At 41.4% G+C, this 1014009-nt stretch overlaps 4 protein-coding genes across 9 annotated transcripts; 1 reads left to right on the top strand and 3 right to left on the bottom strand.

The window, feature by feature from the left end:
- Positions 1–3883: 3883 nt before the first annotated feature.
- Positions 3884–36964, top strand: LOC134343104 (protein LEG1 homolog). The gene is made up of 6 exons (XM_063041991.1): positions 3884–4211; positions 6612–6698; positions 21349–21533; positions 32951–33075; positions 33588–33835; positions 36792–36964. Exons 1-6 carry the CDS (start codon positions 3884–3886, stop codon positions 36962–36964), a joined length of 1146 nt encoding a protein of 381 aa, XP_062898061.1.
- Positions 36965–60591: 23627 nt separating this feature from the next.
- Positions 60592–116658, bottom strand: themis (thymocyte selection associated). The gene is made up of 7 exons (XM_063070654.1): positions 116484–116658; positions 82215–82373; positions 77275–77730; positions 71679–72727; positions 68881–69019; positions 66277–66405; positions 60592–61188 (listed from the first exon to the last, which is right to left on the bottom strand). Exons 1-7 carry the CDS (start codon positions 116572–116574, stop codon positions 61178–61180), a joined length of 2034 nt encoding a protein of 677 aa, XP_062926724.1. The 5' UTR covers positions 116575–116658; the 3' UTR covers positions 60592–61177.
- A 61834-nt stretch (positions 116659–178492) lies between these two features.
- Positions 178493–869536, bottom strand: ptprk (protein tyrosine phosphatase receptor type K). Of its 6 annotated transcripts, XM_063034510.1 has the most exons (34): positions 869302–869536; positions 753138–753260; positions 656048–656319; positions 582976–583057; positions 570437–570552; positions 564835–565009; positions 483663–483956; positions 380606–380908; positions 345738–345847; positions 338150–338351; positions 334507–334606; positions 311572–311845; positions 309442–309478; positions 275413–275551; positions 269139–269168; positions 266322–266482; positions 260072–260107; positions 243873–243884; positions 243156–243340; positions 233733–233820; positions 232648–232724; positions 232481–232498; positions 228515–228551; positions 222740–222837; positions 217553–217669; positions 214870–215024; positions 213098–213233; positions 209202–209351; positions 207673–207846; positions 206880–207011; positions 205166–205291; positions 193356–193519; positions 190780–190915; positions 178493–183123 (listed from the first exon to the last, which is right to left on the bottom strand). In XM_063034510.1, the coding sequence occupies exons 1-34, from the start codon at positions 869375–869377 to the stop codon at positions 183070–183072; spliced, it is 4389 nt and encodes a 1462-aa protein (XP_062890580.1). In that variant the 5' UTR covers positions 869378–869536; the 3' UTR covers positions 178493–183069. The 6 variants fall into 6 exon arrangements, with proteins under 6 accessions (XP_062890580.1, XP_062890538.1, XP_062890572.1 ...); XM_063034468.1 differs by lacking the exons at positions 243873–243884; positions 260072–260107; XM_063034502.1 differs by lacking the exons at positions 243873–243884; positions 260072–260107; positions 869302–869536 and adding an exon at positions 853271–853326.
- A 69319-nt stretch (positions 869537–938855) lies between these two features.
- Positions 938856–984588, bottom strand: si:dkey-126h10.1 (vesicular inhibitory amino acid transporter). The gene is made up of 2 exons (XM_063041992.1): positions 984328–984588; positions 938856–940007 (listed from the first exon to the last, which is right to left on the bottom strand). The coding sequence occupies exons 1-2, from the start codon at positions 984586–984588 to the stop codon at positions 938856–938858; spliced, it is 1413 nt and encodes a 470-aa protein (XP_062898062.1).
- Positions 984589–1014009: the final 29421 nt, after the last annotated feature.

A 1014009-nucleotide genomic window follows, 5' to 3' on the forward strand; every position in this document is an offset into this window, starting at 1 on the left:
CAGATCAAGTACAGCCTCTCCTGTTGTAGGCTTATCTACATATTGTGTCAAGAAACCTTCCTGAACACACCTAACAAACTCCACCCTATGTGAACCCCTCACTCCAGGGAGATGCCAATCAATATTTGGGAAATTAAAATCTCCCACCACAACAACCCCGTTATTATTACTCCTTTGCAGAATCTGTCTCCCTATCTGCTCCTCAATGTCCCTGTTACTATTGGGTGGTCTATAAAAAACACCCAGTAGAGTTATTGACCCCTTCCAATTCCTACTTTCCACCCGCAGAGACTCCGTAGTCAACCCCTCCATGACTTCCTCCTTTTCTGCAGCTGTGACACTATCTCTGACCAACAGTGCCACGTCCCCACCTCTTCTGCCTCCATCCCTGTCCTTTCTGAAACATCTAAAGCCTGGCACTTGAAGTAGCCATTCCTGCCCCTGCACCATCCAAGTGTTATTAAGCAGAACAAATAAAGTGAGTTGCCCAAAACAATGTTGTGATGTACTTCATGAGGTGCTGTTAGAGTAGCCTGGATAAGAAGTTTTTGAATCAACACACACAAAATGCTGGAGGAACTTAGCAGACCAGGCAACATCTTTGGAGATGAATAAACAGTTGACATTTTAGGCTGACACTATTCCTCAGGACTGGAAAGGAAGAGGGGAAGATGCCAGAATAAAAAGGTGGGGGGGAGGGGAAGGAAGATATCTTGAAGGTGACAGGTGAATCCAGGTGGATGGGAAAGATAAAGGGCTGGAGAGGAAGGAATTTGATAGAAGAGAGTTGACCATTGGAGAAAGGAAGGAGGAAGGGACCCAAAGGACCCAGGAGGAGGTGGTAGGCAGGTGAAAAGAAGCAAGAGGCCAGAGTAGGGAGTAGAAGACAAGGGGAGGGGGAAGGGTTTTTTTACAGGAAGGGAAATTGATATTAACTTCTGTGTAGCTGGGAGATGACACACAATTCAGCTACTCTTGTTGGTCAGAATGGAGGTTTTGGATGACAGGTAGTGTTACTCAATATTTAAGTAATACATGAGTAATCTTGTATATGCAGTATATTGGTTGATAAAGCATTAATGTTCATTTAAATAATTCATTACAAGTTATATGTATAAATACGTGAATTCAAAGTCCAAAATTTATTATCGGTGTACATACATGTCACCACATACAACCCTGAGATTATTTTTTCTGCAGGCATACTTAGCAAATCTATAGAATAGCAACTGTAAACAGGATCAATGGACAACAAACTGTGTGAATGCAGATATAAATAAATAGCAATAAATAATGAGTATGAAATTACAAGGTAACTAGTCCTTAAAGTGAGACCATCGGCTGTGGGAACACCAGATTTGCATGATACAGAATATATTTGTTGTAAGGTTCTAATGAAAGATCAACCTGAGATGTTGAGGTGAGGCTGACTGTCTCATCACTAACTGTATGTTGCCTGAACATTTCCATAATTTTCTGTTTTTAATTTCAGATTTCCATTTTCCTCTGGATTCACAGAAGGAATGATGGAAGCAGAGAAATGGATAACTAATGGAAATGAAAATGCGTTTGAAGCTCTTGAGTAGAGTGTAGAATTAAGACTGATTGGAGACATTTCTCAATAAGTTAGAATGGGCATGATGATAACTTTTTGTGCTATATTAATCTAAGACTATCTAAGCAAAACTAATTTATAGATGCATGCCAAGCAAAACTAATTCATAATTTAAACTAATTTATGGGATTTCATTTATGAGTTAATTAAAACAAACATGTTAAAGGTTATGAATTTGTATTTGTTGGGAATTGAAGTGCTAAGTTCAGTTAACATTCATTGATCCATAAATTTAAAATGTAGAGGTAGATTTTTAATTTGCAGAACGTATCTGTCAAAGACTATAAACTCAATATTGAGTATAGGTTGGGAACATAGCAGCTGCTTAATTTCACTGACCTTAATCTGTACCTGCCTGTTACAGAAAAGGAAGATAAAGTTAACCAACAGTTGGATCAGAGCAGGAGAGATGAAGGTCATTTATAGGGAAATAAAAAGAACATCATGAAGTAGAAAAGGCTACAATGTGGAAAGAAAAAAAGGATATTTGCAAGGTCAGGAATGCATTATTTTTGTTATTTTTTATATTGTTTTATACTCCTCCACTTTATGGGGAATTTGGTAGCATCTTTTTCAAAAATAAGTTCATATTTTTTGAACTGGACACAGTTTACGAACCTGTACATCTGGGAGATCGGGGCCGAGGGGTGAGATGCGGACACCCAAGAAATCAATGACATATAATCAGGGATATGGAGATCATTCAGCTGTCCATTTGGCCGGGACCCAGCGGAGGCTAGCAGCCAGTGTGACAGCCAACCAATCAGAACAACAAGTCAGACCAATAGAAATGTGAGCACTCGGCACATGCACTAATGATGTCATCTCGACTTGTGATGTAACATTTACAGCCTAACCTCCAGGCTCAGAGAGCAACCCTACAAACAAGCAGCCAACCCAGCTGCCAATCTCTTTCATTTCAAATAAGTTTCTAAAATAATTTCAGAAGTCACTAGATGTACCCTTTAGAAGACAGACAATTTTAGAGGTATCTGGAGGCACACTATAAATAACGAGCATGAAATAACAAGGTAAAGAGTTCCTAAAGTGAGAGCATCGGTTATAGGAACACCAGATGGTTGAGGGGGGCACCCCTTCTGTTCAAGAGCCTGTTGGTTGAGCGGGTAGCAACTGTTCTTGAACCGACTGGTGCGAGTCCTGAGGCTCTTGTACCTTCTACCTGATGGCAGCAGCGAGAAATGTGCACAGCCTGGGTGGTGGGAATCTCCGATGATAGATGCTGCTTTTCTACGGCAACATTTCATGTAGATGTGCTCAATGGTTTGGAGGGCTTTACCCGTAATGTACCAGGCCGAATCCACTACCTTTTGTAGGATTTTCTGTCCAAAGGCGTTGGTGTTTCCATACCTGGCCGTAATGCAGCCAATCAATATAAGCTGCATTCACAGGAAAAGCAGAAATGAAACACAATTTTTACAAGAAAGAACACAATTAGAAAAAAAATAAGTCAATTTTAGTGCAAAGCGGTCATAGTGTTGCTAAACTCTAGTGGTTAGAATTGTGCTGTTTGGTTCAAGAAATGAACAGATGAAGGGAAACAGCTTTTCTTGAACCTGGTGGTTTGGGATCTCAGTCTTCTGCACTTCCTGCCTGATTATAGCTACAAGAAGATAGCTTGGCTCAGATGGTAGGGATCTTTGATGATGCATATTGTCTGCTTGAGACCACCTCTAGATACTACTGATGGTGGGGGGGGGGGAGGATGTGCCTTTGATGTATTGAACTGATTTCGTTGCTTTCAGCAGCTTCTTACGTTCTTGTTTATTTAAATTACAGCATCAAACCATGAGGCAACCAATCAGAATAGTTTCAACACTGCATCTGCAAAAGTTTGTTGAAGAGTTCAGTGATTAGTCAAACCTCCTTAGCATCCTAAGAAAGTAAAGATACTGGTGCACATTCCTTATGGCCCAGGAAGGTCATTCAATATGTTGAAGCTTAGGAATTTAAAGCTACTGACTCTTTCTACAGCCAATCCCCCAATGTAAACTGGTGCATGTTTACTCTCCTTCAGATGGATTTCCTAGTTTTGCACTGACCTTACAAAGTCTGTTTAGGACGATGTCATAGGTTGATTTGTTGATTATTAAGCTCTCAGATGAGTTAGGCTGAAACCTTTTCCCATTGCTGGGAAATGAAACACTTGTGAACTAGCTTGGTTTTCTGATAACTCGATGTCCACGTCAGCAGAGGAGACCTTGGAGCATACATAAACGGATTTCAGACCACTGTGCGAAGACACCTAAAATGGCTCGATTTACTTTAGCTTGTGAAACCTTTGCCTTTGTGCTTCTTACTTCACTACTGACAAATAATCTTGCTGCGCATAGACAGGAGAGAGACCGAGGAAATAGTAATTACCCACCACTTTGGGACGATGTCCCTGATTCACTGGCTGGTTTCGTCAGCATCCGTAACAAAACTGTGGTCAATCCTTGGAATTACCTCGAACGAATGGGGATGTATAAAATACTACTGAGTGTCACCGCTAAGTACATGAGTAATTTTGGACCCAGCAACACTGGAAATGTGTTATGGGGGCTGCCTCTGCAACATGGCTGGCAGTTCATTACAGGTATGAGATTAATTACATGTGCACTTGTGCCAAATTCATGTTTTATTGTAATTTCTCTAATTGTGTAAAACAACAGATTGCTAAATATTTTCAATCAACTCCATGAAAATTTATTTCATTTCCTGTAATATGCAGCACTTTTGTTAAACTAAGCCAATTAATCCTAGCACAGCTACAGGGACAGAGCAGTAACATTAAAGTGCCAGTAAAGTAAGAATTTCTATTGTAAAGCATGACAAATTGAAATGTCACTGTACATAGATGTTGGATGAAAATATGCTTAGAGTTCTTCACATAGTCAAAAGGGATCATCACAGGGAGGAGGAAAATACACAGGGAGTTCCTGTACACTTTGTAACGAAAGATTACAAGGTAGAATTTAAAATGCTGGAGGAACTTGGCAGGTCAGGTAGCATCCATGGAGAGGAATGAACAGTCCTTCATCAGGACTGGACAGGAAGAGGGAACAAGCCAGAATAAGAAAGGGGGGGGTGGGGGGGAGAGGAGAACAAGCTGGCAGGTGATAGGTGAAACCAGGTGAGGAGGGAAGGAGAAATCTCTTTTTTTTGTGTGATTGGATGGTTGGATAGAGAAAAAGGGCTTGATGAAGTGGTCCCCTAATCAATGTTGGGTCTCATCGATGTAGATGGAGGCTGCACCGAGAGCTCCGGAGGTGTTAGTGGACCCTGACAGACTTGCAGTTGCATTGCCTCAACTGGAAGGACTGCTTGAAGCCCCGAATGACGGTGAGGGACGAGGTGTAGGGGCAAGTAGGGCACTTGTCTCACTTGCAGGGATAAGTGCCAGGAGGAAGATCAGTGGGGAGTCTTGATGCATGAACAAAGTCACCAAGGAGAATACTGATGGATGTGAAGCATTCTCTTATTCAACAAAATGAGATACAGCAGGAATCATATGAAGACTTTTCCAGAAGAAGGAGGTTTGCTTGACCCAACATTGCATGATATTTTATATGCTAAATATCGAAGGACAATTCAGGCTAAAGATCAAAGAGCAATTCCATATTTACAATACTCCCTTAGAAATACAATGTTGGAAAGTGTATGGTCATGCACTTTGGTGGAAGAAATAAATGTCAGACTATTATTTAGATGTGGGGAGAATTCAAAATGCAGAGGTGCAAAAGGACTTGGGAGTCCTTGTGCAAGATACCTTAAAGGTTAACCTCCAGGTTGAATTGGTTGTGAAGAAGACGAATGCAATGTTTGCTTTCATTTCTTAAGGTATAGAATATAAGAGCAGGGATGTGATGTTGAGGCTCTATAAGGTACTAGTGAGACCAAACTTGGAGTATTGAGTGCAGTTGTGGGCTCCTTATTTTAGAAAGGATATACTAATATTGGAGAGGGTTCAGAGAAGATTCACGAGAATGATTTCGGGAAAGAAAGGGTTACCTTATGAGGAATGTCTGTCAGCTCTTGGGCTGTATTCCCTGGAGTTCAGGAGAATGAGGGGGAGATCTCATAGCAACATTCCGAATGTTGAAAGGCCCGAACAGATTACATATGGCAAAGTTATTTCCCATGGTAGGGGATTCTAGGACAAGAGGGCACGACTTCAGGATTGAAGGACGTCCTTTTAGAACTGAGATGCGGAGAAATTACTGTAGTCAGAGGGAGGTGAATCTGTGGAATTTGTTGCCACTTGCAGCTGTGGAGGCCAAGTTATTGGGTGTATTTAAGGCAGAGATAGATAGGTTCTTGATTAGCCAGGGCATCAAAGGGCATTGGGTGAAGGTAGGGGAGTGGGGATGACTGGAAGAATTGGATCAGCCCATGATTGAATGGTGGAGCAGACTTGATGGGCCGAATGGCCTACTTCTGCTCCTATGTCTTACGGTCTTACGGTCTAAGTACATACCACCCTCACACCCCTCTCTTTGCATCCACATGAGAGACACCCAAATAATGAATTTAATCAGCATTGTCTGGTCTTCCAATTAACTGCGCTGTCTTTCAATTAACTGTGGTTCATGGTTCTTAGGAACCTATTATTTAGGACTGCATTTTAGATTTAATTTACAGTTCATATTCGCATCTGAAGACTGGTGGCTGAAGTCAGTTGCTGAAGTTATTTGCTACATGTGCTAACCCCTCTAACAGGGAGGACCATAGCCAGTGGCCTACATGAGTTTATCCATGCTCTGATTTAGCACCTCCTTGGGTACTACTAATCAGAATTACGAGGTAGAGTTTATCTGGCCACCTTTCCGAACCTTTTGCACAGGGCTCTGGGCAAGGAAGCAGTTTAGTTATTTAAATCCAAGTCTCAAAAATGCATTTGCTTTATTGTGATAATCTTCAATGAACAAATCATTTGTATGACTGTTCAGTTATTTTAAAGCTTATTTACTGTTGGATATCTGTCATATTATACTAGGTAGGTTAGCAGACCCATCCAACGTCTCATCCTGCGGCCAAAAGTTTGGTGACTCACTGTGCATCTCTACAAGAAGTTGGTGGTCTTGTAAGTAACATATTTTTGTCGACTGCTTTGGCAAATGTGCATGGAAGGATCAAATATCCTATGATGCTTATACAGTCATTGGATGATCTCATATGAAAACATGATGATTCTGGGTCGCTGCATTGCAAGGATTAATTCAAAATGTGCGACATGATTCTGTGACTCTTAGACAATATGTCACTTTTAAACTGTGCAGAGTTGTTGATTCAGGATAATTCTGATTGGTCCAATATTTGTTGGATAGACTCCCAAACAGTTTGGATCCACTGAAACCCAAAGACGTGCTGAGGCAAAGCGTGGAATTGTCAGTGTACAGGTGAAAATTAATACTGCGTTATTGTGCTCCCGAAGGGCAGCACATACTCTATAATGATTAAAACCAAGTCAATGTCATGGCATTAACCTCAGCCCCAGATGTTGAATTCAGGCACGATGATAACACATAAACATGAGAAAGTCAGCAAGGGCTGGAACTCCACAGCAACACACACAAAATGCTGGAGTCAGGCAGCATCTACGGAAATGAATAAGCATTCAATGTTTTCAGGCCGAGACCTTCTTCAGGACTGGAGATGAATGAAAAGGTAAGGGGAGGGGAAGGGGGATAGCTAGAAGGTGATAGGTGAAGCCAGGTGGGTGAGAAAGATAATGGGCTGGAGAGGAAGGAGTCTGATAGAGGAGAGTGGACCGTATGAGAACGATAACACAACCTGCTGTCTCAGTATTCAAATGTGGTGAGGGCCTCCGTCGGTCAAAGTTGACCATGGATATTGTATCCCAGCTGTCTAGATACACAAGCCTGGGCAGCACGATATGGAGAGCAAACTGTCGCCCATGTAGCAAGCTCCCCCTCTCCAATCATCCGATGAACCCAAAGGAACGGCAGAGACCGATACAGTTTGGTACCAGAAGCATCGCAGGAGTTGCCGGTCAACATTGAACTCAATGTAGGGCTGCCTTAGGGACTCCAGCTCCAGATTTTTCCGTCGGGGTTTCCTCCCGAAGCCTTCCCCATGAGAAAGTATAGCCACAATGCAGTGGAGCTTTGAGAGCAGAGTTTTCCTTCTCCTAGATTAGCTGTCAACCATGGCTAACGAGCCCCAGCTGCCCGAAGCGACTGGTTTTAAGGTGACAGTAACCGGCCTTTGCCCCTTCTCCTGTCAGTAGAAATGGTTCCTCCAGGCTTAGTAGAGGCTATTTGAGGTGCATGCCATTCGGAGCATTTAATAGGTAGAGGGAGCTTGTCCCCATTACCACTCTCTGGTTATAACAACCTTAAGGAACTATATTCTCAGTAATCTTTGGATATCTATGCTGAATGAGAGAGTCATCCCAGACATCTCACCTCTCCCAGAAGTTCCAGGAGTCTCCCACATATTAATAGTGGCTCCCTGATGCCCGCAAACTATATACAATATCACGGAAATCAATTTTTTGTGAGCGAGGGAGCGAGAGAGATAGAACGCGCACGGGCGAGAGAGGGAGAGCTTGCAAGAGAGAAAGCAAGCGAGACAGCACGCGAGAGAGAGGGCGCCATGGCAGAGTGTTCCAAAAAAAAGAAAATATAAAACATACATCACCCCAGACTACCGTAAAGTGTACCCCTGCCTAATAGTGGTCAAAAATAATGACAGTGTTGCTCACTGCACTGTTTGCAACAGTGACTTTTCTATTGCCCTTGGTGGGTTAAGACTGTAAAAGACATGTTGAGGTGAGTTTAACAGGTGTCATTTGTTCATTAGCATAGCTAACTTTATTTAAATTAGCTGGCTAGCTGCTAAGGAGCTACTCTATTGCAGACATCCCACCTCTCCCAGAAGTTCCAGGAGTCTCCCGCAAATGGATGGTGCTCCCTCCCTGAAATGAGTTTTTGCAGGGTGGGATGTCTGTCATCCCACAGCTCAAGGTTATACTTTCAGCCTATGCTTGAATCTTGCATCACTATCATCCACTGATAGAAACAAACTGTTGGGCAGAGTGGAAAGGATTTACTCTGGGCATTCTCAATAAGGTTATTGGAATGCCAGGAAGTTTCATGGCATAAGTTCAAAGGTAAGGAGACCTCCTGGTGAACAGGTACCTCCTACTACCTTTGTTCGGTTGACGGATCAGCCATGTTGAGCATCACTCGGAAGAAGCATTAATGTCAGCAAAGCCACAGAATGTGCCCAGTGTGGTTTCAGTAGCATCATTAGTGGGCAGACTGCCCAAGTCCTAAAGGATGCAGCTCACAGTTTGGGTCTGTGGCTGGTCAGTGAGGAAACCACTGATCCTGCGAGTCCTTTTCTTGACCAACACACCAGATCTAATTGCTGTCCACAACTCCATTGTTAGGAATGGTTCCTATACAGACTATATTCATACAAAGGGGAATTGTCAATTGTGTTGGATGACGTAACTACTTTGGTGAGTGAGATGGATTGTGGGTTGTCAGGAGCAGGGGATTTGTATTTTAACACAATCTGTAATCTTGTGGCATTTCCCTCACTAGTCAAGTCAAAGACCAACACTGGCTAAATTATGAATGTAATAAAAATGGCCAGGACCAATGGCAACGCAGTTAAGTTTGTGGTGGGGACCTTTTTGAAGCTCCGATTGGAGGACAATGGGTGTGTTAAATGTCAGAAGCAGCATCCTATAGACCGGGCACAAGAGATCTTGCACACAAAATGCTGGAGGAACTCAGCAGGTCAGGCAGCAGCTATGGTGAGGAATAAACAGTCGATGTTTTGGGCAAAGACCTTTCATCAGGTCTATAGACTGGAAGTGTGCAAGCAAATGACCGGATCAAAACTCTGCATATCTTCCACATCCACTTGTAAATGAGAGTGGATAATTAAACTAATTACCTACTAATCAAGCACGGTTACATTAACACCCTCAGTGGAGCCCAGCCCATTATAACTGCATGCAACCATTTTCAGACAGAAGTGCTAAATACAGTTGGCCCTCCTTATCCGTGAGGGATTGATTCCGAGACCCCCCGCAGATACCAAAAAATGCGGATGCTCAAGTCCCTTATTTAACCAGTCTCATTGCGGGTGGACTTTAGGACCCAGGGCAGCACAGGCCCCATTGCCTGCAGTGTTTCTGTTCCGTTGACTTATAATACCTAATACAATGTAAATGCTGTGTAAGTAGTTGTTATACTGTATTGTTTAGGGAATAATGACAAAAAAAAAGTCTGTACATGTTCATTACAGACACAACCATCGTAGCTCTTCTGGGAACGCTGACGCTGCCTCGGCATTAGCCGATGCCGATTCTCCCATGATCTTTAAATTCTTGAGGCTGTAGCGCTTTACATAGCCAGCCAGCCATCCCTAGCACTAACACTTCCACGAATCAGTTTGTTTCTGCTTTATTGTATGAGAGCACTTTAAGCTTCCTCTTAGCCTTTGAGGAATTGCTTTGACCACTTAATTGCTTTTTAGGAGCCATTTTTCCACAGAAGCAAAGTAGTGAATGAACAAGACATGAGATGAACAATGCCCAAACAACGAGTGCTGGAGAGAGAACTTCCGGGTTTTTCCGATTCGCGGATGGTTGAATTCGTGCATGCGGAACTCGCGGATAAGGAGGGCCGACTCTACATGCAAAAAGGTTCAAGTTAATTACTTGTAATTAGAGTGTACACAACGTGTGAAATTATATAACCGACTCCACTTGAAATTTAACACCTTTCTGCCTGCCACCTTCCTCGCCATTAGCACCCTGCAGGTTACCGTTGATCGGAAACTGAACCGGTTACTCACACAGATACATAGGCTTCAGAGGTGGTTGAAATGCACCTTGCTCCACATACAATCCAGTTACCACCCACTGCACTGCAGTGAATACCCACTTAGTGGCCACAGTTGTAAATACTTCCCACTGTGCGATTTCACATTAAGAGGGGACAGCTGGAGACTGAAAACTGGAATGTATGATCTTATAGCAGATATGGAGTTGGCACCTACATGATATAGACTATAAAAGGATTGAAGCAACATTAGGCACTGGCTCAATGTGAGCAGCCTCTCCACCAGGAACACCAACTCCGATGTCATCTCGATGTCTAACTCACATCTCCAAAAAACAGATCCTTTACTCCCACTTGAAGGAGGGCCAGCGAGCCCGTGCTGGGGAAAGGAAACACTTCAAAGATAACAACAAAAGGAGAGACTGAGCAAACAAAAGACCCAGCCACTTACCACAGCCACCTCTTACTCTTGCCCACGCTGCACCAGGATAGGTGAATCCTGGATCAGCCTCTACAGACACCTGAGGACCCATCAATTGACAATCTCTTAGGAGAACATCATACTTGACGCGAGAGACTGCACTATGGTACTACTTTATTAATTACATGCTTGGCTGCTGGAGCAGGCGTAGAGGTGATTCGAAGTGGCAGAACTGAAGCGAGGCAGAGTCAAAGTGGCAGAACTCAGGCCCATGAGTGAGGAACAAGCAGAGTTTTGGCCGAATTGAACACGGGGCCAAATTGAGAAAGTCGGGTATGGGCCGAATAGAGTCAGCGAGCTCCAGGCCCGAAAGCATAGCTAAGTGGAAGGGCCCAGGTCCGAGAGTGAGGATCGACCCACTGTTAGGCCGATTTAGCACCGGGGCAGATTGAAAAGGTCAGGCTGTCAGGGCTGGAGGCGAGTGGCAGGCCGGAGTTCAGCCCACTGCTCCACAAGATTTACTCATCTCCACGCCAAACTGAGGCTGCAGCCTGCAAGTAAATGGCTCCTGGATTGGCTACAACGATGACTAGTTTTGTGGCAGTGGACTCACTTTTGAAAATTTCAATTCTGAATGCTATTTGCTTCCTTCTATTGTCTGTATGATGTTTTCTGCACATTGGGTGTACGATGGTCTTTTTTAAATGAGTTTTATCGGATCTCTTTGTTTTCTGGCTGCCTGTAAGGAGATGAATCCGTCCAATCTCAAAGCTCCTTGCTGCTTCACTTGGCAACAGGCTGAACTGTTTATTCTACACTTCCCTCCGTAGATCTGGTTTCAGGAGGTCTATGGGATATCTCAGATTCCTGCTCATGATTTGTCATCGCATGAACAAAGTTCCAATATACGAACAAAAAGGAAGTCAACCAGCTTGTGCTGTAAATGTAACCCTCAGGCTCGGCCGGCTCGTGTTCATCTAGGGGAAAACCACCTCTGGCCCCACTAAACTGAGAAATCACGTTTGTGTGGATGCTGTGTAATGTACCGCCCAGTTACAAACCCACAATGCAAAATATCAGACGGTACACCATATGCAATTAAATGATTGAACTTTATGAATCTTAATCTGAATATAGGGTTAGTAATGAAAATAAAAAAGGGCTAATTTCAAGGAAAAGTCAAAAGTGCATGTTGGAGCTCACTCAGTCGCCATTCTTCCACCATCGATCAAATCCAAGCGTCGCCAACCTTCAGATCCTCAGATCCCAGTCCACTCCGTCCGGTGGTCTACAGCTGTCTCCACACGTGTCTTCCCTCTTCAACTCTCCTCAAGCAAAGACCGCAAAAAGTCTCCTTCCAGATTCACAAGACAGAGCAACAGTCTCTGGCTAACATGCAGACCACAGTCCTGTTATCTCCAGCCATAACCCAAACATTGCTGCTACCCTATCGTAATTGACCCTACTGTTACCTCAGCAGTGAAACATTACCGAGAAGCCGTTTCATTAGTGGTGAATCCTTACAGCGCGTTACATAAAAAAATGTCCTACTTATCCATCTTTTTAATGGACTTCTTGAATGTTTGCATAAATCTTTCAGCTAAATTGAGTGAACTTGGCCTTTTCGCCTTAGAGTGACGGAGGATGAGAGGTGACCTGATAGAGGTGTATAAGATGATGAGAGGCATTGATCGTGTGGATAGTCAGAGGCTTTTTCCTAGGGCTGACATGGTTGCCACAAGAGGGCACAGGTTTAAGGTGCTGGGGAGTAGATACAGAGGAGATGTCAGGGCTAAGTTTTTTACTCAAAGAGTGGTGAGTGCGTGGAATGGGCTGCCGGCAACGGTGGTGGAGGCGGATACGATAGGGTCTTTTGAGAGACTTTTGGATAGGTACATGGAGCTTAGAAAAATATAGAGCTTTGGGTAACACACACAGAAAATGCTGGTGAATGCAGCAGGCCAGGCAGCATCTATAGGAAGAGGTACAGTCGACGTTTTGGGCCGGAACCCTTCGTCAAGACTAACTGAAAGAAGAGATAGTAAGAGATTTGAAAGTAGGAGGGGGAGATCTGAAATAATAGGAGAAGACAGGAGGGGGTGGATCCAAGAGCTGGAAAGTTGATTGGCAAAAGGGACCAGACTGGAGAAGGGAGAGGATCATGGGACGGGAAGCCTGGGGAAAGAGAGAAGCGGGGAGGGGAGCCCGGAGGGTGGACAGCAGGCAAGGAGTTATAGTGAGAGGGACAGAGGGAGAAAAAAGAGAGAGAGAAAAAAAGGCCAAAAAAATATATTAAATAAATAAATAAGGGATGGGGTATGAAGGGGAGGAGGGGCGCAGACTGGGAGATCGTTTCGCTGAACACCTAAGCTCTGTCCGCCAGAGAAAGCAAGATCTCCCAGTGGCCACACATTTTAATTCCACATCCCATTCCCATTCTGATATGTCTATCCACGGCCTCCTCTACTGTCAAGATGAAGCCACACTCAGGTTGGAGGAACAACACCTTATATTCCGTCTGGGTAGCCTCCAACCTGATGGCATGAATATTGACTTCTCTAACTTCAGTTATTGCTCCTCCTCTCCTTCACACCCCATCCCTTATTTATTTATTTAATATTTTTTTTAATTCCCCCCCCTTTTTTTCTCTCTCTCTTTTTTCTCCCTCTGTCCCTGTCACTATAACTCCTTGTCTGCTGTCCACCCTCTGGGCTCCCCTCCCCCCTTCTCTTTCTCCCCAGGCTTCCCATCCCATGATCCTCTCCCTTCTCCAGCCTTGTATCCCTTTTGCCAATCAACTTTCCAGCTCTTAGATCCATCCCTTCCCCCTCCTGTCTTCTCCTATCATTTCGGATCTCCCCCTCCCCCTCCTACTTTCAAATCTCTTACCATCTCTTCTTTCAGTTAGTCCTGACGAAGGGTTCTGGCCCAAAACGTCGACTGAACTTCTTCCTATAGGTGCTGCCTGGCCTGCTGCGTTTCACCAGCATTTTTTGTGTGTACTTTTGCTTGAATGTCCAGCATCTGCAGATTTCCTCGTGTTTGCGGGCTCTGGGTAAGCCTAGTAATTTCTAAGGTAGGGACATGTTCGGCACAACTTTGTGGGCCGAAGGGCCTGTATTGTACTGTAGGTTTTCTGTGTTTCTGTTTCTAACCCATTCGTTGCTGGGTGGTGAGGAGCTGACTTGAAATGCCTGGTGCCATTTTTCTTCATGAACAGTCGGAATTCTTCTGATGTGTATTGTGGCCCATTTACACTCACAATTTGTTCTGGTAAGCAGTTTCTGGCGAAGATGGTCCTCAGAGCAGAGATAGTCTTTGCTGAAGTAGTTGACTTCATTGATATAACCTCCGGCTACTTTGAATGAGCATCCACAGGACTCAGAAACATTCATGAATGGCCCAGCAAAGCAAGCAAGCAAATTCATTTGTATAGCACTTTCCAAACACAAGGCAGTTCCAAGTGCTTTACATACAACAAGATATAAAAAATCAAATATCAAATTTCTGAATATATAAGAGAATAAAATCACACAAAAATAGATATGACAACGAGAACTTACAGAGCAAGGAGATTCAAATTAAAAGCTACAGCAAAAAGAAAAGATTCAAGCCTCGATTTAAAAGAGCTTAAAGTTGGGGCAGACTTCAGATCCTCTGGAAGGTTATTCCAGATATGTGGAGCATAGTAACTAAATGCTGCTTCACCATGTTTAGTTTTGACCCTGGGGACGGTAAGCAGACCCACCCCAGACGACCTGAGAACTCAGGAAGGTTCATAATGCAGCAGGAGATCGGAAATGTATTTAGGCCTTAGACTATTCAGTGCTTTATAAACCAGTAGTAATATTTTAAAGTCAATCCTCTGATGGACAGGAAGCCAGTGTAGTGACCTGAGAACTGGAGTGATGTGTTCTACTTTCTTGATCTTAGTCAGGACTCTAGCAGCAGTATTCTGAATGAGCTGCAGCTGTCTGAAGGATTTATTTTACAGAGACCTCCGAAAACACCATTACAGTAGGCTAGCCTACTAAAACTAAATGCATGGACAGGTGTTTCTAGATCTTGCTGAGACGTAAGCCCTTTAACTCTCACTGTATATTTAAGATGGTTGTAGGCTGACTTTGTAATTGTCTTAATGTGGCAGTTAAAATTTAAGAAGACAATCACAACACCAAGATTTCTGGCTTGGTTTGTGGTTTGTAAAGACAGGGATTCTAAGTGAGCACTGGGCTTTTAATCATTCTCTTCTGGCACTAAAAACAATTATTTCAGTTTTCTCTGTGTTTAACCGGAGGAAATTTTGGCTCATCCAATCAGAGGTTTCTTCAATACAGTTTTTTAGTGATTGTGTGGTACCATAGTTACTTGACGACACTGTTATATAAATCTGAGTTAAGATAAGATATTTTGTTGCTTACCATGATTTGAGCTAGAGGGAGCATGTATGTGTTAAACAAAGAGGTACTACTATGGACCCCCGAGGCACTCCGCATCTCATTTTTGTTCGGACAGATATGCAGCTACCAATAATACAAAATAGCCTCCGTCCTGTAAATATGATTTAAACCATTTTAGGACAAAACCAGAAAGTCCCACCCGGTTTTCCAGTCTGTCCGGTAATATGCCATGGTCAACTGTGTCAAAAACAGCTCTGAGAACCAGCAGAAACAAAAGTGAAATTTTACCATCATCATGGTTTAAGTGGATGTCATCTAAAACCTCGACCAGAACAGTCTCAGTGTTATGGTGCTGTCAAAGTCCCGACTGGAAAACGACCATTTGCTTGGTGCCAAAAATTTGATAAGTTGCTTGTAAACAACATTTTCAATGATTTTACTTAAACATGGTAAGTTTGATATAGGCCTGTAGTTAATAATTACTGAGGCATCCAGGTTGTTTTTTTTTAAAAGAGGCTCAATAACTGCAGTTTTCAGGGCTTTTGGGGAACAGCCTGATAGACGAGAAGAGTTGATTATTTGCAGAATGTCTGGTGCCATGCAATTAAAAACAAATTTAAAAACTGGAGGATTTCAGGAGTAGCTCAATTTCTTCTCGCTTTTATAGGCAATAGGTTTGAACTGTGTCATCTTAACTAAATGAGTTCTCAGTGAGTGAAACACTGGTTTCTGACCTGATGCAGAGACACTGACAGCATGTCTAATCTTCTGAATATTGGCAATAAAAAAGAACGCACGGTCACTATGTGACTTTGTGGATAGAAGTTCAGGTGCTACTGATATAGGAGGATGTGTGAGCCTGTCAACTGTAGCAAATAAGACACATGTATTATTGCTGTTTTTGTTTATAATATCAGGGAAGAAGGACTGTGTTGTGCATGTGGCTTGGTTACACGACAATGCTATTAATAAAAACGCTGGAGACGGGAGCTAAGTTTCATGGTTCTTTACCGGCATAATCCGAACTCGGCACACACGTACCGATCAATACGCGCCTAAAAGTGCATGCTCAATACGCGCCTAATAGCGCATGCAACGGCGTGTTACTAAAACATAAAGTAGTCCCTTATTATACTGTAAGCTGTATGGTACAGACTGCCTTGCATGCCTCAACTCTAAGTTATAGATGCGAAGAGTTTCTTTATAAATGTCGTAATGGACCTGGAATTTTGTTTTCATAGTCACAGTCATAGTCATAGTCATAGTCATACTTTATTGATCCCGGGGGAAATTGGTTTTCGTTACAGTTGCACCATAAATAATAAATAGTCATAGAACCATAAATAGTTAAATAGTAATATGTAAATTATGCCAGTAAATTATGAAATAAGTCGAGGACCAGCCTATTGGCTCAGGGTGTCTGACCCTCCAAGGGAGGCGTTGTAAAGTTTGATGGCCACAGGCAGGAATGACTTCCTATGACGCTCTGTGTTGCATCTTGGTGGAACGAGTCTCTGGCTGAATGTACTCCTGTGCCCAACCAGTACATTATGTAGTGGATGGGAGACATTGACCAAGATGGCATGCAACTTAGACAGCATCCTCTTTTCAGACACCACTGTGAGAGAGTCCAGTTCCATCCCCACAACATCACTGGCCTTACGAATAAGTTTGTTGATTCTGTTGGTGTCTGCTACCCTCAGCCTGCTGCCCCAGCACACAACAGCAAACATGATAGCACTGGCCACCACAGACTCGTAGAACATCCTCAGCATCGTCCGGCAGATGTTAAAGGACCTCAGTCTCCTCAGGAAATAGAGACGGCTCTGACCCTTCTTGTAGACAGCCTCAGTGTTCTTTGACCAGTCCAGTTTATTGTCAATTCGTATCCCCAGGTATTTGTAATCCTCCACCATGTCCACACTGACCCCCTGGATGGAAACAGGGGTCTCCGGTACCTTAGCTCTCCTCAGGTCTACCACCAGCTCCTTAGTCTTTTTCACATTGAGCTGCAGATAATTCTGCTCAAACCATGTGACAAAGTTTCCTACCGTAGCCCTGTACTCAGCCTCATCTCCCTTGCTGATGCATCCAACTATGGCAGAGTCATCCGAAAACTTCTGAAGATGACAAGACTCTGTGCAGTAGTCCAGCACCTGCGTCCAGCTCTTCAACACTCTTTTTTTTGGAGTTTAACCAGCGAGGTGTTTTTCCCTCCCCAGAAACTACTTTTACTCTTGTGGGGGATGATTGCATCAATGACGTATGTAACTTTAGAGTTGAGATGGTCTTCAAGATCATTGACAGAGGCCAGAGAGAAGGCAGGTGTGGGAGAAAAGGCCTGTGTGAAAAATACCTTGGTGTTTTTAGTGATAAACCATTCTGTGATAACATCAGTTTGAGCGCTTGTGAATAGCGACATGGTAATTTTAAAGAAAGCACAGAAAAGATCAGAAAGAGCAACATGAGTTACCACGACCTCAGAAGTGTAAAGACTTTTGGAAATGACTAAGTCAAGGGTGTGGCCCTTGCTGTGTCAGCATCCTGTCACATCCTGTGTCAGTCTATGATTATCTGGGATACAGAACAGTTCATTAGCACTACTGTCCTTGGGGTTATCCACATGAATATTAAAATCACCAACAGTGACTACCCAGTCAAAGTCAATGCAAACAATAGACCATAGTTCAGCAAAGTCACCAAAAAAGGTTGTACAATATTTTGGTGCCTTTATGTGGTTACAAAATAAAGCACAATGGCACAACGGGAGGATTTCAACTGAAGAGCAAGATGTTCAAAAGATACAAATGCTCCGTATGATATCTGCTTACACTGATAAAAGAATTATTGAACAGAACAGTTATTCCTTCCCCTCGTTTCTTTATCCTGATCTCACTGATAAAACTGAAATTAGGAGGAGCTGATTTAATAAGAGCTGCTGCACTCTTGCCAAAATGTATTCTTTGCCACAGTGAAGACAGCCACCCTTACAGGTGTAACAGTGCTTGTGGGGGTGCATTTTGAACTTTTTGGCATCCCGAACAGCTTTTGGCCAAGTCTTCGAACTTTTTATCTATTCCCTTCTCAAACACCTTTTCATTAGCATTAAGCAGCTGTGCCAGTATCTGGTTAGTGCTACCATTTGGGCTGCAATTGTCTGTTGATGTGACACTCACAGCTTTGATTGCGTTCCAGTCTATTTGGGTTTTTCTCAACCATTTACGTCTGAAAAGTGCTGGCCCTCCACTTTTCAATACATAAAGCTCTAGCTGTTGTGTTTAGCCTCCATATATCACATTTACTTTCAATCTGCCTTTGGGAGACACTTTTTGCCTTAATAAAAAAACACTCTGTTGTAGTCAGCCTCTGGAAATATGGACAAAGCTGACACCGTATCCAATTCCATTTTCAATTTTACACCGGACACATATATTGTGATCCAGATGATTTTGCGATCTTTTTCAGACATACTACGCAGTTCTAGGTATAACAGTTCACCTTTGTCAGACTCTATGTTGTCTGATTCTGTTTTACATTTGGTAATTTTATGCATTTGCTTAGTTTTGTGTTTGAGACTTTTCATGCAGTTGGGCTTTTTGTCAGCCTTGCATATTCTCTCTATGTGACCTTGTCTGTGACCCTTTCTGCAAACTTTTTCTTTGAGCAACAGTCATTTGAATCATGGGAGAATTTGCCACATTGATAACATCTTTGGCTTTTTGCACCATTCAGGGACATTTTGTGCATTTTACATTCTAACCTCCTCTTGTGTAGTTCTGCTGCAGTTTCTAATGATATTGTGATGATCAATGCTTGTTTTATGGTTAGGTATCTTTCTGCCAGTGGCCTCATTTGAGTGCATTGACTATGCATGCCATATACACGCTTGTCCCCTAATGCATCAGAAAGTCCATCTTTAAAGTCACAGTACTGGGGAAGTTTGCGCAGTTCTGAAATATATTCAGAAAGGCTTTCATCTTTTGACTGGTTCCTTTTGTAAAATCTAAATCTCTCAGCTATTACCAGTGGTTTAGGGCTCAAGTGATTTTGTAAAGATTGTAACAATTTTGTCAAATGTCTTGTTTGCAGGCCTTTAAGGGGTTACAAAGTTGCATAAGAGACTGTATATTCTCAGGCCCATTAAGATAAGAAGTGTAGGGGCTTTCTTTTGCTCCTCCACATCATTTTAGTTACAATACAGTTCAACCCTGTCAATATATGACTCCCAGCCTTCAATAGCACAATCAAGTCTGTCAGCTTTCCCGACTGAAGTCATTGCCGCATTATTTTCATTTTAAACTTAGTGTGCTAAATAATTTTGCAGAGTTACATATTTACAATGAGAGCACTATTACTCGGGATCCTTCAGCTTTCTCATGCTGGTTGGTTCTCACTGTATAGTCCAGTAACTGTCAGTGCAGTTCGTAATATTTTCTGACATTCAGGTACGTAATCGTTGCCAATTTGTTGTGTCTATGTACAACTGTACTAGAAACATAGAAAACCTACAGCACAACACAGGCCCTTCGGCCCACAAAGCTGCACTGAACATGTCCTTACATTAGAAATTACCTAGCAATACCCATAGCCCTCTATTTTTCTAAGCTCCATGTACAATTTAATATATATATTAAATTAAAGTACACTCATGGGAGATGGCTTTAACTGGTGTATTCACATTGCAGTGTGAGAGAGAGAGAACAGTGCACATGTAGAGATAACACATCATGTGCTGACAGCAGATCAATACGCAGTGCGAAGGGCGGGGGGTGTTATTGCTCTAAAAGAAACAGATCCATACATTACACATACTTTGATCTTTGAACAAAGAGTATCTATGTCAAATAACTGGGAGGATGTCTCCAAGATACTGGATGTGAAATACCTTAGTAAAGTGACGGAAGGGGGAAATCATCTCACAACTGTGAAGGGAAATTGAAAGGAAAGAGAAGAGACTCGGTGCAAGTAGCTTCTGAAAAGAGGTCATTGATTGTTTGCCAGTCGTTGTTTATGTACAGTATGGAGACAGACCTGAAAGCACAGAGGAACATCTGGAGAAATTTCTGAAATGCTGGTTCGCTGCTGTATTTACTGCGCGATCGAGAAATCTTCCGGACCTCAAAATCCCCGGCTTTGCCTGCTGTTGGCGACTGAGGTTGAGGTTGAATCGTTCTGATAGAGATGGTGCTCGGTACTCGGTGTCGGAGAGCTGATCGGAGGCTCGAAGTTTTCAGACGACTCAGAGTCGGACTGTGGTCGGGCATGGCAGGGAGAGTTTTTCTTCCTTCTCCTGTCTGCGTGAGATGTGGGACATTTGAGAGACTTTGAACTTTTTACTGTGCTCATGGACTGTCCTTCATCAAGTTATGGTATTGTTGCACTGTTGTAACTATATGTTATAGTTATGTGGTTTTTGTTAGTTTTTTCAGTCTTGGTCTGTCTTGTGTTTTGTGATATCACACCAGAGGAAATATTGTATCATTTCTTAATGCATGCATTACTAAATGACAATAAAAGAGGACTGCGTGTCTTTATAATCTAATTTTTTTTTGTTGGTTCTCTAGAATTTTTTTTTATTGAAGTAAAAAGGCTTTCTGGCCCTTTGAGCTGCGCCACCCTGCAATCTCCCAGTTTAATCCTAGCCTAGTCACGGGACAATTTACAATGACCAATTAACCGACCAACCGTATGTCTTTGGACTGTGGGAGGAAACAGGAGCACCTGGAGGAAACCCATACATTCAGGGAGAGAACGTACAAACTCCTTACAAGCAGCAGCAGGAATTGAACCTGGGTTGCCTAAACTGTAAAGTGTTGTGCTAACCACTACACTACCGTGCCGCCCATTCTTTTTTCCCCTGTAAATGCTTTTAAGAAAATAATCACAAGGCGGTATACAGTAGCATATACACACTTTCGTAATAAACTTACTTTGAAATTCAAAATGTAAATTTGACTTTGAAATTTGGGATCTGATTGAACCTGGGTTTTGAGGTACTAACCACTAACATGAATGTTTTTTTCCCATGCTTAATGAACAACAATGATATGAGGAGATTTATAAATTTGCTGCCTACTTTTGTATTAGGTATGAATTACTATCTGGCTACAATACCCTTTCTGGGAGCAGTTGAAGCAGGCTTCTTTGAGGACTGGCCATTTGAAATAAAAATATTGCCACCTGAAGAATATATGGATAAGTTTTGCTACACCGCAGCTGGCTGCCACGCACAGAACCCTGAAATGATGTCTAAATGGACAACGTTATTTCAGGTATGCTAACTTTCAATGTATTGAAATTTTGCACATACTGATATACTTACTGTGGTATCTATAAGATACAGGACAGACAGAAACTTGATAACCTTTCATGCAGGGCAGAAAGAACACACCCTGGCAATTGTATCTGATTATGTGTCTCGGACATGCACTGCCTTGGATCAGGAACCAAACTGAGCCACACAGAAGCTGAAACTGGGAGATATAATTTTATTTCTTTAACACAGCAGATCCTTTGGCGATAGTCTCATTAACGCTCCTCACACGATGTTTTATACATTTTGAACACAAAGACAATAATAAACAATTAATTACCGTTTCAATAGCTATAATGACATTTAATGTCGACAGGCAATTTTGCAGAATTACATATTTACAACGGGACCACATCTCAACTCACAGAGCCTCTTTGAATATTCAATATTGATGGCTGTCTCCACAATCAGGCACCCAAAATAGAGTATATACCTTTTGGTACAGTGTTGAGGGATGTCTCCCTGAATATACAACTAGCCAGAATATTAAATGACAAAACAGACCTGTTCTGAGCTGTTCTAAAGGCAAGATGACACAACTGTGGCTAACAAGTTAAGTCAAAGCCAACATAAAAGCCAGAAAGAGGGCATATAATAGAGCAAAAAATAGTGGGAAGTTAGAAGATTGGGAGGCATTTAAAAACCAACAGAAGGGAAATAAAGAAGTCATTTAAGAATGTAAAATTGGAATACAAAAGTAAACTAGTCAATACTATTAAAGAAGATACCAAAAGTTTCTTCAGGTACCACTAGAAAACAATGCTGGCGAAGTAGTAATGGGAGACATGAAGTGGCGGACGAACTGAACAAGTATTTTGCATCAGTCTCCACTGTGGAAGTCATTAGCAGTACGGTGAAAGTTCCAGGTGTCAGTGGTCATGAGGTGTGTGAAGTTACTACTACTAGAGAGAAGGATCTTGGGAAACTGAAAGATCTGAAGGTAAATAAGTCACCTGGACCACATGGTGTAAACCCGAAGATTCTGAAAGAGGTGGCTGAAGAGATTGTGGATGCATTAGTAATAATCTTTCAAGAATCACCAGATTCTGGAACAGTTCCAGAAGACAGGAAAATTGCAAATGTCACTCCACTCTTCAAGAAGGGGGAGAGGCAGGAGAAAGGAAATTATAGGCCAGTTAGTATGACCTCAGTGGTTTGGAAGATATTGGAGTCGATTGTTAAAAATGAGGTTTTGAAGTAGTTGGAGGCGCATGATAAAATAGGCCGTAGTCAGCATGGTTTCCTCAAGGGAAAATCTTGCCTGACAAATCTGTTAGAAATATTTAAAGAAATAACAAACAGGATAGACAAAGGAGAATCAGTTGGTGTTGTGCACTTGGATTTTCAGAAGGCCTTTGAGAAGGTGCCATACATGAGGCTACTTGACATGGTAATGTGTGAAAGATTCTAGCGTGGATAAAGCAGTGGCTGATTGGCGGGATGCAAAGACTAGGAATAAAAGGAGACTTTTCTGTTTGGTTGCCGGTGACGTGTTGTTCCACAGGAGACTGTACTGGTGTTGATTCTTTTTACGTTATCTATCAAGGATTTCGATGGTGGGATTGATGGCTTTGTTGCAAAGTTTGCAGATGATATAAAGGTAGGTGGAGGGGCTGGTAGTTTTGAGGAAGTAGAGAGGCTATAGAAGGACTTGGACAGATTATGAAAATGGGCAAAGAAGTGGCAGATGGAATACAATATCAGGAATGTATGGTCATGCACTTTGGGAGAAGAAATAAAAGGGTTGACTATTTTCTAAATGGAGAGAACATACGAAACACTGAGGCACAAAGGGACTTGGGATTTCTTGTGCAGAATTCCCTAGAGGTTAATTTACAGTTTGAACCTGTGGTGAGGAAGGTATATGTGATGCTAACATTCATTTCAAGAGGACTAGAATATTAAAGCAAGGATGTAATGTTGAAACTTTATAAAGCACTGGTAAGGCCTCTGTTGGAGTATTCTGAGTAATTTTGGGCCCCTTAGCTTAGAACGGATTTGTTGAAACTGGAGAGTGTTCAAAGGAGGTTCACAAGAATGACTCTGGGATTGAATAGCTTGTCATATGAAGAGCGTTTGATGGCTCTGGACTTGCATTCACTGAAATTCAGAAGAATGAGGGGTGACCTCATTGAAACCTATCGAATGGTGAAAGGCCTTGATAGAGTGGGTTTCCTATGCTGGGAGAGTCTAAGACCAGAGGACACAGCCTCAGAATAGAGGGACGTCCTTTTAGAACAGAGACGAAGAGGAACTTCTTTAGCCAGAGAGCGGTGAATCTGTGGAATTCCTTGCCACAGGCAGCTATGGAGGCCAAGTCTTTGTGCATATTTAAGGCAGAGGTTGATAGATACTTGATTGGTGAAGGCATGAAGAGATACGAGGAGAAGGCAGGAGATTGGGGCTGAGAGGAAAATTGGATCAGCCATAATGAAATGATAGAGTAGACCCGATAGGCCAAATGGCCTAATTCTGTTCCTATGTCTTATGGTCTTACAAACTGCACATTAAGTGGCAGAGATACGCCTTTAACAATGTGTTAATATAGAAGGTCACTTAATAATTAATAATCAGCACTGATTAACATGAACATTCATCTATTGTCTTCCCTGGCATAATTTCAATTGTGTTGAAATTATATTTGTATTAAATTAGATTGTCCCACGCCCCAATGATTGATTTCAATGTTCTTTTAGCATCGGTAGAAGTTAAATTGGAAACAGGTTTTCTTTCCTAAAGACACATTCTCATTTTAATTTATGCTATCAATAATTTCAGAACTCCAGAATAATTACTAACAGTAGAGAGCTTTCTATTACCTGTCCTTAGTTCCATATTAGATTGGTTATTCATATGCACACAAGGAACATACCAGAGGTAGTCAAATCCCTCATTATAATATTAAAAAATGAGTTGGTGCTAGTTTTAAGGTCATTGAGTGAAATTGATTTGCCTAGCTGTTAAATTCACATGATAAACTCACCCAGCAAGTTGTAACCCAAATGATCAGCCAGCATTCCATGGGCTTATCTTCTCCACATGAAAATCTTCTTGTTCCTTGCACACCAGTTAGGAAACAAAGGCTTTCCATTCCAGATGAGCACCGTTTTTGGGTTCACCACAGGCAGTTGAAAGCAGCAGGTATTTGTCTTACTACATATGAACTGTGAGATATAAATGAAAAGGGGAAAAAAAGATCAGTTTTAGGACTTCTACTCCATAAGACCATAATACATAGGAGCAGAATTAGGCCAATCATCCCTATCGAGTCTGCTCCGTAATTCCATCGTGGCTGATTACTATTCCTCTCAACCCCATTCTCCTGCCTTCTCCACACAACCTGTGATGTCCTGACTAACACAGAACCTATCAAACTCTGCCTTAAGTATAGTCAATGACTTTGCCTCCACAGTCATCCATGGCAATGAATTCCACAGATTCATCGTGCTCTAGCTAAAGAAATTTCTCCTCTTCTCTGTTCTAAATGAACATGTCAGATGCCTGCGCCCTTTGGTTTTGGACTTGTCAACTATAGGAACTACCCTTTCTACATCCACTATATCTAGGCCTTTCAATATTCAAAACGTTTCAATGAGATCCCACCTCATTTTTCTGAACTCCAGTGAAGACAGCCCAGTGTCACAAAATGATCCTCATATGTTGACACCTTTCATCTCCGGAATTGTTCTCATGAACCTCCTCTGGACCATCTCCAATGCTAGCACATTCTTTCTTAGATAAGGGGCCCAAAACTGATCACAATACTCCAAGTGCTGACTGACCAATGCCTTGTAAAGCCTCAGTATCACATATTCGCTCTGATATTCTAGTCTTCTTGAAATGAATGCTAACATTGCATTTGCCTTCCTTACCACTAACTCAACCTACAAGTTAGCCTTTAGGGAATCCTGCACAAGGACTCCCAGGTCCCTTTGCACTCTGATTTTTGAGTTTTCTGACCATTTAGAAAATAGTCTATGACTTTATTCCATTTCTTTGCCCATTGTTCCAATCTGTCCAAGTCCTTCTGCTGATCTCCTGCTTTCTTAACACTACCTGCCCCCTACCTACCTTTGTACCGCCGCAAACTTGACCGCAGAGACATAAATTCTGTCATTCTAATCACTGATATGTAATGTGAAAAGTTGCGGTCCCTATACCGACCCCTTCAGAACACCACTTGTCACTGGGAGCCAACCAGAATAGGCCCCCCTTTATTCTGACTTTTTGCCTCCTTCTATCTATGCTAATATTTTTCCTGTAACGCCATGGACTCTTGTTAGGTTGCCTCATGTGCAGCACCTTTTCAAAGGGCAATAGATTTGTCAGGCAAGTTTTCCCTTTAGGGAAACTAAGTTACCTTTGGCCTCCAAGTACACCGAAACCTCAGCCACAATAATGGATTCCAACATCTTCCCAACCACTAAAGTCAGGCTAACTGCCCTATACTTTCCTTTCTTCTCCCTCCCACCCTTCTTAAAGTGTGATTGACATTTGTAAATTCCCAGTCCTCCAGAATCAGAGCACTAGAACAGATAGCGGAGTGGTTGTGGCGAAAGATGCTAAGTCTACATACAAAGTCAGAACTTGAAAGATTGAACATGGTGGAACTAATATTCTGAGCTGCGTATATTTCAATGCAAGGACTATTATAGGAAAGGTGGATGAGCTTAGAGCATGGATCAGTACATAGAATTATGACATTCATTATAGCCAATAGTGAGACTTTAGTTGCAGGACCGCCTGGCAGCTCATTGTTCTGCAGTTCTGTTATTTTGGAGATGATAGAGGGAGGATTTAAAGGGGAGAGGGTGTGTTACAGGTCAGGGAAAATGTCACAGCAGTGCACAGTCAGGACAGACTGGAGAATTCGTCTAATGAGGATTTATGGATTGAACTAAGGAATAAGGAAGCTATGATCATGTTAATGGGATTATATTATAGAGCACCCAACAGCCTGCCGGATTTAGAGGAGCAGATTTTACAGAGACATTGGAGATTGTTGTGAGAAATCTAAGGTTGTGATAGTAGGTGATTTTAATTTTCCACATATTGTCTGGGGTTTCAATTGTGTAAACAGACTGGATGGGAAAGAGTTTATCAAATATCTTCAGGGAAGTTTCCTTAATCAGTCCATAGAAGTCTCAACTACAGAGAGTGTGATCCTATATCTCCTGTTATGGATTGAGACAGGGCAGGTGACAGAAGTTTGTGCAGGGGAACACTTTGCATTGAATGCAAAGAACTACACAAGATTGAAGTAAGTTGCAGAAACTTGGAAGATTAATTAGCTCCAGCATAGGTGCTCGTCTCCATAGTATCCAAGACATTTTCAAGGAGCGGTGCCTTAGGTAGGCGGAGTCCATCTTTAAGGACCCCCATCACCCAGGAGATGCCCTCTTCTCATTGTTAATGTCAGGAAGGAGGTACAGAAGCCTGAAAGCACACACTCAGCGATTCAGGAACAGCTTCTTCCCCTCTGCCATCCGATTTCTGAATGGACACTGAACCCATGAGCACTACCTCACCACTTTGTTTCCACAACTTATTTTAACTGAACTATTTTATATATATACTGTAATTTTGTTTTTTTTCTCTATATTTGTTTATCATGTATTTCATTGTACTGCTGCTGTAAAGTTAACAAATTTGACGACATAAGCCGGCGATATTAAATCTGATTCTGATTCTAGTGGTCATAATGTCATTAGTTTCAAGGTAATTATGGAAAAGGACAGGTCTGGTCTTTGGGTTGAGATTCTAAATTGGAGAAAGACCAATTTTGAAGGTAACAGAAAGCATCTGGCAAGTGTGGACTGGGACAGGTTGTTTTCTGGCAAAGGTGTACTTGGTAAGTGGGAAGCCTTCAAAAGTGAAGTTTTGAGCGTACAGAGTTTGTATGTTCCTGTCTGAATAAAAGGCAAGGTTAACAGGTTCAGGGTACCTTTGTTTTCAAGAGATATTGAGGCTCTGATTAAGGAAAAGGAGGAATATGGCAGACAAGGTGAAGGAGAATTATAAGGGCTTCTACAGATATATTAAGAGCAAAAGGACATCAAGGGACAAAATTGGTTGTCAGGAAGATCAGAGTGGTAATCAATGCATGGAGCCAAAAGAGATGGGGAAAGTCTTAAATGGATTTCTTACATCGGTCTTACATTTCTTACATCATTATTTGGGACACGGACGCAGAGTCTGCAATGCCACAGAGAGATCATGAACCCTATACAGATTACAGAGGAGGAGGTGCTCGCTGTCCTGAGGAAAATTAAGGTAGATAAATTCCTAGGGCCTGACAATGTTTTCCCTTGGACCCTGGGAGGCTAGGGCAAGAATTGCAGGGGCCTTAGCAGAGATATTTAAAACATCTTTTGCCATGGGTGAGGTGCCAGAGGACTGGTGAATAAATAAACTCTTCTCAGGCTTCCAGCTGGGTACAGGTATCAATTTTAACCAACATTTTGATGATAATCTCTCCCATTTTCATCAGGGATAATGCATGCACACGTCTATTCTGGTGGTATGTATAACCCTTCAGACTGTCCCTCCTGATTGGTTAGTCCTCATCCAATCAGATTTCCGCTCTCCCAGCTTGTTTACAATCGAATTCCAGTTCTTACCTAGAGCGAGATCTTCATCTTTGTTATAATTCTTTTCCTCTAGTTTTATTCAATGGCTTCCTTCACCAGGCAGTCCCAAAAGCCGTTGGCATGGCACAGTGGTTTTGTGCCATCGGTCAATCCTATGGCCATTGTGAATGCAATGTTCTGCTACTGATTTCTGTGGGTCACTCAAACAGATGCATCTCCTGTGCTCCTTGATGCAGGTTTCCACCATCCATCCCGTCTGGCCGATATACGCCGCTCTGCATTCACAGGGAATCCTGTAAATGCCAGGTCATCTTTGACCCACATAAGCTGTGACTTGAGCTTCCTGATGGCTTTGTGGATAGTATTAATCCGATATTTCTTCAGGATCCTGGTGATCCTTCCAGAAACAGTGGAAGTATAGGGAAGACGAGCAGCAGTGACAGGTTCCTCCTTGTCGTGAGGTTTACTGGTTTTTCCATTTAAGGGCCCGAATAATTTCCTTCACCTTGTACCATTCTGTAGGAATGTTGTGCGTAATCCTCCTGAATCCTTGTGGAGACTCTCCGGATCCAAAATAGTTTTTGCATAGTTAATGAAAGTAGAAAGAACTGTATGAACCACCTCACACTTATCTGGGTTGAACTCCATCTGCCACTTCTCAGTCTAGTTTTGCATCCTACTGTTGTCCGGCTTCAGCCTCTGACAGCAACTCCACACTATTCACAACACCCCCAACCTTTGTGTCATCAGCAATTTTACTAACCCATCCCTCCACTTCCTCATCCAAGTCATTTATAAAAATCATGAAGAGTAGGGGTCCAACAATAGCATCCAACAATTTACAAGACAATAGTGGAAACTGCCATGGGCAATCAACAATTAGTGCAAACATCAATAATCAAATTTAAGTAAGTGTGAACATATGAACAAACTAAATAATTATTGACAGAACAAGGAGAGCGGGAAAGACCATTTAACAGATGTTGTACAAGGACAGTGAGGGTATTACAGCGGAGTGAGTTTTGTTGAGAAGCCAGATAGCTACAGGAAAGAAGCTTCAGAGACAATGTGTAGTCCTGGTGATGATGGACTTGTAGCATCTCCCTGATGACAATTTGGTGAATAGGTGACTGCTACGATTGGTGGAGTCAGCAGTAATTTTCCCAGCTCTTCTCTTCATGCTGACAATGTTGGTAGCTGACAAATAATGGTCTTTTCTTCTGAGGGAGCCATTTGCTGCAACCTGAACTTGGACTTGGGAGGAGGTGGCAGGAAGCCAAACAGTGACAGAGGTGGTCACAACACTGAATAAAAACTCATCAGGATATTTCCCAAGATAAGTTTCCTACGCTGGAGTAGGAAGAACAATCTCTACTGGGCTTCCTTAGTGATGAGTATAACTCGCTTGTCCCACTTCAATGCATTGGTAATGGTCGTCCCCAGGAATCTGAATGACTCAACCACAGACTCAGCCTGACTGTTAATTTCCAAAGGGGACCAGGTAGGGGGTTGTTGGTGGAAGTCACTCCTCATTTCCACTGTCTTGATAGCATTAAGCTCCAAGTTGTTATGAGTACTCCATGCTGAAAGACAGACTACCTCTCTTTGATAGCTGGTCACATCATATTAAAAATGAGACCAGCTCCAGTCATGTCATCAGCGAACTTTAGGATTTTAATGGATTTGTCTGTGATAGTATGGACATTTGTATAAAGTGAGAATAGGAGGGGTGAAAGGATACAGCCCTGTGGAGAGTCTTTGCTTATAGAGATTGGACTGGACAAGTAGTAGCCAGCCTTACATACTGCTTCCTTCTTGTCAGGAAGTTCATAATCCACTGATAGATACCATAGGATACTGTTAGCTGGGTTAGCTTGCTGTGGAGCAACTCCAGAATATAGCGTTGATGGCAGAGCTAAAATCCACAAGCAAGATCCTCACATGGGTGTTGGGGGAGTCCAAATGCTGAAGAATGTAATGAAGGCACAATTAACTGCATCCTCAGCTGAGTGATTTGCTCTAGTGGGTCAAGAAGAGGATCAGTAATTGACTTAAGCTAGGGCAACATCAGATGTTCAAAGGTTTTCATGACTACTGAAGTCAGAGCGACTGGCCTATAATCCAGTGATCTAGTCTTCTGGGAACTGGAACGATTATAGCAGCTATAAAGCTGTCCAGACCTCTGCATAATAACAGGGAGGTGTGAAGGATCTCAGTGAAGACAGGTGATAGCTGATGATTGCAGTGCCCTAGGGTGCTAGTGAGACACCATCAAGGTCTGCAGCTTTCCTAGTGTTCTGTTTTCCAATAATCAACAATCTGGATGATAATGTGGCAAACTGGATCACCAATTTTGTGGATGACACCAAGATTAGGGTGTAGCGGACAGCGAAGAAGACTATCAAAGCTTGCAGTGGGATCTGGACCAGCTGGTGAAATGGACTGAAAAATGGCAGATGGAATTTAATGCAGATAAGCGTGAGGTGTTGAACTTCGGTAGAACTTTCAATGTTTAAGAGAAATTTGGATAGGTGCATGGATGGGAGAGTAATGGAGGGCTATGGTTTGGGTGCAGGCTGATGGCACGAGGCAGATCAATGGTTTGGCGTGGACTTGATGGGCCAAAGGGCCTGTTTCTGTGCTGTAGTGTTTTATGACTCTATAACCCTAACCATTCTAGAATCTAGTGATTCTTGAAAGATTATTACGAATGCCTCCACATTCTTGAAAAAGTGCCTCGGCCCAAAATGCAGGTTATTTGTTCATTTCAATGCATGCTGCCTTACCCACTCAGCTCCTCCAGCATTTTGTGCATATTGCTTTGGATTTCCAGCATCTGCAGAATTTCTTGTGTCTCCACAATCTCTTTCAGAACTACTGCGTGTAGCCCATCTGGTCCAGGTGACTTAACTACCTTCAGACTTTTCGTAACAGCAACTACACTCAATTCTGCCTTCTGACACTCTCAAATATCTGGCATACTGCCAGTGTCTTCCCTGTCTCCCCCTACTCCCTTTGGCAATAACTAACCCTCTGGTTCTCCTCCTTCCCTTTCTTCCATGGTCAGCTGTCTACTCCTAGTGGAGTCCCCTTTCAGCCCTTTATTTCTTCCACCTATTACATCCTCGCTTCTAACCTCATTCCCCCTCACCTGGTCTCACCTATTATCTGCTGGCGTGTACTCCTCATCCTCCCTCCAGTTTCCTGTCCTGGCTTCTGCCTCCTTCCTTCCCAGTCCTGAAGTGTCTCATCCCGAAATGTTAGATGCTACCCGACCTGCGGAGTTCCTTCAGCATTTTGTGTCTGTTGCTCAAGATTTCCAGCAATGGCAGAATCTCTTGAATAACCCTCTCCCCTTGTCAGAGGATGCACTTGGCCCTTATAGCTGTTCCCTTAACATAGTTTCCAAACTTTTCCTCTTAGAATAAATGGAATGTGCAGTTGCTAGTATTGTTAATGGCCAGAGGACAACTGACCGACTTGAATCACTTTTGGGTGGCTTTCAGCGACCATGGTCTGAGCCAGTTCATATAGGACGTGAGAACCATTAAGGATTCATTAGTGCTGAGGGTGAAGTATGTGACTTTGTAGGGAAGGAGTGGGATTGAAGTCTAATGCAATGACTGCAGGAGAGTGAGGGGAAGTGGATCAAGAGTTCTATGTGTCATGGTCTGCAGCTGGTGCAGGTATAAAAGAAATGAAGGGCCGGATTCTTATGCCAAAATACTCCATCGAGACACATCATTAGATCGTTCTCCTCACGTTCTTTGTGTACTTGGGAGCACTACAGCCTCCCAGGATTCCTCACAACACACAACAGAGACTGCCTAATCTAATTGTGTCGGGCGATCTGGGAGCTGATGCTCCCAGACTTCTCCATATCACTTGGAAGTTACGCCCGTTGCTTTCCCTTTTAAGACTAACAGGCATCCCTAAAAAAGACTACAGTAACTTAATTGTGCCTTTCAACAAGTAGATTGTAATTTAACCCTATTGTGAGCTGTTTTGGGCCCCTTGTACAAGAAAGGATGTGCTGGCATTGGAGAGGATGTAGAGGAGGTTCACAAGAATTATTCTGAGAGTAAACGTATGAGGAGCGTCTGATGGCTCTGGGCCTGTACTTGAAGGAGATTTGAAGAATGAAGGGTGATCTCATTGAAACCTATTGTATATTGAAAGGCCTAGATAGATAGGATGTGGAGAAGGTGTCGAAGGGGAGTCGAGGACCAGAGGGGACAGACTCAGAATAGAATGATGTACCTTTACGACAGAGAGGAGGAGGACTTTCTTTATGCACGGGGTGGCGAATCTGTGGAATTCATTGCCGCAGATGGCTGCGGAGGCCAAATCATAGGGTGATGTAAAGCGGAGGTTGATAGGTTATTGATTAGTAAAAGTGTCAAAAGTTACTTGGAGAAGGCAGGAGAAAGAGGGCAAGAGAGATTATGAATCAGCCCTGATGGAATGGTGGAGCAGTCTCGATGGGCTGAATGGCCTAATTCTGCTCCTATATCTTATGGTCTTATGGCCTCAATACAATGAGATCCCATTGAAACTCTTGATAATCATTTTAAAAAGTCATTCAAAGAAAGAAACGTCATTTTTACCAACTATGGGCTGCATGTAACCCCCTAACTAACCCTTAACTATCCTGTGCGTTGGCCTAAAAAGTGCCAATTCATTCCAAATCTCATCAGCAAATGGATTAACTCTGTGAATTAATTTTGCAAAAATAAAACTATAAAAACCTGGCATTTATTTATTTCTTTGTTTATTTAATGAACAGCTACTGAAAAAATCAAAGGAGTTTTCCCAGATCAAGCTGTTACCAGAAGAAGATGATATTTGGCAACACCTGTGGATAGCTCATGTAGCATCGATCGAAGCTGCACTTCCAAAATTTTCTGACAGGTAGATTGAACTATCCCCTATTTTATTGTCATAATTCAACTTCCTTTTTCCTATTAGCACAATGGAGTTTCTCCACTCTTACACGGTGTACTCGGTCTTGCATAAAGTTGATACATTTTCATTGCGCTTGCTGATCTGCTCTTGCTCCCAGTGATAAAACCAACCGTATTTTCCACGCCTTCCTGGCACGAGGGACTCCCATCCTGAACCGTCAACTGTTTATTCACTTCCATAGATTCCACCCGGCCTGCTGAGTTCCTCCAGCATCTTGTACGTATTGCTTTAGAATTTGCTACACACACGATCGACGTATTGTGTCTCCTCCTCCATTGGATCATCCCCAGACATTTTCTGACGATCAATATTTCTATCCACTGTGCTCCCTGTTCTTTACCTTTTCTTAGAGAAAAAAAATCAATTACTTCGAGTAGAAAGCAATAGCAGAAAGCAGTGGAAATTCAATAAAACTCATTTGGTTTGCATGTTTTATTGCTTTTCATTTGCTTTGACAGATTGGCGGACATTTCAGCTCCCGAAGCAGAGTTTGGTGTCAGCTGGGCCAATGCGGTAGAGTTTATTGCTGCGACTCATTTTCCCACAAACTTCAATCAAACCAACACCTTCCAGGCATTTCTGCCTCCACGGATGCTGTCAGCTGGAGATAAGGCACCGTCTATTCCTGACCTGAGTAAAGAGCAGAACAGAGCCTTGGTTGCTCTTGACATTCTAAACAAAGGAAACAAACTGACAGGTGGGTGGTGTTGGACCCTGCTCATTTTGTGATCCAAAGGTTCTTTGGAAGTCAAGAATGGGGCATAAAACTTGATGGTTACAGCTGCTTATTGAGTGTCACAAGAACAAAGGACAAACAAGGGGAAAAAACAAAGGACAAAGAAATTGCGACTGTCTTATGCTAAAAATTAGCTCAGACTCGACGTACAATAATACATTGTAGAGATAACAATAACCTATGAAATTGTCAGATTCAGTGGCGTGACACCTGCTGTATAGAAACTTCTAGAAAATACAGAATCAGCTATACCTCGATTATTGAAAAATTCACTGATATACATACACGCATATCATCATCATCATCAGTATGTGCAGTGTCATATGACGTGGGCGATCATGGTGACCATGATTGTTCACGGCAAAATTTCCCACAGAAGTAGTTTGCCATTGTTTTCTTCTGGGCAGTGTCTTTACAAGATGGGTGACCCCAGCCATTATCAATGCTCTTCAGAGATTGTCGGCCTGACGTCAGTGGGTGCGTAACCAGGACTTGTGATCTGCACCAGCTGCTCATACGACCGTCCGTCACGTGCTCCCACAGCTTCATATGACCCTGATTTGGTTGGGGGGGAGCTAAGCAGGTGCTACACCTTGCCCAATGGTGACCTGCAGGCTAGTGGAGGGAGGGAGCACCTCCGATAGAGACATATCTCCACCCCACCACCCAAACACATAAATTGATGATTATATAAAAATACAAGCATGCATCAGAAAAGTTAAAGTACCAGGAAAATTAAAAGTTTTACACTCTAACAGTGTCTAAAGACTGGCCAGCTACTCGCTGGAACTAAAAAAAAATGCTGGACATAAGAGATTCTGCTGATGCTGGAAACCCCTCACAGATCAAGCAGCATCTGTGGAAAGAAAAAGAAAGTTATTATTTCCGGTCAACGACCTAATCAGAAATGAGAGAAGACAAGTAAATCTTTAAGTAGTACAGGGGGAGGGTGCTGCGGGTAGGGTGTGAGGGATGACTAGGGAAATCTCTAACCATGAGGAGAAGCTCATCATGAATCCATTGGTTGACAGGTTAATGAAGGTGTTCCTTGGCTTTCTCTTCTTGATCCAATAGAACATATTATGCTTTGATCATTCAGAATTTAAAATTTAATTGCTTTGTTTAAGATGAAGGTATGGCAGTTTTGATACACTGTTATTTAGAAAGATTTTTTATAAGAAAAACACAATTAGATCATGCATTGTCATAAACATGAGGAGTTCTTCAGATGCTGGAAATCCAAGGCAACACGCACAAAATACTGCAGGAACTCAATGGTCAGGCAGCATCTATGAAAATGAATAAACAGTCAATATTTCAGGCCAAGACCCTTCTTCGGGACATGCATTAAAAACTACAGCAAAAAGTAATACACAGTTATTTTGAGGCTTAGATATCTGATATACTTGTGCATTACTAGATTATTGCAACAATTCTGATGTATGTATTAAACAATTCACAATCTGAAAGCATTTCATTAAAAAGCATCTTGTTTGGGCAATTCATAGTACGAACAATTAACATGCTGCATAAATTTGATAAGTGCTTTGCTTTGTGAAATGCCAAGCATTTTCCAAAAATTAATAAATGGAAGGTCTGTGTGAGTAATTTCTTTTCTTGACGAACAAGAATAGAAATTTGGATGTTCCCAATTAGTTTGATATACTTCTAGCTGAAATAATCAAATAACAAATACTGTAACATTAAATCACTTATTCTGATGTTGCAACGCCCCTTAGTGGTTATTGGAAGAAGTGCAGAGAACAATGCTCTGTATTGGAACTCCCAGGTCAGGCAGAATCTATGGAAAAGAATAAACTCTGAACATTTTGGGCCAAGTTCCTCCAGCATTTTGTGTGTCTTTCCAGCATCTACAGATTTTCTCTTGTTTCGAATACTCTTTGTATTGATTGTCATTTCATTACTTTTTGTCATTTCTCTTTTATAAACCTAGGAAATCCAGAGAACTCGAGTCAAAAGTTGCTTTGTTTAGAAGTTTATTTATTGTTAGTGTTGAAGGATATCAGCTAATTCTTTAAGTGTCTTCTTGCTAAATCCTTTGAGTACATTCAAAATATCCAGATATGAGGAATTCATGTTATCTCCAGTATAAGTTATCTAATGAGGGATATGTTTTAACTTTAACTGAGTAGTAGTCATATTTATGCATACTCATTAAATCTGTTCTATAGATTTTATTGAGTACGCCCATAGAAAATGAATCTCATGGTTGTGTATGGTGACAGATACGTACTTTGATAATAACTTCTTCGAACTTTGAGAGGAGTAGCATCTCCCTATATGAATTGGCGTACAGCCCCATACCCACACCTATGTAGCCATTATTGTTGTCACATTAATTTAAATTGTGAGTGCTTTTGTGTTTCTGCCTCACTTAACCAGAAGCTGAGGTGATAGTTAGTTCGGTGTTCTAAACCAGAAAGGCAAACTGTCAGTGTAGCACTTTACAGCGCCAGCTGTAAGATTGAGGGTTCAATTCCACCTGCTGTCTGGAAGAAGTTTGTACGTTTTTTCCCAGTTTCTTCCGGATGCTCCGGGTTACTCCCACAATCTAAAAGTATACAAGTTAAGGCTAGCACATTGTGGGAAAGCTAAGCTGGCGGAAATGTGGCAACACTTGTGGACTGTAAATCTACGTGAAAACGACACATTTCACCGTATGCTTCGATGCAAATGTGACAAATAAAGCTAATCTTTTATAACAATCATGAAATGAAGGGTAGCATCGAAACACAACGTAACATCAAATAGAGTTTTGATAGCAGTTAAATTACTCATATCTTAGAGGAAATTGTTCTACTCTGTAAACAAACTTAATTTATGTAAATAGTGTTTTATCGCATTTAATTACTTCATTTAAATAAAACTGAGTTTCGTACTAGGAGTATATTCTTTTTACACCTAGGTGACTGGTTATTGAGAGTATGGAGGAGGGCCATGTGCTCAGAAGATGGGAGAGCACAGGGTCAGAACCTGTTGGAAAATATTGTTGTAGATCCTGACCGCATTTCCACTGGGATACGCAGTCTTCTTCTGGAATACATTAAGAATCGTAACTGTATTATAATTAATAGCTAATTCTTCTGCTGCCTGATTCTTTGCAAACCTGCAGCTTGTAATAAAGATTTAAATGTTTCTAAAATAGTGCAGTCAGCATTTTGCAACATTCTTCTGTTGAAAATATCACAGACAATAAAACTGACTTTCATTCTAATATGTGAAATTATTTTTGTTAAAGTTATATCACAAGAAACCTGCGAGGTCGAGCATGAAATCCAGACTTGCTTCTTAATTTAATTAAAATAGAATTCCCAAATGGTATCATAAGACCCTAAGACATAGGAGCAGAATTAGGCCATCTGGCCCATCGAGTTTGCTTCGCCATTCAATCATGGCTGACTCTTTTCTCTATCTCCTCCTCAACCCCACTTCCCGGCCTTCTCCCCGTAACCTTTGATGCCATGTCCAAACAAGAACCTATCAATCTCTGCCTTAAATACACCCACCAACCTGGCCTCCACAGCTGCATGTGGTAACAAATTCCACAAATTCACCACCCTTTGGCTAAAGAAATTTCTCCACATCTCTGTTTGGAATGGACGCCCCTCTATCCTGAGGCTGTGCCCTCTTGTCCTAGACTCTCCCACCATGGGAAACTTCCTTTCCACATCTACTCTGTCTTGGCCTTTCAACATTTGAAAGGTTTCAGTGAGATCCCCCTCATCCTTCTGAATTCCAGCGAGTACAGACCCAGAGCCATCAAGCGTTCCTCATATGATAACCCTTTCATTCCTGGAATCATCACTGTGAACCTCTTCTGGACCCTCCCCAGTGCCAGCACATCTTTTCTAAGATGAGGGGTTCAAAATTGTTCACAATACTCAAGGTGAGGCCTCACCAGTGCCTTATAAAGCCTCAGCATCACATCCCTGCTCTTGTATTCTAGACCTCTTGAAATCAATGCCAACATGGCATTTGCCTTCCTCACCACTGACTCAACCTGCAAGTTAACCTTCAGGGTATTCTGCACAAGGACTCCCAAGTCCCTCTGCATCTCAGATTCCTGGATTTTCTCCCCATTTAGAAAATAGTCCACACATTTATTTCTACTATCAAAGTGCATGACCATGCATTTCCCAACATTGTATTTCCTTTGCCATTTTCTTGCCCATTCTCCAAATCTGTCTAACTCCTTCTGCATCCTACCGGTTTCCTGAACACTACCCACCCCTCCACCAATCTTTGTATCATCTGCAAACTTGGCAACAAAGACATCTATTTCATCATCTAAATCATTTGAATACAGCATAAAAAGAAGTGGTCCCAACACTGATCCCTGCGGAACACCACTAGTCACTGGCAGCCAATCAGAAAAGGATCCTTTTATTCCCACTCGCCGCCTCCTACCAATCAGCCAATGCTCTAACCATGTTAGTAACTTTCCTGTAATACCATGGGCTCTTAAGTTGGTAAGCAGCCTCATGTGTGGCACCTGGTCAAAGGCCTTCTGAAAGTCCAAATATACAACATCCACTGCATCCCCTTATCCATCCTACTTGTAATCTCCTCAAAGAATTCTAACAGGTTCGTCAGGCAGGATTTTCCCTGAAGGAAACCATGCTGACTTTGTATTATCTTGACATGTGTCACCAAATACTCCATCACCTCATCCTTAACAATTGACTCCAATATCTTCCCAACCGCTGAGGTCAGGCTAACTGGTCTATAATTTTCTTTCTGCTGCCTTCCTCCTTCCTTAAAGAGCGGAGTGACATTTACAATTTTCCAGTCCTCTGGCACCATGCCAGAGTCCGATGAGTTCTGAAAGATCATTTCTAAGGCCACCACAATCTCTAACGCTACTTCTTTCAGAATCCTAGGGTGCAGTTCATCTGGTCTGGGTGACGTATGTACCTTTAGGTCTTTCAGCTTTTTGAGCACCTTCTCTCTTGTAACAGTAACTGCACCCATTTCTCTTCCCTCACACACTACAACATCAGGCACACTGCTGGTGTCCTCCACAGTGATGACTGATGCAAAGTACTCATTTAGTCTCAAGCCATCTCCTTGTCCCCCGTTATTATTTCTCCTGCCTCATTTTTTAGCGGTCCTATATCCACTCTCATTTCTCTTTTATTTTTAACATACTTGAAAAAACTTTTACTATCCACTTTGATATTATTTGCTAGCTTGCTTTCATATTTCATCTTTTCCCTTCTAATGATTTTTTTAAAATTGCTCTCTTTTTTTTTAAATTTCCCAATCTTCTATCTTCAGATTTTTGCTTTGTTGTAAGTGCTTTCTTTTGCTTTTACAATGGCTTTGACTTCCCTTGTCAGCCATAGTCGTACTATTTTACCATTTGAGAATTTCTTCATTTCTGGAATACACATGTCCTGCGCCTTCCTCATTTTCCCCAGAAACGTGCACCATTGTTGCTCTGCTGTCATCCCTGCCAGCAACTCCTTCCAATTTACTTTGGCCAACTCCTCTCTCATACCACTGTAATTTCCCTTACTCCACTGAAATACTGCTACTTCAGACTATACTTTTTCCCTGTCAGATCTCAAGTTGAACTCAATCATATTGTGATCACTGGTTCCTAAGGGTTCTTTTACCTTAAGCTCCCTAATCGCCTCCGGTTCATTACATAACACCCAATCCAGTATAGCTAACCCCCTAGTAGGCTCAATGAGAAACTGCTCTAAAAAGCCATCTCTCAGGCATTCAACAAACTCACTCTCTTGAGATCCATTACCAACCTGATTTTCCCAATCAACCTGCATGTTAAAATCTCCCATGACTACCATAACATTGCCCTTTGACTCACCTTTTCTATTTCCTGTTGTAACCTGTGGTCCTCCTCTCCAGCCATTGTTTGGAAGCCTGTATATAACTGCCATCAACGTCCTTTTACCCATGCATTTTCTTAACTGAATCCACAAGGATTCAACATCTTCTGATCCTACGTCACATCTTTCTACTGATTTGATGCCATTCTTTACCAGTAGAGTCTCATCACCCCCTCTGCCTACCTTCCTATCCCTCTGATACAACGTGTAGCCTTGGACATTCAGCTCCCAACTACAATCATCCTTCAGCCACGATTCAGTGATTGCCACAACATCATTCCTGGCAATTCTTAATACTGCAACAGGATCATCCACCTTATTTCTTATCCTACATGCATTTAGATACAACACCTTGAGTACCGTATTTACTATCCTTTCTGATTCTGGCATCCCTAATGATTTGACACTCAGCCTGTTGGCTGCAACTAAGTCCCATCACCTGCCTGTTCCTCCTGACAGTCTGATTACATGCTACCTTTACTCTTTTACCATCTGTCCTATCCTGAGCTCTTCACTCCGGTTCCCAACTCCCTGACAAATTAGTTTAAACCGTCCCCAACAGCTCAAGCAAACCTGCCCACGAGAATATTGGGCCCCCTTTGGGTTCAGGTGCAACTTGTCACTTTTGAACAGGTCATACCTCTCCCAGAAGAGATCCCCATGATCCAAGAACCTGAAGCCCTGCCCCCTGCACCAGTCTCTCAGCCATACATCTGTCTGCCAGATCATCCTGTTTCTACCCTCACATGTCATGAGGAAACAATGAAGCAAAATAAAAGCTCAGCACAAGCCAGTGCAATTAAATCCTGAAAGGTAGATAGCATTGAAATAGTAATCTGGGAAGCTGCTGTAACAACACTTGGAGTAAATTGTCCCCAACTTTCAGTTGCTGCATTTAAACTGTAAGACGTAGGAGCAGATTGGGCCATTCGGTCCATCAAGCTCACTCTGTCATTCCATCATGCCTGATTTAAGTTCGCTCTCAACACCATTCTCCTCCCTTTACCCCGTATTCTTTGACGCCTTTACTAATCATGATCTTATCAACCTCCACTTTAAATATACCCAATGATATGGCCTCCACAGCTGTTTCTTCCACAGATTCACAACCCCCTGGTGTGACGGGGTCCTGAATTACCCCTATGAACTGTGCTTCTGGAAAGAGAGAGAAAGAGAGAGAGGTGTCCAACACTGTCACCTTGGTAAAAGAGAGAGAAAGAAAGAGAGAGAAAGAGAGAGAGAGAGAGAGAGGCAAAGGCTGCTTTGAGATGGTGTTATGGTCTTTTGGCAGTGTGTTTTCACTTTTGCAAGGACGCTAACAGCTTCCAAGTTCTTACAGAGAGAGAAGGGAGGAGCTGCTTGATGGACGGCTGGTGTTCAGCACAGTGAGATAAATAGAAGGTCAGCTGTTAGACCTACATTCACATGGTTTTGGACACTGAATGAGCTTTGCTGTGCCCACAGATAAAGTGGGTTTTGGAGGATCGATCAGGTGGATCGATCAGTGGCTCCCGCAGTGTGAAAAGGGTGTGACCGGTGGGGATTATTTGTGTGTCCAACCCACGCCTGGGTTGATAATTTCACCACAGAAGAACGGTCCCCTTTGTTGTTGTCACAGTCGGTGACTTCTAAAGGATTTCGGAGGACAACGGGAAGATCGACGGCGTCAGCTCACCTGAAGACTCAAATCTCTCCCTCTCTCTCTCTCTCCATCACTACTCAACTCAATACCACGAACTGAAATGAACTTTACTCATCTTCATAAGATTATTTGTTTACCCCTAGACTTGAAGAGGCTTGGTTTTCATATATTTCCACACATATAAAATCATTGCTAACCTGTTTGATATATCTGCACTTATATTACTCTATTGTGTAGTTACTAATAAATATTATTAGTTAATAGCAATACTGGACTCCAAAGTGTTTTCCATTTCTGCTGGTTCTTTAACCCGCCACAGGGTACGTGAGACTTAGAAACCATAGAAAAACCACAACACAGAAACAGGCCTTTTGGCCCTTCTTGGCTGTGCTGAACCATTTTCTGCCTAGTCCCACTGACCGGCACACGGACCATATCCCTCCATACACCTCTCATCCATGTATCTGTCCAATTTATTCTTAAATGTTAAAAAAGAACCCGCATTTACTACCTCGTCTGGCAGCTCATTCCATACTCCCACCACTCTCTGCGTGAAGAAGCCCCCCCTAATGTTCCCTTTAAACTTTTCCCCCCTCACCCCTAACCCATGTCCTCTGGGTTTTTTCCTCCCCTTGCCTCAGTGGAAAAAGCCTGCTTGCATTCACTCTATCTATACCCATCATAATTTTATATACCTCTATCAAATCTCCCCTCATTCTTCTACGCTGCAGGGAATAAAGTTCTAATCTATTCAACCTTTCTCTGTAACTCAGTTTCTCAAGTCCCGGCAAAATCCTTGTAAACCTTCTCTGCACTCTTTCAACCTTATTAACATCCTTCCTGTAATTTGGTGACCAAAACTGAACACAATACTCCAGATTCGGCCTCACCAATGCCTTATACAACCTCATCATAACATTCCAGCTCTTATACTCAATACTTCGATTAATAAAGGCCAATGTACCAAAAGCTCTCTTTATGACCCTATCTACCTGTGACGACACTTTTAGGGAATTTTGTATCTGTATTCCCAGATCCCTCTGTTCTACTGCACTCCTCAGTGCCTTACCATTTACCCTGTATGTTCTACCTTGGAATGTCCTTCCAAAGTGCAATACCTCACACTTGTCTGTATTAAACTCCATCTGCCATTTTTCAGCCCATTTTTCCAGCTGGTCCAAATCCCTCTGCAAGCTTTGAAAACCTTCCTCACTGTCCACTATACCTTCAATCTTTGTATCATCAGCAAATTTGCTGATCCAATTTACCACGTTATCATCCAGATCATTGATATAGATGACAAATAACAGTGGACCCAGCACTGATCCCTGTGGCACACCACTAGTCACAGGCCTCCACTCAGAGAAGCAATCCTCAACTACCATTCTTTGGCTTTTTCCATTGAGCCAATGTCTAACCCAATTTACTACCTCTCCATGTATACCTAGCGACTGAATTTTCCTAACTAACCTCCCATGCAGGACCTTGTCAAAGGCCTCACTGAAGTCCATGTAGACAACATCCGCTGCCTTCCCTTCATCCACTTTCCTGGTAATCTCCTCAAAAAACTCCAATAGATTGGTCAAACATGACCTACCATGCACAAAGCCATGTTGACTCTCCCTAATAAGTCTCTATCTATCCAAAGGCTTGTAGATTCTGTCGCTTGGTACTCCCTCCAATAGCTTACCCACTACCGACGTCAAATTTACTGGCCTATAATTTTCCAGATTACTTTTCAATCCTTTTTTAAACAATGGAACAACATGAGCCATTCTCCAATCCTCCGGCACCTCACCCATAGACACTGACATTTTAAATATATCTGCCAGGGCCCCTGCAATTTCAACACTAGTATCCTCCAAGGTCCGAGGGAATACCCTGTCAGGTCCTGGGGATTTATCCACTTTAATTTGCTTCAAGATAGCAAGCACCTCCTCCTTTTCAATCTGTGCTGTTTCCATGATCTCACTACTTATTTCCCTTAATTCCATAGACTTCATGCCAGTTTCCTTAGTAAATACAGACGAAAAAAACCCATTTAAGATCTCCCCCATTTCTTTTGGTTCCGCACATAGCCGACCACTCTGTTCTTCAAGAGGACCAATTTTATCCCTTACAATCCTTTTACTCTTAACATACCTGTAAAAGCTCTTTGGATTATCCTTCACTTTGACTGCCAAGGCAACCTCATGTCTTCTTTTAGCCCTCCTGATTTCCTTCTTAAGTATTTTCTTGCATCTTTTATACTCCTCAAGCACCTTATTTACTCCCTGTTTCCTATACATGTCATACAACTCTCTCTTCTTCTTTATCAGAATTGCAATATCCCTTGAGAACCAAGGTTCCTTATTCCTATTCATTTTGCCTTTAATCCTGACAGGAAGCTACAAGCTCTGCACTCTCAAAATTTCTCCTTTGAAGAAATTCTTTAGCACTCCTTGCTAAAGAAATTCCTCCTCTTCGCTGTTCTAAGACGACATCCTCTGGTCTTAGACTCCCCCACTATAAGGAACATCCTCTCCACATCCCCGCTATCTAAGCCTTTCAATATTTGATAGGTTTCAATGAGATTCCCCCCTTGTTATTCTAATCTCCAGTGAAGACAGGCCCAGAGGCACCAAACACTCCTCATACGTAAACCTGTACACTCCCAGAATCATTCTTTTAAACCTTCCCTGCACCCTCTCCAATGTCAGCACATCTTTTCGTAGATAAGGGATCCAACCTTTTTCACAATACTCCAAGTGCAGTCTGACCAATGCTTTATAAAAGCCCAGCATTACATCCTTGCTTTTATGTTCTACTCCTCTTGAAATGAATGGTAACATTGCCTTACCACTGACTGAACCTGCAAGTTAACCTTTAGGGAAATCCTGCATGAGGACTCCCAAGTCCTTTTGCACCCCTATTTTTTTGAATTTTCTCCCCATCTAGAAAATACTCTACACTTTTATTCCTTCCACCAAAGTGCATGACAATAGACTTTCCTATATTCCATCTGCTACTTCATTTGCCCTTTTCTCCTAGCCTGTCCAAGTCCTTCTGCCGACTCCCTGCTTCAACATTTACTGCCCCGGTAGGTGAAAGAAAAACAGATTCGGCCACAGTTACAAAGCTCCATGATCTCCTGTAGAGGGCGCAAGAACAAAATCGTGTGCTACTCACATAAGGATTGCAGTGAACAGCTCCAGTCTGCAGACAAATGCACGCACTATTACATCAATACACACAACACAGAGACAGATTATTCAGTTGATACATGTCCACATCATGCTCCAATCATGCATTTTCCTGTTTATCCTATCCCCATTATCCTCTATTCCCTTTTCCTCATACACTTACCAACCTGGTCCTTAAATAAATATTTACTTTGACTGTTAACCTTTGCTTGGTAAAATAAATTTTCTTTGCCCCAGATGGCTGTGGAAGCTGGGTAAATTTAAAGCGGAAGTTGAAACATTCTTGATTAGTAAGTTTGTCAAGGTTTACAGGGAGAAGGCAGGAAAATGGCATTGAGAGGGAACATAAATCTGGCCACAGTCTGTAAGGAGTTTGTATGTTCTTCTCCGCGTGACTGCAAGAGTTTCTTCTGGGAGCTCCTACAGTCCAAAAATGTACCAGTTGGTAGTTTAATTGGTCATTGTAACTTGATGAGGCTAGGATTAAATCGTGTGTTGCTAGGCGGAGTGGCTCAAAGGGCCAGAATATTTACCAGAGATACAGATATTTACTGTAGCTATGACTGAATGGCAGAGCAGGCTCCATAGGCCGAACGGCCGAATTCTGCTCCCATGTCTCACGGTCTATTTCAGCAGCCATATTAAAGGCCATGGCTGGATTATCATTAACACTTAAAATTATTTTTCAGCACTCTCAGAGATGGTATGCTTTAACTGCAATTTGATCATGTTAGAATATTGGTACAAATCTATTTCTGCAACACCACTACTCTGTTCTCTAGAATGATTAGGTGCTAAATTGTGCTTGATTTTGTACTGGGCCGAGATTGACAAAGCTCATTTCACATGGAATGCACACGTCCTTGTAGACATGCTTGGAATTTGATTCATTGCTGCCAATGGAACACAGGGGCGTATCTACGGAAAATAGCGCCTATGGCAAGCACTGAAATTGCACCCCTGTCCAAACATCTGATACCCATCTTTTCGACAACTTTACCATAATATCAGCTCAAAAATACAATTCAAGCTCGTTAATCTTTTAATTAACAAATTATGGCACTACATGAAAATTATAACTGCACTTTCCTTGCTTTCACTGATGCAAATTGGTCTATGATGTGATCAAAGTCAGTTTTTTCAGTTTCTTCTCTTTCTACACTCAGCAGAGCAAGATCACAGAGTCTGCCTTGACCCATGGAGGCTCTCAAATACGAAAGTATTGGTTTTAACTTGCTGAATGATCTCTCACAGTTGGCGATGGAAACTGCGATGGTTAACATTATCTGAAAAGCAGTGTGAAGATTGGGGAAGACTCTCATCTCTACACTGAACAATAAATTCAAGGAGCTCTTCAGGTCTTGATATTTTCATGTTGACCCGCCTCGATAGCAACATTCTGCAATCCAAGATTTCTTCATATATCTGCTGTCCATCAACATCAGGGCTGTAAAATTTGCCCAAATTTTTGTATTTCTTCTTTAGGTCGTTACTGTCGGCGCAATAACACTGGCCCTCGACATCGAGAAGGAGCCCAAACTTGGCATCAGTGTCGTGCAAACGAGCTAACCTTTCGTCCATTTCTCTGTGAAGACGGTCGAGTGCTCCCTTCATGACTCTTTCCATTTCCTCCTTAGCTGTTAACCCAGCGTCTCTCGAGTTCTCATCAGCCATTCGTTTCTTTCGTCTCTGACATCTTTCAACTTCAATATTCCATTCTTGGCAGAGACCGACTCCTTCTTAGAGTGAGTCACTGACCAACACTTCTCTTTCATCATAAAAATGATCTCAGAGGGCATTCTAATTCAGGGCAGCATCGTGGAAGTTCATGTTAGGATCCTGCAGCCTCTTTTGAATACAGTCAATGCGAATGAGTGCTTTGTTCCAAAATCCTAGCAAAATCAGAAAATCGTAACTCAAAATGCGGTTGTACAGCTGCCTTGCATCATTTCTTGTTTCACTGGTCTCATTTTCATGTCCTGGAGAACTTGAAGTATCTCCTCAAGGTACTTGTTGATGGGCTTCACTGCTTCTGTCCTTGCACTCCACCTGGTTTTGGACTCCGACTTAACAACCACAGGCACGGCGTTTTTGAGTTTTTCCCAGCACTGTGTTGAATGAGAGAAAAACACGTAAAGAGCTTTGATGGTTCCAAAAAACGTGACCATCACTGTATCCTGCTTGGCTGCATGTACACCCACCAAGTTGAGTGAGTGATTGTCGCAATTCACAAACACCGCCAGGTTGTTTTTCTCACTTGTTCTTTGATGAACACCACTTCTGTGTCCAGCCATCACAGCAGCATTGTCATAGCACTGTGACCGACAATCTTGTAGCTCCATTTCGTCCTTCCCTAGCTGTTTCAAGATGTCTTCAACCAAGCTCTCAGCATCCTTCTGGCTTATCTGGATAAAACCAAGGAAGGACTCTCTAACACGGACTGCTTTCCTCTCAAAATCAACTTCCACATACCCCACTACTTCTGACATCTGCTCATGGTGTGCCTGATCAGGAGTCGAGTCGAACATGAGACCATAGTACTTGGCTTTATGAATGCTTCTCAGTAAACTCTGGCGAACAGTGGATGCCATCATGTGGATGAATTCATTCTAGACACCTGGTGAAAGGTAAGATGTGGATCCAGGATGACTTTCCAAATGAGTGAGGTGTTCTTTTATGACAGGGTCAAAGATGGTCAGTAGTTTCAGTAAGCCAAGGAAATTTCCCGCATTGGAAGCATCGTCTAGCTGAAGTGACTCCGTGTCCTCACAAAGCCAGGTTCTGAGTCGCAAGGAATTTTATGCAGTGAAGGATTCTCGTCAAGATATCACACCACTTCTGCTTTTCCTTCTCAATCTGGACTGAAATACCGCGTCAATAACGCCTCTGTTTCCAGCTAAATCTTCCATTTCTTTCCACTGTGTGAAGCATTCCCAATGATTCTTGGCATTTTCATGAACACTGGTCCTTTCAGGTGCTTTCCACGGGTTGAATCCACTTTCCTGCTCTAATGAGGATTGATGGTCTGACCAGGAATAGAGAAGACAACAGATACAAAATGCAGACTTTTTAGAAGGGGAATAGACCAGGCATGAGCGAGTCACTTCCTCACCACGACCATTTCCCAATTTCCTCTTGAACCAAGTTTTGTTCATTGAGCGGTTATTTGTTGGTAGGAAAGGCCCCTCACTGTTCTGGAAATACTTCGAACCCAGCTTTATTATTTCTGTTCTCAACACGTCAGGCAGAATTGCTTTTCCAGTATCCTTGTCGAACTTCAGAAGCCCAATGTCATGCTGTTCAATCACTTCTAGTATGACAGCTCGAGGCTCTTTGACACCATCCACTTCACTAGGTTCACTGTCGTCAGGTTCAATCTCGTCAGGTAAAATCTCATCAATAAACTCAACATCACCACCACCACCATTGTCTTCCCCTCCTGTCATGTCCACGTTCTCTGTGGCAGCCCCACTCTCTTTCAATATTTTTTATTAATATTAATACAAATTGCATGAGTACAAATACAAAATTCATAAGGATACAAGTCATAAAAATTACATTGCATTTAAATCACAGTAATATGATCACAGTATCCCATATTCCAAATCAATCATGTAGAAAAAAATTGAATTATGAAATGAAATAAATAAAATAATTTTATTTTATTTAAAAAAAAATCTACCCCACTACCAAAATGAGCTGGTTGGTAAAAAAAAGAAAAAGAAGGAAAAAAACCTTACCATATAATGTTATAGTAATAATGGCTCCGATCCATACTTTAATAACAGTTCAAAGATTATGAAAATAACTCAGAAAGGGTCCCCATAACATTAGAAAATCATGTTTAGAATCAGAAATCGAATAACGAATCTTCTCTAGATCAAGGCGCAACATAACATCAGATAGCCATTGAACATGAGTGGGGGGGGCGGCCCCCTTTCACTTGAGCAAGATCACCCTCCTGGCCATAAGAGACATAAAGGCCAATACCCAAAAATTAGATGGCTTCAGTATTGTAGCACCATCCTCAACAATACCGAACATGGCAGTCAAGGGATTTAAATCCTTTATTGTGAAATTCCGACATAACTTCTTTATATTTCATACGATCAGCCATAACTTCAGGCAAATAGTCCTCCACAGATCTCATCTTGTAACCATGGAAATCAATCATTCCTTGTCGACGGGTATGGCGAATTAAAAGCTCCTTAATACAAAATCCATGAAAACTTAGAATGACCGACCTAGGTCTCACTGCCGACAGCAGTGGCTTCAAATTCAGCGAGCGATATGCTCGATCAAACTCCGGCTCAGAAGTGAATAAAACAGGGAATAGCTGCTTCAGAAAGTTTGCAAAGAACTTCATAGGGTCAGTGCCTTCAATTGATTCTTCAAGACCCAGAATTCACAAATTGTTTCACCTGTTACTATTTTCTAGATTGATAATCCTTTTCATCAATTTCTCATTGGATAAAGATAACTCTTTGCAGAGTTTAATTGTATCTTCAACATCCTCTTCAAGTGTCAACAGCTTTGCAGTATTTTCCTGAATTCGGTTCTCATGCTCAGTTAAAGTTTGTTGGATTATATCCAATTTGCCATTAAGTCGTTGAAACTGCTCAGAAAATTCTGATTTTTGCCGTTTAAGGAAGTCACTGACTGAATCCAAAGTGACTGGGAATTCATCTTCTGTTTCCCTTTCTTTTGCAGAAGCTTTTGTTTTTTCTCCCAGCCATAGTAGAGCAGTATTAAAGTATTATAATAAGGTTTAAAAAAACTGGTAGGAGACAATAAAGTAAATAGGGCATGAGCAATCTAAAATGATGCAACTTCTCAGCCTCACTCTTAATCTCGTCGTACTCTGATTTACCTGACTTGACTTCCTCCTCGGCTTGTGACGCATTTGTACTTGATCCACCTTTACATTATAACAAACTTGTAGCAGGTGCAGGCGGCTCCATGGAACGTGTCAAACTACTGGTTCCAGGATTTTCAAAGAAGGGCATGAAGAACTTGCTCGACTTCTTGGCTTCCTCTGCCTCCAACTATCGTCTCTTCCATCCTTCAGTTCCACTTTCTTTCTTTGTGAAGAAATGTTTTATGGTCTTCTTACACAATGCTCTGAAATAAGGCCATCCTAGTGCTTCTCACTCATGATAATCAAATACAGATCATACATCTGAAGAAAATTCTTTTCTCACTATCTGAGGATGGCTTGTCTGACTTTGATAGAAACTGCCCAGTGGCGCCCCCCCCTTCAAGTGGCGCCCAGGGCACGTGCCATACCTGCCATACCTTAGATACGCCACTGATGGAATAGCAAACAAACCCCGGTGGAATTTGTCTGACACTGATGACTAAATCACTATTGTACAATCAGATAAAGTCATAGTTAAAATGTGATCAAATTACAAGTAATTATTTTGCAGCTTTCATGAGATGTGGCATAACAACAAGGGCAAATGAGGGTGTTACATCTGAAGTAGCCTGGCATGGATTTTAACAAGGCACTTGACAAAAATCCACAAAGCATATTAATCAAGAAATTACAATTTAAAATTGGATTGCAGCTGATCCCATTTTAATTAACTAGAAATTGGATTAAAATTTATAAGCCATAAAACATAGGAGCAGAATTAGGCCATTCAGCTCATCAAGTCTGTGCCACCATTTCATCATGGCTGATCCATTTTCCCTCTCAACCCTTCTCCCCATAACATAGAAACATAGAAACATAGAAAATAGGTGCAGGAGTAGGCCATTCGGCCCTTCGAGCCTGCACCGCCATTTATTATGATCATGGCTGATCATCCAACTCAGAACCCAGCCTTCCCTCCATACCCCCTGACCCCTGTAGCCACAAGGGCCATATCTAACTTCCTTTTAAACATAGCTAATGAACTGGCCTCAACAGTTTGCTGTGGCAGAGAATTCCACAGATTCACCACTCTCTGTGTGAAGAAGTTTTTCCTAACCTCGGTCCTAAAAGGCTTCCCCTCTATCCTCAAACTGTGACCCCTCGTTCTAGACCTCCCCAACATCGGGAACAATCTTCCTGCATCTAGCCTGTCCAATCCCTTTAGGATCTTATACGTTTCAATCAGATCCCCCCTCAATCTTCTAAATTCCAACGAGTACAAGCCCAGTTCATCCAGTCTTTCTTCATATGAAAGACCTGCCATCCCAGGAATCAATCTGGTGAACCTTCTTTGTACTCCCTCTATGGCAAAGATGTCTTTCCTCAGATTAGGGGACCAAAACTGCACACAATACTCCAGGTGTGGTCTCACCAAGGCCTTGTACAACTGCAGTAGTACCTCCCTGCTCCTGTACTCGAATCCTCTCGCTATAAATGCCAGCATACCGTTCGCCTTTTTCACCGCCTGCTGTACCTGCATGCCCACTTTCAATGACTGGTGTATAATGACACCCAGGTCTCGTTGCACCTCCCCTTTTCCTAATCGGCCACCATTCAGATAATAATCTGTTTTCCTATTTTTGCCACCAAAGTGGATAACTTCACATTTATCCACATTAAATTGCATCTGCCATGAGTTTGCCCACTCACCCAACCTATCCAAGTCACCCTGCATCCTCTTAGCATCCTCCTCACTGCTAACACTGCCACCCAGCTTCGTGTCATCCGCAAACTTGGAGATGCTGCATTTAATTCCCTCATCCAAGTCATTAATATATATTGTAAACAACTGGGGTCCCAGCACTGAGCCTTGCGGTACCCCACTAGTCACCGCCTGCCATTCTGAAAAGGTCCCGTTTATTCCCACTCTTTGCTTCCTGTCTGCTAACCAATTCTCCACCCACACCAATACCTTACCCCCAATACCGTGTGCTTTCATGCTATGACTTATCAAGAATCTATCAACCTTTGCCTTAAATACACCTAATAACCTGGCTTCCACAGCTGCCTGTGGCAATGAATTCCACAGATTCACCTCCCTCTGACCAAAGAAATTCCTCCTCATTGGGTTCTAAATGGACATCGCTCTATTCTGAGGCTGTGCCCTCTAGTCCTAGACTGCCTCACTATAGGGAACATCCTCACTACATTCATTCTATCTAGGCCTTTCAATAGATTTCAATGAGATCCTCCCTCATTCTTCTAAATTCCAGTGAGTACAGGCCCAGAGCCATCAAACGCACTTCATATAATAAACCTTTAATTCCTGGAATCATTTTTCTGAATCTCCTCCTCCGAATCTTCTCCAATGTCAGCACATCTCTTTTTAGATAAGAGGCCCAAAACTGCTCACAATACTCTGAGTATGGACTCACCAATGCATTATAAAACCTCAACATTACATCTTAGAAGGTGGAAAATATATGGACTAGTGAATTTGTGATTGGGAAGGTGTGTGGAGCAGGGCTTAAAAACGGCTCTGTGCTATTTCCCTGACTTTTCATGGCATGTATTTACAATTTGGACTCAAATGTAAGTTTCATTTTTAGCAAACTTTCTAGTAACACCAAATGGCTAACGGACTGGGGCAGAGCTAACAACCTGTCTCTGAATGTGAACTAAACAAAAGAGATGGTTGTTGACTTCGGGAGGACATGGAGCGACCACTCTCCGCTGAACATCGACGACTCCTCCGTAGAGATCGTTAAGAGCACTAAATTTCTTGGTGTTCACCTAGCGGAGAATCTCACCTGGCCCCTCAACACCAGCTCCATAGCAAAGAAAGCCCAGTAGCATCTCTACTTTCAGCAAAGGCTGAGAAAAGTCCATCTCCCACCCCCATCTTCACCACATTCTGCAGAGGTTGTATTGAGAGCATCCTGAGCAGCTGCATCACTACCTGGTTCGGAAATTCCACCATCTCGGATCGCAAGACCCTGTAGCGGATAGTGAGGTCAGCTGAGAAGATCTTCAGGGTCTCTCTTCCCGCCATTACAGACATTTACACCACATGCTGCATCCGTAAAGCAAACAGCATTATGAAGGACCCCACGCACCCCTCATACAAACTCTTCTCCCTCCTGCCATCTGGCAAAAGGCACCGAAGCATTCGGGCTCTCACGACCAGACTATGTAACAGTTTCTTCCCCCAAGCCATCAGACTCCTCAATACCCAGAGCCTGGCTTGACACCAACCTACTGCCCTCTACTGTGCCTATTGTCTTGTTTATTATTTATTGTAATGCCTGCACTGTTTTGTACACTTTATGCAGTCCTGGGTAGGTCTGTAGTCTAGTGTAGTTTTTGCGTAGTTTTATGTAGTTCAGTGTAGATTTTGTATTGTTTCATGTAGCACCACGGTCCTGAAAAACATTGTCTCGTTTTTACTGTGTACTGTACCAGCAGTTATGGTCGAAATGACAATGAAAAGTGACTTGACTTGAATTCGTGATTTAGTTGACAGTGAAGTGTAAAATTCCAAGTTGCTGGCATGGAGTATTGTGAGCAGTTCTGGGCCCTTTGTCTAAGAAACTATGTGCTGGCATTGGAGAGGATCCAGAAGAGGCTCATAAGAATGATTCCAGGAATGAAAGCGTTAACATAAGAGGAGAGTTTGAAGGCTCTGGGCCTGTACACACTGGAGTTCAGAAGAATGAGAGGGGATCTTATTGAAACCTATCGAATGTTTAAAGGCCTTGATAGACTGGATACGGAGAGGATGTTTCCTGTCGTGGGTGAGTCAAGAATGAGAAGGCACAGCCTCAGAATGGAGAGATGTCCATTTAGACTCCTCAAGTAATAGAGCAGTTCATATCCAAATGCAGCAGGACCTGGACAATATCCAGGCTTGGGATGACAAGTGCCAAGTAATATTTGAGCAGCTCAAAGGCCAGGCAATCTCCATCTTCAACAAGAGAAGAACTAACCATTGTCTCTTGACATTCAGTGGCATCACCATCACTGAATCCCCTACTGTCAACATCCTAGGGGTTACCATTGACAGGAAACGGGTCTAGCCATATAGACACCATGGCTAACAGAGCAGGTCAAAGGCGAGGAATACTGCAGGTGTAATTCACCTCATGACTTCCCAAACTCTGCCCACCATCTACAAGGCTCAGGTTAGGAGTGTAATGGAATACTCACCACTCACCTGGATGAGTGCAGCTCCATCAACACTCAGGAAGCTTGACACCATCCAGTACAAGGCAGCCCACTTGACTGGTACCCCTTCCACAAGCATCCAATCCCTCCACCATCAACGAACCATTGCAGCAGTGTGTACTATCTACAAGATGCACTGCAACATCACACCATAGTCCCTAAGGCAGCACCTTCCAGACACACGACCACTACCATCTAGAAGGACAAGAACAGCAGATACCTGGGAACACCACTTGGAAATCCCCTTCCAAGTCAGTCACCATCCTGACTTGGAAACATATCACCGTTCCTTCATTGCCGCTGGGTCAAAATCATGGCGTTCCCTCCCTAACATCACTGTGGGTGTATCTACACCTCAGGGACTGCAGCGGTACAAGAAGGCAGCTCATCACCACCTTCTCAAGGGCAACAAGGGATGGGCAATAAATGCTGGCTTAGCTGCCGACGCTCACATCCCGTAAATGAATAAATAAAAACAAACAATGGTGAGGAGGAATTTCTTTAGCCAGAGGATGATGAATCTGTGGAATTAACTGCCACAGGTGGCAATGGAGGCCAAGTCATTGGGTGTATTTAAAGTGGAGGTTGATAGGTTCTTGATTAGTCAGAGCATCAAATGTCCTGGAAGCAAGAGGATGGGGTTGAGAGGGATAATAAATCAGCCATGATGGAATGGCATAATTCTGCTCCATTGTCTTATAGTCTAAAATATCAGTAGGCCGGTTAAGTGGGCACAAAGGTGGTAGAAGAAAATCATTTGGGAGAAGTACAAAGTCATGCATTTGGGCAGGACAAACAGCAGAGAAATAGCCAATAAATATCAGATCACTACAGTGCGGAAGAATGAAGGGATCTTGGGGTGCACATCCCAAATCCCTAAAGATGGCACGCCAAGCTGAAAAGGTGGTTAAGACTGTCAAGGATACTTGTCATCGTTGGCCAATTTCTGGAATTAGAACCAGGCTGGCTGCAGCTGGTACAATGAGAAATGTCAGTGAGCAAAGTAGTTTTATTTTCAGTCCGCGCAGGCTGAATGGTGCTGTAAATTTCATTAACTCTACAAAATGTGCAAGTTTGTTAAGAGAGTTTATTTATCCTGCAAGGACACTGTTCAGGTAGAACTTTATGTGCCTCATTAAACAACTTCTGGAGCACCACCTGGTGTTACTAGCAAGTAAGTGCTAATTCACTCCTGATAGTTGTAACTCCGTAAACATTTGGTGTTGTGGGCACTGGAATTAACCAACAAGCTGGCTTGTCAACCAATCAACCAATAATACAACCAGCCAAGCCTCTTTCAGTCATTTCCCAGTGCACATTATTGGCAATCAGTCATTTCTATAGTTTAGACAATATTTTTCAGCAATTAAGATGTTCTACTCTGATAACATCTGCATACTTTGTTGACAAGCTTCCACATAAGACTTCAAGATTGGGTACAAAGTACATAGATCATAACAGCACAGTACAACTCTTTGGCCCATAATATGGTGCAGCCTCTGAGACAATAAGACATAGGAGTAGAATTAAGCCATTTGGCCCATCAATTCTGCTCTGCTATTCCAACATGGCTGATTTTTTATTCCTCTCAACCCCATTCACCTGCCTACTCCCCATGACCTTTGACACCCTTAGTAATTAAAGACCTTTCAACCTCCATTTTAAATATACCACAGATTCCACAGATTTACAACTGCCTGGCTTTAACCTGTTCTAAGGTCAATCTAATCTCTTCCTCCCTCTATTTCTCAACCATCCATGTGCCTACCCAGGAGTCTCTTAAATGTTATTAATGTATCTGCCTCTACCACTAACCTTAGTGGTGCATTCCACATTCCTACCACCCTCTGTGTGAGAGGTTACCAAATAAATTGCTATTAAATATATAATCACACAAATGGTAACAGTTTTTTTTTTGAAATAACAGAGTTACTTTTCCACAGAATGTTTGATGCCATGTTCTGTCCTGAGAATAGGGACACAGCATTACAACCTGTGAAGGTGGAGGCATCTTCTCTTATTCGTGCAGAGCGCAGCACTAACTCAGGAAATGGGGCAAGAATGCAGATTTACCTCTGGGTCAAATTCAACCATTCCGCAACCCCAGCCAAACACACAGATGCTCATACAGTGATCTGCAATGTGAGTATCACAAGAAAATGGTGTAAAAAGGGCATCAACTGAGATGAGCAACAGGATGTATGTGGAGATATACTGTATAGTAGGTCTTTTAATCAGCTAGAGATATACACATTCCCTTTTTTATGACTTCACTTGTCAGTTTGTAAAGGCCAGGAGAAGACACACATGATTATAGACATTGGATAGGTAGGCATTACTTCATGGCATAATGGATGACCACTGAACCTTTCCAGTCTTCATTAACGTGTAGTTAATAGAGTCAGAGTCTTGTGGCCACAGCCCTCCATATCCCTACCATCCGTGTACCTATCCAAACTTCTGTAAAACGTTGAAATCGAGCTTGTGTGCACCACTTATGCTGGCAGCTCGCTCCACACTCTCACAACCTTCTGAGTGAAGAAGTTTCCCCTCATGTTCCCCTTAAACTTTTCACTTGCCACCCTTACCCCAACACCTCTAGTTATAGTACAACCCAACATCAGTGGAAAAAGCCAGCTTGCATTTACCATATCTATACCCCTCATAATCTTGTACACCTCTAACAAATCTCCCCTCAATCTTCCACCAGTTCTGTCGAGTCAAACGATCTGAAAACTCAGATTTCCCATATTCCTGATTTGGAGAAACATTCTAGTTAACCTGTCTCATGTTTTTGAGGAAGGGAACAGTTGTTCTGGTCATGAATGTGCTGCTAAAGAATGCATGTTTCCATTGCTACGGACAAATCCTGCAGTTTAGCTGCCATTTGAGCTTCAAATAGCCACTTTATGATGTGGAAATTTTTTACCCACTTAATGCCATTTCCCACCCCCCCCCCAACCGCCAGAAGCACCAAGTAGACAACTTATGCAGGACCACAAACAACAACCTATCACTTGTTTGAGAATGTAGTATATATTGCATTCAATTCCAAATTATGTGTTTAAAGGATTAAATATCTGCTAAACTGGACAAACATTTTTTTTCTTTAAACCTGCGCACCAATATTTCATTTCTTATTTTCTGTTATATAACAGGACTGAAGTACATGACACTTGCAAATCATAAAAGAGAACAAAAGGCACTTATGAACAATAGATTCATCGAGAGGATTCACTGCACTCCTGTGACATTTTCAGCAACTGACCTCAATCCTTTTGAACTTCAAGACAATACTGTGCTCCGTATACACTTTGCTCAAGAACAGGAAGAAAAATGACATTTACTGTAGGTGTCTAAGCATATAGAAGTACAATCCACATCAGAGGTGCCTTTGATTATTGCATAATGCATCAGAAAACTTTATAATTAAAAGCACGAGAAATATGCTACCTAAATGCAGTATGAATTTTCCTAAACTGGAGCCACAAGAGAAAACTAACAAAAATACAAAAAAAACCCATAGAACATACAGTGCAGAAGGGTTGCATTTTTCACATTTCTAAAATTAAAATTTTCGTGAGGGTCTTGGCTGATACACTTGAACCTGGGAACGAGTGAAACTGAGGACTTGCCTCTTCCAACGCTCCACACTGCTGCAAAACATACCTTGTTATTCATTTGTTGAGGTACAGCGCAGAATAGGCACTTCCAGTCCTTTGAGCCACACTGCCTGCCAGTCAACACCCCTCCCACCCCCGATTTAAACCTAGCCTAATTATGGGACAATTTACAATGACCAATTAACCTATCAGCCAGTACGTCGTTGGACTGTAGGAGGAATGCAGAGCACCCAGAGGAAACCCACATGGTCAAGGGGAGAATGTGCAAACAACTTACAGTTAGTGGCGGGAATTGAACCAGTGTCACCCGTACTGCAAAGCACTGTGCTAACCACTACACTACCATGCTGCCCCATTTGTTAGAACAGTAAGCTCAGTACAACTATTAAGCCATTGAGTTAAATATTAAATGCTTCTCTTTCTACAGATGCCATCAGATCTGCTAACTATTACAGATTTGTCCCTTTTATTTCTCTAAGTTGTACTTCAGTCGGAGAAATGGTAAGTACAAGTCCCATTCTGAACGTGAGTAGTTTCCACTTCAGACTGGCACAACAGCGTCGTGGTTGCTGTACTTGCTTTTCGGCGTCAGAAATCACTAATCAGGGTTTGATTCTCACCGCTGTCTGTAAGATTTTGTATGTTCTCCCTGTGACTATGTGGGTTTCCACCGGGTGCTCTGCTTTCATTCACATTTCCAAAACATACGTGAGGGTTAGTGAGTTGTGGGCATGCTGTGCTGGAGCCAGAAACATGTCCAGACTTGTGGGCTGCTCAGCACATTCTTCGCTAAATCGATTTGAGGCAAATGATGCATTTTACTGTATATTTCAACGTACATGTGACAAATAAAGCTAATCTTTAAATTTGAGTCCTTTGCAATACAGCTGTTTTTTTTTAACCTTGATTATTTTCCTTGAGTAGAAGCACTGAGCAAACCTCCTGCACCCTTAGACCAAACACGAGTTCCCCACCACTCTGGGAAATCCTTGTTGATATACAACGATCTCATCTTTTTCCTTCATCCCTTCAGTTGGTAGAAGACCACGTGACCAGAGTCTGCGGACATGTGCTGCCTCTTACTCAATGATTGCCATAAGTATAATCCCACATACGCAAACATCCAGAGTCCCATTCTGGTCTTCAGCATGTGCCTGCCTATCCCATGTGACTAAATTAAAAGGAAATCCCTATGAAAAATCCTTAAATGTGTTTAGTTGCCATCTCCTCTTCCTGGAAAACTCTTTGTCCTGAGATCCCTGAGTGCAGGCAGCAGCTTTTGGAAATCTCTCCATTCCCTTTGGCAGTGTTTCCCACCATCCCACCGTCAGTATCAGGTTGGACAAAGCTGCTCCCAGACCATTCCTTCCCTCCAAGAGAAACCACCTCACAATAGGACTGATGGAGAGTCTTGGCCTAAAACACCATCTGTCTATTCACTTACACAGATGGATATACAGCAGGGTTTAAACTAGAGTTGCAGGGGCATGGAAACCAGAGTGCCAGAGTAGATAGTGGAGAGGCTGTGGAGGCAGATTAAAGCAAGGATGTAATGTTGAGATAAAAAGTGTTTGATGGCTCTGGGCCTCGATTCACTAGAATTCAGAAGAATGCGGGCGGGGGTGACCTCATTGAAACCTATCAAATGGTGATATGCCTTGATAGAGTGGATGTGGAGACGATGTTTCCAATGGCGGGAGAGTCAAAAACCAGAGGACACAGCCTCAGAACTGAGAGGCATCCTTTTAGAATGGAGATGAAGAAGAAGCCCTTTACTATGGTGAATCTGTGGAATTTGTTGCCATAGGCAGCTGTGGAGGCCAAGTCTTTATATATATTTAATGCAGAGGTTGGTAGACTCTTGATTGGTCAGGGCATGAAGGGATACGGGGGGGGGGGGGAGAGCAGGAGACTGGGGCTGAGAGGAAAATTGCATCAGCCATAATGTAATGGTGAAGCTTACTTGATGGGCCAAATGGCTTAATTCTACTCCTATATCTTGTGGTCGTTGAGTTCCTCCTGTATTTTCTGTGCATTGCTCAAGATTTCCAACACCTGTAGTCTCTCAGTAAATACAGCATAGTCTCATCAACAGATATGAATGATCGGTAAATCATTTTAAGTGGTTTTGGCCAAATAGTGTTGTAATACAAATTTCACAACGGAACGTCTGATAGTATGAAACATAATCTAGTGTTAGTTACTCATTGAATTATAAACTAGACAACGCATTTATCTCTAAAGAATGAAGCTTATACCATCAGTTTCAGAAACAAAAGTTTTATCGATGAATCAAAAATCATTGATGGATAATGAAAACTTGAGGTAGCGCATTCAATACTTTTCAATGATCTTCCATGAATACGTATTACTCAATACAAATAGAAGATTACTGGATAATCTCATTCTTCTACTCAGATGTGAAAGCAAGGTCCACTCTGCAAATGACATCACCCTACCAATTATCCGGTGCTCATTACGCCAACCTCTATCTTTGTACAGAGGTTGGATGAGACTAGAACTAGAGGTCATGGGTTAGGGGTGAAGGGTGGAATATCTAAGGGGAACGTGGTGGGGAGCTTCCTCACTCAGGGGGTAGTGACAGTGGGGAATGAGTTGCCACCAGGTGTGGTGGATGCAGGTTCATTTTCAGCATTTAAGAGAAATTGAGATAGGTACATGGATGGGTGGGGGAGAGGTATGGAGGACTATGATCCGGCTGCAGGTCAATGGGACTACACACGTTAATGGTTCAGCATATACTTGATGGGCTGAAGGGCCTGTTTCTGTGCTGTAGTGTTCTATGTCTCTATAACACTAACGCTCATTCTACGTGGGGGTGGTGGGCACCACTTAACAAGCAGGTGTCTATTCACAGTGAAGTTGTTGATACAGGTAACAGGGCTGTCCCTGTTGTCAGGTATTCCCCAGTTTGCCTCTTCCATTTGCATTGACAGAAACTTGGAGAATAGCATTACTTTATTTCCAGATTTTCGACCCCAAATCCACTGAAATTAACTAAGATCTGTACTGATCTGTACCTAATTGGCCTACTGGAGCAAAATTTGCAATCTTAGCCAGCAGCGATCTCCGTGTGATCCAGGAGTGCTTGTGCTAAAAAGCTCAGTTCTCCAGCTCAGAAGAAGATGATCAGCGGCAATTTCTGCCACCCGGCTCCAGATATGCCAACATTGCAAGTACAGATTGGAGTCCAGGGGGCTTTACGCAGCCACCTAACATCATATCCGTGGCACCGTCTACTCAGCAAGCAAGGAGAAAAATCTCCAATCATTAATACGGAAATATACCGAGACCTTCTGTTGACAAAATGTTTTAATTTTAGTTGCATTTACAAAAATTGCAGTACAATTCATGTATTTACAAACATTGATAATATATAGATTTATTCAGAAATAGAAATTCAATATCTCAGGAGGTTCTTGAAGGTCACATATATGTTTATGAAAATAGAAAATAAATAGTTCAATATTGCAAAAGAGAAACAAATAAATTAATGCTTAGGTATAACATCTAAAACAACCATTCTTTCTTAGTAAAATCCTCCACACATTTAGATGAATTTCAATTATTTGCAATTTATCAAGGTCATAAAAACATAACAAAACAAAATTTAAAAAGTCACACAACCAAAATTAATCTATCTATTCCTATCTATTGAAGAATGATTTGACACCTTCAGATTTTCAGGCTGAACAGGAACAATAATCTTCTTTTCAGATGTTAAAAAAGTTGTTCCACAACACTTCAATGGTCCTAACATGGAATTTTAATCACATTGAGAAATAAAGTCGAAAGAAAGAAAATGTTGTGAAGATTCACTTAGAAGAAGTCTTATTTCCAAACAGACGCCTGCTTGTGTTCCCTCAAATGCGTTGCACATTCGTTCTTCTTACTGGGTTTCTAAAAGTAAGGCAAACAGTGTTAAGTCAGTGAGGCAGAAGTTTACCGTGGCACATTCCTGACCTTAAATGTCAATCTCCAGAAGGAAGTGGAGCAAGTTGCAAAAGTAATGGGGAAACTGTGCGGACTGCAGAGAAGCCAGGTGTAGTCAAGGAGTACTGGTGTGGCTGAGATTAGGGACCTCACCTGCTTGTCTGTAGTTTTTTTTTGCAAATGTTAAGAAAATGTACACTTGAGGTTTGCTGCTAGTTAATCCACGTTCCCCTTAATCCTTAGCAGGAGTCGAGATGAAAATATTTAAGGCGAACCTGATTCTTTAGTCAAATGAAAGTAAGAAAAGATGTAAATAAAATTGAAAAAGTCCAGGAAAAATTTACAAGGATATTGCTGGGACTAGAGGACCTGAGTTAAAAGAAAGATCGGACAGGTTAGAACTTTATTCCTTAGAATGTAGAACAAGCAGGCTTTTTCCATTGAGGTTGGGTGAGACTAGAACTAGAAGTCATGGGTTAAATGTTTACAGGGAACATAAGGGGAAATTTCTTCATCAGAGGGTTGTGAGAGTGTGGAAAGAGCTGCCAGCGCAAGTGATGGATACAATTTTGATTTCAATATTTAAAAGTTTGGGTAGGTACATGGATGGGAGAGGTATGAAGGGCTATGGTCAGGGTGCAGTTTGATGGGACAAGATAGTTTAAATGGTTTGACACAGACAAGAAGGACTGAAGGACCTGTTTCTGTGATGTAGTTTGCTATGAAGCTGTGTCTGCAGCAAGAAAGTGTAACTCATGGTGAACCAAAAATTAACAAAAATGTTGACTGACATTCCTATCCCGAGGGGTTGTGGGGCCCCCAGTGTCACAGCTATACTGGAAAGACAATCCTGACATATTAGTTTTTTTCAATTAATGTATTTATTTAATGAGTTTATTTTCATCTTGACTCCTGCTGTGTGAAAATGATACCAAGGTAACAAACCACCAAATAAATAACAAAATGACTCAAGAGACTGTGAACTTAATGAATATTTGCAGGTGCTGAAAACCTATGTTAACAAGTTTTAGACTCCGGTCATCATGGTGTGTTCTATCTAACATCATCTACAGGCTGAAAATATATAATGTTAAAAGGCTGGCTTGCAAGGTGGGGGAGGGAGAGGGAGGGGATAGAGGGAAGAGGGAAGGGGGAAGGAAGGCCAGTAGCTGCAGTTAAGGATTAAAGCATGCAAGGTACAGCATTCCAAGGTCCTATTATAGCGTAATAATCTTGCAACATCTATCATAAATTCAAGAGATTCTGCAGATGCTGGAAATCCAGAGCAACACACACAAAGGGCTGAAGGAACTCAAGTCAGGCAGTGTCTATGGAATGGAATAAAGAGTTAGTGGCATTTTTTATGTGTTACATACATACAGTAAATCATAGCTCTGTGAGCCTTTGCTGATCTTCCCTATTGGATGGATTCAGACCAAACTCAGGAAAAAAAACACAGCCTTAGGAAAAGCCACATGTACTTGCCTTACTCACCGGAGTCAGAATGCCATGAGGGGACCTAAAACAGGAGTTAGGTCTTTTATTTCAACACACTGCAGCAAACTTGATTGGGCTGGGGGTCATGCGCTTGGTGACGGGGTAGTGCGATGAAGAGACAAATTGCTGGAGTTTCAGGCAGGAAACACATTTTTTTGCAGCTTTATCACAATTTCAAGGATGCTTTACAGTACTTCCCTTTATTTCCTCATTTGGAAACAGATTTACAGTAACAGACACACTTGGTTCAGGCAGGGAATGTTGCACAGCAGAAAACAGGTCTGGCACAAAGTTTTTTTTAAAGCTGGGTTGGTGGGAGATTACATTTGACAGCTGACATCCCGTCTCCCAGTACATAACATCCAATGCAATCAAGTTTGGTGTCCATGTGTTGAAATGGAAGGCCTAACTCCTGTCTTAGGTCCCCTCATGAAATTCAGACAGTTTGCCAAAACTTGTAAATTCTGACCTCCTCAGCACAACAGAGGAGGAAGTCGTGGCCATAATCAGTTCGACAGTACAAGTGCCTTTCACAATCCTGTCTGGGCCAAGAGAAACTGGGCGGGCTCCTCTTTCCCTTCCATGAAGCCTCAGGCCAGTTTCTGCTAGTCGCAAGGGAACCACTTCCTTGCAGAGCCTCGTCCGAGAGCCCGAGCTGCTATCGTTGCATCTTGTGATCATAAGACGCTCATCCCCCTCACCACTCATACCCAAATTTCCTGCCTCATTCCCTCCAGGAGACGAGAACAGACTAACTCAACTGCGGTCTTCTGCCACTTTTTCCAACTCTCATTCCAGTATTTTTTCTCCCCACCCCATGACATTAACCGCTAGATCAGGGGTTCCCAACCCGGGGTCCACAGACACCTTGCTTAATGGTCCATGGCATAAAACAAGTTGGGAACCCCCATGTCAAATGGATTTCTAGACAGTGGACAGAACACTAGCTAAAGGCCCTGCTATTAGATACAAGAGAAACTCCATCCCTTCTCCTGCCGCAGCTCCCACCATCCTCAGCCCTCAATTCCACCTCTGCCAACCTCACCCCTCATTCTTTCCCCAAGCTACTGGTGGCACGCCAGCACAGCAGCTACCATGAAGTTTTACGGGTCAGGGTCCGATTCTCGTCACTGTCCGCAAGGAGCGCGTACGTTCTCTCAGCGGCCACTGGGTTTCCTCTCACGTTCCAAGGCCGCATAGACTGTGGACACGCAATGGTGCCGCAAGCGTGGCGACACTCACAGGCTGTCCTCAGCACACACGGAGATTGTGTTGGCCGCTGATTCAAAAACAACACATTTCCTGTTTCAGTGTACATATGACAGATAAGGTTAATTTTAATCTGACTGCACCCTCCCTGTTCCGTCTCTGACACGAGTTCAGAGTGAAGTATGAGGCCACACCTCCGCATCTTCTGTTTATGAATCAATTAGAAGCCTTTATCATTGATCACAATGTTTGAACATCGCTTATCACAGAAGCTAGTCCATTTTCTTTTTACCCATAACGTATTACACAACCTCTATCCTCATGACCACGAACAGTGGGACGGTTATAACCGCTGACCACAACAACACCTGCCCACGCAGCCCCAGGATTGTCCAAATGAAACGACGTCACACACAGATCAATCTCTCCGAAGTGAGAAGTAATAACACTTGACTGACCAATCATCCTGGCACCTAAAACCACAAGCATTGAGCTGATCAATTGAAACTTAACTTTCTGCAGGAAAGTATTTAAAGCAACTGCACTTGCACATGCACGTTTCTAGGTTACCACGCTGCAGACAGCTTACAGAGCTCTCTGATGACACTGCAGTGAGGTGAGAGAGGCTCTCTTTTGGTCTTTACACTAACCTAGGTAATTCTCTGTCCTCTCCACACCACAACCTTCTCTGCAACTTAAATCATGATTGGTTCAATGAGATTCCCCAATGAGAACCAATCAAATGGTGAAAGGCCCCGACAGAGTGGACGTGGAGAGGATGTTTCCTACGGTGGGAGAGCCTCAGAATAGAGGGACATCCATTTAAAATGGAGATGAGGAGGAACTTCTTTAGTCAGGCAGTGGTGAATCTGTGGTATTCATTGCCACAGTCGACTGTGGAGGCCAAGTTATTGAATATATTTATGGCAGAGGTTGTTAGATTCTTGATTAGTCAGGGCATGAAGGGATATGGGGGGGGGGAATGGCAGGAGCTTGGGGCTGAGAGGGAAATGGATCAGCCATGATGAAAAGGCGGAGCAGATTCAATGGGCCAAATGGCCTTATTCTGCTCCTATATCTTACAGTTTCGAACGTTTCCTAGTTCTGACAAAGGATCTTTGCGCTAAGCATGAACTGTTTCCTGGCTAAAAATGAGGCCTGATCTGCTGAACGTTTTCAACATTTTCTGCTTTAATTTCACATTGCTAGTATTTAAAGTTTTATTTTTTTCTTTTCTAGGTCCTGCATAAACAAGGTCGTTCACGGTATATATTTTAAGATTTGAAACATAAATTAAAGACAACACTCACAAAATGCTGGAGGAAAGATGTAAACAAGGTTGAAAGAGTACAGAGAAAATTTACAAGGATGTTGCTGTGTATGGAAGGCCTGAGTTATAAGGAAAGATTGAATAGGTTAGGACCTTATTCTTTGGAACATAGAAGATTGACAGGAGATTTAATAGAGGTATACAAAATTATGAGGGGCATAGACAGGGTTAATGCAAGCAAGCATTTTGCATTGAGGTTGGGTGGGGCTACAACCAGAAATGTAAGGGTGAAAGGTGAAAAGTTTAAGGGGAACTTGAGGGGAAACCTCTGAATTCAGAAGGTGGTGAGAGGGTAGAGTGAACTGCCAGTGTAAATGGTTCATGCAGATTTCGATTTCAACATTTAAAATAAGTTTGGATAGGTACATGGATGGCAGGGGTATAGAGGGCTATAATCCGGGTGCAGGTCAATGGACGTAGGCCATTTAAATGGTTTGGCATGGGCTAGATGGGCCGAAGAGCCTGTTTCTTTGCTGAACTTTTCTATGTCTCCAACTCAGCAGGTCAGACAGCATCTACTGACATGAATAACCAGTCGATGTTTGGGGCCGAGACACTTCTTCAGGACTGGACAGTGAAGGAAGTAAATTAAAGCATATCAGAGTGAAAGCAATAATTCAATTACAAAGGCTGAGAGGCTGATTGGCAGTTATAAATAGCGAACACATTGTTAAGTGGATAATTCAAATGACAAGGTTTTAGATGCGAATTTAATACACATCTACTCTTGAAAATAACAAATTCATGCCAATCAATGTCTTGAGTTGTGATATAAGTATCAAGATTATTAATGGGATAATGAAACTCAGACAGCAACATCTAAATAGCCATGCTCATCTGTCCTTCACATGAAATGAACGTACATGAAAGAATCACAGGGACCACTATTAGCCTCAACTGTTATTTTGACAGCAAGCTCATCTAGTTTGCCTTGTTACTGACCACTTCAATTTTGGCAGCTGACATTTCCAGTTCAAATAGGAACTATGCATTCAGAACAGTGAGAAATTTAACTATACCTTTTTCACTCTTGCAGTTTTTCTTGCTTAGGTGTTCGTTTTCATTTAACTGTTTCCGTACATCTTCAATTTCATTTTCATTAATATATTCATAGTCATGTTCGTCAGACAAATTCAAATTTTCAAGATCTATGGTAAGGAATAAAAGATTTACAGGCATGGTTTACAAAGGTGACATTAATGGACAACCACACCGTGAATCAGAAGCTAATAACTTTCAAATCACACCAACAGTTTATAGTTCACTAATTATAGAGCTGCTTCCTCGCAATATCCCTTGCACAATTTGGCTATTGAATATAAGCAACAGTTCTCAAAACTTTTCAAGCTGGTCTGCACCAACAGACTTTAAGGTCATCTCAGTGCTAGGCACCAAGTAACCCAAAAGAGTGCAGATGTTGGAATCTGCAGCAATATACAAGAAAGCTGGAGGAACTCGGTGAGTCAGGCAAGTGAGGGAAATGGACAGTTTTTGTTTCAGGTTGAAATCCTTCATCTGGACAAGACCCAATTAAGGGTTTTATAAGACCACAAGATACAGGAGTAGAATTAGGCCATTTGGCCCATTGAGTCTGCTCTGTCATTTCATCATGACTGATCCAATATTCCTCTCAGCCCCAATCTCCTGCCTCCTCCTCATACTCCTTCATGCCCTGACCAATCAAAAATCTATCAGCCTCTGCCTTAAATATGAAGACTTGGCCTCCATAGCTGCCTGTGGCAAAGAATTCCACAGATTCACCACTCTCTGGCTAAAGGAATTCCTCCTCATCTCCATTCTAAAAGGATGCTCCTCTATTCTGAGGCTGTGTCCTCTGGCCTGAGGCTCTCTCACCATAGGAAACATCCGCTCTATCAAAGCCTTTCACCATTCCATACCTCTCAATGAGATCACCCTTCATTCTTCAGAATTCCACTGAATACAGGCCCGGAGCTATCAAACGCTCTTCATATGACAAGGCATTCAATCCTGGAATCATTATCATGAACCTCCTTTGAAACTCCTCCAGTTTCAGCACATCCTTTTTAGGGTAAGGGACCCAAAACTGCTCACAATACTCCAAGTGAGGTTGTTATAAAGTCTTTTATTTTCTATTTTTGCAATACTTATTTAGTTTTTTTAAAATTTATGTATTTTATTTATATACCGTGTGTGTGTGTGTGTGTGTGTGTGTGTGTGTGTGTGTGTGTGTATGTATATATATATATATATATATATATACACACATATACATACACACCCACACATATATATACACACATACTTACACACATACACCCTTCTGACTGTAATTTACAGTTTTTATTAGTATCATGTACAGTACTGCATTGTACTGCTGTCCCATAACAACAATTTTCATGACATATGCCAGTGATATTAAACCTGATTCTGATACTATTAAGGGCACTTGTAATGTATCCCAAAGGTGTTTTGCAAGTCCTGCCCACAGTGATAGGATCAGTAATCACAATATATTGCTCTTCAAACATCTCATTTCAATTTTATAGCATTTTAATGATCAAAGATGCAGTGCACTCCAGCAAGGGTGGTATGGCGCAGTATCCAGACTGGAGTCAGTGCTACCCCACCCCACAGCATTCACAGAAAACAAGCTTCATTGTGGTGGACTGAAGATTTCAATGGATTGAATGGTCTGCACTATATGTGGTTGTATTTTACTGATAATCTACATGTGCTTGTTATTCATATATGCGAGGATTAGGCCTCAAGCCTGAGAGAGGCACTGGAGTTGGTGCGCTCCATCAGGGGCATTGTGACATGATGTCGTCCAGGCTGGAATCAATGCTGCTCCCCCCTCCCCATCGTTTACTTGGAGAAAGACAAGCTCTATTGTTGACTGTAGATTGATGGCAAAAGTTTTAGACTCTTTCATTGCATGAATGTGTTACCATTTGTGCTTGGTATCTTTGCGCATGCTTTGTGCTGTGTATGACTGTTGGTATTGTCTTTGACACCTTGACCCCAGAGTCACATGCTTCATTTGGCTGTATTCATGAGTATTCATGAATGGTTAAATGATAATTAAATAAATTAAATTGAAAAGACACTTAAAACACGAAAGACAGTTTTAAGATTGTTTTAAAATTGTATCAGGAAACCATATATAAAATGAAGGCATTCAAAATCAGAAGACAAGACAGAGGAGCAGAAGCAGGCCATTCAGCCCATCGAGTCAATATGTCATTATAGCATTCTAAGGCTACTTGTCTTAGCATTAGCAATAAGATTTTCATTTTATGGCAGAGGAATAAATAGTGATTTTGATATGTGCCAAATCAATACCACAAAGAAATATTTGTGTAAATTCTGTTAATGAGGCAGCTACTCATCAATTTTCAAATTCAGTTATCCTGGACTGGGTTGCAGTTTCTTTCAATAAATACAGCACCAATCATGAAAAGTGGCCCTACTCCAAAAGAAAATCAACCAAGAGAGGCAAGCCTAAAACCAAACCCAAACCCTAGATTCGAGTTTATCCAGTACTGTGCGTACCTAAAAATCAATCCTATGAGTTCCAGTTTTTGAAGACTCCAGAAAGCACAGAGTATTTCAACATTACTAAGAAATCACAAGGTACTCACCTTTCAGCAGCGTTGTATCTGTTGCTGGTGCACCAGGTTCTGTAATTAAGATAGGAACAATATTCTCTGGTTTTGCAGTGACATCAGGGACAAATTTCTGAGACTTAGCTTTGTTTCTTGGTTTTCCCGTTGGTGAGCTCTAATTTTAAAATAAAACACAATAGGTATCAATACAAAGAAACACTTCCAATATTTAATACTAACAAATTGAACCATAAATACACAAAGTAGTTTAGTTATCTTGGCTTTTTCATTGCTGTCCTTAGCAGACTGCTGGGTTTTCCCCAAACACAAAATACACCATCTTTCACACCTATTGAATTTTGAAAGGCCTAGACAGAGTGAACACGGAGAAGATATTTTCTATAGTAAGGGAATACAGCACCATACAGTATAGCCTCAGAATAGAAGGACGTCTCCTTTAGAACAGAGAAAAATTTCTTTAGCTAGTGGATGGTTAATCTGTGGAATTCATTGCCACAGACAACTGTGGAGGCCAAGTCATTTAAAGTGGAGGTTGATAGAAACATAGAAACATAGAAAATAGATGCAGGAGTAGGCCATTCAGCCCTTCGAGCCTGCACCGCCATTCTGCATGATCATGGCTGATCATCCAACTCAGAACCCTGTACCTGCCTTCTCTCCATACCCCCTGATCCTTTTAGCCACAAGGGCCATATCTAACTCCCTCTTAAATATAGCCAATGAACTGGCCTCAACTGTTTCCTGTGGCAGAGAATTCCACAGATTATAAACCACTCTCTGTGTGAAGAAGTTTTTCCTCATCTCGGTCCTAAAAGGCTTCCCCTTTATCCTCAAACTGTGACCCCTCGTTCTGGACTTGCCCAACATTGGGAACAATCTTCCTGCATCTAGCCTGTCCAATCTCTTTAGAATTTTATATGTTTCAATAAGATCCCCCCTCAATCTTCTAAATTCCAGCGAGTATAAGCCTAGTCGATCCAGTCTTTCTTCATATGAAAGTCCTGCCATCCCAGGAATCAATCTGGTGAATCTTCTTTGTACTCCCTCTATGGCAAGGATGTCTTTCCTCAGATTAGGGGACCAAAACTGCACACAATACTCCAGGTGTGGTCTCTCCAAGGCCTTGTACAACTGCAGTAGAACCTCCCTGCTCCTGTACTCGAATCCTCTTGCTATGAATGCCAGCATACCATTCGCCTTTTTCACCGCCTGCTGTACCTGCATGCCCACTTTCAATGACTGGTGTACAATGACACCCAGGTCTCGTTGCACCTCCCCTTTTCCTAATTGGCCACCATTCAGATAATAATCTGTTTTCCTGTTCTTGCCACCAAAGTGGATAACCTCACATTTATCCACATTAAATTGCATCTGCCATGAGTTTGCTCACTCACCTAACCTATCCAAGTCACCCTGCATCCTCTTAGCATCCTCCTCACAGCTAACACTGCCGCCCAGCTTCGTGCCATTTGCAAACTTGGAGATGCTGCATTTAATTCCCTCGTCTAAGTCATTAATATATATTGTAAACAACTGGGGTCCCAGCACTGAGCCTTGCGGTACCCCACTAGTCACTGCCTGCCATTCTGAAAAGGTCCCGTTTATTCCCACTCTTTGCTTCCTGTCTGCCAACCAATTCTCTATCCACATCAATACCATACCCCCAATACCGTGTGCTTTAAGTTTGCACACTAATCTCCTGTGTGGGACCTTGTCAAAAGCCCTTTGAAAATCCAAATATACCACATCCACTGGTTCTCCCCTATCCACTCTACTAGTTACATCCTCAAAAAATTCTATAAGATTCATCAGACATGATTTTGCTGTCACAAATCCATGCTGACTTTGTCCGACGATTTCACTGCTTTCCAAATCAAGATTCAAGATTCAAAAAACTTTATTGTCATTCTAACCGTACATCAGCTCTGCAGGGCAGAATGAGAGCGTTTCCCAGGAGCAGTGCAATCATAACATAATGAACGCAACACTAAATAATTAACATAACAATAAATAGTAAAACACAACAGCCACATGTCAGTTAAAATCAAGTTATAAATGTCCAGTGCGAGTTACAAGTGTTCAAAAGCACAGTCAGGTAGAGCAGCTACTTAGCAGTCTGACTGCCTGTGGGAGGAAGCTGTTTAGTAGCCTTGTGGTTTTAGTTTTGATGCTCCTGTAACGTTTGCCTGATGGCAGAAGAACAAACAGTTCATGGAGAAGGTGTGAGGGGCTGTTATCACATCTTTGATAACTGACTCTAGCATTTTCCCCACCACCGATGTCAGGCTAATTCCCCGGTTTCTCTCTCCCTCCTTTTTCAAAAAGCGGGGTTACATTAGCCACCCTCCAATTCCTGATAGGTTCTTAATAAGGGTGCCAAAGCTTACAGGAAGAAAGCAGAAAAATGTGGTTGAGAGGAATAATAAATCAGCCATGATGGAACAGCAGAACAGGTGCAATCTGTCAATTGGCTCAATTATTTGCACCTACGTCTTATGGTCTTAGCTATTCTTGGTATCTCCTTCAGATATTCTGCCTCTGAAATTAACAACAAATAAATATACAGTCCACATGAGGTTGGACCTTGCCTCACTTACCACACCTTCACAAATATACTTCTAGAAATGGTTTCCCCATGCTGACCAAGATCAGTTCAACTAGCCCTGTCATTCTTTATTCACAGGGATCTCAGGCAAGCAGTACTGTTTCCACCGATGTTCTTGCTGACAGGCATCACCCTGCACTAGGGAAATTCCTGACTTAGGTAGACAATGGGCTGTGGTATGTCTCGTTGATAAGAAAAGTCACCTTACCTTTGGAGATTTGGGAGGGTCTGGTTTCTTCGACTGAGGTGGAAACAGCCTCATTGTTTTCGTCGATGTGAGAGGTGACTGAGGTTTTCTTGGAGGGCGGGGTGGAGGAAGCAAAGTGGAGTTTTCATATCTCCGCAGCATGTAGTACATCTCCTCACTGATCTCCTCTACGGTGACTGTTGGCGTCGCACATGGAATGTCTGCCCCTTGTTCTTGCATGACCTGAATGGTCATGTTCACTCTTTGAACTGGAACCCTGAAGCATTCTGATGGACTATCCGACAAACTAATCAGAAGACAAGGATCGGCAATTTCTTCTTCGATTCGTAATGAGGCCAAGGCAGCTAAATTGTCATTGATTGACAAATCTCTAATGGATACTTTAACATTAAATGGAAGGTTAAATTGTTTACAAATATCCGAAATATCATACTGCTTTTTATCGTGGACAACTTCGACAAAGCCCCCTTCCATATATGTTGGAAGAAGAACTTGTTCATAGTCCTTTTCCAATATTTTTTCACAAGCCACAGCTTCAATTAGATACTTCTCTCCTTCATGGTTGACTTCAACATTCTGGCGACAATGGACAAGAAACTGATCTCCTACAACAACAGAGGCAAATTCTGCATACTCAGAGACAAACTCTTTTGTTGCAATGACATGCAAGGGTTCATTGTTTTTAATGGCAAGCATCAAGTCATAGACAGTTGGGAATTCCCTTGGCCTTCTTTTAAATCGACCCTTGTAGCTTTTGGGGATTAAAAAATGCTTTTTATTTAAATCGCTTTTGTTCTCAGAGGCAATTATTGTGTTGGATAAGTGTTTACTGTGGATGATAATTTGCTTTCCAGTCATCAGTGATTTGTAAATACACTGTTGGTCCGGCCACTCAACAACTACAGCCAACAGTGGGAAGTCTCCATGTGGTCTTTTATAAACATCAGTTAAGGACAATAGTTGTACAAATGAGTTAAGGTCATAACTTTCTGTTATATCTTTAACCTCTACATCCAAGTTAGATGGTATGCGTAAAATATCCATTCCAACTGTAGGAAAAAAGAGGAAGCAAGTCAGTCATTTTTTTTTCTCAGATGCATACATAGAAAATACAACAAAACAGTACAACATGCCCTTTGGCCTACAATGCCTGTACTGCCCACAACAATAATTTAAACTAATCCTGGCAACCTGCAGATGATCCATATCTCTCCACTCCCTAAGTGTTCATAGGCCTGTCTAAATGCCTCGAATGGTGATATCGTATCTGCTTCTATCACCAGTCCTAGCAGCACTTTCCAGGCACCTACCTGGAATTATTTCTCTTTGGAAAATATTTAATTTATTTGCCTGTTTATTTAGTTATTGATTGAGATACAGCACAGCCGTTTTTGCCCTTGTAAGCCACACTGCCCAGCAAACTCTGATTTAACCCTAGCCAAAGGACAATTTACAATGGCCAACTAACCTTCCAATAGGTACGTCTTTGGACTCTGTATTTCAATGCACCCGAGGGTCTTGCCATTTACAACATACTTTTCTCTTACATTTGATCTCCCAAAGTGCAGTACATCACACTTGTCAACACTAAGCTACATCAATCATTTCCTCACATGTGGCTTCAACTGATCAACAGCATCCAAGACATCTTCATGGATCAATGCCTCAAAATGGTGACATCCATCATTAATAAGCCCCTATTACCTAAAACATGCCATTTTCTTATATTGTATCACTTCTTAATGCATGCATTATTAAATGACAATAAAAGAGGACTGCATGTCCTCATAATCTAATTTTCTCATTGCTACCATCAAGGAGGTACAGGAGCCTGAAGGCACACACTCAGTGAACCACCTGATTGGCTTATCAGAGTTCTCTTTGGGGACTAGTTGACTTGATCAACATTTCTGATCTGGCTATTGTTCACGATTGCACTTAATTAAAAAAAAAACTCAGTGATTCAGGAACGGCTTCTTCCTCTCTGCCATCAGATTTCTGAATGGACACTGAACCCATGAACACTTCTGTGGCCAAGACAATTTTGAATCCAATCTACCAAGTCTCCATGGAACAGTCTACCAAGCGGGACCCTGCTGAATATTTTACTGATGTCTACCCATTGCAGTTATAACCTGAAATCAAATTATGATTTATCAAACATTATACCTTAATCCCTCGTAGCACCTGTTTTTTTTGTCTCTCCAAGGCATGAATCAGGTGTTAAACACATGAAAACTGCTCCTATTCATTGTATAAGGTAGCAATACATTCCACAAGAGCATCACCCTCCTAAAGCAATGGCTTCTCCAGATTTACTGAGAATTCAACAGGACTGAACATGTGTACAACTTTTCTGGACTGTTACCCCAATATGTTACATCATTACCACAGGTTAAACTATTGTTCCTTACACATTCCCCGGTTCTCTATTCTTATGTATGATTCCGAGGGTAGATCGAAGAGTGCAAATTGTACAGGAGAGATTTTAAGTTTGCAGATTGGACAGAATTGCAAAGGTTTAACTCTAGCACCAGGGAGGAGAGGAGTTAATTATCCTTTCTCAAGGTGAAATGTCTAATGTCACCTTCCCAAAATCTCACTGTTGGGCAGTTGCAGTATTTATAGAACATAGAAATCTACAGCACTTTACAGGCTATTCAGTCCACAATGTTGTGCAACCATGTAACCTACTCTCGAAACTGCCTGGAATTTCCCTACCGCATAGCCCTCTATTTTGTTCGAAATGGGTTGGAGTCCCTTCTGTTATGCAAAATTGTAGCCTTCTGATATCAAAGTGAACACATCCTATTTTAGAAGCACAGTCTGTAGACTACAATTAATTTCCACAATTATTCTTAGGAGAGAAAGGCACAGAATTAATTGCTATGATGTTACAAAAAGCATGTGTTCACTCTCTATGCTCCACAATACAACCCGAGCTGCTGGAACAGTCGCATTGGGACTTTCGACACGATATTATCATTTCAGATTCCCAAACCATTAACCCAGCTGCAAATGGGTTCACAAGCTCCTGTTCATTATGATCCAGCAAAATCACCGTTCCTGTCTACACACTGGTGTCACACTATACGGAGAATAGAGGTGCGCGACAGATAGATTCATTTCAAGGTTTCTTTTCAAATCAGAACAATGAGACTCACAGCTAGCAGGGCAAAGGAATGTCAAAAGCACTGCAAACGTCTTCTTGCTGCTCTTCTCAGCTCTTGGTTTCGGATAAATTTTGCGAAGGGAAAAATTATCATGGCTGCGATAAATGCACATTCAAAATGGATAGAAACAGTTAATATTGATGCCTGTATACCCCATAGAAGGATTTCAAAGTTGAGAAGTTTCTTTGTTCTGTGTAACAGGAAATGAAATGCTAAATTTGACAATTTTTTCCTCAGGAAAGTAGTGAATCATGTGTGCACTGATCTGAACCATGCATTAGCAGAAATAGCAGTACATTGTGAAAGGCGACCAAACAAGATAAAAGGAGATAAAATGAGTACGTCTTTTGTTTCTCTATGTTAGAGAACAACCTGATGGATTGAATTAGGTTCCTTTGTTGAATTGAATTGACTTTATTACTTACATCCTTCGTATACATGAGGAGTAAAAATCTTTAAGTTACGCCTCCGTCTAAATATGCAATGAGCAATTTATAGTAATTTATAATAAATAGTATGTATAACAATATAACATAGAAATACAGTTGTGTCAGCATGAATTAATCAGCCTGATGTCCTGGTGGGAGAAGCTGTCTCAAAGACTGCTGGCCCTGGCTTTTATTCCCACAGTTTGTGGTTGGGGTGACTTGGGTCCCCAATGATCCTTTTGGCCCTTTTTACACACCTTTGTAAATGGCCTGAATAGTGGGAAGTCCACATCTACAGATGCACTGGGCTGTCCGTACCACTCTCTGCAGAGTCCTGTGATTGAGGGAAGTACAGTTCCTATACCAGGCAATGATGAAGCCAGTCAGGATGTTCTCAATTGTGTCCCTGTAGAAAGTTCTTAGGATTTGGGGGCCCATACCAAACTTCTTCAACCGTCTGAGGTGAAAGAGGCACTGTTGTGCCTTTTTCACCACACAGCTGGTATGTAGAGACCATGTTAGATCCTCAATGATGTTTATGCTAAGGAACTTAAAAGCTGTTCATCCTCTCAACCCCAGATCCACTGATGTCAATAGGGGTTATCCTGTCTCCATTCCTCCTGTAGTCCACAACCAGCTCCTCTTATTTTGTGGCATTGAGAGGTTGCTTTCTTGACACAACTATGACAGGGTTGTTATAGCTGGGGGTGGTAGTGGGATAAATTCCCACTACCTATTCTATTAAATGTTCCCAAATGGTGTGCACTTCAGATAGGTGCTGACAACCAAGCTTAGCTCCCGCCCTTCACATGTAGCTTGGCTACTAAGCCCGGCAGAATCATTTTGACTGACAGGAGAAGGAGCAGAGGCGAGTTACTGGTGCCTTAAAACCAGTCAACTTGGGCAGATGGGGCTCGTCAGCCACGGTTGGCAGCCCATCTAGAAGGAAAACTCTGATCTCAAACCTTCACTGCCTTGCAGCTATACCCAATCAAAGGGAAGGCTTTGGGAGTGAACCCAGCGGGAAAAATCTGGAGCTGGAGTCCCCAAGTCCTATGCTGACAACTCCTGCAATGCTGCCGGTTCCAAACTCTATTGGTCTCTGCCATTCCTTTGGTTTCATCAGATGCCTGGAGAGGGGGAGCTTGCTACGTGGGCAACAGCTTGCTCTCCATGTTGTACTGCCCTGGCCTACATATCTGGACAGCTAGGACTCAAAATCCGTGGTTGACCCTGACCTACAGAGGCCCCTCTCAAATTGAATTAGTAAATAAAGATCTTTATTTTTTTATTTTGATTTAACATTGGATTGCATTTCATGTATGTATTCTTTTATGCATGCTTTCATCCAAACTTCGAGGAAGAGTGGTGATAACTAAGGTGGGCTTTGATGGTCATCATGGACACATGGGCTGAAGGGCCTGTTCTCAGTCGTGTGACTATGATTCTATAACTCTGTGAAGGAAAGTCAGACTCAAGAGCTTCTGCTGATGCTGGAAATCTCGAGCAACACACACACGAAAAATGCAGGAGGAAGCCAGCAGGTCAGGCAGCATCTATCGAGGAAAATAAACAACTGATGCTTCACCAGAACTTATTAAAACATCAGTCATTTATTTCCCCACCATAGATGCTGCTTGACCTGCTGAGCTCCTCCAGCATTTAGTGTGTATTGCTCAAGGGAGGAAGTTTATGCCGCACTCCTGTTGTCAGTGATGCCCCCTAGTGGGCGAGGGGCATAGAACAAGTAGCTTCTCCACTTTGGCCTGTACGGAGTTACTCAATGTTTGCATCTTGTACTTCGAGTGCTTTTGAGACAGACATTTCTGCTTTACCTTATTCAAATAGTGGTGAACTTCCAGAATCCTGTAGCAAAATAATTATAATTAAAGTACCAGGAAAATTCCTGTTAGCCCACAAATTTTCTCTCAAACATTTCACTGGGCTAAAGCAGTGAATCTCCAGAACTGTGATGAAGCATAGACAAGTACTCACATTTCATCACTGCTTGTATCTCATAGACAGGCAGTAGGCACACATCACCCTGTAAATACTCTTTGTAAGGATTCTCTTTGCAGGTGGCCATTGTTTTCATGAGCTTCACAACTCGCCTTCTGTGCTTGGAGATCTTCCATTCTACAATCTCCTTCAGAGTATAAAACTGGTCATCTTCACATTCATGAAATGTTCCTTCGAATGACAATGGAATTCTTAACGTTTTGGTTTTGGCACCTTTGATAACTGTGCAGTTGACGTACTCCTTGCCGCCCACTTCTGCCAGAGAGTTTAGCACTATATGTTCACCTTTTTTAATGAAGATGTCATTCAGCTGAATGTCCACAGTGCTCCAGAAATGAGGATGACCCAAGCGGCTGTCCCCAATTTTTACCGATCTTACGATATCCTTCAAACTAGTATACGGGCATGGATCAACAAGAAGCTTGAAGAAACCTGATGAAAATAAAATCACAAATTAGCTGCTATTCATCCTAGAGTCAGGGAGCAGTACAGAATAGGATTGGGCCCTTTAGCCCATCTACTCCATGCTGAACGAATATTCTGCCAAGTCCCATCAACCTACACCTGGACCAAAGCCCTCCATGTCCCTCCCATCATGTTGAAATCAAACCCACACCACCAGCCTGCTGGCAGCTCATTCTGCACTTGCAACACCCTCTGAGTGAAGAAATTCCCCCTCAGATTTCCCTTAAGTATTTCACCTTTAAGCTCTAGTTACAGTCTCACCCAGCCTCAGTGGGAAAAAACCTGCCTACGTTAACCCTCATAATTCTGTACATCTCTATCAAATCTCCACTCAATCTTCGACATTCCAGGGAATGAAGTCATAACCTATTTAATCTTCCTTATAACTCAGGTCCTCAAGTTCCGGCAGTATCCTCGTGTATTTTCTCTTACTCTTTCAACCTTACTAATATCTTTTTTGTATTCAGGTAGTCAGAACTGCACACAATACTACACAAAATGCTGGAGAAATACAGCTGGCCAGGTAGCATCTATGGAAAAAAGTAAACATTTGATGTTTCAGGCTAAGATCTTTCATCAGGACTTTCATCCGCCCAAAATGTCGACTGTTTACTCTTTTCCATAGATGCTGCCTGGCCTGCTGAGTTCCTCCAGCATTTTGTGTGTGTTGTTTGATTTCCAGCATCTGCAGATTTTCTCATGTTTGCACAAAATACTTACCGTCTTATACAACTTCAATATAACACCCTAATTTCTGTACTTAGTAGTCTGATTTATGAAAGCTAATGTGCCAAAAGGTCTGTTTACGATCCTCTCTACCTGTAACACCACTTTCAAGGAATTATGGATCTGTTTCCCCATATCCCTGCTTCACACTTCAGCACCTTACCACTCACTGTGTAAGTAAATTTCTATCTAAAAATAAATAGTATATAAGTTATGTCTTAAGTTCTTGTTTTATAATAGTAACTTAGCTATAGATCACATGTCATAAATACTTCAGGAAATACAAAATGAATGGTTTCTCACATCATGTAACTTTATTAAAATTTTTACTTAAACCCAGCTCAGATCAACTAAACGGGCATGGAAATCTGAAAGAAAAGCTAACAGCTGGTGTACTATGGATGAAAAATGTATCTATTCATTAGGGTTAGTACCAAATGCATTTTCAAATTACTGACTCTGGTGAGCCTTTGATTAACGTCTTCTAGAGCACAGATACATACAGTTAAATGCTGTGTTCACAAGTTTTTACCATTTATTTCCTGCTCCTCCACTAGGGAATGCTGTTTAGCAACTTTCTCGGCTTAACCTAGAGAACTCAATAAACTTCTCAGGGTAGAATGCCTTTCTCATCAGTCTACAGCTCAAAGTAGCTCCCATTTTGCTTGTTACTTTTACTTATTTAGAACTGGACTGGACTTTTTTGGCCCAACAAGCCACACTGCCCAGCAACCCATCTCTTTAGCACTAGCCTATCACAGGACAATTTACAATGACCAATTAACTTACTAATAACCAGTACATCTTTGGACTGTGGGACGAAACCTGAGCAACTGGATGGGGAGAAAAAACTCCTTACAGATGGCCCCAGAATTGAACTCTTAACTACAGAACTCCCCGAGCTGTAATATGTCCTGCTAACCACTACGCTACAGTGATGTCCCAGCAGCTGAGGACCAATTAACACCCTCAACTATTTACAGATTATTTGCAACACAAAACAAGACTCTAAAAATACTGTTTTTTTTATGTAACACATTGCAGTATCTTTAATACTGTACTAAATCACAAATATTATTAAACATACTTGGATCCTAAAAAATTGAATATATTGTCATTCCTATATACAAGATTGTTTAAGATAATTAACGTAAACACAAGGAATTCTGCAGATGCTGGAAATTCAAGCAACACACAAAGTTGCTGGTGAATGCAGCAACTTCGATGTGTGTTGCTTAAAATAACTAAGTTTATTTTAATTTACAACAGTCTCATTATTCATGAACAATGGGGACATGGACATCTTATGGATAACAAGATACAACAAAGATAATCGTAAGACTATGAACAATGATACTAAACCTGCAATGACATTCGGGGTTCAACCCACGCACAGATAAAGCTCCCATGCAAGTTTCAGTTGCGGTTTGTACGTAAACCCACCCATATTCCTGACCCCTAAAATCCAACTCCAACCCTGGTTCCAGTCACACTCAGAACGCACACACCATCTGCAAGCCTGCCCACATTGCTGACCATCTTTGCCCCTGATCCTGACCCCAACTTTGCAATACACAGATCCAAGGTGATAAGTCAGAGCATAACAAGGATTTAGAGTATTTCAGTTGTCTTTAATAGAAATGCAATAATCTAAGAATTGTGCTTTTTCTATTTCTACTTCCTTGGTCGATGTACAAGAGTTCTTCATGTGGCTAGCTACTCAGTCCGTTTGATAACATTATAGCTAATGAACATTCAAAATTCTTCGGGGTTGATGACTGATGTAAACTGATGTCAGAAAAAGTCAGATTCACGCCCCTGACATTCCTAGACCCACAGTGTTTGTTAAAAATTCATGGAAGTCAATGAAATGGAAGTTAACTTCAAACTCAATTTCAAATCCTGTACAAACATACAGCTTGCATTTCACTGAAAAAAACAGTTGTACATCCAAAACTTTCATGACAGCCCAATCATCAGTTGTACAGGTCCTGTGGCCCATTGCCTCTATGCAAACCACCATCCCTAACAATACTAATCCCACTTGCCTGCATTAATCCCACATTCTTCTGTGCCCCACTCATTCAATTACCTGCTAAAATGCCTTGTTAAATACTGATACTGTTCCTGGGTCCACCACCTGCTCTAGCAGCTCATTCCAGATACCTAGAAATCAACTACACTTTGTGTGAACAATTTACCCCTCAAGATTAAATCTCCTCACTCTCACCTTTAATCTATGTGCTCTAGTTTTAGACACTGGCTATCTACCCTACATCTCATAATTTGCACCAGTGTGAAGTAAAACTGGGGCAGACCATACATAGTGAATGGCAGGGTTCTGGGTGGTGTTGCTGAATAGACAGACCTTTGGCTAGAAGTACACAAATCCCTGAAAACTGGAGCACAAGTAGATGGGGTGGTGAGGAAGGCGAACCTCCTAATTTTTTATACCTCTTTCATCATCCCCAGCTTTGGAAATAAAAGGTCTAGCCGATCCAATTTCTCCCAGGACTCAAGTCTTCCAATCCAGATAGCATCCATGTTAATAGTGACCTGAACTGAACACCGTATCATCAGCAAACTTACCAATCGTGCTACCTGCATTCTCATCGAAATCATTAACACTTTCCATCATTTACATTATTCTATATTCCAGGCCCTAGATGAAAAAAAACACTGCACTGTTCTTGTTGCTCACAGTTTGCTGAAGAAAGTAGAAAGGCGGCTGCCCAACATTTACACTTCCTGTCAAGAAACAAACTGCTGGACGAACTCAGCAGGTCACACCGCATCTGCGCAGGCTAAGAGATGGTCGAAGTTTCTAGTTGGGAGCTGCATCAAGATCGTTATTGTGTTCCTAAAGCACTTCATAACCAATACACTCTAATGTATAGTTGACATTGTGACAAAGGAAACACAATATCTAACCCATACATTGTAATCTCCCACAAGAAGCTGTGTGATAATCATCAGATAACTTGCTTCTTTAGTGGTGGTATATGCAAGAATAAATAGTGGGCAAAACACTAGGTGTAGTTCCCTATTCTTCCAAAATTATGTTATGTGATATTTTACATTCACCTTAGAGGGTAGAAGAACTTCTGTCTATTACATGTGACCACATCTATATTGCAGTTAGAAAGGAAATGGTTTGATAAGCGGTTGCATTTATAATTTGCAGAAACAAATGGGACAACAAAGGCTTATATAAGACTTGTTAGCTTACAGGTATATGTAGCTATAGACACACACAACTACATATAACTTAGAATAATGCAAATAGGTCCTAGCTCCTGAAGTAAACTGAAACAAACCAAAGGTCGACAGGAGTACTTAATGGGGCAGATGACAAAACGAATGGTAAAAGGAAAAGGAAATGGAGGGCTTTAGAGAGGGAATTGCATAATATAAAGTCTCAGCACATCTGCCAACAGTGGTGAGATTAAAGTCAGCAAATGCAACAGGTTGTCTGGATGAGTGGTAATATTTCAAGGGGTTACAGACAGGAAGAGGTTACAGAGACGGGAAGGATCAAGACCGTAGAGGACCTGAGAACAAGGGTGACAGTTTTAAGAGCGGAGGATTTGTTAACCGGAAACCAATGTAGGTCAATGAGCCAAGGGATAACGGGGGACAAAACTTAATGCTAGTTAGGATACAACGCAAGACGATTACAATTTTTAGACAAACTTAAATAGAACGTGACTATTATAAAAAGGTACCTGGATAATCCAATGGCAACTCCACCGTGAATGGGGAAATGATCCCTTCAAGGAATTTACAACTCTTCACTTTAACTTTTACTACTTTGAATCCAACGACCTTAATGATTTCTCCTGTAGACAAGCAACACACTTGTCCTTGCATTTCATATACCGAACCTGGGGAAACAGTTCCAAATAATTTATTTTGCTAATTTGAATATTTTAGGGATGATGATAGATATTACAGATAATATGTAATTCATACAATAACACATCAAAAAAATTCAAATTACATCATGGAAGGCAACAATCCAGAGTAACAATCATATGAAGTTGAAATAACAAGATATGACCCTATATATTCCAATTAACACCATAAGAAATAAATCTGACAAATATAATAGCAACCTGCATCTGCAAGGTGCCTATAACATAGTAACTGACTTAAGAACACAAATTTTACAGGGAATAGTTAGTGTAAAATACTGGAGCAAAGGGTTCAGCAAGGGCTTGAGATGACCGAGTACAAAGACAAAGTTTGTGGATGGAATTTGAGAGCTGGGAGCTGGGTCACAAGATAGATTACATTCAAGAATAATGAAAAAGCCACAGTCGCGGGTACCTCATACAGAGGTAGGACCAAATAGTTGCACAGAAATTGGTGTGGAAAGTGAAAATAAAATAAGTTTCAAACCATAAGTGAGGGTTTTAAAATTGAGACACTTCTTAATGAGGGTTTACTTAGGTGATCGGGATCAGAGGTGATGGGTAAACAGAACCTTTTGTAAGTTCAGGGAAAGGAAGCAGAGTTTTGTTGGACCTCACATTTACAGAGGATAAACTGAGTACCACAGAACAGTTCACCTTTTTATTACCACCATTTGCGTTAGATATCGACCCAAAAATTTGAAATAAGAAATAAAATTCACTCACAGAATTTGTGTGCGATAAAAAGTAAGTAAATCAGCAGGAAATTTAATTTTTAATTTTCCATCTTTTGACGCATAGACAGATGATGCGGCTTCATATTACAGAAAATCCTGACATTGTCTACATTCTAGGAACGCAACTCCCCAGTAAAGCAAGGGGCGGGGGGGGAGGTTGACGGGGTGGGGGAGCGGGTTGCTTGCATCTGGTTCAATGCTATCTCGCAGAACACTGATCCATTATGGAGCTGTGTTAGTCCTGGAGTTAATCCATTCAGGTCCCGATTTTAAAAAAGGCAAACTGTTTAGACGACATGAGGTTCTGCTGGAAACTTGGCATGAACGCACGTCCTCCTCAGGTACTGCATTCATGTGGAGTGGATTACAAAGCCATCTGCAGAGGCCACTGGTGAAGGCAGTTTGGGTCAGATCCGAGCCAGTGGTGCAGCTGTTCAGCACTGAGATATGGTGCTCAAGTCTACATCCTGGCCGGTACCGGAAGTGTGGGCCCATGCTGAGGAACAGAAGCATCTGTTCCATCTGTTCGAAAGACTGTCCGGTTCTGATTCCTGTTGGATGAGATGGAAGCTACAGTCCCTCTGCAAGGCCCTCCCTAGCCCAGAGGCTAGTCAACTCTAACGGGCTCAACAGATGTAACAACGTTATGAGTGACCGCAACAGCAGTAGTTGGCTCGAGGCACAGTGAAGTTAGTTAGCCTTGTTAGGTAGCTGAAAATTGGCAGCCTTAAGTTTGGCATAAATATCCGGTCTAAAGCACAACGCGGGAAATGAAGGCTCCTTATAGATTTAGAACAATTTCTGACAGTCTCCAAGCACTGAAATTAATTTGCACACCCATCAAACCTTAAGCTGAAATACATTCATCACTTCAATATTATAATTAATTTATATGCAATTTGATTTGCTGTTTATTTAAAATGATAAATAGCTACCCATTCACTTGTTTGATGTAAGAAGCAAGTGCATTTACAGGATACAATGTGTTGTTATGAGTTTTGACTTTCCAGCAGATATGTGTTTCTTCATTCATTGGTTAATTTTGTTTTTTTATTTTTTTTTCATTTCCATTTTAGAAAATTTATTTTATCTAACTTAAAAGACTAATTAAACTTATTGTATCTCACCACGTGGTCTGACTCTAAAGTCTAGAGTTGAAAGAGTTCAGGGAAAATTTACAAGGATGTTGCCAGGATCTGGGTTAGTCATAGTCATACTTCATTGATCCCGGGGGAAATTGGTTTTCGTTACAGTTGCTCCATAAATAATAAATAGTAATAGAACCATAAATAGTTAAATAGTAATATGTAAATTATGTCAGTAAATTATGAAATAAGTCCAGGACCAGTCTATTGGCTCAGGGTGTCTGACCCTCCAAGGGAGGAGTTGTAAAGTTTGATGGCCACAGGCAGGAATGACTTCCTATGACGCTCTGTGTTGCATCTCGGTGGAATGAGTCTCTGGCTGTATGTACTCCTGTGCCCACCCAGTACATTATGTAGTGGATGGGAGACATTGACCAAGAGGCATGTAACTTGGACAGCATCCTCTTTTCAGACACCACCATGAGTGGGTCCAGTTCCATCCCCACAACATCCCTGGCCTTACGAATGAGTTTGTTGATTCTGTTGGTGTCTGCTACCCTCAGCCTGCTGCCCCAGCACACAACAGCAAACATGATCGCACTGGCCACCACAGACTCATAGAACATCCTCAGCATCGTCGGGCAGATGTTAAAGGACCGCAGTCTCCTCAGGAAATAGGGACGGCTCTGTCCCTTATAAGGAACAGAGTTATAAGGAAAGATTAAATACGTTAAGACTTTATTACTTAGAATGTAGAAAACTGAGAGGAGATTTGATGGAGGTATACAAAATTATGAGGGGTATAGATAGGGTAAATGCAAGCAGGCTTTTTCCACTGAGATTAGGTGGGACTACAACCAGAGGTCATGGGTTAAGGGTGAAAGGTGAAAAGTTTAAGGAAACATGAGAGGAAACTTCTTCACTTAGAGGATCATGAGAGTGTGGAATGAGCTGCTAGTGCAAGTAGTGCATGTGAACTCGATTTCAATGTTTAAGAGAAGTTTGGTTAGGTACATGGATGGCTGGGGTATGGAGGGCTATGGTCAATGGGAGCAGCCAGTTTGAATGCTTTGGCAAGGATTAGATGGGCTGAAGGGCCTATTTCTGTGCTGTACTTCTCTATGACTGAGTCTATGGTCTTCACTTCTTGATAAATAACTGCAGGATATTCATTACTACCATTCAATCCAGAATACCTAATTCATACTAGTTATCATTTAATCAAATTGTCTGGCCTAATAATTACTGCTTATTTCTCACCAACTATCATAACAAAAAAATTACTGCTTTTTTTTGCACACAAACACATGCAACTGATGATATTTAAAAACTGTTTGCTCTAAGCACAGTGTAGTGTTTAATGACCACACAAGTGATTTTTATCCTGGTAATTGGTGAGAAATAAGCAGTAAGACAATTCAGATCTGTTCTGCACACTGCGGTTTCAAGCATTCAGGCTGTGTTTACCAGAAATAGCTGGGAGTGTAAATGTAACAATTTCACTACTTCAACAAGTTAGAAACTGCAAAAAACTTGAAGGTATCAACAATCATCCTGAATGTTACAATGAACATGAGGATTTGGAGAATGCAATTGTCGAAGGCATTGTATGAAGGTTCATTATCTGCACTAGGTGTCTGTGCTGATTTGTTCATTTACAGTCAATCAAAAGAAGTTGGCAGTGTACACTAAATTAATTTCTCCGTCGATAACAGTTTTATAGTACCATAGTGGTATTGGTCATGTTCTAATTTATGGTATTTCATTTAAATACATAAACGGATACTTAGTTAAAAAGTAGTTTATCTTTTTTTTACACCTTTTTAACTATTTCCTTTAAACTTTGGCTAATTGGGGGTCGCTTAATTGTGCCAAAATGTACTGATACCTCTGTGTTCCAATTAACCTGAATCCACTGTAATTACAAAGCATGTTGCACAAACTCAAAACTTGTGTGAATTTTATACTTAGCTGTCGATATTACATCTTCAATTACAGAGTGTTATGGAGAGAATTTTAATCATGCGTCCAAATTTTTCAGAGGAGCTGAGGTCAACATGTTACATTAGTGAAGACACTAGCCCAAGAAAGATTAATTAGATGGCTACATAGATTTGACTGATATTTTCTTTCCTTGCTGAGTTTTCTACGGATTGCAAATGATTTTTGTCCCTTCTCAGCTTCGAGTTTAATTGTCATTCAGCCATATGTGAATACCCCTGAATACAGCAAACGAAGCAGCATTACTCTGAGGCCAAGGTGCAAAACATAATACTATCAGTCACACACATCACAAAGCACATAAGCACATACAAGACAACAGTGACATACAGGATATCAGTAAAATACAGTCCGACATAAAATGCAAGAAAAAATAGATGTGGATCTGCACAAGTTTGAGATTTGAACTACATTACACTGGTTGAATATTGAATATAGACAGTCAATGTTTTGGGTTGAGATCCTTCATCAGGATGAGGGAGGAAGCCAATTTCCAGCATCTGCAGAATTTCTTGTGTTTAGGAAAAGAGACGTGTGTATTTGGGATAGATCTGAGGAGTTTTTTGAATGTAATCAAAGAGATCAGAAAGTCATAACAAAAGAAAAGACACTCAAATGCAATTTCACACTTAACAAATATTTTATGGGTCAATCTTTGACCAACTCATAAAATGTGTACAGGCCACCCCTGGGTCCTGGATGGCCAACTTACAACCACCCCCACTCCCCCATGACATGAAGACAGGCTGAATATTTCTAACTAGGGATAGTCAAAAAAATGCTGGACATCATCAATTTCCTGAACAGTATAAAAAACACAACTATACACCTTGCTTTAAATACTTACAGATTAATCTGAGAGAGGGGTGCACAGTTGCAGAATAACATCATTATAATATGTAGCCAAATTGCTTCTTGACAAAGGGATTCAATGTTGGAACAAGTCGGATAAGCTAAATGACATTTTTTCATTACTATATTCTTATTGATAAGTGCCTTTTTCTAATTTATTCATTAGCTTTTTCTTTTAACTGCTACAGCCCATCTATCATTATAAAGATTTCAATTACACTGCTTATCTATGTTAATAATGCTGTTGGTTTGATTTCAAGTGCTCCTTTGATCTTCTGATGTAGACTATGCTATCCAAAAATAAAGGAACTAATTTATATTCTGTGTACACTTTTCCATTTTCATGCTTGGCTTTTAACCATTTCAGCCTTCAACTCCTCAGTTACGCACAGTATTTTTCACTATACACCGGCTCGTATTTGGCTCTGGAACTGTACTCACTGGAGTATAGTAGAGTGGGGTGGGGGTGGGGACATCTCATTGAAATCTATTGAATATTGAAAGGCCTAGATGGAGTGCACACGGAGAGGACGTGTCCTATAGTGGGGGAGTAAGTCTAGGACCAGAGGACCCAGCCTCAGAATACAAGGGGTCCCTTTCAAACAGAGCTGGGGAAGAATTTAAAAACACAAACACGAGGAAATCTGCAGATGCTGGAACTTCAAGCAACACACATAAAAGTTGCTGGTGAATGCAGCAGGCCAGGCAGCATCTCTAGGAAGAAGTACAATCGACGTTTCGGGCTAAGACCCTTCGTCAGGATTAACTGAAAGAAGAGCTAGTAAGAGATTTGAAAGTTGGAGGGGGAGGGGGAGATCCGAAATGATAGGAGAAGACAGGAGGGGGAGGGATGGAGCCAAGAGCTGGACAGTTGATTGGCAAAAGGGATATGAGAGGATCATGGGACGGGAGGCCTAGGGAGAAAGGGGGAAGGGGGATGCCCTGAGGATGGGCAATAACGGATGGGGTACGAGCGGGAGGTGGAGCATTAGCAGAAGTTAGAGAAGTCAATGTTCATACCATCAGGTTGGAGGCTACCCAGACGGAATATAAGGTGTTGTTCCTCCACCCTGAGTGTGGCTTCATCAATCTCTCACTAGCTCTTCTTTCAGTTAGTCCTGACGAAGGTTCTCGGCCCGAAATGTCAATTGTACCTCTTCCTAGGGATGCTCCCTGGCTTGCTGCGTTCACCAGCAACTTTTATGTGTGTTGTGGGGAAGAATTTCTTTAGCCAGCCGCTGGTGAATCTGAGGAATTTGTTACTGTAGATGCATGTGAAGACCAAGTTATTGGTATACTTAAGGCCCAGATTAATAGGTTTTTGATTAGTATGGGTGTCAAAGGTTACTGAGAAAAGGTAGGAAAAGACAAGAAATCAGTCATGATGGAATGGCGTAATTCGACTCCCATGACTTATGGTACTCATTAATGCTAATTATTGCCAAAATAATTAAAATATGGTGAATTAGTTTTTATTGTGTAAAACAAAAACTCATATTCCAATTTTTTTGTGACCATGATTCCAGAATATTTAGACTTCAAATTTACAGAATCTTTGGGTAACATATCAGCTCAAAATTCAAAGAATGAAAAAAGAAGATATGACCATGCATTACAGACTATTTCCCTCCCCACTTACATGCTACACTCCTTATTTAAGTTTGCTGACGACACCACAGTCAAAGGTGGTGATGATGTAGGAGGGAGATTGAAAATTTGGCTGGGTGAAGCCACAACAACAACAACAGCTCAATGTCAGCAAGACCAAGGAGCTGATTATTTACTTTAGGAAAAGGAAACCAGAGGTCAATGAGCCAGTCTTCATCGGGGGATCAGAGGTGGAGAGGGTCAACAACTTCAAATTCTTTGGTGTTATTATTTCAGAGGACCTACAATTATGAAGAAAGCATGGCAGCACCTCTACTTCCTTAGGAGTTTGCAAAGATTCAGCATGACATCTAAAACTTTGATGTGTGGTGGAGAGCATAGTAATTGGCTGCCACACAGTCTACTATAGAAACACCAATGCCCTCGAATAAAAAAAGTAGTAGGTACAGCCCAGTCCATCAAAGGTAAAGTTGTCCCCACCACTGAGCACATCAACACGAAACAATGTCCATCCATCTTTAGGAACCTCCACCACCCAGGACATATTCTGTTTTCATAGCTCCCTTCAGGAGGAAGGTACAGGGGCCCCAAGACTCCACCACCAGATACAGAAACAGCTATTGCCCCTCAATCATCAGGTTCTTGAACCTAAGTAGGTAACTTCACTCAACTTCACTGAAGTGCTCTCACAACCTATGGACTCACTTTCAAGGACTCTTCATCTCATGTTCTTGATATTTATTGCTTGTTTATTTTTATTATTTCTTTCTTCTTGTACTTGCACAGATTACTGTCTCTTGCACATTGGTTAAATGCCCAAGTTGATGCAGTCTTTCATTGATTCTGTTATTGTTCTATTATGATTTATTGAGTATGCCCACAAGACAATGAATCTCAAGGTAGTATACAGTGATATATGTGGACTTGGATAATAAATTTACTTTGAACTTTGAAATCTGTGCTTTTTAAATTGTGCAACCTGCCCCCAAGTTCTGTTATTACAAACATCCAAAAGTCAATTTTGTCCGTTAATGAGAAAAACACACTCAATATGATAATCATATTCCCACAGTTTTGTAATGAATGGTATCAAAAGCAGATAAGACTGATAAGATTGAACTATTACTGAACGTGGGCATGGGTGAAACTACTTCTGCAATTCATAAGAATGAACAGTACGCATGTTGGACTTTTGAGTTTAGTAACGTTATAAGATCTCACTTGTATGTAGAGGGTGTTTAAAAGTTGGCCATTCACAACCCAGAGATGGCTTGAACACCTTTTATGAGATGGTCAAAGATTGAGTGTGAAATTTCATTTAAGAAGCTCATCTTTGGTTATGACTTTCTGACCTCTTTTTTGAAAACATTCAAGAAACTGTTCAGATCCATTCCATCTATTGTTTTTATTCTAAATACCTACATGTCCCTTTTCCCAAACACAAGCAATTCTCCAGATGCAGGAATCTGGCTTCTTCCCCCTTTCCTTCCAGTCCTGATGAAGGGTCGCAGCTCGAAGATGCTGCCTGACCTGCTGGGTTCCTGCAGCATTTTGTATGTGTGCTTCTGAAGTTTCTTTTCGATGAGAAAATAACTGCAAATTTCCAAGAGTATTTTACAATTTTGTTACTCCAAAGAAATGATGCCCCATTCACACTATTGTCCTATTTACACAGGAGTCCCATGGGTTGGTTACCTTAGAAAGGGGCTTGAACAATCATAAAACACAAATAAAAACTGTTGAATGAAGTGCAGCTTTAAAACACGCAGCTCCACCTTCACTCTTGCAAACAGCATAAGTACATAAGACACAGGAGCACAATTTTACCATAAGCCCATCTAGCCTGCTCCCGTGTTTCATCATGATTGATTTATTATCCTTTTTAACTCCGTTCTCCTCCCTTCTCCCCAAAACCCCTGACACCATGAATAATCAAGAACCTATCAGCTTGTATTTTAAATATTCTCAATGACTTGGCTTCCACAGCCTCTCCAGGTCCACTCTAACTAGGCCTTTCAATATTCAATCGGGCCTAAGCCGGTCACTCAAACATGGCAGTCAATTTATACATTGGAAGATGGAACAAATATTCATGCGTGTACTGACCACCTGATGTTTAACAATGCTGGTTGAGGGTTGGGGTTAGTCAAGGCACTGGAAAATCTCCCGACCCGCTTTGAATGATGTGATTGGATCTGATTGTTCATCTGACTGGGTAGAATGGCTCCAGTCCAACATTCCCTTTTTTGCCCCAGAAATAAGAGGAAAAAATTGTCATGTAGCATCTAAAGAAAGAGAAACAGAGCTAATATTATAGGTCAGAAACGTTTCAGTGGATACGGAAAAGTTAATTTAAAGCCGTGGAGAGGATGGGGGGGGGGGGAAGCATAGGGGAAAGGAAATATTTCTGCTAGGGTGGGGTCAGGATTTCAGAGGGAATTCCAATATTTATGGAAATATCAGTTGAAGAGCTTAAAAAGAGCAGTCGGAAAAGGATAAGACAGACAAAGGGACGTAGAAGGTTGCAGAAGACATGTCAGAGCTGTTACCAACTGAACAATGACAATGATGTTGGAAATAATCTGTACATCAGGGAGCAGAGGGAGAAGAACTGGACTTAGAGTCAGACATCATGCAAACAGACCCTTCAGCCCAGGCATTCTATGATAACAAAGATCCGATCTAGAGAAACACACACAAAATGCAGGAGGAACTCAGCAGGTCAGGCAGATTCTATGGAAATGAATAAACAGTCCACATTCCAGGCCGAGACCCTTCGTCAGGATTAACTGAAGGAAGAGTTAGTAAGAGATTTGAAAGTGGGAGGGGGAGATCCAAAATGATAGGAGAAGACAGGAGGGGGAGGGATGGAGCCAAGAGCTGGACAGGTGATTGGCAAAGGGGATATGAGAGGATCATGGGACAGGAGGCCCGGGGAGAAAGACGGGGGTGGGGGGGGGAACCCAGAGGATGGACAAGGGGTATAGAGAGAGGGACAGAGGGAGAAAAAGGAGAGTGAGAGAAAGAATGTGTGTATAAAAATAAATAACAGATGGGGTACGAGTGGGAGGTGGGGCCTTAGTGGATGTTAGAGAAGTCAATGTTCATGCCATCAGGTTGGAGGCTGTCCAGACGGAATATAAGGTGTTGTTCCTCCAACCTGAGTGTGGCTTCATCTTTACAGCAGAGAAGGCCGTGGATAGACATGTGAGAATGGGAATGGGATGTGGAATTAAAATGTGCGGCCACTGGAAGATCCTGCTTTCTCTGGCGGACAGAGCGTAGGTGTTCAGCAGAACGATCTCCCAGTCTGCGTCGGGTCTCGCCAATATATAGAAGGCCACATCAGGAGCACCATGTGCTGAACATCTACGCTCTGTCCGCCAGAGAAAACAGGATCTCCCAGTGGCCACACATTTTAATTCCACATCCCATTCCCATTCTCACGTCTATCCACGGCCTCCTCTGCTATAAAGATGAAGCCATCCTCAGGTTGGAGGAACAACACCTTATATTCCGTCTGGGTAGCCTCCAACCTGATGGCATGAACATTGACTTCTCTAACTTCCGCTAATGCCCCACCTCCCCCTTGTACCCCATCTGTTATTTATTTTTATACACACATTCTTTCTCTCACTCTCCTTTTTCTCCCTCTGTCCCTCTCTCTATACCCCTTGTCCATCCTCTGGGTTCCCCCCCCCCCCCGTCTTTCTCCCCGGGCCTCCTGTCCCATGATCCTCTCATATTCCCTTTGCCAATCACCTGTCCAGCTCTTGGCTCCATCCCTCCCCCTCCTGTCTTCTCCTATCATTTTGGATCTCCCCCTCCCCCTTTCAAATCTCTTACAAGCTCTTCCTTCAGTTAGTCCTGACGAAGGGTCTCGGCCTGAAACGTCAACTGTACCTCTTCCTAGAGATGCTGCCTGGCCTGCTGCGTTCACCAGCAACTTTGATGTGTGTTGCTTGAATTTCCAGCACCTGCAGAATTCCTGTTGTAAACAGTCGACATTTCAGGCCGAGACTCTTCTTCAGGACTGGAAAGGAAGAGGGAAGACGTCAAAATAAAAAGGTGGGGAGAGGTGAAGGAGGACAGCTGGAAGGTGATAGATGAAGTGCGTGGGAAAGGTAAAGGACTGGAGAGGAAGGAATCTGATAGAAGAAGGGAGTAGACCATGGGAGAAAGGGAGGAAGGAGGGGCCCCAGGGCAGAGGTGATAGGCAAGTGAGGAGGAGATAAGAGGCCGGAGTGGGGAAATTGAAGAAGAGGGAAGGTTGAAGGAAAAATATTACCCGAAGGAGAAATCGATGTTCATGCCATCAAGTTGGAGGCTACCTAGAACATGAGGTGGCAAAAGAGGAGACAATGGACTCACATATCAGAATGTTGAAATGCGAATGAGGATAGGAATTAAAATTGTTGGCCACTGGGAAATTCCACTTTTGGCGGATGGAGCAGAGGTGCTCGACAAAGTGGTCCCCCAATTTACATTGGGTCTCACCAAGCAGAGGAGGCCGCACCGGGAGCGCCGGACACCACACAGACAACACTAAAAGATTCAAAGATGAAGGGCTGCCTCACCTGGAAGAACTGAATGAAGGTAAGGGAGGAGGTGTAGCATTTCTGTCGCTTGCAGGGGTATGACCCAGGAGGGAGGTTAGTGGGAAGGGACAAATTGGCAAGGAAATCATGGAGGGAGCCTTCCCTATGGAAAGTGGAGAGTGGGGGGAGGGGAGGTAAAGATGTATTTGGCGGTCGGATCCCGTTGAAGATGGGGGAAGTGGCGAAGAATGATGTGGTGGATGCAAAGGCTTGTGGAGTGGTAGGTGTGGATAAGCATGGTCCACCTAAGCTAGTCCTATTTTCCCCAACTGTGGCTCATGTCCCTCTAAATTAGGGGTTCCCAAACTGGGGTTCACAGACCCCACAGTTAATGGCTGGGGTCAATTGCATAAAACAGTTTGGAAACCCCCGCTCTCAATGCATCTGTCCAAGTGCCTTTTAAATGCTGTTAATGTACCTGCCTCAACCACTGCTTCTGGCAGCTCGTTGCATAATTTGATCACTCCAATGGTGAAAAATTGCCCCTCAGGATCCTTTGAAATTTCTCCCCTCTCACCTTAAACTCCATAGTTCTCGATTCCCCAAATCCGGGAAAAAAATCTGTGAACATTCACTCTAACTATGCTTCTCTTTATATTCCTCTATAAGATCACTCCTCATTCTCCTATACTCCAATGGGAAAAGTTCCAACCTGCTCAGCCTCTTTCCATAAACTTGAGTCCTGGCAACATCCTCATAAATCTCCTCTGCACTCTCTCCAGTTTAATGGCATCTTTCTTATAGCATGGTGACAAAAACTGAACACAATATTCCAAATAATCCTGCACCACTGTCTTGTACAACAACAAAATAACATCCCACTCAATGATCTGAAAAATGAAAGCCTGCGTGCTTAAAGCCTTCTTCACCATCCTCAACACTGCTTTCAGGGAACCATGTACATGTACTCCCAGGTCCTTCTGTTCTAGAACATTCTTCAGGGCCCAACTGTTCACCGTGAAAGTTCTATTCTCATTTGTCTTTCCCAAATGCAATACCTCACACATATCTAAATCAAATTCCATTTGCCATTGCTTGGCCCACTTACCCAGCTAATCAGGATCTCTTTGTAAGTCCTGATGACCATCTTCACTGTCAACAACATGACCTATTTTAGTGTCATCTGCAAACTTACTAATTATGCTGTAGCAGTCATGCATCTGTTTTCAATCTGCATTGTATTCAGTGCTGCACATTTATTATGGTATGTGGGTGGGGCATGGTAAAAGTGAAGAGTTTAGTTATGCATTCATGCTTTTTTCTGGGTCATTTAGACTGGGGACTGAAGGGTGCCATATCTTTTATTGACTGCCTAACTACATTTGAAGTCACTTAACTCTACTTAACTTCAATTAGGTTTGCTTAAGTATGTTTAATGTCACGAGTTTTAGATTCATAACTTTCATCACTTCAAGACTATGTTTTGGTAGTAAAGGATCAAATACATTTCTTTGACTTTTTTGAACATTATTATTGGATTGATTGGAGGGTGTACCATACAAGGACTACTCCCTGTGGGTTGCCAGCAGCTGTATTGGTTTGTTCGAGATGCCACAACACACACTTTGTGCATTCCCAACTAAATCTTTGATATAAAAGATAAACAACATTGGGTCTAGCACCAAGCCTTCAGTCCTAAAAAATAAACTTCAACCAATACCATATGCTTCCTATCATCAAGTCATTTGTGTTAGCTAGCTCTCCCTGAATCACATGTAATCTATCTTTCCACAGCAGTTTACCATGCGGAACTACATCAAAGGCATTACCGAAATCCATATAGACCATGTCTACAGCTCTGCCCTCATCAACTTCTTGATTACTTCTTCAGACATCTCAATCAAATTCATGAGGCAGGATCTCCCACCTGCAAGGCTGTGAATTAACCCCTATATTTCTGAATGCCTCAAAACCTTAATCCTCAGAATCACCTGTAGTAACTTAATTTGCACAGGCATTAGGCTTACTGGTCTCTAGTTCTCAGGGTTTTCTTTTCAGCCCTTTTTAAATGAAGGCAATAAATAAAGACGTTTAATATTAGAGATGGACAACATTGCAGCACAACTGGCTGGTGCTGATAACAAACAGAAGAAAAAAAGTTACCAGAAATTATTGAATATGTTAAAGAGTCACTCTGACCTACATTTCACACTTTTAGAATGTCTGTGTTTGTTTTCACTATCTAGAATCACCTTGGCAACCCTGCCTCCACCCTATCAGAGATATTCCCTTTGTCCCCTCTGTCTCTCACCCACTCTCCCTGCAACCTCTTTCAGCGAAGGTTCCTTGACCTGAAACGTTAGCTATATTTTTCCAGCATTTTCTGGTTTTGGTTCAGGCTTCCAGTATCTGCAGGTTTTTCACTTTCATTTCCTTTCCCAAAGGCTGTGCAATAGCACTAGTGTAGATCGACACTGCAGCCTGGGCCACATGCTCAGGTTTCTGTTCGGAGGCTTAAAGCCACAAAGTTCCGACTCTGAACTAAAGCTGCTTATACTGTGACAAGACAAACCCTAAACTACTTGAGGTTAAGAACACGAAGAGAGGAGCTATGCAAACAGATCCACATACTAAAAGACATTAATACATCACAATAGAACAATACATTATTAATAGGAAAGGTTTATTAGCAGCGTCATCAGGACAGTCTCTTACACCAATGGATAAAACCTTTTTCAAAGTGACTGCGTTGGCTGACACATTCAAAAACGCAAAGGTTCAAAGCTCCATTTTATTGTCAAAGTACAATACAACTGATATTTGTCTTCTGGAATCATCTTACAGCATCAGGTTCACCAATGTAGGTTTTCACAAATAAAACAACATGAGTCCTGATGAAAGGTCTCGGCCTGAAACGTTGACTGTTTATTCCTTTCCACAAATGCTGCCTGACCTGGTGAGTTCCTCCAGCGTTTTGTGTGTGCTGGCTTGGATTTTCAGCATCTGCAGATTTTCTTGTGTGTGTGAGGCGTTTTATGTTTAAGAAAATCCGTAACAACTCATTTATTGTACTCCAAAACCTGAACACAAAAGCGCAGTAACTGAACTTCATGTTATAACATCTGCACGTCAGACCAGCTTCTTAAAGAGAACCCCAACTCAATGTTGGAGGTTGTGAATTATGTATGTCTCCATCAATTACATTACCCTGCCCTTCCCAACCCTCTATATTTATCTGAAACATTCTCTCTCAATCCCCTACCACCCCTCTGCACTAGAAGCAATTAACAGTAGCCAATGAACCTACCAACAAGTACAGTATGTATCCACAATCCATTCAACAATGCCATATGAAACAGGCTAATAGACTGTGACAAATACAACACTTGATGCAAACAGAAATCCTGCACCTTTATATAGTTAAAACTTCACAACAGTAGTATGCTTCATCAATGTCAACTGAAGCTGATTTTGTAACAATACTAAGCTTTCTGAAAATTCCTGAAACATTCCATAAATTGAGCTAAAGGAAATGCCAATTGCAGTCCCTTTATTTATACTGAAACTATGCACACACACTTACTGTAATTCACGATTTTTCCTCTAATATTATGTACTGTGGGCACGTGGCCAAGTGGTTAAGGCATTGGACTAGCGACCTGAAGGTCGTGAGTTCGAGCTCCAGCCGAGGCAACGTGGGTTGTGTCCTTGAGCAAGGCCCTTCCCTTGGACAACATTGGTGTCGTGGAGAGGGGAGACCTGCAGCATGGGCAACTGCTGGTCTTCCATACAACCTTGCCCAGGCCTGCGTCCTGGAGAGTGAAGACTTTCCAGGCGCAGATCCATGGTCTCGCAAGACTAACGGATGCCTAAAAAAAATATGTATTGCATTGTACTGCTGCTGCAAAGTTAACAATTTTACGACATATGCCGATGATATTAAACTTGGTTCTGATTCTGATAGGGACAATTAAACACTGGCTCAGCCTTGTGAAGCCCACACCCTTTTAATGAATACGTAAAATGTGGAAAAATAAAAGGTTATTTAAGTTAATGAAATATATTTTGTTAACATTATTTTATCTGGGTTCATAAGATTACTGAAGGTAATTCTTTTAAAGTAGTTTTGTGCTTATCAGTGTGTTGGTGAGCTACAATAATTAATAGTGCCATTTGAGCAGATGAATTTTTTGAGAGAGCCTTTGAACTATACTGAACATTCTTTAGTTTTATCAAAGATTTCCTGTTTCCAGCTCACTCCTGACTCTGAAGTGGTTTGGTCTCACAGCTTGTAACAGGATCCGCTGATAGTGCTAACTGAAGAAGAGGCCCCTGAAGCCACACTACTCTCATAAATGTTGTGGCTGACACTGAAACTCGCACTATAAAAGTAAAAAGGTACAAAGAGAAAAGGCAAGAGGACGGTACTGCACATGGTATTGCATCAGCTGATGGACAGATGACAGCAGCTACTCTGCTGGGGTCAGTAACCTTCTGGGCACCTAGACGGTTGGGATTGTTCATGCTGAGAATCCTCTGCAGAAGTTCCCAGAGGAGAAGGTCCTTGTGCACAAAGCCAAGGCCGCAGCAACAATGAGATCAGTTGCAATTACTTGACCTGCTGGAGCCAGTTGTACAATATGGATAACTTGGCCCTACGGAGCATGTCTCCTGCCATACGGCGCATCACTTAATGTCTGCTTGATAAGGGAAAAGGAGCAAAAAGAGTGGTTCAGACCATCGAAATGATTGATGGGAGAGCAACGACTCTTGGACCATGTTACGCATATTTGAGCTTGTGTTAAACAGAGTGGGGTCCGAAAAAAAAAGGAAGCAGAGCTCAGGATTTAGAGGGGAAATTAACAAAAGCTCAGAAAGTTCGTGTGGGGTATGTGGTGGTCACAAGTGAGTGAGAGCAGAGTTTTCAAGTATGTCAGCAGCAATAGAGAACTACAATACAGAAACAGGCCATTAGGCCCATCTAAGTCCATGCCAAACTATTATTCTACCTTGTCCCATCAACCTGAACCTGGACCGTAGCCCTCCGTACCCCTCCCATCCACATAGCCATCCAAACCTCTCTTAAACGTTGAAATCAAAAACCCACATCCATCACTTTTGCTGCTGTTAGTTCCACACACTCACCAGCCTCTGGAATGAAAAAGTTCATAATTTATGTTCCCTGAAAAAGTTTCACCTTTCACCTTTAACCATGACCTCTAGTTCTAGTCTCGCCCAACCTCAGGGATAATGGAACAATCGCTTGGAATGATTTAGGGCCAATGGTAACAGTCCAGGAACCCAAGAGCACCACCTTGCTCTTCCTGTTTTGCACTTTTTTTTAGTTTTTGGTAATTTTTACGTCTTTCCCTGTACTGTGGGCACAAAACAACAAACATGATGACACATAACAGTAAGATTGATTCTGAGCAATGAAAGCAGGGTGACCACCTGTCAATGGTTCACCCTGGGGACCCAGACTCAGAGGGAGGACTCAAGGGCAAAGTCGCCACAGTAAGAGTTCAAAGTTCAAAGTACATATGCCACCATATACAATCCTGAGATTCATTTTCTTGCAGGCATACTCAGGCAGGCAGGGCAGAATGGCTGGAGCTGCACCTTCAGAACAAGGAAAGAAACGGAGGAACAGAAACTGATACACTTTACCACCTCCGACCATAAGCCACTCACCCCAGCAGAATTTTTTAAATTTTTAAATATTGTTTTAAAATTTATTTTACTATTTTTTATTCCACCGTATCCACATGTCAATGCTTGTTAGGTTTCTCTAAAAATGTGGCGTCAAGCAATCCCGAGTTGTCCCGAAATCGCAAAGAGACATTGACAACCACTGACCAATCATCATTAATTAAAATGGTATCCAGGACCCAGGCATACCGGGGAGCCACCACTGAGTTTCAGTTGCTGTTCAGACCAAACATCAGAAAAGCGAAGAAAATGCAGCTGAATAAAAGGGTCAAGGCTGTCCAACCCGGGCAGTACTGAAAGTGGTACGTGAGGATCTCACTACGAACCATCCAAACACGAGAATGGAAGGGAACACTATTGTATGTTGGACAGGTGAGGTAGAGGGAGGAAGGAATGAAATACACTCAGGTGGGGCTGCTTTAAAGACTCCAAACTCGAAAGACTCCAATGGGAAAAAGTAAGAGAGTAATTACTCCAGTGGGCAAAGTAAGAGGTGATTAATTTGCACAGTTTGTCAGTTTTGTTTTTGCATTGATTCTATTGTATTTCTTTGTTCTACTGCGAATGCCTGCAAGCAAATAAATCTCAGTGTGGTACAATATATGGTGACATACAGTACACGTACTCAGATAATAAATTTACTTTGAGTTTTGAACTGCGGTAAGCCGAGGCATGTGGTCAAGTTTGCCATAATACAAATGATAGAGGAGGGGAGAGCAAAGGAAGGCTACGGTGAAATATATGAACATTGGATGGCTAGGACACATAAGTGGACAGCAATAAAACTATCTGAATATATTCAGCATGTTGGTGATCTCACCTATGTACCTGGAGGGGTATGTCATCAAAACCTGAAAAGTTTAGCAAAGATACACAAACAATATTTAAAATGTAAACTGGCACTGAAACTATTGATGTCATAAAACTACATTCATTTTGGTTAAAAATTAGTTTGAATGTTTAACTTTGCAGTCCTTGTCTGAAATTAGCTTGTTAGGAAGTGTCAATTGCTTGTGGTCAGTATCAGTTACCAATCTGTCCAAAGCTGAAAGCCGTTTATCTGTTTATAATCTTATCTTTATCGTTGAGTGTTCTTTTCTGTATAAGTTTTACTTTTTAACTTTGTAGGGTAGGGCACCAAGGAGTGCTGCAGAACAACAAGATCTGGGAATACAGGTCCATAATTCATTGAAAGTGGCATCACAGGTAGATAGGGTCATAAAGAAATCTTTCGGCACATTGGCCTTCATAAATCAAAGTATTGAGTACAGGGGATGGGATACTATGTTGAAGTTGTAAAAGCATGGCCTAATTTGGAGTAGTGTGTGTAATTCTGGTCACTTACAGTACCTACAGGAAAGATGTAAATAAGGTTGAATGAGTACAGAGAAAATTTAGAAGGATGTTGCTGGGACTGGAGAACCTGAGTTATAAGGATAGATTGAATAGGTTCAGACTTTATTCTTTATGATATGGAAGATTAAGAGGAGATATGATAGAGGTATACAAAATTATGAGGGGTATAGATAGGGTAAATGCAAGCAGGCTTTTTCCACTGAGGTTGGGTGAGAGTAAAACTGGAGGTCATGGGTTAAGGTTGAAAGGTGAAAAGCATAAGGGGAATATGAGGGAACACTTCTTCACTCAGAGGGTCATGAGATTGTTGAATGAGCTGCCAGCACAAGTGGTGCATGCAAGCTCGGTTTCAACATTTAGGAGAAGTTTGGATAGGTACCTGCATGGTTGGGGTAGAGGGCTATGGTCCCTGTGCAGGTCAATAGGAGTTGGCAGCTTAAATTGTTTGGCACAGACTAGAAGGGCCAAAGGGCCTGTTTCTGTGCTGTACCTTTCTATGATTCTGTGACTCTATTCATGCCATGATTTTGATTTTTAATTTATTTAAAAGACATGACTATTCCATGGGTTTTCAACTTCGGATGCTCCTCAAAGGTTAGGAAACATCTGAAATCCTTAGGTATCACACGAATTAAAACCCTGAACTGGATGAAGATGTGCATTTTCTTTATTTGTCTACATGTACAATTTTCGATGGAATGTTGACTAAGGACTAAAAACTAAAATTTTAACTCCAAATACCAGCACGTTTTCTTTTAACCAAATAAGTTACTGACCGCTGTGAGGAATTAGTTCCTAAGAAGAACATAGTAACCTGACTCAATGTCTGTTGTGCAGCACCTACATGCACCGTGATGAAGTGCTTTGAGGGGTTAGTCATGAAGCATATCAATTCCTGACTGAGGAGTGACCTGGATCCACTCCAATTTGCCTATTGTTGCAATAGGTCAACAACACAGCGCCTTGCTACCTCCTCGTGCAACTGCATCCTCAATACCGCCCTGGCGGGCGCATCAAACATAGTGACAAATTAGCCTATAGGAGGCAGACTGAAAATCTGATTGAGTGGTGCCACAACGACAAACCCAAACTGAGATGTTGCCTGCGTGCTTGAGGCTGAAGAGATGCTAACTCTTTCTGTTGACAGCTCTTCAACTTTTTTTTTAAAATATAAAGGGAAATTGTTTTTATTTAGAAATACAGAATGGTAACAGGCCCTTCTGGCCCAACGAGACAACGATTACACCCATGTGACCAATTAAGCTACTAACCTGTACCTCTTTGGAATGTGGGTGGAAACCAGAGCATCTGGAGGAAACCCCCACTGTCACAGGGAGAATTTATAAACGCAACTCGAGACAGCAGCAGGTATTGAACCCGGGTCATCAATGCTGTAAGGCATTGCACTAACCACTATGCTACCGTGCTGCCCCGTTTTTCTACAATGACAAATTAAACCCTTGGGTTTTTGAGAAGAGTGGCAATTGATAGTCTTTTTTTAAAAAAAGCAGATTATGATGGCTTTTGAGCTGCAAAAGTTGCAGCGACAGAATTTAAGAACTAATTAGCGATCATTAAATTTTGCAGAGTGACAATTTGAATTTCAGCCTTTGCCTTTCAGAGGCTGGGACTTAGGATGTTTGGCATTTACAAGAACAAAATATGCAAGGAGAATTTTATATTTTGTCTAAAGAATGATCAAGTCCTGAAAAAAAAAGAAAGCTGCATTCTGGCATAAGGCTGCATACAATGAATAATATTATAGAATGAATAATATTACACAATGAATAATGCTTTAATTGGGGAGACAAAGCTCAACTTTAATAAAAATTTGTCAAATCAAACGATAGTGTTTGTTTCTAGGAATGTGAAAAATGCATAATATATCAAGAGATTACTGAGATTTAAATAACTATGCTTGTAACTTAATAGTCTGTCAGTGTTATGAAAATATTGTGTTGAAGTTTATCCAGAGCTCCTAAATAAGATTAAAAGGTAATTTTATCTGTACGTTTTCAACAGCAAATAACGAAGTTACTCCACTAAATGGGTAGATTTCCAAAACAGCTTTTGAATGAGATTAGATTAATTCAGTATAGTTCATTAAAATTCGAGATTTAAATCAGGGAAAGTATAATTAAGAATCAATAATTAATTACTTTCTCTTGGAGGAGTTTTCTTTGAACATTTTAAGCAAACCGTACTTGCTAATCACATCGCTGGATAAAACATGGTACGGTCTCCAAACACTTTGTATTCTTCTGAAGATCACCCAAAAGTCAAAAGGCAATTTGTATTATTAGATGAGACTTTCGGCATGATTTTGGGATACCATAGTGCACGTGAAAATGTGTTTCTTTGCACTGAGGCAACATGCCTGTGGAACTGCATGGTGAATTTCCACTGAAGATTGGGTCTCAGACTTGTTTGGTTACAGGATAGTGGTGTATTGTTAAATGGTTCGCATGGCTCAGGAGAAAGAGATATACCTGTAAAAGATAGTGAGGACCGTTGAAACTTCATCGGGACCTTTCCCCTACCCATTCAGGACGTATCAGAAGCTCTGTATATGTAGTACCTCCAGCATTGTCAAACCCTCATCCCATCCTTCCCACCTCTTTGATCACATGCCATCAGGAAGAAGGTACTGCAGCATATGGACCAATACTACCAGTCTGACTAGCAGCTTCTTCTTCCAGGCTGTTAGACTTCGTACCACACCACTGCTGCTGTACATGTTGCAACCTGTATGAATGTCCTAACGTCCACCTCCTCCCACCCCCCGACCAACTACCACCAAACTCACATTCGCACTGTTACCCAACACTGGTCACTTTCATCTTTTGTTGCTGCTGTTCCACGTATTTATACTATTGCTCTCACTCTACATCAGCCGGTCAATCTTCCGGCTTGTCACTCAGGGACTTGTGCTAATGTTATTTTGTGACTGTACGTGCTGTGTGGGACTATACAGCACATACACACCGTGTTTTGCATTTTGGCCTCAGAAGAACAATGTTTTGTTTAGCAGTATACATGCATATGATTGAATGACAATAAACTTGAACCTATTTAAATCATCAAGGCTATGTCACACATCATAAAGAAGTTAATTTTGAAACAATTCAGACAGAAGTTAAAACACATAGCTATCTTTGAGTCAAATAATAAAAACAGATAGTTGAAAGCGAGGGAGAGGTAATTCTTTGCAATCATCTCCTTCAGAATGAATATTATTAAAAAGCTGGGCTAAAAGGTCTTTTACATCCATAGTTGCTTTGGGGCATTGTAAATTTCTTTGTCTGGATATATTTTTTTCCAGTTATCTGAGAAATTAAGAAAGCAAGCAGTTAATCCAGAAATTGCTAATCCCTTTATTTGTTCCTACTAGAAATTAGTAACTCTGTATGGTGTGTCATTTTTAATTGTGTACATTCCTAGGAAAAGGGAACCAACGTAACATTTATAGAGCTCGATTTCCTCACTCCTGTTTCTAAGATGGACATCACTGGGATATCCAGAAATCTAGGAGAAGGAAAATAAATCTTGTGGATTTCCATTAATTGAACATCCTGGTCTTAAACTAGTACCTACCTTCATCAGATATAGTCCATCTAGAATCTATCTGGAAGGGTTGACTCAGAAAATTCAAGTGGTTAATGAAGTTATTATAAGTTATGTCAAAGTCATTTAGTCAAAGTTAGTCATGTTGCTGCAGTTCATTCTGAATTATTTTGTCTCCGTCTGAAATTGTCAGTTTGTTTATAGGTTGGGAGAACAGAATATACACAAAACGCTAAGTTTTTGGACAAAATGGAATGAGTGTATAGCCGGTCTCAAATATTTCTAATCAACCACTGTGTGGATATTTCTGCTTTAACAGATGATTTTTTTCATTAGTGTACTCTCTCTTATATATACTTGGAATCAAGATTTCCTGTTTCCACCTCTCCCAAGTGGTTTATCTCTCAACTGTACCATGCATGTGATCAGCAGCTGTCAAGAATTCCCAACTTTGTTGATGCATATTTGGGATGAGTACTTTAGGCACCATACTTCTCTATGCCCAACCAATATTCAGACTGAGAATAAGGTGGGAGACCTGAAATATCTTTTCCAAATAGGTCTGCCATTCCTGAGGAAAAGCAATAACGAGTGAATATCTGCTGAAACAGATCTTATTCTGTCTTCCTAATCTTTACACTGAATAAATGAAAAGTACAGAAAATCAGAGGATTGGTAGTAAGTCAAATACTGCTGAGAGGAAAGGAATTTCATTCTCTGAATTAAAGAACTACAATTAAAGAATGCAAATCTATTATTCTACTTTAATACTAATAGCTCAAATTCCACCACCATGAGGCCTCTTCATTCTCTGCTTGGCTAAATCATTTTCAAATTAATGTGTCAAGTGAAAGTGGTGAAACAAAATTTCAGGCGAGGAGCCAATTCTTAGAAGACTAATAACTTTGTTCAGATGTCTTCTATATGGAAACTAATTAATATGGAAACTAACTAATTCCACTTAAAGCAATTTCCAATTTATATTGAGCAGCTATTGGAGATTAGCTCCATCCCCATAGAAAAGACTACCATTATTTCAAATGGCAACAGTAACTTCTACACAAAAAGGTGTATAATACATTTTGACAACCTTTCTTCCTATTATAATATTTTTTATATAATTAATTGCTTCATGTTTAAAAAGGCCATACTCATTCTATATAAATTGCATGTCAGTCATAACACATCACAAAAACTGCACAGAGAGGAAGATAGGTGTCAATGAGACCAGTGGCCACTTTGAGAGAACAATTTCATTTTATATGAAAAAAATATGATGAATTATGCATGTTTTTGCAGCCAGAAGAGGACAATGCAATAACAATGTGTTTAACCAATGAAGTGTTAGATAGAAGGACTTCAGAAAATGCAATTTTATTGTACATACATCATTACAATCTATTTGCTCTATTCTAACCCTCGCTCCCTCACAGCAGTGCGCTACAGTATTGTTTTACAATGAATTTTAAATTCATAGTTAATGGTCAATAGGAAAGAATTTACTCTATGTTGCACAACTTTATTTACTAATAGATTTGATTTAAATTCCACAAAATAACCTACTGAGAAATTCTGATATAAATTTAGCTTTCATTAATGTTTGTCCTAGCTTTAAAGTTACCATGCAAAAATTCACTGATCGTGGACTTCAGAAAGGTTAAGATGAGGGGACCACACCACTCCTCAGAGGGATCAGAAGTGGAAAGAGTGAGCATTTTCAAGTTCCTGGGAGTCAATATCCCCAAGGATCTAACCTGGGTCCAACTTATCGATGCAGCTACAAAAGAAGGCACGACAATGGCTAACAACAGGAATTCTGCAGATACTGGAAATTCAAGCAACAGACGCAGACTGGGAGACTGCTTTGCTGAACACCTATGCTCTGTCTGCCAGAGAAAGCAGGATCTCCCAGTGGCCACACATTTTAATTCCACATCCCATTCCCACTCTGACATGTCTATCCACGGCCTCCTCTACTGTAAAGATGAAGCCACACTCAGGTTGGAGGAACAACACCTTATATTCCGTCTGGGTAGCCTCCAACCTGATGGCATGAACATCGACTTCTCTAACTTCTGCTAATGCCCCACCTCCCCCTCGTACCCCATCTGTTACTTATTTTTATACACACATTCTTTCTCTCACTCTCCTTTTTCTCCCTCTGTCCCTCTGAATATACCTCTTGCCCATCCTCTGGGTCCCCCCCCCACCGTCTTTCTTCCCGGACCTCCTGTCCCATGATCCTCTCGTATCCCCTTTTGCCTATCACCTGTCCAGCTCTCGGCTCTATCCCTCCCCCTCCTGTCTTCTCCTATCATTTTGGATCTCCCCCTCCCCCTCACACTTTCAAATCTCTTACTCACTCTTCCTTCAGTTAGTCCTGACGAAGGGTCTCGGCCTGAAACGTCAACTGCACCTCTTCCTAGAGATGCTGCCTGGCCTGCTGCGTTCACCAGCAACTTTTATGTGTGTTACGACAATGGCTATACTTCATTAGGAGTTTAAGGAGATTTGGTATGTAACCAAAGACACTTGCAAATTTCTACAGATGTACTGTGGAGAGCATTCTAACTGGCTGGATCACTGTCTGGTAATGGGAGGGGGAGGTGCTACTGGCACAGTATCAAAATAAGCTGCAGAGTTGTAAGCTTAGTCAGTTCCAGCATGGACACTTGCCTCCATAGTATCCAAGACATCTTCAACAAGTGATGCCTTAAAAAAGGCAGTGTCCATCACTGAAGACCCCCATCACCCAGGTCGTGCCTTGTTTTCATTGCCACCATCAGGAAGGAGGTACAGATGCATGAAGGAACACACACAATAATTCTGGAACAGCTTCTTCCCCTCTGCAATCCAATTTCTGAATAGACATTGAACCCATGAACACTTCCTCACTACTTTCTTTAAATTTTCTATTTTTGCACTACTTATTTTAATAGAAGTGTTGGCGCGTGGTCAAGTGGTTAAGGCGTGGGTCTAGTGATCTGAAGGTCGCTAGTTCGAGCCTCAGTTGAGGCTGCATGTTGAGCAAGGCACTTAACCATACATTGCTCTGCGACAACACTGGTGCCAAGCTGTATCGGCCCTAGTGCCCTTCCCTTGGACAACATCGATGGTGTGGAGAGGGGAGACTGCAGCATGGGCAACTGCCGGTCTTCCATACAACCTTGCCTAGGCCTGCGCCCTGGAAACATTCCAAGGCGCAAATCCATGGTCTCACGAGACTAACGGATGCCTATTTATTTTAATAGAAATAATTTAAAGCAAGACACAAAATGAGGTTTAGTATGAACAGCGTATGTCGTGAAATTTGTTAACTTAGCAGCAGCAGCACAATGCAATACATGAAAATATAGAAAAATAAATAAATAAATTACAGTAAGAGTGTATATATATGTCTACTAAATAGTTAAGCTAAAATTAGTGCAAAAACAAACAGAAAAAAAAGTAGTGAGGTAATGTTCATAGGTTCAATGTCCATATGTATTGCACTGTACTGCTGTTGCAAAGATAAGAAATTTCACAACCGTGGTCAGTGATAATAAACTTGAGTCAGATTCTGATTCATCCACAAAACAGGCTACGCCTCCAGATGCCATAAACTACATTGTTCCTCTAGCATTTTGGCTAAGGCATTTTTTTTTCTCTCTCTGTCTCAAAGGGCTCAGAGCTTTTGGAACTCCCTCAGAAGACAACAGAAGCAGAGTCATTTAATGTTAAGGCAAAAGTGGGAGGGCTCTGATCGGAAACACGTAAAAGGTTACTGGGAATAGGTGTGAATGCAGAACTGAGGTTATAATCAGATTAGCCTTGAATGCCACAGCAGTCTCAAAGTTTAAATTACCCACTCCTGCATCTGCTGTGTAAATTCATATACCTGTTACTTACACCAGTGTATACAGCTAAGAGGAGGCTACTGGAAAATCTTTGTGACAACCAATACGAAGGCTCATTAGTAAACTTCACACTATTACCACAGAACCGAATAGAACAGTACAGCACAGTACAGGCCCTTCATCCCACAATGTTGTGCCGATCTCTTAACCCACTTTAAAATCAATCCACACAGCCCTCCATGTTTCTTTCATCCACATGCCCAACTTTAAACCCCTTAATGTAACTGCCTCTACCATCACCCTGGCACACTCACCACTCTCTGTGTAAAAAAAAATGCTTACCTCTGATACCTCCCCTACACTTTCCTCCAATCACCTTGAAATAACCCCTTCCCCTCTCCATATTATCTATTTATAACCTAGAAAAGAAGTCTCTGGCTATCCACGTGATCCATACCTCTTATCACCTTGCGCACCTCAATCAAGCTATCTCTCATCCTCCTCCCTCTAGAGGATGAGATATAGGATCTTTTTCAATACAATCTTAGCGATAGGTTTCTAAAATCCTACAGATTGGATAGTTGACTGAAAACATTATGCTTGCTGATGAGGAAAAGAGTTTCAGCAGAAAATTTAAGCAGAACCGCTCTAGCAGCACCTCTTCACCCCAAATTCCACCAGAAAAACATAAAGCAATACAATTAAGGCCTAAAATGGTACATTAGACCTGTGCATTAAGGTGACAGGGCCAGATTTTATTTTGTTTTAAACCAGCATTTTGTTTTCAACTGTGTCCACTAAGTGACATGCTACAATTTTACAGTCTAATGACTGATCCAGACCCTTGCTACTAAAGCAAGCAGCACCATCGTATCCAAAAACAAAAAAAAAATGAAGTTGCTGGAATCTGAAATTATTGTTGGAAACGCTCAAGCAAGTCGGGCAAAAATCTGTGGAAGATAAAATGAGTTAATGTTCCAGGTTGAAGACCTTGTGTCAGACAAAAGCTCCTTTACAAAAAACACTAGTTCTGTTTCTCCCACTGATGCTTGCTGTCCTGCTGAGCTTTCTGAACACAAGAGATTCTGCAGATGCTGGAAATCCAGAGCAACACAAGCAAAATCCTGGAGGAACTCAGCAGGTCAGGCAGCATCTATGGAAATGAATAAACAGCCAATGCTTCGGGCCAAGACCCTTCATCAGAAACAATGAATATTTATTCCTTTCCATAGGTGCCGTCTGACCTGCTGAGATCCTCCAGCATTTTGTGTGTTATTCCGCCTGGGTAGCCTCCAACCTGATGGCATGAATATTGATTTCTCCTTCCGGTAAAAAATGTTTTCTCTCCCCCTCCTCTCTTATATTCCCCACTCTGGCCCCTTAACCCTTCTCATCTGCCTAACACCTCTCTCTGGGACCCCTCCTCCTTCCCTCTCTCCTATGGTCCACTTTCCTCTCCTATCAGATTCCTCTCTCTCCAGCCCTTTACCTTTCTCACCCATCATCTTCTAGCTAGCCTCCTTCCCCTCCCCCCACCTCTTTATTCTGGCACCTTCCCTCTTCTTTTCCAGTCCTGAAAAAGGGTCTCGACCCAAAACATTGACGGTTTATTCATTTCCGTAGATGCTGCCTGACCTGTTGAGTTCCTTCAGTGTTTTGTGTGTGTTGCTCTGGATTTCCAGTATCTGCAGAATTTCTCATGTTTATTATTTTCTGGTTTTGTTACATTCCTATGAGTTAATTTATTGAAACTGTTGAGAAGTTTAAACTATCCTCCTGCTTGAACTCCACTGACTTGTGATGATTGCAATTGTATGGTGGGTCACTGCACCTCATAAACCACACAGAAATGACCAACTCTGTTCGTTCCTTTACGGAAGGTATCAGCAGGGAATTTGGCTATTCTCCCTCGTGCTGAGCAAAGGTTATTGGAGAAGTGAGGTGCCAGGGTTTGGGAAGGTTAGATAATGTGGTATCTTCTGCTTCCATTGATAATTCTCAGATATGCAGTGTATTAAAGATGGCACAAAATGTAGTCGCAATATTTAAAGCATGATTAAATTTCCCTGCAATGTAAATGCTTGTTTGGTCAGAAATATTGAGAGACCAGGGCTCTTGTGTCCCAAGTTGAACATCCCACACTGTTCCCTGATATCTCGCCCCCAACTTCCCAATCTTTCTGGTATCTATACAACTTTTTTTATTTTACTGAGATACAGCACAGATTACGCCCTTAAAGTCACGGTGCCCACCAATCCCCCGATTTAACCTAAGCCTAATCACGGGACAATTTCCCTTTCCAATTAACCTACCAACCGATATGTCTTGGGACTGTGGGTGGAAACCAGAGCACCCAGAGGAAACCCACGTGGTCACGAGGATGAACATACAAACTCTTTACTGTTAGTGGTGGGAATTGAACCTGGGTCGCTGGTACTGTAAAGTGTTGTGCGTCTACGCCACCCAAGTCTAAACCCAGCCTCATTTAATGATGACAGATTTTATCTACTGTAAAGCTCACAGAAGAGTGGTCATGAACTGGACCATGAAGGATTTTCTTTAAATCACACGTGTTGGGGATGCTGTAGGCAGTTTCACTGAAAACATAGTTTATTTTCGATTCTAATTCAGCTCCAATGTGCATGTTGAAGCACAATTCACAGTGGAACTACATCACCAAGGAACCAGGCTGACAAAAAAAATTGAAAATGGCAGCAAGTATCAGATTTGTGGAGAAGTTAACACATAGATAGATAGATAAGCCTAAGTGAACCAAAAATAAGAAATCTTAACAATTTATGAAATATTGCCCATTATACAATCATTTTCCATTAGAAATCAGTAATTGTCCACATTAACATACTGTAGTTCCCTGGCAGCTTGCAAAATAAACATTAAAACGTTTCATTTTTTCCTCCAATCGGGCACATATCACAGATTTATTTGAAGCTCACACGTAAAACACAGCACTCGACAGAGTCACAGGAAGGGTTCATGACATAAAGCCAGTGCTCAGCTCAGGTTATCAAGGACAGCTGTGGTTCAATGCAGGAAAATATTGTCGGGGTCCACCATCTTGTTTGACGACTCCCGTGGCGAAGCCCGCCACTTAGAAGAGTACAAAATATTAGAGCCGGAAAAAAAGAGGAAACAATTCAATACAGAAAAACATCGGCACGTCAAATTCCAGACACCGTCTCTGCTTAAAGGAAATTTAAGTACAATGCTATACACAATAATAATAATATTCAAACTATAAAACTATTCACTGAATAGCCATCACAGTAGGAAATTTAGAAACAGTAAGCAATGCATAGAAAAGGAATAAAAAAGTAACTAACTCCACAGAATAATACTTGTATATAAATGGATAAATTGTAGACCTTTTTTTTGGTTTTTGACCATCTACCAAAAACAGTCTATTGTAGAGTATCTACCGAAATGTCGCAGGATGTTAAATTGAAATGTCTTTGTTTAAACAGAAGCCTTTGAAAGATTAAAAGATTTCCTGTTAAATGAACGTGCACCCAAAGCAGAAAGTTTTACCACTGAATGCAGGGAACTTGGGTGGCACAAAAACGAAATCTACACCATTGTGGAGCCTCACACTCCAATCGCCAATATATGTCTGTAATTCTGCAATGCAACACCAGTCTATAAAGTCCACTCTAAAATACAGAATGAGAGAGAATTCCAGCAAAGGTTCTTGCAAATTTTATGATTTACAGCAAAATCAGCACAGCTCTTCAGCAAGTTTACCCAAAGTGTAGTTGGACAATTTGTCCAGGAAACTGTTGAGTTCAATCCTCGGTCAGTACTGAGTTAACTGATTTCAAAAGGGATTAAAATTAACCTCAGCACTTTGCATTAAAGAAGAGTTGTCTGTAGTCACCAACAGAACAAGCATGTGATTTACAAGACAGAGCTGTCCACCGCTTTAATTTCTCTTGAAGCCACGACTTTCTGATGCATTCAATGAGAGCATACTCTTGGACAGAGAAGAAAACAGCAACCATTAACAACGGAACCTTTTGCAAAGATGAAAATACTGCTTTTGGAAGTGAAGGGATGGTGAAGAAAGAAAACTGACTAGAAAAGCTGGGCTGCTTTGCATGAAGAAGGGAGCTACCTGGGTTATATTCCCCACTGTCAACTTTTACGTGTATAGATTTTTCTAAGCAAAGAAAAGCTTCTGTGGAATCAAACTGGGTTTTTCTATTGCAGCATTGCACTTTTCTTAGAAGTAGGATTACTATCAAACACCAGCACATTTTGAAAATCTTTATCCATTTTTATTAATATAACGATTTGTAAATTATGCTGTTCTATTTCTCAATATTGTCCTTCCCTCCCTTGTGGAATGGAATCTGTCCTCTGTTACTTCCCCATGCAATAAACCCAATAGGGGGAAACATCTAAGCAGAAATCACTGTTAGTTATTCCTGAGCACACATCTATAATGTCTGCATTTGTTTAGTTTGACAAAATATGGTGCTTCCCTACAGAAGTACACAGTAACACAGAACTTATTGCATATCAGAATCAGATTTAATATCACTGCCATATGTCATGAATTTATTTGTTATGCAGCAGTAGTGCAATGCAATACATATTAAAAAATTGCAAAATTACAGTGTATTATAGATTTAATTTGGCCTTTTTAATTTGGATAGATAGATACAGTGCCTATAAAAAGTATTCACCCACCTGGATGTTTTCATGTTTCATTGTTTTACAACATTGAATTTTTGACACTGCTCAACAGAAAAAGACTCTTTTATATCAAAGTGAAAACAGATCTATACCAAGTGATTTAAATTAATTACAAATATAAAACAAAATAATTAAGTAAATATTCATCCCCTTTAATATGACACACCAAAAGACCAAAGAACACTCCAAGCAACTCCGTGAAAAGGTTATTGAAAAGCACGTCAAGAGACAGATACAAGAACATTTCTAAGTCACTGAATATCCCTTGGAGTGCAGTTAAGTTCAAACATCAAGAAGTGAAAAGAATATGGCACAGCTGTAAATCTGCCTACAGCAGGCCATCCTCAAAAACTGGGTGACTGTGCAAGAAGGGGACTAGAAGGAGAAGCCACCAAGAGACCCATGACAGCTCTGGAGGAGTTACGAGCCTCAGTGGCTGAGATGGGAGAGACTGTACATGCAACTGCTGCCCGGGTGTTTCACCAGTCGCAGCTTTATGGGAGAATGGCAGAGAGAAAGCCACTGTTGAAAAAAACTCACATGAAGTCTTGGCTAGGGTTTGCCAGAAGGCATGTGAGAGACTTTGAAGTCAGCTGGAAGAAGGTCCTATGGTCTGATGAAACCAAAATTGGTCTAAGCCAAACACCTCATATCATCAAAAACACACCATCCCTACCATGAAGCATGGTGGTGGCTGCATCATGCTGTGGGGATGCTTCACTTCAACAGGCCCTGGAATGCTTGTGAAGGTAGAGGGTAAAATGAATGCAGCAAAATATAGGGAAATCACGGAGGAAAACCCGAATCAGTCTGCAAAAGAACTGTGACTTGGCAGAAGATTTATTTCCCAACAAGACAATGACCCCAAGCATAAAGGCAAAGCTACACAGAAATGGCTTAAAAACAACAAAGTTAATATCCTGACCAAGTCAAAGTCCAGACCTCTATCCAGTTGAGAACTTGAGACTGGACTTGAAAAGGGCTGTTTACTTACAATCCCTATGCAATCTGACAGAGCTTGAGCAGTTTTGTAAAGAAGAATGGGCGGAAATTGCAATGTCCAGATGTGCAAAACTGATATAGAGACCTATCCGCACAATCTCAAGGCTCTAATTGCTGCCAAAGTTGCATCTACTAAACACTAACTTGAAGGGGTGAGTAATTATCTAATCAATTATTTCTACCAATTTGTAAAATTTGTTTTTGTTTTGACTCGAGTCTTTTCTGTTGATCAGTGTCAAAAAAGCCAAATTAAATCTGCTGTGATTCAATGTTGTAAAACAATAAAACATGAAAACTTCCAAGGAGGGTGTGAATATTTTTTAGAGGCATTGTATATATTCAAACAGCTAAATTAAATAAGTTAATAATTAAATAAAAAATAGTGAGGTGGTGTTCATGGGTTCAATGTCCATTCAGAAATCCGATGGTGGAGGGGAAGAAGCTGTTCCTGAATCAGCAATGTGGGTCATAATCCTGAATATGTAATTGTTACTTCAATTTATTTGGAAGTACTTGCTTATGTATAAAATGTGGAAAAGGATTTTGGAGTCAAATTTCTTAAGCTATTAAAAATAATTTTACTAATATTTTATATCATTTTTAGTGAGGAATCAGTAATTATGGTGCCTTATCAGTTGGCCATATGGCAAATATACAGGCAGTTTTATTTCCAACTCTATAAATACTTCAGAGAGTTTTAAATGTTGCTGTTTTTGTTAGCTGTTCTCCTATCACTTTAAAACTAGATTTATGTGACATCACACACAGAAAACACAAATACTTTGATCAGCTCAGGACAAAAGAAAGTGACTAACTGTGCACTCACTTCCACATAAACGATCAAAAAGTCCAAGAACAGAGTTTGAAAATTGAGAGTCAGAAAGATAAATAAATTAATTTAATCACATAAAAAGGAAAAGAGTTGCGTGTGTGTGTTTAGAAAAGACATTTTACTTTATAGTGATATTTTCAACCATTAAGTCAGAAGAAACGTGAAATTAAATATAATAGAAAACATTTTTGGAGGCAGTAACCTACCTTGCCAATGTATTTTGCTTTAGACTTTTTTAAATTACTATTTCCCATCTTATTTGTGTTCAGTTTTTGTCCCCAAGCAAATATCAACACTGATGGGAAGAAAAATCCCTTTATTAACATAGAATCTTTCATGACTTCTATGCACCCAAAATTTCAGAAACTAATGAAGGAAGAATTTGTAAAGCAATAGCCAATTTGTGCACAGTACTTCCGGCAATCTGCCAGCACCATATAATGTCCATCTTTAGGGAGCTTGCTTGAGGTACAAGTTCCGGCCAGAACACAAAAGATAATTTGCCCAGTCTTTTTGAAATATTATCTGATGCCCAGATGAGATAGCATTAAAAAAAGTGTCATTTGGCCATTGGGTTACTAAGCAGAGGGAGCTAACAACTGACGTAGAAAGCAGGATAAAGTTAGGTGCTCATCAATATTGGCTCAGAGTCCACAAGATTTTTATTTCTATTCATTCAAGAGTATTCCAAACATTGAGTAAGCAATGAAAAGAACCACAAAATCAACGGTATATATAATTAGTGCAACTATAAACCACAACGGAATTTACAAAACAAGATGCTTCTGAAAATAACTAACAGCAAATCAAACTGCCGAGACGCCCGGGTATCAAATATAAAATTAAGATTGTTTCGTGACAGAATTATATTCAAAGGTCAAAGGACATTTAATATCAAAGACACGAAAAAGTTTGCAGATGCTGGAAATCCAAAGCAACACACAAAAAAGCTTGGAGGAACTCGGAAGGTCAGGCAGCATCTATGGAAAAGAATGAAGAGTCAACATTTCGGGCCGAGATCCATCTTCAGGACTCGGACCTGAAGAAGAGTCTCGGCCTGACCTGCTGAGCTCCTCCATTATTTTGTGTGCGCTGCTTTTAATATCAAATTCTGTATATGTTACCTTACACAACCTTGAGACCCATTTTCTTGCCGACAGTTACAGGAAAAAGACAAATACAATAGAATTTTATGAAAACGAAACATTAGCGAAGACTGACAACCAATGAGCAGAAGACAAACTGTAAATACAAATAAAGCAGAGATCATGAGTTGTAAAAAGTCCTTGAAAAGTGAGCCTGTAGGTCGTAGAATCAATTCAGAGTACTGGTGATTGAAGTTATCCACGTGGGTTCAGGAGCCTGATGATTGTAGGGTATAAACTGTTCCTGATCCTAATGATGTGGCACCTGAGGCTCCTGCAGGATGGTAGTAGTGAGTAGTGTGTATGGCCTGGGTGAGGCATTTCCTTAATGCGAGAATTCCGGTAAATATGAAGCAACCTTTCACCCCCACCCCCAAATCCGACAGTTTTTAAAATTTATTTTTAAAAGGTAACATGGAGACAAGCACTGGAGAATTGACAAGTAAAGTGCAAGTGGAACAGCGGGGAGCAAGCTGAACAACACCGGATATCTGCAGAATCTGGTGCGTTGAAAACTCAAGGCATTAGAAAGTAGATCACAACGAAATGTTAACGAAAGGTTCACATGCTAATTCCACTCTCGCTCAGGCGTTTCCCCGAAATGACTTTCTTTTAAGTTTTTTCACTGGATTGTTTTAAATAAATCCCCTTGGAGATTAACACCCTTCAGGAGGGTGCACTAAAACTCCAGCTGATCACAGATAAACTAAACTACATTTAGCGCCGCGAGAAGAATAACCTCAAACCAGGTGCCAGCCAGGCAAGGTACATTGTGCAGCGAAAGTTTTATTTATCTAAGGGTCCATTCACACCGAATGCATACTAACTTTAATACAAACGCACACTGAGGAATTGAACATTAAAATTAAGCGAAGTAAATCCAGTTTGTGCTTAGTTTTAATTTAATTGAGATGTTTAACTTTTTTAAATTTACTTCACTGTTAGACCCCTGTGCATCGAAAACACTCGTGTCAATCTGTCCAACACGGCGCAGGTAACAAATGATGCAAGAAAATAAAATTAATATAATTTAAAACACCCATGTAAGAGTTTTTCGTTCAGTGGGACCAGTGAACCGGCAGTTCTGAAGTCTAAGCTTTACCTTCGGAGTAAATTCCACACAGAATCTGCAGAACCCTCGGAAGAGTGGTGGGATCGAGAGAGTCGATGTAATTCTCCAGTGTGAGGGCCATCGCCGTGCGCTGCTCCGTGAGCCGCGGGTGCGTCCTAAGAAACTGCGGCCAGCGCGGCGAGCGCCGCTCTCACTCTCTCCCTCCCACCATGTCTCAGCTCCGCCTCCTCCTCGCCTGGCAGGGCAATCCCACCCCCCCACACACACACACATCATGCCAGTCCTCCCCATGCACGCAGGGTATTTTCATAGAAGCCGTCTCCAACCACAACCTGTTCCATGTCTCCCCCGTATCCCCTTCCAGAAGACACACATTGGACCTGGTCGAGTCACCCCCTTCAGCCAGCTCCACTCGGCCGTTGTCCCCAATCTACCTGCCCAAACCATCCTCATTCCAGTCGCTCAGACAATTGAGATCTGCCTGACAATTCTATCTCCACTTCCAGGCTGGGACAGTCAGTCCACAATGCTCCACCCAACTCTATTTTCCCACCTCCGCTCTAATCAGGACCAGCCTCTGTTTGCCTGCCTAATCCCACTGCCAAATCCAACAGCTGAACAATCATTCCCAAAGCCCTGCCTATCCAACGTCACAGCCTTTGTTCTGTCTGCCCAGGCAACTCCAGAGCACTCAGGCACCTATTCGTCCCCTCACCATTTCAACAAGTCTTACCCTCTGGAACTTCTCAAATTTTCCACAGCCAATGGCCCAGCACCAATCCCCCCCCCCACCTCCCCCACCCCAGATATCTCCTGCCCCTGCATAACCAGTCTCCTGCACATTCCCCACAGGGGATGTGGCTGGCTGCCTGCTCTGTGTGCAGCTGCTGATGGTGGGAGCTGAGGCCCCGGAGATGACTGCCTTGCCTTACTGTGGTGGTTCATTCTTATCTGCAGCATTGAAAGTTCATCCTGCAGAGCAGCAGTGGGTGGCAACGCCACTAAACGTCTCACTTTGCAATCTCAAACAATATCAACTTGCCAGAATTTCTCAGAGCATTTGTAAAAAACAAAGTCTACAGATGAGGTAGTGACAAGGCTCCAAGGTAACACTGAGAATTTATCAGAGGCACTTGCAAATTCACAGCTTTTAGATCATCGGTTTTTCTAGCAGATTAGTGTCTACATTTCATAGTGATAATTGTGAGGATCTATTTTTCAGATTGACATGAGCCAGATTCTTCATGCAAAGTACAGACAAGGAAACAGCTGCAGCTTGGCATCTCCCCATCTGGTGTCTCGCAGTTGATATAGTTGGTTCCTGAGTTTTGCTGCAATAAATGTGACCCAAAGAAATACCTGACTGTTTGTTCATAGATGCTGCCTGACCTTCCGAGTTAATCCAGCATTTTGTGTGTTGTGCGTGTTACCAAGGAAGGATTTTGTTTCCTATTCTTTGAAAGGTCAATCAAGTGAAGGGGAATTACCCCTTGCATGCAGAAATCTCAGAGACTGCCTCCCAATCTCAGAGACAAGCTCTCCTCTACAATTACTCTGAGCACCGGTGCCCCACAAGGCTGTGTACTCAGCCCCCTGCTGTGCTCACTGTACACCCATGATTGTGTAGCCAAGTTTCCATCAAACTCAATATATAAGTTTGCTGCTGACCCCACAATTATGGGCCGTATCTCGGGTAATGATGAATGATGAGTTTGAGTACAGAGAGGAAATTAAGAACCTGGTGGCATGGTGCGAAGACAATAACCCATCCCTCAACATCAACAAGACGAAGGAATTGGTTGTTGACGTCAGAAGGAGTAGCGGACCGCACAACCCAATTTACATCGGTGGTGCGCAAGTGGAACAGGTCAAAAGCTTTAAGTTCCTCGGGGTCAATATCACAAATGACCTGACTTGGTCCAACCAAGCAGAGTCCACTGCCAAGAAGGCCCTCCAGTGCCTTTACTTCCTGAGAAAACTAAAGAAATTTGGCCTGTCCCCTAAAACCCTCACTAATTTTTATAGATGCACCGTAGAAAGCATTCTTCTAGGGTGCATCACAACCTGGTATGGAAGTTGTCCTGTCCAAGACCAGAAGAAGCTGCAGAAGATCGTGAACATGGCACAGCACATCACACAAACCAATCTTCCATCCTTGGACTCACTTTACACCGCACACTGTCAGAGCAGAGCTGCCAGGATAATCAAGGACACGACCCACCCAGCCAACACACTTTTCGTCCCTCTTCCCTCTGGGAGAAGGCTCAGGAGCTTGAAGACTTGTACGGCCAGATTTGGAACAGCTTCTTTCCAACTGTGATAAGACTGCTGACTGGATCCTGATCCGGATCTGGGCCGTACCCTCCAAATATCCGGACCTGCATCTCGGTTTTTTTGCAGTACCTTACTTTCCATTTTTCTATTTTCTATTTATGATTTATAATTTAAATTTTTAATATTTACTATCGATTTGTAATCCAGGGAGTGGGAAGCACAGAATCAAATATCGCTATGATGATTGTACGTTCTAGTATCAATCGTTTGGCGACAATAAAGTATAAGTATGAAGTATAAGTATAAAGTATAAATGTAAGCAGTTGCACCTATGAACATCTTCCAATACTGAGCCATCACTGCTATTGTTTGCAGTGATCGTTTATGAGAAAAAGCATGATTAGTAAAGTATTGAGTTGTTTACTTTGTTTTCTGATGGCATATAGTCACTAGGCTTCATCAGCACCATCTTCAACCAATGGTGTCCTGGAATGGTATATTTATCTTTCTCAATGTACAGGTTATCACTGATGTATACTGGATTCTCACCATGGTTTAAAAAACGTGTCTTGTCAGTTGCCTTCAAGGACTGAATGCATACCCTCTACTTTAGATGTCACAATGGAACACTCAAAAAGAAGAGACTTGACATGAATCTCTAAAAGCATAACTTACTTCAAGTTTAAATACATGATAAAATTATTAGCAATGAAATATAACAAATCATTTTTCCATCGACGACTGCATTGGCGCTGCTTCCTGCACGCATGCAGAACTCTTTGACTTTATTAACTTTGCCTCCAACTTTCACCCTGCCCTCAAGTTTACCTGGTCCATTTCCGACACCTCCCTCCCCTTTCTAGATCTTTCTGTCTCTGTCTCTGTCTCTGGAGACAGCTTATCCACTGATGTCTACTATAAGCCTACTGACTCTCACAGCTATCTGGACTATTCCTCTTCTCACCCTGTCTCTTGCAAAAACGCCATCCCATTCTCGCAATTCCTCCGTCTCCGCCGCATCTGCTCTCAGGATGAGGCTTTTCATTCTAGGACGAGGGAGATGTCTTCCTTTTTTAAAGAAAGGGGCTTCCCTTCCTCCACTATCAACTCTGCTCTTAAACGCATCTCTGCTATTTCACGTACATCTGCTCTCACTCCATCCTCCCACCACCCCACTAGGAATAGGGTTCCCCTGGTCCTCACCTACCACCCCACCAGCCTCCGGGTTCAACATATTATTCTCCGTAACTTCCGCCACCTCCAACGGGATCCCACCACTAAGCACATCTTTCCCTCCCCCGCTCTCTCTGCATTCCGCAGGGATCGCTCCCTATGCAACTCCCTTGTCCATTCGTCCCCCCCCATCCCTCCCCATTGATCTCTCTCCTGGCACTTATCCGTGTAAGCGGAACAAGTGCTACACATGCCCTTACACTTCCTCCCTTACCACCATTCAGGGCCCCAAACAGTCCTTCCAGGTGAGGCATCACTTCACCTGTGAGTCGACTGGGGTGATATACTGCGTCAGGTGCTCCCGATGTGGCCTTTTATATATTGGCGAGACCCGACGCAGACTGGGAGACCGCTTTGCTGAATATCTACGCTCTGTCCGCCAGAGAAAGCAGGATCTCCCAGTGGCCATACATTTTAATTCCACATCCCATTCCCATTCTGACATGTCTATCCACGGCCTCCTCTACTGTAAAGATGAAGCCACACTCAGGTTGGAGGAACAACACCTTATATTCCGTCTGGGTAGCCTCCAACCTGATGGCATGAACATCGACTTCTCTAACTTCCGCTAAGGCCCCACCTCCCTCTCGTACCCCATCTGTTACTTATTTTTATGCACACATTCTTTCTCTCACTCTCCTTTTTCTCCCTCTGTCCCTCTGAATATACCTCTTGCCCATCCTCTGGGTACCCCCCACTCCTTGTCTTTCTTCCCGGACCTCCTGTCCCATGATCCTCTCGTATCCCCTTTTGCCTATCACCTGTCCAGCTCTTGGCTCTATCCCTCCCCCTCCTGCCTTCTCCTATCATTTTGGATCTCCATCTCCCCCTCCAACTTTCAAATCCCTTACTCACTCTTCCTTCAGTTAGTCCTGACGAAGGGTCTCGGCCTGAAACGTCGACTGCACCTCTTCCTAGAGATGCTGCCTGGCCTGCTGCATTCACCAGCAACTTTGATGTGTGTTGCTTGAATTTCCAGCATCTGCAGAATTCCTGTTGTTTGCATTTAAAATCATTTTTCCTGCCTGTTTTATCAAAAACATTCCTGTGATCTTTTACATACAAAGCATTCAAAAATCAGCATCTGAATAAGTCTGCTAAACTGGCATTCTTCAAGCATGAATTCAGCTGAGGCTAAATCTCATCAAGTTTTCATGTCCTTCTAAATATTAAAATTTAAACTCTCTCAACAATGGTCATTATTTTATTTAGAGTTACAGATCAGTACAGGCCCTTCCTGCCCAGCAGGTCGCACTGCCCAGCAACCAACCTATTTAACACTGCCCCAATCACAGGAAAATTTTATAACGGCCAATTAACCTGCTAACCAGAACAGACTGGACTGTGGGAAGAAACCAGAGCACCTGGAGGAAACCCATGCACTGAAGTGAAGAATATCCAAACTCCTTACAGACAGCACCGGAATTGAACTCCGAACTCCAGAACTCCCCGAATTGTAATAGCATTGCGCTAACTGCTGCACTCCCATAGTACCCTTGGTACTATTGTTCTCTGCAGATAATATTGTCATTCATTCCTTGGAGTTTCTGCTAATCTTTGCTTTCTCAATGGGATGATCTAAATCTATTTGTCAACTGTGGTGGGTATTTAAATCAACATGTTACTTACCTACAACAGTCATTTAAAGATGAACTGGAAGTATCTGATCATCTGATTAATGTATAGAGAGACAACATGCAACAAGATAATAGGCCTTATTTTCCTCTGGGTTGCTGCCAGCATTTTCTTTTCCCTTCTGTGTGTCTGGAAGGCAAGTCCAATTGGCCAGCAGTTTCTCAAGCTGAGTAACATGCTTCTGGGTCAATGTTGGGTCTTTAGAACGTAACTGGCTGATGTGAGCAGGTTGAACAAGATCCAGGGATGGAAAACATTTGTCAGACCCCCAAGCCCTGATCTACATTGTCAAAAATGTCACATTATTAAATGGTTTTGAATTATCTCTGACATTTATCGAATCAACCTATACACTCAGTATATAGGTCCCATACCTAGTAATGTGGTTACTCTGCGTATGCTCATGGTCTTTTGCTGCTGTGACCCATTCGCTTCAAGGTTTGATGTGTTGTGCATGCAGCGATGCCCTTTTACACACCACCATTGTAATGCATGGTCATTTGAGTTACTGTTACCCTCCTGCAACATACATCAAAGTTGCTGGTGAACGCAGCAGGCCAGGCGGCATCTCTAGGAAGAGGTACAGTCGACGTTTCAGGCTGAGACCCTTCGTCAGGAGTCCTGATGAAGGGTCTCGGCCTGAACCGTCGACTGTACCTCTTCCTAGAGATGCTGCCTGGCCTGCTGCTTTCACCAGCAACTTTGATGTGTGTTGCTTGAATTTCCAACATCCGCAGAATTCCTCGTGTTTGCAACTGTTACTCTCCTGTCAGTTTGAAGCAGTCTGACCATTCTCTGTTGATCTCTCTCACAAGACCCTTTTTCAAGGTTAGATAGGTTTTTGCATAGTAGGGGAATTAAGGGTTATGGGGAAAAGGCAGGCAGGTGGAGATGAGTCCATGGCCAGGTCAGCCATGATCTTGTTGAATGGCGGAGCAGGCTTGATGGGCCAGTTGGCCTACTCCTGCTCCTACTTCTTATGTTCTTATGTTCACCCATAGAACTGCTGCTCATTGGAGATTTTTTGTTTCTCACACCATTCTCTATAAACTCTAAAGACTGTTGTGCATGAAAATCCCAGGAGATCAGCAGTTTCTGAGATGCCCAAACCGCCCTGTCTGGCACCAAGAGTCATTCCACAGTCAAAGACTCTTAGACCACGTTTCTTCCCCATTCTGATGTTTGGTCTGAAGGACAAATGAACCATGTCTGCATGCTTTTATGCATTGATTTGTTGCCACATTAGGGACTTGCATCAACAAACAGGTGTGCACGTGTACCTAATAAAGTGGCCACTAAGTTTATATTTTAAAATTATTGAAATTTAAAAAATAACAAAGGATTTTGACACAAGTTCAGATAAGGGGTTTGATTTTAATAAGTAAGGGCCAGTTGTGAGTGCTAATATAGTTTTGCCCGTGAAGTTCAAAGTCAAAAGTAAATTTATTATCAAAGTAGATAATGACGGCATATACGACCTTGAAATTCATTTTCTTGCAGGCATTCACAGTAGAACACAGAAATACAACAGAATCAATGAAAAACCACATACAAACAAAACTGACAAACAACTTCTGTATGAAAGAAGACAAACAGTGAAAATTATGATAATAATAAGCAAGAAGCAAGCTGGATCAGGGAGGAAAAAGAACGCACACACATAATTGAAGAAATGCAAATACCTGAACTTACAATGGATACCCTGAAAGAGATTATAAAAATTATCGACAACAAGAAAAGCAGAGAAAGTGATAATATTCATAATTATTGGTATAAAAATTTATTTGCCTTCATCCATACCTTTTAATGCATATCAACAATTTTCTTAAAAATCCTGAAAAAGTGCCTGAAATTTTGACAGAACATAAAAAATATTTTATGTAAAGGGGGAATCACAAAAGATCCATCAAAATATTGTCCTATTACTTGCTTATATATATATATATAGAAAATTGTAACATCATGTATCTCGCAACTAATCACCACTCACTTAGATAACCACTATGTACTTACAGATGAGGTGGAAGGATATCAAAAGGGTACAGAAGGATGTAAAAAACAACTGATAACAGATTCCATGATTCTAAATCAAGCTCAGAGGAAAAGCAGAAATCTTTTATGTTGCTGTATTTGCTACCAAAAGGCAATTGACTCTGTCCCACACTCAAGGTTAATAGAAGTTCTTTATATATATAAACTACAACTAAATTTGTGAAATTCCTGCAACATTTGATGATGCATTGGTGTACTGTAATCACCCTATCAATTAACAACTGAGAAAGAACAACCACTGTTATCAAAATAAACAGAGTCATTTTCCAAGGCGACTTTCTAGGCCCACTATTGTTTTGTCTAGCTTTAAACCCGATCTCTAATTTACTGCATTGGACAAAAATTATCACATCAGAAACAACAAAATGAGCTAGACCTTAACATACCTTCTGTACATGATTGATTTGAAATTATATGCTCCTTCATCAGTTAAGCTAAAGCAATTACTTCTCATAGTAGAACTATTTTGGAAAGATATAAACATGAACTTTGAACTGGATAAATGCAGAATATTAAACACAAAGAAAGGTGCAATAGAGTTAATAGTATAGAAAACAGAGCAGCAGGATACAATACAACCGATAGATGAATATGAAACATATAAATATCTGGGATATCAACAAGGAAAGAAAATTGACCATAGTGCAATAAAGGAGAAACTTTTGACAGAATTTACTTCAAGACTTAAGAAAATCTTCCAAACAGAGCTCAATAGTAAAAATATAACTTGAACAATGAACACTTTCACTATACCCACATTAATGTATTGTTTGGCATAATATCTTGGTCTGAAACCGATCTGGAAAATTTACAAAGGAAAATAAGAACTGAAATGACAAAATTCAAGAAAACATTATGTACATACGAATGCACTTAGATTAACACTACCCAGGACAGAAGGGGGAAGAGGAATACAGACATGAAAGATCTACACAACAGTTAGATAAAACTTCTAAGGATATACTTTCATCACTGAAAACAGGAATTAGCACTAGATGCAAGCATATGCAATTCTGATAAGAAGTATACTCCAAATTTAAATGAGAGCACAACCCATAAAAATGAAGACATTATCCCTGTTGAAGAAAAAGTTAAGCAATGGAACAGCTTGACCCTCCATAGAAAACATAGAACATAGAACATAGAACAGTACAGCACAGTACAGGCCCTTCGGCCCACAATGTTGTGCTGACCCTCAAACCCTGCCTCCCATATAAGCCTCCACCTTAGATTCCTTCATATACCTGTCTAGTAGTCTCTTAAACTTCACTAGTGTATCTGCCTCCACCACTGACTCAGGCAGTGCATTCCACGCACCAACCACTCTCTGAGTAAAAAACCTTCCTCTAATATCCCCGTTCAACTTCCCACCCCTTACCTTAAAGCCATGTCCCCTTGTATTGAGCAGTGGTGCCCTGGGGAAGAGGCGCTGGCTATCCACTCTATCTATTCCTCTTATTATCCTGTACACCTCTAACATGTCTCCTCTCATCCTCCTTCTCTCCAAAGAGTAAAGCCCTAGCTTTCCCATGAACATTCCAATGAACTCAGCAGACTAGATGTTGATAAGGAAATGTCGAACGACTAGCTCAGAGTTGGAGACCTCTTCGCAGAAACAGCGGGGTTCCTTGTGGCAATGCAGGACCAGGTGGTTAACACAAAATTTTATCAAAAATATATAATAAAAGACCAACAAACTCCAAATGATAAATGTAGAAAACATAGAGAAAAAATAGAAACAATCCAACACTTTACAGGATCCTGTAGCAGTTTAACACAATCCAAATATTTACATAGGCACAATCAAGTGGCAAACATCATTTATCAAAATATTGCTTTAAAATGCAAACTCATAAATGAATTCACACCTTGCTGTAAATACCACCCTGATCCAGTTTTGGAGTCGGAATACCACAAATTATATTATGACTGCTCGGTTATTACAGATAGGCCAATCCATAATGACCATCTGGATATAATAATATAGGATAAACAAGCAAGAACAAAACAGATATAGCCATTCCAAACACACATACTGTAACTTATAGAAATCAGTAAGTGAAAAAACACCAGGAAATATGCTGAATTAAAAGAGGAAATTGAAGAACTTGGGAACATGAACAAGGTATACATTGTCTTGATAGTAATATCTACAACTCGGATCATCCCAAATCACTGCACAACAGCGTTAAACAATTGGGGCTACACAGTATAATTTTACGTAAATCTTCAGAAAGCTACTAGAACACTACTAGAATAGTCTGAAACTTCCTAGCAATTGACAAATAAGCATGCTTGGCTATACCTGTTAAAGTTAAAGTTAAAGGCATCCATTAGTCTTGCGAGACCATGGATCTGCGCCTGGAAAGTCTTCACCCTCCAGGGCGCGGGCCTGGGCAAGGTTGTATGGAAGACCGGCAGTTGCCCATGCTGCAAGTCTCCCCTCTCCACGAGGCCGATGTTGTCCAAGGGAAGGGCATTAGGACCAATACAGCTTGGCACCAGTGTCGTCGCAGAGCACTGTGTGATTAAGTGCCAACACGCTGCCTCGGCTGGGGCTCGAACTCATGACCTTCAGATCGCTAGTCGAATGACTCAACCACTTGCCCACACATATCTTTACCTCAGGTTTTACCAGTTTGAGCTGAGAAGAAATAAATAATAACAACTACACTCTCACGTGCTTAGATTAACACTACTTAGGACAGAAGGAGGAAGAGGAAGAACAGACATAAAAAATTGACACAACAGTCAGATAGGACTTCTAAGGATATATTTTCATCATTGAAAGCAAGATTCCACACCGCATGAGCATAAGTAATTCTGATAAGAAGTACACACCACTGAAATGAAAGCACAATCCAGAAAAATAAACAAATTATCACTATAGAAGAAGTAGTTAACCAATGGAAGAACATGACCCTCATAGAACATAGAACATACAGCACGTTACAGGCCTTTCATCCCACAATATTGTGCTGTCCATGTAACCTACTCTAGAAACTGCCTAGAATTTCTCTACTGCATAGTCCTCTATTTTTCTAAGCTCCAAGTCTCTTAAAAGACCCTATTGTAGCTGCCTCTACCACCATCGCTGGCAGTGCACATTCTCTCTGTGTGAAAAACTTACCTCTGACATCCCCTCTGTACCTATTTCCAAGCACCTTAAAACTAAGCGCCCTCATGTTAGCCATTTCAGCCCTGGGAAAAAGCCTCTGGCTATCCACACGATCAATGCCTCTCATCATCTTATATACCTCTATCAGGTCACCTCTCATCCTCTGTCCCTCCAAGGAGAAAAGGCCAAGTTTATTCAACCTACTCTCAAAAGGCACGCTCTCCAATCCAGGCAACATCCTTGTAAATCTCCTCTGCATTCTCTCTATAGTATCCACATCCTTCCTGTAGTGAGGTGACCAGAACTGAACACAGTACTCCACGTGGGGTCTAATTAAGGTCTTACATAGCTGTAACATTACATGGGGCTCTTGACCTCAATCCCACAGTTGAAGGCCAACACACCATACGTCTTCTTACCAACGTTGTCAACCTGCACGCAGATTTAAGTGTCCTATGGGCACCAACTGGCAAGATCTCTCTGATCCTCCACACTGCCAAGAGTCTTGCCATTGATTTTATATCCTGTCGTCAAATCTGAGCTACCAAAATGCACCACTTCACACTTATCTGGGTTGAACTCCATCTGCCACTTCTCAGCCCAGTTCTGCATCCTATTGATCTCCCGCTGTAACCTCTGACAACTCTCCAGACTACCCACAACACCCCCAACTTTTGTATCATCAGTAAAGTTACTAACCCAACCCAACCTTCTACTTCCTCACCCAGATCATTTATAAAAATGAAAAGTGGAGGGGTCCCAGAACAGATCCCTGTGGAACACTACCGGTCACCAACCTCCATGGAAGGCAGTCCACAAAGTCAGCAGACTAGATGTCAACAAGGAAGCATCGAACTCCTGGCTCAGAGTTGGAGACCTCTTCCCGGAAACAGAAGGGTCCCTTATGGCAATACAGGAGCAGGTGGTTAAAACAAAAAAAATTATCAAAAATAGGTAAGGCAAAACCCACAAAGTCAAGATTATAAATACAGGAAATGTCAAGAGAAACCAGAAACAACGCAACTTATTACAGGAACCTGCAACAGTTTAACTCAATCTGATTACTTATGCAGGCACAATCAAGTGGAAAACATCATTCACCAAAATCTTGCTTTAAAATATAAACCCATAAAAGAAACCATGTCTTACTAAAAATACAAGCCTGATTCCAGTTTTAGAGTCAGAGTCCCACAAATTATATTACAACTGATGTGTTATTACAGATAGGATAATCCAAATCTGGATATAGTAATACAAGATAAAGAAGCAAGAACAACTTACTTAATCGATATATCCATTTCAAACACACATTACATACAGAAATCACTAAGTGAAAACACCAGAAATATGTTGAATTAAAAGAGGAAATTGAAAGACTTTGGAACATAAACAGGGCGTACATTGTCCTCATTGTAATATCTACAACTGGTATCGTCCCAAAGTCACTGTACAATAGCATTAAACAATTAGACCTACACAGCAACATTTATGTAAATGTTCAGAAAGTAACAATACTAAACACTTTGTCCAAAAGTTCCTAGCAATTGAGAAATGTGTGTGTTTAACTATGCCCATAGTTCAGGTTTTTAGTCATAGTCATAGTCATGCTTTATCAATCCCGGGGGAAATTGGTTTTTGTTACAGTTTTCGAAAACCAATTTCCCCCGGGATTAATAAAGTATGACTATGACTTTTCCAGTCTGAGCTGAGAAAAAAATAAAAATACATACATAAATAAATAAATGGATGGATGGATAAATAAATAAATAAACAAATAGAGACACACACACACACACACACACACACACACACACATATATATATGAGAAGATGAATTGTACAGTCCTTGACAGTTGTCTGGCAACCAACCACAACATTTTGTCGGTTTGGAAAGGACAGGTGGATAAAGTGAGCTGACAGGAATAGGCCCAGAATCAGAATCAGATTTAATATAACACTCACAACACGCTGGAGGAACTCAGCAGGTCGGGCCGCATCCGTGGAAAAAGATCGGTCGACGTTTCCACGGATGCTGCCCGACCTGCTGAGTTCCTCCATCATGTTGTGAGTGTTGCTTTGACCCCAGCATCTGCAGATTATTTTGGGTTCAGATCTAATATAACCAGCATATGTCATGAAATTTGTTAACTTTATGGCAGCAGTACAATGAAATACATGATAATAAATATAGAGAAAAAACTGAGTTATATTAATTATATACTGTATGTCTCATCTGGAATTATTTCCAGTTAGCGGACGATTTCCTTCCACGCCACTCTGAAGTACTGGGAAATCGCATACGAGGCAAGTTACAGCAGTGGTTTGCCATTGCCTTCTGCCGGATGATTTTTTTAAGGAGATCACCAGCTCTTACCAGGAGCCGGCTGAATTTGAACCTGGGACCTCTCGCCCCAAATATATGGGCCAGCCACTACGCCACCAGCCGGCCCATATACTGTATAGGCCCATTAAATAGTTCAGTTAAAATAAGTAATGCAAAATAACAGAAATGAACAAGTAGTGAGGCAGTGTCCATGGGTTCAATGTCCATTTAGGAATTGAATGGCAGAGAGGAAGAAACACCCATCAGGTGTTTGTCCCAGATTGTAAGGATTTCCAATTATTTCATTTTTGATGACTTGACTGATCTCACCATGATGGAGATGGAGAAGTTTCCAACTCCATCATAACCATCATGGAGATGGAAGCTTCAGAAACCAAGCAGTTAAAAACAAATTATACATTGACTGTTTCTGAATTTATTAACAATCATCTATAACTATCAGTATAACTTCATGTAAATGCACAAGCATCCAATATTACTTCAATTGTATATATAGGTAGGCACTAATTACATACAAAAGACAATCTGTTGGTATCAGTCTAAGAATGCATTTCACAGATCACAGGAGACCAGTATCCCATGTCGTTACAATCTCAATACAAACGAGCAACTCTGTTAGATCCTGACCAAAGCCCCTGATGAGGATGTTTTGTTCAGTTGCACTGGTTAATGTTGGAAAGACTCTCCATCCAGCCAAGATTTCCTGATAATGAAAGGGATCCTGAGACTGAGTAACCACACAGCTGTGGAGGAGTTTGTCCTTAAAGCTGTTGAAGGATCCATACTTCTTTGCAGTAATCCATAGGCGATGCAGAGTTGAGGTGGCGGGGCTCGGGCCTGGGGCTAATGGTGAGGAAAGACCTGAAGTTTGATCAATTGAAGCACTGGTGTGAATTGGGAAGATCAGGTGCAGGCCAAATCGAGGTGGCAGGCCCAGGCCTGAGAGCAGATCATAGCAATAGGACTCAGGTCCTAGAGCAAGGAAAGATCCAAGGTCTGGACGATTTAAGTCCTGGGCCAGATTAAAAAGGTCAGGGTGTCGAGACTAGAAATGAGGTTCGGGTGAGTTCAGCTTGCTGCCCTGTGAGGTTTATTCATCTCTTGCGCTGAACTGGGGCTGTGGCCAACAAATAATGTCTTCTGAATCAGCTGCAGTAATGGCAGACTTCGTGGCTATGGACTCACTTTTGTGAACTTCAATTCTGAATGCTATTTACTTACTTTTATTGTTTGCATGATTTGTTTTTTTAAAGCACAATGGGTGTTTGACAGTCCTCTTTTTTAATGGGTTCTTTTGGGTTTCTATGTTTCATAGTTGCCTGTAATCTGAAGGTTGTATATAGTATATATACTTCAATAATAGATGTAGCAGGAACATTTTTCCTTGTAGGTGGCATGATCTTGGGTAAGGCCACAGTGTGCATATTCTTAGAGAGCCAACCAATGCTCTGTACGGCCACCAAGGGATGTAACTCCCAGTGGTCTAAGACAAACTTTCCTGACCTAGATGACCGAGCAAGTGAGTGATGTGGGACGCATGGAGGATCCACAGCTGGCCTTTCGCTAACAGAGCTTGGCTAGATTTCTGAACCTTGTCAATATCTTTGTTGAGAAATGCAGGCGATTTTATGCAAAACTGCTGGTAACACCCAGCAAAACCCCACCCATCAAATTCACACTTAGGGAGATCTTAATGTAGCTGGATGATTCGGTTCTGAACTCTTATCTCTTTTACAAATGAATAAATCTAGACCCACTAATTGAATCTTTTCTATTAAAGGAAAGTAATCCTCTCTGTTTATTCTGTCTGGATCTTTTAAAACTTCATAGGCATTGATTTATTCTTAAAAATAAAATTTTTTATTTGCTTCAGTGTCAAAGTGCTGAACAAGGAATGGGTTGTGATCTCCCGATATTTGTGTAGGTCCACCTAAGGCTCTCTTGAAATCCTGTTATCTGGCCACTTCTGTCCCCCAAGGTGATTAATCCCTTAAACAACTTCTAGCTGGTTGCTATGCTACCAAAATAAATTGCTGAACTTGCTTTAATTTATAAAAAAGGAAATTACTTAAAGTCTAGGAATTAAAAGTACACCCTTGAGCCTTTTCAAAGCATCAATAGCTCATGGATTGACTTTAAAATGGTAAAGACTTTGTCCCTAGGCGTGCAATGCTAGCTAAGATGTGCAAAGTGATTGGGTTTCAATGCTAACACCTCACAAATCGAGTTTATAGTATATTAGTGTTGCTGAGGTGAAACTTCTCTGTCATAGGAAGAAGTTAAAGTTCACTTCATTGGTCTAGCAAAGAGGACGAGAGTAAGATTCTCAGATGGTGCAGAACACTTTACAGAACCAGCGGGTTTATTTCCTGGCTCTGTCTGTAAAGACTTTGTATGTTTCTCCCCATGGCCATGTGGGCATCCTCTGGGTGTGCTGATTTCCTCCCACAGTCCAAAGACCGACTGGTTCATAGTTGAACTGCTTGGTATAAATTGTCCCATGATTAGGCTACGGTTAAATCAGGGGTTGCTGGGCAGCAAGGCTTAACGGGTCAGTTCTGCATTGTATCCCAGTAAATAAATAAATAAATGAAAGGAGGTTGTATCATATCACTTGAAAATACTTAAAACAATGCCAAATGATATAGGTTTGCTTTACATAAATGGATGAAAGAATGAAGTAGGGTCCAGATACCATCAGAAATAGAGATCAATTACTGGAACATGTAGGGATAAAAAACGATGGGACAAATTGTATTAACAGGTAGCTATTGGTTCAGTGACAGAGTGCTGGTGAGCTCTGGTGGGCAGATCAGCCCATGGTTTCACACTTCAGTACAGAAAGCCCTGAAGATAAAATGCAGGGCTGCTGACTCCTTCCTGTTGGTCTGCACTGAGCCAGAAGTGGTTCTGTTGATGATTGAACTGAGGGGTCATGTACTCATCCCTTCATTTGATACCAATGGTGTTGTTGCTGTCATAAACGGAAAAAGCAAGTGTTTTCTACTTTATTTTAATTATTGCTTTTATTGAATGTCTTTAAATTAAATTAGTAATTTTTAAGTGTATTACATATAATTACCACTGATCCTCTGTCAGTAGGCTGTTATGAGGCCCCGAGGCAGGACCATGGTTTGTGTTACCCATAGTGCATTCTGCCTCCCCATTTGGCCAAGGATACTGTAGCGGTGTGCTATTGTGTGTGCTAGAAAGTGGGTCGCCACAATACAATGATAAACACAAGAGATTCTACAGATGCTGGAAATCCAGAGCAAGACATACACAAGATGCTGGTGGAACTCAGCAGGACAGGCAGCATCTATGGAGGGGAATAAGCAGTCGATGTTTTAGACTGAAACCCTTCATCAGGACTCAATGATTTAGGGAGCTGTGTAGCCTCAACAATGGGGCTACATAGATTATGACAATGAAAATAATGTATGAAAATAAACGGGCAAGGAACATAAAAAATGGACTGTGGAAAGTTCTAGAAACATTTAAAAAATGATTAGTGAAGACAAATGGAGGTTTCATTACAGTCAGAAATAGAGAATTTATAATGGGAAATCACAGGGCAATCAAACAACTACTTATGTTCTGTCTTTAGGAAAGAGGGCATAAATCGGACCGCAAAGCACTCCAGCGTGTGGTGAAAACTGCCCAGCGGATTATCGGCACCCAATTTCCCACCATTGAGAACACTATAAACTATAAACACTGCCTGGGCAGGGTGAAAAGCATTATCAGGGATGCATCTCACCCTAACCATGGACTTTTTACTCTCCTCCCATCCGGTAGGTGCTACAGGAGCCTCCGCTCCCGCACCAGCAGGCACAGGAAGAGCTTCTTCCCTGAGACTGTGACACTGCTGAACCTCACATCACAGCGCTAAGCAGTATTGCATCCATATTGTACTGTCTCAGTACTTTTACATTTGTGTGCTGTAGCACTTCTTTTATTCGCAGTTATTTTGTAAATAACACTACTCTTTGCATTTCTGGTCAGATGCTAAATGCATTTCATTAGCTTTGTATCTGTACTCAGCACAATGACAATAAAGTTGAATCTAATCTAATCTAATAAATACATTTCCAGAAATGCTCAGAAACCAGGAGTTAGATGAAAAGGAGAAATTAATGGAAAATTTTTGAAGTATACATGCACAGTATATGGACCCCGGTTAATTGGGCTAACAGTTAATCAGGGCAGCTGTTTATTTGGGACAACTCTTAAAGAACAAAAACTAAATCGTGAAAATAGTCAAGATTCCCTTCATTTATTTGGGGTGCTTTGCTGTTTAATTGGGGCAGGAGACTGTTGCCAAATAGTCTCTAACTTGTGTCAGTTATGTGTATTTGTGTGGGCGTCAGCCACTACACCATCCTTTGAATGATCAGTTTTTAAATAGCATCAGTTGTGTGTGTTTGCGTTCAAAAAGCAGTGATTTTTGTCACTTCCTTCCTACCTTCCGAGCGTGTTGCACCAGACAGTCAGCCATTCTTGTCTGGCGCGTGGTGTCAGGATTGGTCTCCTTTCGGATTAACTAGGTCACGATATGAACATTCCTGACTTGACCCTTGTTTTTTTACGAGGCCAAGTGGCTAGCTTGATGCTCAACCCAGCATGGATGGAAAGCATGCTTGGGGAGTGGCCCGACTTGGAATCGAACTCGGGAGCCTTCGCTCCGAAGTCTGGCGCTGATGCCACTGCGCCACCAGCCGACGATTTTTGTCACTGATCGTTGGTGAGAAATAAGCAGTGAGACATCTCAGAACTGTTTTGCTCACTGCAGTTTCAAGCGTGCCAAAAAACAGCTGGGAGTGAAAATGAACTGGTTTCACTACTTCAACCAGTTAGGAATTACAAAGGTATCGACAAGCATCTTGAATGTTACAATGTTATTTATATATAAAAACTGTTGGGGAAATTAACGAGCCTGAATCATGGAATAATACAATACAGAAACAGGCTCTTTGGCCATCGAGTCCATGCCAACCTCCAAGCATCCATTTATATTGACCCTACATTTATCTAATCAGCTCCTCCAGATTCTATTATTCACATACATATGGAGAGCAATTTACGGTGGCCACATATCAATCTTTGAAATGTAAGAGGCAACTGGAGAACACAGAGGAAACCCATATGATCACAGTACTAGCAAACCCCACACAAACAGCTCCTGAAGTCAGGTTTGAACCTGCATCTTTAGCATTAAGGTAGTAGCTCTACTAAGCTGTGCCTCTTTGGTAGATCTCCAGTGCCTGATAATCTGCACCTCAGAGTGTCAAATGAAGGCATAGAAATAGAGTGTAACTGAAACCCCACTTTTTTTTTTAAAAAAGAGAGAAAAAAATGATGAACAACAGTGTGACGAAGGCCCGACACTAACGACGGAGGGCACATGGTGCACTCGGTAAAACACTCATCCCCAGCAGTAATAGTGACTGGGTCTGAACCGGAGCTGTCTGTCTGTCTGTATCTTGTTTTACGGCGGTTGGCATCCAGCTTAATGGTGCATTACCGCCACCCTCTGCTCCGGAATGTGCACTCGACATACATCCTAAATCCCTTCACCCAATCGCACGCGCACACACACACACACACACAAACCTACACTTCACCCTCCCATCTTTGACCATCCTAATACCCTATTCCTGTTTATTCGTCATATTCTATAAAAAACCCCTGTACTCCTTAAAAACGCTAAAAATACCCGGACTTGTGCTCTCTCACCCATGTCCAGCAACCCTTTTAATGTGAATTCCTGCATTCCCAACTCCCTTAATTTATTTCTCATCATCTCTCTCTGTATCCCATACTTCCTGCAACACAAAACTACATGTTCTACTGACTCATCTTCCTGACATTCCTCACACAATCCTGTCTGGTGTTTCTCTATCATTTTCAATGTTTTGTTTAATGCACAATGCCCCAACCTTAACCTAGTCCACACAATTTCCTCTCTTCTGTTTCCATTACCTACCCTAGTAACTGCAACACTCTTTTGTATTTGATATAAATGCCTCCCTTTCCCCTCCCTGTCCCATCTTTCTTGCCACATTCGGTTGACTTTTTCCCAGATTACACACTTAACCTCTGCTTTACTGATACTAATGTGCACTTCCACATTTTCTTTCTTTAACGCCCTCTTTGCCAACTCATCCACCCTCTCATTCCCCTTCACCCCTACATGTGCTGGAACCCATAGAAATTTTACCTGACCTCCCTGATTTGCAATTCTTGTAACTAACTGAAGGACTTCATAAAGTACATCTTACTGACTGTTTGTGTGAAAAGACCTTAAACTTGCTAGAACTGAGGATGAATCTGAACATATCAATGCTTTGGCTTGTCTGGCTTTCTGCATCCATTGCAACACAACCAACACCACCAGCATCTCCACTGTAAACACCCCTAACTTATTAGATGTTCTTCTGCTGATTCCAATTTCTTTTGCTGGTATCACCACCCCAAACCCTCTGAACCAGAGCTGCTGCTGGAGCTGTCTCATATAGAGGCAGCAGCAACCTGCACAGGTGTGCTGGTGGTGGAGGATACCATCTTTAATTGGATAATTGAGCTAATTAGCTTTTGGTTGGTCTAGGGGGAGGGGCTTAGCAGTTATAAGCCTCAGGTTACCAAGGCTTTGGAGTTAGTTTTATGCAGAAAACAGGAATTCTGTAGATGCTGGAAATTCAAGCAACACACATCAAAGTTGCTGGTGAACGCAGCAGGCCAGGCAGCATCTCTAGGAAGAGGTGCAGTCGACATTTCAGGAAGGGTCTCGGCCTGAAACGTCAACTGTACCTCTTCCTAGAGATGCTGCCTGGCCTGCTGCATTCACCAGCAACTTTGATGTGTGTTGCTGGAGTTTGTTTTATTTTGTGTTTAGTCTGAGGGTGGTTATATATATTTATTTATTCCCCCCCTTCCCCCCCCAGTTTTTGTCTTGTTTTGAGGTAAATAAAAACACCTCAATTTATTTTTGCGACTCAAGCCATCTGGTTATTTTTCTTAAACAAGTGACCCACAGTTTTTTGTGACAAACAGATCACTTAGCTAACATGAATCATCCGGAAAGTTTTAGGGCCTGTTACAAAGCTTGCTTTAAGCTGGATACTTGGAAACGAGCAATGTGAGTTCAGAGACTTCATGTTTGACAAACCTAATGGAGTTTTCAAAGAATTAAGCTTTCAAGGAACTAACCTAACATTATGAATGACAGTGATGCTTCACTCCCAGACAAGATCAGCACCTTTTATGCTCACTTTGAAAGGGAGAATAAAACTGGAGCTGTGCAGGTCCCTGCAGAACTGGTGACCCTGTGACCTCTGCTTGAGAGGCCGATGCCAGGGTGTCTTTCAAGATGGTGAATTCTCACAAGGCAACGGGCCCCGATGGAATACCTATTCTGAGGAACAGATGACCTGTACTAGAGGGACGGGTTGCACCTGAACTGGAGGGGAACCAATATCCTGACTGGGAGGTTTGCTGATGCTACTCAGGAGCTGAATTTAGGGAGCTAGGAGATGAATTAAAGAGTAGAACCTCAAAGGTAATAATCTCAGGATTATTCCCGGTGCCACGTGCTAGCCAGAGTTGGAATAGCAGGATAGCTAGAATGGATATGTGGCTTGAGCAGTGGTACAGGAGGGAGGGTTTCAGATTCTTGGGGCATTGGAACCGCTTCTGGGATACAGTTAGATAGGTTTTTGCATAGTAGGGGAATTAAGAGTTATGGGGAAAAGGCAGGTAGATGGAGCTGAGTTTACGGACAGATCAGCCATGATCTTATTGAATGGTGGGGCAGGCTCAATGGGCCAGATGGCCTACTCCTGCTCCTATTTCTTATATTCTTATGTTCTTATGAGAGTTTAAACTAGCTTTGCACGGGACTGAGAACCAAAGCATCAGGTCATTAGGAGAAGGATCAGACCGAAAGGAAAGTATTGAAAGGCAAAATCAAAATAACAGGTATGATGGGTCGGATAGTTTGAAGTGTGTATATTGTAATGTTAGGAATATTACGGGTAAGGGTGATGAAACACAGAAACAGAGAAACATAGAAAACGTACAGCACAATATAGGCCCTTCGGCCCACAAAGCTGTACCGAACATGTCCCTACCTTAGAACTCCTAGGCTTTATCCAAGCCCTCTATTTTTCTAAGCTCCATGTAGCCATCCAGGAGTCTCTTAAAAGACCCTATCGTTTCCGCCTCCACCACTGCCACCAACAGCCCATTCCACACACTCACCACTCTCTGCGTAAATAAACTTACCCAACATCTCCTCTGTATCTACTTCCAAGCACCTTAAAACTATGCCCTCTTGTACTAGCCATTTCAGCCCTGAGGAAAAGCCTCTGACAATCCACAGGATCATTGCTTCTCATCATCTTACACACCTCTATCAAGTCACCTCTCATCCTCCGTCACTCCAAGGAGAAAAGGCCGAATTCACTCAACCTATTCTCATGCTCCCCAATCCAGGTAACATCCTTTTAAATCTCCTCTGCACCCTTTCTATGGTTTCCACATCCTTCCTGTAGTGAGGCGACCAGAAATGAGCACAGTACTCCAAGTGGGGTCTGAGCAGGGTCCTATATAGCTGCAACATTACCTCTCAGCTCCTAAATTCAATCCCATGATTGATGAAGGCCAATGCACTGTATGCCTTCTTAACCACAGAGTCAACCTGCGTTGCATCTTTGAGTGTCCTATGGACTCGGACCCCAAGATCCCTCTGATCCTCCACACTGCCAAGAGTCTTACCATTAACACTATATTCTGCCATCATATTTGACCTACCAAAATGAACCATCTCACACTTATCTGGGTTGAACTCCATCTGCCACTTCTCAGCCCAGTTTTGCATCCTATCAATGTCCCGCTGTAACCTCTGACAGCCCTCCACAACACCCCCAACCTTTGTGTCATCAGCAAATTTACTAACCCATCCCTCCATTTCCTCAGCCAGGTCATTAATAAAAACCACAAAGAGTAAGGGTCCCAGAACAGATTCCTGAGGCACACCACTGGTCACTGACCTCCATGCAGGATATGACCTGTCTACAACCACTCTTTGCCTTCTGTGGGCAAGCCAATTCTGGATCCACAAAGCAATGCCCCATGGATCCCATGCCTCCTTACTTTCCCAATAAGCATTGCATGTGGTACCTTACCAAATACCTTGCTGAAATCCATATTCACTATATCTACTGCTCTACCTTCATCAATGTCCTTAGTCACATCCTCAAAAAATTCCATCAGGCTCGTAAGGTATGACCTGCCTTTGACAAAGCCATGCTGACTGTTCCTAATCATATTTTGCCTTTCCAAATGTTCATAAATCCTGCCTCTCAGGATCTTCTCCATCCACTTACCAACCATTGAAGTATGACTCACTGGCCTATAATTTCCTGGGCTATCCCTACTCCCTTTCTTGAATAAGGGAACAATATTTGCAACCCTCCAATCCTCCGGAACCTCTCCTGTCCTCATTGATGATGCAAAGATCATTGCCAGAGACTCAGCAACCTCCTCCCTCGCTTCCCACAGTAGCCTGGGGTACATCCCGTACGAACCCAGTGATTTATCCAACTTGATGCTTTCCAAAAGCTCCAGCACATCCTCTTCCTTAATATATGCATTCTCAAGCTTTTCAGTCCACTGCAAGTCATCCCTACAACCGTCAAGATCCTTTTCCATAGTGAATACTGAAGCAAAGTATTTATTAAGTACCTCTGCTATTTCCTCCGGTTCCATACACAATTTTCCATTGTCACACTTGATTGGTCCTATTCTCTCACGTTTTATCCTCTTGCTCTTCACATACTTGTAGAATGCCTTAGGGTTTTCCTTAATCCTGTCCACCAAGGCCTTCTCATGGCCCCTTCTGGCTCTCCTAATTTCATTCTTAAGCTCCTTCCTGCTAGCTTTATAATCTTCTAGATTCAAATCATTACCTAGTTTTTTGAACCTTTCATAAGCTCTTCTTTTCTCCTTGACTAGATTTATGACAGCCTTTGTGCACCACGGATCTTGTACCCTACCAGCCTTTCCATGTCTCATTGGAACGTACCTACTCAGAACCCCAAGCAAATATCCCCTGAACATTTGCCACATTTCTTCGGATTGTGTCCCTGAGAAAATCTGTTTCTAATTTATGCTTCTGTAATGTTTCACTGCTAATGCTAACGGTTTCTCTGTAGCAGCAATGTTTGGGTTATGGCTAGAAGATAACGGGGTTTGGTATGCAGGGGTTAGCCAATGAGGAAATGTTGTTCTTTCCTGTGTGTCTGGGAGCCGGGTTTCCGCGATCTTTTGTTGAGGAAAGATGAAGAGGGAAGACGTGTGTGGAGAAAGCTGGTAGAACACCAGATGGAGTGAACTGGGATCTGAGGGTCCGAAGGTCTGCAACCTTCGGAGAAGATCGATGGTGGAAGGATGACTACTGAGTGAGCTCGAACTGGGATTTGACTTTGGCCCTTTTTTTGGTTTTGTTTATTTTCATTACTAACCCTATATTCAGATTAAGATTCAGAAAGTCTATTATTTAATTGCATATGGTGTACTGTCTGATATTTTGAGTTGTGGGTTTGTAACTGGGGGTACATTACACAGCATCCACACAGACGTGATTACCCAGTTTGGTGGGGACAAAAGCTGATTCCCCTGGACGAACGCGAGCTGGGCGAGACTGGGGGTTACGCTTCCAAGTTCCTGCCTGATAGCATCATAGTTCCCCTTACTCCAATTAAACATTTCCCTAACTTGTCTGTTCCTATCCCTCTCTAATGCTATGGTAAAGGAGATAGAATTGTGATCACTATCTCCAAAATGCTCTCCCTCTGAGAGACCTAACACCTGACCAGGTTCATTTCCCAATACCAGATCAAGTACAGCTTCTCATCTTGTAGGCTTATTTACATATTGTGTCAAGAAACCTTCCTGAACACAACTAACATCTAAACCCCTCACTCTAGGGAGATGCCAATCAATATTTGGGAAATTAAAATCTCCCACTACAACAACACTCTTATTATTACTCCTTTCAAGGATCTGTCTCCCTATCTGCTCCTCGATGTCCCTGTTACTATTGGGTGATCTATAAAAAACACTCAGTAGAGTTATTGACCCCTTCCTATTCCTAACTTCTACCCACAGAGTTTTAAATTGAAGTTGGGGAAATTACAAGAGCATTAGGCAGGAACTAAAAAGCATTGATTGGAACATATTTTCTCTGGCAAGTCCACATCAGACATGTAGAGGGTGTTTAAAGACCAATTGCACAGAGTACGAGAAAGGTATGCTTCTGTTCGAAGGCAAGGGTAAAGGGGGGAACATTTGCTTGGATGCAGAGAATGTGAGTGAGGTATTTAATGTACTTTTCTTCCGTATTTACCAAGGAAAAGGATATGGGGGACCAAAAGATCGGTGCAGAGTGTATAAATACATTAGGGCATTTAGAGGTCAAGGAGGAGGGAATATTGGGCTGCCTATTGAGTTTTAAGGTGGATAAATCCCCAGGGCCTGATGGGATTTACCCCAGGTTATTGAAGGAAGCAAGAGACAAGATTGCTAAGCCCTTGACCAGTATCTTTGTGTTCTTTCTTGTCACTGGCAAGGTCCCGGAGGACTAATGTTGTACCTTGATTTAAGAAGGGAACAAGGGAAAATCCTGGAAACTTTTAACCAGTGTGTCTTACGGGAAATTGCTGGAAAAAAATTCTTAAGGATAGGATATATGAGCAATTGGAAACCGATGGCCTCATTGCGGAGAGTGGGCATGTTATTTCTGCGTGGCAGGTCGTGCCTTACCAATTTAGATGAGATTTTTGACAAGGTGATGAGAGAGATTGATGAGGGGAGGGAAGTGGATGTTATCTACATGGATTTCAGTAAGGTGTTTGACGAAGTCCCTCGCTAATCCTTCACTACTCCAGAAGATTAAGTTGCACGGGATCTGCAGCGAACTGGCTGTTTGGATTCAGAACTGGCCTGTGTATAGATGACAGAGGGTAGTGACTGAAGTGACTGACAGAGCAGAAGGGCTGAAACTAGTGGTATTCTGCAGGGATCTGTGCTGGGACCTCTGCTGTTTGTCATGTATATGAATGACCGGGATGAAAATGTAGATGGGAGGGTTAGTAAATTTGTGGATGATACCAAGATTGGTGGAGTTGCGGATAGTGTAGAAAACTGGCAGAGAATACAGTATGATATAGATCAGATGCAGATATGGGCTAAGAAATGATAGATGGGAATTAACACGGATAAATATGAGGTATTGCACCTCGATAGGTCAAATGCAAGGAGACAGCACGCTGTTAAGGGCAACATCCTCAATAGTGTTCTTGAACAGAGAGAGCGTGGGGTCCAAGTTCATAGCTCCTTGAAAGAGGCAACACAGGTTAATAAGGTATTCAAGAGGGCTTATGGACTGCTTGATTTTATTATTCGAGACATGGAGTTCAAAACTTAGGAGCTTATGGTGCAGTTTTTAAATAGAGATTGACCACTGGCCGATCTGGACATCGGAAGTTTGGAGAGGAGGGACTTCAATCAGGTCCACTGTCCGAGGATAAGAGGCAGGAGCAGGTCGCAGCAGTGTAATAGAGCTTTGTCAGTGACCAATCTAGACATCAGAAGCCTGGAAGGAGTGGATTTAAATCATCCGCTGTCTGAGGATAAAAGGCAGGTAGCATCAGTGTAATCAGTGTAATTAGGGGTTTCCAATTAACCCGTCGGCATTTGGGATTGATGAGCAAGAGCAAATTAAAGGAGGCAGGGGAAAATGCAGCAGCCATTGTCTGAGAGGACAGAATCAGTGTGGTAAGACTTTAGCTCTTCGAGGCTTCAGCGAAGAGAGGTTTCACTCGGAGAAAGCAAAGGAAAGAAACGGAAAGAAAAGCTCTATTTTTTTTCTTTGTTCTCTTCTTTGCATCTGCTCAGCTGGGGCAGTAGAGATACCAGGCAAGATAGTGGAATGCTCCTCTTGCAGGATGTGGGAAGGCAGGGAGACCTCCAGTGTCCCTGACAACTACAACTGCGAGAAGTGCATCCAGCTTCAGCTTCTAACAATCCACATTAAGGAGTTGGAGCTAGATCTGGATGGAGTCCAGATCATTCAGGAGGCTGATGGTATGGTAGATAGGACATATAGAGAGGTAGTTACACCCAAGATGCAGGACACAGGAAACTGGGTGACAATCATGAAGGGGAAAGGTGTTAAGGAGCCAATGCAGAGTACCTATGTGGCCATCCCCATCAAAAACAGGTGTATTACTTTGGATACTCTCAGGGGTGATGACCTAACTGAGGAAAGTTGCAGTGGATATGTCTCTGGCACAGAGTATGCCTCTGACTCTGTGACGCAGAAGGGAAAGGGGGAGAAGAAGCACGCTGTGGTGATAGGGGATTCATTAGTCAGGAGAACGAAGTAGAGGTTCTATGGGTGAGAACAAGGTTCTTGGATGGTATGTTGCCTCCCAGGTGCCAGGGATATCTCAGATCGAGTCCTCAGCATTTTTAAGCGGGAGGGTAAATAGCCAGAAGTCATGGTTCACGTTGGTGCCAATGACATAGGTAGGGTGAGTGACGAGGTTCTACAAATGGAGTTCAGGGAGTTAGGTGCTAAGTAAAAGAGCAGAACCTTCAGGGATGCGATCTCAGGATTGCTTAAGGTATAACTACCCTGATGGAAAAGTGATCATAATATGATTGAATTCACCCTGTCATTTGAGAAGGAAAAGCTCAAATCAGATGGTGTGCTGCATTGTTGAACCACTGTCATGCTGCTAGTAAAAATTGACACAACATTGTGGGCCAAAGAGCACGTAATGTGCCATAGATTTCTATGTTTCTATTCCCTCTGTATCATTGGGGAGATTCAGACACTGGCACGGCAAAATACTTTCAAGACTGAACTATTATTTTTTTTTAATGTAACAGTCTTAGTTCAATCTACCTTGCTGAACAGCCAGAACAATGAGGTCCTGGGGATGTTTGGGAGCCAGACAACCTCAACGGTGTAACCATAGGGAACTGTCCTAACCTACTGATCTCCTCCAGCACTTTGTGTGTTGCTCCCCATTTCAGCATTGTTGCCTCTACTTTCTTTTTGTTTATAGGAGAAGTGTACAAAATCTGCAGAGTAGAAAATCAAGCTCTAGACTTTGTGCAAGCATGCAGACTATCAGTGGGGGAAATCTAAAATTAAACCATTGACGTGAATTGTCTTTTCTTAACATTTAAGTAATCCATAAGAAAATTCCCATTATGAGTTTCTTATTTTCAGATGTGAGCTTGGTGAATTAATTTTCCCAAAAAGACAAAAGTGGGCAATGTGGCCCACAATCTGTCTGCTTAATCAGCCTTCACAATATCAATTTTAAAAAAGGATGCATTTTTTATATTTACTTTTCTGTTATTTCTGTCTGTTCCATTACGTTCGCACATTGTTTTCATCATTTCTTCTGCGTGCTGAAGATGCCACTGATTGTGATGAACATCTTCCGCAAGCCCGCTAAAGCATAAAATGGTTTCACAGTAACTTACTTTTTAGAAAATATTGGACCACAAAAATACTATTTGTGGCAAGAGCAAACAACAAAATCTTTGTAGATGGCATGGAAACTTATAGCAGATGCATTCTTCAGAATCAGGTTTATTATCACTGATATATCTTATGTAGTTTGTTTTTTTTTACGGCAGCAATACAGTGCAAAACATATGTTTTAAAATTGCAATAAAATATATTAAAAATTGCTTGTTCGTTATGTACCATGACGTATGACATGGGTGATCATGGTCTTTTCATGACCATGATTGCTCTTGGCAAATTTTTCTACAGAAGCGGTTTGCCATTACCATCTTCTGGGCAGTGTCTTTACAAGAGATGTGGCCCCAGCCACCACCAATACTCTTCAGAGATTGTCTCGCTGGCATCAGTAGTCATATAACTAGGACTTGTGATATGCACCAGCTGCTTATTCAACCATCTACCACATGTTCCCTTGGCTTCATGTGATCCTGATCGGGGGACTAAGCGGGCACTACGCCTTGCCCAAGGGCAACCTGCAAGCTAACGGAGGGAAGGAAGGTGTGCTTTACACCTCCTTTAGTAGAGATGTATCTCCACCCTGACACACAAATAAAAAATAAACAGTGCAACAGATGAGGAGCATTCATGGACCATCCAGAAATCTGATGATGGAAATGTCTAAGAGATATTGGTTTCATCTGGATCAGGAAGTTCCCAAACTGGGGGCCATGGACTCCTTGGTTAATGGTAAGGGTCTGTGGCATTTAAAAGGTTGGGAACCCTGTCTTAGATTATGGGGAATGGGAGGGCTTTTCTCTGTGTGTACAGGTGTAGGAGTAAAAGATTCCTCACCTTCAAAGTCCTTACTTGCCCGTAATGTACAGGAGAAATGCATCCTTGCAGCTTTGGAGCAACTAAAGAGTGCAAGAGCTGTGCAAGGATGTCGCTCACGACAGGGCTCAAACGAGGAGCCTTTGTTGATGAGAGCAGGAGTATGTTCAGAGATTGTCTGCCTGCTGTCTGTGGTCACGTAACCAGGTCATGAAAACGTTCAGCAGATCTGCCCTACCAGAGGCCTCCCACAGTTACTGCTCCTTCAGCCCGTGTGGATATGGACATTGGATATAGCACACATGAATATTCTGGGGACTAAAGCAGGGACTATTCTTTCTCTGGATTTATACATATATTCAGTGCTTAAAATGACACCATCAGAAAAGTTTGCCGGTTTCCAAATTAGCTTTACATTTTTAAGATTAAAACGGAGGTGCTGTAGTGCAATAGTTAGCTTAATACTTTAAATTGTCAGCTGTGAGATAAGACCATAAGACGTAAGAGCAGAATTAGGCCATTCAGCCCATCATGTCTGTTCCATCATTCCATCTTGGCTGATCTCGGATCCCACTTAACCCCATACACCTGCGTTCTCACCATATCCTTTGATGCCCTGACTGATGAGGAAACTATCAACTTCCGCCTTAAGTGTACCCACGGACTTGGCCTCCACCGCACTCTGTTGCAGAGCATTCCACAGATTCACTACTCTCTGGCTAAAGAAATTCCTCCTTACCTCTGTTCACCCACCAATTCTGAGGCTGTGCCCTCTAGTTCTGGGTATCCCCACCACAGGATCAGGGTTCAATTCTTGCTCTCTGTAAGGACTTTGTATGTTCCCCCTGTAACCATGTGCGTTTCCTCCAGGTTCTCCGGTTTCCTCCCAAACTCTGAAGACAGTTAGGGTTAGTAAATTGAGGCACATATCCTCTGACTGTGTTGGCCATTGATGCAAACAACACATTTCACTGCAAGTTTCAATGTTTCAATGTACGTGGCAAATGAAGTTAATCTTAAAATCTTTAATGGTAATCATCCTCACTCATCTCTGAAAGTATACAAAAAAAATGAGCAGTCTGCTTAAGCTGTCGTCCTTCTGGTAAACATCAGTTATCACCTATGTCAACGTTTTATTTTAAACAACCTACACATGATGACAATCATTGAATCATTATTAGACTCATTCAGAAGGTCACAAGGCATGGGATCCAGGGTATCTTGGCTGTGTGGATTTGGAGCTGGCTTGCCCACAACAGGCGGGGCGGGGGGGTGGGTGGTTGTAGTTGGAGTGTATTCTGCCTGGAGGTTGGTGTCCAGTGGTGCTCCACAGTGATCTGTTCTGGAACCCCTGCTCTTTGTGATCTTTATAAATGTCTTTGGCGAGGAAGTGGTAGGGTATGTTAGTAAGTATGCATATGATACAGAGGTCAGTGGTTTGGATAGTGTAGAATGTTGTCGTAGGTTGACAGAATGACAGATGGAGCTCAATGCAAAAAAAAATCTGTGAAATGATACACTTTCGAAGGTCAAACTTGAAGGTAGAGTACAAAATTAATAGCCGGATTCTTAACATTGTGGAAGAACAGAGGGATCTTGGGGTTAAAGATGATGCAGACATTGTGAACACTGAGGAAGGTTGTTGAATGTAGGATATAGATAATTTGGAAATATGGATGTAGAAATGGCAGGTGGAGTTTAATCTGAACACGTTTAAGGTGTTGCGCTTTAGGAGGTCCAGTGTAACAGGAAGTTATACAGTAAATGGCAGGACCCATAAGGCCAATTTATACTTGTGCGTCAAATGTACGCCGTAGGTACGGCGTAGCCGCATACCTTACGGTGTACTCTACGCCGAACCCTACGCCGTAGCCTAACGTGCACCTCTCCCAAAATGTAACTACGTGTCACGGTGACGCAGACCGCAACAACTGTGATTGGTCTGCTTGGTAGCATCACATTTCCTCCTGCACTGCAATAGCTTCCCATTGGCCGACTGAAGGGCAGGGAAGGAACTCTGGCTGCAATACTTTCCATGAAGCTTTATAGACCTCCGAAATTATGGAGGACCCTGTGCTTGACGCCAGTTTTCAGCTAGCTGCTACAGCCTGTTGACTTCCACCTGAAGCTAAAACTCGAATGGTGATTGCCAGTCTCTGAATATACTGTACGAAATAAATGGTTGGAGACGATGAACCAAATCGTCAAATCCACCTGCCGACATCCGAAAATATTCGAAATGCATTTCCTCGTCCGTGTCTCTCAGTGGCCGGACAAGCACAGAAAATTCACCCTCCTTCAGTTTCAGTCGCCATTGTTTGAAGTTTGAGTTTCTTCATGTTGAGTTTCAACACGAAGAAACTCAACACAGTGGCATAGAAACCCCACCGCCAACTAGCGTTTTGGCGGTGAATTGCAGAGCTACGCAGACACACCAACACACAAGTATAAATGCTCACAACGGTGTAGCCCACTTGCGTAGGCTACAGCGTAAACTAGTACGCACAAGTAAAAATCAGCCTTAAGGAGCGTTCATGTACAAAGAGACCTCCGGGTGCATGTCCAGAGCTCTCTGAAAGTGCCAACACCAAAAAGTAATGTAGTATAACACACACTTGCCTTTATTGGTCAGTGTATTAAGCATAAAAGTTGGAAAGTCATGTTGCAGCTGCATAAAAACTTGGCTAGGCCACATTTGGAGTATCGTGTGCAGTTCTGTTTGCCACGTTTCAGATTGTGGAGGTTCAGGAGAGGATAAAAAAGAGGTTCCCCAGGATGTTGACTGGATTAGAGAGTATTAGCTGGAAGGAGAAGGTAACTTGGATCATTTTCTTTGGAGCTTTAGATGCAACCTGATAGAAGTTTATGAAATTACAAGAAGCACAAATGAGTAGATGGTCAGTCTTATTCTCTGTCTGGGAAGGTCAAATACAAGAGTGTCCAGCTTTAATGTGAGAAGGAGAAAGCTTAAAGGAGACTTGTGAGGCAAACTTGTTTTTACGCAGACAGCAGTACAAGCCTGAAACATCCTGCCGGGGGAAGTGGTGCAAGCAGAAAGGATAATAATATTTAAGTGGCTTTTTGAGAAGCATATGAACAGGCAGTGAATGGAAGGCCCTTTCCTGTGTTGTACTGTTCTATAAAATGACCTAAATTATAGAATGAGGTGATGTTTCCAGAAAGTCCCCTGCCATGGAGTAGCCACTACGTTGTCTCTGTAGCAGGCGCACAGCAGAGAAAACATACCCGATGAAGGGTCTTGGCCTGAAACTTCGACTCTTTATTCCTTTCCATAGATGTTGTCTGACCTGCTGAGTTCCTCCAGTATTTGTGCATGTGCCACTCAGGATTTCCAGCATCTGCAGTGTTATTTTTTTTTGTAACTTCAACACATTAAACTAATTCAACAGAAGACATGGGAGTCTGAAATGCGAGTCTAACTTCGTGTTGGACTCCAGGTGCGCAAAAATCTCATGGTGGCCTGTTGACACATGCAATTCACACATTTATATAGATAACCTGTAATGAGTTATTCAAACAAAGAAAGCTTAATCAACAATATATTTACCAGATCACTCAAATATTACTGAAGTATGAAATACACAACATGTAGAAACTTGTGTTTAGAGAAAATATGCCTATCTCTTTGTAAGTTTTGTTCCATAAAGGTCTTCTTTCTCTATTTTGTGAATAATACTGACACATTATGTCAGAAGTGTTGGTGAATGAATTCAATGAAATTTAGATACTATATAGAAGAGCATCAAGTGTCAATGATTCAATTTAGATAGCAGAGCATGGAACTAAGATGCTTGAGTTGCTAGATTTACGGGCAGATAAACTGCTGAAGGAGTGAGAAAGAGATGATAGAAGATGACTAAATTTTCACTGAGCATATTTACAAGATAAACAGAAACAGGCATAAGATCTTCCAGTAGCCTTTTGCTGATTATTGTTTTGCAGAGTGATTGTCCTGAAAGGCAGCAGTGGCTCAACAACTCTTCGACACAAGTCACCTTTGCAGGGAAGGGCACCCCAGGCTGGAGGAACAGATGTCAGGCTGGATGCAGGAGCATAGTCCAAAGACCAAGATTTCTGTTGGGGTATTTTATCAAATTTCTAAGTGGACCACAACCTTGTCATTGGGATTGGAGGCTGTGTGCCTCGGTGAGCTATGTTGCCTGGAGTCAGGGCCTTGCACTTTGACACATGGTAGGGTCGCCCATGCCAAACAGGTCAAAGGGTAGAGTCCACCAGGTTCGGTGGTTCAGCTCGGGCCTAACAACCCTGACTGGTTGAAAGGGGTGCACTGGATTACTGGATTACTGAAGGAGGGTGAATTTTCTGTGCTTGTCCGGCCACTGAGAGAAATGGACGAGGACATGCATTTCAAATATTTTCGGATGTCGGCAGGTAGATTTGACGATTTGGTTCATCGTCTCCAACCATTTATTTTGCATCAGTGTACGCTGAAGGGGTAGGCCATTTAGAACGGAGTTGAGGAAAAACTTTTTCACCCAGAGAGTGGTGGATATGTGGAATGCTCTGCCCCAGAAGGCAGTGGAGGCCAAGTCTCTGGATGCTTTCAAGAAAGAGGTGGATGGAGCTCTTAAAGATAGCGGAATCAAAGGTTATGGGGATAAGGCAGGAACTGGATACTGATTGTGGATGATCAGCCATGATCACAGTGAATGGCGGTGCTGGCTCAAAGGGCCGAATGGCCTACTCCTGCAGCTATTGTCTATTGTCTATTGAAATAAAAATTGTTACAGAAACAGCAATGAAAAAGCCTTCTACATCTGCGTGCGACCAAAGACGGACAGCGATGGAGGACCTTCATTGCTACCCTAAGCACCAGCGGCGTAACAGGAACAGCATGATATTTCATCAAAGTATGCAGAGACTGGACAGTAATTATGATTGTCTTTCCTTCCTGTATGAAGGACGTGCCACTCGCACCACACTTAGCATGTCATCCTGAAGTTTGTGGCATGTGGTTCCACTGAGTTACCACAATGCTTAAAAGGAAGCATCCAGGAAGTGACCTGTATGACAGGTCTCAACTTGTCTCCATGCAGCAGGTGCATGAGTGAAAAGGAATGCTTATCCCTCAGTTAATTTCCCTTCTGTTTTCCTGTATCGTATTCATACTGATATTGTAAAATATATATGGTGAAGAAGCTATCTGTTCTTTATCTCTGATGCAACTAAATAACAAATTCAATGCTCCATGTTTAAAATTAGTTTCATGGTGTTTAACAAATGTTGTATTAAAAGACTTTCTAATATATTAGAATTGATTTTCTTGAGATCCCCCTCACTTAATTAGGTACCTCCTGTTCATTTCCTTTCAGTTCACAGCTTTGCAGGATTGAGAACAAATATTTAGAATTATTTATTCAACAGGTTCTCAGAAGAAACAGGAGACTTTATGAGCGTAGGCCCATTTATATTGATCAGAATAAATATCATTGGGATGGTATGGCTGCGTAGTGGCTAACACAACGCTTTACAGTGACCTGGGTTCAATTCCCGCAGCTGCCTGGGAGCTTTACGTTCCCTCCGGGACCGCGTGGGTTTCCTCTGGGTGCTCCTGTTTCCTCCCACAGTCCAAAGACATACCGGTTGGTAGGTTAATTGGTCATTGTAAATTGCCCTGTGATTAGGCTAGGGTTAAATCAGGGGACTGCTGGGTCGCACGGCTTGAAGGGCCTATTCCATTCTGTATGTCAATAAATAAATAAATATTAAATGATTTTCACATCTTTATTATGGAATTTGACCTTTGTCAGGGTAGTTAGGAGCGTAAAGAGTGAACAATACCTTTGAAATGCAAAAGATCCTTGCTGCTTCTCTAATTACCCATGGCCGTAGCATTAATGAGAACATTTTGGAGGATGATTCATTTTTCAGAAAACTGCCAACTGTCAAGTTTTCCTGAAGGACAGTCAGTCATATCCTTTGGGGGGAAAACAGTGCAATGGTCCCAGACACCTGAATTATAGCTGCTGTTAATTTCTTCACCTCAGGGTCTGTTCAGAGATGGTTGACATTGCAGTTTGAACTAGAGGTTGTAATGTTGGTGCTTTTGTAGTGGCTAACCTAGTTTATTAATGCTCTGGCCCACAAAAATATTCAGCACAGAGCAGGAAAGTGTATCAAGCAGTTATTGGAGAGATGCTGAAGGGATCAATTATATTCACAAAGCCGCCTGTGTGTCTCCGTCAGGGATACTATAAATGTAAAAAGCAGAATGAACTGCCAAGTGTGTGTTGCTGGAGGCAGATAAACTACTCATCGAACTGTAGCAAACAGTGTTATGAATAGAGACCTTCGTCCTTATGGCATGCCCTGAGGTAACGCCTCATTTTACTAAGCCTCACGGTACCGAATTGAACACAGACTCCCACGACTGACAGCTCGTTAAACTGATCTGGAAATGGTGACTAATGCTTGGGCTGGGTTCCTGAAATTACCTGCCTGCAAGTGCGAACCCAATACCAACAGCATGTTTCCACAAAAGTCATGCACTTCTGACAGTTAGATTATGAGAACACTCAGTCCTCTTCTACTGTCATTTAGAAATGCATACATGTATTAAGAAATGATACAATGTTTCTCCGGAGTGATATCACAGAAAACAGGACAGACCAAAGACTAACACTGACAGAACCACATAATTATAACATATAGTTACAGCAGTGCAAAGCAATACCATAATTTGATAAAGAACAGACCATGGGCACAGTAAAAAAAAGTCTCAAAGTCCCGAGTCCCTGATAGCAGGCGGCAAAAGGGAGAAGCTCCCTGCCATAAACCTCCAGGCACCGTCAACGTGCCGATACCTTGGAAGCAGCCAACCCCAGCCGACACTAAGTCCATCCATCTGAAAACTTCGAGCCTCCGACCAGCCGCTCCAATACAGCCTCCCGAGCGCCATCCTCTGCTGACCACCTTCGATCTCTCCCCGGCTGCTGAAACAAGCAAAGCCGAAGATTTCAGGGCCTTCAGCTCCGGAGATTCCGGTTACCAAACAGTAGCAGCGGCAGCGAAGCAGGCATTTCAGAAGTTTTCCAGATGTTCCGCTGCGCTCTCACGTCTGTCTCCATCAAATCAGGATGATTATTAAAGAACAACTTCGAGCCAGAGTCATGCAACATGAAACAAGGTTCTTCGGCAAACTGAATCCTTGTTGACCATCAAGCACCTAATTAATTTTTATTTATGTACTGACAAACGAAGTGGAACAGGCCTTTCTGGCTCTGAACCAGGTCACCCAGCAACTCCTGATTTAATACTAGCCTAATCACAAGACAATTTACAATGACCAATCAACCTACCAACCCATACATCTTTGGACTGTGGGAGGAAACCGCAGCACCAGGAGGAAACCATAGTGGTTACGGGGAGCACGTACAAGCTCCTTACAGGAATTGTAAAGTGTTGCGCTAACCGCTATGCTACTCCATTAATCCCATTTTTACCCCCGAACTGTCCCATCAACTTCTCTGGATACTACCCCTCCATTTCTACCTACAAATGGGGGATAATTTACATTGGCTAAGGACGCATGCCAATGTGAGGTGGGACAAAACTGGAGCACCAAGGTCACAAGGAGAACACGTCACCTTCATACAGCGCCAGAGGTCAGGACCATATTAAACCACTGGAACTGTGAGGTTGCAGCATCCTAATCCTGGATGCATTTTGTCGAGTAGTGCTGAGCTATTGGCGTATGCCAAGATGTTATGTTCTCTACATGGATGCTTCCTGACTTGCTAAGCTCCTCTACCATCTTGTGCGTGTTGGACAAGTTGCTATGTTTCAACTTAAAATCCAGCCCAGTTTTTATTTTGCAAGTTGAGTCAGTGGTGAGGAAGGCAAATGCAATGTTAGCATTCATTTTGAGAGGACTTGAATAGAAAAAACAAGGATGCAAGGATGCTGACGCTTTATAAGGCACTGCTGAGGCTCACTTGAAGTACTGTGATCGGCTTTGGGAACCTTATCTAAGAAAGAGTGTGTTTTTCATTGGAGGAGGTTCAAAAGAAGTTCACAAAAATGATTCCAGGAATGGAAGTCTTATCATACAACTCTTATAAGTTGTATAAGTTTCATACAACTTATGAAAGTCTTATCATAAGGTGGGGGTTGGCAGATTCTTGATAAGTCAGGGCACGAATGGTTTTGAGTAGCAGGAAGGAGAATGGGGTTGAGGGGGAAACGGATCAGCCATGATGAAATGCTGAAGCAGACTCGATGGGCCAAATGGCCTAATACTTCTCCTACATCTTTTTCAAGTCTAGCAAATGGCTTGAGTCGCTCTAGATATACGTATATAAGGCAACACAAACAGGGACAGGCTGAGAAGGGCAATGGGGAAAGTCCCTCTGTTTATTTTTTTTGGTATACTGTAGTCGCATGTTCTGATCAAACATGATCAGCTAGGAAGTACCCAATAGGGTCAGTACAGTTCCTAAATGACTATTAACAGGGATCATCGCATTGAGGAAGAGAAGATACAATGCATTGGAGGCTCTCCCAAAAATGGTGGCTTTCCTTTTAATCAAAGGTTTGCGCTGAAAAGACACAGGACACCACCGAATTCAAAGCAGCAGCAAGCACCACCACACAGCTGTTAACACTTAGTTTGCAAAGGCACGAAACTAACAGAATATTTCTACCTTCCACGTTTAGGTAGTTAACACACCCGTGACATTTACATCTTCCTACGACATGCGTTTAACATCAGAAGGTGGCAGGCATGTCGACAGATGAGCAGGAGCAATGCTTTGCATGAAACAATGCAAAATTTCACACAGTGTCTTCAGCAGAAATATCACGATCTTCCGCCAGAGTCAAATGAAATTTCTGCTCCTTTAAATTACCTTAGAATGTTAATACAATGAAAGTGTAACAAATAATGATGAGCCAAACGACTCTTTTTTTAATAGTCAGACTGAATGAAGCGTCTTTCTGCTCCTATAAAAAGCTTTCAACAAGAACTTCCAAGCCCACTTTGCACACTTGAGAGAACTCTGAAATACCTTGGGAGCTGCATGTCCTGAGGTGGTAAAATTGTAATGCTTTACAAATTACAAGAGAGCTGGTATGCAATAAACGTGTTTAAAATGGAAGTAGGAGCCAAATTTATAATTAACTCCTGCCGCAGAACTGTAATACTCAGCATGAAGGGGAGATCTTGACTCCAGACATTTGTGGACCAGGAAAAGCTGGATTGTGGGACCTGCACTCCAACATACCTTTCCAGAATCAGAATCAGAATCAGGTTTATTATCACTGGCAAGTGTCATGAAATTTGTTAATTTAGCAGCAGTTCAATGTAATACATAATCTAGAATAAATCAATCAATTACAGAATATGTATATTGAATAGATTAAAAATTGTGCAAAAACAGAAATAATGAATCAGAAATACAATATATTAAAAAAAAAGTGAGGTAGTGTTCCTGAGTTCAATGCCCATTTAGGAATCGAATGGCAGAGGGGAAGAAGCTGAGGGGTCCTTAATAATGGACGCTGCCTTTCTGAGACACTACTCCTTGAAGATGTCCTGGGTACTTTGTAGGCTAGTACCCAAGATGGACCTGACTAAATTTATGTCACACTTCAGCTTTTTTTGGTCCTGTGCAGTAGCCCCCACCGCTGCTACCTCCCCCATACCAGACAGTGATGCAGCCTGTCAGAATGCTCTCCATGGTACATTTATAGAAGTTTTTGAGTGTTTTTGTTGACGTACCAATTCTCTTCAAACCCCTAATGAAATATAGTCACTGTCTTGCCTTCTTTATAAACTGCATTGATATGTTGGGACCAGGTTAGTCTCTCAGAGATCTTGACACCCAGGAACTTGAAACTGCTCACTGTCTCCACTCCTGATCCCTCTATGAGGATTGGTATGTGTTCCTTCATCTTACCCTTCCTGAAGTCCACAATCAGCTCTTTTGTTTTACTGACGTAGAGTGCAAGGTTGTTGCTGTGACACCACTCCTTTAGTTGGTATATCTCGCTCCTGTATAACCTCTCGTCTCCATCTGAGATTCTACCAACACTGGTTATATCATCAGCAAATTCATAGATGGTATTTGAGCCATGTCTAACCACACAGTCACGTGTATAGAGAGAGTAGAGCAGTGGGCTAAGCACACACCCCTGAGATGCGTCAGTGTTGATCATCAGTGAGGGGGAGATATTATCGCCAATCTGCACAGATTGTGGTCTTCCGGATAGAAAGTTGAGGATCCAATTGCAGAGGGAGGTACAGAGGCTCAGGTTCTGCAAATTCTTAATCAGGATTGTAGGAATGATGGTGTTAAATGATGAACTATAGTCGATGAACAACATCCTGACATAGGTGTTTGTATTGTCCAGGTGGTCTAAGTCCGTGTGAAGAGCCATTGAGATTGCATCTATCATTGGCCTATTACTTATATCCCTGCTCCTTCTTCCGTTTGCTGAAGGTTTAACTTTATAAGAATAGTTGTTCCTATGTTGGACGTGCTCTGTGGATTGTTTGGCAAAGGGTGACACAAGACCAACTCAGTCTATCTTGCTGACTTCAATTAAGGAAAATCAAGCAAGTTAGAAAAGGTGAGAAATTTGGGCAACGGAATAGCTACAAACATGACCAAAATACTCCTTGTCTCTTCACATCACTTGAAAATGCCTAACTGGCTGCCTCACTGTTTGGTATGGTGGGGACTACTGCACAGCATCAAAATAAGCTGCAGAGAGTTGTCAACTTAGTCAGCTCCATTATGGCCACTAGCCTCAAGGAACAATGCCTCAAAAAGGTGACATCCATCGTAGAAGACCCCCATCACCTACCTCATGCCTTGTTTTCATTGCTACAATCAGGAAGGAGGTACAGAAGCCTGAAGGCACACACTCAGTGATTCAGAAACAGCTTCTTCCCCTCTGCTATACTTACTACAATCCACATCCTTTCTATGAGGTATTGCATTGTACTGCTACCACAAAGATAACAAATTTCACAATATTTGCTGGTGATAAGAACATAAGAACATAAAGAAATAGGAGCAGGAGTCGGCCATCTGGCCCGTCGAGCCTGCTCTGCCATTCAATAAGATCATGACTGATCTGGCCATGGACTCATCTCCACCTACCTTCCTTTTCCCCATAATCCCCAATTCCCCTACTCTGCAAAAATCTATCCAATCTTGCCTTAAATATATTTACTGAGGTAATTTCCACTGCTTCATTGGGTAGAGAATTCCACCGCTTCACCACTCTCTTGGGAAAGCAGATCTTCCTCATTTCTGTCCTAATTCTACTCCCCTGAATCTTGAAGCTATGTCCCCTAGTTCTAGTCTCACCTACCAGTGGAAACAACTTCCCTGCCTCTATCTTACCTATTCCTTTCACAATTTTATATGTTTCTATAAGGTCTCTCATTCTTCTGAACTCCAGTGAGTACAGTCCCATGCGACTCAATCTCTCCTCAGAGTCTAAACCCCTCAACTTTGGAATCAACCTGGTGAACCTCCTCTGCACCACCTCCAAAGCCAGTATATCGTTCGTCAAGTAAGGAGACCAGAACTGCACACAGTACTCCAGGTGTGGCCTCACCAGTACCCTGTACAGTTGCAGCATAACTTCCTTACTCTTAAATTCAATCCCTCTGGCAATGAAGGCCAAAATCCCATTTGCCTTCCTGATAGCCTGCTGCACCTGCAAACCAACCTTTTGTGATTCATGCACAAGCATTCCCAAGCCCCCCTGTACAGCAGCATGCTGCAATTCTTTACCATTTAAATAATAATCTGCTCTTTCATTTTTCCTTCCAAAGTGGATGACCTCGTACTTACCAACATTGTACTCCATCTGCCAGACCCTTGCCCACTCACTTAACCTATCTGTATCTCTCTGCAGGCTCTCCGTATCTTCTGCACAATTTGCTTTTCCACTCAATTTAGTATCATCAGCAAACTTAGATACACTACACTCGGTCCCCTCTTCCAGATCGTTAATGTATATCGTGAACAGTTGCGGGCCCAGCACTGACCCCTGCAGCACACCTCTCACCACTGATTGCCAACCGGAGTAACACCCATGTATCCCAACTCTCGGCTTTCTATTAGTTAACCAATCCTCTATCCATGCTAATACATCAGCCCAACTCTATGTATCCTTATCTTATGGATAAGCCTTTTATGTGGCACCTTATCGAACACCTTCTGGAAATCAAAGTAAATAACCTCCATCTGTTCCCCTCTGTCTACTGCGCTTATTAAATCCTGATTCTGATCTGGATCTCTCCGGTTATCTATATGGATGACAAGACTAGTAGAGCCACTGCCTCACAGCCTGGATTGCTGTCTGTGTGTGGACTTTTCACATTCTCTGTGACTGTGTCATTTTCCTCCAGGTGCTCTAGATCATCCACTTCTCAAAAGTTGGTTAATTTTCCACTGTGAATTGCACCGATTGTGTCGGCGATTGGTACAATCTTGGGAAGAACAAAACCTGGGAATAATGAGGGATAAGTGTAAATGGGTAGCCGATGGTCCATGGAAGCCTGCTGAGCAAAAGGGCGAGTTTCCGTGCCGTATCTGTTGAGGAGTTTTCCTAAATCTCTTATCTCAATTAAGTAACACTTTCAGAATTTTCCAAAGAAATATTTATCCCCGTCTCTAACAGAGCAACATAAAATTTAGCCAACTTATAACAATTAAGCTACCCACTTGGAAAAAAATGTCCCAAAATGAGGAAGAACAAATGATGCATGGAATCCATAATTCTAAATAGCTGAAAGGTAGGCTGGAGGAATACTTTCCATTGAATATCAATGTAAGGAAACTTTTATTACAAACCTTCCATACAAGATATTTTTCGAGTGAAAACTAAAATTCCATTACCGTCCATCAGAAATCCCAATTCATTTGCTGAATTTGCTGAGGAAATTGGGAACGCAGTGCTCGGAGTCGCCTGATGCCGGTGGCCGGAGGTGGGGACGTCGTAAGCGGTGTGCAAGGAAGTGGAAGCGGGGTGATCGGGCAGGAGTCTGTGCCAGGAAAAAAGCAAGCCCTAGCCAGCCGGCTGTCCCGTCCATTCTGCTCTCCAATGGACATTAAATTGGACTACATCCAACTCCAACGAAATACTCGGCAGGAGTACAGAAACGGACATGATCCCAGACGCCGCTGTTCAGCTGTTTCTTTATGTAACAGTTTTCCCCCAAACCATCGGACTACCAACCTACTGCCCTCCGCTGTCTATTGTCTTGTTTATTTGTTATAACCCCTGCACTGTTCTGTGTACTTTATGAGTCCTGGGTAGGTCTGTAGTCTAGTGTAGATTTTGTGTTGTTTTACATAGTTCAGTGTAGTTTTTGTGTTGTTTTATGTAGTTCAGTGTAGTTTTTGTATTGTTTCATGTAGCACCATGGTCCTGAAAAACGTTGTCTCGTTTTTACTGTGTACTGCACCAGCAGTTATAGTCAAAATGTCAATAAAAAGTGACTTGACTTGACTTAATCTGATCCTCTAATCTGAGGAAAGACATTCTTGCCATAGAGGGAGTACAAAGAAGGTTCACCAAATTGATTCCTGGGATGGCAGGACTTTCATATGATGAAAGACTGGATCGACTAGGCTTATACTCGCTAGAATTTAGAAAATTGAGGGGGGATCTTATTGAAACGTATAAAATTCTAAAGGAATTGGACAGGCTAGATGCAGGAAGATTGCTCCCGATGTTGGGAAAGTCCAGAACGAGGGGTCACAGTTTAAGGATAAAGGGGAAGTCTTTTAGAACCAAGATGAGGAAAAACTTCTTCACACAGAGAGTGGTGAACCTGTGGAATTCTCTGCCACAGGAAACAGTTGAGGCCAGTTCATTGGCTATATTTAAGAGGGAGTTAGATATGACCCTTGTGGCTAAAGGGATCGGGGGTATGGAGAGAAGGCAGGTACAGGGTTCTGAGTTGGATGATCAGCCATGATTATACTGAATGGCGGTGCAGGCTCGAAGGGCCGAGGGGCCTACTCCTGCACCTATTTTCTATGTTTCTATGTTTGACTTGAATACCTTGAAGGAAAACATATAGAAATTCATACCATTCATACTTAGTTATTTATTTATTTGTTTGTTTGTTTATTTATTTTTCTATATAGCATGGAGTAAGCCCTTTTGGCCCATCTACCACAACACCCCAGCAACCCCCAACAAATCTGATTAACCCTAGCCTAATCACGGGACAATTTACAACGACCAATTAACCTACTAACCAGTGTGTCTTTGGACCATGGGAGGAAACCGGAGCACCCGAGGAAAACCGACACACTCCACAGGGAGAAAGTACAAACTCCTTACAGAACAAAACCAAAATTGAACTCCAGAACAGAGTAATAGCTGTAATAGTTTCGCACTAACCGCTATGCTACTGTGCAAAATGTGTACGCATTGTAGAGATTACATCCCATTCTTTGCTTTATAAGCATCAAAAGGCTTGGTTCTATTCCAGTATTTTTGCTTATCCTACACCTTTACCAATGGGGATGATTCTGACTTGATGGGAAAGCAATTTTTTTCTGATAAGAAACATCTCTTGAAAAAAATGGCATTAGATTTTATGGTCAGGGCTCTCAGTTAAATAGTCTACTGAATTATTGCAAACTAGTGCACAGACTGCACATCCTTGCAGATTTTTATGGTCCATAAATCTTGTCATATGACTTGTGTCACACTGCAATGGCATAGCAGGTAACAAATTAAAAGAGTTTTTGTGCGAGGAAATTGCTTCTGCAAGACTAAATCCAGCAAATGCAGTTAACTATCAGTGAACAGATATCATAAAGTTTTTAAAGTGCCGTTCAACCTTGTCAAAATTTGTGTGACACTGACAAACCCTCATGATTTCATCTGTACCTTACCATTTTCTTCTCTTAAGTTAAATTCCAGTGTCTCATTCAGATAAGAGAACACACTTAATGAATGTTGGTATTTCACACAGCACAAACTAACATTTAACCATAAAATTCAATAAACAAATGCCTGGGAATAAAAAATGTACATTTTTACTCATAGAACCATAGAACCATAGAAACTACAGCACAGAAACAGGCCCTTTGGCCCTTCTTGGCTGTGCCGAACCATTTTCTGCCTAGTCCCACTGACCTGCACACGGACCATATTCCTCCATACACCTCCCATCCATGTATCCGTCCAATTTATTCTTAAATGTTAAAAAAGAACCCACATTTACCACCTTGTCTGGCAGCTCATTCCATACTCCCACCACTCTCTGTGTGAAGAAGCCCCCCCCCCCAATGTTCCCTTTAAACTTTTCCCCCCTCACCCTTAACCCATGTCCTCTGGTTTTTTTCTCCCCTTTCCTCAGTGGAAAAAGCCTGCTTGCATTCACTCTATCTGTACCCATCATAATTTTATATACCTCTATCAAATCTCCCCTCATTCTTCTATGCTCCAGGGAATAAAGTCCTAACCTATTCAACCTTTCTCTGTAACTGAGTTTCTCAAGTACCGGCAACATCCTTGTAAACCTTCTCTACACTCTTTCAACCTTATTTATATCGTTCCTGTAATTTGGTGACCAAAACTGAACACAATACTCCAGATTCGGCCTCACCAATGCCTTATACAACCTCATCATAACATTCCAGCTCTTATACTCAATACTTTGATTAATAAAGGCCAATGTACCAAAAGCTCTCTTTACGACCCTATCTACCTGTGACGACACTTTTAGGGAATTTTGTATCTGTATTCCCAGATCCCTCTGTTCCACTGCACTCCTCAATGCCTTACCATTAACCCTGTATGTTCTACGTTGGTTTGTCCTTCCAATGTGCAATACCTCACACTTGTCAGTATTAAACTCCATCTGCCATTTTTCAGCCCATTTTTCCAGCTGGTCCAAGTCCCTCTGCAGGCTCTGAAAACCTTCCTCACTGTCTACTACACCTCCAATCTTTGTATCATCAGCAAACTTACCACATTACCACATTATCATCCAGATCATTGATATAGATGACAAATAACAATGGACCCAGCACTGATCCCTGTGGCACACCACTAGTCACAGGCCTCCACTCAGAGAAGCAATTCTCTACCACCACTCTCTGGCTTCTTCCATCGAGCCAATGTCTAATCCAATTTACCACCTCTCCATGTATACCTAGCGACTGAATTTTCCTGACTAACCTCCCATGCGGGACCTCGTCAAAGGCCTTACTGAAGTCCATGTAGACAATATCCACTGCCTTCCCTTCATCCACTTTCCTGGTAACCTCCTCGAAAAACTCCAACAGATTGGTCAAACATGACCTACCACGCACAAAGCCATGTTGACTCTCCCTAATAAGCCCTTGTCTATCCAAATGCTTGTAGATTCTGTCTCTTAGTACTCCCTCCAATAACTTACCTACCACTGACGTTAAACTCACCAGCCTATAATTTCCCGGATTACTTTTCGATCCTTTTTTAAACAACGGAACAACATGAGCCACTCTCCAATCCTCCGGCACTTCACCCGTAGACAGCGACATTTTAAATATTTCTGCCAGGGCCCCCGCAATTTCAACACTAGTCTCCTTCAAGGTCCGAGGGAACACTCTGTCAGGTCCTGGGGATTTATCCACTTTAATTTTCCTCAAGACAGCAAGCACCTCCTCCTTTTCAATCTGTACAGTTTCCATGGTCTCACTACTTGATTCCCTCAATTCCATAGATTTCATGCCAGCTTCCTTACAGACGCAAAAAACCTATTTAAGATCTCCCCCATTTCCTTTGGTTCCGCACAAAGCCGACCACTCTGATCTTCAAGAGGACCAATTTTATCCCTTACAATCCTTTTGCTCTTAATATACTTGTAAAAGCTCTTTGGATTATCCTTCACTTTGACTGCCAAGGCAACCTCATGTCTTCTTTTAGCCCTCCTGATTTCTTTCTTAAGTATTTTCTTGCACTTCTTATACTCCTCAAGCACCTGATTTACCCTCTGTTTCCTATACATTTCATACAACTTCCTCTTCTTCTTTATCAGAGTTGCAATATCCCTTGAGAACCAAGGCTCCTTATTCCTAGTCAATTTGCCTTTAATCCTGACAGGAACATACAAACTCTGCACTCTCAAAATTTCCCCTTTGAAGGCTTCCCACCTACCAATCACATCTTTGCCAGAGAACAACCTGTCCCAATCCACGCTTTTTAGATCCTTTCTCATTTCTTCAAATTTGGCCTTCTTCCAGTTCAGAACCTCAACCCTAGGACCAGATCTATCCTTGTCCATGATCAAATTGAAACTAATGGTGTTATGATCACTGGAACCAAAGTGCTCCCCTACACAGGCTTCTGTCACTTGCCCTAATTCGTTACCTAACAGGAGATCCAATATTGCATCCCCTCTAGTTGATCCCTCTATATATTGATTTAGAAAACTTTCCTGAACACATTTTACAAAGTTAAAAGACAAAAGTCTTTGAAAAGACATTCAGGCTGAATGTGATAGCCTCAAAGATCAGATACAGGAATTGAATGGGAATTTAATCTGAACCCTTTGATTGATAATGATGGCAACACACCTTGTTTGAGTTCTCTGCCACCTTAACCCTCAGACTGATTGACTAGATGCATTAGCAATGAGCCAATTTCATGGCCAGCTCATGTTAAAGCTGGCTTGCACATTTTAATAGGGAGCTTACTGTGGCTGGAGCAAGTGTTGGCAGTGATTCTACAAGATAATCCGATTGGGGAAACAGTGAAGTATGGATCAATGTAGAAGTATGTGTGCATTCATACACTGAATGAGAAAGTGCAGAGGAGAGAGGTCCTTTATCAGCAAAAGTCCTCCAGCCAAATGTACAGCAACAGTTAAAGTTAATCCCAAAGGTTTAATCCCAGAGATGCAGGACTGTAATAACTTAATGAATGGTAAAGGATATTGAATGCATCCACAGGTTACTGACAATAAAGTGTACCACTTGGTGTTAGGAAATATTTAGATACAGATCGAAGATGACGATACAAATGATTGTCATCGGTGATTAACTGGACTCTGAAAACTCACATTCATTTCTCAATCACACTTTATGTACTGGTGCACAAGGAGAACAATGTGGCTCCTGTCACCACACTGCTCTGAAGTTGAAACAAAGAAATTCAATTTTTACACAGAATTGACTAGTTGTATACAGATACTGACCAACTGGTAACCTGGCAAATGTACAAATTCCTTTTTTGCCTGATTAATTACCAATCACACTATCAGAATCAGAATCAGGTTTAACATCACTGGTGTACGTTGTGAAATTTGTTGTCTTTGCGGCAGCAGTACAATGCAGTACAAATAGAGAGAAAAATCTGAATTACATTAAATGTATGTGTGTGTGTTTGTGTGTGTGTGTATATATATATATAAAATAGTTAAATAATTAGTGCAAAAATAAAAACAAAAATACAGTAGTGGGTTAGTGTTCATGAGTTCAATGTCCATTCAGGAATCGGATGGCAGATGGGTAGAAGCTTTCCTGAATCATTTAGGCTCCTGTACCTCCTTCCTGATGGTAGCAATGAGAACAGGGCAAGTCCTGGGTGATGGAATCCCTTAATGAGGATGCCACCTTTTTGTGGCATCACTCCTTACAGATGTCCTGTGCAGGAGTGCCCCCACCCTCCCATACCAGACAGTGATGCAGCCAGTTGGAATGTTCTCCACTGTACATCTGCAGAAATCTGAGAGTGTCTTTGGTGATATACCAAATCTCCTCAAATTCCAAATGAAATATACCGCTGTCTCACCTTCTTTGTAGTTCATCAATATGTTGGGTCCAGGATAGATCTTCAAGAGATGTTGAAACCAGGAACTTTAAATTGCTCACTCTTTCCTCTTCTGATCCCTCTATGAGAACTGGGGTAAGTTCCCTTGTCTTACTCTTTCTGAAGTCCACAATCAGTTCTTTGGTCTTACTGACAATGAGTGGAAGGTTGTTGTTGCAACACCACTCAACTAGCTGGTATATCTTGCTCCTGTATGCCCTCTCATCACCATGTGAAATTCTGCAAACAATAGCTGTGTTGTCATCAGATTTATCGATGGCTTTTGAGCTGTGATTAGCTGCAGCTATGGGTTTAGAGAGCATAAGAGTGGTGGGTTAACACACATCCCTGAGGTGCACTAGTGTTAATTGGCAGCGAGGTGGAGATGTTATTTCTCATCCACACAGATTGCAGTCTTCCGGTGAGGAAGTCAAGGATTCAGTTGCCGAGGGAGGTACAGAGGCCCAGGTTTTGGAGCTTTTCAATCAGAACTGTGGGAATGATTGTGTTAAACACGGAGCTGTAGTCAATAGGCAGCATCCTGACATCGGTGTTAGCATTTCCCAGGTGATCCAAGACCGCGTGAAGAGTCAATTAGATGGTATCCATTGTAGACCTATTGTGGTGATAGGGAAATTGCTGGGTTGAGAGTTAATTCTAGCCACTGCCAACCCCTGAACGCACTTGTAGACGTGAGTGCTCATTTAAGGCAGCTCACCCTGCTCTTCTTGGGCACTGGTATGATTGCTGCCCTTTTAAAGTAGGTGGGAACTACTGACTGTAGCAAAGAGGGATTGATGATGTCTTTGAACACACCTGCCAGATGGTTGCCACTGGTTACCCCACTGGAGCCCAGCACCTTGCAAGGGTTCACCCTCTTGAAAGACAGTCTGATGTCAGCCTCCAAGACAGAGATCACAAGGACACTGGATCCTCATAGCTGTACTTTTATTCTCCCTTCAAAGTGTGCATAAAAGGCATTGAGCTCACCTGGGAGTGAAGCATCACTGCCATTCATGGTGTTGGGTTGCACTTTGTAGGGAGTAACGGACTGCAAATTCTACCAGAGTTGATGTGCAGCTGATTCCATCTCCAACCTCATTCGGAATTGTTCCTTTGCTCTTGAGGTAGCCCTCCATATGGTGATATAGGTATAAATAGCCAATAGAGTCTACACATTAAAGGCTAATAATACTTCAGAAGTGGTAAAATAACTGACCGATAGTAAGTGTCAGTTCCATCCTTGCCTTGTATTGGTATGCCAAATGGCTTTGGTCCCCTGCTGTGCGAAGGGAAGCTCTTCTGTGTAAATCTGAGTGCTTCTGGCTGATACTCTTCTTAGGGCACCCGTATGATTGCTGACTGCACACTATCTGCAAACTATCAACGCTTGTATGTAATCTTTAGCCTTGCCTAATCTGGAATCTGGAGCAACACACAAAAAGGTGAATGGTCGCGACTCAAAACCTTGACTATCCATTTTCCTCCATCGACGCTGGCCTTTTGTGCGTTGTTCGAGGAAGCCAGTGAAATGTGTGGAACTCTTTTTTCAAGTAGCAATAATACTTCTCATTTTAACTCTGAGATTGACTGATTCTTGATGGTCAAAGATGATAGATTTTACATAAACAAAGTTATTGAGAGTCATGGGGTAAAATCTTGGTAAATGGAGATAGGTAGACCTGAAGGTCGTGAGGTTGAGCCCCAGCCGAGGCAACGTGTTGTGTCCTTGAGCAAGGCACTTAATCGCACATTGCTCTGCGACGACACCGGTGCCAAGCTGTATGGGTCCTAATGCTCTTCCCGCGGACAACATTGGTGTTGTGGAGAGGGGAGACTTGCAGCATGGGCAACTGCTGGTCTTCCATACAACTTTGCCCAGGCCTGCACCCTGGAGAGTGAAGACTTTCCAGGCGCAGATCCATGGTCTCGCAAGACTAATGGATGCCTTTTTTAAAATTATTTTAGATCACAATTGATCTTATGAACAATAAAACATGCTAAGAGGGAAAAAGTAATTATCCTTTAAGAGCATGGAAAACACTTTACTTACAATATGGAACAGATTTGGGATGTAGTATATGTAAAGCAATGTGCATGCAATGGCAATCTGGGCAGGGCATGTCTGAAGGTCTAGCAAAGGCATTTGCTCTCTCGCTTGTTGACCTTTGACAAGAGAAAATACCTGCAATCCGCTTTGAACAGAGGTCTGTCAGTGCCCTCATTTAAAAAACTATGACTTCCAGCTAAGAAAAACCCAGATGGTTTAAAAGTTCAGACCATAAGACATAGGAATAAAATAGGTCATTTGGCCCGTTGAGTCTGCTCTGCCAATCCATCATGGCTGATTTACGTCATCCCCTGGTCACTTAAAATGGATTCTTTGTCCTGCTCTTGGGTTGTAATTGCACTGCATGGGAAATATTACATCTTGCAAATGTGATGACGTGTTTTTTTGAAAAGGTGATGAAAATAATTGATGAGGGGAGGGCGGTGGATGTTGTCTGTATGAACTTTAGTAAAGCATTCAGTAAGGCCCCTTATGGTAGGCTGATCCTGAAGATTAAGATACATGCATTCCATGGAGAAGTAGAACATTGAAATCAAAACTGGCTTGGCCATAGACATTGATCGGTGGCAGATGAGAAAATTAACAACACAGAAGTTAGATAAACTGAGACACCTACTCTTCTCTACTTTTCCATTTTCAGCAGCCTGTCTGGTGGAAAATAGGTTGGAGGGGATTTCTTCCATCTTCTCAATCTGTATTCAACTAAACAAACTTGAGGGAGGGGTTGGTGTTAGAGTACAGAGCTCTAAAATGGCATTAAAGCAGTAAAAATAAGCATTGGAGATTATTGACATCATGGTCTTTATTTAATTCATTGTTTTTCGACTTGTACGCATTGACTGCTTGCACAAAGCCCTCAACAACACAGTGTCATTCAGTTAAAATGTGCAGATGTACTGTGGACAAAAATTTGAAGTTTTAAAGACAACCATGACAGTCACAAAAATGGGCATTACCATGCTAAATTCCTAACCAAGTCATGCTTGGCGCAAATAAAAGCCACAAGAGTGACTGCAGATGCTGGAAATCTTGAACAACAAACAAAAAATGAAGGAGGAATTCAGCAGGTCAGGCTATATCTGTGGCAGAAAATTCACAGATGACATTTTGGGCCAAGACACTTCATCAGGACTGGAAAGGAAGGGGCCAGAAACTAGAATAAGAAAGTATGGGGGGCGGGGAGGGAGGGAATAAAAGCTGAAAAATGATAGGTGAAGCCGGGTCAGGGGAAAATGAGCAGGTGGGAAAGGAGGAATGATGTAAGAAGATGGGAGGAAATAGGTGGAAGAGGTAAAGGGCTGACAAAGAAACAATCTAATCAGAGAGGACAGAGGATCAAGGAATAAGGGAGGATGGGAGGTGATGGGTAGTTCCTGAGGGTGGGGTAGGAGAATAAAATCCGTGAGAGGGTAACCAAACTGGGGAATGTAAAAAGAGAGAAGGGATTAAGGGAAAAAAGTGGGTTAGGGGATTAAGCATTTTAAAGGGTGAGGGTGAACATCCAGAATTCTTGGTAAATATTGGCACCAATGACAGAAGTAGGAAAAAAAGCTGAAAAGGTGGACCTTCAGGGTAGTAATCTCTGGATTGCTACCTGTGCCATGTGTCAGCAGGATAACTTGGCAAATTAAAGTGTGGCTGAGGGACTGGTACAGGAGGCAGAGTTTCAAATTTCTGGATCATTGGGGTCTCTTCTGAGGAAGGTATGAATGGCACAAAAGGGATGGATTACACCTGAACCCGAGGAGGGCCAATATCCTTGCGGGCAGGTTTGCTAGAACTGTTGGGGAGGGTTTAACTGATTTGGCGGGGATGGGAAACTGAGTGATAGGGCTGAAGGTAGGGCAGTTGGTATACAAGCAGTGGCAGTGTATAATAAGACTGTCAGGAAGGACAGTTTCCTGATCTGAGTTTTGTTTTGGTCCCCTAATCTGAGGAAAGACATTCTTGCCATAGAAGGAATACAAAGAAAGTTCACCAGATTGATTCCTGGGATGGCAGGTCTTTCATATGAAGAAAGACTGGATCGACTAGGCTTATACTCTCTGGAATTTAGAAGATTGAGGGGGGATCTTATTGAAACGTATAAAATTCTAAAGGGATTGGACAGGCTAGATGCAGGAAGATTGTTCCCAATGTTGGGAAAGTCCAGAATGAGTGATCACAGTTTGAGGATAAAGAGGAAGCCTTTTTGGACCAAGATGAGGAAAAACTTCTTCACACAGAGAGTGGTGGATCTGTGGAATTCTCTGCCACAGGAAATAGTTGAGGCCAGTTCATTGGCTATATTTAAGAGGGAGTTAGATATGGCCTTTGTGGCTAAAGGGATCAGGGGGTACGGAGAGAAGGCAGGTACAGGGTTCTGAGTTGGATGATCAGCCATGATTATACTGAATGGCGGTGCAGGCTCGAAGGGCCGAATGGCCTACTCCTGCACCTATTTTCTATGTTTCTATGAATGAGCTGCAGTATGATGGGGACAGAATCAAAAGGTGATTAATACAGTACTGAAGGTGTTATGCTGTATTTGAATGCACCAAGTACACGAAACAAGGTAGATGATCTTGGTGCGCAGTTAGAAATTGACAATTATGATGCTGTAGGAATCAGGCTGAAAGAAAATTATAGCTCAGAGCTTAACATCTAAGGATACACATTGTGTCAAAAGGACAGTCAGGTATGTAGAGAGGGGGGTGCGGTTCTGTTGGTAAAAATTGAAAGAGGTGACAAAAGATTAGAAGATGCAGAATCGTTGTGGGTAGAGTTAAAGAACTGCAAGGGTGAAAAAAGTCTCTGATGGGAGTTATATATAGGCCTCTGAACATTAGCCAGGATGTGGGTTGCAAATTGCAATGGGAGATAGAAAATGCGCATCAAAAGGGTAAGGTTATAATAGTCAAGGGAAATTTCAATATGCAGGTAGATTGGGAAAATAAGCTTCCTGCTCGACCCCAAGAAGGAATTGTGGAATACCTACTAAATGGCTTTTTAGAGTAGCTCGTGGTTGAGCACACAAGGGGATCAACTATTCTGGGTTGAGTGTTGTGCAATGTGCATTTGGGTGTGGAGTAGCTGGCCAAAGTAGACTGGAAGAGGACACCAGCAGGGATAACAGCAGTGCAGAAATGGCTGGAGTTACTGGGATCAATGCAGAAGGCTCTGGATAGATACACCCCAAAGAAGAAATAGTTTTCCAAAGGCAAGATGACACAACTGTGTCTGACAAGGGAAATCGAACGCAACATAAAATCAAAAGAGAGGGCATATAATAGAGCAAAAGTTAGTAGGAAGTTAGAGGGTTGGAAAGATTTTAAAACTAAACAGAAGGCAACTAAAAAAGTCATATTAAAGGGGATACTAAACATTTTTTCAGAAATATAAAGAATAAAATAAAAGCGAGAGTAGATACTGGACTATAGAGGCTGAAGAGGTCGTAATGGACAAGGAAAAGGCAGATAAACTGAATAAGTATTTTACATCAGTCTTCACTGTGTAAGATGCTAGCAGAATGCCAGAAGTTTGAAAGTGCTATGGGGCAGAAGTGAGTGCAGTTGCAGTTACTAAGGAGAAGTTGCTTGGGAAACTAAAAGGTCTGAAGGTAGATAAGTCAGCTGGATGAGATGGACTACAACCCAGAGTTCTGAAAGAGGTAGCTGAAGAGATTGTGGAGGTATTAGTAATAACCTTTCAAAAATCACAGATTTTGGCATGGTTCAGGAGGACTGGAAAATTGCAAATGTCACTCCACTCTTCAAGAAGGGAGGGAGGCAGAAGGAAGGAAATTATAGGCCAATTAGCCTGATCTCAGTGGTTGGGAAGATGTTGGAGTCAATTGTTAAGGATGTGGTTTTGAGGTACTTGGAGACACGTGATAAAACGGGCCAAGGTCAGATGGTTTCTTGAAGTGGATATGGAGAGGATGTTTAGGACCAGATGCACAAACCTCAGAATAAAGGGACGACCATTTAGAACTGAGATGAGGAGGACTTCTTTTAGCCAGAAAATGGTGAATCTGTAAAATCTGTGCCACAGGTGGCTGTGGAGGTCAGGTCATTCAGTGTGCTTAAGGCGAGGTTTGATAGATTCTTGATTAGTCAGGGCATGAAAGGCTATGGGGAGAAAGCAGAAGAATGGGGTTGAGAGGGAAAATGGATTAGACATGATGAAACCCAGAACAGACCAGACCAAATGGACCAAATGGCCTAATCCTTCTCCTATGTCTTATAGTCTTATTCGGCCTCTGGTATTTGACAATTCAAACTTGGGAAAAAGGTATATCTATTCTGCTCATAATCTTATAAACTTCTATCAGATCTCCCTCTCAAGCCTCCATGGCCCTAGAGAAAACAACTCAGTTTTGTCAAGCACATGCCCTCTAATCCAGGCAGCATCCTGGTAAACCTCTTCAGCACACTCCAAAACCTTGACTTCCTTCCTATGATGAGACTAGAACTGTATACCATACTGCAGATGTGGCCAAACTAGAGTTTTATAAAGCTACAAAGTAACTTTCTCCGTTTTGAACTCAGTGCTTTGACTGATAAAGAATTCTATATGCCTTCTTAATCACCCTATCAACCTGTGTAGCTACTTTCAGGGATCAATAAACTTGGACCTCAAGATCCTTCTGCTCATCAACAATGTTAAGGATCTTGCCCTTTAACAGTGCACTGTCTCTTTACATTTGATCTACCAAGGAGCAACACCACGTTTGGCCAGGTTAAACTCCATCTGCCATTTCTCCACCAATATCTGCAATCGATCTATATCCTGTTGTATTCTTTTCAGTCTGCTACATTATCGGCAATATTACCAATCTTCCTATTAATAGCAAACTTACTAATCCACCCATCTACATTTCCATCCAAGTAATTTATATCCATCACAAAAAACAGGGGTCCCAGTTAAGATCACTAAAGAACATCATTAATCACAGAGCTCCAGCTGGATTAAGTCCATTCAACCACTATCCTCTATCTTCTATGGACAAGCCAGTTCTGAAGCCAAATGGCAAATTCATCATGAATCCCATACACCTTAATCTTCTAGGTGAGACTCCCATGAGGAACCTTCTCAAATGCCTTACTTAAATCCATGTTGGCGACACCTACAGCTCTGTCTTCATCAATCACTCGTCATCTCGTCAAAAAGCACAATCAAGTTAGTAAGCCACAACTTGCCCCACACAAAGCCATGCTGGCTCTCTCTAACTAGGTCATAGTTTTCCAAATACTCATAAATCATATCCCTAAGAATTCACTCCAGTAACTTCCATAAGATCCAACCCGCCATCCATCAAGATATACGAGCAGAATTAAGCTGTTTGGCCCATCAAGTCTGCTCTGCCATTTCATCATGGCTGATCCTGACTCTTATGCCTCTCCCCGTATTCCTTCATGTCCTGACCAATCAAGAATCTATTGACCTCTGCCTTTGTTGTTCAATCATTGAGTCCGACACTTCGTGATCTCATGAACTCCTGCACATCAAGCTTTTTTTGTTGGAAACTGCCTAAGATCCCCCAAGGTCATACGCGTTATCTATCCATTGTAGCCTCTGTCATCCTCTCCTTCTTCTACCTTCTGTTTTTACCTAACATGAGAGTCTTCTCCAAGGAATCCTGTCTTCTCAAGATGTGGCCAAAACATTTGAGCTTTTGTCTCATAATCAAGCCTCCTAGTGAGCAGTCTGGCTGTATTGCTTCAAGTATTGTCTTGTTGGATCTTCTTGCTGTCCAACAAACTCTTTAACACTTTACTCCAGAATCTAAGTTCAAAGGCATCGATTCTTTTGTATTCAGTCTTACTAACAGTCTAGCACTCACTGCCATACATCACAACTGGAAATACCATAGACTTGACTATACAGATCTTCGTAGACAATATTATGTCCCAGCTCTTCAGTATTTTATCTAAATTTGCCATTGTTGCCCTCCCCAGATGTAAGTGCCATTTAATTTCGTGGTTACAGTTACCATCTATAGAAATCTTTGAACCAAGAAAGACAAAATCCATCACTGCGTCCACTTCCTTTCCATATATTACCACCGAGTTAATAGGGCTGGTCGACATAATCTTGGTTTTCTTAATCAAGCCAGCTTTTACACTTTCTTCTTTCACTTTGATTAGAAACTTTCTCATATCCTCACTTTCAGCTATTATAGTAGTACATATACATAAAGTTTTGGTGTGGAGGATTTTAGCCAACTGGATTGGGCAAGTATCTTTGCAAGACTATAGAATTGTGTGTTTGTATTGCTTAATGCCTGGTTCAGCAGAAAATCCTGGTGTTACCCTTTAGCCTACTACTGTAGACATAAGACTATGTGATGTTGCTCTCTGGCCTATTGTTAGCTTGCTTAGAACAATACCAAATATGGAAGTGTTGTAGTTGAAATATTGAATGTTTTAGTTTCAATATAATTATGGAAATGTTGAAGTTTTAGTTTCAATATAATTATAATTATGGAAATGTTGAAGTTTCAGTTGAAACTTGGTGGAGGATTACAAACACCTGGGGATACGAATTGACAATAAACTGGCCTGGTCTAAGGACACTGAGGCTATCTACAAGAAGGGTCAGAGCCGTCTCTATTTCCTGAGGAGACTGAAGTCCTTTAACATCTGCCGGACGATGCTGAGGATGTTCTACGAGTCTGTAGTGGCCAGTGCGATCATGTTTGCTGTTGTATGCTGGGGCAGCAGGCTGAGGGTACCAACAGAGTCAACAAACTCATTCGTAAGGCCAGTGATGTTGTGGGGATGGAACTGGACTCTCTCACGGTGGTGTCTGAAAAGAGGATGCTGTCAAAGTTGCATGCCATCTTGGTCAATATCTCCCATCCACTACATAATGTACTGGGTGGGCACAGGAGTACATTCAGCCAGAGACTCATTCCACCGAGATGCAGCACAGAGCGTCATAGAAAGTCATTCCTGCCTGTGGCCATCAAACTTTACAACTCCTCCCCTGGAGGGTCAGACACCCTGAGCCGATAGGCTGGTCCTGGACATTTCATTATTTTACTGGCATAATTTACATATTACTATTTAACTATTTATTACTATTCTATTACTATTTATTATTTCTATGACTATTACTATTTACTAATAGTAATATTACTATTACTATTTCTATTACTATTTATTATTTATGGTGCAACTGTAACGAAAACCAATTTCCCCCGGGATCAATAAAGTATGACTATGACTATGACTATGAAATGTTGAATGTTTTAGTTTCAATATAATTACAAATATGGAGAAGGATACCTTTGGACCCAAGGTTGAGATTTTTGATTGGAGGAAGGCTAACTTTGAGGAGATGCGAAAGGATTTAGGAGTGGATTGGGACAAATTGTTTTATGGGAAGGGTGTAACAGAGAAATGGAGGTCATTTAAAGGTGAAATTTTGAGGGTACAGAAGCTTTATGTTCCTGTTAGGTTGAAGGGAAAGGTTAAACGTTTGAGAGAGCCATGGTTTTCAAGGGATATTCGAAACTTGGTTCGGAAAAAGAGAGATATCTACAATAAATATAGGCAGCTTGGAGTAAATGAGGTGCTCGAGGAATATAAAGAATGTAAAAAGAATCTTAAGAAAAAAATTAGAAATCTAAAAGAAGATAGGAGGAAGGTAAAAATAAATCCAAAGGGTTTCTACAGTTATATTAATAGCAAAACGATAGTGAGGGATAAAATTGGTCCCTTAAAGAATCAGAGTGGACAGCTGTGTGTGGAACCAAAAGAGATGGGGAAGATTTTGAACAATTTATTTTCTTCAGTATTCACTAAGGAGAAGGATATTGAATTGTGTAAGGTAAGGGAAACAGGTAGAGAAGTTATGGAAAATATGATGATTAAAGAAGTAGAACTCGTGCTTTTAAGGAATATAAAAGTGGATAAGTCTCTGGGTCCTGACAGGATATTCCCTAGGACCTTGAGGGAAGTTAGTGTAGAAATAGCAGGGGCTCTGACAGAAATATTTCAAATGTTATTAGAAACAGGGATGGTGCTGGAGGGTTGGTGTATTGCTCATGTTGTTCCATTGTTTAACAAGGCTATTAAGAGTAAACCTAGAAATTATTGGCCTGTGAGTTTGACATCAGTGGTGGGTAAATTGATGGAAAGTATTCTTAGAGATGGTATATATAATCATCTGGATAGACAGGGTCTGATTAGGAACAGTCAACATGGATTTATGCATGGAAGGTCATGTTTGACAAATCTTATTGAATTTTTTTTGTATAAGTTACTAGGAAAGTTGATGAGGGTAAAGTGGTGCATGGTGTCTATTTGGACTTCAGTAAGGCCTTTTATGGTTCCACACGGAAGGTTAGTTAGGAAGGTTCAATCTTTAGGTATTAATATTGAAGTAGTAAAATAGATTCAGCAGTGGCTGGATGGGAGACGCCAGAGAGTAGTGGTGGATAAATGTTTGTCAGATTGGAGGCCGGTGACTAGTGGTGTGCCTCAGAGATCTGTACTGGGTTCAATGTTGTTTGTCATATATATTAATGATCTGGATGATGGGGTGGTAAATTGGATGAGTAAGTATGCAGATGATACTAAGATAGGTGGCGTTGTGGATAATGAAGTAGGTTTTCAAAGCTTGCAGAGAGATTTAGGCCAGTTAGAAGAGTGGGCTGAAAAATGGCAGATGGAATTTAATGCTGGTAAATGTGAGGAGCTACATTTTGGTAGGACTAATCAAAATAGGACATACATGGTAAATGGTAGGGCATTGAAGAATGCAGTAGAACAAAGGGATCTACGAATAATGGTGCATAGTTCCCTGAAGGTGGAATCTCATATGGATAGGGTGGTGAAGAAAGCTTTTGGTTTGCTGGCCCTAATAAATCAGAGCATTGAGTATAGGAGTTGGGATGTAATGTTGAAATTGTACAAGGCATTGGTAAGGCCAAATTTGGAGTATTGTGTACAGTTCTGGTCTCCTAATTATAGGAAAGATGTCAACAAAATAGAGAGAGTACAGAGACGATTTACTAGGATTTCAGCACCTAAGTTACAGAGAATGGTTGAACAAGTTGGGTCTTTATTCTTTGGAAGGTAGAAGGTTCAGGGGGGATTTGATAGAGGTATTTAAAATTATGAGTGGGATAGATAGAGTTGATGTGGATAAGCTTTTTCCATTGAGAGTAGGGGAGATTCAAACAAGAGGACATGAGTTGAGAGTTAGGGGGCAAAAGTACATGAGGGTGAACTTCTCTGCTCAGAGAGTGGTAGCTGTGTGGAACGAGCTTCCAGCAGAAGTGGTAGAAGCAGGTTCGATATTGTCATTTAAAGTGAAATTGGATAGCTATATGGACAGGAAAGGAACAGAGGGTTAAGGGCTGAGTGCAGGTCCATGGGACTAGGTGAGAGTAAGAATTCGGCATGGACTAGAAGGGCCGAGATGGCCTGCTTCTGTGCTGTAATTGTTATATGGTTAAATCATACCCATGAGAATCAACCATAAAGAGGGTGCATGTACTGATTGTAAGCGGAGTTGTGTTGTTGCTCTCCGTGTCATGTAAATAAAGAATCTCCTAACGAATACCTGGGTCTGAGTCTTGTGTGGAAGAGGAAATTCCCTAACACTCGGCCTCTACTGCTGCCTGTGGCAAAGAATTCCACAGATTTATCACTCATTGGCCAACGAAATTCCTCCTCATCTCCATTCTAAAAGGACACCCCTCAATGTTGAGGTTGTGTGCTCTGGTCTTAGACTCTCCCACCAGAAGAAACATCCTTTCCACAGCCACCCTATCAAGGTCTTTCACCATTTGATAGGTTTCAATGAGGTCACCTCTCATTCTTTTGAACTTCCCTACTACTGACCCAAGAATTGCCATTCTATAGATTCCAGGATTATCCCAGGTTCTTTTCTTGAATAATCGAACAACATTAACTACTCACCAGTCCTCCGGGACCTAGAATGTGACAAGAGAGGACACATAGATATTGGTCAAGGCCTGAGCAATCTCCTCTCTTGTCCCTCTCAATAAACTGGAGTATAATCCCATCAGCAATATGTGGTGCATGCTAGCTCGATTTCAGCATTTAATAGGAGTTTGGATAGGTACATGGATGGCAGGGGTAAAGAGGGCTACAGTCCATGTGCACATTGATAGGCGTAGGCAGTTTAAATGGTTTGTTATGCACTAGGTGGGCCAAGGGGTCTGTTTCTGTGTTGTACTTTTCTATTACTCTATATATTGAATTTAAATGCCATGTTAATGATTTCGCAGAAAAATACACAAAAACACACTTTTAAAAAACTGGAATAAATTCATGCAAGTTCTTTCCATTTGGGTTGAGCCTGATATATCAAAATCTTTTTCAAAAAGGTGCTTTCAAAATCTGGGCTAAGTACACCCCGTAGGTCATACCTTTGCATGAAGTTAAGAAATAAATGAATGGCTTAAATATCACCTGTTATTACCAACTGCAGTGCATGCCTGATTGATTTAAAGTGGGCAAATCAGAAGGAACTTCATTCAAGATTGTAGATAGCAATGAAATACAATTAGAGGTTGCACAAACTGGTCCACTACCTTTCCAATTTCCAAATTATCCACTATGAATTAATGTAAAAATGATGAAATCAGTGAGATAAGTTGAGCTCATTTTAAGATGCCAGTCATTTTGGAAATAAAAGATAATACTTCTTTTATCAACTACAAACTGTCTTCTTAATCATCCCTTTCATTCTCAGCCAATTCCTTGTTCATGAAAAACTATTGGAAACCCATGGATAATTTGGTCCACTCTATTGTCTCTGTTACAGTTTAGTTGTAACAGAGATTCCCAATCTCACTTGATGTCAAGCTGATCACATTTCTCATCCTTCCTCAATTCCTCTCCAAGCTTATTTGTCTGATTTAAAAATTTGGCCTGAAACTTTAACAAGTTGAATATTTTCATGTGCTAGCAATTTGCAATTTCATGACTTTTTTTCTTGGGATCTTTGATTGTAATCCATAAAGCCCTGCTCAATTTGGCTCCAGTAGCATTTAACTGTCCATTTTTTCACATCCAAGTATTCCAGAAAAAAAAAGATAGGCTTCATTTCATAGCATTAACCTAGTGGGTGTCCATTAACTGCACATTAATTAGAATCCCTTGCATCCATCCCACAATATGAGGGAGTAAAAATCTTCGCATTATGACTCGGTTGCGATTTACAGATATGCAAATTTAAAAGTTTGATGGCTCGTAGAAAGCTGTCCTGTGGCCTGTTGGTCGTGGCTTTAATACTGCAGCAGCGTTTGCCAGGCGAAAGCAGCTGAAGCAGTTTATGGTTAGGGTGACTGGTGTACCCGGTGATCTTCCAGGCTTTCTTTCAATGTCCTCAGTGGAGGGAAGTTCATGATCATATATGTGCTGGGCTGTCCATACCACTCTCATCCTTCCTCAATCTTGTCCAGCGATCAAGGTTGGTGCAGTTCCTGTACCAGGTGATGATACAGCCAGTCAGTGTGCTCTCAATGGTTCCCCGTAGAAGTTCTTGAGGATTTGGGGATCAATGCCGAACTTCTTCAGTTGCCCTCAAGTGGAAGAGACGCTGTTGTGCGTTTGTTTGCCACAAACCCAGAGTGTACAATCCAGGTGGGATCATCAGTGACGTGTATATCCAGGAACCTGAAACTCCTCACCCCCTCAACTGCAAACCATTGATGTTGATCGGGCTGAGCCTGTCTCCATTCCTCCTGTAATCCACAATCAGCTCTTCTGTGTTTTGGACATTGAGGAAGAGGTTGTTATCCTGGCAACACCGTGTCAGGGTGGCAACCTCTCCTCTGAAGGCTGTTGCATTACCACTAGAAATAAGGCTGATCAAAGTCATGTCATCTGCAAATATGATCAGCAGATTGGAGCTCTGTGTGGCAGTACAGCCGTGAGTGTAAAGGGAGTAGAGAAGGGGGCTCAGAACCCAACCCTGGGGGGCACCTGTGTTGAGTGTTAGAGGGGCAGAGGTGAGGGAGTCCATCCTTACCACCAGTTGGTGATCAGATAGAAAGTCTAGGATCCAGCTGCACAAGGTGGGTCCTTGCATAAAGTGCCAAATGAATGACAGAGCAGCATATTCCAGCGAATGCAACAACCCAATCCTATTATGTAATTCAATATAATCAACAATGTTGTTGGATATCCTGCTGACACCAGTCAATTGGACATGGACATTCCAATAACTCAAAGATCCCATCCTTTGTCAAGCCAAAGGATGGACTGTGTGTAATCCAATAATGCTATATTATAATATAGAGCTGGTTAAGTTGGCAATTCCATGCCCTTGAACCAAAAATCCGAGAAAAAGTAGTGGAGATGGCCTAGTCCATTATTTGTAAAGCCCTCCCCGCCATTGAGCACATCTACACAAAGTATTGTTGCAGGAAAGCAGCATCCATGATCAGGGACCCACAGTATCCAGGACATGCTCTTTTCTTCTAACTGCCATCAAGCTGGTGGTACAGGAGACTTTGGACTCACACCAGCATGTTCAGGAACAGTCATTCCCCCTCAACTATCAGGCTTTTGAACCAAAGAGGGATTACTTCACTCAACTTCACTTGCCCCATCATTGAAATGTTCCCACAACCTATGGACTCAATTTCAAGGATTCTTCATCTCATGTTCTCCATACTTATTGCTTACTTATTACTATTATTTCTTTTTGTATGTGCATACAAGTTGAATGCCCAAGTTGGCGTGGTCTTTCATTGATTCTATTATGGTTATTATTCTATTATGGATTTATTGAGTATGCCTGCAAGGAAATGGATCTCGGGGTTGTATATGGAGACATACAAATACTTTAATGATAAAATCACTTTGAACTTTGGTTTACTAAAGAGTAGTGGGCCCATTAAGTCTGTCCAAAACTGTTGCTGGACCATCAAGGCCATTCCACTTCTTCTCACATCCCCTTTTCCTTAACCCCTTCAAGCTCTCCAATGTTAATTGCTATATAATCTTCTGAGCAACCAAGCAATGTCTGGAAATAAAGATAATTATGTACCATTCCACAAATTTTTTTAACAAATGAAATCTGATAACATTATTACCTTTTAAATTTTGAATCAGTGAATTTATTATTTCAGGAAAGATTACACATAGATTACAGACTACAACCCAGGTAAGTATCCAGTTTTTCTGGCATTACAATTTGGAGTATGGGAATGAAACATTTTCAAAAATATCTTGTGGAATTTTGAATAAGGGAATAATAATGAGACTCTCATAAGAATTCAATTGCATTTTGTAAGGCATAACAGCCTGAACATTGTAATATGTAACCACAGGGAATTCTCCATTACAAAATTTCTAATGCTTACTGACATAAAGTATGCTCAATTAAACAGTATCTACTGTGATTTATTAATAAATCATAATACACCTTGTTTTGAACAGACGGAAAAAGATTTGTGTAACCGACAAGAAAACCACTGGTATCCCCAAAGGTTCATGTTTCAAACACACTTAAAACAACTAGAAGTTATTACATTTGTAAATACCATAAATTGTATTACATTCCACAGTTGTAATTCATCATGAATATTCCCAAATGACACTGAATTTTGACTGTGGAACATTAAAACTCTGCATTTGTTAAAAAGATTTTTAAGATACATCTCCACAAAAATGTCCTGCATGAGTGAAAATTTTCTTGAGAAGTACGTACAGGGATGGTACTTTGTAAATACCATCAATCGTCAAAAATTGAGAATATTGTTGAAGGGATTATTTTTGTATATAGATTTCTTAAAAGAATCTCAATATTTTGTTACTTTTGTTATTCTGCAACTGCTCCAACCTGCGAGTATTCACTGCCTTACCTGGTTTCCCCTCTCTTAATTATCAGATTCAAGTATCTCCACCTATCACTTTCTGGCCTCTGTCTCTACCTCCTCTCTCCCCTCCCCCACCCGGCTCCATCTGCCCATCATTCCTGTCCACACACGGTTCTGCCTCAAAAACCCCTCTCACTAATTTATACTGACCATCTTCCTACCACACTCTCAGTCCTGAGGCAGGCGCTTTGCAGATTTTAATCACAATATTTTGCCCCAGATTACAGCATCTGCTGTCTTGTGCCTCAATATTCCATTTGCTTCACAAACATGAGAAAATCTGCAGGTGCTGGAAATCCAAGCAACGCACACAAAATGCTGGAGGAACTCGGCAGGCCAGGCAGCATCTATGGAAACAGTTGACATTTCAGGCTGAGAGCCTCCTGATGAAGGGTCTTGGCCTGAATTGTTGACCATTTCCATAGATGCTTTCTGGCCTCCTGAGTTACTCCAGCGTTTTGTGTGTGTTGCTTTGTTTGCTTCATTAGCTCATATCCTTAAATTTTATAATGCCATGTACAGATGAATTTGGCATTATAAAGTTTAAGGGCATTTTATAATGACATTAACTTTTATAATGCCAAATTCATCTGGATGAAATTGCCAAATACTTAGTCACACTTTTTAGCTGTTCAGAAAACAATGCCATAAAAGCCATCATATCATGCAAATCACATTGTTCTTGTAATCATGCTTACCGTCAAGGTATGACTTTTATGAACACTAAACTTCGATTTTTCAGTGTTTTGCTAACAACCCCAGTTTACATGGTCTCCAACAAAGGACTTGAGGTGTAGTTAGCAGTTCAACACGAAGCTCATAATTTACAAGAGAATGGTGGTAAAACTGCTGTTGTTCAATATCACCACAGTGCGTAACTGTCAACGCCTCACTGAACATGGACGTTTAGTCATTGCTATTAGTGCAAATCAGTGAACTGGACTCCGAAGCCAGATACCTGATGAAGATCAGCATGCAGAGGGAACACAGGATGAATACACACTTTTCATCTTTTCTCTTCCTACCATCCACGGGTCTAAACAGTCCTTCCGGATGAATTTGTGATCCATTTGCATTTCTTTCAGTCTGTGTTCACAGTGTGGTCACATCTACATCGGAGAAACTGCATGCATACTCTTCCGTCTCTTTTTCAGTTCTGAGAAAGGGTCTTGATGACTCTTGTTTCCTTTCCCACAGATGCAGCTACCATGTGGTTTGCTATTGTAAGTATGTGAGTTGAAAAAAAAAGGATAATTTTCTCAAACACAGAAATTCAGCAGATGTTGGAAATCCAGAGCAACACACACAAAATGTTGGAGGAATCCAGCAGGTCGTCAGGCAGCATCGATGGAAAACTGTAAACAGTTGATGTTTTGGGTCGAGACCCTTCTTCAGGACTGAGAGGGAAGGGGGCCAATGCCTGATTTAAATTTCCTTCCCCTTCCTCTATTGCCCAAACTGACCTTCTGCTTCTTCTCACCTGCCTATTAGTTCCCCCTGGGTCCCCTCCTCCCCTTTCTCCCATTATCCACTCTCCTTTCCTACCTTTTCCACCCTCCTGGCTTCACCTATCACCTTCCAGCTAGCCTCTTTCTCCTTCTCCAACCTTTTAATTCAGGCATCTCCCCCTTCCTGAAGAAGGGTCTTGGCCCGAAATGTTGACTGATTACTCTTTCCCATGGATGCTGCCTGGCCTGCTGAGTTCCTCCAGCATTTTGTGCCTGCTGCTATGGATCACTTTCTTTCTTCTTTCTGGCAACTGTAGTTTCCATCATTAAGGACCCTCACCATTCAGAACATGCCCTCTTCTCATTACTACCATCAGGGAGGTGGTACAGGAGTTTGAGGATAGCTTTCACTCCTCTGCCATCAGATTACCGCAAGGTCCACAAACATCATATCGCTATTTTGCTCTCTTTTTGCACTGTGTTTGATCTTTATTTATGCTAATTTTTAATTTTTTGGAAGTGTACTGCTGCTGCAGAACAACAAATTCACAACATATGTCAGTGATAGTAGATTTCAAAGGTGCATTTAATGTCAGAGAAATGTATACAATATACATATCGAAATTCTTTTTCTTTGCAGGTATCCACAAAAATGAATACCAAAAGAATGAATGACAGTTAAACGTTAGAAGCCCAAAGCCCCAGTTCCCCCTTCCCATGCACAAGCATCAGCAAGGCAACAGCTCCCCTTACGCCCACCAGCAAAAAAGCATCAGCATCCCCCCTCGGAGCACTCAAGCGTGCAGCAAAGCATCAATAAAGACACAGACTTGCAGCACACCATAAACTACTCGTTCACCCAGTAATTCAACATACCATAGGCTCGCTCTCTCCCTAATAAGGGAAAAAGAGCTGTGCCTGTTTCACAGTGAGAGGGGGAACATAACAAACAAATCGCTGATTTATGATGTTAAAAGTCTGTTGCGTCGCTTTTTCCAAGCTCTGCTGCAAAACAATAATAAGCCTGATTCTGATTGCACTTCGTACTTACCCACCACTTTTTCTTTTTTTTAAAATATAAAGTCCAGTGCCATTTCCATGGAAATGGTTATCTTCAGCTTACGCACACAACTTAAAAAATGATGTGGTGCAACAGACTCTTTTAGTTACAGGAAGAGCAAGCACATTACCAGAACATCTCTTCACAAGCAATCAACACCTCAAATCTCCCGATGCCTTTATATGATCATTTATTCTGCAATACCCAAAGTCATCTTGATTTTCTTTATACAGCATTAGAATAACTCAGAAAATACATCGCAAGTGTATAATTCATTACATCTTTCATCCTAAACAGTATTATTCTTGCACTGATTGCCCTGCTAGATTACCTTTAGACAGATTTAGAACACATTGTTTCCTTCTGATAATCATTTCTTGTCGTAAGCTATCTATAATACTGCCTCAACTATTAGAAGTCATGATTCATCAACATAGGCTTTTAAGCACGAGGTACAGCTGACAATAAGTCACACATAGCTTTATTTAAACTAGTTTGCTAACACATGTGGAGAAACAAAACTTCAGAATGTCTCATATAGGAGGAAAAATCTGCATTTGGTCCAAGTTTAGAGGCCTCCCAACTATATCAATCTTCTTTATTCAAATAGGTTAGCAATTAACCAGCACACAATGTAAACAATTCTATGAATGAATTAAAATATGACCAGTTACCCACACCAACCACTACATATAAAAGTAAACTATTTAAAAACATCCAAACTTAAAAGCTCTTTCAAAAAAAATTCTGTAAGAAATGATTGTTCAGCTTTCAAATAGGTTTACAAGCAAATAATAAATACAATGTGCTTTCTTCATATAGACATATTTACACTCATCTTTGGCTTATAATAAAAGTTGCATTACAAATTACCCTGTGTGATTCCAAAGATCACACATTAAACTTTAATAAGCCAGCCAGATATTAGCTCATATACAGTCGCAGTCTGTGCACAATTCTGCTTTTAAATGAGCTTGGTTGAAAACAAGATGTAGCATCACAGCGTTCAAACTTGTGCATGCAGAACTACATGTTGTTTTGTTCGGATAAAAAAAAAATCCAAAACTGTTCTTGACCAACACTTGAGTTTTTTTAGCCTATCACTGAGCAATGAAATCTAGAGTCAGATCATATTGTTATGATGGCACCAAATGCTGTCTGGTAATAGCCTGGACACACAAATACACTGTCATCATAGTTACGACTCTTTGTATAACAGAATACTTAAGCTAGTTTTAAAAAAACTCAATTAAATGTGTACTCTTCATGCGCAGCATTAGTGATAATTTCTCATCCAAATTTAGCACAAATCTGTACTGATGTAAATGTAATCACTAAGATGATTCAAGGTATTCCAAAGCAACATCGTAACAGAATCGATATTGATCCTGAAAAACAAAGCAAAAAAAATCATGTCAGTTTTTCATCTCAATATAATAACTTATACCTTTATTATTTTCTATAAATTTTACGTTAATGAATCTGGGGAAAAATCGAATATAGGGATAAAAGAGCTGTGTCTGTTGTTAAAGCTTTGTGTCCTTGTGAACATCCTGAGTTTCCCAATTAAATTTCCAAATCTGCATAACTAAGATTATAGTGCTGGCCAAAACCCATCATTAGAACAATAACAACAGGAATTCTGCAGATGCTGGAAATTCGAGCAACATACATCAAAGTTGCTGGTGAACGCAGCAGGCCAAGCAGCATCTGTAGGAAGAGGTGCAGTCGATGTTTCAGGCCGAGACCCTTCGTCAGGACTAACTGAAGGAAGAGTGAGTAAGGGATTTGAAAGTTGGAGGGGGAGGGGGAGATCCAAAATGATAGGAGAAGACAGGAGGGGGAGGGATAGAGCCGAGAGCTGGACAGGTGATAAGCAAAAGGGGATACGAGAGGATCATGGGACAGGAGGTCCGGGAAGAAAGACAAGGAGGGGGGGGTGACCCAGACGATGGGCAAGAGGTATATTCAGAGGGACAGAGGGAGAAAAAGGAGAGTGAGAGAAAGAATGTGTGCATAAAAATGAGTAACAGATGGGGTACGAGGGGGAGGTGGGGCCTAGCAGAAGTTAGAGAAGTCGATGTTCATGCCATCAGGTTGGAGGCTACCCAGATGGAATATAAGGTGTTGTTCCTCCAACCTGAGTGTGGCTTCATCTTTACAGTAGAGGAGGCCGTGGATAGACATGTCAGAATGGGAATGGGATGTGGAATTAAAATGTGTGGCCACTGGGAGATCCTGCTTTCTCTGGCGGAGAGAGTGTAGATGTTCAGCAAAGCGGTCTCCCAGTCTGCGCCGGGTCTTGCCAATATATAAAAGGCCACATCGGGAGCACCGGACGCAGTATATCACCCCAGCCGACTCACAGGTGAAGTGTCGCCTCACCTGGAAGGACTGTTTGGGGCCCTGAATGGTGGTAAGGGAGGAAGTGTAAGCACATGTGTAGCACTTGTTCTGCTTACAGGGATAAGTGCCAGGAGGGAGATCAGTGGGGAGGGATGGAGGGGACGAATGGACAAGGGAGTTGTGTAGGGAGCGATCCCTGCGGAATGCAGAGAGAGGGGGGGAGGGAAAGATGTGCTTAGTGGTGGGATCCCGTTGGAGATGGCGGAGGTTACGGAGAATAATATGTTGGAACCGGAGGCTGGTGGGGTGGTAGGTGAGGACCAGGGGAACCCTATTCCTAGTGGGGTGGTGGGAGGATGGAGTGAGAGCAGATGTACGTGAAATGGGGGAGATGCGAAGAGCAGAGTTGATAGTGGAGGAAGGGAAGCCCCTTTCTTTAAAAAAGGAAGACATCTCCCTCGTCCTAGAATGAAAAGCCTCATCCTGAGAGCAGATGCGGCGGAGACGGAGGAATTGCGAGAAAGGGATGGCGTTTTTGCAAGAGACAGGGTGAGAAGAGGAATAGTCCAGATAGCTGTGAGAGTCAGCAGGCTTATAGTAGACATCAGTGGATAAGCTGTCTCCAGAGACAGAGACAGAAAGATCTAGAAAGGGGAGGGAGGTGTCGGAAATGGACCACTGCTACCAACCTTATAGTTCCCACACCCTGCACTTCCCGTTTCTACCTCCTACCCAAGATCCACAAACCTGCCTGTCCTGGCCGACCTATTGTCTCAGCTTGCTCCTGCCCCACCGAACTCATTTCTGCATACCTCGACACTGTTTTATCACCCCTTGTTCAATCCCTTCCGACCTATGTTCGTGACACTTCTCACACTCTTAAACTTTTCGATGATTTTAAGTTCCCTGGCCCCCACCGCTTTATTTTCACCATGGATGTCCAGTCCTTATATACTTCCATCCCCCATCAGGAAGGTCTCAAAGCTCTACGCTTCTTTTTAGATTCCAGACCTAATCAGTTCCCCTCTACCACCACTCTGCTCCGTCTAGCGGAATTAGTCCTTACTCTTAATAAATTCTCCTTTGGCTCCTCCCACTTCCTCCAAACTAAAGGTGTAGCTATGGGCACCCGTATGGGTCCTAGCTATGCCTGCCTTTTGTTGGGTTTGTGGAACAATCTATGTTCCGTGCCTATTCTGGTATCTGTCCCCCACTTTTCCTTCGCTACATCGACGACTGCATTGGCGCTGCTTCCTGCACGCATGCAGAACTCGTTGACTTTATTAACTTTGCCTCCAACCTTCACCCTGCCCTCAAGTTTACCTGGTCCATTTCCGACACCTCCCTCCCCTTTCTAGATCTTTCTGTCTCTGTCTCTGGAGACAGCTTATCCACTGATGTCTACTATAAGCCAACTGACTCTCACAGCTATCTGGACTATTCCTCTTCTCACCCTGTCTCTTGCAAAAACGCCATCAACTTCTCGCAATTCCTCCGTCTCCGCCGCATCTGCTCTCAGGATGAGTCTTTTCATTCTAGGACGAGGGAGATGTCTTCCTTTTTTAAAGAAAGGGGCTTCCCTTCCTCCACTATCAACTCTGCTCTTAAACACATCTCCCCCATTTCACGTACATCTGCTCTCACTCCATCCTCCCACCTTCCCAATAGGAATAGGGTTCCCCTGGTCCTCACCTACCACCCCACCAGCCTCCGGGTCCAACATATTATTCTCCGTAACCTCCGCCACCTCCAACGGGATCCCACCACTAAGCACATCTTTCCCTCCCCCCCCCTCTGCATTCCGCAGGGATCGCTCCCTACACAACTCCCTTGTCCATTCGTCCCCCCCATCCCTCCCCACTGATCTCCCTCCTGGCACTTATCCGTGTAAGCGGAACAAGTGCTACACATGCCCTTACACTTCCTCCCTTACTACCATTCAGGGCCCCAAACAGTCCTTCCAGGTGAGGCATCACTTCACCTGTGAGTCGGCTGGGGTGATATACTGCGTCCGGTGCTCCCGATGTGGCCTTTTATATATTGGCGAGACCCGACACAGACTGGGAGACTGCTTTGCTGAACATCTACGCTCTGTCCGCCAGAGAAAGCAGGATCTCCCAGTGGCCACACATTTTAATTCCACATCCCATTCCCATTCTGACATGTCTATCCACGGCTTCCTCTACTGTAAAGATGAAGCCACACTCAGGTTGGAGGAACAACACCTTATATTCTGTCTGGGTAGCCTCCAACCTGATGGCATGAACATCGACTTCTCTAACTTCCGCTAAGGCCCCACCTCCCCCTTCGTACCCCATCTGTTACTCATTTTTATGCACACATTCTTTCTCTCACTCTCCTTTTTCTTCCTCTGTCCCTCTGAATATACCTCTTGCCCATCCTCTGGGTCACCCCCCCCCCCGTCTTTCTTCCCGGACCTCCTGTCCCATGATCCTCTCGTATCCCCTTTTGCCTATCACCTGTCCAGCTCTCGGCTCTATCCCTCCCCCTCCTGTCTTCTACTATCATTTTGCATCTCCCCCTCCCCCTCCAGCTTTCAAATCCCTTACTCACTCTTCCTTCAGTTAGTCCTGACGAAGGATCTCGGCCTGAAACGTCGACTGCACCTCTTCCTACAGATGCTGCTTGGCCTGCTGCGTTCACCAGCAACTTTGATGTATGTTATTAGAACAATAATATAGCTATACAAGCTAATGGTAGATAGATGAGCCACAAATCAACTCTGCCTTGCTTAATTGTTTCACTCACCTGTCTGCTACTGCATATAAACAAACTGATTTCCTTGTAACTGAGTTCCACACATGTGGACCCTCCATGATAGCATGCTAAAAGATTAGCCACTTGAAGTCTGGTACCAAGCTTTATTTTAAAATTTCCCTGACAATGTAATTTCCCGACAGAATCAAAAACATCACAGCTGTCCATTTGAAAATAACTTGATAACTTGCAGACCATAGAGAGGCTGAAAAATATTTAGTTTCCACATCCTTGAAAAGTAGTATTGATTTTGCTTTATCATCACTCAAGTGTTGAGTTATGAGCAATACTTTCAGTTGGTTAACTGGCCAATAGATCTTAAGTTAGTGCATTTTCATTTAGTTGGGGAACACAATTTATTTAAATGTGATGCTACTACAGAAAGACCTGCAAGGAATGAAATGACAGAAAAATGGCTAGTATTTGTTGTTGAAGCTGTACAAGATGTTGCTGAGGACTAATTTGGAGTATCGCGTGTAGTTTTGGTCACCAACCTATAGGAAAGATATAAATAAGATTGAAAGAGTACAGAGAAAGTTTACAATGGTGTTGCCGGATCTGGAGAACCTGAGTAATAAGGGAAGACTGAATAGGTTAGGACTGTATTCATTGAAACCCAGAAGATGGAGAGGAGCTTAGCTAGAGGTATACAAAATTATGAGGGGTACTGTACCTTTTGATGACTCTATTTAATTTTAGAATAAAGCAAGGAAATAAGGGAAATTTAATGCTTGGGATCAATAAAGTATTATTATTATTAAAACAAAAAGGATTACTGAACAAATGAGTAGCATCAATGAGAGGACAAAACAAAAACAAAACAATGGGAAGTGGAACTCAAGTTATATGAACTATTCTGTAAAAAATTTTTTCCAACACCTACAGTATCATGGCTATTTTTAATAAAATCTATGTAGTACTGGGGATTTTCCAGCCATATTATCTGCAGGAATTGAGATACTTTGAACTGTATTCGAAACTTTTAAAATACTCAATCTCTGTTTAACTCCACCTCATAACAGAAAGTTAATACAGGTGTACTGTGCATAAATAGGGCCACATTTTTAAATATTAGTAAACTAAATAAAAGCATGGAATAATATAGAGTTTAAAAACTCTGCAGAAAGTAATGATGATCTTGGTCAACTCTGAAATTAGTCAAAATTCCAAATGATGAATTTGAAGTTATATTATGTCCATTTTGTTTTGTGAAACAGAATGCTTCTGGAAAAGATGTGGATGGGGAACACCTCTTGGCTAATTGTTCATGTTAATGTTTTCTGATTATTGCTAGTGTGATGAGAATACACATAAAATTAAGATGTTTGCTGGCCTGGGTTAGCATCAGTGACATCAGCAAGTGGTCTGCCACCTGCCCTCAGGGGAAGGAGAGATAAGGAACAATGGAGCAGCGCTTGGAGATGTGTAATGCAGGGACGTGGGAGAGAGAGCTGTCTGGAGCGGCTCCCCCCTTTGAACCCTGAACTGTTTGAAGTGAAGGACAGGCGATACCCCAGCAGGGGGATAAAAAGGGACCGGTTTGCTAAGGCGGGACACACACGCCACCCGAGGTAACGAGACCCTGGAAGCGGTGCGCCTCTCACGAGTGGGTGAGAAGTACCAGACAACGACCAGGGTGGAAAGATACGATCAGCGGGAACCCGGTGTGTGTCCGCCCTTGCCTGGGTGCCGGGTTCACTGCAGAGGATCGACCACATCTGGAGGAGGGGTCACAGTCGGTGACCTCAGGTGACATCACCAAGGACCCGCCCAAAAGTTGCTTGTGAGCAATCTCGCCGGTCTGTGAGTGAAGCAGTGTTCTGAATGATCAGTTGTTCCTGTTCTATCTCTCTCTTCCCCCACGTTGTCCATCGCCATGGCAACGATTACTGCGAACTGAACTGGACTGAACTTTGAGTCATTTTGAAATTTGGTCATTTACCCCTAGACAACGATAGAGCTTGATTGATGCTGTTATCTTAATTCTGTGCACATGTGTGTTTATCATCACTGAACTGTTGCATTTATTATCCTTTCGATTACTGTGTTGCTTGTTTCTTTAATAAAACTTTCTTAGTTCTAGTACTCCAGACTCCAAATGAGTGATCCATTTCTGCTGGTTTGGCAACCCAGTTACGGGGTACATAACACTAGGAACAGAACAGCAGCTGAACAACACAGCGGTATTAATCTCATAGCAACCAGAAAATGGACTGGTTTCATTTACCTAAAAACTAAGATGAGATGTACCAAGTGAAATGAAACCAACAGACTGTTTTATGGGTACAATGGAAAATGCTGCTACAGGCCCTGGGGACTTGTAAATATTCACCCATCGTGCAACATTTCCACTTGTTACCATTACAAATAAAAATTCAATTACTTCCCATCAGCACTTCAATGGTAAATATGAAGTTCACTCTGCTAATGCAACATATCATTCAAATCCTTTTGCTCTCACCAAATGTAAAATGTTGTGGTTAAATCTAGTAAATCTGAGCAGTGTTGGCAGCCAAACCTCAAATGTTAGCAAAGCTATTTTCTGTACATTTTGGACTACTGATTTTGCAATAAGGGAAATAAATAAGATCAAATGTACTGATTTTTTCTTTTTTGAACCAGTTGTCGTGTCAAATGTATAATTAGCATGATACATGAAGGAAATGCCTAGGGGTTAAAGTTTAACATTGTTCAAGTTGTTGTAATCAATAAAACTATCATGGGAATCTTCTTAGATGGGAAAGAAAGCTCTCAGATCCGAACTTGATAGAAGATTAATACTTTTTGTAACCACAAGAGATTCTACAGATGTCCCCACACCAACGCACACAACATGCTGGAGGAACAGGCAGCATCTATGGATGTGAATAAACAGACAGTTTATTCATTTTTGTAGATGCTGCCTGACCTGCTGAGTTCCTTCAACATTTTGTGTGTGTTACATTTGGTAACCTTCAATTTGCACAAGTCATATTTATGATTTTTGGCAGAATTCTTGCAAACAATTCCAGTATATTCTTTAATTTTTGGTTCTTTTTTATAGTTTCGGCATCTTTTGTTTTGCCTTTCCTCTGTTCTCATTTATCTCCTATTTAAATCTCCTCCATATAGAATAGCTACATTTATCTATCATCTACTAACCGAGATACAGTGCAGAATAGGCTCTTCTAGCCCTTCAAGCCATGCTGCACAGCAATTCTCCAGTTTAACCCTGGCCTAATCAAGGGACAATTTACAACAATCAATTAACCTACCAACCATTATGTCTTTGGACTGTGGGAGGAAACCAGAGTGCCCGGGGGAAACCCACACAGTCATGGGGAGAATGTACAAACTCCTTACGTGCAGTGTCGGCAATTGAACCCAGGTTGCCTGTACTGTAAAGCATTGTGCTAACCACTATGCTACCGTGCCTCCCCATTAACAAACTTCATATTATTCTTCAAGTGCGGTGCCATTTGGTCTTTCTTGATCTTCCTGCCACAGATATTCCTTTTATTTTCTCTCCTCACCTCTTCCTTATCCAGAACTTCTAACCATTGGTTTTCTAACTTTTCCTAATTCTGATGAAAGGTTTTTGACCTGACACTGCTCACCTCCCTACTGACACTACTTGACCTACACAGTACTCTGTGCATTTTATCCAAATGTTTTCAGTCTATCCTGGTCTGCTGCTCTGCTTATTAAACAGACCGTGAGTACCGGTCATACCACAATCTTAACCTTTAATCCAAAGAGAAGTGGTCAGATGTGTGCTAATGCATTCAAAAGTATTGCAGACATTTAAAGTGACAGCAGTAAAACCTCAATATGATTTTAAAGTAATACCAGTAGGCAGAAGTGTACAATTTGTTTATTACATTGGGTTTCATCTATTTTTGTACGTTATAAGGAGAATAAAAGGGAAAATGAATTCTCACCAGGGTTTCCACCATATTTGGTTTGCTGTTTCGAAGCGTCTTTACTCCATGGAAAATGTCGACTACATTTTGCCTTTTGATCATTTCACAAATAATGTTAATGGCACAAAACATTCCACTCCGGCCTCCTCCGTTTCTGAAATGCACCAAGGAGATTCTCAATGTCCCACTTTATTTTCTCGGTGGAATGAAACTGAAATCATGTTTGACAAATTATGCTACAATTCTTTGAGGATGTAACTAAGTAGGTTAAGGGAAATTAAGATGTAGTATATTTGACCGCTTCGTCGAGCACCTCAGCTCGATCTGCCAAAAGCGGAATTTCCTGGTGGCTGAACATTTCAATTCCAAGTCCGATTCCCGTTCCGACATGTCGATCCACAGTCTCCTATTGTGCCAAGATGAGACCTCTCTTAGGGTGGAGGAGCAACACTTTATATTCCGCCTGTGTAGCCTCCACCCTGATGGCATGAATATCGATTTCTCCTTCCGTTCAAGAAAAAGTTCCCTTTCCCTCCCCTCTTCCGCACTCGCTTTTTATCTTTTCTCACCTGCCTACCACTTCCCCTTGGGCCCCTCTTCCTTCCTTATCTCCTCTGGTCCACTATCCTCTCCTATCAGATACCTTCCCTTTACCTTTTCCACCCACCTGACTTCACCTATTGCCTTCCAGCTAGCCTCCTTCCTCTCCCCACACCCTTCTATTCTGGCAACTTCCCCCTTCCTTCTCAGTCCTGAAGACCCAAAACGTCGACTGTTTATTCATTTCCACAGATGCTGCCTGATCTGCTGAGTTCCTCCAGCATTTTGTGTGTGTTACTTTCTCATGTGTTTGAATTTCCAGAAGGCATTTGATAAGATAATTAAAACAAAAGATTACTGCACAAGTGGATAATACATTAGCATGGGTAGAGGCGTGGCTACAGAGTTGGGATAAATGAGTTATTTTCAGAATGGCAATTAGTAATCAATGAGAAAAAAAGGGATCTGTGCTGATGTCTCAACTATTTATAAACTATTTTGTTAACTTGGGTGAAAGCAGAGTTTGTTGATGATATGGATTAGCAGATTTTGAGGAGGCATGAAAATAGTAAAGCTGAAGGTAGTGTTACTGAACAGAAGGACCATGATGTTGCCTGGATTGGAGCATTGAAGATTGGAGAGATTGGATAAGGCTGGGTTTGATAGTGAAGGAGCTTGAGAGGTTCCCAACCTGTGGTCCATGGACCCTTTCCCCAATAGTGTTGCTCCATGGCATATGAGATAGAGGTTCATAAAATAACATAAAGGGCAGATACAGTGACTAGCAAGAATCTTTCCCTGTTGGTGAGGGTATCCAAAACAATGGGTCATGGGTTGAAAATGAGACGCAGGAAGTTTAGAGGGGACCTGAGGGGGAATTTTATCCACACACAGTGTTTGGAATCTGGAAACCACTGCCTAAGGAGGTGAAGGATACAGATACTCTCATCACATTTCAGAAGCATCTAACCAAGCATTTGATTCACCAAGGCACAGAAGATTATGGGCTAAATGCATGTAAACAGGATTAGTACACCTAAGTGCAAATATCGGCATGGACATGGTAGACCAAAAGGCTGGTTCAATTACTTTAAACAGCCTGTAAGAGAAGACAGATAAATTAAATGAATGAGCAAAAAGCTGACAGATGGAGTATAATGTGGGGAAATGTGAAAACATCAAGTTTGGAAGCAAGAATGAAAAAGCTAATATTACTTAACAGAAAGAGATAATAATATGTTGCAGTACTGAGGGACTGAGTACTTGAGCCACAAAAGGTTAGTACAGCAAGTACTTAGAAAGACAAATGAATTGGTATACAAAATTACGAGGGGTATAGATAGGGGAATTAAAAGCAGGCTTCTTTTCTACTGAGGTTGGTTGAGACTACCATGATAAGGGTTAAGGGTGAACGGTGAAATATTTAAAGAGAATGTGAGGGGTAACTTAACTCCGAGACTGGTGAGAGTGTGGGACAAGCTGCCAGCAGAAGTGGTAGATGCAGATTTGATTTTTTTCAGCATTTATGAGAAATTTGGATAAGGGCATTGACGGGAGGGGTATGGAGGGCTATGGTCAGGGCGCAGGTCAATGTCACAAGGCAGAATAATAGTTTGGCATGGATTAGATGGGCTGAAAGGCCTGCTTCTGTACTGTAGTTCTCTTTGTCGCTATGAATGCTGGCCTTTATTGCAAGGAATATGGAGAACAGATGTAGGGAAGTTTTGAGGCAACTTTGCAAGATTTTGGTGAAGTTGCACTGGGAGAACTGTGTACAGTTTTATTTTCATTATCTGAGGAAGAATATGCTTTCATTGTAAGTTCAGTCCATTGATTCTTGGGAAAATGATTTGATATATGAAAGAAGGTTTTGCCTAATTTTAATAAAGTGCAGAAGTTTGAAAAGCGTTTTTTAGTAGCACATGTTAAGATGAAGAGTCTTCGAACTGAAACATTAATTCTGTACTCTCTCTCCCCACCCCAGGGATGCTGAGAGTGTCCAGTATTTTTTGTAAGAGCTGATGAATAAAAACTACCCCTATGGCGTTACTCACAGACAGTGAACAATAGTTCGTCCTTCTCCTTCTTCACATTCTTCTTGCCATTTATCAACCTGGAGAATTAACTTCAAAAATGATCGCTTCGAGGCGGGTATTTCCCTGTGAGCAGCCCATCCCAAGTACTGGAACTGCTGCACCATGAGATAACCTTCCTGTGGCTGAGGATTAAATAAAAAAAAACAGACATTGATGTACCTGCTTCCATATAAAAAAATAATAACTGACTGTTCTCATCAAGGCTAATTCATCTTCCTAAAGTAGCTGTAACTGCCGCCAGCACACAAAAATATAGACAGTGTTGTATTTATGCACATATATTTCCAACATAGCCTTCCCTTCCTACAGCTTTTATTTGTGAAATAATATTTCACACAAGGTGCTGCATTACCGTATATCCAGAGAGAAGAAAACCTATAGTAGGGTGTAATTCTCACTTGGAGAAATACACAGGGTGAACAGCAAAATGTTTCTCCATCATTGCCACCCCAAACCCCAGAAAATCCATCTATCTTGAGGAACAGTATGGTAATTATTTTCTTCCAATTGCTGTTGTGGGGCATGGCTGTAAATTTTAATGTCATAGTATGAAAACTGCAGCCTTAATTTTAGTCAAAGCAGCACCATGCTGAGGTCAGAATACTACTCTGATGTGCATTTGGATATCATTACAGAGCTTTTAGTTAAAGTTAAAGACAATTCAACTCATTGTGCTACAAAGGTATGTTATATAACAGTGAAGCAAGATTACATAGAAAACAAGAGGTCAAGGAATGGAATTTTACAATTAATGACCAAGTAACCCTGCCCAGTAACTGGATTACCCACCAATGAACACGGTGAGTTGAGAAAGTATGTGTTAATTAAGGATTAAAGACATCACTGGCATCATGGTTTGCACCACACCAGCCCAACATCTCTTTTGCCATTACCTCATCTTAGAACTAGAACCAGAATATAAAAGCAAGGATTTAATGCTAAGACTTTACAAGGCATTGGTCAGATCACATTTGGAGTATTGTGAGCAGTTTTGGGCCCCATTTCTAAGAAAGGATGTAGTTGCAATGGAGAGGATCCAGAAGTAGTCCATAAGAATGATACCACGAAAGAAAGGGTTAACATATGAGGAGTGTTAGATGGTTCTGGGCCGGTATTCACTGGAGTTCAGAAGAATGGAGGTGAGGAGGGGAATCTCATTGACATCTACTTAATACTGAAAAGCCTAGATAGAATGGACATGGAGAGGATGTTTCCATAGTGAGAAAGCCTAGGACCAGGGGTCACAGCCTTAAAGAAGAAGAACGTTATTTTAGAACAGAGATGAAGAGGAATTTCTTCAGCCAGAGGTTGGTGAATCTGTGGAATTCATTGCCACATGTGGCTGTGGTAAGTCATTGGGTGTATTTAAAGTGGAGATTGATAGGTTCTTTATTAGTAAGGGCATAAAAGATTACAATGAAAAAGCAGGAGTATGGGTTGAGCGGGATAATAATTAAGCCATTATGGAATAGCAAAATAGACTTGATGGGTTGAATGGCAAATTCTGCTCCTACAATTTATGGTTTATCTTAATTCCAAAAGCTCCTCACATCTATTTTCTAATCCTCCAGGTACTCCCTGCTCACTGGTGTTTTCTCTGAAACAGAACACCAGTATGTTCACCTGTGCAGTCACACCACCATGAACAAGGGCAAATGGTATATGGTTTTGTCTCACATTAATTAAAGTTTATTTGCAATGTCAGCTGTGGTTCAATTGCTTGCATTCTTATCTTTGAGTCGATGGTTTAGTTCTCACCCAGGGATTTGATCAGAAAGATCTAGACTGACATTACTTTGATGTACTAAGGCAGTCTGACATTGTCTGATATATTGAGCTGAGTTGGAATCCATCAACTCCCTCAGCTGGATGCAAGTGATTCCATGTAGGTATTCCACAGAACAGCAGTGTTGTCATCAATGTCCTCCACAACATGCATGTCACTAATCTAAAATAGATAACCCTTTCACTATCACTTTTCTGGTTTACAAAAGCTTTCAGGACATAAATTAACTAGTTTTCCACCATACAACAGTGCCTGCATTTCTAAAATATTTTAATGGCCATGTTTTGAGAAATAACAGATGAGATACAAAGGGCGGGGGGGGGGTGAAACCCAGAGGATGGGCAAGGGGTATAGTCAGAGGGACAGAGGGGACAGACTATGGCAAGTTTCTTCTTTTTTGATTGTGAGTAATATTTAACCTAGCTGTTATCACACTGATAAGGCTGCCAACATTAAAAAAAGTTCAGCAGGATTATAGTTACTCAAGTGGTACATGTACAGTACAACCTATTCAGGTGATTCCGCAGCTGTATTTCATTGGGAGTTTGAGGAGATTTGGTATGTCACCAAAAACACTCACAAATTTCTACAGATGTACTATTGAGAGCATTCTAACTGGCTGCATCACCATCTGGTAAGAGGGGTGGAATAGCTACAGCACAGGATCAAAATAAGCTGCAGGGAGTTGTAAACTTAGAGAGCTCCATTAGGGGCACTAGCCTCCATGGTATCCAGGACATTTTCAAGGAGCAATGCCTCAAAAAAGCAGCATCCATCATTAAGGACTCCCATCACCCAGGTCATGCCTTGTTCTCATTGCTACCATCAGGAAAGAGATACAGAAGCCTGAAGGCACACACTCAACAATTCAGGAACATACAGGTGTATAAGATGATGACAGGCATTGCTTGTGTGATGGTTTTGTCCCAAGGCTGAAAGGGCTAATACGAGGGGGCATAGTTTTAAGGTGCTTGGAAGTATGTACAAGGGGGATGTCAGAGGTAAGTTTTTCACACAGAGAGTGGTGGGTGTGTGGAATGCACTGCCAGTGAAGGTGGTAGAATCAGATACAATAGGATCTTCTAAGAGACTCTTAGATAGGTACATGGAGCTATGGAGTAGGGTAATTCAAGGTAGCTTCTCTAGTAGGTTAAATGGTTGGCACAACATTGTGGGCAAAGGGGCCTGTAATGTGATGTAGATTCTCTATGTTCTATGTTCTCTAACAGCGTCTTCCCCTCTGCCATCTGGTTTGAATGGACATTGAACCTATGAATACTACCTCACTACATTTTTATTTCTATTTTTACACTATTTATTTAACTATTTTACATATGAATATATATTTACTATAATTCAAGTTTTTTTCTCTATTATCATGTATTGCATTGCACTGCTGCCACAAAATCAACAAATTTCATGATATACGCTCATGATATTAAACCTGCTTCTGATTCTGCAAAGGTTAAAACAGCAAAGTCTGGAAGCCTATCATTATTTTGAACCCACCAGGTGAAGTCATTCTAATGTGATGCAATTTTTTCTTTCCCAGACAAATAGGAATGAAGGAAATTTGCTCATTTTATCAGAACAACAAGATCCCGTCCATCACTGAATGGGAAGAGGGAAATGAACTAGGCAGAAATGAAAGATTTCACTCTGTCATTGAATGCATCTTGTGTGTGTTGCTTAGATATCCAGCATCTGCAGAATGTCTCACCACTGACTGCATTGACAAGGTCAAACTATATTTCTGTCACAGAGCCTCACATATGCCCTCAAGAAATATTAGTTATCCACATTTGATTTACATGATATATTCCCTGTCCAAAGATCATGGTTGGTCTTGATGAAAAAATCCATGTAATTTAAATCTGTCTACTGGTTATACATCAGCCAATGTTCATTCATGGAGAAGGCAAATTAACCTAGGAATGTCACAGCAGAGAAAAACCTTGTAAATCATCTAAATTTGCACACAATTTGGAGGAGACTTCACTGATTACTAAGCGTGTAATCCATTCTAGCTCCGGCAAAGATTTATGCTGTAAATTGTTCAGCTTTCCTGAGATTAGCTGACTTTGCCTCATTGAATGTCAACACTCCCTTATTGGAATTAAATGGTAATGAACGCGGTAACTGCCAAAAATCTTGAAGCCACCCACCACTGCAAGGATCTAATGATATCTTTATTTTTTCTTGACGTATTGTCATTTGGTCCTTCGGAACACCAAGCAAAATAATGGCAACAAACCGAAATGCACCTGTTTGAGAGTTGATGAATTTTCATTCTATTCCCACCCTCAGCTCCATATCACCAGTAATAATTTTCAGCTACGTTACACAAAGAAGTTTTCCATCCTTGTGTAAAATCTCGTGATGACAACTGTAAATCCTTACTGTGGTACTGTGCAAAGGTTTTATATATATCTATAGAAGTTTTTTATATATATATATATATATATGTATGTATATAAATATGAACGTCGAGAGGTGGGAGGACATCACAAGCGATCGCTCTCACTGGAGGCTGGAACTAGGCAGAGGTCTAAAAAGAGGAGAAGAGAAGCTGAGGCTTGCTGCTGTAGAAGTGGCAGGGACAGGGAGGCAGGTAGGCATAGGTGCTGACACACCCAGCCCTGGGACACCAGGCAAGGTATTTGACTCCAAACAACTGGTTTATTGATCGTTACAGAATGTCTCTCTGGTGCCTTCCGCTCCCTCCAATCTCCCTTCCCCTTTTCCCAACTGTGATTCCCCTCCCCTACCCGCTTCCCACTCTCACTCCACAACAGAGACCTATATTATATTTCGGCCCAAAATGTCAACTTTTTGCCATAGACACTGCCTGGGCTGCTGAGTTCCTTCAGCATTTTGTGTGTGTTACCCATATTAGAATCAGAGTTACCATCGCCCACATACGTCATTTTTTTTTGCAGTGGCAGTACAGTGCAATACATAAAATTACTACGGTACTGTGCAAAAGTCTTAGTCATAGACATGTGCCAAGGACTTTTTTGCACAGTAATGTTTTGTGATTTTCATCTCAACAAAGTCTGAAATGTAAATTGTATAAGTATTTAGAGCATTTTCTGCTTCTACTGAAGATTTCCAGCAAACACAGCATTTCGCTTTTGTATAAATTCGGTGATGGAAGGCTTGTGGTCCAGTACTTCCACAATCAATAAAGAGTGATTATATCTGTCAAGAGTCATACACCCTCATAGCTCATGTGTATCATTGGCTCATCTTCTTTCTCTTGACTTGCTGTTCCACTGGGACTGCCACTTTCTACACTGTCATTTCTCATACAAAGATACCTTATTCATCCTTGTTTCCAGGGAGTAAAAGCAATATTTTAAACCTGACCTGTCTGGCTTCTCAGCATTTTACCTTAACATTCTGTTGTGATTTTGAAAGAAATTTATCCTGATAAACTCCTGCTACACTGATTTTTTAGATCACTGATTTTACTTCTTTTTGATTAAAAATAGTGTGCTTTGTTTCCTTCTCCCTCATGTTAACTTCTTCATTCTTCCTGCACAAATTTCTATTCTTTCCAAACAATTTGTAAATTGGATGAGGGATGACATACAAATATAATACAATAAAATCATTAAATTTATTATTTCATAATGTCAGCAAATTAAAAATTCTCCACAATTTTATTTTTCTTTGTAAACCAGCGTAGCACAGTACTGTAGTGGTTAGCACAATGCTTTACAGTACAGGTGACATAGGTTCAATTCCCAGCGCTACTTGTAAGGAGTTTGAACATTCTCCCATGACCACGTGGTTTCCTCCCACAGGTCAAAGATATACCACTCAGAAGGTCAATTGGTCTTTGTAAATTTTCTCATGATTAGACCAGGATTAAATGGGAGATTTAATCCAGTAATGGGTGGTGTGGCTTGAAGGGCCAGAAGGGCCAAAAGGGCCCTTTATCACAATAAAGAAATAAACAAGGCTAGGGCAACTTTTGTCAAAACAACAATTGTAGGCCTAAAGAAGAGACCAACCAGTTGTCCTTTCGAAAATTTTGAGGTGAGCATTCACAGCACTTTCTGCTTCCCCGATAGTTTGCAGAATACACTATATTTTATCATTGATTATTACAAATATTATTAACCATCATTGTTAATTTGGATTAACTAATTTAGTTTTCCCAAGATTCATATGGATTTTGCATTGGACTCTGATAGTCAATTTGTACATACTCAAGAGCACCATGAAGCTACATTCACCAGATGGATTGCAATGGTTCAAGAAGGTGACTATCACCTTCTCAAGAGCAATTAGACAGAAGCAATAATTGCTGACCTTGCTACTGATGCCTTAATCATGATAACAAACAAAAGACTTTCCAAGATTTGCTTAGAATCTGCAGATCTATCAGTATCTGCCTTGAACACACTCAGTGATCAAGTTGTCACTTAGACTAGGGAATTCCAATCATCCCCGATCTTCCAGTGAAGAAATTACCCCTCACCTTGGTCCTGAATGGCTAACCACTTATTTTGAGTGATTCTTGGTTCTAGATAATCTAGGTAGGGGAAAAATCATTCCCCTTTTCAATCCTCTCAATCCCTTAAAGTATTTTGAATGATTCAATGAGTTCACCCCTCATTCTTCTAAACTCCATCAATGTATTAGTATATTCTCTCCACAGAGAATTGAAATGTATAGTAATTTTTCAAAAAATGCCTTGCACTGTTCTGCTGCCCCAGAACAACCTATTTCACAACATTACAGTGATATAAACCTGATTTTCATTCTATATAGCGTAAGTTTCCTCAATTTGATTAATTACCCCCAGAGGTCTACAGAACTGAGTTCCTGGATAATTAAACTAATCTCAGCAATTCTGGGTTAATCCAAGCACAGAGAGAAATTCTGCTGCTACTAATTTCATTGTATTGATGATAATAGAATATGGTTTTCCATCATGACTGTGGCAAAATCCAGACCTGTGAAACTGGTTCACTGGATCTCCCTCATCCAATTACAGATGAGAGAATAAATTAATTGGATTGTATTCACTACTGAATTCCACACTAATAAAGCACATTTGATGGGAAACAAAATTACAAAATTAATTTAATTGATCCAAACTACTGAGTCACACATAATGTTTGATTCCAATGAGTTAAATGAATTCAGTAAATTTGATTCATTGAGATAATAATGAAATAACTACACCACAGTTAGACATGAAGAATTTATTAAAAAAATTAAACAGATATATTGCCTGTCTTCAGTGTAGGTTAATTTCATTAATTCACGGCACAGAATGAGTATCATAAAACCGTAAGAAATAGGAGCAGAATTAGGCGATTTGGCCCATCGAGTTTTCTCTGCCATTTCATCCTGGCTAATTTATTATCCTTCTCAACCCCATTACATTTGTGTAGCTTCAATATCATATAAACTGAGGCTATACAAACATATTGCCCAGTTCAAGGAGTTTATTCACCCCCAATGTCATGCAAAATCAAGCCGGAGTGTGAAGTGTAGGTTTGCCAGTACCATCAGCCTCCAGCAAAGAAATAAGTGGAACCCTCCAACTTTTGAAGGTGCAGAGCATCAGCAACCATTGTGAATAGTGCAGAGAAGGGTCTATTATTGAACGTTGACTGAAGAGCGAAGAAACTGTTTCCTGGGGGATGTAGCAGAGGAAGAGATGCCCCAGATGAGGAATGAAGTGGTACTAAGTACCCTCATGGCATGGTGTGCTGAGGTACTATGCTAATGCCATGAGACTAGCTCAGAAGAGCAAGTATGGAAGGAAGGAAGAGATTGTTACAGCAATTAGGAGCAGTTGAGATGCATATCAATTATAGTCCAACTGTTCAAACGTGTCAAATATATTCCATTTCACTGTTGTGCTCCAGTAACAAATTATACATACACTTCTTGGGATCTCCATTTAAATAGGTATTTCTGTGACTTAAAATGGATGTAACAGCAAAAGTAATTGGTTGAACAGAACAGTTATGTAATAGAAATTAAATGATGTTCAAGGACCTTTTCTGATTATAATTGTGTTTTAAAATTCTGGCCCCATCACATTTCTGCTCTCATCAGCCTACAAAGTAAATTTGAATCTGATGGCAACAATTTGTTCTTTTGACTTTCAGAAATGATTATGAAAAGAAAATGGGTATTTAGTATTTCCCCAGACACAGACTCCTCCAGCTACTAAAACCTCCTCTGCATGAAGACGCATGAACTTGTGTGGCCACTAGTCACTACTCTATGCTTAAAACAAACAGTTTTTAAATAGCATCAGTTGTCTTATGCTTGTGCTCAAAAAATCAGTGCTTTTTGTCACTAGTAGTTGGCAAGAAATAAACAGGAAGACAATTTAGATTTGTTTTGCTCACTGTGTTTTCAAAGCATTCAGGTTTAGAGATGTCAGAAACAGCTGGGGGCAGGGGTTGAAAATGAAATGAGAATTTGAAGATATCGACAATCATCTTGAATGTTACAATGAAAATGAAGATCTGGAGGATGCAATTGTCAAAAGCATTGCATGAAGGCAGTCTATTATCTGCACTAGGTGTCTGTGCTAATTTTGTTCATTTAGAGTCAATCAAAAGAATATGGCAGTGTGATTGTTGTCCACTGTATCCAACAATGACAGTGAAACAACAGGAATTCTGCAGATGCTGGACATTCAAGCAACACACATCAAAGTTGCTGGTGAACGCAGCAGGTCAGGCAGCATCTCTAGGAAGAGGTGCAGTCGACGTTTCAGGCCGAGACCCTTCGTCAGGACTAACTGAAGGAAGAGCTAGTAAGAGATTTGAAAGTTGGAGAGGGAGGGGGAGATCCAAAATGATAGGAGAAGACAGGAGGGGGAGGGATGGAGCCAAGAGCTGGACAGGTGATTGGCAAAAGGGATACGAGAGGATCATGGGACAGGAGGTCCGGGAAGAAAGACGGGGGGGGGGGCGGGGGAGACCCAGAGGATGAGCAAGGGGTATATTCAGAGGGACACAGGGAGAAAAAGGAGAGTGAGAGAAAGAATGTGTGCATAAAAATAAGTAACAGATGGGGTACGAGGGGGAGGTGGGGCATTAGCGGAAGTTAGAGAAGTCGATGTTCATGCCATCAGGTTGGAGTCTACCCAGACAGAATATAAGGTGTTGTTCCTCCAACCTGAGTGTGGCTTCATCTTTACAGTACAGGAGGCCGTGGATAGACATGTCAGAATGGGAATGGGATGTGGAATTAAAATGTGTGGCCACTGGGAGATCCTGCTTTCTCTGGCGGACAGAGCGTAGGTGTTCAGCAAAGCGGTCTCCCAGTCTGCGTCGGGTCTCACCAATATATAAAAGGCCACATCGGGAGCACCGGACGCAGTATATCACCCCAGTCGACTCACAGGTGAAGTGATGCCTCACCTGGAAGGACTGTTTGGGGCCCTGAATGGTGGTAAGGGAGGAAGTGTAAGGGCATGTGTAGCACTTGTTCCGCTTACACGGATAAGTGCCAGGAGGGAGATCAGTGGGGAGGGATACCTGTGCGGGAGAGTTTTTAAAGTGGAAAAGCCATTGCACTGGGACAGTTCCACTCTCTTGACCTCAGAAGTCTAGGTCCAGTGGTACAAGTAGTTATCAAAAACCAGGGTCTTCCTTGGTCGCTGAGGATAAACATGATTTCTCCTGTGCCTATCATGCCTCCTACTCTCCATGAAATGTTGCAGGACCACCTTCTTGGCCGTTGGATCTCACTGCTGATCTCATCCACCCAGTCCACCAGAGCTAACATCACATGCTACAGCAGGCATGTCTCTATCCTACTGGGGTATGAGGCTCACTGGCTATCCTCAGCTAGTTTAATCCACCAAAGTAGAGCACCAGGGTGTGGCCGCTGAATGTCTGGTGGGGACCAAAGGTGAGTCAGCTGCCCCAGAATGGACACAACTAGCCCCTTCACCAATGTTGATGCCCCTCCCTGGACACCCCATACACAGTACTATACACTGGATGAATTCCTCTGTCAATAACTATTAAGAACTAATACAGAGTTTTATAGCACTGTAGTAGCATTGTTCTAATTTGTTCTGCATTTCATTTAAATACCTAAGTTGTAACTCAGTTAAATGCTAAATTGTGTTTTTTTTAGTATCTTTTTAACTATTTCCAAGAAACTTTGGCTAACTGGGGAAGCTATTTAATTGTGCCAAAATGTACTGGTCCTGATTTGTCCCAATTAACTGGAATAAGAACATAAGAAAAGGAGCAGGAGTAGGCCATCTGGCCCATCAAGCCTGCCCCGCCATTTAATAAGATCATGGCTGATCAGTAAACTCAGCTCCATCTACCTGCCTTTTCCCCATAACCCTTAATTCCCTTACTATGTAAAAAACCTATCTAACTGTTTCTTTATATATTTAGAGAAGAAGCCTCAACTGCTTCCCTGGGCAGAGAATTCCACAGATTTACCACTCTCTGGGAAAAACAGCTTCTCCTCATCTCTGTCCTAAATCTTCTCCCTTGAATCTTGAGGCAATGTCCCCTAGAATCCACTATATTATGATTTTGATTTCTTTTTTCTAAACAGTGTATTGGTTAAAATTATCGATTAGGTGACACAAAGGTAGATGTTTACAAAAACTAATTTCACTGCAAAAATTTTAAATGCACAAACTTAATACAATGCTTCTATTGAAAGGTAAGACAAATAGCTTTGCATCAAAAGCATTTGAAATACGTTTTTAAAATACCAATGGCAGAAATTAATCCCATCTTTAACCATATCTTTATCATTTTTGTTGTCTGTGAAGTGTCAGGTGCTTCATGGAACAACAAATCTAAAGAAAAATGTAATTTGTTCTATCCGTAATGCAAAAATGTATCATAAGACCATAAGACATAGGAGCAGATTAAGGCCATTCAACCCATCAAGTCTGCTCTGCCATTCCATCATGGCTGATCCCGGATCCCACTCAACCCCAAACACCTGTCTTCTTGCCATATCTTTTGATACCCTGACTGATCAGGAAATGATCAGCGTCTGCCTTATATATACCCACGGACTTGGCCTCCACCGCAGTCTGTGACAGATTCCACAGATTCATTACCCTCTGGCTAAAAAAAAAAATTCCTCTTTACCTCTGTTCTAAAAGGCCGCCACTCAACTTTGAGGCTGTGTCTCTACTTCTGGAAACTTCCCCTCCACATCCACCCTATCTTACAACATTCAGTAGGTTTCAATAAGACAGAACATAGAACAAAGAAATCTACAGCACATTACGGGCCCTTCAGCCCTCAATTTTGCACCGATCACGTAATCTACTCTAGAAACTGCCTAGAATTTTCTATTTTTCTAAGCTCCATGTACCTATCTAAGAGTCTCTTAAAAGACCCTATTGTATCCGCTTCCACCACCGCTGCCAGCAGAGCATTCCACGCACCCACCATTCTCTGTGTGAAAATCTTACCCCTGACATCCCCTTGATACCTATTTCCAAGCACCTTAAAACTATGCTCCCTCGTGTTAGCTAATTCAGCCCTGGGTCAAAGCCTCTAGCTATCCACACAATCAATGCCTGTCATCATCTTATACAGCTCATAAGATCCCCACGCATTCTTCTAAATTCCAATGAGTGCAGGCGCAAAGCTGCCAAACATCCTCATATGTTAACCCCTTCATTTGCAGAATCATCCTCGTGAACCTCATGTCTACCAAAAACAACCTTTCATATATTATCAGTATTAAATGGACAAATATTTACTTTCAAATAATCCTCATGGATTTATAATTATTATCATTTGATGAGTGCAGAGAATTGGGATAAGAAGCATGTCTGCACAGGAAAAGACTTCATTGTTGTTGAACTTGATTGAAATGAAAGGAGGAGGGTGGCGAACATGAAAAGCTCAAAATAATAAAACTATTTGGCCAATAAAGAGCAATAAAAGTAGCTTAACTTTAGTCAAGTTTCTTAGAAAAACATGGTCTGCAAAACACTTACCCTTGTAAGATTGCATATCCTGAAGAGCCGACTTACTAGATCACAATCCATCGAACAAGAAACGCAGTCAACTTGAATAGGCCCATATCGAAGTGTCCCCTCTTCTGGCCAATACTGTGGGCATCCCTAAGTTACCAAAACATATTTATACTCTATGAGATTTTGTGTGCATGGTGAAGAAGCATATCAATATATAGCTCATGTGGAAGCTAAGGGCCATTCACCACTTGTCCACTCAACTATCTGCTCTCAAGTTTCACAACATACGTCATCTGTGGCAGAATTTCGGCTTGTTTCTGGATTTTTGGTTTATCATTCTGGTAACTTAACCACAGTACCACCAAATGCTCAAAGAAGGTTGACAAATAATACTGTTATTCACAATATGTTCCATTTTGTCCACAAATAATCTCAAAATGAACAGAGCATAGTGCAAATATGAGAGTAGACAACTTTGCTCAGGTTTACCCAAAGTAACACCAACATGGGGACCAGGGTTGAGATGTACACTGTTTGTGTCAAGGCTGAATTATTTATTGGTTATAAAACTCTGTGTAGGGCCAGGTGGTCGAAATTAACAGTAAATCAAAACTACATTATAAACTGAGTTAATAAAAGTAAATGTTCCAAAAGCAACAACAGACCATTGTAGTAACGCAACACAAATAAGCGACTTTCAAACTTGTGGGTAAACAGATTCATGCAAACTTAATAATTTTGCATGGAAGTTTCATTATGAGCATAAATTCTGACAATACACCTCCTCTGGAAACAAATACGTAAATGAAGTGCTTAAGTTGATAAAATCATATTTCCTCATAAATCATAATGTAGAAAATTAGTATAACAAATACATCGGATATTTACTCAATAACTATTCTGGGACTGGAGGACCTGAATTATAAGGAAAGATTGAATAGGCTAGGACTTTATTCCTTAGAATGTAGGAGATTGAGAGGGGATTTGATAGAGGTATACAGAATTCTGAGGGGTATAGACAGGGTAAATGCAAGCACACTTTTTCCACTGAGGTTAGATGGGACTACAACCAAGGGTCATGGCTTAAGGGGTAAAGCTGAAAAGTTTAAGGGGAACACGAGGGGAAACTTCTTCACTCAGAGGGCCATGAGAGTGTGGAACGAACTGCCAGGTGGTGCACGCAAGCTCAATTTCACTGTTTTAATGAAGTTTCCATAGGTACATGGATGGTAGGGGTACAGAGGGTTCCGGGCCTGATGTAGGTTGATGGGAGTAGGCGGGAAGTAAGTAGGCCGAAGAGTCTGTTTCTGTGCTGTACCTCTATGATCCTTAACAGTTCAGAAGGGATTGATTTTGGGTAGCACACTCAAATAATATTTTATTAAAATTGTAGTAAAAACTCTTCTCATTCAGAAGCGCATATGTCAGATCTATATAACTTGTAGAGCCATAAATTCACCTACAAATCACATTTTCGTGATTGACCAGCCACTTTAGGAGGCAAGAAATGCTAACAAGAGCAAAAACAATTGGGCATGTTATTAATGTAAAATACTTAAGCTGAGCTCCCTGCATCACATGTTTTACTCATCAGGAAAATTAATCCAGTCTATACTCATCTGGGTGGCTAAAGCTTCTAAATTATACACCAGTAACACTTCAATGGTGATAAAGCTGAAAAATGCATGGGTGAACATACTAACAATATCATCATCTTCAGAAAGACTGTAGCTACCTGAACAAGGTCCAACTCATTCAGCATGACAACAGAAGTGCAGCCATAATCATAGACCAGTCTCCAGAAATCTTTGACTGTGTTTGGTAAAGGATGCTGTGTCACGATAAAGGCAGCCGGTTGTCTGTAGCTCTGTAAGGATAGAAACACCAAAAACTTAAGTGATAAAATTGTTCAGCTTAGTTTTGTTTGCTACACAGTTGGTAAACTTAAAATATGCTGATTTAAAACTGACTGCAGGTTCAGTCTATTGTTTTGGCCATATTCCTTAAAGTGTTTTCAATGCTCTGACAGCCGGAAGCCATGCAAGTACAGCTTGCTACAATTTGCTCTTCAATCATAGATTAACTCATTTCTCTGCTTTTCATTTTAACAGATGAAACCAAAGTCCCATTGATTGAGCAGTCACTTTAGAACAGAGATGAGGAGGAAGTTCCTTACCCAGCAGGTGGCAAATCTGTGGAATTCATCACTGTGAAGACTATGAGGGTTTCTGGGTAAATTTAAAGCACAGGTTGACAGGTTCTTGATTAGTAAGGACATCAAAGTTTACAAGGAAAAGGCAGGAGAATGGGAATGAGAGGGAAAATGAATCAGTGAAGGACAGAGCAGATTTGATGGGCCAAATGGCCTGATCCTGCCTCTAATGGCCTCTCTTAAGCGGGAGGAGGCTAATTTATTTCTCATCTTTTCAGAAATGTTGCATAATACATATCAAAGCATCTAATAAAACTGAAGATTAAACTGCATGTTTTGTTTTGAAACTGAGAGGTGAAGTATATGAACCACATACATCCATAAGAGCAGCATTAATGTAGTTACTGCTTTCACCATCTATGGTAATTAAAAATGGCAGGCATCTGTCTGGTGGCAATGCGTCCATGTATCGATTCTTCTCATGATTCCTGGGAAGAAGAGCAATGCTACAGTCTTCGGGTTGTAGTTGTGAAGATACAGAATTTAGGGTCTATGTAGGAAAACAAGAAAATACATTAGTTGCCCAAGTGACTCCAATACTCTGTCTGAACAACACTTTTAGATAACCATTTCAATTCCTCTCTATGTGTATATTAAACATATAAATGCTCTGTGGGTTAACTGTTTATTTCAATGTTCAAAGTTCAAAGTAATTTCATTATTAGTGTGCATATATATCACCTATGCTACCCTGAGATTCATTTCCTTGCGGGCATTCACGGTAGAACAAAGAAATACAATAGAAGCAGTGAAAAACTACACACAATGATTGAAAAGCAACCAACGTGCAAAAGAAGACAAACTGCAGAAATACAATAAATAGATAGATAAATAATACTGAGAACATGAGTTGTAGAGTCCTTGAAAATGAGTCCAAATTTTGTGTTCTGTGATCAGGTCAGTATTATGGTGAGTGAAGTTATCCACTCTGGTTCAGAAGCCTGATAGCTGAAGAATTAAAATGGTTCCTGAACCTGGTGGCATGGGACTTAAATTCCTCAAGTTGAAACTATTAACTTACACATGAAATATTAGTATCTTATTTTCTATTTAGGTATTGAAAATCAAAGATATTGACACCAAATATACAATTCTGGCAAATATTCACACCAAACTACTACAGATAAGCTTGCTGGAAGCAAAAGAAGTGACTACATTTTGTTTCATTTAAAGGATATTGAAAAATAAATCCAAATTCCTACAACTATTTTAACCTTGCATTGGGAATAAATTTAATTGTTGAATATAGAAAATCTGAAAACAACTAAATGAACAATATTGCATTTGGTTGCCAAGGTGGTTTACAGTTACTGAATAAGCACTCTCTGGGGTGGGCTACCTCCCCAGAAGACAGCCGCAGAAGGGGGATGCAGCACAGTTAAATAGACTGTAGTCATCAACCCTTTTGATAGTCCTAGTAGCTGGAAGAAAGTCCTGAGCGCCCTTTAAGATGTCTCCTTTCTGTAACATATTGTTTCTTTCAAACAATGCTGTGGTTTTTATAAGTAAATAAATAGCATGAAGGAATATTGCTGAAACTATACATTTTACAATGCAAGAAATAAATCTATGTCGAAAATGTTACATTAAATTTAGAAATGTTCCGCAACAATGACCCTCTGGAAAGACATCATGAATGAAAACATAAATTTAAAAATCCAACTTAACAATCCCCAGTTAAAAGTCTATATTTTGGATCTATGATTGCATGCATTACATATACTTTATATACCAAAATCCAGTTTATTTCATTGAACATCAGCAAAGTGAATGCACAATTGCTATTGAATAATGAAAATAACTAAAAGAATGCATATCCACATCTTATAACTGAGACTTGCTTACCTGAAATTCATCTTTAAGCTGCGAAGAGTTACTCTGTGAATCAACTCGTATCATTTCGTAATAGGCTTGCTTGATTTCGCAGACTGGTATTGATGTGTCCCCACACAGACAAGCCTCCAGAATAGCATCATGAATGAATATATATTGTTCCTTTAAAACAAAAACAAATCCGGTATCAGATTCTCACTTCATGGCTATTAAGTTAGTTAATTGCATTTAAGAAGATAGCATCCGCTGTGGGATACAGCTTACAGGAATGTAAAACTCAAGCAGATAATCCACAGTAAGATGAAGAGGCCTCAGATCTCAAATTGTTAACATCAAGTAGGCTTTGCCCCTTGACGACAGAAAATCAAAAGGTTTAAGCGCACTGTACAAATATTGCTATTCAGCATAAATGAGCTTTCCAAATTTCTGGATTAAGTACAAAGAGAAGCTTTAAAAGTGGGAAAAGCTCTAAGGATCCAGAGACGCAAGAGACTGCAGTTGCTGGCTTTTGAAGAGCACAGTGGGTTAAGCAGCATCTGTGGGCAGAAAGGCACATCAGCACATCACACGACCCGGCCTCCCCTCAATACTTCTTATTGCCTTCGTAAAGCAGACCATAAGAAGTAAGAGCAAAACCTGGCCAGACAGCATAATCAAAGACCCTGTTCTCTCTTCTCCCCTCTCCCATCGGGCAGATGATACAAAAGCCTGAAAGCACGTACCACTAGGCTCAATGACAGCTTCTACCCCACTGTGATCAGACTCCTGAATGAGAAGATGGACACTCGTTAACTTATCTCGTTATGATTTTGTATTTTAATGTTTATCTGCACTGCACTTCTTCCAGCAGCTTTTGCACTTTATTCTGCGTTGTTCTTGTTTTGCTTAAATCGAGCTCAATGCACTTTGTAATGATTTGATCTGTGTAAATAGTATGCAAGATGAACTTCTCACAACATCTTGCTGCATGTGACGATAATAAACCAAAACTAAAAGGAACTGTCAACGTTGTGGGTTGAGGCTCTCTGCCAGGATGGATCCAGATCCAAGTTCAGGTTCTTGACCTGAGCACCAGCCCAGCGAGTTCCTCCAGCAGTATGCATCATGGCCTAAAGCAGAGGTTCTTAACCTGAGCTCCAGAGAACCCTCGGGGATCCGTGAATTTGAATGGGAAAAAATCTTACATCTTTATTTTCACTAACCTTTAAATGAAATTTAGCATTTCCTTTATGCAACAAATCACAGTAGTATTATCAGTACTTGTGACTTTATCACCAATAGAAATCACAGGTATTTTCATATCAGATTACAGTTCAAAGTAAAATTTATTATCAGAGTACATACATGTCATTGCATACAATCCTGAGGTGTTTTTTCTGTTGGAGTACTTAGTACATCTATAGAACAGCAACTCTATACAGGATCTGTAAACTGTAAACAAACTGTGCAAATGTAGATAACAAATAAATAGACAATAGGTGTAGGAGTAGGCCATTCAGCCCTTCGAGCCAGCACCGCCATTCACTGTGATCATGGCTGATCATCCACAATCAGTATTCAGTTCCTGCCTTATCCCCATAACCTTTGATTCCACTACCTTTAAGAGCTCTATCCATCTCTTTCTTGAAAGTATCCAGAGACTTGGCCTCCACTGCCTTTTGAGGCAGAGCATTCCAAATATCCACCACTCTCTGGGTGAAAAAGTTTTTCCTCAACTCCGTTCTAAATGGCCTACCCCTTATTCTTAAACTGTGGCCTCTGGTTCTGGACTCACCCATCGGCGGGAACATGCTTCCTGCCTCCAGCGTGTCCAATCCCTTAATAATCTTATATGTTTCAATCAGATCCCCACTCGTCCTTCTAAATTCCAGTGTATACAAGCCCAGTCGCTCCAATCTTTCAACATCCCGGGAATTAACCTTGTGAACCTACGCTGCACTCCTTCCATAGCAAGAATGTCCTTCCTCAAATTTGGAGACCAAAACTGCACACAATACTCCAGGTATGGTCTCACCAGGGCCCTGTACAGCTGCAGAAGGACCTCTTTGCTCCTATACTCAATTCTCCTTGTTATGAAGGCCAGCATGCCATTAGCTTTCTTCACTGCCTGCTGTACCTGCATGCTGGCTTTCAGCGATTGATGTACAAGAACACCTAGATCTCGTTGTGCTTCCCCTTTTCCTAACTTGACTCCATTTAGATAATAACCTGCCTTCCTGTTCTTACCACCAAAGTGGATAACCTCACATTTATCCACATTAACTGCACCTGCCATGCATCCGCCCACTCACCCAGCCTGTCCAAGTCACCCTGCATTCTCATAACATCCTCCTCGCATTTCACACTGCCACCCAGCTTTGTGTCATCTGCAAATTTGCTAATGTTACTTTTAATCCCTTCATCTAAATCATTGATGTATATTGTAAACAGCTGCGGTCCCAGCACTGAACCCTGCGGTACCCCACTGGTCACCGCCTGCCATTCCGAAAGGGACCCGTTAATCGCTACTCTTTGTTCTCTGTCAGCCAGCCAATTTTCAATCCATGTCAGTACTCTGCCCCCAATACCATGTACCCTAATTTTTCTCACTAATCTATGTGGGACCTTATCAAAGGCTTTCTAAAAGTCCAGGTACACTACATCCACTGGCTCTCCCTTGTCTATTTTCATAGTTACACCCTCAAAAAATTCCAGAAGATTAGTCAAGCACGATTTCCCCTTCGTAAATCCATACTAACTCGGACCTATCCTGTTACTGCCATCCAAATGTGTCGTAATTTCTTCTTTTATAATTGATTCCAGCATCTTTCCCACCACTGACATCAGGCTAAATGACAAACACGACCTAAGATAAGAGTCCATAAGCGAGTGTAGTTATCCCTTTTTGTTCTACAGCCCAGTGGTAGTGGGGTAGTAACTGTTATTGAACCTGGTGGTGCGAGTCCTGTACCTTCATGTACCTTCTACCTGATGGCAGCAGCGAGAAAAGAGCATGGCCAGGGTGCTGAGGGTCTTTGCTGATGGATGCTTCTTTTCTATGCAACTTTTCACGTAGATGTGCTCAATGGTTGGGGGGGGGGGTTTTACCCATGATGTACTGGGCCGAATCAACTACCTTTTGTAGGATTTTCCACTCAAAGGCATTGGTGTTCCCGTACCAGGCCGTAATGCAGCCAGTCAGCACACTTTCCACCACACATCTATGGAAGTTCGCTAAGGTTTTTGACGACATGCCGAACCTCTGTAGACTCCTGAGGAAGTAGAGGAGCTGTTGTGTTTTCATCTCAATTATATTTATATGATGGGTCCAAGACAGGTCCTCTGAGATAGTGACACCCAGGAATTAAAGTTGTTACAAATATCTCAAAATACCATTTACAGCTCGCTCATCACTACTCCAAAGTTATAGTTATTAGTCCTGCCACTAGACCGAATGCGACCGCAGTCTTCCTGTCTGTAGATGCTTGTGCAACGTAGTTGGCCAACTATCAGGCCACCCTGCGATTGCATGTCCAACGTGACATGTGTGTTGCTTTGTCAAAGACCACCCTACAGTTTAAGGTTCTTATTCAAGCAACAACATCGTTCACACTGATAGGTATTTAAAAAATAAAGTTTAATCTTATCTTGCCTATATTTTAAGTGTACAGTCTTGTTATTTAATATGTTAATAAAGTAGTACATATATTACTAGGTCAATTTGGTTTTTTTAACTATTTTGATAACTGTATTTCAATATAATTGGTTTCCTTTTATGCATTTCATTTTATATAGTTAAATACATTATTCTGAGAAGGAGTGCATAGGCTAAAGAGGTTAAAAAAGTTAAGAATCCTTGGTCTAAACTTCGGCACACTATTAATGTCATATTATGCCAGGTTCTTTCAATGAACCAATTTGCGTCTTACCTCTGTCTGAACCATATTAATGCGCCTCGATCGTAATGCTTTAACACAGTTATAGATATCAACAACTCCTTCTCGCTCTGCCATGTCTAACATGATATCTATAACAATATAACAGCCGGTCCTTCCTGCCCCAGCACTGAAAACAGAAATAAAATGGAGAGTTTCACGTGTAGTAAAATATCGTCATCATTAGATATTAAAATTTACTTTACAACTCAATACTATTTGCACTGATAAATGTTCATTGAGATAACTGATTGACATTAGTAACTTAATTTCAATGCATTATAAGTGTGTCCTATGCAGTGAGGTCTTGAGAGCAATTTATAAAGCAATTCTAACTTATAAAAGTACTGCTCAGAATACTACTGACAACCATGACAGATTCACACAAGAAACTGGTTGGATTTGCTCAGAGAATGATTTATAAGAATGAAAGGGAAGTAGAGAGAGACAGTGAGGTTATGGAATGGCTTGCAGCCTTAACTGCTGAAGAAGCCAGCTGCAGGGTGATCAAGCTCAAGAATGATACAGATGCTAGTATTAAAGGTGCACAAAGGACTGCCGGAAAGACTTGTGGAACATAAGGACCATAAGACATAGGAGCAGAATTGGGCCATTCAGCCCATCATGTCTGCTCCCCCATTCCATCATGGCTGATCTCGGATCCCACTTAACCCCATACACCTGCCTTCTCGTCATATCCTTTGATGCCCTGACCGATCAGGAAACTATCAACTTTTGCCTTAAGTATACCCATGGAGTTGGCCTCTACCACAGTCTGTGGCAGAGCATTCCACAGATTGACTGCTCTCTGTCTAAAAGATGTTGAGGATTTGAAAATTTGGGTTGCACTGTGACACAGGTTCAGTGCTATCCTCCAGTGCCGTGTGGAGTTTGCATGTTTATCTTTTGATAATGCCTGTGTTTGTGTGTGTTCCCTTTTCCTCCCATATCACAAAGACATCTTAGCCGTTAGGTTGATTGGCCATTGTAGATTAACCCCGGGTTTAGGTGGCTGCTGAGAGAATCAGTGGAAGTTAATGGGAATGCGGGAGAAATAAGGTTATAGGGAGATGCATGTTCTGCTCGGGATTATGTGCAACTTGGTTCATGGCTGAATTTCTGACTTGCAAAGCATCCAGTTTGTGAACCATTCCTAGGAACAGAACCCTGTTGTAACCTGCAGCTGACAGAAAGGTGACAGTAACTCCAATTATATCACATTACAACAGTGGTGTGCAGAGGAGCATCTCTGCACGCATGCCACGTCGAACCTTGAAGTGGATGGGCTAGAGCAGCAAAAGACCATAAACTCAGTGGCCACTTCACTACGTATGTGAGATACCTAATCAGGTGGCTACTGAGTGTAGGTCTGTGAAATAGGACAGGTTAATGAATGCATATAACATTGTGCAAGTTTGGAGAAATGATCAGAAAAATGCTTCTCTCTGTTGAAGGATGGGAGAAAAGAGATGAAGCTCTATGCCTTGTCTTAATAGAGATTGTAACAAATTGTTGAAATGAGGTCAATGAAGCAACAATGGTCCAGAAACAATCAGCAGAGTTTTGGAGAGAAGGACTGAGTGATTCGGTAAGAAGATGGGCTGAGATGAATCATAATAATTATTTCTGTGTGAACTAACTGCCATTGGTAAGTTGACTTCTTGCTATGTAGATGTATTTGTAAATGCAGCTATACTGACGTTAGGCACAGAGATATACAAAATCAATTTTGCATTATTGAAATATTTATACAAAATGAAGCCAACCTGCAATGTACAACTACTGGCCCCGCTCCTGGGGGATTTGAGATTTTCACACGGCGGATAAATGCTAGTAGACCAGTTGCATGATAAGGAACACCATGATCAGGCCAGCCAGTGAAATGGAACTGCTTCACTTCACGAATTTCATCAAAGCCTCTCTGAGAAGGAATGGATTCACATTTAAAAACTACTCTGTAACTGAATCATTATGCAAAATGCATAAAAGGTATTCACAGCTACATTTCAGTAAACGAGGCTAAATCTTGGCCTCTAACCAGGAATGCAGTCATGATCATCTCAGGGATGCACATAAGAATTTAAACATAGCAACTTTTAAAGGGGAACATGTGCTGATCGTTAATGTTACTGGGTGTCCATAATCTCACCAGATGCCACTGTTCTTGTTTACCTTGACTTGTGCACGACTCTGGTTCTTAGACTGCTTTCAAAATAATTTATCCCTTTTGTGACTGTTCTGTCAACTCAAGTTTAAGTTTAATTATCATTCAACCACACGAGTATAGCATTCCTCCAGAACCAAGGTGTAACACACATTACCAACAGCACACAGCACACTGCAAGAGTACATATGGTTCATTGAATCATATGTTTATTATGGCACAAGAGACATTCATTCAGCCCACTGATCAACTCTGCAATCCCATTCTCACAGTTCCTTCCACATTTTTAGAATATGGTTGATGGTGGGGGCTGTTCCATTCACCTGATTTATGTACAGTACATTAATGTTTCCAATGAGTATTCTGCCCTATAATCTGCTGCTTCCTTCACATCATATACCTTGAATGCTTATCCTTATCCATGAACATCAACTGGCTGTGGAGCTCCATGACCAACTCCCCCTAGTCTCTACTCCTGAAGATCAAGAGTGGCATAAATTTGACTGGGCATCAGTGAAAGTCATGGTGCAGGCAAACACTGAGCATGCAAGAGGTCTCCTGGAAGCTTGGCTTTCCGGGAACAATTCTGTAAACAGATATGTAGACCTCCATCCTATCTATAAGCCTACATGGGTAAAATTCCGGACCACAAAGCACAGAGTTCGCCCTGCAACCAATCAGCGACGAGACCTCCTCCCTACAGCGCAACTGAGTTTCTCCAATGACGACAAATCAGCTGACTGGTAAGTATATAAAGCCAAGCATTTGGAGGACACACCACAAATTAACAACACACCGATGATGTCTCCTTGCATGGTGATGAAACATTTGCAAATGAATTGGCGGGACTGGAGAAGAACTCAACCCAACCGTTAAAGTGGCAAATTAACCTATCAAACTGCACAACTTTGGGACACAAGTGGAAACTAGAACATCTAGAATAAAACTCATGCAATCAGAAGGAGAACGTGCAAACTTCATACAGGGAGAATCCTATGTCAGTATTGAATCTTAGTTTCTTGAGCTATAAGGCAGCAGCTCTACTAGCTAAGTCACTTCCTTTCTGGTTCAAGATTCCTAAACTTAGTGAAGTTAAGGAGAATCCCAATAGTTCTGTTGCATCAGCTATGCTTAGTTTTTGTGGGAAACATACCACTGCTCCTCTCGAAAGATCAATCCCTCAAACTAAGGTTCAAAAAGTTCAAGGTAAATGTTATTATTAATCTACATACAGTATACATCACCATATACAGCCCCGAGATTCATTTTCTTGTGGGCATTACCAACAGATCTACAAAATAGTAACTATAACAGAGTCAACTAGGGTGCTCAACATGAAGATTTCATGTCTGGAGAACCACTTTAGCTACTTCTCTTGATCTTTCAGACAAGTAGCAGGAAATGGCTAACATCCCAGGGGTTATACCACTGACATTCCTAGATTTTAGACTCAGTTTTTTAAAAAAGCCTGACCTGTGCATCTTACCAATAATATTATAAGTAAACATTCACTGAACTTTCCTCCCATGCTAGAAGGTTTCAAATCTGCGGTCCTACAACGATTTCTCCTTGCTGCATGCCCATTTTGTGAAACCAAGACATTTTTTTTGAAGATGCAAAAAACATTAGGTTCTCTTAACTTTCCATTCTATCTGTTTCATGCATTCTTCAGGCCTTGAAGAGTTAATCCTAGCAATTCCATTCGAATTTAGCTAATTTATTCCAAACTCCTAAAACTTGATATGTAACATGTTGGCTTTTCAGCATGGCTTCTCGGTAATTAAGATATGATTAAAATGTTCACAAGTAATGTCATAACCATCTTTATTTTTGCTTTAAATATCTTAAAGGAATATTAGTTCATTCCTTTTTTGGAGGTTAAATAACCAGTGATTAATGCATATTTAGCAGTTTCCAATTAAGTTGTCACAGAAATATAAACCCAATTGGTGCCTAATGCACTCTGCTGACTTGCAAGCACACTTGCTGCTGGCTACTCAGCATCCACAGATTAGAGCTTAATATATTGCATAGCTACGTGCATTAGCATGAAATTGAATTTCCTATGATCACCTATTTCGTCCATTAATTTATTTTCCAGTCCAACAAGTAAATGCCTGATATTTTAACTGCAGATTTTTCCGGTTTGTGTGGTTTAATTAATGAGGGCAAAACAGAATTTGAACGATCAATCTGACTGAATACCACTTCCCTTAAAAATCATTACATCAGGTAAGTACTGAAAGAAACAAAGTGAGGAAATTAAGGTTGATAAATGAACTTACCCTTTCCAATGTAAATGTTCGAACAACATATTCTGCAAGAGGCTCCTCTTCCACAAATGTAACTTTGAAATCTGCATAAACTTCACTATCATCTGGCCAATACTTGTAACATTTCACCTAGGATTTAAATTTTAAAAAATCAGAAGATTAGGAATGGAAAATGTTAGCATGAGAGTTAGAATACCTTCTGCAGTACACTGATAGAAATTTGGGAGTGCCTTGGGTAACATACTAAGTCTCCTCAAGCTCCTAATGAAATATAGGAGGGAGGAGAAGATGGCGGCGTGACGTAGTGTGCGCGGCCGTTCCGAGTGAATACTGTATGTGTAACTAGGTGCCATGCACGATCCAGATTTGATGGCGACAGCCATGAGAAGCGCAGAGGAACATCTGGAGAAGTTTCTGAAATGCCTGCTTCACTGCCGCTGCTACTGTGCGATTGAGAATCTCCGGAGACGAAGGCCCCAAATCCTCGGCTTTGCGTATCGCCTGTTGCCGGGGCCGGGGTCGAAGCACTCGGCAGAGATAGTGCTCGGTGTCGAAGAGGTGGGTTCGAGGCTCGGAGTTTTTCGGACGGACCCGGAGTCGGACTGTGGTTGGATGCTTCTGGGATGTTGCATCGGCAAGTTGGTGGCGCTGGGGGTTCACCGTCTACGTGAGATGATGGGACTTTCTAGAGACTCTGAGACTTTTACTGTGCCATGGTCTGTTTTTATCAAATTACGGTATTGCTTTGCACTGTTGTAACTATATGTTATAATTATGTGGTTTTTGTTAGTTTTTAAGTTGGTTTGTCATGTGTTTTTCTGATATCATCCTGGAAAAACATTTTATCATTTCTTAATGCATGCATTACTAAATGACAATAAAAGGGGACTGCGTATGCTCATAATCATAGCTGCAGTTGTGCGTTTGTTGTAATTGCATCAATACGTCGGACCAGGATAGATGTTGATGCCCAGGAACTCACTCTTTCCACTGCTGATCCCTTGATGAGAACTGGTCTGTCTTCCGTCAACTTCCTCTTCCTGAAGTCCACAATCAATTCCTTGGTTTTAGTGATGTTGAGTGCAAGGTTATTGTTACACCACCATTCAACCTGCTGATTTATCTCACCCCTGTACACTTCCTTGTCACCATCTAAAATTCTGCAAACAATAGTTGTATTATCAGCAAATTTATAGATTGCGTTTGATCTGTGATTAGGCACATTCGTTGGTGTGAAAGTAGAGCAGTCAGCTAACCACGCATATTTGAGGAGCATCAGTATTGATTGTCAGCAAGAAAAATGTAGAAACATAGAAAATCAACAGCACAACACAGGCCCTTTGGTCCACAAAGCTGTGCCAAACATGTCCTTACCTTAGAAACTACCTAGGCCTCTATTTTTCTAAGCTCCATGTACCTATCCAGGAGTCTCTTAAAAGACCCTTTCACATCCACCTCCACCACCATCGCCAACAGACCATTCCACACACTCACCACTCTCTGCGTAAAAACTTACCCCTGACATCTCCTCTGTACCTACTTCCAAGCACCTGAAAACTGTGCCCTCTCATGCTAGCCATTTCAGTCCTGGGGAAAAAGCCTCTGACTCTCCACACGATCAATGCCTCTCATCATCTTATACACCTCTGTTAGGTCACCTCTCATCCTCTGTCGCTCCAAAGCCAGTTCACTCAACCTATTCTCATAAGGCATGCTCCCCAATCCAGGCAACATCCTTGTAAATTTCCTCTGCACTCTTTCTATGGTTTTCACATCCTTCCTGTAGTGAGGCGACCAGAACTGAGCACAGTACTCCAAGTGGGGTCTGACCAGGGTCCTATATAGCTGCAACATTACCTCTTGGCCCCTAAACTCAATCCCACAATTGATGAAGGCCAATGCACCGTATGCCTTCTTAACCACAGCGTCTACCTGCGCAGCAATTTTGAGTGTCCTATGGACTCGGACTCCAAGATCCCTCTGATCCTCCGCACTGCCAAGAGTCTTACAATTAATACTATATTTTGCCATCATATTTGACTTACAAAATGAACCACTTCACACTTATCTGGGTTGAACTCCATCTGCCACTTCTCAGTCCAGTTTTGCATCCTATCAATGTCCCGCTGTAACCTATGACAGCCCTCCACACTATCCACAACACCCCCAACCCTTGTGTCCTCAGTAAATTTACTAATCCATCCCTCCACTTCCGCATCCAGGTCATTTATAAAAATCACGAAGAGAAAGGGTCCCAGAACAAATCCCTGAGGCACACCACTGGTCACCGGCCTCCATGCAGAATATGACCTGTCAACAACCGCTCTTTGCCTTCTATGGGCAAGCCAGTTCTGGATCCACAAAGCAAGGTCCCCTTGGAACCCATGCCTCCTTACTTTCTCAATAAGCCTTGGATGAGGTACCTTATCAAATGCCTTGCTGAAATCCATATACACTACATTTACTGCTCTTCCTTCATCAATGTGTTTAGCCACATCCTCAAAAAATTCAATCAGGCTGTTATTTCTGATCTGTACTGACTGGTCTCCTGGTGTGGAAGTCAGGGATCCGGTTGCAAAGTGAGGTACAAAGGCCCAGGTTTTGGAGCTTGTTGATTAGAACTGAAGGTATGATTGTGTTGAACGTTGAGCTGTAATCAATAAACAGCAGCCTGACATAGGTATAGCTATTGTCCAGGTGATCGAAGGCTGACTGGAGAGCCAGTAAGATTGCATCTACTGTAGATATATTGTGACAGTAGGCAGATTGCATTGGATCAACGTCTTTGCTTAGTCAGCAATTGATTCGAGCTATAACCAACCTCTGAAAGCACTTCATCACTGTAGCTGCAAGTGCAACGGGGCGATAAGCGTTGAGACAGCTCACCCTGCTCTTCTTGGGCACTGGTATGATTGTCGCTCTTTTGATGCAGGTGGAAACCTCTGAATGCAGCAGTGAGAGATTAAAGACGTCCTTGAACGCTCCCACCACTTGGTTAGCACAGGTTTTCAAAGCCCTACCAGGTTCACCATCTCTTCATAGATGTTCTCATGTCGGCCTCTAGGACGGAGATCAGAGGGTCACCAGATGCTGCGGGTATTCACACAGGTGCAGTTTCATCCTCCCTTTCAAAGTGTGTGTAAAAGGCGTTGAGCTTGTCTGGGAGTGAAGCATCACGGCCATTCATGATGTTAGGTTTTGCCTTGTAAGAAGTAATGGTCTGCCAGAGCTGACGTGCATCCGATTCCATCCCTAACTTCAATCAAAATTATCTTTTCGTCCTTAAAATAACCTTCTGTACGAAATGCAGAACAAATTAGCATACTACCAATATTACTACAGTACTATGAAACTGTGTATTAGTTTCTAATAGTTACCAGTGGAGGAGTTCATCCAGTGAAGGCTGTCATCTTCTTTTGATTGACTATATAAATTAACAAAGTCAGCTCAGACACCCGGTACAGATAATGGACAGCTTTCTGTGATTGTATCCTCCAAACCTTCATTTTCATCGCAACATTCAAGATGATTGTTGATGCCTTCATGGTTCCTAACTTCCTGTAGCAGTGAAATTCTTTCATTTTTACTTCTGCCCATTTCTGTGTGTCTCTATGACTGAATGCTTGAAACTACAGTGTGTGAAACAGCTCTAAGTTGTCCTCCTCCTTATTTCTCGCCAACTAGCAGTGAAAAAAATCACACTGCTTTTTAAAAACAAACACATGCAACTAACTCTATTTCATCAGTCCTGATGAAGGGTCTCGGCCTGAATTACTCTTTTGCATGGATGCTGCCTAGCCTGTTGAGTTCCTCCAGCATTTTGTGTGTGTTGCTTTAGATATCCAGCATCTGCAGATTTTCTCATGTTTGTGACGCTACTTAAAACTGTTCACTCTAAGCATGGTGTGGCGTCTAACGGCCACACAAGTGCACACGACTGACACTAGCTGGAAGCTGTTTGGCAACAGCCTTCTGTCCCACTTAAGCAGTATAGTGTCTCAGATATACAAAGGGAATCCCAGCCATTTTCTTGTCAGTTTTTGTTCTTAAGAGTTGTCCCAAATAAGTTGCTGCCCCAATTAACCAATAGCCCAATTAACAGGAATCTATTGTATTTAGGACTTGAATAAACAACTCACAGAATTCTTTCCCATATCTGAAATTTAAATTTTAAATTGTAAGGAAGGTGCAAAATTTTATAAATATTAAAAAAAAATTAAAACATTTCAAAAATTCCATGGTGCCCACAAGACTTTTATCCATTGTTACAACTAGCACTGCAATAAACATTCTCTGAAATATATGATTTGATGTTAGGTGGCTCGGCCTGAAACATCGACTGTTTATTCTCTTCGGCAGATGCTGCCTGACTTGCTGAGTTCCTCCAGCACTCTGTGTGTGTTGTCCTGGATCTCCAGCATCATCAGTTCACAAATACGCTACACAGTGCCGCGTGGACCCAATCAAATAAAATGGGCTCTTTTCTTGAGCCATCTCCTTTAAAGCGAATTCTCTTTGAAAACTTTATAAAATTCTCAAGGAGAGGAAGCCTGTGAAAGGGATGGCAGTCTTGGAAGAATTTGAAGGTAGCAACAATTATCTTGAATGTTACAATGGAAATGACAACTTGGAGGATGCAATTAAAGAAGGCATTGTATAAAGGCTGTCTATTATCTGTACTAGGTGTCTGCACTAACTTTGTTAATTTACAGTCAATCAAAAGAAGATGACAGCATGCACTGGATGAATTTCTCCTATAACTATTAGAAACTAATACACAGTTTTATAGTACTGTAGTAATATTGGTAGTGTTCTAATTTTTCTGTATTTCATATGGAAGGCTATGTTAAGGGTGAAAAACAATTTTGAATGAAGTTAGAGATGGAATCGGGTGCACATCATCCTAGTCTAATAAGTCTAACTACTAATGGCCTGAGAATCTTACTTATATTTTAAGGAGCAATAAAATCCAAGTGCAGCAAGTAGTGGAAGTTTTGCCTTGTGCAAAACACACTCTGGACTTTAAGACTAGTGAATGCAGGAAGTACTCATCACATCAAACAACATCCATAGGAAGAGAAGTAGAGTTAATATTCGTCAGGTTTCTAGCCTCTGCCATTTTTAAACATTTTCTTTTCTTAGATTTTACGTGCTCCAAAATATTGGCATTTACAATCTCACCACCAAAACTAGACTTACTCTTCCAACTTCCACCAGATTTGTGACCATAACGATACAAACTGATTGTTCTTGCCAGACCATTCTCCAGAAGTCATAAACAGTTTCATGTACTGGGCCTAGAGAACAGAACAAGAAAAAGTGAGCTAAACGATTAGCTTTATTTGTCACGTGTACAATGAAACATGCAGTGAAATGTGTCATTTGAAATCAAATCGGTGAGGGTTGTGTTGGGACCAGTGTCGCCATGTTTCTGACACCAACATAGCAGGCCCATAATTTACCAATCCTAACCAAGCCATACATCTTTGGAATGCAGGAGGAAACTGGAGCACCCGGAGGAAATCCACACGGTCACAGGGAGACTGTACAAACTCCTTACAGACAGCGGCAGGAATTGACACCTGATTGGTGAATACCAGTGCTACAAAGTGATGGTGCTAACCACTACACTACCCCGCTGCCCTTTTATTTATGTAATGTGAGAAATAATTTACTGCCTCAAAATTTTCTGCTATCACAAGTTTTTCACATATGTTATTCAGCTTAGTGTTTCTTAAAGCACACTTACACTGGATAGTAATAATAATAATAAATGCAATTACACAAAAATTATCAAAGCATTTTGAACATTGAAGCTTATTTCAATAAACTTCTGCCAAAGTATTCAACTGTATTAACATGCCCTGTAACATTCATTAAAAGTTAATTGAAAGTGAAACTCTCTAGTCCGGCTCCCTTAGGAGCTCATTTCCTGACCACAGAAAATGTCCTGATCACCTTTCTCGGAGCAGGAGAACCGTTTGTAAGTATAGACACTCCACATGCCAATGAAGGGTTCTGAGAACTTTCTGTAACAAAGAGCCACTAAGTTTTATATTAAGCCGTGACACCATGGTAGCAATGCTGTTCAAGTCCGGAGTCATCTACAAGAGGTCTGTACATCCTCCCTGGGCCCTCTGGTTTCCTCCCGCAGTCCAAAGATGTACTGGTTAGTAGGTTAATTGGTCATTGCAAATTGATTAGGTTGAGGTTAAATTGGGGTTGTCGGGGGTTGCTAAGGCGGTGTGGCTCAAAGGGTCGCAAGGGCCTATTCTGCACTCTATTGCCCAATAAACAAACAAATAAATAAACAGACAGATAAAATCAGAAGCACTGTTAGATGCACTGGTAGGTTAATTAGCTATAGATTGGCACACCTCAGTTAATTTTAGATCTTAGTTGGAATTAGTTAATCAGTGTAGATTTCTACTGCAGATTCAGAACATGCTGAACCAAGGGAGTAGACCAACCCCAGAATGACGGACATGTACATGGACCAAAGCTCAATAGATTCAAAGTAATTTTATAATTGTACATAAAGTAAGTTGCCCATGACTACTTGCACTAATAATTTTTATTTAGGAATTGATTTGACTTGATATAGCTGTCTTTTATACTCAGCGCACAGTACAGGATGTGCAATTAACAGCAAGCCACCTCTGTGTACTCTTGTGGTGAGTCTGAAGATGGATTTGCACTACAGCTTTGCATGACACAGTGCTATTATAGGGGTGGACTAATATAAAACCTGACTACAAAGTAACAGGAAAACCAAGATATGCCTCCAGGTTTACCCCACGGACAATATATCAATAACTTTGAGGGTTTCTAGATGCCCCCAACATTTAAAAGCATTTGAAATCTCTAAAGAAAAATATCAATTACCCATTTAAAAATTTAAAACGATTACTTTGAATATAAAACAGAAATAAAGCATTTCACATACTTCCTACAACAGGGTGAAAATACAACTCATCGAGTATTTGCCAGTTTACAGCAGAGCAATGCCATCTGTGCACTCCACCCCTCAGTTCCCATTTTCTCATTAAATCTATAACTCCCACCTCAATTTTCCTGTCAACCTATGACTCGGGGCAATTTACTTGTCAGAATACCTTTGTAATGTGGGAAGAACCAGAGCATGTGAAGAAAATTTCATGTGGTTACAGTGAGAATGTGTAAACTCTACACAGAAAGTAACCAAGGTCAATTCTGAATTGCTGAAGCTGCGATATAGCAGCACTAGCTGTGGTGTCACTGTGCTGCCCAGTACAGGCTTCTGATGGTACAAGAGCAGGCCATTCAGGTCATCAGGACAATGCCAGCTCTATTAGTCCTGTGGTCTGACGTGGAACTTTATCATCCATCATAGAATCGGAGTTATTACAGGAAACAAGCCCTTCATCTACCACAGCCTTGCCAACCATTTTGCCTAGCCACACAAATCGCAATTTCCAATATCACAAATGTGATTGTATCTGATTCCAACACCTCCCAACCACACCACCCCCCAGCAGTATCTTCCAAATATCAACCACTGTAAAAAAAAATTCTCCTCAGATCCTCTTTAAAACCTCTTCTTCTCCGCTTAAACCTATGCTTTCTTATCCTTGCTTTTCGTAATTTTATACAGCTCCATCAAGTCACCTCTCATCCTCCTCCCCTCCAGGGAAAACAAACCCAGCCAATGAAATCTCTTCTAGTAATTAAAGTCCACCAAGCAGGCAAAATGCAGATGCATCTCCTGTGCACCACCTCAAGCACAATCACATCCTTCTTACAGTGTGGCAAACAGAACTGCACACACTGTTTCCGTGTTTTGAACATTCAAGCTTGTTTATTCTTCACCCCAATCTTTGAAAGCAAGCATGTCACGTACCTTCTTCACACTACATCTACCGTGCGTTGCCGCTTTCAGGGAACTATGCCTTGAACCCCAGGGTACCTCTGATCATTAACACTGCACATGTCCCACTCTAAACAAGGAGTCACAAGCCCTTGAGTATATGGGATGTAGGGATACACTTATGAGGGAAATCATCATCACTGTGTGCCATGTTGTATGATGTAGGCAATCATGGTCTTTCCGTGACCATGGTTGTTCTTAACAAATTTTTCTGCATTAGTGGCTTGGCGCTACCTTCTTTTGGACAGTGTCTTCACAAGACGGGAGACCCCAGCCATTGTGAGTACCCTTCAAAGATCGTCTGCTTGGCGTCAGTGGTCACGTAACCAAGAACTGTGATACACACAGCTGCTCATAGGACCATCCACCACCTGCTCCCATGACTTCACGTGACCATGATCGGGGTGGGGGGGGAGGGGGGAAATAAGCAGGTGCTACACCTTGCCCAAGGGTGATCTGCAGGCTCGCAGGGGGAAGGAGCACCTTACACCTCTTTTGCTAGATATGTCTGCACTCCAATACCCCAATGAGGGAAATAGGAGGGCAAAATGAGGACGAGATAATTTTGTCAGACAAGGTAAAGGGGAATGTCAAGAGACTGCACGTATATTAAGAGTAAAAGGATATCTAGAGGGAAAATGAGACCCCTTAAAGATAAATGTGATCATCTATGTGTTAAGCCACAGAAGATGTAAGGAAGTGATGTACTGCAAATATTCCACGTTACAAAAGAGGGGGTACTTGTGCTCTTAAAGTGGATAAAACCCTGAGATTCACCAAGTGTATCCTTAGACATTGTAGGAAAGGAGAAAAAAAATCGTTGGGGCCGTGGGGTAGATATTAATATTGCCTAGAGCCCTAGATAAGGTATGAGGAGAGTGGAGGTTCACTAATGTTGTGACATTTTTTAAGAAGGCTGCAAGTTCGGGCCAGGGAACTGCAGGATGGTGAGCCTGACGTTAGTGGTAGGAAAGTTATTGGAGAGGTTTCTGAGAGATGGGGGCTACCTATTTTGGAAAGACAAGGACTTGATTAAAGGGTACGCAGCATAGTTCTTTGCATTGCAAATCACGTCTCCCAAATCTGACTGAGATTTTTTTGAATAGGTCACAAACAGAATTGACTAGGGTAGGGCATGGGCTTCTGCAAAGCGTTTGACAAGGTTCTACATGGCAGACCGTTCCAGCAGGCAGATTAAATGGCTAGTTAGTCGATTACATACAAACTTGGCTTGCTGAAAGGGGTCAGCAGATGGTAGTGGAAGGTTGATTTTCAGAATGGAGTTCTGAGACCAGCGGTGTGTCACAGGGAGTACGGAGTCCATTATTGTTCACCAGTACAATTTCTTAATCATCATATCAACTACGTTAACAATTTATATGAGAATGTAGTTGGCATGACGAATAAGTTTGCATAAGATACAAAAATTGCTGGTACAGTGGATAGTGAAGAAGATTATTTATGTTTACAAAAGAATCTAGATTAAGTGGGAAACTGGGCTAAGAAATGGCAGTTGCAGTTTAATTTGGAAACGTGTTAAGTGTTGCATTCGGCGAGTTAAACCAGGGAAGGATTTGCACAATAAAAGGAGGGGGCCCAAAGGGTGTTCTAGAACAGAGAGACCTTGGCATGCAAGTACATAGTCCTTTGACAGTGGTGTCAAGGGTAGATGGAATGAAGAAGGGGCTAGTCTTGTTTGTCTTCATTGGCCAGAATATTGAGTAGAAGAGTTGGGACTTCATGTTACAACTGTACATTAGTGAAACCACATTATCTATTATGTGCAGTTCTGGTCACCAAGCTATAGAAAGGATATCACTGATCCAGGAATGGTGCAGGAAAGATTCACAAGGATGTTACTAGGATTGGTGGGCTTGAATTATAAGGGGAGACTGGATAGACTGGAGCTTTTTTCCCCTTGAGCAGAGGAGGCTGACTGATGACCTACCAAAGATGTATATAAAACCTTAAAAGACAAGGTGAATAATCACAGTCTTCACTAGGGTAGGGGAGTCTAAAACTAAAGTAAAGGCATCCGTTAGCCTTGCGAGACCATGGATCTGCGCCTGGAACGTCTTCACTCTCCAGGGCGCAGGCCTGGGCAAGGTTGTATGGAAGACAGGCAGTTGCCCGTGCTGCAAGTCTCTCCTCTCCACGACACCGATGTTGCCAAGGGAAGGGCATTAGGACCCATACAGCTTGGCACCAGTGACATCGCAGAGCACTGTGTGATTAAGTGCCTTGCTCAAGGACACAACACGCTGCCTTGGCTGGGGCTCAAACTCACGACCTTCAGGTCGCTAGTCGAACGCCTTAACCACTTGGCCACGTGCCCACTGTCTAAAACTAGACAGCATACAGTTCAGGCGAAAGGGGAAGAATTTAACAGAGACCTGGGTGGGGGGGGCAGCATTTTTCACCCAGAGATGGTGGTATGTGAAATGTGTTGGTGGGAGAGTACAATTACAACATCCAAAAGGCATCTGAAAAAGAGCTAAAGATTGGGAGTAACCGTAATGCCTCTGCATCACCACGGGGACTCAACATGTTGAATGATGACTGCTGTACCATAATTACTTAATACTTTCCTTCTTTTATATAATAAAAGGAGAAGAAGAATAGCCCTTAACTCGGCAGTGGAGTCATGACTGTGTTTCCGTAGCAAGCTATTCTTGTTTTTACGAGGCCGAGTTGCTAGCTCGATGCTCAACCCGACTTGGATTCGAACTCGGGAACCTTTGCTCCGGAGTCCGGCGCTGATATTATTGCGCCACCAAGTGGGACATATAATAAAAGTTGTAAATTTTACATAATTTTAAGATGTCTGAACAGTAGCGTGCAATAAATAAAAGCACGGTTGTTAACTTAATCTCTGGTCTCATGTCAATATTTTTAGCATATCATGAATCACTACCTTACCAAGCTTTAAGCCTTTGAACAGAAAAATACTTCCAATCATTTCTATAGCACAACTGAAGACATTAGGTCACAGAAACTGTATACAATGCAATTATTTTCGGAATCTCAATGGCATGTAAGTTATGCATTACCCAATGTAAGATTCTTACCTTGTGTAGCTATATAATGACTTGGCCTGTGGTATCCCTAAAAATGATAAAAATTTCACACAATCAGATCATCTGAAGAAAGGATTGGTCTACAGAAATGTACAAGTGAAAAGTCCATTGATACCATTAACATATACCAATGGCAACTTGCTCACCCAGCACCATTAAGATAAAGGCCGACAGCTTAATTAAATTTAAACAATTTTCACTGAGCTACATATAAGTTAAATCCAATTAAGAACCATTACTTGAAACATATGCTACGACTGAAGAGGAATAGAGAATAATTTTTACCAAGTTAGCTGAAAAAAAGGAATAGACTATTGTCAATTGCAAGATGAGGAGCGAGTATGCTTCATTTTAGACTTTTAATAAATATCACCAAATGGCAGTTCTGCCGACCTTATGCAGAATGGCACTTAAGAACAATGTTAGCATAATCATAAATTAAAGGCTTTTCACAGACAGTGGAGATGACATTAAACCACAATGGCATGTCTTACAATGAAACAATCACGTGATTCTGCATGAATAAAATGATTTAGTTGAAAATGTTAACATAAAAATGGAAGTTACTAAAATATAAAAATAAGTCCGGTGAAGAATATGACAACTGAAATAAAATGCAGCTAATGTGAATAAATAGGAGCACCAGATGCTCACAAATAATAGAACTATGGTGAAATTTATTGGTGCTTTTTTTACAGCAACTTTAGCATTGCCGTGAAGCAGCTGTAGCTTTATAACAGATTTAAATCTGTAATGTTAATTCACTGCCGCTCCTACAAATGTCTTCCCCTTTTCTCCCTCTCTCACTCTTATCTCTCTCCTCTGTCCTACCTCATCATAAATTATTAAGATGAAGGCCAATGAAAAAGGGGTGGGAGACTTCTGAAAGGGCACATCTTCAACTAATTTTAAAATGTTCTCATGGGTATCAGCATTTTATAGCTGTAACTGGTCTCAGTTTAAATGTTTGCAGAAAGTTATTCACATTTGGACAAATAGTGCCACACATTTATTGATTTGAAATATTTAGCTGGGTTAGACACCCCTAAATTTCAACAATATTTCAAAACAGTTTTAAAACAAAGGCTCAGTTAATATTCCATGTTTGCTGATATGTCTCTGACCTGAAACATTAGCTATTTCTCTTTCCATAAGTGGTACTTGATCTGCTGAATGTCTGTTAATATTTTCTGTTTTTATTTCAGATTTATGGAAGCTGATGAAAAAATCTCTGGTTTTTGTTCAATAATGTACCTGCCCCTGTCAAAGAGGGCCAGGGCTTTCCATGAATGGGACAGGGCATTTCAAGGAGGGGTAAAAGGAAAGAGTGAGATACTGGGGGAGGGAGGAAAGAGTGAGCTGCTGGGGGAGGGAAGAAAGGGAAGAGTAAAGGGAGCGAGAGAGGTAGAGAGATAAGAGATGAAGGAAAGACAGAGAGAAAAGAAAGGGAACTATGAAGGGGAGACAGAGAAAGTGAATAGATGTAAGAGAGCTCAATTGGGACAGAGAACGAAGAGAGGGATAAAGAAGGCTAAGAGAGGGTAAAAGAGATAGGGAAGAATGAACGAGAAGATGAAAGAGAAAGGGAACAATGAGATAAGGAGATAAAAGAGAGAAAAGGAAAATGGTAGGAAAGGATAAACATTTGAGGAAATACAGAGAGGTGGGAAAGAATAGTTAAGATGCTAAACAAGAGAGGGTCTGGAAAAATTGGAAAGTGAGGCAGAGGAGAGGGGAAAAAGAGTGAGAGATGCAGAAAAGGGGAAAACGATTCTGGGAGTGGCAGAGGCCCAAGGAAAGAAGGAAAATTGGAAAGGGTAGAGGGGTAGAGGTAGCCCGAAAGAAGCAGGAAAGAGGGGAGAAAGGGGAGACAAAGAGAAAGAGAAAGAGAGAGGGCGACAGGGAAGTAATGATTTCAAATATTTGTCTCTTTACCAGACTTTTTTTCTTTTCATTTATAATTTTTAAATAGCTCTGGAAAAAAATTGAAAGCTTTGACAAATAGTAAAGCCGGGCCAAGGCTTTACTACCTATCAGAATATTTTCTGAGAAAATAAGGGTACTAAGTCCACTCTGGCCCATTCACAATACTCAGCTACAGCACATGAGCCCCTGATGACCTGCCAACCAAATCTACACAGTTTTTGTCTGGTGCTTTCTTCCTTACAGGTATGTATTATGTGCAGTTCCATTGTTCAAGTTAGCAGATGCATCTCAGCAAGATTCAAGGCTCTAGCACTGGTACCAATGAACAGTTTACCTCTTGCTCTCCCTTCAAAAATGTTTTAATTACACATTTCCAAAATTGCACCTTGCATAGGCTTGAAATGCCTGAGCAATGTTCTGAATTGGCTTATTTTTAATTCAATGACCAGTGATCAATTAAAAGCTGACAAGATTTTGCATATTTTAACTGAATCCAAGTTTGCCCAAGAAGAAAATAAATATGTTTTTTAAAAAACTAATACTGAAAAGAGGGAACTGATTGAAGATTACAATCTAGACTCAAAAGTAAATTACACCCATTTTGGAAAATCTAATCTTAATTCCCAGTATGAAATTTGGGGAAAATAGTTTCTACCCTTAGTATTGTTTTTAATTATTATGATTACATTTTCAAGATTTTATGTTGCCCTTAAAGAAACAAAATAAACTATATTTTAAATTGAGAATATAGGCTTTATATACAAACTCTTAAATATTAAAGGCTTGCAAGCAAAGCAAATATGAAGTGAGTCTTGAAGAAGAGTGTTGGCCAAAAAATATCAACTGTTTATTCATTTCCATACATGCTGCCTGACCTGCTGAGTTTCTCCAGCATTTTGTGTGTTTTGTTTTGAATTCCCAGCATCTGCAGAATTTCTTGTGTTAGTGAATATTTTACTTGGTTATACTTCAGTTTTAATAATTTTTAAATATTTGACTTGATTCTTGGAACTCTTGGAAATACAAAACATTGTAAGTGCATTTAATTAGCAAAATGCTGCCAATTCCACTTGTAAATTATTCACAATTATGATCTTCAATGGCTCAGGAAAACTTGAGGTTCCAATGTAAGTGATGCCTTCAATTTCTTTCAGTGCTTTTTCCTAAAACTATATTCAAGACCATTATTGTCATTTACTGAAATGTTTTGTATGTATATTGCTTTTTATTGACAAATGTTTTACAGAGTGCAAATATATGTGGTATCTCTTCAGAAAAGGTAAAAGAAGGCTCTTTTTCACCAAACTACTTAATTGAAGAGCATTTGTCTTCAAGGCAGTATTAATCAAAAACACACTATCTGTATACTCTCAGAATCTAGTTTAAAATTAACTAGTGTCCCAATTATATGCAATTTTTAATTTAGATTTAAAGTCACAAGGCCCATGATAACTTTCAATTTAATAAAATAATATTTGCACTTTTGCTGTAGACCTGAAAAGTTACTATTTTCACCCACACGTGCATTAGAAAAAAGTTTTTAAGCAGAGCAGATAGCCATGGGGAATATACAATGATAACTCATTTACATGCAGGAGTTCACCACTTCGATCTCTTCATAATATATGCCATTGGCCATGGTTCTTTAACAGAACCATTTTGCAACATCAACCCTCAACATTTTAATAACTAAACTTAAAATGCCAGTGTATTCAATAATAAAAGAAAATACAGGGTTTATTTCTGAGTAATGCACTTAAAAGATGATTTTTCTCCATTATACAACAAGGCAATATATTACTACTTATATTATGTGATTATATACTACTTATATTATATTACTACAGAAAAATATTACTACTTATATTATGTGAGGCTAACTGAAAATCGAAAATGCTTTTTTTATGAAGAGAATCAAAAGGGTTAGCTCAACTATCTGCTGCAAGTACTGCTTGTTTTAGTAACATATTGAATATATTTAGAAAAAATATTAAAAAAAAGAAAAGATCCAGCTATTTCAGTGGTACTTACATCCCTGTACAGCCATATCTACAGCCCAAACCAAAGCCAGATGTGAAAGAAAGCACAACAGTGTCAGTGAGTGCCAGCAAATTTAATATACAAGGTGTACATTGTATTTTTAGACACAAAACAGGAAATAAATTTTTAAGACCAAATTGTTAAGAAATACAACTTACGTCAATGTAATTTGCATTAATATAATCAGATGTTGAATCATCTTCAAGAGACTGTAAAATGACTCTGGAATGGTCATCTGTAGGAAAGGATTTCAACATTTAAATTTATTCACGCAACACCTTTTTTTTGAGAAACTTAACACAAAAAAAATGCCAATATCAACCACAAATTACTGGCATGAACTGTTTCAGGTGATTAATATCTTCCCTTCCCCAGATGGTTTCAAACACTAGTGCTGGCAAACGGCAGATTTACAATTTAATCCGTGCTATAGGGAAGGAGGTGAGTGACAGACTGCAAATATTCCACCGAGTTTGAATTTGAATTTTGATTGATAATTTGATAATTGTAGTTTAGCATTACTATCAATTTTAACGTTAAAAATTAGTAGTTTATCTATTCTGCAGTTTTGCTCTGTGGCGCAGATCTCATCTACGGGTCAGAAGGTTGAAAGTTTAGATCCATTCAAAACAATTCATCTAAATTCTTTAGTGGGGAAACAGCATTGAGCACTCTAACAGGTGGCTTTTTATTTAATCCCCGTTCAAAAAGAAAAAAAGAATCTTGAATGCTTTCAGTGCCAAGCTGCATTCAAAGGGAAAATAATCTGAACTTGTTCCAACAGAACTTTCTGATTTTCCATCCTTGAACACTGCTTCCTACTGAGATAGCAGACTCTCAGCTTTTATCCCAAATCCTTCTCTCTCAATTATGGGATACCTCATGTTTATACTGACATTTTTACATCATCTTGTACGTATCTGGCAATGGCAAATCATACTTGACTAGTCTTGTTAATAACTGTACAAAATAGTTAAAGTGAAAATGGTGGTTATGAATGGCTTTCTTTTTTTACAACATTTTGATTTGGTTTTAAATAAAAGACTGAAGTACATCACGAAAGGAGAAGCGGAAAAATAAATGCAAGCTATCTCAATGACTAAAAATAAAAATTTTGAAGGGGTGTTGTAGGATTTCTCTTTCTACTCAAATTCAGGTAAAATAAAATGTTGCTCGTTGACACTGAAAATTTAAATAAAAATTATTTTTAAAATGCACCAGCGACACTTGCAGATCAACTTACAGGCTATAATATTTCCATAACGGTTTTTTGTTCGGTTCTGATCTTTCTTGGCAACGTCCCAAGAAGCAGATTGCCCTTCAAAGAAACTCTGCCAATGAAGAAAATTATATTAACTGGAATGACTTCTGCTTTATTATTTAAGTTTCTTTGCAACTTCAGTGAGCCCATATAAATAACTAAATGGTAACATTAAAATAATTTCTACAAAGAGCAAACCATAAAACTTACTTGTACCAAATACTTCTGATGAGAAAAGTAAACAAGGACATTTTGGACTATTAGAGGCAGCTTACCTGAATGTTGAATGTGAGACCTTCATCGCTCCAACTTGTTAAATATCTACTTTTCATGGTTGAAACAATGGCTATAATTATTTTACCTTGTTTATAGCATAGTTCAATAGAAACAACCATTAAACTGACCTTCTGATTTCACAATGTGTTAAAATTAGAGTATAATTCCTAACAACTGCTGGTGGCTCAAGAAAACTGCAAGAAGAGTTAAGTGCATATCGTGTATTATTTAGGTATATGGAACAATATTCAACACTATTGCTCAGCTCAATATCAAAGGATATTTAAGATGCAGCATTTTATTCAGCCTTTTTCAACATATTTTATAGCAACAAAAATATGATAAAACAGTAAGTTATAAACACAGTAACACACACAAAATACTGGAGGAACGTAGCAAGGTCAGGCAGCATCTATGGAAAAGGGTAAACAGTCGACATTTTAGGGCTGAGACCCTTCATCAGGACTTCCAGCAGTGGATATTCTCAAGTTTATGAAGTTATAAACAATGCCATTTTATGTTTCATTTTGTAATAATATGTATGACTGAAGGCCTTTACCACAACATGAAACTACCAGGTATTACACTGACTTTTTTTTTATTATTAGAGATATGACATGGTAACAGGACCTTCTGGTCCAATGAGCCCGTGTGACCTATCGACCGACTACCTGTATGTCTTTGGACTATGAGAGGAAACCAGAGCACCCGGAGGAAACCCATGTGGTCATGAGGAGAACGTACATATTCCTTGTAGACAGTGGCAGGAATTGAACCTGGGTCACTGGCGCTGTAATAGCATTCCACAAACCGGTACACTACCATGCCACCCCATCATATTCATCTCAATATCTAGAGCTTTTCTGAAATTCAGATTTTATAATTGTAGTCGCTATACTTAAACACAAACTAGTCTCAGACCTGAATTTGCAACCAAGCAGCAATGCAGACAAGAGTTTATTTGTATAGACATATGAAACTTTAAGTTCTGCACATTGAAGGCTGTTGGTCTCCCCTTTTGCTGTGGCAGGAGCGATCATACCTCTCTCTCTCTCTCCCCCCACGCCCCCTACCCAGTCAGTTGAGTGTCAAAGTGTTGGGGTGGACGGCAGATTTTTTTTCCTCTCTGTTTTGTGTAAGTCTGTGAAGTGTAAGGATTTCAAGTTGTATACTGTATTTATTCTTTGATATTACATTGAACCATTAAAGCTCTACAATCAGGAGCATTTCTCTTTCTGTTACATTGTGTGCCAGTTCCATGCCTCACAAATAATTGGTTTTAATCTATCTGAGCTTGGTCTCAGAAAATGATAACTGGTTCACCACCATTGCTTAACATGATTATCCTTCAGATTATCATGAGCAATTTCTCTCATCCAAAACAGTTTAAGCAAAAGTATTCCATAATAGCAGTACATTAATCCAACAAATTCTCTTTTAATCTGATGTAGGTGTTAAACACGTGGGTTATGACCAAAGGAAAAGTGGCTGGGGTTGCTTAGCACTTTAGTGCAAGGGTGTTTGTTAGTTGCGTCAAAAATCAACATACAGGAATTAGCGAAAATAGTGAAAAGGAAACTGCCAATATTTACAAAAAGATATCTACCGGGAAACACAACAGAAGTTTCCACTATTATATTTGTCAGGTCTGAACTCCTGGCAGCCCCAATCTCTCTCCCCTACAAAGGGTGAAGAGCTCCCCTAAATTGGCACTAGGACATACCATCTTTAATTACCAACGAAGTTAACTTAAGACTACACAGAATGAGAATATGGTGCACCCCACAATATAGGTGCAATCAAATTACAAAATAAATGAAGTACAGTATACAAGCAACATATACACATTTACACATCCTCATTATGTAAGAAATTGAATATTCCACCATGTATGAGAGGGAGAAGCACCATAAAGCCAACCCGAGTGCACCAGCTTGGTTTAGGACCCATTATGAGAATATACTGGGGAAGACATTGAAGTGTGTACACTCAGTGCGATTTCAGCAGAATGACAAGGAAATGGTCATGGTATGTGTGAATCTGTGTGTGTGAGGAGTGTGTTTACTGAGTGCTCCATGCTACAGTGGGCTGATACTTCCCACCCCACCCTCGCTACTGAGGAAACAATTTACCATTAAGAGTCCTGGTAATCAATTTCAACACCAACACATACAATGTGCTGGAGGAGCTCAGCAGGTCAGGCAGCATCTATGGATGGGAATCGACATTTTGGGCCACACACTTTTTGAGAAGTGCTCAATGGATTAATACATTATTTTCATGTATCTCATTTTTTTGTGTTCACCAGATTTCCTTTTAGGTAATTATGGGTCTCATGCTGTTTTTTTAAAGCCAATGAAACATAAGCTTCTTCTATACGAAGCTGGATGAAGGTTTAGTTTGGGGAATAAAAATTTCCCCAAGTTCAACACTGAAGCATTTTGTCTGACTTTTTTTAATCTCTGGCCTAATTTTTTGTTCATATCCTTCCATACTTTTCTGATCAATGAGCTGTACTGATTTAAATCTTCATTGGTCTTAACAGTTTTTTGATCACAGTCTTTTTTAACCATTAGTTTAAGTAAATCCATTACAGGTAAAATCTGTGTTTTTTTTTGAGTCTTGAAATTACTTAAATTTATAAACTTCGGAATTCTCAGGAGAACAAGGGAGGTTTCACAAGTTTCAAAATCAAGTTGACCTTTGAAGCTAAGTATTTATTTCTTCAGCAGGGCCACTGCTGAAGACTTGAACTGTTTGCATTAGTTTGATAGTAATATCTTCTATCTGAGTCAGTAGATTGTGGTTCACATCCTGCTCCAGAAACCTGACCACAAAGCACAGGGTGAGATTTCAACGTAACCCAAAGAACATGCCATATTGACAGAGGTTCTTGGCAGCGCCTCTACTTCCTTAAGAGTTTGCTAAGATCTGGCACAACATCTAAAACTTTGACAAACTTCTACAGAAGTGTAGCGCTGAGTATGTTGACTGGCTGCATTACAGCCTGCTATGGAAACAGCAATGCCCTTCAACAGAAAATTCTACAAAAAGTAGTGGATATGGCCCAGTCCACCATGGGCAAAGTCTTCCCCACTATTGAGCTTATCTACACAGAGTGTTGTCACAGGAAAGCAGCATCCATCGTCGGGGACCCCCACCAACCAAGCTGCTGCAATCAGGAAGGCGGCACTGAAGCTTCAGGACATGCACCCACCAGGTTCAGGAACAGTTATTACACTTCAACCATCAGACTCTTGAACCAATGGGGGTAACTTCCCAACCTGCGGAGTCATTCTCAAGGACTGGGCCCTTCCTCTCACGTTCTCAATATTTACTGATTATTTATTTATTATTTCCTTCCTTTTGTATTTGCTCAGTTTGTTGTCTTTTGCACACTGGTTGAATGCCCAGTTGATGCGGTCTTTCATTGATTCTATTATGGTTATTATTCTATTATGGACTTATTGAGCATACCCGCGAGAAAATGAATTCGCGGTTGTAAATGGTGACATATATGTAGTTTGATAATAAATTTACTTTGAACTTTTGGCAAAGATACTGTATAAACTTAATCTTTTTCTGCTTTCCCAGTTTAATGTAGAAAGTTTCTGAGCACTGCTTAAAGGAGGCAAGTTCTTCCTATGTCATTAACCAGAGATCATTACCAGAACAGATTATTGGTCATTATCCGATCATTACTTCTACAACCTAGCTGCTGAGTTTCGTACATTATAACCATGACTTTAAGAGTGTGTCATTGGCTGTACAGGGTTTGGGACATCCATACTTTATTGATTTGGCCAATGTGGCCAATGGTTGCTGTGCCTCCCCCACCCCTCCCCCAACCACCCGCCAAAGTGGTGGCGATGAATTACTTTATCAAAATGTTTCAATGGCTCAGATGAAAATACTCTCACAATGTTTTTGGGTGGGGATTTCCAGAATTCAGAGGTAGGAGTTATTAATGGGGACTATATTTCCAAGTCCCAACCATCATTAATTTGAACACGGATCTGCTTTCCGTGACTGTCCTGGTGGTGGAGGTTGTGGATTTAGGGGCAGGCTAAGCTCAGGAGAGTAACTATAATGCAGATGGTACACAGCTGAAGTGCTTTGTTGGAGATAACGTTCAGCTTCTTAAGATGTTGTTGGAGGTTCACTCAACCAGGCAAGTGGAGAGAATTCCATTATACTTCTGACTCATAATGGCAGAAAGGCTTGTGGAATATCAGGTGGTAGGGCATTTATCCACACTCTGATCACTGACGAATCATGTACGGATGACCGTAGTAAAACACCGGGCTTGAATGATCACAATAAGTTAAGTTGATGTATTCATTGCTTTCGCCCACTCACCATCTATTGTAATTTTTTTTTTCTTTTGGCCCCTGTCAGTAATGCTACCAAAAGACGGCTGGCGATGGACAGTGAAATTTCCCAATCACATGCTGTGGTGTGGCTACTTGCAATGGAGGAGTTCTGCACATTCCACAGTATAAAACTGTGAGTGCAGCTACATGCATGGGGCAGCTCTCCTAATAAGGACACTCGAGGACAGAGGTTCCAAACTTAGGGTCCATCGCATAGAGAAGGTTAGGATCCCCTGCTCTAGGATATTTGAGAAATGTACTTTGCAAGTTTGAATGGGCTGGGTGCAATCTGAATGCTGTGCTAATGAGGACCTCCATTTGATCAACCAGTTTCGTACTCAGTGTGGTGTATTTTGCCAGTGGTTCCATACTGAGTGACAGACGGCTACTCATGGAGGCCAGTGATAAAGCTCAGCTCTGCTGGGATTCCCCAGCATTATGCTTTGGGTTTGCCGGGCCAATCTTATTTAGGTCACATGTGCCCACATTGATTCAAATAGGGTTTCCTGACTGGTCTACCAGTGGGCATAAAAAGGGGGCAAGTATCCTTTTTTAAATTATTTTACCTCACTTTAATGATTTTTTTTTATTTGTGTTGCATGGCATTGCATATACTTAAAAAGATGGTATCTGGTTTTTAAAAGTTAGATAAAAATATATTCGATTTTAATAGATTTTAAATACCAAAGAGCCAGCCTTTTGCATTAGGCCCAGTTCCATCACAATCGAGCATTTTGACTGCATACAGCAATTTATCAACTGGACGGTTTGATAGTCCATTTCAGAGAAGGGACGTGATTATGGAGTCACATTTAGGCCTCAAACAAGGTGTGGCATCAGATATCAATCCCTTAATGGTATTAGTTAAAGAAGAGGGATTTTGCAATCCAGTGCTTTAATGATCACCAGTTCCGAGAGTCAATTATTATTCCAGAAATTAGTTTTAATGAAGTGAACTCTTTAAAATCCCTGGATAGTTGGCAGCCATTGAACAATTAATACCTGATTGCTCATCCAAGCCTCTGAATCATTACTCCAGTAAACATTAACATGACCACAAACTCACAGACAAATTCAGCTACCAATGACTGCCAGATATGCAAATATCAAGCTTTAAAATTAAGTGTTTGTCATGCCCTTAAATCTCTTTTTCCACCCACTGTGGAAATTCTTTATGATGTTCTGACTGAGATCAATGCAACAAATGTCAAGTTACTCCTAGATGGATAAGTATGAAATAAGAATAGGTACACCCTCTATCGGTTAAAACTCAGGTGCCTTAATTACAAAGGCAGGCAGATATAGTACTGTGCAGAAGTCTCAGGCACATACAAAGAGCTCAGGTGCCAAAGAATTTTGCACAGTACTGTAGCAATTTTATGTATTGCACTGTACTGCTGCCAAAAAAAAAAACAAATTTCATGGCATATGTGAGTGATGATAAGCCTGATTCTGATATGGGTATCTATTGTGGATTGAGAGTGAGAAGGGGTCAGGGAGAGAGGAATCATGGTTGGGGAAGGGGGAAGGGAGAGAGGAGGGAGCAGGAAGCACCAGAGAGAAATTCTTGCAATGATCAATAAACGAATTATTTGGAATCAAATACCTTGTTGTCTCAGGGCTGGGCGAGACTGCATCTGCGCCACCTCCCATCACTGGCATTCCTTCTCTGCCACCTGTCCCACACCTCTCCCATTGCGCGCCACCCTTGCCAAATACAGTACTGTGCAGGAGTCTTAGGCATCCTAGCTAGATATATGTGCTTAAGATTTTTGCAGAGTACTGTATGTGACACCCAAAATACAGATGCATGACCAAAAAAAACCTTGAAAGCAATACTCCTGTGTGAAATAAAATGATCCTTTTCAATGAAAACAAACCATTTGGCTAACTTATCCCCCTCAAATAACAATGTGGGTTATTGCAATGGGAATTTTTGTCATCTGCCCTCATGTTAGTGAAGTCACTGACAGAGAAGTAAATGCCAGTAATTAGCATGAAATTAATCAGTTTGTCATAAATCCACCACAGTAAATAATCCTTCACGATGAAAGAATCCAACAAGGTTTAGTTGCAAGATGTAACTTTTCCAAGTCCTGTGAAATCTTAACAGATCATCTTGGACATAAATTATTTAATAGTTACTGCTCAGTCTATATTACATTTTTATGCTGTGTAAGAATCCTTTGTGATATGTAGCTTTCACTCTGCTGGCTTCTTTAGAGTGACAAGTAAACAGGAAGTTGCTCAGAAACAATACATTTCTACAGGAAACATTATCAGTAAAACTATGTTCTCAGTTAATACTGAATACCATATCACTTGATTGAAATAGAATAAATCCTGATATTCAAACATACCAACATGACAAAATCCTTGAATGTTGCAGTACAGAAACCTACCCAGTTTGGTTGATAGTGATGGCACCATATAATCTATTTAAAAAAGTTATTAATCCACTCTTTAAAGAAGTTGACTGAATTTCTGATGAATGCATGAAACCTATTCTTCCTGATAGAAAAGAGCACCATATTTGCACACTGACATGTGTCATTAAATGATTTGCAATCCTGGCAGTTCATTCATTAGATGTTCTACACTTTCAGGTGAAACAATTATAGTTTTACTGTGCTAATTGCAAGTTACATTCAGTCGACAATCAACATCATTACATCAATTGAGAACACATGTTGAAAACAAGTAATTTGGGTAAAATAGGCCAATTAAGCTCCAACTCATTGAAACTGCGATTGTTTTGAAACTGCAACTCATTGTTTCAGTGTCTACAAGTTTCATAAATGTCTCATGTTTTAATCTTTGACTTTTATCACTTGATTCACTTATTTATAAAGTAACTCACTGTTTTGTGCTGCAGCTTATGTGAAGTTAATGTTCAGTGAATCTTCTATCATTGTACATACCTAAAACAGATGCCTGAAATAAAAGACTCAAAGTTGTTGCATCTTAAAAGCATACAACTTCTCATAAATTCAAACTTCCAAAAGCAATGATTTGCAAACAGATTCAGTGCAGGAAACGTGAAGCTGCATAAAGTGAAAGTAATGCTTTTTTTTTTGCTCCAGAGATCATTTTCCACAGTACTCATATGGGCAAGGAAAACTCTCCACAAAGTGGCAGGCTAAGGAAGGGGTGCTTTAGTGGAAAGCAAGAGCTGGCTGGGGTTGGGATGAACGAAGTCCTCTCTGCATACTGTCAGCTTCCCTCTTCACTTGCTATCCTCCCTGTTCTTGGAACAGCAGCAGAATCTAAACTATCTTAAGGTATGACTGTAAAGAGCTATATATTGTGACATTAACTGTAAGACCTGGGCTGTCTAGTTGACCATAGTGCAAAATGCTTAACTTATCAATACTCAGGAGTTTCTTTCCAATATTTCTTGCAGACTGACTATGGAATCTCCTACAAACAGAGAGCAGTTAACCACCTGATATCGTAGACAAAGGAGATGCAGCCTTACAACCAACCGTTAATTAGCTACCAATTTTTGCAGAAAATATATCAACCATCTTTTGCATGCTGCCAGTGTCAGATAGGCTGCAGTTACTGATCAGTTGCACCTAACTTCCTTATGCACAAACCTAACTTTTCAAATTTTAGCAGCTTCAGGATCCCAAGTAATGGCTGGCAGGATATTAACCAATTCGGTGTGATCTGCAAACGTTCCAGTCTGTTACTGACCAGTTTACTGTGTGCAAGCTATGAATGCAGACCCCAGCACAGGCATGAGGACCTTTTTTTGACAGTGCGTCCTCAAATTGGCGATCATCATCGAAAAAGATTCTAGAGTGCCATAGTAACATTGAACAGAGGTTTATTATTGACAAATGAATTAGTAACGACGATAATAGACCTTGTTTAAGGAAAAAGAATGAGTCCTGTTGCTTATTTACATGTATTCTTTGTTTTGCTATTAATAAAAGTAAAAGAAGTAGATTGAAATATATGAAGCATTTTAGAAACCTATTCAAAAATTATCAATAATTATCAATATAATCTTAAAAATATTAAACAATACCATTTTTAAATGGTATTGTTATTGTAGTCATTCACTATCCAAATACTTATGCGTATTTCAGGTCTGTCAGGATTTCAAAACATATTATCTAATGTCCCATATTCTCAGAACTACCCAGCTGGCGCCAACAGTCCATCTCACTGTTCTTGGGTTGTACAAAATCATTTGCTGTGCCATTTGGTCATCCTTATAAGCATTAAGTTTTTTTTTGATTAAGGGTGGGGGCCCAAAGAATTGGTGCATGCTGTATGCCAGCAAAATTTTTGTGTGCGCCATCTTGGGCACATTTTTGCCCCCTCTGAGCAAGTCCTTTCCAAAACAGGCAAGGTCCCTGGAACTGCAATCATCCTTGGTAAATGGACCAAAATCGCATCAGAGAGATGGAGTTCCCAAAGTTGGCATGATGTCAGGAGAGGCCAAGGAAAGCAGCAGCAAGTCTGAAGGTGCATCCAATCGTGGGATATTTCACTTACTAAGTTTACTGTGACTATTGTAAAACGATTACAGTTGCAAAGTTCATGCACGTTTCATTACACCAAAATGGCAGGTTCTTATCATCCAGAGTTAAGGATGGCTCTGGGAAAAAAAAATTAGTACATGCAGGAAACAAAAATAAGGAACAGAGATTATAGGTTGGAATTCCTGGAAGTTATTCAGTTAAAGAAAGATGACCCTCCAAAGTTGAGTAGTATCAAACATTCACTTGCGTTGTACTCTCACCTCATATTCCTCCTTGAAGCCATAGCCCTCTGATGTTTTCATTAAGTTGATATGTTGCAATAAGTCTGCAACCCGAATGGCAGGGTGAAGCTGGCCAGTCTGGTATGGAGATTCTGTGTGCTCACCACGAAAGCGAGGCACATCCAGCAACCTGCTTGACTCTGCTGAAACTGTATGGTTTTCATCTAGGGGAACGAAAAAAAAATTACTTCATGTTCAATTTCTCCGTCTGCTTTTGACAAAAGAACACAGACCGGAGATAAATGGTGTGCAATTTTAGAGTCACCCTTCACCATAATCTTACACCTGGCATGCTGACAAGAATATGTACTACACCATTTGAAAAGATATTTATGTTGTTTCCACACATTTATCATGAGATCTACCCAGCATTAAAATTGTACAGACTGCCTTATGATTTGTACCAGAACACTCCAGGACACTTCATTTCCTAAAACACAAACCAGCTCTTTTCAGTTGCTGTATTTACACATAGAAGAATAAAAACACATTGCAACTCTATTCCTGGGAAGGAGGGGAGCCATTAAGCAGCTGGTACACGTTTTAGGCTTGGATAATAACATTTGTCCAAATACTCAGAAGATCACAGTCTTCAAATATAGCAAAAAGATAACACTCATCGGCAAACATAATATCTACATCACATGGTTTCTATATTTCCTGTAACGCTTAAATCCATTGTTTTCAAATACTCACCAGCAATGGGCACTTTGTAGAATAGAGCAGCGTAAAGGAGCAAACACAAATTAAGATTGACACATAGTTCAAAAAATTTTTAAAATGCACAAATTAGCATCCCTATTTTAGATGAATTGATATATAAAATGATTAAATATATCTTCACTCTCTGCTTTATTTGAAAATCTTTAAATTCATTTGAATTAAATTGAAAAATAATGTTACTGGCTCAGATTCAAAACTGACGTGCCAGACGAAGGAATCAGGTTTTATCAATGAATAAGGTTTCTCGATGATTAGGGTGCACGGCAACATAATGAAAATCAGAGGAGTTTGGAAATGCTCAGCAGCATCTGCTGAGAAAGAAACAGTCAATGTTTCTGAAAGGTTACCACTGATTCTCCCTCCAAATATTGACTATAAGACATAGGAGCAGGATGAGGCCATTCGGCCCATTATGTCTGCTCTGCCATTCCATCATGACTGATTTATTATCTCTCTCAACCTCATTCTGCTGCCGTCTCTCCATAACCTTACGACACCTTACTAATCAAGCACCTACCAACCTTCGCTTTGAATAAATCCAATGACTTGGCCTTCACAGCTATTTATGCCAATGAATTCCACAGATTCACCTCCCTCTGGCGAAAGAAATTACTCCTCATCTCGGTTCTAAAAGGATGTCTCTCTATTCAGAGGCTGTGCCCTCTGGTTCTTGACTTCCCTGCTGCAGGAAACACCCTCTCCACATCCACTCTATCTAGGCCTTTCAATATTCAACAGGTTTCAATGAGATTCCCCCCTCATTCTTCTAAACTTCAAGAGTACGGGCCCAGAGCCATGAAATGCTCCTCATACATTTACTCTTTCATTCCAGGGATGCACCATTGAAAGCATCCTGACTGGTTGAAAGGGCCCAAAGGATCATCAGGGATTCCAGCCATCCCAACCACAAACTGTTTCAGCTGCTTCAGTCTGGCAAATGTTACCGCAGCTTTAAGGCCAGGACCAACAGGCTCCAGGACAACTTCTTTCATCAGGCTGTCATTTTTATCAATACACAGTGATCTTCGTTCCTGTAAACCTCCTCTGTACCCTCTCTAATGTAAGCAAATACTTTCATAGCTAAGGGGCACAAACTGCTCACAATACTCCAAGTGTGGTCTGACCAACGCCTTATAAAGCCTCAGCATTACGTCCCTGCTTTTACGTTCTAGTTTTATCTGCCTGGCAGGTCAAGTATTTCCAGCACTTTGTGATTTTATTTCAGATCTTCACTTGCAAGTTTCTTGTTTTTTTTCGAATCAAAGAGTTCAGATGACCTTACATTGCAACAGTTACGAGCAAGTAACTCTGATTCATCTGACAGCGTTGTCATTTAAATCTGAAATCTTGTGCTTCATTTAATACTAATTGCCAAACTATACAGCTAGTTGCTTCTTTTGCACTGTGTACGCTCACTGAACAAGTGCAATGAAGGAACTTCAACATGATAACATTTAGGAAAAGCAAATTAAAATAAGTAAAAACAATTATGAATTTTGCCACTCAGGAACAAACATTTACTGACAGCACATGCAGCAACATACAATCTTGCAAAACCCACTGAATTAACCACTGCAAAAAGGAGCCAAGAAATATTGAGTTTGCAAGTGTTCTTTGTAATAATTGTTCTCCAAGCAATTATTCAATGAAGGATATATGAATAATAATGTGATAAAGGATTTTGCTTTCAAATTTGACAAATTATAATTGTAGCACAATTTAAAAGATTCTGGATTAACTTTGGTTGTAATATATACCAACCAGACGATTTATTTGACATTCTTTTAAAACAAAACTCAACACCATTGCTACCTAACCAATATTTTTGAAATTCACTATACCATCACAGTATGGCTCTAATGGGTAATAGGGAGAACCCTGGCTAATTTTAAACAGATTTTTGCTGCAGCAAAAACAGAACAAAGGATTCAGTCTTTTCTAATCTTGCAGAAGTTATAATGTGGTCTATGTGTTAAGTGTTAGGTATCTTTAATGCAATGTACACGGCAAATTAACCAATTTGCAGAGCCACACAGTTCATCTGATTATTAATTATTGTAAATTATTCTGTCAAATATATTACAAGCCCAAATAATCAGTAACAAATACCTGGCAAACTTTTGTCCAACTATTTATTTTGAATGAACTTCACAAGTCAAGATCACCAATGTTAATAATTAGACAGTAGAACTTTCATTGCCTCAGGCTTTTCTTTCCATGAAGCACATTCCCCACATTTCCGCTTTTCTTTGAGTAAATCTTATCAACACAGGAGATGATTGAAAGTGAACAGTGCCCAAAACTCTGACTTTGTCAGTTTTATTGAAAACCAGATAAAAGATTTTTTTCTTTTTAATGATATAGGGGGTACGTCCAAATTAATTATATGGGATACATTTAAGGTATTTTTATGTGGTCAGATTATTTCTTATTCAGCTAAACTTAAAAAGCAGACTAAAGTCGAATTAGATAAAATTTCAAAAGAAATTAAAGATTTAGATAATATTTATGCAATTTCCCTTAATATTGATTTAATCAAACAAAGGGTGGAACTTCAATCACAATATAACCTATTATTAACTCATCCCATTGAAGGCTATTTGCTTAAGTTAAAGAGTCAATTTTATATGTTTGGAGATAAAAATAACAAACTGCTGGCATCTCAATTAAAAACGGCTGGAGCCAAAAGGCAAATTTTGAAAATCCGTAGGAAAGATGATACCCTGGCTCGGGAATATGAAGAAATTAATAAGATTTTTCAAGATTTTTATACTGAACTTTACAAATCTCAATGTCCAGTAGATTCTTCTGAAATGAATGCTTTTTTATGAAAGATTGCTTTTCCTAAAATTTCTGTTGAGGATCAAACAACTCTTGATGCCCAAATTACTGAAGCCGAAATTCATAAAGCTATTTTTTCAATGCAATCTGGTAAGGCCCCTGGACTTGATGGTTATCCTGTAGAATTTTATAAAAAATTTGGAAAATTGCTTTCTCCGTATATGTTGGAAATGTTTAAGGATTCTTTTGTGAAAGATGATTTACCCTCTACTTTTTATGAGGCTTCTATTTCTTTAATTCTTAAAAGGGATAAAGTTCCTACTGACTGTGCCTCATACAGACCCATTTCATTACTGAATGTCGATGCTAAGATTCTGTCAAAGATAATGGCCAATTGGTTGGAGAATATTTTGGGTAAAATTATTTTTAAAGGTCAAACAGGTTTTATAAAGGGTCACTATTCTTTTTCAAACGTTCAGAGACTATTTAACATTATATATTCGCCCTCTTTTAAAACTCCACAATGCGTCCTATCTTTGGATGCTGAAAAAGTGTTCGATCAAGTCGAATGGAAATATTTATGTAATATTTTAGAGAAATTTGGCTTTGGTGTTAATTTTAATAATTGGATTAAAATGATATATAAAGCTCCTATTGCTACTGTTGTCACTAACAACTGTAGGTCTCCTTTTTTTCAGCTTTCATGGGGGACAAGACAAGGTTGTCCATTAAGTCCTTCGTTATTTAATTTAATATTAGAACCCCTTGCTATTGCTCTTCGTGAGGCTAAAAATATTCATGGGATTTTTTGAATGAGACCATGCATAAGACTCTCTTGACGTTGATGATTTATTGGTTTATATACTTAATCCTGACGAATCTACTCCTGCCTTGCTAAAATTATTCAATGAATTTGGAGATTTTTCAGGATATAAAATAAATTTTAGTAAAAGTGAATTGTTTCCTTTAAATGAATGTCTCTATATATGATAATACTCCTTTTAAAGTCACGGATTCTTTTAGATATTTAGGTGTTATAATTACTAAAAAATATAAGGATCTTTATAAAGCCAATTTTGCTCCCTTAGTAGACTCTATGAAGTATTTATTTAGTAGATGGAGTCCACTTACATTTTCACTTGTTGGTCATATTCATATAGTTAAAATGATGATTTTACCAAAATGTTTATATTTATTTCAGAATATCCCTGTTTTTTTGACTAAGTTTTTTGATCGGATTGATTCTATTATTTTATCTTTTATTTGGAATAATAAAAGACCAAGAATTAGTAAATGTCACTTACAAAAGTTGAAAAAGGATGGAGATCTTGCTTTGCCTAATCTAAGAATGTATTACTGGGCTGTTAATGTGCGATACATGTCCTTTTGGTTATATTGGGTTGATAAGAATGATCGGGCAATTTGGGTAGACCTGGAACTGAAAGCTGTGAAACAGTTTTATTTAACCTCGTTACTGGGAGTTGCTTTATCTATACAATTAGCTAAAGTTGCTAATTTAAACTTATACCCTGCGATTAAGCATTCTTTACAAATTTGGCTCCAGTTCCGCAATTTTTTTAATCTTAAAAAATTTAAACTTTGTAGTTTAATTTATCGAAATTACTTTTTAAAGCCTTCTTTGAGTGATCCAATTTTTTTTACTTCGGAAAAATAAAGGTACTAATTATTTTTCGGATTTATTTAAAGAAGATAGATTGATGTCTTTTGAACAATTAGTTGATAAATACTCTTTTTCATACTCATGCTTTTTACAATACCTTCAAGTTAGACATTTCTTACAAAAATATTTAAGTAATTTTCCTTACATATTGGAGGCTGACCTGTTAGACACTATTATGAGTATGAACCCTTCGACGAAGGGTTCTATTGGAAGAATTTATAATTTATTATTACAATGGGATCAGCGTCCTTTATTTAAGATTAAACAGGATAGGGAAAAGGAACTCAATTTGACTTTTATGACGGAGGATTGGATGCAGATTCTGAAGTTGGTTAACTCTTCTTCGATCTGTGCTAGTCATTCACTGATTCAATTTAAAATTGTACATCATTACCATTTAACGAAGGAGAGACTCTCTAAAATATTTCCTAATGTTGATAGTTACTGTGATAGATGTAAAACTGAGATAGCTACACTGACACATGTTTTTGTCTTGTTCTCTACCGGAACAGTCCTGGAAGTCAGTTTCTTCAACAATTTCTAAAGCACTTAAAATTAATCTACAACCTAACAAATTAACAGTGCTTTTTGGAATAATTCCTCAAAATATCCATGGTATTTCTGTGTCTGACCAACATGTTATTGCATTTGTTACGTTGATAGCTAGGAGGGCCATTTTGTTGAAGTGGAAGGATACATCAGCTCCCACTTTGTCACAATGGTTCTCTCAAGTGATGCTATGTCTTAGTTTGGAGAAAATTAGAAGTCGAACCTTTGAACCTCTATTTGATTTTCAGAAAAGATGGGGCTCATTTGCTCGTTATCATTTGAGCTAATTGACAGATTTTCTCCATGATCTAATTGTAAATTTTTTGATATATTTTTCTTTCTTGCTGGCGGTTTGATGATTATTTTTAGAAGCTTTTCGTGTGACACATGTCTCTGGGATTGTACACCTAATGGGGTTTTTTCCCCACTTTTTCTGCTTAGTAGGGTTTTTTTATTATCACAAAATTTTTAAATCTTTAAGACGTTTTTTTTCCTTGAGACATCATAAGTGTTGTTACTTCGATGTACTCATGTTATTTTTTTGAATATAATAATAAAAAGATTTGAAAAGAAAGTGAACAGTGCTGCCCACCAAAACAACTGTTTCCTTAAACCCTCTACATCTCCATTCTACCTTAAACCCGAGCAACTCTTCTTCACCTACTTTCATCTAACAGCAACTTTTTCAACTCCACTCAGTTTCTCCAAATCAGCAGCGTAGATATGGCTACCCGCATGGCCTGTCTTTTTTTGTTGGATACTGGAACAGCCCTTGTTTCAGTTTTACTTAGAATCCACTTCCTCAGCTCTTTTTCCAACCTTGATGACTGGATTGGTACTGCCTTCCTTCACTGACCCCGAAACGTCGACTGTACCTCTTCTTAGAGATGCTGCCTGGCCTGCTGCGTTCACCAGCAAATTTGATGTGTGTTGCTTGAATTTCCAGCATGTGCAGAATTCCTCATGTTTACGTATTCAAAAATGTCGTTATTTTTTGCTGCCAATTTCTTCCTTACTCTCATCGCACACCAGCAGCTATATTTCACTTGTGAGTCTGAAGAGGTTTGGGATGTCACCAAAGACTCTAGCAAATTTCCACAGATGTACCCTAGAGGGCATTCTAACTGGCTGCACCTCTACCTGGTACGGAGGGGCCACTGCAAAGATGCAGAGGTTGCAAACTCAGACAGCTCCATCATAGAAACATAGAACATAGAAAAACCTACAGCACAACACAGGACCTTCGGCCCATGAAGCTGTGCCGAACATGTCTCTACCTTAGAACTACCAAGGCTTTACACATAGCCGTCTATTTTTCTAAACTCCATGTAGCCATCCAGGAGTCTCTTAAAAGATCCTATCATTTCCGCCTTCACCCCCACTGCCGGAAGCCCATTCCATGCACTCACCACTCTCTGCGTAAAAAACTTAGCCCTGACATCTCCTTTGTACCTACTTCCAAGCACCTTAAAACTATGCCCTCTCATGCTAGCCATTCCAGTCCTGGGGTAAAGCCTCTGACGATCCACAAGATCAATGCCTCTCATTATGTTGGACACCTCTATCAAGTCACCTCTCATCCTCCATGCAGACAAGGCCGAGTTCACTCAACCTATTCTCATAAGGCATCCTCCCCATTCCAGGCAACATTCTTGTAAATCTCCTCTGCACCCTTTCTATGGTTTCCACGTCCTTGCTGTAGTGAGGTGACCAAAACGGAGCACAGTACTCCAAGTGTGGTCTGACCAGGGTTCAATATAGCTGCAACATTACCTCTCAGCTCTTACTGTAAACTCAATCCCACGATTGATGAAAGCCTATGCACCGTATGCCTTCTTAACCACACAGTCAATCTGCATAGCAGCTTTGAGTGTCCTATGGACTCAGACCTCAAGATCCCTCTGATCCTCCACATTGCCAAGAGTCTTACTATTAATGCTATATTCTGCCATCGTATTTGACCTACCAAAATGAACCACCTCAGACTTATCTGGGTTGAACTCCATCTGCCACTTCTCAGCCCAATTTTGCATCTCATCAATGTCCCGCTATATATCAGACAGCCCTCCACACTATCCACAACACCCCCAACCTTTGTGTCATCAGCAAATTTACTAATCCATCCCTCCACTTCCTCATCCAGGTCATTTATAAAAATCACGAAGAGAAAGGGTTCCAGAACAGATCCCTGAGGCACACCACTGGTCACCGGCCTCCATGCAGAATATGACCCGTCTACAACCACTCTTTGCCTTCTGTGGGCAAGCCAGTGCTAGATCCAGCAAGCACAGTCCCCTCGGATCCCACGCCTCCTTACTTTCTCAATAAGACTTGCATGGGGTACCTTATCAAATGCCTTGATAAAATCCATATACAGTGGCATGCAAAGGTTTGGGCACCCCGGTCAAAATTTCTGTTACTGTGAATAGCTAAGCGAGTAAAAGATGAACTGATTTCCAAAAGGCATAAAGTTAAATATGACACATTTCTTTAATATTTTAAGGAAGAAAACTTTTTTATTTCCATCTTTTACAGTTTCAAAATAACAAAAAAGGAAAAGGGCCCGAAGCAAAAATTTGGGCACCCTGCATGGCAGTACTTAGTAACACCCCCTTTGGCAAGTATCGCAGCTTGTAAATGCTTTTTGTAGCCAGCTAAGAGTCTTTCAATTCTTGTTTGGGGATTTCCACTCGCTCTTCCTTGCAAATGGCTTCAAGTTCTGTGAGATTCTTGGGTCGTCTTGCATGCACTGCTCTGTTGAGATCTATCCACAGATTCTCAATGATGTTTAGGTCAGGGGACTGTGAGGGCCACTGTAAAACCTTCAGCTTGCACCTCTTGAGGTAGTCCATTGTGCATTTTGAGGTGTGTTTAGGTTCATTATCCTGTTGTAGAAGCCATCCACTTTTCATCTTCGGCTTTTTTACAGATGGTGTGATGTTTGCTTCCAGGATTTGCTGGTATTTAATTGGATTCATTCTTTCCTCTACCAGTAAATGTTCCCCGTGCCACTGGCTGCAACACAAGCCCAAAGCATGATCAATCCACCCCCGTGCTTAACAGTTGGAGAGTGTTCTTTTCATGAAATTCTGCACCCTTTTTTCTCCAAACAATCCTTTGCTCATTGCAGCCAAAAAATTCTATTTTAACTTCATCAGTCCACAGGACTTCTTTCCAAAATGCATCAGGCTTGTTTAGATGTTCCTTTGAATCTTTTGAATAGAACTTTTTGGCCACAATGAGCAAAGGTATGTTTGGAGAAAAAAGGGTGTAGAATTTCATGAAAATCCCCCAAACAAGAATTGAAGGACTCTTAGCTGGCTACAAAAGTCGTTTACAAGCTGTGATACTTGCCAAAGGGGGTGTTACTAAGTACTGCCATGCAGGGAGCCCAAACTTTTGCTTCGGGCCCTTTTCCTTTTTGGTTATTTTGAAACTGTAAAAGATGGAAATAAAGAAGTTTTCTTTCTTAAAATATTAAAGTTTTGCATGCCACTGTACACTACATCTACGGCTCTATCTTCATCAATGTGTTTAGTCACATCCTCAAAAAATTCAATCAGGCTCATAAGGCACGACCTGCCTTTGACAAAACCATGTTAACTATTCCTAATCATATTATGCCTCTCCAAATGTTCATAAATCTTGCCTCTCAGGATCTTCTCATCAACTTACCAACCACTGAAGTAAGACTCACTGGTCTATAATTTCCTGGGCTATCCCTACTCCCTTTCTTGAACAAGGGAACAACATCCGCAACCCTCCAATCCTCCGGAACCTCTCCCGTCCTCACTGATGATGCAAAGATCTTTGCCAGAGGCTCAGCAATCTCCTCCCTCACTTCCCACAGTAGCCTGGGGTACATCCCGTACGGACCCGGTGACTTACCCAACTTGATGCTTTCCAAAAGCTCCAGCACATCCTCTTCCTTAATATCTACATTCTCAGTCCGCTGTAAGTCATCCCTACAATCGCAAGATCCTTTTCCATAGTGAATACTGAAGTGAAGTATTCAGTTGTTGTTTGGCACAAGTCGTCCCAACATCGAGGTCATCTTCAAAAGACAATGCCTCAAAAAGGCTGCATCTATCATTAAGGATCACACCACCCAGGATATGCCCTCTTCTTATTACCAATAGAGAGGAGGTACAGGAGGCTGAAGACACACACTGAACGTTTTAGGAATAGCTTCTTCCTCTTTGCCAACAGGTTGTCAAATGGACAACGAACCAAGCCCTGAACACTACCTCATTATTTCTGCTCTCTTTTTGGACTATTTATTTCATTTAAATTTTAATATACATTTCTTAATGTAATTTATAGTATTTTTATGTATTGTACTGTACTGTTGCTACAAACAACAAATTTCATGGCACACGTCAGTGTTATTAAACCTGATTCTGATTCTTATCTTTGATGAGTCACTTCCTTGGCTCTCTCTGTCTCCATCTCAGGGGTAAGATTTGCAACAAACATCCATTAGAAACCCACAGTTTTCATTGGTTAGATCGATTAATAAAGTTAAAGTCTGTCCCGAGCCATATAGGCTTATGCCGGTTTCCGTGGCGTGAAGTGACTGAGAGTATGAGACCAGCGCCCCCACCCCCCCCCACCGGACAGGACGCCAGTTTATCGCGGGGTTAACCCCCAGCATTTTGCCAGTACCCATTTTCAGTTGGGTGGACTGCAGCAGTGTGTGGTTAAATACTCAAGGACAAGGCCACAACACGCTGCCTCGGCTAGGGCTCAAACTCACGACCTTCAGATCGCTAGTCCAACGCCTTAACCATTTGGCCATGCACCAGGGGGTACTTGGAAGCACATGATAAAATAGGTCGAAGTCAGCGTTGTTTCCTTAGGGAAAATCCTGCCTGACAAATCTGTTGGACTTCATTGGAAAAAATAACAACTGGGACAGAGAAAGGAGAATCAGCAGATGTTGTGTATTTGGATTTTCAAAAGGCCTTTCACAACGTGCCACTTGTGAAGCTGCTTAGCAACATTACAGCCCATGGTATTACAGGAAAGATACTAGGTTGAATGGTTGGCAGGTGGCAAAGAGTGGGAATGAAGGGGGCATTTTCTGAGTGGCTGCCACTGTATAGTGGTTTTCTGCATGGGTTGGTGTTGGGATCACTTCATTTTACAATGTATGGCAAAGATTTGGATGATGGAATTGATAGCTGTGTTGCAAAATTTGCAGACGATATGAGGATGGGTGGGGGCAGGTAGTGTTGAGGAAGCAAGGAGGCTGAAGGACTTCAAACAGATTAGCAGAATGGACAAAGTAGCAGATGGAATACAGTGTCAGGAAATGTATTGTCATGCATTTTGGTAGACTATTTTCTAATTGGGGGGAAAATACAAAAACCCAAGGTGCAAAGGGATGGGAATCCTCATGCAGGGTTGCCTAAAGGTTAATTTGCAGGTTGAGTCTGGGATGAGGAAGGGAAATACAATTTTCAAGAGGACTAGAATACAAAAATAAAGATGTAATGCTGAGGCTTTATAAAGAACTGGTGAGGCCTCCCTTGTAGTATTGTGAGCAGTTTTAGGCTCCGTTATCCTGCAGAAGTTCAAAGGAGGCTCAGAAAATAATTCTGGGGATAGAAAAGCTTATCATATGAGGAGAGTTTGATGGCTCTGGCCCTGTACTTGCTGGAATTTAGAAGAATGTAGGGTGACCTCTGAAATCTTTTGAATGTTCAAAGGCCCAGTAGGAGTAGATGTGAAGAGGATGTTTCCTTTGATGGAGGAGTCTAAGACCAGAGGGCATAACCTCAGAATAGAGGGACATCCATTTAGAATGGAGATGAGGAGGAATTTCTTTAGCCAGAGGGTGGTGAATCTGTGGACTTCATTGCCACAGGTGGCTGTGGACGCCAGGTGATTTTGAGTATTTAAGGCAGAGGCTGATAGATTCTTGCTAAGTCAGGAACTGAAAGGTTATGCCAAGAAGGCAGGAGAATGGGGTTGAGCGGGATATGGATCAGCCATGATAAAATGATGCATCAGACTTGATGGGCTGAATGGCCTAATTCCTCTCCAATGTCTTATGGTCTTAAGCTTTTCTTCCCAGAGGGGCGAGGACATACACTGATGTTGTGGATATTCTGGCTGCTCCAGATTCTGTGGCCAAACTTCTAAAAATGGATGCACTGAATCTGAGAGAAATTCAGGCCAAGATGTGTGAACTGCAATCAGAAACCCAAACAGATTCGCAGTACTCGAGTCAAGGCACATTTTGATTGTTCTCAGGAAGTTGTGGGAAACATTAAAAAGTAATTTAGCAACTAGTGTAGTCAATTCAGTAATGTTTGGAAAAAAAAAGAGATGATTCAGATAATAATTTCACAGTTTTGTCATAAACACACAGGTTATGGACAATTTGCTTCATAAAATGTGCATTGTTGCACCCTGTGGGATCTTTTTGATGATAAATTAGCCTAATATTTTGTCCCCACAGAGAACAGATTCTTTTCATTCGAACTGTATAGAAAGCAGTAGTCAGATGCAAATGAACAAACAATACATTTTTAAAACAAAAAAACAAGATGAAAGATTGATAAAGGTATAACATTCTGACAAAAGAAATCCAGCTATAATTAAAAAAACACTGAATCTAAAAATATATTACTTTAAAAAAACTTTAGGTAAGACATTCATATAGGTATGATACCTGGTAACTTGGCAATCAGATTTAAATCTCAGATGATAATTGTCTGTTGAATTACATGCTGAGCTATCCAACAAGTTTGTATTAAGACAAAAATTATTATAAAATAGTCAATTTCAAGTATGATCATTCAATTAGTGTACCATATTTATCAGCATAATTCTTTAAAGACATCACTTTTCTGAATATTAGAAATATCATCACTGGATGATCGAAAATTTATTTCTCTGCATGCCCAAATGGTTAAGGTGTTCGTCTAGTGATTCGAAGGTCGCTAGTTCGAGCCTTGGCTGAGGCAGCATGTGTCCTTGAGCAAGGCACTTAACCACACATTGCTCTGTGACCACACCGGTGCCAAGCTGTATGGGTCTTAATGCCCTTCCCTTGGACAACGTCGGTGGCGTGGAGAGGGGAGACTGGCAGCATGGGCAACTGCTGGTCTTTCATACAATCTTGCCCAGGCCTGCGCCCTGGAAACCTTCCAAGGCGTACATCCATGGTCTCATGAGACTAACGGATGCCTAAGAAGGAGAATGTGGCCTTCTCAAAATTTCATGTGTCATGTAGACCATAAAACAAAGGAGCAGAATTAGGCCATTGGGTCCACTCAGCCATTGGAACACGTCTGCTTTATTTACTTTATCATCATTCTCCTACCTTCTGCACATAACCTTTGATGCCCTTACTAATCAAGAACCTATCAATCTGCACTTTAAATATACCCAATGACTTGGGCTCCAGAGCCATCTGTAGCAATAATTCCACAGACTCGCAACCCTCTGGATGAAGAAATACCTCTTCATCTCTATTCTAAAGGGACATTTTCTATTCTGAAGTTGTTCCCTTTGGTCCAAGACTCTCCCACGATTTTGAACATCCTCTCCAACTCCAATCTATCTAGGCCTTTCAATATTTGGTAAGTTTCAATGAGATTTCCCACCTCATTATTCTAACTCCAGTGAGTACAAGCTCAGAGCCATGCACTAGGACGCCCACCACTCTTTACACTTCCAATTGCTGAATTTGTCCACCACTTAGGAAATTATCTACACCTATATTCCTTCTAGCAAAGTACCTGACCATACACTTCCCTACACTGAGAGGGCCTTTGGATCCTGATACCAAACCTGGACCAGTAAATCTAATCCATGGGCCACTGATTAATACTGAAGGGATAAGATCCAACTTGGCCAGTAATGTTTCAGAAATAATCAGTTTCTCAAATATATTGGTATTTTTTTTCCCCACAGCAAATAGGGAGACTATGCAGAAACAATACACAGTGGATGAGCTATAAATGTGGCAGAAATTGATGTGTTCTGCCATGGGTGAGTCCAGAACCAGAGGCCACAGTTTAAGAATTAGGGGTAGGCCATTTAGAACGGAGTTGAGGAATAACTTTTTCACCCACAGAGTGGTGGATATATGGAATGCTCTGCCCCAGAAGGCTGCGGAGGCCAAGTCTCTGGATGCTTTCAAGAAAGAGATGGATAGAGCTCTTAAAGATAGTGGAATCAAAGGTTATGGGGATAAGGCAGGAACTGGATACTGATTGTGGATGATCAGCCATGATCACAGTGAATGGTGGTGCTGGCTCAAAGGGCCAAATGGCCTACTCCTGCACCTATTGTCTATTTCAACATGACTGATCCATTTTTGCCTCTCATTAATTTTGGCTTCCATTCCTTTTTCCTTATCATCACCATCTGACTAAGGATGAACTTAGATTTAACACACTCTTGGCCTTTTATCTTGTGAAGTGGTATGGTTGCGACTACACCTCTGACACACCACGAAGACTATCCCATCACCAAACTCTTTCTACATCAATCTCAATCTCCTAAGCTACTAATTAGATCAGCCTTAGCTTTGGTATCCAAACCATCACTCTTGTGTTGCTCTCCTCCGCGACACGCTTTGCTCTACCTTGTATAAACCTGACTTCAAGCAGAGGATTGCAGGTCACATTTTACTTTGTATCCGGCCTTGCTCATCAATCATCCCCTTACTCGCTGACCACTCGCAGCACCCATTACAGTGATGTCCAGAATTTAAATGTCTCATTGTTCTTAAGTAGCTCTATAGCTATACTGCCTCCCCAACCCAAACCAGCCCCAGCTTCTCTGGTATTCTATATCCTTCCTAGATATCTGCATCCCACCACATCAGGTCTTTGGTACACTCCACCTTTAACTGCTGCACTATTGGTCAAATTACTTCAGCTGACATGATCATGAATTCTGAAATTTCTTTTCCGCACCTTTTTGCTTCACTACTCTTTATGATTCTCTTTAAATCTTACCTCACAATTTAAGTTTGGGCTGTTCCTCCTAATTTCTTTTCTCATGGCTTTGTGTTTAGTAATACTCTTTCAAATATCATGGGATGTTCCATTATGAAATGAGTTCTATACAAGTGCATACTGTTATAGCCACAGCTGGAGGGCCTGTGGGCCAGCTACAACTTGTCTTCCACTGAGAATATCTTGCAATACTTCTGTACATTCTTCACGAAGGGCAACATGACATCAGCTACAGCAGCAGTGAACGTGTCTTTGCTTGGCAGCTGTGTTAATCTGACCGCATCTATTTAAGGAGTGTTAGAGTGACCGAGGTTTCAATGACAGTTAGAATCTCACTGGACACTTAACAGGCTGAAGAACTACCCAAGAGTGAAATTCAAATAGGTGCAGCTTATCTTGGAAAGTCTCCAAGTAATCAGTTACTGGTTAGTCCCATTTCACAGAAATGTATCATCTGAGCATGAAGAATTCAGATGTGATTTTGAAGGCTTTATTTGTCGACTTGAACTCTGCATCAAGGACAATATTGGTTCAGCAAAACAAGTTCTAAAAATTTTGAAGGAAGTATAATACTCTTCTGAATTCATACTCCAACCTATAAGGTCTGATGACAAAGGGGGAAGAGAGTGCAACAACATTCAGGAAACATAATTCCTTCGGAAAAATACTCTCTAAAAAATGTTTAATATTTTCTGGTTGTTGACAGAATGCCACATGCAGGCAGAGTTATCATATACCTTTAAACCTAAGAGATTTATTTTTATTTTCAGTGCCTGATGAAAAAAGAGGCACTCTGCCTTTCAAAGGCAACATTTACTTTTCTGTATACAAACCAAGATGTAATGCACAGTCATGGGCTGTATAATTACCATGGGAATTCTAAACAAGCCCTTCAACCTCAAAATCATGGGTTCCCTTGTACAATTTTAGTTGCTATTCACACAGTAAAGAGAAGAGGGGATGGTGGGGGATGGGGCGTGAAGAAAGGCCGAACAAAAGTGCAATCCATTGAAGTTTTGCCTTTAAAAAAAAACGAATTGGAAGCTTTCCTTTATCTCAAGATCTCACCCCTCTCTACTGAAGCTTGGATGCAAATATATCTGCAATGCCAATTCTAGGAGTCAAAGCATGCTCCATGTTTCGCACATTATTGAAGAATGAGTTGACTCAGAAAAGTGAAAACAAGCGTAGATACTATAGAACAAGGATTCCCAACCTTTTTCATGCCATTAACAAAGGGCTCGAGGACACCAGGTTGGGAACCCCTGTTATAGAGGTCAGTTAATGGAATCAGCAAAAGCTGAACTAGAATTCTCTATTAATGTGGTATAAGCAACAAAGAAAGACTATAAAAGTGTTAATGATAAAATGAAAGCCTTGCATCAAATAAAACCTAAAAGGAGAATGCAATGGTAATATATCTGTTTAAATTCTTATTTTATGTTAATAGGAACAGCTCGCTCACTGCTCCCAAGAGAAGGTCCTTGCGTTTAAGTGCTCTCTCTCTCCCTCAATGCTGTCAGTAGGTGGTGCTGGAGCAAGGTTTAATCGACGTGGATTGTGGATTTGGACTAATTCAGGTTTATGTTGTGCTGTGGTTCCTAGTTCTAGTTCTGGTCACTCTTTTTTGCTACTACTTTTCAACATTGAGTTGAACTGAAAGATGCCTTTTGATTTTGTGTCTATATTCTGTTTTTTGTTTTTCTTGTTTCTGTTTGCGTGATGTTGTTTGTATGTGGGGGGTTGGGGGCAGTTTGATGTTTCACGTCTTCTTTGAACAGGTTGGTTCCATGGTTTTTCTTTGTTTCGTGACTGTCTGTGGGGAAGACGAATTTCACGGTCGTATACTGCATACACACTTTGATAATAAATGTACTTTGAATCTTTGAATACCTTTTTGCATGTTAACGACCATATTAGATACCCATATTGTTCCAAAATGCAGCCTCTCAGCTTAATTTCTCTGGAACAAGATTCATTAATACAAATGAAGGAATAAGTGATTGATGTCTACACTTATTCTTCCTCTCTCTTGACTACTGAAACTTAATTTACTACTGAAAAAGACATCTCCTCGTTCACTCCATTAACCACACACTCATGAGCAGTTTGTTGACAAAGCTATTGAGCATGCAAAACATACAAAGCCATGCAACAGTTGGGGAGCAGGGCTTGGTCCTCACCTAACACCGCAGTCGGTACCAGTGGATCATTAGGCACTGTAGGAAAACATATCTCATGAAGTGAATATCTACATAAATTATTTTTGAAGTAAAAACAGCATTTAATTTCAGTTTGCAAAAACTGAAGGAGAAACGTCAAGGGCATATTATTCAGTCACAATAACTGCAAAGTAAACAAGACTTAAAGCAACTTCATCTGTAGGCCATATACTAATGCCTATATTCCAATAAAAATAAAGGAATGCAATAAAGAAATACAGAATTCTACAGAGATTAAGACAGATGGCCAATTTTCTGGATGATTTGGAAACAAGACAGGTAGTCATTACCAGATGAATTAGTTAAGAAATTACTACAGCTGCAATATCATAATCAACTTACATTGTCACATTTGATTCTTTTAAATTGTTTGTTAGAATTGACAAGTCACACTAATTTGGATTATTTTTCAAAAAAAAAGGTCGACAAATCAGCAGATAAATTTTACTTTGTGAAATTTCTCCCTGTGGAGAAATTCATTTCTTAAAACATGTAATCTCTGAGAGATCAGATCACACCACGATAAACCCATGGAGTAACTTGTAACCATGACATCGCCACATTGTTTTGAACTGATTTTAACCACATGACCATTACCTGTGATTACAATGCAAACATATCTTACGAGGGGTGATTGATAAGTTTGTGGCCTAAGGTAGAAGGAGTCAATTTTAGAAAACCTAGCACATTTATTTTTCAACATGGTCCCCTCCTACATTTACACACTTAGTCCAGCAGTCGTGGAGCATACGGATCTTGGACCTCCAGAAAGTGTCCACAGCAGGGGTGAGTAATAAGTTTGTGGCTTAAGGTAGAAGATGAGTTACTAACTTCAAACTTTCTGCATAATCACTCAGAGTTGAACTGCATGTGCATGTAACAAGAGCTGTATAACTCATCTGCTTCTACCTTAGCCACAAACTTATCAATCACCCCTCGTATCACACCTACTGAATACCAAGAAAAGGTCAGCATGTCAACAATGATAGCCCAGCTATCCTTGCTCATGCTGGAGACTAAACCAATTTATACTTTTGGCCACAGGACAGAAAACATCTTCAGAAATGAAATATAGTGGCAGAGGCAAACAAACACACTTGTCTGACAAGATCAAATAACTGAATGTTAAGATGGAGATATTCAATTCCTAAATCCATTTCAAGATATAGGGAAGATTGTATTGCACTGACAAAATACTTATTTGAAGAAAACAGCAGCACACAGAACTATCATTTGAAATTGTTCACTAATAAGATAAATAAAAAATTAAATTTCAGATCTGTTCTCAATTACTTAGTGGAGATAAGTAACAAAGTCTCTGTGCATTAGGTGCTATGATCACAGAGGATTTGGCACGTTTCCTGTTTTTTCAGTTGTTTCATATATCGAAATAAAAAATGCACTAATAAAAATAATACTCCAATTACGGATGGAAAACTTCCATTTAAAATAGTTCTAAAAATAATATTTTATAATTGCAATTTTAGAATTTTGATTTTTAGCATCAAATTTAGTTATTTTTTCCCCAGTCCTGATGAAGGGTTGCAGTCACAAACTTTTCCATAGATGCCGCCTGGCCTGCTGAGATCCTCCAGCATTTCACATGTGTTGCTTGGACTTCCAGCATCTGCAGATTTTCTTGTGATCAAACTTACTCTCCCACTTCATTCAACTTCCCTCCCTTTTCAACAAAGTAACACACGCGAGCAGGTCTTGGCCTGAAATGTTGACTACCTATTCATCTCCATAGATGCTGCCTGCCCTGCTGAGTTCCTCTAGCATTTTGTGTGTGCTGCTCAAATACTTTCACCAGTTTGTAATGAAGTACTATGATGGCAACTCGGGTTTTGCAATCGTTTGGATTTCCAGGAAGTTGATGACAGGAAGATTGTAATAGTTCTGTTAACGTCTATAAGTTAGACAAAAATGGATAAAGGCTTGAGGTAGGGTGAGTATAAATGTTGTTGTAGATAGAAGCAAATAGTTTGTTGATAGAAAGATAAGGACTTTGAGATTCAACCTTTGACCTGATAGGAACTGGAACTGGATTATTATTGTCACATATAGCGAAAAGCTTGTACTACATACGTAAAACAACAGAAATGCAGAATAAAGAGTAACAGCTACAGAGAAAGTGCACTGAAGGTAAACAGGAAGGTGCATGAACTTAATGAGGTAGAATGTGAGGTTAAGAGTCCAGATTATTGTACAAGGAGCCGTTTAATATTCTTTTAACAGTGTGGTGAAGCTCCATTTGGGCTTGATGGTAAATGACGTCAGGATTGTCCCTCTGACGTCTGGAATGGGTGGAGTCTTTGATTATGCTGGCTGCTTTACTGAGACAGTGAGAAGTGTAGACAGAGGCCCCTGCAGGGAGGTTGGTGTCTATGATGTGCTGACCTATGTCCAGCATTCTGCAGTTTCTTGTGGTCATCTGAAGAACAGTTGCCATGCCAAGTCATTAACATGATACATTGATAAAGATTGATGAGGTTTGACAGGGATATGCTAAATTTCTTTAGCCCCCCCTGATGAAATAAAGGCGCCAGTGAGCTTTCTTGGCCATGGCATCCAAGTGCTTGGACCAGTTCACACCCAAGAACTTAAAGCTCTGAATTTCAACACCTTGATGAGAACAGGAGTGCATACACCACCCCACTTTAAGTCAATTGTCAGCTCTTTTGTTTTGCTTACATTAAGGGAAAGGCTGGCATGACATCATGTTACTAAGCTCCTTAACTCCTTCCTGTTGTACGTATCTTTATCTGAGATATGGACCACTACGATGGCATCATCTGCAAACTTGCAGAGAGAGCTCGAGCAGGATCTGGCCACGCAGTCATGAGTGCACAGGGAGTAGAGCTGAGGATGCAATCTCCTGGAGCAGCAGTGTTTGGAATTATTGTGTCAGAGGTGATGCTGTCTATTGTTACTGAAAGTGGTCTGTTGGTCAGAAAGTTAAGGAGTTACAGAGGGAGTCATTAACTCCCAGGGTCTGGGGTTCTGCGATGAGTTTGCTTGAAATTACAGTGAAGGCAGAGTTGTAGTCAATAAACATGGTAGGACCAGATATGGTGGCTTTGATTTTTTGCCATATTTCTCCACCATCTCATTATATGTATTCATAGATAACAAAGCAGAATCACTGAGGTGAGGATGAGGGAAGAAGCTAATGATCAGGATAGTGGAGAAGTACAGAAATCTTTGAACTCAGAATCTTAATTTGCATGAAAATGCAAAGAGCAGAGGATTTGCATCAAGGGGGCCTGAGATCACATAGTTAATGAGGCATATGGGCTGAAGCAGCTTAACTTTGGGCTTTTACCATAATTTCAGTGGTCATTAGTAAATTGTAAAGTTAACTCTATAATGTTCCATCAAAACCGGAAGCTCTCGGACAGCAATTTTTTAATTTGGGCCAGTGAGACATTGCTAAGTTGATATACATTGCAGTGAGTTGACACAAAGTGTCTTAGCATGCATAAAAGAGTGTAGGATGCTTTGACCCTCCAAAACTGGGCATTATAGCAACATAAATTTAAGTCCCAGATTAGTTGATCCAACTGGTCAAATCTGTATAAAAATGGCATTTTTTTTTTGTTCAAACTTCTGAACAGTGTGGTCTGCAGGGACTATACTGTTGTCCTTGTGCATAAACAAATAGAGTGTGGCTGAGGAACAAATGTGAGTTTTCAGAGTCCAGTTAATTGGCAACGACACACCCAATACAACTAGAAATCTGGTCTGCAGTATCAGGTCAGAATCCATCCTGTCACCATGAAGTGGGTAAGTATTTTGTTTTTAAGAACCTTAAGCAACTTTCTTCATTTGGGATCTGTTTTCTCTCTCAACCAACCTCAATACTTGAAGGTACGTGCCATATCTATGTATGCATGATTCCAGGATCTTGCAATGGACACAATATTTCTCAGCCAGGTTATCTTGGTCTAAAGTTTCAGTAATGGCATCAAACATGCAGTAAATGCCAAGAATGATAACTGATATCATTGCAACAACCTAGTATCACCCACATCTAGATAAGGCATACACACAGAAGCATGTGATCACGAATAGCGCAATGTATGGGAGGACATGGATCTTACAACTCAATTCACCAAGAGGCCAACAATACTGAGAAAGCCTCCACACCATTTGAAACAAAGCAGTCTGCTTGATTGGTTATACGTCAAAACTGACAGTTCTTTGCTTCCTCTGTCAGTGCACCAAAAGTCACCAACAATGATGGCTTAGATGTGGCTTGCCATTTCTTCATTCTCAATGAGTTAAAACACAACAACTTCTCGTGCAGCTTCCAGCCAATCCTCATTGAAGATCACTATCAGCAAGTACCCAACACCACTTGTATCAAGTTGTTGCCGGTCACAGAAAATGGTATTTCTGGTTTTACTCAAAGTGGATGTTTCCAACACAGGGTTTGTTTTTTTTAAGTGCAGTTATAGCAAATATTAACACTTACATTGAGAATGGCTTCAAACAAAAATTCAGCTTACATAAATGTCATATTTTTTACACTTGCATCAGCTAACAGAAATATTTTAGTAGGTCAATTATATCAATTATAAGTTATATCTACTTATATTTTAGTAGAAACAGTTTGTGTACTGTGCTCTAATTTTCAGATGATTCATTTAACTAGGGGCTCGTTCTGCCTGTTCAGGAGGATGAAAAAGTTTCTTTTTTGAAGAAATCTCCCGTGTGTTGTTTTAGTGATTACATACTCATTCTTAGCCAATACCAGTAAAGAAACAGACAATGAGTTCATTAATTGTAAGGGCATGTTGTGCGTAAGCTGGGGTGGCACAATAACGTGGTGTTCAGCGCATTGCCTCACAGCCCTCAGCTGTAGGACGGGGGTTCAATTCCCGACGGGGAGTTCTCATGTTCTCCCTGTGACAGCGTGGAAGCTCTGGGTTCCTCCCTCACTGTAAAAAATACTAGTTAGGGCAGTCAAGTTGTGGGCATGCTATATTGATGCTGGAAGCATGGCAACACTTGCGGGCTCGGATGGTTTTGGCCGTTGAATCAAAACAACATGTTCCACTATGTTTCGATGTTTCAGTGCACGTGTGACAATTAAAGCTCATCTTCAGTCTTTAAACAGGATGTTGATTTGTCTTCAAAGAATGATTGCAACTCAAAAAACATTCATTGGTGGTTTAGTCCTTTGTGATGTAAAATGCAAATTGTTTCTTAAATTCAATCAAAAGGATATACATTTTAAGTCATCTTTTTAGTCAATATGTTTCTGATAAAGGTCCATCTAAACAAAATAAGTGCTCATGCACTTTTTTAACATAAGCAGTGGATCAGGTTACTGAGAGTTGAAATCCAGAGTTAGAATAAGCAGCAGGGTCTTGTTCAGTTGGCTCTCTCAGTCACCTGTGAAGTATTTTCTTTACTTAGAGATACAGTGTGGAATAGGCTCTCCGGCTTTTTGAGCCCTGCCACCAGAAACTCCTAATTTAACACCAGCCAAATCGTGGGACAATTTACAATGACCAATTAACCTACTAACCGGTATATCTCTAGACTGTGGTCGGAAGCCGGAGCACCCACAGGAAAAGCTACCCATTCCACGGGAAGGACGTACTAACTCCTTACAGAGGATACCTGGATTAAACACCCGATGCCCTGAACTCTTATAACACCGCCCTAACCACTACGTTACTGTGGCAGATACCCTCAGCGAGATGACATGAAAGGTGGTGTCATGGAGGAAGGGCCAGGTAGAGCACTGGGAACCTGGAAGTGTAGAGTTGATTCTCTACGTTGTCACGGTGTTGTGGGCGGGGGGGGGGGGTGAAACTCTGGACTGGAACAAATCATAGGATTAAGTTGTATCCAGCGAGAGCAAGTTTAGTAATTATGATAGCTAGGGTCATAATAATGTCAGGGAAAGGAATACTCAGTTAAACTGCTTTCATTTCAATGCTCAAGGTCTACAGGTAAACTGAATGAACTCAGAGCATGCATTAGCTCCGGGGGCTGGGATATTATTACCATATCAGAAACGTAGCTGAGGGAAGGGCAGGGTCGGGCAGCTCAGTATTCCAGGATATAGATGTCACAGGTGTGACAGATGTTTTTGCCTTTTTGATAGGGTAGGACATTACAGCAGTACCTAGAGATGACACCCTTTGGGGGATTGTCCAGTGGGTAGAATTTTGAAACAAGAGAGGTTAATACTTACATCTTGGACTGAAGTTGTGCGAATCCATGAAGGTGATGGAAAGAGGCTCATCAGCATGGAGTGTGCTTTGGTCGGCATAACTCCTGTCCATGGCATTCACCATATGAGTCATCTCCTGCCGAGCATTCCCTACTGCATCCTTGCGCTTCTTCGCAAGTTTACTGCAATCAGCAAAAGGCATGTCATCAAGCTGTTCAAGTCTTAAGCATGGTTTTAATACAGCAAATATTTAGGTTGAACATAAAGTTTCATTAACTTGTGTGGAAACAGCTTCCTATCTTTTGGTAAGCCGAGTAAATAATGTCAGAAAAATTCTTTTTGGTACTACGTTACAATATCAGATCTTAATCACTACTGATAAAGCAAACACCTACAAAATAACATTTTTTTAACTTATTACTGGTGAATAGTTCAAATAACAGCTCAAATAACATCATTACAAATCCATTAGTCTAGGAAAACACATTCAAAAAGCTAATGAAGCTAGGAACAGGAGTGCATTCTGTCTGTCCTATCATTCAATCACATCTTTGTTTACCTCTCCCTCAACACTCTGCATTTATTCCATTTTTTAAAAAAATAAACTCAATTTTTTTTTCCAGTTTTGATCAGAATGTGGGAAAAAGCATCTTGAACAAATTAAATAACAGAATTTAGTTGTAATAATCTAGCTTCCGTTGTGCTTCTGGGGAGCCTTCAACGCAATGTCATTCTAATTTTACTTTGATTGTTGAAGATCTTTAACTGTGGAGAGTTGAAAAAGCAGTAATACCTCATCTGTTTGTATTTCAACTTTCAAATTCCTTCCAATGTATTAAAAGGATTTGCAAAGGCAAGTTTCAATAAATAATTTAAAACGAAGTTTAATGCTATATATATTTTTAAAGACTTATGGACTACCATTGATCCATCATTACCTTAATGCACAAAAAATGCTGACTATGATTTCTTCAGATACAGTCAATTTACAGCACTGGTTTTGATTTTACTTTGATTTTTAATAGGAATGAGGAGTAGGAAGTTTTATTTTGATTCCAGATGATGCCTGTCTGTGCCAATCACTGATCTGATTAATGGAGCGAAATATTTGATTACAGAATGATAAATGTGCATTTATAAACTAGTTAACTGATTTTGAAATGATGAGTCTGCATGTTAATATAAACTGATAAAATTATTTCAGACAACGATGCGGCCCTGTATGAATTATTCTGCAATTGCGAATGCAACATATTACTGCATTGTGCTGTATATCCTCAAATCTTTAGAAATCACTTAATTGCTCTTCTAAGAATCTGCTACTAATCCACAAACCTGTGTGCTATAACTGAAGTACTGAAATATGCTGAAAACTGGATGTACTCAATAAAATAATTACTCAAGTTCAATCCAGATATATTGCTAGAAATAAATATAAGTTCTTGAATCTTCATTCAATATTTTGTGTTCTTCACATTTAGCATGCACTAGAACAACAGTTGTCAAGGGTAAAAGGCCAAATTTATAAGCTTTGACAAAAATTCCAAAAGATAATTCAGTATTATACTGAATGTGCCAACATTTTCAATGACAATTTCTATCCAGTAATTTAATTCACTGCTCAAACTTCTGACAGTCTCTCTGTGGGATTCCAGAGAACATGTGGCATCTTTCAAGCACACTGCTACATTTTCAGCCAAGCACTTCCTATGCATCCTCTCCCATGATAAAAGAAAAGCAATTTAGTATTTATTCAGGATTAAATAAGCTGCAGCCAGTTCTCATTATTTATCAAAACAAAAAAACTTGTTTCAATGGAAAAACTGAAGCACATATACAAGCCAGTGGTGCAAGCATTCCAACGGTGAGGGATGGGATGAAAATCACTTGATGTAATGACACTGTGAAACTAATCATGCTTTGCTGAATTCAACCAATTAATATTTCATTTTGCAAATAATCGCAACTAAGTGTATCTTTATTTTTGGCTTCTTACCTCTGGTCACCTTTTGAAAAGCTTCATTTAGGATAGCAGCCCTGAACCTCAATTTTCTTTTATCTTTAAATTTCAGGTAGTTAGAAGGAATAACATCTCCATAGCTCTTTGGCCACTTTGAATAATCAGGTTTACGAGTCAAATCTTCTCTCTAATTAGTCTGAAAACTGCCTCTAATACTCAAGGACATTAAAGTCCAGCTTCTTCCAAAATAAGCACTGCAATGGGGGTACATATTGTAATTAAAGAGCAAGTCATAACAGTAAGGACCTTGTTGACTCCTTCATTATGCAAAGGCAGCTGAGGTACTGAGACGCAAGAGGCCTTTTTGGAATTCTGTGTGCAGAAAAAATACTGATTACGGTTATAATGACTAAATTTATTTAAGTTCCAGTACAGAGAATTAAATCTGACAAATATCAGAAGCTTTGGATAATAAATTAATAAAATAAAATTTAAGCTGAGCTTCAAGGTTGATTTAATAGTCTCAATTCATATCAGCACAAATTTATTACTAAACTAAGAACATGAAAAATAGAACTGGGCCAGTTAGCTCTTCATATCTGCTCTGCCGCTCAATAATATCATGGCTGATCTTCCATCTTAGTGCCACTTCCCTGAACTATCCCATATCCCTTGATTCCCTGATATTTCCAGTTGAATTTATTAAAATGTTCTGCCATGTTCGATTTTAAGTGAAAATTTTAAAAAACTAATGTAAAAAGGAGTCTTTGTATTTTGGGGTTTTTGAATTTATAACAGGATTATGTCAAAACTTATCATTTGCACCCAATACCGCCCTTTACCTTCACAATAATAATTTGCTTCTATTGTCTACTTACAGGTAATAAGAATAAGAATAGTAGCTCCTCCTGGCAAGCAAATCAGACAGTGAAGAAAGAATTATTGGTGAATAAAGTGTGGAATCAGTTATAATCAACAAAGCAAATGCTAGCTGGATTTAGATACTGATTACTTTCTGTTAGCATTTTACTGCAAACTCTTCATGCAAAAATTAATCTTACATTCCATGCAATCATGTGCTAGCAAATAAAATAGAAATAATGTGTACGGAATGACAGTGAACAATTATGCTCCAGATGTTCATTGAACAAAATAAGTGAATAATTAAAGTTGATTGCACATTTCTTCCATGCACTGTACCATAAGTTAGAATTACTAATTTTCTTCAATATGTATTTGAAGAGATTAACTTCCATTCTATTCAGGTTTTTTTGTACGGAAATCTCAGATCAATAATTAACATTTCAGGTACTCAAACAAAACAAAGTTATTTTAACCACATCCATTACTGTACATCTATAGATTACAGATGATCAAGTCTGATATAAGGGCAATAGCAATCTGGTGATTAACTTGAATCACTTATGATTTTTTATGATTTTGATTCAAATGACTTTGTGTAAGTGAACAACTATTCTTGTTCTTGATTAGCCTCTAACAGTACTGATGAATTTAAATACTATTTTCATTACAATGGATGATAAATGTACTCATGCCAGCTGGTCACATTGAAATTTAATAACTAACTGTATTTTCTGTTGGCTTTACCTGTAGCTTTAACCAACTTACTCATTCAGAAAATAAAGTCTCACTTTAATTTTCCTGCCAAGATACCTTGTTAGAACACGAACTAAGAATACTGATTAAAGTTACCTGTTGGTCCATAAACAATTGTAGTATATCAATATTTTCTGAGTGCATTCAAAAATTAAATACAGTCAGAACGACTGTGTGCATGTGCTCTCACATACTCAAGTTTAGCACAAGTGGTTTGAGGAAATAAGAGGCAATTGTTGAATATAGTGAGAAGATAAGTGGGAACAAAGACTTAAGTTGACAAGGATATTTTTGGAACCTCATTTCTTCAGGAAGTTGAAGAGCGAATAAAGTAAGAGAATGTGGTAGATATTGTCTGCATAGATCTCTAAAAGAAGATATCCTGCCTTCTGATCGCAGATGGGATTGCTCTATTGTTGGAAAAGGAGCTTGTGTGGCCAATCGTTGTTTCCAGAGGGGAGGCCTCTGCGTTCGAGCTCTTTCGATGATGTTGAAGGTGATACCGAGGTTCTGTGTAATGGATTTGGACTGTGGACCTTATCAGTCTTATGGTTTTTATATTCTGTGTTTTCAGCTGTTTTTTCACATTGATCTTTTGTGCGGATGGGAGGGGTAGGGAGATCTGGAGGCCTGTTGCGTCTCGTGTGAGGGGAGGGGGATTTGGTGCTGATATTCCTGTTGTGTTTTGAGTGGGGGGTTGGGGGTTTGAGGGGTTGATGATGGTGTTGCAATTTCGTTAGCTTTTGTATGGGGGGGAGTGAACTTGCTGTGTTTCATGCAGGGGAGGGGTGTTGGGGGGGAAGGTCGATGATCATGTCGCTGTTCTTTTTTTGTGCAGGGAGGTGAGTTTGCTGTTTCTCTCTGAACTAATTTTCATGGTTTTTCTTTGTTTCATGTCTATCTGGAGAAGAAGAATCTCAGAGTTGTATACTGCACAAATGCTTTGATAACAAATGAACCTTTGAAGATGTTGATAAAGGTGAAACATTGAAAATATTGAAGCATATATTAGTAAAGATAATATGGTCACATGGCAAGAGAAATTTTCAATTCCTTTTGGAATGAAGATTGTTACTTTTTCATTGATATCACAGAATATTAATCAGAGCTCCTATTGAAACAATCACAGGAAGAGAGAATTATACCAAACCACAAAATCCTCACCGAGAGACTGGAGAATGCATGAGACGCATTATAAGCACCTTGCAATCTACTCAGAAATGAAAAGTTGACCTTTCATCAGTCCTTCGCACATCAACAGAATTGGTCACATTCTTAACAAAGTTAACATTACCTGCAGGTTACTGCAGTTTCACAGATTTGAAGAATATCTTCATTAGTCATCAGATTATTTGTGGACAACAGTCAGAAAATAGACAGAGCTACCAATGCTGGAGTAACTAAATGGTCAACAAGGGTAGGTAAATATGCAAGATAAAATATAGAAAAAGGAATGCACCACTTAGTTTGCCCAGTTGTTGCAGGCACTGCGAACGGCAACATGACTAACAACACAAATAATCACCCTACATGCAGGGTAAAGTTTACACTGGACAGTAATTGACACAAACAGTACACCAAAATCCATTAAGTAGGTCAGATGAGCAGCAGAGTGACAGACTGGATCAGACTCAGAACGTAACTGATGCCAAATGGTTTCAGCCCTTCCATACCAAGGGGAACAAGTGACAATTCAATCCCACTCCGGAGCAGATTGCAACTAAGGTCCATCAACCTCAATGGCATGGACTTTTTTTAAAAACAGGAAGTGTTCAGGGTCTGGAATGAACTGCCGGAAGTAGTCATGGAAACAGCATCGATTGCAGTGTGAAAAATGGAGTTGGGAAAGTATCTAGAAGTAAAGAATTTGCAGTGGAACTAGACCAGCTGGATTCCTCTCCGACAGAACCAGCAGACTTAAAAGACAGCAAACACCAGGAAATCTGCAGATGCTGGAAATTCTTAAAGGACAGAACTACTACTGCCTGTGGCATAGCTGTTGTGTGATTCTGATTTTGGAACACAACGTAACTTTTTGGTATCCAGCTGAGACGGGCATGAGTGGTCCTCAGACTGCTGCCAGGAAGAACTGGAACAGTGCTGGTTGTTTGCCCGCAAGCAATAACCAAACAAATTATGGAACTTGTCACAGCACAGCCTGCCTTGCAATACTTTGATGATTAAAAGGAGCTGAAAATATAGGCAGACATCTCCTAAAAGGACCCTGAAGCAACTATCTCACAAGACAGTCAGTTGACAGCATGCACAAGCAGAACTGATGGAAATGTCAAGCACAGACTGGAAGGCTTCTTGGTTTGACCTTTGGACCAGAGGCATTTCACCTCTACAGATGTGGGAGAAGCATGAACGTGCACATTAATCATAAGCCGTTCAAGGTCATTCCTGGTGAGACCCTCCAGAAAGGGAATCAAAGAGCTGGCAGGAAATACTTAAGTGGATACAAGTACAGAACAAAAGTTTGGTACGATCCAGGCAAAGATGTGTGCAGCTGGAATGCTAAGCAGGGCTTCCTCAAGGACACCAGGGAGATAACTTTAATCTATTACACCCCAAAACAGGTGAAATATTCTATTAAATGTTTAGAGGCATTTCACATAAATTACAGCTTCTCAGGACATCCAGTGTAAACAACATCGAGAGAAATGGTCTACGAGCACTGCTCAGGAATGATAGGACATATGGAAACTAATTTAATGAACCATGTAAAAAGATCAATTTTTCAGACTTTTCTTTCTCCACTAAAGTAATTTTCACGAACTATTATGCATTATGAATGATTGCCGATCCAAATAGCAATAAGAATTTTAGAACAAATTGTCCTAAAGCTTCTCATTGCCTCTGGACCATTGGGAGAACCTAATATGGAAGAAGAGGAGAGCCAAGAGCAACATAATGGACAGATCAGGCAGCACAGTGGCAATCTACCAGCAGGAATACCGAACCCAATGTTACAAAATGCCATTTTTTGTGGAGAAGACTGATATTTTCGGGGGAACCCGTTCCTGAAATGAACAGGGGCAACAAAGTTGATGGCCATGATAACAAAACTAAGAGATAAATGCAAACAACAGGAATTCTGCAGATGCTGGAAATTCAAGCAACATACATCAAAGTTGCTGGTGACCGCAGCAGGCCAAGCAGCATCTATAGGAAGAGGCGCAGTCGATGTTTCAGGCCGAGACCCTTCGTCAGGACTTGGGTCCTGACGAAGGGTCTCGGCCTGAAACATCAACTGCGCCTCTTCCTATAGATGCTGCTTGGCCTGCTGCGTTCACCAGCAACTTTGATGTATGTTAGGAGATAAATGAATGCCTGTACATTTAAGACTGCATGGTTAATAATATTAAAGTTTGGGATCAGTGGATTTCTGGACAACACTGGAATCAAGGGTAATGACAATTGGGAGGAGCAGAGGCCGAAGATTAGATCATCCTTAGGGAGAGCCTGTGGTCTGCTCCTGCTCCTGTTTCTTAGTTTTTGTGTAATTGCAAAAGTGCCTCCCTTTCTGGTAACAGAAAATTCCCTGAGAAGTTTTGCTTACAGCTGGTGTTTGAAAGAAAGCATGTCACTCCGAGTGACAAGCAGAGCTTGAATGTCCCACTGGAAACTATTACTGAGCACATCTGCAGGCCTTGGCACACCAAGCCACCAACAATTAAGCAGACTGCAGTTTTTGTATTATATTTACAAACTACTTGATGCTAATTAACAATGGAATTTTGGTGTTCATTTCTCCAAATCACACTTCACACAAGGACTCTGGTGTTTGACTGTGGTCCAACACCTTAGCCTTCAAACCTGCTCTATCGGGATACATTAAAACAAATTCCAAAAATTCAACCTGTTTAACAAGACATATTGTTATGGAGGTATAGTCTACAGCAAATATCAATTTCATCAGTAACCAGTCTTCAGATCTGAACGTGGGTTGTAGTTTAAAATGCATCCAGAACGATGGTGTATTTGAAGCTGCAGACTGGGGGATTGCAAACAAAGAAACAATCCAGTTGGCATCTGGCCCAGAGTCAGTGGGGATTGAGATTCATTTTGGGTGTCTGGAGTGAAGATGGAGGTGTTTGAAAATTATGTGTAATTCAAAGGAAGCACTGTGTGATACGTTGTAACTATAGAATTGTCCTACTGTTACCTTTGATCTTTAGCATAAAAAAATGTCATGTAATATTGGGTCAGACAGACCTTCTCTTCCAAGAATGTCTCGAATATGATGGTTGCTCATGTGCTGAATAAAGACTCCTATATCACCAGCTTCAGTGTCGCCCATTGACTTCGCTCACACTTACGACAATGTTATTTTCCTACTTCCCTACCCAGCTTTAATATTAAAACTGTTCTAAGTCCTTTTCCTGACCTGCTGTATTTCCATTTTCAAGTTTACTTCAATTCCATTTCTCCTGGTTATTATCATATTGCTCAGTACTTTGTAATCTGCTCCATTTAACAATAATATTTGCCCAAACCAGTCCTTTCTCCTTAAACTGTAGCTATACTCTGCTTGTTCTCATTCTCTTCTTGGTGTCTAATATTACATACATTACTCTTCCACTATCTTTTTAATATGGCCTCTTCTTTTACAGACATTCTCCATTGATGAGTTAATTCATCACCCCTAACTGTTCAACCTTTTTTTACTTAATTTCAAAACAAATCACAAAGTTATTACTTGATTTATCTGAAAGTCTGCATTACCACAGTGACTACACTTGAGAAGTACCTCAGTAGACTTTAGTAAGCTTTGGGACATCATGAAAGAACATGGATATAAAAGAAATATTTTTTAAAAACTTGATAGTTTTGCGTCACTTTCAGATTTTGTGGAAGTGTCTAGAATTTTTCAACTAAGCACCCTTGATGGGTGATTGTACCTATAGTAAAGTAAAGGCATATTAGAAATTCAACTGCAATGAACAGTGGGAAAGTCACACATCATGCATCCACACAGAGAGAGAGATAGAAAGAGAGAGAGAGAGAGAGAGAGAGAGAGAGAGAGAGATAGAGAGATAGATAGATAGAGAGAGAGACAGAGAGAGAGAGAGAGACACGGGCAGACAGACAGAGACAGAAACACACATCTCCAGGCAGGGCAGCACTCCAGCAGTATGAAATCAAGACCTTGTGGGGTGCAATGCAAGCCAAGCCCAAGTGTGAAATGGGGTGAAATGTAAGTTGGGACCAGAAGTTTGACCAAATGCATTTCTTTTATGATTTAGATCTCAAGAACTGGCCGAGAGGATATTTCTGGTCACTTTTCAATTGAGCCTTACTCAGATCCTTCTAAAATAAGTAGTTAGACAACATTAGCTCATTTGTCCTTAATGTTTGTGTTAAATTGTGAATTTGCAATGCCAAATAGTTTAAAATTTTATAAAACCAGCCTTTTCAAAGTGCACAAATACCCTTAAGATAATTTTTAATGTCTTATAATTGCCTGATAGTTACTGAGTTATGAGTCAACCAACAGTTGCCGATATTCCAAAAATTCTAGCAATTTTGTACCTTCTCTTAACGATCATTACCACAACGAGGAGCAGCAGAATGAAAACTAGAATTCCGGCACTGATTCCAGCTATTTTCACCACCCGATCACTTTGCTTGATGGGATCAGGGACCACCTCAGGTTCTTCAGTTGTGGCTGCTAAATTAAGAAGAAGTACTTGCATGAAAGCATGTAATTATTGCTGACAAGGAAATTATATTTCATGCCACTTTATAAATACACTCCAAAAATCCAGGTACAATTCACAAAAGAGTTTATCCCATAACATGTGATGATTTCACCATGTTGAATTCTAGATTTAATGTAAGACAGGTGAAGAACAGACTCAGAATCAGAATCTGATTCAGTGTAAGACAGGTGAAGAACACAAGCAGCAAAAACATTGTTAAAAATAATGCAATTTCAAAAAAATAAAAATCATATCATATTGAAGATAATTTACTTAGCTCACTTTCACACTTGGGAATAATTTGTTGAAAGTGGTGTCACCGTTCGATAGGGCTGTAAAGAAAGCTTTTGGCACATTGACTTTCTTAAATCAATGTATTGAGTACAGGAGATCAGATGTATGTTGAAGTTGCACAAAATGTTGGTGAGCCCCTAGTTAGAGTACTGTGTGCAGCTTTTGTCGCCTACCTACAGGAAAGAGGTAAATAAAGTTGAAAGAGTACAGAGAAAATTTGCAGGGATGTTACTGGGGTTTGAGAACCTGAGTTATAAGGAAAGATTGAATAGGTTAGGAGTGTATTCCATGGAAAGTAGAAGATTGAGAGGAGATTTGATAAGGACATACAAAATTATGAGGGATATAGATAGGGTAAGGGCAAGCAGCCTTTTTCCACTAAAGTTGCTTGGGTGGGACCACAACCAGAAGTTAATGGTTAAGGGTGAAAGGTGAAAAGATTAAGAGGAACATGAGGGGAAGCTTCTTCACTCAGAGGGTCGTGAGAGTGTGGAATGTGCTGCCAGCACAAGTGGTGCATGAAAGCTCGATTTCAAAGATGAAGAGAAGTTTGGATAGGTACATGGATGGTAGGGGTAAGGAGGGCTGTGGTCCCAGTGCAGGTTGATAGGAGCAGAAAGCTTAAATGGCTTGGCACAGACCAGATGGGCTGAAGAGCTTGGTTCTGTGCTGTGCTGACACTAATAAGACAATGAGGAGTCATATTTATAAAGTCAGGGGTATCAAATACCTTTTGAATATAACATCAATTTAATAAGAACTTGCTCATCACCTGGATGAAGTTTTATTGTAAGCCTAAGATATTGATGAAATTGACCAATCATCTGTGTTCTCAAGTATTTTCTATTTTATTCAGAATAATTATTGGACTGCACTTCAATTACACTGTCAAAATGAACTGCCATGTCACTATTATGTGCAGATTTGTTTTTAAAAAAAAGGGTGGAGGTACGTCTCTACCAAAGGAGGTGTAAGGCGCTCCTTCCCTCCGCTAGCCTGTAGGTCATCCTTGGGCAAGATGTGGCACCCATTTGGACTCCAGATCAGGGCTACGTGAAGCCACGGGTGCAGGTGGTGGGTGGTCATATGAGCAGCTGGTGGATATCACAAGTCCTACTTATGAAATGAATTACGCCAGGCAGACAATCTCTGAAAAGTATAGATAAATGGCTGGGATAACCTGTCTTGTAAAGACACTGCCCAGAAGAAGGCAACTGCAAACCACTTCTGCAGAAAAATGTGTCAGTTATGGTCATTGATAGACCATGACTGGTCACATCATACAACATGGCACATGATGATGATGATGATGATGATGATGATGATGATGGTGACTTTGTGGGACTGATACGTTTCGTCCTGTAACATTCAGGATACACATTCAGTCTATCAGAGACACACCTGAGTGAAGGATGTGGTCTTGTTTCAAACACTCTTTGTTTTACTAACTAAACAGTTTTAACAATAACATTCAGTTAAAACTGAAGTATCCTGTACTCATTAATCACCTCTATCACTCGTTAGTATTTAATGAATCAGGAAAATGCTGCTATTTAATCATTACCACCGAGTACACAATGAAACAAAGGGTATACAGAATTAGAGAGGAAATGTAATTTACTGTGTACAAGAAAATGTAATTGAAAGCTACATTTAATTAATATTAAATTAAATTGGGCATTATGCTTACAATAATTCAATACCCTTTTTGAGCAGCATAGTATTAATTACTCTGACATTTACGGAGAAATTGCTTTTGCTGTCATAGAAAAGTTGTCAAATCAAGTTGTTCACATTCAATTTACAACCACACAAGTTGACTTACTATTGCTTTACCTCTGTGATACAATGGTTATTTCAACTTGTATCCTAATTTCTCTGTCCATTGCACAATTCCTCATTACATCTCCAATGTAATTGTGACAACTTTGCAAACTGGAATATATGCTACAAATCTCCCAACAAAGCAACAATTTGTACTGCTTGGTGTATCTACTCTTGTATAATAAACTTGTGAAATGCATTATGCCCCTAAAACTAAATTGCCATTTTAATCAGCTAAGAGACATCGCAACTTCAATAGGCAAGTAACCCTTTGGAGAGGTAACCGGCATCATTTGGAAAGGAGCTATTTTTAATTACAATAGTTCTTGTGCGTGAACAATGTGAAATTGCCAATTTGTTTTTCATTAACATTTCTGCTCGCCTCAAAGTCTTTCAGAAAATTATTTAATGGTTTGCAGTACTACAGGCACGGACAGTGTCTATTGCCCAATCTTAATTCTCTTTTCAGAGATGCTGGTGAGTTACCCTGAACTGTTGTAGGCTGCATGATGGTGTTCCCACTGCCGCTCAGTGGTTCTGACCCAGGGACAAAGAAACATAATGATACAGGGATGGCAAAAAAAAAATGCTTGCCCTCAAAGGCGGCAACAACAGAAAAACTGCTAGAAATGCTGGAATTTGGAAAAGAGCTATTTTAATTATAATAGCTTCTGTGAGTGAACAATGTGAAATTTCTAATTGCTTTTCATTAACTTTTCCTCACTGAGTCTGACAAGAATGTGGAACTGAAGGGAATTTGTATTTACTAAAAAAAAAGTGGTACCAGAGAAAATGATGAGACTCAAAGCCAAGCAATACTGATTGACGCATCTTTCCTGTAGTTATCCAGCTTCTCAACAAAACTCACACAGGTGTAATACCCAAACTGTTCCTGCACAACACCTGTTAAATGATCTTTACTGCTGTCCTTGTTCTGTTGATAGTGACCTAATTTGTTCATACGTTCACATTTACACGTTCACATTTGATTATTGACATTTGTGCATGAAACTGTTTGGCTCATGGCTGTTTGCACTATTGCCTTGTATTGTGTTGTCTGTTATGGTATTGTCCTGTGTTGTAAGCTCAGCACCGAACCACAATCAATTCTGGTATCTTTCACATACTGGCAATGAAGTGATTCCGATTCTATTTGACTTTCCAGAGTTCCGAAAGAGGTGGGTTATCATCTGACAAAATTCTATCAATTCTGGAATGTTTCCAGAAATTGGAGAGTAGCAAATCTGATCCCACTATTTAAGTGGGAGAAAGGAAAAAACAACTACCTGATCGGCCTAACGTCATTAGTCAGGAAAAAAATCAGAGTCTATTGCAAAGGATGCAGAAACAGGAAACAACATGTTGGAGAAATTCAACAGATCTGGCAGCATCAGTGGAGGAAGTTAAATCCTTTCATCTGGATAAGTAACAAGATAATAGAATTTATAAAAGGAAAAGTTTGTTTGATTTATTGGAATTCTTTGAGGGCAGAAGTAGGCAATAGGCAACCTGTAGATAGAACAGTACAGTGCAGGAACATGCCATTCGGCCTACAATGTTAAACCACAAGAACATAAGACAAAGGAACAGAAGTAGGCCATTCGGCCCATCGAGTCTGCTCCGCCATTTTATCATGAGCTGATCCATTCTCCCATTCAGTCCCACTCCCCCGCCTTCTCACCATAACCTTTGATGCCCTGGCTACTCAGATACCTATCAATCTCTGCCTTAAATACACCCAATGACTTGACCTCCACTGCTGCCCGTGACAACAAATTCCATAGATTCACCACCCTCTGACTAAAAAAATTTCTTCGCATTTCTGTTCTGAATGGGCGCCCTTCAATCCTTAAGTCATGCCCTCTCGTACTAGACTCCCCCATCATGGGAAACAACTTTGCCACATCCACTCTGTCCATGCCTTTCAACATTCGAAATGTTTCTATGAGGTCTCCCCTCATTCTTCTAAACTCCAAGGAATACAGTCCAAGAGCGGACAAACGTTCCTCATATGTTAACCCTCTCATTCCCAGAATCATTCTAGTGAATCTTCTCTGTACCCTCTCCAACGTCAGCACCTCCTTTCGTAAATAAGAAGACCAAAACTGCCTACAGTACTCCAAGTGAGGTCTCACCAGCGCCTTATAGAGCCTCAACATCACATCCCTGCTCCTATACTCTATTCCTCTAGAAATGAATGCCAACATTGCATTTGCCTTCTTCACTACTGACTCAACCTGGAGGTTAACTTTAAGGGTATCCTGTACGAGGACTCCCAAGTCCCGTTGCATCTCAGAACTTTGAATTCTTTCCCCATTTAAATAATAGTCTGCCCGTTTATTTTTTCTGCCAAAGTGCATAATCATACACTTTCCAACATTGTACTTCATTTGCCACTTCTCTGCCCATTCTTCCAATCTATCCAAGTCTCTCTGCAGACTCTCCATTTCTTCAGCACTACCGGCCCCTCCACCTATCTTCGTATCATCAGCAAACTTAGCCACAAAGCCATCTATTCCATAATCCAAATCGTTGATGTACAATGTAAAAAGAAGCGGCCCCAACACTGATCCCTGTGGAACACCACTGGTAACCGGCAGCCAACCAGAATAGGATCCCTTTATTCCCACTCTCTGTTTCCTGCCAATCAGCCAACGCTCTATCCACGTATGTAACTTTCCCATAATTCCATGGGCTCTTATCTTGTTAAGTAGTCTCATGTGTGGCACCTTGTCAGAGGCCTTCTGAAAATCCAAATATACAATATCCACTGCATCTCCCTTGTCTAGCCTACTTGTAATTTCCTCAAAAAATTGTAATAGGTTTGTCAGGCAGGATTTTCCTTTAAGGAATCCATGCTGAGTTCTGCCTATCTTGTTATATGCCGCCAGGTACTCTGTAACCTCATCCTTGACAATCGACTCCAACAACTTCCCAACCATCGATGTCAAGCTAACAGGTCTATAATTTCCTTTTTGCTTCCTTGCTCCCTTCTTAAATAGTGGAGTGACATTTGCAATCTTCCAGTCTTCCGGAACTATGCCAGAATCTATTGACTTTTGAAAGATCATCGCTAATGCCTCCGCAATCTCCACAGCTACTTCCTTTAGAACACGAGGGTGCATTCCATCTGGTCCAGGAGATTTATCTACCTTTAGCTTATTCAGCTTCTTGAGTACTTTCTCTGTCGTAATTGTGACTGTGCACACTTCTCTTCCCTGCCACCCTTGAGTGTCCGGTGTACTGCTGATGTCTTCCTCAGTGAAGACTGATGCAAAATACTCATTCAGTTCCTCTGCCATCTCCTTATCTCCCCTTACAATTTCTCCAGCATCATTTTCTATCGGTCCTATATCTACTCTCATCTGTCTTTTACTCTTTATATACTTGAAAAAGCTTTTAGTATCCTCTTTGATATTATTTGCTAGCTTCCTTTCATAGTTAATCTTTTCTCTCTTAATGACCTTCTTGGTTTCCTTTTGTAAGGTTTTAAAAACTTCCCAATCCTCTGTCTTCCCACTAATTTTTGCTTCCTTGTATGCTCTCTCCTTTGCTTTAACTTTGGCTTTGACTTCGCTTGTCAACCACGGTTGCATCCTTTTTCCACTCGAAAATTTCTTCTTTTTTGGAATATACCTGTCTTGCACATTCCTCATTTCTCGCATAAACTCTAGCCACTGCTGCTCTGCTGTCTTTCCCGCCAGTGTCTCTTTCCAGTCAACTTTGGCCAATTCCTCTCTCATGCCACTGTAATTTCCTTTACTCCACTGAAATACCGACACATCAGATTTCGGCTTCTCTTTTTCTAATTTCACAGTGAACTCAATCATGTTATGATCACTGCCTCCTAAGGGTTCCTTCACCTCAATCTCTCTAATCACCTCTGGTTCATTACACAATACCCAATCCAGAACAGCCGATCCCCTAGTGGGCCCAACAACAAGCTGTTCTAAAAAGCCGTCTCGCAGACATTCTACAAATTCTCTCTCTTGAGATCCAGTGCTGACCTGATTTTCCCAATCTACTCGCATGTTAAAATCCCCTACAATTATCATAACACTGCCCTTCTGACAAGCCTTTTCTACTTCCAGTTGTAATTTGTAGTCCACACCCCTGCAGCTGTTTGGAGGCCTATAAATAACTGCCATCAGGGTCCTTTTACCCCTGCTATTTCTTAGCTCAACCCATAAAGATTCTGCACCTTCCGATCCTATATCACCTCTTTCTAATGACTTAATGTCATTTCTTACCAATAAAGCCACGCCTCCCCCTCTGCCTACTTTCCTATCCTTCCGATACACTGTGTATCCTTGGACTTTCAGCTCCCAGAGACATGCATCCTTTAGCCAGGTCTCAGTGATGGCCACAATATCATATCTGCCAATCTGCAGCTGTACAACAAGATCATCCACCTTATTCTTTATGCTGCGTGCATTTAAGTACAACACCTTAAGACCAGTATTTGATACTTTTTGCTGTGATTTCACTGCAACTCATCCCAATGGCTACAAATTTGCCCCACCACCTGCCTGTCTTTCCTGACATCTTTACATCATGTTATGCTGAACCAGCTAAAAAGCAACTCAAAAACACCCAAACACTAATTCCTCCTACCTACACCATGTCCATATCCCCTATCTTCCTTACATCCACGTGCCTATCCCAATGTCTCCTAAATGTGGTATACTTACCTCGATGTTCAGAAAGCTTTCGATAAGGAACCCCAAAAGAATTTGGTCAACACAATTAGAGACATGATATTGGGCATGGATTGAAAATTAGTTAGAGACAGACAACAATGAGTGTGAACAAACAGCTCACTCACAAGTTGCCAAGTTGTGACTAGTGGGGTACAACAAGGATTGGAGGATTGAGTGTCAGACCAAGTTATTCACAATCAATATCAACAGTTTTTCTGAGGGGGCTAAATGTCATTTTTCCAATTAGTTGATTATATAAAACTGTGTATGTAGGAGTATATAAAAAATGTTTCAAGGAGTAGTCAAATTAAATGAGTGGAAGAAAGCATGGTATATAAAAGTGCGGCTATCACTCTGGAGTACTTTCAAATAATGAGAGCCTGAGTAGCGTTGATGTTGAAAGGACTTAGCTGTCCTTGTACACAAATCACAGAAAGCAATCAAGCAGGTGCAGCAAGCAATAAAGGAGGGAAATGTTAGTTTATGTTGAAGGATGAGTAAAAAAACATCTTTTTTTGCGATTATGTAGGGCCTCGGTGAGATGCAACAGCTGAGGTATACAGTTTTGGTCTCTAATTGAATGAAGTATGTACTTGCCATAGATAGAATTTAACTAAACTCAACAGACTGTTTCCTTGGATGGCAGATTTGTGTTACGTAGTGAGATTGGCTAAATCAAGTCTGTATTTTTATTTTTAAACAGCTTATAAAATTACATCATCTCATTGAAACTTCCAAAGTTCTTATAGGCTTCAACAATTAACGACCTCTGATCAGAATAGGTGTTGCAGATTCAGAATAAGGATCTGGCCTTTTAAACTGAGATGAAAAATTCCTTGCTGCAGAGTTTGGTGGAGGTTTTGAATTCTGCAACAGGGAGGATCAATTACTGACCTCATTCGAAACAGCAGAGAGTAGATTTCTGAATTTCAGGGGTAAAAAACCAGTAAAGGGAGAGTACAGGAAAACAGAGCAGAGGTAGAAGTTCAGCCGTGATCTTAATAAAGGTGGTCTACATTTGTTCTTAATTCTTCCTAAGTTACGATGATGCAAATTAGAAGTTGATTTGCTCTCCACAGATACTGCCTTATTGTTTGAGCATCTCCAGCATTTTCTATTTTTATTTCAGACTTCTGCACTTGCAGGCTGATGTTCCTATGTACTGCTGTCCATCTTCACCCTTGTACTTTTGAGTGAATTCAGGACGTGTTGACAAAGCAGCCTTGCCTAGTCTAGTGTCTGTATTTCACTTTGGAAGCGCGTGTGCACTGCAAACACAATGCAATAATTGTTAAACGTAGAATCATAGAAATCTACAGCACATTACAGGCCCTTCGGCCCACAATGTTGTGTTGACCATGTAACCTACTATAGAAACCTCCTAGAATTACCTTACCACATAGCCCTCTATTTTTCTAAACTCCATGCACCTATCTAAGAGTCTCTTAAAAGACCCTATTGTATCCGCCTCGACCACAGTCGCCGGCACCCACCACTCTCTGTGTGAAAAACTTACCCCTGACATCCCCCCCCACCCCCTGTACCTACTTCCAAGCACCTTAAAACTATGCCCCCTCACGTTAGCCATTTCAGCCCTGGGAAAAAGCCTCTGACTATCCACATGATCACTGCCTTTCATCAGCTTATACACATCTATCAAGGCACCACTAATCCTCTGTTGCTCCAAGGAGAAAAGGCCAAGTTCACACAACCTATGAGGCAAGCTCTCCAATCCAGACAACATCCCTGTAAATTTCCTCTGCACTCTCTCTATAGTATCCACATTCTTCCAGTAGTGAGGTGACCAGAACTGAACACAGGGCTCCAAGTGGGGTCTGACCAAGGTCTTATATAGCTGTAACATTATTTCACGGCTCTTGAACTCAGTCCCACGAATGATGAATGACAACATGCCATATGCCTTCTTAACAACACTGTCAACCTGCACAACAGCTTTGAGTATCCTATGGACACAGACCCCAAGATCTCTCTGATCCTCCACACTGCCAAGAGTCTTACCGTTAATACTATATTCAGTCTTCAGATTTCAAAGGGAGGGAGTCAGAAGGCAAACCATTTGACACAGTGAATCCAGGCTTTTAACCTGCTCTTTTTAGCTGCAGTATTTATGTGGTCAGGTTATTTGTCGTAAACAAAGATGTTAGAGACATGTAACAAGTTTATGGGTTTGGCCACAGATCAACTCTGATTTCACTAAATGACAGAACAGGCCTAAAGGTTCACTCCTGTTCTTATTTCACCAGATTGCAAAGTTCCACACACAAAATATTAAAAAGAACCTTCAATGGGAATAATTTTATCTTTATCATAATTCTCCAGAAACAGAATTGATCTGTTCAACTGCTGTAAATATTACTGATGATATTCCTGTAGAGGGCAGCCAAACCCCTCCTCATACAGTTTGGCGTTCTGCTTCACACAAGACATCTATAAGGAAGTGTTTTAAATAATGCAGAACAAACCATTATTCAGAGGAAGAGAACTCTAAAATTAAATTTGAAACTTTCTTCATTAAGGGATTACAACTTATAATGGTGGGAATCAGAATGGGTAATCAATCATCCCCGACTTAAAATGAAAGACAAATCTGAATACAACTGGAACTAAATTATCTTTTAATGTTAAATCTAAAGTAAATACTGTTGAAAGGTTAATTTCAAAAAAACCTATTTTCCCTTCTGCAGATCTGCTTGACCTTACAAGGGTCTTCATCCTTGCAGTTTTACTTTCAGATTTCTGATAACTAAAGTATATTTCCTTTTGATTGGAGTAAACATTTTTTCTTCATCGTGAACATATCCACAAACATATCTAATATTGGTGTTGATGCGTGCACAGAGTCACCAGAGAGAAGTGCTGATAGGTATGAAGCAGTTTCTTTATTCGACAAAATGAGACACAGCAGGCATCATATTGAGATCCTCTTTCAGAGGAAAAAGACCTGCCTGACCCAACATCACATGGCATTTTATACGCTAAAGGTCAAAGGATAATTCCATATTTACAACATTTCCTTTGAACCTTCATATACCCCCCTCTTCACAGCCACACGACAGACACCCAAATAATGAATTTATTCAGTATCATCTGGTCTTCAAATTAATTGTGGTTCACAGTCTTAAAAACTCCTGGTTCAAAGCTGCATTTTAGATTCAATCCAACGTTCATATTCATATGAACTGGCTGATGTCAGTTGCTGAAACCATTTGCAAAATATGCCAACCCCAAAAAATGCTCTAACAATTAGAAGACAGAATTTTACTGTGCTGTCTCAGGTTAAAGATAATTTCACCTTCCCTGCATCTCTTATGGTGTTGGTGAATTTCATTATTCAGCCAAAGTCTCCAATAGAACCCAGGTCTGAAGAAAATCAGCAACAATGTTCACCTAATACAGCATCACAACTTGCATGTTAAACTTAAAGGCACAAAATACGTTTTAGAGAACATTTTATTACACTGTTGAAGCAAAGCCTCGGGCTACAAGTTGCTTAGCTGAAGCTTTGTCCTATTTCTTTTCAATGATGCCATAAAAACAAGTTTTCACTGACTGAGAAAAGCACACTGATTGCTCTGCAGTTATCATTAGAAGCATTTATTACCAGATTATAATGTCTCATTGATTGAAATTACATCTTCATGAATTCTATGTATTAAAGTCTTTATCCTCTCATCAAAGGGACATGGAGAAATTCCTTTCCAGTTTAATCATGAATAAAATCAGTTTTGTTTACTAAAATAAATCACTGTTAATATTTTGTTTCTCAAAGCATGTTAGCCAGCTATATAAAACAACAGAACGTTGTTTGGTGACAAGAGCAGAGCAAAGATTGTGCCAAAGCTGTAAATGGCCGCCCTCAGTGACTGTCAGGCACTGAATTCTGTTTCTTCCTGTGTCCACCGTTGCAACCACTTTGATTAAACTAAATTATGTTATGTAGGCTTGTTTGAAATTGTGCTCAAAATGTTAAACTTTGAATCTGGCACATTAGTAAGGTGCTAATGATTGGAATGTAAACGTGGAAATAGACTTCAATTCCAGTCACCTGATTGACAGCTTAGTGGAAGGGGTACCATGTGTAAATTTTAAAATGACCAAATTTTATCACAAGGATTCAACAGTAACATATCTGTGCCACTGCCAGATGCCCTTCTCTAATGCACAGGCAAGAGAGCTTTTACTGGGTTTAAGGCTTGAGTATAGGCGATAGAATCCTATTTTCTGGTGTACAAAGAACTCAACGCATTGTAATTCTGACAAATTATTGAAGTATCTGTTCCAAAATACAAAAAGAATATATCCTCTTCTACTCTAAGAGACCTTTTGAATGTTGGCCTAACTTTATCAGGCAAACCAGGGGCGATGTACTGCCAATACCATTTGAGTTTACTGGGATATCTATTTTCTCACTCTTAAATAGCTTTTTAATAGTTCCTCAAGGCTTGTGCAAAGCAGCAAAATGCAATGTTTGTAAGTTACCAAAGATGCGTTTTAAAACAATCCAAGCACTTTAGCTGCAAGCAGTTTTACTCTTCTGGAAGTATAATCATTCGCGTGGAATTATATTTAAGGCTGCAAGGATTCTATGACCCTGAAAGTGGTAAGCAATGGTGGAAAGCAATTGCTGACAGGGATAACCATCAGGCAAATGTTAATCGTTTCTCAACGTGTATTATAATACAAAGCAATTTCCCTGATCTTTGAGAAGAAGGCTGAGCTTCAGATGAGGCAGATACAGGTCACATCTGTACTTCTGGAACAAGGCACTGGACAGAAAAGCAAAGAACAAAGATACAAAGCAAACAGACATAAAGCACACTTGGATAATATACAAATGGGAAAACTTAATGCACGTACAAAAGGAGCTCCAAAGAGTTTGGAATAAAAGCAGCAATATGGCCCAGTCTACTACATCCTCCTGCTCCTACGCTAGACTAATCTAAGATTATCTTAACATGCACTCATTCTCCCTCCAATTATTATATGCTTTCCTATTTTATGGGAAAGCTTATTCTCTTTTAACCTTAAGAAATAAACTGTGCTATTTGACAACCCTCAAAGCTGAAACCTTTCTCAACAGATGTCCATACAGTTCTTTTCCAGAAGAATCAATTGACACAGCAGCTACCCACACTGAAAATTTGGCCTCTTGTATCACAATCCAACAGGGGAAATACTTACTATTTTTGCAAAAGCTAACTTTGGTACTAATTCAGCACTGATAAACTTTGGAGCAGTGGATTGAAAGCTGGCATTTCATCATCATTAAGATTCCATTATCAATAAAGTGGAATGACATATTACAAAGAACTTTCCCTAAAAGATACAAGTGAATCTGTTAGTTTTTATAACATAATTCATTATGATTCACAGCAACATTTCTCTACTGACATTCACTTTCCTTTTATGCTGTACTTAATATTTTTCCCTGAAGTGCGGTTGGATATCAAATGACAAGCAGAATATTGGAGACTCATGTTAGAGCATTGGCAAGATATTCCTGCCAATTGATTCCAATGAGCCAGATTAGTTTGACTAATGACTATTATTGGCGAAGTTCAGTGGAGTAATTTCACATTCAATATTTTCTAGACTAAAAACTCAGTCATCTGCTCCAAAATGGACAACAAATTTAATGTCCATTTTTCTTCACAAGTCACAGCAGGGTGCCAATTGAAAGTGAAGTAAACACTGTTAACAAAAAAGAAACATTCTCCTCTCAGGAAAAACTGCTGATAGAAATATCTAATTGTTGCTGTGGTCATAATAAAATAACTTTACATACTTCTGTGGGATAACATGGAACATGTTATCTGTTCACATCTTGCTGTCTTATACAGCCCAACTTGCAAAGAATTGAAAAATTGTTCCAATTGGAAAAGGAAAGCAAAATTGGAACAGGATTTGATTCAGCCTGCTTAGATTCCTGTTGTGAGGGCTCAACATTTTTCTGTTTATCTATTTGTCATCCCATTGGCAGCTCAGCTATTTCTGTAAGTGGCATTTTATCAGGGGTGAGTGCTTTTCATTTGGAACTTCTTCCTATGGCTGTATGAAGTCATGGTGGAGCATTGGAAAAGTGGACTGAACATTATACACCAGTGCTCTGCACACTGTCAAATACAAAGGTCCTTCAATATTTCAGTGATCTGCATCACAAGTTTTCTCATTCTTCCTTTGGGCAGAAAAGGGTTGGTTTATTTTAATCTGCTTAGAAGTGGATAAATATTTGTAACAGTACATTTTAGCCCACAGTAACCAGTCAAAATAGATACTGGATCACCTCCAATTCCAGGATAACTATGAAAGCTAGCAGCCATCCATCCGACTTGCATGCCGCAACCCTACCCCCCTGCACTGCTTGGAAAACAGAAGAGACACAACCAGTGTCACAAAGGGAAACAAGAAAATTAAATACAGTGAAAGCAGCTACATAGCATAGAATGAATTAATACAATTTGGGTTCATTAACACTCAGCTATGCCCTGAAAGATTTCTGTTTGTTGTGCGGTAAATTAAGTTAGGGAGAAATGCTGTCACATTTAATGATCTCAAGTTAGGCTCAAGCCAATCAAGTTAAAGCTTTAGTTTGCTGCACTATTAAATGCTGGTTATATAAGCAGCTCATTTTTTTTTTAACAAAAAGTCCCCTGCACAGGCCTGATTTATCATGAACCGATTGACTGGTTTGCAGCAAAGCCTTTGGTCGATGGCAATTAATTAATTCCCCCCCCCCATTTATGTTTGAAAATTGTCCTTTGCAGGATGCAGCTAAATAAAATGAAGTGAAGTTTTTCACAAGTAGCACTGCAACACCGCAGTCTAACCTGCGTCGGTCTTACAGGTTCATACACATGGGCACAATCAATAGGTTCCTGCACTTATGAAATCAAGTTCTATGATAAAAGTGCAGGTTCTTTTCTGTTGTTGCGGGCTTTGAGCAAGTAAACTGATATCCTTCATACAAGTTCATAATGCCTTACATAAGGCCTAGAATACAATAGTTCCAGTTACAACCATTAAAGGATGGCCCAGGCTCTGCTATGATTACACTCTGCACAATGTATGCTTAGAAAGCCTTCAGTTAAGTAGCCCACAAAGCGAACGAGTAACAGCACAAAAGGAGCAGATTTTAATCCAGCTCGCAGGTTTAATTTTTAAGGTAACTATAGTTACCTATAAACCAAATCAAAACAAAACAGAAGGAGGGAAATTACATTTGTTACACTTCAAAAAATATTTGGACCCACTACTCAACTTTTTTTCCATGCAGTGAAGGGTGATAAGATTTATTTGCCAACAATTTGGACAGGGACGATGCATCCTTGGTACAATGAAAATGCTCGAAGGTGCAGAAGTAATTGCAAAGGAAAAGCAATTAGCTTTAAATCTATATTGGTTTCCTTGCAAGCATAAATAGCTTCCCTGTTGATCTTTCCGTATCAATTTATTATTACCCATTTATTATAATAGAGATGTATTTTTTTAAAAATTGACTTTGATTGGAGTTCCATTCGAACTGCAGCAGCACAACTCAATGAGCAACTGAAAAAAAATTCATTGAAACTTTCCATTCAGTCACCTAATTCCAATGGGGAAAAGAAAAGGAAATCATTATCAGATACTGCGCTGTTCAGTAAAGTTTTCCCTGCAGCATCTATTGACCTCTCCCCACTTGAATTCAAGGCAGCCACGCAGTTTGCCTTTTTCATCACTGTGAATACTGACAGTATTTCATACCTAACAATGAAGAAAACAGGGTTTTTTTTGTATATTGCCATCCACTCCAAACCCCAAGGGGCTTTTATTCATCCTCAAATTTAATGAAAGAGGTGTAATTTTTCATCATGGTTGCAGCTTGGATCAAAGTAGTTTTGATTCTTGCTTGACTCATATCATTGTGAAGATGACCCTAAAGATCATTATGACTGGTTTGACCTTAACTTGTACAAATTTTTGGCCAAAATATTATTTTAAGATGTTGCTGAATTCCACGATTTTAAATAAATCTGCAAAAGAGCTTGCAGGGCTAATCAGGATCTTGTATTAAGCCAGTATTAAGCAACCTATTGTTAAACCTTGCAGTTCCACAGAAGTACTGTCTGTGTGCTACAAACCGGCCATTATTCAGAAGCATGCCCGACCTTTAACCTGGCTCACCAGCCTGATACCCTTCACTTGTCCTTGATCCACCAATCACCTACTGGCCTCTGTTTCACCACACTCCCTCTCTTCCCTGTTCTCTCACAGTCCTGATACAGGGAATTTACCTGAAACATTTACAATTCCCCATCACCACCACCACCCCCAACAGACGATACTCAAACTCCACATTCCTCGAGCAGATTGCTTGTTGCTCCAATTTCCAGCATCTTCCCTCAGGCTGTGAGACTAATGAATACCTTGCTACCAGTGATGTCTCGTCAACAGGACGGTGAGCTGCTTACTGTGCTGTTTACCTGTGCTGCACACAACATACATTTTCAATTGTGTTTTATTAACTTACTTATTATATTATTTTGCTTCGTGAGCTGTGCGTGATATATATGGGTGCACTGGAGGACTGCTGTTTTGCCTGTTTGCACTGAAGATAGGTACAGTCAGATAACAACAAACTTGAACTTGATCTGCAGTCTCTGAGTACCCTCACATAGGAAAATGAGAAGACCATAAAACACAGTTACAGATTGGCATGTACGATGTGGGCATCGCTGAATCATGGTTGATAGAAGATCATCAATTGGGAGTTTAACATCCAAGGATGCACATTGTATTGAACAGACAGGCAGGTAGACAAGAGGGGGTGGAGTGGCTCTGTTGTTAAAAATGAAATCAAATTCTTAGAAAGAGGTGACATAGAAAGAAAGAGGGACAGAGAGAGAGAAAAAAGAGGGGGGGATGAATAATTAAATAATGGATGTCTCGGTCCCTCTCATAATCACTCCTTGCCTGCTCTCAATCTTCCTCTGGGCTCCCCTCTCCCTTTCTTTCTCCCTAGGCCTCCCGTCCGATGATCCTCCCCCTTCTCCAGCTCTGTATCCCTTCTGCCAATCAACTTTCCAGTTCTCAGCTTCATCCCTCCCCCTCTTGTCTTCTCCTATCATTTCGGATCTCCCCCTCCCCCTCTCAAATCTCTTACTATCTCTACTTTCAGTTAGTCTGACAAAGGGTCTCAGCCCGAAACGTCGATTGCACTTCTTCCTAGAGATGCTGCCTGGCCTGCTGCGTTCCTCCAGCATTTTGTGTGTGTCGCTTAAATTTCCAGCCTCTGCAGATTTCCTCACGTTTGCGCAAAATTTTTTTAGAGTAGCTTCTGGTTGAGCCCACTAGGGGAGTGGCAATTCTGTATTAGGTCTTACATAATGTCCCAGATTTGATTAGCAAGCTTAAGGTAAAGGAACCCTGAGGAGACAGTGATCATAATATGACAGAATTCACCCTGCATTTTAAGAAACTAAAATCAGATTTTGTCAGTCTTACAGTGGGGTATAGGGAATTACAGAGGCATGAGAGGAGCTGGCCAAAGTTGCTTGGAAGGGGACACTAGAAGGGTTGATGGCATAATGGTAATTGCTGGTTGTTTCTGGGAAAATTCTGAAGGTGCAGGACAATTATATCCCAAAAAAAGTATTCTAAAGGCAGGATGACATAACTGCAACTGACAAGGGAAGTCAAAGCCACGTAAAGACCAAAGAGAGGGCATACAATAGAACAAAAAAATCAGTGGGAAGGTAGAGGAATGGCAAGCTTTTAAAAAACAGCAAAAAAAATCATGAAATGGGAAAAGATGAAATATGAAGGGAAGCTAGCCAATAATATCAGAAGATACAAAAGTTTTTTTTCAGACATATAAAGAATAAAATTAGACCATAAGACAAAGGAGCTGCCAGTGACTAGTGGTGTGCTGCAATGATCAGTGTTGGAACTGCTCTATTTATAGAAACATAGAAAACCTACAGCACAATATAGGCCCTTTGGCCCACAAAGCTGTGCCGAACATGTCCTTACCTGAGAAATTACCCAGGGTTACCCATAGCCCTCTATTTTTATGAGCTCCATATACCTGTCCAAGAGTCTCTTAAAAGACCCTATTGTATCCGCCTCCACCACCGTTGCCGGCAGCCCATTCCACGCACTCACCACTCTCTGCGTAAAAAACTCACCCCTGATATCTCCTTTATGTTGTATGTCAGTGATTTGGATGAAGGAATTGATGGCTTTGTGGCCAGTTCTGTGGATAATACGAAGGTAGGTAGAGGGCCAGACAGTGCTGAGGAGACAGGGTGCCTGCAGAAGGATTAAAATAGATTGGGGGAATGGGCAGATGTAATATAATGTAGGGAAATGCATGGTCATGTTCTTTGGCACAAAGAACAAAAGTTTTCTAAATGGGGAGAAAATTCAAAAATCAGAGGTTCAGAGGAACTTGGGAGTCCTCATGCAGGATTCCCTAAAGGTTAACTTGCAGGTTGAGTCTGTGGTGAGGAAGGCAAATGCAATGTTTTTTTATTTTCAAGAGGACGAGACTATAAAAGCAAGGATGTAATGCTGAGGCTTCATAAAGCACTTGGAATCTTGTGAGCAGTTTTAGGCCCCATATCTAAGGATGTACTTACAATGGAGAGGGTTCAAAGAGTTTCACAGGAATGGTCTCAGGAATGAAAGAGTTAACATGAGGATAGCTCTGGGCCTATTCTCACTGGAATTGTGAAGGATGAGGGGGGATATCTTATTGAAAGGTCTAGATAGAGTGGATCTGGAAAGAGTGGGTATGGAAAGGGAGGTTCCTATAATGGGGGAGTCCAGGACCAGAGGGCACAGCCTCAGGATTGAGAGGCATCCATTTAGAAAAGAGATGAGGAAAAATTTCTTTAGCCCGTGGGTGTTGAATCTACAGAATTCAATGCTACGGACTTCTATGCACGCGAAGCTATTGGCTATATTTAAGGCGAAGGTTGATAGGTCTTGATTAATCTGGGCATCAAAGGTTAAGGGGAGAAGGCAGGAGAACGTGGCTGAAAGGAATGATAGATCAGCCATGGTGGAGTGGCAGCGCAGACTCAATGGGCCGAATGGCCTAATTCTGGTCCTGTGCTTTATGGTCTTATTATACCATTTACTCGTTTTATGCTTACTCATAAAGTAGCTATGAAAAGATCAGTAAATTTCTTCCCATTTAATGACCTTCTCAGATAACCATTACCCAACTAATTCTAAACATCTGAGAATTGACTACAGAGCTCACACTTAAGTAATAAACACAAGAGATTCTGCAGGTGTTGGGATTCCAGAGTAACATACACAAAATACTGGAGGAACTCAGGTCAGGGAACATCTGTGGAAGGGAAAAATGGATTGACAAGAAGGGACACGGACTGAAACAGTGACTTTTTATTCCCTTCCATTGATGATGCCTGACCTGCTGAGTTCCTCCCTACAATATAGTGAGTGAGTGAGTGAGTGAGTGACAGAGAGTGAGACAGAGAGGGAGAGAGTGAGAGAGAGAGAGAGAGAGAATGAATGAGAATCTTTCGCATGAGTTACCCAATATTGTAACATGCCTTGGGTCAAACCAGACATTATATATATTACAACTGGCTGCATTTTACCTTTCTGAGAAACATTAGCCTTAATAAATAATGTCATGCTCCACCAGTCTCCTTTATTATCTATCACTCTTAAAAATAAGTAATCTAACAAATTTAGTTCTGCCCCAGGAATGTCAAATTTCTACTAAGCAATAGAAAAAAAGAATCGTCAGCAATTACAATTACTGGTCATATAATCTGATTAATTATGTGTCTTATATTAGAGTGGAAGTTTGTATTTAACTCTGCAAATTGGAGACTGCCTTTCCCTGCTCTACAATCTTAAAATTTTAGTTCAACACTGTTTAGTTTTTTTTTACCATAATCCACATACAGAAATGCCCAGATAAATTCATGAGCTAATCATGCTCATGTTCCACAGTAATGTTACATTCTCTTCTTGGTTCTTGTCCAGTTTCTTTCCTCCTAATTCTGTGGCTCCCCAGGCATCGATATCGATGGCTTAAACTGTTTCCAATTTGTAGAGGTAAGCCTCTTTATTTTTTGTCAATAATATCTAATCTCTGTACATGGATTGTGCCCATTCACTTGACCAAATGAAAGATATTGCAATAAAAACCAATATATAGTGTGCTAGAAAGCTTGTGAACCCTGCAGAATTTTCTCTGTTTTAGGGTAAATATGACCTAAATGTGATCAGATCTTCATGCAAGTCCTAAAAGTAGATAAAACAAACCCAATTAAATAAATAACAAAAACATTTGTTCATTTATTTATTGAGAAAAATGATCTCATATTACACATATCCGTTGGAAAAAGTAGGTGAACCTCTGGGGTAATGCCTTCTACAAAAGCTATTTGGAGTCAGCTACTCCAATCCATGAGATGAAATTGAAGATATGAGTTGTAGAGGTGCCCTGCCTTATAAAAAAGGCACACAAAGTCAGGTTACTGACAGAGCCTGCTCTTCTCAAGAAAGATCTGTTTATGTGCGTCATGCCTTGATCAAAACAACTTTCAGAGTACTATAGAAGAAGAATTGTAGAGATGCATGAAGCTGGAAAAGACTACAAAAGCAATTCTGAAAACCATAAGATATAGCAGCAGAAGTAGACAATTCAGCCCATTGAGTCTGCTCCGCCATTCAATCATGGGCAGATCCAATTCTTCCAGTCATCCCCACTCCCCTGCTTTCACCCCATACCCTTTGATGCCCTGGCTAATCACGAACCTATCCACCTCTGCCTTAAGTACACTCAATGACTTGGCCTCTACAGCTGCTTGTGGCAACAAATTCCACATATTTACCACCTTCTGACTAAAGTAATTCCTCCGCAACACAAACACCTGCGTCAGAGTGCTGTTCATCAACTATAGCTCAGCATTTAATACCATCTTTCCCACAGTCCTGATTGAGAAGTTGCACAACCTGGGCCTCTGTACCTCCCTCTGCAATTGGATCCTCAATCTGTGCGGACTGGTGACAACATCTCGTCCTCGCTGACAATCAACACTGGTGCACCTCAGGGGTGTGTGCTTAGCCCACTGCTCTATTTTCTATATATACATGACTGTGTGGCTAGGCATAGCTCAAATACCATTTATAAATTTGCTGTTGATACAACTGTTGTTGGTAGAATCTCAGGGGGTGATGAGAGGGCGTACAGGAATGAGATGTGCCAACTAGTGGTGTGGTGCCACAGCAACAACCTGGCACCCAACGTCAGTAAGACGAAAGAGCTGATTGTGGACTTCAGGAAGGGTAAGACGAAGGATCACATACCAATCCTCAGAGGGAAAAGAAGCGGAGAGAGTGAGCAGCTTCCAAGTTCCTGGGTGTCAAGATCTCCGAGGATCTAATCTGATCTCAATGTATCAATGTAGTTATAAAGAAGGCAAGACAGCGGCTATACTTTATTGGGAGTTTGAAGAGATTTGGCATGTCAACAAATACACTCAAAAACTTCTACAGTTATACCGTGGAGAGCATTCTGACAGGCTGCATCACTGTCTGATATCAGGGGACTACTGCACAGGACCAAAAGAAGCTGTAGAAGGTTGTAAATCTAGTCAGCTCCATCTTGGGTGCTAGCCTACAAAGTACCCAAGACATCTTTAGTAGGGAGCGGTGTCTCAGAAAAGCAGCGTCCATTATTAAGGACCTCCAGCACCCAGGGCATGCTCTTTTCTCACTGTTACCATCAGGGAGGAGGTACAGAAGCCTGAAGGCACACTTTCAGCCATTCAGGAACAGCTTCCATCCTGCCATCCGATTCCTAAATGGACACTACCTTAGTTTAAAAATCTTTGACACTACCTTAGTTTAAAAAAATACAGTATTTCTGTTTTTGGACTTTTTAAAATCTATTCAATATACATAATTGATTTACTTGTTTATTTTTTAAATTTTTTTTCTCTCTGCTATATTAACAAACTTCACATCATATGCCGCTGATAATAAACCTGATTCTGAATCTGATTCTAAACGGATGTCCCTCAATTCTGAAACCGTGCCCTCTTCTCCTAAACTCTAGACTCCCCTACCATGAGAAATAACTTTGCCATACCTAATCTGTTCAGGCCTTTTAACATTCGGAATGTTTCTATGAGATCCCCCCTCATTCTCCTGGACTCCAGGGAATACAACTGAAGAGCTGCCAGGCGTTCCTCATATGGCAAACTTTTCAATCCTGAATTCAATCTCGTGAATCTTCTCTGAACCCTCTCCAAATCAGTATATCCTTTCTAAAATAAGGAGCCTAAAACTGCACACAATACTCCAAGTGTGGTCTCACGAGTGCCTTATAGAGCCTCAACATCACATCCCTGCTCTTCTATTCTATACCTCGAGGAATGAATACCTGAGTGCTCATCAGTCCATAGAAAGAGAAATTGTTTACAAATAGAGGAAGCTCAGTACTGTTGCTACTCTCCTTAAGAGTAGGCATCTTGCAAAGATCACACCAACAGCACAACGAGCAATGCTGAAGGAAGTGAAAAAGAACCCAAGGGTAGCAGCAAAAAACCTGCTGAAATGTCTAGAGCTTGCTAAAGTCTCTGTTCATGTGTCCACTATAAGAAAAACGCTGAACAACAATGGTGTTCATGGAAGGACACCACAGAGGAAACTACTGTTCTCCACAAAACACATTGCTGCATGTCTCAAGTTTGCAAAAGACCACCTGGATGTTCTACAACACTTCTGAGATGATGTTCTGTGGACCAATGAGACAAAAGTTGAACTTGTTGGCAGAAATGCACATTGCTATGTTTGGAGGAAAAAGGGGACCGCACACCAACACCAAAACCTCATCTCGACTGTGAAGTATGGTGTAAGGAGCATCATGGGTTGAGGCTGCTTTGCTGCCTGGAGAGCCTGCAATTGTTGAGGGAACAATGACCTAAATTGTATCAAGGTATTTTACAGGAGAATGTCGGCGTAGCGGTCCATCACCTGAAACTTAATACAAGTTGGGTAATGCAACAAGACAATGATCCGAAAGACAAGAGTAATTCGACAACAGAATGCTTTAAAAAGAAGAAAATTCGTGTTTCAGAATGGCTAAGTCAAAGTCCAGTACTTAATCCTATAGAAATGTTGTGGAAGTATAATGTTTTTGTGTTATTTATTTAATTGGATTCTCTTTATCGAGTTTTAGGACTTGCGTGAAGATCTGATCACATTTTAGGTAATATTTATGCAGAAATAGAGAAGAAAATATCACAGGGTTCACAAACTTTCTTGCACAACTGTAGCTCTTTGACCTGTATGATTTATTTATGTAATATTTAGGGCATCTTTTATGAAATCTTAATTAGGTTGCATCCCAGCATCACACACTATTAATTCCACTTCTCATTTCTATTTTGACATGTCAGTCCATGGCCTCCTCTACTGTCATGATGAGGCCGCACTCAGGCTGGAGGAGCAACACCTTGTATTCCGTCTGGGTAGTCTCCAATCTGATGCCATAAACATTGATTCTCGATCTTCCAGTAATGACCCACACTCCCCCCAGCCCTTCACTATTCCCCGTTCCCATTTTTCCACTCTCACCTCATCTCCTCATCTGCTCATCACCTCACACTGGTGTTCCCCCTTCTCTTTCTTCCAAGGCCTTCGGCCTTCTCCAATCAGATTCCCCCTTCTCTTGTGTCTCTTTCACCTTTCAACTTCCCAGCTCTTTACTTCACCCTTCTTCCCCCCTCCCAGCTTCACCTATCACCTTGTTTTTCTTCCTGCCCTCCCCCCACCTTCTTACTCTGACTCCTCATCTTTTTTTCTCCCGTCCCAGTGAAGGGTCTCAGCTAAAAACGTCGACTATACACTTTTCCATAGATGCTGCCTGGCCTGCTGAGGTCCTCCAGCATTTTGTGGGTGTTGCTTGGATTTCCAGCATCTGTAGATTTTCTCTTGTTTGTGATGAGGTTCAATCCCATACCTCTTTTTCAATAAAACTTTGGCTAGGTAGTTACATTTTCTTACAGTTGCCCTAAATGGGAAAATTCCATCAATTGCACTTACAAATTTTTCTCTTCTTCTAGTGGTCCATATAACCTCTTTTAGTACTAGTGCACAAAGGAACTTAAACTGCCCACCTGGTAGGCATATTAAGTATATTTCACAATCGTACACAATTACATTTCATCTTCCAATTTCTGATACAGACGCTGTTGACAACATGGAGTTTGCTATGATTTGTCTGCAGATTTTAGAACTGGCTTAGTTACACTGTTTTTATTGAAGAAATTGCTGATTCACTATGTCAAATTCCACAGAAGTAAAGGGCATGAAGGCAAAAGAATTGCTAGTTTATTTGAAGTGGAATGGCAATGAAACAGTAGAAACTGCTACATTGAAAGCTCATGAGATCAGGGGAACGTGCAGCTACAAGAAATATTTATTACAATAAAGAAACTGGTGTTACCTGCGTGTATTGTTGTGATGCAAAAGTTGCTGGGGAATTTGCAAATGGGTAGAAGTGGAGTGATTTAAACTTTGCTTTTTAAAGTGGCTTTTAGTAAGCAAATCACATATGGACAGTGTGCAAAAGCTCTGGCGAGAAAATTCTTCTCTACCCGCTATAGGCCTGTTACATATGTTTTGTGAGAGTCCAGAAAAAATGACAGCAAAAACGATCAAGCCCAGAGGAGATCAATGTTCTTATTGACAGTTATTTTATTTCTTTTAAACAATGAATAACAAACTGGACTTGGTTGGTTATTTTCCTTAGAACAGCTTCAGGTTTACTTCTACTTAAAAATTCAGTGCACTCACGTTGTTGTCACTGGCAAAAAATTGCCCAGAACAAGATTTTTGTGCCAATGGTCATTGCAAATTAGGGGGAACGTTGGGCTGCAGCACTCTTCCTCCCATCCTTAATTGTGCAAGACAATCAATGTCCTTTTGTGTGACTGCATGGATCTTCCTTCTTTAGGAAGTAGGCAAAAGCACGCAATACCCAAGTACACTCACCAAACCCCAATATGAATGCAGTTAGACTTCCTCACCTATGTATTCAAATCATCTTGTAACAAAAGCTACAAAATATTTGCCTTCCTAATCACTTGTTATACCTGCACAGTGGCTTTGGGTTACTTATGTATAAGTAGACCATGATTGCTTTGAACATCAAAGCTACCCAGACGCTCACCATTTAACAAATATCCGTTCTTGTCTTTATGGCATCAAAGTGAGTAACCTGATTTTTCTACATTATATCCTTTCTTCATAGTTATTAGGAGAATATAAAGAGATTTTCACTTGAATCCCTTTACATCCTCCTCCATACTGACACAATCACATAATTTTGTATTGTCAGCAAACTCGGAAGTAAGACAGTTGACATTCTCAGCCAAAACTTTGATATAGATTGTGAGTGGCAGAGAGTAAACACCATAGAATTCATTTATCTCATTCTTTCTTCCTGATAACAAATTTCTCAAATCTTGCCAGTATATTAACCCCATTTCTGTCTGTCTAACTTTGCTCACCATCCTCCTATACAAGGAGTAATTGGAAGCCTTCAAATACACTACATCTACTGGCTCCTCTATTTTTTTCAGTCCATCCTCAGAAATTTCTAGTAGATTAATGGAACATGATTTTCTTTTCATAAGTCCATACTGGCTTGACTTGATCCTACTTTCTGGGTGTTGTTATTACATTCTTTGCCAGTTTTAATACTTTCTCTATACTTGTCACAAGACCTGAGAGACTGCAGTTCCCTTCCTCCTCCTCAAATCATCATCATCAGGTGCCATGCCCTGTTTGAGCTTTGACTGCCATGGCCCACACACCCCTGTTTCAGGTCAAGTGGATCAATTCATTGGTATTCATTTCCGGTTCTCTGGCTGCTGTCTCCATCATCAATTGTCTTTGCCTTCCTCTTGCTTTCTTCCCTTCAATCTTTCCCATAATTACTGTGCATTCTAACTCCTCTTTCCTAATCACACGTCCAATGAAGTTACGTTGCTTTTTCATGATCTCATACATTATTTCTCTTTTTGTGCTTGCTCTGTTCATGACATCGTCATTAGATATTCATTTCGTCCAAGATATTCTTTGCATCCTCCTCAAAAACCACATCTCTGCTGCTTCAGTTCGTTTCCTCATCTTACTAGATATTATCCAACATTCTGAGCCATATAATGTAACTGAATAAACGTAACATTTCAGTACTCTGAGGCCAGTTGTCATGCCTAGTTTAGTGTTGTTCAGTATACTCTTCATTCTCATAAAGGCGTTTTTTGCCATCCCTATTCTTCTGTTGATGTCCATGTCGCACCTGCCATCTGATGTCACCCAGCTTCCTAAGTAGCAAAAGTTCTGTACTTGTTTTAGTCTTACCCATTTACTCTCAGTCTGCAGATAGGATTCTCCTTCTTTTTGGATATCACCATACATTCTGTCTTTTTGCAATTGACAGATAGACCCATTTTTGCACTTCTGTCAGCAACTATATAAATTAAGTTTTCCTCCTCAAATAGGAAAGTCATATCTGCTGACCTGCAATCCACAGAAACATTTCCAGAATCTAAAGAACTTTGGATAATCGGAGCATCCATTTTTTCTATAACAACATCTGTCAAAATTCTGGCATGTTGCTAATTGAGTCTTAGTCAGCTTTTATCATGCTCTATTTTGACTAACAGTTTCTTTCCTTCACTTTTTCATTCTCACTAGAAGTCAGTTCAGTTCTCTGATATGTCTGGAAGGATTTTTCTAAAGATAGACACAAGATCACTGTTCCTGCTAGGCTGCGCAGGTACATAGCCGGGCAGTTGGAATTTTCTTTTATATAATGTTAAAGTGCAGCGCAATTTTACAGGTTGTGTAAAAAAAATTCCTACTCAGACCAATGGTTGGTCCACACAGCTGTAAAAAAAAAATTAAAGGGAACATTACACGTTTAATTTCATTGCTATTTCAATACTGCCTAATAAAATATTTCCTGCCTAAAGGTACCACATTAGCTTTTGCACATACCTGATACCCGCAGAAACCCCTACAGTTTATGTTTACGTTTCTCATAGGTCTACTCTCACATTCTGTCTTCCCTTTTTTACCCAAAAATAATTTCTTGACGCTCTATGGCAGAGCTCCACAATGCACCCAAAGTTCTGGCCTACTGTTACGTTTGGCAACTTTGTGAGCTGTTTCCTTGAACTGAATTTGTCTTGTCAGCCACGTATAGATCACATCTGAGCTTTTGTGGGTTTTCCCCTACCCCAGAGAAGAGGGTTCTCAGACTCCCTCCATTATCCTCCATGATCTCTGATATCATTCCCTTGCCATACACCATTCACCTGGGACTGACTATTCCTCTTCAGGGTCTGATTCATTCTTCTGCCCCTTCTGATAGCCATTGCTTCCCAAGCAAAATACAAATGCAATAATGGGAGATGCTACATCTACTGTTCACTTCTCCCTCTGCACCATCTACATATTCAATCAAATACAACCTTCTGGGTGAGGCAGTAGGTGACTTGCATTTTTACCACTTTCCTTAATTCCATTCGGTGCTCACAATGTGGTCTCCTCCACACTGCTCTCAATTTTATTCAGATTTAAGGTAATTTTTGATTGAAATTTGTTTTAATTTTTTTCAATCCTGCATATTTTATTTCTTTTTGATGTCTGTCTGTCTTTATGCATCAAACATTTATCCTCCAGCAATGCTCCCCAGCTGCCTCTTGTTACCAATACTCCAACACATTCTGCTTTACTTCTGTTCCTTTCCAATCTTTTTCCAGACAGGGCCACAGGTCAGTTCTCAGCACAGCAAAAGCCTGGCCACAGTTTAGTTTGACATCAGACCACAAAGGATATCCAGCATAAAATAGATTGTCAAAGATAAGCAGAATTAATTATTTCATTATACAACCATCTTATGACTGATTGATACAATTTCTGAAAACCAAGTTCAATATGCAAAGTTTAAGGGAATATAAAAATAACATCGTCCTATTCAGCAACTCTATGATCTGTCCATGCAAACTATAAAAGTTACTGCTTTAATTTCAAATTTTCTTGCATTAACTGGCCATAACTTTATTGTAAATTATAGACAAGGCAAGGTAAAGGACATTAAAATGTAAAAAATCAAATACATTCTGTTTTACTTCCATTGTGGAAAATGCTAAGGTCATCACAAAAATAAAATATTATTGAGCCCTGCATAAAATGATTTGGAAAACTTGTTAGATGTTTCTTCAGAAAATACAGTGAAAAATGATTGCTTTAACAATAAAATCTAAAGTTAAAATTATCGAGTCCAGCCATGTAAATTAGTTTATCACCTTCACAGCCATTATTTCTCTATTCATTTTCACAGATTAAAAGACAGCTATGGTTAACTATGCCAACAGCTAATTAACTTTAATGCAAAAAATTCTATATTATAGTATCAAATTTAAAAACTTGTTTGAAAGAATGTAATATAAAACAAACTGAATCAATTTGAAAAAAATTTCATTTCCACAAATACTAAATAAAATGCATTTTTATATTAATGCAAAATGCTTTGGCGTCTTATTAAGGGAGATTGCAAGGAAGGCATGAAATGTCCAACATTTCCAACCCAAATACATTTTTCTAAAGACTTGGTTTTAAAAATGTTTTTTTCAATGGATCTCTTGGAAACATAATTATTTAAAGCCACTTAGTTCATTTTTAAGCAATTAATAGCTGATTTAATTGTATTGCTTAATTTATATCTACACTGATAAAAACAATGGAAGATTTAGTGATGTATCACAAACACCATTTCCTCGTGTTTGTGTTTTTAAAGTCTGCAGATGCTGGAAACACAAAGCAACATCACCAAAATGCTGGAGTGACTCGGCAGGCCAGGCAGCATCTATAGAAAAGAGTGAACAGTCGACATTTCGGGCTGAGACCCTTCTATAGGACTGTAGAAGAAACAGGCTCCGATGAAGGGTCTCGGCCCAAAACGTCGACTGTTTACTCTTTTCCATAGATGCTGTCTGGCTTGTTGAGTTCCTCCAGCACTCTCTTTAGTGTTGCATGATTTATAGAAGTACATTGTAATCAGGGCAAAAGTAATCTTTAAAGATTAAATTTGTCAACTACGAGAAACATTATATTTTACTTTTACACGTCTCAGATATATTCAACAAGCACAGGTTCACGCAAGGTTTCCGTTTTGCAAAATAAAGATTAGATTTGTTCTCCATCTAAAATATGCTACTGTACTATTTACATCTTGGTGAATATGAATAAGAACTAAAATAAAACAGTATACTAATCAATTTTGTCCATTATCTCTTCCTAGTTGCTATATTTTAATAAAAGGTAGATCTGCTCATTTGAGGCCACAATTTTGGGTGTGAATTATTTGAGACCCTGATGGCATTCAAGGTCCTTAACTTTGTCATTCGTATTATAATGCTTAACTTCTATTTTCCCAAGTGAAAAATAACTTTATTTTAAATGAACTTCACCTTCAAGTTGTCAAAAAGATATGATCACTAATATTCATGACACAGCTTTGGTATTTTCAGACTGCGATAATAAAAGAACATCTCTCCCCAAACCAAAATATCTAACTGGTGACAGTTCTAATTAGTGTACTCACAGTTCTGTGATCATGCATTCAAAATTGATTTTGGTTTTAATCAAAATTACTAATGGATTTGTTCTAACAATCATTAGTTAAATAATGTCATGATTAAACAGCACAAAATGCTGGAGAAATTCAGTAAGTCAGGCAGCAGCTATGGGAATGATTAAACAGTCAACATTTTGGGCTGAGATCCTTCCTCGGGACTGGTTTATATTATTGTAATATGAATCCAATTTGTAAAGTTTTAAATATACCTACATCTGAAATCAGTAATAAGAAGCTAGCACATAAGCTTGAACAGTGCTAATATAAGAGACTGCATGTAACTATCTCCGAAACCAGCTACATATCTAGTGTTTTATTCAGTCACTTTCAACAAAGCAAGTGATGCAGACGACAAACTACCAGATTTAAAATAAAGATATTAAAAAATTGAGATAAAGTGCCCCTTCCGGCCCTTCGAGCCACTTCGCTCAGCAAACCCCCCCCCCACCCCCCATTTAATCCCAGCCAAATTGTGGGACAATTTACAATGACCAATTAACCTACCAACTGGTCCGTCTTTGGACTGTGGGAGGAAACTGGAGCACCCGGAGGAAACCCGTGCGGTCACGGGGAGAATGTACAAACTCCTTCGAGGCAGTGATGGGAATTGAACCATGCTGCCCTTACTGTAAAGTGTAGTGCTAACCACTACGCTACTGTGCTGCCCCAAATTAAGCTGCTACACCACGCCTGTGCTATAAAATGTAGTTTGGTAGGCTTTCAGTGCTTACAGTGAAAATTGATTAAGGGGCAGGTTTTTATGTAATTTGATTTGACATGTAATATAATTGAACTTTGCCGGTCTGTGATCAAATATCTGCGAAGCACCATTATTGAGATTTGTTGAAACTGAAACGTGCTTTCAGACCCAGGACAGTTATATAAGCATTCTATTCAGATACATTTATGTGAGCATCCAAGATTTCCATTGAACTAAATAAGGTTTATAGACATTGATTTTGAATAATGAATCAAGAAAGAAGCTGGCATAGAAACAAATCCCCCATAGTAAAAGTGATGATTTGAAATAAATACTAGGGTGTTAAGTTCCTGCTTGGTTCTTCTAGTTACGTTCTTACAATCCAAGTGAATCAGCTGAAGCACTGCAAGAATTCAAGGAATACTGTCTCGTTTTAGCTGTGTACCTGTGTATAGGTGAATGACAATTAAGTTTGAACTTGAACCTGAATTCTCTATGAGAGATACCATCAAAAAAACACATTTTTGTACATTTTTCTGGACTCTTAAATGCTGCTGAAAAATTAAATTTTGTCAGAGTCAAACTCTTCTGATAAAACTGCCTTCACCCCAAGGTTAATAGTCCAAGAATTTGAATGCTACAGTTCAGGTAAGCTCTTTGAATTGGCTTCATATTTAGGGGCATACTAACTGACATGCTACTTTTTAAAACATAGAACACTATTTAACTTATCAAGAAATAACACCAAACTATTAATTGACTTAGTATTGATATTTTCAAAGGTGTTTTTCAGATAGTTTGTAACACATATTATTCACAGATAAAGGGTTGTGCATCATCATTCAAGATTTTCTTTTGGTGATAAATTCATTTTTAGCTGAGTTGGTGCAGCTACCCCAGGTTTTCACAATGAAATTGGCTGAGGGATCCTTGAAGGAAAATTACAATCGTGGCACAGCATTGGTGCTGCTGCCTCACCAACTCCAACAACACAGTTTGATCCAACGTGTGGGACCTGTGCATGTCCTCACTGTGACCACGCAGGTCTTCTGACACATAGCCAAATGTGCAGATTAGCTTCTGAACACTATCTCCGATGTAACTGGGTGGTAGAAGAACTCGGGGGGGGGGGGGAATTGCTTTTAATGAGAGAAAGAGCTACAAGGAAATAAATGTAGGAATGGGATTGATGCATTTGCTTTGAAAGTCAGCACAGACTTGAAGAGTTGAATAGCCTTGTTTCATGTTGTAAAGCAATGGTTAAAAAAAAGTGAGAACAATTAAGTTAGAATAATTTATCTTTATTAGATTAGATTAGCTTTATTTATCACATGTACATCGAAATATTAAGTCAAACAGGAATGTGCCAGGGGCATTCTCTGCAAGAGTCACCATGTTTGTGGCTCCAACACAACATGCCTACAACTCACTATATGTCTTTTGAATGTGGGAGGACACTGGAGCACCCAGAGGAAACCCATGCAGTCACAGGGAGGATATACAAACTCCTTACAGGCAGCGGTGAGAATTTAACCCCGTTTCTTCACTGCTGGCTGGCGCTGTAAAACAATCCACTAATTTCTACACTACCATCCTGTCCCACTTGTTATAATATGCAGCCTAATTGCATCAACTCAGAGAGTATTTTGGTCTGGAATTTTAGATAGAAAGGCCTTTTAAGTAGTAAGTTTAGCAACAACTTAAAAGCAATCTTACTTTTCCCAAGTTTGTTGGAAATTAAATGCAAGGCTCCATTAATGGATAATTGACAAAATAGCACCCAAAGAATCATTTTTTAATACAAGAGGAGAACTTGGGAGTCCTTGCATAGAATTCCCTAAAGGTTAATTTGCAGCTTAGGTCTGTGGTGAGGAAGGCAAATACAATGTTAGCATTCATTTCAAGAGGACTAGAATATAAAAGCAAGTATGCAATGCTGAATGTTATAAAGCACTGGTGAGGCCTCACTTGAAGTATTGTAAGCAGTTTCGGGCCCTTCAGTTTTGAAAGGATGTGCTGAAACTGGAAAGGGTTCAAAGAAAGTTCACGAAAATGATTCCAGGATTGAATGGCTTGTCATATGAAGAGTGTTTGATGGCTCTGGGCCATTATTCACTGGAATTCAGAAGAATGAGGAGTGACCTCATTGAAACCTATCAAATGGTGAATGGCCTTGATAGCGTGGATGTGAAGAGGATCTTTCCTATGATGGGAGAGTCTCACAGGCCAGAGAAAACAGCCTCAGAATAGAGGGGTATCTTTTGAAAATGGAGATGACTTGGGCCAGCTGGAAAAATGGGGTAAAAAAATGGCAGATGGAGTTTAGTACTGACAAGTGTGACATATTGCACGTTGGAAGGACAAACCAACGTAGAATATACAGGGTTAATGGTAAGGCACTGAGGAGTGCAGTGGAACAGAGGGATCTGGGAAGACAGATAAAAAATTCCCTAAAAGTAGCGTCACAGGTAGATAGGGTCGTAAAGAGAGCTTTTGGTATATTGGCCTTTATTAATCAAAGTATTGAGTATAAGAGCTGGAATGTTATGATGAGGCATTGGTGAGGCCGAATCTGGAGTATTGTGTTCAGTTTTGGTCACCAAATTACAGGAAGGATATAAATAAGGTTGAAAGAGTGCAGAGAAGGTTTACAAGGATGTTGCCGGGACATGAGAAACTCAGTTACAGAGAAAGGTTGAATAGGTTGGGACTTTATTCCCTGGAGCGTAGAAGAATGAGGGGAGATTTGATAGAGGTATATAAAATTATGATGGGTATAGATAGAGTGAATGCAAGCAGGCTTTTTCCACTGAGGCAAGGGGAGAAAAAAACCAGAGGACATGGGTTTAGGGTGAGGGGGGAAAAGTTTAAAGGGAACATTAGGGGGGGCTTCTTCACACAGAGAGTGGTGGGAGTATGGAATGAGCTGCCAGATGAGGTAGTAAATGCGGGTTCTTCTTTAACATTTAAGAATAAATTGGACACATACATGGATGGGAGGTGTATGGAGGGATATGGTCCCTGTGCAGGTCAGTGGGACTAGGCAGAAAATGGTTCGGCACAGCCAAGAAGGCCAAAAGGCCTGTTTCTGTGCTGTAGTTTCTATGGTTTCTATGAGGAGGAATTTCTTTAGCCAGACAGTGGTAAATCTGTGGAATTCTTTGCTACAAGCAGCTGTGAAGGCCAAGTCTTTATGTATATTTAAGGCAGAGATCGATAGATTCTTTATTGGTCAGGGCATGAAGGAATGTGGGGAGAAGGCAAGAGATTGGAGTGGAAAATTGGATTAGCCATGATGAAATGGTGGAGCAGACTCGATGGGCCAAATGGTTTAATTCTGCTCCTATATCTAATGGTCCTATTGTCTAACTGGGTCAATGTATAAATGTTTGAGAACCTCTGATCTATAGCAACAACTTCTGAGTTGAATTATTCACAAACTCTATTCAAAAAGGACATCGCCATCTTGATGGAACTTTGCAGGGCATTACCAATCCCACAGAGATGGGAACAAAGCAGCACTAAAAATGATACAATCAAAGATTTTGCAAAAGCAGATTAAAATTCCAGTAAATTGCAACCACTAACAGCTTACTGAACAGTTTGTAGAATAGGTTATTAATAATAAAACAAAATAGGATTTTGCCATTAATAAACCTGAGGTCATGTGATAATACCACTTTGTATAACCTGTTTACCAACTGCCTTGCAAAACTTTCTTGCAAGGTGACAATGTTCCTTAAAAGGCAAAAATAAAAGGCTTATATTAGTCAGTGCCCCAGCTGGTGCAAAACATTAAGGGTTGGAAAACAAGTGCTCCCAAATGGTCAGATATATTTTTGCTTCTTTACATAATTGGCTGTATCCTTTTGACAAGTCCTGCACAGAAAAAAAAACAGATCGCAAACTCAAGCAGTGAAGAGGCAAGGGCTCTACCAGGTCAAAATCAAAAATAGAATATACGGTTTTACAAACCAAGCCTGCATTGGGTACGACAATAATTACTTTGCTTTGCTCTAACTGGAGCACTGAATTGAGGTTTTCAGAACTAGATTTTAAAAAATTTTTAGTTGCGTTTACAGTAGATTGAATACACTTTGTGAATTTTTAAAAATAATGTTACTATGTATTTGAACTATGTTACAATCTTACTTTCTAAGCAATTTTCAGACTCCTGATAAGTAAGGACATAAAAGCAGGATTAAAATATCAAGTTAAATCCCAGTGAGATTTAAGAATATTTACTAGGATAAACTCCACATACACACATAATGCAAGTTTTATTCATTAGAGAAAGCAACAAAATCCAACAGCCAAAATTCCACACAAATGATAAGGTTGAGACAGCTTTTACAATAAAACCTTCAAACAGCTTTTCACTATTAATACTCCAGCTGTTCAATGTCAAAAAGTGGTTTGCAGCAAAAATAATACAAAGTAATCTGGTCTTAATATTTATTAAAATCCTGTCTACCAAATGCATGGTATTTCTCTGGATGAGGAACAGAGAATCAAAGCACACTCCCAAAACAGGATAAGCAGATGAGTCAAAACAAAAACCTGACAATACTATGCACCCTCTGCTTGAAAAGTAATTTTTTTCAATTATCTTTGAAACAGGCAAAACATTTGTCCTACCTTTTGTTGCAATCCTCACACACTGTGTCTTTGTCTCCTATAAACAGAAATTGAAACAGTAAGAAGAGAATTGACTTCATTACTTACATCCTTCATACACATCGCCATCTAAATGTGCAGTGTGCAATTTATATTAAATAGGATGTACAACAGGATAGTCAATATAACATAAAAATACAGCTGTGTCAGAATGAGTTAAGCAGCCTGATGGCCTGGTAGAAGAAGCTGTCCCGGAGCCTGTTGGTCCTGGCTTTTATGCTGCAGTATCATTTCCTGGATGGTAGCAGCTGGAATAGATCATGGTTGGGGTGACTCGGGTCCCCACTGATCCTATGGGCCCTTTTTACACACCTGTCTTTGTTAATGCCCTGAATAGTGGGAACATCACATCCACAGATGTGCTGGGGCTGTCCATACCACTCTTTGCAGAGTCCTGTGATTGAGGGAAGTACAGTTCCCATACCAGGCTGATGTTTATGCCGAGGAACTTAAAGCTGTTTTCCCTCTCAACCGCAGATCCATTGATGTCAATAGGGTCTAGCCTGTCTCCATTCCTCCTGTAGTCCACAACCAGCTCCTTTGCTTGTAGTATCAATGTGAACTTATAAATTCATGCAAAAGCAAATTGATCCAAAGACCTACTATTACTTCATTTAAGAAAGATTGTTTTCACACACAAACACGAGGAAATCTGCAGATGCTGGAAATTCAAGCAACACACATCAAAATTGCTGGTGAACGCAGCAGACCAGGCAGCATCTCTAGGAAGAGGTATAGTCGACATTTCACTAGGAAGAGGTACAGTCGACATTTCACTAGGAAGAGGTACAGTTGGCGTTTCTCTAGGAAGAGAAACTGTGTTTTCACACCGTTTTCTTTCATCAGGCTTTTGGGACAACTTCCGGTGCATGTTTTAGGTAAGAGAGTGCATCAGTAATGCAAATGAAAAAATAGCATCTGTCAAATTCAAAGGTTAATGAAAATCAGAAAACCAGTTCCCACTAAAGCAACTTTAGGTAGTTTCAATGAGTTGCAATAAATCCTGAATGTTTGTCCTTTTCTCTGGACGTGCATTTTTATAAATTATGCACATGTATGCATGGATTAAAAATAAAATGTTCATATTGTCTTTAACTTCAGACTAAACACTTTAGATCCAACAGGAAAACAACTGTTTATCAGGTGATATTTCTTAAGATTGCACAAAAGATCATCACATTGTCCGAAGTCCAATTTACACCCTTCTCCAATGTTTGCTGAAGTGACATCGGAAGATCAATTTACTATGTTTATCCCCCACCCAAAATAAAATTAATTATGCCATCCTGTGTTTCTATCTGTTCCCTGCAGAGCTGACCCTTGGATCTACATTCAGGAAGAAATTATTAGGAAAATAAGAGATGGAGTACAAGGGTGCTTGAATCTAAAAAACTTCGTTTGAACAAACTCTTATTTTTCCTTGCTTCTTGAGCAAATCTAAAAGTTGATCTTCCAATCCCCTCACCAGCCTTTCACAATTGTTTTTACAGTTCAAACCAAGCTGGGTGATTGGAAGGTGCACTGCTTATGAATTACGAAGTCAGTTATGTCCTGATGAGATAGTGAAAGGTATTTTCCCCATATGCATATTTGAGTCACATTTCGTAAAATACATGGGAATACATACAAAATAAATTACAAAGAGTGAGACCATGTCAATATGGATAAATTAATGGTCAAAATGCCTCTTTATTGAAACCTATTTAATTACATTGCCATTCTTGCCACTTTGGAGGAAGGATGGGTTAGGAGTAGGAACTTTAACAATCAAATAATTTTTTGGTGATATTAATAATTTGACTCTCCAGCAAGAATGAGTCTCTTTGACTGAAGAAGATATAACCAAAGAACAGATCATGTTTATCGGCTTTAAATTAGTAATCAACCTTGAATACGGCCCTGGAATAGTTTTTTTTCTTGTCTTGTGGAATTTTGCTTCAGTTTACCACAGCACTTCCAAGAGTTTCCTCATCATGCAATCAGCTGCTCATCACTACTAGCAAGTGAGTACACATGTACAACATTCACTTTGAAATTCCAGCGAACAATGAGCCAGGGTACAAACTTCTTATCACAATGCATAACACTCACCTTTTCAACACTGCTCACAGCTTGAAAGTGTATGTGATATCCTTTTCTGGGGGCCAAAGGAGGATTCCAAAACCCATCATAGGTTTTATTGTCACCCACTGTGAAGGGCGTTTGTTCAGCTATCCCACTAGGCGGAATCTCTGCAGCATAGTAGTACGGTGATCCACGAGCTGTCGCAGTCTGATAGGTCACTGGAATCCGGAAGCACTCCGCCACACCTGCCTCCCTTTTAGATCTTTGGGAATTCACTTGCTCGACAACAACTTGGTAGGCACTATGAAACAGAAGATATAAAGTTCCCTTTACAAGTGAGTATTTCTTCAGTTTATAGATTCATAGAGATACAGGCTCTTTGGTCTGTTATGTCCGTGTCAATAATCAAGAACCCATCTTACCCTATTTAATTCCCTTCCCCATTTCCTATCAACTTACCCAGCTTCTACCACTAATCGACACAATAAGGTTCAATTTACAGTGGCCATTTAACATACCAACCTGCCAAATAACAAAATCTGCAAATCTTTAACTTGCTCTAGGCAGTTCTAGCAATTAAAAAAAAATTGTGACACAGCACGGTAACAGGACCTTCTGGCCCAATGAGCCTGAACCACCCAATTACACCGACACGACGTGACCAATTAACCTACTAACCCATAGGTCTTTGGGAGGAAACCAGAACACCCTGAGGAAACCAACATGGTCACAGGAGGAACATAGAAATTCCTTACAGGCAATGTTTCACCAATCGCTACTCTACTGTGCCACACAAATGAAACAAATACATCAACTTTTGGTAAAAATGGACGAAAAACAGAATTCCATTTAATTAAACATTATGTAGAAAAGGATCTGTGGAAGAGTGCTGATACCAACTTTGAACTTTAAATACAAATAATAAAATGTTGTTGATGTTAGTGATTTTTGGGTTTAGCACATTTATCTTGAGCAAATGACTCTGGTCACCAGTCTTCAGGTCTGAGTATAAATTCTGGATTTAATTTGGAGTACAGCGCTGATCAATGGTTCCTAAAAGCCATAAATTCCAGACCAGACAATGCTGATTAAAATTTATTTGTATATCTATGGTGTGGGTGCAAATTGGGAGGTATGAAAGTCTGTGGGTAATTTCAAAGATACATTGTAAATATGGATTTGTCCTTTGATGCTTAACGCATAAAATATTGAGCACCATGTACGGCCAGCCAGACCTTTCCACCAGAAGCATCTCCATATGATGCCTGCTGTACCTTGTTTTGCCGAATAAGAATGCTGCTTTGTATCTACCAGTACCTTTCTTCCCTGACTTCATTCATGCAACAACAGTTGCCTAGTGCTGACCAAATGAGTTTATCTTTTTCCCAATTATGTTGAAGAGATGTTAACTTCACATATTAACTTTGTTTCTCCTTCCATAGATACTGACCAACTTGCTACATTTCCAGCATTTCTGAAATAATAGAAGCACACAAATTTATATTTCTCCCCATGAGCAATTCATCAGGAACATAAGAAACACAGCTCATGGTTTATTTGTCCTAATGGTCTCATGGACCAGAGTTTTGTAAATTCTGTACAGACTTCAGATCTGGAATTTCTAATTGTCAACAGATCAATGGTGTAATATGCAATAGTTTTCCCACCTTGATACCAATATCAACTACAGGTATCTCATATACCCCAAATTATTTGCTTTCATCTTTTTATTATGAGGCATACAATGTTACCATAATTGAATCATTTTTGCATTTTAGAGTCGTTGAGTTATAGAAAATTACAGCACAGAAACAGGTCCTTCAGCCCATCTAGTCCTTGCTGAACCATTTTCCATCCTACACTCAAAACAGTCACATTGATATTTAAGTGATGGTTTAAAATATTAATCATGGCATAATATAAACGACAAACACTTAGACACAAATATATATATGGGGACATGCAAAAGGACTTGGGAGTCCTTGTGCAAGATATCCTAAAGATTAACCTCCAGGTTGAGTCGGTTGTGAAAAAGGCGAATGCAATATTGGCATTCATTTCTAGAGGTATAGAATATAACAGCAGGGATGTAATGTTGAGGCTCTGTAAGTATTGTGCGCAGTTTTAGGCTCCTTATTTTAGAAAGGATATACTGACATTGGAGAGGTTTCAGAGAAGATTCACGAGAATGATTCCAGGAATGAGAGGGTTACCGTATGAGAAACGTCAGGCAGCTCTTGGACTGTATTCTCTGGAGTTCAGGAGAATGAGGGGGGATCTCAAAGAAATATTCCGAATGTCAAAAGGCCTGAACAGATTAGATACGGCAAAGTTATATCCCATGGTAGGGGATTCTAGGACAAAAGGGCACAACTTCAGGATTGAAGGACGTCCTTTTAGAACTGAGAAGCGGAGAAATTACTTTAGTCAGAGGGTGGTAAATCTGTGGAATTTGTTGCCGTGAGCGGCTGTGGAGGCCAAGTCATTGGGTGTATTTAAGGCAGAGATAGACAGGTTCTTGATTAGCCAGGGCATCAAAGGGTATGGGATGAAAGCAGGGGAGTGGGGATGATTGGAAGAATTGGATCAGCCCATGACTGAATGGCGGAGCAGACTCGATGGGCCGAATGGTCTACTTCTGCCCCTGTATCTTATGGTCTTATGGACATATTGACACATACTGCCAACCAACAAAAAGCAGCAAAAATTTATCTGGCTTAAAGAAAATGACAAAAACAAATGTCAATTAAAATCAGATGAAGAGAACAAGGTTTTGTTGATATCGCCAAGATGCCTTCACCTGCATTATACTGTACCTACAGAAGAAACTTAAATGCCAAAATTTGAAGAGCATTTCTGGTGGATTTCTTCATTATTCTTCTTCTAATTATTTTTTAATTGCACTCAAAATTTATACAAACCGGTAAATGTCAAGAAATTTATTTTTAGCAATGAATATACCCATGATCTCAACAAGAAAGCTAAACCATCTGTTCTCCAAAATCAACAACAGCAATCTGAAATCCAAGCTCTAGTACTCTTTACGGGTGGAGTTGTTAAAGTAAGAAAGGCAACCATCTCTCCCTTTTCCTTTCTTCAGCTTTGATGGTCATTTCTCCTGTTAAACTTGGCTTTTTCATTTCCAATTGATTCTATGGGCTCTCGCCTTTTACTACACCAAATTCAAAGAGTCATTCTTATCCCCCCACCACTACCTTCAAACCTTGGTTTTACTCCAATTCCCCTAAGTTTATGTTGACATTACTCATATAAGCAGCTAATGTTCCTATTGCAGAACCTAAGCAAGCATTTTTCTTCTACTTCCAACTCAATAAACAACTGTACAACTAGCGTCCATCATGGGCAACAGCCTCCCTGGCATCCAGGACATTTTCAAGGAGTGATGCCTCAAAAAGGCGGCATCAATCAATCACAATTCCCATCACCCAGGACATGCCCTATTCTCATTGCTAACATCAGGGAGGAGGTACAGGAGCCTGAAGGCACACACTCAATGATTCAGGAACAGCATCTTCCCCTCTGCCATCAGATTTCTGAATGGACACTGAACCCATGATTAGTACTGCTCTACTTTTTTTGCACAACTTTTAATGCACATTTATTACTATAATTCACAGTTTTATTATTATGTATTGCAATGTGCTGCAAACAATTTCACGACATATGCCGGTGCTATTAAGCAGGCCAAGCAGCATCTATAGGAAGAGGTGCAGTCGACGTTTCAGGCCAAGACCCTTCGTCAGGACTAACTGAAGGAAGAGTGAGTAAGGGATTTGAAAGCTGGAGGGGGAGGGGGAGATCCAAAATGATAGGAGAAGACAGGAGGGGGAGGGATAGAGCCAAGAGCTGGACAGGTGATGGTCAAAAAGGGGATACGAGAGGATCATGGGACAGGAGGTCCGGGAAGAAAGACGGGGGGGGGGGGGAACCACTTTGATGTGTGTTGCTTGAATTTCCAGCATCTGCAGAATTCCTGTTGTTTCCGGTGCTATTAAACCTGATTCTGATTCAACTGATTCTTTCCCTTCTTTACTATAGTCGCAATGATTTCTCTCTTTCCTACTGTTCAATTCCCCTGTGGTTGATTTTACTTCACATAACCCTGTCCTTTCCCCATTTTAATTTCTACCAATTTACGTTCCCCTTTCCAATTGTACCTTCACTGGTACAATTGGACAACAAACACTGCTACTATAATGGAAGCAACAAAAAAGCACTGGAAGAATTCAGTAGGTCAGGCAGAATCTGTGGAAGGACAGTCAACTGCAGGCTCTTTTGTTTCTGGAATGGAAAGATTGAGTAAAAGGTTGCTTCATCTGGCCTATTGGTAGCTGAACTATGTCTTCCAGGCTATATTAATGACACTGAATGCAGAGGGGCTCAAGTCTACACCAGTGGCAACAATCTATTTATTTATTCTGATACAGTGCATAACAGGCCCTTCTGGTCCCTTCGAGCCATGCTGCCCAGCAACCACTGATTTAACCTCAGCCTCGTCGCAGGATGATTTACAATGACCAATTAACCTACCAACTGGTATGTCTTTGGACTGTGGGAGGAAACGGGAGCACCTGGAGGAAACCTAAACGGGCATATGAAGAATGTACAAACTTCTTACTGATGGCAGCAGGAACCTATGTACACAACAGATATGAACATCTCGAGGCCTACAATGCATCTCTACCTTCAACTTGCAATCCTAACCATACACTTTGTTCCTCATGTTTGTCGGCCAGACAGATGCTGAACAATGCCCTGATGTAGGCCAAATCGTTCTGGCTGTGGTCAGCCATTCCTAAAGAAATACTTGGCTTTCAGTCATTCCCACATAAGTTAGTGCCAAAACTGTGCTGAGAAATTTACCTCTCTGATCACATGCCAGGACTTAATGGGGGACAAAGCTCCGACCCCAGCTTTACCCTGCCAGATATTATGAATGCCTTGTGGGGAATACGTTACCTGAGACCTTTGAGTCACCAAGGTGGAGCTGGGCAATGAAACTGGCTCTCCGCATCTGGTGAGGTTTGTGTGACTAGGTGGAGCCACAATCAACAAACTGGTTTCAGCATCACCATCCCAATACTTAGAGCTAAACCTTACCATTTCAGTCACCCATCAGTTCTGCTATTTTACTGCATCAAAGATCCTTGTGGCTCATTGGAGAGGTTTTACAGGTACTGTAAAATCAGACGGTGGTGAGCCCTTGGAATATACTGCCTGAGTAAGTGGTACCAGCAAGGTCACTGACAACATTGAAAAAAGTCTCTTGATAAGCACTTGCAGAGGGGCTCAGATCACACTTGGGATAGCTGTGTGAGGCTCTTGCTCTAACTCTGTGATTTTGTGCAACTGCTGTTAATATTCAAGTTAGACATACTCGGTTTCATTTCCGAACCGCCGTCCTGGACTGAATGATGCTTCCTCTGTCTCACTTTTTTGGACTCGGTGATAACGGTGGGATTAAGAACAAAGTGGTGCATTGAAAAAAAAAACAAGCTTAAAAAAAAATCCTGTTTGTTTCTTCCACAGGCTTTCATCTTCCCTATCTTAGGCCATCTTCTACCACAAATTCAATCCCCTTGATCATTTTGGGCTCTGCCATTCAGGATACCTTTGTGATTTGCATACATTCTTAATCCACTAAAGGTCTCAGGCAAGACACATTGGGATGGCTGTGTGAGGCTCTTGCATCAATTCAATATTCTCTCATTTTGTTAATACCATTTTGGCTACTGTTGTTAGACATACTCTGAACCACCTGCCTGGATTAAATGATGCTTCTTCTGACTCACTTGTTTGGACTTCCTGATGCTGATTTAATAAGAGCCAATGATACTCCATCATATATTATTGCTAACTTTCATTGTTCTCAGATTCTAGACCCAATTTGTCCTTTCCTAGACTCCCAATACATGTTGGGAAAAAGTCACTTTGTCCTACAAAATAATTGTAATGTAGACTTCAAACCACTTGGGGCAGATCCGACATTTATGACTGAGATCATAAGCAGGAAAACGTTTAAGCATAAAGATTGAGCTGATTCAGCATTGATATTCATTCACTGGATATTGGCAACTTACTTATCAAATACTCCACAGTAAAAATTATGCTAAGCATCAATAATAAATAAATTGAATCTAAATTTTGATTAAACTATTCTCATTGCTTGAAATTTGTCATGAAATCTAAGTATTCGACTTGTTATAAATTAATCTAATAGTTCAGTAATCTTAGTGACATAGCAGCCAAAAACATCCTTTGAATGCTACATTGTTCAAATTTAGACTTTAATTTTTATGGATTTTTGAAGTATTCAGTCAATTTTATAGGTATCCTGTGATACTGTTTGCTTCAGTACATTTACCGCACTTAACAGGAACTGCCAGAACTGAGTGAACTGACCTGAATGAATAATGAATAATTTTAAGGACTCTTTATGTCATTACATTTTTAGGTAGCATGAACTTAATATCAGTTCTGCAACATTTACAATCGCAAAATTTGGATTGCTTGATTCATATGTTGCCAAATCAAAACATGCTTAGATTTGTTGAAGTACACAGGCTGCTTTCTCTAATGGCTTCTCCCCACTTCTAGTCTCTGGAGAGCAATCATTATCTGTGATCAAAAGGAGAAAGGCAGACAACTGTTCCAACATCAATTCTGGCCTTGAGTCATCCACTAAGAAACAACCAAGATCCAATTTATTCCTGCTGCTATGTGGAGAACCACTTTACAGACTGTTTCAGAGGTTTCAATGCTCAACATATAATTTTCTTTTCTACCTAGTCAGTGATTTTTTTGATCTCTGCTTCCTTCATTGCAAGAATGTCTCAGCAACATCCAAGCAATTATGTAAAAATAGGGGTAGAATTTTACAGCACACAATAGTCACGAATGGGTGAAAATTTTGAGAATATTTTATATAATATTTATATCTAAACGGATATTCAGGTTCTACAGGGCTCAAAGAACAAACCAGAAGTACTTAGATAGCTTAATAAAACATTTAAATGTAAGTTCTATATTTGTTGTAGAAACCATGTAAAATTATCTGATCCAAGTGATCAATTGACAAAATCACACTCACAGATAATGATTCCAATGAAGTATTTGAGTCATAGAAATGTACAGCACACAAACAGGCTCTTTGGCTCATCTAGTCCATGCTGAAACCATTTAAACTGCCTACTCCCATATTATAAGAACTCAAACATTATTTCCAGGTTTGATTTAGCTTGCTGTTTGACACCACCTGCTAACTTCAGGGTAATCTGTGGCCCATTTTCAGAAGGTAAGAACTTCTGAGTATTGTTACATTGGCATATTACTATATTTTTGTTCTTCCACCCTGATTTATGGTCATCATAAGTACCTTTGGGTCTGGAGGTTAAAGGGGAGCAGCGAGGAAGTTGGGAATAAGCCGCTGACAGAATAAAGAGGAGAAGCATATTGAAGGCAACATTAACAGTGGCCCTGCTCTCAATGAATTTTCATTGAGTAATTAAAGGGGTATATGGAGTGTCCAGGGAAAGGTTAGCACCTCTGGTGAAGGGGCTTGTCGTATCTATTCTGGGGCAGCTCATTCACCCTTGGTCCCCACTGGACATTCACCTCTCACCTGTGGCTCCAAGCAGCTGTTTGCATCCAGTACATCGCTTCAACAAGCAGGCAAAACCAGGTGAGGATAGCTGGCTGCCTTGTACTCTTGTGAGAAGGGGACTTGCCTGTCCTAGCATACAAAGTCAGCTCTGGCAGACGAGGCAGTTCACATCTACAGTGAGATCCAAAGGCTAGAAAGGTGGTTCTGCAACACCCTGTGGAGAGTAAAGGGCACGACAAGGCATAGAAGGCATCATGGTCATCCACTGCAACCAAGGAAGACCCCAGTTTGTGATGCTTGTTTGTACCACTGGATCTGGACTTCTGAGTTTGAGGGAGTGGAAACGCCCCAGTTCCACACTTTTCCTTTTTAAAAACTCTCCCACACAGGTTCCCTGTCATTGTCAGACATGATGGACAACCAACCAACCAAAATGGAAGGGATGCTGCCTTTTTATGAAGAAGCCACGTCACCTACTGCAGTCAAAACTTGATCCTCAGAAAGCTATGTCATCATGACTGAGTCTGGCTGTGAATGTTTCAGTCACCGTGACTTGATTTTTCATGCAGTGAGCTCCTTCCAGAATACAGCAGGTGGGATCACTGCTACCTTAGCACTAATATTAGAGAAATCACCAAGTTTCTCCCAGCAAGGAGAAACACCCCAAGATCTTTCCACTTGGAGACTCAATCACAACAAGACAGCTGTCTAAATATCTGGCTTTGAACAGCTGCAAATTTTCCACACCGCTTACTTTCCACTGCCATCTGGTATTTTCCGAACAGTCTCTACTACTATTGGTTACGACTCCAGGTTGAGCATCACACAAGTCTATTCCCAGTTACTTGGCTGTGTCACAATTCATTTATTGTGCAACATGTCTCTTGTACACCTTTAATTGAAGACTTTATGGAAAGCGATGAGCAAGGACTATGGCCACTACAGGCAGACCAGCTGAAGCCACTGTTAACCCCTGAGGGCCCAGCTGTACAGTGCTGCCACTTGGCATGCGTCATGGCAACGTGATCAGGCTGGCCTTGTAGCATCCACAAGAGCCCAACAGGAGTGAGACTTGCTGCACACAGTACATTAACTGAGCTAAAGATGGCACCAAAGGTTTTTGCAGACCTGGGAGGCTTCTTCCGGTTCATCTGCAAAAGTTTAATTTCTTCTCTCCTCATGTCTCTTTATTTCCTTTTCAAGGAGGTTGGGGTCCTGTCAGAGTCCGTCATCTACAGCTGCACTCAAACTACGATTCTACCCGGGAAACACACACAAAATGCTGGAGGAACCCAAGATCATGAAGGGTCTTGGTTTGAAACCTCAACTGTTTACATTTTTCCATAGATGCTGCCTGGCCTGCTGCATTCCTCCAGCACTTTGTGTGTGTTTGTTTGTGTTTGTAAGTGGGAAAAGTGCTACACATGCCCTTACACTTCCTCCCTCACCACCATTCAGGGCCCCAAACAGTCCTTCCAGGTGAGGCGACACTTCACTTGTGAGTCGGCTGGGGTGATATACTGCGTCTGGTGCTCCCGATGTGGCCTTCTATATATTGGCGAGACCCAACGCAGACTGGGAGACCGTTTCGCTGAACACCTACGCTCTGTCCGCCAGAGAAAGCAGGATCTCCCAGTGGCCACACATTTTAATTCCACATCCCATTCCCATTCTGACATGTCTATCCACAGCCTCCTCTACTGTAAAGATGAAGCCACACTCAGGTTGGAGGAACAACACCTTATATTTCGTCTGGGTACCCTCCAACCTGATGGATTGAACATCGACTTCTCTAACTTCCGCTAATGTCCCACCTCCCCCTCGTATCCCATCTGTTATTTATTTTTATACACACATTCTTTCTCTCACTCTCCTTTTTCTCCCTCTGTCTATACCCCTTGCCCATCCTCTGGGTTTCCCCCCCCACCCCGCCCTTGTCTTTCTTCCCGAACCTCCTGTCCCATGATCCTCTCGTATCCCCTTTGCCAATCACCTGTCCAGCTCTTGGCTCCATCCCTCCCCCTCCTATCTTCTCCTATCATTTTGGATCTCCCACTTTCAAATCTCTTACTCACTCTTCCTTCAGTTAGTCCTGACGAAGGGTCTCGGCCTGAAACGTCGACTGTACCTCTTCCTAGAGATGCTGCCTGGCCTGCTGCATTCACCAGCAACTTTGATGTGTGTTGCTCGGATTTCCAGCATCTGCAGATTTTTTCGTGTTTTTATTCTTCATGGCGGTGGGTTCTCACTCTCAGAACACAAAGAGCGGCCTGGCATATTTGTATTATGCCTTGTATGGCATGTGCCTTTGGGGTGCATCCCTGTGAATGAACCGATTCCTCACCGATGTTGCTGACGGAATTGTCGTGGGAGATTAAAAATCAGGACAGCAGTACATGCTGCTGTCGAAAGAAGGCTCCTACGCTCAAGAAATCTCTCTGTTTTTCTCTCTTGATGGTGAGTGAGAGTCTGCTGGTCCTCGAGTTGGAGATCTCGAATAAGCGACACTGCAGATTCCAACATCAAAACCGCGAGCTGATGTTATTCCCTCTCATCTGTTGCAGGAGCAATATCTCTCTCTCCCTTGCAAGTGACAGAAGGAACCTCTCTGAGATGTCAAAGTGTTGGGATGGACAGTGGTTTTTGAAAGACTCTATTGCTTGCATGGTGGGTGGTGGGGTTTGATGCTTTGGCTGAAGCAAGAGGCGAGGTTTGTTGATTTTGCTGCTGCTTGTGCGTGGGAGGGGGGAGGGAGGGCTTTGGGGCTCTAATGTGTTTCTGTCATTTATACTTTGGGGGATTTTTCTGCTTCGTGGATGTCTGCAAAGAGTAAGCGTGGAGGAGGGGTCATTAAAAGGATTAATGAACTAAATAGCTAATGTGCCATTTTCTATTTCAACTTTGTAACCTAATGAACTTTTGTGACCCAATGTCCTAAGTTTAGACCTACAGTGAACAGCCTTTCATAATCAGGATGCGGCACTGAGTGCAGAAAAGAGGAAGATATGACTTAATTACTGTCCGTTCTATGATTAAAAATGCCTTGTGCTCTGAATGCACCCATTTGCTCCTGGTTGTGTACAGTGGTATTAGAAAGTTTGTGAACACTATAGAATTTTGTCTATCACTGCATAAATATGACCTAAAATGCAATCAGATCTTCACAAAGGTCCTGAAGCCAGATAAAAAGAACCCAATTAAATAAACAATACAAAAAAGTATACTTGTACATTTATTTATTGAGAGATATTATCCAACTTCACATGTATTTGTTGGAAAAAGTATGTGGACCTTTGTTTTCAGCAAAACAAACAAGAGAAAATCTGCAGATGCTGGAAATCCAAGCAACTCACACACAAAACAGGCAAGGAACTCAGCAGGCCGGGCAGCATCTAGGTCCTGCTGAAGGGTTTCGTCCCGAAATGTCGACTGCACTTTTTCCCATAGAAGCTGCCTGGCCTGCGGAGTTCCTCTAGCATTTTGTGTGCGTTGCTTTGTTTTCAGTAACTGGTGTGATCTTCCTGTACAGCAATAACTTCAACCAAATGTTTCCAGTAACTGTTGATCAGTCTTGCACACCTGCTTGGAAGAATTTTAGGCCTTCCTCCTTACAAAACTGCTTCAACTCTGGCATGTCAGTGGGCTTCCTTGCATGAACTGCATGCTTCAGGTCCTTCCACAACATTTCTATAGGATTAAGGTCAGGACTTTGACTCAGCTATTCCAAAACACAATTTTTCTTCCTTGTAAACCATTCTGTTGTTGATTTACTCTTACCTTTCAGATCATTGTCTGGTTGCATTATCCAACTTCTATTAAGCTTCAGGTGACAGACTGCTTCCCCGACATTCTCCTGTAAAATGTCTTGATACAATTTTGAATTCATTGTCCCCTCAACGATTGCAAGCTGTTCAGGCCCTGAGGCAGCACAGTAGCCCCAAACCATAATGCTCCTTCCACCGTGCTTCACAGTTGGGATGAGGTTTTGGTGTTGGTGTGTGGTGCCCTTTTTCCACCAATGGGCACTTCTGCCAAAAAGTTCAACTTTTGTCTCATCTATCCATAGAACCTTGTCCCAGAAACACTGTAGAACATCCAGGTGGCCTTTTGTAAACTTGAGCTGTGCAACAATGTTTTTTGAAGAGCAGTGGTTTCCTCCATGGTGTCTTTTCATGAACACCATTCTTGTTTGGTGTTTTTCTTGTAGCGGGACACACGAACAGAGATTTTAGCAAGCTCTAGAGGTCTTTTTGCTGTTACCCTTGGGTTCTTTTTCACCTCCTTCAGCATTGCACACCGTGCTCTTGGTGTGATCTTTGCAGGACGCCCATTCCTAAGAAGAGTAGCAATAGTACCGAGTTTCCACCATTTGTACACAATTTCTAATAGACACTCGGGTCTTTAGGAATGATTTTGTAGCCTCTTCTAGCTTCATGATTCTCTACAATTCTTCTTCTAAAGTTCCCTGAAAGTTGTTTTGACCAAGGCATATTGTACATAAACAGATCTTGCCTGAGAAAAGCAAACTCTGTCAAGTAACCAGACTTTTTTTTATTATAGGGCAGGGCACCTATACAACCCACACCTCCAATCTCATGGCATTAACTGGAACACCTGACTCCAAATAGCCTTTGTAGAAGGCATCACTCCCGACTTTCACACACTTTTTCCAACAAATATATATAGAAACATAGAAAACTTACAGCACAATACAGGCCCTTCGGCCCACAAAGTTGTGCCGAACATGTCCCTACCTTAGAAATTACTAGGCTTACCCATAGCCCTCTATTTTTCCAAGCTCCATGTACCTATCCAAAAGTCTCTTAAAAGACCCTATCGTATCCGCCTCCACCGCCGTTGCCGGCAGCCCATTCCACACATTCACCACTCTCTGAGTAAAAAACTTATCCCTGACATCTCCTCTGTACCTACTCCCCAGCACCTGAAGCCTGTTTTCTCTTGTGGCAACCATTTCAGACCTGGGAAAATGCCTCTGACTATCCACATAATCAATGCCTCTCATCATCTTATATACCTCTAGCAGGTCACCTCTCATCCTCCGTCGCTCCAAGGAGAAAAGGTCGAGTTCACTCAACCTATCCTCATAAAGCACGCTCCCCAATCCAGGCAACATCCTTGTAAATCTCCTCTGCACCCTTTCTATGGCTTCCACATCCTTCCTGTAGTGAGGTGACCAGAACTGAGCACAGTACTCCAAGTGGGGTCTGCCCAGGGTCCTATATAGCTGCAACATTACCTCCCGGCTCCTAAATTGAAGTCCATGATTAATGAAGGTCAATACACCGTATGCCTTCTTAACCACAGTCCAATATATGTAATATTGGATAACTTTTCTCAATAAATAAATTAACAATTACAAAGTTTTTTGTGCTATTTATTTAATTTGGTTCTCTTTCTCTAGTTTCAGGACTAATGTGAAAATCTGATCACAGTTTAGGTCATTTTTATGCAGAAAGAGAGAAAATTATATGGAGTTCATAAACTTTCTAGCACCACTGATTGTGTAACAGAGTACCTTGCATGCCAGTAGTCACCTATATTTGCCTGTTTAGAAGTACAAATATATGCCAAAATCGGTCTGCAACTGAGAGTGCTACACATTTCTGCAGGCGCTCCATGATATCAAGTTGAATAAAGCTATTGTCACTTGAAGTCTGGTCTCTTAAAGTCATTTTGCTTCGACAGTAAGGATTTCAGGTTGTATTCTGCATACATTCTCTGAAATTAAATTGAACCACTGAACCAAGTTGGAGATGGACTGATGACCTGAACTAGTCACCGGTCTTTTAAATGCATGACAATTTTCTTGCAAAGGCTTACTGGAATCTGCAAAAGAGACCTCAGCAGAAAAGGACGTAAATGATCTCACCTTCCGGTCATCAGGTACCTACACTATCCAATCCCTCAGTACAGCTGATGCCTGATAGGAAGCCAGTTGTCTACTTTCCAGTAGTTGTGCTCTTGTATTCTCCTTCAAGGTTAGCTTTAGCTGGAGTATATTTACAAAAAGGTAACATAAACAATATGAATTTCATCACATTTTGATGAAATATGACACTAGAGCGGCATTACTTTTTCCACTCTGAAAAGAGCAGGGGAAGAGGTGGCTGCTGAAAAGTGGCAGCAATCCTCATCATTATGTGCTGTCTTATATGATGTAGGTGATCATGGTCTCATGACCATGATTGTTCTTGGCAAATTTTTCCACAGAATTGCCTTCTTCTGTGCAGTGTCTTGACAAGATGAGTAACCCCAGCCATTATCAATGCTCTTCAGAGATTGTCTGCCTGGTGTCAGTGATCGTATAACCAGGACTTGTGATATGAACCAGCTGCTCACACGACCATCCACCACCTGCTCCCATGGCTTCACATCATCCTGATATCCCGGGGGGGGGGAGGGGGGGGGCTAAGCAGGTACTACACCTTGCCCAAGGGCAACCTGCAGGCTAGCTGAGGGAAGGAGTGCCTTACATCTCCTTCGGTAGAGACATGTCTCCACCCTGTCACCCAGAAGAGTAGCAGCAGGGAAGTTAAAAATGCAAAACAAAAAGGTGTGGGAGAAAGCTCTTGCATCTTCAGCAGGGTCGCTTCCAGTGGGCACAATTCTTGCCCTGTCAGTAATGATTAGTATATTCATGAGGGAGAGAGGTTGGACAAACCTGGGCTGTTTTTTCTGGAGTGGTGGAGACTGAGGGGAGATCTTAAAGAGGATTATAAGATTCTGAGAGGCATAGATAAGAGTAGACAGGGAATATCTTACTCCCAGAGTTGAAATGTCCAGTACCAGAGGGTATACATTGAAGATGAGAGGCGGTAAGTTCAAAGGGGATGTGAGAGGCATGCTTTTTTACATTGAGGAATGCACTGCCGGGGGAGGTTGTAGAGGCAGATAGATTAGTCACTTTTAAGTGAGAGATGTTTGGATGCAGATATTAATGTGAGAGACATGGAATGATATGGACACTGTGTAGGCAGAAGAGATTAGTTTAGCCACTGTCTTCATTTTTCTTTCTGTCATTTGATTACTAATTTAGTTGGTCCAGCACAACATTATGGGCCGAAGGGCCTGTTCCATGCTATGCTCTATGGAGTGCAGGATGATGCAACTTCTACCAATAGAAGTTTCTTGGAGGATGTTGTGCACATCTCTCCCTGCAGGGAAGGAATCTGCTTGTGACAGTCAGGTATGATGTTTATGAAATATGCTTATCCTGACTGATGATGCAGCTGCCAGAGTCATGTATGAACTTTAAGGAAGGTAAGGCAGCAAATGTGATCCAAGCAGATGAGAAGCAAATATACAAAAGTGGACTATGAAAGACAAATGAGAGGGCAGGGCAGATGGAATATTGAGAGTTCTTGGCAACTCTGATAAAGTTAAGGAATCTTTTCCAGAATTACCACTATATTCTACATCTCTTATTAAAGACGTCCTAATGTGACCTCTTCCCACTTATGTATGTCAAAGAAGTTGCTTGCTAGTATTACAGAGGAAGAGTGAGCAGTCATTGTCTTCATTTTTCTTTCTGTGGCCCAGTCCATCACGGGTAAAGCCCTCCCCATCACTGAGTTTACCTGCTTGAAGTGTTGTCGCAGGAAAGCAGCATCAATCATCAAGAATCCCCACCACCCAGGTCATGCACTCTTCTCACTGCTGTCATCAGGAAGCTGGTACGGGAGTCTCAGGACTCATACTCACTTACCCCTTAACCATTAGGTTCTTGAACCAAAGTGGGTAACTTCACTTGCCACATCATTGAAATGTTCCCACAATCAATGGACTCAAATTCAAGAACTCTTCATCTCATGTCCTCAATATGTATTGTATATTTATTTATTTATTATTATTATTTCCTTCTTTTTGCACTTGCACAGTTGTTGTCCTTTGCGCACTGTTTGAATGTCCAAGTTGGTACGTTCTTTCATTGATCATATTATGATTATTATTCTATTATAGATTCATTGAGAATACTTATAAGAAAATGAATCTCAGGGTTGTATATGGTGACATAATAAATTTACTTTGAACTTTTTACCCAATGTTTCCAAAGCAGCAGCTGAAAACTTGGTGACCTGATGCAGAGAACTGGCTGAACTCTCGGTCCCGTCAGATATTCCTCATAAATTTCAATCAGAACAGCCTCCTTTTTGGAGGTTCTGGCTGACTTTCCAGAGGCACCTGACTTCAACCCACACACACTTGAGCAACATGCTGAATGAACAGTATGGCTGCTGCAGTGGACAGATGAAGAGGGAAGACTTCTTCACCTGGTGGTTGAATGTGAGGGGCTTGCTCTGCCTCTGGTTATCTTAATAATGGGTAAAGCCCCACCCTCGCGCTTGCTAGCTGTATAAGGCTTAAAATGAATGACACAGACCAATAATCCAAAGCAGTCTACTCAAATAATAAAAGAAAGAGGAAATATTTAAAATTAGGATGTCAAAAAGTTAAAGCAACAAAACATGTTCACACAATTAACTCAACTCAATTAAACCAAATAAAAGAAAATTAACTTTTAATTACTGTTCTCTCCACCTCCCTTCTGTCTTGATTTAAATGGGTCTGTTGGCATAGGCTGCTCTATGGGCAGATTTCCCAGCCCAAGAGTGAGCAATGAGAGGAAATCTTCCTGCTGCACGGTCTCCTTGAGGAATCCATCAATGCAGCATTGATGACTAAAGATAAGGTGAAGAAAAAGACTGGACTTCATTCTCTAATCTACTGTATAATCCTGATCTCTTGAGTTAAGAATCAGCGAATCTGAGTACATCTGCTGGTTTTTAAGTGGAAGAGCGCACTCGTTATGATGCCAGGGCATCAATTTTACGTGACCATGAAAGTGAAAAAAATCATTTGAATCTCAACAAATAAAGGTCTGCAGTTCCCTCAGTGTCACATGCAACGCCACAAATTATGAATTAATCTATTTACATTTCTGAGTACACAAAATAAAGTACACCAAATGTGAAGAATGCAGTGTCTTCAATGGAAGATCAATACCTGCCTCATTACTGCATTCTGGCACATTAGCGGGTTAAGCTATCCACTTTCTTAGCTGGAGACATCAAGCCAGATAAATGAGGAAAGGAGATTTAAGCATACTGCATTTATGGAGTGGTTTCAACATGATAAAAATTTTCATATGAAGTAACTCGTATATTGCGGTGGGAATAGATTTTGAGAAGGAATTTGCAAGCAGCGATGAGATTTAGAGACAGAGTTGAAAGTTTTGGTAAAGTAATTGAAGAATATAACCACTAACAGTGCAGCAACAAAAAGGAGGGATTTATAGCATCCATACAGGAGCATAATTGAGCATGGACTAGCATATATAAGGCAAGGTAATCTCACAGAAAAATGTGCAAATAATGATAAGAATGTGAATCAGTATGCAGAGTGAAAAAATAGCTAGTGAAGGATTAGGGTAGTATTAATGTGGGACATTGTGTAACATACAGTTTGTTTGATAAAGTTCTCAACCCGCTGTAATTGCACATGGATAGACTACATTAAGAAAATCATTTGAGGAATCAGGAAGAAAGAAAATTGAAGTGTTGCATTATAGGCATGCTAAGGGTGAAGACAGTCTAAAGTAATGTGAGCAATGAATAGGATTGAGGTTAAATTCAGCTTGGTACAGTCAACTAGCAGATCATGACGGAGACCAAGACTGTAACCAACTGAGATTTTAGCAACAGGTGAATGAAGATGAATTTGGTCTTCTTGTGACTCATTAGTGAGGTTCAAGAATCAATATGAGAAGATAGAGATGAACGTAGCACTGAAAGATATTGGTGGAGAAATGAAACCATATATCTCTGGTTGTATGAAGAAACTAGCTCTGGGTACATGGACTATGTTAATGAGGAACACTATGTAAAAAGGAGGGAATAACAGATGGAACGCTATCATTTTCTACACAATGTTATGTTAGTGTTGCTTCCCAAATGACAACTGAGGTCATGCTTACTGCAGGAGGATCTTCCTACTTCAGAAGGAAAGAGAAGTCAAGGATGAATTTAAACCTAACCTTTCACCAAAGTCTATAGCATGGCCATATTCAGTTGATTTAAAGGGGGCAGTGCAGACTTGCAAAAATCCATAACTAATCCATCATGAAGGAGAAATGTTGGATAATGAGCTGCTGGAACAATTCAGCAGGTCAAGCAGCACGTGTAGAGAAATGGGCAGTGACTGTTTCAGATCAAGATCCTACATCTAGATTCTGAGAGGAAGTAAATGTCTCTGAAGTGGTCATACCTTGAAGAGAACTTGCAGTGGAGTAAAAAAGATGCAAGAAACTGCAAATGCTGCCCACTGACTGTCCATTACCTTCTAGAGAGCTGCCTGACACACTGACAACTTCCAGCACCTTGTTGATGCTCCAGATGTCAGGTTTTTGTATCTCCAAGAAATGAGATTTGTTCTCTTCAGTGCTTGTTAAAACAGTTCTTTTTCACAGACTTTTTTGAAGTTGACTTGGCCTGCAAACATGTTCTGATTACAATCAAAATGAGACAAAGAACTGTTTAACTTTCTTTCTTGCTACATCAGGCAATATACCATCTGCTTTACTAACTTGGATTGGTTCATCATTTAGAACCATATAGCAGTGAGCTGGTCTATTTTAGAGGATTGGACAGATTTCTGCCCATCTGTCCCCATGTAACAATATGCCACTTACTGTATATTTTAGATCTGGATAGCTCCAAGCAAAGTTGGATGCAATGCCAAGGTCACGAGTTGTGTATGTGTCGAAGTGTATTCTGTCTCTAGTTAGATGGCAACTTCAGATTACTTCTGTAAGCAGCCTGTGCTATGTGACAGCGAATGTTATGAAGCAACTTGTGAAACACATATCCATCTTAAACAATATTATCAGTGGAAATCATAAACTGTTGTAGTTAAATCTGTGCAAGGAGAATTAATGAAAAGTATTTATTGACATAAGTTAATGTCATAAATACTTTGTTATATCATGAATACTGCAGGGTTTTGCAACTGTAATTATTTAAAGGCTTCTAATAAAATGATGGAAATTAGCAATCAGATGATTTCCCCAGAGTGATCTAAATCAGCTTTCAATTAATCATTTCATGATAGTGTAAACATTTTGAAGAAATGATTCAGCACCTTTGCCGTAAGTACTCTACCATGACCCCTTAATCTCTCCAAATGCATATTGATGTCTAACTTTTCTTTCTGTTCAGTATACATTATCCTATTTTCACAACTTAGAGTAATTTTATTTTCAATTTATATGTTACCATATACTACCTTGATATTCATTTTCTCCACTGGAAAAATATACAATAAAGTACAGCACGGAAAGAGTCCCTTTGGCCCACCTAGTCCATGCTGAATCATTTAAACTGCCTACTCCCGTTGACCTGCACTGGGGCCATAGCTCTCCATACCCCTACCATCCATGTACCTATCCAAATTTCTCCAAAACATTGAAATCAAGCTCAGTTGCACCACTTGTGCTGGCAGCTTGTCCCACACTCTCATGACCCTTCAAGTGAAGGTTTCCCACATTCCCTTTAAACTTTTCACCTTTCAGCCTTAACCCATGACCTCTAGTTGTAATCCCACCCAACCTCAGTGGAAAAAGCCTGCTTACGTTTATTCTAGCTATACCTCTCATAAATTTGTATACCTCTGTTAAATCTTCCCTCAGTCTTCTGTGTTCCGAGGAATGAAGTCCTAACCCAACCAATCTTTCCATATCACTTAGGTCCTCCAGACCAGACAACATCCTTATATATTTTCTCTGTTCTCTTTCAACCTTATTTACATCTTTCCTGTAGGTAGGTGACCAAAACTGCACACAATACTCCAAATTAGGCCTCACCAATCTCTTATACAACTTCGACATAACATCCCACTTCCTGTACTCAATATTTTGGCCAATGTGTCAAAAGCTTTCTTTACAACCCCATCTACCTGTGACGCCACTTTTAATAAGTTATGGACCAGTATTCTCAGATCCCTTTGTTCTACCACACTCTTCAGTGCCCTACCGTTCACTATGTAAGACCTACCCTGGTTGATCCTCCCGGAGTGCGACACCTCGCACTTGTCTGCATTAAATTCCATCTGCCACTCTTTAGCCCATTTTTTCAGCTGATCCAGATCCTGCTGCAAGCCATGACAGTCTTCCTCATTGTCCACAACACCTCCAATCTTGGTGTCATCTGCAAATTTGCTGATCCAGTTTATTACATTATCATCCAAATTGTTGATATAGATGACAAACAACAACGGACCCAGCACTGATCCCTGTGGCCCTCCATAAGTCACAGGCCTCCCACCAAAGGGGCAACCATTGATTACCACTCTCTAGCTTCTCCCACAAAACCAATATAAAAATTGTTGGTGAACGCAGCAGGCCAGGCAGCACCTATAGGAAAAGGTACAGTCGACGTTTCCCTCACATTCCATCATCTGCTCCTGGGCCCTCAGAGGCTCCATCTTCCTCTCACCCCAACCCTCCCCTCTCCTCTGACACCACCAGCCTCCCTCCCCCTCCCCCCCCGATCCCACATCTCATCCGTGCCGGGTCTTTTCCATCCCCTCCGACCTTCAGTTGTCTGAGGCAGAACGCTCTGACCTCAGTAAGGGCCTCACCTCTGTCCCCCTTCGCCCACATCTCAGCAAGTTCCGCGTGCGCCATGACGCTGAACTCTTCTTCCGCCAGCTCCGTCTTCGAGCCTACTTCTTCGGCAAGGACTCTCCCACCCCCACCGATGACCCCTTCTCCCGTCTTCAACCCTCCTCCTCTTCATGGACACCCCGCTCTGGTCTTCTGCCTGCTCTGGATCTCTTTAAAAGAGTCCTGACGAAGGGTCTCGGCCCGAAACGTTGACTGTACCTCTTCCTATAGATGCCGCCTGGCCTGCTGCGTTCACCAGCAATTTTTATGTGTGTTGCTTGAAATTCCAGCATCTGCAAATTTCCTCGTGTTTGCGCCCACAAAACCAATGTTTAGTATTTTAGGAGACACTATACATAAACAAAGACTTAAGAACAACCAATGCACAAAAGAAAACAAACTGCACAAATGAAATTAATACTGAAAGTGACTGTGTAGGTCATAGAATCAGTTCAGAATAGTAGTGAATGAAGTTATCCACACTAGCTCAGGAGCCTGATGGCTGCAGGGTAATAATTGTTCCTAAACCTGGTGGTGTGGGACCTAAGGCTTCTGGACTTCGTTTGACGGCAGTAGTGAGAAGAGGGCACAGCCTGGATGGTAGGAGTCTTACATGATAATGCACTCCATGTAAATGCATTTAGCAGCAGGGACAGCTTTGCCTGTGATGGACTGGGCTGCATCTATCATTTTCTGGGGCCTTTACTGTTCCTGGGCATTGGATTGGTGTTTCCATCCCAGGTCATGACGTAACCAGTCAGGATACTCTCACATGTGTATTGATGGAAGTTTGTCAAAGATTTTGGTAACATGCCGAATCTACGTAAACTTCTACGAAAGTACATGTATTCTTACGATGATACGTGCTGGCCCCAGAACAGATCTCCTGATGTGTTAATGCCAAGGAATTTAAAGCTAGTGACTCTCTCTGCCCCTGATTCCCTAATGAGGGCTTGCTCATGGACCTCCGGCTTCCTCCTCCTCTAGTTTATAATCAGAGGTTTGGTTTTGCTGGTGCTGAGCCAGGTTGTTGCTGTGGCGCCACTCAACCAGATTTCAATCTCCCTCCAATATGCCGACGTGTTGATTGGGCCAACAAATGTTGGTGTTGTCAGCAAATTTAAATATGACATTGGAGCTGTACTAACCACACAAACATAAACACAAGCAACACACATAGTGTGTTCACACATGGTGAACACAGCAGGCCAGGCAGCATCTTTTGGAAGAGGTACAGTCAACGTTTCGGGCCGAGACCCTTGGTTCTCTTTCTGTTCTAGAGGAGATGCTGCCTGGCCTGCTGCGTTCTCCAGCAACTTTTATGTGAGTTGCTTGAAATTCCAGCATCTGCAGATTTCCTCGTGTTTGCATTTTTAAACATAAATACAAAGTGCGTAGAGCAGGGGTCCAAACACACTGCCCTGTGATACACCTGTGCTGATGGTAATTGTGAAAGAGATGCTGTTGCCAATCCATACTGTGCATCATGTGCATTTCCAGAGTGCTAAATCATGAGTTGCATCAACACCAAGATTTAATGTAAAGTTGAAAAAAACTCCCCTGTATATCGAAATACTTCAGTAAAAAACTTATAATACATGCAACAATTAAATTAGCTTTTTTGGGGCAATCAGTCTGCTAAATAATAACGATGATCTGGCACACTAAGATATTACTTTTTCAAGGATTAGTTCATAAGATGTCCAAACTGAGATAATGTCTCTTCATTGTTGGAAAGGCAGTTGCAAATAGCATATAGCCTGCACAGAGATATCAAATCAAAGAAACATACATCTGAGATTTCCACATTTAAATATATATATATACATACATACACACACACACACACACACACACACATACATAAATCCCTCAGCTGATGCCAGCTTCATGGACAAATGGCTATATTGCTGCCATCCTTACACAAAGTTCAGGCTACTAAAATGCTAATAATTTAGATTTTTAAAAAATATTATGGCATAAATTTGACACCAGCAAAGTAAATGAACAAGTAGCCAGGAATGAAGAAGGGTTCAGTAAGTGGGGTAGCAAGTGGAGTATTCAGATCACATTAACAGCTGCTTGAAAAAAAACTGCTTAACAAATTACTCCTCATTAAGATGACAAGCAAATGTCATTCAAAATTAATGTTACAAAGAATATGAGAGTAAATTACACAGACGTGCCAGACAAAATGTAATAGGGGCTCTTGTGCTGGATAAGGTCATTTGGTTCAAATTCAAAAACATTTTTCTCCATTTTCTTTTAAACGTCCTTCCAAATCCCCAATAATTTGCATGAAATCTCAAGCGTGAATACTGACTTGATATTTTGGGTAACTATAGTTCACTGCAAAATCAGTTCAAAATGTTCTTATTTATTCTTTCATTAAATATATGATGGAATTAAAATAAAATTCTGGTAGTAGAATAAAGTAACATAAATAGAACAGACATATGGAGCATTAGAGACTTGAATTTGCAAAATCCCTGAAGACAACTCTCTCATTAACTATGGGTCTACTTCATAGACTTTGCCTAACAGAGCAAGAAAATCCCCTGATATCAATGTCAAATGAATATTCCCCGAAACGAAAGATCTTTATCAACAGTGACCAGCCTTCTTATCTGATGAATGGTTTGCTACACAGAAATTGTACCTGATTGGAGCACCTTTAGCCTGTGCTGGTTTCAGCAAGACAGTAATTGTGGTTGCTGTTTCATTAAGAATTGCATCTTCATAGTCAGGCAGAGTCGGAGCTGTTGGAATGTTTTAAACAAAAAAAAAGAGAATTCAACTTCATTCAGGAAAATACATCCCAAGTACCTTTGAAATAAAGCTGAAAATTTAAAGCTCTTTAGAAAGTTATAAAATATAAATAACAGTGAATCTACCTGAAGTAGGGATAAAAGTAGGGATAATATTTAATTTCTAATATTGTGGGCAAGCTTACACATTCTCCAGGGAAAGTAGAGAAAGTAATTTGTACATTCATTTATCTAAAAGCAGCTGCTTGGGTATATAACTCGGAACTTCCTCCCCTTGGGAAAATTAACTTTGGTTCAATGCTTTCCTCAATGTTAAGCACTGGTCATTTTTGGAATCAGGACACATCATAGATCTCTGTTTCCTAAAAATAAGTTACCATAGTTTACCAGAACATTTTTCTTCAACAATTAAGGGAAATTGTTTGGAAATGAATACAGTAAAATAAAGTTCATGGTGGGTAATTATAAAGCTTTATTCTCTTGCAAAAGTGCATAAATTAAATACATACAACATAGAACCATAGAACACTACAGCACAGAAAACAGGCCATTCGGCCCTTCTAGTCTGTGCCGAAACTTTATTCCGCTAGTCCCATTGACCTGCACTCAGTCCTAACCCTCCAGACCTCTCCCATCCATGTATCTATCCCATTTATTCTTAAAACTTAAGAGTGAGCCCGCATTTACCACGTCAGATGGCAGCTGGTTCCACACTGCCACCACTCTCTGAGTGAAGAAGTTCCCCCTAAACCTTTCCCCCTCTCACCCTAAAGCCATGTCCTCTCGTATTTATCTCTCCTAATCTAAGTAGAAAGAGCCTACTCGCATTTACTCTGTCTAAATCCCTCATAGTTTTGTAAACCTCTATCAAATCTCCCCTCATTCTCTTACGTTCCAAGGAATAATGTCCTAACCTGTTCAATCTTTCCCTGTAACTCAACTCCTGAAGACCGGGCAACATCCTAGTAAATCTTCTCTGCTTCCTGCTTTATTACTGATTTTATAAATTACATTCTTATGAACTGCAGGAAAGTAAAATTTTATTTTTCATTACAAAGGAAAGTATGAAGCAGCTTAACACACTCTGGTGCCACAGGCAACATTTAAAAATCATAATGCAAAATAGTGTCTTCAAACTGAAGTTCACCTTGTATTCACTGACAGTCATAAGTTTTTTTTTCCAGAAACAGAAGTTAATTTTAAAATGAAAATTACTAAACTGGCAACGGTTATCTATTCATGTAACCATTTTATTTGATTAATTAGCATGGATTACAAAAGTTCCAATGCCTTTCATTGAGAGTAGGAAGAGCACTTTCGATGTGTGATGCAAAACCTATACTTTCAGTGAGCATTCTGGACTTCAATGATGATTTTTTAAAAATCAAATGTCATTAAATTCATTCACATTGTCTTATTCTTTTTGATTTTGTTTTTGTTTATTGAACAACTTGGCAAAACACTTCATTTCCAGGCTTAAAATGTATTTTTAAAGTTAATTAACTTTTAAAAGGAAAAATCAAATAACAGCTATTTGCAACATAATGAAAGAAGGAACACTGTTCAGTTTTGAATTGCTCAAGGAGAAACACTTATTAGAAAAACAAGACTTTCACCGGTATTTACAGATGCGACAGTATGTTAATAGGACAGTTAAAAATGTAACCAAGGCAAGTACATGTCTGATAGAGCTATTTAGAAAAGCATATAATTCGGAGAACGGTAGTAGAATAATTTCAAGCGTGTATAAGGGTTTGCGAAATCTTAAAACACATTTGACTTCATACATTAAAACAAAATGGGAGAAGAAAGGAGGGATATTAATATCTGAGGAAGACTGGACAATAATATGGAGGTATCAATGGAAGTGTACCAGTTCACAGAAATGGAGGGAGTTCGGGTGGAAAAACTTGAAAAAGATATTTTATTACACCCTCGCAGAAATCCCATTATGATAGTAACCTCCCTGTCTGCTGGAGAAATTGTGGAAATCAAAATGCAAACAATTATCATATTTTCTAGGAATGCCCCATTATCAAAGAATATTGGAGTGGGATACATAATGCCCTACACGACATCTTTAAATGTGAAAAACCCTTAGAGAGTAAGACCATGTATTTTGGGTATATACCTCAAGAATGATACACCAGTCATTGAAAGTGGGCATGCAGGTACAGCAGGCGGTGAAAAAAGTGAATGGTATGTTGGCATTCATAGCAAGAGGATTCGAGTACAGGAGCAGGGAGGTACTACTGCAGTTGTACAAGGCCTTGGTGAGACCACACCTGGAGTATTGTGTGCAGTTTTGGTTCCCTAATCTGAGGAAAGACATTCTTGCCATAGAGCGGCTACAAAGAAGGTTCACCAGATTGATTCCTGGGATGGCAAGACGTTCATATGAAGAAAGACTGGATCGACTAAGCTTATAATCGCTGGAATTTAGAAGATTGAGGGGGGATCTTATTGAAACGTATAAAATTCTAAAGGGATTGGACAGGCTAGATGCAGGAAGATTGTTCCTGAAGTTGGGGAAGTCCAGAACGAAGGGTCACAGTTTAAGGATAAAGGGGAAACCTTTTAGGCACAAGATGAGGAAAAACTTCTTCACACAGAGAGTGGTGAATCTGTGGAATTCTCTGCCACAGGAAACAGTTGAGGCCAGTTCGTTGGCTATATTTAAGAAGAAGTTAGATATGGCCCTTGTGGTTAATGGGATCAGGGGGTATGGAAAGAAGGCAGGTACAGGGTTCTGAGTTGGATGATCAGCCATGATCATACTGAATGGCGGTACAGGCTCGAAGGGCCGAAAGGCCTACTCCTGCACCTATTTTCTATGTTTTTGTTTCTATGAAAAGAGATAAATATTTAATGAATGTACTGCTGCTGGCTAGTAAAAAGACCCTTACCAGGAAATGGTTATAACAGGAGAGCCCAACTTTAAATGTATGGATGGAAATTACAATGAACATTTTAAAAAATGGAGAAGATAACAACATCTGTTAACTTTTATTCATACTGGAAAAAATAGTTTAACTACATAACACCTCATAGGCCTGATTTTATTCTCACAGGTCAATGAATATATGTTGTAAAAAAAATCACTCCCTACTCTGTACATAGTTTTCTTCTTTCGATTGTTCTTTCTTTCCTCTCCTTTCTATAAGTGTATACCTCAGATAACTATTATGTAGAGATTTGTGACAAATATGATTATATGATATATATGTACAGTATCTGAAATACATCTTATGGAAATGTTTGATGATGAAATTCAATAAAAAATAAATTACAAAAAAAAGGAAAATCAAAACAGTAAACTTAGAAAATTTGGTCAAGGAGGAAATATAGAACATTCTTTAAAGATCAAACTTGTTTATATTGGATGCAGCTAAATAAGACAGTTAAACCTGCACGTTAACAGAAATGTGGCTTAAAGACTTTCCACATGCATTCTTTAAGAAATTTAGTACACAAAATCAATTCATAGGAAAAGAGTTATTTCTGTTTCAATGTTTACAAATCTTATTTACTTACCAGATATATTAGTTGTAATGTTAACGACGGTGGCGGGACCAAACCCTTTCACAGTGCTAGCCTTAATAAAGAACTGGTAGGTGGTCCCTGGATTCAAATGCGTGAAAACATGGTGTGTACTGTTCCATAATTTAGACACCTTCTGAACAGAGCCAGCCACTTGAACAGCAGGGTCAAATGATCTCACACTGCTATAAGATACCTGCCAAAACATGAAGCAATTGCTTAAACAGAAGGTGAAACAAGTGAACATAGCATTTTTGAAATTCTTTTGGATCAGTCCTGAGGTAAAGATTCGTCCATTGTTAAGTTTTCCTATACTTACTGGACACAATGAGGTGATTCTGGATTTGATTCGAAAAGCAATAGACAGAGTTGATACTGAGACAGTTTCTTCAAGAAATAAAGGAAGCAAACCAAGTCTCCGAATAAGAGATCAGCTATTTAAGAGCCAGTTGAGGAGAAACTGCAGCAGCTCTATCATTGTATGTCGACTGCGACTGACTTCTATCAAAACAGAAACCCAGGGATGTGGAAAAATCATGGTGGAAGAGTATTAGTTATGCTCTTACAGGATGGCAGAAGAAGCTTGAAAGGTTGTATGGTCTACTGTTGTATGTGGTTGCCCAGTTCAACTGGACTGATCTACTTGAAGGAGCCTCTCACTGAAGGATCGTGTAATATCGTGTAATAAACAAATGGATCGTTGAGGACAGAAGGATTGATATTGCATAAAATGTCTGTGTCAAGATACCAAATGATGCAAAATTGTAGGTAGATTGAGAACTAATGGGGGTTAAAGGGGTATAAATATGAATGTGGTTTGCGGGCAGAAAGTAGAGACGTGGTGGATAGCTGTTTCACAGAATACACAATGCTGTCCCCTCAGATGTTAATATTAGCACCACAGTTTCTTCTGCTGTTTTACTTTGAGTACAAAAGGCATAAATTTCAATTATGCAGAGAGCAACATTTTAAAAATAGAACCTATGGTGAGGAGCCCAGTAGTTTGATAACGTCAACAGGCTCAACAGGCAACAGAAGTGCTAACGGAGACGATAGAAATGAAAACAAGAACAAATTATGAAGAGGGGAAGGAATTGAGATACCATAGGATCAGAAGTGGAGACAGTAAGCAATTTCAAGTTCTTGGGTGCCAATATTTCTGAGGACTCAAGCTGGGCATATTGATGCAGCTATAAAGAAGGCAAGTCCATGGCTTTATTTCTTTGGGAGTTTGAGGATATTTGGTTTGTCAACTAAAACACTCAAAAACTTCTACAAATGTACTGTGGAGAGCATTCTGACTGACTGCATCACCATCTGGTATAGGGGGCAGGGGGGCTACTGCATTGAAGTAAATTGCAGAAACTTGTAAAATTAGTCAGCTCCATCATGGGTACTAGCCTCCGTAATACCCAAGACATCTTGAAGGAGTGGTCCTCAGGAAGGCAGTGTCCATCATTTAGGGACCCACCACCTAGGACTTTTAGAAACATAGAAACCTACAACACAATATAGGCCCTTCAGCAGCAAAGCTGTGCCGAACATGTCCTTACCTTAGAACTACCTAGGCTTACCCATAGCCCTCTGTTTTTCTAAGCTCCATGTACCTATCCAGGAGCCCCTTAAAAGACCCTATCGCTTCCGCCTCCACCACCGCCACCGGCAGCCCATTCCACATACTCACCACTCTCTGCATAAAAAAACTTACCCCTGACATCTCCTCTGTACCTACTTCCAAGCACCTTAAAACTATGCCCTCTCGTGCTAGCCATTTCAACCCCGGGAAAAAGCTTCTGACTATCCACACGATCAATACCTCTCATTATCTTATACACCTCTCTCAGGTCACCTCTCATCCTCCGTTGCTCCAAGGAGAAAAGGCCAAGTTCACTCAACCTATTCTCATACGGGATGTTCTCCAATCCAGGCAACATCCTTGTAAATCTCCTCTATACCCTTTCTATGGTTTCCATGTCCTTCCTGTAGTGAGGCGACCAGAACTGAGCACAGTACTCCAAGTGGGGTCTGACCAGGGTCCTATATGGCTGTAACAATACCTCTCAGCTCTTAAACTCAATCCCACGGTTGATGAAGGTCAATGCACCGTATAGTCATAGTCATAGTCATATTTTATTGATCCCGGGGGAAATTGGTATGCCTTCTTAACCCTTGCGCAGCAGCTTTGAGTGTCCGATGGACTCTGACCCCAAGATCCCTCTGATACTCCACACACCCAAGAATCTTACCATTAATGCTATATTCTGCCATCATATTTGACCTGCCAAAATGAACCACCTCACACTTATCTGGGTTGAACTCCATCTGCCACTTCTCAGCCCAGTTTTGCATCCTATCAACGTCCCTCTGTAATCTCTGACAGCCCTCACTTTATCCACAACACCCAACCTTTGTGTCATCAGCAAATTTACTAATCCATCCCTTCACTTCTTCACCCAGGTCATTTATAAAAAACACAAAGAGTAGGGGTCTCAGAACAGATCCCTGAGGCAGACCACTGGTGACTGACCTCCATGTAGAATATGACCCATCTACAACCACTCTTTGCCTTCTGTGGGCAAGCTAGTTCTGGATCCAGAAAGCAATGTCCCTTGGATCCCATGTCTCCTTACTTTCTCAATAAGCCTTGCATGGGGTACCTTATCAAATGCCTTGTTGAAATCCATTGCTACCTCATTGCTACCATCAGGAAGGAGGTACAGAAGGCTGAACGCACACCCTCAGTGATTCAGGCATGGTTTCTTCCCCTCAGCCATTCAGTTTCTAAATGGACATTGAACTCATGAACGCCACATCACTATTTTTTTTTATTTGTTTCTTTTGCACTATTTATTTTAACTATTGTATAATATATATAAAATATTTTGGATTCCTGTCTTAATTACTCGAGAAGGATTAATGCTAATATTTATAAAGCTTGTTTAAGGCCCACCAACTGTAATACTATGCTCAAATATAGGGAACACAAATTAGGATGGATTCGCAGACTCCTGCAGAGAGTACAAGAGATTGGAGCCTTCAGTTGTTGATGAAGGTATTCTCCTTTATGCAGGAAAGGTCAAGGAGAGAATCGGTAGAAGTGTTTGGAGTCATGGCATAGTCTGACGGAACAGAGGTAGGAAAAACTCCATCCACTGGCAAGAGGCAACTGCAAATGGAAAATGAAGGGGGAAAACAATTTGAATTCTCTTTTTACTCAGTGAGTAACTGTGAGCTAGATTTCCCTGCCTGAAAAGACGTTGGATGCAGATTTGATTATGACTTTCAGAAGCAAATTGGGAAAATAATTTACAAAAAAGGTAAAAAGTGCAGGTAACAAGGAAAGGGGAGAGGAGTTGGATCAATGGGACTGTTTTACTGAAATGACCAGTTATTCCACAAAGGAGCTAAATGAGAGAACTGATGCCCTCCAGAACCCGGCTTGCTTGACTCTCCACACATTGCTGGACAAGCTGGCAGTTGGATGCCCTTATAACAGGCCTTCTGCTTCACCACTGGACTTGGTAGTGCAGCACTGATACACTGGATGGAGAGGCTACATACTCTCAGCTTTATTCACTTAAATTGGGCAACTGATCTTGAAGAAATAGGTAGAGTGCAAATTAGTGTTTGAGTTATTTCATTGCCACTAATTAAAAATCAAGCATTTTTTGCATAACAAACTGTTCTTTAAATTATTTAAATTAATCTGAAGATTTTTAAAATATCTCTGACAGAGACATCTCAGTTAATAAGCCTTTCACAAGGACAGGGCTTCAGGATATACTGGCAGAGGTCAGTTCACTGTGTGGAGCTCACCCTGCTTCACATGGTATATTTTGGGTAAAGCATGCCAGTCTGTTCGGTTCTTCACTTCCTGATGAGCTAAGTTTGGTCAGACAGACACTGCTGGCAGTGAATCTGGGCAACAGGCCAGGTGCAGCATGATCAGGCCCACTGCGTTTCTACCAACAAGTTTCAATTAAAGAGATTGAAGCTCAAACTATAGAAAATTTATGACAAGGATTATGGTTAATTGGTCCAGTGTGGCTGTGTCAGTCCCTCTCCTTCCAGCAGTTACTGTAAATTATGGCCTCTTCAAGTGCACATCGAAATACTTTTAAAGTGTGATGAAGTTGTCTGTCTTTCAGGAAGCGATTTCCAGACACCTGCCACCCTCGAGGTATAAAAATCTTTTCCTCATCTCCCTCTAATCCTTCAAATGGTTAACTTTAACTTCATACCTCATGACTTTTGACATGCCTGCCAAGGGAAGTAACTGCGTTCACCTCAATTAAACCTCCCTTAAATCTTTCCTGTTCCAAAAAAAGCACAACTCCGGCTTATTCAAACTTCCTCACAGCAAACAGCTTCTTGTCCTCATATATCTCCTCTCCATCCCCTCATGAAAATGTCATGACTTGACCTATATGCAATACTTGCCTATCTAATGTTGCATACAGTCCTTGCTGTTTTTGTAGTCTTTGTCTCAGCTAACTAAGGGGAAAGGTCCCATGTAACCTTTCAATAGTTTCACTGCTCTGTCCAACTGCATTTAAGGATCTGTTGACGGGTAATATTCTGACTTAATTTTCAGTATAATTTTTTCCCCAGTCTTCCTTTCCTTTGTTGCACCCCTCTACAACATTACTTCATACTTCTCTGGATTGAATTGTCTTTGTCACTTACCAAATGAACCCTCAAATGTCTCACATTGCTCTGAAACTAAGTTAGAATAAAGTAACTGCTGTCAAGTCATGCTAACTTTTCACATCTGAAAATTTTGTTTTGGAGCTGAAATATATGTACAGTAGGTTCAGCCAGTATTAAGAGCTTCCATTTAAATTAGTTTTTACTGTCATATATGTTTAAAAATAAATAAATTTGGCATTGTGGTTAAAATGAAACTTGCAGCAATTTTTGCAACATGTGGACCAAGGAGAGTTAGGTTAATGTGGCAAGTGTCAAAAATGGGACCACGTTAGCATGTCAGTTCTCTCCACAGCTGCTGTGCAACAAGCTGCCTTTATAGCAATCTAAGTCTTTGCCCAAAATGAGAGATGTTTCTTTGTTTAGGGAGACATGTAAAGATTATTTAGCCAACAAAAGCAAGATGGAGTTTAGCCTCACAGTGGGTTTAATGCCCCAAATAATTCTTTGAGTATAGGGCTTGGTTCATCCCACGCATAAGCATACAGTGGCATGCAAAAGTTTGCGCACCCCTGGTCAAAATTTCTGTTACTGTGAGTAGTTAAGTGAGTAGAAGATGAACTGATCTCCAAAGGTCATAAAGTTAAAGATGAAACATTCTTTTCAACATTTTAAGCAAGATTAGTGTTTTGTTTTTTGTTTTGTACAATTTTTGAGTGAAAAAAAAGAAAGGAGCACCATGCAAAAGTTTGGACACCCCAAGAGATTTGAGTTCTCAGATAACTTTTACCAAGGTCTCAGACCTTAATTAGCTTGTTAGGGCTATAGTCTTGTTCACAGTCATCGTTAGGAAAGGCCAGGTGATGCAAATTTCAAAGCTTTATAACTACCCGGACTCCTCAAACCTTGTCCCCAAAAATCAGCAGCCATGGGCTCCCCTAAGCAGCTTCCTAGCACTCTGAAAATTAAAATAAATGATGCCCATAAAGTAGGAGAAGGTTATAAGAAGATAGCAAAGCATTTTCAGGTAGCTGCTTCCTCAGTTCATAATGTATTTAAGAAATGGTAGTTAACAGGAACGATGGAGGTCAAGTTGAGGTCTGGAAGGCAGTTTCACTCTGCCCCCTCCCCCAGCTGCCTACTACCTCCCTCATGGTTCCGCCTCCTTCTACTACCCATTGTGTTTTCCCCTATTCCTTCTTCACCTTTCCTGCCTATCACCTCCCTGCTTCCCCTCCCCCACACCTTTATCTTTCCCCTGACTGGTTTTTCACCTGGCACCTACCTACCTTCTCCTTCCCACCCTCCCCCACCTTCTTTATATGGCTTCTGCCCCCTCCCTCTTCAGTCCTGACGAAAGGTTCCGGCCCGAAACATTGACTGATCATTTCCACGGATGCTGCCCGACCTGCTGAGTTCCTCCAGCGTGTTGTGAGTGCAGCATCTATGGAAAAGAGTATAGTGGATGTTTTGGGCCAAGACCCTTCATCAGGATTGGGGGGAAAAAAGATGAGGAGTCAGATGAAGAAAGTAGGGAGTGGGGTCCATGGCCTCTTCTACTGTTGCAATGAGGTCACACTCAGGATGAAGGAGAAACACCTTATATTCCGTCTGGGTAGCCTCCAACCTGATGCCATGAACATCGATTTCTTGAAATTCCGGAAAAGCACCCCCCCCCCCACCACTTCACCATTCCTATTTCTCTCTCTCACCTTATCACTTCCCTCCGGTGCTCTTCCCCCTTTTCCTTCTTCCGTGGCCTTCCAGCTCTGTATCTCTTTCACCCATCAACTTTCCTAGTCTTTACTTTACCCCTCCCAGTTTCACCTATCACCTTGTGTTTCTTCCTTCCCTCCACCCACTTTCTTACTCTGACTCCTTGTCTTTTTTGTCCAGTTCTGATGAAGGGTCTCAGCCCAAAACGTGTACTGTACTCTTTGGGGAAAAGATTCTGACCATCTGCTCATCAATGACAGAAATTTATAAATTTCTATCAGGTTTCCCCTCAGCCTACAACTCTCCAGAGAAAACACAAATTGACCCAACCTCTCCTTATAGCTCAATCCCACTGAACCAGGAGCCTCCTGATAAACTGTTTTTTTGTACCCTTTCCAAAACCCTCCACATCCTTCCTGTAATCAAATTGAATAACCAGGACTTTGGGATTGGTCCAATTTAGTAGGAATGCTTTTCTGCCTTATGCCAAAATTTGAAAAAAAAACTCATCCCCACAGGAAAGCAATGATCTCCTTTTTAGTTCTGCAGCAAATAGATATCACGGAGAGTGTTTATTCTGAGAAGACAAACGGAACAAAAGTTAGGAAAAGTATTTTCATCTATCAGAAAATAGTAAAGTGACTGATTATCGATTCTGAGGATCAGCCAAAGCTCTTCAGATTTATTATGCATTAAGGAATAAAATTTGATGCAACTCCCATCTGTTACACTTGAAGAATGCTCCAGGTGCCACAGAAAGAAGGATAACAACTATATCCAATCACTTCCTTCGCTGCTTCCATCATTTTGAACAGTCCAGGATTTCCACAGAGATGCATGTTTGGGCTTACTGTAGGAGATACAACTTTCTATGTCCAAAGCCACATATTACAATGCTTTTCACCTTTAAAAAAAGTTGAGAGAACCAAATTGTATGGGAAAGGAGACTCTGAGAAAAACTAAATTTCCCCAAATGGGGCCTCTCTATGACCCTTGGAGCAGGAAAGATTTTGGATGCAGATGCAAACTTGATGTGAGGAGATCTCAAGGATGGCAGTAGGTCATAGAGTGCAGGTATCCACAGAACCTAGGATTCTGCACCCCATACACACAAATATGCAATGGCTTGTGTACGTTGGGCAAATTAAGTCTGCCTAATGGTCAGCTATTGTGTGGCTCAGAGGAAGATGTAAATATCATACCAGCATGGAGTAATTACCTCATATTGTGTGATGATACCATTTGCTTCAACAGGTTCACTCCAGTGCAGGAAGATTTTGTCTTCAAATGGTGTTCCTTTCAATGAATCGCTAGGTATGGGACCAGGTACTGTAGGGAAAAAATGCATTAATTGATTATGTAGTACATAAACAAACAAATAACGGTTGGGCAGGGGGGCTGCATTTTATGAATTTCACCTCCACAGGACACGTGTTTAATTCAAAAAGTTTCAACTGAAATCTCTATTTTTTGTTAGACACTTGGAAACACAATTATAGTACATATTTGGTAAGATTACTGCATTAACACAAAATCAACAGATTAGCATTTTCTTTTGAATATATTAAAATAGCAAAGGCATCCCAAAACTAACATATCACACTTATTGGGTAGCATAATAGTTGTTTCCTCGTGATGCAATTTTCAGGTCTTGGGCTTGCCTTAACTACCCTTGAGAAAATGGTAGCAATATACTGCAGAAAGCCTCCCACACCACTGTTGAACAGGGTGTCATCATAGAATGACAAAGGACATGCAAAATATTTCCAAGTCCGGGTAGTGAGGAACTCAGGGGAAATTGGCAGGTGATGGCGTTTCCATGTGCTTGCTGCATCCATCCTTCTCTCATACTTATTATGAAAGGAGACTTTTCGTTCCTTTAGGTTTATGCCAGCTCTGACCAGAGCAACTCCAGTCAAGTGTCCTCTCCTCTTTCCTGGAGCTCAAATTACTGATAAGGGTTCCAGGTTTGGCAGATAGTTGCTGAGGTTGAGGCTAGTAACTACAATGGATCCAGTGCACGGATGGTGGATGAACTAAATATCCATGTGGTGGAAGAGGCAGTAAACAAGCAAGCAGCTTTGTTTATTTTTATTTATTTATTGACATACAGAATGGAGTAGGCCCTTCTGGCTCCTTGAGGTGTGCCAGCCAGCAAATCTCTGATTTAAGCATGGGACAATTTACAATAGCCAACTAACCCACCAGCCAGTACATCTCTGGTCTGTGGGAGGAAACTGGAGCACCTGGAGAAAACCCAGTGATGGGGAGAAAGTACAAACTCCTTACATGCAGTGGTGGGAATTGAACCCAGGTTGCTGGTACCGTAAAGCATTGCGCTAATCACTACGCTGCTGTGCCGCTTTGTCCTGCATGATGTAAAGGTCCCTAAAAAATGTTGAAACTTTATCCAACCAATGGACACCTTACTTGTGCCTTGTAAATGGTGCAGAGTATTTGAGGTAACAGAAGTTCAGTCACAAGACCCAGTCTCTTAATTGCTCTTATAACCACAGTAATTACATAACTATTTCAATTCAGTTTGTAGTTAATGGTGGAAATTTATGATGCAGAACTCAGAGATAGTAATGCTGTTGAGGTGCACAGGTAGGCGATTAAGCTCTCACTCTTTGAAGATGAACACTGCCTGATTGTTCTGTTGTACAATATCTGCTGCCAAGTGTCAGCCAGTGTCTGATGCACGCAGTAGGACTGGGGCAGCAAATGTGGAATGCTTCATTTGCTGAGGAACTGCAAATGCAAATGATTGTGCCCACCTCTGAATTACAATAGAAGAAAGTAACGTCAGTGTTGATGGTCTGGACAATGCCTTAATGGACTTCTGCAGTGATGTCCTGGGACAAGGACGATCGGCTTCCAATGAACAAAACAATCTTCCATACTATGAAGTAGTTCCCAACCATTTTCCCTCCGGGTACTCACTGTGTTCAATTTTACTCATCTGCAGCCCTTTGCTGCCTTTACCTGTCACCTCTCAGCCTCTGTCACTATTTACACTCTTCAATCCTCCACTTGCCTGTCATGCCCTCCTCACCAGGATCAACCCACCTGTTCCTCGCCAACTCCTGCTCCATCCCTTACCTTTAGCTCTTTATTCAGGCCACCTTCCCTCTACTTTTTTAGTTGAGATGAAGGGCCCTGACAAAAAGATTTCACTGTCCATTATCTGCTGAGTCTTCTGGCACCTTCTTTACTTTACCTTGATCCACACCTAGTCAAATGCTGCTTTAATGTTATGGGCTGACTGCAGAAAGGTGCCAGAAGAGGGCCAGTATCATCATGAAGGATTCCACCCACCCTGCTCACGGACTATTTGTCCCACTCCTGTCAGGGAGGAGGCTGCATGGACCAGCAGACTCACAAACAGTGACTTTCCCCAAGCAGTAAGGTTGATCAACACTTCCACTTTATAATTTCCTGTCAGAGTCACCGTATTGTATGTGTAGCCCCCTGGTAAGCCTCAGGTTTGCTCAACTCGCTTTTGTCTAGGGGGAGCAGCCGTCGGCCCCGCCAAACTGGGTAATGAAGTTTGTGTGGATGCTGTGTGATGTACCCCACCCCGCCAAATAGCAGACAATACACCATATGCGATTAAATGATTACACTTTATAGATCTTACTGGAATTATGTAATTAATAGAGATAAAATATAAAAGGAAAATAAAAGGCGCCAAACATATCAAAGTTCAACCACTTCGTGCACAATACTTGGAGCTCAAGTAACCCTTTCCACCATACGACCCCCTCGGACCCCCTCGACCCACTGCCTGGGACCAACCACGGTGGTCGACCAGATGCTCCACACGAGTCTGTCTTCGTCTCCTCACCGAAGACCCTGGGCTTCGGACTCCCGCTCAGGGTCGGTCCTGCCGTCTAGCTTACAGCATCACGTCTCCTCACTCTGTCCCCATCTGCCTTCTGCGCCAAAGCCCGCGAAACACAATAGCTTACAGACACACAAGAAAGAATAACATCTATCCCAATTGGTTTGTTCCTCCTCTTATCAATAATATAACCCAAACAAGCAGAGAAAGAGAGAGAACTCCTTACATCACCGTTATTACAGAAAAGCCATTTTAACTATAACATAAAAAAGAAGCCATTTTGTTAGCCTTTGCAGTAACATAAAAGAAGAAATCCTTTAGAGTTACAAAATACACGTGGACACAGATGTTAACTGTCCTGTGCTATCACCAGTGGGATCATCAGCTATTTGCTCCGGGAAACTGCCTTTCCCGTCCAAGTCAGCCTTGACACACCAATCACTGGCTGAAGAAAGTATGCTGGATCGTGAGCCTATGTACATACACTCCTGTGCCTAGCATCACTTATGGACATACAATCAGTCTCTGTATATAAACTATCTTATGTCATTGCATGTTTCTTTATCTTCTTGTGCTTTTATATGCTGCATTGGATCCAGAGTAACAACTATTTTGTTCTCCTTTATGCTTGGGTACTGGAAAAGCCATTAAAAAATTTTGAATCTTGAATGTCTGGAATTTAGTTCATTGGTCCAGACTTAAACCAAGGCCAACATCAAGTCAGGTACCAAGTAATCCTGGCCAAATCCAATACTGGACAACAGTGTGAAGGCTGTTGAGTAAATGCCATTTGTTAGCAATGTTTTTTTTGCATTTTCCATTGATCTGCTGATGACTGAGCTTAAACTGATTAGGGTGTAATTCAGACTGGATTTGTCCAACATTTTGCTCAGAGATATAATACACTTTTGCTAACAGATAAGGAGATATAATGGTGATCTTACACTGGCGTTTAAAGCCACGAGAGGCAGAGATAGGGTGAATGCACACAGTCTTTTGCCCAAGGTCAAGGTTAAGAACTGGAGGACAAAGGTTTCAGGTGAAAGGGATGAGATTTAATAGGAACCCGAGAGGCAACTTTTCCCATGCAAAGGATAGTATATATATGAAATGACTCTCAGAGGAATTGGTTGACACAGATACAACATATGGACAGGATAGGAAAGATTTGCCTGGACATGGGTCAAATGCAGGCAAACTGGACTCACTCAGGTTGGCATCTTGTTAAAATGGGACAGTTGCACTGAAGGGTCAGTTTCTGTGCTGTATGACCATGACCTGGAATTTGTGCATTAACAATGTTAACATAATTCTGAAAAACTTTAAATCTTTTGCGTAATAGTCAATTCTTTATGATGCCCTTGTTGTGCAAGTACGAATGATTTCTGGGTATTTGTGGTGAATAAGCAGCATTGATGCATGGCATCACGTAACTGCAAGGAATGCATGATTTTCCAATAATAACGTGATGATATTTTTACAATATGTTTTCCATTAGAAATTCCAGGGCAAAGGTCGTGTCAGTACCTTTTATATCATGGGAACTGACCTACCAAGTTCCTCCCACAGGACTTCTATCCCTGGGAACAAAAGACTTGGGTTTAAACATTCATTCCATGTAAGGTAAACAATCTTGACTTATTAAAATGAAACAGCAATGAACTATTTGAAGTGCCATCACAAAAAAAATAACAGTTAAAGTTGTACTGCTCATTAGACCATTGTAATTAGCTGCAGTTGGAAAACAAAGCTAAAATTTATACGAGGTTAATTGTCCAACAGATATGCAAATAAACTAAATGACATTTATAGGGTTTGGAATAACTTCCCCACTTGATCTCCAGGGAGAAAACAATAGAAATCTGCAAAATCTAATTTACATAATTTGTGGTTTTCTCCATCTTCTCCAATTTTGCCAAACTCACTCCAAGACCTTGATTTGCTTGCTTCTTAATTAGACATCTTTTATAATATATAATTAATGTGTACAGACCTTCTGATAGTTGATCTCAACTGCATTTTAGCTTTCAAACTCCATAATCCTTAATTCCCTCATCCAACAATCTATGTCAGCCTTTTACAATCTACTTCAGCCTTTTACAAGAGTAATACTCTTGAAGTCCCAGTTTAAGTTCACCTAGCCCTAATGACCACTATTTGCTTCAGCGTGATATCTGCAGAACTTCTCCTTGTCCATTTCAGATTAAAATTCTCAAAGCTTCTAATAATTGTACGCAATTCATACTTCAAGCAAATTCAGAATATTAGAACATAGAACATAGAATAGCACAGCACATTACAGGCCCTTTGGCCCACAAAGTTGTGCCGACCCTCAAACCCTGCCTCCCATATAAGCCCCCACCTTAATTTCCTCCATATACCTGTCTAGTAGTCTCTTAAACTTCACTAGTGTATCTGCCTCCACCACTGACTCAGGCAGTGCATTCCACGCACCAACCACTCTCTGAGTAAAGAAACCTTCCTCTACTATCCCCCTTGAACTTCCCACCCCTTACCTTAAAGCCATGTCCTCTTGTATTGAGCAGTGGTGCCCTGGGGAAGACGTGCTGGCTATCCACTCTATCTATTCCTCTTATTATCTTGTATACCTCTATCATGTCTCTTCTCATCCTCCTCCTCTCCAAAGAGTAAAGCCCTAGCTCCCTTAATCTCTGATCACAATGCATACTCTCTAAACCAGGCAGCATCCTGGTAAATCTCCTCTGTACCCTTTCCAATGCTTCCACATCCTTCCTATAGTGAGGTGACCAGAAGTGGACACAGTACTCCAAGTGTGGCCTAACCAGAGTTTTATAGAGCTGCATCATTACATCGCGACTCTTAAACTCTATCCCTCAATTTATGAAAGCTTATAACACCCTATAAGCTTTCTTAACTACCCTATCTACCTGTGAGGCAACTTTCAAGGATCTGTGGACATGTACCCCGAGATCCCTCTGCTCCTCCACACTACCAAGTATCCTGCCATTTACTTTGTACTCTGCCTTGGAGTTTGTATTTCCAAAGTGTACCACCTCACATTTCTCCGGGTTGAACTCCATTTGCCACTTCTCAGCCCAATTCTGCATCCTCTCAATGTCTCTCTGCAATCTTCGACAATCCTCTACACTATCTACAACACCACCAACCTTTGTGTCATCTGCAAACTTGCCAACCCACCCTTCTACTCCCACATCCAGGTCGTTAATAAAAATCACAAAACGTAAAGGTCCCAGAACAGATCCTTGTGGGACACCACTAGTCACAATCCTCCAATCTGAATGTACTCCCTCCACCATGACCCTCTGCCTTCTGCAGGCAAGCCAATTCTGAATCCACCTGGCTAAACTTCCTTGCATCCCATGCCTTCTGACTTTCTGAATAAGCCTACTGTGTGGAACCTTGTCAAATGCCTTACTAAAATCCACATAGATCACATCCACTGCACTACCCTCATCTATATGCCTGGTCACCTCCTCAAAGAACTCTATCAGGCTTGTTAGACATGATCTGCCCTTCACAAAGCCATGCTGACTGTCACTGATCAGACCATTACACTGAGAACTGTCAACTTAACTCTGTGGGTTCAGAGGATTGGACACAGAACTTTAGACAGAATCAGAATCAGGTTTAATATCACAGGCATATGTTGTGAAATTTGTTAGCTTTGTGGCAGCAATACAATGCAATACATAATAATAGAGGAAAAGAATTGTGAATTACAGTAAGTATTCCTGAATCATTGACTGTGTGCCTTCAGGCTTTAGTACCTCCTTCCTGATGGGAGCAATGAGAAGGAAGCATGCCCTGGGTGATGGGGGTCCTTAATGATGAACACCACCTTTCTAAGACACCACTCCTTGAAGGCGTTCTGGATACTACGGAGGCTAGTGCCCATCTAATTTTACAACAGCTAACTTTGATCCCGTGCAGTAGCCCACACCTCCCCCCATACCAGACAGTGATGCAGCCAGTTAGCTAGTTGACATATGACTACAGCATTTTGAATGAGAAGTCAATTGAGGATCAGTTTTTATATTCAGATGGGTCCAAAAAATTTCACAAGGTGACTTGTAAAGGAAGAAGTTTTTACAGTGCATTGGCCAGCAATCATGTACAACCAACATTACTAGTACCAGGGCAAACTGTTACATTGTGGGACCTGGTTGTGTGAAAACAATGCATCGTCTTTGCCTACATAATATGAAGAAAAATATTTCTCCGGTGAATAATGATATCGTATCCGTTAAACAGGGGCAGTGGCCAATTCTGATTTGATGGAGACAGACGTGAAAGCACAGAGGAACATCTGGAGAAATTTCTGAAATGCTCGTTCGCTGCTATCATTACTGCACGGTCAGGAATCTTCCGGAGGGAAGGCCTCAAAATCCCCCGCTTTGCCTGCTGGTGGCGACCGAGACCGAGGTTGAATCGTTCTGACAGAGATGGTGCTCAGCACTCGGTGTCGGAGAGCTGATTTGGAGGCTCGAAGTTTTCGGATGACTCAGAGACGGATTGTGGTCGGGCACGGCAGGGAGAGTTTTTCTTCCTTCTCCCGTCTGCGTGAGATGTGGGACATTTGAGAGACTTTGAACTTTTTACTGTGCTCATGGACTTCTTCATCAAGTGATGGTATTGTTGCACTGTTGTAACTATATGTTATATTTATGTGGTTTTGTCAATTTTTTTCAGTCTTGGTCTGTCCTGTGTTTTGTGATATCACACTGGAGGAACATTGTATCATTTCTTAATGCATACATTACTAAATGACAATAAAAGTGGACTGCAGGTCTTCGTAATCTAAAAAAAGTTTTGTAGAAGAGCACAAACTTTACAATTTAAAACAGAGAATGTGCTGTTGTAGCTTGTAGGCTGCAAATCAAACTGATAGGGATGAGCAATGATCAAACATCACGTTGAGTTCTAATCAGGAAAATGTTTTCAGATTTCCATCTTTGATGCATTTACTCAAATTGGTTATAACTTGATTTGCTTAACCTATGCAAAAATGTGCAAAAGAATCTAATTGAAGTCAGGCGAGAAAACAGATGACATGAGAGAAGCAAAGCTTATTTAGACATTGTCAAAACCCGTGTTTTTGCCAGTGCTTGAAATCCCTTTCTTTTAATCTTTATCAACTAAGTAGATTTGGCAGTGTGGTTTTATTTTATTGCGCACAGATATCCTGGAGCCAGAATGAGATCTTTGAAGAATCATTAATTGCTTTATAATCATGCCAAGTTTATTGAGAAATAATCTACATTTAGTTACCAAAAATCAATGTGCCATTATCCTACAGTACATTTCGAATTATTATAGGTCCATAATAATTCAGCTATTTCATTTTGTACATTTCGCCTTTTTTCAGCACAGATTTAACTCAAAAATCAAATTAAAATCTCAAACAACAGGAATTCTGCAGATGCTGGAAATTCAAGCAACACACATCAAAGTTGCTGGTGAACGCAGCAGGCCAAGCAGCATCTGTAGGAAGAGGTGCAGTCGACGTTTCATGCTGAGACCCTTCGTCAGGACTAACTGAAGGAAGAGTGAGTAAGGGATTTGAAAGTTGGAGGGGGAGGGGGAGATCCAAAATGATAGGAGGAGGGGGAGGGATAGAGCCAAGAGCTGGACAGGTGATAGGCAAAAGGGGATACGAGAGGATCATGGGACAGGAGGTCCGGGAAGAAAGACAAGGAGGGGGGGGACCCAGAGGATGGGTAAGAGGTAAATTCAGAGGGACAGAGGGAGAAAAAGGAGAGTGAGAGAAAGAATGTGTGCATAAAAATAAGTAACAGATGGGGTACGAGGGGGAGGTGGGGCCTAGCGGAAGTTAGAGAAGTCGATGTTCATGCCATCAGGTTGGAGGCTACCCAGACGGAATATAAGGTGTTGTTCCTCCAACCTGAGTGTGGCTTCATTTTTACAGTAGAGGAGGCTGCGGATAGACATGTCAGAATGGGAATGGGATGTGGAATTAAAATGTGTGGCCACTGGGAGATCCTGCTTTCTCTGGCGGACAGAGCGTAGATTTTCAGCAAAGCGGTCTCCCAGTCTGCGTCGGGTCTCGCCAATATATAAGAGGCCACATCGGGAGCACCGGACGCAGTATATCACCCCAGTCGACTCACAGGTGAAGTGTTGCCTCACCTGGAAGGACTGTTTGGGGCCCTGAATGGTGGTAAGGGAGGAAGTGTAAGGGCATGTGTAGCACTTGTTCCGCATACACGGATAAGTGCCAGGAGGGAGATCAGTGGGGAGGGATGGGGGGGACGAATGGACAAGGGAGTTGTGTAGGGAGCGATCCCTGTGGAATGCAGAGAGAGCAGGGGAGGGAAAGATGTGCTTAGTGGTGGGATCCCGTTGGAGGTGGCGGAAGCTACGGAGAATAATATGTTGGACCCGGAGGCTGGTGGGGTGGTAGGACCAGGGGAACCCTATTCCTAGTGGGGTGGCGGGAGGATGGAGTGATGGGGGATGGATGTCCAGTCCTTATATACTTCCATCCCCCATCAGGAAGGTTGGATGTCCAGTCCTTATATACTTCCATCCCCCATCAGGAAGGTCTCAAAGCTCTATGCTTCTTTTTGGATTCCAGACCTAATCAGTTCCCCTCTACCACCACTCTGCTCCGTCTAGCGGAATTAGTCCTTACTCTTAATAATTTCTCCTTTGGCTCCTCCCACTTCCTCCAAACTAAAGGTGTAGCTATGGGCACCTGTATGGGTCCTAGCTATGCCTGCCTTTTTGTTGGGTTTGTGGAACAATCTATGTGCCGTGCCTATTCTGGTATCTGTCCCCCACTTTTCCTTCGCTATATCGACGACTGCATTGGCGCTGCTTCCTGCACGCATGCAGAACTCGTTGACTTTATTAACTTTGCCTCCAACTTTCACCCTGCCCTCAAGTTTACCTGGTCCATTTCCGACACCTCCCTCCCCTTTCTAGATCTTTCTGTCTCTGTCTCTGGAGACAGCTTATCCACTGATGTCTACTATAAGCCTACTGATTCTCACAGCTATCTGGACTATTCCTCTTCTCACCCTGTCTCTTGCAAAAACGCCATCCCCTTCTCGCAATTCCTCCGTCTCCGCCGCATCTGCTCTCAGGATGAGGCTTTTCATTCTAGGACGAGGGAGATGTCCTCCTTTTTTAAAGAAAGGGGCTTCCCTTCCTCCACTATCAACTCTGCTCTTAAACGCATCTCCCCCATTTCACGTACATCTGCTCTCACTCCATCCTCCCACCACCCCACTAGGAATAGGGTTCCCCTGGTCCTCACCTACCACCCCACCAGCCTCCGGGTCCAACATATTATTCTCCGTAACTTCCGCCACCTCCAACGGAATCCCACCACTAAGCACATCTTTCCCTCCCCCGCTCTCTCCGCATTCCGCAGGGATCGCTCCCTACACAACTCCCTTGTCCATTCATCCCCCCCATCCCCCCCCACTGATCTCCCTCCTGGCACTTATCCGTGTAAGCGGAACAAGTGCTACACATGCCCTTACACTTCCTCCCTTACCACCATTCAGGGCCCCAAACAGTCCTTCCAGGTGAGGCAACACTTCACCTGTGAGTCGACTGGGGTGATATACTGCGTCCGGTGTTCCCGATGTGGCCTTTTATATATTGGCGAGACCCGACGCAGACTGGGAGACCGCTTTGCTGAACATCTACACTCTGTCCGCCAGAGAAAGCAGGATCTCCCAGTGGCCACATATTTTAATTCCACATCCCATTCCCATTCTGACATGTCTATCCACGGCCTCCTCTACTGTAAGGATGAAGCCACACTCAGGTTGGAGGAACAACACCTTATATTCCGTCTGGGTAGCCTCCAACCTGATGGCATGAACATCGACTTCTCTAACTTCCGCTAGGCCCCACCTCCCCATCGTACCCCATCTGTTACTTATTTTTATGCACACATTCTTTCTCTCACTCTCCTTTTTCTCCCTCTGTCCCTCTGAATATACCTCTTGCCCATCCTCTGGGTCCCCCCCACTTCTTTGTCTTTCTTCCCGGACCTCCTGTCCCATGATCCTCTCGTATCCCCTTTTGCCTATCACCTGTCCAGCTCTTGGCTCTATCCCTCCCCCTCCTGTCTTCTCCTATCAGTTTGGATCTCCCCCTCCCCCTCCAACTTTCAAATCCCTTACTCACTCTTCCTTCAGTTAGCCCTGACGAAGGGTCTCGGCCTGAAACGTCGACTGCACCTCTTCCTACAGATGCTGCTTGGCCTGCTGTGTTCACCAGCAACTTTGAAATTAAAATCTCAACCTGATTTGCTCTACTCTGTAAAACTGAATTGTTTTACTTTCATTCAGTCTAGAATTAAATTCAACACTAATAATACATAACGTAAGTTAAATGTGAGAGTAGGCTGCATTGTTCACACAGGTTTAAATATTTGCATCACATTTAGTGATTGTATCGAACAATACATAAATTAGCAGCTGATATATTTAGGCGTGAGTGTCTTTGACGTGCGCTTGTCGGGGAGGAACCGAAGAAACTGAATAAACAGTTGTGTTTTCAATAAAATAGCTAGAAGCTGCAGTTTGGTCTGAAGGAGGACAGACTCAAAATTTAGGAACAATACGAAGTGGCCAGTTCATTAGGTACTTGTTTGCTAATGCAAATATTTAATCAGCCAATCATGTGGCAGTAACTTAATGCATAAAAGCATGTAGACAAGGTCAAGAGGTTTAGTTGCTGTCCAGACCAAACATCAGAATGGGGAAGAAATGTGACCATGGAAGGATTGTTGGTGACAGACGTGTTGGTTTGAGTATCTCAGAATCTGCTGATCTCCTGGGATTTCCATACACGTCCGTCTCTGGAGTTTACAGAGAATGGTGTGAAAAACAAAAGTAATCAAGAAAATCCAAACACGAAGAAATCTGCTGATGCTGGAATTTCAAGCAACACACATAAAAGTTGCTGGTGAATGCAGCAGGCCAGGCAGCATCTCTGGGAAGAAGTACAGTCGACGTTTCGGGCCAAGATCCTTTGTCAGGACTAACTGAAAGAAGAGCTAGTAAGAGATTTGAAAGTGGAAGGGGGAGGGGGAGATCCAAAATGATAGGAGAAGACAGGAGGGGGAAGGATGGAGCCAAGAGCTAGACAGTTGATTGGCATTGACTTCTCAAACTTCCGCTAATGCCCCACCTCCCCCTCGTACCCCATCCGTTATTTATTTATTTATATACACACATTCTTTTTCTCTCTCTCCTTTTTCTCCCTCTGTCCCTCTCACTATACCCCTTGCACATCCTCTGAGCTCCCCCCCCCTTTTCTTTCTCCCGAGGCCTCCTGTCCCATGATCCTCTCATATCCCTTTTGCCAATCACCTGTCCAGCTCTCGGCTGCATCCCTCCCCCTCCTGTCTTCTCCTATCATTTTGGATCTCCCCCTCCCCCTCCAACTTTCAACCCTCTTACTAGCTCTTCTTTCTGTTAGTCCTGACAAAGGGTCTCGGCCTGAAACGTCGACTGTACCTCTTCCTAGAGATGCTGCCTGGCCTGCTGCGTTCACCAGCAACTTTGATGGGTAATCTAGAAAGTGGTAGTTCTGTCGGTGAAAACGCCTTGTTAATGAGAGAGATCAGACTGACTGAAGATGACAGAGAGGCAACACTAACTCAAATAACCTTGTGTTTTTTTTGTGTGCTGCACTGGATCCAGAGTAACAACTATCTGGATTCCAGCATCTGCAGATTTTCACTCGTTTATGATTGGATTACTAACACTGCGAAGTTTCTCCCAGGGGTACCTACGCTGAAGAAGTTTAAATCTTCCCTTCGGGAAGGGTCTTGACCCAAAACATCAAGTGCACTCTTTTCCATAGATGCTGCCTGGCCTGCTGAGTTCCTCCAGCACTTTTTGTGTGTGTTGCTTGGATTTCCAGCATCTGCAGATTTTCTCTTGCTTGTTAACAATTATTTCATTTTCCATTCTGCTTGTGTACTGGAAATGACATAAAATAACACTGATCCTGAATCTTGGTACAATGGAGGTGTGTAGAAGAGCATCTCTGAACGTACAACACGTCAAACTTTGTAGTGGATGGGCTGCAGCAGTAGAAGACCACGAACATCCACTCAGTGGCCACTTTATTAGATAAAGGAGGTACCTAATAAAGTGGTCACTGTGTGTACGTTCTGAATTGCCATTCAGTGTGCAATGTAAGATTTAAGGTTGTAAATTCCTGATATGGATTTATGTCTGTAAAGGTGCAAGTAAGCAGCTCAGCGGACAGATGTTCTTAGTGGGATATTGGAGCAGAAAAGGCAGATCTAGGTTTGTGTGATTTTCTAGACATTGCACAGGGCTGCCTGGAATGCACAATTAGTCTCAATAACCTTGGGATAGGGGAGTTGAGCATGATAAGAGGGGAGGAAACCACAATGGAAAGAGCTCAAGTTCTTGTGTTTTCTATTTGCTCTTGCTGAAAATGCATGGCGCATCTGACAGAGTCCAGCTCAGTTTTGATAGGACCTATGGCTACACATTTCTATCCAGGCTCACACAAAGAGCCACCACCTGCTTAAAGTGACGCAGGGCAACCACTTCACTGCAACATTCAAGAATCTTGCCATGAGCATAGCTCACAAGTAATAATTTATTCCAGCTAACCAATCAAAATCCTTCCAGAGATAAAAATGAGAGTCACCTTATACTGTATATTGATAAATGCTCAAAAGGTAACACACAGTTTACAAACAGTCTGTGAAAAAGTCTTTCAGCAAGACAATTATCTTAACTTAGTCACTTCTATGTATTTTCAATTCAGGACTTATTGGCATTTATAAACATTTTGTAAAATCCTGTTTTCAACAAAAAAATGAAATCCAAGGATTTATTTCACTTTGAATCAGAATTAGAATCAAGTTTAGTATCACTGGCATGGGTCAGGAAATTTGTTGTTTTGTGGCAGGCCTCTGTTACCTCCTTGACGGTAGCAATGACAAGAGGGCATGTCCTGGGTGATGAGGGTCCTTTAATGATAGATACTGCATTTTTGAGGCATCACCTTTTGAAGGTGTCCTCAGTGTTGAGAAGGTCGGTACCTATGACGGAGCTGGTTGAGTTTATAGTTTTCTGCAGCTTCTTTCAATCCTGTGCAGTGGCCTCTCCATACCACACAGTGATGCAACCAGTTAGAATGTTCTCCATGGTATACCTGTAGGTGTTTGCAAGTGTCTTTGGTGACATACCAATTCTCAAACTCCAAATGAAATGTAGCTACTGTTTTGCCTTCTTTGTAAATGCATCAATATGTTGGGTCCATGATAAATCCTCAGATGTACTGATATCCAAGAACTTGAAAATGCTCACCCTTTCCACTTGATTCTTCGATGAGGACTGGCATGTGTCCCCTCGACTTCCCCTTCTTGAAGCCCACAATCAATTCCTTGGTCTTACTGAAGCTGAGTGCAAGGTTGTTGCTGCGATACCACTCAGCCAGCTCCCGGATACCTCCGTGTCGCATTTCTCTAATTATGCCAGCAACAGTAGTGTCGTCAAACAATTTACAAATGGAGCTTGAGCTGTGCCTAGCCGCACTATTGTGGGTGTAGAGAAAGCGCATAAAAGGAGCTCGTCTGGGAGAGAAGAATCACAGCCATTTATGATGTTAGGTTTTGCCTTACAGGAAGTAATGGCCTGCAAATCCTGCCAGAGCTGTCGTGCATCCAATTCTGTCTCCAACCTCAACTGGAATTGTCTTTTTTTTCTCCCTTAAAATAGCCTTCCAAAGGTCATGCTTGAACCTCTTGTCTCATTCTGGATCACCAGTCTTGAATACCACCGATCTAACCCTCAGCAGACTATGAATCTCCTGGTTCATCCACAACTTTTAGTTTGAGCATGTTCAGCAAGTTCTCAGACACTCATCCCACACAGGTCTTGATGAAGTCCGTGACAATTGTGGCATATTCATTCAGACTCGAAGATGTATCCCTGAATATTGTTCAGTCCATCAACTCAAAAGCAGTTTTCTATGTGTCTTAACCAGAGCTTTTTGGTCCTCATCACTGCTGCTGCAGTCTTTAGTCACTGCCAGAACGCTAGGAGTGGAAGTGCAGCCAGGTGACTGGACTTTCCAAAGTGAGGGCGTAGGACAGCATGGCAAGCGATCTTAAGTGTGCAAAGTCAAGCATGTTGGCCTCTCTGGAGGGAATGAATGCTTAGGATGGTAGGGGGAAATGGTAAACAAACAGGTAGAAGATTGGGTCTGAGAGGATAAATGGATGATAAAATGGCAGAGCAGTTAAGTTAAGTACTCAAATTCAAAGTGCCTTAACCCCATTTACACTGTCTTTGTTTCCAGTCAGGCCACAACCTATCTTCTGCTTCTGGAACATTAATTTTATTCAGGCCCATCTCTCTTCACTCTAAGTTTGACAATAACCAATGAGGCAGCTGTGGGCATGTTCTGCAAGTCTGCAGGCCTCTCCCCTTGATATATCTACCCTTCTCTTTGTGTCTACATCCAAGGTAAGTCAAGCTGTATTGTCTTTCACTACTTTTGAGATCTGAGTGAGGCTAGAAAGGTCAGTATTTACTAACTCACCCCTAACCACCCTTGAAGAAGTGGTGATGAACTGTCTTCACCATAGAACATAGAACACAGAAAACCTACAAGATAGAAAACCACTGTAATCTTTCTGGTGACGGTATTCCCTGCAATGCAGGTGGATACGGAATTCCAACTTTTAGGAAGCAAGGAACAACAACACTCTTTCAGATAATCAGGACTCGTGGTGGTAAAGGTCAGCTGTTTGAGGTCTTTGCTACATATATGTGTAATCATAGGGTATTTTGCAGATTGTACGAAGTATAACTAGTCGTGGAGGGAATGAATGTTTGGGATGGTAGGGGGAAATGGCAATCAAACAGACAGGAGATTGGGGCTGAGAGGAGAGACGGATCAGACACGATGAAATGGCAGAACAGACTCGATGGGCCTTATGGTCTCATGGTCCTGAACAGTGCCGTTATTTGAGAGTTGCAGGAGCCACACTCACCCCGGTTTGTCAAGGATCTTTGATCCATGATGTGTGCCTTGCAGATGGCAGAAAAGCTTTAGGTATCAGAAGATAAATCAGGACTCAGGATACAGAAGTTCAAAGTACATTTATCATCAGGAGTTGACTAGGCTGAACTCCTGCCTCAGCAAGGACCTGGACCCATTGCAATATGCCTATCACCACAATAGGTCAACAGCAGACACAACCTCCATTGCTCTTCACATGGCCTTAGACTACCTGGACAACACAAACACCTATGTCAGGATGCTGTTCATCGACTACAGCTCAGCATTTAATACCATCATTCCCATAATCTTGATTGAGAAGTTACAGAACCTGGGCCCCTGTACTTCCTTCTGCAATTGGATCCCCAACTTCCTAACCGGAAGACCTCAGTCTGCGCGGGATGGGAGAAAACATATTCTCCTCGCTGACAATCAACACTGGTGCACCTCGGGGCGTGTGCTTAGCCCACTGATCTACTCTCTATATACACATGTGGTTAGGCATGGCTCAAATACCATCTATAGATTTGCTGATGATACAACCATTGTTGGTAGAATCTCAGATGGAGATGAGAGGGTGTACAGGAGTGAGATATGCCAACTAGTAAAGTGGTGTCGCAGCAACAACCTGGCACTCAATGTCAGTAAGATGAAAGAGCTGATTGTGGACTTCAGGAAGGGTAAGACGAAGGAACACAAACTAATCCTCATAGAGGGATCAGAAGTGGAGAGAATGAATAGCTTCAAGTTCCTGGGTGTCAAGACCTAACCTGGTCCCAGCATATCGATGCAGTTATAACGAAGGCAAGACAGTGACTATATTTCATTAGGAGTTTGAAGAGATTTGGTATGTCAATAAATACACTCAAAAACTTCTATAGATGTACCATGGAGAGCATTCTGACAGGTTACATCACTGTCTGGTATGGAGGGGCTACTGCACAGGACTGAAAGAAGCTGCAGAAGGTTGTAAATCTAATCAGTTTCATCTTGGGTATTAGCCTACAAAGTACCCAGGACATCTTCAAGAAGTGGTGTCTCAGAAAGGCAGCATCAATTATGAAGGGCATGCCCTTATCTCACTGTTACCATCAGGCAACAGCTACAGAAGCCTGAAGGCACACACTCAGCGATTCAGGAACAGCTTCTTCCCCTCCACTATCCTTTTCTTAAATGGACATTGAACCCATGAACACTACCTCACTTTTTTAATATACATTATTTTTGTTTTTGCATGATTTTAGTCTATTCAATATACATATACTGTCAATTGATTTACTTATTTATTGTGTTTTTTCTTCTTCTCTATTATGTATTGTATTGAACTGCTGCTGCTAAGTTAACAAATTTCATGGCAATGATGATAATAAACCTGGTTCTGATTCAAAGTACATAAACATTATATATCATTATACATTTACTGATAAACTTTTCACAGTGTTTTCAACCGGCCAACCAGATCATGACATCTAATCAATATCTATTCCTACCCCAGAGGAGTATATAAGCTGGCATTCTGAGGAGCCAACATCCACAACTGCACCTGATAATTGTTTCTTAGTTGGAGCCGAAATGTCTGCAAACATTTTGCCAAGCCTGGCGATCAATCAAACTTTCAAACATCCTTGAGATTTGTCTCCTTACAGGCAGCCACAAATCAAGAAACCGAAAAGAACCCATTAAAAAAGATCAACAATACTGAATGCGCAGAGAGAAAGAAAAAAATTGTGCAAACAATAAAAGCAAGCAAACAGCATTCAGAACAAAAGTGAGTCCATAGACACGAAGCCCAGAGCAGCCAGAGCAGGCCCACACCCTCAGCTCATCACATAGTGGAGAAAAATGTTAGGGAGTAGCGAGCAGTACTGGCCCAACGTGTCCCTGCCTCCGGTCATCTTTCCAATCCATCCGGCCTGGCGATTGAACTGTCCAAACATTGGGTCGCTCCGCTGCAGTGACACACTCTGGGCCTGGGCACCGTTGCCGTGTTTCCGACTGGCACCTAGATAGACCTGACCTTGCTTTCGGTTTCGGCGGATGGGCTCTGAAACTCCTCTGCTCTGATTGTTCGGTCTTTGTCAGTTTATGGCCTCGTCTGCTGCAGCGAGGCCACACCCAGGTTGGAGGCACGACACCTTAAACTCTATTTGGGTAGCCTCCAACCTGATGGCATGAACAACAATTTCTTGAACTTCTGCTAATGGCCCCCACTCTCCTTCACCAATCCCCATTTCCCTCTCTCACCTTATCTCCTTACCTATCCATCACTTCCCCTGGTGTTCCTCTCCCTTCCCTTTCTTCCATGGCTTTCTGTCCTCTTCTATCAGATTCCCCCTTTCTCAGTCCCTTTATCTCTTTCACCAATTGACTTCCCAGCTCTTTACTTCACCCCTTCCCGTCTCCCAGTTTCAACAATCACTTACTACCTTGTGTTTCTCCGTCCCCTTTCCCCACCTTACTCCAGTCCTGATGAAGCATCTGGTCCCAAAACGCCGAACGTTTACTCTTTTCCATAGATGCTGCCTGGCCTGCTGACTTCCTCCTGCATTTCGTGTGTGTTGCTTGAACACAAAACCAATGTTTTATATAACCAATGTTTGACAGCAATTGCAGTAACTATTATTTATTTCTGACCCAACAAATCACCCTGTTTCTTCAGCCCCATTCAGGTAATCTTTATTGACAATGGACCTTACTTCCCTCTCCATTCTACTTGTGTTTCAAATGTTTGTGTCAGCCAAAAGCTATAAAAGGCTTGGGTGAATTAAAATCAAATCTACTGAACGTTAAAAAGAGCAAAGTCATGATTTATTTTAACAGCTCTGCTTGAAAATTCACTCTCTATATTTTTCAACTTCCCAAATGCCTCATTCCACTGACCCAGCCATTTTATGTATCGGCATGGTAACAATATGTAACATTCAACATCAAGATATATGTACGCTCCAAGGAAGGTATCAACAGCACCACAGGCCTGTGGCTCGAAACATCTTCCAACATACATCAACCAGAACCCATAGCCTGTGATAAAGAAAGCTTTGTTGTTAAGAAAAACTGGTACAGCAAATGCAGGCGTCTGAGAGCAGAACGTGCTGCCTCTGAATCTGGTCGGCTCAGAAGCTGTTATTTATTTATTTATTGAGATGCAGCACAGAATAGCCCCTTCTCACTCTTCACGCTGTGCCACCCAGCAACCCCCGATTTAACCCCAGCCTAATCGCGGGACAATTTACTATGGCCAATGAATCAATCAATCGATACATCTTTGGAACGTGGGAGGAAACCCACATGGTCATGGAGTGAACGTACAAATTCTTTACAGGCAGCGGCAGGAATTGAACCTAGGTCACTGGTACTGTGAAGCATTGTGCAAACACTATACCACCATGATTACTGGACCCAGCCAAGGCAGGATTACTAAGAATAATGTGGCTCAATACAAGATCGATATAAACTCAATGACATAGACACATGGCTGAGTACCCAGAAATGGAAGACTAATTTTTTTCACTCACTGGACAGAGAGACGATGCAGCAAACCAAAAACAAGCCCACAGCTGGATCCTGCAGCAAGTTTTTTGCCAAATGAGTGAAAGCAATGGAAGGAAGAATTTTCTCCTGGAATCCAGCTGGGAATTTCGAACAAAGAAGATACACACTAATGAAGATGTTACTATACCTGATTGGTTGCTGAGGTAGAAAGTATGGATGATAAAATAGGTCTACCAGTGAGTCTCTGACAAAGCATCCAACTCTTCTTGCAATGAAATGGTGGACAGATTCAGGTTTATACAGAAGAATCCAAACAAACGGGCAGAACAGTAGCCTGAACAGGTGGCACTGTAGCATGGCAATATCCAGATGAAAGGCCCAAAGCATTGTGGAGGATCCCTACCACCCATCCCACAATCTCTTTGACCCACTACTCTCAGGAAGGGGGTACAGAAGCATCGGGACTAGGACTGCCAGACTGGTCACAGCTTCTTCCCTCAGGTAGTGAGAATAATGAATATCTTGCCACCACCGAGGTCCCATCACTAGGGCAGCAAGCTGTTTACTGTACATTAACAATTTACCTGTACATGCATTTTGAATTATGTTTTATTAACTTATTTATGGTAATTCTTGGTTTATGTACTGTATGCAATATGTCTTGTGGGTCCACCATGGTCCAGAGGAAGATTGTTTCAATTGATTGCATGTATGTACAGTCAGATGACTCTACATTTTAACTTGAACTTACGAAGTCAGCTGTAAAACAGATCGGAGATCAATTCCCATCATTGTCCGTAAGGAGTTTTCAGTTCTCCCTGTGACCACACGTGTTTCTTCCAGATGTTCCGGTTTCCCCCCCACTTTCCAAGGGGTTAGGATTAGTAAGCTGTGGACAAGCTATGTTGGCATTGGAAGTATGGTGATACTTGTGGGTTGCCCCAACATGTTCTCGGATGTGTTAATCACTGACACAAAATTATGCATTTCAGTCTGTGTTTTGATGCACATGTGACAAATGAAGCTAATCTTTGAAGTTAATCTTGATATTTGACATATACTGGACTGAGCAAGCTGCTGGTTGCAATTTGCAACTTTGGAGATGTGAGAGACCTGTCGAGATCTGGCAAAGTGAGTCAAATATTTCTGATGGTCAACAAAATAGATTTTGTTATAATCAGCACCATAATATGAAAAACATGAATTACAGTACCTTAAGTACTGAATTAAACATAATACCTATGGATCAAAATAAATGCATCATTCAGTGAAATGTCTCTACACTGCATGTTGATCATGGAATCACTACAGTCCAAGTCAGAACTTTATACTACTTCTTACTTATGTCTGGACAATATTCCCCATAAGGCTTGCAATATAGATAGAATATTGAAGACTGAAATGTGTCAATGGTATAATTAGTGTAATTCAGCCCTATTTCAAAGTTGCGCATAGTCCTTTAGAAAAAATGTTTAGCCATTTAGGAGGGACATGTGTAGAAATAACTGCATAGTTAATTGCAGTGTCTTTGTAATATGGGCCAAGAACACACACACACAGACCAAATATAGTTAGGTGACCATTGTATGCAGTTCTGGTCACCTAACTATAGGAAGGATATCAGTAAGATTGAAAGAGTGCAGAGAAAATTTACTAGGATGTTGTCGGGTCTTCAGGAGTTGAATTACAGGGAAAGATTGAACAGGTTAGGACTATACTCCTTGCAGCATAGAAGAATGAGGAGGGATTTGATAGAGGTTTACAAAATTATGAGGGGTATAGACAGAGTAAATACGAGTAGGCTCTTTCCACTTAGATTAGGAGAGATAAATACGAGAGGATATGGCTTTAGGGTGAAAAGGGAAAGGTTAAGGGGGGACTTCTTCACTCAGAGAGTGGTGGGAGTGTGGAACGAGCTGCCATCTGACGTGGTAAATGTGGGCTCACTCTTAAGTTTTAAGAATAAATTGGACAGATACCTGGATGGGAGAGGTCTGGAGGATTATGGACTGGGTGCAGGTCAATGGGACTAGCGGAATAAAGTTTTGGCACACACTAGAAGGGCCGAATGGCCTGTTTTCTGTGCTGTACTGTTTTATGGTTCTATGGTTCAAAGGGCACTTTAACATCAGGACTGGTAAATTGTGGCAATCATAGTTTTAGCACATTTATTTAATTGTTTATGGTAGTGGAACTTTTTGGCCCAATTAGCCCATATTTCTCAATTACACCCACGTCATCAATTAACCTAGTAAGTAGTATTTCTTTGGAAGGTGGAGAAAAAATCGAAACAACTGGAGGAAAACAACATGGTCATGAGAGAATGTACGTACTCCCTTTGGGCGCCATGATAGCGTAGCGGCTAATGCGATGCTGTTACAGTTCGGGGCACCAGAGTTTGGAGTTGAATTCCAATGTCATTAGGAAGGAATTTGTATGTCCTCCTTCTGAACGTTTAGGTTTCCTCCGGGAGCTCCAGCTTCCTCCCACAGCCCAAAGACACAACAGTTAGGCGGTTAATCAGACTTTGTAGATTATCCTGTAAGTAGGCTAGGGTTAAACTGGTGGGTTGCTGGTGGTGCTGCTCAAAAACCCAGAAGAGCCTATTCCAATTAATTAATTAATTAGACTCCTTACAGGCAGCAGCGGGAATTGAACCTGAGTCACCGTAGTAGTATTAAGCCTAAAAGAGCTCATAAGGGTGTTACACTTAGCATAAAACTAGACATAATTAAGCGTTTCGATCGTGGTGAACGAAGTAAGGACAACGTGAGCTTGGCTTGTGGAAGTTGACGAAGATGATGTCGAAGAGGTTTTTGCATCCCGTGACCAAGAACCGATAGATGAAGAGCTGATGCAATTGGAAGAGGAAAGGATAACAATCGAAACCGAATGCAGTAGCAAACTGACCGAAAGTGAAGTCGTCCAGGAACTCAACGTGAAGCAACTGCGTGAGATTTTCGCTGCAATGATAAAGTACGACTTTAATTTTGAAAGGGTACGTCGGTTTAGGGCATATTTGCAAGATGGTTTGAGTGCTTACAAAGAACTGTATGATCTAAAAATGCGCAAGGCTAAGCAGTCAAGCAAGCCTTCCACATCAGCCACAGCAGACGACGAACCTCGACCTTCGACATCGAGGCAGGCAGACATAGAAGAAGATGACCTGCCTCCCTGATGGAAACAGACGACGATGAGATGACATCTCAGTGTCCCACCACCCCAAACCCCGGGCCGCGGACCGATACATTGCCATGGAGAATGCAGCAGTAGCCGGTTCGTGGAGAATGCAGCGGTGGCCGGGACGCACCCAGCACATCTTTAAGAAAAAAGCCAAAATAAACAAGCAAATTAATTAGGTGCCGCCCGGCACGTAAATGTCAGCCCAGATCAGAACCGATTGCGTCACCTCTGATCTGGGCTGATATTTACCTGCTGGGCGGCACCTAATTAATTAGCTTGTTTATTTTGGCTTTTTTCTTAAAGATGTGCTGGGTGAGTCCTGGCCACCGCTGTACCGCTGCATTCTTCGTGGATCGGTATCAGTTCGCTGCCCGGAGGGTGGAGGCCACTGCACCACCCCAACCTCTGACAACTCAGCCTAACACACCATAATCAGTGTGCTCGGTGCTGTCTTCCTGATTCCCGTAAGTGATACTACACTGTACATACATTATTTCTACTTTATATAGGCTGTGTATTTTTATGCATTATTTGGTATGATTTGGCAGCTTCATAGCTTAAAGGTTACTGGAGAGTGGTTTTGCCGAGAGCGCTTGCGTGAGATTTTCTGCCGAGAGTGCTTGCGTGAGATTTTCGCTACGGAGAACAGTGCAGCAATGATTGCAGAAAAGTACTTCTACTTTATATAGGCTGTGTATTTATCATATCATTCCTGCTTTTACTATATGTTACTGTTATTTTAGGTTTTATGTGTTATTTGGCATGACTTGGTAGGTTATTTTTGGGTCTGCCAACGCTCACAAATTTTTCCCATACAAATAAATGGTAATTGCTTCTTCACTTTATGACATTTCGGCTTACGAACCATTTCATAGGAATGCTCTACCTTCGGATGGCGGGGGAAACCTGCAGTAGCATTTTATGGACCAAAATGGTTAGTGCATTTCTTAATCGAATTTATGCTGGAATGAAATAATTACAAAATAAGTAATGACCTGGGGCTTCTTTTCATTTTGGGAAAAGAAATTCCAATTGTATATAATAAACAGATACAATTCTAAATCTCAGTTTTGTTATGACAGATAGAATTGACATTTACTTAAGGGCTGGCACTTAGGCAGGATAATTAGTTTTGAGAGTATATTCACAATTGCGCAATAGGCATTGCATCAGCTACAGATTTAAAAATGAATGGGAGTCCCAATTGCTGGTTCTCTGTTTAATGCATCCTATGGAATTGCCTCAGTTTGAAATTGAAAAGTAGGTAGGAAGGGAAGAACCAAGTTTTGTTTTAGACTTTCTTCATGCTCCTGAGTCTGTGTTTAATCTCATTAATAGTTTAGCATAAAATTCTCTTGTGGACCATTTCAATGGAAGCACTGAATCTTTTAAAATAGGTGAACCTATCATTTTACTAAATCAGCAAAGGAATTTTATAGCAATGCACCGATACTGAGTTGTGGAATCTCAACCCATTAATATCGCTCGGTCACCAAAATTTTCATTTCTTTACACCATTCCGAAACAAATGCTTAAATCTGTGCAATTTGAGAACCTTGATTACAATTTAACACAGAAGCTGCTTTAAAAATCTTTCTAATCAATCATCATCATTATGTGCTGTGTCGTATGGCGTAGGTGATTGTAGTTTTTGACCATGATTGTTCTTGGTAAATTCTTCTACAGAAGTGGTTTGCCATTTCCTTCTTTTCGGCAGTGACTTTACAAGACAGGTGAACCCAGCCTTTATCAATATTCTTCGGAGATTGCCTGGTGTCAGTGGTCGCGTAAGCAGGACTTGTGATATGCACCAGCTGCCAATACAACCGTCCACCACCTTCTCCAAATGGCTTCATGTGACCCTGATCGAGGGGGGCTAAACAGTTGCTGTGCCTTGTCCAGGGGTGACCTGCAGGCTAGCACAGGCAAGGAGCACCTTACACCTCCTTTGGTAGTGACACCCTGCCACTCTTCAATACTAATCAATACACACTTAAGATGCAGCAAATAATTTTGCAGTTATGGAACATAATCAAATTGATCTAACTGGGTAGGGAATAAATGCATCACTGATTGAAATTTTTTAAAAGCATAATAGAGCTGAGCCAACATGCATCACCTATTGCTGTTCTTGTATTACTTGTGTTAGAATGTTAACAGTACTGGACAGGCCATTCAGACTCATAAAGACTTCAATCATGTCTCCCCTCCGATTCGGATGCTCTAAGGAGAATATTGTTCATTGTATCCTATAGCTCATAGCCTCTATTCCAGGCAACATCCTGGTAAAGTTCAGCTGCACCTTTTCCACAATCCCCATATCCTTCCTACAAGGGGATGACCAGAATTGCACACAATACTCCATGTGTGGGATGACTAAAGCTTTATATAGCTGCAGTAAAGGCATCCGTTAGTCTTGCAAGACCATGGATCTGCGCCTGGAAAGTCTTCACTCTCCAGGGCACAGGCCTGGGCAAGGTTGTATGGAAGACCAGCAGTTGTCCATGCTGCAAGTCTCCCCTCTCCATGACACCAATGTTGTCCAAGGGAAGGGCATTAGGACCCATACAGCTTGGCACCAGTGTCGTTGCAGAGCAATGTGTGATTAAGTGCCTTGCTCAAGGACACAACACATTCCCTCAGCTGACCTTCAAGACACTAGTCCAATGCCTTAACCACTTGGCCACGTGCCCACACGTAGCTACAGTATGGCTTCCTTAAAGTGCTATCATGGCTTTATAAACTCAAATTAAAAATTATGAAAATAGTTGGTAGTTTTCACTGTCTTTTTGAGAGAGAGGAAGTGTGCACTGAGCAAGCCAATGCAGACACCCAGTTTCTGCAAGCAGGTAAGCCAACGATCTTCCATGAAAACCAGTACGGTGCAAATTACAAACGAGGATCCTACTCATCAGCCCTCCATTGCTCATTTGGCATTGGTGAGCATTGAAAGAACAAATTAATATTAAAATGTTAACATTGAAAAAGAACTACAGAGGTTTTTCAGAAGCAGAATTTGTCAAAAGTTCATGAGGTCACTGGTGGGACAGAATCATATAGGTACACCTGAAGAGGCATATATGAAGGAATGGTGTCCTTGGGGATTAGAGAAGGTGGCAACATGTGGATGGGTGAGATAATGGAGAGACACGAATAAGTTAAAACATTGACTTTCAAAGTGGATGGTTTGAAGGAAGTCAACAATGAGGTCTGGAAAATGGTTGTTGTCTTGAGCAGAACAGAATCAGGTGATGAACTGTGAGTCAAATTGGATAAGATTGCAAAGGGGCTGTTTTTGTGATAGGGATTGAAAGGATAGTTTATTAGTTCACTATTTTTAAATGCTACCGCTGATGTGGAAAGAGACCACTGCAAAACAAATTTCCTCTGTTTCTTTTATCAAATATTTAACTCATTAGCTTTTAAAATGTCATTGCTGACTCTGTCACTTTGTGACCTCTATCAACAGCTGAGCCATCACTTGCATGCTGAACAAGCAAGGGTATCAGAAATCCCTTCCATCTGCAACAGCAACACTATGTGGAAAGGCCAGAACGGTGACATATAGCAAGAGCCAGACATCCAAAGGTCCCAGCTTGGTTTGTGCCGGGATGACAAAGCAATCCTTTTGTTTTTATTGAGAATTCTTTATAAAAACATTCAAACCAAAGTCTTTGGAGTCCAACTCTGCCAAGATATAAAATCAAACTCAAAAGAGAAAGTTATAAATGTTACCTTCTGGAAGCTCTGCTGCAGTATAACCACATGCTGTGATTCATACTTTATAGTCATAGCCATACTTTATTGATCCCGGGGGAAATTGGTTTTCGTTACAGTTGCACCATAAATAATTAAATAGTAATAAAACCATAAATAGTTAAATAGTAATATGTAAATTATGCCAGTAAATTATGAAATAAGTCGAGGACCAGCCTATCGGCTCAGGGTGTCTGACCTTCCAAGGGAGGAGTTGTAAAGTTTGATGGCCACAGGCAGGAATGACTTCCTATGACGCTCTGTGTTGCATCTCAGAGGAATGAGTCTCTGGCTGAATGTACTCCTGTGCCCACCCAGTACATTATGTAGTGGATGGGAGACACTGACCAAGATGGCATGCAACTTAGACAGCATCCTCTTTTCAGACACCACCATGAGAGAGACCAGTTTCATCCCCACAACATCACTGGCCTTACGAATGAGTTTGTTGATTCTGTTGGTGTCTGTTACCCTCAGCCTGCTGTCCCAGCACACAACAGCACACATGATAGCACTGGACACCACAGACTCGTAGAACATCCTCAGCATCGTCCGGCAGATGTTAAACGACCTCAGTCTTCTCAGGAAATAGAGACGGCTCTGAACCCTTCTTGTAGACAGCCTCAGTGTTCTTTGACCAGTCCAGTTTATTGTCAATTCGTATCCCCAGGTATTTGTAATCCTCCACCATGTCCACATTGACCACCTGGATGGAAACAGGGGTCACCGGTACCTTAGCTATCCTCAGGTCTATCACCAGCTCCTTAGTCTTTTTCACATTAAGCTGCAGATAATTCTGCTCACACCATGTGACAAAGTTTCCTACAGTAGCCCTGTACTCAGCCTCATCTCCCTTGCTGATGCATCCAACTATGGCAGAGTCATCCGAAAACTTCTGAAGATGACAAGACTCTGTGCAGTAGTTGAAGCTCAAGGTGTAAATGGTGAAGAGAAAGGAAGACAAGACAGTCCCCTGTGGAGCCCCAGTGCTGCTGATCACTCTGTCGGACACACAGTGTTGCAAGCACACGTACTGTGGTCTGCCAGTCAGGTAATCAAGAATCCATGACACCAGGAAAGCATCCACATGCATCGCTATCAGCTTCTCCCCTAGCAGAGCAGGGTGGATGGTGTTCTCTAATCCATTTTTGCTGTTTGTTGGTCATAGAAACTGGCAAATTTACTCAATGCCATCTTCCAAATTCCCAGAAACAGACAACCATTTTGGACTTCAGTTTATGCTTCACATGCACACATACCAACACCTACATCTGCTCCCTCGCTACCAATCGGGGCTCCAAATAGTCCTTGCAGGTGAGGGTGACACTTCACCTGAGAGTCTGTTGGTCTGTTGGGGTCATCTGTTGTATCCTCCTCCCACTCCGCTATTCAGAGACCTGAACAGTCCCTCCAGCTGAGGGCGACATGTTATCAGTGAGTCTGTTGGGGTCATCTGCTGTATCCAGTGCTTCCTGTGCGGCCTCTTCTACATGGGTATCACCTAACACAGATCGGGGGACTGCTACGTTGAACATCCATGCTCTATCTGACACAAGAGGTACGATCTCCCAGTGGCCACTCATTTCAGGTCGACTTCCCATTCTAATTCTGACCACAGCTGGTCACGGACTCCTCTACTTCCATGATGAGACTAAACTCAGCTTGGAGGAGCAACTTATCATAGCCTCAAATCTGATGCACAAGCTTCAATTACCCTAACTTATAGCAATTTCTCTCCCCTCCCTCCTTACTCCTTCCCCTCTCCCTATATTCTTATTCTGGCACGCGACCTCTTCCTTTCCAGTCCAGATGAGAGGTCTTGGACTGAAATGTAGACTGTTTATTCGACTCCATAGATGCTGGCTGACTTGCTGAGTTCCTCCATTATTTTGCATGCATTGCACCAAAACCGTCTGCCGTTTCAGGTTGTCATTTGATTGAAACAAACTGTAATTTTCCCAGTGCAGGATTCATTCGGCTGCAGACAGTCACTTGTACCCACATCCAGTATTTAAAATGTGCATTTCATTCTGCCAGGAGAACACGATTAAATCTTGATTTGACACATCATCATTCTGGTGTAGAAATTGCTTTAAATCACATTGGAGGGATTTCAATGCAGGAATGGACTTTTAGCCTTTATGATCAATTAAACAATTTGGAAGTAGTACAATTCCTGGTGCATTCTTGGATGAAAACAGGTATATTTAAGCATATTTATCTGATATAGAGTGAACAATTTGTTTAATACTGAAGTATTGTAATTTTAAAAACTAACAAATGTAATCCTAGAAATATAAATCCTCCATCACAGGCGCAAGCTTCCCACCATCAAGGCCATCTTCAACAGATAAAGTCCATTATTAAGGACCCTCACCATCCAGGACATGCCCTCTTGTCGTTACTACCATCAGGAACGGGGTACAGGAGCCTGAAGACCCATACTCAACATTTTAGGAACAGGTTCTTCCCCTTGGCCATCAGATTTCTAAATGGTTCAGACTCCTATCACTCTTTCACATCATTTATTTAATTATTGCAACTTGTAATAACGTTTTTGAATTGCACAACACTGCTGCTGCAAAACAACATATTTCACGACATATGTCAGCAATAATTCACCTGATTCGGATATGACCAATAAACAGTTATACACCAGTGTTTATCACGGAGAGGTAGAACAGCATGGTGGATATCCCAAGAAAATTAATACTGAAACAGAAATTATGTTCACTATGCAAATTAAAAATAAGGAAGACGGCAAAAGTACTTATGAGTGAAACATCCACAAAGCTAGATGGTTCACATGACAGCAATTTGAAGGAAGCAAGCAAGAAACGAAAATATGTCAAACAATAATCTCCAATTTTTTTTTACAAATTCATTTGAGTGGAAGTTTGCATATAATTATTCTGGTATCTTAAAAAAAGGTGAGTAAGTGAAACCAGGGAATTATAGACCAGTTGGTCCAACATCTGGTCTCAGGAAATGGCTGGAATTTCTAATTAAGTCTGAGTGACTGCACATCTTGATCATTTTCGTTTGATGTAAGAGTGGCAGTTGACTGTCCCGCTGCTTTACAGATTATTGGATAAATCAAATTCAAATTCAAAATCAAATTCAAGACTTTATTATCATTCAACCAATCTTGATTACAGCCAAACTTGCTGTAAAACAACGTGCAAAACAAACACCGAATCAGAATTAGGTTTATTATCACCGGCATGTGTCGTGAAATTTGTTAACTTAGCAGCAGCAGTTCAATGTAATATATCATATAGAAGAAAGTAAAAATAAATAAGTAAATCAATTACAGTATACATATATTGAATAGATTAAAAATTGAGCAAAAACAGAATATACATTGAAAAAGTAAGTAGTGTTCATGGGTTCAATGTCCAATCAGGAATTGGATGGCAGAATCACTGAGGCTTCTGTACCCCCTACCTGATGGTAACAATAAGAAAATGACATGCCTGGGTGCTGGGGGGTCCTTGATAATGGATGCTGCCTTTCTGAGACATCACTCCTTGAAAATGTCCTGGGTATTTTGTAGATTAGTACCCAAGATGAAGCCGACAGCATATGAATCAAGTAATGCAAAAAATCATATATGTAGCCCAAGTTCCTGAGCAACATGTCTGGCAAATTGATGGCACAATTCCCTGCAGTGCTCACCTACTGCAATCCAGCCTGTTATTTCACTGATCAAACACTGGAGGGCAGCACTGATGGGAGCGGCCAGACTCCAACCAAGTGCAGACACCATGCTACACCACCTCCGGCATCTCCTCTTCTGGACTGCAGCAGCAGGCAAACCTGCGGCTTGAGGCCCAGGTCTTGCTACGACCGAGTCCACGCAGCTGCCCCACCGCTTCTTGTACCTGCAAACAAGGGAAGCAGGCCTGCAGCAGCTTATATTATCACTATCCATCAGGGTCTTGCGATCATAAGAGAAACATCCCAAACAATCACCCATGTTTACATTGCACGAGACAATCACCTGCAAAGTTAGAGCTTTGGAAGTGAGGGCAAATTGGTGGAATCATGTAGACATTAGGTATACACTTTGAGATAACACTGGGTCAAAATATGCCTTTGCGACATCAGTAAAATGCAGCAAGGATTTTGTTATGCAGAGAAAGAAACCAAACGGTTATCCAAGAAGAACTTCAAAAATCTCTGCTCAGATTACATTTTACCACTTCTATATATCAAAGATCCTAAAAGAAAAAGATGCTCCATTCCATTAGCATCTGAAACATAAATGCAGTGGAAATATTATAGTGCAGTCATTCTCTCTTTAGCCTCTATTTTTTCCTTTAAAAACTACTATCAATAGATTAACTAAAACATTATCTTTTCTTTATGGTTGTGAATGATCCAAACTCTGAAAATTCTTGAAAACGCTTTAACCTCTACATCCAAGTGAATTCCCCTTCTGTTTCAGTCCTTCCACTCCCATCAGTTTTGTCACAAGCTTACAGCACAAATATGACTCCCGCCCCTATCAGGAACCATGATTTGCAACTTTTCTCACTGTTGATACACCAATCTGCCTCACAACGTGTACCACCAGGCTCAAAGACAGCTTCTATCCAATTGTTGTAAGACTATTGAACAACTCCCTAATAATGACACAATAGTCTCTTAACCTTACAAACAACCTTCTTATAACTTGCACCATATGGTTTAACTGTACTGCCATTTTTTTTGCATATTTCATTCTACATTCTATTATTGTTTTACCTCGTACTACCTCAATGTACTGTTGTAATGAATTGATCTGTATGAACAGTATGCAAGACAAAGTTTTCAAAATACATTGGCACCTATGACAGAATAAACCAATTTCAGTTCTTTGACCAAGATTTTGGTCACCAGCCCCAGCATCTTTGTTAAACTGTTCAACATTGATTGTGCTCTATCAATGTTGCTTGGGTGTGTGATGTTACAGTAACAAGAAAGGCTGGGGTGGGAATGGTGCTATGTTAAAGGATGCAACTCCAGTTGAACTTCAGGAAAATTAAGGTCACTTTTAGTCCCTGCCATAAACTGCATATTTTGCCTGTTGTACAAGATAACCTTTCAAATATTCACCCTACCTGATGCTTTTGCAGGGAAATGTACTATGGACATGTGGTCAATGTTTAGAGATCTCTTGCAGGATGTTAGGCATAAATTTGTCCCGGTGAGGAAGATAAAGAATGGTAGGGTGAAGAAACCATGGGTGACAAGTGAGGTGGAAAATCTAGTCAGGTGGAAGAAGGCAGCATACATGAGGTTTAGGAAGCAAGGATCAGATGGGTCTATTGAGGAATATAGGGTAGCAAGAAAGGAGCTTAAGAAGGGGCTGAGGAGAGCAAGAAGGGGGCATGAGAAGGCCTTGGCGAGTAGGGTAAAGGAAAACCCCAAGGCATTCTTCAATTATGTGAAGAACAAAAGGATGACAGAAGTGAAGGTAGGACTGATTAGAAATAAAGGTGGGAAGATGTGCCTGGAGGCTGTGGAAGTGAGTGAGACCCTCAATGAATACTTCTCTTCGGTATTCACCAATGAGAGGGAACTTGATGATGGTGAGGCCAATATGAGTGAGGTTGATGTTCTGGAGCATGTTGATATTAAGGGTGAGGAGGTGTTGGAGTTGTTAAAATACATTAGAAAGGTTAAGTCCCTGGGGCCTGACGGAATATTCCCCAGGCTGCTCCACGAGGTGAGGGAAGAGATTGCTGAGCCTGTGGCTAGGACCTTTATGTCCTCGTTGTCCACGGGAATGGTACCGGAGGATTGAAGGGAGGCAAACGTTGTCCCCTTGTTCAAAAAAGGTAGTAGGGATAGTCTGGGTAATTATAGACCAGTGAGCCTTACGTCTGTGGTGGGAAAGCTATTGGAAAAGATCCTTAGAGACAGGATCTACAGACATTTAGAGAATCATGGTCTGATCAGGGACAGTCAGCATGGCTTTGTGAAGGGCAGATCGTGTCTAACATTTGGATTGGAAGGTTGTGATTAGTGGTGTCCCACAAGGATTGGTTCTGGGACTTCTACTTTTTGTGATTTTTATTAACGACCTGGATGTTGTGGTAGAAGGGCAGGTTGGCAAGTTCGCAGATGACACAAAGGTTGGTGGTGTTGTGGATAGTGTAGAGGATTGTCGAAGATTGCAGAGAGACATTGATAGGATGCAGAAGTGGGCTGAGAAGTGGCAGATGGAGTTCAACCCGGAGAAGTATGATGTGGTACACTTTGAAAGGACAAACTCCAAGGCAGAGTACAAAGTAAATGGTAGGTTACTTGGTAGTATAGAGGAGCAGAGGGACCTGGGGGTACATGACCACAGATCCCAGAAAGTTGCCGCAAAGGTAGATAGGGTAGTTAAGAAATAGAGTAGTAAAGAAAGCTTATGGGTTATTAGCCTTCATAAATTGAGAGATAGAGTTTAAGAGTCGTGAGGTAATGATGCAGCTGTATAAAAACAAAAACAACAGGAATTCTGCAGATGCTGGAAATTCAAGCAACATACATCAAAGTTGCTGGTGAACGCAGCAGGCCAAGCAGCATCTATAGGAAGAGGCGCAGTCGACGTTTCAGGCCGAGACCCTTCGTCAGTCCTGACGAAGGGTCTCGGCCTGAAACGTTGACTGCGCCTCTTCCTATAGATGCTGCTTGGCCTGCTGCGTTCACCAGCAACTTTGATGTATGCAGCTCTATAAAACTCTGGTTAGGTCACACTTAGAGTACTGCGTCCAGTTCTGGTCACCTCACAATAGGAAGGATGTGGAAGCATCAGAAAGGGTACAGAGGAGATTTACCAGGATGCTGCCTGGTTTAGAAAGTATGCATTATGATCAGAGATTAAGGGAGCCAGGGCTTTACTCTTTGGAGAGGAGGAGGATGAGAGGAGACATGATAGAGGTATACAAGATATTAAGAGGAATAGATAGAGTGGACAGCCAGCGCCTCTTCCCCAGGGCACCACTGCTCGATACAAGAGGACATGGTAAGGGGTGGGAAGTTCAATGGAGATATTAGAGGAAGGTTTTTTACTCAGAGAGTGGTTGGTGCGTGGAATGCACTGCCTGAGTCAGTGGTGGAGGCAGATACACTAGTGAAGTTTAAGAGACTACTAGACAGGTATATGGAGGAATTTAAGGTGGGGGGTTATATGGGAGGCAGGGTTTGAGGGTCGGCACAACATTGTGGGCCGAAGGGCCTGTACTGTGCTGTACTATTCTATGTTCTATGTTTCTACCTGCTGAGCTATTTCAATATTCCTGTCACTCCCATAAATAGTTCACTTTATTTTATGAGATGGTTAGACATTCTTGCACTTCAGCATGAACACATCATTTAATTTTTGATGTTGCCAATTTGATTCTTGTCTGCAATTGTAAAACTTTCTGAGGCAACCTAACAGTAATAATATGCACTGATGACTGAAATTAATCTAGGAACTACATTTCATCCTAAAGATGTCAGCCTGGAAGTTCATCTGCAACTCATCTTGCTTCAAAGTTTTGTGACTAAATTTTTTTCTTCCGCTGCACGATACATTCAACATCCCCAGATATCTGGCAACTGTAAGCAGCTCACCCCTGATGTGAAAACTTTTTCAGGGGTTCATGGAATGAACTCATTTTGGATGCAATGCCCCTCACTTATTGTTCACATTTCTGCCTCAAGACCCAGCCCCCCTCAAGGTCCCCAGAGAATCTCTCATAGCCACACAATGATCCAAATCTAGCTGTATCTTCACTCAAGAAATAAAGCTTGTTTCAACTCTCTTACCAACTCAGAGGGCAAGCACTAATCCCTTTTTCAATACCCAACATATTGATCTTGACTCAAGAAAGTCACTTGAATCCTTCCCATGCAGAGAACATGACGTTGAAGATTGTCTACTCAGCTCCAACTCCACATCAGACTCTGACATTTCTACCCCTTTAGCACAACATTAAATTCTAATGCTTTGCTACACCACGCCCAAGTTCTAGGTTTCAATGCCTTTTCATTCCTTTCGAATGCTTCAATCTCTGATCTCTCCATTACTCATTCACTCTAATTCTCCATTAACATCTTGACCTTCTGGGTTCAACTACACCTCCCGAATAAATCACAGCACAAACTTAGGCACTCAATCACCAATCCCAATGTCAAACCAGCAATTCATTTTGGTTCAAGAAAATTGGCACAGCTTGTTCCAGAATGATTATTGATATGCCATCTCAAAGCTCACTACGTAGAGCTTAATGGACACAACAGGATTTTTAGGCAGAAAATGTTGATAAAATGAGGGGCACAGAGAGGGTGAACATGCATAGTTTTTTCCCTCCATGGCTGGGAAATCAAGAACTAGTGGGTGATGGATAGAAGTTCAACAGGACTCTGAGAGGCACATTTTTCATCCTGAGGGTGGTCAGCATATGGAATAAATTACCAGAGGGAGTGGATAGGTGCATAAACAGGAAGGCAGGAGATGAACAGCAGAGGCTCGAAACCCTTTTTTTTAATGCCGCGGACCAATACCATTTAGTAAAGGGTCCATGCTTAAACTTCAGAGGGATATGGGCCAAACACATTTTAACAGGAAGAGTTTAGATGGAGTTCAGCTTGGAGCAGATGAGCCTGTTTCCATCCTGTGCATATGACTGACAATACTCAATGCTGTAAAAAGCTGCCTCTGTAAATTAGTTAGGTTCTCTATTAATTGCATACAACTGAAAGCTGGAAGAGACAATAATTAATTTTTTTTTAAAAACTATAATATTTACCATCTTCATCTGTCTGAATGATAACCTCTTCACTTTCCTTCCTTCCTTCCGGATTTGTCAGAATCATTTTGATGTTGATGTTTGTGTACGGCGGCAAATTCCGAATGATGTGATGAGGTGCTTTCTGATCCATTTCCATGCAGTGAGCTTTGCTTTTGTTGTGACCAATGAAATAGTGGTAACACACAGTTATGTTGAACGTGTGGCACCGTGTGACATTGTAGCCCAGAGAATCCAGTTCAACTGCAAGGTGTCTTGCATATATCTCTGAAATTTTCAGGCTTTTTGGTGACCTCATAGGTTCTATACGGAGCAAAGAGAAACAAAAACTGTTAGAAGGTAGAAATATTTCATATACACCACATATTGAACATAAGAAATGCTCAAAAGACAAATTTTTAAATGAATTAACACTGGAATGCCTGTTAAAGGAAATACAACAGGAATACAAAATCCAGTTCCTTCATTTTTTATAAAAACTCAAGTTTAAAACATATATATGGAAACTAGCAAAAAGGACTTAAATATGTCAGATCATTTTAAGCCAGAGATGACTTTCAACTTGTCCTTCTGAGCACACAAAGAGCAAGCACCTAGCAATCTTGTGTTCCCAGCAAATGTTATTTACCATTGGATTGAAGAATGCATATTAGTGTCCTCAAACAGAAAACTTGTTTATTGCAGCACTTTTAGGATCTAACATATTGCAGGGCAATTTCTAATCAAACTAGAAACTTGCTGCGAGGCATGACCACTGCAAGAGTGGCAAAATCAAATTAATGAAGGATACTCAACTGAGCAATCACAGCAATTGAATTTCTTCACTGTTCAATCGAATAATCTGCCATTCATTATTCTTCAGTAAATGAGGGGAAAATAAAAGGAAGATAATTCTCAGCCTTGGTCCCTTTGCTTCACAGCAGTATAGAGAATGTCAGAGATGCATTGACTTCTGGGAGCCCTTGGAACCAAAGCCATCCCTTCCTACATCTATGCAAACACACACATTAATAATGAACCAAATTTTAGTGAAGGTACTCCACTTAAATAGGTTATTCCGTTGTACAAGAAAAATAATAAATCTGCTCTTCAGGTATAAGAATCTTCCCCAATTTTGAACATTGAAATTAAATTAGCACAAATACATCAATGTACCTTTTTCATTAAACAGCATTATTGTGTGGGTCAAGGTTTTTTTTAATAATCACTGTGTTGTTTTGATGCAAGTTTCACTGGCATTTTTATTTAGCTTTACTCTTATTCAATATGATTCACCTGACTGCTCAAGGCTTTCCACCATCTTCACAGTTTAAGTCAGTAGTATAATATATCTGGATGAGTGCTGTGCCAACAATTCTCAAATAGCCTTACACCATTCAGAATGAAACAGCTTATTTCAACAGCACTGCATCAGTCACTCCAAACATTTACTCCCTCTGCCACCAGTAAATCATGGCTGGCTGCATTGAGGACCAAAGTGCACTGGGCAGTTAGTTACCTAGGCAACTCCAACAACACTTATTGTACCCACCAATTTCTTCCACCATTGACAAGTAGGTGCAGAGAAACAGTGCCACCAGTGGGACCTTCACCAAGGTGTACACCACAGTGGCTTGGAAGTCTATTGTCAGGTCTTCATTGTTGTTTGGTCTCAAATCCAGAAAGTTCCCACCGAAAGCACGGTGGGAATACCTTGATCAGTCTGACTGTGGTCGTTCTACATGGTTGCTCACCACCGCTCCCTCGAGCTGGAAGTAAATGCTGGCCTTACCAATGGTGCCCAGATATTCAAAGATTCAAAAAACTTTATTGTCATTCTAACCGTGCATCAGCTCTGCAGGGCAGAATGAGACAGTGTTTCTCAGGGGCAGTGCAATCATAACATAACAAACGCAACACTAAATAATAAACATAACAATAGATAGTAAAAAACACAACAGCCACATGTCAGTTAAAATCAAGTTCTAAGTGTCCAGTGCAAGTTAAAAGTGTCCAAAGCAGAGTCAGGTAGAGCAGCTATTTAGCAGTCTGACTGCCTGTGGGAGGAAGCTGTTAAGTAGCCTTGTGGTTTTAGTTTTGATGCTCCTGTAACGCCTGCCTGATGGCAGAAGAACAAACAGTTCATGGAGAGGGTGTGAGGGGTCTTTAATGATGTACCGTGTCTTCTGGAGGCATTGACTCTGAAAGAGGTCTTGGACAGAAGGTAGGGAGACCCCAATAACCTTCTCTGCTCCCCTAACCACCCTCTGCAAGGCTTTTTTGTCGACAGCACTGCAGCTGGAGTACCAGGTTGTGATGCAAAAGGTCAGCACACTCTCAACCACGCCTCTGTAGAATGCAGTTAAGATGTCAGTGGGGAGTACTGCTTGCTTAAGCTTCCTCAGAAAGTGCAATCTCTGCTGGGCCTGTTTCACAATCCCAGCGATGTTGGGAATGAACTTATGATTATCAAAAATAACAGTGATTGGGAAATCCTTATGAAGAGCAGTGTCTCATCTTCTTGATTCCTAGGATGACAGCATTTCACTTTGAGAAATCAAGAAGGATGGGGAAGTTGGAGGATCAGAAGAAGAGATCCACTAGCATAGTGGAGAGGGAACCAGCGGAGGCAACTGAATCATCTGTTTTGATAAATCTAACAACAAATTAAGGCATTTGAGCCCAGAGTCTGGATTAGTACATGGAGCTACAATACCGTAAGCCTTTACAGAAACTTGTTTGAGAAAAAGGGAGGACTGGCAGCTCAGTGTGACAGAGAGAGCTATAAAAGTGTTGGCGAAAATGCATTACTAATTATGGAGAATGTCACAATTACAATAAGAAAAATTTAAATTTTGGAAGACTCATCCAGTGAGAACATACGAACAGAACAGAACAGAACTCAGGAATAAGAAAGGTGTAATTGCTGTGAATAGGGATATACAGGTGTCCCCCACTTTTCGAATGTTCGCTTTATGAAACCTCGCTGTTATGAAAGACCTACATTAGTTACCTGTTTTCGCTAACAGAAGGTGTTTTCACTGTTACGAAAAAAGGTACTGCACGCCCCGAACAGCCAAGCTCTTCCCCCAGAACTGCATTCTAGCCGGCATTGCTTAAACATGTGCCCGTGAGTAGCCGTTAGCAAGATTGAGTTCTAAGGTATCGGAAAAGCCTGAAAGAGCTCGTAAGTGTGTTACACTTAGCGTAAAACTAGACATAACTAAGTGTTTCGAGATAGAAGAAGATGACCTGCCTGCCCTGATGGAAACAGATGACGATGAGATGACACCTCACTGTCCCACCACCCCAACCCCCGGGCCACAGACTTATACATTGCCGCAGAGAATGCAGCGGTAGCCGGGACGCACCCAGCACATCTTTAAGAGAAAAAAAAACAAAATAAGCAAGCTAATTAATTAGGTGCCACCCGGCATGTAAAGATCGGCAAGGATCAGAGGCGATTGCCGATTGCGTCAATGTGTAAAAAAACTTGCCTTGTAAACATCCTTTAAACTTTCCTCCTCTGATCTTAAAGCTATGACCTCTAGTATTTGAATAATACTTGTTCACATCTGCACCCTCTGGAGTGGAGGTAGAATATCAAAGGCGTGGAAGAATAATGGATTCAGTGAGGGCAGGAGCAAAAATGGAGGTGAAGGTGAGATTGAGTAAGTCAACAGCTGCGAAAGATTGTAGGTGAATGGAAGATCAAAGGCAATGTAACCTAGAGTACTGACTGTGTGGTTCAGTCAATTAAGTAATATTCTTTCACACATGTAGATCTTGGAGGAAGTGGTTTGCAAGTGAGGTCTGATCAGATGTACCAGTATGATGCAATGGCTTTATTCAGTTAATATAAATGTCAAGGTCAAAAGTGTGTCCATGATTGGGATGAAGATGGACAGATGAGGAGCAGCTGAGGGCAGAGAGGATAGAAAGATGATGCTTAAAATCTGAGGATGAGAAGATTGCAAACACATTCAACTACTTGAAGAAAGGTTTCAAATTTTTCAAACTGCTCTTAATGAACTCTGGTAATACATACATAAAAACTGCCACAAAAGGACTGTTGCCTTTCCTATAATACTGAGAGGCAGGTGAATAAAAAACTGCCTAAAAGTTCTTGCAATTCTGTCAGCATTATTTTAATGTGAAGCCACTCTCTTTGATGACAGTTCTTGAAGTTGTATTCAGCCCTGGCTGACATGGAATTATGGCATACATAAAAATCTACACAGCCTTGACCACTTTATAAAATACTTCATGTTAAGTTTCAAAGAGGTTTTATAATGCAGTTCCAGCATATCAATGGATATGCCAGCAAGATTTATTAGCTATAACGGGGAAGAGAAATCTAAATTGAGAGCACTATCAGTGTTAAACATTTTGAAGCTGTGCTGACAGATGCCAAAGACCAAGCATGAGGCCACCACAGCTGTTGCATATGAAACACTCAAAGCTGCTAAATTATCCTATACATCATACTAAAAAACAAGTCAACAAAATCTGGAGTGTGATCTATCTTGCCAGCGAGCCATACTGGATACTAATTACACTAATTGTACAACTTATCTGCCACTTACAAATCTGACACTAATTATTAATTATTGTTTATCATTTGCATTACAGTGCTATTCTTCTCCATAAAAGTGCTAACATTAGTACAACCACTTTGACATATTTGCATTAAAAAGCCATTACTTTCCCTATGATTATAAGCAGATACTGATTTTTTTTAAGTGACGTCACTGTGTTAGCTGACATCTGGCCATCACAGTACGAGCTGGATGCCACTGTGTTTACATGCATTTCAAATGGGCTGGCGTACGTCGAGTGCTCCCAGACCTGCTGCTAATCTTCTGAAATTGGAATGATATGCATCTTCATTAAACAGAGGCAATTCCTTTAGCCTGACTGGATAAGAAATCTCATGTGCTTATTGATTGCACTCAGATTAAATAAATTCATGCAACGATCAAAACTGGGAAAAAAAAGTCATAGGTACTGCAGCTTGTGGGTCCATAGATGTCACGATCCCATGCAGTAAAGGCCTAAGTGTTGACAGGTTTTCCCATACTATAAAGCCGTAGTATGTGGGGCTATAACAAGTTCCACCGTGCCAATAGCATCTATCCTGTGTTTTTGTTTGGGAAGAAGTAGTAACCTGAGGAACAACAACACAAAAAACTCAGTTTATAAAGCTACTAACTTCGCTGAAAAGCATTGGCTGTTTTTTTTTCCAGAAGTAGTCTCTGTGTGACATGCCACTGTAGTTTTGAGCAGTTTGTAATGACAATGATCTACAACAAAACTGGCAAATGAAAATGTAAGTGCTCTAAGGCATTTTTATAGAATATGATGGATTTTATTGTAAATTCAGTGTTTTTATTTGTTTTTAATATGAAATTGATAAATCAAATCTCTATGCTTGAAGCACTGCTTTTTATATATAGCTGTGACTTTTTTAAAAATATGGGAACGATAGAGGACTGCCCAACCTTGCCTTCTTTCACCACATTGCCATAGTTACTTTCTTCCTCATCCTCATACCTGCCCTTGCCCACAACTCCTGCTCTTCGATTTCTCACCAACACCCTTTCACCAACCAAAAGCCAAATGTATACGTTATTGTCTTATTGCTTAATCCCTTTCAGAGAACTACCAACCCTACCAGTCGTAGCCTTCCACAAGATTTACCTCAGCTTTTTCCAAGGCATTGCTATCTTCGTGCCTCCAAACTGTTATAGTTTCTTTACTTCATCATCTTTCCAAGAAAAGAAAGTGCCCCAAGTCTGATTCCGACTGAACGGCACTCTGTATGAAATGGCACTTGTTGGGAAGTTGCAGGTGTGTGCTTAATTACCCACGTATGAATATAAAATTAAATGCCGCACTCGCACACAATTCCCAAGATGTGTGCTCTAAGTGCTACTCCCCATTGAAAGCACAATTATGGAATGCCAGGTGGCACCAAATAATATTTGAATAAGCAGAATATGTGTTAATACATTGTCTATAATGGTGCTGGTATTCTGCTGTTGTTGAGTCTCTCATGTGCAGAGTACATTCGTAAATGGACCAAAGGTTGATATGCATTTTTTAACTATATACTTATTTAACTATATATTTAAATATATATATTTACTGTAATTCACAGCTTCTTTCTGTTTATCATCTATTGAATTGTACCGCTGCCGCAAAGTTTACAAATCTCATGACATATGCCGGTGATATTAAACCTGATTCTGACTAGTGTTATGGCAAGCTGGATGGTGGGTAACCAAGAGAAGCTTCCACTTTTCCAGACATATTCATGAGAACATGCAACTCTCTTAATCCCAACAAGGTGGTCCCAATTGTTTTGGTTTTGACCTCAGTTTCATCAGACAAACAAAATGAGGCTAAATGTGGCAATGGTGTTATGGAGCGAGGAATAAGAATGGATACTTACCATGAGGGGCTGTTTTAGAAACATAGAAAACCTGCAGCATAATACAGGCCCTTCGGCCCACAAAACTGTGCCAAACATGCCGCTACCTTAGAACTACCTAGGCTTTACCCATAGCCCTCTATTTTTCTAAGTGCCATGTAGCCATCCAGGAGTAATAGTAATAGTCATAGTCTCAAGTAAATTACCTTGAATTATTACAGGCTCCTTGATCTGCGACACAACTGGTCAAGATAATTAGTTTATCTAGTGATGTGTTACCCTGAAAGCTGCGATGAAATAAAAGCCTGAACCTAGAGTTGATTCCCCAATATAACCCTAATGGGTATCAAGGAACTTTCTAAGTGGTCTATTGTTTGCAGATGGCTGAGTTTATTGATTATGCAGTAGAAAACTGGGCTGTTAAGCTAATGTCTTTATCCATCTTTCCAACACTTTCTTAGAGAAGCTACTCTGCTTTTAATCAAACAAATTACATAGCTTAACACTAGCATTATTTCTGAAGTTCAAAGTTAATTTATTGTCGAAGTACACACGTCACCATATCCAACCCTGAAATTTATTTTCTTGCAGCCATTCACAGTAAACACATTAAACATCGCAGAATCATTGAGAGACGCCACCCCAGCAGGATGGACAAACGTGCTGAGGTCAATAAGCTTTGCAAATACAAAAGGGTAAGATGTTAACCAGCAATAGACCAGCCTGCAATGTATCATCCAATCAGATTTCACCAGTGAGCTTTAAATAAACCTCCATATTAGTCAACTGTTTCAAGCACTTCCTGAATTGCAGCAAAGGACTGGAAATGAACATCACATACTTGTACTTTTTATGTGCAAGAGGACAACTCAAATTTCACAGAGTTGTACATCGACAGCTGCGTATTGGGGGCGATTGCATAAAGAGGGAAGGCAATTGCTTCAGGGCCGGGCACGTGGAGGGATAATTGTCCATTTCTCCTCCCCTATATGGCAGAGGATAGGAGCCCTTTTGGGGCAGAGCAATGAGAAACTTGATTTATTGACAATTATTTTGAAAATACTTTTACTAAGTTATTGTTCCTCTGAAACTTTTCATGAGGGTAAAGTTTGTATTGGAAAGCTTAATGCTATTATACACATTGAAGGCAGGACATATTTACCAACTGAAATTAAATCAATATTTTAAATCCGGCCATACATCATACAAAATCCAATCATGGCACATCCATATTCTATTTTTCCCCTGGAAGTTTTCTTTTAAGCAGGACTACACAACAGGATTGAGAGAGGGCATAATACTGATTCTATAATGAGGACCACCAACTCAATTTATGCACATTCTATTTTAGATAATGTTCTCTTGATAAAACCACTGTTTCAAACTGACCCTCCTCCCACACTCCCATAGATGTTTTATTCATATAATTCTTCCTGGAATGGGTTGAATTTGGAAAACGTTAATAAACTGGGCACCACAGCTGAACATCGAGTACGAAATAATCCTCTGCAGTAAAAGTCACCTTTCAATTAGCATACAAGTTGCACACTGTCACAAACATCACTGTAAAGAACAGTAAATGGGGAGCAAGGTTCCCAGGCAAGTGAAGGAACACAACTGTAAACAGTAAAGGATAGAATTTAATGGTCTGAAAGTCATACTTCTAGGTTCAAGTTTAACTGTCATCCATGAATACCCATGAATGCAGCGAAACAAAAGTGTTTCTCAGGGGCCAAGGTGCAAAGCAAAGTACCAACAGCCACACACAGCACAAGGCAAATGTAGCACATGTTACCAGTAAAATACAGTCATACACAAAAAAATACAGTCCACGACCCCGAGCCCATGAATGCAGCAGAAATCTGCAGTCGACCACAATACAGCTTGTCTTCTGCCAAGCGAACACTGGGGGGGCTGCACTCCTCCTTTGCACACGGACTTCTCCGATGTCTCTCTGACACAGGCAGCACCGAGTCCAGCTGCTTCAGTTTCCCCGTCAATGAGAAACCTGCTGATGGGGTAGACCTACGGTTCTTATAAGTTCTTAATGTCTAACAGGGTCTTGCGAATTTAAAAAATACATTTAAAAAGGACAATAACACCTTTGCTTGACCCCGTAGAAGCTGTTGCAATTGAATGTGCTGCCTACTTACCAGAAGTTAAACACGTTAGTCATAGTCACAGTCTATTGATCCCGGGGGAAATTGGTTTTCGTTACAGTTGCACCATAAATAATTAAATAGTAATATGTAAATTACGCCAGGAAATAAGTCGAGGACAGCCTATTGACTCAGGGTGTCCGACCTTTCAAGGGAGGAGTTGTAAAGTTTGATGGCCACAGGCAGGAATGACTTCCTATGACGCTCTGTGCTGCATCTCGGTGGAATGAGTCTCTGGCTGAATGTACTCCTGTGCCCAACCAGTCCATTATGTAGTGGATGGGAGACATTGACCAAGATGGCATGCAACTTGGACAGCATCCTCTTTTCCGACACCACCGTCAGAGAGTCCAGTTCCATCCCCACAACATCACTGGCCTTACGAATGAGTTTGTTGATTCTGTTGGTGTCTGCTACCCTCAGCCTGCTGCCCCAGCACACAACAGCAAACATGGTAGCACTGGCCACCACAGACTTGTAGAACATCCTCAGCATCGTCCAACAGATGTTAAAGGACCTCAATCTCCTCAGGAAATAGAGACGGCTCTGACCCTTCTTGTAGACAGCCTCAGTGTTCTTTGACCAGTCCAGTTTATTGTCAATTCGTATCCCCAGGTATTTGTAATCCTCCACCATGTCCACACTGACCCCCTGGATGGAAACAGGGGTCACCGGTGCCTTAGCCCTCTACAGGTCCACCACCAGCTCCTTAGACTTTTTCACATTAAGCTGCAGATAATTCTGCTCACAGCATGTGACAAAGTATTATTTTGCTCTGTGACTGCAAATCGCAAAGCCAGAATCAAATGCAACTAGATATTTAGCATATTATTTGTACAATCTGTTGGCATCCCCAAATGGAACTGTCTGAACAATTAGCTACTGACCATTTATCTATGCTTTTCTTAGCAAAGAAATAGATAAACCAGAAATGGATAATGAGTGCATGTGAACTATTTCATATCATCAGTCCAATTTTACTTCCTATCAGCTAATGGGCACATCTTTCAGAATTTGGAATCAGGGTTTCAGGGGCACATGATAACCATGTACCTGAAGAAAAGGTGCTTTACAGTGCAGGCAACCTGGGTTCAATTCCTGCTACCACCTGTAAAGAGTTTGTACATTCTCCTCGTGATCATGTAGGTTTCCTCCTACAGACCAAAGAAGCATCAATTGCTAGGTTAATTGGTCATTGTAAACTGTCTTGTAATTAGGCTAGGATTAAATATCAGGGCATTGCTGAGCAGCGTGGTTTGAAGGACCAGAAGGGCTTATTCCACACTGTATCTCAATAAATAAAAATTAAAGCACGACACTTTTCAAGAAATTTTATGAACTGCCAGTAGAACTTTCCCTTTCTACGTTTCGACACTGCTCTTTAACTCCACTCTATGGCTTTGGGTTTACCTAATTAAGGTGACAGAGACCGACAGTGCACAGTAAGTAATCAATGTCACCAGAGAAAATACATGATTGGAGAATTTGACCCCAATAGAGTACCTGAATCTGAAATCCTACGTTAAACCATTTTGACATTCAGCTTTTTAAAAAAAATATGGTTTTAAGAATGCTGCATTAGTACAGTTTACAGTAAATTTTCTGATGGTTTAATCAACTGTAAATAAAACTGCAAAACACCCTTGTGACTAAAATAAGCAATAGCCTGATAATACTTCATTAATTCAGGAAACTAGATATTGATTGTTTTATCACAGACACATTAAAGCTCAACATAAAACTGTGGAAGTGTGGGCTGTTTAGCTGGGTGTAGTGGCAAGATACTAATCAGCAGCATACCGAGGCAGAATTACCACTGCAGTCTTTAAACACTGTACAGTATTATTTATTGTGTTTGGTCTTTGCTGGATTAACAGTTTGCATGCCTATCAAATTTAATCAATAGCTGTGAAGGCCAGCAATTCCTCCATAGATCAGAGGGATTTGGTTCTGATAAATTTGTTTGATGTTGGCACCTGAAGCCAGTGACCCAGTCATCAGAGTTCAGAGTAAAAGTTTAAAGATGGAACACAACCAAAAAAAATTGAACCGCAAAGAAATGAACTCCATGGCTGTACCTTTGTAAATTAAACTATGGCTAAAAAAAAAAATCAAAATGTACATTGTGTGTCAAACAATAATTGAAAGTAAAGCCTTCCAAACAGAAGAATGAGGGGACAACATTTTAGTAGCAGGTTTAAAATGGCATATGATGTGCGGCTCTGATTTCACATCATTATTGCTTGAAGTGGACCAATGCAATTTAATATCAGCTGAGCCCTTCCACACACATTTGTGGCATAAAGATGCAACTTCAGTAACCCCACAGACAACAGTAATTGCAAATTGCCACAAATGACAAGAGTGTGTGTTTACGTTCTTAGCCCTAAAGAGGGCTTCTTGAGTTCAACACATTAAGTTAATGCAGACTTTTGGAGCTGTTTTGATTAGAGTTCTTTCTGCACTTCTTCCAAGTTGCTCTGTCTGTATCACATCTGTTCTGCTTCTTAACTATTGTTTCTCATTCACTGTAGATGACAAGGGTCTCAATGCAACCATTTGATTTCTGGAAATTTTGCCCTTATACACTCCTCCTATACAGACAAGAATAGATTTCCCTTTGTCTTGGTTTCTCACTTCCACCATACCCATTCCAAGGAACCATTTCCTCTTGGACACCTGGTTTACTCTTCCATTTTAACCTAGCCCCACTTGGCAAAATTTTACTCTAATCATCCTTTTAAATTCCAAAATATGTCAATCAAATCTAACATCTTCCATAATTTAACCAATGAATCTGAGATGACTTTCTGCTGAAGTTACCAGACACAACATCCAAGTTTGGTTTCTCCTTCTGCATACACAGAATGCCAGATGTCCACTAACCAGTGCTTTGAATAGTTATGACAAGATGTTTACTGCTTTTATATTCTAACCCTAGAACATCCCATTCACCTTTTTGCTAAGTTTTCTAACAGCGTGGCAATTATATCTAAATGTCCTTTGGCTTTCACATTCACTATTTAAATAAAAACCTTCCAATTTATTCTAAATATGGCCGTGGATAACATTGTCCAAAATTGATAAAATTACCCTAAGCCTCGTTGGAATCCATCTATTTGGGACAGCACAATACTGGAGTCGTTAGCACAATGCCTTACGGTATGGGCAACCGTGTTCAATTCCCGCCAATACCTGCAAGGAGTTTTTACGCTTACTGGCGTGGGTTTCCTCCAGGTGCTCCAGTTTCCTCCCACATTCCAAAGATGTACGGTTTGATAGGTTAATTGGTCATTGTAATTGTCCTGTGATTAGGCTAGGGTTAAAAATGGGGAAGGATTGCTGGGTGGGGCGGCTCGAAAGGCTGGAAGGGCCCTTCCTGCTCTGTAGGTCAGTAATTAAATAAAATACTACAAGGCTGCCAGCTCGCTCACTTAATCCATCAAAGAATGCTTGTGAGTTAACGCTCCCACTATGTACCATCAATTCCTGTGACATGAGGAAAGATGGATAGTTTGCTTTCTAAATTATTAATAATAAATTGTTGTGACTGCAGCACAGGTCTATGCAGGCATCACTAAGTCACTTTCTTCCAATCAGAGTAGTAATTTCCGTCTTTCTATAATTTATCGGTCAATAATTTCCCTTCGCTTCCATGAACTTTAATTTAACAATCTCTGACATGGAATTTCATAAAATACCTTCTGACAGTTCATATAAATGACATGCACAGACCTGCCATTGTCTACATTGCTAATTATTTCACAAACAAAAATCAATTACACCCTAAAGACATCAAACACCCCTCACAACTCTGTGGTGGCTGTTTTTAATCAAGTCAGATTTTAAACTCAAATACACCATCTGTAAATACATATACTAATATTAGCATCAACACAAACGTTAGTCATACAAGCCTAGAGTTTACTTGCTTCTCCTTCAACTTCCTTAAACATTACATTTTATTAATCTAATGGATAATTCCAGATTAGAAACAGCTCTGGAAGAATATGGTTATGGCATCTGCAATTCCCTCACCTCGTTCCTTCAAACCCTCAAAGGCTAACTATTAGGCTTAGGGATCTGTCAGGACTTGATGCCATTATATTTGAGCTATGTCAAAATCTGATCTGTTGAATTAGCTGTTACTAGACTGATGTACATTGCCAGAGAGGTTTTTACTTTACACAAAATTTTGTAAAGAAAATGCTTCTCACATTTCTAACGTTGAAGTATCGCCTTACTGTTGGTATAATTAAATACCTGTCACTCTAACAAGCAGCTATTTTGTTTTTAAGTACACATTCACAACCAACAAAACAGTTTAAATATATTCGAGTGTTAAGTGGCAAATATGATAGCGATCAATTAATCTGTTTCTTTTTACTATGATTGAAGGGCAGGTGCACACCACAGCACCATCAATAATTTGCATGCTTGTTATTCAAACTTATATCAATCAAAAAGACACTGTCAGTACATTGGTTTAATATTTTTGATATTGGACTACTGTCTCAAGCCAGAATCACTATTCAGATCCCTGATGTTGGGCTTGAACCCACAATCGCTCAGATGTTGACACCAGCTCAACCAAGTGAGGTAAGGCTGAGTTAAGGCATGATTGCCACCATCCTCCCCCCTCCCCAAGTAGACCATCAAGAGCAAATAGATGCCACTCTTCAGGTTAAGGACCAGCTGAAAACCCTGCCAACAACTGTGCACCAAATAGCGACCTTCCTACCGAGGAGAATAATTTCATGTGAGGTTAACCTTTTCGCTGATGGCAAATTGCACGTCTAATTTAAGTTAAATCAATCAATCCTCTAGTTCAAATGCAACAAGGTTTTCCTGCATCCACAGCAAAAGAAATCAAAACTCTTGCAGTGTTCATCACTGACAGCTGTGCATTTATGAAAAGGAACTGAGAAAAGAAATTCTGAAAAAAATAAGACAAGTCTACGGACAAGGAGGAAAGAATATGACAAGAGGGAAGAAAATGACTGCCACTTCATATTCCCTTGGGACCAGTTCAGCTTTTTCTATCAATGTTTTTGATGTGATTATTTGTTCTGAAGAAAACTCAAAACCTTACACCCATGGTGTATCAAAGTTGTACCAACCAGCACTGACAACTGCAGCTAAACCTGTAGAGATGCAGATTATACCTTTGCCGAAATAATCAGCGTTGCAGTTGTTTATACATTCGATGTTCTTTTTTCCCTTAGTACCGGTCAAACCTTGATTGTTGAATTGGTTAAACATTTAGTTAACGTACCATCTACATGTGTACACCCTCCAAAGAAAGCTAGTCACTTATCAGCAGAACACCTGCATTCAAAAGCATGAATCAAACCAGTCAGAACATTCAGGGAGGAGAGCAAGCACATCAATTAGCATTTGAAAAGCAAGCTGTCATTTAGAGTTTTAATCTGATGCCTTGCAGTTTTTCCACAGTTGTGCAAACCAATGAGCCCCTAGCTTCAGACATCTGCACACATTTATATTCCTGACTACTTCCTTAATTTCCTGCTGCAAATGAAACACTGGCACTCAGAGTTGAATCTTGCTCCTAAACAACATTGCATTTGGGGAAAGAACCATCAGAGATAATTCTAATTATGTACCCACTACAATTATCATCACTGTTATTTCACACTGGAAAAAAATGGTTTGCTGCTCACTGATTGAAATTTGTCCTTCACATAATTCAGGAAGTGATGATCAAAATGAAGCCTAGAGGCAACTTCTTTTTGACTGTACTCTCTCCAAAGCTTTCTAGCTGTCAGATATTTCAGGAATTTCTTTCTTTCTCAGTTGTAAAAGAACTATGGCATCCGTTGGTATCTCTCTTAAAAACTAGAAATTTAACTTTATTTAGTAGTTGTGAGAATAAATGGCATGAGACTACAGAGAGATATGAACTTCATAAATAAAGCACTGACTAACATACATAGAGATATGATTGAGGTAAACTGCATCAGTTATTTACTCTTAGAAGTGCTTTCGGATACAAACCTGTACATCAGCTCCAATAATTGTGTAAATGACTTTATTTTTAATATTGTGGCGAGCACTTGGTCCATAATGACGGACAAGGAAGCTCGTTAAACTCAACAACCATTTTGTTGTGATAAACACAAAACAGACCAGGCACCATGACCCGGACAGTCTCACACCGACGGGGGAGGTGACCATCACACACCCTGGTAACAGTTAGGGTGACCCACAAATACACAAGCGAATAACTGTACAACCTAAGCTAAAATGTAACAATAAATGAACTGGAACTTCTCACCATAATCCCACAAAAGCATTTTAACACAAGAACAATACACAGTACTGGTCATTAGAAACATGCTCCAGAGCGTCATACTGCCCCCACTCGAGGGGTCAGCCAACCCCGGCAACCCCCGAGTCCAAAGTCCAAAAGTCCTGGTGGCATCAACACTGCGGCCTATTGGGAGTGTCACTTCTTCCCTTCAGCCTTGCTAGGTTAGTGGTGACCAAGGGCTGGCGTGGTGCCAGCCGGTCCCGGTGCAGCACGACTGCCTTGCGCTGCCCATCCAACCGCACCCGAGCAGCTCTCCCGGCCCCTTCCAGCGGCTTCCAAGCCTGGGGGATAGTCCCCTCTTCCAGGAGGGGCAACAGATCCGTACCATGTACTGCTGCATTGGCACCCCAGACTGGTGGTCCAGCCCCTTCTGGGACGTGCAAGCATCGCAGCAGTGCACGAACAGCTCCGCGTCCTACCGGTAACCCCGGCCTGCGGAAGCGTTCGCGCAGCCTGTCCAACATCTTTGCAACTCCAAAATGGCAGGCCCCCACCAGCCCGTGCACCCACCGCAACACCGTGGCGCAGAGCCCCCGGGGGGACCACCAGCTGCACAAGATGTCTGTCACCATCAGACGACTGCCACCTCCGGAACAGCAACCCGTCGCGCACTTCGCGCATTCCCCACTGCGAGTATAGGGAGAGCCTCTGGGTCCACAGCGGAGACCTCTGCCCACTCTAGCTATCGTCCCAAACTCAGCCAACCCCTCACCCAGGCCAACACAGGGTCGCTCACCTGTTCGCCGTGCAGCTGCTGGTCCGTGGTGGGGAGGTCATTGGTGACTGTCACCTGAAGCACTGTCACCATCACTTGTCCGTGGTTCAGCGGTGTTGCGTTGGACCACTGCCGGGTTCGCTTTCTGAAGCTGCCCGGTCGGAGAGCCACGGCTTCAGCACTGAGGTAGAGTTCTGTCCCTGACACATCCACGTGGGCCCTCCAGCAGGCCAGCAGGCCCAGGCCAAGGATGCAGGACTCTCGGATATCGACAAGCCACACCTTGTGCTCCATTGCAATTTCCCTCACTGCGATGCCCAGACTCCTCTTCCCTCGTATCGCCGCACGTTCGCCAGTGACCACAGCCAGCTGGACCACCGTCGTTGTCCACCCAGGCGAGGCTGGTTAGTCCATGTTGGGGAGAACACCAGGACAGATGATAGTGATGGCTGACCCCGTGTCCACCAACACCCGGCATCTGATGCCCTCCCGCACACAGTCCACGCATAAGGCCTTGTTCTTCACCCAAGCAGCCCACCCAGACGGGTGACAACGGGGAGGTTCTACTGCAGGCCTTGGGTAGCGCTGCCCACTCAGCGTTTTCCAATAAGCTATGAAATGGTACTAGTGCAGGGCAATCCCAGGCCAAATGGCCTGCCTCACCACACCGGTAGCAGAGCTCGTCCCATGGCCCGCAGCGGGGCTGGCGTGGCGCTGGTCGGACCTGTCTCACAGGCTCCTCCTCGTCAGTTTCTTCCTCTGCCTCGGTGACACAAGCCTGGACTTGCTGCGTGGAGGGCAAGCTCCTCCTGGGCCGCGGGAAGGAACTGAGGGTAGCCAAGCTGAGCACAGTGCCGGAGATCTGTTGCCAGTGCCCCCCAGACCTTCTCCCGTATGGCGCCATCGGCCGCGCAGTTCTTCCTTCATTGCTCCTGCCAACGGACTCTGTTCGAAACGCCACTCCAGCGTTACTATGAGGGCCCTATAGTCCCACTGCTCTGCCGGCGTTAGGTCGAGGAGGGCCTGCAGGGCATCTCCCTCCAGTGCCAGGGCAAGGTGCACCGCCATCTCGGTGTGGCCCCACCCGTTGTGCCACGTGGCAAGTTTGACTTGCGCCAGGTAAGGCTCCAGGTGGCTGGTACCATCATATTTGGGGAGCTCCAGGGTGGATCTTGAGGTGGAGATTGTCGAGGCCCTTTGGTCTTCATCTTGCTCCGGTGGCATCTGCCATGGTACCCATCCACCCATGGCTATGGCGTCTCGGGTTCCCCTGTGCAGGTCGCAACGGAGGCCAGTGATGTGCTCCGCTCTGTTCCCCGGGCTGAGGAGCCTGGGTAGGCTTGCTATGTCGGGTTTCTCTGGGAAGGCACGACGCTCAGTTCCCAGGTCCTCCCACCAGACCTTGTCTTCACGAGCCCAGCTCATGGGTGCGGGGGAGGCACACTGCTCGGTCCCTTGCCTTATTCCCCGACACTTCAGGCACTCTATCCGATGTCGTAGCTCTTCATTCTCGTCGTCAATCTCCCATTCCACTCCTGACACCAATGTGGAGAGCAATTGTTCCACAATGACAGGCGAGGAAGCTCGTTAACTCGACAACCATTTTATTGTGATAAACATAAAAAAGATCAGGCACCATGACCCGGAGAGTGAACCCAACCAGTCTCACACTGACGGGGGAGGTGACCATCACACACTCTGGTTACAGTCAGGGTGACCCACAAATACACAAGCAAATAACTGTACAACCCAAGCTAAAAATGTAACAATAAATGAACTGGAACTTCCCACTATAATCCCACAAAATCATTTTATCACAAGAACAATAAACAGTACTGGTCATTAGAAATGCAAGGGTGGGCTATCAACCACGACCCCCCCCCCCAGAGCGTCACAATATTCTATTTAAAACCCAAGCACCAAAGGGATGTACAAGGGAAGATGTTTCTGAAGGGATACTGAGGATGACATGCATTAGGGGTGGGGAGTGAGAGAAGGATCTCAGAGAGTAGATAGAGCCGGTACAGTGGGATTGAACAGAAGAAATTCAGAACAGCTTCAGGAACAGCTTCTTCGCCTCTGCCATCTGATTTCTGAAAGCCATGAACACTACCTCACGACTGTTTTTATTTCAATTTTCGCACTACACAATTAACTTAACTTTATATTTACTATAGATTACAGTTCTTGTCTCTAGAACTATGTATTGCATTGTACTGCTGCCACAAAGTTAACACATTTCATGACACGCGCCGGCGATATTAAACCTGATTCTGAAATGATAGAGCATAAGACACAGCAGCAGTATTAGGCCATTCAGCCCATCAAGTATGCTCTGAAATTACAACGTGGTTGACTTATTATCCCTCTCAAACCTATTCTCCTGCCAACTCCCCATCACGTTTTGACACTCTTACCATCCAAAAACCCATCAACCTCCTCTTTAAAGATTCCCAATGACTTGGCCTCCACAACTGTCTGTGGCAGCAAATTCTGTAGATTCACCAGCCTGTGGCTAAAGAAATTCCTCGTCTCTATTCCAAAGGGGCATCCTTCGACTCCAAGGCTGTGCCTTCCGGTCCAAGGTTCCCCCTACTAAAGGAGACATTCTCTCCAAATCCACTCTTGTAGGAATTTTCATACCAAGCAGTGAAGCTCCAGGACTTGGTGCATTTGTCAACAGTGGCTGTGATATTTATGAACATAAGCAACAAAATAAGAAATCTGTAGTCAGTGGGAAAGGCACTTAACGGAGATGTAATATTAACTTGAGGTAGGACTTGGCAGGTTTGACCAAGTGTTAGGAAAACTGGGGAGAATAAGGCTAATTATGAAAGTTCCAAGGTCAGGTGGTGTAACATACTGAATGTATGCTTTTGGGTAAAACTCAAATTACCAGGAAGAAATTAGAGAGCATCGGATGGCTGCTTGGAATTGATGGAGACAGGTAAATGGAAAGAGTTAACTGTGCTATGGGCAATGGGGAAAAAAGAGACAAAGGAGAGGATGGAACAACACACACAAAATGCTGGAGGAACTGATGAAGGGTCTCAGTCCGACAACACCCACTGTTTACTCTTTTCCATAGATGCTGCCTGGCCTGCTGAGTTCCTCCAGCATTTTGTGTGTGTTGCTTTGATTTCCAGCATCTGCAGAACTCATTTTGTTTGTGACAAAGGAGAGGATGTATGGTGATCAGATCCAAGGGCTGGATCCATCCTCACCGAAAGAGAAGAAATCTTGAAATCATAGTAGGACTTTTCTCTTTGAAGGTTCGTGATTATAAGGAAAAGCTGCAATTCCTGTAGATGGAAAAACAGAATGTACAGGCATCAAACTTTGTCAAGCAAAGGGACATCATCTTCTGACTTCTATCCTCCTTGAATAGCATCTTATCTTTCTGTTGACAGTACTGACACTTTTTTTTCCAACAACAAAAGGAATCTTTTATCAGCTGTCTGCTTCAAGTAGATGGAGAATTTCTGACTTCAATTATAACTCTAGCTAAATGAAAAAATAAAAACCTGAAGAGAAAAGGTCCTAAGTTAAGCTGTTGTTATAAAAAGGAGACGCTGCATTTACATTTCTGGGGGCCTTGCTTGGTTGCTTCACCAGTCTCCCCTCTCTGAACTCTTGTCAACACTTCCTGCTGCCTTGGAAGAGCAGTCAGCATAATCAAGGACCCCTTCCACCTCGGACGTTCTTTCTTCTTCACACCCCCACCGCCGTTAGGCAGAAGGTACAAAAGCCTAAAACTGCGTAATACCACGCTGAAGGACAGCTTCTATCCTGCTGTTCTAAGACTATTGAATAGACCTCCTGTATGGTGGTAAGATAGATTCTTGACCTCACATGGTTCTTACACCTTAACGCATATTTGTGTTGCACTTTCTCCATAACTGTAACACCATATTCTACATTCTGTACTACCTAGATGTACAGAAGGCATGCAGAACAAAATTTTTCCACTGTAGCATGATACATGTGATGATAATAAACCAATTTACATCATGCCACAGAATGCTGAGGCACCCATTACATCACAGAGGATATAATGCTAAGGCATTGGTCAGACCACACTTTGGAGTATTGTGAGCAGTTTTGGGTCCTTTATCTAAGAACGGATGTGCTGGCATTGGAGAGGATCCAGAGGACATTCACAAACATGATCCAGGGAATGAAAAGGTTAATGTATGAGGAATGTTTGATGGGGCTGGGCCTGTAATCATTGGAGTTTAGAAGAATGAGGTGGGGGACGGGATCTCATTGAAACCTATTGAAAATTGAAAGGCCTAGACAGATTGCATGTAGAAAGGATGTTTCTTATAGTGGGGAATCTAAAAACAGAAGCTACAGCCTCAGAATAGAAGGACATTCTTGTAGAACAATGATCTTTCCCCAACAGGTGGTGGATCTGTGCAACTTATTGTCGCAGATGACTGTACAAGCCAAGTTGCTGGGTGTATTTAAAGCATGGTTGACAAGGTGCTTGGTTAATAAGGCCATCAAAGGTTACGGGGAGAAAACAGGAGAATGGGATTGAGAGGATAATAACTCAGCCATGATGGAACGGTGGAGCAGACATGATGAGTCTAATAGTCTAATTCTGCTCCTATGTCTTAGGCAGCACAGTTCCAATAAAAGAATGGTGCTGTGGCTAACTTTCACACTATGGACCGCAATCAAATCATACATTGAAATATTTGATGAGTACCTGTTGGGTGAGACTCAGACCTTGCCCTTGAACAGTCAGCTCCAGAGGTTTATTATTGCAACTTGATCATGAAGTGTGACCAATTAGGCAAGGTCGTGCTAGTGTCTGCGGGTGAGCTCCAAAGCACGATTCAGCACCTCCAGAATGAATCCAGTAATGCACAATAATGAGTTATAAATTCATCCAGGCAAATCCGAGGTTAAGCAAGGCCATCGTCTCTGGCTCCATTTAATTCTTTGGCCTCCTCATTAATTCAATCAGCTTCTCTGGCTTGAGTTTTAAACACTCTTCTGCAAATGTCTTCAGTTGTTTTCTGATTATCCAGGTTTCTAACAAATTCTGCTAAAAGATACATGGCTAATTCAAAGGGCAGATGTCAATTAATTTGCAACTGCTGTGACATGACAGGGAATTCTTTCCCTTTCAAATGTTTAATCACAAGGAGATCAGAAAGGGTAAAGCAGATGCTTGCCAAGGCACAGAGTTAGATCTGAACTGGGCGCAGCATAAAGAGAGTTAAAATGGAAAACAGCTTGGGAGAGGGAAGCTGGCACTGAACCAAAGGAACTTCTGTTTATAGTAAATTAATCTGATTTAAAGCTAACAAATTAATTTTTCAAATTAGATTATATTTATGAAAGCAAAGTTGCAGATGGTGAGTTGGAGTTGTGGTGCGGAGATTGTGAAGCTTCATGGAGGGCAAAGGGATGGCTGAACGTTTAGATCCAAGAAACAGTCACCTTATTGAGATCAGTGGTCAGGGACTGGTAAAGCCAAGACTGCACATACCTTTGTCAAAGTCACTGGAATGATATGATCTGTGATTAAAATGCTGATGTGGATATAGTGAATGGTATTTCATTCTGAAAAAAAATCAACTCCATACATTTTGAAATATAGAAACTGTGAAGTGGTGGAGTTGCCTCAGCCTTTGTCAAACACAAACCCACTGAGGGATGACTCTGCATATGCAATAATTCATTCAGCAAAAGTAACTGATAGTGGGTTAGTGGTCCATACAAGAAGCAAACAATCTGTTGAAGCTCAGAAAGTTTAAAGTGTATATGCGTGTTGAGGGGGCGTGGTGGGGGGGGTGCGGTTATAAGGAATCATTAACGTTTTCAATTCAAAACCTTGCATCAGGCTACAATTACAAACCGGGGTACTCAGTGGAGATACGGAAATAAGCAAAGACACTGACTACTTTAGGCCTCTCCTTACAGAAGAGTCATCTCAGAAATTGAGAGAAAGTATAGGCTTATTGAGACCTAGAAACTTCAACAATTGTTTAAGAAGTGCTGGTAAAAAATAAAATAAAGCAGAGAAAATCCTGAAGCTGTTGTACATCATCCTCCAGGGCCCTACCATTCACTGAGATGGTCCTACCCTTATATATCTTCCCAAAATAGGTGTTGATTTAGCATGTAGCTTAATTAAACTCCACATGCTATTCCTTGGTCAACTTACCCAGCTGATAAGACACCTTTGTATTTCTCTATAACATTCTTCACTATCTACTGTACTGTGCAAAAGTCTTAGGTATATATATATATATATATATATATATGTGGAAGGGGTATCAGAAATGATGCAAGTGAATTTGAGGGTGGTGTAGAAATTCGTAGTGAAGGTGAGAAAGTTTGAGTTCTGCAGGAGGCAGCACCAATGGGAAACTAGGGCTGATATGAGCATCAATAGCTATGCCAGATTTGCAGAAAGTGAGAGGAATCAAAAGAGAAGTTGTTCAGGATAAGAGTAAACAACAGGAATTCTGCAGATGCTGGAAATTCAAGCAACACACATAAAAGTTGCTGGTGAACGCAGCAGGCCAGGCAGCATCTATAGGAAGAGGCGCAGTCGACGTTTCAGGCCGAGACCCTTCGTCAGGACTAACTGAAGGAAGAGTGAGTAAGGGATTTGAAAGCTGGAGGGGGAGGGGGAGATGCAAAAGGATAAGAGTAAATTTTGCCATGTAGGTGGGAGTGGCTCTCTCCCCTCTGCACTAAGTCCTGATGCAAGGTCTTAACTTGAAAGGTTTGCCCCCATGGATGCAGTCTGACCTGCTGAATTCCTGCAGCAGTTTTTTTTTGTGCTGCAAATTCTAATATTTCCATTTTTCCCTATACCTTCACACTAAGTTTGAGGTTGTGTTAATTTAAATCGCACACCCCCCACAAACCTCCTTTGAATTTGGTACAGTTCCCATGGAAAATAGAATAAAGTATTTGCAACCTTATGGTTCAAATTAGGAGGGGTTACCAAATGAATAACATAGGTTGGTAAATCTGACATCACTGGAATGCAAATTTATTATTGATGGGATAGCAAAATACATGGAAAACAGAATATAATTATACTGTTTTATGGGGGGGGGAGGAAAACAGTATTGAGAAATGTATTAAAAGATTTCTTCAAAAATAAATGATGTAATTACTCATGCAGGTAATAGGGAAATGGCAATGTACTGCCAGATTTTGACAGAGCAGAAGTGTTCCAAGATTTACACTGGGGAAATATGGTCCTGGATCCTGTGAGAGATTAGATCTTGTTAAGAATATGTGAAATCTTTCAGCTGAATGTTGATCTTATGATTAGAAGATAACACGAACAAATAAGGTTACATTTGTGTAATTATTTGCTTAGTTCAATATATTATTACATTTTCACGATACAAAAATAGTTTTCTTACATTGTTTGCAATGTTCCAATAATTTAAAAATCAAGTCTTGAATATTTCTGAACATACAGAAGCAATCTAAAACTCTTTCTGGTATCTTCCCCCTTTCTTCTCAGTCCTGAAGAAGGGTCTCTGGCCAAAACGTCAACTATCTATTCACTTCCATAGATGCTGCCTAACCCGATTAAGTTTCTCCAGTATTTTGTGTACGTTGATTTGCATTTCCAGCAGCTGCAGACTTCCTTGCGTTCATTATATTCCAAAACCAAAGCAAATTTGACAGGTGGGCCAGGGAAAGATTTTTACGTCTATTTCATGGGTGTTGCTAGCTCTAGACCATCCACATCAACCTACTGCATAATCATGAAGAAGGGTCTCGGCCCGAAACGTTGATTGTTTATTCTTTTCCACAGATGCTGCCTGACCTGCTGAATTCCTCCAGCATTTCATGTGTTACTCTGGATTAACAACACCTGCAGGATCTTCATAGTTCAAAGTCCCGTCACCACTGGGGTCTTGCCAGTTGGTTTGTTGCATCCTGAAGAGGTAACATTGGCAGTCCGTGGGACTATTTAGAATATCCAGGCCACGTTTGATTTTTTTTGAAGGCATTTGATCAGGTGTCACAAAGGTGGTTGCATAACAGATTAGGGCTCAGGGGACTCAAGATTCAACAGCCTGGACTGAAGAATGATTAATGAGAAGGGCAAAAAGGGAATATTTTAGCATGTTACAATCATTATCAATAGCTTTATGAGGAAACAGAGGATATCCTATCCTAGTTTGTTGATGATAGAGACCCCAGTAGAAATAGTGAGAACTCAAACAGACTGCGAATGAATGTGACTGGACAACTTAGTGACAGATGGAGCAGAATTTGTGGAAAATTAATTTTCCTTATTGCAAACATCCCACCCTGCAAAAACTCATTGCAGGGAGCTAGCACCATCAATTTGCGGGAGATACCCGGAACTTCCGGGGGAGATGGGATGACTGCAATAGAGTAGCTCCTTAGCAGCTAGCCAGCTAGTTTAAATAACGTTAGCTATGCTAATGAATGAATGACGCCTGTTAGAGTTTAACATGTCTCAACAATCTCAACATGTCTTTTACAGTCTTAACCCACAACAGGCAATAGAAGAGTCACACTTGCAAACAGTGCAGTGAGCAACACTGTCATTATTTTTGCCTCCTATTAGGCAGGGGTACACTTTACTGTAGTCTGGGGTGATGTACGTTTTATATTTTCTTTTTTTGAAACACTCTGCCACGACGCTCTCTCTCTCTCTCTCGTTCTCAAAAAAATCAATTTCAGGATATTGTATATAATTTGCAGGCATCAGGGAGCCACTATCAATATGCGGGAGACTCCCGGAGCTTCCAGGAGAGGTGGGATGTCTGTTATGGGAATGGCAGACAAGACTGGCAAATATTTAACTCGGCCAGCACGTTATTGCGGTGATTAGCATATTGATTTTCTGCAGTTCAATTCCAGTTGTTGCTTTTAAGGAGTTTGTATGCTCTCCTCATTACCACGTGGATTTTCTCTGGGTGCTCTGGCTTTCCTGAACATTCCAAAAGATGGCAGTGCAAGTGTGGGGTGACCCGCACAAACCTCACTGATTTGATTTGATGCAAACAGTGCATTTAACTGCATGTTTTGATGTACATGTGACAAATAATGCTAATCTTCTTTACTCTGGTCAGACACAGGAGCAGAATTAGGACATTTGGCCCATCAAGTCTACTCCACCTTGTCTGTAGTTAGTGGTCCTTGTACAAAAATTTCAGAAATTTAATGTGGAAACACAACAAAACATGAGCCAAGAAAACAATACATAATTTGAATTTAAAGGGTGTTAGAGCGTGAGAATAAGGAAGTAATGCGGCAGCTAGATATCACATTGTTATGGCCACAGTTGTACAAGATTGAATATAATTGCCAAAGAAATTTGCAAACAAGGTTCTCAAGATTGATTCCCAAGATGAGAAATCTGACCTTCTGGGTGAGGTGGAGTTTAAAAGAGCGGAAAGTAATTTCATTTAAAGATGCAAGACTCTGAAAGGAACTGAGAGGGTTGATCAGTGCTTACCAACCTTTCGCTCAGCGTGACCCTATTAAAAAACTGAATATATTTTGTGAAGGCAAAATGACAGAGTGAACACATTAATAATTATAATGAAATCCGTTTATGGTCTTCACACTACAGTATTTAGAAACAAGATTAAATTAAAACATTCACTGAATATAAAAAATGCCAGCAGTGAATCAGTTTTCTATCACATGAAAAATACCAAATTAATACCCTAAGGTTTGTGACACCACTTTCTAAATTTCTTGCTGCTCTAATTTGGTGCGATCTTAGTTTAGAAATTGAAATAAAAGCAGTAAGTGCCAAAAACACTGAGCACCAGGCAGTGTCTGTGCATAGAAACAAGAGTTTAATGTTCTGGGTTAATTACAGGTGTCCCCCGCTTTTCGAACATTCGCTTTACGAAACCTCATTGCTACGAAAGACCTACATTAGTTCCCTGTTTTCGCTAACAGAAGGTATTTTCACTGTTACGAAAAAAAAGGCAGTGCACACCCCGAGCAGCCGCTCTCCCCCGGATTTGGAACTGCATTCTCGCCGGCATTGCTTAAACACATGCCTGTGAGCAGCCATTAGCAAGATGAGTTCTAAAGTATCGGAAAAGCCTGAAAGAGCTCATAAGGGTGTTACACTAAGCGTAAAACTAGACATAATTAAGCGACACACATCAAAGTTGCTGGTGAACGCAGCAGGCCAAGCAGCATCTATAGGAAGAGGCGCAGTCGACGTTTCAGGCCGAGACCCTTCGTCAGGACTAACCTCCCCCTTTTCCTTCTCCCTGGGCCTTCTGTCCCATGATCCTCTCATACTCCTTTTGCCAATCACCTGTCCAGCTCTTGGCTCCATCCCTCCCCCTCCTGCCTTCTCCTATCATTTTGCATCCCCCCCTCCCCCTCCAGCTTTCAAATCCCTTACTCACTCTTCCTTCAGTTAGTCCTGACGAAGGGTCTCGGCCTGAAACGTCGACTGCGCCTCTTCCTATAGATGCTGCTTGGCCTGCTGCGTTCACCAGCAACTTTGATGTGTGTTGCTTGAATTTCCAGCATCTGCAGAATTCCTGTTGTTTACATAATTAAGCGTTTTGATTGTGGTGCATGAAGTAAGAACAAAGTAAGTTTGGCTTATGAAAGTTGACGAAGATGATGTTGAAGAGGTTTTGGCATCTCATGACCAAGAACTGATAGATGAAGAGCTGATGCAATTGGGAGAGGAAAGGATAACAATCAAAACCGAATGCAGTAGCAAACGGACCAAAGTGAAGTCGTCCAGGAACTGAACGTGAGGCAACTGCGTAAGATTTTCGCTGCAAAGTACGACTTTAATTTTGAAAGGTTATGTCAGTTTAGGGCATATTTGAAGTATGGTTTGAGTCCTTACAAAGAACTGTATGATCTAAAAATGCGCGAGGCTAAGCAGTCAAGCAAGCCTTCCACATCAGCCACAGCAGACGATGAACCTCGACCTTCGACATCGACACAGGCAGACATAGAAGAAGACATAGCCTGCCCTGATCGATGATGAGATGACACACCAGTGTCCCACCACCCTAACCCCCGGGCTGTGGAGAATGCAGCGGTAGCCGGGACACACCCAGCACATCTTTAAGAAAAAAAGGCCGAAACAAACAAGCTAATTAATTAGGTGCCGCCCGGTATGTAAATGTCGGCCCAGATCAGAGGCGAGCATGGACCCCTGCATTCTTCACGGATCAGTATCGGGTCGCTGCCCAGAGAGTGGGGGCCACTGCACCAGCCCAACCTGCGACGACTCAGCCTAACACACCATAATCAGTGTGCTCGGTGCTGTCCCAATTCCGGTAAGTGATACTACACTGTACATACATTATTTCTACTTTATATCGGCTGTTGTATTTTTATGTGTTATTTGTTATGATTTGGCAGCTTCATAGCTTAAAGGTTACTGGAGAATGTTTTTGCCGACGGCGCTTGCGTGAGATTTTCGCTACGGAGAACAGTGCGCAATGATTGTGGAAAAGTATTTCTACTTTATATAGGCTGTGTATTTATCATATCATTCCTGCTTTTACTATATGTTACTGCTATTTAGATTTTATGTATTATTTGGCATGATTTGGGTCTGCAAACACGCACAGATTTTTCCCATATAAGTTAATGGTAATTGCTTCTTCGCTTTATGACATTCAGGCTTACGAACCGTTTCATAGGAACGCTCTACCTTCAGATGGTGGGGAAAACCTGTACCAAGAAACAGGTCCCCCGAGCTGAAGAGATGAGAACTGGGAGTCACGGCTTTAGGATAAGCAGCAAGAGATCCAGGTCTTTGAATATTAAGTCAACGAGGATATACAAAAGTCAGACAAATTAACAGAATAAGGGGTAGGATAAGAACTGAAGTTAAACTACACATTTATTTCATTGCACTGCAGCTTTGTTGAGCCTTATGATTTACTTTGACTCTCATTTCATTTGTCCATATGGTCATATATAAGAGCCAAATTATTTATTTAAATAAAATGTTCTATCCAAAATAGTATTTCAGCATGGCAGGTGTTAAATATATTGGGTTACCTTAATACCACTGTATTTTAAATGTATTTACCACCTTTTTGAATTCATTTTACATCCATCATAAAGATGGTGCACAAAGGAACAATTTTTCCAGCAACAGAAAATCAGCTAATGCTAAAATTAGTGCAGATGAGAAATGGTTATTGGGTGAAACCACTTAATGAACAAAGAAAATCTGGCAAGACTGACATCTACTTAGAATGGAATAACTACCCATTAGCCTAAATGTTCAGTTATAACCAGTTACATTGTGAACAGATTGAACTTTCCAGCCTCTATTAACAACGGACAAGTAATGCCCGAGCTTGGCCCGTTATTGAATCTGTTGCTCACTCAATGGTTCACAATAAAGATTCAAGATTCAAAGATGCAAAGTACATTTATTATCAAAATGTGTATGTACAACCCTGATGAAAGGTCTCGGCCCAGAAAATTGACTGTACTCTTCTCCATAGATGCTGCCTGGCCTGCTGAGTTCCTCCAGCGTCTTGTGTGTTGCTTAGAACCCTGAGATTCATCTTCCCACAGTCACTCACGAAACAAAGAAAACCACAGAACCCATTCCAAGGAAAAAAACATCAAACTCCCAATGCACAAAAAAAGAACAAATTCTGCAAACTGCAATAAACAAGAGTGTAAAACACAGCATATAAAACACCAAACCACAAAGTCATCAAAAATAGTCCAGGCATATTCAGTTCAGTTCAATCTAGCACTGTGTCGTTTGCTAACCACAAGCCACAGAGCCAGTGGGCCCTGATCAAAGTCACAAAAAAGAACAAAAAAGGAGCAACAAGAATCAGAAACACATTGAACTACGGAGTCCAATCCATAAAACACATCGATTAAACCTTGCTCAAGACCCAGGTCTTCAGCAGCATCGAGGGAGAGGCAGGGGGAGGGGGGGAGGGGGAGGGGGGGGGGAGGGGGAGGGGGGGAGGGGAGGGGAGGGGGAGGAGGAGGGGAGGGGGAGAGGGAGAGAGGGGAAGGGGAAGGGGAGGGGGAGAGGGAGAGGGAGAGGGAGAGGGAGGGGGGAGGGAGAGAGAGAGAAAGAGAGAGAGAGAGATGTTGCATGCAGGTAGATGGCGCTGAACACCTGCTCGCCTTTCGCTCTCATCCTCACTGATTTCAAACTTCCTCTACACTTTAATCAGCAAATTGTGATATCCTGGCGTCTAGGGTGCACACTTTGCTCAAACCCTCACCAAACCCCCTCAGAGACAGCAAAGTGCCAGATCAATCACTCAATCGGCCCAAAAACACACCACCAAAATGTAGATCACAGGCTCCAACAGTAGCAGAACCACATTTTAAAGAAAAAGTAGTAGTAAAGCAAGTAATTTTGTGAACCATCAAATGGTTGTTGCCATTCGTCGTGTAGTTTCCTGGTGCCATCTACTTCAAATAAAGTCTGAAGCTTTATTGAGCACTTTTGTAGAGATGCACAGTACTGATATTTAAGAAGATTTAATTTTAATCCCATATTTGACTCCCATTTTAAAAACTTTGGACAAGCTTTTTTGTTCATTCGTATGTTGTATAAATACTTAGGAGCTCAACTATTCATTACTAATTTGGAGTTGTCAATTAACCAGAGCGAGAGCCTTGCACATTATAAGATACACGCACATCGATCTGAAACTAGGCTTTCATCCCAAAACCACAATTATAAACAGAGAAAGATAAATCAGCAATGAGCAATCAAACCAACAAACCTAAGTCAATACTGAGGATCTCCTAAATCAGCTTTGTAGCTCTGAAGATTCATTTAATTGCAAAATTGCTCCGACCATGTTCTGGCAACAATAACAAACCACAGAAATTCTTCAGTGGTTAAGTAAAGGACATTATGAGTTAAAATCAACATCAGCAAGAAGCTTCAAAACGAGAGTACACAGCTTTTGAAAAATAGCAAGAGAATATTATTGAAAACGTGTTTCAGAAATAGAATGTTAATGCAACTACAAATATAAAATAAAATTATTGTATTCAAAACATTTATCATGGTAAGCACAAAATGGATAATCAATTGAAACAACCCAAGTCTGTCAACACTTCAAGCATCAAATCATTTGGATGCATGATGCCTTCTCTTGATTAAGGGCTCAAATTACAAGAAAAGCAGAAGTGTACAGAAATGGTAATAAGACACTTAAATGAAAAGCTGAGTTAAACGAAATACTGGAAGATAAACAACCTCATATTCCATCACTGTGGTCTCCAACCCCATGGCATGAATAGCATTTTCTCTAACCTCTGGTATTTTTCCCTCATTGCACTTCTCCTTGATTTGCCATTCCTCATTCTGGTTCCTCTCTCACCCTTTTTCTTCTCACCTGACCATCACCTCCCTTTGGTGCTCCTCCCCCTTTTCTTTCTTCCATGGTCTTCTGCCATCTCCAAGCGGATTCTCCCTTCTCCTGTCTTGTATCTCTTTCAACAATCAACTTCCCAGCTTGTTTCAGTTGGAGAGCAGAGCGTTCCGAAGGAGTGACGAAGGGTCTCGGCCTGAAACGTCGACTGCACCTCTTCCTACAGATGCTGCCTGGCCTGCTGCGTTCACCAGCAACTTTGATGTGTGTAACTTCCCAGCTTTTTACTTCACCCCTCCCCACTCCTGGTTTCACCCATCACCTTGTGTTTCTTCCTCTCCTCCCCCCACCTTCAACTCCAATTCATTTTTTTTCTCCAGTCCTGAAGGATCTCCACCTGAAACGTCAACTGTACTTTTTTCCATAGATGCTGCCTGGCCTGCTGAGTTCCTCGAGCATTTTGTGTGTGTTGCTCAAATTTCCAGCAACTGCAGATTTTCTCTTGTTTGTGATTGGCCCATCTTGCTTTCTTTTTTCCACAGTTCACTGTAGTCTCCTATCAGATTCCTTCTTCTTCAGCTCTTTACCTCTTCTACCCATCACCTCCCAGCTTCTTACTTCATCCTTCCTCCATCACCCACCCACCTTACTTCTCACCTAATTTCATCTATCACCTGGCACCTATCTCCTTTCCCCACATTCTTATTTTGGCTTAATTCCCTTTCCTTTCCAGTCCTGATGAAGGGTCTCAGCCCGGAATGTTTTACTGTTTATTCCCCTCCATTGATGCTACCCGACTTGCAGAGCTCCTCCAGCGTTTTGTGTGTGCTGCTCAAGATCTTCGGCATCTGCAGAATATCTTGTACCGTACTGAGCTAGGGAGCCTAAGATTTCTGCACAGCACTGTAGTAATTTTATGTTTTGCACTGTACTGTTGCTGCAAAAACGAAAAACAAATTTCATTACACGTGAGTGATAATAAACCTGATTCTGATATGGGTCTCCATTGTGGACTGACAGTGGGAAGGAGGCAGAATCAGGGAATTATGCTTAGGAAAAGAGGAAGGGAGAGGAGAGGGAGCAGGAAGCACCAGACATTTTGTAATGATCAACAAAACAATAGTTCAGAATCAAATTACCTTGCCTGGTGTCTCTAGGCTGGGTTTGTCTGCACCCACTCCACCCCTCAACCCTGGCACTCCTTCTCTGCCACATGTCCCACACCCCTTCTGCAATACTCCACCCTTGCCATTCCCGACATTTTTTGCTCCTGCCAGATTTACAAACTTGCTCTCTGCTTCAAGTTGACTAATACAGCACTATGCGAAAGTCTTAGGCACGCTAGCTATATTGTGTGTCCAAGATTTTTGCATAGTACCATATGAAAGGTTCAAGGGTGTGTTCAAAGACTCACTGACTTGTTGTAATTCCTGACACATGAGCAAAGAGCAGAAGAAACATTCAGAATGGTATAGAGTACTTTTGAGTCATCGGATCAGCAGCACACAGAAACCCTGCATACCACCTCACAAACTAGTTCTCTACCCACTGAGGTAGGCCATCTCCTGCTTCCCTCTCACCCATCATGGGAGAGTCTGCAGATTCCACATCAGTCACCTCAATCCAAATTGGAAGCAAGTTATTACAGTTCCAGAGGGACTGCCTACAATAGGAAACATGCAGGACTGCCATCTGCATTTTATTTCCCCTTGGGGATAATGCTGTATATTCAAATTGCTGTGATCCACTGACGCTATCTCCAACCAGAACATGAATTCTCAACTATTCTAAGTAGATAGCAAGTTTGATTAGAAACGCGTATTAACTTGCACTTAAGAATGCTATTTTCGTATCTGTCCTTCCAAGCCGGAAGCAACTGGTAGCTTTCAATTTTTTGGATAGTTGCCTGCCCAGTAAGCACAAATAACTGATCGATGTTGTACAAGTCCCAAGATGTAATTATTGAGACCAGAGGACATAGGAGCAAATTAGGCCATTCAGTCCATCGAGTCTGCTCCACCATTTCATCCTGGCTTATCCATTTTTCCTCTCAGCTCCAATCTCCTGCCTTCTCCCCATGTCCCTTCATGCCCTGACCACGGTATCCACCCAAATCCAGAATGTTGATGACTTAATGGGGACAACAGATTTTCCCCAGAGGGTGGAATGTGTCTTTTGTAAGGTAACAAAGCATGACCGAACTTCAGAATTTGCAAACCATAACATTTCACAGAGTTTTGATCGATCGTCCCTATTGTCTGATTAACCTCCAAAATTTGTGAGGTTAACCAGATAAAATGGAGCAGGCATCAAAATCTGACATGAGCCCTATTGATAATTTTTTTTCCCTGGTAGGTTTTATATATTTTTCTTTGAAAATTTAATTACAAACATTTGTGTTCATTTAGTTACCTGTTAAAATCAAAGATAAGCAATTCCGCAGATTATTTCAGTCTCATGTTTACATTCCCCAAAGCACAGAGCTGCAATTCTAATATCTTTCAGCTGCAGCCAGTTTCTCTGGCTTGCTTCACTGAAATAATTTTTCACTCTGGGAATAAAGATGAACAGAACTTACAATTTGTGCTCTGCTTTAAAAAATAAAAAAAATACCATCTGAACCATTTGTTTCAATGTTAGTATCAAAATAGGTTTGATTCAATAAACAAACCAATATAAGAATATTTGTAATTATCATAATCAAAATTTTCCCAAAATATACATACTGTACATTACATGCACTTGAAAAGTTGTTGCTTTATTGCATGAAAGAGCTTTCAGTATAAGTTTTATGTAAATTCCCTGCTTGGAGGACACAATATGCAAAATTTACAAATTATCTACTATTATTATATTAAATATTTTTAGGTCTCTATTGGTCAGTAGAGAATAACATATAGATTTTAATGGGTGTTATAGTACTCTGAAAAACCACATCATAGTCATATTTGACCTGTGCAAAATGCAAGACATCCTACAAATTATCCACCATTTCCTCTAATCCAAATAAATTGTACTCCCTTATTTCATAGCGATATACTACCACTTAAAGAAATTCAAAATTTTTGCCCTTCAAAATAAAATTTAGAATGCTTCTTTAAACAAAAACAATCAAGGAAGTGTTTTCTTCTGGCTTTGCCACTATTGCTTAATGGGTTAGGGTTCAAGGGTCAGGGGCCATCAATTTTCAGTGTAATGTATTAACAATGTTCAAGTAGAATCACCTAAAAGAGCCATTTGTGATATTGCACAGTAATTAGAAAAACAGGAACATGTAATCAGCTTTATTTACAAAGCAGGAACACTTTTACATACAAAGAGAATTACCGCATATGAATTTACAGTGCACAAAATTAAGAATGTTGTGAGTTCATCCAAAACACTCAATAACTTTTTATTTTATGTCAACAGTGTGAAATACAGGTGTCCCCTGCTTTTCAAACGTTCGCTTTACGAAACCTCACTGTTACAAAAGACCTACATTAGTACCCTGTTTTCGCTTTCAGAAGGTGTTTTCACTGTTACGAAGAAAGGCAATGCACGGTAAAAAATCAGCACGCGCCCCAAGCAGCCGCTCTCCCCCAGATTCAGAACAGCATTGCTTTAACACGTTGCATTGAGCAGCCGTTAGCAAGATGAGTTCTAAGGTGTTGGAAAAGCTTGAAAGAGTAAGGGTATTACACTTCGCGTAAAACTAGACATAATTAAGTGTTTCGATCGTGGTGAACAAAGCAAGGACAAAGTGAGTTTGGCTTCTGGAAGGTGACGAAGATGATGTTGAAGAGGTTTTGGCATCCCGTGACTAAGAACTGATAGATGAAGAGCTGATGCAATTGGAGGAGGAAAGGATAACAATCGAAACCAAATGCAGAAAGTGAAGCAACTACGTGAGATTTTCGCTGCAATGATAAAGTACGATTTTAATTTTGAAAAGGTACGTAGGTTTAGGGGATATTTGCAGGATGGTTTGAGTCCTTACAAACAACTGTGTGATAGAAATATGCGCGAGGCTCAGCAGTCAAGCAAGCCTTCCACAACAGCCACAGCAGATGACGAACCTCGACCTTCGACATCGAGGCGGGCAGTCATAGGAGAAGATGAGCTGCCTGCCCTGATCGACGATGAGATGACACCCCCATGTCCCACCACCCCAACACCCGGACAGATACTGTACCGATTCGCGAAGAACGCAGCGGTAGCCGGGAGGCACACAGCACATCTTTAAGAAAAAAGTCGAAATAAACATGCTAATTAATTAGGTGCCGCCTAGCACGTAAATGTCGGCCCAGATCAGAGGCGATGCAATCCGCAATCGCCTCTGATCTTCGCCGACATTTACGTGCCTGCACAGATCTCCGTAGCGAAAATCTCACGCAAGCGCTCTTGGCAGAAAATCTCACTCAAGCGCTGTTGGCATAAATGCGCTCTCCAGTAACCTTTAAACTATGAAGCTGCCAAATCTACCAAATAACACGTAAAAATATACAGCCTATATAAAGAAGAAATAATGTATGTACAGTGTAGTATCACTTACCGGAATTGGGAAAACAGTGCCGAGCACACTGATGATGGTGTGTTAGACTGAGTCGTCACAGGCTGGGTGGTGCAGTGGCCCCCACCCTCCGGGCCACCGACCCGATAAGGGAGAGAGGCAGAAGAAATGAGACTATAGGCCAGTTAGTATGACCTCGATGGTTGGGAAGATGATGGAGTAAATTATTAAGGATGAGGTGTCAGGGTACTTGGAGGCACGTGATAAAAAAAAAGGTAACAGTCAGCATGGTTTCAAGGAAAAATCTTGCCTACAAATCTGTTGGAATTCTTTGAAGAAATACCAGGCAGGATAGACAAAAGAGAATCGGTTGATGTTGTGCACTTGGATTTTCAGAGGGCCTTTGTCAAGGTACCACACGAGGCTGCTTAACAAGCTATGAAGGATTTTAGGGAAGATTCTAGCATGGATACAGCAGTGGCTGATTGGCAGAAGGCAAAGAAGGGGAATAAAGGGAGCCTATCCTGGTTGGCTGCTGATGACTAGTAGTGTTCCACAGGAGTCTGTTTTGGGACCGATTCTTTTTACGTTATATGTCAAAAGACATATTGCAAAGTTTGCAATTCCATCATCCAAAACAGGTAGAGGGGTAGGTAGTTTTGAGGAAGTAGAGAGGCACAGAAGGACTTACAGACATATTAAGAAAATGGGCAAAGAAATGGCAGATGGAATACAGTATCCAGAAATGTATGGTCACGCTTTTTGGTAGAGGAACTAAAAGGGCTGACTAATTTCTAAATGGAGAGAAAATATGAAAAACTAAGATGCAAAGGGACTTGTGAGTCCTTGTGCAGGATTCCCTAAATTTTAATTCGCAGGTTGAGTCTGTGTTGCAGAAAGCAAATGCAATGTTATCATTCTTTTCAAGAGGATTAGAGTATAAAAGCAAGGATGCAGTGTTGAGATTTTATAAAACACTGGTGAGGCCTCACTTGGAGTACCGTGAGCAGATTTGGGCTCCTTATCTTCGAAAGGATGAGCTGAAACTGGAGAGGGTTCGAGGGAAGTTCAGGAAAATGATTCCAGGATTGAATAGCTTGTCATATGAAGAGTGTTTGACGGCTCTGGGCCTGTAATTACTCGAATTCAGAAGAATGAGGAGTGACCTCATTGAAATCTATCAAAGGGTGAAAGGCCTTGATAGAGTGGATACGGAGAGGATGCTTCCTATGATGGGAGTCTAAGACCAGAGGACACAGCCTTAGAATAGAGGGAAGTCCTTTTAGAACGGAGATGATGAGGAATTTCTTTAGCCAGAAGGTGGTGAACCTGTGAAATTCTTTGGCACAGGCAGATACGCAGGCCAAGCGTTTAGTCATAGTCATAGTCATACTTTATTGATCCCGGGGGAAATTGGTTTTCATTTCAGTTGCACCATAAATAGTAATAGAACGATAATAGTTAAATAGTAATATGTAAAATTATGCCAGTAAATTATGAAATAAGTCCAGGACCAGCCTATTGGCTCAGGGTGTCTGACCGTCCAAGGGAGGAGTTGTAAAGTTTGATGGCCACAGGCAGGAATGACTTCCTATGACGCTCTGTGTTGCATCTCAGTAGAACGAGTCTCTGGCTGAATGTACTCCTGTGCCCACCCAGTACATTATGTAGTGGATGGGAGACATTGTCCAAGATGGCATGCAACTTAGACAACGTCCTCTTTTCAGACACCACCGTGAGAGAGTCCAGTTTCATCCCCACATCACTGGCCTTACCAATGAGTTTGTTGATTCTGTTGGTGTCTGCTACCCTCAGCCTGCTGTCCCAGCACACAACAGCAAACATGATCGCACTGGCCACCACAGACTCGTAGAACATCCTCAGCATCGTCTGGCAGATGTTAAAGGACCTCAGTCTCCTCAGGAAATAGAGACGGCTCTGACCCTTCTTGTAGACAGCCTCAGGGTTCTTTGACCAGTCCAGTTTATTGTCAATTCGTATCCCCAGGTATTTGTAGTCCTCCACCATGTCCACACTGACCCCCTGGATGGAAACAGGGGTCACCGGTACCTTAGCTCTCCTCAGGTCTACCACCAGCTCCTTAGTCTTTTTCACATTAAGCTGCAGATAATTCTGCTCACATCATGTGACAAAGTTTCCTACCGTAGCCCTGCACTCAGCTTCATCTCCCTTGCTGATGCATCCAACTATGGCAGAGTTAATCGAAAACTTCTGAAGATGACAAGACTCTGTGCAGTAGTTGAAGTCTGAGGTGTAAATGGTGAAGAGAAAGGGAGACAAGACAGTCCCATGTGGAGCCCCAGTGCTGCTGATCATTTTGTCGGACACACAGTGTTGCAAGCACACGTACTGTGGTCTGCCAGTCAGGTAATCAAGAATCCATGATACCAGGAAAGCATCCACCTGCATCGCTGTCAGCTTCTCCCCCAGCAGAGCAGGACATGAAGGGATATGGGGAGAGGGCTGGAGATTGAGGCTGAATGAAAAATTGGATCTGCAATGATGAAATAGTGGAGCAGTCTCGATGGGCCAAATGGCCTAAATCTGTTCCTAAATCTTAAGTACATCTTACATGCTTGTTAATTCTATATTTTCTTATAAGTTTGAGGGCAGAACCTAGATGTATTAATATCTACAATTATAACATGAATGTAAATACAGGCTAATAAGGTCTAAATGATATGCTATTAAGGGCATCTTATGTACTTGAAAATGTTCCTAAAATAATTTACCAGTCCTCCAGGTTCGGGGATTCAGCTCAGGGTTAACAACCCTGACAGGTCAAACAAAACTGTTATGGAAACAGCAATTAAGAATCGTTCTGCATCTGTATGCGACTGTCGGCCTGAGTCTCCACCCGGGACTCGAATGCCTGACAGTAAACCAACAGGAAGCTACCGATACAATGATGGAAGCAGTGAACGTCGCCAGGGATGGGGAACCTTCATTGGTGCCCTAAATACCAGCGGTGTAACGGACAATAAAAGAAGAAAACAACTAGCATATGGGGAAAAGTTAAGAAAACAAATCAGGATTGATGAAAATACGTAATGGAAATTTATGTATTTTTAATACACAGGTCTGTCAGAAATTCTTTCTGAAAATCTTCAATTGTAGATCAACAGGAAACAGGGGGGCAACATTGCACCTCCATTATTTTAGTTTTATAAAAATTCTATTCATTTGTTTATCTACCAAAAACACCAGGCCTAAATGGTTACAAGATAATTAACAATAATGGAGAGTGTTCTTTGCTTAGGAACTTCCCGCCATCTTGAAACAAAACCATCACTCAGGTACCCGAAGGCAGAGGTCAAAGAAGAATCTAACGACTGGACAGATGATACTACCAAGAGGTCCATCACATTACAATTCTTCAGTGCAGTTGAAATCAATAACCCAAACATCCAAAAGCACAATGCACAAAGAGCCATGAATGGAGCTGGGCTTATCACAGACATCCCATCCTGCAAAAACTCATTTCAGGGAGGTATCACCATTAATTTGCAGGAGACTTCCGGGAGAGGTGGGGTGTCTGCAATAGAGTAGCTCCTTAGCAGCTGGCCAGCTAGTTTAAATAACATTAGCTATGCTAATGAATGAATGACACCTGTTAAACACACCTCAACACGTCTTTTACAGTCTTAACCCACCGTGGGCAATAGAAAAGTCACTGTTGCAAACAGTGCAGCAAACAACACTGTCATTATTTTGACCCCTATTAGGCAGGGGTAAACTTTAGTGTAGTTTGGGGTGAGATACGTTTTATATTTTTTTGGAACACTCTGCTATGGCGCGCTCTCGGTCGCTCGCGCGCTCTCGCTTGCTTTCTCGCCTGCGCGCTCTCTCTTGCTTGCTCTCAAAACAATTGATTTCCGTGATATTGTATATAATTTGCAGGCATCAGGGAGCCACTATTAATATGCAGGAGACTCCCGGAAGTTCCGGGAGAGGTGGGATGTCTGTTATCAGGGACAGCAAGGAGGTCAGTACCTACAAGGAACAGGACCTCAGAGGATGCCTCAATTGTAACTCTATCCATTTATGAGTAACTCTGACTTCATCATACAGTAAACTTTATTATTCAGCACCATCACCCAAAACTAATCAAGTCAAAAATAACACCTGAACCACAAGCCCTAGGAAGCCAATGGTATTGCTCTTGCTCAAAATAAGAGGAGGAATTTCATTTGCAAATTTACAATCTCACCTCCAGGTGGAAAGTGAGAATATAACAGGGGGACTTCAGGGATGCTGTAATAGTGACAGGTAAAAGGGACTAACTTAAATGAACACCATGGATAAGTTGACCCATGGGCTTAATTCTGTGTGGTATGATTCCATGATGGAATCTTCACCAGATGAGGATGTGACAAGTCTAGGGGAAACATAGGAAGCAGCATTAATCACTTTCACCTCACGAACGTCTTTACCATCATCAACAGAGGGACTGTGGAGAATTTTATCTCAATCTGCTATCTGCTATACAGTAACATATGAGTATTGATCTTAAGCAACACATCCAGAATAGACAGAGTCAGCCAAGTGACTGCTGACGTTGGAACCTGGAGCAAATAAAACACTGGAACATAGAAAACCTACAGCACAATAAAGGCCCTTCGGCCCACAATGCTGTGCCGAACATGTACTTACTTTAGAAATTACATAGGGTTACCCCATAGCCCTCTACTTTTCTAAGCTCCATGTACCTATCCAGGAGTCTCTTAAAAGACCCTTTCATATCTGCCTCCACCATCGTCGCCAGCAGCCCATTCCACACACTCACCACCATCTGCGTAAAAAACTTACCCGACATCTTCTCTGTACCTTCTTCCAAGCACCTTAAAACTGTGCCCTCTCATGCTAGCCATTTCAGCCCTGAGAAAAATCCTCTGACTATCCACACAATCAATGCCTCTCATCATCTTATACACCTTTATCAGGTCACCTCTCATCCTCCGTCACTGCAAGGAGAAAAGGCCAAGTTCACTCAACCTATTCTCATAAGGCATGCTCCCCAATCCAGGCAACATCTTTGTAAATCTCTTCTGCACCCTTTCTATGGTTTCCACATCCTTCCTGTAGTGAGGTGACCAGAACTGAGCACAGTACTCCAAGTGGGGTTTGACCAGGGTCTGATATAGCTGTAACATTACCCCTCAACTCTTAAACTCAATCTCATGGTTCATGAAGGCCAATGCACGATATGCCATATTAACCACAGAGTCAACCTGCTCAGCAGCTTCGAGTGTGCTATGGACTTGGACCCCAAGATCCCTCTGATCTTCCACACTGCCAAGAGTCTTACCATTAATACTGTATTCTGCCATCATATTTGACCTACCAAAATGAAGCACATCACACTTATCTGGGTTGAGCTCCACCTGCCACTTCTCTGCCCAGTTTGCATCCAATCAATGTCCCACCGTAACCTCTGACAGCCCTCCACCCTATCCACAACACGTCCAACTTTTGTGTCATCAGCAAATTTACTAACACATCCCTCCACTTCCTCATCTAGGTCATTTATAAAAATCATGAAGAGAAGGGGTCCCAGAACAGATCCCTGAGGCACACCACTGGTCACCAACCTCTATGCAGAATATGAGCCATCTACAACCACTCTTTGCCTTCTATGGGCAAGCCAGTTCTGGATCCACAAAGCAAGGTTCCCTTGGATCCCATGCCTCGTTACTTTCTCAATAAGCCTTGCATGGGGTACCTTATCAAATGCCTTGCTGAAATCCATATATACTACACCTACCTTCATCAACGTGTTTAGTCTCATCCTCAACAAATTCAATCAGGCTCCAAAGCACGAACTGCCTTTGACAAAGCCATGCTGACTATTCCTAATCATATTATGCCTCTCCAAATGTTCATAAGTCCTGCCTCTCAGGATCTTCTCCATCAACTTACCAACCACCGAAGTAAGATTTACTGGTCTATAATTTCCTGGGCTATCTCTACTCCCTTTCTTGAATAAGGGAACAACATCTGCAACCTTCCAATCCTCTGGAACCTCTCCCGTCCCCATTGATGATGCAAAGATCATTGCCAGAGGCTCAAGAATCTCCTCCCTCGCCTCCCACAGTAGCCTGGGGTATATCTCATCCACTCTCGGTGATTTATCCAATTTGATGCTTTCCAAGAGCTCTAGGACAGCTCTTTCTTAATATCTACATGCTCAAGCTTTTCAGTCCACTGTAAGTTATCCCTACAATCGCCAAGTTCACTTTCCATAGTGAATACTGAAGCAAAGTATTCATTAAGTACCCCCTTTACCTCCTCCAGTTCCACACACACTTTTCCACTGTCACATTTTTGAGCAAGGATATTGCAGAAACTCAATATGTGGGGTTGGGGTGTGGGTAGGGGAAGGAGAGGAATGTCAACTATTTTCCCTCTTCTCTCTCAGTTCTGTAGCAAGATCTTGACCTGAAATTACAACAGTTCCTCACCCCACAAAGATGCGTATCAACATGCTGAGTCCCTCCAGCCATTTGTTTTCAGATCAGATCCAATCTTAATATGGAATTGGTTTAAGTAAATGCGTATCAGTGCCCCATTATTTATCTCAACCTTCCTCACCACCATACAGCATGTCATTGACAAAAAGTACCATTTGAGTGGGAAACTTATCCAGACCAACGGGAAACTGTTTAACCTCTACTGCCTCCTGTCCAGAAATATGGTTGTCAGATATAGATTGGTGATAAGGTTCAACCATTATTAGAAGTTTATTTTCTAGCTTGCTCACAGCCATCATCACAAGTACAGGTGATATATGCCAGAATTTACAAAAGAAGCTTTCCACTTCTCATCCATAAAACAAACGTCTCTCCTAAACTTTTCAGGCTCTCCACTGCCCTCTTTTGACAATTAAAGCTCTCATGGAATCCTTGAAAATATAGTCCACCTCCATTTTCACCAAGATACTGAATGAAATTCATGACTGCCTTTCGTGTGCTAGTACACCCTTGTTTTTTGGTCAGGTCATTCCACAGAAAAAGTTCTTGAAGATCTAGATTGGTGCAAAGCTTATGATCCATTTGATAGGAGTGATCCCTCCCTCTGAGACTTGGGCAATCTACAGCAAGCACCTGAAAGCATGGGACAGGTTCAAAATCCAAACCCACGACCAGAATAAGCAAACCATACGTCTCCTCTCCCAGGCCAACGTCACAACTATTGAGATTCTCCTATTATGTTGAATCATTCTGAAGGACAGGGCCTGTGTTTCTTAGTACTAGACTTATGAAGCAGTCTGCTCCGAGCTCAATCATAGCAAAAGATTACAAAGTTGATTTAAGGCTGATCTCAAGGCCACCCTTAAAACAATTATCATCCTTCACGACTTGTGGGAATCCTCGCTCAGAATGGTAGGCCATTATTTGGGGTGAAATTAAAATCTTGGGTCTCTCTTGGGAAAGCACAGAAATGTAGCATAAATAGAGGAGGAAGGACACAAGGTTATAAACCAGCTGCCTGCCCTGGCAGAGGCTGGCATTCTCACATTATCGTCAGTGACCTCGGACCTCACAGAACTGCAGTGGAAGCAAGTTATTCTCAATCCAATGGGACCGGCCAAAATGATCAACCACAAACTGCATTTCAAACTACAACAGAGAAATATTTTAATATCAATCATCACTGGTAAATTTCAGCAACATTTATTAATGTTAGAACAATGTAGGCTCAATAATGTTTTACACTGACAAGCTTTACTGAAAGGAATTTTTGCTGCCATTTCTCACGAGCATTTCTTGTCATTGATATTATGAGGAGCCTGACTTCATTCGGTATTGATGGTCAGTTATTCTTCAGACCTACGTTTTGAGCAATCCAATTAAGAGAGTTGAAGCCTGAAAAATATACAAAAGGCTGAAAACCACTTGAATGTTAAGACTGATTTATGAGTGAAGCTCTCCAAAATCAAACCAAGATTCCACAAACTCTGTGCCAGAAGCAAAGAGGCTCATCCAGCTCACTGAGATAAAGGGCAACTCATGATGCTTTTTTATGTTCCAGTTGATTCAGTGAAGTAGTACTGATACTGTGTTCTTTTATATTGATTTCTGCCTTACAGGATGATGCATCAGCCAAGAATATAAAGTCATTGCTTAGCTGTTGACTGATAGTGCAAAAGATGGGCATTATTGCCAGTTCTTAAGCACAGATATCCAATTAATCCCCATCGCCTATTCTTTCTCCAGTGACACCTCAGTTTTTCTTCCCTTAAGCTTTATTATCCTGCTCTTTTCTTTAAAATGTCGTTAAGAAGTCTTCAGCAAAAATATATAACTCATGATGACTGAAAAATTGACTGCAATTCCTAATCAGGATATTGTCAGGTGTTTATTGTCAGCGGTGAACTGTTCAGACAGGCTGAAAATTGGGAAAAAGATCCTACAGCATTTGTTTATGCCAAGATGAGCTATTCTTCTGGTCCCCTGCTGTACAACAATGCCACCAAAGTGAGAAGTCATTGCTTAAATAACAAGATGACATTTGTGTGTCTGATTCCATTTTCAGTTGTGTACATCAGGAGAAATACCCATTAACAAGTTTTGGACAGCTGGTAAACAATGGACAAACAGGAATGAGATGTCAGAGACAAAAAGGAAGCTATGTCAAATTCCCAATGGTGTGAAGTTTGGATGACAAAAAGGATAGAGAGAGGGATTAATAATTAGCAAGGAGTCATGGAGAGAAGATTCTGTGTGGCCAACAGAGGTCAGTTCTGTCTAAAATCGCCCATAGGTAATAAGATCATATAGAGTTCAAGGCTAACTCACAGATACTGCAGACAACATTGACAAATGTGTAGAAAGAGAGAGTGAGAGATACCAGGAGTTACGGTTAAGAAGTTAGTGTAAAATAATGAATGCAGAGGTCATACTAGAGTACAAACATTTGTAATACAGTACTTCATTCAGATATTCAATCACGTCACGTAACATCACTTGTTATTTTATTTGTACTGTTGTTTATTTATTAAAAATTCTTAGAAAAATTTTTTGTTATTCTGCTCTGGGAGTTCTAAATGGCTTTCCCCAGCTTGACAAGTTCAGGCATAAATCAATGCAATAGCTGTGGGGAAAAGCTACCTGCAGAAGTGAGAATTATATTTACTTTCCCAAGTTTTCAATCTGTATATTTGAAACTGTACTAACAAAAAAGAAAACTGTCAGCTCCCCATTTTGCCTCTAGTGGTTTTCTCAATGATCACAGAGCTGTGACCTGAGATACTAAAACTTCTGCCTTGCATTTCAACTTCTCTACTCCCTCAATACCATGGAATACTTCTGCCAAATTTTCCCTCAATTTTTCCAGGCACAGAAAAATAAAGCCAGCTTCACCATTCTCTTCACATAATCTTCTTAAACTGGAGGTCAACAGTCCATCATAATTCCTTTCTTCCCTGCAGAACTACAGTGGCACCAAGGCATCAATTTTAAGGTTCTTACAAATTCTGGTCTCACATCTCCATAACCACTTCTGGCTGCTAATCAGTTGTAATTTAATTATTTGACCATTGGTGGCAGCACGATCAAATGCCAAGTTATGTAAATCAAGAACTTTGGACTTTGGCAATTGATGGTAAAGCCACTGACGGTCAAATAATAAAATCACAAGTAATTAGCAGCTGGAAGTGGATATAGGCTCCCTGCCTTTCTATTGTTCTTTATTCCTGTAAACTCATCTCTGATCAACTCTTTAGTTATCGCTCCTTCCATCTGTTTATGCTGCTCCCAATCTTACCTTTGATGAAGCGCTTGAGAAACAATGTGAGGTTAGAAGGTATTACATAGCTGCTGGGTGCCAGGGTGGAGATACATCTCCATCAAAGGAGATGTAGAGCACTCCTTCCCTCTGCTAGCTTGCAGGTCGCCCTTGGGAAAGGTGCAGCACCTGCGTAGCCCCCCACCATCCAATCAGGGTTGCGTGAAGCCATGGGAGTAGGCGGAGTATCGCACAAATCCCAGTTATGCGATACCGACACCAGGCAGACAATATCTGAAGAGAAGTGATAATGGCTGGGGTCACTCATCCTGTAAAGACTCTGCCCGGAAGAAAGCATTGGCAAACCATTTTTGCAGAAAAATTCGCCAAGAACACCTACATCATGGCACAACACATAATAATGATGATGATGATGATACAACTTGTTTGTTTGTTTTTTCTGAAGTGCAGGATCAGTAATATAGAAAACCCTAAAAACTGAAATGACCAACGAGCTGACTTCTGAATTCCGTTTTGTGAAAGACTGCGAAAGATGAAAAGCAGGTTCACATATGATCTTGCAACAGCTCTGCAACAAAATACATCTGTAAATCTCTGTGAAAACAGGATATGATGATGAACGTATGAATTCAAAAAAAAAGTCCTGTTTGGAGCAAAAATATAGACCAATCAAGATTTGTGAAGCAAGACTGAAGTGTGGTTTTGTTAAAGAAGATTTGCAGTTGATCTAACTTTCCAATCCAGTATACACGAGTAAGATGTGTAAAACAGCTGCAGATACACAGATTTATGAACATGCAAACTAGCTCAAAGCAACACATTTAGTAATCAAAAAATAAGATGAACAAGTCAGGGTGTTTCAATTTTAAAAGTGGTTAATTCTGTCTTATGATCAATTTAAACAATCACATTTTTATTTGCATGAAACAGTGAAATTAGCTGAGAGAACTGTACTATACATTGCTCAGTAGGGATCTGAAATCTCTGGGACAAGCCAAGAGCTAGATTTCTTGTTGAATGTTGAACAATAGCCTAATCTTTTTCTTGAATTAAAAATCTGGATTATTTATAGTTAAATTCTAGTTACAGTAGATGAATTGTAACTTATTTTGTATATTGGTTACAGATCCCAAAGGGCTTTTCTTACTGAAAAAAAGACCACAACCCTGTATACCCTTCTTGTCAGTCATCCATTTCAAAAGTCACTCACCCCCAACCTCTGAATACAAGTAGTGATTTAAAAAAAAGACTTGAGCTGAAACATTAATTCAGTTTCTTTTCGAAAAACAAAACGCTGGAAGAAATCAGCAGGTCAGGCAGTATCCGTGGAAATCAATCAACAGTTGCCGTTTCATGTCAAAACCCTTCATCAGTACTGGAAATCAAGGGGACAATGACAGAAGAAGTTGAGGCAGGCGGGGTTGGGAGAGAAGTACAACCCAGAAGTTGATAGGTGAAACAAGATGGGTGGGGAAGAGGACCATGAAGTAAGAAGCTGGGAGGTGATCAGTGGAAGAGGGAAAGGGCTGCAGAACGAATCTGACAGGAGAGGAGAGTGAACCATGGGGGAGGGGGGAGCATCAGAGGGAGGTGAGGAGAAGAGATAAGGGGCCATACTGAGCCATCCACCTCCCACCCCCCCCCATCCTCACCACATTCTACAGAGGCTGCATTGAGAGCACCCTGAGCAGCTGCATCACTGCCTGGTTCGGGAATTGCACTGTCTTGGATCGCAAGACCCTGCAACGGATAGTGAGGTCAGCTGAGAAGATCATTGGGGTCTCTCTTCCTGCCATTACAGACATTTACACAACAAAATGCATCTGCAAAGCTAACAGCATTGTGAAGGACCCCACGCACCCCTCACACAAACTCTTCTCCCTCCTGCCATCTGGCAAAAGGTACTGAAGCATTCGGGCTCTCACGACCAGACTATGTAACAGTTTCTTCCCCTAAGCCATCATACTCCTCAATACCCAGACTGACATCTACATCATTTATTATTATACTGAAATTTGTCCTCTACTATGCCTATTGTCTTGTTTATTATTTATTGTACTACCCTGCACTGTTTTGTGCACTTTATGCAGTCCTGTGTAGGTTTGTAGTCTAGTGTAGTTTTTGTGTTGTTTTACATAGTCTAGTGTAGCCTTGTACTGTCTCACATAGTCTAGTGCAGTTTTGTGTTGTTTCATGTAGCACCATGGTCCTGGAGGAACGTTGTTTCGTTTTTACTGTGTACTGTACCAGCAGTTATGGTCGAAATGACAATAAAAAGCGACTTGACTTGAAGAGGAAAAGGAGAAGGAAAAAAACCATTAGAAAAAATCAATGTTCATGACATCAGGTTACAGCTACCTAAATGGAATATGAGGTGTTGCTCCTCCAACCTGAGGGTGGCCTCAAGGAAGAAGAGGAGGGCATGGACTGACACGTTGGAATGGGAATGAGGATAGAAACTAAAATGGTTAAAATGGGAAGTGCTACTTTTTGCTGATGAAGCAGAGATGCTCAACAAATTAGTCCGCAATTTACATCGGATCTCACCAGTGTAAAGGAGGCCACAGAGAGAGCACTAGATACAATAGATGTCCCCAGCAGATTCGCAGGTGAAGTGTTGCCTCATCTGGAAGGACTTCTTGGAACCCCTTTCTTTTTCTTTTTCCACAGAACCTGCCCGCTCAGTGTTCCTATTATTTTCTCTTTTTTTCCCAGATTTCCATCAAATGCATTTTTCTTCCATTTTTAAGATTTACTGCGACCTTGCTCTTTGTGTGTGATACAGCATTTCCACTTTCTAACCACCCTGGGAGTTGAAACTTGGACTCAATTCCCAGGTCACAGATTCTCACTTGTCTCCCCTGCTCAGACTATCAGAAACTTGCAGGCAAAGTTAAAGTGGGCTGAAGAGTGTATAACAAGCCAAATGAAAGGTTAGATGTTCTGCTGCAGCAGGATCTGCTTGAGTATGCTAATGTTTGGTGGTGCAGTGGTGCAGCAGTTAATGCTACTGATACCCAACTCCAGGGATCTGCGTTTGATCCTGGTAAACCAACTCCTGTAACTACTCGAAGCATAGGCAAGTTTGGGTGGGGGAAGGGAATTCTGGGCATGAGAGAGAGGAAAAACTCAAGGAAATTGGACTAGTGGAAATATGTTAAGAGGTAGTATAGATTCAATGGGATGAAGGGTCTCCTATGTTGTGAGAACACAGTGATATTCTGCCTTATAGAGTGACTGTAAAAAGTATTCACCTTCTTGGAAGTTTTCATATTTTATTGTTTTACAGCATTGCATCACAGTGGATTTAATTTGGCTTTTTTTTTACACTGATCAACAGAAAAAGAGTCTTTTGTGTCAAAGTGAAAACAGATCTCTACGAAGTGAGATAAATTAATTACAAATGTAAAACACAAAATAATTGATTGCATAAGTATTTTCCACCCCCCCCCCCCACTCTAATATGAAATCACATAATTAGCTAACTGGAGATCTGTTTTTGGAGACTTGCGTGCAGTCAAGTTGTTTCAATTGATTGTAGTAAAAATACACCTGTATCTGGAAGGTCCAACTGCTGGTGAGTCAGAATCCTAGCAAAAACTACACTGTGAAGACAAAAGAACACTCCAAGCAGCTCTGCGAAAAGGTTATTGAAAAGCACAAGTCAGGAGATGGATACAAGAAAATTTCCAAGTCAATGAATATCCCTTGGAGCACAGTTAAATCAATCATCAAGAAATGGAAAGAATACGACACAGCTGTAAATCAGCCTAGAGCAGGCCGTCCTCATAAACCGAGTGACTGTGCAAGGAGGGGACTGGTGAGGAAGGTCATGAAGAGAACTATGACAACTCTGAAGGAGTTACAATCTATAGATTTCTATAATAGAGGGCTACACGGCAGGGTAATTCTAGCAGTTTCTAGAGTAGGTTACATTGTCGGCACAACATTGTGGGCCAAAGGGCCTGTAATATGCTGTGGATTTCAATGTTCTATATTCAGTGGCTGAGATTGCAGAGACTGCGCATACAATGTTACGGTTGCCCAGGTGCTTCACCTGTCACAGCTTTATGGGACAGAGGCAAACAGAAAACCACTGTTAAAAAATCTCACATGAAATCTCAGCTAGAGTTATCTGAAGGCATATGGGAGACTCTGAAGTCAGCTAGAAGATTCTATGGTCTGATGGAACCAAAATTGAGCCTTTTGGCCATGAGATTAAATGCTATGTTTGGCGTAAGCCAAACACTGCACATCACCGGAAAACACACCACCCCTAACGTGAAGCATGGTGCTGCCTGAATCGTGCTGTGGGGATGCTTCACTACAGCAGGCCCTGAAAGACTAGTGGAGGTAGAGGGTAAAATGAATGCACCAAAATGCAAGGAAATCCTGATTAATCTGCAAGGGAACTGTGACTTGGGAGAAGATCTGCTTTCCAGCAATACAATGACTCAAAGTATAAAGCCAAAGCTACATAGGAATGGATTAAAGACAACAAAGTTGATGTCCCGGAGTGGCCAAGTCAGAGTCCAGACCTCAATCCCATTGAGAATTTGTGGCTGTACTTGAAAAGGGCTGTTCATTCACGATCTCCGTGCAACCCAACAGAGATTGAGCAGTTTTGTAAAGAAGAATGGAGGAAAATTGCAGTATCCAGATGTGCAAAGCTGATAGAGACCTATCCACACAGACTCAAGGCTATGCACCAAAGGTGCATCTTGAATACTGACTTGAAGGGGGTGAATACTTATGCAACCAATTATTTGGGGTTTTATATTTGTAACTAATTAAGATCAATTTGTAGAGATCTGTTTTCACTTTGACAGAAAGTCTTTTTCTTTTGATCAGTGTCAAAAAAAGCTAAATTAAATTCACTGTGACTCAATGTTGTAAAACAATAAAACAGGAAAACTTCCGGGGGTGGAGGGAGGAGGGGGTGGTGGTGAATACTTTTTATAGACATCGTATATTGAGTCCTAATTTCGGGCATATAAAGACAGAGTACCTCAAAAAACACTACCATAATTTTAAAAAGCTACATTAAAATTTTTGGTGGAGTCAGTTTAAACTTGCTTGTTAAATATCTATTAACTCATATCATCCATGCATTCTCACAGTTCATTGTAAACTTATCAAAGTATGTATGTGTCACGATATACTGTGCTGAGATTCATTTTCTTGTAAGCATTCAGAGTCAAAGGAATGGAATAGAATCAATGGAAAACTATATTAAAGATAGTGACACAACCAGGCAGCATATTCTTCACTGCGCATCAATAGACATTTGTCAGAGGTTTAGATGACTTGCTGAATCTTGGCAAACTTTTAAGAAAGTAGAGGCACTGCATGCTTTCTTTGTAATGGCACTTGTGTGCTGAACCCAGGATAGACGCCCTAAAATGATAACGGCGAGAAAATTAGAAGTTGCTGACCATCTCCACCCCAGATTCTCTGATGATGACTGGCTCATGGGGCCTCCTGTTTCCTCCTCCTGAAGCCATTAATCAGCTCCTTGGTCTGGTCGACACTGAGTGAGAGGTAGTTGTTGTGGGCTCCGTTCTCTGAGCTGCACGAATGCGTTTCCACGCAATAACTAAATTACACTTATGCACACAGCATTTGTTGCGGTGCAGTTGGAACTTTCTTTTATATAATGTTTTATTAAAGCGCCGCACTTTTTAGGCCATGTAAAAAATTTCTTCTTCGAAGCAATTGTTGATCCACACAGCTGTAAAAAAAATTTATAGAGTGAATGCTGATTGTGGCACCATTCGGCCAAAAGCAGTGGTGTCATCAGCAATCTTAAAATATGGTGTTTGAATTGTACTTAGCCTCACAGTCATTAAGTATAATGTGAGAAGAGCAGGGTGCTAAGCACATAGCCTTGTGGTGCTGATGTGGTATTGATGGTGATTCTGCAGAAGATGTTGTTGCCAATCTGATCTGACTTGGGTATGCAAGTAAGGAAATTGAGGGTTCAGATGCACAAGGAGGTATGGAGGTCTAGGAGTTATTGAGTCACATCGAGGTGATAACAATGTTGAATTCTGAGCTGCTGTCAATGAAGAGGATCGAGGTTTTGCATTTTCAGTGTCCAGATGTTCCAGGGCTCAGTGAAGAGCTAATGAAATGGCATCTGCTGTTGACCTGTTGTGACAGCAGGCAAGTTGGAGCAGATCCAAGTCCTCTCTTGCAATCTTGCTTTGCCTCAGTCCCCTAATAACCTTCCTATCAGAACAGAACTATTTGTAGCAGTCCAAATATAACCTAGTTAAACTATGGTGAGTTTGACATATAATTGTGCTTTACAATTCTGCAAGATGGTCTTATTAAATCATGTCACTGTGCTTAACTTTAACCTGTATCTGTAGATTGCTATCCAATTACTCCATTTTGTACAACATTACTTTCCAAGGTGTGTGTGGAATCATTATTCTTTTTAACAAATATATATCTCACTCATGCTCGGAGTGAACTTGCTTTACTTACAAAATTTCTGTTATGGAACTTTTTTTATCCGAGTTTATAGAAGAATATACATACTTCAAAAATTTGAAGCTGCTTTGTAGACTGAGCCCAAATCTGCTGAGAGCCTTATATGAGATAAAATTTGTCAGCATTAAAGGAGGTAAAGTTTAGACTCAGTTGGCACAGAAGCATAGCGACTAGCACAATGCTTTACAGTACCAGTGACCTGGGTTCAATTCCCATCACTGCCTGTAAGGAGTCTGTACATTCTCCATGTGGCAATGTGGGTTTCCTCCAGGTGCCTCCAGTTTCCTCCCACAGTCCAAAGACGTACCAGTGGGTAGGTTAACTGGTCATTGTAAATTGTCCTGGGACTAAATTGGGGGATTACTGGGTGGTGTAGCTCGAAGGGCTGAAAGGGCCTATTCCATGCCGTATCTCAAATAATAAACAAACAAACAAATAAAGTAAGTACGCAAGTTAAATCACTAGCTCCACTTCCCACCTTGAATAAAATGCCTTTAAACACCAAAGCAAATGCACTTCTCGAATGGACGTGGCCACTCTCTCATCTCAACACAAACATTCTCCTGTCTGCAACCTACTAACAAACCCATTCTGCAACTTATCCACAGATGTCATTTACCTTGTTCACTCATGTCTCACATCCCTATTTGCTATCTCCCCCAATAACGCCTGCTCAAACTATCTACAACTTACAGGCAAGAATAAATTGAGCTGAAGAGTGCAAAATCCAGTCCAACGAATGCTTGAATGCACTACCACAGCAGACTCTGTCTCGGTATATTTTATTTCACAGCAGCTAAAGATTACATAACAGATAATGTCAACAGGAGTTTTAGTTTTATAAGCTTAATCTTTCAGTACGATAAACACTGCTTACACTTCAGTTTCCAATTCACTGGAGGTTTTCAGCCTACAAATTGTCAATTTTCGTTTCCATGTTCTCGTACAAGTGATACATCAATTTGTCACATTCAAGGACTTTAGAACACAGCTTTTCTGACAATTTTAGCAGAGTTTAACATGCATCATTTTTTTCATTAACTTGCACAAAGGAATTTCTATTGCTTAAATAAGCAGAAGTGGAATACAATTATACACATACACACACACACTATAAACAACCACTGTGCACTGAGATCTTGTGCTACAATTATTACATCAAATTGTGTTTAGAATAGATGATGCAATCTTCAAAAAAATGTATATATGGTATTGGTGGAAAAATATCACAGGAAAACACTTCCAAGTCTCCTGTTTCTACTTCAGTTTCATACTGGAATCATTTCAATAATACGCAAGAAGCAAGATGAAAATTAAAAATGAAAAAGATGTTTCCTGGATACCTTGAGAAGCTCAGCTATAATGGAACATTTCACAGGATGAAATACATATATTTTTCAAATATGTTTCCATAAAATTAGGCCTTTTCCTCAATTATTTTAGTTTAGTGTTTTCAATGTCAACAAATGGTAAAACTGGGACTTAAATTAGTTGTGTTAAATGGCAGAAGTTTTAACTGAGTTAGGTTATGTATTAGATTTTTTAAAACTCACTTTCTGAAGGAAAAATAAACTTAAAATATAAAGTATACTTTATTGCCTTGGAAAGTTTGTTACATGTTGAAGTACACAAAAAAACAGAATCAGCAATAGACCAGATGAATCCTCATGCTTGCTCCACCATTCAGTGAGGTCATGACTAATTCAAACTTGGGCTCAACATACTTTCCCATGTGCCCCTTGACACACTTGTTATTTAAAGGTATGTCAATTGCCACTCAGGCCATGCTCTTTCTCCCTGCTGCCACCAGGTAGAAGATACAAATGCCTCAAGACCCACACCACCATGTTCAAGAACAGTTATTACCTCTCAAACATCAGGCTCTTGAAAAAAACGAGATAACTTCAAAGAACTTCACTTGCCCATCCATTGAGCTTTTCCCACAATCACTTTACCAACTCTTTATCTTTTTATCTCATGTTCTTTTTATTACTATTTATTTATATTTGCTTTTGCAAAATCTGTCGTCTTCTGCACTTTAGTTGATCTTTCATTGATCCTGTAATAGCTAGTATTTTAAGGATTTGCTGAGGATGCCCACAGAAAAATGAATCTCAGGGTTGTATATGGTGATGCATATATACTTCAATAATAAAATTTACTTTGAATTTTGAATATATAGGACCTGCTGAGAGAAGAGGTCATCTCCCTTTTACATTGCATGCACATTTAGTCCTCCATTTGCTTCAGTTTGACTTTCAGTGAGAAATAAATGTTTAATGTTCACTGGGCTTCATTGAAGAAAAATATGACTATAGGTAATCAAATCATTACAGAATTGGTACCTGATAAATCAGTATCTTTTGAAGAAATGATACACACCAGTCCAATACAATCTCTACTTTAAACAGTATTTGTTTATCCATGATAAATGTCTATTGCTGAAACTACATAATTTGCTTAGTTGATGAACAAACATATAACAACCAAGCCTTATAATTTAGATGTGTTTTACTTATTTAGAAATGTACTTCATTGCTGTTTTGGTTTTATTAAACTTTATTTAATCAAGGATTACTGATTGATTTTTAAATAGTTATTAATATTTCTGAATTCCATGCGCCTTCAAGTATTTTAATGCTGATTTTGTAGTTGACTACAGTGCCTAGAATCAGAGTCATAGAGTTGGAAATACACTCTTCAGCCCAACTTGTCCATACTAACCAAATGCCCATCCAAGGTGACAAGATTTATTGATGTAATACCATGCAATCTCTAAAGGCTTTGACAAAGAGGTCTGGGACATCTTTAGGCTGACACAAGCACAAAAACTAAGTTTGCACTTTTCATTTAAGTCAGCAGCTCGCACAACATTTTGCTGTTGGCAGGAGGCTCTGGGCCAAAAATTCTGTGAATGGTTCAATATTCTAAAAGATAGATGCACCAAAGTAGGCATAAAGTCAATGAACGTCCCAATGAAGGCTCAGAGAGTCATGGCAGATGACCTGTGCACTAAATGTTGTGGGGATTTATATCTGCAATGCTAATGTTACTACTGTCCAGGAAAGAGACAACAATGAACAAATGAAAAGTCTGGATTTTAAAATAATGGGCAAAATGCAATTGCCTGGCCTATTCCTGGTCAACAGAAACATAGCATGAATTTATAGAACATTTAAAGATTGTTACACAAATAGGGTGTTTAAATATCCTGCAATATAATTAACCAGAATTTTACCTTTTATGTATCAGTACCTAATTAATAGTTTAATTCAGGGCCTCCAAGCCTAGATACTTCTGTTCTATACTACCATGCGTTAGTGGAAGGCAAAACAAATGATACCTTCATTTTTAAAATATTGCTTTGCTCATTTACTGTGCTCGGAGTGGCTGAAATCATCTCTTTATTAATTACATCTGAAAAAAACTCAGAAATTTGTATGTGTGTTTTTATTTTCAAATTCATTGTAAACAAGAGCTGCTGAGTAACATTAAGTCTTTTTGCCTAACATGTGGGGATGTCAGAAAACTGCAAGTTTATTTCATATTATGATTATTCTCAGCAGTAGAATTCAAATATAATCTGTTCTTTTAGTAATTTTAAATAAAGCACACATTTCTTCCTATAGTTATTTCATGTTCTTCATAAAATGTCACTCCTAAATTTAAACAGGAATAGTGAAGCATTTCTTTATATCTCTGAGAAAGCTAGGAGAATAGGCAAAGAAGTGGCAGATGAAATACAGTGTCAGGGAGTGTATGGTCATGCACTTTTGGTAGAAGAAATAAAAGGCTAGACTATTTTCCAAATGGAGAGAAAATTCAAATATCTGAGACGCAAAGAACCTTGGGACTCCTTGTGCAGGATTCCCTAGATTAGTTTGTAGGTTGAGTCTGTGGTGAGGAAGACAAATACAATGTTGGCATTCATTTCAAGAGGACTAGAATATAAAAGCAAGGATGTAATGTTGAGACCTTATAAAGCACTAGTGAGATCTCACTTGGAGTATTGAGAGCAGTTTTGGGTCCCTTACCTTAGTAAGGATGTGCTGATATTGAAGAGGGTTCAAAGGAGGTTCACGAAAATGATTCCAGGATTGAACAGCTTGTCATATGTAGAGCATCTGATGGCTTCAGGCATGCATTCATTAGAATTCAGAAGAATGAGTGGTAACCTCATTGAAACTTATCGGATAGTGAAAGACCTTGATAGAGTGGATGTGGAGAGGATGTTTCCTATGGTGGGAGAGTCTGGAACCAGAGGACACAGCCTCAGAATTGGGGTGTCTTTTTAGAATGGAGGTGAGGAGGAAATTCTTAAATGTATATTCAAGGCAGAGTTTAATGGACTCTTGATTTGGCAGGGCATGAAGGGATATGGGGGGGGAAGGCAGGAGATTGGGACTGAGAGGAAATGTGGATCAGCCACGATGAGATGGTGAAGCAGACTCGATGGGCTGAATGACCTAAACCTGCTCCTACATCTTATAGTCAAATGGTGTAAAATGTCTATTTTCCAACAGCTTGTTGATTTAGAGTTTAGAGTTTAACAGATTTGATAATTTAATGACAAATTGAAGCTGTTATAATAAAATATCAAAGACAATTTTGTTCGGCTCTTCATAGAAATTAAATTCCCAACCTACCAGTAAATATCCAAACCGCTCACTAGACTTAATTGATCACCATAAATCATTGTAATATAATTATGCATTATACAGCACATACTGTAACAATCAGGTCAAAAGAAAACAAGCTTCAATCCACTCTAAGTGCTGGTGAGGGAAATCCACTTTTTTGAAAAATCTATTATTTGTTTAGCTCAGTTATAAAGGTGAATTTAAAATAGCTAGAAAGATAAATTTAAATTATCAATGCCACAGTGAGTTGAAAAATTTAAGTCCCACAGACACAGATGAAAAGCCAGCCTTTTTTTTTGACAGATCTGTTCCAGTGACTTCGTTCTCTGTGAGATAAATGTGGAGACTGAAAGCTAAACCTGAATATCAGTGTGTGCACTGATAGTGTTGTCACAAGGTCAAAATTAAATCTAAAGGACACTTAACTTTTATTTTGTTTTACAAGCGACGCCATAAAACATCCCAGAAAATTTACCAATAAATCAACCAGCCTTTATTACTTATATTACCTTCACGCAACACCTACAACCTCACATCTTTCTTTCAGTGATAAACCAGATCAAGTTTATTGTGGCCTACCTTCAATGATAAAATGCATTTATATTAGAAATGCCTTAAAAGTTATGCACCACTTCAAAATATTAAAGCTAATCAATCTGAAAAAGCTCAGCTTCCACCTGTGAACCGAACCTGTACGTCGCGGCTTTATTGCGGTGTCACTGTTACCATACTTCAGCACAGGAGCGCAGCGTGTAGCTTCCACAGCTGGCACAGAGCATTCAGCACTCTGTTTTGAAATTCAAATTGAACAGCATGTGGAGAAGCTGATAACAGTGTAGTAGTAGAGAAAAAAAGAGAACATCAGCATACACTCTATTAACTGGCACAGGTGGATTTAGTGTAATGGAGCAAATAGCACAAGTAATAATAGGATATACAAATGTATCAAGACACACTGGGAGAAAACAATGCTGCACATAAACAGGTTTAAGTGTGAATCAAAAACTAAAAGGACATGGACTGAAGCAAGTTCTTTTCAGGTAAATTGAACTGCGATAGTCTGGAATTAATGCATTATTCAATTTCAGGTACCAATGCAATTTTGTTTTACAATCCTAAACAGAGAATTAAAATGTAATTCAAACAAAACACATTAATTTGGCAAATAAGGACAGTAAGAGTGCGATCACTGGATTTGAGTACGCTGTTCTGAAGGGCTGCTGGTGGATGCTCAGGTGGCTGAAGAGGCTGATCTGAGAACCACCTATTCTGGTGCATAAAAATAAGGGTACTTTTCCTGAAACAGGGAGATAATCAGTCTGGCAAAAAAATATAATATTAAATTGAAGATCAGTGAATTTTACCTTATTATAGAAAGGATGTCAAAGCTTTAGAAAGGAGATTTACCACAGTACTGCCTGGACGAGAGAACATGTTTTATGAGGAAAGGCTGAGCAAGCCAAGGCTTTTTTCCTCTTTGGAGTGAAGGAGGATGAAAGGTAACATGATGATAGAGGTGTATAAAATAATAAAGAGGCATTGATAGAGTGGACAGCCAGCACCTTTCTTCCACAAGGCAGAAATGGTTAATACGAAAATTTAACGTGATTGTTGGAAAGTATACAGATAAGTCAGTACTAGCATTTTTTAAAAAAATACAGAATGTTGCATGCATCGAATACGCTGCCAGGGGAGGTGGCAGAGGCAAATACATTACAGACATTTAAGAGACTCTTACGTAGACAAAAGACAAATGGAGGACTCTGTAGGAGGGAAGGGTTAAATTAAAGTTGGAATAGGTTAAAAGGTTGGCACAGTGTCATGAGCCGAAGGGCCTATACTATGCTATACTTGTGATGGTACTGAGGTCACTATCCATAAAACTCAAAATTCAGAAGTAGATTTGAATCTCTATTTAATATAGGTACCTATGGGTAACCTCAAAACAGGGAGTTTATACTGTATCATCCTACTCTTCAAAGACTAGCCTACTTCCCTGTCTAGTTGCTAATGCCCATTTAAAACTCAAGAGAGTTTTGATTTATAAAAGATTTCTGAATTATGAAAGATTTATAAACTACAAAGGATTTCCAAACACAGATATAAATTCTTACAAACTAAAAGAACATTCCTACGAGTTGCAGATGAACAAGTTGTCCATCACAGACACCAAAGGTTGAGGAATAATTTCTAGTTCTTCTTTCTGTCATTCTCCTCGTCATTCCTAACAATCCCCAATGCTTTCCAACATTTTTCTGTTCTGTTACTATTGACATTATCTGCATGTTATGTTTTTAAGATACCTTTGCCAGGTCAAAGTAATTCACACAGATGGTCTAAAAGCTCCTGGGGACAGAGATCCCAGACACATATAAGTAATGCTACAAAAGTTGAATCTCTGAGTACATAAATATCCTAAGTTTTGATTGAACAACTATACCTGTCACCATGTTTGCAAGCTTCCTTAAACTCAGTCACAATGGTGCAAAAACTAGTTTGTGTTGTCTGGTTTGACGCAGGTCAAGTAACAACATGGGCTTACAAGATCTTGCTGTTTACTTGTTTACAACAAGAAGCTGAGCAAGGAATATTGATTATAAGTTTAACTTTGTTACAAACAACTCTGGCCCTTTGGAAAGGCCATGCTACTGTGTTAGAAAGCTGAGGTTAGCAATAAGTATCTTGGGCCGTGGAAAATGAATATCCATCACATAATGTTTTAAAGATTGTTCAATGAAAAGCAGCAGGTGAAAATTCAATAATTCCTTTGAAAATTATGATGATGTATAAAATGGTCATGGGCACTTGACCCCAGTTGCTAAAGTGCTGGTGGTGAATTTTTCATAAATTCATAAACTTTTAATTTATTTTTGTATTGTTAGACACAAGACTCACATCGGTATTTTCTCAAATAATACATCTGTTGACATACCATTATCAATAAATGGAATTCATACAATGTTTCCTCAGGGATCAACATTTTTGGGGAAAACTAAAGAAAAGGCACTCCTAGGACACCACTAATATCTCTCTGGAAATGATTTTTCATTTAGAAGATTGACCCAGGACAATTTCCTTAATGTTTTCATTCTAGACAGGGCACTGGAGTTCACAATGAGTTTGCAGAAGAAAATTGGTGACTGCTTCGGTTACAGCTTGTGTGAAAGATGCAACTCAACATGATGAATTTTAACCCACATGCCTCTATTTACGCAGATAACTAAGATATTGCAGTGTACCAACAGAAATTGAAAAGGTGAATGGTATGTCATCCTTTATTGTAAAAAGACTGAAATATAAAAATAAGGAAGTCAGTTGTCAATTGTACATGATACTGAACCAAAGGATAATTGGCTTGTAGGTGACGCACAGTTTATCACATTTTAAAAAGGGTAAAATTAATTTAATTTAAATTAATTTGATTAAATTAATTTAAAAAGGGTATACATGAACATGGATTTTGACTTGTGTCTGGGCAGCAATTTAGTAGAGATCTTCAAATAACAGAGTTTGATAGACACATACGGATAAACCATTTCTCCTTATCTGCAAGTCCAGCTAAAAAAGAATCAATCTTAAAATTAAGTTAGCTTTGGAATTGAATTTAGAAGCACCCCATCCCATAATGGATAGTAAAATCAGGAATTTAAGCCCCAGAAATGCTGAGAATGTTGTCTTAAACAACTTCCTTACAACATGAGATTGCTAGATGTTGTGAAATAACGTGCAAAGGTACAGCTCTGATGCCTATCTATGAGCAGGGCAGGCGTCACAGAAAATTAATTGTATTTTACCAAAATATTGTATTATTTGAAGACTGTTGAGAACTTAATGACCAAAAGTGTTTAAATTTTCATGTAAAAAAACAAGAATTTTTCAATACTGAGAATCCAGTAGATTTCAAAACCATGTTTCAATAAGAAACTCACTAAGTGAAATGAAAACTTAGTATATTATACCTTAAATGTTTTATCTACAATAGCATTGAGCATTAAAGCATTCCACAACAGATATGAGCATGAATTTATTGTACTGCAAGATAAGTACCATGTAGAATTAAGAAAACATAATGTGGAAAAAATGCTGCAAGGGATAACCAATGGGAAAGGGATGCTGTAAACTTCACTCCTGGAAACTGCAGTGCTTATAAGTTACAAATCATTTATACTGTTTCCTTACAGGAGCATTAAAAAGCACTGAAGGAAAAAAAAAGTCAAATTCAAAATCTGTCTCCCAAGATTTATGAGGTAATGAATTTTGAAGCAAATGTTTTTATTTTACACATTCCAGAAAGTGTTTCCAATTTAAAATATATTTTTCAAATAAATTACCCATAAATGGTTGTTTTCAAGATATAATTATTTGATGGTAATACTTGAAATGGGGTGGGTTTTCAGGCTATCAAGAACATTTTCACCTCACCCATCATAAGCCAGTATACTAAATGCAGTATCCTTTTATGTTTAAAGCCAAATGAGTCAATGTGTAGACTTAATGCAGCCCAAACAATAACTTGTTGGTGCAAGCTACATAAAACACATAGACTGCATAAACTTTAACAACAGGAATTCTGCAGATGCTGGAAATTCAAGCAACACACATCAAACTTGCTGGTGAACGCAGCAGGCCAGGCAGCATCTGTAGGAAGAGGTGCAGTCGACATTTCAGGCCAAGACCCTTCGTCAGGACTAACTGAAGGAAGAGTGAGTAAGGGATTTGAAAGTTGGAGGGGGAGGGGGAGATCCAAAATGATAGGAGAAGACAGGAGGGGAAGGGATAGAGCCAAGAGCTGGACAGGTGATAGGCAAAAGGGGATACGAGAGGATCATGGGACAGGAGGTCCGGGAAGAAAGACAAGGCGGGGAGAACCCAGAGGATGGGCAAGAGGTATATTCAGAGGGACAGAGGGAGAAAAAGGAGAGTGAGAGAAAGAATGTGTGTATAAAAATAAGTAACAGATGGGGTACGAGGGGGAGGTGGGGCCTTAGCGGAAGTTAGAGAAGTAGATGTTCATGCCATCAGGTTGGAGGCTACCCAGACGGAATATAAGGTGTTGTTCCTCCAACCTGAGTGTGGCTTCATCTTTACAGTAGAGGAGGCCGTGGATAGACATGTCAGAATGGGAAAGGAATGTGGAATTAAAATGTGTGGCCACTGGGAGATCCTGCTTTCTCTGGCGGACAGAGCGTAGATGTTCAGCAAAGTGGTCTCCCAGTCTGCGTCGGGTCTTGCCAATATATAAAAGGCCATATCGGGAGCACCGGACGCAGTATATCACCCCAGTCGACTCACAGGTGAAGTGATGCCTCACCTGGAAGGACTGTTTGGGGCCCTGAATGGTGGTAAGGGAGGAAGTGTAAGGGCATGTGTAGCACTTGTTCCGCTTACGTGGATAAGTGCCAGGAGGGAGATCAGTGGGGAGGGATGGGAGGGACGAATGGACAAGGGAGTTGCGTAGGGAGCGATCCCTGCGGAATGCAGAGAGGGGGGGGAGGGAAAGATGTGCTTAGTGGTGGGATCCCGTTGGAGGTGGCGGAAGTTACGGAGAATAATATGTTGGACCCGGAGGCTGGTGGGGTGGTAGGTGAGGACCAGGGGAACCCTATTCCTAGTGGGGTGGCGGGAGGATGGAGTGAGAGCAGATGTACGTGAAATGGGGGAGATGCGTTTAAGAGCAGAGTTGATAGTGGAGGAAGGGAAGCCTCTTTCTTTAAAAAAGGAAGACATCTCCCTCGTCCCAGAATAAAAAGCCTCATCCTGAGAGCAGATGCGGCGGAGACGGAGGAATTGCGAGAAGGGGATGGTGTTTTTGCAAGAGACATGGTGAGAAGAGGAATAGTCCAGATAGCTGTGAGAGTCAGTAGGCTTATAGTAGACATCAGTGCATAAGCTGTCTCCAGAGACAGAGACAGAAAGATCTAGAAAGGGGAGGGAGGTGTCGGAAATGGTCCAGGTAAACTTGAGGGCAGGGTGAAAGTTGGAGGCAAAGTTAATAAAGTCAATGAGTTCTGCATGTGTGCAGGAAGCAGCGCCAATGCAGTCGTCAATGTAGCGAAGGAAAAGTGGGGGACAGATACCAGAATAGGCACGGAACATAGATTGTTCCACAAACCCAACAAAAAGGCAGGCATAGCTAGGACCCATATGTGTGCCCATAGCTACACCTTTAGTTTGGAGGAAGTGGGAGGAGCCAAAGGAGAAATTATTAAGAGTAAGGACTAATTCTGCTAGATGGAGCAGAGTGGTGGTAGAGGGGAACTGATTAGGTCTGGAATCCAAAAAGAAGCGTAGAGCTTTGCATAAACTTTGGCACTTTGCAGCTAATTTGAACCAAATCTGAAGTCAAGGAAGGAAGAACATGTTTTGCATGTTCTGCTGGTAACTCAAGAGAGAGTGAATTTAGTCTAGTCCAACGACTAAGATCAACCCATCCTCCATGGTAATAAAGAACAATAAAATACAGATTCCTCATTGCTCCATTCTCCCTACAATAAACATAAACATTTATTTCCAATTATTTTGTACCTTCCTCAGACGTCTTTCTCATCTAAAATATTCCATGAGATTCGAAGCAATGAAATACAAGTATAAATGTTGCAATAAAATAACATTTGTGACAGTCAGTTAAATTATGGGCTGCTGATTTCCAAAATGAACCTTGAGAGCGATCTATGTTTTGTACTGACAACAATCATTTGTGTTAGTCAGCTTGTTTAATGACATATGAATGCCCAGAAATCAAAGATGGAAGGAAGAAAAATACTTTTTTATATGCAAGCCATCGTCAGGATATCAGATAGCATGCTATGATTAATTATATGCAAAGAAATTCCAGTAATGCAAGTGATGCGGCAGTAAACTTGAAAATAAAGAAAACTTTGTATAGGAACAATTTATGCTTTCTGCTCTTTAGTGGAGCAAGTACAGCACGCAGACATCACACTCTTTCAATTAGGTCACGATTTTCTTCTACTTACACCTAAACTTGGAGGCAAAGCTTTGGTTGAGTACTACATCTGAAAGATAGTGCCTTAAATCGCATTTTACCTTCTCAACTTATTTTTTTTATACAAGATTACAGCAGAATTGGTAAAATAAAATGGATTAATTTACAGCAACAAGTAGCAAACTGAAAGCAGCTTTGTGGTAATCTTAAAGCAATAGCAGCACATCAAAGTGTCCACCTTGATAATCTCAGCACGACAACAGGGTTGGAATAATATTAAGCACTTGGCTTCTTAAATATACTGCGCAGGAAATATTAGCATTAATTCAATCTGAAGATTTATCAGAGCTCAGGGGGCAATATCCATTATGTTCTGAAGGTCATTAATGGATTATGTCATCCGTCCTCATATGAGAGATAAAATGCTCATAAATCTTTAACAATTGAATTCAAATTCAGTTGTGATTCTAGTGGGGATCAATAAATAATCCTATCACTCATGATGAAAGCCGCATTAACAAGGGGACATCCAATTTAGTAAGAGTGAAAATGCTAGTCATTTTATCAAAGCATCACACCTTTCATCAAAGTGGGAATGAACTAAAAAGTGATTTGAAATTGCAAATTATGCGCCCGGAAGAAAAGAGGAAAAACTAACCTCGCCTTGTAACTGTGTTTAAGTTAGTACATGAAGTTTGCTTCAAACATATCAACAAATAGAAATACAAAAACAGAAATATGTAAGAGACCAGCTTGTCCAGGAAGCCCTTCGTACTGCTGTGGTGCAAATTCACACTGGGAACTGCTACAGGCAGTAAAATAATGCACTGGCATCAGATCTCCATGGCAACCAGTTTAAAGCACAGATAGTTCAGGGAATAGCTGACTGATTCTGTCCTAAATTAATGTGTTCATGTTGAATTGCATGGATACAAGTTCTGAGAAGTTTGCATCTACTAGGAGTTCAGATGCACAACATTTTACCTAGAGGGTGGTAAATCTGTGAAATTCTCTGCCTCAGGCCACTGTGGAGCCCAAGTCTCTATCTATACTTAAAGAGAGCAGTCGAGAGATTCTTGATTGGTCAGGGCATGAATTGATACGGGGTCGGGGGGGGCACGTGTGAAGAAAGGAGATTGGGGTTGAGAGGAGAAATGGATCAATCATGATTAAATAGCAGAGCAGACTCGATGGGCAAAATGGCTTAATTCTGCTCCTATATCTTATATCTTATTTTGAAGCAGACAGCTTAAATATAGTGACCAGAGTACTGATCACTTTAATTGTTTTCTGGAAGGGTTCTTCACTGATTTTATTTGATGGTGTTGCTTACGGGAAACAAGGTAAAACTTAAGTATAGCACATCAGCAAAACCTGATGCCCAAAACACAAAAATCATGTTGATATGGTCTTAAAAATGCAAGCCTTCAATTTTGTGCATTGTTCTCTACTTTTTTAATTGCATTGTAAAACTTTTAAATTTGTAACTTTCCATTCACTTTGACTATTCTCAGTCCTCTCTAAGTCTGCATCAGAAAAGGCCGAGTTCACTCAACCTATCACACTCTCCAATCCAGGCAACATCCCTGTAAATATCCTCTGCATCAACCTTCTGGTACCTCTCAAGTCTTGTCTCTTCCATACACATGAACTACACTGCTCCCTCATGATACTCATTGTCCAATATTCAAAAGTCACCATCTGATGTTCTGAAATTCACCCTTTAAACCTCTCCCCATTCTTATTTCTCAATAAGGCTTTGAGTCAACTACCTTGTCTTCTTGAGAGACCATGCCCCACTTGTTCAAGAGTAAAGTATCGATTGATGTGTGGCTAATTGTGCTAAAAAGGAGCAATTTACTGTTAGCTTGTTTTGTTCCTTCTGCTCCAAGTGGTTGGACACTTAGAACTGTGATAAAGAGAAATTTCTTCATGCCAAGGGTTATAAATCTTTGAGACTTTTGGATACTCAGTCATCAGCTGCATTTAGGACTGAGAAGTGATGATTTGTGAATCAGGGGATAAAAGGAATACGTTGGAAAGTAGATCTAGTACAGGAGTCACAATGACATCGTTTGGAGCAGATCTCATCCTGCTCCTACTACTCATGTTAAGTTGATCATAGTCTTCAGCTAATTTTTGTTAGTTCAATACAGTTAAAATACTTGCACCACAGAAGACAGAAACATAGAAAACCTACAGCACAATACAGGACCTTTGGCCCCACAATGCTGTGTCAAACATGTACTTACTTTAGAAATTACCTAGGGTTACCCATAGCCCTCTATTTTTCTAAGCTCCATGTACCTGTTTAGGAGTTTATTAAAAGACCCTATCGTATCTGCCTCCACCACCGCTGCTGGTGGCCCATTCCATGCACTCACCACTCTCTGAGTAAAAAACCTACCCCTGGCATCTCCTCTGTACCTACTTCTAAGCACTTTAAAACTGTGCCCTCTCATGTTAGCCATTTCAGCCCTGGGAAAAAGCCTATGACTATCCACACAATCAATGCCTCTCATCATCTTGTACACCTCTATCAGGTCACCTCTCATCCTCCGTCGCTCCAAGGAGAAAAGGCCAAGTTCACTCAACCTATCACACTCTCCAATCCAGGCAACATCCCTGTAAATATCCTCTGCATCCTTTCTATGGTTTCCACATACTTCCTGCAGAGAGGCGACCAGAATTGAGCACAGTACTCCAAGTGCTCAGGGTCCTATAGAGCTGCAACATTATCTCTCGACTCTTAAACTCATCCCATGATTGATGAAGGCCAATGCACCGTATGCCTTCTTCACCACTGGGTCAACCTGCTCAGCAGCTTTGAGTGTCCTATGGACTCGGACCCCAAGATCCCTCTGATCCTCCACACTGCCAGGAGTCTTACCATTAATACTATATTCTGCCAACATATCTGACCTGTCAGATCACTGGCAGGTGGTAAGAGTGGGTTCTCTCAGCTCTGCCCTTCAGACCCTCAACACAGGTGCCTCTCAGGGCTGTGTCCTAAGCCCCCTCCTTTACTCTCTGTATTCCCATGACTGTGCCACCACCCAAAGCTCCAATCTGCTAAGACTGGCCAAATCTCAAATAATAACGAGGCAGCCTACTGAGAAGTCATTACCCTGATACAGCAATGTCAAGAAAACAACCTCTCCCTCAATGTCGCAAAAACAAAGCAGCTGGTTGTGGACTACAGGAGGAATAGAGACACCCTAACTCCTATTGACATCAATGGATCTAGGGTTGAGAAGGTGAACAGCTTTAAGTTCATCAGCATACACATCACAGAGGATCTCACTTGGCTTATACGAACCAGCTATGTGGTGAAAAAAGCAGAACAGCGTCTCTTTCACTTTAGACGGTTGAAGAAGTTTGGCATGAGTCCCCAACTCCTAAACACATACTGCAGGGGCACAATTGAGAGCATCCTGACTGGCTGCATCACTGCCTGGTATGGGAACTGTACGCCCCTCAATCGCAGGACTCTGCAGAGAGTGGTGCAGACAGCCCAGCACATCTGTAGATGTGAACTTCCCACTATTCAGGACATTTACAGAGACAGGTGCGTAAAAAGGGCTCAAAGGATCATTAGGGACCCGAGTCGCCCCAACCACAAACTGTTCTGCTGCTACCATCCGGGAATCTGTACCGCAGCATTAAAGCCAGGACCAACAGACTCCAAAACAGCTTCTTCCACCAGACCATCAGACTGATTAATTCATGCTGATACAATTGTATTTCTACGATGTATTGACGGTCCTGTCTTACATGCTATTTATTACAAATTACTATAAATTGCACATTGCACATTTAGACAAAAAGGTAATATAAAGATTATTACTCCTCCAGATTTGCAGGGGGAGGGGAATCAGAGTGTTAGAGCAGATAATGAAGTGGAGGAGGATAAAGGTCATGCGAGGACTGCATGTACAGACAGAAATCAAAGTGATAGAAATATTCTCAGGTGCATCTATTTCAATGCAAGAAGTATTGTAGGTAAGGCAGGTGAGCTTAGGGCGTGGATTGGCACGTGGGATTACAACAATATTGCTATTAGTGAGATTTGGTTGCGGGAGGGGCAGGACTGGCAGCTTAAATGTTCCGGGGTTCCGTTGTTTCAGACATGATAGAGGGGGAGGGATGAAAGGGGGAGGAGTGACATTACTAGTCAGGAGAATATCACAGCTATGTGTAGACAGGACAGCCCGGAGGGCTTGTCTACAGAGACCATATGGGTGGAGCTGAGGAATGGGAAAGGTGTGACCACACTAATAGGGTTCTATTATAAACCACCCAATAGTCAGAGAGAATTGGAGGAGCAAATCTGTAGAGAGACAGCAGACTGATGTAAGAAACGGAAAGTTGTAATAGTAGGGGATTTTGACTTTCCACATATTGACTCCTAACTCCCAGACTGTGAAAGGGCTGGATGGCTTGGAGTTTGTCAAATCTGTTCAGGAAAGTTTTCTAAATCAATATAGAAACATAGAAAATAGGTGCGGGAGTAGGCCATTCGGCCCTTCGAGCCTGCACCGCCATTTATTATGATCATGGCTGATCATCCAACTCAGAACCCCGCCCCAGCCTTCCCTCCATACCCCCTGACCCCCATAGCCACAAGGGCCATATCTAACTCCCTCTTAAATATAGCCAATGAACTGGCCTCAACTGTTTCCTGTGGCAGAGAATTCCACAGATTCACCACTCTCTGTGTGAAGAAGTTTTTCCTAATCTCGGTCTATAGAGGTACCAACAAGAGAGGATGCAATACTTGATCTCCTATTAGTAAGATACAATACTTGTTCTCCTTTCTCTTCACCAGTTACACATCGGACTTCAACTACTGCACAGAGTCTTGTCATCTTCGGAAGTTTTCGGATGACTCTGCCATAGTTGGATGCATCAGCAAGGGAGATGAAGCTGAGTACAGGGCTACGGTAGGAAACTTTGTCACATGGTGTGAGCAGAATTATCTGCAGCTTAATGTGAAAAAGACTAAGGAGCTGGTGGTAGACCTGAGGATAGCTAAGGTACCGGTGACCCCTGTTTCCATCCAGGGGGTCAGTGTGGACATGGTGGATGATTACAAATACCTGGGGATACAAACTGACAATAAACTGGACTGGTCAAAGAACACTGAGGCTGTCTACAAGAAAGGACAGAGCCGCCTCTATTTCCTGAGGAGACTGAGGTCCTTTAACATCTGCCGGATGATGCTGAGGATGTTCTACGAGTCTGTGGTGTCCAGTGCTATCATGTTTGCTGTTGTGTGCTGGGGCAACAGGCTGAGGGTAGCAGACACCAACAGAATCAACAAACTCATTCGTAAGGCCAGTGATGTTGTGGGGATGGAACTGGACTCTCTCACGGTGGTGTCTGAAAAGAGGATGCTGTCTAAGTTGCATGCCATCTTGGTCAATGTCTCCCATCCACTACATAATGTACTGGGTGGGCACAGGAGTACATTCAGCCAGAGACTCATTCCACCGAGATGCAACACAGAGCGTCACAGGAAGTCATTCCTGCCTGTGGCCATCAAACTTTACAACTCCTCCCTTGGAAAGTCAGACACCCTGAGCCGATAGGCTGGTCCTGGACTTATTTCATAATTTACTGGCATAATTTACATATTACTATTTAACTATTTATGGTTCTATTACTATTTATTATTTATGGTGCAACTGTAACGAAAACCAATTTCCCCCAGGATCAATAAAGTAGGACTATGACTATGAAACCAGACAGGTCAGGTGACAGAAGTATGTGTAGCCGAACATTTTGGGTCCAGTGGCCATAATGTCATTAGTTTCAAGTTAATTATGAATAAGGATAGGTCTGGTCCTCGAGTTGAAGTTTTAAATTGGAGAAGGGCCAATATTGTGGAAATGAGAAAGGACCTAGGAAGAGTGGAATGGGATAAGTTGTTTCCTGGCAAGGATGTGTTCAGTATGTGGAAGGCCTTCAAAGGCCAAATTTTCAGAGTACAGATTTTTGCATGTTCCTGCCAGGATTAAAGGCAAAATGAACAGGCACAGGGAACCTGGGTTTTCAAGGGATAGTGGCCATCTGGTTAAGAAAAAGAGAGAGGTGTATAGCAGGTATTGGCAACAAGGAAAAAATGAGGTACTGAAAGAGTACAGAAAATGTATGAAAATACTACAGAATGAAATCAGGAAGGCAAAAAGAAGACATGAGGTTACTTTGGCAGATAATGTGAAGGTAAACCCAAAGAGTTTCTACAAGTATATTAAGAGTAAGGGGATAGTAAGGGACAAAATTGGTACCCTAGAAGATCAGAGTGGTCGTCTATGTGTGGAGTCTCACAAGATGGGGGAGATCTTAAACAGTTATTTTTGCATCAGTATTTACTCAGGAAACTGGCATAGTGTATATGGAAGGAAGGGAAACAAGCAGCAGTGTCATGGAACATACAGAGATTAAAGAGGAGGAGGTGCTTGCTGCCTTACAGCGAATAAAGGTAGATAAATCTCCTGGGCCTGACATTTCCTCGGACCTTGAGAAAGACTAGTGTGGAAATTGGAGGGGCCCTGGCATAAATATTTAAAATGTCCTTCGCCACGGGTGCAGTACCAGAGGATTGGAGGGTAGCTCATGTTGTTCCATTGTTTCAAAAAGGCTCCGAAAGTAAACCAAGTAATTACAGGCCGGTGAGCCTGACATCAGTAGTAGGTAAATTATTGGAAGCTATTCTGAGAGATCGGATATACAAGTATTTGGACAGCCAAGGGCTGACTAAGGATAGTCAGTCAGCTTTGTGCGTGGTCAATCGTGTTTAACGAATCTTGTACAGTTTTTCGAGGAGGTTACCAAGAAAGTAGATGAAGGAAAGGCTGTGGATGTTGTCTACATGGACTTTAGTTAGGCCTTTGACAAGGTCCCACATGGGAGGTTAGTTCAGAAGGTTCAGACACTAGGTATCTATGAACAGATTGTAAACTGGGTTCGAAATTGGCTGTGTGGGAGAAGACAGAGAGTGCTAGTGGATGATTGCTTTTCAGACTGGAAGCCTGTGACAAGTGCCTCAGGGATCTGTGCTGGGACCATTGCTGTTTGTTGTCTTTATCAATGATCTAGATGATAATGAGGTAAATTGGATCAGCAAGTTTGCTGATGACACTAAGATTGGAGGTGTTGTGGACAACGAGGAAGGCTTTCAAAGCTTGCAGAGGGATCTGGACCAACTGGAAGAATGGGCCAGAAAATGGCAGGTGGAACTTAATGCAGACAAGTGTGAGGTGTTGCATTTTGGAAGGACAAATCAAGGTAGGACATACACTGTAAATGGTAGGGCACAGAGGAGTGCAGAGGAACAAAGAGATCTGGGAGTTCAGATACATAATTCCCTGAAAGTGGCGTCACAGGTAGACAGGGTTGTAAAGAAGGCTTTTGGCATCCTGGCATTCATAAATCAAAATATTGAGTATAGGAGTTGGAATGTTATGGTGAGGTTGTACAAGACATTGGTTAGGCCAAATTTGGGGTATTGTGTGCAGTTCTGGTCACCTAACTATAGGAAGAATATCAGTAAGATTGAAAGAGTGCAGAGAAGATTTACTAGGATGTGCTGGGTCTTCAGGAATTGAGTTACAGGGAAAGATTGAACAGGTTAGGACTTTATTCCTTAGAGCGTAGAAGAATGAGGAGGGATTTGATTGAGGTTTACAAAATTATGAGGGGTATAGACAGAGCAAATGCGTGTAGGCTCTTTCCACTTAGATTAGGAGAGATAAATATGAGAGGACATGGCTTTAGGGTAAAAGGCGAAAGGTTTAGGGGAAACTTTAGGGGGAACAATGGGGGAACTTCTTCACTCAGAGAGTGGTGGGAGTGTGGAACGAGCTGCCATCTGACATGGTAAATGCAGGCTCACTCTTAAGTTTTAAGAATAAATTGGATAGATACCTGGATGGGAGAGGTCTGGAGGGTTATAGACTGGGTGCAGGTCAATGGGACTAGTGGAATAAAGTTTTAGCACAGACTAGAATGGCCAAATGGCCTGATTTCTGTGCTGTAGTGTTCTATGGTTCTATGTGAAGGATGTCAGAAATAAAGTCAACACAGTTTGACTGATTTGCAGCTGAAACTCTCTGAAGCCAAACAAATTGCATAAACTATGTACTGGCAACAAAAAGTTTTCATGTGTCACAAACATTCTCTTAAAAGGACTGGGCAGGGATTGTGCTAGTGATGCAGCTTTCAATCTGAATAATATTGTTTATTCCATAAAGTACAGTGGATTCTTGTTAATCAGGAAGCCGCTTGTTTGGACAAATCTTAACGAACAAAAAATATCAGAAAAATAGCTAGGATTCCCTTTGTTTCTCTGGGACACTGCGCTGTTTAATTTGAACAGGAGACTGTTGCTGAAGTTTCTAACTAGTGCCAGTTATGCATACTTGTGTGACCATTAATCACTACACAGTGCTTACAGTGAACAGTTCCATCCTCCTGGTGTGGCCTCTTGTATATCTGCAAGATTTGATGTAGACTGGGAGACTGCTTCACTGAGCCCCTACGCTCCGTCCGCCAGAAAAAACTGGATCACCCAGTGGCCACCCATTTTAATTCCACCTCCCATTCCCACTTGTCCAGCCACGGCCTCCTCTACTGTCACAATGAGGCCACACTCAGATTGGAGGAACAACACCTTGTATTCCGTCCGGGTAGCCTCCAACTTGATGGCTTGAACATCGATATCCTGAACTTCTGGTAATGCTCCCCCCACCCTTCTCTATTCCCCATCCCCTTTTCCCGCTCTCACCTTATCTCCTTGCCTGCCCATCGCCTCCCTCTGGGGCTCCGCTGCCTTTTTCTTTCTTCCATGGCCTCCTATCCTCTCCTATTCGATTTCCCCTTCTGTAGCCCTGCATCTCTTTCACCAATCACCTCCCAGCTCTTTACTTCACCCCTCCCAGTTTCACCTATCACCGTGTGTTTCTTCCTCCCCTCCCCCCACCTTCTAAACTCTGACTCCTCATGTTTTTTCCTCCAGTCCTGAAGTGTCTCGGCCTGAAATGCAACCGTACTCTTTTCCATAGATGCTACCTGGCCTGCTGACTTCCACCAGCATTTTATGTCTTGCTTGGATTTCCAGCATCTGCAGATTTTCTCTTGTTAGAGTTTTTAAATAGCGTAGTTGCATGTGTTTGTATTCGAAAACAGTGATTTTTATCACTGATAATCAGAGAAATAAGCAGTTAACTGTCTTGCTCACTGCAGTTTCAAGCATTCAGGATTGGAGATGCCAGAAACTGCTGGAAGTGAAAATGAAACGATTTCACTACTTCAATAAGATAGGAACTATGAAGAATTTGAAGGTATTGACAATCACTGTGAATGCTACAATTAAAGTGAAGAGTTGGAGGATACAGTAGTTGAAAGCACTGTTTGAAGGCAATCCACAATCCATACTAGGCGCTTGCACTGATTTTGTTCATCTACAGTCAATCAAGAGAATACGTTAGCGTACACTGAATGAATTCCTCCATTGATTACTTTGAGGAACTAATGCAGTTTTATAGTACTACAGTAGCTTTCGTAGTGTTCTAACTTATTCTGTGTTTCATTTCAAACATAATCTGTTATTCAGTTAAATGGTAGTTGGTCGTCTTTAAAAACTGTTTCCATGAAACTTTGGCTAACTGAGCCAGCTGTTTAACTGGGCCAAAGTGCATTGATCCTAATGTGCCCCAATTAACCAGAATCTACTGAAACTGATTCATATAATTAACTCTTCTTGGGAGAGATAGCTGATAAGAAATAATAAATACATGAAATTTCAAATTAGATTTGGCAATATATTTGTAAATCTAAGTTCTTGGGGATATTAATGCTGATGTGCTATACTTCAGGCGTTTTGCTTTTGTTCACAAAATCCCACCCCCCCACCCCCCAAATTTCTTTGATACTGAATTCAGACGTACAAGCATCTGGGCTTTTTATTATTTTTACCAAAATGTGTCAGACAACTCTCATTGAAGTTCATTTGCCAGTTAGACATGCATTTTACCAGCTTGTGAATTATCTTTGTACTCTTTATGGAGCCCTTCCCTGTATTAGCTATAATTTTCTATTGCAATCTCACCGCCTCTCCACTCTTCATTGGAGCAGCTGGACAACAGCAAAAGATACGGTAGGTCAGACTGATTTTTATCTATTACAGTTTAGCATTCATTACTATCATCCTCTCAGTATTAGTCAGCAAGCTTCTAAATCAGGCCTTTGAACCTCCATCTACAACTGGATCCCCAACTAGTTTGGGCTAAATCACTATTTTGTTGTTTACCTCACTATTTTGCTCCCTTTTGGTACTAATTTTTAAAAATATTTTATTGTAACTTCCAGTAATGTGTTATGCATTTCGTTGTACTGCTGCAGTAAAACAACAAATTTAATGACATATGTCAGTGTTAATAAACCTGATTCTAATTCTGAATTTCTCATTGGGAGACCACAGTCAATATGGATCAGTGATAATATCTCCTCCTTGCTGGCAATCAATGCAGCCACAAGTGTGCATATTTAGCCCAATGCTCTATTCTCTTTACACACATGATTGTGTGGCTAAGCATGTGGGTCTCGGCCTGAAACGTCGACTGCACCTCTTCCTAGAGATGCTGCCTGGCCTGCTGCGTTCACCAGCAACTTTGATGTGTGTTGCTTGAATTTCCAGCATCTGCAGAATTCCTGTTGTTTCCATGTAAATATTTGCATGTTGTTGGTAAAATCTCACATGATAATGAGGAGGCATTCAGGAGTGAGATAGATCAGTTGGCTGAGTGCATCACAACAATAAGCCTGCACACAACATCATTAAGACCAAGGAATTGATTGTGGACCTCAGCAGGGGGAAGTCGGGAGAACTCACACAAATCCTCACCAAGGGGTCACCGGTTGGAAGGTTAAGCAGCTTTAACTTTCTGAGTGCCAGGATTTCTAGGATCCATCTTGGCCCAGCACATTGATGCAATCACAAAGGCGGCACAAAAATGCTTCTACTTCGTTAGGAGACTGAGGATATTTGGTATGTCTCCAAAGACGCATTCAGTTTTCTCCAGATATACAGTGGAAAGCATCCTGATTGAATAACAGCCTGGTACAGAAGTTCCAATGCGCAGCATTGCAGGAGGTTACAAAGGGTTAAAGACTCAGCCGATTCCATCATAGGCACAACCCTCACCATTACTGAAGACGTCTTAAAGAGCAGGTGCCTTCAGAAGGCAGCACCCATGTTCTCATTACTAGCATCAGGGAAGAGGTGGTCTAATCCTGGTGGAAACCTTTTTCCCTGCCTAACAGTTGGCATGGGCTTTGACAGGTCTCTGAAAAATCTTAAAGACACCTTATTTCAGTATGCACTTCATTTTACCTTGTGAATCTCTACTTTCATGCAGTTTTCATTGTCTGCATGAAATAGCTTTACAAGGAATACCAAGTGTACCAATGATTCTAAACCTCCTTCCAATTCTTTGGACTAATTTATCATTATGACTGTTGTAATCACAAATCAGTGTCAATTTTTAGACATATTTCTACCAGGGCACTGTATTTACTGTAAATGAGTTCAGCAAACTCATTTCTACTAGGCACCTTATTCAGCAATGCCTAAACCTGCATTTTGGTTCAAATAGTGCGAGATTAATGTGGCAGTGAACTAAACTCTGCTTGCCAAGCCCACCACTCGTGCCTACTTCCTATTTATAACAGACAATTAAATCAATTTGCACCATTGCATAACTTTTCCAGGTTAGTTCAGGTTTAAAGAGCTCAAATTACGTGGGTTAGGAGCTTCATCGGGAATCTTTAAAACATGCCAGTATAAAATATGAAATAAAAATCGAAAATGCTGAATTGCTCAGCAAGTCAGACAGCACCTGTGGCAATTGAAATAGTTAATCACCAGTTTCCCTTATAGAAACTAGAGGCAGGAGTAGGCCACTCAGTCACTTCAGCCTGTTTCACTATTCAAAAGGATCATGGCCAATCTGAATACATTTCAATGCCACATTCAAACCTGCCCAATGCTGTTTTTTTTTTATTCATGTACATCAAAACACGCAGTGAAATGCATCGTTTGCGTCAAATCAAATCAGCAATCAACCATCAAGACTTCTCAGGATCTTCTGTTTCCATCAAGTCCCGCTCAGTCTCATAACTTGAATGGCAAGTTGATAGTTCAAAGCAAATTTACTGTCCATGTATGTATATGCCACCAAATACTACCATGAGCTTCATTTTCTTGCAGGCATTCACAGTGGAACAAAGAAATACAATAGAATAAATGAAAACCTATGTCGTGGCTATCCCTCGAGGTCGAGGATGATGGTCTTCGTTCTGTTGATCTATTTATGGGCTCTCAAGTGGCTTATGAGTCCAATCTTGGCTTTGAAAGTTCTTCCGCATTTAGGACAGGTAGTTCCAGATGGCAGATCGGGCTTCGGTTGTTGCTGCCTCTCCTTCCATTTTCTTCTCTTTTCTTCTACTTCTGCACATCTGTTGGCTTCAAAAGTTGCTGTTTCTTCTCGGATGATGGCTTGCCAGAGTTTCCTGTCCTTGACATTGGTTTCCCAATTGTTGATGTCGATGTTACATTTCCTCATGTTGGCTTTTAAGACGTCTTTGAATCTCTTCTGTTGTCCGCCTCTTTTACGTTTGCCTTCTTTAAGCTGGGAGTAGAAGATTTGTTTCGGAAAACGTTTGTCTTTCATCTGAACAACATGACCGCTCCATCTTAGTTGGTTCTTGATGACGTAGGCTTCAATGCTTGTTGTTTTTGCTTCATTTAGCACACTGACGTTGGTTCTTCTATCTTCCCAGTTGATATTTAAGATGTTTCAAAGACAGCATTGATGGAACTTTTCAAGTGCCTTCAGATGTCATCGGTATGTTGTCCAGGTTTCTGATGCATACAGGAGCGTTGGGATTACCACTGCTTTGTACACTAACATTTTGGTGTCGGTTTGGATGTCACGATCATGAAAGATTCTTGTTCGGAGACGTCCAAAAGCTGTTCCAGCGCATTTAAGACGATGTTGGATCTCGTCATTAAGGTCGACATTGGAGGAGAGGTGACTTCCAAGATACGGAAAGCAGTCCACGTTTTCCAGGGTTGTTTCGCCAAGTTGAAATGATGGTTCTATCCGATTTGTCTCGGTTGGTAGATGATCTTGGGATTGATGGCAAGTCGAGGTTTCGTGTATGCTCGGTTGAAGGCAGTCAGAATCTGTTGTAGGTGGTTTTCTGAAAGAGCTGCAAAACTGTTGTCATCTGCATATTGGAACTCAGCGAGGGAACTCGTGGATGTCTTGTTTTTGGACTTGAAAACCTACACACAAAGACTGACAAGCAACCAGCATGCAAATACAAAAATTATATAATAATATTAATAATAAATAGAGCGATAAGTTGAAAAACAATACTGAGAACATGAGTGGTGGAGTCCTTGACAGTGAGTCCACAGGTTGCATTCAGTGTTGTGGTGATACAACCCTAATTTGTCAAACTTTCTTCATGAGACCACCCGCCCATTCCAAATGTTGGTAGAATAAACATTCTCTGAACTGATTCCAAAGTTTGGTCCAGTAAGCTTTCTCTAAACTGATTCCAGCTCATTTACACCCTTCCTTTAATAAGGAGACCAAAACTACTGTAACAATGTGTTCCAGATGTGCTCTCTGAAGATGTAGCCCAGTTTGCTATTTCAATAAAGCTTGCTAAAATTTAACAAAGAATACAAATAATTTTGTAGATGTCCTTCAGGACCTCAATAAATAATATCATTCAAGTAAGCTGGCACAAAACATAAATGCATGTTTGGTTGCTTTTTAACAATTCATCTTCAGCAATTGAATTTAGAAATACCAGACTCCAATTCCACTGCAATGCATGTATGGAGGAACAATACCAGTTTAGCATTCGAGAAGGTTTAAAATGCCTGGGGTGCAAAAGTAATCTACTCTTCACTGATATTCACTGCAGGAAAGTCATTTGTTTTAATGACCATTGAAAGTTACTTACTGCAAGCCCCAAGATGGCAATTTGTTCCTTCACTATGGCCTTGGCGTCAATTCAAATTTAAGCTGCACCAAGTGAGAGACTATGAAATTTAAATAAACCTGACAAAAATACACATTCTTCAGAACAGACCGGTGGAGTTTTAATTACCTCAAAAGTGAAGGAAATAGAATTTTCAATGGTAACGGCATGGCTTTCACTAGCTCGTTATACGTACATGACTTAAAGGCAAGAACTCACACAATGACTATTAATGGCAGAATAAAAGAGAGAGTGGGAAAGAGAGAGAGAGAAGAAGAGAAGGAAGGGAGAGAGTAGTAGAAAGAGACAGAGAAAGGAGCAGGGGCCAGAGAATGGGCGGGGAGAGAATGAGGAGAGGATAGGAGAGAGGGGTGGTAGGAGAGAGTGGGGTAGGACAGGGAGGAAAGGTGGGACGGCGGGGGCAGGGGTGAGGAGGTGGGGAAGGGAGAGGGGGTTGAGAGGGGTTGATGAGACAGGGGCGAGAGGCAGGGGCAGTGAGAGGTGGGTAGTGAGGCGAGTGGAGGGTTTGAGGGGGGTTGAGAGGAGAATTTGAGTGGCTGTTGAGATGGGTGTTGGAGGAGCAGGAGGGTTGAGGAGCGGGGGGGGAGAGGGAGAGAGAGAGAAGGAAAGAATTAATTCTGAGAATTATTCTGGAGAATCAAGGTGAAGAAATTGTCATTTTGACTGGGTCATATTAAATTGAGCACAAATGTAAGACAGTAATGAAAGTATAATTATTGTCTTGTAACTTAATTTAGCTCAAGGCAACTTTATGGCAGGGTGTTTAAAGGTCACATTACAGTAAATTAATGAAGTATACTTAAACATTGTACATGGCAATTTAATAATAAATCATTCAGAACTACAAAGTGTGAAGAAGATTAAACAGGCTTTATTTGAAGACCAAGTCATTTTATTTAGTTTCGGCTCTATGCAGAAAACAAGGATTTGGGATATGAGAAGACTTTGGTCCATCAGAAGTCAGCCAACGTGGTTGATTCTTAGATTCTCCTGTAATAGTCTTCGAATTCACTCATCTATAACATTATCACTATGCCAAAGCAGAGAAAGAATAAAATTATACTAATCACTTTATACTAACTTGAGCACCAGATTCAGACGTGGTAAAGAGGTTCTCAGGCCAGTTGACATTTTATAGACACCCAGAAAAACACATGAGGGTGAATCAGAATTAGATAGATATCCCACAGACTACTTAAGTAACAGCCTGACACTATCACCATTAAACGAACAAACTTTCCAAGCAACATTTCAGAACTGGAGGGGGACTAACATCCTTGCGGGTAGATTTGCTAATGCTGCTCCGGGGGGGGGGGGGGTAAACTAGATTTGCAGGGGGAGGGGAACCAGAGTGTTAGAGCAGATAGTGAGGTGGAGGAGGATAAAGGTCATGCGAGGACTGCATGTACAGACAGAAATCAAAGGTTTGTTCGTGATAGAAATGCTCTCAGGTGCATCTATTTCAACACAAGGAGTATTTGTAGGTAAGGCAGATGAGTTTAGGGCATGGATTGGCACGTGGGATTACGACATTATTGCTATTAGTGAGACTTGGTTGCAGGAGGGGCAGGACTGGCAGGTTAATGTTCCGGGGTTCCGTTGTTTCAGACGTGATAGAGGGGAGGGATGAAAGGGGGAGGAGTACCATTACTAGTCAGGGAAATTATCAAAGTTGTGCGTAGACAGGACAGCCCAGAGGGCTTGACTACAGTGGCCATATGGATGGAGCTGAGGAATGGGAAAGGTGTGACCACACAAATAGGGTTGTATTATAGACCGCCCAATAGTCAGAGAGAATTAGAGGAGCAAATCTGTAGAGAGATAGCAGACCGATGTAAGAAACAGAAGTTGTAATAGTAGGGGATTTTAACTTTCCACATATTGACTGGGTCTCCCACACTGTGAAAGGGCTAGATAGCTTGGAGTTTGTCAAATGTTCAAGAAAGTTTTCTAAATCAATATATAGAGGTACCAACGAGAGAGGATGCAATACTTGATCTCCTATTAGGGAACCAGAAAGGTCAGGTGACAGAAGTATGTGTAGGCGAACATTTTGGGTCCAGTGATCATAATGTCATTAGTTTCAAGTTAATTATGGATAAGGATCGGTCTGGTCCTCGAGTTGAGGGTCTAAATTGGAGAAGGGTCAATTTTGAGGAAATGAGAAAGGACCTAGGAAGAGTGGATTAGGATAAGTTGTTTCCTGGCAAGGATGTGTTCAGTAAGTGGAAGGTCTTCAGAGGTGAAATTTTGAGAGTGCAGAGTTTGCATGATCCTGCCAGGATTACAGGCACAGGGAACCTTGGTTTTCAAGGGATAATGGCGATCTGGTTAAGAAAAAGAGACAGGTGTCTAGCAGGTATAGGCAACAAAGAACAAATGAGGTACTTGAAGAGTATAGAAAATGTAAGAAAATTCTAAAGAAGGAAATCAGGAAGGCAAAAAGAAGACATGAGGTTGCTTTAGCAGATAATGTGAAGGTAAACCCAAAGGGTTTCTACAAGCAACATACATCAAAGTTGCTGGTGAACGCAGCAGGCCAAGCAGCATCTATAGGAAGAGGCGCAGTCGACGTTTCAGGCCGAGACCCTTCGTCAGGACTAACTGAAGGAAGTTAGTCCTGACGAAGGGTCTCAGCCTGAAACGTAGACTGCGCCTCTTCCTATAGATGCTGCTTGGCCTGCTGCGTTCACCAGCAACTTTGATGTATGTTGCTTGAATTTCCAGCATCTGCAGAATTCCTGTTGTTTGGGTTTCTACAAGTATGTTAAGAGTAAAGGGATAGTAAGGGACAAAATTGGTACCTTAGAAGATCAGAGTGGTTGTCTATATGCGGAGCATCATGAGATGGGGTAGATCTTAAACAATTTTTTTTGCATCAGTATTTACTCAGGAAACTGGCATAGCATATATGGAAGGAAGGGAAACAAGAAGCAGTGTCATGGAACATACAGAGATTAAAGAGGAGGAGGTGCTTGCTGCCTTACAGCGAATAAGGATAGATAAATCCCCCAGGCCTGACATGATATTTCCTCGGGCCTTGAGAGAGACTAGTGTATTGCAGGAGCCCTGGCAGAAATATTTAAAATGTCCTTAGCCAAGGGTGTGGTGCCATAGGATTGGAGGGTAGCTCATGTAGTTCCGTTGTTTCAAAAAGGTTCCAAAAGTAAACCAGGTAATTACAGGCCAGTAAGTCTAACATCAGTAGTAGGTAAATTATTGGAAGGTGTTCTGAGAGATCAGATATACAAGTATTTGGACAGCCAAGGGCTGATTAAGGATGGTCAGCATGGCTTTCTGTGTGGTAGATTGTGTTTAATGAATCTTGGACAGATTTCGAGGAGGTTATCAAGAAAGTAGATGAAGGAAAGGCTGTGGATGTTGTCTACATGGACTTTAGTAAGGCCTTTGACAAGGTCCCACATGGGAGGTTAGTTCAGAAGGTTCAGACACTAGGAACATGGAGAGATTGTAAACTGGATTCGAAATTGGCTGTGTGGGAGAAGACAGAAGGTGGTAGTGGATGATTGCTTCTCAGACTGGAGGCCTGTGACTAGTGGTGTGCCTCAGGGATCTGTGCTGGGACCATTGTTGTTTGTTGTCTATATCAGTGATCTAGATGATAATGTGGTAAATTGGATCAGCAAGTTTGCTGATGACACTAAGATTGGAGGCGTTGTGGACAGCGAGGAATGCTTTCAAAGCTTGCAGAGGAATCTGGACCAACTGGAAAAATAGGTCAGAAAATGGCAGATGGAATTTAATGCAGACAAGTGTGAGGTGTTGCATTTTGGAGGGACAAATCAAGGTAGGACATACAGAGTACTGGGGAGTACGGAGGAACAAAAGGGATCTGGGAGATACATAATTCCCTGAAAGTGGCGTCACAGGTAGACCGGGTTGTAAAGAAGGCTTTTGGCATCCTGGCATTCATAAATCAAAGTATTGAGTGCAGGAGTTGGGATGTTATGGTGAGGTTGTATAAGACATTGGCGAGTCCAAGTTTGGAGTATTGCGTGCAGTTCTGGTCACCTATCTAGAGAAGGATATCAGTAAGATTGAAAAAGTGCAGAAAAGATTTACTAGGTTGTACAGGGAAAGACTGAATAGCTTAGGACTTTATTCCTTGAAGCGTAGAAGAATGAGGGGGTATTTGATGGAGGTTTACAAAATTATGATGGGTATAGACCGAGTAAATGCGAGTAGGCTCTTTCCACTTAGATTAGGAGAGATAAATACGAGAGGACATGGCTTTAGGGTGAAAGTGGAAAGGTTTAGGGGGAACATTAGGGGGAACTTCTTCACTCAAGAGAGTGGTGGGAGCATGGAACGAGCTGCCATCTGACGTGGTAAATGCGGGCTCACTCTTAAGTTTTAAGAATAAATTGGATAGATACATGGATGGGAGAGGTCTGGAGGGTTATGTACTGGGTGCAGGTCAATGGGACTAGCAAAACAAAGTTTCGGCACAGATTAGAAGGGCTGAATGGCCTTTTTTCTGTGCTGTAGTGTTCTATGGTTCTATTCCTCCACCATCATCCCCAGGTTCTTCTGTGCCACTGACAGGACCTCCAGGAGGAGGAAATAGCCCTGAAAATCCTCAACATTAATGCTAGACACAATGAAGTCTGATGGCATCAGGTCAGATATGTGCAAGAAAACCTCCTATTCATCACCTTATCTCCTCCTTCAGCTAATGACTCAGAACTTCATATGGTGGAACACATGAAAGAAGCAATGAACGTGGCTTGGGGAGGTGAGACTCTCAATGTCCATGACCAAGAATGGCTTGGCAGTAACGCCACTGAGATTAGATCTGAGGAAGATAATGAGTGAACCAAGATGAGGAATAAACCCCACTGACCTCTTGCTCATCGATAAAGCTATCCTTTCACATCAAGGACATCCAGTAGCTCAAAGTTGGGAGCATCAATGAAGCTTTGTGGGCAACAAGCCATAAATACTGCCATATTCTGTCATCCTCCCCATTCTCACAAGCATTCCTGTCAGGCCTGACACTGCAATTCTCTACTGTGTCAATCAGCTGCGACATGTCACTGATATCAAATACCAGATGCACAAGTTTGAGATGAGGAGTTACAGGATTAAAGAGGATTTCTGTTTACCACAGGGGTGTTGCAATTTGGAACCAACTGCCTTAGAAGTTGATACTACAGTTCACTGGATTTTTTTTTGTTTTTTTTTGCACCATTCTCAGTAAACTCCAGAGACTGTTGTGCATCAAAATCCCAGAGGATCAACAGCTTCTGAGATACTCAAACTAACCCATCTGGCACCAACAATCATTCCACAGTCAAACTCACTGAGCTACTGAACCTTTTGATCATGTCTGCAGTCTTTCCTACATTGAGCTGCTGCAACATGATTGGCTGAGTAGATATTTGCATTAATGAGCGGGTAAACCTAATAAAGTAGCCACTGAGCGTACAGGGTGAATGCTTGCAGACTTTGTCTCTGCAGACAAGGTGAGATTAGAACTAAAGATCATAGATTTAGTGAAAGGTGAAATAGTTAAGGGTATCAAAGGTTATGGGGAAAAGTCAGGAGAATGGAGTTGAGAGAAATAATAAATCAGACTTGATTGAATGGCGAAGCAGACTTGACAGGCTCAATGCCCTAATTCTGCTCCCATGTCTTATGATCTATGGAATGTCTTTCGCCAGAGGATGGCGGAGCAATGTGCCAGCAAGGTGGTGGATGCAGCCTTGTAACACTGAAAATAAGCTTGGATAGGTGCATGGATGTGGAAGTGATATAGATAGCTAGGGGTGGGTTCAGGTAGCTGGGACTAAGCAGAAGATGAGGCTGGCACTGACTAAATGAGCAGAAAGTGTCCGCTTCCTTGCTGTAGTGCTCTTGGACTATGCTGAATATCTAGTGTTTACCCAGCGCCAAATTCTAATCTGGCAAAATGCCTTCCAACACAGGTCACTTCGCAAAGCTCTATGGAGAACATCAGGGTAATGATGTAATGACCAAAGTTGGGCCCTTGAGGACAGAAACGGGTGAAATTATTATGGGGAACAAGGAAATGGCAGATGAGCTGAACAGGTACTTTGGATCTGTCTTCACTAGGGAGGACACAAACAATCTCCCAGATGTAACAGTGGCCAGAGGACCTCGGGTAACAGAGGAACTGAAGGAAATTCGCATCAGGCACAAAATGGTGTTGGGTAAACTGATGAGACTGAAGGTTGATAAATCCCCAGGGCCTGACAGCCTGCATCCCAGGGTACTTAAGGAGGTGGCTGTAGAAATCGTGGACGCATTGGTAATCATTTTCCAATGTTCTATAGATTCAGGATCAGTTCCTGTGGATTGGAGGGTAGCTAATGTTATCCCACTTTTTAAGAAAGGAGGGAGAGAGAAAACAGGCAATTATAGACCAGTTAGTCTGACATCAGTGGTGGGGAAGATGCTGGAATCAATTATAAAAGATGCGATAGTGGCACATTTGGATAGCAGTGGCAGGATAGGTCCGAGTCAGCATGGACTTACGAAAGGGAAATTATGCTTGACTAATCTTCAGGAGTTTTTTGAGAATGTGACTATGAAAATGGACATGGGAAAGCCAGTGGATGTAGTGTACCTGGACTTTCAGAAAGCCTTTGATAAGGTCCCACATTGGAGGTTAGTGTGCAAAATTAGGGCAAATATTATTGGAGGTAGGGTACTGACATGGATAGAAAATTGGTTGGCAGACAGGAAACAAAGAGTAGGGATTAATGTGTCCTTTTCAGAATGGCAGGCAGTGACTAGTGGGGTACCGCAAGGCTCGGTGCTGGGACCACAGCTATTTACAATATACATTAATGATTTAGATGAAGGGCTTAAAAGTAACATTAGCAAATTTGCAGATGACACAAAGCCGGGTGGCAGTGTGAAATGTGAGGAGGATGTTATGAGAATGCAGGGTGACTTGGACAGGTTGGGTGAGTGGGCAGATGCATGGCAGATGCAGTTTAATGTGGATAAATGTGAGGTTATCCGCTTTGGTGGCAAGAACAGGAAGGCAGATTACTATCTGAATGGTATCAAGTTAGGAAAAGGGGAAGAACAACGAGATCTAGGTGTCCTTGTTCATCAGTCACTAAAACAAGGAGAATTGAGTATAGGAGCAAAGAGGTCCTTCTGCAGTTGTACAGGGCCCTGGTGAGACCACACCTGGAATATCGTGTATAGTTTTGGTCTCCAAATTTGAAGAAGGACATTCTAGCTATTGAGGGAGTGCAGCGTAGGTTCATGAGGTTAATTCCCAGGATGGTAGGACGGTCATATGTTGAAAGATTGGAGCGACTGGGGTTGTATACACTGGAATTTAGAAGGATAAGAGGGGATCTGATTGAAACATATAAGATTATGGAGCGATTGGACATGCTAGAGGCAGGAAACATGTTCCTGATGTTGGGGGAGTCCAGAACCAGAGATCACAGTTTAAGAATAAGGGGTAGACAATTTAGAACAGAGTTGAGGAAAAACTTTTTCACACAGAAGGTTGTGGTTCTGTGGAATGCTCTGCCTCAGAAGGCAGTGGAGGCCAATTCTCTAGATTCTTTCAAAAAAGAGTTAGGTAGAGCTCTTAAAAGATAGCCGAGTGAAGGGATATGGGGAGAAGGCAGGAAAAGGGTACTGATTGTGAATGATCAGCCATGATCACAGTGAATGGTGGTGCTGCCTCGAAGCGCTGAATGGCCTACTCCTGCACCTATTGTCTATTGTAATGTTATCTCAGATAACATCTAGTATCTAAACTGGCACTAGGGCATGCCAGAAGTAGCACCAAGTTCACACACAACTGAGGCGTGAAAGCAACACAGCTACCCAATAACAAATACAACAATCAAAAATTAAATTCAAAGGTCAGAATTCTTGCAACATCTCACCATAAACGGCAGGGAGCAACTGAAAAGGAAACTGGAGGAGATGGTCTTGAGCAATCTCCATTTTAAATGATGGCAGAGACCAGGACAACGCTACAGGCTGCATGTTCATAAACCAGGTTTCATCCGCAAATGCTGAACGGATTAGAGTGGGGATAGCCTGCCGAGATTCACACCATCAAAGAAGCAAAGCTTCAGCCTTTTATTTTACTCCATAGGATACCAATAGACAAGTGTGAATACCAAAAACACCTACATCTGAGAGAAAATAGATGGCATCCCAGTTGTAGTACTGAAGACCCATGCTTCGGGAATAATTATGCCGCCAGTCAAGCTATCCCAGTGCAATTACAGCATTGGCATCCAACCAAGATTTGGCAAATTGCCTGGGTATGTACTGCTCACAAAAGCAGGACAAATGAAACTCTGTGACTTACTGTTCAATCGACTTTCAATTATCACCAAAGTAATGGAAGGTGTCATTGAACTTCAAAATAAATTTATTATCCAAGTACGAATATCATATATCACCGTATACTGCCAAGAGATTCACTTTCTTGAAGGCATTCCAGTAGAACAAAGAAATACAGAATCAATTATAAATTAGACAATGTACTGAAGGACTCAATGGTCTTAACTCTCAGTGATGTAGGTACACCACCTTTAAGTGGACAAAGGTACATTGCCATAGCTGAAAGAGGGGGAGGAGTGGAGGTCTCCAAACCAGACTAAAACGTTGGGGAATGCAATTCCCTCTACCCAGCACTTGTGAGGGAATATACAGTCATTGGAGAGCTAGATGTAGGACCTAAGGGCAAAATTGCTGAATTGGAGGAAAATGGGGAATTGCTGTGCTCTGCATTTCTTTCCTTCCGTATTTGCACACTTCGTTGTCTTTCGCACATTGGTTCTCTATCCTGTTGGGGGCAGCGTTTCACTGATTCCACCGTGCTTCTTGTATTTACTGTGAATGCCCACAAGAAAATAGATCTCAGGGTTGTATTTGGTATTATGTATGTACTTTGATAATAAATTTACATTAAACAAAGACTGACAAACAACCAATGTGCAAAAGATGACAAACTGTGCAAATACAAAGTAACAAATCATAATAATAAACAACTAAATAAATCATACTGGGAACATGAGTTGTAGACTCCTTGAAAGCAAGTTCACAGATTGGGTTCAGCAATCAGTTCAGTTATTGAGTGTTATGTTACTTCATTTTGGTCAAGATGGCACCTGCACACAACACTTCTTCAGTCGACATCTTCTGGATAGATCATGAAACCATCCATTTCCCTTCTGCTATGTCTTTTTATATTTGTTTTTTTTTTGACTTGGATGTGATTTTGGAACTGTCGGAGCCTGTGATTTGCAGTTTGGAGATCGTCACAGTGCTTAAGCGCTGTGCAGTCTCCGAGGGGATTCTGGGAGACAGAGGCAGCATGTAGGTACCTCGTGGTGAAAAGGTTGTGAGCCAACATTTGACTCCCTTTTGCCACTTAAATTGTTTGCCGATTAAAGCAACAAGGGAGATTGAAATGCCAGTTTTCTGCCTTTAAAAAAAATCACTGTGGGCTGGCTGTAGAGGGGAGACAGCCTTTTATTACTGGAGAGATCCCTCTGATACAGAGGGGGGAGACCATCTTTTAATTGCTCTTTTATGGAGAGGGAGACTGCCTTTTTATTGCTGGTGAGATCACTCTGCTATGGAGGGGGAGAAGGCTGCCCGGGTTTTCTACCTTTTGGACTGCGGACTTTTTTTTTCAGTCTTATGCTTTTTTGTAGTATTCTGTGTTTTTCACCTGATCTTTCTTGTGTGCGGGGGAGGAGGATTTGGGGGTTGATGGGCCTGTTCCATTTTTGTGTGGGGAGGGGACATTTTGGGGTTGATGGTCATGTTACTGTTCTTTTCTTTCAACACTTTCCTACCATCTCCACAGCCAATCCTATTTCCTATACTGGACAACTGCAACTCTGACAACATGAATGAAGCTCAACACTATCCTATCCAAAGCTGCCCACATCATCACTCAGCCCATCCATTCATGAAGCATTCATTTCTCTCAACACTGGTGCACTTAGGCTGTAGTATGCCCCAATTACAAAATGTACAAAAACTGTTCACTGAGGCTACTCTGAGAAGCACGTTCCAAACTTGCGACCCACTACCCAAGGAAGATCAGGCTTCTGGTGCACAAAAGCATCATCAACGACGAACTCCACTTCAAGCTGCACACCATTCCAACAGAGAAGTACATTACTACTGCTGAGAAATGCTAAACTTTGGAATTCTGTTCCCAAGAGCAGTCTGGGTGATCTTTCACCTGAACTGCAGTAGCTTAAGGCAGCAGGTCACTGTTACCATCTTGAATACAATTAGGAACGTACAATAAATTCTGGTTGAGCTAGCAATGCTCAGATTCCCCCAAGTAAAATTAAAATAAAACAGGTTCTCTGACTCATCTAATAGTCATTTTAGATGAGTGACTATTTCTAGAGTGTGGATAGTTTTACTAATAACTGGCACTGTTACCACTACAAATATGAATTTGACAAAACTCCTGGATTAAAGTCTCAAGAATATGCCATGCAGTTTTAGTACTGAACTTAGCCCAAGGCATTTCTGACTTACACAAAGAAGAAACTAAGAATCATTTTCTCATTGGCCCAAACCAAAGTTGTGCTGAAGGGAACCTAGTAAATGTGGTTCCAAGAATGAGTGTACATAACCAAACTCCAACAAAGACGTTGCAACTCTGGAAATTCTCTCTGCTCCCTTCTTCCATTGGGCAGAAGATACAAAAGCCTAAAAGCATGTACCAACAGGCTCAATGACAGCTACTACCTCACTGCTATGAGATTATTAAATAGTTCCCTAGTACGATAAATTGGACTCTTGGCCTCACAAATCTACCTCATTACGATCTTGAAGGGTCTCAGCCTGAAACGCCGATGATACTCTTTTACGTAGATGCTGTTTGGCTGCCTGAGTTCCTCTAGCATTGTGTGTGTGTTGCCATGATCTTGCACCTTACTGTTCGCCAGCACTGCATTTTCTCTGTAGCTGTTAAAGTTTCTTCTGCATTTATTGTTTTACCTTGTTCTACCTCAAAGCACTGTGTAATTATCTGATCTGTATGGCAGTATGCAAGAAAAGCTTTTCACTGTATTTCAGTACCTGTGACAATAATAAGCCAATTCCAATACTTTGGGAACAAGGGTGTTACAAGGACAGGAGGTCTTGACACTGAATAGTTGGGGACTGAAGCATAGGAGACTGAAGAGTGACAGTATTGATGTTATGGGAAAGTTACTGGAAGGTATTCTAAGAGACTTGATATATGAATATTTGGATAGACGGGGATTGAGTAGGGATAGTTAGCATAGCTTTGTGCATGGTAGGTCATATCTAACCAATCTTATAGAGTTTTGAGGATGTTACCAGGTAAACTGATGATGTTGTGTACATGGACTTCAGCAAGGCATTTGACAAGGTCCCACATGGGAGGCTGGTCGAGAAGGTTCAGTCAGTTGTATTCAAGATAAAGATAGAAAACTGGATAAGACATTGACTCTGCGGGAGAAGCCAGGGAGTGGGAGTAGATAGTTGCCTTTCTGACTGGACGCCTGTGACCAGTGGAGTGCCGCAGGGATTGGTGCTGGATCTGTTGTCATTTATATCAACAATCTGGATCATATTGTGGTTAACTGGATCAGAAATTTTGCAGCTGACACTAAGAACGAGGGTGCAGTGGACAGTGAAAAAAACTATCAAAGATTGCAGTGGGATCCAGACCAGCTGAAAAATGGCAGATGGAATATAATGCAGGCAAGTGTGAGGTGTGCTCTTCGGAAGGACCAATCAGGGTAGGTACTACATAGTGAGCGGTGGGACACAGAGGTGTGCGGTAGAGCAGATGGATTTGGGAATAGAGGTCCATAATTCATTGAAAGTGGTGTCACAGGTAGATAGGGACATAAAGAAAGGTTTTGACACATTGGCCCTCATAGATCAAAGAACTGCATTCAGAATTTGAGATGTTACACTGAAGTTGTATAAGACATTAGTGAGGTCTAATTTGACGTTCTGCATACAATTTTGGTCACCTACCTACAGGAAAGACTTAAATAAGATTGAAAGAGTGCAGAAAAAAATTACAAGGGTGTTTCGTGGACTGGAGGACCCGGGTTATAAGGAAAGATTGAACTTTATTCCCTAGAATGTAGGACATATGGAGGAGATATGATAGAGATATACAAAATTATGAGGGGTATAGATAGAGTAAATACAAGCAGGCTTTTTCCATTGAGGTTGGGCGAGACTACAACTAGAGGTCATGGGTTAAGGGTGAAAGTTGAAATGTTTAAAGGGAACATGAGGGAACACTTCTTCACTCAGAGGTTGAAAAGCATGTGGAACGAAATGCCAGCTTAAGTGGTCAGTGCGATTTTGATTTCAATTTTAAGGGAAGTTTAGATTGGTACATGGCTAGGAGGGCTATCTGGGAACAGGTCAACGGAGCTAGGCAGTTTAAATGGTTTGGTATGGACTAGATGGGCCAAAGGGCCTATTTCTGTGCTGCAGTTTTCTATGACTCTGTTACACAGGAGTATGAAATCATGAGAGCACAGATGGGATAGATAGTTAAAGCCATTTTCCCCAGGGTAGGGGTGTCTCAAATTAGAACACTTTGGTCTAAAGTGAGAGGGGAAAGATTTGAAGGGGACCTGGGGGGCAATGTTTTACAGACGGAGGACAGTGAATTCGTGGAACAAGCTGCCAGAGGAAGTGACAGAGACTTCAAAGACATTCAGACAGGTACATGGATTGGAAAGATTTAGAGGGATATGGGCCAAATGCTAGCTGAGGTAGACTACTTGATCAGCATGGACAAGTTGGGCTGAGGAGCCTGTCTTCACTTTGTACAACTCTATGACATTATGATTGGTTCTTTGACACTGTCCCATTGCAAAACCTGTCACCTATAATTAACATTTGATTTGAATTGTCAAAATAAATACCATTGTTGATGTTATTGATCAGCAACTGTTTCATGACACAGGATTCAATTATGACATTAACAATTTCATCTTTAATAATCGATGCAGACTGACAAGCTTGCGTTTTGTATATTTCCTTCATGTTTCCAGAATCTGCATCATTAGTCATTTGTTTCAAGTGAAACAATGGCACCACTTCGTTTGCTCAATTACGCAGACACGGACTCTAGATTTACCAATTAGTAATTAATTTGTTCTGACAAGGGGCAAAGAAGAGGAAACATTAACTTATGCAGCAGCTTTTCATAAGAACAGGACTAATCTGATCTTGGTTTCAAGCCCACTTTACATAAATTTATCTTGGGGCCATCCAGCAGAGATACAGGCACTTTGTTCCACTAGTCCTGCTGACCACCCAACTTGTTTTAATTTCCTGCATTCAGCCCATAACCATCTCAGTTCCACTCCTCCATGTACCTTCCGAAATGTTGCCCCTCAGATCCTGTTTAAATATTTCTCCTCTCACCCTAAATCTATGCACCCTAGTTTTGGACTCCCCTACCCTGGAAAAAAAACTGTTACCATCTATCTTATTTACGGTATGCCTCTCATCATTTTAAATATTTCTGTACGATCAACTCTCAATCTTCTACATTCCACAGAGTAAAGACCTCACCTGGCCAACCTCTCCCAAAAATTCTAGTTCTTGCAACATCACGTAAATCTTTTCTGCAATTTTTCCACGTTAAACATGGCTTTGTATACAACTGCAACATAATGTCCCACTCCTATACTCAGTGTCCTGACTGATGAAGATCAATGTACTAAATGCTTTTTCTCTCATCACCCTGTCTATCAGCGATGCTGCTTTCAATGAACTTATACAGCTGGCTCCCTCTGTTTCATTATTCTCCCTCATGCCTTACTATTTATTATACAAGTCCTATTCTGGTTTGGCTTTCCAAAATAATCATCTCATACTTAGCTGTATTGAAATGTATTTGCCACTCCTGAGCCACTTCCCTATCTGATTAAGATCCCCTCATTACCTACGATAACCTTTTACACTATCAGCAAAACCTCCTAGTTTTGTGTCATCCACAAACTTGTGTATTCACATCCAAATTATTTATAAAAATAATGAATAACAAGGATTCCAAGACCAGTGACATGCCACTAGTCACTGGCTCCATTTCAAGAAACATGCTTCAAACTCCACCCACTGCTTCCTACCTCCAAGTCAATTTTGAATCAATCACTCAACTCTCTCTGGCTTCAGTGGAACCTAACCTTCCAGACCAGTCTGCCATGTGGGACCTTGTCAAGGTCTTGAAGTCCAAACAAGTAAGTTTGCATTGAATCTAAACTACATGATTTTCAACTGAGACAAAGGAGAAATTGCAAATCATTCTCCTGAACACTACTTGCATCAACATTTCACACAGTAACAGGACATTCAACCCAACATCTGCATCTACCTTTAGACACCCATTTAAACAAACCCTATATTAATCCAAAACATGAGAAAATCTGCAGACGCTGGAAATCCAGAACAACACGCACAAAATGGTGGAGGAACTCAGCAGGCCAGGCAGCATTTATGGAAAAGAGTAAACATTCAATGTTTCAGGCTGAGAGCCCTCATCAGCCCTCATAATGTGAATCCTACATTAATCCGATTTTTTATTCCCTTCATGTTCCCATCAACACCCCCAAGAATTCACTACTTGCCTATAAACCAGGGCCAATTCATAGTCACCAATTAGCCAATCAACATTTGGGGTTGGAGAGGAAACTGGAGCACTGATGAAAACACACACAGTGACAGGGAGAATGTACAAAATCTACACAGACATCTCCCAAAGTCCAGATTGAAAACTGGTGTTGTGAGGCAGTGGGTCTATAATGCCACTGAGTTTTTTTTTTACAGATTATGAGGACACTCAGTCCTCGTTTATTGTCATTTAGAAATGCATGCATTAAAAAATGATACAATGTTCCTCCAGTATATCATCACAAAAAAAAAGGACAAACCAAGACTAAAACTAACAAAACCACATAATTATAACATATAGTTACAACAATGCAAAGTAATACCATAATTTAGCAATACCATGAGCAGACCATGGGCACGGTAAAAAAAAAAGTCTCAAAGTCCCCCCCCCCCCACAATTGACTCATCATCTCACGCAGATGGTAGAAGGGAGAAACTCTCCCTGCCATGAATCTCCAAGTGCCGACAACTTGCCGATGCACTGGAAGCACCCGACCGCAGCCGACCCTGAGTCCATCTGTAAACTCCGAGCCTCTGACCAGCCCCTCCAATACAGCCTCTCCGAGCACCATCCTCTGCCGAGCGCTTCGACTCTGCCCCAGCCGCTGAGCAACAAGCAAAGCCGAGGACCCGGGGTCTTCTCCTCCGGAGATTCTGGACCACGCAGTAGCAGCAGCAGCGAAGCAAGCATTTCAGAGGTTTCTCCAGATGTTCCTCCGTGCTCTCAAGTCCGTCTCCATCAAATCAGGATTGTGCACGGCACCCTACTTGACAAATAACAGACATCACCACCGGAGTGGCTGCTGCGAGCTGCGTCACGCCGCCATCCTCTCCTCTGAGTTGCCCTGTGACTGGACTGTCTGAACTGTACTGAGGAAAAACCTGGCAATCAGTCATTTGCCCATCATTAAAATGAAAAGCTAGTGCAGATTGCTCTATGGAAAAATCTCTTGGATCATCTTCCTAATATACATAGACATGGGTAAAAATCTGGAAACTTTACATCCATATTCAGAAAAAAAAAGTGTAGGGATAAACTAAGCAACCAGAGATCAATCTGGTGGGGAAGGTGCCAGAATTAATACTCAGGGACAAGTGTGGATGGATTTGTGAAAGCTAGCATATATTTGATTATCTTGTCTTAAGGATCATTCACAATTTTTTGTAAAGACATTGACATAAGAAAGGAAATGTTTTATAGAATATCCTAAAGACCAATTTGAAGAGAATTTGCTTTTATTTGAATCCAATTATTAACATTGTGATGGGGTCCTGAATTACCCCTATGAACTGTGCTTATGAAAAGAGAGAGAGAGTTATTTAACACCGACATGTTGTTTTGAAAAGAGAGAGAGAGATGAAGACTAACTGTTGGACTGTCACTTTAAGGAACGAGAAAGAACTGGTCAACTTTTGGATTTCTGCTGAGTTGGAGACAGCGTCGAGCAGTTCGTAAGTTGCTATGGTGACCGAAGGCGGCATTATTTAATGGACACTCGATGTTATGGTTTTCAGCAAGTTGTTGACACTTCCCAAGGACTTTTGCCTGCTTGCATTTCTTCACAGAGAGAGGAAGGTGGAGTTATTTGAATGACAGTTGATGGTCAGCACGGGAAGATAAAATAGGAGGTCAGATGATAGACCTCAGGCACATGTTTTGGACACCGAATGAGCATTGTTGTGCCCGCAGGAAAAATGGGTTTTGGAGGATCGATCAGGCGGATCGATCCGTCGCTCTTGCAGTGGAAAGGAAAAAAAGGGGTTGACTGGTGGAGAGTTGTCCATGTGTCCACCCTCGCCTGGCGGATAGCTCCACCACAGAAAACCAGTCCACTTTGCTAAAGTCACAGTCGGTGACTTTTAAAGGATTTTGAAGGACAACGAGAAGATCGACGATGTTAGCTCACCTGAAGACTCAAATCACTCCCTCTCTCTCTCTCTCCATCACTACTCAACTAAATACCACAGACTGAACTGAACTTTACTCATCATCGTAAGACTGTATCTTTTTACCCCTAGACTTAAATAAGTTTGGATTTTCATACATATATTTCCACACTTAGTGATTTACTTATATATATAATCATTGCTAACCTGTTTGATTTATCTACATTTATATTACTGTATTGTGTAGTTACTAATAAATATTATTAGTTTATAGCAATACTGGACTCCAAAGTGATTTTGATTTCTGCTGGTTCTTTATTCCCGTCTCGGGGTACGTGACAAAATAAATATGCACATTCCATCTGGCAGAGCAATTGCTTTGATTTTTGGTTGGATGACCATCAACACACATATTTGCACCATTCTCTTAAGATACTAATATTTCTCTGCTAATTATGACATCTTCAATCCACAATGAAATATTATATTTTACATGCAAATAAGCCGGAGGGGAATTTAATTTTACTTAAGAGACCTAAATTCTGACTGCAGTGGATACGTGAATTTGGAGATTTAGCCAAAAATCAGCTGAAGTTGAATTTACTGTTTCTCTCTTCAGAATACCCAAAATAAAAACACTCATTCTGAAGTCACAAATAAATTTAGAAGACTAGTGCAAAGTGACAAGCTATGATGATTTAATTGGGAGACAACACCAGCAGCAGAAAAATCTCATCAGGAGATATTCAGAAATACAACATTCAGCAAAGGACAGGGAGAATTGCTGATACAGGTAGATGACTATATGTTAGATTTGCAGTAAATCAAGTGACAGCGATCACACTACGATTAAATGCAGCTGTAACAAAACCCGAATTTATCTTTAAACTTGTGTTTTATATATAAATATGTATCCAAAAGTACACGAGGTTAATAAAACCTTTGCTTGAGAATTTTCTACATCGTCCTTCTCATCTTGGTCATTTGTCAAGCTTGTCTCTTTCACTTTGCCTTTCATTCCTTTAATATCCATTTTTTACATGACATTTTACCTTCTGCTGATGGATGACTGTGAGGCACATTGTTTTTGAATAAGTCCTGACTCTGTTTCTACTTTAGACTATACCGCCAGGGAACAAAAACTCAAGGGAATTCAGGAGACATTGGAAGTCTTCAGGAATCACTCTGGAGTCCAGTGTTCATCACTGAGAACTAGGAATTTCCCTTGAGCATGCAATTATTCTTTGAAGTAATCTCCTCTTTCTGGGAGTATTAAATAGTAGAATTGATTTTCTTTTTGCACTAGTATTTTCATTAATCACAGGATTCCTTAAGAGGTGTGAGAGGTATTCATTAGTCAGCTACAGGTACAGTAACATTTTCCTGCTGTCAATGATCAGATGTTCTGATCATTAAGCCAACATCACAACATTTTGAGTGTTTCATAGTATATTTAAGGTTGGAAGAGGTGGAAAAAATTTTAAATTTTAGTCATTAGCAGTTGGTCAAACAAAGTCAGTTTTTAACCCAATTGTAACTTTCTGATGTAAGACGACAATAAGTCTATCTAGATTGATCTTAGAGTGGGTTAAAGAGTCAGCACAATACCATGAAAAGGGCGTGTCCTTTGCTGTAATGTGGAACTGGGCTGAGAAGTGGCAGATGGAATTCAAGCCAGATAAGTGTGAAGTGGTTCATTTCAGTAGTTCAAATTTGAAGACAGAATATAATATTAATGGTAATTCTCTTGGCAGTGTGGAGGATCAGCAAGATCTTGGGGTCTGTGTCGACAGGACACTCAAAGCTGCTGCGCAGGTTAACAGTGTTGTTAAGAAGGTGGCAGGCAGATGAAGTTAGAACTTGTATAAATGAGAGGCCTTTCATTTTGGTAGGCGGGAAAGACACAGAAATTATTTTAAATATGTTACATGTTGGCATATGTTGGCATTCTTCAACCATGGGATTGAGTTCAAGAGATGTGAGGTGATATTACAGCTATGTAAGACCTTAATTAGACCCCACTTGGAGTACTGTATTCAATTCTGGTTACCACACTACAAGGAGGACGTGGATACTATAGAGAGAGTGCAGAGGAGATTTACAAGGATGTTGCCTGGATTGGAGAGTGTGCCTTCTGAGAATAGGTTGAGTGAACTTGGCCTTTTCTCCTTAGAGCGACAGAGGATTGGAGGTGACCTGATAGAGGTGTACAAAATGATGAGAGACATTGATTGTGTGGATAGCCAGAGGCTTTTTCCCAGGGTTGAAATGACTAACATGAGGGGGCATAGTTTTAATGTGCTTGGAAGTAGGTACAAGGGGGATGTCAGAGTTAAATTTTTCACACAGAGTGGTGGGTGCATGGAATAGACTGCCGGCCATGGCATATACAATAGGGTCTTTTAAGAGACTGGTAGATAGATACATGGGGCTTAGAAAGATAGAGGGCTATGCAGTAGGGAAATTTTAGGCAGTTTCTAGGGTAGGCTACATGGTTGGCACAACACTGTGGACCAAAGGGCCTGTAATGTGCAATAGATTTTGATGTTCTGAATTCTAAAAGCAGCTTAACGTGCACAACCAGAGCACTGAAACCTTGATAACTGAAACATTGTGGCCCTATTAAGACTTGCAGATCATTTGCATGTAGGTTCTCAGCATTGCTGACATAAATCCATCACAGTGGATCACATCAATAAAGCTGAAAGCGCCAAAGATTCACAGCTCAATACATTCTGTCCTATCTCAGTCCTAAATGCTTAGTTGTTTATTCTGAGATGGCTCTAATTCTAGGCTCCTGTTTCAGGGGAAACAGCTCTTTCATTCCTTCCTCTCCACTTGTCACACGACATTTTACTAATTTCTGAAGAACAGTAGCAATCTGTATCAATTTTTAAAAACAGGATTCTGCTGCAATTTTAGGCAATGCTGTTAAGGAACATCAGCAAAGAAAGGCAATCTATTGGAGGCCTAGAGGGATGACTCTAGAATACAATCATTAAAAACTGGGGGCGGCGGTGGGGGGAGTTTCCTATAGGATGGAATTATGTCTCACAAAAACTGATTCCTTCTCCTCAAACTCTTAGATTATCTTTGATGTTTCAGTGAGTTCACCTTCTTCATCTATAACTTAGAAATCAGGTCTGTTCTGCTCACTCCTTTCTCATATACACATCCCATATACTCATATACTCTAAACTCCAACAAGGGAAGCATTTTATTTGCCTTACTAATTACATACAAATGTTCTGGAATATCAAAAAAATAATAGTTGTGTAAAATATTTAAAATAATTTCTGTGTCTTTCCCGCCTACCAAAATGAAAGGCCTCTCATTTATACAAATTCTAACTTCATCTGCCTGCCACCTTCTTACCTATTTAATTGGGGTGTATGGGGTGTCAGGGAGGGGTAGCACCTCTGGTGGGGGAACATGTAGTGTCCTTTTCAAGGCAGTTAGCCCACCTTGGTCCCCACCTGGCACTCAGCTCTCACCTGTGGCTCCCCGTAGTTGTTTGCACGCGACAGCGGCCACACCCCGGGCAATGGCTTCGACAAGCCGACTAAACCAGGTGAGGGTAGCCGACGGGTCTCAAACCCTCGGTGAGATAGGGAGTTGTCTATCCCAGCACGTGAAAGCAGACTCCGGCGGATTGAGCGGACGAGACCAATGTAAGGTCCAACGGTTGAGAAGGCAGTCTCTGCAAGCGTCGTGGAATGTATAGAACACAACTAGACACAGAAGACGTCCTGGTCATCCACTGCACCTCGTCCCATCTCCAGTCGTCTCGACTCTTGTCTTGCCACTGGATCCAGATGGAAATTGGGAAGAGAGAGTGAGGCTGACGCTGCGCAACTCTCCCTCACTTAAATCCAAATCATTGCGCTAGTCTCGACATCATCATCATAATGGTGTCGAGGTCTTCACCAACGATGACGATGGACGAACAGTTACCTAATTAATTAGTCATAGTCATACTTTATTGATCCCGGGGGAAATTAGTTTTCATTACAGTTGCAATTAATTACAATTGGTAATTAATCAATCTTGGCATGCTCTTGTGCAAACTAACTTTGTATAGTTAATGAAAAAGGGTTAATTACTCTCAGTCCCTCTGACCTGTAGGTAGCTAAAACCTAAGCAATACTAATCTTCGTGGCATCTAAGCGAGTAACAGCCTGCCCACTTGTAATGAGCCATTTATTCCGGTTTCTGATCTTTAGTCCTGCTGCTATATTACACTCTACTCTCTGGGCTCTGATTTTGTGCAACATCCTTCTCGGTGGCACCAGAACCAATGACTCCTGAAAATACAGATATAACTAAATTTACGTTTTGCATCGTGGCCAATATTCTGAGGAAATACTGGCTGAAAACAAAACATTCAGTAAGATTTGCACACATTGCGTGGGTTTAACAATTCGTAGAAAGGAGCATTCACAGTCTTCTTTGGGGAAAAAATTGTTATACAAGCAATACCATATATGAAAGTATCTGGCCAGGGGAAGATATAATGGTGCAGGAAGAGATGAAAAGATGCTGTAGGTAGTTCTCTGGCTTTAGAGATAAAAATGTACCAGACTCTCACTGGAAAGGAAGCCACAAACATATTGCTAGAGGAACTCAGCAGGTTGAGCAACATCTTTGCGAGAAAAGGAATTGTCAGTGTTTCAACTTGAAACCCTGCATCAATATTGCATATCTTCTAGACCTGCTAAGTTCCTCCAGCAGACTGTTTGTGGCTTTAGTTTCCAGCATCCGCATACAGTCTTTAATGAAAAGAAAGCTGGAAGTGAGGTCGAAGAGCAGAGGTGTCAAGGTTTTGTTTTATTGACAAAAGTGATGTTTTTATTCAATTGTCTAATTATGTGATCAAGTCTACATTATTGACTACTAGAATCCAATTTAGTCTTGCTATAGTCCCTTAAAAATCAAGCATCTTAGCCAATAGCAGATTATACAGCTTGCCTTTAAAAGTTTAAAACAGTTACCTCTCTGTTCAGTAAAACTGTATGTTTTTATAACTATGGTACAATATGCATAGGAGATACTGTGATATTGAATATGTCCAAGGATAACAGTTTCAGTTCAAGGAAAACTAACTGAAGTAAATTGTCACGTAATTCTGCAATTGTCAAAAACAGCATATTTTTCAAGACTGGTATTATTTTGAAAATAGTCACTAGTCTACTGAAAAAACATCACGATGCTAACACCTTACAGGGTTCCATGTACATCCTTGACATAAAGGGTGGTCCAGAAACTTAAGACAGAAGTCTCTTTAGAGTCATAGAGTTTATACAGCATGGAAACATGCCAACTCAAGCCGTTTACTTGAGCCAGTTCCACTTCTCTGCATTTGGCCCATCTCCTAAGCCTTTCCTAACCATGCACCTGTCTGAACGTACCAGAGTGCCAACCTGACTATTCTTATCAGTCCCTGTTTTTCCAAATGTTGACAGAATCTGTCCCTCGGAATGCTCTTTGATAACTTTCCCAACACTGATGCTAAGTTAATCAGCCTGTTATTGCCTGGCTTGTCCTGACAACCTTTCTTGACCAACGGCACATTCACCAACCCCTAATCTTTCAGTACCTCACTCATGGTTAACAAATAAACTAATATCTCTACCAGGGTCCTTGCAATTTTTCCCCTTGTTTTCCACAAACTCCTAAGACTTTAAGTCCTCCAGTCCTCATAACATCCTTGTGAATCTTTAACATCGTTGCGACTTCACCCAACTTCAACAGAATCTGGTATCATCATTGATTTTTTAAAAAAATTGTCTCAGGGAACAGTCTTGTCATGGATAAAGTCAACACCCGATGTCAACCATTCAAATCTGTCTATAACTAGGGGAGAACAGCTTTAAGGTAAGAGGTAGGAGACAGAGGGAATTTGAGGAAAGATTTTTCTTTTTACACAGAGGGTGGTGGAAATCTGGAATCAGTTGCCAGAGGGGGTGGTGGGGGCAGAAACAGGCGCATTCACTTTAGTATTAAAATGAAACAGTGTGGTATTGAAGACTGCAAGCTGACAGCTGGAAAAATATTACACACAGTGGCCACCTTATTGGGGTTAATGCAAATATCTAATTAGCCAATCATGTGGCAGCAACTCAATGCATAAAAGCGTAAGCTATGATCTGGAGCTTCAACTGTTGCTCAGACCAAACACCAGAATGGGGAAGAAATGCGATCTCAGTGACATTGACCGTGGAATAATTGTTGGTGCCTGATGGAGTAGTTTGAGTATCTCAGAAACTGCTGATCTCCTGGGGTTTTCATGCACAACAGTCTCCAGAGTTTACAGAGAATGGGGTATGAAACACTTTGTTAATGAGAGAGGTTAGAGGAAAATGGCCAGACTATTTCAAGCTGACAGGAAGGTGACAGTAAGTCAAATGACCACGTGTGCAGTGGAGCAGCTCTGAATGCACAACACATCGAACCAGAAGTGGATGGGCTAACAGCAGCAGAAGACCAGGAATGTAAACTCAGTGGTCATTGAGTGTATACAGGGACTAGACGGCCAAAAGAATACATTGACCTGAATACCCTATTTCTATGTTATATAACTTGGATGACATTAATGGTCATGATAGCAATGAATAATTTGACCACAGTAGGTGAAATAAAGGGGAGGCCCAGCAATTTTATGCAGCTGGGATGAAGCTATTTTTGTAACAGATTAGTTTTGGACGGGGCAAAACAAACCAAAAGCTGAACAGAAATTGGCCTCATCTAAACAAGCTCGCAGACAGGGAGATGGAGTTGGGTAGCAAAACATGAAAATTTTAGCAGGCCCTGAATAGCAATATTCACAACCTTTCAAATACAAGGCAAAACACAATATATCACCTTAGCAAGCAAGAATTAAAGTAATTAATAATAAAAACACCCACTGTAGTAGCAGTAGCAGCAGCCAGCAGAGCAGTGAGTGGATACAGAACATGACCATGCAGTTATATGCAAAACCAGAAGAGTTAAGGGCTTAAGGGGCGACTATGAATGGCTGCCTCGATTTTATTCTTCTGAACAACTCTGTTGTGTTACAGCCAAAGTTATATCTCATCATACTAATTCTGTGCATACTTTACGAATCAGGGAAGAATAAAATTAGATTTTCTATCAAATTTATAGCGCTGCACATAAATATTAAAACCACAAACTACATTGGCTTATAATCAAAACAAAGTTTAACCAAAGGAGAGTCTAATTAGGATGGGCAGAAACAAATTAGACTTAACAGGACTTCAGTTGAAATATTTGCCAACATTTTGAATTCTTAATCTGCGCAGTAAACCCAAGCACCCTAGAAATAAAGCTCTATACATGTACCAATGCATTTCAAATCAGTAAGCTTTAAAGAAAAGTCTAAGAAACACATCACTGTTTTGTTAGCATTTAGAAAATCACCAGCCATGAATTTAAATACATTATCTTATGTATATTAAAGGGAGAGAGGATATAACTTTGTAAACAAATTTAATCAAATCCTCGCAGATCCAAAAGAAAACAATACAGTAAAGGTTGGAAATGTTGGGAATGGAAACTGACATTATGAAGCAGTAGTTGTGGACAACATTGGTGATGCCACGGTTGGAATACTGTGCAGAGTTTTGAATTTTATTTTGTAGGAAAGATGTTACTAAGTTGGAAAGAGTACAAAGACTTTGGAGAATGTTGCCTGAATAAGGGGCCTGAGTTATCGGGTAAGATTGGGCAGGTGGTGACTTTATTCCCTGTAGCATGGAAGACTGAAGGATGGTGACATAGAGGTGTATAAAATCATGAGGGAATAGATAGGGTGGGTGCACACCATCTTTTTCCTAGGGAAAGGAAATCAGTAAACTAGTGAACATGGGCTTTAGTTGAGAGGGCAAAGATTTAAATGGAACTTCTTCAGACACATGACATAACGTAACCTGCCACAGGGAGTGGCTGAGACAGGGACAGTGACAACGTCTGAAAGACATTTGAACAGGTATATGGATAGAAAAGACTTTGAGGATGTTTTGGCTAAAAAGCTGATTTAAAACTGTGACAACTGAATATTGCTTGTACAATTCAGGAAAAACAAATACCTAAGCATTGAAGTCCTTTTTTCTAAAAAATATTGTTGAGAAATGATGGCACAATTAAAGCGTGAAGGCACACGCTCAACTACTCTGGAACAGCTTCTTCCACTCTGCCATCCAATTCTGAATGGACATTGAATCCATGAACACTACCTCACTACTTCAATTTTAATTTCTATTTTAACTTTAATTCTATTCTATTCTCACTTTAATTTCTATTTTTGCACTACTTATTTAACTATTTAATATATAAAGATTCAAAAGTTCATTTTATTGTCAAAGTATGCATGTACGATACAACTTTGATATTTGTCGACTCCAGACAGTTATTGAATACAGGAAGATGATGGGTGTTGATTAAAGAAAAGGTAACATCTCTTGCAACCACCGCCCCCCAGCATGAAACAGAAAACAATTTAAAGGCCCCAAAACTCACCCCTTCCACAAGTAAGAGTGAGTGAGTGCGTGTGTGTGCCTGCGCGCGTGTATGTATGTATGTATGTATGACATAGGCAAGGGTATGTTGGCAAAGCGCCAGGGTAAAGTACATTGCTGCTCAATATGACATTCTCTTAAAGGAATAATGCAATAACTGAACTTCTCCATCCAAAAAGTGAGAGCTAAAAAGCTGATTTAAAGCTATATTGACAGATTGTTTTGATGAACAAAACTTAAAAGTGGAAATAAATATTTCTTTTGTACGATTCAGGAAAATGAAAATATCAAAGCATTGAAGTTTTTTTTCTTGAGAAGTAATGTTGAGAAACAAAGGCACAGTTAAACAACCAAAGTAAATAAAAAATAATTAGTTGAAGACCAAGTTTAACACTGCTTTGTGCAGGAAAATGGTAAGGTCAAAAGAAGTGAGGAGATCATTTTTCTGACATTTAAATAAGGAATTAATTAGAAGCGCATGTGTTTTGGGAGAGGTAGGGGAAAGAACTCAGTGTAGCTAAAAGGAACTAAAGCCACTGCATTAATAATAAAATAACAATTAGATGATAGGAGGTGAAAGAGGTCAAATCTTTTTAACTGCAATAATCGTGAAAGAACAAGAAATCACTTAATAAGGAGAGATGAGCGCCGTTCACTGCCTAAAAGGAAATATGCAAATATTTTATTTTAAAAACTAATTTAGACTTGACAGAAGTAAATAAACAGTGCCAAAAGTTTGAGAGTTTCCATGTGGATCACAACCTTGTCGCTTCGATTGTAGGCTCGCATTCCTCAATGACCCAGAGTTGATTGGAGTCAGGGCTTTATGCTTTGGGTCTTGACAGGGTCACCCATTCTCAAAGGGTAAAGGTCACACTAAGAGTGGTCCACAGTTCCTCTAGGTTCAGAGTTTCAGCTCAGGGCTAGAAACCCAGACTGGTAAAATAAAATTGTTACAGAAACAGCAATGAAAAATCTTTCTACATCTGAGTGTGACTGTGTTCCTGAGTCTCCACCCGGGACTTGCATGACTGACAGTAGTGAAAACTGAGAGTAAGCCACTGACATGATGAAGGAAGCCCTGAACACTGTCAGAGGTGGAGGATCTCCATTGCTGTTCTAAATGCCAGCAGCCTAAAGGGCCATTAAAAAAAAATTGAGAGGGCCAAGGATATGAATCTCAAAATAAGCAAATATAACTTTGTAACAAAATGCTTAGATTTTGTGAAAAAATTAAAGCCGAGGGTTTTCATTACAGTAGATCCATGTCAATAAAGCAAATAATATGCAGATGTTGATAATATTTTCTACTGTATAATTGCAAAGCATTGTTAACTTACCTGTTTGCATATACCTCCCCAGCTTTCTTTACTTTTCATATTTTCTTAGCTCGTTGCTTATTCAAGTTGGTGAGTTAACATTTATGAACATGCCTAAGTAGCATCATCATTTTACCAGCATACATATTGATAACAATACAAGCATTTACTTCATTTGCAATTTGTATCCTCCATTCTTGCTGCTAGTTTCAGAAAAAATGCCATAGGATTAAAGTTACGTAACCGGAAGTTGTACCGGACCAACCTGCACATTTGGTTCTAGTGATGAGTGGGGGACCTGGTAATCCCGTTCCTCCTTCACCTGGCCGTGTCAGCAAGACTCTGATTTCATATTCCGTGTCTGGGTCCAGATGCCAGAGCTTGTAAGTTGCAGCATTTACAGCATGGATTTCTGTCCAGGATCCACTGGTCATACAATATTCCACTTCCTTCAGAATGATGGGACCATCACCAATAATTGAATTTGCGTTGAGCTGAATTAGCAGATAGGTAGGACCAACACCAAGCAGATGGGGTGGTGCAATTGGCATGGGTGGTTCTGTAAAGGGAAGAAATGATGTCCATTAATATGCAGCTTGAATTTCAACTGCTAACCAGTATTCATATAGTTGATGGTTACTTGAAACACTGACAACTTAAAAGAGCTAAATATGAAGTTTTCAGATCAATAATGTTCAAAATATTAGTTAGTCATCAAAAAGCGCTCTCCTCCACGTCAGAAGAATCAAAAGCAAATACCATGACAACATAGTCAAACGTCTCCTGTTGGTCCACAAAGACAACCATGACGTTCCAGTTGTCTCTATCCCACTCTGATCTTTTGCAAAGGCCAATGAAACCCAGCATGTAGATAATTTCAATCACCAGTACTCTGAATTTAAACTCACTTTCATGGACTCTGCACAACTCTTCCTCTTAGTATTCTTTATTTACACAGCTTATCATCTTTTTACACATTCGTTGTTAGAAAGTCTTTATGTAGAGTGTTCAGTGAGATCCTGTATATTTTTCCACCCTCCCCACCCCACCGCTGTAAAAGCCAGCAATAAAATAAATCTCTCAAGGTAATATATGATAACATGTACATGCTTTGCTAATAAATTTACTTTGATCTTTAGGAATAGCACAAGGCCCTCAAAGTACTGTACATAACAGCAGTCAAAACTCTGCACATAATTTATTTATTATTATTTTTATTTAATTTTTTCTCTTCTACATTACGTATTGCATTGAACTGCTGCTGCTAAGTTAACAAATATCACGTCACATGCCGGTGATAATAAACCTGATTTTGATTCTGCACTCAGCAATTTCAGATAATCCAGACTTTCCAATTTGGCCAGTTCTGATGCAACGTCATCAGCTTGCAGCACTTTCTAATTTTTCTTTCCTCCACAGATCTTCAATGAGTGATGCCTCAAAAAGAAGGCATCCATCATTATGCACCATCATCCAAGCCGTGCCTTGTTCTCATTGCTACCATCAGAAAGGAGGTACACTCCAAAATTTCTATAGTTGCAATTTGATTTTCATCTTTTGGAGGATCATTTGGAAAGAATATTTTCCCCTTCACAGATGCTCCATAAACCATTGAATGTCTCCCAGAATTTTGTTTCAGATTTGTAGCTCTTTGAGTTTCATTTTAATGTACTTACAGACTACGTCTACATTTAACATAGGGTTTGTTTTACATGAATGCCTACAGTGATGTACAACTACACTACCAGCAAGTTTGATGAAAAAAAGATGGCTATCAAACATCAATGCATGCGTGAAATTTCCTCAGCAGAACATTACTGGAATTGAAATTACCCCATGTGCCCCTGAACAAAATTCTGTACCAAATCATGGAATTCCTTCACCGTTGTTCATTCAGGCTTTAAAAGTACCATTGGAAATACTGCAGTCCCGTTTGATTCTGCCTGGCTCTTTATAACATTTTAGCCCTCCAGATGCACTTCCTAAATGGTGTTCCCTTTATCTAAATCCTGTTTCCAGTATTAACAAGCCCCAGTAATTCTGCAAATCAATGAATATTGGAATTTTGGAAAAAGGCAGGAATAGGAATGACCTACAAGGGACAAGTTCTAGTGGTCGTGTCTCTGGCTCCGAGACTGGACCCTCAGCTCAGAAAGGAAGGAGGGAAAAGAGGACAGCGTAGTGATAGGGGATTCGATAGTTAGGGGGACGGGGGATAGAGGTTCTGTGGGCGAGATTGAGAATCCCAGATGGTCTGTTGCCTCCCTGGTGCCAGGGTCCGCAATATCTCAGATCGAGTTCTCGGTATTCTCACAAGGGAGGGTGAGCAGCCAGATGTCGAGGTCCATGAAGGGACCAATGATGTGGATAGGAAGGAGGGAGGAGGTCCTGTAAAGAGAGTTTAGGGAGTTAGGTGCAAAGTTGAAGGACAGGACCTCCAGGGTTGCAATCTCAGGATTGCTACCCGTGCCACGTGCTAGTGAGGCTAGAAATAGGAAGATAATGAAGCTAAATACGTGGCTGAGGAGATGGTGCAGGAGGGAGGGCTTCATGTTTCTGAACAATTGGGCTTTGTTCCAGGGAAGGTGGGACCTGTTCTGATGGGACGGTTTGCACCTGAACTGGAGGGGGACTAACATCCTTGCGGGTAGGTTTGCTAGTGCTGCTCCGGGGGGTGGTTTAAACTAGATTTGCAGGGGGAGGGGAACCAGAGGGTTAGAGCAGATAGTGAGGTGGAGGAGGATAAAGGTCATGCAGGGACTGCATGTACAGACAGAAATCAAAGGTTTGTACGTGACAGAAATGTTCTCAGGTGCATCTATTTCAATGCAAGGAGTATTGTAGGTAAAGTAGATGAGCTTAGGGCATGGATTGGCACGTGGGATTAAGACATTATTGCTATTAGTGAAACTTGGTTGTAGGAGGGGCAGGACTGGCAGCTTAATGTTCCGGGGTTCCGTTGTTTCAGACGTGATAGAGGGGGAGGGATGAAAGGGGGAGGAGTGGTATTACTAGTCAGGGAAAATATCACAGACTGGAGGCCTGTGACTAGTGGTGTGCCTCAGGGATCTGTGCTGGGACCATTGTTGTTTGTTGTCTATATCAATGATCTAGATGATAATATGGTAAACTGGATCAGCAAGTTTGCTGATGACACTAAGATTGGAGGAGTTGTTGTGGACAGTGAGAAACGCTTTCAAAGCTTGCAGAGGGATCTGGACCAAATGGAAAAATGGGCCAGAAAATGGCAGATGGAATTTAATACAGACAAGTGTGAGGTGTTGCATTTTGGAAGGACAAATCAAGGTAGGACATAGACAGTAAATGGTAGGGCACAGAGGAGTGCAGAGGAACAAAGGGATCTGGGAGTTCAGATACATCATTCCCTGAAAGTGGCGTCACAGGTAGACAGAGCTGTAAGGAAGGCTTTTGGCATCCTGGCATTCATAAATCAAAGTATTGAGTGTAGGAGTTGGGACGTTATGGTGAGGTTGTATAAGACACTGGTGAGGCCAAATTTGGAGTATTGCATTCAGTTCTGGTCACCTAACGAGAGGAAGGATATCAGTAAGATTGAAAGAGCGCAGAGAAGATTTACGAGGTTGTTGCCGGGTCTTCAGGAGTTGAGTTACAGGGAAAGATTGAACAGGTTAGGACTTTATTCCTTGGAGCGTAGAAGAATGAGGAGGGATTTGATAGAGGTTTACAAAATTATGAGGGGTATAGACAGAGTAAATGCGAGTAGGCTCTTTCCACTTAGATTAGGAGAGATAAATATGAGAGGACATGGCTTTAGGGTGAAAGAGGAAAGGTTTAGGGGGGACATTAGGGGGAACTTCTTCACTCAGAGAGTGGTGGGAGTGTGGAACGAGCTGCCATCTGACGTGGTAAATGCGGGCTCACTCTTAAGTTTTAAGAATAAATTGGATAGATACATGGATGCGAGAGGTCTGGAGGGTTATGGACTGGGTGCAGGTCAATGGGACTGGTGGAATAAAGTTTCGGTACAGACTAGAAGGGCTGAATGGCCTGTTTTCTGTGCTGTAGTGTTCTACGGCCTTCTTTCCACCTGTTACAAAACCATTTGTAAAAAGGTCACCATTCAAAATTGTTTTATGTCATTCCTGTGTACAAGGGTAAGGCGAATGAATTGTTACTCCAGATCTGATGCAGCACAAAAAAACACAAAAGGAACACAATGATAATAAAAATAGGATTATTATAATAAATTATAATAATAACAATAAATACAAATAGACAAGATAGCATATCCATAGATTGTTTGTACGTAAGTAAGATGACAGACGGGAAATAATAAATGGTAGAGTTAGTGGGTGGAGGTGTTGATCAGTCTAACTGCTTGGGGAAAGTAACTGTTTTTGAGTCCAGTGGTCCTGGTGAGAATGCTACATAGCTTGCTCTCTGATGGGAGTGGGACAAATAGTTCATGAGCACGGTGGGTGAGATCATTCATGATGTTACTGGCCCTCTTCCGTCTACCTGTCATAGAGACTTCCTGTCCACCTACTGCACAGGTGTAGAATGACATCAACATGGATATGCAAAGTCCTGCTCTCTTCAGCCTCCTCAGGAAGAAGAGACATTGGTGAACTTCCTTGATTGTGGATGTGTTCTGGGGCCATGAGAGGTTGTGTGTAATGTGCACTCCCAGGAGTTTGAAACTTTGTCTTGTTGACAATAAGGAAGAGGTTATTTGCCTGGCACCAGGCCTTGAGCTCTCCTTCACCTCCTCTCTGTTGGATATCTCATTGTTTTTGGTATTGAGCTCCACCATTGTTGTGACATCAGCAAACGTGGACTACGTGATTGCTCAGGAGTTTGGCCATGCAGTCGTATGTGAGCAGAGTGAAGAGCAAGGGGCTCAGCACCCAACCCTGGAGGGATCCATGTTGACAATGACGGGGAGGCAGGAGCAGTTGTTGGGAAGTACAACAGCCAGTTGCACAGTGGTGTATTTAGAGTGAGGAGTGGAAGTTAGTTCATCTCAACTGCAGAATAGCAGAGTCTTTTTATTCCCCAATTACAAAGTAATTGAGAACAAAAAATTGTCTCATTACTGGGTGGCACAGTGGTGCATACAGTAGAGCTTCTGCCTCACATTGTCAGAGACCCTGATTTGATCCTGACCTGTCTGGATTCTTAAAATTATCCTCAAGGGTTTCCTTGGTGTCATTAACTTCCTCCCACATCTCAAACAGGTGCTAGCTGGTATGTTAATTCATTGCTGTTTGTAGGACTGGGAGATCAGGGGAGAATTCATGAAAGTTTTGACAACTAGTTACAAGAAAATATGATCTACAAAGAGTAACTGTCAACAGATGGCCCATGATTAGGGAAGACGCTGGATTGAAGGGACCCGTTTCCATGCTGTATGCTTCTGTGACACTTCAGCACTTTTTAAAATGGCAAGTGTATTTTGCTTGTACACCTAAAGTGAAGCAAACACTATGCCAGTTATACAACCCTAGGAATGCACTTGCAGTCCAATGTGCAACCATTTCTCATTAAAATATTGCTCTGGAATATGGTTATACTTAACTTTGGTGGTAAACTTAATAGTTTATTCAGTAACTCATTTTGATAATAGGCTCTTTGAAACATTTCAGTTCAATTTCTGTTCTTAGAGTTAAGGTACTAAAAGTCAATAATATAAGCAACAAGAGTAATAATTTAGATTCATATAGCACATTTACCCAAATTAAGCTTTAGTACTCATTTATTGCAGGTAAAAGAACCAAACTGAGCTAAAAGTGAAAGTAAAGGGCAATATTTTTACATATTTCACTGCCTTATGGGGTTATAATGTTCTGATGATAAACTTCCTGTTATTCCGTTGGTTTTAGTGAAACTTTGAGGAATCTCAAAGCACTGCAAGATGAATTCAGATTAAAACAGAAGTTTTTGGAAATACTTAGCAGTTTAAACCATAAAACATGGGAACAGAATTAAGCCATTTGGCTCAATGAGTCTGCTCCATCATTCCATCATGGCCTATTTATTATCCCCGCCAACCCCATTTTCCTGCCTTCTCTCCATAACTTTTGACACCCTTAACTAATCATTCATAGAGAGAAAAACAGAATTAACATTTCAGTCAACAATCTTTCATCAAAATATGAGACAGATTGGTTTATGGGAGGGAATTCCAGGGACCTAAAAACACCATTGCCAGGTAGTGAGAGGATGTACTTGACTTTGGATCCAGGGAAAGGAGGGACTGATACAGGCAAAGACTGCAAGTAGGAAAAGCAGGAAAGCGACATGAATCTTTGAATAAAAAGAAATAAAAATTTCCTACTTACAGTAGGAAATATTGCAAATCAGCATTGAATGCAAAGAGCAAGTGAACATGGCAAAGTTTAAATGGGAAGTTGCCATTTTTTCAGCATTAAATAAGTGATTTGAGTAGAATCTAAAATGAAGCAAACACTGCAATATGCCGGGGATTTAATCAAAATGTGCTTTTAGGCAACTGTTAAATGTCATGTAGTACATTTAATCCAGGTAAATTTAATCAATGAGCAAAAACAAAAAGACATTTACATAAGACATTCAAATAACCTTTTTTTGACAGTTGCACTATTAACAGTTGACAGTTGTGTGAGACCTTTCGTGTTCCACTATATTTCACTGGCTGATTAAAGGCACAATGTTGTACCATGACGTTTTTGTCATCCATAACATTTAATAAGCTTTCAAAAAAGCAAATGTGGTACTGGTTATCCATAACACTAATTATAAAAGGTTTTGCAAGTACCTAATGGACACTCTACTAACTTTGCATGAGTAATTTCTGAATTACCACTTTCAACAGATTTTAACCAATCAAATTCAAACAAGCCAAAAAAAAGTACACAGTTGCTCAAAGTCCAAAGTTGATAATCAATACGATACTAGGAAAGGCTCAGAATTTAGAATAAAAGATTACTTCATAAACCTAAAGTCCGAGAGGAGATTGGGACTGAGGGGGAAATGGCTCAGCCACGATGAAATGATGGAGCAGACTTGATGGGCCAAATGGCCTTAACTAATCACATGACCAATAGCAGATACGATTTAATGAGGATCCACAGCAAATTTAACGTGTATTGCGTGCGCGCGCGCGTGTGTGTGTGTGTGTGTGTGTGTGTGTGTGACAGAGAGAGGGGGGGAGGGAGGGGGGAGGGAGGGAGAGAGAGGGGGGGAGGGAGGGAGGGAGAGAGAGAGGGGGGGAGGGAGGGAGGGAGAGAGAGGGGGAGGGAGGGAGGGAGGGAGAGAGAGAGAGAGGGGAGGGAGGGAGGGAGAGAGAGAGAGAGAGAGAGGGGAGGGAGAGAGAGAGAGAGGGGAGGGAGAGAGAGAGAGAGAGGGGAGGGAGAGAGAGAGAGAGAGAGAGGGGGAGGGAGGGAGGGAGGGAGGGAGAGAGAGAGGGAGGGAGGGAGGGAGAGAGAGAGGGAGGGAGGGAGGGAGGGAGGGAGGGAGGGACTCAATTAAATTTGTTGTGCTAGACAATCTAACAATTACACTATTTCTTTGCTTAAACCATCATTTAAATAGCCCTGAGACAGTGCACTGTTGAAACATGGGCGAACAAAATATCACTTGATTTGAGGCTGGAGATACAGCCAGCCTCATGGCTGCTCACTTCTTTATTGTAAAGTCTAAATGTTGATGGGTTTTTCTCCTCATTTTAACTATATTGCCAATCTTGTTGGCTCCTGAGAAAATCAACAATAAAGGCCAGCAACTTTTTTAAACTGGCGAGAGAATGGAATTAAATAACTATTCAAATGACAGTCTTGCAGCTCCCAGGACTTGCTTCTGTGTTACGTATAGAAACATAAAAAACCTACAACACAATACAGGCCCTTTGGCCCACAATGCTATGCCAAACATGCATGTACAGTACTTTAGAAATTACCTAGGTTACTTTATTAAATTACTTTAGGTTTACCCATAGCCTTGTATTTTTCTAAACTCCATGTACCTATCCAGGAGTCTCTTAAAAGACCCCATCTCTGCCTCCACCACCGTTGCCTTATCTGGGTTGAACTCCATCTGCCACTTCCCAGCGAGTTTTGCATCCTATCGATGTCCCACTGTAACCTCTGACAGCCCTCCACACTATCCACAACACCTCCAACCTTTGTGTCATCAGCAAATTTACTATCCCATTCCTCCACTTTCTCGTCCAGGTCATTTATAATGTCTGGACTTAAATTGATATTGATGTTGTTTAAGAAGACAGATTCTCCAGCACTAATCCCACAATCTATGGGATCTGTCCCACAGTCTCTAACAGTTTCTTCCTCCAGGCTGTGAAAATTCTGAACCACATTGTCTATGAAAGTGCCAGTAGCAGTATACTGATGTATATTTAACTGTATGTTGAATATGCACTTTATGTCAACTAGTACATCTACAGAATAATTTTTTTAATGTTAAAATTATTGTTTGGGTGGAGATACATTTTTACCAAAGGTGGTGTAGGGTACTCCTTCTTTCTGCTAGTCTGCAGGTATATATGGCTGAAAGAAAAAACTTTCCTTTATATAGAACCTTTTCAAGTCTTCAAGGGTGTTCTAATTTATTTTCTAGTAAGTTACGTTTAAAACTTCACCATCAGACAGCAAATCATTGCAACAAGTTGGAATATGACATAATTCCATATATCCCAATTAAATATACTTTAGAAAATGGTTTATGAGCATCACTAGCAAGACTAATATTTATTTACAAGCCCCAGCCTACACTGAGAAGTTGGCATTGGTCCTTTCTAAACCGCAGCTGTTCCAGAAGTGAAAGGTGAAGATACTCCCACAATGCTATTAGGAATTCCACAACTTTAATGTCACTAGGAAACAGAATGAATAAGTAATCAGTTGAGTCTTTGGGTGAGTTTGACTAATGGACAAATGTCAGCCAGGACATTGCATTAAACTTTTCTACTGTTCCTTGAATTGGGCCACGGCATGTTTATATCTGCAGTCTCGGCACCGAATATTCTATTCGAACTAAGTGGGAGGGTAAGCTAAAAAAGGGAGATGCAGGGATTGCAGACTGATGAGAGTGAAGGCAGGAAATCTTATTTTCAAAGTAGAAAACTAAACTATCATGTGCTATAAATAGAGTAAGTTATTTCCACCACAACATAAAGAGAAAGTTCAAAGTTCAAAATATATTTATTATAAAATTATGTATACTATATACATCCTTGAGATTCATCTCCCTTTTAGGCAGCTACAGAACAAAGAAACCCACTAGAACCCATAAAGACTGTCAGAGATCCAAAGTGCATTAAAAAAAACAAATTGTGCAAACAATAAGAAAGCAAATAACATTCAGAAGTAAAGTTCATGAAAGTGACTTCACAGCCATGAAGCCAGTCAACACTGCAGCCAGTCCAGGAATGAATTAGGTGTAGGCCACAGCCTCAGTTCAGAGCAGAGACGAGTAAACTGCGCTGAGACAAGTTACCGTTTTCTATAAATTCTGCAGAATGTTGTGCATGAATATTCCAGGAGATCAGCAGTTTCTCAGATACTCAAAACCACCCCATCTGGCAAAAATAATCATTCCAGGGTGAAAGACACTTAGATCACATATCTGCCCCATTCTGAAGTTTGATCTGTACAACAGCTGAACTTCTTGACCATGTCTGCATGTTTTCTATACTGAGTCCCTGCCACGAATGGCTGATGAGGATTGACAAACTGGTGTACAGGGGTACCTAATAAAGTGGTCTCTGGGTCTTTATCAATAAAAGAGAAGTAGAAGAATTTTTAATTGGAATAAGCCCTTAGTATGCTGATCATTCAGCTTAAATGCAAATACATATGTAGGTCAATGATATCCTGGTTCCAAATATTTTAATTTAATCTGGGAGCATATTTTCTTCTCTCAGTTGTATATACCCAAATACTGTCAGTTATGAATAGCTGAATGAAACAGTTAGTAACTACATTAATTTAACAGTTAATGTTTCAGCTTGAAAATTCTTTGGAATTATTATTTTTAGAAGACATTGTCAGCATAATTGTTGTCCAGCTGAACAGTGGAATATTTATAACATTTTAAGTAAATTGCCATGAATTAGTTGAACTCCAATTTATAGCAACAAATACTATCTTCAGAAAACTCCCCTTGAATTTAGACCAGGACTACAACAAAGTGGAGAAACAGATCATTTGGTTCTTCGGCACAGAGTAGATGGGCCGAAGGGCCTGTTTCTGTGCTGTAGTTTTCTCTGACTTTATGATTCTATTTGTACGCACTCGTTAGTTTTATCTAAATAAAGTAGATAACTGGAAAGCTAGTAAGCATGGAATAATAGCCATATTATGACGATTCAATTATCTCTTTCAATGTGTCTAAAAACGTATTGATGATTTTGCAGTATTAACTGTGACCTGCACTTCCCTTCAGGGCATCTTCTGCACTGGTAGTAATTCATTTATTCACATTAGGTTGTAGTACAGCTCAAGAGCAGATTCAAATGCAACTCTAAATCTTTCTTTGTATCAATGGTATTACAGCACCAACTGTAGAGCTCAAGACAGTCAACAATTTACATTCAGATGGCATTTCCTGGTCACATCCTCCAGGTTATTCCAAACCCCTTCTGTGTCTGAACAAGTCCTATCCAGAAAAATACACTGGCCCAAAATGGGCTGATGGCTAGCCAGTGGTTTCACAAAAAAAAACAAACAGAACTTAAAAAATTAGGAGCAGGCATAAACCAGTTAGCTTAGGAAAATGCCCTGGCATTTTATTAAGATAATTGATCTGATTACAATCTTATCTTCACATTCCCATGTAATCCTTTGCTCCTTTGTTTGACAAAAAATATTGTCAACAGGCAGTGGCAGCAGAGTGTTTCAACCTTTTTACACAGATCTGTAAGAGTTTCAAAGGTTTAGAAAAAAAACTTCATCTCGGCCTCAAATGAGTGATCCCGAGTTCTAATGTTCTGAGATTCCTACCAGCTTTAAGACACCATCATCTCGGTACCAAAGAAAATACAAGACAACGTGTCTTGATGACTACTGCCTGGTTGCCCTGATATCCACCATCATGAAGTTCTTTGAGAAGCTGGTTATGGTGAACATTAACTCCATCCTCCCAGTCAACCTGGACCAGCTGTTATTTGTCTACTGCCCAAACAGATCCACAGACAGATCCTGCTCAAACTCCATCTATAAATTTGCAGATGATACCACTGCAATGGGCCATATCATGAATAATGAAGAATTGGAGTACTGGAAGGGGGGGGGGAGAGAGAGAGAGAGAGAGAGAGAGAGAGAGCCTTCCCTCACTGTCAGCAAAACAAAAGAGCTGATCATTAATTTCAGGAAGGGCGGGGGGGCAGTGCACATGTTCCCTTTTAGATCAATAGCACTATACAAGTCGTGGAGGTACAACATATGAAGGCTATTTTAAGGGTGAAAAAGCAATTCCAATTGAGGTTCAGACAGAGTCAGACGCACACCAGCTCTGGCAGGGTTTTCAGGCTATTCTTACCAAATGAAACCCAACATCAGGAGTGTCTGTGATGCTTCACTCTCAGATGAGCTCAACTCCTTTTATGCACGCTTTGAAAGGGAGAATAAAACTACACCTGTGCGAATCCCTGCAGCATCCAGTGACCCTGTGATCACTGCCTTAAAGGCCGGCGTCAAAACACCTTTCAAGAGGCTGAACCCTCACAAGGCATCAGGACATGATGGTTTACCTAGTAGAGCTCTAAAAACCCGTGCCAACTAACTGGTGGGAGAGTTTAAGAACATCTTTAATCTTGCACTGCTGCAGCTGGAGGGGTTCCGATCGGCTTCAAGAGGGTGACCATCACACCGGTGCCCAAGAAGAGCAGGATGAGCTGCCTCAACAATTATCACCTAGTGGTGCTCATAACTACTGTGATGAAGTGCTTTGCGAGGTTGGTCATGGCCGGAATCAACTCCTGCCTTAGCATGGACCTGGACCTGCTGCAATTTGCCAATTGCCACAATAGGTCTACAGCAGATACAATCTCACTGGCTTTCCACTCAGCCCTGGACAACAGTAATATCTACATCATGCTGCTATTTATTGATTCAATACAATCACACCCTCAGTTCTAATCAACAACCTCCAAAACCTGGGCCTCTGCAACTGGATCCTTGACTTCCTCACTGGGAGACCACAGGTTGTGCAGATTGGAAATAACATCTCCTCCTCACTGACAATATTGGCACACCTGCTTAACCCACTGCTCTACTCTCACTACAGCTCAAACACCATCTATAAATTTGCCGATTGTTGGCAGAATTTCAGATGGTGTGTAGGAGCGTACAGGAGTGAGACAGATCAGCTGGTTGAGTGTTGTTGCAGCAGCAACAACCTTGCACTCAATATCAATAAGCCCAAGGAATTCTGGGTCTTCTGGTAAGATGGCAGCGCTTGCAAGCACAGAGGCCTCTCAGTGGGCCAACAAAGGTGCTTTTTCCCTTTGTAAAATTTGTTTTTAACAATTTCAGGACATTTCTACCACAAGAATATCGGATACTCCAAGGCTCCATCAGTGAGCTGCTCCTTGATTGAAGTAGCTGGACTGGTGTCGGCAGTGGAGCTGGCCGAGGAGTCGAAAGTGCTGCCCAGGGGTTGCAGAAGGAGCCAGCCAAGGTGTCAAAGGAGCCGGTTGGGATATCGGAGAATCTTGTCTGGGTTTGGAGGAGCTAACCTAACTGCAGACTGTGTCGCTGCCGCTACTCGGAAGTATTGGAGTTGGTGCAGATTGTCTTGGATATTTCACTTGTGATTGCAAGGCTCTGATGAACAGTGATAACGTAAGCTGCGGAAGGTCTGTTACCTTCATCTAGTGGAGGGACAGTGGACACGGATGCTGCGTAGCCTCAGTTGGTGCGTGAACTAGGCCCCAAGCCTCAGGTTTACTTGCCGCTGCAGACCAGGTGAGAGGCACGGAAGCGCTACAGTGCGGTTGAGCTCAGCTGGGACCTGGCCTCTCCCATCAACGCTGCCTTCCTGTGTTCGAGCAGTGGAATGACAAGCTGAATTACGTCTGCACGCTGCCAGGGGACTGTCCATCAATTGCTGGACTTTGTTGCTCAGGGTCTTTGGACTATATATGTTTTTTTCAAGTGAATATACTTCTTTGCTTGATATTTTGAATTATGTTACTTGTATGTTTTTAACGTTTGCTTGCTATTTTGAACGTTTTGCACCTTTAGCCCCAGAAGAACACTGTCTCGTTCAGCTGCATCTACATATGGTTTGAATGATAATTAAACTTCATTTGACTTTTGATTTGAATTGATTGTGGACTTCAGGAAAGGGAAATTGAGGGAACACACACCCGTCCTCATCAGGGAATCTGAAGAGGAAAGGGTGAGCAGTTTCAAGTTCCCGGGTGTCAACATTTGGCCAAATATAGGGATGTAATTACAATTACAAAGGTGGCTATACTTTATTAGGAGCTTTAGGAGAATTGGTATGTCACTAAAGACACCTGCAAATTTCTATAGATGTACCGTAACAGCATTCCAACTGATTGCATCACCTTCTGGAATGGAGGGAGGGGCCACTGCACAGGATTGGAAAAATCTGCAGGAAGTTGCAAATTGAGCCAGCTCCATCATGGGCACTAGTCTTCCCAGCACCCCAGGCACTTTCTAGAAATGATGCCTCATTCAGAACCCCCAGTACCCAGGACTGTAATTGATTTTACTGTAATTGATCTTTATTTATTTACTATTATTTTTTCCTTCTATATTATATGTTGTATTGAACTGCCACTGCTAAGTTAAGAAATTTCACGACGCATGCCGGTGATAATAAACCTAATTCTGATTCTGACATGCCCTCACTGCCCACATCAGAGCGAAGGTACGGGAGCCTGAAAGCAGGCATTCAATGTTTCAGGGACAGCTGGTCTGTGGCCTGGCGGCTCCCCCACCATCGGTCTCGTCAATGAACTGCAGTTGCAGTATTTTATATCACCAATGTCCAACTGGGTCTTGCAATTACAAGGAAAATGTTGAATACAAACACTGGCATTGTTTGTTGGACCATGCACTGTTTCCACGCACTGTTTCCAACACCTTCTTCCCTGGGTGTCTGTAGCAAGCGAAGACACAATGTGCGACAAGCCTATGCTGCGTAGTTCCTCTGCTATTTAGCAACTCACTAGCGAGGCACAGTACTTGGTTTTCTTGATAAACAGTGTCTTGTGATCATAAGAAAGACAAAAAGAACTAACAATTATATATAGGTTGGACCTGTGGAGGCCGCTGCGACCAAGTACGCTGCGATCAGAGCAGAACATCAGTCTCCTGGCCGGGAGAGGATAAAGCTCGGATATGGAATAAAATGTGCCTAAGTATATAAATACCAGCATGGAATGACAATGTAAACAACATTATAAAAAGTGGTTTGAAGTGTTTACAGTACCATGCAGTGATTGAGTTAATAGATAGAGGGAATGGGGTGGTAACCGGAGTGATTGATCAGATTAACTGACTGGGGGATTAAATTTTAAGATGGTGTGAAGTTTTTGTTCCAATTACCCTATAGCATTGTTCAGAAGGGAGTTTTTGGAAAAGTAAGTTTTCAGGGTGGGTAGTGGCCGCAATGATTTTTCCTGCCCGGCTCTTTGTCCTGGACACAAGCAAGTTCTGTAGTGATAGTAGACAGTTGCCAATTACTTTTTTTGCTGACCTAACAATTCACTGTAGTTTCCATACATTGTGAGAGGATGCTGCACCAGAACAGACAGTAATTGCTGACGAGAGGATGGCAGTGTACAATTGCGCCAGTATGTTCAAGGGAAGACAGAATTTTATCAGCTGTGACATGAAGTCTTTTGTTAACGAAGGAGGTGGTGTTAAAACAGTGCTCACTGTAGAATTGCTGATAACAAGTGGGTGGAGAGGGGACATATTTCTCCTGAAATCGATATGTATCTCCACAGTTTTGGGGATATTCAGCTCCAAGTTGCTGCGACTGTACCAGTACACTATTAACTTCCTGGTGGTACTTGGATTTGTCACCTCTGGTAATTAGTCCAATGACAGTGCCCACAAGTTTGGCCACTTTAACTGATGGATCACTAAAAACATAGTCATTGGAGAATAGAGGAAAGAAACGAGAGGGGAGAGTACACACCCCATGGCACACCTGTGCTGATCAAGTGGGATGAGGAGATGCTCTTGCCAAGACTCAGATACTACTTTGTGCCAGAGAGAAAATTTGTGATCCACCATTTACTAGTTTTTAAAAGAGTAATAATTCTCCCATATCTACCTGTCCATATTTCTCAGCATTTTATTGTTCATTTATTGTCTTCTGACTGTACGTATATATAACCAAACGAATCAACATTCCTCCGGACAATAGTGCACCCACAAAATATACATCACACAAAGCACAAAAAACATAATACCACCACAAGCAAGTTAATAACATGTAACTCAGAGAGCATGCAAGTAAACAGTAAACAGCTCGTTGTCCTAGTGATGGGACCTTGGTGTGGTGGCAGGGTATTCATTAGCCTCACAGCCTTGGGGAAGAAGCTGTCACCCAACCTGGCAGTCCTAGTTCTGATGCTCCAACACCTCTTTCCTGAGGGTGGGGGTCGAAGAGATTGTGGGATAGGTGGTAGTGATCCTAAATGCTTCAGACCCTTTGCAGATAACACTCCTGGTAATTGTCACAAATAGGGGGAGGGAGACACTGATGATCCTTTCGGCAGTTTTTACTATCCTCTGCGGAGACTTGGGGTCCAATGCCTTTCAGCTTCTGTATCAATGATGCAGCCAGACAGGGCACGCCTAGAACGGGGGCAGGGAGACTTGCACGCCTCGGTCTCCTCAAAGTGTAGACACCGCTGTACCTTCTTGACAAATGAGGTGGTGCTGTGGGTCCAGGTTAGGTCGTCCATTAAGTGCACACCAAGGAGCTTTGTGCTTTTCACTCTCTTCATGCGGAGCCATTGATGTGCAGCAGAGTGGTCGACCTGCACCTTCCTGAAGTCCACAACCATCTCTTTCGACTTGTCCACGTTGAGACTCAGGCTGTTGAGCCTCTTTACCTCTCCTCTTTCTGCCACCTCATAGTTGTTGCTGATGAGGCCACCACCGTTGAATCATCAATGAGCTTAATGATGCTGTTTGAGCTGGATCTGGCAGAGCAGTCCAAGTCAGAAGCATGAACAGCAGCAGACTGAGCACATAACCCTTGGGGGTGGGGGGGTGGCACCAGTGCTCAGCCTGGTGGAGCTTGAGGTGTTGCTGCCAACTCAAACTGGCAGGATCTTTCCCTGCAGAAATCCAAGATCCAGTTACAGAGGAGTGTCCCAGGAGCACAATTTAACCACCAGCCTCTGAGAGAGGATCCTGTGAGACACTTAGCTGAAGTCAATGAACAACAACCTGGCGTATGAGGCAATGTTTTCCAGGTGGGACAGGACAGAGTAGAGAGCTGAGGCTGTGGCTTCATGTCCGTTTTAAGCAGCAGGCGAACTGGAAAGAGTCCAATGTACTTGGAAGGTGGGATTTTATATGATCCAATTGTAATCATTCCTCACTCTTCAGAACTCTAGCAGGGACAAGTGAAGTCAATTCTAGCTTTCCTCAACAAACAAATAATAATCCAGCAAGACTTCTCCAAACTTATTTCAAACCACATACCGTACCTCCTCCCCTGAAGGATATTAATACTGTACACATCACGCTTCTGATATGGTCTCCACAATGCCCTTTCTAACAGAAGCAGTATCAGATTTATTATCACCAGCATGTCACAAAATGTGTTGTTTTGAGGCAGTAGTATAATATAAACTCTAAATTACGATTAAGTGTATATAAAATATAAATTAAATAGTAAATTATAAATTCTTCCAATAGAACCCTTAATCAAAGGATTCATACTCATAATAGTATCTAACAGGTCAACCTCCAATATGTAAGGGAAATTACTTAAATATTTTTGTAAAAAATGTCTAATTTGAAGGTATTGCAGAAAGTGTATGAAAGAGAATATTTATCAATTAATTGTTCAAAGGACATCAATCTATCTTCTTTAAATAAATCCAAAAAAGAATTAATACCTTGAAAAATTGGATCACTCAAAGAAGGCTTAAAAAAGTAATTTCGGTAAATTAAACTACAAAGTTTAAATATTTTAAGATTAAAAAAATTGCGGAACTGGAGCCAAATTTGTAAAGAATACTTAATCACAAGATATAGGTTTAAATTAACAACTTTACCTAATTGCATAGGTAAAGGAGCCCCCAATAACGAGGTTAAATAAAACTGTTTTACAACTTTTAGTTCCAGATCTACCCAAATTGGCCGATCACTCTTATCAACCCAGTATAACCAAAAAGACACAATGATTCAAGTGATGCTGTGTCTTAGTTTGGAGAAAATTAGAAGTCGAACCTTTGAACCTTTATTTGATTTTGAGAAAAGATGGGGCTCATTTGCTCGTTATTATCATTTGAGTTAATTGATATAAATTTTCCATGATCTAATTGTAAATTTTCTTAGTATATTTTCTTTTCTTGCTGGCGGTTTGATGTTTATTTTTAGAAGCTTTTTGTATGACGCATGGCTCCGGGGTTGTACACCTAATGGGTTCTCTTTTTTTTCTCACTTTTCTGCTCAGTAGGTTTTTTTGTTATCACAAAATTTTGTTTTCAATCTTTAAGATGATGGGTTTTTTTGAGGCATTGTAAGTGTTGTTACTTCAATGTCCTCATGTTATTTTTCCTATATATACAATAAAAAGATTTGAAAAGAAAGAAAAATAAATTAAATAAGAAGTGCAAAAAGAAAGGGGTAAAAATACTGGAGAAGTGTTCATAGATTCATTGTCCATTCGGAAATCTGATGGCGGAGGAGAAGAAGCTGTCTCTGAGATGTTGAGTGTGCGTCTTCAGTCTCCTGTGCCTCTTCCTTGACGTTAGCGATGAGAAGAGAGCATGTCCTTGGTGGTGGGGGACCTTAATGGTGGATGCTGCCTTTCTGAGTCATCACCTTTTGAAGATGTCCTCGATGCTGGGGAGGCCAGTGCCAATGATGGAGCTGGCTGAGTTTACAACTTAATGCAGCTTTTACCAATCCTGTGCAGAAGCATCTTCATACCAGACAGCAATGCAACCTGTTCTCCTCAAACTTCCAAATGAAATATAGCCACTGACTTCTATAGACTTCTTTGTAATTGCACCAACATGTTGGGCCCAGAGTAGATCCTCAGAGATATTGACTTCCAGGAATGTGAAACTTCTCACCCAATTCTGCAACTGCTCTGTATCTCACTGTATTCTTTGCCAGGCTTCCATGTTATCTACAACACCTGCAAACTTACTAACCCACCCATCCATATTTTTATGCAGGTCATTCATAGTACATCCGTCACAAGCAAGAGGGTCCAGCACACATCCCTTTGGAACACCACTAACCTCAGACCTTCAGGCAGAATAAGTCCCTTTGACCAATACCTTTGACCAATACCCTCATACTTACCATACATACCTCCAAACTTATAATAATTTGTTACGGCTTGTGCTTGCTGCTGCCATAGAGCAACACATTTTCTGAAATATATCAGTGATATTAAACTGATTCTGATTCTGTCTTTATCCAAGTCCATAAGACCATTTCTTCGCATCTCTGTTCTGAATGGGTGCCCTTCAATCCTTAAGTCATGCACTCTCGTACTAGACTCACCCACCATGGGAAACAACTTTGCCACATCCACTCTGTCCATGCCTTTCAACAAGTCATCTACATAAACTGTAAAAAAAAAATGAAGCCCCAGCACTAAATCTTACCATACACAATCAGAAAATGTCCCATTTAACCAATTTCCCCCGGGATCAATAAAGTATGATTATGACTATTTAGACCTGAACTCCGTTTCTTATAAGCTAGTTGATTTCGAACTACTCCAATATGTTACCTCATACATCATGTACAATTAGCACTTTTTATAGAGAATAACTGAGCAACAAAAATAATTTAGTTTTTGCTTTTAATAGTTTACCTATTTTTAAAAATCTATTCCAAAGGTGTTTTGATCAGCAGACACACGTATGTACAGTGAACATATCAGTTCACTGATCCCAACTGAAATTATCAGCTGGATTTTAGGGTGCACCGTGGTTCCTTCCTTTGCTTTCATCAGCTTCACCCTAACCATACCCTCATCTTCACTTCCTATGCCTAGCAGATGAGCTAGTAGTGGACTCAGATCCAAGCAGCTGTTGGATTCTGCAGCTTCTGTGATCCAAAGACAAGAAGGAGGTATAAAACACATGGCTTACAGTGCTTTATTAAATGTTACAAGGGCAATGAAGAACAAGAAGCATTGAGAGAAAAAAGACCAGACTAAAAAGTAGTCATGGTCTTTTCATACTCAAGACTATAGATAACAATATTTCATTGATAACAATTAACCTACTTTATAAAATAGCCCCTCCAAGAGAACCATTTTGGAGGATTGTATGCCTCAATGACCCAGAGAGCTATGTTGGCCTTGTGCCTTGGTTCTTGGTAGGGTCACTCATGCCAAACAGGTGGAAGGGTAGAGGCCAGACTAAGAGTGGCCCACCACTTCCCAAGTTCGGGGGGTTCACAACCTTGACTGGTCAAAAAAAAACTGTTACAGAAACAGCAATGAAGAATACTTCATCTGTGAGCAACGGTATGGACAGAGAGATGAAGAATCCTTCATCTGCGAGCAACGGTATGGACAGAGAGATGAAGAATCCTTCATCTGCGAGCAACGGTATGGACAGAGAGATGAAGAATCCTTCATCTGCGAGCAACGGTATGGACAGAGAGATGAAGAATCCTTCATCTGCGAGCAATGGTATGGACAGAGAGATGAAGAATCCTTCATCTGCGAGCAACGGTATGGACAGAGAGATGAAGAATACTTCATTTGTGAGCAACGGTATAGACAGAGAGATAAAGAATACTTCATCTGTGAGCAACGGTATGGACAGAGAGATGAAGAATCCTTCATCTGCGAGCAACGGTATGGACAGAGAGATGAAGAATCCTTCATCTGCGAGCAATGGTATGGACAGAGAGAGATGGAGGATCTTCATTGTTGCCCTAAACACCAGCGGCATAATGAGCAGTATGTAAAGAAAATAGTCCAACTAATGCGGCATGGTATCTTTGAGAAAAATGCAGAAGCCACTGTAGTGTAATTGCTGGAAAATTCACTGAACAATTACATGTATATGGGTGATTATGTAAAAATATAAGCAAACAAAGGAGAGTTCCTCTACAAGAAAAATAACAATTCTACACCACAATCTAATATAGCCAGAGTGAGCTGGTGTCAAGTGAGTTGCTGGTGCTTGAGGTTACTTCAAGATGTGGCTTGAGATCCACATTGTTTATGGTTCACAAAATTGCTTATGGTTATATCAAACTTCAGACGATCTTATTCAATAAGTAAAAAATAACTTGTACTATGAAGAAAATAGAAGAGATTGTCAAAAGCCAATAAAATATTTATCATAGTCTTGAAGTCACATCATCTCGAACATGTTTGGAGAATTATCTTTGAAAAGATGTTTACTTCACAGCTGGCTTCAGTTGAAAGCTTCCCTATTAACATGTCTATAATTGCTCTGCACCATGAAGGAACATGGATGATCTGAAAATAGGTTTTTGCGCACCACTTTCTCTCCATTTCAAATCCAGGAAGGCACTTAGAGTATAGTTAGGAAATCTGCTCTCTCCATCTCCCCGCAAAATAAATTTACTTTCACTCCATTAAATTAAATGCAGTGCTTACTTATGTATGGGGTTTAATTTATGTGAATCAAAAGAACTCATTTCTTCACTCTGCCTTTCTTTGTCTGTTTGCAGTCACTGATATGAAAAGCATACAACACAATGACCTCTGTACACTTAAATAAGGTTTTGCTATTGTTTCTGAACAGCATAACTTAAAACCATCAATCACGTGGCTGGGTTAAACAGAGCAGGGATTCACATTTTGCTTATTTTGCTCTTGAAGATAACAGCACGAAATAGGCTCTGTTAATTGGCATGCAACAATTCACAGAGCACGTCAACTGGATTAACATAAAACAGTGATTACAATATGAGACAGGAATGAACTTTATCACCCATTTTAATGCAGGACTTATCACAATGCTGGTATAGACAGTGACTACCTTTAAAATCCAGCTAGACTGGATGATTTATGCACCAGAAATGAAACAAAAATTGCCCTTATATGCTACAGGATGGCATAATCCCTGGAGTCAATCCTGCAGCCTAACTGCAAAGAAACAGTCCAAATAAAATTTCAGTCCACAGAAGACAAAAGCTCTTGTATTGTGATATTACGTCATGCAACGAAGTTTATGCAGTAAAGTTATTTTCTTTTGCTTCTCAATGGAAGTGAGAAAATTAAATGATTTTACCCTGGGAATGACATTAGCAACCTATTAAACGAAACAATAAGAAACTGACCCCGGCATGACTATCAAATTCTGGGGATAAACAGAGTTAATTGCTTAAATGATAAAATTAACGAGATCAATTATACATCCTGGAATATTTTGAATTAACTTTAACTTGGATAGCCACCTGCCATGTAACAATTTGTCCTTCTGCTCTAATATCTGGCCACCATATCACACGCTATTCAGATAATTTGGATCTCAGTTCCAAATGAAGTATAACACCTCTTCAGAGAATTAATAAATCACCGTTTTTCCTGGATAAATTCCAACCTTTCAAGGAGATACCAAATGAATCTAACACTAAAGAACAAAGCAAAGAAGCGTTGCAGTTACTACAATTCTGCTGGTTTATTTTTACCTGTGGAATCGTGCGTCTTTCTCACAATCCTTCAGCCATTTCCAGTGCCAGAATAACAACAGCCATGAAATTTCAACAATGATGGTGTGCTATGTGAACATATTTGAATATAACTCAGCATGGATATAACTTGTGGCCATAATTTGTTTGGATAGCATTATGAACAGAAAAGAATTAATAAAATCTCTGACATCCCAGAATAAGACCAGGGAAAATATGTGGAAATTAAATTACCGAGATGGATTCAATTTTCTTTCATAAATGATCATTTTCTCCCCACTTGTCATCTCCAGACTCAAAGTTCTAAAAATTGACAAACTTAGTTGAATTCACCAATTCACAGCCTCTTTTGCAGGTCTTATTCCTCTGGATTAACTTCTTATAAATGAAAAACAAGACATAGGTGGTGGGGCAGCTGGTGATGAGGAAGCAGGAAGTCTGTAGAAAGACTTGGACAGATTAGAATTAGCAGAGGGAATGCATGGTGTGGAAGTTCATGGTGAATGCACTTTGCTAGAAGGAATAAAGGCCAGACTATTTTCTATTGAAGGAGTAAATTCAGAAATTGGAGGTGCAAAGGAAATAGGGAGTCCCAGTATAAGTTTTCTGAAAGTTAACTTGCAGGTTGAGTTGATGGTTAAAAAAAAAGCCAAATGCAATATCAGCATTCATTTCGAGTGAATATAAAAGCAAAGATGTGATGCTGAGGCTTTATAAGGCCTTAGTCAGGCAATATGCAGAGTATGGTGAGCAGTTTTGGGCCCCAAATCTAAGGAAGGATGTGTTGGCCTTGGAGAGGATCCAGAGGAGATTTACGAGAATGTTCCTGGGATTCATCTTCAAGGAGCGGTGCCTCAGGAAAGAGGCATCCATGATTAAGGATCCTCACCACCCAGAACATACCCTCTTCTCATTGCTAGCATCAGGAAGGAGGTACAGAAGTCTGAAGGCACACACTCAATGATTTAGGAACAGCTTCTTCCCCTCTGCCAATTGACTTCTAAAGGAAACTGAATCCATGAACACTACCTCACTACTTTTTAAAATTTCTCTTTTCACACTACTTATTTAATTATATAATATATGCATTTATTTACAGTAATTCATCTTTTCTGCTATCATGTATTGCTGCTGCAAAGTTAACAAATTTCACAACACATGCTGGTGATATTAAGCAACATACATCAAAGTTGCTGCTTGGCCTGTTGCGTTCACCAGCAACTTTGATGTATGTTGCTTGAATTTCCAGTATCTGCAGAATTCCTGTTGTCTGGTGATATTAAACCTGGTTCCGATTCTGATGGAAAGGTTAATGCTTGAGGAACATCTGATGGTTCTGGAGTTTAGAAGAATGGGAGGAACAGGGGATCTCATTGAAACCAACCAAATATTGAAAGGTCGAGATGCAGTAGACATGGAGAGGTTTACATTAGTGGGCGAGTCTAGGGCCGGGGGGCACAGCCTCAGAATAGAAGGGTGTACCTTTCAAATAGAAATGAGAAGGAACTTATTTTGCCAGAGGGTGGGTGAATCTGTGGAATTCACTGCCACGGATAGCTGTGGAGGCCAAGTCATTGATTAGATTGAAAGCAGAGGTTGATAAGTTATTGGTTAGGCAGGGTGTCAAAGGTTACATGGAGAAGGCAGGAGATTGAGGCTGAGAAGGATAATAAATCAGCCACGATGGAATGGTGGTGCAGACTCAATGGACCAAGTGGCCTAATTCTGCTCCTATGACTTATGGCTTTGCAGTATATTAGGAAAAAAAACCTCCAGTGATTTGGAAACAGTGATTGATATGATGGTATAATGGATATATAGTGGCATTAATCACTTTTATGCTCCTTCTCCACATGTTATCTGTAGTTCATCCTGAAACAGATGGTCTAATTTGGTGACATTCTGCTTGATGATGTTAATGCTCGAAGGGAAGTCAACAATAGCTGAAACATCCAGTAATTGCTGGTCCCAGTGCAGTGACGAACATGGAGGAAATGCCTTGAGAATATCACTGCACCTGCAGTTCCTCCTTCATGAAATTTCTCATGCAATCAATGGAATGCCATTAAAATCAAAAAAGAATTCTATTTTTCACCACTTCATTGAATTAAACTATGGCACGGCATTGGGCAGCATGGTACCACAGGGGTCTGCATAACGTTATTACCGTATCAGTGATCGCAAGCGAGGTTCTATTCCCCTCACTGCCTCCAATGAGTCTTTATGCTCGGCCTATGACCGTGTTTGTTTCCTCTGGGTGCTCTGGTTTCCTCCCACATTCCAAATACATACAGTGGGGTTTCTATGTTGTGGGCATGCTGTTTGGCACTGGAAGCATGGCAACGCTTGCAGGGGGCCAAGCACAATCCCTGCTGATTCGTTTTGACGCTTATGAGGTATTTCACTGTTATGTTTCGATGCACATGTGACAAATAAGGCTAATCTTTCTAATCATCTTAAGGGAACAACTAGCAGAGGATACAACAAAACTAAAGAGGCGTGAGTGTGCCTGCCATCCAGCACGAAGGAAATATCATGAAGATACCTTCACCATAGTAAAGGCGGTCTCTTCACCACCTTCTCAACTGCAGGTTGGATTTGGCTGTAAATTGTGGCCTAATCAAATACATTTGAGAGAGTTCAGGGGTCATTAACTCATTTATAACAACATAAGATACAGGAGCAGAATTAGGCCATTTGGCCCATCGAGTTTGCTCCGCCATTTCATCATGACTGATTCAATTTTCGTTAGAACCCAATCTCCTGTCTCCACATCCCTTCCCCACCCCCGTATCCCTTCTTGCCCTGATCAATCAAGAATCTATCAACCTCTGTCCTAAATATACATTATGACTTGGCCTCCACAGCTGCCTATGGCAAGGAATTACACAGATTCACCATTCTCTGGCTAAAGAAATTCTTCTTCATCTCCATTCTAAAAGGACACCCTCTATTCTGAGGCTGTGTCCTCTGGTCTTCGATTTTCCCACCATAGGAAACATCCTCTCCACATCTACTCTTCAAGGCCTTTCACCATTTGATAGGTTTCAATGAGGTCACAACTCATTCTTCTGAATTCTAGTGAATACAGGCCCAGAGCCATCAGACTCTCTTCATATGACACGCCATTCAATCCTGGAATCTTTTTTGTGAACCTCTTTTGAACTCTCTCCAATTTTAGCACATCCTTTTGAAGGCAAGGGGCCTAAACCTGCTCACAGCACTCCGTGAGATCTCGCCAGTGCTTTATAAAGTCTCAACATCACATCCTTGCTTTTATATTGTAGTCCTCTTGAAATGAATGCTAACATTGCATTTGCTTTCCTCATCACTGACTCAGCTTGCAAACTAACCTTTAGGGAATCCTGCACAAGGATTCCCAAAGACCCTTTGGACCTCAGTTTGTATTTTCTCTCCATTTAGAAAAGAGTCAACCCTTCATTTTTTCTACCAAAGTGCATGACGATACACTTTCTGACAATGTATTCCATCTGATATTCTTTGCCCATTATTCCTTTTCTCCTCTTTAGTTCCTCATATCTGCAAACTTTGCAACAAAGCCATCAATTCCGTCACCTAAATCATTGACATTTAATGACATATAATGTAAAAAGAATCGGTCCCAACATCGACCTTGTGGAAAACCACTACACACTGGCAGCCAGCCAGAAAATGCTCCCTTTATTCCCACTATCTGCCTCCTGCCAATCAGTCATTGCTTTATCCATGCTAGAATCTTTCCTGTAATACCATGGGCTCACGGCTTGTTACGCAGCCTTATGTTTGGCATCTTGTCAAAGGCTTTCCGAAAATCCAAGTACAAATCATCAACCGATTTTCCTTTATCGATACTGCTTGTTGCTTCTTCAAAGAATTCCAATAGATTGGTCAGGCAAGATTTTACCTTGAGGAAACCATGCTGACTGCAGCCTATTTTATCATGTGCCTCCAACTACCCTAAGATCTCTTCTTTAAGAATCAACTCCACCATCTTCCCAAACACTGAGGTCACACTAACTGGCCTATAGTTTCCTTCCTTCTGCTTCTCTCCCTTCTTGAAGAATGGAGTGACATTTGCAATTTACCACTCTTCTGGAACCATTCCACAATCTCGTGATTCTTGAACGATCATTACTAATGCTTTCACAATCTCTTCAGCCACCTCTTAGAACTCTGGGGTGTACACCATCTGGTTCAGATGACTTATCTACATACAGGCCTTTGAGTTTCCCAAGAACCTCTCTCCAGTAATAGTAACTTCACACACTTCATGAACTCTGGCACAGATAATTTCCAACATACTGCTAGAAGACTGATAGAAAATACTTATTCAGTTCAATGACCGCAATTACTACTTCTCCAGCACTGGAATATGTACACTCGCCTCTCTTTTACACTTTATGTATCTGAAGAAACTTTTGGTACGTTCTTTAATATGATTGGATAGCTTATTTTCGTAACCTTCTTAATGACTTTATTAGTTCCCTTCTGTTGGTTTTTGAAACTTTCCAAATCCTCTAACTTCTCACTAATTTTTGCTCTATTATATCTCCTCTTTGGCTTTAATGTTGACTTTGACTTCTCTTGTTAGCTGTGGTTGTGACATCTTTACTTTAGAATACTACTTCTTCTTTGGGATATATACATCCTGTGCCTTCTGAATTGCTCCCAGAAATTCCCGCCATTGCTGCTCTGCCATCATCCCTGCCAGTGTTCTTTTTCAACCAATAGGACCCTGGTCAGACCCCACTTGGACTGCTGAGCTCAGCTCTAGTTGCCTCACTACAGGAAGGATGTGGAAGCCATTGAAAGGGTGCAGAGGAGATTTACAAGGATGTTGCCTGGATTGGAGAGCATGCCTTATGAGAATAGGTTGAGTAAACTCGGCCTTTTCTCCTTGGAAAGATGGAGGATGAGAGGTGACCTGATAGAGGTGTATAAGATGATGAGAGGCATTGACCGTGTGGATAGTCAGAGGCTTTTTCCCACAGCTGAAATGGTTGCCACAAGAGGACACAGGTTTCAGGTGCTGGGGAGTAGGTACAGAGGAGGTGTCAGGGATAAGTTTTTTACTCAGAGAGTGGTGAGTGCGTGGAATGGGCTGCCGGCAACAGTGGTGGAGGCGGATACAATAGGGTCTTTTAAGAGACTTTTGGATAGGTACATGGAGCTTAGAAAAATAGAGGGCTATAGGTAAGCCTAGTAATTTCTAAGGTAGGGACATGTTCTGAAAAACTTTGTGGGCCGAAGGGCCTGCATTGTGCTGTAGAATTTCTATGTTTCTATGTTTCAATTCTGGCCAATTCCTTCCTCATGCCTCTGTAGTTCCCTTTACTCCACTGTAATACTGATACATCTGACTTTAGCTTCTCCTTCGCAAATTTCAGGTGAATTCAATTAAATTATGATCACTTTTACCTAAAAGGTAATCTCATAGGCAATCTAGAAAACTCCCCCTCTGGATTCCAAAACCAACCTAATTTTCCTAATCTACCTGCATATTGAAGTCCTCTCTGACTATTGCAACATTGTCCTTTTGCCATGCATTTTCTTTCTCCGATGGTAATTTGTAGGCCACATCCTTACTACTGTTTGGAGGTCTGTATACAAATCCTATCAGGGTTTTTTTTCCACCCTTGCAGTTCCTTAGCTCTGTCCACAATGATTCAACATCTTCTGACCCTATGCACCTCATTGTAATGATTTGATTAGATTTTTTTTTACCAACAGAACAATGCTGCCCTCTCTGCCTTCCTGCCTGTTCTTTCAATACAATGTGTATCTTCTGACATTAAGTTCCCAGCTACAATCTTTCTGCTATGATTCAGTGATGCCTACAACATCATACCTGCCAACCTGCTGAAAGTTCACCAACCTTATTCTGTATACTGTGCACATTCAAATATAACACTCTCGGTCCTGTATTCACCCTTTCGATTTTGCCCTATCAACAGCCTGTCCTCTCTACACATTTCCTCTGTAAACCAGCTACCTCATCTTTAGCACTATTATCTGCCTTTCCTATGATCCTTCCTGTATTGAAATACAGGCAGCTCAGAACACAAGTCGCACCATGCTCAACCTTTTGATTCCTAAATTTGTCTGAGGTCCTACCAACACGTGCCTCCACAACCTCTCCACTAACTGTTCAGGCACTCCGGTTCCCATTCCCCTGCATCTCTAGTTTAAACCCAACTGTGCAGCATTAATAAACTCTACCTCCAAGTTCAGGTGCAAGCTGTCCCTTCTGTACAGGTCCCACATTTCCTGGAAGAGACCCCAATGATTCAAAAGTTTTATGCCCTCCTTCCTACACCAACTCCTTAGCCACATGTTGAACTGTATAATCTTCCTCGCTCTGGCCTCACTAGTACATGGCACATGATCCTGAGATCACAACCCTGGAGGTCCTGTCTTTAACTTAGCACCTAATTGCCAGAACTTCCTGCACAGAACCTTGTCACTCATCCTACCCATGTCATTGGCACCTATGCGGACCATAACTGCTCAAGACACTCCCTCTTAATAAACGGGCAGACTATTATTTAAATGGGGAAAGAATTCAAAGTTCTGAGATGCAATGGGACTTGGGAGTCCTCGTACAGGACACCCTTAAAGTTAACCTCCAGGCTGAGTCAGTAGTGAAGAAGGCGAATGCAATGTCGGCATTCATTTCTAGAGGAATAGAGTATAGGAGCAGGGATGTGATGTTGAGGCTCTATAAGGCGCTGGTGAGACCTCACTTGGAGTACTGTGGGCAGTTTTGGTCTTCTTAGAAAGGATGTGCTGACGTTGGAGAGGGTACGGAGAAGATTCACTAGAATGATTCTGGAAATGAGAGGGTTAACATATGAGGAACATTTGTCCGCTCTTGGACTGTATTCCTTGGAGTTTAGAAGAATGAGGGGAGACCTCATAGAAACATTTCGAATGTTGAAAGGCATGGACAGAGTGGATGTGGCAAAGTTGTTTCCCATGATGGGGGAGTCTAGTACGAGAGGGTATGACTTAAGGATTGAAGGGCGCCCATTCAGAACAGAAATGCGAAGAAATTTTTTTAGTCAGAGGGTGGTGAATCTATGGAATTTGTTGCCACGGGCAGCAGTGGAGGCCAAGTCATTGGGTGTATTTAAGGCAGAGATTGATAGGTATCTGAGTAGCCAGGGCATCAAAGGTTATGGTGAGAAGGCAGGGGAGTGGGACTAAATGGGAGAACGGATCAGCTCATAATAAAGTGGCGGAGCAGACTCAATGGGCTGAATGGCCGACTTCTGCTCCTTTGTCTTATGGTTTTATGGTCTCTTAAGAATGTTAAGTACCGATTTGAGATATCCCAGACCCTGGCACCCTGGAGGCAACATACCATCTACAAAACTCATTGTCACCCACAGAACCTCCTGACAATTCCCCTAACTAACGAATCCTCTATCACCACAGTGAGCCTCTTCTCCCCCCTTCCCTTCTGAGTCACAAAGGCAGACTCAGAGCCAGAGACTCAACCACTGTGACTTTGCTCTGTTAGGTCCCCCCTCCCCCCAACCCTTACTGTATCCAAAATGATATATCTGTTGTTATGGGCAATGGCCACAGAGATACTTTAATCCCTTAATCCTTTCTCCTTCCTGACTGTCACCCTGTTTCCTGCGTCCTGCACTTTGGATGTAACTACCTCTCTGTATGTCCTATCAATCACCCCTTCAGCCTCCTGAATGATCCAGCGTTCAACCAGTTCCAGCTCCAAATCCTTAATGCTGGTTACTAGAAGCTGCAGCTGGATGCTATTCCTGCAGTTGTAATTGTCAGGGACACTGGGGGTCTCCCTGCCTTCCCACATCCCGCAAGAGGAGCATTTCACTATCCTGCCTGGCACTTCTGCTGCCCCAGCTGAGCAGATATAAAGAGAAGGGGGAAGAAAAACTTGAGCTTTTTCTTTCCTTTGCTTTCTGAGTGAAGCTGCTCTTTGATGAAGCCTCAAAGAGCTAAAGCCTCAAGGTCACCACTCTGACCATGTCCACTCCAACAACAGCCACCGCACTTGCCCCTGCCATCCTTTCATGTGCTCAAACTAATGAATCCCAAACACCGATCGATTGTTGGTCAAAGCTCTTTCTTGCTGTTACGACCCACTGCTACCTTTTTAACCTCGGGCAGTGGACTTGATTGAAGTGCCCGGCTCTCCAAACTTCTGAAGTCAGGAATGGCCGCTGGGCAAATCTCTTTTGTCCAGAACTGAATATTTATAAGATTCAATAATTGTTTAAAGTGTCCTGTATCTCATTAATTAGGACCTATTAAGCAGAGTTGCTTTTATTGAGGAGCTGCCCTTAAACTGTCCTCAACATGACTCTCTCAAATTACTTTTACATGCTTTCAAAGAAATTTCCCTATTATATTTCAAGGCTAATTGGGATAAATATCCCTATTTCCTATTCTATTTTAAGGCTATCGATAAAACTTTAATTCTGCTTAACTATCCACAGATATATGCTCCTAGTTTGTTCCATTTAGCCTATCTTAGGCTTTGTGAAAGACAGGAAGGATTGTTATTCTTTCAAGTCTAGGAAACAATCAACCCAAACAAATCCTTTGCCACAATCTCAGCAGCCCAGGGATCTGCAGATTTTCAAACTCTTAGGCATGTCGTTAAGTCTATGTGAATGAGAGAGGAAGGTAGGTAAGATAAATTTTCAGCTTGCTTCTGTAACACATTGCAGGCAGAGCCTCATCACTATGTACACTGCAGACTGTAATAGCCCAGGAAAGTGTTACGATTATCAAGATACAAGAAAATCTTAACTGATAGACAAAAAAAATAATCTAAGAGAGTTTTGTGTAAAATCTGGGTTACGATAGTGTTTTGGAAAGGTTAATACATATGTGCAGGGGCATGGCGTGACAATGAAATATAAATTAATTCAACACATGATCTTCTCTCTCATTTGCTGTATCCATTGTTCTGTTCGTTGAAGCATACATCAAACACATCATTGTCTGTACAGCTAAGTAAGAACATTACCAACATTCAGTCTTTTTCACTTTTGGCAGACGTTTCAGAGTCATGTCTTTTTATATAGCACAAAGAAGCTCAAGGCAAGTGATACTGGTTCATTATTAAGCGAAAAAATTGTTTTACATACTGCTTACACTGATCAAATGATTGCAAAGTGAATTGAGCTGGAAGAAGGTAAATCAATAATAATGCAGAATAAAGTGTAAAAGCTACCAAAAGAGTGCAGAGCAGGTAAACAATAATGTGCATGATCATAATGAGTTAGATTATGAGGCCAAGAGTCCATTTTAGCATTCACGAGTTTCATAATAGTTCTTGAGCCTGGTCATAGATGCTTCCAGGTTTATGTATTTTCTACCTGGGAGAGGGGAGAAGAGGGAATGCCTGAGATGGATGGGGTCTTTGATTATGCAGGCTGCTTTACTGAGGCAGTGAGAAGTATAGACAGAGTTCATAGAGGAGAGGCTGGTTCCTGTGATGTGCTGAGCTGTGTCGTTGTCATTCCAAGCCATTATGCATCCAAACAGAATGCTTTCTGTGGTGCATTATTAAAATGGGAAGACAGTCAAATGGGACAATTTGAATTTCCTTAGCCTACTGAGAAAGTAGAGGTGCTGGTGAGCTTTCTTGGCCATGTCATCAATATGTTTGGACCAGGACTGGCCATTGTTGATTTTCATATCTTGGAACTTGAAGCTCTCAGCTCAACACCGCTGATGTGGACAGCAGCAAGTGTACTCTGAGGTCAATAACCAGCTCTTTTGTTTTGTAGACATTGATGGAGAGGCTGTTCTCATGACAGTAAGCTCTCTAACGCCTTCCTGTACTCCAATTCATCATTATTTGAGATGCAGTCCACTGCAGTGATATCTTCTGCAAACTTGTTGAAGGAATTGAGCAGAACCTGGACACACAATCATGAATACACAGGGAGTAGATTAGAGACCCAACGATGCCCCCTACTCCAGTAACGACAATCTTCAAGTAATGAAAGGCTATCACTGCAAATTTTTACCTACAAACTTACACGCTCACAGCTAGAATGATGGGACTGCTGAGCAGTAATACCTTCTCCAACCTAGGAAAAGGATCTGTTCAACTAAAAGTAAAACATCTTTTCCCTCATTTTGTGATCTTCCATTTACATAACTGAAGAAATTACTGCCAATCATAATTTTGATTGAAAAGTAATTGTTCCGAAATATTAACTGCATTTCTTCACAGATGCTGCTTGACCTGCTCGGTTTTCAACATTGGTTTTTGGGCGCAAGAAATCTCACTTCAGTGTGAGTCTGACAATTCAAGACAACGTGTAGTTTCAAACACATGGTTAAGGCTAAGAGACCATTCACATTGATAATGCCTCTCTCATGCATATCTGGTTCCTAGCTCACACTTTGCTTAAGGATGTAAGTTCCTTTCAGTACATCATCAATCCACATAATGAATTGTCCATTTCCGGTTTGAGCTTTGCTATCTCTACCGATCCTCTTAGCCATAACCATCTACGAACAACTCATTGTTGATCCCATCAATATCAAAATGATATCAAGAAACTTATACGCAGTCATGGGTAAAATGTAATAGGACATAATAAATTTAGCAGTGAAAATTAAAGCAATATTTCACTTCCAGTAACACACACAAAATGCTGGAGGATCTCAGCAGGTCCAGTAACATCTGTGGAGAGGAATAAGCAGTTAACATTTTGGCTGAGGCCCTTCATCTGAGCTTTATGTGAATGTTGAGGCCATAACCAAAAAGGCCGCCTGAACTGCTCAAATGATTTGCAGGTCTAATTAGCTAATTTACAAGCCTCAATCCATATGCGAAGATGAAATGTTAGCAAGAAACATTAATCAGCAACTAGGTCCTGCAGAATTAAATGCAATACTTGAAAAGATGCAGCAACGGACAGGTTGTGGTCCCATTACCTCCATCGTACCAAGCACACACAGCAACTGATCTTTCTCTGTCTTCAGTGCAAAACAAAATGGCAGCAAATGTCCATCAAGGCAGAGGATGACAAACACTAACAACATAAAGTCCAGCGGGATTAATTATCATACACGGGAAATGCCAGTAACAGACAGACCCTTTGAGTTCATAACTCAAATTAATATTTGCTGTATCTGCATTGTGCTCGGAAGAGAACAGAACCTTTAAAGCTCAACATTTTCAAGGACAATTCTCTCATAAATAACATTCACCACATGTAACAAAGCCCACATGGCTTCATCTAAATGTCCGCTTAACAAATATTCAATATAGTAGTGAGGCCCAGGAAAGAGAGAAATCTTTCTTCACTATACTGCAGGGAGCAGCAAAATAGTCTGCATGCTGATAATAATTTCATAAGAAGCTAAATAATAATGTTATTTGGTACAAAGGAGCATTCGATGATGGTTATACAATTCTATTAAAACCATCATTCATGTTTTGAGAGGCAGGATTTATGAACATTTGGAGAGGTATACCAGGAGTGATTGATAAATTTGTGGCCTAAGGTAGAAGGAGTCAATTTTAGAAAACCTAGCACTTTATTTTTTAACATAGTCCCCTCCTATATGTACACACTTAGTCCAGCTGTCGTGGAGCATATGGATCTCTTCTTTGTAGAAGTGGTCCACTGCTGGGGTGATTGATAAGTTCGTGGCCTAAGGTAGAAGGAGATGAGTTATACAGACAGCTCTTGTTACATGCACATGCAGATCAACTCTGAGTGAAAATGCAGGAAGTTTGAAGTGAATATACTCATCTCCTCCTACTTTAGGCCACAAACTTATCAATCACTCTTGCTGTGGACCACTTCTGGAGGTTTAAGACGCCGACCTCTACAAAGAAGGGATCCGTATGCTCCACAACCGCTGGACTAAGTGTGTAAGTGTAGGAAAAATAATTGTGCTAGGTTTTCTAAAATTGACTCCTTCTACCCTAGGCCACTAACTTATCAATCACCCTTCGTAATATGATTAGGAATAGTCAGCATGGCTTTGTCAAGGGCAGGTTGTGCCTTACGAGCCCGATTGAATTTTTTGAGGATGTGACTAAACACATTGATGAAGGAAGAGCAGTAGATGTAGTGTATATGGATTTCAGCAAGGCATTTGAAAAGGTACCCCATGCAAGGCTTATTGAGAAAGTAAGGAAGCATGGGATCCAAGGGGACATTGCTTTGTGGATCCAGAACTGGCTTGCCCACAGAAGGCAAACAGTGGTTGTGGACGGGTCATATTCTGCATGGAGGTTGGTTACCAGTGGTGTGCCTCAGGGATCTGTTCTGGGACCCGTACTCTTCATGATTTTTATAAATTACCTGGATGAGGAAGTGGAGGGATGGGTTAGTAAGTTTGCTGATGACACAAAGGTTGGAGGTGTTGTGGATAGTGTAGAGGGCTGTCAGAGGTTACAGTGGGACATTGACAGGATGCGAAAAATGGGCTGAGAAGTGGCAGATGGAACCCAGATAACCCAGATAAGTGCAAGGTGGTTCATTTTGGCAAAATATCATATTAATGGTAAGACTTTCGGCAGTGTGAAGGATCAGAGGGATCTTGGGGTCCAAGTCCATAGGACACTCAAAGCAGCTGCGCAGGTTAACGCTGTGGTTAAGAAGGCGTACGATGTACAGTATTGGCCTTCGTTAATCGTGGAATTGAATTTAGGAGCTGAGAGGTAATGTTTCAGCTATATAGGACCCTGGTCATACCCCACTTGGAGCACTGTGCTCAGTTCTGTTGGCCTCACTACAGGAAGGATGTGGAAACCATAGAAAGGGTGCAGAGGAGATTTACAAGGATGTTGCCTGGATTGGGGGGGCATGTCTTACAAAACAGGTTGAGTGAACTCGGCCTTTTCTCCTTGGAGCGACGGAGGATGACAGGTGACCTGATAGAGGTGTACAAGATGATGAGAGGCATTGATCATGTGGATAGTCAGAGGCTTTTCCCCAGGGCAGAAATGGTTGCCACAAGAGGACACAGGTTTAAGGTGCTGGGGAGTAGGTACAGAGGAGGTGTCAGGGGTAAGTTTTTTACTCAGAGAGTGGTGAGTGCGTGGAATGGGCTGCCAGCAATGGTGGTGGAGGCGGATACGATAGGGTCTTTTAAGAGACTTTTGGATAGGTACATGGAGCTTAGAAAAATAGAGGGCTATGGGGAAGTCTAGCAATTTCTAAGGTAGGGACATGTTCAGCACAACTTTGTGGGCCAAAGGGCCTTTATTGTGCTGTAGGTTTTCTATGTTTCTATCTTAATGGAATGTGTACAAATATCTCCTAGATGCACAGATATAATTGTTAGATTAAACATCCTAAAATCTATTTTGGATACGAAGTCAAAGATGAGCTGACAAAATTATTTTGCTGCATAAATATATGATGTGCAAAATAAACTTGATTCATACAACAAAGGCAGATCTTTATATTTTGTGGAGTCAAGGGCACTTAATCTTACTGACACCTCCAATCCCATTTGGTGAAAGAATGAAAGAAAGAAATAATCTTTATGGAGGAACTGCAAACTTTGGCAGAGACTGTAGTCAATTCAGCACTGCAGAATCTTATCGCTTATTCAAAACAACCACAACTTTGATGGATAGAACTTATTAGAAAATGCTGCCCATCCACACAATATACAAGTTTGAGTGACAAAAATCACACATTCAGCAAGTGGAAATTGATAGCAATTATTTATCCTACAGCTTGGAAGTACTGTTGCTGATTGCAGAGTAAGCCCGACCAAGACTGTATAAATGAAGTCAGTTCAAACTGTGATCCACAATGTGAGGGTTGTTTTCTTGGCAAGCTCTTCTCTTACATTCGATTAATCTACTATGTGAACCAGTCAAAATTCATCATAAAATATTAATTTAATCAAGAGATAAAACACTAAAATTAAACTGACCCCTCTCAGCAAAAAAAACACAAACATTTCGCGAGCCTTAACTTCTCTTTGATGTACATCCAGAGGATTCTGCTGTTTATCACACTTGTCCTTTCACACTTTAGTCTTTAAATTTTGTGTCTGGCAAGTTGCTGAACGTGTGAGCTGATAACATTGTGGGGAATAAAGAGACATCTGGAGTTTGAGTGGATAAAGGAGACAACAATGGATATCCTTAACTACTCAGATTGCAGGAGTGTGAAATTATTAGTGCAAGGGGCTGGCAGGCAAGTGAAACTCTGGCAATGGAAAAGTGCTGATGAACTATGTTAAATGGTGCAGAAAGAGAAATAATGGGACAGATTATATTAGAAAAAAAAGGGAGATGAGCCTTATATTTTCAATAGCTTTAATGTTTAAAACCATGAGGTTTGAAACACACACACACGATAATGATTATCATGTCTGTTAGAGATCACACTGGAGTTATTACATTATGAATAGCATAACTATGGATCAACTAAAATAAGAACCAGTCTTCAGGAAATAAAACCTGCAAATTATTTAACTTCCAACTGATAGTTTGCAGCTAGTGAGACGAGACCTGTGGGATTGGTTAGGCTCCTGTTTATTCGCAGTGTTTAACGTTTAACATAATTATTCCTACAGTTCTGATCCAAAAACTCCAAACCCTGGGCTTCTGCAACTGGATCCTCAGCTTCCTCACCCGAAGAATGTAGTCTGCGTGGACCAGATAAAACATCTCCTCGCTGATATCAACACCGGCACACCTCAAGGACGTGTGCTTAGCCCACTGCTCTACTCTCTCTAGACCTGTGACTGTGACTCGGACAGTAAAGCTCAAATGCCACCTATAAATTTGTTGACGACACAACTATTGTTGGCAGAATTTCAGATAGTAATGAGAAGACGTACAGGAGCGAGATAGATCAGCTGGTTGAGTGGAGTTGCAGTAACAACCTTGCACTCAAATCAACATCAGTAAGACCAGAGAACTGGTCGTGGACTTCAGAAAAGGTAAGACGACGAAACACAACCAGTCCTCACAGAGGGATCTGAAGTGGAAAGGGTGAACAATTTCTAGTTCCGGGGCCCAACATATCGATTCAGTTACAAACAAGGTTATGCTTCATGAGGAGTTTCAGCAGATTTGGCACGTTAGCAAAGACACTCACAAATTTCTACAAATGTACCTGGCAAGCATTCTAACTAGTTGCATCGCTGTCTGGCATGGGAGTGGGGCCACTGCACAGGATTGAAATAAGCAGCAGGAAGTTATAAACTCAGTCAGCTCCATCATGGGCATTTGCCTCACCAGTATCTAGGACACCTTCAAAAACCGAAGCCTCAAAAAGGCAGGATCCATCATTAAGGACCTGTCACCCAGGCACACACTCAATGATTAAGGAACAGCTTCTTCCCCTCTGCCAGCAGATTTCTGAATGGACATTGAACCCATGAACACCTCATTACTTTTTTTTCCTCTTTTTGCACTACTTATTTAAATAAATAAATAAATAAATAAATGTGTGTGTGTGTGTGTGTGTGTGTGTGTGTGTGTGTGTGTGTGTGTGTGTATTTACTTACTCTAATTTATAGCTTATATTATGTATTGCAAAGTACTGCTGTCCCAAAACAACATATTTCACAACATACATCAGTGATATTAAACCTCATTCTGATTGGTTTGGGTGTGGACCATTCTCCGTCCCATTGAAGCTACATTGGGGATAGGCAATAGATGAATATTCCTGCTCATTACACATGAACCCATGCCACTTAATGCACAGTTCAGGGCAGATCAGTTTTGGCACTCAACTTTCTGGACATGAGACATCCCTCAACACTGTAACAAAAGTTGTATGTTTTTGTTGTGTAGAAGCACTTGGAACAGACACCCGTTATTGACTATTCAAAGAGGTTTACCAGAATCAGAATTCCCACAGTTGCCTGTAAGGAGTTTGTATGTTCTCCCCATGACTGCATGGGTTTCCTTTGGGTGCTCTCGTTTCCTCCCTCAGTCCAAAGATGCACTGATTGGTAGGTTACTTGGTCACTGTAAATAGTCCCATGATCAGGCTAGGATTAAATCAGGAGCTTCTGGGTGGCGAGGTTCAAAGGGCTGGAAGGGCTGATTCTGTGCTGCATGCTAATAAATAAATAGAATCAGGTTTTAAATCATTGACATATGTTGTGAAATTTGTTGATTTGTGCTACCATTGTAAATATACTTTTTGTACATTTCCCTAACTATATTACAAATGTTAGTTATGTAGGTGGTTACAACAATTGAAACTGTAGTTAATTGTTCATTGGCATCTTTGTGTTGAAGTATAAGATGTCATCTCAGGAGAGTGAGATTCTCCTGAAGGTTTGCTGTGAATAAAGACCTTTCTATTTCCCAGCTGGAGCTTCCGTTTGGCTCAGTTTTTGGCAGTCACAATTTGGTTAAGACCGAAATGAGTAAGAGCTAGTATGCTGCAGTGGGTAGTTTGAAATTATAGCACTGAACATGACAATTTCATGCAGCTAGAAGTTGAGGGAGAAGGCAAAAAGCACTTCCTCAAAGCTAATGGTAAAACAACATATGGCAAATAATGTTAGTGGTGCTTAAGCACATCACTAACAAAGTCTAATCATCAACCTTTGAAATTGATGGATTGTCATATTTGAAAACGCCACCATCAACATCCTCAGGATCACAAGTGACCGGAAACTCGACTGGTCCGTTGCCACAGGAACAGGTTCAGTAACTAGTATCTCATGGTGAGTGACTCACCTTCCGATACCACATGCCTTTCCACCACCTACAAGGTACAAATCCTACAAGGTGTGGTGAAATAGTCCCCCATTGGTCCAGATGAGACCGCAGATCCAACAACACTCGGAGCTGAACACTCTTCAAATCAATGCAACTTTTTCCATTGGTACTCCAATCACCACCTGAAACATCCATTCCCTCCACTTGCACAGAACAGTGGCTACACTCTGCACTAACTACAAAATGCAAGCCTTCTCCGACCCAGACAGCAGTGGGCTTCAGATACAAGGGATCACCACCTGATGCAAACTCCTCCCTAAGTCAGTGTTTCTTCCTTCTCAGTGGGTTTAAATACATCATCCAACAGCAGTGTGGGAGTACCTTCACCGAGAGAGCAGAAGCCAATCATCAGAATCCTAAGAAAGGGCAGTTAGGAATTTTTTTTTCCAATCTTGAGCACTAACTTTTGGGCTTAATCAGCGAACCACCTATCTAACTTTGCTGGAACACTCGCATATAAATACAGGTTAATGCTATAAAATTTTGCCATTATTCTAATTATAGACCAGAATTTCATTCCATCCCTGATTTTTTCTCCCTCACTAAAAACTACCAAACGATAGTATGTTTAGGTCCAATAATAAACCAATCTGATGGTAATCCAAACTTCTATACATATAAACCTAAATTTCCAATGCATTTATTAATGTGAACAGTCACAAGGGAAAGATATTGCTCTTCGAAGTCTAGTTCAACATAAAAGACTGATATTTTAAAGTAAAATTATCCATCGCATTCTAATGTGTGTAGAAAGATTCAGAATCAACAGCATTCAACTATCAAACATCTCCCACCATGCATCTGCTCGATATCAGTTGATATTACTTGTTCTATATTTTCTGCATCCTCAGAATAGCAAGTTAATTTAAGAAGTCTTGCTTCATCAGCCAACTAATACAGTAAGAGGATCCGACAATCCAGAGGATAAATTGTTTGCAAAAGCACTGCATAATGGACATAAATTTTAAATCCATTATAGTGTTTTATTATGGATGAGTTTAATACAGAAACCACACGAGTGTTTCATTACTTCCTGCCTCACCTCAGTATGTCAGTACTACATTTACATTTTGATCTAATGTCGATTACAGGTACCACAGTAACATCCATGGATTCATTATTTACTGCATCAAGTTATAAATGAAACAAACAAAAGTTCCGCTGTGGAAAGAAAACCTTTCTATTTATCTGGTTGACACTTGACACTGGTTTATTAGGGCATTGCTATAAAATCCAGTGCACTGTCTGCCAAGTTTTAATAGCCTGAAAGTTGAGAATGTAGGAAGTACAAATGATATATGTGTGCTATATCTAAAGGCTATTTACCCATAAAGCAAACTTTAAACATTGCCAGAACTTAGTGTAATACACACAATGTGCTGGAGGAGCTCAGCAGGACAGGCAGCATCTATGGATGAGAATAAACAGTTGATATTTTGGGCTGAGACCCTTCATCAGGACTGGAAAGGAAGGGGGAAGAAGTCAGATTAAGAAGGTGGAGGTGGAGAGAGAGGAAGAAGTACAAGATCTATGGGGATAAGGCAGGAACTGGATACTGATTGTGGATGATCAGCCATGATCACAGTGAATGGCGGTGCTGGCTCGAAGGGCCAAATGGCCTACTCCTGCACCTATTGTCTATAAGATGGCAGGTGATAGGTGAAACCTGGAAGGGGGGAGGTGGTGAAGTAAAGAGCTGGGAAGTTGATTGGAGGAAGAGATAAAGGGCTGGAGAAGGCGGAATTTAACTGTAAATTAAATGTTAAGTCAATGTTAAAAATCAAATTAATTAATCAAATATTAAAAATCTGTTTCCCAGACCAATTTTGATCACAATATATATAAATGCACAGATATATATATTGAACATTAAATAAATTATGCAAAAAAACTAATAATGTTGAACTAAAGCAGGTAGAAAATGTGACCATTTAAGCAGAAGGTCAATCTTGGGAGCATCCACTTTCGTAATTTCAACATCATTTAAACTAGCTGAATCACAGAAAAAATTGTATGTTCCTGTTTTTTCCCCCAAGTTATTTTAAATAATTAATTTCCAAGCCCATTACAGCATTAAATGCTTATATTTTTTTCTGTTAAAAATAGGCCAATGCGTTTTTATTAATTTGTCCTGGAGATTGTCTTGAGGAAAGATTGGATAAGTTAGGGCTTCATTTGCTGGAGTCCTATTTTGTTCTCCTCACATACCATCAAATTCTCCCCAAATTTTATCATTTCCCTAAATACTGTGGCCAATTAACCTATCAAGTGGGGCACACAGAGAAAATGCGAACTCTGAACACACAGAACCCAAGGTCAGGATTGAAGATGGTGGTGAAGCTGTTCCACTGAGAGGCACCACTGTACCCCCCTTACCCATATAGGAGGTAGTCAGCCCATCAAGTCTATGCCAGGTCTCCAAGCAATACCATCCCAGTACCCATTTTCCTGTAATCCATCCTATTGCACATGCCCACCTACCTACACCATGAAAAATTTATAGTGCCCTATAACATACACATCAGCATATCTTTAAAACATGGTAAGAAACCCAAGCAGACACATGGGGAACAAGTAAACTCCAAATAGCATTCAAAGTCAGGATCAAATGTAAATGGTGCTCAGGCTGTAGCTCTACCTGCTCTGGAGAAGGTCTCGATGCTTTAAAATAAGACAGATAAATTTCATTCCTTTCAAAGGTCACTAACCTTTGGAATTCACTCCCACATCGGGCTTAGGAGGAGAGTCTGAATATTTTTAAGACAGGCATGGATAGGTGTCTGCTGTGGTTTGTCAAACTGACCTGTGTTCTTAACTTCACTCCTTCTCTGACTTCTCAGTCTCCAACGTAGACCAAATAATGCCCATTTCTAAGCTCAAAGAAGAACCTTCATCTTCTATGTGTGTAAGTTGCAAGCCTTAATTTTGACTTTAGCAGTTTTGAGTAACCTCTACATCTTTTTTTTCTCCTGTGCCATAGATGTTTCAGTAACACCCCCTCAGCAGGTTCATGCACAAACTCGGTTTGTTAGCTGACTCTGCTAACAGCCATGTGACTCACCGTCGAGAAGGCCACCTTTCATAATCATATATGTGTAGGGTCAGTATGATCTGGGGTTCAACCAAATAGGAATGTTGCGATGTTCCGATTAAAGAAACCTCCATTTGAGCAAATGCTCTGTAAATACTGCCCATACACAATTATTGTTTGGCAAGAAATAACAGACCGTACACCATATCAAATCATAAAGAAAGTATATTTACCAATTTCAGCCTTATCAAACAGTGAATAGGAAAAAGAAAAGGGCCCATAACAGTTAAACCAGTCCAATGTGCACATGACTGTTGGAGCTCATATTGGAGTATTCAGGAGTGCATCTCTTACTCACGTACTGGACTCACGGTCTGCGTGAAAGCACCCACCACATTCTGAACTTCCCACAAAGTCTATCTCCAACACCCTGGCTCCTCCTCAGGAGTATTGGCCCTTCCTCCTTGGAGCCATTCATCTGCACAAAGCACTTTCTGCAACGGGGACTCTCCTCCCACAGCATCTTCTCCTCTGTACTGCTCAGCAGCTCCCGCCAAAAAACCCAAACCAGACTACTGTGCTTCAGAAAACTCTTCCCCGCAGCTCTCTAGAACCTTCTCTCACATCCCACAGTCTTGACTGGCTGACTTACAAGTTGGACAACATGGGTCCTCATCTCAACCAAAGCCAAAACAGACTTTCCAGCATGGCACACTGCTTTTATAGAAAACTGCTAATATAAGCTACCTCACAGCATAGCAGTAGAAATCTTAACCAGGGTGTTACACTTCTGCTGCAGATATCTGTTCTTCAATTCGCTTCTCTTCTGATATGACATAAGGTAAAGAAAGTTATGGCTATCTTTGTACACATATCATAAATAACTGTTCTCGCCACCCCATCCCTCTCATCTACTTAACACATTTATTTTTAAACTTTTCTAGTGCTGTTAATGAAAGTCTTTGTGTCACCTCTTACTTTCGCCTCACCCCAGCCCACAAACATTTGTTTGACCTTGACCGTTTCCACTATTTTATTTTGTTTCACATTTTCAAAATCAGCTTTGCTCCAAACAATTGATAAGCTTCTATATATCTACATATTTATCTCCCTATTGAATATTTATCAATATAAAATTTTTACTTTGATTAACTTTTATCAATTGACACACACACACACACACACACACACACACACACACACACACACAGGATTTCTGAAACAAAATCCGTAACTATTGAAAACACCTGAATCTTTGGAAAGAGAAACAGAGTTAGTATTTCAGATTTGAAACCTCATTAAAACAGGGAAGAGAAAAGTTGATCATTACATTTCAACCCACCAACCTTCACGTTCAACAAATTATCTTCTAATTTCTATTACCAGATTCATTTTCTTCTCTCCTTTTAACCTGATGGCATGAACATCAATTTCTCAAACTTCTGGTATTTGCCCCTTCCCCCTCTCCTTCACCATTTCCCATTCCTGTTTCCCTCTCACCTATCTTCTACCTGCTCATCACCTTCCTATGGTGCTCCTCCTCCTCCCCTTTCTTTCATTACCTTCTACCCTCTCCTATCAGATTCCCCCTCCTCCAGCCCTTTTACCAACCAATTTCACCCCTCCCCCTCTCCCGTTTCACCTATCGTTTACCACCTTGCACTTACTCCTCCTCTCCCCCTACTTTCTTGCTCTGAATTCTCATCTTTTTTTTCCCTAGTCCTGAGGAAGGGTCTTGGCTTGAAACATTGACTGTTTATTCATTTCTATAGATGCTGCCTGGCCCGCTGGAGTTCCTCCAGCAGTTTGTGTGTGCTGCTCTGAATTTCCAGCACCTGCAGATTTTCTTGCCTTTGTTCTTTTCTCCTCCTATTTCAGAATTCCAGGAACCATCCTCTTCATAACGCCCTGGTTCCTTTTTCTGTCTCTACTAGCCACTCCCCTCCTTAGGATATCATCCTATGTGACTGCAGACGCTGACACATCTAGCCTTTTACACCTCTTCCAGGGACACAAATAGCTTGAGGTGAAGCACCAATCTCTTGCACTTCTTCCAATTTCGTGCCCTACATTTGGTGCTCACAGCGCGGTCTCACTTGCATTGTAGAAACTGCATTCAGTTCACAGGGACAACTCTGAGCTTCCAGTCATCTTTCAGTCTAATTCTCCATCACACTCTGACCAGTTCATGACTTCCTGCATGGTTATAACAAGGTCTAACACAAGCCTGAGGAACAGCAACTCATCCTCAGCACCAGCATCTTGCAGCCTTTGTGTCTCAAAATTGAACCCAACTGTTTCTGCTGTGTTTTAATAATTTGCAATACTAACTCAGGTGCTCGTCCTCTCTCTGCACTCACTGTCAGATGTGCAGGCAATTCCAACATTTTGCTTATGATGTCAGGTTTCAGCAACAGATCCGTCCTGCATTTCACAGCTTTGCTTTCTATGTCTCTAACTGCCCTCATTAATCTATTAACTAGAAGTTTCTGTCAACATTGGAGTAACCTGTCACTGGCACACGGGTGTGAAAAACAATCAGCAGGACTAAGGTTACGCTCAGATCAGCCATGATCTATTGACTGTTTATCTGCATGACTTGCTGAATTCCTCCAGCACTTTGTGTGTGTTGATCAAGATTTCCAGCATCTACACAATTTCTTGTGTTTAAGATCTGTTGAAAGATGGGGTTAGCTTAATGGGCTGAGTGGCCTACACTGCTTGAATAAGTATTATATAAAAATAGGAAGTTAAAGGCAGTAAAATTATTTACTCTAATGATTGATCATTAAAATTTATCATTAAAAAGATAGACCCAACATAGCCTCCAACCTTTTTCACACTACCTCCTCCTAATGCAGTCAAAACCAAACACTGCCACCCCTCCCCATCACTCACAGTCATTTCCCCAACCAACTCAACACATTTTAAACTGGAATGCTGAGGCACCGTGGTACATTTAGAAGCAGCAGCAACAACAATGTATTTTGTCCCAATCATTCTTCTCAAGGAAACACACAATAAGTTGGAGGAACTCAGCAGGCCAGGCAACATCTATGGAAAAGAGTACAAGGTCAATATTTTGGACTGAGACCGTTCATCGCGACTGGAAAGGAAGGGGGGAAGCGAGAGTAAGAAGGTGGGGTAGGGGGAGGAAGTAGTACAAGTTGGCACCGGATGGGCGAAAACAGGAGGGGGAAGGGGTGAAGTAAAGAGCTAGGAAGCTGATAGGTGAAAGAGATAAAGGGGGAATCTGATAGGAGAAGCCAAAAGACCGTGGAAGAAAGGGAATGGGGCAGAGGGGGGTGATGGGCAGGTAAGGAGATAAAGTGAGAAAGGAAAATGGTGAAGGAGGAGGAGGGGGTGTGGGCATTATTAGAAGTTCAAGAAATCAATGCTCATGCCATCTGGTTGGGGGCTATCCAAACGGAATACAAGGTGTTGCTACTAAGAAGATCAATCTACCCTTCCCATCTACACATCGCTCCATTTTTCTATCATCCATCTGCCTATTTAACAGTTTCTTAAATGCCCTGATGTATCTGCCTCTACCACCACACCTGGCAGGGTGTTTCACACACCCACCAATCGGTGTAAAAAAACTCACCTCTGGTATCTTCCCAAATACCTTCCCTTAATCATCTTGAAGTTATGTCTCCTTGTATTAGCCATTTCTGCCTTGGGAAAAAGTCTCTGACTATCTACTCTATCTATGCCTCTTATGATCCACTACATCTGGTCTTCAGAGGGTGAATTAAACTAGTAAATAGAAAAGCTTTCAATTGCCCAACATCTTGCTCAACAACTGTTTCACTGAAGCCTTTCAAAACAAATACACTTTCCTTTGAAGATCAAACATACATGAATTAAATAAGATTGCATGTTTATTCATAATAAAATCTCCAAAACTGGGATTCAACCTTCCGATGTTAAAAGCTTAGTGCTTTTTTTCTTTGTTTTCATATCTTCACACATACTTTCTCCCTCCTTGCAAAAGTATTTACATGACAAAAGGGTTTTTATTATTGAATTTGTATCATGCCCTTCTAGCAAGATTGAAACACATTCTGAAGAAGGGTCTCGGCACGAAATGTCGACTGTTTATTCATTTCCATAGATGCTGTCTAACCCGAGTTCCTCCAGCATTTTGTGTGTGCTACATTAAAGAGAAAGACTTTTACAGTCCCTGTTTCCTGTTCCCATTTGTAATTTTGGAATAGTTATGCAGAAAGATATTGCTTACGAATTGTGTTATCTTAAATAGGAACAATTTTTATAGCATCCTTTAATTTAAAAGGCCATCTATTTGATTGTAATATTTTTACTTCAATATGCTATATTAAAAATGCAAATCACAGCAAACCTTTTTTGATTGGACTGAAAAAGTCACAGATACACTAACTACAACAGCACTCCAATCGAAGAGAATAATGACAATAAGGCCAATTCAACAGTTACTGTTATTTGCAACAATTACTGTAGAAATTCTCTGCACATCTCAGCCAAGGATCATGTTCTCTCTTCACATCCTGTGAATTTGCAAAAATATGCTTAGTTTTATTAGTCATATGATCAACTATCTTACAAACAAATACTCTGAGGTCTTGCACGAAGGACTAAGTTAATGGAAGTCTAACCACAATTGTGGAATTCTTCTAAATATGAGCAATACTGAGGCTTAAAAGAATGGAAACTTTAAAATTGCTGATGACCATTTACAACAAGCACTCAGCCAGTTTGATTTGGAGAATTAACTACCATCCATCACGCAACTGTGGTCAGTGCAAAACACCCTGAACTGCTATCTTCCTATTTATTAAACAGCTCTGTAATGTCTCAATAATACAGGCAACATTTTTTCCCATCCTATATACCCAGTATCTCTTGCACTTCATCAGACTGGTTCCTTTTTGCCCCTGGTTTTCCTGAACGATATGAAAATTAGGATTCTAGTATTAAATCATTTTTAATATGATCAAGATCAATATAATGATAATAACTTCAACAGTGTGGTGTTCCTGCATCTAAACTGTCCATATGAGATGATCAGATCAGATTCTTGGCTCAAATCTGTTTGATTACGTCTTCAATTAAATAAGCACACTCATTAACATAGCAGACATTAAACATAAATAGGAATTGTGGGTTACTTCCCATTTCTTAATGATATCTGTCTTGGACTTATTTCATAAGTCAGGCTTGTATTTTTAAAGCTTGCTCTTTAAAATGCTATTTCAATATAATTTTTCTTCATTTGGGTGGTTATCAATTTTTAAGCTGCACGTGTAATCATTACGTCTCAGTTTATACAACACATTGTCCTACACAGATTTTAAAACTCAAAATTAAGTATTATCACAATGCAAAGAAATTTCACTGAAACTTAAATCAGTTAATAGCAAAGTTGCTCATATCATTACAACATGAAATCACCAAAAGAAAGCTTCAGTTCATAACTAAAGTGCAAAGTCTGAATATAATACTGCAATAGAATTTATCCTACGTACTGGTTTCTGCATTATGTGGTGCATTGAAATTGTGCTGAAATATTACATGAACAAATTGCACTGCCATTTAAATTCTGGTTTTGATGTGCTAGAAAGTGATGGAAAGGTCAGTCGATCAACAAACTATGAACACTTGCATGCATTACATTCAGTTACAATCTTAAAGCAGTTCTATGAATCGAAAATGGAAAACAGTTCATTTTTTTTAATTTTATGGAGTGTATCATTCATCCTAAAACAACACAAAAAAAAAACAGCAAAATCACATTTTTATAAAAGAGCAAATTGCTGACAGTACTACCAAGGCCTACAAGATACTTGGATCTGTTATGTAATTAACTGTACCAGACCCAGTGCTCTCTGCCATGTAACAGCTGTTTGCAGCAGTCATGCTGGTATAGCTCGCCACAATCCAACATTTGGGTGCTAAGTACAGCAATTTTAATCTTAATAACATATCAGGAATCATTATGCCAGGTAAGTATCCATAGGTGATAGCATGCAATAGGATAGAAGGCTAAAGATGAATCTTTCATCATCTAGTGTTATTGCTTCTTGCCACCAATACATCCATCACCCAGCTGTGACAGCTTGAAATGATGATGCTAGACCTTCACGTTCCTGCTCCTTGAACTCTGTCTCATCTATCCTTTGCATCACTTGAAATTTTCTGTTAAATATCATCTTGCCACTGCAAACCAGTGCAAAAGCTGTACTGGTTTTAACTTTGCAATGATCTAACTGTAATGGATGAAACAGGATCTGATTTTTAGGCTTACTCGTAAAAGTCCATGCATATGTGATTTGTGGAACTAACCGGGAAAAACAGCCGTATAAGCACTTCATTTATACACAGCATTTCAGATTTGTTCTTAACATTTTAACAGCGCAATGTATCGGAAGGGTTCTGTCATAATGTTAATATGTTCAAAACAAGAACATCTAGCCTCTTTTTCAATTTAATTGGCATTGCAACTCTGATATTATGCACAAAAAACATTTCCATTCCAAAATATTCAGCTAATTATTACAAAGATTGACACAATATATTTTATGGCTGAATCTATTTTTCATATATCAGTTTTAACTGCTTGAACATCAATGGAGCCACCTGGATTATCACAAAATGGGGGTTTCTGCGGTATAAACATCAAGAGGCTAAATACTTTAATTCTACTTCATTTGAATGTGGTTATAAATGTTTAATAAATCAAAATGATCAAAATGCTCCCAGTGGCAGGTAGGGTTTCAGTTTCCAATTCAAATTCCCTTTAATATATGGCTTTTCTGACATCTCGTATTTTCTATCATCAACTGTGAATTTCAAATGACTTCTTTTCAATCACATCCATGCTTCAACCAATCCAGACCCATCACCTCAGTTCTCTTCAGCCATCCTTCACAGTAGCTATTCATGTCAAATCTTATGCTCTTCCAGCAACTACTAATAGCAGTCAGGTACAGTTATTCTCACGATAAGAAAATGTTTGTTAGAGTCAGCCACATCCTGAAAGATTGTTTTAATACACTGTCTGTTCAGTTGTACTACATATTGAACTCTTCACCAATTAATCCACTTAAATAATGCACAATCTACAGCAAACCTAGCCAAACTTTTTAATAAACCAACAATCAAACTGGCTGAGCAGTGTGAGCAAGGGGATAAGCAAATGCTTGCAAAAGCTCTAATCCTCCAAAGATACTTCCTCTTGGCTGAGCAGGAGGGTTAGAGGACCACAACCTTGTTGTAGGGTTTGGGTGCTTGCGTACCTCGATGAGCCGGAGAGCTATTCTGGCTGGAGTCAGTGTCTTGTGCTTTGGCTCTTGGCAGGGTCACCATGCCAAATAGGTCAAAGGGTAAAGGACAGACTAAGAGCGGTCCACCCATCTTCCAGGTTCCGGGGTGGGGGTCAGCTCAGGGCTAACTACCCTGACTGGTCAAAAACGATTAATGTGGAAACAGCAATGAAGAATCCATTTATAGAGACAGAGGACCTTCATTACTGGCCAAAACACCAGTGGCGTAATGGGGAAAGGGAAAGGTAAGGTAGGTTGACAGAATGAATGTATTAAGTGAAGCATAGATCGTGAAAATAAATTCTAACCCAATTAGATTTTTAATATCAGGAGATTAGCAAAATAAATTACTGAAGATAGAGCATACCTTATAAATATAGTGCTCCTATAGGATTACTCAAAATGGAATTAACTTCAAACAACATAGCTTTTGTTGAAAGGACTACTTAAAGGTCAAGTGTGACATGAATACTTGTAAATAGTAATTTGTTATTGCAAGCAATGCAATAAAAAGATTGCCATAAAACATAACGCTGAAAGTAATGCTACTAAATAGTAATTATTAATTACTAATAATTTAGTAATTATTTTTCTTTACCAATAAATTTCACGGACTCAAGTATATGTTTTTACAAACATGTACATGGGTATCAATGCCATAAAATGTCACTTAGAGTTGAATAAACAATTCACAATTATATCACATACTTCCCAGGATTTGTAATGGGAGTTCAGAGATCAAATTCCACAGTAGAGTCCTTCATTCTCTGTAAATGATTTTCCATAGAAGTGTTTACAATGAGTTAAAAGATTTATGAGAATGGGGAATTAGTACCAAATAATGTTAGCAGAAACGATGGCATCAACACTGGGATTTTAAACACAAGAATTTCTGCAGATGTGTGTGCTGCTTTGCAAATCCAGAAGAATTCAGCAGCTCAGGCAGCATCTATGGCAATGAATAAACGGTCAACCTTTCGGGCCGAGACCCTACTTTGGGGCAGGAAGGGAAGGGGAAAGACACCAGAATAAAAATGTTGGGGAAGGGGAAGGAGGATAGCTAGACGGGGATAGGCGAGGCCAGATGGGTAGAAAAGGTAAAGGGCTGGGGAGAATGGAATCTGATAGGAGAGGAGAATGGACACAGGACGAGGTGACATGTAGGTGAGCAGAAGCAAGAGGCCAGAGTGTGGAACAGAAGAAGAGGGGAGGGGAAGGGTATTTTTTTTTTAAACTGTCAGGAGAAATCGATATCTGTGCCACCGGGTTGGAGGCTACTCTTCCACCCTCGGGGTGGCCTCATCATAGCATAACACTAGGATGTGAAAGTGAGAAGCCAGTCTAGGTCCCAGCAATACAACAATGCGGCTTCAGCTCAAGTCATATTTTAGTGATGGCTCTTGGTACAATTTACAAATGTAGAATCATGAGATAAATCTTCGGATTCCCAAACAATGGGGAAGTAAAAGGAGAATCATGACCTGAGTGCAATTGAAAGCTCAGCTGTTCCTGGAACACTGCATGCCTTAACAACTGCCAACCAACCAACTTTATTGAATTATGGGTGAAGTTCAGCTCATGAGCAAATGAAAACCATAGACAAAATGATCTATATAAACCATTCAAATGTAGTGGAGAGCGAGAAGTACTCAGCGTCAAGTAGCATCTGCTGGGGGGGGGGCGGGGAATGAATATGAATATATCCAGATCTAACTCATTTCATTATAACTATAGATTACAGTCAAGGGTGCAGACAACAAAGGAACGTCTAAGATTGGTTAGTGGCCAAGATACTGCTATTGCCAACAAACATAAGGATTAAGAGCAGGAGGAGCCCAACTTCTGACTGAAGCCATAATCCCCTCTGCTATAGTAATCTTTCATGCCACCCCACCCTCCCATTTATCAAGAATCTATTTACCTCTGCTTGAAAAATACTTCAGACTCAAAATCACTCCTCCAATGGGCAGTGGAAGCAAAGACTCAAAAAAAAAGCTTCAAATCTGTCTTGAATGGGTGACCCTTAGTTCTAGATTTTCCAGCAAGGAAAAATTCTTTACTCATCCACTTCTGAGGATGCTCTGGGGATTTTTATATTCTCTAATCACATCTCTCCACGCACTTCTAAAGTCCTGCAGATCCAAGATTAACCTGGCCACCTTCCCTCCAATGATAATTTGATTATTTCCACTATTAATCCAGTGAATTTTCTTTAAACTATTTCCAATGCATTAATATCCCTCCTTTAATAACACAACACTGCACACAGTACTTCACATGTCATCTCACCAATGCCCGATCTCAATCTGAATGCGTTCGTATTCAATTCCCTGAGCAATAAATGATAACATTTTCACATTACTCATTTTAATATTTTGCAGATCAAAATTTTGAAGATACTCAAATCTTTCCGCACCTCAGAACTTTGTAATCTTTCACTTTACATAATATGCTTCATATTTTTTTCAAGACATATGGACAATTTCCTTTTTTCCCCACATTGTACTTCATTTGCCAGTTCTCTTGCATACTTGCTCTGCCTATTGCGAATATCAACACTAAACTGGAAGTACTGCAAGTAAGTTACTGCTTCACCTGAAAAAACACACATTTAAATCTCTACATGATGGAAAGGGAAACGCTAAAAATGGAGATCTCCTGAAATTACATGGAAAACCACTGAGGGGGGTGGTCACCATAGACAGAACAAAACAGAAATATGTGAATTCCTGATCATATCTCACTGAGTATCCGAATCCAGAAGCTGGTGGGATAAAAGGTGTGAACAATAGGCAATTATATTCTTGTTCGAGTGAGGAGGAAATGCCAGTGAAAGCAAGTGACAGGAAATGGAGTTGATGTGAGTTGGAGTTCTGTCCACTATCCCTAAAGTGAAACTGGAAAAGGGAAAAAGCTAAGTATCCCATTAGTAGTAAAATCACTTTTCATATAGTCCACACCTGACTCCTTCTTTCACTCACTTGGTTTTTTATTGTCTCCACCTCATAATAAGTTGGTGCCAAATGTCCATTACAAACCCACAGATCCTCACAGCTTTCTCTTTCAACCTGATGCCTGTGGGACTCTATTCTCAACCTTGTTGTAGCAACCTAACAATTACATTTTGCACACCAGTGCTTCTGAAATGTCTTTACCTCACTTCAACCATGCTTCAATGAGACTTGCACCGTCAAATTTACCAATTGCTCCTCACCACCATTCTAAAGATCCCATTCCCTCCAATAGTCCCTGGACTGCTATTCTATCTTTCTGAACTGCTCTCCTCCACAATGCACATTCCCATGCAAAAATTGCACTTCTTCCATCAAGGGGAATTAGAAAAACTGAAGCAGCAATTTACTTGCACTTCCAGTCTGGTGTACAGTTCATTTTGATACAGAATCAATTTATTATCACGGGCAATGTAACATGAAATATATTGTTTTGCAACAGCAGCACCCTGCAAAGACATGAAATTACTCTAGAAAAATAAATAATAGATGAATAATGAGGTCATGTTCATGGACCATTCAGAATCTGATGGCAGAGGGGAAGAAGCTGTGTTGGTTTATCACTGAGTGCGGATCTTGAAGCTCTTGCCCCTCCTCCCCGATGGTAGTAATGCCCTGGATGGTGAGACACTCCAATGAAGGATGTTATCTTCTTGAGGAACTATTTATTGAAGATGTCCTAGATGGTGCCAGTGGTGGATCTGGCCGAGTCCACAACCCTCTGCAGGGCATTGTGATACTGTGCATTGGAACCTCACACCAAGCTACGATGCAGCTAGTCAGATTGTTCTCTACCATACATCTATATGTATTTGTTAACGTCTTTGGTGTGCCTTCCTCATGATTGCATCAACGTGTTGCATCTGGGAAATATTCTCCATGATTTTAATGCCCAAGAACTTAAATGTGTTCATCCTTTCTCCCACTGACCATTCAATTAGGAATGTGACTGTTCTTCTGCGTTAGTGCTGCATTTTGTGCTCCTGATATAGTCTCATTTATACTGGAGAAACCAAATGCAGTTTAATGACTTTGCAGAAAGGCTCTATTCAGGACAATGAACGTTGTATTGCTTTTTTGACCATAAGACTATAAGATATAGGAGCAGAATTAGGCCATTTGGCCCATTGCGAACGCTCTGGCATTTCACCATGGCTGATCCAGTTTTCCTCTTAGCCCCAATCTCCTGCCTTCTCCCCATATCCCTTCATGCCCTGACCAATATAGGATCAATCAACCTCTATCTTAAATATGCATAAAGACGTGGCCTCCACAACTGTTTGTGGCAAAGAATTCCACAGATTCACCAATCTCCGGCTAAAGAAATTCCTCCTCATCTCTGTTCTAAAAGGATGCCCCTCCATTCTGAGGCTGTGTCCCCTGGTCTAAGATTCTCCCACTATAAGAAACATCCTCTCCACATCCACTCTATCAAGGCCATTCACCATTTGATAGGTTTCAATGAGGTCACCCCTCATTCTTCTGAATTCTTGTGAGTACAGGCACAGAGCCATCAGATGCTCTTCATATGAAAAGTCATTCAATCCTGGAATCATTTTCGTTAATCTCCTTTGAACACCCTCCAGTGTCAGCACATCCTTTCTAAGATCAGGGATCCAAAACTTCTCACAGTAGTCCAAATGAGGCTTCTCAGTGCTTTATAGAGTCTCAACATTACATCCTTGTTTTTATATTCTCGACCTCTTGAAAAGAACCGACGAGAAAATCTGCAGATGCTGGAAATCCGAGCAACATACACAAATGCTGGAGGAACTAGAAAAAGAGTACAGCATCTAGGGAAAGAGTACAGTCGACGTTTCAGGCTGAAACCCTTCGGCAGGACTGTTTTCCTAGGTGCTGCCTGACCTGCTGAGATCATCTAGCATTTTGTGTGTGTTGCCCTTGAAACGAATGCTAACATTGCATTTGCCATCCTCACCACAGACTCAATCTGCAAATTAACCTTTAGGGAATCCTGCACAAGAACTCCCAAGTCCCTTTGCACCCCAGTTTTTCATATTTTCTCTCCATTTAGAAAATAGCCCTTTCATTTCTTCTACTGAAGTACATTACCGTACACTTCCTGACACTGTATTCCATCTGCCATTTCTTTGCCCATTCTCCTAATCTGCCTAAGACTTCATGTAGCCTCTCGAAACTACACCTGCACCTCTACCCATCTTCATAACATCTGCAAACTTTGCAACAGCGCCATCAATTCCATCAGTCCAAATTGTTGACATATAACATAAGACGAATCTGACCAAACACAGACCCCTGTGGAACACCACTAGGTACTGGCATCCAGCCAGAAAAGACTCCCTTTATTCCCACTCTTTACATCATGCCAATCAACCACTGCTTTATCCATGCTGGAATCTTTACTGTAATACCATGGGCTCATAGCTTGGTAAGTACCTCATGTGTGGCACTTGAAGGCCTTCCGAAAATCCAAGTTCACAACATCAACCAATTCTCCATTGAATATCCTGCTTGTTACTACTTCAAAGTATTCCAATAGATTTGTCAGGCAAAAATTTCCCTTGAGGAAACCATGCTGACTATGGCCTATTTTATCATGTGCCTCCAAGTACCCTGAGACCTCAACATATTAACTCCAACATCTTCCCAGCCACTGAGAAATGAATTGAATTAACTTCATTACTTACATCCTTCATATACATGAGTTAAAATCTTTTTACATTACGTCTCCGTCTAAATGTGCAATGTACAATTTATAGTAATTTACAATAAATCGTATATACAATAATATGACAGAAATACAGTTGTGTCAGCATGAATTAGTAGTATGATGGCCTAGAGGAAAACTAACTGGCCTACAGTTTCCTTTCTTCTACCTTGCTAAATTCTTAAAGATTGGACTGACATTTGCAACTTTCCAGTCTTCCAGAACCTTTCCAAAAATCATTACTAATGCCTCCATGATGTCTTCAGCCACCTCTTTCAGAATTCTGGTGTCTACACCATCTGGTCCACGTAACTAATCTACTTCCAGACCTTTGAGTTTCCGAAGAACCTTCTCTCCAGCAATACTAACATCACACACCTCATGACCCCTGACACCTGAAACTTCCAGCATACAGCTAATGTCTTCCACAGTGAAGACTGATGCAAAATACTTAGTTTGCCCACCATTTCGTTGACCCCTATTACTACCTCTCCTGCTTCGCTTTCCAGCAGTCCAATATCCACTCCTGCCTCTCTTTTACAATTTATGTATCTGAAAAAACTTTTAATATCCCCTTTAATATTATTCGCTAGTGTAGGGGGTTTCTTTTTTCTTTTTTTTTAATTTTATTTTTATTTGGATAAGGAGTTCACAATTATCATGTACTTTTTTCACACATATAACCTTTTCCATTTTTTTATATGTATAAAACTACAATTATTTATACATTCTTAAGTACACATTGAGATGATATAAAAGCAAAATAAACATTTAAATAGATAATTATGTACTGTGGTAAATCTAACCTATTAGGCTAAGTAATGAAATTAGTTGTTAAGAAAAATGGTAATAATAGTTTCCATACAACCCTTCTGTACCATTTCCACTGGTCCAAAATGTTGCATACAAGCCTATATACCAACCATTGTAGGTGTTTATATCCCAATTTGTTCGTGCTTGTTCCTGCCCGCAGACATACTTGCTTAGGCTAATAAAATGGTTTCTCTGTAGTGTTATAATAATATGGCTTCTTTGTAATGTTAACTGCTGAGGTAGGGGGTTCTCTGTAGCAGCATGTTTGGGTTATAATTACTGATAACGGGATTTGTATTCATTTGCTAACCAATTGGGATAGATATTATTCTTTCTTGTGTGTCTGTAAGCTGTTGTTTACACAGGATTTGAGCAGAACGCGCCATGGGGAAGAAGAGAGAAGACGCACCCGAAGAGATGCTGTGACCCGGTGAGCGGAGCGAACCCTGAGTGGGGGCTCGGGACCCGGCGGAGTTCGGAGGAGATCGAATGGTGGAAAGTGGATATTGCGTGAGCTCCGAAAAGTTATTTCTGCACAGACTGAATAAAGATATAGTGGCGTCCTTTTTTATTTTATACTTTGGTTCCCTACTAACCCCACACTTCAAGTAAGAAGTATAAAATCTTAATTATTTAACCGTATCCTGTGTACGGCTTGTCATTACGGGGTACTGATTTGAAACAGGAGGCACATCGCGCAGCATTCACCCAAACGAGAGTCCTAAGGTTTGGCTGGGCAGGGGGTTATCACCCCGAGATCATGCCACTAGGCAAAGCAAAGCTTACTTTTGTATTCCATCTTTACCTTCTTAATGACTTTTTAGTTGCCTTCGGTTGGTTTTTAAAAGCTCCCCAATCCTCTAACTTCCCACTAATTTTTGCTCTATTATACGCCCTCTCTTTGGTTTTTATGTTGCCTTTGACTTCTCTTGTTAACCACAGCTGCACATCTTTCCTTCAGAATACATCTTCTTCTTGGGTATGTATATATCCCATACCTTCTGAATTGCTTCCAGAAATCCCAAGCTTTGCCATCATCCCTGCTGGTGTTCTTTCCCTATTCTGGCCAACTCCTCTCTCATGCCTCAGTAATTCCCTTTATTACACTGATATAGTGATACATCTGACTTTAACTTCTCCTTCTCAAATTTCAGGGTGAATTCAATCATCTTATGATCACTTTCCCCTAAGAGTTATTTTACCTTAAGCTCTCTAATCAATTCTGGTTCTTCCCACAACACCTAATTCAGAATAGTTGATCACCTCATGGGCTCAACCACGAGCTGCCCTAAAAAGCCATCTCATCAGCACTCTCGAAACTCCCCCTCCCGTAATCCAGCACTAACCTGATTTTCCCAATCCACCTGCAGATTGAAATCCCCCATGACACCTTCAGTGCTGTACTCACTCCTTTTATCTTGTCCATCTTTTACGTTGCAACTCATGCTGCTGTCTGCAATTTTGCCCTATCAACAGCCTCTCCTCACTACACAATGCCTCTGTTTTTAAACCAGCTACCTCATTTTCAGTATTATTATCTGCCTTTCCTACGATACTCCTTGCATTGAAATAAATGCAGCTGAGGACTCTCGTCGCATCACGCTCAACTTTCTGATCCCTAACTTTGTCTGAGGTCTTACAGCATCTGCTTCCACAACCTCTCCACTCTGGTTTCCATCACCGTACAACTCTAGTTTAAACCCCACCATGCAGCATTAACAAACCTTCCTACTAGGATACTAGACCCCTCCAGTTCAGGTACAAGCTGTCCCTTCTGTACAGGTCCTATCTTCCCTGGAAGAGAGCCCAATGATCCAAAAATCTTATGCCCTCCCTCCTACACCAACTCCTTAGCCACATACTAAACTGTATAATCTTCCTAGTTCTGCCTCACTAACACATAGCAAGGGTAGCAAACCTGAAATCACAGCCTTGGAGGTCCTGTCCTTTAACTCAGCACCTAACTCCTTGAACTTCCCATGCTAAACCTTGTTATCATCCTATCCACGTCATTGGTACCTGCATGAACCATGACTTTTGGATATACACCCTCCCACTTAAAAATGCTGAGGACTCGATCCAAGATATCCTGGACTCTGACACCTTGGAGGCAACATCCCATCCGGAAATCTGTCACCAACAGAACCTCCTATCTGTTCCCCTAACTAACAAATCCTCTATCACCAACAGTATGCCTCTTCTTCCCCCCTTCCCTTCTGAGTCACAGAGGCAAAGTTAGTGCCAGAGACCCCACCACTTTGACTTTCCTGTGTTAGGTCATTCCCTCCCACCCCCTCCCCCGACAGTTCCAAAATGACATACCTGTCATTGAGGGGAATGGCCACAGGGGTACTCTGCACTGACTCCTTAACCTGTTTCCCCTTCTTGACTGTCACCCAGTTTACTGTAGCCTGCACCTTGGGTGTAACTACCTCATCTATATGGCCTATCCATCACCCCTTCAGCTTCTGGAATGATCTGGAGTTCATCCATTTCCAGCTCCAACTCCTTAATGAGGTTTGTTGGAAACCAGAGCTGGATGCACTTCTCACATTTGTAGTTGTCAGGGACACTGGAGGTCTCCCTGCCTTTCCACAAGAGGAGCATGTCACTATCCTCTGTCTGCCATCCCTACTGCCTTAGCTGAGCCGATATAAAGAAGAGAAGGAAAAAAAAACTTGAGCTTTTCTTTCCTTTGCTTTCTTTGAGTGAAGCATCTCTTTGCTGAAGCGTCGAAGAACTAAAGCCCTTCTGACTATGTCCACTCAGACCACGGCCGCTCCAGCAGCTTTATTATGATGTCACAACCCACTCCTGCCTGTTACCTTCGGGCAGTGGACCTGATTGAAGTCCCCTCCTCTCCAAACTTCTGATGTCCGTCCAGAATGACTGCTGGTCAAAGCTCTATTCATCCGACTCTCACTTTGACTTCTCTCTCTCTCTCTCTTGTCTTTTACACTGTTCCTAAGTTGTCCAAAGTAAGATCTAGGGACAGTAACTCATCTTACATCCAGACATGCAGCAGGCCTTGGATTCAATTCAGAAAATTAACAATATATGACAATAACCAGTACTAACTCTGTGTCGTGTGATACTCTGAATGTTCCTTTTCTCCTTTCTGTACTTAGCCATCCCTCGCTACTTGCCATACAGGATTAATAAGCACTTACTAACTTCTCTGAAAAAGTACCAGCAGTTGAAATCTCGATCTCCATTCCATCACCGATATTCCCTCTATTCTCTACAGTTTATGTTACCATATATTACTTTGAGATTCATTTTCTTCTAAGCATTTACGATAGGGTCTGCGGATACAATAGGGTCTTTTAAGAGACTTTTGGTTGGGTACATGGAGCTTAGAAAAATAGAGGACTATGGTAAGGATGGCTTTGCCTGTGATGGACTGGGCTGTGTCCAACTCCGACAATAATCAGATATTAACATCTGAAAGTGTTTCTCTCTTCACAGATGCATTTCCAACACTGTCCTTATTTCACCAACCTTTTATATTTTCTTTATCAGACACATAGAAGTTAACAATGCAATTGTCTGTCAAAATGTGGAGGTTTAAGCTTTTCGCAATAAAACCAAGCAGTTCCCAAGGAGGAACAGATCGTTCGATCTTTCAGCTCCTGTTGATGTATAGATTATGCACTCAGAATGCAGAGACATGGATCAAAACACAAAAAAGTGCAAAAACATAATATCTAGCCAAACCTGAAGTATTGTTTTCAAAATTAAAAATGGTATACAATACAAAATGAACAATTCAACATAATCATGTAAACTGTTCTCTTACTTTGCTTTCTATTTTATTTAGCAGATCTAATATTTAATTCAATAAGATGGTCTATAATTGCACTTTAAATTAATTGTTTTACTGGTTCAACAAAATTGAGATGAACAACTAGTAGCACTGGAAATTACAATTCTAAAATACTCACAACATCTCACTAAGTGTAAAACTGTAAAACATATATATATATACACACACACACATACATATATATATACATTAAAGGACAAGCTAATGGACTAAGTTATGCACGCCACTTACAATTCATCTCCCTGCACTGTTGTGCATTGACAGTTAAGGACATTTGGAACGCTGAGGTGAGAGGTTTATGACGATGAAGTATGCCATGGAAGGTAAAATGTTATAGCAAACACAAGGATAGATTCTGCATGTACATTTATTTTTCAGTCTCTTAAATATGAAAGTGTCAATACACAGAAAGGCATGATCCATCGCATTAGCTCAAGTTTTAGAATTCATTTCAAAACTAGCACAAATTGAGGTGGATGATGCCTGAGGCAACACATAAAGCACCAGCAGGACAGACAGCATCCGTGAAGGGAAACTGGCAGTCAATGTTTCAGGTCAAGACCTGAGGATGTTCTACGAGTCTGTGGTGGCTAGTGCAATCATGTTTGCTGTTGTGTGCTGGGGCACCAACAGAATCAACAAACTCATTCGTAAGGCCAGTGATGTTGTGGGGATGGAACTGGACTCTCTGACGGTGGTGTCTGAAAAGAGGATGCTGTTAAGTTGCATGCCATCTTGGTCAATGTCTCCCATCCACTACATAATGTACTGGTTGGGCACAGGAGTACATTCAGCCAGAGACTCATTCCACCGAGATGCAACACAGAGCGTCATGGGAGGTCATTCCTGCCTGTGGCCATCAAACTTTACAACTCCTCCCTTGGAGGGTCAGACGCAATGAGCCAATAGGCTGGTCCTGGACTATTTCCTGGCATAATTTACATATTACTATTTAACTATTTATGGTTCTATTAATATTTAATTATTTATGGTGCAACTGTAACAAAAACCAATTTCCCCCGGGATCAGTAAAGTATGACTATGACTATGACTATTTTACTTGGACCTGAGTTGATAAGATCAACGAGTGGTCAGACATAATACTTGGTGTGCTGCTTGGCATCTGCAAGCTACATGTTTTAAGAACTTTATCCACCCAAAAGCACAGTTGCCCAAATCTAATCTAATCTAATCTACCAATTTAATTCAAAGTCACTTTTAACTGGCCCCACTCAGGTTCATACAGGAAAATAAGATTCATTCACAGATTTTATTCTTCAGCCTTGGTTTTGGTGATCAGCTTCTACTGATACACTCCAGTCAAGTTGAAATTAGCACAATTCTAATCAACAACTCAAATCCCCAATTTTTTTTTCATTGCAATCTGCTACATTCTTGCAAATCTTTGCAAAGTTTGCCAGTTTAAAACAGGTACAGCATGTAACAGGCCCCTCTGGTCCAACGAGCTGAACAGCCCAGCAATTCAATTACAGGACAACTTACAATGACCGCTTATCCCACTTATCACTACTACTTTGGATTGTGGAAGAAAACTGAAGCACTGGAAGAAATACACTCAGTTCACTGGGAAAATGTATATCCTCCTTATAGGTGGCGGCAGAATTGAACTCTGAAACACATCGAGCACTAACACCATCGTGCTAACCGCTACACTACTGTGATGCCCAAAGTAGAATGAGACGAAGTAGAACAACCCTGAACACCAAGCTGGAAGGAAGATGTGATTGGACCATTAATAAGCAAGATAATTTAATTGCAGATATAAGGAAACACAAAGTTGTGACTTTGGAAGAAAGAAAAAACTGGGACCAAAGGAGGAAATATTAAATGATGCATATATCATGCCAGGAAAATCAGAAGAATAATTCCCAAAGTTAAACATTGAACTATTGCTATTTCCATAACGACCAGTCTTCAAAAGAAGCACAGAAAGGCAGCAGAGGGAAAGTAAACAAAGGAAATGAGTTTACCGATTACACTCTAATCTTCCCAATATCTCAAAGCCAGCATTGTAATTATAATGCAAATCCACCTTTCTATTTTCTTAAATTATTCCTGTGGTTTGAGAAAGAAAAAAACTGCAATCACACCTCTGCCAGTGCCATAATCAGGAAAGAATATTATTTGCCAAATCATGTACAATACATTAACTAAAATGTCTGCAGTGTATAAAAATAAATCTAAATTTGCTCTATTAAAATATTCCTTTTAAAATTAAGCACATTAAAGATTTCATAATGTAACATTTAAAATGCAACCATTCTTCAAAAAAAATTCTAATCCAGAAATTCTTGAATTCTCACCTCTAATAGTGTAAAAATCATACAGTAAATACAGTAAAAATCATACAATAAATCATTCATACAAATCTATTCGTCAGAAATCTAACATGATTGCCACATGACAAAGGAAAAAGTTTTTTTGAAACAAAGCACCTCCTTTTTGATATATTAAAAAACTTGCAATGGGTAAGGTTATTACAATTATATCTGCTTATTTTTTTAACCTCTAACTTCCTGCAAATAGTTTTAGTCAATTTATCATTTTTCCAACATTTTCAAATTATTTCAGAAATTTAACACACACATTGCTAAATTTGTGAAAGGGTAAGTTCTTCAAATCAAGTACGATTTTCATAAGTAGCTAAAAAGAATTGATTGCATCAGATTTCAGGCACAGTGGGAAATAGAAGCTGATAGGAACAATGCTAAGGTTAAACAGAATGACGAATGAGAAACTGCCCCCTTGGTGTCATTTGATCACCAAGCTAGTGCCAGATTGGGTAGAGCTCTTCAACTTTCCTCCTGTTCTCTACTATTTCTGCAAGGCGATATCCTGGCCTGGATTGGGGATTCACTGGAACTGTTGGGAAACTGAAAGCTGAGATAGCTGACATTGAGACAGAATAGTGAATGTGGGATTGGCAAGTGCACGCAATTTGCATGGACCTAACCCAGTGGGCTTGAGATCGCTCATCAATCAAGTAGCAGGAAGGTCACTATCAAATCTGACATTTTACTACTGTTCAAAATTTAAACAAAGGTCAAACGTTTCTCTGCAGCTGCACTTTGGAACCTTAATCAAAAGATTTAGGCCATCTCTTTGGTAGAGTACTGTAAGAAATGACATTTTTAGATAAACTACAAAAGACCAATGAACCTTTTTGCCACTCCAAAGAAGTTTGTCTTCCAATTTCCTGGCTAATAGTTAACTTCGGTACTGTGTAAATGTCTTTGGCACCCTAGCGCGGTACTGAAATCATTTTATGTATTACATTGCACTGCTGCCACAAAAAACATCATGACATCTATGAGTGATGATAAACCTGATTCTGATATGGGTCTCTATTATTGACGAAGAGTGGGAAGGGGTCAGGGAGAGGGGAATCATGGTTGAGAAAGGGGGGAGGGAGAGGGGAGGGTGCAGGAAGCACCAGAGAGACATTCTGTAATGATCAATAAACCAGTTGTTTAGAATCAAATGATCTTGCCTGGATGTCTCTTGACTGGGTGTGTCTGCACCCGCACCGCATCCGCCCCGGCACTCCTCCTCTGCCACCTGTCCTGCAGCCCTCTTGTGGCACTTCTCCTCATCATTCCCAGCATCCTTTGCTCCCACCAGATTTACAGATTTGCCGTCTGCTCCTTGTTGATAAATACAGAACCGTGCAAAAGTCTTACACACTCTAGTTATATGCCTTAGACTTCAGCACCATTGGAAAATCACCTATGGAGGCTCCACTCTAAACTGTAAGCCATCCTGACTTGGAAAACGAGCACCAAACTTTCATTGTCTCTGATTCAGATTTCTGAAATTGCCTATTAACTTTACCATGTAAAGCCTCCATCAGATGCACTTAAATGGCTCAAAGAGGCTTTCTCAAAGGTTATTAGGCAAGTCTTACCAAAAATACTTGTATCCCCAAAAGTGAATGAACAAATAGCAGGCCAGCCCAAAGGTGTTCATTTAATGATGCATGTTGAACCAGTATACACCAATATTTGAAATGGAGCTTACAGTCTTGCATCTACAATTAAACAATTATATGCTCTAATCCAGACATTGATGAAAATGATTCCCCACTCCAACAGCCTTTAGAACAAGGGTTCCCAACCTTTTTTATGACCCATGGTTTGGGACCACTGCGTTAAAACATAAAACAGTGCTGCACAGAAACAGGCCATTCAGCCCATGAGTTATGTTCTGATAATGATGCCAATTTAAACAAACCCCATTTTCCTGCACAACATCTATATCCCTCCATCTCCTGCCTGTTCACATGCCTGTTTAAATGCATCTTAAATGCTACTATCATACAAGCTTCCACCACTTCCCTTCACAGCCTGTTCCAGGCACCAAGCACTCTCTCTGTAAAAATTGAACTTGGCTCACAATTCTTCTTTTAAACTTCCCGCCCCCAGACCTTAACTCAATGCATTCTAGTGTTCTTGAAATCTTAACATCACATGAATTAATTTGTTAAAAGATAACATTTTAAAACAATGAATAAAGATTTATTTGAACCTGATGAATCCTTTATCTCATCTGTATGCCTGTTTCATTTTTTCCCTCTGGTACAATGATTTGAAATTAATTTGCATTCCTTGCTTTTACGTTGTACTTTATAGGCTGAGGTCTCAGTGTGGATTCTCCAGTCTGCTTTGAACAAACTTCAAGCTGCCTGTCTACTCCCAGACATCACCGATCATTGGCTGAGAGAACAACTTGTAATCACATATATCAGAACTAGAAATCTTCACTGAAAAGCCTGCAAATAGTTTCAATATTAGTTGACAATATAAAGATCAGCAGGAAACCAAGAGCACATAAAGAGACACATTAAGAAGAAGGGAAGGACCTGGCAAACACAGAATAATGTGGGTAAATGTGAATTTAACCATTTTGGAAAGAAATTAAAAAGCATCACATTATCTGAATTGAGAGCTATTGTATCTTCGTATACAGACATCCTTGCACATAAATTTTCAAAATGTTGGGAGGCAGGCTTCGCAGAGGTTTAGAAAAGTTGATGCCTGGAGAATTAAAACGAACATCTTATGGTTATACTTCATTTACAGATTTTAGACCATAAGACACAGAAGCAGAATTAGGCCGCCTGGCTCATCGAGTCTGCTCCACCATTCAATCATAGCTGATTCTTTTTTCTCTCTTCCTCAAACCCAGTTCCCAGCCTTCTCCCCGTAACCTTTGATGCCATGTCGAATCAAGAACCTATCAATCTCTGCCTTAACTACACCCAATGACCTGGCCTCCGCTGCTGCATGTAGCAACAAATTCCACAAATTCACCACCCTTTGGCTAAAGAAATTTCTCCGCATCTCTGTTTTGAAAGGGTGCCCTTCTATCCTGAGGCTGTGCCCTCTTGTCCTAGACTCTCCCACCATGGGGAAAAAAACCTTTCCACATCTACTCTCTAGGCCTTTCAACATTCGAAAGGTTTCAAAGAGATCCCCCCTCATCCTACTGAATTCCAGCAAGTACAGCCCCAGAGCCATCAAATATTGCTCGTTTGATAACCCTTTCATTCCTGAAATCATCCATGTGAACCTCCTCTGGACCCTCTCCAATGCCAGCACACTTTGCTAAGATGAAGGGCCCAAAACTTTTCATAATACTCAAGGTGAGGTCTCACCAGTGCCTTATAGAGCCTCAGCATCACATCCCTGTCTTTATATTCCAGACCTCTTGAAATGAATGCTAATATTGCATTTGCCTTCCTCACCACTGGCTCGACCTGCAAGTTAACTTTCATTGGGATCACTGGGGTCCTGAGTCACCCCAACCACAATCTATTCCAGCTGCCACCATTTGGGAAATGGTACAGCAGCATAAAAGCCAAGGCCAACAGGCTCCAAGACAGCTTCTTCCATCCGGCTATCAGACTGATCAACTCATAACTCTAAAGTCAATTCAATCTTTAGGGTGTTCTGCACAAGGACTTCCAAGTCCCCTTGCATCTCAGATTTTTGGATTTTCTCTTCATTTAGAAAATAGTCTGCACATTTATTTCTACTACCAAAGTGCTTGACCATTCACTTTCCAACATTGTATTTGATTTGCCACTTTCTTGCTCATTCTCCTAATCTGTCCAAGTCCTTCTGCATCTTAGCTGTTTCCTCAACACGACCTGCCCTGCCACCAATCTTCGTATCATCTGCAAACTTCGCAACAAAGCCATCTATTCCATCATCTAAATCATTTAGAAACAGCAGAAAAAGAAGTGGTCCCAACACCCGCCCCTGCAGAACACCACTAGTCACTGGCAGCCAACCAGAAAAGGATCCTTTTATCCCCACTCACTGCCTCCTACAGATCAGCCAATGCTCTAACCATGTTAGTAACTTTCCTGTAATACCATGGGCTCTTAACTTGGTAAGCAGCATCGTCAGGTCAGTATGGATATGGTGGAAGATCACAAATACCTGGGGATACGAATTGACAATAAACTGGACTGGTCAAAGAACACTGAGGCTGTCTACAAGAAGGGTCAGAGCCGTCTCTATTTCCTGAGGAGACTGAGGTCCTTTAACATCTGCCGGACGATGCTGAGGATGTCCTACGAGTCTGTGGTGGCCAGTGCTATCATGTTTGCTGTTGTGTGCTGGGGCAGCAGGCTGAGGGTAGCAGACACCAACAGAATCAACAAACTCATTCGTAAGGCCAGTGATGTTGTGGGGATGGAACTGGACTCTCTGACGGTGGTGTCTGAAAAGAGGATGCTGTCCAAGTTGCATGCCATCTTGGACAATGTCTCCCATCCACTACATAATGTACTGGGTGGGCACAGGAGTACATTCAGCCAGAGACTCATTCCACAGAGCGTCATAGGAGGTCATTCCTGCCCGTGGCCATCAAACTTTACAACTCCTCCCTTGGAGGGTCAGACACACTGAGCCAATAGGCTGGTCCTGGACTTAATTCATAATTTACTGGCATAATTTACATATTACTATTTAACTATTTATGGTTTGATTACTATTTATTATTTATGGTGCAACCGTAACGAAAACCAATTTCCCCCGGGATCAATAAAGTATGACTATGACTATTTGTCGAAGGCCTCCTGAAAGTTGGTGAGAATACATCTGCAATACTGCGCACAGTATTCATTGATTTAGGGAGGGATGTAAATGTGTTGAAAGCAAATAATAAAAGAGCAGAAAATGGAGAAACAGTTGAGGCAGCATTCGTGGAAAGAAACAGAACTTGCTGAAATGCATGATGCGGAGGATGGAGGTAGAGAGGATGTTCCTGCTTGTGGGAGAATTTCGAGCTACTGGGTCACTATTTAAAACAACAGATGAATTATGGGTTTTTTCCCCTGGGCGGGTAGAGAGTCTTTCAAATCCTTTTCTTCAAAAGACACAGCAGAGTCTGTGAATATTTTTGATAAGGTAGAAGTAGATAGATTCCTGACAGGCAAGGCAGTGGCTTACAAACAGTTTTCTGAAACCTTATGTGAGCTGGGGAAACGTCTATACTTGAAAAGACCAGTTCTCCTGCTCAGAGGAAGATGACTCGAGGCAATTTCTGTGGTTGGGCACCAGCCAGGACCCACAGGGTGCCAGATGAGTGTGGATTAACCTGTATAATGCAAACATTTATTGGCTGTGATCATTTAAGGTCTTGCCTTATTTAAATAAAACAATTCTTAAATAGTAAACGTTCTAATTTTATTAGTGCTCATTTGCTTATCTTTAATTCATATATTAGGTAACGATTGAATTTTGAGTGTTGGTATTTGATGGTGTTGAAAGTTAAGCAGATCAAGAGCTAAAATTAAAATACACAAGGGACTTTACAATTGCAGCTTTTTTCCCCCCAGTACATCATCAGTTGTTTACTGCATGGCATAAATTTAGAACAATATAGACAGTAAACAAAACTGCAATATCATTGCCAATACCACTGATGACTGAATAAGTTGAACTTTTTAGTGGTGTGGTGTTCTCGGGGATCAAGATCTTCAATCCAGTTCACTTTTCATAATGATATTTTCCCTTTTTTTTGCACATTCAATTATTATCCATTATGATTTGTAAATCCTATTACTTCACAGCGTAATAGCAGAGATGCTGCTTCAGGCAGTATATAGCTCCATACATTATACTTAAGACATTTTCAAAGCTTCCATCTGAAATCCCTCTCATGGGTGATGTCTTACTCCTTATTACAAACGCCACCTTTAACTCTCAATTATCCTGATGATCTGTAGTTTGCACAGTATGAAGATATTACCATTGAGAACCACTATTACTGTCCTTTGGCCCAATTGCAAGATCAACTGCCCTCAATTTCAGAGCACAGCATACAAAACACTTCAGTAATGCCTCCTGAAATATAAAATTAAGTTATAATACTACTTTAGCTCTCAGAATAAAATTCTAGACCACCAAGCTTATGAAAGGTTTAGGATGGATCTGTAGAGCTAAAATAAAAAAAGGAACTAAAAATATATCAGGAAGTTACTATGAACTGCATTCCATATCAGATCTTCAAGCTTTTATCATGAAACAACAGAAACTATAAATATCTTTGACAATTAGACAAAACTGTCAGAAGCTGTCTGAGTTCATGCTAACTGGTATGTAACAAATGTCAGAATTAAAATCAGATTTTATATCACTGACATATGTCATAAAGTTTGTCGTTTTGCAGTGGCAGTGCAGCAGAGTACATATTTTAAAAAACTAAATTAAAAATAAGAATAAAAAAAAGTAGTGCCAAAAGAGAGCAAAAATAATCAGGTAGTATTCATGGGTTGGTTCAGTGACCTTTCAGAAATCTGATGTGTGTGTGTGTCTGTCTGTTTGTCTTCAGGCTCCTGCATCTCCTCCTTGATGGCAAGAGGACAGGACAGGTTCTGGGTGATTGCTGCCCTTAATGATGGATGCTGCCTTTTTGAGGCATCGTCTTTTGAAGGTGTCCTCAATGCTGAGGAAGCTGGTGTCTATGATGGAGCAGGCTGAGTTTGCAACCCTCTGTGGCTTTCTCTTGTGCCATGGTACAAAGACTCAAAAAAAAAATCACGATTAGCAATGGCATTATCAGACAGTTGCTCGCCTCCAACATTGTGCAGGTCACCACTGACCAGACAGCCGAACCAGCTACGTAAGTACTGTAGCTCCAACGACAGGTCAGAAGCAACAAGTAACCCACGTCTAGGCACCTCCCCATCATGTCAGTAATTCATGGAATAACAGCGTCCTGTAACCTCATGTCACCATGCGGGATAAAGCAGCCCAATTTATCAGTCCTCCATCCGCCATCAGAGTGGTGTGATGCCATAATGTAGCATCTACAAAATACACTGCAATTACTCACCCAGGTTACTCTGACTATACTGCTCAGCCCCATGACATCCACTATTAAGGAGGATGAGCACTGAGCATATAGGAACACCACAACCAGCAGGTTCCTTTCCAAGAATTGCACTATCTCAATTTGGAGTTAATTGTCATTCATTCAAGTGAATTTCAAGTTCCTGGGTATCAATATCTCTGAGGATTCAACCTGGACCAACATACCACTGCAGCTACAAAGAAGGCATGGCAGGGTCTATATCTTATTGGGAGTTTGAGGAGATTTGTTACGTCACCAAAAACACTCGCAAATTTCTTCAGATGTACAGTGGAGAGCATTCCAACTGGCTGCATGGCTGTCTGGTATGGGGGTGGGGGGAGCTACTGCACAAGGTCGCAGTAAGCTTCAGAGAGCTTTAAAATTAGTCAGCTCCATCATGGGCATTAGCTTTCATGGTATCCAAGGCACTATCAAGGAGTGATGTCTGAAAAAGGCAGCATCCATCATTCAGGACCTCCATCACCCAGTTCCGGCCTTGTTTTCACTGCTACCATCAGCAAGGAGGTAAAGAAGTGCAAAGGCACACACTCAGCAATTCTGAAACAGCTTTTCCCTCTGCCAACCGATTTCTGAATGGACATTGAACCTTTGAACATTACCTAACTAATTTTTAATTTCTATTTTAACACGACTTATTTAATTTAACTAATATATGTTAAAAACTTGCTGTAATTCACAGTTTTTTTCTCTCTATTATTATGTATTGCATGGTACTGCTGCCATGAAGTTAACAAATTTCACAACATATGCCAGTGATATTAAATCTGACTCTGATATTGATTCATTCAGTGTAGCTCGATCTAAATCCAGTATCGCTCTCACAAATAGCAGAAGGGAGAGTAGATCCAAAGGATGGCTGACGACACCATCCCAAAAACAATTAGGGATGGGCCAAACCCAGATCCTGAGAAATTAGTACAAAAAACTGATTTCAACCACTTCCTGTGCTTGAAAGAATTTGAATCGATTTCCCCGTTTCATGACTAATCTCAGGACTAATTTCAAAACAAAGAGATTAACAAGGCTGCAGATAAACAAAATTGTCCACATTTTCTAGGCAACGTCAATTTACACAAGTTTGCTATCAGCCTACCAAAGGTCTACTCCGATTCTGCTAAAATGCTTGGGACCATAAAATTATTTTCCGAAGTCAAGCTGGTCTTCAAAAGTAAGGCTCTGTACTCAATAAAGTTAATCGTGAAATACATTAAAATATACATTTCAAAGTTTGAACAACTACTTAAACAAAACACATAAACTTTGATGTGTGTTACTTAAAATATGCATTCTCTAAAACTGAAGGCATTTAAATAACTAGGCCTAATTGTAAAAGAAATACAAATTAAAACTCCTATTTGTCTCTAGTGGCCACTCATTATCTTACAGATAAAGGGAGATAACATTTTTGCAACAAGTGTAAACTGATGCATGTTGCTTGGGCAGTTTTCTTCATATAAGTTTTTGGAAAATGCTTCAGTTTACAGCCTCAATACTGGACACCACAATGAGCCAAACATCATGACACATTTATTTTTCAATATCACAAACAACTGACAGATACTATTGTCTTGATATACAAGTCCTCAAGTTGTCTCAGTTACGCAGTGAAGCATAATTATTGTTAACACTGTCTCACAAAATATAGTTCATTACAATTCAGGCACATCACTGTGCTGTAGTACAGGTCCACAATTCCTTACCCGAAATCCTTGGGGCCAGTTGCAATTCAGAATTCAGAATTTTTTGGATTTCAGACCCCCCCCCCCCCGCCATGCCAAAAAATACGTATGCTCAAGTCCCTTATTTAACCTGGCTCAGTGTGGTGGACTTTTGGACCCAACGGCGCACCAAACATACGCACATCCTCCCGTATACTTTAAATCATCTCTCGATTACTTATAATACTTAATACAATGTAAATGCTATGTAAATAGTTGTTCTACTGTATTGTTTAGGGAATAATGACAAGAAAAATTTTTATTTCCAACGAAAACATTCAATAAAACATAAAAATATACAGCTTCAAACGAACCGAATCAAACATGTGGTAAATGACTTATTGGAATAAATGTAAAACATCACTGTCACTATAAAACTTCAGTAACTTGTCTTTCTGTTTATTTAAATCATATGCAGTGGTAGTTCCGACACTATTTTCTTCAGTAAGACGCTGCACAGACACACCACGATCAAGCTTCTGCAATAACTCCACTTTCTGTGTTATTGATAATGATAGATGCTTCCTTCTCTTTTTCTCATTGTTACCCATAGGGGTATCTGCAGCTCTTTTTGACATTTTCACAGTGAAATTAAACACAAAGTCAATGGTGAACGCAAAATATCAGCGAACAGCAAATGCATGTGTAACCAGTACGAGCGCTGAGCCACAACTGACGTCTGGCGGCCTCTGCTAGTGCTGCCACGTCACACCTGAGTGACGTCAGCTGTTGGCGAAAAAAACTTTGTTTTTCGGAGCTTTTTGGATTTCAGAATTTAAGATAAAGGAATGCGCACCTGCATTTGGAAGCCTGCTCACTTTGGGTGGAGTGGGTGGAGTGGGTTGAGATACGTCTCCACAAAAAAAGGTGTGTAAGGCACTCCTTCCTTTCGCAGATCACCCTCGGGTACGGTGTAGCACCTGCGTAGTGCCCCCCCCCACCACCCCCTGATCAGTGTGCCATGAAGCCACAGGAACCGGTGGTAAATGATTGTATAAATAGCTGGTTATGCAACCACTGACACCAGGCAGGCAATCTCTGAAGAGTACTGATAATGGCTGGGGTCACCCGTATTGTCAGGATACTGCCCAGAAGAGGCCAATGGCAAACACCTTTGGTGGACAAATTTGCCAAGAACAATTATGATCATAAAACATGATTGCCTATAGCACACAATGATGATGATTCACTTTTGCCAACAAATGCATGGGTTGCAACAAGCCCACTGGTTTCAACTAAAATTACATTGATCTATAGATTTTACCCTTACAAAACAAACATATTTTGCTACCACAGTATCACTTCATGAAGAAGAATTTCTGGTTAAGATTTTTTATTATAAATTCATTCTAATTTAATGGAATAAAGCTTACTGATCTGGTTCTGCTGGTGTTGAAGAGGGCCTTCCGGACTTTCCTTGCTAAAGTTCACGTCAACAATGTCACACCCTGCTTTCATCAATTCTTTTAATCACCTCTTCTAAGACTGCAATCAGATCTGTGAGACATGATTTCCCATGCACAAAGCCAAGCCTAATCAGTCCCTGCTTTTCCAAATGCGGATTGATCCTGTCTCTCAGAACCTTTTCCAGTAACATTCCAACCACTGATGGTAGGCTCAGTAGTCTGTTGTTATAAATAACTAGAAATAACTTCCCTTTTGCTTTCTAAATCTTCACACAGCCATCCACATTGAAATCAAAGGAATCTCTGATGCGGTGCCAGATGTGACCTGGCACACGATTTGAAGGGCACCAGCCTGGCTTAGTACTGGGAGATTTCGGAACAGCTGAGCCTGTTCCACTTCTGGACTCTGTAGGGAGTCCTTTGGTGAAGTGAGCACCTTACATACTTTTCAGTTTTGGTACTTTCCCCCCAGCAAGTTCACAGCATTAACATCTAACTGAACTTCCTCAGATTTTCGGAAAATACTTGTGTCTCAAATGCTGAAAGCAGGTACTTCCAGCAGGAACAATTAGCAAGATCTGGCCCGAAACAAAAACGTGTGAAACTATGCAAACTACCCCAGCATACAACTCAGATGACAAATTGGATCCTTACTTTGAGAAGAGACTTGTGTTTATTTATTTACTACTCCTACAAAGCAACCTCTCCTCAACAATCAAACATAAATATTTGGATAAAACATGGACACACATGTACACCAAGTGGAACTTCTAGCTCGGCTCAGTCTCAAAGGTTGCATACTGTAAACATTCTCTGAGATTAAATTAAACTATTAAAGGTTCCATGAAACATCCTGCATCAAAAGGCAATCCATTGCCAATAGTAATTATAACCATAATCCAGGTGCCACCCAAATCGAATGCCAGTGTAGAGTACTCGGCTCAATTTAATTAGAGCCATCAACACCTTCTTAATACATACTCCCCATATCCCTTTCTCACTCCCATTTACCCACACAGAGTCTCTTCATCCATTGACCTTTTGTATTCATCCACTCCCCTCATTACTTAGACTTATCACCCTTCTCCACTTGGTCCCATCTGCCCATCTTCCATCCATCCTTCCCTTAGCCCATTCTATCTATCACCTACTAGCATCCTCAACAGTATCGCCGTTATTACAATTTTCTTCAGTTGTTATCCTTCACATCCCCTGGGTTTACCCTATGATTCTGATCTGTCTTATTCTTTACTTAATCCCCAAAATGGACAGAACAGATAGAGAGAAATTAGTCACTCAAGCCCCCAGGCTGCTCCACCATTTAATCAGACTAAGGCTGAGTCGATTGTAAGACTACATGACCGTAAGATATAGGAGCAGCAATCGGCCATTTGGCCAATCAAGTCTGTTCTTCCACTTCATCATGGCTGATCCATTTCCCTCTCAGCCCAAACCTCCTGCCTTCTCCTCGTAACCCTTCATGTCCTGACTAACCAAAAATCTGTCAGCCTCTGCCTTAAATATACCCAATGACTTGGTCATCACAGCTGCCTGTGGCAATGAATTTCACAGATTCACCACTCTCTGGATAACGAAGTTTCTCACATCACCATTCTAAATAGACATCTCCCTAATCTGAGGCTGTGTCCTCTGGTCCTAGACTCTCCCACCATAGGAATCATTCTCTCCACATCCACTCTGTCCAGGCCTTTCAACATTCAGTACGTTTCCATAAGATTCCCCCTTTCATTTTTTTGAAATCCAGTGAGTACAGGTTCAAGAGCTTTCAATTCCAGAATAATTTTCGTTAACCTCCTTTGAACCCTCTCCAATGCCAGTATAACCTCTACCTTGTAACCTCTGCTCCAAATTCTACTCCACAACTGATAAACTTTCACCCTTCTGCTTATTAAGAATCTACCTTCATATGCCTATGTTCCACCGTCCTTGGGAGAAGAGAGTTCTAAAACTTGATGACCTTCAGAGCAATATCCTTGCCCTGCCTCAGTCTTAAATAGGCAACCCCTGATTTTGAAACAGGGAACCCAAGCTGAAGATTCTCCCACAAGAAGAAAAATCTTCTCCACAGCCACCCTCAGGACACTTGAAGTTCTCCTATGTTTTAATTGACTTGCTTTTCGCCTTTGCTGGGAAGACAGGCCAACTTCATCAAGACAGCACATTCTACAAGCATGTGAAGAGCAAGAGGATGAGTCACATGAGAATAGGACCAATCAGGAGCAAGAGTGGAAACATTAGCATGGAGCCAGAGGAGGCAGCAGAGGTACTTAATAAAAACTTTGCTTCAATATTCACCAATGAAAAGGACCTTGGCAATTGTGGATATGACTTACAGCAGACTGAAACACTTGAGTGTATAGACATTAAGAAAGAAGATGTGCTGGAGCTTTTGTAAAGTATTAAGTTACATAAAGTTGCCAGGACCAGACGAGGTATATCCCAGGCTACTGTGGGAAGCAAGGAAGGAGATTGCTGAGCCTCTGACAATGATCTTTGCATTATCAATGGGGACAGGAGAAGCACCAGAGGATTGGAAGGTTGCAAATGTTGTTCCCTTCTTCAAGAAAGGGAGTAGAGGTAACACAGGAATTATTGACCAGTGAGTCTTACTTCAGTAGTGGGCAACTTGTGTGAGAAGATCCTGAGATGCAGGAGTTACCAGCATTTGGAGAGACAATCTGGTTAGGGATAGTCAGCATGGCTTTGTCAAGGGCAGGTCATGCCTTACAAACCTGATTGAATTCTTCGAGGATGCAACAAAACACATTGATGAAGGTACAGCAGTGGATGTAGTATATATGGATTTCAGTAAGACATTTAATAAGCTTCCCCATGTGAGGCTCATTCAGAAGGTATTGAGGTATGGGGTACAAGGAGACCTTGCCTTGTGGATCCAGAATTGGCTTGCCCACAGAAGGTAGTTGTAGATGGTTTGTATTCTGCAGGGAGGATCGTGAACAGTAGTGTTCCACAGGGATCTGTTCTAGGACCTCTCTTTGTGATTTTTATAAATGACCTGGATGAGGAAGTAGAAGGGTGGATTAATAAGTTTGCTGATGACACGAAAGTTGGTGGTGTTATGGATAGTGTGGAGGGTTGTCAGAGGTTACAGCATGACATTGATAGGAAGCAGAACTGGGCTGAGAAATGGCAGATGGAGTTCAACCCAGATAAATGTGAGGTGGTTCATTTTGGTAGGTCAAATAGGATGGCAGGATATAGTATTGATGGTAAGACTCTTGGTAGTATGAAGAATCAGAGGGATCTTGGGGTCTGAGTCCATAGGACGCTCAAAGCAGCTGCGCAGGTTAACGCTGTGGTTAAGAAGGCATACGGTGTATTGGCCTTCGTTAATCATGGACACTCAAAACCGTTGTGCAGGTTGACAGTGTAGTGAAGAAGGCATATGGTGTGTGGGCCTTCATCAACCATGTGATGAAGTTCAAGAGATGTGAAGTAACATTACAGCTATAAGACCCTGGTCAGACCCCACTTGGAGTACTGTGTTTGTTTCTGGTCACCTCACTACCAGAAGGATGTGGATACTACAGAGAGAGGGCAAAGGAGATTTACAAGGATGTTTCCTGGATTGGGGAGCATGGTTGAGTGAACTTGGCCTTTTCTTCTTAGAGCGACGGAGGATGAGAGGTGACCTGATAGAGGTGTATAAGATGATGTGAGGCATTGATCATGTGGACAGCCAGAAAAACAGAGGGCTATGCAGTAGGGAAATTCTAGGCAGTTTCTGGAGTAGGTTACATGGTCAGCACACATTGTGGGCCGAAGGGCCTGTAATGTGCTGTAGATTTCCATTTTATGTGAATTGGATAGCTGAAGGGCAAGGGAAACGTGGGAGACCAATGACAACTTGGCGCCATACCATAGCAACAGAAATGAGGACCCTGAACCACACCTGGGGCACAATAGAGTTGGCAGTCAAGGACAGACAGAGATGGAGGACCTTCATTGCTGCCCTAAGCTCCAGTGGTGTACTAGACAGTAAGTAAGTGGATGCTTGATATGATCTCATGCATATCCCCTATAACTGAAGCAAAACCTGTTATTTTTGTATTTAATTAACGGGCAATAAATAATATTGTTAGCTACCCTAATCATTTACTGTAATTCATGGAATCCTTTTCACTGAGACACAAAGTTCTCTCTGCATTTCTCACCATTGAAATAATATGTTCTTCTACCTTTCCAATAAAATAAATAAAGTCACATTTTCCCATATCATATTGCCACTTGTAATCTCCTTATAACCCTTTCACAACCTTTTTAACTATCAAAATAATGAAGTCAGATGTGACAAACAGCAGATGCTGGAAACCTGAGGTAAAGAAAATACTGTAAATGTTCAGCAGTTCAGACAACATCCGTGAAGAAAAAACTAACAACTTAAGCTTCAGGCAGACAATCTTTCATCTGAATTGATACATATTGCCAGCTTTCTTTGCCTTTATTACAAAGGAAAAATTGCTGTATCTTTAGAAATCAACATTGTGTGCATTTCACATCCACCATATTTTCCTCTTTCACATTCAGCTGATGATTTCCACATATGTGTGGAACGAGCTGCCATCTGACATGATAAACGCGGGCTCACTCTTAAGTTTTAAGAATAAATTGGATAGATACATGGATGGGAGAGGTCTGGAGGGTTATGGACTGGGTGCAGGTCAATGGGACTAGTGGAATAAAGTTTCGGAACAGGCTAGAAGGGCCAAATGGCCCGATTTCTGTGCTGTAGCGTTCTATGGTTCTATATAAATTCCATTGGCCAATCAGGTTCTTTTTTGCTTGTCCTACGATCATCCTTTTTTTATTTGACCCTTTGTCCCTTTTGTCATTACTTTTAACCTGTTTTTCAAACAACCACAGACTCTTCTTTCTTCTCTCCTCCATTTACTGATCATGGATCTACAACTTCATTCAACTCTAATTATTCCAAGGTTCTGAAGTAAGATTATTGACCTTTTTTTTTAACTACGTCACCCTCCACAGATGCTGTCAAACCTAATCAGTATTTCCAGCATTCTTGGTGTTTACTACTGAGGAGAACTCAACTGGACATTGATCTAATTAAATGCTCTACGTTTACAGTAAAGATTACAAGATCTTGGAGAGGGTGCAGAAGACATTTATAATCATAGTATTAGGGATGAACAGAAACTCTATTGGAACACACACAAAATGCTGGAGGAACTCAGCAGATCAGGCAGTACCTATGTTAAAGAGTAAACAGTCAACTTTTCAGGCCGAGATTCTTCATCAGGACAGTCCTGATGAAGAATTGAATTGATTGTATTTCTTACATCCTTTACATACACGAGGAGTAAAAATCTCTACGTTACATCTCAGTCTAAATGTGCAATGTGCAATAATAGTAACTTATAATAATTTATAATAAATAGAACAGTCAATGTAACACAGAAATACACTCAAATCAGCCTGAATTAATCAGTCTGACGGCCCGATGGAAGAAGCTGTCCCAGAGCCTGTTGGTCCTGGCTTTTATGCTGCGATACCGTTTCCCAGATGGTAGCAGCTGGAATAGACCATGGTTGAGGTGACTTGGGTCCCCAATGATTCTTCAGGCCCTTTTTTCACATCTGCCTTTGTAAAGAGTCTCGGCCTGAAAAGTCAACTGTTTACTCTTTAACACAGAGTTAAAGAGCATCATTCAGCCTGGCCTGCTGAGTTCCTCCAGCGTTTTTTTTCTTTTTCTTTGGATTCTCAGCATCTGAAGATTTTCTTGTGTTTGAGAAAGTCTATCGGTGCTTGGTTTGTTTATCTTACCGCAGAGGTTAAGAGGAGCTTTGCCTCAAAATGTATAGGTCCATTCACTACAGATACATAGGAATATATTGAGTCTGACATTTTAGACACAAAAAAAAACAAATGTTCAAAAAAAAAAGCTGCAGATGCTGGAAATCCAAAACAATTGCATTTTATCAAATCTAAAATATTCCTACAATACGTCTCCAGTCTGAAACATTGGCACTGTTCTTCTTTCCACTGATGCAGCTTGAATGGCTGAGCATTTCCAGCAGATGTGAAAATAAATATTTCATTCTGTCGACTGCTTCAAGCTTGCTACTTTGTTTTTTTGCATACACTTTCCAGTATATCAAGATAAGCTTTGTTACCACTAACTTTGAGAAGAGCTTTGTTACCACTAACTTTGAGAAGTTGAAATAACTTTATTTGCAAATAAACAACTTCACTATGAATGAGCTTTAGCTGCAAGGTACAGGGTTTTACCACAACTTTCCAAGTATTGTGAGCCCTTGAAGATACCTCCAAACCAATAAGACTTAGCAAATACAAGACAGTTCCATAACTCAAAATGATCTGTGTAATATAAAACTTATGGCTTAGTGTACTGTGCTTGATCTAGTTTTCATTTCCTCTAGCGCTAAGCACACAAGATCAATGGTCCAGAACACGAGAAGTCAGTGCAAAATTTTTTGTTTGTGACACAGAAAAGCAAAATTGCTTTGGGCATCTCCTGTCACAGTCTGTTAGGAGGAAAAGTCGCTAATAAAGTGCTGCCCTTTGGTCATCGTGACAATGGGCAATGCTATGCCACCTCTTATTAAATGTAATCCATATCAGTAGACCCAAATTTCTTTTAAAATTATCATCTTCTGTCTCGATGTAGCAGGATGTCACTTTTATAGCACCATTGAGATATCTGCCCTGTCAGTGCAGTTAATTTTCGACTTAGTTTCAACACCAGGGTTCCTTGGCCTTGGGGTATTTTTTTTTACTATACTAACAGGATTTATTTTACTTATTCAGATCAGCAAAGAGCTGTTATATAGCTGTTGAGAAAGAAACCAACTAAAACACACAAGACTTTATTATGCAGCAGTTTCAAGCATTTGCTGCAGAATTTCCATTTTGACGATGAAATTATTTAATTAAGTTACTGCACATACAGTACAATCAGGGTAGGCTTTTATTCCATTTCACCACAGTTCTCCAAGCTAAGCTGCTGCCTTCCAGTGCCCTAAGGTAGATGTTACTGACAGAGGAAGTGTACAAAGGAGTGAAGCAGACATAATAAAACTGAAAATAAATTGCTACTGCTGTAGCCTAAAGGCCAACCTCAATAATTGCTTATTGTCTCTGGATGCAATCATTGATTACCCAAAGCTATGGTTTAAGTGAATGTGTCATGCTGGCAAGCATTAAAAAACAATTTCTGAATACACTTTGTATTGGCATTTCTTGTAACTAAAAATACTCTTTTATTCTTTAAATATTCTGCATCTTTCTGAAAGCTAAGAAAATGTTTAGCTGTAGAATGCAGCTCAACTGATTCTGGAAGAAATATTTTGTGATGTTACAGAAAGATCATGCTGGTCACTGCTTCCCATTTCTATGCTTTGCAAATTCCTACACATTGCACCATTGCAATAGCTTATTTTTAACAGAGTAGCTAACAAGCAATAATACATTTCAAATAACCAAAATGTATATACTGCAGGAGGTCCCTGTATAAGAAAGGTGTTTCATGCAACTCTGCTCTAAATTTATGTATTTCTCATAATGAGGCTGAGGTAGACCACTCTGGAGTATGGTACCAATATATATCAAAAATAATGTTAATTCTCCATATTCACCATCAAAATTTAAAAGAAAGGCAACTCCTCATTTATGGTCATCTTTCTTCATCCATCCTCTTAAATACAGAATATGAATTTGAATGCAAGGACATCAAGCACAAGGGGTAGAATCAATTTCCAGACAATTTCCAGACAATTTCCACACAAAGATTTAGAACACCCTTACTGTCAAAAAAATCTCTCAAGACCCTCAGCTACGAGCCATTTCACAAATTCAACAGGGACGTATAGAAATAGAAGCATGAAACAACAATGAAAACTAATAAGTAAATTTTGTAGATGTTTTAAAAATCTGAACACATACAGGGAAATAAATTGGCTTTACTTGATTTCAATTTTGCCAGGGGTTTTGATTCAACTTCAGGATTCAAACTTGTCCATTTCTTGCCTTGATAATGGGGTACAGTTTTCATATACTTGTGATCTTTGGAGTTAGCATTCAAATTTCATCTTGGCAAAATGAGTAAGTAAATAAATCTGTTAACTTCTGGAATGGCACCACATATTGCAAATACCCATATCCCCAGTGAGAGGATCATATCCCCTGCCTTGATGAACAACATCCAATTCCAGCATTACTGGGCACAGAGGCTCATAAAGCATTCGGGCTAACTGCAGTTGTCAAATAACTTTTGGCCTTCTAGTGTTCATTGCATGCCAAATTTCTCTCTTCTTAGTGCAGACATAAGCTCAACTGGTAAATGTTCAGGAGTATTTTATTATAATTTTCTTTGAATCAAATAGTTGAATTCAAACCACTTTAATAAAGAGAAGCTGTATGTCTGCGTATTTGGGGAACCGAATGCACATCTCACTTGCTTGTTCTCGACAATGCTGAAATTTTAAAAATTAATCTAGTCATCATGCAGTAGTGAATTCTCATATCTTTGGCCTTGTCAGTTCAAAACAGAGCAGAACAAAAAACATATTATTTATGATGTAACATTGGCATTAAAGTTGATGCTGTAGCAATTACCACATTGGACATTGTGAGCTCTATACCAAAGAAACAGAAACATGACACAAAACATCCGGAAATTTGGGATCCGTGTACTGTGGCAGAAGAACAGCATTCCCAAACCGGACTTGTACATTTTTTTTTAAAGTAGATATAAATTGCATCTTTAAGGTCAAAGTTGCTTGTTAATTGAGCCCACTTACATCTTACCGAAGTTAGTATGCACCAGCTCATCCCATCTTGTGCATTCTCTATTTCAAATGTTTTTATTGTGAAGCAACATCAGCTTAGCCGCAGCTGACAATGTCCTAAAGTACAAAGCTTCTTTTTCCTTTTCTTTCTTATAACAACACAATGAAAATCAAATGAATGTATGTATAGTAAACAAGCAAAAAGCAAAGGAAACCCTACCACCCCGTCTCCTTTCCCCTCCCCTCACCCCTCCCATATGTGCTGTTTAGGTCCTACCGCCCCCCCCCCCCATACTTAGTTCAGCTGTCGGTCTATTCTATATACAACAATAATGGTCGCCAGATTTTTCCAAATTCCTTAAGTCTGTCCTTGATAACGTATCTTACCCTCTCTAGATGCAGAGTATCCATTAATGCAGCCAGCCATTGTCTGAGTGATGGAGTTTCCTCCTTTTTCCAGAACATCAGTACAAGTTTCTTTCCATTAAGTATACCATAGGTCAGGAGTTGTTGCTGGGTAGCCTCAAATTTATTTGACCTTGCAGAAGTTCCAAAATTTATTAAAATGGGGTGTGGCATTATCTGAACTTTTACCATCTTGTGCATTCTCATTTCTGCCCTTGGACAATTTAGCTAAGGCTCGTGACAGACCCGTCATTTGTTTTTAAATGTAAAGAACGTTCACTTAAGACTATTTTGCAATGGTAAATCTAGCAAGGATGAGCCTTCCCTATTTGCATCGATGTTCTGCCATCATGCTTTCTGGTATAATATCAGGGAATTTCACAGCAAAGATTTCACTAAATGTTACACTTTTCAAAATGACGTCAAATTAAATTCACGATACCTCTAACAATGAGCTCAGCAAAATTCGATACACCAGAACCTCTTTCGGACTGAGTCACACAGCGGTACAAATCTTGGTCGTCCCTTTTCACTTCTTTCAATTTGAAGGTTGCAGCAAACCTCCTGTGATTTATATTCTTTGTCAGAGCAACTGGGATGTCTTCCCCATTGCGCCTCTGGGGGGAAAAAAAAACACATCACTTGTTACACCCTGGGTCCAAAAAGGCACTCAAAATGGAAGCAATTCTAACTAAATTCACATCTTTAGCAGACAAACCATTTAGATGTCTTAATGGATTGTATTTCTAGTTCACATCAGTTCTATTCACAGCCAGGGCCAATTATTTTTTCACTTTGGCAGTGATGTGTGCCACAGTAGCATAGCAGTTAGCACTATTGCAGCTCGGGACACTGCAGAGTTCAGAGTTCAATTCCAGTACCGCTCTGTAAGGAGTCTCTGTACGTCCTGCCCTTGTAATGTATGGGTTTTCTCCGGGTGAAATGGTTTCCTCCCACAGTCCAAAGCCAAACCGAGTAGATTAAAATTGTTCTGTGATTAGATTAAGGTTAATCAGAGTTGTGGGGTTCCAGGGGTGGCATGGCTCGAAGGCTTGGAAGGACCTACTCTGCAATATATCACAAAAAAATAAATATCAATGTTATTTTCCAACTATAGTATGAATGAGTTAAATTCCCAATTCCCTAAAAATTGATTGCAGGTCATGAATGTGACATTCATTTCCAATGTACTGAGAGGTAAATAGCTCTGCTTGGGTACAAGTGAAATTGCACAACTTGCACCTGTAAATAATATGTCAGTAATCAAAGCATGTTATGTATCTGAGGAATCGGGTGGAGGAACTGTCTTAGAAATTGTGTGTTGGATAAACTGGGCCCATTTATTGTGTTGCTGTACAAATCAAGAATTTGAGAATATGTACAGAAATTTACCTAACTGTAGTATACAGTTAAGCTTCAAGGGAAAAAAAATCAGAATCTATATTGTACAATCAACCAATTGTCGTCATGCATGCCAACCTCTGCCTTAATGAGGAGACCATCTGTTGAACAGTCCAAAGTGTCTGCTGCCTTTTCAGAGAAATTAAATTTCTCAGCAGGGGGATTTTATGGCCCTGAAACTTTTTGAGTTCCCCTGAATATGTCTTCCAAATGTTTGTAGTAATTTTACTGTTGGGAAATTGTCCCAGCTAGCTTTCACATCTCACCTCAGAAAATCCATTAGAAGATGATTGACTCTGCCCTCAGAACCTCCGTATCCTTTATCCACAACCATCCAACTGAAGGATCATCCAGAAAAATCTTTCTGCTCCCAAAGCTAACCTATGTAAAATTATTGAAAACTGCTCTCGCCACATTATCATACTGATACATACACTTGACTTGTATGGCAAAATGGCACATTCCAAATGGTGATTACACCAATACTTTAAAGGACTTCCCCTTCCTCTCCAGCACTATTCAGCTGCAACATGCTTAAATAATGTGTTTAATTTCTGTGCTTTCATTTGATTAACTACCAATCTCCAAATGGAACTCTTCTTAATTATTCCTTTATATTTTCTTTTGATTAGTTCCCCACTGTACAGGCAACCTGTGGTGCAAAATCTAATAGGCTATTACTGACGTGGGGATAAAGGTGATCATTTCCAAATGTATACAGCATAAAACTAATTGAGTTCTTGCCCAGCATCTTCACATACATGTTTTATAGATGGAATCACCAAATGACAATTAGGATTGGGAATCCATGTTAGAGAAAACATCCAAGAAAACAGCAACCAATTAGAGCAAAATCACTTCCAGCTAACTTCAACAACTCACTTGGCGAACAATTGGCTCTGTCCATTGTTAAATGGGATGAAAGAAGACTAAATTCGACCTGCCATCATTCCATCCAAATCACCAGCTGATCAATATCATTCTGTTATCTTAAAGCTATCTTTCTCACTAACAATCATGCTTCCAATTTTCATGTCATCTGTGATCATACCGGTAATGCCTTCGACATTCACATCCCAGCCGTGAATACATGAAAGAAATATTAAGGGTCCGTGAGAAACACCAATCACAAGTTTCCAATCACGAAGGCTACCCTCTACCATCACCATGTCATAAGTTACCAAATCAACTTTGGATCCCATTTGCTAACTTCAAAGTTTGCATGGTTGATCAGTTCAATAACACAGCAAACAGGCAAGTTCAACAAGGAAACTTTTTCACCCTACAGCTACTCTAATTACAAAGCACAGCAATTCAATTACTGAATTGACATTTATATTTTAGAGAATGAGAATAGATTTGCTTTCCTCAAATATCCTCAGAATAATTTAATTTTGACACTATTCTCTTGTACAATGCAGAGGATTCTGGTTAATTGAGAAACATCAACATTTTGGCCCAATTAAGCGACTGTCCCAATTGGCCAAAGTTTCATGGAAATAGTTAAAAAGGTGTAAAAAAGACAAATTATGCATTTAAATGAAATACAGAATAAATTAAAGCACTGCCAAAACTACCATACCTTATAAAACTGCATTAATTTCTAACAGGTGTCAATGGAGAAATTCATTCAGTGTACACTGACATGTTGTTTTGATTTACTGCAAATGAACAAAGTCAGCACAGACGCCTAGTGCACATAGTGGACCGTCTTCAATAATTGCATCCTCCAATCTTGATTTCCATTGTAACATTAATGATCATTGTCGATACCTTCAAATTCATCATAGTTTCTAAATTGAAGTAGTGAATTGTTTCATTTTTGCTGCTGACTATTTCTGGCATCCCCAAGCCTGAACACTTGAAACCACAGTGAGCAAACCAGTTTGGAATTGTCTTATAGTTCAATACTCGCAAACCATCAGTGTCAAAATTCACTGCTTTCTAAACACAAACACGCAAGTGATGCTATTATAAATCTGTTTGCTCTAAGCACAGTGACTGACGCCAGCCACCAGTCTCCTGCCTCAGTTAAGTGGCAAGCAAATGAAGGGGATCCCAAATATTTTCTTGATTTACTTTTGTTTTTTAAGAGTTGTCCCAAATCAGTGGCTGCCCTGATTAACCTATGGTCCAATTAACTGGAATCCACTGTATATCATAATTCTATTGTGTTGCTTTTGAGAGTATAACATTAAAACAATCGAGATGGCATACTTTTAATGATATGGTCAGCTACAGGAATTGTTTCTGTTTTCTATGTAATAGATATTCTCCTGGCCCAGTGTTTAAGCAGCTGTGACAAGCCATCACAGAGATTAATACAAGTTGGCCATTTTAAGTACTGGCTGACTTAATCACAAAGCACTGAATGAAGCAGCTGACTGCAGCCTCAGAAATACTCAGACAAGTTTGGTACGCAAGCAGATACGTGTTAGGAAATTTTCAGATGAATACATAGATAAAATCCAACCCATTCAAGAAAATATTCAACTTTCAATTCCAAAAATCCTATGCTTTTTAGGATAGAAGTTTCCTCAAAACTTTAAACTATAAACTTCTTTACAAAGCTCACTGCAATTCCAAATGTTGTTTTAAATCTAGAGACAAGCTCTACTGAACTTCCTCAATTACAACTAATGGTTTTATACTTTTGGTTCAAATATATTATTAGATTCTGCTTCAGTTTAACACACCCATTATTTTAAACTACTGATGAAAATATGCACTTTCTACAGAAAACGTTAAGGTGCAAAACATTATGAAAATAATGAACTACAACAGTGCAGATTTACAGAAGAGCCACTCAGTGCGCAAATCTAACTGATATGTGTTAGCTGGATAAATAAATTGCCTAAATAATGCTAGGTTCCAGTATTATGTTTAAAACCATAACCTTAATAAAGCATTTTACATTTAAGCATTAATAAATAGGTTTGTATTTTGGAACTAGTTGCTATGGAGCTTGTGTGAATTTTTACTGTGTGCCCACGCCTTTTGCAATTCACTCCTTGTGTCACCTGCAAAAGGAACAAACTGCATCACTTGAAACATCTTGAGGTGATGCAAGTAGTTTTGGCAGCCCAAATAAGCCAGACTTTAGTTTATATGGTCTGCCATTAGATCAGATCAAAACAATCATGGACGAGTATGCCACAGTTAGTGGTCAGTGGGCTCATTGAGAAAGCAGTCCTATCGAAAGGCAATGCTGCCACTCTTACTCACTTGCAATTTATTCAATTCCTTTTAAATCTACTATTGAATCTACAATCATCACCCTCTCAGGTACTGCAATCTAAATGCCAACAGTTCACTATTTTCAAAAAAACCTCTTCTTGAGTCCCCTCTGGATCAGCTCCCAACCACTTTGTATCTGTCCCTTCTGATCATCGGCTCTTCTGCTGCAGAAAACAGTTTATCTCTATTTAGTAAACTATTTATGATTTTAATCGCCTCTATTGAATCCCCTCAGTCTTCTCCAGGAATGACCCCAGCTTTTCCACTACTTTCGCATAACAGTAATCCCATACTCCTGGGTCTATTTCAGTAAATCTCTCCTGTACTTGCTTCAAAGCATTGATCGTCTTTTCCGAGTGCAACAACTGTGTTCAAATGGTTTTATATACAGCGAATAAGCATCCAAATCATTGAAAAATGAGCAAGCTCCCATCTCAAAATGAAATGAATTTATCACAAGAAATACTGTAAATCTTAGAGAGAATTCTTCAACACTATAGTAAAACAAAATTAGTCTTACTGTGCAGCACATTTTTCAATCTGCTGTCATGATCAATCCATTAGAAATATTTTCTCAGATTTTAATCTGTCACTTTGTTTTCTCATTGATATAATAAGCACCATATTATAATCAGTTGTGCGTCATTGCTTTTGCTTTGCCAATGCTTCAAAAACTCACTTGTGTTCATTACACAAGAATTATGGATGTTTCAGAAACTGAGAAGAGAATCAACTGCCACAACACATTCATAACAACGAACAAAGGAAACTGGAGCAAGTGCAAACAAAAATAGTGCTTTCTAATCACTGTCCAGGCTCTGCCATTATGCACATATCTTACTTTCTGCTGAGTTTATGGAATATGCCAAACGCATCAGCATTTAACTGCTGCTTCCTTCCTCATTAAAGAAATCCAGGAAACGTATCTCTTTAATTGTGTATCAGTTGGCTGTATCTTTCACATCAATGGAAAGTATTCATCTATTATGTGCTCCTTCAACTTTATCAAGAGGATTTTACATGGAGTTGACGATAACCACTCCCCTAGCAGTAATTTACATAACCATAATTGATTCAGTCTCTGGTTTTCTGAATCCAACAGTCACTTAAATCTCATTACTAAACGTGAAACAGTTTTGCTTCAGGGTAATATTCTAAGTGAGATGACCTACTGTGTGTTAAACTATAGTACATTCAAAACTGCAGATTCACTGAATATTTATGTACCAGTAAAAAATAAACTGCACAGTTGTTTCAACTTCCATAATATGGAAGTTCGAGAAATATTTTTTCTATACAGATTGAGGAAGTCAGTATGGCATAAAATACATCGACTTTTTTTTCTCTATTTTTGACAGAATGAATTATTACGAGACAGATGGGAATACGGTATTGCTCGATCTCACCTGTAGCCACAGCTTGTTATTCACTGTGTCCCTGCCTGTAGCGATGCACTGAAATGTAGCATTTTGTCCTGCATTTACTTCCACATCTCCAAGTCGCAAAAAATGAGGAGATTTGTCTGCAAAACAGAAACATTTTGACATGTCTGTGACAAAAGTCTTCAACGTACTTCAATGTGTCAGTAAACTGCATTCACTCTTGGTTTGTGCAAAATACTCAACAGTAATTAGGAACACCAATAATATCAATTGATTCTTAACTATCTGGCATATTATCCTTCTTCCGTCCTTGGACTCACTTTACACCCTCGCTGTCGGAGCAGTGCTGCCAGGATAATCAAGGACACGACCCACCCAGCCAACACACTTTTCGTCCCTCTTCCCTCCGGGAGAAGGCTCAGGAGCCTGAAGACTCATATGGTCTGATTTGGGAACAGCTTCTTTCCAACTGAGATAAGACTTCTGAACGGATCCTGACCCGGATCTGGGCCATACCCTCCAAATATCCGGACTTGCCTCTCGGTTTTTTTTGCACTACCTTACTTTCCATTTTCTATTTTCTATTTATGATTTATAATTTAAATTTTTAATATTTACTATCGATTTGTAATCCGGGGAGCGGGAAGCGCAGAATCAAATATCGCTGCGATGATTGTACATTCTAGTATCAATTGTTTGGCAACAATAAAGTATGAAGTATTTCAACGAAACCGATTAAAGTTGAGATGTAGGGTTTTCGACCCGAGACCTTAACTTGTTTATCTTTCCACAGATGCTTCCTGGACCCAAAGTGTGCTCCAGCATAATCTGTTTTCATTTTGTTTAAAATTCTTTTCCGACGAATGAGGAAAATCAAAAGCAATACATCCAGCTCCTCCCATTTTTAATAGCATTCAATAAGATCATGGTTGGTCTTTTACCTCAGTGCCACTTTCTAACACCGAGTTCATATTCCCAAGTACCCTTAATATTTGAAAATCTATCAATCTGTCTTGAATTTACTCAGCAAATGATATTCCACAACCACTTTAGGTAAAGAATTTCAGCCTCCCTCTCGGTGAAGAAATCTCTTTTTATCTCGGTGCTGAGTGGTTAACCTTTAAATTCCCGATTCCAGGCACACCAGCTAAGCGGAATGTATCCATTTTATTATGCTCCATCATAATTTTTTGTCGACCTTAATGAAACCATCCCTTAGTCTTCTGCACTCAAATGCACTGGCTCAGGCTGCTGAACCTCCACTCATTGGACAATTCACCCATCCCAATATTCTGGAGAACCTCAATGGCCCCTCATACCTTTGCCACCTTGGGACAACCAGTTCACAGGGCATTTCAGCTGCAACTTACTGGACACAGGTAGTCAACTGTTTCATCTGGCCCATGTGGGCAGAGACAGCAAACATCTCATTGAGTTAGTTGGTTAAACACAGCTGAATCAAATCTGCTTTATTCAGATTTACACAATTAATTCACCAGCTGGGGGGAAAAAAACACCCCTTCACTCAGATTTTTTCCAAAGACACTTTAAATCTCTATCAGACAAACACTAAACAGTCTCTGGATACCTCCTTTATGTTGGAAAACACATTTCTTTTAGTCAAGGATCACATATCCAAGTTCTTGGCCCACAATCTCTTCACGACAGTTTACTTACCAAGCCTATAAAAAATTCCCCGCCTCCCCTTGGAAGATTTCATGTTTTATTGTTTGGCAACATTGAATCACACTGGATTTAATTTGGCTTGTCTGACACTGATCAACAGAAAAAGACTCTTGGGTGTCAAAGTGAAAACTGTTCTCTAATTTAATTACAAATATAAAACACAAAATAATTGATAGCAAACAACAGGAATTCTGCAGATGCTGGAAATTCAAGCAACATACATCAAAGTTGCTGGTGAACGCAGCAGGCCAGGCAGCATCTGTAGGAAGAGGTGCAGTCGACGTTTCAGGCCGAGACCCTTCGTCAGGACTAACTGAAGGAAGAGTGAGTAAGGGATTTGAAAGCTGGAGGGGGAGGGGGAGATGCAAAATGATAGGAGAAGACAGGAGGGGGAGGGATGGAGCCGAGAGCTGGACAGGTGATAGGCAGAAGGGGATACGAGAGGATCATGGGACAGGAGGTCCGGGAAGAAAGACGGGGGGGGGGTGACCCAGAGGATGGGCAAGAGGTATATTCAGAGGGACAGAGGGAGAAAAAGGAGAGTGAGAGAAAGAATGTGTGCATTAAAAAGAGTAACAGATGGGGTACGAGGGGGAGGTGGGGCCTAGCGGAAGTTAGAGAAGTCAATGTTCATGCCATCAGGTTGGAGGCTACCCATACGGAATATAAGGTGTTGTTCCTCCAACCTGAGTGTGGCTTCATCTTTACAGTAGAGGAGGCCGTGGATAGACATGTCAGAATGGGAATGGGATGTGGAATTAAAATGTGTGGCCACTGGGAGATCCTGCTTTCTCTGGCGGACAGAGCGTAGATGTTCAGCAAAGCGGTCTCCCAGTCTGCATCGGGTCTCACCAATATATAAAAGGCCACATCGGGAGCACCGGACGCAGTATATCACCCCAGTCGACTCACAGGTGAAGTGATGCCTCACCTGGAAGGACTGTTTGGGGCCCTGAATGGTGGTAAGGGAGGAAGTGTAAGGGCATGTGTAGCACTTGTTCCGCTTACACGGATAAGTGCCAGGAGGGAGATCAGTGGGGAGGGATGGGGGGGACGAATGGACAAGGGAGTTGTGTAGGGAGCGATCCCTGCGGAATGCAGAGAGAGGGGGGGAGGGAAAGATATGCTTAGTGGTGGGATCCCGTTGGAGGTGGCGGAAGTTACGGAGAATAATATGTTGGACCCGGAGGCTGGTGGGGTGGTAGGTGAGGACCAGGGGAACCCTATTCCTAGTGGGGTGGTGGGAGGATGGAGTGAGAGCAGATGTACGTGAAATGGGGGAGATGCGTTTAAGAGCAGAGTTGATAGTGGAGGAAGGGAAGCCCCTTTCTTTAAAAAATGAAGACATCTCCCTCGTCCTAGAATGAAAAGCCTCATCCTGAGAGCAGATGCGGCGGAGACGGAGGAATTGCGAGAAGGGGATGGCGTTTTTGCAAGAGACAGGGTGAGAAGAGGAATAGTCCAGATAGTTGTGAGAGTCAGTAGGCTTATAGTAGACATCAGTGGATAAGCTGTCTCCAGAGACAGAGACAGAAAGATCTAGAAAGGGGAGGGAGGTGTCGGAAATGGACCAGGTAAACTTGAGGGCAGGGTGAAAGTTGGAGGCAAAGTTAATAAAGTCAACGAGTTCTGCATGCGTGCAGGAAGCAGCGCCAATGTAGTCGTCGATGTAGCGAAGGAAAAGTGGGGGACAGATACCAGAATAGGCACGGAACATAGATTGTTCCACAAACCCAACAAAAAGGCAGGCATAGCTAGGACCCATACGGGTGCCCATAGCTACACCTTTAGTTTGGAGGAAATGGGAGGAGCAAAAGGAGAAATTATTAAGAGTAAGGACTAATTCTGCTAGACGGAGCAGAGTGGTGGTACAGGGGAACTGATTAGGTCTGGAATCCAAAAAGAAGCGTAGAGCTTTGAGACCTTCCTGATGGGGGATGGAAGTATATAGAGACTGGACATCCAAGGTGAAAATAAAGCGGTGGGGGCCAGGGAACTTAAAATCATCGAAAAGTTTAAGAGCGTGAGAAGTGTCACGAACATAGGTCGGAAGGGATTGAACAAGGGGTGATAAAACAGTGTCGAGGTATGCAGAAACGAGTTCAGTGGGGCAGGAGCAAGCTGAAACAATAGGTCGGCCAGGACAGGCAGGTTTGTGGATCTTGGGTAGGAGGTAGAAACGGGAAGTGCGGGGTGTGGGAACTATAAGGTTGGTAGCAGTGGATGGGAGATCCCCTGAGCGGATAAAGTCGTTGATAGTGTGGGAGACAATGGCCTGGTGCTCCTTAGTGGGGTCACGATCGAGGGGTAAATAAGAGGAGGTATCCGCGAGTTGTCGCTGTGCCTCGGCAAGGTAGAGGTCAGTACGCCAGACTACAACAGCACCCGCTTTATCAGCGGGTTTAATAATAATGTTAGGATTAGTGCGGAGGGAGTGGAGAGCAGAGCGTTCCGAAGGAGTGAGGTTGAAATAATTGATAGCACAAGTTTTCACCCCCTTCAAGTCAGTGTTTAGCAGATGTACCTTTGGCAGCAACTACAGCCTTGATTCTGTGTGAATAGGTCTCTATCAGTTTTGCATATCTGGAAACTGCAATTTTTCCCCATTCTTCTTTACAAGACTGCTCAAGCTCTGTCAGATTGCACGGGGATCATGAGTGAACAGCCCTTTTGAAGAACAGTCACGAATTCTGAATTGGATTGAGGTCTGGACGCTGATTTGGATACTCAAGGACATCAATTTTGTTGTTTTTAAGCCATTCCTGTGTAGCTTTGGCTTTATGCTTGGGGTCACTGTCTTGCTGAAAACCAAACCTTCTCCCAAGTCACTGTTCTTTTTGCAGACTGTATCAGGTTTCCTCCAGGATTTCCCTGTATTTTCTGCATTCATTTTACCCTCTACCTTCACAAGCCTTCCAGGGCCTGCTACAGTGAAGCGTCCCCGCAACATGATGCAGCCACCATCATGCTTCATGGTAGGGATGGTGTATTTTTAAATGATGTGCAGTGTTTGGCATACAGTCTGATGGCAAAAAACTCAGTTTTGGTTTCATCAGACCACAGAACCTCCTTCCAGCTGACTTCAGAGTCTGCCTTCCAACAAACTCTAGCCAAGATTTCATGTGAGGTTTTTTCCCCTCAACAGTGGCTTTCTCGTTGCCACTCTCCCATAAAGCTGCAACTGGTGAAGTACCCGGGCAACAGTTGTCATACGCACAGTCTCTCCCATCTCAGCCACTGAAGCTTGCAACTCCTCCAGAGTTGTCATAGGTCTGTTAGTGGCCTCCCTCACTTGTTCCGTTCTTGCACAGTTACACAGTTTTCGAGGACGGCCGGCTCCAGGCTGATTTACAGCTGTGCCATATTCTTTCCATTTCTTGGTGATCGACTTCACCGTACTCCAAGGGATATCAGTGACTTGGAAATTTTCTTGTGTCCACCTTCTGACCTGTACTTTTCAATAACCTTTTCGTGGAGTTGTTTGGAGTATTCTTTTGTATTCATTGTGTCGTTTTTGCCAAGATACTGACTCACCAGCAGTTGAACCTTCCAGATACAGGTGTATTTTTACTGCATTCTACTAAAACACCTTGACTGCACAGAGGTCTCGAAAAATGACATCCATTTAACTAAATATATGACTTCTAAAACCAATTGGCTGCACCAGTGATGATCTGGCGTGTCATATTAAGGGATGAGGGTGAATACTTATGCAATCAATTATTTTGTGTTTTATATTTGTAATTAACTTACATTACTTTATTGAGACCTGTTTTCACTTTGACATGAGAGGGTCTTTTTATAGGTACTGCATATATACTGATCCCTTTTTCAAGATTTTGTCATGTAACATCCAAAACACTACCAATTCAAGCATTCAAAAAACAAACTGTAGGAGTAAATCCATAAGCAAGGCAGCACCTGTGGAAGCAGAGAGAAAATTGATGGTTTGACTCTCAAACACTGAGTGCTGCCTGACCTGTTGATATCCTTCAGCATTCTTTTTGTTCCAGATTACAGCACTTACAGACCTTTGCATCTCCTTGGAGATTCAAATGTTCATGTAATTTTTTCTTAAATGTCTCCACCAGTCCTTCAGGCTACTCATTCATGAGGTGAAAAATTCTTATCCATTACACAGAAAGGAGGGGAGGAGAAGATGGCAGCGTGACACAGCGCGCGTGGCCGCTCCAAATCGATATTGTATATGTTAAATAGGGGCCGTGCACAATCCTGATTTGATGGAGACGGACGTGAGAAGCATGGAGGAACATCTGGAGAAACTTCTGAAATGCCTGCTTCACTGCCACTGCTACTGTGCGATCGAGAATCTCCAGAGGGGAAGGCCCCAAATCCTCAGCTTTGCCTACTGCCTGTTGCCAGGGCCGGGGTCGAAGCACTCGGCAGAGATGGTGCTCGGTGTCGGAGGCTCGAAGTTTTTGGACGGATTCTGAGTCGGACTGTGCTCAGGTGCTTCCAGGATGCTGCATCGGCAAGTTTGCGGCGCTGGAAGCTCATGGCAGGGAGAGTTTCTCCCTTCAACCATCTGCGTGAGATGATGGGACTTTCGAGAGACTTTGAGACTTGTTTTTAACTGTGCCCATGGTCTGTTCTTCATCAAATTACGGTATTGCTTTGCACTGTTGTAACTATATGTTATAATAATGTGGTTTTTGTCAGTTTTTTTTCTCTCAGTTTGTCTTGTGTATCTGTGTTATCATTCTGGAGGAACAAATTGTTTCATTTCTTAATGCATGCATTACTAAATGACAATAAAAGAGGACTGTGTGTCTTCATAATCTAATCTAATCTAGATGCTCTTTATCTTCGATATTTAGATGTTCTTCATTCTTACTACCCTGCACGTTCGTGCAGATTTTCCCCAGCAACACTTGCAAACCTCCCATGCAAGCTCCAGGTGTAACCCTCCAGTCCCACCTTCCCCAAGAAACAGTTTCAGTAATCCAAAAATCTGAACACTGTTGTCGAGCATCACTTTCTCACCCATTTGATTTCCTTTCTATTCCTTTCATTGGTAAAATGTTGTGGTGGAAATCAGTGCCTTAATCTGCTACCAAACTCCCCAACTTCAGGAAGCAGGACCTCATCCCCCTTCATAACAATGTGAAATATGTCCTCCAACTCTCTATCATCTCTTTTGCCTGTACTTTGATCATTCTGACTTCTTTGCCCCGACACCATAGGGCATCTTGGTTTCTTGTCTACAATGCAAAATTGCCCATCTTTTGTCTGATTATTTTCTAACATGGAAACATTGTTCTGGAGTGAGATGGACTCTGAAGTTTCCCTGAATACCTGCTTACCTCACTTCCTCTCACAGCATCCCATTCTCCTCCCCATGAACGCATTTCCTTTTGTGTGCAGATTGATCACTTTTAACAATGGGCTATTCTCAAAACTGCAACTGATACTCAAGCCCCAAAACCTTGTACTCCAGCAGATCAAACTAGTGGTGCATTCTTGCAGATGTGGTCATTCAGACCAAAAGGAGCACTTAGGTATTTCAACATGCTGCAGTTCTTCATAGGGATGAGTACTATATTCAAACTGGAGAATATTCAGCAAATCAGAAGGTTAGGAAAAGAGCCAAGTCATTTTATTTTACCTAGAGATACAGCCTTGGTAACAGGCCCCTCTGGTTCGATGAGCCCACATTGCCCAATTAGATCCAAGTAACCTGCTAATCCGTATGGCTTTGAAATGTGGGAGAAAACCGGAACAAAGAGGAAACCCACATGTCCGTGAAGAGAATGCACAAACTTCGAACAGACAGTGGCAGGATTGAACACAAGTCACTGACACTGCAGCAGTGCGAGACTAACTGCTATTCTACTGTGCTTAAATCTGGCAAAGCTGAGTTTTCAGAACTAAAAAACATATCATGCAGAGACCTCAAAAAAGTGTAGACCCTAACTTTTATTGTAAATTTAACTCAATCATCTGTGGGTGGGTTCATGAGTTGGGTAGTGGTTGGATTTGCAAAGGATATTTATAGAGGCAAGACATTCACTTCTGTTCAGAAAATCATAGAGCTCTAATTAGAAGAATCAATTTCACAAATTATTGAACATTGATGCAATTTGACAAGTTGCTGCTAAAGACAAAATGAATACTTGATAGTTTTCACTAAGCTAACGAAGAAATGTTCATCAACACTGTTCAAAATATGATCAATTTGCTTATTTAGAAAAAAGTGATTTATCAGTAGTAGTGAGGCTGGGGATGGCATTAAACAGGAAATTAGAAATGTGTGCAATAAAGGAACAGCAGTTATAATGGGTGACTTCAATCTACATATAGATTGGGTGAACCAAATTGGTAAGGGTGCTGAGGAAGAGGATTTCTTGGAATGTATGCGGGATGGTTTTCTGAACCAACATGTCAAGGAACCAACTAGAGAGCAGGCCATTCTAGACTGGGTATTGAGCAATGAGGAAGGGTTAATTAGCAATCTTGTCGTGAGAGGCCTCTTGGGTAAGAGTGACCATAATATGGTGGAATACTTCATTAAGATGGAGAGTGATATAGTTAATTCAGAAACAAAGGTTCTGAACTTAAAGAAGGGTAACTTTGAAGGTATGAGACATTAATTAGCTAAGATACACTGGCAAATGCTACTTAAAGGGTTGACGGTGGATATGCAATGGCAAGCATTTAAAGGTCGCGTGGATGAACTACGACAATTGTTCATCCCAGTTTAGCAAAAGAATAAACCAAGGAAGGTAGTGCACCTTTGGCTGACAAGGGAAATTATGGATAGTATCATTTCTAAAGAAGAAACATACAAATTAGCCAGAAAAAGCGGCACACCTGAGGACTGGGAAAAATTCAGAGTTCAGCAGAGGAGGACAAAGGGCTTAATTAGGAAAGGGAAAAAAGATTATGAGAGAAAACTGGCAGGGAACATAAAAACTGACTGTAAAAGCTTTTATAGATATGTGAAAAGAAAAAGATTGGTTAAGAAAAATGTAGGTCCCTTACAGTCACAACAGGTGAATTGATCATGGGGAATAAGGACATGGCGGACCAATTGAATAACCACTTCAGTTCTGTCTTCACTAAGGAGGACATAAATAATCTTCCAGAAATAGTAGGGGACCGAGGGTCTAGTGAGACGGAGGAACTGAGGGTAATACATGTTAGTGGAGAAGTGGTGTTAGGTAAATTGAAAGGATTAAAAGCAGATAAAGCCCCAGGGCCAGATGGTCTGCAGCCCAGAGTGCTTAAGGAAGTAGCCCAAGAAATAGTGGATACATTAGTGATAATTTTTCAAAACTCTTTATATTCTGGACTAGTTCCTGAGGATTGGAGGGTGGCTAATGCAACCCTGCTTTTAAAAAAAGGAGAGAGAGAGAAACCGGGGAATTATAGACCAGTTAGCCTGACATCAGTGATGGGGAAAATGCTAGAGTCAGTTATCAAAGATGTGATAACAGTACATTTGGAAAGCAGAAAAATCATCAAAGTCAGCATAGATTTGTGAAAGGAAAATCATGTCTGACGAATCTCATAGAATTTTTTGAGGATCTAACCAGTAGAGTGGATAGGGGAGAACCTGTGGTATATTTGTGGTATATTTGGATTTTCAAAAGGCTTTTGACAAGGTCCCACACAGGAGATTAGTGTGCAAACTTAAAGCACACAGTATTGGGGGTATGGTATTGATGTGGATAGAGAATTGGCTGGCAGACAGGAAGCAAAGAGTGGGAATAAACGGGACCTCTTCAGAATGGCAGGCAGTGACTAGTGGGGTACCGCAAGGCTCAGTGTTGGGACCCCAGTTGTTTACAATATATATTAATGACTTAGACAAGGGAATTAAATGCAGCATCTCCAAGTTTGCGGATGACACGAAGCTGGGCGGCAGTGTTAGCTGTGAGGAGGATGCTAAAGGATGCAAGGTGACTTGGATAGGTTAGGTGAGTGGGCAAATTCATGGCAGATCAATTTAATGTGGATAAATGTGAAGTTATCCACTTTGGTGGCAAGAACAGGAAAACAGATTATTATCTGAATGGTGGCCGATTAGGAAAAGGGGAGGTGAAACGAGACCTGGGTGTCATTATACACCAGTCATTCAAAGTGGGCATGCTGGTACAGCAGGCAGTGAAAAAGGCGAATGGTATGCTGGCATTCGTAGCAAGAGGATTCGAGTACAGGAGCAGGGAGGTACTATTGCAGTTGTACAAGGCCTTGGTGAGACCACACCTAGAGTATTGTGTGCAGTTTTGGTCGCCTAATCTGAGGAAAGACATTCTGGCCATAGAGGGAGTACAAAGAAGGTTTGCCAAATTGATTCCTGGGATGGCAAGACTTTCATATGATGAAAGACTGGATCGATTAGGCTTATACTCGTTGGAATTTAGAAGATTGGGGGGGATCTTATTGAAACGTATAAAATTCTAAAGGGATTGGACAGGCTAGATGCAGGATGATTGTTCCCGATGTTGGGGAAGTCCAGAACGAGGGGTCACAGTTTAAGGATAAAGGGGAAGCCTTTTAGGACTCAGATGAGGAAAAACTTCTTCACACAAAGAGTGGTGAATCTGTGGAATTCTCAGCCACAGGAAACAGTTGAGGCCAGTTCATTGGCTATATTTAAGAGGGAGTTAGATATGGCCCTTGTGGCTAACGGGATCGGGGGTATGGAGGGAAGGCAGGTACAGGGTTCTGAGTTGGATGATCAGCCATGATCGTACTGAATGGCGCTGGCTCAAAGGGCTGAATGGCCTACTCCTGCACCTATTTTCTCTGTTTCTATCATAAGCAGATACCTGTAACTGAAGAAATAATTACTTTTTTTTAGTAAATTGAAATGTAAAATAATTTGCTTTTATCAAATTTCCAATTTATCTACAATGATTATATTTCTATCCATATTATTTGGAATTAAGGCATAGAAGAGTATCCGTTGCAGGGAAATAAGTCCCATTTGTAAAATGATTTCCATGGTTTGATAGCTTACTGCCACATTAGATTAACATTTTGGACTTCAAATTACCTCATGTCAGAGGCAAGGGAAATATTTAACAACTGGTATGCTGGTTAATGAACTATGAAAATGGAGGAAGATTTTCTTTTACATTTTTGCTGGCTCTCTGCCTGTTCTTTTCACTTCATCTGAGTACTTCAGATGTCAGATTCCTAAACAATAGGTCAGATCATAATGATTTCCAACTAACACTGCAATAACTAAGTAAACTCAGTACACATTTTAGCTGGTTCCAATTTGCCCAGCAGAAATCAGATGAGTTCAAGTCCAGTGCAGGTACATCACTGAATCCAATGGAGTAGCACACATGAACTGAGATGAGGAGCTGGATGCACGTTGTACTTTGCTTACACTAGGGATTGCTGGTGTATGCTGTGTAACTCCATTTGTTTTCCATGGATAACCTGATAAATTCAGATACTTTGGACGAGTGGTGAAATTTTGGTTGAAAATTGCAGATCTTTTGCCAACCAAGGGAATACCCACGAATGTTGAAACAATTAGAATAATCACTACAGTTTGGAAATCCTATAACCCATTTTGCACTAAAATGTATGTTTTCTTATTACATTGTGTTCTCTTGTAAAAGTTGTATATCTCAATTGTAATTTCAAGTTCCTGGGTGTCAATATCATTGAAGATCCAACCTGGAATCAACACATCAATGCAGCTATAAAGGCAGCAAGACAGTGACTATATTCCATTAAGAGTCTGAGAACATTTGGTTTGTCACTAAGAATGGATGTACCGCAGAGATCATTCTAACTGGCTACTTCATTGTCTGGTAAAGGGAAGGGGATGGTTACAGCACAGGATTGAAGTAAGCTGCAGAGAGTTGTAAACTTAGTCAGCTCAATCATGAGCATTAGCTTCTTCCTGCAGTATCCAGGATGTCTTCAAGAAGCAATGCCACACAAAGGCCCATCATTACGGACTCTGTCATCCAGGTCATGGTCTGTTCTCACTGCTACCATCAGGGAGGTGGTACAGAAGTGTGAAGGCACACACTCAATGATTCAGGAACAGCCTCTTCCCATCTGCCACCCAATTTCAGAACGGTCTTTGAACCCACAAACACAACCTCACTACATTTTATTGCTATTTCTTATACTATTTAATCTATATATACACTTACTGTAATGTACATTTTCTCTATTACAGTATTATGCTTTGCATTGTATTGCTGCCGCAAAGTCAAATTTCACAACTTATGCTAGTGACATTGAACCTGATTCAGATTCTAAATGCTTCTCTTACGAATGCTGTTTATGTGATGCTATTGCAAGTAAGATTTTCATTGCACCTGTGCACATGACAATAAACTCAACTTTGATTTTAGTGATGGAACAGTCTAGAAACCTTTATAAGGCTTGGAATTGATTACAGATACAGAAAGATGAAACAACGAAAGGATCTGAAAATAAAGACCCTATTTTAATAGAGATGGCAAGCCTTGGAATACTCCACCAACTCAAGGAGAATGCAATAAGAGGGGCTGAACAGACTTGAGTGGTAACGGACATGTAATGGTAATTTGGGATTAGTAGAAATAGGTATTTGATAGTCAATTTAGATATTTTGAGCCGAAGGGCCTGTTTTTGTACCATACAATTCCATAACTATATAGAAACTGAAATAGAATGCATTAATAGTGACACAGACAGATCATCACAGCGATTAGTAGAAAAAATTCACATCAATGTTAAATGTTGCCATTGTGTGACAAAAAGGTCCAGATTTGATTTTAAAGGGAAAAGTCTATTTAATATCCAAATTAATTCTTTCTTGGGTTGATAAAAGCTAGCCTCTAATCAAAATTCTACCCTCAAACTTCTCTGTATTCTGAACAAGAATATGCACTTACCACACGGGTAGCTCAACACCTGGATGTCATCGATGGCGATATATCCTCTTTGCTTGTCAGAGACAGCTGCTTCAAAGATTACCTGCAAACACACAAAAAAAATCATTAAAACAATTTAATACTCCATTCACATTCAATTACTTATTTAGGAAAAAAAATGTTCTTACATCGCAACACCAATCCCCAGTCTTTGCCCTGCTTCAAGGCATGGTTAGAAAATGCCATCTCTATTGCCTTTAAGATGGAGATAATGGCCAACAACTGAACAGGTATTTGCTCTTCTGGTGAAGGTATTCTTACTGAGTTGTTAGGTAGGAAATGACAGTAGTTAGACGTAGTGACGAAGATTGACCTTCAAGAAATTCCTCAGAGTTCAATCAACAAATGCCATGGTCACGTATCCAAAATTGACACAAATACTAGAGTATTGATAAGCTGAATTCAGAATTTGCTGCACGTTGCTTGTTGCTGAAACTTAACGACAAGGCTTGCTGAAAGACAATTAGAGATGGGCAAGATGTCGGCTGTGTTACCAGTGAATATGAAACAGGAAGATAATTGCACATTTTGAACCTTAAGGCCAGTTTGGGGATGTTTCAACATAACTTTTAACATTGTCTGTTTCTCTGCATCAGCAATCAAGTGGCCATTTGGCAGCTGCTGCTCTGAGAATCTCATCAGAAGTAGAGGACAAACAGCAGGTGGGTTATCAGTCGACTACATATTAGACCAATCCTTTATTCCAGTTCAATTGCAATTTGCACCTCCAGAAATTATGAATTTTATCTTCAGTACATGATTCAACCAAAAACCATTTGAAACGGGTTTGCCTTGTCAATATAATCTGCAAAATCTTAGTACATTCTTTGAGTAAATAGCGATTTCATTAACTCCTTCACAACATATACATCCAAAAGCTTACTTAATACTTCTCGTTTAATGGAAAAGTTTTGATGGAACTCAAAAGGCATTGACTCAATCATTGTTGGTTGACAGCTTCTGTGATTTTCAGCAATATTACAGTTTACAGTATAATCACAGTGATATCATGAATCTGACATAATAAAGTGATGTATAGTGCCACAAATAGCTGTGGAGGCCAAATCATTGGGTATAATTAAATGGAGGTTGATAGGTTCTTGATTTTCTCGGGCATCAAAAGTTACAGGGAGAGGGCAAAAGATTGGGGTTGAGAGGGAAAGTAGATCAGCCATGATGAAATGACAAAGCAGACTTGATGGGCAGAATGGCCTGATTCTGCTCCTGTGACTGACAGAAATAAGGTAAATTTGAAAAGCAGTGGTCTACTAATAATGTGATCTTACATTTTTTTTTGTTTTAAGCAAATGATCTGGCGAACAAAAATAATTGCTCATTTAGATTGACCGTTGGGAAAAAGAGCTACAGTACAGCAGAGGACTCACAGTGAATCTATTTATTCGTAGCATAAATAATATAAACCTGGCAGAATTCTATGGGGATATCCCAATTATTGCCTGTACCTCAGGAATATAAAGAATATTGGTTCAAACTGCATAATTACCAATATGATTTCCCAGTCAGCAAGTGAAAACAATTTTTCAGTGAAGCTGATTTAACAATTATGATACTATTGCAATGGTACTTGCACCAGGATCAGCATCCTCAATGTCGCCAGCCTGCACCAAACCTAAAACCAGAACTGCCTAAACATTTCCAAGGTTAATAATGACATGAGATGTGAAAGGCATTGAATCAATCATTGCTGGTTGACAGTCTCCGTGATTTTCAGTTTTGTCACAGTTTATAACCAAACCTATGTCATTATTAATATAAGTTTGGTTAGAAAATGTGACATATCTAAAAATCACAGAGGCTGTCAACCAACAATGATTGATTTAATACCTTTCAAATCTCATAGAACGTAGAATAGTACAGCACATTACAGGCCCTTCGGCCCACAATGTTGTGCCAACCCTTAAACTCTGCCTCCCATATAACCCCCCACATTAAATTCCTCCATATACCTGTTTTGTAGTCTCTTAGATTTCACTAGTGTATCTGCCTCCACCACTGACTCAGGCAGTGCATTCCACACACCAACCACTCTCTGAGTAAAAAACCTTCCTCTAATATCCCCTTAGAACTTCCCACCCCTTACCTTAAAACCATGCCCTCTTGTACTGAGCAGTGGTGCCCTGGGGAAGAGGCGTTGGCTGCCCACTCTATCTATTCCTCCTAATGTCTTGTACATCTTTATCATATCTCCTCTCATCCTCCTTCTCTCCAAAGAATAAAGCCCTATCTCTCTTAATCTCTGATCATAATGCGTACTCTCTAAACCAGGCAGCATCCTGGTAAATCTCCTCTGTATCCTTTCCAATACGTCCACATCCTTCCTATAGTGAGGCGACCAGAACTGGGCACAGTACTCCAAGTGTGGCCTCACCAGAGTTTTATAGAGCTGCATCATTACCCCGCGACTCTTCAACCTTATCCCTCGACTTATGAAAGTTAACACCCCATAAGCTTTCTTAACTACCCAATCTACCTGTGAGGCAACTTTCAGGGATCTGTGGATATGTACCCCCAGATCCCTCTGCTCCTCCACACTACCAAGTATCCTGCCACTTTCTTTGTACTCTGCCTTGGAGTTTGTCCTTCCAAAGTGTACCACCTCACACTTCTCCGGGTTGAACTCCATCTGCCACTTCTCAGCCCACTTCTGCATCCTATCAATGTCTCTCTGCAATCTTTGACAATCCTCTACACGATCCACAACACCACCAACCTTTGTGTCATCTGCAAACTTACCAACCCTCTCTTCTACCCCCACATCCAGGTCATTAATAAAAAATCACGAAAAGTAGAGGTCCCAGAACAGATCCTTGTGGGACACCACTAGTCACAATCCTCCAATCTGAATGTACTCCCTCCACCATGACACTCTGCCTTCTGCAGGCAAGCCAATTCTGAATCCACCTGGCCAAACTTCCCTGGATCCCATGCCTTCTGACTTTCTGAATAAGCCTACCGCGTGGAACCTTTTCAAATGCCTTACTAAAATCCATGTAGATCACATCCACTACACTACCCTCATCTATATGCCTGGTCACCTCCTCAAAGAACTCTATCAGACTTGTTAGACACGATCTGCCCTTCACAAAGCCATGCTGACTGTCCCTGATCAAACCATAATTCTCTCAATGCCCATCGATCCTATCTCTAACAATCTCTTCCAACAACTTTCCCACCACAGACACAAGACTCACTGGTCTATAATTAACCAAACTATCCCTACTACCTTTTTTGAACAAGGGGACAGCATTCGCCTCCCTCCAATCCTCCGGTACCATTCCCGTGGACAACGAGGACAAAGATCCTAGCCAGAGGCTCATCAATCTCTTCCCTCGCCTCATGGAGCAGCCTGGGGACTTTCCGTCAGGCCCCAGGGACTTATCCGTCCTAATGTATTTTAGCAACTCCTCTCCCTTAATATCAACCTCACTCATATTGTCCTCACCGTCTTCAAGTTCCCTCTCATTGGTGAATACCGAAGAGAAGTATCCATTGAGGACCTCGCTCACTTCCACAGCCTCCAGGCACATCTTCCTACCTTTATCTCTAATCGGTCCTACCTTCACTCCTGTCATCCTTTTGTTCTTCACATAATTGAAGAATGCCTTGGGGTTTTCCTTTACCCTACTTGCCAAGGCCTTCTCATGCCCCCTTCTTGCTCTTCTCAGCCCCTTCTTAAGCTCCTTTCTTGCTTCCCTATATTTCTCAATAGACCCATCTGATCCTTGCTTCCTAAACCTCATGTATGCTGCCTTCTTCCACCTGACTAGATTTTCCACCTCACTTGTCACCCATGGTTCCTTCACCCTACCATTCTTTATCTTCCTCACCGGGACAAATTTATCCCTAACATCCTGCAAGAGATCTCTAAACATCAACCACATGTCCATAGTACATTTCCCTGCAAAAACATCATCCCCATTCACACCCGCAAGTTCTAGCCTTATAGCCTCATAATTCGCCCTTCCCCAATTAAAAATTTTCCTGTCCTCTCTGATTCTATACTTTTCCATGATTAATATTAAAGGCCAGGGAGCGGTGGTCATTGTCCCCCAGATGCTCACCCCCAGAGAGATCTGTGACCTGACCTGGTTCATTACCTAATACTAGATCTAGTATGGCATTCCCCCTAGTCCGCCTGTCAACATACTGTGACAGGAATCCGTCCTGGACACACTTAACAAACTCTGCCCTATCTAAATCCTTGGAACTAATCAGGTGCCAATCAATCTTAGGTAAGTTAAAGTCACCCATGTTAACAATCCTGTTATTTTTGCACCTTTCCAAAATCTGCCTCCCAATCTGCTCCTTGGTATCTCTGCTGCTACCAAGGGGCCTATAGAATACTCCCAATAGGGTAATTGCTCCTTTCCTGTTCCTGACTTCCACCCATACTGCCTCAAAAGAGGACCCTGCTACATTACCTACCCTTTCTGTAGCTGTAATAGTATCCCTGACCGGTAATGCCACCCCTCCTTCCCTTTCCCCTCCTCTCTATTCCTTTTAAGCCTCTGAAATCCAGGAATATTGAGAATCCATTCCTGCCCTGGTGCCAGCCAAGACTCTGTAATGGCCACTACATCACAATTCCATGTATGTATCCAAGCTCTCAGTTCATTACCTTTGTTCCTGATGCCTCCTGCATTGAAGTACACGCACTTTAGCCCTTCTACCTTACCATTACACCCTTTATTCTGTTTCTCTTTCCTCAAAGCCTCTTTATATGTTAAACCTGGCTTTACTCCATGTACTATACTTGCAGTTCTCACATGACCTTTATCCTCCTCCATCCTCCTCCATCCTCACTATCTGCTCTAACACTCTAGTTCCCCTCCCCCTGCAAATCTAGTTTAAACCCCCGGAGCAGCACTAGCAAACCTTCCCACAAGGATGTTAATCCCCCTCCAGTTCAGGTGCGACCTGTCCTATCGGAACAGCTCCCATCTTCCCTGGAACAAGGCCCAATTGTCGAGAAACATGAAGCCCTCCCTCCTGCACCATCTCCTCAGCCTCGTATTTAGCTGCATTATCTTCCTATTTGTAGCCTCACTAGCACGTGGCACGGGTAGCAATCCGGAGATTGCAAGCCTGGAGGTCCTGTCCTTCAAATTTGCACCTAATTCCCTAAACTCTCTTTGCTGGACCTCCTCATGTCAATATAAATTATTTTCCACCAAACTAGAAGTATTCAAGAAGCTATCAAACTTAAGAATTTAATTAAATCGCTCTTTACTGAAAGACTACTGAAGATTTTGATTATATTGAGGAGGAAAAAGCAAACGGCAGAGGGGATTACTGGCAGCAGTGTATGAGAGCCTCACCATTTATGACTAGTAACATGTACGTTTTTTTAAATGTATTATTTACATTTCTATTCTAAAAGGCCCACCATTTTGAGTGGAAAGACACTGCATAAAGAATAAAATGAAGATCTTAATCCTGTACTGAAAGAGTGGATTCATCAGCGATAGAGCAGCTTAACACTATGTTGATCATGGAAGAAACAAAGATCTATCACGATGAACTGAATATTAAAGGTCATTGTGAATATTCAGCAGGCTGGTTGCAGAATTTTAAGAAAAGACGCACATTAAATTTTAAAGTATTTATTAAGATAAAGTATCTGCTGATCACGAAGCAGCAAAGAAATTCGTTGATGAGTTCGTCAAGATCATCACTGATGAAAATCGGACATCAGAAAAAGTTTACAATGCTAATTTTTTTTGGATTCAGTAACGTATAAAAACGAAGTAAAATACAAATAGAGTATACTGTAAGCTCAATCAAAACATGGCATCACAGTTGGAGACTGAAAACATGCCGTTGTGCAACAGCTGATTCAAGTATTCTCCCAGTGCTTCTGTGCTGCTTTTGTTACCCTACACACATTATACTTTCATGATATTAATGGTATACAACAATTTCAACTGTTTAGTAAACATGTGTGATGAACAAGCGTTAGGTAAACACCACTTATGATTGCACATAAATTTAAGAGTCGGAAATAAAGACAATCCCAAGCTATCTTATTGTACATTCCAAAATCCTAAACACGTTCAGCCCCAAGCATTTCAGAAAAGGGGCACTCAACCTGTATCTCTCCCTCATTCAACCAATGGTGTTATTTTAAGTATCAGTGACCTTGATAGATTCAGCCATTGATTTTTAGAGTTCCCTGCAGAGATGTTACTGATTTTCAAAAAGAGCACTGTCAAAAATATATTTCTGCAGAAACTGGTGAAAGCAGCATTAATCACATTAAATTTTAAAATCAAGTTTTCAATTATCAAAGAGGATTGTACATAAACTTCTTGCATTTAAAAGAATGCCCGAGAGACCAAAGCGCAGCTTTGTAGAGCATCTGCGCTTAGTCCAGAAATGCAACCAAGAGCTTCCAATTGCCGACTACTTTAATTCTCCATCCCACTCTGAACACAGCAGGTGACCTCTCCTACTGTTACAACGAGGCCCAACACAATGGGGGCAACATGGTGCTGCAGCAGTTGTTTACTGCTATTACAGTGCCAACCACCTGGATTCAATTCTGCCAGTCTGTAAGGAGTTTGAATCTCTTCCCTGCGGCCGCTGGGGTTTCCTCCAGGTGCTCTGGTTTCCTCCCACATTCCAAAGATGTGCCGTTGGGGTTAGTGAATTGTGGGCATGCTCTGCTGGTGTTGTAAGCATAGCAACATTTACAGGCTGTCCAGCACAGTGCTCACTGATGTGATTTCATGCCAGTTTCAATGTTTCGATGTGCGTGTGACAAATAAAGCACATCTCATCTTTACCTTTTCAACACAAGCATGAGGAACATTGCCCCTACTTTCAGCAGGGCCTGCTGCAGCCTTGTGTACTCAATATTGACTCTTACAATTGATTTCTCCATCACTATTAGTCATTCATCTGTGATATCATCTCAATTTTCCCTCCCTTAACTTTTATTCTACCTGGGAGTAGAGAACGTACTCAGCCTGTCCAGGAATTCCGACTCTGCATTTTGCACTATGACATGCTTTTCTCTATGTTCCCACTCTCTGTTTCCATTCACTAATTGACTAGAAAATCTTGGTTATTACCGTTTTATCTCAACAGAGATATCTTCACTTTCCACCCTCCCAGCTGCTAAACAAGTGCTCTTTCTCCATTTTCCTGTTCAAAGGGTCTTTGATCAGAAATGTTAACTTTGATTCTCTTTCCACGTAAGTGGCCTGACATCATGCATTTTCTGGTCTTATTACAGGAATTGGAAAATTATATTACATCTTTACAAAACTCTGTTGAGCTGCACTGGGAGTATTGTGTGCAATTCTGGTGATCACAAATACAGGAAGGATGTGCTTGCGCTGGAGAGCCATAGATTGGGTACAGAGTAAAAACCATTTTCCATGACTGAGGGGTCCAAAAACAAAGACATATGTTTATGATGAGACGAAAAGGGATTCGGTTAGTTAGGGGAAGAGAGAGAGGACAAGAACGAGATTCCTGAATGGTATGTAGCCTCCCAGGTGTGAGGGTCCAGGACATCTTGAATTGAGTCTTCAGCATTCTTAAGTGGGAAGGTGAGCAGCCAGAAGTCATGGTCCATGGAGCTACCAATGACACAGGTAGGACGAGTGAGAAGGTTCTGCAAAGTGATATCAGGGAATTTGGTGCTAAGATAAAGGGCAGGACATCCAGCATTCTGATCTCGGGATTGCTACCCATGCACGTGCTAGCGAGGCTAAAATTAGGAAGATTAAACTGTTTAATATGTGGTTAAGAAGTTGGTGTAGAAGGGAAGAGCATCAGATTTTTGGATCATTGGTCTCTCTTCCAGGGAAGGTGGGACCTGTACAGAAGGGATGGTTTGCACCTGAACAGGAAGGGACCAACATCCAAGTGGGAAGGCTTGCTAATGCCTTCTAAGTTGGGTTTAAACTAGAGTTGCTGGAGGATGGGAACCAGAATGCCAGAACAGATAACCATATAACAATTACAGCACGGAAACAGGTCACCTCAGCCCTTCTAGTCCCTGTTGAACTCTTACTCTCACCTAGTCCCACCGACCTGCACTCAGTCCATAACCCCCCATTCCTTTCCTGTCCATACATCTATCCAATTTAACTTTAAATGACAACATCGAACCTGCCTCAACCACTTCTGCTGGAAGCTCGTTCCACACAGCTACCACTCCCTGAGTAAAGAAATTCCCCCTCATGTTACCCCTAAACTTTTGCCCTTTAACTCTCAACTCAGTGGAGGGATTGCGGAGACAGATGTTGGTAAAACCTCAGACAAAGTCGAGAATCAAAAGGTGTGACTAATGTCCAGAGCAGCTTATATTTCAATATGAGAAGTATTGTATGAAAGGCAGATGAGCTCAGGGTGTGGATCAACACATGGAATTATTGTAGCCATTAGTAAGACGTGCTTGCAGGAGGGGCAAGGCTGGCAGCTTAATATTTCGGTGTTCCGTTGTTCACGCGGTGTTCGGTATTCATGCGAGAAAGTGGGAAGGATTAAAGGAGGAGGGATGGCATTACTACTCAAGTAAAGTGTCACCGCAGTGCTCTGTCAGGACAGACTGGAGAACTTGTCTCCTGAGTCGGATGGGTGGAACTGAGTAATAAGAAAGGTACAGTGCCTACAAGAAGTATTCACCCCCCCCCCCCCAGAAGTTTTCATGTTTTGTAACATTGAATCACAGTGGATTTAATTTGGCTTTTTTTTGACACTGATCAACAGAAAAAGACTTGGGTCAAAGTGAAAACTGATCTCTACAAAGTTATCTAAATTAGTTACAAATATAAAACACAAAATAATTGATTGCAGAAGTTTTCACCCCCAAGTCAGTATTTAGTAGATGTACCTTTGTCAGCAACTGCAGCCTTGAGTCCCTGTGGATAGGTCTCTATCAGCTTTGCACATCTGGACACTGCAATTTTCCCTCATTCTCTTTTACAAACCTGCTCAAGCTCTGTCAGATTGCAAGGGGGTCATGAGTGAACAGTCCTATTCAAGTCCAGCAACAAATTCTCAATTGGATTGTGGTCTGGACTTTAACTTGGTCACTCCAGGCCAATAATATTGTTGCTTTTAAGCCATTCTCTGTAGATTTGGCTTTATGCTTGGGGTCACTGTCTTGCAGATGGATGAGGATGGCCAATTTACAGCAGTGCCAGATTATTTTTATTTCTAGATGACTGACTTAACTGTACTCCAAGGGGAATTCAGTGACTTGGAAATTTCCTTGCATCCATCTACTGACTTTTCAATAACATTTCACTTGGAGTGTGCTCTATCTTCATGGTGTAGTTTTTGCCAGGATACTGACTCACCAGCCATTGGACCTTCCAGATACAGGTGTATTTTTACTACAATCAATTGAAACAACTTGACTGCACATAGATGATCTCCATTTATCTAATTGTGTGACTTCTAAAATCAACTGGTTGCACCAGTGATGATTTGGTGTCATATTAAGGGATGAGGGTGTGAATACTTATGCAATCAATTATTTTGTGTTTTATATTTGTAATTAATTTAGATTAATTGCATATTGTTGTTTGATTGTTTGTGGTTTTGTATTGCTATATTTATGCTCTATTCTTGGTTGGTGCAGCTGTAACGAAACCCAATTTCCTTCGGGATCAATAAAGTATGTCTATCTATCTATCTATCACTTTGTTGAAATCTGCTTTCACTATGACATGAAAGTCTTTTTTGTTGATCAGTGTGAAAAAAGCCAAATTAAATCCACTGTGATTCAATGTGGAAAAACCATAAAATATGAAAACTTCTAAGGGGGTGATTTTTTTTTTTAGAGGCACTGTATATATACTGATCCCATTTCCGAAATTCTGGCATGTAACATTCTAAACTTTACCAAATCAAGTGCAAAAAAACAAACTGCAGGAGATACTCCTCAAGTCAGGCAGCATCTGTGGAAGCAAAGGGATAATTGATGTTTTGAGTCTGGACCACTAAAAGATGCTGCCTGACCTGTTAAGATCCTCCAAAAGTGGGGGGGGGGGGAGGGTGGAGAGGATGAATACTTTTTATAGGCACTGTATGATCACATTAATGGGACTATATTACAGACTACCCAAAAGTCTATGGGATTTAGAGGAACAAATTTGCAGAGAAATTGTAGACTGTTGCAAAAAAAACAGAAGGTTGTTATATTAGGTGACTTTCCACATACTGACTGGGAATCCCACACTGAAAAGGGATTAGATGGGGTAGCGATTGTCAAATGTGTTCAGGAAAGTTTCCTTAATCAGTACATAGAAGTCCCAATGAGAGAGTGTGCAATACTTGATCTGCTATTAGGGAATGAGGCAGGGTAGGTGACAGGTTTGTTAAGGAGAACGCTTTGCATCCAGTGACCACAATGCCATTAGTTTCAAAGTAAATATGCAAAGAGATAGGTTTGGTCCTCGGGTTGAGATTCTAAATTGGAGAAAGGCCAATTTTGATGGTATCAGAAATGTGGACAGGGACAGGCTATTTTCTGGCAAAGGTGTACTTGGTAAGTGGGAGGCCTTCAAAAATGAAATTCTGAGAGTACAAAGTTTGCATATGCCTGTCAGAATATAAAGTAAAGATAATAAATATATGTGTTGGGAACATTGGTTCTCAAGACATTTTAAGGCCCTGGTTAATAAAAAAGGGAATATGTCTTAGCTGGTATAGACAGGTAAGAACAAATAAGGAGTTTATAGAGTATAAGAAATACAAGAAAACACTTAAGAAAGAAATCAGCAAGGCTAAAGGAAGGCATGTAGTTGCTCTAACAGAGAAGGTAAATTAGAATCCTAAGGGATTCTACTGATATATTAAGAGCAAAATGATTGCAAGGGACAAAATTGTTCCTCCGGAAGATTACAATGGTAATTCATGTGTGGAGCCAAAAGAGAGAGGGGGAAAATTTTTCCATCTGTATTTACTCAGGAGACAGACACAGAGTCGACAGAAGTGAGGAAAAGTGGCATCAACTTCATGTACCCTATACAGATTACAGAGGAGGTGGTGTTCACTGTTTTGACGCAAATGAGGGTGGATAAATTTCCAGGGCCTGACAATGCGTTCCCTCAGACCATGTGCGAGGCAAGTGCACAAACTGCTGGGGCACTAGCAGAGATATTTAAATCATCCTTAGTAACAGGTGAGGTACAGGTGACGATTGGAAGATAGCCAATATTGTTCCGCTGTTTAAGAAAGGCTTTAAAAATAACCAGAAATGTATAGGCCGGTGAGCCTGACATTAGTAATGGAAAATTATTGGAAGTTATTCTAAGGGACTGGATAAATGAGTATTTGGATTGACCTGGACCGATTCTGGATAGTCAGCATGGCTTCGTGCATGGTAGGTCTTGTCTAAACAATCTTACAGAGCTTTTAAAGAAAGTTACCCGGAAAGTTGATGAAGGCAAGGCAGTCGTGTTGTCTCCATGGATTTTAACAGGCCACTTGACAAGGTCCCACATAGGAGGTTGGTCAAGATAGTTCAGTCACTCAGCTTTCAAGATGAGGTGGTAAACTGGATTAGACATTGGCCTAGTTGTAGAAGCAAAAGAGTGGTAGTCGATGGTTGCCTCTCTGACTGGAGGACAGTGACTAGTGGAGTGGAACAGAGATTGGTGCTGGTTCCATTATTTGTCATCTATATCAATGATCTGGATGATAATGTGGTTAACTGGATCAGCAAATTTGCAGATGACACCAAGATTGGAGGTGTAGTGGACAGTGAGGAAGTCTATCATGGCTTAAAGTGGGATCTGGACCAGTTGGAAAAATGGGCTGAAAAATGGCAAGTGGAATTTGATGCAAACAACTGTGAGCTTTGCACTTCAGTAGAACCAACCAGGGTAAGTCTTGCACTGAGGAGTGTGGTAGAACAAAGGGATCCAGGAACACAGGTCCATAATTCATTGAAAGTGGCATCGTAGGGAAATAGGATCATAAAGAAAGCTTTTGGCACATTGGCCTTCATAAATTAAAGTATTGAGTACGGGAGATGGGACGTCATGTTGAAGACACATAAGACGTTGGTGAGGCCAAATTTGGAGTGTGCAGTTTTGGTCATCTATCTACAGGAAAGATTCAAATTAAGTTGAAAGAATGCAGAGAAATTTTACAAGGATGTTGCTGGGTCTGGAGTACCTGAGCTACAAGGTAAGATTGAATAGGTTAGAACTTTATTCCTTAGGATGTAGAGGATTGAGAGGAGATTTGATGGAGGTATACAAAATTATGAGGGGTATAGGGTATAGATAGGGTAAATGCAAGCAGATTTTTTCCCAAGGTTAGGTGGGACTACAACCAGAAGTCATGGGTTAACGGTGAAAGTTGAAAAGGAACAAGCTGTCAGTGCAAGTGGAGCATGTGACCTCAAGTTCAATGCTGAAGAGAGGTTTGGATAGGTAGTAGATGGTAGGGATATGGAAGGCTATGGTCCCAGTGCAAGTTGATGGGAGTAGGCAGCTTAAATGGTTCAGCACGGAATAGATAGGCCGAAAGGACTGTCACTGTGCAGAAGTTTTCTATGACTGATTCTGAAATAGAGTCTGAAGAGACTGATTTTATTTTAGATAGATAGAACTATTGATCCCAGAAGAAATTACAGTGTCACAGTAGCATTACAAGTGCACAGGCGTATAACTTTTGGAAAAGAAGTAAGAAAAAGTAAAAACTAGGTTACCTCAAACAGTCTAACAGGGAGGAGGTACAGGGTGACTCACCAGGACGTTGCCTGAGATGCAGCTTCCCAGCTACGAGTAGAGGCCTGGCACTATCACCCCTCGAAACTCAACAACAAGCTCCAAGATCTGGCTCCTCAATTTCCTCACTGGCAGATCCCAGTTAGTACAGATTGGCAGCAAAATCTCCTCCACCCTCATCATCAGCATTGAAGCACCACTAGGCTGTGTGCTTAGCCCCATGCTTGACTTACTTTCTACCTATGATTTAACGGATAAGTACAGCTTCCATGCCGTGTTTAAATTAGCTGGCGACACCATTATTGTTGGTGATGAATTGGCATATAGAAGAAAATCTGGTTGAGTAGTGCACAACAACAACCTCTTCTCCAGATCAGCAAAACCAAAGAACTGGTTATCAACTCTCGGAGGAAGAAGCCAGAGATCCATGAGCCAGTTCTCATTCGGGAATAGAGATGGAGAATGTCAGTAGTTTTAAATTCCTTGGTGTTACCATATCAATCCTGACACCAGCATCTGAGTGTCATCACAAAGAAGGAACGAAAGCACCTCTACTTTTTTCAGTAGGTTGCAAAGATTTAGCGTGTCACCAAAATCTTTGATAGACCTCTATAGATACAGTGGTTGTATCACAGCCTGGTATGGAGATACCAAAGGCTAGGAACGGAAAAGGTACAGAGTGTGGTGGATACAGCCCAGCCCATCACAAGCAATGCCCTCCCCATCATGAGGTATATTTACATGGAGCACTGCTACAAAATAGTAGCATCCAAAGTCAAAGACTCCAACCATCCAGGCCATGCCCTCTTCTGGTTGCTATCATCAGGCAAGAGGTACAGCAGCCTCAGGTTCTTCACCGCCAGATTCAGGAACAGTTATGACCCTACAACCCACAGGCTCCTGAACTGCCATGGAAATCTTCAACCATTATTATTCTGAACTGATTCCATGACCGACAGACTCACTTCCCAGGACTCTTGACAACTCATGGTCTCAGTATTATTCTTTTGTTATTTGCACAATTTGTCTTCTTTTGTACATTGGTTCAGTCTTGTCTGCTTATTTGCAGTTTTTCCGTAAAGTCTATTGTATTTCTTTTGTCCCATATAAATGCCTGCTAGACAATTATTTTCAAGGTGGTATATATAGTACGTACCTTAATAATAAATTAATTTTTAACTTTGAATAGGCTTGCTTTGTTTTCCTTTTCAGAAAAAGACCAAAAAGGATACCTGATTGAATTATACAAAATTATAAGAGGGCAAAGATGGTAGATTTTACAAAACTTTCACGGTAAACAGAGATGTGCCTGACTAGAGGACATAGGAAAGCATTTGGAAAGAAAGAGAGGAAGATTTTTTTCACTTGGAAGAGTAGTTGAAATCCAAAACACCCAAAGGGGTAGTGCAGACATGAACTCTCACATCTTAGTGGAATTCAAATAAGCATTTTCTACATTATGGCATGGAAGGCAATGTACTGGAAAATGTGATTAGTATAAATTGGTACTTTACGTTCAGTGTAAAGTCAGCAAAGGTCTATTTCCATGTTCTATGACCATGCAATATTAGAGTTTACCAGTCTTCCAAATGATGTCTAGACCTCTTTCTACATAGATTGCTTTTCCAATCAGATCATAATGTGCTTTTAATCTCCTGCAATTCTTCAGAAGCCGGAATCTGTTTGCAATTTCCACGAACCAAGGAGGACAGATGATCCATAAAAACAGATGAAACAGTGACTCAGTACATTCAGACTCAAATCCGATGACCAAACACTGATCACTACATCAACATTTATCATTCCCATTCTAATTAAGAGGAGACTTCAAAAACAGAACCTGCACATCCTAAGTCATTCTTTTTCAGTACCAAGAAAGAAATGAAATATTAATAATCTAATACCATTGAGTTCCAGATCAATGAACAGGATTGGTATTTAAATAATCAAAACATTAGTCTTTGAAGGCAATTTCAAACAAGCACAACAGCGAGAGCCTTGGGTCTCTGACCAAGTCAAGGAAATAGTTCTTACCCCATCCACGATCAGGCTCCAAACTAGAGTGGATAACTTCACTGACCCCAATACTGAACCGATTCCGCAATCTATGCTATGGACTCACTTTCAAAGAATCTAAAACTCCAGTTCTGAATTTTTACTGCTTACTTACATATTATTATTTATCCTTTTTCTTTTTGTATTTGCACAATTTGTTGCCCTTTGCACACTGGTTGTCAGTTTGTCTTTCTTTGAGGGCAGTTTTTTATCCCATTGATTCCTTTGCGTTTCTTTGTATTTACTGTGAATGCCTACAAGAAAATGAATCTCAGGGTGGTGTATAGTAGCATAAATGTACTTTGGCAATAAATTTACTTTGAACAGCGCTCTTAATGAGATAGGCAACTAACTAGCTTCTGTCAAGATTACCAGTCAGATTTCCACTTCATGCTAATAATTGGAAGGGGATATATACCTGCTCTCCTTCTGCTTGATTTTTGTTTGACACACCGCAGCTCTGAACCACTGAATTTCTCCCCTGCATGTTAATCCTGAATCTCTGCCATGGCCGGTCCCAAGCTTGGCAGAGAAAGGAGGAGGATTGGGCATGGGGCTAGCAAACCCATCTCGTAAAAATCCAGAGGCACAAAAATGGAGTCCCTAGGAGAGGAAGGGTCTGTGCCAGAAGACGCACAGAGTCATGTGGTGAAAGCCGCAGAGTCGATGGACCTTCAATGGCCCAGGACAAAGGACTCTGGCAAGCGGTTGTCGACAATCTATGCTCCAGTAGGAGTAATGAGCACCACTAACTAATTAACAGATTTTAGATCATGAGACATCACTCACCCACATCTTCCTCTCCCTACAATGAACTCTGAAATTTTATTCAGTATTATGATTTTCTGATGTAATAAAACAAATCATTCATCCCTCACCATTCTTCTGATCTGATTCTACACTTGAAAAAAGGGAAACAAACCTGCTTCAGCAAGTGTTTTTATTGCAAAGCAATTCATCCATATGGTGTACCACAGCACAACCCACAAGTGAGCGACTGAAAGCTACTTACAAGGCTTTAAACTTAAAATCAGTGAAATAAAATCTGTGACTACACTATTGCTTTACAAAAATATGTCCTACTTAGCCAATCAGCGCATATGTAAAACTCTGGATAATAGTCAAGAAAGTCAAGTCCAGTCACTGTTGCCAAATTGAATGGATGCACCAAAAAGGAAACAAGAAAATATAGATTATCTCAGTATTAAGATAAAGCCGAGAGCTGAACAAGGACACAAGGAAATCTGCAGATGCTGGAAATTCAAGCAACACACGCAAAAAATGCTGGTGAACGCAGCAGGCCAGGCAGCATCTCTAGGAAGAGGTACAGTCGACGTTTCAGGCTGAGCCCCTTCGTCAGAACTAACTGAAAGAAGAGACAGAAAGAGATGTGGAAGTGGGAGGGAGAGGGGGAGATCCAAAATGATAGGAGAAGACAGGAGGGGGACGGATGGAGCTAAGAGCTGGAAAGTTGATTGACAAAAGGAACATGAGGCTGGAGAAGGGAGAGGATCATGGGACGGGAGGCCTAGGGAGAAAGAAAGGGGAGGGGAGCCCAGAGGATGGGTAAGGAGTTATAGTGAGAGGGACAGAGGGAGAAAAAAGAGAAAAAAAGTAATAATAAATGAATTAATAAATAAATAAGGGATGGGGTACGAAGCGGAGGTGGGGCATTAACGGAAGTTTGAGGTCAACGTTCATGCCATCGGGTTGGAGGCTACCCAGACGGAATATAAGCTGTTGTTCCTCCAACCTGAGTGTGGCTTCATCTTGACAGTAGAGGAGGCCGTGGATAGACATATCAGAATGGGAATGGGATGTGGAATTAAAATGGGTGGCCACTGGGAGATCCTGCTTTCTCTGGCGGACAGAGCGTAGGTTTTTATGCGAAACGGTCTCCCAGTCTGCGTCAAGTCTCGCCAATATATAGAAGGCCACATCGGGAGCACTGGACGCAGTATATCACCCCAGTCGACTCACAGGTGAAGTGTCGCCTCACCTGGAAGGACTGTCTGGGGCCCTGAATGGTGGTGAGGGAGGAAGTGTAAGGGCATGTGTAGCACTTGTTCCGCTTACAAGGATAAGTGCCGGGAGGGAGATTGATGGGAAGGGATGGGGGGGACGAATGGACAAGGGAGTCGCGCAGGGAGCAATCCCTGCGGAAAGCAGAAGGGGGGGGAGGGAAAGATGTGCTTAGTGGTGGGATCCCGTTGGAGGTGGCGGAAGTTACGGAGAATAATATGTTGAACCCGGAGGCTGGTGGGGTGGTAGGTGAGGACAAGGGGAACGCTATTCCTAGTGGGGTGGCAGGAGGATGGGATGAGAGCAGATGCGCGTGAATCATCAGAAGACCATTAAAATAGAATCAGAATGAAAGAAATTTGAATTGAAGAAAAACAAAGCCAAGTTATAACATTATCAAACCTTCGCCGAGCACCTACGCTCTCTCTGCCAGAAAAAGCAGGATCTCCCACTGGCCACCCATTTTGACAGGTCAGTCCATGGCCTCCGTGATGAGGCCACACTCAGATTAGAGGGCAACACCTTATATTCCATCTGGGTAGCCTCCAACCTGATGGCATGAACATCGATTTCTTGAACTTCTGGTAATTGCACACCCCACCCCCACCTTCAGCACTTCACCATTCCTGTTACTCTCTCTCACCTTATCTCCTTACCTGCTCATCATATCCCTTTGGTGCTCTCCTCCTTCCCTTTCTTCTGTGGTCTTCTAGCCTCTCCTATCAGATTCTTCCTCCTCCAGCCCTTTATCTCTTTCAGCAATCAACTTCCCAGCTCCTTACTTCACCCCTCCCCACCTCCCAGTTCCACAAATCACCTTCCACCTTGTACTTCTTCCACCCTTTCCCCACCTTCTTACTCCGACTTCTCATCTTCTTTCCCCAGTCCTGATGTAGGGTCTCAGCCTGAAATGTCAATCCTTTACGTTTTCCATGGATGCGGCCGGGCAAGTTATTCTAGCATTTTGTGTGTGTTGCTTTGGATTTCCAGCATCTGCAGATTTTCTTGTGTTTGTGATCAAAACTACCATACTTAACCACCTGTAAATTTTAAATATGGACTTCCAATACTCATTTTATATCAACTGAATTAAGACCAACACATTATTGACATTTTCATCTGGGCTTACCATGACTAGCAACAAGATTCTATATGTTCTAATTAATGAAAATCTGGAGTCTTTTTTTTGCACATTTCTTCCTATATAAAAACCATGTGGCTATTTGCAGCTCCTTCACTGAATGACTGTGAAGATTTGAAGAAAATTGAGACACAAAAGTAATCAGTAATTACAAATAATGTAACACAGATGGAGGTTAGATGCTACTCTGTCATAGAGTGAAAGAAAAGTACAGCACAGAAACAGACCCTAGAGCCCATCAAGTCCATGCCGAAAGCATTTAAACTGCCTACTCCCAACACCCGCACCATAGCCCCCCATACCCCTACTATCCATGTACGTAACCTAACTTCACTTAAACTTTGAAACAGAGCTTGCACGCATCACTTGTGTTGGCAGTTCATTCCACATTCTCATGACCCTGTGAGTGAAGAAATCCCCCATGTTCCCCTTAAACATTTCACCTTTCACCCTTAACCCATGACCTCTAGTTGTAGTCTCACCCAAACTTAGTGGAAAAAGCCTGCTTGCATTTATCCTCATAACTTTCTATACCTCTATCAAATCTCCTCTGAATCTTCTATGCTCTAAGGAATAAAGTCCTAACCCATTCAATCTTTCCTTAAATCTCAGATCCTCCAGACTGGGGAACATCCTTGTAAATTTTCCCTATACTCTTTCAATCTTATTTATCACTTTCCTGTAGGTACATGACCAAAACTGTACACAATACTCCAAATTAGGCCTGTCTTTTCTTCATTCACAGAATCAAGCAATGCAATATAGGAGTAACACGCTAGTGAGATTTATAGAAACATAAAGATTAATTCAAAAACATGATCAAAGTTTCTAAAGTAGATTTTGAAAGTGCATGATATATAAGACAGTTGACATGGAAAAATGTTATCCAGAACAGTTATAATCCACAGAGTTGCAGTCATAAATTTGATGCGCTTAAACTTCTTTCTTTTATTTTTACCCAAATCTATTTTACCCTATTTTATCCAACTGAGGTTCTGAATATAGGTAATTCACTGATACTTGGAAGAAAATTTACAACAAGGGAACCTGTAGGTGGCATAACATGCTAACTTGACAGTACTGCACACAGTAAACCAGCACAACAATCACAGCCTACAGTGCAGCAGCCTCTGAAGCTAGCATGTTGCCCAAGAACCGATTATCACAGGCTCGTCATGAAATTACAGTCCAAGAGCTGAACTATTGAAAATTTGGTTGAGCGTGTGGAGTACATTTACAGAACAAATTTCTTGCAAAGTGAAGTGCCAGTACAAAAATGCATACATTTCGAGAACCATCTGATCAGTGATTCACACCCTACCTCCTCTCCCTTGTGGGCACTACGCTGTTGAAAGCCCCATAAAATCTGGATCCTCAGTTCCAAACTTAGTGTGACCTTCAATTAAAGATGACAAAAAAGTGATCAAGTGGAAGGAGTGAAAGTAGGTTGTCCACAATGGTACAGTAGACAGTTGAGCGGAAACCATAAAGTTTGCTGTTGAAGATGCATCAGAGAAGCAAGTTATATTGGGGCTTATTCCCCTCCAATAAAATACTGACACAAGTTTAAAAGTAGTTTGTCAGCTAAATTAAAGAATTTACTCAAGCCTTTTATATCTGGTTCGAAATAGTGATTGCAGTAATTATGTGCTTTTTCTCCCCCAAGTGAAATGAATCCAAATTGGATCTACTGCACACTGCAGAAAATGTCATTTACAGACAACAAGCCAACATTTCTCCTTCCTTATCCAACTTACTTTCCACATGACCTGACAATAAATATCATGGGAATAAAGCATCCCAATAGTCAAAGGTAGCTGGCACAGCATTCTTTAAAGATGAAGCTCCGGCTAAAGTACATACATAGATGCACAGATATAAGAAGCAATCTAACCAGGGATTATTTTTCTCCCCCTTCCCCCTTGCACCTGATGTGGATGCTTTCAGCAGTGGGCCACCGAAGGTATCATGCCTGCTTTGAATGGTAATGACATGCAAACTGAAATTTCTATGCTCACACAACCTGACCATTGGCAAGTTATTAATTCCCGTTTCCGGAAGTCATAAGATATGTTAAAGCGATCTCTGATACTTAAGGATGCCAGCTTTGCCAATCTACTTCTGAGAAAAATATTGATGTTTAACAGCTTCTATCCTCCCTCATGCTGATATTTTCCTTCAGAATGCAATTTGCAGCTGCTTGATACATTTCTTCACTAAATTCCTTAAAACTGAAGAAATCCAACTGCACAAAAGCTGTGCAATTTCTCTACTTGTAAAGGAAGAACTATTACTGTTGTCAGGTTATTCTGTAGCAGATTACACAATTCTTTCAGCTAACTGTGTGAAGCAGGCATAATATAGTTAAGTCTATATCTCTATTATTTTCATAGAAATGATGAGCTGGCTACACACATTCATTCTGGGATTGTCATGATGATCGTGAAATGGCCTTATTGTTGATTTGGTTGAATCTACTGAGCATTTGACACTGCAGGTAGAGACGGCCTGCGGAAGCTCCTACCAAAATTCGGTTGCCCTCCACACCTAATCAACATCATCTGTCAGTTCCACAAAGGCACTGAAGGCCGCATCAACATGTGTGGTGAGTTGTCAGACCCATTTTCCATCAGCAACGGCGAAAAACAGGGTTGTGATCTGGCTCCTACTCTGTTTGGAATATTCTTCGCTGCTGTTCTTCAGGATGCCACATCAGACCTGAAGTGAGGGGTCTTCCTACAAACGAGGGCTGATGGCGGGCTCCTCAACCTCACAAGATTGAGAGTAAAAACAAAAGTCAGGGACATTGTGGCGCAAGAGCTACAGTTTGCTGATGACTGCACTGGTTGCCCACTCTCTCTCGAAGACTTACAGGAAATTACCAGTCGCTTAGCCAGTGCAGCCAAAAGCTTTGGACTGACAATCAGCCTGAAAAAGACAGAAGTTTTGTACCAACCGACTCCTGGTTCAAGCTACGAAGAACCAACTGTCCTCACTGATGACACTCGTCTCAATGCTGTCAACAAGTCTTGTTACCTGGGCAGCATAATAGCATCCTCAGCTTCTCTGGACGTAGAGATTGAGTCAAGAACCAGAAAAGCCTGCTTTGCCTGTGGTCAGTTGAAAGATCAAGTTTGGTCACAGAACATCAGGTTGGCTACCAAGTGCAAGGTATACAGGGCCGTTGTCATATCAATCTTGTTATACGGATGTGAGACATAGTGCCCATATTAGAGACACTTACGCCAGCTTGACCAGCTGCAGCAATGTCACCTATGTTCTCTGATGAAGATCACCTGGCAAGACAAGGTCTCCAATACCAAGGTCCTCTCTCGAGCCAGAATGCCAGCAGTTTTAACGTTGGTGCTGTCAGCCCAACTGCGCTGGGCAGGACATGTCAGAATGTCTGATGGAACACTGCCCAAGGACATCTTGTACGACCAACTATCCAGTGGTACCTGAAAACAAGGAAGCCAGTGACTGCTGTACAAGGATGCTCTGCACAGGAGCCTCAAGAAAGCTGACATTGCCCCATCAACATGGGAGGATCTGGCTCGATCGCTCACAGTGGAGGGACGCCATCAGAAAAGGTGTGGACGCTGCTGAGAACAAGCTCAACGAGGCAACAGAGGAAAGGCACAGGAAGCGCCACAACAGAACTTCTGCCCCTGCTGCCCCTCCAGGCCTCACCTGCCAAGTATGTGGCAAGCAGTGTCTGTCAAGGATCGGCCTGTACAGCCACTCCAGGACGCACATATCAAACACCACTAACTGACTGAAAGGAACCATCATCATCCTATGGGATGGATAGCCAGAGATACAGAGAGAGGGAGGCACAGAAAGAAACCTTTCAGTCCATGTAGTTAGTGCCAAACTTTTATTCTGTTTAGTCCCATCAACCTGCACCTGGACCATAGCCCTCCATATCCAACCCATCCATGTACCTGTGGCCATCTCTGCCCGGCTTGTATACAGACCTGGCTCGTTAGCTCCCTCTGCTAACAGCCATGGGACTCCGCATGGCCACCTTTCATAAACAATATATGTCCAGCTTCCGTATGATTTGGGGTTCAACCAAACAAGGAATGTCGTGATGTTCCGATTAAAATAAACCTTGATTTGAGCGAATGCTGTGTAAATACTGCTCATACACAGTTAACGGTAGTCCAGAAATGACAGAACAAGCACCAGCATAAAATTATGAAGTATATTTACCAATTTTTTAAACTCTAAACAAACAACTACAGAGAAAGAAAAATAAAAGGGCCCATTACAGTTAAGCCAGTCCAATGCGCAAAGTTGGAGCTCATACTGGAGTAGTTTGGGCTGTCTCTCTTTATTCACGCGCCGGGCACACGATCTGCGTGAAAGCACCCTCCACAATCCGAACCGCGCTCAAAGACCATCTCCCTCTCAGGAGTATTGGCCCTTCCTCCTTGGAGCCATTCATCTGCACAAAGAACACCTTGCAATGGGAATTCTCCTTCCAGTGGCATTATATGGCAACTTCCTTTGTGACCCCCCCCCCCGCAGCTCCTGCCAAAAGCCCCCAAACCAGACTACTGTCCTTCAGAAAACTCTTCCCCAGAGCTCTCCAGAACCTTCTCTCACATCCCACAATCTTGATTTGCTGACACACATTCCTAAACTGGACAACATGGCTCCGTATCTTAGCTGAAGCCAAAGCACGCTGCTTTTACAGAAAACTGATAATATAAATTACCTCACAGCATAGCAGTGGAAATCCTAACTAGGGCATTACATACCCATCTAAATTGCTCTTAAATGCTGAAATTCCGCTGGCAGCTCATTCCACAATCTCACCACCCTCTGAGAGAAGTTGTTCTTTCTCATAATCCCCTTAAGTATTTCATCTTTCACCCTTAACCCACAACCTCAAGCTTTTGTCTCACCCAACCTCTGGGCAAGAGGCTTGCTTGTATTTCTACCTCTGCCCGTCATAATTTTGTATTCTTCATTTTCCAAGGAAATCATCACTGCTTCACTATCAGCATTTGAAGATTAGTTTACATTGAAATTTGAGCATCAACAAGTGAAGCAAGTTACCAAGAGAAAATTCCCATCAAGGAAATAATGACAAACCAACTAATGCAAACTAAAACTGCTAGCAGCCAAGTAATACATGTTATAAATCTTAATGTCCTGCAACAATTCTCTTTTAAGTAATTGATTGCAGCTGGCCAGATTATTGATGCTTCTGTGTGGTATTGATGCTCTTAGCTCTGGTAGTATGGACAGCAGAAAAAAAAATTACCAGATCTTTTAAGACTCAAATCTGCACAGATTGAGCCTCTAACAAAGCTTTTCTGGGTGCATATATATTCCACAGAGCCTTATTTTTTTTAAACCATAAAATGTGGTGTACTTTGCCCTGAGCACACAGGCTGTCACGCTCCATTTAACAATATACCACAGCCTCCAGCAAGGTTCTGCTGCTAGCATAGACTTGGAATTTTTAGTCGTAAGCAATGGAATACCTTTGTGCCTTTAACTGCAAGTTATTGGTAGCTCTACAGGGAGGAGAAAGATCCCAGATTTTGTCATAAATAACTGCAGTTCTGGCACGCAATTGTTAGCTGTTACCCAGGCAGGTGCAGAGGTCCCAAACCTTGCCAGCCAAGCTCCACTGCTGACTTCCTGGCTGAACTCTGCCAGCAGACTCCACTTGGGAGTCCAGCAATGGAGTCAAAGCTCTTTATTAATCTCCTGCACTACTTATTCATGTTTGTAACTCATAGTAATGTTTGTATTGCACTGTACTATGGCTGCAAAAAAAACCCACGACATATACCAGTGATAATAATTCAGATTCTGAGAAGCTTTCTGATATTGGAATATGTTCAGGGCAATCAAAAGATTAAAGATTAAGGATTAGCTTTATTTGTCACAAGAAACACATTTTGCCCTTGAATGGAAAATCTTACAAAAAGTAGTGAGTACAGCCCAGTCCATCACAGGTCAAGCCCTCCCCACCACTAGCACATCTGTACGAAACACTGTCACAGGAGAGCAGCATCCGTCATCAGAGAGTCCCACCACCAGGACATGCTCTCTTCTCGCGGCTGTCATCAGGGAAAGGGTCCAAGAGCTTCAGCAGTCACACCACCAGATTCAGGAACAGTTCTTACCACTCAACCAGGGATAACTTCACTTGCCCCATCACTGAAATGTTCCCACAACCTATGGATGCCCTTTCTAGGACTCTTCATCTCATGCTCTCGATACATATTGCTTACTTATTTATAATTATTATTTCTTACTTTGCGTATTTCCGCAGTTTGCGACTTTTGCACACAGGTTGAGTGGCCTAGCTGGTGCAGTCTTTCATTGATTCTGTTATGGTTATTATTATATGGATTTATTGAACATGCCCACAGGAAAATGAATCTCAGGGTTATATGCATGTACTTCGACAATAAATTTTCTTTGAACATCAAAACATACAGTGAAAAGCATCGCCTTCAGCAACGATCAACACCGTTCAAAGATGTGTTGGCAGCCAGCCCACAAGTCTCCCCATGCTTCCAGCACCCAGACAGCAAAGCCATGACTTATCAACCCTCACCTGTACATCTTTGGAATGTGGAAGGAAACGGGAGCACCTGGCGGCCATGGGGAGAACGGACAGTGGTGGAACAGAACCCGCGTTGCTGGTGCGGTAACAGTTTTACGTTAACTGCTCTCTACCATGCCACTGTCTCCCCTTGGATTCCGTACCAGATTAGATCTGACTGAGGATCCACGTGCTCACTCATTTGGATGGCAATGGTGGAGCTATAGAAAGATAGGCAACAGAAAGTTTACACGAGGAAATCTACAGATGCTGGAATTTCAAGCAACACGCATTAAAGTTGCTGGTGAACGCAGCAGGCCAGGCAGCATCTCTAGGAAGAGGTACAGTTGACGTTTCGGGCCAAGATCCTTCGTCAGGACTAACTGAAGGAAGAGTTACATAGAAACATAGAAACATAGAAAATAGGTGCAGGAGTAGGCCATTCGGCCCTTCGAGCCTGCACCGCCATTTATTATGATCATGGCTGATCATCCAACTCAGAACCCAGCCTTCCCTCCATACCCCGTGACCCCTGTAGCCACAAGGGCCATATCTAACTTCCTTTTAAACATAGCTAATGAACTGGCCTCAACAGTTTGCTGTGGCAGAGAATTCCACAGATTCACCACTCTCTGTGTGAAGAAGTTTTTCCTAACCTCGGTCCTAAAAGGCTTCCCCTCTATCCTCAAACTGTGACCCCTTGTTCTAGACCTCCCCAACATCGGGAACAATCTTCCCGCATCTAGCCTGTCCAATCCCTTTAGGATCTTATACGTTTCAATCAGATCCCCCCTCAATCTTCTAAATTCCAACGAGTACAAGCCCAGTTCATCCAGTCTTTCTTCATATGAAAGACCTGCCATCCCAGGAATCAATCTGGTGAACCTTCTTTGTACTCCCTCTATGGCAAGGATGTCTTTCCTCAGATTAGGGGACCAAAACTGCACACAATACTCCAGGTGTGGTCTCACCAAGGCCTTGTACAACTGCAGTAGTACCTCCCTGCTCCTGTACTCGAATCCTCTCGCTATAAATGCCAGCATACCGTTCGCCTTTTTCACCGCCTGCTGTACCTGCATGCCCACTTTCAATGACTGGTGTATAATGACACCCAGGTCTCGTTGCACCTCCCCTTTTCCTAATCGGCCACCATTCAGATAATAATCTGTTTTCCTATTTTTGCCACCAAAGTGGATAACTTCACATTTATCCACATTAAATTGCATCTGCCATGAGTTTGCCCACTCACCCAACCTATCCAAGTCACCCTGCATCCTCTTAGCATCCTCCTCACTGCTAACACTGCCACCCAGCTTCGTGTCATCCGCAAACTTGGAGATGCTGCATTTAATTCCCTCATCCAAGTCATTAATATATATTGTAAACAACTGGGGTCCCAGCACTGAGCCTTGCGGTACCCCACTAGTCACCGCCTGCCATTCTGAAAAGGTCCCGTTTATTCCCACTCTTTGCTTCCTGTCTGCTAACCAATTCTCCACCCACACCAATACCTTACCCCCAATACCATGTGCTTTAAGTTTGCACACTAATCTCCTGTGTGGGACCTTGTCAAAAGCCTTTTGAAAATCCAAATATACCACATCCACTGGTTCTCCCCTATCCACTCTACTAGTTACATCCTCAAAAAATTCTATGAGATTCGTCAGACATGATTTTCCTTTCACAAATCCATGCTGACTTTGTCCGATCATTTCACCGCTTTCCAAATGTGCTGTTATCACATCCTTGATAACTGACTCCAGCAGTTTCCCCACCACCGACGTTAGGCTAACCGGCCTATAATTCCCCGGTTTCTCTCTCCCTCCTTTTTTAAAAAGTGGGGTTACATTAGCCACCCTCCAATCCTCAGGAACTAGTCCAGAATCTAACGAGTTTTGAAAAATTATCACTAATGCATCCACTATTTCTTGGGCCACTTCCTTAAGCACTCTGGGATGCAGACCATCTGGCCCTGGGGATTTATCTGCCTTCAATCCCTTCAATTTACCTAACACCACTTCCCTACTAACATGTATTTCGCTCAGTTCCTCCATCTCACTGGACCCTCTGTCCCTTACTATTTCTGGAAGATTATTTATGTCCTCCTTAGTGAAGACAGAACCAAAGTAATTATTCAATTGGTCTGCCATGTCCTTGCTCCCCATAATCAATTCACCTGTTTCTGTTTGCAGGGGACCTACATTTGTCTTTATCAGTCTTTTCCTTTTTACATATCTATAAAAGCTTTTACAGTCCGTTTTTATGTTCTCTGCCAGTTTTCTCTCATAATCTTTTTTCCCCTTCCTAATTAAGCCCTTTGTCCTCCTCTGCTGAACTCTGAATTTCTCCCAGTCCTCAGGTGAGCCACTTTCTCTGGCTAATTTGTATGCTACTTCTTTGGAATTGATACTATCCCTAATTTCTCTTGTCAGCCACGGGTGCACTACCTTCCTTGATTTATTCTTTTGCCAAACTGGGATGAACAATTGTTGTAGTTCATCCATGCAACCTTTAAATGCCTGCCATTGCATATCCACCGTCAATCCTTGAAGTGTCATTTGCCAGTCTATCTTAGCTAATTCATGTCTCATACCTTCAAAGTTACCCCTCTTTAAGTTCAGAACCTTTGTTTCTGAATTAACTACGTCACTCTCCATGTTAATGAAGAATTCCACCATATTATGGTCACTCTTACCCAAGGGGCCTCTCACGACAAGATCGCTAATTAACCCTTCCTCATTGCTCAAAACCCAGTCCAGAATAGCCTGCTCTCTAGTCGGTTCCTCGACATGTTGGTTCAAAAAACCATCCCGCATACATTCCAAGAAATCCTCTTCCTCAGCACCTTTACCAATTTGGTTCACCCAGTCTACATGTAGATTGAAGTCACCCATTATAACTGCTGTTCCTTTATTGCACACATTTCTAATTTCCTGTTTAATACCATCTCCGACCTCACTACTACTGTTAGGTGGCCTGTACACAACTCCCAGCAGCGTCTTCTGCCCCTTAGTGTTACGCAGCTCTACCCATATCGATTCCACATCTTCCCGGCTTATGTCCTTCCTTTCTATTGCGTTAATCTCTTTTTTAACCAGCAACGCCACCCCACCTCCCCTTCCTTCGTGTCTATCTCTCCTGAATATTGAATATCCCTGAACGTTGAGCTCCCATCCCTGGTCACCCTGGAGCCATGTCTCTGTGATCCCAACTATATCATAATCATTAATAACAATCTGCACTTTCAATTCATCCACCTTATTACGAATGCTCCTTGCATTGACACATAAAGCCTTCAGGCGCTCTTTTACAACTCTCTTAGCCCTTTTTAATGCTTGCCCTGGATTTGTCGGCCTGCCACTTTTACTTTTCCCCTTTGTACTTTTTGCTTCTACGCTCACTTTACACTCCTCTGTCTCTCTGCACTGGTTCCCATCCCTCTGTTGTGAACTAACCTCCTCACACCTAGCCGCTTTAATTTGATTCCCACCCCCCAACCATTCTAGTTTAAAGTCACCTCAGTAGCCCCCGCTAATCTCCCTGCCAGGATATTGGTCCCCCTAGGATTTAAGTGTAACCCGTCCTTTTTGTACAGGTCACACCTACGCCAAAAGAGGTCCCAATGATCCAAAAACTTGAATCCCTGCCCCCTGCTCCAATCCCTCAGCCACGCATTTATCCTCCACCTCATCGCATTCCTACTCTCACTGTCGCGTGGCACAGGCAGTAATCCCGAGATTACTACCTTTGCGGTCCTTTTTCTCAACTCCCTTCCTAGCTCCTTATATTCTTCTTTCAGGACCTCATCCCTTTTCCTACCTATGTCATTGGTACCTATATGTACCAGGACCTCTGGCTCTTCACCCTCCCACTTCAGGATATCTTGGACACGATCAGAAATATCCCGGACCCTGGCACCAGGGAGGCAAACTACCATCCGAGTCTCTGGACTGCGTCCACAGAATCGCCTATCTGACCCCCTTACTATCGAGTCCCCTATCACAACTGCCCTCCTCTTCCTTGCCCTACCCTTCTGAGCTACAGGGCCAGACTCTGTGCCGGAGGCAGGGCCACTGTCGCTTCCCCCGGGTTAGTAAGAGATTTGAAAGTGGGAGGGGGAGGGGGAGATCCAAAATGATAGGAGAAGACAGGAGGGGGACGGATGGAGCCAAGAGCTGGACAGGTGATTGGCAAAAGGGATATTAGGGGATCATGGGACAGGAGGCCCAGGGAGAAAGAAAAGGGGGAGGGGGGGAAACCCAGAGGATGGGCAAGGGGTATAGTGAGAGGGACAGAGGGAGAAAAAGGAGAGAGAGAGAAAAAGAACGTGTGTATATAAATAAATAAATAACGGATGGGGTACGAGGGGGAGGTGGGGCATTAGCGGAAGTTTGAGAAGTCGATGTTCATGCCATCAGGTTGGAGGCTACCCAGACGCAATATAAGGTGTTGTTCCTCCAACCTGAGTGTGACTTGACTTGATGTTGAGCAGGTCAGTGTCATCTAAATCAGGTGAGAGTGGGCAGTTGCGCAGAACGTGTTCGATGTTTAATGGACAACAATGATGGCAGAGCAGCCAGTTAAAAAAACATAGAAGCATAGAAAACCTACAGCACAATACAGCCCTTCGGCCCACAAAGCTGTGCCAAGCATGTCCTTACCTTAGAAATTACCTAGGGTTACCCATAGCCCTCTATTTTTCTGCACTCCATGTACCGATCCAGGAGTCTCTTAAAAGACCCTATCGTATCCACCTTCACCACCGTCGCCGGCAGCCCAGTCCATGCACTCACCACTCTCTGCACAAAAAACTTACCTCTGACATCTCCTCTGTACCTACTTCCAAGCACCTTAAAATAGTGCCCTCTCACGCTACTCATTTCAGCCCTGGGAAAAAGCCTCTGACTATCCACACAGTCAATGCCTCTCATCACCTTTTCCACCTCTATCAGGTCACCTCTCCTCCTCCGTCGCTCCGTCGCTCCAAAAAGGCCGAGTTCACTCAACCTATTCTCATAAGACATGCTCCCCAATCCAGGCAACATCCTTGTAAGTCTCCTCTGCACCCTTTCTAAGGTTTCCACGTTTTTCCCGTAGTGAGGCGACCAGAACGGAGCACAATAGTCCAAGTGGGGTCTGACCAGGGTCCTGTACAGCTGCATTCTACTGCCTCGCAGCTGCAGGGACTCGCCCTCAATCCTAACCCTCAGGTGCTGTCAGCGTACAACGTGCTCATTCTCCTTTTGATAACATGGCTTTCCTGCCAGTGCTCCATTTAGCTTCAATGTGCTGGTGGATTAATGATGTACTATGAAATACCCATCGGTGTGGTTTGTCAGGAAAAAGAATAAATGGGCACAAGCGAGGGGCAATAAGTTGCGAGAGTAGAGAGAAATGCAGAGACCGGGAAAAGACACAGAGAATTGTTCTTTGGAATCTGGCATGGTCCAAGTGTGCTGAAAGACCTCTGTCTGTGTTTTTCCAAGTACAAGATTGTAAGCATAAGATAAGCAAACGAAGGCATGGCTGCCAATTAAGAAACTACAAGGGTAAAGTAATCATTATGGGAATCATATATAGGTCTCCTAATAGAAGCCAAGATGAGGGGTTGGGATTGCAAAGGGAGCTGGAAAAGGCATGTAATACGGGTAATGTCACAATTGTAATAGGGGACTTCAATATATAAGGGGATTGGGAAAATCAGGTTGGTTTCGGATCGCAAGAGAGGGAATATGTTCAATGCCTATGAGATGGTTTTTCAGAGCTGCTTGTGCTCCAGCCAACTAGGGGAAAGGCTGGCATAGATTGGGTGTTGTATAATAACCCAGATCTTATTAGTGTTACGTAACCGGCAACAATGAATATCAATCGAGACAGGTTATATAAAAACAACCAAACATTTATTAAACACGGTTAAACAATAAGGTAAAACAAAACAAACAAAAACTTTAACCGGAAGTTAACAGATATGCAGCCGTTCACCAACTCGCCACTCAGCTCTGGTTCTTAAAGAGTTAAATGTGAAAACAGTTCTTAAAGCGATGAAGTCAGATATAGTTCTTAAAGCGATAACTTCGAAAGTCCAACAGATTTACACGTTCAATTGGGAGAGACTTCTCTGCAAAAGGATTTCTTCACAGACGCAACTTTACTGCTGGTTCTGTCCACAGGATTCACAATGCCGAAAATAAACCAGTTTATATCAACTGAACTTAAATTCCTTTAGAGAGAGAGCACCTCTTTGCATGAACTCCTTGCTCTTCTTGGCAAGAGTTATCGCCGATGCAGGTAGCTACTCCTCCAATGAAGCCTCAATAAGGTCGATCCTTTATTAAACTGCCAAACGATGCCGACACCTCTTGATCCCTCGATCCTGTACTTTGATAAATTCTTCACTCTCCCTTCTAATGTTGGAATTGGGTAAATCAACACATCTAGCAAAAACTTCCAGTCCAATAATATGGAATCTTGCAACAGAATGCACAACCGTTTTAAAAATGAAACTGCGTCACAAAAACAAACACGCAACAGAAACGGAGATACCGCACGTTCTACCTGGAAATCTACAAACTCAAAACCAACTGTGTCACCTGGGTCGACCCTTATATAGTCATGGGACACATGTCATCACGTGACCTCACATCGGCAGGAAAATCACATCAGGTGACCTCCAAAAGACCATTACATCATTCACAAAAAAAACCACAGATCTCCTCGAGCATGTAACATTAGTCAGCTTAACATGAAGAAACGCTTAGGAGACAGTGATCAAAATATGATTGAATTCATACTGCAATTTGAGAAGGAGAAGCACAAATCACATGTATCAATATCGCAATGGAATAAAGGGAATTATAGAGGCATGAGAGAGGAGCTGGGCCAGGTGGATTGGGGGAAGATACTGGTGGGGATAACGGCAGAGCAGAAATAGCTGAAGTCTCTGGGAATAGTTCACAAGGCGCAGGATGGCAGTAGTAGGAACTGTGGCTGACAGGGAAGTTAAGAACAATATAAAAGCCAAGGAAAGGGCATATAAGGTAGCAAAAGTGAGTGGGAAGTAGGATGATTGGGAAGTTTTTAAAATCCAACAAAAGACAACTAAAAAGCAATAAGAAGGGACAAGATGAAATATGAAGGTAGACTAGCCAATAATATAAAGCAAGACACTGAAAGTTTTTTCAGTTATATAAAGAGTAAAAGGGAGGTGAGAGTTGATATTAGACCACTGGAAAATGATGCTGGTGAGGTAGTAATGGAGGACAAAGAAACGGCAGGTGAATTTAATGGGCATATTGCATCTGTCTTCCTTCACTGTGGAAGTCGCTAGCAGTGTGCCAGAGGTCCGTGAGTGTCAGGGAGCAGGAGTGAGTGTCAGGGAGCAGGAGTGAGTGTCATTGCTATTACAAAGGAAAAATTGCTAGGCAAACTCAAAGGTCTTAAGGTGGATAAGTCGCCTGGACTAGATGGACTACATCCCACGGAGAATGGTGGGTGCATGGAACACACTACCAGCAAAGGTGGTAGAGGCGGATACAATAGGTTCTTTTAAGAAACAGTCTACACTTTAGGATAGGTTGGCCCAAAACTTGCTTGTGCCAATTTGCTGCACTGACTTTCCATTTCTAAGAACACAATTGTCAACTGCCTGCCTGAGGACTCCCTAGATATAATTGGGGAAGTATTGTTTGGTGGCAGAACATTGATTAAAATCACACTGTCAATATGACTAGGCCAGAATAAATCCAACTTGCTGGGGAAAAACTGACAGGCGTCTCTACTGTTTGTACAGACATTGCTTGCCGCTGTACCAATTAACGTCTTCAAATGCTCCTGAATGTCTTTGACACATTTGAAATCAATTTAAAATCAGTGAAAGCAATAATTCATTAAAATTGAAAATTAAAAATTTAAGTAAAGATAAAATAATAAGCTAAACCATAGAATCCAAAATTTTAAGCTGATTAACATTTCTGTTCTTTTCAGGCATGATGATCCAGTGATCTAAGCAACACAGATAAAATGCTGGAGGAACTCAGCAAGCCAGCCAGAATGTTTGGAAATGAATAGGCAGTCGACGTTTCAGGCAGAGACCCTTCAGGACTGAGATGGAAGGAGAGGTGAGGGAAGATGCCAGAATGAAAAGTTTGGCGGGGGAGGGGAAGGAGGCCAGCTGGAAGGTGATTGGTGAAGCCAGATGGGTGGGAAAAGTCAAGGGCTGGAGAAGGAGGAATCTGATCGGAGAGGAGAGTAGACCAAAGGAGAAAGGGAAGGAGGGGGGGACCTGGGTAGGTGGGGGAAGTAATAGGCAGGTGAGAAAAGGTAAAAGGTCAGAGTGGGGAATGGCGGGGGGGGGGGGAGGGCAGAGAGAATGGGAATTTGTTTACCGGAAGGAACAATCAATATTCATGCCATTGGATTGGAGGCTACCCGGACGGAATATGAGGTGTTGCTCCTCTACCCTGAGGGTGGCCTCGTCTTGGCACGAGGTGGCCGTGGACCAACATGATCCCTCAGCTTAAGTTCCTATGTTAGGTTCAGGGTAGTCTAGTTTACCAGCTACTCCGGACTTCTGAATCCTTCAGAATTTCAATGCAAGGGAAATGTTCTAGCAACACACATCAAAGTTGCTTGACAAAGTTCCTGACAAAGGGTCTCAGCCCGAAACGTCAACTGTACCTCTTCCTAGAGATGCTGCCTGGCCTGCTGCATTCACCAGCAACTTTGATGTGTGTTGCTTGAATTTCCAGCATCTGCAGAATTCCTCGTTAAATGTTCTAGCAGTTCAGCAGAGCGCTATTAGCATTTCCCAGCTATTTCTGGATCATTCGGTCTTTTATATAACCCTGCACAATCATCAGATTTAAATTTCTGCAAACATCCCTGAAGTGGAGATGATGCTTCGGAGGTGGTTCGAAAAGTAAAACGCGCCAGAAAAAATAGTAAGTTTGACTGTAGTGAATATAACGGAAATAAAGTATTAAATAGAGGCACGAGACAGTGAGCCTGTCTTCCAGCTTTCCAGTATTTCGTATCTTTGAGATGTCTTACTTTGCAGATTTTCTTCTTTAAAAAAAGTAAGTTGAAATCCCTGAACCACAAGTTTTATAAATTTTAAATGACCATTATAGAGATCATTACACACAAACTACTGAGTTTCTCTATCACTTTGTATGTGTTACTCTGGATTTCCAGCATCTACAGAGTCTCTTGACTTCAGGGATCGTTACAATCTGTACAATTCATGTCTATAATCTATAAACTACTTAAAGCTTAGTTAAACTAATTAACATTGCTCAGCGATGCTTCATTTGATGATAAATATTTTAACTTAGTTCTTTACACAAATGTACATAAATTGTTTCTGGAAGCTAATCCAATTTTATACCACCTTTTGACAAGAGGTCGTGCCGCAATCTGAAAACAAAACTGGAATCAACAATAAACAACCTGAACAAAGTTCCTAATAATATCCAAGAACTTTGAAAGTATATTGCATAACTGAAAAACATTCATTGAGTATGTATGTTGGAGCTTGATATATGGAATATCTATTGTTACTGCTAAAAATTGTATTATATGGTACTTTAAAAACCATATTTATTCATTTTAAAATACCCATTATTTGACAAAATGGGTAGTGTGGTGGAGACACGTCTTGACCAGAGGAGATGTAAGGTGCTCCTTCCCTCCACTAGCCTGCAGATCACCCTTAGCGAAGCCACGGGAGCAGCCGGTGCATATCACAAGTCCTGGTTATGTAACCACAGACAGCAGGCAACCTTTGAAAAGTATTGATCATGGCTGGGGTCACCTGTCTTCTAAAGACACTGCCAGAAAAAAGCAAAGACAAAACACTTCTGTAGAAAATTCTGCCAAGAGCGCTCATGGTCATGGAAAGACCATGATCAACCACTTCATACAACATGGCTCATAACATGATTTGAAGAGAAACGGTTAAACAATTACATAAATCTATAGAAGTGAAGTAATGCTGCTTCATATCAGAGTAGTACTTTGGGAATGCCAATTGCCTGTACAAATTTGGTCAAATTATTTCTAAATTTATCACAATATTTGGGAAGCCAATGACCAAAGGAGAGTAAATAAATCTTGCTAGTTTCTTGGTTAAACTGCTCAGTTATCTTCAAGCCATAACTCGGTGGGTTGGATCACATCTGTGGAGAGAGATGGACAACCAATGCTTCATGTCGAGACCCCCCTCTGTTGCTAATGGAGGGTCTCAGTCCAGGACATCGATTGTCCATTTCCCAGCATGGATGCTGCCTAATCCACTGAGTTCCTCCAACAGTTTGTATGATGGTCTACACTTCTGTATTTGATTGTCTGAAAATGGTTGGGTGGGAGGGTGAGAAAGGAACTTGGTTCTGTTGTCTTATTTTAGACCAGAAGACCATAAGACATTGGAACAGAATTAGGTCGTTTTGCCCATCAAGTCTGCTCCAAAATTCCATCATGACTGATCCCTTTTCCTTCTGCTCAGCCCCACTCCCTGGCATTCTCCTCATAACCTTTGATGCTGTGTGCAATCTCTACCTTAAATGCACCCAATGACCTGACATCAATAGCTGCCTGTGGTAACAAATTCCACAAATTCACCACCCTCTGGCTGAAGAAATTTCTCCGATCTGTTTTAAATGGACACCCCTCTTAATTGAGGCTGTGCCCCCTTGTCTTCGACTCCCCAACCATGGGAAACATCCTTTCTACCTCTACTCTGTCTCTGCCTTTCAACTTCCGAAATGTTTCAATGAGATCTCACCCCCCCACCCCAATCCCTTCCAAATTCCAGCAAGCAACACACATCAAAGTTGCTGGTGAACGCAGCAGGCCAGGCAGCATCTCCAGGAAGAGGTACAGTCGACGTTTCGGGCCGAGACCCTTCGTCAGGACAAACTGAAGGAAAGGGCCTCGGCCCGAAACGTCGACTGTACCTTTTCCTGGAGATGCTGCCTGGCCTGCTGCGTTCACCAGCAACTTTGATGTGTGTTGCTTGAATTTCCAGCATCTGCAGAATTCCTGTTGTTTGCGTTTTCAAATTCCAGCAAGTACTAGCCAGAGCCTTCAAACGCCCCTTATAGGTAACCTTTTCATTCCCGGTATCATCCTTATGAACCTCCTAAGAACTCGCTCCAATGTCAGCACATCTTTTCTTAGATGAGGAGCCCAAAACTGTTCAAAATACTCAAGGTGAGGCCTCACCAGTGCCTTATAAAACCTCGGCATCACACCCCTGTCCTTGCATCCTAGATCTCTTGAAATGAATGCTAACATTGCATTTGTTTTCCTCACCACCAACTCTACCTGCTTGGCGTTATGCACAAGAACTCCCAAGTCCCTTTGCCTCTCACATTTTTGGATTTTCTCCTCATTTAGAAAATAGTCAGCACATTTATTTCTAATACCAAAGTACAATTTCCAATATTGTATTTCATTTGCCTCTTTCTCGCCCGTTCTACAAGTCTGTCTATGGGTTTTATACCCTTCCCATTTCCTCAACACTACTTGTCCCACCATCCATGGAGGGAGGAGCGTGGGGCGTGGGGAGAGAGCGGGAGGGGGGCGAAAGGAGAGGGGGGGAAGGGGCAGGGGAGGGGAGGGGAAGTGGGGGAAGGTCATGGGTAGGGAGAGCGCGCGGGGGAAGTGCGGAGCGCAGGGAGAGCGCGGTGGCGAGGAGAGCGGGGAGAGGGTAGGTAGAGAAGAATTGCTCGTAACCATACCTAATCATGGAACAATTTCCAATTATCAATTAGCCCATGTGGTAAGTCGTTGGACTGTGAGAGGAAACCGGTTGCTCTGCTGAACATTGTGGGCATGTTACATAGGCATTGGAATGCTTAACGACACTTGCAGGCCACTTCTGGGATGTGTGAAATGTCTCCCGCCTCCAACCCCGCTTCCTGCTATCCTGTAATCTTCCAAGGTAAATATGCCAGGCTAATTTCAGATTTATGTCATGTTCATCAAAACATACAGTGAAATGCATCATCTGTATATTTCGATGAGCATCGGAAAAATCTGAAAGCCGAATCTGATCTGAGCCTGGCATATTTACTTTGGGAGATTACAGGATAACAGAAGAAAGGGGCAGAAGGTGTTGCGGGGGGGGGCGGGGGTAGTAAGAAGAAATAGGCAGTCATAATGCTACTGACCTCACGCATGTGTGAACAAAATCCACACACGTGTAGATCATACACTGGTTGTCATATTGGAAAAATCACAGCTTTGCTTAAAAAAAATAATTACAACCACACTGTAAACCTTAACTGCTGGAGAATGTTCATCTGAATTTAATGTGTGTGTACAATGATTTGAATTTATCTTTATTTAGCTTTGCAACAGTGAGTGAGCATGGCTTTTGATGAAAAAGACTTATTATAATGAAGTCAAAAAATAGTAAAAGCAATTTCAGTCACAGACAGGGTTCAAAAGAAGGTCATGTGAATAAATCAAATTACAGAAGAAAGTATTAGCATTCAGTGCCTTCCACGTGCACATCACAGCCAATACGGTCTACTGAAACACCAAAAAGACAGATCAGAAAAACAACTGCAACACGGCATCTTTCAAGTTTCCACAACAACCTGCTAATGTCAAGAAAACGCAAACACGAGGAAATCTGCAGATGCTGGAAATTCAAGCAACACACATCAAAGTTGCTGGTGAACGCAGCAGGCCAGCCAGCATCTCTAGGAAGAGGTACAGTCGATGTTTCGGGCCGAGACCCTTCGTCAGGACTAACTGAAAGAAGAGTCCTTTCAGTTAGTCCTGATTTAGGGTCTCGGCCCGAAACATCGACTGTACCTCTTCCTAGAGATGCTGCCTGGCCTGCTGCGCTCACCAGCAACTTTGATGTGTGTTGGTTGAATGTCAAGAAAACTTACAGTGAATTCTGGTTAATTGGGACACATTGGGATCAGTACATTTTGGCCCAATTAGCCAGTTTCTTGGAAATAGTTAAAAGCGCATAAAAAAAGATAAATTACCACTTAAGTGAGTAACATACTATTTAAATGAAATACAGAACAAATTAGATTAGAGCATTACCAATACTACTACAGTACTCTCAAATTGTATATTGTTTCCTAAAAGTTATTGATGGAAGAATTCATCAAGCATACATTGCTGTGTTTTGATTGACTGTAAATGAACAAAATCAATGCAGACATCTAGAGCAAATAATGCTTCTGACAATTGCATCTTCAAAATCTTAATTATCATTATAAAATACAAAATAATTGCCAATACTTTCAAGTTCATCATAGTTCCTCCTTGTTAAAGAAGTGAAGTCATTTCAATCTCACTCTTGGTTGTTTCTGGCATCTCCAAGCCTGAATGCTTGAAACCACAGTGAGAAAATCAGTTCTGAATTATGCTACTGCTTACTCCTCGCCAACTAACAGTGATAAATTACTTATTTATTAAGATACAGCACAGAATAGGCCCTTCCGGCCACACAACCCAGCAATCCCTTGATTTTATCCTAGTCTAATCATGAGACGATTTATAATAACCAACATCCGGAGGAAGCCCATGCGGTAACAACGAGTAAGTACAAACTCATTGCAGGCAGCGGCGGGAACTAAACCCAGGTCGCCTGTACTGTAAAGCGTTGTGCTAACCACACTACCATGCCGCTCTGCTTTTTAAAACACAAACACATACAAGATATGCTATTTAAAAAGTTTGCTCTAAGCACGATGTAGTATCTAACAGCCACGCAAGTGCACGCAACTGACTCCAGTCAGAAACTGTTCGCCAACAGTCTCCTGTCCCAATTCAGTGGCATTGCGCCCAAAAGAAATGAAGGGAATCTCAGCTTTTTTCTAGATTAGAGTTTGTTCTTTAAGAGTTGACCCAAATAAGTGACTTCCCCAATTAACCGATGGCCCAATTAATTGGAATCCACTGTATATGCTGACCTCAAAGGGGAAACAGGGACATTAGTTACTGTCCAGTCTTATAGTGCACAACTTTTCTGAACCACGGTGTTATTCAGCTAAAACACATGCTCAAGCTTTTTTTGTGGGATGATAAACTTAACCTAATGACTCGGTTAACCAATTTCCCCTGGGATCAATAAAGTATGACTATGACTATGATTGCAAGAGTGTTACCAGAAATGAGAAGCCAATACTTCATGAACATCCATCCAGTCTCATGAAAAATTAAAATGAATCTATTTGGATTAATCAACAAGGAGGTTGCTTTTTCCTGGTGAACATATACCCTCAAAACACCAGCATTAAAACAAAGCAATTTATCACGCAGTTGTTTTTGAGACAAAAAAAAAGATTGAATTCTCCTCTAATGAAACACCTCATTGCATTTCAAAATGAACTCTTGGATCATCTTGAATGATTCATTTCAGCTTTCACCTGACATCCCCACCATCATGGGAGCCATAACTCAGTCAATTCAATTTGTTCCACATGATGTAAAATGGTTGACAACACTAGACATAGCTGAAGTAAAGCACCAGATAACATCCCAAGTGTAGTACCAGAGATCAGCACTTTAGACCAGTACCTTAAGTCCAGCTATTCCGATAGTTAAAAACATTGGCAGCTATCCACCAACATCCCAAGGAAAAAAGGGAAAATGGCTCAAATCTTTCATGCTGACGGCTCTACTCTCAATTGTTACAATAAGAGAAGGAATCATCAACTGTGCTGTAACGTAATACCATGTTACGTGACAGCATGTAGTAAACGTATTCCGTACATATGCGCATTCACACACAAGTACTGCTTTGTCATTCTGCTGTCAATGTGCTTGAGTGTGCACATGTCAGTACTGACCTTCCCCCCCTCCCCACCCCCGGTATATTCTCGTAATGGAGTGGCTTTGTGGTTCCTTTCCCTCCATACATGGTGGAAATATTCCACTTCTTTAGGGAGGGAGATGTGTAAATGTGTATATATTGCTGGTATACTCTAATTAAGGTATATAATTCTGTCCTGAGCTGCGTATATTTCAATACAAGAAGTATCGTAGCAAAGGCAGATGATGAGGTAGCTCATTTACAAACAGAGACAATGTGCAGTGAGGAGAGGTCGTTGACAGGGGAAAATAGTAGTCAACAGAATGAGCTGCAATGTAAAAGGCGGACAGAAATGAAAAGGGTGAATCACAGGACTTAAGGTCTTGTATTTGAATGTGTGCATTGTATGGAATAAGGTAGAAGAATATTAGCACAGATGCACTTTGGCGTGCAAAGATAGCATGCAGTAAGAGACTGTTAGGAAGGGCAGGCAGATGATAGGACATATTTGCAGCCGGCAGAGTGAGTATCAGTGCATTAGCGATACAGAATCAAAAAGGGTAGCAAATACAGCACTCACAGTGTTATACCTCAATGCACAGAGTACAAGAAATAAGGTGGATGATCTTGTTGCACTATTACAGATTGTCAGCTATGATGTGGCTATCACTGAATCGTGGCTGAAGGATGGTTGTAGTTGGGAGCTGAACGTCCAAGGTTACACATTGTATCGGAGGAATTGAAAGCTTGGCAGAGGGGGTGGCATGGTTCTGCTGATAAAGGATGGCATGAAATCAGTAGAAAGATGTTACACAGGATCGGAAGATGTTGAGGGTTGAGTTAAGAAACTGCAAGGGTAAAAGGATCTTGATGGCAGTAATATACAGGCCTCCCAACAGCAGCTGGGATGTGGACCACAGATTACAATGGGAAATAGAAAAGACATATCAAAAGGGCAACGTTAGGATAGTTATGGGAGATTTCAATATGCAGGTCAATTGGGAAAATCAGATTGGTAATGGATCTCAAGAGTTTGTTGAATGCCTACGAGATGGCTTATTAGAGCAGTTTGTCATTGAGCCTACTAGGGGATCAGCTATACTGGATTGGGTGTTGTGCAATGAACAGGTGGTGATTTGGGAGCTTAAAGTAAAATAACCCTTAGGAGGCAGTGATCACAATAGGATTGAGTTCAACTTGAAATTTCATAGAGAGAAAATACAGTCTGGTTGTAGCAGTATTTCAGTGGAATAAAGGAAATCACTGTGGTATGAGAAAAGAGTTGGCCAAAGTAAGTTGGAAGGACATGCTGGCAAGGATGACATCATAGCAGCAATGGCATGAGCTTCTGGGAAAAATGAGGAAGGTGCAGGATAGATATATTCCAAAAACAAAGAAATACTCAAATGGCAAAATACTAGAATCGTGGCTGACAAGGGAACTCAAAGCTAATGTAAAAACAAAACAAAGGGCATACAACAATGCAAAAATTGGTTGTAAGACAGAGGATTGGGAAGCTTTTAAAAACCTACAGAAAGCAACTAAAAGAATCATTAGGGCAGAAAAGATTAAATATGAAAGTGAGCTAGCAAACGATATGACAGTGGCTGTAGGACCACTAGGAAATGAGGCCAGAGTAACAGGGGACACAGTGATGGCAGATGAACGAATTGAGAATTTTGCATCAGACATCACTGTGGAAGACATGAGCAGTGTGCCAGATGTCGAACAGTATGAGGGAAGAGAAGTGAGTGCAGATACTATTACAAAGGAGAAGGTGCTTAAAAAGCTGAAAGACCTCAAGGTGCTTAAGTCATCTGGACCAGATGAACTAGACCCCAGGCTTCCAAAACAGGTAGTGGTAGAGATTGTGGAGGCATGATAACGATCTTTCAAAAGTCATTGGACTCCGGCATGGTGCCGGAGGACTGGAAAATTGCAAATGTTACTCTACTCTTTAAGAAAGGAAGAAGGCAGCAGAAAAGAAATGATAGACCAGTTAGCCTAACCTCAGTGGTTGGGAAGATGCTGCAGTCAATTGTTAAGAATGAAGTTTGGAGTTCTTGGTGACACAGGACAAGATAGAACCAAATCAGCATGGCTTCCTCAAGGGAAAATCCTGCCTGATGATCCTGTTGGAATTCTTTGAGGAGAGATAAAGGGGATGTATTGGATGTTGTATATTTGGACTCGGAAGGCCTTTGACAAGGTGCTGCACATGAGGCTGCTTACCAAGTTAAGAGCATATGGTATTACAGGAAAGTTACTGGCAAGGTTAGAGCATTAACTGATTGGTAGGAGGCAGTGAGTGGGAATAAAAGGATCCTTTTCTGGTTGGCTGCCAGTGACTAGTGGAGTCCCGCAGAGGTTGGTGTTGGGAACACTACTTTTTATGCTGTATATCAATGATCTACCTGATGAAATAGATGGTTTTGTTGCCATGTTTCCAGTTGATACGGGTGGAGGGGCAAGTGGTGTTGAAGAAACAGGAAGGCTACAGGAAGACACAGACAGATTAGGAGAAAGGGCAAGAAAGTGGCAAATGAAATACATTGTTGGAAAATGCATGGTCATGAAATAAATGTGCGGACTATTTCTAAACGGGGAGAAAATCCAAAAATCGGTGATGCAAAGGGATTCTGGAGTCCTTGTGCAGAACACACTAAACATTAACTTGTAGGTAGAGTCGGTGATGAGGAAGACAAATGCAATGTAAGTAATCATTTCAAGAGGTCTAGAATACAAGAGCAGGGATGTGATGGCTGAGGCTTTAGGGCACCGGTGAGGCCTCACCTTGAGTTTTGTGAACAGTTCTGGGATGCTCAAAGAAAAGAGGGTTCAGAGGAGGTTCACAAGGATGATTCGGGGAATGTAAAGGTTACCATCTAAGGAATGTTTGATGTCTTTGTGTCCGTACTTGCTGGAATCTCATTGAAACCTTTTGAATGTTGAAAGCTCTAGATAGTAGATGTGGAAAGGATTTTTCCCATGATGGAGGAGTCTAGGACAGGAGCGCAGAACCTCAGGATAGAGGAGCATCCATTTAAAGTAAGGATGTAATGTTGAAACTTGATTGGTCAGGACATAAAAGGATATGAGCAGAAGGCAGGAAATTGGGGCGGAGGGGAAAATTGGATCAACCATGATGAAATGGCAGCGCAGACATGATGGGCAAAATGGCCTAATTTTGCTCCTATATCTTATGGGACAGAGACCGAGGCGGGGAGGGGCGAGTGGACGAGCTGCCAGGGGTCCACACTTGGCAGCTATAATTGTGTTTTCTGATAGAAATCTTCTGTAAGTATTGGCAGTTTTCTTTTTGCTACTTTTGCTAATTTTGTAGGTTTGATTTTTGGACACACCTACTATCTGCTCATCAAAGCCCCGACTAGATTTTACCCGGGCCCATTCGGCACCACAGCTATTCACCAACTGAGCTTAAATGTGGACTGACAAACCGAGTTACAGAGCTGGCTCCTCTTGACCGTGTGACATCAAGACATCTGGAGAATCAAAATGAATGGGCTGAACCGGTTAAACACTGCAATTGTTGGCCATCCTTCTCACACAAAGGGAAACACAAGGAAATCTGCAGATGCTGGAATTTCAAGCAACATTTCGCCAGAGAAAGCAGGATCTCCCAGTGGCCACACATTTTAATTCCACGTCCCATTCCCATTCTAATATGTCTATTCACGGCCTCCTCTGCTGTAAAGATGAAGCCACACTCAGGTTGGAGGAACAACACCTTATATTCCGTCTGGGTAGCCTCCAACCTGATGGCATCAACATTGACTTCTCAAACTTCCGCTAATGCCCCACCTCCCCCTCGTACCCCATCTGTTATTTATTTACATACACACATTCTTTTTCTCTCTCTCCTTTTTCTCCCTCTGTCCCTCTCACTATACCCCTTGCCCATCCTCTGGGTTCCTCCCCCCCCACCTTGTCTTTCTTCCCAGACCTCCTGTCCCATGATCCTCTCATATCCCTTTTGCCAATCACCTGTCCAGCTCTTGGCTCCATCCCTCCCCCTCCTGTCTTCTCCTATCATTTTGGATCTCCCCCTCCCCCTCTCAAATCTCTTACTAGCTCTTCTTTCAGTTAGTCCTGATGAAGGGTCTTGGCCCAAAACGTCGACTGCACCTCTTCCTAGAGATGCTGCCTGGGCTGCTGCGTTCACCAGCAACTTTGATGTGTGTCACACAAAGGGAGATTGTTTGGTTATTGAAGGTCAATGATCCCATGTCCATTACTTCAGCACAGAAGGCATTGCCTGTGGCTCCAAATCTCCACAAGCTTCGCCAACCATCTTCCATTTATACTAAACTCAGAAGTGGAAGTATTTGCTGTATTGACAAAACCAGCTGGTGCAAGGCAGTACTGCAATCCTAAAACCTCACTTGAATTACATCACTTATTCTTTATCATTGCTGCCTTAAAAATATAGAACTTTCTGTTGCACAACAATGTGGGAGTACTTTCAATACACAGATTAATGGTTTAAATGTAGAGGCGATAAAGGTTGGCCTTGCCACTACACCCACATCCTGTCAAGGAAATAAAATAATGCAATGCATTAAATGGTCTGCCACTTAACAATAACTTCCCCTCTCACTCTGAAGTGCTTGAAATGATTGGCATTAACTATAGAGACATTGTATGATGCTTTTGCAGTTTCAAGTTTCAATGGTAAGTGCAGCTTCGTTCTAAATAGCCAACAAAAATGAATGGAATACCTTGCCATTTCTTCTTCCATATGATTTACCATCATTAAAGGTTGGATGAAAGGCATTGCCTTTAACTGGGATTTCTTTGTGCACACATTCATGCTGCTCTTCAGGGTAAAACTCCAAAATAAAAAAGGTTCAACCACAAGCTACATTTTTTTTTAAATTATCAACTTTGTTTCAAGCACAGAACTACAGAAACAGCATTTTCTGTCTTTCCTTCAGTTATATATTGCAAATCAGATTTCTTTGAACATTATACTTAAAACTTTGTCATCACTCTCAATCTGACTGTAATCACTTATTTTTCTTTCCCATTTCAGCACGTGCAATTGCACCCCATCCTCCTCGCCACTAGGAAAGGTGTTCCACAAAGCAGTCTCCTAATCGACGGCAGGTCTCACCCCCAATGTAGAGGAAGCTGCATCGTGAGCATCAGATACAGCTGCCCACCCCAGAAGATTCACAGGTGAAATGTTGCCTCACTGGGAAGGACTGTTCAGGGCTCTGAGTGGAGGTGAAGGAGGAGGTGACTGGGCAAGTGTAGTACTTCTTCTACTTGTAGGGATAAGTGCCAGGAGGGAGATTAGTGGCGAGGAGGAATGGACAAGGGAATCACGGAGGGTACAATTCCTGTGAATGATGGAAAATGGAGGGGGAGGTAAAGATCTGTTCAGTGAAAGGGTCCCGCTGAAAATGTCGGAAGAAGTGGAGAATGATGTGCTTGATGCGTAGGCTCATGGTTTGGTAGGTGAGGACAAGAGAACTCTATCCCTGTAAAGGTGGTGGAAAGATGGGGTGAACACGGATGTTTAGGAAATGGAGAAGATGCAGCATCAATGGTGGATGAAGGGAAACTCCATTCTTTGAAGAAGGAAGAAAATGATGGAATTGATGGCTTTGTTTCAAAGTTTGCAGATGATATGAAGAAAGGTAGGTAGTTTTGAGGAAGTAGAGAGGCTACAGAAGGACTTAGACAGATTAGGAAAATGGGCAAAGAAATGGCAGAAGGAATACAGTGATAGGAAGTGTATGGTCATGCATTCCTGCAGAAGAACTGAAAGGGTTGACTACTTTTTAACTGGAGAGAAAATATGAAAAACTGGTGTGCAAAGGGACTTTGGATTCCTTGCGCAGGATTCCCTAAAGGTTCATTTTCAGGTTGAGTCTGTGGTGAGAAAGGTAAATGCAATGTTAGCATTCATTTCAAGAGGAATAGAATATAAGAGGATGGATGTAATTTTGAGACTTTATAATGCACTGAAGAGGCCTTACTTGGAGTACTGAAAGCAGTTTTGGGCCCCGCATCTTTGAAAGGATGTGCTGAAACTGAGAGGGTTCAAATGAGGTTCACGAAAATGATTCCAGGAAAGAATGGCTAATCACATGAAGAGCGTTTGATGGCTCTGGGCCTGTATTCACTAGAATTCAGTAGAACTGAAACCTATTGAATGTTGGAGAGGATGTTTCCTACAGTGGGAGGGTCTCAGACCAGAGGACAAGGACACAGCCTTGTGGGATGCCCTAGAGGGGTGTCCTCCTTTTAGAACAGAGATGAGAAGAAATTTCTTTAGCCAGAGTGTGGTGAATCTGTGGAATTCTTTGCCACAGGCAGCTGTGGAGGCCAAGTCTTCATGTATATTTAAGGCAGAGGTTGACAGATTCTTGATTGGCAAGGCCATGAAGGGATATGAGGAAAAGGCACGAGATTGGGCTGAGAGGAAAATTGGATCAGCCAAATGTCCTAATTCTGCTTGTATATATTATGGTCTTATCTTCCGATCATCTCTGACATCCTGAAAAGTGTCATCCTGGAAACAAATGAAGCAGTGATGAATGAACTGAGAAAAAGTAATGTCATTTTTACAGGAGACTGGGTAGGAAGAGGCATAGTCAGGATAGTCTTTGAATTAAATAGATGGGAGACATTAAAATTTGTTTTTTCACATTGACAAGTGGGAGTAAGTAGTAATGTCAGCACACAAAACAAAATTCAGATCACTGACAAAAAGTACTGAACTAGCCATGAAATAATGAACAGTAAATCATTCTTCAACATCAATTAGAAAATGGCTGGAGTCTTGCCAAGCATTACTAATTATTATATATTGCATTTTATACTTCAATATTTTAAATCAGAGATTTCAATTTCTGGCAATCCTCATAGGAAAAGCAAATCAGCAATTAAATTTGTGGGAGGGCCCACTAAATGATTGGCACCCATCATGATTAAGCCAGGATCTGAATGTCGTTCTGAGCCAGCTGTTCCCATATGCAAATTGTGATGCCAGCACATTTGTAATGCCCAGAGACTGCAAAATTAAAAGAGAAAGTTTTTAAAGTAAATCTTAAGGCCCTCTGTTGGAGTAATAATTACCAGTTTAGTTCTCCATGCTTATGAAACAGTTCACTTCCCTCCCAACATAAAGTCATCTCCCTTGACCACTGTCTCTAAATTGTGAGGTTAACTATCCAACATCCAGTGCTGAGCAAAGTCCACAAAGTACAGCAAATGGGTAGAATTTATTCTCAGTCTTTTTAAGGTTAAAGTCATCCAAACATTTGTTGCCTGTGACCTAAACTCCCAAGGTAATTAATGCCCAAATTTCCATCCTTGTTTTTAAATCCCACCAAGAGCAATTTCCCCCTCAAGCTTAGTTACTTCCAGTTTGTAACATTCAGTTGCTTCAGTTCTTCTAAGAGAATCACAATTTTGTCGTAGGGTTTGAAAACTTGAGTGCCTCAATGACCCAGAGAGCTATGCTGGCTAGAGTCAAGGGCTTGTGCTTTCACTCTTGGTAGGGTCACCCCATGACAAACAGGTCAAAGGGCAGAGGCCAGATTAAGAGGGGTCTCCCAGTCCTCCAAGTTAATGGGTTCAGAACAGGACTAACAGCCCTGACTAGACAAAAACACAATTGTTGCAGAAACAGCAATGAAGAATCCTTCTACATCTGTGTGTGACGGTACAGACAGACAGAGATGAAAGGCCTTCATTGCTACCCTAAATGCCAGCAGCATAAACGGCTATAAGTTAAGTTGCTTCCGTTTCGGCCCAGAATGCAAATACTCATATGATCTAAACCTATGGAATTCTTCTCACAAATTCTATTTTTTACTCCTTTTATATGTTCTCTTGAACCAACTTGGACTGAACATTCAGCCACCCGTCTCAACATCTCCCTTTAATTCTTTACCCATTCTTATTAGTTATCAAGAAGATGGACTGGAGGCTTAAAGGGATATGGGTCAATCACAGGCAATAGGGATTAGTGTGAATAGGCCTCTCGGTTGATATGGATACAAAGGGCCAATTGACCTGTTTCCGTGCTGTATAAGTCAACGGCTATAACAATGAAACATATTGTGTTGTGTCACAATTGCATTAGAGGTACAAATTTACAGGGAAGACAAGCAAACATGAAAGCTGCTTAAGCATCCTTAAACTGACTGAAAGCACACAGTTTTGGTGATGGGCACAAGCAATTTTACAGCTTTGTTGTTGATACTGTTCCAACGAAGTAATTTGATTTGTACACAATAAATTCAATGGGCAACCTGGGACTGTCTTCAATTTATTTCTGGCAACCTTTCCACACTTCTGTAAAGTGACTGATATCATGATCGTATGTGCAGCACATACTTGTACCAATGGATTAATCTTTCTAGTTCTCCTGTTTTAGCCACACTAATTCTGAAGGTACACGAATATCCTGCTTAGTAGTATAGGCACAGCACAGTGAAAAAATAAAAGCAGGGTCAATGTCAATATCTTATTCACCCCCATTTACAACATTTCAACACTTGAAACATTTCTCCAGAATGAGTTGACACTTACAAATTAATTTGTCACAGAAAATTCTGCAGGTTGCAACAACAATTACAAAGCGAGCTGTTCATGTAAACACAATGTCTTGCTTAATCAGTCCAGCTAGTGATGTTTAAATAGCAAAAAGGAAGGTGTTTCAATATCCAGTCGGCAAGAATTTAAAGAGCACTAATATCACAAGTAAATGGACTGACAAGACAAGACTTATTCACAATTAACTTATAAACTTTAACCATAGAAACAATGCTTCTACGCTCGCTTTGACCATCAAAAAATGGAGGAACCTTCACAAACTCCCACAGCCCCTGAAGATCCTGAGATTTCAGTCTCTGAGGTTGACATGAGAAAATCCTTCAGGAGCATGACCCCACAGAAAGTATCCAGCCGAGACTGCGTCCTTGACCATGAACTAAAGACCTCTGCTCATCAACTGAATGGAGTGTTCATTGATATTGTTAACCTTTTCCTTTGGCAGACTGAGGTACCCACCTGCTTCAAGCAAGCTTCAATTATACCAGTACCCAAGAAGAATGTGGTAGCTTGCCTCAACGCCTATCATCCAGTAGCACTACTGTGATGAAGCACTTTGAGAGGTTGACGATGAAACATATCAACTCCTGACTGAGAAGCAACTTGGATCCACTCCAATTTGCCGAATAGCACAACAGGTCCACTGTAGATACCATTTCATTAACTCATTCGACCCTAGAACAGCTGGACAGTGAAGATGCATACATCTGCAGGGCTCTCAGTATACTAGATGGACTGTTAACTGTTGATCACTTATTACCAAAATGGCTTCTCTGAAGTGTTATATTAAAATGGCTTCTCATAATGTTAACTGCTGAGCAAGGGGTTCTCTATAACTGCAATGTCTGGGTTATACAGGGACATAATGGAAATTGTATTCATTTGTTAGCCAATGGAAGTCATGTCCTGTTATCTTGTATACGTGTGCTAAGTTGAGGAGCACGGGCTTTTCGGGAGGCGAGCAGAAAGGACGGACATGTGAGGAACGGACGGCGGTTCCCGGGCAGCGGACACCGGACCTCGGGGGTTCAGAGGGTGGCCTGAGTCTCTGAAGGACGTTGTGGATGGAATTGGGGGCGTGAGCTCCAACATATTAAAATATTATGTGCACAAGACTGATAAGTTACTTATGTGGTGCCTTTTCTTGTAGTTGTTTCTACTAACCCAACACCAAAACTTTGCTATTCTTTACTCGTACTTTATATATTGTTTCATATTTGTATCATGGCTGATCATTGGGCGACTCACATCTTATCCGCACCAGAGCAATTGCACTGTTTGGCGGGGTTGACGGCTATTCACCCTAGGCAACGGGGGGTCAGTGGGGCAAAGACCCTTACACATCAGGATACTCTTTATTGACTGCAGCTTCACATTCAATACCTTCATCGCCTCAAAACTAATCAATAAGCTTCAAGACCTTGGCCTCAATAGCTCCTTGTGCAATGGGATTCTTGATTTCCTCACTTGCAGACCCGAGGCACTTTGGATTGGCAAAATCATTCTCACCACAAGGCTAAGTGCTTGGCCCCTGCTCTACTCACTTCATATTTGTGACTGTGAGCTAAGCACAGCTCCAAAGCCATATTTAATTTTGTTGACACCACTGCCGTTTGCCAAATCAAAGGTGGTGACGAATCAGCATATAGAAGTAAGATTGAAAATATGGCTGAGTGGTGCCACAACAACGATCTCTCAACTCAACGCCAGCAAGACAAAAGAGCAGATTATTGACTTCAGGAGGAGGAAACTGGAGGTCCATGAGCCAGTCCTCATTTGGAGGTCAGAACTGGAGAGCCATCAACTTTAAATCCTTCAGTGTTATCATTTCAGAGGATCTGTCCTGAGTCCAGAGAGTAAATGCAATTTGAAAAACTGAACAGCAGCAGCTCTACTTCCTTTGAAGTTTGTGAAATTTCAGCATGACATCCAAAACTTCTGCAAGTGTGTAACGGAGGTGGTGGAGAGTATATTGACTGGTTCTACCACAGCCTGGTATGCAAACACCAATGCTCTTGAATGGAAAATTCTTCAACAAGTCGTGGATATGGTCCAGTCATCACAGGTAAAGCCCTCCCTACCAATGAGCACTTCTACATGGAGCGCTGGCGCAGGTAAGCAGCACCCATCATCAAAGGCCCCACACCACGTTCTCTTCCTGCTGCTGGTATCAAGAAGAAAGTACAGGAGCCTCAGGACCCACACCACCAGGTTCAGGAACTGTTACTACCCCATCAACCATCAGAATCTTAAACCAGTGAGGATATTTTCACTTGCCCATGGCTGAACTGGTCCCATAACTTGTGGACTTACTTTTAAGGACTCTTCATCTCATGTTCTTGATATTTATCACTTACGTATAAGGGGGTTTCGACTTTTATGTTACTGCGGAGGCTAATTAAAATGGCGTCTTTGTTACGTTAATCTGGGGAATGCGGCCTTGTGTTAAACGCTGAGAAAGTTTGCGCTAGCAGCTTGTTTTTGCTTTAGAGTGTGATAAGAGTGTGCTATTAACCAATTGGGATAGTTGTTATGGTTTTGGTGTATTTGAAGATACTGTATGCGCAGGGTTTTGGGGGAGAAGGCAGGAGAGCGAGACAGAGGATGGACGAGGTGCTGTGAGTCGGACCCTGAGCGCGACGTTTGGCGAGGAGACGGAGACAGACTCGTGTGGAGCGTCTGGTCGACCACCATTGTTGGTCCCAGGCGGTTGGTCGAGGTAGTCCGAGGGGGTCGCAGGGTGAAGAAGGTGGTCCTTGAGCTCCAACGGTTTTTGTGCACGAAGAGATTGAACTTCGATAAGTGTGGCGCCTTTTATTTTCCTTTTATATTTTATTCTCTTTTAATTATATCATTTAATTGCATCTGGTGTATTGTCTGTTATTTGGGCGGGGTGGGGTACCTCACACAGCTTCCACACAAACGAATTATCCAGTTTGCCGGGGCCGAGGCTGTTTCCCTAGATGACAGTGAGCCAAGCGACCCTGAGGGTGGCCGGGGGGGGGGGGGGCAGGGGGTGCTACATACATATTTATTATTTTTTTGTATTGCACAGTTTGTCATCTTTTGTCCATTGGTTGTCCATCCTGTTGGATACGGTATTTCATTGATTTTATTATCTTCCTTGGATTTACTGTGTATGCTCGCAAAAAAGATGAATAACCAACCACAAGTGTTGATTCTGTTACTTCTGAACTAGAATCTATTTCTGGACTGCCACAGTCTTTTCACTGCAGAAAGGCTATAACTTTGACATTACATTCTTTCAGACGAGCGAAGTCAGAATCAAGTTTATCATCACTGACATATGCCATACAATTTGTTGCCTTGCAGCAGCAGTACAGTGTAATTCATGAAAATTGCCACGTTAAAATAAGAATATATTTTTTAAAAATAGCGGGAAGAGAGCAAAATTGAGAGGTAAAAGTGTCCATGGGTTCATGATTCATTCAGAAAGCTAACGGCAGAAAGGAAGAAGTTGTTCCTGAAACATTGAGTGTGCATCTTCAGGCTCCTGTACCTCATCCCTGAATGTAGAAGGGGGCATGACCTTAAAAACTGATTGTACCTGCTTCTGTTTGAAAATCTATACCTCATAATATTCAAGTTTGAAAACAAAGGAGCATTTCTGTTGTGCTGTCATCATCATGTTTCCAAAGTACATTAAATATTCATTTTGCTAATTTGCTGCATGTAGGAAAGTGCTACACACAAACCAGCTTTATTTGCCCACAAAATAGAAACTGCATGATAAATTTAACGAATCTGCTATGATGCAATTGACAGATGAGTTTTGGAACAAGTCCTATACATTCTTCTTTTGTCTGCACACTCTGATTTTCTGCTCTCAGTTGTCATCTCTTTTCAAGACTGAACAACTCACTAATCTCTCTCTTCTCATCCAACAGTCACTGGATAGACATAATTAACCTCTTTGGCACAGTTCACTGGAACAAAAGACTATCTGCTCTCTCTTGGTGACCTGACCAGTGATCGTCAATATGACACTGTTGTGATGAATAATATTTGCTAAAGCACATTTGGTATGAGACATCTTAATCTAGTTTATGTTCATTCTTCCTTCATTAGAAATATTAGATATGCTTGCTGTTATCAGCTTGCTTCCTTAAGGCCCTCTGCTGGTCGCGTTCGACTGTGGATGTTGCATTGTAGCCGTCTACGTGACACCCAAGCCACGGCAGTACAATATGGAAAGCAAGTTGTTGCCTACGCAGAGGGCTCCCCCTTTCCACGCAGCAGATGAATCTAAAGGAATGGCAGAGACCGATACAGTTTGGTACCAGTGGCATCGCAGGAGTTGTCAGTCAGCTTTGAATTCAATGTAGGACTACCTTTGGGACTCCAGCTCTGGATTTCTCCTCAGCCTTTACTCTCGAAGCCTTCCTCATGATTGGGTATAGCCGCAAGGCAATGGAGGTTGAGATCAGAGTTTTCCTTCTCCTAGATGGGCTGCCAACCATGGCCGACTTGCCTCAACTGCCCAAAGCAAATGGTTTTAAGGAGCCAGTAACCCACCCTTGCCCATTCTCCTGTCAGTAGAAACGGTTCCGTCGGGCTCAGTAGCTGAGCCACACATGAATGCCAGGAGCTGGACTTGGCTGCCAGAGACTTTTTGAGACGCACACCCTTGGGAGCATTTAATAGGCTGAAGGAACTTATCCCCTCTACCACCCCAGCTATAACCACCTTAAGAAATTTTGCTTAAGATTAACAAATTATAATTCAGGAAAGAAAAGGAACAGACGTAAACCAGCCAGTGAATTCAGCCTTGGAACTAGGTCTATGTGGTGATCATTCTTTTCTCTGGGGTGGAACAAATATTAGAACATATTATTAACAAAACAGTGCTCAGCCATTAAGAGTCTGGGTTTGGTTTAATTACTTTGGAAACTTAGGCAAACAGTTTCATAAAACAGTGACCTGGAACTTTAGGAAGGTTAATGCGACCCATTTAATTTGTAAAGCATATTTATTTTGGGTCATTAGATTCTTCACTGGGAATTGCCCCATTCCACAGGAATTCTATGTAGAAACTTGAGATAACAACCTCACCTTCAACATCAACTAAAGTAAGGAGCTTATCATCGACTATAGAAGGGGAAGTTGAGAGACCATATCAGGTCTCTTGGGCATTAATATCTCGATGACTTGTTCCAGGCTCAGCATATAGCTGCAATCATGAAGGCCCACCAGTGTCTCTAGTTTCCAGTTCAAGTTCAAATTCAAGTTTAATTGTCAATAAACCAAACAGACACACACCTTTGAGAGCATTGATAAAACAGTATTCTACAGCAAAGATGCAAAACAAAGTACCAACAAGTCATTCCAGTAACTTAGTATTCACCATATATCCAGCGTTGTTATAACGGTAGCGTATGAATTCCTCATTACTTGAACTTCAGCAAGTATCAATTCCTCATTATTTAAACTACAGCACCAAAGAAGCTTTCTGTTATGAATGAGAATTCATCAAGCGTGTATTCATGAAGGTTTCTTTCAAGGATTCTTCATCATGTTCTCAATACTTATTACTTATTTATATATTATCAATATTTCTTTTCTTTTCTGTTTGCACAGTTTGATGTTTTGCATGTTGGTTGCTTGTCCAGTCTGTTGGGTATGGTCTATCATGGCTCTTGTATTCACTGAGTTATATGTATTTTGATACATTGAAATTTAAACAGCAAAAATTCTTTGTTTCCTGGGAATAAGAGGAGTAGGAGAAATCAAAACAGTGAAATTAAATTAAAAAAAGGGTTATCTGTGGGTTAAGGAAGGCTGGAGGAGAAAATATATGATCAATGCACACAAAATGCCGGAGGAACTCAGCAGATCAGGCAGTACGCACAGTCTATGTTTCAGGCTGAAACGTTTTCAATAGGACTAGAAAGTAAGAGGGCAGAAGCCCAAATAAACGTGTAGCACAAACTGGCAGGTGATAGATGAATCCAGGGGAGATGGGAAAGGCAGGAAGGTAGGAGGTGGGGGGCTATGATGCAAGAAGCTGGGGGGCTGATAGTGGGAGAGGTAAAGGACCGAAGAAGAAATCTGATAGGCCAGGACCGCAGACTAAGGTACACTGGGAAGGAGGATGGAAACCAGGGAGAGGAAGGTAAAGGTGATGAGCAGGTCATGAGAGACAAGGGAAAACTTGGGGAAGGGAAGAATAGGGGGTTAGTTACCAGAAAATAAGAGAAACTGATATTGATGCTTTCAGGTTGGACACTATCAAGTCAGGATATGAGGTGCTCCTTCGCCAATCTGTGTTTGGCTTCAACATAGCAGTAGGAATGAGAAATCGAATTAAAATGGTTGACCACCAGAAGATCCTGACTGTTCCAGCACATTAAGCGAAGGTGCTCAGCAAAGCATTTCCCCAGTCTGTGTCGGGTCTCACCGACGCAGAGGAGGCTACCCCATCAGGGTCAGTTAAATGAATGACATCAATGGATTTGCATATGGGGTGTCGCCTTACCTGGAAGGATTATTTAGAACCCTGATTATTGGTAGGGGTCAAAATAAAAAAGTGGAAGAATTGCATTTTGACTGGGTATACCTGTTCTGAGAGTTAGTAACTAGAAAGTAGCAATTTATTATTAAAGGAATTAATAGGACAGAGAAGATTTGTGGAGGATAAAACAGGCATTGTCTTGAGTTTTAATAAAACCAATACCTCCCTCATGCTTTCTCTCCATGGCTACCACTAGGCCTGTGAATTACCAACATTCCCTTTTTATTTCCAAGTTCCTGCAAAGTACTTCACTTTTTAAAGGTCTTGCCGGAAAGACATTATAATTTACTTACATTTCCACCATCTGTGTAACTTTTCATTTGTTGGGTAGTTATAGTCAGGGAGAGCTCTCATTTAAATTTGTATAACCATAATAAAAACTATTTTGGCAGCTGTAGGCAGCCAGTTTTAGAGCAGTTTTCCCTCAGCTTGACTGTCATAACCAATCTACCACATTTGGCACTTATCAAATCTCAGCACTGCTGCAGTAAACTTTTAAGTTACTGCAAGATATAATTATACCAACATTTTTCAACACACCACTTGACTGAGACTGAGGAAGAGTGGCTGTAATGCATACAAATCCAAGGTGAGTTAAGGGCCATAATACAGCTTCTGGGATTAACCTAGCAATGGGTGAATAAGAGAGGATTAACACGAGAGAGGATTGGGTACACGGTAGTGTCGCGGTTAATGCAACGCTGTCTCAGCTAAGTGCGTTGGGTTCAGGGTTCAATCCCGGCATCCTCTATCAGGAATCTCCGTACGTCCTCCCTGTAGAATGCGCCGTTTCGTCCCACGGTCCAAAGACGTACCAGGTAGGTTAACTGGTCACTGTAAATCGTCCTGTGATTAGGTTAGGGTTAAATCAGAGTGGTCTGGAGTTGTGGGGCAATGTGGCATGAAGGGCTAGAAGAGCCTATTCCACACGGTTTTACAAAATAAATAAAATTAAATAAAATCAACACCGATTAATTACACTGGACAGTAAATTTTTCCTGAACTGTTGCTGCTTCAGAATTTTTTTGTGATTATGATAGACCACTTGGAGTTGAACACAAATTTAATTTCACCCTCCTTATATGATATAGGAATTTGGAGTAACAAGAAATTAATTTTATTGAATATGACGCATTTAATTGCATAATAGCACTGACGCTATATAATAGTTCAACTAAGCTAAAAATGTTTTGTTGATGATTTTCATTTGTAGACAGTGTCTGAGGCTTCTCGCTTAAGTGTTCAACAATAGTCAGCCAGCACTGATGGATTCCAGTTGCCCTGATACCATTTCTCCATAACAGCATGTCTCGGTGAAACCTTTCACCATGCTCATCACTGACAGCATCAAGATTTGTAGGGAAGAAGTCTAAATGGGAATGCAGAAAAAGAATCTTTAGTGACATGTTGCACTTCATGGTTTTGTATGCTTGAAGCATGTTGTCACCCAGTTGCGTGTAGTTTTGTGCTCTGTAGTTGCCAAAAATAATTTCAACAACATCCTTGAATACCTTCCATGTAATTTTCTCTGGTCCTACTAGAAGTTCTTCAAGTTGCCTTTATTCATGACCTGTTTGATTTGCAGACCAACAAAAGTGCTTTACTTAATCTCGGCATCAGTTATTCTGTGAATCATCTGTCTCAAATATCGAAATCCTTCATGGAAATGTTTGTGTCTGGTGACAGCAGATACCATCCATGCAGTCTTAAATCCAGTAATCCTGCTTTTTCTTTTGACAAATGACCTGATCAGGGAGTTGAGCTTAACTCAGATTGAGTTATCAGATGAGACTCATGTGACAGAAAGGGTTCAAAATCTGTGTCAGTATCTGTGTTGTTTTCTATTCCTGGCTTGTGCATCATGGCATCTTCGTCTGCTTCCTCCAGACTCCACGTCTCTGGTGGCTTCGGTACTATAAGACTATTGTATGTGGCACAGGTCTGATAGCTAAAAGGAGATTGGGGTATTCAATGGCTTTCTTTTTTCTAGCAGAGAAAAGAGACAGACTGGTCAGACAGAAATAGGAGTCAGTCTGGTGACCCTGCTGTTCTCGCCATATCATCAGAACAGCAAACAGCATTGACTTCCAAATACCTCCGAGCTAAACTCTAAGATTGACAGCACATGTTACACAATAAATATCAGGAGCCCAGGCTTCGTCTTGGTCGCCAATTTTACACCCAAAGTAGAGCTCATAGGCTTTCTTAATAAGAGGAGTCATGCTCTGTCTTTGAGATTTAAGCATCTGCTCACCACAAATATCCAGAAAGTATCATAACACTGGGGGGATATTTTGCTATTACAAATACTCCTAAAAAAGCAATTGCTTTATTATAATGAGTATACACTATATGCTACGCAAACAGAGCATGTGCATCAACATGATCACAAGCCAACATACATGTAAATGTAATGCATGAAACAGCATGTGTATGATTTTTTTGCTAGCCTTTCTATAAACCTGTCTTGCATGCAGTATCTGCCCTGCCTAAACATGCCTGCACAAAACATACAACTTTTCAGCTTACATTGTGGGCAATATTTTAATTGATTCAAATTATGAACTGAAATAACAAATTTAAGTGATTTCAAAAAACAGTGTGTGATAGGGAAATTTCATGGTGATTTTCATGATCAGCAGCCCAAAGCCCATAAGATACATCAAATAGGAAGCAAAAACTATGTTGTCCAGTGTTACAGTGCAAATTTTTCACAAATGACAAACTCTAGCATTCCTAAATACACCACGTGAGGAATTTTACTGAAGGTGGAAAAATGAATTGACCTGCTGGTCATCACAAAACATTCGAAAGGCTCGTGTGGAAAACTTCATGGAAATACCACTGAGACCATTAGGATGAGTTGATTGACACTAATTTTGGAAGTTCTGCATGGAAGTTTTGTCTTTCAATAAAAAGTATTTGTACAAGACATTTACTGTTGTAAAACACCCCAGGCCGCAACACAGGAGAGTCATCAAATAAAGCCGAGCAGGGATTTCAAGTGTCATTTTTAACACGAAAACAGAAGTAAAGAAACAAGCAACCTAGGAAGGAATTCCAGAGAGAGTCTAAGCAGCTAAATGGATTAAGACAAAGGAGCAGAAGTCTGCCATTGGGCCCATCGAGTCTGCTCCGCCATTCTATCATGAGCTGATCCATTCTCCTATTTAGTCCCACTCCCCTGCCTTCTCACCATAACCTTTGATGCCCTAGCTACTCAGATACCTATCAATCTCTGCCTTAAATACACCCAATGACTTGGCCTCCACTGCTGCCCGTGGCAACAAATTCCATAGATTCACCACCCTCTGACTAAAAAAATTTCTTCGCATTTCTGTTCTGAATGGGCGCCCTTCAATCCTTAAGTCATGCCCTCTCGTACTAGACTCCCCCATCATGGGAAACAACTTTGACACATCCACTCTGTCCATGCCTTTTAACATTCGAAATGTTTCTATGAGGTCTCCCCTCATTCTTCTAAACTCCAAGGAATACAGTCCAAGAGTGGACAAACGTTCCTCATATGTTAACCCTCTCATTCTCAGAATCATTCTAGTGAATCTTCTCTGTACCCTCTCCAACGTCAGCATATCCTTTCTTAAATAAGGAGACCAAAACTGCCCACAGTACTCCAAGTGAGGTCTCACCAGCGCCTTATAGATCCTCAACATCACATCCCTGCTCCTATACTCTATTCCCCTAGAAATGAATGCCAACATTGCATTCACCTTCTTCACCACTGACTCAACCTGGAGGTTAACCTTAAGGGTATCCTGCACGAGGACTCCCAAATTCCTTTGCATCTCAGAACTTTGAATTCTCTTCCCACTTAAATAATAGTTTGCCCGTTTATTTCTTCTGCAAAAGTGCATAACCATACACTTTCCAACATTGTATTTCATTTGCCACTTTGTCCATTCTTCCAATCTATCCAAGTCTCTCTGCAGACTTTCTGCTTCCTCAGCACTACCGGCCCACTCCTCCTGTCTTCGTATCATCAGCAAACTTAGACACAAAGCCATCTATTCCATAATCCAAATCGCTGATGTACAACATAAAAAGAAGTGGCCCCAATTTGGATCCCTGTGGAACACCACTGGTAACTGGCAGCCAACCAGAATAGGACCCCTTTATTCCCACTCTCTGCTTCCTGCCAATCAGCCAACGCTCTATCCATGTACATAACTTTCCCGTAATTCCATGGGCTCTTATCTTGTTAAGTAGCCTCATGTGTGGCACCTTGTCAAAGGCCTTCTGAAAATCCAAATATACAACATCCACTGCATCTCCCTTGTCTCGCCTACTTGTAATTTCCTCAAAAAATTGTAATAGGTTTGTCAGGCAGGATTTTCCTTTAAGGAAACCATGCTGAGTTCTGTCTATCCTGTCATATACCTCCAGGTACTCCATAACCTCATCCTTGACAATCGACTCCAACAACTTCCCAACCACCGATGTCAAGCTAATAGGTCTATAATTTCCTTTTTGCTTCCTTGCCCCCTTCCTAAATAGCAGAGTGACATTTTCAATCTTCCAGTCTTCCGGAACCATACCAAAATCCATTGACTTTTGAAAGATCATTGCTAATGCCTCCGCAATCTGCACAGCTACTTCCTTCAGAAGACGAGGATACATTCCATCTGGTCCAGGAGATTTGTCTATCTTTAGCTTCCTGAGTACTTTCTCTGTCGTAATTCTGACTGCGCACACTTCTCTTCCCTGCCAGCCTTGACTATCCGGTATACTGCTGATGTCTTCCTCAGTGAAGGCTGATGCAAAATACTCATTCAGTTCCTCCACCAACTCTTTATCTCCCATTACAATTTCTCCAGCATCATTTTCTATTGGTCCTATATCTACTCTCACCTGTCTTTTACTCTTTATATACTTGAAAAAGCTTTTAGTATCCTCTTTGATATTATTAACTAGCTTCCTTTCATAGTTTATCTTTTCCCTCTTTATGACCTTCTTAGTTTCCTTTTGTAAGCTTTTAAAAACTTCCCAATCCTCTGTCTTCCCACTAAGTTTTGCTTTCTTGTATGTCCTCTCCTGTGGCTTAACTTTGGCTTTGACTTCTCGTCAGCCACGGTTGCATCTTTTTTGGAATATACCTGTCTTGCACCTTCCTCACTTCTCGCATAAACTCCAGCCACTGCTGCTCTGCCGTCCTTCCCGCCAGTGTCCCTCTCCAGTCAACTTTGGCCAGTTCCTCTCTCATGCCACTGTAATTTCCTTTACTCCACTGTAATAGCAACACATCGGATTTCAGCTTCTCTTTCTCACATTTCACAGTGAACTCAGTCATGTTATGACCACTGCCTCCTAAGGGTTCCTTCACCTCAATTTCTCTAATCACCTCCGGTTCATTACACAATACCCAATCCAGTACAGCCGATCCCCTAGTGGGCTCAACAACAAGCTGTTCTAAAAAGCCATCTCACAGACATTCTACAAATTCTCTCTCTTGAGATCCAGTGCCGACCTGATTTTCCCAATCTACTCACATGTTAAAATCCCCCACAATTATCATAACACTGCCCTTCTGACAAGCCTTTTCTACTTCCTGTTGTAATTTGTCGTCGACATCACTGCAGCTGTTTGGAGGCCTGTCATCAGGGTCCTTTTACCCCTTAGCTCAACCCATAAAGACTCTGCACCTTCCGATCCTATGTCACCTCTTTCTAATAATTTGATATCATTTCTTACCAATAAAGCCACACCACCCCCTCTGCCTACCTTCCTATCCTTCCGATACACCGTGTATTCTTGGACGTTCAGCTCCCAGAGACATGCATCCTTTAGCCACGCCTCAGTGATGGCCACAATATCATACCTGTCAATCTGTTGCTGTACGACAAGATCATCCACCTTACTCCTTATGTTGCGTGCATTTAAGTATAACACCTTAAGACCAGTATTTGGTACTTTTCGCTTTGATTGCACTGCAACTCATCCCAATGGCTACAAATTTGCCCCATCACCTGTCTGTCTTTCCTGACATCTTTACTGCTCACTATTTTAGATTTATTTCTGTTTTCCACTTCCTCCGCTCTATCATTCTGGTTCCTATCCCCCTGCCAGATTAGTTTAAACCCTCCTAACAGCTCTAGTAAACCTTCCCGCCAGTGATTGTGGTTATCACTGGAGTGGCTATAGATATGGATGATCAAGAGGTCAAAATTGAATGATTACAGATATCCTGAGATTGTGAGAGGCAAGGCCATGGAGGGATACCAAGAAGAGTAGAATATAGACAAGTATATAAGAGCAAGGATGTAATGTTGAGGCTTTATAAAGCACTGGTGAGGCCTCAATTGGAGTACTATGAGCATATCTGGGCACCTTATCTAAGAAGGGATGTGTTGACATTAGAGTTTCAGTCCGAGACATCGACTGTACTTTTTTCCATAGATGCTGCCTGGCCTGCTGAGTTTCTCCAGCATTTTGTGTGTGTTGCTCAGATTTCCAGCATCTGCAGATTCTCTCTTTTTTGTGGAGAGAGGATTCAGGGGAGTTTCATAAGAATGATTCCAGGAATGAAAGGGTTACCATATCAGGACTAATTGATGGCTCTGGGCCTGTACACACTGGAATTCAGAAGAATGGGGGAGATCGCACTGAAACCTAGCAAACGTTGAAAGGCCTCGATAGAGTGGATGTGGAGAGAATGTTTCCCATGGTGGGAGAGTCTAAGATAGAGAGCACAGCTTCACCATAGAAGGACGTCCATTTAGAACAGAGATGAGGAGGAGCCACTTTAGCCAGAGAGTGGTGAATCTGTGAAATTCGTCGCCACAGGCGGCTGTGGAGGCCAAGTCATTTGGGTATATTTAAGCAAGAGGGTGATAGATTCCTGATTAGTCAGGGCATGAAGGGATACAGGGAGAAGGCAGGAGGCTAGGGTTGACAGGGAAATGGATCAATCATGACGCAATGGCGGAGGAGCATCGATCGGCCAAGTGGTCCAATTCTGCTCCTACATCTTAGGGTCTAAGAGTATTTAAAATCTGATTTGGAATCCCCTGTAGGTCAGCAAGCATACAAAAATTTGGGAATGAATTATAATAAATTAGCATAATTTTAGATGACCACTATCTCTTTTTCTTTTGTGGTCAAATTTTTGGAGCTTTATTTAACTGTGGATGTGTCATTTATCCTGAAGACACCACATGCCTGTTCCAATATTCCAGGTATTTGTATGCATCAAGGTCACATCAACAATGTCACTATTTTCAACAGAGCTACTGCTGTATAATGTCACTGTAAAGATTAAGCACTACAGAAATCCCCAGATTACTAAGGAATCAAAAGCATTGATTGATTGCTACATTAAGCTAAACAAGTTAAAGACCAAGTTTTGAGCTGAATAAGCTTATCTCAGCCAAGTTGGGCTCTGCCATTAATCTCAAGACCGTGAGGTTTGAAATAAAAAGGGGAAAAAAAAACTAACATTTCTGCTCCCAGTTGCTAAAAATGTACAGACCATGTTTTATCTCGACATGAAATCAAAGAGCATGTGTAAACAAAAAATATAATTTGAACAATTTTTTCCCGCAATCTTAGAATTCAGCAAGCTAGACACATTTGGTTGAGACTCCACTTGCAAATTAGGCAAGCCAATTACACCTGAGGCATCTCACCTTGTGGTTAAATTACTGGTTGTTTTCCCACAGACTACAAATACCAATGTATGCAATTTCTATAGGTGGTGGTTACATCAGTTAAAGGGTTGAGAGCTTTACTGCTAATGTCAGCTTGTTTTTCCCATCCCTCTTCTTGAATCAGGATTCAGTATGTCATCTAAAACTTTGACAAACTTTCATATATGTGTGGTGGAGAGAGTAGCATCATGGGCTGGTATGGAAGCACCAGTGCCCTTGTACGGAAAAACCAACAAGAGAGTGGATATGGCCCAGTCCATCCTGGGTAAAGCCCTCCCAGTGATGAGCACATCTACACAGAGTGTTGGCGCAGGAAAGCAGCATCCATCATGAAGGACCATGATCATCCAAGGCCAAGCTCTCTTCTAGCTGCTGCCATCTGGAAGGTGGTACCAGGAGCCTCAAGATTCGCACCACCGGGTTCTGGAGCAGGTATTACCCCTCAACCATCAGGCTCTTGAACCAGAGGGGATAACTTCACTCACACCATCACTGAACTGTTTCCACATCTTATAGACCGACTTTCAAGGGCTCTTCATCTCATGTTCTCAACATTTATTGCTTATTTATTATTATTATTTCTTTTTTCTCTTTCTTTTTGTATTTGCAGAGTTTTTTTTTTATACATTGGTTGTTGTCTGCCCTGGTTGGTGTGATCCTTCATTGATTCTATTGTGTTTCTTTTATTTACTGTGATTACCCACAAGAAAATGAATCTGAGGATTGTATATAGTAACATATATGTACTTTGATAATTAATTTACTTTGAACTTCTCATACCAGTGCAGTCTGTGCATGAAGATACTCAGAAAGACCTGCAAGTTAGGGAGTGCTAGAACTTTGATACAGCCATAATGCAAGAATGGTGATATAACTAAGTTGCTGCTTACATAGACTTATAGTCAGTCATTATATTTAAGGAAATAACCTCGGCTGCACTGAAAATCTATGTTGGGTGATGGTATTAATTATGACAGAGGTCATCAAAGATCTAATTTAGTGGGCCTGTATTTACTAGAGTTTAGAAAAGTGGTGGAGCAAACTCATTAAATCCTACCAAGAACTGAAAGGTCTAGATGGATGCGAAGAGGATGTTTCCAATAGTGGGGGAGTCACAGGACCAGGGGGCACAGCCTCAGAATACAAGGACGTCCCTTTCGAACAGTGATGAGCAGAACTTTCTTCAGCCAGAGGGTGGTGAAATTCATTGTCACAGATGGCTTTGGAGGCCAGGTCATAAGGGTATATTTAGAGTGGAGATTAACAGATTCTTGATTAGTAAAGGCATCAAAAGTTACTGGGAGAAGGAAGGAGAATGGGGTTGAAAAGAAAATCAACAGGCCATGTTTGAATGGCAGAGCAAACTTGATGGGCTGAATAGCCCAATCTTGTTCCTATGTCTTATTTCCATCACAGCATACCATGCAAATTGAAGGAAGCTTGCAGTTCCTGTGCATTTCCTATCCTTACCCATACCTGGATTAGAGAACAACTGTCAATGAATCTTTGTCGACTTACTGTAATTCATCTCACAGATAACAAAAATCACAGGCAGAGATGTGATTGATTGAGAATGATGATCAATCACACAGTATTGATTATAAGATTATTAAGGGATTAGGCACGCTAGCAGCAGGAAACATGTTCCTGATGTTGGGGGAGTCCAGAACCAGAGGCCACAATTTGAGAATAAGGGGTAGGCCATTTAGAACGGAGTTGAGGAAAAACTTTTTCAGCCAGAAAGTTGTGGATCTGTGGAATGCTCTGCCTCAGAAGGCAGTGGAGGCCAATTCTCTGGATGCTTTCAAGAAAGAGTTAGATAGAGCTGTTAATGATAGCGGAGTCAAGGGATATGGGGAGAAGGCAGGAACGGGGTACTGATTGTGGTGATTGGCAGTGCTGGCTCGAAGGGCCGAATGGCCTACTCCTGCACCTATTGCCTATTGTCTATATTTATCCTGGATAATTTCTATACCCTATTGACAGATTGTTGGACTTCAAGTGGAGTTGGAGTACTCTGATCTCAGCAAGAGGGAGTTCAGTTTACATCTGAAAGATCCACAAAATTCCAGGCACTACAACTTTGGCCAACCAAGGGCAGAACAAAACTGCATTGGTGAGGGGGCAACAGCTACTCTTAACCTCAAGGCAGGCATTTGACTGTATGTGACAATGAACATCAGAGTTCATGGCAATTAAAACCCTCCCTGGATTGGGGTCAAAGGAAAATGGCTGTGGCTGCTGGAGCGCATTCATCTCCAACAACATGTTCCAACCCAACACCCCTTTCACCAAGAAGAACAAGGACGATCAGCAGATGCAGAGGAACATCAATTCCAGATTGCAACCTGGCAAAAAAAAACCATTCCTTCACCATTGAACTCCAATCTGAGTGTATCTTCATCAGAAAGTTGGCTGTTGTTCAAGAAGGTGGGAAGCCACCATCTTCTCAAGAGCAACTAGGGATGGACAAGAAATGATGGGATTATCAGTGATGACCGCTCTCTGAAAACTAAATAAATTAAGGAATACTCTATCTTGGCCTACTGCAGGAACTCCTCAAGGCTGTGATGTAAAACCAACCAGCTTCAGCTCTAATTACTGATCCTCACCATCAGAGGTAAAAACAGAGGCTGTTTATTGCAGATAACAAAGTTCACAACATACGCTGGTGATATTAAATCTGATTCCGATTGCTGCTTTGAGTTACAAGTACAAATCCCCAGATGCTGTCAGCCAGTGCAGCAATGCCTGGAAGGAATTCAGGCTTGCCATATTGTGGCAATAAATATTTGTGCCAAGGAAGCACCAGATAATCCTTAAAATTCTTTAATATCCAACAAAAAGGAGTCAAAGCACCACCTCTTAGCACTCAACTATACCAGGAGATTACAACAAATAAATTATTTTTCTTATACGAAGTAGAACTAATATAACTGGACAAAGACAAAGAACTGAAAAAGAATGTGCAGGCAATAATGTGGTTCCTCGCTGTGCAACAATACTCCACATCAAAGGACAAAGGAGGGTAGATGGGAGATGTGCACAAGGGGAGGTACCACAAAATCTTTGACTGGTTGAGGAGAAGTATGTGGACAAGGGGTTGAATGCCAAAACCAGATTAAGCTAGGGCAGTGAGCGGTTTTGGCACTTACCAGAAGAGAAGAGGATGGGCATCATTTGGGGTCAGAGGTTGCAGGAGGTATTATATCCATAGCAACACATACAAGTTCAAGTTTATTGTCATCTAATTGTACACATCTATAATCAAACAAAACAAAATTCCTTTTGACTATGGTGCACCCACAAAGCACATCACACATAGCATGTAAATCGGAGTATTACCATAAATAAGTTAATAAAATATAATTCAAAATGCATGTAGTTCACAGCACAGGTAAACAGTTAACAGTGAACAGCTCACTGTCGCAATGACGAGACCTCAGTGATGGCAGGGTACTCATTCGTCTCACAGCCTGAGGGAAGAAGCTGTTATTCAGTCTGGCAGTCCTAGTCCTGATGCGCCTGTACCTCCTTCCTGATGACCGCAGGTCAAAGAGATTGTGGGACGGGTGGAAGGAATCCTCAACCATGTTTCGGGCCCTTTTAATATGATTCTGGTAAATGGCACACTTGGTGGTTTTTACATCCTCTACAGGGTCTTGTGGTCTGATCTCTTGCAGCTTCCATATCATACAATGATGCAGCCAGACAGGACACTCTCAATGCTGGTTTTGTGGGTTGTTAGAATGGGAGTGGAGATCCTGGCAAGCCTCGATCCCCTCAGAAAGCGTAGACGCTACTGTGCATCTTGACTAATGAAGAGGTGTATGGGTGCAGGTTAGAGCGTCCATTATGTGTACACCGAGGGCTGTTCACTTTCTCCACAGCTAAGTCATTGATGTAAAATGGAGAGTGGCTGACCTGCACCTTTCTGAAGTCCACAAATATCACTTTTGTCTTGCCCACACTGAGTCTCAGGTGGTTGCTCTCACGTCATTTGACAAGTTGTTCTACCTCCAATGTATCTTCAATGTAGTTGATGATACAGTTTGAGCTGGATCTGGCAATGCAGTCCCAAGTCAGCACCATAAATAACAGCGGGCTGAGCACACAGACCTGGGAGGCACCAATGCTCAGTGTGATGGAGCTTGAGATGTTGCTCTTAACCCAGAATGACTGGAGTCATCTGTCAAGAAGTCCAAAATCCAACTATGGAGAGGGGCGTTGAGTCTCAATTAAAACAGTATACCCACCAGCCTCTGAAGATGATCGTGTTACTCGCAGAAAATTCACAGGCACTTTTGTGACACCAGGGACACTTGGCAAATGTGGAAAGGTATACAAACCATAACAAGTTACAAGTCGATCCTGCAAATCAGCGACAGTGGGAACTCCCCTCCCAACAGGCTGAATGCCTTCTATGTCGATGAATAACAACCTGGCATATGAGGCATTGTTTTCTCAGTGGGACAGGAGGGCCGAGCCTATGGCATCAGTGCACTGGTTTGAGCGTCAGGTGAAATGGAAAGGGTCCAATGTAGCTAGAAGTCGGGATTTTATACAATTCATTACCAGCCGCTCAAAGCACTTCATGATTGTTGAGGTCAGTGCCACTGGGCACTGGAATGATGGTGGCTACCTTGAAGCCTGCAGGAATAGTGGAGTGTTGTAAAGAGATATTAAAGATTTCCATTAAGACCTTTGGTAACTGGCCGCACAATTTCTCAGCACCCAATAAGACATATTGTCTACCCTGCAGCCTTGCATGGGTTTACCCTGGCTAGAATCCGCCACAGAATCAGAATTATTATCACTGCAGGTGACATGAAATTTGTTAACTTAGCAGCAGTAGTTCAATGCAATACATAATCTAGCAGAGAAAGAGAAAATAATAAAATAAAAACATAATGGAATAATAATAATAAACAAGTAAATCAATTACATATATTGAATAGATTCAAATAAACGTGCAAAAACAGAAATACTGTATATTTAAAGAAAAAGTGAGGCAGTGTCCAAAGATTCAATTGCCATCTAATTCCTAAATGGACGAGGGAAAGAAGCTGTTCCTGAATCACTGAGTGTGTGCCTTCAGGCTTCTGTATCTCCTACCTGATGGTAACAGTGAGAAAAGGGCATGCCCTGGGGGATGGAGGTCCTTAATGATGGACGCTGCCTTTCTGAGGCACTGCTCCCTGAAGAGGTCCTGGGTACCTTGTAGGCTACCCAAAATGGAACTGACTAGATTTACAATCTTCTGCAGCTCCTTTCAGTCCTGTGCAGTAGCCCCCTGATACCAGACAGTGATGCAGCCTGGCAGAATGCTCTCCACGGTACAACTCTATTAAGTTTTGAGTGTATTTGTTGGCATGCCAAATCACTTCAAACTCCTAATAAAGTATAGCCGCTGTCTTGCCTTCTTTATAACTACATCTATATGTTGGGACCAGGTTAGATCCTCAGAGACCTTGACACCCAGGAATTTGAAGCTGCTCACTCTCTCCACTTCTGATCCCTCTATGAGGACTGGTATGTGTTCCTTCGTCTTACCCTTCCTGAAGTCCACTATCAGCTCTTGTTGCTGCAGCACCACTCCACTAGTTGGCATATCTCACTCCTGTATGCCCTGAGATTCTATCAACAATGGTTGTATCATCAGCAAATTTATACATGATATTTGAGCTGTGCCCAGCCACACAATCATGTGTATATGGAGAGTAGAGCAGTGGGCTAAGCACACACTTCTGAGGTGCACTAGTGTTGATCATCAGCAAGGAGGATATGTTATCACCAATCCACACAGATTGTGGTCTTCCAGTTAGGAAGTCAAGGATCCAATTGCAGAGGGAGGTACAGAGGCTCAGGTTCTGCAACTTCTCAATCAGGATTGTGGGAATGATGGTGTTAAATGCTGAGAGCCAGACAGACTGCCTATTCCTCAGTAAGAGAGGGGTCGTTTCTCGATATCACATAATTCATTGTGTCAAGTTGTGCATAGAAGGCATTCAGCCTATCAGGAAGGTGCCACTGTGGCTGACTTGCAGGGTGGACTTGTAATCTGCTGTCGTTCATATACCTTGCCACGTGCACCATTTGCCCTTGGTGTCACAAACATTGCTGTAAACTTTCTGTGCGTACTCTTGCTTCGTTTTCCTGATGGCATGCGATAGCACAGCTCGTGCTGAACTTAAAGAGTTCCCCCGATCTGAAGGCAGTGTCCAGATCCCTAAGCAGTGCATAAACCAATGCAGTTAACCATGGTTTCTGGTTTGCTCTGGCGGTATAGTGTTTAATGTTGTTGTTCCTTTTTGCGCCTTGCAGTGCACCAACAGCAACCTTGCTGTTTCTTTAGCATATATCTGTTGCTAGCTTGATGCTCAACCCAGCGTGCAAGAAGCCATCCAGATTTGATCCTGGGACAATCCACCTTGAAGGTGCGGCCAGCTAAACCACGGTAATGCCCTCGATGCATTTTTCCCTTTGTAGCCAGTCACCGATCTTAAAAGGCTTAAAACCTTTTACAGGCATGGGATCTTTACTAATCTTAAGAACAGGTGTCACACTTAGTGTATGGCAGACCTTACCTTGTATTGCCGGAAAACAGATTTATTAATACTGAGTATATCTTACTGCTACGCTAAGTCAAAGGGCAACCATTTCATAGTTACCAAAAGGAATCCAATTCGTTCTCTTCTCCCCACCCACCATCTCTAATTTACCTGAAGGCAACACAAACCTCCAATTAATATACCCATTGTTTTCTCTTCAAGGCTGCATTGAAATTAAGCGTATGTTCATTTCAATCAACTGCACAGAAAGGTAATAACTGGAAAAACCTGCTCCATGGAAGAATTTAGTCAAATGACTGCCTTCAGCTGAAACTAGCAATTAGACCAAAATCTCTTTGTATTGCTGAATATAGCACCATACAATTAACACCAGTAACATCATCCACCTTCCAGCAGCGGAACCCACCGTTTCACAAATAAAAATCTGGCCATCAAACAGGAGATAAAAATTTGGGTGTTCAAGCAGCAGGAAAATAAAACACTAACCAAATTATTCTACATTTCTAAATCAACAAGATTTAGATTACTTGCTGTAATATCTCCGTGCATACCCTCCATCATTGCAATAAACTGCTCCCTAGGTGCTCGCTTCATCCTTCTCCTTGCCCGAGACTGAATCAGAGAGTCACAATTTAAATCCTCTATCACTGTGACTGTGCTGTGGCATTATTTGTCCTCTTGCAAGAGTAGTCTTAATGATGTGAATAGTGAAGCCAAGGTGTTGTATAAGGTTGGTGGTATCAATTATCTAAGACAGCAAGGCACAGAGAGTACACTCACAGGGTTAAGAGGATGTAATTTGTTAAACTAATTTAATGTTCCCTCCTGATATTTATCCTTGCAAGCAGAACAGGTGCTAGACCTATCCCTACCCCTACTCCTCACACCATTCAAGGCCACAAAAAGTTCTTCCAGGTGAGGCACCTGTGAGGCTGCTGGGGTCATCCACTTTATCTCGTGCTCCCGGTGCGGCCTCCTGTATATCGGTGAGACCAGACATAGATCGGAAGACCACTTCAGAGAACACCTATGCTCCATCCGCCAGAAAAAGCAGGACCTCCCGGTGGCCACACATTTCAAATCTACTTCCCATTCTGACTTGTCAGTCCATGGCCTCCTCTACTGCCGCGATGAGGTCACACTCGGGTTGGAGGAGCAAGACTTTATATTCTGTCTGGGTAGCCTCCAACCGGATTGCATGAACATCAATTTCTTGAACTTCCAGTAATTACCCCACCCTCCCAGTCCCCTCTCTCACCTTATCTCCTTACCTGCCCACCACCTCCCTCTGACGCTCCTCCCGTTTCCCTTTCCTCCATGGTCTTCTACCCTCTCGTATCAGATTCTCCCTTCTCCAGTCCTTTATCTCTTTCACCAATCAACTTCCCAGCTCTTAATCTCACCTTTCCCCCTCTCCCAGTTAATACCATCACCTACCACCGTGTGCTTCTTTTTCACCTCCACCCACCTTCTTCCTCCAACTTCTCATCTTTTTACTCCCCAGACCTGATGAAATGGTTATCATATGAGGAACATTTGATGGATCTGAGTCTGTACTCAGATTGGGTGGGGGGGGGAGAGGAATCTCATTGAAACCTTTTGATTGTTGAAAGACCTAGACAGAGTAGATGTGGAAAGGATGTTTTCCATGGTGGGGGAGTCGAAGACAAAAGGACACAGCCTCGGGATAGAGGGGCTTCCATTTAAAACAGAGGGTGGTGAATTTGCAGACTTTATTACCACAAGCAGCTTGGAGGCCAGGTTGTTGGGTGTATTTAAGGCAGAGATGGATAGGTTCATGATTGGACACAGCATCAAAGGTTATGGGGAGAAGGCTTGGGAATGGGGTTGAGGAGACAGATCAAACTCGATTGGGACAAACGGCCGAATTCTGCTCCTGTGTCTAATGGTCTCAGTCCAAAATGTCAACTGTTTACTCTTTTCCATAGATGTTGCCTGGCCTGCTGAGTTCCTCCAGCAATTTGTGTGCATTGCTTTAATTTGTAACTGTCTGTTTCAGTCTCAGGCAGGTGGCAGTGGGAAGTATGAAGTGAGTAGTTCTGGAAGAGTGACTGCGATAGGTTGGAAGGCATGCTGAGTTATTGTGAAAAATGGCCAAAAGCTTGACAGAGGTGCAAGCACAAGGTTTGGCTTAAAAGAGGAAGGAGGTGGAGAAGTTTAGGGAGGGATTCCAGTGCTTGGGATCAGAAGGCCGAGTCCTGACCACTAATGCTGGAACAATTAATATTAGGAATGCTTAAGAACATGGAATTAGAAAAGTTCAGATTTTGAGGCTGGTCATAATAATGGAGCAAATGAGAGTGGAAGAGGAGGAAGAAGCCACAGTAATATTTATAAACAACGATCAAAATTTTAATCAAGATGCAGTGTAAGGACTACAAGCACCAATATGATTTTTAAGTTAGAACACTGGCTTGCAGAGATGTGAAACACATCAAGTATCATTGATATGTAAAAGGTAAGCGGGGCAGAGGACCATAAAATACCAGAGCAGAATTAGGCCATTTGTCCATTGAGTCTGTTCCATCATTCAAACATGGCTGATCAATTTGTCCAACCCCATTCTCCTGCTGTTTCCTCACAATCCTTAATCCACTTAGCTGTCAGGAACCTAGCAATCTCTGCCTTAAATACATCCAATTATATGGTCTCCTCAGCCCTCTGTGGCAACAAATTCCACAGGCTCACCAAACCCTGGATCAAAGGTCAAAAAAAGATGGCAGAGCCCACCTCAACTCAAGAGAGGAGTTATATAATTAAGTGTATAAGCCCTTTGGTATATAATTACTGGACCATCTTCAGTAGATTTTTTTGCAACATACATTTTCACTTGTTATATTTAGGCATCAATCTTTAAAATATTGTAGTTAAGTTAAATACTGCCAATTTGATGACAGAATTATCTCAAGAGCATTGGCACCTATCATGAATAAGGCTTGCAAACCATGCTTGATCTGCACATTGCTGTATTCCCAAAGTTAATTTTAGGCTGAACACTGAGTTCTGGTAAATCTCCATCAGGTTTGACAAGCCATGTAATGAGTTGCAAGTAGGGGAATTTTGAATAACAGTTAATTGGATTTTAAACAATAAAATTAAATGTTCACTTTTGCTCCATCCTCAGCCCCTTCTCTACTCGTTATACACTCACAACTGTAGGGCCAGATTCCGCTTTACTTACAGCTTTGCAGATGATACCTTTGCAGTGGGCCAAATCTCAAATAATGATGAATCAGAGTACAGAAAGAAGATAACAGAGTCCATTGGTATACTGTCATGACAATAGCCTTTCCCTCAATGTTAACCAAACAAAACAGGTCCTGTTTATATCAAAGGTGTTGAGGCCAAGGGAGTCGAGTATTAAGTTCCTCAAAGTGAACATCACAAAGAGCCTGCACTGGTCCAACCACATAGACGCCATGGCCGAGAAAGCTCACCAGCACCCCTACTTCTGCAGGAGGCTAAAGAAATTTGGCATTTCCACTTTGACCATCACCAATCTTTATAGATGCACCATGGAAAGTATCCTATCCAGATGCATTAGTGTTCTATGGCAGCATCTTTGCAGACAACCGCAAGAAACTACAGAGGGTTGTGGACACAGTTCAGCACTTGATGGAACCTAGCCTCCCTTCCATGGACTTTGTCTCTACTTCTCAATGCCTCGGTAAAGCAGCCAAAATAATCAAAGATCCTACCCAGCACTGGACATTCTACGTTTCCACAGCTCACTGTCCCTCCGAATTGAGCAAAAGAAACAAAAGCCTGAAAGTACATACCACCAATCTCAAGTAGAGCTTTCATCCCACTGTTACAAGACTATGGTCCCCGAATACATCTGGACTCTTGACCTCACAACTGGGCGCAATGGTGCTGCAGTTAGTGCAACGCTATTACAGCTCCGAGCATTCCAGAGTCGAGAATTCAATTCCGACGCCGTTCTGTTAGCACTCTCTGTACATCCTCGCCGCGGAATGCATGGGTTTCCCCCGGGTGCTCCAGTTTCCTCCCACAGTCCAAAGACAGACTGGATAGGTCAATTAATGATCGTAAATTGTCCTGCGATTAGGTTAGGGTTAATCGGAGTTGTGGGGTTGCTGAGGCAATATGGCTCGAAGAGCTGAAAGGGCCAACTCTGTATTGTGTCGCTAAATAAAATAAATAAATCTACCTTGCTGTGGCCTTGCACCTTGTTGTCTACCTGCACTGCACTTTCTCTGTTATTGTAACACTTTGTTCTGCATTGTTATTGCCTTCCCTTGTGTATTGCTGTAATGAAATGACCTGTATGGGCAGGATGCAAGAACAAGTTTTTCCACTGCACCTCGGAACACACACAATAGTAAATCAATTTACCATTACCTGATACTCATTCGGCCAAAATGTGCTAACTGCCAACTCAGCCCGATGCCACTCTCTTCCCTGAGACCCGGTCACATTCCAAATGGGATTCGCAAGAGCTCCTTTGTTCACTCGGACAAAAATGTTCAGCGCTCCTGGATTCGAGTAATCCTTACTGTACAGCCAGTAACTGAAATCGATGCAGTGAGTGTCATTTTCTTTCATGAGTGGGAGCAAGAGCCGGGATTTCTCTCCTGACACGTGCTGGGAAGAATCAACCATCAAGAAGGATCCTGTTGGAAATGAAAAATAACGTCTATTACACATTTACACAAATCATAGATAATAAAAATCTATGATTATCATTAAATAAGCAAGTTTTTGAGAATCTAGCAAGCTTTATTCCATAAGCTACAGTGAAATTATGACTAATTGTTTTCTTTTCCTGTTTCAACCCATTTTACCAATACAACAGGGCACTTAGAAAATGAATCTGGAATTATTTTTCTTTCAGAGGAACTCCAGGAATGAAACTGCGGTTATATATGACAGCTATTCCTGTTCATTTCTCAATAAACTACAGGATCTAGCCAAGGTGATTAAGAAATAAAAACTACCTTAATATTTTTATACAGCTATTGATTGATACCCAGATGTAATTAACAACCAGAGATTTTAAGTTTTTACATCAGGAAAACCTTGGGGGACGAAATTTGAAATGACTAAAATGAAGGAATGCTTGAAATCACTACAAAAGCTAATTCCTTAAGGGTCATTGGGGAGTTATGATTGACCTTTTCTTTTGCTCCATTCTGTCTGTAACATCCTAGTAAAGAAAATAAATAATTTTAATAAACGAACTGCAAAGAGTTGAAATTACTGTTCCAAACAACCAAGGACCAATTTTAATTAACAAAAATAAAAATTGAGGGGATGAAAGATTGAAGTTTCATTGTCCCTCAACACGCCGTCTAAAATTCATGGCATTTAAATCCTTCGAAAACCACAGTGGACCTTACAGCCATTCATGCCTTCTCCAGCATTAAACTAGATCATACCCGATCTTCGACCTCACTGTCACTTTCTGCATTCTTCTTGCAGTCTGACTCCTTCATTACCTAAGAACTTATTGAACTTCTTATCATATTAAACACTCAGTGACTAAAACCCTACAATGTCTTCATTTTTTTAAAAACCGCAGTGACTGCATCACCTCAATCCCCTCACATTATATCCCATGTGCCCAAGTCCTTAACATGTTTGGACTATTCTTGTGTCTCTTGCCCCACATTTATGAAGTGTAGGTGGAATGTCAAATAGAAAAATGTGGAATCTTCTTGGGGGTGGGGGGGGGGCGAGGTAAAAAAACAGAAATGTGTAAAATTTCTGTCACTATTTTCAAAAACAGAGATTAACAGATTTTTATAAGAATCAAAGGATATGAGTGTGATACTGAGGTGGAAAATCATCTATTTTGTTTTCAGAAATATGATTATTGTATTCTTCTATACAAATGGAGTTTAAGCTGAATCACTCTTCCACAAAAGATAACTGATGCAAAGTCAACAGTTAACTGTAGATCAGAGATTTATATGTGTTTGTTACCCCGGGATTGAAAGAAACGAGACAGGTAACTAATCACTAAATGCAAAACAAGTCTGAGACACTAAACTGCCTACATGCATATTTAATTGTTAAAGAATAGACTCTTCACTTCAAATTTCAAATAGACACTTCAAACTATTGTCCAGTTAGAAAGTAGTTCCAAGTAACTACAATTGATTCATCCTAGGTAGAAGTGGAATGAACACCTCAAATGTCAGAAAAGGCCTTAAGTATTAGCTCAGAATAAATTCACTGGAACAGAAAATAGTGTTTACTTTTGACATTTGCACAATCTGTTAGCCCTAATGCTTTAACATCAGGCAAGGCCTTACACTGCAATCTGAGCAATCTGTCATTACTCCAACACATCTGTTCAGCAGTTTGAATCTCTAACTATGAACAGTGAGACAACCACAAGTGTGTCCTTGGACCCAAATGCAAATATAGCACCCTCTAATGTTTTATGTTCTGCGTCAGGTTAAAATTAGATATATTTAGTTCCTTAATCAGTACTCAATAATAAGGGTATGAAACAGTTTTGGTAAACCAGCACAGAAGTAAAGTTAATTGAACAAGTAATGTAATTTACGAGCAAATTGCACTGACAGAACTAGTAATAACAGCAGTGGCTTTCAAGCCAATTAAGCACTGTAATTCATTCAGAAAATATTCATAAAATGTTTTTTGTTAATTGTTTTAACATTTTTTTTCAGGACGGCATTTTCAATATTATAAACTATAAGAATGAAACATGGTGCACACCAAAAAAAAATTACTAAGGGCAAATTAGTGAATATACACCTTCCTGAATCTACAGCCAAATACCAGGACTTCACCAAAAATATCCACTTGTCAAGTTGGACACCATCATCTTTCTATACTTTATGTTTGCATCACAGTAACAAGTCAACTTCAGTTCCCACACCACAAATGTACTTCCACCAATAGACTAATCTTTTTTTAAACTAAAGATGTGAACACAGAAGCCTGCAATGACATGAAAATGTAAGGCCAGGTGAATTATATATGTCTAGTTGATTAATGATCTATTTTTCACAACATACAAATTGAAAAATTAGTTTACTTTTCCAGAAGCCTGCACATGCATTTTTTGCTTCAGTGCTCCATTACACCTCCCCAATGAAGTCTGAACATCATCTTTTAATTAATGCCACAGCATATTGGAGGAAGTGAATTGCTGCAATATTATTCTACAAACTGGGCAACACTGTACAAAACTACCATATTTCACAGCTCATGGAATTTGCAAACTTTTAAAAAAACACAAATTATTTAAATTTCAATATATTAGAGATTTTACTATCCTTAAGACAGAAAGCATGCAAGTAAAACTGTGTGCCAGCTTCCAATATCTCTGCGGACGGCACAGACAAAAGCAGAATCAAAATTAATATCGCTGACATATGTCATGAAATTTATTGTTTTGCAGCAGTACAACAAAAATGAATTGCAATAAGAAACATTTTAAAAATTAGATTAAATAATGCAGAAAGAGAGCAAAAATAGTGAGCTAGTGTTCATGCGTTGGAGTTTAGTTGCAATATGGACACCAGCCAAAGACTTACATAATCTGATGACTAATTATGAATACTATACTTCCCAGCAGCTTTTGTAATGAAACTAAAACCAGACAAATACTTTAGATACACTGGCCAGCATCCCAGGTTCATGCAGACATTGAATACATAAATGCTGACCCTTCAAAATTTTCAAGATTCTGGAACAGTCCCAGCAGGGAATATGTAACATCCCATTTCAAGAAAGAGACAAAAAAAATGGTACACCAGAGATCAATTTGACAAATCTAACACAACTTCCCAAGGATGTAACTAGTTGAGTTGATATGGAGGAGAAATATTGTAATTAGTATATTTGGATTTTCAGAAAATCATTTAAGTTACCAGGAACCAGGTTTATATATTGTGAAATGTACAAGAGGGAATGTCCCAGGTGGTGAGGGTCCTTAATGAAGGACACTACTTTCTTGAGGTTCTGCCTTTTGAAGATGTCCTGGAAGGTGGGGAGGGCTTGTGCCTGTGATGGAGCTGGGTAAGTCTACAACCCTGTGCAGCCTCATTCAATCATGTGCAATGGAGCCTCCAAACCAAGAGGTAATGCAACAAGTCACAATGTTCTTTACTGAACATCTATAAAAATCATTCGGTCCAGCTGGAACCTCATTTGGAGTGCTATGTACAGTTTCAAATCCAAAACAACTGAAGGATATCTCTCCCGGAAGTTCCGTGAATCTCCCACATATTGATAGTGGCTCCCTGACACGCAGAAATTATATACAATATCCTGAGAGAGAGACAGGGAAAGGGAGCATCCTGATTGGTCTTTCTTCATGCTAAGCATGGTCCCCAACCACCGGGCCACGAGGAAACGATATCAGTCAGCTGCACCTTTCCTCATTCCCTGTCACACATTGTTGAAATTGAACGCATGCGAGGTCATCAGTGACCCGAGACATGCAAAGGAATGGGTCCGTGACCCATTTGTGAATGTCCCCAGTGAATCATCCATTTCAGCGCGGGAAAAAGATCAACTCCTCGAGCTTGCAAATGACGGTGGGCTGAAAAGTATGTTTGACATAACATCTCTGCCAGCATTCTGGATCAAAGACAAGGCTAAATATCCTGAGATAGCCACAAAAGCACTGAAAACGTTGCTTCCATGTTCAACATATCTCTGTGAAGCGGAGTTTTCTGCAATGAATGCAACGAAAACTAAATTCCGGAATACACTGGACATAAGGAACCCCCTTCGAGTATCACTGTCTCCCATCACCCCTCGATAGGATCATGTTGTTGCAGGAAAACAAGCCCAGGGCTCCCACTGATTCAGCGATATTGCTGTGTTGCAATAATTTTATATGTTCATACGGGGAAAATATGTGCTGTGTGCTTAATATCCAAAAGTTACTGAAAATGTTATGATGTGATTGACTTATCACCGATATTCCGGGTGTGATTAACACCCCCGCCCCTGGTCGGCAAGACTATTGTCAATATTAAACCGGTCTGCGGTGCAAAAACGATTGCGGACCCCTGCTAAGTAGACCTATCAGTTTTCTCTGTGGGCGGGCTTTACAGTCGACCTCAAAAATAATGACAGAGCTGCTCGCTGCACTGTTTGCAACAGTGACTTTTCTATTGTCCATGGTGGGTTAAAATGCAAAAGACATGTTGAGGTGAGTTTAACAGGTGTTATTCGTTCATTAGCAAAGCTAACGTTATTAAAACTAGCTGACTAGCTGCTAAGGAACTACGCTATTGATGTCCTACGTGATGAGGCCAAACTTCCTGTAGACTTGCTTAAAGTTGTAATAGAATAAACATGATAATATAAGTACATATTTAATGTCACATTTTCTGCATATACCCAACTTAGTTAACAGATTAGACAAAATCACTAAACAAAGTATTACATACACCCTCGGAGGTTGACCGTGGGGGGAGTGGGGATATGGGGTTGCGGGGGGCGGGGGTGCTACCTCCCTGAAATGAGTTTTTGCAGGGTGGGATGTCTGCCTAATGGATTGCTCCACAGGAAAGTGAGAATGATAGGCCTGTGCATACTAATGTCCAGTAGAATGAGCAGGCATATCATTGAGATATGCAAGATTCTGGAAGGCTTAACAGTGAAGATTGCCAGTAGGTTGTTTCAACCAATTGGATGGTCTAGATCCAAGGAAAATGTGTCATCCATTCCTTGGTGCAATTTTTGAAATTCAGTGGATGCTCATTGAGTACACTAACAAATGGAAAATCATAAGTGTCAGAAGGTTAAAATCAGCTGAGAAAGTGGACAGGATCAGCAGTAACTACTGAAGGTTAAAATCACTTGAGAAAGCAGACACAATCAGCAATAATCGTATTAAGATAGCCGCACAGATCCCCACCTTTTGCCTTCTCCCAATCAGCAGACCAGTACATACTGAGTATCAAGAAGCCTTTGGGTCTTATCAATACATCTTGTGCGTCTGGAGAGAGCCCATTTCCTTCTGAAACCGCAACCTTGCCCTTAGGTCCTTAACCTTGTTCTCCAGCAACCGTACATTTGGTAAAAAAGATGTTGGGTAGAGAAACTTGCATTCCTTGGTGTTTCAGTCTGGCTTGGGGTTCTCCCCTCCTCCCTCTCTTCCGGCCATGGCAATGTACCTTTGTCCACTTCACAGTGCCGTAGCTGCATGCTTAAGAGGCAAGTCCGTTGAGTCCTTCAGAAGATCGTGAAATCGCTTGTTCATTATGATTGTTCAAAACTGTTTTGCTTAGAGGGAAATTACAAGCTGCAGATTGCAGTGAGAATAATTCAGAAGAAGAAAATTTAGAAGTGTTGTAAGCAGCCCGCAACCCGCTGCCATGGTCTACCAACACCATCTTGCCCATCTCCGCTCCAATTTGCCTACTGCTCCAACAGGTCCCACAGCAGATGCCATTATACTAGCACTTCACTCAACCCTGCAACATCTGGACAGCAAAGATGCATACATCAGGATGCTCTTTACTGACTGCAGCTCAGCATTTAGTATAAACATCCACTCAAAACTAATCAATAAGTTTTAAGACCTTGGCCTCAATACCTCCTTGTGCAATTGGGTCCTTGATTTCCTCACTTGCCAAAAACATCTCCTCTACATTCTTCATCAGCACAGGTGCACCACAAGGCTGTGTGCTTAGACCCCCGCTCCACTTGTTTTATACCTATGACTGTGAGACTAAGCACACCTCCGATGCCATAGTTAAGTTTGCTGACAACATGACTATTGTTGGCCAAATCAAAGGTGGTGATGAACCAGCATGTAGGAGGGAGATTGAAAATCTGGCTGAGTGGTTCCACAACACCAACCTCTCACTCAATGTCAACAAGACTAAGGAGATGATTATTGACTTCAGGAGGAGGAAACCTGAGGTCTATGAGCCAATCCTCATCAGGAGATCAGAAGTGGAAAGGGTTATCAAATTTAAGTTCCTCGGTTCTATCATTCTTTGAGGATCAATCTTAGCTCAGCACATAAGTGCCTTATGAAGAAAGCACTGCATTGTCATTACTTCCTGAGAAGTTTGTGAAGATTCAGTATGACATCCAAAACTTGGAGAAACTTCGATGGACATGTGGTGAAGAGTATAGTGGCTGGTTGAATCGTGGTCTGGTATGGAAACACTAATGCACTTGAATAGAAAAACCTACAAAGTAGTGGATACACCATTGAGAACATCTACACGCAGTGCTGTCGCAGAGAAACAGCATCCATCATCTAGGACTCCCACAACCCAGTCTACACTCTTCTTCTCACTGCTGCCATCAGGAAGGTACAGGAGCCTCAGGATCTGCACCTCAAACACAAGGCTCTTGAACCAGAGGGGATAACTTCACTCACACCAACACTGAACTGTCCCACAACCAAAGAACTCAATTTCAAGGACTTGTTCTCATGTTCATCTCATGTTCTCAATATTTATTACTTACTATTATTTCCTTTGTGCTTGCATAGATTGTTGACTTTTGCACATTGGTTGTCTAACCTGTTGGGTGCAGTCTTTCACTGATTCAATCGTTTCTTGGATTTCCTATGTATGCCCACAAGAAAACTAATCTCAGCCCTGCCGAAGTGTTTCGGCCCGAAACGTTGACTGTACTCTTTTCCTGGATAAAGCCTGGCCTGCCAAGTTCCTCCAGTATTTTGTGTGTGTTGCTTGGATTTCGACCATCTGCAGATTTTCTCTTGTTTGTGTCAGGGTTGTAGATGGTGGCCATATGTGCTTTAATAATAAATTTATTTTGAACCTTGAACAGTAGGGCAGGCTTGAATAGCCAAATGGCTTCATTTGTACTTCACTTTCTACGTTCCGCTTCATTTTTTTTCTTATTTTCAAAAGATTAATTCAATTTATTGAGAAAGTTGTTGCTCTGTCATACTACAAATGCACATAGTACGAGCTAAGGTATAAAAAAAATCATCCCTACCACCCCGCCCCCCCGAAGACCCGAACATTCCAATTATTCCTATTTAACACACTGGCTGTGAGAAATATTAGATTCTTTTGGGACAGGCCAAGAAAGATAGGAAATTCAATAGGAAGTAATATATTAATTTAATCTCAGCCTACTTTAGGAATTTAGATCTTAATCCTCAAACAGAAAGTACAGTACAGTGAGGTAAAGTATCAATCCAATGGTTTCACAAAGGACTAAATGAACAGACAGAACAAATGCAGTCACCAGCAAGAGTGAAATATAAATTCAAATTTAAGTATTATTGGACTATAGCAACACACACAAAATGCTGGTGGAACGCAGCAGGCCAAGCAGCATCTATAGGAAGAGGTACAGTCGACATTTCAGGCCGAGACCTTTCGTCAGGAGAGCTCTTCCTATATGTCGACTGTACCTCTCCCTATAGATGCTGCCTGGCCTGCTGTGTTCCACCAGCATTTTGTGTGTATTGCTTGAATTTCCAGCATCTGCAGATTTCCTCGTATTTGCATTATTGGACTACAGATATTTTTGATTAAGTTGAACATTTTCTTTAAATCCTTCTGTTTTTTAAAGCCTGTGTTCTTATTTTCCTACTAAATTCTGAATCAAGAATCTGCATCCGAAGCATCGAATTCTGCTTTCCACCTTATTGAAATTTCAAATATGAGGTCACTTGAGCATGGTTTCACATATATTTTTAAATGAATGTTCATGTCACATAGATACAGACTTCACTGTAGATACAACAATACAATTGTGAATATCCAGTTTGGCTTAGAAACGTCTAGGAATGCTATACATGATCTAATTTATTATTCTTTTGCAGAAAGATTAAGATAAAAATGTGCCCAATCTTAGATGGTAATGAAAACCAAGAAATCAATCTTGCCATTTTATTTGAGAATTTTGCAATATCAGTAAAGCTAATCACATTCCATAAACTTATCACCCACAAAATCTGAGCTGCTGAGAGTTAAGCACCTTGAGAGTTATGACTAGGTTCACAAAGGGAAAATGAATGTGCATTATAAATCCAGATTTATTAAAAATGAGTCAAATACTAATCATGGAAACTGATTAAAATTAGATGGCAGCAAGTATAACTACAGGCAGCAGAGTGAAAAGAAAAAACACAGAGAGGATTACTAGAAATATAAATTCACCACCCAGATTCTCTCCTGCCAGCAATAATCACTGTGTCAAAACAAAACAATCATGTCACTTCCTGGAATGGTATCATTTAACTTTTTTTCCACAGATTGAATTGGTCAACAAATTAAATAACAAAGAGAAATGTCTCAGTTCCTAAGCAGCTAAGATGATAAATCTGTGTAGTCGAGAAAGATGTATTGAAAATAAATTCCCAGGATAAATTCTAATATTGCCTATGCTAACTCATCTCAGGTTACTTGGCACATTTAACTATCGTCCCAAAGGCACCGATGGATTCACCTTCAAAAAATTTCACCTATCACCTCGTGTTTCTTCCTCCCCAAACCCCAACTTCTTACTCTGACTCATCATTTTCTTTCTCCAGTCCTGTTGAAGGGTCTTGGCCCGAAAAGTCGACTGCACTCTTTTCCACAGATGCTGCCAGGCCTGCTGAGTTCTTCCAGCATTTTGTGAGTGTTGCTTGGATTTCCAGCATTTGCAGATTTTCTCTTGTTTGGAATAGCTGGATTGGTTTACATCTGTTTTCACGTGACACTTAAGAGCTTGTAAGACATATCAGGCATGACAACCAGCCAGGCCAATGGAACAGATGCAAAATATCGGATCCATCATATCTGTTATCGCTTAATGATCAGATTTCAAAAACAGGTGAATGAAAAATGTCACATTTTGTTTTTCATCCTTCTCTTAAGATCATTTTATACAATGTTCAAAGTAAATGTATTATCAAAGAACATACATGTCACCATATACCACCGAGATTCACTTTCTTGAGCCAATGAAAAACAAAGAATAAGCAACCAATGTGCAAAAGACAAACTGTGCAAATGCTGATAGATAGATAGATACATACATACTGACAAAGATCTGTAGAGCACTTTAAAGTGATTCTACAGGTTGCCTTCAGTGATCAGCTCAGTGTTCGGGTGAGTAAAGTTATCTGGTGCCTAATGGCTGAAAGGTAAAAATTGTTCCTGAACCTGCTGGTTTGGGACCCAAGGCTCCTGTGCCTCCTTCCCGACGGCAGCAGCGAAAAGAGAACATTGCCTGGATGCTGCTTTCTTGTGGTGGCACTCCTTGCAGATGTGCCCAATGGTGGTGTATCTGCTATCGCAACAATCTTTCGCCGTTTAAGTGATTACTGATCAAAGTCAAGCCTGGGCATCTCCATTATCCATGTGTACACCTGTTTTGTTTTTCCAGCAGGTGGGAATGTAGAGCCAACATACTGAACATGGTCCTTCTCCTTTTGGGACTACTGCGTATGGGAGAACACCCACTGTGCAGCACTTTCTTGCCATTAATAATGGGAAGAGAAATTTCTGAAAAAAGCTGACAACTACTTAAGAAAGTGTTTTGAAAACTTAAGTCCCAGCAGAAAAATGAAAAAAATTGAGATAGTTTTCAGTGACTTTTCATCTGCTATGAAATATCTATTTTGCCGTTAAAATATGTTTCTATATGCTTTTCATATCCAGCAAAACTGCACATCTATTTTCATTACTATGGCACAACTCCAAGCTAGAATAAAGATGACTGTTTAAATTGTCAATTGATCATGCCAGTTCCAAGTAAACGGAGCAGCTTTTAAGTGCAGCATTTATATCATGAAGAACACGATAAATTCTGCAGATGCTGGCAATCCAGAGTGCAGGAGGAACTCAGCAGGTCAGGCAACATTATGGAAATGAATAAAATGTTGACATTTCAGGCCGAAACCCATCCAGGCAATTGGAAGAGGAGGAGGAAGACACCAAATAAAAATATGGTGAGACGGAAAGAAGGATAGCTAGAAGTTGACAGGTAAAGGCAGGTAGATGGCAAAGATAAAGGGCTAGAGAAGAAAGAATCTGATCGGAAAGGAAAGTGGACCACAGGAGAAAAGGAAGGAGGAGGGGACCCCAAGGGAGGTGATAGGCAGGTGAGAAGAGGTAAAAGGTGAGAGTGGGGAATAGGAGGGGAGAGGACGGAATTATTTCATCATTTATATTATGCAACCTTTCTTCTCTTATTCTAAATTAAGGGTAAAATAATATACAACCATTTGCTACTCTGCATTCTTCAAAAGTTGCTGTAACTTAATTTCCATTTCCCAAGGACTCTCCTTATTCAATACTGCTTAAAAATAAATGGATATAGTCTGCAAATTACAACAGTCTGAGCAGAACAAATCTCTGCCCAAGTAACGAAACTTGACGGTAGGTACTTTGGTGTGAATTCATGCACTAACCTAGAAGACGGGAGCATATAGACCAATACAGAAATCTGGAGGATGAGCTTTGCCTTGTTCAGCCAATTAAAAGTGCCGGACTCAGCAAGTTCCATCGCATTTACCATTGAGGACTTCAAGAGTTGATGTCTTGGAACAAGTGGCATTGATCAGGAGGAACACTCACAAACTAGACCATGTCTTTTTCTCAATGCTGACATCAAGCAGGAGGCACAGGAGCCTGCCCCATATCTAGAGGTTCAACAACAGCTTTTTGCCGACTGCCATCAGATCTTGAACAAACCTGAAAAGCCTAAACACTACTTTTTCTCCCTTTTTCTCAACTTTTCAGTGTTATTTTGCTCATGTGTGCATACAATTTATGTTAATTTAAACTCAGGTTAACTTGTTTTTGTCTTGTTATGCGCTGTTCTGATGCTGCAAAAACATCAAAATTGATAGCATTTACTTACAGTGGTGCGAGAAAATTTATGAACCCTGTAAAATTTTCTCTATTTCTGCATAAGTATGACCTAAAATGTGATCAGATCTTTACACAATTCCTAAAACTAGGTAATGAGAACCCAATTAAATAAACATCACAAAAAACCAATGAATTCAAAATTGTATCAAGACATTTTACAGGAGAATGTCAGGCTAGCAGTCTGTCACCTGAAGCTTAATAGAAGGTGGATAATACAACAAGAAAATGATCCGAAAGACAAGAGTAAATCAACACAGAATGGTTTAAAAAGAAGAAAATGTGTGTTTTGGAATGACTGCGTCAAAGTCCTGCCCAATAATACCTCAGAGCGGATGCAGTTTTGTGAGGAGGAACGGCCTGAAGTTCCAAGCTGATGTGCAGGACCGATCAACAGTTAGTAGAAGTGCTTGGTTGAAGTTATTGCTGTACAACACCAGTTACTGAAAGCAAAGGTTCGCATACTTTTCCCAACAAATCCATGTAACACTAGATAACTTTTCTCAATAAAGAAACAAGTCTTTTTGTGTTACTTATTTACTTGGGCTCTCTCTATCTAGTTTTAGGACTTGCATGAAGATCCGATCACAATTTAGGTCATATTTATGCAGAGGTAGAGAAAATTCTACAGGGTTCACGAACTTTCTAGCACCACAGCACCACTGTATACTCTGTGAATATATACCCATGACAACAATAAACTTCATCTTGGATTTGAACTGAAAAGATCACGGCTGATTTGACTGCAACCTCAATCGGTGGTTAGTTTTCATCCCCTTTCTTACTAAGAGTGTGCCTCTGTTCCCACAGCCAGAACATAATTTCACAAAACTTTCAAAATATCAAAGAAAATTGAACATTATCTTTGTCTTAAAGGCTTTCCAGTTAATTTAAAACAGAAGCCCTGAATTCTGGATTCTTCTACAATAGGATAAGTGGCCCTCTCATTCCATCTGCACTGCAGGATCTGATGCAGCAGTGAAATCCCCTCTCATTCTTCTAAATTCTACTGGTAGAGGGGTGCAGATACATCTCCACCAAAGGAGGTGTAAGGCGCTCCTTCCCCTTGCGAGCCTGCAGATCACTCTTGGGCAAGATGTAGCACCTGCTCAGTCCCCCAATTAGGGTCAAGAGAAGCCACGGGAGCAGGTGGTGGATGGCCGTATGAGCAGCTGGTGCATGTCACAAGTCCTGGTTATGCGACCACTGATGCCAGGCAGACAATCTCTGAAGAGTATTGATCATGGCTGGGGTCACCAATGTTGTAAAGATATTGCCCAGAATAAGGTAATAGAGAGACCATGATCGCCCATGTCATACAACATGGTACATAACGAACGAACAAGCCTAAGCTGTAGAACCTTGCCTCATGAGAGGACGTACCCATTCTGTCTGGTAAACTTTCTCTGAACGACTTGCAACCCACCCCTTTTTTTTTTGAAAGGGGAACCAGTAATGTATCTGACACAATACACATAGCAGGACGAGCAACATCAATGGAAATTAATAAACAGTTGATGCTTCAGGCTGGACTGGAAAACAAAGGGGAAAGATGCCAAAATAAAAAGGTAGGGGGCGGAAAAGGGAGATAGCTAGAAGGCGATCGGTGGAGCCAGGTGGGTAGTAAAGGTAAAGAACTGGAAACGAAGGAATCTGATAGGAGATGTATCCAATACTTCAAATATGGACTCACCAACTCCTTACATTACTGAAGCAAAGCTGTTAGACTTCTAAACTCAATTTCTCAAGCAATAAACAATGTTCGCTTCCCCATCACTTGCTGTGCCTGTATTATAGCCTTCAGCTCTTCACATTTTGCCAAAAATAAATTAATATATTCCCTCATAATGCTCCATTTTGATCTTTACTCTTTGCCTTTCACTTAAGCTGCCCATATCTTTTTTTGTAGTTTCATATTTCCTCTGCCAATCTTTCTGTCCTGGCCATCCTTCAGTGATCAGCAAATTTAGTAACCATACGTTCAGTAACGTCATCCAAGGCATGTATGTGATAGGTACACCTTGGGTTATACTTTCCCAAGTAGGAAAAGATCCATTTAAGTTGATCTCTGTTTCTGACAGCCAACCAGCCAACCTCTGAGTCAGAATGGGTACGTTCTCTCATGAGATAAGTTCGGACAGCTTAGGTTTCTATACCTTGAGCTTTTATCTTCAGCGCCTTATCAAATATCTTCAGGAAATCCAAGTCTCTCTTTATTCACAGGATGTGTGATTAATTCAAATCATAAACTAGTCAAACATGATTCCTACATTAATTCTGTCCGATAATCCTGCCTCATAATGCATGCTAGGCTAACGTCAGTAGACCTGCTTTTCATTACTTCACTTGTCTGATTAATGAGATTAGACAGAATTTTAATAAAAAAGATTCACTATTTCCTCTCACAGAATATTTCCCCAAATCTGGAGAATTTTGGAAATTGTATGAGCATTATCAGTTCATTAACAATGAGTCCGGCAGGATTCAGAGCGATGTCAGTATGCAGCTCCAATCTGCTCAGTCCCATTTCCCTGATGAATTTAATTCTCCCTCCCTTCCAGTCCCCAATTCTCAGCTATTTCTGGAATGGTACAGGAAACCACAATAGTGAAGAATGTTACAAAGTATCCATTTAATAAATCTGCCAAGACCTTATTTTCTATTAATTCTCTATTTTATAGGAGCAACATTCAATATGTTAGCTTATAAATATTTAAATTTCTATTATCTGCTTTTACATTTCCATATGGCTTTAGAACAAAGTCTATTTTTCCACCCTTATTAAGATTTTTGGGGTGTATGGGGTGTCCATGGAGGGGCAGCATCTCTGGTGAAGGGGATCGCAATTTAAGGGAAGGGAAGCAATTTAAGCAATTTATGTGATGGACAAATTAAGCTTTTAGCACTTTTTTTTAAATTGTGACCTGTTATCTGTCTTTGCACAATAAGCTTTACCTGTGATACCACCTTTGTCCTTTCTTCAGTTAAGGGGGTCTCCTGCCCTGTGAATTTTTCTTCCTAAAATGTCACAATTTTGCAATGTCCAAATTTTTTGGAATTTCTGAAACTGTGTATTCTGAAAATCTCTCTCTACTGCTGCTGCACCTGGACTGACCAGCACATTAATCCTGTTTCCCAGTTCAGTTTACTTATCTCTGCTTTCATGCTCTAAAAATTCCCTAAACATATTTTTCTTCAACTACTCATCCTGCATCCATTCTTCCCGCCTTCGAAGACATGGTAAAATTTAATCAGGGCACCTAGGTATGCTTTCACTGTGAGGTCATTGATTTACCCTGCACAATCAGTTCTTTTGTTGGCTCCAGAAGGCGCTATCCCACAATACTCTCAGAAAAGTTCAATGAACTCAACACTAGACTATGTTTCCATTCTGATTCGTCCAGCCCATATTTCTCACACTTTCTTAAATGGGAGACTATTCAGCCCATCAAGTCTCTGTAATCTCTCAGGGCAATAACAGTCAAGCTCATTTGCCCAATTATTTACTGTCTTCCTCACAGGTCCATTAGCTTTCCCCCATAATTCCCCTAACATCCATCTGTGTAACTTACATTAAGCCATTAGCATGCCAACCAGCACATTTGTGATGAGGGATGAAACTGAGGCACTGAGGGGAAACACACACAGTCACAAGGCAAATGTGTCAACTCTACAGACAGCTCTGGAAGTCAAGATAAAACCAGGTCATTGGAACTGTGAGACCCAGGGTCCAAATGTTTTCAGATCATATTTTGGATCCTGGGGCTACTTTATTTAATATTCAGAGTACTGGGCACAAAATACTAACTATTCAGAAACTGCTTAAAATTGAAAATGCAATTTTTGTTTTGGGATACTGCCTTTCTAGAAAAGAACATGGGTGGGAGGCAGATGAGTACTTCTACAGGTGTACCGTGAAGAGCATTCGGACTGGCTGTATCACCATCTGGTACAGCGGGACTACTGCAAAGGATCGAAGGAAGTTTCAGACAGTTGTAAAATTAGTCAGCTCCATCACGGAACTAGCCTCTGTAGCATCCAAGAGATTTTCAAGGAGCAGCACTTCAGGAAAGTGGCTTCCAGGAGGTGCCGTTGCCTCATTGTTATTCAGGATTATTCAGGAAGGAGGCACAGAAGTCTGAAAGCACATATGCAGCAATTCAAGAGCAGTTTCATCCCCTCTGCCATCTGATTCCTAAATGGACATTGAACCCATGAACACTACCTCACTACTTTTTTTTTCCTTCTTTTGAACTACTTACATTAACTTAACTAGTTAATGTAATTGCTGTAATTCAGTTTTGTTTCCTATATTTATCATGTATTGCATTGTACTGCTGCCAAAAAGTTAACAAATTTCATGACATATGCCGGTGATATTAAACCTGATTCTGATCAGTTGAGGAGAGATTGAAGACATCCAAAAACTTCTCCCTCGTGCACAAATTCCATGACAATCACTACATCTAGAAAGCTGGAAAGAGAGACTTTGCATGAAAGCAAATAGTCTGGTATCCCCCTGGAGAAAATTAGCTGTTAACCAACAGTCAATTAAATGACAACTGGTTAAAAAAAGGCACCAAGCATTTTTTTTACGATATTTTTCATACTCTCTTAAATGAGAGGCTATTCAGCCCATACCATTCACTACAATCGCACATTAATACCAGAGAAGTATTAAAAAGCTGTTAAAGTTTCTTTACCTTAATAACTTTATAATGCATCTTGAACTCCAACCTTGATAATCATAAAAAGCTCATTTAAACTATTTCATTAATCAATTTCTGAATTACCTTTGAAACTTATTTAAATATATGTAATACTTTTACATTGCAGTGAGAACTTCATGTGAAAAGATCCTTCCTGTAAGGAAACAACGTGCCATACTGTTGAGTGCACTGCATGAAGTCTTGTTTTGCACTATAATCATCATAAAATGCCTTCCCCAGAGAAATGAACATTACAATCCTCCATGATTATTGCTATACATTTCTGACAAGCTCCTATTATTTACTTCCTCAGTCAATATCTCAGACTGTGTGGTTACAGTTGGGGGCAGGGGGACCTTTACACTGCTCCAACAAGGGAATTATTACTTGTATCATATGTTTGGTGCAATTAAACAGGTCCTGCATCCTGGCCTCCTGAATTTAGGCATAGCTCTTTATTGTTTAATTAATAGGGCCATTCAATGTTTTACCAGATTCATAGAAAAAACATAGAAAACCTACAGCACAATACAGACCCTTCAGCCCACAAAGTTGTGCCGAACATGTCCCTACCTTAGAAATTACTAGACTTCCCCACAGTCCTCTATTTTTCTAAGCTCCATGTACCTATCCAAAAGTCTCTTATAAGACCCTATCGTATCCGCCTCCGCCACCATTGCCGGCAGCCTATTCCATGCACTCACCACTCTCTAAGAGTAAAAAACTTACCCCTGACATCACCTCTCTACCTACTCCCCAGCACCTTAAACCTATGTCCTCTTGTGGCAACCATTTCAAACCTAGGAAAAAGTCTCTGACTATGCACACGACCAATGCCTCTTATCATCTTATACACCTCTATCAGTTCACCTCTCATCCTCCGTCGCCCCAAGGAGGAAAGGACGAGTTCACTCAACCTGTTTTCATAAGGCATGCTCCCTAATCCAGGAAACATCCTCGTTAATCTCCTCTGCACCCTTTCTATAATTTCCACATCCTTCCTGTAGTGAGGCGACCAGAACTGAGCACAGTACTCCAAGTGGGGTCTGACCAGGGTCCTATATAGCTGCAACATTACCTCTCGACTCCTAAGTTCAATTCCATGATTGATGAAGGCCAATACACCGTACGCCTTCTTAACCACAGTGTCAACCTGTGCAGCTGCTTTGAGTGTCCTATGGACTCGGACCCCAAGATCCCTCTGATCCTCCACACTGCCAAGAGTCTTACCATTAATACTATATTCTGCCATCATATTTGACCTACCAAAATGAACCACCTCACAATTATCTGGGTTGAACTCCATCTGCCACTTCTCATCCCAGTTTTGCATCCTATCAATGTCCTGCTGTAACTTCTGACAGCCCTCCATGCTATCCACAACACCTCCAACCTTTGTGTCATCAGCAAACTTACTAACCCATCCCTCCACTTCCTCATCCAGGTCATTTATAAAAATCATGAAGAGTAAGGGTCCCAGAACAGATCCCTGAGGCACACCATTGGTCACCGACCTCCATGTAGAATATGACCCGTCTACAACCACTCTTTTTGCCTTCTGTGGGCAAGCCAGTTCTGGATCCACAAAGCAATGTCCCCTTGGATCCCATGTCTCCTTACTTACTCAATAAGCCTTGCATGGGGTACCTTATCAAATGCCTTGCTGAAATCCATATACATCTACTGCTCTTCCTTCATCAATGTGTTCAGTCACATCCTCAAAAAATTCAATCAGGCTCGTAAGGCACGACCTGCCCTTGACAAAGCCATGCTGACTACTCCTAATCATATTATACCTCTCCAAATGTTCATAAATCCTGCCTGTCAGTATCTTCTCCATCAACTTACCAACCATTGAAGTAAGACTCACTGGTCTATAATTTCCTGGGCTATCTCTACTCCCTTTCTTGAATAAAGGAACAACATCCGCAATCCTCCAGTCCTCCAGAACCTCTCCCGTCCCCATTGATGATTCAAAGATCATCACCAGAGGCTCAGCAATCTCCTCCCTCACCTCCCACAGTAGTCTGGGGTACATTTCATCCAGTCCCGGCGACTTATCCAACTTGATGCTTTCCAAAAGCTCCAGCACATCCTCTTTCCTAATATCTACATGCTCAAGCTTTTCAGTCCGCTGCAAATCATCACTACAATCACCAAGATCCTTTTCCACAGTGAATACTGAAGTGAAGTATTCATTAAGTACCTCTGCTATTTCCTGCGGCTCCATACACACTTTGCCACTGTCACATTTGATAGGTCCTATTCTTTCACGTCTTATCCTCTTGCTCTTCAAATGCTTGCAGAATGCCTTGGGGTTTTCCTTAATCCTGCCTGCCAAGGCCTTTTCATGGCCCCTTCTGGCTCTCCTAATTTCCTTTTTAAGCTCCTTCCTGTTAGCCTTATAATCTTCTAGATCCCTAACATTACCTAACTCTCTGAACCTTTTGTAAGCTTTTCTTTTCTTCTTGACTAGATTTATTACAGCCTTTGTACACCACGGTTCCTGTTCCCTACCTGTCCTTTCTGAATGCCATGTATTCTTTAATATTTACATCCTGATTTATTACTGTCTAAAGACTAATATATCATATTATTTTCTACTTACTCACTCATTTCATCTGTTTAAGAATAGAAATTTATTGTCATTGCTCAACACAACTGTTGAACCCAAAGGTAAACAGAGTTAAATCACTGAATGTCTATTAGAAGGAAGACAATATTTTATCCAAAAAGTTCTTTCTTGGCACCACTAATGCCATTCATCATCATAGATGTGAAAGCAATGTGCCTGTGGTGCTGCTGAAACTAAGCTTATTTATTGATTGATCGATTGATTGAGATACAGCACAGAATTGGTTCTTCTGATCCTTTGAGCTGTGCTGCCCAGCAACCCCCGATTTAATCCAAGCCTCATCATGGGATAATTTACAATGACCAATTAACTTACCCGATACGTCTTTGGACTGTGGGAGGAAACTGGAGCATCCAGAAAAAAATCCACGCATCCCACAGGGAGGATGTACCGACTCCTTAGAGATGATGTCAGGATTGAACTTCAAATTCCTGCCGTAACAGCATCGTGCTAACCGCTACGGTAGTGTGGCATCAACATACACATACTTGTGCACATCACAATCAACTCTACTTGACTCAATATGAAGACATTTCAGCACAGGCAGGGTGGCCCACTCATTTAATTTTACCTTATAACCCTTGTAACCCATTGGTCCAATCTTCCCATGGCCTCTCCCATTTGCATCCATATTAATAGTCCAGATTCTCCCAACAGCCACCCAAAATGTAACAATTAACCTACTAACCAAAATGAGAGAGAGAGAGAGCCACAGCACATGGAGGAAAACCCACATGGTGACAAAGACAGTACTGAAGATAGGGATGAAACCTGGATCACTGGGGTTATGAGACAATTGCCAAACCTGCAGCAACCATGTACCCCAGTCAATCATTTTTACTGCTAAAGGCAAGACCAAAGACCATGTGGGTTTCCTCCGGTTTCCACGGACATTACAAAAACATATGAATTTGTAGGTTAATTGGTCATTTGGGCATAACTGAGCTACATGAGCTTTCGGATGAGAAAGACTTGTTACCATGCTCTGACTCTAAATAAAATCTTTAAAATATAAATAATATTTACAGAATGCCATTTTGTCAGTCAGTGGGTGCCGTCCCGAATCCAGGGCTGGCAGCTATGCACCTCCATCTTCTTCGATCTTGCGCTCTTTATCTGGCCTCAGCATAACTCAACCCAGTCCATTGCCTCACATTATCCTACCAAGTGGTTCGCTGCCTTCCTCTTTCCCTCTTTCCTTCTATCATCCCTTCCAATAACAATTTCTGCAGTCCACCACCTCTTAACAAGTGCCCGGCATATTCCAGCTTCCTTTTCTGCACATTCTTCAGCAACTCCTTTTCTCTCCTCACTCTCTTCAACACTTCCATATTACTGACCTCCATCACCCATCTAATTTTCTGCATTCTGCTAAATCACCACATTTCAAATGTCTCCAGTCGTCGCTGTGCTTCCTTGCAAAAGGTCCACGATTCGACTCCATACAACAGACTGCTCCAGACGTAGCATTTCCAAATTCAACAACGCAGCCCAAAGTCCAACCTCTTGCCACACAGCACATCACTCAGTCTCCAGAACGTTGATCTTGCAATCTCAATTCTTCGTCTAATTTCTGTATCACATTTCCCATCCTCTGTGACCATCTGTCCCAAGTACACAGACTTCTTGACTTTCCATGCCTACGCCGTTAATTTTGATACTGATTTTGGGGACTTCTTTCTTCCGAGATACTACCATCATCTTTGTCTTTGCAGAATTTATTTTCATTCCAAATTGTTCACCTTCAGCATTTATCTTATCTACTATTCTGAGTAACTCATCCTCAGTCTCGGCTAACAACACTGAATCATCTGCATATCTCAAGTTGTTCACTGTCACTCCACCAATTTGGACACCAGCTTCATCGTTCAGCACCCTGAAGATTACCTCTGAGTAAATGTAAAATAATAAAGGGGAGATAACGCAGCCCTGGCGAACCCCTTTTTGGATCTCAGCTTCCGGTGAATTCCCACCACTAGTTCTTATTACTGCCTTCTGATGCCAGTACAGACTCGCAATCAGTCGAACGTCTTTCCCATCCAGCCCCAATGAGTTCAGGCAATTGACCAGCTGTTCATGATTGATCGGTCAAAAGCTTTTTCATAATCCAGGAAGCACATGTAAATGTCTTTTTTTTTTCTAGACCTCGTTCCATAATCATTCACAAATTGAAAATCCCTTCACAGGTACCCTTACCCGGTATAAATCCACTCTGGCTCTCATTAATTTCATTAAGAACTGTCCTTTTTATTCTGCTTAGAAGTATTAATAACAAGATCTTGGGGGCATGACTTATAGTTCTAAAGTCTGAGCATTTCCTGCTCTTACTTTTCTTTGGGGTCATGACAAACTCTGACACCACAAAATCTGTTGGCCGCTTTCCTGTTAAGTAGATTGCATTTCAAAGCCTCGTCATCTCCTCAACCTCCAAGTCGCCAAGGCATTTCAACATTTCAGCTGTAATACCATCTACACCACAAGCTTTACCAGTTTTTAAACTTTCCAATGGCTGCTCTTACTTCTGCAACCAAAATTTCCGGACCTTCCGTGTTCTTCTCACTCACTTGATCATTTGTAGCATCGTAGTACAATTCCCTAATGTATTCCATCCATCTACTTTCCACCTTGTCATTCTCAAAGAGTATGTTCCCGTCCTCGTCTTGAATAATGCCAGTCCTTGATTGTTTCTTGCTCCTGTTGGTCTTCTCTGCAATCTCCCTGTGCATATCCCTTGAATGATGCAACATGTCCATGGTCTCTATCTTTTCACACCATTTGATAAACTATTGTTCTTTAGCTTTTGCACATTCTGCTCTTATTTGTTGGTCCAATTCTTTGTACTCAGATGTGTCCTTCTTGTGCTTCCTTCTCTCTTCCATGAGCTTTAGAATGTGATCCGTCATCCAGGCTTGTTACAAGGATATCATTGGTCAGTATGGCTGAGATGAGAGAAATGAAAGGGGGGAAGATTTATACAATTTTGTGAACAGTATGAGCTGATGGTAGCAAACACATGGCTCAAATTACACAAATGAGAATTATACACTCGGAAAAAGCCTGGGGATACTGGAAGGAGACAAATTGACTATACTGTTGTGAGGAAACGCTTCAGGAAAAGTATTAAGATGGCCAAGACTTATCTAGCTGCCGATATAGGCTCGGATCACAACCCGGTGGTTGTTAGGGTGAAGATTGCACTAAACACAAAGATTAAGGCTGCAACCAAGAAAGCCAGGCTGGATACAGACTTACTGAAGAAGAGCGAGTATAATGAAAGATGTTCTGCAGCTGTACAAAATAGGTTTAAAGGACTGAGAGTAGAAGACATGGAGCAGACACCAGATAACATGTGGTCAAACCTGAAGGACTGTATGCAAATAGCAGCTGAAGAATGTCTCCCCAAAAGAAGGCGTGCAGCTAAACAAGCCATTTTATACACTTGTGTTTGTTTCATCCGGATGAATTACCTGCATTTAAATCCACAATAGCACTTACACTTTGATCTTAACAGTGCAAAATGGTCCAGGTCATTTCTATGGGCTGCTATCAAAGGAAATTTGTCAGTGAAATATCTGGGATATTAGGGTAGTAATCTGATCAAGATTCATGTTTTAGGGAGAGCTTTAAAGGGAGAAAATAAGGTGGAAACGTTGAGGAACATGGGGGTAATGCGGGTTTAGGGAGAATAAACCATAACCTTCCAAGTAACGTTCAGGGACTTCCAACTATCACATTTGAGTGTGATAGGGTCTAGGAGCAAGGCAACAAAAGGATCCAAAAAGGATTCTTGGTCAAGAAATTTACAATCAAAGTAGAATCTGATCAGATCAGTTGAGAAAGCACAGCTGAATGGGAAAGAAAGTTAAGATCATGACAACAGAGTTACAAATCTCAATATTACATTAAAGAGCAAGGCAGGTTGTCCAAAGAGCTGTGAAATATGCACTGAAGGCTTTAACACCAGAGAAGCAAAAATGGGCAAAATTACAGAATTATAATTTTATCCACTGAATTATAAGACTGGATCGGCGAAACAAGAATATTTTATATGGAAAACAACTCAGTTCAAAAAGGTACTTTGGCACATGATGTGGCCATGAAACACACATAAATATAAGCTCACTTTTACATTATATAAAAGTTTAAGTGATAATAATCAAGATCAGAATGATCCTGATTATTTTTTCCAATAGAAGGGCAAAAGTTGCAGTTTTCATGAATTTAAAAATTAATGATTACTCAGCTTTAAATTTTGCTAAACATAAGGTAATAATAGCCTCCATTTACACTTCAGATCACACATGGTACCAAAATGCTATGACTTTTACAGTATTGCCCCAAAACAACAAATTGCCGCTGTTGCTCAGTTGCTATGGAGATTTGCTGTGCCGTACTGCATCATTCAGTTATACACATTTAATCACCGGCCCGTGCTGACTCAGCACATCTGTGATTACATCTCATTTCCACACCTCCGACCACATAAAAAGGAAGTTAGCCTTGTGAGCTGTTGCAGAGAACTTAAGGGCTGTCAATGGGCAACAGCACGATCACCCCCAATAAATTAGTTGACCAAAGCCTAATGACTGACAAAGAAAAATCACTTCAGGTACCAAAAGAACCATGTACTTAGAAGTGACAACCACTGAAATGCAAAAAAATTACAAAATAAAGGTATTTAAAAGCACTTCTTCATTTGACTACATTTGCAGTCCCTTCCTGATTCTCCACACTGTATATTCTCCAACTTCTGCACACTTCCTTCTTTGGAACGGAGAGCAACTCATTGTCCTTAATTGGGTGAAGACCAAGCCATCTTTTCTTCCCTCAGTCAAATAGTGAGAACATAATGACTATACAGGTTTCCCCGACTATCTGAAGGTACACCATTCCTATGAAACGGTACGTAAGCTGGAACGTCGTAAAGTGAATAAGCAATTTCCATTTATTTATATGGGGAAAATTTGTGAGTGTTCGCAGACCCAAAAAATAACATATCAGATCACGCCAAATAACACATAAAACCTAAAATAACAGTTATAGTTAAAGAAGGAATGATATGATAAATACACAGCCCATATAAAGTAGAAATACTTTTCTGCAGCACTGTCTGGAGCAGTGAAAATCTCATGGCAGCACTCTCAGCAGAAACACTCTCTCCAGTAATCTTTAAGCTTTGAAGCTGCCAAATCATACCAAATAACACATAAAAATACACAGCCTATATAAAGTAGAAATAATGTATGTACAGTGTAGTTTCACTTACTGGAATCGGGAGGACTCCAACAAATTGCAGTTTCGTCACAGTTAAACACTTGCTTATACGAATAACCACCTTCTGTAATTATTTTCTTCAGTTCTGCTGGGAACTTTTCGGCAGCTTCAGTATCAGCTGAAGCACTCTCTCTGGTAAACGTTAAACTATGAAGCTGCCCTCGCCTGAGAAACCGATCAAACCACACATCACTACCTTTAAATTCCACTTTCGCAACACTTTCATCAGCATCATCCAGTGCTTTCTGTTTCAGCTTATTAAAAAGGCTGACTGATTTCTCCTTAAGTATAAGAAAACTTAACGGAACACCACGCTTTGTACACCCATCAATCCACTCAAGCAATAGACTTTCCATTTTATCCATTATTGGATGCCGACTAAGAGAGAGCACTTTGCTACAAGCAGAACCAACAATACCATCGGCAGCTTTCAAAATTCTCTCTCTGTGTATAAATAGTGTGAAGGGTGGACGCAGACAAGTTCAACGCGCGGACAATGTCCTTACTTCGTTCACCACAATCGAAAAGCTTAATTACGTCTAGTTTTATGCTAAGTGCAACACCCTTACGAGCTCTTTTAGGCTTTTCCGATACCTTAAAACTCATCTTGATAACGAATGCACAAAATAAATCGAGATAAAACAGGTGTTTAAGCAATGCCGGCTAGAATGCAGTTCTAGGGGAGGAGCTTGGCTGTTTGGGCACGTGCTGCCTTTTTTCGTAACAGTGAAAACACCTTCTGTTAGCGAAAACAGGTAACTAACGTAGGTCTTTCGTAACAGCGAGATGTCTTAAAGCAAACGTTCAGAAAACGAGGGCTACCTGTATTTACCATTATGTCATGAACATCAAAATGCCAACCTTACTATGCAAACCAATCTTTTAAGCAATACATAAACCAGACAAGGAAATTTATCAACACTCACAACATGCTGGAGGAACTCAGCAGGTCGGGCAGCATCCGTGGAAACGATCAGTTAACCTTTCGGGCCAGAACCCTTCGTCAGGACTGAAGAGGGAAGGGGCAGAGGCCCTATAAATAAGGTGGGGGGAGGGTGGGAAGGAGAAGGCTGGTAGGGTCCAGGTGAAAAACCAGTAAGGGGAAAGATAAAGGGGTGGAGGAGGGAAAGCAGGGAGGTGATAGGCAGGAAAGGTGAAGAAGGAATAGGGGAAAGCACAATGGGTAGCAGAAGGAGGCGGAACCATGAGGGAGGTGAAAGGTAGCTGGGGGAGGGGGCAGAGTGAAATAGGGATAGGGGAAGGGAGGGGGAGGAAATTACTGGAAGTTGGAGAATTAGGGGCTGGAGACTACCCAGACAGTATATGAGATATCCTGTCCAGTCTGGAATAGATATTCAGACATTTGCAGTACTTGTAACATCAATGTCAGCTCAGCTACCAGTTAAATATCATGTGGCACCCTGGATGAAACTGAAAATCTCATTATTTATCTCTTTGAAGTTTACAAACAAAAAACCTTGCCAAGCCAGTTGATTGTTGGTTCCAACATTTAAATAATCCGTTATTGATGTTTAATTGTCACACTCTAAACCTCTCAACTTTGCTTAAATCCTCTTATTTTTAAAACACTTCTTGAAATGTCAGTTTTGTCCAAGCTTTGGAACAAACGTCATTTCATCCATATCAGGTCCTTTATGTGGCTTGGTGCAACTTCTTACTTAATAATAATCATGAACTTGAATGTGTGCTATATTAAAGGTGCTGTATAAATGAAGACAGCAGGTGATGTTCTCCTGCTACCTCCAACTTTATTTTACTTCTAGTCTGAGCCCATGACTTCCCCATATTCCCACTACCATACAAAGAAGCATCCTTTCATCACCACTTTTGGAATGAAGGGTAAAAGAGAGTTGAGGGCAGATATAGGACCAATAGAAAATGACGCTGGAGATATTATAATAAGAGACGCAGAGACGGCAGAGGAACTGAAAGCGTATTTGGAATCAGTCTTCACAATGGAAGACGTCTGCAGTATACCCAACATTCAAGAGTGTCAGGGAAGTGAAGTATGTGCAGTGAAAATTACGACTGAGAAGCTTAATGGTCTGAGGGTAGATAAATCTCCTGGACCTGATGGAATGCACCCTCAGGTTCTGAGGGAAGTAGCTGGAGAGATTGTAGATGCATTAACAATGATCTTTCAAGAATCAATAGATTTTGGCATTGTACCAAATGACTGGGAAATTGCAAATGTTACTCTGCTATTTAAGGGTCGGAGGCAGCAAAAAGGAAATTACAGACCTGTTAGCTTGATATCAGTGTTTGGGAAGTTGTTGGAATCGATTGTTAGGGGTGAGATTATGGAATACACGGAAGAACATGACAAGATAGGCCAAAGCCAACATGGTTTCCTGAAAGGAAAATCCTGCCTGACTAACCTACTGCAAATTCTTGAGGAAATTACAATCAGGATAGACAAAGGAGATGCAGTAGATACGGTGTACTTGGATTTTCAGAAGGCCATTGACAAAGTGCCGCACATGAGGCTGCTTAGCAAGATAAGAGCCGATGGAACTACAGGGGAGTTACTAGCATGGGTGGGGCATTGGCTGATTGGCAGAAAACAGAGAGTGGGAATAAAGGGATCCTATTCTGGCTGGCTGCTGTTTACAATGTATGTCAATGATTTGAACTATGCGATTAATGGATTTGTGCCTAAATTTGCTGATGATATAAAGATAGGTGGAGGAGCAGGTAGTGTTGAGGAAACAGACAGCATGCAGAAAGACTTAGATAGTTTCGGGAAATGGGCAAAGAGGCAAATGAAATACAATGTTGGAAAATGTACGGTCATGCACATTGGTGGAAGAAATAAACAGGAAGACTATTATTTAGATGGGGAGAGAATTCAAAATGCAGAGATGCAAAGGGACTTAGGAGTCCTTGTGCAGGATACCTTAAAGGTGTTAACCTCCAGGTTGAGTCAATAGCGAAGAAGGTGAATGCAATGTTCGCATTCATTTCTAGAGGTATAGAATATAAGAGCAGGGATGTGATGTTGAGGCACTATATGGCACTCGTGAGACCACACTTGAAGTACTGTGTGAAGTTTTGGGCTCCTCATTTTAGAAAGGATATATTGACATTGGAGAGGGTTCAGAGAAGATTCACGAAAATGATTCCAGGAATGAAAGGGTTACCGTACGAAGAACATCTGGCAGCTCTTGGGCTGTATTCCCTGGAATCAGGAGAGTGAGAGGGGATCTCATAGAAACATTCCGAATGTTAAAAGGCCTGAACAGATTAGATATGGCAAAGTTACTTCCCATGGTAGGGGAGTCTAGGACAACAGGGCATGACTTCAGGATTGAAGGATGTCCATTTAGAACAGAGATGCGGAAAAATTACTTTAGTCAGAGGGTCGTAAATCTGTGGAATTTGTTGCCACAAGTGGCTGTGGAGGCCAAGTTACTGGGTGAATTTAAGGCAGAGCTTCTGGCATAGCCAGGGCACCAACGAGTATGGGGAGAAGGCAGGGGAGTGGCGATGACTGGAAGATTTAGATTATGAGAACACTCTGTCCTCTTTTATTGTCATTTAGAAATGCATACGTGCATTAAGAAATGATACAATGTTTCTCCGGAGTGATATCACAGAAAACAGGACAAACCAAAGACTAACACTGACAGAACCACGTAATTATAACATATAGTTACAGCAGTGCAAAGCAATACCATAATTTGATGAAGAACAAACCATGGGCACGGTAATAAAGTCTCAAAAGTCCCCGAATCGACCGACTCCCGAGACCCCGATAGCAGGCGGTAAAAGGGAGAAACTCCCTGCCATAAACCTCCAGGCACCGTCAACTTTCCGATGCCTTAAAAGCAGCCGACCACAGCCGACACCGAGTCCATCCATCCGAAAACTTCGAGCCTCCGACCAGCCCTCCGATACAGCCTCCCGAGCACCATCGACCTCGCCCCGGCCGCTGAAACACGCAAAGCTGAGGATTCGGGGCCTTCTGCTCTGGAGATTCCGGTTACATTTCAGAAGTTTTCCAGATGTTCCTCCGTGCTCTCACGTCTGTCTCCATCAAATCAGAATTGTGCACGGTCCCCTACTTGACAGATAACAGATATCATTCACCGGAGAGGCTGTGCGCGCTGCCAACTTCTCCTCCTTGTTGTATCAGCCCATGGCTGAATAGTGAAGCAGACTCGATGGGCCAAATGGCCCACTTCTGCTCCAATTTCTTATGGTCTTATGATTGATTGATTGATCGATCCAAGACCAAATTTAGCACATCAGGTCCATGCCATAAATCGACCCCTAATCACCTAAGTTCTCAGTTATTTTTAACTTTAAGTTTTCTCAGTGCGCCATCAAATCAAACACATGCACCATGTGCTTACTCAATACATGCGTGAGTATTTGAAGATGCAGAAAGTGAAGAATAAGTGCAGTTGAAGCTCTATGGAACATTTATGCTTTCAGTAATTAAAGTGAGACATTCCTCTAGTTTACAAGCATTAATATTCTTCATTTGGCGTTCCTCACCATTAAACTGCCAATCAGATGCCAAGACACAGGCCAATATATCCTGCTTAGGAACCCTTGCTGTTATTGGAATCAGTTGTTATTTAAGACCACAGCTGTGCACAATGTTTTAACCTTGTTTAATCAATCTGATTTGAATATGTTTTAATGAACAGTGATTGCTGAAGAAGACCTATTCAGAGCACTCTGGTTTGGTTCATAGAATTGCAGGTCTTAGGATATTGCATGATTTAATTCCAGCTATCTTGACATAAAATTACTGCACTAAGGGGGGAAGGAAGCATGTTTAAATGGGTATGAATCAGTATACGAAACAAAAGGCCTCCTTTTTCATCAAAACCTTCAGAATTCTGCAGAAGTCTATTTTTTGTGAGAAATCCTCTGCATTAATTTTCGTTCCGCACAATGCAGCTTTGACTCTCGTGGATCTGGGAACATTACTATGGGGACAAAACCTAATCCAAGGCTGCACATTTGATGCAATATTTTTAAGATTACTTCTAATGTCAATCAACTGTCAATATGCGCAAGACTAAAGAACTGTTCCCCTCGAAAAATGTGATGAAAAATGCAATTAAATAGGTGACGAAGATTGTACTTCTGTTGTATATTCAAGACCCTAGTCTGAACAGAACTAGATATGCATCACCTTCTACAATAAGTCAGTGCTTCAATAGCTCCAGTTGACATTTTCCATTTTCAATGAGGCAACCATTAAAATTAACTGCACTAACCTCTGCATTGCCAAGCTATATGAATCTGAATATGTGAAAAAGTGTTTTTCACCCTTTTTAAATGGCGCTCACCTGCAAAATTTTGAAAGTTAAATGAGAATGTTGATACATTTATTGTCAACCTCAGTTGCAGGTTCAAGTTCCTGTGCGTCAACATCACAGAAGGCCCAAAATGCAAGGCACACCAGCCTATATTTCATTAGAAGCTTAAGGAAATTTGGTTTGTCATTAAAGACTGACAAATTTCTACCAATGTACTGTGGAAAGCATTTTCACTGGCTGCATCACTGTCTGGTATGGAGGGGCCACTGCGCAGGATCAGAAAAACCTGCAGAACTTTGATTACTTTTTTTTACTGTTTGCACAATTTGTTCTTTTTTTTGCACATTGGAAGATTAATGTTTTTCTTTGAACAGGTTACATGCTTTTCTGTGTTTCGTGGCTGTCGATGGGAAGATGAATCTTAGGGTTGTACACTGCATACATACTTAGTAATAAATGAATCTTTGATAATAAACTTAATTCTGGTGAACAGACCAACTGTTTATTGCTTTTGTTCCAGACGTACAGTATCAGCAGTAACTTGCTGTTTCTTCATATTGGAGGATAATAGCTGGGGGTGGCATGTGGAGCAGTCACTTGATCGGAAATATAGTGTGTTGTTCCCATACTGCAAATAAAAACTAGATACCAGTGCACACTACTGTGGGGAGAGTGCATGCATGTTATTGGTCAAAAATCTGCCATTTGTCACAATGATGTAAGCATGATGTCAGTTCCTTCCAGTCAAGATGGCGACTGCATACAGTGCTCCCTTAGTTGACATCTTCTGGATAGACTGGAGAACTATGTATTTCACTTCTTTTCCATCTGTTTCTCATATTGAGTGAGTTTCGGAAACTGTTAGAGCCTGCAGTTTACAATTTGGAGATCAATTAAGTGATCCAGCATTCTGCTGTCTCCGAGATGATTCCAATCTCTGAACTCGAACCCTTGAGGCAAAGAAACTTCAAAATGGGACGCGAGCCAATGATCGACTCTATTTTGCAATTAAAGTGATGAGGAAGATTGAAACATCGAGGCGAATGCAGAAGGCAAGTGAGTACTCAGTGCTGGCTACTTGCCTTTTGATCCCTCTGCTGCTGGAGGAGCCTGTGTGACCTGTCACTGTGTCCAGAAGGTAAGTCTGTGAGATCAAGCCATGTCTCTCTCTTTCCACGATGTTGGAAGATATCACCAAGGTTCTGTGTTTATGGATTTGTACGATGGACTTTTCCAGCTTAAGGCTTTTTATATTCTGTGGTGGGGGGGGGGGTGTGCGCGTGTGTGTGCGCGTGTGTGTGTGTGTGTGTGTGTGTGTGTGTGTGTGTGTATATACACGTGTACGCGTGGAAGCTGCACGGGGGTCAATGTTCTTGTTGGGCTTTTGTTATTTTTTTTGTTCAGGGAAAGGGGGCTTGGGGACAATGTTCTTGTGCTTTTTGTGAGGGGAAATGGGGTTTGGCGGCTGATGCCCTTGTTTGCATTTTGTGTAGAGCAGGGGGGGCTTGGATGTCAATGTCCTTGTTGCATTTTTGCATGAGGGGGGAGCTTGATAATCTTGTTGCCGTTTTTTTTTACTGTGGTTTTTTTTTACTGTGGGGTGGTTTACTGTTTTTCTTTGAACTAACTTCCATGGTCTTTCTTTGTTTCATGGCTAACTGGAGAAGAAGATTCTCAGAGTTGTATCTTGCATAATAAAGGAACCTTTGAAAAGTGACAAAGGCCCAAAGTCAAAAGTTCATGTAATTTACTTTCAGAAGATTAGATTTTCTATATTCAGCTTATTGAGTCGATCACCTTTTAAATGGATTTTTTTAAAACAAAAAGTGGATAACCACCAAAATTTAAAAACAAAACTCACACCAATACTCAAATTCAAACCAACACTATAATTTGCAAGCTATTCTTAACCATCCCTTCCAATTATCATCTTAGCTTCAATTTGCCCCTTCTCTCAGAACTACTTGTATCTGCCACTGGCCAAATTTTTACTGGTCTTTAGAAAACTGTCAAACATCATATAACTGGTATGTGCAGCTCACTGATTGGATGCAAATTAAGCTCATCTTCTGCACTAAATGACTTGGGAATGATACCTGTGGTTGGTTTGAGAGTTTTGTCAGAAAGCATTTGGGAACTAAATCAACATTCACATTGTATCAGTTGAATGAATCTTACTGACTGGCCCAAATTATGATAAGTTTTAATTGGGCATTCAAGAAACCTCCGAAGATTCAACATTTTATTTTATTTCAGCAATACAGCACAGAGTTGGCCCTTTGAGCCACGCTGCCAAGAGCACCCCCCCCCCCCCGACAAACACGATGAACCCTAAACCTATCCGGGTACAATTGACAATAAACAATTAACATACGTGGAAGGAAAATGGAGCACCTCGGGAAAACCCACGCAGTCCATGGGGAGGAAGTACCAAGACTCCTTCCGGAACAGCGCCGGTATTGAACTCTGAACTCCAGAACAGCCCGAGCTGTAATCGCGCTGCGCTAACCACTACGCTACCGTGGCATGTGAAATTATGCTTTTAAGATCTGTAAGCTTCAAGATGCTGCAGATGTTGATACATTGCAGGTCATTGGTTTTGTGGCAGCAAATCACCGATTAGTAATAACCGTCACTAATACTTAATGATAGCCGGCTGGTGGTTGAGTGGCATCAGCACCGGACTTCGATGCAAGTGGTCCCGGGTTCAAATCCATCTGGCTCCTTGCACACTTTCCATCTGTGCTGGGTTGAGCGTCGAGCTCACAACTCAGCCTCATCAAAAAAAAAGACAAAATGTTAAAGTAATGGCAAGATTGCTGCTTGATGTGCCACAAGGTGTGAACAAAAATAACAATACTCGATGAAAAAGCTTGCTAAACATTCACAGATGAGTTAAGTATCAACTTGACAAGTAGCTTTTAATAACTCTTGGACAAATAGATGATTTGCACAAACAACAGAAGCAGTTTAATGTACAGTCCTTGCATGAATATTACATTTTTTCTCTGATACACAGGGCTACACACTATACATGTTGCAAACGTTGTGGTGTCCATCAGTTCTGTTAATCTGACCCGAGCATACAGACCCAGAAGCGAAACATTTGCATTATCACAAAGATTATTTCTGATTCACACATTGTAAGTGCAACATATCAGCTTAAAATTAAAGTAGATCTGTAAGAAAATCATACTGTGTTTTCATGATTTTGTTAACATACTTGGCCTCTCAAGCCTGCCTGGCCTTCAATATTATCATGCTTATCTGCATCACATTTCCCATCCCCAGAGCCAGTTTTCCACAGCTCTCAATTCCCAGATCTTTGAAAATGTTGGCAATCATATTTTTATTGTATCAGTGAAAGTCTACTGTTTGAACAAATGCTGGCAAGTGTACCTGATGGATCATATTTAATCAGATCTGTTCAGAAACATCTATCCATTTATTTGTCTTGTAACATACTTTGTTATGTCATTAGGGCTTAAAAATTCAAGTTTGTAAGAAAAAGATCACTCCATAACCACAGAAGTCCAAACCTTTTCTGGGGAAGAGGTACCTGCAAAATTCATAACCAGCATCCTATCAACCAGTATGTTCAAACAATTAAGCTGCCAGCTTTGAAACCTGCCCATCAATTCCTTGATGCTTTGCACTGACAGCAGCTTGTCATTATTTCCATTATTTTTCCAAACTTCCCGGATTTGCATTTTAATTATTCATTAAACTCCGAACACAAAGCTTACTGATGATTGAGAGCACAGCTATCTTTTCGACGAAAGGTCACACAAAATAATTAACCTGGTCTAGAAAGAAGCCAATGAAACACAAAATAATCTGCAGATGCTGGGGTCAAAGCAACACTCACAACACGCTGGAGAAACTCAGCAGGTCGGGCAGCATCAGTGGAAAAGATCAGTCCACGTGACAGCAGAAGGGAAACCAAGATCCTTAAAGAAAGAGGAGATTTGAGATGTCCTGGAACGGAAAACCTCATCCTTGGAGCAGATGCGGCGGAGATGGAGGAACTGGGAATAGGGAATGGCATTTTTGCATGTGGCGGGGTGGGAAGAGGTATAGTTGAGGTAGTTATGAGAGTCAGTGGGTTTGTAGAAGATGTCAGTGGACATCTCCTCTACATTGGTGAAACCCGATGCAGATTGGGGGACCGCTAAGTCGAGCACCTCCGCTCCGTCCGCCAAAACAGACAGGATCTGCCAGTAGCCACCCACTTCAGCTCTGCTTCCCACTCCCATTCAGACATGTCCATACATGGCCTCCTCTACTGCCATGATGAGGCTAAACTCAGGTTGGAGAAGCAACACCTCATATACCGTCTAAGTAGTCTCCAGCCCCTTGGTATGAACATAGAATTCTCCAACTTCCGGTAATTCCTTCCCCCTCCCTTCCTCTATCCCTATTTCACTCTGCCTCCTCCCCCAGCTGCCTATCACCTCCCTCATGGTTCCGCCTCCTTCTCCTACCCATTGTGTTTTCCCCTATTCCTTCTTCACCTTTCCTGCCTATCACCTCCCTGCTTCCATGCCCCCACCCCTTTATCTTTCCCCTTACTGGTTTTTCTCTCCTGGAACCTACCAGCCTTCTCCTTCCCACCCTCCCCCCACCTTCTTTATAGGGTCTCTGCCCCTTCCCCCTACAGTCCTGACGAAGGGTTCCGGCCCGAAACGTCGACCGATCTTTTCCACTGATGCTGCCCGACCTGCTGAGTTCCTCCAGCGTGTTGTGAGTGTTGCATGTAAGAAAGTCTGCTTATATATTTAAGCAATGTGTTCATGATATTTTCTGTTCATTCCCTTCCTTCAGTCTTTCTCTCCTTAAAATTAGTAATTCTATTTTGCATCTTTTTTGACTATTTCACCCTCATTTCAGTTATTGCTGTTCTCAGGACTGGACCTGGTCCCATCATTCACTCAGGCACAGCTCTTGCTGAATTGTCATCTGGAACTTCCAGCATTCACACGCAAACCAACAAAGCCACTCAGCCCCAGTAAGATTGGCTCCAATGTTATCACATAGTCATAGTCATAATTTATTGATCCCGGGGGAAATTGGTTTTCGTTACAGTTGCACCATAAATAATAAATAGTAATAAAACCATAAATAGTTAAATAGTAACATATAAATTATGCTAGTAAATTATGAAATAAGTCCAGGACTAGCCTATTGGCTCAGGGTGTCTGACCCACCAAGGGAGGAGTTGTAAAGTTTGATAGCCACAGGCAGGAATGACTTCCTATGACGCTCTGTGTTGCATCTCGGTGGAATGAGTCTCTGGTTGAATGTACTCCTGTGCTCAACCAGTCCATTATGCAGTGGATGGGAGACATTGTCCAAGATGGCATGCAACTTAGACAGCATCCTCTTTTCAGACACCACCGTCAGAGAGTCCAGTTCCATCCCCACAACATCACTGGCCTTACGAATGAGTTTGTTGATTCTGATGGTGTCTGCTACCCTCAGCCTGCTGCCCCAGTACACAACAGCAAACATGATAGCACTGACCACCACAGACTCGTAGAACATCCTCAGCATCGTCCGGCAGATGTTAAAGGGCCTCAGTCTCCTCAGGAAATAGAGACGGCTCTGACCCTTCTTGTAGACAGCCTCAGTGTTCTTTGACCAGTCCAGTTTATTGTCAATTCGTATCCCCAGGTATTTGTAATCCTCCACCATGTCCACACTGACCCCCTGGATGGAAACAGGGGTCACCGGTACCTTAGCTCTCCTCAGGTCTACCACCAACTCCTTAGTCTTTTTCACATTAAGCTGCAGATAATTCTGCTCACACCATGTGACAAAGTTTCCTACCGTAGACCTGTACTTAACCTCATCTCCCTTGCTGATGCATCCAAATATGGCAGAGTCATCCGAAAACTTCTGAAGTTGACAAGACTCTGTGTAGTAGTTGAAGTCTGAGGTGTAAATGGTGAAGAGAAAGGGAGACAAGACAGTCCCCGTGGAGCCCCAGTGCTGCTGATCACTCTGTCGGACACACAGTGTTGCAAGCACACGTACTGTGGTCTGCCAGTCAGGTAATCAAGAATCCATGATACCAGGGAAGCATCCACCTGCATCGCTGTCAGCTTCTCCCCCAGCAGAGCAGGGCGGATGGTGTTGAACACACTGGAGAAGTCAAAAAACATGACCCTCACAGTGCTCGCTGGCTTGTCCAGGTGGATGTAGACACGGTTCAGCAGGTAGACGATGGCATCCTCAACTCCTAGTCAGGGCTGGGAGGCGAACTGGAGGGGATCTAAGTGTGGCCTGACCATAGGCCGGAGCAGCTCCAGAACAAGTCTCTCCAGGGTCTTCATGATGTGGGAGGTCAATGCCACTGGTCTGTAGTCATTGAGGCCGCTGGGGTGCGGCGTCTTCGGCACAGGGACAAGGCAGGACGTCTTCCACAGTACAGGAACCCTCCGGAGCCTCAGGCTCAGGTTGAATACATGGCAAAGTACTCTACATAGCTGAGGGGCACAGGCTTTGAGCACCCTGGTACTGACACCATCCGGTCCTGCAGCCCTGCTTGGGTTGAGAGGTTTCAGCTGTCTTCTCACCTGTTCAGCCGTAAAGCCCACCGTGGTGGTTTCGTGTGGGGAAGGGGTATAGTCATGACAGCAGGGTGGGGGACTGTGAGGAGGGGTAGGAGGGGAGAGTGGAATATGTGTTGGTTGGGGCCGACGACAGATGGCTCATGTGGGGGATGGGCAGGGGTCACAATGTCAAATCTGTTAAAGAACAGGTTAAGTTCATTGGCCCTGTCCACACTGCCTTCAGCTCCTCTGTTGCTAGTTTGCCGAAACCCAGTGATGGTCCTCATCCCCCTCCAGACCTCTCTCATGTTGTTCTGCTGGAGTTTCCACTCAAGCTTCCTCCTGTACCTGTCTTTAGCCTCCCTGATCCTGGCTTTCTGGTCCCTCTGTATTGCCCTCAGCTCCTCCCTATTTCCATCTCTAAACACCCTCTTTTTGCGTTCAGGATGTCCTTAATGCCCTTTGTCACCCATGGCTTGTTATTTGAATAACAAAGGACAGTTCTTGTCGGAACATTGCAGTCCACACAGAAGTTAATATAATCAGTGATGCATTCTGTGAGCCCATCAATATCCTCTCCATGTGGCTCACAGAGTGCCTGCCAGTCTGTCACCTCAAAACAACCCTGGAGCGCCTCATAAGCCTCCTCCGACCATTTCCTCACTGTCCTCGAGGTTGCAGGTTTACTCTTCACCAGAGTCAACAAGCATCACATGCAAAATGCTGCTGGCTGCATCTATGAAAATGAATAAACAGTTGCCGTTCCGGCCCAAGACCCTTTAGCGGGACCAGAAAGGAAGGCGGAAGATGCCAGAATAGTAAGGTGGGGAGAGGGAAAGGAGGGCAAGCTGGAAGGTGATCGATGAAGCCAGGTGGGTGAAGGGGGAATGAAGTAAAAAGCTAGGAGGTGATACGCAGAAAATTCAAGGGGCTGAGGAAGGGGGAATCTGATAGGACAGGAGAGTGGACCATGGGAGAAAGGGAAGGATGGGGCACCAGGTGATGATCGGCAGGTGAGGAGAAGAGGCAAGATACCAGAGTGGGGAATAGAGGGAGGAGAAGGTGGAAGGGTAAAAGAAATAAAAGGAAAAATAAAATTTAAAATTACCAAAAGGAGAAAGTGATGTTCACGCTATGAGGTTGGAGGCTATCGAGAGGAAATAGGAGGTGATGCTCTTCCATCCTGAGGGTGGCCTCATCGTAGAAGAGGCGGCCATGGACCAACATGTTGGAACAAGAAATGCAATAGGAATTAAAATGGTTAGCCACGGGAAAATTCCAATTTTGGTGGATGGAGCGGAGGTGCTCAACGAAGCCGTCCCCAATTTATGACGGGCCTCACCAAGGTAAAGGAGGCAACATTGGGAAAATCAACGACCCCAACAGATTTGCAGGAGAAGTGTTGCCTCACATTGAAAGACTGTTTGGGGCCTTGAATGACCATAAGATGATTAGATACAGGAGCAGAAGTAGGCTATTCGGCCCATTGAGTCTGCTCCGCCATTCAATCATGGGCTGATCCAATTCTTCCAGTCATCCCCACTCCCGTTTTCTCCCCACACCCTTTGATGCCGTAGCTAACTAAGAACATATCTATCTCTGCCTTAAATGCACCCAATGCCTTGGCCTCCACAGCTGCTCGTGGCAACAAATTCCACAAATTTACCACCCTCTGACTAAAGTAATTTCTTCATATCTCTGTTCTAAATAGATGTCCTTCAATCCTGAAGTCGTGCCCTCTTGTCTTGGACTCCCCTACCATGGGAAATAACTTTGCCGTATCCAATCTGTTCAGGCATTTAACATTCGGAATGTTTCAATGAGATCCCCCCTCGGCCCAAGAGCTGCCAGACATTCCTCATACAATAACCCTTTCATTCCTGGAATCATTCTCGTGAATCTTCTCTGAACCCTCTTCAATGTCAGTATATCCTTTCTAGAATAAGGAGCCCAAAACTGGACACAACACTCCAAGTGTGGTCTCACAAGTGCCTCATAGGGCCTCAACATCACATCCCTGCTCTTATACTCTATACTTCCAGAAATGAACGCGAACATTGCATTCACCTTCTGCACCACTGACTCAACCTGGAGATTAAAACATTTCGGGTATCCTGCACAAGGACTCCCAAGTCCCTTTGCATCTCTGCATTTTGAATTCTCTCCCCATCTAAATAATAGTCTTCCCATTTATTGCTTCTACCAAAGTGCATGACGATACACTTTCCAACATTGAATTTCATTTGCCACTTCTTTGCCCGTTCACCGACACTAATTAAGTCTCTCTGCAGACTCCATTTCCTCAATACTACCCGTTCCTTCACCTGTCTTTTTATCATTGGCAAATTTAGCCACAAATCCATGAATCCCATAGTCCAAATCATTGACATACATCGTAAAAAACAGTGGTCCTAACACCGACCCCGATGGAACTCCACTGGTAACTGGCAGCCAGCCAGAATAAGATCACTTTATTCCAACTCTGTTTTTTGCCAATCAGCCAATGCTCCACCCATGCTAGTAACTTCCGACCCCTTCTCTTCGACATAATAAATGACCTGGATGAGGAAGTGGAGGCATGGGTTAGTAAATTTGGTGATGACACAAATGTTGGGGTGTTGTAGATAGTGTGGAGGGCTGTCAGAGGTTACAGCAGGATGTCGATAGGATGCAAAACTGGGATGAGAAGTGGCAGATGGAGTTCAACCCAGATAAGTTTGAGGTGGTTCATTTTGGTAGGTCAAATATGATGGCAGAATATAGTATTAATGGTAAAACTCTTGGCAGTGTGGAGGATCAGAGGGATCTGGGCATCCGAGTCCATCGGACACTCAAAGCTGCTACACAGGTTGACTCTGTGGTTAAGAAGGCCTTCGTCAACCATGGGACTGAGCTTAAGAGCCAAGAGGTAATGTTACAGCTATATAGGACCCTGGTCAGACCCCACTTGGAGTACTGTGCTCAGTTCTGGTCCCCTCACTACAAGAAGCATGTGGAAACTATAGAAAGGGTCCAGAGGAGATTTACAAGGATGTTGCCTGGATTGGGGAGCATGCCTTATGAGAATAGGTTGAGTGAACTCGGCCTTTTCTCCTTGGAGCGGTGACCTGATAGAGGTGTATAAGATGATGAGAGGCATTGATCATGTGGATAGTCAGAGGCTTTTCCCCAGGGCTGAAATGGTTAACACGGAGGGCACAGTTTTAAGGTGCTTGGAAGTAGCTACAGAGGAGATATTGGGGTAAGTTTTTTTACGCAGAGAGTGGTGAGTGTGTGGAATGGGCTGCAGGCGACGGTGGCAGGCAGATACAATAGGGTCTTTTAAGAGACTCCTGGATAGATACATGGAGCTTAGGAAAATAGAGGGGCATGGGTAACCCTAAGTAATTTCTAAAGTAAGTATATGTTTGGCATAGCATTGTGGGCCAAAGGGCCTATATTGTGCTGTAGGTTTTCTATGTTACCCTGTAATTCTACAGGCTCTTATCTTGCTAAGCAGCCTCATGTGCGGCACCTTGTCAAAGACATTCTGAAAATCAAAGTACACCACATCTACTGAATCTCCTTTGTCTACCCTGCTTGTAATTTCCTTAAAAAATTGCAGGAGGTTAGTCAAGCAGGACTTTCCTTTCAGGACACTATGTTGGCTTTGACCTATCTGGTCATGTGCCTCCAGGTACCCCATAATCTCATCCCTAACAATCGATTCCAACAACTTCCCAACCACTGATGGCAGGCTAACAGGTCTATAATTCTCTTTCTGCTGCATCCCACCCTTCTTAAATAGCGGAGTAACATTTGCAATTTTCCAGTCATCCAGTACAATGACAGAATCTATCGATTCTTGAAAGATCATCATTAATGCCTCCGCAATCTCACCAGCTACTTCCTTCAGAACCGCGAGGGTGCATTCCATCAGGGCCAGGAGATTTGTCCACCCTCAGACCACTGTGCTTCCTTAAAATGGATGTGATGGAGGAGGTGAATGTGTAGGTGTAGCATATCTGTCACTTGCAGGGATACGTATCAGAAGGGGAATTACTGGAGAGGGACGAACCGACAAGCGAATCAGAGGGAGCGATCCTTGCAGATTTGGGGGGGGGGGGTGAGTACAAAGGTCAAAGTGAATTTATTATCAAGGTATATACATGTCACCATATACAACCAACCCTGAGATTTATTTTCTTGTGGGCATACTCAGTAAATCCAAGAACCATAATACAATCAACGATAGACCACACCCAAGAGCAAACAGATAACCAGTGTGCAAAAGACAATAAACTGTGCAAACAGAAGAGAGAAGAATAACAAATAAATAAGCAATAAATATTGAGAACATGACATGAAGAGTCCTTGAAACTGAGTCCATAAGTTGTGGGAACAGTTCAGTGATGGGGCAAGTGAAGGTGAATGAAGTTATCCCCTCCAGTTCAAGAGCCAGATGGTTGAGGGCTTGCCCATCCTCTGGGTCCCCCCCCCACCTGTCTTTCTCCCCGGGCCTCCTGTCCCATGATCGTCTCATATCCCCTTTGCCAATCACCTGTCCAGCTCTTGGCTCCATCCCTCCCCCTCCTGTCTTCTCCTATCATTTTGGATCTCCCCCTCCCCCTCTCAATTCTGTTACTAACTCTTCCTTCAGTTAGTCCTGACGAAGGGTCTCGGCCTGAAACATCGACTGTACCTCTTCCTGGAGATGCTGCCTGGCCTGCTGCGTTCACCAGCAACTTTGATGTGTGTTGCTTGAATTTCCAGCATCTGCAGAATTCCTGTTGTTTTGGTTGAGGGCTAATAACTGTTCCTGAATGTGGTAGTGCAAGTCCTGGGGCTCCTACACCCTCTTCCTGTTGGCAGCAGCGAGAAGAGAGCATGATCTGAGTGGTGGGGTTCTCTGATGATGGATGCTGCTTTCTATCAACAGCACTCTATGCAGATGTGCTCACTTGGAGGGGAAGATTTTACTTATGATGGACTAGGCTGTACCCACCAATTTTCATCGGATTTTCCGTTCAAGGGCATTGGTGTTTCCATACCAGGCTGTGAGGCAAAGTAAAGATGTGTTTGGTGGTAGGATGCCGCTGAAGATGGCGGAAGTTGAGAGGATGATGTGATCGGGTTGGAGGCTCCATGGGGTGGCAGGTGAAGACAAGAGGAAAGCTATCCCTGTTAAGGCGGCAGTAAGATGGACTGAATAAGGATGTCTGGGAAGAAACAGAGGAAATGCGGATAAGGGCAGCATTGATGGTGGAGGAAAGGAAGCCCTGTTCTTTGAAGGAGGAGGACATCTCTTCTGTCCTGGAAAGCAAAGCCTCGTCCTGCAAACAGATGTGGTGGAGACGAAGGAACTGAGGAAGGAAATAGCATGTTTATGGGAGACAGAGTAGGAAGAGGTATCAATAGGAACTTTTTATGTTGACAAGGACTCTCAGTGCTCCCGTACTAATGAAGTTGTTGTACAATCTGTAGATTTAAATCACTTTTAACAGTACATAAATAATGTAACAAAAGATCAAATTCAGGCAGAGTCAAATAGAAAATGCTCTATAAATATTTCCCTACAATTTTCTATTTGCAAACACAGAAGAGGACAGCAGAGAATAGGCCCTTTAGCACACAATGTTGTGCTGACCTTTTAACCTACACCAAGATCCATCTAACCCTTTCCTTCCACACAGATCTCACTTTTGTTTCAACCATCTGCCTATCTAAGTCTCTTAAATACCCCAAATGTATCTGCATCTACCACAATTCCTGGTATTGTGCTCCATGCACCTACTCTCTGTAAAAAAAAACTTACCTCTGACATCACCCCCCCCATACAGTCCATCAATTAACTTAAAACTATGCCCCATGTCTTAGTTAATTAGAATACTCAATTTATGGCCTTGAAATCAAGTTAAAAATTGATTTTAATGGTGCAAAAATGTGAAGAGCACTGGTTAGAAAGGAGGGGAACACTTGTTATCATGTCCCAATGAAGGGTTTCGACCAGAGACCTTGAATGTTTGTTCCCATCCCTAGATGCTGCCCAACCTGCTGAGCTCCTCCAGCACTTTGTGTGTGTTCCTCTGGATTTCCAGCACCTGCAGTACCTCTTGTGACTTAAAAAGGGGAAGCTTCATTTATTCTTATGGATACACGTTTGAAAAGCCAAAAACTAAAAACAAAGGAAAACAGATACCAGAAGTATGACAAGGTTAAAAATCAGAAAGAGAATTTTGTAGTTTTAAACAGTGTTCTGTAGACTGATAAATGACATTACAAAAGATCTTAAGTGGTGCACTCTGAAGAAGAGTTTCTGAATATAAGCGTTTGAAAAAAGGTATTTACATGCTGCATATGGAACTGATGTTATTTATCTGATGGCAGTGTTCGTGGTGATCTCAGTTCCGACATGATTAGATCCAATATGATGAACATGTCCATCACCCAAAAAGATAGATTTGCATCAGCACAGAAAAAGAATTCGCTGCTTCACAGACATCTTCAATCTTCAGTGATTTACTTTTCTATTACAGTGACACTGATTCTAGATGGCTCTCTTGCAATGGATTCTCATGGGAAGAAAGGCAAATTACTTGTTATTGTGAGAATATGATTGAGAGCAGCAAGACATTATCACGTTGCAACTAAACAACTGTGTTGCTTTGTATGCTCAAAAACAATATCCCAACTGAATTTTAAAGGTGAATCAGACCGCCAGTGCCTGTGCTTCAGGGCCTTACGTTAGAGTCGCCTTTGGGTTAAAATACGACTCTCAAATAGATTCTGCACCAAAACAGTAGTCTTATGCCACTACTAGTGGAGCTGGGTTTCCACCATGGGTGGGCAAATCAGAAATTGATTCTCTTCCGGTCTTTTGATAAATAAGTAGAAATTTGGAAGGCAACATGAGCTGTAAAATTTTAATTCTTCCTGTGGCTAGTTGAGGCATACAACCAAGATTTTAAGGAAACTGACAACCAAAACCTTACATAAGCAACACCTTGTATTCCATCTGGGTAACCTCCAACCTAATGTTATGAATATCGCCTTCTCCTTCCGGTAAACAATTTCCATCCTCTCCCCACCCTCGTCCTCTTCTCTATTCCTCACTCTGACCTTTTACTTCTTCTCACCTGCCTATCACTTCCCCCTGGGTCCCCTCCTCCTTCACTTTCTCCTATTGTCCACTCTCCTCTCCTATCAGATTCTTTCTTCTTCAGTCCTTGACCTTTCCCACCCACCTGGCTTCACCTATCACTTTCCAGCTCGGCTCCTTCCCCTCCACCGCCAAACTTTTTCTTATTCTGGCACCTTCCTCATTCCTTCTCAGTCCTGAAGAAGGGCCTCGGCCCAAATATTGACTATTCATTTCCATAGATGCTGCCTGATCCGCTGAGTTTCTCCAGCATCTTGTGCAATTTCCTGAACAAAGATAATATTCTCGCATTCAATTTCATTCATTACTAGGCATATTATACAAGGCATATATTACCAAAATAACACCAAAGGAAAATTTAACTGAATTCATCACTAACTATAAAATGAGTCATTTCAAGTTAACTGCCATTACCCATTTTTGCTTGCAAATTAACAAACTGCCGTACACTGGCAAGTGAAGAAAAATCCCACAAGCTGGGTGGCATGATCCAGACCAATATTTTAATGCTCAGTCCTAGATGCCCTCATGAAACTGGACATGGATCACTAACGCTTGCACGGTGAAGCTGCGCTCAAAACATTGCTCACTAGCCACTTCCAGGACTTTAACCCACTGAGAAGGAAAGAACAGGAATACGTATTCACGTCAAGACGGTCATAAAGTTAAAATGGAATCCTGTTCTTGGGCACTAATTATTTCCATTATTGAAGATCACAGGTCTGTGTGGTCCTGCCAAAGGACATACGGTAAGATGCCACAATGCATGTTGAGGATAATGCAGAGTCAAGGCAACGGTGGCCTAATCATTAGGTGCCTGTAGTTCCTGCAGACTCCTTAATATTGAAGATGCAGGAGAATGTAGATGCAGGAATCTGGAACGACAAACCATCTGCTACAGAAACTCAGCAAATCAAGAATCTGTAGAGTGAAAGGAATTGTCAGGACTTCAGGTCGAAGCACTGCATCAGTCATGAGGGTGAAGAGGGGAGATAGCCAGAATAAAGCAAAGGGGAGTGGCGAGTCAAGGAACAGTACATGGTTGACGGGCCAAGGAACAGTGAAGGATGATTGGCAGATGGAGCTCAATTAGGGGAGGAGTGGGGTGGCAGAAGCAGGTGGATGATTTTGGAGGAGGACAAAAAAGGCAAGGCAGATGAAGCAAGGTTTTTTTTTGGTGGGGGGTGGGGCAGGAGGAGGTGGTGGAATCAAATAGGAGGCCTCAGACTGGTAATGCAGAAGGCCGAAGGCAGAGAGGTTGGTGTAGGGTATGGGAAGGAGAGTTGAAATGACATGCAGGAGCTCAGAGAGAGCGAGCGGGGACAGGAGCTTATGCTGAAAACAGTATGTAGCTATAATGGTGCTTTCTGGTAGATATCTTTTTGTGAACATTGGCAGTTTTCTTTCCGCTAATTTTTGTAAGTTTGATCTTTGACGCACCAAATAAACACCCTTGCCCAAAAGTGCTAAACGGCTCATGCCATTTCTTTCTTTGAGTCAAAACCCAAGTATCGTAACAATTCTGTAACCGCTACTTTACAGGTTGATTTGCTATAAAACTGAAAACAGCCCAGCCCTTACTTGCAGCACCAGCACTGGGGGAGAAAATATCCTGAGTCCACCCTTCACAACTTTGAATTTATTTTCTTTTCTTCTCCAATCTCAATGCAACAACCTCCACTCTCCAGTTTTTTCTGCTTGCCCACGTTTCACATACAGGGCAAACCAAGTGCATTCGCCATTCTGAAGTTTACATATTCAACTCCCCCAGTGGCCGTCATCATCACTGAGAGAACCTCATTCTCTCCAGACCAGATCACTGTCTTGTTTCTAACTGGTTCTTCCTTATATCACCCTCGATAGAGCATAGAAACGTAGAAAATAGGTGCAGGAGTAGGCCATTCGGCCCTTCGAGCCTGCACCGCCATTCAGTATGATCACGGCTGATCATCCAACTCAGAACCCTGTACCAGCCTTCCCTCCATACCCCCTGATCCCTTTAGCCACAAGGGCCATATCTAACTCCCTCTTAAATATAGCCAATGAACTGGCAACTGTTTCGTGTGGCAGAGAATTCCACAGATTCACCACTCTCTGTGTGAAGAAGTCCTTCCTAATCTCTGTCCTAAAAGGCTTCCCCTTTATCCTCAAACTGTGACCCCTCGTTCTGGACTTCCCCAACATCGGGAACAATTTTCCTGCATCTAGCCTGTCCAATCTCTTTAAGATTTTATACGTTTCAATCAGATCCCCCCTCAATCTTCTAAATTCCAACGAGTATAAGCCTAATCGATCCAGGCTTTCATCATATGAAAGTCCTGCCATCCCAGGAATCAATCTGGTGAACCTTCTTTGTACTCCCTCCATGGCAAGGATGTCTTTCCTCAGATTAGGGGACCAAAACTGCACACAATACTCCAGGTGTGGTCTCACCAAGGCCTTGTACAACTGCAGTAGTACCTCCCTGCTCCTGTACTCGAATCCTCTTGCTATAAATGCCAGCATACCATTCGCCTTTTTCACCACCTGCTGTACCTGCATGCCCACTTTCAATGACTGGTGTATAATGACACCCAAGTCTCGCTGCACCTCCCCTTTTCCTAATCGGCCACCATTCAGATAATAATAATCTGTTTTCCTGTTTTTGCCATCAAAGTGGATAACTTCACATTTATCCACATTAAATTGCATCTGCCATGAATTTGCCCACTCACCTAACCTATCCAAGTCATCCTGCATCCTCTTAGCATCCTCCTCACAGCTAACACTGCCGCCCAGCTTCATGTCATCTGCAAACTTAGAGATGCTGCATTTAATTCCCTCATCCAAGTCATTAATATATATTGTAAATAACTGGGGTCCCAGCACTGAGCCTTGCGGTACCCCACTAGTCACTGCCTGCCATTCTGAAAAGGTCCCGGTTATTCCCACTCTTTGCTTCCTGTCTGCCAACCAATTCTCTATCCACATCAATACCTTACCCCCAGTACCGTGTGCTTTAAGTTTGCACACTAATCTTCTGTGTGGGACCTTGTCAAAAGCCTTTTGAAAATCCAAATATGCCACATCCACTGGTTCTCTCCTATCCACTCCACTAGCTACATCCTCAAAAAATTCTATGAGATTCGTCAGACATGATTTTCCTTTCACAAATCCATGCTTTGTCCGATGATTTCACCGCTTTCCAAATGTGCTGTTATCACATCTTTGATAACTGACTCCAGCAGTTTCCCCACCACCGACGTTAGGCTAACCAGTCTATAATTCCCTGGTTTCTCTCTCCCTCCTTTTTTAATAAGTGGGGTTATATTAGCCACCCTCCAATCCTCAGGAATTAGTCCAGAATCTAAAGTGTTTTGAAAAATTATCACTAATGCATCCACTATTTCTTGGGCTACTTCCTTAAGCACTCTGGGATGCAGACCATCTGGCCCTGGGGATTTATCTGCCTTTAATCCCTTCAATTTACCTAACACCACTTCCCTACTAACATGCATTTCCCTCAGTTCCTCCATCTCACTGGACCCTCTGTCCCCTACTATTTGCGGAAGATTATTTATGTCCTCCTTAGTGAAGACAGAACCAAAGTAATTATTCAATTGGTCTGCCATGTCCTTGCTCCCCATAATCAATTCACCTGTTTCTGTCTGTAGGGGACCTACATTTGTCTTAACCAATCTTTTTCTTTTCACATATCTATAAAAGCTTTTACAGTCAGTTTCTATGTTCCCTGCCAGTTTTCTCCCATAATCTTTTTTCCCCTTCCTAATTAAGCCCTTTGTCCTCCTCTGCTGAACTCTGAATTTCTCCCAGTCCTCAGGTGAGCCACTTTCTCTGGCTAATTTGTATGCTACTTCTTTGGAATTGATACTATCCTTAATTTCCCTTGTCAGCCACGGGTGCACTACCTTCCTTGATTTATTCTTTTGCCAAACTGGGATGAACAATTATTGTAGTTCATCCATGTGATTTTTAAATGCTTGCCATTGCATATCCACCGTCAACCCTTTAAGTGTCATTTGCCAGTCTATCTTAGCTAATTCACTTCTCATACCTTCAAAGTTACCCCTCTTTAAGATCAGAACCTTTGTTTCTGAATTAACTATGTCACTCTCCATCTTAATGAAGAATTCCACCATATTATGGTCACTCTTACCCAAGGGGCCTCTCACGACAAGATTGCTAATTAACCCTTCCTCATTGCTCAATACCCAGTCTAGAATAGCCTGCTCTCTAGTTGGTTCCTCGACATATTGGTTCAAAAAACCATCCCGCATACATTCCAAGAAATCCTCTTCCTCAGCACCTTTACCAATTTGGTTCACCCAATCTACATGTAGATTGAAGTCACCCATTATAACTGCTGTTCCTTTATTGCACACATTTCTAATTTCCTGTTTAATACCATCTCCGACCTCACTACTACTGTTAGGTGGCCTGTACACAACTCCCACCAGCATTTTCTGCCCCTTAGTGTTATGCAGCTCTACCCATATTGATTCCACATCCTCCCGGCTTATGTCCTTCCTTTCTATTGCATTAACCTCCTCTCTAACCAGCAACGCCACCCCACCTCCTTTTCTTTCATGTCTATCCCTCCTGAATATTGAATATCCCTGAATGTTGAGCTCCCATCCTTGGTCACTCTGGAGCAATGTCTCTGTGATCCCAACTATATCATATTCATTAATAACAATCTGAACTTTTAATTCATCCACCTTGTTACGAATTATGTATTTTGTTAAATGTGGTGATCAGACTGTGACCTCACCAATGCTTAAGAAAATTGTACTATAATTTACTTGTTCGTGTATTCTGTGCCCCAAGCAATAAAATACATCTCAGCCAGGGTAATCCTCCCAAAAAGCAGCACCTGAACCTGGCAGGATTAAATTCTATCTGTGCATTTCACCAACTCAATATAGTTCTGTAGCCTGAGACTACTGCCGACATTTTGCTCAAGAATAGAGCACAATTGTAAATTACAAAGTAGGTTTGTTATTAAAGTACACATATGTCCCATATTCAACCATGAGATTTGTTTTCTTGTGGGCATACTCACTAAGTCCAAGAAACTCAATGGAATCAATGAAAGACTGCACCCAACAGGACAGACAACAAATGTGCAAAACAAACTGCGCAAATTCAAAAGAAACAAAAGAGAAAAATAGATAGATAGATAGATAAGCAAGCAATAAATAGATAAATATCGAGAACATGAGGTGAAGAATCCTTCAAGTCCATAGTTTGTGGGAACAATTCAGTGAAAGGGTGTGTGAAGTTGAGCTAAATTGAGTGAAATTATCCCCACTGGTTCAAGAATCTGATGGTTAAGGGATAATAACTGTACTTGCACTGGCAGTGTGGGTCCCGAGGCTCCTGTATGGTTTTCTTGATGGCAGCAGCGAGAAGCGAGCATGGCCTGGGTGGTGGGGGCCTTGGATGATGGATGCTGCTTTCCTGCGACAGAGCTCGATGTAGGTGTGCTCAATGGTGGGGAGGGTTTCACCCGTGATAGACCGTGTTGTTTCCACTACTTTTTGTAGGATTTTCTGTTCAAGGGCTTTGGTGTTTCCACACTGAGCTGTGATGTGGAAGAACTCCATATCCAAAATCTCATCTTTGCTTTGTAAAGGAGAAAGAGAACCTTCACGCGTACAGCACCTTCTACATGCTCAGAATATCTCAAAAAGTCCTTAAATTATGGATTATCTTTAATTGCACCATCACTTATGTAGCAAATGACTGATTATGAAGTTATAAATTTCTGGTTTTGAACAGTGGGTCAGACTGTCATAAGGACAGCAGGTAGCAAATTACTAAGCACAAGGTGTGCTTTTGATACAGTTGGTTGAAGGAGATATTCTGACCAGTAGTTCCTGCTATTCATTGAATAGAACCATGGGATTTTCTTTATGTAGGTGTCTAAGGAGGAATTAGATTTTTTAGTTGAACATCTCATCCCAATGATAATATTTCTGGCAATGCAGTACTCTCTCAGTAGTAAATTCTAACTGTGTAGTAAATTCTAAATCAGATGATACTTCAACCTGAAACCCCAAATTGGAGGCCAGAGAAATACCAACGTAACAAAAGGGTAAATCACTCACAATGGGAATATATTCAGATTATAGGGAATAATAAAAGGATGCAAAGTATTTTCCTCACGTCCACCAGTCGAAGCCAGCTCAAAGAGCAATGTCATTTCCCATAAATATCCCCTTAAAGCTACTTTCTAAATGGTCTCAACTCCACCACTCCCCAGTTTCAACATCCACCTCCAGTGGGGGCAATTTACTGTGGCCATCACCCATACATGTCTTTGACACGTGGAAGGAAAGCAGAGCACCCTGTGCAAAAATCACACAGTCAGAGGGAGAATGTGCTACCTCAACACAGGATGCATCTGAGGTCCAAATTGAATCCAGATTACTGGACTTGCGAGGCAGCAGCTCTGTTAGCTATGCCACACTAATGTACAGAATGTTTTCAGGAATATTAAACTCATTCTAGTTTTAGAGGGCTGAAACTTTGTTAAAAGACTTATATTAGTTACAAGGAGCAGCATTTTGAGAATATTGAGTAGATCCACCCAAATTACAAGGCCTTGCTTCACTTAACATTCAATATAAATGCATGAGCCTACATGGCTACTCGTAAAATATCTATATATTTATTAAACAATTCAAACGGCTTTTTTAAACAATTTTTCTCCCATGAGATCTGTGAAAAACAATAACTGCAGTTAGTATGTATACTTACTATTGAATTGAAATCAAAAATGTTACTGTACAATGCCAGGAGCAAATAACTTTGCTGAGGGCCAAGTTATTTCATTAAATTCCATTGAGAAGAAACCAGCTTCCCAACCGTTACTGTTTACAGAATCATTGTTGTAAAACAGGGCAGCATGGTATCATTAGCAACTAGCGCATCGCTCCAGTGCGCCAGCCAGCGATCACAGATCAGGTTTCAATTCCACCCACTGCCCACAAGGAGTCTGCATTCTCTCTGCAACCATGTGGTTTCCTCCGAGTGCTCCAGTTTTCTCCCTCATTCCAAAGACGTACCGTTGGGTTAGCGAGGTGTGAGCATGCTGCATTGGTGCTGCAAGTGTGCTGACCCTTGTGGACTGCCCCCAGCACAATCCTTGATTTGATTTGATGCAAGAAACACATTTCACTGAGTTTCAACGTACATGTCACAAAAAAAATCTGATATTAATCTTACAAAAATCTTCAAATACTCTATGCCTATGTGAACTGCCTGAGAGAATTGCACAGCATCAATACAATGTTTTTTTCTCGAGAATTAATCTCATGGTCACAATAATAGGGCAAACTAAATATGCTCTGTTACTGACTCCATAGCTGAGATCTGTGCAGGAAACACTTTATTGTTTCCAGTAGGCTTTAGTTAAAAGAATCAAACTCCAGGGAGAATTGCAGATAACTCTCCAGTAGGATGGAACTAGAAACATAACCAAAAAGTATAAGACAATGCTTTTTTTTAAAAAAGAATGTATCGTCCTTGTTTAGATTCAGTGGATCAGTCCACTAAAGCTTTCTACCATTGCAGAAAACAGAACATTTCATTTGTTGGTTAAACTGAGATTACCCAATGCACCACTTTGGCTTTCAGAAAAATTTCAACAGCAAGTGGACAGATGAGGGAGAAAGTGAGGAAAAAAAGATACAGAATACTGGCTGACATTTCCTTCATCACCAAACAGCACCAGACCACATGTTTCTAAGTGAGGGTGCCATGCTTAGTCATGATAACAGTTATATTCAAGTAACTTCTCCAAATAGCAGTGATCACTCCAGATTTAATCAATCGATCCTTTTCCCAAAAGCCAAGTACTAATGCAGGAGCGATTCAAATTGAATATTGCAGGAGGGAGAAATCAGAAGATGCAAGGATTTCATGTTCATGAACAGCAATATGAAAAACGGCACTTGTAAAAATATCTTCCTCATGATATATTACAACCGCTAAAAGCAAGCAATTCATTCTTCTGCAATGGCTTACAAGTTCTAACAAATTAACAGATTACCCAGCACTTTTATTAATGTAGTATGTCATTTCTCCCTCACAATCTCCAGACCCAATTCATGTACAGTAAGGTCATGGCAAAATAGATACATGCCTGGAAGAAACCCATATACAAAATAAAAAGTATCAGCATAACATTTTTTCTAATATTCCAGCAAACCTTTCATTCCCATTCACAGAACTTAACAAGACATAGAGAAAAATGAACTTGAAAAGTACCTTGAACTCCACATAAATTAACCCTCATGTAATTCCATTCCAAACACCCCGTATTAAATTCACAAATAAATTAATTACATCTCACACTCTCTGCAAAGCTTCTTACAAAGATGATACACCTGAATAGTTTGCCTTCAGACAATCATATCTCATTCCAGAATGTCAATGCTCAAATAACCATCATTAAATATAGCAATAAAAACTGATTGGTTGGAATAAGTACTCTTCTTTAAATTAACAAATGAATCACTGCTTGACTAAGCACAGATATGCAGCCATTCAACTTCTCTTGGTACTTAACAGCAAAGGATAATCCACAAAAGCTCAATTTATTTTCAATTTACTAATAAATGCCAGAAATCAAGCAATCCCATTAGCCAGCTAATGCTGTGACCTTCATTTGAGCTTCCATTTTGCTATTGTCAACCACATAAAAGTTTATACAAATTATACATAGTACAAATTCAAAACTTAAAGTAATATTCATTTGGATTCTCTCAGCAAATGCACAACTCTGGGACATCGTTTTAAGGGCTTGCAGCCTTCCATGGCCTGTTAAATTTTGAGTTAAACTTATATTGTGAAAATATTTCAAGATACTGCAGAAAAGTTAAATTAACACGGATACTGAGCCAAAAATGTGATTGTAATAGCATGGTAGCACAGTAGTTAGCACAACGCATTACAGTACAGCAACCCAGGTTCAATTGCCGTTGCTGCTTGGAAGGAGTTTGTACGTTCTCCCCGTGTGGCATGGATTTCCACCGGGTACTCCAGTTTCCTCCCACGGTATTGGAAATTGTCCTGAGCATTAAATTAGGAGACTGCTTGAAGGGCCGACTCCACGCTGAATCTCAATAAATAAATAAACATAACCACTATCACTTACAGCTTGACAGGCAGACATTTACCACATCATGCCCATCAAATCTCCATAGCAATATTAATCCCACTGCCTCACCTCTCCTCCTCCACTAGTATCTGAATCTGGTTAATCATTGTCGGAACTGAGGTGAAATTTGTTGCTCTGCGGCAGCATTATAGTGCAAAAACATAAAGTTACTGTAAATTACAAGATCAATAAACAATGCAACATGAATAATAATGAGGTAATGTTCTTAGACCATTCAGAAAGCTAATGATGGATGAGCTATTCCTGAATCGTTGAGCGTAAGTCTTCAGGCTACTTACCTCCCTCCTGATTGTAGCATTGTGAGAAGGGCATGCCTTGTGTGGTGAGGGCCCTTAATTATGGATGCTGCCTTCATGAGGTACTACCTATTGAAGATGTCCTTGAAGGTAGGGAGGGTTGTGTCTATGATGGAGCCAGCAGGGACCTGTAATCCTGCACATTGGAGCCTTCATACATACATACATTCATACAGCCAGTCAGGGAGCTCTCCATCATTCACCTTTTGCTTTAGGCACTTCTTTCCATTTGTCTGCTAATCGTCCTGTAGGACAAAGGATTCCTACACCACCAGGCCTAAATAACACTGAACTTTCTCCAAAACTCTCATTTCCTTGTTCAAAAAGGCACAAAGAGACCAATCATTTCAAAGTCACCGATGGAAATAGTCTTTTCTGCGTTTGTATTTATACATTTAAATTTTAAACCATATCAAGGGATGTTATAAGCCTCTCATTTGAATTATTATTGTTTAATATTACTGTAACATGCTGAAAGGTTTTACTGCTAATGTAATGTCTTCTCTGTAATGTCCCACTGCTGAGGTAATGGTTTCTCTGTAGCAGCAATGTTTGGGTTATGACTAGAGATAACGGGGCATGTTAGCCAATGAGCGGGATGTTGTTCTTTCTTGTGTGTCTTGGAGCCGGGAATTCGCAGTCTCTTGCCGTGGAGAGATGAGGAGAGAAGACGCAAATGGAGAGAGTTGGTAGATCTCAGACGGAGTGGACCTGGAGCAAGGGTCCAAAGGTCAGCAATGATCGTAGGAAGTCGATGGTGGACGAACGGCCTTATCAGTGAGCTCCAAGAATGGGCCCTTTTTCTTTTTTTGTTTTCTTTACTAACCATTTAGCCAAATTAAGAATTATAAAGCTCAATCGTTTAATCGCATATCGGGTACTGTTTGTTATTTTGTGGTACTGATTTGTAACGGGGACATATCACGCAGCATCCACCCAAACGAGATTTCTTAAGTTTGGCCAGGATGGGGGGGGGGGGTGGGGGGGCTATCATCCCCTATATTAAGCTGCTAGCCAAAGCGAGAGTTACATTACTTTAAAAAAACAAGCCTGAAGGTAAATTCGGCAAACCGGGAAGCATTCATGAAAAGAAAAACAGCCAAGTTTCACACTGAAAATCTATCAGAACTAAAATGTTACTCTGATTAAGTGTCTTGGAAATTCAAGAGACTGAAAGCTGATAACCTGTACCCATGAGTTTGAAAAAACAGTTATATGAAATCAAGAATTCTGTGGGTTTTGGAACAATTCCCATTAACTGGAAAGTAACAAATGTTGTCCTCACAATTGTAGGAGAGTGAAAATAAGGTAATATAGACCAGGGTAAAAAAGTTGGGGGGGGGTGCGGGGTTCTGGAGGGGAAAGACTACAAGATTGCTAGTGATAGGGTGCAAACTAGGTAAGGGGTGCAGTGAGTGGGTGGGAGAGGGAGGGAGAATGAAATAGGAAGCTGGGAGTTGATAGGTGGAAGAGGTAAAGGGCTGAAGAGAAAATATCCAATAAAAAGTTAGGTTTAAGTGGAGTGGCCATGGAGTGGGTGGGCTAGTGTGGGAATGAGGAGTTGAGGCTTTAGCTCATCGAGGTTTTGGCGAGGAGAGGCACAGGCAGTAGGTAGATTTTTTTTCATTATTTATCTATTCTTTCTTTCTTTCTCATTGCACAGTTCGGATAGTGGGGACGGCAGACAGGATAGTGGAATGCTCCTCTTGCAGCATGTGGGAAGACAGGGAGATCGCCAGTATCCCTGGCGACTACACCTGCAAGAAGTGCATCCAGCTGCAGTTTCTACAAGATTGTGTTAAGGGGTTGCCAGAGCCGGAACCAGATGAACTCCGGATCATTCAGAGATTGAGGAGCGAAAGATAGGATATACAGGGAAGTAGTCTCATCCAAGATGCAGGACATAAATAACTCTGTGACTGTCAGGAGGTGAAAGGGGATAGGCAGCCAGTACAGAGTATCCCTGTAGCTATTCCTCCCAACAACAGGTTTAGATACTGCTTTTGGGGAGGGGCCGGGGGCGGGAAGAGAGGGAATGATCCAGCAGCGGAAAGCCATAGCAGTCAGTTTTCAGGCACTGAGTCTGGCTCTGTGGCTCAGAAGGGAAAGGGGAGTAGAGGCACGCTGTGTAGTGATAGGAAACTCCTCGGTTCGGCAAACGGAAAGGTGGTCCTATGGACAACAATAGGATTCCCGGTTTGTTTGTTGCCTCCCAGGTGCCAGGGTCAGGGACATCTCGCATCAAGTCCACAGCATTCTTGTGGAGGATGAGCAGCCAGAGATCGTGAGCCATGACAGTACTGAAGACTCGAGCAGGATGGGTGATGAGGTCCTGCAAAGGGAGTTCAGGGACAGGGCCGTGGAGAGCATTCTGCCAGGCTGCATCACTGTCTGGTACGGAGGGGCTACTGCACAGGACCAAAAGAAGCTGCAGAGATTTGTACATCTAGTCGGCTCCATCCTGTGTACTAGCCTACAAAGTACCCAAGGACATCTTCAGGAAGCGGTGTCTCAGAAAGGCAGTGTCCAATTTTAAGGACCTCCAGCACCCAGGGCATGCCCTTTTCTCACTGTTACCATCAGGGAGGAGGTACAGAAGCCTGAAGCCACACACTCAGCGATTCAGGAACAGCTTCTTCCCCTCTGCCATCCGATTACTTAAAAGGACATTGAATCTTTGGACACTACCTCACTTTTAAAAAAAATACAGCATTTCTGATTTTGCACGTTTTTTAAAATCTGTTCAATATACCTATACTGTAATTGATTTCCTTATTTATTATTTTCTTTTTTTTCTCTGCTAGATTATGTATTGTATTGAACTGCTGCTTCTAAGTTAACAAATTTCACGCCACATGCCAGTGATAATAAACCTGATTCTGATTCTGAGCTATGATCTCAGGATTGCTACTCAATCCACATGCTTGTGAGGCCAGAAGTAGGAAGGTCATACCGCTTAACGCATGGCTAAGGAGATGATGAAAGAGGGAGGACAGTGAGCTTGACATCAGTAGTGGGAAGTTATTGGAAGGTATCCCAGGAGACCAGATATGTCAGTATGTGGATAGACAAGGACTGATTAGGGATAGTCAACATGGCTTTATACATGGTAGGCCATGTTTAACCTATCTTAGAGTTTTTCATGAATGTTAGCAAAGCCTTGACAAGGTCCCCACATGGGTGGATGGTCAAGAAGGCTCAGTTGTTTGGCATTCAAGATGACGTAGCCAACTGGATTAGACATTGGCTTTATGGAAGAAAGTAGAGTGTCATAGCAGTTGCCTCTTTGACTGGAGGCCTGCGGTGCGCCGCAGGGATAGCTGCTGGATCCATTGTTGTTTGTTATCTATATCACCAATCTGGATTATAACATGGTAAACCGAATCAGCAAATTTACAGATGACAGCAAGACTGGGGGTGTCAGCAAGGAAGACTATCAAAGCTTCCACTGAACCAGCTGGGAAAATGGGCTGAAGTGATAGAGATACAAAATTATGAGGGGTATATAATTATAGGATAAGTGCAAGCAGGCTCTTTCTACTAAGGTTGGGTAAGACTAGAACTGGAGGTCAAGGGTGGGGTAAAAGGTGAAATGTTTACGGGGAACATGAAGGGGAACTTCTTCACTCAGGGGGTGGTGAAAGGGTGGAACGAGCTGCCAATGCAAATGGTTGATATGAGGTCGATTTGAACATTTAAGAGAAATTTGGATAGGTACATGAATGGAGAGCTATGGTCCAGGTACAGGTCAATGGGACCAGACAGATTAAATGTTTTGATATGGACCAGAAGGGCCTATTTCGGTGGTGTAGTATTCTATAACTCTATGATAGGAGAGAAGTGTGGACAATGGAAGAATGGGGGGAGAAAAAGGAACACCAGAGGGAAGTCATGGGCAGTTGAGAAGGGAAGGGGTGAGAAGGAAAACAGAATGGGGAATGGAAAAGACCATTGAGCTTTGCAGAGGAAGGGAAACTCAGATAATTTAGGAAGTTGTAACAGGCTGCTTAGTAATGTAGGACTGGATAAAGTAGATCTGAATTTATGGAAGAGAAATCACATTTGATGTTTCTGCAATTACTGAGGATAAGGATGAATCAGATGTTGTATGCTTAGAGTATCAAAGGACATTAATAAGAGTTTTGGGCAAAATTAGAGTGTATGGTCTCGGAGGTTATATACTCCTGCATCTTCAGGATTGGTTAGCAGCCTCAAAACAAAAGGAATAATTTTGTTATTTTTAGATTGGGTCATTGCAACTAGTGGAGTGGTACACAGATCAGTGATGTGACCTCGACTGTTCTTCAGCTAAAATGATCGGATGGATAATGGGATCAAGGTTGCTGATCCTATAAAGTTAAGTGGCAGTGTGATCTGTGAGAGGTCTACAAAGCAAATTTCAGAATGGTATTGTGAACAAGCAAGGACGTGCAGCTGGAATACAATGTGGGAAAATGTGAAGTTATTTACTCAAGTGGAAGAAATAAGGCAGTGATTCTTTTTAATGGTAAGAGACAGATGGAGTTCGTGTTTTTAAGGACACCTTGGTGTCTTTCCACACAGATCACTTAAAGTTAACATACAGGTTCAGAAAGCAATTAAGTCCATCATTGCAAGAGATTTGAGTAAAAGCAAGGAGACATCTTGTCTTAATTATATTGAACACTGATAAAACTGCATTAGGAAGCCAGTAGAAAATGTGGTCAACATTCCTGCGGTGGGATAAACATGAATTGGAGAGAGTGCAAAGAGTTAATCAGATTGACTCTTGGTGTGGCTGGTTTACCACAGTATGATATACCAAGAAAGTAATGTGTACACTGCCATGAGTTTAAAAGAGTGAGGTGTAATCTCATTGAACATGTAATATTCTTATGAAACTTGATAAGACATTTGCAGAATTCATTACAGGTTTCCCCCGCCATCCGAAGGTAGAGCATTCCTATGAAACGGTTCGTAAGCCGAAATGTCATAAAGCAAAGAAGCAATTACCATTTATTTATATGGGGAAAGTTTGTGAGCGTTCACAGACTCAAAAATAACTACCAAATCATGCCAAATAACACATAAAACCTAAAATAACAGTAACATACAGTAAAAGCAGGAATTATATTATAAATACACAGCCTATATAAAGTAGAAATACTTTTCCACAATCATTACTGAACTGTTCTCCGTAGCGAAAATCTCACGCAAGCGCTGTTGGCAAGAACACTCTCTCCAATAACCTTTAAGCTATGAAGCTGCCAAATCATACCAAATAACATGGAAAAAATACACAGCCAATATAAAGTAGAAATAAGGTATGTACAGTGTAGTATCACTTATCGGAATCGGGACAGCGCCGAGCACACTGATGATGGTGTGTTAGGCTGAGTCGTCGCAGGTTGGGTGGTGCAGTGGCCCCCACCCTCCAGGCCGCCGAGCAATACATTGCCACGAAGCATGCAGGAATGCAGCAGTAGCCGGGAGGTACACAGCACATCTTTAAGAAAAAAGCCGAAATAAACAAGCTAATTAATTAGGTGCCGCCCAACACGTAATTGTCGGCACAGATCAGTGCCTATTTCCATTTGCGCCGTCTCTGATCTGGGCCAACAATTACGTGTCGGTGGCACCTAACTAAATAGCATGTTTATTTCTGCTTTTTTCTTAAAGATGTGCTGTGTGCCTCCCGGCTACCGTTGTATTCTCTGCGAATCGGTATCTGTCCGTGGCCTGGGGGTTGGGGTGGTGGGACACTGGGGTGTCATCTCATCGTCTGTTTCCATTAAAGCAGGTAGCTCACCTTCTCCTATGACTGCCCGCCTCGATGTCGAAGGTCGAGGTTCGTCGCCTGCTGTGGCTGATGTGGAAGGCTTGCTTGACTGCTGATCCTCGCGCATTTTTCTATCACACAGTTCTTTAATAAGGACCCAAACCATCCTGAAAATATCTCCTAAACTGACATACCCTTTCAAAATTAAAGTCGTACTTTATCATTACTCATTCGGTTTCAATTGTTATCCTTTTTTCTTCCAATTGCATCAGCTCTTCATCTGTCAGTTCTTGGTGATGGGATGCCAAAACCACTTCAACATCATGTTCGTCAGCTTCCACAAGCCAATCTCGCCTTGTCCTTACTTCGTTCACCACGATCAAAACGCTTAATTATGTCTAGTTTTACTGTAAGTGTAACACCCTTACGAGCTCTTTCAGGCTTTTCCAATACCATAGAACGCATCTTGCAAACGGCTGCTCACAGACTCGTGTTTAAGCAATGCCGTTCCAAATCCGGGGGAGAGCCGCTGCTTGGGACGCGCGCTTCCTTTTATCGCGCGCTGAATTTTTTTTCGTAACAGTGAAAACACCTTCTGAAAGCGAAAATAGGGTCCTAATGTAGGTCTTTCATAACAGTGAGGTTTCGTAAAGCGAACATTCGAAAAGTGGGGAAACCTGTATGTCCCCCAGCCAGGGTTTCCACAAACAAAGATCACCATCACAAGCACACAAAATAATCTGCAGATGCTGGGGTCAAAGCAACACTCACAACACGCTGGAGGAACTCAGCAGGTCGGGCAGCATCCGTGGAAACGATGTCAACGTTTCGGGCCGGACACTGACGATTCCTGACGAAGGGTTCCGGCCCGAAACGTCAACTCATCGTTTCCACGGATGCTGCCCGACCTGCTGAGTTCCTCCAGCGTGTTGTGAGTGCTACCATCACAAGAAGTCAGCTACACAGGACAGAGTGCAAAGAAATTTCTCATCGAAGGGAGACAAATCCTCAGAAATCTCCAGCAAATGCTGTTTAAGGGTTAGTTGCTGAGTTTCCACATAGCAGAGATTAATAAATATTTAGATATAACCATGTAACGATTACAGCACGGAAACAGCCACCTCAGCCCTTCTAGTCCGTGCCAAACTCTTACTCTCACCTAGTCCCACCGACCTGCACACAGCCCATAACCCTCCATTCCTTTCCTGTCCATATGGCTGTCAAATATTTATGAAATTGAGAAATATGGGGTTTCTTCAGGAGAGTGTTACTGAGGTAAAAGATCAGTTACACAATCTCACTGATTGGTGCAGCAGGCACAAAGGATCAAATGAACATTTTTTGTTTACCTTCATTTATTTTGCTCTAGTATCAGTATCAGTGGCTTAAATCTCTCCTTACAACCAGTCAGCAACCTGACCATTGGCCTTAGCTATTTTCACTCTTCACTGCATTCAAAACTGCACACTATATTCAAATTGTGGCCTAACTGTGTTTTGCATGCACACTGGATTCTGAATAATCGGAGGTTATGTTGGAAAGTGTGGCACATTGCTTGGAAGTTACCTTTCAACTTATGAAGGGTCAACGACTGACACATCTGTGGGCCTCTCTACTTCGACACCAGTCCCAGGTGTGCTTAAAAGGAATATGCAAGTTCAAAATGACTGGAAGTGACCTGGACTTGTTCAGATTTCATGCAATGACTACTGCCATGTTGTGCAACACACTTCATTCTTATTCTGTTTCAATAAAGCAGCGTTGATACAATGGTTGGTATAGTTACTTTGTCAGGCAGTCAGAGTCACCCACATTGTTATGAATCTGCAATCTTCTTCACGGGGGCAACGCCTTAAAAAGGAAGCATTCATCATTAAGAACTTACATCTCCCTGGACATGCCCTCTTCTCATTGCTATTATCAGGGAGGTGGGTACAGGAGTCTGAAGACACCAATGCAATGATTCAGGAACAGATTGTTCCCTTCTGCCATCAGGATTCTGAATGAACATTGAATTCATGAACCTCACTACTTTTTCTCCATTTGCCCAATTTAATAAAAATTATATATAGAAAAATTATAGTATAATAGCATATATTTTATATATGTATATATATAATATACTTAATATAATAGTTTTTATTAAGTATTGCGATACACCACTGCCACACAAATTTCACGACGTATGCCATTGATAACAAACATGAATCTGATTCTTCTCAAACAGAACCAGCAAGTTTCATCTTCTAAAGGACATGACTGAATCAGCTGCTTTTTTTTTGATAAGTAATATACAGCAGGTTCATTACTGAAGCTATTTTTCAAATTCCACAAGTGGAATGTAATACCGATCTCATTTCTGGATTGCTAATGTAATCCTGTTCTACTGGTGTGGCAACATTTTCCTCCCCCCCCCACCCCCCACCACTGCCATTGCCTCTGCATATTTGAATTTTTCACATATAATGATTGCATGTTTGTCCTAATCAAGTTTGATATAGCTTCTGATTTCCAATTCTATCAACCTAGAAACGAACAGAGTTCTTTCTGCTTTTTTAATTTGCACTGCCACTTTCAGTGATCTGTTTCAATATCACCAAACCTCTCTCATTTTTTTTCCCATTTGGCATCTATTATCCAAGCAATTTATCACATCCTTCTTAAACCAACACATCATCTCACATTCACATTTATCAAAATTCATTTGCCAGTTACACAACTTTAGAAACTAAAACTGAACTCTTGCCAAATTATTAAGTACCGCCTGTACCTAATGTAGTGGCCACTGAGTGTACATTCACGGCCTTCTGCTGCTGTTGCTCCTCCACTTCACGGTTTGACATGCTGTGCATTCAGAGATGCTCTTCGGCACACCAAAAGAGCATGGTTATTTGACCACAAGCGTGGTTGTTTGAATTACTGTCACCGTCTTGTCAGCTTGAGCCAATCTGGGCATTCTCTTCTAAACTCTCGTTAACAAGGCACTTGCCCGCCGCCCCCCCCCCACATAACTACTGCTCACTGGATGCTTCTTTGTATCTCAGAACATTATCTGTAAACTCTAGAGACTTCTGTGTGTAAAAAAAAACACCCCGGGAGATTAGCAGTTTGAGATACTCAAACCACCCCATCTGGCAGCGCAATCATTCCACAGTCAAAGTCACTTGGAACACATTTCTTTCCCATTCGGATGTTTGGTCTGAGCAACAACTGAACCTTTTGACCATATCTGCATGTTTTTGTACACTGAGTTGCTGCCACGTGATTGTTTAGATATTTGCATTAATGAGGGGCAGAGGTGTACCTACTAAGGTGGCCACTAAGTGTAGAACTTTCATACCCTAGTCTACACCATTGAAGTAACTTCGTAAGTGTTACTCCAGCAGATATCCAACTTCTAAGTTTTTCACCATTCTAACTTTATCTGCCGTTATCATTTTATTTGGAAGCTACGTATCTTCCAACCAAAGGTCTACTTGACTTTAGCAATAAGTGCTCATTAAAGGCAATTTAAATCTTCTTTTGCCTTCCTAACTTTGCTTGTCCATTTCCAGAACTCACTGCAATGGACCAAGAACAAATCCTCTCATCTCTTACTTCACTGTTGACATCATTTCCATTACTTTGTTCAGGCCACTATGCATGATACCATTGAGTAGATATCAATGTTGTTAATGTTCTGGGACAGCTTGAGGTAGCTCTGAGCACAAGCCTTCGTTACTGCAGTCAGGATGCTGCCTGGACCCATCGCTTTGCTGTAACCGATGCTTTCAAGTCTTTCTCAAAGGGAGACAGAGGGAATAAATGCAACCATTTACCCAACACCAAAGGATCTGCTGAGCAACTCAGTGGGTCAACAAACATGAATGCCAGGAGGTAAGGGCGAGGGAGAATTTTCAATATTGAATCGAAACCCTATGTCAGGCTGAGAATGGAGAACAGAACTATCACTTCGCCCCCACTCTCTTCTTCCAATTAGTTTTGGTCCCATTCCCACAACACCAAGTCTCCACCACCCATTTACATTCTCCTTCCCAGCCCACTCTACTACCTACATGTATTATCCTATCCACCCCCACCTCAACTCTGGAACCCCCCCCCTTTTTGTTGGTCTGCCTCTACCAGCATCTGTCTCCCAATTTTACCCCTCCCCACCCCAGCTGGCTTGATCTGTCAGCCACCCTTCACCATTCCTGCACCAATCACCTCGGGGGCCCAAACTTAATCCTTCCCCTCTCTTCTCTTTTTTTCAGTCCAAATTCAACAATTCCTCCCCAACAGCCACACCGCCAACCCCCCCCACCCCCCCCCCACACACACATGTGGTGCTTGACCGGCTGAGTTCAACAAGTCAGAGAATGCTTGTTACTCCACATTCTAGCACCTGCGGATTCTTGTGTCTGTATTTACTCCGCACCTCTGAGCGAATATTATTGCTTTAGTTTAACCCTCGACACTTGCTGGGCTTTATAATCATTAATGATAGCTATGGGGAGGTTCTTGAAGCCTTTTTATTCTTTCAGTTGTTGAGACTGCAGAGATATAACCTGCTCCCCTGGTTCTGAAATCCTCCTGCTCCATCAGCTGCCTACCTTTGTGTAAATTGTTTAGTGCAATAGACTCATCCTGTTAAATTCAAATACAAACCTATTATTTGCTAACATTGCAAGGATTTCTCCTCAACCAGGTTGTGAGGGGCAACTTTACAAAGGCTGAAACAGAGAATTTAGAAAAGTAAATACAGAGAGCAGAGATTTGGCTTTGATTCAGTCAGAGCCCCTGGTCATCACAGGCTAGAGAGGCACTTTTAATCCATCGCTAAACTGTACAGAATTAAGTAACTTGCTTGCTAATTGAGGCTATGGTGCATTTGGGAAGCAAACTGGTGTAGGTCCAGGGTCACAAATCAGCTGGAACACGATCTGTTTCCTTGATGGATTTACTCATTCATTGAGATTCAGCGCAGGATAGACCCTTCTGGCCCTTCGAGCCGCACTACTCAGCAACCCCCCAATGTCAACAAACCAGACAGCTTTTTTTTAAAAGCACAATCTTGTAATTTCATGGCCCATACAAAAAAACAAACCTTTTCAACTCTAGGTTTAATTCCCTGTTTATATTCCCCAGAAGCAGTGATATGATTAAGAACGTGTCTTCACATTGATGGCCCAAGCCCTCCAAACACCAGCCACTGAGAAGACTGATGGGAATTGCAAAGCTATAGAATAAAAGTCTGCAAGGTTAAGATGCAGAGGGATGGTAGAAGGGATGGTAGAGGAGATGGTACATGAAAGCCAGCCAATAATAAAGTTATACTTGGGACCTTACACTTAATACTGCAGATAATCTTTCGTTCTTCCACATTATAGTCCAAACCTTCAATTCCCCTGCAGGCCACCTGTTGATTCCTACCTGACATCTGATGCGCTTTTATTACGGGCCGAGCAACTGCTTGTACATCTGGTCAATACTTCCACCCCTGTAGATCTCAGAGTAATATAGGCAAGTTGCTCCTTACTGTGAATTCACATCAATGAACGGGACTTCGTCACTAAGAAAGAAAGGTTACAAATGCCTTCTTCGTTTGGATGCTCCATTTTCAGTTAATGGTAGAAAATCACCCATGCAAAATACAGCACATGGAGCAGAAATGATGCATTTGCAAGGACTAGATAATCAGGTTACTGGTACAATAGATTATGCATTACCATTCTTAAGTTTCAATGCCAGCAGCATCGTTTCCATGTCAGTTTTTGGAGCCTTCCATGGAGGTCACTGGTATCCTCAACAAAGCATCATGAACTAAAACCATTAACACTTGCGAGGCTGCAGAAGATGCAAACTAATCATAAATTTGTATTTTTGTCTGCTTTGCCCATCTCAGTGCCATTTTCCTGTCCCATATACTTTGATTCCCTAATGTCCAACAATCTATCAATTTTCTCAGTCAGTCAAACATCCTTCCACACATTCTGCTCGAGTTTCCCAGAATTTGTTTTTGATTCATATCCCAGTATGTGCAGTTTTATTTGTTTTCAATCTGTTAATTTTTGCTTTTAATGAACACGGCCTGCTGGGTTGGGTTCCAAAGGTACATCAGCCTCTGAAGACATTTCTACCTCGCCCGGTCCAAATTACCTCCCTCATAATCTCACGCACTGACGTGACACTCCATCCCAGTTCCGAGACTCCTCAACCAGAGGAAACATGATTCCTACTTCTAGTCTGTCTCTCCCTTTAAAAATTGTGGACATTTCAATAAAACTTTCTCTCATTTTCATAAAACTCAGAATCAGGTTTATTATCTCTGACACGTCATGAAATTTATTTTGTGGCAGTGGTACAGTGCCAGACATAAAAAATAATAAATTTACAATAAAACTAAATAAATAAAGATTCAAGGAGAAGAACTCCAGAGAAAACATACCCAATCCACCCTCCCTCGTACAGCAAATCTATCCGTAAGGCAAACAGCATTATGAAGGACCCCACACACCCCTCATACAAACTCTTCTCCCTCCTGCCATCTGGCAAAAGGCACCGAAGTATTCGGGCTCTCATGACCAGACTAGTTTCTTCCCCCAAGCCATCAGACTCCTCAATACCCAGAGCCTGGACTGACACCAACCTACTGCCCTCTACTGTGCCTATTGTCTTGTTTATTATTTATTGTAATGGCGACACTGTTTTGTGCACTTTATGCAGTCCTGGGTAGGTCTGTAGTCTAGTGTAGTTTTGTGTTGTTTTACATAGTTCAGTGTAGTTTTTGTATTGTTCACGTAGCACCATGGTCCTGAAAAACATTGTCTCGTTTTTACTGTGTACTGTACCAGCAGTTATGGTCGAAATGACAATATAAAGTGACTTGACTTGACTTGTAATCAGTCCAATGAATCGTCAAGGCGCCATGGCAAGTTTATCTTTTCTGACGAAAGGAGGCCAAAACCGCGCACATGTACCAGCTGCCATCTCAGCAAAGTTTGATGTAGTAATATTTCTTTATTCACATATTCAAATCCTCTCTGAATGGTTCCTGAAATCCATGCTATTTTGTCCTAGTCCAGCCCTAACATGAGTTATCGACACTTCGGTCTGGAAATTTTGATTCAAATGTATTTTTATATACTACATTGGCCAAAGAAGTGAAACAGAAAGATTTGAAATATCTGAGGGATTTAATTATTGTAGTTTATTTGGTCTCCTTCAGTCTTCTGTGTTTTCTTTCTTGTTGCCATTTTTCGGATGGGTGACATGTTAGTTTCTGGGCGAGGGAGGGTTTGGGGGTTTGAGGTCTGATGTTCTTGTCGGTGTTTTTCTGTGTGGGCGATCCGTTAAGATTTTTTTTGTACAACAGAAGAGTTGGGGGTTTGATGTTATTGTTGCTGTTTGTATTTGCGTGAGTGGGGGTTGGGGGTTAGGGGTTTGTTGTTCTAGCTGCCACTTCCCAGATAGGTTTTGTATGAGTTGGGGTTTTTGGTCTGTGAGTTTGGTTTCTTTTTCATGCAGCAGGGTGGGGTGGGGGTGTTGATATCTTTTTTTTCCAACAACTTTCATGGTTTTGCTGTATTTTGTGGCTATTTGGAGAAGACAAATCTCAGTTGTATTCTATGTACATACTCTGACAATAACATGAACCTTTGAACCTTTAAATGCTAAGATCCTATAGAAATGTTTATAGTGCAAGAAACATCTCAACCCCGCTTATAAAAAGACAATTTATTCCCCATCTACATGCCATACTAGTTACACCAATGAGATAAAATTACTTATTTAATAACATGTAATGTCCTGGTTAAAATTTCTACTGCTTTGCTGTGGAGTATTTTTATTTTAGCACTTTTCTGCAAACACAGTGTGATCTGTTTGTAAACTTCATAGATTATTATTTTGGCTTCATCTATGGAACATTTGAGAGTGCTGAGCAGGATCAAATTTCTGAAGGACAGTAGTCTGGCTTGCGGTCTTTTGCGACGAGGTTTGAAGAACAGAACAAGGGAAGATGCTCGGAGGATCCCACAAAGGGCAGACCCTATTACAAGAAGTGCTTAGTGCAGATGAATGGTTCAAAGTAGGACGTGACAGTACGCCTGAGGTAGCCACACAGAATGCGAGTTCAGCATGAGTAAAGCGACACCCATGACGACGACAGAAATGAGCTCCAATGTTTATGTGCACATTGTACTGGTTTAACTGTAATGGGGACTTCATTTTTCTTTTCTTTTTCTGTAACTGCTTGTTAAAGTTGAATATTTGGTAAATATACTTTCTTTGTGTAATTTTGTACCAGAGTACGATCTTTTATTTTCTTGGCAAACAATAACTTTGCACGGAGCAGCATTTACTCAGAATTCACTACAATCAATTAGAACATCACAACTTTCCTGTTTGGTTGAACCTAAATCATACTGATCCGAGACGTGTACTGTTTATAGAAGATGGCCTTCTCACTGCTGGCTCACGTGGCTTTTAGCAGAGTTAGCTACGAGCCAAGTTTGGACACGAGCCCAGTTTGGACACGAGCCCGGTGAGAAGGTTATATTTGTCAGGGCTAGTCCAGGATCGAATGCAAGAATTGATCAAGCAGCTTATTTGTGTGTTTAAGCCAGTGTTTTTTTTTAGAAAGTAAGGTACTTTATTACTGATGCCATGGACATTAAGGTCAGGTGCGATACGACTAACAGTGACGTGACTGAAGTCACGCTGCCTGATAGGATAGGAGTACCTCATGGCCAGTTCATACCTCTGGAGTTGGCAAGAATGTAGCTGAGTGTGAAATTTTTAAAGGCAAGTTGTCCTCTTCTCTGTGAAGTGAGGGGAAGACTTTGTATAATGTGAGAAGTGTAATAAGTCATCCAGCTGTTGATTTAAGTTCTGAGCTGGTTTCGGCAATTAAATCACTGGTTGATAGATTTATCAAAGTGTATCTGCGGACAGCCAAACTTATCGTAGGCTGAGAACATTCTCCGGAGTTAAGCCCACACCAGATGGGGAAGAAGGATGAGGCTTGGGCTGAGCAGTCACCTCAGCTATTGGATTTATGGCAGTGCTCAGATAATATGAAAAAACAGAAATTAGTGGAGAGTTTAAATGGCCTTGTGGCTGAAATTGGGAGATTCCTTCAGGCAGAAAACCTATCAGCCACGTCAGCTAATTACCTGCAAGTTCTGGAAGATGCTTTTGTCACTGCTGAAAGTTCAGCCAATCTTATGATGGAGTTTAGGCACAGGAAGAAGAAGAGAAGCTGTCTACTTCCCTTTTCAGGTTGGAGAAACTGCTGCACTGTTGTGCCACAAAGGGGGCATTCCACTGTCGGAGAGAAACTGCTTGAGGATGGAGCAAGTTGTGAAGGGCTTGCTGTCACATGACATGATTGCTCTACATAGTCGAATGACCTACAAGATGACCCTCCTCCATTTTTTACCAAGTTAGTTGAAGAAGAAAGGAGGAAAACCTGACTGAGAAGCGGAACATTTCCAAAAGCCAATTATTGTCTCCAGTGGTAGCCTCTATTGGTAAAGTGGATGCCACAAAGATGGAGCTTTTGAGGAATGAGGTGAATACCCTTCGAGCTGAGCTGACTCAATGGATGCCTGCTAATGTTTCAGTTAAACATGACACATCCATTAGGAAACCCAACCCACCTGTAGGACTTACAAATAGGAATGCTGCTGAAAAGGGTCTTTTGACTAGAGAGGTAATTGGTATTTTCTGTTACAACTGTGGAAAAGATGGACATTTCAGGCAAGACTGTGAGGGACAGGATAATCTTTGAAAAGTAAGTCATTGGTCAATCAAACACAGAAGAAAATAAGCAAAATTACGGACATAACCCAGTAAAGGTATGGCCTGGCGTCCCGGAGAGGAGACATTTAAATCAGTTTATCGAGGGAAATACTAAAGTGCAAAACACTATTCCTGAAGGTTTAGTGGGACCAAGCTCTTATGTATCTGCATAGATTGTAGCTATTTATGCTACAGCCATACTTGACACAGATTCTCAAATTATTTTACTTTATAGATCACCGTACAACTGGTATTTCATGCATTTACCATTGACGCCACTCAGCGCCCTGGAGATTTGGGAGCTTAGTACTGATGATAGTTACTTGTCATTGAAACTGGAGGTTTTGAAAGAAAGCTGATGTTGGAGTAAATGAGACCATTGGCCTGATTTGGGCTATCTGGATCTGGCTGAAAAAGGTGAAGCTTCCCTTCTTGTAGGAACAAATATTCCCATTGTGAGAAGGTTCATGGGAGCAGGCAAGAAGAGAAAGAGGGAGATTTTTTTGAAAACCTTGTCCATTCACCTGACGTTCAGAGCTTCTTTTGAGAAGGTGCAAGTTTCTCCTCAGCAGAATGATAAGTATAAACAAGGAACTGTGGGGTACAGCCAGTCTACACCTGTCACATTGTGTCCTGGAGGAATAGCTAGAGTGACAGTGGACCCCCCCCCCCCAACCTTCCAAGAGAGGTCTCGCCAGTTAGACCAGCAGAGGCTGAAGATATTCGGTAACATCTGCTTAAACTGGATTAAGCTGAATTCAGTCAAGTGACAGGTGAGGGGGTGGGGCCGAGTCACCTGAAGGTACGAGTGATGGACAGGGGAAGGTATTCCCTGTAACAAGAACAGTCACAAGGAGTGCCTGAGGCTGAAGAAACTGAAGATGAGATAAGGTCTCAGAGTCAGGAAACCCCCAGATAGGCTGGCATACGATGCACCAAGGATACAGAGTGCTGCATCTATCTCCATAGTGAGATATGTTACTTCCATTTAAAAATGGACTGGAGGTCCTGAAATCACAAAATTCATTTGAATACTGTGGTATTAAGTGGTTTGATAAGTTCCAAAGGCTTACAAAGTCAAGAGGACATGATTATTTTCGGTGGGGCCAGAATGTAATGCCCTGCTTAAAATTTCTTCTGCTATGCTGTGAGGTACTTTTTAATTTAGCAGTTTTCTGTAAACAGTGTGACCTTTCAGTAAGCTTCACAGACTATTGTCTTGCCTTCAGCTAACAGAGCATTAGCTATGGAACATTTGGGAGGGCTGGGCGGGATTAGATTTCTGAAGGAGGGTAGTCTGGTTTGGGATCTTTTGTGAGGAGGTGCGGCGAAGAGCACAAGAGAAGATGCTCAGAGGATCCTGCCCGAAGGAGAGACCTTACTGTAAGAAGTGCTTTGTGCAGACGAATCGTTCAAAGGAGGAAGTGCCAGTACTCCTGAGTTAGCCAGTTTGTTCAAAATGGTCTTTGAGGGAAGTTTGAACTGTAGCTGGTGTCTTTCACACAGAACATGGTTTCAGTGCGTGAGTAAAGCGATACCCCTGACTACTCCAGAAGTGAACTCCCAACGTTTATGTGTATGTTGGCATAAAGATATAAGGTTCAACAACAGGGCAAAGTACGGTGACACCATACAGCAATTAAAGGATCCTTTGTACATTTCACTTCAATATGAGGGGGAACTTCTCTACTCAGAGTGGTGGCTGTGTGGAACGAGCTTCCAGCAGAAGTGGTTGAGGCAGGTTCAATGTTGTCGTTTAAAGTTACATTGGATAGATATATGGACAAGAAGGGAATGGTGGGTTATAGACTGAGAGCAGGTCGGTGGAGCTAGGTGAGAGTAGGAGTTCGGCACAGACCAGAAGGGCCGATATGGCATGTTTCCGTGCTGTAATTGTTATATGGTTATTAATAACATACATTGTTCTGTCCCCGAGAGGTGCAGTTTGTTTTGTATAACCATCACTTTCCATATGTAAGGAAGTTCATTTGAATTTTGTTTTGAAGCATACGATGGAAAGACAGCTATCTCCAACATCTCTTTATTTGCCCTTGAAATGGCAATATCTGTGAGTCTCAAGTTTTGTTAGTATTGGTAAATTTTGAAGGAAATATTATGTTTATCAGTGATCATTATTAAGATATGGTTGTGCCATCAGTTTACTCTTGTTTTCACAGTGTAGTTAAAGAGTGTTGCACATGTGAATTACTCTGGCTAACACCAACTGTGAAAATAATTGACGGGCTAAGTATATTCAGGCACACGGTGATTCTGTATTACGTATTTTACTTTCTGCAGTTTCACAAGTAAGAGTTCATTAAAATCTGATGGATGCTTCCACCTCAGCTGATTTTTGGGAAGGTGGTTAACCACTGCTTTGTATGCAGTGAGTTAACCTCACTTAACCTTTGCATCAATACAATGCTTACCTTGCATAATTACTATTCATTCTCAAATAGGAAAAATGATGCAAAGCACCTTCATTATTGCACATTTAGCCTAAGTTAAAGTGTCCATCTTTCATCTTCAAATCGAATGTTGAAAATTCAAAATAGTTTACGTAGTGAGCAATTCATGCAATAAATTATATTTGAATATTACCCTCATTGTGAAAGAGAAAGGAACAATCACAAATTATATAGCTGATATACAAAAGCCTAACAAATTCATCACTGACCGAATTGTGAAATCACCTTGAAATTCATGCTCAAGAAAGTAGAGTTAACGTAATAAAGTAAGACCATAAAACATAGCAGAATTACACAATTCAGCTCCCTCGAGTCTTCTCCGCCATTTGATAACCGAATTATTTTCTCTCTCAACCTCATTCTCCCACCTTCTTCCCTTAACCTTTGACGCCCTTAGTAATTAAGAACTTGTTAACTTCCACTTAAATACACCTGAAGATTTGACCTCCAAAGTGAGGTACAAAAGAGGTTTGAAGTATTCTGAGAAGTACAGCACTTTAGAGAGGGATACATAGACATTAGACAGCTAAAAGCTTCACAAATGAGAGTGAAACTGAACTGAGTAGTGCGCAGAACGCCACGATATGAAGAACACCGAAAACTAGCAAGTGCCTGAACTGGTAAAAATGATGAGGAGAAACTGGAATGAATTTAAAATTTTTGAACTGAGACACTTTCAAGTGAATATGCTAACTGCATGCCAACATGGTAGGGACATTGAAAATATTGAAGCAAAACTGGATACTGGCAGTGGTGTTTTGAATGAGTATTTATTTAAGGTGAAGCAGGCACTAGAATAGTTGAGACTTAAGATTCTCAATGTGTTATAATTCTCATGGAAGGCAGAAAATACGTGTCCCTTCCTATCATCTATATTAATTTCACATAGTCATTCCTCTCTCATCTCTTGCTTTTGTTGATTATTTGCACATTTGCCCCATCCTAGCTTTCGAGGAGGAGACGAGAAGTGGAACTACACAGAACAGAACCCAAGGTCCTGATGTCATAGTTTTCCACTGGGAGTCACTTTATGAAGTGTAGTGTCAATAAAGTCATTTTTATTTTCCATCAGTAACTCCTGTCATCTTTATCACAATCTCACCTAGCCCTTTGTTAAACAAATTTCAATATACAGTTTAGTGGATTAAAATTTTTTTGAAACGAGTTTTGTATCCTCTCAAATATTTTGAAAAATTGGCTGCTAACGAATGCAAAAACATTCCCAGAGATTAACTGATTGGAATGTTATGATACACTTCACAAGTTGATACTCCATAATCTGTATTCAGCAAACAGAATCATTGCCCCAGGCAAATATATCAATTCTAAACTATATTCTTGGTGGAGGTCGAGACTTCATTTTAAATTTTTACTTAAAAGATTAGGAATTCAGTCAAAGATGTCACTTAAGCATTTTAGGGAATCTTGGGGGAAAAACTGGTATCAGCATGAGCTAATAACAGGGAGGAAAATGTCAACAAGACATTCAAATTCCTAATATATTGCCTTCATTTGGTAGATGCAACCATAAAAGACAAGTACAAACTCCTTAAAATTGGAATTTAGCTTATAAAAGTTTCCATGGAATATAAAACATATTTAAGGATCTATTATCACAGACCATTTTTGAAAAGATTCCCATATCCTTACTTGAATCATTTACTATGAAATCCCAAAATTAAGGAATGTTCAAGGCTGAGCAAAAATTGAAGCTGGGGAAATCAAGTACATACCTTGAAAGCTCATATAACCATATAACAATTACAGCACAGAAACAGGCCATCTCGGCCCTTCTAGTCCGTGCCGAACTCTTACTCTCACCTTGTCCCACTGACCTGCACTCAGCCCATTCCTTTCCTGTCCATATAGCTGTCCAATTTAACTCTAAATGACAACATCGAACCTGCGTCAAACACTTCTGCTGGAAGATCGTTCCACACAGCTACCACTCTCTCGAGTAAAGAAGTTCCCCCTCATGTTAGACATAGACATAGAATAGTACAGCACAGTACAGGCCCTTCGGCACACAATGTTGTGCTGACCCTCAAACCCTGCTTCCCATATACGCCCCCACCTTAGATTCCTCCATATACCTGTCTAGTAGTCTCTTAAACTTCACTAGTGTATCTGCCTCCACCACTGACTCAGGCAGTGCATTCCACGCACCAACCACTCTCTGAGTAAAAAACCTTCCTCTAATATCCCCCTTGAACTCCCCACCCCTTACCTTAAAGCCATGTCCTCTTGTATTGAGCAGTGGTGCCCTGGGGAAGAGGCGCTGGCTATCCACTCTATCTATTCCTCTGATTATCTTGTACACCTCTATCATGTCTCCTCTCATCCTCCTTCTCTCCAAAGAGTAAAGCCCTAGCTCTCTTAATCTCTGATCATAATGCATACTTTCTAAACCAGGCAGCATCCTGGTAAATCTCCTCTGTACCCTTTCCAATGCTTCCACATCCTTCCTATAGTGAGGTGACCAGAACTGGACACAGTACTCCAAGTGTAGCCTAACCAGAGTTCTATAGAGCTGCATCATTACATCGCGACTCTTAAACTCTATCCCTCGACTTATGAAAGCTAACACCCCATAAGCTTTCTTAACTACCCTATCCACCTGTGAGGCAACTTTCAGGGATCTGTGGATATGTACCCCGAGATCCCTCTGCTCCTCCACACTACCAAGTATCCTGCCATTTACTTTGTACTCTGCCTTGGAGTTTGTCCTTCCAAAGTGTACCACCTCACACTTCTCCGGGTTGAAATCCATCTGCCACTTCTCAGCCCACTTCTGCATCCTATCAATATCTCTCTGCAATCTTTGACAATCCTCTACACTATCTACAACACCACCAACCTTAGTGTCATCTGCAAACTTGCCAACCCACCCTTCTACCCCCACATCCAGGTCGTTATTAAAAATCACGAAAAGTAGAGGTCCCAGAACAGATCCTTGTGGGACACCACTAGTCACAATCCTCCAAACTGAATGTACTCCCTCTACCACCACCCTCTGCCTTCTGCAAGCAAGCCAATTCTGAATCCACCTGGCCAAACTTCCCTGGATCCCATGCCTTCTAACTTTCTGAATAAGCCTACCGTGTGAAACCTTGTCAAATGCCTTACTAAAATCCATATAGATCACATCCACTGCACTACCCTCATCTATATGTCTGGTCACCTCCTCAAAGAACTCTATCAGGCTTGTTAGACACGATCTGCCCTTCACAAAGCCATGCTGACTGTCCCTGATCAGACCATGATTCTCTAAGTGCCTGCAGATCCTATCTCTAAGAATCTTCTCCAACAGCTTTCCCAGCACAGACGTAAGGCTCACTGGTCTATAATTACCCAGACTATCCCTACTACCTTTTTTGAACAAGGGAACAACATTCGCCTCCCTCCAATCCTCCGGTACCATTCCCGTGGACAACGGGGACATAAAGATCCTAGCCAGAGGCTCAGCAATCTCTTCTCTCGCCTCATGGAGCAGTCTGGGAAATATTCCGTCAGGTCCCGAGGACTTATCTGTCCTAATGTATTTTAACAACTCCAACACCTCCTCTCCCTTAATATCAACATGCTCCAGAACATCAACCTCACTCATATTGTCCTCACCATCATCAAGTTCCCTCTCATTGGTGAATACCGAAGGGAAGTATTCATTGAGGACCTCGCTCACTTCCACAGCCTCCAGGCACACCTTCCCACCTTTATCTCTAATCGGTCCTACCTTCACTCCTGTCATCCTCTTTTTCTTCACATAACTGAAGAATGCCTTGGGGTTTTCCTTTACCCTACTCGCCAAGGCCTTCTCATGCCCCCTTCTTGCTCTTCTCAGCCCCTTCTTAAGCTCCTTTCTTGTTTCCCTATATTCCTCAATGGACCCATCTGATCTTTGCTTCCTAAACCTCATGTATGCTGCCTTCTTCCACCTGACTAGATTTTCCACCTCACTTGTCACCCATGGTTCCTTCACCCTACCATTCTTTATCTTCCTCACCGGGCCAAATTTATCCCTTACATCCCGCAACATCTCTAAACATCGACCACATGTCCATAATACATTTCCCTGCAAAAACATCATCCCAATTCACACCCGTAAGTTCCAGCCTTATAGCCTCATAATTTGCCCTTCCCCAATTAAAAATTTTCCTGTCCTCTTTGATTCTATCCTTATCCATGACAATTATAAAGGCCAGGGAGCGGTGGTCACTGTCCCCCAGATACTCACCCTCTGAGAGATCTGTGACCTGACCTGGTTCATTACCTAGTACTAGATCTAGTATGGCATTCCCCCGGTCGGCCTGTCCACATACTGTGACAGGAATCCATCCTGGACACACTTAACAAACTCTGCCCCACCTAAACCCTTGGAACTAATCAGGTGCCAATCAATATTAGGGAAGTTAAAGTCACCCATGATAACAACCCTGTTATTTTTGCACCTTTCCAAAATCTGCCTCCCAATCTGCTCCTCTGTATCTCTGCTGCTGCCAGGGGGCGTATAGAGTAACTGCTCCCTTCCTGTTCCTGACTTCCACCCATACTGACTCAAAAGAGGATCCTGCTATATTACCCACCCTTTCTGTAGCCATAATAGTATCCCTGACCAGTAATGCCACCCCTCCTCCCCTTTTTCCACCCTCTCTATCCCTTTTAAAGCACTGAAATCCAGGAATATTGAGAATCCATTCCTGCCCTGGTGCCAGCCAAGTCTCTGTAATGGCCACTACATCATAATTCCGTGTATGTATCCAAGCTCTCAGTTCATCACCTTTGTTCCTGATGCTTCTTGCACTGAGGTACACACATTTCAGCCCTTCTACCTTACTGTCCTTACACCGTTTATTCTGCTTCTCTTTCCTCAAAGCCTCTCTGTATGTTACACCTGAACTTTTGCCCTTTAACTCTCAACTTACGTCTTGATTGATCTCCCCTTCTCTCAATGGAAAAAGCCTATCCACATCAACTGTAACTACCCCCCTCATTATTTTAAATACCTCTATCAAGTCCCCCCTCAACCTTCTACGTTCCAAAGAATAAAGACCCAACTTGTTCAACCTTTCTCTGTAACTTAGGTGATGAAATCCAGGTAACATTCTAGTAAATCTTCTCTATACTCTCTTATTTTGTTGACATCTTTCCTATAATTTGGTGACCAAAACTGTACACAATACTCCAGATTTGGCCTCACCAATGCCTTGTAACAATTTCAACATTACATCCCAACTCCTATACTCAATGCTCTGATTTATAAAGGCCAGCATACCAAAAGCTTTCTTCAGCACCCTATCCACATGAGATTCCACCTTCAGGGAATGCACCATTATTCCTAGATCCCTCTGTTCTCTGTTCATGAAATTGAAAAACTAAATATTTGAAATATTTAGATTTTTATATAAGAAATATAATTTTGAATTTGAATGTGTTAAAAGTTAAGAATAAATGTGCTAATATTTCACTTTAGTTAATCTTCAATGGGGCTGCTAACGGTGTGACTCTTGATGCTTTGCAGTCAATGTTTAAAATATATAGAATGTTGAGAAATGGGGCACATTAGGTTTATGAACCAGTGACAATGAAAAAAAATACAGCATACAAATGTTTGATTTGCTCCACTTGGATATTTTAGTGTAACAAGGCAATACTTGCAACAATCATAACCAGTGTTCCCTCTAAGGTGTGAGCACGCTCTCATCTTTTGCTACTGTGCACAAAAGCTTGTCACTCTCTACCTCATTGGCATGTTAAATATATTTCACAATCATATTTCCTTTTCCAGTTTCTGATGCAGATGGCTGATTTATACTGTTTTTATTGAAGAAATTATTGATTCACTATTTCAAATTCCAAAGAAAGGCATGAAACACAAAAGAACTGCTTGTTCATTTAAAGCAGAATGGCTTATTATCCTTAGATTACCTTCAGGTTCATTTCTACTTAAAACTTCGGTACGCAAATGTTGCAACTGAGCAAAAAAAAAATGCACAGCACATGATTTTTGCGCACAGTGGTCATAACAAATTAGAGGGAACATCAATCACATCCAACTAACTAACTATGACTCCAGCAATGAAATATTTTCTCTCTTCCCAATAATTTCAGTTTTTTTATGCTATAATTTTATCAAATACTGCTTTGATGTCTAAGGTTGTCCATCTCTACTCATCCACTAAATCCAGATGAGTCCGTTTACAAATCAAGGCAGCAGTCAGGTCTGCCACAAAGTAGCTGGCCAAATGAAACTCAATTTTATGTTATAGCATAGATTGAAATAGGCACTGATGGTGCAGCGCAGTGTATTAGTTATAAAGGCACAGTGCAGAGTGATAGTTCTGGAAGAACTTACTTTTTAAGAGAGTGTTCAAGGCAAATATCCAAGTCAGCTGAAGGCACCACTGTAAATAATGTAATTGTTAAAAAAAAACACAGGGATATGCAATAAAGGAGGAACTGGGAGGAATTCACAGTTCTTGCAAAGTTCTGGCACTCAAAAGACTTGTGGAGATATGGCGGGGCAAGAATCTGAAAGAGTACGAGTTTCAAAATAGTATTGGATAGTCTATAGCTTTTTTTTAAATGAAATTTTTCTATCAGTTTTCCCATCAACCTCCTTAACACCACCACCCCCCCCGCCCACCTTCAAAATACTTCCTGTAAACATACCAAACATTCATCTAAAGAGCCACTGCTAAAGGAGGATCTGGATTATTCCTTGGTGGAGGAGTTCAGCATTTTAGAATGACTGATGTAAAGATCTAAAATGCCGCACTCAAAGGATAAGATCTAACCCACCTGGCTCAATGAGAGCTGCAATAGATAATAATCACCATTACAGATTCAAATATGGTCAGAATATTTTAAGGAGTTGAATCAGAATCACGTTCAATATCACTGGCGTATGTCATGAAATTTGTTGTTTTGCAGCAGCTGTACAGTGCAATACACAATAATAATGAACTTACTTCAGTGGTGAGCAAGTTATTGGAGAAGATCCTGAGAGGCAAGATTTATGAGCATTTGGAGAGACAATCTGATTAGGGATAGTCAGCATGGCCTTGTCAAGGGCAGGTTATGCCTTATGAGCATAATTGAACTCTTTGAGGATCTAACAAGACATATCAATGAAGGCAGAGCAGTGGATGTAGTGTATATGGATTTCAATTAGGCATTTGAAAGGGCTCCCTATGAGAGGCTCATTCAGAAAGTAATGAGACATGGGATCCAAGGAGACCTTTGCTTTGTGGATCCAGAATTAGCTGGCCCACAGAAGGCGGATGTGGATGATTCATATTCTGCATGGATGTCGGTGACCAGTGGTGTTCCGCAGGGATCTGTTCTGGGACCCCTCTTCTTTGTGATTTTTGTAAATCACCTGGATGAGGAAGTAGAAGGGTGGGTTAGTAAGTTTGCTGATGACACAGAAGTTGGTGGTGTTGTGGATAGCCTGGAGGTTTGCCAGAAGTTACAGTGGGACATCGATAGGATGTATAACTGAGCTGAGAAGTGGCAGACGGAATTAAACCCAGATAAATGTGAAGTGGTTCATTTCAGTAGGTCAAATTTGAAAGCTCTTGGCAGTGTGAAGGATTAGTGAGATCGTGGGGGTCCATGTCCATAGGATACTCAAAGCTGCTGCACAGGTTCACAGTGTTGTTAAGAAGGTGTATGGTGTGTTAGCCTTCATCAACTGTAGGATTGAGTTCAAGAGCTGTGAGGTAATGTTACAGTTATACGAGACCTTAGTTAGACCCCACTTGGAGTACTGTGTTCAGTTCTGGTCACCTCATTACTGTAAGGATGTGAAAACTATAGAAAGAGTGCAGAGGAGATTTACAAGGATGTTGCCTGGATTGGAGAGCATGCCTTATGAGAATAGGTTGAGTGAACTTGGCCTTTTCTCCTTGGAGTGGCGGAGGACGAAAGGTGACCTGATAAGAGGTGTACAAGATGATGAGAGGCATTGATCGCGTGGATAGCCAGAGGCTTTTTTCCCAGGGCTGAAATGGCTAACACGAGGGGGCTTAGTTTTAAGGTGCTTGAAAGTAGGTACAAGGGGAATGTCAGAGGTAAGTTTTTCCACACAGAGAGTGGTGGGTGCGTGGAATGCACTGCCAGCGAAGGTGGTAGAGGCAAATACAACAGGGTCTTTTAAGAGACTCTTTGATTGGTACATGGGGCTGAGAAAAATAGAGGGCTATGCAGTAGGGAAATTCTAAGCAGCTTCTAGAGGTTACATGGTCGGCATAACATGGTAGGCCGAAAGGCCTGTAATATGCTGTAGATTTTCTATGTTTATATTTCTAACTATAAAGCCATCCCACAGGCAAAGTGACAATTCCAGACTAAACTTGAAACAATGAAGGATGCTTGACAGCTGTGGCAGCTTGGATGCTTTTACCTCTTACAAAGTGAAATCAAATGACATCAGTGACAACAGGGCATAGCTTCCAGTTGACCTCAATGCTCTCTCTGCTCGCTTTGACCATCAAAACATGGAGAACCCATCATGAACGCCCACAGCATCCACTGACCCTGTCATTTCAATCTCTGAGGCCAATGTGAGAGCATCCATCAGGAGAATTATCTACGGAAAGCATCCGGTCCAGACTGAGTACCTAGCCAAGCACTGAAGGCCTGTGCTCATCAACTGGCTGGAGTGTTCATCGAGATCTTTAACCACTTGCTTCAGCAGTCCGAGGTACCCATCTGTCTCAAGCAGGCTTCAATTATACCGGTGCCTCAGAAGAATATGGAAATCTGCCTCAACGACCATCGGCCAAAAGCACCTACACCCACAGTGATGAAGTGTTCAGCAATAGGTCAGACTGCTACATTTCATTAGCAATCTGCCACAAGTGAAATCAAGCAAAATAAGTGACAACAGGGCATAGCTTCCAGATTAGCTCAATATCTTCTGTATACACTTTGACTATGAAAACATGGAGAAACTGTCAATCTGATGGCAGAAGGGAAGAAGAACGTTGAGTATATGTCTTCAGGCTCTTGCAGATTCTCCTTGATGATAGCAATGAGAACAGGGCATGTCCTGAGTGATGGCTACTGCTTTTTTTGAGGCATTGGCTTTTGAAGACGTCGTCAATGCTGGGGAGTCTAGTGGCCGTGATAGAGCCAGCTAAGTCTGCAGGTTTCTACAGCCTTTTCCGAACTGAATGCTGGACTGTTGGGATCACTTGAAAATCTCCATCAGAGACTGAAGCAAAATAATGCAAAGGAAAACCGAAGTATTTGCAATTATAAACAATCACACAGCATTTGTGGTGAGAAGCTGAGCTATAACTTCAAGATAGTAAGCTTTCATCAGTACAGGTTAGGAAACAAGTTTTAAGCAACAAAAGAGCAGCAGGGAAGGTTGGAAAAGGGAGAACTTCTGTGAAACTAGAGAATGGTAGGTGCCTGATGACACAAATAAACGTTGATGACACCCAAAAGAAGATTTTGAAGGGGAACAGTGAGAGCACTTATCCTTTAAACTGGTACAGAACTCGATTGTTAGAAATCCAAACTAAAAATAATGAAAATACCTTGCAGATCAAATGGTATTGATGGAGAGAAGAACAGATTAGCAATATATGAGAATGACCTGCTTTTTGAAGCTAACTAATGCACTGCTGTTTTCAATAATTAACGTAATGCTTAAATGTATCTGCTGATTTGAACCAAATTCATAAATATTTTACTCTGTAAAATATATATTAAGCTTAAGGAAATATTCAATAGTGAAATTGAAGAAAGCATTATATTGCAATTAACCTAACTTAACAGTCATCCACAACATGGATTGTGATGAAAATTGCTTTTAATTTAGCCTTGGAAAAGAGGACACATTTTTCAATTAAGTCAAGGAATTTTAGATCGAAGGGAGCTTTAAAAGATAATGAAAAAGAATTTCAGCTCTTTTAAAGAAACTAGTACATTCATCAAATTTTCGCAAACAAAAAAAAAATCAGATTTTTAGAATTGGGTAAAAGAAAAGTCATTTCCCCTATTAGTCATAGTCATATTTTATTGACCCCGGGGGAAATTGGTTTTCATTACAGTTGCACCATAAATAATACAGTAATAAAACCATATATAGTTAAATAGTAATATATAAATTATGCCAGGAAATAAGTCCAGGACCAGCCTATCGGCAGGGTGTCTGACCCTCCAAGGGAGGAGTTGTAAAGTTTGATGGCCACAGGCAGGAATGACTTCCTGTGACGCTCTGTGTTGCATCTCGGTGGAATGAGTCTCTGGCTGAATGTACTCCTGTGCCCTACCAGTACGTTATGTAGTGGATGGGAGACATTGACCAAGATGGCATGCAACTTGGACAGCATCCTCTTTTCAGACACCACTGTCAGAGAGTCCAGTTCCATCCCCACCTATGTATCCTAGTAGAGTGCCAATCTCTGAAAAGGTGGTGTGTTTTCCTCAGAGGTAAAAAGATAAGGATCACAAATATTAGAGATAGATAGAGGAGGGGGAGGGGTGAGGGGCGAGATGGAGGGGAGGGGAGAGGAGGGAAAGGAGAACTATTGAATTGCTCATGCTAATTGATCCAGAGTACCTATTGCAACGTGCATCTCAATTCCAACTTAATCTGCTTTAATAAAATGTTCACAGCACATATTTAGTTTACACCAGTACAGAGAAATACATGCACATAGAGCCAGAAACAATTGACATATCTCACCCTCCAGCCAAACAAATAGATGCAGTAAACCCAAAAGTGACATTGCCAATACAGGTCAGGTGCCTGAACTACTGCAAATCAGGAACTACTGTGATTAGTCATGCAATGTAGTTGCCTAGTGGGCAACTCAAGTTTTAGAAGCATAATTATTCTCATGTGAAACTGTCATCATTTAGCTAAAACTGGAGTACACAAAAATTTAAACAACTATTTTTCAATAAATTTGCCTACTTATAAACTTTCAGAGTTCTCTTAATCCAGGAGGGAAATAAATGAACTTCAGAACTGAATGCAAAAGGCTGATTGCCCCTTTCCCCTCATTCTACGAGTGACAGCAATCATGAGCAAAGAACGGTGGTTAGCGATTTATGTAAACATTCCTACTCCAGTTCTTAACTCTATCATAAAAAGAGAAAGACTGCATTTTCAAAGAGGGCTGAATTTGGGAACTGGTCTCACCAGATAAACAGCTTTAGCTTGAATTTATACAGAAAAATGGGGCTGGGGTGGAGGCTTGAAGTAAAGTTCACAGCCTGTCACATTTGCAATGAAACTTCAAAGACCGTGACAGATTTTTCTAACCATTATCCCCTTATCGTATCTAGCGAACAAGGTGAAAGTACAGAGCTTGTATCTTTCTTCTTGAAGACAAATTTGAAACATCAGAAAATTCAACCATCAAGAAAATTGCAAATATATAGCATTGGTAATAAAATGCCTTTGCCAGTAACCTCATCGCGTATAAGAAATCCAAGTAGTCTTGCTCTGCTATTTAATAAAATCATGGCAGATCTAATTGTTCACAGCTCCACTTTGGGAAGAAATCCACCCAAGCTCTGATTATATTCAGCATCTCAAACGCCAAAGCTCTCAAACGTAGTCAGAATCAGAATTGGGTTTAATATCATCAGCATAAGTTGTGAAATTTGTTGTCTTTGTGGCAGCAGTACAATGCAATACGTAATAATAAAAGATGTGAATTATACTAGGTATATATATTCAATAGTTAAATGAAATAAGTAGTGCAAGAATAGAAATTAAAAAGTAGTGAGGTAGTCTCCCCTACCTCCTTCCTGACGGTAGAAATGAAAAGAGGGTGATGGAGGTCTTTAATGATGGATGCCGCCTTTTTGAAGACTTCCAAGATACTACAGAGGCTACTGCCCATTATAGAGCTGACCAAGTTTACAACTTTCTACAGCTTATTTTGATCCTGTGCTGTAGCACCCCTCCCCCCAATAGAAAACAGTGATGGAGCCAGTAAGAATGCTCTCCACAGTACATCAAAAAGATTCACATCATCCAGAAGAAATTACACCTCCACCTTACATAACTGATCTCGCTCTCGGACCCTGTTCCTCATTTTGACACTTTGAGCAAGGGTAAAAATACATAGCACTTGGTTTTATACTCTTACAAGTCTCAATGGGATCACCTCATTTTCTTCTAACTTGCTTGGAGTATAGGCCCCTTGTCATCAAACCTTCCCACATAAAGCCAAAGCTTTTCCCTGGATTTAATGTCAGGACTGCAGAGAGAATCATCGGGGTTTCCCTACCCCTCTCCCATCCTGGACATATATCAGAAAAGCTGCATTGGCAAAGCGCTGAGTATCGTCAAGGACAACACCCATCTATCCTACAATCTCCTTGACCTCCGACCATCAGGCAGAAGGTACTGCAGTATAAGAAGGGCAGTTAGGCTGGGTAACAGCTTCTTTCCTCAGGGCTTGGACTTCTGAACACACCCTGCTACCACCCAGTACACATTATTTATGACAGTGCCAGTAGCATGATACTGTTGAATACTTAACTAAATGTTGTATATGCACTTTATGCCAATTTATGCATCCATTGAACATTTTTATCTGTTAATATTGTGTTAATTCTAATAATACTGTGTTAATTGTGTACATATGTTATGTACCGTGATCCCAGAGGAACATTGCTTCATTTGGCTGAAAACATGTGAATGGTGAAATGGCAATAAACTTGAATCTGGCCATGATGAATCTACTCTTTATGTACGACAGGAACTTGTGAATTCCCCACATATGCCAGAAGTTGCTGTTTACATTATAGCTTGGCAGCAAACACTGAAAATTTCACTTGTATCACACCAACAAAAAATGGGTCGGTTTGCTTAAATCTGAATCGGGCTTATTATCACCGACGTCTGTGACATGAAATTTGTTGTACTTTGGCAGCAGGACGGTGTAATAATATTCATTATTGTTACTGTGAAACTAACAAACTTCTGATTCTCACACGTGCAAAGTTAAACATGGAAATCCAGAAGGCTGCCACAAGAGGCTATTATTGCACGGAATATAACAGGAACAATAATTCATATGAAGTTAATGTTTGTAAGGTGAACAATTGAATTTGAGTAATAATTGTGTGCACTGCCCTCACTGAAACAAAACTAATGGAAGTTCAAATTATGAAACTACAAACCACACACTGGAATCTGTTGAATTACTCATGTTAATTTCAAGCAAATAGCAAAAAAATTTTGACTCAAAGCAGAGTAACCTCAAATTAAAACTTTCAATTTTAATCTAAAGAATAAATTACTTTGATACTTTATTTGAAGTTATAAGGTAGTATTTATCATTTTTCTTGTAACAGTACATTCATTTTGCACTTTTCAAAGAGAATACAGTATTTTTTTTGACATTTTGCCCCAAATTTCACCATGTAAACGTTAATCAATGAACCAGCTTTCTCCTTCTCAGTGCAGCAGTCAATATTCATCACTGTTATTGTGAAGCTAACAGAAATTGTAGTTCCCACGTGTGCAGAGTTAAATGTGGAATTCCAGAGGCTGCTGTCAGTGATTACTTTCTCCTGTGCAAAGCCTGCTGTTATCACTGCTTAACTCTGCATTGATTAGGGAGAACTTAAATTGTTTGCACACCATTTTGCTGGTATCATCTTTGAGCATAACTTATTTTTGTATCAAACTCAATTGAGTTTTCAATGATGTACTGAGCCATAGTTATCGTTGAACAACCTAATAAGCCACAAGAAACACATCAACTTCGATGGTTACTTACTTGCTCGGAATAAACTCAAAATTTCATTGACTCCAAAACGAAACAAAACTTTCCAAAAGTTAGCTATTTCAAATTTTAATCGCAATTAATCTCAAAGTCAATCTTGATTTCATTCTGTAAAATTACAAAATTCAAGTAAAATAAGAACTCTTTTGTTGTTTGCTGTCCATTAAATCCATCTAATTGACTACTCAATTACTGTTACCATAAATGAAACACTGCATTCAATCAACATCCTGATGCATTTCCCTCTGCACTTCTGCAGTCCAATGTTTCCTGAATCATTTTATTTGCTGCCCCTCCATCATCTGACACTTACCCTGCGACATCACCAATGTTCTATAAATTTTGTGCCACAATCTCGCTGTTATGCTGTCTAAGTTGCATGCCATCTTGATCAATGTCTCCCATCCACTACATAATGTACTGGGTGGGCACAGGAGTACATTCAGCCAGAGACTCATTCCACCGAGATGCAGCACAGAGCGTCATAGGAAGTCATTCCTGCCTGTGGCCATCAAACTTTACAACCCCTCCCTTGGAGGGTCAGACACCCTGAGCCAATAGGCTGGTCCTGGACATTTCATAATTTACTGGCATAGTTTACATATTACTATTTAACTATTTATGGTTCTATTACTATTTATTATTTATGGTGCAACTGTAATGAAAACCAATTTCCCCTGGGATCAATAAAGTATGACTATGACTAATATTCCATACCCCTGCTAATAAAAGCAAGTTTACCGTATGCATTCTGTATCACTTCATACACTTGTCAGAATCAGGTTTATTATCACTGACATATTGCATATGATTTCAAGATTCAAGATTCAAAAGACTTTATTGTCATTCTAACCGTAAATCAGCTCTGCAGGGCAGAATGAGACAGCGTTTCCCAGGAGCAGTGCAATCATAACATAACAAACGCAACACTAAATAATAGACATAAAAATAAATAGTAAAACACAACAGCCACATGTCAGTTAAAATCAAGTTATAAGTGTCCAGTGCAAGTTAAAAGTGCCCAAAGCAGAGTCAGGTAGAGCAGCTATTTAGCAGTCTGACTGCCTGTGGGAGGAAGCTGTTTTATCTGTTTTATTTCTGGCAACAGTATAGTTCAATATATGAGATTACTGCAAGTTACAATAAGAAATACATTTAAAAAAATAGTACTAAAAGAGAGCGATATCGTGAGGTAGTGTTCCTGAGTTCATGCCCATTCAGAAGCATCTTCAGGAATCCTTCGACTGTACACCAAAGGCACTCTGTTCCTCATGTCATTCAATGTGTGATTTCCAGCATCTGAAGATTTTCTCTTGTTTGCATCTTTTGACCAATCCTGATGAAGGGTCTTGGCCCGAAGTGTCGATGTACTCTTTTCCACAGATGCTGCCTGGCCTGGGGAGTTCCTCCAGCATTTTGTGTGCGTGCATGCGTGTGTTGCAATGGGTAGAATGGTGCAAGGTAAATAACCAGGTCATTATGAATACCTAGTTTAAAAATCATTCAAGACATTTATGGACCTGAAAAAGTCCAGGTAATAACACCAGAAATCAAATTAACTTTATTACTACAAACCAAAGATTTAGAAACTCAGTGACTCAATGCAAAACATATCCAGGTGCAGACTGTAATAGTGACCATAACCCAGTAATATGTCATGTGGAAGTAAAACTTAAAAAACTAAAGCAAAAACCTGAACAATCCCTTGACTACTCACAATTAATTAAAGAAAACTTAAAGACAAAAATTTACGATTGAAGTAAGAATAGCTTTCAAAGTCGAGAAATACTATCTGTTAAAGGTGATAGCAATCATGTAGAAATGAAGTTTAACTCTCTAACGGATGCCTTGGTAGAATCAGCAAAGTCAGTGATTACTAAAACAGAAAAAAACACAAAGAATAAATGGATGACAGATAAAATCTAAGATCTAATGGAAGAAAGGAGATGGAAGAAAGCAAATCCTATAGAGTATAAGTCCTTAGATAAAAAAAAAGTTAAAAGCTTCTGTCAAAAAGCCAAAGAAGAATGGTTATACCAGGAATGTGAGCAATTAGAAAGAATCCCTATTACTGATCCAAAAAGGTTACATCAACAAATCAAGAATATCACTGGTAAAAAGCTCCTCTTCTTCAGGTGGATGTTTGAAAGCAAAGGGCGGTACCATTATCATGGAAAAAGATGAGAGATTATGAACAGATGGACTGAGCAAATTCAGGAATTCTTTGAAGACGATCGAGGCAGTAAACCAGAAATTAAGAACAACATTGAAGGTCCAAGTATTTTAAAATCTTAAGTTCATAATGCAATAAATAAGATGAAGAAAGGAAAGGCAGCAGGTCCTGATGAATTAGTAACAGAACAAATTATCGCCCTTGAAGATTATGGAATTGAAAAACTTACTGATTTAATCAATGACATTTATGAGTCTGGAATAGTACCAGAAGAGATGGAAAAAGTCAGTATTTATCACTCTTCCTAAGAAACCTGGAGCAATAGAATGTGAATTACATGGGACCATAAGTTTAATGAGTCATATCATCAAGATACTTCTATGAATTTTGATGACAAGAGCTAAAAGTAAGATACAAGCTGAAATAGGTAAAGAACAATGTGGTTTTGTGAAAGACAAAGGTACAAGAAACGCAATATTGATGTTAAGGATACTATCAGAACGAGCTATTCAAGTGCAAAAAGATTTGTTTGTTTTATCAACTACACAAAGGCATTTGATAAAATGAAATACAATAAGTTATTCAAAATATTACAGGAAATTCTAGATCTTGATTCGAAAGACCTCCGCCTAATCAGAAATCTGTACTGGGAACAAACTGCCACTGTAAGAATACATGGAGAAATGAGTCAGTTTACGAAAATCAAGAGAGGCGTTAGACAAGGGTGTGTTTTCTCCCCTGATTTATTTAATATGTACAGTGAAACAATACTACAAAAAATAAGAGACATCTTGGGAATCAAAGTTGGCAGTGAAAACATCAATAATTTCAGATAGGCGGATGACAGTGTTAACTGCAAGTACGGAGGAAGAACTACAAAATGTAATTGATATAGTTGTTGAAAAAAGTGCAAAAATGGGTCTATCAATTGCAAAAAGACAGAATGTATGGTGATATCCAAAAAGTAGGAGAATCCTATCTGCAGGCTGAGAATAAATGGGGAAGACATAAAACAAGTACAGAACTTTTGCTACTTCGGAAGCCTGGTGACATCAGATGGCAGGTGCGACATGGACATCAAAAGAAGAATAGAGATGGCAAAAGACACCTTTACGAGAATGAAGAGTATACTGACCAACACTAAACTGGGCATGACAACCCGCCTCAGAGCACTGAAATGTTACGTTTATCCAGTTATGTTATATTCAAGATTCAAGATTCAAAAAAAAACTTTATTGTCATTCTAACCATACATCGCTCTGCAGGGCAGAATGAGACAGCGTTTCACAGAATGGCTGTGAATATAAATATAACAACTTGATGCTTAATGTCACCAAAACCAAGGAGATGATCGTCGATTTTGTATTTGGTATTTTCATATGGCTCAGAATGTTGGACAATATCTAGTAACATGAGGAAAGAAATTGAAGCAGCAGAGATGTGGTTTTTGAGGAGGATGCAAAGAATATCATGGATGAAACGATTACCTAATGAGGATGTCATGAACAGAACAAACACAAAAAGAGAAATAATATATGAGTTCATGAAAGGGTAACGTGTCTTCATTAGACATGTGATCAGGAAAGAGGAGTTAGAATGCATGGTAATTATGGGAAAGATTGAAGGGAAGAAAGCAAGAGGAAGGCAAAGACAAATGATGATGGAGACAGCAGCCAGAGAACTGGAAATGAAAACGAATGAATTGATCCACTTGACCCGAAACAGGAGTGTGTGGGCCATGGCAGTCAAAGGCATGACACCTGATGATGATGATGATGATCATCATCACCTGTTGCTTGGATTTCCCAGTATCTGCAGATTTTCTCATTTGTGATTCAATGTGGACATCCTGGCCTGAGTAATCCTCCACAAACCAGCACCATAAAATCTATCTGCCAAAGTCTGCCCACCTTACCAACTACTCAATATCATCCTGTAGCTGAGGACATTCGTTCCCACCACCAACCTCACCAAATTTCATGTCATCTGCTAAAGTACTGATCATACTTCCAACATTCATATCCAAGCTGATGTACATAATAAACAAGAGTCCCAGCATCGATCTATGTGTTGCACTTTGAATACACATCCACCATCACCCCTGCCACCTATCAATTCTGGATCTAATCCGCCATTTTCTCTCAGATTCCATCAATTTAGTTTCCTCTGCGGACCTCTGTCACTCTGGCTGACTTTACATTAAATATATTACTGCTATTAATAAATTTTTTATGTACCCTTATTAATAAATTAGCTCACAAACGCAAGCAATTAATCAAAGTCACACCACCATTGATTATTCCCTGCCTTTCCAAGTGTGATTAACCTGTCCTTAGCAGTTTTTTTCTAATAAGCTGCCCACCACTGGCATACATTTTAAAGGCCTGTAATAACTTGACTTAACCCTGCTGTCTTTCTTGAATAAAGATGTTCTATTTGCTACTCTCCATCACCTGGCACTTAACTGTGGCCAGCAAACATCTAAATCTGTTGGGATCTCATCAATCTCCTCCCCTTTCCTTCCAAAGCAGCAAATATCTCATCAGGCCCTGGGAATTTATCCACCTTTAAGCTAAGGCTACATCCACACTAGACCAGATAAATCCATAACCAAAGCTTTTTCTCTTCGTTTTGACCTTCCGTCCACACTGAAACGGCGTTTTCCTCCCCCGAAAACAGAGATTTTCTAAAATGCCCTCCAGAGTGTGTAAATTTGAAAACACCAGTTGTGCAGAGCAGTGTGGACGGGTAAACGGATATTTTTAAAACCGCTGTCGTGACGTGCCGGAACAGATAGTGGCGGCAGTGCTGCATTTCATTGTTTTCTTGAACACGCCCTCCAACACCACAACCTGACAATTTCAGAACAGACGGCAACGAGACTGAAGCCAGAAGAGTTAGAAATGCACTCACCAAATACTTTGACCCATAGCTTACTGAATAAATAAGTATACTCACTTTGCCCTGTTTTCTGTCCTTGCTTGTATGAAGGTGCTTTACCTATTTATGCAAGTACTTCTCTGGCAATAGATGTGTAACAGCCTAATGTAACATTGTATTGAAGTACAAGATAACACTGATGCAGACATGTTTTATACATTTAACAAGGTGCTTTATTAATGCAACAGAGTTAGTCAGTTTTTCAATGTTCATCGTCAGCGGGGTCATACTGTCCGTGAACTCCCTGTCGGTTGCCTCCATACGCTCCAGTATTTTTTTTTAGTTTTAAGTCCTCCTGCGTGGGAGCCAACAGCAATTCCTTTTAAGTTTTTCTAGACTGTACAAACGTGCACCAAGTATACCGTTTCCTCTTTGCTTGTTTTCTGTCTATGTGTCCTGCGCATGCCCAGCAGAAGGAGATTCGCCCTAATATCCATTCTAATGTGGGCGGAGATATTTTTTAAAACGCCTGGTGTGGACGCCTATCGTTTTTACGCGAAACCGGCGTTTTCAAAACTAGTTCTAGTGTGGACGTAGCCTAAGACATTTAAACTTTTTAATTATAACATGCCCTGAGATTTCACTGGACTCCAATATAATCCTCCTCCATGCATGTACACTTAAGTGCTCACATCCTCTGGTTTTGCATTTAAATTGCCCCTGATACTTAATGGGACCTACATTTTTCCCCATTATACTCCAATCCTCAACTGACTGCTTAAAATGATTCAAGCAACATACATCAAAGTTGCTGGTGAACGCAGCAGGCCAGGCAGCATCTATAGGAAGAGGTGCAATCGACGTTTCAGGCCGAGACCCTTCGTCAGGACTAACTGAAGGAAGAGTGAGTAAGGGATTTGAAAGTTGGAGGGGGAGGGGGAGATCCAAAATGATAGGAGAAGACAGGAGGGGGAGGGATAGAGCCAAGAGCTGGACAGGTGATAGGCAAAAGGGGATACGAGAGGATCATGGGACAGGAGGTCCAGGAAGAAAGACAAGGGGGGGGGGGGACCCAGAGGATGGGCAAGAGGTATATTCAAAGGGACAGAGGGAGAAAAAGGAGAGTGAGAGAAAGAATGTGTGCATAAAAATGAGTAACAGATGGGGTACGAGGGGGAGGTGGGGCCTTAGCAGAAGTTAGAGAAGTCGATGTTCATGCCATCAGGTTGGAGGCTACCCAGACGGAATATAAGGTGTTGTTCCTCCAACCTGAGTGTGGCTTCATCTTTACAGTAGAGGAGGCCGTGGACAGACATGTCAGAATGGGAATGGGATGTGGAATTAAAATGTGTGGCCACTGGGAGATCCTGCTTTCTCTGGCGGACAGAGCGTAGATGTTCAGCAAAGCAGTCTCCCAGTCTGCGTCGGGTCTCGCCAATATATAAAAGGCCACATCGGGAGCACCGGATGCAGTATAAAATGATTCGGGATTTTTCTGCTCGGAATATTTCACACTGCCCCTCTTTGCCCTTTTGTTTTTAAATATACATTCCCAGACCCTACAGTTCCACCTACTTAAAAGGTCTCCCCCATCTTCAGTTCTCTAAATGTGAATCTGGTTCATGGAAAGCAGCAGCTTCCGGTGAACAACTTTTTGGACCAACTGCTTGTTTATTAAAGCTTCCAGAGGTCAATATTTGTCACTAGTTTCAAAAATATGCTTTAATAATCTCAATTTACATATAATTGCAACATTTTCAGATGTCACAGAACTTGATAGCAGATTCAGGAAAACAGAAATACCAGTAAGATGACATGTAGGGATCTGAAATTTGTCTTTGAGATGAACGAAAAGGCGGTATTTTTAGAAGGTAAACCTCGCACTCAATGTCAGCAAGACCAAGGAATCGATTGTGGATTCAAGAAGGAGAAGTCAGGGGCACACAGCTGTCCTCACTGAGGTGGCAGCTGTGGAAAGTGAGAGCAGATTTAAGTTCCCGGGTGTCAACCATCCTGGGCCCCACACAATAAGGCTACCATGAAGGCCGGATTTGTGATATCAAAGATGTGCAAATTTCTTTACATGTATGGTGAAGAGCATTCTGACTGGGAGCGTCACTGCCTTGTACGGAGGCTTTGGTGCACAGGATTGCAAGGGGCTGCAGTGGGTTATAGACGCAGCCTGCTCTATCATGGGCTCAATCCTCCCTGTCATCGAGGTCATCTTGAAGAGTCAGTGCCTCAGGAAGGTGGCATCCATCACTCAAGACCCTCACCATCCGGGACGTGCCCTCAACTTGTTACCATCATCAGTGAGGAGGTACAGGAGCCTGAAGACCCTCAATGTGTATTGAGAATCAGCTTCCATCAGACTTCTGAACGGTCCATGAACAGGGCTCCATTTTTCCTTGTATTATTTATTTTGTAATTTATTGAAAATTTCTATCTTTGCAGTGCACTGTTGCCTCAAAACAACAAATTTCACATCATAAGGCAGTGACAATATATCTAATTCTGATAACAAATACTAATTACACAAGGGTTAGTTGACTCACATGGCATTTAATCAATTCACATAAGTTTCTATCCTGTAAACCGAAGAATTTGGTTACTTTAATATAATTTCATTATTTTTCAGGAAATTGCCCTTTTTAGCTCTCTCAGATTAAAAAACCCTTCTTTTTAACACTTACGTTGATCCACACTATTATTTTCCTTTCTAATTTCCATTTGTATTTCACTCTAACTGCAGCCAAAATGTCAGCAAAAATTTAACTTCACTAAATTCTTCAATACTTTTAGATTTTAGGCATAAAATTAAGGAATCCATTCATTTTCTTTATTTGTGCTCAATTGGCTCTCTAAATTTTGAATACTCCAATGCCAATCCATGAGTTCATTTGGAATCTTGAAATTTTAGGATTTACTTCCTTACAATATTTATGCTAGCTTTCAATGCCCTATGTCTGAAAGAGTTACTTTAAAAGCTGAAATACTTACTTGCTCTCTCTTATACCAGTGGTCAGATTGTAAGTCTGTTAACTTATAATCAACAGCTTGCAGATGCATGCAATCTAATCTATTGGCATACTGCCATGATCTTCCTGAATCCTGAAATGGTACATACTGCATCATCGAGCATGCCACAGATCTCTGTCTGATTTTGTTATGGACTGATTTGACATTATTTTTATTCTACCTTTAACACACAAGTTTACGGGGCTTTAAACTTCACTAAAAATTATATTCCCAGATCAAGTTGGGAAAATAATTTATAGAATGCATTCAGAACTATTGCCTGGAGGAATTTACAAAATTGGAAATGGGCCATCTTAGACCCTTGTGTACTGAAAGTTAATAACTAATATATTCACATTATGAAGAATTTCATATCAATTCTGAGACATACATTCAAGTCTGACATTAGGCCCAAACTCAAATAAAGCTAATAGCATACATGAGGGGAGAGTTGAATCTCGGGCAGCTTGGGAAAGCAGAGTTAAAATTTAATAGACAAGTTAAGATTAGTACATAATAAGTACACATTCCACCAAGGAAACTGCAATTTATGAGGAAAAATGTAGACAGTAAGAGTAAACTAATTATAACTGTACAGGATTTATTTGCAAAAAGACATAATGTATAGCGATATCCAAGAAGAAGAAGAATCCTATATGCAGGCTGAAAGTAAACTGGGAAGACATAAAACAAGTACAGAACTTTTGCTACTTAGGAAGTTGGGTGACATCAGATGGCAGGTGCGACATGGACATCAAAAGAAGAACAGGGAAAGCAAAAGACACCTTTACGAGAATGAACAGTATACTGACCAACGCTAAATTAGGCATGACAACTTGCCTCAGAGTACAGGTATGCATCACTTAACGTCTACGATATGTTCTGTGAAATTGGACGTTATGTGATTTGGACATTGTGCAAACACCATGTTATATATTTAGCAAACCTATCTGGAGTACTGCAGTGTACCTGTATTGACTAAATTCATATCATTAGCAATGTCTCCATATCCGATATCGGTCCCTCTTGCATTTTCGTGAGCCTTGTAGTTTTCAGTGAAGCTGATCCTTTAACAGCTTTGAGAATTTTTTCTTTATTTTTCAGGATCATTGTGATTGTCGAGTGCGACATGCCTAAATCCCGAGCAATAGCATTCACTGGTTTTCCACCTTCATATTGTTTAATAACCTTTTGTTTCACTTCAAAATCAATACTTTTCCTTTGCCTCTTGCTGCTGCTATCACTAGGAGCGGTTTTGCTGCGTTTGGAAGCATAATGCACTTTATGGTAATATTTTCAAAAGAAAATTAAACAGAGATAATGCTACTACGCTCAAGAGACGCACGATACACAAAATTGGTTACGTCTGCTATGTCACGTTCTCCGATTGGGACTACGGACATATAAGTGATTGGACGTTGTCCGAATGGATGTTAAGCGACGCACACTTGTACTGAAATGTTACATTTATCCAGTTACGTTATATGGCTCAGAATGTTGCACAATATCTAGTAACATGAGGAAACGAATTAAAGGTTTTTGAGGAGGGTGCAAAGAATATCATGGACGAAACGAATATCTAACGAGGATGTCATGAACAGATCACAAAAAGAGAAATACTGTATGAGATAGTGAAAGGGCAACGTAACTTCATTAGACATGTGATTAGGAAAGAGGAGTTAGAATGCACGGTATTTATGGGAAAGATTGAAAGGAAGAAAGCAAAAGAAAGACAAAGACAAATGATGATGGAGACAGCAGCCAGAGAATTGGAAATGAATACCAATGAATTGATCCACTTGACCCGAAACAGGAGTGTGTGGGCCATGGCAGTCAAAGCTCAAACTGGGCATGACACCTGATGATGATGATGACGACGACGACAGGATCTATAATTACGTGGCCAAAAAGAGCGGCAAGAGATTATTTGGATCTCAGAGCTACAGACAAGAGATACTATAAATGAGAAACAAAGCAGCTGAAACAGTAAAAGGAGTTATCTGCTTCTTTTTTCTGTTAAGAAAAACACAAGTTGCAATAGTATACCAGAAATGGTGAGAAAGCCAAAGGTTTTTTAAAAAAACTGAGTAAATTTGAATTGATGAGGAAAAATGCTGGAAAAGTAAAGGGATCTGCTGCATTCACAGTCATCTTCTAAGTATCTCCAAATTCAGAAATAGCTCCAATAGACTGAAAGGGTGCAAAAGTAAATTTTTATTCAAGAGCAGGAGGTTAGGTGGGACAACAACCAGAGATCATGTGTTAGGAGTGAAAGGTGAAAAGTTTAAGGGGGAAATGAGGGAAAACTGCTTCTCTCAGAGGATTGAGAGAGGGTGGAACGAGCCAGCTGTGCAAGTGCTGCATGTGAGCTCAATTTCGACATTTTAAGAGAAGTTTGGAGAGGTACATGGATGGTCGGGTTATGGAGCCAGTGCAGGTCGATGGGACTAGGCAGTTTAAATGATTTGGCACTGGCTAGATGGGCCAAATGACCCATTTCTTTGCTGTACTTTTCTATCACCATGAAGAAAGAAATTCTTTCAAAATGTAGCAGGCAGCTGACAGAAAAATGCATTAAGTCCAATATTAGATAAACAGCAATAGAGTGCTTAGTAAATTAAAGCATTAGGCAGTCAACATAACTATGAAAAGGAAATGATGCTTGACAAACCTAACAAAGGATTTTAATGATGTAACTCGCAACAAATTGTATTCATAGAGCAATTTTAATGCAGCAAAGTGTTCCAATTTCTTACGGCTTTTGACAGAACCTACCTAAGTAATTAATGTAGAGTGAAAAGAAATGATCAAGAGCAAATTCAAGAACCCTACAATTGAGGCAGCAGGCACGAACAGTGAATCAATTAAATTCAGGGACAACTAAGTGGCCAGAATGAGAGGAGTGCAGAATGCAAGGTTATCAAGGAATCTGAGCTCAGGGATAATACTTCAAAATTAAGGGACTGCAAAATCGGGCCCCGGTTAAATCAGCAAGAATAAATTTGATTGAAATACGAGACTTTTGGATAACCTCATCAGAAGGGAGTTTAGTGGTGGGCAATTTGATTGTAGTGGAATTGTCAAGCCTGCAGATATCAAAGACGTGGATTAGGGTTTAACAGCAAATAAGCTGAGACACAGTCAGAATCAAACACTTATGGATCTGAAAATGGGTAAGGTTGGCTGGGATACCATTGCGTGATCCAAAGCTGATCTCGGAGACAGATATAAAATTAATCTGGTTCAATAGTCTGGGGTGGAGCTTTGCTCTTTCGCATGCAGAAGACTTCAAGTCATTGGATGGTGAGGAAGTGGTCCAAGTTGTAAAAGACAGTGGAATGTCCAAGGCAATACATACAAAATCTTGGAGGAACTCAGCAGGCCAAGCAGCATCTATGGAATAGAATAAATAGTCGACGTTTCAGGCCGAGACTCTTCATCAGGAATGTCCAAGAGGGGAGGTGCAGAAAGAGAGCCGGGTTTCCTGCTGATGTTCCCAAGTGGTAGCATTTTGATAAAAATTAGGTGGCATCCAGGATAACTCCCACAGAGCCAACAGAAAAAAAGAGAGCAGGTGTGGAATGATTAAATTCAAGTTGGTTATTTTCCTGCAATTACTAATTACACTCAATGTAAATAAGAAACAAATGGAGAGATAATGGAAAAGGAATCTTCCATTATTTCAAATTGTGTAGACAGGTTGGTAAAAACAATGGGTCACCTTCACCATAAGCACACAAAATGTCACATTGCTAGAAACCACTATACAGTGGCTATGCTGGAAATTGATGAGTGGGATTCGTACAGGAGAATTCCAGGTAATACGGCCATGAGCTTTTGAACTGATCACACTAGAAAATTCAGGTTAAAGATTGAAATGTGTGAAAGCATTAGGTTTCCAAACAATGTGCAATCTTGGAAAAAACTGCAACATCTCTCCCATTTTTTTGTCCTGTATGGCACAGCCTAACCCTCAAATGTATATTTGCACATAAATTCAGCTCGTCTTTTTGTTGGCCTATACTAATTAAAAATGAATTAATATTGAAGGTCAACATCACAAGGAGTTAAATGTCATTATGAAATTGGCCACAATATAAATTCATTAAAATATATTCAAGATAACCTTCCTTAGTGCAAGATTAATTATGCTAATGAAAAATGTCCTCTGATTGAAAGTAAAACACATTTTAGTTCCTTTGCTAACTGTCTCCACAGAATTTGTCAATTAGCTGTTCACAAAGGAAAAAAATGACAATACCACTTTACCAATATCTCTTCAATGATATGCAAACTGTCAAATTAGTTACTTAAATTTGGCAAATCGTTCCAAAAACTCTAGTGTATTCCAGCCAAAATTTATTATTTTGATTTCCTTTAGACTTTCAGGCAACATGATTGCCATTGTCAAATCTCCCTTTATTGTCTGCTGAATACCTCCGTTAACATACGTGTCAGTGCAACACACACAGGTTCAATTTCTTCTATTTCTGTCAAATCATGGTTAAAAGTTGGCAAATTATTTTAAAAGTATACAAATTGTTATTATCTGTAAGCTGGCTTGGATGTTCAGGATTATTCATCGGTAATTCTCTATTAATCTTTCCATACACATGAATACCAAACACATTTTCTCAGCACAAATTTAAAAACAGAACAATTTCAGCAGTAAAGCCCGGAGTTCACAGGTTGTTACTCACTTACCTGGTGGCACACTGGGCTGCAAATGCAATGTATCTTCAGTCCTGACATGCCTCCAATCAAAATCGTCTTCCTGATCTTGCAAATACTCGCACAGTTCCAAGCCATTATCAAAAGTACATCCTCCTATACCGAAGAAAAATTAACATATTATGAAATGGTTAAAGAAAATAATAAAACAAGCCCGTAAATTTTGTTACTCCTCAAAATTTCTCATTAGAAGCTCAATCAATAATGACAAACACAAGTTCAGACAATTGACTCATGCAATCATTTTCCATTTGGCAGCTCCATTTATAAGACAATTTTATGAGCATGACAATTTGAGTCACGATTAGGACTCTAAAACTCCTCTCAACGCTCCACTGAATCAATTTGCCTTGTACTTTCTGTACAATGAAGAAGATAATTGATGAGGGTTGTGCAATATATTTAGCACATCTATTTAGCTAGGGTGCACAAGGCTTTTGCACAGTACTGCAGTTGTCAATGTGGAGTGGAGAGCGAGTTCGTAAATCTGGTGGGAGTAAAGGATACAGCAGTAGAGGAAACCGTGTACTGATGTCAGAATGGGAACCGGAAGTATAATTAAAATGGGTGGCCTCTGGGAGATCTCACTTTTTCTAGCGTAGGTGCTTGGCGAAGCAGTCTCCCAATCTACTAGTATACAGGAGGTCACACCAGGTGCGGCAGATACAGTAGGTAGTCCCAACACATTCACAGGCCTCACCTGGAAGGACTGCTTGGGACCCTGAATGGTAGTGAGAGAGGAGGTGTAGGGGCAAGGGTGTAGCATTTCTTCCGCTTGTGAGGGTAAGTGCCAGGAGCGAGGCAAGTGGGAAGGAACCAATGGACAAGGGAGTCGTGTAGGGAGCAATCCCTGTAGAAAGAGGTGGCAGGGAGGGAAAGATGTGCTTGGTGGTGGGATCTCGTTGGAGATGGTGTGATGAGGCCACTCTCTGGTTGGAGGAACAACACCTTATATTCCGTCTGGGTAGCCTCCAACCTGGTGGTTTGAACATCAATTTCTCCAACTTCCAGTAGTGCCCTCCCCCAGCTCTCCTTCACCACTCCCCATTGCTGCTTCCTTCTCTCACCTTATCTCCTTACCTGCCCATCACCCCCTCTGGTGCTCCTTCCCCTCCCCTTTCTTCCATGGCCTTCTGTCCTCTCCTAGCAGATTCCCCATTCTCCAGCTCTGTATATCACTTTCACCAATCAACTTCCCAGCTCCTTCCTTCACCCCTCCCCCTCTCCAGCTTTCATCTACCACCTACTACCCTATATTTCCTCCTCCCCTTCCCCCACCTTCGTACTCTGACCTCTCACCATTTTTCTCCAGTTCTGCTGAAGGGTCGCGGCCCAAAACATCAACTGTTTACTCTTTTCCATAGATGGGGAGTTCCTCCAGCATTTTGTGTGCATTGCTTGGATTTCCAGCATCTACAGATTTTCTCTTGTTTGGAACTAACTATGACACCACTTTCACCATTTATCCAAGCACACTTTCAAATCTTATAACTAAAGTTCACCAGTGAAACTTCAAGACTCTACAACTCACTTTTACCAGGAACCCTTTCTTACTTAATTTTTATGAATCTGGCCAATATTTACTGCCAACTATAAGTGCCCCTGAGAAGCCAGTAGTGAAGCACATAATTAAACCTTTGCAGTCCTTCTGATGAAGGTACTTGCTTGGTGCTGTAAAAATGGAGTTTATGGATTTACTCTTAGTGATGTGAAGGAGTGACAATACATTCTAAAGTCAGGATCAGAATCAGAACCAGGTTTAATATCACCGTGTCATGTGTCATGAAATTTGTTAACTTGGCAACAGCAGTACAATGCAATAGGTGATAAATACAGGGAGAAACTGAATTACATTAAGTATATCACTATTTTTAAATAAGTAAGTAGCGCAAAAACAAATATTAAAATAAAGCAGTGAGGTAGCGATCATGGACATCCACTCAGAAATCAGATGGCAGAGGGGAAGAAGCTGTTCCTGAATCACTGAGTGTATGCCTTCAGGCTTCTGTACCTCCTCCCTGACGGTAACAACGAGAAGAGGGCATGCCCTGGGTGGTGGGGGTCCTTAATGATGGACCCTGCCTTTCTGAGGTTCCACTGCTTGAAGATGTCTTGGATACTGGGACAGAGGAAAACCTGCAAGTGGTGGTGCTCCGAGGCATCTGAATCCCCTGTCCTCCTTGGTAATAGAAGTCGGAGGACTGGGAGCTGCTATCAGAGTAGCCTAGATAAGTAGATGTGGATCATTTTGAAGGTGGCGGAATCTGCATACCAGTGATGGAGAGGATCAAATTACAAGCCCGTGGGTTGATAGAGTCAATCTTGTAGAACGTTACTGAAGCTGAGTATTCCATCATATCCTGACAGGTCACGTGTATGAATTTTGAGTGAGGTGTCAAGAGGAAAGTCACTCACACTCTGACGTTATTTTTGGAAACACATTACTTACAACGGCAGGTCTTCTCTTGCTCTTCAATTACAGCTTTCAACATCGGAGATGCAAACGGAACCAAATACTGTGCAATCATCACAGAACACCCCTACTGCTGATATTCTGGAGAAGCATCTGAAGGTATTTCAGTATAGCTCCCTGCCCAGAAGTCAGGTAGTGTTGTCTCAGCTCTATCGACTGACCTCCAATGACACAGCTACCTTCCTTTGTGCAAGGAACATTTTTAAACGCTGTAGTGCTTTCTTCCTGATACTAACTTTACAGGAGCTCTTTGAAATTATGTTTGGTCTGTCCTTGATGTCAAGGGCAGGAGTTGAGTTGTCCCGTTGGACAAGGAAGAGCAGCTACTGGGCCAATGTCCTGCTCTTGATAACACCATAGCTAAAAGCAAAGCAATTTTATGTCATTTCTTTTTCTTTGGCACCACAAATCACAGATTTCCAAGAGTCTTGAGTTTGTTATACCCATTCCTAATCATTTTAGAAGAATTGATTTTTTTTACCCACTTCATAATGTTAACTAGGTTTTACCAAGTTTTCCAGATTTCATCCTTTTTTTCCCTCTAATATCTCCACTGCTGGTTTTCTCCATCTCTGATTCTTCAGACCATAAGAACCCGAAGATAAGGCCACTCAGTCCTTGTGCCGACTCCACCACTAAGATCATGGCTGTACCACCTTCCTGTACTCAACTCCCATTAATACGTAAACATCTGCCGTGTTCTGTGTGGAATAGACTCAGTCACAAAGACTCTGTTACATATTGACATCAAAATTTTAGAGCCTGGGTTAAGAGCGTATCTGTCTTAAATAGCCATCCCTTCCTTTTAAAATAATAATCCCAGCCTATAGATGCTCCAATCAGCTGAAACATCAACCTAACATCTACCCTCTGAAGTCTTATTCAACCTTCAAACACTGCACACCTGTTTCTCTCAGCTCCTTTGTTTGATACTTTATCATTTTCAGCTACAATTTATTCCCATTGTCAGGAGTATTTGTTCAAGATTAATTCATTTCCTCTGCAGATGCTAATCTGTCTTGCTCCCAGAAAATAGGTTACGCATTTCAAATTTTCAGCATTTACAGCACTAAACAATAAGCACAACATGGACCCTCCAACCTATGATAGTGGGCCAAATTTTATAAATATACTTCCACAATCAATCTGACCCTTCCTTCCTACACAGCACAACTTTGAGGCAGCTCTATGAACTTGGACCCCAAGATCCCTCTGATCCTCCATACTGCCAAGCTAGCTCAACCTTCCAAGTGAACCACCTCAAAAATTTGCTGATTGAACTCTATCTACCAATTCTCCATTCAACCCTCATCCTTTCTATATCCTGTTGTAACCTACAAAAGCCTCCTACACTCTCCATAACACCTCCCATCTTAATGACATCTGCAAACTTACTAAACCACCGCTCCACTTCCTCATCCAAGTCATTGATAAAAATACCAAACAGCAAATCCCTGTGAAACACCACCAGTCAGGTCCCACCCTCTGCTATCTGTGGCTCAGCCACTTCCCCGGGCTCACAACTTTGTGGACAAACCGACTGTAGGGAACCTTGTCAAACACCCTCAAAAAAATCCACATCTAGAAAATCCACCACTTTATCTTCATCAATCTGCTCTGTCACTTCCTCAATAGCTCGTGAGGCACAACCTTCCCTTCCTGAAGCCACGTCGACTATCCTTTATCAGACTTATTTTTGAGTTAGTTTGTTTCCTTAACAAATACTTCAATACAACAAACCTCCCTCTGGCCACAAGTCAATTATAAACAATCTGCAAAATGCTTTACAGAGAAGTTAGAATCAATATCATTTCTGTGGCTGCACTTTAGGAAAGATATGGGAGGAATTTATTTAGAAGATTGGGAATATGTGGAATAAGTGTTTTTTTTAAACTGCAATAATATTCATCCTTTTAGGTAGCATTGAACAATTAATTATTCAGTAAATGTAGCATATGGGTACAGAGTATGTAGAGTTGACTGGAAGAGAGGAATTAAGATTATGAATGCTGGTAGAGATCGATTGGGCACAGTGACCTGTTTCTCTGCTATTGATACAGTGCCCTTATTATTACACAGAATTCCAGTGCACTACATGCAATTATCTACAAAATAAAGCACAGAAGAGGCCATGTGGCATAACAGGTCTAATTCAATATTCATACTGTACAGAAGGCTTCTTATACTCGACTTAACGTAACCCTATTAACAGATCCTATTCTTTTCCCTCTCAGGTACTTATCCAGTTTCCCCTCAAGCGCATCTCTGCCACTTGTCGTAGAGAAGAAATCACAAAACTCCCACCATTGAATAAAAGGATTTCTCCAAATTCCTCATTGGTCATCATATCTACAACCCTACATTTAGACTCCCATTAGCAAATACATTTTCTCTAAATCTAGTGTATTAAAATTCTATGATCCCCTTAAAAACATTCACACCCTTTGTTATAGAGTATGAATTGGTATTCAGTACTGTGGCCAATGTTCACTGGTCAACAACAGTGGCGGTGCTGAGGTGGTGCTATAGCACCAGCAGAAATTACAATAACACCAAGAAGTTAACTGAAATTTCACATTCAAATTGCAGCTGCTTTCTCTGTATAGTTTTGAATGCAGCTTGTTTCTCCAGTTGATCTAGTGAAACAGCACCCCCAATTACCTTAGCACCCACGCAGCAATAAAGTTATAAACTCTGTCAGATCCACTCTACACTTCTGCTTATTCGTTCATTGTCAATGTCTTGCCATTGCTGTCCTCAGATCAGTAAAACTGATCTAAGATCACTTAAGGTGGTGATGTCACTCACTCTCACTCACGCAAGAGATTGATAATATACATCCAGGCGCAAATCCATGGTCTCACGAGACTAACAGATGCCCCACACACACACACACATTGTGCTTTTACAAGCTAGCGTGGGTCTGGCACATGCATTATTTTGGCCGGCGTGAAAAACGGATCGATTTTTAGTGAGAAAACAACCTCATCCAGAGGAATCAGTGGTGTCTCAGCCTGAGCCTGTCTTAATTGAAAGTGACATGCAGAAAGAAGTAAGTGGGGATGAGGACGACAGCAGTTCATCGAAGGAGTGCGAGGGCGAAGCAGAGGAACAAGAAACGGGGCAGGATTCAGCAGAGAACGTGGATGAAGCTGCTCTTAGTGCTAGTGGGAATACTGTTAGCGATGTTAGCCAGCAGCCTGAGGAAGGACCCCGTCAGCCAGCATTGAGAAAGTACCCTTCGCTGCTCGCAACAGTTTGGCAATCAGCAAAGGAGTTTTTCTCGTGGCTGGTTTGACCTGCACTGGCTGGAATATTCGATCACGAAATATACTACGTTCTGCTTCGCATGCAGGCATTTCCTGCGTGGAGGCCATAGGTTCCATTCTGAGTCTACCTTCACTGTCACCGGTTACCGCAACTGGAGCAAAGCTACAACAGCTTTCAAAACCCACGATGTAAGTGCAGCTCATAAGTTTGCTATGGAGGCACGGGCCGAATTCAGATTGAGAGAACAAGGCGGTTCAAGATTGGGAAATATGCTTGATAAAGGACATGCAAAGATTGTCCAAGAAAATCGTGAGTATATGAGAGCTGTGGTTGAGTCTCTATGCTATACTGCATGCCAAGACATTGTCCGACAAACGGGTAAGTTTTTTTTGAAACTGTGCAGCTGCTTTAAAACTTCCTTTCAAACTCTGTTGCCCACGATCTTTTCATGAAGAAACAGAGAGAACTGGAATCAACTGCACAGCCTGTGGAGTTGAAGAAATTGTCAGATACACGCTGGGCATGGCAGTATACAGCTTTGTGGGCTGTAAGGAAATCACTCCCTGCCATTCTAGCTACACTACAGGATATTATGGGTCAACCAAATGCACGGAGGAAAACAAAGGCCAGAGCTGTAAATGGACTGATTGACGAGCAGTTTGCTTTACTTCTCACTCTGTTTGAGGATTTATTCTGAGTCACAAAGTTCATGTCAGACCAGCTACAATCTCCCAGTTTGGAGTTTTCATCCGCTGTGGACTTGGCTCAGTCTGTTATTGATGCACTCCCAGCAAAACGGGGAGAGGAATCATGGAGTGAAATTCAGACGAGAGCTAGGGACCTGTGCGTCAAGGCCGGTATACAGAGCAGACCACATGAAAGGAGACAGGCCCAGCCACCCCGCCGCCTACATGATTTTGTTGTTGAGGCCCAAACCGAACGCACACCTGTCACATCCTCTGATGACCTTCGCAAGCACTGTTTCTATCCGGTTATAGACAGACTTCTGACTGAAATGAAAAGACGGTTCTCAATTGAGACGGGGGTGGGGGGGGGGTGTTCGGACTGGAGTCTCAACATTGAGGCCCAAACACAAGCTCTTCCTAGACAAGAATTGTCTTTGGCCAATGGCCCAATACTATGGAGTGACTGAAGCGTCTGCTGGAAACAAAACAAAAGGACAGACAGTGAAGGACACAGTGGAATTTCTAGCTCCAATGAGACCCTACCACGATGCAGTTATAGATTTATACAAACTAATGTGCATATCACTGACTCTACCTGTGACATCTGCCTCATGCAAACGTTTCTCTTGCCTCAGACACCTCAAAAACTACCTAAGGAATAGCAGCAGCGATGCTCGGAACAGCAACTTGACCCTGTTGGCCATAAACAGCCAGAGAACCAAAGCACTTGACATCCAGAAAATCATTGATGCTTTCGCCACCAATCACAACAACAGACGGGTTGTGCTTCTCTGAAAATATCAATGGTGAGTGCAGTTGATTTTTTTTAAATTTGGGCCTTGACTAATGCTGATTATAATTATTATTTTGTGGTGGATATCCCATAGTCCTTATGTTTCCTGCAAATCCTAAAATATTACATTTACTGCTATTAAGCCTACTGGTTATACTTAGACTTCCAAGTGGTGATTCTGTTGATTTTTGTTTTAAGTTCAGTAGCCGAATTAATTGAGGTATTGCATGGTCAGAGTACAATTTGTCCAACTCCTGGTAAAGCCTTTCATCTGTTGTTTGCCTTATTTGACTTTAATAACAGTGTATCTTTTGGCCTTGTCTGTCTATGTAATGCAAATAGCAGTGGACATTGTGGGTTAATGTGTTTTTCAGTTGAAAAGCACGCATTTGACGCTGATTGCGGGATTGGTGCGTGATCCACGTTGTGCGCTGAGGGTCGGATGCTCTGTTGGTTTGTTTGTTTATGCTCTGTGTAGCCCGGGTTGTCTCCGATGCTGCTGACACTGTCACAGTTCACTTCTATATTAGATCTATCAATTGCTGTTGCTTGTGAATCAACAGAGGCATTTATAGTAGGCACATAATGCTTGAAACTGACTTTTGAACGCCACGCGTCTGGCCTTGCGAATACATATTACCATAGGGTACATCCCTCAGCACCATCACTGAATAATTCAGCCCCACTGGAGCACCAGCAAGAAAAAATCTCTGGCGCCGCAGTGGTCAACAATGATAACAGGATAATGATTAGAACTGGAGTTTAGTGACTCGCTGAATCTGCCCAAATGACTTTTAAAACTTGTGTTTATACCTGCTTCAATCACCTCGTCTAGCAGCTGATTTCACATAGATCACACTCTTTATCCAAAAAAAATGTTGCCCGTAAACTCCCTCCTAGAACTTTCCCCTCTCACCTTAAACCCATCGCTCTCGTCTGGGATACCCCAACTCTGGGGAAAAAACACAGAGTCTATTCACCTATCTATGCCCCCTCATGATTTTTATAACCACTCAGTCTCCTGCACTCATATCCTAGCCTTAATCGCTCCCTTTAGCTCTGTCCCTCGAGTCGTTGCAGCATCCATGTAGATCATTTCCGCATTCTTTCCAGTTTAATTAAATCCTTCCAACAGCAGGATGATCAAAACTGAACAAAATACTCTGTGTGGCCTCAACAACCAATACAGTCAGTCCACGACCTCCCAACTTCTGTGACTTACCACACGATCTATCTGTAACTCCACACTCATTTACTTGCATTCCAATGTTCCTGTTGTGTGCTACTTCCCAGGGCCCTGCATTCACAGTAGTTCAACCTGAATTTGACTATCCAAAATAAAACATTTGACTATCCAAAATAAAAATTAAGCTCAACTTGCCATTGCTCTGCCTACATACTCAACCGATCAAGATCCCCTTACAAAATCTGATCGTCTTCTACACTGTGTGCAATACCACCTATCTCAGCATCATCTGCAAACTTATTAACAATGTTCTTACCCACATTGTTGATAGAGTAGACAAACAATGCACCCAACACCAGTCTGAGGTACACCACTTCTCATGGGCTTCCAGTCTGATACCATCACTCTCTGCTTTCTGCTGTTAAGCCAACTGTGTATTCAGTGAGACAGCTCTCTCTGGACACTATGTGATCCAACCTCCCAGAGCAGCCTACCCTGTGCAAACTTATCAAAGGTCTTTTTGAAGTCCATATAAGCTACCTCTCCTGCTCTGCCTTCATCAACTTTCTTGGTTACCTCTGAAGTTCAAGGTAAATTTATTGTCAGAGTACATACATGTTAACATATACAACACTAAGATTTGTTTTCTTGCAGGCATACTCAGTAAATCGAAAAAACATAACAGAATCAATGAAAGACCACACCCAACAGGACGAGCAAACAACCGATATTCAAAAGACAACAACTGTTCAAGTACAAAAGAAAAAGAAACACAGAAATAATATTAAATAAGCAATCAAAAGCATGAGATGAAGAGTTCATGAGAGTGAGTCCACAGGTTGTGGGAACAGTTCAGTGAAGTTGAGCTAAGTTGTGTTTAGTTACTCCCAGTGGTTCAGAGTCTGATGATTAAAGGGTAATAATTTGTTCCTGAACCCAGTGGTTGGGTCCTAAGGCTCTGTACTTTCTTCCTGATGGTAACAACGAAAAGACAGAATGGCCTGGGTGGTGGTGGTCTCTGATGATGAATGCTATTTTCCTGAAACAGAGCTCCATGCAGATGTGTTCAATGGTGGGGAGGGCTTTACTTGTGATGCAATGGTCCAGATCCACTATTTTATTGTAGGATTTTCCGTTCAAGGGCATTGGTGTTTCCATACCAAGCCATGATGCAACCAGTCAATATATCCTCTACACACATATATCGAAGTTTGTCAAAGTTTTATATTCAGGCCAAATCTTTGCAAACTTCTAAGGAAATAGAGGTCCCGCCGCACTTTCTTTGTAATTGCACTCGAATGCTAGGCCTAGGACAGAAGCTGTGAAATGTTAACACCAATTAATTTAAAGCTGCTAACCCTCTCCACCTCTGCTCCCCCGATGAGACTGGCTCACGCACCTCCAGTTTCCTCCTCTTGGCTCCTTGTTCTTGCTGACATTAAGTGAGATTTTCAATCGCCTTCTTGTGTACTGATTCGTCACCACCTCTTATTCAGCCGATGACACTGGGTGTCATAAGCAAAATTAAATATGGCACTGGTGCCTCACAGTCATAAGTATAAAGCGAGTAGAGTGGGGGTTAAGCACACAGCCTTGTGGTGCATCTGTGCTGATGGAGATTTTGGAGGAAATGTTGCCAGTCCAAACTGACTGGAATTAGCAAGAGGGGGAATTGAGGTTTTAACAGGGTATTATTGATTACTTCTGAGGGGGTGATGTCATTGAATGCCGAACTGCAGTGGATAAAGAGCATCCTGATGTATGCATCTTTGCCGCCAAGATGTTCCAGGGTTGAGTGAAGAGCCATTGAAATGGCATCTGCTGTGGACCCGTTGTGCTGGCAGGCAAATTGGAATGGAACCAAGTCGTTTCTCAGGCAGGAGTAGGTATGTTTCCTCACCAATGTTTCAAAACACTTAATCACTGTGCATGAAAGTGCTACTGGATGATAGAGGCAGGTTACCACATTCTTCTTAGGCACTGGTTTAACTGAAGCCTGCTTGAAGCAGATGGGTACCTCCGACTGTCAAAGTCAGAGGTTAAAGACATCAGTGAATGCTCCAGCCAGCTGATCACTCAATCCAGTTCATAAGGCATGATCAAGACATGCCAACTACCCCTAATTAGCTCCTGCCTTTCCAGATGCACGTATATCTTATCACTTAGAATCCTCTGCTGTAACTTGTCTACAGTGCCAAAAAAAGTATTCCCACTCCCACCCCCCACCGCTGGAAGTTTTCATGTTTTATTGTTTTACAACATTGAATCATAGTGGATTTAATTTGGCTTTTTTTGACACTGATCAACAGAAAAAAACTTGTTCGTGTTAAAGTGAAAACATCTCTACAAAGTGATCTAAATTAATTACAAATACAGGTCGACCTTCACTAATCCGGCACCATTGGGACCTGAGGAGTGCCGGATTAGTGAAAATGCCGAATTACAGAAATTTTTTTAAACAGCAAGGCAATGGCCCCAAGTACAGAGCCTACACAGGAACGGCTTAAAAACAACAATGGGGATGGGAAATGGTGAAGGGATCGGGGAGTGGGGGGTGTCATTACCAGAAGATTGAGAAATCCATGTTCATGCCATCAGGTTGGAGGCTACCCAAACGAAATGCAAGGTGCTATTCCTCCAAAGTAAGTTGGTGGAATCACGTTAGTGAAGGAGGCCATGGATGGACATATCAGAACAGAAATTGGAAGTGGAATTAAAATGGGTGGCCACTGGGAGATCTCGCTTGTTCTAGCGGACAGAGCGTATATGCTTGGCAAAGCAATCTCCCAATCTACATCGGGTCTCACAGATGACCAGGATGCCACACTTGGAACACCGAACACTGTAAATGACCCCAACGGACTCGCAGGTGAAGTGTTGCCTCCCCTGGAAAGATGGTTTAGGGTCCTGAATGTCGTGAGGGAGGAGGTGTAGGGGCAGGTGTAGCACTAGTGCCATTTTCAAATGCCAGGAAGAAGATCAGTGAGGAGGGATGAATGGACAAGGGAGCCGTGTAGGTAGCGATCCCTGCGGAAAACAGAAAGTGGGGGGGGAGGGTGGGAAAGATATGCTTGGTGGTGGGATCCTGTTGGAGGTGGTGGAAGTTTAGGCTAATTTTGTGCTAGACGCGGAGGCTGTTGGGGTGGTAGGTGAGGACAAGAGGAACCTTATCCATGGTAGGGTGGTGGTAGGATGAGGTAACAGCAGACGTGCGTGAAATGGGAGAGATGTGGTTGTGGGCAGCATTGATGGTGGAGGAAGGGAAGCCCCTTTCTTTGAAAAAGGAGGACATCTCTTTCGGTCTGGAACAAAAAGCCTCATCCTGAGCAGATGCAGCAGAGACAGAGGAATTGAGAAAACAGGATGGCGTTTTTACAAGTAGCAGGCTGGGATGAGCTATAGTCCAGGTAGCTGTGAGAGTCCCTGGGTTTGTAATAGACATCGGTGGATAAGCTGTCTCCAGAGATAGAGACAGGGAGATCGAGAAAGGAAAGGGAGGTATGAGAAATGGACCAGGTGAATTTGAGAGCAGGGTGGAAGTTGGAAGCAAAGTGGATGAAATAGACGGGTTCAGCACGGGTGCAGGAAGCAGCACCAATGCAGTCGTCGATAAGGCATCAAAGTGTGGGACAGTCACCAGTGTAAGCTTGGAACGTACTGTTCCACGTAGCCAACAAGCAGGCAAGCATAGCTGGGACCCATGTGAGTGCCCATGGCTACCCCTTTTATTTGAAGAAAGTTGGAGGAGTCAAAGGAGAAATTACTTAGAGTGAGGACAAGTTCCGCTAGGCAGAGGAGAGTGGTGGCGGAGGGCAGCTGGTTAGGTCCGGTGTCCAGAAAGGAATGGAGAACTTTGAGGACTTCCTGGTGGGGGATGGAGGTGTATAGTGACTGGACATCCATAGTAAAAGTAAGATGATGGAGGCCAGGAAACACGAAATCCTTGAAAAGATCAAGAGCTTGTGAGGTGACAAGGATGCAAGTAAAAAGGGATTGAACCAGGGGAGATAAAACAGAGTTGAGGTTTGCCGATATGAATTCAACGGGGCAAGAACAAGCGGAAACAATGGATCTGGACAAGTGGCTTTACGGATTTTAAGGAGGTAGAAACGGAAGGTGCGGGATACAGAAAATATGAGGATAGTGGTGGTGGATGGGAGATCCCCAGAGTCGATAAGTTGGTGATGGTGTGGGAGACAATGGCCTAGTGTTCCCTCGTGGGGTCCTTTTCAAGGGGCAAGTAATAGGAGGTGTCTGAGAGTTGTCGTTGGACCTCAGCAAGGTACAGGTCAGTCCGCCAGACTACAGTATCCCCTTTATCGGTGGCTTTGAAGGTGATGTTCGGATTAGTGTGGAGGGAGTGGAGAGCCAAGCATTCGGAAGGAGTGCGGCTGGAATAAGAGAGAGGAGAGTTAAAGTCTATATGGTTAATTCCCGTTGGCAGTTAGCAATGAAGAGGTCCAGAGCAGGCAGAAGACTAGGGTGGGGTGTCCAGGAAGAGGAGGGGGGGTTGAAGACAGGAGAAGGGTCATCGATACGGGGTGGAGAGTCCTTGCCAAAGAAATAGGCTTGGGGACTGAGGTGGTGGAAGAAGAGCGCAGCGTCGTGGTGGGCGCGGAACTCGCTGAGGTGTGGGCGCAGGGGGACAAAAGTAAGGCCCTTACTGAGGACAGAACGTTCTGCTTCAGAGGGGACGATTGGAGGGGATGGTGAAAACCCAGCCCGAATGAGAGCTGGGACCAGATGGGAGGAAGGGGTTGGTAGTGTCTGGGGAGAGGGGAGGGTTGGGGTGTTCAAGGAAGGTGGGGAGGGAGGAAGGTGGAGCCTCCGAGGGCCCGAGCTGGCGGTGGGACCTGAGAGAGACAGGATTGCGGAGTGGCAGTGGGGAAAGGGGAGACGAGGGTTCCAGCAGCAGAATGTGGAGACGTGGCCTGGAGGTCAAGGCCGGAATTGGAGTAGGAGGTTGCGCAATCGGCACTTTGGAGGTATCAGAGGTCGTTGGAAGCTGCACAGATGGCGGTGGAGTTTGGGTTTTGAGACTGCTCTGGATTGTTAGGTGTGTTGAGGTCAGCAGCAGGGATCACGGTCTGGAGACGTCGAGGCCTGTTGCTGTTGGAGTCAGCAGGTTCTGTGGTCTGTAGACGGGGCGATCTTCTGATCCTTGCAGGACAGGAGAAATTCAAAGAACCGGCAACTGAAAGTGTGGAGGATAAAGAAGCGTACAGGTCCATTACAGGTGGTGGAGCGGGAATCCCGGAGTTGTGGAAGTGACTGGGATAGGGTCACCAGTTACCTCCTCATGGCGGAAAGCGTGGTGTGTCGAACACATTGGGAGAAGCAGTCAATTGAATGCGAGTACCTGGGTCCTCGGAGGGTCCAAATCGAGAAGCTTGAAAACAAATCTGGAAACAGTGTGTTATAAGTTGACGGCAAAGACGTGCTCCCAGAAAGGATACACGGCTGTGGTTGTGGGTCTGGGTAAGCACGTGGCCAAAGAGTTGGAGAGCAGCAGGGTTCACAGTGAGAGAGAGTTTCACTAAACTCCCGAAGAGAAGATTTAAACTTCTTCAGGATAGGCATCCCCAGAAGAGACTTCTTAAATTTTAGGTTTTGTTTGTTTAATTGTACGGGTACCTCAACAGCCACGATAGATAGATAGAATTCAAACTTGCAACTCAGGTTCAAGGCCCCTGACCATTCGTTTAATGCTTTTGTTGCTTTCTAACAATATTCAACTGTCTTAAAGCTCAAGTTGCATTGGAAAATTACTATTTTCCCTAACTGAATTTTAGAACTAAGCATGCAAAATCGAAGGCCAAGGTTCATTGTGCTGTGAGCCTCCATGATTGAAAAGATAACTAGCACTTAAGTTAAAATTGTGTAATCATTACATATCTGAATCAACTGCAATAATGTGCATCATACCACAGTGATTTCACTTGCATTAATAAGAAGTTTTTGCATGGAGAAGCAGATTTCCTTGGCTCAAAGTTACTTTCCTTGAGAGCCACTGTCACTACCCATGGTACCCAATCCATGGAATGAAATGAGCCTTAAGTAAGGAACTTATTAATCTGGATCAAAACAGAACCAACATAATTATTTTTAACTGCACATGCAAAAACAATTATGCTCTTTAGCACATCACAAACTAGACAAAATCATGACTAAAAAATTGAACCTGGCTCTTCCTGGTTGATCTTGGAAACATAGATTGCCTGCATTGAATGGACCACTACAGTAAATTCAACGAGGCAGTGAAGATGAAATACCATGATTAGCTTTGTCAAGCATTCTGGGATATCGCAAACTTTGCTTGGCTGGTTCATCAATGAGCAACAGTACTAAATCATTCCAGAAGAATCAAACCTTAACTGACATTTTGTTCTGTGACATAAATTAGCCCAGCACTGCAAAGCATTTCCAATAAGTTTTATCCAAGTGTTTCAGAAGCTTTTAATGCTGGAAGTCCAATGGCAATTTCCTGCTCTATATTTCTTAGCTATGATTAAAAATATCTTTCACCTCAGGCTTCATAGCAGTTCAGTCTCTCACCCTGCTCTTGATTCTTACTTTCATTTCCCCTTGTACTTAGCCTTTCCCGAGTCACACTTAATGACATCCTTTCTCACATCCTTATAAACAACTTTAATGATTCTGCCTCTCATTCAGAAGACGGAAAACCATTCTTATCACCCAAACACACCTATCATTACAACATAAAATCTTTTACCCAACCTTAGAAATCAATAAACCATTAGATATCTTTTCTCTCCAAAGTCTAAGCCCATTTTCTCTCATTTATGAGTCTTGAATTCTCCAAGTTTATGACAGAGGACTGTTACAACTCAAAAGAATCACAAATTGGTCCATCCATCATTTTAACCTGGGTCCAGGAGCCTCCTCGCCTCCTTAACACTATACTATCCATTAATGTCATTTCTCCATTCTCAAGTTTAGCTGAATTATACTCACTTACTCATCTTATATCGTTTCCAGGAATGGTTTCTCTTTCTATCCTATTAACTCCGGAGTCATTCAAGTATAATTCAATACCTTACACTTTGACATCCATAGACAGTTCTGTATCAATTTCAACTTTTTGGTACAGAGTCAACTTTATTTTTTAAATATAAAGTCCTGCCTCTCACCTTATTGACTACTTGTGTTGCTAAATACCTTGGCCCATTTAAACTAAGGAAATGGAAAGCCACTACCCGATCAGAAACTTGTAGATTTCAGCAATTAGACCTTTTCTTTGGGCAACGGTGCACATCTTCTGCATGTTTTGATTGCACAGATTTGAAGAAGACACTATAGTGAAATCAGATGTCCACTAAATGAAGTAAGTTGAAGAAACTTGCAAAATTAGTCAGCCCCATCATGGGTACTAGCCTCTGTAGTATCCAAGTCATCTTCAAGCAGCAATACCTTTGAAGGGCAGTGTCCGTCATTCACGATCACCACCACCCAAGACATGTCCTCTTTGTATTGTTACCACCAGGAAGGAGGTACAGAAGCCTGAAGGCACACACTCAGTGATTCAGGAACAGCTTCTTCCCCTCTGTCATCCGATTTTTAGATGAACATTGAAGCCATGAACAAGAGGTGTCGACAATACTCCTTTCCATTGATGCTGCCTGGCCTACTGGGTTCCTCCAGCATTTTGTGTGTTGATTGAACCCATGAATACTACCTCACTTTTTTTTGGCACTGCTTACTTAACTTAATTACTTAATAGACATATATAATAAATGTAGCTCTTGGCGCGTGGCCAAGTGGTTAAGGCGTAGGTCTAGTGACCTGAAGGTCGCTAGTTCGAGCCTCAGCTGAGGCAGCGTGTTGTGTCCTTGAGCAAGGCACTTAACCACACATTGCTCTGCGACCACACTGGTGCCAAGCTGTATCGGCCCTAGTGCCCTTCCCTTGGACAACATCGGTGGCATGGAGAGGGGAGATTTGCAGCACAGGCCAGTCTTCCATACAACCTTACCCAGGCCTGCGCCCTGGAAAACCTTCCAAGGCGCAAATCCATGGTCTCACGAGACTAACGGATGCCTATGTTCTTCTAAAGTTATTTATCATGTATTTCATTGTACTGCTGCCGTAAAGTTAACAAATTTCACGATGTATGCCAGCAGTATTAAACCTGATTCTGATAACTAAATGAGAATCATTGAGAATCCATTATCAACAAACCTCACACTCCTGCCAATATTATAACCAATGTAACCTTACAGCACAATAATGGTGCCTGGTAATGTACTTGGACATGCTGCAGAATAGATTAATTTAACACTCAAAAGAACATAAGAAATAGAAGCAGGAGCAGACCACTTTGCCCACCGAGCCTGCTCTGCAATTCAATAGATCATGGCTGATCTGTTCGTGGACTCATCTCCACCTACCTGCCTTTCCCTATAACCTTTAACTCCCCTATACAAAAATCTCTGTTTTAAATATATTTAATGAGGTCGCATCCACTGCTACCATGGGCAGAGAATTCTACAGAATCACTACTCTCTAGAATAAGCAGTTCCTCCTCAACTCCACCTTAAATCTATTCTCCCACCCCTCTTGAGGCTATGTCCCTTAGTCATGACAAGGATGTCTCAAGTAGTCGGAGAGTCCACAGCCTCAGAATAGAAAGACGTCGCTTTACAGCAGAGTTGCGGAGGAATTTCTTTCTGCAGATGGCAAATTTGTGGAATTCACTGTCACAGACGGCTCTGGAGACCAAGTTATGGAGCATATTTAATGCAGGTTTTGGCAGGTACATGATTAGTATGGGTGTCAAAGGTTACAGGAAGGAAGCAGGAGAATGAGGTTGAGGGAGAAAACAACTCAATCATGATTGAATGGCAGAGCAGACTCGATGGGCCAAATAGCCGAATTCTGCTCTTATATCTTAATGGTCTACAAGTTGCAGCCCCAGCACTGACCCCTGCAGCATTCCGCTCACCACTGGTTGCCAATCAGGTAAAGCCTCTGCCTTCTATTGGCTAACCAATCCTCGATCCATGCTGATATACTAACCCCAATTCTATGCATCCATATCTCACGGATAAACATTTCATGTGGCACCTTCTCAAACACCATCTGTATATCCAAGTGTACTTGTTCCCCTCTGCCCACTGTGATGATTACCTCCTCAAATAACTCAAACAGGACCTGCCTTTCATGAACTCATTCCATGCATGACTTCTAGCCAGATGTCTTGTTATTTCTTCCTTAATAATAGCTTCAAGTAGCTTTCTGACCACCGGCATTAAGCTAGCTGATCTGTTGTTACCCGCCTTTTCCTACATTCTTTGTTTTTTTTTAAAAACACAGTAGCATCACTTCGAATCTGCCACAACTTGCCCAGAGCCCAGAAATTTTGGTAAATTATCACAAATGAACCTGCATTTGCTTCCTGTTTCTTTCAGTGCATGCTATCAGGACCAGGGGTCTTGCCTAACTTTAGGCCCACTAGTTTGCTTATCACTATTTCTTAGTGACAGTGATTGTGTCAAGGTTTTCACCTCTCCTCACATCCATAACCTCTCTTTGGCAGGTTGGACACCATGAAGACCAACATAAAATAGTCAATGCCTCAGCCATTTCCACATTACCCAATATTAATTCTTCCTTCTCATCTTCCAAGGGACCTTAAGCCACTCAAAGTTCTACGAGTTAAATATGTGGAATAGTTAAACAGGAATGAAAGGAGCGAAAGAGGTTTTTGCAGACCCAGTCAACTTCTTCCAGATCATCCATTAAACAGTTTATTCTTCTCTTCTCATTTTTCTTTTTGTATTTTCAAGGTGGCTCAGGTCCTGTCGGAGTCTGTGATCAACAGCTCAGTGGCAGTGGGTTCTCACTCTTGGACTCACCGAGCATCCTGACGCTTCAAGATCTCCAGCTGTGGCCTGGAAGACACGTGTCTTCAGGGTGTGGCCATGTGGACGACCCGATTCCACGACGTCACCGACTTCTGTGTCACGCGAGACTGAAAAAAATTGAGACTGCAGGCAGTGTACACTGGTGTCGAAAGAGGGCCCCTACACTCGGGCGACCTTTCTTTCTCGATGGTGAGAAGGTCCGTTGGTCCTCGAGTCTGGGAACTCGGACAAGCAACATGGCAGATTGTAACACCGAAATGGCAAGCTGCGGGTCTCCCACTCTCATGATTGCAGGAGTGATATCTCTCTCTCTCTCCCTCGCTAGTGAGAGAGAGAGCCTGCTGTCTGTGATGTCAAAGTGTTAGGATGGACAGTAGTTTTTGATCGATTCTAGATCATAGTCTCTGGGCTTTGCTATTGTTTGCACGGTGGACGATGCAGTTGCTAAAGCTTTTGCTGAAGCAAGTCGGGAGGGGTTGATACTTTTGCTGCTGTTTATAGGCAGGAGGGGAAGGTGGGGCTTCAGGCTTCTAATGATCTCTGTCATTCATTCTTTGGGGTTTCTCTCCCCGTTTCATGGATGTTTGTGAAGAGTAAGAATTTCAGGTTGTACGCTGTATACATTCTCTGATATTAAACTGAACCATTGAATGTGTGTGTTCCAATTTATGCCCCCCAAACTGCCTGGAAACAACAATCTTCACAAAAGCTGGTCTACAAGTGAAAGTGAAATTGCTTCACATTAATATTAGTTCATGTGTTTTCATCTTTCACTACGAAATTAAAATCTGGAGCAAAAAAAAGTAAACTGCTGGAGGAACTTCACAAGTCAGGCAGCAGAGGGAAATGAACAGTCAATGTTTTGGGTTGAGATCTTCATCTGGCCTGAAAGATGAGAGGGGCGATAGTCAGTAAAAAGAGGCGAGAGGAATAAGTGGACTAATCAAGGTAGAATACGTGGTACAGCTCCTCTAGCATCATAGAAAAGTACAGCACAGAAAGAGGCCCATCTCATCCACGCCAGAATCACCGGGACCATAGCCCTCCATATCCCTACCATTCCAAACTCGTCTTAAATTCTGAAAATGAGCTCACTTGTGCTGGTAGATCATTCCACACTCTTGTGACCCTCTGAGTGATGTTGCGCCTCTTGTTTCCCTTAAAGTTCTCACCTTTCACCCTTAACCAATGACCTTTACTTGTTGTTCCACTTAACCTCAATGGAAAAAGCCTACGCTTATTCTATCGCTATCCCTCATAATTTTGTATACCTCTATCAAATTTAGTTTGTGTTTGGTCGAGAAAACTGCATGAGTATCTAATTCAACAAAGTCTGGTAACCTGCTCCCTTTCTCCCTCTTCCTGGTCCATCCAGTTGCTGGGGCACTTATCAACCCCTACCCCTTCAACCAATTTCCAGCATTGCCTCCATCACTCCATCTGCCCTGCACACTCCTCCTACTGGGTCTCCTTCTCCCAATCTTCACATCTGCCCACAACTCTCCACCTTCCTTTGCTACCAGACTCCACCATCTGCAGTGTTTCGCTGCCTGTCCCCCGTCAATATTTCTACCTCGTAGCAGCAACTTGAAAAATAAACCGAAACCGATGAGAGACTATGACTGACACTGTAAGATAGACTTCCACATAGCCCCAAGTTGAGAAAAGTAGAGATCCAAGTCGAAAAAAGTGCACTCGATCTTTATTACGAATCTAGCAAAAATGGGATCTTATATAGCAATAAAAACTAACTGAACTAGCGCAGCGATGGTGAAATTAATGGAGTTAGTGGAATTAGAGTTAATGGAATAGTGCAAAAAAATTAGCGAATTAAGCAGACAAGGAAAAAATTTCATTCCCTGGCTCATCCCCCCTTTCTAACTAAATTAAATTAAAGGCACAAAGGATGACATGCAATGATACTAACCACTATACTCATTACCTCTACCACACCCCAAACCACGCGACAAATTACTATAACACATAATAAAATGCACAACACAAAATACAATACTGACAGAAAATAGATAAATGGCTCCGACATTCCCTTCTCTTATTCGTTTGCCAACCACACATCGACACCTGTATCTACCCATCGCTGGCCTGCTCCTGCCCCACTCCTTTCCCTCACCATCTATCGCTCCTTTATCAGATGAAGGGTCTTTGACTGTCCATTTCCTCTCTACATGATGCACGACCTGCCAAGTTACTCAAGCATTTTGTTCTTCGCTCCAGATTCCAGCATCTGCAGTCACTCATGGCTCCAACAGTAATGATAGCTCGTAATAAAGCCTGCCAGACAAGTTAAACCGTTCAATTCTTTATTGCTTAGTTACATTTAGATACCATTTCCAAATAAAAATTTTATTCTTATAACGTCTATCTCTTATTAAAATAAGTATGCCTGATAGTTTGTATTGCACACAATTTAAATTGTTTTGGAATTGTTCTATTTCAATGAAGCTCACTAATGGAGCTATACGGAACTGGTTACATGACTAGCCAACAGCATGCAGCAATCAAAACTGCAACATTTGTGTCTTTTTGGGGTTATTTCTATAAAACAAATACATTGTAAGATTTTCTAACATTTGTATCAGTGAAGAAAACATAGCAGACAAATACAAACTTTTTTTGATGATGTGCAAGGAAATAGCTTCTCGTGCTCACATTAACACCGCTCATCAGTTAAGGTAGAAACTGTCAAGGTCAATGTCATCGCTACTTTCTTCAATTCCATTACCACCAAAATTGTCACTCTGCTTCTCCAAATTCAGCTATTAAAAGAAAACTGTTCTTTTCATCTCCACAGTTCAAGTACTTTACTGATGAGTGAACAATCCCATTCATCTTTGCTCTGAAACAGAGTCATAGAGAAGTACAGCACAGGAATGGGTCCTTTGGCCCATCTAGTCCATGCTGAAAACCATTAAGACTGCCTACTTCCAACAATCTGCAGCAGGACCATAGACCTCCATATTCCTACTATCCATGTACCTATCCAAACCTCTCAAACATTGAAATTGAGCTCGTACGGCCCACGTACTGTGGTAATATTAAACTGTGATTCTGTTTCCATATTCTACACATTCTTCTTTCATCTAAGAGACTCTTATAAGTTTTCAGTTTTCCAAACCTTTTTTTTTTTGCCTTTTTAATTCTTGGAAAATGTGGACATGTCTATTCCTTCTGGACTTATGTAACACGAGGTCAAATTGCCAACACAGTACAAGAACACTTCAGTTAACAGCTTTCAGACATTTTAACGTTTTTGCTTGGCAATCAACGTTGTATAAATTGTACTATTTCAAGCACTTAATTTTTTTTAGACTATGCCGTCAATTAATAATGCGTAGTTTGTTAATCCCATCAGGAATATCATGGTTGGAACCAGTGACTTGTATTTTGATAGTGCGTTTTTGGGCCTGATTGAACAACCTGCCTCTTCACTGTCTCCGAGGGAGTGTGGTGAGGTTGGGAGAGGAGTGCGTGAACTGGTGCATGAGCCCATGATCAACTCCATTGTTCCTCTCCGATTGAGGCGTTAAGCAAGGCTGAAATTAACGAAGACAAGAGCAGAGCGGGGGTGGGCGTTCAGCGCCGTCTGTCTGCGTTTGACCGGTCTTCCTCTCACTCTCACTAGCCGCTGTCGGAGCAAAGTGCAGGAGTCTTGCCTTCCACACTGCAAGGATTGATTGGAAAGGCTCATGCCCGTGGACTCGTTTTGGGGGATCTTGAGGTTGCAGCGGTTTGGAGCGGATTGATCAGCGTGATCAATGCAGACTGCAATGCCTTAGTGAAGATGGGTTCTGGGTTCTGCGGTCTGCAGTCGGCTAGCAGCGTGGAGCTGAGCTGAACTAAACTAAACACTCCTGGACTCCCTGGTTTGATGTTGATACTCTGAGTTGTTCGCATGTTGGGCACCTGATGCTTTCTTTGAACTGGTTGGTGCTTCGTTGTTTCATGGCTGCCTTCGCAAGGACGAATCTCAGAGCTGTATACATACTTTGATAATAAATGTACTTTGAATGGGGACAAATTGTTTCCAGTCGCCGATAGCCACTACACAAGGTAATGGAGGGTAACTAGCAACACTGAAACAAATAACGTTGACGGATCAATATTTGGAAGGAAGTAAAGATTTATATCTTGTAATGGAAGTTTTATGACCATGGACTGAATTTGTTTTGAAGAATCAATTTCAAAATTATTCAGCTGTCAAATTTCAGACTACGTTATGGCCATCATTTCATGGTAACTTAAACTGAACTCAAACATGAAAGCAGAGTATGAGCATTTTTAAGCAGAGGAGTATGGATTCCTGATAAACAGAGTGAAAGATTACCAGCATGGGCAGAATGAGGAGTTTAGAATCAGATTAGCAATGATGGAGCAGCTTTAGGGTGCTAAGCCAACTACTCCTTCTCTAATTCATGTACAAAACAGACCAGATTGATGACAACCACAGATCAACTGAGTTCTTGCAAAAACCCACTTAAGAACACAAGAAATACTTGATACACTGATAACCATCAGGAGAGGAAATTTGCCAGCCTGACTTGGTCGATCCGCAACTCCAAATCCACAGTAACATGGCTGATAGTTAAATACCACCAGTTCACGACATGTACATGCTGAAAATAGATGGTGGACTTTTCAACAATGCCCACATCCCAAACATCAAATTATCAAATTAGAAGTAAAATGAAGCTATTACAGAAAGCTGTTGTCATTTCATCTCCCCAACACCCACCCACCCTCCACCACCACTAACACTTCTAGTTTTATCCAGAAATTTTGTCCCTATCCACGATATTCCGGACCTGGATACTATCCTGGATTTCCAAGCAGTGATTCACACGATAGTCTGTTCAAACAAAACTTGAAATTGCTAGGCAACCTGGAGACACCACCAACAACCTTAAGCGATAAATGTTTGGAACGTTAGTCAATTGAATAGGATTTGCATTGAAGCCTGAAGAAAATTGTATGGTGATATAATAGTCACAAGTTCAGCAACAGCATCCACTTAGGGTTCGTCATGCAATGTCTGGCACTGTAACAAAGCAATACCATGATTTATGAGTTGGAAAGCTCTGGGGGAAAAAAATCTTGATTCACTTTGGAAAGTTTCTGTTTTAGATTAATTATTTCTCTATAAATTATTATAGAAAATACAAACAAATATTAAATTAGTTCAAAAAATAGCAAAAAGAAAAAAAAGGTAGCTTCCATGGGCTCAGTGTCCATTCAAAACAATCTGATGGTATGGAGGGGAAGAAACTGCTCCTGAAATGTTGAATATAAAAATGCAAACACGAGGAAATCTGCAGATGCTGGAAATTGAAGCAACACACACACAAATTGCTGGTGAACGCAGCAGGCCAGGCAGCATCTATAGGAAGAGGTACGGTTGATGTTTCGGGCCGAGACCCTTCGTCAGGACTAACTGAAAGAAGAGATAGTAAGAGATTTGGAAGTGGGAGGGGGAGGGGAAGATCCGAAATGATAGGAGAAGACAGGAGGGGGAGGGATGGAGCTAAGAGCTGGAAAGTTGATTGGCAAAAGGGATACGAGGCTGGAGAAAGGAGAGGATCATGGGACGGGAGGCCTAGGGAGAAAGAAAGGGGGAGGTAAGCCCAGAGGATGGGCAAGGAGTTATAGTGAGAGGGACAGAGGGAGAAAAAAGAGAGAGGAATGAATGAATGAATAAATAAATAAATAAGGGATGGGGTACGAGGGAGAGGTGGGGCATTAATGGAAATTAGAGAAGTCAATGTGTGTGTTGGATATCCGTCTTCTTCCTTGATGGTAGCAATGAGAGGAGAGTATGTCCTGGGTGATGGGGGATCCCTGATGATGGATGCCACGTTTTTGAGGCATCATCTTTTGAAGGCATTCTTGATGCTAGGGAAGCTAGTACCCATGATGGAGTTTACCGGGCTTATAACTTTTGCAGCTTTTACCAAGGCAGCTCAGCGACTCCTCCGTACTAGACAGTTAAGCAATCAGTCAGAATGCTCTCCATCTGTAGGAATTCGCTTGCGTCTTCGGTGACATGGCAAACGTCCACCAACTCCTAATGAAATATAGCCACCGTCATGTCATCAATATGTTGGGCCCAGGATAAGTCTTCAGAGATGCTGACATCCAGATTATGCCTCCAGTAACCACCACATCAACTAGCAACAACAGGGGCTCTTAAATAACCAAAGAAACAGCAGCACACATGCTTGGAAATTGGCAAAGACTTTAACAGGGCAAACAGTACATTTTTCCAGAATATTACCAGCAACCACCATGTTTGCAGCTGCTCTGGTAGTGGAAATTTGACCTCACAGGTTTAACAAATCGCCATTAAAAAATGTGAGATTTGGAATAAAACTCACTTTCATGTAGCTTGGGCAAAAAAAAACAGCAAATAAACTTCTTTTTCCAATTTGTGTTTGTTCACCCATGAGTGATAGTCTGTTATGGAAAAACCGTGATAGGGGCCATTTATTTGGAAAGCAAGCCTCCAACCCTGAAGTGTGAGGTTGGATGTATTCTGTGAAATAATCCATCCAGTGGATGAATGCCTTAAATCTAGATTTTACTTCAAAAACAAACCAAATTCCATTTTATATATATATATACACACACACACAGAATTTAGTATGTTTTAAAGTAAAAATTACAGTCGGCCTCCCTTATTCGCGAGTTCCGCATGCGCGAATTCAACCAACCGCGAATCGAGAAAACCCGGAAGTGCTCTTCCAGTACTTGTTGTTCGAACATGTACAGACTTTTTTTTCTTAACAGCTATTTTACATAGCATTTACATTGTATTAGGTATTATAAGTAATCTAGAGCTGATTTAAAGTATACGGGTGGATGTGTGTAGGTTATCGTGGATCGGGATTGAAAAAAAACCGGAAGTTCTCTTACTAAGACAGTCGGAACAGGTATATCTGGTATTATTTAGAGTCAGTTAGTCAAACGTTTGTCTTAGTATATAGTATACATTTTACCTTTCTATGCATATAAAACACTTAAGAAACGTATGTTTCAGCACAGGGCTCAGGAACGGAAATTCCCAAGTTCGATCCAGTGACAGATCGCTCCCAAGCGCACTGACCATCCCTGCCAGGTCGATTGTAGAGGATCAAAAACCAAAAACCCCAAAACCCAATAATTAAACCACTGCGTTGCTTAGTAATAATTGTAGCTGTCGTCGGGGCAGGGATTTTCTCACTTTATCCTTTAAAATTGTTCCGATCGTTGATCGACTGTAGCCTAATGCTTTTCTAATGACCAATGTCGTTTCACCTCTTTCCAATCGCTTTATTATTTCCACTTTATTTTAAATCGTGGTATTTTCGTGAACAGAAACACTGCGGATTCAGAGCTCCGTCGCCGGGTCCTAATGCCCACCGCACTGAGACAGGTTAAGTAAGGTCCGGGGTTCCGCTGAGTCCTAAGGTCCACTGCATTTAGACAGGTTGAATAAGGGACTTCAGCATCCAGGTTTTTTGGCATCTGCGAGGGGTTCCGGAACCAATCCCTCACTGGTAAGGAGGGCTGACTGTATATTTAAAATCAGTACACAAGTTTCTTCACATACATTGTCTATCAATTCAATGTATAAAACAATGTGTCAATGCCAATCATGTTTCTTCCTTAAACCAAGCATTTGAGTGGTACACAGGACCCAGTGTCCTCTGGCAAGAAAATTCTTCACTGTTCCTCCCCCACAAAGCAACAAGCTTTAGTCCATCATTCAACACTTATCCCTAGACTCCACCGTTGCCATGAATAAGGGCATCAAAAAGGGGCAGCACTGTGCCGTAGTGGTTAGCACAAGACTTTACAATACCAGCGACCCAGGTTCAATTCCCGCCACTGCCTGCAAGGAGTATCCCCCTGAATGCGTGGGTTTCCTCCACGTGCTCCAGTTTCCTCCCAAAGATACACCAGTCGGTAGGTTAACTGCCCCATGTTTAGGGAGGATTAAACTGGGGGTTGCTGGGCGGTGTGGCTCAAAGGACCTATTCCGGCCCATTTCTCAATAAATAAGAAATAACAAGGGGACATAGGCTTAAGGTGAGGAGGAGGAGGAGATGTAAAGAGGATCTGAAGAGCAATTCAAAAAACAGTGTGGTTGATACCTGGAACACTGCCAGAGGAAATGATACATTTAAGAAGTAGCTGGACACAAATAAGCCCGTCATAGAAGGATATAGACCCACTGCAGGTAATAGGGATTAGTGTAGTGGGCGAGAAAGGTCACATGGGTATGAGATGCCAAAGGAACCGTTTGTGTGCTGTATGACTAACTATGAATGAGTCAATAGGGGAAATTTCCATCTCCCATGGCCTCGGGAAATTTAAAATCCTCCCTTTATAAACAGTCAAAATGCCTAACCATGCTTAACTTCATTATCAGTACATCATCTGATGACCAGGGTGGCTCACGGTTAACAAAATGGCTTTTGCCTTTTATCCTTCAATAATTCCTGTGTCCCCAGTTTATGATTACCACCACCCACTCTTTACGAAAGTAACACACAAGCGCTATTTTGTTTTACTTCTCAGTTTATTTTCTGGCCAATTGCAGATCATAGTGAAGGGAGGTGGGAGTGCTAAAAAGGGACACATGGAGAGAGGGAAAGTAATAAGTCTGAATGGTTATATGAAATGTATTTTGCATGGTCATTCACTTTCCTTGCATGTTATCAAAAAGTTTGATAGCTAACACCATCGTTATTAAGAATCACAGAAAAATAAGGCAAAGAAGAAAGCCGCTCTGTTACTTTTCAAGATCTGTAAAGAGACATCCTTATATTCTGCTTGATTTTACCTGCTTCATTTTATACTCCCTTTCATTTCTTGCCCATTCAAAATGCATTAAACCACACATTTCTGGACAGTGAATTTCAATTACCATCATTACTACCCTGCTGAAGTATACTGCTTTCTTCCTCAGTATTAACCGAACATTGCAATTGCGGTTCCTATATTTAAGCTTAAATCATACATTTATTTTATGAAAAGCAGTATTTCCAGCACAGAGCCGCACTAAACCTCCCCAGGACATTTTTTTAAACATAGAACACTTCAGCACACAACGTTGTGAACCTTTTAACCTTCTCCAACATAAATCTAACCCTACCCTCCCACATTGACTTCCATTATCTTTTCACCCTCGTGTCTAAGAGCCTCTTAAACTTGGCAACTTCTACCACCACGCCCCACAGCGCGTTCCATGCACTTGCTGCTCTCCGTGTGGGAAAACCTACCCCCAACATTCCCTCCCTCTAAAATTCCTCCAATCACCTTAAAAGTTTGGATTTCAGTGTAATGGTTGCATACAAAGTTATACATGGCTGCAAAGAAGTTTATTTCAGTATTATAATTTTCAGTTAATGATGGAAAATAAAAATGCTTTGAGGGAGAACTTCTGTGCCATCTGGTGACCAGATGGTCTATTATGGTTGGTGATGAATTTTAATAGATTTTTTCCATTGCAAATTCCTGTGCCCTGATTTATAATGGAAAAGATGGTGAAACTATGCCAAGTAATAATGAAACAGAGCTTAAAATAAATTTATCATAATTTTTAAGAAAGATGTTGAGCTTTTTCCCTGGCTGAAGTTTACTGGAAATGGACAGCAGGATCTTAGAACGTGGCAATCCATTTAGAAAAGGGAGTAACTTACTTCCTTGAAAGATTGCAAATCTTTGCAATTCTCTACCCAGAAGGGCCTTGAATGTGGAGACTGATCAAATGACTTCTGAACACTAAGGTAATAGAGATACAGTGGGAAAACAAATTAAGAAGCAAGATGAAACACAAGAGACTGTGTAGCTTACATATGCAAAATCTTAATAAGCAGTTTTTAAAAAAAATATACTGCACCATTTTCCTTAAGAAATTCTTTCTTCTGAGCAAGAACACAGAGCTTTGTGGAATTCCCTCTACCATTATCAAAGAGACCATTTATGACATTTTCAATAAGCATCTCTATTAAATGCAGACACAACTGGGAAAAAAACTTAATCATCTCCCCTTTGATTCTTCATGTAATTAAACTACATTAGAAAGTTATTTACTGAGACCTACTGGCCTGTTTTTGGGATATGGAAAGGAATGGAGCACCCAGATGAAACCCAAGTGGTCAATTAGAAAATATGCCAATTTCACACTCAGAAAACTTAAGGCCATGATTCAACCTAAGTTCTGGAAGTTCAGAATACTACACTTCCATTCCATTCTTATTACAGAAGTTCAATTCTTGTTTCCAAGAGTCAAGATTGTTTTGTGTCATTTCCTGTGCACCAATGTAAGGAGAACAAAATTATTGTTACTCTAGATCTGATGTAGCCCAAAAAAACCCACAAAAGATAACACTATTTTAAAAAGCACCATCAATATAAATAACATCGATTACATACACAAATTGATTGTATGTTCATAAAGTGACATTCGGCTGTACATAAGGTAACTGATGGGAAATAAAGTAGTATTGGAGTTAGTTGGTGGAGGTGGTGGTCTTGGTGTGGATACTACACAGCCTCCTCCCTGATGGGATGTTGGACAAACAGTCCATGAGCAGGGTTTGTGGGATCCTTCACGATGTTACTGGCCCTTTTCTGGCATCTTTCTGTATCTATGGCCTTGACGCTGGGTCGGCTGGTGGCGGTGATGCACTGGGCAGTTTTGACTACCCACTGTAGAGCCATCTTGTCTGACAGTTTCCATACCAGGCAGTGATGCAGCTTGACAGGATGCTCCCTAGTGCGCAGCTGTAGAATGACTTGAGCATGGATGTGCAAAGTCCAGCTCCCTTCAGCCTCCTCAGAAAGTCGAGGCATGGTGAGCTTTGACTGTGCAGGATTTGTTCTGGGACCATGAGAGGTTGGGTGCACTCCCTGGAGTATGAAACCGCTCACAGTTTCCACTGCTGTGCTGCAGAAGTAAAGAGGGGTGTGAGTGAAGCAAGATCTTCTGAAGTCAATAACTATCTCTTTTGTTATGTTGACATTAAGGAAGAGGTTATTTGCATGAGCCCTTCCACCTCCTCCTTGTAGGCAATCTCATTATTGTCCTGTCATCAGCGAACTTGACAATGTGATTACTCGAATGTTTGGCTATGCAGTCAGGAGTGAGCAGTGTATCTTGGGGAGAGGGTGTTTCCACCCGCGTTGAGGATGATGGAGAACGAGGAGCAGTTGCACATCCTGACTGTGGTGTGTTCATTAGGAAGTACACGCTCATGGCCAGCGTTGTGTTGCATGCCTCGAAGCATGCATAAAAGAAGTTTGGAGCGTTAGGGAGAGAGGCATCACTGCTACAGCCAACACTGTTTTCCATTGCGTTATCAGTAATTCCCATGACGCCCATATACACTGGGGATTGTTATCAGACAGGTGTTCCCGAATTTTTGTGCGTAGGCAGTTTTTGCCCTTTTGATGACTCCTGGCTGCTCGGAGTGGTTCTGTCACTGGACTTTCCCTTGCTCTTCACAGCATCGCCGTGGACAGGAAAAAAAAACTAACAATTCAGTTATTAACACTTCCAGATTTTAGTTTTGAACCTCTCTCCAGGTCATACTTAAAACACTTCCTGCTCAGATGTCAGAAAATGATCAACATGATATTAAGTTTTTGCACCATACAGCACTGAAAATGCAATAATAATTAATTTCATATAAGTATAAGGCGAGCAGGATTATAAGGAAAACCCCAAGGCATTCTACAAGTTGTGTTTTTTTTTAATGCAGAGAGTGGAGAATGTGTGGAATAGGCCGCTGGCAACGGTGGTGGAGGCAGATAGAGTCTTTTAACAGACTCCTGGATAGGTACTTGGAGCTTAGAAAAAGGGCACAATGGGTAACCCTAGGTAATTTCTAAAGCAAGCACATGTTCGGCACAGCATTGTGGGCCAAAGGGCCTGTATTGTGCTGTAGGTTTTCTATGTTCTAAATGTAATTGAATTGCTCCACTACCTGAGATGTTATTCACAGTGCAAAGTTTATAATAGAAGCAGGGGAAGGCCATTTGGCCTCGCATGGCTGTTCCACTGTTCAAGATTGACCATTTATTGGTTTCCTGTTTTCCAAATATTTAAAAATCTTTTTTTCAAAAATATTCAGTAACTGAAGCTCCAACAGCCTCTTTACTAGACAATGCCAATAATTCACAACATACTTGGTGTAAAAATTTGTTTACCCCTAAATCTGAATAACCATGCCTTCAACTGGAGACCGACCGGTATTATGAACAACACAGCAAGGGGAAAATATCAGCACTGCGTTTCCCTCGTCAAATCCACACAAATTTTTTATGCTGCAACAGTATCACCAACTATTTTTCTCATCTATAGTGTCGTTCCAGTCTGCTTAATCTCCCTTCACTTATCAAACCCGTCACTCCAGTGACCCTGTATTGCACTCTCTATAGCAAGACGGAGAGTCTGGATCTGCACAAAATATTCTGGGTAGAATTTTACTGGCATGAACATCGACTTCTCTAACTTCCGCTAAGGCCCCACCTCCCCCTCGTACCCCATCTGTTACTTATTTTTATGCACACATTCTTTCTCTCACTCTCCTTTTTCTCCCTCTGTCCCTCTGAATATACCTCTTGCCCATCCTCTGGGTCCCCCCCCGCCGCCCGTCTTTCTTCCCGGACCTCCTGTCCCATGATCCTCTCATATCCCCTTTTGCCTATCACCTGTCCAGCTCTTGGCTCTATCCCTCCCCCTCCTGTCTTCTCCTATCATTTTGGATCTCCCCCTCCCCCTCCAACTTTCAAATCCCTTACTCACTCTTCCTTCAGTTAGTCCTGACGAAGGGTCTCAGCCTGAAACGTCGACTGCACCTCTTCCTTCAGATGCTGCCTGGCCTGCTGCGTTCACCAGCAACTTTGATGTGTGTTGCTAGAATTTTACTGGCCTTGGTTTAATGGAGGAAGATGTGGCTGTCTAAATATTTTTAAAATAGTACACATCTGCCTTCCTACTTGCTTGCTACAGTTGCTAACTTTCAGTGATTTGTGTACAGGGACACCCAGGTCTCTCTAAATACCAACATCTTCCATTGAAAATTGAAGAACAGCAGATGCAGGCATAACGAAGTTAAAACAAAATTGCCAGAAATACTCTGCAGGTAAGGCAGCGTCTGTGGAGAGAGATACCCAGTTAACGCTCAGGTCAGTGACACTTCAACAGAACTGAAGTTTCAAAATTACATCTGGACAATGCTCCATTATTGCACTTGTAAATTAGAGCTGGTATCACCAAGCTGCATTACACGCTCCCCTACTCTCACCCTTCAAATCTGGACAGCTCTTTGATTGTGAATTCAACAAGGTATGAACCAATATAAAAACATGACAGCATGCTTCCATTCAAAATATCTTCATCAAAACTTTGCTCAGAGCAGCATGCAGGTGCACTGCATCAAGTAGAGGTGAAAAACGAAAGAGCTAATACATTATAAAGTTCACATGCAATTATTTTTCAACCATACATAAATATAGCCAAACGACACAGCGTTCCTCCACAGCCCAGATACAAAACATGTTACCAGCAGCACACATAGTTACAATTTCAGAAAGCATATAGTCCAAAACACAAAAGACTGAATATATCCCCAGGGGTATAGATTGTCCTGGTCTAGCTTGTTCTCCCACTGAGCGAACACTGGCGCGGCCATACTACAACCCAGCACATTTCCACCACACCCAGCAATGGCCCTGCTGTCTCCCCCTGTGACTGCAACAGGCTACAACAGCCAAGGCAACCCTGCAGCCGAGAACCAGAACCGAGGCAACGCAGCTCCCTGGCTGCCAGTCTCCCCAATGAACGCACTGCAGTGTTGTACATTACCAATGCCCAACAGGGTCTTGCGATCGCAATAAAACATCCAAAATTACGACTCGCTCTGTTTGTTGGATCGCGCACCGTCTCAGCACAACGGGATGCAACAAGCCCAGGCGACAACACAACAACGGCAGGCAGCAACTCCAACTCCATCACCATCGAGCAGCTCACTGATGGGGTAGTTCCCCAGTACTGGATGTTCTTCGAAACCAATAGTAATTTTCCAATCACAAAGACTCACAAGACAAACAAATGCACCTTTGATTTGACTGGGAGGCCGCTGCATCTGAGTGTGCCACCATCCCCCTGAGCATAAAGGAGGGAGGCACCAGAATAAATGGCAGCAGCAGTAAGGATCAAGCTTCTATCCAGTCATGAATTTGAGTCAGGTTTTATATCACTGGCATACTTGTTAACTTTGCAGCAGAGGTACAACGAATCGAACAATTCCCTTTTTCCAACTGTATGAGGACTATTTCATGCCGTCAAAGCAACATTCTACATTTTGTCCGAGTCTGCTCCAAGTTCGATGACCTTAACAAAGGTGGTTACTTGCAATGACCCTATGAAACCAAGCTTTGCACCTATTCAAACCTCAACTTGGAGAACCATCAAGGCATCCTTGCTACAACAGCTGTTATAGTTCTATTTCTTGCTATTAAAATTATGCAACGAGCTACTCTGCAGTCAACCACCACCATCATAACTCCGAAGAGAAGGTACTTGTATACTGTCTTCAATTGTCTCCAAGCTGAACATGCAACACAGAACACAAACGAGATTAGGAGAGCTGAATAAATGTTTTGACAACGTAGAAGGTATTGCAGCAGTGCCTTACAGAAGATGGAAAGTGGACGATGTAGGAGCTATGTATCTCTTTTCTCTCTGTCTGTATTGCATTTTCTGTTGCGTGTTTATTATGGGTTACAGTAATTTACCACATGCATTGGGGCGTGGTAGAGGCAACTGAGTATAGTGATGCATTCACACTTTATACCATTAGCTTTTAGTTAGACAAAGAGAAAAACTTAGTAGAGGACATGGATTTTTTTTTGTTGGACACTAAATTGTTCGTTCCGTTACATTAACTTTGCTTATTTTGTTGATTTATTTCACTATCACTACTCTAGTTTTGTAAGTTTTTTTTAAAATCATGATAAGATAGTTTGTCTTTGCAGGCTTCATAATAAAGGGTCTTTATTGTACTCAGTTATTTGAAAGTGCGTCACAGTGCCAAATCCCTTGGTCTCTCAGTGTTCTTGGTTGTTTTTCAAGTAACCACTACAGATAGATTGATAAAGTAAAATCTGAAAGCCTCCAGTCTAAACATCTGAAAGACTCCACTGGTGACACAAGAGAATATAGAAGCTAGAATCTGGATTAACACACAAGATGCTGGAGCAGCTCAGCACGCCAGTATCATCAAGGAAGGAAAATGGACAATCAATGGTTCAGGCTAAGACCGTTCATCTGGAAAAAAAAGTCCCTCCTCTCCATTGGTGGAACCAGGAGTAAACTGGGCAACACTTTACTGAGCACTTGTGCTCTCTCTTTTGTGGCTGTCTGGAACTCCCAGTTGCCATTTTAATTCTCATCCCCATTCCCACACCAACAAATCTGTCCTCTGTCTCTAACCCATCAGCACGAACACTGAATTTGTCAACTTGCAGTAAACTGCTCCCCTCTGTGCCTTTTTTCTCTCCTTCTCAGCAACCCAGTTCTCACCCTCATCCCCGTCAACCTGCATGATTCTCCTCCTCCATCCACTCGACCTGGTTTGTCAGACAAACACATGTCCCTAAAGGTCCCCATCACAATCTTCCCACCTGGTATCTCCCTCCATGGATCCCACCTGACACAGTTGAGTTCCCCCAGCATCTCGCGTAAAAGCCTGCTCCACATACGGATCATTGGGCAGTTCAGAACACTAATCCACCAACTAAGCTTTTATGCCGATCTAAACGGAAGAGGCACGCTTTGATTGGAAATGGAATTTTGATGAACTCAAGAGGAAGGCAGATGTCCAGGTAACAACGCACTGGAAAAGGCATGAATGAATTCAACCAGTTGCTAGGCCAAGGAGGTACGCACAGGATATAGCAACCCAGGTTCGATAATGCGGCTGTCTGTAAGGAGTTTGTACGTTTTCTTGCCGTAACTGTGTAGGCTTCCTCTGGGTGCTCCGGTTTCATCCCACATCCCAAAAACGCACGGGCTGCTAGGTTAATTGTCACATGGGTGTCATTGGGCGGTGCAGGCTTTCTTGGCCAAAAGGGCCCGTTATTGTGCTTCAGCTCTAAGTAAAAAATTTCAAAACGATGTGGAGGTGAAGGGAATAACCAACACAAGTCTGTTATTAAAAACAGCTTTGAGTCAAAGATAATGTTATAAAGGATGAAACTGAAGATAAAACTGCGAAGTTTATGAAAGAACCAACTGCTATGACATCATAACTGTTTGCTTTGGATGAAACAACTTGTCACTGGTCGAGCTTCTCCTCAAGGTTAGAAGGCCCTTGGTTCAAGGCTAATATTAAGAGTACAAGTTCAATCTTCACAGTGCTATTCCAGCAGAACACCGGATAAGTACTGGTCAGGATGGATGAAATCTGCCTGCAACATCATCATAAGAAAGTACTGTAACTGAGATCTGTAGTTCGATAAGGTGGCGTGTCACCACGATCTCAATGAATGAAACTCAATGAAAAGCATCTCAGTAATTTGCAGGGAAAAATAACTCATTTTATTGAATCCATCTGCATCCTGAAACATGCATTCAGTCTACAATCAACACTTGCTGCTCTAGTGTGCACTGACTTGCTTTTTAGTTCCAAATTGTCTTGTAGTAGACACCCACACATCAAAGCCTCTTTGATAGCACCTTACACAATCGAGATGCAGATCAAATTAATGTTCGTCCAAGTTGTGTGATTTATTTCACCTTCAGTGTTTAACAGAAGAACCACAGCAGTTCAAGACTGGGGCTCTCTTGCACCCTTACAAGTGCTGCAAGAGATGGGCAGTAAATATTGGTCATACCAGCTATGCCATCTCCCACAGAATCAGGATAACTACCAAATTTCTCAGCAGGTCAGGCAGCATCTTTGAAGGGGAATACACAGTCGATGTTTCAGTACATCACTGGTAAAGACCTCGCCACCATTGAGCACATCTACATGGAGTGTTGTCACAGAAAAGAACAGCATCCATCATCAGTGACCCCCACTACCTAGGTCATAACCTCCTCTCGCTGCTATCAGAAAGAAGGTACAGCAGCCTCAAGACTCACATCACCACTAAGTTCAGAAACAGTTATCCCTCAGCAATCAGGCTCTTCAACCAAAGGGGATAATTTCACTCAACTTCTCTCGCCCCAGCACTCAAATGTTCCTACAACTTATGGACTCACTTTCAAGGACTCTTTATCTCATGTTCTCAATATTTATTGCTTATTTATTTATTTTTTCTTTTATATTTGCAGCGTGCTTTTTTTTTTTGCACACTGGTTGTCTGCCCTGTTAGTGTGATTATTCTAGTATGGTTACTAGATTTGAGTATGCCTGCAAGAAAATGAATGTCAGGGTTATATATGGTGACCTACCAGTATTTTGATAATAAATTTACTTTGAAATTTAAGACCTTTCATCAGGACCAGATGAAGGCTCGAAATTCCAACTGTCTATTCCCCTCCATAGGTGCTGGCTGACCTGCCGAGCTCCTCTGACATTTTGTGTATGCTCTCCAGTTTACCAAATTGGTCACTGCTGACTGTACTAGAGTTTTATGACAAGTTTCAAAGTTTGCACAGGTTCAACTTAGTTCAATGACAGCATCCACTTTGGCTGTGATTTTGTATCCGTGGTGCATTACCCCTTAATTCATGGATTAGGTTTATCATGATCATGCTGCCTAAAGAAAACAGGAACATATCTGAAAGGCCGTATTTCGTTTTTTGCAAAAAAGAGAAAAAGTTTGAAGGATGTGTATTAACACAGTACCAAATTTGAGGGCACTAAGTATATTTTTGCTGTTCTTGGATTTTGATCTCAAAATTCCTGACTTAAGTGGTAATAGAAATTTCAGCTCCTTGCTTCAGAGAAGACATTCACCAGCATCATTAACATTTCCCTTGTGTATCCCTTTTACTCCACATTTAAAGTATAATCAGCTCACATTATACTTAAAGGAATTCATTTCAATTTGAATCTTACATACTTAGCCCAGTATTTTCTACCTGTGCACTCTACATTTGTCAAATTCAGTTTGGATGTAATGGGATTATTCCCAAGTGACTGGGGTTTTAATTACATCTGCAATGACATATGATGTCTGAATTAAATATCACACTTAAATTGCGAGTTTTTAGGTTCTGCTTATGAGCACAAACCATTGATAAATGTAATAAGTCAGCACAATATCTGAACTGAATAAAGACCTCATAAACCATTCCATATATTTATCTTTACACAAGGCAAGCATATGAAGAATCGCATACATTATTCTGTGATAGTTGCAGATCAAATACTGTAATCAGTTTTTATTTCTGGTTTGCCAGGCACTGTCATCAATATTGAAACACAAAATGTCAGCTCTGATTCAGAAGGGTGTAGGTTGAAGTATCACTTGATTTGACATCTGATGTACTAGGATTGCTATATTATTTTGAAAAGATGCAATCAAATAGAATTGCACACAGTATTTAATTAATCAGTCTACTTCAGAATTAAACTTTGGACTAGTTAAACCAAAATAAAGCTAAAAGTGAAAGTGTATTCAAAAAAATTTGAAGGAAGAATAGGTCATTTGGCCTTTGTCTATTCCACCATTCAATAAAGTCATGGCTGACCCTTTAATTCAATGTTGCATTCCTGTGCTAATGCTACGTGCCTTAATACAAGGGTCCCCAAACTTTTTTGCACCACAGACCGGTTTATTATTGACAATATTCTTGCGGACCGGCCGACCAGGGGGGGCAGGTAGGGTTGCCAACAGACAACAGTAGCAGTCACATATGTTGTGTTTACCCCGAGAAAGACTACCAGGACCATGAAGCCTCGCGGGCACCTGTGTGCGTATACGTGTACATGCCAATTTTTTTCTACAAATCATTTTTGGCGATTCTGTTTGGGGGTGGGGTGTTAATCACGACCAGAATATAGGTGATAAGTCAACTATGTCACTTATAAGTGGCTAATACACTCAATTTCATTTCTAAGAGGGTTTATCTAACGAATTTGATATTAAACACACAGCGCATATTTTCCTCGCATAAATATAGTAATAAGTCAATTATAAGTCACTTATAAGTCAATGGCATCATAACATTTTAAGTAACATTTGGATATTAAACACACAGCACATATTTTCCCCGTATGAACATATAAAATCATTGCAACACACCAATATCGCTGAATCAGTGGGTGCCCTGGGCTTGTTTCCCTGCAACAACACCGTCCCATCGAGGGGTGATGGGAGACAGCGATACTCGAAGGGGATTCCTTATGTCCAGTCTATTCCGCAATTTAGTTTTCGTTGCGTTCATTGCGGAAAACACCGCTTCGTAGAGATACGTTGGAAATGGGAGCAATGTTTTCAGTGCTTTTGTGTCTATCTCAGGATATTCAGCCTTGACTTTGATCCAGAATGCCGGCAGAGATGTTATGTCAAACATACTTTTCAGCCCGTCATCATTTGCAAGCTTGAGGAGTTGATCTTTTCCCCGCACTGACATGAATGACGCATGGGTCATGACCTCGCATGTGTTCAAGTTCAACAGTGGGTGTGACAGGGAATGAGGAAAGGTGCAGCTGACTCGTATCGTTTCATCATGGCCCGGTAGCACATACTTTGCGGCCCAGTACTGGTCCATGGCCTGGTGGTTGGGGATTGCTGCCTTAATAGCCAAACAAAAAAATCTGGAATATACTCACTGACTGAGCCACCACTGACATCCTACAGGTAGTGAGTTGTCAAAGGTGTATTATCTTCTGGGTGAATAAGATTTCTTATCAGTGACCTAAATGACCCATCTCTTACGTTGAAACCCTGCACCATGGTTTCGAAACAACCCAGCTGGGGGAAGTATAATTGCTTCATCTACCTCATCAACCCCAGTAATAACTTTAATGAAATTACTTCTTCTTCTGGTAAACTCAATAGAATACACTCCATTAAGTCTCTTGTCAGAGAACAATCTCTAGCAACACCGATCAGTTCTGCTCATCACAATCTCAAAAAAGCAACAAATTCGTCAAATATGTTTTCTTCTTCACAGAACATGCAATGTTCAATTCTAATAACATTTTTTGCATGCCCTGTTAACAGTTCCTTAAAGATTCCTGCATTTTCCCCAATTATGCTGTAGGGAAGAAAATATACTGTCCATTTTAGCTGGTGAAATAAAAACCATTAAATCAGTTGTGACAAGTTACAGAACTTTGCAAACTTTTCAAAGTAAATTATTAAAGTACATATATGCTACCTTGAGAATTATTTTCTTGCAGTCATATACAGGAAAACGTACAATAGAACTTTGTGAGAAACTACACATCAACAAAGACTCACAAATGCCACTGTGCAGAAGACAAACTGTGCAATAAAATACTGAGAACAGGAGTGGTAAGAAGTCCTTAAAAGTGAGATCTACAAATAAGAGGGATCTTTGTGTTCCTGTCCACAACTTGCTGAACTTGCTGAAAGCAATAAGTCAGGTACAGCAAGCAATTAGGAAAACCAAACGTTATCCTTCATTGCTAGGAAGTGAAATACAAATATGAGAGCCAATGCTTCATTCTACAAGTTTATTAGCAACATCACACCCAAGGCAATGTGTACAGTCTAGGCTTTCCTATTTGTATAAAGATGTAATAATATATTGGAAGAAAAATAATTTCTAGCCCAATACCTAGTCAGAGCATACTGTCTTACAAGGAAAAAACTGGATAAACTCATCTGGAGTTCAGAAGGGTGAAATGGGCATTGGTTAAACAAATTATTCAGTATCATGTACAGAGTCAGCACGTTACTTAAAATTTTGATAAACCCGTCTATTGATACACAGCAGAGATTATCCTGACCGGTTACACCATGGCCTGGTATGGAAACATCAATGCCCAGGAATGGAAAAGCCTACAAAAAATGATGGACACAGCCAGTACATGCTTGTGGGAAATCAGATTTGTGGGCTTAGTGAGTGGGGACAGAAGAGATTCATTGCCAGATAGTACAGTAACTATTTACAAGACAGACACTAAACATTCAGCAAACACTTCAGGCTACAGATACTTAGCTAAGTTGAGCACCCAAAGCAGCAGGACAAAACAAACACTAAACCCAGGCCCTCTGCACTGCGGCACACTTCCACTGTCTATCGTTTCTGCAGCACCCTTGTCTACCTCGTCCACAGCAACCAGAGAGGAGCTGTGACAACATCAGCTAAATGGAAGCGAGTCAGAGGGGCTGCAATGGCCAATCCACAGGCCAATGCCCACCTCCCACAGGGGAGTGGCTTTCAAGAAGAAGGTAAGTTTAGACATTTACTGCAATAATATATCACAGGCAAGGTCTGCTCCACCAATGAGCACATCTACAAGGAGTACAGCCATCACCAAGGGCCACCACCATCCAGGGCACGCTCTCTTCTCGCAGCTGCCAACGGGCAAGTATAGGAGCCTTAAGTACCACACCACCAACTTTCAGAAGTTATTACCCTTCAACCATCATTATCCTGAACCAGCATGGATAACTTCCCTCACCTCAACTCTAAACAAATTCTCCAACGTATAAACTCTTTTACTGCTTTACAGTGAATGCCCACAAGAAAATGCACCTCAAGGTTTTATGTGGAGACACATACATAATTTTGAACATAAGTTTACTTTCATCTTTGAAAGAATGCTGAATTTTTTAAAAATATTTATTTTTATTACAAAAAAAACACAAAAAAATACAGCACACCCACGAAAGCAACAACCGTAACAAAATCAAATTAAATATTGAGCAGCAAAAGGGAGAAAAATATAAAGACATAAGTAAACATACACAGCAGAGGCGCACTGCACCAAAAAACCTCAGTCCTCACCCCGTAAGAAAGTCCAATACAGGGCCCCATATCCTTTCAAAGATGTCCCCTCTGTCCTCATTACATAGTCTCAGTCTCTCCAAATGTAAAGCATTTGCCAGTTCTCTCAGCCACAGATCATACGTAGGCACAGAGTCTATTTTCCAAACTTGCAGGATTAACTTCTTAGCAATCGCCATTCCAAATAATACAGCCATTTTTTCATACATATTGGCTGAAGATAGGGAGCTTGTTGCTCCAAGGATGGCTATGAGCGGGTCTGGTTCTCACCACTTCCCAAAAGCCTCAGAGAAACAATTAAAAATACTTTTCCAGTATGCATAAAGCTTACAACATGACCAGAATGAATGCTGAAAATTTTTGACAGGTTGGATGTGAAGAAGATAATGGGCCACTACCTCAAAAAATTAACAGGTTGGCAAGATAAGACAAAGATGAAGTTAAGTTTTCTGTCAGAGAGAGGGACATGAGTTTTCAAAACTCTCTTCCTCTAATAGGTGCTGTTTGATAAGTGGATATACCTGATACCTTTACAACTCTGGTCTGCATCTACTGCAGACATTACCTTTGTCCTCTCCTTGATTTTCTAGTCTTGCATCTGTAAATTAACATGCATTTCCACATTTTTCCAGGTCTGGTGAAGCTGCCCTTGATCCTAAACTGCAGCTGACTCTCTCCTAACCAATTCTGCCTGACCTGCTGAGCGTTTTGAATGTTCACTAAATTTTCAATAGATGCAGGAATTCGAAGTTGCAAGTACAATCCTATGGCTTTACTAAACGACAAAATGGTGTATTCCAGCTCATAATTTAGTGTATTATCTATCATCACAGCCATATTCTTGAAAATTAGACGTTGGTCAAGGAATTGCGGTGATTTATTGAACTTCAGACTTGTTAATTTCTGCTAATTGTTTTCACACACCAATTTATTTCGAGCGCCTCTCTCACTATGGACCTCTCAATTATTTCCAAAAATTTTGAAAAAGTCACAAGATAGCCGTTTCATTTCTGTAGTTCCCTTATTCCCCAATATAATTTCTCAAAGTTGAAAGTAAATATATTATCAGTACATGTATGTCACAATATACAGTAGTGAGGTTAATTTCCTTGTGAGCTCATGCAATACATCTATTAGAGTCAATGAAAGACCTCACCAACAGAGCGGACAACTGGTGCGCAAAAGACAACAAACTGTGCAAATACAAAAAGAAAGAAAAAAGTCAAGAACATGAGAGGAAGAATCTTTGAAAGTGAATTCATAGGTTGTGGGAACAGTTCGGTGATGGGGCAAGTATAGCAGAGTGAAGTTATCCTCTCTGGTTCAAGAGCCTGATGGTTGAGGGGTAATAACTGTTCCTGAACCTGGTGGTGTGAGTTCTGAGGCTCCTGCACCTTCTTCTGATGGCAGCAGCGAGACAAGAGCATGACTTGAGTGGTGGGGAACCCTGATGTTAGACACTGCTTTCCTGTGGCAATGCCCCATGTAAATGTGCTCAATGGGTGGGGAGGGTTTTACTGTGATGACCTAGGCTGGTTACACTAATTTTTCTATGATTTTCCATTCAAGGGCATTGGTGTATCCATACCAGGCTGTGATGCGGCCAGTCAAAATGCTCTCCACCACACACCTATAGAAGTTTGCCAAAGTTTTAGATGCCATAACGAATCTTTACAAACATACAAGGAAGTAGAGGTGCTGCCATGCTTTCTTCGTAGTTACACATAAGTGCTAGGCCAGGACAGGTCCTCTGACATGATAACTCCGAGGAATTTAATGTTACTGATCTTCTCCATCTCTTTATTCCCCCAGTGTGGACTGCTTCATGGATTTCTAGTTTCCTCCTCCTGAGGTCAATAATCAGCTCCTTAGTCTTGCTGACATTGAGTGAGAGGTTGTTGTGGCATCACTCAGCCAGATTTTCAATCTCCCTCATATACTCTGATTCATCACCACCTTTGATTCGATCTACAACAGCGGTGTCATCAGCAAACTTAAATATGGCATTGGAGCTGTATTCAGCCACAAAGTCATTAGTATAAAGCGATTAGAGCATGGTGCTAAGCACACAGCCTTGTGGTGCATCTGTGCTGCTGGAGACTGTGGAGATGCTGACAACAATCCAAACTGACTGGGAGCAACTGAGGAAATCCAGGATCCAATTGCAGCAGGAGGTATTGAGCCTAAGGTCTTGAAGCTTACTGTTTAGCTTTGAGGGGATGATAGCATTGAATGCTGAGCTGTAGTCAATACAGAGCATCATGATGTATACATCTTTGCTGTGCAGATATAAGTGAAGAGCCAATAAGATGGCATCTACTGTGGGCCTATTGTGCTGGTAGTCAAATTGGAACGTACTCAAGTCACTTCTCAGGCAGGAATGATCCACATTAACTGTAGCCCATCTTTTCTTTTTATTCAGTTTTGGAACTGCAGAATGTATTCTGAATTTATCCCATTTAGCATGGCGGTAGTACCACCCAACTTGCATAAAGTCAAAAACAAACTGTTGAAACTCAGTAGGTTATGCAGTATCAATGAAGGAAAATGGCAGATATTTCAGGTTAAGTGTAGGTCCAGATGGAAGCACCTCAACCATAACATCAAAGTTCAAAGTAAATTTATTATCAAAGTACATATGTCACCATGTACTACCTTGAGATTAATTTTCTTGCAGGCATTCACAGCAAAGAAATACAATATAATTTATGAAAAACTACACACAAGACTGACAGCCAATGTGCAAAAAACAAACAGCAAATAAAAAAGCAAAATAATAATAATAATAAAATAAATTAACAATGCTGAAAGCACAAGTTGTGGAGTCCTTGAAGGTGAGTTCATGCGTTGTGAAATCAGTTCAGAGCTGAAGTTATTCATGGTGGTTCTGGAGTCTGATGGCTCCTCACTAGGGCGTCAGAGGTAGAGATTAGGGGATTAGTCCTCATTTGGGGATCGGGGTGGAAATGGTCAGTAACTTTCAATTCCTTGGCATTATCATATTAGAGCTTCTGTCCTGGGACCAGAACATTGGTGCCATTAAAAAAAAAGTGCACCTCCACTTTCTTAGATGTTTGCGCAGATCCTGGATGTCATCAAAAACTTGGACAAACTTCTATTGACGTGTATTGGAGAGTATCCTGGCTGGTTGCATAACAGCCCGTTACTCTCTACAGATTCCTCCAGCAGTTCTTTTTTTTTGCTCTAGATTCCAGCATCAGCAGTTTCTTCTGTCTCAATCTTGCATGCTGAGATCTCCAGAATGAGGTAAAAAAAAATAAATACTGGCTTTTTATTCCACAAAGTTATACAGCTTCATTCTTCTGGATCTACCCGGCTTAGCCAATGGACCTGGCTTTCCATTGTGCTTTATCCACCCCAGAGGGGACTGAACATAGAGTTCTTGGTTGAGGGAAGGCAGTAAGCAGCCAACTGCAAACTCTTTGCTCATGTTTGGCCTGGTGCCAAGAAAGCTCATGAATACTGCCAGACTCCTCCCTCTCAACCTTAACCCCTGGCACAGAATAGACACACAGACAATGATAGGAAAAATATATGACATGACTTTTTAAACAATGTTGCTGTACTGCAATTTTGGAACAAGTCCCAGGGTGCTCATGATTGGTTAGAATCCAAATCAGATTTAACATCACTGGCATAACTCGTGAAATTTGATGTCTTGCAGCAGCAAAACATTGCAATACACGCTGGGGAGGCTAGAGCCCATAATGGAGATGGCTGAGTATGCAATTGCCTGTAGCTTTTACTGAGCCTGTGTAATGGCCCACCCATACCAGACTGTAATACAACCAGTTAGAATGTTTGCACAGTACTTCTGCAGAAATTTGCAAGTGTCAGGATCCATCTTTGCCTATTTCAATGCCGAGGATCCATCAGATTGTGTTATATTGAAGTTCAAAGTAAATTTATTATTAAAGTACACAAATGTCATCGTATATACAACCTATTCATGGAAGTATACTCAGTAAATCCAAGGAACATAAGAGAATCAATGAAAGGCCACACCCAACAAGATGGACAAGCCAAGGTGCAAAAGGCAACAAATTATGCAAATGCTATAGAAACAATAATAATAAATAAATAAGCAAAAAATATCAAGAACGTGAGATGAAAAGTCCTTGAAACTGAGACCATAAGTTGTGGCAACATTTCAATGGTGGGGCAGGAAAGTAGAGTGAAGTTATCCCCAATGACGCCAAGAGTCTGATAGTTGACTGTTCCTGAACCAGGTGGTGTGAGTCCTGAGGCTCCTGTACCTTTTTCCCAATGGTGCAGCGAGAAGAGAGCATGGCCTGGATGCTGGGCATCCTTGATGATAGATGCTGCTTTCCTGTGACAGCAATCCGTGTGAATGTGCTCAATAGTGGGGAGGGCTTTACCCATGATAGACTGGGCCGTAATCACTACTTTTTGTAGGATTTTCCATTCAAGGACTTGGAGTTTCTATATTCTCCACAACATATCTAAAGAAGTAAGATAAAGTTTTAGATGTCACATCCAATCCTCACAAACTCTTAAGGAAGTAGAGGCACCGCCATGCTTTCTTAGGTGCCAGACCCAGGACAGATCCTCCAAAATGATAATACCAAGGACCTTTAAAAATTGTTGACCCTCTCTACCTCTGATCCCCCAATAAAGACTGGCTCACTGAACTCCAGTTTCCTCCTCCTGAAGTCAACAATAAGCCCCTTGGCCTCGTTGACATTAAGTGAGAGTTTGTTGTTTTGGCGCCACTCAGCCAGATTTTCAATCTCCCTCCTTTATGCTGATTTGTCACCATCTTTGATTCAGCAAACGACAGCAGTGTCATTAGCAAACTTAAATATGGCACTGGAGCTGTGCCTAGCCTCACATTCATAAGTATAAAGTGAGTAGAGCAGGGGGCTATACACACAGCCCCTTGCTGAATGAGATCGTGGAGACGTTGTTGTCAATCAGAACTGACTGGGATCTGCAAGTGAGGAAATCGAAGATCCATTTGCACAAGGAGGTATTGAGGCATCTGTCTTGAAGCCTATTGATTGGTTCTGAGGGGATAATGATATTGAATGCCTTTCACTGCACTTCCATTGCAGCTTGCTGCAGCACATTATCCAATGAAGTCAGTTAAGAGTCAAACACATTTCTGTTTGTCTAAAATCACACAAAGATCGGCCTGGTTAAAAAGAGCAGATTTCTTCTCCAAAGACATATTAATGAAGTAGAAGGATTTTTAAGACAATCTGGAAATTTAAATGAATAGGATTTTAATTCTACTGCTGTCATTAAGCATGTATTTCCTAACCTTCAAGCCACTAGAATACCGGTCCATAACAGAACCACAAGAGCATAGACTGCTGGAATAGCAGACACAGGGCAGATAGAATTTCACTCGGTAAGATACAAGGTGGTCACTTTTGGTATTAAGACTAGGGAAAATCAATAACAAAGCTGTTAAAAATATATGGAATCTTGAATTGATCATTTGAAGCACAGTGTACAAAAGACAGTTATAAACTTGTAGACACAGAAAACTAAGTTGGCCTGAGCAGAATTGCCACTAACTTTCCAAACTATCCTTAGGAAGGACACCTGTTTTAGTAACAGTACAAAGGACATTTACTAAAATAATTTGCAAGTGATGGCAAATTTCAGATAGGAATTGACACAGAATAAAATAGAAATGCTCTCTTTAGCAGTATTTCAATAAGAATGTTTAGAAAATAAGAAGGCTGTTTAAAGGTTCAATAAGCAGACAGCACAAATTTATGGTTACTGATATCAGAGATAACATGAGGGAAAAAAATTATTACTGCTCCCACCAGAATGGTTAAAATTTGGAACACAATATCTGGTACAGATAAGTAATGGTTGAATAATGAAAGGCAGCAATCAGGAACCAAACCATTGCTTTATCAAAAAAAAGTTTTAAAATATTCTGTGAATGCCATCCCACAGTTTTATGGTAATTCATGGATCTGGTTTTCATGCCTTCCAAATAAGAGTATTTTAACCATATACTGTTATGGCAAAAGCTTATGGAAGATCAATTGATGTATAGAAAATTCCTGACGCCTCATGCAACTGTATTTGTTCAACTCAAAATATAATAATGGAGTATCCAAATTTTTTAACGAAAACTGGTCCAAAAATTTTTTAAGTGTTAGTATTGTCCTCCATGATCTCAGCAATACAATGGTCAATTTAAATGTAGCTTTTACATTTAGTACTGGGTGTTACCTGAAAAGATAACATCGATAGTTTAAAATGATGGAGAGAAAATGAAGTAATTTGACTCCATAGCTCAATGTGCATTTCTGTTAAACTAAATAAAAAAAGATTCCCTAATAGTTTAAAATTATCTGGAAGAGCTGTAATACACCCACAAGTTGAAATCAGGAGTCATTTTTCATTATCTTTCCTCCAACAAATTGTAATGTGATAATTTAGCAATATTTTTCATGCCATTGACTTTGAATTTTTGAAATGAACCTTAAGTTCTAGTATTTGAGAACTGACAGAAGGCAGTCATTTTGCATTTCAAATATATTAACACAATTTAAACATGGTAATTCCGACAGATTTAATCATAACTATTTCAACCCTTTCATAGGTGTAGATGAGAAATGGATAAAATATTTATGCCTTCAGAAAGTTCTTTTTCTTTTATATTCGGTAGTCTTAGACCCAGCTCTTTGGCGACAGTAAATAGTATTTGAGCAAATAAATGCCAAAAGCTGTCTGGCTCTCAAAATCAGAAATATTCAAGTCATAACCGAAGAACATTTCAGTTGAATATTAACCCACGTGAGACATACGAGTTTGTACAGAGATACATTACTTTGCAGGCAGATTTATGATGGGACGACTTTCCAAGTGGCTCTTACAATTGCTCATGCTACAGCATAAACCATGCCATGTGCAAACATTGCCCATACACTGGAAAGCTGACTGATTTAACAGTTTTGAGAGGTTATTTCCACTGCAAACAATTATAGAAGTTTACAGCAGAGCGATTACACAGCCTCAAACAGGTGACTTGAAACTTTACCTAAGCTCGCTATCCAAATGCCTCATGTAATCATTAACAGCTGCTTGAATACCCAGCTTTGCTCGAAGTCAGTCAGCAGTGAAGAGCACTAAAAAGTCAGTGTACTTAATGTGTTTCAATTTGAAACCGCCACCGATGGCAACACAAATGGTAAGCATTTATCTTAAATTGTCTGTCATGATGCATTTGAGTGGTAGGAATGTAATCAAGTGTTTAAAATACCACCACAATAAAGTTCATTGGAGGACTTCAGGTTGGCAAATTCTCTGTTCTGCTCCATTTATGTTCAGGTTTAACTGTCATTCACCCATACATGAATATCTATGAATACAGCCAAACAAAACAGTATTACTCCAAGGTCAATGTGAAAAACCCTGTACCAACAGTCACACACACAGGCACATACAAGACAGCAAGCACATAAGATAGCCGTAAAATACAGTCCCATTAAAAACTGTCCAAGGCCCTGAGTCCCATGAACGTTGCAGCAGTTTGCAGTCCACCACAATGCAGCCTGTCCTCTGCTGAGCGAATACAGGAGAGCAGCACCAACTCCAGCTTGGATGCCACACCGCACCAACTCCCACCGACTCCAAGGGCTCTCTCTGGGGTTGCCAGCTTTCTCACTCCCAAATAAGGGACAAAAGTAGCAGTCAAATACGGGACACTTACGTTTACCCCGAGAAAGACTACCATGAAGCCTTGCACATGCATGATGTGCGCATACGTGTACGTGCCGATTTTTTTCTACAAAATCGGTTTTGGCTTAATCTCCCTGATTCTGATATACTGTACATACATTATTTCTACTTTACATAGGCTATGTATTTACCATATCATTCCTGCTTTTACGATATGTTAGTGTTATTTTAGGTTTTGTGTGTTATTGGTATGATTTGGTAGGTTATATTTTGGGTCTGGGAACGCTCAAAAAATTTTCCCATTTAAATTAATGGTAGTTGCTTCTGTGCTTTACGCCATTTTCTGCTTACAAATGGTTTCATAGGAACTCGCTACCTCAGCGGGGGAAATACGGGACAAGGGCGGTCCCATATGGGACAAACCAATTTAGCCCAATATACGGGATGTCCCGGCTAATACGGGACAGTTGGCAACCCTAGCTCTCTCCTGAGCAGCTGTAAGCAGGCAGCACTGCAGCCTGAGGCCTAGATCTCACTGTGACCGAAGCCACACAACTCCCCCCACCATCCACCCCGATGTCCACCAATAAATCAGTGAATCGGATTACAGCACTCCACATTAACAACGTCCAATATGGTGTTGTGATCAGAAGAAAAGCGACTAAGATGATCACTCACTGTTAAACTGCACACCGCCTTCACGCACTGACTCCTCCAATGCCTCTCTGTCACAGACATCAGGGTGATCCGCTACAAGTCCAACTCCTTCAGTTTCTCCGCCAACAACGGCATACCTGCAGTGTTTCAACTTTTTAATGTCCAGCAGGATTTTGCTATCGCAAAAAATACATTTAAAAAAAGACAATAACACCTTTGGTTGGACCCATAGAAGCAGCTGTGGTCGAACATGCCACCATCTTACTGGAAGTCCAGGACAAAGTTTTAAGCCATTTGTTGCTTTATCAATGTGGCTGGTGTACAGCAAAGAGACAGTGAAGCATTTTCATACATCAAAATATTTAGAGTACTTCAGTTCTCTTAAACGTTGCTATAGCATTAATCAGGATTTGGAAAGTTAAAAATGTTTAAAGCTACACATTTTAGCATAATTACACTCACAGCAAAACAACACAGATGATACTCCTTGGCCAAACCACAGTGCCCATTTAGCAGGGACTAACTTCCTGAGTAACTGTTCCTTAACTTGGTGGTGTGAATCCTGAGGCTTTGTACATTGTTCCTAATGGCAGCAGTGAGAAGACAGCATGTCCTGGGGATACACCAATGCTCTTGAATGGAAAATCCTGCAAAAAGTAGTGGAAGTGGCCCAGCCCATCACAGGTAAAGCCCTCCCCACCATTGAGCACATCGACATGAAATGCAGTTGCAGAAAAGCAGCATCCATTATCAACAGCACTGGTGTACCCATAATAGGCTGAGATGCAGCCAGTCAATACACTCTCCAGTAAAAGTATAAATCTCCCCCCACCCCCGTAGGTAGCAGGCGGAGCTACATCTTTACCGAAGGAGATACAAGGACTCCTCTCCGCTACCCTGCAGTTCATGCTTGGGCAAAGTGCAGCACCAGTTCAGTCCCCAGTCAGGGTCACATGAAGCCATGGAGCAGGTGGTGGATGGTCGTGTGAGCAGCCGGTGCATCTCACAAGTCCTGGTTATGTGACCACTGACACCAGGCAGACAATCTCTGAAGTGTATCAATAGCAGATGGGGTCACCCATCTTGTAAAGACACTGCTCAGAAAGTGGCAATGGCAAAACCACTTCTGTAGAAAAACTTGCCAACAACAATCATGGTCACAAGACCAGGATCACCCATGTCAAACAAGACGGCACAATGATGACTTTCTGAAAGTACTGCAAATTGTCTCAACTCTAACCACCTCTAGTATTTCTGCAGTATCATACTCAATGGTGATTCTTTATTATTAACACACCTTCACCTTGACATCCATTGTTCTATTGAAAAACTGTATGGAAAGTGTTTGGAGGTTTGAAAACATAACATAAACGAAAGCCCGTATTACTGTCCAACTTTGAACGTTTTAACCCTTTTCTCAACTTGTCGTCAGTTTACCTGTGGTGTCCAATAATTGCTGCTAACTATTTGCTGGCCCTATCTTCAAGCTGCCAATGTGCCAGAGTCTAAAATTACCTCCTTACATTTCAGAGATTATTTTGCATTGTTTGATGTTTTTTTCAAATCTACTTTGAGCTTTTAGTCACCATCCCAAGTACATCATGCGAATCACGGAGGTTGGGTTGGCCAGCACTGAGAATGGAGACCAGTGATCGCCAGGTCTGAGGTCCATATGGGCGGCAGTCACAAGGTCACCAGGGTCAGAGGTTCAGAAATAGACAAGCAGGTCAAATTTGAGACTGGCGAGTCCTGGGGTCGAGGCCCAAAGGTCAGAGCTGTGATCATTGAGTCCTGGAGTCAACACCCAGAGACTGGCAAAGCAAAAGGCTGAAGACCAAAGTCAACAGGGCCATAGGTAGAGGCTGGATGGTCGAAGCCCCCTGGGCCATCCTGTCCAGAGGTCAGAGGTCCAATATCTGCCAGCCTGCGAGTGAACTGAAGGTCAAGGACTGAAGCTCAGAGGAGGCCCAGAAGTGGTCTGTCCTGGGATTGGAGGAATGCCTGTCTGTAAGTGAGTGGCTGCTTGCTTTGCTGCTCCTGCTAATGGTTCTATTGTTCTGTTGAACATTGTGGGCTTGCTGTACTGGCACCAGAAAGCAAGGCGACACAGTTCACTCCAAGTTTAGACGTGCTTGTGGTAAAGAAATCTGCAGCAATGTACTTATTTTGCATAAAAATATAAAAAGCAAAACATTACAACATTAGGCTACTCTAAAATGAACCAATCTATTCTGCTTTTCTTTTCACAAGAATTAAAGTTTCTACCTATTCCATCACATTCTGATCTTCTCTAATATGTCCATGAAAATAGGCAGTCACCTAATACTTCAGTAAATTACAGGCTATTCAATTATAATGGATATTATATCCACTCTCCTCTTCTATCAGATTCCTTCTTCAGCCTTTTCCACTTACCTCCCAGTTTCTTACTTCACCCCTCCCTCCCCCACCCACCTGGCTTTACCTATCACCTTCCAGCGTGTCCTCCTCCCCCTCCCTCCACTTTCTTATTCTCAGAATCAGAATCAGGTTTATTATCACTCGCATGTGTCATGAAATTTGTTAATTTAACAGCAGCAGTTAAACACTGTACATGATATAGAAGAGGAGAAATAAATAAATATATTTTTAAATAATAATAAAGTAAATCAATTACAGTATACATGTAATGAATAGATGAAAAATCATGCAAAAACAGAAATAATATATATTTAAAAAGTGAGGTAATGTTCACAGGATCAATGTCCATGTAGGGATCAAATGGCAGAGGGGAAGAAGCTGTTCCTGAATCGCTGAGTGTGCGCCTTCAGGCTTCTGTATCTCCTACCTGATGGTAACAGTGAGAAAAGGGCATGCCCTGGGTGCTGGGAGTCCTTACTAATGGACACTGCTTGACACCCAGGAACTTGAAACTGCTCACTCTCTTCACTCCTGAGGATTCTGGCTTCATCCCCCTTCTTTTCCAGTCCTGAGGAAGGGTCACAGGCCAAAACGTTGAATCTTTGTTCACCTCCATGGATGCTGCCTGGCATGAGTCTTTGGATTTATAATGGATATTGCCTCTCAACTCAATGCCACGTTAATTTGGCATCCATGTGAACGGTGTCAAACTGCTAACTCTCATTTTTCTCTTTTCTGAACTCAATACCCAAAAAAATTATGCATTTTGTTAAATTTACTAAGGTAATGAACCAGGATCCATTCTTATAATTTGAGTTTCAGCTGCCCTTAATTCACAAAAAAAACAAATACTTGCTTGGAATCTACTGCATCAATACATTTTACCCTGTTACAGTAGAGTTGGTTCCGTTACAAAAAGCAATGTGGTTATTTATTTATTTTTTCCCTCCCTCTCTCTCTCTCCCCCCCCCACCCCCATCCCTCTCACTATACTCCTTGCCCATCCTCTGGGCTTCCCCCCTCCTCCTTTCTTTCTCCCTAGGCCTCCCGTCCCATGATCCTCTCCCTTCTCCAGCCTCATCACCTTTTGCCAATCAACTTTCCAGCTCTTAGCTCCATCCCTCCCCCTCCTGTCTTCTCCTATCATTTTGGATCTCCCCCTCACACTTTCAAATCTCTTACTATCTCTTCTTTCAGTTAGTCCTGACAAAGGGTCTCAGCCCGAAATGTCGACTGTACCTCTTCCTATGGATGCTGCCTGGCCTGCTGCGTTCACCAGCATTTTTTGTGTGTTGCTTGAAATTCCGGCATCTGCAGATTTCGTCGTGTTTGTGATCTTAATTTACTGTTAAAGATTGTTCTTCAATAACTACATTAACCAGGAAGAATAAAATCTGACATTAGTTTTCCAATTTCTCCTATGCTGTACTGAGTACATACTAGCAGAAGTTAAACAATGAAAACTAAATAACAAAGCTGAAAGTATTTGCTGGGTTACACCTTCACATGTTAAAACCTTTCTTCAAGAACACAAGCAAAGACTTCAAATGCATGTTTTCTTAAATAGATGACCTGCATGAATAGGCAAGGAGCAAAAATATTTTGCATCAAGTTTCTAACTGCGCAATGGCAGTTCAAAGAAAGGCCAAGATCCAGTTTAATTATCATTCAGCCATATTCATGAATAAAGCCAAACAAAACAGTCGGGGACAAGGTGCGAAACACAGTGTTAACAGTCACAGACAGCGGAAAAGCATAGAGTCAATGAGTGTCATGGCCTGAAGATTTGATGTGTGCATGGGATGTTGTCCTGGAGCCATGTTTCCGCAAGAACAAGCACATAACAGTTCCTCATCAAGCGCTGATACAGCCACAGATGAAGGCAATCCAGTGCACCTCCGACCAAGTGAATAGTGGAGGGTGACCAACAGGAGGAGACATCCCCCCAAACAAGCACATACTCCAGCATGCCCACTGCGCCTCTGCTCTCTCTCACACCGCCTCTGGTGTTTCCTCCGACGGGCGGCTACAACAGGCACCTAGTCCTAGTCCTTACAACAACTGAGACTATGTAGCACCCCCACCGCCGATCTCTCCAATGAACTAGTGAACCAGACTTGCAGTATTCTACATTAGCCATGTCCAATAAGGTCTTGCAAATTATAAGAAAAACATTGAAGGCAGCCATTTGCACCATTAGCTGAACAACGCACCACCTTTGACACCTTCACTGGGTGGCTGTAGCAGACACATGGTAAATTGCCAGCTCCATCATGGGCACCACCTCCCCAAAGAGAACTTCTTCAAAAGGTGATGCCCCAAAAGGCAGCATCCATCGTTAAGGACCTCCACTACTTGGGACATGCCCTCTTCTCTTTGCTACTATCAGAGAAGGGATACAGGAGCCTGAAGATACATACTCATTGTTTTAGGAACAGCTTCTTTCCTTCCAACATCAGATTTATGAACAATGAATCCTTACCATTCTTGCTCTCCTCTTACACCAATTTTTCCTATTTTATATATTTCTTATTGGAATTTATCATCTATTTTATGCACTGCACTGCTGGCACAGAACAAAAAAACACTACGTTAGTGATAATAAACCTCATTCTGAGGTTCACCCTTGAGAAAAAATGGTATTAAAGTATCTTTCAAACAGTCACAGTCAAACTCCATGGAAACCAAGCTCTTCCAAGCCCCTTTCTTTAAAAAAGGAGAACATCTCCCTCGTCCTGGAATGAAAAGCCTCATCCTGAGAGCAGATGCGGCGGAGACGGAGGAATTGCGAGAAGGGGATGGCATTTTTGCAAGAGACAGGGTGAGAAGAGGAATAGACTCAAAGCTCTACGCTTCTTTTTGGATTCCAGACCTAATCAGTTCCCCTCTACCACCACTCTGCTCCGTCTAGCGGAATTAGTCCTTACTCTTAATAATTTCTCCTTTGGCTCCTCCCACTTCCTCCAAACTAAAGGTGTAGCTATGGGCACCCGTATGGGTCCTAGCTATGCCTGCCTTTTTGTTGGCTTTGTGGAACGATCTATGTTCCGTGCCTATTCTCGTATCTGTCCCACACTTTTCCTTCGCTACATCGACGACTGCATTGGCGCTGCTTCCTACACGCATGCAGAGCTCGTTGACTTTATTAACTTTGCCTCCAACTTTCACCCTGCCCTCAAGTTTACCTGGTCCATTTCCAACACCTCCCTCCCCTTTCTAGATCTTTCTGTCTCTGTCTCTGGAGACAGCTTATCCACTGATGTCTACTATAAGCCTACTGACTCTCACAGCTATCTGGACTATTCCTCTTCTCACCCTGTCTCTTGCAAAAACGCCATCCCTTTCTCGCAATTCCTCCGTCTCCGTCGCATCTGCTCTCAGGATGAGGCTTTTCATTCTAGGACGAGGGAGATGTCTTCCTTTTTTAAAGAAAGGGGCTTCCCTTCCTCCACTATCAACTCTGCTATTAAACGCATCTCCCCCATTTCACGTACATCTGCTCTCACTCCATCCTCCCGCCACCCCAGTAGGAATAGGGTTCCCCTGGTCCTCACCTACCATCCCACCAGCCTCCGGGTCCAACATATTATTCTCCGTAATTTCCGCCACCTCCAACGGGATCTCACCACTAAGCACATCTTTCCCTCCCCCCCTCTTTCTGCATTCCGCAGGGATCGCTCCCTACACAACTCCCTTGTCCATTCGTCCCCCCCATCCCTCCCCACTGATCTCCCTCCTGGCACTTATCCGTGTAAGCGGAACAAGTGCTACACATGCCCTTATGCTTCCTCCCTTACCACCATTCAGGGCCCCAAACAGTCCTTCCAGGTGAGGCAACACTTCACCTGTGAGTCGGCTGGGGTGATATACTGCGTCCAGTGCTCCCGATGTGGCCTTTTTTATATATTGGCGAGACCCGACGCAGACTGGGAGACCGCTTTGCTGAACATCTACGCTCTGTCTGCCAGAGAAAGCAGGATCTCCCAGTGGCCACACATTTTAATTCCACATCCCATTCCCATTCTGACATGTCTATCCACGGCTTCCTCTACTGTAAAGATGAAGCCACACTCAGGTTGGAGGAACAACACCTTATATTCCGTCTGGGTAGCCTCCAACCTGATGGCATGAACATCGACTTCTCTAACTTCCGCTAATGCCCCACCTCCCCCCTCGTACCCCATCTGTTACTTATTTTTATACATACATTCTTTCTCTCACTCTCCTTTTTCTCCCTCTGTCCCTCTGAATATACCCCTTGCCCATCCTCTGGGTCCTCCCGCCCCCCCCCCCATCTTTCTTCCCGGACCTCCTGTCCCATGATCCTCTCGTATCCCTTTTGCCAATCACCTGTCCAGCTCTTGGCTCCATCCCTCCCCCTCCTGTCTTCTCCTATCATTTTGGATCTCCCCCTCCTACTTTTAAATCCCTTACTCATTCCTTCAGTTAGTCCTGACGAAGGGTCTCGGCCTGAAACGTCAACTGCACCTCTTCCTGGAGATGCTGCCTGGCCTGCTGCGTTCACCAGCAACTTTTATGTGTGTTGCTTGAATTTCCAGCATCTGCAGAATTCCTGTTGTTCTTCCAACCAATGAGTCTCCACCATCCATCAAGCATCCATTACATTTTCCTTACAGATCCATCAGACTACTATTCACCTGTGCACCAGGCCTGATTGACAATGGCCAATTAACATACCAACCTGCATGGGAGAGAACTAGAGCACCCAATTGAAGGTAAAAATGTGCAAAGTTCATAAACTGAGTAACAGAGTTCAATATTGTACCTAGATTTGTTGGAACTGAGGCATTGGTTCCAATGACTATGCCACTGTGGTGACAGCGCTCTCTCTCTTCAGGCACTGCAAACAAGGTTCTCAAATATTACCTGTCATCAATAATTTATCTCTCTACTGGACAGAATAAATGAGGTGGTTCCATTGGACTTGACATAACCAGCTACTCTAATTCTTGCACATCTCCTTGTCACCATCCGCGACTCTATGAACACTGATGTCAATGAATTTATAGACGGAGCTTAAACCCTATTTAGCCACACACTCATGAGAATAGAGAGTCGAGCAGTGGGCTAAATGTGCATTCTTCAGGTGCTCGTGTTGACTGCCAGCGCAGAGTAGATATTACCTCTGATCTGTACCAGCCATAAGCTCCCATGAGTAAATCATAGATCCACTGCAGAGGGAGGTACAGAGGCCTAGGTTTAGAAGTTTATTGATTAATACGGAGGAGATAATGGTACTGTACACTGAGCTGTAATCAATAAACAGTAGCCTGTCACATGCGCTGCTGTTGTCTCGGTGCTCCAAAGCAGAGTGGAGAGCAAGTGAGATTGCATCCACTGCAAACATGTTGCAACAGTAGGCAAATATCACTATGTCCAAGTCCTTATTTGGGCAGGGCTTAACCATAATTCTAACCATAAGCAACCTCTTGGAGAACTTAATTACTGCACTTGATCTGGTCACGAGCCTGGTTGGGTGAAGGACCTATCAGTGAATGAGCAGTTGGGAACAGTGACCACAACTCCTTAAATTTTAAGATATCTATAACTAAGGATACGTATGGACCTTGCAGGGGAGGATGAAAGTGCAGCAGAACAAACTACAAGAGTATTAGGCAGGAACTAGGGACCGTTAAGTAGGAATGGTTATTTCTGAGCAAATCCACATCCAACATGTGGAGGGCATTTAGAGACCAACTCAACAGATTACATTTCAGGTACTATAGGTTCCAGTCAGACAAGGACAGTCAGGTAAGAGAACCTTGGATGTCAAGGGAGCTGATGGATTTAGTCAAGAAGAAAAACTAAGAGTATGTCAAGCTTAGGAAGCTAGAATCAAGCAGAGCCCTCAAGGATTATAAAGAAACCAGAAAAGAACTCAAGAAAAAAATTAGCAAAGCCCGGTGGGAGGTGAAGAAAAGTCTTTGGCAAGTAGGATTAAAGAGAATCCCACATTGTACACATATATTATGATAAAGAGGACAACTAGGGAGAGAGTAGGATCACATGAAGATATAGGGGGAACATTTGCTTTGATGCACAGAATGTGTGCAAGGTCTTTAATGAGCACTTTACATCATTATTTATCAAGGAGAAATATGTAGAGGATAGGGAGATCAGTGCCGAGCGTATTAATCTGCTAGGGCATTTTGAAGTAAAAGGGGAGGTAGTACTGGGTGTCTTAAGGAACATTAAGGTGGATATGTCCACAGGGCCTGACGGGATATACACCAGGACTATTGAGAGGCAAGTGAAGAGACTGTTGGGGCTTTGACCAATATCCTTGTATCCCCTCTAGCCAAAAGGACTGGCAAGAAGCTAATGCCTCTCCATTATTCAAGAAGGGAAGCAGAATTTATGTGCATTTGGAAAACCATGGCCTAATTTGGAAGAGCCAGCATGGCATTTGTACAGGGTAAGTGATGTCTTACTAACTTGAGTTTTTTGTCAAGGTGATGAGGGTGATTGATGAAGGTAGAGCAGTGGATGTTGTCTACCTGGATTTAAGTAAGGCGGCTGACAAGGTCCCTCACAGGAGGCTCATTCAGAAGATTAAGACGCATGGGATCAACGGTGAAATTCAGAACTGGCTTTGGCCTCAGAAGACAGAGGGTAGTGGTCAGAGGGGCTGAGTATAAATGACCTGGATGAAAATTAGATGAGTGGGTTAGTAAATTTGCAGATGAAATGAAGATTAATGGTGTTGTGGATAGCACAGATGGATGGTAATTAATACAGCAGGTTATAGATCTGTTGCAGGTATGGGTGGAGAAATGGCAGATGAAGTTTAACTGGGCCAAACGTGAAGAGTTGCACCTTGTTTGGTCAAATATACAGAGACAGTACACAGCTAAGGGCAAGACCCTTTATATTGTTGATGTATTTGGGTCCAAGTTCAAAGCTCCCTGAGAGTGGCTGTACAGGTTGATAGGGTGGTTAAGAAGGCGATGGCATGCTTGCCTTTTTTAGTTGAGGCAGTGAGTTCAAAAGGGAGGAAGTTACACTGGAGCTTTATAAAACTTTAGTTAGGCCACATCTGGTGTATTCCATACAGGCCTGGTCTCCCATTACAAGAAGGATGTCAAGATTTTGGAGAGGGAGTAGAAGTAGAAGAATACAGGCATTCAAGTTTGAAGATTGTTTGTCATTTCCAGTACACAAGTGTAAAGGAGAACGAAATAATTGTTACTCCAGATCAATACAGCACAAAATAAAACAATAAGATAATGAGCATAGTAATTTTTTTTTTAGAAAAGCACAATAAATATAAATGCACAAGATAACTTATGGATGTTGTATGTCCAAAAAGTGATGCTAGGCACAGGAGTGTCTGTACATAAGATGACTGAGAGGAAATGATAATGTAGCGGTGGCTGGGGGTGTGGAGAGGTGAGTTAGTGGCTGGAAGGGTTGATCAGCCTTACTGATCGGGGAAAGTAACTGTTTTTGTGTCTGGTGGTCCTAGTGTGGATGCTGTGTAGCCTCTTCCCTGATGAGAGTGGGACAAACAGTCCACGAGCAGGGTGGGTGGGATCTTTCATGATATTACTGGCTCTTTTCCAGCTATAACAATTCGTGCTATAACAAGAAGTTGGATAAACATGGGTTGTTTTCTCTGGAGCAGGGAGACTGAGGGGAGATCTGACAGAGGTTCATAAGATCATGACAGGCAAAATAGAGTAGACAGATACCATCTTTTTTCCCAGGTTCAAAATGTCTAATACAGAGAGCAAGCATTTAAGATGAGAAGGGGTAATTTCAAAGGCGATGCAAGGGGCAATATTTTTTTCACAACACAGAATGTTGGGTGCCTGGATGCACTAACTGGGGTGGTGGTAGAAGCCAAAATATAATTTCTTTTAAGAGATGATAAGATAGGCACATGAATGTGAGGAACTGGAAGATTATGGACATTGTGAATACATGAGGGATTAGTTTAGTTGACCATTTGATTATTAATTTAGTTGGTTGTGGGCCAAAGGGCCTGGTCCTGGTCTTGTGCTGTGTTCTATTACTGCTGACGAGAGTGCTGCCAGCTAATATACACTGAGGCAACTCACCCTGATCTTAGTGGGATGACTGAAGCAGGTGGGACCCTCAGGCCACAACAGTGAGAGGTTGAAGATGTCCTTGAACATTCCAGCCAATTGGTCGGCACAGATTTTCAGAACCCAGCCACGTACACTTGTTGTAGCGTGGATGAAATTACCGGAGGGACAGAGTCACTGGTAGATACAAAGCAGCTTCTTTATTCGACACAACAAGGTACAGCAGGCATCTTAACAGACGGAGACGCTTTCCGCAGAAAGGTCTGCTTGCTAAAATGTGGGCTCGATATTTATATGCTAAACACAAAGGCAATCGCTACTTAAAAAGTTACAGACAATGCATAGACAATGCTTCCTATTGAAGCTACATACAAAATCTCACACCATCCTTTCCTCCTGACGCCAACATGTCTGGGTTGGTATCTACAGCCTTTAGGAATGTAAGTTAAGTCTACAATACATTTATTTGGCATTTCCCGTGCTAATATAGAAGACAATTCATACAATTAATATTTATAATGTATAGGTGATACTGCCTTCAAAACTACAGCATCAAGCACCAGAAGCATCTGGTATTTACACCTTTTAGGAAGCCCATTATGGTGGACTCAATCCACAGTCCTTTGTCAAACAGTTAAAATAGAAGTCTGGTGGCCAAAGTCATTTAAGTGTTAACAAATCATCTACCCAAAAAGAATCCACTCTAACACACCATTGGGGTCTAAGAGGGGTTACGAGGATTCACCCTCAAGAGGCTCTGTGACAGAGTTCCCAGAACTGTCTGGGGCCCTGGGGAAATCACACACGTGTAGTATTATTCTCCCTTTCCAAGTGTTTATAAAAGATGTTAAACTTGTTGAGGAATGAAACATCATTGCCATTTATACTATTAAGTTTCCTTTTATAGTATAGTAAGCCATGGCATGAATGAAATGACAGAAATTTGAGAAAGGGCAAGTTTAGGGAAAGGGGAAAATCTTGAATTTGACTCAATAGGTTAAGGTAAAGGGAAGTAACAGGAGCCAGCGAACGACTGAACTCAGGATTTGTGACAAACTCCATTCAGGTTCTCACACACAAGGCAAGGGTGACGGTAGAGGGGAAAACAGAAGGGATCTAAGATACAAATACAAAATTTGACAGTGGTTTCAAGCTTTTCTGTAGTCCAACTAGATCTGAGAGCGCAATGACAAAACTGCAAATAATGGAAGCTCAGAACAAAAGCAGGAAATGGTGGAAACACTCAACCAGTCAAGCAGCACAGTGGAGAAAGAAACAGTTTTGGTCATGAACCCTTCACCGAAATTGGGAAAAATATATGAGGGAAAAAAAAGTGTGTTAAACTGCAGCGAGGAAGAGCAGTGGAGAGAAGAGGGAATGTCAGGGCTAGGATGCTGACAAAATTGTCAACATCACAATTTAACAAGTGGCAGTTGGATTCAGAAATGAAACAGTCTGAAACAGACAGGTGCAATCACATCTGTGAAGGGAGGGAAGAGAACCAGCAAAGTTGGAAGCCAAAGTGAGCAATCACATTGAGAGTGGGGTAGAATTTAAAATAAAAGGTGACTGGGAGTTCAGGCTCATTCTTGCCGAGCTAATGGCAATGTTCCACAAAACAGTCACCCAATCTGCTTTCAGTTTCACCAATCACATTATAGTGCCAAATGCAGTTTACTAAATTAACAGTCGTTCCAGGACAGGCAACACTTCACCTGCGAATTGGCAGGAGTTGCCTATTGTGTCTGGTGCTCCCAAATCAGGCTTCCCGATATTGGTGAGACCTGTCATAAACGGCGGGAATTGCTTTGTTGAACACCTCCGCTCCATCCACCAAAATCGGAACTTCCCGGTGGCCAATCATTTTAATTCCAATTCCCTTTCTCATTCTGATATCAGTCTACGGCTCCCTCTTGAGCAACGACAAGGTCACCCCTCAGGGTGGAGGAGCAACACCTTATATTACATTTGAGTCACCTCCAATCTGATGTCATGAATATTGATTTCTTCTTCCAGTTAAAAAAAAATTCAACCCCACCCCCACTCTTCTTCTATTCCCTACTCTGGCCTCTCGCCTCTTCCCACCTGCCTATCATCTCTTCATGGGTCTCCTCCTCCTTCCCTTTCTCCTATGGTTCACTCGCTTCTCCAATCAGATTCCTTCATCTCCAGCCCTTTACTACCCTCTTGACTTCACCCATCAGCTTCTAAGCTATTCTTCCGCTCCCTCACCTCTCTAATCTGGCATCTTCCCCCTTGCTTTCCAGTCCTGAAGGGTCTTGGCCCAATAAGTCAACTGTTTGCTCATTTCCAAGGATGCTGCCTGACTTGCTGAGCGCATCCAGAATTTTCTGTGTGTTGCTTTGGATTTCCAATTTCTGACGAATTTCTTGTGCTACGAAATTGAAAGATGTGCAATGTTATTCCTATATTTTTCAAATGATGCCCAACATAACCTCAAAGAACAAAGTTATTATCGAAGTACCTACACATATACAACATTGGGATTCATTTTCTTGCAGGCATACTCAATCAATCCATGATAGAATAATAACCCTAATAGAAACGATGGAAAGCCACACCGACTTGGACTTGGGTGTTCAACCAGGCATAAACTGTGCGAATACAAAAAGAAAGAAATAATGCCAACAAATATTGAGAAGATGAGATGAGTTCTTGAAGGTGAGTCCATAGGTTGTGGGCACTTTTCTACGATGGGGGAAGTGAAGTTATCCCTTTCGGTTCAAGAGTATAATGAATGAGGGGTAATAACTGTTCATTCGTAAGGCCAGTGATGTTGTGGGGATGGAACTGGGCTCTCTGACGGTGGTGTCTGAAAAGAGGATGCTGTCCAAGTTGCATGCTGTCTTGGACAATGTCTCCCATGCACTACATAATGGACTGGTTGGGCACAGGAGTACATTCAGCCAGAGACTCATTCCACCGAGATGCAACACAGAGCTTCATAGGAAGTCATTCCTGCCTGTGGCCATCAAACTTTACAACTCCTCCCTTGGAGGGTCAGACACCCTGAGCCAATAGGCTGGTCCTGGACTTATTTCATGGCATAATTTACATATTACTACTTAACTATTTATGGTTTTATTACTATTTAATTATTTATGGTGCAACTGTAACGAAAACCAATTTCCCCCCGGATCAATAAAGTATGACTATGACTATGAACCTGGTAGTGAGAGTCCTCAGGCTCCAAAACCTTCTCCTGATAGCAGCAGCAAGACGACAGCACTACATGGGAGGGGTACCTGATGATGGATGCAGCTTTACTGTGATAACGCTCCCTGTAAATGGTCTCAATGGTGGGGACTGCTTTACCCATGATGGACTGACCCGTCTCATATCACATCTTGCTATATTGAAACCCTTGGGGCTTCCCAATGAATTTAACTACTTCATGTAACCTGTCCTTTTTCTCTCTTATTACATAGCTTTACCCATTTCAATTTGTTTCTCATCTTTCGAATTGCCCCTTTTTAAAGTAATTGTTAGTTTTGACACTTCTGGTCTGCCTCCTGTCAGAGATGTTCTCTCTTTTCTCTCCACCACTCTACCCTTTCGGCAACTTAACACGCCCGTTCCACCAACTTTTGTTGAGTTCTTCCACAAAATGAGAACTCAGTTTCTCTTTTTGATGCTGCTCGAAAAGTTGAGAGCTTCCAACTCGTACTGATTTTGAATTCTCCACCACATGTATTCAAGAATTCAATCCTTTAATTACATTTGGAGAGCCAGGCTAGGTGGAAGGTGCATAATAAATTTCATGAGGACTTGGCATCAATGGTAATGGGCAGAGATATACATTTGTAGTTCACTGGCAGCAAAAACTTGGCACAAATGGAACATAAAGGGTTAGAAAGTGTGATTTTTAATGTTTTTCCATGGCAGAAATAAAGTAGTTTTGGGAAGGATAAATGAGCAGAAACAACACAGTATATAATGAAAGCTGCCTTTTCTGTGAATGACAGACTACGTATTTTGATCATGAGAAGATGACTAAGTCAAACTGATTACCATGATCTAGCACCATGGGTAAGAATAAGACAGCAGTGAGCTTAGAAGGGAAAAAGCACAATGCATTAAACTAGAGTTAAAAATCGATAAAGATGAGTAATCTTGAAAGAAAAAATAACAAAGTGGAGATTGATGGGGATGTAACAGTGAGATCTCAAGCTAGAAATATTTTTATATAATTTAATTGGGGATGGAGAACAGGAATTTTAAATGAATCATGGGAGAGGTGGAGTAAGCTATTCAATGACGGTGGAAGTGGTAGAAATTTTAGACGAGCGAGGAAGCTTTCACCACCAATTATCCAAGAATCTCTCACAGTCACAGTGTTGTTGCAATTATTTACAATAAACTCCTGGATGGCAAGGACCATATTGACAAATGAATCGAGGTTCTGGAAGGTATGTCGTCAGGCGCAGCAAAAGCAATGAATGCTGCAAAGGGCCCTTTGGAGGATGCCAAATAAGAACTGAGAATATTGAAGTTTGTAGTTAGACAAGCCTAAACACAATTACAGCTGAAATGCAACCTCTATTTGAATCAAAAGTGGCAGAAACTGAGTGAGAAAGGGTAAAAGATAGCAAAAAAATGGCAAACAACATAGTGCAGTACAGTAACAAGTTCCATTGGGAGCTGACCATCAACAAAATTGCCTAGGACAGCTCATCCACAAAATTGATTCATTATTATAATCTTTTCTGAAGGAAAAGATCTCTACTTCTCAGGAGCTTGAGTATAAAAAATAGATCTAACCTCATTGGCAGATCACTCAATAACAAGTCATACAATACAAATTTTTTTTTTCTGTTCACATTTCCACTGTCTGGTATTCAGCATCTCAATAGCTTTGCAAACAATGTGATTCTTGTACAGTATTGGATAGCAACAAAAAACTAATAATTTATTTATGAGGAAAATTTAAAACATATGCTGTCAAATTAGCTTAATTTAAAAAAAACAATTGCCTTGCCCTACATATTTTGCAATTGATACAAAAAGGTCACTTTTCCAACATCAGAAAACCAACAGAAACCATTGCACAATAGCAACACCAAAGGCCAAAGTTATGTTACTGCATGTGCCATTTATTCGATAATTTACAAATGAATCTGAAATATTAACTGTTGCCTAGCATTGCTTGCTGGCAGTTTTAATTTAAAAACTTGTTGTAGAAATTGCTTGGTGAAGGAATTCTGGACTGAGCAGCATTAGAAATGCTTCTTTGAAGTCAGTATCCAACTTAACAAGTTGCGAGAACACTCGCTGCTAAGAAAACGGGATTAGGCTGATCCATTTATAAGGATATCCAAAAAGATTCTCCTGCTTCACATACACAGACAGTTTCAAATTTGAAGGACTTTTATCTCACCAAGATTCGACATGTAAATAGACCAACGTTTAAACTGTGCAATCTATGAACTGGAAATTCAAAAGCAGTCACTCCTACTGTTCTTCCCATGGTGACAATTGACCTATATTTTTACACCATTTTCCAAAGGAAAATCTCTCCCAAGGTACTTGAAAGCAAGGCAGAAAATGTGCACCAGAGGAGAAAATAGTAAGAATAACCAGTAAATGTCTGGTTAAATTGCTTTTTTTTAAAAAAAAAGTCTTCAAGTAAGTAACCAACCAACAGGAATTCTGCAGATGCTGGAAATTCAAGCAACACACATCAAAGTTGCTGGTGAACGCAGCAGGCCAGGCAGCATCTCTAGGAAGAGGTACAGTCGACGTTTCAGGCCGAGACCCTTCGTCAGGACTAACTGAAGGAAGAGTGAGTAAGGGATTTGAAAGTTGGAGGGGGAGGGGGAGATGCAAAATGATAGGAGAAGACAGGAGGGGGAGGGATGGAGCCAAGAGCTGGACAGGTGATTGGCAAAAGGGATATGAGAGGATCATGGGACAGGAGGTCCGGGAAGAAAGACAAGGTGGGGGGGGGAGGAACCCAGAGGATGGGCAAGGGGTATATTCAGAGGGACAGAGGGAGAAAAAGGAGAGTGAGAGAAAGAATGTGTGCATAAAAATAAATAACAGATGGGGTACGAGGGGGAGGTGGGGCATTAGCGGAAGTTAGAGAAGTCGATGTTCATGCCATCAGGTTGGAGGCTACCCAGACGGAATATAAGGTGTTGTTCCTCCAACCTGAGTGTGGCTTCATCTTTACAGTAGAGGAGGCCGTGGATAGACATGTCAGAATGGGAATGGGATGCGGAATTAAAATGTGTGGCCACTGGGAGGAAGTAAGTGTGTGCTGGGGATAAGCAATATGTCTAAACTGGGGATAAATAGGAAGAAAACTGGGAAAGATCACCAGCATTTGCATTTACCTCATAAATTGAAATGACACTCAGTGAGAAATTTTTTAAAAAGCTTGAGAGAAGCTATTCCTCAGAATCAACTAAGGTTGGGACCATCAAAGTGAAAGTTTTCCAAACTGATGAAGCAGCGCCTACAAAGGTGTGACAAAAGGAACAAAGTTTGTACAAACAACTAATGGTGATCAAAAGGTTCTTGGAAGATTGAAAGAGGAGACTTTCTTAAGATGTTAAGAGCCTGGAAGGTTAAAGTTCCAGTTGCAGAATAAATAAAACTTCACCTGGGTACTTCACGATCCATAGTCTGATTTTTAAGTAGTTACAAGAACTGAGGGACTTGGGTGACAGGTGACAGGACAGATTAACACATGTATCCTTGGGTTTATAGATGGAGGCAATGAGCAGGAAATTACATTAAACCAAAACAAATCATTTATTCAGACCAAAGTGGAACACTGTCTAGTTCTAGGCATCCTATTTTATGTAGATGGCTCTGGAGAGAAAAAAAATTGGCAGAAATTATTTGAAGAATGTTTGTTTGAAGGGACAGCAGAAATTGGGTTTTCAACAAAATGATCTGATTGAGGTGTTTAAAAATAATGAATGGTTGAAAGAATAAAAAACTCTTCAGTGGCTAAAAGGAAATTAGAAGAGATTTAGGGCAACTGATAAACGAATGAAAGAGCAATGAAAAAGAAAACTTAACAAGTTGTTGGATAAAGACGTAAAAGAAATTGTGAAGATACGGGGAAAGTGCAGAGGAGTGGAACTAACTAGATTGCTCTTTACAGTCATCCCAGAAAGATGGTGCCAACTTTGCTCTGTACCTTGACAACTGTGATAAGAGATGGAGAATATTACTTGCCAAAGACTAAAAGATCAAAAATCTTTTAAAAGCCAAGCAAAGCATTGTCAACATGTTTGAGTTGGTGATGTTGATCAGACTTGAAATACTAAAAGCTGAAAGAAATCTCACTCTCCAACCAATGCCTGGGGACTAGCTGACATATGAAGTGAGCAAAAGGAATTGCAGGAGTTGAGGATCGATGCCAAAAAGACTGATGACTTGAAAGAAGGGAGCAAAGCAAAGGCACTCAGCAAATACTTGGGTATTTGATTATGAATCAGTAAAGCATAAAAAAGTGGTAAAAAGGATGGGAAAGAAATACTGTTTATTGGAAATTAGTGAACATAGCAATGCTTTTCAACATCTGTTCAAGTGGATGTCCACATCATTAATGTGGAAATTTATCTACCCAATAATGTTATCTTGATCACGCAGGCAAAGTCTTTCCAAGAAGTTAGAGCTGCACCGGATTCTATCCTACCAACTGCTTTCATAAACAAACTGCCAAACTAACAACCTTCCATTTTATAACCACAACATTAAGATACATACAGACAAGTTACAACCTACCACAGAGCTTCAGACATACCACCATTTCCTTAGAACTGCCTCAAAGACTGAACAGAAAGTTATCTGGCAGCTCATTAGCGCAAGTCCAGCTGCAATCCTCAGCATATTTCCCACAGCTAAAATCACACCAAGACACAACTCCATTCAGTAACTTTAAAATGAACTCTGGTGCAGAGTTCGTCTGCCCTTTCAAACAAGACCTTTTCTTCCATCCCACAACACTAAAGCATCCTCGAGGACAGCTTCTACAGAAAGCACACAGAAATGAACTCTTCATCTCTAACCTAGCAACTGGAACTTGCAGACACACACCAAAATAGAGGCTGATAGTGGCCGATGTGAACAGCAATTGCATTGCTATGAAACTCCATTCAAATCAGGTGGCACTACCCCCATCAAAAGTTTCGGAGCCATGCTTTGGAATTACATCTGCTTCTCTGTGATATAGTTTCTTTGTCCTGTAATAGCTGTTGAAGCACCAGGCATTATCTATAAAAATGGCGATACAATTGCAGAGACATAGTAGGACTACAACTTTCTTGAGAAGATCATCATGCCAGCAGTCAAATGCAGTGCCATGAGGGAAAGTGCAATGTTATCCAGAGACGGTTAAAGCCTGAAATTTCAGGACTCTGAAGCAATACATAGAATATCAGAATAAACAATCTCTAACTTGGAAGCTACCATAGGAGAGAGGAGATCAAGTAGAGAGAAAAGTGAGATCGTCTGAAACAATTCTTGGAATGCTAAATACAGCTAAACAAATGTGAATCATCAGCAACACTGAAATCCATCAGAACACTGTGACAACACAAATTTCAACTCGCACGAACAAAATTCTTCTGATTGAACCGGTTTCAGTTTGACAGTGTTTGCTTGCATGGCTTTAGGGTAGCCAATTAACCGGCCCCAGACAAAACAAGGGAAAGAACCTCTCCGAACTCTCTGACGTTCAAACTGCTTTTACTTGGTAACTGTGTGCTGCTTATTAAGTTTGAATCATGGCATTCTTAGATCAGAGTCCCAAAGAGCAAGTGATAGAAAGCTCAAAAAGAAATGCACTTCTTACCAGAAACACTATTACAAATTGAGTACTGTACACGGTCTGATAAAATATCTCAAGACTAACCGCAGGAATCATTTTTCAAATTCCTTTCTGAGATGTCAGGCACTGTTGCCAAGTCCATTCCTAATTCCCCTGAAGGAATGAGCCTGATCACAAACCAGTGAAGTGTGTGTGTGTGTGTGTGTGTGTGTGTGTGTGTGTGTGTGTGTGTGTGTGTGTGATGATGATAAACCCAAGGAGATGCCAGGTTTTCAAACACGGCAATGACAGATTGATGATATACCTCCAAGTAGGATAAACTACAACCTAGTGTGGAATCTGCTAGGGATGCCAACCCAGTGAGACCAGTGCCTCTACCCTACTAACTGGAAAGGTTGCGTGGGTTTGAAGGTTCTGTCAAATAAGAACCTTCAGTGAGTTACTGCATTCTATACCGTAGGTGGTACATAGCCTGGCAATGCATACCAATGATGAAAAGAAAGACTTTCAAATGAAGTACTTTATAGTTTCTTGACTGAGATGGCATTAAGCTTCGAGTGCTATTGGAGCTGCAGTTATCAGGTAAGTGAACAGTCCTAAATCAAGCTTCCAATGCATTTTAGCTTGGTAGGAAGCTCAAAAATGAGCCATTCATCAGAGAATCTTCAACTTCTCATCTGCCCTCGCTACCATAAAACACAGCAGGGCAGTCAACATCAGAAAATTAATAGGCAAAAGATGAAAATGCTGAAAACCACTAGACTAGGAAACACAAAGGAACCATCCTCTTCGTGAACCTTTTTTCGCTCTTCATCAATTGGTGCCCTTCTCATGGCACCTCCCATGCATCCACAGATGTAGCACCATTTTTATTCTGTAAATAAGCGTGTATACCTCGATCCTATTGAGGAGCCGAATTGGGCACAATTCCAGAGAAGTTTGCCACACAGCCAACCAGTGACGAGATTTCCTCCCCATATCACAATTACGTTTCTGACATGACGACCAAACAGCTGATTGATAAGTATATAAAGGCCCAAGTTCAGAGGACACACCACAATCAACAACGCACTGACAATGTCTCCTCACAAGAGGATGTAAATTGCCAAGATCGAAGAGCAACTTAACACAGCCATTGGCTCAAGTTTTCCCCTCTCTATTAGCAAAGCCTGTTGTGCAGGGCACTGGCTGCTGCTGCTCTGTATTTTGCACCTTTTACCTTTTGCTTGTTTTTTCTTTCTTTCCAATTCCTTCATTTAATACTTTGTAATTTTTTTCTCTCTCTCCATGACCATTTTTTTGTTTTCATGTTCCTTTATTCATACATTAACCCTCAGACTTCCTGACCTTCCAATTGGATGACTCCATTAGCAGCCTATCTTGTTGGGCACACAGCCTCACCCTATCACACATATTCCCTTGATCTAACCATTCTCCAGCCTCTGCCACTCAAAACTAACTTCTTTTTTTCCCACGGTTCTGATGAAAGGTCATTGACATGAAATTTTAAACTCTCTCTCCATAGGTGCTGACTGACTTCAGCACTTTGAATCTACCCTACTGAATACGGTGATAGTGTAAACAGAGTGATGAATGGAGTGAAAATGGAACTTAACCTCAAAATGGCTAGACTGTGAACAATGCTACCAATTATAGTTTCCTTGTTTTATCGGATAACACAGGAGTCTAGACTGAGACAATCTTCCAATAACAATGGTGGGTGTCTTGCACTTAGTCATGCGACTATACTATCAAACACATACATGCAAGCTCGTATCACCCTGAAGAGGTGATATTAATGTGTATTCTTCAGGTTTATACAGTACTGCGCAAAAGTCTTAGGCACATGTAAAAACATTCTGTAAACCGAAGATAGTTTCAAAATAATGAAATGAGAAGATTCTAAATATCAAAAAAAATACTACAAAGAGCAGTGAACACTAAAAACAAAATCAAATCAATACTTGGTGTGAAACTGCATCAATTCTCCTCGGTACATTCTCAAGCAGTTTTTCTACGAAAATCAGCTGGCAGGTTGTTCCACGCATCTTGGGGGACTTGCAACGGTTCTTCTGCAGACTTCGGCTGAATAGCCTGCGTCTGTCTCTCCAGCTAATCCCAGACAGTCTCAATGATGTTGAGATCAGGGCTCTATGGAGGCTGTACCATCTGAAACCATTGGAAAAAAATCAACGGTGCCTAAGACTTTTTGCACAGTAATGTCGTTTTTAAAATATCTGAAAACAAACCCAGGCAATACTTAATTATCAGACTAGATACAAATTGCAGAATCAGCCCTATCCTTTATCTCTAATTTCACATGAAGGGACACAAGGCAATATTTAACGAGCCATAATTTTGCTTTCTTTCTCTGTTGCAGCCTATTGAACCATTTATGTTGATTATAACCCAACTCAATTTGACAATATAAAGAACTCTTTGTAACAGCAAAACTCTCTTACAATTACTGGCTCCGTTACTTACACCAATAGCTTCTCCGGATATTATTGCTGAGGAGAATATAGCTGCACAGTAAAATTGATGTCAAACTTTACAACATAATGCCACTACTAAAAGGCAAGAAGTTTTAACAAAGCATTTACATACATGTAACTTGAAAATCCCACATCTGGTCTTTAATTTCTCCTCCACAAGGTATCAGTGCATGAGTGTTCTCCAACGTAATTGCTCAAACAGTCAACTATGCTAATTCATTTATTGATTATTCCAGTTAAAATATACTAATTTATGTAATTGGAAAGGGAGGTATATCAATGTGTAATCAGTGAAAATTATGATAACCAGCCAAGTCTAATTGAATCCATTGATTTGCTGTGACAAAAAATGCATAGTCTCAACAGGTTGTATGCGAAACTAACCTACACCACCCATGTGAAGATGGTTAGCCATCGAAAACTCTGCTGATCAAACAGTCGATACTGAGCCAAGAAAAAAAGTACATTTAAATTTCTCACTCTGAGGAATGCATTTATACACAGTCCAACCTCATTGCAAGACCTTTTGTCAAAAAAATTTCTTAATATACAAGAGCATCATAGCCTGGTATGGGAACACTAATGCCTCTGAACAGAAAATCCTGCAAAAGATAGTGGATTCGGCCCAGTACATCATGGGTAAAGTCCTCCCAACCACTGAAATACTGTAAGAGGAAAGCAGCATCCATCATCAGAGATCACCATCAGCAAGGCCATGCTCTCCTCCCCTGCTGCCATCAGGTAGAAGGTACAAGAGCCTCAGGACTCTCACCATCAGGTTCAAAATAGTTACTACTCCTCAACCATCAGACTCTTGAATAAAAGGGGATAACTACACTCTCTTGCCCCAACCAATGATGTTCCCACAACCAACAATCTCACTTTAAGGATGCTATCTTGTTACTTCACATTCACATTATTTATTGCTATTTATTTATAATTTCAGTTGAATCCACACTTTAGAACATGGCTTTATTTAGTTTAGGAATAGTTTATTTTGTACTTTGAGTTAACACCCAAGTTTTTGAAGATTATAAATTAACATTATGCAAGTTTAATAAATTAGTTTCCTTTGATAGAATGGTCAGTCAGATTGCAACAACAGACTGTCGAGGACATGGTGCCTAAATTTATTGAGGATATGGTGCCTAAATTTATCTGCTAAACACAGCACCTTTGATCAAGACAACCACAGTTTTCACTCTGCCAGCAGTAATGAGACAACTTGCATTGCACGTTCTAAAATTTGAAAAATATAAAATGGCAGATACACAAATAGTTTATAAAAACACTACCCAAACCAAAAGGATTCAACAATACCAATACAATTATTTGGCTTTAATGAACAGCTTTGTGCTGTCCATGAAAACTACTTATGTCACTAATGAGGCAAGTTACTCGCTGAATGCCTGCCATTGCTTCGGCAAATAACTCAAAAAAACATACAAACACGATAACATTAAAGCACCCTTATTCACGTACATTTTCATGAATACTAATAAGCTTCAGTGGAAGAAATGATGGCAAGTTTGGTGACGGAGGCCCTACATTCCTCCCTAGAACACCTGGAGAATAAAGACGTATATATAAGGCTCCTTTTCATTGACTACAGCTCTGCCTTTAATACCATCATTCCCAATAAACCGATTCCTAAGCTCTGGAACCTGGGCCTTAGCACTCAGATCTGCAGCTGGATCTTCAACTTTCTCACAGACAGGACCCAGGCTGTAAAAATAGGGGACAAGCTCTCCCCTACAATCACTCTGAGCACCGGTGCCCCACAAGGCTGTGTACTCAGCCCCCTGCTGTACTCACTGTACACCCATGATTGTGTAGCCAAGTTTCCATCAAACTCAATATATAAGTTTGCTGATGACACAGCAATTGTAGGCTGTATCTCAGGTAATGATGAGTTTGAATACAGAGAGGAAATTAAGAACCTGGTGGCATGGTGCGAAGACAATTACCGATCCCTCAATGTCAGCAAGACGAAGGACTTGGTTGTTGACTTCAGAAGGAGTAGCGGACCGCATGACCCCCTTTACATCAGTGGTGCGCAAGTAGAACAGGTCAAAAGCTTTAAGTTCCTCGGGGTCAATATCACAAATGACCTGACTTGGTCCAACCAAGCAGAGTCCACTGCCAAGGCCCACCAGTGCCTTTACTTCCTGAGAAAGCTAAAGGAATTTGGCCTGTCCCCTAAAACCCTCACTAATTTTTATAGATGCTCCGTAGAAAGCACTCTTCTAGGGTGCATCACAACCTGATATGGAAGTTGTCCTGTCCAAGACCAGAAGAAGCTGCAGAAGATCGTGAACACAGCCCAGCACTTCACACATACCAATCTTCCGTCCTTGGGCTCACTTTACACCGCACGCTGTCGGAGCAGTGCTGCCAAGATAATCAAGGACACGACCCACCCAGCCAACACACCTTTTGTCCCTCTTCCCTCGGGGAGAAGGTTCAGGAGCTTGAAGACTCATACGGCCAGATTTGGGAACAGCTTCTTTCCAACTGTGATAAGACTGCTGAATGGATCCTGACCCGGATCTGGGCTGGACCCTCCAAATATCCGGACCTGCCTCTCGGTTTTTTTGCCCTACCTTACTTCCCATTTTTCTATTTTCTATTTATGATTTATAATCTAAATTTTTAATATTTACTATCGATTTGTACTCCAGGGAGCGCAAAGCGCAGAATCAAATATCACCGTGATGATTGTACACTCCAGTATCAATTGTTTGGCGACAATAAAGTAAAGTTTTAAAAAATTTATCCAACTTGCGTTGTTATGAAAACAACAACTGTACTCCACCCCACTGACTGAACATATCAATCTGGAATCCACTGTTACCAGTACTTAGCTCAGTAGAACTAGTAATACATTTACTACACTGAAGTTACAGATCTACAAAGACTATTTGTTACATTGAAGACAATAGGGGAAAATGCAAATTCCAGTTTTACAACAAATATAAATATAGTTTTCAACAAATAAACATCATCCCTCTTTGAAAGGTATTTGGTTTGCCTTATTAACTTCTGCAGTTGCTTTATTAGACATTTTTTTTGCAAACAATGCTCCAAACAAGTTCAATGTTGAAAGTAAATTTATTATTAAAAAGCATGTCACCATATATAACCCAGAGATTAATTTTCTTACAGGCAGACTCAATAAATCCAATAACCATCATTGAAAGACCACCAAACAGGGCAGACAACAGAAGAAAACAATCTGTGCAAATACATAAAGAAATAATAATAAGTAAATAAATAAATATCAATAACATGAGATGAAGACCATAAGATCATAAGACAGAAGCAGAATTAGGCCATTTGGCCCATTGAGTCTGCTCCATCATCATTCAATCATGGCTAATCCGTTTTTCCCCCTCAAGTCCATTCCCCACTTTCTCCCCATAACATTTGATGCCATGTCCAATCAAGGACCTATCATTCTCTGCCTTAAAAACACCTAACAGGTTGTTGGTCGGCCTCCATAGCTGCCTGTGGTAACAAGTTCCACAAATTCACCACCCTCTGGAAATTTCTCCACATCTGTTTTAAATAGACACTCCTCTATCCCGAAGCTGTGCCCTCTCGTCCTAGACTCCCAAAACATGGGAAACATCCTTTTCAAAGCTACTGTCTAGGCCTTTTAACATTCCAAAGGTTTCAATGAGATCCCCCCTCATCCTTCTAAATTCCAGCCAGTACAGACCCAGAGCCATCAAACATTCCTCGGATGATAACTCTTTCATTCCCAGAATCATCCTTGTGAACCACCTCTGGACCCTCTCCAATGTCAGCACATCTTTTCTTAGACAAAGAGCACAAAACTGTACACAATACTCAAGGTGAAGCCTCACCAGTGCCTTATAAAGCCTCAGCATCACATCCCTGCTCTTGTATTCTAGACCTCTGGAAATGAATGCTAGGATTGCATTTGTCTTCCTCACCACCTGCAAGTTAACCTTTAGGGTGTTTTGCACAAGGACTCTCAAGTCCCTTTGCCTCTCAGATTTTTGGCTTTTCTTCCCATTTAGAAAATAGTCTGCACATTTATTTCTACTACGGAAGTGCATGACCATGCATTTTCCAACATTGTATTTCATTTGCCATTTTCAATAGACAACAGACAATAGATAAAGGAGTAGGCCATTCGGCCCTTCAATCCAGTACCGCCATTCACTGTGATCATGGCTGATCATCCACAATCAGTACCCCGTTCCTGCCTTCTCCCCATATCCCTTGACTCCACTATGTTTAAGAGCTCTATCTAACTCTTTCTTAAAAGCATCCAGAGAATTGGCCTCCACTGCCTTCTGAGGCAGAGCATTTCACAGATCCACAACTCTCCAGGTGAAAAAGGTTTTCCTCAACTCTTGCCCATTCTCCTAATCTGTCCAAGCCCTTCTGCAACCTACCTGTTTTTTTTTAATTGAGTGCAATTGTGAACAATAACCAGATCAGAAATGCTGATCAAGTCAACTAGTTCCCAAGGAGAACTCTGATAGGCCAATCAGATGGTTCACTGCTGTTCAGCGATAGATACGTACAATTAAGAAACATTGAAAAATAGCAGAAATACTGGAGTCATGATGATCATGATGATCATGATGAAGTCTGCTGGAGAGTGACATTTATACTCGTTGTCCTCCATAATCCAAAGAGATTGAAGGATAAGGTTGCAGGGTGCCAAAACGTGGCAGGAGCACTTGGAACTAAAAACTAATCGCTACCGGGAGAAAACAGCACCTGTTCTTTCCGCACTGTTCCCCCGCAGTTTAAGGACCAAGTCCAGCTGGAACATAACTCACAAGTGCTCTTGAAAGTCAGGTTTCCTCAACACTACCTGCCCCTCCATCAATCTTCATATCATCTGCAAATCTTCACAACAAAGCCATCCATTCCATCATCTAAATCACTGAAATACAGCAGAAAAAGAAGCGGTTCCAACACTGACCCCTGTGGAACACCACTAGTCACTGGCAGCCAACCAGACAAAGATCCTTTTATTCCCACTCGCTGCCTCCTACCTATCAGCCAATGCTCTAACCACACCAGTAACTTTCCTGTAATACCATGAGCTCTTAACTTGGTAATCAGGCTCATGTGTGGCACCTTGTCAAAGGCCTTCTGAAAATCCAAACAAACAACATCCACTGCATCCCCTTTATCTATCCTACTTGCTAACTCCTCGACGAGTCCCATTGGCTTTGGGAACATTTCAGTGATTTTATTTTTTTATTTCAAAATATACATTATTCAAAAATAAATATATACAATAAACCATTCAATAACTTTTCATCCTTTACATACGTTTGCATTATACACAGTACATATCCGTATTTATAGCCACCCACATGGCACTCCAGTAGTTCAGCTTACCATATCATTTCATTGTTGAGGGGTATACTCCCCGCCCTCCAACCCCTCCCACTCCCACGGGTGGAGAAACCTATACTGTGGTCCTTCCCCACCGGGCCCTTGCGGTGGTTGCACCGAGTTTCAGTGCGTCCCTCAGCACGTACTCCTGCAGCCGAGAATGTGCCAGTCGGCAGCATTCTCCCACGGACATCTCCATGTGCTGGTAGATCATCAAGTTTCGGGCCGACCAAAGAGCATCTTTCACCGAGTTGATGATCTGCCAGCAGCACCGGACGTTGGTCTCCGTGTGTGTCCCCGGGAACAGCCCGTAGATCAGAGAGTCCTCTGTTACGCAGCTGCTGGGGACAAACCGTGACACTAGCCCGTCCATCCTCCTCCACACCCTCTTTGCGAACTGGCAGTGTGCAAAGAGGTGGGTCACAGACTCCTCCTCACTGCAGTCCTCCCGTGGGCAGTGGGGTGCGGAGATGACGTTCCGGGCGTACAGGAGGGCTCTGACTGGGAGGGCCCCTCTCACCGCCAGCCAGGCAAGGTCTTGGTGCCTGTTGGTTGGTTGGGGGGAACATTTCAGTGATGGGGCAAGTGAAGTTATCCCCTTTGGTCAACAGCCTGATGGTTGAGAGGCAGTAACTGTTTCTGAACCTGCTCTTCTCACTTTACACTTATGACTGAGTAACAAAGCACAGCTCCAATGCCATATTTAAGTTAGCCTACGACACCACTGTCGTTGAGCGAATCAGGGATGGTGATGAATCAGCATATAGGAGGGAGAGTGAAGATTTAGTTGACTGGTGCCATAGCAACCACTCACTCAATGTCAGCAAGACCAAGGAGCTGATAATTGACTTCAGTAGGATAAAACAGAATGCAGCCAGTCTTCATTGGGGCATCAGAGATTAGAGAGGGTCAGCAACATTAAATTCCTCAGTGTTATCATTCCAGAGGATCAGTCCTGGGGCCCCCACAACTGCCATTGCAAAAAATACACGGCAGCACCTCTAATTCCTTAAAAGCTTGTGTAGATTCGGCACGTCATCTAAAACTGCAACAAACTTCTCTCGATGTGTAATGGAGAGTATATTGACTGGCTGCATCACAGCCCATTATGGAAACACCAATGCCCTTGAACAGAGTGTCCTGCAAAAAGTAGTGAATACAGCCCAGCCCATAAAGCCCTCCCCACCATTGAGCACATCTGCACAGAGCGTTTTTGCAGGAAAGCAACATCCATCATCAAGGACCCCCACCAGCCAGGCAATGTTCTCTTCTCACTGCTGCCATCAGGAAGGTGGCACAGGAGCCTGAGGCTCTCGAACCAGAGGGGATAACTTCACTCACCCCATCTGAACTGGACTCAGTTTCAACTGCCCTTCATCTAATGTTCTCCATATTTATTGTTTTTTTTATTTATTTCTTTTTTTTTGTATTTGTAGTTTTTTTTTCCACGCCCGTTATTGCCTGCCCTGTTGGCTGCAATCTTTCATTCATTCTAACGTGTTTCTTGTATTTACTGTGATTGTCCACAAGAAAAGGAATTTCAAGGTTGTGTATGGTGACATATGTACTTGGATAATAAATTTACTTCGAAGCCTCAACTTCAGAACTGCAGATGAAATATATCAAGATTTATAACATTTGTTAACTTGTTAACTGCTGCCTTGCTGAGCGATTGAATAATTACTTTGCAATTCAACAGTTTCATAGCTTTCTGAATATTGAAAAAAATTCAGTTCTTCACTGCTACTGGAAAACTAAGTCTGTTCCACTGCAATAAAGCCAACAAACAACAGAGAACATTAAATGAATGCTTCCACGTCTCAATAGCTTTGCAAGTCCCTTCTCCCTCTCCTCCCCCTTAACAATGTAGTTAAGAAAAACACTGAACACTGAAAACTGAGTAACGTTCCAACATTCTACCTGTGCCAACCTGTCAGACTTTCAGAAGCTGAGACAAAAATAATCTTAGTTTTAATAGCTCACTTTCACAAAATAAAGTAGCACATCATGGTCAGACACAGAAAATATCAATCAACAAAATAATGCAGAAATACCAGATACCCAACAGTGAAAAAGAACAGCAACAAGATCAGATATTCACAGCCATTCTTTGGTTAGTTTTGAACTCTTTGCTACACACTCCCTCCTCATTTGGGCTTGGTTCAATGAAAATGAGTACTTGCTGGATCATGCAAGTTCACAATTAACTACATCTTTATAAAAGAGATGGCTTGTTGCTTCTTGCTGTTAACAATGTACTGAACAGGTAATTTTTTAAATTTTAAATTCATTTTTGTTATCAAATACAATGCAATGCAGTGCACTCCGTTTAATTAGGATCACCCTGGAGCCAGTATGTTTTGGCCCAATTAAGCGGCTGTCCCAATTAGCCGAAGCTTCTTGGAAATATTAAAAAGCTATAAAGAAAGGAACTACCATTTGACTGAGTAACAAGTTATGTATCAAGTGAAATTCAGAACAAATTGGAATACTATCTATAGTGCTACAGTACTATGAAACTGCTTGTTAGTTCCAAATAGTTATCAATGGAGGAGTTCATCCAGTGTACACTGCATTGTTCTTTTGATTGACTGTATACAAACAAAATCACTGCAAAAACCTGGTGCAAATAATGGACTGCCGTATACAATGGATCCTCCAAATCTTCATTTTTATTGTAACGTGATTGCCTATACCTTCAAATTCTTTGTAGTTCCTAAATTGTTGAGTAGTGAAATCATTTAATTTTCGCTCAAGGCCGTACCTGCCCTCTCCAAGCAAAACAGTTCTAAATTGTCTTACTGCCTGTTTCTCACCATCAATGACAGAAACCACTGCTTTTTCCACACACACACACAAACACACACACACACACACACACACACACACACACACACACAATTTCATTGATTAGTTTGTTTATTAAGAGTTGTCTCAAACAAGCAGCTGCCCTGATTAACCGATGGCTCAATTAACTGGAATCCACTGTATTTAAAATTAATATTTGAAGGCAATGGTGATTTAATTTATTTTTATTCAACTTATTTATTCATTTAGAGATACAGCACAGAACTGGCTCTTCCAGCCCAAAGAGCACACCACTCAGCAACCCACCAATGTGGCAGTCGCCTAATCACAGGATAATTTACAATCACCAGGTAATCTACTAACTATAGTGTCTTTGGACTGTGGGAGGAAACCCACGTGTTCATGAGGAAAACATATAACCTCCTGACAGGTGTTGCCTGAAGTGAACTTCAAACGACACAGACTGCAAGAGCGTCACTCTAAGCACTGAGGCACCTCTGATATATTGCTCCAAGTTACAGCAAGAGGGAAAAGGAAACGAGACTTGTTTGACTGACATCAAGCAAATGCTTCAGAGCTGGATTCCTTGATTTTTACTACGCAAAGTCTCTCCGTACAGATGATAGAGAATTAGATGCATTATTTAGTAAAGCATTTTTTTTTAAATTTTCCTCAGGGAATCAGTCTATTTGAGTTGGGACTGGGGGAATGTTTTGTAATGTCAATTTAAACAAATTAGTTACTCATCTCGTTCAAAATATACTTTAAGCAAAAACCAGTGAGGACTAAGTAACATGGGTATCCAAAGAGAGGCAATTCCACCTGAATTCATCAACCACAGACAAGATTCCGGGAGAAACTGCCCTGATGAAGGGCCTCAGCCTGAAACATCGACTGTTTATTCCCCTCCGCAGATGCTGCCTGACCTGCTGAGCTCCTCCAGCATTTTAGGAATAAGAGGCTAAGTTTTGGTCGTGATGTTTGTCCCTTTCCCATCTGATATTAATGAACAGCAAGCACAATGCAAGAAACAAGAGAAAATCTGCAGGTGCTGGAAATCTGAGCAACACGCACAAAATGCCGGAGGAACTCAGCAGGCCAGGCAGCATCTAAGAAAAAAGTACAGCCGGTGTTTCGGGGTGAAACCCTTCATCAGGACTGAAATAGTCTGATATATAGTTCAAGTTACAATGAAATATAAGTGTCCCTTAATGAGTCATTTTAAGCTTCCTGCACAGACAAATGAAAACCAGGAACTTTTTAGGGTAAGGTCCCATTCATTTGGCTTCAAAGCACAGACTAAGGGCTGAAGGCCATTACAATGATTTGAGTTGTGAGATTACTTCATACCCTTTCAACTTGAAGGTGGCACAGGAAATTTGCACTGACCGCTCTATGATCTGTGACCACACAGGCTACTGCTTTGGCGCAAATTTGAACTGAAATTTAAGTACAATTCAACCATACGTGAATGTAGCCAAACGAAACAGCATCCCTCCGGGGCCAAGCTGCGAAACACATTACCAACAGCACATAACACAAATAGTTTCAATGTGATTATAGCACATATGGTTACGACTTCAGAAAAACCATCACAAAGAAAAAAATAATATAGACCAACTCCCTGAATGCATGACTGTAGATCAGCGGTCCCCAACCACCAGGCCACAAAGCATATGCTACCGGGCTGCGAGGAAATGATATGTGTCAGCTGCACCTTTCCTCATTCCCTGTCACACACTGTTGAACTTGAACATAGGGTTGCCAACTGTCCCGTATTTGCTGGGAAATCCCGTATATTGGGCTAAATTGGTTTGTCCCATACGGGACTGCCCTTGTCCCATATTTCCCCCGCTAAGGTAGAGCGTTCCTACGAAACCGTTCATAAGCCGAAATAGCAAAAAGCGCAGAAGCAATTACCATTAATTTATATGGGAAAAAAAACCTACCAAATCATACCAATTAACACATAAAACTTAAAATAACTCCAACATATAGTAAAAGCACGAATGATATGATAAAAACATATAAAGCCTATATAAAGTAGAAATAATGTATGTACAGTGTAGTCAGGAAGATTAAGCCAAAATCGATTTGTGGGGGGGGGAAATTGGCACGTACACACATGCGCACGTCACACAAGCACACACAGATGCCCACGCAAGGCTTCATGGTCATGGTAGTCTCTCTTGGGGTAAACACAAGTGTCCCGTCAACACACACAAAAAATGCTGGTGAACGCAGCAGGTCAGGCAGCATCGAAAGGAAGAGGTACAGTCAACGTTCGGGCCGGGACCCTTCATCAGGATTTGACTGCTACTTTTCTCCCTTATATAGGAGTGAGAAAGTTAGCAACCCTCACTGTAAAAGACATGTTGAGGTGAGTTTAACCCTACTTGAACACCACCCCCGGTCAGCCAGTCCGCGAGAATATTGTCAATATTAAAACAGTCCACAGTGCAAAAAAGGTTGGCGACCCCTGCTGTAGATCGTCCCAGTCCAGCTTGTTCTTCCATCACGCAAACACTAGAGGGCAGCACCGAGCAAACACTGGATGCTCAATTTCAGAAACCACTGTACCTGAATAAAGGCCAGAAGCCATCCAAAGACAATGTTAAAGAGAAAGTCAAAAAAAAAAGCACAAATGGGAATTTCACTAACATATAAGATAAGGCGACAAAGACCTGGGAAACATAAAATTTGGTAGAAATAAAAAGTTTTAGCAATTGATGAAAAACACAAAAATTCTGCTTTCAACAAATCATAGCACTCTCATCTGCAGGCCATACTTTGAAATAGAACTCAAAACCAAAGAATCAAGCTGGACTTGGCCTTTCAACCTCTCACACTTGCTCCCCATTCATTAAATTCAGGACTGATGTTTTACCCAAGGCTCTAGTTCAAAAGCTGGGTTAGTGCAACGATCCAAGACAGTGGCTTCAGTTCCTCTCGCAAGAAACTGCTGAAAGTTTCTGAACAAAGTAAAACACAAGCTGAACTCTATGGCATGTGAGACTGAAGAGACTCCTTCATGAAGCTCTCTCACAGGCCAGAGATGCATGTGGAAGATGGCATTTGCCTAAGGCAGAAAAATCAGCAAAAAGATCACCGCACTTTGGGCAAAATGTTGATTGGAAATAGCAATGGATGCTGAGTAAAGATACTTTAAGAGGCAGCCCTCATACAACAGTATGAAAGATGCGCTGCTGGCTGGCACACTGCCTCCTTCATGCAAGAGTCAATGTCTCCAAGCAGGTACAGGACAATCCGAAGGGGGCAAGTGAGCAGCCGGAGGTCATGGTCCATATTGGCAAAAGAGACTAAGGTTTTGCCTAGAAAACTTACAGAAATATTTCATTTGCGTCAAATCAAATCGGCAAGGACTGCGATGGGAAGTCCACCATGCTTCCAGCATTTGGCACAAGGAGTAATCCTGGGTCTAAAATTACTCTTTTTAAAACCTTATAATTCTCTAAGTTTTCTATGCAAAACTCAGTCTCTTCTGCCTACGTCCTTAGTACCAGCATAGCATGCGGACAAACACACTAACCCTAAACTGTACACCTCTGGAACGCAGAAGGAAACCAGCGTGTTGCCCAAATTGGAACACATTTGCTATAGGGAGAAGATGGAAGAACTCAGACTAGTTTCTCTGGAGCATCCGAGGCTGAGGATCAGTCTGGTAGAAATATGAAATTACGAGATGGGGTAGAGAGAGTCTTTTGTTTAAATGGTGGGAATATCAAATACAAGAGGGTATCAATTTAAAGTTGGGTGGGGGTGTTGATTAAAGAAAACCCGCATGCCAATTGTTAGGTGCTGGAACTCTCTGCCAAGGGAGGTGGAAGAAACGGACACAATAGCAATACCCAAGAGCCATTTAGACAAACACATGTACAGACAAGGAACAAAGGGATACCGATGTGTGGATAGATGCTATTAGTTTATGTCGGCATCGTGTGGTCTTCAACACAGACATCTTGAACTGAAAGGACTGTTCCTGTGCTGTTGTGTTATACATTTAAGTTCTCAATGCGCTGAAGAATTCAGCACTATAGATAACAGAGCATTAAATCTGTTTTAATCAGCAATTAGAAATAAAATTGAAAATACCATGAAGTGGAAATAACATAGCACCTTTATTCCACCAGTTTAAAGGAAGTCAAAAATTCATATATGCAGAACAAGACTGATGGTTTTCTATTAATAAATTATGATACCAGTATATTGCATGACAGATGTAACTGATTAAATTCACCAGCTGTCATTGTCCATTGATCAAAAGTCACTCTTCTTGCTCTTGATTTCCAGCTATATCAAGGCTGGACTCCCAGGGTGGAGCAGTCAGCCCAATCCTGTGAAACAAGTCCTGCAGCAATGTTACAAAATTCCCCAACTCTGCAATGTGGAACCTGAACAGAGCTGCAGGGGATTAATCATTGGCAGTCGATTTTGACCGGTGTACTAGTGAGGCAGACACAAATAGCCAACAGCAAATGACCACCCCGGATTTGAATCAATCCAATAGGCACCTATAGCCAAACAAGTCCCACAGCAACACCAAGAACCAATAAACAGCTCCAATGTGCCACTTTGCTCTATCACATCTTGTTTACACTGCCATATTTTGCAATCTCAAAAGCATTACATCATTCCCTGTTCATACCTTTAGAACAACTTGGAGGTTTTTATCACTACAAATTCTGTTTACCCATAGTCTTGGTATACAGAGAATTTTCATGGATAAATTTCAACTGGGATTTTGTAAAACACATAGGCTTCCAGCACCGAGGTGTTTATCATGTAATAATGATACAAATCAAATTTAATATCACTTCAATTGCCTCTCCGCAGGGATGAAATAGAAGATATACAACCAGACCAAAACAAATCAAGCATACTGTACCTGCAGTTTTCATTACACTGAATTTGACACAGCGTCACACAATTTACTAGATACTGATGAAGAGTTTTGACCTTAAATGTCAACAGTTCCTTTCCCCCTAACATAGTGTTTGAACCACAGAGCTCCTACAGTGAATTGTTGCTAGATTCCAGCATCTGCAGTCTCTTGCATCTCCATTTATCAGACCTGCCCCAACTTTACCCAACACACATCAAAGTTGCTGGTGAACACAGCAGGCCAGGCAGCATCTGTAGGAAGAGGTGCAGTCGACGTTTCAGGCCGAGACCCTTCGTCAGGACTAACTGAAGGAAGAGTGAGTAAGGGATTTGAATCCTTAGCCTCCCCCTCGTACCCCATCTGTTACTTATTTTTATGCACACATTCTTTCTCTCACTCTCCTTTTTCTCCCTCTGTCCCTCTGAATATACCTCTTGCCCATCCTCTGGGTCCACCCCCCCCTTGTCTTTCTTCCTGGACCTCCTGTCCCATGATCCTCTCGTATCCCCTTTTGCCTATCACCTGTCCAGATCTCGGCTCTATCCCTCCCCCTCCTGTCTTCTCCTATCATTTTGGATCTCCCCCTCCCCCTCCAACTTTCAAATCCCTTACTCACTCTTCCTTCAGTTAGTCCTGACGAAGGGTCTCGGCCTGAAACGTCGACTGCACCTCTTCCTACAGATGCTGCCTGGCCTGCTGCGTTCACCAGCAACTTTGATGTTTGTTGCTTGAATTTCCAGCATCTGCAGAATTCCTGTTGTTTACTATACAGTGAATTAAGGTTATCCAATACCTCACTAACCACATTCCAGTAGGTAGCACTTAAGAAGCACCCACTCCGATATCCAATTAACCAAGCACATCTGATTAACCAGCATTCAACAGATCTGACATGTTCCAGCCATTGCAATGATTTTGACAGACCTGCTTAACCATTCAAACATCAGGAACACATGAAAAGTGAGGAAATGAGTATTCAGAGAGAAACCGGCTACATAATCTATCTCCAACTTTGGAAACAGGTGAAAATGTGATCTTTTAATTATATATTGTTTCCCTTGCCATTTCTGTTGCCCATCTATTTTCATATCTTCTGTTTTGTGTTCTTCAAATTAAAAGAACTCAATCGGTATGGACCAAGACTGCACCAAGGTAGACACCCAATTTAAAATGGAAATACAATTGCCAAGTTTAATATAGCTCTATAACACAAAGAATTACATTAATCTGTTTCACATGTCTAATGCTGGAGTGTGAAATCTATTCAGGTGTGAACCAATTTCTGATTTAAATTATCTGGCCACTCCTTCTGATTACCAGCCCTTTCCTATATGGAACATTGCCATTTACCACAGTATCAAAGGTTCAAAGTACATTTATTATCAAAGAATGTCTAAATTATTCAACCTTGAGATTTGTCTGCTTACAGGCAGCTGCAAAGCAAGAGACCAAAACGAACTCAATTAAAAAGAGAGAAAAAAAATCATGCAAACAACAGGAACAAGCAACAACAACAAATTTAGAAATTCATTTTAAATTTGTGGGTCTGTTTGCACATAGGAAGTATTATTCATTCATTGAGTACAAAAGAGATACATTTTTGATCCCAAAGGAGACTCTTTGTTTGTTCAACTATTTCAAGTAACAGTAGGGAACAATGACCTTGAACACAATTATCTCTGTCAGGTGCTTTTTTGAAAAAATTATTGGTCCTCCAAGTATAAGCATTCTTCTCAATTGGGTGGGTACAAGTTACACAGCTAAACACTGGACAATATTCCAGTGCACTACAAAGAGAATATTACTTTGAAAGATAAACTCAGGATGCAAGATACCAGGATTCTGCAGGTTCAAATAAGATGTGCTGACTTCATATTAAAACTATTTCAGTATTTGCTAAAGACCATCTGATTTTTTTTTGCTGAACATGATAGAGTTTGCTTTTAACTACACTGCAAAGTACAACTTTAAAGACAACTGAGGCGATTTTCCCCGACAGAGTGGCTGAAGTACTGGACACCAAGTCATTCTGAGCTTTGAAGGTACAATTGACTGGGACGCAAAGAGGTTTAACTAGCAAAGCCATATGTACATAGGGCCAATGCAACAAAATGTACAAGAAATATCACAGTCAAAAGGTTTCCAACTAATCCAAGCCTCCCTAATTGGACTGTTTAGAGATTTCTGTTCCCCACATGGCTGCTATTCATGGTAACAAGCAACAAGGTAATTTTTTCATACAACACAGGTTGTTAAGTAGAGCAGCATATTTCTAAAACACAATGGGTAAAGATGTTGAATGCCAAAGGGATGGTTATTGTCGCTTGTTGGATTTTCAACATGGCTGGGGTCATGTCAGAGTTCATGGTCTACAGCTGCAATCACACTGTGGTTCTTCACTGCAGTGGGTTCCTGCCCTTGGAGCCTGGTTCTTTCAATATCTCCAGGAGCGGCCTGGAAGACGGCCGCTTTTGGGATGCGGCCCTGGGGACGAACCAATTCCAAGCGGGTGTCGCCAACTGAAAGAGAGGGAGGGAGATAGACAGAAAGGCAGACTGTGGCATGTCGAACTGTTAAGTGAACAGTGGTTTTTGATGAACATTAGATCATGGTCTCTTTGGAGGCTTTATGTTCCTTGCATGGAGGTGGGGGGGGGAGGGGGGCTGATGATTTTTGCTGAGCCGGGGGGGAGGGAGGGGAGGAGTGTTGATATCTTTACTGCTGATGAAGCATTGGAACCTTGGAGCTCCTTTATTCATTCTTTGGTGTTTTCCTTTTCTATCGTGGATGTCTGCAGAGAGCAAGAATTTCAGATTGTATACTGTATACATCCTCTGATACTAAATGGAACTAATGAATATGTATTTGTATTGTGAGAATATTACCTCCTAGTGCAGCTTACACCACAGACGATCCATACCCTCCATCCTTTACTTAGTTTCATACAGGATAGCTGCTCTCAAATTTATAGAAGATAAGGTTAAAGTCAGATTAATTCTTTAAATGTAAACGCCCTACTTTGATATTCTAATACACATATTTCAGCTTCACAGGAAAATAGATTGTCTGGGAAAATACGGCCAACTTTCTATAAGCAATGAGTTTTCAACTGATGAAAATGAAGGGTATCTACAGTTTGAAAATGCAATTTCAATCCTTTGCATTGTATCATGTGCCACACTAATATGCTTATTATGCAATACTCAAAATTGGTCGCAGCTCCCTCACACGCAAGCACTGCTACTCTCCACTAAGCATTAACCCTGACACAAACCGGAGCTAAATGGACTGATAGAGCACTGTGTACAAAAGTCATATATATATATTTAAAAAAATTCAGGACATATGTGAGTTGTGACAAACCTGATTCTGATGTGAGCCTGTGTTGTGGACTGAGAGTGGGAAGGGGTCAGGGAGAAGGGAATCATGAGGAAGGAAGACCAGAGGCAGTGGGAAACACCAGCGAGGCATTCTGCAATGAACAATAAACCAATTGTTTGGAATCAAACGACTTTGCCTGGTGTCTCAGGGCTGGGTGTGTCTGCACTCATACACCACCCACTGCCCCGCACTCCTCCTCTGACACCTGCCCCACCCACACCCTACGTGCAACTCTCCACCCTCGCCATTCCCAACATCCTTTACTCCCACCAGACTTACAAAATAACTCTCCACTCCAATTTGACAAATACAGTACTGTGTAAAGGTCTCAGGCACCTTAGCTATATACATGTACCCAAGGCTTTCATACAGTACTGTACACCCTTTGTTTTCAGCAACAAAAGTCACTATTCCAGAAGTCACAGTTCAGGTCTGTACACACTAAAGTTTGCCAGGAATCACAGACTGACTGAGTCACCAACAATGGAACGCTATCTGCCAGGCACAGTTGCAGTGATCCAGGAGTAAAGGTGCAAGCATTGCTTGCACTACCATAGGGAGCACTGGTCAGCTCTACAAGTAACAAGCATTCTCCAGCGACCACTTCTAACACTGGCTAGAATACCCAGCACTGCCCAGGGCAGCTCTCAGAAATCCACAACTAGGCGTGTGAAGCGGTCAATGCCAAGGAATTGATGTGAAAAATACGAAAAAGTTTGCCAAATTCAGGCAAATCCAAAACTGGACAAGAGAAGATGGATTTATAACACGCACATATACATATAGTCAAAATCAAAACTGTTAAACAATTTGTAATACAAACAAAACAAAACCATTTTTTAATTACTTCATTATATTAATTCAAATTTTCCAGATAAAGCTAGCAATTTATCACAGATCTCTCTTAAAAAAAGGGGGCAACTTAAAATAAAATTCAGTCAGTACAACAGCTCAGTACTTTAATAAGGTGGGAGTGTGGGGTTGACATTCCAATCAGACCTCAAAATTTCATAGCAGGCTTGAGATCAGGTGGCCCATTCTGAGCCTAATTTTATTTTTGGTAGTAGTATGTTATTAATAGTACATATAACAAGGCAGTACACACAGGAAATTAAGCTAGAAAACATTTAAAACATAAAAACCAATGTACGTATCTTTCAAATGTGGAAAAATACTTAGACTAATCACAGAAATATACTGCTTTAAAAGGCTAAAATTTTGGTCGCCTTCCAATCTTTGACCTCATACTGTGCAAGATATTACGAAATTGGACAGCAATGATTGCTATGAATGGGTTGGATTAGGTAATAGTTAATATGATACGCAAAATGAAATAGTCCAAGACTTATTAACTAGGGCCAACTCTAGCATAGCAGACAAAATATGAGAACACTATCCTTAAATAACAGTTTACTTAGCAGTTTTCATCTGGCATATACTTTACTTATTCATTCAGTATCACATCAGTGGGGCAATTTACCACACCCAGTTGTCTTGGTATTTAGTTCTTTCTGGTGCAATCTGAACAATAAGTATGGAGTAAAAGCTTTTGAATGCTCTTGAAGTGATCCGAACTGAAATCTGAAAGTATCAGCACTATTGATTTAACTGTAATGTATTGCTTGTGTACACGTATTCCCATTCAACCATCAGGCTCCTGATAACTTCACTCACCTCAACACTAAACTGTTCTACAGCCTATACAGGCTCACTTTCAAGGAAGCCACAACTCATGTTCTCAATATTACTTATTTATTTATTTTTGTGTTTGCACAATTTGCCCCTATTTTGCACATGGTTGATTGTCAGACTTTGTGTGTAGTTTGATTCTATTGTATTTCTGTTCTACTGTAAGTAGCCACAAGAAAATGAATCTCAGAGTAGTATATCGTGACATATATGCACTTTAATAAACTTACTTGAACTTTTTAAAATCAGCTTGGACTTTTTCCAAAAACATTGATCATAATTCATTGCCTGTCAGTTGTCCTAAATACAACTCTAGACGTACCTTTGTATAACTCTAAATTCCTCTTTATCTTTTGTTAACATTGTGATTAATCTACAGTCAAGTATATGAACATTTTAGCAATTGGGCAGATATCCCCAGAAATGTTGCTACGGTAACTTAACTAATCCCCGAGCTGACAGCTATTCGTAAGAATGTAAAATATCCTCCAATGACATTACTGTTCCCATACTACTTTATATTTACTACCACTGCATTTAATTTAGATTAACTTCTAAAGCAGGGGTTCCCAGCCTGCGGTCCACTGTCCCCTTGCTTAATGGTATTAGTCCATGGCATAAAAAAGGTTGGGAACCCCTGTTCTAAAGGAACAATCCACAAAACAAATGTGCAAGCCATTCATTGTAATGCATTTCATTTGTGTGTGCAAAACAATTCAGAATCTAGCTGAACTCATGAATGCAAAGAAAAATGCGTTAACGTGCCTCACTGCCTGATGGAAACCTCTGGAATAATGTGAGCAAAATTACTGGGCTGCCATAAACACCAACATGGTTCACTGCTGTCCTGGAAGGAAGCAAACTTGCCCACCTTTACAGTCTCTAGCCTGTTATGCATCTCCAAACCCAACCATAAGCTGCCCACTCAGTTCAAGAACAGTTAAGTGATAATCGCTGACCTTACCAAGAATATCCACATTGCCTGAATAAAAATCTATATCGTCAATAAGCAGCACACACAGGTCAAAACAGGGGCAAAACATACCAGACATTTCACTTGCATGCATCACTTGCCTTGGGAAAATTATTTACTTGAGATTTGACATCTGGGGCCAAAATATTACATTGGAATGTAATGCAGCCAACTGTTTCTACAGTGAGTTAATTCATCCCAAGCTGGGAGTTATTCATAAGAATGCAAAGTATCCTCCAATGACATTACTGTTACTCTACTATACTATTTTATATTTACCACCACTCCATTAACTTAGATCAACGATCGACCAACTTCTAAAGCAATATTGCAAAGAATCAGCAAAGCAAATATGAAAGGCATTCATCGTAACGCATTTCATTTGTGTCTATAAAATATTCAGAATGACTTCTAAATAAAGATGTCAAACTGAACAAAACATTTAGAAAGTAATACATGGAAGTCATTACGTTGATAGCTTAAACATACCACAATCTTGTATGTCTAAATAAAACCTGCCATTGTTAATCAGCAGCTAAGTGAAAGTTCACAATAAGCAAATGCTAGCATAAAACAATGCAGAAAATAGGAAAACAACATCGAGAGTCCTTGTTTACTTTTCAAGTCAGAATGTCTGGATAAACAGAAGGAATACTATTGAGTCAAATATTTAAGTCTGCAGCATCCGTTCTTTCCCCACGTCATTGAAGCTCATACAGTATCACAGAGGACAAAATATTTCACACTGACAAGAAAAAGTTACTCTTACAGGTGGGATGACACAGCAGCATAGCGGTTAGCACAGCGCTTTACAGTACCAGTTACCAGGGTTCAATTCCCACCGCTGCCTGTAAGAAGTTTGCACGTTTCCTCCGGGTGCTCCAGTTTCCTACCGGTTAGTAGGTTAACTGGTCATTATAAATTGTCCCACGATTAGACTACGATTAAATTGGGGGGCTGCTGGCCAGCATGGCTCGGCTTGAATGCACAGAAGGACCTATTTCTCTTTTTTATAAAAAAAAAGTTTCGTCATACGTTCAAAGACCAAATGTACCCTTGCCCTCCAGGTCAACTTCACAGCAGTCAGTGACTTTACTGGACAAGACTGAGGCTTGATATGATTAGCTAAATAACAGGTACATTTCCGTTTCTACCCCCACTGATCTGAGTGAGAAAGATTGAATATTCAAAATACAGATAGGATCCTTTGGGCCTCAAATGCTTTTCTTGATCACAAGGATAACACAATCAAAAGCAAAGGGCTAACTCAGAGACTCATCATGGTAGAGATGTTGCAGTTAACGTCATTGTAACAGGCTGGATGTTTGGGACTATGTCAATGCAATCCAAGGCTATAAAACCTCTTCAGCAATACTAAAGAAGTGTGACTAAAGTAGGATACTAAGAATGCAGGTGGCAAGTAATGGAAAGAATCACTGGCAGTGCCCTTGTTGATTGAAATGGGAGGGGATAACGATGAGATCCAACTGATGATGGAGTTTCAAGGAGAGTAACACACAGAAGATGCATGCAGCAACTCAGCAGGTCAAGCAGCATCTACGAAGAGGACTAAAAAAGCTGACATTTCGGGCCATGGCACTTCATCAGGACTAGAAAGGAAAGGGGAAGAAAGCAGATTAAGAAAATGGGGGGAGGAGAAGTAATATAAACTGGAAGGTGATAGGCAAAACCAGGTGAGGGGGAAGGGGGAATGAAACGAGAAGCTGGGAGGTGATAGTAGAAAAGGTAAAGGGTTGGAGAAGGAATCAGGTAGGAAAGGAGAGCGGACCACAGGAGAAAGGGAACAAGGAGGGGCACAAGAGGATGACAGGCAGGTGAAGAGAAGGGGTAAGAATGGAACCAGAATGGGAAATGGAAAAAGGGAGAATGGGGAAGGGGGAATAACTAGCAGAAGTTAGAGAAATTGATGAGGCTATCCAGATGGAATGCAATGTTGCTCCTCCAACCCGAGAGTGACCATGTCATGGAAGTGTAGGAGGCCATGAACCAACGTGTCAGAATGGGAATGGGCAGTGGCAGATGGAACAAAGGTGTTTGATAAAGCGGTCTACCGATCAATGTCGGGGTTCACTGATTTATTCTAAGGAAGTTGATACAGAAGTATTTGGATAGACATGGACTGCTTAAGGATAGGCAGCATGGTTTTGTGTATGGTAGGTCATGTCCAACCAATCTTGTAGAGTTTTTTCAAGGAAGTTACCAGGAAAGTTGGAGGAAGGCATGGCAGTGGATATCATCTACATGGACTTCAGCAAAGCATTTGACAAGGTCCCACATGGGAGTTTGGTCAAGAAAGTTCACTCGCTCAGCATTCAAGATGAGGTAGTAAATTGGATAGGACATAGGCTTTGTGAGAGAAGCCAGAGAGTGGTAGTAGAGGGTTACCTCTCTAACTGGAGGCCTGTGGCCAGCAAAGTGCCGCAGGGATCGCTACTGCATCCACTGCTGTCATCTATATCAACGATCTGGATGATAATATTGTTAACTGGATCAGCAAGTTTGTGGACACCAAGAGTGGGGTTGTAGTGGACAGTAAGGAAGACTACCAAAGCTTGCAGCAGGATACAGACCAGGTGGAAAATGGGCTGAAAATGGCAAATGTAACTTAATGCAGAGAAGTGCAAGGTGTTGCACTTTGGTAGGACCAACTAGGGTGGGTCTTGCACAGTGTATGGTATGGTACTGAGGAGTGCGGGAAAACAAAGGGATCTGGGAATACCGGTCCATAATGTATTGAAAGTGGCGTTATGGATAGATAGGGTCTTAAAGAAAGCTTCTGGCACAACGGCCTTCATAATCTATGTACTGAGCCCAGGAGATGGGATGTTATGTTGAAGTTGTACAAGATGTTGGTGAGGCCTAATTTGGGGTACTGAGTGCAGTTTTGGTCAGCCATCTGCAGGAAAGATGTAAACAAGGTTGAAAGAGAACAGAGAAACTTAACAAGAATGTTGCCACATCTGGAGGACCTGAGTTATAAGGAAAGATTGAATAGGTTAGGACAGTGTTCCTTAGAACGTAGAAGATTGACGAGATTTGATAAAGGTACACAAAATTATGAAAGGTATAGATAGGGCAAATGCAAGCAGGCTGGGTGCAACTACAACCAGAGGTCATGGCTTAAGGGTGAAAGGTGAAAAGTTTAAGGGGACACAAGGGGAAACTTCTTCACTCAGAGGGCCGAGTCAGTATGGAATAAGCTGCCAGCACAGGTGGTTCATGCTAGCTCAACTTCAACATTTAAGACAGAAGCTTGAATAGGTACATGGATGGTAGGGCTTTGGAGGGCTGTGGCCCCGGTGCAGGTCGATGGGAGCAGGGAGTTTAAATGGTTTTGGCATGGACTAGATGGGCCAAAGGGCCTGTTTCTGTATGAATCTTTGTAGAGGAGGCAGTACTGAGAGCACCAGATACAGTAGATGACTCCAACAGACTCACAGGTGAAGTGTTGCCTCATCTGGAAGGACTATGTGGGGCCCTATGGTGGTGAGGGAAGAGGTGAATGGACAGGCGTAGCACGTCTTACACTTGCAGGAAGATCATTAGGAGGGGGTGAAGTAAAAGTGTTTGGTAGTAGGGTCCTATTGAAGATGGAGGAAGTTGCAGAGAAGAATGTGCTGGATGTGGAAGTTCATGGGGTGGTTGGCAAGGACAAGTGGAACTCTATTCCTGTTAAGGCAGCAGAAAGATAGGGTAAGGGCAAGTATCCAGGAAATGGACGAGATCAGGTGTGGAAAGAGCTGTTAATTGTGATGGGGGGGAAAAAAGATGAAGGATGAAATATCATGAATAAACAGACTGCTTAATGCAGAAACTAAAACCGCAAAAATGTTTTGGAAAAAAATTCAGTGTATCCAAGGAGGCATAGCTTTATCGCACTTTCAATGATTAAGAACATGATATGGTCAAAGAAGATGAAAGGAAAGAAAGACAGAGTAAGAGCAGAGGAAGCTGTGGAAGGGAGAGGGCAAAATAGGTAAATAACGTTAATAGAATTAGCAAATATTAGATTAAAGTAGATTCAACTTTATTGTCATTGTGCCGAGTACAGATACAAAGCCAATGAAATGCAATTAGCATCTAACCAGAAGTGCAGAAGGATAGTGTTATTTACAAAATAACTGCAAATAAAAAGTGCTACAGCACACAAATATAAAAGAACTGAGACAGTACAATACAGATGCAATACTGCTTAGCGCTGTGACGTGAGGTTCAGCAGGGTCACAGCCTCAGGGAAGAAGCTCTTCCTGTGCCTGCTGGTGCGGGAGCGGAGGCTCCTGTAGCACCTACCGGATGGGAGGAGAGTGAAAAGTCCATGGTTAGGGTGAGATACGTCCTTGATAATGCTTTTCGCCCTGTCCAGGGTGAAATATCCGTAAGAAAACCCAAGCAATTGAAGCAGAAGGAACAATTGAAGTCAATGCATAAGAGAATTTAAAGACCAGACTCAAATTCCCGTGGGGCCTTGACACTGTCATTGAGCCAACAATTGGAAAAACTGCCAAGATATTCCAAAACCAGGGATAGATTACTCATCCTCATGATCATCAAAATTCTTATGCATTGCTAACTTGATCACTCATGTTAAAGTAGAGGTTCTACGAGGTTCTACTGGAACTGCTTCGTTCCAGATCTAATCAGCCTTCAGTTACATGTACCTACAAATAAAAGTCAAAATCAAACCAATGTATCTCTGAGTATCAAAGCAGCACTATCACCTAGGAATGACAGAAAATCCAAAGCTATACTAAGGGAAACCTTTCCCGTAACAAATCACACCAGATACAAAGGAAAATGCTGGTTACTGCCAGGAAACCAAATTTTGCAGTCTCAATCCTGCCTGAAGTTGCTCAGGAAAGACTACTCAGCTATGTCTTCAGCTACATTAGCAACTTCATCTCTAAGGAAAGCTCCAAGTCCCAAAATCCCAATCATGACCAGCCACATTCACAACCACTTTAGTAATAAAGCACCCAACCTATGTTTAAAGTAACATTTCCCAGTTACACGGGATGTACAGACTCAAAATAAAAATGCAGGGAACTTCCATTTTAAGCAAGTTGAATTTCAACTACATTCCTTTCTCAAAGTAATAACATTTTTGACTTAAACTTAAGGGGACCAGAGAAATCAGCAACTTAGTTACAAGAAGAAAACAGAATGAGTACACTAAAGTCAGCAAGTGGCCTACTGAAGCATTATCTGTAGCCTTCCATTCTGGGAATTATGGAACATCACTCTCTTGAAGAGAATCAGCAACAATAGCACGTAAATATAACACTACTGAAGATATCCTCTGGATCTACTTCAGGGGTTCCCAACCCTTTTTTTTAATGCCATGGGCCTCTACCATTAATTGAGGGGTCCATGGATCCCAGTTTGGGACCCCTGATCTAGTTCAAGTTTAAATGTCAAACACATGAATACAGCGAAACTAAACAGTGTTACTCCAGGGCCAAGGTACAAAACACTACCAATAGTCATACACAGCTCAAGACACATTGAACACATCTAAGATTGCAGTAAAACACAGTCCCAGGAAGGTACAAAGAAGCAGGGAAATAAACCCCATTTGGTAACACACATCAAAGTTGCTGGTGAACGCAGCAGGCCAGGCAGCATCTCTAGGAAGAGGTACAGTCGACGTTTCAGGCCGAGACCCTTCGTCAGGACTAACTGAAGGAAGAGTTAGTAAGAGATTTGAAAATGGGAGGGGGAGATCATTAGCGCTGTAAAGTGCATGTACTAACCACTATGCTACCTTGCAGGTTTCCTGTACTTGGAGACTTATAAAATGCCAGCAATTCTTTGAAAAATCGTACCCACTACCTCAATGGACAGCATGAAACAATACCAGTGTTATTCAAATATCAATAAACTAAAATCACAAGTAAAAACTTTTCATACAATTTAGTTTAATAGGTATAATAACCATCAAGATGCAAAACAATGATGAACAATTGACTCATTAAGATAAAAAGATAGGATAAATTGCAAAGAAAAAAGACTAAATTTGAATTATTATAATCAGACAAGATTTACTCTAGGAAGTGGAGCTCCAGCTTTCATTAAATAAAAAATGCGTTAAGCAAATCAAATTAATTATCAGGAGCCAGTTCTCTCACAGTAACATTGCGAATTGTTTGCTAATGCTTCAATATTGTTACCAAGATTACTTTAAAGAGAGCTGTAACAAATAATTACCAAGTTCAATTAAATGGTTGAGGCCATAGCAAATCATTTTCAAATTACTAATTTGGTTCACTTGTTATATTTTTATCTGCCTTGCATGATGTTACAGCAATGTTTTACAGAGGCTCATATAATTGGCAATATCCTTCAGATCTTTACCAAGACCACCAGAAGTAACCTCTTGCCAACACAAACTCTTGTTACCTCCTGCTTTCCCCTCCCAGCTATCATCTCAAATGGAACCATACTGCCAACATCCTTGGTACGCACAACTTGCTTTCAAACTTCCATCACAAACCCTCTACTACCTGTGAGTGAAGTTTAAGAGACTACTAGACAGGTCTATGGAGGAATTTAAGGTGGGGGTTATATGGGAGGCAGGGTTTGAGGGTCGGCACAACAATGTGGGCCGAAGAGCCTGTACTGTGCTGTACTATTCTATGTTCTACGTTCTATGTAACCTGACATGTTAAGGCATCACAAATTGCACTGAAAATCCGACACACAAGAGATCCTGCAGATGTTATAAATCCAAAGTAATGTCCAATCAGCACTGAGGAACTCAGATCAGTCAGCATCTATGGAAAGAAATAAAGAGGAATGATGAAGAGTCTTGGTCCGAAACATCCTTTCCATAGATGCTGCCTGACCTACCGAGTTCTTCCAGCATTTTGTGTGTGTTGAACTGAAGATCGAAGATCAAATTATATTTATCGAAGTACATACATGTTACCATATACAACCCTGAGAGTGGGAGGGTGTTGCCCGAATAGTAAGACATAATTGTTTTGTATCCATGCATGTGCAGTCGGATATGCAATCAGATCAATGTGTATTTATAAATCTGATAGCCTGATGAAAGAAGCTAATGAGCCTGTTGGACCTGGCCTTAATGCTGGGGTACCATTTGCCAGGGAGAAGCAGCTGAAACAGTTGTAGTTGGGTGCCTGATGACCCTCCAGGCCCTTTCTACGCACCTGATGTTGTAAATGTCCTGAAGAGAGAAAGGTTCGCATTCACAGATGCGCTGGGCTGTCCACATCACACTCTGCAGTGCCCTGCGATTGAGGATAGTATAGTTCCCGTACCAGGCAATGACACAGCCAGTCAGGAGGCTCTCGATGGTGCCCCTGTGGAAAGTCCTGAGGCTTTGGGGACTCTCCATCGGTTCAAGAGCCTGATGGTTGATGGGTAGTAACTATTCCCGAACCTGTTGGTGCAAGTCTAGTACCTTCTTTTTGACGTTAGCATTGAGAAGAGAGCATGTCATGGGTGTTGGGGGTCCTTGCTGATGGATGCTGCTATCCTGCGACAGCATTTCATGTAGATGTGCTCTTGGGAGGGCTTAACCCATGACGGACTGGGCCATATTCACTACTTTTTGTCAGATTTTCCGTTTAAGGGCATTGGTGTGTCGATACTAGCTTGTGATGCAGCCAGTCAATATACTCTCCAGCACACATCAAAGTTTTAGATGTTATGCACATCTATGGACGATTTGCCAAATCTCCACAAACTCCTCAGGAAGGACAGGCACTGATATTTCTTCCTAACAAGACCATAAGATATAGAAGAAGTAGGCCATTCGGCCCATCAACTCTGCTCCATCATTCAATCATGGGCTGATCCAGTCATCCCCACCTCACTAGCTTCTCCCCATGCCCTTTAATGCCCTAGCTAATCAAGAACCTATCTCTCTCTGCCTTAAATGCACCCAATGACTTGGCCTCCACAGCCACTCATGGCAACAAATTCCACAGATTTGCCACCCTCTGACTACAGTAGTTTCTCCGCGTGTCTGTTCTAAATGGACGTCCTTCAATCCGGAAGTCATGCCCTCTTGTCCTAAACTCCTCTACCATGGGAAATAACTTTGGCATATCTAATCTGTTCAGGCCTTTTAACATTTGGAATGTTTCTGTGAGATCCACCCTCATTTTCTTGAACGCCAGAGAATACAGCCCAAGGGCTGTCAGACTTTCCTCATACAGTAACCCTTTCATTCCTGGAATCATTCTCGTGAATCTTCTCTGAGCCTTCTCCAATGTTAATACAGCCTTTCTGAAACAAGGAGCCCAAAACTGCACACAATACTCCATGGTCTCACAAGTGCCTAATAGCACTTACGTACAGGCCCAGGGCATCTTCTTTGAAAAAAATAACACTAAGGAATTTAAAGTTGTTGACCCACTCCTCCTATGATCCTTCGATGTGAACTCTGGTTTCCTTCTCTTAAAACCAGCTCCTTGGTCTTGTGGACAAGAGGTTGTTGTTATGGCATCGCTCGACCAGATTTTCAATCTCCTTCCTATATGCTGATTTATCACCTTTGATCCAGCCTACAACAGTGGTGTCATCAGCACTGGAGCTGTGCTTAGTCTCAAAGTTGTAAGTGTAAAACGAGTAGTGCAGGGAGCTAAGCACACAGCCTTGTGGTGCACCTGTGCTGATGGAGATTGTGGAGGAGACGTTGTTGCCAATCTAAACTGACTGGGGCCTGCAAGTAAGGAAATCAGAGATCCAATTGCAGAAGGGTATTGAGACCAAGGGCATGAAATTTATTGATTAGTTTTGAGGAGATGATGGTATTGAATGCTGAGTTGTCAAGAAAAAGCATCATGATGTATGCATCTTTGCTGTCCAGGTATTCCAGGGTTGGGTGAAGAGTCAATGAAATGGATTCTGCTGTGGATCTGTGGTTCCAGTAGATAAATTGGAGCAGTTATAAGTTGCTTCTCAGGCAGGAGTTGATGTTTCATCACCAACCTCTCGAAACACTTCATCACTGTGGATGTAAGTGCTACTTGTCATTGAAGCAAGTCACTATACTCTTCTTGGACATCAGTATCATTGAAGCCTGCTCGAAGCAGGTGGGTACCACACACTGCTGAAGCGAGAGGTTTAAGGTCTCAGTGCACACTCCAGCCAGTTGATCAGCACTGGCCTTCAGTACTTGGTGAAGTACCCCATCTCAGACCGATGCTTTTGCTGAGTTCACCTTCCTGAATGCTGCTCCCATGTTGGCTTCCGAGACTGAAATCATAGGCACATCCAGGGGTGTGGGTGTTCATGATGGTTTCTCCATGCTTTGACGGTCAAAGCAAACATAGAAGCGATGCCCAATTTAAAACACGCTTTTTTTTCCCCAGAAAGGCTCCATTCTGTTTTTAAATTATAAAATCCGAACATGAAGTCTGAAGGGCGTCTAAGAGGAGCAGAGTAAGATTTACAGTGAGGACTAAAGTGATAATTATCCTTGCGGTAGATACAATTAAAAAGGAACACGAAGACTGTTCACAATAGGGAATTTTTAAGTTAAACTGTAGCTTTTTGTGTGTTGCTATATCAGAATCTGTATTACCATATCAAGTACATGCAAAATTAGATTGTTAAACATCAAAATCTAGTCTCATCGAGCCATGAGCAATCTAATGTAGCCTCACAAATTGGCTTTCTGTGCAGATTTCCTGCAGCTGACATCTGGTAGGAAATGCAGTCGTGTCCTTAATCACTTGAGCAGCATACCAGCCCCTTAGATATGCTAATATTAAAATCTCCAGTTGAACAATTGACCATTCAACAAATTTAAATAAGCCTCAATTAGTCCATTAGCCCACCTTTTATTTGACAATAACTGCAAATGTTCAACATCATAAAGGTGCTTCAGTGTCCTTGAGGTAATAATGAAATGTGCAGTCAAAGGATGACTCCACTTTGTTTGAGGTAGAGAAGTGGTCTTTATTATTCAATAGGTAAATTCTATGACAAGTTGCAAGTCTACAATTGATCCAATAATTTCCCATGGAAACTGTCTTCATGGACATCCATGGCATTGAAAAGCAAAACACTATAGGTACTGGCAACACACACAAAATGCTGGAGGAACTCAGCAGGCCGGGCAGTAGTAGGCAGCCGTCGATCCAAGGGGATCACAGGTTTGCGCCTCTGGTGGACTATATCCTCGCCGAGGCACAAGGCTGGGCAGGAAGATATGAAGAGCCAGTTGTTGCCCCATGCAGCGAGTTCCCCCTCTCCACATCACTGATCTAGTCCCAGGGAAGGGCAAGTGCCGACACAGCTTGGCACCAGTGGTCAGCAGCCCAGTCAGCATCTATGGAAAAGAGTACAGTCGATGTTTCAGGCCGAGAGCTTTCATCGTGTTAAAGCTGAAACAAAAGCAGAGAGTCCTGAAGATGGGTCTCAGCACAGAACATCAACTGTTCATTTCTCTTCACTGACACTGCCTGACCTGCTGAGTTCTTCCAGCTGTTTATGTGTAATAATCCAGATTTCCAGCATTTGCAGCCTCTCATGTCTGCATAAGTGCTGGAAAAAGTACTCAGAAATTTAAGTAACTTTTGGAATGAAAAACAAAACTCGTGCTTCAGGTCGCCAACCTTTCATCATCAATCTCTTTTCCTCTTTCCACGGATGCTGCCCAGCCTGCAGTGTATCTCCAGCATTTTGTCTTCCCACTATAAACATGGAGAAAAAGTTCTATAGTTATGTCTAGTGTAGTCATATCATCCTGACAGATGTTATTACTGGCAATCAGGATGTAACCAGTTAGGGAAAGACGACATAATATGCAATGTGCTCCCGGCTTGCTTGCTACCGCTATCAGAAGGGGTCAACATACACAGAATGCTGGAGGAACTCAGCAAGTCAAGCAGCATCTACGGAAATGAATGCACACTCAAAGGTTTCAGGCAGAGACCCTTCTTAAGGTCATTGAATAGGTTGCCAAAGCCGCAGGATTTACATACAATATGGACCAATCAGCCCTGGAAGGCTGCATGTACAATAAAACATTTTTTTCTAAACCGAGATGAAAAAATAAAAGCATAAATGAAGCATGATTTTATCATGAAATCTGAGAAGTTATTTAATCAAAGACCACGCTTGTTCCAGATATTCTCTCTCTGTACCCTGCCCATTGAAAGCATGTACCACCAGGGTCAGGGACACCTTCCAGGTCACTGATCAAAGACGAATGAATGCCACCCGAGTACAATAGAGGGGCTCCTGACCTTGCACCTTACTGTCTGCATTCTCTCGTAGCCTGACACTTTATTCTGCATTCTGATATTGTTTTTCTTGTATTACCTCAATGTGCTGATATGATCTGTATGGATGGTATGCAAAACGAAGTTTTTCACTGTATCCCAGCACATCACAAAAATAAACCAATTTACCAATATATACCGAACATTTTTGGGTGTTGGACAAGCCATGCACCAATTCAGATTTCCAATATATGTGATTTATTTTCAAGCACCAATTCTACTCAGGCAGTCTGGATTATAACATGTATGGTTTTATCTCTGATCTATAGTAGTTTAGCTGATTTTTACTGGGAGGATAACAGAGAAGTGTTACAATGAGACAGGGTAAGGAATGGAAAATGCTAAGTTTTCCTGTACTTGAACAAATCCATTGACCTGTATGAATTGAATATCTGATTACCAGATTAAAAAGATAATAAAAAACCTATGGATTTATATGCAATTGAGAATATTGGGGGGAAAATCACGCAAATGAGCAGCTGGACACAGTAAATGTATCTATGGTTTAATTTAAAACCGCTGTAAAGGTGACAATTTAATCACCAGCTAAGAGGCACATCTCATTAACCTTATCTCATAAAACAGTATTCCTCCCTGTTATTGCCAAAACCATTGGAGTTAAATACTACTGTATAATTCTCCATTTGAGACTGTTACACAATAATATACATAAATATATATACCTACACACACACACGTAGATACATAAAATGCCCAAGACATATACACAGCTAAGCACATCCAGCCTTGGGACACCAGGCAAGGTTATTTGATTCCAAACAATTGATTTATTGACCATTACAGTGCTTCCCACTCCCTCCCCTCTCCCTTCCTCTTTTCCCAACCACGATTCCTCTCTCCCTGCTCCCTTCCGACTCTCAGTCTACAATAAAGACTCATCTAAAAATCAGGCTTGTCACTCAGATGTCATGTTTTTTTTGCAGCAACAGCACAGTGCAATACATAAATTACCACAGTATTGTGCAAAAGTCTGAGACACCCAGGCTATATATGTGTGCCTAAGACTTCTGCAGAGTTATATATATTTTTTTAAACTTTGCATGCCTTCTACTTGTTAATAGTAGACAAATTTGCTTGGATTTATTTAGTTTCTCGTTCGTGGATATCGTGGTCAATGCTACCATTTATTATGTACATTGCCAGTCCAAGAGACTGGAGTCAAATACAACCCAAAACTGGTAACTGCAGATTTCATTCTCTAATAGATACCAGTGAACCAGAAGTTTCATCCTTACTGGCACAAAGAACATTTCAAAATGTCCTACTCCTCAAACACCATGGTGGGATTCGAACAAAATCTCTGGACACAAAACAAGCTTTTCACTGTACCAGTAATAAATCAATTCCACGATCCAAAAAAAACTGTCAATCTAGTACCTTAACCTTAATTGTAGCATCAAAATAAGTTGACTTCACTGCATGTATTTACGTGAGACCAATAATATCACCGTGAACAATTTTTAAAATATATTTCACTTTATCACTGGATATTCATTTCCATTTTCAACATTCATTTATTTCACCTCTATATAGAACTGGGTTTAAAGAAAACACTGCCTTGTTGAGCAAATTCCTTTCACTTTCTCCTCATGAACCTAGACTTGCGGCCAGCCTGGAGCAAAGGGATAAAAGTCCATAAGACCATAAGACAAAGGAGCAGAAGTCGGCCATTCAGCCCATCGAGTCTGCTCCGCCATTTTATCATGAGTTGATCCATTCTCCCATTTAGTCCCACTCCCCCACCTTCTCACCATAACCTTTGATGCCCTGGCTATTCAGATACCTATCAATCTCTGCCTTAAATACACCCAATGACTTGGCCTCCACTGCTGCCCGTGGCTACAAATTCCATAGATTCACCACCCTCTGACCAAAAAAATTTCTTCGCATTTCTGTTCTGAATGGGCACCCTTCAATCCTTAAGTCATGCCCTCTCGTACTAGACTCCCCCATCATGGGAAACAACTTTGCCACATCCACTCTGTCCATGTTCTTCAACATTCAAAATGTTTCTATGAGGTCTCCCCTCATTCTTCTAAACTCCAAAGAATACAGTCCAAGAGCGGACAAACATTCCTCGGTATGTTAACCCTATATTACAGTCCTTGTCAACTGTAATAGTGTGATTGGAATTGAGTTTCAACAACATTCATTCGGATCTCGACCTACAATGCAAAATACCTGCTAATTCACCGCTGGCCAGGTATTTCTTTAAGATGCTAAATGTCAAAGCAAAGCAACACTCATAAAATGCTGGAGGAACTCAGCAGGCCAGGCAGCATCTAGGAAGAGCAGTCGAATGTTTCGGGCCGAAACCACTCAGCAGGACTGAAACATCGACTGTACTCTTTTCCTAGATGCTGCCTGGCCTGCTGAGTTCCTCCAGCATTTCGGTGTGTTGCTCGGATTTCCAGCATCTGCAGATTTTTTTCTTGTTTGACGATGACAAAAGGTTCCTTCAAGTTGTCATAGCTGAGGGAGTTAGTGAGAACAAGCTCACAATTCCCACTGAATGCTCCCAATGGCAGCAGCTCTAGAACCAAGTTCAAATAGTTTCTGAGAACTAAATTCAGCTCCTGCCCTTTATCTCTGGCTTAGCCACTAAGCCCACAGGAACTGTTTCTACTGACTGAAGGGGCAAAGGTGGACTACTGGCACTTTAAAACCTGTCACTTCGAACAGATGGGGCTCATCAGCTAAGGTTGGCAGCTTATCTGGAAGGAAAACTCTCATCTCAAACCTCCACTGCCTTGTGGCTATACCCACTCACGGGGCAGGCTTCGGGAGTAAACCCTGAGGAAAACTCCGAAGTCGGAGTCCCTCAGGCAGTCCTACACTGAGTTCAATACTGACTGGCAACTCCTGCAATGCTGCTCGTGCCAACCCGTATCAGTCAGTCTCTGCCGTTCCTTTGGGTTCATCAGCTGTGTAGGGAGGGGGAGCCTGCTGCATAGGCAACAGCTTGCTCTCCCTCTCCATACCGTACTGCCTGGCTTGTGTATCGCGTAGGCAGCTCGAAACCAAGATCCATGGTTGACCCTAACCAACTGAGGGCTTCAGGGACAATGACAAAGCTGCTTGAACTGCTACCTCACATGTCCAGTGTCCTAGGTTTAATGCTAACCTCCAACGAAGTTTGCACATTCTCTTCCTGACCATATGAGATCCCCCCCACCACCCCACCCATTCCAGTTTCCTCATGCATCACAAAGACACGTAGGCTACCATAAATTGCCCCGGAGCTTAGGGATAAAAGAATCCGAGGAAAATCTGCAGTCATATGGGAAGAGCAAAACAGGATCAGCGTAATTAAGAGTTGGCTGGTCAGCACAGACTCACTGGGCTGAAGGGTCTACTTCTGTGTTATCTACTATCTACTTATAAAATCCCTTTCACCCACAGTTAAACAATCCCGGTTCACTTTCCATAAAAGAAAAGTGCTCTCGCCATGTAATCCGACTCCAATGCTGAGTGCATCAGTTTGTGCAGCACAGTTGACACAACTAGAGGCCGCACAGTGGAGAATAAAGCAGAGTAAGTGCAAGATTCGTGTAAATACAAACTTGGTTGTTGGCACGAAGTGAGTGAGGTTTAAGATGGCACTGGGAAAGCTCAATGACTACTAGCTGGTGGCTAATAAAACACACTATATTCTTTATTTAAAACACTTTTCTGGTAAATGATCACAGCAAACAATAGCCTATAACTTCCCTGTTAGAGTTCTGCTTTTGAAGCACCTGTAATACCTGGTATTACTGCGGTGTGAAGTCTTGGAGGAGCAGAATGGTTGCAGGACGTTCAGGCAGGAATGAGCTGATGTCATTACCATTGCTGCAGTGTGTTCAGAGACAATTCGATGCGGTTGAACAGAGGCGGAGCCCAGGCCCAAGAGCGAAGAAAGACCCGAGTTGATCAATTTAAGCACCGAGCTGAATTGGAAAGGTCAGGTACAGGCTGAATCAAGGTCGGGCCCAAAAATGCCTTGAGGCAGCAGAACCCAGGCCCGAACGCAAGGAATAACCCGAGGTTTGGGCAACTTAAGTCCCGGGCCAGACTGAAATGGTCCATATGTTGGGGCTGGAGGCGAGGGATGGGCCAGTTCAGCTCGCTGGTCTGCAAGGTTCACTCATCGTTACACTGAGCTGAGGCTGTGACCTGCAAATAATGGACTTCCAAATCTGCTGCAGTGATGCCTGGCTTCGTGAACAAAGAACATAGAACAGTACAGCACATTACAAGCCCTTCGGCCCACAATGTTGTGCTGACCCTCAAACCCTGCCTCCCATATAAACCCCACCTTAAATTCCTCCATATACCTGTCTAGTAGTCTCTTAAACTTCACTAGTGTATCTGCCTCCACCACTGACTCAGGCAGTGCATTCCACGCAACAACCACTCTCTGAGTAGAAAACCTTCCTCTAATATCCCCCTTGAACTTCCCACCCCTTACCTTAAAGCCATGTCCTCTTGTATTGAGCAGTGGTGCCCCGGAGAAGAGGCGCTGGCTATCCACTCTATCTATTCCTCTTATTATCTTGTACACCTCTATCATGTCTCCTCTCATCCTCCTTCTCTCCAAAGAGTAAAACCCTAGCTCCCTTAATCTCTGATTATAATCCATACTCTCTAAACCAGGCAGCATCCTGGTAAATCTCCTCTGTACCCTTTCCAATGCTTCCACATCCTTCCTATAGTGAGGCGACCAGAACTGGATGCAGTACTCCAAGTGTGGCCTAACCAGAGTTTTATAGAGCTGCATCATTACATCGCGACTCTTAAACTCTATCCCTCGACTTATGAAAGCTAACACCCCATAAACTTTCTTAACTACCCTATCTACCTGCGAGGCAACTTTCAGGGATCTGTGGACATGTACCACCAGATCCCTCTGCTCCTCCACACTACCAAGTATCTTGCCATTTACTCTGTACTCTGCCTTGGAGTTTGTCCTTCCAAAGTGTACCACCTCACACTTCTCCGGGTTGAACTCCATCTGCCACTTCTCAGCCCACCTCTGCATCCTATCAATGTCTCTCTGTTATTGAACTTCAGCACTGAATGCTATTTGCTTACTTTAATTGCTTGCATGATTTGTTTTTTCTCTTTTCACATTGGGTATCTGACAGTCTTCTTTTGTTTTAACGGGTTTTATTGGGTTTCTTTGTTTCGTGGCTGCCTGTAAGGAGACAAATCTCTAGGTTGTATAATGTATGCATACTTTGATAATAAATGTACTTTGAACTTTTGACCTGAGTGAGTCAAAGGGCCAGTTCATGATCATTTTTTAAAATTATCTTTGCTCTTTATCAAGAGAAAGAAAAGTGTTATTTTCCAGAAACGTTTAAATTTTGTGACAACTATTACATTCAAACACATTCAAAGATTGAAGTACACAGCTCTAGAACACATAACTAAAGCTTCTCTGACAAGACACACAAGTATATACTCAAACATTAAATTCTCTGCCATTATTTATCACTGTGTAAACAAAGGCAAAGCACATTACATCAGTCGTAAAATATTTCTGAAACTCCTTCACAGGTAAGGATTTCAAACAAATCATAAATGAGAAAATATCCAATTTCAGACTGAAATGGCTGCACGTTAATACACAAGATATTCATGTCACTGGCACCAACACCAGTTAGTTCCTTGCGTATTTGTCGCTCTCGCTCTTCTACATAGTGGAGCCTACGGTCAGTGGTCACCATGAACACAGGCTGAGTTTAACAGATTCTGCGAGTCCCATAATTAGTGAAGAGTCCAGCCTTAGCTGAGAGTCAAATGGATTTTGGAATTAGAAATGGTCTGGAATTGGGTAACTATTGTCACGTGGACCAAGATACAGTGAAAAGGTTGTCTCGCATACTGTTTGTGCAGAACAGATCATTGCACAACGCACTGACGTAGGACAAGGTAAAACAATAACACAGCACAGGAATGCAGAATAAAGTATGCAGCTACACAAAAAGCACAGCATAGGTAGACAATCAGGTCATAATGAGGTAGACTGTGAGGTTAAGAGTCCATTTCATTGCACTCGGGAACCAATTAATATTCTATATACAACAGGGTGATAGTTGTCCTTCTCGTGCCCGTTTTCAGGCTTTTGTATCTTCCACACAATCAAAGAGGGGAGGAGAGAGAATATCTGAGGTGGGAAGTGTCTTTTATATTGCTCGCTTCATTACTGAGGCAGCATGAAGTATATAAAAAAAGAGTCAATGAAGGGGAATGCTGGTTTCCATGATGTGCTGGGCTATGTCCACAACACTCTGAATATACATGCAGAGTAATTGCTACACCATGCCGTTATGCATACTGATAAGATGTTTTCTGTAGGACTTTGATAAAAATTGTTAAGGTCGATGAAGACATCCTAAATTTCCCTAAAATCTTCTGAGAAAGTAGAGGCATTGGTCAGTTTTCTTGACCATCGTGTCTACGTGGCTAGACCAGGATGTTCACTTCTAGCAACTTAAAGCTCTCAACTGTTGATGTAGTGCTTCCTGAGGTCAGTGACCCTGACCCTGCTTCCTGGGGTCAGTGACCAACTGTGTTGTTCTGCTGACATTGCTGGAAAGATTTTTGTCATGACACCATGTTACCAAGGTTTCTTCATTCTTCCTACACTCAAATTCCTCATTAATTTGAGATATGGCCCACCACGGAAGTACCATTTTCAAACTTGAAGATGGAGTTAGAGCAGAATCTGGCCACATGGTCCTGAGTATACAAAGAATAGGGTACGAGGCTGAGGACACACCCCAATGGAGCATCATTATTTACAATAATCATGATGGAAGTATATGTCCATCCTCACTGGCTGCAGTCCATTAGATAAGAGTTCCAATCAAGGACTTTGTTCTCTTCTAGATAATGTCAAACATCTTGGGTATGCATGATGCCAGGCAATTGGAAAATATTAATTATTTTCTGGACGGACCACACAGATGGCAAAAAGCTCTGAAGTATGTGAGGGCGAGTGGGCTTTGAGCAGCAAATCCCAAGGGCCCCAAAGTGATTCCTTTTGTTAACTTGCTGCTGTCAAGGACATCAGTCATTATTTTAAATTACTCACAGTAATTTAAGCCCTGTTGAAATGAATTTAATTATTTAAAATCATATTATAAAAACAAATATCGAGGTGAATTGGAAACCTTTCAAAATTTACTTCTCTATTTAAATTAGTAGGCCATTTTAAATGAGAGATCTTGATCAGTCAGGGAGATAGGCTCAGGAATGGCAAATGGATTTCCACTTAGATAAGTGTGACCAGATGCATTTTGGACAGTCAAACCAGGGTAAGCATTTGTGCAGTGACAAGTGCTGTTCAACAGAGGCACCTGGGAGTACAAGCGCACAGTTCACTCAAAGCAGCCACACAAGTAGAGAGGGTGGGGGAGACGGCACCTTTATTATTTAGAGCATTGAATTCAGGAGTAGGGACATTTATGTCGCATCTATACAAGTCATGGATGAGGCCACAGTGAAGGGTATTCTGCACAATTTTTGTTACCATGTGATGTGAAAGACATTGTCAAAAAGGAGAGACACAGAAAAGATTTACAATGATGTTGTCTGGGCGAGAGGGTTTGAGTAACAGGTAGAGATTGGCCAGACTAGATCTTCTTTACCTTTCCCATCCATCTGGCGTCACCTTCCAGCTTGTGCTCCTCCTTATTCTGGCATCTTCCCCCTTCCTTTCCAGTCCTGATGAAGGGTCTTGGCCCAAGACACGGACTGTTTATCCCTTTCCCTCAATGCTGCCTGAACAGTTGCGTTTCCCCAGTATTTTGTGTGCTACTTTGGATTTCCAGGATCTGCAGAATCTCTTGTGTTAATGATATGCTGGACCTTTATTCACTGGAGTACAGACGAATAAGGGATAACCTCATAGAAGTTTGTAATATCATGAGGGAAGTAAGACAGACACAGCCTTTTCCCCAGGGTTGGGATTTCTAACTGGAGGGCTAAATACAGGGCAAGATTTAAAAGCAACGTGAGAGGCAAATTTAAAAAAAACAGTAGTGAGTACCTGGAATGTTCAATGTACATATATGTCATGATATACAACCCTGAGATTCATTTTCTTGCCAGAAGACCATAAGATATAGGAGCAGAAGTAGGCCATTTGGCCCATCAAGTCTGCTCAGCCATTCAATCATAGCTGATCCAATTCTTCCAGTCATCCCCACTCCCCTGCCTTCTCCCCATACCCTTTGATGCCCTGGCTAATCAAGAACCTATCTATCTCTGCCTTAAATACACCCAATGACTTGGCCTTCACAGCCGCTCGTGACAACAAATTCCACAGATTTAACACCCTCTGACTAAAGTAATTTCTCTGCATCTCAGTTCTAAAAGGACTTCTTTCAATCCTGAAGTCGCGCCCTCTTTGTCCTAGACTCACGTACCATGGGAAATAACTTTGTCATATCTAATCCGTTCAGGCTTATTAACATTCAGAATGTTTCTATGAGATCCCCCACTCATTCTCCTGAACTCCAGGGAATACAGCTCAAGTGCTGTCAGACATTCCTCATACGGTAACCCTTTCATTCCTGGAATCATTCTCGTGAATCTTCTCTGAACCCTCTCCAAAGTCAGTATATCCTTTCTAAAATAAGGATCCGAAAACTGCACACAATACTCCAAGCGTGGTCTCAATAGTGCTTTATAGAGCCTCAACATCACTTCCCTGCTCTTATATTCTATACCTCTAGAAATGAATATCAAAATTGCATTTGCCTTCTTCACCATCGACTCAACCTGCAGGTTAACCTTTAAGGTATCCTGCACAAGGACTCCCAAGTCCCTTTGCATCTCTGCATTTTGAATTCTCTCCTCATCTAAATAATAGTCTGCCCATTTATTTCTTCCACCAAAGGCATAAATTGGGATGATGTTTTTGCAGGGAAATGTTCCATGGACTTGTGGTCGATGTTTAGGGATCTCTTGCAGGATGTTAGGGATAAATTTGTCCCAGTGAGGAAGATAAAGAATGGTAGGATGAAGGAACCATGGGTGACAAGTGAGGTGGAAAAGCCAGTCAGGTGGAAGAAGGCAGCATACATGAGGTTTAGGAAGCAAGGATCAGATGGGTCTATTGAGGAATATAGGGAAGCAAGAAAGAAGCTTAAGAAGGGGCTGAGAAGAGCAAGAAAGGGGCATGAGAAGGCCTTGGCGAGTAAGGTAAAGGAAAACCCCAAGGCATCCTTCAATTATGTTAAGAACAAAAGGATAACAGGAGTGAAAGTAGGACCGATTAGAGATAATCGGTGCATTCCATTCCATCAGGTCCAGAAAATTTATCCACCCTCAGACCATTAAGCTTCCTGAGCACCTTCTCAATTGTAATTTTCACTGCACATACTTCATTTCCCACTCTTGAATGTCCAGTATACTGCAGGTGTTTTCCACTGTAAAGACTGATGTAAAACACACGTTCGATTCCTCTTATTACAATATCTCCAGTATCATCTTCTATTGGCCCTATACCCACCCTCAACTGTCTTTTACCCTTTATATACTTAAAGCTTTTAGTATCTACTTTGATATTAGTACCCAGCTTCCTTTCATAATTCATCTTTTTCTTCTTAATGACCTTCTTAGTTTCCTTCTGCAAGTTTTTAAAAAGCTTCCCAATCCTCTATCTTCCCACTAGCTTTGGCTTCCTTGTATGCCATCTCTTTTGCTTTTATTTTGGCTCTAACTTCACTTGTTAGCCATGGTTGTGTTCTTCTTCCATTTGAAAATTTCTTATTTTGAATACATCTGCCTTACACTTCCTTCATTTTTTGCAGAAACTCCAGCCATTGCTGCTCTGCTATCCTTCCTGGTGTCCCTTTCCAGTCTACTTTGGCCAGTTCCCCTCTCACGCCATTGTCATTTCAATGCCGATTAATACTCAATAAATCCATAATAGAGTAACAATCATAATAGAATCAATAAAAGACCGCACCACCTTGGGCGTTCAAGCAGAGTGTAAACAACAACAAACTGTACAAATAAAAAGAAACTATTATTACAAATAAATAAGCAGTAACTATCAAGAACATGAGATGAAGAGTCATTGAAAGTGAGTCTACAGATTGTGGGAACATTTTAATGATGGGGCAAGAGATGAGTGGAGTTACCCACTTTGGTTCAAGAACCTGATGGAGTTGCCAAGGGGTGGAGGCAGGTACAAATGCCACATTTAAGAGGCATTTGGATAGGTACATGGAGGGAAACAGTTGGAGGATTATAGGCCAAACAGCGACAGCTGGGACTGTCATGAAGGTTAGCACTGACCAATTGGGCTGAAGGGCCACTTTCTGTGCTGTATTACTCTGTGACTTTACTAAATACAAACATGAGAAAGTCTGCAGATGCTGGAAATCCAAAGCAACACACCCAAAATACTGGAGGAACTCATCAGGTCAGGCATAATCTATCAAAAAGAATAAACAGTCAACGTTTCAAGCTAAAACCCTTCCTTAGGACTGAGACTGAGAAGGAAGGGGAAAGACGTCAGAATAAATAGGTGGGGGTGGGGGAACGAAAGAGGCTAGCTGGAAAGTGATAGGTGAGTGCGAAAGATCAAGCGCTGAAGAAGGAATCTGATAGGAGTGAGAGTGGACAACAGGAGAGAGGGAAGGAGGGGGAGACTCAGGGGATGTAACAGGCAGGTAAAAAGTGAAGGGTCAGAGTGGGGAATAGAGGAGGGGCAGGAGATTTGCTCACCAGGAGAAACTGATATTCATGCCATCAGGTTGGAGGATAGCCAGATAGAATATAAGGTGCACTAAACAGAATGATGCACAATTAACTGCTGTGTATCCTGTGCTGAGTGGCTTCTCACAACATCCTTCTGCAGAACAACAATACGGTGCCTCACAGACATTTTATCCAATAAAATCTTGCAGCAAACCATGTACTGGAGCGTTAAAGCAGAAAACAAAGATTTTTAAAAGTAAACCTTAAAAGGAACCAAGTAGAAGAAAGGTTTATGGAAGAATTCTGCAGACAAAGAATATGGGAACAGTGAACAAAGGAGCAATTAAATCTGTAAGGTTCAATAAGCCAGAATCAGAGAAGCACTTGTAGGGCAGGACCAGGTTAAAGGGGAAGAAATAACGATAAATAAACGATGAGAAGAGGCTTTGCATATCATGTAACCAGTCAAGCAGAGGATGAGAGCATCATTGTGAGGGAGGAGCAGCAGTGAAGAGATACCGAAAGAGAAAGAGAAGGGAAATTAGATTTGGAACGGAGCTTCCAAATTATGGCTAATGCTGCAGATGGACTGAGAAGCAAACAGTAAAGTGAACCATTTTCAGTGGATTGCAAGTCACAAATGACATCAATTTCTTTGTGAGGGCATTGCAAAAAAAAATTGATTTAAACATAGTTCTTGTGAAGAAATTTGTAAAACTCCCTCCTTATTGAAGTGCAAAGGAGCTGAGAAATGAAGCAGTAGTTTCAAGGATAAGAGCTTGAAATTAATTTAAAAGGTCTGCCAAATTCAATAAATCCTCCACAAACTAGAGTTGATCAAAGTCCAGCTCAGATGCTGAATCATTAATTTGACTGGAGCTTGAAGTGGGGTTTGGACTCGCAACTTTGAGATGTGAATCTTCATTTTACCCGTCTCCTGTGGCTAGGAGCTCTCAGCAAACACAAAAACACACAAAGTACTTGATCTTTGCCCAGTAAAATATGCAAAGAATCCACTGCGTGGAATACAATATCACAATTATGCAAAACCTTCTTCCCTCCTACTTACCTATCCCAAAAACAAAACAAATGGTCAATTTTTAATGTCAGTGGCAATTTAATATTAATACCTCTTTGACCTCATCTCTTCAAATGCATTACACAGAAAGTGTTTTAGAAACTGTACAATTCAGAATATTTTCATCTATTGGGCAACACTAAGTATTGCAAAGAATAATAAAAAAGCATAGACACAAGAAAGTCTACTGGAAATCCAAAACAACAGACATGAAATGCTGGAAGAACTCAACAGGTCAGGCAGCATCTATGGGAATGTATAAGCAGTCCAGTCGACAGTTCGGGCTTCTTCAGGACTGAGAAGGGTCTCAGCCCGAAGCACCAACTGTTCATTCATTTCCATAGATGCTGCCTGACCTGCTGAGATCTTCCTTCAGTTTGTGTGTGTGCTGACAAAGCAGCAGATGCCTTCAAAACTCATTTAGCAACATGAGAAAAATTTCTGCTGAATGTTCTCCCAACCTCCAATCGATGCATCAGTAAACCTTATGAATGTTTTGCTGACAGTTGAAAACATAAATCACTTGACATATTTCTTGTACGGTGTAAACAACACCATTGATCCTGAACATTAATGGACAAAACTTTCGAAAACAGAGAGGTTAAGATTCATGAATTATCTGCGTGATCAAGTGCTATGACCCTGCTATCACTGTCAATTTGAAATTAAAGACTTGACTGTTCAACCTTCAGGAAGCACTGCACATCAAGGAATCTTCAACAGTTCATAACAGTGTTTTGTTTCAAATATTCCCCTTAAACCTATACCAAAGGAAATTATACCAACAGTTGAAGTGCAGACTGAGGACATAACAGGCACAATTTTCCCTGAAATTCAGTAATTTTAAACAATGTGGTCATTACACGGTTATTATGGGCAACTGCAGCTGTAGTCATACAGTCATTGAAATGTCAACCTTGTGATTTGAAAGCATTTTTAAAGACAATTTACAGAATAATATAAAGATGCTCCCAAACCCCTGTTGAAAAAAAATGTAACATCCGCACCTTCTGAAGATAATTCCTGGCCTGGAATCACTTAAAATGGAGAATCCGGATTACAATGACCACCTTAAATCCCACCCCTAACAACGCACACGCGCGTGCACACACACACACAGGGAGAAGAATGACCGTCCCAAACAACCTACATGCCTTCTCAAGCGACAGCTGCACAACTTGTGACAGAACCTACACAACCACCACAGAAATGGAGTGAAATCAGTATGCTCAACCCTAAGGGACTGGATTGGCAGAGCAGAACTGAAAGCATAATTTCTCACTGAACAAAATCAGACTGTAATACAGCGTAGTGCAGTCGTGACACTTGTTCATTTACCCATCTATTAATCAACACATTAAGAATAAAAAATGCTGGATACACTGAACAGACATAGCAATGTCGGCTAAAAGTGCTTCAGTTCCAGAAACTTCATGAGAATGTTGCTGATGGAAGGTCTTCAACCTGAAATATTATTTGTTTCTCTTTCCACAGAAGCCATCTGGTCACCTGAACACTTCCAACATTTTGGTTTCACTTCAGATTTGCAGTTCTTTGATTTTCATTACATAATCTCGAGACCCATGTACAAATCCCACCAAGGCAGCTGAGGAACTTAAAATTGACTAATGGCTTGGAATTTGCAAAAATTGCATAATTTAATCTTACTGATGGTGACCATGAAAAATAGCAGACTGTAACAATACCTCAGGTTCACTAATGAACGAGGGGACATCTGCCAACCATACCTGACTTGACTTGACTCCTGATCTACCCCAAATGCTGACTTATAAAGCATTATCTAAGAATCTGAGAAAGCATTATCTGAGGCATTGATCATGTGGATAGTCAGAGGCTTTTCCCCAGGGCTGAAATGGCTAGCGTGAGAGGGCATAGTTTTAAGCTTCTTGGAAGTAGGTATTGAGAAGATGTCAGGGATAAGTTTTTTTTAAAGCAGAGTGGTGAGTGCATGGAATGGGCTGCTGGTGGAGGCGGAAGTGACAGGATCTTTTAAGAGACTCCTGGATGGCTACATGGAGCTTAGAAAAATAGACGGCTATGGGTAAAGCCTAGGTAGTTCTAAGGTAGGGACATGTTCGGCACAGCTTTGTGGGCCATAGGGCATGTATTGTGCTGTAGGTTTTCTCTGTTTCTAATGTACAGTAAGCCACTAATTTGGAACCACCATCTTCAGAAGAGGACTATTAGCGATGGGCACTAAATGCTAGTCAGAACCGTTGTTCAGAATTTGACACAAATCTTTGATGGGTACGAAGCAACTCTAATTTTAAATATTTTAATTCTAGGTTTGCAATTTTGCTTAAAGTGGATGTTCTAGGTAACTGAAATGCCTAATTTTGTATATTCAAAAGCCTCATTTTTTAAATCAAAAAAGTAAATTATATCACGTATACTGTCACATTAATTAATGCACTGTTCTCTTTCCAAAAGTCTTCAGAATCACTAATTGGTTTCCTCTTAATTAAGTGGTATGAAAATGAACAAGGAAAAAAAGTTGCTATCAAGCTACTTTGATTAACGATCTTTTTAAAAAAAAATATTCTTGCACTGCTGCTGTCCTTTCTCTCCAAAATATAAATAAAAACTAAAATTATCTGTAGCTGTATTTAGGAAGCATTAAGTTTAGACATGTGAGAACTGAGAGGAGATGGATGCTACCAATCCACTGCTTTACAAACAATGAAAGCACTGTATTGTTGAACAAAAAAAACTTCCCCCCGGTGTAAAATTACCAGGAAATCAACGAGTGCCTGCTTGCAGTTTTTCATTCGCAAGGTACTCCATTTTAAATTACACACTACTGGGAGTGAACTATTGTCCAAAAGGACGCCACCTTCCAGTCGTTGAAATAGTGTTCTCGATACAAACTTATTTTACAAAAGAACAACGATTGACTAAATTGCATTTGGATGCGAAAGTGCTTTCCGTTTAGTCCGAACTCTGGGAGCGAGGTTATGTTTTAATCAAGGTGCACTGCATATCGCGCAATCTGGAGACAACCAAATACCTGCCTGGCAAAGAAAAGTGAGTCAATCTTTTGGCCGTTTCCAAGAGCGAACCTGTCCCAGTCAAAAGCTCCCAGAATCGGCTCGTCGCCGTTCGCAAGCTCGTCACACAAACTTCTAAATGCTTTACTCCCCACCCAACAAGCACAACTCATAACAAAAAAAAATTACTAGCAAACAACAATTCAGCCCGGCGGAAAAGATGTGCTAAAACTTCGCCGCGGATCGACTGCGCACAGCTGTTGCCAGCCGAAGAATTAAAGCACCAACTGACTACATTCCCCCAGCCCACGCTTCCCAGCACTTAAAACACTGCCAAAGATCCTCACTTTTTGGAGAAAGGAAACACAGTTACTGTTGTCAGTTAAACAGTGCTTTGTCTTGAACTTCAATTTCACGTACATTTCTGGGCAACAAATGGCTGGGCACGCGCCGCGCGTGCCCGACCACCTTAGAACGGTGTATATATAATGTATGTTTATGTATAGATAAAAAAAGTTACGCGGAGACAGTTGCGAAGCCCACGAGACACTCACCCGAGGAGAATTCCGCGGCTGCACCCTCACAAGTTTGATGCCAGAGCAGCAGCAGAGTCCAGGCCACTGCGCTCATGGTCCTGCCGCTGTTCTCCCGCCCGTGAGTTTGTTGGACTGGTTGTTCCCTGCGACTTCAGCCCGCAGCTCCCTCTCCCTCAGCCCGGCCGATACACATTTCCCCCCCGGAGCAGTACTTTGCACAACAGCGAGCGGAGCGAAACCCTGCCCGTGACGTCACCGAGCCACCCATCCACACGCCGCCTGCGAAGGGTGGAGGGCGTCCTCTGCTGGTTCCGTCCACCTCTCCTCCCTACCTACCTACCTACCTCGGCACCGCGCGTAAGCCCGGCTCCCACAGCAAGCAAAACCTTTGGCGCGGGGGAATATTAATGGGCAACTATGCTAAAAAAAAATTCTTTATTCCAGTGCCTGCTGGTTATCAATGTATTCAAGCAGAACCCAAAACCATAGCACAGGTAACAGAAGGCTGCAATCTTGTAGCTTTCTCGCGACTGAAGGAGTAGGCAGAGGCTGTCAGGTAAATAATTACATTGGTGTATTGGCGGACAACTTCTCGGATAAGCTTTGCTGGTAGCGTTGCGGTTAATTAATGCTTACACAATCTAGGAACTTTCCATTTAATGTAGGAAAAAACGCAACGTATCAATACGTTAGCGTATTTAACTAAGCCCCGAGATGAAACGAAAAAAATGGGGTCAGTTTTAGCTTGATGGGCGTTTTGTTGAGGCTTAATTGACACTCGGCATCCATCGGTAGTGAACTACCACAGAATATGTGGAAGGAGGGTCTGCCGATTTCGTAAATCTTAAAACGTTCATCTGGAATGCAAAAGTAGAAAGAAAACTGCCCAACAATTAGATTTTACTTGCCGTTACTCAGGGTCGCGGAACCAGTCCTGTAGACTGATATGACAACATGAAGTATCACTCATTGATTCTCCCTACTAAATAGAATATGAGATTTTTTTTTCCAAAACAGGTTTAAATCGCCGTGCTGAGTCATTAGTCTCATGTCTATAACACGTCTAATAATTTTTGCATACTGCGGTGTTTGCTCTTTGGAAAAAGCTTTATATTAAACTGACGGTCGGCTTCACACGTCTCAGCTTGTGTTCCAGCCTCCGATTCTTTTTGTAACCTTCAGCACCTCCACCCCTCCCAGGGAATCAAGAAAGTGTTCCACCATTATCTTTCAAGTTAGTCTTTATGTTGAAATTCAAGATAAAAATATAAATGGTACTTAAGAGAAGTAAAACTAACCAAGTGTAGCTATTCAAAGTTGCTTTATACTTTGACATATTTCTCACCGCTTGAGAAGTAAGGGAACAGGTAGGTTTTGGAAACTTGCTTTATGTGTTTCTGCACAGCAATGAGATGCGGAAGAGATTTGTTGCAGCCAGCGATTTGTTATCAAGAGCCCCAGGGAAATTGCAACCATCACTTGGGGACTAAAGCACGTCAAGGAAACTTGACCTCATCTTTTTGCTGTGTTTGAGATCTGACTTTTGGAGTTGCATTTATGCAGTACTCTGTACCAGAGTTTCAAAAAAGGGGGGGAAAAAACTTACCTACCAAAGCAATTCTCCTCAATTACATTGCAGGCTCTGATGAAACCTTGGGTAACTGCGTGTTGATTCATATCCTCTGGTTCATATATCAGTTTAACACAAATGTTTAACGTTAAGCTAGAAGCACCACATAACAATTATAGCTATAAAAACACTTCAGGCAATCTATTGCCTGTCAAGAAATAACTTGCTTAGTGCTGAGAAATCAAAGTGGAAACAATGTTTAAGCGCGCGCATTGACAATTTATTACACGCTAATCAACACAGTTGGAAATTCATGTGAAAGCTCCGATCTGTTTGACCTCACTACTTTTGATTTGTGCAAAAAGGAATACAGATAGTACAAAAATATGAATTAAACATTTCCCAGCCATGTCAATTTAAATTCAGAACCTTAAATATTCATTAATTGATGCTGTTGTTCTTTACTATCTGTAAGATCTAATATCATACCTTCCTTAAGATACATTTGCAAGGGTGAGCAGCAAATCCTGAAGGTATGCTCATGCCAGTTGAGTGCAGGCAGTAATTACTGGTGTTTCACACATTAAAAAAATTTTCTTCTCTATGAAACTCAAGGAAAGATAAAATCGGATGCACTTTAAAAATTGTTTCATCCTCTCAAGCTGCAATCATTACCATAATACTCACTAGCATTCAAACTACATAAAACTTCCATTATTTAAACTATATTATTTTCATGCAGGTTAAGTTTAAAAGTGAGGCAATTTAAAACTAAATAGATTTACAATTCAACTCAATTGATCACAAATATATTTATTATTTTCTAGGTTACAAATAACAAAAGTAGAACTAAAAAGTGAATTAAAATGGTAATTTCCAACAAACACCAGCATATGAATCGTTTGATGCTGCAGCAGCTATTTCAGCCACAGAGACAGAGGTTGGGATGATAAAGTACTCGGGCTTCGACATTACTTTTACCAATTTTTCCCACAATTTGAAATACACTGATTAATATCACATACTTTATTCATATTTTTAATATTGGTTCAAAAGGTATTGAAAAAATAAGATCTAATAAGTTCACAAAGAAATAGATATTGAATCAAGATGGCTGAATATTTGGATATTGGGAAGAGAAATGACCATGTTTAGAGTGAGTCAGAGAAAAAGGATCAAGTCAGCTAAAAGACTTCCAGTCAACACTGAGCAAAGCAAGAATAATTTAAAAATTACTCTAGTCATATATGCAGACAGAAACATTCAGAGCATTTTAGAGGAATACATCACAGGAACAGGCCCTTCAGCCCACAGTTTCTGTGCTGAACACAATGCCAAATTAAACTAAATGTCTTCTGCCTTCACATGATCCCAATAACTCCATCCCTTTTTAGGTCTACCTAAAAGCCTCTTCAATACCACCACTGTTTCTGCTTCCACTGGCAGCCCAGTCCAGGTATCTACTACTCAGTAGAACAAAATATCTTGCCTCCATACCCACTTTGAAATGTTGGCACCGGAATGTGTGGCAACACTTGCGGGCTGCCCTCATCACATCCTTGGGTGTGTTGGTTGTTAACATAAATGGTGCATTTCACTGTTTGTTTCGAAGTGCATGTGATAAATAAATCTGAATCTAAATTTCCCTCTCTCACCTTAAATACATGCCCTCTGCCCTCTAGTACTTGACATTTCTACCGTGGGGAAAGAATTCTGATGGACTGCACTTTCAATTCCACTCATAATTTTATGAACTATTATTTCTGTAGTCTCTGCCAGCTTCCACTTATTTGTTTAAAGAGACATAAAGTACAGAACTGGGCCCTTTGCCCCAAACAGGTCCACACAAACCAAGATTCCAACTTAAACTAACCTCATTTGCTTATGTTTGACTGATATCCCTCTAAATCAGGGGTAGCTGACCTTTTATATGCCATTGACCTGACCATTAATTGAAGGGTCCATGAACCCCAGGTTTGGAACCCCTGCTCTAAATCTTTCCTATCCATGTGCCTGTCCAAATACCTTTTAAATGTTGTTAATACACCTGCATCAACTACTTACTCTGACAGTTCTGACTATACTCCGGGTGAAAAAGTTACCTCCATGTTCCCATTAAATTTCTCCCCTCACACCTCAAAGCTATGTCTTCCAGCTCTTGATTTCCAACATTGGGGAATAGACTGAGTGCATTGATAGTATCTTTGCCTCTCGGAGTTTATAATCTCTGCAAGATTTCCCCTCAATCTCCTATGCTCCAATGAAAACCTGCTCAATCTCTGTCCATAACTCAGTCTTTTTGGTCCTGGCAACATCCTCGTAAATCTTCTCTGCATTCTTTCCAGCTTAGCGGCACCTTGCCTATAACAGGGTGAACACAGTGTTCCAAATACAATACAAACAAAATGCTTGTGGAATTCAGCAGGACAGTCTGCAGCTATAGAGGGAAATGAAGTCCATGTTTTCTACTGAGACCCTTCATCAGGACTGGAAAGAAAGAAGGCAGAAGATAGAATAAAAGTGGAAGGAGCAAAAGATAGCAGGTGATTTGTGAATCCCAGAGAGGTGGGTAGGTAGGTGGGGGTGGGGAAGTGTGAAAGATCTGAGAATCTGGGAGGTGATAGGTGGAAGAGGCAAAGGGATGAACAAGATGGAATCTGACAGGAGGCTATGGAATAAAGGGAAGAAGTTCAGGAGGGAGGAAGGGGTTGGTGATGAGCAGGTTGGGAGGGTAGGGGTGGGAAAAGAGAAAGGATGAAGGGGCCAGAGGGAAAACAAAAGGGAGGTTGGGAACAGAGGGGATTTGTTACCACAAGTTAGAGAAATCAATGTTGATGCTGTCAGGTTGCAGTCTACCAAGACAGAATATGAGGTGTTGTTTCTCTAATCTGCATGTAGCCTCAACTTGGTAATAGAGGAGTCCATGGACAGACATGTCAGTGTGGGAATGCCCACCAGGTGATCCCAGCTGTACATTCTCATCCAAATATTGACTTAGATGACAAGTAGCAATGCACCCAGCACTAACCCCAATGGGACTAGCACTAACCACTGGTCACAGACCTCCAGTCCTAGAAACGTCCTTCCACCATCACCTTCTACTTCCTACCATAAAGCTAATTGTGTATCCAATTAGGTAGTTCTCCCTGGATCCCATCTGATTTAACTTTCGTTACAGCCTATCATGCAGAACCTTATCAAATGACTTACTGAAATCTCTGAGATCCATCCCAGCCTATTTCCATTCCCTCATCGACCTTCTTTGTTACTTCTTCAAAAAACTTAATCATATTCTTGAGACATGACTTCCCTCACATGAGGACATACTGACTATCCTTAATCAACCCTTATCTTTCCAAATGTTTGTATATCTTATCCCTCAGCACTTCCTCCGGTAGCTTACCTACCACAGATGTTAGTCTCATTGACATTTTGTACCCAGGTTTTTCATTGCAGCTCTTCTTAATTTTCTCCAGAAAATTTGCAGAAAGAGCAAAAACCATCTCAATCTTTCAAATAAATTTCTATGGGTGAAAGATATAGTTTTATGAGTGAGAGTCACTATATAAAAGACCACTAATTAGTTCTAATTAGTTATGCTCTACAAACTAGTAAGCACATTGACGACTTTTCTTATTCTAGCAATATTAAAACAGATGAATTTTGAAGGAAACAACCTCTAATTAGCACATCTAATTTTTCCTTGCATTTGGTTAGAAGAGGCATATCGTCATTTGTAATTTGACAATTAGAAAATGTAAATGCTTGGTTTCCTGACAGCTGTCAGGGAAAGCAGGAAAGAAAGACAGATCGGCAATGACAGTGATATATTCAGGAAGCTATGTAGGATTTTGTATAAAAGTTTGCAGCTAGGAATCCCGGAAGCACAAGTGCCCCTGTCAAATTTAATGGCACAACCTCATTAGCAGTCATTTACTCTGTTTCCAGTCTGTCAGACAGCTAGATTATCAAGCTAGCCTGCTGCTAAGGAGAGAATCCTGGAGCAGAAGCAGGCAACTGAAAGACTGTGGAATGATTGGGAGAGAAGTGTACCTTGTTGGAGAGGCTCCTTCAAGACTAGAAGTTGTGCTGGCAGAGAATTTACCTTTTGTATCTGCAATCTTCTGCCTTGCTTTAACATTCCCAGAACACTGGGTGACCCAAGCCTTAGTCATTCCACAGAAAAAAAAAAGTTCTTAAATGGCAAAGCCTCATCTTATAAATATCATTGAAGCTGTGGGACTAGCTTGGATGACCAGAATGTGGTGCGAATTTAAATAGGTTTCAATAGGTACATTTAATGTCAGAGAAATGTATTCAATATACATCCTGAAATTCTTCTTCTTCTCAGACATCCACAAAAACAGAGGAGTGCCCCAAAGAATAGATGACAGTTAAATTTTAGAACCCCAACTCCCCCCTGCCATGCACAAGCAGCAACAAAGCAACGACACCCCATCCCCAACAACAAATAAACATCGGCAGCCTCCACTGAGCACTCAAGCGTGCAGCAAAGCATCAGTAAAGACACAGGCCTGCAGTACTCTGAAGACCACCTGTTCACCAGGTATTCGACATACCACAGGCTCTCTCTCTCTCTCTCTCTAATAAGGGAAAAAGAAGTGTCCCCATTTCACAGCAAGAGGGGATTCATAACAACCAACTTGCTGATTTATGATGTTAAAAGTCTGTTGCATCTCCTTTTCCGAGCTCTGCACCCAGAGAGTCAGCACCGAAAAGGCGCAGCTGTCCGGACACACAGCCCCCAGCAGCTAACCGGCTGCTCCCGATGATACGTGTTCTCCCACAGAGCTTTAGTCAGGGGCACTGGCCTAGAATCAGCACGTCCCCAGAGCCACAAAATACCGGAACCCTGAAGGTGTGCTGCGACCTTGGGATATCAAAAAGCAGCCAGTTGTGAGACCCCGAGAGCGGGTCTCATTCCTGCAAGGAAACAAAATCAGAATGTAACTCCAGATCAGGGTCTTCAAAAGAATACCCACACACCCTGAAAAGTTAAAAAAGAAATATGAAAGATAGAAATAGAGCTGTTTCCCAAGATGCAAGCAAAGGAGTTGCCGTTTAGTGCCATCTTGACTTCACCCTGCCTCTTGATACAGTACTAATGCTGCAGCCGACTGGTTGGATGGCCTGAATCCTTCTGTAGGAAAGCCAGAAGGGACTGAATTGGAAAGAATTGTCATATTGTACAAAGCCCCTTCTCCCCATACTATTCAATGTGTCACAAAGTATGGGAGGATTACAACTCATTGGAATATCTATCCTCAACTTTGAGAAAACACAATATAGTTCTACATCCTGTTTTGCCTTCATCAGTAAAATACTTACCTCACACAAACTAATATCCATTCTTCAGAAATAATAAATAAATAAATAAATAAATAAATAAATATTGAGAACATAAGATCAAACGGCCTTGAAAGTGAGCCCGTAGGTTTTGGGAATATTTCAATGATGAGGCAAGTGAATTTGAGAGAAGTGATCCCCTCTGGTTCAAGAGCTTATGGTTGAGGGGTAATAACTGTCCCTGAATCTGGTGGTGTGAATCCTAAAGGTTCTATACCTTCTTCTTGATGACAGCAGTAAGAAGAGAGCATGACCTGGGTGTCCCTGATGATTGATGCTGCTTTCCTGTTACAGCGTTTCATGTAGGTGTGCTCAATAGTGGAGAGAGTTTTACCCATGATGGACTGGGTCACATCCACTACTCTTTGTAGGATTTTCCATTCAAGAACTTTGGTGTTTCCATACCAGGTTGTGATGCAGCCACTCAATATACTCTCACTACACACCTATAGAAGTTTGTCATAGTTTTAGATGTTATGCTGGATTTTCACAAACTCCCAAGGAAGTAGAGGCACTGCCATGCTTTCTTCATAATGGCACTTATGTGCTAGACCCAGAACAGGTCCTCCGAAATACTAACACTGAAGAATTTAAAGTTGCTGACCCTGTCTACCTCTGATCCTCCGATGAGGACTGGCTCATAGAGCGGCAAAGGAAAAGGCCAGAAAAGAAATGAACAATTACATAAAGTGTCAAAATTTTAATTTGCCAGAGTATAAGAAACAAAGGTCAAGAATTCATTCATTGGCCAGGAGTTGAAATTTACGAGTAAAATCATTGACTTGTGAACTTTAATATCTTCCCCCAATAGTTCTTATTGCACAGCTCTTAACCCCAACGGCCAAGATTTATGGGAAGGCTCTGGAAAAGATGGATTGTATTCTGTATCTCAACAGCCACCGTCAGCAAAGACCGTGATTGATGATGAAATTTATCACCACCTCCAGTTTATCAGCAGACTCTTAAGTATTTAGCGACCAAGTTCTCAAAGCTTAGACTCAATTTCCTGAGCAGAGATCGCTGCCATACAAACTACCGCTCAGGACAATACCCTCTCCACAAAGTCCCCTAGCTCTGTTGGCAGAATAGGCAAACTCACCATCAACAGCCTTTTCCTGGAGGTCATCCCCTACATCAGGTGATCAGATCATATTTAGCAAGCTCTGGTGATTGGGCCATATCATCTGCATGCCCATTGCCAGAATCCAGAAACAAATCCAAGCTCCACCTCAGGAAGAAATTAACAGATGGAACATCTCAAAGACAACCAGAAAGTCTTCTAGAAAAGTGTAACATCTTCATCAATTCATGCGAATCTCTGGCACCATTTTATGATCAAATTAGAGAAGGAGCATTTAGGAAGATGCTGACTCTCTATAATGGAACCACGTTTGCAAACAGCAGATTATCTCCAACTATCCATTGCCCTATAAGGTACCATTTGCTTCACAGAACACACAGATCCGTCTCGGCCCTCATCAAGTATCTCAAAACCCAGGGAACTAAAATGAAAAGGACCACGTAAGAAAAAGAGGTGCATGAGCCAGGCCATGGAAGCTGAAATCCATAATGAAAGACACCAGAACATGTACTCATTTACTACAACCTCATCTGTAAAGATTCTGTTCAATGCTTTCAAAGTAAATGTACAACATATTTAATAAAATTGCAAATATTCATCCAATGAGTATAAACCATTGTGCATCTGCTTGTAGTATCGCAGCTATAAATCTGATTTGATATTTAGATTAACAATAGAAAACTCAGTAAAAAATTAATCCTGTCTATGCCTGTGATGTTTACCTGATGCAGTGAACTCGCTGATCGGATTAATAGAGTTCAGCCTAGCAGGCATTCTTTTGGAATTGAATAGCATTAACAAAGACTAAGAAGGGTGTTCTGAATTGAAAAAAAAACTTCATGAAATCACAGGAAAATGTTATGAAAAATTTTAATTGGTTGGGGGGTGGGGTTCATGTTTCTGTACCAAGCGCATCGTGTCGGAAGAAAACTTCAATGAGATGTGTCCAAAAAGCACTTCATTGCACACAAAAAGAGCTTGCAAGTGTATAAAAAAAGCTAAGGCAATGGTTCATCCCTCAGGAAATGAGACTGTGGAATTAAATAATTACATGTCAGAAACTCTGAAAAGACATTTCATGCACTTCTTCACGGGGCAATAGACTAAAAGCAACCCAATAACGTAATATCAAGGAACAAATGGAAGTGAGGAACTTGAAACAATTATCAAAAGCAAAATCGTGGTCAAGAAACTAACAGGCCTAAGGATTTAAAAAGTCCCCTAGTCTTGATGGTCTGAATCATCTGTCTTAAAATGATACTGCAGTCATAATGGATGCATTTTTTATGATCTTAGATTTTATCTAAATTATGGAAAGGTCCCAAAAGATTGATAATTAGCAAAGTAACAACCATATTTAAGAAAGGAAGGGGAAAAAGTAGGAAACGATAGGCCAATTATTCTAACATCTGTCATGGAGGAAATTACTGTAATCTATTACGGAAGTAGTAGCAGGCCATTTAAGTAGTTATAATGTAATCAAGCAAAGTTAACATGATTTTAGGAAGGGAAACTGTATTGGACAAATTATTAGAAATGGGATGTAATGAGCCACGTGGATAAAGAGGGTCCAGTGGATGTGTTTGGGTTTTCAAAAGGCTTTCAGTAAGATGCCACCTAAACTACTAATACACAAGATAAGTGCTCATGGCTTCTGGGATAATATATTAATATCCACCGTGGTCTGAAAGGCCCATTTTCAGATTGGCAAGGTATAATTCATAGGGTACCTAAAGGAACAGAGTTAGGAGCACAACGATTTACAAGCCACTTTAATGCCTTACCACCAAGAGGACCACAATCTTGTCGTGGTTGGGAGGCTTGTTTGCCTCAATGACCTGGAGAGCTATGATGGCTGGAGTAAGGGCTTTATTCTTTGATCCTTGGTAGGGTCACCCATGCCAAACAGGTCATCAGCTGGACGCTAGACTAAGAATGGTCCACCATCCTCCAGGTTCAGGGGTTTAGCTCAGGTCTAACAACCTGACTAATAAAACAAAACTGTTATGGAAACAGCAATGAAGAATCCTTCTACACCTTAGTGGCCAAGAACAGACAGAGAAGGAGACCCTTCTTTGCTGCCCTAAATGCCAGCGGTGTGACAAACAGTAAATTAATTACTTAAATTAAATGACCAAGTGATTTGGTAACAAATTTGCTGACAATGCAAAGATAGGTGGTAAAGCAAGTTGTGAGGAGGGTACTTGTAAATTGTTATACATACTGTTACGTACCCCGTAACTGGGTTGCCAAACCAGCAGAAATGGACCACTTAGTTGGAGTCTGGTTTAACAGAAACTAATAAAGTTTTATTAAAGAAATAAGTAACACAGTACTCTAATCGTAAGGATGTAAACGCAACAGGTTAGCAATGATAATACACACGTGTACACAGAACTAGAGTAACAAGAATCAACCAAGCTCTATCGCAGTCTAGGGGTAAAATGATCAGTCTTAAGTGACGCAGAGTTCAGTTCAGCTTAGTACAGTTTGCAGTAATCACTGTTGTGCCGTTGGAGAGAGAGAGAGAATGCAAATTTTGATTCAAACAGACCTTTGATGTTCTTCACAGTTAGCTTTTCGGGCGAACCCTTTTATGTCTTCTGTGGTCACCGACTGTGACCCCTCCGTTCCGGATACGACTGTTCTTCCGCGGTGAACCCGGCACCCAGGCAAGGGCGGACACACACACCAGGTTCCCGCCGATTGTCCCTTTTCACCCTGTCAGTCTATGGTCGGTTCTCTTGAACCAGACCTCCAACTCCCACCAATTTGTGGGGGCACACCGCTCTTCCAGGGTCTCGTTATCTCGTGATCTCGTGGTGTGTGTCGTGCCTTAGCGAACCTGTTCTTTTTATCCCCCTGCTGGGGTATCGCCTGTCCATCAACCTTCAAACAGTTCAGGTTCAAAGCAACCGGTTTGTCAATATTCTGAAATGTGTTTCTTTCTCGTTAATCTCTCTCTTCTCTCTTATTAGCATTTTGAATGTTTCTCCATTGTCTCACTTATCTCTCTCTCACTAGCATCTATCTTCTGATAACTTGGTTTTTCGTCACAATACATACAGACCAGGTGAGGAAAGAAACAGTAGATGGAGTATAATGTGGATAAATATGAGGTTATCTACTTTGGTAGGAAAAACAGAAGAGTAGAATATAGTTTAAACAGAAAAAGCCTGCAGAATGCCACTTTTCAGAGTGATCTGGGTATCTTTGTATTTAAAAGCAAACCTAACAGCAATGAGGAAGGCAAATGCATATTAGCTTTCTTTGCAGAGAGTCAAAATGTAGTTATGACTTGCCATAGCCAATATAGGCCATCAATGAGATCACACCTGAAGAACTGCTTTTACTTTCTGGTCTCCATATTTAAGGAGAGGATAAATGCACTGAAGGTAGTTTGGAAAAGTTTTTAGCTTGATCTGCAGAATGAAGGGGTTGTCTTATCTGGAGAGGTTGAAAAGATCTATAAGAATAAGAGAAGACATTAAAATATATAAGGTTATCGGGATGCTTGATAAGGTACGTGCTGAAAGAATGTTTCTTTTCATCCCTCAGATAGTCATGAATCTTTGGAATTCCCTATCCAAAGGACACGTCCTGTGCTGTATCGTGTTGATCATTTAATGCAGACAAGTACAAGGTTTTGCACATCAGTAGGACTTACCAGGGTAGTTCTTACACAGTGAAAGGTAGGGCAATGAGGAGTGTGGTAGAACAAAGGGATCTGGGAATACATTCCATAATCCATTGAAAGTGGCGTCACAGGTAGAGAGGGTCGTGAAGAAAGCTTTTGGTACATTGGCGTTCATAAATCAATGTATTGAGTACAGGAGATGGGATGTTATCTTGAAATTGTATAAGACATTGCTGAGGCATAACTTGGAGTATTGCATGCAGTTTTGGTCACCTACCTACAGGAAAGATGTAAATAAGGTTGAAAAAGCACAGCGCAAATTTACAAGGATGTTGCCGGATCTGGAGGACCTGAGTTTTAAGGAAAGGTTGCATAGATTAGGATTGTATTCTTTAGAACGTAGAAGATTGAGGGGAGATTTGATAAAGGTATACAAAATTATGAGGGTTGTAGATAGGGTAAATGCAAGCAGGCTTTTTCCACTGAGGTTGGGTGGGATTACAACCAGAAGCCATATCTTAAGGGTCAAGGGTGAGAAGTTAAAAGGAAAGATGAGGGGAAGCTTCTTCACTCAGAGGGTCGTGTGAGTGTGGAATGAGTTGCCAGTGCAAGTGGTGCATGCGAGCTTGATTTCAATGCTTAAGAGAAGTTTGGATAGGTACGTGGATGGTAGGGGTATGGAGGGCTGCGGTCCCAGTGCAGGTCGATGGGAGTCGTCAGTTTAAATGGTTTCAACTTGGACTAGATGGGCCGAAGGGCCTGTTTCTGTGCTGTACTTCTCTATGACTCCATTACAGAATATCTTTCTAGTGTTTCCCACTCCCTCCCTGCCTCCTTTCCCACTCTCAGTCTGCAATAGAGACCCATATCAAAATCAGGTTTATCATCACTCACATATGTCATGAAATTTGTGGGTTTTTTGTGGCAGCAGTACAGTGCAATACATAAAGTGACTACAGTACTGTGCAAAAATCTTAGTTTCTCTCTCTCCCTCTCCCTCTCCCTCTCTCTCTCTCCCCCCTCTCTCTCTACCTCTCTCCCTCTCCCCCTCCCTCCCTCTCCCTCCCTCCCCCCCATATCCATATATATTTATACATACACCTAGGAATTTTGTACAGTACTGTACTATCTTACCACTTCCTTAATAATAGATTGCAGTGTTTTCCCTAAACCAACAATTGCCTAATAGGCTCATAGTTACTGAATTTCTTCCTCTCTTCTGTCAATAGTGGGGTTACATTTGCGACCTTCCAGACTGTGGGAACCAAACTTGAGCCTATGGAATATCGGTTTTCTACCACTTGACTGTTCCCTAGTTTCATACAAACAGATTCTGCCCCTTGATTTTCTGATCCAGGGTCCTTATTCTCTCCTACTGTTCATTATTATCAGTATGATATCATATCCTTTTCCATTTTACTTATTTTCTCAAAGTAAAAATCGTATTTCATTTCTAATCTGAATTACTTTACAATTGTGTCACTGAAATAACTATCAGGTATTGCAGAACATAATTTAACTATTCTCTCCCCTATCATCACTGCAACACTTATTTCTTCACACTTCTCGCTCTCACCTATACCAAGGTGTTTAGCCTTCCATCCTACAGTCTCTGCTCTCAACCATCCATGGCGAATGCAAAAGCTTCATTTCTGTCAGACATATGAAAGGCCAGGGGCTCGCTCTTGACTGATCAATTCTACAGTACTTAATCCAAGCAGTATGACTGCTTCCCAGAGCAACTATTCAGGCAACTTTCTACCTCTCTGATTCATCACTGTGTTGAAATCTCAAACCAGCTCATTATCTGAGTCGAAGCCCCTTGAGTACAAACACTTACTGTAGACGGTATTGCCGGAGATCCCAAAGAGTCTCACTCCACCTCCATATTTTTTCAGTGAGGAGGCCCTGACATTCATATTCAAGTTATCACCTTTGTGCCACATGACATGCATCAACCAGTTGCATCTTGTTAACCCATTACCTCGCAACTGAAAGGCCAATTGTTCAGCACTTTAGATTACTTTAATTTTAAAACCATAAGGGCAATAAATTTTAATTATAAAACTAAATTTAAATAATACATTTCTAAACTGAAGATAAAATCATCTCATTCCTCACCCAATCCAATTCCTGTGTTATATCTGTTCCCTTTTCTTTTTTAACTGCCTCACTTCCACTGTCACACCTTCTCTTGCGTACTGTTTTCCAATGTGTGGTTCCTGTACCTCCCATGTTCCTGTCATATGCACTTCTCTTCAACTCATAGTGTCTCTGATAACCCCTCCTCTATGCTCACAAGGATTGTGCTTTCTGCATTAAGGTTAAATTCACAGTGACTCCATCTTTGCAATTTTTTAAACACAAGATAAGAACTGTGTTTAACTTCACAAAGGAAAAAGATCTACCATGTGAAACCTGGAAGCACTGGTGTTTGTAAAGCTGAATGGACTAAACATAGAATTGTACTATTTCATTTCTTCTTTGATTGGCCTCACTATTCAATAAGGTATATCATCCCTCATCCTAATCCTCAGTTAATAATACACCTTTATTCATGCCCAGTTTAATGCAAAACTTAAAGAAATTTAGAATGTGGAATTGTGGAAAGGAACATAGAACATAGAATAGTACAGCACAGTACAGGCCCTTCGGCACACAATGTTATGCTGACCCTTAAACACTCCCTGCCGTATAACCCCCCACCTTAAATTCCTCCATAAACATGTCTGGTAGTCTCTTAAATTTCACTAGTGTATCTACCTCCACCACTGACTCAGGCAGAGCATTCCACGCACCAACCACTCTCTGAGTAAAAAACCTTCCTCTAATATCCCCCTTGAACTTCCCACTGCTTACCTTAAAGCTATGTCCTCTTGTATTGAGCAGTGGTGCCCTGGGGAAGAGGCGCTGGCTGTCCACTCTATCTATTCCTCTTAATATCTTGTATACCTCTATCATGTCTCCTCTCATCCTCCTTCTCTCCAAAGAGTAAAGCCCTAGCTCCCTTAATCTTGATCATAATGCATACTCTCTAAACCAGGCAGCATTCTGGTAAATCTCCTCTGTACCCTTTCCAATGCTTCCACATCCTTCCTATAGTGAGGCGGCCAGAACTCCAAGTGTGGTCTAACCAGAGTTTTATAGAGCTGTATCATTACCTCGCCACTCTTAAACTCTAATCCTTGACTTATGAAAGCTAACACCCCATACTTTCTTAACTACCCTATCCACCTGTGAGGCAACTTCCAGGGATTTGTGGAGATGTACCCCGAGATCCCTCTGCTCCTCCACACTACCAAGTATCCTGCCATTTACTTTGTACTCTGCCTTGGAGTTTGTCCTTCCAAAGTGTACCACCTCACACTTCTCCGGGTTGAACTCCATCTGCCACTTCTCAGCCCACTTCTGCATCCTATCAATGTCTCTCTGCAATCCTTGACAATCCTCTACACTGTCTACAACACCACCAACCTTTGTGTCATCTGCAAACTTGCCAACCCACCCTTCTACCCCCACATCCAGCTCGTTAATAAAAATCACGAAAAGTAGAGGTCCCAGAACAGATCCTTGTGGGACACCACTAGTCACAACCCTCCAATCTGAATGTATTCCCTCCACCATGACACTCTGCCTTCTGCAGGCAAGCCAATCCTGAATCCCCCTGGCCAAACTTCCCTGGATCCCATGCCTTCTGACTTTCTGAAGAAGCCTTCCATGTGGAACCTTGTCAAATGCCTTATAGATCCACTGCACTACCTTTATCTATATGCCTGGTCACCTCCTCAAAGAACTCTATCAGGCTTGTTAGACATGATCTGCCCTTCACAAAGCCATGCTGACTGTCCCTGATCAGACCATGATTCTCTAAATGCCCATAGATCCTATCTCTAAGGATCTCTTCCAACAGCTTTCCCGCCACAGATGTAAAGCTCACTGGTCTATAATTACCCGGACTATCCCTACTACCTTTTTTGAACAAGGGGACAACATTTGCCTCCCTTCAATCCTCCGCTACCATTCCCGTGGACAACGAGGACATAAAGATCCTAGCCAGAGGCTCAGCAATCTCTTCCCTCGCCTCGAGGAGCAGCCTGGGGAATATTCCGTCAGGCCCCGGGGACTTATCCGTCCTAATGTATTTTAACAACTCCAACACCTCCTCTCCCTTAATATCAACATGCTCCAGAACATCAACCTCACTCATATTGTCCTCATCGTCATCAAGTTCCCTCTCATCGGTGAATACCGAAGAGAAGTATTCATCGAGGACCTCGCTCACTTCCACAGCCTCCAGGCACATCTTCCCACCTTTATCTCTATTCAGTCCTACCTTCACTCCTGTCATCCTTTTGTTCTTCATATAATTGAAGAATGCCTTGGGGTTTTCCTTTACCCTACTCGCCAAGGCCTTCTCATGCCCCATTCTTGCTCTTCTCAGCCTCCTTTCTTGCTACCCTATATTCCTCAATAGACCCATCTGATCCTTGCTTCCTAAACCTCACGTGTGCTGCCTTCTTCCACCTGACTAGATTTTCCACCTCACTTGTCACCCATGGTTCCTTCACCCTACCATTCTTTATCTTCCTCACCGGGACAAATTTATCCCTAACATCCTGCAAGAGATCCCTAAACACGGACCACATGTCCATAGCACATTTCCCTAAAAAAACATCATCCCAATTCACACCCGCAAGTTCTAGCCTTATAGGCTCATAATTTGCCCTTCCCCAATTAAAAATTTTCCTGTCTTCTCTGATTTTATCCTTTTCAATGATAATGTTAAAGGCCAGGGAGCGGTGATCACTGTCCCCCAGATGCACACCCACTGAGAGATCTGTGACCTGATCCGGTTCGTTTCCTAATAATAGATCTATTATGGCATTCCCCCTAGTCAGCCTATCTACATACTGTGACAGGAATCTGTCCTGGACACACTTAACAAACTCTGCCCCATTTAATCACTTGCAACTAATCAGGTGCCAATCAATATTAGGGAAGTTAAAGTCACCCATGATAACAACCCTGTTATTTTTACACCTTTCCAAAATCTGCCTCCCAATCTGCTCCTCGGTATCTCTGCTGCTGCCGGGGGCGTATAGAGTAACTGCTCCCTTCCTGTTCTGGACTTCCACACATACTGACTCAAAAGAAGATCCTGCTACATTACCCACCCTTTCTGTAGCTGTAATAGTATCCCTGACCAGTAATGCCACCCCTCCTCCCCTTTCTCCCCCTCCCTATCCCTTTTAAAGCAATGAAATCCAAGAATATTGAGAATCCATTTCTGCCCTGATGCCAGCCAAGTCTCTGTAATGGCTACTACATCATAATTCCATGTATGTATCCAAGCTCTCAGTTCATCACCTTTGTTCCTGATGCTTCTTGCATTGAAGTACTGTTACGTACCCCGTAACTGGGTTGCCAAACCAGCAGAAATGGATCACTCAGTTGGAGTCTGGAGTACTAGAACTAAGAAAGTTTTATTAAAGAAACAAGCAACACATTAATCGAAAGGATAATAAATGCAACAGTTCAGCGATGATAAACGCACATGTGCACAGAATTAAGATAACAGCATCAATCAAGCTCTATCGTTGTCTAGGGGTAAATGACCAATTTCAAAATGACTCAAAGTTCAGTCCAGTTAGTAGTTCAGTTCGCAGTAATCGTTGCCATGGCGGTGGACAACGTGGGGGAAGAGAGACATAGAATAGGAACAACTGATCATTCAGAACACTGCTTCACTCACAGACCAGCAAGATGGCTCACAGACCAGCGATAATTGCTCACAAACAGCTTTTGGGCGGTTCCTTGGTGATGTCACCTGAGGTCACCGACTGTGACCCCTCCTCCAGATGCGGTCGATCCTCTGCAGTGAACCCGGCACCCAGGCAAGGGCGGACACACACCGGGTTCCCGCTGATCGTACCTTTCCACCCTGGTCGTTGTCTGGTACTTCTCACCCACTCGTGAGAAGCGTACCGCTTCCAGGGTCTCATTACCTCGGGTGGCGTGTGTGTGTCCTGTCTTAGCGAACCTGTCCCTTTTTATCCCCCTGCTGGGGTATCGCCTGTCCATCACTTCAAACAGTTCAAGGTTCAAAGAGGGGAGCCGCTCCAGACAGCTCTTCCTCCCACATCCCTTCATTACACATCTCCAGACGCTGCTCCATTGTTCCTTATCTCTCCTTCCCCTGAGGGCAGGTGGCAGACCAACTGCTGATGCCACTGATGCTAGCCCAGGCCAGCAAACATCTTAATTTTATGTGTATTTTCGTAACACTTCCCCCCTTTAAGGATTTTTACCGGGAGGTAAAAATTACAAACATGACTACATTATCTGATACATACACAATATACATCTTTAACAGTTATTTAGCTAATACAGAGAATTTGAAGCTGTCAACACCTTGACAGACAGTCATCACATTTTCTGTTCCTTTTACACGTGTTATTAATAATCCCTTAGACCAGGCTCCAACTCAGCAAACTTCATAGTGGCCAAAAACACTGATGAATTGCGACCAATGTAACCTCTCATTTGGTTTTGTCCCGGACCACAACATCAAGGGTCGTCCCATTCCGACTCAATTTTCTCTCGCAAGGGCTTAGTAGGAGGGGGACGGGTATTGACCGCAGAGTTATTGCAAAACTTCCTGCAGTACCCCACCATCTCCAAGAGCCTTCTGAGGGCCCTCTTGTCTGTCGGGGTTGGGAGGTCAGCGATAGCCTGCACTGTAGCTTGCATCGCTGCCAGCTGCCCCTGTGCCACCACAATTCCCAGGTAAGTGACCTTCGTGTGGCCGAATTCATTTTTTTCAAGGTTCACTATCAAGCTGGCTTCAGACAGCCGTATTAAATTGCCAATACACACCTCTGTGTTCATCAGCCCTTTAGTCACTGAATTACTCAAAAAATATGGGTGTTGTTTACTTGGCTGCCCTATTGTAACAGACATAACCCAACGTCCCAGTTCTTTGCATTTCCTCGGGACAATCAAACACATGGGTGCGAGTCGTTTAATTACTCCTTCGGGGATTAAGGGAGAGACCTTATCAGTAGACTTGGCCAAAACAATAGCCTTCTCCCATCTGACCGATCCCATCCTAATCTTTTCAAAATGGTTTTTTCCTCTTATCAAGGGGCCCCTAGCTTCATTGATTTCCACGCTAACACCGACTAGGTTTGTTAGCATATCAAAAGCCGGTGACCGTCTCAGTTCGCGTCGGTCATGATCAATAACATTCTTCCCCCTGGGCAGCCGGTAAATCTCTTTCATGATTCCACCAACTGTTTCCTCCAACACCGCAAAATGTCCACCGGGGGGTACCTCGTGGGCCATGTTAAAAACCTCATCCCCATAACTCTTTTGCACCACCCCCCACTCCTCATCTGCGGATGCTGTACTTGATTTCCCTTTCTTCCTTAGCACTTCCTCATCCGCACAATAGCTTGTCAAGGCTGTGTCAGAGAGAGCGGTCTCTGCCAAAACCATCAGCCCCTCGTCTCGCTCCTGCGTCTGCACAAATTCTTTCCTGGCTACTGCTACGTCCGTCCCAGCTCCCTCACTACCTCTTATCTCACTACACCCTGTCTCATACAAGGTTGGCAGAAATGTTTCAGCCAAATTCACCATCGCGGGCGGGGCCTCCATGCTGGCAGGCTGACCCGTCAATCTCACGACTGGGAACACGATTCCTCCGGCGATGTCATTACCGAGCAAGACTTCCACGTCTTTCATCGGTAACTCGGACCTCACCCCGACTGTGACTAGTCCAGAGACCAGGTTGCTTTGTAGGTGTATCTGGTGCAAAGGCACGGTTTCAGTCCCTTGTCCAATGCCCTGTATCACACTGACCTCCCCAGTCTCAGTCTCTGAGCCAAACTCTAATACACTCTTCAGTATTAGTGACTGACACGCTCCCGTGTCTCTCCAGATCCGCACTGGAACTGGTTTAAACCCCTCCTTCACTGACACCAATCCGGCCGAGATAAACTTCTCGCGCCCTTCCTGAACTTTATCAGACCTCCTCCCCCTTGGGGGTGGGTTTGCCGGCTCAATACAGCCAGTCGGAACCCCCGTCTTTCCTTTCCTTGGGGCAAAGCACCTGGACGCAAAGTGTCCGACTTTCCCACAATTATAACAGACGACCCCAGGAGACTTCCTACCAGACTGCTCCCGGTCTACCTTATCCTTTTCACTAGTCCCCGGCTTACTTTCTGACTTTTCCGGCGGACTCTCCCCGCCGTCCTGACTACCCTTCTGGTAGCCTTTACTCGGGGCAAACTTCATTTTATGCGTCAACGCATACTCATCCGCTAACTTAGCAGTTGCGGCTAACGTGGCTGCCTCTTTCTCATCGAGGTAGGGTCTCATACCCTCAGGGACACAACCTTTAAACTGCTCAATCAGAATCAGCTGCAGCAGTCTGTCATAATCCCCCTCTACCCCTTTCGAGGCGCACCAACGCTCACAATATGTTTGCATCTCGCGAGCAAACTCCAAATACGTGCGGTCCCACCGCTTCCTCGCATTCCGGAACCTCTGCCGGTATGCCTCCGGGACCAACTCATAAATCCTGAGGATGGCCTCCTTCACCACCTCATACTTCTGGGCATCTTCCGCGGATAAAGCGGAGTAAGCTTGTTGGGCTTTCCCTTTCAGTACACTCTGAAGTAAAACAACCCACTTATCCCTTGGCCAGTCCTGACTTATGGCCACTTTTTCGAAATGGAGAAAGTACCGATCCACATCGGTATCGTCAAATGGGGGAACCAGCCTAACCTCCTGGGTCGCCCGGAACCCTCCACCTTGGTTCGGCACGAGCCCCTGCTCGGCCCTTATCTTTAACTTCTCCAGCTCAAATTCCCTTTCCCTCTGTTTCTCCTCTCTCTCCAACTGTCTGTCCCTCTCTCTCTCTTCTCTCTCCAACTGTCTTTCTCTCTCTTGCCTTTCTACCTCTTTCTCTCTCTCTCGCCTTTCTAACTCTTTCTCTCTCTCTCGCCTTTCTAACTCTCTCTCTTTCTCCTGCCTTTCTAACTCTCTCTCTTTCTCCTGCCTTTCTAACTGCTTCTCTTCGTGTTCTAACTGCCGTACCCGGAACTCGTGCTCGAGTCTCAGTTTTTCAAGCTGTACCTGTACCGCGTCTCCAGCAGGTTTTTCAATAGACACCTCCCCCAGCTCACCTTGGGGAAACACACCTTTAGATACATAGTGCTCTACAATAGCTCTGTGTATCTCCTCTCTCCTCATTGTCGACTTCACCTTGGCAAGATTCACCCGTTTGGCCACAGCTATCAATTCCGATTTCCTGGCATCCTCTAATGCCTCCAAGGTCGGCGCCTTTATAAATTCCTCAACCTCCATTTCTGCTGTTTGTCTTTTCTTTCTTTCGGGAATTTTAACCCAATCAATTTACTCCGTCCCAAATTTAGCGTTCAAAATCCCGGACGAGCCCCCACTTATGTTACGTACCCCGTAACTGGGTTGCCAAACCAGCAGAAATGGATCACTCAGTTGGAGTCTGGAGTACTAGAACTAAGAAAGTTTTATTAAAGAAACAAGCAACACATTAATCGAAAGGATAATAAATGCAACAGTTCAGCGATGATAAACGCACATGTGCACAGAATTAAGATAACAGCATCAATCAAGCTCTATCGTTGTCTAGGGGTAAATGACCAATTTCAAAATGACTCAAAGTTCAGTCCAGTTAGTAGTTCAGTTCGCAGTAATCGTTGCCATGGCGGTGGACAACGTGGGGGAAGAGAGACATAGAATAGGACCAACTGATCATTCAGAACGGCTTCACTCATAGACCAGCAAGATGGCTCACAGACCAGCGATAATTGCTCACAAACAGCTTTTGGGCGGGTCCTTGGTGATGTCACCTGAGGTCACCAACTGTGACCCCTCCTCCAGATGCGGTCGATCCTCTGCAGTGAACCCGGCACCCAGGCAAGGGCGGACACACACCGGGTTCCCGCTGATCGTACCTTTCCACCCTGGTCGTTGTCTGGTACTTCTCACCCACTCGTGAGAAGCGTACCGCTTCCAGGGTCTCATTACCTCGGGTGGCGTGTGTGTGTCCTGTCTTAGCGAACCTGTCCCTTTTTATCCCCCTGCTGGGGTATCGCCTGTCCATCACTTCAAACAGTTCAAGGTTCAAAGAGGGGAGCCGCTCCAGACAGCTCTCTCTCCCACATCCCTTCATTACACATCTCCAGACGCTGCTCCATTGTTCCTTATCTCTCCTTCCCCTGAGGGCAGGTGGCAGACCAACTGCTGATGCCACTGATGCTAGCCCAGGCCAGCAAACATCTTAATTTTATGTGTATTTTCGTAACAGTACACATACTTTAGCCCTTCTACCTAACTACCTTTACACCGTTTATTCTGCTTCTCTTTCCTCAAAGCCTCTCTATATGTTAGATCTGGCTTTATTCCATGCACTTCTTCCACTGCTCTATAGCTCCGGGTCCCATCCCCCTTCCAAATTAGTTTAAACCCTCCCGAACCATGCTAGCAAACCTACCTGCAAGGATATTGCTCCCCCTTGAGTTCGAGTGCAACCCATCCAATCTGTACAGGTCCCACCTTCCCCAGAAGAGATCCCAATGATCCAAAAATCTCAAACCCTGTCTCCTGCACCAACTCCTCAGCCACGCATTCAACTGCCATCTCCTCCAATTCTTACCATCGCTATCACGTAGCAGTGGCAGCAATCCTGAGAACACCACCCTTGAGGTCCTGTTCTTCAGCCTTCTGCCCAGTTCCCAAAACTCACACTTCAGGACCTCATCCCTCTTCCTGCCTATGTCGTTGGTGCCAACATGTATCACAACTTCTGGTTGTTTCCCCTCTCGTACTGGGATGTTGTGCACCCGGTCAGAGACATCCCGGACCCTGGCACCCAGGAGGCAACAAACCATGCGGGTGTCCCTCTCACGTCCACAAAAACTCCTGTCTGTTCCCCTGACTATAGAGTCTCCAATGACGACAGCTCTCCTCTTCTCCGTTCCACCCTTCTGCACCACAGGATCAGACTCAGTGCCGGAGGCCCTGCCACCGTGGCTCACACCTGGTGGTCGTCCCCGCCAACAGTACCCAGGACAGTAAACTTATTATTTAGAGGAATGGCTACAGAGGTGCTCTGCACTACCTGTCTGCTCACCTTCGCTTTCCCCCCTCTGACTGTCACCCAATGACCTGCTTCCGACAGCCTAGGTGTGACTACCTCCCTGTAGCTCTCATCTATGACTGCCTCATTCTCCCTTATGAGTCGAAGGTCATTCAGCTGCTGCTCCAGATTCCTTACACGGTCTTCCAGATCGCCCAGTCACATGCACTTCTGAATTTTAAGGTGATTGAAGGAAAGTGTACGGGGAATGCCAGAGGTAAAGGTTCTATGTTGATAATTGTGGCTGCATGGGACGCACTGCCTGGAGTGGTTGTAGATGCAGATTTGGATCAGCAAATTTGCTGATGATACAAAGATTGGAGGTGTAGTAGACAGTGAGGAAGGTTTTCAGAGCTTGCAGAGGGACTAGGACCAGCTGGAAAAATGGGCTGAAAAATTGCAGATGGAATTTAATGCAGACAAGTGTGAGGTATTGCACGTTGGAAGGACAAACCAAGGTAGAACATATAGGGTTAATGGTAAGGCACTGAGGAGTGCAGTAGAACAGAGTAGAATACAGATACAAAATTCCCTAAAAGTGGCGTCACAGGTAGATAGGGTTGTAAAGAGAGCTTTTGGTACATTGGCCTTTATTAATCAAAGTATTGAGTATAAGAGCTGGAATGTTATGATGCGGTTGTATAAGGCATTGGTGAGGCCGAATCTGGAGTATTGTGTTCAGTTTTGGTCACCAAATTACAGGAAGGATATAAATAAGGTTGAAAGAATGCAGAGAAGGTTTACAAGGATGTTGCCAGGACTTGAGAAACTCAGTTACAGAGAAAGGTTGAATAGGTTAGGACTTTATTCCCTGGAGCGTAGAAGAATGAGGGGAGATTTGATAGAGGTATATAAAATTATGATGGGTATAGATAGAATGAATGCAAGCAGGCTTTTTCCACTGAGGCAAGGGGAGAAAAAAACCAGAGGACATGGGTTAAGGGTGAGGGGGGAAAAGTTTAAAGGGAACATTGGGGGGGGGGCTTCTTCACACAGAGAGTGGTGGGAGTATGGAATGAGCTGCCAGACGAGGTGGTAAATGCAGGTTCTTTTTTAACATTTAAGAATAAATTGGATAGATACATGGATGGGAGGTGTATGGAGGGATATGGTCCGTGTGCAGGTCAGTGGGACTAGGCAGAAAATGGTTCGGCACAGCCAAGAAGGTCTGTGCTGTAGTTTTTCTATGATTTCTATGGTTTCTTTCTATACATTAGGGACATTTAAAAAGGTCAGCCTGACATAGTGGCCGAAGTGTCTATGCTGCGTGTAATGTTCTATGACAATGCTGCAATAGTTATGTGGTAGTAAACAGCACAATTGTTGGTCTACTGCAGGAGTTCCCAACCTTTTTAAATGTGATGGACAAATATTATTAAGCAAGGAGTCCATGGATTCCAGGTTGGGAGCCTTTGATCTAGCGGTTATACAATGGAAAAATAAAAGAGGCATGAGACATCAGAGAAGACACTAAAAACCAAACAGGCTCAAAGTGAAATCCAACAGCTACATCAGAAAATAAGGATGCAATGTTGAGACTTTATAAAGCATTGGTAAGGCCTCACCTGGAGTATTTTTGAGCTGTTTTGGACCGCTTATCTTAGAAAGGATGTGCTGAAATTGGAGAAGGTTCAAAGGAGGTTCATAAAATGATTACAGGATTGAAAGGCTTGTCATATGAAGAGCGTTTGATGGCTCTGGGCTGGAATTTCACTGGAATTCAGAAGTATGAGGGGTGACCTCATTGAAACCTATTGAATGGTGAAAGGCCTTGATAGGGTGGATGTGGAGAGGATGTTTCCTATGGTGGGAGAGGTTAAGACCAGAGAGCACAGCCTCAGATGAAGAGGAATTTGTTTAGCCAGAGAGTGGTGAATCTGTGGAATTCGTTGCCACAGGCAGCTGTGGAGGCCAAGTCTTTATGAGGCAGATGTTGATAGATTCATGATTGGTCAGGGCATGAAGGGATTGGGGCTGAAAGGAAAATGGATCGGCCATGAAGAAATGGCGGAGCAGACTCGATGAGCCAAATGGCCTAATCCTGCTCCTGTATCTTATGGAAACAAATCATTACCCCCCCCCCCCCCCGGCATCTGTCTCATCCTCACAGAGTTTGACACCTGATGCCATAATTGTCCTCCAATGTACGATAAGTTCCAAGTTGTGCCAGCAACTATATCCATACTGCAAGTTTGATCTATTCTAGCAACTGGCCACTGATGTCAAGGTGACTATGACTTTGAGCTATTATGCTCTTAGTTTCTTGAGCAGCAATTGGCTGGTATCACAGGGTCACTCACGATGTGAAGAATATTGTATCAGGAAGCCCCTATTCCCTTTAGTGTAAAGTTCATTACATTCAGCACGGAACAGAACAGAAAGCAAAGGTAGAGGCAACAGTAATTTGTTGGATTGGTAGGTTCCCAATGTGCCGGGGTGATTGATTGTATGCACATTGTAATTCATGTTTCCTGTCACAATCCAGATGTGTGAATTGCAAAGGATTTTGTTTCAGCAAAGTGCAAATTGTGTGTGATAGCTCTTACAAGATTCTACATGTTAATTCATGTTTCAGTTGAAATATGAATAATTCTTTTTTTGTGAGTCAATTAAATCTGATGGGACAAAAACACCGAAAGATAGCTCAGCAATTATAGATATATAAATAAATTATATATATATATTTATATGCCATCAAGTTCTAACTTAGTTCATAACTATTCTTGGGACATAATTGCTTCGCTTTAAGTGCATATTGAGTGGTGGTACTGACAGAGAAATATCTCTGGGAGAAGCAGAATAATCCTAAACAATTCTTTTGGCATTTAAAGCAATTGTCCAAATATCTGTGAGGAAGAGGAGCTCCTTATGAAATACACCTGTTTAAACTGGAGAAAATGAACGTGTTACGGTACGCACCTGACCATGCCAGCCTCTGAGGTTTAGGCACTGTGATTCTCCATAGTATGGATAGCTGGTGCAGTTCCTTTAAAGATTCTGGACCGCTCCACTAATTGTTGGCCATGTTTTGCACCAAGATTCGGATGTTTAAAAAGCACCTGAACTCAGATTCAGTGCTCAACTGTCAGCTCAACTTCGGTTCAATCCGTGATTGCGTTCAGGATTAATGTCTCATTTGGATTCTCATCTCGTCTCATCAGGTTCTCGTCTAGCATCTAGTCAAGAACCCTGTTCTCATCTCAGTCTTGAAATCATGTCTCAGTTCTCACCTTGGATACCCCAACCCCATGGGTCCTTCCCCTCCCCGTCTCTCGTCACATAACTGGATTGTTGCATGTCACTCTACACCCTCCAAAAAGTATTTTGCATCACTTGAGAGAAAGGGAAAGGATGAAGAGGTTCTATAATCTATAGATAAGCCAAAGAGGTGTTGTGCATGTAAATGGGAAGGGATGAGACAAGAGAAAAATGAATAGAGTAAAGATAGGAATAAATAAGTAGAATGAGTAAAGACTGGTCTAAAGCAATGTGACCATGGGGATATTTGTGCTTGTGGATCTTGGAGAGGATGTCAAGGCAGCCAAAGCAGGGTGGGAGGCCCATAATGTTGATGGCAGTGGAGGAAAACCTCCAAGTAAAGTAACTTCTGTGTCTTTCAGTAGTGGGTCATAGTCCAGAGATAGGTGTGAAGAGCTGTAATAGACCTGGAACTCTGAGTAAAAGACATTTCACAAATAACAATATCACATTTTGTTGGAGGTTTGATGTGGGGGGAGAGGTTGATTCTTTTGTAATGAGTGCTGCCGGTTCAGATGGAAGTAGGTTAGAATCAGTAAGTGCAGTAGAAAAAAATTGATATGTTCAATGTTGTGTAGGCAATTAGCAATGAATAAATACAGTTGGAGAGAGTCAAAACCTGGAGTCTTAACCTTCTGGTTAAGATGGCGCTACCAAATGTGTGCAACAGCTTCCTGGTAGTCAAAAAGCTAAGAAATCTCATTAAAAACATCATTAAAATACTTTTTCTGAGGTCAATTGTGTTAAATTATCACCGCAAACAGTGAAGGGGTGAGTTTGGGGGATGAATCGTAGCAGATAGTGTTCCGATGCCCAAACAGCTGGCCCAGGAGTGAGGTTGGATCACTCTGGGTGCCGTAAGGTGAAGACAGGACCTGGGCAGAGGAGATTCGATTTTGATGCTCATACAACTGGCCAGGGTGCATTGGCTGCTCAGCTGATTTGAACTGCTTGACAGCGGCTTCAAGCCAGGAGATGAAATCTGGGCCCGGAACGAGTCACTGGGCGGCGTGGTCTAGGCCAAAGCTTCGCAGCAGTGCCTGGGTTCTATTGCAAGGTGCAATGCGCTGTTTAGATAGTTTAAACACCAGCCCAGATTGGAGATGAGAGCCGATTTCACTTGCTCTCTGCGATCTTCACTCCTCTCTGTGGAGCCTTTCGCTATTCCGACATTTGGTCAATTTAACTGCCAGCCCGGAACGACTGAATAGACAGGGTGTCGGATGGGATGATAGCCGATCTTGCTTGTTCTCCATGATGGTCATCTCCATGGCCCTGAGGCTATGAAGACTGCCCGGCTGCTGTGCTCCATGCCCACTGATATGATGAACTGATAAGCAAGGCTTTGGGCCTGCTCTGGGGTTCGGACAACAATTGTTTACATGACTTGTACTTTTTTCTCTTGCGCATCTAGAGTTGGTCTTTTATTTTTGTTTTTTTTTAAATTGGGTTCTTTCGGCTTTCTTGCTTTGTGGCTATCTGTGAGCAAGTAAATCTCAAGGTTGTAGAATTTATACATTCTTTGGTAATAAATGTACTTGAATCTTTTTTTTAGATACTTTATTTTCAAAATTTTCAAAAAACAATAAAATCAACAAGAACATATAAGCTCAGACATGTGTGAAAATAAAATGAGCAAGAAAAAAAGGACATAACATTAGAGGGATGCCTGTTGTACAGAGTGCTCAAAAGTGCTAAACATTAAGTCTTGAATGAGGGCCGTGAGAGATTAGCTGGGGGGAAATTGTTCATCTGCCCCCGGCCTTGTCTAGGTAGGCAAGAAATGGATCCCAGATCGCCAAAAATTTTATAATTGAATTGGTTCTCAAGAACCTGAGTCTCTCCATCTGTATTGACTGAGAACATGTCAGCCATCCATCTCCGGAAGGAAGGGGGAAGAGAGTGATTTCCATTCCCTCAAGTTAAATCTTTTAGCGACAGTCATCCCCGGCATCAGAGACTGTTGTATGGCTGTAGGGAAGCATAGATTGGATTGCGAACAGCCAAAGATGGCGAGACCAGCTTCCAAGGGGAAGGATCTTTTATAGGCCTTGGAGTACCAGTGAAATATTTTGGACCAAAATCCAGTCAGTGAAGGGCAAAACCAAAAGGTGTGTGACAACGTGCCCTCCAACAAAAGTCTTAAGTTTCGTTTTTAAAAACTCCGTCAGAATTCTAAATCAGATTAGGAGTGTTCTGAATCTACCAGAGATCTCTGTACAAACACCAATCTGTTTCAATCACTCCTTTCTACCCTCATAGTCAGACAAAACCTACCATGCTTGGAGGGAAAAGGGTCTAGTTTCTAACAACGACCTGTACATAGAGGGATGGTTTGCAACATTTAGTCTGCTGAAAGAGAAATCTGAGTTGCCTTATTCGCACTTTTTTCATTACTTACAAATTTGACACTACGTCCAATCCAAGATTTGTAATTTTGAAATCCTTCCAGGGAAGCATATATTTTTTGATATCTTAAAGAACCCTCCTGACTCCAGGCATCTCGTTTCTAAGTTTGTACGTTTGTTTGATGGTTGTACTATACTGTGAAGATGAGGGAGGCCTGGAGAGAGGAATTGGGCATTGAATTACCTGAAGCTGCCTGGGACAAGAGTTTGTCTATGATACAGGCTTGCTCTGTTAACAGCAGACACCAACTGATCCAGTTCAAAGTTGTTCACCGTCTCCACTATTCTAAACTCAGGTTGCACAGGATTTACCCTTCAATCTCGCCAATGTGTGATAAATGTACTTGAATCTTGAGAGAGAGATCTGGGTGGACTGAGAGGGGCTGCAATATGGGGGTGAAGATACCTGGTGAAAGAAAGAATTCTGGAGTGAAAGTGCTTGAGGAAAAGCTCAGCTTGAAGTCAGTCTCAGAATTTGCTGAGAAGGGAATGGAGAGAGATGGAGTTGAGGCCTTAGCTGAGGACTGATGATTCTGGTTCAGGGAGGATGGAGAGGGGCGGCATGTGTATGGATGGAGTAAGCACGCAAGGAATGGGTTCAGAGAAAAATTATGTATGATTAAATGCATGGCATTAATGCTACAAGGACAACGATTCCTGAAGCAGTGACTGGCTTAATTATACCTGTGGATTTGAAATGGAAAGATTGGAATCCTGTGGACTAAGTTAATTCAGAAGTATATACTGAGAGAGGAGATGAAGCTCTGGAATTAAATTTTGGAAAGCCCTGATCAAAAATGAGGATGGAAATAGAAGCCATTGAGGGTGAGCAAAGTAAAAAGACACAGACTGACATCCCACTGGAGAAAGGAGCAAAAGCTCTTCAAGTTTGTATTTTCAGGAAGAGATTTGAGAATAATTGAAAAGCCAGGAGTGCAGATTTCCAACATCAAAAAGGAATGGGATGGATTACTCTCCGCTTGTCGACTTCAATTTGCAAACGGCTCTCAAGAAACATATCGTCGTCTGCGACAAAGCACCCAGACCTCTGCCGCTCAAATTTAGTCTTTGCATCACAGGAGGGGGTCCTCCATAGCTACAGTGTTTGTTATCCCTGAAATCACTGTAACAGTTCATTAAGCATTATTTATTAAACCAGAGATTTTGTCCACCCAGAGAGACAGGGGAAGTAGGTACTTGAGAAACTATTGCTGTTACTATTCCTTCCATGCTGATGCTGTCCCTCTTCATTACTGTTGGATGTAAATAAGCATAACATTGCTGGAGTAGCAATGGTACCTCATCCACAGGGCTGGAAACTTTTATACTCCCCTCTTCCACTTGTATCCTAATTGCAGTTCTCTTCTCTCTCCTACTGCTCTCTAAGCCTAGTGTTGCAAAAGTGCCTTTGCCCATTCCAGAACCTTTCCGCCAACCCCCTACTACTGCCACTTACACCAAACAATCTATATCTCCTCTCAGCTCTTTGTCTCCACCATTCTCATTCAAGAGACTTGTCCCAAATGCCACAGCCACTGTTCTTCTCTGCAGCCTCCGACTTGGCTGTCCATTTGATTAGTGCCAAGCAGGACGCAGAACATACAGTATATATAACAACCTGCTTTAAAATTCCATTCCATGTTTTTCTTACTAGGTTGAGATCACTTGCTCAGTATCATTTATTAATTTGTTTACTATTATTTTCTTTCTTGTATTTGCACAGTTTATCTTTTGTACATTTACTTATCAGTCTTTATGTATAGTTTTCCACTGTTTCTATTGTATTCCTTTGTTCTACTGTGCATACCTGCAAGAAAATGAACCTCAGGGTAGTATATGGTGACATATACATACTTTGATAATAAATTTACTTTGAACTTCCAACCTGCTTTCATGTCCTCTAAACATCGAAGAAGGACCCCGTTTTTGATTATCGAGTATTAACAAAGAATTGAATCTCAATTTGCTGATTTATATCAGTTTTGCCTGAGAAAAGATCGTGTCTTTCGTTGGTACTTAGTGTTACATATTTGTTCAGAGTTATATTATTTTTCAAGTCTTAGTGGGATTTTTGGAAAGGAATTTGTAAAACTTTGCTATTTTTGTTTGACAATTGCTTTGCTATTCCACCCATCACTCAAACTTTTAAAAAATTTATGTCTATTATCAATCAATTCAGATCCATGGAATATAAGAAAATTGCATAATTTTAGGTTATTCATGATTGCCTTGTTCTCTGCCACTAGTATTATTGAATTTTGGCTTCATGAATTCATCAGTGGAAACTGGCCAGGGATTCATTTTTTAAAGTAGGTATTACAATATATGATCACACAAACTAGGAGGCAGAGTAGGTCACTTGGTCCCAGATCTTGCTTAACTATTTAATAAGATTGCGGCTGATCTCATTGTAACCTCAATTCTGCATAAACATCTCCTGTGGTAACCATTCACTTTATTGTGCTTATCATGTATTGATTTGCCATTGCCTTTAAAATTATTCACAGACTCTGCTTCCTCTGCCTGATAACGGAGAGTCTAAAGACCTTCTGAAACAAAACATTCTGCCATATCCCTGTCTTAATTGGACAAGTTTTATTTTTAAAAATGTGATCCCTAGTACTAGATTTTCCTGCAAGAGGAATTGTCATCGCCGCATCTACTGTCCCTCGAGTCCCTCAAGTCCCTCAGGATCTTACATGTTTTAGTCCAGTTCCCTCTCATTCTTCTAAACTCTAGCTGTTACAAGCTGAGCTCATTATTACTCATCAAAACAAATTTTCCACTCCAGATATTAGTCTGGTAAATTTACTCTGAACCACTTCTAATATGTGCTTCCTTAAATGAGAAGGTCAGTACTAAAAACAATACTCCAAATATGGCTTACAATGACTTATATACTGAACATGTGTTTCCTATTTCTGCATCTGATTCCTTTAACAACAAATGATAATATTCTGTTGACTTTCCTAACTGCTTGCATTATCTACAGTACTGTGCAAAAGTCTTAGACACGTCTATAACTCTGGTTCCAAAGACTTTTGCATAGTACTATATATTGGTTAAAATAGGAAGGTAGTAGGGTAACAGAAATAAGAGTACTTAGCTTTGTATTGTTTCGTTGTTATTTGATAACTTGAAAGACATAATATACAGTACTGTGCAAAAGTCTCAGCCAAACCATAGAAATCTACAGCACATCAATGTTGTGCCAACCATGTCATCTACTCAAGAAACCGCCTAGAATTTCCTCTATTTTTCTAAGCTCCATGTACCTTTCTAAGAGTCTCTTAAAAGACTCCACCACCATCACTGGCAGCGCATTCCACACATCTACCACTCTCTGTGTGAAAAACTTACCTCTGACATTCCCTCGGCACCTACTTCCAAGCACCTTAAACCTATGCCCCCTCACGTTAGCCATTTCAGCCCTGGGAAAATGCCTCTGGCTATCCAAACAATCAATGCCTCTCATCATCTTATACATCTCTATCAGGTCATTTCTCATCCTCTGTTGCTCCAAGGAGAAAAAGCAAAGTTCACTCAACCTATTCTCATAAATTACGCTCTCCAATCCAGGCAACATCCTTGTAAATCTCCTCTGCTTTCTCTCTATAGTATCCACATCCTTCCTGTAGTGAGTTGACCAGAACTGAACACAGTACTCCAAGTGGGGTCTGACCAAGTCCTTATGTAGCTGTAACGTTACCTCATGGCTCTTGAACTCAATCTCACAGTTGTTGAATGCCAACACACCAAAAGCTTTCTTAACAATGCTGTCAACCTGTGCAGTAGCCTTGAGGATCCCATGGACATGGACCCCAAGATCTCTCTGATCCTCCACACTGCCAACATTTTTACCATTAATATGATATTCTGTCTTCAAATTTGACCTACCAAACTGAACTACTTCACACTTATCTGGGTTGAACTCCATGTGCCATCTTTCAGCCCAGTTCTGCATCCTTTCGATGTCCCGCTGTAACCTCTGACAGCCCTCCACACTATCCACAACACCCCTAACCTTTGTGTCATCAGCAAACTTACTAACCCACCCTTCTACTTCTTCACCCAGATCATTTAGAAAAGTCACAAGGGAGGGGGGGAGGGGTTCCAGAACAGATCCCTGTGAAATACCATATGTGACTTTTGCACAGTACTGTATGTAATGGACTTTTGTATATTATGTATTTGGACATGTACATTTGGTATATCGGCCTCTCAGAGCTCTGTAATCTCTCACCATTGTGAAGTCATAACTTGAAACACTCACCCAAGTCCTCAAGCGTCAATCTTTGTTTGTTCCCATTACCCTTTGAGTCTTTGTCTGCCTCCTTTTGGAGAAGAGATATTTCTCTTACTGTCTCACCTATTCAAGTCTAAAATAATGCGCCCAGAAGCATAGGAAACTGCTTCTCCACATGTCACCAGTCAGATTCTTTTTCTGCACAACTGTCAGCTCCTGCTCAAGACTCTGTGCAATTTCCTCATAAAATCTGGGCCTCAAATTCCACATTAACTTTAACTGGAGTTAACCGGTACCTCACTGATGTGTCCAAGCAAACAAAAATGCTTTTACCAGAAAAATAATCACACAAAATTGCATGTATAATAGCAAAGTAAGCGATATAGTACTAAATGTCTCGATTGACTGAGAAAAAGATTGACAGCACAATCACAAGTTTGCTTTGATTATCTGGACTGTCATAGACAAAGCCAGGCTATTACACTTAGACAAAGCCACGCTATTACACTAGGCACAAAACTTTGTTTTAAATCTTTATTGCTGAATATATTGAGGGTGAAACAACAAAAAATAGTTAAGGAGGGAAAACAGAAATGGTAAGAAACTGGCTTTCAAGCTTTGGATTACTACGAGCAGTTTGTATGATCCAAAATAGCACACATTTGTTGGGGAAAATAATTGTACATTCAATGTTCTTCAGTGTGCTTACACACATTTAATAAATATTTGCCAGAAACATGTCAGGCAGATAGATCAGTTGGCGCTCATATCTATACATGGTGTTCAGAAACCTATTCTCTGAAGAAAAATGTGTCAGACCTCAAAAAGGACATTATCGCTGAATGTGCTTCCTACTGAATAAAAGGCCCAACCAACAGTGATCGTTATTAGCTGAATGGTGGGGCAGAACCGTGTAAGGCTGCGAGTTCAGTTGGTTGAATTTAGGATTTGAAAATTTCTTCACCACCATTGATCACTCCTCAGCAGTCAAATGACTTTTTGGGGTTCTCACCCAGTTCTTTTGAATTGCCTTCTGGTATTGATCTCATTCTAAATGCCACAATCACCTGAGAGTGTGTCTGGAGCTCTGTTTCCTTTTGAAGACACTGTCTCTCCTCTACTGCTCTTCTTCCTTCAAGGACTGAAATGGTGTGTTCAAAAACGTTACAACTTGCTGTCTCTTTTTTGCATCACTTTTTAATACGTATCAGATTTTTCTTCTGCACAGCTGTGAGATCCTACTGAAGCTTCAACAAAATTTCTTCATGAAAGATAGAGTGTGAATTGCAGACTGGACCCAACTTCGGGTCTCTCACTGACCATTAAAAGAAACCCTGATTCGTTGGTACGGACTGGAATAAGTAGGTAGCTCCAAGTCGCTGTGCTGTCTGCTTAGCATTCAATGGTCGAGATTAATCTTGCAATGCTCTCTCATACATTTGTTTTTGGGGACTGTTAAAGTTAGACCTATGTAGGATGCTTAGTACTGGAGCAAGTGGAGCCACTGCCTCACAGATCCAATGACCAGGGTTCAACCCTGGTCTCTGCTGTGGGTTTCCAAAGGTGTGTAGTTGGTTAGTTATTGCAAATGTCCCCTGGTCAGTGAGTAATAGAAACTTGGGTGAGTAAATGGGAATGTTGAGTGGGATTAGTATAAATGGGTGCTCGTTGATCTGCACAGACTAGGCAAGCCGAAGGTCCTCTTTCCATGCTATATGACTCTATGACATAGTTACAATGTATTTTATTATCTCTCACTGCTGACCCGAACCAACCTGGTAAAATTGCTAAATGTCCTGACTCACAGAACACACATTCCATTTTCATAATATGAAAAACACCATAATTCAGCATGCTGGCAGTGTAGCTGCTTGATACGTGTGCAGCAAAAAGAGCCGTTGCTGAAATCTTGAAGGAGTTTCTGAAATGCAAGTGTTACAAGAGTGAAGTGACACAGAGGTTATACTGCACGTGTGATTTAGCTTCAGAAGAGGTACTTCAAACATTGCATCAAGACTAGCTAAATGCTAATCTCAGTGAAATGAAAGGGAGGGGCAGCCAGTATACAAAACGAGATATCAATGCTGAAACACCCCTGGTTCAATTTTCATATCCATTTCCCTACCTGGTTGCGGCTACCCATCATATCTCCTTTATCTGGTTCTACCTACTGTATCACCATTCAGCCTCTGTCTCTATCCTCACCAATTCCTCTCCCAATGAGTTTCACCTGCCTGTTGTTTTTCTTTACTTATATTTCCATCCATCACCTACCAGCCTCTGTCTTTACCCTCCCACCCTCCTCCTCTTCCTCAATGGGCTCCACCTGTCCATCTCCTCTCCATCTGGTGCCACTTATCACTTATCAAACTCTGACTCAGTCCTTCCTCTCGCTTCAATATACTAAGATATAGGAACAGAATTAGGCCATTTGGCCCATCGAGTCTGCTCCGCCATATCATCATGGCAGATCCATTTCCCTCTTAGAAACATAGAAACATAGAAAATAGGTGCAGGAGTAGGCCATTCGGCCCTTCGAGCCTGCACCGCCATTCAGTATGATCATGGCTGATCATCCAACTCAGAACCCTGTACCTGCCTTCTCTCCATACCCCCTGATTCCTTTAGCCACAAGGGCCATATCTAACTCCCTCTTAAATATAGCTAATGAACTGGCCTCAACTGTTTCCTGTGGCAGAGAATTCCACAGATTTACCACTCTCTGTGTGAAGAAGTTTTTCCTCATCTCGGTCCTAAAAGGCTTCCCCTTTATCCTTAAACTGTGACCCCTTGTTCTGGACTTTCCCAACATCGGGAACAATCTTCCTGCATCTAGCCTGTCCAATCCCTTTAGGATTTTATACGTTTCAATAAGATCCCCCCTCAATCTTCTAAATTCCAGCAAGTATAAGCCTAGTCGATCCCATCTTTCATCATATGAAAGTCCTGCCATCCCAGGAATCAATCTGGTGAACCTTCTTTGTACTCCCTCTATGGCAAGAATGTCTTTCCTCAGATTAGGGGACCAAAACTGCACACAATACTCCAGGTGTGGTCTCACCAAGGTCTTGTACAACTGCAGTAGTACCTTCCTGCTCCTGTACTCGAATCCTCTTGCTTTGAATGTCAGCATACCATTCGCCTTTTTCACCGCCTGCTGTACCTGCATGCCCACTTTCAATGACTGGTGTACAATGACACCCAGGTCTCGTTGCACCTCCCTTTTTCCTAATCGGCCACCATTCAGATAATAATCTGTTTTCCTGTTTTTGCCACCAAAGTGGATAACATCACATTTATCCACTTTAAATTGCATCTGCCATGAATTTGCCCACACACCTAACCTATCTAAGTCACCCTGCATCCTCTTAGCATCCTCCTCACAGCTAACACTGCCGCCTAGCTTCATGTCATCCGCAAACTTGGAGATGCTGCATTTAATTCCCTCATCTAAGTCATTAATATATATTGTAAACAACTGGGGTCCCAGCACTGAGCCTTGCGGTACCCCACTGGTCACTGCCTGCCATTCTGAAAAGGTCCCGTTTATTCCCACTCTTTGCTTCCTGTCTGCCAACCAATTCTCTATCCGCATCAATACCATACCTTTTTTCTCCGTATCCCTTTATACCCGGACTAATCAAGAATCTATCAACCTCTGCCTTAAATATACCCATGACTTGGCCTCCACAATCACCTGCTGAATGTCACAAATACTGAATTCACTGAGATACCTGACTTAATCACATTTCTCTTGTTGCTCCCACAAAATTTGTCCTTGCGAAAACCTCAAATATTCATCTTTCTCTAGCCTTATTGTCAGTGGTTGTCTTGTATATCTGTTCTCTGAGTGCAGCCTGAACTGATTTGGAAGTCTGGAAAAAATATTAAAACCTCACAGAGCAACATGGCCATAACTCATACGCAACAAATAACATTGCATAAGTGAAGGCAGTACAACTAATATGACATAAAATAATACAAGAGATAATATGATGCAAAATACTACAAAATACCTTGCAATGATTTGAGTCTTGTACTTTAAAAATCTTACACAGCTGACAACAAATCCAAGTTCAGTTTACTAGTACTTCCCCCTGAAAGAACTCATTCCCAGCTATTCAAGTAATTGCCCCTATCTGCAGTTTTCTTTAACCTAAGTATTACTCACAAGTACAGTTCTTCTTAGTTCTGCATGACCTTGGAAATAGTGTAGCTCCTCCTGGCAATCCTGCCCACAGCTCTTTACAAATTACTAATGTTTTCCTTACTTTCTCTATTTTGTAAAACAAAAATCACATCTAACAAAATAATTGATGGAATCCCTTCCCTCTTTAATTGTACCTTTGTTTTCCTGTTTGTTTTTGTAAATCCATGAAAATGGATCCTTCTCACTCTTTTGTCAGTGAATTAGACTCTCTTAAGGAAAGGTCATCCATAATGTTTGCCTGGGAAAACAATTCTGGGTTTATTGGCATTTTGACAAGGTGATAAATGAGTTTCACTCCACCTGTGATGTGAGCATTAATTTTTCCATTGGCTTTGGGGATGAATCCAGATTTGTGGACTAAGATCGTTGTTTCTCTGTGAATTTGTACTGCTTTTGAACAGTTAGATCAGAGGGGCGTCAGAGAAAGTAACAGACAATTCATTTCCTTCAATTCATAGCCTCTTTTAAAATTCAATATAAAAAATCCCATTTAAAATCCCTGATTGAAATGTTGGTCTTTTTTTTGGTTTTCAATACATTCCCACTGCAGACATGAATGTACAATCTACCCTCACAACCTGGCAATGCTAAACTGATCTATGACATTTACCTCATACACCCACAAACAAGAAAAAATGTGCAGATGCTGGAAATCCAGGCAACACACACAAAATATCAGAGGAACTCAGCAGGCCAGACAGCATGTATGCAAAAGATGAAGGGTCTCAGCCTGAAATGTCAACTGTTCACTCTTTTCCATAGATGCTACCTGACCTGCTGAATTCCTCCAGCATTTTGTGTGTGTTCCTTATCCCAGTCCATTTCAACCGATTGCTGATTAGTTTTCTGCTGCCTATGCTGCCTCACTTGTTGAGTTTGTCCAGTGATTTTATATTTGCTGTGTGTGTTATTGATTATTCCAGACACCTGAATTATTGTAGATAGCTTGTATTAGCTCCTTCCACTCAGATACTGCCCTCTCCTATTCAAAACTCTCATGATCTGCTCAGCCCAACTTAACTCTACTAGAAAAGCCTACCTCAGATGCCTCAGTCCTTGCAAACCTGCCCACATCCAAACTTCCTCCCGGATTCATAGACACCATTTTTTAAAATCCTCAAATCATCAATATATAACTCTAGAGGCAGAATGTTGACATATATTTCAACCGTGGAGACATCATTGCCAAATACAATTCAGTGATTTCACAACACTAACAGTGGCCGTTGGTAACGGCTATTTTTGGTTCACATTCTAAAGCAGGGCTATCTTAACACCTCTAATAACATCTGCTGTAATTAATCTCCTCAAAACTGACCACAATTTCAACTTAGGATCTTCTCAACTTATAGAACACTGAGGAAGACAAACATTTTACTTTGACAAATATTTCGTATGGCCAGATTTGGAAACAGCTTCTTTCCAACTGTGATAAGACTGCTGAACGGATCCTGACCTGGATCTGGGCTGTAACCTCCAGATATCCAGACCTGCCTCTCGGTTTTTTTGGACTACCTTACTTTCCATTTTCTATTTTCTATTTATGATTTATAATTTAAATTTTTAATATTTACTTTTGATTTGTATTCCGGGGAGTGGGAAGCACAGAATCAAATATCGCTGTGATGATTGTATGTTCTAGTATCAATTGTTTGGCAACAATAAAGTATAAAGTACCTATTTTACTTTGCGTGGATGATATGCATATCACAGAGTTCAGATAAATATCCTTCTATATTAATCCAGTATTTCAAAGTAAAAATAAAAACAGATATTTATTTTGCCCAGCTTTGTATCTTTGGCTTAAGTGAGTGGACAAATTTCTGACAAATGCACAATTACATTGGAAAATGTTGAAGTTGGACATCTGACTCAAGAAAGTCTCGATTAGCTAATACATCACAATACAAAGATACAATGTAAGACAAAAGTAGAGGCCTGGTGTATGTAACGAAGCTAGCAGGCTTAGTAGAACAAATAATAAGCAGGCTACTAGAGTGCTATCTGGGAAATGATAACCTGTCTTCACCAGAGATCACAGGATTATAACTGTTTTTTGTTGTGATGTCCTTCATGATTAAAGGCGTGGGTCAGCATATGGACACGTTAAGGTGAAGACAACATAGATGGACACATATAGTATGCCTTATAATATTTGTAGTCAAAAGTATATGACATGTTTTCTCAAAACAAAAGCTTTGGTATAATGGTTCATTTCACAGGAGAGAAGGTGCCTATAGCTATGCAGAAAAGAGTAACTGGGCCATCCGTGAGAGATAGAGCCTGTGGGAAGGTAAAGAGAGGAATAATCTTGTTCCCAGAACAACTAATCTCAATAGAAATGTGTGGAGAGTGAAGAATCTATTGAATATAGGGGTCACCGAAATGAAAATTATGAGAAGTAACAGGTCTGCTAGACACAAATAGCCTGAAAACAGATATGAATCGTAATGAAAGCTGAGACCACTTGACACTAACCAGAGGCAGGGTCTACAAGGCACATGATATCATGCAGGAATATACAATGGAACATTATCTAAATGGTGAGGAATTGCAGAGCTCTGAGAAGGAACTGAAGGTTACGCTTCAGTTACATAGGGCACTGCTGAGACAAGATTGTACAGGTTGGCCCCAGGTTACAGCAGGGCTCTGTTCCTGAGAAGTGTTCGCGATCTGGACATGTTCTCACGTGGAAGAAGGTGCCTTCAGAAGTGCTTTGTTCCTTATGAGTAGAAAGTTTGGAAAAGCTTTTAAAATTTACTTTTGCAATTCTTAAGAATAAAGATGATATTAACAGATTTAGTCTGAACCTATCTCAGCTGACAGTTATATTCTTGTAGAAGATTTCACTGCCAGCAAGATTTTAAACGCTATTTATGGTTTAAAAGTTACACAGCTGTTGCCACGTATGGTGTGTCTCTAGACAGGTTTCAAAAAATGGATATCAACTTATTCACTAGAATATATTTTTCTTCATTACGATGTGGCAGAATTCCAACTAGTGTTAAGAACAGTCACTTACAGCCCCACAGCAGCTGGCAAATCCATCCCCTATCTCCCTGATGCTCATTTATTTGTACAGGGTGTGCATAAATTAGGTGTTTGTAAGCTGGAGAGGACTTGTATAGTATTGACATAGTTATTTAAGGAACATCATTAAACCATTGCATATAGTTTAGAGGAGGTTCACAAGACCAAGACCAAAATCAGGAATGAGCAGGCTGTCCCATGAGGAAATATTTGATAGGCTAGGATTACACCTATTGGGGTTTAGATGAGAGATTTAATTTGCCTGAAACAGAAGTCTAGACCTGGGTGGTTGTGGAGTGGATGATTTTCTATTAGGAGGTTCTAGAACTAAGGATCACAGTTTAAAAACATGGAATTGATCATTTAAGGAGGAGATAAATGGAATTTATTTCCTCTTGTAGGGTTGTGAGTTTTTAGAACTCTCTTCTGGAGAGGATGATTGAAGCAGTCTTTCAATATTTTTAAAGCATAGTCAGATGAATTTTTGATAAGCCAAGGTGCGAAAGTGAGCTTGAGTATGCAGGAGTGTGAAATTAAGGTTACAGTCAGATTGATCATGAACTTATTGAATGGCCAAACAGTCTTGAGTTAAATGACCTAATTCTAATTCCGTGTTCCAAAGTCATTCTCTCATGTTAATGATTGGTATATGTTTTTCTTAAGTGGAAATTCACCAGTGGCTCCTAATAAAATCAATTTACATGTCAATCTTTAGTTGAATAAGACTATAAAGGGAAGCTACTTGTCCTGCAGGGATTGCTACAGGACATTTTATCTATTTGGTTTTCTATCAGATTCCACAACTCTTATTTCAGTGCAGATTATGTACCTAAGTCATTATGAGACTTGAATCCATGCACCTGTAACTCACAAACAAGCAAGCTTTCAACTGAGACTTGACCACAAGAATAAATCATATTTGCTCTGTAATTGGCGTAGGCAAAGGATGCATAAGAGAGCAACTACCAGTTCAGAATGCACAAGGGTAGAAACATGAGATCATTTAGCAGGGAAAAGGCAAAAGTGGAGCACATGATGCTGCACCGAAATTAATTCAGAAGGAAAAAATTACTGTTATTTTTCTTGTGGTGCTGTTAAGCTGGTAGCAGACACAGATAAAGTATTTCCCTGCAGTGAGACAATGGGATGGAGATGTGCAGTAAAATAGGGTAAAGAGATTCAAGAATCTGATTTACAGAACAGGAATTGGTTAGTCATTGAGGTGAGGTGCGAAGAAGTTTATAAAAAGGAGATTTTTTCATAGGTAAAAGGAAAAGATAATGTGCAGTTTCCATTCAAACTGGGTAGCCACCCACCAGAATTGATTTATTTCATTCTTAATCTCAGTGGAATACAAAATCCATTGCACAACTCATTTCTTGTGGCATGAGTCAATTAGTTCTATCATGATTCTTAAAACTGAAAGTATCCAAGCTTACAGTTGACAATGGAACTGTAATTGCCACAGGAGTCAGAAGAGGTAAGGAAATAATTGATATTTTTATTTATAGTGTTAGTACAGTTTGTTCAAAGTGAAGGGTTTGATTATCTGTTGATAGTTAGTTCTTTATTTTAAAATGCTCTGTTACTAATTCAACTCATATCTATATCTTCAGCAAAATCAATATGAAAACGCTGGACGTTATTCTGATCTAAACATATTGCTTGTTTTGGTATTGCCACGTACCATACTATCCAGAATTTTAAATTAACACTTTTAGTCATGATCTGGTAAGATATACACAAAGGGCTTTTTCTACTAATTTTCATTTTCCAAATGATGTGTAGTTTACCCAGTGACCTGTCAAAAAGACTGAGAGACAGAATTGTCTTTATCTTTGGTAAACACACTGCTTGTGAAGGTTTTCTACTTTCATTCACTCAGTTAAGTAAATGTTGGGTTATAAGTTCAATGCCTGCTTTCTTTGGTTACCATAGTTACAACAGGCACTGCAGAGAACATTCATTTTGAGGTGCTAAGTTGTTTTAAGGTGCAAGGTTTCCTAGTACAAAAGAATAAATTTTGCCATTAATTCTTAATCATTAGAGAAAAAGAGGAACATATTAAAGATAAATTCTAATTACCACATGTTTAGAAATTATTTTGCCTTTACATGAGATGTATTTTAACGTACATTTCCAAAATAGCATTGCCACTTAAAATGAAAAGTAGAGTACCAAAAACCATTATCAGGAGTAACCCTTTAAAAGCAATACAAAATAATAAAAAAGTATGACTTCTCATTCATATAATACTTTTTAAAAATAATGTAAATAGTTGACTTCTTTTGAAAATGTTATTTCCTGGTATTTTCAGGAAATTAATACATGTCTTAATAGGCATAATTAATTTATACTATTTAGCATGAATCAGACTTAAAGCCATAGCAGGAGGCTGATTATGTTTTTGCTGCAGCAATCCAGCACTAATTCCAATATCTTAAACACTCCCCATTATCCTGTATTTTTGTTTTGCTCTGAGTATTATTTATCTATGTGTTTTCAGAATTCTGAAGAATTGGAACTCTTCAAGACTCTGCATCTACAAAGGAGTTCTTTGGGGGATAGCTGTAATGCTTTAACTAAATTAATTCAAGTATTTATTTTGACTCTGCTAGTGCTGTCTAAATTAACTTCTTACCATGAAGTCTTTTGAAGTGGCTTCATAAAGTTGAAGCTATAGCCATACTGGCGAGTTCATCAAATCCTCTGAAGTTCGCTACCTAACATCCACAAAATAGATGGTCTAAAATTTCCGGCGGAGTACAAATAAAAAGCTGCAATGACTGAAGAGTAGAAAGTAATGTTAGCTCATAGTGATGTCACTGTGAAGTATTGAAGGTTACATTACCTTTGAAGACATCACTGACAAATAAAGCTTTGATGTTTTGCCCCAGTCTAAAAAGCTTTCTGCATTTATTAACATTTTAGTTAGCTGCAAATATACTCTGTCTTTTCCAACAAACCATCATATAAAACCCGTACTAATTCTTCATGTTTCACTCTGTCATAAATTATTTCATATCAGTAACACAAAGGACAATGATTAATAATTAATTTTACAAAGCATGGAAAAAATAACTGCTTAGAATTGTGCGTGCATAAGTAAATGATGAAGAACTGAAATAATTATATTTGATGCAGAATGAAATCTGTACTTAACATTAACCTTAATTATATGAATGCACCCATCTATAAAAGATGTGGTCATATTCTGAGATGGATATCATTTATCAGGATGAGCCAGAATTAGGATTAGGTTCAAAATTTCAAAATGAATTTCTGGATATTTAGATATTAGTATAGATGTCGTTTTAGAAGATCAAATACGCTTTTGTTTAAAAAATATTTTCAGGTCTTAATCAAAGCTTTTGCATTCCATGTCATTGTCACTCTTTCAAATCTCCCATGCAGAGCAGACTTGATGGGCCAAATGGCCAAATTCTGTTCTTATGTGTAGTGGTGTTTTTCATTATATCAGTGAGAATGCACATTGATAATTTAAAAGACAATAAATATCCCAGCACCGGTGTGATGTGTTCTTGGAAAATGCCTTTAATTCTTTTATTATTTTTATAAAATATGAGGTCAGAAGCATCATGACCATTTAACAAGGGAAACACCAGTCGAGGATTGTGTTCCTTCCAAGATAAAAACAAAATTGCTCTCTTCAGATTTTCTTAATAATTCAACAACTTGGCAGAACAGGTTAACAAGAACAGCAAAAAAACAATTACAGCATTACTAAGATAGTCTAAATGTCCTGAATTATTTTACACAGATGTTATCAAAACAAATTGATGACACCAAGTTACGTTTAGAGATTTTTGGGCATTTAGAATTAAAAGTGATTACAGCACAGAAGGAAATCATTAAGCCCAATATGATCACGCCGTCTCTCTATGAAAACACCCATTGTCCCTTTCTCCATAGCTTTGCTAATTTTTTTTCACCATGTATTTATTCAATTCTTTCTTAAAGGCCACAAATGAACTTCTTGCACCATATCTGCAGACAGTGCCTTTCTGATTCCAGATAACACAATGTGCAAAAGAAGTTGCACATTGGAAGCTGGCAGGCCAGGCAGCATCTATGGAAAAGAGTAAACAGTTGACGTTTGGGGCCAAGACCCTTCTTCAGGACTGGAAAGGAAGGGGAGAAGTCAGAGTAAGAAGGTGGGGGGAGGGGAGGAAGAAGTACAAGGTGGCAGGTGATAGGTGAAACCAGAAGAGTGGGAGGGGTGGAGCAAAGACCTGAGAAGCTGATTGGTGAAAAAGATAAAGAGCTGGAGGTGGGAGAATCTGATAGGAGAGGATAGAAGTTCATGGAAGAAAAGGAAGGGGGAGCAGCACCAGAGGGTGGTGATGGGCAGGCAAGGAGGTAAGGTGAGATAGGGAAAAAGGAATGGGGAATGGTAAAGGAGAGTAGGGGGCAATTACTGAAAGTGCAAGAAATCTATGTTCATGGCATCAGGTTGGAGGCTACCCAGATGGAATATAAGGTGTTGGTCCTCCAACCTGAGTGTGGCAGTAGAGGAGGCCATGGACTGCAGTGTCAGAATGGGAATGGGAAATGGAATTGAAATGAATGGCTACAAGGAGATCCTGGTTTTTCTGGCAGATGGAACATTGGTGCTCAGTGAAGTGGTCTCTCAATCTATACCTAACTACGGGTAATTGCCTCCCCCACTTCACCATTCCCCATTCATGTTTCTCTTGCTCTCCATTTTACTGCTTACTCTTTTCCATAGATACTTCCTGGTCTGCTTGGTTCCTCCAGCATTTTGTGTGTGTTGCTCTGAATTTCCAGCATCTGCAGATTTTCTCGTATTTGTGCAAAAGAAGTTGTTCCTCATATAATTTTTAATTCTCCTCCCCTTCATTTTATACCTATGACCACTCGTCCTCAATCCCACCACCAATGAGAATAACTTGCAATTATCAGTATCCAGACCCCTTGTCCTTTTAAAATTTCTATCAAATCTCCTGTCATTCTTCTCTACAGAGAGCAGTCACAAGCTCTCTAATCGAATCTTGTAAATGACGTCTCTCATCTCCGAAACCATTGTTGTAAGTATTTTATGGATCCTCTCTAATGCCCTCACATAATGATGTGACCAGAAATCAACACAATGCTGCATTTGAGGCTGGAACAGCTTCTTAAAAATTAAGATCTAATGTTGCTTTTATACACTATGCCACTATAATCTAATCTTCCTTTTATACACTACGCCTTACTGATAAGGTCCAGCATTGTGCTTGCTTTCTTACTCACTTTCTTAGTCTTGCCTGTCACTTTCAATGGCCTGATCTCTAGGTCCTTCTACTCCTGAATCTTGTTGAGAACAATATCCTTTATTTTATCTTGCCTTTACTTATTCTTCCTTCCAAATGTATTACTTCACGTTAAACTCCATTTGCCAAGTGTCTGCCCAATCCACCAGCCTATTTATACCCTGTTGTAATCCATCACAAACATCTTTGCAATTCATAGCTATGTTAAATTGTAAGTCATGCATGAATTTAGAAATTGTATGTTGCAACCCTAAGTCAATTTCAGTAATATGATTCAAAAGCAAAGGTCTCAACACAAGTTCCAATACCTCAATTCACCTCTAACCCATTTAAAAAAAGACATTCATGACAATCCTTTGTTGATTTTTACTTATCTAACTTCATATGTGTGCTGTTGATATCCATATTATGCTACGTGTTGCAATTTTGTTGATAAGCCTAAGACATGACACCTTATCAAAAGCCTCCAAAAGTCCATATTCACTACTTCAATGGGATTATCCTCACAACTTGATCCGTCACCTCAACAAAAAATAACATTAAATTGGTTTAGCTGGAGTAACACCACAAAATAGAGAGGAATACGGAGCTGGAATCATTCAGGACTGGAAAGGAAGGGGGAAAGAAACCAGAATAAGAAGTAAGGAGAGGTGAAGGAATACAAGCTGGAATGTGAAGCCATGTGAGGGGATGAAGAGAGAAGCTGGGAGGAAAAGGTAAAGGGCTGAAGAAGAAAGAATATGATAGGAGATGAGTGGACCATGGGAGAAAGGGAATGAGGAGGGGAATCAAGGGGAGGTGAGAGGCAAGTGGGGAGGAAAGGAATAAAAGGCGAACCAGAATGGGGAATGGAAAATGAGAGAAGGAGAGAAAGGGGATGGTGGGGTGGGGGGGAGGGGGAGGGAGGGAATTACTGGAATCTGGATAACCTTGACAAACCCACCTATTTTGATTTGCCAGAATCAATCCCCTTTCCTCCAGGTGACTATTAATCCTGCCACAGATCAATTTTTCTAACTCCTTTCCCATCACCGAGATTAAGCTGACTGGCCTGTAGTTGCTAGGCTGATTCTGGGTCTATTTCGTTGAACAAGGGAATAAATGTTGTTACTCTTCCTGATATCAGTCAAAGAGCACTAGAAGATCACAGCTAGTGTGGCCATGATTTCTGCCCATACTTACCTCAAAATCTGAGGATGCATCTTATCCCATTTTGGTGATTTATTTACTTAAAATTCATCCACCTTTTCCAATACCGCCACACTATCATTTATCAACATACCCAGTGTTTCAACTATCTTCTTTTTCACCCTCACCCTGGAAGCAGTACTTGTTTAATACCTTAACCGGTGTCATTAGTATCCATGTTGATCTTGATCAGAGAAGTAGATATCAGAGAATGGCTTAAAGGAAAAAACAGATTCTAGGGAGATATCCAGGACTTACATCGCTGCCTGTGTTCGACCTGCTTCCCTTTGATCTTGCTACTACGATCGGGCAGGAGGTGCAGGAGTCCTGCGCCATCAGGTTCAGGAGCAGTTGTTGTCCAACAACCATCAGGCTCCTGGACCGGCATGGATGACTTCACTTGCCTCAGCACTGAACTGACTCTACATCCTGCAGACTCACTTTTAGGGGCTCTGCCTTGGTTAAGCATGATTTTTCCTGGATTTTATTGTACTTCTTTATTTTCTGAGGGTGCCTGTCAGAAAATGAATCAAAGAGGAAGTGGGGTTTGGAGATAGGCGGGTTCTCTTGGATTTACTGTGTATGCCCGCAAGAAAACGGATCTAAGGATTGTATATGGTGACATGTATGTACTCAACAATAAATTTACTTGGAACTTTGAACTTTGAAGTAGTGCATGAGGCAAAACTCACAAAACCTTGGATGCTGGAAGTCCAAAATAATATTTTTAAAAATGCCAATAATACTCAGCAGGTCAGACACAACCATGGAATAGTAACAGAATGGTCAGTCAGGTTAAAGACTCTTCCTCATTTGTGCCTGACCTGCTGAGTAACTTCAGATTTTTAAAAAAAAATTTCAATTTGCAAGAGGCAATGAGTCAGTGAAAGGGCATAATTGAGGATATGGACAGAACTGTCTTGGACAACCCTGCTTTAATCAAAGGTCAGGCATCAGAGCTTTGGAATAAGTATACAAGCATGGAGGTAACAAAGGCAATGCAAAGAGGAATAGTCGACTAGTAAAGTTCAATCAAATTATATGATCCTTTCCCCTTACTTTGCAAACTTCTTGCTTTCCCACCTTCTCATTCTCCAAATGCTTCTTCTGCTTGAAGTAGTTTCTGTTTTGTGCTTTTTTGAATTGAGTAGATAGTGTTTTCTACCCATGGTGCACTGAGAAGAACATGTGCAGATTAGGTAATTGCTTTAAGACCATCAGATGCAGGAGTAGAATTAGGCCAATGGCCCATTGAGTCTGTTCCACCATTTGATCATGGCTGATTTATTATCCCTCTCAACCCCATTCTCCTGCCTTCTCCTCGTAACCTTTAACAGACTTATTAATCAAGAACCCATCAACCACCTCTTTAAGTGTACCCACTGACTTGCCTCCACAGTCATGTGTGCCATGGATTCCACAGATCCTCCATTTGATGAACAACTCTATTCCATCTGCTGATATCAGGTCTCCATTGTTTCTTACTTTCCTGTGCTCATTCTGGCTCATGTTCATACATGAAAATATTCTTTTCACCTTGACAAAAACTACATGCTAGACAATTCTATTTGTGTGCATGTTCACATTATTTTCTTAATAGCATCTAATTAGTTCTCCATTCTACATAACTTTTTTGACAACTAAAGATGAAAGTCTTCGTTCTAATCCACTGTTATGGTTATCTATTTGATTTGAGGCTAAAACTAGCTAATGCAAGTTCAATGAATGAGTTAATATAATTAAAAAGGTCAGAAGCAAAGATAGAGCCATGCAAAGGTCTATCATTAAGCTGATCATGGTGAAATTCTACATAATAAATGAGGTAAAGTGAAAGGGATTTTGGGAATGGCAAATTAAAGACACTGATGACTCTGCAAAAGTGTTTATTAGATCTGGTAAAAGAACTTACCTTACACTCATTACCGATGAGTTAACTTGTGAAAGACTGGCAGAACTAAGCAAAACTTATCTCAGATCAACTGAAGTTGGACTTCATAGTGGAAAGGTGCCCTTCCATGGGAGAACCGATTTTCTAAGTCGGGGATACACATGATTTAAGACCATAAGTCCGTAAGACATAGGAGCAGAATTAGGCCATCTAGCCCATTGAGTCTGCTCCGTCATTCTATCATGGCTGATCTTTTTTTTAATCTCCTCCTCAACCCCAGTTCCCAGCCTTCTCCCCATAACCTTTGATGCCATGTCCAATCAAGAACCTATCAATCTCTGCCTTAAATACATCCAGCGACCTGGCCTCCACAGCTGCATGTGGCAACAAATTCCACAAATTCACCACCCTTTGGCTAAAGAAATTTCTCCACATCTCTGTTTTGAAAGGATGCCCCTCTATCCTGAGGCTGTGCCCTCTTGTCCTAGACTCTCCCACCATGGGAAACATCCTTTCCACATCTACTCTGTCTAGGCCTTTCAACATTCAAAAGGTTTCAATGAGATCCTCCCCTGACCCCCCATCCTTCTGAATTCTGGTGAGTACAGACCCAGAGCCATCAAACGTTCCCCATATGATAACCTTTTCATTCCTGAAATCATCCTTGTGAACCTCCTCTGGACCCTCTCCAATGCCAGCACATCTCTTCTAAGATGAGGGGTCCCAAACTGTTCACAATACTCAAGGTGAGGCCTCACCAGTGCCTTATAAAGCCTCAGCATCACATTATTGTTCTTGTATTCTAGACCTCTTGAAATGAATGCTAACATGGCATTTGCCTTCCTCACCATCAACTCGATCTGCAAGATAACCATCAGGGTGTTCTGCACAAGAACTGCCAAGTCTCTCTGCATCACAGATTCCTGGATTTTCTCCCCGTTTAGAAAATAGTCCGCAAGTTTAATTCTACTTCCAAAGTGCACGGCCATGCATTTTCCAACATTGTATTTCATTTGCCACTTTCTTGCCTGTTCCCCTAATCCAGAGGCCCCCAACCACCAGGCCGCGGACCGGTACCGGGTTGCAAAGCATGCGCTACCAGGCCGCGAGGAAGCTATATGGTTTGCTGATGTGAGTCAGCTGCACCTTCCCTCATTCCTTGTCACGCCCACTGTTGAGCTTGAACGCATGCGAGGTTATTACCCGTGAGTCATCCGTTTCAGCGCGGGAAGGAGATCAACTCCTCGAGCTTGCAAATGATGGCGGGCTGGAAAGTATGTTTTACATAACATCTCTGCCAGCATTCTGGATCAAAGCCAAGGCTAAAAATCCTGAGATAGCCTCGAAAGCACTGAAAACGTTGCTTCTATTTCCAACATATCTCTGCAATGAATGCAACGAAAACTAAACTGCGGAATAGACTGGACATAAGGAACCCCGTTTGAGTATCGCTGTCTCCCATCACCCCTCGACAGGACCGTCTTGTTGCAGGGAAACAAGCCCAGGGCTCCCACTGATTCAGCAATATTGGTGTGTTGCAATGATTTTATATGTTCATATGGGGAAAATATGTGCTGTGTGTTTAATATCCAAACGTTACTTAAAATGTTATGATGCTATTGACTTACTTATATAACTATATAACAATTACAGCACGGAAACAGGCCATCTCTGCCCTTCTAGTCCGTGCCGAACGCTACTTTCACCTAGTCCCACCGACCTGCACTCAGCCCATAACCCTCCATTCCTTTCCTGTCTATATACCTATCCAATTTTTCTTTAAAAATGATAATACCAAACCTGCCTCCACCACTTCTACTGGAAGTTCGTTCAACACTTACTTCAAGCTCTCCTGTCCTCCCTTGATAATTGACTTATCGCTATATTCATGCGAGGAAAATATGCGCTGTGTGTTTAATATTAAATTCGTTAGATAAACCCATTTAGAAACGAAATTGAGTGTATTAGCCACTTATCACCAATATTCCGGTCGTGATTAGCGCACCCCCCACCGAACAGAATCGGCAAAAACAATTTGTAGAATGAAATCGTACACGCATGCCAAATTACGCATGCGCACTGGTGCCCGCGCAAGGCTTCATGGTCATTGTAGTCTTTCACGGGGTAAACACAGCGTATTTGACTGCTACTCCTGTCCGTTGGCAACCCTACTGCCACCCCCCACCCCCCGGTCGGCTGGTCCGCAAGAATATTGTCGATATGAAACCGGTCCGCAGTGCGATAAAGGTTGTGGACCCCTGTCCTAATCTGTCTAAGTCCTTCTGCATCCTACCTGTTTCCTCAAAACTACCTGCCCCCCACCAATCTTCTTATCATCTGTAAACTTGGCAACAAAGCCATCTATTACATCATCTAAATCATTTATATAAAGCGTAAAAAGAAGTGGTCCCAACACTGACCCCTGCGGAACACCACTAGTCACTGGCAGCCAACCAGCAGAGGATCGTTTTATTCCCACTCACTGCCTCCTACCAATCAGCCAATGCTCTAACCATGTTAGCAACTTTCCTGTAAAACCATGGGCTCTTAACCTGGTAATCAGCCTCATGTGTGGGACCTTGTCAAAGGCCTTCTGGAAGTCCAAATATACAACATCTACTGCATCCCCTTTATCTATCCTACAGTTGTAATCTCCTCAAAAAATTTATACAAACATTTCTTTGCCTCACTAAGCAAATCTGGTGGGAGCTTCACCCACTTTGGGCCAGTTTTAGCTCTGCTCTCTCAGAGTGTGAGGCACGTTGCCAGTTCCATTCTTCAGACTCAAACCTCTTCCCTCTGCTTGTGACTCCCAACCTGCTACCCTACTAGCAACAAGAATTACAAGTAAAAATTGTTTCTACTATTCAATTCTGATGAAGTTCAAATCATTCTCTCTTTTGATTAAATACAGAAGATCCTACAGATGCTGGAAATTTGCAGCAACATACATACTGTAACTGTTGGAGGACCTCAGCAGGTTAGGCGGCATCTATGGAGGTGGCTAAACAGTCGACATTGCGGACCAAGACCATCGATCAGGACTGGAAAGAAGTGGGGAAGGTGCCAAAGTAAGGTGAGGAGAGGGGGTGCAAACTCCACCAATTCACATACCATTTTGACATGGGTTGTGGTCAGTTTTGCCTGTGCTTATTTATTTACTTATTTATTTTGGTACAGCACAATACAGGCCCTTCTGGCCCTTCGAGCCTTGCCACCTAGCAACCTCCGTGTTAACCCAAACCTAATCACGGGACAATTTACAAGAACCAGTTAACCTTCCAACCGGTACGTCTTTGGATTGTGGGAGGAAAGTAGAGCACCCCAAGGAAATCCACGGTGTCTTGGGAAGAATGTGCAAACTCCTTACAAATATCTGTGGGAATTGAACCTGGGTTGCTGCTAGTGTAAAAACGTTGTGCTAACCACCTCCGAACTCAGCCTTCAGCACCACCACCTCATCGCCATGAAACTCTTGATCTATCGACTCTGTGGATGTATTTTCTCTGTATGAAATGCATTGGTTCAGAAAGACAGCTTACTGTCAAAGTTTCGAAGGTACCTAGTTATAGATAATAAATGTGGTCATGCCAGCAGGCCCTGTGTCCTACACTACAAATTACCTTTTCCAAAAGCTCCCTTCTGGAGAGCGCTGAAGATAAGGTAAGATAAACCTTATTTATAAGTATAGAAATATATACTTTAAAATACAAAATGTCAGCATTGAGGTATGAAAAACAACCACAATCTGCATTAAAAAGTAATACTGCAAAATTCAGATGTTCAATGTGACCATCTGCTTATATACGTAAGGAGGAGGAGTTATAGAATCTTACAGCCACAGGGGAAAAAGGATTTCCTGTGGCGTTCAGTGATCAACCTCCTCTGTTTGTCCAGTATATCACGGAGGGGGTGAGAGGGATCGTCCACAATGCTCTGTAGCTTCTGTAGCATCCTCCTCTCGGACACAACCACAAAGGAATCCAGTTCCACCCCCCACCCGCCGATCAGAACCCGCCTTTCTGACGAGCTTATCGATCTTTTTGACATATGCTGCCCCTGCGTAGAGTAGAATGTTGGCCACCACTGAGTTGTACAGCGTCTGCAGCGGGGTACTGCAGGCATTGAACGACCAGCGACACCTCAGGAAGTACAGTCAGCTCTGTCCCTTCTTGTAGAGATCCCCGGTAGTTTTAATTCAGTCCAGTGCATTGTCCAGGCGAGTTCCCAGGTGTTCCCAGGTATTCCCGGTAGCCCTGGACGACTTACACCTCCATTCCCTTGATGGAATTTTAAAGGGCTTTTAAGACAAAAACTTCACAACATTTTCCCCCAGGTGGTTATTTTGATCAACCATTCTAGTTAACGCCCCCCCCCCATCCATCTATCTATTATCCCCGTCACTGTACGACACTATATATACTACATACACCACTTTTTATAATGTTGTTTGTGCACATTTTATTCCATATCTGTACTTTAAGCTTTAACTTTATATATATATATTTGTTGAATGTTGTTTTTTGTTGATCATCATGCCCTGAGCAACACAGCACAGCAAGTTCCTGATATATGTAAATGTCCATGGCGAATAAAGTTAATTCTTGATCTTTGACCAATGAATAAGAAAATCCCATCCAAAACGGAGGTAAGACTGAACTACAGACAAATTGAACCTTTCAAACAAAACCATCATGGTAGTTTTCGCAGTTAGTATGAATATGAGATTTCCTTTGCATGTTTTCCTTATTTATATTAAATTCCAGAAGCCAACAGTATGTGTATCAGTAAATGACAGGGAAGCACCACACTGGCAACAGCATTAAAACAATTTTAATTCGTGTTCTACTTCAAATTATGATCAAGTAGCCTCAAAATAAATCCTATCACTGGGCCTTGATCATAACAATTTCACTATGACTGAATTCTTCGACTGAATGCTCAGCAAACCTATTAGAGTTTTTTCTATTTATTCCTTCGCAATAAAGGACTGCATCTCCTGGTGACATGAGCAAGTGATACTAATCTATACTCAAACTTTGGTTTGAGGTTTTTATCTGCAACCGTTGACCGGGTTTAACTGTCTTTAAATGAAAAGTCTTTACCTTAAATTCATGTTCTGGCCAGATTTAATGATACCTTAAGAAAGAATTACATTTCAAGCATAGATAGCACTGAATAGTAACTATTTATTTTGGTTGATGAATAAAAAAACAAAGGACATGGTCTAAGCATGGTAAGACCATGCTTAGAAGGTAAGCCTTCCAGGAATTATTTCTACATGCAGAGAGAAGCAATAATTTGGAATTCTCTTCTGCAAACATCAACTTATTCTAGGTCAACTGTTAATTTTAAATTTGAAGATGATAGGTTTGTTATAAACAAAGGTATTAAGGGACTCAGTTTTAAGCTGAGTGTATTGTGTTTGTCCACGATCACCTTACATCTCACTGAATGGAGAACAGAGTTGTCCTGTTCCTAAATGTGAACAGCAACATTAAAGAATTGGTTATCTCATCATTCTCTCAACAGGCTTTTTCTAGTGCAAAGCCAATTTTCCTGCATGGACCCCTTGCCCTCTTGAACAAAGTGAAAGTTGAAGACTTCTGAAAAGATTTGAGAAAATCTTACCAAATTGTGTTAGATTATTATGGAGTTATAGTTGATTTATTGAACACGACCTATTTCTAAAGCCATCAACATCAAAAGCATAGAAATCATTACACTTGCAGTGAAGATTTTCTTAAGAAGAATGTAGTTTCGTCACATGAAGATTTTAATTTTGTATGGCTATGTCTTTGTTTCTGACCTTTTTATTACAAAAATACACTCATCAAACTTTTATTAACTGGTTTTAGTCCCAAACAGAATAAATAACCATGATATTAGATTAAAACAAAGATACTTTCTTTAGTTGTCAGGAGATTTCACATGATACATATGTAAGCACTTAAATTAGTTTGGCTGTGTTTTCTTTATTGCTTTTTTAGAGTCTTGGGATGCAATTTTCTACAATTCAAGAGCAAATTTCCCACCAGACTATTTTCAAAGTAAAATCTTAATCACTGGATATCAAATGAACCTCTCCTTCCTGCTTACTTTATTAAAGCTTGATGTGGAATAATGGCAGTGAAAATTAATACAAATAAAAATGAATGCAGAAGCAAAGATGAATGTGCAAATGCCTTTCTGTTTTACATGGCACTACTGAGCAAAGGGCTCAGCCTCATTCTTGTTCTTGTAGTTTTATCACTGTGAGAAGATATTAAAAGATAAATGAAGACATAAAAGATTGAAGTGGAGAAGTGGGTTGTGGAGGGAAAGGTTTGGGGTTGGATAGACTATTAATGTAGAAATTTATTGATTGAGGGGAATTTTAAATTATAATAGGAAATAACAGAGAGGAAGGAATGCATGGAAAATCTGTCAGACTATTGATGGTAACATTACTAGGACAGATGCTTAAAATCAGGATAATATACCACCCTGCCAAGGGCCAACAGGTCAATAGGAGATAACTATTCTAAGTATGAGCCAACTTTCACAGTGGCCCTGAAGAAACCATTCTCCACTCCTGTTCACGCTGATAAGAAAGTGCATGACCAATTATTAAGATCTGAAATAAAATGAATTTGAAGTTGTAAGATCTGAATGATAAGTTAGAAGAGATTTTAAGGTGGTAGCTAGACAAAAAGCTCTTTTTGTCCATTTTAGGAGACCAAGGAGAATAATGTCATTTTGGGAACTGGATGAATACCAAGTGCCTCAAAACCAGAACCTCAGTTGCTGGCCTAATAGTGGTCTTGGACTACTTAATTTGCTTTCAATAAACATAGTTGAGATTGCATTATGAGCAGCAAATTATATTAGGTAGGAAGATGATTATTGTTTTACCTTAATAAAGTCTACAGAGGCATGGACATTAGGAAGTATAGGAATGGGCATGAGATGATCTGTGCTTGCACAAGAGGTTGTGAAAGAAAGAGTCAGTGATGGATATGGGTAACAAAGAAAGTACGGTCCAACAATAATGTTGAAAGAGTGGATGAGGAAAAGTTGTGTGCAATGGGAAATAGCAAAGGATATTCCACTGAGTATGAAAAGATGAACACTAGTGGGGTTGTAGGGAGAGGCAAAGAATTCAGGATGTAATTATGGGGGAGAAGAATCAATATGGTTGACAGAACTGCCAAACATTGGATTTATGTTGGAAAAAAAGGAAAAAAGGCTCAAAAGTATTTTGGTTTAATGTGACTTGTTGGTATGGGTGCATAAGGGTCAGAAATTGCTGAAAAAGAATACAGTGCTCTGGGTTGTGGGTAGAGGAATTATATTGATGTACCCGGAGAAGTCTGTGGAATTTGTTGGTGTTGGTGAACAATATATCCCCTGAGGCTGAGGTAGAGAAAGTGAGAAAGAGAAAGTAAGAACTAAAATGTAAAAACAAGTGAGGATGAAACTTGGAAGCAAAGCTAATCAAATCTTCATCTCAGAGAGATGGCACGAAACAACGGTCATGCAATGAGAGTGGAATCAACCTGACATTGAGAGAAAAATTCAGAAATGTATTTGTACTATTTTGAAGTAATTTGTTTATTTTTTAAGAGCACAATCTGGAGTATTGTGGAAAAACTATTCATCTCTTTGTTTGTAACAAAGGTATAATTATGATATGACAGCTCTTTGGAAACAGATTCAGTTGAAATAATAACACGTTGGTACAAAGACCCACTTTTCAGAAGCTAAATTAAATGAATTTTTAGCGCTGTGACACTTTGGACTGCATTTAGCACTGACACAAATGGCTGAATTTTTTTTTGAAAAACTTGCTTGCAGAAAAAAATCAATTTCTTGTCGATTCAATGCAAAGTATTCAGTAGCTGAATAGTTAAGGTCAAATCACAGACTGAATCACCAAATCATAGACAATGGCAATATGCTAGCAAATTCTAATTTTGGCACATGTATAGATTTTTTTTTCACAGCAGTTGAATTGTTCTTCAATTTGCATATGTTTTTCCCTTTTGTTTCCACAATTGGTTATAGAAAACATAATAAAGCAAACTAGATAAACTGAAAGGGTGTTTGAAGATAGCTTTGACAGAGTTCAAACTGAGTAGTTTCCAGTAAAGACTTCATAGATGCTGATGATAATGCGAAGCATCCATCAGATATCAGAGTGGAATTTGCATTTAGGATATACCAATATCCAATATCCTTAACAATTACTATCTTGGGAGTGAGATGACATTGAGATGAAAGGACTAAATAAATTTTTCCTTAAATCAATGAAATGTGGAAAGTTGCCTTGTCTTTGGGAAAAAAAAAAGGAAATCTACAGATTTAATTTAATGTAGACGTTTTTTGCCATGGGGTAAGGTTGACAGGAGGTTACGTTCCCACAACCCCACTGATCAAGTTTTCATACACTTGGCGTACTTGTAATAACAAAGTTACCATTCAGTCCATCCAATCAAGGCCGACTTCCAGCAAGGTAATTATATCAGTCCCTTTATTGCTAGTCTCATGCTCCTGTAGCCCTGCAATTTATTCCCTCTCACACGACCACTAACTTCCTCACATTGATTCCTTGGCCACTTAAACGACAGCAAGGGACAGTTTATTAGTTAATCTACCAGCACATTTTGGGATTGGAAGGAAACTGGAGCACCCAGAGGAGTAGCTGCTATGCCATCATGCTGCCACGCAAAGAAGAGGAGTAAGGAGTTGGTGATGGGAAGGAGGGAAAAGGAAGGAAAGAGTGAAATAGGAAAGACTTGTATTCATTGCACCCAATGTTCCCTCCTGCTCCAACTCCTGCCTATTTCACTGGGACTTATCTTGCCTTCAGGGTTAGATTATGAGGCCACGCAGTCCTCTTTTATTGTCATTTAGTAATGCATGCATTAAGAAATGATACTATGTTCCTCCAGTGTGATATCACAGAAACACAAGACAGACCAAGACTGAAAAACTGACAAAAAACACATAATTATAACATATAGTTACAACAGTGCAAGCAATACCGTAATTTGATAGAAGAACAGACCATGGGCACAGTAAAAAATGTCTCAAAGTCTCTTGAAAGTCCCAACATCTCACGCAGATGGTAGAAGGAAGAAAACTCTCCCAGCCATGAGCTTCCAGCGCCGCAAACTTGCCGATGCAACATCCTGGAAGCACACGACCACAGTCCGACTCTCAGTCCGTCCGAAAACGTCGAGCCTCCGACCAGCCCTCTGACACCAAGCACCGACCACCGTCTCTGCTGAGCGCTTCGACCCCAGCTCTGGCAACAGGCAAAGCCGAGGATTTGAGGATTTGGATTAATATCGATTTGTTCAATTCCTGGTAGATCTAGGTTGGAAGGCGGAACCAATGTTAATGTTGGATGTTGAAATCTTGAAGGGACAATGAAATTTTTGCCATTAAATTTTGCCCCAAGTGGAATCAAAAGATGGAATGAATGTTCTGAAATATATTTTAATGCAAGGAGTATTGTAGGAAAGCCTAGGGCATGGATCAGCATGTGGAATTATAACATTATAGCCATTCTTGAGACTTGGTTGCAGGAGGGACAGGGCTCTCAGCTCAGTATTCTAGGATTCCATTGTTTTAGATGTGACAGAGCAAGGGAGGCATTACTAGTCTGGGAAAATGTCACTGCAGTGCTTAGTCAGGACTGACTGGAGAGCTCTTCTAGTGAGGCTTTATGGGTAGAACTGAGCAATAAGAAAGGCATGACCTTGTTATGATTATGATTTAGATTATGAGGACACACAGTCCCCTTTTATTGTCATTTAGTAATGCATGCATTAAGAAATGATAAAAATCTTTTTCCAGAGTGATATCACGAAAACACATGACAAACTGACTCAAACACTAACAAAAACCACATAATTATAACATATAGTTACAACAGTGCAAAGCAATACCATAATTTGATAAAAACAGACCATGGCACAGTAAAAGTCTCAGAGTCTCTCGAAAGTCCCATCATCTCATGCAGACGGTGAACCTCCAGCGCCGCCAACCTGCCGATGCAGCATCCCAGAAGCATCCGACCACAGTCCGACTCCAAGTCCATCAAAAAAATCTGAGCCTCCGACCACCTATTTGACACCGAGCACTAAGCACCATCTCTGCCGAGTGTTTCGACCCCAGCCCTGGCAACAGGCGATACACAAAGCCGAGGATTTGGAGCCTTCGTCTCTGGAGATTCTCAATCGCACAGTAGCAGCGGCAGCGAAGCAGGCATTTCAGAGGTTACTCCAGATGTTCTTCTGCGCTTCTCATGGCTGTCCCCATCAAATCTGGATTGTGCATGGCCCCCTAGTTACACATATCGATATGTTAATGTGATTATATTATTGATCATCTAACTGGCCATGGGATTTCGAGGAACAAATTTGTAGAGGGATCACAGACTGCTGCAAGAAGCATAAGGTTGTGATAGCAGTTGATTTTAACTTTCTACATATCGACTGGGTCTCCCATACTGTAGAAGGGCTAGTTGGGAAAGAGCTTGGCAAATGTGGTCAGGAAAGTTTCATAGAATCAGTACATAGAAGTACTAGCTAAAGAGAGCGCGATACTAGATCTCCTATTATGAAATGAGACAGGGCAGGTGACAGAAGTTTGTGTAGGGGAACACTTTGCATCTAGTGAACACAATGCCATTAGTTTGACAGTAATTGTGGAAAAAGATAGGGCTAGTCCTCTGGTTGAGATCCTAAATTGGAGAAAAGCCAATTTTGATGGGATCAGAAAGGACCTGACAAGCATGGATTGGGATAGGTGTTTTCTGGCAAAGGTGTAATTGGTAAGTGGGAAGCCTTCAAAAGTTAAAGGTTGAGAGAACATAATTTGCATGTTTCTGTCAGAATAAAAGGCAAGGATAACAGTTTTAGGGAGCCTTAGTTTATTAGAGATATTGAGGCGCTGGTTAAGAAAAAGAAGGAGGTGCATAGCAGTTATAGGCAGGCAGGAATAAAAGAGGTACTTGTGGTGTTTAAAAAATGCAAGAGAATACTTATAAAGGAAATCAGGAGGGCTAAAATCGACCTTTCCTATCTACCTGGCTTCACCTAACACCTTCTATCTTTCCTCCTTCCCCTCCCTACACCTTTTTATTCTGGTGACTTTCCCATTGCTTTCCAGTCCTGAAGAAGGGATTCGGCCTGAAACATCAACTATTTATTCAATTCCATAGATGCTACCTGACCTGCTGAGCTCCTCCAGCATTTTGTGTGTGCTGCTTTGGAATTCCAGCAAGTGCAGACTTTCTCGTGTTTATGAGGTTGCTCTAGCAGACGATGTGAAGGAGAATCCTAAGGGCTTCTACAGGTGTATTAAGTGCAAGGGACAAAATTGATCTTCAGGAAGATCAGTGTGGTAATCCACATGTGGAGCCAAAAGAGACGGGGGAGATCTTAAATGAAATGTTTGCATCTGTATTTACTCTGGAGATGGACACAGAGTCTTTCGAAGTGAGGCAAAACATCAGCAAGGTCATGGATCCTTTTGTCAGGGCGCTGGAGCAGGGATCCAATCGCAGGTCCAGTACTGTGCACACAGTGGTATTAATTGAGTAACAAATCCCGAGGTGCAAACAAAGTCCACATTAAAGTTCAGGGAGAGATCAAAACATCCTGAGAAATCCAAAAACCAGAATCTGGAAACAGACAGAGTCGATATTCAGATGGATGGAGTACAGATACGAATGCTGGAAAGGCTCAGGAAAATTCACTGGCACAATCTGGCAACAAACAGACTAAACAGGACTAAAATACACTGAGCAGTAAACAGAGAGGCAGATGATAGGTGGAGCATAATGAGACACAGATGGCAGCAACACAGGTAATATTGAGAGACGGAGTACTCAGTAATACAGGGGCTGGAGTAGAGCAGGAGCGGGGACAAGAGCACATGGCAATACAAAACCACAGACTGACAGCTAGGGGGAAACACACAAAAAGACAGAGTTCAGCTGGAGGTACTGACACCTTTACAGATTACAGAGGAAGAGGTGCTTGCTGTTAAGGCAAATTAGGGTAGATAAATCCCCAGGGCCTAACAAAATCTTCCCCCAAACCCAATGTGAGGCTAATGGAGAAATTGCATTGGCTCCAGCAGAGATATTTGAAACATCCTTAGCCAGGGCTGAGGTGCTGGAAGATTGGAGGATAGCTAATGTTGTTTTGTTGTTTAAGAAAGACTCTAAGAAAAAGTCAGAAAATTGTAGGCCAGTAAGCCTCTCATCATCAGTGGGTAAGTTATTGGAGGGTGTTCTAAGGGACCGCCTATAGAAGAGTTTGGATAGATAGCGACTGATTAGGGATAGTTAACGTGACGAACCAATCCTCGAGTTTTTTGAGGACGTTACCAGGAAAGTTGATGAAGGCAAGGCAGTGGATGTTGTCTACGTGCACTTTAACAAGGTCGTTGACAAGGTTCTGAATTGGACGTTGATCATGAAGGTTCAGTCACTTGGTATTCAAGATGAAGTCGAATCCAATTTACTACTTCATCTTCATCCACGCTCCTCAGTACCCTACTGTTCACTGTGTAAGACCTACCTGGTTGGTCCTCCAAAGTATAACACCTTACACTTGTCTGCATTAAATTCCATCTGCCAGTTTTCAGCCTGTTTTTCGAGTTGGTCCAGATCCCACTACAAGCTTTGATAGTCTTCCTTGGTGTCCACTACAACCCCAGTCATAGTGTCATCTGCAAATTTGCGAATCGAGTTTACCACATTATCATCCAGATCATTGATGTAGATGACACACAACAACAGACCCAGCACTAATCCCTGTGGTACGCCACTAGCCACAGGCCTCCAGTCAGAGGCAACCATTTACAACCACTCTCTTGACTTTCAACCTCATCATCGGGGGCTGTAAGAGAGCATGATGGTTCCTCCATATTTTGATGGTCCTAAGTGAGCATAGAAGGCATTGAGCTCATCTGGAACCAAAGTCATGTTGTCACTTGATTTCACTTTAAACGCTATAAATCACGTTCTAATGTATCAATATTCAAGCTCCTCTTTGTCAAATGCAGGTGACATTGCCCATTCCAAATTTCTTTCCCCTACTGCATTTCAAATTGACACTTTTTCTTCCCTCAGTCTTCCTCTATTCTTCCAAATCTTTACAGAAACAAACTTAAGTATTTGTTGACTTCCCCACTGCTCTCTCACTGAACTCTACCCTATCTGTGGCTTTCTCCTTCTTCCCATTCCTCCCTCTTTATCCTTTTACCTCTTTACATTCACTGCTACTTCCCCTTTACTCAACCTTCCCTCCTTTACTTCCTTCCTTTCATTCTCCCATTACCTTTCTTTCTTTAAATCCCCACTCACAAACAAGGTGGTTTAGATGGCTTCTCAATCCGTATAGCAACCAATGGTTTAAACTTGCATCAAGAAATACAAAATATGACTACACATATATTATACGCGTTATGTCTTTGTTGGTATGTCACAGTAAAATAGTTAAGTGGGTTTATATAAATTCCTTCTCACAGGCATGTGAACATTTTCATAGTTACGGCAGAATAGATTCCTTGCCTCTTGTAAAGCTAACCTAATTTTCACTTGTTAAGGATGGCTGGACATTGAGTTTTATAAAGGGCAAATAGATTTCACTGTCAGACTAGCTCCAAAGAAATGAAAATGAAAATGTAACCCTGAGAGTCAAAATGTTTCACACATTGTACAAGTGAATGATTAAAACAGAATTACACACATGCGAATGCAGACATTTAATACCCATGGCGTTCAAGCCCACAGTACTATTGATATTGCTTTGGTTTCTCATCGTGAGTACTGTGAAGGTAGAAGGTTTCCTCACAGCATCACGGTGATATTGTAGGTTTTCACAAATAAAACGGCGTAGGCGTTTTAGGTTTAAGCAAAATCGTGGCAACTCATTTATTGCAATCCAAACACTGAACACAAAACGTGGTAACAACATCACGCCAGACCAGCCTCTTAAAGTGAAACCCCCACTCAATCTCGGTGGTTGTGAATTATGTACATTTCCACCAATTACGTTTGTCTACAATATGCTGAGCTAGCCCTCTTCTAGAAAGTTTGCAGTGTATTACTTCGTTATGTGGTTCTAATGAAGCTGCTAGATGAGAGGCTGAGCTAATGTAAGGTACTTAACAGCAGAGAAGGGCCAAACAATTCCAGGGTTGAAAACTATTCATAAGCCTACTGTAAAGAAAATTGTACAGGGATTATATTTTCAATATAAGCTTCTGCTTCCAATTATTTGTGGTGCAGATGCATTTATTAAGAAATTACAAATAAGATTCGAATCATGCCTTGAGAGTGTTAGCAGTCACAAGCAGTTATGCAAAACAACTTCAGTATAATGCTGGCTGATAGAACATGATAGAATAATGAGAGCTGGCTTCTTATGCTTTCGTCATGTTAACTACTGTAAGTGAACAAAGACAATTTTTGCTGTTTTCATTATGGTTAAATAAACAGTTCAATTCATTGGACATTTCACACGGAATACAATGAGAATTTATTATTCAACATTAGACTAGTTACAAGCCCATGAACATTGAGTATTATTTACAGCTTACTTAGATTTTTTTTATATAAACAAATTTTCATGCAGATAGGATACAGATAGGCTTTTGCAGAAAATAGGAGGGAAGAATATGATAAAGTTTGGAGCAGATCTTGTCATGCAAAGCATATGCTCCTGAGTGGCTTTAGATGATTTGAATAGCCTTTTAAGAAGTTTGAGATTGGTAAATGAAAGAAAATGCATTATGTATTGTCTGTCACAGTTTCTCTGCAGTGGGACAATTTAATTTATTTTAACTGGTGCAGACTGATCCTGCACGACCTTAACGGCACTGCTTTCAAGGGTGGATGAGGCCACGACTGCAATCAAAGGTTGGTGAATTTTGGAGACCTTCCTCAATGCAATAAATAACATGAATAAATAACACGTCGGTGATATTGGAGGATGGTATCGTGGTTCTGTGTTTATGGATTGGACAAATGGATTGTGGACTTTTTCCAGACTTAACGGTTTTTATATTCTCTGTTTTGTTGTGCGAGGGGAGTGTTGATGTTTTGTTGTGTTCTGTTAGTTTTTTTTGTGCAGGGGAGGGGTTATTTTTGGGGGTGTGTGGGGGGAGGGTCAATGTTCCTGTTCTGTTTTGTTCAGGGGGAGGAAGGTTTTGAGGGTTGATGATCAGGATGCCATTCTTTTTTGTGCTGGGGGTGGGGGGGGGGTGGGTTTGATGTTTCTTTGCTTTGTGGCTGTCTTGAGAAGACAATTTTCAGAGTTGTGTATGGATGCATGCATTCATAATAAATGATCATTCGAACCTTTTTTTTAATACTATACTCACTAAGAACACCCTGCCTTTCAGAGGCACATCAGATATGGGGCCAGGATGTGCTCATCTGTGTCACACAAAGAAACCCCTGTACTTTCTACCTTTGACTATCCTCCTTCAAAGCCATAAAAATACTCCTGAGCTTTCCATATCCTTCCACAAAACTGAGCAAATGACAGGCCCAGCAGGCTGTCTAGTCCCAAACCTGACAAGCTACCATAGATTGTTTATTGGATGAGAACTATTTAGCATGAAATGCAGCCACCAAAATATACACTTAGTGGCCACTTCATTAGATACACCTGTTCACCAGCTCATTATTGCAAATATCATTAATACTTTAAGCAATGGACAACCAGAGAGATCGAAAGCCTGAGAGGACATTGTTTACTCATATTCAGTGATCAAGTAGAAAAGGCCATGAATCATGTCAGTTTTGGAGCTTTGAGCAGCAACCAACTGGAGAGATCAGAGGACTGAGTGGACACAGCTCATACAGGTTCGCTGATCAAGTAGAAAAGGCAGCGACTCATGACAATTTTGGAGCTTTGAGCAGTGGCCAATCAGAGATCAGGATTGATTAGTAAGAACAAATTAAAGTAAGGCAGGGGCAAGCGGAGTGGCCATCACTGGAGTGGTCAGAGTTAGAGTGGAGATTTTTAGGCTTTAGCTCTTTGAGGCTTCAGTTAGAGAAGACAAACTAAGCTGTAGGTAGAGTCTTTTCCCCTCCCTTTTTTACATTTGCTCAGTTTAGACCATAGGGATGCCAGGCAGGATAGTGGAATGCTCCTCATATGGGATGTGGGAAGGCAGGGAGGCCTCCAGTTTCCTTGATGACTACAGCTGTGAAAAGTGCATCCTGCTGCAGCTTCTAACAATCTGTGTTAAGGAGTTGGAGCTGGAATTGGATGAAGTCAACATCATTCAGGAGACTGAGGGTGTGACTGACAGGACATATGGAGAGTTAGTTACACCCAAGGTGTAGGACACAGGAGACTGGTTGACAGTTGGGAATGGGAAAGGGGTTAAGGAGCCAGTGCAGAGTATCCCTGTAGCAATTACCTGGAATATGCCTGGAATTATGATATTGCAGCCATTAGTGAGACTTGATTACAGGAGGGCAGGACAGGCAGCTTAATATTCTGGGGTTCAATTGTTTGAGGTGCGACAGAGTGGAAAGGGTGGGGTTACCAGTCAGGGAAAATGTCACAGCAGTGCTCAGTCGGGACAGAATGGAGAACTCGTTTAGTGAGGCAGTATGGGTGTTACCAAGAAATAAGAAAGCTATGACCATGTTAATGGGACTATATTTCAAACCACTCAATAGTCCAAGAGATTTAAAGGAACAAATTTATAGAGAGAGTGCAGTGTTTCAAGAAACATAAGGTTGTTATAGTAGGTGATTTAACTTTCCACACATTGACTGAGACTAAAAGGACTAGATGGGATAAAATTTGTCAAACGTGTTTAGGAAAGTTTCCTTAATCAGTACAGAGAAGTCCGAATGAGAGAGTATGCAATATTGGATCTGCTATTAGGGGATGAGACAGAGCTGATGAAAGAACACTTTGCATCCAGTGACACTATGCCATTCATTTTGAAGTAAGTATGCAAAGAGATAGGTCTGGTCTACGGGTTGAGATTCTAAATTGGAGAAAGGCCAATTTTGATGGGATCAAAAACGGTCTGGCAAGTGTGAATTCAGACAAGCTGATTTCTGGCAAAGGTGTACTTGGTAAGTGGGAGTCTGTCAAAAGTAAAATTTTGAATGTACAAAGCTTGTATGTGTCTGTCAAAATAAAATGGAAAGATAACAAGTGTAGGGAACATTGATTTTCAAGAGATATTGGGACTCTGGTGAAGAAAAAAAGGGGTGTATAGCAGGTATAGGCAGATAGGAACAAATGAGGTGCTTATGCAGTATAAGATATGCAAGAGAAGGCATGAGGTTACTCTAGCAGACTAGGTGAAGCAGAATCATAAGGGATTTTACAGATATGTTAAGAGCAAAAGGGTTGCAAGGGAGAAAACTGGTCCCCTGAAAGAGTAGAATGGTAATCCACACGTGGAGCCAAAAGAGATGGTGGAGATCTTAAATAAATTTTTTGCATCTGTATTTACTCATGAAATGGACTCAGTGTCTATAGAAATGAAGCAAAGCAGGATCAACATCATGGACAGATTACACAGGAGGAATGCTTGCTGTCCAGAGGCAAATCAGGGTGGATAAATCCCTAGGGCTTGACAGCGTATTGACTCAGACCCTATGGGAGGCAAGTGCAGAAATTACCGGGGCCTCAAAAGAGATATTCAAATCATCCCTAGCAACAGGGGAGATACTACAGTATTGTTGTTGCACTGTTTTAGAAGGGCTCTAGGCTTAAACCAGGATTGGTGAGTTCAACATCAGTAGTGGGAAATTATTGGAAGGTATTCTAAGGGACTGGGTATATAAGTATTTGGATAGACATGAACTGTTTAAGGATAATCAGCATGGTCTTATATGTGGTAAGTCATGTCTAACCAATCCTATGGAGTCTTTCGAGGAACTTGCTAGGAAAGTGGATGTTCTGTACATGGACTTTAGCAAGGGAGGTTGCTCAAGAAGATTCAGTAGCTCAGCATTCAAGATGAGGTAGCAAATTGGATTAGACATCGGCTTTGTGGGAGAAGCCAGAGAGTTGTAGTAGATGGTTGCTTCTGTGAATGGAGGCTGTGACGAGTTGAATGATGCAGGGATCGGTGGATCCATGAATTTGTGGATGGCACCAAGATTAAGGGTGTAGTGGACAGCAAGAAAGCTTTTAAGGCTTGTAGAGGGATCTGCATCAGCTGGAAAAGTGGCAGATGGAATTTAATGCAGAGAAGTACAAAGTGGTGCATTTTGGTAGGACCAAACAGGGTAGGTCTTTCACAGTGAATGGTAGGGCACTGAGGAGTGTGTAAAACAAATGGATCCACTATTCATTGAAAGTGACATCACAGGTAGATAGGGTCGTATTGAAAGCTTTTGGCACATAGGCCTTCATAAGCCAAAGGTTGAAAGAATACAGAGAAAATTTACACGGATGTTGCTGGGTCCAGAGGTCCTGAGTTATAAAGGAAGATTGAATAGTTTAGGACTTTATTCCTCAGAATATAGAAGATTGAGAGGTGATTTGATGGAGGTATACAAAATTATGAGGGGTGTAGATAGGGTAAATGCAAGCAGGCTTTTTCCACTGAAGTTGGGTGGGATTATAACCACAGGTCACGGGTTATGGGTGAGATGTGAAAAATTTAAGGAGAACATGAGGGGAAACTTCTTCACTTGGAGGGTCATGAGAGTATGTAATGAACTGCCAGCACCAGTAGTGCATGTGAGCTCAATTTCAACATTTGGATAGATACATGGATAGTCGGGGTATGGAGGGTTGTGGTCCTGGTGCAGCTTGATGGGAGTAGGCAGTTTAAATGATCTCAGCATGGGCTAGATGGGCTGAAGGGCCTATTTCTGTGCTGTACTTTACTATAACTATCTTTCTATCCAATCAGTCAACCGGTGGCAGCAACCTAACGCACAGAAGTATGCAGACAAGGTCAGGAGGTTCAGTTGTTTTTCATCTGAGTGAGGAAGAAATGTGACTTTGATCATGGAAATGATTATCGGTGCCAACGGGGTGTTTTGAGTATCTCAGAAAAAGCTGATCTCGTGGGATTTTCACGCACAATAATCTCTAGAGTTTACAGAAAATGGTGCAAAAGCAAAAAAAAACATTTACTCAGTGGCAGTTCTGTGGGTGAAAACACCGTGCGAATGAGGGAGATCAGAGGAGAATGGCCAGACTGGTTCAAACTGACAGGAAGGCGACAGTAACTCAAATAATCCTCCATTACAACAGTGGTGTGCAGAGAGCATCTCTGAACACACATGTTGAACCTTGAAGTGGATGGGCTACAGCAGCAGAAGACCACAAGCAGATACATTCAGTAATCACTTTATGAGGTACTGGAGGTGAGAGTGGATATCGGACTGCTGGAAAACGATACTGGAGAGGTAATAATGATGGACAAATAAATAGCGGATGAACTGAAGAAGTATTTTGCATCAGTCTTCACTGTGAAAGACACTAGCAGTATGGTGGAAGTTCCAGGTGTCAACTGGACCAGATGGTGTACATCCCAGAGTTATGAAAAAGGTGGCTAAAGAGATTGTGTAGGCATTGGTCATAATCTTTCAGGAATCACTAGACTCTGGAATGGTTTCGGAAGACTGGAAAATTACAAATGTCACTCCACTCTTCAAGAAGGGAGAGAGGCCAAAGAAAGAAAATTATAGGCCAGTTAGTCTGATCTCAGTGGTTGGGAAGATGTTGGAGTTGGTTATTAAGGATGCGGTCTCAGGATATTTGGAGGCACATGATAAAATAGGTCATATTCAGCATGGCTTCCTCAAAGGAAAGTCCTTTCCTGACAAACCTGTTGGAATTCTTTGAAGAAGTAACAAGCAGGAGGGATAAAGGAGAATTGGTTGATGTTGTGTACTTGGATTTTCAGAAGGCATTCGACAAGATGACATACATGAGGCTGCTTAACAAGCTACGAGCCCATAGTATGACAGGAAATATTCTAACATGGATAAAGCAGTGGCTGATTGGCAGGAGGCAAAGACTGGAAATAAAGGGAGCCTTTTCTTGCTGGCTGCCGGTGACTAGTGACATTCCACAGGGGTCTGATTCTTTTTACTTTATTTGTCAATGATTTGGATGATGGAATTGAGGGGTTTGTTGCAAAGTTTGCAGATGATATGAAGATAGATGAAAGGGCAGCTTATTTTAAGGAAGTAGAGAGGCTGCAGAAGGACTTAGATTAGGAAAATGGGCAAAGAAATGGCAGATGGAATACAGTGTTGGGAAGTGTACGGTCATGCACTTTGGTAAAAGAAATGAAAGGGTTGACTATTTTCTAAATGGAGAGAAAATACCAAAAACTGAGGGACAAAGGACTTCAGAATCCTTGTGCAGGATTCCCTAAAGGTTAATTTGCAGGTTGAGTCTGAGGTGAGGAAGGCAAGTGCAATGTTAGCATTCATTTCAAGGGGACTAGAATATAAAAGCAAGATGTAATTTTGAGACTTTATAAAGCACTGGTGAGGCCTCACTTGGAGTATTGTGAGCAATTTGGACCCCTTATCTGAGAAAGGATGAGCTGAAACTGGAGAGGGTTTAAAGGAGGTTCACGACAATGATTCCAGGAAAGAATGGCTTGTCATATGAAGAGCGTCTGATGGCTCTGGGCCTGTATTCACTAGAATTCAGAAGAATGATGGGTGACCTCATTGAAACCTATCGAATAGTGAAAGACCTTGATAGAGTGGATGTGGAGAGGATGTTTCCTATTTTGGAAGAGTATAAGACCAGACAGAGAACACAGCATCAGAATAGAGGTGCTTCCTTTAGAACAGAGACTAGGAGGAATTTCTTCAGCCAGAGAGTGGTGAATCTGTAGAATTCTTTGCCACATGCAGCTGTGGAGGCAAAGTCTTTATGTATATTTTAGGCAAAGGTTGACAAGTTCTTGATTGGTCAGAGCATGAAGGAATACAGGGAGAAGGCGGGAGATTGAGGTTGAGAGGAAAATTCGATCGGCCATGATGAAACAGCAGAGCAGACTCAATGGGCCAAATGGCCTAATCTTGCTCCTATATCTTATGGTCTTGTGGTCTATTAAGTGGCTAATGATTGTACTTTACTAGCCCATAGTAGCTGTCATGCATGTGGCTAAATTTGGTCTTTATTTTATCCTTTAAATGTACATGATAAGAAGTAGGAAAAACAGCAAGCAACTGCCGCCTTGGACTTAGCTGCCTTTGAAAGCATCAACTACCTCCTTCACTGAACAGAAGATCCCAGAAAGGCTGCATAGTGATCCAAGGAGAAAGATGGAAATGTCCAAGAATCTTTCAAGATTGCCCAATTTATCCCAGAGGAGCTTCAGGTGAAAAAGTGAAGGAAGGAGAAAAGTCATGACAGCCCCTGTAACACTGCCCGTTAGCCCCATGAGAAAGGCAAAATGTGGCATTAGCACAGCCAATAGAAGGGTTAACATCAATAAACAGCCTCGTATCACCAGTGGCCAAACCTGAGAATTTCCAGCCCTTGAACTTGGATTGAAAATGCTACTTTGTACAACTTCAGCAGCTGCATAAAAGGGCAGTGGATAGGAAAGGAGGGCCTTGGCCACCAAGCATACATTCACCAACATCCGCAGGTTAAATGGCAAATTATCCGTGATTACTTCCTTCATTTCATTGCCCCAGGTTACAAATGAGACAAGGGCAAACACTGTTTTAAAAACACATGCAGCCATGTGTGTCCAGTTCAACATGCACTCAAAGTTGCCCCTGTTTTTCATGCTGCCTTCCAGAGCGGGCAAGAAAATCTGTGAAGTGTAGCTGAAAATAATCACCCCCACAGAAACCAAAAACTTTTCAAAATCCACTGAAAATTTTACCTTTCTCCAGGACCACTTCCCCATTTGCATCATGCAGTAAGTAATGATAATGCACAGAACAACAAGATGAACAACAGAACAAAGGAGACTCAGCTTCGATACAATTTGAAGATTTTCTATAAAAATACATGGGACCAACATCACAATGGCAATCACAAACCAGGTTTCCTCTGACACTGGGATTTGTGGGAAACTGTGGACCATGAGATTCCCACTTACCACCAAATACAGAATGCAAGTCATAATTAGTTCAGCCACCTGAGCAAAATTAACAATTTTGCCTCCCAGTTTAGGGAATAGTTGCTTGCAGCAGGCATTGGCAATGTCTTCATATGATGTCCTCACTCTGACACTCCGCCCCTCTTCGTTCTCTTCGTACAGGCAGGCGATGAGAATTTTACCAGTGTAGCAGCAAATGACAGCAGCTAACGTGATGAGAAGCAACCCGACATATCCACTATGAAGAACAGCGTATGGCAAACCCAAGACAAAAATACCCTGTGGAAAACAAAAACAAGCAATCTCAGTCAAAATTGTCCATTATCAAAAGGTAATATGTAAAACCGGTGTTACTATTAATAATGTGTTCATTTATTGGATACTCTTATTTTCTGCCATTTAATCGGAAGGGGAACAAAATTGAAATCTGTGAAAACACATAGTTGGAACTCTTTGTCATGTAAATGAAATTAGCCCAGAAATTATTGTTCATTATGGTAGTGTGGCATTTTCTGATCTGATATCTAAACAGAATAATAATTAGTTTCTTTTAAATGGATTAACACCTTGATTAAAATGAACAAAAGGAATGTTTCATAAATGCTTGACATTTGTATACCAATACTCCAAGATATAATTTTGAGGCTATTTATCTATTAGGAGACAGCTATTTTCTCTCAGGAATAATCAAAGGCAATGAGTTATAACAAATGTTAAAGGAAATTTAAAAAAAAAATAATTTTGGTTCAACCTGCAAATAATTGTTAATACAGTAAATCACAGCTAATGAGGCCAGCCACAAAGATATAGCTTCAAGACTCATGTTCATTAACTTTGCTAGCAAAAGGTTCTTACATTTATCCTTTATTAATATGCCCATAAGGAATCTATACACACAAAAAGTGAAATATTAATAAATCATGTCACTGATAAAAATAATTATTGAACTCTAGATGAAAAGTTTTCCTTTTGAAACTGATAATTAAAATTGTTTACATTTCTCTGGATTATAGTGTTTCCGAATAATACTCTTTACAATAATAAAAAATTGCCTGAAGTTACTGCAACAAAAACAGTCAACAACTATCAAGGTCTCAGTTATAGAAGGAAAATAAGAGAGCCTCACCAGCCTTCATAGTCATCCATTGGGCAGATAATTTGCAAAACTACTGTTGACTTTGCGATGATATTGGGTTTGTTGACCTCAAAGTTCTAAACGAAGACCTCAAGCCTTATTCAATATAAATAAACATGAGTACTCTCACTGAAGGGAGGATATATTGCAATTACCCTATCTTCAAGGACTAGTTCACTTTCCTGTTTATTGTCCATGGTGAGTTCAGAACAGAATAGAACTTTATTGTTATTGCTCAAGACGAGATTGTGGCATTACTCTGGTCTGTGCAAAACAGATATTTACAATGCATGCGATATGGCTTAATTTTTAAAAATCCCATATTAACATGCAACAAATGACTTCAGTGGACCATAGCACTCAAAGGCCTTTGGCAAGTTGGGGTGTAGCATTACTCAGCTGCACAGTAGCCCTTGGGAAGAAGCTGTTTTTCAGTCTTATTGTCTTGCTAAGATGTTTCCGAATCTCCTGCCACATTGCAGGAGATTGAACAGACTGTGTCTGGGATGAGATGGGTCTTTAATGATATTATGAGCATGCCGTAGGCAATGAGAGTTGTAGATTGTCTCCAGGTTTGGTAGTTGAGTTCCAGTGATGTGCTCAGCCATCTTGATCATCTGTTGGAGTGCTTTGTGATCTGTCACGCTGCATCTGGAGTGCAACAGTGTCACTCCATACGCCAGGATGCTCTCTATCGCATATCAATAAAAGTTGGCCGGCAACATTTGGGGCAGATTAGCTCTCCTTCAGCACCTCAGGCAGTATAGTTGCTGTTGTGCTTTCCCTACTATTGAAGTTGTATTGAAGGACCAAGAGAGCTCCTCAGTGAAGTTCATCCCCAGAAACTTGAAACTGGAGATCCTTTCCACTACCTCACCATTTGTGACTAGTGGGGCTTGTTCAGGACCTCTTGCCTTCCTGAAGATTAGCTGCCAGTAGCCACCATTCGACCATTCGAGCAGTGGATCCCCTTTCCCTACTAAGGAGAAGATACTTCCAGCTAACAAAATAGTTTAAAAGATACAGTTCATTTATTTTCAATCCAAACACATTTAATGCTCACAGAGGATTTCTAACTTAAACATTTCCAAATTACAAACCATTTTTAAAACAGAAAACATTCCTTTAACACAAAGGATTTCAATAGGTACATTTAATGTCAGAGAAAAGTATACGATATACATCCTGAAATTCTTTTTGTTCACAGATATTCACTAAAACAGAGGAGTGCCCCAAAGAATGAATGACAGTTAAATGCTAGAACCCCAAAGCCCCTCCCCCAACTGCCCCCCCCATGCATAAGCAGCAGCAAAGCAACGATGCCCCTCCCCCACCAAAGAAGCATTGGTGCCTCCCGAGCACTCAAGCGTGCAGCAATGCATCAATAAAGACACAGACTTGCAGTACCACAAACACTACTCGTTCACCCGGTAATTCGACATACCACAGGCTCTCTCACTCCCTAATAAGGGAAAAAGGGGCGTCCCCATTTCACAGCTAGAGGGGAGACATAACAAAACAGCTCACTGATTTATGGAGTTAAAAGTCTGTTGCGTCGCTTTTTCTGAGCTCTGTGCCCAAAGAACTCGGGTCTCTGGGCACACAGCCAGCAGCCAGCTTGCTGCTTCTGATCTTCTGTGTACTCCCACCACACATCAGTCAACGGCCCCAGCCTTGGATCAGCCCGTCTCCAGAGTCTTGGTCTTCCAGGCTGCATCCTTGGCATATCAAATAGCGGCCGGTCATGAGGCCCTGAGAGCAGGGTCCCATTTTCGCAAAGAACTGAAGTGAGTGTGTAATTCCAGGCTAGGGTCTTCAAAAGAACCCTGAAAGGGAAAAAAGTACAATTCCAAAATGCAAGTACATTTCCTATGAACTAAAAAACCACACAATGATGCAGACGAATGAATTGTTCCACACAGAAACTGAAGCCAGGAGAATGGATTCTAGTTCATCCTGTGCTTCTTTCATTCTTCTTGATGTTTCTTACCCCATTTCGAATAAGCCTGAATGGCTTTCCACATTTATGTCCTTTTTCTGCCATTTGGGTGACTTCACACACATATGATATCAGATGTCCTTTTTACACAAAAGGTCTAAAAGTATCTTGGAGACACAGTTCTGAGCTAATAGGCTGTAAGGCTGACTTCTGAGTACATGAAACTCCCAACATTAATAGATTAGTTCTTTGCTTATGCTAAATGACATTTTCCATCTGCTCTGCAGGCTTCTTTGAACTAATCAACTTGGTCATCTTGTCTGTTTTGAAACAAGCCAAATTAAATAACCCATTATTTTATGCTGCACTCTTGAGCAGCAGTAATCCAGGTGAAGAGCTTGTTTGCAAAGCTGTGTTCTGAAACTTCAAACATAGAAACATAGAGCATAGAAATCCTACAGCACAATACAGGCCCTTCGGCCCACAAAGCTGTGCGGAACATGTTCTTACCCCAGAAATTACCTAGGGTTACCCATAGCCCTCTATTTTTCTGAGCTCCATATACCTGTCTAGGAGTCTCTTAAAAGACCCTATCGTATCCACCTCCACCATCGTCGCCGGCAGCCCATTCCACGCACTCACCACTCTGCGTAAAAAATTTACCCCTGACATCGCCCCTGTACCTACTTCCAAGCACCTTAAAGTTGTGCCCTCTCGTGCTAGCCATTTCAGCTCTGGGAAAAAGCCTCTGACTATCCACACGATCAATGCCTCTTACTATCTTATACACAAAGCTGATTCAAGCTGATTACTGCGCTCCATTTACATTTTTCTTTAAGAACTTAAGGCTGACTCCCATTTATGACCAGAAGTTACACAAATAAATAGTTGGTAGATTACTTATAACTGTCTTGATCTTGACCAATTGGTAGCTGCTGTGTTTAAAAAGTGAGCTTGGCAAACATGAGCAAGAGGCCTAGGAAATGAATATCCATCACAAATTTAATTAGGGGAATAAAACTTCAATATGAGGTGGCATGTTCAAGTTGGTGAAAGACAAATTTAGGATATTCTTTGATGTGGAAGGATTAATGCCAGGTTTGCAGGTTAATACAAAATAAACTGTACAATGATTTTTAAGATGTTTTGTTGTTTAAACACAAACAGGTGCTCATTATTTTACTCCAGTCAAAGAACGTGCTTCCTTTTAAATACTAAAATAATTTAAATGTGTTTTATTACAGACTATAGAAATTCAGGCTAAAATACCTTTTTGAATTTGTAGTATCAAATTATTTAACTGATGAACTGATATAATGAACTGATAAATGAACCTAATATCATTTTTTGAGTCTAAATACGCTGCATTCCGGTTAATTGGGACACATTGGACCCATATATTTTGGCCCAATTAAGCAGCTGCCACAATTAGCCGAATTTTCACAGAAATAGCTAAAAAGGTATAAAAATGATAAACTACAGTTTAACTGAGTTACAAATTATGTATTTACTGTAAATGAAATACGGAACAAATTAGAATGCTACCAAAACTACTACAGAACTATAAAACTGTGTATTAGTTCCAAATGGTTATCAACTGAGGAATCAGAATCAGGTTTAATATCACTGGTCTATGTCGTGAAATTTGTTGTCTTTACAGCAGCAATAGAAAGAAAAAGCTAAATTACAGTTAGACATATTAGAAGTACATATATTAAAAAGTTAAGTCAAGTAAGCAGAGCAAAAAAAGTAGAGAAGTAGAGTTCATGGATTCAATATCCATTCAGAAACCTGATGGCAAAGGGAAGAAACTGTCAGATGAGGGTACCTGTACCTCCCTCTTGATGGTTGTAATGAAAAGAGGGCATGTCTTGGGTGAAGGGGGTCCTTGATGATGGATGCCACCTTCTTGAGGCACTGCTCATTGAAGATGTCCTGGATGCTGGGGAGACTGGTACCCAAGATGGAGTTGAGTGAGTTTAAAACTTTCTGCAGCTTATTTTGATCCTGTATCATCCCTTCACCCACCCCCACTGTACCAGATGGTGATGCAGTCAGTTACAATACTCTCCATGGTATATCTATAGAAATTTGCAGGTGTCTTTGTTGACATACCAAATCTCCTCAAACTCCTAATGAAATATAGCTGCAGTCATGCCTTCTTTGCAACTGCATCATTACGTTGGGCCCAGGATAGGGTCCAAAGAGATGTTGACACCCAGGAACTTGAAACTGCTCACCCTTTTCACTTCTGATCCTTCGATGAAGACTGGTGTGTATTCCCTTGACTGAAGTCCACAGTCAAGTTGTTGCCGCAACACCACTCAACCAGCTGATCCATCTTGCTGAAGTACGCCTTCTTGTCGTCATGAAATTCTGCCAACAATAGTTGAGCCATTATCAGATTTATAGATGGCATTTGTGCTGTACCTTGCCACACGGTCATGGGAGTAGAGAGAGCAGAGCAGTGGGCTAAGCACACATCCTTGAGATGTACCAGTGTTGACCATCAGTGAGCCGGAGGTGTTATTTGTGATCCACACAGACTGTGATCTTCAGGTGAGGAAGTCAAGAATCGAGTTGCAGAGGGAAGCACAGAGACCCAGGTTTTGGAACTTTTTGATCATAACTGTATGAAATTGTGTTAAACGCTGAGCTGTAGTCAATAAACTGCAGCTTGGTGCAAGTAATAGTATTGACCAGGTGAGCCAAGACCATGTGAAGAGCCAATGAGATAGCATCTGCTGTAGACCTATAGTGGTGAAGGGCAAATCGCAGTGGCAGGAGTTGAATCCCACTGTGACCATCCTCTCAAAGCACTTTATCACTGTAAATGCTGCAACGATAGTCGTTATAGTAGCTCATGCCTCTCTTCTTGAGCACTGGCACTGTTGTTGCCCTTTTGAAGTAGGTGAGAACTACCAACTGTAGCAATGAGAGATTGAAAATATCTTTGAGCACACCCACCAGTTGGTTGGGAACTCATCCAGTGTATACTGCCATGTTCTTTTGATGGACTGTTAATTAATAAAATCAGCACAGGCACCTAGGACAGTAAATGGACAACCTTCAAACAATGCTTTTGACACTTGCATCCTCCAAGCCTTCATTTTCATTGTAACATTCCAAATGATTGTCTATACCTTCAAATTCTTCACAATTCCTAACTTGCTGAAGTAGTGAAATCGTGCCATTTTCTCCTCCAGCCGTCTCTGGCTTCTCCAGCCTAAATGCTTGAAACCATAATGAGCAAAACAGTTCCAAATTGCCTTACTGCTTATTTTCTCACCAACTATCAGTGACAAAAATCACTGCTTTTTGAACACAAGCACACACGAGTGATGCCATTTAAAAACTGTTCACTGTAAATCGCAGTGTAGTGGCTAACGACCACACAAGTGAATGTGACTAACGCTACTTAGAAACTAGCAACAGTTTCTTTTCCCAATTAGGCAGCACAGTGTCCCAAGTAAACAAAGGGAATCCTGGCCATCTTCTCAATTTGATTTTGTTCTTTAAGAGTTGCCACAAATAACTGGAATCCACTGTACCACATTTATTTTGGATGGTAGGATAAAGATAAAGAGGTCATTCAGAGGAACATTTTGTTTTGTGTGTACTGAAACTCAATAACAATAATGTATTACAGCACATTTTAATGAAATTAAAATCACTAAGGACATGAGGATTCAGGGAATCAAAATGATGTGCTAGCTATCTACAATTGGAAATATAAAGGATAAAATGAAAATGATGCAAAATCAAAAGATATTTCATAGCCTGTGGATAGATTTTTTCCCCCACTGAAGTTATGCACATTTTTACCACACCACATTGCCTCTGCACCCCCATGTCAGTTATTAATATTATCTGTTACTAATTGTGAATAACCATGTGAGATATGTCAGAACTAAAAGAAAAATCCTTCATCAATGTGCAATCAGTGAGACCCCTGCTTTATATTTATTGAGTCACAGCTGGCTTAAACCTTGTATTCCACACACACACACACACACACCACACACACACACAATCACGAAGAACAAAAGGATACAAGGAATCAAAATACAAGAAATTCCTTCACAAATGTTGTATTGTCTGTATGACTTATTCAGGTCACACATTAGCCAGAGCTCGGCAACATAAAAGGTGCTCCCCATCGCTTCCGGAAATGAGAAAAAGTACTTCTATGAAGCTACGACTGTGAAAACAGAATACTACAGCTTGCCAAAGAATAAATATGATGAAATGATAATTTCAGATGCGGATTTACTTTTACTGATTTCCAGTATCTGTAGATTGTCTCGTTTGAGAATAAATAAAATCGCCCTTTTGACTAAAGTAATTTTTTTTTAAAAATCTGGATTGACTTCATGATTGACAGAATAAGTAAAAGCAGCACACACAAAATGCTGGAGGAACTCAGCAGGCCAGGCAGCATCTATGGGAAAAGAGTACAGTTGATATTTCGGGCTGAGACCCTTCATCAGGAAGTCCTCCTGCATTTTGTGTGTGTTGCTTGGATTTCCAGCATCTGCAGATCTTCATGTTTGTCACTGGACTGCTGGACTGCAAAGTCTCTTCCAGAGATGCCTACCCTGAGGAGGTTTAAATCTTCCCTTTGCCAGGGTCTTGATTTACTTTTACTGATTTCCAGTATCTGTAGATTGTCTCGTTTGAGAATAAATAAAATCGCCCTTTTAGAAACATAGAAACATAGAAAATAGGTGCAGGAGTAGGCCATTCGGCCCTTCGAGCCTGCACCGCCATTTATTATGATCATGGCTGATCATCCAACTCAGAACCCAGCCTTCCCTCCATACCCCCTGACCCCTGTAGCCACAAGGGCCATATCTAACTTCCTTTTAAACATAGCTAATGAACTGGCCTCAACAGTTTGCTGTGGCAGAGAATTCCACAGATTCACCACTCTCTGTGTGAAGAAGTTTTTCCTAACCTCGGTCCTAAAAGGCTTCCCCTCTATCCTCAAACTGTGACCCCTCGTTCTAGACCTCCCCAACATCGGGAACAATCTTCCTGCATCTAGCCTGTCCAATCCCTTTAGGATCTTATACGTTTCAATCAGATCCCCCCTCAATCTTCTAAATTCCAACGAGTACAAGCCCAGTTCATCCAGTCTTTCTTCATATGAAAGACCTGCCATCCCAGGAATCAATCTGGTGAACCTTCTTTGTACTCCCTCTATGGCAAAGATGTCTTTCCTCAGATTAGGGGACCAAAACTGCACACAATACTCCAGGTGTGGTCTCACCAAGGCCTTGTACAACTGCAGTAGTACCTCCCTGCTCCTGTACTCGAATCCTCTCGCTATAAATGCCAGCATACCGTTCGCCTTTTTCACCGCCTGCTGTACCTGCATGCCCACTTTCAATGACTGGTGTATAATGACACCCAGGTCTCGTTGCACCTCCCCTTTTCCTAATCGGCCACCATTCAGATAATAATCTGTTTTCCTATTTTTGCCACCAAAGTGGATAACTTCACATTTATCCACATTAAATTGCATCTGCCATGAGTTTGCCCCCTCACCCAACCTATCCAAGTCACCCTGCATCCTCTTAGCATCCTCCTCACTGCTAACACTGCCACCCAGCTTCGTGTCATCCGCAAACTTGGAGATGCTGCATTTAATTCCCTCATCCAAGTCATTAATATATATTGTAAACAACTGGGGTCCCAGCACTGAGCCTTGCGGTACCCCACTAGTCACCGCCTGCCATTCTGAAAAGGTCCCGTTTATTCCCACTCTTTGCTTCCTGTCTGCTAACCAATTCTCCACCCACACCAATACCTTACCCCCAATACCGTGTGCTTTAAGTTTGCACACTAATCTCCTATGTGGGACCTTGTCAAAAGCCTTTTGAAAATCCAAATATACCACATCCACTGGTTCTCCCCTATCCACTCTACTAGTTACATCCTCAAAAAATTCTTTTGACTAAAGTAATTTTTTTTTCTGAAGCAGCAGTTTCAACTACTATTTTAAACCGTCCAGAGCGTTTGGAAAGTAACAATCCTACCCTTCTAAGTGGACCATAAAGTGGACCTTTCATCGACTGACTTTATTCCAAATAAATTGAACATCATCGCAAAGTGAACAGCAGTTATAGCTTCTTTTCATGCTTACTTCATCCATTTAAACATTAGGTTTGAGTGATTAATGAAGTTCCTTCAGGCAAAGAAACTTGTTCACTAATTCTCTTTTGACTTTTCTAGATAATACTCTGATAAAGCACTGTCTGGATATATAATGGTTTAGCTTCTGGCTCACGGGTGATGCTCCCTGTGGTCCCTGTGGTACCTGCGGAGTGCTGAAACTTACCTGAACCCTTGTTCACACGGTTTCCAGTTCTTCAGCAACTTTTAAACTTGGGTGCACTGGGAATATATTATGATACCATGTAAGGTGATTTGTTTTTAATAAATAAAAAAAAGTATTGGAACACTAACGTCCAATAGTAAATACGTGATTCTACAGATGCTGGAAATCCAAAGCAACACTTACAAAATGTGGAGGAACTCATCAGGTCAGGCAGAATCAAAGGAAAGGAATAAAGGGTCGACACTTCAGGCTGTGACCTTTCACCAGGATTGGAAAGGAAGGGAGAAGAAGCCGGAACGAGATGGTATGGGGAGGAGAAGTAGCTGACAGGTGATAGGTGAGACCAGGTGAGTGGGGATGAACTAAGAAGCTGGAAGGTGATAGGTGGAAAAGGTAAAGGACTGAAGAAGGAGGAATCTGATAGGAAAGTGGACCATAGGAGAAAGGGGAGGAAGAGGGGCATCAGAGGGCGGCGATGTCTGGAAAATCTCCCAGCACACCCCTATTCAAGTCTTGATCATGCTGGATTATCTGGGTTCTATTGTACTGTACCAGTGACAAGATCAGCAACTTACCATGGGGATTTTGTTTTCTCTTTCTCTGGCTCAGTAAATAAATGTTTTGTTTTATAAATACTTTTTAAAATTCACTTTTCAGGATCTGGACATCATTAGCAAAGCAAGCATTTATTCCTTGCACCTAATTGCTTTTGAGAACATAAAGGTGAGCTATTTTCTTGTATCATTGCCATCTGTTCTGACAAATTACCCACACAAGGCAGAAGCATTATTCTCTTGAGGGAGAAAAAAATCATGTGACCTGTCTCAGAGGGTTAGAAATGAGTACCATATGAGAACAAAAGCTAGTGGGTGTAATGTAAACAGGAAATGGAAGAAATATACTTTAGGTTGTATATCTACTTCAAAGCTTCAACATGCTTTCCTCTCTCATTTAAGACCATAAGACAAAGGAGCAGAATTAGGCCTTTTATGCCATCAAGTCTGCTCCATCATTCCATCATGGTTGATTTATTCTCCCTCTTCTGCCTTCTCCCGGTAGCCTTTGACACCTTGACTAAACAAGAACCTATCAACCTCTGCTTTAAATATACCCAATAGCCTGGCCTCCCCGCTGCATGTGTCAATGAATTCCACAGATTCATTACACTCTGGATAAATCTAGAGCTTTGACCAACCGCCAACCTGGACATTCAAAGTTTGGAGGTTTGAAGTTTCAATCAGGTCCACCGCCCAAGGATGAAAAGCAGCAGCAGTCTGCCGCAGCATGATAGAGCTTTGACCAGTGGCCAATCAGCGTTTGGGATTGATTAGTAAGATATAATTAAAGGAAGGCAGGGGCAAATGCAGCAGCAGTCATCTGAGTGGACAGAATCAGGGTGATGATCTTAAGGCTTTAGCTCTTCAAGCCTTCAAGAAGAGAAGCTTCCATCAGAGAAAGCAAAGGAAAGAAAAGCTCATTTTTTCCCTTTTCTTTACATATGCTCAGCTAGGTAGAGATGTCAGGCAAGATAGTGCAACGTTCCTCTTGCAGGATGTGGGGAGGCAGGGAGACCTCCAGTATCCCTGACCACCAGAACGGCGAGAAGTGCATCCAACTGCAACTTCTAACAAGCTGCATTAAGGAGTTAGAGCTGGAACTGGATGAACTCTGGATCTTTCAGGATGCTGAAGGAGTGATAGATAGGACATACAGAGAGGTAGTTATACCCAAGGTGCAGGACACAGGAAACTGGGTTACAGTCACAAAGGGGAAAGGGGTTAAAGAGCCAGTGTGGAGTACCCGTGTAGCCATCCCCCTCAAAAACAGGTATATCACTTTGGATACTGTCAATGGGGATGACCTAAGAGAGGAAAGTCACAGTGGTTGAGTCTCTGGCACTGAATCTGCCTCTATGACTCAGAAGGGAAGGAGTTAGAAGAGGCATGCTTTGGTGATAGGGGAATGGACAGGTGGTTCTGTGGGTGAGAACGAGATTCCTGGATGGTCTGTTGCCTCTTGGGTGCCAGGATCTGGGATATCTCAGATCACATCCTTAACATCCTTAAGTGGGAGGGTGAACAGCCAGAGGTCGTGGTTCATGTAGATACCAATAACATAGGTAGGACAAATGACGAGGTTCTGCACAGTGAGTTTAGGGAGTTAGGTGCTAAGTTAAAGGACCTCAGCTATCTGTTTCAGAACTCTGGGTGCAGTCCTTCTGGTCCAGGTGACCTATTTGCCTTCAGACCTTTTAGCTTCCCAAGCACTTTCTCCTCAGCAATAGCAACTACACTCACTTCTGCCCCCTGACACTCTTGAATTTCTAGCAAACTGCTTGTGTCTTCCACAGTGAAGACTGGCACAAAATACTTACTAAGTTCATCCACCATTCCTTTGTCTCCCATTAGTTCTTCTCCTGCATCATTTTCTAGTGCTCTGATATCCACTCTTGCCTCTTTTATCCACTTTTACTCTTTATATATCTGAAATAACTGTTGGTATCCTCTTTACTATTACTGACTATCTTACCTTCTTACTTCTGCCTATCTTTCCTCACAGGATGCTCACTACTCACAGCATCCTCTTGAATACCAAATGCCCCATCCTCAGCCAATTATTCTGATTCCCATCCCCTTGCCAATTTAGTTAAAACAGCTCTAGCAAACCTGCCCACAAAGATATTGGTCACCCTTGGCTTTGGGTGTAATCCATGCTTTTTCTACAGGTCATACCTTCTCCAGAAGAGATCCCAATGATCATGCTTTTACTATGCTGCATCACAGTTTACAGGCTTCTGATCCTGATCCATTTCCCACTTGTTTGCTATCAGTCCATTTTATCATTCCCAAGGAAGAGAGTTTCCTTGGCAGCACCTTCCACTCCACTAGCTATCACACTCAACACCTGCCACCACTAGGCACATCTTCTCCTCCCACTTGCCCTTGTGGAATTGCAAATGGACCACTCCCTCTTTTGTTCTGTGATGCAAATTTCCATGTCCACAAATTCACATTCTGCAAGCTTCCCATGCAATTGCAAGAGATGCCCTTCTATTTTTTCTTCCCACCAACCAGTTACCCAAACAATCCATTCTCTTTGAAGCAGTGATTCACTTGTAATTCCTTCAGTCCATTTAACTACACTCAGTGCAACAATGTAGTCTCCTCCACACAGGACAGATCAAATGCTGATGGAGCATACTGCTTTCATGAATGTTTTTGTTCAGTCTCGCTGCCTGGTCCCTAAATTCTCCATCAGCTCTCCACCATGAATTCTCCATCTTTCAGTTTTCTAATCAACTGCAGCATGAATGCTAGTTTGCTCCTCCAGAAATGCCGCCTGACCCCTTGAGCATTTCTGCACTTTCAATACATCAGTTGTAATCAACAACACATAAGCAGCCGACATCAGCCAGCAGCACCACCAATTCTGTGTTGAGTCTGTCTTGGTCTCCGTCTTATCCCAGACTCTTTATTCTCTCTAACCCCCCTTTTCCCTGTTGATTAGAACAAGTTTGATTTCTAACTTGTCCTAATTTTGATGAAATGCTAACTTTGTTTCTGTTTTCATTGATGCTATTTGATCTGCTGCTTTCATAGAGTTGGTGGAAGCTGGTATAGTAAGATCTGACCAGGCCAGGGGAACAGGTCGACAACAGAACATTTCAAAATGAACTATGATATTTGAATTTATTTTCACACAACCACAAAACAAAGTCCACTCACCCAAAATACTCTGCTTATATTTTGTTGTGATTGTCCACACACACACACACACACACACACACACACACACACACACACACACACACACACACACACACACACACACACAGTGCTGGAGGAACTCAACAGGCCAGACAGCATCTACGGAAGGAAATGAGCAGTCAACATTTTGGGCCAATTCTCTTCCGACTGAAGGCCAAAAGTCACTGGTTTGAAGAAGGTGCTCAGTAAATTTGGAAATATTTGTACAAATCAATGATTCACATATGCTCATGGGTAGAGAATATCCCACTGTTTCTCCACCAATCCACATCCATTATTTTTTTCTGTCCGCCAGAGAAAGCAGGATCTCCCAGTGGCCACCCATTTTAATTCCATGTCCCATTCCCATTCTGATGTGTCAATCCATGGCCTCCTCTACTGTCAAGATGAAGCCACACTCAGGTTGGAGGAGCAACACCTCATATTCTGACTGGGTAGCCTCTAACCTGATGGCATGTACATTGATTTCTCTAACTTACGTTAATGCCCCTCCACCTCTTCTTACCCCATCCCTTATTTATTTTTATTTCCCCCCCTTTTTTTCTTCTCTCTGTCCCTCTCACAATCACTCCTTGCCTGCTCTCCATCTTCCTCTGGGCTCTCCTCCCCCTTTCTTTCTCCCCAGTCCTCCTGTCCCATGACCTTCCCCCTTCTCCATCTCTGTATCCCTTTTGCCAATCAACTTTCCAGCTCTTAGCTTCTTCCCTCCCCCTCCCCCTCTCAAATCTCTTACTATCTCTTCTTTCAGTTAGCCCTGATGAAGGGTCTCGGCCGGAAACATCGACTGTACCTCTTCCTATAGATGCTGCCTGGCCTGCAGCGTTCCACCAGCATCTTGTGTGTGTTGCTTGAATTTCCAGCATCTGCAGATTTTCTCATATTTCCATTCTTTTTTTGTTCACTTTACTCTATCTTTGGAATTAGAGCGAGAAGTCATAGTCATAGAAAAGTACAGCACAAAAACTGACCCTTTTGCCCACCTAGTCCATGCCAAAATGTTTAAACTGCCCCCTCAAATTGACCTAGACTGGGAACATAGCCCTCAGTATCCCTCCCATCCATGTACCAATCCAAACATCATTAAAACTTCGAAATTGAGCTCGGCTGCACCACATACTGGTAGCTAGTTCCACACTCTCATGACCCTCAGGGTGAAGTAGCTTCCCCACATGTTCCTCTAACTTTTCACCTTTCACCCTTAACACATGATCTCTGGTTGTAGTCCCCAGAGATCTAGTGGGAAAAGCCTGCGTGCATTTACCCGTTCTATACCCCTCATTATGAACAGATGGACTGAGTATATTCAGGAATTGTTTGAAGACGATTGAGGTGAAAAACCAGAAATTAAGAAAAACATTGAAGGACCAAGTAGATTAAAATCTGAAGTTCGTAATTCAATAAATAAGATGAAGGGAAGGAAAGGCAGCAGGTCCTGATGAATTAGTAATAGAACAAATTATCGCCCTTGAAGATTATGGAATTGAAAAACTTACTGATTTAATCAATGACAGTTATGAGATTGGAATAGTACCAGAAGAGATGAAAAAAATCAGTTTTTATCACTCTTCCTAAGAAACCTGGAGCAATAGAACGCGAATTACATGGGACCATAAGTTTAATGAGTCATATCACCAAGATACTTCTAAGAATTTTGATGACAAGAGCTAAAAGTAAGATACAAGCTGAAAGAGGTAAAGAACAATGTGGTTTTGTGAAAGACAAAGGTACAAGAAACGCAATATTGATGTTAAGGATACTATCAGAACGAGCTATTCAAGTGCAAAAAGATTGTTTGTTTTATCAACTACACAAAAGCATTTGATAAAGTGAAGCACAATAAGTTGTTTGAAACTCTAGATCTAGATTCGAAAGACCTCCGCCTAATCAGAAATCTGTACTGGGAACAAACTGCTACTGTAAGAATAGATGGAGAAGTGAACAACAGGAATTCTGCAGATGCTGGAAATTCAACCGACACACATCAAAGTTGCTGGTGAACGCAGCAGGCCAGGCAGCATCTGTAGGAAGAGGTGCAGTCGACGTTTCAGGCCGAGACCCTTCGTCAGGACTAACTGAAGGAAGAGTGAGTAAGAGGTTTGAAAGTTGGAGGGGGAGGGGGAGATCCAAAATGATAGGAGAAGACAGGAGGGGGAGGGATAGAGCCCAGAGCTGGACAGGTGATAGGCAAAAGGGGATACGAGAGGATCATGGGACAGGAGGTCCAGGAAGAAAGACAAGGGGGAGGGACCCAGAGGATGGGCAAGAGGTATATTCAGAGGGACAGAGGGAGAAAAAGGAGCGTGAGAGAAAGAATGTGTGCATAAAAATAAGTAACAGATAGGGTACGAGGGGGAGGTGGGGCCTTAGCGGAAGTTAGAGAAGTCGATGTTCATGCCATCAGGTTGGAGGCTACCCAGACGGAATATAAGGTGTTGTTCCTCCAACCTGAGTGTGGCTTCATCTTTACAGTAGAGGAGGCCGTGGATAGACATGTCAGAATGGGAATGGGATGTGGAATTAAAATGTGTGGCCACTGGGAGATCCTGCTTTCTCTGGTGGACAGAGCATAGATGTTCAGCAAAGCGGTCTCCCAGTCTGCGTCGGGTCTCGCCAATATATAAAAGGCCACATCGGGAGCACCGGACACAGTACATCACCCCAGTTGACTCACAGGTGAAGTGTTGCCTCACCTGGAAGGACTGTTTGGGGCCCTGAATGGTGGTGAGGGAGGAAGTGTAAGGGCATGTGTAGCAGTTGTTCCGCTTACACGGATAAGTGCCAGGAGGGAGATCAGTGGGGAGGGATGGGGGGGACGAATGGACAAGAGAGTTGCGTAGGGAGCGATCCCTGCAGAATGCGGGGGGCGGGGGGAGGGAAAGATGTGCTTAATGGTGGGATCCCGTTGGAGGTGGCGGAAGTTACGGAGAATAATATGTTGGACCCGGAGGCTGGTGGGGTGGTAGGTGAGGACCAGGGGAACCCTATTCCTAGTGGGGTGGCGGGAGGATAGAGGGAGAGTAGACGTACGTGAAATGGGGGAGATGTGTTTAAGAGCAGAGTTGATAGTGGAGGAAGGGAAGGCCCTTTCTTTAAAAAAGGAAGACATCTCCCTCATCCTAGAATGAAAAGCCTCATCCTGAGAGCAGATGCGGCGGAGATGGAGGAATTGCGAGAAGGGGATGGCGTTTTTGCAAGAGACAGGGTGAGAAGAGGAATAGTCCAGATAGCTGTGAGAGTCAGTAGGCTTATAGTAGACATCAGTGGATAAGCTGTCTCCAGAGACAGAGAGAAAGATCTAGAAAGGGGAGGGAGGTGTCAGAAATGGACCAGGTAAACTTGAGGGCAGGGTGAAAGTTGGAGGCAAAGTTAATAAAGTCAACGAGTTCTGCATGCGTGCAGGAAGCTGGCTGGTATCTGTCCCCCACTTTTCCTTCGCTACATCGACAAACCAACCTCACTCCTTCGGAACGCTCTGCTCTCCACTTCCTCCGCACTAATCCTAACCTTATTATTAAACCCGCCGATAAGTGGGGTGCTGTTGTAGTCTGGCGTACTGACCTCTACCTTGCCGAGGCACAGCGACAACTCGCGGATACCTCCTCTTATTTACCCCTCGATCGTGACCCCACTAAGGAGCACCAGGCCATTGTCTCCCACACCATCACCGACTTTATCCGCTCAGGGAATCTCCCATCCACTGCTACCAACCTTATAGTTCCCACACCCCGCACTTCCCGTTTCTACCTCCTACCCAAGATCCACAAACCTGCCTGTCCTGGCCGACCTATTGTCTCAGCTTGCTCCTGCCCCACCGAACTCGTTTCTGCATACCTCGACAAGGTTTTATCACCCCTTGTTCAATCCCTTCCGACCTATGTTCATGACACTTCTCACGTTCTTAAACTTTTCGAAGATTTTAAGTTCCCTGGCCCCCACCGCTTTATTTTCACCATGGATGTCCAGTCCTTATATACTTCCATCCCCCATCAGGAAGGTCTCAAAGCTCTACGCTTCTTTTTGGATTCCAGACCTAATCAGTTCCCCTCTACCACCACTCTGCTCCGTCTAGCGGAATTAGTCCTTACTCTTAATAATTTCTCCTTTGGCTCCTCCCACTTCCTCCAAACTAAAGGTGTAGCTATGGGCACCCGTATAGGTCCCAGCTATGCCTGCCTTTTTGTTGGGTTTGTGGAACAGTCTATGTTCCGTGCCTATTCTGGTATCTGTCCCCCACTTTTCCTTCGCTACATCGGTGACTGCATTGGCGCTGCTTCCTGCACGCATGCAGAACTCGTTGACTTTATTAACTTTGCCTCCAACTTTCAACCTGCCCTCAAGTTTACCTGGTCCATTTCCGACACCTCCCTCCCCTTTCCAGATCTTTCTGTCTCTGTCTCTGGAGACAGCTTATCCACTGATGTCTACTATAAGCCTACTGACTCTCACAGCTATCTGGACTATTCCTCTTCTCACCCTGTCTCTTGCAAAAACGCCATCCCTTTCTCGCAATTCCTCCGTCTCCGCCGCATCTGCTCTCAGGATGAGGCTTTTCATTCTCGGATGAGGGAGATGTCTTCCTTTTTTAAAGAAAGGGCCTTCCCTTCCTCTACTATCAACTCTGCTCTTAAACGCATCTCCCCATTTCACGTATGTCTGCTCTCACTCCATCCTCCCGCCACCCCACTAGGAATAGGGTTCCCCTGGTCCTCACCTACCACCCCACCAGCCTCCGGGTCCAACATATTATTCTCTGTAATTTCCGCCACCTCCAACGGGATCCCACCACTAAGCACATCTTTCCCTTCCCCCCCCCCCTGCATTCCGCAGGGATCGCTCCCTACGCAACTCCCTTGTCCATTCGTCCCCCCCATCCCTCCCCACTGATCTCCCTCCTGGCACTTATCCGTGTAAGCGGAACAAGTGCTACACATGCCCTTACACTTCCTCCCTTACCACCATTCAGGGCCCCAAACAGTCCTTCCAGGTGAGGCAACACTTCACCTGTGAGTCGACTGGGGTGATATACTGTGTCCGGTGCTCCCGATGTGGCCTTTTATATATTGGCGAGACCCGACGCAGACTGGGAGACCGCTTTGCTGAACATCTATGCTCTGTCTGCCAGAGAAAGCAGGATCTCCCAGTGGCCACGTATTTTAATTCCACATCCCATTCCCATTCTGACATGTCTATCCACGGCCTCCTCTACTGTAAAGATGAAGCCACACTCAGGTTGGAGGAACAACACCTTATATTCCGTCTGGGTAGCCTCCAACCTGATGGCATGAACATCGACTTCTCTAACTTCCGCTAGGTCCCACCTCCCCATCGTACCCCATCTGTTACTTATTTTTATGCACACATTCTTTCTCTCACTCTCCTTTTTCTCCCTCTGTCCCTCTGAATATACCTCTTGCCCATCCTCTGGGTCCCCCCCCCCTTGTCTCTCTTCCTGGACCTCCTGTCCCATGATCCTCTCGTATCCCCTTTTGCCTATCACCTGTCCAGCTCTGGGCTCTATCCCTCCCCCTCCTGTCTTCTCCTATCATTTTGGATCTCCCCCTCCCCCTCCAACTTTCAAATCCCTTACTCACTCTTCCTTCAGTTAGTCCTGACGAAAGGTCTCGGCCTGAAACGTCGACTGCACCTCTTCCTACAGATGCTGCCTGGCCTGCTGCGTTCACCAGCAACTTTGATGTGTGTTAGATGGAGAAGTGAGTCAGTTTACGAAAATCAAGACAGGCATTAGACAAGGGTGTGTTTTCTCCCCTGATTTATTTAATGTGTACAGTGAAACAATATTACAAAAAATAAGAGACATCTTGGAACTCAAAGTTGGCGGTGAAAACATCAATAATTTCAGATATGCAGATGACACTGCTACTTACAAGTACGGAGGAAGACGTACAAAATGTAATTGATATATTTGTTGAAGAAAGTGCAAAAATGGGTCTATCTATCAATTGCAAAAAGACAGAATTTATGGTGATATCCAAAAAGGAGAATCCTGTCTGCAGGCTGAGAATAAATGGGGAAGACATAAAACAAGTACAGAACTTTTGCTACTTAGGAAGCTGGGTGATATCAGATGGCAGGTGCGACATGGACATCAAAAGAAGAATAGGGATGGCAAAAGACACCTTTACGAGAATGAAGAGTATGCTGACCAATACTAAACTAGGCATGACAACCCGCCTCAGAGTACTGAAATGTTACACTTATCCAGTTATGTTTTATGGCTCAGAATGTTGGACAATATCTAGTAACATGAGGAAATGAATTGAAGCAGCAGAGATGTGGATTTTGAGGAGGATGCACAGAATATCATGGACGAAATGGATATCTAACGAGGATGTCATGAACAGAGCAAACACAAAAAGAGAAATAATCTATGAGATCATGAAAAGGCAACGTAACTTCATTGGACGTGTGATTAGGAAAGAGGAGTTAGAATGCACGATAATTATGGGAAAGATTGAAGGGAAGAAAGCAAGAGGAAGACAAAGACAAATGATGATGGAGACAGCAGCCAGAGAACTGGAAATGAATACCAATGAATTGATCCATTGAATTGAAACAGGAGTGTGTGGGCCATGGCAGTCAAAGCTCAAACTGGGCACGGCACCTGATGATGATGATGATGATGATACCCCTCATAATTTTGTATACTTCTATCAAATCTCCTCTCAATCTTCTCCTTTCTAAGAAATAAAGTCCAAAGCTATTCAATCTTTCCTTATGACTCATGTCTTCCAGACCCAGCAATGTCCTTGTAAATTTTCTCTGTACTTTTTCAAACTTATTTACATCTTTTCTGTAGCGAGGTGACCAAAACTGCACACAATACTCCAAATTAGGCCTCACTGATGTCTTATAAAACTTCAATATAGCATCCCATCTCCTGTAATCAGTATTCATGAAGGCCAATGTGCCAAAAGCTTTCTTTACAAACCTACCTACCTGTGACACCACTTTCAATGAATTATAGGACTATATTCCGAAGTCCCTTCGCTCTACTCTGCTCGGTGCCCTACCATTCACTGTGTAAGAACTACTCTGGCTGGTCCTACCAAAGTAGAACAGCTTGCACTTGTTTGCATTAAATTCCATCTGCCATTTTTCTACCCATTACTTCCAGCTGATCCAGATCCTGCTGCAAGCCATGATAGCCTTCCTTGCAGTACACTATGCCCCCCAGTCTCAGTGTCATTCATAAATTTGCTGATCCAGTTAACAATATTATCATCCAGACCATTGATACAGATGACAAACAACAACAGACCCAGCGCAGGTCGCTACATCACTCCACTAGTCACAAGCCTCCTGTCAGACAGCCAACTATCAACCACCACTCACTAGCTTCTCCCACTGAGCCAATGTCTAATCCAGTTTATGAACTCATCTTGAATGCCGAGCAACTAAAGCTTCTTGACCAATCTCCAATGTGGGATCTTATCAAAAGCCTTGCTAACATCCATGTAGACAACATCCAATGCCTTATATTCATCCACTTTCCTGGTAACTTCTTTGAAAAACTCTATAAGATTGATTAGACATGACCTACTATGCACAAAGCCATGCTGACTATTCTTAATTAGTCCATGTCTATCCAAATACTTACATATCCAGTTCCTTAGAATACCTTCCAATAACTTTCCCACTACTGATGTCAGACTCACGGGCCTGTAATTTCCTGGTTTATTTTTAGTGCCTTTCTTAAATAGTGGAGCTGCATTGCTATACTCCAATTCTTTGGTACCTCTCCTGTCACCAAGGATGATTTAACTATCTTTGCTCGGGCCCTGGCTATTTCTGCACTTGCCTCCTGTAGGTTCTGAGGGAACATCTTGTCAGGCCCTGGGGATTTATTTACCCAGATTTGCCTCAGGACAGCAAACACTTCCTCCTCTGTAAACTGTACAGGATCTATAAAGATAATGTCACTTTTTGCCTCACTTCTGTAGATTCTGTGTAAATACAGACGCAAAAAAAATTTCCGATCTCGTCCATCTCTACTGGCTTGACACAATTCTTTCAGAGGAAAGAATCTGTCCCCTGCAATCCTTTTGCTCTTAACATATCTGTAGAATAGCATCAGAATTAGGCCTTTCAGCCCATCAAATCTGATTCATCATTCCATCATGGCTGATCCTGGAACCCACTCAATCCCATGCACCTGTCTTCCCACAATATCTTTTGATGCCCTGACCAATCAGGAAACTATCAATTTCCACCTTAAATATACCCACGGGCTTGGACACTGCAGTTTGTGGCAGAGCATTCCACAGATTCAGTACACTCTGGCTAGAAACTCTCCATATCCCTGTTCTTAAAAGTCACCCCTCAATTTTGAGGCTATGCCCTCAAGTTCTGACTACTCCCATCATAGGAAACATCCTCTTCACTTCCACCCTATCTAGTCCTTTCAACATTCAGTAGGTTTAAATGAGATCCCTCTGCATTCTTTTAAATTCCAGTGAGCCCAAAGCTACCAAATGCTCCTCATATGTTAACCTCTTCCTTCCCAGAATCATCCTCGTGAACCTCCACTGGACTCTCTCCAATGACAGCATATCCTTTCTGAGATATGGGGTCCAAAACTCTTGACAATACTCCAAGTGCAACCTGACTACCGTCTAATAAAGGCTCAGCATTATTGCTTTGCTTTTATATTCTATTCCCCTTGAAATAAATGCCAGCATTGCATTTGCCTTCTTTTCCTCAGATTCAACCCATAAATTAATCTTCTGAGAGTCTTGCATGAGGACTCCTAAGTCCCTCTGCACCTCTGATGTTTGAACCTTCTCCCCATTTAGACAATAGTCTGTACAATAGTTCCTTTTATCAAAATGCATTACCATACATTGCCCAACACTGTATTCCATCTGCCATTTTTTTGCTTATTCTTCCAATTTGTCTAAGTCCTGCTGTAATCGCATTGCTTCCACAGCACTACATACCCCTCCACCTATCTTCGTACCATTGGCAAGCTTTGCCACAAAGCCATCAACTCTATTATCTAAAACATTGACAAACAAGGTGAAAAGTAGCAGTCCCAATACTGACCCCTGAGGAACACCACTAGTCACTGGCAGCCAACCAGGAAAGGCCTCCTTTATTCCCACTCGCTGCTTTCTGCCTATTAGCCATTCCTCTCTCCCTGCCAGTATCTTTCCTGTAATGCCATAGGATTTTATCAGCCTCATATGTGGCACCTTATCAAATGCCTTCTGACATCCACTGTCTCTACTTTGTCCAGCCTGCTTGTTACTTCCTCGAAGAACTTCAAAGGTTTGTCAGGCTAGATTTCCCTTGACAGAAACCATGTTGACTCCTCGTCCTTAATAATAGACCCCAACATTTTCCCAACCACTGAGTTTAGGCTAACAGGCCTATAATTTCCTTTCTTTTGCCTTCCTCCCTTCTTAAAGAGTGGAGTGACATTTGCAGTCTTCCAGTCCTCCAGGACCATGCCAGAATCAAGTGATTCTTGAAAGAGCATGGCCAATGCATCCGTTATCTCTTCAGCAACTTCTCTGGGACTCTGGGATGTCGTACATCTGCTCCAGGTGACTTGTCCACCTTATGACCTTTGAGGTTGCCTGGCACTTTTTCCTTTGTAATAGCAATGGCTTTCACTCCTGCTCCCTGACACTCACAGACCTCTGACACACTGCTAGTGTCTTCCACAGTGAAGACTGATACAAAGTACCCATTAAGTTCATCTGCTATTTCTTTGTCCCCCATTACAACATCACCAGCATCATTTTCCAGTGATCTAATATCAACTCTCAATTCCCATTTACTTTTTATGTAACTGAAAAATCTTTTAGTATCCTGCTTTATATTATTCACCAGCTCGCCATTATATTTCATCTTTTTCTTTCTTATAGCTTTTTTAGTTGCCTTCTGTTGGATTGTAAAAGCTTCCCTATCATCTAACTACCCACTCCCTTTTGCTACCTTATATGCCCTTTCCTTGGCTTTTAAGCAGTCCTTAACTTCCTTTGTCAGACACGGTTGCCTACCCTTGCCATTTGAGAACAACTTCTTCTGAGGGACATATCTATCCTGCGCCTTGTGAACTATTCCCAGAAATGTCAGCCATCTCTGCTCTGCCGACATCCCTGTCAGTATCCTCCTCCAATTCACCGGGGCAAGTTCCTCTCTCATGCCTCTGTAATTCCCTTAAATGCACTGTAATACTGAAATGTACGTGTGAGTTATGCTACTTCTCAAATTGCAGAATTCAGTCATATTATGATCTCTGCCTTCTAAGGATTCCTTTACATTAAGCTCCTTAATAAGATCTGGGTTATTACACAACACCCAATCTAAGATGGCCTTTCCCCATGTAGGCTCAAGCACAAGCTGCTCTAAAAAGCCACTTTGTATGCATTCAACTAATTGCTCTCTTATGATCCAACACCAACCCGATTTTCCCAATCCCCTTGCATATTGAATTTCCCCCATTACAATTGTTTCATTACCCTTATTACATGCCTTTCAGCTCCCTTTGTAATCTCAGCCCAACATTTTGGCTACTACTTGGAGGCCTATATATGAATCCCATAATGTTTTTTTTTACCTTTACAGTTCTTTAATTCCACCCATAAAGAATCAACATTTTCTGACCCTATGTCTCCTCTTTCTAAAGATGTAATTCCATCTCTTACCAACAGAGCCACACCACCGCCTATGCCTTCCTGCCTGTCCTTTCAATACAAAGTATATTCTTTGATGTTAAGCTCCCAACTATGCCTTTTCAGCCACAACTCAGTGATGCCCACAACATCATACCGACTAATCTGTAATTGTGCCATGAGTTCGTCCACCTTTTTCCGATCTGTAGCGAACCCGTTGGTCCCAGATTGGTTTACTGAAATCTTCCACGAATTGGAACCTAAGATCCGAAAAATCGATGAAACCTTTAGATCGAGCAAATCGAAACAGTCTCTCCTTGTCTTGAAAGTAATGAAAACGTAAGATAACATGCCTTGGTCTATCTGACCTAGACGAGTATGATGGGATTCTGTGAACACGATCCAGTAGCGGTGGTTGGTCAGGAAATACAGTAGGGAATGCATCTTTTAAAAGTTGAGAAAAATACTTCATGGGGTTGTTAGATTCCACAGCTTCCCGCACCCCAATCATTCGTAAATTCTGCCGTCGCATTCTAGATTCCAAGTCAGAGTTTTTAAAAGTCAAAAAGTCAAGTTTCTTCTTCATTACATTAATTGTTTCTTCGATTTTCCCCATCTTAAGCTCACTTTGTTGCGCGAATTTTTGAAGATCAGATATAGCCGACTGATGTTCCGCAATAAATGTTTGCATCTTATCAATTGAATCGGCAATTTTCTGGAGATTAGTTGAGATTTCCGTATGAATCAGGTCTTTAACAGAGTCTGCAATTTCCGTACGAATCATCTCCCTAACAGAGGTTGAAATTTCCCTCTGAATTAACTCCGATATAGCTTTCAAAGTCACCGGTGATTCAGTCGGGGGGAGATCCGTACCTTTCGGTTTAACCGGAGGTTTACCATCCTTGCCGTTTTTCCCGTTCTTAGACATAGCAGATCTAAGTATCATCCAGTTGTCGGAGAATTCAGTTTAATTCAAAGTATTGTAAGAGTTGATGCCTTAATGGTTAATTAAAGTATAGCTGACCATAGAGAAAAAAAAACTCAGAGGTAATGGAGCGAGTCAAGAACGCGACTTCACTCCATGAGCGCTACCGGAAGTCTCATCGTCCACCTTTTTCCAATTCCTACCTGCATTTAAATGCAGCACCTTTAGTCCTGCAATCTTCGCCTTTTTGAATTTTGACAGTGTTACAGTTTAAACTCTTTGTTTTGTCTGCATTTGTACCTAATCATTGGCTTGTTGTTCCTTACATTCATGTTATAGCCGTCATCTACATGTAAACCTGTGGGCTCATCCTCAGCTCTATCATACTGGTTCCCATCCTTCTGCCGTATTAGTTTAAACCACTCCCAACAGCTCTAGTAAATCTGACTGCAAGAATATTGGTCCCCCTCCAATTCAAGTGCAACCCATCCATTTTGTACAGGTCCCACCTGCACCTGAAGAGGTCCCAAATTTCCAGAAATCTGAATCCCTGCTCCCTGCTCCAACTCTTCAGCCACACATTTATCCGCCACTTCATTCTTTTCCTATCCTCACTGCAGTTTGGCACTGGCTGCAATCCTGAGATTACTACCTTTAAGATCCTGCTTCCCAGCTTCCTTTCTACTTCCCTGCATTCTTTTTTCAGGACCTCCTCCCTTTTTCTACCTATGTTGTCGGTACCAATACGTACCACGACTTCTGGCTGCTCTCCTTCTCTTTTCAGGATATTGTAGACACATTCAGAAACATCACGAACCCTGACATTTGAGAGGCAAACTATCATCTGTTTTTCATTTTCACATCCACAGAATCGCCTGTCTGTCCTCCTGACTATGGAGTCCCCCATTACTGCTGTCATGCTCTTCTGTTCCCGTATGCTTCTGAGCCACAGGGCCAGACTCAGTGCCAGAAGCACAGTCGCTGTTGCTTCACCCAGGTAGGTTGTCACCCCTAACAGTACTCAAAATGAAGTACTTATTCTTGAGGGCGATGGCCACAGGGGAGCTCTCCACTATCTGACTCCCTTAGGATTCTCCTTCACCTTATCTGCTAGTGCAAACTCAAGCCTTCTTTTCACCCTCCTGATTCCTGTTTAAAGTGTCATCTTGCATTTCTTACACTTGAGCACCTCAGTTGTTCCTACCTGCCTATAGTTGCTATGCAGCTACATTCTTCTCTTAAACAGGGGCTCAATAACTCTTGTAAATCAAGGTTCCCTTGAACTGGAGGACTGGCGGGCAGAGCAAAATTAAGATGGTGCTAAACGGCAACTCCTTTGCTTGCATCTTTGTAAGCAGCTCTATTTCTATCTTTGTTATCTCTTTTTTACCTTTTCAAGGTTCTTTTGAAGACCCTTACCCTGGAGTTACACTGACTTCAGTTCTTTGTGGAATGGGTCCCGCTCTCAGGGCCTCACGACCAGCCGCTTTTTGATATGCCAAGGACGTGGCCTGGAAGATGAGCACCTTCAGGGTGTCGGATTTTCTTAGCTTTGTAGACGGGCTGATTCAAGGCCGATGCCCCTGACTGAGGCATCGTGGGAGAACATGGAACATCGGGAGCTGTGTGTTCAGAGACCTGAGCCTTTCCGGGGCCAATTCTCTGGGAGCAGAGCTCGGAGAAAGTGACACAACAGACTTTTAACATCATAAATCTGTGAGTTGTTTGTTATGTCTCACCTCTCGCTGTGAAACGGGGACATCTCTTTTTCCCTTATTCGGGAGAGAGAGAGCCTGTGGTATGTTGGATTACTGGGTGAATGAGTAGTCTTTGGGGTACTGCAAGTCTGTGTCTCTATTGATGCTTTGCTGCATGCCTGAGTGTTTGGTGGGGGGAACTGATGCTTTTTCACTGGTGGGGGGAGGGGGGTTCATTGCTTTGCTGCTGCTTATGCATGGGAGGGGGCGCTAGGGGAGCGCTTTGGGGTTCTAACATTTAACTGTCATTCATTCTTTGGGGCACTCCTCTGTTTTCGTGGATGTTTGTGAAGAAAAAGAATTTCAGGATGTATATTGTATACACTTCCCTGACATAAATGTACCTATTGAACTTGTTATGTTTATCTTTAATTCTGAAAGGTACATTCAAGCTTTGTACTCAATTTCACTTTTGAAGGATTCCCACTTACCAAGTACACCTTTGCCAGAAAACAGCCTATCCCAATCCACGCTTGCCAGATCATTTCTGATAACATCAAAATTGGCCTTTCTCCAATTTAGAATTTCAGCCTGCAGACTAGACCTATCTTTTTGCATATTTATTTTGAAACTAATGGCATTGTGATAACTAGTTGCAAAATGTTGCCCTACACAAACTTCTGTCACCTGTCCGGTCTCAATCCCTAAATGCAGTTCAAGTATCATACACTCTGTCATTGGGACTTCCATGTACTGATTAAGAACACTTTCCTCAACACATTTGACAAACCCTATCTCATCTGGTCCCAGTCAGTATGTAGAACGTTAAACTCACCTACTCTAACTACCTTATATATCTTGCAGCAGTCTGCAAACTCTCTTAAAACTTGTTACACTAAATCCCCCGGGCTGTTACGTGGTGTGTAATATAAACCTAGTAACGTGACCATACCTTTCTTATTTTTCAGTTCCATATATAAAGCCTGACCAGACGAGTTCTTCAGTCTGTCCTGACTGAGCACTGTCGTGATATTTTCCCTGACTAGTAACACCACCCCTCCTCCTTTGTTGCCTGTAAAGTAACAGAACACTCGAATATTGAGCTGGCAGTCCTGCCCCTGCTGTAACCAAGTCTCACTAATGGTACAATATCATAATTCCATGTGTTGATCCATGCCCTGAGTTCATCCACCTTTCCTACGATACTTCTTGCATTGAAATATACGCAGCTCAGGACGTTAGTCCCAACATGCTCAATCTTTTGATGCCTGACACGGTCTGAGGTCTTACCAACATCTTTCTCCACAGTCTCTCAACTAACTGTTCTAACACTCTGATTCCCTCCCCCCCTGCAAATCCGGTTGAAATCCTAACCATGCAGCATTAACAAACCTTCCTGCTGGGATATTAGACCCCTTCTAGTTCAAGTGGAAACAGTCTCTTCTGTACAGGTCCCACTTTCCCTGGAAGACAGCCCAATGATCCAAAAATCTTATGAATTGGTTCAGCATTGTCACGTGTACCAAGATACCATGAAAAAATTGTTCAGACAAATCAGATCATTACACAGTGCATTGAGGTAGGACAACATTCTCACCTTACCCTTTTATGCACATTTAATTCAGTTTCTTTATTCACTTCCGCTTTTATTTCTGTTGAACTTTTCCCTCCTGCGTTACTGTTTTTCTCCTTCTCCATGAATTCCTGGAAAGTGCAGCTTAATGGTCACTAGTAGTCTATTAATTCAAGTAGACGACAGATTATTTATTTGAGAGCTGCAGGACACAGTCAGAAACATAGAAAACCTACAGCTCAATACAAGCCCTGCGGCCCACAATGCTGTGCTGAACATGTACTTATTTTAGAAATTACCTAGGGTTACTGATAGCCCTCTATTTTTCTAAGCTCCATGTACCTATGCAGGAGTCTCTTAAAAGACCCTATCATATCTGCCTCCACCACCGTCGCCGGCAGCCCATTCCACGCACTCACCACTCTCTGTTAAAAAAAAAACTTGCCCCTGACACCTCCTCTGTACCTACTTCCAAGCACTTTAAAACTGCGCCCTCTTATGACAGCCATTTCAGCCCTGGGAAAAAGCCTTTGACTATCCACACAATCAATGCCTCTCATCATCTTATAAACCTCTATCAGGTCACCTCTCAACCTCCGTTGCTCCAAGGAAAAAAGGTCAAATTCACCCAACCTATTCTCATAGGGCACGCTCCCCAATCCAGGCAACATCTTTGTTATTCTCCTCTGCACCCTTTCTATAGTTTCCACATCCTTCCTATAGTGAGGCGACCAGAATTGAGCACAGTGCTCCAAGTGGGGTCTGACCAGGGTCCTATAAAGCTGTAACATTACCTCTTGGCTCCTAAACTCAATCCCACAGTTGATGAAGGCCAATACACCATATGCCTTCTTAACCACATTGTCAACCTGCGCAGCAGCTTTGAATGTCCTACGGACTCAGAACCCAAGATCCCTCTGATCCTCCACACCGCCAGGAGTCTTACCATTAATATTATATCCTGCCATCCTATTTGACCTACCAAAATGAACCACCTCACATTTATCTGGGTTGAACTCCATCTGCCACTTCTCAGCCCAGTTTTGCATCCTATCGATGTCCCACTGTAACCTCTGACAGCCCTCCACATTATCCACCACACCCCCAACCTTTGTGTCATCAGCAAATGTACTAACCTATCCCTTCACTTCCTCATCCAGGTCGTTTATAAAAATCACAGAGATGAGGTCCCAGAACAGATCCCTGAGGCACACCACTGGTTCATCCAGAATATGACCCATCTACAGCCACTCTTGAGGAGGATCACTGTCCCTCTTGTATAATACTGTTTACTCTGAGTCCTGGGGACCAAGTAAGATTGAGGCAAAGGACTGCTATGATCACTAACCATATTAAAAATGTTCACATACATCATTCAGAGCCGTATACAATTGACCAAAAGAAAAGGTCAATTGCTTTTGGTTTCAAACAATACAGACTTCACCTTCAGTGTGGTGTGCTTGCTGCTGTTTCTCTTTCTTCTTCCATCTCTGAGCGCAACCGTGTTGAGAAATACACACATAAAGAACAGCAGAAACTCACTATCAAAGTTCTACACAGCAAGGTGAAATGTATCAATGTCTGAAACAATAATAATGGAAATATGGTGTCTCTCATAAATGTTGAAATGTTATTATTTTGTAATGTCTTAGAAAGGCCTCCACCTGCAACAAATTTTGTGAAGAATCAATTAATCACTGTAAAGGATACATAGAATACAAATTCACCATCAAACAAAAGAAACTACTTAGTATTCACACTTCCAGAAAAGTTAAAACAATCATTAATTTACATATTTTTAAAAAACTTGTTAAAAATATTACAGCTGTCAAAACATTAAACCTAGGTTAATTTGTTTACTTTGAATTTTGATTAATTTCACAAGTAAATGCTGCAAACGTAATTTCTTCTCTGCTGATTTGAAAAATACTTTGGGCTACCATAGCTAACTTTTCGGAAGAACACATGATTCTTTATGCGTGCTTGAGCTGTGAAATCAATTCCTGAATAAACCACTCCATTTAATATTAATTTTATGCCATTGCTCATAACTTAAGTATGGCTGGTTTTTAATGATATTAAACTGTAATATTTTATCACTTCTAAGTTTAAAAATGGTCTAGAATCACATTTGATTTGTCTTTTCTTTCTACTTTACAATATTGGGCTACTGGAATTTGCTGTGTTTCAAGTTTTACTATATTAATGGCTAATAAATTGTGTTGAATTGTTTCCTATAAAGAAAACTGCCTGCAATTTTATTGATTTTCCTTTTGTTATATTGGGTTGCTTTCCCCAGCAATGTTGAGAATGGTGACTTTAATTGTAAATTCAGCATTATATCCCGTCCATTTCCTTCAGTAATGATGGCTGTTAAATTCCTTAGTAAGTATAACTGTGGTTGGCTTTACAGAATGTCAATGAATTCCTCAATCTATCTTATGGAAGGCTACTTGGATTGTTACATGCTTTCTGCTGCATAATGACTGCCCGAAATCTGAAATCAAGTGCAGCAAGAATTCAAAGGATCAGCAGGTAGCTCCTGCCACAGCTGCAGTGGTAGTGAACTCTTAGTCATATGCTGTGTGATAGGTGAGTGTGTTAAGAGTCACACTCACCATGCTGGGATTGTTGGGTTCTGAGCTCTGTGTAACCTTCAATGCAGGCCTGATATCTCAATGGTCTCAGCCCTACCACTGGTGCCAAAACAGCTCCTTCAAAAATGACAAGCACCTTCCGCTCCTTAGAGGAAGACGATGTGGCCCTAATTGCCCGAGACCAATAGTGCAATTAGTAGGAGATGGCATATGAAGGTATGTTTGCTCACGATAACCACTTACATGAGGTCACTGAACTGTATGCAGCACTTCATCTCGACCATTCACTGACAAAATGCCTACTCCCACACCGGGAGAGAAACCTCTGAAGTCAAGAAGTTGTCCAGCTCTACACCAGGGTTCTCTCCACCTGAGAAAAAAAACCATGGAGCCTGCTCTAGGCCATGGTATGTCATAAATTCTCTGGCATATCACAATTACTTCCACAATATATTTCACAACCTACTTGTTTCTGCATTTTCCAACCCACTTACCCTGCATTCCTCCTTTTAAAATAATGGGCTTTCTTTTGGTGACAGACTGACTTTATTTGGTGCAAGGAATCAGAAAATGGACCTTATTTTGAGACAACAAGGCAATCCACACCTTGATTAAAACTACCTGGATACTGCAATAAATATAAAGAGCAGATAGCTTGAATGTGTTGTATTAGTTGCATTGGATCAAGTAGACATGCTGTAATTTACTGGTACATTGCAATACTTAAACCTATAGAACTTTGTCCTCTGAATATAATTTGCTGTTTTATGATACTGAGACAATACAGTCCATACTAAATATACTAATATATATTAAGAAACTCATCCTGGGTATATCCACTGTCATACCTCATGTAACAACTTACATTCAAAGGAAAAAGGTGTATCAGTTTAAAGATTGCTGAGAATGTTCAAATATCAAAATCCAAAGATCAGAAAATAACACCTCTTACATAAAGCTTGTGCTCATTATTAAAATTGAAACATGCCTGTGGTAATTAGAAAGTAGAATTTGTATCAACAGTCTTCTTGTAGAGCAAAATTAATCTTGTGATAATTTTCTTAGTTTCAAACAAAACTCGTTGGAAATGATAGTCTAAAGGGCAGATCAATTTGAACTAACATTTCTAGTTCTGACACTTCAACTGTTCGTTACTAATCTTTCACAAAGCTAAAGATGTGCATTCTTTTAAAAAGGAAGCTTTTACTTAAGGTCAAATTAACATATCATAAGTGAAAGAGGTGTTCAAATATTTTGTTTTTATTCTGTTAGCAAGAAGTTCTTTTCAGAATTCATACTAGAGTTGTTATTTCTCCTCTTTCTCTGTTCTTGTTAGGACTCAACAGCTCTCTCTGCAACTGGATCTTGGACTTCTTGATGGAAAGATCCCAGTCAGTCCAAGTCAGCAGTAACATCTCAAGCTCCATTAGGATGCGCACTGGTGACCCCCAAGGTTGACTGCAATTTCCACTGTTGTTTACACTGCACTGCCAGATTCAGCTCAAACCAGATCATCAACTTCACTGATGATACTACAGTGGTTGGCCTCATCAGCGACATTGATGAGTGGCCATACGGACAGGAGGTAGAGAGGCTTGCCAAATGTGCGAGAACCACAACTTGAGTCTCAACATGGACAAGACAAAGGGATAATTGTGGACTTCAGGAAGACACGGGTCGATGTCTCTGCTGTGGAGAGAAGGAAGAGCACAAGTACCTTGGTGTGCTTATAATGGATAATCTAACCTCGACCTACAACACCTCCTCACTACTCAAGAAGGCACAGCATTCTAAAGAGATTAAGGCATGCAAAGCTCCCTGCCTCCATACTAACAACTTTCTACAGCAGCACCATCAAGAGTGTCAGATGATAATTTCGGAAAATTCAATTTCCTCAAGAATTTGTGCATTATAGTAAGATCGTTGAGAAATTCTGATTGGTATAGTGAAGTATAGAATCCTTGAAAGGATTTACTTATCTCATCATGATCAACGGTCAGGATACCATCACTTTTACGAATCTTAACAATCTGCCGTTTAACAGAAGCAGTTTTCAATTGATTAGCCAATAATTTACCAGATTTATCACCGTGTATATAGAACTGACTCCTAGCTGTACTTAACTGACTTTAGATCGAGAATGTTAGTAATAAGCTATGCTCAATTTGAAGCTCAACTCTCTTTTTATAAAGCTCCTTACAAGGAGCAGTAGAATATTTTCTTTGATCTTATCAATCATTTGTATTTCATTATTAATTCATTTTTTCAGTCCAGCAGAATATGAAATAATTTGTCCATGTATATATGCTTTAAAAGTGTCCCATAATATTCCACTACAAATTTCCTCCATAGCATTTGTTGAAAAAAAATGATCTGATCCTTAATGAAATTAACAAATAACAAATCTTAATAATGAAATAAAGAAATGGTCAATTCTAGAGTATGTATGACATACATGAGAAAAGAATGAAAACTCTTTATCCTTAGGATATAATAATATCCAAATTTCTACAATTCCTGTATCAACAATAAAAGAATTGATAAGAGTAGCAGATTTATTTGGAAGTGTCTGATAGAAGCAGATCTATCCATCAAAGGATTTAGACAACAGTTAAAATCTCCACCCATTATCAGCATATAATCATTTAAATTAGGAAGAGCTGTAAGCAAACACTTAAAAACTTCAGGGTGGTCAATATTTGGAGCATAAAGATTCACCATAACAACCTTTTTATTAAAAAGTAAATCAGAAGTTAAGAAAAATCTACCATTTGGGTCTGAAATAGTTTCATAATGTATAAATGGTACTGAAGAGTCTATGAAAATAGACACTCCCTTACTTTGGCGTTCGAGTTCGATGAACATTTAATATTAGAATCTCCCATTAGTGAAGATGAAATTAAAAATGTTATTTTTTCGATGAATTCAGGTAAGGCACCTGGTCCAGAAGGTTTCACAGTAGAGTTTTTTAAATCCTTTTCTAATATTCTTTCACCTTGACTATATAGAATTTTTAAGGATGCATTATCTATAGGTAAATTACCACAGTCCTTTTATGGTGCTTCTATTTCCTTAATTCTTAGGAAAGATAAAGATCCCACTGAATGTGCATTATATAGGCCTGTATCTTTGTTGAATGTAGATTCCAAGACTTTTTTCTAAAATATTAGCAACCAGATTGGAAAAAGTATTGCCTCAAATTATTTCTGTTGGTCAGATGGGATTTATTAAAAATCGTTATTCTTTTTTAATATTAGGAGATTAATGAATATTGTTTGTACTCCATCTAGAACTCCAGAATGCATCATTTCACTAGATGCTGAGAAAGTGTTTTACAGGGTTGAATGGACATATTTATTTAGTATGCTTGAAAAATTTAATTTTAGTCAGACACTTACATCTTGGATTAAATTAATATACCCTACCCCTTCGGCGTTGGTATTTACCAATAATCAAAGATCTCCCTTTTCTCAGTTGTTTCGCGGCACCAGGCAAGGTTGTCCTCTTCGTCCATTGCTATTTGATATTGCCTTAGAACCTTTGGCCATTGCTATTCTTGAATCAACTAATATATTTGGTATCACCCGTGGGAATAAAATACATAAGTTATCACTATACACTGTTATAGTTTATACTTTTATACCTTATATTTTATTGTCGCCAAACAATTGATACAAGAATGTACAATCATCACAGCGATATTTGATTCTGCGCTTCGCCATCCCTGGAGTACAAATCGATAGTAAATATTAAAAATTTAAATTATAAATCATAAATAGAAAATAGAAGAGGGAAAGTAAGGTCGTACAAAAAAAAACGAGAGGCAGGTCCAGATATTTGGAGGGTACGGCCCAGATCCGGGTCAGGATCAGATGTATTACTATATATTTTAACCCCGAAAAATGATTTATTGCTATATATTTCTAACCCCGAAAAATCTATTCTGGCACTACTATGCTTGCTTGATAAGTTTAGTAATTTTTCGGGCTATAAATTGAACCTTAACAAGAGTGAACTCTTTCCTTTAAATATGCAGGTTCCAATTTATAGATGTTCACCATTCAGACTGGTTAATGATGATCTTACTGATCTGGGTGTTAAAATTACTAAGAAACATAAGGATTTATTCAAGCATAATTTTTTACCTTTAATTAATCTAATTAATCAAACTTTTATTAAATGGTCCCTATTGTTTCTATCAATGCTTGGTCGAATTAATGGTATTAAGATGATTCTCCTACCAAAATTTTTATACTTGAAGCATTACCAATTTTTATTTCTAAATCCTTTTTTGATATTTTAAATTCTAAAATCTCTTCATATAAATGGCAGAACAAAAATCCTAGATTAAGTAAAAAATATTTACAGAAGTCTAAAAAGGACGGTGGTTTGACTTTACCAAATTTTAGATTTTATTATTGGGCAATTAATATCCGATATTTAATATTTTGGACACAAGATTTGGATATAATTTTACCCCCACAATGGGTAAACCTGGAGTGTAAATTTATACAAGGATTTTCTTTGACTTTCATTTTAGGGACTTCTTTACCATTTGTTATTTCTAAATTAAATAAACAAATGGTTAATCCAATAATTAAACATACAATACAAATATGGTTTCAATTTCGTAAATTTTTTGGCTTGACCCAATTTATTTCATCAAGCCCTATTACATCTAATTTTTTCTTTCAACCTTCTATTATAGATCAAGCTTTTTTCGTATGGAAAAGGAAGGGTATATTAAGCTTTCGTGATTTATTTTTGGATAACTCTTTCATGTCTTTTGAACAGTTATCTAATAAATATAATTTGCCTAGATCTCACTTTTTCAGATATTTACAAATTAGAATCTTTTTAAATATTAATTTACCCACATTTCCAACATCACATCCAATCGATATTACAGAAAAAAATTCTAAGTTTAAATCTTTTTCAGAAGGGTTTAATAGCATTCATTTATGATTTGATTATGAAAATAAATTCAGGTATATCTGATAAAATTAAGATTGAATGGGAAAGGGAATTCCAATTTCATTTACCTATAGAAAAATGGGAAAATATTTTTCAATTAGTTAACATGTCCTCTTTATGTGCTAAACATACGTTGATACAATTTAAGGTGCTGCATAGGGCACATCTGTCTAAAGACAAATTAGCTCGTTTCTATTCACATATAAGCCCAATTTGTGATAGATGCCACTCTGAAGTTGCTTCCTTGACTCATATGTTTTGGTCTTGCCCTTTCTTGCATAAATATTGGAAAGATATCTTTGATATCATTTCTACTGTTTTGTGTATTAATCTACAACCACACCCTGTTACTGCAATTTTTGGGTTACCAATGATGGAAGCTAGTTATTTATCCCCTTCAGCCTGTTGGATGATTAATTTTTTAACATTAATGTCTAGAAAATTTATCTTACTGAACTGGAAAGAGAACAATCCCCCTACTACATTTTAATGGTTTTCTCAAACTATATCTTGTTTAGATTTAGAGAAAATTAGAAGTGGCACCTCTGACCCTTCAATTAAATTTGAAAAAACTTGAAGAGCTTTTATTCAACATTTCCATATGATGTAGTTTGACCTTTTCGAATCCCTTTTTTAAAATACATGGATGGAGAAGTGGAGTTAACGACATTAATGATTATATCCAATGTAATATGTTAGCCTGTCTTTTTTTCTATAGTTCTGTTTTTTTAATGTTTTATTCAGTTTAGGTTAATATCACTTAGCTAATTAATATGTCTTTTTTTAATTTTCTAATTTGGGTTTTTTTTTTAGATTTTTTCTCATTTATCCCTCTATCATATTTAATTATATGTAGAGTTTGGGAAACTTTCTGTATTTGGAGGGCTATATTTGTAAAGTCAATTATTAATAATGTAATCCCAATCTCCGTCCATCAATATTGCTGTTATGTTTATAATTTTGAAAATTAATAAGAAAAGAAAGAGAAAGAGTGTCCTGTCAGGCTGCATAATTGTGTCCTGCAGAAGGTGAATGACAAGACTCTGCCGAGGACAGTAAACTGCCGAGAGGATCATTGGCATCTCCTTCTCCCCTACTTGTGACGTTTATTGGGAGCACTGTGGACGAAGGGCCCAAAGCATTGTTGAGGATCCCTACCACCCATCCCACAATCGCTTCAGTGGGCGATATGACACATGAGAATTCGTCCTGGCTAAATCAGTTCGACCTCTGCTCAGTGCAGGACTTTTGGTGGTTACCCTGCTTTCCCAGTAATTTTCCCACAACAACTGTCAGGTGCATGCACCACCACATGTGAGTCGACTCGAATGCCAGAACCTCACCAAGCCCACGTTTCTCACAACAGTCACAAACCATGAGGTTGAGCACATTCCCACAACTGGCCCACCAGTCCATGTCCGTGCACGTGGACTGGACCCAGGAGAGGCAGTAACCGTGAAGGCAGAGTTTGCCAGCATGGAAAGACTTGGAATGGTACACCAATCGAATAGCCCCTGGGCTTCACCCCTCCATTTGGTCCCTAAGCCTGATGGTAGTTGCCACCCATGAGGTGATTGCTGACACCCCCCGATTGTTACCTGCTCTCACCCATTCAAGACATTCTGGCATGTTGAACCTGAAAGTTAACTTTTTCTAAAGTTAACTTTCTAGTTAGGGGCTACCATCAGGTGCCAGAGTGCTGGGAGCACATTCCCAAATCAGATGTGATAACCCTGTTTAGCCTTTTTGTGTTTCTGCGCTTGTCATTTGGACTGAAAAGTGCAGCATAGTTTTTCCAACGGCTGATGAACTCTATTAGAAGATTTAGATTTTCTATTTGTTTACCTGGATGACATACTTGTCACCAGTGCATCCAATTCTGAACAGGTATCTCACCTCCACACACTTTTTGAGCACTATATGGACATAGGTTGATTATTAACCCTGCTAAATGCCAGTTTGGGTTGTCAACCATTCACTTTCTCGGCCATCGCACCCCCGCAGAAGGTGCGAAACCCCATCCATCAAAAGTAGCCGCTATTATGGATTTCCCATATCCCTGCACTGCTAAAAAACGACACGAGTTTTTAGGTATGGTAAATTTCCATCGCGGCTTCATTCCGCTAGCTGCCAAACTTATGCTTCCCCCATCTTGTGTGCTTAAAGGCAATACCCATAATCATGTCGTCACTGATCAGCAGACATGACTGGGTATTTGATGTTACCAAACAAACCTACTGGCGCACTTGGTCCCCAGCGTACCTATAGCCATTACTACTGATGCTTCAGACTATGCTGTGGGTGCTCTGCACGAACAGTTGGTTGGAGGCAAATGGCAACTACTCATCTCCTCAGCCGGCAGCTCCATCCCCCCTGAAAGTAAGTACAGCACATTTAACCGTGAGCTTCTCGGTCTCTCTCTGGCTGTCCACCATTTTCATTTTCTTTGAGAAGGTCGCCATTTCACAGTATTTGTTAACCACAAATCCCTCGTGCCCGCAATGGCCAAAATATCAGACGTACGGTCTGCACAGCAGCAACCCCACCTGGCCGACATAATCCGAATTCACAACTGATATACAACATATCGAGGGGAAAAATAATGCTGTGGCCAGCTGCCTCTCATGGCCAGCAGATGAGGCCTAACACATAGGAGTTGACTATGCCGGCATGGCTGCTGGCCAAGTTATTGATCCAGAGGTCCAGGCTTACTGAATAGCAATAACAGACCTGTGGCTGGCTGACATTAAGTTCTGGGGAGCTGGGGTTTCCCTCCCATGCAACGTCTGAACTGGACGGCCTTACCCCACTGTGCCCACAAACTGGAGATGAATTATTTTTGACTCCACACATGGCACCTTGCATCCAGGCCAGAGCCAGAAGGCCTCACAGAAACTGATTGCACTGAAGTTTGTGTGGCATGGCCCAGAAAGAGCATGCATAATTGGATGGCAGCCTGAGTGGAGTACCAACAGGTAGAAATTATGTTCAGACAACATAGGCACCTTTTGAAGTCCCTGAGCGATGTTTTGACCACGTCAATGTGGACCTCGTTGGTCCTCCTCTCCCCTGCCATGGTTTCACGCACCTACTTACCATGGAGGACCATACCACCAGGTGGCCAGAGGTCAGCCCTCTATAATCGCTGATGGCCGCAGACCTGGCTTGGGCAATCGTCAGCACCTGTTGCTCAGTTTGGCCACCATCTGATATTTCTTCTGACCGCAGCCCCAATTCATGTCAGACCTCTGGGCTGTGATGGCCCAGAATCTCGCGTCAGGCTACATCACACCACGGCGCATCACCTGCAGCCCAATGGCCTATGGAAGCGGGTTCACTGCTCCGTAAAGGCAGCTCTGAGGGCTTCACTGATGGATGAGTGTTGGCATGATCATCTCCCATGGGTCCTGCTGGAGCTCAGACCTGCTCCAAAAGAGGACCTGCAGTCACCTGTGGCTGAGTTGGTATACGGGCAGCCATTATGAGTGCCAGGTGATTTTATTCCTGACACTACGACTGCCTGATTGGCCTCTCAACAGTGTTCCACTCTCCTCATTAGAATCAATTCCATTTCACCTATTCCTACCTCCCATCATGGTGTAATGCACTCTTGGGTTCCTGTTGACCTACACTCCACCTTGTTTGTTTTCGTCCACCATGATGCGCACCAACATCTCCTTCGGCCCACTTACGATGGCCTGTTTCACATTTTGGAATGGGGAGAAAACATAGATAAGAGGGGTAAACCTCTTATAAATAAAATGTGTTTGGATTTTATTAAACATGAAATGCCTCACTTTGTCTTATTTGTGAAAACCTGCAATATTAAACCTGATTCTGATTTTGCTGGGGAGCCTACTGAGTCTAAAACCCTCTGTCGTCTCTTGGAATCTTGTGCATAGAGTCTCCATATCAAGCTATGATGCAGCCATTCAGAATGCCATAGCTCTATAGAAATTTGCTAAAGTATTTAGTGACATACTAAATCTTTTCAAACTCCTATAACTGAACCCTGTCGCAATGGGGGGCGTTGATGTCAGACCCAAATGCAAGACACAGAGACTGAAGTACAAGGAACAGAACTTGACTAAAGTAGGGACATGACAGAATACAGGCAAGGAGCAGGAACAAGAACGCAAACCTGGGCTAGGACATGGACTAGACACAGGGAACCCAGACAAGGAACTATGAACTAGAAGCCTGAGCTTGGACTCCAAGCCAGAGACTGGACAAGGACCCAGAACCTGGGTCTTGCCTCGGCCTCTGACCCCAGAACTAGGCAAGGACATGACATGGCTACAGGACAGGACGTGGCTGGGGTCTTGAGGCTCCAGCTTGGAGGCAGGCTGGGGTCTTGAGGCTCCAGCTTGGAGGCAGGGCAGGACTCATCTTTAACATGACACTAACATGAGACTAGACAGTACATAGACATAGAGCCAGGACTCAACTTTATCTCCACACCAAGGTGGGACAGGGCCATCTGTCAGGTAATGGCAGAACGATTGGATGTACCCAACAGAGGCAAAGACAAGACAAGACAAGACAGGTCCCCCCCACAGGGCAATGGCAGAATGGCCTGACTTACCCCACAGATCCAAGGACAGGCCAAGACAGATCCCCCTGCAGGGCAACGGCAGAACAGCCTGACTTACCCAACAGAGGCAAGGACAAGACAGATGCCCCCGCAAGGCAACAGCAGAATGGCCTGACTTACCCCATGGAGGCGAGGACAAGCAGAGACAAACATCAAAGAATGACAGACAGTTCTATCTCTGCTTCAGGGTTGCTCCAAGTCACAGTTACAGTCAGCTGGCTATGGAAACAACCAAATCACTACCCAGCTCAGAGTGGTTGACAGCCACTCAGCTGGCCCAGGAAACAGCTGAATCCATACCACAAAGACAGTTCCAACTACTGACAGCGAGGCTCAATGAAGTGATGGTTCCCCAACATGGCCTAAAGATGGCAAGTAGCCACTCGAGCCTTCCACCAGCAGGTTACTCCCAGGAGATCTTGACAAGACAAACCAGCAGCCCACACTCAACCCCAAGGCTACTTATATTCCAAGCCCCAAGATGGGAATCAAGTGCCTATGATTAACTCAACCAAAACAAGCGACAGCTGGAAGACCCGGAGTCCTGAGTCCACGGACCGGACCGTGAACCAGAATGTGGACTTCACGGACCGGACCATAACAAACCCATATGCAAGAAGACTGGGTTAGCATGTGCCTCAGAACTGAAGCAGCAAACAGGTGACCTGGTGTGCCGAAATGCCAATGCTTCAATGACTTGATGATCGAAGTTCAAAGTATGTTTATTATCGAAGTATGGTCAGTGAAGAAATTAGAAAGGCTTCAGGAGGTGTTTGACCCTAGAAGGACAGGACTGAGTTCTTCTAACACTTATCGTTGAGACTAATCCACTGAACCAAAGAGTTGCTATCGAATTTAAGTGTCGCAAATGTTCATATATATGGTGTTTGTGCATTCAGAAATCTCATGTAAGCTGCAAAAATTTTCTTTATGAGAATCAGCTCAAACTGAATTTTATTTCAAGTATTATGCAAAATGTTTGTGAAGAAAATAATTTACATTTACTCATACAGTACAGTGCAAAAGTCTTAGCTTCCCTAGATTTTTTATATGGTTTTGGATGGTATGACTTCCACAGAGCCCCAATCGAAACATCATCGAGGCGGTCTGGTACTACCTGAAGAGACAGAAGCAACCAAGACAGCCAAAATCTGCAGAAAACTGTGGCAAGTTCCCCAAAAAAGCAATTTTCCAGCTCATCTGTGTCCCATTGTATCCTTACATAACCTTCTTTACTTTTGAAAACTCAGCTGATATTTGTGTTATCTTCAGATGAAAAATCCCATAGATCGAAAGAGCAACTAAGGGAGCCATCTGGGTGAAAAATGTATATCCTGCATGATGTTTCTACTATTTATAATATGCAATGATTAGTTCATTCTAAATCATACCTGATCTATTGCATACAATTCAATTTGATGGAAGTCTTGCTTCATGTTTGTGATGCTTGCAGGATATATGTTACTGAAAAGTAATTTTTCTTCAGAATTTCCTTGAAACATGTCTGATATTCTTCTATCATCAATCATATTGATTGATAGTCAAGAAATGTTTTAAATTCATATTTCATACTGACACAAGAGAATTTTTTTTATGGCTTCATATTTATGTTTGTTTCAAATGGATTTTAAGCATTTAACCGAATAGTTCTTCATTAATGTGCTCAAAAGGGAATGTTTTGATGAACTGATATTCTCTTTTTTATTGAAAGGGAGATCATGCGATTTTATAAACTTACATTATTTCCAACCAGACATTTATTGTTCGGTACTGAAGGCAGCTAATTGAATTGCGTACGGTTTTAGGGGTGTGGTACAGTACTCAAAGCCTCAATAATGTTGCTTCAAGATAAAAATCAAATGACGATGTTTATGCTTTCAGATCAGCAAACATTGTAATTAAAAAGGCAGGTTGATATGCATTCAGTTTCCAGGTTTCTGGTGTTGGCACAGAATCCACTTACAGCTCTGATAACTGGAAATGACACAGGCTTTGCCAGTGCTGGCTGCAAAATTAAGTGTCAAGTGTGGTGGTCCTGTCACTTTGCCAAACCAGGGATCTCATGTTTCAAACACAATTACATCCTAGGAACAGTTAAATATGTGCCAAAGCAAACTGAAGTTCGGCAATGCAGCAGTGACAAAGTTGACACTACATTTTATTTCACACACATGCAATATGAACTATTTGTCCCTAGTTATTAATATGAGTGTAATTTTCAATATGAAGCATCAGACTCATTTCAACAGAGAATACACACTGTCAATACAGATTATCAGGAAGCTACAGCATTTCTAACCCTCTGCAGCTTTAATGCACACATCCTGTTCAAACAATTTCCCTCCGTTATCCACCACTAATTCTATAGTATATCTGTTCAGTCATAGGCACAGATTCATCCGCAATAGCTTCCCTTCCTACAATTGCACAAAATCCCCATGGAGTCTCCCATCCATGGACTATTTGTCTGAAAATTTGACGATGAGTCTTCGCCAAGATCTGTGCTCCCTAATTGTGAATAAAATAAAATATCGAAACGAAGCCGGCTGTCAGATAATGAACTGGAAATCAGGAAGGTACCCGGAAAGAACAGGACATTGTTCCACATACAGCAGCATCATTAGCCACACGGGCTTCTACATTTTTGTCTAAAATTTTTATGGGAGATTTCTATCCTGGCATTTTCAGAGCATGTTATGTCAAGGCTGAGTAAATGAGTAAACAACTTCTGAGATTCCTGTGGTGGAGTCATGTCGTCTATGTCCTCTTGAACACAAGGCAACTTTGAGTTAGTGGGTACCAAACATGATACTTTGTTCCCAGCTTTTTGCCCTCTCCTCTCCATTTCTTCCTGAAGGGCTTACAGTTCCAAGACAATCAAGGTCACTAACTCATGCATACAGCCTTAATCTACCATCATTATCTCTTATCCCAAAAGACCTCAAGATCAATGAAGCTATTTAAGTATAATCACTTTGCAATATCAGAAAATGCCATATTTAATTTATGCAAAGCAAAATCACTTAAACAGAAAAGAGATACATGACTAGTTAATTTATTTTGCTAGTTGCTGACTGAGCTGCTTGGATCTCATAGGTACAGCGGTCAGTCATTTAGACCCTAATTGTCTCTTTCACTACTTAGCCACATAAAATAGATTATCCATCCCTCAGCTTCATTAACCCACCTTTGTTCTGTATCTTTTTCTACCATCATCCAATGATCTCATTTTCAGGATTTCATTTGGTCTTTTATTAATTTATTTATACAATTTACTGGGGAGCAGTTTCCACAACCCATTGAGTGAATGGCATAGAACATGGACCAGCAATGGACAGGAAGAAGCCTTTTGATGCCAAACCAATCTAATCTTTCTGACTGCACTCCCAGCTTGTTTATATGTTTGTGTAAATGTCTTTTAAATGTTGCTGCAGTCTCTGGTTCTACCATCTCCCCTAGCAGTATATTCCAAGCATTTCTGTGCCTTGAAACTCTCCATTAAACTTCCTTCCTCTCACCTTAAACCTGCGCCCTCCGGTATTTGCAATTGATACCTGAGAAAAAGATTATCTACCCACATGTGCTTCCTGATCTCAATTCTGCATAGCCTGGGTGTCTTTTTTTTTCAACATTATGCCTGTCCTCTGGAATTAATCAGTCCAAGGAAAAAATTCACCCCAATTGAATCCTTTCAATTTATTACGTAAACTCAAGCCAATGCTGGCAACAGTTTTGAAAATTACCACGCGTTTAATAAATCCCAGAAACTTTTTTTTAAACGCAGATATAGATTGCCAATCAAGGTTAAAAGTTAAATAGGCAACTACATTTCTGAGATTGTGCAGATGGTTTCTCGCTAGAAGAAACCTTGGTGAAAGCATTGTGCGAAACAATGTCTTGAAATAGGAACTGAAGAAGATGAAGAGTGTCCAAATGATTTGAATCAAGGACTAAAATATTAAAATAAATACTAAAATTTTATCTAAATCCATCTCTCTCTTTCTTCAGATTGGATTGTTGAGAGTTATTGTTTGTTTTGTTAATCCCACATATCCTCTTTTTTAGTTGCCCGTCGAAATTGCTGGATTAAGCACACGGCCAAGGAGTACGCCACAAAGTGGCTACAAATGAAAGAAATATTCTTTCACCATCATGTCCTAAGATTTGCGTTAAACTAGTGTTTTTAATAACACTGGCGATCACTTCACAATTGTCCTTCAATATTCCGTAACACCTTCAAATCGAAGCCATACTTATGTGACATCTGAACAATTTGCCTCTGCCGGCTTTTATTTGATTTATAACTTTTAAGTTAAATTGGTTAGGACCTTAAAGATATACTTGTTGAAAAGAAACGTCGGCTCTCTTACTTTTAATTGTACATAAGGAAAAGCAAAACAGGACTTTGCACCTACCTGGATGGCATTGGTAACATTCCAGCTGGCTTCCCAGGTGGTGATGTGGGAGGTGCCGCCGATCCCGGCCACGCGTTGCTCAGGCTCCAGCCCCCCAGCTTCAGACGAGGGCTCATGGTCCTCCACTTCCTCTCGGAGGATTTCACTTTGGTCCCTGTTCAGTTCGTCCAACTTCGCAAAATTCAGTCTTTCTTCGTCAACATGAAATGGGTAGCGTTTCCTGCTGGGCAGGTTGCTGATCACATCTTGGAAGTTTATCATGACCTTGCAGGCAGATATTCTTTTAAATAAAATGTAGGGAATACTGAATTAGTCCTGTTTTAGAGGTAAGACATTCAGAAGAGTTTTAGCTCCAAATGAAAACTGAAGATGTCTTTTGACTTCTGCAAGATCGAAATCTGATGTCTCTGCTCCATTTAGTCGGCAGTTTCTAGCATCAAGAAAACTTAGCTCGAGCGAAGATTAATTTCACTGGAATGTCGACCACCAGATTTATGGATAAGCTGTGAACCGTGGGCATCAGCGAGCCTACAGCCCTCAAACAAAAATTTGAAATTATAATGATTTTTGCATATCTCAACAACAGACAAGAGTATTCTTACGCTATGGTATTTAAACACCAGGTGACTAATAAATAAATACAGTATATGCATCCACCTTGCATCAATCATTTGCATCAAATCAACCAGAACAACTTTGGTGCCAGACGATTTTGGCATTTTTTTATTATAACAGTTTTGTTTCAGAAAATAAGACAGTAAACACCTCGTTATCGCAAGGTTCCCTTCCTTAACTTCTTGAAGCGTGAAGTGATTCCATGATCATTATAGTTTGCTGGTGGCAACGTTCAAATCATTAGTTCTTTGCCTGTCTTTATTCCAACAGTAAGAAGGAATTAATTGATAACATTCTGATAATTACTTCACCCTAATTTTGCATGATAAATGAGTGAAGATTGGCATCGTTTTCAAAAACTCAATAAATATTGGGAAAGGACAATAGATAACCATATGTGGAATGGGGAAATAGAGGCATCGTGAATATCTCCACCTTCAGCCCGGTGGTGCCATTAACAAAGGTAATGGAAATGCTGAACTTTTGCAATTGCCTGTCTCTTTTTGGCTGTTAAAATACAGGTTCATCCCTGTATTCATATACACTCACTGACCACTTTATTATACCTCCTGTACCAAATAAAGTGGCCACTGAGTGTATGTTTGTGGTCTTCCGCTACTGTAGCCCGTCCACTTCAATGTTCAATGTGTTGTGCATCTGTCCTGGTCTGGTCCGGTCCGTGTGGTCCACATTCCGGTTCACAGTCCGATCCGTGGATTCAGGACTCTGGGTCTTCCAGCTGTCCCTTGTTTGGTTGAGTTAATTGTAGGCACCTGATTCTCATCTTGAGGCTTGGAATATAGGTGGCCTTGGTGTCAAGTGTGAGCTGTTGGTTTGTCTTGTCAAGATTCCTTGGGAGCAACCTGGTGGTGGAAGGCTAGAGTGGCCACTTGCCATCTTTAGGCTGTGTTAGAGAACCATCACTTCATGGAGTCTTGCTGTCGGTAGTCGGAACTGTCTTTGCAGAATGCATTTGGCCATTTCCTGGGCCAGCTGAGTGGCTGTCAGCCACTCTGAGCTAGGTAGGGATCTGGCTGTTTCCATAGCCAGCCTAGGTTGCTGGCCATAACTGTGACTTGGAGCAACCCTGATGCAGAGATGGAACTGTCTGTTGTTCTTTGGTGTTTGTCTCTTCCTGTCCTTGCCTCCATGAGGTAAGTCAGGCCATTCTGCTGTTGCCCTGTGGGAGAAACTGTCTTGTCTTGTTTTTACCTCTAATGGGTAAGTCTGGCCATTCTGCCATTACCCGACGAAGGGACCTGTCCCACCTTGGTGTGGAGATGAAGTTGAGTCCTGGCTTGTCTAAGGATAAGTCCTAGCTCTATGTCTATGTTCTGTCCAGTCTCATGTTGGTGTCGTGTTAAAGATGAGTCCTGGCTTTTTGAAGGATAAGTCCTGGCTCTATGTTGATGTACAGTTCCTAGTCTGTCTCCGAGTTCCAGCCTCTGCATCTCAAGCCTCAAGCCTCAAGCCTCAAGACCCCAAGCCTGTCTCCAAGCCTCCAGAACCCAGCCACGTCCTGTTCTGTAGTCATGTCATGTTCTTGCCTGGTTCTGGGGCCTGAGCCCAAGGCAATACCCAGGTTCTGGGTCCTTGTCCAGTCTCTGGCTCGGAGCCTAAGCCCAGGCTCCTAGTGCATAGTTCTCTGTCTTGTCCATGTCCTAGCCCAAGACTGCGTTCTTGTCCCTGCTCCTTGCCTGTATCCTGTCACGTCCCAACTCTAGTCAAGTCCTGTTTCTTGTACTTCAGTATCTGTGTCTTGCATTTGGGTCCACTACCAGCGCCCACCCCCCCTCCCCTGCCATTGTGACAGCATCCAGAGACGCTCTCCTGCACACCACCGTTGTAACGCATGGTTATTTGAGTTACGCTTGCCTTCCTGTCAGTCTGGCCATTCTCCTCTCACCTCTCTTATTAACAAGGGATTTTCATCCACAGAACCGCATGGCCTGGATGTTATTGTTTTTCTCACCATTCTCAGTAAACCCCAGAGGCTGTAGATCGCCTTGGATCTGTGAAAATCCAGGGAGTTCTGCAGTTTCTGAGGTACTCAACCACCTTGCTTGGCACCAACAATTATTCCACAGTCAAAGTCACTTGGATCACATTTCTTCCCCATCATGATGTTTGGTCTGAACAACTGCACCTCTTGAACATGTCTGCATGTTTTTATGCATTGAGTTGCTGATTAGATATTTGCATGAACAAGCAGGTGTACCTAATAATGTGGCCACTGAGTGCATGTCCTGTCCACGAAAAGCAACAGATTTTTCCTGGTCAGTAACTGCCCAGTCACCCTACCCTCAGTCATGAATGAAGTAGATTAGATTAGATTAGCTTTATTTGCTTGTCACATGTATTGGACATCAAAACATATGTTTGCGTCAGTAATCAACCTTGTCTGAGGATATGCTAGCGGATAGCCTGCAAGTGTCGTTATGCCAGTACGGCATGTCCACAACTTACTAACCCTAATCCGTACATCTTTGTGAGAAAAAGCCAGAGCACCTGGAGGAAAAACAGTCATGGGGAGAATATACAAACTCCTTACAGATACTGGCAGAATGTTACTGACCTTCTGAGTGTTCCTAGCAATTTCTGTTTTCGTTATACATGTGTAGGTGTGCTTTTAAAATACACCTACAAATTTAAGTTCTTACCTATGACCCTGTGTAACTGAAAGATGCCTTTGCCATCTTGAACTCAACCATTCCACAATTCTGTCTAACAAGCACTTTCATCTCCCACTCTGTTATTTACAGATACTCTGAACCTCTACAGCCTGACTGTTTGTGTACTGTAGAGGTTGGATTGGAGGCTGATTCTGTGTGACTCGTGCCAATGAACACAAGACAGGTGGCACAGAGGAAATGGAAAGGGAAACTGGCCGGACTGAGGGAGCTCTTGTTTCAAAGGAGTGACTCCAGCACCAGCACAGGTATCTACATTTACATAGCTGGGAAGTCTAGAAAAGTTCATGTTTTATCATAATTTCTTTATCCTGAATCAAAATGCCCAATGATCAATGAGAATGAGGATCTAATGGATATCAGTTAAATGTTGAGGATTGCAAGGCAGCATCCTAAACAATTCAAGCAATGCTCTCCATCATTAACTGTCACCCCTGTTCTAAATATAATTGATTAGAGCATCTACTAAACAGACCTGTCTCTTGATGAGGGTTCTTAGCCTGGCACATCAACTATTTACTCCTCTCCATAGATGCTGCTTGACCTGCTGTGTTCTTCTGACATTTTTTGTGTGTTACTCTGGACTTCCAGCATCTACAAAATCTTTCTCTCCCTTTCTGCTTCAGGTACGTTTGGACGTGTAGGAGACGGTTGGGGTTGTGGATGGTGCCACCTCTCATTCTACATAGTGCTATGCTGTTTCATGTCATTACTCAGAGTCACACTGCACAGAAACACAGCCATCGGCCAACTGCTCTGATAATCAGCCCTCATTTACACTAATCCTCCATTAATGTATTTTTTATTCTCCCTGTATTCTCAGCAATTGCCTCTGACTCTACTACTCCCTAACATCCTAGGGGCAATATGCAGTGGCGAAACAACCTATTAACCCATACGTCTTTGGGACATGGGAGGAAACCAGAACTCCTGGAGGAAACAACGTACTAAGTCAAAGGAAAGACCTGCAAACTCTTCACAGGCATCTCCTGAAATCAGGATTGAACATGGGTGTCTGGCACCAGGAGGCACAGCTCTAGCTGCATTCCTCGATATTGACACTGAGAAAGTCATTCGGGTTCATATGTTGCTACATTTTCCTCAATCCCATTGAATTGGTGTCGACTTTGTCCAGAGCATGCTCCCAGATATATGTTCAAAGTTCAAAATACATTGTTATCAGAGTTTGTATACCATATACAACCTTAGGATTTATCTCCTTACAGTCAGCCAGAAAACAAAGAAACAAATAGAGCCATTCAAAAAGACTGTCAAATATCCAAAGTGCAAAAAAAAAACATGCAAACAATAAAAAGTAAGCAATAACATTCAGAACTAAAGTTCACAAAAGTGAGTTGACAGCCACATACTTACAGTATGCATGCAGACTTGGCAATGTGGATTTGATTTTTTGCAATTTTTAATTTCTGCACTACAAGATATCAACTTCTAACTTAGAGAGAGAGTACAATGAACGAAGCATTGCCATCTATTTAAAGAGATTGTAAGACAGAAATGAGGAAGTATTTAGCCTAAATTGAGGTTCAAGCAGTTTTTAAAACAACTTTCTGCCCTGAGATTAAAGAAGTGCCCACACTCTCTCACAGCTAGTGCTCTCCACAATCTGTGCATCACACCTTTGATAAGTCTCCACATTTTCACTGCAAGCAGTTCTTTTCTCTTATTCATAAAGAAGATGAGTATAAAGTTTGTTAGCTGTGACACAGAGGGTAGGAGCCTCATCTGAGGCTTTTTCTCATAAATATAACCATAGAAACCATAGAAGCTACAGCACAGAAACAGGCCTTTTGGCCCTTCTTGGCTGTGCCAAACCATTTTGTGCCTAGTCCCACTGACCTGCACACTGACCATATCCCTCCATACATCTCCCATCCATGTATCTGTCCAATTTATTCTTAAATGTTACAAAAGAACCCGCATTTACCACCTCGTCTGGCAGCTCATTCCATACTCCCACCACTCTCTGTGTGAAGAAGCCCCCCCCCAATGTTCCCTTTAAACTTTTCCCCCCTCACCCTTAACCCATGTCCTCTGGTTTTTTTCTCCCCTTGCCGCAGTGGAAAAAGCCTGCTTGCATTCACTCTATCTATACCCATCATAATTTTATATACCTCTATCAAATCTCCCCTCATTCTTCTACGCTCCAGGGAATAAAGTCCTAACCTATTCAACCTTTCTCTGTAACTGAGTTTCTCAAGTCTAGGCAACATCCTTGTAAACCTTCTCTGCACTCTTTCAACCTTATTTATATCCTTCCTGTAATTTGGTGACCAAAACTGAACACAATACTCCAGATTCATCCTCACCAATGCCTTATACAACCTCATCATAACGTTCCAGCTCTTATACTCAATACTTTGATTAATAAAGGCCAATGTACCAAAAGCTCTCTTTACGACCCTATCTACCTGTGACGCCACTTTTAGGGAATTTTGTATCTGTATTCCCAGATCCCTCTGTTCTACTGCACTCCTCTGTGCCTTACCATTAACCCTGTATGTTCCACTTTGGTTTGTCCTTCCAACGTGCAATATCTCACACTTGTCTGTATTAAACTCCATCCGCCATTTTTCGGCCCATTTTTCCAGCTGGTCCAAGTCCCTCTGCAGGCTCTGAAAACCTTCCTCACTGTCTACTACACCTCCAATCTTTGTATCATCAGCAAATTTGCTGATCCAATTTACCACATTATCATCCAGATCATTGATATAGATGACAAATAACAATAGACTCAGCATTGATCCCTGTGGCACACCACTAGTCACAGGCCTCCATTCGGAGAAGCAATTCTCTACTACCACTCTTTGGCTTCTTCTACTGAGCCAATGTCTAATCCAATTTACCACCTCTCCATGTATACCTAGCGACTGAATTTTCCTAACTAACCTCCCATGCGGGACCTTGTCAAAGGCCTTACTGAAGTCCACGTAGACAATATCCACTGCCTTCCCTTCATCCACTTTCCTGGTAACCTCCTCGAAAAACTCCAATAGATTGGTCAAACATGATGTACCACGCACAAAGCCATGTTGACTCTTCCCTAATAAGTCCCTGTCTATCCAAATGCTTGTAGATTCTGTCTCTTAGTACTCCCTCCAATAACTTACCTACTACCGACATTAAACTTACCGGCCTATAATTTCCCGGATTACTTTTCAATCCTTTTTTAAACAACGGAACAACATGAGCCACTCTCCAATCCTCCGGCACCTCACCCGTAGACAGTGACATTTTAAATATTTCTGCCAGGGCCCCCGCAATTTCACCACTAGTCTCCTTCAAGGTCCGAGGGAACACTCTGTCAGGTCCCGGGGATTTATCCACTTTAATTTTCCTCAAGACAGCAAGCACCTCCTCCTTTTCAATCTGTACAGTTTCCATGATCTCACTACTTGTTTCCCTTAATTCCATAGACTTCATACCAGTTTCCTTAGTAAATACAGACGCAAAAAACCTATTTAAGATCTCCCCCATTTCCTTTGGTTCTGCACATAGCCGACCACTCTGATCTTCAAGGGGACCAATTTTATCCCCTACAATTCTTTTGCTCTTAATATACCTGTAAAAACTCTTTGGATTATCCTTCACTTTGACTGCCAAGGCAACCTCATGTCTTCTTTTAGCCCTCCTGATTTCTTTCTTAAGTATTTTCTTGCACTTCTTATACTCCTCAAGCACCTGATTTACTCCCTGTTTCCTATACACATCATACAACTCCCTCTTCTTCTATATCAGAGTTGCAATATCCCTTGAGAACCAAGGTTCCTTATTCCTATTCACTTTGCCTTTAATCCTGACAGGAACATACAAACTCTGCACTCTCAAAATTTCTCCTTTGAAGGCTTCCCACCTACCGATCACATCTTTGCCAGAGAACAACCTGTCCCAATCCACGTTTTTTAGATCCTTTCTCATTTCTTCAAATTTGGCCGCCTTCCAGTTCAGAACCTCAACCCTAGGACCAGATCTATCCTTGTCCACGATCAAGTTGAAACTAATGGTGTTACGACCACTGGAACCAAAGTGCTCCCCTACACAGACTTCCGTCACTTGTCCTAACTCGTTTCCTAACAGGAGATCCAATATTGCATCCCCTCTAGTTGGTCCCTCTATATATTGATTTAGAAAACTTTCCTGAACACATTTTACAAACTCAAATAAGAACTCAAATCTGACTGAGACCTTGATACCAAGAGAGTTTCTGGGCTGTCTGAGTGCCATCTTACAGATACTTCAGTAGCATCTCCATCTGCTATCTACTCTATAATGGCCATGCTCTGGAGAAAGTGTACTGGAATACAATAGACACAGAAAATACTGAAATGAAAACACTCAGCAAGCCAGGAAAATAAAACGGAATTAAAGTTTCAAGTTGAAGACTCTTTGTATTAAATAATAAGTCTCTGAGAGCATATTTATGGAAGATTCAACTGTATCATTGTTTAAGCACGACTTTTGCCACCCACATAATAATATCATTGTATCTCTTGTTAAACGTACGGTAGCCAGAAGAATATGTTAACACATTTTTGAGAATACTGCTTTATTTGTAATCTGAACTACTTCCATTGATGTATCCTTTAAGACAGCCTCCCTCACCTGCTATTCCATAAATTTGGATATAGAATATTGTGTTTGAGAATCTGGAAGAAACTGACCAGTTGCTGAGCCATCGATGTACCCTGGATGACCGGCATCATCAATATAAATACCACACTTACAGCACTTGGTAATAGCTCATGCTTATGTGTGTGCTTCATTCATTCAGTGGAAGGGTGACATTTCTATTGTCTGGAATCCTGCATTCTTCTAAGATTTTGCTTGCCTGAAACAGATGATTTAAAACAGGATGTTTGTTTGATGTTGTAAAGTGTCTGGGCCAGGTCGCTCAATGGCGTCCATGACTACATGGTTAACATAGTAGTGGATGGGAGGACATTGCAAAAACTGTACAATCATAAGAAGTGTGTTTATTTTTAACAAGCTGCCTCTGTCATTGTTGTTGACCAAGGAGAGCTAAATTTGGAAATGAAATTAGAATCTGCAAAATATTCATCTGGAATATTTTATCTTTGAGATACCTTTATTTGCTAATTTACTACAGAATGAAACAGGAGTAGAAGGAAGAATTTCAGATTTGTTTTACTGAAGAGCCATTTTTCGTAATAAGTTTTTTATAATACTGGGCTTTGATGGAATCATTAACCTGCCAAAGGTGAGTTCGGTCTCAATGCACTAGGGACCTGATCGCTCGATGTCTCCATGTCTCACCAATGGCAACATTTTGATTCAGAACCACGATGAATGACAATTTAGCACATAGTTTAATTGTTTTCTTCCAATCAAAGCAAATAGCAATAATTACAATTTGTACACATGAAAATTGTAACAAAACAGATGTTCTTAACTTATATTGAAATGGTAGTGCTAACAAAATACATAGAAGTGCAGAATGAATTAAGAAAGTGAGTATTGTTCACAAAAATCCTTCCATAATAATGCTGACAGCAGATGTTTTGGAAATCAGCCAAGAAGTAACACAAACGTGATAAGTATAACAATATATTCCTTTAAATTTGATTCTCAACATGACATTTTGATTTATGGTTTTTAAACTTCATTAATATATAGTTTCTCAAATGATTTTCTTTGGTGTAAAGGAAAAAAATCTAAACCTAGAGAGCATTAACAATACATAGAATGGAGAATTTACTTTTGCTTCAGTTTATGCACAGTTAGAGTGTTTTTTCTGAAACATACTGTAACTGCAAGCATTATAGCATTTCAGGATAGAAGAAATGATTGAGCAGTTAGATAATCACCTTTCTATTTTGGTCAGGGCTGTCTTGATAGCTATAGAGAGAGGCTAGCTGGGTTAAATACATTTCCACCTGAAATGAAAATTTTTATCAGCAAGTCACTTTCTTAATGCCTATTAGGAATAGGCCATAAAGAATAAATAGAGGAGTTTTCATGTACTTGCAACCTTTTCCTAATGGACACATTTGCTGACAATGAGGTTGCCTGGGGCTAATTTTGAAAACTGCAAGAAGTTTATGCATCTTCAGCTTCTTCCCAAGTGCACATGTGTGGGCCTGTTCCATTCAATCTTTTCAAGAGTATAACAGAGTGCTTCTCATGCTGTCATTAGCTGCATTGGGTCACGTCTTTATATTTCCAATGTCATCCACGGCTCCCACTTCATTAATTTGTCACTGGAAATATTCTGTCAGCCACTCAGTCCCAGGTGGCAGCCTGTCTGCTTTTTTTTTAAAAAAAACCTCATTTCTGGTCCTATTGCCAATTTTTGCTGCAGAAAGGTATGCAAATATTCTAGACGTAAGACACAAAGGGTGTGTATAGGGACAGTGTGAGGTGACACACAGCCGGCGGTTCACCACAATGAAGATCAATGAGCTGTTGCCCTCACAAGCCATCTATCAGGGGTCTGAGGAATAATGAGGCAAAGGGACGGTAATTTCCCCCTATTTACACCTTCCTCAAACATGTTGTGTTCTTTACACACCATCTTACCATCTGCTTCACTTTGTACTTTCATCTATTTTTGTCATTTGATTTCTTTGACGTCCCACATTTTCAAAGATCTTCACTCTCGCTCTCCTCTTTCCTACAAACTTTCGCCACTTTATAAAGCCTTTTCATCTTTGACTTTTCCCAGTTCCCGATTTTAACTGTTTTCCTCTCCACAAATGTCACTTGACCTGCTGCGTATTTTAATAAGCACAAAATACTCTGCAGATGCTGGAGTCAAAGCAACACTCACAACACGCTGGAGGAACTCAGCAGGTCGGGCAGCATCCGTGGAAATGATCAGTCGACATTTCGGGCCGGAACCCTTCGTCAGGACTGTAGGGGGAAGGGGCAGAGGCTCTATAAAGAAGGTGGGGGGAGGGTGGGAAGGAGAAGGCTGGTAGGTTCCAGGAGAGAAAAACCAGTAAGGGGAAAGATAAAGGGGAGGGGGAAGGGAGGCAGGGAGGGGATAGGCAGGAAAGGTGAGGAAAGAATAGGGGAAAACACAATGGGTAGTAGAAGGAGGCGGAACCAAGAGGGAGGTGGTAGGCAGCTGGGGGAGGGGGCAGAGTGACTTAGGGATAAGGGAAGGGAGGGGGAGGCAATTATCGGAACTTGGAGAATTCTATGTTCATACCAAGGGGCTGGAGACTACCTAGACGGTATATGAGGTGTTGCTCCTCCAACCCGAGTTTAGCCTCATCATGGCAGTAGAGGAGGCCATGAATGGACATATCTGAATGGGAGTGGGAAGCAGAGTTGAAGTGGGTGGCTACTGGGAGATCCCGTCTGTTGTGGCGGACGGAGCGGAGGTGCTCGACCAAGCGGTCCCCCAATCTGTGTCGGGTTTCACCAATGTAGAGGAGGACGCACCAGGAGCACCAGATGTATTTTCATCATTTCTCTATATACAGTGTTTTGGAAGAGCAGGATATTACATTTTATAACTTCAAGACATAAAACTAATTGCAAGAAACAGACAGGAGCCAGGAGAACAATTTTTTGTTTCATTTATACTTAACGTGAGGCAGTGCATGTGCCATTTCATTTATTTTATATATAACCAGTAATGAATTATTCAAATGAAAAAGAATGCTTAAGCAAACGATATATTTACAATATTACTCAAATACTACCGAAATATGAAATACACAACACTGGAACAGGCCTTTGAACCTCGACCACCACTGAATTGCATCATAATAGTTCAGAACCACCCTTGTTTCATCATATTATGGTTATATGGTTATATTATTTCAGGTTCCTTGATATGTGTCACTGCTGAATTCAAAATTCCCTGTCACTAGGAATAATTTACATTTAGATGGCAAGTACTGTATATCAAATCATTTAAGTTGCTTGTTGTTTTTGATCCAAAACATAGTGGGCCAAACTCTATTTCCAGTGGCCCAATCGAATCGGGAGTGAGAGAGGTCCATGAGTGAGACTTTAAAAAGGAGCTGTCATGATGTGTACTGACAAATAACTGAACTCAGGTGCGGAAGAACGGCAGACTCCCATGCTGAGACAGACCAAAGTTTATTCATAGGAATTCCAACCAAACATCTGTGTCTCGACCGAACAGCACTGCGAGACGAATCATTCTGGAAATACACAAGGACCCCGTGATCTGCACCAATTGAGAGTTCACTTTAAATAAGCATAGCACTCTGAAAACCCGTGCCAGTCAAAATAAACTTGACAAATTTAAACAGAAAGCACAAGGGTTTAATAACTCTGGATAAGACAATAATTAATAAATACAGGTGCAAGGCTGGCAGGGCATATGACGGGAGCATTCATGGGCTTTTGATGTTTTCCAGTGGCCCAATCAAATAGCAATTCATCAATAAAGGCAAATCAAAGTAAGGCAGGGACAAGCAGAGCAGCCATTGTGTGAGTGGAGCAGTGTTAGAGTTAGAGCCCTGCCGAAGGGTTTTGGCCCGAAACATGGACTGTATTTTTTTTCCATAGACGCTGCCTGGCCTGCTGAGTTCCTCCAGCATTTTGTGTGTGTGTGTATGTGTTGCTCGGATTTCCAACATCTGCAGATTTTCTCTTGTTAGTGTTAGAGAGGGGAAGCTTTGGCTCAACAGGCTTGGGAGAGATATGTATCTGGTAAATTTCTTCTTCAATCTTCATTCTCTGTCTGTTAGGACAGAGTTAGAGCAGTGACGATGACTCCAGGGCCTGTGCTGTGTTCTTTGTGTAAGATGTTGGAACTCTAGGAGACCTCCAGCCAGGTGCAATGAGCTGCAGCTTCTCAGAGAACAAGTTAAGGAACTGGAGTGGCAGCTTGATGACCTTTGGCTCATACGGGAGAACGAGGAGGTGATAGGTAGGTAGTCACCCCTAAGTTGCATGAGGCAGGTACCTGGGTGAACGTCAGGAGAGAGAGAAAAGAAATGGGCAGTCAGTGCAGAGTATCCCTGTGGCTGTTCCCTTTAATAATAAGTATGCGGTTTTGGACAGTGTTGGGGGTACGACCTACCAGGGAGAAAGTGCTGTGACCAGATATCTGGCACAGGATCTGATGCAGTGGCTGAGAGGTAGGTATACAAGCAGAGGTGGTGGGTAGTGAGACTGTCAGAAACGATAGGCATATAATTGGGCAAAATTGCAGTCAGTGGGATGAGTTGCTGTGCAACAGGGGGACAAAATCAAAAACGGTGATGAATACAGGACTGAAGTTGTCGGGAAGTGTATAGTCATGCACGTCGGTAAAAGGAATAAATGTGTAGACTATTTTCTAAACGGAGAAAATTCAAAAATTTGAGGTGTAAAGGGGCTTAGGAGTCCTCGTGCAGGAATCCCTAAGGGTTAACTTTCAGGTTGAGTCGGTGGTGAGGAAGGCAAATGCAATGTTAGCATTCATTTCAAGAGGACTACAATATAAAAGCAAGGATTTAATACTGAGGCTTTATAAGCACTGGTGAGGCCTCACTTGGAGTATTGTGAGTAGTTTTGAACCCAATTATCTAAGAAAGGATGTGCTGACGTTGGAGAGGTTCACAATTGGAGACAAAAGAGGTTCACAAAATGATTCTGTGGATGAAAGGCTTATCAGATAAGGAGCATTTGATGGCTGTGGGCCTGTACTCACTGAAATTTAGAAGAAGGGGGGATCTCATTGAAGCCTATCAAATGTTGAATCGAGATAGAGTGGATGTGGAGAGAATGTTTTCTATAGGTAGATAGATTGATAGATACTTTATTGACCCCAAAGGAAATTACAGTGTCACAATAGCATTACAAGTGCACTGAGATACTAATCTTTAGAAGAGAAGTAAGAAAGAATAAAATATAAATTACCTCAAACATTCCAACAGGAGGGGGATCATCACTTCGCTGGCTATAGGTTGACACATTATACAGCCTAATGGCCGAGGCTAAGAATGACCTCATATAGCGCTCTTATGAGCAGGGCAGTTGCCTTAGTCTATTATTGAAGTGTTCCTCTGTTCAGCCAAGATGGCATGCAAAGGGTGAGAAACATTGTTCAGAATTGCCAGGGTTTTCTGTAGGGTCTTTTGTTCTACCACAGCCTCCAGTGTGTCCAGTTTGACTCCTATAACAGAGCCAGCCTTTCTAATCAGTTTATTGAGCCTGCTGGCATCACTCGTGTTGATGCCGTTGCCCCAGCACACCACCACATAGAAGATTGTACTGGCGGCGACAGACTGGTAGAACATGTGAAGAAGAGACCTGCATACTCCAAAGGACCTCAGTCTCCTCAGGGAGTAGAGGCAACTCTTGCCCTTCTTGTCCTTGGCCTCTGTGTTGGCACTCCATTCAAGTTTGCCATACATAAGACTATAAGACATAGGAGCAGAATTAGGTCATCTGGCCCATCGAGTGATCCTTTTTTCTATCTCCTCCTCAACCCCAGTTCCCAGCTTTCTCCCTGTAAACTTTGATACCATGTCCAATCAAGAACCTATCAATCTCTGCCTTAAATACACCCAACAACCTCCACAGCTGCACATGGCAACAAATTCCACAAATTCATTACCCTTTGGCTGAAGAAATTTCTCCACATCTCTGTTTTGAAAGGGTGCACCTCTATCATGAGGCTGTACCCTCTTGTCCTAGACTCCCCCACCATGGGAAACATCCTTTCCGTAACTACTCTGTCTAGGCCTTTCAACATTTGAAAGGTTTCAATGAGACCCGCCCTCCCATCCTTCTGAATTCCAGTGAGTACAGACCCAGAGCTATCAAATGTTCCTCGTGTGATAACCCTTTCATTCCTGGAATCATACAGGTGCAGCTCCAGTTACTTGTAGATCCTGAGCACATCCACGTCTTCACCATCAATAGTAACAGGAAGCCATGCAGGCTTAGTCTTCCTAAAGTCCATTACCATTGGAAGTAGGTACAGAGGAGACGTTGGGGCTAAGTTTTTTACGCAGAGAGTGGTGAGTGTGTGGAATGAGCTGCCGGCAAAACTGCAGAGGCGGAAACAATAGGGTCTTTTAAGAGACTCCTGGATAGGTACATGGAGCTTAGAAAAATAGAGGGCTATGGATAAGCCTAGGTAGTTCTAAGGTAGGACATGTTCGGCAGAGCAATATCAAATAGTGTAGCAGGCACAGTGGGCCACATGGATTAATTCTGCTCCTGTGTCTTACGGTCTAAACTGTACTGATAGACTGCTGAAAGTTCTGTTTGCAGTGTTTGGTTTCTCCAGTGCCCTTATCAGTGTATTGGTATGTTCCTTGCACCAGCTGCAGTGTGGAAAGTACAGGGATGCTGGAGGTCAGCTGTAGCTTGAATGAGCTGTCATTGTGTCCCTGAGCTCATTCCTGTACTCAGCCAAATTCTGCAGTGTACTAAGTTACAGGCCCAGATACTCCATGTACCTGGTCCTCTAAATTTTACGCAGGCTATGTTACTTTCAACTTATTAATTTTTCATTCACATTTTATGTTTAAAAGTTATACAGAGGTTCTTCAGCTGTTTCTTAATGTGTTTGATTAAGATATTGGAAAAAGCCTCTGGAATTATGAGTATAGGTCAGTGCATAGTTCATATTCAAATATCATAAATTATTGGCTTTTGCTTCTGGTTGTGCTGCTTCACTGGGAAGGACGATAGATAATCAAATTTTACCTAAAGCAAATTCAGTTATGACCTGATAGACAGATGGCATTTTCCAGTTCATAATTTTCACATATTCATATACTTCATGAACAGAAAATCTGCTGTTAATCAAAAATATATTCTGGGAGATGTCACCTTCTGACGTGCTCTTGATACTAGGGAAATAGCAGTGAATAGTTCACTCAGGCCAGCTTTCCACAGAAGAGCTGACCTTCTCAGCAATATGAATAGCAAAGAAAAATTAGCACTTTTGATCAGATAAGCTAAATTAAGAGACGGCAGAAGATTCAAAGGGAAATACTCTCAGGAATAGTTATGGAAACAATGGGGATATAGGTGTGGTCCTTGGACACTGATGTTGGATATGTTTGAGAACGCAAGGAAATAGGAAGTAGGAGGAGGATATCATGCCTCTCGAGCCTGCACCACACTTAAATAAAATCATGGACTTCAAGAGATGTTCACTATCTGTTCTTATACCCTCTGAATCTATTGTGTTTAGCCTTGAATATAGGCAATTCTCAGCCCTCTGAGGTAGAAAATCTGACTGCAGGAAGAAACTTCTACTTCACTCAGTTCAGAAGGGACATCCTATATCCAGAGACCATGTCCTGTTATTCCGGACTTTCCAGTGGGAGTGATCCAGCTCAGCATTTTCCCTGTCAACTCCACTGTGTCTTGTATATGCCAATCATAAAATCTCCCACTCGAGTCATAAAATTACAGAGTTGTACAGCACAGAAGTGTGCTCTTCACCCCAACTCATCCATGCTGATTGTGATATCTAGTTACACTAATCCCATTTGCCTTCATTGGATCCCTGCACCTTCTAAATTCCAGTAAATATGGGCCGATCTTCTAAAAGATTTCAAATATAAATCCCTCAACCCCAGAATCAATCCTGTAGGTTTACACCGAACCAACACCAATGTAGTACATTCTTCTTCCAATACAGAGACCAAAATTGTGCACGCTGCTCTATATAAGGTCTCAATGAAGCCCTAAGAATTTCTGTGAGACTTACTTATACACAAACTCCTTGCAACAAAGACCAAGGGAACATGTGCCTTTCTAAATGCTTGCTGCGTCTGAATGTTGCCATCCAGTGTCTCCAGAATGAGCAACCCATCATTCTTGTGTACATAATGGCCTAAAAAAATGATTCATAGTTCTAAATGGAACAGTGCTATGCAGTTAGAATGTAGAACATAGAACAGAAAATCCTAGAAAAGGTAATGGATTCAGCCCAGTACATCATGGGTAAAGCCGTCCCAACCATTGAGCACAACTACGTGAAACGCTGTCATAGAAAAATAGCACCCATCAGCAAAGATCCTCACCACCAAGATCATGCTCTTCTCTTGCTACTGCCTTCAGGTAGAAGGTACAAGTGTCTCAGACATTGCACCACCAGGTTCAAGAACATTTACTACCCCTCAACAATCAGGCTCTTGAACAAAAGGGGATAATGATACTCACTTGCCCATCCATTGAGATGGTCCCACAACCAATGACCTCACTTTAAGGACTCGTTATCTCATTATCTCATATTCTCATTATTTATTGCTGTTTGTTTATATTTGCATCCGCAGTTTGATATCTTCTGCACTCTGGGTGACCATTGATCCTGTTATAGATACCATACTATAGACTTGCTGAGTATGCTGGCAGGAAAATGAATCTCAGGGTTGTATATGGTGACACACATGTACTTTGAAAATAGAATTTACTTTGAACTTTGAACTTCCATTATAATGTATGACAGTCCCTTCAGCTAACTGTGCATTTGTTGATCATGATGCCGAATTAAACTCATCCCATCTGCTTGCACGTGATCTATACCCCTCCATTGCCTGCTTGGCTATGCACTTTTCAAAATGCTTCTCAAATACCAATTTAATCACTGCTTCCACCTCAACCCCTGGCAACATGTTCCTGGAATTTCCTTTGTAAAAATTCTTGGCCCACACTTTAAGCTTTAAGCTTTCTCCCTCTCACCTTAAAGCTAGGCCCTTTAGTAATTGACATTTCCACCCTGGGAAAACATTCCACCTACCCCATCTATATCTCTGATAATTGTATATATTTCTATTCGGTCAGCCTCTGACACTCCAAAGAAAACAGTCCAAGTTTGACATACCTCTCCTTATAGCTGGTAGCCTCAAATCCAGGCAGCAAAGTGGTATTGCAACTACACAAAAGATTCATGCAGTAATCTTGATCCTAGATTTACTTTAGTTCTCGAGCCTCTATTTATCATACCCGGGAGTTTTGTGGCTAAATGCCACCCATATTAAACTTTGGATCTAAACTTGGTGATGTGCCAAGGAACCTCTGCTTTCCAGCTCCTCTGGGACCATTTAGCTCATTCCCACGCCATTCACTACATGCCTGACACCGCTATCAAGAATATCTTTCAGAGATTATGAAATTATCCTTTCAATTACAAATTTAAGAGTGGTGAATCATTGTTACAGGTAGCTACGGAGGCCAAGTCATTGGTTGTATTTAAGGTAGAGGCTGATAGATTCTTGGTTAGTCAGGGCATGAATGGTTATGGGGAGAATGTAGGAGACTGGGACTGAGAGGGAAAATGGATCCGCCATGATGAAATGGTGGAGCAATCTCATCGGGCAAAATGACCTAATTCTACTTCTATATCTTATGGTCTTAGAACTTGTTTCACAATAGATCAATTTTAATCAGCTTTCAGTTCTTTCCTTTTGATACTGATAAAGAGTTTTTCTGATTTTCCGTATTCATATACAAGTACTTTAGGAATCTATGTCTGGGCCTCACATTCAAAAGCTGTTTGATCTTAAGTAATCTAATTAATCTAAAGCAAGATGAATCAATACAAGCTGTTAGTTTTCTGTCCAACATGAAGACAAGAAGGACTGTTACAATACATACATTCTTACCAGTTTGAACATAGGTTACCAATGGCAAAAGGCTTAACCTAAAGAGATTCTGTTGAATTTAGTAATTAGTTTCAGCCATTGGGGAGAGTTAATTAGTCCACATTTAACAAATTATCAAGGTCTAATCTACAACATGAATGATATCTCTGAGTTTTCATCAGCCTCTTGGTGATGTGGGGAAAATAGGAAATGGATTAATATATTGAGTTCCTTTAACCTGTCTGTGACTCAACTGCATCCAGCCCATTTGTATCAACACCATTGGTCTACCTTTGATTTATATCCCATTATATACCGTCCACAGCAACAAAAGATATCAACCTTTGTCTTAAACTTAATTCGGCATCATATTTATGACCTTCTGTGAGAGAGAGAGAGGGTTACAAATTTCTTTTACATTTTATAGAAGACTGCTACTTTCATTCCCAAAGAGCCAATCTCTAAATTAAAATCCTATCCCATATTGGATTTGCTCATCAGAGAGAATAATTTCCCATTAGTTGATTGCAACAATTCCCTTTCTTAACATTTCCAAACCATATAAAACACAAGGAAGTATGAAATAGTGCACAATCTGCCGTTATAGTTTAATTGTTTGATACCCGAGATCAGCATCGTATCTGTTCCAAAGCCAGTTCATTCTTCTAATGAAAGTTCATTGACTTTAACAGTTAATTTAGTTACTTTCTCCACAGGTGCCCCTTGGTCTTTTGTGCATTTCCTAGCATTTTCTGTTTTCAATAAATTCTATAGTTTAATTCCCAAAACTATTCACAGTGCAAAATTCCAGATGAGACATGATTAGGACCTTGTACAATTCAAACATCACTTCCTCTGCTTCATATTTCAACTCTGTGGGCAAGCTGCATTAGCACTGGAAGCATGGTGACACCTGTGGGCTGCCATTAGCACCTCCTCAGACAGTATTGGTCATCGACGCAAACAATGCATTTCATGGTATGTTTCAATGTTTCCAAGTACATGTGACAAATAAAAGTACTCTTCAATCATTAACTTATTTTGAATGTCACTATTACATCAAGCTTGTTGTTCTTTTTCTTAAATATTACAACAGCATAGGTGCACTGGTCTCCTGTTACTTCTCACATGGACAACAAACTTTTCCATTTTCACAGCTTCTTCCTGCTGGAATGTCTATAACTTTGTTGCCTTGGCAACTGGAGGTGAAGGCAAGGTTACAATTAAGTGAAAAGGCAATGCCATTCATAACCTTCTTTGGTTGTGCTGTCATACGTCTACGCATTAAGCTATAGAAGTATACTTCTGAACATAGAGGGTAAAAGACCATAGAAGCTTTATGGCTGAGTTCTGATATTAATAAAAAACTGGAATCAGACTCTTATTTGTTTATTTATTTATTTATCTATCACGTCTACATCGAAACACACAGTGAAATGCGTCATGTGTGTTATCATCCAACATAATTTAGGGTTGTGCTGGGGGAGCACGCAGGTGTTGCTACAATTTCTGTCGCCAACGTATCATGTTCACAGCACACACAACAATGGGATAGCAGCAACAAGACAGCAACAGTAGAACAAACCTCTTGCCTCCTTCCCACCTATCCATCCACCCCACACCCCCCCCACACACACACACACACACACACACACACACTCACACACTCACACACACACCCACACACTCTCACGCACTCTCTCTCTCTCACACACACACACCCACACACACTCACACTCTCACACACTCTCTCTCTCACACACACACACCCACACACACTCACACACACCCACACACTCTCACACACACACACACACACACACACACACACTCTCACGCACACCCACACACTCTCACACACTCTCACACTCTCTCTCACACACACACACACACACACACACACACACACACACACACACACACAGAGTCCTTTGACTTCCCCAGCAGATTCATAAAGACTCGCAAACCTAGGCTTTGGCCATCGGGCCTAATCAGTTTCTTTAACTATTCACATCTTTTGGAGAATCATCAAAGCGTTAACTGTTTTTAAATTCCAAGTATGTATAATGTTCTGAAATCATCTGTATCTTTTTCCCGTTCAATTTTTATTTAAAGAAACACATTTCACAGATTATCACTTTCGTGCATGCCGTGACTGAATTAAAATCTTTTGCCTTCTAAAGGCTAGAGGAAAGTGGGAGGAATATTGTCAATTCCATTGAAAAATTATAATGATGTAAGGGTCCTGTTTTAAGCAGAAAAGTATTTCATTGTCACTTCAGTGCTGAAACATCGACTGTTCATTTCCATAGATGCTGCCTGACCTGAGTTCCTCCAGCATTTTGTATGTGTTGCATTTATTGTCAGATATCTTCAGTGATGTTCTTACCGTGGAAGTTGTTTCCTCTTTTGCGCTTTCCCTTTAACCATTAATATGCCTGACTCTTTTGAGTGTGCGGAGAGATCAGATGGTGGGAACAGATCCAAAATTTTATGATGCACTGAGAATGACTCTGATTATGCTGGTTTTATAGTAAGTAAAAAAGTTAATAGAAAATTCCAAACAAAAATCATTATTAAACTATACCCAAGAGTGTTTCCTCATTGGATACAATATCAAAAACATGCTATAAGTGACTGCAGTTGATTTTATGTACACGATTCCAATCAATTGAATGATTCCAGAAATTTCTGTCACATTGTTTTTCCATAACCCTTTAAGTAGATGATGTTTTGATGTTGTTTGCACTACAATAGACAGTTTTCCATGAGCCCACACACAGTCCCTGCCCTGCCTCCAACCCACTGACTGACAATGTGTTATTTAAAAATAGCTGTTCAAATTATTTTGTTGCTTTACCTTCCATTTTCTCTTGGTAAATTTTGCTATCCGCTCATGCTTGTTTATTTGTTTGCTTACACAACTAGAAATGTCTTTGAACTGTACAATCTTTCATCCACTTTAAAATTTTATTTCCATATTGCTTAGCTCATCTGTTGTGATTTTGTTGTATTCTACAAATACAGACTATAACACAATTAGCTGTAACAACTTCGAGAAAACGAATCATTGTACTTCAGGCAACCCCATGCAAGATGTCTGACAAGTGAGGGACACATATGTCATGTTGCAGAAGACAATTGTGTCGATGCCCTGCACTTTTTTTTTTGTAACTGCAACACTATTCTGTATTCTGTTCTCTTTTTCTATCTCAAAGGGTCCTGTTCTTAGCAGGAAAAGTATTTCATTGTTGCTTCATTGCCGAAATATCATCTGTTTGTTCATTTCCATCAATGCTACCTGACCTGCTGAGTTCCTCCAACATGACATCTCAATTCTTATAATCCGAGTTGTAGCTCAATTCCTCTTGTATCTCAGGTATGTCCTAATGGCACGCAATGTAAAAGCTTTTCACTATATCTCAGTACTTGTGACAATAATACCAAAACTAATCATTATTTGTAGGTCTCCTGGGCCACTTCTTCGAACGTGTCAAAGGTCACATTCTTTTAAATGAGTGGGCAGGGAGAATGAAAAGTAGTGGGAAGAAGAGCACATTGTTAACAGACATACTTTTGTGACTGCACTTTGTGAAAAGTATGTTCAAATACAGTGAAGTTAGTGTTTTAGTTTGCTCTCCTGTTGGAAATCTGCAACAAATACATTTGTTCAATTTGATTGTAATGATTTCATAATTTACTGCTTGTGAGGTGAGCAGAAGGTTAACCGGTTAGAACAGAGTCATCTTAGGTCCCTCTAGTTTCACAGTATTTATGCAGGGGAGACAAGTACTCAGCATGCCAGCATGGTAATGTGTCAAATTGCTGATCAGGTTCAGAGAGACAGTAGAGAGTAACAGCTGAAGTGTATGAACCAAAATCTGACACTGCAATATGATGGAGGAAGCCTAACAACTAAATACCATATAACAGCTCCCCAATGACATACAGGAGCTCCTGTCAAGATTACAGTCTTGTGGAGTGCTATTTTGTAGAAAGAGGATGGGTTACAAGAGGTCGAAACACTTTATTGAGAGGAAGCAGAGATAACTCATTGTGATTTACCTTATTAAAATTAAAGAGTCACAATTCTTTTCCTACTCTAAGTAAATAAATATTGTTAGCTTCAGTGGAGAAAAGTTGAAACCATACATCAAAGTTTATGTCATGGTTCTGTGTTGTCAGAAATCTTAAGCTGAATGTCGAATGAATGATGGATTGTTTCATCAAGCACATTTTAGGTGTAGAAGGGTTTTCTACTTTTCATCCTGGGAAGCCTAACTCTAATTTTGAGACCAACCACTATAAGCTATATCCATCCGGTGGTGTAGTGGCATCAGCACCGGACCTGGAGGCCAGTGGTCCGGGTTCAAATCCGGCCGGCTCCTTGCACGCTTTCCATCCGTGCTGGGTTGAACAAAGTTAGCAACTTGTAAAAAAAAGACAAAATGCTGAAGAAACGTCTTCTTGGAGAGAGAAGCATGTTTTTCAAACCTGATGTGTACTTACTTACTTGGGCTCTTAGCTCCCAGTTGAGCAGAGGCCATTGATGCCCTCCCATCTCCATTGTCCTCGAGAATTGATGGTATGGTTGGAGTTCATCAATGCTTCTGCAATCCATTACATCCACTGTACAGAGGATGGGCCTACACAACTTCACTAGAGCTCTGTGAGCCGGCCTTACCCATTTTCACCTCTCACGACAGAGGCGTAGGGTGAGACTTTGAGAGGCATAGTTAAGTGTGTAGCACTTTAAATTAGTCTATGATGTAGAGACATAGAAACATAGAAAACATACAGCACAATACAGGTCCTTTGGCCCACAAAGCTGTGCCGAACATGTCCCTACCTTAGAGCTACCTAAGCTTTATCCATAGCCCCCTATTCTTCTAAGCTCCATGTAGCCATCCAGGAGTCTCTTAAAAGACCCTATCGTTTCCGCCTCCACCACCGCCGCCGGCAGCCCATTCCACGTACTTACCACTCTCTGTGTAAAAAACTCACCCCTGACATCTCCTCTGTACCTACTTCCAAGCACCTTAAAACTATGCCCTCTCATGCTAGCAATTTCAGCCCTGGGGAAAAGCCTCTGACTATTCGCATGATCAATGCCTCTCATCATCTTGTACACCTCTGTCAGGTCACCTCTCATCCTCTGTCGCTCCAAGGAGAAAAGGCCAAGTTCACTCAACTTATTCTCATAAGGCATGCTCCCCAATCCAGGCAACGTCCTTGTAAATCTCCTCTGCACCCTTTCTATGGCTTCTGTTGATTCATCTTTTACCAGGAGAATATAATATATTGAAGGGCACTAACTTAAAAATTGTTTAGATGTTGGTAGTTCTCCTTAGATTCTCCAAAATCTCAACTTTTAAACAAAGTAAATCTCATTCTGTAACTTTTTCAAGTCTTTACAAAAATAATCAGTTCTTTCAAAAATCAGATCCTTTGAATGAAAAATAATCTTATACACCCAACCATATTAAATGACAGGGAGGATAGGAATAGAATGAAGTGGCAGGTAATTCCATGACTGAAAAGTTGGGTTGGGGGCAGGGATTCAGTTTCCTGGATAATTGGGATCTCTTCTGGGGCAGGTGTGACTGAAACAGAAGGATGAATTATTACACAACACCCAGTCTAAGACAGCCATTCTCCTTGTAGGCTCAAGGACAAGTTGCTCTAAAAAGCCATCTTGTGGGCATTCAGCAATTTTCCTCTCTTGCAATCCCCTTGCATTTTGAAGTCCCCCATTACAATCATGACATTACCCTTATTACATGCCTTTTCCAGCTCCCTTTGCAATCTCAGCCCCACATCTTGGCTACTATTAGGAAGTCTATGTATGTGTAACCGGGTGACCATTGGATCTTATTCAGTATCGTTAAAAATGTACTTGGGCATCTATCTGGGTAATGCTAGAATAGTTGTCTGTGCCTTTAAGGGAGATGGTGATGTCATTACGCATGCGCGGGATAGTGGGGAGACCATTTTGCTTTCTGCTGAAGATGTGGTAAGGTGTTGGAAGTGGGTTCCTCCCGAGGCTGGGCATGGTGAGGAAAGGTGAGCATTAATTGACAATGTCCATGTGAATTTGTTTATGCTTGTTGGCGGATCGAGAATATCGGTAATTTGACATGTTTTACATGTGGATGTTTTAGATTTTCTCGAGTAAGTGACTCAATGCTGGATCGTGTGGCTTGGGCAAAATTCCTCACCAGCCAAGTAGGTCAGTCTTCCTGTAATTTAACTACCAGGCAATACCTTGTAAAAGTTGTGCCAAAGTGTACCTGTTGTCTAACTTTATTGTATCGGGACTGATTGTGCATGTAACTGCATAATGTGAATGTTTGGTCTCTGTTCGGAAGTTCAGCACGTGTGTACGTCTTAGATGAGATGTATTCGCTGTTATGTATAAAATGCAGGGTGGGTGGGATTCTAATGTTGTTTGTATTGTATTCCTTCAGGATTGCCACTACCGTATTTGTACCATATTAGTACCTTATTAGTTCTGGTATTTTTTATACTGCATACTCAATTCTGTTCATACACAAGGGTGTGAATCGGAAGTTAAACTGAGATTGTAACGGCAAGAACTGGTTGTAAGTTCGTTCATCTTGTTTCACGACCCTCTTCTGGCACTCAAACATCGAAAACCGATAAAGGAATTAAAACCTGAAGAAGTCTTTGTTGTCCTGAGCGTGTACTTTTCCCCAGGCTACATATGATTCCCATAAAGATTTTTTACACTTGGCGTTTCTTAACTCCACCCACAAAGATTCAACATTCTCTGACCCTCTGACACTCCTTTCTAAAGGTGTAATTCCATCTCTTACCAACAGAGCCACACCACTGCCTCTGCCTTCCTGCCTGTCCTTTCGATACAAAGTATATCCTTTGAGGTTAAGCTTCCAACTATGGCCTTCTTTCAGCCATGACTCAGTGATGCCTACAATGTCATACTGACCAATCTCTAATTGCGCTATGAGTTTGTCCACCTTATTCCAAATGCTAGGCGCATTTAAGTACAGCACCTTCAGTCCTGCATTCTTCGCTGCTTTGAATTCTGCCTCTGTGGTACAAATTAACTCTTTGCTCTGTCTGCATTTGTCCCCAGTCATTGGTTTATCCTTCCTTACATTCATGTTACACCCATCATCTGCTTATAAGCCTGCTGGCTCATCCTCATCTCAATCATTCTGGTCCCCATCCCCCTGCCATGTTCAGTTAAACCACTCCAAACAGCTCTAGTAGACCCGCATGCAAGAATAATGGACCCCTTGGATTCACTTTGAAGTGCAGTGATTTGTTTAGTCAGTTGAGAAGTAACTGAAGTTAGCTCTACTATATCGTCTACTTTACAGGCACCTGCAGTCTGAGACGGTATAACGGCACTTTGACTATTTCCCTACTCTCGATAGTAAGGCTTTCACTGATCTGTGTTTAATTCTCTCTCAGGATTTCGCCATAATCTTTCCCACTGCACTTTGCGAAAGTTTTTAAGTCAACAAGGAAAGCTTGAGTGGTGACTTTTCCAACCTTCTGAGTGTAAACACTGGTTAAAGTGACTACATAGTGGGAAAAGTTTTGGTCACTATTTGCTGTTAAGTGTACGCTGAAGATCTTGCACTGCAGAGTCAAAATTGTACTCTACTATGAGGGACTTAAGATATTCTGCACTGGGGTCAGTTAGAGGAATACCTCTGGCAACTGAACGGTATTGTTTTCAAAAGTCGAGTCTGTTTCTGTTTACTTTATAAGACCTTAAGACATAGGAGCAGAATTAGGCCATTCAGCCCATTGGGCCTGCTCCACAATTCATCATGGCTGATCCCGGATCCCACTCAACCACATACATACATCTGCCTTCTCGCCATATCCTTTGATGCTCTGACCAATCAGGAAACTATCGACTTCCACTTAAATATACCCACGGTCTTGGCCTCCACCGCAGACTGTGGCCGAGCATTCCACAGATTCACTACTCTCTGGCTAAAAAAATTCCTCCTTACCTCTGCTCTAAAAGGTTGCTCCTCAACTTTGAGGCTGTGCCCTCTAGTTCTGGATGCCCCCACCACAGGAAACGTCCTCTCCATATCCGCCCTATCTAGTCCTTTCAACATTTGGTAGGTCGCAATGAGATCCCCGCCCCCACCCCGCATTCTACTAAATTCCAGTGAGTACAGGCCAAAGGTGTCAAAGCTGCCTCATATTTAAACCCCTTCATTATTGGAATCATCCTTGAGAACCTTCTCTGGGCTCTCTCCAATGACAACACATCCTTTCTGAGATACGGGGTAGTGTGAAAACTATTGACAATGCCCCAAGTACGGCCTGACTGGTGTCTTATAAAGCCTCAGCATCATCTCCTTGCTTTTATATTCTGTTCCCCTTGAAATAAATGTCAACATTGCATTTAAACAACAGGAATTCTGCAGATGCTGGAAATTCAAGCAACATACATCAAAGTTGCTGGTGAACGCAGCAGGCCAAGCAGCATCTATAGGAAGAGGCGCAGTCGACGTTTCAGGCCGAGACTCTTCGTCAGGACTAACTGAAGGAAGAGTGAGTAAGGGATTTGAAAGCTGGAAGGGGAGGGGGAGATCCAAAATGATAGGAGAAGACAGGAGGGGGAGGGATAGAGCCGAGAGCTGGACAGGTGATAGGCAAAAGGGGATACGAGAGGATCATGGGACAGGAGGTCCGGGAAGAAAGACAAGGAGGGGGGGTGACCCAGAGGATAGGCAAGAGGTATATTCAGAGGGACAGAGGGAGAAAAAGGAGAGTGAGAGAAAGAATGTGTGCATAAAAATGAGTAACAGATGGGGTACGAGGGGGAGGTGGGGCCTTAGCGGAAGTTAGAGAAGTCGATGTTCATGCCATCAGGTTGGAGGCTACCCAGACGGAATATAAGGTGTTGTTCCTCCAACCAGAGTGTAGCTTCATCTTTACAGTAGAGGAGGCCGTGGATAGACATGTCAGAATGGGAATGGGATGTGGAATTAAAATGTGTGGCCACTGGGAGATCCTGCTTTCTCTGGCGGACAGAGCGTAGATGTTCAGCAAAGCGGTCTTCCAGTCTGCGTCGGGTGTCACCAATATATAAAAGGCCACATCGGGAGCACCGGACGCAGTATATCACCCCAGTCGACTCACAGGTGAAGTGATGCCTCACCTGGAAGGACTGTTTGGGGCCCTGAATGGTGGTAAGGGAGGAAGTGTAAGGGCATGTGTAGCACTTGTTCCGCTTACACGGATAAGTGCCAGGAGGGAGATCAGTGGGGAGGGATGGGGGGGACGAATGGACAAGGGAGTTGTGTAGGGAGCGATCCCTGCGGAATGCAGAGAGAGCGGGGGAGGGAAAGATGTGCTTAGTGGTGGGATCCCGTTGGAGGTGGCGGAAGTTACGGAGAATAATATGTTGGACCCGGAGGCTGGTGGGGTGGTAGGTGAGGACCAGGGGAACCCTATTCCTAGTGGGGTGGTGGGAGGATGGAGTGAGAGCAGATGTACGTGAAATGGGGGAGATGCGTTTAAGAGCAGAGTTGATAGTGGAGGAAGGGAAGCCCCTTTCTTTAAAAAATGAAGACATCTCCCTCGTCCTAGAATGAAAAGCCTCATCCTGAGAGCAGGTGCGGCGGAGACGGAGGACTTGCGAGAAGGGGATGGAGTTTTTGCAAGAGACAGGGTGAGAAGAGGAATAGTCCAGATAGCTGTGAGAGTCAGTAGGCTTATAGTAGACATCAGTGGATAAGCTGTCTCCAGAGACAGAGACAGAAAGATCTAGAAAGGGGAGGGAGGTGTCGGAAATGGACCAGGTAAACTTGAGGGCAGGGTGAAAGTTGGAGGCAAAGTTAATAAAGTCAACGAGTTCTGCATGCGTGCAGGAAGCAGCGCCAATGCAGTCATCGATGTAGCGAAGGAAAAGTGGGGGACAGATACCAGAATAGGCACGGAACATAGATTGTTCCACAAACCCAACAAAAAGGCAGGCGTAGCTAGGACCCATACGGGTGCCCATAGCTACACCTTTAGTTTGGAGGAAATGGAAGGAGCAAAAGGAGAAATTATTAAGAGTAAGGACTAATTCCGCTAGACGGAGCAGAGTGGTGGTAGAGGGGAACTGATTAGGTCTGGAATCCAAAAAGAAGCGTAGAGCTTTGAGACCTTCCTGATGGGGGATGGAAGTATATAAGGACTGGACATCCATGGTGAAAATAAAGCGGTGGGGGCCAGGGAACTTAAAATCATCGAAAAGTTTAAGAGCGTGAGAAGTGTCACGAACATAGGTCGGAAGGGATTGAACAAGGGGTGATAAAACAGTGTCGAGGTATGCAGAAATGAGTTCGGTGGGGCAGGAGCAAGCTGAGACAATAGGTCGGCCAGGACAGGCAGGTTTGTGGATCTTGGGTAGGAGGTAGAAACGGGAAGTGCGGGGTGTGGGAACTATAAGGTTGGTAGCAGTGGATGGGAGATCCCCTGAGCGGATAAAGTTGGTGATGGTGTGGGAGACAATGGCCTGGTGCTCCTTAGTGGGGTCATGATCGAGGGGTAAATAAGAGGAGGTATCCGCGAGTTGTCGCTGTGCCTCGGCAAGGTAGAGGTCAGTACGCCAGACTACAACAGCACCCCCCTTATCAGCGGGTTTAATAATAAGGTTAGGATTAGTGCGGAGGGAGTGGAGAGCAGAGCGTTCCGAAGGAGTGAGGTTGGAATGGGGACAAGGTGCGGTGAAGTCGAGACGATTGATGTCCCGTCGGCAGTTAGCAATAAAGAGATCCAGAGCAGGCAGAAGACCAGAGCGGAGTGTCCATGAAGAAGAGGAGGGTTGAATACGGGAGAAGGGGTCATCGGTGGGGGTGGAAGAGTCCTTGCCGAAGAAGTAGGCTCGGAGACGGAGACGGCGGAAGAAAAGTTCCGCATCATGGCGAACACGGAACTCGCTGAGGTGTGGGCGAAGGGGGACAAAGGTGAGGCCCTTACTGAGAACAGAGCGTTCTGCCTCCGACAGTTGAAGGTCGGAGGGGATGGTAAAGACCCGGCACGGATGAGAGCTGGGATCCGAGGGGGGAGGGGGGAGGCTGGTGGTGTCAGTGGAGAGGGGAGGGTTGGGGTGAGAGGAAGATGGAGCCTCTGAGGGCCCAGGAGCTGACGGTGGGATCTGAGGGATTTGCCTTCTTCGCCACAGACTCAAACTGTAAATTAATCTTCTGGGAGTCTTGCACAAGGCCTCCTAAGTCCCTTTGCGCCTCCGATGTTTGAATCTTCTCCCCATTTAGATAATAGTCCACACTATTGTTCCTTTTACCAAAATGCATTATCATACATTTCATCTGCCACTTTTTTGCCTATTCTTCCAATTTGTCTTAGTCCTGCTGCAATCTCATTGCTTCTTCAGCACGACCTACCCCTCCACCTATCTTCATATCATCTGCAAACTTTGCCTCAAAGCTATCAATTCCACTATATAAATCATTGTCAAACAATGTCCCAATACTGACCACTGAGCAACATCACCAGTCTCTGGCAGCCAACTAGTAAAGGCCCCCTTTATTCCCACTCGCTGCCTCCTGCCTGAGCCATTCCTTATCCATGCCAGCGTCTTCCCTGTAACTCCATAGGATTTTATTTTGTTAAGCTGCCTCATGTGTGTCACTTTTTCAAATTCCTTCTGAAAATCCAAGTAAATGTCATCTATTGCCTCTACTTTGTCCACCCTGCTTGTTACTTCGTCAAAGAACTCTAACAGATTTGTCAGGCTAGATTTCTCTTTACAGAAACCATGCTGACTTTGACTTACTTTATCATTAGTCTCCAAGTAC

Source organism: Mobula hypostoma, chromosome 2 (assembly GCF_963921235.1).
Source record: "Mobula hypostoma chromosome 2, sMobHyp1.1, whole genome shotgun sequence".
Taxonomy (NCBI): domain Eukaryota; kingdom Metazoa; phylum Chordata; class Chondrichthyes; order Myliobatiformes; family Myliobatidae; genus Mobula; species Mobula hypostoma.

Bases quoted from the DNA above. Each gene is read 5' to 3' on its own strand.
- LOC134343104 (XM_063041991.1), top strand. From the start codon at position 3,884: ATGGCTCGATTTACTTTAGCTTGTGAAACCTTTGCCTTTGTGCTTCTT. The intron at 6,699-21,348 runs GTAAGTAACATA...CTTTTGTATTAG, and splicing joins TACAAGAAGTTGGTGGTCTT to GTATGAATTACTATCTGGCT. The intron at 33,076-33,587 runs GTAGATTGAACT...TTGCTTTGACAG, and splicing joins CTTCCAAAATTTTCTGACAG to ATTGGCGGACATTTCAGCTC.
- themis (XM_063070654.1), bottom strand. From the start codon at position 116,574: ATGGCCCTCACACTGGAGAATTACATCGACTCTCTCGATCCCACCACT. The intron at 82,374-116,483 runs GTAAAGCTTAGA...CTGTTTCCCCAG, and splicing joins GTGTGGAATTTACTCCGAAG to GTTCGGTATATGAAATGCAA. The intron at 69,020-71,678 runs GTAAGGTGACTT...TTTTAAAATTAG, and splicing joins ACCCTCCCAAATCTCCAAAG to AGCTCACCAACGGGAAAACC.
- ptprk (XM_063034510.1), bottom strand. From the start codon at position 869,377: ATGAGCGCAGTGGCCTGGACTCTGCTGCTGCTCTGGCATCAAACTTGT. The intron at 656,320-753,137 runs GTAAGTGAGTAA...CATTTCCAACAG, and splicing joins GCAGCCCAGTGTGCCACCAG to GATCCTTCTTGATGGTTGAT. The intron at 222,838-228,514 runs GTAAGAATCTTA...TCTGTTCTCTAG, and splicing joins TCATTATATAGCTACACAAG to GCCCAGTACATGAAACTGTT.
- si:dkey-126h10.1 (XM_063041992.1), bottom strand. From the start codon at position 984,588: ATGATAAACTTCCAAGATGTGATCAGCAACCTGCCCAGCAGGAAACGC. The intron at 940,008-984,327 runs GTAGGTGCAAAG...TGTTTTCCACAG, and splicing joins ATGTTACCAATGCCATCCAG to GGTATTTTTGTCTTGGGTTT.